Genomic DNA, 1,067,775 nt, shown 5'->3' on the forward strand with positions numbered 1-1,067,775 from the left:
TCTTTTCCAAACCATAAAGCCAAAAAGTGTGTGATAGTGATATAATAATGACTAATAATACGAAAATAGTACTCCAAACAGAAACTGTGAAACCAGACACGTTGAAAAAAGGAAAAGCATAGTACAATGGAGTTAAGGACAAGATGCCCTATGGTGCTGAATTGTTCGTATCCCACAGTAGCGCAGTCTGCCCACACAGGCTCAGGAAGTGTCCAAGGGGCAGTTTCACACACACAAAGTGTCACATTGGACTGGACTGGCTGTTCTGCAACAGAGCAGACAAACCAACAGCTGTCACACCTGTGCAATCCTGTGTCTTTATGAAAGAATGTTCAGCCCGGGGGGGGGAGCAGTACACATGGAGAGATGAATGGTTTTATTACTCCAGCAATTTTGAGCACAATTATCTTTTTAATCGTTAAATATTATCCTGAGAGCAGATAATAAGAAACACAACATCCAATGGTATCAAAAATATTTTACAGAACAAATTCGGCAAGAAACAGCAGAAAACAAGTGGTGAGTGGCAAATTAACAAAACATTAGTCGTACTCTAAAGTATTTTAAAAAAAGCAAGGGCATTAACTACAAGCAATTAATAATATGATATTCATGATAATATTAAAGGGGCACACATATATATATATATCATATATAATATAGCATACATATAATTTGCACTGTTGCATAATATGAATGCAAGATTTATCTTCATGCTTCTAAATTGCAGCTATCCCAGAACCAACCCCCCGTCCATCTGTTCATAGCATAACTGGTACAAAGGCTCTGTACATGCTTACAACTTTCTGGCTCAATACTGTTTAAACGAAATACAGTTACCAGGGCAATGTGTCAGTACTCATACATGTGTACATAGTATTACGTATGCTATTTTGCCCATCCTAAGCGATGCCGAAACATAATAATTCTGCCAGCCATAGGGGATTACTTTGAGGGGGTAACTCTAAACTGGATGCTATACATCTCTCTTCCTCCTTTGTGTATTTACAGAGAGGGAAACTATTTCAATAACATCATTATTAAACCTTTGTCTACAGTGGGAAAACTACAAAATAGAAAAAATGTGAGAAATGTCCAATTTGGCATGTACTAGATCACCACCAGGACAAATCCAAACTCCTTGATACACCACTACCTTCCCTTGCTACCACCACCCGGCCTGCTCTACCACCAGAACTCATCCAAAAGCCACGCCCCATATGACCCATACCCACCCCCTCGCCTTCTCTACCACCAGGACACATCCCAAACCACCCCCCATATGACCTGTACCCACCCCTCAGCCTGCTGTACCACCAAGACTCATCCCCAAACCACCCCCATATGACCTGTACTCATCCCCCAACCTGCTCTACCACCAAGACTCATCCCAGAACCACCCCCCATATGACCTGTACTGTACCCACCCCCGGCCTGCTCTACCACCAGAACTCACCCGAAAGCCATGCCCCATATGACCTGTACCCACCCCCTCGCCTTCTCTACTAACAGGGCACATCCCAAACCACTCCCCATATGATCTGCTTTCACCCCCAGCCTGCTCAACCACCAGAACTCATCCCCAAACCACCCCCTATATGACCTGTTTCCCAACTCCCCCCGCCCCTGTTCTACCACCAGAGCTCGTCCCCGCCGCTGCTGCGCGTGCTAGCCCTCTCTCGCCCCTGCAGCCGGAGCATCTCCATCACGCTGCGGGCGTAGACGTCGCGGAGGTTGACGCTGAGCGACACGTCGGAGGCGGAGCTGCGGGTCAGCCTCTTCAGGGCCTCGCTGTGGCGCAGCGCCGCGTCCCTCATCTTCAGCGTGAAGTAACAGGCCGAGAAGCGGTCGTTGATGATGGCAATGGGCAGCGACAGGATGAGGATGCCCGACAGGATGCAGAGGAAGGCGATGACCTTGCCCACTGTGGTGTCGGGCCGAATGTCGCCATAGCCCACAGTGGTCATGGAGGTGGTGGCCCACCACCAGGCGCTCGGAACGTTGGTGAACGTGGTGCCGGGCAGGTCGTGCTCCACCGCGTATTCCATTGTGGCAAAGATGGAGATGCCCACCGAGAGGAAGAGCATCAGCAGGCCCACTTCCTCATAGCACTGGGCAATCGTCATGCCAAGGGACTTAAGGCCTGGGAGAGGGCAGCAAAGATGGGTACACCATTACCACATGCCCCTCTCTGAGTAATAATAATAATAATAATAATAATAATAATAATATCAAAATCTTCCGCTTCCTGCCTCTCGTGCAATGCACGCTGGGATAGGCTCCAGCCCCCCCCCCCCATGACCATGACCAGGACAAGCGGGTATAGATAATAAATGGATGGATGGAATATCATCAGCACATCATTTTAAAAAGCACTTGTCAATTATGGCAAGGAGCAACAGAAACAATAAAAAATATATACAATTTATAGAAGGAGAAGAATGAAGTAAATATATATTTTGAGGTACCAATACTCAGAAAGAACAGTAATCATAAAAACAAATATTTAATACAGCCAGGTACAGTCGGGTGTGGCATATTCTTAAAAACACTGGCACTGTGGCATTCTGCAAAGGCACGCTTGACCCAATGAATAACACATTAAATGTTAATTGACGGTTGCTGTGATTTCATTGCATTAAATCGTATATAGCAATAAACATGTTCTAAGTGTAATTCTGTATCTAGGTTGACTATAGCCTTTTTGACTGTTGTGCAATGACAGCACAATGCTTTCACACTTCCCTTTGATTTAGAACCTTGAGCGAACACTGACTTAAAATTGTCATGGTAACTCAAATGTGCCTCCTGAATACTTGGAAATTGGCTGAGCTCATTACTTGGCAGTGTGCTTTTTAAGACTACAGTGCCTGAGGTTGTGTATAACCTTATCTGTTGATGCTATAAGTCCAGTTACTTATAAAATGAATAGAATGTTAAATTGAAAATAGATTTGATATTTTAATACTGTGAATTTATTTTCTGGTAATTTGTTACCTGCTGTGAGTGACACCTCTGGTTGTGACAGATAATGTGTGGTGCAGAAAAGCTCACCTGCTCAAAAGTGGCCTTCTACTGGTGTTAGTGTAAATCCACTTCCACCTCTGCCCTCTCAAAACATCCACATTCCTAAATCTGTATGCCACAAATCTGCGCTTGTGAAATTAATTCACAGGTAGTGTTAAGATATGAACTCACAAATATCAGTATAAATATCTTGGCCATAATACCAAAATGAATTGACAGGTAGCATTGGATAGACATAATTATAAATGCAGTAGCCATATCCACTCTTTGAATGGTTCTCAATTAGGTCCTAAATGCTCAGCTGGGGATCAGACTGCTTGTGAGAACGATATCGTTCCTCCTATCACACACAGTGGGGGTAAATAACCACTTTAATCATACAGTATTTTCCAAAAAACAGAATTTAATTCACTGCAGCACAAGTGTAAAACCACTATCATTGCCCCATGTACAATGTAGAAACAACTGGTAAATCTGAGCCACTTGATACTGGGTATTTCTAAAGAGTGGATATATTGTAAGAATGGAACATATTGTACGATACAGAAACCACAAAACTAGAATGTGAAATAACCTCACCTTTGAACAAAACAAGCAGCAGAAGAGTTATTTTTATAACGTAATTATGAAAAGGCCGGGCTATGTCTTACACAGCTATTTAGCAAGCCACTCAAATGCATGTGCATTGTTTGTGAGCGGTGTCACAAATGGAAACAATTACACTCGATCTCCAGATTTTAACTTCAGTGGGAAAGCCATGTCCCTTGGCATCTTCTAGTTGCAATTGCCAATTAGTTGATGGCACAGAAAGCGACATCACATTTCGATCTTCTCCAAATTATGTGTGAAACTCATGAGAGTTGACAAAAAAAACAATTTATCAGACCAAGTGATGAAAAGCTATGAATACAGAGGGCCAGATTTTCACTGTCAAAATTGGACGTGGCAAATGCAGTGTATCCTTGGCTGCCTCTTGTATTTGTGGGATGGAACTTTACAAAAATCCCAATCTGTCAGACATGTTGAACATGCAATATGAGAATAACAGATCTAATGGGTTGCTGGGTGTCACAGGCACTTAACTGGTTTAAGACCTACCTAGGGGTCCGTCCCTTCTTTGTTAACTTGGGTGAGCACACTTCTGTGTTCAAATGTCAGATGTGGTGTCCCTCAAGGATCAATTCTAGGTCCAGTCCTAGAATAAAGTAATCTTCGTATGATGCCTCTGGGAGGTATCAGGAGGCAAAAAGTACTGTGCCTAAGGATTTACTGAATATGGCCCTAAGGGCCATAAATATATTTATGGCTATTTTTATATGCCAATGAGACAAATAGCATTTAAAATATTTACTAAGGTGTCGCACCGGAGGTTTGCATTGGTAAAACAAGAGAAAAGCGCCATCCGTAAAATTAACATGTTTGGGTTAATGCATGTGTATTAGGGCTTTCTGATGTTAGGCCACAAAAATATGGGAGGAGAGAATGGAAATTTATTCATATGACCTGGTACAGCTGATTTATCATGGCTGGCGGCTGTTGCGGCAAAGGTAATTGTGTCTATTTTTAAACGACTGGGAAAAGCAGGTGTTAACTTCCTTCTGGCAGTAGTTGCCATTCTTAGGAGGAGACATCAATAGCATGGTAGAATACATTTGTGAAATTATACTCTTTCTAAATTGAGTATCCCATGTCAGAGGAGAAGGTAAGAATATCTCACAGACTTCCAAGTCATCCCATAATCCAGTTACTGGATGAGCTTGGACATGATCTGGTGTCAACAACAAAACAAAGCCAGCCCATCCCTGCAGTGACAAAGCTCCTTTCCATGCTGCATTTTCTGGCTTCTGGCTCAATCCACAGTCATGACATTAGCAGGCATTTTGCAAGCTCCATTTTTGAATGTTCTGTTGTTGGTATTGAAAGCCATACTGAATTGAAAGTCCCATTACATCATATTTCTGAACAATCGAGAGGCACTTCTGAAAACCAAATTGGAATTTTATACCATCACTAATTTCCCAAAGCTACTAGCTGCAATTGATTGCAAGCTCACATGTTCAACTGATACTCCACTCAGAAAAAGTAAGAGAACAGAAACCGAAAGCACACACATTGTATCAATGCCCAGGCTGTGCATGACAAACGGAAACATCAAAAATGCAGTTGCAAATGCACACGTCTTCTTCATCTTTAGGAACAGTTGCCTGTTTGAGAAGTTTGAGAGACGGTGACTATGGAGTTGGCTATTGAGTACAGAATTAAACAACTTGAAATATTAAAACTGTATTGGAACGAGACATGTTAACATTCTCTCTACACATTTAAAGGTGACAGCACATGTCCATGGCTGATTTATTGATCTCATATTGAACTAATGCATGATTTTTATAGGCTGAGCTCCTTTTCCACCGTAACAAACAGCAACCTCCTCTCTAAGTGGTTCAGACACTTCTGGAACAAAAAAGACTAAATGCAAAGTCAATTAATGAGTGTAGGACCACCATATTAGCTGATGAGGTCAAGCAGTTATCTAACAATCAAAGTGGCCTGTTTGATCCTCCAGGTAAGAAAAAGTGGGGTGAATATAATAGACACTTCAGATGAGATGTGGAACCAAGGTCTTGACTTGTTGTGGTCATTAAAGATCCCATAACACTTATCGCAAAGTATAGATATTGGTGGCAGAAAATTTCCCCTTCATCACTGTAAAGCACTTTGAGTGTGAGACAAAGGACTACATAAAAGCAAGGCATTATTAGTAATGTTTAATTATTAATATTATTATTGTTATTTATTTTATTTTTTTTAAGATGATCGCTCAGTCCCATTAAGCAGAAAATTACATCAAACTTTTATGGATTATGGACACCTAAACCATGCCAGAAAATTATATAATACACCACCATGGGACTAGTAAAATACTTCACTGTTGGAACACTGTTGTGCTTCTTTTTTTAACTCCTAACTGTACTACACGGCAAAAAAGCTTAAAATATCTTCTGAAAATAACAAATTTATCATTTACATATCTGGTGAGCTCCATATTTTTTCTCTATTTGTTTCATACCCCATAATTCATTTGTAATCAAACAAATGTGGTTCAAATGCAGAGTTTTAGCTTTTAATAAAGGGTATTTTTAACCATTTTGGTTTCAGCATATAGAAATCACAGCACTTTCTACGCAGAGGGCATTTCAGACAAATGGCTTCTCAGGTGTTTCTGGTTCGTCACATGTGTTGAACTGCTTCCTGTATGCAGGTATTATTGGCATTTGTCAACACGAAGACCAGAACCAAAATCAAGGAAGCCCTTATGAGGCTGAGAAATAATAAATCAGACATAGGACAAACCTTAGATTTACCAAAATCAACTATTTGGAACATCATTAAGAAGAAATAGCGCACTAGTGAGCTCAGTAATCACAAAGGCTCTAGTAGGCATAGCTGATTATCGTCATAATGCAGAAAAACCCCCAAACACCTGAAAGATCAGAGAACACTCTTCAGGAGGCAGACATGTAGCTATGTGTCAGTGAATACTGTTCGCAGAAGACTTCACGAACACTGCAAGATGGAAAAGCACTAGTTAGCTGCAAATAAACAGGATGGCCAAGTTACAGCATCTGCATTCGTTGTGTTTCTCCACTCATGTATTCAGGTTTTTCATTCAATTAGTCACCCTTATGTATTTATGCATGGATACGTGCAGGCGTGATGACAGCTTACATGCTTACAGCCCACGCTTTTGCGTGTGTGGCTCTGATACACATGCATTGTCGGGATAGGCCTATATTATAATGTAGGTGCTTGAAATACAGGTCAAATGTGCAAATTAAGCTTCAATACTCATATTTAAACAAATTAGATCCTTTCACAGAAGTAATAGCATAGTGGAGGCTCAAGGATGCATCTTGATTCTAAAGACAGCTCAGCTTGATGAAAAAACCCTGGGTTCCAAAGAGACTGATCAAGCAGTCAATAGCATTTCACAATACCGTAAAATTAGTTTCTTTGTCATAGGTCACCTATTAATTCATGGTTATGCCGCAATTAATCAAAAAATAAATTTTCATTTGAAATGTTTAATAACTGACCACTGTGAAATGTGAACCAAACATGGATAACCTTTTGCAATCTTTTGAAAAAAAAAAACATCTTAAGAGGCTGTATCAGAAACATCAGATTATATGACTACATTTTCCAACCAAATTTTTGAATGCTATTTGAATCTTGAAGCTGCAGATAACGTAAAAAAAAAAAAAGTTAGGTCACAAAGCATCTTTATGCACAGGAACATTTCATGTTTTTAATCTCTTCTTGCTTTTTACAGTGTAATGACTTGTCACTCCTAAAGTGGAAGCTCTCTCCAGACCAGTTTACTTGCAGAAGCAATTTAATATGAATCACTCCAACTGGCTGTGTGACATCACTCGCCTTCAATTATTCAAGACTTCTGCATCTGGAAACTGGCTTCTCCTCCCTTTCCAAAATTCAGATCAAAGTCAGCCGTATGAGATTTGGTAGCTTTTTGTCATTGGGTTGGCAAGTTTTAAAAAGTGAATGATGAAAGGTATTCTGCCTATCCTGGCTCAAAACCCTCAGAAGAGCCCTTGGCTTGTAGCAAACCCCCCAACCCGGGACCAACATCTCCATTGCAAAAAAAAATGCCTTTGATTATGAAGTGTTTTTCACTCCTCCCTGTTGTGTCCTTTATGAAGTACAGAAATTCTTATCCTAGTTTGGTCAAACATTGTAATCATATTGTTTAATCCTTGTTTATACTATTAATTCCTCAACTTGTCCAATTTTTTTAATGATGCATTTTTCAAGAACATTGTTATTATACTGCTGTATACACACAGAAAAGTTTATCAGAATAGTTTATAATTCAAATTTGCTCTTCACTCAAAAGAATTTCATATCAAAGTAATGTTTACTTTTCAAATATGAAATAGAGGGAGAGGGCCCTTTTTTTAAAAGTGCCTGTGAGGCCCCTCTATCAGGCCTCAAGCCCCTGTATCATTTTCCATTAGCAAATAAAACCCAAGGGAAAGTGTTTGATTGGATGAAGACAGCTTTTTCAGCTCTGTGAGTGCCACTCTTCAGCCGAGGGTTCAATGCAATAATGGTCTGACAGAACTGATAAAAATGCCTGCAGTTCATTCGCAAATGCATACTTTCTTCCTGGTAAAACAAAATATAGGGAAGTATTCATTTAACATTTTCCCTTGTCCTTAACTAAAAATTAAAAGCGTGACTTTTTTATTTTTTGGCGCGATCAATAATTAGTAAACCTCACTCAAAGGTGTAATGCTTGCATTTTCTTGTTAAGCAAATAATGTTAAGTAAAACTGTTGATGGCAGGTCATAATCTCCAATTAGCTAGATGTGTATGACCGTAATGCAAACCACTGAAATGGCCTTCGGTACCTTTAAGGAGTCAGTCATTGGGGTTAGAAAGAAACAGAGTGAAGATGTTTTGTGTAATATAGCTATGATATCCACAGTGCAACAAGCAGGAAACATATAACAGGGTGGAGGTAGGGGTGGAGATATGGAATACCTGTGGAGTGTCTCCCCAATTTCAGCATTCGAAGCGACCTCATAAGACGGAGCACCTGCACCACGCGCCCCACGTTCTCCAGCTCCGAGGACCCGCCATGGAGGCTCTCTACCACCAGCGTCACATAGAAGGGCAGGATGGCGAGCAGGTCGATGATGTTGACGACGCTCCTGCTGAACTTGCACTTATCCTTGACACAGGCAAACCTGAGGGCCAGCTCTGTCGTGAACCACACAATGCACACATACTCGAGGGCATCCAGGAACGGTGGGCCCAGCGTTCCGAAGTCCAGCGAGATCAGCGCCATGTTGATGATGGAGATCACCACGAAGAACATGGACAGCGTGCCGAAGGTCTTGGCCACCGGCGAGGAGTCTGGCTTCTCCATAACCTCCCACAGCCTCTGCCGGAGGCCCTCACAGACCACGCCCGAGAAGTCCTCCTCTTCCCCGCCTGTCGTCTCAGCCTCCTGGCGGATGTCCAGTGACTCCTTCATCTCCTTCCTCCGGTAGTACCTCTCGCGGCAGCAGGCATCGATGCTCAGCTCGTCAATGCCCCAATACTCAATCTCCTGCAGGAAGGACACAGCGCAGAGCTCCTCCATCACGTGCAGGTGGCCCGTCTTGTAGTAGTTCATGATGTAGCGGAAGGCCTGGGCGTTGCGGTCGAAGAAGAACTCGTTCTCCAGGAGGTTGACGTCGTCGCAGAGGTCCAGGGCAGAGTCACGGGTGGGGGAGAGGGCCAACTTGCCCAGGCGCGTCTCTGGATATGATGACAGCAACTTCTGGGACAACACATAGCGGCTGCCGCCCACATTGATGATAAAGAAGTCGAGCGAGTCCTCACTGGGCAGCAGGGGCTCGCTGTAGAACACGCTGGACTCCAGAGATAGCAGGGAGCCACAGTCCCCAAAGACCTCCATGGGGCTGGAGGAATGACTGGTCATGATGAGGATTCCTACAGGGGACCTGGGTGATGAGTAGGAGCAAAAAAAAAAATAATGCACAATTAGCCATCAACAACAATAGTTGTAAAGAAACAATAAACTTAAACCAAGCACAGGAACATTAATCAGCAAGGAAAACATCATGTCACCCCACCAGTATCCCCCCAGGAAATGATGACAGTTTTTGGAAACAATAAGCACACATATTTTTGCCTGCATCTTTTAAAACCAAAAAGAAAAAGCAGATTGGCTGACAGAACAAAGAGTTTGGCAACAACAGACATTTTATCTGGCAACTACCATTTTTGTCTTGAATGTTATGAAGAACATCGGTGTTCCATATCGTCCCACGTGTTGCCCGTGTCAAATGCTGAACAGATGCAACTCTGCTTTTGAGAAGTCATCCTTAGTTCTTACCCTTTTCTTGAATAAAAACTCCCAAAGCAAAAAGAATCATTCCCTGAATGAATCTGCAGAATCTGCTCAGATTGGCTCATCAAAAATCAGACGCTGGGGGAAATGAGGAGCCCGTGGCAGTGTCCTAGTTCTCCAGACCTCCTCTTTCAGATTTAAATATTTTAGCTGGTCTACCTAATTAATAGAACTAGTGGTGCTATTCTTGTAATCATTAATTCCTCTTTGGTAAGTCACTCTATATAACATTGTCATGGTAGTAATTTTGAGGCCTGCATATTTAATAAAATCAGTGAGTACAAGATAAGATTGATGCCAAGAGCCAAGACTGAAAGTGAAGAAAAGACGAGGAGCCATATTTGGGGACATGGTTTTAATACTCTTTGCCTTTTTTGAGGTATCTGGTAGCTGTAATTTTTTTCTTCTCTGTGTGTAATGCAATATAGACTACACCACCTGTCTTGTCTGTGATCACTGAAAGACTCAGCTACACAACATTTTTCATAAGTGATGTAAGACCTGCATTGACTTAATGTCTGATCCACAAAAGGTGATGAACCATTGGGATACCCAGTAATAATATCAAATATTTAAAAAAAAACATGGTTCAAGCAATTATGTAATTTGTACAGCTGATATTTAACAAATCTACCATTGCACATAATAATAAGTTATAAGTTATATTATTTTTTCCAGTCACTGAAAATATACAAAGACATGCTAATGAATATCTGACATATCACCTCCACTACAAAATAATTTGACTCACATGTATGAAACTATCAATATCACATTGTGACAGAAATTAGCTCAAAGTATTCAGGAAAATGAGAAATTCACCCATAGAAATGCATTTAGTAGCACATACCAGACACACCAATTTGTGAGGCCTTCCAAGACTGATTTTTTCAAAGCTTTGTAGGTCCAACCATATTTTTTCCTCAGTTTCATCACCTAGCAGAGTGTTCTTAAGACAAAGTGACATCATCCCATTCTCACAAATTAAAAGATTGGGAACCACAAGAGGCTGCTACTGCTGATGATGGTAGCATGACATAGCCCCAGGCAAAGGAGTGTACACTGTGGTTCTAGTCCTGAAGCAGTTGACAGAAGTCAATAGTTAGCCTATAATTTTACCTTGAACAAAAAAACTTTAAAAGATTGTGTGATAAAATTTCATGTTCTATGATATCACACATTTCCCATAAATCAACAATTTCACAAATAAACTGCAATTAATGGAATGATTGTTCAAGGAGTACTTGGCAAGATGAGGAAATGTTAGAAACATAGAAAATATAACTATATACCATCAGGATAGGAGATAACTATCCACTTTCTATTTTTAATTCAAATATTCAAATATTTAAACATTACTTCGCACAAAATATTGGGCTATAACTTTCCTAATTAGTGAAATGCATCTATCCCACTTGAAAGGAAAATGACCATTTTAGATCACAGGAAACCGGATTAATGAATTAAATACAAATTGGAAAATGTTCAAACATATTAACATTTCACGGTTCAATAAATATTTTTTCTCCAGAATATTAAAGATATAAAAAGCAATCCAAAATGATTCCCTTTACAACAATGTATTACTGCTTTATGGTATTACTCCCGGACGATGTTGTTGCTTTATGGCAATAAATGTCATCATGTCTTCAAAATGTCTACTTCAAAGCAATCAACAGCCTATCAATAAAAAGTGACCTACGCATTTGCGAAAACATATAGGCAGATAAGTTAGAGTAGGCTACCTTATGAAATAATGACAATCCCGTCATCCCGTTTTTAAAAGAACTGAAATTTCCAGTTAACTTCAGCTTCTATTTCAAACACACCAAGTGTGCCACAATAATTCGCAGTCATCCCATGCAAACAAACAAAACAAAAACCTCGTACCTATATACTGAAAGTTGTTGTCATTTTAAATTTGAAAAGAATTAAGGATGGTCATCTTCCACTTCCAGCAATGCGTTTTCGACTCACATGTAGCCTATATGAAACGGAAAACTGGATATTACCACGGCAATCCGTAAAAAACAAAAAAAAAATTTAATTACAAAAACAAATTAGGTACCGACGATGTTCATAATTAAAATGATTTGGCCCATGTGCTACATAAGCCTTGCTAAGCAAATGCACATCCTGAAACGTTCCAGCTTTACCCGCTGCAAAGCAATGTTCTCTTGGTTCTGCTGGCGCAGGTAGGCTACTTGCAGCACTGTTTTAAAAATGTTCAGTGAGCGGATCCCACGGGCGAATGAGAGGACAACTCCCGCTGCTAGGCAACAAACTCCTCTTTCTGAATACAACCAAGTGAAATTTAGGTGCGTTCTAGTTTTCTGAAAATCAATCCGCTTTGGTTCCGCGGTTTATTGATTTCCCTTTGTGTCAGTAATGTTTTAGTGCGATTATCCTTTTGAATGCTTTTGAAGCGTGGTCTTTACAGAAAAGTTTTATTCCTCCTTTTGGTGACGAGTGAAATATTCGTCACGTGGACGTGGTAAATGAATTCCTCTTCCTGAACGAAGAACAGAATTAGCAGCAATTTTTATTGCTCATTTGATTTATTTGTGCTATTGCAGATGCAATCATTTAAAAATCAAGTCTCTTGGAAGCTTCAGTAAATTACCCACTAACTGAATATGACTTGTCGACCATGCGTAGTCTAAAATCAGTGGTAGCTTATCAATGGAATTAGTTACCCTTGCCTTCCAGTAAAGGTACCGTTATTTGCCCAAAATGGATTATTATGACTGTAACACAACTGCTTAGATGATGTTCAGAGTCATACCATAACGCGTGGGATAAGATTAAATAAATAAGATGCGGGTTTATCCAGTACGCTAGTAACAGCTGAATATGGGGCTGAATGATTTTGTTAGTACTTACACAGTAAAAGCTGTAACAGAGTTTTTATATGAGTCCAACCAACGTCTGCCTGTGTAAGGTTCATGACTTCTTGGTTACTTTTTCATAAATCAAATTGATACTTTTTTCGGGGGTTGTTTGAATAGAGGAATTGTAAATAATGGCAACACCTCCTCCTCGTGGACAGACAGGAGTTTTAACTATAAGCAGTATTTAAGGAGAGGACTCATTTAACTCATGGACTCATTTCAATCACTTTCAGTCATGTTTCAGTAAGACATAATACATCGACTACAATCAGAGATTAGTTTCTTTTTATTTCTGTTTATGAAGGGATAGACCAACTGACACCAAGGTTTCTTTCACAGTGGTGTATGTTGCAACAGTTTTTCTCAATTTGCATGGCCAAAAATAAAAAGTAGCCTAATAATATAAAAAGTAACATTTAACAATATACGGCATTCTGATATACAAATTGAATGTATATAAATGTATGAATGTAAAAAAAAAGCAAAAACAAACAGACAAACTAATTGAACAGAGAAGATCAGTACTGCAAGTAAATATTAATGTGAGGGGTTATACTGAGTAGGTGCATATGCTCTCCCCTGCAATCAGACCAGCCACCAAAGCTTCAAACTGCCTGAGCAGTATCAAGTAGGCTAGTTCAGCCTCAGTGAGCCCTGGAGTTTATATCCATATGTATGGTGTAGTTCTACCCAGGTCTGTAGGCTACTCAGGGTGTGTCTAATCTAATGCATTCCTGGGATTGTGTGCAGCAATTAGATGTTTTATAGGACAGAATTATGGTGAGATAATAAGGACGTTTCACAAGGAGAGCCTTGTAAATAAATAAAATAGCCTACTATGCCGCTTCCTCCATAGTGCCAGCGATGCCCACCCCACAGCATCATAGACAACAGTGATATGTTCAGAACTTGCCATCACCTGTAATGAAACACAGAGCCAAAATGAGCTACATCTAAAGGCCTCAACATTGGCCTATCACGTCTGTCAATGTAAATGAACACTAAGGCTTGGGGAAAATCGATACAACATTGTGATACTTTCTCCTGAGATACAGTATTGATACAATGGCACCAAGTATCAGTATTTTATCTAATTTTTAAAAAATCTAAATATGGAAAGGTTACTTCACGATTTCCAGCAAATAGACAAAACCATAGATAGCCTACTACCAAGCAACCAGATACTCATTCTAGTCTCTCTCATTCTAGCCAAGTATTGAGCCAGCATTACGCTAGCTTCCCCATCAATCGCATAACTTGGTAAAATTCAATTTGATCTTGGGTCAAAATGGTCTTGCAGTATGTTTTCAGCTACACTGCCATAGCAAAACTGCTGTAGCAAAACCATTGCGAATGTCTTCATTGAGTTGAACACTTGTGATGACACTTTATAGATTGAATAAATATGGTGCATATTTACACCAAACTGCTTAGATAGCTCAGTGTTGATGTAACAGATATTTAATGTACAACAGGTGTTGTTACATGTTACACATGCACGATCTGGAACTGCAGATGCTCTACAACTGCTGCTAGCCTAGAACTGCTGACATTATTGTGCTGCAGTTGGATGAGTCTCACCATTTGCGTGGTTTATTTCCGTTTTTCCCACTGCACCATTGTGCCACCCTTGTTTACATTTATGTTTTGTGTAATTAAAAGCTTGATATGCATTTTAAACAACACCATATGCTGAATAGATTGCTTACCAAAAGGCTTATTGGAAAGAAATGGTAAGCCAAATCGTGACAAATTGTGATAACAGAATCTCAATTACAGACCATGCATTTGGCATACCTATAAGGATATAAAGCAATGATACTTCATTTGAAATAATTCAGTGTTGTCTTTACCCTCGAAATACAATTTTGTGTTTGTTAAAGTTGAAATTCAAATTGGGATTTCATCTGAGCAGATTAAAAACGGCTAACCTTATGATGAACTACAGGTAGTTAATTTTAAAAAAGATGATGTGGTTTATTGTAGGTTTTATATGAACTATAACTTAGAAAATATTTGCTGGTTGTGTGTGCAATGGCACTGGAAAGACTCCCAGCAGTGGTGTTTAAAACAGACACACAATGGGCAACTGTGCAAGACAAAATGCTTCATTTAAATCAGCTTTCACTGTAGCTACTGAGAGAGAAATAAGAATAACTCCTCTTGGGAGATTCCCCTCTTCTAAATATAGTTCTCTATATTTAAACATATTCAGGCCACATGTTAAGGGGATCTGAATATGAGTCTGGCAATTCCTTGTTACAGCTAGACATTCCTTTGACCTCAGGGAATATTTTTTTGCTCCTAAAGGTAATTATTCTGGCACATCGGCACTGTGAATGCATCTACTGTACCACTAATCACTTGCCTATTTCACTTCAATAGCTGATTATATTAACTTCAATTATTCATGATTTCACCAGGTTACCAAATTAGGATGGTAAAGATGTGATGGTCAAAGGTAGTGATACATATAGGACAGTAGATGGAATGACCCAAATGAACATATCACAGTTCTGACAGCAGGTAATTGTAATTGTTAACCAGCATTACATTTATTTGGCAGACGCTTTTATCCAAAGCGACGTACAAAAAGTGCATTTCATGGTCATAGACAACTGCTAAACACAGGTTCAGTAGGGTACAATACTTATTTTGTACAGCTATTTCTAGCCAAGAACACAGTTTAGTTCACACAGTGAACACTATTTAGACCTAACCTCTGCAAAGCCAACTAGGCAGAACAGTCTCAACAGTCTCACTTGTTAATTCTGTAGTTTCTATCTCACCTTCCACTTTAGTTTATTTGGGACACACACACCACCTACAGCATTCTCCCCTTTTACTTTTTCACATCTTGTCCTGTTACACCTAAAAATTGTAATGCAATATTTCCCCCCCTGCACCACGCCAATGCAACAAATTCAATACATGATGCAAAAATATGTTTTTTAATTTTTTTTTTTTTACTGAAACCCTTACAATTTTTTTTCATTTCCAACGGTATGTACTGTCAATAACAAGTTAGACAGAGTGTTAGTGGAAAGCGATTTTCAGGTCATACGAGATTTTCAATGTGTATTTAAGTCTGGGCTTTGGTTGGACCATTCCAAAATACTGAATGTCTTGTTTTGTTTTTAATCCATTTCTCTTTTTTTCCCACATGCTTTGGGTTGTTGTCCTGTTGGATCTCACATTCTGAAACAGGTACTTAAGGATTTGCATGAATTTGACTCCATCCATTTGCTCTTGATGGTAAGCTTCCTAGTCCCCCCTGCTGAAAAGCAACCTCATGAGTGCTAAGAGCACTGCATATTGTGTGGTTAATACCTGAATTTTTCATTTTTACTTCAGAGATATTTTTATAAATTTTATAGTCAGCAGTTGGTGTTAGTAATCAAGCAAAACTGAAAATGTTGATCAATGCTTCTGTATAGCAACATAAAAAGAAACAACATGCGGTGCATTTCCAGTGTGCATATTGTGTGTGATAATTATGTACATTTTTTTTTGTTGACACAAGGTGTTTTACCAGCAGTAATAAAATAGTTTTATTATAATGACCTACTCAGACCTTCAATGGACATGTATTTTCTTTATTTGTTGTGTGGCTCCATCTGCTGTTCATATGAATTGATGTTTTGTTGTGTACACATTTCACGGACCCACAATCTCGGTTTCAGCGGGAAACTATATTATCAATAATGATAACGTCCTTTAGAAGAACTTTTTAGGCTGCATGGAGCTATTTTCTTCTTTTTACAGATCGCTTACACATTCTCTGTAACTTTGAAGGTATAATGTCCAAGGTACAATCCAACAAGCTAGACACTGTCTATGACCATTAACTGCTCTTCCAACAGCTAAGGTGTCCCACAAAGCCCCATATGTTACATTGAGTAGGCGAAACATCATTAAATGTAGGCTAGCCTACTTGTATTTATGTTTTTATGCTAAATGAAGAACTTTGGTGGACACTGTTTTCTGCACGAATTGTGGTGTCAGTTGTGATTAGTTTTATTAGGCCTATATATAGGCTTACATATATAAAAATACATATATAATTACGTTTATTTACCATGGAATAGGCGTGTGAACTCTTAAGGTTATTTTATTTTTTTCTGAACTATGGGACCCCATTTACTTTCAAGGTGTCAACCTCTGCAAACCTACCATTGTTCTGGAACCATACTGAATTCTTTACGGCATCCTGTCCCCGTGTAACTTATGTTTAAAGAGATTAAATTTCGAGAATTTAAGTTATAACAAAGTCTTACAGGCTATTACAAACAGAAAATACAATGGCAGGATATACAAATATAGCGTAGCATCGGTAGCTGGTAACTACGCAGACGTTCACAAGTCTATGGTGTAAATTATAGATTTTTTTGTTCTTTGTTTATTATAATCGTATGTGTTTACATTTAAAATAATTAGGGGTCTGAATTTGAAAAAAGAAACTTGTACTAGTCAGAAGCTAATGTCACCAAATTCGTTTTTACTTCATATCCTAGTAGGAATTTGGTAAACCATCAAGCTACACACTGGCGGGCGAGCCCAAGTTAGATTGTTCTTTATGTATCGTATGTCTCGGGCCAATGACAATGCCGAACTCGCTTTACCGAAGACGATTCAAGAATGTGATTGGTCTCTTTCGTGAATGTTTTGACCTGTCATTTTCCGCCCTCGCGAATAGGTCGATAACTTCCCGCCCACTTTCCAAACCGCCATTTTGAAACTGTCTGAAATTATATTGAGTTCCAGTAGCCGTGGATAGTAAGGTGTAGTATGTTGTCGCTGTTAGCATTTTACTGCGACTGATCTCTGAAGTGTATAGCAAACTATTTGCGATGTAGGATGTGACCAGTAACTCGTAATTTTTATTATCGTCACATTTTGTCTACATTTAGACAGCTAAGTTAGATGTAATTCGAGGTAAACATTGTTTGTGGGCGGGACTTGGCTAGCTATTAAGCTATTGCTAGTACACGCAGTTCAAAATACGTAGCAAACTACGGCAAATAATAGGACGGTAACAAAAAGTGTGAATTGTTACTGTTTTCTTTTTTTATATTGTGTGGCTTTTCGTTATAATTTTGGCATACTTATGATTGTTCTTCGATGAATCTCGCGTGCTAGTTCGCTTTATCCGTGGTGCCAAATTTTGAATCTTTATGACGTGTAAAATCGCGCCGATTTTTTAAACGTTAGTTAGCCAGCTAGCTGGCTGGTTGGCTAAAGTTAATGTGATCAACCCAGTTCTTCGATGACTTTGGCTGCGCTGTGCAAATGCAGTGCACAGCCACCTGGCATGATTTGACTGTTCACATTCTTGTCAAACTAGCAGCCATCGGGTGAAGTGACCGTAACAAGCATGAACATGGAGGAGGTGGGGGACCTGAAGCCCACAAAAAAGAGCCAGCCACAGAAACGTGCTTTGACTGAAGAGGTGGGCGATGACGAAGAGGCTGAAAAACTCGAGAAAAAGGAAGAAAGTAGCTCTACACCTCGCAAACGAATAAGTAAGTTAACGTGTTAACTTGACGTGTTATTTCAGCAACTTTTTAAAATCAAGTCCATGATGACCACTCAGTAGGGCTGATGTGCTGTGCAGCTGGCTGTCTTGTAGCACTCAAAACTATCACAGTGTGTGGTTATATTCTTAAAAACGTAAGCTGCATTGACTTTGCTCATTCCTCTCAAGACACAGGTGAAATTATTGAAGGAAAAAGGCTGAAGAAGACTGTGCAGAGACTCGACTCCAGTGTCGCCAAACCAAAAGAGCGCGTTAAGATTGAGCAGGGTAAGTAATGTATTATTATACACTGGACATTGCTGTAGTTGCATTCATTGTGTTTGTTTTGGCATATGGGCCCATCCGAGTTGACTGAAATAGAAATGGTTTTACATGTGAGACAGTGGTTACATTCACCCTAATACTAAAAACTTTTGGAAGTGCTCTTTAGTGCTTAATGCTGTCAAGTTCTCACACATGTATGATTCTGGGAAAGAGCTACAAGTAAACCAGTTAGTCCGGCTAGAAGCAGGTAGCAAAACCACTTGCTTGAGTATGGCCCTGCACCTATGAATGGTAGCTGTAGTTGACTATTGGTAGTAGCTGCACAGTGAACTATAATGGACCGTTCAAAACAGCTACCTACCTCCCAGATGATGCTTTCAACCAAGGACATGGATGAAGGAAAGTTGGCCTGGGAGCATTCTCAGGTTCCAATCCTTGTATCCAAAGTACACACGCAGTGCATACCCTTATTGATTCTCGCACATGTCAAGCATGTAACACCTTGATCATGAAACTATGTTCGGTGTTCAAAAGGTTACTTTAACACTGGCAGGAAATAATTATCCAAATTTTGTATGTTCATTGGAGATGATCAGATTTTGTGACCTTGTGTGGTCCTTGTCTTTCATTTTAATTTCTTCAGGAAGAGGAGACAAACTGGGAGACATCATACGTGTGGCATATTTCATCGGGAAAATGAAAGTGGAGGACTTGAAGCCTCTTCACAAGGTCATATTTGATCGTCCAGGAGCAGTAAGTTGTCAAGCCTTCATTACAACTCTTTCTTTCTATTTTGAAAGTGTGTGTGTGTCTGTGTCCAAATTAACCTGGAAAGAGTTGCTTCTTTGTGAAACACTTGGGTGGTCAGTCTGGCCTTGAAACAAGATTGTATTTTGTTGGGCATTGTTGTTGTAAATTGTTTAATGTATATTTTTGTAGCCATTATACTTGTTTCTGATGTGTCCTTATAGAACTAATGTTAGACATCAATAAAGATGAGGATTGGCCTTAATAACATGCTATGGTGCAGAATAAAATTATAACTCGAAAAGCTAATAACTTGGCTGATTTTATTTGCCTTACTATGAGAAATTTTAAATCTATATCTCCTCGTGTTACATTTCACTCATTCAGATTAGCAGTCTTATATTAGCATCTATAATGGTGTGGAATACAAAGGTGTTTTTCAAACGCTTGACAATATATTTGTTTGTATTGGTTTGTTGGAGTCAAATAATTTAGTGAAATATCATCAAAGTGGCAGCTTTCAAAAGCTGTGTACAGACTGTAAACCCAGTACTGATGCGCCTGTACCTCGTAGTGAGACATTCTGGATCACAGTGTACCAAAGTTTGTTTTTGCCAAAGACCAGAATGCTGGCAGTAACTGCTGGAGGTCCACGGTCCATTCTGCCTCCTTTCTCTCTCCAGGCGTCAACTGTGAAGAAGAACATCCGGCAGTTCAGTGGTTTCCCATTCGAAGCAGACAGCCAGCCCTACTTGAAAAAGAAGGAGAGGATGAAAAAGTATGTATGTTGTGATTCTGAAAGATTCGCCATTTTGGGTTGAAAGCAAGAGAATGGCGAGTTTACAGACTAATCTTTTAATTTTTTAATATTTTTGATAAATTAAAAACATCTAAATTGTGACAAATACAGGACCAATTTACTACAAACACAGAAATGAAGTACACAGACTACTGTGATGCTCCTGTGAAAAATGTTATTTACGCAAATAATGTTTCGATTTATAGGCTTCTTTGTTATGACTAGAACAGAGTATTTGATTGTCAGTGTAGCTGTGTTCATTTGGAGTGGAGAAACCAAAAGTTCTTTGGGCAGCTGTTGACACTGCCTGACTCCACCTGAAAATGCATATGCTGCAAGTAATGATTGATCGATTTCTCATTGGATACGTGCCTACTCAAATCTTTCTCAAATGCATGTTTTGTTTACAATTATGTTGTTTTTGTTGTTAAGCCGTTGTACAAGCAGGCTAATGTCCGATCGTCAATTGAAATGAAAACCTGCTTTTCAAAATATGCGATTCCATTGCAAAGGAAACAACAGCCTACTTAAGTATTCTGGCAAACAAAAGCCTTGGTACTGATGTGGGTTTTTATGGGTTTATGTGGTGCCACCTGGTCAAGGTGCGTTCTAAAAATAGATTCCTCCCCATGCTAGGAATCGATTTGCAATAGAGTACATTATGCGATCTCTCAATCTGAAATAATTGAAATCACCATCCCAAAAATGTACGGCGCATTATGAGACTTATGGTACAAATGAGCATTTTTCCCTCTTCATCTAGGTTTACGAACGCTGTGCTAAAGAATATGTGCTATGTCCTGGACCTTGAGAGGAGTGGAACTCATGATGCCAAAATCGAACGGATTATTACTTTTCTCTTAGACCCAAAGACATCAGGAAAGGTGAGCATTGGACCAACATTTTCACTTTCTGGTCATTAGAACAACATACATTTTCAGCAGGCCCATCAAAGTAGTTATATTTGAACAGCATTTTAAATATTATTGTACAGTTTAGTTTTCCCATGAAAAACGTCAGTTTGTCTGAGCTTGTTTGAATGTTACTATAAATGGATCACTTGAACCATTCAGAATAGGCATAGGCATGAAAACATACCAAAAGCCACACATAAAAATTTGAGCGTATAAAGCAATGGAATTTTCTTACAGAACTGTTACCAGTCTTGAAAATTAATGCTTTTTCATGCTCCCTCTGTGTTTTGTCATGCTCAGACTTTACCAAAGAAGAAACGGAAAACCAAAGACTCAAAAAGAAAAGCACAAAGGTCAAACAGGAAAAACGTGCAGGAAGACAGCAAGTCCCGGGCGATCGTCACGGATTCCAGCACCGATGACGAGGACGACAACGAGCAGGACAGCCAGGGAGACGCGAACGTAACCGAGAAGTCCGCCCCGGAACCCAAGAGCCGAGAGACGATAAGTGACGATGAAGACGACTCGTCTGATGATGTCGTCGACAAGGATACAGATGAGGAAGTTAAACAACCCAAGGTGAGAGACACTTCTTATTTGGGCTGTAGAATATGAGCTGGGAATGAGCAGGGCAGCCTCTGTTTTTGTGATCATGTCTGCATTGGGTTTCATTTTACATATCTGAAATTTCATGTACATGGTGGCAAAAGAAAAGTTTTAGTGAAGATAAATTTTAATGGATATGAGAAAAATCCAATAACTCAAAATGTAAGTGCAATCAGCAGAATGAAAAGTCAGAACACAATGTAAAAGGATTAAGTCACGGTGAGACAAGTCAGCGTGCAAATCTTTAATTGGGTTTCAAGCTAGCAGTGTTCAGGTCACAGAATGTAGTTAATATGTAATTGGCGTTACCCTAGGTTTTTATTATTTGACATTTGAAAATAATTTTTATTTGTTTGTTGAAAACAGTTTCAAGCTCCTGATTTGATGGATATTAAATTATGATCATGAGGTGACCAAGTATGGGAAAAATAAATAAAATGGAAGTAAAAAAAAAAAAAAAATGGAAGTGGAGTTGATGAAAGTGCAAGTGAATTGATACATTTGCTGTTAAGTGTTAAAAATGAGATGATAGACGTGCAAGTGTTCTGATAAAAACAATTGTTTCAATGATTTGCCTACTGAAGCTTAGCAATCTGCAGAAGAAAACTTTGATCAAATTTGGTAGGTGTGGCTCTGATTGACAGGCATAATGCACACTTAATGCAATGATAAATGGTCTGGCAGTGTGCACTTGAAAGGATATGTGCAGAACAGTGGTGGTGAATGATAAAAAGGAGGGTCTGAGTATTAAGCCTATACATTAAGCCTGTTGTATTCAAATCATTCTTGTTTTTATGAAGTCACTTTTCATTATTTGCAAATTTTCAATTCACTTGCACTTTCATCAACTCCATTTTATCACAATTTTTGCTACTTCCACCCCGCATAGCAAAGCCACTTATCTTTCTCGCTTTTCCAGAGAATAGTTCTAGGAACACATTTAAGCGTGTACCAGAGAATGACACACACCCCCCAATTCTGCAGATGCATCAAGTGGCATTTGTTGATTGCATGATACAGCGTTTCATTATTTAATTTTTTTTCTGACTGAATTGCATAGAGGAAAATTCCTGACAGCCTGACTTGTCACGTGTATGCAGGTGGTGAAAAAACCTGCTCCAAAGAAGAAGCCGGCTCGGGCAAAGCCAGCACCGGTGAAGCCGGCTCCCAAAACCAAGAAGGCCGACAGCAGCAGCGGGCGCCGGAAAAAAGCCAACAACACCAGCGCAGGTGGGGCAGCGTTTACATGGGCTCTGCGCCCGTTTACCTGGCCTCTGTGCCCGTTTACCAGGCCATTGTGCCCATTCGCCACACTGGGTGCTTCATGCAAAGGCTCCGTTTTCGACGCGTTTCACATCGCTGTCTTTCACAGGATCGGACCTGGATGACAGCTCGGACGACGAGCCTTTGGCCAAGATGGTGAGGAAGCCACTGACGGACGAGCAGCTGAAGGAGACGGTGAAGAAGTTACTGAAGGGAGCAAATCTGGAGGAGGTCACCATGAAGCAGATCTGCAAGCAAGTACGTATGTTTGAGCAACTGAGGCTTCTCTCATAGGTCCCTTTCCAGCATGCTAAATTGCACGCGCTTCCCTCGATGCTAACACTCAGAGTGAGCATTTGGCAGGAGGTGATTTCTGGTCTTAAGCGGTGAGGAGTGGAGTGGTTTAAAATGAAAGGTCTTTGTGTCCTCATTTGCACTCGGACATCTGTAAGAAAGAAGCACACAGTGTAAAAAACACTCCTTGTGTTGCTTTGCAATAATTATGGAGATTTCTTTAGATTACAAACTGCTGCAGCATCAGGCTTTTTATATCAGATATGACATTCCTGTGTTATGGGTTACTTGCTCTGCTCACTGGGATTTTGTGCTGGGACACCCCCTACGGCCTGGTGTGAACTCCGGACTGTTTCAGGCCTGTGCATAATCAGCCGCAGTATTGACCGGGAACGGGTGGTTTCGGTCTGCAGACTCCAGTTGATGGCGAGTCTGCGGTCTACCTGCACAGGAAGCACAGTTCTCCACTGACTGCGCAGCTCAGTTGCCAGAGAGAAAAATGGCAGCTGGCAACATGCCGTTTAGAATGCACATGTGCCTGTCCTCCCTCCCAAACTGAAAAATGATACTGCAGCAGCGATTAACAGCCTTGCAATTTGAACGTGGCATCTCAAATAGTGTGTACAAAAGGTTGCGCTGAGGCTGTATTAATTTAATAGATTGGAAGGAGGCCTTTGAACAATCCAGGACAGGGGCTTGGTGATTTTCATCCCCAGATTTGTAGCCATCTGACGTATTAATGTGAGGACCTATACATTAGAGGTGCCTTGCAGATGTGATGCCACAGCTGTGTCCTTTGGAGAAAACAAGTTCTGGAATCAGACAGGGATCACAATTCATGTGGGTAAAAGCTATGAGTATCCATTCTCCAAATTAACATATTGATAGTGCAAGGAAATAGACCTTCAAAATGTTTTTGAGTGCCCAAGGAAGACTGGGGAAAAAATTGGTGTCCAGGAAGCAATGTGCCTGTGTTGCAGTCATACTTGAAACTGTGTCAGCTGCAGTCATAATACTGAACCATTTTCAGGTTTTTGACACATACCCAGACCATGACCTGTCCAGCAGGAAGGACTACATCAAGCAAACCGTGAAGCAGGTAAGTGCCTCCACATATATCGCATTCTAGTAGTTGACACCTTTTCATCAAGGTGAAAATGAGAACCGGTCATTTGTTACTGAATTCCAAATTAATAACTGCTACCCCTGTGGGGGTGTACACAATTTAATCCTTGTTCCCTGTTGCTCAGACAAAAACTTGTGTGGGTATTGTTAGAAATGTAGCCCTATTTAAAGTCAACTCGCGGTTTCACTTTGGGAGACCGGGCAGCCTTTTGGTCTAATACTTTTAATTTTGACCAGCAGTTGTTCTAATCCACTTTTTCATGTTGCACAAAATGAGACATTTTCAGGCCAAAAGGGCAAGTAACATCCAGCAGTATGTAGACCATACAGTTGATTCAACAATATTGGGCAAAAACCTTTTTTAAATCGGTCCTTTTGGAGCAGTTGGTTTGATGTGTACATACTGTATGGAACTAAACATTTGGGCTCCTTGTTTGCATACCAGCATTTTCCAGAATTGTAGTTCCCATTTGAGTTTTTGGTCCAAATTGATGTTTTCCTGTGTCACAGTTAATATCCTAAAGAAGATGACGGAAACCCCAGGAAGCAAAAGCCTCTGGATCTTTTTGTGGAGATTAGCTGAAGAGTGTGGGGTCAAAGGAAACGAGAATGTATCTGCATTACCGCTTGTGTATTTTACAGATTTTACAATTCAATCTCCTTTCAGTACTTGTCTTAAAAAGTGTTTGTGTATAGTTTTCTGCGATGGTTTTTATGCGTGTATGTATACGTATGTGTGTTGCGCATATATATACGTACTTGCATGCACACACAAAAATGTATACATTTTCATGCATACAGCAAATTTATTGTTTTTATTTTTACTTTTTTATAAATATATTTCCTTAAATGTATTTTTCCTGAGGGCATGCCTGCTTGTATTTACAGTTTTACACTGAATCCCATAGAGGGTGCATCTTTCATTTCACTGAGGCCAATTAAGCTGTGTTTGAATTGAATTCATTCATGTGTCACGTAAGCATAAAAATTTGTGTTCATTGTTGTAAATACAGAAACAACTGACCTCACGGTGTTAAACATATGGTTTATATGAATCGACCATACATTAATCAGACAAATTAAAAAAAAACATATAGACCATCATTAGACAGCAGCATTCAACTAGGGGGGTCCCCAATATGAAGCAACAAGCTATAACTTGTTGCTAAGTAATATGTAGAAAGATAACTGCTAGTTAAGGCCATTTTATTTTTTTTGTGACAATATAAAATGCAGGTTAAGGAGATACAGTCATCTGTTTTGTTGTGCACGGCATTGTCAAATACGGAACGGGCAATAATGCAGACGGCTATGCCATGTCTGTACCGGGCCTCGTCTTTATTTTAAACAAAAGTAAAATTGTATATACAAGTTGCTTTGGCTGTCAATAAATCACTGTGTTTTATGTTGAAACAAAATGTATCTTCCCAGTTTTGTTTTGATTGCATTTATTACTTTCTTTAAAGGTAAAATTACTAGAAAATGAGTTTGACTCCCATGACTCCATTGTGACTATGGCATAGTATTCTATCTGGCCTATCTCCTATTCTACCCCCCCCCCCCCAAACCTTAAAATGAAGTGAAGGAGAGCATTGAGTTATGCATTGCTGTTTTAATGCACATTTTTTCATTGCAAGCTTGTGAACCTGGGGTAGAGCAGCTGTTTCGCTCAGATTTTATGAAAGACAAGTTGGTGTCCCATCGAATTAAAATTCCTACCTTTAATACACCATGGCTGAAAATAATTAGCTTTGTTTGCTAAATATTGTTGCATGTTTGTTTCTCCCCCAGACCACCTTTGTGTAATGTGTTGCTCCTGGATTATAAGTTATTTGATTTGTATATTTTGTTTAAAAAAGAACAAGTTGCATGTATTTACTCATTTTTGTAGAAGTGAACATGTTCGTATTGATTTTCAGTCCTCTCAGTGGTGAACTTTTAAGGTACTTTTAAACTTTTAAAGCATCACCCATTGACTTGGGCACCAGTATATTGTCTTTTTGGGTGATAACAAGCACTGAGTCCAGTTTGATTGCCAGGAGTTAGATCAGGGATGTCCAGTCTTATCCAAAAAGCCGGTGCGGGAGCAGGTTTTTGGCGGGACCGCAACAGCGGGACCAGCCCTACAAACGCAAACGTCTGTGACTGAGTGATGAAGTTACACCATCGGTCGGCCGAGTTATGAAGTTACACCATTGCTCGCCGGTCCAGCCATATACTAGGTTTTGACCTGGTCTTGTTTGGTTTGATTGAAGACCAAGATTCGTTAATCAGTTGAATTGGGTTCTGTAGTTATGGGCTAAAGCAAAATCCTGCACCCACACCGACCCTTTTCAGATAAGATTGGACCCCCCTGAGTTAGGTGATGGGCAAGTAATGGTGAATATGCCTCTCCCATCATCTCAAGGGGAATGAATGAAGACATGGGATATCATGTCAAGTGCAGCCAATCCAGAAGTCAAAATGTTAATATGAAATTATCTGCTGTTTTCTTTTATATATGTATGATATTTTTGTTTAACAGTTGTACAATCTTTTTATTAAAGTTTTTTAAGGCTTTGCCATCTCTGTTAAAGGCTGTCTGTCTTCTCTGAATTTGAATCTGTTTTTGCTAAAAAAAAAAATTTAATTCAGTAATTCCATAAATCCACAATAAATAACATGAATAGCATGAAAATCACATTTTCTAATTTGATTGCTTTTGTTTCAGACCTAAGACCCTAAGTATATAATAGTTACTCAAAATACAGGATGTCTGTGGGAAACACTAAGCTATTGTAAAGGTTCAGACAAAATTGTATACCTTTAATTCACATACCCGAAATGTGTATGAAGCAGAGAGGGGTATGAAGGGATTCCGACGGAACCCGCCCAATACACAACATACCTTGACCAATCAAAGCCATATCCAGTTCATTCTAGCTGTACCATTGTGCTTTCTAGTTCCTCAGGTCTGATCAAGGATCAATGGACGACGGTGAACAAAAAAATTATGTAACGTTAATTACCGCTTTTATTAGAGAAAACTGTTTTATCGGTTTGAACTGTTAGACGAGCATTTGGTCCAAGTGCTTGGAGTACATTGCTACGTAGCTAACTTACATCGCATAAATGTTAATCGATTTTTGCTGAGGTTAGCTCTGTTATGTGAAACATCACATGCAAAATATATTTTCATTTTCTGACCGTTACCGCTCTGCACTGTAGGTAAAAATACAGAACCAATAATCGGTTATCTGCTACCTAGCTAGTAGGCTAACTGTTACAAGCTAATGATACTGAAACGTTCACCGATTGTACATACAAATTTCTGTAGTTGGTCACGTGAGTCCTGAGGCGACTGCGTTAAAGTCCGGTTTTAACTCGACTTAGCAGAGACAAACCGGTGCAGTGGGGTACACAGGGCCTTTTTGTGGCAGTTTTGCCAAACAAAACATCGCCTCTCTGCTCGTTCTGTTCTCACACGACCTTTCCTTTGCAATGGGCAGTTTCTGTCTCTTACGGAGTTGCTATGTTCTCCGCCAGGCTCCACACGGCCTGCCCACAATGCTGCGCAGGCAATACAGCCTCAACCTTTCCGCGGACCTGCTGCGAACGGAGAGTTTTATCGGCGGTAAATGGGTGTCTACACCTTCAGCCTTCCCTGTACTGGACCCCGCAACGGGCAAGAAAATCGCGGATGTGTCTGATTGTGGTCCACAGGAAGCCCGAGACGCTGTCAGTGCAGCGTACACGGCTTTCTACTCCTGGAAAGAACAGACGGCTAAGGTGAAGTGTACCCGTCTCTTTAATGGGCACATTTTACTGGTTCTCCGTTAAAAACAAGAAAGGGGAGAAACTATATCCACCCAAAAGAATTGAAGATTGCTTGAAAATATGAACTAAATGTTTTAAATTTTACTTGTAACACGTTTGAACAAAATTTTTTGGCTTTGTTTCATTGCTCGTAATGTGACATCTTCTAATTTCATTATTGTCCTATTCTAAATGTTAGGAAAGAAGCGATCTTCTGCGAAAGTGGTTTGATCTTCTAATACAACATAAGGAGGACCTTGCTAAGCTTATCACTGCGGAGTGTGTGAGTGGCGTTTTAATCGTGTTCATACTTTATAGTATTGTAGAATACTGAGGTTTGAATATACATTTCTGCATATTTCAGCTTATATATTTGAAGGGGTAATGTACCATATTGTTATTCCTAAATAGTGAGACCTTGCTTGAAAAATAAAAGTAATATACTGCATTTTTTCTTCAGTATTCAGTTTATCATATTTATCATAGATCACCAGCAGAGTGAGCTATTTCCAAAGCATCCCCAATTGGCCATTGCACCTGGCATAACTTCTGAAAATGTTTTCACTTCATGAATTATGTATTATCTTGAATTAAAAAGTGTAATATAATAAATATTATATAATAAATATTATAAAGGAAGTAATTACTCCCACCCCCCTTTGAGGCTATTTTGAACTTGTTCTATATAATTATCTCTTTATGTTTGTGAGGTTGTGGCACATTTTAGGCCAGACTAAGGCCTGTATTCAGTGAACATTTACCCATAACTTTTACTAGCAAACAGAACACTATTTCTTCATAAACTACGTTTGGTGAATTTTAATTATTGATGAACTACCTAAACTGCGTATATGAAGAAGGAAATAATTCTTGCTTTCAAGTTTTAGTCAAAGTTAAGAACACATGTTGATCGGATCCCGGCCTTAGAGTCTATCATGTTCGCGGTCATGATCCCAGTCTGATGTCGTTGCCCGGTGCGTTCCAGGGAAAGCCCATGAAGGAGTCCCTGGGGGAGATTGCGTACTCCGCCTCCTTCCTGGAGTGGTTTTCTGAGGAGGCTAACCGCGTCGATGGAGATGTAGTGTCCTCAAACGCCAAGAACCGCAAGATCATCCTGCTCAAGCAGCCAGTGGGTGTGGCCTCCATCATCACTCCTGTGAGTAGTTGTTAAAATGTGGAGCAAACGGCCTCATTGTAATAGCCTGCCGGATCACCAGATATCACCGGGCGTCTCTGACCATTACCCCTCTTCCGCAGTGGAATTTCCCCAGCGCCATGATCACCCGGAAAGTGGGCGCAGCTCTGGCAGCAGGCTGTACGGTCGTGGTGAAGCCGGCTGAGGACACGCCCCTCTCTGCCCTGGCACTAGCTGAGGTCAGTGTCTTTATTTCCAGAATGCTGGAACGTGTGTGTGTGTGTGTGTGTGTATATATATATATATATATAGGCTTTCTTTCCTGTATAGCAATTATAATATATATATATATACACACATACAGGCTTTTTTCCTGTATATCAATTCTCAAGAAAAACATATTTTCAATGTACAAAAAAGGTCAGTATTACTCACGCATACAAAGCATGGTCTGTAAGTCTTTAATTAAAATGTACATACTGTACATGTGTATACAGAAACGTGATTAAAAACCTCCACTTTTAATAAGGGTTACAGCATTCCTCCCCAAGCATTAAAGCTGGATAACCTGCTGTATTACCCTCTAAAATTGTCAGTGACCCTCTATCAGTGATAAGTAAATAATGCTCAGCGGAGTGTTGTCAGTTGTAGTGTGGAGGCTGGGAAGGGTCACCTGACCTTACCTGTTCCCTGCAGCTGGCTGGGCAGGCTGGGATCCCCGCAGGTGTGTTCAACGTGGTCCCCTGCTCCAGAGAGCGCACCCCTGCCGTTGGGGAGATCCTCTGCACGGACCCCATGGTGGGAAAGATCTCCTTCACTGGCTCTACAGCCACTGGCAAGGTACATCAAGGGCAAAGGGCGAGGGTGGTAGGGCCATATTACAGCTCTCCAGTTCTTTCAATTGGTGTATATTTGTGTAATTTTAGAACGTCCATTCCACGTTTGGCGCAGCTTGCCTAATGGAATCTTACGTTGTGCACATTAAAAAGAAAGCTGGTTGACTTTATGAAAGTACAAGGCCTCATGCTGTGCTAAGTTCTGAATGTGCATTAATGTAAATTGAAACCATTGCAATTTCGATAAAATTGACCTGACAATTTAGCATTACATTTATAAAATCAACCATTTTCATTTGTGTTGATTTGTTGATCATCCTTGACCGCAAGCCATGGGTCTCGCTGAAATCACATGCCAGTTTCAACAACAAAAATACTGTTGTAGGCAACTGTCTGAGTGAGTCTTCTGCACACAGAAGCAATGTTTTTAGCAATCCAAGTTGAATTGACAGTGACATTCTAATTGCTATGAAGGTAATGGCTTCCCCCAGGTATTATTAGCGGTGGCCTTGTGCCTCCACTGGAATCACAAGCACCTCCACAAATATCAGAGAAAAATCAATAAAACCTCAGACTCGGAACTCCATGGAAGGGAGGAAAAAAGGCATGTTGGCGCTATTTAACAAAATTGGCATCATGTAGTCATGTTATCAGCAGGTCAGGTGTAGACTGTAGCATGTGAATACCATGGCTCCCCGCTTCACACCACCACTGCTTATGCTGTGTGGCATTTCCCCCTCCACTATGTATTTTCCTGGTGGAAACCCTGAAGGTTGTGCATAAACTTTCACCTGTGTTCCACTTTGGACGATTTTCACGTTCCTGCTCCTCTCCCTGTTGTCCTGCTTCCCTCTGTAGATTCTGCTCAAGCATGCTGCTGAAACGGTGAAGCGTGTTTCCATGGAGCTGGGCGGGAACGCCCCCTTCATTGTCTTTGACAGTGCAGACGTGGACAGGGCTGTAGCTGGAGCCATGGGTTCAAAGTTCAGGAACTCTGGTCAGGTAAAAGACCATCAATAAACCAGTAAACAACCATCAGTATATTTTGAATCCACTGGACTTATTTCTGTGTTTGTAGTTAATATATTATATATTATAAATACGTTTCCTAAATTTTCATGAGATACGTGTTACAAACGCACAGAAACCCTGATTTCATAACTTCCTGTTGCGTGTTCCTTGTCTCCGCCCACCCCAGACGTGCGTATGCTCCAACCGCTTCCTGGTGCAGAGCGGGATCCACGACCAGTTTGTGGAGAAGCTGGGGAAGGCGATGGATGCGGAGCTGCGTCTGGGACATGGGTCCGAGCCCACAACCACACAGGGCCCCCTCATAAACGTCCGGGCTGCCGAGAAGGTACCCCAGCGTCAAGGTCAACCCGTCATTAACGCGACCTCCCTCCTGTCCGTAGCGTGGCTTTACAGGTTCCACTGGGGGGGATCGGTTGCCAAGGAGACCTGGGTGTCGTAGCCAGCTAAGGGGGTGGTTCTGGTGCAGTCATGCACTGTGTGATCTAATGCTGCCCAATCCGGCACTGTAGCCGGTGCAAGAAGGTGGTTCTGGATTCAAGTCCTGGCTGGCCCAGATCCTCTCTACGTGGAGTTAGCATGTTCTTCCTCTAGGTGCTCCTGTTTCCTCTCACTGTAGTCCAGGGACTACAGATGAAAATTTGCTTTTCTGGCTTACTCTGGCACATTTACAAAAATGTTATTAATGTGCATTGTCCCTGCCACATAAAATGCTACTAATAATAATTGGACCTGCTGTCACCTGAGGAGAAAGGGCTGGATCTGGGCCAGAGAAAGGGCTGAGCAGGATGTTCCCATTCTCATTGGTCAAGATGGACTCCTCAGGGAGATTCAACGCTTGCACAGACCTCCTAGCCATTTTAGCCTCGTGGAGAAAAACTGACGTGGGTGATGTTTTCGATGGCAGGTGGAGCATCACATTGCGGACGCTGTGTCTCAGGGTGCCGCTTTGCTGAGGGGGGGGAAGCGTCTAGAGGGCTCCTTCATGCAGCCCACCCTGCTGACCAACGTCACCACCGACATGCTCTGCACTCAGGAGGAGACCTTCGGACCCCTGGCCCCCGTCATCAAGTGAGCGCGCCCCCGCCGAGCACTGTGGGATGTGGCCTGCGGTCCCCTGTGTGCACCTGCAGACTTTACTAAATCCCCAGTTAAGCATTACTGTACGTGAAGTGCTTGAAGTATCTGAGAAGTATACCATGGTAGAAAGCACTGTTTCTCTACATGGGGACTGATATAGGTGAATGTTTTCTGTGCCTGAGGTGATGCAATTTCCTGCTTTTGGACAGGTTTAACACAGAGAAGGAAGCACTAACGATCGCTAACTCATCACACGTGGGCTTGGCAGGTAAGCTGAACCTGCATGTTCCTGCATGAGAGTGCCCTGGTTTTAGTGTTGTCATTGATGTTCCATAATTTTCCTTGCGTTTCTGTCTTTTTGGTTTGAATTCATTTCCCAAATTCTTTTTATGCCCGCAAGTACCTGATGATGTGTACGTGCCTGTTCCTGGTGTTGTATGTTATGCACAACTGTATGTCACTCCCTTTGGCTTTTGCTCTGTGAATTTTCTCCATAGGAACAGTAGGCCTAATCTGTCTAATGCGTCACTTTATCCATCCCCCATAACGTTAACCTTATGTTATAATGTCTATATCTTCAACTTAAATGCATATCTTCATTGTTGCACAAAAACCTCACGCCCAAAAAATGTAATTATACCATCATTGTGGGGTATTGAACTTTGTTAGCTAGGTATGAAACATTTACATTATGTAGAGCAGGACGAGGACTTTCAAAGTGCATTTAAAATTTTGTCTCTGTCGACAGGGTACTTTTTCTCCCAGGATGTGAGTCAGATCTGGCGGGTCGCGGAGCAGCTGGAGGTGGGCATGGTGGGAGTGAACGAGGGGCTCTTATCCACCACAGTGGCCCCTTTTGGGGGGGTCAAGCAGTCTGGCCTGGGCAGGGAAGGCTCCAAATATGGCATAGCTGAGTACCTGGAAATCAAGTACATGTGCTTCGGAGGCCTGACACCCTGACCACCTCTCACCACCCCCCCCCACACACACCACACACACACACATACACACACACCACACACACCTTGGACTGAGGTTTGCAGTGAGACGTCAGGCCATTTTAAAAGCACAGCTCCTTTAACCAAGACAATCTACACATTGAAATTCATCGCCCGTTTCCAATCCTAAACACAAGCCTGAAATTAAGTTCTTGCAGTTGTTATCAATGTAATCATCTGTGAAAGCTAAATTGGCATTGGCTACAATCCTTCCATCAAATTTATTAAAATACACGAGAAGACACCAGTCTTATCACTGGTGGTTCTTGCGCCCAGGCAATAAATACTGTATATTACCAGTAGAATTCATACTTTAGCAGTTAGTCTTGTTTTGTCTGTTAGCGATCATGGCCAGGACGACATGAATGGTCTTAACATTTTCAGTCAAGGAAGAATATAGCACATTGTCCTCCTCTTTGCACAAATGTAGACTTTCCTTTGACTGGTCTTCGATCCTTATGTGTCACATTGATATAAAAACACTTCTGTGACTAGCTGTATATCGGGGGAAAACAGTGGTACTGTGGAACAGCAATGGGAGAATTTTGTGACATTAAGATGGAATCTATATGCCCATACTTCACTGAGGGTACTGTCAAGGGCAGCTACTGTGGTGGGGCCCTGTGTCAAGCACATTTTGAGTTTAATGTTTGAGTTTGTGAAACCAGTAAAAGACACTATTTTAACAAGGTTTAAAGATGCATATGAAAATATTCTTCATATGACAATGAAAATGTATTTTGTTTTATTTGAAAAAGTGAAACATTAGGCAATCATGAGCAAGTGTCAGTGCCTGATTTTAGCGAATCAGTGGTTCAGCTGTTAACAGCAGTGTTCTGGCCAGCTAATCACCAGTATTAGCAGTTAGTGAAGCCTCACTTGCCCATGGATGAAAATATAACTAAATGCTCAAATATGTATTCTGCAGTCTTGATAAGTTGTGTAATTGTTATAGTTAAATATTTTCCTTTATATTAATAAACAAACATTGTTTACCAGCCAGGCAGATAGCTTACTGATGTTAAAATGGTTCTTAATTGCAGCTGTTTTTGTCATGTCATGTTGTAATGTCTGATCTAACTTGTTTTAGCCTGATTTGTTTAAATAAACAGAAATTGATTCATAGACGTACCGTACCCTATACCCATTATACCTCATAATGATCATCCAAAACCTTAAGCATTGGAGCATTCCTCATCGGAAACGTGTATGACTAGGTTTTTGTGCTGCCAAATCTTTTCCTGTCCATAAGTGCCATTCAGTTAAAGAATCTCATGTGAATTTTTATTGTACAAAGTAGTCAAGGGTATTTCTAACGACTGTAAATGTTAATGGAATAATGTGAATAAAAAGATTATAATGATTTTCCTACTGTTCATTCTTGGGCTTGGAAGCTGTTGCATGACAGAAACACTGCACTTTAATAAATTAACTTTAGATCTGTACTAGTGCTTGTTGAAGGTTTTTGAGTACTTAAAATGTTAGAAAACTCTCCACATGACGCATTTGCCTGATTGGTCATCGTCAGTTCAAAAGAGTGAAAACAAATGCGTAAGATTTGTGAAAGTGCCATTTTTAAGTTTATAGAACATGAGAACACAATCAGTTCACACTGAATAAAAGAGCAACTGGTACTATGCAAGAATATAGTATAATAGTACAATCAGTTCACCAGTCCAGTGACCGTTTACACAATGGCAAAAGTAATTATCAACGGTGATATTTCACTCAATGTGTTCAGAGAGGGAAGTTTTTTGTTTGATGAAACTACGATGTCTTTAGTGTAAATTTTGGTTGCCTCCATGATCATTCATTTCTCCCATCGACTCCTGTACCTGTACGGTCTCTGTCATTCTCCTGCTTGTACAGCACCTGCTCATGGCTCTCACAGAGGACTGCTTCTGCACATCATTTTGTATGTGTGTGCTAAATGTGTCCCTTAGAAACGTCTTTACACACTTTAGATTAACCTGGTTCTTGATTGTTACCCATTAGCAAGTTCTCACCCTATGACTGGGCTAGTCTGAACACCTCCCCTCCCAACCCCCATGGCTTTTCTGAGCAGTGTTTGTCTCTTCATCAAAGCTATATAACCAGATATTCCTTTGAGAAAAAGGTATGTGTTACCCAACATGTTCCAGACGTATAAAACATTTTAGAGTTAAAACTTAAAGCACAAATTATAAAATGAGTCAATTATTGTCTCGTTATTGTACGCGCATTCTGTGGAATATAATGCACAATTAAATATATGCCCTGTTGCATATATTGAAGTGGAATAGTGGATATTTCTGTATGTGCCATGTCATTTTACAAATATTTTTTGAACATATTGAAATTTGTATATATATTTTGTTTTCATATCAGTTCCTTGTTCTTTATTGGGAGGATTATACTGTAGTGTACACTGAGTAGCATTCTGGAAACAAATCTGGAAATCAGGCTGGTTAACAGATAATATGCATTGATCAGGTGCGTCTGAATCTGGAAAGCATAGTCCTATTCTAGACATTCCGTGTTCAGCCTCAAAATGTAGTTTTTTAGGCAGCTTGAGTTTCATATTTTAGTTCTGTAATATAAATGCCTTGAAGGGACCTGGGATTTCTGTGAGAAAGTCAGATTCAGGGCAACTCTTTGGTTGGTTGTTTTGGTCATTTACTGTATGAATCAGTGATGTAAAAGCTTTTTCACTTGGTGTGTACTTGGTATGCCCATCTGAAAACCACTACTATCTTTTCCACAAAATACCTAATGAAATTCAATTTTCTAGTGGATACAATTTTAAAATGACTACAATGAGGTGAACTGGTGAATTAAACAGCCCTAGACACACCTTTAACCTTTTACATGAAGAATAAAATTTTTTGCATCATTACATCGTTGAAGCATTCCCCATACACCATACAACCCATATCCTCTGAGGAAGAGGATCTGTGTGTCGCGGAAAGCCACCTGAAGAAATAACATTTTTTAAACCGAAAATAAAGTTATTAAAAGCATAAAAACAGTCAAGGAGAAACAGTTTTAAGGGTCGGGGGTGAGAGGGGATTTCAAATAATTACATCTACATTCATCAGTCTGTATTTCCAGGCAGTCTGTAAAGTCTCGCCAGGTTTACAGGGCTCTGTGTACAGTTCTTCCAACCTGTCAGCAGCCCTTTTGGGACCGCTGGGAAGCAGCACTCATACCCCTGAAGGCTCGCTCCGGGAGGCCTACCCGTCCACGGGGCGGTAGCTGAAGGCGTCCCCGTTTTTGGCGGTGCCGTTGGAGTAGCCCTTTCCCTTGTCCTGCCTCTCGCGGGTGAAGATGGTGTCCTGCTCGCTGTCAAACTCTGACTCTGACATCATCAGGCTGGAGTTGTGCTCTGTGCTCCTGTGCTTGAGGTCTGTGATGGAGGAGGCGGGGGTGGGGGGGGGGGGGGCAGACACAGTCTGAGCCTTAATGTGTAAGCCATAACTTTTAACCTGTAATCTTTAAACAATGTTATAAACACTGCACAACTCAGCTCATGCTATGGCAAAAGCACTGTGCACTGTGTGTGTGTGTGTGTGTGTGTGTGTGTGTGTGGAAACAACAAGAAGAAGTGACAGACTGTATTTTGGCCTCAGCTCCATCCTCTCCTGGTCATCCATGTTGTCTAAAATGGTGTACTTTGTTTTCTTCCTCACTTTCGTTCGCCTTCTCCTTGAAATTCTACAAAAGTGCATAAAACAGTGTGAAATGTTAATCATCCAGCTGAAGAACACATAAAAATAACATGCAGAAGGTGAACAGGGAATGCAAAACACTTTAATTGTTTAAAGACAAAGAACTGTGTAAAACAACACCATAATGGCTTTAGTGTGTAGCTTTTTAGTGTGTGGCTTTTGACTGTCAATTAGCAAATCTGGCTTGTGTAACTGAATGGATGTAAAGGGATGTGTTCCATACTCAAATGCATGCATTTGATAGCTATCACAAGACATTTCTTTTTCTCTTTCTCTCCTTAAAGCTCACATTTATCTATCAAATTCACTGCTTAGCCCCATGTTCTAAGCCACTCAATGTGATGTCATTTCCTGTACGATGGAAAGGCGACAGAGGCAATACCTTTTACAGCAGCACACGCAGGCCCAGGTGACTGACATGATGAGGATGACGCCCATGAAACAGGACAGGACAACGTAGAGGAGGCTCCAGTCTGGCAACAGAGGGACAGAAGGACAGGCGGAGCATGAGCATAACATAACACAGACGAGAACAGGTCCATCAGCCCAACGGTGCTCGCCAGTTTCCTGACTAAATTGTACCTAGTGCCCTGATTACCTACAGTCTAGATAGTATCTAACACCATATCAAGAGTTTCTGCCTCTACTACGTTTCCTGGCAGGCAAGACCCCCTAATATCACCACCCTGTGGCAGAGGACTAACTATTTAATTGGTTACCTTTTCACCAGAGGTGTAGCTAGGGGGTGGGGGGGGGGGTGTGTGCAGACCACACCGGGTGACACCATCAGAGGGGTGACACCAAAATGACTGGCAATACATTTTTTGTGCAGTGTTTTGTGTAGCACCGGGTTGAAACAGCTTCTTCAATTTCTCCGATGCGGTTTACTGCCGTTGATTTAATTAGTGGTATTAATGTGATGAGAAGCGCTTTGCTGTTTGAATGCATAACACGCAATTCCTTGTGCCCACACCCGCCAGCACCACCCCTCCTCCCCCACCCCCCCGTCCGGAACATCGGGTGACACCAACGGTCGACCGCACCGGGTGTCACCAACCCTAGTGATGCCACTGCTCTTCACACATTTATCTAATACCCAATACAGGTACAAGCTCATTGCATGTGTCATATAGAAGTATTTAGTATTTCTAAATATAATGTACGTCTGAGACCTGGACCTATGGTGTATAAATATTTAAAAATGACAATGATCACAATATTATCAAAGGTTGTGTGGAGGTTTAACTCATACAGAATGGTCAGGGAAACCTTAAACTGGTTCTAAATGCTGGGAAAACTAAATACACACTCTCATAGGCACTGAACTCATAATGAATAGATACACACTTTTGCATTTTAAACAGTGATCAAATTGAGTGAGTCTTGCACTATATAACTACTTGAGTATTTGGATTGACAAAATGTTCTCCTCAAAAATGCATATTATGAATTTAACAAAAAAAAAACAATACCAAAATTGCATTCCTATACAGAAACAAGTCTTGCCTCACATTTGAGAACCGCAAAAGCATTGGCAAGCCACAATTTTACCAGTTCTTGGCTGAAGGGACTTGGGGATGCATTATAAATGCATGCCACAGCCACATTTATATAAACCCCTGGGATACAGTCAATCACGGTGAATTATGTTTTATTGCATACTGCCTTCTTTACCATGCAGTATCATGGCAATCATTTGTTCTAAGGAGGAAGCAGTACAGTATTTTATTTATATAGAACGCCCTCCTGGCAAAACTCCATTTTATCTCACCACCCTTTTAAAAACTTATAGAAGCTCTAGATTTTCTAGATTTTGCTAGAAACACCATAAAAATGGGGCAGCAGTAGCTGAGGAGGTACAGCGGTTGTCTGGTAAACAGAGAATCGTCAGTTGGATCCCTGGCCTTCTGGATGTGTCAAATTGTCCTTGAGAAAGACAGGAAAGTCCAATTGCTTCCTCCAAGCTGGTTGGCACCTTTCACCGTTGGTGTGCGAGTGTGTAAATGGGTTTATAAGCGGCAGTCATTGTAAAGTGCCTTGTGCAGCAGTTGCCAGAAAATTCTCCATATAAATGCAGTCCATTTGCCATTCACAACAGAATTAGGGAGAACTGCTTTTAAAGTATATGCACTACATGCGGAATAAATTTTAGGAGTCACTAAAACTAGATGCCTTGGTGTGCAATTGCTTGGTACAATCCATCTGTATTACCTTACAAATAGTATTGTGTATAAGTGTGTTCATACGCACAAACTTTTCTATACATTAAATGTTAAACTCTGTATACTTCTCCTATGTATATTTCTCCCACATGTATATTCTGTTGAGACATTTCATATGCATAGGGTCTTTGTACACAGCTTGTCTGAAATTGTCTGCAAAAAAGAACGCTGGTCTGAGTAGGATGCCCGTCTCAAATATAAAATTTGATTTGAAAAGAAAAAATATGACCAAATATAAACATGTGCATAAGCAAAATATACATTTACAAAATCCCTGTGCAAGGCTATACAAGTTCCACAGTAAGAGTGATGAAAACCACGGTCAGGTTGAGGATAATACAGGCATGAATTCAGGTGGAAATACAGTATAGAGAGACTGCCTGGCTGAGAAGCGCTCACCACAGTTGCTCACTCCATCACCAAGGAAACGGCGAATAGGGTTCTCCATCCAGAAGGGCTCACAGGCACAGCGCTTGCTGAAGGGGTCACACTGGCCGTGGCCCGAACAGCGCAGCAGGCACACTGCACCACACACAGAACAGAGGCGGAGGGTGGGGAGAATTCAGCGTGCTGGAAAATGCAGGCTATTCACACAGTGAAGAATGAAGTGAAGTGAGCATAGAGGACAGACATTTGAATTACATTCATCTGTGAATTTCTGGTACTGTATATAAAAACACTGAGACAGTTACTTCTGACAGAAACTTCAGGACAGTGAGCGTCTGTCCTGGAAAAGGGTCAGCGATTTATCATTGGACCCCTCCTGCGGTGCATTGTGGGTCTTACTAGTGGTGTCCACCCTGAGGGTCCTGAAGAGCAGGAAGTCGGCCTTCCCCCTCAGCAGCAGGCTTCGCAGCAAGCGGGTGAGCTGGGGGCCCGGCATCGGCCCGTCCCGTCCTCGTACACAGAACCTCAGCGCAGCGCTGCACACAAACGCAACATCCCAAGACTTTAGGGCCAATGTCAGAACACAAGCTCAGCTTTAAGATAACTCAATCCACCTGTCAGCTATTTCTTATAGCAGCTAGAGGCCTTCAATGGGAGTGTAACGTATGAGAAAAACTGGACAAGTCATTCTGGTTAACAGAGGCTAAAACAGAAAAGGATCCTTAAGTGGTTTCAGAATCCCAGCAGTACCCTGCAGATGGGTTCACTACGTATGTGGCGGTGGCAGCCCGGGCGCAAGCGTTACCTGATGTCAGACTTCGCGTGCAGCCCCCGCACGCTGATGTCAGAGTCCAGCACGTGGAGAAGCGCGGCCAGCTGCCTGACCACTGTGTCCCTCTGCTGCTGGGACACCTGGGACACGGCCACCGCCAGCTCCAGCTCCACCTCGTCCCTCCTGTGGGGGTCTGGAGCAAATGGTCCTCAGGTTATACACATTCTAGCCACTAGGGGGTCTGGAGCAAAGGGTCCTCATGTCATACACATTATAACCACCAGGGAGTCTGGAGCAAAGGGTCCTCATGTCATACACATTATAACCACCAGGGAGTCTGGAGCAAAGGGTCCTCATGTCATACACATTTTAACCACTTGTAGCACTAGAGAGGGTGAGAGAGGAGGTGAGACAGGTGAGGAGGTGAGTATGATAACATGAGGGTGAGTGGAGAGGTTCAGAAGAAGTGGGAAAATGTTTGAAAAGGAGGTGGGACCTTTCACAGGAGGTGAGAATGAGGGAGGAGGTGAGAGATGACAGAGGGAGTGGGGAGAGGAGAGCAGTGGTGGGAAACAGGGAAAGAGGAGGTGAGGCAGGAGGTGAAAGGAGGCAGGGAGAAAGGCCCTACCAGGACGCACTTCCACGGTGGCGGTGGCCATGCTGGTGCGTCTCTGGGAATCGGTCACGCACAGCTGGAACAGGTAGGTCCCCTCCACCAGGTTGGCCAGGCGAAGAAAGGCCTGCCGTTCCGACCCGTACAGGACGTCCTGCGCACAGGGGGGAGAAAACCCATTAGCCGGTCCCCTCTCGCGCACCCGAAACTCAGAGGAGCTTGGCGGGAGCCCCCACTCACCCCAGCGGCAGGGCTCTGGCCATCTCGCACCCACAGGTATGACACGTTGGCTGGGTCAGCCCCGGAAACCGAGCCCCTCAGCACCAGGGAGTTGTTGGGCAGGATCAGGGTGTGGCTGCCCCCGGCATGGACCACAGGGGCAAGATCCTGGGCTGCGGGAACATTGCCATAGCTCACTTAGGGCTTAAGCGTACACTGATATCTTAAACCAGGGATCATAAATCTCATCCAGAAAGGGCCAGTGTGGGTGCAAGCTTTGTTTCAACACAGCGGCAACACATTGTGATTCCACTAATTTAGGTTCTCAGCAAAGACTAGTGGTTGATTCATAGAATCAGACGTATGACAGCTTGGTTGGAAGAAAAAGCCTGCACCCACCTTGGCCCTTTCTGTATAAGATTGAGGGCCCCTGTTTCTTAGCAACCAAAAGGAAAGATAGGACCAATATGATGCCACAACGACGTGTTTATTTTTGAAATCACCCTTGTCTTTTTTCAAGCACTGTGCAGAATCCAAGCTCAAGCTCAAACACACTTTCAAGGACCTATTCAAACCTGACTGCTGTAAGGATTAATGGCAGACCTGAATCTCACCTTCGGTCACAGTAACAGTGAGGGAAGCGCTGTCTGATGCCCCCTGCTGGTCTGTCACTGTCAGCCTGAAGATGTAACTGCCTGCCCCCAAACCTGTTGCCATGGCCACTGCCTTGTCAGCATCCTCTATCTTCATCCCAGGAGGACCACTTCAAGACAATGACAGGGATTACCAGAGGAACAGTGCAATAACAGCAAACAGTGCCAGCTATGTCAACCAAGCTAAATCTCAGCCAACATCACTCCTGAAGCCCTGGAACACTAAATGGTTTCCATGTGAGGCTTGATGTTACATTTCATGAGCCAATGTCTCACTCACAATATAAACAACACAATCTCCACCCTTCAAACTCACAGCAATCTCAATTTGTTTAGCCATAGCAGAGCCCACTGAGGCCCTAAAAACAACCTGTGGAATTAAAGCCTCCCTTCTTTCCTTCCTTTCTTATTTCCTCCCTCCACTCTATCTTCCCTTCTCTCCTTCCTTTCTTTCACGCTTTCCTTCCTTTTGTTCATCTCTCACTTTCTGTCCTTTCTTTTCCTATCTCACTTCCTTCTTCCCTTCTCTCCTTCCTTTCCTTCACCCATTCCTTCCTTACGTCTATTCATCTCTCACTTTCTGTCCTTCTCCTCTCTCACTTCCTTCTTCCCTTCTTTCTTTACTCCCTCCCTTCCCCCTCTCCCACCTTCCCTCTCTTCCCCTGTTTAAGAGAAAATTCTGCAGTGTAGGCTGAGTGGCCAGTCTCAGGTAAGTACCTGATGGCTTCCCAGTGGAAGGTGGCAATGCCCTGGTCGTCAGTGCTGCCACTGCCGTCCAGCCTGGTGCTGTTCACTGGAAGGGTCAGCAGCCTGTCTGGCCCCACCACTGCGGTAGGGCCCGTGTTCTCCTCTGGGGCACACAATGAAAGAACAGAACTACAGCTGAGGGACTATCTTTACACAGCAAAGCACTCATTAGCACTGTTCTTTTCAGAGAAAGTGAAATTCAGGGAAAGTGTGTGGGTGAGTGTATCAAGAATTTATAAATTTGTCTCGTGGGGACTTGGAACTATGTTTCCCTGAGTTCAAAAACATCACATTTTAGACAAAAGAGGTATTTTAAGGTAAGATTAGATATCACGAGAACCTTATTAATTTAACTGGGCTGATGACTGAGCCGCCCAAAAGCAGTTGGCTGATGATCATCACTTAACTTAAAAGCACCTACATCATTTGGCCGAGCATTCCACACACAGATACGAGTACATTTTTCAAGGTTCAGTGGACTAGCATATAAGGGGGACAGAGACAAAGATGGCTCAAAAAGGAGAAAAAGAGGCAAGCTCACCAGGCTGCACAAGGATCGTAACGTTGGAGGAAGCTTGCTGGCCTGCCGAGTCAGTGACGGTCAGCTGGAAGGAGTACACGCCCTCATGCAGGTCTGACAGCTGGAGGAGGGGAGTCCTCACACCCTGGAGAGAGACCCAGAAAGTAGGCTCACACCACCAATACGCAACACTGGACTATTTATTACATTTCCCCCATAACAGAGACAGGGAGAGATACAACGAGAGAGAGAAAGAGAGACCTGTATTGCATCGTAATATCTCTTAATATGTGTTTTTAAATATGCCATGCCAATGACACATTTAACTGTCCTGACAATACAGTTGTGACAAATACACAAACTTTGGCTATTTTGTGAGGAAGGGAGGGGGTTCGGAGAATCGGATCTGAAAACTACCCACTCGGTGTGGAGTAACCACAATGTCTCAAAAGACTAGAGGAAGGGGACAAAGTAACCAAACAGAAAAATAAATACTCCCAAGGGAGAATATCCCTAGGTATACCGTACTAAGTTAGACTACCCGTGAAAGGGTGAAAAGAACTAAGGCCAAGGAGTCTATAAAACTAGAGAAAACTCATAGGGGAGATTATCCAAGTCAAACAGGTATAACAGTAGGTAGGAACTAAGGAAAGGAGTAATAAAACTAGACAGAATAGAGTAATAAACTCCTATGGGCGGTAAGCCAACAAAAATATACCCAGAGAAAAGGGCAAAACCGAACAGAAAAAGGAGTATAATAAAGCTCTCATAAAAAGAACTAAGAGTGTAAGGGTAAAAACTAATGATAACAGCCCTAGTACCGAGGACTGATAATGAACCACCCAAAATGTAAAGCAGAGTAAAAGATTATTGTGCAACCTTAGCAAATAATCCCTTAAGTCTCAGCATTCAGTACAACAGAGATCTCTTCACAAAGGAGCACTGTAAAGTCACAAAACACACTGACAGAATTACTGGCTAATGTGTAACAAGAGTTGACACAAGAGCACAGACAGCAGGCCAGCAAGAGCTTAAATAGGAACTACAGCAGGTGAACCCAATTAGCTCAATCAGGGGAATTACCTGACAAGGATGCCCTCCAGTGACCAAGAATAGCCACTACCACCCAAAACCATGACAGTATTGTTGAATAAGTCATGCCAATGAGGCATTTATATTGAAACTGAACTGAGATAAATAGATGTAGAGGTAGAGACAGAGTACAAGAACAGCACACACCACACAACATACAAATCTGCTCAAAGCCCAGGGGGTCCCTGCCATCTGTTTTGGAGTTATTTTCAGTGTGTCTACAGGTGACCTCACCTCCATGGTGGGGTCTCTGCCGGGGCTGTGGGAAAGGAGGGTCCAGGAGTAGCCAGCGATAGGGTGGTCATCACTGCTCTCACTGCCGCTCAGGGCGACATGGTTGAGGGGCAGGGTGAGGGTTAGGTTGGGGCCAGCAATGGCTACCGGGGGGAGGTCCACTGGCCTGATGGCCCTCACTGTGGCCAGGGTGGAGTCAGTCGCCCCTTCTGAATCAACCACGGTCAGCCTGTGGACAACACAAATGACAAGCGCTACTCCAGGTGCTCCTTTTACAATGATTCTTCATTCAGTAGAATTTCTGGTGCTCATTTGTCATTGAACTTTCCCCACACACAAATAAAAATGACTTATAAGACAACAAGAGTTTGCATTAGCTGGCAATTGCTGGTTTTTGGCTGGTAAAAAAAGTCCAATAAATGTAGTCTTCTTTAAAACAAAAAACAAACAAAAGTAAACAAAATAAATAGATAGAGCATAAGTAATGGTTCTTAAAATTCCAAATATGACTTTCACATTTTACACAATGGCACAGCAACCTATTATTGTCATCACCCCAAGTCAACCTCCAGCATGAAGCAAGGAATTAAATCGTGTCAAAACTGCATGGAGAAGCTGCCTGAAGGAGGAGAATTTCGCACAGCTAAAGTGAATCTCAGGATACACTATAACTAACAAGACATTCAGTTTCAATTCAGCTAGTGGCAGGTGCCCACGCTACAAAATATCACAGAAAATGAAAGGGCATATGCAAAATAAGTTGTTGGTAGGCTATCACAGCACTGTAGTAATTTTTGCCCTGACAATGCAGAACTTGACCTTGAACAAGTTCAAAAATTAACTTGCAGATGTGATTTTTTCATCCTTATTCAGTAATAGATGATTCTAATTATTCAAAAGAAAAATATGCTTCAGTAAACAACTAATGATGGAAGATCATGACAGGTTCTTTTGTTGAGAAAAAGCGTATCCATATAGACTGAATGCTAGTGTAATATCACCTTTATGAATGTATATTTTCAAATAGTTTTTTAAGTCCAAAAATGCAAGATTCTGCTGTTACACATCAATAAACAACCCTGGCTATGGTGCACACATAAAGAGCTGATATGGCCACAATTTTAATAATTTGCCCAACAAACTGGAGTTAAATCTGACTAGGAAGGATATAAAATCCAATAATAACAGTAAAAGATTAACTCCTTTGGATAAGACTTCAAGTTGTCAGCTACCAGGTATAATCATTGAAAGTGTTGAAGGGAAAGACGTAGCTAGTAACTACCGGAAAGTGTAGCCAGGTGTATACACGGTAAAAAGAGGTACAGTATAGTCAGGTGTATATGTGGTAGCGGAGGGTGTGGCCAAGGCAGGGAGATGCACATTACCTGAAGGTGTAGTTCCCAGGTTCCAGGTCTGACAGGCGAAGGATGGCGGTGTCTGCTGAGGTTTTGAGTTTCCGCGGTGGGCTGGACACTTCCTCCCAATGGTAGCTTGCTACCCTGTCATCGTCAGTGCTCCCTGTGAGAAACCAGCCAAGACACAACAGCTGAGGAATTCCCATCCATCTCCCATGCAGCACAGACATGAGGATCTAGTGGACCATTTCCTACACAGAATGGCATTGTGGGTCTTTTCAGCTAAATATGAGAACTCAACAATTGTTCTACTGTCACAAGCAAATCCAAGTATGTTTATTGCAGTGCCCCCTAACAACAACATCTCAGAATTAACTATATTTTTCTGCGCATTTATTTTACTTAAACAATGCAAGAGTTTCTGAGTTTGGAAAAGATTCTTTTGTAAATGTTATCCATTTATAAACTGTGCTGTGTTCTCATGTCATCACGATAAGGGGGAAAGAGGAACGTACGGCTGCCATCGATGAAGACAGAGCCAGCAGGGAGGGTGACCTCCTGGCTCTCAGGCGAGGCGATGGCTCTGGGGGGCTGGTTCTCGTGAGCCGCTGTGGGGAGAGAAACACAGGATCCTCTTTATCAGATGCAGAAGCACAACTGATCCAGGAACAGAACAGAATGGATAATTCCGCACCGTACGTACCGGCCTTAACGGTAACGTTCACAAAGCCCTCTCCGTAGGCGCCGTCCCCGGTCACACACACTTTCACTGCATACAGGCCTGTGGACAGCTGGCAGCAGTAGCGAATCAAATTACTTGTCAAAGGTCAACCGAAGTTATCTAAATTAATATCAACACAACACAGGTGTCATTTAAGACAAGCGTTTCGCAATAAAATGGAAATTGGCTGGCAGGAAAATGAAACAAATAATACTGTTAATTACAAACTGTGATATCATGTGCCATATAGATTAGAGCTACGGGTAAGTTAGGAAGGACTTTACTCCAGACAGCCTGACAGACTCGCTGTGTTTGCCCTCCATCTCTCCCTGGTGGCCAGTTGGGTAGCTGATTAAACTCCACTCGTAAGCATAGGAGGTCTCTGAAAAAAAAAAAAACATGAAAGCAGCAGGTGCTTATTCAAACCTTATTAGCACTAGGAACAATCAATGCAATGCATCAATGCAATGAAAAGCACAGATCTAATCTAGTACAAGCATTCTGATTCCCTTTGTGTATTCAGGGCGGTGGGATTTAGACCTTAGTGACTTGGGAACCAAATCCAAAACAATAGCATGGATGACCATCCTGACCAGACACACACACAACAACAACAACAACAACAATGATAATGTACTCCTTCTCTAAGCAACACAATCCTCCTTTTTGGTCACTGAGGCAGTGTCACAAGGGACAAGTGAAAGAGCGACATACTGGACTGTGGCTCAGATATTACTGATGTGTTCAGCTCCACTGAGTTCCTGGGCAGTGACACTTCCACAGGCTCTCCCACGGACACTAGCAGGGTCCTGCCTGTGACAGCAGAGTGAGAAAGAGAGAGACTGAAGGCTATTATTGGTCCTCAGTGGAAAAGACTTTTGAACACAGCAATACCTGGTTTTGAGATGGCAGTTGAAGCTGGAGTATCGGACACAGGTGGGAGGTTTTCTTTGGGTGGGGAAGTCCCCATTTGGCTCTGGGGGGTGGAGTCTGCACTGCTGTTTTGGAGTTGGGGTGTGGTCTCCAGACTGCTGTAGGATACATTCTGCGAAATATCACTATCCTAAAAAGGATAATATACATAACAGAAAGAAACACATACATTTTATTAGCATTTTCTTTGATGGCCTTTCATGCAAATACTCACTTTAAGTCACGCTCCACATATTCCACATTTTGATGAAACATGGGAAAGAGTGGTGAAAGCGCGGTTGGCAATAGGATATTGTTAAAATGCATGCAAATAACAACTGATAGGCTATGTTAAGGTTGACAGTTACCAACCATCACAAAAAGCTCTAAAATGGAGGAAACACCCAACCTTACTGATCAGTGGGCTATATCCCAATCATTTCATGAAATCCCCATTGTTATTTAGCCTGTTTTGTAATATTGGCAGGGTTGTAACCCCCCTATCCCCCTGTAAATTACACCCTTGACGTATTGATTATTTTTTTTTTGCCTCAAAGGCAACATAAAGATAGGCTGTACAGACTGAGTCAGCACTTACGCAGGCAGCAGGAACAAACAGGATGTGCTTCACATTCAGTGATTAAGACTCAGTCTTCCTCTCAGCATGTTATGACACAGCCGTGCTTGAAATGCCAGACACGAACCGTGCACAACATTTCTTTTTCTCCCTCCATTTTGTATTTTTTTCACCTTAATTATTTGTTTTCAGAGTGTCCACTTCACATTCAAAGCATAAATGAGCCTATTAAAACAATATTGATAAACATGAAAGCAATGTCTGTAATGTCAGCATGAAAAAGAGATGCCCATATCGCCCCTCCCTAGGCTGTGTGGGCATATCGATGTCACTAGATGAACAGATTTGGCAGACACTCACACTGAGGCCTTCTGGTACAGAAACTGGGGACATGAGGGTAGGGCCAGAGTCAGTGGGTGGAGCTGGAACAGAATCTAGGTTACCGGGGGCGGAGCTACGCAGAAAAAGGCTGCTCTTGGTCGGGTTCTGCAGAGAGTCCTGAGGAGAATCCTTCTCCCCTCGGCTGCCCCCGGACTCTGACAGGTTAAGACCCTCCCTTCCTGGTACCGAGGGCCAATCCAGGTACCCCGAGCTCTCCTTCAGTTCTGCCTTGGAGCCCACGAAGCTGCTGCCCCTGATCCCGTCCCCGTCCTCCGAGTTCTGGTAGCCCTCGGGGTAGTCGATATCCGCCAGGGCGGAGTCGCCGAAGCCGTGGGCTCCGTCGAACAGGCCCATGTCCTTGAGGGCTTCGGCCCCCTTGGGCCTGAGGAGCGGGCGCCAGCGGCCTGGGTAGGGCTGCCCCCGCACCAGGGACTGCAGGACCAGCGTCTGGGCGGGGCCGCGCTGCAGGAAGGCCACGTAGGAGTCGGTGCCGGGCCGCTGCTTGGGCTGGCAGTTCTCCTTGCGCTGGCAGCTGAGGACGTAGCAGCGGCGCTCGAAGTACCAGGCCAGGTCGCAGCCCGGGAGGTCGCAGCAGGCCTCGGCGCAGTGCACCAGCGACGACACGTCCGGCACGCGCAGGATGCTGCTGCTCTTCAGGTTGGGCGAGATGATGGTGTTTGAGAACGTCGCCCCCTGCCAGCACTGCTCTGCCACTATACCTGTGGAGCAGGGGGAAACACGAGAGATGGGTGAAACACCTGCATAGCTTAGTCCGGACCACAGGTAAACCCCTAGGACCACTACACAAGCCATCATTATCCAAATATATATATTTTTTGTTCAGTGTTTGAAACCAGCTCACAGTGTTTCCTTCATATGTATCAGACAATTCAGCATTTCTCATCCTAAGTCATGCCCAAAACAGATGGCTGCAATTGTTTACCGGAACCAGAAACAAAAATGCCATCAATTATTCAGGAACTTTTCTGTAGTTGCCCTTCTAGGCTTTTGTTGCTCATCAATGTCTGTTAAAAGGCAACATCTGTAGTGCTTGGACTTTTAACTAGACTGTCTCTCAACTATGATAATGAACAAAGGATGCAATATGAGACAGTGACAGTTATTTTAGGTGACAGTTAAATTCTTTTTGACATACTTCACGCAAAGGAGCAATGTTTTTTGCTATGTTCAAGCACTACTAAATAAACATTGCTACGACAACAAAACATTTTCATTTTTTCCCAAATTACAACAAAATACTTCATACTACTAGAACACTTCTTACTACTAATTCTAGAACTTCAAAGATTCTAACAAGGACCAATTACACAATTGTTGTACTGTGATTTTACGTTTTGTGCGTAAAACCGCCTTACCTTTTGTGCATAGCAGGAAAACACAAAAAAGCAGGACAGGAGCAGTTCTCATGATGTCAGAGCATCAGTTTGGGGTGTGGCTTGATTTAGTCCTTCTGCATTGGCCACCTAAGCCTGAACCAACAGAAAAGGGTGTTATAGCCATGCATATCCAGCACAAAGCAAATTAATTCATGAATACATGGTCTGTGAAGAGATCCAAAATACTGAACGTATGAACAAAGGATAACTTTCAGTTACGATATTAATTGATTTATTAGCATCTATATTAGCTGAATATATATATATATATATATATATTCATCTAATATATAACAAAAGACAGACCTGTAGAGATTGAAGGAATGAATATTGAAATATATGCAACAGACTTGGATCTAAATATACTGAATTGTTCCTCACATATCTGTTGATTCTCTCATGAAGTACTGTACACATGAATGAATAACAAATAGCCATGAGGTCAGACTGGTACTGCACAACCACTGGCTGACATAATTCCATATAGGCAACTGTTTGTCATAGCACTTTATTTCTCTATTCCAACAGCCTGGTAAGAAGCCATCGTTTTGGACAACATTATGACACCTTTTCTTGGCTATAAAACTCATGTCTAAACTATCAGGGCTAACAAAAAAATTAGATATATTTTTATGTGGAAGGGCAGATATCCTGGAGGTATCCTGTATCCTTCCTCTTCCATTCTTGAAAAATATCTAGCACACAGGTGAACAAACAGGACCAGGTGAAGAGGTTGAGAGTAGTGAAGGCGTTTGCAGACTGAGAATGCAACACATTGCCTGGCCAATCAACAAGAGTTTCAAGGGTCAAATGACATGCATCAGGAGTGTACATGCAGGTGATTGGACACCCTACATTGAAGGTGCTCTCTGACAGGCAATTTTCACCTGGGCATGAGTCCAGAATTTGACCTCGATGGCCAACAGTGCCCAACAATGACTCGTTTACATGGCTTGGAGTTTAGTTAGGCCTGTTAAGCTCAAATAGGTAGCACACCCGCACTTCAAAAACAGGATCTTTGAGGAAAGGGGTTACATAAGGAAAGGGCTAGTTAGCCACACAAGCTCACATAATAACCCTTGTGTGTATGAAAAACAAACAGCACACCAAGGCTGCTTCCGTGCCATTTGTTTGGACAGTGCAAAGGATAGTTTGTTTTATTTTCCAGCTAGTGGTCTCTCTTGAAGGAATAAGAGTTTTATTACAGGTGAGGGTGCAACCATGCACTCAGGAGGCAATCCTATTTCAACAGGAACACAGCTGCCTGGTGCGCAGGACAAAAATATCTTATTGGGAGACCGGTACATTTCTGACTCAAAGCCTTGTCACCGGTAAGCATCTAGCATGTCACACTTGTTATAATAAAGATGCAATGAGTTTTTCATTGAATATGTATGCGCTGCCCGAAACGGGCGGCATTTGTCAACAAGATAATTAATTCTTCGTTTTCGCATACATATTCACAGGCCTGTTTTTCCCTTCGACAGAAATAATCAGTGCCACGAAACACAGTAGGAAGCATCGCACATTGAAACGCTATCTGTACTAGACGTTGAAACACACCTACCTTCATCGTACCAGCTCTCCTGTAAAGCTACATCAGCATCTTTTCATCCGCCCGTTATTTATCCTTTACACGAGCTCAGTTTTTCTTCTTTCCGGAACTTGGACCCTAGGTGTATTTTGTATTTGCTGTGACGACGCAGGACGTTGTGTCTGCATGCAAAGCTTGAATACCGAAGGGGATGTGCGCAGTGATGCTTAAAAAGAGGCTGCGAGGTCTTGGTTGCTACGCTAGTGCCTATGCGCGACCGAGGGGTGTGAGTGATGATGAGCTAAGCGTCTGGCGCTCGGGATCGAGCACAGGAGGTGATGGCGTACAACAAGCTAAAACTTGTGCGTGCGTGCGCGCGCACTCGAGTGCGTGCTTCAATTTGGATATCTTAATTTAAAAACAACGCAGTTTATTTTTCGCTCGTAGGATTATCGCGGTAGGCCAGTGGTTCTCAAAATTGGTCTTGGCCCCCCTGTGTAAACTGGTTTTCGTTTTAACCACAATAGCAACCCAAGCATTTTAACAAGCTGTTATTTTTTCCTAAGTGCTTTTCGCGTTCAGAGGGATTCTTTGCCCTCTTGAGGCATATTATGTCAGAAATAGCTGTAATTATTTAATTGATCACATTAAAGAGTGAAGTGAATGGATAGGCTCCTAAGTATTTTGTTGAACACTTGTTTAAGTTCTTTCATCATTTTCCCTTAAACTAAACCTTAATCTTACCTTAACACAAAACAGGGTTGGCTCATTATCATTAGCTTTGTCTCTGAATGCTTCATTAACTCCGAAATGGTTCGTTTTAGTGGCCATATCCACAGTTTCACCAGTTAGGAGCCTATTGATTCAGCTAAATCTTTAATGTGTTCAGTTAAATAATTTTGTCACCATATTTTATGTAATTGTTGGCTATATAGCACAATAAGCACAATGTGAACATGGGACTTTTATTCTTCATGACATTTTACTTACTTACTTACTTACTTGCATAAACATGCAATATCTCCTAAATAACAAAAATGAACAGCTTCAAATTCTGGAATTACAGTTGTGGGTAGAACAAAAGCTAGCAAACCTGAGATGGACACACCACTAAATTGAGTAACATCTTCAGAGGAGTCCACATTTCATGATAGGACCAGCTTATTGTATTGTTGTGACAGGCATCCTGCTTTTCATCTGTGAAGACAACCATTTCAAAACACGCAGGAAATTAGCACCAGTGAAAATGAAGAAGCAAGATCCTTCGAAGTGACCTTTGTGTCAATTACACTAACAGGTATCCAACAGCCTATAAATGTAGAGATTGAATTAATGTAATTGTAGTGTGTATAACTGTAGTGTGTATTCATTTAAAAATTGCATCCCATCTAAGGACACAATGCTGTAAAATTACACAAGCAAGAAAATGTTTTTTTTTTTCTTTTCTTTTTTCTTTTAGTATTCAATGTATCAATGTGCCTTTGTATATGGCCTTGTAAAACAACAATTTAATGATAGGGACATGACCATGCAAATACAGCCATGGATTATGACAATATTTATCATAATGTCTGGTCATCAAATGATGATAATAAACTATAATAATTTCACTTTACAAACAATGCATTCAAAGTACATCACAGTCCAAAAACCAGCAAGAAACAGAAGCCAAATTAGCCCACATAGGCAGACGGACGCGCAAGCTAAAAGGACACGTATGAAAATTGGGTAATAATCAGAGGTGTGAAATGATGATTTTTTTAATCACCATGCCCAGATTTTAAAGTACAGTGGCATTAATGCCATGCTGTGAGCACACCACTTAAGGGTGTCATTGTGGTACTGATTGCATTTGAGCTTTACGTTGAACATGCAGGAAAAACTGAAAATCAAGAAGGTGTTAGCACAGAAAGTAACTGCAAGTATCACCTTAATGATACCATTCTTTTTCTCTTGTATTGTTAATACCTCAGGCCCAGCAGGGGGCGCCAGAAGCATGCTCCAAGCAAGGCGAATGAAGGCGGGGGGAGGCTGAAAATCAACTCCCAGCCCCAAAAGGGGACGGAGATGAAAGAGGAGTAGCAGGACAAGGGGAAGGTGAAGGAGAGTGATATGGAGCACTAGGGACCAAAGAACATAGAGATACCGGGAGAGGGACACAATCAGACTGAAAATTCTGACCTGGAACATTGACAGGTTGGACTTTGAGGGCATCAAAGATCACATTGGCAATCTTTATCTATCACACTGCACAATGTATACAGTGACACTAACTGGCTTTTAAACAGCAAACCTCATTAATGATTCTAATTTAAAATGAACATTGATTGCTGTCTGCCATGAACATGTGTCTCAATTTATTGAAGTCCAAAGAGATTTTCCTTTCAAATGTCAGTTGTCTGTGCAACCTGGATCATGGCTATTCTTAACAAGGCTATATACAGCTTTATAGACAATAACATCTAATGCCAAGCTAACTCTGTTTTTTACTTGGCCAGGCTTACTGAACAGACTTCGTACTTTGTACAAGGTTGTCAAATTAATTTAATCTGTCAGCCTATATATTGTAATTAGTTTCACAGTGAAATCAAGTTGTGACCGAAGCACATGATTATAGTTTCACATAGAGACGTAGAGACTATTTTAAAGAATTCCTAAAGTCTAAAATTCCCAAAGTAACACACACTGCTACTGTAATCCTATTTCTTGTTTTTCTCTGAAGAGGCATGGTGTTGATGCAGGAATTTATCTTGCTGCTGAAATATTATCCAAAGATCTTTCTAGAAGAAACAAGTCATACCTATACATTTTGCAACTGATTTTTGGTTACATTCTAAACATATAGTTTTTGTTAACATACTAATTTTATGTACTTTTTTGTACATAATATGTACATAACTGTATAATTCTCTGAATATTATTTCATTATTTATATATATGCGCACCTTCAACTGAAATTATGTTTGAAATAAATTTACTGAAAGCTATCTTTGTTTTTTTTAAAGACAGTGAGGATTACAAATGTTCAAATCTGAATCTTCTAAACCAGGCATGTCAAACATACGGCCCGCGGGCCGGACCCGGCCCGTTGGATGATTTAATCCGGCCCGGCATAAATTTCTGAGTATGTCAAAAAAAGAAGCGAGTCTCTAGCTTATTTCTATCAAAAGTTATGATTTTTTAAAATAAATACAAACCAAATGCTCCCTCCGGCCGCGGGAGGGCAGTAAATGTGTAAAAGAGCTCACGTCCAGCATGCGGCATTGACACGAGTTAGTACTAAAAATAAACCGGCAATCTTGCTTCACAATTCACCACTACTAAACAAGTTATCGGTCAACACACCCTTCCCAAAATGGCACTGTCAAAAAAAAGAAAAGTGGACACGGAGTGCTTCTTTGAGCTACGAGGGAAATTAGACAGTTCATGGAGAAGAAGGGACGCCCAGTAAAGGAACTTAAATGCAAGGAATGGGTGCAGGATCTTGCGTTTATGGTTGATATTACACAACACTTGAATACACTTAACACTACATTGCAGGGCCGTAACAGAGTTGTCACTCAATATTACGACAGCATAAGTGCGTTCAAGATGAAACTGTCACTGTGGGAGACGCAGCTATCCAACGGTGACACCGCGCATTTCTCTTGTCTCACAGCTGTGCGTCCGGAGGCACCGGACCGTCCCGATAATGATTTGGAAAAATATAAAGACAACATAACAGATTTGCTGCGAGAGTTTGAGCAGAGGTTTCAGGTATTCAGTGAACTTGAGAACAAATTTGGCTTTTTTCGCTCGCCATTTACAGTGAAGCCTTCTGATATGCCAGCTGACATTCAACTCGAGCTTATTGACTTGCAGTGCGATTCCGCTATGAAGGATAAATTTGGGTCCGTGGGATTGGATACGTTTTATCAATATCTCGTGCCAGGTTACCCCAAATTAACAGCCATGGCTGCAAAGGTTCTATCCATGTTTGGGACTACTTATCTTTGTAAACAGGTGTTCTCCGTAATGAACAATAATAAAACAAAGCAGCGCTCAAGGTTAACAAATAAACACTTGAATGACATTGTTAAATGTGCTGCTACTCAGGATTTGACACCTAATATCGATACACTTATGAAGGCAAAAAGATCCCAAGTTTCAGGAGCCAGCAGCAGCAAGTAGACTGCAGGAGTGCAGTGAGAGAGAAAAAAAGTGTGATGACACGAAATTTGTTTGCACTCATGAATACAGATCATTAAAAATAAGATTAATCTGGTTTCATATTAAAGACAATTAATATTGTGCAGTATATTCTCAGCTTCAGTAGGCCCAGCCTAGTAGTTTAATCTGATGTAGTCTAATCTTATTGCCCATGCACTGCTATAACTTTTATTTTGTATTTTTTTTATTTATTTCAAAGCAGTATGACAATTAAGGCGAAAATATTTTTTTCATAGCTCCCACTTGAGTTTGTTTAGTGTGGTGAGTTGGTTCAGGTGTAAAACTGCATTCACTTAACTGTTAAAATAAACCAGTTGTTAACACATTCACCGCCTAACATGAAATCATTTTTTTTTTCCATTGTTTGTGAATAAATGTGTTGTGCTTAGAAAAGATCCCTTGTCATCCGTGATTATAATATGTAGGGTAGGCTACAAATGTAGGCTGAATGATAAAGCATAGTACTGAAAAACAAAGCTAAATATTTGGAGTTGACATTCTTTTACTGATCCGGCCCACCCGAGAACAGAAAGTCTGGATCCGGCCCCAGAGCCAAATTGAGTTTGACACCCCTGTTCTAAACCATACATCCCTGTTGCTTTTGCTTTTCTTCTGATTTCCTGTATTACTTGGTCATTACAGGGCCAGGTCAAGTTTACTTCACTGGTCTGCTTCAGTGATGTTGAGGAAGTCACGGGTACAGTGACTCTTGCAGGGAGACAGTGAACTACTCCACTGCAGCAATGTGGGGGAAATCGGATAGTGACCCAGGTAAACTAGCCCTGCAGTACATGTACAGAAGGAAGTGCCACTAGAGTGCCACTCACGAGACAGCTATACTGTTATCCACATCTCATTTCATCTTCTCTTTCTTCATATTAAGTGTTGCTACCACTTATACTTATATGTATCTTCCAGGACAATGCTATCCTAGCCATCAATTTTTATTTAATGGCAAGAATAACATTGTCCTGGAAGATAATTTGCCATTTATTGCCATTATCCTTAGAGTCAATAAACTTTGTAAATGAGCCTTTTGCAGAGATTACAGATGTGAGCATTCTTGGGATGTCTGAATTAACTTTGCACATTTACATCCAAGCTACTATATCCGCTACGATATACTTTACTCTGGAAAAGCAAAAATGACAATGCCTCAAAACCTTTAACTTCTCACATATAACCACACATAATCCACCTCTGATGAGAAATTACAGACTGAACATCAGGTGCTGGCAAATGGCCAATTTGTGATGTAACTGTTTAAGACTGGTGGTATAAAATTAATTCCATTGCAGTCTTTGGAAATGTGCCTCAAATTTCATGAACATGTTGATACATAAATAATTTTTTTTAATATAAATTGCATGTGCTGTACAGTAATAATAACAATAAAGACATTTTCACTCATCATTGTGATTGCTTTGTCTTTGTGTGCATGTGTGTGTGTGTGTGTGTGTGGTCCGTGTGTGTGCATGTGTGTGTGTGTGATGCTGAAGAGTGGGTGGCACACCAATGATCACTGGGCTATTCTCTGCACCCTCTCCACTGCATCACTGTCAGGTCAAAAGAAGGGCCTTCCTGAACAAGAGAAATTAAATATGGGCAAATAATGTTTTCCCTTCTTATCAAATGGTCTCAGTTGTATGGAGAAAACCTGTAAATTTGTGATCTGTGATTAAATGAATAATTTAACTGTCTTGCAGGTTCCATAGTCCATTTGACCAGAAGAGAAGAGACCACACTGACCCCTGGTGGTCAGGAAAAATCCATAAAACAGCCTAAACATTTTATCAGCAAAGCCAAGAGAACAAATCTGACCTTGAGCCATGAATGCAAGATGTGTGAGAGATTACCCCCATTCTGGTCCCAGCTGTCCAATCATATAACATACATCCATCTGCTACCTCCTGAAAATGATGGGCCAGAGGAAAATGAGAGGTGTCATTCCCCTAATAAACACCTTACTTCATCTTTTTTTTATATAAAACAGCTGCCAGAGGTGCCACATGACTGAAATGCTTGATACACTTTTGGTTAAATGTTACTTTGCCTCACTGCCAGCATGCCATCTGGGATTTGCCCACAGATTACAGTAAAGGCAATTTATATGAAAGGCTATGTGAATCTTCCTGACTGACACTATTGGGAGATGCCTTTTTTCCATTGTGATGCAATCAACAATTTCCGAATGTAATTTTCAGTTTGAGAGGCATCAAACATTCAAAGACACACAACCATATTTGAGCATTATCCTAGTGGTAAAGAGTGCCTTGTAACTCAAAACTGTTTCTTGAAGATGATGGCCTAAAGAATTGGCCTGAAAAGCATAAATATTTGGTGAACTAAATGAATTCAGAGGAAGGAGCCCACCATAAAGATGAAAAATGGCTTAGAATTCAACTTTACAAAACTGACAAGAGCTTCTGTCCTATACAATCCAGCTAGGTCTACACTGAAGTAAAAATATGTCCGCAAAAGCATGAAAGGTGATGAGATCACCGCTGCAATGCGTGTATTTTTTCATGCTTATTATTTCAATGTCTTATCCTGTTTGTTTCCCTTTTCATTCGCTAGAGGGAGCTCTGAACACACCCAGGGTTGGCTCCACCATCATCACTCTGTGCTATATGAGAGCAAAGCAAAAAATAAAAAATAAAAAATGTGCCTTGCTTGATAAAGTCACAACTGTGCATATTTTCTGACAACCAGTGACAGCTTACTTTTCAGTGATTTCCTCACATACCTACTTCCAGAAATACAGCATCTGTGATAACGTAAACGCATGGAACTTTTTACCAGGCCTGTCTTGCGACATCAAATGATGCAGAAATTGTATTTGATTTTTTTGGGTTGGGCCTCAATGCATCAAAGATAACACTAACTGAGAGGCAAACTTAATTCAGGCCTTGATTTTTTTCTCATTTGCTACCTGTCTGTAAAATAGCGTATACCATTAATCTGGATTTCAGATCACATATTTCTCACCAGACTTTATGTGTTCTGTTCATCCCTGGCTTGGGTGGTTCAGTTGTCTAAAAGAACAGGAAGGAACAGTGAGCAATCTTGTATAACTAGATGGATGGGAATATCCTTTCCCTGCGAGAATATCAGCCTGGCCAGACTTTCGTATTTGGAAAATTGATTTTAGGCAGGTCTTCTCAGCTCTTTAATCTAAACAAAATGAAAATGTGCCAGTACAGGCAGCTGGAAATTAGGAGAGATTGTGTGCTGTCGACAAGAATAATTATTTGTCATCGGCATGGCTTCAAATTTGGGTTAGAGCAAGTACATTTAATCCAAACGTGCATCTCATCCATTACGGTCATATATGAGACCTGTCTGTAACACCATAATGACACCCTTGGCGGTGGAACCGATGTAGAAAACTCTCAGAAACCGTGAAAAGTCCCTTACATCACGTGATGATTAAGCAGAAGAGGACTATGCACGTGACAATACTTTCTAAACAAATATCATTAAAGCTAATTAAGGAAAGTTTACAGTTTACTGTGAAATTCATTTTCAAGGTTAAATGTGTGCACCATGCAAATATAACAACACACAATGGGCATTTGGTAATCACTGAATAAAACAGTTATGACACTGCCATATATCATACCTTATGACACGCAATTAAACAATTGGATCAGAGTTCAGTCTCACTTAGATTCAGCTTCTTCAAAATATAACAGTGAATCTAATTAAAACAAAGATCAATTATCATGCACTCTTGTTTTAATTGATTACATTAAAATCTATAAAGTGCAATTAGGCTTCATTATTTAAATATTCACATGATTCGAGGTCATTTTGTAATGGTGTTCAGGAGCGCATTGCAATTTGCAATATTTATAGCAACACAAGTGAATCTTATCATCAAAATACAGGACAAGGAATTGTGATGCAGCCTTGGTCTTCGTTGGTCTCAGAAGTTATCCAGAACAGGTAAACCTTAATTGTGTTAATAGGCTACATTTCTGAATGAAATAAATAAATGTTATATACATTGCTTATTTAGTTACTTTCATAGCATTATGAATTACAAAAATCAGTGAAGGAAGATATATCAGTAAGGGGGGAAAGGCCCAGGAGAAAAAAAAATCTGGCAGTGCTTTCTTGATATAATCAAAGTTTCTTGATAAGAACAAAGCACATTGTGGTAAGACTGGGCGGAGGGGCCAAATCCTTTTTCATTGCCATCCTTCTCATTTAAATGTTGTCTTTCTCTTTGGCTTCAGCTGCATAATCGATCTCTTGGCTTACAGTAAATGCAGTTCCTAAACATTCACATCAAACACTGTTTATTTATAAAGCCCCTGACTCAGCAGTTTCAGCTTAATGGTCACCTCTGTGGTGCAACCTCCAGAAAAGGTGAGGGCAAGCCCGTCAGGGTGGATTATTTCAGAGGGGAGTTTTCTGCAACAACATAAGCACTTTTTTCCCCATCTTGAAATCCCCCTCTCCTGTTCCAGGGTGCTTAGATCTGTGGAAATTAGAAAATTAAGGCGAAGAAGAGGTTACGCTCTCCATCCCTCGGGTGAACTTCTGCAACGGGGTGACTCAGAAGAATAATGCCAAACCAAAAGCTATGTCACCCTGGATCGCTATGCTACAGTAATTGCCATTGTGACTTATGGAATCCAAGGGCTTTTATGGATATATTCATAATGTAATTTGCATAGCACTGGATGCAACCTCATTGTCTTGTGCTTCCAGTCTTGACCCCTGACATCTAGAGCAGGAGATAAGCAACCCTGGCCCTGGAGGGCCAGATATGTCCCAGCTGTTTGTTCCATAAAACTGCATGATTTGAATATTTATCAGGCTTAATGAATGCAGGTGGCCATGTGCTGGGGGTATGCAGAGTTTCGCCATTTTGGCTCTGAATATTCAGCCTCAGCCTCATATTAATCCATAAAATTTTTGCAACCAAACTTGTATGAAGCAAAACCCAGAAACATCAGTGGTACACCAGGAATATGGTTGCATACTCCTGACCTAGAGAAAGACTGTCTCGAGTTGAGGCTGCTCTCTAAATCAAGGCACCTTTCCATACGACAATGGGACACCACTTTTGACCACAGAGCTGGTCACCTCACACTTTTCATTCTGTATTTATTATATGCTTTACTACAATTCCTACCATAACATTTTGTTTTAGCTGAGTTTTCAGTTCGGTACCTATACCGATGTTCATCTAACTATGCTGTAAGACACAGTATTCTCAAGTACAATAGGGATATGAGCCTCATGGACTGACTGCTCAGCAGAAAAGGGAACTAGAAATAGGCAAGCAGACTTTGAAAGCAGGTTATTTCACAATTTAAAAAAAATCCTTTGTCATTACATTAATGAAGAAGTGATACATGTAATGAAACAATAGCAAAAACAACAGTACTTTCTATTGTAGGCTACAAAAATCAAGTGTTTAACACAGCTCTCAACACGCTCTCTCCTTTTAATGTTCACTGATGTCATCTTTTCTGGCATAGAAAATTAAACCATGGTGCGATGGTTGCTATCGGAAATTGTACAAACAATTTGAAAACATCTTGCAACCTTAACAAGGGAACTTTTTTTTTTTGCTGTGAAATGTGATTGAAACACCATCAAGGTCTTCAGGTGCAAACCTGTCTACATTTGGTTCGAAAGTGACAATATTTTAGCTGACAAGGACATATCCATAGCTACATCTGGATAAAACCTGATCTATATTGGAGTTAACCAATTAATTTATGTCAAACATTTTTCAGCCTAGAATTCCACCCCTCTAGATGATTGCATTCTGATAAAGCATTGTGGCATTGTATAGCATTCAAACCCCCATCGGGTTAAATTGCATTACATTTTAACCCTTATAGGAATGATAAATTGGGACTATCAATCAATCAATCAAATTTTATTTGTATAACGTATTTTACAGCAGTTGTCACAATACGCTTTACAGACAACCCTGGCCTAAGGCAAGCCTAAGGCAACAGTGGCAAGGAAAAACTCCCTGTGGCAGATGGGAAGAAACCTTGGAAGGAACCAAGCTCAAGGGGGAAGCCCATCCTCCTCTGGTCGGCTCAGGGTGCCGACTGGTGACCAACATGTCAGTCAGTTTTATAGGGTTTATGATGTGGCTCAGATGATGGGTGGGGCCGGGTGTCAGTGATGGGGAGCAGCAGGTGGCGACAGATGTGGGCAGGGTGAGTGCAATGACGAAAGAGGGGCTGGACCGCAGAGGTGGGGGAGACCAGACGACTCTCGAAGCACTCTCGAGGGCTGGGGCAAGAGCCCCGCCGGCAGAGTGGGGAAGAGGGTAGAAAATTAGGGAATTTACAATATAGCAGACAGTGGGTAAAGTGGCAGTAGTATGTATTGGGGGGACCCCGCCAGGAGTAATATATGGCTGCATAGCTACTAGGACAGGGATGGAGAGCCCATGCAGTCATGAGGGGTGGACAACCATACCTGCCTATCAAGAGCCAGCCCATGTAAAGTCATGCCACAGCTGATTGACAGGTGACGGTAAGGAAAGGATTGCCACCCACGAAGCTCTATGTCTACAGGCTTCTCCTACCCTGTCTCCAGACTATAACTGATTATAAGCCTGAGCATAGAGGTGCGTTTTTAATCTAGATTTAAATATTGAGACCGAGTCTGACTCCAACTTTCTTTTATGGGTTGTTAGCCTATCCCAGAAGACATTGGGTGAAAGGCAGGAATATACTCTGGACAGTACCACATACCATTCACTGACACATTCATACCACAAAGACAATTTAGACTCTCCAATTAATCTTTGGACTATGGGAGAAAACCCACGTTGACATGGGGTGAACAAGCAAACTCCACAAAGAAAGGCCCTCTGCCCAGATTTGTGCTTGGTACCTTCTTGCTGTGAGGCGACCGTGCTTCACACTGCACCACCAAGCCTTGTGTTCACGACCAGTTTTGTCTAACTGAAGACATCATTTTACCTGAGAATTACATTTTTCAGAATCGGGAGCCAAGTTACACCGGGCCGATTTGCATTCGTTCAGTTTTATTATGATGATTTATTTTCAATCATTCTGGTCACACGATAAACCATTTTAAAGTGTTAAAACTCATGGTTCTATAGCTGCAAGCTATTTTATGATGCCAATGTTGTAGCGATGTTGACAACAGTTTCTTATTTTGTAACATGTGGGGTGACAAAACTAGCTTGGGGGTCCTCACATTCTATGCATTTTGGAAATTCACAGATGACATGACTCACTGGAAACCAGGTGTTTTATCACAGAAAAGATCAAGCAAACAAAATCCACAGTAATTTTGAATAGAAAAAATGTACAAACTAGTTAGCTAAATAGTTATTTTCTACAATCTTCCAGACCTCCTGCTGCCAGAGGTGGTAAGGGGAGAGGTGGCAAGGGGGGAGAGGGAGGTGGGGATGGGGGGATAGGGAGAGCAACAGGCAGGGGGAAACAAGCTAATTTCCGCAAACATCTTCAGCTAGTATGTCGTATACAATATAGTATTTTACACCCCTAGACATCTACAAATATCATTTGGCTACTTAGTGTCCTTTTGGAGTCTCCAAATGGCCTTTTTAGAAACCCACCTAAACATACTACGTGGCCAAAAGTATGTTGGCACCTGGCATCCAACATTTCATTCAAAATTATGGGCATTAATATGGAGTTGGTCCACCTTTCACTGCAGTAGCAATCTACGCTCTACTGGGATGGCTTTATATTAGATGTTGGAGCATTGCTGCAGTTATTTCCTTCCGTTCAGGCAGAAGAGCATTAGTGAGGTCTGGCACAGACTCAGCAATTACGCCTGGCTCATAGTCGACTTTTCAGTTGATCCCAAAGGTGTTGGGATTTTTGGTGGTACTGTCATCAAACTTGAGCCAAGATTTGTCCAGTGTTGTGGCTGTGACTCCAACCCACCAGGCACTCCTACAATGATCTATTTCCTTTAAAAAAAATACTATGTTTTACCTGAGAAAAAACTGTGTTTGAGCCTTGAGTTTGAGTTATATTATTTCAGAAATATTTAGAGTAATTCAGGAAAACAAATTCCCACCTGTTACATTTCAGAAGAATCCAGGCCTGTAGTCAAAAGGCTTCAAGGAAAGTAACTATGTTTTTGGGGGGAATGTCATTTTCAGGCTTGTGTTTTAAAAGGGGACAACACAGAAGGGGTTAAACATCAGCATTAATATTGGCCTTGAAAAATCCATATCTGTCAACCTGTACTTCAGCTCCTTCAGCATGATCTTGTCACATTTTCATGAGGTTGTGTTTGTTTAGTATCCCAGCTGTGATGTGATGCAACATTGATGTAACAAGGGTCATCCATATTTGTCTCTTGTGGTAATCCTGGTGGGAATACTGACTAACTCTCTCATTTGCTGAAAGCAAACAGAGATAAAAATCTTCCCCTTGGAAAAAAGAAATGGAGAAACATAGAGACTAGCCCACAGAGATTTCGGTGGTTGACCGCACTCATAGCTGAGATGACTGGACAATGCTCTATGATGGAAAATATACACCCTTGTGTTGAATTTCTCTCAAAACCATGTGCAGGCTCACTGTTTGAGCTGGGTTCCAGAAAATTCTCTCCTTGGAATGACTAAAAAGGTTCTGCCTCTCTTATTACCCATACTAAAACATATTTTTTTCAAATATGTGAACACCCAACAAGAGTAGGCATGTGACCTATAGAAATAATAACACTTATAAGATGAGAGTGGAAAAAGGAAACCTTAATGCATGTGCAATCTTTGCTATTGCCTACTAGAACACTAGTAGGCGCTAGGGTTTCTTATGGTTGTACAGTTGTACATGCTGCAATAAAATCAGTCTAAGCATGGCTTCGAACAAAGCAACACATCTCTGCTGTGTGTCTTTGGCCACCTAAGGCCATAAGGTTGAATGTGATAGTTTGTAGGTCACAACCATAACAGTAACTTATGCTATTTCAAGTCACCTGTTTTGTTTTTATGTGGAAATTGTAGTTCACAATTTTGTGAAAATGTGAAAATGCTAATTTTTCAATCTTTTTCTTTTCTTTTCACATGTAGAAGTTTTCATTCTCACGTGAAAAGGCCAATTACATGTGAAAATGTCAGGTTCATGGGACATTATTTTCACATGTTAATATTTTCATTCATGTGTGCAAATGTTAAATTCACATCTGTGATCTTTTTGTGAGGGTATCCAAGTCTTTTCCTGTCTTTGCTTGGCCAGATATAGACACACACACACACAAATGAGAATGGATTTTCTGGGACATTAAGCCAGTAAGCCACAGTGAATTTAGTGATGTGCTGGAAAACAATGTCATTTTTCAACGCGCTCAGCTTTATTTGATTTCTAGTCTTTTGTCTTAATGCATCTCAGTCTTGCACCCTTAGTTATGGATGTTGTGTGGATGGCAGGCCACATTAAACTCTCAGTGGCTTTCCCCCGAGAGGAATGTTTCTGCAATCATCTCACTGATAAACGCCTTATTGAAGGTCTTCATCTTGAATGTTGTGCTGGATGGGGTCATGCTGCTTTTTCTGAGATTGTGCAGGGATGAGGCTGCACAGGATGGCAGTCAGTACCACCCGCGAGCGCACAGTGCACTCGGTTGTGTGCCTGTCTGCTTTCCTGTTGTCATGGTGATTAACTGATGGCACGGCACAACCCGGCCCACCTGGGCAAAACGCAGATTAACACAGAAGATAATTACCCCTGCTGTTGAAAGCAGGTTATTATCCTCCAGTGGACATATTTGGAATTTGATAAGGTAGGAGCTGCCAATATGTATAAGCCTGAGGTACCAAGATAACATTTGAGAAAGGGGTAAGGTCAGAACAAGAGATGGAGGAAGTTTAGCATTAGAAGGGTCCTTTTTTTACTACCTTAAACTGCCAAGCGCCAACCATCATTCAGCATTGAATTGATTTCAGCACCCACAGTGGCCTAATTTCATAGAGATCATGAAACGTTATGTTACAAAACAAATCACTTGTGTGATTTTGCCATCCTGTAGTCTATTCAGAGCTTAACCAAATGCATTGTAAAGTCCAAATGCCTGATTGCATTGGCTCTAGCCTTTTTATTGTTAAAACGTGAGGAAACATTTAAATGTTTATGTGGTTAAAAATAAAGCAGGGGAAAACACCAGAGTGTTTCAACCCATTTATCGTTCAGTTAAAAAAATGTATTTCCAATTTGAAAGAATTTTCATCATGGAACATTTGGACAGGCGAATGCAAATTTAGGGAATGAATTTGGCAGCATTATTCGATGAGCGAGTTTCAACTTCTTGTGACAGACACAGGAAACAATTATCTGGGATCCTTTTACAGGTGGTGCTGGCCATCTGAGGCTGTTGGATATGATTTATCTGTCAGCAGTTATTTAAATAGTGGCAGTTTGTCAAAGTCTGAATAGGTACACTGCACCAGTGGAAACTAAATGCACTTCCATAATTTATTGTTTTGCATTTGTTGTTTTAGACTTGAGGGAAGGCGGGAACTATACTTTGCAGTCAGAAATGTCCATTACAAGCCTTCTGTATGCAGCAGTTCTGCTGTGGATGTGGCTCAATCCATTCCTGTTCAGGTCTTTCCCTTGGTCTCATTTTTGTTTAACCTCCAGAGTGACTTTTTTTTGTTTACGCAGCAGATTATGGATTTCTATAGTCCAACAAAAAAGCCAACACCAAGTTTATATTTGAAATATTGATTCTGGCTTTTCAGTCACAGATAAATACACAAATGACTCGGATTCCACATATTTCCAAACATAAGCGACCGAAGGAAAATAAAATGGCATCTATCACAGAAGAGCATGTGCTGAAACACCTGTCATTTCAGCTTTCACCTGAATATCAAGAGAGCTTTTTGTTTTCAAGAAGCATCTCCTTTTAAACCATTTTAGGTTCAGCTGTTAGACATTTGACAATATAAAGAGAAAACAAAGGTTGCCACTATAGGTTTTTAATTTAAATTATGGTAATCAGCTTTAATGAAAGCTTACGCAATAAGCTGTGCATCCATTAAACTGAGGTTTCATTAGATGACTACCTGTATGCATTACTTTTGTCATTTGAAAGGAAGTACATATCTGTATATAAGTGGTAATAATGGAAAACAATTTCCTACTCCAACACTCAAGTATGCAATTGATAATTATACAGCTATGAGATAATGTTACATCTCCAATTAATTGTGGATTAATTAAAAACCTGGTGCTTAGTGGCTGAAATATTCATATGTTTCAGAATATTGTCTTAATGAATGAAAGGATATTATGTGTTGATGGCAGTTGATTCTATAAATTGCTGTAACAAGTGTCACCACAGATGTAGAAGCGAATTAGACAGTTACTTCAACCAGAGCTTGTGTTTTCAAGTTGGTAATTACTGTATAAAATGACATATATATTTTAAATTGAAATGGAAAGCGGTGCATAGGTTTAAGAAATTCAGTAGCAAGATTCAGAAAAGATCCACACCCACGTTTTCACTAATAAAGGCAATGTGAAAATTTCAATTTTGAGATATGGAGGATTTAGTTCAGCATAAATACTGTATTTGATGAAGTCTGGTGTTAGGCTGGCTTGCAGCAGTATCCACTATAAAATGTGATCAAGATAGCAGATTTGGGGACTTTTGAGCTTTTGAATGTTATGTAAATGAAAGTAGTCATGTTTAGAACTGAAACTGGTGGCACATAGACAACATCAGGTACTGACCATCTTCTTTGATAATGCTCTGCCAGGCCTCTACTGCAGCCATCTTCAGCTCCTGCTTGCTTCGGGGGCTGGCTGCCTTAGGTTTTCTCTTCAGCATATGAGATGCATGTTCAGATGGATTCAGATCAGGTGAATGACTTGGCAATATGTTTGGGATTATTGTCCTGCTGTTCACTGTCCAATGAGTTTGGAGGCATTGAACTTGAACTTGAGCAGATAAGATGCTTCTGTACATGTCAGCATGTATAAAAATAGTCTTGCAAACATTATGGAGCTCACTGTACATAATTATCATTCATATTTGTATTAGGGAAAGCTTCATTTCTAACTATAAATAAATAGATAAATAAATGAATAAATAAATGTGTTAATCTCTTACCAGACTTTCCCTTTCCATTAACTTACTGCAGTCTGAGTTTTAAATGCGCAGTCTGATTTTCTCCACACACCCGCAGTCATTCAATGGACAGACTGCAGGATTGGGTGGTAAATTGAGGATATATTAAGGCAAAATGTGTTGAAATGTTATCTTGTACTCATTTGAGCTACAGGGACAGGGAGTCTGGCAGTTGTGCTTTCTGGTGATATTAAGTACAATGAAGCAGAACTGAGAGAACAGAGGAGCTGCTTCAGAACCATGGACAGAGGAGACGAGGAACACAGTTTCTCAGAATGACCAACTGTACGAGGAGCTGAGCAGCATCTTGCATGCAATTCATCTTTGGGGGGAGACATGACTCAACCAGTGTCCCTGTTTTAAATAAACAGCCTGCAGTCATCTCGCAGATTTGCATAAACATAGTGCATTTGCCTAAAAGCATCATCACCTGTTGCCTCTTTTATGTAACGTATGCCAGAGAATGAGGTCTGTCCTTGATCTTGACATTTTGATCATCACACTGAGACAGAACTAATCAGACATTTGCCACAAAGATGGAACAAAGGACAAGCCACACATTAGCTACGCAATTACGTTCAGAAATAACCAGTCCAGTCATGTGGAGGTAATGGAAACCCTTTGACTGGTAATGTTTAAAAAGCAATCAGTTGATTCAAAGTACAGGAGGCATTGATAACCACTTCACTCTGTACCTAAAGCCATAATTTGCAGCTATTCAAGGTCAGAATGAATGCAAATGTACCGAAGATTGAATATATGCAAATTGCCAGTGTTGAATACAAGTAGGGGGTTACCCTGTAATGTAATGTCAAAAAGAAAGAAAGAAAAAAAAACACTGAGCTCCCGTGCTAAAATGAAAAAATTATTTTTGTTAAGGAGAGTGGACAGTCTTCCTTCCTTGTGTATTTTCCCACTATCTTCTGAGAGGAGGAATGCAGAAAGAGATGGGATCACAGCATGGATCAAGTGTCGTAGTGAGGATTTGAACTGTAGCCAAAGGGGGAGGTTTGTATTTTTAATCCAACGTTTTTATTTTGAATCTAACTTTTTATTTTAATTTTGTTTAAGGATTTAAATTTGATGTCAGGGAGGAAAACAAGTTCATCTGACTCCATTAACTTCAAAGCCCGTAATGTGGATGTCTGTGTGAATATGGGTTTGCTTTCCCATCCATACATATTTGGGATCATAACCTCCCTATACCTTCGCATAAAAGCTCAGTCCTGCATTTCAGTTGGTATTATTCACAGGCCACCACATTTATTATATCATCCCAAGTTATTTACATGTACTGTACATGCAATGCTCTCTTTCAGTTCATAGCATGGGTATTGGACAACCAGGCCTGAGTCCTGGCCATCTGTTTATCTCATGCCTCCAAGGTGGGGTGAAAGGGTCAAGTGACTGTTCCACAGCCTGAAGATCGCTGTGGCCTTTATATTGTCTTTCCAGCTGCCTTCCACAGCCTGTGATGTTTATGACTGCACCAGTGTGTGGCCATGGAATGATTAGTCCAGAGCAGTCAAATTGCAGTTGCACGTAAGCGCGCACACGCACACATACACTCACACACACAAACACACACATCTAGAATCTCACAGGCCTGGGGCCCTTACGTGAGTGGCTGAGCCCCCAAGATGCTTCTCAACACTGTGTCCACCACAAGCATGCCAGTGGCCAGCGAGGTATGGCTTCAATTTCTCTCTGTAATGCAGAGCTGGGAAATACACAAACACCTGTAGGTTCCTTATTTCTATGCATTTGAATGTTTTTAGTTTTTTTCAACAAATAATGTACTGGTTACTGAAAGGAAATACATTTCATGGATTGGTCTTTATAGGATGGTTTGTCTTGGACCATTACCAGTCACATGACTACTGCCAGCTTTTCATTAAAGGTTGCTTTTGAAGGTTGTTTTTGCAGGAGTGAGAAAGAATGGCTCTGCATTTACTGTTTCAGGACCAGTCATCCAATTAATTTAATCAATTTCATAGTGAAGACTAGAATTTTATGGTGTTTTATAAGTTACACAGTGAGATAAGTGGGCTCCTGATTGAGAAGAGTGGCTCATTGTATAAATATTGCATATTTAATTGCATATTTCCATTATTTATGCCACTCATACTTGTGGGAACATTATTAGAGGTGCAATGGGTCACAGAACTCACAGTTTTGGTTTGGTTCAGTTCCGTATATTTTCTATACCATTTATTTGACAAAAAATGTTAAATGAAAATTGTTTTCAAAATGTAAAAAAATCATTATCAAAGGACTGAGAACAAACAGGTTTTCTTTCAACAGGAAAATTGCCACTTTGTATAAATATATAGTGGAGTATATTTCATTTCTAATAAAACAGAATCCCTGTTTGTGTAGTGATGCCTCATTTGCTGGGTCCAAAATGCAGTACATTCTTCGGCAGCAGCCGTCTCCGTTGGTCTCGGTTGCCATGAGCACCATCTCCATGGTGTCTGACATACCTGGCAACCTTAGCGGGAGTCCTAGGAAGGCTGTTGACTCTTTCACTGGCTGCCAGTTTCACCGGAGCCTTTACCAGATGCCCTCTCCATAGTGCAGGGGGTAGACTGGCAGTGTCAGAGCCTGAAAAGAACATGCAGCTTGCAAAAGCATCAATGGTTGTGGATGCAAAGAATATTTACAAACATAACAATCCTCCCTGATTGATTGTGTAGCTTAAATCACAATAGAAACACGGGTATTAGTTACACATATCAAATTGTAAGCCAATGGCACTGAAATGTAATGCTTTCAGCTGAAAGCTAACCGTCATGTCTGCTTCCCATTATTTATTAATGGGACATTTATAGAATTGTAAACATTAATAATATACTGTTGCTACTATTGGATTTCCAACCCAATGCATATACATATGGGCTACACCCTATTTATCCTCAATCCACGTGTGGGGTTCTTGAATAACTGATATTCCAAGACGAATTGTCATCACTTAACCATAACAGCCTTTTGAAGAGTCACACACAATCCTCCCTTTTTATGCATCTACAGCCTCACTGGTGGATTCAAAATCGTTTTTTCCCAAGGTAATAAAATAGTGTGATTTATGACCCATGCACCAAGAATGAAAGGTAGATTAAAACAGGCATTGCTGCAGTTCTGGAAACCAGCTGTGGAATGCATTCCCTTTTTATTATTATCATCATTATCACAATCTTTTCTCACAGTCTATAATCGTCTACCCCCAGAACTCTGTTAAATTGCATTTAGATGACGTGTGTCAGTGATTACACCCCTGAAGAGACATTACATTGATTTGATTATTGGGCTTTTTGAAGGACCACCTATAGTTTACTACTTCCTGGAAAATAAGTGCAAATGATTTAGCTGTACTTCAGAAATACAATGACTGAACAGGATCTATAATATGAATTATTAGTACTACTAGCCTCGTACTGCCATTCATCCTGCTAATACAGCTAGTTGCTACAGTATGACTCTGAGTAACAACAACTGTCCTGGTATGTATGTACTTCTAGATACATTACTATAACAGTTGCATTATTTTATTAATATTAAGTTTTCACATGAAGAAAATCTAAGTCTACGACTGCATGTTTGCAGTAACTCAAAAGAAGCGACAGAGATGTGTAATTTTCTGAATCGAAAAGGACTACTGTACAATTCCCAACACCTGTTTCATATAGTATAGATTGTGTTGCCTAAACCCCACAGTGGAGGTTTCAGGGATCAGTTAAGCAGGGAGATGTGATAATCCTTCTCACACAACAGGGCCACACAATTACAGATATCGAGCGCAAAGGAACAATGGAGAAGGGGCTCTCTCTCTCTCTCTCTCTCTCTCTCTCTCTCTCCGGATCAATCTCTCCTGAGCGAGGCAGCGATTCCAACGACCCTTTCACTGAGTAAATCGGCACACGCGCGAAGAGCGGTCCATTCGAGTCTCGGGGGAGGGCGATTACACTTTAATCTCACCATTGATCCCCTCCCTCTCACGGTCTCTTCAGCCCCTGTCAATAGTCAGGTGACTCATGACAGAGCCTCAGATAAAGCACGACGCCCGAGGCCCCGTCATGTGTGGGAAAGACTGTCCCCGACTGTCAATAACCCGCTGGGCCCAAGACCCTGTCATGGGCCCTTGGGTGATGTGACAGCCCTGACAATGATATCAACAGCTTCAGTCCTCACATGAACAATACGCAAGATGAAGATGGGGCTATTGAGTCTATTGTTTGAGCTGTGGTGTGCTGCGATTCGGGGAATATTCTTGTCCACCTTGTTGGCTAAAAAATATATTGATAGAAGAAAATGAAGAATCGTTAATTCGTTCAAAAAATCGTTCATTCATTTCTTGAATTTGTCTAATGTTACTTAACACAACCTAGCTTATTTCTACCATCGTAATATCTTTAGTATTGTCAGATAAATAATTGATGTGGTGAGTCCCCTTTGACAACCTGAGATAATAAGTTAGCAGGTTCATTGATGAATGAATGCACATGGACTTCTCCATCATTATTAATCCTTTAAATCCCAATAACATTTAGACTTTCATATACTGTTTAAATTCATTTGTTGACATTTAAGTTCTCAATTTTGTCATTTTCTTCATCAGCATGCCCACCTGTCCATCTGCTTTCCTGATATCATTAAATATGACCTAAATAGCCAAAAAAACGCCTGCAACTTACATAGAAAAGTGGCAATTTTCTGCATGCAGATCAGTCTAACTATGAACCTCTACTCAGCCACCAATATCAGATTTGTGCATATTACTTATCACTTGCAAAGTTGCTTTTGTTTGTGAAATATTGTATAATCAGCTAGAGGAAGCATGCCAGACCCTTCTGAAATAAGGCATATTTAGTTTTTTTCTGTATCATTGCCAGAGAAACCGCACTCTCCCTGCAATTCTCCATTTGCTTATTAAATGACTTAGCATTTTTGGAGCTATTGGAAAAGCTTAAAATGCAGCCGTTGTCTGAACATCACTAGCTCTGTGCCCATAGGCAGTGTGCTGCTGCATGTAATCAGAAACCTCTTCTTCCTCTCAGAGCTATCCTGTACTCTCTCTGCTCCATTGAATTCCCTTACCCATCCACGGCCCTCTCAATTTCTGTTTTACGCTAATGCCAGAACACAAATGTCTTCTGCCCTTTAGCCTTAAATTCTCTCGGTAATTTATATTCAAAATGCAGACCTTGACACAGGAAAGGAGCTGAGAGCACTGTAATAGATTTTCCTGCGGTCGGTCCCAGTGACATTTGAATGCTGCAGGCAGGAGGCTCTCTGGACCTGCCCTAACACAGGGAGAGAATAGAAGTAACGACAGTTCCCAAGGGCTCCGGGAAAAGAACAAAAACATAAGACTCACCGCCACTGAGAATCACACATTGCGAAATGACTCTTTACAGACAATGACAAACGCATTTATATTCATTAAGCATCGACAGCCTGGGTATCTTACAAAATTATGGTTCAAGAAAAGGGTACACGTTCGTTGACAAATGTGCAAAATGACACACTGCTGCCTTTATGCTGTAAGGATGTGAATGCAAGTGTTCAGTAAGAATAACATCAGTGGTTACAGCTAAATACTTGACCCGGCTATTGTTTCAAAACCCTTGCATCATAACTGAATTTTGGGCTTATCAATCATTATTTAGATAAAGTGCATACTCATTTTTCACAATGAAAATATTCTTCTGTGAAGTTGCCAGCTATTTTTATTTATTCCTGGTTTAAACAGAAAGTCTTATTGGGATCAAAATCTTTTTTTCAGGAGGAGCTTGCCCAAGATACATGCATAAAGCTTCAGTTCAAAACACTGTAGCAACACAACAATACATCAAAATATAAGGGAAAAAAAACAATTTCGAAATTCATAAGAACAGGCCATCTAACATTTAACCCTGTTTCCTTCCTGTGACAGTGCTTACAATAACTTTAAAGAACACCCATTCAGATGTGCCTCCACTGGCTATCTACACTATATGACCAAAAGTATCTGGATACCCCTTGGTCTGGGGCTGTTTTTCATGGTTAGGGCTAGGCCCCTTAGTTCAGGGAAGGTAAATCTTAATGCTACAGCATACAATGTCATTCTAGATGATTTTGTACTTCTCCAACAGTTTGGGGAAGGCCCTTTCCTGTTTCAGCATGACAATGCCTCCAAGCATACTGCACAGAGCCCTGACCTCAACCCCATCCAACATCTTTGGGCTCAATTGGAAAAGCCAACTAATCGCCCAATCAGTGCCTGATCTCACTATTGCTCTTCTGGCTGAATGAAAGCAAATCCCTGCAGCAATGCTTTGACATCTAGTATAAAGCATTCCCAGAACAGTGGAAGTTGTTTTAACAGCAAATGGTAGACCATATTAATGCCCATAATTTTGGATAAGATGTTGGATGTCTGGTGTCTTCATACTTTTGGCCATGTAGAGTATATTGGCTTGCAACAAATTAAAAACCTTGCCGCTAGCCTATTAGCAAGCTAAAGGGAAAACGTTTTATCTTCAGAAGATAATCAAATCTTACTCACCAGCCAGACATCTTCATTCTGCTACCTCTGGACAGCTGTTATCCATCCAGCCCAATTTTTGTGGCTCTCTATAAATGAAATGCAAACTGACAAAAACATGTTGTTTAATGATGGATGCTGTTCTATTGATAGCTTTGATAATTATACTGTTGCATGTTAGAGTTGTCCATTGTTGTTGATAGAGATCCTTTGTGCAGAAAATGGAAGTGCATGGTCTGCTCTGTTTATGAATTCAGTGGGACGCACTCCCCGTCTGAGCCACTCAAAAGCCACAGAGGTAAAGAGTTGGGTGTACACTGAGAATCGCAGGTTGTCTCTGATCTAGATTTATGTTTCCTGACGTGGATATTTTTCTGGGTGTTGTAAAATGCGGGGGGAAGGGTGGGGGCTGAAATGAGACAAAAAAAAAAATATCCCACTGATTCATTTATTCAGCAATTTATGGAGGTATAGCAATGCAAAAGATAAAGTCTGTATCCACTGACTGGATTGATTTCTATGTCTATATAATGCATGAATATTGGATACAGAAGATCCAAATCGGCCGGGTTTTTTTCAGTTCTTTGTACAGAACATTCAGTTCAGTTTTGCCATGAGTTTCTGCTTAAAATTCCATTCATTACAGGCGTTAATTGATCCACACACTACCTGCAGCAGGGGAAGTCCTCTGGCATATTAACTCCACAGGCCAGTTAATGGACTGACTGCTAGGCAAAGGGATGTGTGAGATGCATGAGAATGGGTCCACGCATGAGAGCAGGAGGCGAAAGTGCGTGCCCACCCCAAAAATGATGGAGGACACTGGTGCAATGGTACGGGTCTACAGTTACAACCTTGAATTCCAAAATAAACCGCAAGGAGGGGGTTTGTCTTTGGACAAGACGAAACTGGAAAGTACAAAATGTTTGAAAAAAGTATTGAAACAAGCGATGAGCTCTTGCTCTGTGATTTAGTATTCAGTTTAGCCACTGTTGTGGAGCACCTCTTCAATAATCACCATCATCCGAGCCTTGATGATAATCAGATATCACAGTCATTTCCTCAAAATCAGATATGAAATAAGTACTGCCTAATGGAAACGGGCAGACCACTTCAGCAGCCTGAAGGCAGCACCGAATATTTTAGGGGGTGGGCCACTAAAGAAAAACAAAACTAAACAAAAATTACACATCCACCCTAACCCTGCATTTTTCCTGATGAAAATGCCATGTTTGAGCAGGTCCTTGAGTTTGAACTCGCAGACAAGGTGGTAGGGGTGAGGCAGGCATTTCCATGAGACGTGCAAATCCTCCAGTAAAATCCCCAATCACGCCGCTCCCACTCCACACTTTCTGCAGACTGGTGCCAGGGGTGCGGTCATCCAGCCTGCACATAATGTCTCTCATCGGGCCCTGTGGGCTGCCAAAACACAGATATCCCCCAGACCGTACAAAACAGCAATGATAAGAACTGCAATTACGAGTTCATAAATGTTTAACCTTGATTCATAAGTTCCAAAAATACCAACATTTATGGAGTATGGGCTGCATATTGTCCAACTAAGAGGGCTATTCCTGCCAAATTAGTTAATTTCCACCATTATAAATGGTCCCAGTGAATGCCCAATTCTCTGTGAATTCAGTTAGGATTCTGCAATATTCATTAAATTCCACATTGTGTGGCATGTTATACCTTTAACAATGAATGGTTAAAGAAAGTAGAAGTTGAGCTGAAATAATTTGCGTCTCTCCAAAGGGTTCCCGCTGGTTCCGGGGGGAGGGGGGGGGGAGGTAATTACTGACTCATTTTTCTTCCAACCGGCTTCCGCTTCACGTTCGCCATAGTCATTTACTGTTCAATGCTGGAACATTTTCCCCAGGAGGGCACAAAGCACATGATTGCCTCTGAGAACCACCTCCATGGTTTTACAGTGTGCGTATCTGCACACACAATGGCACATATAATGGCGGGGGTGTAACCGACAGCCATGGCTCTTTCATTTGATTCGCTGACACAGAGTTCCCAGCATGTTGACATTCACGGGACGATAATCTGCTCTGACATTGGGAATGAAACTCCCACGGCTTCCACAGTTCCAGCTATAGCTGGATTATGCGGCAGCAGAGGTCACAGAAACAAACCTGTCATCTGCTCCTCGCTGTAAAGGATTTTAGATTTTACCGCAGTGCCAAATACTGAAAGGTCATAACTCACCAAGAGTCAAGGCCACCATATCACATAGAAAGGACTTTCTGGATATTCATACCACATCGCAACTGAGAATGGTAACATTATGGAATTACATCAAATGAAAGCAATCACTCATAGCTGTGTTTACTCTAGAAATTAAGTTTCTTTCATCTCATCAGTTACTGTTGCCGGCAGAAATATCACACTGCTTGCATTATGTTGCAGGCATTTAGCAGAATTATTTTAGCAGGCTCTTATCCAGAGTGATTCGGTTCCTCTTATATCTGTTTTTTCTTAAATACGACTCTTTTGTCATGAATATTCACAAACAGTGACTGCAATATAAAAAATGGATAATAGAACACTAACTGGTAACTAGAATTGAGCAATGCAAACAGCAGAAGTAAAATGTCTGCCAGTATACAATCCTTTCTGTTAGCACTATTACACTTCATTACTCTAATGCATTTCAAATTTAACTGGGTTAAACAGTTTGACTCCACACTTGAGGAAAATAGGTAACTGCAGTGCTCACCCTGGTCACAAAAATCGCAGCAGTGGAGATATTTATATTCATGGCAGTGCATGATTTTTACCGCTACCCACCATGAGAGAATTGGAAATTTCAGCTGATTATCAGTTAGCCTTTAAGCAATGTCATCTTTGAGGTATACGTAACCAGGTACATATCAGCACAAGTTTGGGAAGGGCAAATCTCTATACTAGTCTATATATAATAGTCTATACTGTGGATATATTTACTGTGTTTATTTAATCAGTCAACTACAACTACAAGGGAAGCCATAGCATGACTCAGGAGGTGAGAATATCAGAGGTACATTTTTGTGATAAAACATGAGAGTTGTTGCAGTCAAATGGTTGCTATTATTGAAAAAAATAGGAGGGACTGAGGCAACTGAGCCAACACTAAAAGAATAAGAATGCAAATTATACTTTTTCCACAAGGATAACCAAATGAGATACAAATGCATTAAGAGTTCTTGGTTTTGAGATAATGGTGTTAAGTGCCACCCACTGGGGTATTGATCGAAGAAACTCATTTGCACAGTAGCAGAGCACAAATAAAAACAATCAGCAGAAACACATTGCAATACACATAGGAGTCAAATTAAATGAAAAATGTAATACATGGGAAAAAATATAAATTTAATTAATTGGTAAATAGATAAAATCCATTTATTTCCCCTTTGTTAATTGCTTGATGCATTTATTCAAGATTTATTTATTCTTGCATTTATGCCTCTATTTATCAATTCATCAACTTTCCTGAAATATGTTAATTTGTTCTCATATTTATTCATGTGCTTACAAATGTATCTATCCAATGATGCATTTGTAAATTAGGTCAATTTTGGCCCGCTGCAAGCACAAGACGTGTTGATGTCTAAACTGCAGGTTAAAAAGCAACATTCTATCATGATGAAACATAGCCACAGAAACCTTTCAGTCCCCTGCTGATCTCTTGAACCTATTCAATGAGTTATGGTACAGTCCATATGCCCAAGTACATGTTCACATCATGCTCAAAATTTAACAGAGTAAAGATTTCTGCCAATACTCCCTCTGACATTATGTCCACAATGTGGAAAAATCCACACAGACATTAAGATTATTTAAGCGTATTCAAAAAGTGAACATCTGTGAATGAATGGCATTCAATTTAAAAGGGGAAAAAACTGGTTGACCTGACATGAACAAAACCTTCAGTTTTTAAAATGTCTTGACAATACTGTACTTCTGTCTTGCATTTCTGTGTGTTTTATTTGAACAAGCCCTATTTTGTCATGGTACTGAATTTTGTTCCACCATGACAAATCATCAACGCCTACAGTAATGATTCTCGAGTATAATAAATACCAACCTTTTTGTCACTGGAGATAATTTAAACAGAGCTGATCATATCTATGGCCTACATACAATATTATTTAGATAAAATACTCCCATTAGACTCACAGCAGTGTTTAGCAGCAGTGTTTAACTTAAATGCAATTGGCGCCGCAAAACCAGCTTGTTTGTGTCATGGTTCTGTGTCTATTATTGTTTTTTGGTTATGTCTCGTTTTCCCTTCCCGCTCTGTGGCCTGCTTGTGCATTGTGCCCTCCTGTGTCTCGTTAGTGTCTTGTCTATTTAAGTTCTTTTCTTCCCTGACTTGGGTGCTGGATCCTTGTGTTCCTGCTTGTGGTTCTCACTGAATGTCTGCCTGTGTCCCTGCGTCTGTGTTTTCTGCCTGAGAGTTTGCCTGTGTTTCACCGAGCCTGTTTTTGTCCGCCTGTTTCTGCCCTGCCTCTGTTTGGCTTTTTGGATTTTTGGATTTTCTGTTTTCTGTTTTTTTTTTTTGTTTTTTTTGAAGAACTTTTGAGTTTTTGGGACTTGCCCTGTGAGGCATTTTTCGGTTCCCTGCATTTGTTCCTGGGTTTCTGTTATTAAAATCTTTGTGTGAATTTTCCTTTTGGAGTTCTTGGGTTTTTACTCTGCTTTTGGGTCCATTCCCTCGCCATTCCTGACAGTTTGTACGTGTGGCTGCTTGCTGTCTGTGGAAATCCCATATGAAACAAAGGTCAATGTTGCACGCTTTGCAGCACTGACCAACAGTAGTTATCTTTTGGAACAAATCCAATAGTTTCTTTTATGGTCACTGGTCTTACAGTTCTCTGTTGCTATGGGATACTGTGCAAATACCATGAAGATGGGGCCATTTTATTGCACTGCAATTCTTCATTTTCAGCTGCTGTCTTTCTATTGCACCAAAAGCAAACAGGAAAATGGCATCACTTTCTTTATTGTTTCTCTTGGATGTGCATAAAAAACTAGAATTTCTTCAAAAGTGAGAATGCACATTTTAAAAACCCACAGTTATAATATTGTATTTTTAAAATAAGGAAAACAAGTACATTTTCCAATATGTGCAGTACAGATGACAATATGTTATTGTGCATATATTTCTTTATTACTCCATTTTATATATTTGTATAGTAACAGTAATTAATATGCCTGTACATTGAAAATTATATATTCATATATTTACATAACATATATTTTAAAATGTACAAAAATATTCCTTATGTTTTGTTTTTAGAATTTATATCTTTTAGACAACATAAATTAAACTTTACTTACAGGTCCAACAGAAAACAGGCCAACTCCGTTTCGCTTTTCAAACTTCAGCTGATGTCAGGATTCGGCCCTGTTTCTGTCTTTCCTTTATGCGCTGCCAGATGGCGGCACTTCAGTTATGTTTCTGCTGGTTCTCTCTCATTGTCTCCCCCTGTGTTTTAATGGTATTATTGTTTCAATTATTCTATCATTGTTTCTGTTTGCCTCTCGTTATCCCTTGCCCGTTCTGGTTTGATCGTTCTTTGAGTTCACCTGTGTCTTATTAGTTGCCCTGCTTTTTAAGTTCTCTGTCTCCCTGACTCGGGTGCTGGTTCCTTGTGTTTCTGCCTGTGTTTGTGTGTGCATTCCTGCTCGTGATCAGCCCCGCCCGTGTTCTGTTCTGCGTGTTTCTTGTTTTTTTTTTTTTCCTGGCGATTTGAGGTCTTTGTGTTTTCTGTTCTTAAGAATTGTTGTGATTTTGTGATTTTGCCCCTCGTGGCCTTTTGTTTGTTCCCTGTTTGTTTTTTAAGTAAAGTCTTTCTTTGAATTTTCCTTCTGACGCCTCCTTTTTTCCCCACTCTGCATCTGGGTCCATTCTCCCGAAATCCTGACAGCTGATGCCACCGAAGAAATGCAGTTCCAATTCTAGTTATTGAAGGAGCCCTGTCGACTTGTCCTTTTGCTTTGCTGTATCTAGCCGCCTTAGCATCTGCCATTGCAGCAGCTGACTAGCAACAAACATTTTGCTGGAATCTGATCCCAAACCATGCCCACCTTCGCCACACAAAAGAGCGCCACTCCCTGAAACATCCCGAACACATTTTAGAATAACAAATACAGCTAAAAGGTGCACACATTTGGCTAAAGTGTGTAAAGACTGAGATTGCCAGTGCATCATGCCTTAGTATAGTTATTTTATTATATTTTCAAGTAGAAAATCCAGCATTGTATGCATTGAAGACTTTTTAATCACACAACAACCTCTCCTTAACACATGCTCCTACCTTGGCAACCCCCACTATGCACAGAGATGGATCAGTCAAATGGCATGCAGGATTCATAATTGGCCCTGCATAAAATTATAGGAAGTGGGTTTTAACACCACAGAGAGCTCAATTAAGGCACACTGCTGACAGGATGAAAACTTCTCTTAAACACCCTGCCGGTATACAGCACACATCAGAACATTCACCCCTGCTGTGCGTGCAGGTCAGAAATCAATTTGACGTTGTGTCTTTCATTTAAACTTAATCTGAATATGAGGGCAGGACCTGAAGAGGAAGCGACCGCCATTATAATTCAAGGGTATCCATTTCAGATATCACAATGCTGTTTGCCCCGAATCTTAGGGTTGTCAAAGGATTTTAAAAAAGTAGTAAATTAAGTCCCAATTAAAGAGTTTCCCATTTAAAATCATGAAATGAAATTTTAAGGTAAAGAACAGAAACGTGTATAATTCAGATGAAAGAACACTGTCTAATAACATCCCAGCAAATATCCGGAATGGAGCCTTTCTGTGTGGAGTTTCCCCGTGTCTGCGTGGGTTTCGTTCGGGGGGGGGGTTTCTTCTCACAATCCAAGGACATGCAGGTTAGGCTTCTTTTGGGGGAGGGAGGGGGGTCGTTTCCTGTGGGATGACCTTCACTGGGGTTTCCCTTGATTAAATAAGTAGGCTGCAGTTTCTGATTGGGCGACATTGATTAACATTTTGACCCGAGTGTGGGAGTGAAATTACCAATCTTAAATAGCCGTAGTTCAGGCATGTCAACAGTAGCCTAGTCCGTGCCTGCAGTGCGACCCTTCCTCTTGGTGTAGCCAACAAAATTATTCTCATTAGCATTAACACAAGAGAAACCATGTTTAAAAACATGGTTTCTCTTGTCAGTCAACTAGACAAAAACAAATATACCACATACGGTCTATATAATGTATATGGTAAGATGGGGGAAGATGCCCCTGGAGTAACATGTCCCCCTCTTATGTTTCTTCCAGATCAACAGACTGCACCAAATTTTCTCAACACATTTGTTCAAAGGCTCTGCTCTTTTTAATTCTCAAATTTCACATTTCATCTGGCTCTCCATATTTGTGAAATGCCACTAGAACCTTTTTGAGGAAACTTGATCTATTCCATCTTTTGGCCTCAGTCTAGTTGTAGTAAGCTGTACATGAATAGTTTTTTAATGTGTATGAGAGATTTGTGGTGTAAACAATTAATTTTATTTTTCTGAGAGCAGAATGCCCTGTGCTGATGGAACAATATTGACAGCACTGGCAGTGACTTATAAAACAACATACCTGGACAAGATAAGATAAAGTTTCTCTTGAACCTGTTTGAACCAGAGCTTTTCCTACTGAAGTCACTCGATGAATCACCAGCAGTGGGATTTAAATGAACGCCACAAGAGACAGCACAGAGGTGGGGGAAGTGTCAATCATTCACAGCACGTGGAATGCTCTGTGCATTCCTCAACAACATTTCACTGTAATGTGTCCCTCAAATCTGCACCTTTTTGTAACAGTTTCATTTCTGGGGTTTTGATGAATGGGATCCCCCAACACGGCATCCAAAAACATTTGTGTGGGTTGTGTATTGCTGCCACAAACTATTTCAAGAGCATTCAAAGTCAGGCAAACTGGCAGACCCCATTTTGCTTGCCAAGTCATTGGATTTCATATTGATTGCTTGTCAAAAGCAGTGCTTTGATATTTTTGAAATAGCACCATCTCCCTCCAGATAATGGCTCACATAGGGATTTCTCTAAAGCGATGTCCAGCTTTGTGCTGAAACCAATGGGGTAAAGCACAGAAGAGCAGCGCAAGCCTGTTTGATGTAAGACTCTGGGTGTGTCCGAGATATTGCGCTGGATGGGTGACAAGCTCTGGTGATGGATGAGCCAACAGACACATTTTCAGAAGAGAGACATGGCCATTCTTACTTCAACCAAAATTACTGCTAAACTTGTCAGACATTTTAATATAAAACCTCTGGATATTTCAACAAATGATATGATTCCTATTGCAAATGATCACAGTTACTCTATGACTGCAAATTCGTAAATACTGTACAAATCTTACATTGCGGCATATTTGTTTTACTAAATCTCCCTTTTTCTTTAGATTTTACATCTCTAGATGTAATTAGAGTTTTACATCAGAGTTTTACACCAGAATGCAAAAGAAAAATGATCTGAGGCGGAAGTTAACTTTAGCCCCATGAAGCAAGCACTTTTCCTGGGAGAGTGTCTTAATTTGTTTATCAGGGGATAGCAGCAATGTTGCAAGCTTCCACTTGATCTTCTTTTACTTGGACTTCTGTCTCACTTAATCTGACAATTTGTGGGAGGGCCACTCTGGAAACAGCTCTGAGTGTTTCATATTTGAAGAGCAAAGACTTTAAGTATTCTGAAAGCAATAATACAGATCCACTCCTAAGAAGGCGTAGTCTCAATTGGGCCTTAATGAATTCAAAAATATGCAAAAGCAACATGCAGTTTGAATTCAGATCAGGGGCAACAGAATGAATTACCATTAACATTGCAAAGTGTGTTGAGTGAAGGGGAATGGATTAATTAATTGAAATTGAGGAATTGGCCAGAACTCTATTAATTAACAAGCCTCTCTAAAAGTAGCCTTTTGGCATCTTGATCATCTTTACTCAGGAAAGGGGGTGTGTCAAAAACTTTACTAAGGAAAAAAGATAAAATGCTCTGTTACATTAAATAAAGTGCATCTACTTGTGGCATAAAATAGTCAGCCAAGTGTACAATCTTATCAATAGAGTGTATATAATTGGCAGCTATGCTTATAGCCAAGCAAAGATCTTTTCTTTTCTTTAACAGAGAGTTTAAATCACCCTGAATTATTCAAAAGGAAACATGCATCAGCTGGGTTTCTCAAGGACATTATTTTTCAACCTGGCAGATAAAATCCGTTCACAGCTTTAATAGTGTAGATCTGGTCAAATGTAGTAAATGCAGGAGTCACATTTGAATAATTAAGATTTGTACTTGATGTTCTCATAATATCTTGATGACTGCACTAAGCTTATCCAAGGTCATGATTTGACCTTTCAGTCTATATTTTTTTTAGTCAATTAAAGATGTAACCGCTTTCTAAAGGAGCATTTGCTAATTTACCAATACAATAAAAGCATTAGCCGATCTATTTGATTAAAAGTTCCGGGATGTGAATATGGGACTTTTGTTCATGACATACATACTGTCTAATTAAGAACAATTGACAGCTTGTTAAAATTCAAGGGTTGCAATTGTGAATGGAATGAAAACCAGCACACACAGAGCCCCCACCACCATTTTGAAAACACCATGGTATATAAGACAAACATACAAGTTTAATGTACATTAATTGAACAATATAGTAATTCACATTGGTTTGAAAAAAGGCAACGGAATACGACAGACCTCAGAGGGTTAACAAGACAAATTGACCAATTATGGAATGATTGACACCTGCTTTTTCCAGAAGAGATTTGCCCCTCAGAGGCAGGGATTTGTGGAAGCCCACAGAAAGGTCGCTTTCCCTTCACAGGCCCCTCCCCTTTTTTCTTCCTCTGCCTGGGTTGACTGATTCAGATCTGCGCTCAGATACATCTGCTGTCTGACCTGCCACTCGCCGAGGTAGACGTGACAGTGACACGGGTAGGGAGGTAATCTTCTCACCCATCATTAAATTGTCAGTCCTGCTAAAGATGTCCGTGTCAATCTCACCTTTCTGCAGAAATCTTAGTCATTACACGTCAGTGCTTAACAACTTTACATTCCCCCTGTGGAAGATCAACGTACGAGGTTCGTCTACGTGAAGCAAAAGCCAAAAGTTGTGTTTCAGAGAAATAGGACATCAAGTCAACATGACACAGTTATGAAAAGGGAAAATCCATTCCCACATTGACAAGGTGTAGACAAGTGGGAGGTACTGTGGAAAAGAAAGTGACATATTCAAAAACAAATGCTTTGCCTGTAAAGGGCTTTGACAAATGTTTTGACTACTGCCAAGTTCAGGCTGAATGAGCCAGTCTGTATACAGTAAAATGCAATCCAAAACAGTGTAAAAGGAAGAGAATCAATGTCACGTACATTCTCAGATTAGTAGCATGTGTTGAAATTTGCATCTCTATTATTTGCAAATAGATAAAAGGTTATCCCTTTTGTTAAAAAAAGTAGCATATGAATTATAACTAAGTTAAATTCATCAGTATCCATGGAAGTACAGAATTAGCAATGTTAGTCTGCAACTTATTCCATTTTCACCCCAAAGTATTTCTATCAATTGTAATTTCTCTCTCTTACTCTCTCCTTTTCCTCTCCTTCTCTGTGTGCATCAACAGATATAACATTCAATATAATTGCAACAAGTAAGATCTGGTTAGTGTCTTAATTAGCACCCTCAGAGTGACTGCTTGCCGTACTAAATGCTTGTTGGCTGAAAACAAACATTACTCTACGTTATCTACTGTGTGCACAATGTACAGTGTACAATAAGCAACAGATTTCTGTAATTCTTTAATAAAAAAAAAACTACCCTACATTGAGGGATATTTTTTGCTTTAGCAAATCGATTTCTATGTATTTATTTAGAAAATTAATTCACTGAAATTAAAATCAGCTCAGCCAGAATTTCATTATTTTTGAAATACTTAAGCTGCTGGATTTTCTCCACTTGTAGGTGACATTTTTTTGTACTTTGTCCTGAATGTATATGGAAATCTATTCATCTCTAATCTCTAAATAGAACCATGATTAAAAACGAACCCTATTTTGCATGACTCATTAGTTGTTACCTATTGTCTATTTGGGATTAGTGTCACCAGGGTCGGTGTGCAATAAAACATTTGCATGGCTTCTCTTTCCTCCGGGCACTCCGGTTTCTTCACATAGTCCTGGTTAGAATAAGAGGAGAGTCTAAATTGCACATAGGATTGACTGCTTGAGTGAATGTGCCCTAAGATAGATTGGTGTCCTGTCCAGAGTGTATTCCTGCCTCTCACTCAGTGCGTGCTTGTCTTCTTCAATTGGACAGCCTTAAAGTGTGTTTCCCCTTCACATAAACACGGATATGCGTCACACATGGCCATGTGATTACGCTAACAAAAATCCTGGCAGCTACAATAAACGTGTTGAAGGGAAAGAAAGGCAACTTATTTTTTTGGGCCGCTCAGACAATTTGCTTGCCAGGTATCAGCTACAGTACGTATTGAATTTAGGACCATATATGACTGTGGTCCAAACCAGGATTGAAAGTAACGATTATTGATTATTTGCTGTTTAGATTTCAAGAAAAAGATCAGATGTGTAATGGATGTGTGAAAAAATCTGATTTGTGTTGCTTCAAACTGCAAGTCTAAACAAATCCTGAGACACCCGAATCGACAAATCTATGTCTTGATTGAATACCATTATGAGTTCTTTAGCTGAAGAAGGCGAAAAAGCTTCCCCCACTGGCCTTTCTCAGATAAGTGCTGGTAATTAGAATTCCTTAACTCGATGAATATGTCCTTGGGTTACTTTGGAAAACCACATGCAAAGGGCTAGTTTAAATAAATCTCATCACCTCCGAAACAACACAGTGCATACAGAGTTCAAGGCTTGAAAGAAACAGCAGCCCTATACCAATATGACTATCATCAGATAGTAAACATGCTGGATATGCATATTCTGAAAAATGTAAAAAAATATGTATTTACATTTTTCTGTAATGAATGCATGCACTTGTGCCACTGTACAAAGCCAGATTTAGTTTCCAAATACTATACCAGGATCTCTGGAAAGCCAATAAAAATGTTTGGAGCTGATTAAACAATCATCAAAATTTGACATCTCCTCCTGAAGTGTGCTGCCCTAGTGTACCTCTACAAATGGCCATCCAAACATCACCAAAATGGAACCCTGCTTATATTTTTGCCCAACTACCTTACACTTCCAGAAGTTAATTCTAACAATACTGTTACCTCCTGAAACTCCACACAATGCATGTACCCTGTATCTCAGTCAAAGGGAGGTCAACCATTTCATAATTATAATCATGAGCTCAGAAAAACAACCAATCCCATTTATTTCTTATTGCTGTGTCCTCTGACCTACATCATCTGGAGAAGGGAGGGGCAATCAGCTGCAAGTAGCCCTCTGATTTGCAAATGCAAACAGTGAGCACTAAATTTACTCCTACTTTGAGTACTGTACGCTGAGCCACTCCCAGTGCCACTAATTCTAAAAAAGAGCCAGCCAGCTCCCATCACTTCGTATACAGTACAGTATGAAAGTGCCTCTCATTGTGAGCCATATGCCCTGTTTACATCTGGCATTAACATGTGTCCTGGGGGGTTCCGATTTAATGCAGAGTGGACTTACCTTCTTCATTCGCTTCATCAGAGGCCATCTTCTCCTCCAGTAGGGCAGATCCAATGTGTTCCATAATAGGCCTCAAAGATGACAGTGTGACCCTTCCTTCAGAACCCAGTAGATCTGTGAAGTCGTTTAGAGGCCCCAGAAGTTGGCAGACCATCTGTAAAGAGCCAATGTTATTGTCCTCTGGCAATAGATAGCATGTGCTGTCTGCTGCAAGCACTGTACAGCAATCCTGCATGACTCTCTGACTGATACAGTATGCTCCTGCTTTTAACCTCTGCTCTGCTTTTAATTACTGTTACACTACTGTCTCATTCCTCATTTGATGTTGTAACTTGTTTGTCTCCTGTCTTGTGTATATGGCTCTTTGTTTCCACTACTGCTGGTCTACCGATCAGTAGTTGCAGAAAATCACACCCCATCTGCCACATGTTTCTACACAAACTCTGACCTCTTCTGGATTTAATTATTTGAAAATAAGTTTCTTGACGCCAATTTGTAAGAGGCACTGACATCCTCGTGAGTTTCAAAAACCCATGTCTTTCTTCAGCTTGAAATGGCATCATGTCCTTGGCAATGAAGTACAACACAACATTAAGTCATGTATGCTTTGATATGGGTGCGTAGGCCATTTGTTTCTCAAATGCTTCCTGAATTGTGGGCTGGTGTGCAAATGCTACTGCTACCCTAAAAAAAAGAAAAATAAAGACATGTTAATATGACCTACATCTGTAATGACAGTTAAGTGACGCTCAGATGTCTGTACATTAGTAGCATATAGTACTAGTCTTCTTAAGAATAAAATTTAAAGAATGTACTTATTCCATTGATTTTACGTAAAAATAAAATAAAAGGGTGGACATACAATTGATTCTGTTATTTCAACATTGATGTGTACAAACACACAGCACCCGTAAACACTCAACACACACACACAAGCACACACACTCTCCTCTCACTCTGCAAGTTAGCTCACTACCTAGCTATTGCTAAAGCAAATTTCAAGACGTTACATTAAATTTGGCAAAAAGCATGGGATGGTGCTCCCCTAAATACACATTCAGGTTAGATGTATTAGCTCCTCTTGCCAGCACTTTTTACAAATTAGGCGACCTTCCTCCTCTAAGCTACGGCCAGCTGCTTATGCTAACTAAAATATTCCCATACCGTTGACTTATGAACTTTTCTGTAGTGGCCTGTGTTATTTAACTGCATGGGTTGCTTCTCCTATGTATTGAGTTCTATCCATTATTGTCATTACACTTTCCTTGTCTGCTGCTTTCATAACAATAGGTCTTTTTAGAAGTTCCACTAATGCTTGACTTTTCTCCCACGTACGCTTATTTTTGCACTTCTGGGTTTAGTGCTGATAGGGTGATTTTGTCCTCTCAGATGATTTGCATTATTTCCTCAGAACCTGCAGTATGCCAGGTTCTCAGTGTGAATGTCTTTGTCCTTTGATGATTTTCTTTTGTTTGTGTAAATGCTGGGATGAATGACAGGCCTTTGTCCATTATTTTGTCCTACCTGGGCTTGAGATTATTGATCATTATGTTCTGTATAATTGCTCTGTTTACTATGTATCACTATGCTCTTTTTTTACTATGTTAGGTTAGAGTTTGAGTTTGTTAGGGTAAGGGATCACAGCTGGGTTAGGTTTAAGAGTCAAGCTAACTGTAAAATGGCTAGTCACATTACTCATATCTGATCAACTGCCTGCGATAAACATTGCGTTTCTGCTAGAATGGGGTTTTTTCTGTTTAGTATTGAAATTCCAGAGCCAGCCACTGCATAATCAGTGTTTGAAAACTTTGAAGAGGGCAGTGCAAACAAGAAAAGGAGGGCAACTTGTAACTCTTTCGCAAGGTACATACTGTATGTTGACAAACTTGCAACATTACCTGAGCAGGATATTTCCTGATTATTGGCTATGCTAACCAGACAGATTTAACTGTTAGATCGCCTAACTACAACAGAAATGTGATTAGACAGTGCTATATTAACATTCGCTAACATTCAGCCAGACTGCTCTCGTCAGTGTTCTCAAAAGACGTCACTGCCCAAACTGCATAGTGTTATATTGCGTCATTCTTTCAGCTTACACAGCCTACTTGGAACTGTTAGTAAGACAATGTAATAAAGCTTTAACCAGCCTATGACTATGCTCACACAGCATTCATTCTCTGTAGTGCATGGATGAGCTATGCAGTCTTGGATCGAATCCGGATCGCACCAGCGCCGACAGGCCAGTAGCACTGTAGGGGGCTAAGTACAGTTGGTTATTGCATCACCCAGTGTATGGGTGAGTTCAGTCAGTCCTCATTCACCTGGCGAACCTGCAGGGCGATTGGGCACCCATGGTTTGCATACCAGCTGCATACGATTGGTCTTACTTCGATTCCACTCTTTGCAAGTTTGGCAATGGTACATATAGAAACAGGTGGCTGAGCCACGTGTTCCAGAGGAAAGCAATGGGTCTGCATTCTACTGTGGGTCCCATGCAGTGTGGGTACCAGGCAATCGGGTAGAAAATTGGACATACACAGTCCCTGTTGGTTGCCAAATTATTGTAAAAAAATAAATAAAAACAAAGCGTGTAGTCATTTGACGCCATATCTACAGTGATTGGTGTGATTATGACATAGGTGTGTGTACGTGTGTGGTAACTAGTGCCACATTTAAAGTTGGCAGTGTGTTTCTTATATATGGAACGACTCTCAGTGCAGTTACCTAGCTGAAGAATAGTGATGTTTTGTTACCAGGTACGTAGTTCATTGTGTGTGTAGGAACACTGCAGCAATATTTAGGATAAATAGAATTTTGTAATATGAATGCTTACTTAAACTATTTACTAGAGCTTAATGGCATAGGGGAGATTTGGTGACTGGGGGGGATACTTCAGTGCTAGGGGGGTTCAGGGGCATGCACCAAACACGATTAAAAGTTTTGAAAAACAGCACCTAAATGCTTCTGGTTACTTTTGAGAACAGTATTTATTAATATGCTGTTTCAATTTATATAATTCTGTTTCTTTCACATACATACGCTGTCAACTGAGGAGCAGGAGAGGACCAAGTGAGAGGGCTGTATCTTTACCCACTCGTGACTATGCTGTCCATGCAGAGCGAGCCAAATCAATAAATCTGACTGTGACTGGGCAAGTAGAAATACCAGCACAACATAAAGAACATCATAGTTCACAGATTCATTCCTGCTACAGGCCAAATAAGAATTACCACTATGTGCACCAAAAGAGATCATTTAATCTCTTTTTTAACTCAACTATAATAATTTTTGGGTTTAATTTTGCATTTTGGGCTTAGAATAGCTGCTTAGACAGCTGCTTGCTAACTGCAGTTATGTCTCTGAAGTTATGCATCTTGAAAGTTGTTTAGGTAGCCCATGTGGTCACATCATATGGACAGTTGCTCACAACAAGAATGTTAAGGAAGGTGTTTTTGGAAGGTGGATTATTGGATAAAGTTTCTTTTTCACTGTTACGTCCCCTGCGTCTGCTTGCCTGGGTAGTGCAGGTGGAGGTAGTTGCTTAATTTCCTAATTGCCTGATTGCCTCCACCTGCCTGTGGCCCAATATAAGCCAAGTAGTATGAGGCAGGGGAGATTTTCTTTTGGGCTTTTGTGTAGAGTCTTTCTTTGGGATCTTCTTTTGGGTGTCTTGTGGTTTTGGGTTTGTAGTTTTTGTGAAGATTGTTTTGTTTGAACTTTGTGGGTTTTCCTTTGTTTTAGTTTGTGATTAGTTTGTTATTTATTCTAATAAATGTCTGGGTTTGTGTTTTTAAATCAGTTTTTGGATTGTTTTTGGGTACATTGGACTTGTTGTTGCGGCTTTTCGAGTCGGCCGTAACATTCACAAATGTAAATACATATTTGGTTGAGCATGCAAACAAATTGCTGAGTACCATTTGACAAAAAGAAAATCTTTGGTATTTTTCACCTGATTAAATGAATGCACATACTAAGGAGACTCTGAAGTAGGAAGTAACTTAAGAAACGATACCTTTCAGAAAGAAAAGAAAAATCAAGCATGTAACAAATGTAGAACTATATTCTGAACTGAGGGTAAATCTACTAACAAAACAGACCCTTGATATGTTTGGCTAGGTCAAATGGTGCCAAGCAGATGAGATGAGCTATTCTGGAACCTATTATCTTCTTATTGTATCTTGTAGAGGCAAATCAAGATTGGCTCCTCCTGCCAAGTGCCTTTGGTACATGGTTATTTAATAACATCAGCAAGTGATTTTCTTGTTCTAATGGTCTTATATTCCTGTACCTTATGATTTATGTCTGATGCATTGCCAGCTGAGTTTGGTACTTCTGATGTTGAGACTGACACTTAATCACAGCATTGCAGGAAACACACTTAGAGGGCTGGACATTCAAATCTGACATCCTGGTGATTTTCTGATTGTTGAGGGAAAGGGTGACATTGGTGGAAGTGAATGAATGTCAGGTTCAGTGTAGGTCAAAAAAGCTGTTTGGTGGGCTTTGCTGAGATGACCGGATTGGTGTTACATACAAAGCCACCTCTGCTCATGCTTCAGTTTCACTCCAGTCAGCCCCATTCCACACTGCCTGTTAGCAAAATGCTATATGGGACATGTCACTGTGAACATTACACATTCAAATCACTTGACTGATATTGGTGTACCTATTGAACATTCATGAAGTGTTGTGGTTAGTGACTGAAGACCAGAACCTCTGAGCATTTCTGAGAGGATGACATTTCACCAATGTCACCATTTCCCTCAACAATCAGAAAATCACCAGGACATCAGATTATAATGTCCAGCCCTCTAAGTGTGTTTCCTGCAATGCTGTGATTAAGTGTCAGCCTCAACATCAGAAGTACCAAACTCAGCTGGCAATGCATCAGACATAAATCATAAGGTACAGGAATATAAGACCATTAGAACTAGAAAATCACTTGCTGATGTTATTAAATAACCATGTACCAAAGGCACTTGGCAGGAGGAGCCAATCTTGATTGGCCTCTACAAGATACAATAAGAAGATAATAGGTTCTGGAATAGCTCATCACATCTGCTTGGCACCATCTGACCTGGATGCAAAGTCAAACATATCAGGGGTCTGTTTTGTTAGTAGATTTAGCCACAGTTCAGAGCTCAACTCTATATTTGTTACATGCTGTATTTTTATTTCTTAGAAAGGTATTGGTTCTTGAGTTACATCCTACTATAAAGTCTCTTTACATATATTTAATCATTTGATAAATGCCACAGAATTTTATTTTGTCTAATGGTACAGAGCTGTTATTGTATGCTAAACCAAATATGTACAATTTGGGAAATTTTTTGTGACTAAACAAGCTAATTATATTAGCTGTAAAATTAAATAAATATAAGTCATAGAACATCAATAAATATCATCTGTAAAAGCTGTATTCCTTTTACATTCAACATCTTTACACCACCTCTTAGAAGCAAGCAATCAAAATGTTTTTAATCATTATAACAACACAAAATACAAGTAAGAGTAGCACATCTTGATGTGAATTTTTTTTTAACTGCTTCCCCAAACAGTATGCTATGCATGGATTTCCCTGGAATATTTGTATGGGGTCTATTTTACGTTCTTGATAATTCCACTGGCTTCATTTTTTTAATTAATCATACAGGTTATATATATTCACACCTAAAGCAATTAGGTGTTAAAGGTGCTTGCCATTCATGCTTCCTGGGCCCAAATACTTGCAGGTTCAAGCCTAGGATATGCCATTGGTTGAGTATGGCTGAGCATCTGCCATACTCCATCTGCGTGTGATGAAACTGTTTCTGTAAGGTGGGTTTAAGTCTGCTGGAGCTCCTCTGGTTATTGCTGCTTTAAGCACTCCCAGCATCACAGCAGGGATCCATGGGCCCCCAGCTGCCAACAGTAAACGTTATTCCTCTCCACTGATTGACAGTAGCTTTCCTGCAACACTGTGTCACCTACAGCATAGAAAATACTCACTGACGAGGCCTTATGGAATTGAGTATGCCATCACTGTGCTAACGAGCGACATTCATCAGAAAAGCAAAACAGCAGGCTGTTAAGATTAGCTGGAATAATGGAAATTGTTCCTTACAAGTAAAAACAATTCTTCATATTCACTTTGGATGGGAACCATGTCTAATATCTCTATAGATTAAGACAAATAAGTATAGTATTGACAAGTATAGACAAATGAATCTAATGACATATCCCATTACATATTTTTGATCTGACATTCCTAAATTTGTGAGTATAAAGTTATTTTCTCTGCCAGATGTCTATGGGACCTTGCGAACTTGTTTCTAGAAGGGTGATCACATCACATTCAGTGCTAGTGAGTCTGCTATCTCTAGACCTCTGCCACTTTAAAACTTATGTTATTTTCATAAGAGAACCAAGTGAGCTGGTCCTGTGTTCCAGTCTGTTGTGTTCCCTGAGTCCTCTGTGGACATTCCTGGGATTAAAAGTCTGTCACACACTGACAAAAACAACACATTCCCAGGCAGGTACCCATGTAACACAGACACAGGCCATGTATCTATGGAGCACTGACCACAAGCCTTGAACTTGAAATGGGATGAAAATAGTGTAGGGTATTTAGTATTAGTTTGGGGTATTTCGTATATCATGTTTTGCATTTATTGTTATTATGCCAGGGATAATGACCGAGGGGTGCTACTTCATACCCAGACATTTATGGATGGATAATGCATACCTCCCAGCCAATCAGAAATGGAGCATCGCGTAGTTCTGGCAGGTCACGAGAGTCAAGCGCTCCGGCCGAATCAGCTGATGGCTCAGCTGAGTGATGTTCGCCTATCACAGTACATTCACTAACAGGGCGGTCTACTTAAACAGCCTCCCTCTACTCATTCGGCTGCTCCTCCTGCATGCAAGCGCTGCACGTTGCTTCGTAAATCCCCTCCACCACCTCAGCTCCATCCCCATACGTCAAGAATTTGCATTCTCCAGTCCTATGTGTTAAGAAGTTGTATTGCTCCATCCTTATGTGTTAAGAAATTGCATTTGCTCCATTCATACGTGTTAAAAACTGCTTTGCTGCTGGATCTGTTCTGTGTGTACCCCTCTAGGGGGGTTTGGCTGCTGGCCTCCCGGCCTTATCCACGCGGGCTGCGTGGTTGGCGGGAGAGCTCCAGAACAGAGCCATACCGCCAAACATAACTGTATTGCCTTTATTGTCAATAAAGTTCTACTTGATGACAGTGGTCCTGACAGAACTGAGAATTCAGCAAAGCTGTTGTGCCAGGGATATGATGTGGAATAATTAAATTTCCCTCCACAAAGGGCATTCAAACAGCATAATGCCCAGCCCTGAGGTTTTTATCCTGATGGCTATCCAGCAAAAAGCAAAATTGTAATGAAGATAAATGTTCAAAGTAGTCAATTCTATTGCAGTGGAAATGTTTCTTAAGTACTCCAGCAAATGCCCAAACCCAATACTACTTAACAATGAATGCGTTTTTCTCATCCCTCTCTCAACTTGATTAGATAGCTAGTTTTATGCTAGGTTAATATTTAACACTATGTTTAATATTATGTGTATTTTTATTATGTGTGATATTTCTTTGATATATTTTAGATATTTTCGATATTTTGCTCTTGCTTCTACGTAGTTGCTGCCTGCCATGTCACAAGAATTTCTTTGCTCAGAATGACCTGTGTTATACTGTGCACTTGACAAATAAAAACACTTTGACTTTGTTCTCTGTCACTCGCGTTATCTAATATTAAATTCCAGTTTGGTTTCAGGTCAAAAAGGTCACACAGTATGCTTTTTTAAAATCATGGATAGATGGCTAGCCGGCTGTTATATTCAAAACAGAGGCTAAACTATTTTTTAAAAAAGCTATAACTGGATTAGTTGCTCTCTACAGTCATTCATGGACATCAAGCTGACTATACTTGAGTTGGCAGAGGCTGCACGCATGCCTTATGTGAAATGTGACTTGGAGATCCTTAACACTGTTGCAAGTATGATGATATTGTAACAGTGGGCTTACTAGCAGTTTACAAAATCCTGATTGTTTGTGTTTATTTTATTGAGTCAGGCTGTTGATGTGCATTAATGTAGAGCAGTGATTAAACTTTTGCCAGTGCTACTTAATAGCTGGGCATTTATGGAAAAACAATGCACACCTCCGAGGCAATCAGAATTGAGTGTACAGCCAAGCTGTTGTATAATAGATTTTAATGAAGAAAAGAACATATTATACAAACAGGGACTTGCAGGTGTTTGTATAGCTGCCCTCCTCAGCTTTATATGAAATGCAGACTAGCCTTCAGCAGAAACATACATATCAAACAGTGTCAGTCTGCAGGGTTTCTCTTCACACAAAGTGCCCTTTGCAGCCTTGTGCATTGCATGGGCTGGAGTTTTCAGATTCTCTCTCCTCTCTCTTTCTTTCTCTTGTTTTTGCTCTCTACTCTTCAACATTGTCACAAGCATCAGAATACGTTTGACCTAACAGACAGTCACAGAAGTACTGTACTTGGTTGGTCTCTGGCATCTGTATATAACGGCTTATTAACTGGGTCCTTCCAACTAGTGAAATAGTTAATTACTGAGTCTGTGTTAGCTGAATTTTTGCAATCAATAATATTGGTAAACGTTTGCTTGCTATGATAGCAAGTAAGTCATTGCTAACCCATGGCTATTTTATTACCAACATTGCCGCTGTCACTTAAGGGACAATTAAATATTGAATGTTTTTCATGATGTATATTAGAAATATGTCATGAAATGTAACATATTTAAAATACTAACTTGCTATTGATAAGTTACTTTCAACATGATTTTTTCAGTGGTTGCTTTTGTAAATGATGTTTGTGTTCAACATAGTGATGTCTGGGAACGAAGAGCACATACAAGCATGCATTGATGCATATACAAAACTCATCATGATAGACAACATGGCAATAGTATTTTCTATGCATTCTAAATAGAACAAATGTATAACGGAACACAGCCTTACTCTTGATCAGATGCATCTTTGTGGTTGACTACTTTATTACTACTTTATTAAGTTGCGAATTCTCTGTCATACAAAAAAATTAACTGGTATTTATTCAATAGATACCCATGATCTGATGCACAATGCAGTTTTCTCCTCACTTTAGATAAAAAAAATCACTTATCTAAAATCTTTTTTCTCAATTGTTTCTGAGACCATTTATACAGGGATGCAGACCTTTTCATGCTGAAAAAATAAAGTGATTTAACACAGAGAAAATTGAATTTAAGGGGTCATTAAGCATTCTTTTTTCTTTGAAAAAAATATAATTTTCATTATACGACATTAAACAGGAAGTCCTAGATCGGATAAAATTGATGTCTGCAAAAATTCTTCTATATTCTCTTCAATCTAGCATCATTGATTGAAGAAATATGATACAGTAACAAAATAATTTCAGCCCATTGGGTAACCTTTTGGGCTGTTTTTTCCCAACAGTGTTTTTTTATGTGAGGTTTCTGAGGGTAATATTAACACAGCATGCCGTGTCTAAACCATGGGTTCCCAAGTATTTTATCTCAATAACGTTTAATCACTATTAGGTAATGTCCATCCTCAGGGTGAAGACCTAACATTTGACCCCTTTATCCAACACTCACTCCAATGCAGTGACCATTTAACACACAAGAATATTTAAGTATTCTGAGAACATAATATCATGAATTAGAGATCTATACCACATAGGTATTTGGTTCACAATAGCCAAGTAAGATAAAATACAAATTTCTAAACTATACTTTTTCATTTGTCCTTGGTAAGGACCCCAAGGAACTACTTCCAGGCTCTTGCAGACCCCACCAGGTAATCACCCTCTCATCTCAATAATGGATCTCACATTCATTGTGTTTTCATGCCTGTCCAACACCCTGTATCCATTCCTGCTAGAGACTCATACTTAAGCTGACGACGATTATACACATATCTAGCCACTGGCTTCACTTCCTGCTAGGGAAGCGTTGGAATCACCTTTACGACACTGAAAACTCCAAGGGACCAACTGCTATGTAATGCACTGATCAATTTTCCACATCTTTACTCATATCATTAATTGGATTAAAGGAATACAGAAGCTGGAGAGAAAATTATATTGCACTCAACATGACCATGGGGGCTGGATTCAGTCCACCCACAGTGCTTTTGAGAGTAGGCATAGGACCCATTGAGCATTCACTGTAATTAATTACAAAAATAATACTTTAGTATGTGTTCAACTCTTTGCTACTGTTTCCAGTCGTATTTTTGTGCAAAACTAGTGTACATGCACATTTAATATCTGTATACCAAAAAAACTAAAAATAATGATGATCTTTTTATTTTTCATATACCCACCAAACATGTTGACATTGGATAGACATCTAATCAGTGTTGGTCATGGAGGTAGATATGACCCCAATTAGTGGGGCAGAAATGAAAGTTTTTTTGACATTGGTAATTCGGTGCATACAGAACATTGATCTACTATAGGTTGTAAAGTAGTCATGTCATTACATTGATCAGCCTTGCAGCAGCAATGCAGAATGACAAATTGTTTGGGGGGTTTGATCACAGTTACGGAATGCATGGATGAGTACAGTTCTGATCGTAGGAAAGGGAAGGAGGATGTAGCCATTTTACTTGGGCGCTATTTAATGACCTTAGTGCATGGTCTAAACACATGGCGCAAGTGCATTTTGGGTAGGTCCGCATAGCGAGGTCCATATAGAAATTGTTTTGTCGAGAACAGAGTTGAAGAACTTGACTGGCCTGCACAGAGCCCTGACCTCAACCCCATCCAACACCTTTGGGATCGATTGGAAGGCCAACTGCGATCAGTGCCCAATCAGTGCTCAACCTTACTAATGCTCTTCTGGCTGAATGGAAGCAAATCCCTTCTGTGAATTTCTAACAGTGCTTTGAGGTTGACAAGACAGCTTTTACTGCTGTAATTGTCATGTAACTTCATGTTAAAACATGTTACAAAAACAAATAAAATTGGGCCTTTTGTAAAACCATTCGCAAGGTTCAAAGGTTGAACTTTTAGAACATGAGCTGAAAAGTTTACCTGTTTTCATGTACAGTAAACTAAAGCTTAATGATTTGTTTTTAAAATCACATTTTAATTGTATTGTCATTTCTAATGTTTGCTTGTGCTAATACACAAAGGTGTAAAATAATTTAAGATGTGATGCATTTTATTGTCAGATATTCTGTATTCTCAATGCACAGTTTAATTTATTGCACCTTAATAATAAAATATTCGAGACAAAATAAACTTGACTTGCAGACCTATTGACCTGAGAGCACATGAATATCTATATATTATAAATTAGAAGCAGCCAGTGGCATTTCCGCAACTGTGACTTATTGATTTGCTCAGTGGCAACAGGTAGAGCTCTTCACCATGCATTTTTCATATTGTTGCTTTTTACAGATCATTAACCTTTGCCCTTGTGCAGTTGCATAAGTAAAATCTGTAATTGCCCAGTTTAAGTTACCCTTTGTAGCAAAACTATTTTCTCCAACTAATTAGCTAAATTGAGCCCTTTTTGCACTCTAGGAAATTATCTTCAGGGGGACACCAATTCATTTTATGATGTTATACTCATGTGAAACATAAATCAAGAGGCACTTCCTTGTTTCATGGTTGTCTGTGTTTCTTGTGATAAACAAGTGATTAAAAAGGGCGTGCCTGTAAAAGAAGGCAATAAAACAGAGAGGACAAGATACGATGGGACACGGTACAAACTATGAGCGTTTTTGGGGAAATTCCTTGTTTCTTGTTCAACTAAATGTCAATGAAGTGCTGAACAACCCTGGGTGTCTATAATTATGACATGGCAGCAAGAGATCTTGGACATATTTACTATGTTTATAATGCACAATTACATGAATACTATTAGCAAATATAATATATATATATATATATATTTTTGCAATGAAATCACAATGATGAAGCATATGAAAGTCATTTCCTTTCTTCCCTCTGTGATCCTCAAAAGTGAAAAAAATGCATAAAGAATTGATAGGTTGTTGAAATGAACCAGCAACAATCCCACAGTGAAATGGTAAATGGGAACTCCTGTGGAGTAAATAAACAGGAAGCAGAGAAAACAGAGGCGTAGAAAGGGGAAACAAGCTGAGTGACATTTAATTTCTCCAGAGCATTAGCAGACCCCAGGTCACCGTACGTGGCGAGGTAGCTGGTGAAATTCTAAATTCATGAACCCTGCCTGGCATTTGCACATTGGTGGGTGACGCTTGGCACAAAGGCAGCTTGGGACCCCCTTGCTCTGTCATGTCCCGCTTCGGGGATGCCCATGAGTGTAGGGCTCCAGCATCTCTGATCCTGCATGGTAACGCAATGTGACACATCTTACTCTGCATTAATTTTAGCGGAGGCAAACAAATCCAAACAAGTTAACACCAGAGACACATGCTACCAAGCGTACAGTACATGACAAAAGTATCTGGACACTCCTTGGTCTGGGGCTGTTTTTCAAGGTTTGGGCTAGGACCCTTAAGCCGCTTTTTCACCGCATGGTACCGGCTCAACTCTACTCACTTTTGGTACCAGGTAGGCTACTTTGTTTTCCACTGCAGATAGTACTCCTGTCAATTAGGGATGTATCCAAATTCGAATACTGTATTCGAGAAAGCACGAATAATTCGATGGAAACAGAAATTTCTTCTACCCAAAGTTGCTTGTTATTATTCAGATTCGGGGAAAAAAAGCTAGCTGTATCTGGAACTCCGGCACACACACCAACAAACGTTGAGCCACTGCACTGCAAAACGTTTAATAAATAAGTTCTGTGCGTCAGCCATTATGTTTCTTCAAATCGATTCATATCACTGTGGATGGCCACAAGATAAAAAAGTTAGTGACTTTGATTTCACTAACTAGTCATTTCATTTACTACACATTATTGAAAAGTGATCGCTATATTCTGTAGTCGCCCCCACCGAGGCAGCGCACAGCAGGCAGCGGGCTGAGTGCTGACCATTCCCGGCTATCACTCAGGGAAGCTCTCGCATCGAGTAGGAGGAGACGTCAGGTGCGGGAGCTAGCGAGACAAAAGCCTGGTGTGGCAGCTGGATTTCTTTCAAATGGTGTGGAAGAACTTGACTGGCCTGCAAAAAGCCCTGACCTCAACCCAATCCAACACCTTTGGGATCAATTGGAAAGCCAACTGCAAGCCAGGCCTAATCGCCCAATCAGTGCCCGACCTCACTAATGCACTTCTGGCCGAATGGAAGCACATCCATGCAGCAATGCTCCAACATCTAGAATAACGCCGTCCCAGAAGAGAGGAGGTTGTTATAGCAGCAAAGGGTGGACCAACTTCATATAAATGCCCATAATTCTGGATGAGATGTTGGATGTCAGGTGTCCACATACTTTTGGTCATATAATGTATGAGGTCATGCATTTGGGTGTTTCCCACCACAAGACAGCAAATGTCAAGTGCAGTTTTTTGCATCAATATGATGGGGTGTTTGGGGTTGTATAATAGACAGCCTACTTCCTTAGCCAGTATGAATCAGTGAACTGGAAGCCAGAGATCTCAAGGAACACTCACAATCAGCTCAACTTGGGGAAATACTCTACCTAAAACCAGCATCGCAAGGACAAACTAAATTAAGCTATATCCATGGATCTTTTCACACATTTTTTCCCTTTTGTATATTTTGCATGGTGGCATTTCAATACCACATGCATGAGTACAATGGGTGATGTATTGACACTGTATTCCCATGTGCAGCACAGTATAGAAGCATGACAGAGACCACTTGCTTGCCATCTTATCTCAGAACACATGTCCCAGTCTCTATGTTGTGTAACAATTACATCACCCTTGGACCCTTTCCACGTGATCACTGAAATGAACACACCACTGTCACTGAAAAAACCCACTGAAGTTTGCTTTGTTTTCAGGGAATATGGATCTTCACCTTGTGAAAGCTCTTTTCATTGTTTGGGTGGAATGTATCTGTCTTTGTTGTTTAACTAGCTTCACTGTCTATGTACAATGATAATTTTATTTGATTATCAGCCATGACAGCAGCTGTGGTCCCCTCTCAGGTGTTGAGGAAATGCACCTTATAACTTTAGCCACCAGTTTTTCCCTATTCATAAAGCTGAAGAGTCTTTTCAATGGCTGGCAACTGTATGGACTGCAAAGTGAACACTGTATGATTTCTTTTTGTGATTTCCTTATGTATTATATAATTGTGCAATCACTGTTTGAAACAAAGGGATTATTGCTACTTTTGCAACTACTACTATAACTACTGTACTATTATTCACCATCATTATCACTTCTACCACTAATTATGCTATTACTACTTCTATGGACAATAATAATAAATAATAAATAACAGCTTGCAACAATTTGGGAAACTGAAATTGATATCGAGAGGACAGAAAGGTTAATCCTACAGTTTTTTGACAGGACCGTTGCCCAAAATCATAAAGCAAAAACCTGATGCCTGAAACATCTGCCTTAGCTTGCTTCTTTATTCTATGGCATAGTGTTTAGGTTCCTTGCTGTCACATTCCAAGTAAACATTTGGTGTTGATTTCCTAAGGATTTGTTAATTTATTTTTTTGATGAGAAGATTGTCATTGTCTGCAGTGAAATTAAGCAGCATATGCAAATGTACAAATGTACTAGGCGGCACAGTGGTGCAGTGGGTAGTGCTGTTCGTGTCCGCGTGGGTATCCTCCAGATACTCCGGTTTCCTCCCACAGTCCAAAGACATGCAGGTAGGCTAATCAGAGACTAAATTGCCCATAGGCATGAGTGTGTGAGTGAATGGTGAGTAAATGGTGTGTGTGCTCTGTGATAGATTGGCAGCCTGTCCAGGCTGTATTCTTGCCTCTTAGCCCAATGCACGCTGGGATAGGCTCTAGCACCCCCACGACCCTGCCCAGGATAAGCGAGTATAGATAATGGATAGATGGAAGGATGCGAATGTGTCAAGGGGTTAAGATCTGTACGTCATTTAATCTTTGAAATCGCATATCACCTGGTACATAACCTACTTCTCAAGATTAATGGAAGGCAGACAAAAATCAGTGGCACAGCACTGCAAGTACGTAAACAGTGCAGTGAAAAATTATTTTAAAAAGCAGTGTTCTATTGTGATAAGCAAAACTACATATTTTACAGACACTGAAAAGGAAACAGGCAGCACCTTCTGTTCATTCAATTTCAGTTTCCTGAATAATTCAATTAGTCTAATAATCTCCTACAGTGGTATCTGACGGGGATTAGGCTGTAATTATGCAGAATACATCCACTATTATATTATAATCAATCTATTATGAGGATTGCAAACATATTCAGTTATTATTTTTCTTGTACAGTACACTTTACTATCTCCAGGAAATTAAATTACAATGTATTGCTAAAGGTTTTGCATTACACATGTGGAACAATATTTTCACAAAGACAATTTTCATTTTGTAATCATACAGTATGGTGACACACCTGTTGTGACTAAGTCCCCTCAGATATGTGGTGTCAGGTGTAATCAGGCACTCTATCCACCAGTGGCCCTTTTTAGACTGTTCCTCTGCTTGAAATATGCAGCCCCTGACAGGCGGGACCTGTGGAGCTTCAACATCGATCGGCAGCATCAGATCCTTAAGAACACCTTCATCAGGCTTTCAAAAGTGACAGCAGTGAAACGGAGTATAGCAGAACACCACAAAGGGTTAAAGGAACCCTGGATTGATTGTTTTTCCCTGCTGAGTTTTTCCTGATGAATCCTACCCTCCCCTTTGCAGATTGTACATATTTGCAGCTTTGTACCAGTGCCTTGACATTGTTTGCTTCGGCTAGGTCAATAACCTTTAGCCGTTATCGTACAGTAACTTAAATACAGGGGCAAAATGGCCACATACTACAACGTTCTTCTGGACACGTAACACCAGTCCTTTCATGTGTAGGAGGAACGCTGCGATGCCCATGTGACCATTGTTTTTTTCCATAGAATGTCACACGAATTTTAGTGTTCCACCTCAAACCCAGCCAATGAAAAGTGGCCCAGTGCTTGACGGCGACATGGTTTACGATGACCATGGGCGCTCTTATCTCTTATCTTAGCAAATACGTGTTTATTGCGAAGCTGCTCTCCAACTGCACAGGACCACAGCCTGGATCATGCACACTAGAGGAAATGCATGGTAAACTAAATATATTTTTAAAAAATATACTCTCTTTTAAAGATTTTGCATTCAGCCAAGTTCTCACATTTATTTTAACAGTAAACTAAGGCACCAAGCTTGCACCCGTACAGAGATCACCTGGATGACTGATAGGGGCTGGAAGTAAAGGATAACTGTAACTTTGACAAACTAATGGAAATGGGTATGAGTGGAATATTTTTTAATCACAAACACAGTTTGGCTAGTTTATTCTATAGATCAAGGTATGATTCCACTTGCCCAGAGTACTATCTATCCATCCAGATAGTTTTGCTGAGATTTGACAGGCTTTTCATACTAGTCCGCCTGCACAAGACTTTGCTCGGATATATACAACTGGCATACTTCGGTAGAAGAAATGAAACCGTGGACAAATTAAGCTCCGAGGATGTTTGTGAGTAATCGTGGCATTATATTTGGATAGAGACGTTGCTGTTGAGTCTTTGTAATGCACATCTCTGTTGTATCAGGTCAAGCGGCCTCAGACATCTCTGTGCAAGCGGAAAAATACTTTAATTTAATTTCTGGGTGAACTGCCCTTTTAAATATTAAAGGAAAGAGAGATAAGGCAGACAAGTGTTCCGATGTATACGTACAAAACATAAAGTAAGCCATGGGTCATAATGTTATAAACCTGTATGCTGTATGCCTGTATTAATCGAATGGGCCTGCATTCCAAGAGTCAAATTCATGTGAGAACAACATCAGTGAGCTGTGGGAAGCTGAGGCATATTGATATATTATAAACAAAAGCCTACCAAAATTCAAAACATCAGCAGTATTTGATTTAGATATGAGCCTGTTAGATAATGGAAGTAGACAGAGAAGTGAGTGGAGGTGAAGAGCTATAGCGTAGAAGGTAGCATTGGGGATTGAGTACTTTAGTTCCTTTTAATTCTGTGCGTGTTCGAGTGTGAGTGTGCATTAAAGTCCATGCATGGGAGTGTGTGCACGTGAGTCTTCACATGTACAAGTCCAATGGAAATTCCCCAGACCCCTGTTAAAACAGGAATGAAGTCAACCTGTAATCAGCTAAAATTGGTGAGCAATGGTCATTACAGTATAGACTGCTACAGTGGCCTCCCACACAAAGGCATTTTCAGACCTGTCTCCAGAAAGCATATTGACAATTTTTGGATTCAATTTAACAATGAAACCAGATTTGACTGAGAATGACAGTAATGCAAAACTATTCTCTGTGGCTAACAATAATTGGAGCTGTTTCATTATAAATACAAATCCCTGGGCCTCCGTTTCAAAACTGCTGGAAGAAACACCAATCTCATGCTAAATAAACGTTCCTGTGTTTTCCTATTTATATAGCCATGCTTCACTGGTTTTTCACTGCATTGTCTGTACATTTTCTGTTAGAATAACTAGGAGAGGACAGGCCATAAAACCAAGTAACTCAGCTCTTTCATGAGCACAGTCTCTAACTCTGTTCCTTATTTCTTGGAAATTCTATATCTATATCTGGAACTATATGAGCAGGTTATCTCTTGGCTGCAGTTTATAGATAGCAGATTCAAGATCCCAAAGCAAAAAATGGTTATGATCTTCCAGATTTATCAGACCCTTCTAGACCTAGACCCCTGATATGCTTTTCCTATCTCATGTGAAGCTGCTGTTCGTTTGAAGACTACAAGCTGACTACAGAATGGCTGCTGAGCCAGACAAGACACCGGCCAAAAATTGCTGTGATCTGCGGGTCGGGGCTAGGCCTCCTGGCTGACTGTGTCCTCAACAAGCAGACCTTCCATTACAAAGAGATCCCCAATTTCCCCGTGAGCACAGGTAAGCATTTAATCAAAGGCGTCCACCCCAGTGCATTTGTGCATGTGCAGTATGTGGTGTGCAAGTGTGAACATGCCTGCTTGGATGCGTATAAGCGTGTGCTTGCAAGTACACGCGTGTGTGTATGCTGCTGGTCACATGTTCTCCATCTGTGGCTTAGCATCTGCTACATACTTGCCAGTTTCCTTTTTCTGGTATGTGTGTGCTCCTATACAAGGAAAGGTTTTGTTCTATTTATAGTGTTTATAAAATGGCACAACTATGTAATGTTTTGTGGCGATTGTGAAAACAGTGCAGAAGGTCAATGTTGATTTGTATGTGTGCAGAAATGATGATGTTGTGTTGGGTTGTGTTTCCATTTAAGCCACCATATGAAATTCAACACAAAATTCAAGTTCCTTTGTGAAAATATGAAGAATGTATTTTCTTACTTGTATTTTTGTATAATGCATAAATACATTTCATATCATAAATTGATTATTGAAGATCCACAACATTTAATGCCAGCCCTGCTAAAAAAAAAGCTTCTTCCAACGGTTTCCACATTTTTTGTGTGGACATTAATGAGGTCACGAATCAGAAATGGCATTGACAACAACGGCCATGTATGTGACAGTTTACCAAAATCCTACATTAGTGGTATCACATTAGCAGCATGCAGGAGTTGCGCTGAAGCATGTGTGTTATGGTGATAGAAAAAGTGCTTATCCCCACAACCTGGATATGACAGATGTAAAAGTATAGTTTTGTGTCTAGTGGTGCAATGTGGAACTTATTAAATCCATATTTTAAGTATGTAAACATTTTGGCAATAATGCATGAATAGCAGGTAGAGTGGCCAAATTGTAGAGAAATTATCTTCAGAATCAATGCTTGGAATGAATTGTGTGTTGGAGACTAGGTGCACTCACTGGCATCATTTAGGATGATAAACCGTGCCTTGACCTTTTTAGTTAATTTTCTCTTGTACATAGAATTTAGTGTTAACTGTCAACAGGCGGGTGGGGAGGGTGTTGTCACTAGAAAGCCACCCTAGAAAGGACTGAACACCATGGGCCCTGATTGACAGGGACCCTCAGACTGTAATTTAGCAGTGATGGGGTGACCTGAGGTGGCAGGGCCTACAATCCATAGAGCCACTTCTGATTGGCAATCTTTCAAATCTGTATTTACAAATCTGTATTTATATTTCACAAAAACGTTTTCATGTGTTTCTGTGGTTCCTCCATATGATAAAATAACTCACAATAGCTGTAGCCCAGTTGAGGTTCCTATCTTAATTTCAAAGACAATTATTTATAACATCTTTAAGAACTGTTGTAGTAAAAAAAAATGGATTGGTATGCAATTTACAGATTCCGTTTAGTTTTGGTGTCTTCACCCTTATCCTCTTGTTAATTTATGCTTGTCACTGTTGGTTAGGAGAAGACTATTGATAAACTCTTCAGTAAAGCCTTTTAATTACAAACACTAATTGTTGTCTCAGTTTATCACTGACCCCATCAAGCATTAGTTGGCAACAAAGTGGAACTCTTTGGAAGCAAAATAGATTAACCTTACTAATAATGACCAAGTTACTAAGATGGATTGCTAATCGAACTTGAAATTAATCACTTTTTAGATTTAAAATTTTTGATTATTTAAAATGTTACAAATTCTAGTCACCACAATAAATATGTTAGTTCTGTCCCAGTTGTGTCCCAGATTTAATGAGAGGCAGGTATGAATTATAATGCGTCAAAAATAAAGATTCAGTTCATGTCTAGCACTTTTATTTTCCATTCATGCATTAAATTAAATCATTTCGAAGCTGCATTGATTTGTTATTGTCCTTGTGTTGGAAATGAAGTGCACAAAAGGATGTATTGCCTGGTTGTATTAATTCCAGCTAGATGTATCTCTGCAATCATTTGATGATTACACCGGATTTGACTGGTAGAGCATGCATAATACTACATTTGGGACGATGATTTGAGTTTGACTTCAAATCTGCTCATAAGGTTGACTTTGTAATTGATGTGCGATTTGTTATTTGCATCATAAAGTTGTCTGGAAACAGCAAATCAAGACATGTTCATTAAAATGTCAGTTTACTCATTAATTTCCAGTGTTTACCAAATAAATTCTTTCAGCAGTCTAAGATCCCCCTCAGTGCCTGCAGAAGAAAAAAAAATGGCCACTCTACACACAGCTGTAATTATTCAGGCCATATCTCATTACACAGCATTTTTAGGAGCCAACAAATCTCACCAATCAGAGCCCAAGGTTAAATTAGCATAATTTCCAATGACTAAACATTATTTTCCCTTCTCATTTAAAGTTTCACACCCCTTGTGAAATAGTTTTACAAAAGGGAGCTGTGCTGTTTTGTGAGCATATTATCATTTGACTGTTATAATGGCCACTTAGTAAAGAATAAATCAACATGTTCACTTATTGTCAGCTGGTGGTATGGAACAGCTGTTAAACAGCTTAGGTCAGCTCAGCAACAACAACAACAACAAAAAATCTTTGTTTTTCCATGTGTTTGTGAGTACATACTGAGATTATTACATTTTATTATTTCTTTGCTTAACAGATATCCCGACCCGGACCCCTCTGCATATTAGGGGTCAATTCATACTGCAAGAGAATGAACTCCCACCTTCACAAAGATTTGGGATTTGCAGTATATATTAATTTTCAGACAGATATCAATAGCTAATATTTGTCTGATCATATTGGTTGATGCCAATACCACTCTATTATACATTATATCACAAAACTGTAACCAAGTGGAATAAGTAGAAGAGCAGTAGATTACAAATTTTATGAGTTGAGATATTATGAGAGCATGAGTCTAGAGAGCTACTTGATCTCTGCTATGCTTGTGTTTGGGCTTCTTTCTGAGCATAATATTTTCACTTGATTTGCAGTATTCATGGTACATCAAAAGCATTGCTTCTCTAATGTATGTACACTATATTTCCAAAAGTATATAGTAAAATGTCCTGTGTTAATTCAACACTTAATAGAGAGCATTTGGTCCCACATTCCAGAGTTTCGTCTGTTAAGAGCTGAATTAACACATTTTACACATTTTAACATGGACGTTTTACTATGCGGACACCCCATCTAATTCGTGGTTTTGGTTATGTCAGCCACACCCATTGCTAGCAGGCGCATAAAATCAAGCATACAGCCACAATCTCCATTGACATTGAATGGGTAATACTAAAGACCTCGGTGACATTCAACACGGCACTGTGATAGGATGCCTCCTTTGCAATACGACAGTTTGTTAAATTTCTGCCCTGCTAGAGCTGCCCCAGTCAACTATAAGTGCTGCTGTTGTGAAGTGGAAACGTTTAGGAGCAACAACGGCTGCGGCCGCGATGCGGTCACACCATGCACAATGCCAAGCGTCAGCTGGAGCGGTGTAAAGCACACCGCCATTGGACTCTGAAGCAGTGGCAACGCGTTCTCTGGAGTGATGAATCATGCTTCACTATCTGGCAGCCTGACGGAAAAACCTGGGTTTGGCAGAATGCATAGTGCCTACTGTACTGGCCCGAATAGTGCCAACTGTAAAGTTTGGTGGAGGAGGAGTAATGGTTTGGAGCTGTTTTTCCTGGTTTGGGCTAAGCGCTTTAGTTCCAGTGAAATCTTAATGGTACAACATACAATAACATTCTAGAGAATTGTGCACTTCAGTTTTGGGAAGGTCCTTTCCTGTTTCATCATGACAATGCCCCTGTGCACTAAGCAAGGTCCATTAACTCAATTGACTGGCATGCACAGAGCCCTGAACTCTGCCCCATCAAACACCTTTGGGATGAATTGGAATGCCGACTGCTAGCCAGTCCTTATGCCCAACATCAGTGCCCATCCTCACTAATGTTCTTGTGGCTGAATGGAAGCGAATCTCTGCAGAGATCACATAGCCCATCATATTGGCCATGATCCAAAAAAAACAGCCAATACCAGTAAGACCATAATATTATTGTGCATCCCTTCTAAAAAGCATTTCTGGTTATGCTCTCTGAAAGGAGGTGGATCCAATCGGCATTAAGGAACATGATTTAAAGCTATTAGACATACTTATAAATGTCTGGTTGCTCTATGAAACCTGGTCTGGACAGAGGTGTCCATAATCCATGACATAAAACTTGGAATGTATGAGTGCGTGTGTGTGTGTGTGTGTGCGTGCGTGTGCGTGGGCATGTGTGTATGTGTGTGAAGTGAACATGGTGATATGATGAAAATGGAATACTGAGATGGGAGTTAAAATGCACTGAAGAATATTTGTTAATTGGCTGAAAGATAGCAACTGGATTCAAATGGAAACTTCTGGATGGAAAATGTGTAAACAACATTGTTTCAAAAATCCCACATTCTGAATTTCTGCTGTGTACTGTTTTGGCTTCGGACAGCCTCATTTGACTCCCCACTGTGTTCTTTCTCTGCAGTTCCTGGCCATGAAGGCCGTTTGGTGTTTGGGCACATTAAGGATAAATCCTGCGTCTTCATGCAAGGAAGATTTCACCTTTACGAGGGATATTCATTGTGTAAGGTAAGTTACTGTTGAAAGTAAACAAAGCTATAGTAAGGCATTGCCATATCTTGCTTATTTGCATGCCCTAAAATACATTCTGCATACTTCCATACTTGATGGCACCTTCTTCCCAGCACACTGGGAGTAATAGAAGAAGCTAGAATGTGCTTCTTACTATGTGAGAGCACATGTGCTCTTCCTTACAGACGTGAGGACATCATCACAAGCCTCAGTCTACCTTCAACCTAAAAGGAAAAAAGTAGCGTACTATACCGTACTTCACTGGTTGTTGGAATTAAGTGCTTATTGACCAGATCTTTCCAGCTACAAAGTGAAATAGATAATTAGTTAGAAATAACTATCTATCTAGTTACAGCCAATGAATTTTTCCTGACATTGATATTGGAGGTTACATTAGCTTGCTGTGTTCACTAATGATTTATAGTTAATCTGTGGCTATTTCACTGCAGTAACATTTATCTAATTCACACAAAGGGTATAGGTATTGATGGAGACTTTACCTTATATGGACTTTGTTAGAAGAGGCTCTTGAAAGTGAATCAGTATTCCGATAAAGCTGCAGTCTTTTTCCATTGATGTCTTTGAAGGTGTTCCGCAGTTTCCACAGAATATGCAAACAAATTTTGTGGTTTTCACAGAGTATGTAAATGTCACTCTGAGGTTTTCACAGAGTATGTAAATTGACTAATCTGGTTTTCACTAAGTATGTAAATGGGACTCTGTGGTTTTCACAGAGTATGTAAATAGAATTCTATAAAGCAATACAGAAAAACAACACTGGTGTTTTTCCCCCCTGCGATGCAACTAGCAGTCCCCTTCACTGATCTCCCACATACGTATCTTCAGTCTGAATATATTACTATCCTGTCCCTCTCATTTATAATCTTTTCACGCACAGCATAGGCAAGGCTCAATATTTGCCGTATTTATCACCCAGCTTCTCTTTGCTTAAATTAGCCTTGGGGTCTGCAGAGTTTAAGGGTGCCCTGATTGTAGTGGCCTTGGGCCTCCCAGTAACTTAACAAGGACAAGGGAATTCATGGGAAGCTCTTCCCTTGACATCTACTCCTGTACAGGCTATTAGCTTTATTTGTCACTATCAAAAATTGTGAGGCCTGAAGATGGAGGCTGAAAACAGCGCGAGAAGTGCTGATTCCGTAAAGACGAATCGGAAGCACATTGTACGGTACTGCAGAGGGGACTCTGCGGAGAGAGATTAGTCTCAATATTATACACGTGTATCATTTTCCATGAATAAGACACGAGTCACAAATGCGTGTCACTATCCAATAAAGTATCTCTCAACTTGTGTCTCGTAAATTGTCATTTAAATGAATGTCCACTGATTTGTGCAAGGGCATACATACATATTTGCAGTGTTGGACAAAGTACACAACTCCATTACTTGAGTCAAAGTATAGATACCCCTGGTCAAATATTACTCCACTACAAGTGAAAGTTGTTCAGACAAATTTTTACTTGAGTTAAAGTACTGGAGTAATTGCTTTTAAAAAAACTTAAGTATTCAAAAGTACATTTTATTTTTAATGCCAACACACTGTTGTATTGTTTCTACGATGCATTTACAGAAGCTCATTTACAGATGCATTTTTACTATTATTAGATAGCAACACATGATAGACAAGGATTAAATTGGGATTTGGGAGGTGGGTGAACCCTGAGATCCAGTGGGAGGTGGGTGAAATAAGGTACAAACCAATGAATGTCTCAGCTCAGAATAGTTGTATCTTTAATGTATTGTGCGAATAATTGTAATTCAGGAAAACAATGTTTTCAAAAGAATGTATACTATTGATGCAAGCTTTTACATCATATATTTCAAGTTTATTGAGTGTCATTAATGCTGAGAAGCATTTTTTTACCCACGAAAATAATCGGTCCTCCTCCTCTTGTCCTCACTTGCCGCTTTTCCACTGTAGGGCCGAACCGTTACCAGGGCTACCCCGTGCCGTTCCGCGCTGCTCAGTACTCGTGGGAACGGTTACGGTTTCTGTTTCCACCGTCGGGCTGCTAAAACCAGGACTAGGAAGTATCTAGTGAGGACAGCAAGTGGATCAGCGACGGCGTCCCATTGTGAATGTAATATGCGCCAGTTGTTGTTGTCGCTCCCCATACTGTTTTGTTTTTGTTATGTTATGTTTCGTTGGTTGACGAAACGGACGAGGATTCTGTGTATTTTGGTCTGTTTTTGGTTTTTCTTTTTAGCGTAGGCTATCCTCCACTGACCATCACTGTTGCATGCATTTAAAAATCTGCTAACTAACGCTTACATTACAGTGTGAAATATCCACATTATATAATATCATTAACCTATTTAAAGACTCTCAATCCAAAAATAACGTGTATAACCGAAATATTTCTATCTGTGTTCAGAGACAGTAAATCAACGAGTTCAATCCGCTTCTGTTTTGCTCCAGAAAACGATGTCAGATAGGTCTATCAGCAAATATACGGCTCAGCTATGCCCAGAATTCCTCAATAATAATAGTATTTTCCAAGAAATTACGAAAAATCGTTAACAACGTTTCGTTAGGTGCAGCGTCTTAATGCGTAAGTGAACGCGAAGATAAGCGGTTACGCTGACCTATAAAACGCTATTCCAAAAGCAAAATTAGACATGCTATACATTGTTAGAAAGCTTATACTCTCACCTACTGAATAAATTAATTGTCAATCAAGCCAGACTGTACTAAAAACGGCAACAACGCAGTAAACGATACGTGTGGTATTATGCACAGCTATTTTGAATGTATGCAGGCATCAAAATGCGCGAAATATATTTCACAAATGGATAGTCCAAGACAATATATGACCACTCGGTCTCAAAAGGGACATCTCTACGCGTAAATCCAATGGTAAGGTTATGTAGCCTATTTAGCCTATTCAATATTTAGTCCCAGATAGGCTATTGACTGTAGAATGACATGGTATCATTTTTTAAAACTTTGTCCCGTTTATTTCGTTATTCAGTGAGCAGCGTTTTCACTGCTGTATATCTCATGGCTATTGCCGGGTTTATCTTGTTGCTATGATGGAATACGATTTTTATTTATATTAGCTTCTCCACTGACCTAGCTTACCGAAGACGACGTGAAGAGACCGTATGCGGAGGCACAAAACTGACGTAATGTGAAACCAATCAGTGAATACGTCATTAAGCCTGCCCACACGAACGGTTCTGCTGCACTGAGTACGGTTGTCTAACCGTGCCGAAAATATCGTGCTGGGCACGGTTTGTAATCGTTCCGCGCCAAACCATTTCCAGGTGGAAACACCATTGGAACCGTTCCTCTCCGTGCTCAGAACCGTTCGGCCCTGCAGTGGGAAAGGGGCTACTTTTTCCTCCTTTATCCATCTTTCTTATACTGCAAAACTTTCCTTTAAACTAATCATTGATCTCAAACTGTTTGAATTAATTTTCAGTGATTAACAAGCATGCAAACATCTGACTAATCAAATGGAAAGGGACACAGCCTCTTCGCATTGTGTTAGGGAGATTAAATGACAAATGCGATTTAGAAAAATTAGTTTTAATCGCTAAGCAGTGGCGGAATCTTCCCCTGATTTTCCTTGAGTATCAAAACCATTAATCCACAAAATAGGCTACTCAATACTATCATATGTAGCCAGCTCTCCCCAAATAGGCAGTTTTAGAGAGTAGCCTAGGCCGTATAGCCTACGTTTATTTTCATTTGCAGTACGAAATTGCGCACATTTTTAATCAACATTATTTGCGGATACACTTCTTTCTCCGTACTCGTATTCATGGCAAATATTTGCAATGCGTAAGATAGATTGTAAACACAATTGAAGTGCAGGTTTTGTTTTTGCTGGTTATTCTGAGAGCTAACATAGTAGATAGCAGACTGGTGTATGTTATTTGTTAAATGTAGACTACTTGGTGATTAAAACGGATTTTTAATGGATAAATTGAATTTATGATTTAATCCCCCTAACACGGTATGAAGACGCTGTGTGTTAGGCTACTTGTCATTTGATTAATCCGATTGTTGGCACACTTGATTATAAAGGAAAATAAGGCTAATAATGAAAACAGGTTGAGATCAATGATTAGTTTAAAGTAAAGTTTTGTGCCCCACCAATTTTCAGCTCACCAGTTGCCGCTGAATAAAACGTTATGTAGCCTATGTGGGAAATATTCAATCCTAGCTTAGCTGCTGACCAGCAACCTGCTGATTTTGCTTAAGCAATCAAAGTTGCCGTTAATAATCGCCGGCGTTCGTGGGGGCTGTTTATTCACCTCTCTTTAAAATGTTGCATAGATGAAATTACATGTTAATGAAACTACCTATCACGTCCGCTTCCAATCAATCAAGACAATCAACAATATTTTTCTTTCTGAGTTTTTTTTTTCTTTGGATTTTTAATTGGTTGAGCGAGTAACTGGCTGAAAGAAACGGAATTAGCAATTCAACTGACACCTAGACACTGACTTACACTACTGTTCTCATTGAAACTGAAACCTATTGTTGCTGCCATTTATTCAGAAGGGTAACAATGAGTCTTTGTTCCGGACCATGTGGAAATAAATGACCAAGTGAAAAAACAGGGAGAACATAGTTAAGGATGTGATTAACTTTGGGTCACATGAGATCCCATGATTCTTAGAAGAAAGAGTTGGGGTGTCCCCTGCCCCTGACAAGATGGCTGCCATGCATCATTGAACACAGCACATACTGGAGGTGGATGAGGTCAGTTCCTCCACCCCTCCCCCCCTGCCTCTCTGTAAAGTGGTGTGAGAGGGACCAAAGGCACAAACATAAATCACTTTCATTGGCGTATTTGCCTCAGGTTTTCTGAAGAGTTGGCCAGCATTCCTTATCAAGGCTTTAGCCATCTGAGTGCTTCGTCACATTAAAGTAGACTAAATTCAAGTGTTTGTATGGCATTTGAAGACTTTAAGAGGAGACATAAAACAAGCCACACGCAATTTAAGAGGGATTGGATGGTGCAGACATGTCCTACTCTATCACACCTCTGTCATCGGCTGCTGCTCCAAGTCATGATGCTTTCGAGAAAGGAGGGGGGAAAAAATCAATTCAGGCTAAATTTACCCCCAGCCAATCCAACTCTGGTTACAGAGCCCTGCCTGCCTCCCCTCTCTCGACATTGAGTGCATTTTGGCATCACACCATGATTTCACTTGGTGTGACACACATACATACACACACACACACACGCACACAATTCCATATAATCCACTGGCAGAATCCCAAGCTACAGCTGTTCATGTCACAACGTGGACATGGCATTTGCAGTTGAATGACCGTGCTCTCTCTGAGTACCTGTTGAATAACTGATAACAATAAATCTACTAAAATTATTTCACACTGTCTCTGAGTAATAGTACATCTACATGTGTTATTTCATGTCTATTCAATCTTTCATTTTAATATGAACATTACAGCACAAGAGCCCCTTTTATTCAGAGAATGGCAAACACTTTTCTTATAGAACATTCAGTAGTGTATCACAATGCCTACTTACTGTATGCACTGTATTTAAAATACAACACTGTATCATACCTCGATTTATCCTCACACAATCCTAGCAAATATGAAAAATTGCTTGTGTTCAGATTAAGGGATATGAACTACAGCCACGTTTCTCTGACAACAGCCACTAGCCTTTCACATCTGTAGCCTCAGCTATGTTTTCAATTTGTTGTCCAATCTCTTCACCAGAGCAGAGATGTATCAAGAAGGTTAATTAGACCTTTTGCATTATTAGTCCTCCAGCATACCACGTGACAAAGGGAGCCGCACTCCCTCAAGATGTTCTGAGGAGTCTGGGAGCAGGCTTAATCAGATAGTGACTGTGATGGAGCAGCTCATCACTGGTCTTCTCTGCAGCAGGATTGAAAGACTGCTCTAGGTCACCATGGGCCAGCTCTGTCAGCAGTCCTTTGGGATGCACTGCCCTGTGCTCTGTCTGTAAAGGCCACCTCCGGGCATTTCGTGCTTTAACAAAGGAAACACAGGAGACTTGAGCTCCTTTCTTCTGTATTACAAGGGGAAATATTCATTAGACGGCTCTCCTTATTGGGGGGAAGGGTCAGGGGAGAGGACTGTGAGAGAGGGGATTCATCTGGCATTCAGACTCATTCGCCAATTATTGCTCTGCAGGTCAGTATCTACTTTCTCCCAACATGACTTTGGTTTTGCCGCTAATTAGGATTTCATAACTTACTGTGTGCTGAGGGACACAGAATCGAACCCCATGGCCCACCACCACCAACTACTCATACCTGGGGTCATTTTAATAATGCAGAAGGCTAATGGTGAGATTGTATCAGTAATCAGAAATTAAAATGGCTAATAAATGATTCTGTGCAAGAGGTATGGCAAGATGAAGGGAATTTTTGCACAGCCTTGTCACTGCTTGAGATCCAGTGGGCTCCAAATGCAGAAATTATGGTCAGTCATGTTTAAAAAACAGACAGTGCCTCAAATCCCTTCAAACTGAGAGGAGACAATTGTTTTATTAGAACCTGAGTCTATGTGTTCAGTAAACTAAAATGTCCAGGCCCAACCTGTTTAAAGCTTTTAGTTCCCAGGCTAAAATGACCCAGAGTTAGCATACCTCCCTCTGCATTTGTTTACCCAGGGCTAAGCTTTAGCACTCTGGGTTCAGGACTGATATCTGCACCCCAAAGCCCTAGCTAACATCCATTAGCAAAGCTTATTACTGATTGGATCCATGATTATAAATCAACAAACAATGAAATTGCCTGAGGAATTGTAAGATTACTATCTGATATGTTGATAATGATATACAAATTCATTAACCATGAAAATGAGTAATAACTAAAATTTTAAATAAAGCACTCTGCTGAATAAAAGCTGGTTTAAGGTGGTTTACAGGTCCAGGAAACTGGATTCTAAATGTGGTTATGCTGCCCAGAACTGACAATAGATTGTCTTCTTAATATTACTTTCAACATTTTAATCTAATTATAACTTGTAATACATAATCATTAAAAAAAATTAAGTAATAAATTATAATAAAAACTATTAATTATTGTGACCTGTTTGGCAGACAAGGACAGGGTGGGCGTGTATCCTGCACTCATTAATATTCATATACGTAAAACAGGTCATATGTAAACCGTTCCTCTTCACTAGCAAGGTTGGAGTTAAAGCAAACTGTCCCATGCAGTATCCTTACACGACCAGGCAAAACGAAAGAAAGCAACATAAACTATGCTTTACGACTGTATAGTTAAACCTGAAGATAATTCAATATGTAATAACATGTCTAAGCTTGAAAGCTATTTAATTGTCGCTCGCTAACGGTCGGCCTACTTAATGATCCACCTCGTTCTGCTCCAGGTGAAAAGGAGCACTGTAAATACTAACTGTATGGGTTATGGTAGTATTGCAGAGCCCATGGGCTCCGGAAATAAAACTCATTTCTTTTAGGTCGCTTCATTTTTGGGAAAAGAAAAAAGCGTATTGCTTTCTCCCTATCCAGAATAGGGGTAATGCTTTGGCATTTTCAACTTAGCTTACCTTACCTGTACAAAAGTTTACATATTATTATCATTTTATAGAAATATTATGTAGAAAGGATTTCACTGGACTTAGGTTGTTAACACCCAGTTAACCGCGCACACTGAAAACCTGGCGTTTAGCCAAGGGGGAAAGAAAGAAAGTCCATTTTGGCACAGGCTTTTATAGGTTTTTTTTTGTTTGTTTTTTTTTTTTTTTTTTTTGAAGAATCATTTAAAATTATTTCTAGGCCTTCTTTGAATGTAAAAAAAAAAAGTATCAAAACAACACATCAGCAAAGAATTCACAGATTTCTGTTTCCTGGAACTTAAGACCTAGTTTTTTTGACACTGCTAGTTGGTTGTAGTTGGTCTGCTGCTGGTCAAAGCTTGTCTCTAGCCAGACAAAGCTGGTTAAGCACGTAGAGTAAGCAGGTGGTCAACTGGTTAACTGGTTTACTATACTGGCTGGTCAACTGGTGAATAGTATGTTGACCAGAAATAAGTGTCGAAAACACATCTTAAACCAGCTTAGTCTGTTTTAAGATGATATTTTCAGCAGGGTAATTTTAAGCAATTTTATACTGGAAAGATCAGAGAGGTAATATTAGCTGATACTTGCTAACAAGTCTCCTCTACACAAGTTGACTATAATTCAGTCATAATTACAGAGAAAATCAAGTTGCACGTACACACCAAATACCGTTATGGTCTGCTGCTTGTCGGCTAGCTAGTGGGTTGCTAATATTAAGCAAGCTAGCATTAGCTTTGGCTGGCAGGGTGTTAGAATTACGGGCATATATTGGTTTTGTATTGTAACCTTGTCAATTTCGCTTCATGTAATGATCGATCAAAAAATAATGACATATTCAAAAAGAAAACAGGTACAGATACAGTATCTGTTTATCTAGACTGGAGGCAAGCAGAGAAATGCAGTGCACTTAGCAGAGCAGAGTTGGAGATGGAAAGACAAACACATAATCATGAGTGTGTTCAAATGAGGTCTAATAGTGCCATATGATAAGCCTGACCCCATTTGTCAGTGACTATTTTGGCACCATGTTTTGGGTTACTTCTGGAGATATCCCCAAAATGTCAGAGCTAAAGCAGCTCAGGAGCAGGGTCAGCTAAGCCCTGGTCTAAGGTTGGTGTTATCATGCTTATGAATTATGCCTGTGTGAAACTTCACCTTTCTAAGAGCCTTCTTATTCCAGGGTTAAATTTTTTTTCATGTTCAGCGTGAAAAGCCCTAAGGAGCCCACACTGGGTTATAGGATCACTTTCAGTCAGACAGCCTTCCCTGGGTTAGCAGCGGTACCTCAGTGCTCCCTAGCCGTTCACCAGGCAGCTACAGATTGCCAGTTGTCATCATTAAGTGATGTGCCTCTCTGCAGATCAGGAGCTTGCACTCCTGTAGTAGCATGAGCATAACAGCCCTGAACACTGATATAAAATTATATTATGAGGCTTTAGTGTCTCCATCCCCCTGTCTCCCCAACATTCCGCGGATAAAATATTTAATCCTCACAGTTTATTATGATAAAATTTTAAAAGCTTCAAGGAAGCCCGGCAGTAAAATGTGGGCCACCCTAAACCTAAAATACACCTTTGCTTGTCAGTTTATCAGCTAACCTCCAACACCCCCCTACCCCCCACAGTCACACTCCCTGGCTTTGTGCTGTCAGGCCCATTGTTGGCAGTTTCACACGTCGCCCAGGGCCTGTCAGTCCAAGGGCCGCTGACAAGGTATGACATCCCTATTGAGCTGCTCTATACTGAGGCAGGGGAGTGCATTATTCATACCCCTACGCCGTGACAGATCCTGTAATGGGCTCCTGTACAATCCTATATTTATCTCATTCATAACTGAGAGCCTTTTCAATTACTCCTCGATGGCTGGAGCTGGTTGGCATTGCCAGTCACATTCGGTTACAGGGCACGATTGTAAATCAGAGAGCAAGAAGGCTCTGACTTATTGAAGCTACAACTTTGTGGAACAGTATGGATTTAGCGGATAAAAAATGGGCTTTTCTCTCTCTCTTTTTTTTTTTTTTGCTTTTGTTCAAATCCCATCTTTCAAACTCCAAAAACATAATAGAAACAAACCTACACTGTCATTCTTGTTCCCTGGACACCATCCAAGTAACTAGCTCCCTTAAAGGGGTACATAGTTTACTTTCTGGGTTAAAAGTATATTATTTCTGTTTTAGTATATGCTTTCTATTGGCCCAGACAGATGTTCATGGTGAAGGATGTTTTAGTTACTTAAAGTTTCTCACAACCTATAAGCTAATGGTTGGTAATGGGGCATTTGCATGTTTGTAGTTTAAGGAAAGAAAATACGTTTAAAGTAACTGTAAAGTAGCTTCTGCATTGATGTTATGCCTCCAGAGGTTCTGTGGGTTTATATAGCCTGATTATATATTTTTTTTAAATAAATTTTAATTTGGGACTAGTTCAACCTGAGACCACTGCACTCAAGAGCACAACAAATGATCCAAATTTTTTAGAAAAATATAGATTTATTTAATAATTGTGTATAGATTATAATTGTGAAACCATGCTATAGAATTAAAGTGTCCATATGTATAGCCTCTAGAAACCTAGAATTGCTGTACAAGCTGCTTTGGACTTAAGTGTATTTTCTTCCTTTAAACCATATTTTTGTGGATGCCCTTATCCCAAACCAAATAAAGCCTGCAGGGTGTCAAAACTTTGGTAAGTATCTTGCATATGCTTCATTGCACACAAAACCCATTTTGGTCAATTGCAAAACATACACCAAAACCAAAATTATATCTTAACAATCTCTTTAAGATGAGAACCTTTTAGAATGAACGGAGCGTGTTCCCAACTGTCTGACGTGCCTGGCTCTCCTAGATTACATTCCCCGTGAGGATATTCAAGCTGATGGGAGTGGAGACTATCATTGTGACGAATGCTTCAGGAGGCCTGTGTCAGGACTTCAAAGTGGGAGACATCATGATCATTAAGGACCACATTAACTTGCCGGGCTTCGCAGGACAGCACCCACTGTGCGGACCCAATGATGAGCGGTAGGCTCCGGGCGCCGGGAGCGGGTTTACCACACTGCCTGTGGCACTGAGCCGCATGCAACCACACCAAAAAAATATATATTTTAAAGGTTCTTTACATGCTTTTGTACATGCTTTTCAGCATTTACATTGCATCCATTTATACAGCTGGATATATACTGAACCAATGCAGGCTAAGTGCCTCGCACAAGGGCACAACAGCAACATCCTACCCGAGTATCGAATCTGCAACTCGTAGGTTATAAGGCCAGTTTCATATCCATTATACTACACTGCCAAGTACCTTTGTTTTAACGCTAATGTAACGGATAGGTTATGTATTACTTATCAATTAACTGTGCATAATAAATTATGGGTTAATGGTGTTACTCCCTCAGCCTCATAAAGGACACCATACACAAGCACTAACAAGTTCATACAGTCTTTGTTTTTAATTTGATGTTATGGGTACTGGTCCGGATCTTTGTAGGGTTAATGAAATAATCAGTTACAGCCAGGACTAAAACATTTTGGCAATAAATGTGGTATCCCTCACCAGGAAGCTCACACTTGGTCACAAATGGATCTTTCACTAAGACAATTATCCCAAAATCAACCAAGAAATTGTTAAGTGACTATAGAATTAGTTTTGTAATGGCTAGGATGTGGATAATTGGGACACATCTTTTTAGGAACAATAATCCTTAATAACAAAAACACTGAAAAATGTCTTTAATTTTTTTTTTTGATTTTGAAAAATGTACATTGTTTCTTACAATGTATATGTCTATTCGTATCTGTCCCTTTCAAATAAACAACAAATACATAGAATCTGGTGCTTTTTTTTAAGGTTTGGGATCCGATTCCCATGCATGTCGGACGCCTACAGCAAAGACCTGCGGAAGCTGGCCCTGGACATCAGCGCCGAGCTGGGCTACTCTGACTTCGTTCGGGAGGGCGTGTACTGCATGGTCAGTGGGCCCAACTTTGAGACCATCGCCGAGGCCCGCATGCTGCAGATTCTAGGGAGCGACTCCGTGGGTGAGACCCTGACTGCCTTTTTAGCATGGAGCGCTAGCCTGAAATGAGCGAGAGGTCTTTTAGCGCAGTGAGGGGGAACTCCCACTGCCTGCTCAGAGAGGTTCTTCTCACATGACATTTCTTCTGTCCCTTCTTCCTTTGCCATTGGGTCCATAAGCATTCTAATTGGTCCCTCCTTGTATCTCCTTGGTCTCATTAATAAATGATCTGACACTAGCTGCTAGAGCAGCGCTATCTGCTTCAGAGCAGAGGAGAATGACACTAATTAGCAGAGGAGAAATCAATACTGAAGAATAGACACATTCTATCTTTAGCAAACCGAACTGATGCACTGAGATTCATGGCAAACTGACAAATGGTGACCCTTGAATGTAGACCCTCCCTATTTCACTGAGATTTCTCACTGGTGAACCATTCCAACACATCAACTTTACTGTCACGTGAATCAACACTGCTCCTTGTCACACAACTGTAACCTTTGACCCGATGAGGAATGAGGGTGCATACATTAAGTAGACTATGCTATATGTTGGGGACACTTGACTTATAATGACATGGTTACCTCCCACTGGGAGGGAAGCAATCTCATTAAGTATTGACAGCAAGAACAGGGACTGGCTTGGGAAACATGGACGGCTTATTAATGATGCAATGGGATCCTGGCGGTGTATTTCCCCATACAGGTGACTGGCATTTAATTAAGAGCTCCTTTCCTTCCACCCTTGTCTATCCCCCTGCCCTCTGCCTCCCCTCTCTTATGCCCACCCCCTACCTGCCCCCCCCCCCCCCGCCCCCCCCCCCCCTTACCTCCCCCCTTGAGGCATGAGCACGGTTCCCGAGGTGACAGTGGCCAAGCACTGCGGCCTGCGCGTGTTGGGACTGTCCCTCATCACCAACAAGGTGTCGCTGGACTACAACCACGAGGAGAAAGTAAACCATGAAGAGGTGCTGCACATCAGCAAGATGAGGGCGGAGATGCTGCAGAAGGTCCTCAACACCCTCATTGCCCGTTCCCATCAGGTCGATGGGATTAACAGCAACTAGGACGCCTCTTTCCTGTACCCCCCACCACATTTCAAAACCTGCTCCCCTTGCAGGCCCTCGCAGGGTGTCTACTTGTAATCACCTCATGCCCCAAAACAACCTTTATGCAATGCACATCTCTGACAAACTGCAACTCTAATTTCCCATGCATACTGATATCCATGTATGCCTACGTTGAAGACAGTGCATATATTAAAGTGCAAAAAAATGAAATGAAATAAAACATATTCCAGATATTACATAAAATTATTCTGCACATACTGTATTAGCATTAAGGTACCTGTGTATCAGTTGTGTGTCCACTTTCACATGTAATTTCATGCATGCATGATCACATACATTACAAAATGATTTACTGTACATGTAGAAAATGGATGCATTTATATTGATTATACACAATATGGTTGTCTAGCCAAAGCCACATAATTTATTTAATTAAAATATAGAGAAGTGTAGATGATTCTGCTGTGTTCTGCGTATGTTGATCAGATCAGTTACTTTTCAGATTTTTTTGTGGTGAACTATTTACTCCCAAAAGTCTGCCAGGTTTCACCCTATTTCTACTTCGCCATTTTCTATTTGTAACCCACACAAAAATACTGTTCCTTTATTCTTTCATTTCACCCAGTTAATTGGTTGAGATGAAAGTTACAACAATGACCTGACCTGACTTCAGATGGTGCAAGGCTAGTCATAAGGGAACAAACACTCAATATAACTCCAAGAGGCATCAGTTTTAATTTCTGATAATGATGTATTCCCACATAATGTACAGTTGTGGGGGAGGGGGGGGGGGTTTGAAAGAGTGTGGCAGAATGTGTTTTTTTAAGGGTACTAAATATGGCCTTGCATTAAGTTACAACTACAGCTCAGGTCTTCAGACCTCCCAAGAAAATATTAGGAGAGGAAATGGCAGGAGAAGTTTGTTGAAAAGGACTTGCATTGCCAGGTTTTCATGGCAGTACATGAGGGAGAAAAAATGATCACATAAACAAAATGCCTGAAATAAACCTTGCCATGTCAAAATTCTGCGACTCTACCAATACTCAGCGGGTGACATGTTCAGGAAGAGAGCACCTGCTTGTCTACTCTCTCCTGAATTGAAGACAGAGGTTTGGATGATCATTGCAGTGAGCATGATTGGGCATTCCAAATGGAGGCCTCTGATCAAAGGGGAGAAAACATGGCGAAATTAACCTGTGATGGCAGATGGGTGGAGCTTCCTAATATGACATACTAATATGGAGGCAGGAACAACCACAGTTGAATTTCTTCTGTTCTTGTCAGACTCACCTGGAATCATCAGTTCTTAGCTGTTGCTCAGCGAATCATTATGAATTGTACATGGCTAATAAGTGAAGACTGACTGTGTTTGTGTGGGTATTTATGTGTGTACATGTGTACGTATGATGGTCTGTTTGTGTGTCTATACCTGTGAGCACTTGAGCGGTCATAAGCTGGTCTGCAAAAGGGTCAAGGAACAGGTGAACAATTGAGCCAAATTAAAACCTGTTTGCTTGATGTGAGCAGTAAGCACCATCTCTTTCTCGGAATTCCCTTTTCACTTAATTTGCTGTGACAGCATGAAAACAGCCTCAATGCCTCAAGTACAATGAGAGAGAAGAATTTGTGAAATCTGTTGCGTCTGGAAGAAAGATTTCTTAAACAGTGACTGCAGACAGTTCATGACATTTAGAAAAACTGTTCAATGGATTATCTACAGAAAGCTGGGGATGGTAAGAGGGAATCTGTACTCTGTATGCACTCAGAAAAGGAACAACTTAAAGTTGTTTATGACAACAGGATGGAAAAAGGAAACCACATTTGTACACACGCAGACTTAAACTAAGAGCTTCTGATGGTTTGTCCCTTGTACCATTAAGAAATTGTTCCAAAAGCACACCCAAGGTCTGGTGGCAAATCCAGCTCCAACCATGGCAGAGTGTAACAGGCCATAGCATCACCAGGAGGGTGGGTTTCACTCTGTGTCTCACTGTGCATCAGCACTTTTGCTGCTTTATACAGTAGATACAGGACTGGACATTTCAAACTTTCAAACTCCGTTATGCTAGCAGACAGACTGAGCCCCAGCCCAGATGGGACACTAGGCCTTAGCTGGGCCATGCCCCCAATCCATCTCCATATTGAGTGCCAAGTTGAGTGGCAGAAGGTATCAATTTTAACCTCTTGGCATCGCTCACCAGAGACTGACCCACTCCCTTTCAGGGCTGAGACAGGGCAGTGGGGCCACCAAACCAATTTCACATTAACAACCTCAGCTTATTCATTTCCGTTGTTTTCCCCTGACTGAAAGAGTGCTGCACATCCCATATACTAGCTTTACAAAAGCTTTTCATCTCAAGGCCTTGTAAAAAGAGCACTCTGTGGCTCCAGAGAATGGCTGACATGTGAGACCTTTCTCCATTCACTTACAATAGGCTGCAGTGTAGAGGCTTTTTAACACACTGAAACATGGAAAAACGTCTAAATGGAAGTGCCAGTATCTGGATCTATAAACGAAGCGTAGCTTCAATGGATGATGTTTGTGTCTGTAGCAAAACTCATTGTGAGGCAAGCCATTTTCTGATGTCATTCCCAAAATGGCCCACAAAGGCATCTTATATCGAAGGCCTCAAGCATCTTGATGTGGCCTCAGTAAGTGATCCATGTTTCTGAGCGGGACGGTTGGGAGGCAGACTGCTTTGTATACAGCTGTTTTATTGCTGGTCTTCAGGTTCTTATTTTCGAAAACTCTCAAGGGCAGCTGATCAAAGGCTGTTGAGGTGTGGTTGATACGGGACTGGACTTCATTGTCAATGGAACAGGATGCAGAAAGAACATTGCCAAGGTATGTAAAATAATCCGCCACATTGAGAGATTTATTATTGATTGTGAAGACTGGTAGCTCAGCTGGTGAACAAGCAAACTGTGTGATGATTTTGGTCTGCTGGATTTTTACTTGTAGGCCGATAGTTTCATAAAATGTGCAAACCATGTTTAGGGCATTCAGATAGACCACTGGGGTGTGTGTTAAAACAGCACAGTCTTCTCAATGTTGTAGCTCGAAGATCTGTGTTGTTAGCATTTTAGTGTGTGTTTGAAGACTATGGAGGTTGAAAAGCTGGCTGTCCAGTCGGCATTGGGTCACAGTGGCCACGAACATGCTAAAGGTGACTGGACTGGACTTAACTCAAACCTCAACACTGAAGGGGTCTGACTTGAGACTTCCCACCTGGATGGGACACCCAGTCTTGCTAGCTGTATCCACTGTACATCTCAGTTGATAGTGTCTAAAGTCTTTGCCACGTCAGCGAAAGCCATGTAGAGATATTCATTGTGTTTGCATGGTTTTTCACAAAGACTTAGGAGCTTAGGAGACTTAGGAGCCTGATCCAGGGATGCACTTTCCAGCAACAGAAAGGAGAGCAATTCCTTTATTGTTGCCACAGAAACCTCTATCTCCTTTCTTTTTGTAAACGGCAGTTATGTTTTTGTCTTTTTGCTCTTGCAGGATGTATTCTGAGGTTCAGACAGCATAGATTAAGAGGTGAACTTGACGGATGAGCAGATATCCTCCATGTTTATATATTTCGGGTTGGTGTACCATCAGGGCCTGCACTCTTGTTGTTCTTCAGTCCTCTGATGGCCTGGAGGACCTCAGAGAACCTGGGGAGGGAGTCAAGGTAAAAGACTGGAGGAAGACTGAATAGAGTCTAATAAAGTGGGGCTGATGGGATTAAAATAGCACAGAAAGAAGCTGAAGTGCTCAGCCTACCTCACGAGGATCTATTAACAATGAACAGGGTGTTGCAGTCTGCTGAATTTACAGGGGTCATACTTCATCTTCTTGGGCTACATAGAGATTTACAGCTGTAACAGCTTCATAGCAGGCTTAAAAGTTATTGGAGTCAGCAAGGTTTTGAATTTTATTAGCCTTTTCAAACCATCAGTTATCATTCATGGAGTGCAGGGTACATTGGGTCTCTGCTCTGATGCTGGTGAGATGAGATCTGTGAGAGGCTGGGTTTGCTATGTCGGCTTTGTGGGCATAATGTTTGGTCTTACGAGACTGTGCATACTGGGTGAGTTTTTGTCAAACCAGTCTTCGTGTTTTTTCGGGAATCACCAAGTACTTCTTCAGTTGCCTTGTGAATGGAGTGCACTTATGACCACTGAGCCTCAAAATGAAGTGGCAGGAATGGCAGAGAAATTTTTTGTAAGAATACTTCTAAGGCTATTAATTGGGCCTTGTGAGTTGAGGGCAGAACAGTCGAGTCTCTTGTTGGGGGCTTGTTTTGGGTGGGAAAGCCAGAACTGCTGTCTGAGCTTAGCTCTGATCATGCAGCGATCAGTCCAGCAATCAGTGCCACACATGGACCTTGTGAACAGCACCTCCTTGAGATCCTCCTGAACGACAATTATGTAGTCCAGAATATGCCAATTCTTAGAGCAGGGATGATGCCAAGAAATCATGTGCTTGTCTTTCAGCTAGAATATTGTGCTGATGACTTATATGTGGTGATCAGCACAGAGCGTTAAAAGCCAGAGGACATTGCTGAGTAAACGAACTGTGTAAAACAAACACCTTGTTCCATATGCAGTTTTCTGAGCCTACTCACACATTGAAACCTTCCAGGAGCAGAATTCTGACTTCTTTTGGGATTTTGTTCAGAACAGAGGAAGGCTTCCATGATGCCGCTTTCAGCATCTGTGTTGATCAAAGTGGCATGGCGACATGCAATGACATTAGTCTCTCACTGATGCCAGCAGGAGATTCAGGTATTTGGTAGAGCAGGGAATTGGCTAATTAGCTAATGTCAGCTTGTTAAGAACACCTCTGATAAATAACCCATTGCTGGCCATCTAGCTAGCTAGTGGGGCCAAAGCTGTCAGTCATCCCACTCACAGTTTCTGGCAAGCAGGGTTGATGAACTGTGTCCTTGACCGTTTCCTAGAGCACTGAAAGGAGCTAGGAGATAGTTAGCTTGTTTAGCAACTAGCAAATGAAAGTATGATTATGTTAATCCATTTGCTTAACTTTTCATTCATCTTTTTTTTTGTTTTTATCCACATGTAGACCAAACAGAACATCCCACCAGCTAAAAAAAAAAAAAATTGTTTTATTATCATGTGGCCAAAAAAAGGTCTGCACTGTAGTCGGCATGTGCATTGCCACTCCCTTCCTGATCTGAATCGTGTAGTGACTCGGTAACTCCCTGACAACTATAGCAGACATGACAGAATTATAAAGAAATTAAAGAGAAAGAAAAACGGTGATTGGCTATAATGAAACAAAACCCTCACCATACTGTACCTACAGGTAATTTATTCCACTTTAACCAACCTCAAAAACTGCACTGCAGGTGTGCAACATTATTAAATTTGAGTTGACCGTGCCTTAATTCGACACTGTTGTGAATTGCTGTGAGAGTTTTACTATTGTGTCTTGACTGAGAAAATTGTGCTCAAAGGCTGTGCTGATATTCCTGTGCCATTCCCAAACCCAACTAGACTTTCATCAGAGAGCTTAGTTGTAATCAGAGGTCCTACTCTCAAATAGAAAAATAACAAAAAAATAATCTGTAATTGTAATTAGAAAAAAAAAAATGTAATCAATTTGTAATCAAAAAATATATATACTTTTTTACACTCATATTACAATGTGTCCATATGGAAGGAGGGGAGGGGAGGGGAGGGGAGGGGAGAGGAGAGGAGGGGAGAGGAGAGGAGAGGAGAGGAGAGGAGAGGAGAGGGGGCTGTGACTCTGGTATATGCCGCTGCATGCACCATGATTCCACTGTGCTGCAGCTCTACATAAATCACCGTAGCTGCAGCCGATCTCCAAATGAAAATATGCCCTCAGCAGCCCTCTGACTATGCAGAGCAGTGTGTGACTCTGCACACGCAGAAACTGAAGCATCACGCACGAAAAAAAACAAAAACAGAGCAACCCTTCTCCTTAAGTTATTGACAATGTAGCAATAATACACTGGAAACAGAACAATTCCCTAATTGAATCTTTGAAAAGGTGCCAGTAATATTCCAGAAAAAGCCCAGGCGTCCGCTGGGAATATCTGTACCAGCTGCATATTGCAATAAATTATAATTCTGTAATCAGCAGTAAATTGGGCCTCTAAATCACTGACACTGCAGCATGTATATAGTGGCACAAACAAGAGACCTTATTAAAAAAAAAGACAAATGACTTGCTGCATGTCTGTATATTTAAAAATGGATTCTAAGTGCCAATGTGATTTCTGGAAACAAAATCAATACTCTACTTTCACTGGGGTTCAAATTACACTTCCTCCTCTATTGGGCTAAAGAACTGCATTTTGAGTTCAGGTAGCAAGGTTGGGGGGGAGGCAGGTATGCAGAAGGGTTTGGAAAGATGTTGGGAAGATGGTGGTGTGTATCATGGAGATTGCCCCAAACAAATCAAGTGCTGGGCATAGTCAGAAGGCATAAGTCAACCCGAAACAAGAAGCACCTCCAGAGTACAGAGAACATCTGCTCAAATCATTGGCCACCCGCTACAGTTTCTGACCTCGCTTCATGACCAGCAAAAACTGCAGAAAGCCCAAACCATCCTACAGGACTCCACCCATATCCTTCATAGGGCTTCCTGGCTGGTGTCTGCGCTGCCCTACAGGTAGGACAAAGTGGAGTAAGGCAAACTTCCTTCTCTCTCTCTCCTGGGACTACTGTTAAGTCTCAGTCCACCTATTGGCCCTTCAGCCCCCCTTAACCATCAGCCTGCTAGCCACTCGCACAAAGCACTTTCACAAACTCTTAACTATTTGTTATTGCTGGATTAAGAACAGACCTTTGAGCTGAACTACAGTATACAAATCTCTGCTGCTGGACACTCACTGTCTGTTTGTTGTGTACAGTCTCTAAACGTCCTGTCTTTTTATACTCTGCTTGTGTCAGAAATTGATCCTCAGGGATAAATAAAGTTTTCTGAATTGAATAAGTATGTGGACTGCGAGAGAATGCATCAGACAAGCAGCAGAGTTAATCCAGAATGGGCTAGGTCTGGAGTTCCTAAATCAGGTGAAATACTAATGGGGTCTTCCCCAAACTAAAAAAAATAAATTATTTTGATTATCATAAAAATTATTTACATAATTTTTTAGTTAAATGCAATAAACCTTGTCTGTTTTATACATCCTTGGTAATACTGTGATCTTTTATTTATTAAATACATTTATTTTAGGGAAGGTACATAATAGATGGTGAGGGTACACAGTATATGGATCTTTTTGGTGTTAAACTCTGTTAGCCTGATGTTCAGCAAGCATATCTCTTGACCATCGAATGCAAAAAGTTGTTTTCTGTATAGAGGTGGAGACCCTTAAAGTTTCCAGAACAGTCTTGGCAAATGCTGGATAGTCTCGAGGCAGCAGGCAAAATTACTGCAATGGTCTGTCCTTGCCTTATTTTCTTATGTTGTGTACGATGCAGATTACGTGGGCTTCCCTGCCGAATGAGTGCCTTTCCATGCAGAAATCACATCTTGCACCTTTTTGTCAGATTCTGGTCTCAGATTAATGGCGTGTTATTTCCTGGCAGTTGGCAGACATTTGAATGATGACCGTCAGCTGTGGCCTGTCACTTCATGTACCGGACAGTCCATCTCCGTGGTTCAGCTCTCTCACTCTGCATCTGTGCAGGAGACTGAATTATATGGATGAACACGAGATTGAAAAGGACATCCACTTAACAGCCTTGGCTGAAGGAAAAGATTCCATTTCACACTTTGAAGCATAAAGATTTCCCTCTGTGTTAGCAGCATTTAGTACAGCTTCAGCAGGAAAATACATCTCTCGACCTTTTAGAGACAATTGACTAAAGAAAAGATTTCAACGGCCAGAAAATGACCCCTTGATGAGGATGAATGTACCTACTTAAAGTCTGATTAATCAGAATCATTTGTTCATAAATATCCATATCCATTATGAGTTTCAGAGGTTAAAAATAATTAGAAACTCTTTTTACCCGTTGATATCATCTGCCGTATTGGCATTTTGAAAATGACTGTAGGGAAGGCTGTTAGGGTGGTACGACTTCCTGCACCCCAGCGTGTTGATTTTGTTTTGACTCTTTGTACATTTCTGAGTGTGCTTGACTGGCAGAAAAGCTTAATCACAGCAATTACATAATGAGTCAAGGGGAAATTGTTTTTGTTAAGAAAAACACATTTCAACAAGATAATCTACTTTTACTTGCCAATATTTTATTATTGAGTTTAAGATAGATATTTGACTTAATAACAGGCCTGTGACTCACCATTTGCAGGTTTAGGAGTATTGACAGGATCACAGACAGAAATTAGGACGTGTTGTCTTTACAACAATGCTTAGAATCATTCTCTGCTTATGGGAAAAAAAGACGTGTCAGATTCAAGCCTGAGCTATGAGCTACTAAGGCCATGAGCCCACAGTGGAGGGATGACATCGATTTTGTCGTACCAGGGGTTAGGATGGGTCACACTGGGTTGTTCAGATTACTTTGCGTTAGCTATTTCCAGCGAAGCCCCAGGCGCCCACAAGCAACCATTTGTTTTTAGTAACTCACTGGCAAGTATAGTGGAGGAACGTATGCTTCAGCCTAGTGCAGGGTTGACTCAAAAGCAGTTACAAATATGAGAATTTTATTATGAATACATTTATTGCCTAAAAGAAAAAAGATTCAGCTGACTGATTGTGTCCAACTCATGGTTTTTTTTCCCTGGCATTTCGTAGTCAATGTGTGTGTGTGGAAAATAATATAAAGCACTGCAGGAACCACAATATACCTCTAGGGGACCCCTGGACCCACTAGCCCCTGGGAAAGCGTTCCCTCTAAATGCCCCTTAGTTTCTTCCCTGGGATTGTGCTGCATCTACTGGTCAAGGGGCTCTTGTTAAGGTCCATAGAATCATGAACTTAGAAGACATCATGGAATGGATATTAAATACAATAACACCTAAACATTAAATGCATATTTTATGTTGCATCTGAATGAACAAGAGCTACTTAATAGCAATTAACAGACATAACTATATGACCTTGGCTTTTTGTAAATGTCTTTTATGAATATGATGTTTGTGTTAATTACAGATTGAATTGAAATTAAAAGCCTTCTTGAGGTTAAAAATGTGTGGCATTTTTCCACAGTACACACAAATATAATTGCAGCTTTTACTAAGTAAGATTGAAACCTCACAAATTTTTTTAACTAAATTTGAATTAGCAGGATGAATTTACCGATACAAAATAAATAGCCTGAGGATAATTATACACTTAGGTTTGCTTGTTTGGGTTCTCATTGCCTCTCCATCGGTTCACTGAACCTGGCTAATGAAGTCCATAAGCACTTAAATTAAACTGTGTGATGTAGAACTGCTGGCTGCATGTACCTTACGCCTCTCCTATCTCAGTCTTCTGCCCCTTCCTATTCTCAGTGCCCTCTCATTTTAGTGTGAAAACTCATAATAAAAGTTGTCATTACATACCATACATGATGCTGGAGATTTTGTTTTCTCTCCAATTATTATCAACAGCCATGTTTGTTTACACCATTCGGATTTAGCCTCGTAAAACATCTTTCACAGCCTGTAATCTGTTTTAGCTTGACAAGCTGCTCTCTGTAAACACAGCAATCGACTGTCCTGCTTGTGTTAGTAAACAGAAGAGAGCTAATCATTTGTTGGAAGAAGGACAGGTGCCCACAGAGACAACATGGTTAATTTCTGTTCAGGGGCCTAAAGTACATACAGTATATTGCAAACTTAATCATGCATTAATTATCATTCCATTTCGCACCACAGTCTGTATTCTAGTAAATGGGACCAGGTTGTTCAGTCGGAGGATTAAACTGTGCAGCCGTTATACAAAGAAACTACAGCCTACCATCTTACAAGTTGTGAGTGTCAGCACAAAATTCTTACATTTTTTAATTCTGTCAACCCCTCCAGTAGCCCTAGGCCTCAGTTTAACATTTGAATTGCCCCTCTTTCCCAAAGGCAAGGCATTATCACAAAGGAGGAAACTATCTATCTGTGGTAAGCAAGAAATTACTATAAAATCATACCTGGTTTGATATTTAATATATATATAAGATGAAATATAAATATCAAGTTTGTTTAAAGCTTTTTTATACGAAAAAAAAAAAAAAGCTTTTTATATCTTTATCAGTTGGAGAAATGTTCTATTCTTGCCAGAGATATTCCACAATATTGAACATCCTGGGATAAAACTGGACTGTTGTTTGCCAGCTTAAGTTTTTTTTTTTACTTTACTGTCCAGTCCCTTCTTTTAAAAGAGTTATCAGGTGCATAAAAGAAGATGTAGCTCTCAAAGCAGCTCTGACTTAGACGCAACAACAAGTAGGAATGTCAAAAACAAGCCTGGGTAGGATAAGGTTTTTTTGGGTTGAATAATAATGTGAAAAAATGAGTTACAGATTAGAATGTCAAGAACCCTGCTGATGGTAATAAGCAGGCAGCAATAATTACTGTTATATTATTATTTTCCAAACCAATCAAGAACAGGTGTTTCATCTGAAAAATGAACACTGAATAAAATTATTTGTGAACTGGTCTTTGCACCTATGCAAATCAAAACAATTACAGAATGTGAAACACTCAACATTAAAAACTTACACACAACTTTTGAACTCTTCTGTTATGATTGTATAATTGTGGTAAGTATGGAAATATTCCAGCATAAACTATAAGTTATACATTATGTTTATTAAAATGAATGGGATTCTGTAGAGTGCCATTACCTTGTCTATAAAACCTTGTTCATTTATATGCAGATCATGCCACAACATAGTCACGGTAACGCTGATATGAGTTCTGAAATTAATGGTGCATTGCAAGCGACTGCCTTTTGTGGTTTCACAAGAGCATACAGAAAATGAGCGACTGAGTTTTTCGAAGAGTGCCTGTATTGGCCAATCTGCAAAAGCATGTGAGAGTAAGATAGCCACACACTCATCGCAATATTCCAATGCAAATACGGTCAAATTCCTAAAAGGCTGGGTGGTGCACTTGACCTCTGGTGTCAAAAAAGTCAATCTGATTTAATTAAATATGAGGGCCGTGATGAAAATTGTCTGATTTCTCATTCAGTTCATGTTTTGAAAAGATGTGATTGTCAAAATAAGATCAGACATAATATTGACAGCATCAAAAAAAGAAGAAATTCCACCAGAATGCATATCATCAGTTCTCAGCCAAACTATTAAGAGCAGCACAAAGATTCTAGATAGCATCAATGAATGCTGCTGTCTCTCAAACTCCTGTTGGTCTACGATCCAATTAGATAAAGGTCTGAGGAATAGTTCTCTTTGGGCTTACTGCAGAGACAAGCTTCTGGGGCCAACTCAAATCATTCCACCTTAATTTTACAGGAGAGCATCACAGAAAGGGGGATCACAGGGGTGGTTTGCATGTCATCACAGTTACTGTTTCACTCAATTCTGTCAGAATCAGAGAAGTGGCTGGACAGGACAGGAGTTCTGCACTATTTATAGCGTGTACACATAATGGATGTTGTGCCAAATCAATTAAAAACCAATAAGACAATTTTTCTCAGTCACTCAAGTTATTATAACAGGATAGTCAATTAGTGTACCCTGCCCAATCTGACTGTGCTGTCTGACATAATTTTGCTTTGTGACGCACTTTGTTCGCAAAGCTGAAGGTGTATAAAGCTGTTTTTATTTTCACAGTATAAACCGGTGTTCCCCTGGGAGAATGTGTGTCTCTCAGCCAGCTAAAGAGAGGGTGATTCATAATGTCACCAACACGCTTTCCTGTTAAAAAGTCCCATGCTGACATCGCAATTAATCACCATATGCTGGTCTGCCAGTTTTCATTTCTCTGTTCTGTAACACACAGCTTTTTATCACCATGATTATAATTATATACTGTAGAATAACCATTATTATAACCAGAATGGTCCACAGTCCAGCTTTGAGCACTGAGTCAATGGCTTAATTCGGTTTCAAAATTTACTGAGCCCACAGGCAAATTAATGCGCACAAACAATTTATATGCCCCACCCTCATTTGCCTGCCAAATTTACACAACTAGTATACAGTGCTGGCTCTAACCTTTCAGGGTCCTAAGCAGGATTTAATTTGGTGCCCCCCCCCCCCCCCCTCCCCCCCGACTCTACATTATAAGTAATATATATACAGTGAGCTTCATAATGTTTGGGACAAAGAGATATATATTTTTGATTTGGCTCTGTACTCCACAATTTTAGATTTGTAATCAAACAATTCGCCTAAGGTTAAAGTGCAGATTCTCAGCTTGTATTGAAGTGTATTTTTATGCATTTTGTTTTCACCATGTAGAAATAACAGCACTGTTTTTACATAGTCCCCCCATTTCAGGGTTCCATAGTGTTTGGGACAAATGGCTTCACTGGTGTTTCTGATCAGTCAGCTGTGTTCAATTGCTTCTTTAGAAACTATTTTTGAAATATTTTGAATAATTGGGGGGGGGGGGCATGGCGGCTCTGGGCCACTAAAATGCTACATGTCACTTACTGGGTCTGTCTGGTTCTGCTTGTGTAATCTAACAACTGCAGTGTATGTGACAACCTCAACTGACAGGTGTGAATGTCAATGAAACACATTTTTTCATACAACTTCATATTTGTCAAATGTATCTCAATACTCACCTCAAACCTTCCCAAGCACTGCAGAGGGTTCTGATCCAAAGTTTGGGAAACAGTGCCTTCATTTTGTAATTGAAATTTGTGTGGCTTGTGTTACTTTTTTGTCTTACACATTTGAGTCAATTGTCATTTAGACAACCATCAATTTTTGCAATCATAAAAAGAAAACTTCAACTGTTTGAATAGGTCGGTAATTGTTAAATATACCGCAGTAGATATAATTTGGGACATATTATGTATGTTATGTTTCACTAGATTTGTGTTTAAAGTTAAAAAGTACAAAACTTGCCTTCATAAAACACAATAAAATGTACCAAATTTGAAGAAATATGTTATCATTTATGGTGAACCAATGAAACTATTATGAAAACTATTTGATTTAATGTAATATTAAGGTCATTTTTATAAGCTCCCAATTTGTTTCATGTGGAGACAATTCTTGTCAAGATTACAGTTTTATTTAATGGTCTTAGTCGCTGAAAGTGCCTGGAGGTATTTTTGGAGTGGTTATCTCTAAAAACAGCCTCTCAGCAGGCAACAGGATATTATGCTATCCGGGATAGCATGTGTTAGTATATGATCAATCATAAGGGGGGAAAAGTTGAAAAGTTTTTTATGTTGTAATGACTGCAAGGGCAACTTTTTTATTCAAGTGATATATCAGTTTTTTAAATTGTTTTTCACAATCTCTTACTTTCACTCAAAGACACACAGACTATCATGCTGTATAATGTATAAGTCTATATATTTAAAACATTGATAGAAGATTGCAAACTATTTCGGTAATAAATATATATCTGAACTATACACAAAAGTGACACTCATAGTACTGGGATGCAAGACCTATGGTCTGCAGCCAAGGCCATGAGGAGATGTACCACCAGCCAGTCGATGACATCACCGCCACCAAGCAGATGCTAGCTGCCTGTGGTCTACCTGTGGGGCGAGGCAAAGGAGGAGCCAGAGCTCGATTCTCCAGGAGGGATCATCATGAAAAACAGATGGACTGCAACTACCACCTGGATGGCTGCACATTTACATAAACTAATGGGCTGTTAAAAAACAACAGACAAAAAACAAAAAAAGAAACATCATATCAGCAGTTGAGCAAGCTCTCGCACTTCCACTGACTGCCTGAATCTCTGCCTCAGAGACTATATCCAACAGGCAGACGCCTTAAAATGATGACAATCACTTTTTTTAAAATCCTGAATGTATTCATCAGCTCCATTTGTTTATTCTTTCATGTCCTTTTATGCCTCCTCTAATTATGTCATGCATTTTGAATAAGCCGTTTGAGGTAGGAAATGCAGGTACAGGAACACTCTGCTTGTTTGATAGGAATTTGCTTAATTTTCTGTGGTGGAAAAATTACACGTAGGCCGTCTTCATGTTTCATCTCACTGTCTTCCGTCCTCACCATTGCACAAACCAAAATGGTGGGTTATGGTTTCTATGTTATTGCCTTAGAGATTCAGGTTAAATGTGCTAATCTGCCCCACTGTCCATTGCAGTTCCATCCGGGAGTGTTTGTCCCTGTCACTGTATTGCAGTGCATCCCTAGTTTTGTGACAGACTGCAGGACCATGCCAGTTTTCAATTCTCTCCTTTTTTCTTCTTTCTGAGCTATAGGGAAGGTAATCACACCCAGGAGCTTCTCTGGATGTTTGCCAAAATCAAGCATTTATTCTTCAGAAAAAAAAGAAAAAGAAAAAGCCTGTAATCGACTGTCACTGTGATGAGGTACAGTAAGCTCCATAATGTTTGGGACAAGTCATATATATTTTTCTTTATTTGGTTCTGTACTTTACAAATTTAGATTTGTAATCAAACAATTCTTATGTGGTTAAAGTAGAGATTCTCTGATTTTATTGAAAGGTATTTTTATACACTTTCACCATGTAGAAATTACAACACTTTTTATACATAGCCCTCCCTACCCAGCACTTGTATAAATACTAGCCACAAGTGATACAAAATGTATGTGTGTATGTGTCTGTGTGTTTGTGTGTGCATGCATCTCTGTGTGGTACATACATTACTAAGTTGCCAATGGATTAATATAGTGGAGTTTAACGACACAAACTGAAATGTAATGAATAATTGTACATATAAGCATATAATGATTGCTATTTGTATTGAACATCTGGTTATGCATTTTATTGTGTCTGCTGAAAGAAAACAGAAAATTGTGAATGAATTACATTTTCATAAAGATTAAAGAAACACAAAAATATTTTCTATGTTAATGGAAATAATACAGATACAGACTTAATTCCAAAAAAATGGGTGAAGTGCTCTCTTGAGGTATATTGGTAGTCCCCCAGTCTGGATGTTGGACTGATATTTTGTTGGAAATGATTTGTCTGCTGTTTTTCCACAGATAGCTTTCATAGGGTGATGCTTTGAATGGCATGTACTGTATCACCAACACCAGGCACAATGCCATATTTCAATAGTAAATCAAAACGTGTTTTAATGCATTTCATTAAACAAGAAACCGCAGTGTAAAAGGACCAATGTTGGACAAACGTGCTTGCCATGAGAGAGACCGGGCCTTTCTTTAAAACTGCCTGCTTCTGCTATTACGCTGCATTAACATTTACTGTATATTTTATGCTTGTGTTATAATCTTACAACAACATTGAATTTCATGGTGTATAACTACAGTAATATTGAAACATTCATATTTGTTTTATTCTGTCAGTTTTTCCTATCAGTTGCCTTATTATAGACCACCTAGTAGTGAAAGTAGTTTTTATGCTAAGCAGGTGTAGGCTTGGTTAGTATGTTAGATGGGAAATCTAGGAAAGCCAATTTGTTACTGGAAGAGGTATTGGTGAACCAGTAGGGGGCATTTTGTCTCTGGTCCAATCAGAAATCCAATGCCCCAGCACTGTGGTGGGGGCATTGAGCTCTAGAAATGCCATCCTTATGATAAGACCTTAAACCAGGGTCCTGGCTTATGGTGCTCATTACAGATCCCAAGGGGCTTTTCAAGAGAGTACAGGTATTAACCCTAGTGTCTCTGTCAAATTCCCACAAAACTGTCCCTCTGCATTCTGTCACCATCATACCCTACATCTGACTGGCTATGCATACCCCACCTGTAGGTAAAAATAAGTAAAATGCATTTCCAGTACAGAGATTTCTATTGCTTTGAACTCCGTCAAGACTCTTTCGCACATTATAAGATCTATTGAGGGGAAATTCAATACTATTTAATGGGGTTTTTGTACACCCTTCTGCTATATCACATAATTTCCTCCCAACCCACCGACATCACCTAGCCAGTAATCAATTCTGTAGTCTGTGCCGCCTCCCTAGAAACCTATCTTGTAAAAGACAGGGATTATTGGCTCAACTGCTGGACTCCTTCCCATGACACCCTTTAAAACAGCAGTAAACCAGCACACTTCATTAGTGTGCGGAGAGATGTGAAAATATTGACTTTGGGAGATGGGTGGCGGGGCGGCTCGGTTGTGAAGAAGCGTGATATTTACAGGCTCACTGCATCCTGCAGTGGATGGAATCATACTTTCCCTCTCTGATTCTGACACTGCCTCTTGAACCCATATGCAGTATATGGGATTGGCTTATGAGGAATGGCACCTTCGAGAGTCAGGAAGCCACTGCAGCTACTGAACTCTTCTGAAGATCACTCAAAGGACAACAGTTCAGTAATGAACATTTCACTTTGTTTTTCCAATACATCAGTTAAATTTGCTTTTTCATCCCTGGATGTTTGTAGCCATCTCTCACCATTACACCCCCACCCCCCAGCACTCCCAATTGTTCTGCAGAAATCTCAAGGAAACAGAAAGCTATTATGAAGGAGATCAATGGAGTATGGATGAAATATCTCCCCAACCAGATACTAGACTACACTAGGTCAGAGAGTCTGTGTATGACAAACCCATACAACACAAAAAGACTTTCCTAAATGGTTAAACGAGGAGAATATCTTAGTTGAAGCTGGCTTGGCCTAAATGGCACAACGCTAAATATGAAGAACTTCTGAGTTTCTTTAATACTGGAGATGTCCAGGGTGACATAGCTCAGGAGGTAAGAGCAGTTGTCTGGCAGTTGGAGGGTTGCCGGTTCGATCCCCCGCACTGGGCGTGTCAAAGTATCCCTGAGCAAGACACCTAACCCCTGATTGGTACCTTGCATGGCAGCCTTTCACCGTTGGTGTGTGAATGGGTGAATGAGAGGCATCAATTGTAAAGCGTTTTGGATAAAAGCGCTATATAAATGCAGTCCATTTACCATTTACCATCCATTTGGAGAGTGGTACACAAAGGCAGGAGGAAGAGTGACTGTGAAAAGCTCCCCCGGGTGCAATAGCACATCACTGGGCTGTAGCTGAGAAATATCTACCTGGTGCTCTGTCACAGCTCTATAGTTGCTATGTGTAAATGAGAGCAGACAGTATACTATGGCCACCGCCTATGCAAACAGGGGGTGGGGGGAGAAGATAGGCCTTTAAGTGTTGCCCGATGTCTTGCTTTTTACATATGAAGATGCGTAAAGGCAACCTACCTGCCAGGATAGGAAAGTCTGGCAGTGGCCATGCTGACCAGAGGCGCTCTCTGACTCAAAGAGTAGCAAATTCAGTCTAATGTGGCTCAGCTCATCTAGAACCATTTGGAAGACATGGCAGCCCACAACACCCATAGTCCATGATTAACAGAATGGAGAAGACCAAGGTTCTCCTGTTGCCCTATAAGGTGCCATGCAGGTTGCAGCTCTCAGGTCTCTGTTATCTCCTGGACAGGGGACAAAATGCTCCCTATCATGCAGAACCTTATGTCACAAACAAAGGGCTTGTTATTCCATCCCTTTCTGGGGCTTGGACTGTGGGTCTGGCCACCAAGAAATCCCAGCTCCAACTAGTGGGAACATCCCAAATAGAAGTACGGACCTCACCGAGTTCTAATCATGTTGTGGTCCAAGACAATCATGTTTGTGTATTACCCTAAAGTTTGTCCTGTTCTTATGGCAAGCAACACTAAGGGATTGATGATGGTAATGAACACTGCTCATGTAGCCACCCCAAGGACATTTTCCAGGGGATAAAACAGTCCCCTCAGGGGAGGACCTGCATTGGACTTGGGATGGGTACAAAAAGCTTTCGAGTTCCTTATTTGAGCCCTGGACTCTGTTGTGCTGAAACAGGAATCAATGAAGACAAGGTTTGTGAAATGTAAGCATTTTGTGTTCACAGAGGCAGATAAAGGTTTAACATGATGGTATGGGGGTGACATTTTACCAAAACTTTTTCCAGAGAGTGCCACCCCCATTATACTATTATCAATCTATCAACCAGCATCCCTTCTGTCTTCCATCAGGGGTGACATATAATGACATAAAGTTGCTTCTCCTGCACCCTGTTAGGGCTCTGAGTGTCTGCACAGAAAGACCAGGACATCCAAGGCAGACAGACCAGCTGTTTGTATGCTATAAATCTGAACTAGGGGTCAGCCACTACGAAAGTCTAGACTATCCCACTGGATCATGGACACAGTCAGATAGGTATGTGTCCAATCAAATACACCAGTTCCATCAGATGTATAAGCACATGAGCTGAGCAGCCCTGGACCTGAAGAACCCTAGTCTGTTGGTATTCACCCTAACATTGGCAAGTAATTTAGAGACAAGAAACATGGCTGCTTTAGTGCTTATCATTCTACAAGAGCATGTGCTGGGTTTCAATGAGCAAGTTGCTATTTAATCACTTGCATAGTGCCTTACACCGGATTCCGTCTACCTATTGTCTGGTGAGTTGACTGGTGTGTTGTGTATGGTGTGCTAATATCTGCTCACTCTGGCAGTCTGTATCCAGCTAGGGTAGAAGTTTCCCTTTGCAGTGATAGGTGCCAACAAGATCTTAAGGTCAACAGATTCTGCTGCCCTCTTTGTCTAACGGTTGCTGTAATGTTTCTATAGTTTGTTCATCATGGCAGACAATTCAGCAGCAACTGGCACTGTTCATAGTTTAATAAACTAGAGCCTACACAGCTCAGGAATGTTCAACGCACAACCAAATGCCAGAACTCTTGCTTGTATTCCTTTTTAAATAATATTTATTATTATTATTAAATATGTATTAAATATTATTAAATATATACTTATATACTTAAACATATTCTTCTCCTTGTATTATTATTATTACAAATTGTTCATACATCAACCTGAAAATGCAGTAAAGAAACAGAGTCATATCAATTTATGAAAACATGTCATATATTCACTGTAAGTTCTCAACGAACAAAATTTGCATTATCTAGAACAACTCTGACCCTGAATTTAGTCTTCCGAATGTCTTTCGTATGCTATTCTAAAGTGACTATTCTATTTCCTACATAATAGGTGTCATTGTTGTACACCTGCTCTGGCACTGGAAAGGGAAATTTGCTTAGAGCTACCCTAAAAGTCTCGTAAAATGCAGCTAATGAAATGTTATGCTGCAATTGTTGTACATGGTCTCTGATAAACAAACAAACAAACAAACGAATAAATAAATAAATAAATAAATAAATAAATGTTTTGGGTGGTCTTTCCTAAAGAAAAAATACCACCCAAAAATAACGACTGCTGCGTTGATTTTTCAGCGTAATTCTCACTTTACTTTATCAGGAAAGTTGTTCAAAAATGCCACGAATTGTTTAGGATAGTATCCGTCGCTCTGTTGAACACTTACTTTTTGTCAGGCTGTTTGAATGAAAAAAAACCCGAGGCGCCTAAAAGTGCTCATTTAGAATGCGCTCCACATCTCCGTGCACCCCAGTGCGTATTTGCGTGAGCGCGCGCTACCTGCGGCATTCCGGCGGAGGTGAGCTTCGCTTTTGGCTCCTTTCTCCCCTCGCAGCAAGCGGGGGCGGGGCCATGAGATTGGGGCGCTAGTGCAGTGTTAAATACTGAGGCGCTCTGATCAAAGTAGCTCAGTCAGAGCAGAAGTACCAGTACAATACCATCTTCGCATTCTAAAAAAACCAGCGACATGGCAAACGCTTACCTGCAGGGAGTTGAGATCTCGGCTTCACAGTTCCTGGATATCTTTCATCATTATGACAATGATGGTAACTTACTAAATCGTTTAATTATGGATTAAAGATGGCCCTGAAGCCTAACGATGAGAGCGAAGTGCGATTTTTATCTATTGATCTGGGAATTATATTGTATGCATCTGCTTCTAAGTGTTGCTTCAGAACTTAAACCGTCATGAGTTGAGTTATTTTGACACCGATCACTGTATTTGAATAGTTGGGACTGTTTAGTGTAGAATACTGCTGTGCTCAACGTGTCTGGTGTCTCTAGATGTGACTGTTATATGCATTGGTATAGACTATACGTTTTTAAAAGACTTTATGCGAAAGTTGTGGTGACATTGTGACGGAATAGAAATTAATTTCGGTTAGTTCATTTCAGTTAGGCTAAGAATGTTTCGATAAGGCAACGAGCTATTTTATTTATTTGGAGATGCTGAAATGATTGTGCAAGTGAATTCGTTCCCTCCAGTGATTTTCTCGAGTTGTCATCGAGTTACATGACATTCGAAGAGCTTTTTAAATTACTTTTGCCTTCAACGTTTAGGGCTCACGAGCTAATTTGGAGGCACTTACTCTTTCAGGTAATGGATATATTGAAGGAAAGGAGTTGCAGAACTTTGTTAAAGAACTTCAGCAAGCCCGAAAACAAGCAGGACTAGTAAGTACAGATACTTGTTCTTTAATCTTTATAATTTTGGCAAAAGTTCAAGGTTTTTTGTTTGTTTGTTTTTTTACTGCGATGTGTGATATAGGCCTAATTTACCGATTACAAAATGCGTCATTTCTATAACGCATAGAAACGTGTCCTTCACCACTAAAACAACCCCTCTCTCAAGTTTGCCCTTGATATTAGACCACAGTGATTTTACCGGACGAATCTCTTACCTTCAATTGTTATCTCGTATTTACTCACTGAAGCACCGTGACGGTGGCACATGAACGAAATCTTCATTGTTACGGTAGTCCGATACTGACCTGATTGTTCTGCACGTTTCCTTGATGCGGTGGAGCTCCTTACGCGTGGCCATCCTCCGTAAGTCCCTGCAGTTGTTTCAGTGGTGGTAGGCTACGTTCTTCAATCAACAAGCAGAACTTGTCGGTTGAGGGAATTAACTATTGGACGGGAATATGCTTTATTAGAGCTAATGATTTTAATGTGTTTTCAAAGTTTAGTATTCATCGCCCCTGCTACGTAATTTAATGCTTATTGGATCATATTCCATACAGATAATGGTTTATCAATTGTCATTTAATATTTAACACATATTAATCCATTTAAGAAAAAACTAAAACCTATAGTTGAGTAATTATTGTTATTTATTATGGTTTTTTTATTGTTACAAATATTTAATTTGGTATATTTAGTCTGTATGGATTACAGAATACAGATGAATTATATTTTTACAGCAAGAATGTTTTGCAAAGTGTAAATATTTTTACATCCTAGACAGTGTTCTGAAGGTCATGGAACCCTAAAAGGAATTATTTATTAGAAAGTAGCCCACTGGACTATAAGGAAATAAACTAAAGATAAAACTGCATTTAAAAAATGTAAGTATTTCCTGATCGTGGAATTGTTTTGATTCCAATGTTTCAGAAAATATATATTTTATGTAGTGTTTGCTTCCGAGGACGTTTTTGAGTGACAATGTGTAAACACCAACAATATAATGAGCCAGTCCTTCTTTGAATAAAACAGAAAAAAGCTCAATGGCGTGCGTGTTGGAAGGCTAGGATCTAGGATCTGTGATATGTGACTGTTCTTATACAAATTTGCCTTTTCAGATTCATATTTTTAATTTGCTTTTGTTGCAGATAGTAGCATTAATAGCATACATTGGTATTGTTCGCTATTACTGCCTCTGTCCCTTTATCAGAAAGCATATTTACAGGATTTACTTCGTGAGCATTTCTGTAATTGAATACCAAAACCTTTACATTCCTAAGCTCTTCAGACCTTTTTCAGACCTTTTTTTCAGAATTTTTGGAAAGTTCTGTTGAAGAAAATTATAATTCTGTTTTTTTAAGAATTCTGACGTACAGTGCCCAGTTTGTGCCAAAATTAGTCAGAATTATTCATTCTATTTTATTTTGCAATGGGGAACTGAGATATAGAACACATTTTAGTCTACAGTGTTTGGCCACTACTGTCTATAAACAGTACTAACATGTCCCTATTTGACATGTAAATGTTTTTAAAGAAAAGTGATTTATCTACAACACCTTTTTACCTCATTGCAAGCAAGTCACATTTTGGTGGAAAGAATTAAAGTCTACGGGGAAGAGAGAAGTAAGTGATCTACATGTCTTTAGGCCAACGCTAATCGTTTTTAATTTGATTGCTGGCTGTTCTCATCCTGCCAAAAAACTGTTCAATATGTTTAAGCTATTCAACATGAATTGTGTCAGGAAAATTTAAGAGGCTTGTCCTATTGCATTGACACTGGCCTCATTATATTTATACTCTGTGTTGATCATAAACAGATTAACCACTGGAAGAGACCGGAGTTGCCAGTCACATTAGTATCCGAAGTACATTGCAGGAGGTTTACCATGATTGGAAGAAGACCAAGTTTCAGTCATTGGTTGGCAATTACCCTGCAGAGATAATTGCACAAGAGTGCGCACTTGACCGATTACCGAAAGGGAATTGACATTTTGTGGCTGCAATGTAAAATGAGTTTATGGAGATTTGGATGATGGTGGAATAATCTGGAAGCTCCACAGGGGTGCAAGCTCACAGGAAGTGTGTCATCGTTCACATCTCAGTAGGGCCGGTGAGATTTGAAAGTACTGGCATTTTCTGCAGACTGTTATGGACATGAATGGATGTCAGACCAAGGAGGTGAAAGAATGGCAATGTTTATGGCACCAAGTTGGATTTTTCCAAAAGGACCAGCCTATTCACAGTGGCTCTCCAATTCAAACTTGACCAGGGGATTGGTTAGCAGCAGGGTCTGCCACTTTCCCTTACAACTGCCGATGGACAACAGGACTAGTGATATTAGGGCGATTCTCAATTTACACCAAATGAAACTTGTCTCTCTAGATCAGCGGTTAGCTTACAGTTTAGAATGAATGCATTTGATGTTTGCTCATCCTAGCCTGGTAGGCATGGGTTGTGACATTAGAATACCCTTTTTTTCTCTCAGTAAAATGGCAGTATTCACTCAGAAGGGAGCAGGCATGCAAATTAGTAAAAGCATTTTTTCTAGGGGAAACGAGAGTTAAGAAAAACAAGAGTTATTATTTCATCAATCCAATCACCAAAAGGCCTTTCAAAACTGACACAGCAGAACAAAAAGTTCAGGGTGATAGTTTTAGAAGTTCAAATATTTTTAACTTCAGTAGTTGTTGTGGCTAGCGGCAAGCTCAGAATCACAGGATACTGCCCTCACTTAATTGAAAATGATTATTTCCAGCTAGAGTACAGTGGAGATGCTGTGTTTGGTGTAAATCGTGGGCAAAGGTTCACAAACCCTGCAATGGGTGGGGCAACAGTGCATTCTCAGTCACTGACTCTGAACCAATCAAAAGGCCTCCCTCTGTGAAAAAAAAAAGCCATGCCTGGTTTAAAGTAGTCAGCCACTGATAACAGATGGTTTGTGAAGGTCTCAAACTCCCATCACTATTAAGGCATTGTGTGTCCCTTTCTGTCACGCAGGAAAAAAGAAAAATTCCTGCATTTCACATAGATAATCTGATCCATTTACTGATTGCATCCTGTTTGTCTTGTATGCAGTGAAATGACTTCATATTTTGATTGTCAATTATTCTGGAAGAATGGAATAATGTTAGGCCATCATGTTTTTTGGTAGCTGAGCCCTATGCAAAATTACAGTTAGGTTTGGTTGTTGAGCTGAATTAGGTGACAATATCATAGCAAATGTCAATGTGAATTGAAATCTCCCCCTTCCAAGTTATTGACCACTGGGTTAGAGAAGGCAATCTTATGTAGAATCGTCATACCCATCTATGAGTGTGTTGTGTCACTGTGTGTTCAATCTGGAATGTTTCTGAGGCCATTTTGTTCTCCTGCTGTGGGTCATATTCAATCACTACAAGAAAGATTTCACTATAAACCATGGAAAATGAAATACTTCACTGCAATTATATTTTGTGAAATATGTTTAAATTGGTGTGAAGTTTTTCTGTTGGAATGTATCACCTGAGTAATTTGAACTGACAAGCACTTGGGCCAATCTTATATTCTGTCAAACCAGGTTTTTTCTCATGTACCAATATAGAAATGTATAATAGAAGGACAAAAAGTCTGAAAATTCAAATAAATAATGCACACACAAAAATGCACTTTAATCATTTTATACGTCACATCATATGCATGAGCAAACTAATCATGAACATTTAGATTGAAGGTTTGAGGCTTTGAATATTATTTTGATAATACTTGTATATTGGAATATGTAGATGCTGTGCTGAACATCTTGCTCCATCTTGCTCTTGTAGTTTTCATGGACAGTAATAGCAACACTAACCCTGACCTGTCCAATTACTGACTCGGTTGAGCATTTATTTGCAAATAATACACACTATTTTCCAAGATTATTTCCCTTTGTGTTTGCTTAGTTATTGCACATTTTCCATATACAGACGAGGATGTTTATTGTACAAACAATTATGTGTTGCTGAAAGGTACAACCAAAGTGCCTCACTGGAAATTTGATTACAGCCTTCTGAATATGATACAGGTTGATTTCATTAATCCAGTAGGGCAAAGTTCAAGCTTTGGTTTAGTACTTTAGTCAATAGTTCAGTATACAATATGTCAGAGATCTTATGTTGTTCAGAATGCACAAACTAAATGGTTGATTTCACTCATGCTTGTATGTGAAGTTGGGCCAGCACTGATTCAGGGACATTAATTTGAAATTTACGCATCATTTTACAAGTGATTCATTTTTGATGCACAAATAATGGTGCAGGAATAATAATGACTAAAAAGGCAACCATTGAGCCACAAACAAGATTGCTTGACCAGCAAATGGACCAGTTCAATATTTATTGGAACAACATACTGTCTCAATTCACAGAACTGGACCATTTTGAATGAATGATTAAAAGGTCATTCATACACAAAAATAGCTTACATAAATTATTGTCGAAAACAAATTGCAGGGGGCAGGTCCAATCTCATCTGTGTCAGTAAACAGCTGTAGCGTTCTTGCAAGCCTGTAATGATGAATAATTTCCGTCTGTTGACCCACAGAGGGATGCCCTTGTATGGGATATTCTCAAACCACCAGTTTTCAGGTTGTCTTAAAACATCCGTGCTTACTGCAAGTGGTACCTTGCCATCATATTTGTAAATTAGACATGGACTGTGTTGAGTTATGTTTACATAAAAATGTGTCCGTTTGGCACTGAAATGTACCGTATGTAGAGAACCCCATTTAGACATACACAACCCAGACAGCACACTGTGTTGCTATACTTCCCTTGCAGTGCAGTAGCATGTGCTTTCCATGATCTGTGGTGCTTTTGTATGTAAAGTTTTTCTTGTAAATTTGATGATTTAACAGCCGCAGAAGCATTACAGTCCTTTGTAGATTTCTCTCAATGTGGAGTGTCTAGAAGATTTTCCCTTTATATTTGAAAATTAAGGAATCAAACAGCGCTGTTTTTAAAGCCATTCATTTTTTAGTCGTTTTAATTTGTGCTTTGGGCCAGGGGCCTTTTGGGACGTAAATCTTCATCATAAACACAGATCTCTGATTGAAACAGGTTATTCTCATGGATTTGCATGTATTTCATCCCATCTGTCTTACCCTTGATGGTAATTGGCAAAGTTTTACAGTCCCTCCTGTTGAAAAGTTACCCCATACCATGAAGCTGCCACCACCATGCTTGATGGTAGGAATGGGTGATGGGCTGTATTTGCTTGGTATCAAAATAGCACTTTGCTTTCCGACCAAAGAGCTCAACTTTAGTCACATCAGAGCATAAAATATTCTTAGAGAAGGTCTCAGGGTCATGCTACAGGCATAACTAGTTACTTTGCTAAAGCATACAAACCTGTGACGTGTTGAAGAGATTGTTGATCTCTGGAGAGTTTCTCCAAAATCAGCTGAGATGTGTAACTCTATTAGAATTGTAGCAGGCCTCTTGGTCACTACTCTGTCAATTGCCCTTTTCATCTATTGCTCAGTTTTGTAGGACAGTCTGATCTTGAGAGTGTTGGGGGTTGTGCCATATTTTTTTCATTTTGATGATAAAATATTAATCAGGAAAATAATCATGCTTTTTATAACCTTCCATGGGCAGTTCTTTGGTCTCCATGACAGTGTGACTGATCATTGTAACTGTTTCAGTTGTGAGATCTCACAAAATCAGTGATATTTATTCTACAACACGCAATTGAAGAGTTGCATCTGAAATCAACATATGTGGACCTAGTTAATACATTTAATGTGATCTCTCAACGAGATGGAATATATCTGGCTCGATTTAGGCTGTGAATACTAAGGAGGAGAATACTAATGAATCAAGTAATTTAAATATTTAATTTGATATTATAGAGAGCAACTTATATAAGGGTAGAAAAAAACAATTTAAATATGATTTGATTTTGCAAAGGCACAATGAGAAATAATCAGTGGGGGGTGAAAACTTAAGGCATTGTAATAGGATACTGACCCAGTTTTTCAAACCTGTCCAGGACTTTGACAGAGGCAGGTTGTATGTTGCAATTTTATATGCTGTTTAAACAGAACTGAAAGAAGGTTCACAGACACAAGCAAACCACCCACAACATTCTGTTCTGTGAAGCACTTCACCACTTTTTAAACCCCCTGGAACAGGAGTACTTCACTGGACATTATAGTGTGGGGGTTTCCCAGCTTGTCTTGTATGGACCATGCCTTCCAGCTAATGTGGATCTGATAGACGAACCAGTCAACCAGATGTCCCTGGCACAGAGCTACTGTAAAACAGCATTACATCATCGCATTACATCACTGATGTTCTGATCAGATGGTAGTCAGGTACTCTGGGTAGACACTGAATGCCCTCAGGAGTAAATGTGAGCAATAGTATTGAGTGATCTAGCCCAAAACTATATTGAAACTGTATGCACCCTTTAGAAATAACATTATTTTGGAAGGACATGTTTTCAAAGTTCTCTGGAGAGAAAAAAATGTGTAGATAACTTCATATAATTAATTTCATGTTAATATTGAACTGACACTGAAAATTATTAAGCTGTGAAAACAAATGAAGTAATATTTGAAAATTAACCCCTGCAAAATATGTAAGTTTGGTCAGTACATATGACATGTATTAATAAAGGGCCACCAAATCAACCAAACACTCCCTCAGATAACTGCATGTTGTGCTTTATGAACCCGACGATCTGATGCTGGTATTGGGAGACATGTGCAGTGGTGTTTTTTCATTGCGTGGTGATAACAGTGGGTTCTACCATGTGCTTCATTTTTCAAGCAACTTTCAGTTGACGGCTTGGAACACGGAGGCTCACTTTTGTTGACTCTTTGCAGGAGCTGACAGAGCAAATGAAGGCCTTCGTGCAGGAATACGAGCAAAATGCAGATGGCAAGATCGGAATTGTGGAGGTGAGAGTCATTTATCTATTTTAAATTGAAGAACAATATTATGCAAATATTTTTATTTTTATGAATGTAGAGTCTGTACATGATTAGTCAAATGGAACCAAGGAGTCCAGTCTTATCTGTGAAGGGCCTGTGTGGATGCTGGCTTGTTTTCCATCCCAGTATGAAAACACCTGGTTTAAAATAATGGACTTGATTGAAGACTATGGATAGTTGATTTGTACAATCAGGTGTTTTAGTGTTTTGCTAGAACAAAAGCTTGCACCCATACCAATCCTGCTGAGATAAGTTTGGACAACCGTGCTCTGCAGCAGGAACATTTGTGAAGTATTTTAACCGATTAGCATCTCAATCAGGTGATGCAGAATCTAGTTAATTTATTGCCGATGTCTTCTGGACTATGAAGGAAGGATTATTCTCACCTCAAGTGTCTGCTTTCACTGAGTTAACTGACTGTATCGCTGAAGAGACTGAGGGAATTCTTCCTCACTAAAGGGTCAGAGATGTTAAGCTTTTTACTGTCAATTCTGTGATAAATCTATCCTCCAGCTTGGCTGATAAATAAGGTTAGGGACCCAGAATGCAGGACCGCGTGTGAGAATTGATGGGCTCGGAAGAGATAGCACACAAGGCATAGATAAAGAAAACCAGTTGACCTTCCGGGGTAAATGAAATAAACTTGACTTCTCACCTGTCAGTCACACTTGGACACTGGTGCTGAGGGTGGGGCTATTCCTAGATATCATTGCTATCTATGCATTTTTGACAAATACGCTGAGATGAATAAATTCTGAGTGGTTCTGATTTAATACTACTGCCATTGAGTTAGTTTGGGCATGTTCATTTTAAATTATTTCGCAATTACTTTTTGATTCCTTGGTCAAGAATAATTTCCAATCGATTTTTTTTTGTCTTGTTAGATGATGAATGAAAGCAAACAGACAAACAACCAAACAGGCAGTTATGACAAATATACTAACAGTAAAAAGCTAATAAAAAACAATTTAAAAAAAACAAAAGAAGAGTAAAATGAAACAGGAATAAGAGAAACAGTTAATTCATACATTTTTACTTTCATACATGCATATAATCTTTTTTGCTATTTGTTTTGTCTTTTGTTAAAGTCAAAAGATAGGGAAGTCCTGATTTCATATTCAATATTTATATATGATGGTTTATCCGGTTTAAACTGGTTTTGAGTAATTAGCTTCATAGCTGCCATTGTCAGTATTGTAGTTGAGTATAGAGTTTATTCCTAGAGGTGGAATCCCTTCGATAAACATTCTGGGTTCTAAATCCCCTCTTATATTGAAGATTCAGGATATATTACTGCCAACATCCTCCCAGAAGTCATTTAATCCTGTGCCTAAGCAGAGTATATGGGAGTGGTTTGCATCGCCACCTGACAGATTGTAAGTATTAGCCTGAGTTTGTGGTGTTATTGCACAGGTCTTCCAAGGAAACTCCCTACAGTACTTACAGATGGTACTGTAGTTTAATGGCCACCAGCACCTGCCCCTTACAATTCCTCAGCTTCAATCCTGCTGTGCTATAAAGGGTAGTGTTTTTAAGGCCATTCCTAGCATTTGTCCTTTCAACTGATCACCATTTTGCTCGGGATTTGTCATTGATCCATGACATTAAAGTACTATCTTGTGCAGCATTGATATACTTTAGTAGGTTTTGGAGGGGAGTGTTAATCCACCATTTTCTCTATACAGTATGTAATGGTTTAACGTAGATGAAGCTATAGGGAGGAGCAATGCTTGGAAAAGTAATCAATGTAGACCGCTCATTTTTCTTGTGTCAATCCTATATTGAGGCTGGTATTGTTCTCCATCTGCTCAAATCTTCATAAAGTTTATTTTCTAGTGTTGGATAATTGCACTTGTATAATTGTATAATTCAAATGGTCCCATTCCAGGGTGTATCTGTTTAAAATCTTCTATATGTGGATTTCCAAGTATAATTGTTTTACATTTTCTCTCATTTAGTTTGTACTCTGAAAAGATACTTTACTGTGCTATTGTTTCATATGAAGCTGGTAATGATTCTTCAATAGAAGATACACCATGAAATCATCTGAATAGCTAGTGTGTGTTATTTATTTCTATTTTTGGCCTATAGCCACTCCCTTAAAGTTTTCCTGTTGATTTATGGCTTCTGCCAAGGGTATCCTTGCCTAGTTCCCTGTGCTTCACCTGTGAGTTTGGGGTTTCATACATGAAACTGATGAAAATATGAATTCTCCAAATGCTTCAAAAATGTTTGGCAAGAGTACCATTTTAATGGCTTTTTCTGTGTGCATTGTTAATAAATTTGTATTTCTCATAGTACTTCAGTGGTCTGTAATATGCAAGGTGCATCTAATGTTGTCTGATCATAACTTTAGCTAAAGATCCATGTTGGTCAACATTAATTGTCTGGGGAAATTATGTTTAGTCTAATTGCTATATTGGCAAATAATATTTTCTGATCAGCATTTGAAAGTGAAACGATGTACGATGAACAGACTGTTGCATCTTTGCCCTGTTTAGGAATGACTGTAAATAAGGAAGAATTTCAAGTTGGTGCCCAAGTTCCATGTATGAAATTTTTATTTGCTGTACAGTTTCTTCAGTTATTGGAAGGAAATGATTTTGCTATTGTGGGCAAAAAAGATTTCTGAGATAAACTTTCCATTTTGAAATGCCTGTATATTCTCTGACTGGTTTATACAGTTACATATGTGTTACCAATTAATCAAATTTAGCATTATTTCAGTTCAGTGGTTATTTCTACCTTTTTATGTTCTTACTCATGAACATGATATTATTTACCCTCTCAATTCTACCTGTACTCCTTCCCATAAGATGATTGAGTCAATCTCATGTGTCATTAATTCTTAAATATTCATTGATGCTTTCTCTCATTTTTAATGTGTATGTCTCATTCTTCCAGTTCATCATCAGGTTGGCCTCTGGTTACTCACTTTGAAAAAGGCGGTGTAATTACAAAAACGTGGACCTGAAAAAACTCATCAATCTGTTCCGGTTTCATTTTGATGTATCAAACCCTTATTGGATACAGGGCTATCACATGATTGTACAATCATATACTACGGCACATTGTTCTTTCGTATGTGTATTTAGAAGTTACTGGTTCGTTAGTTAATTTACAAGCCTTGTATGTAGCTTTCCTAGCTGTGAAAGTAGCTAACAAGGCTTTGTAGTTACTAACTTACCAGATGATAGGCACGTTAAATTCTGTTCAATTCATAAAGCAGAAATGTCACAATTTGTAGCTAAATGAAGTTCACACTACCATGTCAGAATTGGCAAAGATCCGGCCTGGAATCACTGTCTATCTGGGTAGCTTGATAGCTAAGTGAGTAGCTATTGAATTGTTTGCTTGCTTCAGCTAACTACTTAGCTTGCAGTGCTTTAACCAGCAGGCTAATAATGGGTAGTACTGTCCAACGCAGATCTTACGTGAATAAGCACATAGTTACACATGCTTAGCCTTGTATCCAGTAAAATGGTCGATATGTCCTAATGACCCCTGAACCCAGAAACAGATTGATGCTGGTTTTGCAGGCTTTTGCAGGTCCACCGTTTTTGTAATTACACTGGTGTTTGCATTCACCAGGGCTCTTCAGACTTGTGCTCTATTTCGTGGATAGCAGTTACTTTGTTTTGACTTTGTGTATTTGACATTATTTTGTTCGATTCTGATTCTTGTCTAGCCGTTCTGGTTCGTTCCTCAATTGGATTTCTTGTTTGACCATTAACTCTTTCTATTTAGTTCTGATTCTCGCCGAGCTGTTATGGTTTGTTTGTTGATTGGATTTTGTATTTGACAATTGGCTCATTGTTTTGACCTTGACTCCCATTCTGCCCCTCTGCTTGCCGTACAGTTAGTTCCCAGCGTTCCTAGCTGAATTACAGATCCTTTCATCAGGACACTATATTGTTATTTTTATTTTTTTCTGAAGGTAACTTTGGGTGGAATTTTAAATCTCCATTGGGTATGCTATTCAGATGCTTGGTCTCAGCCTGCAGATTAATTGTCCCGAAGCACAGCGTTCATAGCCAGCCCATGCCCACCAAGCCTTCAAAGACTAGCCAGGTTTTAGTTAGTTTTGGATAAGCTGATAAGGACCAGAGTTACTCGTCAGTCTGAAGTATCATTTCCCTTACCCATTCCCTACTCATTTCCATTATCCTAACTTCCTGTTACGGTCTAGACTGGTTTATAACCGGATTGGGGGAACATCTTCAAAAATGGCTAAATTTGATTTAGATGGGTTTGCTATCTTTCGTGCTGTGAAACGGTTTGACTGTTGCCAAAAGGATGATCTGTTACTCATAGCAGACTTCTTTAGTGTGCCTAGGAATAAAACTAAACAGGAAATAAAGACTTGAAGTAGGAAGTTGCTCATTCTCCAAAGAGATATAATTTTATCGAAATTGACTTCAACTGCAATAATCCCAATTGTGCATCTTTTTTCTCTAATGTTTCTGAACTTTTAGATGTAATATTTGTGTAAAAACCAATGGCTCAAATTACAGTTGCATTCTGAAAATAAAAAAGTTGCTGTATATATATATATATATATATATATATAATATATATATATATATAATTTGCTCCTTCCTCACAGATGAATTCTTCAACGCTAAGTGTGAATGTATTTTTAATTATTATATTTTGATGTCAAGTAGGTTGTATACTTTCCTGTGTAGTGTTGTCATTGTGATTGTGTGTTGCTGTCAGAATTAGTGGTAATGTTTGATTTTTTTTCCTTAATTTTCATTTCACTTGCTACTTGAATTATTACAAATATATGATAATTAATATATATATTAATCCGTTGTTTGGTGCTAATTGTCACATGAATGACTTTTGTCTCATGAATGACAGTGTTCTGCGATGTCCAGGGTGTATTCCTGCCTCTCGCCCAATGCACACTGGGATAGGCTCCAGAACCCCCTGTGACCCTGACTAGGATACAGCGAGTATAGATAATAGATGGGATGGATGACAGTGTTGACGTTAGATAATGTATTAGCGTCTCTGAAATGGTCATTGACATTATTTGCAATACATTGATGACCACAAGGAATAGAATGCGTCTTGTGGTCCTTCTTCTTCACTTTGGGAGTGCAAATCACAGGTATTATTGATTATATGTTGATATGATATGATTTCTGTCCTCTTTGTTTCTGTCACGTGGCTCATGGGGATTCAAACCTCCAAGCACCCTGATTGGCACTGGAATGGAAATCACACGATTGGGTGGCTAATTGTGAGGCGTATAAAACAATGAGTTAACCTATAATAGTATTATCTATATACACAAATATTTTGTGTAATTACACAAACACATATTTAAGGTGCTAATATATCAAACAATAGGTAAGGTCATATTTGTCTTATCACTTCCATGATTATGTTCCTTCGCATTAAGCCACAGAACCACTGCTGTGTTCCAGCCATTCAACTAACTCCATAGCATAACTGTATCACAAAATTAACATAATTTTAATAGTATAATTCCTCAACTGCTATATCTAGAAATGATTCACATCATCTAACACTAACAGACATTCTGATCTTGTCAATGCAGCCTGATAATTTGAATTGATGAAATTCTTTATTTTCTTTTTTGCCATAGCTTGTACAGATATTACCCACAGAAGAAAACTTCTTGTTATATTTCCGGCAACAGCTGAAGTCCTGTGCTGAGTTCATGCAGGTATTATTATTTATTTTGATTATTATATTTATTTTTATTGAATAAACCATAATTAGTCTGCAGCATTTAAACCAGACTAAACCCCTCACCTTCCTATGTATAGTGCAGATACAGTGATCTATAGAAAAATATTCTATAAAAAATGTTTATAGGTTCCTTTTTAACTTAAAGCTGTTCTTTTTAACTTAGTGTTAATCTACGGCAAGATTTGAAGAGTTCAGGAACTCTAGGTTTAAGCTTGTAATATGTTGTGGTGGGTTGATATTACGCTTAACAAATGTGATTGAACAAATGATTGCTTTGCTGTAGAGCTTAACAATGTTGTGTTTGCAAAGCAATGGATGTAATGAAAGCTGTTTAACAGACTGAGATCTGTGTAGTTGCCCCCCCATAATGAGTCACATGGAATGGCCGTTGTTCTCTCACAGGCCTGGCGCAATTATGACGCAGATCACAGCGGCTACATCGAAGCTGATGAACTCAAGGTGAGAAACCATGGAGACAAACCCCAACTCTGGGACAAGTTGTGTATCTCCCGTCTTTTCATCATCTGTTTCGGTAATAGCAATGGACCCCTGGGCCTTATTCTATCCTGGCCCACAAGTACTATTACTGTAATTCCATTATGAAAGAGGTTGGTGATTAAAATGTATGTAATGGATATTGCAGGCCTTTATGTGGAACTGTAATGGAGCAGCCCGACTGTATTCATATTGTGTTAAAGTGGCACTCATGGGTATATTACCCATTCCAGCAGCGGTTGTAAGGAAGTGAAATAATTAAACTGGAGCCCAGAGTGAGCGGGGCATCAAGATGCAAGATGCGTGCCTGAAGGTCCAAGGTCCATCCAGGCCATTTCATCACAGTGCTTGGGCTTTCATTTGTTCTGGGTGCATTGTGTTTACACTCATTACAACCCAATTTATTTCAAATGAAGTTAGAGAACACAGACAGACATCTGAGATGGCAGTGTGCTCTTACACAGCATATAGCTAGTGTGGGGGATGGGGAGCAGTGCGGCAGACTGGCGCATCCTGGCATGAAAAAAAGACAACAACAGAAATTTAGAAAGACTGGTACTCTTTTTTCTATTTGCAGTCCCTGAACAGCTGTCAGATTTTCAGTGGGTGACTTGATAATGAAGGTAATATGTCAGCGAGACGTTGTGCAGTGTGGTTTAATGGGGACGGGGAGAGTGCCTGAATTTTCTGCAGTCGGCGGAATGTCCTGCAGCCCCGCCCGACCTGCGGAGGGGCCGGAACGTGGGGCTTTCACCTCTAATCACAAGATATGCAGAGCAGTTCAGTACTGCAGGCGTTGGTGATGGTGCTGTTGTTATCTCTGCGGTGATGTTGACAGGACGTTCAATTTGAGCCCAAAGCTTGTGGTCGTCTTCGTATTTTCCCCTCATGTTATATGACAGTGACGGTGCTGTTGCTTGTTAGTCTATCAATATGGTTAGGAGTGGCAGAGAGGGATACCTTATGGAGGCTGGAGGGTCATATATTTAGAATGTTATTTGATGGCTGCAGGGTAAAGAGCTTATGTAAGGGCCATTTCCAAGCACTGTTTTAAGTCTTTTTTGAGTCTCTTTTAAGACTCTTCTGCATACTTACTTACAGAAGTTTCTAATGACCTGCTTGCTTTTGGCGAGTATCGGGTATTTTAGGTTTTCATGGTCTAAAATAACAAAAAAAAACGTGTTTGAAGTAACTCCAAAGCAGGTGGCCTATAGAAGTGGTTGCAATGGATTATTGCCCTAAGTATGCATATTACTGGTTTGAGCCTGTATGTGCGCTTGAAAACAAAGCACTAATCTCTGTCTGTGCCTCTGTGATTTCAGAACTTTTTGAAAGATCTACTCCGGAAGGCTGGGAAACAATACGATGACAAGAAATTAGATGAATATACGTGCACAACAGTAAGAGTCACTCTGCTTTCTCTCGGACTGAGCAGGTCAGGCTGAATGACACAAAGAGGTGGACTTCAAACGCAAATAAATAATCACAGAGTATATTACATCAGTTATATCATGTTTGTGTGGTGTGTTTTATTTACATTTATTTATTCGCATATCGTTGCACAAGACAGACATTTACCATGAGGTGAACCTGCAGGAGGTGCCCAAAAAACATTGAGGCTTTATTGGGTCTATTACATTAAAGTAGTGCATTTATAAATAAGATGATGAGTTAAACATGACGGACGGTAGACGGTCCCTCTGCAATGCATGTTCTGTGTAACACTGAAGTGCCTTCTGCCATCAGGCTATGAACAGGCAGCCAGCCCCAGATTATATACTGCATTAGAACTCATCTATTTTCCTGATGTGCTATTTTGTTGCTGTGTTGTTTGTGGTATAAATCACATGTGATTTTTATTCCAGCTCAAAATGTTTGACTCCAACAACGATGGCAAGCTCTGCTTGGCAGAAATGGCAAGGTTGGCTAATTGTTTGGTGGCATTCTCTGTGCATAAATCATCACCAGATGTTTGTGGTGCCAGACTGTATTGTGGCATAAAAAAACCTTGCTTTCTGTGTATTTTTAACAGGCTGCTACCTGACCAGGAGAACTTTTTGCTCAGGTTCCAGGTACAAAGAGTGTTTTGAATCTGAAAATGGAAAATTCTGCATAAAATGACCTTGGCCCAGCAATTTCACAGAGAGTATGTGTCTTCTTTCTTTTAAGGGGGTGAAAATGACAAAAAAAGAGTTCAACAAGATTTTTGAGCTTTATGACCAGGTATGTTTTTTAAAGATAATAACCATGTCAGCAATAATGGAATCCCAGTTCAAGTTTTAATGTGCTGCAAATGACTGGTTGTCTAACTTGAATGTTGTGTAGATTTTATCAATAATAATTTTCCTATTGATGCCAGTGATCATCTAGACAGCAATTCAAAGGGGGGAGGGGTAGATAAAGCCGATCGGGGCTTTCCCTCTGCTCCAAACTAAAGCAGACAGCTCTATCTGTATGCAGAGACAGAGGCAGAGTCTGGCGGCTAAGCCCGCACCGCAGCAGGCAGTTGGCATAGGCCCTCTGCAGTGCACTGCCGCATCCCTGGATCGGCGGGGATGACACGCCGCCTGACACGTGCTGATTGGCAGGTTCGGATTGCATAAGCAGTCAGACCGCTTGGGGCCGTGTAATAGCTGAACACCCCAGAGAGGTGACTGGTGAAGGAAATGGCGGTACATTCGTTTAAAGGGGGGCTTTAAGCAGCGGGGGGGCTTCCACTGGTCATGTTTAGCAGGCATCAGATTGCAAATTAACGGCAGATGTTGAGCACCCCTGCTGGTGTCGACAGTGTGGGGCTTGGAGGGGGAAAATAATCTGGTCCTGTGGTTTCGATGAGAGCACCTGTGACTTTCGGGGGCAGTGCTAAAGCCTCCATCACCTTGCGCTGTCAAAACAAAAGACTTTGGCATTCTGGAGGGAGTGACCCTGTCGATCTCTCCGTGTTTTCAGGACGGAAATGGGTACATGGATGAGAACGAACTGGATGCCCTACTCAAAGACCTGTGCGAGAAAAACAATAAGGTAACTCGCAAAAATGTATAGTGCACAGCAGCCACAACTCCTAATTTAGCCTTTCAGATAACAAAAAGAGTTTAAGTACCTTGCGGAGGATGAAACCATGCTCAGAAATCTTGAAAAACTGTAAACATTTTCTTGCAAAATATGTAAAAACATATGGTAAATAAAACACAAACATAAAGCTTAATTTAATAAGGCTATGATGTGAATGTACAATTGCTGAATTTTAAAATAAAAAGCAGTATATAAACTATATGTAACTATATAATCATGATGTTTTTCCTCCCTTCCAACCTCACCAGACACAAAATTACTTTGTCTTTAGACTAAAAAAAACTAACTCTGCAATTGGCTGTAAGATCTTAGAATCAAATAGAATTACCCAAAGTGGTTTCAGCTTGTGCTACAGCAATAAGCATATGACAGCAGTTTCTAAAGAAACTTCCTTGTCCCTGACAGGTGTTAGACCCCAGCAAGATCCCAACCTACAAGAACGCCATTATGGCCCTGTCTGACGGCGGGAAGCTGTACAGGACTGAGCTGGCGCTGGTCCTATGTGCCGATGATGATTGAGAAACCCCCCCATACCATCCCCTCTCCCCAAACTCCCACCCTCATCCATACGCCCCTCCCACCCCACTGACTCGTGACGTGTGTAAAGGTAGCTAGAGACTCTAAGGGTAGTAGGACGTATTTTCATTTATTTATTTTTTAAACCTGTAAATTTGATCGGCGGCATGTAGGTATATATATGAGGCTGGTGGCACATACTTTTCAACCTGTTGTTTCTATACTGTTTGTAATGTACAGCTTTTGTAATGACAAGATTGATACAATAAAAAACAGACCCAAGCCTTGACCTCTATATATTCTGTGATGCAGTATCACAACTTCTCTCCGCATTAATTGAAAGCTATACACATTGAGTAACAGATCACCTCGTCATATTTTTGAGTTATATAATATCCACACCAGAATGAAAAATAAAAATCTACCTGATGATATTGTAGCCAAAGCAATAATGTGTTACTAGCAGCTGATGGAATGTAATATGTGAGTAATGAATTGAAGGATTAGTTGAGGGTTTATGTATTTAAATTATATAGCTGTCATTTACTCTTGCAGTGCATGTTTGTTGCTGAAGGCAAGCCTTCTACCAAGGCATTACTGAAGTTGTAAGCACATAGCCTAGTATATCTCCCAGATTTATTATCCCTGATTATATATATGACGATAAATGTCCAGTGTAATAGCAACAATTTTGCACTGTAAGGAATGATGTGCAACTCTATGCTGAATACCAGACTCACTGTGTAACCTGTAATTAAACATTATTCAAATACTACCTAAAAACCTCTGGCTTTGTGTTGTGGTGTGTTGTCCTTCTAATCCACCCCTCCAAACATGTCAGATTAAATTTTCCCTCTAAACAACCATTATCTGTGTGCAATGTTTTAAATATTTGAATGTAAATTCCTCTGTACATGTAAATGGACAAGTTCTCACTGAAACCTCAGCTCTGAATGTGCAGAGGTAACCATGACAATAGTAATACTGTAGAAACACGTACTCAGCGTAATCAACTCAAAATGATATATAATGTATGTATATGCGTACCATTCTAGCATTCAGTCCCCACAAGATTTTATTCATATTTTGTGTAGTTTTAACTTAACACCATTGGATGGCTTCATATTCCTTGCTCGCCATACTGTATGTCCATGCAGAGCAATCATCGGTCCCAGTAACTCCTATAAGATGGCTGCCCATACAGATCCACCACGTGTAAAATTTGGGAACAGACATTGTTCTGTTCATAGCTGAAGACTTCATTTAGGTTTATCTAGATATAAACCCATCCAAATGTTGGAGAAGTAGACTCATCACACAATCTTACTTTTTTCACTCACATCAGGGGTCCAGGTTTGTGCTCTTTACATCAGGTTATGCGGCATTAACTTTGAAAGAATTTTGTTTCCAAACGGCATCCCTGCCATTAACACCAGCTTTGTGAAGCTTAGGACAGTCTTTGACACAGAGATGTTTTGTGGTCCGTTTTGGGACTGTAGTTTTGGGGAGTTTAGCAGCTATGCTGTTGTGTGTTTGTCTGACCCTGTCAGTGAGTTTTGACTTCTGGCACCATCTGTTTGATCACTTTGGATCTGTTAATTGCCTCATGTTGCTCTGAGAACTCGCACATCAGTGCGCTGATTGTCAGAACTCTTTTATAGCTACACATACTGCTAAATGTCATTCAACTTAATTAGACTCACCTGTGCAGCTGCCTTTGTATATTTGATTTAACTACTTCAAAATCAGTCTTTTTTGCTTGTGGTTTCCATTATTTTGCCCAACTCCTGTGTGTGTGTCTGTGTGCATGCGTGCGTGTGTGTGTGTGTGTGAGGGTGTGTGTCTGTGTCTGCATGCGTGCGTGCGTGCGTGCGTGTGTGTGTGTGTCTGTGTCTGTGTCTGTGTGCGTGCGTGCGTGCGTGTGTGTGAGGGTGTGTGTACCCAGACATGTTATGGTGAGAAGTGATAAAGGAGAAGCAGAGACTGAACTGCAAGCACTATCAGTGCAGAGCCAGTTAAAACAGTGGGGTGATCTTATCATATAATTGGACCGCTGGCCCCCCAAACTTGTTCGATGTACGGCAGTCTTATCTGGAAGATTGCTATGGTGCATAGCGGCCATCTGGTATGCATTGTGTTAATTTACTTCTGTGAAGAAACACTCTTGTTTTTCGTGAATCGCCCTGTTCAGTTCTCTTTTTGCTTGTGAGTTTTATGAAGGACTCTACTGAGTAGATCCATGAGGTTTCAAACAGGATACAAGTTAAAGGACGCCAGTGGCTTCTCTAAAGCTTTGACACTTTTAATCGATTTGGCTGAAGTGATTGTTTATACACAAATAAGACTAAAATGCGGTGAAAATAAAACAATTATTTTAAAAGGGTACTGAATTCTATGAAATCTTTGTCAGATCATCATTGAAATTGCATATTGTTTTAGTACCTGATATACATAATAGGTTTTTTTCAGGAAACCACCAAGAACTGGACATAAGCAAGATACTGGTAGAGGTCAAGCACGGGTTAACAAACATGCAACTTATCATGGGTTTGTTTTCTCATGCAACAACACCCAAGAAGGTATATGTCCAGAAGATATTTTCCCAACTGGCAAACTGCAGAAGGTTTAGTCCTTAAACTCTCAATCGAGTTGCCTGCACGAGTATGTGATCGAGTGATGTAAGACAAGAATAAGAGGAATAAAATACAGCAATTACATTAAGTCCACAGAAATATGAGCTGGAAGCACTGGTTTTTTTCTCACAATTAATTATCTGGTCCAGTGGTGTGCACAGGCGAGCAAAGCAAGCATTCACAGCTGTCTAAACATACATCAGCAGCAAAACAACTAGGGTTAAAAACATTCCCTCTGGTCAAATTAGGTGTGAAAGTCACTTTTATGGAAAAATCCAGAAGCAATAACAGCGAAGCTTCATTCACCATGTGCATGTTCACAATCAAACAGCAGCTCAAGACAATTCTTTTTACTAGTCAGTAAAAAAAAAAAAGAAATCTTTAAGATGATTAGGCCAGACAAGGGTAGACTTGAGGCAAAAGATTATTATTCTCTCACAATTTTCCCCTGTGCATCTGTATATAATTGACAAAATATGAATAGCCCAGAGTATATGAAAAATTGCATAAAACCTAAAATCGAATTAACTAAAAATAGCTTACCAGAGCACAGTAGCATAAATCCATGCATTCACAAATGCTGCTCATAGATTTTTCTCAAAGGATATCTCAACAGAAATCTATTCCATATAACTGCAAACATCACAGTCAGCCCAGTGACATTTTGCTTGGAAGACATTCCAGTGTACACACTTTTAAAAACTATTTCCCTGAACCTGTGCAGTCCAGTGCCTTGTTTTCAGCTGAAAAGATTCTCATTGGCAGCGAACACTAGTATACTCACGTGCCTTCCACTAAAAGAGGAGGGAAGTTTCAAACTGCATGAATGGAACGGGACAATATTAGAAGATAGCGCCACTTGGGGGACCTTTGTGACCTGTCCTGGAAGACTGTATCTTCATTTGGAAACAGGGAAGCACAGGTAGTTTAGGCTGACTGCAGAAACAATTCTAATACAAACTGCTGTACGAAAGGTCGGAAAATCAAGCAACTAATTTTGGTAAAAACCATACAGAAAGGATGTGGAAAAACAAAGCGGTGAAACAAGGACTGTGGGCCGTTTGTTACACAGTGCTGGGCAGGAATATGTTAGTCGATGAAGCAGCAATAGCTCAATGTAGTGTACAGTAGTGAATTCTGACTTATCTGGTCACCTTCAAGCAATAATGTTGCACAACATGCTGAGTGCAAGCACCTACATCCAGTGATTGATTGATGTCCGCCTGTTCGGGTCACTACTCACATGTTGTGCCAAGACTAGCACCATTTGACAATGAACAGATGGAGACACACTCGCTTCCGCTTGATATGGTTTGTACCTTTGTTCCATCTGTCATGCAGCCTATGCCGCAACCATTTCTATTACACTTGTCACCAATATAATAGCATCAGAAGTGACCTTGCATGCATGCAGCGATTATCATTAAGAATCTCAATTGACACACCAACAACAGGTTATTTGCTTATCATACAGATCTTTATGGACAATCTGATTCTGCCATTTTCACTCGTACAGTAGAATTAAATCCAGAGAGCCTACATGAATGAAATAAAATAAAGACAAAACACTATTTACTAAAATAATAAGAACCGGTCTATAATGGTTTTAAAGTAATCATCTCAAAGATTTTCATTAGTAAATGTCTGTTAAGTCACTATCTATTGGCGAATTAGGTAACACAATGGTGATTGAGCCTATTATTATATTAATTTATATTATTATTATAATTTATGATTAAAGAACTGGGTGTCTGTGGCAATATTCCCAAAAAATTACAAGCGGCGCACAGTTAGTGACGCGTTTTCCATCACCCATCAGTGGTTGGTCCGCCAGTGGTTGGAGCTAACACAACAGGCTTGCTCTTCCACTCAGTTGTGTGATCGGCCTACAGTTTTTTCCAGTCTCTAGTTGGCTATCTGGTTGTCTAATTTACCACCCTCCCTTTGCCTGGGAATCAGGTGTGCAGACAGTCTGGCCAATCAGTAGCACTAAATACCCGGGAGAAAAGAAAACCAGGGCTGGATTTGGATTCGAGGGCCAGCGCTGATGATCCCTGATGTAGGCTATAGGTATGTCACAAAGGTGACGCTGGTTGGATCCGGTTGGATCTCTGGGAAGTGAGGTCCAAAAACACACCTGCAATTACCGCTTCTCGCCATTGGTACCGCCAAAGAGAACGAAACGGCGATCGTCAAGACTGTAACATTAATTAATTTGCTGTAGTATGCATCTCTGCTGTTGATGTTCATATTTGTATTCAAAGCAACACACAGCATTTATGTAAAACAGTTAACATGGTTGAAGGAAGCACATCAGATTACTGTCAGATATATGGATATTTTAAAAGAAAATCTGTATTCCCACAGGTTAATCCCCACATGACAGCCGACATCCAGCAACTCATCATTGCCATCAGTGTAATCCTGAGTAACATTACAAGAGGGTTTAAGGACTGTTAAGGTCTTTAAAACATTGTAGTGTAATTTTTATGCAGTGAAGACAGCCTGTCATGTGAAACAATGTCTCAGTTTTTTAATCCACTGCTATTTTACATCACTGCATCTGCATGTTCAAACAGGTTCACATTTCATAAGGAGGGGGGGGGGGGCGACTACAGCCTACAGTTTCAGGCTACATAAAAGTTTCAACTTTCATACAGCACAGATCATTCCTTCAGCCAAATGCCTGTGGCAGACGTTAGGATCCCTTAGTCTTCCTGATCATAGATTCCATCACAGTCCACTGCTCGTTTGTGACCTGCATGGAAGGAACACGCACAATTAAGCCATTTAAAAAGCAGAACACATTAAGTGTGGTCGTTTCAAACGGGGCCATTACCTCTCTCAGGACGTTGAACTCGCCAGCTATTGAGACGTACTCCCCACCATCCATTCTAATGGTCTGCAAACAATAGAGGCAAGGGTTTGTCAAACATGCTCAGATCCAACACAGTTTAAAACAGTGAGAGAAGAAATGTATCTTTTTTTTTTTTTAATTACTAAAAACATTCTCAAAAAAATACTTATTAAAAGTATGGGTGTCTTTCAGATGCCACAGAATCACCGTCTCTGAACTGTTTATCTGCCCTGTTTGCACAGGAAGAGGTCATGTTTTGTTGCATTAGGTGTTATTTGTCATAAGGCCCGGTAAGTCACATTGAAAAGAAGCACAACATCAGCTGCCAAATGAGTAAAAGTAGAAGATGCAGAGAGGGGCATCTGACACACGCTCATGCGCCAGGCGGCGTGGCGCGGCGCGGGCACACGGACAGACGCCAGCCGCGCCACGCGCCGCAACCCACGCCCTCCGCCCTCTGCTGTAACCCAGGAGCCCCGGCGGGAGACCGCGCCCGCGCCGAGCTCACGGACCGACGCGCCGGCGATGACTCACCGCTCCCGAGACCCAGGACGCGTAGTCGCTGCAGAGGTAGGCCGCCAGGTTGGCGATTTCCCCGGGGGTGCCCAGGCGCCCCGTCGGTATCCGGCCCATCAGAGACTTCTCAAACGTGCCCATCGGGTCCAGCCGACTGAAGGCGCCCTGTCGCAGTAACAATGAGAGACTGCGACGGTTACTCCAGAGACCAGAGATCACTAAAAAGTGCACAGTGAATCAAATACAGGATTTACACTTCAAACATTCAGTGTACTACCACTTAAACCATATTTAGATTCAGATTTCAAATTTTCAGTATACTACAACTTAAAACATCTCAAAACATCTTCTTTTTTTTACAAATCAGCAGACATTTCTCTTCATACTGTAAAACTGTGTGAGAAGCCAATTGCACCCACAAACTGTGTTCTGTAATTCCACAAGCTTACTGTAAAAAAGCAAGAGTGCACATAAAGCACCTTAGTCTTTATTGGGCCTGGTTGAATGATGTTGAATCGCATGCCGTACCTCCCCCACTCAGCTGCTAGGGACCTGTAATTCAAACACATACGCATACTCCCCTCTCTTAAGGTTCTGGCTGTGAAAAATGCCTTATACAATCCTCCATTAACTGTAGAAATGGTCAAAAGAAACCGCGTACAATTACCCGCTGGAAATGAAACGAGTCCCATTTATTTCTGTCACACCACGCAACGGACCTGAGAGAGATTATAAATGAATGCAAAATGCTGCACAGATTCCTCCCTCTTGCTTGAGGAGGGGGAGAGGGAACAGAGCTGACCTTCATTGATTCTGGAAACCCTGTACACACCCTGTGCTAAAAGCACCCTAGACAACATCTTTAGAGAAGAGTCTACACTGACAGGTTAAATAACTTTTTACCTGACCAAAACAAAAAATAACTAACTGGTAGGTGGTCATAAATGCCAATGGTGCAAGTTTGAACCTGCTCGGAAAACTAAACACTATAAAGACGCCTGCAGTTCTCTAACATGCTATTAGCTACTGTTGTTTAAAACTGAGCTTAGTGCAGTCTTAAACAGTTTCTATCAATGTGAAATCTCCTGGGTTTCTTAATTGTTTCTAGTAGCGAAGTTCCCATCTCTTCTTCAAAGATGACATTTGAATTCATGTTTTTTAATGAAGCTCCTATGCACCTTTGATGAGGGGAAAGTGCTGTCCCTCTCACTGATTTATTCAACCTCTGCTAATCCATCTTCATTATGCCCAAATGTCTCCAGAGATTGTAAAGACATTCATGCTCTAATGATAATTAAAATTTTGAGGAATTCCAATTATGGTTATTAATGCTCATCTTTAATAAACACAGAGAAGCATGTATTGCATTTGCAGACTTCAAAAAATGGGTCTATTTTGTATTTTTAACATTCTATTTAAGATTTTAATATCTTTAATAAACTTTCAATGTTTATTTTTATTGCTTGTATAATTTTATTTTATTGTTTTGCTTAATTTGGAATTGCAACTCACATTTTAGGACTGTTCCATCACTGCAACAGCTTCACGCAATTCAGGAGAGCGCAGACTTGTGTGCGCACCCTGCAAAACAAATGTAACCAACCGCTGCTTCTTCTTGCAGTCTTTTTTCAGTCGAACAGCTCTGCTGCACAGCCATCATGTGAAAGACTGCACTGCTTACACAGTGTGGAAAGACTGTACCTGACTGTTTGACCAGAGGGACCTGCCAAGTGGAAACCTCCCCCCCCCACCCCCTAGCCCCCTCCATTTGCCTCACACTGTGGGACACAGTCTCAGTCAGGACTCCATTCTGTGGGGCATGACGCTGCTGCATTAAGACGGAGTGTAGCACAGTGGGTAAGGAACTGGGCTTGTAACTGAAAGGTCGTAGGTTCGAATCCCGGGTAAGGACACTGCCGTTGTACCCTTGAGCAAGGTACTTAACCTGCATTGCTTCAGTATATATCCAGCTGTATAAATGGATACAATGTAAAAAATGCTGTGTTAAAAGTTGTGTAAGTCGCTCTGGATAAGAGCGTCTGCTAAATGCCTGTAATGTAATGTAATGTAATGTAATGCTTTACCCGCACAAGCCACTCCACAACCCCTGTGCTGCACATTCCAGCAATCCCCCCCCACATTATGCATTCAAATGGAAATGCGTACTTGCAGAGTGCCTCCACTCCTGCTTTAGCCGAGGCGCTGGGCACCAGAAAACCTGTGCCGGTTTCCGCATAGATCGTGGTTATGGCCAAGAATGCTGCTCCTGGGGAAACAAAAAAAAAAAGCCACATCAATATTTGCATCACAGTCCTTGTTCACCTCAATAAATAACAATAAAACAGAAAATACAGCTACAGCTGATACATGCATTACACTGTTGCATTCGCCCAGTGAGCGTCCTTATCAAGGGCAACTTTCTTGGCTTGCATTTCAGTTATAACTATTTATACAGCTGGACTTTTACGGTTCTGGTGGAGTACTCTTCTCAGTGGTAAAATGACTGCACCTCACCTGAGATTCGAACCTGTAATCTTGCTCATACAGTATTTCCAGTTCTCTTCCAAATGCACCGCACCACTTCCCCAGCACATTGGTGAACAGCATTTGGTGCTTATAAATGTAAATCTAAATAAACTGCAGGTATAAATGGGAAACAAGGGGGTGTGAAGACCGAAACATGACCAAGTCACATGTTTTCCATGTAGCGTTCAAACAGATTACATCATTATGGAACTAATGTACTGTAACACTGCAGCATTTCTGAGTCATTCCAAAGCTTTACTATATATGGGTTGTGATGAGTCACCAATATTTTTGGATCAATAGAACAAACAACAAGATGACAATACAAAGCTCAGGTTAAAAAAATGAATCTGCTTTTATAATGAACTTCTTGGCTTGACAAATATTGACCGAAAAATAATGATACAATAAAATGTTTATGCCACAATTCAAAAGGCAACTGTAGTATAGAGATAAGAATACTACAATGTTGAGTTTTAAGTAGACTGAAACAGAGGGGCCTTTGCAGATTGTGTCGAAGTTCTTTAGATTACTATCCTTCATCAATAACAACTATTGATCAGAGGGGACTCTCTACCGCAGACAAAGGCTGTATACAAACACGTTTTGTAAAGACACAACCTCTTTGTCAAGAAAAAGGTAGCCTTCCAACTAAACGGGCAGCAGCGTAGTATAATGGGTAAGGAACTGGTCTTGTCACCTGAAGGTCACAGGTTCGATTCTCGGGCAAGACACTGCCTTTGTACCCTTGAGCAGGTACTTAACCTGCATTGCTTCGGTATATATCTAGCCGAAGAAATGGATGCAATGTAAATGCTATGCTATATGGTAAGAGTGTCTGCTAAAATGCCTGTAATGCAAATGCCGATGCAAAACCTATTTTCGAAGTAGATTGATGAAATGCACAAATTCAGCTTGGATGAAATAATTATACGTACTTAATAAGCAAATGTATAATTTCTTCCAAAACATAGCCAACAGTGACATCTTTCTACCTCAAAATACAGGTAAACGCATTGACATTTGTGAGTCTTTACTTCCATCTGCTGGCTACAGTCCTTAACTGCATCACTTCTAATACACATTACCATTTATTTAAATCCACAAGTTAAAAAATCCTTCTCTTCAGCAGACAAATTTAGCCTTTGTCACAAGAAATGAGAAATATTGTATGCAACTGCACTGATGACAACCTTGCTGCTTATTTGCAATCATGTCTATTTACATTAAATTTGTAGTTTACACAAGCTAAGATTTCAATAAGTTTGGACATTGTTGTTGACATCGATACTAGTCGATGTACATTAATTCATGTAAATAGTGGGGAAAAAAGTGGATGCCTACAATAACTTGCATCACATTAAAATGCATAACATTTGCATAGTAGATATAAATATATTTGTATCAAATTTCGGGTGACCTATAACTTTAAATCGTATAGATTTGTAGGTCATCCAAGGCCTTACAGGAGAATATGTCTCATTTCCCCTCTGACTATCCTTACCTTTCTCTGCTTTGATCAGCCGTTTGCCAACCTCCAGGGTCACGTAGGCAGTGCCGTTGAGAACAATGTCAGTTATGGTTTTCCAGGCATTGGCGGACAGCTTCTCGGTGGGGGAGATGAAGTTTCCAGCGGCGTTGTTGATCACAACCTAAACCAGGTGAAATGATAAACCTCAACTCCAAAAGTCAAAGGATCACATGGGGAGCATAGAAAGAATGTGCGCCAATGAGATCAATGTGAAATGTCAGTACTGACGTACATCGGGCAGGCCCGCAACATTGACGAGCTCATCGACGCATGCCTTCACTGATGACGGGTCCCTCACGTCACACTGCACGGCATAAACCTAGCAACAAAATGTGTCAGAACAAGAAGGTAACTAAACACGAATGGTGCTGAACAAAAACATTTAAATGAACCAGCTTTTTTTTTTTGTATATTAGTTTTAAACAAATGTCAAAGACACATTCAGCTGGTTTATTATACATTAGTAATAATAACAATACACTTTCCTTTAACGTTTTATTAAAGGAAACCAGCATCTCAGTGCTTCACAGTGCATTCAAAAAGACGAGACAAAATACATACAAAATGAAATGAATGGATAAAAATAAACAGAAAAGGCAGGCAAAATCAATAATAATTGTCATAAGCAATCTTAAGTGAGTTTTCAGTTCAGACTTAAAATGGTATATAAAGAATCTGTAGCATACCTCATTTCCTGTTTGGGTTGATATTTCATCTGCAGTCTGTTTTAAAACATCCAATTTTCTGAAACACAAGTAGTGAATTTTTTTTTTTTTTTTTTTTTTAAACCTGCTTACCTTTTTGAAAAATCATTAGAACAGACATGGTTCAGGCTGTGTGTCTACTTATAACTAGAGCCATCAGTTTTCCACTGCTCGTGTTCATACATCGTTTAGCCTACTTCAATCCTCCACCAACAAGGGGTCAAACCACATAACAAACAATTATCCTGATTGCATCACCCCAATCATCTGCCTTAATAGAGCAATTACCACTTACTAAACACAGATTCATGCCAGCAGCCATACCACGATGCACCCTGCTCCAGCAGAATGGCTGAATTTCAGCAAGTGTGGGTTTGGTTAGTACTTGGATGGGAGACCACCAGGGAAAACTAAGTTGTGTTGGTGAGCCAGCAGGGTGGGAGTATGGGGTTCCCCGGTGCCCTGGCTAAATTCCCAAACAGACCCTTCAAACTAGCCACCTAATCATCCCCTGATTTAATTGGCTAAAAAATACTCTCCCTCTCCAGCTTAGCTGGTGCAAATTTGGTACCGTGCATCACCCAATTGGGTGCCAAGTGGTGGGTGAGGTGAGTTCCCACTCATCACTGTAAAGCACTTTGAGCATTTGGAAAAGTATATTGTCATATAGCCTAAATGCAATGATTCATTCATTTGTGATGTTTCATTGTGATGTTAAAAGCGACCCTTGCATGTTAAATTCAGCCCAATTATATTGGACCGCAGACATACAGCACACACTTCTAAGCTGCCTAGCGGTGGGCCCCTCCATCTATTACATGCTTGTGTGAAAATGCATGTAATTTCAGATTTTACACTTGTCCAGAATAACATTTACTTGAGAACACCTCTGATTTTAAAGACGTTGAGTCACCACTCAATGCTGTCGTTTCCCCTACTGACAGATGATTCCCACTCTCTGTTGTTTTGTTTGTTTTTAATATTCAACCTAGTTATCTTCTTTGTGTAATTTATTTTTAAATTGCAAGTTGTGCAAAAAAAGGAAACTAAACAAATCTGTAAATATGTCTGTCCAGTGTACCAAGCAGATACGGTTACGCTCTTTTCCTCAAAAACATTATTTTCATAGCCTGCATCTGATGTTCCCTCCATCTTCTTTCCACCTTCCATCCTTACACTTCCCCCTAATTAAAGGTACAGTATGTAAGTTTGTTTTAGAACATTTTTGTTCATGTTTGGTTAACTTTCCTCACAGATATGAATAAATTAAAAGCTCTAAGAAGACAATTTGGTGTCTCTGACTGCCTCAGAAATCAGCCACTCCAAATTTATCTGCACCTGAATCTTGAAATCAATTAGGGCAGCTCTCTACAAGGAGGCTTCCTTACCTGCCTGTCAATCCAGTGGCATGTTCACAACAGTCAGAGCAGGCAGGGTGGGGCTACACAGATAATAGCAGAGCAGAAATACTGCAGAGATAGTACTATAGCTAGCTAGTACAGAACGAAACAAGAATGGCAGAATCCCAGCTTTGCCAACAACAGCTTAAACTGATAAAAAAAAGGAAGAAAAAGACTGAAGAACATAATTTATTGCCCAAAAAGAAATTGAACTGAGCAAGAGACAAGACAAGAGTGAACATCAGTTTGGCTTTACTGGGCTTATACAGATGCCAGATCAAGATATGACTGAGATAATTAAGAGCAGATGTTTGCACAAAATCATGAAACAAATCGGCCCTTTGTTGTGCACCCACACACTATGACAGACAGGTGGCTAAATTTAGCCAACTTTCAACAGACAACAAAAGGTCTGTCAAGAAGACTATAGGTGAAACACTACAATGTGACCCATTACTTACATGAAAATAATGAACATTTCTGTAGGCCAATATGTAAAATAATGAGAAGAATTCACCTGCTTGCAATGACGCATTTGGCACCCAGAGTAGAAAGAGTGGTGGTCATTCCTTTCCCCAGACCTGTGCCACCCCCGGTTATGAAGGCAACTTTGTTTTTGAACGAACCAGGTAGCAACATCACCCCTTCATTGGGCGGGAAAAATCCAGCTTGAGGAAGGTTGGATTGCAACAAAACCTTTGGTCCACAGCTTATAAACTAGTTAAAAAGATAAAGAAACCCATGCATTATATTAGCTACACCCCTTCTGTGAAGAGTTTTGAGAACACGCTAGCCAACTTTATTTTTAGCGATGTGTACTAATGCACATTCTCATGAGATCATGAGATAGGGCACGCAACATATAAATGAATAGTGCAGGTCGCAGGGCGCACCTGCAGAGGGGGTCAGAAAGACCCTGACATGCGTTTCTTCCGCCTTTGAACCTTTGAACTGCTTGATTTCGCCACTATTTACTCTTTTATACAATATCTGCAATTAGTTCTACTGGCTGAAGAATTGTTCAAATTGGCAAACCCAGGTGATTGGAACAAAATAATGGGGACGACTTACTTTCTGAACATGAATTTTCCACCTTATATCTCACTTGTTCTGGCGCTAACCTCCTTCACGTGTTTAAAAATGTTTATCAAACTAAAGAGTCATATTTACTTAGAAGATTTATGGTAGCTTGTCACGCAAGTGTTTAAAAATGTCTTTTCTTTGTATTTTAATTTTTTAGTACGTTAGCGTCAGAACCAATGAGGCACTGCATAAGCCACGGAGATAATGTAGTCTGCAAACTTTCCCTTACTTGTGACACTTTTGTTGACTCTCAACGCGAAAATCTTGCATTAATCGTTCATCTTACCCTTCGATGCAGACAGCCTAATGGCATGGTCAGATCACCTTTAAATGCTGAAACCCTTCTCATTACAGTCGACGCCATGTTTTGAAAAACTGGGATTGCCCTTTCACCTATTTTTATACGGTGTATGCCTTTCACCGACTTATTTAAACGCTGATGTGTTCTTCTCCTTCTCTAAATTTAATGACAGATCGTAAACAGATGCATAGGTGCATACCGCCACCTACTGTACCGGAGTGTGTAACATTAGAATCACACCTAAAACCTAAACCTAAAAATCCTAACTTAAAATCCCTTCCAAATTCCATCCCCGCCCAAGCTATATATCTTATCACGTAAAGTGTTCCTCTCTGAATTATATTTACTACATCTCATTATGACATGTTCAACATTTTCGGGAACATTACAAATATCACATTTATCTGAAATATACTTCGCCATTAAATAAAGAGTTGAATTTAATTCAGTATGTCCAAATCTTAACCTAGAAAAAACCACTTCCTCCCTTCTGCACTTCCCTTTGAAAGCCTTCACCTTAATGGATTTCTGTATACTGAAATAGTGTCTCCCTTTGATATCTATTTCCCACTTCTTCTACCACAAATCCCTCACTGCCTTTCTTCTGAACGATTTGGCCTCACCTTTTCCAAAGGAACTTTCATTATTTCATCGTCATTTAATTTCAACGCTCTCTTTGCAATCTCATCTGCTTTCTCATTACCCTCTACACCAACATGAGCAGGAACTCAACAATTGTACATCAATTCAAACTCTTTGTATTCTTAGCATTATCGTAAATATTTCCATCAATAAATCATCTCTTATTGTTTCTTTTTAATTCAAACTGCAGTAGAGTCTGAACAAATGACAACTCTCTCAGGCCTTACCTCTTCTATGAATTGTAATCCTAAAATTATAGCAACTATTTCTGCTGTAAATACAGATAATCTATCATTAATTATTTTGCATATGACTACATCAAACTCAGGTATGTACACTCCTGTTCCTACATGTCCACTCCCTGGATCTTTAGATCCATCAGTAAATATTGACATATAGTTATAATAATTCATAATCTTGAACCAAATATCCAATGTTATCCACTTCCCTTTCAATCCATTCTCTCTTCTGCTCCACGAGTTGCAAGTCCACATTGGGCACTGGTAATATCCATGGAGGAACATTACCCCACACAATATTTGGCCCATATTCTAACCTATTTAAACCATATTCTTCTGCTGTTGTGTTAATATTCCAATCAAATCCTTTACCTTTAAGTTGTGAATATTCCCAACAATCACACAGCACTTTTGTTGTAGGTTGTTCCTCTCCAGATCCCTTTAACTTAACCCAATATGCCAATGACAACTTTGAGCCTCTTAAATATAATGGAAATTCATCAGCTTCCACCAGTAGTGCATTAGTAGGAGTTGTTTTAATTGCACCAATACTGAATCAATACTGAGCTCTGAACTGTATTCTGTATAATTTTTCCAAAACACTCTTAGCTGCTGCTCCATATACCATACACCTATAATCAATACATGATCGTCTTAAGGCCCTATAGATATCCAGTAACAATTGTTCATCTGCTCCCCATTCATATCCAGAAACTGATCTCATGAGATTCAGTACTTTTTTACATTTTGTTTCAATTTGTTTAACATGAGTTCTCCATATACATTTCTCATCAAACCATAACCCTAGACATTTGAACTATGTTACCCTTTCCATACATTGCCCATACAAATTTAAGCTGCATATTATCTATCCTTCTCTTTCTGGTAAAGAACATGTATCATGACTTTGCAACTGACATCTTAAATCCCCAATCATATGACCATCTTTCAACATTCAATATAGCACTCTGAATATTAGTCACATGTCTAATATGTTTCCCTCTTTTCCATATAGCCCCACCATCTGCATAAAGCGATGACCCAATATCTCCACCAACATTCATAAAAATATCATTTATCATAATGTTAAACAGAATAGGGCTAATAGCACTACCTTGAGGAATACCATTTACAATATCAAAATCATCTGAAACAGCTTCTTCAACTTCAACATGGAATGTCTGACTAGACAGGAAATCTAAGACCCAGTTGTATAGCCTTCCACCAATACCCATTTTATGCATTTTAATCAATAGTCCTTCTCTCCACATGGAATCATAAGCTTTCTCAATATCAAAATACACTATAGCCATGACCTCATTTATACTAATTGCTTTTTCTGCCTCATTACTAACTTTCACTAAAGCATCTAGCGTAGATCTACCTTTACGGAATCCACTTTGACATGTGCTTAGCGATCCTCTTTGTTCTAAACAGTATGACAATCTACAAACAGTTATCTTTTCCATCCGTTTACAGAAGTGAGATGTCAACGCTACAGGCCTGTAGTTTCCTGCATTAACTGGGTCTTTGCCAGGTTTATCAAAAGGTAGAATCAAAGCACTTTTCCAACTGCAAGGCATTACACCTTCTCTCCATATCTTATTAAACAGGTTCAATATAATTTTCAATACTTCAGCTGGTAATTGTCTAAAAATAGCATAGCATAATTGGTCTTGTCCTGGAGTAGTATATCCACTTCCCTCCAAGGCCATTTTCAACTCATGTAATGTAAAGTCCATGTCAAGTGATGATCCATCACTATCCTTTTTATTTGTTACATCAGCATTTGCTCTTAAAATTTCATCTTTTTGTTGTTTATGTATCTCATCTAAATGACTTTCACTATGTACACTTTCAAACTTCTTATTTGTAATTGCCAGATATTTTCAATCTATCAACACTGGGATTTTAACAGATTTTCTTTTTCCACTTATCTTTTTAATCATTGACCAAATGTCACCCAATTCTATTCTTCTGCCAATGGAGGAGCAGAATTGCCTCCATGCATTCTTCTTGGATGACTTAATAATTTTCCGTGTCACAGCTCTCTTCCTTTGATAATCAATCAGATTATCTTGACTCAAATAATTTCTTAATATTCTGAATGCATGATTTCTTTTTCATATCATTTTTACATTCATCATTCCACCATGGAATCATTTATTTTTCCCATTCACCGTGCTCTTTAGGAATACATATTGATGCAGCACTAATAATCATGGAAGTCACTGCTCCTGTACAGTTATCTACACCAACCTCATAGATATTCTTTCAGTGTACTCAATACAACATTCTATAAATTTATCCCAGTCAGCTTTAGGAAAACACCATCTTTCAATTACGTTACCTTCCTGTACATACATCAAAATTCATAGAGCATAATATCGAAAAGTGATCACTCCCTATGTTAGAATCATTCTTTACATTCCATTCACATGCATTACTCATATTTCCAGAGACTAAGGTAAGATCTAGGCACGAAACTGAATTTCTTGTAACATCCACCCTGGTACCTCTTCCATCAATGAGACAAGTAAGTGATCTCCAACTGAGCCTCTCAGCTTCTCCCGCTTCCGAGGTCGGGCACAGCCCTGGATAGATTCTCGGAGAGATGCGCATCTTGCACAGAGCCGAATAATTATGCAGTTCTGTGAATAGAGCAGCTGTAAGTTATCTTGTTAGTTCGGCCGTCATCTTTGCTTCAACTCTAGTGACGTTACGTAGGAACGGGGAACAAAGCTGGCGGGCTAACTAACAAGATTGAAAGGTTACAATGCAAACAAAAGGAGAACAGTACTGTCAAGTAGTCGTCAGATTGGTGTCCTTCGCGGAACTTACGTGAAACATTAATATTTACATTTTACTTAATGGGCATTTACATGAATATTCAAAAGAAATTCGGGCGCTGAGCGAAACGATGGAAATGATAACTCGAAAGCAAGCTGTTACATTTGCCAACAGATAATATAAGGAAATGCTGTAGCATCGTAACTTCCAGAATACATGTTAAATCTACCTTATACATTTTTGCATGGTACAAAATAAAGCACTGCGAAATAAAAATGTAGACTGGTATCTGTATAAAATTCAGTCATTGTTACGTTCACATTTTTATCATAATTTCTCGAGTGCAAATGTTTTACTGATCTACTATTCGGGTTACAATGTTGTAGTTTGGGCGGACACAAAATCCAGCGAGTTGGCTCTCTCAAAGTTCTTGTCCTCTCTGGTGGCTGGGCCAACGTCACTGAAATGTACGCTCACAGGAGCTTGGGAAAACGGAAGTCTATCGCTAACTGCAAGGAGGGAGTGTATTAAAGTTCACAAGATGACAAATAATCTACATGTCTAAATGCAAAAACCATTTCTTAATATAAACATGTACAGGTTTGCATGCGTACTCACTTAGGTATTTAAAAAATGAAAATTTTATTTGGTGCGAGTTAGCATATCGCAAAAGTGTATGTATTATACCGGATTTAAAACATCACGAAATGTGGAAACTGAATCCCGTGGAAGTCGGAGGTAAGTAAAGTTTGCTTGTCAGTATTATTTATGGCCAAACATTTTGCGTACTTTTAAAAACAGTTCTCTTCATTTTGCTGTCAAATTCACATTTAATCTCGCTAAAAAACAAAACATAAAAAACAGCTATGTAGATTTTGCATTTAGCTCAAGGCCACAATGTGGTGGATCCGGTCTAACTAAGACTATTGCTAGCTAACGAACATTTAAATGACTGATTGCAGCATGAATGAACAAAACAAGGATGTTTGCGTCGAGAGCTGTGTGGTGATTTTAACAAACGTGAAGTGAAGGCTACTGGTATTAGAAACACATGATGGTGAAGTAAAGCATGTATGATAATTTGTGAATCTGTTTGGAACGTTTGTAATCGTAATTATTTTATAGATAAAATACGTGACTGTAGATCATGATCATCACTCGGTGTAATGAACTGAATGCCCAGAATTGAATTTGTGAATTAAACTTGCGACGTAAGCCCACTATGAAGTCAGCACCTCGAATGCAGCAGTTCCATTGATAAATATAGCCTAGGTATTTACCAAATAAATAAATATAGGCATTTATTATGGCACATTGAAAATGTGATTTCAATGTGTCATAAGCTTCATAAAGAGATAATTCTGCATACTTCTGAGGTTCTGAAAACCCGCAAATGGCAAACATATTTTCAAGCTCTAAGTGTACCGCTTGTCATCATAAAGAAGACTTGGGCATCGACTGTATCTATTCTTTCAGAAATGACGGCCCTTGAATTCATCTGAAGTATTGTAGCTCTCAGTTAGGACAAACCCCTGAGGATAAAATTAAAAGATCTGTAGAATAATATTGAAAAACTCAATTTGACAGACAATTTCATCCTGACAACGGGAAAGCAGACAAGCTTAGCTGTAGAAATGGAAGCACGAAAAGCGCATAGGAAGTGCGATGGGGGGGAATGAAACCCCAGCCACAAGGCAGGATTTGTATTATGGGTTGAGAGTCAGCCACCCTACTGACTGAGTTTTCCCATGTCCTAACTCAGCTCCAACATTGGTGTGTTAAGTTGGGGTTGAGAGATGTATGAATGAAGTCAATTTATGTGCATCATTCCAGCCTGGAGAAATGATCAGGTTGTTATTTTGAATGTATTTCAGTGCATTTAGCATGTATCACGTACAGTGTTCTTCTGACATGTTACCGCCATTAACAAAATATCTTCTGCTTTTTCAGGAGAATCTTACTACCTTCTACCAGGCAAAGAGTATGTGGTGGGTCGCAAGAACTGTGAAGTACTTCTGCAGAATGACCAGTCCATCAGCCGTGTTCATGCACATCTTACTGTGAGCCCCCAGAACATTAACCAGGTCAGTTATTCACTGCTACTTATCAAGGAGTTTACATTAGTTTCTCATATAAAATGTAGCTTTCTAGAACATGATGGAATTAATTGTTTTCAAGTGTAAGATCAAATACAGACATTCAGAATTTACCAGTGTAGATTGCACAAAATGCAATTTACAAGTACAACATTTAGTACTTCAGGTAAGAGCCAGTGTTTGCATGCAGGCATTTTATTTAGGATTATGGGTTTTGGCCAGCCAAATTGAGGCATTCCTATATTTCTGTGCTCTAGATGGCGTTGTTGGCATATTAGGACATACATTTGACAAATATCCTGTTCCTGTGGCTGGAAAGGTTTTCTGTTCCTGAATGACCATCATTATTTATGCAAAACTGAGCATTGGCCTTGGTGAGGAAACAACAGATTTTGATCCATTTCTAATTTCATTCCCAGAAACAGCCGGTCGAGCTCACAGTGAAGGACAGCTCGAAATATGGCACTTTTGTGAACGAGGAACGTCTCGCCAATGCCATATCAAAAGTTTTACGTTCTGGAGATAGACTGACATTTGGAGTCTTCCAGAGCAAGTTCAGGTAAGTACAGCAGAGAATGTTGCTTTTGAAATAACAAAGTTACATTTTCTCTTGTAATACCAATTTCCTAAGTATAGCACTAGAGGATAATGAACTGACATCCTAAGCATGATTTATTGTATATTGTGGGGTCTAAATCTAATCTTATCCTTTACAGCCTGCCAGCACATAGTACAAAATTAATAGCAATGCATAAATGAGCAGGGTCACTGCTTGGTAGGGGTCTTCATGAAAAGGGTAAAGCCATAGCATCTTTGTTTTAAAGGTAGTAAGGTACACATTGCTGCATTAGTAGTTCTAGAACATTTTTTTTAGCAGCGCTGTGTGTTTCACTAAAAAGTTTTACCTAGGAAGGACTGTCCAATTGTTTAGAGAGGTTCAAACAAAACAAACAAAAAATGCATGTGTGTGTATGTAGGCATGAATGAATGAATGAATGAATGAATGAATGAATGGAAATTCACTGTGATATGCATTCCATCGTTGATGCACATTTTGGTCCTTGCTTTTGTCCAGGGTGGAATATGAGCCCTTGGTGGTGTGTTCGTCCTGTGTGGACAGCGAGGGGAAGGCAGCCCTGTTGCAAGCCGTTCAGCTGCTGGGGGGTCAGTTGGTGAACAGCTGGACCCAGGACTGCACACACCTGGTCATGTCCTCCGTGAAGGTCACCATCAAGGTCAGAACCAGTTTTACTGTGGCCAGGGCCGTCGGGGAGCATAAGGCTCACGACCCACATCTGGAATGGACCCGATCCTTCAGGTGTTGGTCCGGGTCTGCCGCCTGCACGTCCACCGGCCCGGCCTCACCCCGGCTGCCTTTCGGTGGGTTCAGACGCGCGCTGGTTTGAGAGTTGAATGGTGACGGGCGTCCCTCTTCCGTGTTGCAGACGATCTGCGCCCTCATTTGCTGCCGACCAATAGTGAAGCCGGAGTACTTTTCTGAGCTGGGGAAAGCCCTCCAACAGAAACGTACCCGACCTAAAGTTGAGAGGTGAGACGGCAGATATTTCACTCCTTTCTGTTCGTTGTTCCATCTGTTCAAATTGACTTTTGACACACCACCTTTTTATTTTTGTAGCTTTTACCCTGAAATCGACGAGCCGACTTTAAATAAAAAGGATGTGGACCTCAATGCCAGGCCTGAACGGAAAAGCCTATTTCAAGGGAAGACGTTCATTTTCCTCAGTGCCAAACAGGTAAGACTACAGTCTTGTTTATTTAGGTCTGAGATGATGGCATTCATATTTACGAATTAAAAAACTATTCCCTATTTGACATGATATAAAGGCTTCACAGCTGATTTTGCTTCCAGCTAGCAAAGTAGCAAGACACCAGTCTGATTATAAGTTTAAACGATGGGTATGTCATACAGTGAAAATGTATGGATGTATGTACTTATATAGGTTTTTGGGACTGCATCAGTCAAAGGCTTTGGTGAACAAATTATGTTTAATTTCAGGAGGCAATACTGTGTTGGCATATTGGCTCAGTAGATGGATCCAATCATTTGACTGACCAATTCTCGCTTATACGTGTAGTATTTCATTTTGTGAAGTCTATTTAATGATATACCTGCTACAGGAGTTTACATTATCCTACAGTGTTCACTGGGTGTGTTCATAAGGGTTTCTGTCTTCATTTAAGAAGTGTTCAGTCCTTGATTTACCACTTTAAGCACCTCTAGCTGCTCATTAAGCACCTGCAGGGTACTAGTTGTCAGTAAGAGATGTGCTGCTCAGTGTTCACTCTCCTGTGATATGAGGTGTTGAAGTGTGAAAATGGCCATTGTCTTTTGGGAGACCGTGTCAGGGGTGTACTTATGCTCATCTGCAGTAATCTCTGTGAGAGTCTGGTGACAGAATAGAGCCTTTAGACCCCAGTAGATTTGGCTGTTCCAAACCAGGAAAATGAAATGCCATAAATTCCCCCCTGAAGTGCTGTTGGGTACCAATTTCTAAGTAGACCAATAATGTGTATGTATTTACTATCTGAACTGCACATTTTGACAATTATAAATTTAGCTTTATAGACACATTTTTAATCATTTACATAAGTAACAGCAGTGTGTGAGACCTGTAGTGTTACCTGTCTTTGAGTCATTGAGAGGACCTGTCTCCCGGCTAGCAAAAGCGCCTGAGTTCAGTGGTGGCTTTTGGAGGGGGGCGGAGCCAGCTGCTGGAGGAGGGGTCTTTGCCCCTGTCCATCCTGGAATCATCCGGAAGCTGCGTAGTCGACATGGTGACTGGCAGCTCCCAGGCCCTCTCGTCCGCAACCACAAAGTGGAGCGACTCTGTGGCTGCAGTTCTGCGCAGGTACAGGCATGGGAGTGTTTATCTGTAATCGTTGCTCTGTCCTGTATACAGGCACAGGAGTGTTCATCTGTAATCGTTGGTCTGTCTTGTATACAGGCACAGGAGCGTTCTTCTGCAATCGATGCTCTGTCCTATATACAGGCACAGGAGTGTTTATCTGTAATCGATGGTCTGTCCTGTATACAGGCACAGGAGTGTTTATCTGTAATCGATGATCTGTCCCGTATACAGGCACAGGAGTGTTTATCTGTAATTGATGATCTGTCCTGTATACAGGCACAGGAGTGTTTGTCTTGTATGATGTGGGGATGCTTGCAGCAGTATCTTTGCTAAAAATAAATAAATGCTATCTTCGCAGCTCAAAATGTGAGCTAAGCATTTGAATTGACAAAACAGCCGTGTCCATCTGTTGTGATGTGTACACTGCATGGTTTTACAGAGGAAGTGTTCTAGCGCTAAAAGGGGAGATCTGGGCTGTGATGATGCAAGCTAGTCTGAGTCAGCAGGTTCTATTTTTACCTGATGTCTCCATCTATCGATGTCTCTACCCTACTCTCTCTGTCCACCTCTGAACTCCAATCAGGAAAGGCCTTCGAATTATCGCTGAGTCAGAGATCGGCCTGGCCGCCATCTACATCTCCGCAGACAACTACTGCAATCCGCTGTCAGAGATGGAATCAGGTGAGTGACTCACATGTATAAATTTAGAAGCATCCATTTTGAATTGATAACAAATCTGGAATTTTTTTGGTCTTCACAGAATCGTAGATTTGTGAGGTTCAGTATGGTATTATCTAATTGTCATTTTTGTCATTGGACAAATTGAAATGCTGTCTTTGACATTGCTGTTGATGGATGTTTACTGAAGTTGGGAGTACAATGCGCTTTTGACGTCATTAATTATAATGGCGTCTGTATATGTGTATGGGAGCCATCCCTTGGGCCCATTGCGAGTGATAATTAAGTCCTGAGGGTTGGGGGTGTTGCAGGTGCTTTCACAGCTGGGGTCAGGCTCAGCATATGCTGCACAGAAGATTGTTGTTGTAATTTCCCCTGGTTCTCCTGTTCCTACAGAAACGGTCAGAAGGAAGCCGTCGATTCCCAGTGCGACACTGTCTCAGAGTGTGGCAGTGGATGAAACCGTTCTGCCTGCCATCTCGCAAAACATCACAGCCTTTGCCCCCAACACCGAACCCTCAGAGGGTGCCAGCAGGTACCCCCCAGCTATCTCTGTCTTTCTTTGTCACCCTATGTCCATCTCTCTGCCTCATTATGTCTATCTCTCTCTGTCACTCTATTTCTGTCTCTCTGTTACTCTATCTCTATCTCTCTGCCACTTTATCTCTATCTCTTTGTCTCTGCTGCTCTATCTCTCTTACTCTTTCTGTGGCCATCTCCCTCTTTAGATTAATGGTGAAAGGAAAATTCTAAAATGCAAAAAAAAGTGTAATCTTGAGGGAACAAAAAATTATCTGGTGGATGGTCTTCCTTACTTTTATCATTTAATATGCATATCTATTTAATACATATTCAGTTAATTTGTTTTCTGGAAAAAAGAAAATCGCTATTGAGATGAAAATGAATTTCAGGGAAAGGGCAATTTGATACCGACAGTTGTGTGTACTAAAGCTGATTTATACCGTTTGTGTAGATTTGCGTGTGTCCTTTGTTGGTATGTTCAACCAAAGGCTTTCTTAGGAGGGCTGTGGTCCTCATGGAAGAACCCTGGTGCCTTTTAAACTTCAGTCCAGTGCGGAGAGTAGCGTTCAGGGCTGTTCTTTGTTCAGGTTCTGTCGGCTGAGCACCAGCGGTCTGAGTGCCGTGGCCGAAACTCCAGAGAAGCAGCGGGAGTGGGACAGGCCGCCCGGCAAAGGAGCCTTGGCAAAGGACCCGCCCCTCACCTCCACCGCGGCGGAGACGATGATGTCAGCGCGCGGCGCCAATGCCGTCGCGACCTCCGAGGTCCAGGGAGAGAAGCCTGCGCTGATGTCCAGGCCGAAACATGATGACCCAACAGCTGTGAAACCGCCCCTTACTAACGGGCACAAGAGCAGGCCCTCAGAGAAGCCGTCCATCTCCATCACTGACTACTTCCAGCCCACAAGCAAAAAAAGGTGAGCGTAGCAATGTGGTGAAAAATGCGTTATGTAATTCGCATGCATTGGGTGTCTGTTGGCCATGTGTTTCATCATGTAGGCTATTTGGCCCCATTTGTCATTTGTTCGGTATATAATTGGCTTGTATTCAGAATGTATACTACTTATATTTGACCTGTGTTTGGTTTGAAGTTTGTAATGTACCAATTATTGAATCTATATATGCAAGGTACACATTATTCATGTGTTTGGAGTAAATATTCATCCTGTTTGGTATATAATTGGAATTTATTTTGCATTTATTTGACATGTATTCAGAATATATTGGGTTTTTAGAATATGTTGGGTAATTATGCCATAATGTGATATAAACCAATGTGCAATAAACTGGTCATAAGAGTGTATGAATGTCACATACATCACATTTGATGTTTAAGCATAATGGCGCATTGTGTTGTCATTGGCCAGAACACGGGAGGGGAGTGACCCCGCTGACTATAGTGAAGCCAAGAACCCCAGGAGGGACGCTGAGGAGAACGTTGCGGAGCAGAGAGACTCCGCTCCCCAGCGCAGTAACCCTTGGAGACAGACTCCGCAGGCCGCCCCAGTGCCTGAACCCTGCCTCACGACCCCTGCACCAAGAGGGCCAAGCAACAGAGGGGGTCAAGGTCGCGACTCGAACCCCTCAAAGGAGTCTCAGCAGGGCCGTTCCTCTGGAGAGGCTGTCCAGAGGCCTCCTTCCAACAAGAGGAAGGAAATGGCCTCCCCTGACTCAATGGAGGAGATGGAGATGGAGGATCTGGAGTCTATCATGTCTGAGCCTATGGAGGAGCAGGAAGTTCCTGCCACGCCCAGTAAAAAGCAACGTTTGGAAACCGCTGTCAAAATCAAGCAGGAAGAGGAGTCTTTTACAGAGGTGAGATCAGAACTGACCTGTGCATGACCTTATGGGCTCGTCCTTAGGAGCAGATAGTTTTAGGTTTTTGCTGTGGTGACAGTAGAGCTGTATGAGGCAGATTTGACACAAACCTGGATGTAGTGTATGCAGAAATAGCTGCAGGTATAGGTACAGATCTGTATGGCACCTGATGGCACATGGAAGCCCCAAGCATGAAGGTGTACATGAGGCTTCATGATGGAGGAGTGGAGAAATTACTCCCAAGGTTATTAACATGTATGTCATTTCCTGCTCCAGGCTTCCAAACCAGAGGAAGGAATCACACTAAAGCAGCAAAGAGAAGCTGAACAGGAAAATGTTCCCGGAAAGGAGGAAACTAAGGTGTGTTAGGAATGGAAAGCTGTTTAGATTTGCTTGGTGTGCATGTGCATGCGTGGTGTGAGATGTGCGCATGTGAGATGTGTGTGTGTATAGTATGTACAAAAACAAATTAGCAGAGACAATAGGAGTGTAGGAGTGTAATGTTTCTTGTGCAATAGATGGCACCAAAGACCAGTGATAAGTAATCAAAGTAAGAAGGGAAGAATTGTCTGAAAATAAGTATGAAAATTGACTTTTATTCAGAAAATATGTTTGTCAAGTCAGGTTCAGTTACAAGGAAGTATTAAAGACCAGATTTAAAAAGATTTAGCCCTAATTTTAGCCTGCTCTTATTATCTTGCCAAGCAAGCTAGAAAACTTACACCTCAGCTAGCTAGCTATGGTACATTTGAAGTGAGGTTTGCCTGTAACACAGGGTTTTGTGTTTGCCTTACAGGTGCCCAAAGCATCACTCAAGGTTGAGAATGGGGAGGACCTCCCCAAGAACCTTCTACTGATAGAGTTTAAGTCCCTCATCGTGAGCAACCCTGTGAGGCCCAGAACCGGAGCCCTGCAGCCTCGGGACGCGAACCAGAAGAACTTCAAAAAGTTCCGTAAGGTCAGGCGTTTAACTTCAGACGGCCTTTCTCATGCCTGTAAACTGCCTTGGAGCAGAGAGCCAAAAGGCTAGCATTCGAGGGCACACGCTGCCCCTTTCAGTGCCAAGCAGCCCTTTTTGAGTTGTGTTATCCATGTGTGTTCTCCGCAGGCACCCGTGCCTGGGGCGCAGGGTCTCCCCAATATCATCGGAGGCTCGGACCTGGTGGCACACAACCGGGCAAAGAACTCTGAACTGGAGGAGTGGCTGAGGGAGGCAGCAGAGGTATGGATGCAGAGCGATGGGATGGGGGGCGGGGTTATGAGACAGGGGGGCGGGGAGAACATGGGGACAGAGCCACAGAGCAACAACAGTGGGGTGGTGGGGTTCTATGTGGGATAGAAAGGGATTTGTCAGCAAAACTGATGGGCAAAACATCTTTTGTTTGACAGGAGGACAAACAGAATGAGAGGGAGGAAGCACTTGGGGATGATCTCTTCAGGTATGCTGCTTGCTTTGTGACATTTTTCATGCTCAAAAACTCACAAAATCTGGCCGGCATGTCCGGTATGGCTGTCGATTTAGTATGCATGACACCCAGGTGACTGACACCGCAAAATTGCAGCATTGAGAAAATTTGTTACGGCCATCCAGTTTCAAGTACATGCACCACATTTCTTCCACATGTCTCCTCATTCTGAACAAATAATAGAACCCATGCTGTCTGCCATGTTGGATTTTCCGCCATTTAGAAATTCTCACAAAATGCCCGATTCTCACAAAATTTGGCATGCATGATCTACAGCACGCCACTTAAATTCCGAAGGAAATTTTGATTCATCAAAAACCCCAGAACTGTAATTTACATCTAGCAGAAATGGCTGACCATGCCCGCAATATGCGTATAGCCATAAATTTACGGCAATTGCAGCGATACTTCAAGGAATTATGCGTAGCCATATTGTGGACGACCATGCACAGGCTTGCAGTGTCATAATGCAGTATGGTCTGTAGAGGCGCTTTTTTGCAAAAATACTAATTTTCATGGGCTCTATAAGGCCAAATTGTATGACATTTCAAAGGAACCCTCCAAATGCTTCCCTCCAAGAGTCCTCACAAATGTAGCCCCTCAGTCCAGGATTCTTAAGGATAATTAAATATGAATATGCATAAATTGTGGAAAACGTATTTGAAATGTGCCAAATGAAGTGGGACCCATGTAGGTCATGTGTATCATTCTGTGCCACTACCACACTAGGTGGGCCTACATTAACACTTAAAAATTGCAATCGTGCCACCCGCAAATTTGCAACATTGAAAAAAATATTACAGCCATCCCATTGCATTTACAGTACATGCACCATATTTTTTCCATGTGTACCCCCTCATCCTGAACAGATTTCCTCATAGAACACATACAGTCCACCATATTGCATTTTCCAGCACTTAAAACAAACTTTTCTCCTTTTAAAACAACTTCTACAATGTCTGAATCTCACCAAATTCACCATGTGTGATCTACAGCACGTCCCTGTGTAAAATTGCAAAAGAAATTATGATATGTCTAAAGATCATAGGACAATAATTTACATTTAATCCAAATGGCTGAACTTGCCCAAATTATGTGTATAACCCCAAATTTAGGTTGATTGTTATGATATTTCAGATATTTAAAAAAAAAAAAAAAAACATTTGTGGACGAGCATGTTCTGGCATGCAGCGTTATAGTGGAACATGTCCTATTGGAAGGGCTTTTTGCTAAATACTAATTTGCTAAATTCTATGAAATTTGACAGGAACACTTAGACCACTTCCCTGAAACAGTCCTGAGAAGCACTCTGCAGTCAGTCCTAGATTCATAAAGAAAATGAAACATGAATGTGCATAAATTGTGCAAAAGTTACACATCACACTTTAAAAATCCACTCTCTATTCACACTTTTGAAATGTACTAATTGAAGAGGTCATATGTATCAAATTTCAAGCCACTGCCACCCTAGGTGGTGCTACAGCACCACTTCAAAATCCCACTTCTCAAATTATTATAGATGTACCCTTGCATCCAATACACACCAAAGTTGGTATGGATAGTATTTGGATTAAGTTTGCAGTCCATATCAAAGTATCCTCCAATGCACTATAGCTCATCCTTGGTGCTTGGCCCCCAACATCGCTGCTTGCAGCTATATTTTTGGTGTTGTAATTTCATAGAAAATGGAACAAACCAGTGCTCTTCAAACTGAGTGGGGGACTAGCTGTCTCGTTCATGCTCTTTTTCCACACATTTTGTGAGTGCTGAGAAAAAAAAAAAGTTTTCACTCTTTTCACACTTATTTTAAAATAATTTCAAAAGTCGGCAGCATGTTAAACACACAGCTGCTCACACAGCAGACAGTAATATTGTTACCTTGAAAGGTTTTAGCAAATAATTTTATAATGCATCAAACCGAATATTTGGCCTGTAAATGGTTAAGAAATTTAGGCATCTATGACATCCTTCAAAAAAGCCTGTGATTATTATTATTAGTAGTAGTACTAGGGTAATGGTACTGGACGGGGAAAAAAGATGCTGTGGCCTTGGATCGCATCAGCCATGTTTATTTATAGTTGTAGTAATTAATCAGTGGTGAATGATGGTAATTGGTTAAGAACTTCAAGCCTGACCATGGATCTTCTGCGGGCCTCTGCTTAAACACACAGCACATTCCTGTAGCATACGGGGGTAACACGACAGGGGGCTGGGGGAACAGACCGCTGCTCGCTCTTTGCTCACAGGAATGGCGTTTCGGCGACAGCGCCCAAACGAAAACACCGTCCGTTCGCCCCGCACCCCTTTCGTGCAGTGCGGGTTCCGGGCGGACCGTAAACACGGGTGTGGGTGAAAGTGTGGCCAGACAGTGTCTGGGTCAGCCACGCCACATCTAATCCCGCCAGAGGGCCCGGGCGGGAGCGACCCCGCGCTTCTCTGCACTGATCCCAGCTGTCAGCTCTGAGAAGAAGTGCTGACTCGTAGCAATGTGGCTACGCAGCCCCAACACAAACACTCCGCCACCAGGAGAAGGGGTCTTGTGTTTCTCTTTCTTTTTTGTTTCTGTTCTATTGGTAGTTTTTTTCTGAATTAATTTGAGACCATGTGTTGTAAACGGTATCCAAATTTAAACAAAATGCAGAAAATTTTGCTTGTGTCCTATGGGTTTTATAAATCTATGCTATGTACAAAGTAAACATATGGGTTAACAGTAATAATTAATCAGCCCATTGTCCTTAAATTCCCCAGATACTTTCTTTCTTTTTGTCTGTAAGAAAAATGTGACGTATGGCTACAGCTCTTGCCTGCAGTGCCAAGGCTTAAGCTTATAGGAATAGCTTTACCCGCCCGCCATACTTTTACAAATTAAGGATTGTCATCTAGCAGACATAAAGAACACCATTATTGTGTATGGAACATGGATATATAGTATATCATAAAAACTACAGGTTGTTGGAGTGTTGACTATAGATGTTTCCTTGGGGAAGAGTAAAATAATTTTCCCACAAAAAAGCACCTCCATCCCTACTCCTGAGAAAGTATGGAGCCTTTTTCAGTCACAACCCCAGAACTTGTCACTGTCAAATTGGTTGAGGTTAAGATCAATAAAAAAGGGAATAGAAGTCACTTCATCCCAAATGGAAGAGTTGTCAAAACAACAAGAGCCATAATGGCCCTTGATGTGGTTGAAAGGTACACCTAAGTAATTTGGCCTCATTGTTCATGACTGGGCCGCTATGATTGTGGTGGCAAAGTGGCCATAGCAGCCCTGCGTTTCCTTCCTGTTCCCGGGGAGAATGGGAAAGAGTTGCCTGGAGACGGTGTCAGGCCATGATGTAACCTGGCTCTAAAGCCCTGACATTTCCTCGCCTAAGCAAAAAAAATACAGACGAGGAGAGCAGGGTCCCCTTTTAGCGAGGCAAAAATGTTTGAGCATTGAATCATGATTCTCGACCAATCATGCGTGGGAAAAGAATGCACAAGCTTCAAAGAACACACTTTTTTGTGCTGGTGTGCGTGTGTGTGCATGTTTCAAACTGATTAAAACTGATGGCTGGTATGAGACATTTGCTTCATGCTTTAAAACAAGACCAGGTCAAAACCTATTATATGGCTGGACCGAACCGACTGACCAATGGTGTAACTTCATCAGTCAGTCACTCAGTCACAGACATTCGCGTTTATAGGGCTGGCCCCGCTGTTGCGGTCCAGCCAAAAATATCTGAATTGTACTAGACAAATGTAGCCGTAGTCATAGATAATTGTACATCATAAAATGTAGTCATCAGTGCACTTTAAGAAAGCTTGCCTGTGATTTACTTTTTGTTGCCGGGTGTCTAAATTGTCTCTTGCTTGTTTCCCCCAGATATAATCCCAAACCTTCCAAGAGAAGATGAGAGGATGAAAGCTTCACTTTAAAACTTCCAATGAGCGACACTTTGTAATACAGTCCAAGTTCTGTTTGAAGCATTGTCCTGATGAATTTATGGGGGGCTCGCTCACACCATGGAGCCTGCACCGTTAAATACGTTGTTTTTTGCAGAATGTATGTTGCTGATTTATGCAGTACATGGCCAATTTGTTTTCCCCCTCTTTCTTTATGGCCCCATATAAGTTTGCCTGATATGTCACTGATGGCAAGTAAGGTAGCGCAATGCGTATGTGCGTACAAAAATGAGTAAATCAAGTATTTTTAAAATATTTTATTTGTCCATAATAAAAAAAATTCCTGTTTACAAAACATGTAGTAAAACATTGAGTTTTTTTGTCTCGCCTTCACATGCCAAGCCTCTTTTAAAACAGACAGCAAAATTACCATGACAACGGGTGTACCTAATTGCGAAGATTCTACTGTCTGATGTTAGTTCAAACGGGCATTACTACATAAACCAATATACTTCCTCTTGCCTGTATAGTCTGTCACGGATTATATTTTCACAGTATTCAGTAGGTTTGTTTCTCCATTTTTACCATCCTCCTCTTTACCTGTTCTTTGTTGTCTGCCTAAATGTCACTGTTAAGTCACTGAAAATGCTGCAACGCCATGGAAGGTGCATAAATGTAGTCAAAGGTCCATAATTTAAATAAGCTCCTTTTTCAGTCCTTACAACTACCCCTGACAGTTTAGCACAACAGAAATATGGGAAAACAAAATGGGATAGAATGATTGCTTTTACTATTACATGTACAGTAGCATAAGTGTAGTTTGAAAGGAGAAGGCCATGTTTCCTGATCCATAAACATGTACATTCATTTTTTCAGAATGTGATTTCCTTTTTTTAATAGCAGGCACTCCATCAATCTTCCCCAGTAAGGAAAAAACCTTTATAAGTAACTGAATTAAACTGAAATTAAATAATTGAACGATATATAACAATATATAATTTTTATTTATAATATAATGTGCTTACCTATCCTTAACACTGACTTTTGCACAATAGACAGTGGTTTTAATGTAAATCTTCATTCTGTTGGATATTGGGGTACACAGTTTTTAATATATGAAAATGTCGGCCCTTGAATTTTCATATTGTCAGTTTCACAATGTCAAGTGTTTCTGAGCCACATTTCTAAAATCAGGACATAATTAGATTAGTCTGCAGAAACTGGCAATACGTGTGCTTGCTCAGGAAACACTGAATCTGGAAGTGGAGAATCTACTGCTCTCCAGGGCGAACGGAAGAAAATTTTTATTTTTAGTTTTTATATTAATGTGTCTTTTTCAGAATTACAAGAATGGGATGAGTTTGCAAGATTGTGTCCCCAGCACAACAAATGTACAAACCTGAAAGCTGTGAGCTATGTATATTTACATACTGTCGGAATGACATTGGCACATTGCACTTAGACAGCATTTCATGATTGAAAATAAATGTTCTGACTAAAAATGTTTTCATCAAAATTGCATTTTGTTTTCCCACATGAACTGTGCAGTGAGTGAGAGGCTCCATTAATGTATAACAGCCTTGCATTTTTCCCCGTAATTTTTTTTTTTTAATTGTAAGAAAGCTTTAAAGTAGATATATCCACTGCATCCGTAAACATTTAGGAAAGCGTTAGCTATGGCACTGCCCGCACTCTAACCTCTCGCCAGCCGTAGCTTTTTATTTCATTCTTAGACTAACCCACCCCCACCGCCACCTCCCCCATCAGCTATCAGCTCGCCCTTCTTTTTCAGCCTCTTCATCAGACAGCTGGCAATGCCCAGGGCACCACCTTTCAGGAAGCGCACAAAGTTGTCTCCAACCAGAGGGCCCATGGCGAAAAGGTTGGCCTCCTTGGTGCACTCGAATGTGTAAGGATGGATTTCAATAGGGTTATGTTTGCAGGAGATGGGCTTGCTGGGGTCGAGGGCCAGATACTGGCCATGGTCCTTGAGGAAAAACAGGTTTGGGTGGGTGCCGATGAGCACCAGAGCCATGGAGACCTTGAAGACCGTAGAATTGGTGCCGCTCCTCAGAACGCATTTCATGTCCGGCTGGAAGGATACGACGCAGTGCTCGGGGAAACTGGTGTAGTCCTGGAACCTACCAGAGGCTGGAGCTGTGGTGGCCTCAGTGGCAGCTGCAGAGTGAGTCTGGGAGCACATCAAGTGGTAGACCTTGTGGTATTCTGGGTAGAGCGTCTTCGGCAGCTGCTTGAAGATCAGGCCCGGGTCGTCCACCCGCTTCCGGAAGACGTGCAGGATGGAAATGTTGTTGTTGTAAGCGCACAAGGCGGCGTCGGCCGCACTCAGGCCCGCCCCCACTATCAGTACGGGGTCCGAGTTCTGGTCCAGTGTCCCCTTGCTTACGGCCATGCCGAGGTCAGCGATGCTGTGGAAGACGAACGGGAAGTCCTCTCCTTCCACCAGTAGCCGGGCGGGGGCATCGGAGGCACCTGTAGCCAGGACCACATTCTCAGCGAAGATGCTGAAAGGCACGTGGGCATCCCCTTGGACCTGCTGGTAGCCCCTCACCTCCCAGATGCCCTGGGGCAGCATGGCAGGGCTGCCATCCTTCACCTCTATTTCCTTCTTTCCGTCCACAGCATCCCCCCTGCCCTCACTCTCCACGGCATCCTCGTGGTCGCGGTGCAGCCGCTGAACAGACGTCACGTACGCGTTGTCCAGAAAGTTCTTCTGCAGGCCCATCAGCTTCACATAGTTCTTGTAGTAGGATGAGATCTCTTCTGGCGTGGCCCTGTCATTTGCCACACCCCTGAAAGTAACAAGACCTGTTAGTGCTCTTTCAGAATGGCAGTTACATAAACTGATAACCAGGTTACACTTCTACCTGCAGTTTTACCAAAGGTGTAGATGGCAAAGGTTACAATCTCCATGCTATGTCCATGTTTCAGCAGCTCATAGATATCTTACAGGATATCCACTTTCTGTCTCATGGATTACCTTCGGTTCCCTGCAGTTAGGTCTCTGTAGTTGACCCCAGGGAGCTCCATCCAAATGCCCAGACTAATGGTCAGCATGGATCCCTCCATTGCCTGAGAACAAGTGAGATGAATCTCACACACTGATTAACAGCATGGGATAGAAGTGAATTAGAGTTAAAATTGACAACACCAGGGTGAAGACATTCAGCTGTTTGCAGTTTTAAGGCACATACACGCAGTGCCCTAGGAATTATTTATCTATAACCCTGAGGGTTGATGACTACTGGGCTGTATCTCCATATTTTTGGTGGTCACATCTCAGGCTGTCCACAGTAGCACTTTGTGCAATCTTCACTGCGATTTGAAACGAGACCTCCTAACCAATGCACAAATAAAGATTGTTTTGTCATGTAAGAGTTGCAAAACAGCTGTAGCTAACAATATATTAATATGATTACAATAATGCGTTTTTTCCTCTGTAAGTGTAGGAGAAGTCCAAACCACATGAGAGAATGGCATGGGAAAAAACCACATGCATGGAGTCTAAGGTTTGCATCACATGCTAATTACCCAGCCTGTTTCGAACAGAACCTACAAACATACACAGCAGCCATGACCTGTCAAAAGCCTAGCGTTCATATCTATGCACACATATCTAGCACCAAACATCTATCTCTAGTTTGCCTTTAACCCATTTAAGCCCGCAGGCAACTAAAGTTGCCAAAGTCTCTACCACTCTTTTTCCATCTGTGAATATTTTTTGGATGACTATAGATGCTTATGCTTAAGAAATCTCTGGGACAAATCTGGGCATTAATGGGTTAAGAAAAGTTTTACATGTCATCCTTCTAAAAATTCCAATTTACTTGCTTTTTCCTAAAACCATTGTAGATCAATCGCTACTGTAAAGGGAAGGCCTGTCTCCTTTTAGCACCTTCTTCTGCTGTGGGACATCCCATCATGCCGTGTGTTTTGGTGGGCTGGAGACTCACGTGCCAGGCTCCCCCGGGCGCGGCGCGGCCCAGGACCAGGTGTGGTACGTGGTACTGGTTCTCCTGCCTCCACTGCAGCACGGGAGGGAACTCGTAGCCAAAGTCGGCATTGGGATGCAGCAGGGTGTCGAACAGGACCGCCACTGGGTTGGATGACCTCCCCTCCAGCCCCTCACTCAGATACTGCAAATCCTGGGGAACAGCAAAGAAATACATTTTTGTTTAACTTTTTATGCACAATTTAATTTACATTTAGGATATACACTGACCGACCACTTCATTAGGTACACCTGTTCAACTGCTAACTGCACCCGTTAATGCAAATATCTAATCAGCCAAACATGTGGCAGCAACTCAATGCATTTCAGCATGTAGACATGGTCAAGACGATCTGTTGAAGTTCAAACCAAGCATCAGAATGGGGAAGAAAGGTGGTTTGAGTGACTTTGAACGTGGCATGGTTGTTGGTGCCAGACCGGCTGGTTTGAGTATTTCAGAAACTGCTGATCTACTGGGATTTTCACGCACAACCATCTCTAGGGTTTACAATGAATGGTCCGAAAAAGAGAAAATATCCAGTGAGCGCAGTTCTCTGGGCGAAAATGCCTTGTTGATGGCAGAGGTCAGAGGAGAATGGCCGGACTGGTTCGAGCTGATAGAAAGGCAATAGTAACTCAAATAACCACTCGTTACAACCGAGGTATGCAGAAGAGCATCTCTGAACACACAACACGTCAAACCTTGAAGCAGATGGGCTACAGCAGCAGAAGACCACCCCGGGTGCCACTCCTGTCACCTAATGAAGTGGCCGGTGAGTGTATGTCCATCATTCTGTGTTAAAGAAGATTTGTCAGACCTTATCAGCAGCATTCTCATACAGATCATGGTGCTCTGGTTTTTAGGATTATTGCACACATCTATGCAACTTTACAAGAACTGTGCATTAGGTTTGATGCACATTTTCAAACTTCGGAAACGTACATTTTGTTTAGCCAAGTTGGTACTCCTGTTAAATAACAACCTTATGGAATAACACAATACCTTTCTTTCAGAGAACAGAATTGAATGCTATTTTAAATAATTATTTGCATCCTATTATGTAAGCATTTAGTGCTATTACAGTTTATGGTGTCCACCAGTGTCACCATAACTTGCTCTCCTCGTGTGCTGCTATGAATCTCGGCCGACTCTACCTGGTCAGTAATGGCAAGGTGCTTTGTATCCTGTAGTTTCCTGAAGAGAACTGGGTTTGGATGCACGACTCCAGTGTCCAAGTAAGGCCTATATCCACTCAGTAAGTATGACAGGCATATTCCAGATGGACCATTTCCTATAAAAAGGAATCAAGGAGTGATACTCTTAGGAGTAATGCACAGGTAAGACTAATATTCTAAGAGCAAATTAATTTAAACATATTTTGGATACGCTGTATTGCATGTGAAACATAAGACAGGTTGATGAAACAAAGATATTTGATTTTTTTTATTTCCAGGGTCTACTTTATCACAAAAAGTAATACAAGTGTGAAAATTTTAAATAAAGGGCGACTATAAACATAGCTACAAGCAGTAATTAAAGGGGCCAAGCACTCAAAGTCACAAATACAAATGCAAAAAAAAGCATGCAAAGGCATATTCATAATGAGGTGCTTAGTCAGCCGAGCAAGTTTCAAATGTCTACGCTGAAACTGATTTTTCATGAATTTTTCCATTTTAAAGATTTGTTGAGCTCCATAGCACCATCAGGTTTAATCAGGCTAATTCTTTATGGCTATCCTCAGGATGAAAGTGTGAACAGACTTAACAAGTTTCATCGCTTGGTGCCTAACTGTCTGGGATGTATTAGCCTCTCGGTAAAGAGCCACAGCCACGTGCAAATTCATTGGATTACTGTGAGAACACTTTTACGCAAAGTAACTTTGTTTCAATAACTTTCAAAGATATTTCCAAATACATGCAATAATTCAAGTTTCCTGAAAATCAGTCAGAGATGTCTTTTATGTGTTTTCTTTTCATTTATTCAAAATTTTAGTAAATCCATAATCCTAGGCTAATGGGTCCTTGAGGCATATTTATTCTGTATGTAAAGTCGGATCTTGTGCCATTAATTACGGGTTCCTAAGTCACACAGAGCATAATTTCTCATTTCTTAATTTGTGGAAATTCAATTTACAGACATAGTGCCACCATGTGGCCAATCAGCACCAAATTTGATGAGTAGAGGTGTGGAGCTACCATTAATCAGTGTGCCAATTTGCATGTGAATCAACCAGGTGAAAGTCTGAAAAGTGACATATAAACAAACAAAATCCAAAATGGCCACAAATTCAAGATGACACTGACCAAAACATATATAGACATATTCGGACTGAGGTGATTAGTCAGGGTAGCAGGTTTGAAATGTCAAAATAAAAACAGTGATTTTTATTGATTTTAAAAATTGTTGAGCTCAGTAGCACAACCCTGTTGTTGAATTGGGCCAATTATTTCTGATTGTCCTCAGGATGGTGCTATCAATAGACACAATAAGTTTCATCACTTCACGTCCAACCATTCGGGATATACCAGCTTTTTTGTAAGAAGCGGCACTCATATGCAGGTTCATTGGCTTACTGTTGAGATACAAACAACATATTGAGATACAGACAATATTTGAATAATTTTTGAAGGACAGCATCCATTGAACACATGACTGAAGGTTTTTTGCAAATTAGTCAAACTCCGTAGAAAAAGATGTCTTAGGTGTTTTTAATTCATTCAAAATGGTGGAACATCTACCAGTCGCACCTTTTCACAATGGAACATAAACATGGAAAAATATTAATTATTAATATTAATTATTTTAATATTAGTAATATTCAAGCTGATAAATGATGGTGTAACTATTTTAACATTTTGGAGGTAAGCTTTTGGCAGATAGCAGGAAAAATGTGTTGAGAAGAGACTGACCGATAATGACCACTGGCACGGTAAGAAGGTGGTCCCTGGACAGTGAGCTTTCTTCCAGTAGAGGCATGTTGGCAGCCACAGCTGGCACTGGGAACCAAGAGCACAAGATAACTGCTACATGAAATGGAAAGGTTTCAGAACCAGTCTGACAACCATATACAGTCACGTACCCTGCCTTACTCCTCTAATTTCAAAATGGCTCAAATTAAAGCAAGCCTGTAAATGTGTGAAAATGTAAATGTTTTTATAAAAGTACTTAAATAACAAATGTTGCATGGCTATTTTGGAATGTCAATTGGCCTACATGAGGATGCATCATGTGTCTCCTGTGGTTCACTGTTATATTATTCAGAGCATTCAGAGCATCTAAATTGATTTGTGGATCTAATATAATGATCACACTGACTTTATCACTTTAAATATATAAATAAACCAGTAACAGCTAGCTCTACTAAATAATTTTGAGTCAAAGGCACACACTTGGTTAGCTGTTCAAATGGATCTCCTCATAGTTGAGAATAAAGACAAATGCACAGGTGTCCAAAGACACTTGAGCCTAGTCGTGAAAAACCTCTAACACAGGACTGATTCGCCTGTGTTTTTCAATAATATAAATGTCCTGATTATGATGGTTTAATGCATCCCTACCTTTCAATTATGCTAAAATTCTGCTTAAAGGTGAATTAATCGATCAATCCTGTGGGATTTTGTTAATATGTATACTAATTCTTTGTTCTACTTACTGTACAATATACAATCATTGACCAATAAGTCAGTGCACTGTTTGATGGGATGTGCTGAATGGTCTGGCCTTGGCTTCTGATTGGTTAAACGATAAATGCCCCCTAATTTATAAACTATAAACAGTTTATAGTCTTTAATTAGCTATTAAAGAGGCAAATGTGTGAACATAAGAAAAACAAAGACTTCAAAGAGCAGAACTGAGGTATCTTGCTTATTCACATATACATTATTCCTTGGTAATATAAATATTTTGTGTGAAAAGGGCATAAAACAAATTTATCAAAATTTTGAGGTAATGCAAATATTTTGCGTGAAGAGGGTAGTCATCAGCTGTCCCACTATCCTTTTGTGAATAACTGTTCTCCTGGCCAAAAGCATGCATATCTGGGTCTTGTTAAGGCATTCATTTGATATGAAGTTATCTGGTTTGATGAGAATAACAGAAATACAAGAGAAATGTTTTGGGTTTTGGAAAGTACAACCAGTACTTGCCTGTGGCACTAAACATGCCCTGCCACCTATCAAGAAAATTCTGAATTAATGAACTGTATAATACCCTCTATATAACCACATTGCTGGATGTTGCTTTAATTGATTCTATTCCACTTGTTTGTGTTTTGTTTTAATTGGGTGGGTGTTACATACCCCTCCTCATTCATTTTTTTTACTGTATTCACAGGCAGATTCCTTTTTTAGGGGAGCTGGAATGAAAACTATTCATCCGGTTGTCCGGCTGCTGCCATGACCACAAAAACTTTAAACGGCCCCTATTTCACATGGCTACCTTGCTATGTTAAAGTTCATTAACTCAGTCACTGCTCCTCAACAAAAGCTAATTATAATCAGATTTATCAAGGCCCAGATCTGTTATCTGGATGTGCCTTTGTGCTGTGGCGGGAACAAATCCCTCTGATCACACGTCGATTTGCAGAATAATCCTTCTGAGCGATGTTTATGTCTATTCCTTTTTCAATTTACAACTGGCCCGCCGACCGTCTGCATATCCCCTGTGCGTCATCCTTGTTTTTCTTTGGCCCACTATTTACTCTTTCCATTAAAAGAGAGGGATTCCAGGCATTGCAGAACCCTTTGGATGGGGTATCAGACCGTTGTTGGGAGACGGGATAGATTTAGCTACTCCGGCTGGCAGGCTAAAGCTGCCATTTCCACATGGCTTCACAATTTAACACTCTCTTAACCACATTCACTGGGGTTACTCATATAGTGCTGTTGTTTTAACGTCCGTCATCTTGTTTGCTTCTTTTTTTTTTTGCAGGACGTCAAAGCACACCGGACTACAGTCCCGCTGACACAAGTGTCACCTTATTGCTCTGAGCCAACTGGCGATTTTAGCCGTGCTGCCTGTTGCATTGCCCAAATTGAGCACTCAAATTGGCGTTGAGGCAGATTTACAACCCAATCAATTTTTTTCCTATTTTCAAAGCACTGACAATATTCTTTCTCATGAACCCTGAGCCCTTCCACACTGAACGGGTGAGACCAAATCAATTATCATAAGGACAATTATATAATAATGAATAATATATTCATTGTTCTTATTGAATATATGTTTATAAATAGGACTTGCATTCAGCTAATATAACTTTCATCACTTATTTGAGAAAAAATGAACAAAATGCACATTTTAAAAGTCTTTTAAAAGCTTTTAATGTCAGTGGTTTAAAAGTAATAGGCAGGGAAAATGTGTGATATAGTACTTTCAAATAAAAAAACATTTATTGTGCTACGCTGGGAGATGCCAACACTCATTCTGTTTTGTGTTGCCCTGTTTAACTGGCTGGCAGCTGACCAGACAAGGACATAAAAGCTTGGAGTGTAGCCTACAAGATCAGAATATATGCGAAGCCAACCACGATGCTGTTTTTTTCTTCTTCTTTGTGATTACATGTGATTTTTTAAACATGTAGGCTACAGTACCCTGGGGACTTTTGGAATAATGTTATGTGTTCATTCTCCAAATGAGAATTGAAAAAGGTATTGCATTTATGTGTGTGTGTGTGTGTGTGCACGTACATGCATGCATGTATGTTTGCGTACATGCATAAGCAAGCTTCAAACTAAAAATTGTTCTTACTGTATTGTAAACTTGTTTCACAGACCTGTGTTGACAGCTGATTAGTACTAATGTTCATTAAGAAAATGTATTTTAAGCTGTAATGATCCATTGCAAATTAAACCCCTGCTTTGTAAGGATGTAGTAATAATGCAATTACAACTCAAATACATTTTATTTCATTTTCTTAAATTATAAATTACATGTTTAATACTTAAGTAATATATGAATACACTTTTAACTCCGATTGGAAATACATTAGGCTATCAACATGTGGCCAAACTATATTGCACCGAGGACTTACAGTCAGGAAGCTACTGATCAGAGAAACAAAAGTAAAGAATTACCTAAACAAAGCCTCGCTGTATTAAAGTTTCTGTGTGAGCATTTTTATTTTGTCATTTTAAATTTATCTCCATTGAGCCTATGATGATAATCTACTCTGCGTGTTGCCATGGAGTTCCTCCGTCTCGTTCAATGCTATTCTCACATAAATTGATAGGTATTCATAAAATGTAATAACTATCATGTTTTAATGATAAGCATTAGTCTACGTAAAAGACAGCTGCAGCAATGTATTTACGAATTAAATGATCCGTTCACAGAACAGACTAATTACCTACCCCTGTAGGCTAACTGGTCGTGTACATATAACATGTATAAACGATTAAGCCCATATATAAATGTATGTCACCAATCTTCCAGAATTTAGGTCACGCTCACGGTCATACATTACAGTGCAGACCATGCTGAAAATAATGACTTGAAACCACTTACCTCAGCGGAGTTGTAGCAATTTTTTCTCGCGCAATCCCTGCTGTCTGACTACCCGTCTCCGCAAATTCTAAGCTGTATAAATAGGCAAAGGCATTAGTGGGAGGATCTACTAGAAGTCATGACATGAGATGACACAGACCACGGTTTTTCGGAGATTCTATTGCTGCAGTGTAGCTGTATCGATTTAGCAAATCTTGGCTATTCATCAAAACAAAATGAAGTGTTTTACTGTCTAAATATGTAAAACCAAATTGCAAATAATAGTATGCTTCTTAGGGAAATTCTTAATTCCAACGACTTGCGAAAATAGCCGGTCTGATTTTTTCATCAAATGCGCTTCATCTTTTACCGGCAGGCATGGAGCGCGAGCACAGATTCGTAGAGCATAGCCTTAACTCGGAAGCGTTGCTGAGGTACAGCAATTAATTCGACGGAACGTTTTCCTGTTTAATTAGAGGATTCTTAATCAATTTGAAAATATGCTTCTTTTTCAAGCAGTTTCGTACAGTTATGTGTTTGTCGATTTTCATCTGTTTTTAATTGTATAAATCCCTTTTTATGAATGTTTTCTGTTCACACACGCAGGCGCACACGCACGCACACCACATGCGCACACATACAGACGTATTGCAGTCTTGTCGAGAGGCTTCCCAATTACTTCAGCCTGGAGTCACCCCGTGTCGGCTATTCTTTCTGGGATTTTGAAACCAATTTCTTCTGTTGTTTTATCGTTCATGTAATACGCACGCCTATTTAAGTAATTAGCTACCAATAAAGCGTGTAGGCTACAATTAAATTTGAACTCATATATCCGTCCTTTTCATGTAGACTTAACTACAGGCTACAGTACGCGAAACATTAGCATTGGTGCATCGTTTTCCAAGTGCTTTTTGGCATTCAAGTGTTTGTCCCCTTCGACGCGCTGTACCCATCATGTGCATGTGTTACCATAGCAGCAAGATCAGCGGTATCATACACTGGACTACACATCAGCAATACGTGAAATTGGTTTGTGGCGCTTTTGCATGTAGGCTACTGGGCTCTGTTCACTGGCCTATCATACTGTTTGCAACGTTATATTACGCAGCACGCTTCAATGAAAATACCTATTAGGGATGTATAGCGATCGTAGTCCAACTGTGCACTGAAAGTGCGTTTGAATACCTTGCCTCAAAGAATGGATCTAATTATCATTCATTATGTAAATGCCTGCCTATACAATGATCAACGTTATTTATGCAACTTCCTCCGATTTGTCTAAATAATATTACAATTTCTATTATGAACATAATGAATGATAATTAGATGAATTATGATGGAGTTTACGCAACAGGACTTGTTTGCCTACGTTCAGGGGTGTAGCACAAAATTCTGGGCCCTATACATAAGCAGTCTCCCTTCCCCCTTCCTCTCTTGATCCATGTCTCTCACGCATCATTCCAGGCTTTTTGAGGGCCCTCCCCCATTCGGGTAGTCAGTCCCACTTTCCCCCCCACTACGACGCCCCTTTTAAGTTTAAGAATTGTAGGATTGGGGATGGGAGTCCTAACTTGAAACAATTAAATGGTAATTGGGTCAATATCACCACGGTGTGCCTTTTGTGGCCTGAATACAAACCATGTTGATTTCATGTTAATTGTAGAGCAGGACCATATCAAAATGTTCCTCGGCATCGAGTAAGCTTTTATGGCCATAAAAACCCACAGACATGGGCCTCATGATACATTGGATACATTTTTAGATAGTTTTCTTTCTTTGGATGCAGGCAATTTTACCATGCCCCCTGTGCTGCTCACTTAACTTCAGTGAGAACTATTTCTTACTTTTGCTTTAGGTTATTTCTCACTTGAAGCGTTTTGATGATGTTTGAGTTTTTAAATAATAAAATAAAAGATTGTGCATGTGTCCCTAAAGTCGCTGTCCACCCAGACATATTTTTGTGTCTGCCTACTTTGAAAAGACCCGTAATAACAGTATTTTTGAATGAATTATGTGTGATGGATAGGTGCTCTGTCTGAACCCTGAGCCACAAGTACTCAAATACTCGGTGCAAATGAAATCATTCACATGAAAGCACGTGAAAGAGCAGTTCAGATGAGCTGGAGGCCAAGAATTTTGTTAGTGAAGTCATGGCTATCATGAATGCCAATGATGTTAGGATGTATCTGGAAAAATCTGTTCAGCTTTCTATGATATATATGAAATACCACCACCAAGCGTTTACTCAGGGGAGAGAAGCCAATAAAAATAGTATGCAATTTTCTATTTTTGTTAGAATATCACATTTCAGTTTGGATTTTGCAGTTAATTTCCATTTGCACATTAGCTCAGTTTCTATTCAAGAAGGTGCTGACCTTATACATTTATTGCTATTTTTAATTTTACTCATTGTTCAAGATATTCAAGACAGTTGTGTGTGCCTCTCATAAAGTAAATGGTAAATGGACTGCATTTATATAGCGCTTTTATCCAAAGCGCTTTACAATTGATGCCTCTCATTCGCCAGAGCAGTTAGAGGTTAGGAGTTAGGTGTCTTGCTCAAGGACACTTCGACATGCCCAGGGCGGGGTTTGAACCGGCAACCCTCCGACTGCCAGACAATCGGTCTTACCTCCTGAGCTATGTCGCCCCTATGTACTCATGTTTTAACGCATGTTCAATGTGTTTTGATGCTAATCAACAGTTTATCAAACACATTTCATCACATAAATGTATTCTCATTGTCTGTTTCATTGATGATTTATAATGCCATAGCTGTCCACTCTACCATGCCCTTGTCCAGCCTGTCATCTTGGTATTTTTTGGTACCATCTTGGTATCATTATTTTATCATATTGTCCAATACTGACAACAATTGTCTAGCAAGTTAAAGAGTTAGAGGGGACCATAAATATATACTTAAAAAGTTAAACTAAAAAAAAAAAGAATTATGAATATAAGGTGCAAACTGAGCATGTTTATTCAGAAAAGTACAGATTTTACACAGTCTAATATTTGGTTATAATTTTATAGCATTAAATGAATATGATTGTGAAAGGGACACAATATCTTCATAATATTATACTAATCTGTCCCTGACAGGGTGGACTTATTTCATGGTTTATTCAGTGATAAATGTGTCAAGGTGCTTGGGGGGTTAGGACCCAAACGCAGAGTGAGGGCAAAAACTCAAAACTCCAAACGGTAATTGAAACAAAGACTTTACTTAACAAAACTGGACAGAAGGGAACAAAAGGCCTCGCAGGGCAACTCTTCAAAAAAAACACAAAGTAAATCTACGAAAACACCAGAAACAAGGAAAATCCAAAAATCCAAAAGCGCGTGGAAAACAAAATAGGGGCAGGAACACACGGGGGCAGGAACACGATCAGAGGCACACGCAACCAAACACAACCAAGGATCCAGCACCTGAGTCCGGGAGAAGGGAACTTAAATAGACAAGACACTGACGAGACACAGCAGGGCACAATGCACAATCAGGCCACAGAGAGGGAGGGGAAAACGAGACAACCAAAAAACAATAATTGAACAATTGAAAACAATAATACAATCAAACAGGGGGAGCAGGACACAAAGCAGAAGTACCGCCATCTGGCGGCCCAACAAGGAAAGACAGACTGGAACACAGAACCATTACAAAATGGCCTGAAATGACTTGATGCTAAGTGCCTGAGCTCGACCAACATGTTTTTATTTAAGTCCAATGTCTACTCTCTGTGATAAAACTTAAAAGGATTTTTTTTTTAAATTGTGATAATGACCCAACTAATATTTTTACTGTCTAGCAAAGTTAATTAGGTAGCCAGGCAGATGTTTGTTTCTGTCATGGTCCTGTGTTTCGGTCTGCGTTTTCCCTGTTGGGCCGCCAGATGGCGGCACTTCTGTTTTGTGTCCTGCTCCCCCTGTGTTAATTGTATGATTGTTTCCTATTGTCCAATCATTGTTTTCAATTGTCTCGTTTTCCCTTCCCTCTCTGTGGCCTGATTGTTCATGGTGCCCTCCTGTGTCTCGTCAGTGTGGTCTATTTAAGTTGCCCTCTTCCTTGACTCAGGTGCTGGATTCTTGTGGTTATGTCTGGTTGTTCTGTGCTCCCCTCCTCAAGTTCCTGCTCCATGCGCTCCTGTCTGTGTTCTGGTTTCCTTGTGTTTGTTTCCACTTGTATCCTCTTCTGAATGTATGTATTCTGCCCGCTTCGGTCCTGTTTGTGCCTTGTGTGTTTTCTGTCCTTCCTGTGTTCCGCCCTGCCTGTGTTCTGTTTTGGTTTTTTTTTAGGTTCTTAAGTATCTTTTTGTGTTTATGGTTTTGCCCCTCGTGGCCTGTTTGTTCCCTGTTTATTTAGTAAAGTCTTTGTTTCCCTTCATTTGGAGTTTTGTGTTTTTGACCTCTGCGTTTGGGTCCAACCCCCCCACGCACCCTGACAGTTTCTCGTTAAGCAGACTGAAGTATGACCAGAAACCAATTTAGATGCAAAAATGTGTGGTGAGATGACCGTAGAATCAACTTTAATAGATCAAATATGTGATTAGTAACATTGAAAAACAGCAGACCCCATGGCTCATCTCCAGGACCAGGGATGGGGACCTATGACCTAAAACGGATAACATAAATATGAAAATAGTGCCGCCTAGTGGTGGTGCTGTGTGGAACTGAAATACTTCACCTGGTGCATAAACTGACCAATGTTGACCAATTGCTCTGTACTTGAAAATGACCTATACTTTCATTTTGTTAGAACTATTTAATTCTTATTATAGAATGTGTGCATACAAATCCTATAATATCCTTCTTCCAGTTGTGTAAACTGTTTGTGTATCTTGTTTGTGTTTTGCCTATCTTACTCCTCCCCTTCGTGTAGATCTTAGTCCCTGAGCAGATCTTATTTGCCTAGCCTTGATTTTGGTCTAATGGATGCAATGTTCTTCTGTTCTTGCCCCACTTCCAGGATGATCTGTACCAGATGTTTTTCAGAACATCCAAGCAGCACATATAGAATCAGAGTCTTGATAATTGTGTAAGTCAACTGTTAGTTTAAATGGGAAAGGATAGTTTGTAAGACACTTTCTAACAATGTAATTTAGGTTAAGTACCTTGCTCAAGAGGGATATTTTCCCATGTTTGTCTGATGTTGAAGTCAAAGGCAGTCAATAAGATCTACTTCTAGGCCTAGCTGACATGGAATTATTTACGCCAAATATTTTTCTCTCATAGAGTACGCTATGCCCAACATTATTTTTTATGTCTTTTTCACCTGAAAAGCAGTGTGGCAACTCAGGGCAAAAAACATAGGCCTATTTGCCAATATTTATTTAAACAGAAGATGGCGCTATATTATAATTTACCGCTGTTCATTATAAACTCTGGAAGTCAACCTGGTTCTCTCAACTCCCTCAGTAAAGAGGATGAGGACTGTTGTGAGGAATGTATACATCTGGGCTACTTATCCTCAAAGATAAAGTGATATTTTCATTTGATCATGTGATGGTTAACATCTTGATTCGATTATTTTAACCATACCGCGTTGTCTTTGGACACCTTCCATGCAAGTGTACAAGTTGTTCTAGTACATGGTACATCTAGTACTGTGGGCGACATAGCTCAGGAGGTAAGACCGGTTGTCTGGCAGTCGGAGGGTTGCCGGTTCAAACCCTGCCTTGGGCGTGTCGAAGTGTCCTTGAGCAAGACACCTAACTCCTAACTGGCGAATGAGAGGCATCAATTGTAAAGCGCTTTGGATAAAAGCGCTATATAAATGCAGTCCATTTACCATTTACATGGATGGTGTCAAATCTGGACTGTGTCAGGGCTGACTGTGACCGGTGTCTCAGCAAGGTGAGGCCCAATCAGAATCACCCTGGGATGGAAGGGTTTTAAGCTGTTGAGATGATTCATATGTATATGTAATTCATTGCACACCATCAACGCTCGCTGGTCGATCGGTTGCCCCCAGGTCACCTGGTTAAACTACATCTCCAACACATTCCCTCTGATATGGAAGTCTGCAGTGCTATAAAGAAGCGGCAGCTGACATCTACGGAGTGCCATTTTTTCACTATTGGGGCCTATGACTAGAGCCTGAGGTGTTTTGATGTTTTGACATTTTTTATATAAATCACTTCGAACATATTTCGGTGTTGTGTGCTTATCCGGAGGGTAACCCCCACTGAACCCTCCCTGCATTTTTACACAAAATGGATTGTGCTGTTTCATTATTCATTTAAGTTCTATTGGTATTTTAGTAATGCAACTTGCAATAAAGTGAGATAAATTAATTCATTTAAAAACCTATTGAATTCATCCATCCTGCACACAGTCACATTATTATTTTCCATTTCAAGCATAAATTTAGTCAAGCTGACATTATTGCTAGTATGTCATCATTATTCTATGCATCTCTAAACAGATATCTCTAATATAACGTTTTAGGGTGTGGGATTGTAGTTGTGAAATTGTATTCATAACCAGATAACTAGAGGTTCTATTTCCATGAAGGGCACTGCTATCTGCTATATTGTTAACTTGGATAAGGATGAATAAATGTCAGACAAATATATAATGATGCCAAGGAGCAGTTTGTTTTGGTCCTGCAACTGTCCATGGCATTCTTTTGTATATGATTACCTGTCTACAGTTCAAGCTCCTACCCAAGAAATATATTTTACATTTCATATATGCACTCAGTATGTATGCCATTATTTCTGTGCAGACAAATTTCTTGTCCATGGGACCTTTTATACACACACACACACACACACACACACAAGTGACTTTATAACTCAAGTTCGGTTCAGAAATTCACAGGTTCACATAAAATACTGTAAACAATATCACAAAAGCTTTAAATATTCATCACCTGTTACCATTAAACATAAATTTTATTGTCTTGCATAGAAAATGTCTCTCTTTTTAATCAAAATTGTTATATTTTCAGTGTTTTCTTTTTTGAAAACAAAATAGTAAAATGTCCTTCAAGAAACAAAGTTCTCAAAAACAAAATATACATAGTACTGTACCTTGTAATGGCGTGGACAAAAAAATTGTTCAAATATACTAATTAATTACAGACAAATGTGCAATAAAATACATAGACTGGCGTCCAGTCATATCAATCTTGCTTATAATAACTCTCACATGTCCTGAGAATCCTTGATTGCATTTAAAAAGTCTTGGCTGTAGTAAATAAATATGAGATATTCATGTCTAAAAATAAAATACTGAGATAATGTAATCAAACTTTGCAACGAATGATACAATAATGATATTGTAGGCAAGAATGCAGATCAGATTTAATATGAAATTGCAAATATTATATATTAACGCATATATATTTCGAACTTTTACGCAAAGGAACACATTTTGATTCGTTCAGCCATGATTATTTGCTCAGTATTATTCTGCATACTTCTGAATATATCGAAACCCAAACGCAACGACAGCAAATAATCGAAATGTCCGACAGACGCTTTAACAGACTCTCAGGATGCATTCGCCAGCAGCTAAACGAAATACTTGTTCTCTGTATAGTTCTGTGAGTACTTCATAATGTACCGCTTGGACACAACGTATCTCCTGCCGAGTCCGTGGGATCGCGACAAGACACAGTCCACGTACATTTCCCAGAAAAGTTGAGCCAGGTCGAGAAAGAGATCGTTGTGCTTTTGGTGCAGCGACAGCTTCAGGTAGATCATTAAGTCCCACAGACCGCTAACCGTGCCGGCCACCCGCAGCTTCTTCATCTCGATAAGAGCAAGCGATGAAGAGTCCCAGCACTGCGGGTCGATCTCTCCAAGCCCCACCGGTACTTTGCTCATTGCACCAGAGTCCTTTAAAGCGCTCGGCAAAGCTGTCGCGGCCGAGAGCGTTAGCAAGCAGAGCAGCTGGGAAAACCACCCGCCACTTAAGGTTTTCATAATGACGGTGGCCTGGGACGCCTGTAGCCTATGGGGTCAGTAGGGGAAAGACACGCTTTCAAAAATAAATAAATAAATAAATAAATATTTTAAAAGGGAGCTAACAGTAAAGGCTTCATAAAAGGCCAAGGAGCGTCATTTGAACATTTAAAAAAAAGAAAATGTATTTTACCATGCTCACTTATAAATAAATCTATGCCTTCACATAACCTTGTGTGTAGTTATTTTAACCGAACTGGACACACGTCGTGTAGTAAATTCAATACTAAACCATTCATACAACTAATTTCTCTCTCTCTCACACACACACACACACACCAAAATTATTTGTAGTACTATATTTTAGCTTTGTACTTATGCAATGTCAATAAATGCAGTCATGTATTTAAATAGATTTGTCAAAAATGCACACTTTCACTTACAATATGACGTCCTCTCCAAATTTTGCTGTCACTGAAAGATGATCCAGAAACAATGAAGTATGCAAATTCAGCTACCCTTCACAGCTGGACGAAACACAGTTGGGGAAAGTATGAGTTGCTGTTTCATGCCTGTGTTATTTTATAGTGGTGACCGCCCACAAGCCTAGCGTCATTGTATTAGTACTATGAGCAACAAGCACATTACCGCGAGCAAGTAATGTGACATCGTCCTCAGACCGACAGTGTCTGGGTTAAGCAGAACAAATGCAAAGCTGAGTAGCATAAGACAAACACGAAGCTGTGAAAACCGCCAACGCATACAGAACTGTCCAGAACGATAAACTTCATTGATTTGGAATCACGTGTAGGTGAGAAACGGTTCCACATAGGTCAGTGATATTCAGCTTAAACATAAAGCTAATTGTAGACTCTTCCAATGCAACTTTCAGCTAAATGGACTTCATCCAAGGAATGCTGTGCACATGAAATACCAGTGATGGAATTTTGGAGTTTTACATTTGTTACCTTTACAACACACAATATATCCACAGATAGCCTATTGTAGTCTTTGACACAAAGTTACAATCTCGCCCACACCGCAATATGAATTAGATTAGGTTTGGTGGTTAGCATTCGCGAATCGCTACGGAGCTCATAAATTATTATATGTATCACTGATATAATTGGCCGATACATGATTGCCACATGTTTTATCCAATGAGTGCTCGAATTGAAGAGACTTTTCACATTTCCTGTTTCACTCGGCTGAATGTGAACATGCTGTCGTGATGGGTGAGGGGCGTTTACGTGCGACAGCTGGATATTAGTAGCTATATTTCAGCTCAGAAATTAAACAAAATGTATTGTCAGCAGTAGGGTAATATTTCATTAAGCGTATTATTTTACACTATTTCTTTGGGCAGCAGGTACAACATGGTTTGGACCAGCAGAATCTGTTTCAGGAAGGTTTGTAAAGAGCCGTGTGTTTTGCTTGCTAGCTAAGTTAACCTAGCATTCTAAGGCAAGGCACAATTGCCATGCCATCCGAGTGTCAGTCGCGCTTCACACGTTGTGATTTGGTTGTAACCCTAGACTGTAGAAAAATGTAGCCTAATGTATGGTAACTGTAAAACCTTAGGTCACTTTCTAGAACGCAACTAGCGTTATAAGTATATTTTTCTAGTTAAAGCGTGTTAGCTGTAACGTAGTCTTATCGCTCAGCGAACGTTGGATGACTTGCAAACGATTGATGATTTTGAAACGGGATCTCCGCATAGTCAACAAGTTTGGATAGAGAGACAGACGGGTGCAGTACAGTCCTAGGTAATGCTAGCTGATGATGAACTTGTACCCAATGGATATCTATCTGAGATTAATTGCTAAGATAAGGGAAGAACATAGATATTATTAATGATGGCCAGCTGTTGCCTCGTGTTCGTAGTTAACTTTCGATAATTCACTGCACTCATGATCAGGTGAAACGAAATGGAAGTTTAGTGAACAGATTTAATGACCACCTGTTTTGCGAACACGCTTCACGATCTGATAGAGAACGAGTTATAATTAAGAAGAAAACTGATCAAACAAATACGTTTGCCTAATGAACACGGTACATTTTGCACGGTACAACCAGCTGTGTTACTTATAGATTGATCTCTATGTGAAAGTAGCATTGTGTATTAGGGTATATAGCTTGTTATTTAATAGATAATTATCAAATTATTTACATTTTTATTTTAACCTAATTCCATAAAGTCAGACGTGTATCAAATATGCGTCTGAAATACTTCACCTCCATGCTAGTAAAATTGGAAAACTCCTGCTGGTCCATAAGAATATCCGATGATCATATTACTAACCAAAAACACTCAATACACGCACACGAGAATATTGGACAAAACACGTTTATATAAAAAAATGTTTGTAATTTGCAGGAATGTGCTTCTGTTTAAAGTGTTAAAGAAAAAGGTCTGGTACAAACATGTTAAACATTTCTCTGGCCAGCTAGTAGATTGCATCACCAGCATGTGGATAACAAATAGCCGATAACAATAAACACGGTATCCCCTTTGGTAAATTATGTTGTATCGTTCTTGCCATTTGATCTGACCTAACCTGTAACACGAAATCCTGTTTAGGCATTCAGTTAGTACCTGTTGCAAAATAAAGAACAAATCTTATCAAAGTTTAAGGAAGACATTTGTGGTGGTGCGTTACAAATAGATTACATTGTTGAAATAAGGTATGACTGTTTCAATTACCTTATCTGTTCTTTTGCCATTTGCTGTGAGTCTGGTGGAAAGTTGAATTAATTTAACTAACTACCCACCACATGCTGTTAAGGTCATTATTAGTAGGCTGCACTGCAGTGTTATAACAGGCTTTTGTATATTCCCATTTACTTTCTGTTTAGTTTAATACCTTCCTCCCTCGTAAAGAAGTAAACTCCGCAATAGATTTTTTTCTCTACATATTCAGTATAAAGGAATTCCTCTTGTCATGTTCGGGGTGGGAGGGTTATATGTTCACCCTTAAGGTGATTATCTTTGACCAGCAGCATTTATTTTTCATCAAGGTGAGCTGTTGGTGTGATACCTTGACAGTATTAACACAAAATGTATTAATGTGTTATACTCAATCCTGATGTGCTGTGTGTTTGCTTTGTCAGTATGGCAACTTCGTGGACAACCTCCGTCTTTATGTGAGAGGTGGCAGCGGAGGGATGGGACTGCCTCGCCTGGGTGGCCAGGGGGGGAAGGGAGGGAGCATTTGGGTGACAGCCAAAGATGGTCTCACCCTGAAGAAAATCAAGGACAAGTACCCTCACAGACGTTTTGTTGCTGGAACCGGAGCTAATAGCAGGTATGTCGTGATTTTTATATTTCCTTCGGTTTGACTGCCGTTTCCGTGACCGCGGGTAGCCCAGGTTTGCAGGGTGTTTGGCTGATTAATTTGATTGTCGTAAATTGCAGTTCACGCCAGAAAAGGCTTAGTTAACTCTCGTCTTTGGGCTCCCGGTGACTCACCAGCGTGTGTGCGGGAGTGCATCGTTAATTCACTACGATCGTAAAAGCTTAGAGACACGCTGTGGAAGAGAGGCGTGCTGCATCTCGCATAAAAATGTGGCTCGTGTCATTCCTGTGGCGATTTGATTACACAGTCACAGCCCTTGTACCCCCAGACAGTGACGTTACCCAGAAATGAGCACTGACCGGTCAATGAGGGTTTGTCAGTGATTGGAATAATTTGACCGTTTCCCCAAAGTCATTGACTTCTTTGTGCTGCTCTGACACCTGGATGGCCAAACATGCTGTATTCTGCTGTAAATTCTGAATATAGCTAGTGGCACATCATTTATTCTACTGTCTTTGTATGATACAGTGTGATGTTTTGTATCAATGTATGTGTGATACTTTTAGATTCTGCAAGAAACTCAAAAAGCTTTGACATTCTTCTGATTGATGTGCTTTATATACCCTTTATTTGTTTGTCGACAGGCTTCACGTATCCTTCAACAAACATAATGGGTTTATGACTACTCACTTTAAACTTTATAATAGCCTCTGAGCATGTCTAACTTATCTAGAGAATGTATTGCAAACATTCATCTAATTAGTTGTGGTGCTTTCTTTGAAACCGTAGTATAGTAAGTATTTTATTCTTTTCTGACATTCAAAGATTGCTGGGAAGTGTGCTTGTGTATGTAGTCCAATGTCAAGTGTTTGTCAATTTATCGTTTTTATCGTGACAATGAAGAATGATGTTACAAAGAAATTTATGAAAATGTCTTGTAAGTACGAAAGTGGATCTCAGAAAAGAGAAAACGCACCTCAATCGTGGAAAAACATCTGACCACTAAATTAAGGATATCAATAACCTGCAGATCCACACCATTCTTGATTAAACCATTTTCATATGAACCTCTCTGTGTGCCTGGGGGCATTGTCATGCTGAAACCAACTGTTGGGCAAGAATAGAATCATCTAGAATGTGATTGTATGCTGTATCATTAAGATTTGCCTTCACAGGAACTAAAGGGGCTTAGCCCAAACAATGAAAAACAGCCCCAGATCTAGAAGTGTCCAGATACTTTTGGTCATATAGTGTCGCTCACCAATAAAATGCGAGTGACGCAAGAGGCAGTACTTCTCCTGACTTCAGGCTTCGTGACTGGGACTCTTTTCACCCACATTCAAAACACATTAGAGAAAAATATCTACCGCAGTGTGAAAGCGCATAACAATATTTGTTTAGATTGCTGTTAAATTCAAATGAAAAGGCAACGTAATCAACACGGCTCAGAGAATTTAACATCTCTTCCTGCGACACTTAAATTGGCTATTATAAAATAGTACAGACGTAGCCTAAGGATATGGTCGTTTTGTGTATTAATAATGAGATGTTTTGACGCAGTTAAAAAAACTTCATAACATAAACCCACTAAGTTATGATTTCAACCAACAGGGCATAGGCAAAGAAAATGGAGCAGTGGTAAACATCTTGCCTAGGCACTTGAAATAGATCCAGTCGGAAAAAGAGGGCACGCCCACAAAAATGTCATACACTCTTCAGGTACAAAGCCCAAGGAGAGCATTTGAAGTGGTCAGTTATATGTCTTTCAATTAGGACAAAATCTAGTAATGTATTAAAAACATTCAGTGTTTCATACTGGTCTGACATTTATTTGTGGTGGTAGTCTTTGCACAAACATGGTCCAATACATATTAAAATGAATGAATTAAATTCATTTAAAAAAACAGTCTACAGGCACCTTTAACATTAATTTATTAGTTACCTACCACCTCCCCTCCATCATATCTACTGACTAAAAGCACAAAAAATTAGTGGTTTAACTTAAGTTCAACGTCTGTCTTTCGAACTACAACTGTCTAAAGAGAAAAAAATAAAAATCTTTCTGATGAGTGACAATGACAACTTTGCTGCGTGTTGACATTATTATGTTATGAATGTGGTGCATCGCAAACAACGCACCACAGTTGCTGATTTCTTTAGTAAAAAAAGTAAGAGTAATTTCACAATACGCAGAAAAGCTGAAGGCTTTACCTGGTCCGAAGTTGTCGGCTTTTGCAATTGTGGAGCGAGGAGGGGGGGATGGAACAGCTAAATCATTAACCTCCTCACTAAGCGCATATAATTTTTTTCGCTTAGAATTTGACGTATTTTTTTAAAGTTCATCGAAATCGGCATTTGTTCGGTAGGAGCAGGGATGTGCCGCTCCAGTGCCGCAGTGTGGGCTGTCTCCAGTCAGACGTGAACTTTGAGAGCAGATGAACTTTCTCCATTTGACTGGTGGCTTTTTTTTTTTACTTAATCGGTGCCTCAGCGGTGCTCCCAGGCTCCCATGGTACCCAGAGATACGGCTGTGCCTGAAGAAGCCTCTGGCAGACCCAGGCCGCTCCCATGACTCACTGAACAGGAGGGCTGATAAGCTAAATGACAGACCCCAGAGACAAAGAATATTTAACCTTCGGTGGAAGGGATTTGGTGCTCCGTGTTCGGTGTTTAATTAGAATGGCATTTGGTTGCCTGCTTCGTCTATATACTTATTTATCCTTTATGGTACCAGGGGAGCCCCATTGAGAGCTCCATTTCTTTTTCAAGGGAGCCCTGGCCAAGAGACACTACTAGCAGTCAGTTTACACATAGACCGCCATACAGAAAGGAAACCGTTGATTATACATTATACTATTCAAGTAAAACAATTACAAATGTCGGTTTTTAAGGTCTGTAGTTTATGTGAAGGGAAAATAATACACAAATGCTTTAGGGGGGAGGGTATAGAAAGATGAAAGATGGAAAAAGGTTGTGTTCATTATTTCCCAAGGTCTCCCAATTAGGCTATGTGGAGACTGTTAACATTATTGTTTTGGTGTATTTTTTAGGTGAGTTTCCCTGTCATTACTGCTTACCAGGGTTTATTTCATTTGGTTGGATTTTTAGTTCCAGCAGTTGAAAGAGGCAGGCTTTCAGACGCTTATTTCCCTAAAATCTAAGCGTCTGTTAATCAAAGCCTGCCCCTTTGTTTTTGCAAATAATGGCTTAACAAACTGCCTTATAATTCTGCAGTGGAGTCTGTTATTGTCTCCACCATGGTGAGATGTTATTTTGTTGGAAATAAATGAGCCTGAGGTGGGCGGGGTTTCCTTTTCAGTGTCCATGCCCTGAAGGGGGAGAACGGAGAGGATGTAGAAATCTTGGCTCCCGTCGGGATCGTCGTCACCACAGATGAAGGGGCGGTCATAGGTAAGTTTCTGGCTTGCTACTCACAGCAGAGCTGCTGCCATTTCAGGGACCAAACCTGGGTGTCAGACATAGGCTTGGGACATTTTACGATTTTCTCTACACAATGACACAATGGTTTGTCCTTGCGATTACTCAAGTACCCAGAAGTCTTTAAAGTTTTCACAGGAACATGACCATTGCAGAAATTAAAAATTGGAAGATGGAGAAATGATGTGTACTTTTAGTTGTCACCAAACATTGCTTAGGTTTATGAGGGAACCCTCTTTTGCATTGAAATATGTGTCTCATAGGGGAGTTGAATGCAGAGGGGGAGAAAGTCCTGGTGGCGAAGGGGGGCATTGGCGGCGCCCACTACTCCGGTTTCCTCCCCAGCAAAGGCAAGGCTCGCCAAATCCGCCTGGACCTGAAGCTCATTGCAGACGTGGGCCTTGTGGGGTGAGCAAACCCTCTTCATTCTACTACCAGGGTGGGAAGAGCCATCAAGTTCTCGGTAACCAATAAGATCATCCGCCAGACCACTCAAAGAACTTAAAATGTACATTTAAGGTTGACACAGTGTAGTTTAGATCCTTTTCTATCTCAAGAAAGTTTGACTTCTTCTGTTTAAAGCTCACTTTTTTCATCAGTGATTAAAAAAAAAAAAAAAAAAACTATTGCTTAAGCTACTTCCAGGACCATACCCTGTTCAGCTGACCCATTAGCCTGTAAACTGATGTTCATATCTCTGAGACTGTACTATATATGACAGTTCCCACCCCTTTGCTTGCTATAACAGTGGTTCTGTTTCTTCACAGGTTTCCAAACGCTGGTAAATCCTCATTGCTAAGCACACTTTCCCATGCAAAACCACAGATAGCGAATTACCCATGTAAGTGTCTACAATATACTTTATTATTCACTAGTGCTATGTATTTACTATATAGTGTTCAGAGCAGTGTTGAATATTAAATTATATTTGCTTAGCACAAAGCACTGTTATAAGACTTTATAAGGCTGTTATAAATGTTATTTTCTTCCCAGTTGTCTTATCTGATTATCAGATATAGCCTATAGGCAAAGATGGGTTGGTTTTGAACAGACTTTTGCCTTTAACATATTTTGCTTGGCTACACATGCTAACACTGATGTGAGATCAAACCAGTGAAGTGAAACCTCAAATTTTCATACATTTTTACAGTCACAACCCTGAGACCTGAGATTGGCAAAATCATGTATGATGACTACAGGCAGGTAAGACTGCTTACCTTTGGTTTTTTTCTATTTATCGGTCATCAGGACAACAACCGGACTCTTTTAAACAGGTAGCAAGCTGTGCGTCTATTTCAGGCTTGTAGAATTTTGAGCTTTAAATACATCAGTGATATTATTTTATTTAATATTAATCTTGGGAATTATGATCGTCCTGGTACTGGCCCTGACCCTGTCATTCCTCTGCTAGCCCATCAGACTGGTTGATTAGTCTAGTGGAAGCAGGGTAGAGGGTAGGGGAAAAGTAGTTGATTCTATTTGTTCCTTTCTTAGGTGTCGGTGGCTGACTTACCTGGCCTAATTGAGGGTGCTCACATGAACAAGGGCATGGGACACAAATTCCTCAAACATGTGGAGAGAACCAAGCAGTTGATGTTTGTGGTGAGTTCCCTGGAACATATATATGTGTATATGTATGTATAATTATGACTGTATTTAAATGGTAAGTCCCAGTGTGGACCACTCCTGCTGGTCTCCTCCTTTTCCTCTTGTTTTCTAAGGTCGATATCTGCGGTTTTCAGCTATCAAGCAAAACACCGTTCAGATCAGCTTTTGAGACTGTACAGCTTTTAACCAAGGTAACGTATGCAGAAAATCCACATGATGTCTTTAGTTGCATTCAAAGCTAAAAATCACAAAAAGAAGTCTGTGCATCCCACCTACAAAAATAACTAAAAGTGACATTTCTATCATTTATGTACTGTGTTCTTAAGGAGCTGGAGCTATATAAGGAAGAGCTACTCTCTAAGCCTGCCCTCCTGGTTGTGAATAAAATGGATCTTCCAGAAGCTGAGATGCTTCTTCAGGAGCTTCTTGATCAACTTCAAAACCAAGATGGTAATTCACAAAATGTCCCCTATTCTGTTTCCAGGGATTGGAATAGTGTCTTTTTTTAACCTTACTGTATCTTCTGTAGTTAGTATGTGGACACCTGACGTCCAACATATCATCCAAAATAATGGGAATTAATATTTGTCCACTCTTTTTCTGCTATAACAACCTCCACTCTTCTGGGAAGGCTTTATACTACATGTTGGAGCATTGCTGTAGGCATTTTCTTCCATTCAGTCAGAAGAGCATTAGTGAGGTCGGGTACTGATTGGGCGATTTGGTTTTCCAATTGATCCCAAAGGTGTTGCATGGGGTTGGGCTGAGTGCAGGCCAGTGAAGTTCTTCCACACTGTTCTCAACAAAACCAAGGCCAAGGGGTGTCCACATACTGTTGGTCATATAGTACATGTGCTTGGTGTCTAAATGTAAGCAGGCAAGCATACCACCTAGAGGCAGTTTCCTGTTAGTGCACTAGCCTCCTATTAGTAAAACCTGAACTGGCTGAAACCACTATACATTGAAATACCATACACACGCACCAGGTGCAAGGCTCTGTTGCCTTCACATGGACTCTTGTCTCTCGTTTCAAGATTATAAGAGTTTGCTGCCCGAGGACCTGGTCCCGAAGAGCGGCCTGGGCTTCAGGCACGTGGTCCCGATCTCCGCGGCGACGGGGCTGGGAGTGGAAGAGCTGAAGGCGTGCATCCGCGGGTCGCTGGACGAGCAGGCCGCCGCGCAGACGGAGGAGGAGCGCACGCGGCGGGTCCAGGAGCTGCGAGGGGCGCGTCCTCCCCCGACCGGCCGCCCCCTCCGCCCGAGGCCGCCCGCGTGAACCTGCTCTTCAGCGACGCGAACGCCCGCCATCCAGCCCACAACTGCGGGAGCAATGCTAAACTGGCTCATATGTGACAGGGCCTTTCAGACGAGACCTTACTCTGAGGGTCCTTACTGCCATTGTTAAAGATACCATGTGACTTGTGGAAGAGATCAGGGCGGGTCTCCTGCACATCATGGGGAAATTCCCAACCTGCTGCACCGCTCTCAGTTTGGCCATCTAATTACTCCCCGATTTAACTGACTCGACCTGAGCTGTGTTCTGCTGCAACATGGCTGCCGTGAGTTATCCAGGTGGATGCCACACATTGGGTGTGGTGGAGGTGAGTTTTCTCCCTTCACTGCAATCATGGGACATTAAATAAATGCAGTCCCTTATTATCATTGTCGGTCATAGCAGTGGTCTATTGCCTACAGAAATGAAGCTTCCTAACAGTGCAGTTAAATTGAAGATGAGCTGGTAACTCCTTAGGCTGTGGTGTTTAGGCCTTTACACTCTTGACCCAGGGGAAAACTAGCCCACACACCCCACAACAGACTGCTGCTGGATTGGTCCAGACAGCCATGAAAATGGTTAAATTACATGTGGGGCTTTAAAGATGTGCACTGAATAAAGGAAAATTAATCCTGAGAGAACACCTTTGGGGCAGTTGTTTGCCAATATCAATTAATGATGGGGGTGAGCAGTTGTGAATCGGACTTGAGTGTATGAATTGGCTTGTAAATGCTCCTCCTCCCTTTGCATTGCTTTGTTAACATAAAGAGCGTGTACACTGGCATTTTGATGAAAGTTTTATTTTATATTAAATATATTACAATACTGAATGATATTGTAAGAAAAAAAATATGGGCATTGATTTTTTGCATTGTCAGTCTATGTACAGCATACAGGGAAAAAGAAAAGAATGAAGTATATAGATTTATATATCAGGAGCTGGCGATGCGGGTCAGCAGACATTAACAGGTTAAAAACACAGTGTCCTGATGCCTCTAGTTGAGCAGGCTTGTGGAATTCTGGACTGAATTGCGTGAAATACATTCAAAAGAGATGGGACCAGTCCTCTTGCCTCGGCTGGGATGAAGCGTTTCCTCAGGGCAGTCATTCAACGTCATCGGCCCGGTTTACAGATACAGACAGCAACAGTAACGCGGCAACAGTATCCCTGCAGGGATCATCCGAAGAGAGAACAGAGCGCCGGCAATGAGGCAGTAACAAAGTTTGGAAGATTTCAGAACGCCTCAACAGACAGGACAAGATGGTATTCCACGCTATTCCTATTGGTCCAGAGGGCCCGCGTGACTCTGCTGGACCAATCATAAAAAGACTGTACGTGTGCCTCCGAGTTGGAACGCAAGCTACTCCTCGACACAAAAGAAAATGCTCTCGGCCTGTTCTTGATACCGCCTCAGCATTTGTGCAAATCTTAAGTATGTTAAAGAACGATTGGGCGTAGAAAAACAAGGCAAAACATGCACAGTATAATCTATTGCTTGAAACGACTCGGCCACGACTGCTGCTTCTTTCTCCCTTTTTCTTGCCCATTCAGAAGCCGACACCTGGCATGACTGCACACCAACTTTATCTGTAAATCATAAAGATGTGGCAAATGAGCGGGAAAGTGTTCTGACAAAGGTGATCCAGTAGATGGAATCGCAGAGACCCCACAGTGATTTTGTTATTCCACAAAAGCTGTATGCTAGCATGCTCGCAGAACTTTCTCAGTTCTAGCCCACACGCTTTCCGTATACTTGTCAATTTGCATAAAACGATGAGTGCGTACCTCTGATGGAGATATGGCTGTGTAGTACTATTAAAGAGAGAGAAAAAAACCTGGGAGAGTTGTAATTGGTACGGTAAGTAAAAGAAAGAAAAAAAAAAACACTAATACTCATAGTAATATGAATCCAATATTGTAGTGATCTTAATATTGAGTACAATACTATTGCATACAGTAGTAAGTTCGTTATCAGTGCCCACGTTAAAACAAAAGCATATTCAGTAAATAACAGACAGCAGGCCTAATACATGGATGGAAAGTATCTACACATGACAGTAAGATTAATGTCTCCAGGAACATTTAAATAAAACTCCAGGTGAACGTTAAGTATTCTGATCGCAATTCTGTCCTACATTTATGTTTTTTGTTGTCCACAAGATCCAGTTTCTAAATTGGGCAGAGGACGGACAAGTCTGTTTTGGCCTGGTGTAGTTGGATCTTGGGGAAGGAGCGGTCAACTTTCTCAATGGCTTGGGCATGCAAAATTATATAAATTTGAATGAACAAAAATTGAATCTTTAAGAAATTTGACTTCCAATGCAACTCTGTGAATTCCTGTGCTGGACACATCAACTCAAGTACAGTCCACAACACAAACTTTAAAGAACGACAAAAAAGAAACGGATTGTGACACTTCACGGTGTACTCGTCGGCAATTAAAAAAAACATGTACAGCAATCGTTTTAAAAAACATTTTACAGGACAAATATATATAAATCAAAAATGCTTGTATGAAATGTTGCTTTTATCAAAATATTTCTGTGAAAGCTTCATGCCTCATCAGTTATTTTGAGGAACTGTACAGGTTTTTCACATTTCACCCCCCATCCCACCACCCACCCCCCCCACCCCCACCCCCCATTGTGAACTTTACATTCAGGTGGATCTGTGGCTTCAGATGTTCCAATCATCAGAGTGAATGTCAAAAATTGAAGGTGTCAGCTGGAGCCTACACCCTTGGTCCAGGAGCCTGGTCCACTGGCTAATGGGGGGTAACAGGACTACTTTACATCATTCTTATCAAACATTTCACAAGGGTAAATTATCCCCTTAAAATGGCAATTTTTAAATAAAAATTCAAAAACGTTTGGAAAAAAAAATCTCTATTTCTAGTCAAAAATCAAAATGGTCCATACTGTACAATAGTTCTCAGACTCTGTATTGGGGACCCCTGTGCATGCTGGTTTTCGGTCCTACCACAATTGAAATCCACAATTGCAGGATTTTAACACGTTCAGTTTATTAATTATGCTTTTCATGTTTTTTTTTTTTTGGATTTTGATGGATTATTCACCTTCCTAAGCAAAGTATTCACATTGTGTGGAACTATAAATGCAATTACATGAAAAGGGGTAAAAAAAGAAAAGAAATTAAACTGGTGAATCATTAGGCTCCTCATTGATGGATGTGTGGACACTTGGCCACTAAAACGAACTATCTGATAGATAATTAATTTAAAGACAAAGCAAATAAGCCAAACCTACATTGTGTTAATAAGACTACAGAAAAATTATGAAAGAAACGTGTTCAACAAGCAAGATATTGGCTGTAACAAAAACCAGCACACCGAGTTTGAGAACCATCGGTCTACAATCACAATTCAGTCAGAGGTAACTGTCATAAGGAAGTCTTCTGAAATAATTCACTGAGTTGCCAACTCTGCCTGTGGCTTCTTCTGTGTTTATATCTGCTTGCTCAAGCAAATGAACTTTAGTGTTACTATACTTAATTTCCAATGTGAATTAATAATTTCCTCGCTGTTACATTTCCCTTTCCTGCATATCTGCCTTGCATACTCAAAAGGTTGGCAAACACCAGTAGGTATCAGAATTCAGGGAAGAACTTCCTAGAACTTCCTGTCGAGGCTTCTTTGATGTCGTTCAGAAATGAATTTTAGAAGCACTAGCATGTGGTTCTGGCTGCACGGACAGTTCACAGTTAACATTGTGGAAATAAACTTTTTTTTTTAAGGTAGCAGGTGTATACTACCAAAGAAAAAGACTTTCCTTACTGAACTGTTTCATCTGAGTGAGCTGATCAATAATACTATGACAGGGGGAGGCAGTAAAGACAAACATCGTCAACTTTCTCCATTCTAAGAGGTCTTATAAGAAACACTACATCTTGACTGTGGTTTTGACCTATACATATTTACAAACCCACTCCAAAAAAACCCAGACGAGAACACGACTGGAATGCGAGCATGATTCACAGCAAGCTATGATGTGAATGGTATCGCTGATCCTCAAGAAGCCTAAATAGAAATCAAATTTTAAGGGCCTACATAATCGCCGTCTTCCACATGCTGTCCCCTACTGTGTTCGCTTTAAAACACTACAAGGAATCAATAAACAGAGGGTTTTTTTTCACATGCATACAGTGTTTTATTTCTACAGTGATCGCGTGCTTCAAAATGTTAAATAATCCTGCTTTATAGTGACCTGTTCGAATTGCATCGGATAGAGCACCAATCGAAGAGATCGTTCACACTGGACATGGGTGGGCCTGGAGGGAGGGGGGTGGGGCATCAGAGGGCAAGGGGCGGGAGCTGAGAGGAGAGGAGGAAGTGGCAGGCTTTTGTTCAGGAAGTTCCTATCTTGAGCGCTGTTGCCGCTGTGATTATTTTGCTATTTTCCCCCCTTCTGCACAACGGCCATGTTTCCTAAGCGCAGGACGAGCTCACAGACGGTGTGGTCTGGTGGTGAAATTGTACTCCTTGATGCCCAGGGTGAGTCAGCCAGCACAGCAGCGCCCCCTGGTGAGTGGCTTGGTCGGGGAGGTCCTCACATACACACCCTCTCCTTTACTTTAGTTTTCCTGTTTTGTTTCCTTGTGTTTTTCATTCATATAAAAGCAGACGAAAATGTAGTTCTTAAGTAGTTTTGCTGAGTAAATAGGGGCTTTATATTGATGTTTCCCATAGCTGTGGACCAAGAGAGAATGTTTCACTGTGAGGAGCCGCTATTAAAGTTAAGCAAAAAATAATATGAACAAATGTGTATATCATAAGATCATCATCAGTAAGCACACAATGAAAGTGATCAAGCTTACATTTGTGAAGGGAATATATGTCCTTATTTGGGGTCTCTCCAGTAAGGAGACACGTGGTATACTTACCCTAGCGCTTTGCCGATTGGCTTTCCTCTCCTCGTCAGGAAGTGGGGGCATCGGATAAGGATATCTCCGACTGGAAGCGATGGATCCAGTGGAGGAGGTGGGCGACTTGGCCGGCGACAGCGTCCTGGAGGAAGGGAACAAGGAGAAACGCGTCGTGCAAGGAGTCCAAAACCACATACCGAACCACACAGACGACCGAACCAGACACACCCTCAGCACAGCACTGGTCTGGATCGTCACCTTACCGTACCAGGGTGATGGTCACCATTTCCAGAAGCTTCCATCCACTGCCACTATCACCTGACCCCCCCCCCCCCCACCTCCCCATCCACAAATTCCAACTCCAGACACAAGGCATTCTTGATTTTCAGAACCTCCCGGGGCTGTCAGTACTTTGCAGTGCATGTTGTACTCAACTCAATGTCTCCTCCCCGTTGCCCCATTTCTACAAGTTGCATCAGTCACAGCGGCTGACTGCTGCCGGTGCTGGACACGTGGTGAAAATGAGGTGACGCTGAGCAGACCAGGCTGGTGAGCACAGATACTTGGGGGGGGGGGGGGGTTCAGTGACACAGAGGCAGAACCATGACATCACATGGCAAGCAGTGGACAATGACAGCGTAAGACGGCAAGGTACACCATACTGAAGTAATGCACATGCAGAGAGAAAATGAGGCAGGTTCACAAAGAAATGAGGACGTAATACTAAATAATAATGCCACAAAAGTGATTAGTTACATGTTAAAAGAGAGCATGAGGATGTATTGCGAAGGCCCCTCCAAGGTGTTAGTAACCCATAGAGATGGCTACAAGTCTACATTCTGCTCATTGGAGCCTGTCCAGTCTCCTCACAAGGGTGTAATACTTCTTCCAAATTTCATTTAAACATTCCATGTGCAGCACTTAGACTTTCACCTGTTTAATACTCAATGGGTTATGAACCTACATTTGATTGAAAACACTATAATACACTGTAGTTACACTATAGATGCAAGGTACTCTTATGAGCTCTGTGAGGAAAATGATTTTAGCTTCAGTATCTAATATAATACTCGCCCCAACTTCTGGTTGTCATGTTCTGACAAAAGGCACAGGTCCAATAAAGTGCATCAAATCAGTGTTTTTTGAAACTTTATTTGAATAGATTGCTGACAACTGCAGCATCCACCCTGACTGACAGGGCACTGCTTGTTTCCTTCTTCTGGGGTACTTCCTTTGCTGAAACTGCACACCATGTATGCATTCCAACCGTTTGGATGAACTGTCACATGTAAGAACACATATTCAGAGGGACTAATAAAATTAATATGCGAAATAGAATGCAGGACCTGCGTATCCAGACCCTCAATTTTTAGTGTGTTCTTCTTCATGTGGAACTATGAGTACAAGCAATGATCGGCGTCATGCAGATACTGTTATAAGGGGCGCTGTGATGTAGGGGGTCATGAGAAAGGGGCGTTCCGCAGTTTTGAGACGGATGAAGCCGTTGGATCGCCCCTTGAGACAACGACGGGGCCAGGCCCAGCACTTTATGAACGCACGAAGAGGTCAGGCTCAGAATTACCAGCAGATGACTTAACTTGTCTGGCCAAAAAAAAACGAAAAAGTAAGAGAAAACCAAAAAGAAGGGCACGAGAAGGAGGAGGTGGGGGGTACAAAATAATTTTTTTGGAAATACCTAATAAACGGTCCTTCAGTGTTTTTATTCACATCTTCTACCCACTTAGTTACATAATACTCTGTTTTGAAGCAGGGGCTTAAACACCTGCAGGGAGGGGGTAATGGTGGGTGGAACAGAGAGCGGTGGGCAGGAGGGAGAAGAAGGGAGACGAGATCTCAGAGACACAACAGGGCTCGGCACAGACATTCTGTTCAGTCCACCCAAGATGCAAGCGCGCCTTCACAGTCGCTCCAAACCATATGCCTTCTCATCCCGTCTCGTCTGACTCGAAACGTCCTCAGCGAACGAGTGCACGGCATGCAGTGCTTTGCCAGCTGGGGTTTTAGTACCACAGGCAATCGCCTCCAATTTGTGTGGTCACATTTTAGTGGCTGTTATGCAAAAAAACTGGCAGCAGTAGTGTACTATTTAAATGGCCCCGAAAGTGGTTGTATAATAAGCAATAAGCCCTGGGGAAGTGACCGGACTTACCAAGCATTCATCAAACATGCTCTAAACGGTCACTACACCAGGTGAGCTTAGTACATCCCACCACCTACCCAGGGTCTGATTTTCAAACGCCTACTGCTATTTGGCTAAGTCTAATCGTGTATTCACATGCAAATTGTTAAATATTATCAGCAGATGTCGACAGACCTTTGGTGCCTTTGAAGTATTAACAAAAATACCAGTTCTTCATTACAGAGCTACAGTGTCAAAATACAGCAAAAATGTCACCAAAAATAATTTGGCTTATTCAACAGATCATTTGCATTTTGGTTTGGTAGCAAATTGTTACAAGCACTTCTGTTCCTCTTGATCTGTCACATGCGTCAAATAAGAACAGGCACAACCACGGAGAAACAACCAGAAAGGAAATGACACAGAGGTCAACCGTGACACTCATTTTGCAGTACTCTTCTCCCCATATCGATGCAGTGTCATTTAATCTCACATCAATCCACAAATCACATTGAAGGTTTTTTTTAGCAGGGGGTTCTCTGCCTCATTGCATTATATGGTGCTTAGTACCCGTGATCATTTATTACGGGCTGTTTATCAGTCTATTTATCAGTCTACTCATAATCTCACCCAATAAGTATGAGAAAGATTATATGAGAGTATATAAATATTATATATGAGCGTATATGAATATTTCTTCCATCTCATGTACACTGCATGCAGTACATAGCCAGCTGAGGCTCAAACTCATCTGATGGCCATAGCCAATGGTCAGAGCTACTCAACACTGCTCACACCTCAGTTAAGTTTTTGAAGCAATCTGACATCTTTATTCAAACAGAGGCATGGGCTGAGGCTAAGTCTGAGACTCTTCTGTGGACTCCCCAAAGAGCGGGAAAACCTGCTAGACTGTGGCCGTGCTCTGGGACCAAAGTGGAGCAACTTGGCAACAGGCCAGGAATGAGAAACTTGCCTTTCCGAAAACGCACTTCTAAGGTTACTCACTCTGTAGAGTTGGAGCGTGGGCGGAATTTCTTCCCTTTCAGCTTCTTCCGGTTGCCTCCCAGGTTTCCTGAAGAGTCACGGGATAAATTAGTCACTATGCTTTATACACAGCGCAAACTCATCATAGATTCAGGCAAGGGGAGTCAATTGATACTGAATAGCATGGGTTACCTCCTCAACAGTGATTAGTTACCTTGCCAGGAGTTACTCCTCGGTCGTCCGTTTTCGCAGATGTCAGAGATGTGTTTGGCATCCGGAATCCTCTCACTCCAGGAATGGGACAGGCCATTGGACCTACATATCAAAATACACACCCCATCCTTATTTAAAACCTGGATCGTTTTACATTTTACTCGATGTGGAATCGTGGTTATCGGTTTGTTGTTAGATAACCCCATCATCAAAAATGGATATCCTGAAAATGAGACATTTTTGCTTGGACACCCAGGTAAGCTCCAGGTAAAAACAATTTTTGCACCATCTTCCAGAATTTAAGAACAGGAACTCATTTCTTCATGTGTTTTCTGTGTTGTCATTGGTAGCTAGAGATCACATGCCACTTGAAGCGTCACACTCATTTGAAACATGAATGCAAATGGAGAACATCTTTTCATTGGAAGAACTGTAATTTACTGTTGATTCATTTTTTCACAAGGTAGCCACAGCATCACTCCATTGACTGGAAAGCCTCTGCATACAGGCAATATTTTTTGGCCTCCCTTTAGCCAGCTGGAGGTGGACTTCTGGAGCTGTGAAACCCAGATAATTATGACTGACATTTTATAGACAGTTCTAGGCTAATGGACACGGCATGTGGTATATTCAAAATATACAGTATATTGCATACATACTCAGTTTCTTTTACTGCTTAACAGAAACCCATACTCAGTGGCACCATTTAAAGCCAGACAATGCTCTCAAGAAGAAGATGGAACAGACATAGAATGAAGGCAAGATGAAAAATGGCCACGATAACTAAACAAAGACAAGCAGAATTAATAGAGTTCATAATCACAAAGACAAATCTAGCAAAAGCATAACTGGTACTGCAGCCACAGATAGCCTTGAAGAACGACTGTTCAGGGTATGGTAATTATTTATTATTTATTATTTTTCGTTTATAATTGTTTTTTGATTTACTGTTTTTATGGTAGTAACTATTTGAATGTTGTCCCTAGCCAGATCACTCTTGTAAAAGAGACTGTGATTATAATGATTAATTACCTGAATCAGTTACATTACAAGCTGTTGATTGGTGATATTAAACACATGGAGAGCTGTGGTTCATATTCCCTTGTAGCTCTCCACCCCTGTCATTACCCACTGGCATCTGGATAAGAGCGTCAGCTAAATGCCAAAAATGTAAATGTAAGCAGGCTGACGTCAAAACCTCACCCCTCTCCCCTTTCTCCGAGGGTGTGCACGGGGTCATGGGACATGTGTGAAAGCGCGTTTCTTCCCTGACTCAACTGACAGATGCTACTTCATTCTTCTGATGGTGACTGGTCTTCCCTGTTGTGCATGAGTCACAGGAGTGATGAGACTCTTTACGGCTTCAAGGAGCTTGATGCTCAAAGCGTAGACCGCATGCAGAAGCATACTTCCCATATTTCCTTCTAACTTGGGAGATAGACGGTTTAACTCCATGGGCCAGTGGAGGCACCGCTTAAATGAGGCATGTCAGCTCTGTCAATGTGCTATTAACATGGGTCACACCAGCTTGCAGGAACAGCATGGCATCGCTGAATTAAAACAGTGCCGATCATTTTATTTCTGTAAAACACTGCTGATAACTTTCAAAGCTCAATGGACAGTGCAAGCTTAAGTTTGTTCCTAACAGTTCAGGGACTCTGGTGAAACTTTTCTTGTCTAATTAATGTTTTTTAAAGGAGAAGGCATGATTAGTAAGACAGACATGGACCCCAATGCACAGGATGCAAAGCAATAATAATGCAGCACAGAACCTGTTTCTGCATCCATGATAAAGCACCCCACCCCATTCTCAGCTCTAAATCACCCTCAAAATAGTCGTTCACTACTGAGAACCACCTGGCTCTCTTCCATAAGAGGAAAATAAAAAAATGAATGGCACCTTTCCTTATCTCAACGTGCTTTACAGTGGAGACAGGAAGCTGGCACCAGCAATGTTTAGCACCCACCAGGGGTGGAGTCTGTTCCCGGAAAGGAACTGAACACCTATTTATTAATTGAAAAATCAATTAATGTCCCAATAATGTTGGCACCCACCTGTAGTGCTTAAAGAACGCCTAAACCCCCCCCCCCCCCCCCACCCCCACGCCAAACCCCCCAGATGCAGAAAGCGGTTTTGCGATCACAGCGGCGTCACAATGGGTGAGAGTGAGATGGAGAGAGAGGCACACCTGAAGCCAAACAATGAGATGTTCTGACTTATGGATGGGATGGACGGAGTGAAGGAGCACGTATAGATCTGTAAGTGCGACAGATAGGCAGACCTCTTCTTGGAGCTGCTGGCGGAGTTGCTGCTGACGCCAGGGGGCATGTCGCTGTAGAAGGAGTCGCCGTCCCCCGGCTTCTTCACATAGTCCCCGGGCGGCATTTGCCTGCGGACGCAGCGAGGTGACGTGAGAGGCGGCGGGGTAGGGGCGGGGCCGGGAGGACGCAGTCCTGTCAATCAAAGACGGGGCCCGCCCAGCCCTTTCTGACCTCTGTTCAGCTCCTTTCATATTAGCATTGTTTAACTGACACAATCTACACTTTTCATGTTGAATTTCACAGCAGTATTTTTGGTCAATTAACTATTGCATAAGTTGGCTTTGTGTTGCTTTCTATGTAGTTGTATGCTGCAGATAATATTTTTGTTTGATATTTAGATTCTGCAGTTTAACTTCCAAGTCTGTACCAGAGTATTATAATTCTTACAATTATTATTATTATTATTAGTAGTAGTAGTAGTAGTAGTAGAAGTTGTATTAAAAAAACACCAAAATATATATATATATATATATATTTTAAAATAAAAAATAAATCTCCATACATCCAATAAAAAAGACCCTGAACACGCTTAAATGGCTCTTCCATTCATCACAGCTGAAATGAAAGAAGGTCATTTGGACGCAGGACTGTTGGGTCAGGGTTTGTTCTCCTGGAGGATGTGTCATCATTAAGGTTTGTGCTTCTGTTCAACAGCCTCAAATGGAAAAGAACTGGAAGATGAGTATCAGGAAAAGATGATGTCATATATGTATGACAAATAATTTGAGGTTATTTGATCAAAATTAGTTACATTTATTAAAACTGGGGAAAACCTTGGGAAAGTTTGTTAAAGTATTGTGAGCCTGTGGGAAAAAACAGCATTTAAAATGAAGATGCATGGTGGTGATGGTATAATTCAAAACATGGACCCAAACACACAAAAATGTAGACATGAAACATGGTGATAATGCAGCAAGTTCTTCAGCAGTCAAACATTGCTAAAAAGAAAGAAAGCCACGACGAACAAATCAGCATGCAACAGCAATGACAGAGAGAGAAGGAACCGTTTTCATAACATGCCCCTTTCATATGCCAAACTACACTTTCAGGAATGCCCACTCAACCGAACTATGAACACAACTGAAGATTGAAGTTTCATCTATGGAGCAGTCAGCTACACCGCTGTGCTGAGCAAACTTCAGAGTTATTGTGCACCTTCAGATGAACATGCTTACAACAGGCGGAAACCAAATAACTTGCCAACTATTCAACAGATCATTCTCCCACTTCTATAGTTCAATGCACACGTACACAAATTATTAAAATAATTATTTAAAATAAATACAACAAATAAATAAAAATAATTAAAATAACTTCATCAAAATAACTAAAGATGATTTTACTTCAGTTCTAACTTAAACTGATTATTTACTTCCACTGCACACATTTCCAAGAAATAAAAGGCAGGTGCTCTGAAAAACAGGGAAACAGTAATACAGCATCTACTACAGTGACATAAGTCCCCCCCCACCCCCCACCACACAGAGTAAGTAGGAAAATAAGCAAGAACAAACCGACAGAATCTTCTGTGGACCTCCGATTCTACGTACCTCCTCTGCCTGTAGCTCCTTTTGGGAATTGGAAAAATAGACAGACAGAAGCAGACATGAGTTACCATTGAACACACACCGGTTTACTTTGCCATGTTAATGAAACAATGGCACCATATTGGTGAGACTCCTTTAAAAAACACCGGAATCACTACTGTTCAGTATGCAGTGCCCTGCTGGGCCACCTGCCAATGTCAGCACTGGCATGCATGGGATTAAATACCAGACCATGGGGCACATCTGCACACTGGAGCATATTAACAAGATGAGCCACAAGGCTTTCCCAGTACATAGGATTACTGCTTCAGGGATTTAAACCCATGGAAAGTGTTTGCTTGGACAGTATCATAGCCTTGAGAAACCTGCTTACTTTGTGTTGCTGGTGTTCCTGGCTATACACTCATCCTTTGTTAGGCTTCATTTGCAAAAAGTAGTAGATTCTACTAAATCTTCTATTTGTCTCAAGATCCAAAATATGCATGTCCAATGACAATTATTAAGGGCTAACTGCATAATGACTGAAAATCATTTTGAATCGCATTTTAAACAGCCTTCAAGAAAAAGTATCATATTTATTTGATCTCACAATGATAGTTCACATTTTAAATCTTAGGATAAGTTGCTAAAGAATGTAAAACAAAGTCAACAAAAAATTTCAAAAAAGGAAAACTTAACAAAAAACAATAAAGTTACAAAGCTTCAAGGTTTAAAATACAAGTTTCCCAGTTAACTTACTTGTAGCCCCAGGCAGTGATCCCTAAAATTAGAGCCAGGACAAGAATGGTGCCTGCAATGGCACCTATTATGATATTGGTGCTGATGACACCTACAGAGAGAGAGTGAGGAAAACAGAGACATCTCATTTAACAGGCATCCAAAGGATCATGCTAGTGTAAATGCCACATTTCAACCATCTTTGCACAACTAAACCGTATGTGGATTAGACAGCAGCCAGGGCATGAGAGGTCATTATTTTTGAATATTCACTGGCACATGCCTAAAAGCACTGGTACATATCCAGATGGTAAAGGTAACACTCTAATGTACTTTAAGATGGGGAACAACAAAAAATTTTAAAAGGTAGAGTAGAATAATTGCTTCTTGGCACAATCATGTCTCAGCATTGCAGCCCATAGGATATCCCTGATATTTTTACATACAATGTTCTCAATGTTAACTCAAAAAGTACACATTTCCAGCACTACAGTGTGCGTCTGTATGACTTAAAACCTCTCCCCAAAACCAACTGTTTAAAATCCAGAGTCCTTTGCATTCAGTATTAAACGCACATGCTGTCATATTTGCTGGGATATTTATATTTACAAAAACAATATAAAATGTAATAATAATAATAATAATCTATCAACTATTTGTATTACTTATTTCTTCTGTTTGACGGTATGTGGTATATAATTCATGCAGGTTTTGATTTAGTTTAATGAACATTTTACATTTTTTGCACCTTTGGTTTACTATGAAGGGCATATAACTTTAAATATTTCATCATTTGTTCACCATACAGAATTGGAAATCACATTTGCACTTTCCAAATTTGATATTACTCTTTAGGTTGTTTATACACCTTTAAAGCCAGGTGTTTACCTAGACTATATTATTTTTAGCTCTAATTGTGACTTTCGGCAGAGCAAGCCTTGCGCAAATTTCACTGCTGTAGGAATTAATCAGTCACATTCTCTGTTAAAAAAAATAAATATAGAATGATGGCACAAGATGAAAAGGCAGTTCATATTTGAAGCTGCACACCCTTCAGTCAAGGTAAGGTGGGGAATTAATGAGAGGTTGATTTGCATGTGCTCAGGGTGCATAGTACAAAGAAGGATTTCAAAACGAACTGATTAGATCAACACAGGTTCGCTTCGGGCAGAGCTGCCATGAAAATGGCAGTGGCAGGAAGAGCATGGGGGGGGGGGGGGATAAAATGGTCACAGAGGATGCCGACAGATACAGACAGGGCATCACGACGAGTAGGAACTGAAATCTAACCTCACTGTCATACCACTCAAGCATTCCAACAAAGACATGACCCTCCCAACAAAGAACGAGCGTGAAAAGGCTTTGAACGCAAAAGAAACCGCGAGTGAGGTCACAGATGGCCATTCACAAGGAAGCAGAAAAACAAGAAGGTGAGCACACGTCCATGTGGGAAAAAAGATTTTTTTTAAATGTTACACCTATACAGGTATATTAATATAAAAATATATTTCTCACAGGGCAAACCTGAAACTATGGCATACATTAAGCAGTACACACAACATGCAGAGACACTGGCCACCTTTAAGCATTTGTCATATTTATACCAAAATTTTAAGGCCACAGGAAAAACCTACAACAGTGTCTGATAATTCGGTATGTGGGTAGTATGCATGGAGAAGTTGGCTCAAATCCCCAGCACTGCTGTGCTTTTGGACAATAGACTTCAGCTACAAGATGGAAAACTGACTAACTAATTAAGGTGACCTTATAACATAAAACAGAGCTGTGAAAAATGCAGTTTGACTGCCACAGCACGATCGCATTTAGCTTCAAGCATTAGCATATATACCTCAACACACACAGGTACGACACTCATAAGAACAGACACCACTGAGGAGCTGCCTACCAGAGGCACTGGCTGTTGGCCCGACAACCAGGTAGCTGAGGGGTGAGGTGGCGTTGCAGTCCTCCCCGGCCCAACCCAGGTGACAAACACATTTCAGCTCGTTACTGCAGACCTGCAGAACACACACACATACACACACAAAGGAAGGAGAAGAAGAATACAAGATATCTGATCACCAAATCACTTTTGAAATATGTCTTTATCTGAATAAAACCGAAGCCATGAAGCACTGCACATAACCTCTTTTATGACACCATCTGCTCTCAATATGTAACTGCACACTCATTAAGAAAGTCCGATCCTTACCATCGCTCAATTAGACCATTGTAATGGAAACAATAACTGCGATGAGGATGAGAGCTATGCTGGACTCCATCCCAAGAAAATAAATCAGATTCATGTTTTTCCATTACTTCTGGTCAATAGCACGAACACGAACAACAGGCAAGAGTAAAATTAAATGAAGTTGAGATAAATGGGCTTTTTTGAAAGAGCTCTTCAATGTCCACTGAGACCATGACTGCACCAAGGAGGAGAATGGCTCCATCCGAACACTGGAGAACACAGAGGCTGAAGAGATCAAGGGCCGCCTCTCCGTCCGACAGCCGCATTCTCAACCAGTTCATTTCTTCCTCTAATGTCAGCTCGCAGTAGCCTCTCTTTCATTGAGTGAATGATGAGTGTTTGAATAAGAAGGGCCAGACACGGCCAGATAAGGCAAGGGGGAAAGGGACCTACTCCATGGCCAGAGCAGATCTTCTTATCGGTGGTGCCGGGACAGGTGCTGAAGTTGAACTCCTGCACTGGGAGACACCTGTGGTTGAAGCAGATCCGATCGGTGCCGCACGCGGTCCCGTCTTCCACGTAGCCCAGGTCCGTGTCGCCATCGATGATCACATGACCCCCACTGCCAGGGGAAACGGAAATGAACGTTCAATTACTTCTTTTCATGTCAGAAAAAAAGATAAGAAGCTCTAGTAATATATTTACTAAACTACAATGACTACTGATACAATCCTCTTATTTGACTGTTCTGTGCTATTAAATTACTATAATTAGTTCAAAACCTGAGGGAGATTCACCATTTCTCAACACAGAAACCTGGCACAGAGTGACCTATTCACCATCGCACTTATTGTCCTCAATAAGCACACAAATCATACAATGTAATTTTATGCCTCCTCATTCCATACATATACGTGTAATGAAATCTGCAAATTACCAAAGACCCACACTTCATGTCCCATGATGACTAATCCATTAATAATCTATTGTTCTCTTTCCGTTTGCCCACCCCAGGCTACCACATTTCATACACGGTAATGACATTTATCAAGGAAGGCTTATTGATGTATTGTTTGTGTATCGTATATATATACGAACACGTGTTGGTTTTATTATAAATGCCACAGCCATAGTCAGTCATGAAAAACAGACATGAGACCCATTACAGAAAGGCTTTGAGATACAAAGAGCCTCACAGTTTGACAGTGGGAACATTGCCTGAACTAATGAATGGCAGAACTGCAAACCAAAGTCCTTCAATCAACCTAAATTACTGCACCAATTATTAGATATACAAAGGCCCAGCATGCCTTTCAGGTTCGTCCAGAATGACCTAGTGCATAAAACATGGCTGGAAGCACAAAGGGCGCAGGTTAATGCTCTAAAGGTGTCCACAATAGCTGTATGGTTTGGGCTCCTTATTGTTGGATAATAGTGGTTATTACAGGAGATATCATTTGTAAAGAGTGCTTAATTGGTGACGGATCCTGCCGGAACAGGATCTGGGACCTCTCAGTGTTGGACTTCCTGTGTTCCCAGTCAGCAATGGCTACCTACAACCCTTCCAACCCCCCCACCCCTCTATTCCCCACACTTTGGCAGCATTTTTTGTGTGTTGTTGGACCTCCGAGTTTGATCACCTCCCTCACAAGGCCTCTTTCTGTTTCGGCACCTCCTAATTTACAGCTTAAGCTCTGGTTATAAGCCTGGTTATAAGTTAAATGTGTGATAGTTGAAGAGCAGGGGCCTGATTATCAGTCAGTTAGGTTTTCAAAAACAATAAAGCACAGGGTTACCCTGGGTTAACAGGACTTTCCTATTTCCTGTTTTCCAATTTTCTAGTTAAGCGTGTGCAGTGTTTGATCTGGTTTGATCTGGTGGAGTTGGAATAGTCTCAGCTACCAAATGAGAGAGTACACGCTCCTGGGTTGTGTTAACTAATCAGCCCAGGTGCTTGAAGGTGTGCTCCTCACCACGGTATAGTTCTGAAACCTGGAGCACGCATGCTGAGAGTTTGTTCGTTCGTAAGAGATACAATGAATCTAACGTAGTTGAAAAGATGAGGAGCTGGTCAGAGATTTTCTATGTTTTGACTTTGTTGTTTCAGTTTTTGCCTGGAACTCGTGAGTGGAAGGGTGAAGATTTTTGTTTGTTTGTTTTAATGCCTTTGCAGGTGTTCTCTCCCTCACCCTCTCTCACTCTCACGCTCTATCTCTCTTTTTCTGTGGCAAATCAAATTTGCCGCATCTCCCTTCCAGGTGTGTCACATCGCATGTGACAGTGTGTTTTTAATAGTGTCTGAGCAAAGAAAGCACTAAACAATTATTAAAAATGTTACTGAATTGAATTTGCGTGTGTATGTTGATGATGGGCTGGGGTCGGCAGTGTAGTATAATGGCTAAGGAGTTGGTCTTAGTAACCTAAAGGTCGCAGGTTCGATTCCCCGGTATCCTTGAGCAAGGTACTTAACCTGCATTGCCCCAATATATATCCAGCTGTATAACTGGATACAATGTAAGTTGCTCTGGATAAGAGCACCTGCTAAATGCCTGTAATGTAATGGGTCATCAGTGGAGGGTTACCTGCAGTCCAAAGAGGCACTGTGCTGGGCGACGGAGAAGGACGTGAGCCCCCCCTGCAGCTCTCCCAGCCGGGGGGCCGGTGAGATGTTGGAGCACAGCAGATAGCCGCAGTGCACGTCCCTGAAACACAGAGATGTTATTCCATCTGTCTGACTACTGAATCACAGAGCCAGTGACTAAACGACCAAACAGCCCGGTGGAGAAACAGCACCGGCTCATTAACGCGAGCCTCAACGCAAATGCGCCAGCAGCAGTCCCAAGGCTGGCATTAATATCTCACTGAGGCCTCTAATTTGATTAAAATGAGAAAACAAAGCATCATTTTTCAACAAACTGCCTCAAAATTCCGATTTTTTACGACATTATTTGGTACTCATTATTAATCATCGCTACATGAGAGTCGGTAGTACAGTGGACTCTGCTTGGAAGAATAGCATCCATCAGCCTCATTAAGTAGCAGCAGCCTCATTAAGTAGCAATTTCAGTGAATATGATCAGTGAGGCTATTCCAATAACGGAAGATTGCATTCATCCCACAATGAGTCGGGTGACACCGACTCGTCCATCTCTGATTTGTTCGAACCAATCAAAATGTTTTCTCTCCACAGCAAAACATTATGTTCGTCCATACTGGTGTTTGTTCTGTAAATGTAAGGTAGAAGGAGGGTGAAACATACTGCTTGTTGCACTGAATCCAAGTGTCTTTGTCCTTTCCACAGTTTCCTTTCTCGGTGCCTTCGATGTTCAGCTTTTCATAGCAGAACTTGTCTGCCGAAGTTGCTTCTGCAAAGGAGATCAAACAGGGTTTATGCCAAAGCGTTAAAGCAAAGGACCTATTGGTTGCGCATTTTAAAATGTTTTTACTTACTTTCTCCCCATATGTATTTACACTGTCTGTCTTTAGTTTTGCACTTTCCATTGAAGCAACGACCCTGGATGGAAGATCAGCAAAATGTCAGATTTAATCAAATTTCAAATTTGTGTGTCATTTCTATTCAATAATGACCTTCTTAATATAGACTCATATTAATAAATGCCATTTTTGACAGGATATTCAGGCACGTCATATGCACTTTGACAGTATTCACAATACTCATATTCACAGTTCACTTATACCTGATCTTTTTCACAAGTGTATCCATCCATCTTGTGTACATTTGGTGGGCACTGTGAATAGAAACAAAGGATTGCAGTAAACAGCCTGCAAATTCGTGACTAAAGCAACTGCTGGAATAAGTATGCTATTTCACTAAATATACTGGAATAACATTTTTAACATGAGAATGAAAAGTTGCCTCGTAAGTTTGTCTAGTAAGGAGATGAAACTTATTCACTCAAGATCAAATATGGAACATACAAGCCCCCAAAGAAATGACTGAATTTAACATGTCAAGCTAACAGAGTCAACAACTGACACCCAACCCGTAACAATTAAATGATGCATGTATCTGTGATACCCGAACCACACTTTAAGATTATTTTACCTTCCTGGCTAGCCTCCTTCAAATACTAAATTGTCAAGGATACTTTTTTCCCCTTTTTATTTATTTTTATTTTCGCAATAAATTTTCTTTATTGCCTGTCATCTCAAAACTCTAAATGAGAACTTATTTGCACCTGAGCTGCCTGGCTGAAAGGTCACGGCCATAGCAGCTGTGTGCTGAGCGAGGCTTCAGCTCTCTCACCTGGCTGGAGTTTCCAGTGCAGTTCTCAGGAATATCGCAGTCGTTCACTGCATCTCGGCACACCACGCCCATGAACTCCATCTACACCAGCAGACCCCGAGAGAGGAAAAAAGGCTTTTGTGATGGCATATGGTTCCAGCAGCTCTTCAAAATCTCCATAATACACGATTCTGCAATCTCGAAGAAGTACCTTAACAAATGTGTCACTGAGGACCAGTTTTTAGCCTGTTGAGCCCTTGATTTATGTATTTTACGCTAGCTTTTATTTATTTTATTTGTGGGGGGGGGGGAGATTATTGCCCAGAGCAGAAAACAGATACAATGCCAGGCCTTGGTGCATTCTTTGTTTAATACCTAACCATCCCGCCATCATAGAGAAGAGTGAGCTCCATGGAAACAGAAGGAAGGGGCATCCATAGGTCAGCCAGGAAACACAATGTCATCAATATCACAGCTGCTCATTTGCTTTATGCAGAATGGCATAAAATTACTGTATCTCAGAGAAGAAATATGCTGCACAGTGCACAGTGTGCTCAGAACAAAGGATTCTCTCTTCTTTCAATGGTCTGGCAATACCTTGTAATGCCCTCATAAATGAGTCCAATATGAGCTCACCCATTCCTACTTTTCATCAACTAATTTTACTAAGTCTCAGGTTTTTCAAGAGAGCTCATTTATTTTCAACCCTCTCGGAATAAAATTTTCAACTTGACATATACACCAACCTGCAGTGCTACCACAATCTCAAGACCGGCATTGGGACCAGCAGCCAACCGCGAGGCAACCACAGCCGCTCTCATGAAAAATGACCAGCAATTCACAATTATCATTTTGAATAAATATTGCAATTGAACTGAAACCAATTTTGAGTTCCCTGGAAATGTCAGTATTTCAAAATGAAACTCTAAGAAAAGACTTGTGATAATACACCAAGCCATTTGCCTTCATAAAGCCGACTGATGAATGGCAAATACTTCCGTCCAAAGTACTTTCCCTAAGTTTTCATTTAAAGTCACCCTAGCTATCTCTCAAGTTTGCTGTCTCAGTACAGACACTGGGACCTATCAGTCATTGAGACCTTTTAGTGAGACCATTGAGACCAAAAAACTATGGTTTTGTTTTTTGAGAATGTTATTTCTCATTAGCATTCCAGTCAAGGAGACCCCTGACCTTTGATTGCTCTTTCTTTATCTAAAAACAGCAGGGTGTCCTTGTTTTGGAACTAGGGGTGTTTCTGGAAATACAGGACTTGAGGCCAGCTTGTTTAATTACCATCTTGTTGTTTATACATACTGTACACTGCACATCGCTGCTACCTACATCCAAATAGAAACAGTTTAATCATTGTTTCTAACCTCTATAATGTGTGTGTGCTCGTGTGTGTGTTTCAGGTGTGTACCTGGCAGTTTTTACAGCAGAGTCCATCGCTGCACTTGGAGCCCTGGGTGAACGTGCACTTCTTACAGCAGTTTTCACCCTCTTTTTGACACTCCTGGACACCAAGGGAAGGAAAGGTCAATGCCCAGAGACTAAGAACTCACAAATGTGAAGTACACACAGATGAATTTTAATTGTCTGATTCCTTAATCCAGAATGCTTGGAACTGATTCCAACTCAATTCACGGATCGACCCTTTTTCAAGCCCTGTCCAAAGTCCCATCACCCTTGCTTATTGTTGTTAAATCACTCAAGCTTTCCCTTCCAAGTGCAACTTTCCATTGAAAACAAAGAAAAAGCCATATAGGTTATCTCAAACTGTATTTAAATGTGATTGATTTCTATCTGGCTTGCAAATAGCTTATATTCCAGCAGATGCAATCGTAGCAAAGTATGTTTACTGGAGAACAAGATGTTGAGCTAGTAGTGCGGTCATCTGCAAAGTCTAGTCCAGAGTTTAGGAAGAGCAATAAGACACTCCATTGACTGTTAGTATACCTATGTCACACATGAAGACATTTTACTTATTTAGAAAACATGAAAGCTAAGAAAGCCATATTCATAAATATACTTCCACCAGTTTCCAAAATACTACAATCTCAAAGTTTTAGCAAAATACTAAAAATCACATTTAAACAGTGTCCAGTTTAGACATAGTCCTAGTAAGAATATGTTGCTGATGACGAAGGTAATCACGTTTTAAAGTCATATTAAAAGTCATAAATGCATTGGGCACTGAAATTTCATTGAATTTGTATTTATCACGTCCAGTGAATTTATCAGTAATTCTCAGTTCAATTCCGAATGTAGCCCAGCCCTCGGTGAGATGTGTGGCACAGTCCGTAATGGTTGATACATGAGTCCCCCACACTGGCAGAGGTTTAATCTGCTGCCATGGCACAGAGCGGCAGTCCCATCTCTATCTGTTACCCTCTCTACTTTCTCCCTTTCCAAATAAAGCAAAAAATATGAAAGAAGGGTGGAACTGCCCACTTTCCTTAAAAAAAGAATTGACCCCGTCCCTGCTGATATCAAAATCACTACACAGTAAAATGTGAACATTTGGACCAGAGTGGGACCAACTGTTATCTGTTAGAGATGAATTAACACTGTTAGTGTTGAATTAACGCTGGAAATGTTACTGTTAAAAATGTATGGTCGACAGAATCCGCATTCTAACATTACTCAGTGTAAATACAAACAATTTGATAAATACATTCTTGCTTCATACATTTTTGACATTTTTTTAACTTGCGAAAATGAACAGGAATGAGGTCAGATATCAAGAGCCTGAGCTCTCCTCTACCAGAAGCAGCTCTCCTCTACCAGGCGTGTCCAGGACCAGGGACTCACCGCAGGGCTGCCACAGTCACATTCCTCCCCCGTCTCCACGAATCCATTGCCGCATTCTGGAGGGTCCAACAGCTACGGGGGGGTGGGGGGTGGGGGACACAGGGGATAGACAGGAACAGCAGGGGTCAGATAGGTACAACACAAACAGAATTAATACAAGAGACTGAGGAGAAAGGCCACTGAAGCTTTCTGAGGCATTGCCTTGTCATTAAGGATGGGCTGTGAGTGGTAGGCAATGGCTTTTAAGCCTCATACTTCCCAGTATCCCACAATGCAAAGCTTTATGCATGAGAATTCCTTAGCACAAGACTATCGTCAAAAGAAATCTTTATCGTATTTGTTGACCAAACTGCCCCTACCAATGATCATTCATTTGTGCATACAGCAGGGATTTCAACTGAGGCATCCAACAAATGAAATATTCACCCACTTTTACTAACCTTACTATTTTACTCCCCTTACAATTCAAAAACTCTGCTAATTTATTATTTATCAAATTACACTGAGTTAATAGGGAACAGTAATCAGACTAATCAGACAGTAATTGTGAGATGTTGAGTAACACAGCAGTCTGAGTACCTTTAAGGGCTTATTGAAGAGACATGCTCCACCGCCACTGTTCAGGAAGTTGTGGTATTCTTCCACGTTACAGTCAGAAAACTTCTTGGGCAGGTAGAAGCTGTTTCGGAGTAACAACAGTGTAAATCAGGAAGAACACTAACATTTATCTCACAGCTCAAGAGTGGTTTCATTCCCTGTTTCACCCTTATAAACTGGAATGTGTCATACCACGTCAAATTCAAGCCCTGTAATCGGTTTCTTCCACTTTTAACTCTTATTTCTGTGAACAAATCAGAAATCAAATAATCTGATGGATATTCTCCCTCTGGCAGAAATTTATTTTGAAATGATTATCTTTGTGACTTCATCCTCTCTCCTTCCACTTCCTGGCCTTGGTTCATGTGAATGCTCTATCATTCACACAATAAGGTAAAACTTTATGGAATTTCTGTGAATCTACAATAAAAAAAAGCCATATTGCTTTTCTGTGGACATTGTTCAAAGAATATATAGTATTGACGTGTCCATTTAATTGTTGCTGCTCTGTCAGTGTCACTGAGCAAGTAGCTATGCCATACACCAGAAGTCTTCAGTTGTTTCTTCCTGGGAGCCAGTTTCCATTTATACAAGGGTGGATATGGGCCTAAACTTTTCAAAATACTAGTTCCAAAACAATGTATCAGTGAGATACATTGTGCATATGTGCAAATAAATGGGATGCCTTCTAAAGGCACAGACATTACGATATATTATTATGACACCAGCGGGAGGTATGGTAACACTGGTGAAACAGGCCACGCCCACTCTCTACACCACATGACCTCGGCCAACCACGGCATGACTATTCATCGGGCAGGAGCCAAGTCTCCCTGCGGTATCACAGGCATGGAACCACACAAGCAGGGGCCAAACGGGCCCTGTTGGGGCCCCATGGGAACACTTGTCCACTCTGGGCAGGGGAGAGGGCTCCTTCAACAGGTTCTGGGTCACACAGAGAGAAGCTGGGAGAGTGTGAGCAAACACAGGAAATGATGAGTAATGAATACAGAGATCACTCAGCAGACTATATACAGCAGCCAATCACCAATGTGGTAGCAACCGGACTCATTTGCATAAGTGAAATCTATAATATGGGCCGGAAGAAAGATAATTAATGATGATAATGTATTATGCTCATACAATACACACAACATATAACAAATGAACCTTCAAAGCTAGCTGAGACTAGGTATGTATTGCCTTGAAAGAATGTCTGATGCCGGCCGGTATCTACTGAGATCAGTGTCAAGGAAGGAGGAACACAGGCATCGATTCAGGGAACGGCAGCTAGCACCCGGGTTTTGGAGTCAAAGTGCACTGCTTAAGCATTAGCATGAAAGCCAAAATCTAAATTAAACAATCAAAATCAACCATCTCCAAAACAAGGGTGCTCTTAAATGCCTGATGTTAGATCCTTTGGCAATTTCAACTAAACCCAGACAGCAATTTTGCTGTGTAAATTTAATCAAAGCCATTTTTTTTGGGGGGGAGGGGGCAAAGTACTCAGCCTTGGCATTCAAACCAAAAGCATATAATCTCGCTGCAATCAGCACTCTAATGTTAAAGCCATTGTGCTTGCTCACAGCTCCTGTTGATTACGCGAGATTTGGACCAACATATTAATGTACAAGTGCCTGCTCTTTCCTAATCACCACAACAATCCTAACCAGTGCCAAGCAATATGGAAATGGAGAATAGTATGTCTGCCCTGAATAAATAAGGGGTGAGCATTATTTCAAAGCCTAAGAAACGGAATTTTGAGACACGCAGCAGACACTGGTGTATATATAAACATATTCATCTGAAAAGCCTTGTTGCATACCTCTGACATAAAGCTATGATCTAGAGGAGGTCTTTATAAATGACTCTTACAAGCATAATTTACTTGATGTGTGTTTTTGTATGTCCAACAACAACACAACATTGTGGCTTTACTCAACATATTTCACTTTTTCCACAAAAAATGTTTGAAAGCAGCAACAGTTATACAAGTTAAATTTTAACTGCAATGAAAACTGCAATTATTTAAAAAACAACCCTTTGTCCTTAATGTGCAACAGGTGTCCTTCACATACAAGTGACACCAAATGCAGCACTGGCTACTAGCAGCACAGTTTACATGCCTGTTTACATGTAGCGAGGCCTGAGGTTTAAATTCCCCTCTTTACGGAAAAAAGTAAGCTACAGTATCTGCGAGCAGGACTATGCCCTGCTGTTTTCCACAAGCTGGGCAGGACGATGCCCGCCTTTCTCTGAGGTAGCGGTGGCCCCCGCTCTGCGGGCGTGGCAGGTTCTTCCTTCAGGCACCTGCCAACGCCTGCCAAGTCACTGGCGGACGCATCACCACAGGAACACATCAGTTTTCAATTCATTTCAATTTCTGTCAGCATTGAAATGGCAAAGGGACAGTATGCCGTGGGATTGGGGTTGGGGTGGGGATGTGGGGGGCAAGGTGGGGGGGGGGGTATTAGTATATCTGATTACACATGCAGGTGCCGAGGGGCGTTACGCCAATGGAGTGACAGAGGGGAGGTTAACTGGGTGTTTCCAACATTGAATACAAGCGTCTGAAATACCATTGACATTCAAGACAACTGCTGCAGCCTAAATAAGGATACAGAGGAGGAGGAAGAGGAGGAGGAGAAGGGGCTAGAGCGGTTAGCACTGCAGCATGGTGCATTAGCTGAAGGACCCACAACCTGAGAAGATGTGAGACCAGAAGTGTGCCACCAATTGCTGAGAATGACCAAAACTAATGTTATATTCCACATTGCAGGGTCAAATACTAAAGAAGGTCAAAGGGAGAGGGGTTGTGTGTGTTCTGTTTTAGAAGGGAATGACATTGCAGACTGTATCAATCGGTTAGAGATGGTATATGACGTGGCGGATATCACCCATTATCAAGGTACAATCCATTGTGCCAGTAGCGTTCAGTGTTGACCATTCTCACAAGTGACTTCAGCCAAAATAAAAATGTCCAAAAAAAAGTGTAAAAAAAACACAGACTGAATAAACAGGCTGTGTTTTTTTTCCGCATTAGAAACAAGAGCAGCTAGGCAGAGCATCGAGCTGCGGGCCCGATGCTGACGAATGGGATGGAAGGTTGGTATGACTGACAACCCTTCCGAGCAGCCGATTGGTCAAACCGCATGAGCAGCTTTATAGCCAAGCCTCTGCTCACCTGCTGTCCCATTTGGGATTGAGGGAAAACGCAAAAGGTATTAAAGAAGAAGAGTAAAGACATACACACACTAACGCACGCACGCAGCACGTACGCACAGACACGCTTGTACACACTCACGCTCGTTGGCACGTACGGGCACCACAAAGGGTGTCTGGCATCAGACCACACAGGCTGAAACTGGTGCCCACAGTGGATACTCCAGAGCTTGAAACACCGAAGCCTAGAAGCTCACCTGTAACCTAATACACCTCCTCGGCCAATTTTTCATTGTTTTACTTGAATACGGTTATGTGGTGGTGTAATAGCAAATGCTAAGAGAAATCTCAAACATCTATTGAAGTCAAAATTATGGAATGTAGCCTTGAATGCTGAAGTTCCTTGTTACAGCTACACAATGTTAAGCACCCAAAGGTGATATAGCCATATAGGACTCTATCCATTAAAAAAGAGAGAAAAAATAATCAGCAGACAATGTATAGTCCTTCTTTTGCACTTGTTAGTCATCTAAAACAATGAAATTCACATTCAGGACAGTTAGCAATTTGAAGAGCCCTCACTGCTTCAAGCTTGAGAGAATCTACAAGCATTTCAGCCATGTGACTGACACACTTCCCCAGTCGTGTCAACAGAGTTGTAATTAAGGGGCTTTCTGTAGCCATTTAAAGCTAAAGTCAATTTATTTGACAGGTCTAAATTCAACCTAACTACAGTGTGGTTTGTTGCTAACTTCCATTAATGAATTCAAGCAAGCGCAACCGTATTTTCCATTTCTTACACAAAACATTTAGGCAAGTATCTTCAAATGATATTTGTAACAGAAAGCTAAGGACAAATCACACTGCAGTAACACTGAACAGGAGACATCTTGACTGTGATACAATAATCATTCATCTTCTCGATTTTCATGAATTGGTAGCAATGATATCTCATGTATAGGTTGTGTCATTGCTTCCTATGAATTGGACAAAATTGACCAATTAATAACTTTATTAATTGCTGGATAGATTTGTGTCAAATAATGCTACTTCAGTACAGGTTTTTCATTGTATGCCACATGGTTTTTGGTTCCTATTAAGAAGTTCTTGTTGGGTTTAGTAATCTTTCATACTTTCTTTGACATGGTCCAGCACACTGAAGAAAACTAACAAAACATTAGTGAGTACTGTGCCCATGCATCAATACATTTAGCAATTTGACACATTCAAATGAGTGCTATTTTTTCCATTTATACAGTATGTCGTATTTGGGAACAAGCACCCAATATTTCTCATCGGTTTATTGAGTTGTGCATGTTGCCATTAAATTTCAGCAAAAATTACAGGATCACAGTCTGGAAGTTACACTGTTTCATATTATCCAAAAGACTACACCATACCTTAACATATTAAGCTAATTAAAAAATGTTGGTGTGAACAAATATTTGTGGATAAAACTGAGCTCCAGAATACTGTTATAATCAATTTTGGATATATGCATTTGCACTAATTCAAATTATGTCTAAACTCTATTGTAGTATAGAGTTTAAAGTCTTTTTTCTAATACAGTATTTCATCCATCATCCATACTTGTTCCTACTTCAAACTACAGAACAAACATCATGGCTACTTGAATCATGCATCTAGTTTGAAACGTAGACACATACTGACATCTAGTGGCAACATTTTTTTTAAATTGCAACTGATATTTGATTATACTGCACATATGCCACATAGTTAATAGTATTATAAATATCACAAAAATAAACATCCATTAATTTTTTGTGAAAAGAGTCTTGGTAGGCAAGGTGTAATAGCAAAATCTTCATTTAATCAGATACTTGAAAATATGAATTTCCAAGTTTTAGTGCATGCAGATTTGGTGCATTCAAATTATCTGCAAGATCAATGTCCCATGAACAGACAAAACTATCCAAGATGTGTTCAAATGCGTGCTGCCATTTGAGTCAGTTAAGTGAAATTTGCAGTGGTTGCATTACTTCTTTAGGAGCAACTTACCCAACATCATCCATTATGCACCCCGACCATCTGTCATCACACTTGCATTCCCCTGAGAAAAGCAGACACAGCATTGCATGATAGCAGGCCTGTCACACACCTTCCGGGACTTCTGCTTTTACATGTCTGTGAATAGGTAGGGCCACAGGAGGACTAAAGGGAGGCACGCACCATTGAGGATTCTTTTCTTGTCGGAAAAAATGCCAATGTTTTGTCCCAACGACTGTGCGAGCGTTATAGCCATCTCGTCTGTTTTTCCATACTGAAAGGGAAAGAAAGGTAGAACAACTAAATATATGTCAGTCAAGAGGACATGGCTGACATTACATTTAGTTGTAATCCTGAGTAATTCTCCCAAAAGCTGAAAGCAACAGACTAAAACATCACTAAGCTCAACTTAAAGCTTGGCACATACATATCACCATCAAGGTCAGATGTATTTACTTTGGTATTTGAGACACCTTGCTGCAGTAACTACTGTATGTCAATAGGTAGATCATTTATTTAAACTCAGGCTCCACTAGAACAGTGTTGTATTTCAGACAATTAGTTAAATATGATTTTAACATGTGTGCATGTGGGTATGTGTGTCACATGTGATTGATTATCCATTCATTTTGTTATTGACATTTAGTTTTATTAAAAATAAGAACAACCTCAACAAGGATCTGGTAAAGGTGTTTGTAGGAACCTTATAGAACCTTATAGTTTTTGTACCACTGTATCCTTGCCATTCAGAAGAGTGCCTGACTCCAGTGGGCGACTGATATTGAATAGTGCACTGAATATGCATGTGAATGTGATCTGGACAAGCAGATGTGATAAAAAAATCTATTTTTATATTGTAGTTGCACGATGATGCTTCCCTTTTAAACATCAAGAGGAAAAATGTCAGTAAGCCACAGAGGCCTGGAGGAAAAGAGATAAGACTTGTCTCCCAGTGTGCAGCCATGAAAGAGCAGGCATGTACCTCATTGACTCCTCCACCTTTAGTCAGTGAACAGACTCCTCCAAGATAAGAAGCTCCTCCCCTACTACTGTGGAAACGGCTCCCTCTGGTGGACATAAAAAAGAGGACTTAATGTTATTTCAGTTGTAGTGACTGAGAGTTTTTTTGCAGAATTAAGTTTAAAGTTCATTTTGGATACAGGTTTGGATAGTATAAGGGCATTCAGGGTTTTTCTGGTCAACTACAAAGCAGCTTGTAGAGCAACATTATGTTTCCAGAGGCTGTACTTAATGAACAAAGGAATTGAATCATTTTATTCGCAATTATAAATATAATATACATGTTTATATTGTGCCAGTACTTCTGTCCTTTAGGGCAGCTGAAGATCAATCTGGAAATAAACACATATACAATCTCTGGGGGCATAACATGGTTTTGAGCTGTGTGAAGTACATTTTCTTCCTTTTAGGCCACAAAAACTTGAATCCCTCTATACTAGCAATTGTAAAGCCTTTTAAAGCATTGTAAAGGTCTTCAGAAACATTCGTAAATATCTCAGATATCCTTAGTCACACGCATTAACTAAAACTGAAATAATATTTTTTACAAAACAGAAAATGAACAGCCCCTTTAAACTGAACTTATTTTCAAATGTTCAAAACAGGCCAAATGAAAGTAGGATAAAAGAACTCCCACACATTTTCATCACACTGCCCCAATGACTGTATCGGTCCAAGAACCCCTGCTTTAATGAAATGGCATATGTGTTAAAATCTTTATCCAACAGCCAATCGCCTACATGCTGCAGTAAGGCCACCATTTAGCAGCATGGGCATGTCTAAACACGTCTGAATCAAGTTATTTTATGTCATGGATCTATAAGCATTTATACATTAAATAATGAAATACAAACATTTTATATTTACAATTTTTCATATATTACCCACACCCATGTGTAATGCAGACAAGATAATTGTATTTGAAAGCCTAAAACATATTGGAATTATGCAGCATAAACAATACACTTTTATAAGAGAAAAATATTCCTTCACAGATTCCTGGTGGGCAGGGACCAAGCTTTGAAACCCCTGGTGTTAAGAGCACATGAAGTGGAAGGAGTTCCTTAATTCTTTTCTCAGGCAGTATACCACTATGTGTGCCACTCACGAGAATAGGTGCACTGAGTCGCACTTCTCCTTGATGAAGTCCCGTCTGTACTTCATGAATTCTCGCAAGGTCACCATGGGGTCTTCGTTTATATTGAACCTGTTGTCAGCTGCCCAAGTCTCCATAGCTACCAGGACAATCCTGGTGTTCAGTTGTTCTTTGAAAATCTAACAAGGGTCCAAAAACGTTTCAGTCAACAGCACCGCATTAACCTCTTTATTGCTGACAATAAGAGAACTGGCTCTTTATTGTAAGAAACAAAACAAACACACACACACACACACACACACACACACAAACACACACACACACACACACACACACACACACACACACACAAATATATAAATAGACCTGCGTCTGAGAGGAAAAGGGCAAAAAGAGACGCCAAGCGATTTAGCTGAGAAAACGGAAACTGATTTAAATGGAAACTGTCTTATGTGTCAGAGCGTACTGCATTTCCAACATCACTAGGCCTCCCGACGAGGGGGAAAATGCTGAAGATTACAGTGAAGATCAATGCCTCCTTCTGTTTCCATAAGGCATTGGTTTTCACGTGTTCACATTAATCTCAAGGGCACCCAGTGAGCAGCCATGTTTAGCTTGCCCGGGCTTATCCAATTTCACCAGAGCAGCAGAGCTGGGAATGTGGGTGGTCATCGTCCTGAATGGCCCACAGCTGAACCCACGCATTGAGAAGCCCACTGATCGTCATCCCACCATTTTACACTGATAAAGCCCTCAGCCCCTAACTCTGCCCTTGGAGCTACTGTAATTGGTCTGTAAGGTCTCTAAAAGCAACCCTGAATCCAGTGGAAATGCTGATTAAAAAATTAACACATGCCATTTTTTTTATATCACTTAACTCTAACATCAGTTCAGCAGTCACCAATCATTTTTTTTAAATGTTCACTTAAGTAAAAACTATTTAAGCTTATCATTGAAGTTATAAACAAGCTGATAAGTAGATGGAATGAATATTTACTAAAATCTTTCCCTTCTAAGCTATTATGCAATACATATAGCTTACAACACATACAGATACAAAACACAGATACAAAATAAATACACAATTTAAAGTCAATGCTTGCGATTAAGTACAGTAAATTGCACATGAAGAATACAGCAAATTTTCAGACTTACGATATCGGCCATGTTCACAACAGACTTTGCATAATTATTTGTCTGACCAACAGAGAGACGGTGTTTCTTATACTGTTGGGAAAACAAACAAACAAGCACAGAAAGATCAATCAGAAAACCTTTACCCATTGAAGGAGTCATATATGCACTTATTAACATAAAACTTTGGCCATTAACCAGCTTTGGTTTCAATAACATTTAACACTGTGTGGAAGCATAACTATCTCCACCGGCAATGAATCTTACCATCAGGTGGTCATTGATAACCATAAGTTCAATATATTTGGTTTCATCTTCAACACTGTGTGGAATTCTGGACACCTACAGTAAAAAGACAACAGAAAATGCTGCTGATAAAATCATATTATCTTAAAATGTACACAACCAAACTTAATAGATCATGACATCTAGTATACTATCTTTGATGATAGGAAATAATGCTATAATTTTTTACAATAATTACAGGAGCATTTTAGAATATTTATCAGAGGTTCAAAAGTTCTTATTTTCTGTGAACAGGAAAAAAACTAAATTGACTACTCCTGTTTGTTAACTTACAATTCCGGTGCGGTGGACCAGGGCTCATATAATGAATGCTAATTAGCTCTCTCACCTCAGCTCATAAAAGAAAACGGCATTCATTTTACACGTTCCCTTAGAAACAGGCCCTTGACTACACAGTGGCCTACCTCATGTTCCCAACAAGTATGCTTTCAGAATTGAATTCAGTCACAATGTGAACCAAGCAAACGGCAAATCTGAAAAGCAGTTGCCCCTGAAATATTTCATGGGAAAGCTACATAAAAATATATTTAATGCAACAAGGAAAAAAGACTGAAATGCAAATAATCTCAGATGACCTGAGATTTTTAAAAAACACTTAGATAATGTGGCTTTCTCACCTGCAGACCAGCAAAGTGAGGTTACTTACCTGTCTCTTTCTCCTCCTATGGGCCCCCATGGTGTCAGGGATGGGTGGAGCATCTGTTTCTGGAGCATCAGCTTAAAACACAGCAGCAACACAGAGCACTGATCACAAATGTACCCCATCACTGAATGTTCCTATCATCTATAATTTATCATGGAGCTGCCTTATGAGTAATGTAATTTCTAGAGCAGGAATGGCCAACCCTGGTTCTGGAAAATTAGAGGGTATGCTGGTCCTTCTTCCATTGTGAAATCAGAAACCAATTTAGACCCATGTGGATTCAGTTAAATGTCTAATAAACTGTTTTATTTGATCAATTGAGCACTGAGTAATGACAAAAGTCAGCAGACTCTGTGGCTTGCCAGGACCAGGGTTGAGGACCCCACTTCTGAACGTTCCTTCAGCGTTTCATAATAGTAGCAAAGACAACTGCTATTCTTCCCTTCTGCTCTGCTGTTGCTTACATAACTGAATCCAGACATAATTAATCAATGTCCAACAGGTTAAATGTTAAGGAAAAAGTAAACCAAAATACTACCAAGTTGTCTAAAACACAGAACTGGGGGAAACATTCTCCAAACAATGACTTCAATTGTGAGCAATTCTCACATCAACACAACATCTCTCCAAATCGTTAATTCACAGTGTGAATTCCATTTCAGTCAGCATGACCTTCAACCTGCAAGTCATGAAGAGTGTTGTGCTAACCTGATACACACACTCATTTTGTGACATGCAACATTTGGAGAGAAACTGTCAAGGCAAGACATTATTTACATATTATACCTACTGGACAAATTCTTAATACACTTGATGTTCATCTGCTCAGTCTCCTCCCACCAAAACTACAGAAAATCGCATGTGACAATAACCTGGATTGGTCAATATTTTCCTTAAATTTCTCTCAAGATTAAATGCATAAAAGTGATAAAAGTGACAGATTTTTATTTCCCAGTTTAGCCATTTCATAAGTCGCCACAATTTATTTAAGTCAAACTTAAGGACAGGCGTTTATGTCCAGAATGTTTTGCCACGGTTACCATACCGGGAGGAATGTAGTCAGCGGCAGCCTCCATGCCCCTGGACTTGTATATCATATGGACGGAAACATCTCCCTACAGGAACAGAAATAAACCCAGTGACATTTGGCAGGAAAATGCAAAAAAGGAAATAAGAAGCAATAAATTAGTGAATGGTTCTTATCACTGGCAGCATTCACATGCACACCAATGTCTCTAATCGATTTTTCAGCTTAATGATGGCCTGCTTTACTGGCATTAACAATGATTTGGCCCTCATGCTGATAGACAACAGCAGCAGACTCAAAAGGAAAATGCAAATGAAAATTCCACACCTAGAATGAACTAAAGACATTCTGTTAGCTTTCTTGTGCATGGAATAATAATGCAAAGACACGCAGCGGGCCAAGAAACAGCTGGGCGGCCAATGGATTGTCCAATTACGTTTGCTCATCTAAAACGAGGCTATTTATAAAATGTCTGTAATTCCTACACAGATCACCTGATATGGATGTGAATACCCTCAAATTAAAATGATGAATATGAGGTTCAGACTGTCAGCTTTATTTCAAAATGAGTGTGCTGGAGTGCAGAGCCAAAACAGCAACAAAACAAGTGTCACTGTCCCAATACTTCAGCATTTAACTGCACGTCAATAACATAACATTATTTTCTAACTTTGTGTGTTTCAATGTCTGCAACAATAATGGAAATTATGTTTTCTTTTTCGTATTCGGACCAAGGCCTTTACAACAGTTAGCTCGTTAGAAATCCTCCATAATAATTATCAATAAATTCACAACATTTATAAGCACGTTCAAAATGAAACCTTTTCAAAAGAAATTTTGCTGTTGTTGGCTGTTTTCTGCGGAGACAGCAGCTGTTTTGTCTGACTACGACATAACTACACTATGCGGAAAGAAAATAATTAGCCTATAATTATAATGTCGCACAAAGTCCAATGGGAGCCGTGGCTGTGCTGGTGACGTCAGCTTTGGCTATGCAGCCCAAGCTCACGGAGAACGCGCTTCAGGAAGCTGTTTTCCACAGGAAATAGCAGCCAAGCACACAGAAGGTGCGATCTAAACAAAATTGGAAATGGCTGCTATTTAGCAAACGTACACGCAGCGCATCAAATATACTAATCGAAGGTATGTAATTACATCTAACTGTGTAATGAGTTTTGGTGGATTCTTTTTTTGTCTTGAATCTGAATTTAAAGTGTGAGCAACAGGTTGCAATTCTGATTTTTAGCCAACGAGCTAGCTGGAAAGCTAACTCGATTCCTCCATAATCGTTTAAATGATGGCTTCTGGACATTATTAATGTAATTAAGTTTAGACATACTTAAGATGGGGTTGCTACATATTTATATTTATGTAAGAAATTTAGCATTGTTTTTGAGTGCCAGTGTGTTTGACCCTTCCTAGCTTGTAGTAACGTTATTTTAGGCTGCGAGGGACAATCACAGCGGAACCATAATTACTGGTTTCTGACCGTGTCAAAAATAATAAAAATATTAAAATTAAAGACAGATAATCACTGTTTTAAACGTATTTGTTTGATGATTAAGAACATTCTGACACATTACTTTTCCAATAGTGTGAGATAGCTGCTAATGCTTATTGTCTATTGTTCTATTGTTTGTTGTTTACTGACCTCACTGCCAACTGCTTCAGTTCTGTACTTGGTTGATTAAGCAAACTGAGATTGGCTGCTGCTGTAATTTCGGGCTTCCGAATAATGATGTCACGACTTCAGCGTTATCAGAACATGCGTAAAGTTCTGCCATTTGTGTATTGCAAAATAAAAATTTAAAAAGTCCTTACACAACAGGAATTCCTAGCTACAAATTGTTTATACAGCGTATTTAGCGCACCATTTTTTTTATATCGCATGATTCCAGGGCACTCCTGTTAATATTCCACCCAGCCTCCAAGAAACCCGCAGTTATGCAGTGACGCTCTGATTGCATTCACTACTGAGCTATGAGATTGTGATACCTTGCCTACTGAAATCCTCCCTACCAAGATAGTGCTATAGACTGTATATTGACCTGTAGGACTGCTTGAAACAGATGGCACTGACAGGTTCAGGATGAATTTAGGCCAGAAGGGCACTAGAGTTGTAATAATGTCCATGTAAAATCTTACATGGTATTGGCTAATTGTGACTATCTTTGACTGTGGCCATGTCTGTGTCTTCACTTCTCGATATCCTCTCAATATGCTACGTTTCCTTCGTTAGGACCACGCAGTGTCACAGGCAGCTAAAATGTCCTGCCGCGATGTACACGCCACAGCGGTGTTCGCCTTCATCATCGCACTGGTGTCCACGGCCGGCCTCCTCGTGGCGACCCTGATCCCGCAGTGGCGTGTCACCAGGCTGGTCACCTTCAACCGGAACGCGCGGAACGTCACCGTCTACGACGGGCTCTGGGCCAAGTGCGTCCGCCAGGAGGGCAGCTCCGGCTGCTACTTCTACGACACGGAGTGGTACGCGCGGGTGGACCAGCTGGACCTGCGCGTGCTCCAGTTCGCCCTCCCGTTCTCCGTCTTCTTCTCCACGCTGGCGCTGCTCCTGAGCATGTGCGGCATGTGCAAGACGGCCTGCTGCGCGGCCACCCCCGAGGTGGACAGCAAGAGACGGTGCCTGGTGAACAGCGCGGGCTGCCACCTGGTGGCCGGGATGTTCCTCTTCCTGGCCGGGGCCATCGCCATGGCGCCCTCCGTCTGGTTCCTCTTCTACACCAAGGAGATGAACAGGAAGTACGACAGAATCTTCTCGGACGACTTTGCGGTGTACATAGCCATCGGCTGCTCGGGGGGGCTGGTGCTGGCGGCGCTGCTGCTGTTCATGTGGTACTGCATGTGCAAGCGGCTGCCCTCACCCTTCTGGCTCCCGTTCCCCGCCATGTCCCAGAGCTACTCCACGCAGCCGCTCACCTCCAACGGCTACCCCTCGCCCGTCTACGCCCCCGCGCAGACCTACGTCCCGCAGGCGTACCCGCCCTCGGTGCTGGACGCGCAGGCCTACGCCCAGTCGCAGTATCCTGAGTCGCAGTACCCCCAGTCACAGTACCCCCAGTCGCAGTACGGCCAGTCGCAGTACGCCCAGTCGCAGTACCCCCAGTCACAGTACGGCCAGTCGCAGTACGGCCAGTCGCAGTACGCAGCGAGTGCCGCGCCCCAAGGCTCCGCCCCCGACGGGTACGGTTCGGAGGCGGGCACGTCGCAGGCGTACGGCGCCCACAGCTACGCCCCCTCGCAAGGCTACGGGTCCGGCTACGGCGGGCCCCGCTACTCCACGCGGTCCCGGCTGTCCGCCATCGAGATCGACATTCCCGTCGTCACGCACGAGCTCTGAGAGAGAGATGGTCGCCACCGAGGGGCTCACGCGTTTGCGGGGGGACCGTGGCGTGCCGTCGGAGGGCGACGGGCACGGGACTCGTCAGACGGGAACAAAAGCACTGCATCAGCCGGATCAGTCCTAGCACTACGGAGACACTGAACAAATAAGACATTGTCATTTGCAAATGTCTGTAAGAACACAGATGCACTCATCTGACATCATTTTAAAAGTACATCATACACCAAGCAGAAAAAGAGATGGGCAGAATGAAACTCGTTTTCGAAGAAGAAAACTCATGCCACATTGCAAATTAGCCCGTATTCTTTTTATGAAAACAATGTTTTTGTCATTTCCATTTGCACTTTCTTTCAGCCCCTTAATTACGATGTGATTTCAGCTTTGCGACGTTTATGTGCTGATTAACATAAACTGATTTTTGAAGTAGCGCCTCAGAAAAGCTGCTTGCTTGTGAAACGGTCAAGACATCTTGAAGAATGAGTGGAGGTCAAAGTTCCTTAAAAATAAAAATGGCCACCACTGATTTTTCAAGATTTCTCATTTGTGCCTTGGTATAAACTTTGTCCCGTGGTGCCATCTGAGAGTTGTGAATCAGTTCGCGTCTGCTGTGCCTTTTAACAAGTAATTCACAATCTAATGCTATATTATGTTGCGTTCATATAATGCTTTTACGTTAGACAGCTTTTGACTGTGTCAGTAACACTTAGAATAGACTAATTATTGACATTCTAAAATGTGAATGTGTGAAATTAGTTTTTAACACTACAGAACCAGAAAAGAGCCATATCCTTTTCTCTTTCAGTCTTAATCTAAAACCTTAAAAATGAATGTGCAGCTAATTATTGTCCTACTGTAGAATTTTCATTTCATGTACTGAAGTATTCACATTCATGAGAAGTGGACCTTTTAAAAACTACGTCTCGGTATAACGTTGCTCTTCATAGATGGCCATCTGTGTCATCTTGTCTGTTAAGGAAGTCTTATTGTTTTCACCTGTGGAATAGCGCCCTTTGATATGCAGCTACACACTAGGACTTAAAGCTGCATACTCTGCACCTCAGTCTTACTCTCTCTTTTGTATGTTGTATTTATAGATTTAAATGGTCAAAGCACTATTATCGTAGCTGTGCAGCATCCCAGTGCGTGTTCTGTTACATTTTGGGTAGAATTTCCAGAGAGCCTATGTGATTTTACCAGTCTTAAAACTCTCAGATTCTTTATTTTATCTACAAAATAATTCCAGTATTAGGCTACTTTGTATTTAAAGAAAGTGAATTTTTTTTTTCGGAACGGCAGACCTCCTGGTGATTTCTGAGTTCTTAAGAAGAGAACAGCAATTGGGATGTTTTGCGCAGTAGTCACTCTTGGGGACACAGTCATTTCTATTGAGTCATCACTAACCCCAAAGATGCACAGTAGCCATTTTGCACTGCGCTAGATCAGTAATAAAATAAATTAACACTTGTAAAAAAACGTGATACTTTTAGTCACAAACACAACACCTTGCAATTGTGATTTTTCTTTTTTTTTGTGGATAACCTTTGTATTTGTCAAACTCTGTGCACGGTCTCTTTTGAATTTGCACATGAAGTAGGCAGAGGTTATTACAATGTCCAATTTGTCCATACAGAAAATATCTGTAGAATTGTATTTTCTAATAAATGAGTTGTTTCACTTGATGTTATGAATTGCTGAGTTTTCTTTTCACACAGGTCAAAAGATGACTGCTTTTATTTGTTCAAATATGATTACTTGTATTGGCATGGGACACTTAAAATGATTGTCCATAGTGATTGTCCAACAGCCTATAGTGTAAAGAATGGACAGTCCATGTCATGCTAAAGGTGAAAAATTAATATTAGTACTTCCGAATGCTTAATGCTTAAAACTGTAGTTTAAAAAATTATTATAATAATAATTTCCTGTTTGAGCCTTTTCTGAACCAGAGACCGCCACCCAGGCTCAAAGGCCTCCGAGGGACCCCCATCATAAGTTAAAAAGGGGTTGTATTTAAAAAAAAAAAAACAATATTTTGAAATACTTTCCCGAATCTATATATAGCCATTGTACAGCGTTTCAAGTCTGGCCAGGGACCCCCTACAGTACCTTCACAGACCCCTTGTTGAAAAACTAGGGTTCAGATTTCATCTTTGGAATTGGTTCACATTTCTGATTTTCTAGAACCATGATATATTAGGCATTCACATATTCATATATTTGCATTCACGTCATGTAGTGTCATAACATAGTTAATCAATCCGCTATAATTTAAAATTTTTAATTACATCTTTTGTGTATTACACGTATTTAAATATTCATACCTCATATTAAAAATAGCCTGAATTCACATGGATTTACATCATGAGGACTGGATGCTCATCCGGTTGAAATGTGTCCAATCAATTAACCAATGTGCACTCCGCACTGTGCCCAGGCTTGCCTGATAACACGCACGCATCTCCAGATGCCATTCATTATTCAGTTACTGTGCCAAGAATGGCACTACACCTTGTGTGCCAACGTGCCCTCTGACCCAGAAAGGGCTGCCTTTCACATCACAGTGAGGACGCGGTGTCAAAGAGTGCCAGACCGTCAGGATTAGGCGGGTGGCAGTGTCTAAGCGTAAGTAGAGACCGCCAAATAGCATGCGCCACAAGAGACACCTTTACCTCTACACCATAAAATCATCGGATATTTGGTCTCCACGCAATGATTCACATGGCAACAAAGGACCAATTTTATTTTCTATTGGTGGATGCTGTGAAAATGTGCAGTTCTTTTGGCAGCTGCTTTTAGGGAGTGGATGCTCTAAGGGGGAATTCAGTTCAGCTATCAGATGCTATACACAGCTAGCCAAAACAAAGGAGAGAGCAAGCAGTTTTCAGACGGGCCACAATTGATTTCAGCTAGTGAGATAAATGATTGAATGCAAGTAGAAACTGCAATCAACCATTTCATCTGGTAGTGCATTATATAAATACATCACCTTGGTATCTTACATTATCTGTTATTTGAGCAAACGTGGTTGGAGTAACAACGGAGACGCTTCTCTCCACTGACTCAAGTAGCAGGATATTGGCACAGGCACCCACTTTACAGCATCAGCCAGCCAACAGAACAGCACCTTCATGGGGTATCTACCATGGCAGCTGCACGTCCATACAGCATCCACCAATAGGAAGTCCTGCTGAGCTCTCCCATTGAAGGCACAGAAGTAGCAACAGAGTTTTTGGTTACGGCTTAATTTAGTCTTTGAAGCTACAGCCATGGATGGTGTTCACAGAGCTAAAAAGGCCCATCAAAATTTGTTCCAGCATTCTAGCTCCTCATTACATTTTCTTCACATTAAATAGGGTTTCATAATAAGGAACTGCTTAGTTTATCACAATCCCAACCACCAACACTTGTGGTAGTTTCAAAGTGTATTTTAATTGCAGTAAAATCAACATGTATTTAATAATCCGAATAATCTAACGGTCTTCAGTTTACAGGTTATGCTTGACATGAACCCCCAGTTCTACAGATTCTGAATGAACTTAGGAACTGTCCATTAGCGGTGATGACCATGCAAGAAAACTAGATCTAGATATTTGAAGTACACTAGACTCTTCTTCCTGTGTTAAATTTACTTTACTTTGGTTTTTCATATCCAAATCTCAGTCACAAGTCATCAGTGGTGCAAAAAAATTCACATGACTTTGTAAGTAACAAATATGCAACAAAGTCTTTGGAAGCAGATTTATTCCACTGAAACAGTTTTTGTTTTGAAATGAATGTGGCCTTCAACTCGACCTATTTCCTATGCGTATAAATATATGCCTTATTCATGTGTCTTAAAATGGCTGTTTGGTTTAACAACTGAATCAGCTGTCGTCTCTATCAGAGCCCGCCATTTCAGTTAACTGTGGCTTAGGCCTGGGGGCAGACGTAAATGTTCGGTTATCGTGCGTATGTGGGCCTGACGAGAGCTTACCATTGTGCTGGCCAAGCACCAAGCCGGGATGAGCTGTCAATCGCCCTCCAGTCAAAAAGAAGCTACTAGAAAATGTGGCCCCCGAGGCCCCGGCAGCCAGGAAACATGTTCCCCCTGATCCTCCCCACCCTAAGCAGTACCGGCTGAGGGGCGTGGGATGGGGGGGGGGGGGTGCCAACAAGGGGAGGATTAGGAGAGCCACGCAGATGGCCCAGGGTGACAGGTGCCCGTGTGCCCCAGGAGATGGTATCACAGACGCAGCGTGGGCTCGTGAATGTAAAGCGGGGGGCGGTGCTGCAGCTGACTGACAGAACGAACCGACACCCCACAGCCTCCCCAGCCAGCACAAAACCTACAAATGCACAGTACCACTGTGGTGTGTAACAACATGTTTACACTTTCTATTTCCTTTTTTTACCGTCCCAAACCTCAACTTTTGAGCTAAATAGGTCCTGATCACACAGCTTCTCTCCAACGAAATTGTTTTAAAGATGTTTTTGCAACCCAACAAAATCACGTCTCAAAAACACTGATTCTGGCTGCGTAAAGATTAAGCCAGTTCTGTTTGCCACGGTATTGGTGATGTGCAGTAGCTCTAGTGGGGGGGGAGGAAAGCCAGACAGCAGGACGTGCCTGGACGTCCATGAAGGGGATGGATTCAGACGGCTGGCAGAGTGTGTCATGTGATCAAGCATATGGTGTTCTCTGCACAGGCAAGTCAGCAGCTCCAACTGTGCTGGAAAGCAGCCATCTTTCCTCCAGGCGCCGTGTGTATGTGTGTGTGTGTATAGGTGTGTGTGTGTGTGTGTGTGCATGTGTGTGTGCGTATTAGTGTATGCCTAAATGTGTGTGAATGTCTGAGCATGTTCATTTGTATTTTTTTACACGTAAATGTGAGTGTATGTGTGTCTGAGTGAGTGTGTGTGTAGGTGTGTGTGCATGTGTGAGTGTGTGCCTATGCATGTCTGAGCATGTTCGTTTGTATTTTTACAAGTAAATGTGAGTGTATGTGTGTGTCTGTGTATTTGTGTGTGTGTGTATGCGTGTATTAGTGTGTGCCTATGCGTGTGAGTGCATGTGTGAGCATGTTCATTTGTATTTTCTTACAAGTAAATGTGAGTGTATGTGTGTCTGTGTATTTGTGTGTGTGTGTGTGTGTAAGTGAGTTTGAGGGTGGGGGGACAGCAGGAGTTGTCCACATATCTTTAAGACAGAGTTGGTTGGGGGATGACTATATGGAGCCAGCCTTTCTGAGTATCCTGCCCTGTGGGAACTGGCCTGATTCAACAGACTCAGTGCTTTGGAGTTGTAAAGACTGCGCTTCTCAGATCTCTGTCTATTGGCCTTTGGTCCATTAATAATGCTGTGTGTGCACTGGCCCAGATTCAGACGTGCATCTAAACATGGCCAGGGCATCTTTTATGTTTGCTTCATGTCAATGTATTCATAGTTTTCAGGTGATGTCACTTTACTGTGTTTACCGCCTTGTGATGTCTTAAAGTGAGACGTTGTTACATGCCATCTAGCCCACTGACACGCTGTTGTTTGGGGTCGAGCCTAGCTGCTCTAGGCATAAGGATGCCAGATGTGGAGGTGTGTACTCTAAAAGCGACCTGGGGGAAAACTATGAGTACCCTGGGCCAGGACTCTTTCAGCTTGCTTCGTGACATGAAACACAACAAGGCCAAAAGCAGGCAGACATGGTATAGCCATGCTAACTGTGATGTTGTAGAGGCATCATAAAACTATCTTTTATGAGACCATCAGGATAGTGTCCCACCCTTAACACAATATACAGTAGTTAAGAAAGGCCTTTTCTTTTGCATTATTTTCTTTCTAATATTGCATTATTATGTAAAAAATGATAAATCTGTGTTAAAAGTATTTAACTTCAATAATAATTCATAATGAATAATTATAATTCCAAAATCATGTTGTGATGATAAAAAACAATTTTCTGGAATTATCATTATTAAATTATCATTATTAAATATCTGTTTTTGTGATAGTGTTAGTAGAAGTAGTGAATCTTAGCTTTGCTGTAGGCTAAGCAAAACACAGATATGTTGAACACAGGGCTGAAAGCTGTGTGTATTCTCATACCTTGTAGCTAATGGCCTGACATGATACGCTTGATTTCCTCAAACAAGTAAAAATGAACCCATTATGATTTATCTTCCCTCCAATGCCGAATAGGCCGGAACTACATAGCTGCCAACTTAAATATAATGAACTAGAATTCAGGTATGGCATCATAAATCAATGTGGAAATAAGCTCCCTCAGAGACAAAATGGCATTGACTAGCAGAGATATAATTTTATGCAGTGTCCACGCTTCCTCAGTTTCCAAGCTAGTTTCCACATGGACAACTGGGAATAGTGTGGAACCACAAATCATAAGCAAACTGAAATGTAGAAATATTCTGTGTCCTGCTACATTAACAGCTAGTGGCTCATATGGGCAGAGTGAAGAGCACCTGCTCTCTTGATGCTTCTGGAATAGTCAGAAATCAAAGGTCGTGGGTGCATGCGGACTAGATCTTCATACAATTTTTCACAGAAAGCATGATGGGAGATGAAGTCCATGTAAAAAAAAAGAAAGTTGTGTAAGTTTCTCTGGATAAGAGGGTCTCCTAAATGCCTGTAATGTAATGGAAGTCCAGAGCTTGTCATTCTTAAGTGTGTTTGAGAAGCTCTAGAACTCCACCTCCCAAAAGCCCCTTTGTCCAATGTACTGTGGGGCTTTGTCAATTGAATACATCCCTAACATGCCTGTGGAAATACAATAAGCCAGGATGGGTCAAACAAGAACACAGCACATAGTACAGCACAGAGTTTTGCAGCACCACTCACTGCTTGTTCGTACGTGTGGAGGTGGCAGATGTAGTGGCCATATGGCTGGACCTGGTTTAATGTGCTCACTCAGTTCTCATCACATCCAACTGTATAATTTCACTGGATCTCACAGTCATCCGAAACATTGTTCAGACCATTATGTGCTCCATGACCATGAGTGAGGCTAACAGGTAAAACAGACCACTAATGCTATAGTTGTCATTCACTGAGATTTGTGATGAATATTGTAAATTGCTAATCATCCCTTGGTGGTAACCTAGCACCTACCATTGAACCAGTGGTTTTTTCCACAAACCAATTTGCACTAAGAATTTAACACAACAGATTGAAAATAAATGAGAAAAAAATGCACGGTGTTTATAATGCTGCCAATATACATAAACATCAAAATGTACCTGGCGCCAAAGGGGCAGGGCATTACATCTGTCACTGAGTTTACTTGGCATTCGCAATACGGATAAACTTGATCTTTTAAAAGCAGCTTGGCCACTGTGACACTTGTGCCCGGTGTTATTGCACACAAAGCCGTTTCAGGAGTGTCAACCGCAGAAGCGGTGGGGATGTACCAGCCACACACTGTGAAAGTGCCAGCTGCTATGGGCCGAAAGGACTGAGCCAGTGGACCAATGCAGGGGCCCTTTTAACCGCTTAAAAGACTCGCCTAGGGTGTATCTGCGAGAAAACCCCCAAAAACAGATAAAGCAAGCAATCACAAACCACCTGTGTTAGAACCGTACTCTCGGCAAGTACTCAGCTTTTACATTCCAAGCTACCGACGCTCGTGATTAAATTTGAGGAAAATCGGCTGAGGATCGATCAGAGGATGGCCGTAGGTGCCCTTAGGACTCGCGGAGCACTGGCTATCGTTACGGAAGGCCGGAGGAAACGTGAGCGCGGTGTCTGTCTGTGCCTCGTCTCCGCCCTTCTCTGAAGGGATTAGCTCGGATACGTCCCGTGGAGAAATCTTCCAGCGCGCGCAGCATGGCGGGTAACGGGTAACTCGTTTAAATAATTCAGCCCACAGAGAGCGCGCGAGCAGCCGGCTGACCCTCAGCTCGAAAGGGAGACGAACAATGACCATGTTCACTGTCGCTGTGTCTGTTCCTCCCTGCATTCAGAAACCAGCCTCTCCATAACGGCGCGCTTGCAGGAAGTGAATCAGTATCCATAATGCGGTCTCCATGAGCAATGATGACAAGATAGGCACAAGGGCCCATTATCACCAGTCCGCTAAGCTCTCCTGAATTAGTATATAATCCAGATAGCTTTGATAACGAATCTTCCCTTTTCTGCGTCATTTTAATTAGCAAAAACAAAGTCATCAAGGGAAGCTATCAAAGACTTAATTCTCTCGTAGGCAGAAAAGGCAGTTTTTAAACCAAGGTTCAGATTTATTTTTTCAACTGTGAGAGGCTGTGAATGATTATTTCCCTCTAACATTGACATATGCAATGGACTGGAGAATGCTAGGTTGCTGTGCTCCTCTGTTAAAGCAAACATTTCTGCCTGAAGGCCTTTTGTATAATGTGAAGCAGCAGTATCGGATGTCACTATTGATTGAGAGTTCTGTATGTGATCTGCATTGGCATGACCTGCTCCGAAAATAGCACCGCAAGACCTTTCAAGTCATTACGCAGGCCTTAAAAGTCCTCTACCAGCAATCTGAGAACCCATCACGCAATTAACAGGGCAGAGCCAGGTTCCCAGCATTACCCAGCATGCCTCACTGTTCATCACCTCCCACCTCATGTGCAAATGGGGCTCAGCTGCCTCATAAAGAGAGAGAGAGAGAGAGACAGAGAGAGAGAACAAGTCATGAATATTCCAAAGGGGGGACTTACGCTGACGCTGTCGTTTCCTCCTGGTTCAATCATGTAGGTGTGATTTCCGTCAAAGAACATCCCACTGTCAATGAAAAAAAGAGTAAAGGGGAATCGATATGGCCACACGCCATCCAGGATGTAAACAAGACGAATAGGGCTTCCTCAGAGTGACCCTTGAGAGATTTTGGGCCTCCTCTGAAACCACTGGACCTGAGAAAGGTCTCAGTGCTTATGCCTTCATCATGGTGTACATTAAAGAGCATGTCATCAAAACATACAGGATGTCAATGTGGTCACACATTTGATGTAAATGACAAATTATTGCAACTTCTCTGGGTTCTGCCTTATACATAAGTTGCAAAATGTACAGCAAAATCACACATTGTGTAACATATTCCACAATCCATGTGTCTTTTCAAAAGCCACATGATTTGACAGTATCTACAGTGGGTATAGAAAGTCACCACCCCCTTTCAAAATGTCCACATTTTGCTCCCATACAGCCTGAAATAAACACACATCATTTACACATTGCACCTTACAACATCCATGTGAATTTATTGAAAATAATTGAAAATAAAAAACTAGAATAACTGGGTTGAATAAGAGAGCACTCCCCTGCGTTAATATTTTGTGGAAGCACTCTTGCTTTCATGAGTCAGTTTGGAAACTTTTCTACCATCTTTGCATACCTAGACTGACCAATATTTGCCCAATCCTCCCTTCAGAATTGTCCAAGCTCAATCAACCTGCATGACGACTGCAGATGAACTGCACTCTTGAAGTCATTCCATAGATTTTTGATAATATTTGCGTGGGGGCTCTGGCTAGGTCACTCCAGGACATTCACCTTCTCGTCCTTCAGCCACTCTGGCAGTGTGCTTCAGGTCAGTGTCATGTTCACAGGTGAACCTTTCTCCCATTCTCAACTTCCTAAGCAGAGGGCGGCAGGGTGGCAGGCAGAATTTATCAGTATTTTCAGGCATCCATTTTCCCTTCTATGCAGATATGTGCTCCAGTCCTAGTCTGCCACCGCCGTGCTTTACTGTGATCATGATATCATTTGGCTGGTAAGAAGTATTGGGGTTTCACCAGGACCGTTTTGCATTCAGTTCAAATTTTCTCTCGTCTGACCACAACGCCTTTTTCGCTTGGAAACAGAATCTTCAAGGTGCTCAAATGAGGCTTGATGTGGCCTTTTTGAAGGAGTGGCTTATTTCTTGCCAGCATCCTATACAGGCCAGATTTGTGGAGCGCTTGTGATATTGTTGTCACATGCACATATTGACCAGTCTTTGCCATAAAGGCCTGCAGCTCATACAAAGTTGCCATTGGTCAGCCTCTCTGATCAGTGTCCTTTCTCAGCCACCCAGTTTGGAGGAACAGCCTGATCTAGGCAAGGTCTGGGTGGTGCCACACGCCATACACTTTCCACTTCTTAATGATGGCCTTGACTGTGCTCCAATGGATACTTAACGCCTTTAAAATCCTTTTATATCCATCTCCTGACTTGTGCCTTTCCACAACTTTTTTATTGCACTACCAAGCAGTGGAATCCTCTAGGACCAGCTGCTTATATTCTGAAATAAGCAAAATCGCTACAATTGATCAGGTGAAAGCAAATTTGCTTGGTGTGTGATCTGAAAGGTAATTCATTATACCTGAGAATGTTTACAATTGCAGTTCTAAGGGGGCGTTCTCTTATCCAAATGAAATATTTTACTTTTTTATTTTTTATTTTACAGTAATTAATTTTTAAAAATTAATTTTAGTTTAGATATTGTGGGTTACTGTTTTTAAATAGAGGCAGAACAAGCCTAATTTAATTTGGTTTTGTAACGCAACAAATTTATAAAGGGGGTGGTGACTATCTATAGCCATTGTACATTTTGACATACTGTTACAGTGCTTAAGAATGACAATGCCACTTTTCTTATTTCATGCTTCATCATGTGCTATAGAGGAAGGGATGGCTCTATGGATGTGTTGAGCATACAGCATTTTAACTGCTAATGTGGAGAGATGTGTATGAACACATAGCACCGGAGACACAAACACACGCGTTTCACAGGCAGTGCAGAGCACTCAACATCGTGTCCTGTGCCACGGAGGCCTTTCCGGAATAAATCGATCGAGCGAACCCTGCCGCCAGCTGCCTCGGTCGACTGGCGATGACGGCTCAGGTCGTGAGCAGACTTCTAATTTTCGCAAGGAGACACGGGTGACCTCAGCACAGACACTCCGACAGCCTTTTACATCACAGTGCCGATTATCTTACAAAACCTCAGGAGTCAGATTTGCAGGGACGGATTTAACTCTGTGTCCTGCTGATCGGGGGCCCAAACTGGCGGAGACACTGAAGATAACGTATGGAACGTATTTTTCACCTCCGCCTGATGGCGTTACCTGGACACTGCTCTGGCCTGAGCAGACGCCTTTTATCTACTTTTTATTGGCTTATTTTGGGATTCCTTGTCATAATTTTCCCATCGCTGAAAAATCTTCCTTTGGCATCTACTGTAGAGCATCCTCGTGAACTGCACAAAAAGCAAGTGCCTCAGCTGAATATACATAACCTGGGACTGATGGAACTTTTAACATTTTTTAATGCCTTCTCCCCTTTTTCTCCCAATTTTTGGAATTCTGAATTATATTATTCGCCAGTGCTGCTATTGAATCAGGACAGCGCAGACGAGCACACGCTTTCCTCTGAAGCAGGAGATGTTAGCCGCCGCTTCTCATCACACCGCTGTCTACAGCTTGGACTCACACAGACATGAGTCACAGGAAGACACTTCATGTGTAGCTCAATAGGTGGATCAGGGGTTCCCAACTGAAGCAGGGGTCACTGAGATGCTGTACTCTCAGTTGACTGAATCCCTCCCATCCCTGGGTGATGCTAGCACCAATCAAGCATTGCCCTGCAGGGATGCCGGCCATAGTTGGCATTGGCATGGTTCAACGCCACACTGTGGGGCTCATCCATGCACTAGCATAGTGCTTTAATAGGCCAAGCCACTCAGCAACATCGGATTCAGTGAATTTTAAAGGACGCTTGATTGTGGCATGCTACATTGTCAAGTATTGCATCTCAGATCTTTTTACCTAATATATCGCTTCACAAAACGGTGGTCTGCTTATCTGGGGTGCATAACATTTTCTAAAATGAGGCCAGCCAAGTAACTCTAATTTTGTAGTGATACTATTTTTAAAAAATTGACTACATGTCTGATCATATCAAGTTTGTGTCATTTGGCACTAACATTTTTTGCACCAGTGGTGTCATACATAATTTAACACTTAAATTTGTCTCATTAAGTTAAAAACTCACACTCACACTGAAAAATAACACATTCCTGTGTCAAAAGGTATACCATATGTAGGCAAAAACAGTAAAAATCTGAATGGATTATTTTTTGACATTTCTTTCCGAATGCCATAGAAAAGGATTAAACTACTTTAATAAAAGGACTGAGACTTCATTAGGCACAATGAGATGAGCTTGCATCATTTTCCTTTCCAGTTCACCGGAATGTTCCGCTGACTTATGAAGCCCATGACATCACACACTGATGGTGATGGATGGGAACTGGGAAGGAGGGCTACTCTGGGGCAGGGAGTGGGGGCAGAGCAGCAGTACAGCGCGGCCTCAGTCGTGTGATTCACCGTGCGTCATGTTGCGGTGATTCCCACTTTCGGTAACCCACGGCATGGATCTGCATCATCCAAGCTGCTCAGTGTAAGCAAGGCCCAGTCATGCATCTGAGCGAGCGAGCCAATCAGTCAAACCTCGCCGGCCTTCACCACTGACACCTCAGCTCGTGACAGCATTGATACACACAGGCCTTTTCTGTGGGTGCTCAGCCCCATCGCGAAACTGCATGTGCTAAAAAGATACCTGTATTTTATAAAAATAGAAAAAAAAACAGTATGCTATTTTTTATCTAACAAAGGCTTGAAATCAATTTCAATTGTATGAAAACAGTGAAAAGTTACATTGAAAATTAACTGCAGAATTGCATTTGTTTTGACAAACCAAGGAATTTATATTTAAATGTCAAGAGATCGGGCCCACAAATTCCTGAAAATTCAAAAATGCATATGCACAAACACGTATTCCCTAGGTTTAATTCTTCTCAAAGAGCAATTCGAGGTGGGTTAACATAAAATGACATGGATTACCTTATGAATAATAAATAACAAATTGCCAAATAATTGCCTTTGTGTGTTCCATTCTGGTGTCCTAATTAGTCTGGAATTATTCATGAAAAATTAATGAATTCATGTTTTGTACATGAAACAATGCTTTCGAGCACCAAAATAATATTATGTTGTGAACAGGGCGTGCATTTGGGGAAAACGAAAGAAAATGGCACAAAGTTTTACGAGAAGAGACCAAATGGATTGTACTCTTTGTTTTCTGTAGAAAACTATATTTGACCTGAGTTCCTTTGTGCAATCCAGCTCCAACTAAAAATACTGGCACCAGGGACTGAAAAAGCAGGCTCGGCTGCCATGCAGCGTGTGAAGGAAGGGTGGGGGGAGGGGCGGGGGGAGGTCTTAAACCCATCAGACGCTGAAAGGAGCTCTCTCAATTGAGGCTAATTCAGTTCTCACCATAAAGGGAAACCTTGGCAATAGGTCCAGGTTACAGCGAGAGACAAAAGAATCTGTTTCTGAGAGAAAGCCTTTGTCTGCCCCACACACAGAATAACCCAACTGCCCGAGAATGCTGAGTGTTTAAAAAGTGAGGGGGGGTGGGGTTGTGGGGGGGGGCAAAAAAGCGTTGCCATGCCGCTGGTCAGTCCTGGCTAATACAGAATGAAATCTTGGATCACTAAATTAAATTTCTTAATGAAATCACAAAGCATTTCTGTTAAATTAAGCCTTATTGACCAGTAATGTAATTAAGTTATTATAGATTAGCCCACTAACATGTTTATTCAATATTGGTGGTGGGCTGTCCATGAGATTTGAGTTGTGAAGCATTAAACTATTAATAAAGTGGTAAAATATCAATGGGTAACCAACGCTTTGAAAAACTGTATACTTCTATATTAAAACAATCACTTCAGATGCAGCACATTATTAAAGTGGATTTCATACTTTCTAGTTAGTAGAAAGCATTTGATAACTAGGGAATGGGCTGACTGGATATATTTAAACACACAATAATTCTGTGCCAGCTCATAACATTGCATATAAATAAGCTGCACATATATACTGAGAATGTCTAAGCAATTACATTTCTTGTATTTTTCAGCATCTGCAGAACCATGCCTAGGGTGCCTTTTACAGGAGAGTGGGCCATAAACCTATAAGCTCAGCTTTAAACAAACTGCCAAAGTTTTTGGGGGAATTGGGCAATATGTGATGGACAGGCTACATTTCCGGCAGCTTGTGAAACCAGAAGGGAGAGAGGGAAGCGCAGGTGTAGTCAGCTGTAGCTGGAGAATGCGCGCTGGCAAGGCACGCGAACGCAGAGGAGACAACAGAGCGAGCCGTGGTAAAAACAATGCTGAATATCAGCACAGAAAGCATTGTACAGTAATTACATCGCACTGATTGCTAAATGGGATAATTGCTACTTGAGTCCGTTCCTTGGGCACGGGTGCTGGGTGACTGCCTGCATGTATGCGCAGGGAGGGAGGGGGAGAGGGACGCGGGCTGCTTACTGTAGCCCGTGGCAGGTGGAAAGAGCCACAAAGGACTCGGGGACCCCTCGGACTCTGCCCTGGTAGTAGCAGTGTTCCCCGCCCTGCAAAACACAAGACACGGAAAACATCAACGTCAACCACTGAGAGAGAGAGAGAGAGAGAGAGAGAGAGAGAGAGAGAGAGAGAAAAGAGAGAGAGAGAGAAAGAGAGAGAGAGAGAGAGAGAAAAAGAGAGAGAGAGAGAGAGAGAGAGAGAGAGAGAGAGAGAGAGAGAGAGAGAGAGAGAGAGAGAGAGAGGGAGAGAGCAGCTGGGCTCCTTATGTGTTTGTCCATGAATGTTAGTGTCGTCTCTAATGCTCCTTATAAAGGGTTTTGTGCACTCTCTTTGAGAGGTCCTAGACAAACAAAGGCGTTTATCATCATTTGTAGTGGTGGAAAGCATCGGTGTTCAGGGACTGGGCTCCTAACCAGAAAGACTCCGAATCACTTTGGTTCAAATTCCCAGTGTAGTCCTATTGTTGTACCTTTAAGCAGGATACTTAACCCGATTAGTATTAGCTACTTATTGGGAAGATTCTCTTATCCAGAATAATTTACATGTTAATCACTTCTAGCCATAATGGCAAGTGTATCACAGAAATAACTACAACTGTGGAACAGAAATAGAGGAGCACATTTAACACGATAAATGAGTATCAGGCTGAAAAATGTCATCTTATCCAACTGCATGAACACTGCAAACGCTGAAAGCGCAACCTTAGATAAGGTCATGCAGATAAAACTGGAATTCTGCATTCTATTACATGCTATCAGGTCATCACCACATACTGAAACCTATGGCTTGATCAGTATTAATGTCCTGTTGAGGATGAGTAAAGTGTACCATTCTTTGATTTTGTACCAAAATGACTGGCAATGATATCAGCTTTAGTACCCAGGAAGATGTGTCGACAGGAAGATACTGATGATGTTACATTACAGGCATTTAGCAGATGCTCTTATCCAGAGTGACTTACACAACTTATTTTTTTTACATAGAATTTACATTGCATCCATTTATATACTGAAGCAATGCAGGTTAGGTACCTTGCTCAAGGGTACAATGGTTGTATACTACCCGGGAATCGAACCTATGACCTTTAGGTTACAAGACCAGCTCCTTACCCATTATACTACACCGCCGCCCACATGATGTCAGTAATGGAAGTGTTGTCTGGTGTGAAGGACGACAGAGTGCCGTAAATGAAGGTACCTGTGCAGAACATCAGTGCGTATGGGCCTGTGCGTGAGCTGGGAGCGGCCTTTATCAAGCCTCTAACTGTAACACCTAGCCCAGCCTGGACAAGCACTCTACAGTGTACATCCCCACCGCCACTAGGTGCCTGAGATGACATATGGGAAGTACAGACCTTACCCAACCATCGAGGCAGTTTGAAGTAGTGGTTAGAGGTTGCAGGCTCAGGTCGCAGGTGGGGTATGCTGGGAAAATATCCTGCTTGTGCACAACTGTAGTATAACAGGGGTCCCTAACCCTGGCCCAGGAAAGCAACAGGGTCTGCTAGTTTTTGTTTACGGATTAATATCAACCTCTTGAGAGCCAATAAACTACATAAGGTAAGTCAACTGTGTAATCAACTACTGTATCTGATCAGTTAAGTGCACAGTAACAATGCCTACCAGAACCTCTAGCTGTGCAGGACTAGGGTTGTGGACCACAATAGTTCATGGATGTAATGTAAAACATAAGGTATGTTAGTTTCCCTGGCATGTGGATCTATTGAGGAAGAAAGTAATTTGATACCACACTCAGATATACAATTTCTCCAGTGATGCTACAGACACACACACAGTTTTTCTAACTTGTAAGAAATGAGACAACAACCACAGTTTTGATCAGCACTGGCATCTCCTCTAGATGAGGGCTATTCATCCCCGCAACAGGAACCATTATTATTTGTACATTGCAAATAAAATATTCAATTAATATCAATTTCAACAACTGACATATAAAAAGTTGCATATCCAATGTTCTAATATTTTTGGGGGCCCCTGTCAGTTAGGGCCCTTGGAATCATCCTAACCCCACCAATACGGTAAAGCTGCTTCCAGAACACTCCCAACAAGGCTTTTCATACCAAACAAACATATTTCATTATTTTTCTTATCATTGCAAATGAAGCACAGATCAAAGGCGACCACAGGTTCCTCATATCTCCCTTAGCCAGCTTGTTACCGCTCGATTTTTATCCGCAACCTGGAGGATATCCCCCGGCCCTACGCTTCCTGCTGACAGGAAGTCCCGGCGACAGCCGGTCCCTACCTCCGGTGAACCCCTCTCGCGCCTGACGCTCAGGGAGCTTGCCTACGAAATGCTGAGCGCGTCCTCTCCTCACGTCTGCATAAACACGTATAAATATATATCATTTACAAAGTGCCCATGCCCTCGCTTTACTGCTCCATTAAGGGCCCGGGCAGAGCCCGGCTGCTTTTAAGCTGGAAGCCCCTGTCCCAACGGGTCCTCCGCTGGAGCTGCTTTTAACAGCAGATCAATTACATCACTTCCCCCGCAGCTTTATTACTGTAAGTCAGCGGCGCATCGACGAGCTGTATCTGAGTTTCCTCTCTTCTGCTCTTCCTCCCCCCTTCATCACCTCCTCTCCTCCCCAGCCTCTGCTCTTCTCATCTGCATCTCTCTAGAAAGCCCTCTCACCAACTCTTCGTTCCCCCTTTGTTTCCCCATCTACTGTCCCAACCCCATCTACTCTCATTTATCTCCACCTTTACCCCAGTCCTCTCCCCTACTAGCTCAATCCTTTAAAACCCCTCCCTTCTTATTCCTGTTCTCTTCCCGTCTCATCCCCTCCCCTCTGCTCTGGGCTCTTCTCCTCTGTAGCGCCCCCTGCCTGCATAAGCCTCCTCCTGCATGCCCCTGTCAGACATGGCAGCTTGACGGGGCGACGAAAGAACCGTTTTGACACTGCCTGCTGGCCCTTGAACCCCGCCCCACTGCAGTCAGGGAGCAGACAGTACGAGTCGATCCACTGAGAGAGACGGACGCACCCTGACCCAGGGAGGGGCTCAACACTCCCACTGGGCTGAACACCACACTCCGGCCCACCGGGCCATCCCACACTCCACTCAGTTTCAGGGATATTATTTCAATGCTATATTATACTCCTCGGGAAAAGTTTCCATGAAAACTAAAATTCTATTAACTGGTATCGAGATAATAGAGGTCACAGGGAATGTGCTTTAAATTTGCATGAACTGCAAGGCCATTTCCTGTGTAGCGTCGGCTGTTACCTGCTGCAGTTTGATAACACACAATGCAGAGCAAATATTCATCCATTTCACTTTGCAGAAAAAGGATTATCTTCACAACATTATGACAGTTAACTCTGTTACCAAAGAACACATAAACCTGGAAGGCAAGATATTCCGTAGCTTCCAATTACAGTTCATCTTCAGGGTTTCAAGCACTGAAAATGAGGTTTCGGTATGGTATTCCCAGATCACTGGTAAGTGCCCCTTTTTAAAAAAAGTGTAGAATTGGTGCAGAGACGTTCATATGCACAGAGAATCCTCAGGCGCTCATGATGAGGAAAATGAAGGAGGAAGAGTCAAGACTAGGTGTGAGCTGGTGGTGGTAAATGTCACCTTATGCGCAACACTGGCTTTCTCACGTCGATGATGTTCCTGTAAACCTCCCTTAGCCCTGAGTGTGAATGTGAGCGCCCCCCTCTGGGAGCCAAGCTGTGTGACACAGGGCCCATGAAGCACTTCTGATGTAAAGACTGAGACCTCGGGGGCTGACTGGAAAAAAAAAAAAAAAAGAATTCCAGAAAGAAGGTGTGATGGCGCTGGCACGCATCATTTCCTGTGTTGCCGTTTCCTGTGCGAGAGCGCAGGTGGCAGGATGGGACGGTGGGCTGGGGAAAGCTGAGCAGCCTGTGCCTTCAGGCAGAGAGTAGGCCGAGAAGAGAGGGAGGGAGGGACGAAAGAGAAGTGAAGAAGTGAAGAGAGCGCAGGGAGAAGGTAAGAAAGGAAAAAAAGAGAGGCAGAAATTGGCAACGAGAGGAGAGAAGAAAGGTAGCGCTAGAGGGAGAGGGGTGGAGAGGGAAGGAGAGAGCGGACAGATAATACGAGAGGGGGGAGAGCGGAGAGAGAGGGAGCTGAAGAGAGGGAGAGAGAGAGAGAGAGAGAGAGAGAAGAAGAGTAGCCAAGAGAGGGAGAGAGAGGCAGCTATTTATAAATGTGGCTCAGCTCCACCATACAGTGCAGTTCTCCTCAGCCTCACGCCAGCCTCCCGATCCTTCTGCTCCACTTCTCACAGAGCAGGAGGGATACCCACATCCCAACCGCACACAGATCTAACCGGCCCTCTGCTTCTCCTCAATCAAAAAGTACACCGGGTCTTACTTTATTTTAAGGTAATTTGGTTTGCTTATAGAATAAAAAAAGCAGTAAAACTCATAGTGCTCTAAATTATCCTTCAAAAAAAAAAATCTGCATACAAATTTTACCCTTGGTGCTGGCTAGATAAAAGTAGCCCAAGCATGCGCATGGCGTGCTGCACTGAATTTGTCGCATAGTGACAAAGGTATCAATGTAAACGTCAGTCTGTGGTCTGTGTGTGTGTGTGTGTGTGTGTGTGTGTGAGTGAGTGAGTGAGTGAGTGAAAAGGGTAGGGGCAGGGTGGAGCCAGGGCATGGCAGGCAGTAAAAATAAGTTTAGCAATTACAGTGGTGTTGTACCCAACAGCAAAATAGTTTACTAGCTTATGGCGTGGGAGAGACTGCTCACCCACCAGCAATATTTACCTGCATATGGCAGAGGTGGTGGGTGTTGCCTGTGGCAACAGTGATTAATCATTCTATACCAACATCAAGAGTTCCACCAAAAAGTCTGAAGGTGTCAAGTGCTGCATAAATAAACAACTGGGTCACACTGACCTTTTATATATGGAAGGTTTCAAAAGACACTTTCAATGCAAACTTCTCCCATGAAACTCTCTCTATAAGCCTACACATTGCTTCAACAAATGAAACAACAGACTGCATGATGGAGTCACTACCATGTCCTACATTTTAACAAGTACAGCAAGTACTTTGCTCAAGACTTCTGACTGCAGTAGGCTACATGCGGCAATCCTAACCATTCTCACCCCACCTCCCACATCGTCCCTCAAAAGGGAGAAAACGGCACGACAGTTCTCCCAGTCGAACTCCGTGAGACAAGGCTAAACGATTCACGGAGTTATAATAATCATCATTATTTATAATAATGTATAATAACGGCGTGGATAATGCGGCAGCGATCCACTGAGACAGTTGCGCACAAATCGGTGACAGAAAAAATGAGACCACGAGGAAAAGCAGGGTGACAGAGACTGACAGATAAAAATAGAAACAGAGAGAATCACGATTTTGTCGCCCCACCGCGAGAAAAGAAAACAACCGTCTCGGATGAGTCTTAAAATAATCCCTGACCATGCGTTTCTGAGCCATGTTCACAGGCGCTGTTTGTTTGAACACAGCCGCAACGCAACGGTCTCGGTGGTGTTGCAATACCCGGAGAATGCAGTAGGCCTAGCGCTAACGGTAGTAGGCTGCTCAGAGCAAAAGCACCTTTCACATTCCCGCACCATTTTTATTTAGTTAAATACGTGCAGGATGTAGAAAGTCCAGTATGATAAAAACGAGGTATGAAAAGGGTCCTGTTTTATAATATATAATAATCTCTTATAGGATTATTATGGGATATGAGAGGATCTTTGAACTAAGGGTATGTGAGCTGAGCCTTTATTTCTCAAAGGCCCTGACAACTCTAATACGCGGTAATTCTGAACTCCGGGGTTTAATGTAGCCTAAAACCAAACTAATTGAATATCATTTTTCGGTTATGCTTATAAGATTTCATGAAAATTCATCACAAAGCCTACTGTAAGACAAACAGATGACAGCAAAATGACACTAACACTTTGGCTCCACGGTGATGCCGATGCCTGCTAAAGGTCTTGATTGCAGAATTGATCTATCGTGAACAGCAGAATTGGGCCAATATCACAGATAACAATACTTGTACTTCAACTGTAAATAAAGGGGGTCTTAAAGTACATGAACATGTATGGCTGGTCTGTTTTTCACCAATATCATTTCACTCATTTACTGTAGCAGCCCAAACATCTATCAGTGGGGCCATTTGTTTTTGACAATACAATAAAGCTCAAACTTGCACATGCATAAAAAATCTACTGTGAGATTTTACAGGTAATTCATTACCATGCTGTTAAAAGTCATGTAGATTCTCCTAATTGGACCAATTAAGCAAGGCTAATTGGCTGGAATTAAAGCCTAAATACTGTAAACACCTGTCCTCAAGGTATTCAATCAAAGCAAAGCATCACTTAGATTCTAATCCTTACCTTGGAAATGATGGACTTCCCGTCTTCTGAAATGTGTCTCTCCACATAGTTTGAAGACAGGAGATCACTGAAAAAAAGGAGAAAAAATTATGCAAACTTACTTAATTTCCCGCTGCTGTCATCATCCACCAGCTTGATTTCTCCCGCCCCCCCAACTAAAATTTAAGATTTCCCAGTGCACGTTTTCTATGCTCCAATACATAAACCCTGCCAAATATCACAACCTCCAGCATCCTGTTGTTTCCAGTGTGGAAATAAAATTGCAGGAAGTGATAGCAAAGGGCAAACCAGGCTTAGCGGTGCTACCTCAGCAAGAACATGTTCCAAACTCCAGCACAGAAGCCACCTGTACTCAGGACGAGGTTTCCAGCTTTAGACTACGACTGAAGAGCCAGCAAAGACTTTACAACTAGTTAAGATTCAACAGAGGGAGTTTGTTTGCAAAACACCCCAGCAGAAATGTATTTTTTTTGCTCAGTAGGATTTTGCCAAATGTGTCTGTAGACAATTCCACTGTTTACAGACACATCCATATGGTAATTAGCCAGCAATGCGCCAGTTGTGTCTGTCTCCTATCCGCCTGCCAGTCAGTTGGACAATGTGGTGCCAGTTTCCATGAATGCAAAGGACCATCAACATGACGTTAGCTGCGCTCTGGTATTCAAACTGCGAAAAACACTGACAAATAAGTTCTTACAGAGTCTTTACAGAGTGTAATTTGAGAATGCAAGCATTAATGAAGTTATTCAAGGTTCTATACGTTCAGTATAATGCGTCTCCAATGTGACATGTCAAGCTAAAGCCAGGCTCTTTAGCACAGCGATGTGCATCGTGGTCCGTACAGCCTCCTGACTGTGTCAGCACTGACAGTGCCTGGGGGGCCAGAGCACAGTCGGCCACAGCAGTTATCTTCATTCTCGGTCCCGGCCGGCTGCAGGGTCTGCCGGTTTTAGTCGTTACTCGGAACTTAATTGATGAATTAAAGCAGCCAATTACACAGTCATCTCACCTCACCTGGTCTCCGGAGTCTGAATTGGTTGCCGAAATTAAGGCAAAAACTAAAACCAGCAGACCCTGTGGCCCGCCAGGACAAAGAACCACCCGGGCTACCACCGGGGGGGTGGGAGAGAAGAGAGGATTTAAGTCAGCAGGGTTTCGCCCACCACATCGCCCAAGAATGAAGTGTAGCCGTCCAGCACAGCAGCTGAGCATAGTAGCCATTAGCACAAGACAAGAGCACATGGTTTGGATGACATGTTTTCTGCAAGCTAGTGTGCACTCAGTCAAACTGGTGGAAGCTAGCTGAAATGGATAGGATTACAAATATAATGTGGGAATTACAACTGGGAGAAGGAGAGGAAAAAGAAAGGGGAAATAACAGAATAAAAACTAGTCATAAAAATGTTGAATTCATGTTAATATGATCAATATGATCGATAGAATCATAATTCACAGCCCAGTACTGCTACAGGAATGACATAATCTATAATTTAGCTACCATAGTTTCTTCAATTTCCACTACATACATGTGAAAGCCTCAATTACAGAATTACAGGTATTTCTCCCTTCATTAAACTGGAGTAGAAACCTCAAACCTAACACTGCTGTCCATGGTCCTGAAATGATTCTTGGTTATAGGAACCCTTTACGAATGAATAAATCTGTAAAAATGCAGATTTTACTCCCTACACACTCTCTGTAATTGGAAACCAAACGTAACAGATAAATTATGCCATCCATAATTTCCAGCAATTTTCTTCAAAACAAATATTTTTCCCCAGAAAGCTCATAATGGCTAATTTCACAGTGCTTTGAGACCTAAAAGAATTCAAGTGCCAATTCCTTTTACAGTTTTCTCATATGACTGTTTCTGCAGTTTATGACATTTTGAAACAAAACACAATATTTTAGCCAGATATTTTAACCATTTCAGATAACAATTTCTCCAAACAGTATTTATTTTCAGAGGCTTGCCAATTGGTATTTTTTACAAAAGGAGTGAATTACACTGCCCTTAGAACAGCACAAGGATACAGAATGGACATACGTGATCTTGTGGCCATACCTTAATAACTTGTGAGAACAAGTGAATTACAAATTTGTGATGAATTAGTACAGCAGCTATTCACTGTAGTACTGAGCAACTTCTGAGCAGAAACAAAGCTACATTTTGTGACAGAAAGAACGGTCATTGCATTGGGCAATGTCTTTAAGTCATGCTCAGACGCCGCACCAGGTCTCACTACGGTTGTTCAATCATATATGCCAGTTTAATATTTTATACATTTCTGAATGAAAACGAAAAAATCAAGCAGACAAACCAGCCCACTGCCTTGCTCCTGTGATAATGTCATTTGCACACGGGCATTGGCAGCACTGCGATCCACAGGGATCTTTGTCAGGACCAATTATAATCATTAGTTGATTCATTTGCGGGCACAGGATAACAAGGATCTTTGTTCCCAAGAGTTATTACGCTGTGGCCACAAGATTCTTTTCTCCGTAGAAGGACAAAGTGCACAGCATCTGCTCCGAAGGCTGAAGGTACCCTGTTAAATACAGGCCTCTGTACAGCTGTTACCTTTTTAGGATTTAGTATGTAGTACTTAGTACAGTAGTTTAGTTTAGTACACTTGGAAGGCTATGCTGTTCTCTGAAATATGAGTCGTTTTTCATTGGTTTTCTTTTTCTATAATTAGTTGGTTTTTAAATGCATCTTAATTTTTTTAGGTGTTGGAAATAGGGAGAATTTCTAGGGACAGGTTCTGCTGACATATTTACAATTTGATTTGATTTGAACCATTTGATTTACTCTGATTTGCACAATAGTCCATAAAAAGGTATGGTGTACGACCAGTGTCACCAACCTCAGGAGTATTACCCTCAGTGAGCCAGCCTCTCTGATCAATGCAGGGGTCAATGATAGCTTTATACCAAGGACAACTCTCTGTCTGCAGTCACAACAAGCAAAAGCCTGACTCATATTCCAATGCTACAATTCGCAGCACTTAACAAAACTGTCTGAACCACAGAGAGAAGGTTTCTGTGTTTGAGCATCCTGACTATAAAGAGAATAAAAGGCAACCATGTGGTTGAGAAAAACAGCTAATATGCAGTCTTTGTATCACTGAGTGTGGCAGCTAAGATGTTTTCTGTACAAAAAGGTAGTTTGCAAATACTAGACTGTTCCGTACAGTGGCACCAAGTCACAAAAGTAGCCTCATTTCAGAATATTACTTCCCCAAATAAGAACTTTGTTTAGGTTTACACTGTAATATCTTCTAATAATTTGCTGCATGTAGTGTATTTGTGTGTCATTTTGATTCCGTTCATTTATATTTAGCATCTATATTGATTTAAAATAAACATAACCGATGTCAAATTTCTGTAGTATAGAAAGCAGCAGGGCCAGGTTATCACCATAGAAGTGACTCACAGTGCCGCCATGTTAACCCGGACCATAAATTAAATCTGCAACCACTGACGGCAACCACTGCAGTGAAGAAATACTCAAGGAAACACGCAAGCGAAAGCGTTGGATAGCGCGGTATCCGGTATGTGAGATGCCAGTGCCTTTCCAGAATACAAAAGAGCAGCATCGTTACAGCATGCATGTGTAGAGACTTCTCCAAGCCCAGTCAGTGTCTGTTTGCTTGCTTCTTAATGCCACGCCTAATGAATGAGTCAGCTCCAGTTGTAAAGCTTCCGAAAACATTTTTCGTATCACAGTCACAGTCAATTCAGGTTTAGCTAAGCCAGTCTCAAAATTGTATTACTAAAATCTATTCACCCACACTTTATAATGCATACCTTACATAACAATGCTTTCTAGGATGGTTTATAGGCCAAAATAAAACAAAGAGAAAATGTAATCTATTATGGTGTAGGTTCTGAATGGGGCAATATTATTCACGGGGCTTTATTGCATCATCAATCCCCATTTAGACTCCGGTCTAGTTGGAATATTCCACTGCTTAAAATTCAAACCATTTAAAATCTATTAAGAAACCCCGACAAAATTGGGAATGTATAACTAGAGCTGACTGCAGATAACTGTTTCTGTTTTTAATTGCTTTGGGATTTGAATAATTTACGGAACGGGCAGAGACGTGTGCTCACTCTCCCCACCCCACCCCAGCCCCACCCCATCCCACCCTGCTCGTCCCCCAAGCTTCGCTCCCTTTATCACGATGCACATTTGCATAACATCCATCTCTTTGTAAAGCACTCCATCGACAGAAACCTCCCCTCCCCTTTCAAATCCATTGTGCAAAGAGCTAAATTGAAGTGAGGCCGCGCATTAGCGTTTATTACCGGACGTGAAAGGGTTCCGTTATTGCTAGTCAGAAGGTAGAGCTCATTAGCGAGCGCCCAGTGGGGCGTGGGGGGGGGGGTTGGAGTGGAGACTGAGACTGCGAAGGCTGGGGAGGTCTGTTTCTCAGGGCCAGCGGGACACAGTCCCAGTCACAATCGATGAGGATTACATGTGGCATGTCGAGATAGGGTCAGGCGCCAAAAAGATCCGTTTCTAAAAATTATCCTGGAAAGATATATGCACGCTCCAGATATCGACACACTTCTGAGGGCCTTAACCCTGGCCTTGTATTAAACAAATATGAGAGATTCCACTGTGAGGCATTGATTAAAGGCCTGTGACGGACTGATTTTACTAGGAGCTGCCATTTTAGAATGAAAGACCAAAGCTGCCAGGTCAGCACATGCAATATTAGCAGTCTTGATGATTGAGTACGTTTGTAGGCGTGTAACTGGATGCCGTTTTCGGCTGCGAATGCGCACGTGCACGGATGTGCGCGCGTAGGGGCGTGTCCTTCTGCTGAATGACCCCACTCCTCCCCACTACCGTCCCTACACGCATGCTCAGTGTGTGAGGTGCACTGCCGCACGCGCCAGCGCGTGCACACGGGCGTCAGGGCCCCCAGCGCTGAATAAGCAGCCGCGTGTGGAGACAAAGAGGCGTGCTACAGGCCTGCGCCACGGAACTCAGAGCTTGGCCCTCATTAATCACGTCTGGGTCTGATCCTCCCTCGAAGCCACCACTAACTCCCCTCCCCTCCCCTCCCCGCCTCGTCCTCTGGCATTCTGTCTTGCTCTTTGGGACATTATGGCCTGCTCTCTGCCGCACTCTCTCATAGATACATATCCTCACTCTGTGTCTCCCTTTCAAAAGTCAGTGCAGACTCCATGGTCAGTAGAGATTCAGTAGCCAGTGCAGACTCAATGGCCAGTGCAGATTCAGTAGCCAGTGCAGACTCAGTGGTCAGTGGAGATTCAGTAGCCAGTGCTGACTCAGTGGCCAGTGCAGACTCAATGGCCAGTGCAGATTCAGTAGCCAGTGGAGACTCAGTGGTCAGTGGAGATTCAGTAGCCAGTGCAGACTCAATGGCCAGTGCAGATTCAGTAGCCAGTGCAGACTCAGTGGTCAGTGGAGATTCAGTAGCCAGTGGAGACTCAGTGGTCAGTGGAGGTTAAGTAGCCAGTGCAGACTCAATGACCAGTGCAGATTCAGTAGCCAGTGCAGACTCAGTGGTCAGTGGAGATTCAGTAGCCAGTGGAGACTCAGTGGTCAGTGGAGGTTAGGTAGCCAGTGCAGATTCAGTGGTCAGTGGAGATTCAGTAGCCAGTGCTGACTCAGTGGCCAGTGCAGATTCAGTAGCCAGTGCAGACTCAGTGGTCAGTGGAGATTCAGTAGCCAGTGCTGACTCAGTGGTCAGTGGAGGTTAGGTAGCCAGTGCAGACTCAGTGGTCAGTGGAGATTCAGTAGCCAGTGGAGACTCAGTGGTCAGTGGAGGTTAAGTAGCCAGTGCAGATTCAGTGGTCAGTGGAGATTCAGTAACCAGTGGAGACTCAGTGGCCAGTGGAGATTCAGTAGCCAGTGGAGATTCAGTGGCCAGTGGAGATTCAGTAGCCAGTGGAGACTCAGTGGCCAGTGGAGACTCAGTAGCCAGTGCAGACTCAGTGGCCAGTGGAGATTCAGTAGCCAGTGGAGACTCAGTGGCCAGTGGAGATTCAGTAGCCAGTAGAGACTCAGTGGCCAGTGGAGACTCAGTAGCCAGTGGAGATTCAGTGGCCAGTGGAGATTCAGTAGCCAGTGGAGACTCAGGGGCCAGTGGAGATTCAGTAGCCAGTGGAGATTCAGTAGCCAGTGCGAACTCAGTGGTCAGTGCAGCTCGGTCACAGTTAATTAACCGGACCGGAGACCCCTCTGGGCCACCAAGCAGCTGCAGCAGTTTATCTGCAGACTTCACACAAGCGGTCCGTTAGCGGGACCGTGCTCACCAGCCGCCACCTTCCGTCATCACAATCACAGCAACCAGCACCCGCCTACCCAACACCTCACACTTCCTGTCCTAGAAATGCGCATTTCCTGGATGTTACTACATGGATATGAAACCCTCTTTTGTTCCTTCACAAGACCTGCAAGATGGCAAGCATGCAATATCTACAATGTAATCCATGACACCATGTCTGTCTTTTTAAGGGAGCCTCTCGATAAACCCCTCGGGGTTTCCTTGGCCTTCCTTGTACAGCTCCTTATGACCTCGATGACTCATGATTACTGTTTAAATGCCTAAGTCCACTTACTTATATTTGTTTTTATTTTTTTATTTCTTGTAACAACGAGCTTCTTATGTGCACACGCCCGACTGCATCTTAGCACTGACGCTATCACTGCCAAAAGCATCTTCGGAGCTCTTGGATTAGAATGCACTGTCAGACGCAGCCAACGAGACTCGAGACCGACGGAGCTGTAGCAATGCAGACACCGGGAAAATAAAGCCATAAACAAGCAAGCAAACAATGAATCAGCAATCACCTTGCAAACATTCGGACGCAAACATTCCTCCCCTTCCAAAACCGTTTTCCAGAGCCAAGGATTGAATATTTTGCTCACTGACTTAGAGATGGTGTTAACTGGATCATGGATCATAGCCTGGGGGGATAATCCTGCACCCCCCCCACCCACCAAATCCTGACACCCAGTGTCACTGGTGCTGCTTAGCATTCAATGGGCTGAGGCTCCAATGGGAGGCCTAACCAGATACGTGACTAACACAAAATGTACAAAAAAACAATCCTTTTATTTTATTACACCAAACAGCAACTTTTATTTCTCTAATAACCATCCCAGTCATGTCTCAGGTCCTTGTGCTGGGATCTCTAAACCCTCTGCCCCCATACACTTATCTACACACATACACTCACACACATACACACACGCACATGCGCGCATGCACACTCGCACACATACACACACGCACACAAAAACGCACACACGCACACACATGCGGGCACACAGACACGGACATGCACACATGCGCACACAAACTGCTGAGCAAGTACTGCCTGGAGTCAGGCTTCTGACATTCATGATAACACGTATCGCCTCGTTAACTGTACCATCTGCTGAACGTGACTGATATGACTACAAACAATACCTGCCACATGTACATTTTTAATGCTGATGGTGTTTAAAGTAAACAATAGCTTGTACTTGTTATTAATCCCACAGAGTGAGGATCTATCCTGCTAAAAAAAACCTTTACTTATCAACTGCTACTCAACTAAAGTTACAAAAGAACATCTCAGGCACCATATAGTATCGTGTGCACCACAAACATCTTGGTTCATCTGAAATAACAGCAATACATCCTTCCTCAAATCCTCAGTCAGCGAGGTCTCGAAATCTGCAGCAAAATAAGTCAGACGGCCACTTTCACCATTTTGCAAACATTGCATTATGACACAAACATTGCATTTTTCAATGTCATTTCAGATGCATCAGCTGGAGATGTACAGAGGGAGTGATAACGCACACGCTCAAACGTCTGTGCGATAAGACGAGCGCTGCGCGTTCTGAGCCCAAGTGACAGCTGGTCCTCCGCGCCGAAAGAAAGCAGTATTTTAATTCCCAGAATGCATCAGCTCTCCGGGGGGAACCAGCACGCCCCCCACTCCTGGGATTTCATTATCCCTGTAAGAACACAGCGTGCTTGTATAAACCATACACAAGGGGTCTCGCTGATTAAACTCTCACCTCAGGGACAAAGGCCACCCTTCCAAAAAACAAAGGTTTTAACAATTTTGAAGTCCACAAATGCCCAAATTTCCAAGCCGACACTAAATGTTTGTGGGTTCAAACACACGGTTATGCTTTTTTCAGACTGCCTTCACCCAAGTGGTCGCCTGCGAGTCAGAAATAAGGGAGGCAATGATCTTCCCTCACTGATCATTGTGTCCTGAATCTGCTTTTGTTGTTCACGGCTAACAATTTCACATTTTAATCCTCACCACAATATTCATATGTTAATCATAACCTTCAGGCAATTTACAAACACATTCATATTCACACTCAAACGTGCTCAAACAGGCACACTCAAAACACAAGGATGCACAGAGATGCATCCAAGCACTCCAACAAATGCGCTCACACATGCACACACACACACACACGCACACATGCTCAAATGGGGACACACATACACATTATCAAATACACACACACACACATGCTGAAACGGGGACACATACACACGCTCAAATACACACACACACACACATACACACATGTTGAAATGGGGACATACATACACATTGTAAAATACACACACACACACACACATGCTGAAATGGGGACACATACACCTGCTCAAATACACACACACACATACACGCATGCTGAAATGGGGACATACATACACATTGTAAAATACACACACACACATACACACATGCTGAAATGGGGACATACATACACATTGTAAAATACATACACGCATGCTCTAATGGGTACACACGTAAACAAACAAAAATACAAACTTGCACTCACGCTCTAGTGGGCACACACACACACATGCTCAAATACACATGCACACACACACGCTCTAGTGGGCACACACACATACACACACGCCCCAATGGGCACACACACACACATGCTCAAATACACATGCACACACACGCCCCAGTGGGCACACACACACACATGCTCAAATACACATGCACACACACGGTCTAGTGGGCACACACACACACACACATATGTTCTAATGGGCACACACACACACACACACATGCTCAAATACATACACACACACACACACACTCCAATGGGCACACACATACGCATATTCAAATGCTCAATTGCACACCCACACAAAGGGGTAAAACCTGCGCTGGGGGAGGGTCGCGATATGAGCGATGACTCCACAGAGGGGAAAAACCCACGCGCCCCCTCCCCCCTCCCCTTCCCCATTAGACCCCCCCCGAATAGCAGCAGCAGCTGGCCAGCACAGTCACACCTGCCCCTCCTGCTGGGCTCTCATTATCACAGACGCCGCATCTTGAGCACGCTCGCGCGACCGGAGCCGCGGACGAGGCCCAACACAATGGCGTCCTCTAATCACGGGCTGCTCTGCCCCGCGCGCTCAGCGGGCTCGGCCTCGCGTCCTCCACTGAGCGGCAGAAGGGCTTCCCGAAACACAAAGCAGGCGATCACACCTACCGATCGACCGGCGCCCCCCCGCTTAACACAGTGATCAGGAGAACGGTCACATGGGTCAAACGCTGTTCCTTAATGTGCACCTGGCCTCTCCGCGACGACCTCCGACCCTGGAGACAAGCGTTTGCAATTCTCGGAAGCAATTCTGCGCGCGCTGCTGACAAACTGTACCTCTGGGAAGAAATCTGGAAGTCCTTGCATTCACAGGGCAAATTCAGATTAGAGTCACTAAAATACGGCATATAGCACCTCCTACACTGGGCATTCGAAGGACAAAATGCACCAAAATCATCCCACAAAGCTACAGGAAAATAGTACACTGGCAAAACAGAATTAAAACAGTGTGTGAAGGGGGCGTGTATTTTGAGAACTGATTTACATCCAGAGGTAGAAAGGTCCTCCCCAGTATTTTGTTCCAACCACTCGAATTTGCTTACTAGCACATTTCTTCAGCTCGGAAGTAGAAGTAATTAGTGAAATCAGCGGGCTAGATTCATGGGTGGAAAAAACACTTTTACTTGCTCTCCCCTGGACTTTCCTCCTCGATTAACATCTAATAATATTCTAGAACTTTGAAGACTGATTTCACAGCACTGTTTGGGATAGCACCTGTGTAAGTTTGAACATGTATCAAAAGGTAATTTCATGTGCTTATTATCATAACAAACAGCATTCCCATATCAGATACACATTTTCACACAAAATGTCAGATACACAGTAAAATGCCCAGTGTTAATTCAACTCTAGTAGCAGTACTCATGAGTCTAATAGGGATTATACGTACTCTGTAAGAGTTGATTTAACCCTGAACATTTTACTGTGTAGGACCATCTGACTCAGGTTCTGGGCCTATTTGTGTTGATGAGCTTTTATTGTGGTTTGGTTCCTGAGATCAGTTCCAGGCTCCCGGCAGCAGCTGCAATGCAGCAGAACCCTAGACTCTCAGGCACAGCAGACCCATACTGAAGGCCTTGGGAGAATAACGCGTACGTACTGCCCCATCAAACCCCATAAAGACCTCCTGCATCCATCACCTTTTTCTTTTAGTGAGCCTACAATGATATTTACGGTTTGAATTTAGCCTAACTGACCGCTGTCCTACCACTGAATCTCTTCACTACACCCCTAACTCCGTAATAAATCTTGGAGACCCTGCAGACCACTGCCAGTCACAGTGCGTGGCATCGCACGGCCGATGGGCAGACGGTATTAAAGCAAACAGGAAGCCGCGGGGAGGGGCCGGGTCATTTTAAAGACTCAGAGATTCCACCTGACCCACTGAGCAGAGGGCCACAGAGTGCAGGCAGGGAGGCGGCGACGCGGGCTTTCCGGAAGCTCTCAGGAAACGCTCAGGCGAAACCCCCTCCTTCGGTCCCAGGGCGATTCGAGAGGTGCGGGCAGTCGCGAGAAAGCGCTCAGGCCATTAATCACGGCCGCTACCCCAGATCCTACTGCTTTTTCTGCCATTTTCTGCAGCCCCTCCAGACCCTGCCCGGGCCCTGCGTGCGTACTTCCTCCTCCTCCCCCCCATACTCAAGGGTGCGTGAAGGACGCATGGATCCCTCCCCCTCATTAGCCCCCCATAAATCACACCTTTCCCCCTCTGTCTATTTCGCATCAGGACTGCACATTTACAAAGCAGACCGTTCTTCTACAAAGGAAAAGGGAAGAAAACATCGGCAGTAGCTACTGCTGCAAAATAGTGCACAAGCACCTGCAGTTTCTGAGTCTGCAGCATCTTAGCATCACAGCAATAGCATCACGGCATCAGCATCTTTCAAATTTGTGTCACCCAGACTCAGTGTTGGGCGGCATACATGAAAATTAACGGGAGCACAGTTTCTTCTTTTTTTCATCAAGTGGACTGCAGATAAATCTTTTTATGTTTTAAAATGTTTCGCCTCATGCTCATTTGCCACAGAAGTCGCGCAGGGGAAAAGATGTCAGCGTCCTTTGTTTGTTTTAAAAGGTGTCTTCACTAATCAGCTTTAAAACAAACAGATGTCCCGATTGCCCCCTAAAGCCGTCCAGAAACGCAGTATCACGACAAACGAAACCCTGACTGCTCTCGTCGTCTCCTACAGTCTTTGAGTGCGAGGGGTACAAATGTACAACGAGGCCCGCGTGAGCCCCGGGGACGAAGGGAGACCAGGAGAAAGCGCTGTTTCACCGCGAACTGCCTCCCAGACGCAGACGGCACTGCCGGTGGAGTAATTGGCCTTCAATTACCGTTCCCTCACCCTCAGCTGCTCACCAGCAGGGAAAGCCCTTCTTCCCTCTTTTCCCATTCATGAGTTCTCACATGTCAGTTCTCTTAACAAAAGCCGTGGCAATTCAGACCGCTTGGCCCCCCACTACCAACCAGCTCACGAGAGACAAAAAAAGCATTAAAAAGTAAAAACGTGTGGCCCTGAATAATCCTTCTCAACATGCTTAAGCTAGAATTGATATATTATAATTTAATTTATTCAGACTCCTATATTCTCATTTTTTAATTTGTCTGTGCAATATATCAAAGGCATATGCGCATATGAATGAGGTTTCAGGATTTTTTTTGTCCTTATCGGAGGCCCCCCAGCCCAAACATCCACCCCCACCCCCCGCCTGTTTCCAAATGGGCTGAATATTATTACTTGGATATTATTACTCTAAGCAGTTAGAATAGAGGCATAAACAGTTAAATATGAACACACATTAGCCCTTCCTGTATCATATAAAACACACCTCCCCTACATTATTTGTTCTTTCTTGGGCCTTTAAAGGAGGTTAATTTATAAAGGCCAACTTTTAGAGCAAGAACCCTATAGCATTCTGCTAAAAACCTTTATCTATACAACAAGGACAGCCATTAAGTCACGCACAACAGTGTGTGTTTTTTCACATTTTTGCGTCTTTCTTTTTGGTTGTTTGTTTTGGAGGGAAGTGAAAGAGACCGATGCAGATGGTGCTGAAGGGACCGGGGCTGTTCTGTTGAGGGTAGGTCAGGGACTAAATTTACACTGAAGACAGAATTCTAAATAATATGAGCAGAGTTCAGGAGGGTGCTGAAGTTTGCTGAGTAATGGATCCGGCCCTGCAGATGGTACCTGACACGACATCCTTGATTTGCATTACGAACACGTCCGCATTCTCAATCACTTCCCATCGCTGTGTTCAGAAAAGGTACATTTTTGCTCACGTACAAATGTTGGGTTTGACATCCACCCACTCGGGTGCAACAGAAAACTGCTTATAGCATATATCTATGGAAATGCATTTAGAAACATGCAAATGAAGAAAAGACTAAGCTGCCACTCCCACCACTGCATAATTCTTCTGCTTTTCATTAAGCCACAATAAACATAGAACAAACAAGCAAATCTTTTAAAGGGCAAAGAAAATAACACTTTGTGTTTGGTTCAAATAAGCACAGTTAATAAAGATATAGGTTAATACCAGAGTAGTGTGATTCCAGCCAACACGACTACAATATTTTACCCATCAATACTAAATACATCAGCTGACCAAGTGTGACAAATTAACAGTATCACAAACAATAAAAAATGTAATGTTATAGTGACAATACCAATGCATAACAACACCAAGGCAGACAGCTGTACAGCTGTCCTCTAAATCCCAAATCCTTGGAGTAGCCAACAACGGACAGACTTAATGACCGTCTTTGGGCACAATTATAATGCTTATAAAAATCTGTCCTCAAGTCAGGCCAGGATCCTGCAACAATATGAAACAGGAACTATTCTAAAGACCCCTTTAATCTCAGAGAGATGTTAATTATTCACCAAGAGCAATCAGAAGGGGGGGGGGAGGGAGCATTACTTAGAGGCAGCAATTGGCCCTCTGTGAACAGTGCCTATCTCAGATTTTTTTCAGTTCAATGGCTGGTCTAAACACACACACCAGCAGTATGCACTTCAGTAATACAATCAGGCTGCAGCTAATGAGGTAGTGTTAAAAATAGAGCAAGAGAAATGGACTGATGTCAGGTACAACCTGAAATATGTCACAATATAAAACATGTCACAATATATGACAATACATCATTATCACAATCAACTGTTGATTTTTTGGTAGTTCGTGGAGCTTCATAAAAACCCAGAGCTAGAGATTATCAGCTAGTGACTCAGACAGAAAAAGGCAAGGACCCTTGATCACTCTGAGAAAACTAGGCCTCGCCGTGGGACGCCAAGAATAAGCCAGCTCATTCACTATGGACCTCCGCTAAGAAAACACACACACACACACGCACACACTCACACACACACACTCTCACAAACACACACAACCACACGCACACACACATATACTCATACACTCACACTCACACACACACACTCTCACACTCTCTCACAGCTCGAGAAAGTTTCATGATGGCAAAAAAGTAAGACTGGACAATGCAGGATACTTGGCAGATGGAGGCTGCATTGAAAGCAACTTGAATCAGAGAGGCATACAGAGACCAGTCCAAAATGTAGCCAATAACCACAGGTTGTGCTAAACCCCTGCACCCGGGGAAATAGCTGAACTTGACGGTTTCTCAGTGACCAAAATTCCTCATACAAGCCTTTTCTCATTAGCACAAACTTTTCACCCAAGGCAAAAACATGAGATAAAATGTCATTAATACACAAATACGCATTGTATATGAGATTTTAAAAAAATGTGAGGAAACAACTTGCCCTTCTTTTGGTTCTTTTTTACTTTAATTAGGTAGGGGAAAGCAGAGAGGGTAACAGACAGAAAGAGGACACAGCCCAGAAGGTTCTATGGCAGGGAAATCGAATCCCCAACCGCACAGGGGACTCAAATGCGGCTTCAGATTTAGCCGCCCCACAGGGCCCTGTTTCACGTACGTCGCTTAAACAATCCAGGATAATTTGACACGTATCTTATCAAATTATCTCATTAATTAAATTTGGGCTTACTCCATTTCACAAACGTGAATTACGATTTGATTAATTTAATCACCTCGGACAAATGAGTGCACCTGCTCTGCAATAAAGGGGAGATAAATCGTACACCAAAAACGGGATCATACCCCTTTTATATAGACATAAAGCGAGGTGCCATTAACCTTTGCGAGATCATGTGACATTTAGAAACAAATGAAAGTAACCTATGTTGGCTTTTTAAAATCTTGTTTTGGGATTGTAGATCACAAGATTATGGCAACACTGGAGATGGGCATATTTTTCACCTCTAAGGATTAAGAACTCATTAAGAGAAAGCAATCCTAGTTAGCAAATCAAACATAGCCATAGCAGCAAAATTAGAGAAGAAACCAGGCAGATAATTGCAGATAAATTAAGCAGGTCTATGCCTACGTAACAAGATTTTCATTCACTTGCTTTCTGATAACGTCACCGCACTGAAACATACAATTATTTTTGAGCGCATGTGACAGCAGTTACAAAAGGACCTGGCAGCAGTTAAATATAAAAATGTATTGCAAATCACTTTATTGAAATTCTACATTTTCAACTAGCTAATGCACAGGTTAGTGGTTAACCTCTTAAGACTTTTGAAAATGCCATGTTATATTTATCTATTAGTGATTATTTAGGCTAAATATTGCCAATGTGAAACCCTCTTGCAAATGATATCTGCATAGAAACCTTTCTAGTGTCTTGCATGGCCAGGAAATCTGATGAACACACTGTTTATGCCTTTTGAAAGCAAGGCACACTTTCCTGATTGCTCAGTAGGCTATATTGTGGCTTTAGCCAACTTATATTTTCTTTGACTTTAATGACAGCCTATTTCCCATTTTATTCCTTACATTTTTGTCTCTGCCTTGCTTTAATTTCCTCATTTTACTACTTTATTGTTTAATCTTGTATCCTGTGAGTTGGTTTCATTTAGTTTTTATTTTTGTCCTCAAGTGTGAAGCATTTTACGTTGCATTTTATGTATGAAACAAATGAACAAATAAAGTTTATTATATTTTTGCTGTTGCCAACAGCAGAGTGAGAAAGCAGAGCTCAATAGTGTCTATCACTGTTAGGGCTCGCTTCTCTCAGAGTTGGTGTGTGATTTCACCGTGTGGCTTAGAGGCTATGTTCATGTCATCCAGCTAATTCAAGCATAAACCCGCAGTTTCGCAGGCAAGGGTTTAAGACTGTGTTGCCCCGGTAACAAGTCTGGCTAAATTGTGAAATCGCTTTGTGAAAACAAAAATCCTGAGTTCATCCCAAAACTTCAACAAACTAATCGGGTTAACTGAGTTAGCCATGTATGTGAGACAGGGCCCAGGTTGCTCCACACATCTTGCCAAAAGAAAGGTTTTCTATTTACACGCATTCAAGATCACCAGGAGAACGCAGCATGAAGAACAATATGCGTTCCGGCAATTGGGAAGATTCCAAAGTCCCACCATCCAAACAGACAAAGAGATGAAAACCTAGGCTTCAAACATCAGGACATGATACTCTCATAGCGCCATGATTAAGAGGGATTTGGTAACAGATGGATTATATTAGAGGCTCAGAGATTAGAGGAAATACATGCAGAGATACTCCCAGCCCTTTCATAAGTATAAATCATTAAAGTTTGCTTGTCTGTTTCTGAGGCGTTAAGCCTTTCTTATTAATCAGCTGGCCAGCCTTTCCAACCAGTGGTCACGTCCTCCATTCGCTGAAGCTGTTAGATAGGAAAGTCTATCTGTCTGTATTTACCATGAAAGAGATTGGGGTTTAGTGTTTCTTATTATCACAGGGTTTCACGTCCTGATTGTATTATACACTGTGCCACAGTACACTGAATTCTCCAATTAGACTACTAACCACATTTTGTGATATTTCTTTACATCTGTATTCAGGCATAGGCCTACATCAATTCCATATGTAGTAAATTGCCAGCAATGGACACCCTTCTTCCTCACCCTCATTACCATCACTGTTGTCATTAACACTATTATGATCACCTCCATCATCTTTGTTCTTATTCCAGTATCTCTCAGGGCTCTCAGTGACCCCAGAGCTCAGCACCAGTCTCTAGGAGCCTCCCGGTACAGAATATTACGGGACGTCCTGGCTACAGTACCAGCACTTTAGTCAGCAGTGCAAGTAGCTCATTTTCCATCCAGAGAAGCGTGATCAATATTTCAGTCTGACACGACCACAAGCCTGCCTCCGCTCGGCTTTCACCGTAAATCAGCCCTCGCTATGATGGAACGCTAAATCATCTGTGCAAAAAAAGCGCAGACCCGCTAGGGTTAAAGAAATGCACAGGTGGAAAAAGCTCCGAAAATTACATTCTCATGACTAGACACAAATAAAGAGACAGAACGCTGTGGTTTTGCTTTTAATCTCAGACCATCGATTCACACGAAATGTGTTACCTGGCTGCAGGCATTGTTGGACGGGCTAGTGGGGGGCTGGTGGGGGGGGGGGGGGCATTGCAAACGGATTCTTTTAAGCACACTCAGCAGACAACGTACTGGAGGTGCGTTCCTGACTCATTGAAGTCCACACCATGACGTACACACTATAAATACAGGTAGGGCAAAACTTACAACCTAACTTATCAAAAACCGGTGGTATAACTGAATACCACGGCTATGACAACTAATGCTTCATTACAGTTCTATTTCAATTATCACACCGCGGCTAAGCAGTCATTCAAGTCAAACATTTGAAAACCGTGACATGTAACAATCACAATCACAGTCACAAAATGGAAATATTGTGAAACAATCTGATGCGGGTCCTGAGGCGAGAGAGATTATAGCAGGCACGAGTGTGCGAGCTCTCTCCAGAGCTACTGGTGACCGGAACTGCGGGACCAGAGAAGGGACTCCTCGCCTCGCCGAGCAATGCGCCTCCTCCACCGAACGAACTCAGCAGACCTACGCAACGTGATCCCACTAATGCCGGACAGTTTTTCAGTGCTTGTACAATGAATGGGAATCTACAAAAAAACACCACTTTACTAAAAATAGATCCAAGTTCTCATTTGTTCCACAAGCCATTAAGTTTTTAAACGGGTAATGCACTAGCACTTTCCCCCCATGCACTTTGACCACTCCTTCCTGGTCACAAAGGAGGTCCAGCTGGTCTGGGCAGGAGTTGCCCCCATCCTAACTATTTATTTTCTTTTATTTTTTTTATTTTTAATTTATTGCAATGTGTGAAGTATTTGTATGGGTATGTCTATTCGTGATCTTTGTAATGTTATGATGAAATTCCTTGTGATTATGCTGCAAACCAATTTTTCCACGAGGACAAATAAAAAGCATCTATCATAAGGCATATACTCTTGTTGGCTCACTAACGCTAGCTTGCTAGCTAACTATCGATAGTTTGCCAGAACAAAAGAGAGTTCACTAATGTTGCATAGCAATCGCCTGGCACTATATCTTTGAGCAGCCAGAAACTACTTTCCTGTAAATAATTCTTGTTTCAATTGGATTGAGTCTATAATATTTATATCACCATATTTGTTCACCATTTTATAAAAGCAATAACTCACTCCAGGCTGTGGTATACTGTGATTATATCACGGCTAAGGGGGTTGTGGCCCTCCACTGTGCACTGTGTGCCCAACACCCTCAGCTGTGACATAATCACAATATACCACTGCCTGTCATGAGTTATTGCTTAATTGAACTTTAGGGATGAAACAATAGCCGAGCACTTTCATTCTCCCATATGAGTGCATGCCAGTGCTCACAGCACTGCATCATCCAGTCAAGCAAACAGCCTCTTTCATCTTCGCCATGCTTAAAAGGGTAGTAAATGTAGATTCATGCCAGGATTTAATCAACATTTGTTCTTAAATTTCAGTTGAAATTAAAACACCATTTTGTTTTGTTGGCGTAGAACAGCAATTTTGACTAACAAACACGTGTGCTTACTTGTAAGTGAAACTTAAGGACAAATATTGACCTAGTCTAGTCTTTTATACTCACAGCAACCAGTTTATAAGACCAAGGAACAAGGAACCTGCAGCATCAGGCATACTTACTGATTGAGTTCCACATCGAAGATGAATGTTGCACCAAAAGCGTCCACTTGGAAGCTTGCTTGAGCTACATGCGTACTCTGTAGTAGAATGAAAGAGAAAACAGACAAATAAAGGTACTGCTTTTGAAAAACATGGGAGTCAGCAAGAATAGTTTTTCACCTCAATGGGTCGTACAACAGCATTACAGCAGTTATTAATGGGCACCATGCTATTGGACCATATGTCGTATGCACTCTTTCATGTCCCTGAGGCAGGAACTACCCACTATTGTCCTCATACTAGTCAATGGGAGTCCCCCAAGCCACGCAGATATTTCCCCTGGGTCTGCCTGCCATGATTTCCAAGCAGGAGTACATAAGCAATAACACTAAAGGGTGTGTGGATCATTCAACCCCAAAATAGGGGGAGGCGTGTATAAAAACCACAGATGGTCAACCCCAAGCTATATGTTCCCAAGTGACCTTGCTTATCTAACTGATTTGATAGCCTACGGTGTGAATCGTTCACCTCTCATAACATGCTTCAGAAGAAAATTTTAATTAAATAATTTAATACATTTAAATTGGATCTTTCATTACATTACAGAACACCAACTGCCTAGCACCTCCACTTCCCCGCCCACTCTAAGATTTTATGACCATTACAGTGATCAATGCAATCATTAAAGGAAATGTTTTCTGATGGAATTGGACTGTAGAATCTTTGGTCAATCTGAGGACTGTTGTAAACATGTGAGGCTAAAAAAAATCTACATTTTTGATTCAGGACACCTACCAAAGACGTCAGCCAATCGGTCTCAAACCCACCCAGCTGCCAAATGATTTGCTTTGTTTACATATCATTTCGTGACAAATTCGAAGACAGCCGAGAACTGATCACAGCCATAGTAGTCACCCCCAAGATCCCAAGATGCATCAGCGACTCAGCTGTAGGTAGGCTTGGTGCGAATTAGAAAATTTTAGAGCTCATGCAGTTGTAAGAACAATAAACACTGTTCAAAATTCATAAAGCCTAGCAACAAAAAGCCAGTACAGTGTGGCCAATTTATAAAATGGCCTCCACTCAGCGTGCCAGTGCAAGGAAGCATTCCATGTACACAAAGCATCTGAACACACAAGATATAGCATTTCACATAATAAAAATAAAAAAGCATTCCCTCTTGATCAGCAGTAAAAGAATCAGAAATAGGTACAACATTGCACAGGAAAAAAGTCTTATAATACAACAAAAAATAAATATCTTTTAAAATGTGGGACACCCTCTTTATAGTGCTAGAGCTTCTTCCATTGGGAGGATGATTCCAGGCCCCACAGAGAAAATTTAACAGAAGAATCTTCTGGCCACTGCAATGTCCGTTTCAACAATGAGCAGCCATGGTAGCCATTTACAAGTTATCTCAACTAGCAGGAGGCCAAATACATTCTACACCATATCTCATGTTACACCTACACATGTGTACTTTACAATGCATTCTATTTTAAAGCTAAGAATGCATTTTTTTACCAAGAAAAGTGTTGGCGTTCTGTATGTTCTCCTACTGGTATCACCTTTTTTTTCCCCCACTCTATTTTCTCGAGCATGCCCAGTTGTAGTTGTGGCTGTCCTGTTGCTGCAGTATCCTCCACTAAGGGAAAGACATTCCAGAGCTGAGCAGCAAAGAAACTCAGTCCTGCAGCTGGTACAGGTTCACTGCAGGTGCCCAGCTGGCCATAATGCCGGTAACACACTGCTTATTAAAATCCTCACAGGCAGGCACGGCTCCAAACTTTTATGGTGCCATGGATGAGATTGCGAACCCGGGGTGGGGTGGGGCGTCTGGTTATGGTGCGACCCCAACTCTCATAACGCCCTGATTCCCATTCCCCAGACTATCAGGGACACAACACGTGGATTTTTATTTCCTTTTTCCCCCTTAATTTGGCGCCCCGCAGAGGAAAGGCGCCATTGGTGACCGCCATTTTGGCCTGTGCCTAGAACCAGCCCTGCTCCCAGAGCAAAGTTAAAAACATTTTTTTATAGCTCAAATGTTTCAAATGCCCTCATATCATAATGAATCATGTCAGGGAATGTGAATCATGAATTCTTCACAGTAACAGAAAATTAAGATTGAATTAGTTCATTAATCAACCACCCAAATTACATTGCTCAATCATTCACCAATGTTTCCAAAATATTAATTTGCTGATTAAATAAATCAAATTGCTCAAATAATAACAAGCATTTATTTATAAGTGGAATTAGACTGATAGACCATTGAATTTTGAATTTTTGAAAAAAGAAGCTTGAGATATGATCAAACATAAACCCACCCCCTCATTTTACCATAACAATCTTCAACTGAAGAAGACTGGGTAAATTGAACTCCCCCTACCAGTTAAAATGGTCAGTTATGAATATTTTACTAAACAAGTATTAAGACGAGTGGTGCAGTGACAGAGTGAGACAAAACTATAAATCATTGTGCGATCCTTCAGTCCACTATTATTCATTGTTCAAAGATTAAGACACACCAAACATTTGCCAACACACACTTCGTATTAAGACATTAGCCTACACCAGACTTGCAATTAGTGATAACTGAGTGGTCAATTATTAGACTGATTGAGTTACAGCCACTGCGTGCATTCCAGCATCTTAATTATTAAAATACCTCACGCATGGTGTGCATATACAAAATAACACTTTAAAAGGACAAGGCGCATTTAAATGCACTATTGTTTTCTTCTCGACAACAGAGAGGCAAGGGGTTAACGTTTTATGGGACTGCCATCTGCAGCTCGTTGACATGCTGCAGGCCCTTAGCAAGCCAATATCGCCTGAAGGACTGCAGTGTATTAGCAGACGGCAACCCCTGATGAAAACACAGCGTGTAGGATTCACACAAAAAAGGAAAAATCTAACCCATGCCGCTTTACAGTCTTTGTTATACATACCGTTGGCCCACCGCACGTGTCGAGAGAATTTCCAACGCATTTCAAATATTCAGATATTTCCAATTCCCATTGTTTTGTCGTAACAGAAATTGCATCGTTATAATTATACTAAAGCAATTTAGATAGTATGAAACTTCACGGATATTTTATTTTATAATCGGTCATTTACTTTTGATTTTGTTTGTTTTTTTATATTTATGTCAACAGTGGTCTAACATCATCGTTATAATTAAGATGGTCCACGGTAATGTGATAGTAATATGCTTAAGAATTGCTACTAAGAATTGTTTGTTTTTGTATAGGCTATTAAATTAAAATTATATGCAGGGTCCTGAGACGTCACAAAGTTACAATCCGCTGATGCCGTGATCTCATTAAAAGCCAGATCACAGACTATAGAACATAACTATTTGACAAAAGACTTCAAAATACTTAGATAACCAACAGCATACGCATTTTGTATATCAGACAATGGCAATAGTTAAAACACATAGCTATATTATCTGTTCATAGCCTATTGTAACCTTCACTTCACTCCACTGTTATTAACTAGAATTAATAATATATCAAAAGATATAAATATATTAAAACGACCTTGATACTCAAAAGCACGTGCATTTTCTTTATCAGACAACAGTAACGGTTAAAGCATTGCCATATGTCCCAGTGGGATTTATGAATTCGTTTTTATTTTCAATTGTTATAGTAGCCTACTAGGAGTGGTGGGGAAAGCATAGCCTTAAATTTATTAATTTAAGCTTCCTGTTGTCTGTTGTTCATCATATATTTGCAAGTGACACTTAATTTAAGCTACGTTGCGTTTTTAGCACTTGCTTTGCTCCTTTGTTGATATGTAAGGCCCACTGAACATCTCAGTGTAAGCTAGCGCTTTGTTGATGCTTTCACGGCCACTAACTGCTGCAGTGCTATGTGTAAGACAGTTGTTTTGGTGAAACAGCTCACCAACATGTGTCAAAACACAAATAAACACTGGTTAATGCTATATAGGCTATTCAAATTGTCTTGATTATCCTGATCTACAAATCTTATAACCTATAATAGAGATGTGCCCATCATATTCGTGAAAGTAAATGCATTAAGATTGATGCACATATATTTTTCGTTTCTCAAAGTCAACAAAATAACTATTCAAAAGAAAAACAAACAAGCACATATAAACAAATATTTCAATGGCAGAACGTCTCCAAGGGCAACGCACAGCGGAGACATTAGTCAGCCTACACTGAAACCGTCGATAACAGCCCACCACAATCCATGTACTCTACCTGTTTTGAGTCGGAACTTGCTTTTATCCTGGTGTTGAGTACGTCGTGTGAGATTTGACTGTCGTTGTCCATGCGGTAAATTAACCGAAGAGGTATGGTAATTTCCTTTCCGAAAAATCTGTTTGTGTCCCGATCAGTCTTCCCATTTGACAAGGCGTCTCCTTTACAAAAGAAAACACAGATTTCTATGACTGCAATATTTTCTTCGGGAAGCAAACGAAACACTGGGCCGTTTCATTTACATTCAAAATGCATGGATAGAGCTCTAACCCAAATAACGTCTGAGGACCCATCTCTCTTCTGAGACAGCGACAAATTAATAATACAAGGCTTTCTTTCATATCACCGCATGCATATTTTAAAATAGCCTATGTTTACATCGGAAATTATGTAGGCTACCCATGATAGAAAGGGACATATTGGATACTAAGTGGTCGACTGTAGGCTCTCATCAAACATAAAGATTTCATCTACAATTTCCACAATATTTCATAGTACGGTAATATTATGAGATTACCTATTCGTAGGAGAGGATTGCTGGAATGTACGATGCACATCGCTCCATAGATGCAAAAAAAGGAAATCCAACATTGCGGAGACATTATAATCAGATGGTCTTCATAAAATAATCCAATATTTTCTTTTTGGTAACCTTGCCGCTAAAGGTAATTCTGAGCTAAACACATCCGCGAACGCGCTGTGGTCGTCTGGTTAGCGCATTCTCCCTTACTGGTTGCCATTAGGATGTTCCTGCAGCCTCCGCATTGAGACGCTGGTTAAAACGCCGAGTGCATTTGAGCGCTCTCAACCTCAACGGAACACGGAGCCACCTCCTTAAAACACATCACTATCCAGCGGCTCACTGCAGAAGCGCCTTATACATATACATGAAGAGAGAACAGCGAGGCCGAGACGGAATGTCGGGAGCTGTAGTGTGGGAAGTATTGAAAACTAGCCAACCTGCGGCCACTTCACGTCCTCACGATCATTTCCGGTGGCATATAACGAAATTGTGTAAACACTAATCACATGAAGGCTATTGCATACATCTTAATAATTTAGATTACAAAGAAAACAGCACATGCTATTTGAATTTAACATCGGATCATAATTTAGGCTGCATGGGTATGATGTGGTAAAACTGAGAATTACCATGTGCTATAAATGCTGTAATACATTACATTGGATTTTTTGTTTTACAATAATGTTTTACAAATGTATCTGCCCCTATTAAATAAAACTTAGTTACAATTTTTGTCGAATTAAAATCTTTACCAATTTATATACTGTATACAGTGAGCTCCATTATGTTTGGGACATTGTTTTCTTGATTTTGCTGTACCTCAACAGGGTTCCCACTCATTTTAGGAAATATTTTCCCAGGACTTTTCAAGGACAATTTCCATGACTTAGACTGACAGACATTGGGGGGGGGGGCAATGTGCCATTCAAAACGTTGTGCTGCCGTGTAATCTCAGCAGCTAATAAAAATGAGAAAAACAGAGAGAAATACAGAAAAATATGCAATCTCAGCTCTAAATATACTGTTTAACAACTTTTTTATAGCCTAGCCTACAATTTTCCAGGACCTCACAAATATTTCCATAAACATTTTGTATATTTTCTCATATTCCAGGTGTTTTCCATGACTGGAAAACTAGTCGAAAAAATTACAGGTTTTCAAGGTTTTCCAGGACCAGTGGGAACCCTGCTCAATTTTATATTTGCAGTCAAACAATTCACACGTGGTTAAAGTGCAGATTCTCAGATTCTATTAAGGTGCAATAACTAAAGTGAAAACTCTTTCCCCCCATTAAAATGGTTGTCGACTGGTACAACAAAGGATTTTGAGGCATTATGGAACAGAGGGTAGAGTCATGACCTTTGACTTTTCAGATAAGCCAGGAGAACCCACTACAGCAGTAATCTAAAAACATATCCCCAAAAGTGGAAGCGCACTCAAGACAGGCAGAAACAGAAGCGGTATAAACAGAAAAAGAAGAGATACACCAAGTCTTTGCCCTTCTCAATGGGCCAGATTAGCTAACCAAATACAGTATCTATTGCAAATATGACATTACTCTGCTCACTGTTCAGCTCCACAAGTTTGTATGATAAATGTTGAATGACTGTAGTCAGTGAGCATTAAATGGTTTGACAATCCAGTGTAGTTCATTCATCGATCCTTCATGGATTGTGGTATACATAAAGCCCAGTATAAAACAATCCAAACTGGGGTTCCAGCGTGGCACACGTGGATGTGCCAACCCGTAACCCCAGTTTGGTTTGTTATAAAGGGTTTATATTGGGCTGACAGTGCCAGTGTCAACTGTAGCTGTAGGGGAAGGTGGGTCTAAGGGTTTGATCATGCCTTGTCAATTAAGCACCTGCTGTCAGTATACTACTCGAGCATGAACTCTCAACACAACGACCGCACAGCTCAGCTTGTGGATTGCAGACAGAAAATCTGGAACTTTCCAGCATATGCATTTGAGGACGTGCATGCTAGTGCACATTGCTAAATTTAAAATGTTAACAGAATGTTGGTAATGGGACTGGTCAAGCACATGTATGAATTCAATATTAGGGGAAAAAATAAACTTGCTTAAAAAATTTTATTTGGTAAATTAAGTTACATTCTGTAAATTCTCAAATGTATTTACATTGAAGATCAGTTGGTATACAATATGTAGACATCACAATGCATTAAGATGCAGTGAAAAATTGTATGATTTAAATAGAATTTGGTGTATGACACCACGACTTTAGTTAACCAAAAGCGGTTCAATATTTTCCTTAGAAAAAGTATGCCTGATGTAAGCCTCAGACATGGAGAGCTGTGGTTGGTATTGGAAAAATTAGTTTCCTGCTTCAGAAATTTGTTATTAGGTCTGTCAAGTACATTTTAAGATGAATTAAAACAGGAAAAAAATTACTCAAGCCAACTTCAGTTTGGCTCCAGTGGTATTTTCGTAACTGTATTACAAATTATGAAAAGAATATGCAAAGGAATTCACATAATTGAGTAGCTGCGCTGTTAAAAATAAAAAGGGGAAGGAAAGTGGCATGCGTAATGCATGCCATTTTGAAATTTCAAACGAAAGCCAGTCTTCAGACAGCAAAGCCCTTGAATTCACCATCCATGTCTTCGCTTGACTGGAACAGCTTCCACAGATCCTGCAGGGTACAACTGCAAGGGTCCTCTTCTTTACAGGTGTGCTTAGGGGTTTTTCCAACTTTCCTCCATCTTCTGAAATTCCTGACTTTCCTTTGTAATCTCCGGCCTGGGGGGCTTTCTGTTCTGCTGGGAGGGTGGCCTGCGTCGTCCACGGCCTTTCCTTGGGAAGTCTCTCTCAATGGACATGGATTCTGTTCACATTCAATTAACGGTTCCTGGGTCAGGTTCGCCAAAGTTGTGGAGCCATCAGTTTGGCTTGAGGTAGTTTTGGGGTATTTGGGTGGAAGAGAACACTGAAAATCCTCATCAAGATTTAGCAACAACCGGCTGTCTTCACAAGTTCTTTTGTTCACCAGCACCCCATCGGTCAGCGCCTGGTTCGTTTCTGGGGATTTGGCGTCAGACTGTTTTCCAGGATTAGGCGCAGACCTTATGCCTTGTGTGTCCAGCCCCATCGGATGGCACTCAGGGTCATCCACCCTTTTGGAAGCCACAGACCTGTGCGGTTTCTGGGGTTTGGGTGACATGTCTGGTGCCTCGGATCCTTGGCTGCTCGAGCGGAGGACCATGCTACGCTTTCTCGGTCTGAAAGCCGCAGTACCAGCTGCACTGCAGGGAGTGGTGGACTCTGCTGCAGGGGTGCTAATAGCGGATGCCCCCGTCCGGTCTTCCACGCTGTGGTCCAACTTAACGCACGACTCCCTCCTTTCCACAGACTTTCTCCTGGTCCCAGAGGCATACACGACAGACGATAAAGAGCATTTCGGCCTGTGAGGGTGCAAGAAAACATATTTTAAAAGTAATAACTTAATATTGAGCTTGTTCTTCAGCTTAAAAAAGTGGCGTGTGTGCGCGAGTCACAGCAAACGTTCACCTTTTCAGCCGCTGTCGAATTTCAGAGAAACGGCAGGAGAGTTCCGAGATGGCTCGGTCCACCACATGGTACTCGCCGCTCTTTGAAAAGGCCCTGTGCTGCTCGCCACTCAGATGCTGAAAGCGCAGTGGGAACGCTACAGTCATTTTTGGGAATAAGAACACGAAGTGCGAGTCATGCAGAAACTGAACGCAGCCCACGTACCGCTCTCACGTTGTCATATTTCACAAGGCAGCATTCACAGTATCCTGCCCGCTTTTTGACCCGGGCGTCCTGGGCTTTGCTCTTGGCCCTGATTGGCCGGCAAGCCTCGCTCGCTGCAGCTTTTTGACCTCTGTTCCTGCACAATGGAAATATAAACATGCTAAAGGGGGGAGGGGCTTTCCAAGTGATGCATCAGCGAAAACACAGTGCAGCACATTCCACATTCCACAGCTGGAACTCATCATATCCATACAATTTTTTCTGTTAGCAAAATGCCTTGAGTGTACTGGGGCGACCAAAGGTTCCAATTAAGTTGATACAGTCCAGATTCTCTTGTGTTTGTCCCCCATAACCCATCATTAGTAGGCCATTTGTTCCATCCATCGACAGTTGAGCAACGTTAGCCTAATATTTGAGCATTTTTCATTGACATGAAATTCCATGGAAAACGCACACTTGTGGCTCTCCAGTCACTACAAATAACAAACTGCAACAAAACTCACCCATCAAAAGGGGTACCCCTGCCCCCCAATATCCCACCCAAGAACCACTCCTCTATCGCCTCCATATATTTTCTAGCCGAAATATCAAGCAGCCAGAAGCAGATAGTTCCACAAAATCCCCCTTTCCTCACACCAATGTAAAATGAAGGTGGCATTTGGTAAGAGAGTGCCCTACAGGTCCAGCAGTATTGGTTTTTTTTCAATATCAATCTGAAACCATTCAGTGTAACAAATATGCAGTAATAGAGGAAATCAGGAAGGAGAGACGGGAGAACATTTTTTCACAGCACTGTATACGGTTAGTAAAACACATGGTTTGATGACAATTGACTTTTCTATTACAATTACTACTATTCTGTTACTAGTATGTTCCCCCTCACACATTTCTAGTTACCAGGTACCAGAACTGTTACATAAAGAACTGATTTCTGCACATTTTATGTCCTGATTCAGATTTAGTCTGACACACACCCTCTGAATACTGATTGAACATCTGCATATTGAATATTTATGGGACATATACTCTGAATATCTGCTGAAATTGTGGCTAGTTGTTTAAAGGGAATGTCAGCATGCCAGTTCACCCTCCCTCTTCAACCACTCAGCCCTTATCTATTGAAACTCCTCATCCACACATTCAGGCTCTAACAAATATTTGACAACATAGCTGAAACTCCTGTTTCATATTTCATAGGTTCATAATCACAGCTTTGGTTTATTAGGCTGGCGAAATTTGGGCATGAAAAAACAGGCAGTTGGAAAGCTCTCTCTTGGCAAGGCCAGCTGGACATAAACCACACCTCTCTGGCCTTAAATCTGGGAGTGAAAAGCTTGCACCTCTTATGAACTGAGAAGGAAAGGAGAACTGGGACAACAAACGAGACTATGTTTACAATTGTGAATACACGCTACAAATAAAACAATATTATGACATAACATCTGATAATAGAGGGGGAATCCAGACTTGGAAAATTAAGTGCAGACTTAAGCACATTTTATGCACTTGATTCCAAATCGTATCCCGATTCAGACTTGCAATTCAGAGAGCAACTTTAGTCTGACACACCCTCTGAATATTGACTGAATATCTGCATATTGAATATTGATGGGACATCGAATATCCTCTGAGGTAAACCACGCCCTCCTCTTAGCCTTTAAAATACTTTGGCTCTGTCAATCATAGACTCTGGTTAAGCTGTGCTTTGTCGCATATTACAGTAGATGTGTATTATACCATTATACTGACCATAAGAATAGAAGGATAATAATAAATACCAGCCAATCATCAACACTGAGTGCACGTATGCATGTGGAATGGTGAGTAACATTAAAGTCTTTAAGGTATCAAAAGTCTGATTGTTGGCTAGCAAGCAAATGACGTGCTCCAACAAAACCCAGATGAGGAATGATACACAGCGCTATATTGGCATATCGGCTTCATATTGAAAAATATAAGTACATAAATATCACTGGACCCCAGTACCTACCTGTGCTCTTTGAGTTTCTTTACAGGACTCGCTTTCCCACTCTCTACTGTAAGAAATGGACTGCAGGGAGGTACAGAGGCCAAGCTCAACTGAGGAACGTGTGGTATGTGAAGGTAGATTGGCCTGTAGTGCCTAAAAAACAAAAAGTTTTTTTTACTGGACTATACCAATCCGTTTAAACTCTCATAAGCCGATACCAGCGTGGCACTGATATTACTGTGCATCCTCAGAAGAAACATGCTGCATTTTCTCATTTAATATAAAAAGGTAATGAAATAACAGAAATCAGACAGCTATTCAAGAAAAGTGCATTCCAAACTCAGTTCTTACTTTCAGCTTCACGAAAACAAAGTTAAACTCCCAAAAGTAGCTTGATGGTGACACTAGAATGGATCACAATCCTGCTGCACTGCTAGCTGTGCACTGTTCACAACATACAATTAATTAGAGTACCTCCCAGGGAAGCTAGCTAGCTGGAAAATTACCTTGAAATATTGCAACTCCTCATCGGCACATTCAGGCTCTAACAAACATTTGGCAACATAGCTGAAACTCCTGTTTCATATTTCATAGGTTCATAATCACAGCTTTGGTTTATTAGGCTGGCGAAATTTGGGCATGAAAAAACAGGCAGTTGGAAAGCTCTCTCTTGGCAAGGCCAGCTAAACATAAACCACACCTCTCTGGTCTTAAACCTGGGAGTGAAAGGTTTGCACTTCTTATGAACCGAGAAGAAAAGGAGACACCATAAGAGACTATGTTTACAATTGAATAAATGTTACAAAAACAATGTGTTCATATGGACAGCCTCTGGAAACAGTAATGCTGTACAAGTTGCTTGAACTTACTTAGTGTATTTTATTGCTTAAACCACAAACCCATTGATGCCCGTATACTATACATTATAAATCCAGCAGGTTGTCAGGAACTTCTGTATCCAAAGTATCCTTCATTACACATGAAAACGGTGATCCTATCAAACGTTCACAATTACGGAAACATATTTTTAAAGGGAGCAAAAACATATCAAGTGATGTTATATATTGTGAAAATGAGAGATGCTCTTAATTTAGTATCCTCTATTCAGTTCATGAAATTTTTCATGAAAGTTCCCACAAACTACACTGAGTGTAAAAAATTTGTCAAAAACACAAAGCAGCCACTTACCTGCTACAATCTTCTACCTTTACAAACGGCTTACTGATTCGTCCAGCTATAAAAGACAAAACTGAGGGTAAACACTGCACTGCCAGTCAAGGTTATTATCATTTACAAAAAAGTACAAAAATTAGGTGTGAAAAAGCACTCTCATTAACTGAAATAAAACTAGAGTTCACAAAAACAAAACAAACTATAATGTGTGCTTACAAAATGAAAATAAAATAAAATTATGGTAAAAAATCACTTCAGTTTCTGTCTTTTCAATGCAGATATGAAACAGTTTGTTTAATTTCCCTCCAATGTTAGTAAACCGTAAGTTTAGATGGCTATAGGTTAGTTAAGGCCATACTACTAAAGGAAGCGTTGCTACTGTACATGCCAACTCCACGAGTATGGCGAAACTGATCAGGAGTCTCAAACGTCAGAGCGCCATTTGGAATAACTGAGTTTGAGCCTGTTTCTGAAGTGTACTGTTCTGAGCAGTGGTAATACAATTTGTGGAGCAATTCTCAAGGGGAAGAATCCAACTAATTTACAAGTGCATCAGAAGAGCTCACACAAAGAAGCTATCCAGGCTTTTCAAGTGAAGGTTAGAGAGCGAGGCCGACAGTAGGCTGAGGCAAGTCAACAGCGGCATGGCGCGTGCACACTAAGTGAGATCTAGTTGAGTTGGACAGTGACCGTGTTTTTGCACATTTGGATTGGAACAAAACTTCTGAAATCCAAGTACTGCATTCCTTGAAGTTCATGGTTAACGCTGTGTGCATGAGCCTTTAATTATGCAAATTGATTTTTCCAACAGTGTTTTTGTATAGTTCATATTAGACAACATGCATCGTGAGCTTAAATCCTACTCCTGACAAATCCCTGCCATATTACATAAAACAAAACTGTAATCAGTCATTTTCAAAAAATAAAAACTAAATTAAAATTGTAAAATCCCCCAAAACTAACTGAAACCTAACAGAACATTGAAAGCCAAAATGAAAAACTAAACAGAAATAAAAACCAATGAAAATTTCAAAACCATAATTATGCTGCTGCCAATGCATGAGCTAAGATTAGTTCTGTCAACAAAGTTATACACCTGCTGTGACATGCAAACTAGTTTGATTATAGCCTTTCATGTAGTGCAGTCTGTAAATACATAACAAATATGTATGTACATAAAGGCTTAAGACTTGGATTATACATACCATCATATTTCTGAAAAGCAGGTTTTTCTGTTGTTCTAGTTTTAGCCTGCAAAATGGAAAGAAAATTACTTCAGGCCAAAACATGTAAAGATAAAAACAATCCACATCATATTCTAAAGTCAAATCAGATTTCTTGTTATAACTTACCACTTTGTTGACAACGGGAACTGATGTATTATTCTGTTGCAGTGAGGTGACAACACTTTTCTTCTTTTCAATATAGGATATTACATCTGACGTGGGGGTAGCAGAAAGAACAAGGTAATAAGTACAGGCTGTGAAAATGAGGATCTGTGACTCACAAATTTTAAACCCATTTACACAGTCGCTGCAACGTTTAGGCTTCCAACCTGGCTTCTTAAGAACTAGACCTGAAGTCAGTGTGAAATCAGCAGGCATACCAGGAGCAAACGTGCCTCTAATAGAAGGGTCCCTCACAGCATAGGGCTGCCAATCCCCATTCAGAACTGGTGGGGAGGGGGCAGATTTGAGCTGCATTGCCAAACCCTTGCCGTTGCATTCTCAAATCCACGCTTTCAAATGCCAATGAAATCTTGAGTGACAGACAGTGCATTATTGATAAGTGACTACAAGAATTCTTAAGATATTCAGAGGTCAGCCAGGAGTAGTTTGCTTGTATTGATAAATGCTTTAGCTAACTTAGCATTTATGGGACAACTGTAACTTCAGTAAATCTATTAGTTATAGATATTAAGTCAGACCAGTCATCGGATCGATAGCCAATATTATTCCCAGACCAGCATAATGTAATGTAAAGTCTTGATGCCATTCATCAAGAGGAGAGCCTTGGGAAAACACTGTAACTCAATATTGATAATTTAAACTCAATATATTGAATTAATTATCCAAGTGTTCCAATTTTATTTCTACAAGTTTGTCTAACTGCAGTGTCATATACCCATATCTGAAATCTGCATTTTGGAACATCAAAATGAATATCAGGTCACTGCTGCCATTTCAGCATGAACAATGGACTGTTAAAGGACTGAAAGGTCCTACCGTCAATGTAAAGGATTTTTATTCCCCACTCCAGAGCATTGGACAAGATTCTGTTGATTTGGATCCGTTCCTAAGGGGGCACGAAAAGAAATTCTTTAAAAATGCAAAAACAGTTCATTACTGTAACAGTCAAGATAGAACAATGTAAAACATTCAAGCGGTGACACCTGCACCCCTCCCTGCAAACACACAAACACAACAGGAGAGCATAACTCACACACTTATTTACCTGCTCCTTTATCACTTTTTCTACTAACGATTTGCCTCGACTTGTGATCACCTGTGAAAGAATAAATCACACAATAAGCAAAACAATAGCAGACTGATGCATATGCAGGAAAACTGAGAAGAGTGTTGAGTAACAGAGGACCTGCTAAAACTCAGGCTGGTGAACGATCAGTCACTCACAGCATCCAGGGGGCCCTGCGAGCTGCCTTTCTGGCTTCCTCTCCGGCTGCCGGGGTGAGGGGAACTGTGGCCCGAGTCGGCGGGGCTGGGAATGGGCGAGTTTCGCCCCAGGCTCTGGACATACCTGGCCTCCCTCTGGTTCGACACCAGGTACTTTATGTCCTTGCTGAAGAATTTCTCGACTGTCTGACATGAAACAAAATATACATGAAAGATTTAGGGTGGAACCTGTGTGTAAAGTTTGGATGTTTTGTACAGACCTTTTTCCCCAGTTAAAAAAAACTGCCATAGAAAAAACTGCCTGGATTCAAAATGAAACGCAATAAATAACATACAATGTCAGTTTTTAATTGTACACTGGCCCACATAAATGCATATGCAGCTGAACACTTACAATCTGAATTTAGTAGGAGTAAATATGATGAAGCAGGTGTTATTTGTCACATTAAGATACGAGTACAAGAATTAAGTGTACACAGCCAACTATGTCTATGATGAAATGGGAATAGTATCAGAATACTTACTCCTCCCAGGATCTTGATGTCCTTCTCCAAGGTTTCAGTTTTTTTATTGAAAGGTAAATCCAAATAAAAACATTTCCCAATGAGCGGCTTGTTTTGTAAGGGGTTCGTTTCTGTCACAGGTTTAAGGCGGCTTTCCAAAGTCTCCTTGCACTGACCATCATCTGCATGCGATTCTGTTCAGAAAATAAGAGTTGACGGTTGAAAAAAAACAAGTAGTAGCAGGATATATTTTGCTTTTTACCATCAACTTCCAATAGGAATATATTACATTAAAAATTCGTAACAACGTACCGTTCCAGTACGTTTTCAAATAATCAAATATGAAATCACAAATAAGCAAGAATGTAGCCGTTATACTTAAATGCGATCTAAAGACGGAAGCTAGTAACAATGACATTTCTCACAGTTCTGCGTCTTTACAAATGTAACCGTATTCAGTTTCACTGATTTCAAACATTTAGTACCATTGTTGCAACGAATTCTATAACTAAAAACTATTTAAAGGCCAACAGAAAAATAATAACCCAATAAACAATATCCTATCTGGATTCGGCCAACATTTTCAATATTGTAATTTTTACTTTATAATGTGCAGTGGTGTACTGTTTGAAATGTACCGTATAACAGGCTACTTATTATTATTGACAATGATAATAATAATGTCCATAATAATAAGCAGCCTATAATAGTACTAATGACCTCATCGGAGCAAAGCATACATAAAAATGTGAAACTTCCATATTGTTACCATGAAACTTTGTTTTGCTTTGCCTCGGAATACCTCTTGGTTTCATTTTAAGTGAAGCTCATTGAAAAAATTAATTTCAGGATGTTTTCTGAGGAAAGAGAGAAAATAACCAAGTTAGTCTTTAGCAATGAACTGAATACTTCTCAATCTAGCAAGATCAACAAAGGGACAGTGCTCAGTTGATTGCTGCAGTCCATTACAACATAGTATGAAAAGGTGACAAAAATAGTCTTGTCGACTGCAATAATACAACCCTAAAAGTATTACAACGGTTACCGTAAGATAACGTCACTGGAAGCAAGTTAGCCGTACAGCTTTAGCCGAAACAGCTAAGAAACTGGAAAGAAAACGACTTTACTAGCTAACACAACTGAATGGAAGCAGTTTTAAAAAACTGCCCGTTTAATCAGGAAGTTGATTAACGTTCATGCCTAGCTTGCCATCATTGGCTAGCTATAATAATTTACACGATTCAAAGTGAGGCTTACAATAACAGAAACTACAGAAATAAAAACTGATACTCCATACGATATCGCGCTTTTACACCTAAATATGAACAGAATATAAAGGAAAACTGTTTTCTACCTACAGATCAACACTTTACAAACTTCATTGCAGTTTCTTCTTTCCCGCTTTGACGAAAATACATCCCAGAATCCCCTTTCCTCGTGACGTCTTCATAGCTACCTGCTATCTTGGCTTTCCAATTAGACGTTTCCATACTTACAAACGCTTTTACAAACGTACATATAGTCGTTATATTCACTTAAACAAAATTATTAAATCGCAAAGAATAAAATGTCGTTTAAAATATTGTTACATACAGTCTCCCTTAAGATCCCGTAATCAATGCGTCATTAAATGTCCGGCGTAAGTTAAATGTCCAGTGACACGAATGTGCTTCTTTTAAAGGGACATTGACAGGTTGTTTCCAGTGCGTAAACTGAACTGTTCTGCTGTGCGACCATGTGTGTCCTGTGGTGTGCGTAGAATTGCAGGCGACACGGTACTCATTAGCCTGATGAACAGTAGGTCAACATATGATTGAATGAATAACTACCCTAAGTGGCTAAGACCTTCGCCTTTACTGGAATAGACTAAAGAACGGTTCTCTGGGCTTCAGCTCTGTGTCATCATGCCATTTCAAAAGGGCGAAGAATTTGATGAATATTTAGCTTGCAATAAGATAACGTTATAGCTACAGCTGCCAGGTAAAGGTAAGTTTATATCCTCGTTGTTACTGTTGTCTTTTTCTGCGTCCCGAAGGCCTGGGGTAAGTTCAAGTATACATTTTGCTAGCTCGCTATCTAGCGTTAACCACCTACATAAGCATGCCAGAAAAGTGGCCGGTATAGCTATTGCATAATGTAATATAGCTAATAACAAGAGTTTAATGGTTTGATGCTAAGTTAACTCAAGTAACTCGTCTGGTTTTTCCGAATTCATTAGCTGTAAAGTGCATCAGGCGTTTACAACTGACAAATATCTGACGACCGTGAAAGTATCTTGACAATACTTAGTGCATTATGTGATGTAACAGTTATCTAACCTTGTCGTAAAATTTCTTCTTACCGTAAAGAATCCCTGACTTGTTTAGATTCTGGACAGATGGTAACAAAAACATGGCTGAGGCTCACTTAATTTGTCTCATGTAACTTCTAACTACGGATTCTCCATTAAAATTGTGTGAGTGGTGATAAGGTGGCTTTCATGATATCATATGATAGGCCTACTAGCTGCTTGAATAACCAGTTTTCGGCTGAAGGGAACTTTGACAAAGTGGACCCTACAAAGTTTAATAAGTAAAATACTATAGCATAATTTATTAAAATAAGAAAGTGTACATGGCCCTTGAACTATTATACACTTCAGAAAAGTATACTTAGGCTTATACTTGAACTTCTTTGTAGATTAAGTATACTGAAGTAGACTACAGAAAATGGGAAAATACGTATGCCATCCGCCAAGTTACGCCTTGGTGGTCCATGCCCCATGCTTATACAGTACTGAGAATTTGGCAACTTTTAAGGGTTTCCCATACAGAAATAACCCAAATTACCACAGACTCTCAGCACTTAAGAACATTAACTTCTGTACCTTCTGAACTCACGCAAAGACAAAATTCACAAACAACTTCACTCATCCACACAATAAAGCCCCAAACTTGGGTGATTTTGCATTTTCTCCTTCTTTTTTCTGCTGATTACATCATCATAAGTGCTTCAGTACTTCAATCAATAATTCTCCCCATTAGACATTAGCTACATCAGCCAATAACAACCTTGGATCTTGAAAGTTTCTTGCAGGATACTCTGATCCACACGCAAAATGGATATATGAGGAAGTGTACACTTATATTGTACTAATATTACTAATATACTAATATTGTTTCTTGACTAGGTATGGGTATCATTAGTATTTTGATGATATCCCTGCTAAAACAATATTTTTCAAACTTGAACTGGTGGTCTACCTTCTTTAAAAGAACAAGAAAACGACAACTTTAAAGAATGTCTTTTATTGCAAAGGCACATCCCATTGTTTGAAACCTTCTAGGTAAAATACAGCGACACTTCCAACAGTTTCACTTTCAGCATTTTGACAAACTTTAACATTAAATAGCTTTCTAACGAGTTGACCCAGCAAGTTTAACGTTCGTACAGATAGAACCAAAATTCAGCATCAAAATCAGCTTTGTGCTTCAGTCCAGTGGGTAACTTTTGGTTCCAAACTCTATTCATGACTCACATAGCTACATGAATACAAGGTAGGCCCTAAAACCTCAGTCTACTATTGCAGGCTTTGCCCAGCCCGGGGCTTGTTCTCCATGGCTGCAGCAACAACGTTATACACTATATTTAAGTAGGCTAAGTGTTTATAACTTTACTTCCTTATTCAATATTCATATTGAAATTATATCAGAATTTTCAATACATACTGTATGTTTTGGAAAAGTCAGGAAGAGGGAGCCATAGGCTATGTATTTTATGACGGAAGATTTATTGATTTTCTCAGTGACGATGGTCAAATTGACTGCTGTGGCGTTTCTACTGTTAACTACTTGAACTAGCCTAGTGCTTGTGTCCAAAGTGCTGCTAGGGTAACAGCCATACATTTGCTGGCAGTCACATCTGTCCAGAATGTAAACAAACAAACAAACAAACAAAAAACATAAACAAGTCAGGGACACGATAAGAAGACAATGTCACTTTGCTGCCAAGCTCAAGGTTAGTTCTGTAATGTTGGGCTAACTTAGCCTCCAACTGTTATGTCTTTGTGGGGTAAAACAAATTACAAATCTATAATTTAGACAACTAATGTGTTTTTGAATGGATGTAGAAAAACAGTTTGAATCATAAAGCCTTTATTTTGTATGATATTTTCTGACAGTGAGATGAACGCCCTAAAGACCGAAGTGAACGGCATAACGCCGTTCCAGCAGATGATCTCTTCTTGCTCTGGCGCTATCCTCACATCACTGTTCGGTGAGCACAGCACTCCTATGTGGGGAACATGTTTTGGAGACTCCACGATTCTGTATCTGGAATTCTAGTATTCTTAGCTGTACCTGTGTATTTCCAGTCACACCATTGGATGTTGTGAAGATACGACTTCAAGCTCAGAAAAGTCCGTTTTCCAAAGGTATCCTATTTAATTTGGCATTTTTTATTGAAGGCATATATAATAAATTATTTTCTAAGACAAGCAGATTTTTTTTAAGTATATTATTTTTTTTTTTACCAGGAAAATGCTTTGTGTATTGCAATGGACTCATGGACCACCTCTGTGTCTGTGAAAATGGGAACTCCAAGGCGTGGTATAAAGCCCCTGGACATTTCACTGGAACTCTGGTAAAGATCTCAATTCACTATACTGATTAGGAATGAGCTGAAATATTCAAATATTCTTGCATGTGTACATCATTCGATTTGCTTGTGAGTCATGTAGTACTTTTGTTACATGATTTAGGTACTTTGCTTGCGTTGCTTTTGGTTAATTGCAGTCATTTTGAATAGGTCGTTGGCTGCTCTGTTCTTATCAGCTGCGTAATTACTCTAACCTATGAACCGAATGTGCTTCCTGTCAAATGTTGCTGCAAAGTGACATGCTGCATAATGACCAATTGGCAAACAGCATTCTTTCATATTGGAGGCAACAGGGTTCTACTGATTCATATCTAGCTTGCATGGAAAGCTGTAGTAGGCTAATATACCTGTTATGAAATTGTTCCATCATCATATAATGCCACAATACCAAGACTCTGAATTATGTACTGTCTATTCATGAATTAAAAAGATAAATGTCATTTTTACTGTGCAAAAACAGGGAAATTTTATCAAAACATTATTAGTTTACCTTGCAATTGTCATTTGACATGTATGCTGTGTTGGAGCTTTAAATAAACTTCACAGTTTCTGAAACACAGTTGGCATGTATTTGGAAACAAACTACAGTGAAGTTTCCAGTTGAAAATGCTGAGCACACTGATATATAAACGTTTCCTGGGTTTTTTTATTTTTAGAGAGCCATGCTGTGTTGTTACAACAGTGGCTTGTTTAGTAAAACTGTGGCTCTTCCTGTTCCCTTCGCAGGATGCTTTCATTTCCATTGTTCGCAGAGAGGGAATCAAGTCCTTGTGGAGCGGACTCCCCCCAACACTGTAAGCTTGCAGCACGGCCTCCTTCTTCCTTTTAGACCACAAGATGCACACACCATACAAGTTGGCTAATTTCATCCCTAAAATGCACTTTGTGTGAAATTGCTATGATGCTGTCACCTGTAGAGTCATGGCAGTACCAGCAACTGTCATCTACTTCACCTCCTATGATCAGCTGTGCGCATTACTGAGGACCAGGATGGGCAGACACTCTGGGGCGGCTCCGTTACTGGCAGGCGCTATAGCCAGAGGTGAGCCCAGCTGAACCAATCAGACTTTATTTATTTTCTCATAAATGAATGTTAATAGTGTCAGATGCAGTACATCACAATAATCACACACAAAGATACTGTACGTAATGTTGAACAAAGTATTGTGGCTTTTGCATATGCTTACTCCCACCGTGGCAGCAGTGTATGTTGTGTGTGTTTGAGTTATAGTTATATAACACTATACTACTTTTACAGTTAAATCCATGTATCATCCCAGGGTCTGAAACAGACTTTTTGTCAAACCAGCCACTGCTGGATAAAAACATTTTGCAGACATTTAACAGCATGAGCATGCTTTTTTAAAACATTTTTTAAATCTTTATTTTAAGGAAAAATAGATTTCCAGTGCCAGTAAATGAACAAACAATAGTAGCTCATTTCTATATTTTGTCTTTTTTCTTTGACGAGTCCAGGGCTACTAAAGTTAGAGCTACATCTCTGATAAAACGTTTCACTCAGGAGTGTTGTTTTGACTTTTTTGGGACTGACGGCAGTCAGGGCAGAACATGACTTGCTCTTCACCCTCAAATACCAGCCATGCGCGACACTTGTCGTTATTTCATACTTCCACTTCTCATTAAAACAGTTTCTTTTGTAACCTCACTTTGTTCTTCTTGGACATTTGTCTTCCTCCTTTCAACAGTTTTTCCCCAGTGAACTGTAGCCCCATCTATTTCGACAGCTGACTAATGTTGGATCATTTTGGTAATGATTTTCACAGAAACGTTTCGGATAACAGGTTACAGCTCAATACTGCTCTGGCAGGTGCTACGACTGGTGACTAAAGCAGACCGCAGAAACATTCGATCAGAGCAGCCTAACAAACGTGAGGATTTGTGGAAGCTTGTCTCGTATTCTGTAGCTACGCTTGTGATTTCTGTAGCCGTGAGAACTTCAGTTATATTTCAGAGATTTTCTGGCTGCTTGATTTCTACACAACACTGGTTACACAGTTACTTCTACTACTTTTACCTTGTAATCTCTCGTCAGGGTTATTGTAGTGGCTTTGCCTGCCGTCTACCAATCTGTGCCATCAGGCCACTTCTCCTGGTCCGAAGTGCTGCTTGGCCTTCGACCTGCCTAAATCCACTCAGGCCACGCCATTTTTCGGCCTGCCTAAATCCTCTCATGGTAGGCCTTTTTTCGGCCTGTCTAAATCCACTGATACCACACCATTTTTGAACACTGCCCACACTGGCTTCCGATGGCTGCCTTCCTTCAATTCAAATGACTCACCCTGATACATGAAGCTGCAAATGGTACTGCCTCTTCCTATCTACTGCGAGTGATTATACCATACTCTCCAACCAGACCTGTACTGTCAGCATCCTCTCTCCAGCTGGCTGTCCCTTTTCTTAAAGCTCCTGGCAGCCACTCCAGGAAAGTGGATTTCAGTGTCTGTCTCCTGAAAATGTAAAAAAAAAAAAACAGCACCCTTTCCCGACAACACCTCAAAGTTTCTGTTTCATAACACAAAACCCTGACCCTTCTGTCCCTTTATCTTGTAAGTCTTCAGGCACATGCCCTGACTGTGGCACTTATATGATTATAACTCTACCTATCTCTAGCTCTGGTGTTGCTTACCATGAAATGAACTTTTGTAAGTTGCTTTGGCTGAAAGCATCTGTAAAATGACTCAGTTGTAAATGACTTAATGGCATGAATGCAGTGTTGTTTATAATGCTGCGGCATAGATAAGTTGTGCTGGCACCAGTGTATTGTGAGGAAAATTGCTGCATAATATGCTTCATGTATAATATTCCTTTTCTTTCATTTCTGCTGGAAGCATTTTTCCCAGCATTCAGTCGGCTAGCTCCATAGCCTATAGGCTACTGCAGACTGAAATGATGCATTGTATTTGGGAACCTGTGTCACTTCCCTCCCTTGTGCTATTTGCAGTGGGCTCAGCCACGGTGATCAGCCCCCTGGAGCTGATCCGTACGAAGATGCAGTCCCAGAAGCTGTCCTACAGGGAGCTGAGCGTCTGCATCCACACCTCAGTCCAGAGCGAGGGCTGGCTCTCCCTCTGGAGGGGATGGGGTCCCACGCTGCTCCGGGATGTTCCCTTCTCAGGTACTCCCAGCACCAAGCTCCAGACTCCAGCACTCTCTCTCAAAAGCATTACCTCCCTACCATCATCCCCACAGCTTTTCTCAATACAAAAAGATCTCACACAACTGCCATTTTCTCTCTCAAGACACGTATAGTTCTCATCATCACCATTTCCTCTGTCCATGCACCCATACAGTACATTACAATACGTGACATTGCATTCACTTAGCTCATATCCAGAGCAACTTGCTTCATATCCAGAGCAACTTACAGTGAACGTTGACCTGAGTTATGTGTGCAAGAGTGCTAGACCAGGCCAACAACTTTTCCTGACCCTCAGCTGTAAGTGCATTATCAATAAAGCACTAAATGTAAATTCACTCTTGCCAACCTAGAACCATAATACAAGACAATAATGCAGCATAATAAAGTAAGACATAATGATACATAGTTCACATTGTGCTGCATACATGCATTCAGTTCTCATGAAGCTAACTTTTCCTCTTTCAGTATGCAGTCCATTCTGCCTAGTTGACATTTACTGGTCCTCGTGTGCAGCTGCAATCTGCTGACATATGTTTCCATGCTATTTCCCCACAGCCATGTACTGGTATAACTACGAGCAGGGGAAGCGCTGGCTTTGCCAGCACTACAAGACCACGGAGCCCACCTTCACCATCACCTTCATCGCTGGAGCGGTGTCTGGATCTGTGAGTGGAGGATGCGAATTTGCGTTTCCACAAGCTACTTGCGTGCATGCTGAGAGTATACTTTTAAATAATCCATTTCGTGAGAATTCTATGGTTTACAAACGAAAGTCCTTTTAATCACTGCAATAGTCAGGGATATGTGATGTGTGGGTAGTTTAAAATATGCGTGTCAGCCAGTTGTAAAACTGTATTCCAGCATTAACAAACTTACTGCGAGTAGTAGTGGCTTGTTCCAGTGTTAAAAGACTGCGCATTCGCCTTTAATCTCAGATTGCCGCCATTGCGACCCTGCCCTTCGACGTGGTGAAAACGAGGAGGCAGATTGAGCTCGGAGAGCTTCAGGCTTTGAATCGTGAGTATCGTTGTTCCTTTAAAGAACAGGGAACAGGATTACGTTGTGATCTTCTTGTGTGAAGAGCAGGATCCATGTTGACACACTGCACTGATCTCGTTCTCCAGTTAGCGCGCAGACGTCTCCTTCCACCCTGAGTGTGATGAGGAGAATAGTGGCGGAGAATGGCCCAACAGGACTGTTTGCAGGTACAGTGTCCACAGCGATGGCGAAGCCCGTCATCAGAAGTCACTCTGGAATAGAGCGCTTGCTAAATGTCTAAAATAAAATTAATGATGCTTTAGTGGTTTTGGACCTTTTTACATGATGAAATTAATATTCAAATGGATATTTATTCCTGGGCTTTGTGTATTATTAGGGCTGGTCCAAAATCTGCTTTACAGAGGCAAACGGGTGAAGTGTGGGTGAATATTACCACTAGGTGTCATCATAACACTGTGGGTGAAAACTGAACGGAAAACGCCTTGACAACAGAAATTTCCTCAGCTATGCTGTCAAGAATACTTTATCTCAAACTGGCACTGTTTGCTACAGACAGTTTCCTTCTGGTGAAGTTAAAAGGCGATGAGATGAGAGGAAAAAAATAATACAGTGTTGTGGAACGGGTGTGGTATTAGGCGATGTGGAACGGGTGTGGGATTAGGCGATGTGAAGTCTGCACTCTCAGAGCTGACACTACAGGTAAACACGTGCTCCTGTCTCGTTTCTCCCAGGGTTCCTGCCCAGGTTGATCAAAGTGGCCCCAGCATGCGCCATCATGATCAGCACGTACGAGCTCGGGAAGGCCTTCTTCCGCAAACGCAACCATGACAGAGCCAGGTCGACAGTCCAGACCAGCTCCTGAGCACTGGGGCCCCGGGCCGGCCAATCACAGGACGCAGAGTTCGGGTCCCTGTGGGTGGAGCCGGCACATCAGCAAATGGCTTCAATCGGTGCTAAAACCTAAGGGAATAAGCACAACATGCGTTGCCTCCACTTATCCCAGTGAGGGAAGATCAGAGTAGTCCAGAACCTTTTTTACGAGGGAAAACCTCAGCCTTGAACAGCAGATGAAGTCTAGCCAGTGTGCTCAGACATTTATGTGTGTGTCTGCGTGTGTGTAAGCATGTATCTGGGTGGATTCCTGTATTTAAGTCTGGCAGCCTGTGCTGAAGCCCTGTTTGTAGGGACTGCAGTGAAATGGATTTGAGCTGTTCTGGCTCAGCCAGTTTTAGCGCCAGTTTGTGCCAATCAGGTTCCAGATCTGTGGTGGTAAGGGGGGTATCACTGGCTTCGAACAAAGCGAAGTTTCGTATGTTTGTGGCTGCGTTCTCTTCAGTGTGACCACTTTGTTGATGGCTTTGAACATGAAGTTTAAGCGAGTGTTGAAGTACTGAGGCCTAAGTGTCTAAGCATTGTACATTTTTATGTCAATAAATGTCAGTGTGTTCAGACTTGAATATGGAATACTATTTACTTAATAATAATAGTATTAGAAAAATTTCCAGTTTTTTAAAAGCATGTGACAAAATTCCAGAGTTCCCACAATCAAAATGAAGTTGTGGTAGTGGGCAGCATGTCTCATGAAATAATCATCGGATGTTTCTCCAGATGGTGAAAAATGTGTTGCACATTTTTACTGTGAAAAAAACCGAATTATCCTGTGTTCATTGGTAGTCTGGATAATGTTCCACAGTAGCTGATTTTACATCTTTAGAGTCTCTTAATCAGGGAAGTTTGTGAGGCAACAGTGCACTCTTAGGTTATCTCCAGTTTAATTTTTGATTTGTATTATAATCATAAATTGCAAAACGTTTAATTATAGGTTTCCATTCTTGACGTTTTTAAATGTATTGGTCAAGAATGAAGTCGTCAGAATATCTGGACTCTGTTCAAGTCTGCAATATGCCAAGTGTTTTAGACTGCACTATGAAATTCACTTAAGGTTTATGTGATAAGGATATTCTTAATGTATTGAAAATAAAATAATAGATTTGGTATTCAAATCTTTTTGAACTTGCATTTAAGTGCATTAATAGTTACACGTTGGGCTTAAATCAAAGCAATAAAGTTTCCTTGGGGATTTTATAAAGTGAAAAATAAACATCGCTTTAAATGAACATTTGCATTTCTTGGCTCATACACCAAGCTTCTCTGTCTGCTGTCCGGAGTAAAAAAAAAAAAAGAAAAAAAAGTAGCAACCATAGCATCCAGGCTAACCAGCAGAACAGCAAACAGCAGAACTCGCTCTCGGGTCTGCTACACGGAGTCCGGACTCCCATTGTGTTCAGTGGCCTCTTCATTCAGGGATACAGATCATCTGGTTCCTTTTCTCAGCTGAACAATATCCAGCCCATACAATGGTAAAATTACCTCAAATTATTCATCTTCAAAGGTACCACTGAATATTTTCATCCGGCTTTGATTTTTTGACTTTGTTCAATAATTTATTGAGATATGTGCCAAACCAAAGAAAATTATAAATATTGCAATGTCAGGTCAATCCTTTTCTCTGTACTCAAATCATTAAAATGATTTCAGATATTGTATTTTTATTCTGAAATACATGCACTCTGCCAAACATTTGCTTTTGTGGCTTTCATTTTGTTTTGATAATGTTTTGACAAGTAACTGTGTGAAACTGGAATCCTAAAAATTGATTTTTTGAAATACTGATTTACTCCTTTATGACAGTTCATCCAACTGTTTTTTTTTTTCTTTTGACATGACATTCATGAGTATCAACCGAAGAACAATAAGTCAGTTTAGTTTTTATTTGTTAAATATGCTATATTTGTTTTATTGTTAATTAGGAATTTTATCTTAATATCAGTGCATTTGGATTTTACTTGAAATATATTGTAAACCACTCAGTGAAATTATTTCTATTGTCATAAATTTATAATAAGCTATAAGCAGACAACATTTTGTCCTCATATCAAAAAGGGTAATTGCTCTTTTCAAATGTCCAATTCATCTGAAGACACATTTGCACATTCATATCCATTGGTTCATTAGTGAGTTTAAATTCAGCTTGGGACACTGCTATTTAATATGTATATAAGGTATGAGTATATATATGCTTTGTCATGGATGATTTGGAATGAGGTGAATGGTAGAAGGAAAGATATAGAGCTTTCCCTAAGTTACTAACCACCTTTTATTTAAGGAGGACTTGGATAGTTTAGGGCAAGATAGAGAGATCCTGGTAAGCACACAGAATGACAGGGAATGAAGGGATGGGCCTGTTGGGGATGGAGAGACACGTAGTGATAGGAGTTGGTTTTCCAACTGGGTGTGATAGTGCTCAGGGCTGCAATTCTTAGGTGGACGACACCTAGTTTTAATTAAGTTTACACAAGGGACATTGTATTGATAGGCTTGGCTTCTGAGAAATCAAGAGGAGCTGGCCTAGGCATGCTATGAATATAAAGTCTGTTTGTTAAGGGTATGTATTGGTTTAGGAGAGGATGATGATAGAATTGCTGTCTTGTGCTACTTTTGTTGATCAGGTCCTGAGTCACTTCATCATCGACTCTACAATGAACAGGAAATTCAGAGTCCCTCTTTTGTTTTCGTTTTTGCCCCACAGTGGTTAAGTATACAGAGAAAATATACACATACACATCATCAGGCCTGTTACTGCGTGGACTCTGTGTGCAGACAATAGATGAAAGATATCTGAGACTAGGTGGTAAGGCTGGTGACAGACAATGCCCATGCTGGTTTCGGAGGCTCAGCCCAATGAGCCCTTGCCCCAACTGCAGAATGGACCACGCCCCCGTGGTTCTGGGGAAGGCAGAATAAGAATGGATTAGCCCCACTTTCACCACACACAGACTGTGAATAAACACAGCGTTCAAATGACAGCACATCATTTGACAGGCAGAGGCAGACCCTGCTTATTGCACAATCACAGATTAAATATGCCTCGTCTCCAGGGAAGGGGACTTGGCAGAATGCGCATATTTGCCTTTCTGCATTCAGGAGATGAGCCACTGTTGCCTGAAGAGACAAGTGTGCAGAGAAATCAGAGGGGTCTCTTGTCAAGCAAGAAACCTAGTTTTGAAGACAAATATAACTGGAAACTGAACTGTGAAAGCACATTGTTTAAATGTATTCAAATTAAGGTAGTTTATTGCGTGCCTACCCATATTTCAGGAATTGTGGATCACTTTATGTGTATGGTTAAAAAAAGAATACAAAAGAAATTATTTGGTGTTGAACTGCTCCAGAAAATTTGGTGTGACAATGCAAAGTGGTTGAAACAAATTTATTCTAAATTAATTACAAGCATTAATTGAAAAAATAAATACACAATGTAATAAAATCCCTAAGGAAAACCAACATTTTATACTTTCCAGTTTTCTGTTAAAAAAAGGTTACAGATAAATGGTGAAACATTCTGTTGAATCCATGGCTGGACTCTCAAAAGCTGCACAGTTAGATGTACTGTGGACACAAACATCATATGCTACAAGGATTGAGGCCATTTGTCGACAGCAATGAAGCTTACATGGGTAGGTACTGATTGTTGAACAGGCAAGCTAACCTAATGTTCACACAGTGAGCAACTCGGTTGGTGGGTCGCTCACATCTACTATGCTGTGGGTGGGGCAAGAGCTTCCTGTTGTGTCCTCTTAGTGATCTCGTGCAGCTACAAAAAAAATGAACGTGAGGCTAATGAATTTTCCTACCCATCAGCCATATAAGACAGGGTGCTAAACTACAAATCTAATATAATTTTGTATCTATAGCTTATCAGCCTGTCTTTTATGTTGTTAACTTATGACAGATAGGCTGTCTACACAGACAACAAAACGGCATCCCTGTCCAATAAGGTAGACTCTGAAAGCAGTGACCTCCAAGTAAATTTGCCTGCCTTTGAACAGAAAATCATACTTTCTCGCATTTTGGTCCATACATAATATGCTAGCTAGAAAAACCTAGCATTTATCTAGCCCATGTGATAGCCTGTGTCAATGTTTTATTCAGAAAATAACTAAAGAACTTGCATTGACGCTAAGGACAGTCGCAACTGCCCTCAAAGCTTCACTTTTCAGGCACTTGTCCCTGTATTCTTTTGTAAAGATGTACAGGGCTGGGTGACTTTGAGCTGTACTATTTAATCGACCCTCCATTGCCAATGTGTGCATTCACTGCCTTGATTTGAATTGAGCAATTATTCACAAAATGGTGTCACATCAGAAGGAAAAGAAGAAAGTGCAGAGCCAAACTCTGATTGGCTGTTGGCGGGTGACGCCTGTGAGAAGATCAGCCATGATCAACGTTTCTCTGGCAACAAAGTACTACACCATGGCAAAATCAGCCCAGTTTCTGGGGCCGCTCAGCTTCAAAGAAAACTAATGGACTTTCAGCAACTGATCCACTGAGTTACTCGCTGTGTGAACACTGAGTAAGAATGGCAAAAAGTCACTGCACATTATACAAAAAACAGAGAAAACCAACAGGATGACAACAGAGCATTACAACAAACATACAGGGAAACAGCACGAAACCCTGACCCATTAACAGGCAGCAGTGCAACATTAACAGAGATGAAAGGAACAAAAGTAGACCCTGATCCCCCAGACTTTGACCATCCTGTTTCCTCACACTAGCTACATTCATTGTTCACATTATATTATATATGGTTATCAGGGATACGGGTCAATTATTGGCATTACGGGTACATTATTTTGGCATTATTTTCAAAAATCTACTGATTGTTCAGTTTCCTTTTGCAATTATAAATCAATAGTGATATTGTGGGTCCTACATGGAAAGCTTGTAGGACCCACAGAACTGTACAGAGAATGCTTATTCAAGCATCTCACACAGGGTGAGATTATTCTTTATCCTTGTATTTCTCCCTTTAGTCCACATACCGCATACATGGTTACCATGAATTGTGGCGTGCAGTGGCTCGTCCTTGAGCAAGCAGAAAGGTATATACCATCATATGACCCATAGTAATGACGTATTCTTCATTTATAATCACATGGCAAGGCTTTTAGATGAATATGTTAATGAATGCTATCATTTTCCAGGAATAATAACATTTATATTAATTAATATCAATCGGTATAATATTAGTGTTGATTGGGTAACTAGTCTTCATGAAATAATATAGTTAATATAGCCAATTTAATTGGGAGGAAAAACTTAATGTAAAGAAAATGCTAATTAGAGCTGTGGATAATTGATCTAGTTCCTTAATCCATGAATGGCTAGTGACCAGCTGATAATCAACATCAATTTGTCCGCATTGCTACCTATTGCATCCTCTCAGATTCTGTATGCTTTAGTTTATTTTTCTGATTAATTAATGATCTAGCAAACCGTAGGCCAAAGGCCAAAGTTTCAGCCAGGCTTCATGAACTTAGGCAGTTTGCTCACGTGATGCAAAACCGATCGTATGCCGTAATCTCGAGGCCGCGAAAGACAGAAGTTGACCATCCACGCAGAATGCAAATGTCTTCCATTTTAATTACATCAGCGACTGAAACCACATCACTGATTTCCCACAGTACTGCTGAACATGCAAACTGCATCCTCAAAGGGCTGGCAAGATAGTGGGTTGTGCTGAGCATTTTTTTTGTTGTTGCATTGACTATAAATGAAGCTTGCTAATGAAATAATGGCGTTAATATAGACTAAACAATTTCCTTAGGCAACAAGAAAACAGCAGACTGGGGCCAGAAACTGCTGTCAGTAATTTGACAGTTGGAAAATAGTTATGAATTAAGCACTCCTATTGCTGAAAGGAATGCATCCTGACATACAGAACTTGTTACACCTTCTACATTTTTCAACCACTGTAATGGGGTTTCATGTCACTAAAAGTTAATTTGCGTGCATCCATGACAGGCCTATTAAAATGGCTGTCTGTATAAGTTTAAGGAACCACCAGCCAATCAGTGTTTTAAAACTATCTTTAAAAATTGTGTGTGAGATCTGTATCTATTCACAACAAAGCTGGAAAGTTATGGTTTGAGATGGTGAAAAAGAAAAGGCTAGAAAACCGTTATTCACCCTAATCAAATTACAGACTTGCTGCAGCATAGCAAAAAGTTGCAATACTTGAAGGTGGAAACATGGCATATAAACAAACACATTCAAGCAACTAAGGCAGAGTGGGCTGTCTATAATTGTTGCTGTGCCAGGATGATTGATGGCAGGTTATGGGAGTCAGGAAGATGAAGGCACAAAGCAAATGGCACGACTGTATCAGGGCTGTTCACGCGTGAGGGGTGTTGAGTGAGGTGCGGTAGAGTGAGGCTTCATGAGCCCCATAATAGGTGGAACAAGTTTTCCAATGGCAAAATATGATTGGTTCAAAATATGATTGGTTCAAATACGCTAGTGGTTGAAAGTACATCTTTGCTCCACCCACTTTGGGGTTCATTAACCCCAGTCTCCAATCCCTATGTCAGCATACTACCCGTAACGTTACAGAGGGTTTGAGGTATGGACAGGCAGAGCACAGCTTGGGGGAAAAAGTGAAATGAGATAAGCTCCTCATGTGTAATGAAATTCAGATTTGACTGATTTCCCACTATTTGCCTGCCTGAGAAAATTTTATTCCCCTAAAATTATGTTTGGGTTATCGTTTGTCATCTGCACTTGCAAGCAGTAATACCTGTCATTGAATAAACCCACCAAAATAAAACGTACCGCTTTGACAATAAAATGGATGAAAGCTGGCAAAAAAACAAACCTTTTTTTAGACCAGCTACGCTGAACCTCATTGCTTTATGAAAAACAAATCTTTGTAGATACATTCCAGGAACCGATCCCTGTGTTCTCTAGTGTGCCTCCATTTTCTAAAGCTTGTCAGAAGAGACTGTCCTTTGAGCAGACCACAGACGTGAAGCAACTGACATGGACACTCTGCATAGCCCAGTCAGGCTTAGCAAGTACATAACAATTCAGTTAAAATAACACTGGCCTCAATTTTTTTTAAAAAAGAGAAAAAAACAATGTCAAGTCTATACCTGTGACCCCAGTCTCTCCATGGCTTGACACGGTAGGGATGTTTTTGTTTTTTTATTAACGGATGGAGTTATGGGGTGCCGATATGGCCAGGCCAGTCCTGGGCCAGTCCCAGTGACGGGTTCAGGAGGGTGTGAGCCCAGGGCTGGTCATCTCTGTGGTGGGACTCACTAGACATTCGCTGGACTTGAGACTGGCCAGGGACTTGTAGCTGGCCACCGACGTCAGGGACCCACAGAGGCCGCGCAAGGAAGGGGTGTCTTCTTTTCCTACGAGGAAAAACACAGGATGGCTGAATGCATGACTGGGAAACAACACTGCAGACTCTCATTTATTTGACCTTTATTTGACCAGGTAGAGTAGAGAGTGGATTTAATCAAGAAGTAAATCTTAATCGTTCCAAAGGAGTCACTTGCTTTACAGTGTATCGTACACAAGTGACACACCAAATTACCAAGTAATAAATAATAAAAATCAGATCTACAAATCACTGGGAGCGATTTAGTACAATATCAATACTTAATAAATTCATACGATCACAGCATTCAATAAGAAGATTAAACCAGACAAGGAGTTTATCCAAAAGGCCAAAATACGTAATTTATTAAATAGGAAACTATGAACAATTTTTCCCACTATTTTTATGGGGCTCCTTAGGCCATCAATACCGTATGTAATAGTGTGTGTAATTTGTAAATTCTATGTCGGTCTTGACGTGATCAGTATGTGACACACTGCAAAGCAAATAGAACACTGGTGTTGTCATGGTGCCCTCACAGTCATCTATCTACAGCAAGGGCAATCGGCAAGTTAGCGCGCTGCAGTACCACAGGTCCCTGATGGGGGGCTAACTGAGCTGGGCTGACATCACCAAGGCTGACTCAGTCCTCCCCGGGAGCTCCCTCACATTAGCATTTGCAGTGGATTGTGGGATGGGGTGGGGATGGGGGCAGGTTGTGCCGTACCTTCGCTTCGCCAGCGGGGGCGCTCTGGCTTGCCCTCCGGCTCCTGAGATTGGGCAGGGTCCAGGGACATCTGTGACAGGCTGATGTCAGCCGAGAGCTGATCCAGACTGTTGAAGCTTTTCCTGTCACCATAAAGAGGGGAGAGAGAGAGCGAGAGAGTGTGTGAGAGAGAGAGAGAGAGAGAGAGTTGGTTTTGGTCAGAGGAGGTAGAGGCGGATGCACACAAGACTGTTAGCCTGCTTTCACCAAAGATCTGACGTAGAGATGGCAAGTGGATGACATCACCCATGACCTGGCACTCAGCGGTCGAGGGACAGGCTGCTGGACCCCCCAGGCTGCCTGGCATACCACGACAGAATGTGCAGAGCCAGAGCATTACCCCAAAATACAACCCCCCCCCCCCCGCCCCCGCCCCCACCTGCAGGGCACACTTAGGAAAGCATCTCCCTCTCAGATCATTCCAGTGTTTCCTCTTTAAATACCCAGGGAGGCTGTACACACTTCACAGGATAAATAACGAGGGCCACAAAATAGAAATAAACAAGTGAAACGATACTACTCAAAGGCACTGACAACAGCCAGAGTGAACGATATGACACTGTAAACCGACATGCAACAAACTGAAGCCCTCTACATTTTAATCTGAAGATATATTCCTCTAAATCCCTGACCGAGCACTGTGAAAAGGACACAGAGGAAGATAAATTAGTCCTTAGTGCGCAGTTGTAACCACAAAGAAGGCAGGTTTAATTTGATTGGAAGAAAAAAAAAATGTCAAAGGGACTCAGCGTCAGTGAAAACTCCCATAATCAAAGTCTGCTTTTCAGTAGCACAACTTGGTGTACTTATTTCGGTGTACTGCCAACATAAAGGATAACTTATTCTGCGCAACAGGATTGTGGAAATGAACACTGAGGATGGTGCTGGCACCTGTATGTACCATTATTGGCATAAGTAACCAAACAGTGCACCATGTCCTTGGAACTTGTTTAGCAACAGCAGTAATTAACTGGTACTGCGGCAAATAGGAAAAAAACAGCTATTCTCCCACCAAAACAAAATCCTTAATTTGTGGTGTCTTCTATTAAATAATAATTTTCTACACTGTTTGAATCCTCGGTAAGTGCTGTAGTGTTTTCAGTTGAATACAGCCTGGCTGTACACAAAAATTTATTTTCATTCATCTCAATAACAATAAGAAATACAATAATACAAACAATAAACCATTATGATTATGAATATGATGACAATGATGATCATTATTATAGTGCAAAGAATGCTTCTCATCAGCTCACATTTCCATTCACTATGCTAATCACGTCAAAGACAAAGAAAATATGGAAGATTACACATACTCCTCCCACTGTCCTGTGCGTTTCCTGTACAGCAGGGTATCCAGGGCGACGGCGCTGGTGTCAAGGGCGCCCGGAGAAGGCCACTGATTGGTGAGATGAGTGGTTAACTCCTGCCTGGATCTCAGATCGTGGTTCTTCAGCACTGTTCTGGGGACAGGAGACACAGCCGCAGGCTTTTTGCACGTACAGGAAAAGCAGTCTGTTCACCTCCAGATAGCCAGTCTTATTCCCTCTAGGTGCATCTCATTAAATGATCATAGCATGTTTTGTGTCTGGAGGAATGATTCTAATTTCCACACAGGAAGCTACAATACACACAGAAAAACAGCAATACAAAGTGAAACACAGTGAGATAGACAAATTGAATCGTTTTCTTCTGGGGATGAGAACAGCCTGAAAATTTGGACGATAGATCTAGTGTGTTGTTTGAAAAAACGCTGCAGGGAATTCTCCTTAAGATTAGAGCACAAATTGAGATTTCAATCACGTTTCCCAAGAGAATAACCTGAGAAACACAAGACAATTTTATACGAAATGGTACAGGCAATACAACAATGCATACAATTATGTACACACAACAGAGATCTCATATATAGTTTTCTTATCCTCTGGGCATTATCCTTTGAATAAACACATCGTATGATGTGCCTCAAGTATCCCTTTGAGTCCTATCCTATCCCACTGCTAGGTCTTTAGCCCAGGTAGCAATGCTGTAGAAGTACATACAAATGATTTATCTGCTAAATAAATGTTATGCAATGTTATATCAACATAATTGAAGAGGGAGGGTCAATGCAGAATAGATGAATTATGAACACTTCTTCATCAGAAGTCTTACTTAAAGACTTGCGGGAATACAATGCAGTAGCTGAATGGTAGCCATTCGGCCCAGATCACTGCTTCCCAAGCTCCCATGGACCCTCGGATATGCTGGTATTTCCTTACAGCTGCGATAGCTAATTCAAGTGCCTAATAAGCTGTTAATTGAGCTTTAGTCCATTAAGGACCTGATTGACTGGCAAGCAAAATCACATTTGGGTTCTGAACGCTTAAGTGTGGACACCTGGTAACGGAAAACTAACTGCTAAACTACTAAAACTGAAACGCAAGTACAAGCATGACTGGCTGAGGGAGAAGGATGGGCTAACGAGCACATCGGTACTTTGAAGTGGAGCTGACATTTCAAGCATTAAACTGAACCTAGTGCAGCAGAGGAGGCTGTGATGCACCTCTTCAGCATTTAGTGAGCACTCAGCATAAGGAGGGCAAAATGCAAATGGAATTGGCATTTACATCATTACTATACTGCAGCGAACACAGATTCAGTGCAGCATTCTCTCTTAAAGTGTTCTCATTAGTGAATATAATTGCTGGAGTCTGCCACTCATATTAAGAGACAAAAGCTTAAGTAAGGAGTGTGACAGAAATGAGTTGTATGCCCTTGACAAATGTAAATGTTAGGACCCCTTCAAAAACTAAATGTGACTTTTCAAGGGGCTTATCCTGTTAATAAATACATTTCAGATAATAAAAATGTTGGCGAATCCCTGTGAATTTTCATAACTTGCAACAGCAAAAAAGTAATGCAGGGCACAAATCTGATTTATTAAAAACCAATTATGAGGAAAAGTACACCAAAAATGAACACTTTAAAATCTCTGCTGCCAGACCAAAAAGGGTTTTTAAGTGAAGGGTTATAACAATCAAACAATACGATACATTTGTTTTATATTTCTTGAAACAAATTTTGGTATGATTTATAATTCTTATACAGAACAAGAACCACATTTTATCTCCATAATTCTTTTAAACACCGTCTACTTCGTCAGGAATGGAGCTAGTCTATTTCCAGAGAAAAATAGCAATCCTTCCAGGGAGCACCCGGTTTTATTGATGAAAATTTTGCAAACTTGGATCACAAATTTACACTTAGTCTCACAGCAGATACAAAGCCATTTCAACCAATGTGTGAAAGAAGCATTCTCAGCACTTTCTTCAAACATATGTTTGTTGTATGCTGGTACACAGAAATGCACAATCACCAGTTTCTCCAACAGCTGGTGTTGATACGGGCCCTGTGTACTCAGATGCTGGGACACATACTGTAGGCTTCAATGATTAAACCAGGTCAGTTAGTGTGCAAACACAGTGAGTGTCGCACAGCATGAGCACAGCCAGCTCCTAATCTGTTACAGCGAGGCCAGGAGATCGGAATGACTGCACACCATAATCAACATGCCACTCAACAAAGGAACTTATACAACCTCACCTAATGAAGTAGGTGCATTTATGTCAGAGTGAAATACGGTTGTTACTTAATTGCTTACACAGATACTGCATAATATGTTGATTAAGCGATGGGTTGATAATGACATCACCCGGACAGTTCTGCCTAATGCTACCAGGAGAGCAGCCTCCCACCACCCGAGCTCAGGCACTGTCAAAAAAACATAGAAAGTTTGAGTAATATAGAAGGGTAACTTTGGTAACTAGGCCTGTGTCTCCCATAAATGGGATTGCCTTGAGAGTGTTATGAATGGCTCTAAAAGTACTGTTCCAGGACCAGCTTTACTTATTGTGCCGTGGAAACCTCCAAATGTGTTCTGGTTCCACAAAAGTCTACTGCACTTCTTTATATGCTGGTGTATGAAACAACCCTGTTGTGCAATCTTGAATTTCAAGTAGCATGTGCTTCCACCACATTGGGATTAACATGGTTATTAACAGATCATCCAGTTAGAAAATTGATTTAAATTGAGCATGCTAATCATGTCCTGAATTGTTACACTGTTTCATGCACCTATATGCATTTGGATTGTTTTGCCTGGTGTTTGTTCATTTTCTGAATACCATTTAGAACTTTGATGATATTCCATTGGGATTACACTTATGATATGCTGAGATATGCTGGCTTCACAAACTACACAAGAGCATACTGTGAAAATGGCCGACCGTAGAAGGTACAAAGTCGTTCTCTCAGAGACCATCAGTAGGGCCTGCCTGCATTGCAGGTGAGCTTGAGCAACACAAACATATGGAACAATCATATTCCAAGCGTGCTGATACATTAATTTTATTATTAACTATTCAGATTGATGATTGTTTCTCAGACAATGTCTACACATTGCCATCTTCACATCTTTCTGACCCATCCTATCAATTCACAAGTGGCACAACCTTACCACAGGACTCCCCCAAAGATCCGTCTTTGGGACCCCTCCAGTTTCTTTCCTTACCACCCATGTAAGCCTCACCGCACATATGTGCCAACTTGGCATCAACATTGGAGGGGATGAGGGAGGCAAAAATTGAAGGGTACAACTGCATGCTCCACTCCAAGGGCAGGGATGACAGACAAATGTATTTAAAAATAAAGCAGGTGTGCATTGTGTAACATCTGCATAAGTCAGTAGAACTGCAGCCTACTATAAATAAAGCAGCCTACCCTTGCATACCAAGAAGCCAAAAAATGAACTGAGGAAGCATGTGGGGTGTCCATGGGGTGGCTGACTCAGACCATGTGAAGGTCACACCACACAGTTGGGACTTTGATCCCCCCCCACGGTGGTTTCTGTACTGTGAACTCAAAATCTGTCCTTTCCTTACAGCATATGCTAGCTAGCTAATTGTCCAGACCCTTTGCGCTGACCTGTCTAAATACAAAGAATTACCAACCAGAATTTTGCCATTATGCCTCGGTAGTTATAGACAACTGCAGCTGAAACATTCACCAATTTGTTTCACAAAACTGTCTATTGAACTCTGCAGTCAAAATCCAAAAGTGCATCGAAACGACCTATCTCTCAGGACCATTTATGTGTTTTTGCATTGTCTTTTAAAAAGTCATTTCCAGACAGAGAATGTGCATCTGCATCAGATCTCATCTTCTCTGATTCCTGAAGAACTCCGGTGCTCTTTTAACTCAAGATAACATTTGCATGGGCAGAAAGTCCCCACCACAGAAAAAGGCACAGTGGGGTGGCTGACTCAGACCATGTGAAGGTCACACCACACAGTTGGGACTTTGATCCCCCACCACGGTGGTTTCTGTACTGTGAACTCAAAATCTGTCCTTTCCTTACAGCATATGCTAGCTAGCTAATTGTCCAGACCCTTTGCGCTGACCTGACTGAACAAGTGCAATTCTCTCCTTCTCCCTGCATGTGCTGTCAAGCCTTTCCAGCTCATGCAGAATGCTGCAGCTCTAAGCATTTATAATCAGCGAAAATGCACACGTCACATTTCTCCTCGTCTTCCTCCACTGGCCCAAATAAAACACAAAGTTCTAGCCCTAGTCTACAGTGCAGCAAGAGAAATGGCACCTTTACCTGCAACTCTGTTATTAAATCAAACAGTCCTGTCTGTCCACTCTGCTCCACATCCGCTGATCGCTTTACTGCCCCCCCCCTCCCTTAAAGGTCCCTCCTCCCAGGTACTTTTTCTATTCTGGCGCCCCAGTGGTGGAATAATGTTGCAGGTTTACATATTTACTCTTTCTAAGTAAATAAAGTAAACAGCTACTACCTGTTGGCATCAGCTCTTTGTTAACTGAACATTTTTGGATGCAAGTCGCTGAGGATAAGAGCATCTGCAAATAAATACGTAAATACGTAAATGTAATGTAAATGTGTGACATTGGTCTTCATGTTGGTTTCTTGGCACTTGCCGAAAACAAACTGCTACAGTAATTTCCATTGTGCAGTTTGCACGTTTGGCTCGTACGCACACGGGTCAGAGCGAGGCCCTTCACGTGTACCTTAAAAAGTGGACGTGTGGGTGCTTAAGTGACCATCAGGGGCCACTGATGCACGATGAGATGCTACCACCCCCTCCCAATCACCGAGTGACTCTAGGGCTCTGTACTGTTCCCAGCCACATTTGGCCCCGGCGCGGTCTGGATAAGACACACAAATGAGCGTGTGCGTCCGCTCGGCTTGTAAATGAGGCCTCAGGTGTTCATGCTGTCAGCAGTGAGGCCCTCGCTGATTTCAACTGTCAGTCAACAGATTTAATAAACTCAAAATGCATCCTCTTTCCAAGGGAATCATTTTCTACACAGCACATGAAATGGAAGCATCAGCTGATCTGCTAAATGAAAAGCCCTGGGATGGGAATATGAGGCATTTATTTGTGGAAAGCATAGCTGTTTCAGACATTACGCTGCCTTAATAGGGCAAATCATCACGCAACAGACATTAAACCTGTCTAAATACAAAGAATTACCAACCAGACAACTGCAGCTGAAACATTCACCAATTTGTTTCACAAAACTGTCTATTGAACTCTGCAGTCAAAATCCAAAAGTGCATCGAAACGACCTGTCTCTCAGGACCATTTATGTGTTTTTGCATTGTCTTTTATAAAGTCATTTCCAGACAGAGAAGATCTCATCTTCTCTGATTTCTGAAGAACTCCGGTGCTCTTTTAACTTTTAAGATAACATTTGCATGGGCAGAAAGTCCCCACCACAGAAAAAGGCACAGTGCGTTTAATCACACTACTCATTGAGGGGGAATCCTATATTCAGGGTTCCTTGCTGTGATTCAAATGTCAGGCAGCAGCCGTCCCTGTGGCTGCCTGAAAACGGTTCCGCAGATCCGCATTTTCACAATTGTTCCTCCCGAAATCTGTAATTAGCCCCAGCGGGCATTCTCAGAGGCCACCTATCGTTCCCTGTTGGGTTCTGAGGGGAAATCGAAGCATAATGACCACTATAGCAGACTTCATGCTACGGGGCATGTGTGTAAACAGAGCACATACGTTAAGTACACTACCATAAAACGTAGATTCTATTTCTACATTTTCGGCCACTGACTCTTGTACATAACATGCTGCTTTTAGGGTGCACAGAACCATAAATGTACAAGTTTGCGGAGTGGCAGATGCTGGTTCTATAAAGGAGATACAGCACTAAGTCAGGTGACTGTGAGGGGTGGGCTCAGGTGGTCAGTGGGTGTGGCAGGCCTGACTCACAGCTGGTCCTGTAGCTCCAGGACGATGTACTCTAGCTGCTCTTTCTCAAGTTTGTGGCTGACGTCTGTGTCCGACAGCCGCTGTAGGAGCACCTTGTTCTGGGACACGGACTCGGCCAGCTGAGCTTCCCGTAGACGTACCAGCTCCTCCAGGTAACCCTGAAAACACACACACACACACAGAGCATCAGCCTGGGGTTTATCTGTGGCAGGGTAACCCTTGAGGATACCAATGAAATGTAGCCTTTTGACTAATGTGTGTGCATTGCATGCTTGTCATGAATGTTTTAATTGTACACTGTCCCTGATAAATAAATAAATAAATAAATAAATAAATAAATAATGACACACACACACACACACACACACACAAACACATCTGCAAGGACATTTCATCCACATAGTTTGTGCTGGCAATATTCTGGAGGCAAACAGTGTGAGGAAAAATAATTGGTTTTAATTAAGTTGGTGTAAAAAAAAGACCTATACAACAGCGACAACAGCAAAAATGCCTTGTGTGCCCAGCCCGAAAGAGCACATAGCTCCCAGAGTCCACTACAGTGTCTATGATGGCATATGCATTCACATATGATTTTCAGGGTTAGGCTGAACTTTACTGCAGGATGGATAAACAAGAGAACCAGACACACCAATTACTAGATCATCAATGAGTTATTATGCAATAAGACATCATTATAAGTTGGGTAAACCAGAGCTGGAGATGAAAAATGTGATACACCTGCTAATCTAAAATAGCAAATTTTGCATCATTAGATTTTCTGACAACTGGAAGGGATGCTAGTTTTATCCCTAATTAGCACCACTGTGATAATGTGGTCCAGGTCCAAGGGTTACTATATATAGCCTGAAATGTTTGGTTTGCATGCTTAAAACTTTTTCTTAACTATACAATTAATTTATGGAAATTATTTTTATTTTCTCCTCATTAAAGATTTAAGAATATGCAATAAGATATCTTCTTCCTAGAAAGCATGGCCACCAAGTCAGCATGCAAAGAGCATACGTTTATACAGCAGTCCAAGGAAGGATTTGTGCACAAACGGAACTTGGGATTCGGATGAGCGCAGACATTCATGTTGGGATGTAAAGAAAGTCTGAATCCAGTCACAGCTGGAGGCAGCATTGCAAGATGCACAACACGGAGGAAAGCACACACGCGTGAAACAGACTTTAACAGCAGCCATGAAATATCCTTAGGTCACCTATAGAAGCAAACGGATACGATCCAAACCAACGCATGGCTGACATTTCTAGTGACGAGCTATTAAAGCACTAACTCCTTTAGAGGACAGAGATGTTTATAAAGTGTCGAGGAGGAAGGCTGCCGTGCGGCACATCTAAGTTGGGGCACTTGTGCCCAGTGCTGTAATGTGTCCTGCAGCCTGGACTGTACCCAGCGTGCTGAACGCAGCCGGGAGCCTCACGGGGAGACATAATTGGCCATAGTGTCGGCCTGGGAAGGACGGCCCCTGTCAGCATGCTAACCGCTGCCTCATCAAACCAGACGCACAGCGCTCTGATGTGGCAGCTGCGGTGCCTTGGCCAACAGCGTGTACAGCAAAAGAAGCAGCTGGCTTTCGCCTGTGTCTGAGAATGTCACGGCGAAGGGAATGAGCAGTCGTGTTTGCAGTCGTGTTCATTTATATTCAATGTAATCATTTCTGAAGGATTCATCCACTGTCCTTTTCTTTGAGGCTATTCAGGAACACAATGGACTGTACTGTTCATGTGCTCCGGCAGAGAGCCGGCTGAGAATAAAAGCAAAGCTGACAATTTCACTGCAGACAGAAAACAGAAGAAAAAAAAAACGATTTGACTTCGATATTTGGCAAGCAGTCTCTTTGCTGGATAGTCTGAGAATTTAAACGATTTTCTGCACGCAGGCCAAATGTGTAGGCGGCAATTAAAAACTCACGGAATTCAAAGAGTTAAAAACAACATTTTTTTCATTTGACACTAATGCAGGGAGCAGGCTTCTCTATTTTGATGCCCTGGGGCTGCGAAGTCTGTTAAAGAACACAGAGGGGCCCTCTTGTGTTGTTTACAATTTCACAACAGAGCCCTGGATCAGCTGCCGCTGGAAGCCTGGCCCTGCGCCACTCTTTGTTGTCTGACTGTGAAGCCCACAGAAATTCCAAACGGTCACAGCTCGCCCCCCTCCGCGGGCCAGCGGTGCTCAATCAGGCCCGAGCCTGCAGGCCCGTCTCTCCCCCCTCCTTCCTGCCGCCACGCCGCCCCGCTGCGGTAAAAACGGTTTGGGCTGATGTGAAAAACGAGACCGGCGCGAACGAGAGGGGCCGGGATGCGCGGCGGCCGCCCGTAATCACGTTGGCCGTCGAAACGAGGCCGCTAACCGGTCCCCGGGGAGGCCCAGCAGCTCAAGATGGCGGTTCGCTTTCTCCATCTCCCCATGTCCCTACCGTGCGGCTGCTCAAAATGAGACAGAACAGGCTGTTGGGTCTGCGCGCGGGGAAAATGTCTGCCATTACCATGGTGACTCACTGTGAGCTGAAATCTGACTGGGAAAACCAGCAAACACAAGAAGACTCCTCCTGTTATATCACTGGTCTGCTTATTTATCAATCAGTATTACTATTGTCACTTTATTGCAATTCATTTTTTTAGGCAAATACATTTTCTTTAACAATTCTCAGGAGCAGCTAGTGAACAGCGCTGTATTACTGTGGATATATTTCATGGCTGAGAATTGTATTTGTACCATATCCTCCAGAACTATTGTACCATATTGGAAAGAGCTGAAATGAAATTATACATGTCTTGTCCAAAAAATGAAACCAATTTCCAATTTAGCCTAGGAGTGTGGGGGGGGGGCGGCATCCAAGACCTGACTTTGACACTACCTGCTGTGGATGGATAATTCTGGGTGCCAAAGAGCAGCATGGATTCTATGTCCTGTTTGAGATAACAAAATGAGATCATGATTGTCTCTGTCACACCTTTTGCTCCAGGACCATCCTGTACTTCTGCTCCACTCTCTTGCACTTGTTAAACCAACTGCTCTGGTCCAGGAAGAGGGCGGGGCCTATATTCTCCGGGGTGCTGCTCTCGCTCCCACTGCTGCCCAGGGTCCTCATCTCCTCCTCATCGCTGCTGATGCTGTCTGAGCTGGGGGGGGGATGCGTCAGCAAGTTACAAGTGGTCCTAATCAAGCTGGACTAACGACAAAATAGCATAAATTCTGATGAAGCAATTTGGCAATTTGTCGTTTGTAATCAATTAAAGTGTGAAACTATCAATCATGGCAGTGGTAAAGCAACAGATGCCTGAGTATTCCAGGTTTTCATTACAGTGCAGGTGCTCGCTCACCTCTGTGTGAACTTCAGATAGGGGGTGTAGTCAATGACAGCAGGACAGCTTCCATCAAGCCCCTCCCCCTTCAGGCAGAAACTGAAATTGCAGAGAAATTACAGGATTCTGGAAAATTTGAAAAACGCTGAGAGGGAAACATTCTGCGACTGAAAACTTCAAAGGAATGTGAAATGGACGGTCTGTCTGAGCCATCTGAGGAGCGCTGCAGATGCCGTAGTGGGGGGCAGCCTGGCACAGAAAGAGGACTGGAATGTGTTAGGCAAAATGCCAGCGTCGTGACTAAACCTTGTGATCCAGTTGTGCGCCGTTTTTAGTTCCTCGTACATTTCTCATGCTCTCCTAACTACGCCAAACAGTAAACCCTGCGCAATCAGACGCGCGTCGCTGCTAGAAGTGTTTCTGTTGCTGAGGTTTGTTGCCTTAACATCGTAATGCAAGTAAATGCACTCATCAGCAGGCTACTCCCTGACCTCACCCTGTCGCAGTTCCGGCTTAGTGACTCCCAGTTCTTAAATCACGGAAATCGCTGCACCCCTCCACCCCTCCCACTGCATATTCATAATCATTTCACAGCTCCAGACTCTCCATGGACGCATTAATTTGATAAAGTAAAGGTTAGATCGCAAAGACTAGGACAAGCCAAGGCTTTGTAGTGTAGGCCCGAGCATTATAAGGCTCACTGATAAGACCACATAAAAACACTTTGATATCATGATAAAATGTGCACCACACTTTTTTTTGTTGTTGATGTTACCGATGCGACATCAAAGAGAGGCAGCCAGCAGAGTCGGTTCTTCGTCGGCAGCGGCGGCACCGAAGCTTAGCGGCCACAGACGAGGGGAAGGGGCGCCGTGGGGTTGCCTGAGGTGACAGTACGAATTTGCCCCTCCTGACATCCCCGGGGGGAGCCGGTGACACTAAGGCTAGGGTGCCGCCAATTATCTCAGGAGACGCACAGCTGAGCCTCAGCCAGCCGGCCCTGACGTAGCAAAAGGTCACCGACAGAACAGCGCCGCACGAGCGGGGGCACCGGAGCTGGGAAGGGGGTTAAGGGAGGGGGGCAGCGGTGGGCATCGCAAGCTGCGCTCCAGCGCTATGTGAAAGGGGGTCTTCTGCAGACATCCCTTCTTTTTTTATTCTGTCTGAACCTACAGATTACATCATTCGGTCAAGTACTGATACATAAATGCAGGTGTGTTACTGATTTTGATCATTTAGAGAGCCACACAATGCTGATGTTGACTCAAGTCAAGTCTTTGTGATGTAATCCGTTTGCATAGTGTTTATTGCTGTAGGATGTCCTCTGCAAATGAACAAAATCAGTGCACCATTATTGCAAGCCAGGAACAGGGCTATTATTGTTATTATTACGATTATTAGTAGTATAATTATGTTTCTAATTTTTTACCACTACTGATTTGGCAGAGTGCCCCACAAGGATAATGTTGCATGATTAATTAAATACATTTCAGAGGATCAACAAAGATGACAATACATAAATAACAGCGCATAGCCAGAATTCGCAGGAAGCAAGATGAGAAGCAGAGTTAAGATCTGAAGATAATAGCTGAAAAAGTCCTCCCCAGGGTAAATGTGTTTATGGGGTGAAATTGTGTGGTTTGCTTGCCCATGTGCTGTGGTCAGGTTGCAGAAAGAAAGCCAGAATTACATACTTAAGGATCTAGGGGCAATCCCTGCTCTTACATCTATGGTGATACACATCTGAGCTTGGAGCACCAGATCTCAGCCCATGGGACCTATTGTACAGCTTCTTTAGTGTACTACTCGAGGAAGCTTGCAATGCACAGTATAACCAGTTCCAACCAAAAAAAAAAAAAAGAACTGGCTTATTTGACATACTCAACTCTAGGAAAGTCAAAAGAATAAAAAAGTCTCTGGGCTCTGAACGACCAGACAAGCATGAAGAAGAGATAAATGGGCATCACTCACACATTTCACAAGGAAATTTCTATGTCCCACAGTAGCCTATGTATGGGCGTGCTGGAGCAACCGCTCTCTTGTCAGAGTAACACATGGGAATCACACAGCCACTCACTTCTCAAAGTTCTCAGAAGTGCTAATTGCCCACAGGTTTGGGCTCCATAATGACAGACTTCCAATCAAGTTTCTCATTTTCAACTCACTTCCAGAAACTAATGTAATCTGAGAGATTTACCACATGTGGGCAGTTATTTTATAAATGTAAGCATCCATTCCAAGAAGTAAATAAAGATATCATACAGAAAAGAACAATAAGGAGGCTGGCGTTGGTCTTATGAACGGCCTCCATGAGGACAGGAAGTGCTGAGCCACATTCCCCTCGAGAGGCCAACAGGGCGAGAGCTACCTGAAGTCGATGGCGTTGAGACCGATGAGCATGTCCGCAAGCAGCCCCGCCTCCTCTCCTAGCATGATCGCTCCGTCCTCGTAGAAACGCCTGTCCCACATAGAACAAGGATCCTCAGAACAGGGCATCTTAAAATACTGAACGATTCTTGCATGAGTGAGGTATTCAGAGAGACTAATGATTTTCTCTCCTTTTCTTTCATTCTTAACAAGAAAAATCCATGAGAGCTTGAATCGTGACTACTCATAATGTAAGATTTGAGTCAAACCATTATTTCTGGTTTGTTTTAAAATAGATACACTATTACAATAAAATAACAAGTTAGAAAAAGACAGTGCACCAAGCGGAGATGAAAAATACAGTCATTTTTCATCTCTGCTTGGTGCACTGTGTCTTTTTCTAACTTGTTATTTTGCTATTTGCGCTTTTTATTTGAAATAGCTACAGACTGTTGTAGCTATTTCAAATAAACAGCGCAAATAGCATAAAGCCACCACACAAAAATGAATCACTAAATGTTTGTCTGGTTGCCTTTGCAACAAAGTGAATACAGCAAACTCGAAATTGTCCCTTTGAAAACTAAAGTGGCTCCAGGCAGCACAATCCACCACATATGAAAGTGGAAATGATAACAGTCTTGAGGCATCAACATAATTCCAGCGCACGACGTTCGGTAAGCGAAAATGGCGGAATGATCTCCTCAGAAGAGCCGTACGACATTAGAGAAACGCAGGCACAAGGGAAACGGGGAAGCTAAGTGACCTGGTGGTTTTGAAGTCCCGCTGAGCCGCAGAGATATACTCAGAGAGCCGCTTCTCCATTAGAGCTACCCGGATCCACGCTCGACCCTGCAGAGGAGAGAGAGAGGCGGATGTTCCCAACACAAAGAAAACTACATGCTGCGGGCCAGAGATCCATTACACACTTTTAGGCATGTAAGCTCACTAAGGGCACTAAGTGGCTAATGTTTATTAATCCCTGCTTCCCTCAAATATTAATACCAGCACGCAAACATGAAAAGGGACAAAACATACTTTGCATATTATATACATTTCAGTGGATTGAAAAAAAAAACAACTCATTTTTGTCATTAATATTAATTTTCCCATTCCTTTAAACCTGTCAAAGAACTGTATTCAACAAAATTCACAAGACATTACATTACATTACATTATATTTATTTGGCAGACGCTTTTATCCAAAACTACAAACAATAATGCAAACGGACAGTCATTAGAACAACTACAAAACACAGGTCCGATGAGGTACAATACTCATTATATAACAGTCACTCATAGCCATGAACACATTAAGTCCAGTTCACACAGTAAGCATAGGTTAGTTCAGAGAGTAATGTTAAGACAAACTAGGACATGCAATACTCATCTCTGACATGTTGACTAATGAACACAAATTGTGAAATGAACACTTAATTATCTGAATACCAGGTTTGTATTACAGTGAAATTAATGTGGTGGGAATTATTAGAACTGTCTTGACTATCAGTTATAAGCCACAAAACCTCCCCCAATCCTTCACTCTCTTTTTCTGCTCCTAGGGAGTCCATTAAGACCAATTATAACTCCTATTATTGATCATGCCCTCTCAGCCAGACAGAGAGAATTCAGACTAAATGAAAACCCGCCCACTACATAATGATGTGGGCTGCAGGGTCATGTCATCTTTATTTGAGCTTTGCATGCAGCTAGTGCTACACCAGACACATGGATGAGGGGGTTGAACTTTTTTCATTGCCTCTCTAACAATGACACTGATTTCATTTAAGCCCTTTGTTATAGTTTTATCTGTATCATAAATCACTCAAACTATAAACTGCATATTAGCAATGAAGAAAATACTGAAAATATTGATGACAGTAGTAGTTGTACTACTACTAATAGCACTACCATTGACATAAATAATAATCACTGTCATTACTGTTGTCATTGTCATCATCCCTATATTCACCATCGCTATCTTATGTTTGCTCCTATTATCTTTACCCATCCCCCCAACACAGCCCCTTCCCACCTTGGCCCGAGACATGCGGACGTTCTCCATGTTCTCAATGCTGCTGATGCAGCTGTGTGGCACCTTGCTGCAGGCCATGCGGATGTAGTCCCAGAAGCTGCGTGGGCTCTCATAGCCAAACCAGTTGACCTGTCCTGCTGGACAGAGGGAAGGTGAGCAGTTATTACCTCCGCACCCCGTTCAACTCCAGGCTCCAGTGCTCGTCTTTGATTGGAACCAGGTGCTATGGTGAGATGAGACCAAAATTAACCTTTTGGGTCCCGCAAGCCACTGGTGGGTTTGGCATCAGAAGAAGGCTGCTTATGTTGACCTGCAATGAAATATGGAGGTGGGCCTGATATACTGTATTGGGGTTCTTTAATATCCTGGGGCTCTTGTTAAGGTCAAAGTAATCAAGAATTCCAGCAAATACCAGGTCATTTTGGCCTAAATCCTGTGACACCTCCCCCCCCCCAATCCACAAAGCTAAAAATGAGCTCATGGATGGATCAAAATGGATCAGCCCGCAATACAATGATCCTAATCATAGCTCAAAATGAGTCAAGAAACGGTTAACTGACCACAAAATTACAAAATATAAATCGGTCTTCTACATCAAATGCTGACACCTGAATTACAGACAAATTTAATGCACTGGAACCCGCATTTCAACAAGCCAGACAGAAGAAAATGTAAAACACAACCTGAATAAGTGTGCAATCATACCAGCAGTACGAATAAATAATGGTTATGGGAGATAGTTGGAGCATTGCATCACAGAATGCCTAAAGGTATCTTTCATTTCCCAGCTAAAAAAACCTTATCACAAAGGCAGCTCCTGAGTTACTGTTGTACTTATTGTGAAATGCAATGCCTTTCACATAGGTGTAATATTGTCTTGAGACAAACAGGCAAAATCAAGAACAGAAACATAACCATTTCTCTGCAAAATGCCTTAGTATTTTTTCAGTGTCTGGTCATGAAGCACTGGCAACACTTTCCTTGAACTGGGTCTTCATAGCACATTTATACAGTGCTGCGTGAAAGGAATGGATCCTTACATAGGGTGGTCTGTATTTCATACTTTAGACAAAAGAAAGTCTTTACTTAAAGCTTAATGATTATACTTAACTATAACCTGAATAACCTACACACAATATACTCACGAAATAATTATTTTACAAACGTTTATGGAGCAAACTCCAAATCCTATTTTTTGACTAACATATGCCACTAAGTTGTGGCACCACCCCAAGCAAATGGCAGCAATGTCTCCAAGCAAATGATTTCCTAGAGCTACTAATCAGTCTCGCAGATCTTCTTTGACACAACCCTCCTGCTTATGCTGCTTCAGATTTGAGGGAAAGCTTGCATGAACAGCCATTGGGGTTGCATGAACAGCCATCTGATTGGGGTTAGGTCTGGACTATGACTTAGCAAATCCAAAACACAACATTTCTTCATCTCAATCCATTTTTTGGTAGATTTGCAGGGACTTGGGCCCTCACATTCTCCACCAGATCATTTTGGTCCTCTCAATGATTTTGGGTCATCCAGATCCACAAAAAAAGCAGCCCCAAACCAAGACATGGCCACCACCATGTCTGGCAGATAAGCTTATTTTAGTGGTGGGCAGTGCTTAGGTTTTTAACAAACGAATTGGTCCAGAAAACATTTTCCTGAAGTCTACAGGATCATGCAGATGGTCTTTTACAAACATTAAATGTCCTTTTTTGAGAGCAAAGGTTTATTCCTGGCTATCCTTCCACTAATACCATTGCCATTCAATTTATGTCTTATTGTTGAAACAGTATGAAAGTTTAAATCAACTGCAGTAAGGAAGGACTGCAGATCTTTGGATGTGGTTCTCCAGTGTAATATTTCTTGCTGGTCTGTGGGATAATTTTCCAGGACATCCACATTTACATCTCTAGTTATGATCTAGGTTCACCCAGGTTCAATAAGGAAAGAACGCTGCCTACGCGTACAGTATTAACGATTCTTAATCTGAGCCAACAGGGAGCCGGGGGGAACCTACTGCTCTCGCAGCCCATTTTCAGGCTGCGCAGAGTTCAGCTGTAAAAGAATCCTGTCACTGTAATGGACTGGTAGTGAGTCAGAGAGGCTCACATACATCATTCAGCTGGCTGGAGATCCTCTCAATAATGTGTGGACTGCAGCAGGGCAGGCCGGAGAGATCAGACACCGGGGGAAAACATCACATGCTTGCATCCTGCACTGCTTTCAACAGGATTGGTGTTTTTGTTTACGTAAGATTTACATGAAATTTACATAGGATTTTACATAATAACAAAGGCAAAGGGATAAATAACAAGTTAAAGAATGTAAAAATGTTCACACAATGATAAAAAGTTTAATTTTACTTAAAATTTAAAAAAATCTGTTTTAATTTGTCTTGAGTATATTTCTACTGATAAGAATATAACAAGGATCAGGATTTTTTGCACAATAATTCCAAAAAAACATTAATTCCTGTTAATTCACATAAATCCCTGTTAATTCCAATTCCGAAAATTCTCAGAATTTTGCGGGCAAAAACAGGAGGCTTAGTCACTGACATTCCAGGATTATCTCATCACAACTGAAGTTGGACATCAGAGATAGAGAAATCAAGACTGCTCAGTATTCTGTTTTCCCAAAGAACAGTAGTTACTTGTGGTCTGAGTGTGCTCTTCACGGTATTAAAATGCAAAGTAAAAACTTCAGTAAGACAGCCCAAAAACTTTGGGGTTGCCTTTTGTGTTTGGTGGAAAAAAATTTAGGAAAGGAAGATATAGTGAATGTCATATAGGAATGACATAAGAGGGTTTCAGACGAAAGAAAAGATGTTACAACATTTTCAGACAAAAGAAAAACAAAACAATCCGGATAAGAATAAGGTACAGAATATTATAGAATACATGTCAAGGTTAAACATATAAAATGGTAGCTACAGGACTTTTTGTAATGCAAACTGCAGAAGATACCTAATGGGTCACAAAGTAATTAGCATGCAATGAAAGATCCAGACTGTGCCAGTGCTGACTGTGACCGATGTGGGAGGGTTCAGTCAATTAGGAATACATGTTCAGTGCTATCTAGCAACCCGCACTGGTCAGTCAGCCACCCATGGACTACATAAGGTGGGAATGGGACATTATTATTATTATTATTATTATTATTATTATTATTATTATTATTCATAAGTATAACACTGTTGCCCCTGAACAGCAAACTACAAAGCAGAGTGGATTACACAATAGACATAGTGTGGCATTATTTACAAAAGATATCATTATCACATAAGAAGATGATTGTATGTAAAACAAAATTGCAGCTTAATTATCTAAACTTCATGCATTGGCTGAAACCAGCAAGTTAGGACTTTTTTCTGGCACTATATCGCTTGCCAAAAATGCTCCATGGCACGTGATGGCAAAGAAGCCATCTATCCTGTAACAGGCATTGCAAATACACTGCATACAGGAACAGTCTGAGGGTAATTGGGTTGATAGCAGTAAAATGTCCTTTAAATTGTTTCGTGAAATAGGGTATTATGTATTTTTAAATGGTGAAAGTATTCAAAAGATTTATATTGGAGCATGTTTACTTTACTTTTTAAGTTACAAAATGCACTAAATGACCATAACCTGAAGTCTACAGAATACCTATACAGTACATTGCACTGCATGGATAACATTCTGTATGGAATTTTGTATGCCTAATGGAAATCGTTTCTCATTGATTGACTTTCTCACACCCTCTCTCTTTCTCTCTAGGTTATTCTCTCTTTTTCCCACGATGCCCAGCAACTGGCACCATGGGCTATGCATGGCAAATTTTGGTCACTCACTCACTCACTCAGTCACAGATGACTTTTGAGGGACGTTTTGTTGGACGCATGCGCAGGTGGTGCTTCGTTTCATAGGACGCATAGTCCCAGCTAAAATGTATCTGCAGAAGTGAGTTGCGTCGTGGGTCTGGACGGTTCCGTGCTTGTTCAATGAACAATGAAAGAATGTGCCATTAGTCAACAACTTGGTATTCACTATTTTTACATTTACTCCCAATTTTTTAATGCCCAGGCCCTTTGTCAGGAATGTGCACCTGCAAGCCCAGCTGCCATTTCTTTTCACTCTGCAGTCCTTCCCATTATGGCCATCCCATTTCACCAAAATGCACCAAATTTCTTCCACATGTCTCACTGTTCAGCCTGAACAAATAATTACACAGAATCTATAATATCCGCCATGTTGGATTTTCCCATTTAAAAAAAGAAAAAAAACTTGTTTGTACTTCTACAATATTTGCCTGATTCTCACCAAATTCAGCATCCACGATGTACATTACTGCATGTTGCAGTTGTGAATGAAGTTTTGATATGTCAAAAGATGGCCTAAGATAATCTTCAGGCAATGACAGATAGCAATATTGTGGATGAGCATGCACAGTCTCACAGTGTTATAGCGCAATATGGCCTGTAGGGTACACTTTTTGCAAAATTCTACTTTGCATAGATGCCATAATGCCAAATTGTATGAAATTTGACAGGAGCCCACAGAAAGCTTCCCTCCAAGAGTCCTGAGAAGCATTCCAAGATTCTTTGTAATCAAATATGAATATGAATAAATTATTGAAGATATTTGACTATACCTCCTTTAAATCCAGCAATTCAAATTTTTTGAAATGTTGAAATTGAAGAGAGGCTCATGTATGTCATGTGTATCATATTCCGTGCCACTACCACCCTACAACACCACATCATAATTGCAATTTTCAAATAAATATTACAAATGTACGCTAATAATTATTACAGCCATCCTGTTTCACTTACATGGACCAAACTTCCACATGTACCTCCTCATCCTGAGAAAATTTGCTCGTAGAACCCATGAAGTCTGCCATATTGGATTTTCCACCAATTACCATTTTTTGAAAAACTAACCAAATTTGGCACCTGCACATCCCTGTTTTAAATTGCGGAGGGAATTTTCGTATGTCCAAAGAAGACTGCAGAACAACAATTTAAATTTAACCAAAATGGCAATATGCAATAAATTATATTTAATTTATATAAATAAATATATAAAAGGTAGCGCTTTTTACAAAATACTAATTTGCACTGGCTCCATAAGCCCAAATTTTATGAAATTTGACAGGAACACTTAGACAGCTTCCCTACAACAGTCCTGATTAGCATTTCCCCACATTCCAAGATTCTTAAAAAAAACATTAAATATAAACATGTATGTATTGTGCAAAATATATTTCACCACACCTCTTTTAAATCCAGCCTGTACTCACATTTTTTAAATGTACTAATTGAAGAGGGACCCATGTAGGTCCTGTGTATCTAATTTTGGCCACTGCCATCCTAGATGGTGCTACAGGCCCACTTCAAAATTTCAATTTGCAAATAATTATTACAGATGAACTTTTACACCCAATACACACTTAAGTCAGTGTGGATGGTAGGAGGATTAGGTTTTAGGTGCTTGGCCCCCAACAACGTTGCTTGCAGCGACATACTTTTGTTTCCAGGCTACTCTACTTTCAGGGTGGCTTTTCCCCTTACCTTTGAGTTCAAAGTCAAATCACTCCCCCATATACCAGCTTATCCATTTTCCCTTTCCCTCTATCCTGATCCCTCTCATACCTCCAACTTTTCTTCCCTCCCTCTGCAACAAGCTGTGTCCTCCAGTAAAATAAATTATATCAGCTGTACCAGTCTAAAAGATTGAATCTGTTTTTAATTTTACACCATGCTATCCAGTCTGCACTACTCATTTTGTCAGAATTGTGCTGCTCTTTTACTTATAACTGTCACAAACAAAATTTGGGCTTATGGAGCAGGTATATACCTATAACTGTCACAAACATGAACTTCTAAACATTTAAACTCCATAACACTATCAGGGAATACAAATGATAACTGAACACCCTAGTACAAACCTTACTGACTGAAGTATATTCAGCCAGTCTGCATTAAACTATAAAACCAACACAATTTTAGAGCTAAAATAAAATATTTTTGCTCTTATTTAACTGTCTTTTATATTGCTATTTCATGTTATTATCTTCTTCAAACTCGTAAATAACAGCAAATGTGCTGACATGCTTTGAGCTGTTTTAATTGGTTAAATTGATTTAATTTAAATGCCAAGGTCTGGACTGAGTGTATGCTTTAATTTCTGCAATAAATTGCACCACATGGCTGGGATAATGCAAAAGCTAGCTTAACATGTTTAAAACCCTCTGACAGTGTGCCAGATTCCCTGCCACAACCAGCACTGGCACAGTCAGAGCTCAGTAGATATTTAAACTATGAAAAAAACTATTAAATGTATTACCCACATACCCATTCTGTACCCTAGCACAAATATATCCTGAATATGGTTAGGGTTGCCTCCCCCAGAAGTACCTCTGGGAAATCGGATCTAAAAATGTCCACCACTCCATATATCCTTTTCACCTCCATAGGAAGAATACCTATATATTGATTTTCATTTCCATTTGGAAACATATTCCAGATCTCAATGTAAATGGGCATTTATGGTTCAATTGAGAGTGGAGCCAACATGTCTGAACTCGGGGTTCGTATGATGGATAAAATCCCCAAGCTCAGAGTCACAGTTGCAGGCTTTGGAAAAATGGATGCACACAGTTTCCTCTTGACTTTAATTTTACAGACTACCATTTGTAATTTCCTTGCCTGGGCTCAGTAAGCATGTATACTGCAACTAATTACCTAATCATGGCAATTAAATCAGAACAAAAAGCAGCACACAGGCAGACAATCAGGAAGTGGAGCTGACAGCCCTGTTTGCTATAGAAAACTGCCTTTGCTTTATGCTCCCAAAGAGCTCCTGTTCCATGACCTGGTTTTCCCCAGCCTTGTCATCAGCCATCACTAATGAGCTAGATGGACAAGAGTCTGAACACCCAGCTTTGAAGTATACTTTAAATAATGAAGGGATCGTGCTTTACACTGATTTGATTAACCCCCCCCCCCCCTTTCCAATTGAACCTTGTATGCCTTTAAAAAAAGAAAAACCACTTCATTAAACTATTTTAGATTTACTTTCCCCAGTTACTAGCTGATCAAGAAAGGTTCTAGATTAAGTCTGCTGTCTAATATGTTATGAACACCATCCTTGCTAGACCACTGAGTTAGATAAACAAAATGTTTGCTTTCACATTTGTAAATTCTTGCAAGCTAACATCTACAGTAGCTGGCTATACAAGCCAAGCAATCTCTCTGTATTAAGCAATACTATTCCATATAACCCCCAATGCAGTAGCCAAAAACTGTTTTTAGACCCACTGTCATGCTAACATGATAGCTAGCAAGCATTAGGCATCACCATCATAGGCATTACATGAGCATCATGATGATCTGACTCTTCTGAGCAATCTGTACAAGCACCTTGGTGTCGTAACTGCATTTGAAACATCTGGCTGTTTAATGCAAGCAACTGTCAAAATACATCAATAATAATTTAAATTGTATTTCTGACATTTCAAAAACGAAACTACTTTGTTTGCTACCTTATAATAACAGGCTGGTGGAAACCAAGTCCTCAGAATAGTTTTGGAGCTAACTGGACTGTGTGTCTGTCAATGTTGGGGAGATACATGCGCTCCACGATGCTGTACAATCATGGGGATATAACTACAGTGAGAGGAAGCGAGGGAGCAAGTTAGCATGGAAGGAAGCTGTGTTAACCAATCAGCACAAATATTTCCGCAGACAGTGTTGTTCAATGAAAGAAGAAAAAAAGCCAGCTACTGAATCACATTGTCTGGCACTCTAAACGAGTGATGACACTGTACATCGCACCAAAGGATGGTGAGAGGAAAGGGGCTTCTTGCCTTTGAGTCGATGGCTCAGTATCTGCTCTAGTATTGAGACGAAGTTGATGAACTCAGGAGAGGAGTCGTCTATGGTTTCAAAGCAGGACCGGTCAATGAGCGTCTTCACAGAGAACCTGCAAAAGAGAGACATCGTTCTTGATTCAACACACCTAGCTGGATGTTAGAGCATATGTTTGGATATAGGCGTTTGTCAGGGTCTAGTAATAGCAGGTAATAACCAACTGGGGCACTAGCATTGTACCCCTGAGAAAAGTACTTGAATTGCTTCAGTAAAAAAATAAAACTGCATAAATTCATTGAAAGTAAAACAAACTGTAAGTCATGAATAATAGTACAGAAATGACTCAAAAATAAAAATGGAAGATGTGTGGCATCATCATTACAGGTTCACTTACTAATCATACAGCTAAGACTTAGCACTGTGTGACAAGGGTAACACAACCCTGTTTTCAGAAAAGAATTAATCCAACAAATAAAATCCAACAGGACACTCAGCTTTAGCCCAAGAATGCTGGGTAGCTTCCAAGGGAAAGACACAGGACACTCAGGTGGACACAGGAAATCCATATTATTACACCGATACATTTATTCCTGTCTGAGAGTTATTCTGCTGGTACAATAAAATTAAAAAAGTGAATAAAACAATAATTGAAAAAAGAAATCTGTAGGGTATAGGGAGAGGGAAATCAAATATCAACATTATGTACCAAAACTAAAAATGTAAATAATCTAGATGACATAAAAACTAAACAGGAATAACAGCCTTCATGATTAAGCTCCTTCTCTAAATGGAAGCAGGTGCAAGAATACTAACTGCCTCTTTCCACACTTCGCTGTAATAGAGGAATCAGTGCAGCTATTGCGAAAGCGCTTCCAGCAGCCTCGCTGGCTAAAAACAAGACAACACCAGATTGGGCAGTCGATCACCATTGTCTGGCTTTAATAACCAGAGCTCAGAGGTTCCAAAATAAAGTAAAATACCACCTAGTTTTTTAGAGGGGTCTTGCCAAACCATAAACAATACGGGACTGAAAATGACACCGAAATGACATTGTACCGTTCCCTTTGAGGTAATGAGCCATGCAATACACCTCTATATATTTTCAAAATTCTAAAAACCATTAACGCCCCTTCAAAACAATACCCACCTATATATACTGTACATCGCATAATGTACAAAATTGAGGGAGGTTAAATTATCGCTCCCCTGCCATAAAAAGCGGAACACAGAGTGTGCTAAATGATAGACCCATCACATTTCAATGACGGGCGCCAGGCGCAGCAGCATTTCCCAACAGAGCGGCCCCCCCTGAGTGTAGCGAGCTGGGACTAAGGCTGGCAGTAAAACCCCAAGCAGCCGCCACCGCCTGGCTCGCAGGCTGCTGCGGCATTGTGGGGGGGGGGGAGAGGAGGGGAGGGTAAGGGGGGGGGGGGGGTGTCGCACTTGGGTGTGCATTTAGACGCTGCATTTATTACACCCCCTCTAGTCCCCGTAATGAACACCTGATTGCAATAATATTTTCTAAGTGGTTAGAGCGCATCAACAGCAGTTGAAACTTGGGTGTGGCCCCATCCACCCAATTCTGGAAACCCTCCCCTCATTCTGCTACACCATTACATGGAGATGAGAGGTCAGAACGCAAAGGAGAGGATCGCCGGAAGACTCCATGTATACACCATCTGCGCATTCAGATGCTGCATTCATTACGCCCCCTCCAGTCCCTGTAATGAACACCTGATTGCAATAATATTTTCCAAGTGGTCCGAGCGCATCAACACCAGATGAAACTGGGCCTTGTGCTTCTGCTTCCTCACAGAGCACACGCTGATATTGTTCTGTAAGGCAATACATTTCATTACACCCTTACGCCTCAGTCCTAGCTTATCATTCCTGAGCTGATTTCCTGTCAGTCCTCAGAGGCCATTCTTGCTCTTTTTTTCAGTTCCCAAGTGTCATTCAGATTTCCGTATAAATGTCAGATGAAAATACGGTTTGAGGCGTGACATCTGATGAATAAGAAACTGGAAATGTGGAGAGGCTCCTGAGAGCTGATACATTCATCAGTCATCAGTCCTCACTTGACTTCTTTCCCTGATACAAAGACAATTGTGGACTTATTTTTTTATCTTCAAAATTTTTGAAAACTTTTTCTGCCCTCCCAAGTCCAAACTTCCGATTGTACGGTCTGCGCGGCATGGATTTAAGGTGCTAGAACCATTCCTTAGGGATTTTGGTCCATGCTGATTCGATACTACCACATGGTTCCTGCAAAAATGTTGACCACACGCTGCAAACCTCCAGTTCCATCTCATCCCAAAGGTGCGCTAATAGATTCAGATCTAGGGACTGTGCAGGGCATAGGAGTAAACTGAAGTCACTTTTGTGGAACCAGCTTGAGATGACACATGGCTTGCAACATGTCAAGCCATGCGCCATCAAAGATGCTCAGATGGTATCAAGAGGCCTGGTATGTGCCAGGAAAACATGCCCACCCCAGTACACCACCACCGGCAGCCTGCACCATTGACACAAGGCAGGGTGGATCCATGGATTCATGGTGTTTACACCAAATTCTGGCCTTAACATCTGCGTGTTGCAGCAGAGATTGAGATTCATCAGACCAGGCAACATTTTTCCAATCTTTACTGGTCCAGTTTTGGTGATCACATGCCCATTGTAGCCTCAATGCCTTGTTCTTAGCTGACAGGAGTGGAATCCGGCATGGTCTTCTGCTGCTGCAGCCCATCCGCTTCAAGGTTTGACACGTTGTATGTTCAGAGATGCCCTACTGCACACCACTGTTATAAACAGCTGTTATTTCAGCATTTGTGGCCTCTATGTTTGCTTGAACAAGTCTGTCGACTCTCCTGTGACCTCCTCTCATTAACAAGGTGTTTTTGCCTTCAGAACTGCCGCTCACTGGATGTTTTTTTGTTAATTGCACCATTCTCTGTAAACTGTAGAGATTGTAGTGCATGAAAATCCCAGGAGGGCAGCTGTTTCTGAGATGCTGGAACCGCCACGCCTGGCACCAACAATCCAACTACAGTCAAAGTCACTTAGATCACATGTCTTGCCCATTCTAATGTTTGGCCAAACAACAAATAAGCCCCTTCACCATGTCTGCCAGATTTATATATTGAGTTTCAGCCACACGATTCCCTATTTAGAGGAGCAGACTATTTGTGTTAACAAGCAGGTGTACTTTAAAAATCGGCCACTGAGTGTAGATTAAAAGAAGAGTCCATTCTCTGAAGTTTTGTTTCAGTTTTAGTGCATGATTCAGTGTATGTGCTAGCCTGTAAAGTCATCGCACAGAACTATAAGACAGCTAGAGCTGTGTCCCACCACTATGGCTAAGGACATTCCATCATAACCGGCAAATGACTGCAGAATTCAGCCTGCACTCACTTTGAGAGTAGACCCCAATTAGAGGCCCGTTAGCCTTCATAAATTTTAAGAATGTCTTGCATTTGCAATGCATTTTCTGGCAACACTCATTCACAATGGGCCTCATTCACCAATATCTTCCTAAGTTTTTTCTTTAAATTTGTTCTTGAGAAAGGTCCTAAGAAAAGTCTACGTCAGATTCATGAGGTGTTCTTAAACTGCAGAATTGTTCGCAACCATGTTCTTAGAATGATGAATCCCGTTGTCCTGAATTGAAAGCGCGTGCCAGTTGTTCCTAATTAGCATAGGTAAATGGCCCGCCAATCCCCATAAAAGGGCATGAGACTGCAGGGCCATGTGCACACACAGAAATCACACACAGAAATTGAAAAGAAAAGTTGAGAGAGACGTCAAGAATGCCCAAACGGAAATCTAAAGACAGTGGAGCACCGGACTCCAAACGTAAGAAAAACTTCAGTAGTTCTGAAGTGGAGGTACTGCTGCAGGAAGTGAACAGCAAACGGCCTGTCATATTTAGTAGTGTCAGTAGTGGATATAAAATAACACAAAAAAAAGATGTATGGGATGCTATTACTCGTTCAGCGAACACTGTAAAAAAAAAGTCAAATCTGAGGCAAAAAAAAAAATGCTGGTGGGAGTGGGAACAAGGAATTGCGTGTTATGCATTCAAACGACAAAGTGCTTCTCGTCACATTAATATCGCTAATTAAATCAACCGGCAGTAAACTGCATCAGAGAAACTGGCATCGGTTTCAACCCATCGCTGCACAAAACACTGCACAAAAAATGTATTGCCAGTCATTTTGGTGTCACCGCCCTCTGATGGTGTCATCCGGTGCGCATCCCCCTAGTGACGCCCCTGAATAAGTGTTCTCTTCTTCAAAATGTCCATGTGTTTAAAAAGTGTTACTTAAGTGCTTAGTTTGTATTCAGAATTTAAACATTTGCTTTTGCAGTATAGACCAAACATTGCATAATTGAAACCCCCAAAAATAAAAGGTCACTACAATGGTTTGATTTTTATCATTTATTTACAGATGAACTCCCTCTGAGGCAACCACCCTCTGAGGTGGAACCTGGCACCTTAATGCTTTGTAAAATAATGAAAATAATTATTAAAAAATATAATAAATGATAAAAATATTACTGCAATCTAAATCCTATAATATTACACAACTGTAGAATTGAAGAAAACGCAATAACCAATTATTTTGCACAAACACTCGCACTCAAATTTGCGTAAGTGTGCTCTTGAGTGTGCGTAGATTGTGTTCTTACCTAAGAACAAATCCCAAATAAGAAAACATTGGTGAATGTCAGAATCTTTGTGAAAACTGCGTAAGTGGGTTTTAAGAAGAAAATTCTTCTTAAGAACGGTTGGTGAATGCGGCCTAATGTTTGAACACGTGAACAATGTTGGTAATTAATGATGAATTCATATGGCACAATCCACAATAGAGTGAGCTTCATAATGCTTGGGACAAATAAATGTTTTCTTAATTTGGCTCTGTACTGCCCAATTTTATATTTGTAATCAAACAATTTTGATTGGTGGTTAAAGTGCACACTCTCAGCTTTTATTTCAAAAACTTGGTTTCACCATGTAGAAATTACAGCACCTTTTCACTCAAAAGCTGAGACTTCAACCTGCACTTGATTACATATTGGGAGCACAGAGCCAAACCAAGAATTATACATTCAACAAATTCGCTGTTATCCCTAATGCACAACATTCCAAAGAAGAGTTACTTGATCATAAACAGAGGTGTATTTTTATTGTCACGAGTTAATATTTGCAGCGTATGAATTACTCATGAAGAGCCTACGATGAAGACCTACTGAACTTTCCATTCAACGTACCCAGGCTTTTAGCAATATGGTTAGATGGTGGGTGGTTAACAGCCCTATATACACTTCCCAGACAAATGGTCAAAAACAGGTCAATGCACTTGTGGCAGTACATCTTATTTCTTAAATGTATAACTGAACATTACAACAATTACTTTAATACAGAGTTACAAAGTATTAGAAGTTAATTAAACCTGTCAATGAGTTAGAATCAAACAATGGTGAGCTTTGTCATTGTAACTAAGGCAAAAAATATACTTACTGCTGGGCAGGAAAATGTCTCAGATTATTAAACATATGCTAATTATTCAGTTATTCTAAAAACAGATAAACGGTTGGTTGAAAGTAATGATGTAAACATGAGGGCTAATTAGGCCGCCTTCCATAGCATCATGGCAGGAAATCACGTCACCCAGCTCAGACTACATAAGTTAAGAGGCACAGGAAGTATATTTTGGGTTGGTGGCTCATCTGAGAGACCATGGTGCATAGGTAAGAAAACCTGGCTTTAAGCTATTTTCAATGATTACACTTGACTTCTTTCTGGGCACCTGTATTCTGAGGTTTATGCTGCTTAACGTGCATTCATATTCTTGGCAAGATTTCTCATCCAACAATTTACCTACATGTCAGTATCAATGAGATTTAACATGAAAACATAAACAGGCCCATAAAAGATCATTTGCTATGTATTTTTAAGGTTTGTAGCCGTTCAGACTTGTGCACTTGGGGGTTCCTTGAATGGCTTCTTTAAATGTCGCCTCTGAGGTACTCACACTTAACTAATGCTGGTTTCCCTGACACAGCATTAGTTAAACTACTCACATGCCTCCAGCCATATTAGGCTCATGAAACAGCTTAAATAGAAAACCTGTGACAGCTTCAATTATTCAAGACCTCATCAACATGACAGCCTGAAAATAGTTTGAATGGGCTCTTTGGTTACGTGTAATTTTGATGCGTTTTTTTGGCAAAAAGAGACAGTCCAGCCCATCTAAACTGTTCCTTTAAAAGTCCTGTTACCTTAAGGGACTTATCTGCTGTAAAGAGTCTTTGTATGACATTATACGGTAATACAGGTAAGTATCTGCCCTAAATCTCTACACAGATGTAGATAAGGGCTGGCGGACTTTCCCACATTTTCCAGGTGACACGCTGTGTCCAGGTATGTTACGCAGTGCAGAGATGTTGGCCGCAGTCAACACTAGCATGGTCTGACTCATTTCCAGACCACTGGCCATGTCTTTGTTTGAACCGAAGACTGGTGCTTAATCTGAACATGTTACCTAAGAGGTTCTTTTCAAAAATGAAAAAAATGCTTTCAACACTGAAACTGAAAAATTACTGTGTATAAGCTTCAAGTGTCACGGCAGGCTCTCTAATCATTAGTCCGTGAACCAAAATACTTAATGTAATCTATGAGATTACTGTAAAGAAGTTTAAATCAGCTCATTTCTTGCAGGAATTCTAACAACACAGTAACTAATCAGTCCACGTTGATATTTATTGGGGTCATAAGAGAAAACCAACAGATGCATATTTTTGCATTTTATATGGCACTTCATGAATGTGCAAAATAAAAAAGACCAAAGGGCTTTAACCCATAATGCAGAAAGGACCTTTGTCTCATCCACTGTGTATGCCAAAGCAGAAAGCATGACCTTTATGTGACAGACATGGCTTCCAACACGCAGCGGGGTACAACCGTGGATGACTGTGTGCAACAAAAACAAAAAAATTAATTAATGCCATCCTGTCAGAGGGCGTGGTGCACTCTTCTCAGTGTGGGATCACATTTAGTCATCCTTGTAATCTTGTTAAATCATACCTATAATTTAATCATATCGGGGTGCCTAAGGCTCCATGGGTATTGTGTTATCAGCGCGGACAGACTGGAACACAGTAATTAAAGTTTTTAATTAAATCAGTTCTGCCTGAATACAATTCATACCAAGGAAAAATAAAACAACCTAGCTGCTGTAGTGGACACCTTGGATGGGCAGGAACACAGCACATGGCATTGATAGGCACACTTCCCTCACCCTTGAGGTGTATCCAGCTCAGAATGCTAACGCAGCTAACAGAACCTTAGACTCCAAGACACAGGTCAATAAAACATTTAGGGCGCAACATCCTATTACAGCTTTAGGTTTTAGGACCCAGCTCAGCTGTCTAAATGGCAATGGACACCTGCAGCCACCTTGTTAAAGCCCAGTTTATTATCTGTAACCGCTCCTCAATTCATTTTGGTGGTTGCGATATAGTTTTATCCAAAACAAGCAATTATTCTTTAAAAAAGCAACAGCATCTTTTCAACAGGACAAAAAGGTCCATATTTACCGTAGTAAAGGACCCGAACGCTTACACGCAGTCATATCAGCTACTGTATTTGCAGAAAAATAACAGATCATTTTTAAAAACCCCAGAAAAATGAAAAACAACAGGGATCATTTCTGTTTGGAACTCATTCAATCGCCTCTGCATGGTGGGCAAAAATTATTTTAGGATGCTGAAAGGGCTTCAGTATGTCTGTCTTGCACAACTTCTGACAAGGACAACTGACTTTACAGACCTTGTCCTCAAGACCACATGGAAGAGATACAGCCGACTCGGGAAAACTTGTAAAATCTTGTGTACCGTATCATGCTCTGCTCTATTGCATAGTGTCCCCCCTGATAATTACCTGGAGAACACTAGATAGGATGAAGTTAGTCAAACAGTCAACAATGGTCGTGTGGAAGAACAAACATCAAAAAATACCAGCAGCTGAAGAGTGGTTGTCTTCCTCAGAGCTTGTTGTCTATCAGTTAGGCCTTGTGCTGTTGCCTAACAGTTCACATAAACCTCACGCTTTAAGGATGTAGTGTGTTTCTCATTCAATTCAAAACGAGAAAAAGGAAACCCAGAATGTGATGACAGGAAGGTCTGTTTCAAAAGCCACCTGACTTAACCACTGTGAACTAGGTTAACTTCACTCTCTTACATACACAGTACTGTACACAGTGTTTTTAAACCTTAATTAGCTGATTTTATGTCAGCTTTTCAGTCAGACCTTGCACTTGGCCGTTCTAAATCCTAAGAGACTTTAAAAAATATGCAAATAAATATCCGCGTATTCTTCATTCCCCCACCACACTGGCAGTGAACAGTGAAACTGAGGGTGAACTGTTCCTAATGCTCAGGACTGATTCTGTACAATACTTACACTCCTCACAGCCTGAGGAATAAACACTTCATTCATGGCTGTCAGTGTGGGAGGCTTCTCTGAAAGCGACGTGTTTACCCCTCAGCGGCGACAAAGCCTCTCCTCCCACTCTCGGGGAAGTTAATAGACCAACTCGCAGCATTCAGCAAAAATGACATCCTGCCCTTCTACAGCATTCACTCAAAAAAACCCTTCTTGCTAATGTAAAATTAATGCCGTTTTATTATGGACGTTTCTTCAGAACTTTCTCAAGAACCTTTTGTTCCTTGTGAGCAAGTGAGGAATTGGTGATCAGCTATCATTCACAATGCCCTTTTGCTGTCCCTTTCCTTTTCTGAAGCACAAAGAGCATCATTTCAGGCCTGAATGGGGAATACATAAGGGAATATATAATGGTTTTCAGTGGCTTCATGAGATGCAGTATGCAGGCTGTACATCATGGACCAGACCATATAAGCACAGAACTACATGGGACAAACTTACTTACAAACTAATTCAGATCACGCCTAACCAGTGCGTCAAAAACTACCCCTTAGGACAGTCAGAAAATCCACATGTTTCCAATTCAAATTATGCATAAAGTATTATACTGTTTGGCTTGTGCAAACATTCTGCCCATTGCAGAAAAATCAGGAGAAAAAACCTACATGGTTGGTCATCCATTTCTGAGGATTCTCGTGCCACCAATGCATTATAGCACATTTGAGGTTATAAAATCTGATGTGGCTTTGGCTCAGACTAGCCTGGTTGATTACCAGGGTATGTGCAGGTGTAATCCATTACTTTATCTCATTGGCTGTCCCAATATGATTTATGCTGCTTTCTTCCTGGCACAAGCAGCCATGGTGTTACACCACAATTCTTAGCCTGTTTGGCCTCTACCGTTTTGTCACGCAGTTAAGTGCTTCTGTGCATCTTACTACAAATAAGGGGAGGATTTGATGAGGTGGACAGCAGTCAGATGTGAATGTCCTAAACTGTCAATCCCCATTTACCTAATTACAAGTATTGTAAACATGATGCACAACCATTTTGTCAATGTGGCTACATACCCACATTTGATGACAAAGGTAGCTATCCATGGGGTCAAAATTAACCTAGGTGACAATTAGGTTGAGGCAAAGCCAGGCGACTGTTGGCCATGTGTAGAACAGCGGCAGGCAATCACACGCTTCCTGCGAACCGATTTTGCAATCAGTTCAGTCGGCCATCCATTCAACCACCATCACTCGATGTCTGTTACAGCCAAACCGTTCCTCATTAAAAAATACTCAAGGGGCACCAACAAAATATGATTCTTCCACAATTAAAGGTGCTGCACCTGCAAAATGCCTGCGAGTGAAAATAACCTCCTGTGTTAAACAAGAAATAAAGAGCGCAAGAGGAAGGGTGTAATGAGATGCTGAAGCAGCATCTCCAGTTCGCATAGGCAGTTTCACACCATCCTGAGACCTGAAATCAATGCGCAGCTGGCGCATCGACTGGTGCAATCTGGAGCCAGGGAGGTGCAGGGCCAAGTAATCAGAGAGGCGCTCTGTCAAAGGCACCCACAGCAGGGGGGCTCCATGAAAATATAACAACTAGGGGACAGCATTTGATTGGACGGGCCGAGCATTTCAAAAAACAGCTTGGTAAAGTCAACTGACTTGGTGTGCGCTTGGTATGCGCTCAGCACTCGCTTTGAGAAATATTCCCATTTATTTATTTATTTATTTTTACACAGGTTGATTCTGAATGTGGGAAATCTTATACGTGAGCATGTGAGCCATCACTCAACATGTGATGCCTTTAAGGTTTTTAACAAAACATATTTTACTGACAAAGTAGCTACATCCTGTGGCTCATTTTCAAACAGTTATTGACAGAAAACTCATTTATATATATATATATATATATATATATATATATATATATATATATATATATGTGTGTGTGTGTGTGTGTGTGTGTGTGTGTTTGTTTGACAAGATCAATAGATCAGGTGTGCAAAGCACATTTTTCAGGCTAGGCCACATTTTTCAGGCTATTGCCTTTTCAAGTTACCACCATTCTAAAACAGGTAAACCTTTTAGCTTGGATTTGAGCAAATATGTACATCAACAGGCATTATGAAAGTATTAAGGCTGTGTGATGAACATGTAATTTTATAATTCTAAATACTAAATATTTAAGTTTTTAGGAGAACCCAACTGCAATAATAGGCCCATCCAATCTCTGTAAAATCCATTCATCGATTCAGTAGGGTATTCAGTAGTGTGCGCACCTGATGGTACAGTATGCAACCTTTCTGTGAGCTCTGGGCTAACCCACCACAGCTTCAATGCCAGAGAACTGTAGAACTGGAGTGCCAGCTAAAAGCCCCCAAACTGTACAAGCACTGGCACAAGTACGTGAGCAGGAACAAGCTCACATATCAAGTTCTGATACCATACAGCTGTGTGATGAATATAAGCTGCATTTTCTCACAGAGCAAAGTGCCCCCTCCCCATTTATTTCTGAGGGTCCAACTCAATTTACAGCTACATTGCACTCATGACTCCCTCAATCCCTCACCAAAGCAGCTTTCCACTAGCATGCAAGCCATTCTCCCTCTCTTCAGACCAGGCAACAATGCTCACTTGCCACCACAATCCTAAGCATATATAGGAAAACAGCTCTTCTATTTAAGCCATATCTCAGACAATGAGCCACAGTGACCACTCACATCAACATCTTCAAAGGATAGTTTATGTTCTTGGGTTTTTTCCTATATGTGCATGTTTTCAATTGGTTCAGACAGTTTATTTGCACACTAAAGGATATTTCCGTTTTTACAGACATTTCCATTGACCTGCCAGCTTTACAACTGCAAGAATAGGGGGCAACATAGTTTAAAGCGAAAAAAATACACTACAAGTACCGTTGATACAGGAAGCCGAGCCAACTCTTCTTGAACACATCAGTCTCAGGCTGCAGGAATCAAAAGAAATGGATCCAACCAAAGACTAGATCGTATAATTTTGTAAAAAAAAAAAAAAAAGGTAAAATTCACATTTCTAACATCTAAAGGCATAGCATCACTGTACAAGCTGTGTGACAGTGCACGGGCTAATGTAATCACTCTGCATATACCTTCACGTTGGCCACACCGTGCATGTTATGTTTCTAAATCAGGTATGATTGGAAACCTGCAGTAACATCACCTGTGGGGTGTTGTGCCATTTAGCACCTCTCAGTGAAATCCACTGATGATGCAGTCTCCAGTGAATCACTGTACCTCCATGAAAGGCATAAGCAGCTGCGTGGGCATATGAAAATTGATTAGCACTGTAAAAAATATAGCAGTGCAGAGAGGAACACATCCCTGTTCAGATAGAATAACCAGGTACATTAGTGGGCTAATGCATAGTATAGGGTAAGCAGCGAAATAACGTTCAAAAAGACAATATATGATACTCCATTATCAGACAGAGAGAATTAAAACAGCTGGCAAGCAAGCTATTTAACTTGTTTTTTTTTATTTAACTTGAAAATTTCACTTGGAAATTTGGTAGAAGGCTTGATGACAAACAGCCATATATTCGGCTCCACAGTATATACTGTACATTTTGCCATTTTAACAGTTGCTCCTATCCAGAGCTTACACAACATACAGTTTGCATACAATCCATTTATACAGCTGCATATTTACATAAACAATTTTGGCTAAGTACTGCTGTCAAAAAATTACTAACCTAGCTTGCTACCCAAACATAAAACTTTTCTGTTCTGACAAATGTTTATTCACCCAATGGACAGGTTCAGATCCCACTCCGGAGGCAGTGCCAGTGATCTCCCTATCATTGGGATTGACTGGTATTGGTTTGTACAAGTAACGCTGAATCGGTAGGTTTTGATGTCATTGATGCCTGTGTCGTTTTGCATATAGTCTTCTAGATTCTGCTAGCGAGCTAACTAAACTCTAGCATGACTCAATTTAGAGGACTGTCTATCTGGAGTGAGTATATTCCAGAGATTATTGGTCCAAGTATGTTCCAGAGATTATTGGTCAATTATTTAATTATTTGCATGCAACGGTGCAGTTCCAATTTGGGTTTAGACAGCCCTGCAAAGGATATTAATGTACCTATTACTGATCAAACCAAAAGCTGCTGTTAGAATTTCCCAGTTCAATCTGCTTTCCTTTACCCCATAATGGGAAATTATGTTTTTTGCATTTCATTTTGTGTCAAAAGCGTTATCACTACATGTGTTGCCGCCAGTTTGTGAGGCTCAATGAACTCGAAACGGGTGTCTCCTGTAAGGCTGTAGAAAACAGTTCTTCTGAATCCCAGGGAACCTGAAATTAGCAGGATGAGAGCACCGGGATGTTCAATACTTCAGTTACAGAACAGTGAGAGCCTGCTGGGCTATGAGCTGGCACTGGCTTCAAAGAAAACCCTTTATATATTTCATCTGTGGCGTTAGCCTCAACATGGTTCACGCTTCTTATGATGGAACAAAGTGAACAAAGCAAAGGCAATGAAAAAACACAGATATTACAGATAGATATTCTTCTACCCACAGGAGCTATGCTAAGACAATCACTTAATTTTGAACATCTTACCTGCTGAAATCTAATCTAGTAACTAATGATCATGTTTCAACAGAACAACAGCCATGGTCTTAACTACTCCTTAAATATATAAATAAACAATGTTTCCTGTTCCTAAAATCCTTACAGACACAGGGGGAAATTCAAACAAACAGAAGTGCGTATCAGTGTTTTCAGTTCTGTATGGATGCATTTCACAAAAGACCTCCTTGAATTCTCCTTTAACCTTACAAAAAGTTTTGTAAGAGGTTTTCCCCAATTCTTCTAATTATAACATGTGAGACATGGTCATTTCAGCTGTCATACCATTACTGCACAAGAAATGAAAAATGAAAGCAGAGAAACTGAAAACATTGCCCAAACTCAAAATAGCCATTGAATCAATAAAGAAGGATTGCAGTTCTCCCCCTCAGTATCAAGACTTCTATGCCAGTTTACAAGCATTATTTTACACGAGGCTTTCTCAAATTCTTCATCGACCATTGCAATGCTTCTCAAGCGAGCTGGTGAAACCAAAATGCTGATAGCGCTTTTAGATTGCAACATCACCATTGATTACACTACACAAACATGGTTTCCAGGGAGCAAAGAGAGATCTGATGAGTTAGGGTACAAGGCTGCTCACTGTGTTCCATGTTTGTATGAGGTAAAGATAGACTGAGCATTACAGTGCATCAACATTAATGGCTGCAGAGTTAAATATATTTATTTTGAATAATTATATCTGACTAGCAGGTTATTTGAGTCCTGCTTTACACTGAAATCACTGTGGCCTTTTTTCTCTTTTTAAAAAAAAAAAACTTACTTTAGTTTAGCCTTTGCAATTACAGCAACAAAAAACACCACCAATTAGCCCTACAATTATAAAGAGTTAACAAAAAAATAAGTTACATGGCTTAGAGATATTTAAGACAAATAACCAAAATGGGCATAAAATTGGACTAACACTGAGCATGCCTGAAACATCTGAATGAACAGTGATGTGAAAGTGAATGGCTTCTCTCTCAGCATATTCACTGACTCAGTCACTAGGGAACCACATTACATTACATTACATTTATTTAGCAGACGCTTTTATCCAAAGTGACGTACAAAAAGTGCAAATCATGGTCATTGGAACACCTACAAAACACAGGTTCAATAAGGTACAATACTCATTTCGTACAGCTATTTATAGCCAAGAACACAGTTCAGTTCACGCAGTGAACATTATTCTGACCTACCTTATGCTAACCACCACAAACCCTTGCTTACCAAGTACCATGATAGCTACCAGACATCCCATGAACCCCTAAGTGAAATTAGAAAAACTCATTCCAGAATGAAACTATATCAATTCCACAAATAAACACAAAACGTTTTTAGCATACAACCAGAGCAAAGCCCAATATTCTGTCTACTGTCCTATTCAGCTGTATGCTATGACAAATAAGTTTTGCATTTTTGCCTTGAAAACAGTCATTACAGCAACACACCAGAACAGACATTAAATAGCTTTACACTGACCATACGCTAAAGGTAGACTAATTGGCTAGCTAAAGCACTTGTCTACATTAAAAATGGGCAAATGTCTGTTTCCTCAGTTCAATTGAACAGATGAATTTGTTCTCCTTACAAAATTATGTTTAGCCAACGATTTGATCAAAGTCCTGCTGACAGACATAAGTAGCTATAATTTGTGTTTTCAAAAAATAAATGTTGCTGTATTATTACTGGGTGCCTGTGTTTGTCAGTCCGATGGAGGAAGAAAGAATCTACACCATATGCTCTAACACTGCTCTGAAATGATTTATCACAGTGTAATGTTATATTGACATGAATTATCGTAAAACTTAAATTAAAAGACCGGGCATTTAATTGCATACAAGTAGCGTAAGCCTCACTGTTTGTCACAAACCAGCTGATATTGGAGACTGGCTGACTATGTTTTATGTGGGTATTATACAGCTCATTTTAAAACTAAGCTACAGGTACTGAAACTGCCAGTAGCCTACAGTATATAGCCAAGTTTGCACAGTTATTCAAGACAACCTTTTAAAATGCATGACCAATAGGACAAAATACTATGAGAACCGAAAGTGTATTTATTAAAGTACATTACTAGCCTACCGGCAGCATATAGTCTCTGGAAAATTTATGAGAATTATTACAAATGACTAATTATAAGCTTTCACTGAACATTATACTTAATACTGGGGAGCAATGCCCCATAAATGTAAATATTGATGGGCCATCCATACCTTTGCCACCCCACTCAATGCCAGCACAAATAACTATTTCAATTCATTTACACTGACAAGATCCAGTATATTAGGAATGTCTAGGGCCTTCTCAAACAAATGTGATTCACACGGTATAAATAAAGGTAACATGAAATGGGACTCCTGGTAATAATGAAGGTTTGATAACTGCCAGTCACAAAAGCAGAGTCAATAAGCCATCTTTAATTTGCCACAGAGTCCACAGGACATTACACACTGTCTCTAAATTAAAAATAAAATTAAAAATGATCTTTTAGCTTTTTGGCATTTTGATATACTGTACTTTGTTGCTACATTAAAAGGTGCAAAATGGTATAACTCCCCAACGGGCCAAACGGGTATACTGATCTACAACATAATAATACAGAGGCACTGAAGAGAAGGCAGGCCTCCACTGCCCCAAATAGCCATTAAAATAAATACAACCATTTTACCAGGTTTCAGCTACATCTGTCTACTTATGTCTACTACTACTTATTGTTATGTCGCTCACATACACTCAAACAATGGTGATGATATAACCTCTGTTCCACCCACTGGTGGCTGATGTGACAAACATGGAGTCCCATCACATTTATCTTACCGCTTTATCCCCTCTTCTTTAACTGCCTTCTATCAATTACCCCTGCAACTTGGAGAAAGGTCCCACAAGTAATGATGAGAGTACTAAGTCACTGCCATTATCTCTTTTTTTTCTGCTCTGGCTGTTGCCAAATATCAGGCAAGTTAATTAATTAAAGCTTTAGTGGTGATTACGTTTAAATCACTGTTGTGTTACTTTTCATCTACATCTTTGTTAAGTGAAAATTCTGCCATCAGTACAGACTATGGCAGGTATATGTAATTACAACCACATTTGCATTTATATATGCTTGCCATATTTCAAAATACAATCAGGGATAATGGGGTCTGCGAATTGCCTACTGTAACATATACAACATACAAACAAATTAGTAAAACAGTATTTTAAAATCACATTTGTGAGAACATATAAATATAAAAGTTTTCAATTCTTCAATTCTTCTCGTTAGAACTAGAGAAGCACTTTGGCAAGAGCCCCCTCCCGTTTTTGTGTATTTGTTGTTGTTTTTTTAATTATGAAGAACACACTGAAATTGGCCTAGACTTCATTTTTTTAAATTTAAGTCCTTATCTCTTTTTACTTTGAATGTCTGCATTGCAGCTATGCATGAAGCAAAAGCTATAATATACATGTAATCCAGGTGTAATAAAATGATTAACTTAAAATGTTCTAAATACTGGTATACTTTAGGAAAAAATCTTATCCTATTACAAACAAACAGGGACAAACACATGCACATTTACATTCACGAATATCAGCGTATTTCACGAGGAGTAGGCTAAATAGCCTATGATGTAGACGAGGCTACACAAATGCAATATGTGAAATCAAAACACACCCTTCGTTGCTCTCACCAGTTATCATTGCTCTTTAAAGAACTGTATAGGCTACGCAATTCCCATTCGTTTGCAAGCAGGGCAGTTTGAATATTTGGCTGAGTTATTCAAGATGCGACTACGTTGTGAGAAAATCTGGAGCTAAAATTGTGCTCTCCGTACATTTTTAGAGTTCCCGTTGCTTTTCTGTTATTGTGCTATATAAAACATATTTCAAAATTAAATAACTGAAGTTAAAGCAAGCTGAGTGGTCAAGAGCTCGCTAGCTCGCTATGTGAGTGAGACAAAAGAGCCAGAGGCAACGACGTGCAGCGTTTTGAAATGCAGTATCATCCTATTGCATGAGCATCCCTGTATAAAAACACACATTCTTAGTTAATTGTTAAATTGTATGCTCGCTGTACCTGCAGACTGTAATTAGGTTCTTTCTTTCCACGGCACCGGTCCTTGTTGCTCCCTTCTTTCGGGATAAATTCAGCCCCAGGCTTAGAGATGCCATCTCTGCCTCGCTTTGTCACTTCTGACTGGTGCGCAATTTTCCAGATTGATATATATATTTGGTTTTCAGTCCCCGTTCACCGCAGTTTTGTATCACCTCGGTTCTGGTGCTCTGCCTTGCTTGTTATAACACACACGAAATGTACAGCTCGTGCTTGCGAAAGACCGAGACGCGGTCATGAGATCTGTAAGAAAAGGCAAATAGCCTAAAAGAGGAAGGATTTTCTGAGCCGATATAATCTCTCATTAATTGACAGTCACATGCGTGGTTTGTGAATTGTGAAGGGTCGAAAACGGGAGTTTCCAACGGGAAGCTCTGTAGCTGTTGCAGCTGCTGCCAACGTTTGAGAAAAACGCTTGCTCTAGAACACAATTGTAGTCTATAGCCGTAATTCTGTTGTGGCGTGTGTTCGCGATGGGTTGGGCCGAGATATTTTCTCTTGGAGCCTGACGTGAAAAAACGGAAACAACTGACACTGCCTGAGATGCAGTGACATCGAGTAGGACCAATTTGTTTGATGCAGAGGTTGCATTATGATTTAATTCCGTCACACATTCTGACAAAATTCAAACGAAATGTATTAAGACGGACATTTCGGATGGTAATGACCCACCATGCACGCATGTACACAATGAGTTAATAAGAACTTTTGCTGTGTTACAGAGGTTCTCAGGGATGCCGAAAACTAAACATGAAACAGTCCATATAATAGGCCTAGGCCTACTGCATCTGCAATTCATAGTCCTGAGTTTTTGCCTTTCTGTGAGGTTGTTTTCAGAGCTGTTAATGTATGACCACAAAGAGACATTCAGTGAAAATAACAGATTGTTAAACTCCCGTAGATTTGGTGTTCTTTTTAGTCCATTTGTCATTGACTTCATTTGTAAGGTTCGACAATGCTTGTGGCTTTGTGATTGGGGTGTTGCAGACATGTTGCTGTTTCAAGCCCAGCTGATTATTTGGTCTTTGATTATGTTTATCTATTGCTGCTGAAATGCTTGAAATAGCTCTTTTCTTCTTCTGGACACACTTTTTCTTGACCACAAAGATAATCTGACAGAAACATGCACTTATCTAGAGCAGCTAACCCATCTATTGATGAAAATTTGTCTCTGAGGATATTGAGTCACTTGCCAATGAGAAGAACAGAGCACTGCATAAGGAAGACCTTTGCTGCTGATAAAGAACACTTGTACAAATACATGTAAATTAAATGTATCAAAATAAACGACAAATTACTGGTTTAATAATATGTATTTAAGTAAAAATATATGCAATTTGTATTTCCAGAAAACAAAACTACATTTCAGAAATTGAAATTCTGACATTATTGTAAAAAAAAAAAAAAACTTTACAAATTAAATTTTTTCACACTGATCAAATACAAATAACCCCAAAGTAATTGAAATACGTATTTCAAATACATATAAGTAAAACACTTCCCATCTCTGCTGCTACTTAAAAAGAACAGTGAAATGACAAATTATACAATTGAGTGGCTAATTATAAAAAATTTGACTTAATTTGGGAGAGTTAAAGGAAGAACAGGACATGGATGTCAAAGAGGAAAAGGGTGTCTTTGAGTGAATGATGGTAACAATATCCACTGAGTACATTGCACAGAGACAGGGCTTTTTGCACAACTTGCAATGTAACAGTGAATCAGTAAATCAAACAAATAAATATAACAATAGACCATCAATTAAAAAGAAACAAATGTCAATTAAGGTCTGAGTTTAACACCAGGGGGGAATCATCTGTCAGCTGTGGAAAAGACAGCCTTGAGAAACTGCTAAATGTCATTTGACAGATGTATTCGTAAGTGCAAAAAGCCTGCTGGGAAAAGTGTATTATCCCAAATTACGTGCATTTTTAAAAGACCATGCAGTAAACAGCAGTGCAAGACCATCAGCTTGACAGCTTTGACAAAAATATGTGCAGCAGACCACTGCTCTGATTAAAATCCAAATAGAGAACTGATCAAAAGAACAGATAACATATCTGTGGTCACAGATTAATCAAAAGACAGGACATATTTATGTTTTACATATTTTATTTGTTCCCCTGATCAACTCAAAAGTTAGACAGGTTTCTGTAAACTTGCTCGTAACTGTTTTAAGGCACTCTGATTCCAGGCAAGTGTGCAAGATTCAGTGTGACAGACAACACTCCCACTATACTAGTTTCCATGTTTCATCCAAAAGTATAGATCCAAGGCGAGCAATTACAGACTATTAGCAAGGCAAGAAAACTACACCGCAGTGTCATTGGGTGAATTATCAAGTACAGCTTAATAAATATCGAAATCTTACTGAAAGGGCAAAACAATGTCTTTCTTGCAACCAGCTCGGTCAAAGCAGAAAGATGAATCCCGTCATGGACATGTTAATGGTAGGTGGACTGCCCTGCCATCCTTTTAAAAAAAGGTTTCGTTTTGGAATGTTTAGTTATGTTTCACAGAAACATGAAGTACTGCTTAATTTGTATGTTCTATTGCTGGACAGGCTGACCTTGCTGTTGTGGTCTCCAATATGATGTACTTAAATATTAGATGTGGGTAGGAAATCAGCTGTCTGATATATTGGTTTATGTGCCTTTTTACATTGTTCTGAGGATCAATAATGCTGAAAGATGCTGTTGGCAAAAAAAGGAAATGAAGCACCATCATCCTCATCAAATGGTTGCCATCTACTGGTCGGTATTTGAAGCTGCAGGCAATAGAACATTAATTTCCAGAAGTCAACCAAATATGTTCAGACTTGTCATCTCCCCTTGGATCGCGTGTTGCGTACGTGAGACATAGAAATAGAACTTTCCCATCCATTTCACATTCTCCATTCCAAACAGTTCAAAGCATGCTGGTCTAGTGAGTGGAAGCTTTTATGTCTGTGGAAAGTGAAAGTCAGTCAAGTCAATATGTCTCCAAGATTTGCTCTGGATGAATCAGCAGAATTGTTAATTAGCTTTCAGATATCTTCATTCAGTAACATTTAGATGGCCATCAATGAAACGTTAATACCTCTCCTCATAAGTGTTTTTCCATTCGTAAATATTCCAATACAGAAATTCAAGTCAAGAATGGACCGATGAGAAGTACATTTTAGCATTCATTATGACAAAGGGATGGTACAAAAGAAAAAAGTGAACCAAAGACATACATAAACTGCAGAAAAACTCCACTGCTCAGACCTAGCATGAGCAGTGATGAAAGGATGTTAGGACAATCGCAGTTTGGGTGAATGATGTCGTTTTGTGGGGTGCAGGTGTGCATTTGGGTTGTAGTGTTGAGTGGCTGATAGCTTAGCACCAGAAATTTTGACAGTTACTAGGTATTACAATGTCAAAGATTAAGAACTGGGTGTAGTTCCATTTAAAAAATCAGACAAAAATACCTGTGCAAAATGATAGATTACATAAACAGAGTCAAATATGAGTCAATAAGGCTATGATACTTCCGCATATCTATTTTGAAGATGTGAGACAATTGAATTCATTTCCAAAAGCCAAAGTTAAATTTAACCTCCACTGTACAACAAACATCTATCACTTTTAGGTTCTTCATTGTCTCATGATAAAGATGTATCAATTATATGAATAAAACATAAAATACAATTTATTCTGACTATACTGTATTTTATTGTTGTTGTTGACAACAGTTTAACTCAAAATTAGCTCTGTATCGCCATCTAGTGGAATGCTATCACGTACAGCTGTCACCTCTTTAGGGCACCTCACTATATTTAGTAATTCTTATGCTACATGGTTGTAATTATATTAGTGTCTTTGGACACTGTCTGCCCAGTCTGACCATTTAAAAACAAGTTTATCTGAAACATGTTGTTGTTGTTGTTCTGAAGTGATGCTTGTGAATATGCTGCACAGTAGTTGGTATGAACAGTTGTTAATTCTACCCCAACAAAGATTTGACTGCCTTTGCACTCCACACTTGCTAACGGAATAATAACATGCTTTGACCAGCGGGGGGAGATGAGACTCTAGATTGAATGGCTCCATTATTCCTAACCCAGTTTATAAAGTGTTTTTTTTTTACACTTTTGAGTGTCCTTTGTTAGACATGTAAATTATATGACAGAGATCATAACACAAATCAACACTAACCTCACCTTTAGCAAACACAGGCTTGCATTTTATTGCCCCTTGAGTCAGCTATGACATCACTGGGATATTACCTTTGCCTCCTTTAATGTAACTGATTAGTCAACACGGCTAGAAGGAAAAAGTTAAGGTTAGAGCAAGGTTGAATAAAACCTGATTTTGTAAATAGGGACAAGATACAAGTCGCTAAAAATTGTTAGAAAATGTTCTGGTTAACAAAAAACAAACTAATATATCCTTAGAAGTTAGCAATTTCATTATTTTATCTATGAGGTAGATGCTGGTCGCCTCACTGTGGGTTTTAATTTTGGGTTAATAAAGATGAATTTGGTTCAATAAGCTACTTTCACTAGACTGCCTACAGCCTGTGAGCTGTATATAAGGACCCCCAGAACTGACCAAGTTAACAATCAATCTGAAGTATATGTTTTAATTTTATGGTAATTGTGAGCTTTCAGGGTGTTCAGATGATTGGCAGTGACATCATTCTGTAGTTCAAAGTGACTTGTGATGTATTGGTAATTAAAGCAAATATAACTAGAACTAGCCTCTTCAGTAGCTAACCTGTGTGTACAATTGTTGCATTACTAAAGTATGTCTTGATAACTATGCTGTTCCTGTCCAATTACAAGCATAGGCATGCCTATTTAACTACAAAGAAAATGACGCTTTCAGCTAACCTAAGCTTGTTGAACCCCGGAAATAAGCCTGTACTGCACATGTTGAGGGCAAAACTTTGGAGCTCCCATTAAAGTGAATGGGGAATATCATACTTTTGAAGGCAAAATAAATTTTATCCAATGGTATTTTGAAACTCTATTAATGATTGTTACGTTTCATGTGAAAAGCACATTGTGAAAATATGTAATATGCAATATAATATGTCATTTTGAATAAACATTTTCGGAAAATGTATGGACCAATAACAACTATTGTTTTACAAGCTCCTACAAATAATGAAATTTATGATCAGAAATAAAAATTTATCAATGAGGTTTTCTTTGGTTGTTAAATCACCTTGGTTTTCTACATTGAATTCAAAGGTCATCAAGCGCTTTTGCTCTCAACAGTTGTGAGCATGCGTTATTTCCCAGGCTGCTACTTCCTATGCTTCACTGTCTGGCCCCTCCCACCCTCTCCAGTTCCAATGTACAAGTTAGTCTTCCATTAAAGACTGGTAAAACTTTAATTGTAAGATATTATATGCCTCCCCACTATATCAACTCACTTAAATTAGTCATTTTTACATTACACTTTCACTGACCTCAGCAAGAACAAAACCAGATGTTTCTCATACAGAAGGCTCTGTCTAATGTCTACCCTCCTTTGTTCACTGAATATAACCCTGGGCCAGTCAGAATTTTATCTAGAGTGCCAAGAAAAAGCATTTGCCCACTTCCTGATTTCTTCTATTATTCCATATTTGTCACACTGAATGGTTTTAGATCTTTAGACAAAATGTAATATTAGACAGGGAAAGGGAAACTGAGTAAACACAAAACATATTTTTTTAATTAATTTGTGTATCAAATGAAAAACGTTATCAAACACCCATAAATTGCCCCCTTAGTCACTCAATCAACAAATTAACCAAATTAAATTGATAAAGAGTTTCAGCTGAACACAACCAGGCTTGATTGCAGCCAGCCCTGTTGAATCTAAGACACACACATATTAAACCTTACCATCAAAGTGAAGTAGTCACCAAAGTTTCTACAAGCACGTTATGCCATGATCAAAGGAAATTCCAGAAGAGATTAGAAAAAAGTTGTTGAAATATGTAATTCTGGAAATGGTTCCAACGCCATTTCAAAAGGCTCTGGAACTCCACCAAACCAGTGATAACCATTATCTCCATATGGAGAATGCCTGGAACAGTGGTGAACCAGGAGTGGCTGGCCTGCCAAAATATCTCCAACATGGTGGTGGTAGTGTGATGGTGTGAGGTTGCTCTGCTGTCTCAGGACCTGGATGATTTGCCATTATTGAACCACAAATTCTGTTTTGTGCCAGATAATTCTTAGGGACAATGTCGAGTCATCTGTCCCTGAGCGGAAGCTGGAGTGTAATTGAATCATCCAGCAAGACAATGATCCAACACAAAAGCAAGTCCACATTTTAATGACTGAAAAGAAACAAAATTTAAGTTTTGGAATGGCCTAGTCAAAGTCCTAACTTGAATCCAATAGTGATGCTGTGGCAGGACCTGAAACAAGCAGTTAATGCTTGAAAACAAACAATTTGTCTGAATTAAACCACAGGGATGTGAAAGAATGATATTAAATTATAGGAAAAATTTGGTCACTGTTTTTGCTGCTAAAGGCGGTGCAACTAGTTATTACATAAGTTTAAGGGGGCAATTACTTTTTCATGGCACTGTATTTTATGTTCTGAGTCCGTTGATAACTGTACAAAGAGAACAATGGTGAGGCTGAGGTTTTGCCAGCTAGGTAGTGAAAAGAGATCATCAAAAATATGGTGTATCATAAAATAAATGAGGTCTATGTGAACAAATAACTTGTCAATCTATAGTTTTAGATGACCAACTAGGTAGTATGGTAAAATAAAAATGGAGGGTAAAATACGTAATATGAAACGAAAACATGGTTAAACCATACCAGGTCAGGAACATAAATGTACTATAACTGATCTACAAGGATAACACAGGGATAACACTATGTGCGCTTGATAGATATGCGAATACTAAACTGATGTCCAGATGTGTTCTAATTTAGCAAGAAATCGACATTGTCCTATTGGGGGCGTTGTCCTGTTGGTCAAGACAAGTAGTCTAGGTAGCCTATAGCATATCGTAAAAAATACTTAACGCACTGTAAGTATATATTGTTTACATTTTTTACACCTGGATTGTTAAGACGGTATTTGTACGAAAGGTAAGGACCAAAGGTTGTGTCGTTGATGTAACCGTGAAAGAATAGCGCGTGTGTCATAAATCGCCCGTAATAAAAGGATGCGTCACTTTGGTTTGAGGTCTCTTCTCCCGAGTCACTGGAAGGGAGCTTCACAGCTCCACTAAGACCAACACCGAATCAGTGCTTGGACACGAACCAGGCAAGGCTAAAAGGATTGGACTGTAGCCGAAGCCTTTAACGAAACAGTAAGTCGACACGTTTTACAGCGATGTTTCGGCTCTTGCGATTATTTCTTATTTTTGCTTATTTCAGACAGGATTAATGCTGATAGGTTTTTTTTTTTTTTTTAATTATGCAAAAGCCACAGATGTTTTGAAATCAATTTAAAACGTTGGACCTCATCAAAGTAGTAATGGCCAGGTTTATAACGTATATTCGGACATCCCGATATCAAAGTGATATAGCCTACCTGCGTTGTTGGCTACCATGAAAAACTACCTGCAGTTGGATAAGGAGCAAAAGGCTGCTAAACTATACACATTCCTGAATTTAATATACAGTTAAATGCAAAAATATTGGGAGGGACCGTGACACATTTTTTGTTGCTTAGGTTATGTACTCCAGCACATTTCAAATAAAACAATGAATATGAGGTTAAAGTTCAGACCGTTAGCTTTAAGGGTATTTACATCTATGTAGGGATTACAGTACTTTATACACAGTCCCCCAGTTTAAGGGAGCAAAGTAATGGGACAGTTGCCTGCTTAGCTATTTATTGGCCAGCTGTGTGCCTTGCATCATTAGTTAATGTAAAGAAAGCTAAGCAAAGGTCTGGAGTTGATTCTAGCTGTGGAATTTGAATCTGGGGTCTGTTGTTGACTCTCAATATCATGTGCTATATGATATATGCAAAATAACTGCTATAAATAAAATAAATGTGACATTTTATAGGTGAAAATGAAAAGTAAAAATAGCAAAGAAGACACAGCAATGGAAAAGGGAAAAGTGGAACAAAATGGGGAAATAAGGTAAACGCTGTCATTTGAAAATGTTTATATCCAATCAAAATATCCTTATAACTATTATTAGTGACAGTAAATTGTGGTTTAACATGAGTGATTTCTATATTTACACAGCTAAACAGGTAATATGCAGTGTCAGCAGTTCTCCTTTCATTAATTTTTTTTTTGAGATATTGAAGTCAAAGTCATTTATCCAGATATTGATTTTTTTTTTACAGTGAAGCTAATGAGAAGGAAAAGCCGAAAGAAAAGCTGGAAATGGTCAGCCCATTAGCTATTGTAAGTACTAGATTCTTTCATGTCAATACTATTTATGTCAATATTATTATTATCATTATGTATACCTGTTAGTGTTTTAAAATGTAGCAGTAATCATGATAGTAGTAGTAGTATTAGTAGTAGTAGAAGGGCAGTTGTAGTCTTGGCACAGTTCATTTTTGTCTGAATTATAATAAACAAAAAAATGGATTAATTTGTTTTAAGTGGTGTTGTCAATCTACAGTTTGATACTGCAGTTTACTGAGAATTCTGGCAAGGAAAAATTATGTCAAAATGTAAAGGCTCAAAATTGTGGTAGTAGATATATTTTATGTGACTAGATATACATTTGATCAGCATTAATTTCTTTACTTGCAGTTTGTGTGTTGACAGTTTGTAGTAGAAATGTCAATCTGTCTGTTAAGTGCCTTTACACACAGTTGTGGTGTACAGCATCAGCATTTGGTGTATTTGGTTTCAGCATCAGCAGTTTCACCGGACTGTCTTTCCACTGGTGAAAATCTAAGAATAAATAGCCCGCAAACAGAACTGTGAACTACTTCAGTTCTGCACAGTGCGCAGAGAAGTTTCTTTTTTAAACAGGTGCACTTCTATATATGTCCATTTTGCATGTGTATCCAGTGTTTTTATTGGCTGATGTAGCTAAATGTCCAATGGGAGACATATTCATTGCGGGCCTGGAGCATTTTTGTTGATGTAATCAGCAGGTAAAAGAAGAATTAAAAAATGCAATTTTATTTATTATGTGGATGTGTGAAGTTGTTTGTGAATTCTGTCTGTTGATATGAGGTCAGGAGGTATAGAAATGAATGTTTTTAAGGGCTGAGAGTCTCGTCATTGTGGTTATTTCTGTAGGAAACCCTGAAAAGTGCCAAACTCTTGGTGCTGTATAGGTATGGGGCATGCCCCCTGCCAAGATGGCATGGCTGCCATCCCATTTTAAAGCAGTAATCATATCTTATTCTACTTGACGATGATAAAAGCACTGTCAGCTCCTTATAAAACTGTTTGTATTACACTATGTCTTGGAATTTCTTAAATTGAATGAGTATAACACTGAGGTCTATATCATTGGCTCAACGGCTCAGAGACAGAGAATGTGAAAGAATATAGGAACTCTGGTGTCTAAAACCAAGTCTCTACTGACAACTCTAGGTGTAATTTTGAATGCTGACTGAAGCCTTCAGTCTCATATAAGTAATGTAAGCAAGGTGTCCCTTTTCCAGTTGAGAAACATTGCTAAAGTACCTTACCTTACCTCTCATCTTGTAAGCTAATACTGAGAGGTTAATGAACTTTAAGATTAGATCACTCTACTACTGTAGTATTCGAACAACCACACAAATACACACACACACACACACACACACACAGTATATATATATATATATGCAATTATCTTGACAGAAGTCAAGAAGAGTACACACATCATCTCTCTGTACTTCAATATTTGAACCGACTGCAGCACATTTGAAGAGCAACCTGAAAACACAGCTCTTGAAGATGGCTTTTAGATAATTGTAGTTTTATTTTTGTTGTTACATTTTTACTTTTCTATTTTTCCTCTTTGTCATCACCTTAGTTTCGTTATGCGGATGGACTGGATAAATTTCTAATGATAGTGGGACTACTGATGGCTATGGCCAATGGCGCAGTGCTTCCTGCTATGGCAGTCGTCTTCGGAGACATGACCGACAGCTTTGTGGATGATGCCAAAAGTGAGTTGAGCTGCCCAAAGGGATGAAGGGGTGCTTCTGTGTTCACTGTAATGGGTGTGTAAATGTGTCTTTTAGCCGCATTCTTAATCAATGTACATTTCTGTGCTCCATGTATCTTTGTGGGTTGTATTGTTTGTTTTAATTGCTGTGCTTTTGTCCAGTTGTCTTTGGAGTTTTAACTCACGCAACACTATTTCTTAAACCCAGACATAACCATTCCATCTAATGAAACACTGGGAGACCAATTGACAAGGTACAGCTACTTAATAACGACATTGCTTTGCTCCGTTTGCTAGCTGAACATAGATGCTCATCCTTTGTTTTTGTACTCTCATTAACATTTACATGTAGTGCTATCGAATTGTTACAATTGAATATTCACATAATAACATAGCATAAGTTCAATACCATTTCTCAAGGGTACCACAGCAGTTCCCCACTCAGGAGTAAAACAGCACTCCCCAGTTACTAGTCGAGTTTGTAGTATGTACTGTAGAACACACTGTCATTAACATGGGTGGTGTATAGTAGGGGGGTCAACGGACCATTTTCATTTGTCGAAACACTGTACAGCATTCAGTAAATTTCAATTACAGGCCTTTTTGTTTGCGTCCCCAGGCATGCCATTTACTACTCAATCATGGGAGCCATCGTGCTGGTGGCCGCTTACCTGCAAGTCGCCCTATGGACACTGGCTGCGGGAAGACAGGTCAAAAGGCTGAGGAAGCTGTTCTTCCATGCCATTGTGCAGCAGGAAATTGGGTGGTTTGATGTCAACGAGACAGGCCAACTTAACACACGCTTGACTGAGTGAGTGAATTGTTAGTTTATTTATTGTTTTGTTTGATTCTCAGTTTAGGTAGCCATAGAGGCACACCCTTTGAAGGAGGGAAAACTTCCTTGCAATACACACAGAGCCATTTTAGCTGTTGCATATAGAACAAGATAGTCAAGAGGTTCTTGATGCATTCTTGAGAAGCTGATAGAAGCCAAAAAGGATTTGCAAGCCCTGAACAGTAGCTGTTTTTATACTCTTAGAAATGCATAGAAATACATTACGTTACGTAAGCGTACAAGCTGCTCAATGGGTCGCTGTCAATTTTGTTTCATTAACTGTGCTTTCATTTTTTTCCAGCGATATTTACAAAATCAACGAGGGCATTGGTGACAAGCTGGGGATGCTGCTACAGTCCATAACCTCGTTTCTCACGGGGTTTGTGGTGGGCTTCATAAAGGGCTGGAAACTGACCCTAGTCATCTTGGCCATCAGCCCCGCGCTGGGAATTTCCGGCGCGGTGCTCTCTAAGGTGAGGGCAGGCAGGCCTGCGGTGACGGGCGGGCTCATCGTCCCCAGTGTTTGCGTGCGGCGGTCTCCGGGATACTCACTCGGTCTTTCGGCCCCTCCAGCTCATGACGTCATTCACCTCCAAGGAGCAGACGGCTTACGCCAAGGCCGGGGCCGTGGCTGAGGAGGTTCTCTCAGGAGTGCGCACGGTCATGGCCTTCAGTGGACAAAGAAAGGAGATTCAGAGGTGGGTGCGGAAGTGCTGCATTTAATGTGTTTGTGCTGTGGGTCGGGAAAACATGAAGAGAGGGGGTCAACAATAGCTGTAATAACTTCAGGAAAGCCAGCCCACATGGACAATGCCAGAGCGTTGCGTTGTGTTTGTTTCTTAGGTTATTGAAGAAGATGCTGACTTATTTTATTGTTTCCGTTCTAAGGCCCATGTAACAAGAGTGGACAATAGTAGCCTGAATGTTAAAGGAAAATTCCACCGCAAAACAATGTTTAGCTCATTTAACAGGTCAAGGCGTACCCAATGCATTCTCTCTGTGGGGCTGGCCAAAGCAATCCCTATACAGAGATATGGGCAGTGAAAGGTGCACATTTTGGTAGATGTTACGGCCTAAAAAACCACTGGCTCTACCATGAGGCAAAAACATATTAATAGGATGCCACACTGAGTTAGAAAATACCAGCAAATAAATTTATTTAACAAAACACAAAAATACTCACAAATTATGAAGCAATAAGAGCAGGGAGGTCTGGTCAAAAAGAACAAAAGGAAGGAGAAGCCTGGCCCAACCACGCAGTGGGTTGTCAGACCCAGGACTCCGTAAACTAACAAAACAGAAAAAACTAAACTACAACAATAAAGCCACGATAACTAGACTACCAGACCTCCCTCCCCAAAAGAAAAAGGAAAAATAGGAAACTTAGACAAAAACACAAGGGGAAGAGGGACCAAACACAAGGGAATGCTGCCAGTCAGGACTCTCGCTCTCCACTCTCCACTGAGCCCTTTTGAAGGATGGGGCACTACAGGTGCAATCAGCCCCTAATCATAGGTAATAAGCAATACTTACAAGACATACTTGCTCTTCTGTGCTCTGTGTGGCCCTTTTTTGATGAGGATGTACTGTCCTTGGATGAGGTGGGGAACATGTGCTGGAAACAAGTCCATACATGTTAGAAGGACAGTGTGAATTGAAGTAACTTATCCAAAAATTTTAGACAGTCTAAATACATGTGCAGTGACTAAAAACTCTGCACGCTACACAAAAATTGGCTATGAATGAACAAGAAACCAGCGTGATATTTTTGTCAGATCATTTATTGAAATGCGCAGATGTGGAGAATATTCATATCAGCTCTCGTAAAGGTCAGCGATGTCAACCATACATTTCTGCTTCCCTGGCTTAAAACCTTCGTCTCCTCTCCACCATTCTCTCTCACACCACTATTATATAAAAATGTCTGTTCTTGTCGGATTTATTATGACTTCCAAATATTTTTCAAGTCGTGGGGTTATGCTTTAATGACTTAGGTCCAGGTTTGATCAAACTCACAGTATTTTGTTCTCAACCTTGAATTAGGACATTGTGCATGATTTTTTTGTTTCACATGAGCTGCATGTCATTTTTTTTTTTTTTTGGTGAATGCTAAAATATTAACAGTGGTGATTTGAAATAAAATAAAAGTTTATTTTTTGAATATTAACAAAAATTAGTTGTGCAATTTCATTATATTGCATTTAAATCCATACAGATTGTTGTTGCGATAAATGGAAATGGATGGTACAGATAGGTTTAAGGTATTCTCTTCTCTATCTGTTTGCAAAACAATCCATATCTTCCCCAAGGTATCACAGAAATTTAGAGGATGCCAAGAATGTGGGTGTGAAGAAAGCTATCACTGGCAACATTGCAATGGGCTTCACCTTCCTGATTATATACTTGTCATACGCCCTGGCCTTCTGGTATGGTAGCACTCTCATTCTGTCTGGCGAGTACTCCATTGGGTCACTGCTAGCGGTGAGTGTGTTACTCTTCTGTTTCACTTCAGGGTGTTTTAGCACCCTGGTTACACAGTATTCTTCCTGTAGTTCATATCAAAAATGTATATTAATCAAAACTTAAATTATATTCTTTGGCACTTTGGATCTGTGATCTGATTGTTTTTCTGCTCATTGATGAAAATGTTTGTTGTCATTTTCCAGGTTGTCGATTGTTTAAATTAATGTTTCATGCCTGAGTTTGGTCATTTAAAGAAAATATTTTTTGCCAGCTGTTATTACATTGGTATAGTTTTAAAGCCAATCTTATGGTTTGAGATGAGCTGTTGTACATATACTACAGCTGGGACTGTAGTCATGTAGTCAGTTGTGAGTAGAATGAAGCACTAAAGGAAGGACATGAGCAGTTTGTCATCGTTTCGATGCTTCATTTAGGGATCTTGACACACGCTATTTTTTTTGCCAGGTTTTCTTTGCCGTCATCATTGGCGCATTTGCATTGGGACAAACCACGCCGAATATACAGTCATTTGCCACCGCGCGGGGAGCTGCCCACAAGGTCTTCGCTGTCATCGACCATGTGAGTACTCAAACATGGCCGCAAAGGGATCTCTCAGCAAGACAATAAAGCAAAGGATACAGTACCACAATATCAACCAAAAAATTAAGTGACCACAAAATTATTATGTTGGGAGGGGTGGGGGGGGGGGGGGGGTTGGTGATCTGGGGTGGCCCATCAGATTTCAGGCACGGCCTCCTGACCACGCCCTCTGGATGGAACGCTTAAAACCTGCGGTCATTCAAAAACTAACAGGTTAGCGAATACGATAGCTAATTACATTGTTAAGCTACATGATTTTATAACAGAACACAGACAGGGATAGATGTTTTCCAACAAGTCCTCGAATATTCAGTCAGCGAGGCAACAAGTTGATTTTTTTCAGGCAAGATAGTTAAGGGCGTGGAACAGATCTTTAATTTCTCTCCACTATCATAGGCTTCTGCTATATCAGGGGCTTATGCTTGCATTCATTATCATCAGTGACCTGTACTGCTAAGGTCATAAGCTAAGCCTGAGAGAATGAAATAGCTTACTTCTCATTGGACAGTGGGGCTAAATGGGCAGATTTTTCTCTGTCCTCTTGCCCTTTTCTTGACATTCTCTGGTGATGATGTTCATGGCATGTGCCTACTCTATTCCTGACATTTTTATCAGCAGTTATTCTTATCTACTTTGTATCTACTTTTTAGTTGGTTTACAATCTACATAGGCTACCATAAACATAGTTAAATATTAATGTATTGAAACAATAATGTAATATATTTCAATTTTAAGAGTCAGAATAGGTACCATGTTCTGTTATCTAATATAATATTCTTGTACGTTTCTTGATGTTCTGTATTTTTGCTGTGGCATCGTTTCTGTACTGGAATAGAGATACTTATGCCGGTGTTGTCAAATTCCAAATTTTTGGCATATGGACAAGACAACACTACTATTTACTTTAAAAAAAAATAATTTTGTTAATGTTTGACGTCAGCCCAGGAGCCAAGGTTTACAGTAACTCCACATAAACTTCAGCTGAACTTTGAGGCTGGGAGAGATTTCCTGTCTCTACTGGAGAGAAGGCTGTTTCATGATTTCTTTCCATGGATGTTTTTGTCTCTAAGAGGGCGTAGTCACTCAGAAGGGTCATATACACGCAATCTTTTATTAGACTAAAGCTAACCAAACAAACAGGGAAGAAACCTGCATTTGAGGAACAGAGAGTCATTCAAAAAAAATCCAGCTAAAATAAACCAGAGTCACAGGGGTTTCCTTAAATTGTTCTGAAGCAAGGATCAGAGCAGCAATCCCAGAATGCACCAGGGAAAAGAAATGTTCTTTTCTTTATTGGTCCATGTGTTATTTCCTTTCCTAATCATTGGAATGCAGTGAAGAATGATGCCCAAACTATATGGGTTATGTTGCAATTAATAATTAACTTAATTAAATTACCTTTAGTATGAGGTGTGGTTGCAAAAACTAAAATGACCATACATAGCGTAATTCATTTTTTATCCATATTTTTCTATTGGTCAATAAGGCAGAGAACACCTTGCAAACGGATGTTGTCCCTCCTTCTACAGTGTTCTACAATGAGGTCGGTCGTGCACTTCCCCACAGCATTTCTGGGCCCCAGTCAGCACTGGCATGGTCAGGATTCATTATGTTACAGGCATTTTAGCAGACAGTCTTATTAAGAGCGACTTACAGAACTTTTTTTTTTTTTTTGTACATAGAATTTACATTGCATCCATTTATACAACTGGATTTATACTGAGGCAATGCAGGTTAAGTACTTTGATCAAGGGTACAACGACAGTGTCCTACCTGGGAATGGAACCTGCGACCTTTAGGTTACAAGACCAGTTCCTTACCCGTTCTACTACAATCCAGACGATGGGGCAGATCAACTAAGCTCCACCTAGGGGCACTACCACCCAGCCATTTCCCCTGAATTCTCTCATATCCCGGAAATGCTTCCCACTGGCTTTGAAACATGAATGTTTTTGGTTTGGCTGAGCATAATGTAACAAAGACCGTCTCAATCCTTTTTCCAGAAACCAAAAATCAACAGCTTTTCAAAGGATGGCTACAAACCAGATATAGTTAAAGGGAATATCGAATTTCAGAACATCCATTTCCATTACCCATCACGGCCAGACGTCAAAGTAGGTGACCTACAAATTAAAATCATTGCATTTCTTTTTAAGAATATTACTTGTCAGATAAAATTACAGCAATAACAACAAAGCAAAAATCCAAAGGTTCTCATAAAACTTTCCAAGGTGAAGAAAATGCACAGCTAATTATAGATGGGTAGAAGTCTCTCTAGATCCAAAAACCAAGAATTACACAAAGCATTATTTGCATATTAAAATTTAGTAGTATTCATTATAATTAATCATTAATTCTTAAAATCATCAATAATATCAAGGAGTTGTTGTTGTTGTTGTTGTTGCTCAGTATTATCTTATATGAAGTATTTTTATTAACTGTTAAGGCATTAAACTTTAAATGAGCATTCGTTTTACGAATGCATGGAGAACATCCATGGCATATGACTGGTTTTAACCTGCTGTGTCTGGTCCTCAGGTCCTGAATGGCATTAATCTGAGGGTGAACTGTGGGCAGACCATGGCCCTCGTGGGGAGCAGTGGCTGTGGGAAAAGCACCACCGTTCAGCTGCTGCAGAGGTTCTATGACCCAGACCAAGGAACGGTAAGTGTGTGTGCGTGTGTGTGTGCGTGTGTGTATACATGACTGTAAGAGTGTAAATGTCCAGAGGTAAATGGACTGCATTTATATAGCGCTTTTATCCTAAAGTGCTTTACAATTGATGCCTCTCATTCACCCATTCATACACACACTTACACACCAGCGGTGAAAGGCTGCCATGCAAGGTACCAATCAGTTCATTAGGTGCAATTAGGAGTTAGATATCTTGCTCAGGGACACTTCAACACGCCCAGGGCGGGGGATCACACCGGCAACCGTCCGACTGCCAGACAGACGCTCTTTTCTCCTGAGCTATGTCGCCCGCACAAGAACAGAGAACAGTGTACTTATGTGTCTTGATTTGCAGATCAGCATCGATGGACACGACATCCGCTCCTTGAATGTTCGTTGCCTGAGGGAGATGATTGGTGTGGTGAGCCAGGAGCCAGTGCTCTTCGCCACCACCATTGCAGAGAACATCCGCTATGGTCGTCTAGACGTGAGCCAGGCGGAGATCGAGCAGGCCACCCGCGAGGCCAACGCCTATGACTTCATCATGAAACTCCCTGATGTAAGACCCCCCAGGATGATAGGCTTTTGTAGGGCCTGTGCGGCCGCTGTCCTGGTCACGAGAACAAATTTGGGGAAATAGGCTGTGAAACTATGGTTTGTGAAAAAAACTCCTTTGTGACATGTGACCTATGTCATAACATATAACATAGTACAGTTACGACCAGATGTAGTAGGTCAAAAAACCGCTGAAGTAATTTCCTCATTCAGATACAGCATGACTTGCAATTTTTAATGGATTGTAGATTGTGAAAATATATAATCTTTCTCTATGTGTTCAAGTGTACAGTGTATGCATTAAAGAGCTCATTTTTTATCTATTTTATCTACATTTAAATATATATGAAATATGTGTATTGAGTAGAAAGCCATAGAAGTAAAGTTGCGTAATGAAGACAGTTGAACATGAACTCCTATGGGCAGAAATTCGAAACCCTGGTGGGAGACAGAGGTACCCAGCTGAGCGGTGGTCAGAAACAAAGGATTGCCATCGCCCGCGCTCTCGTCCGCAATCCCAAGATACTCCTCTTGGATGAGGCCACGTCTGCCTTGGATTCAGAGAGTGAGACAGTCGTACAGGCCGCTCTGGACAAGGTATCACCTCATGGTTTATGAGCTGAGTGTTGAAAACTGTAATGTGATTATGAATTCAGTTTTGATGAAAATATTCAGTGCATTTAGTAAAAAAGATTTGTTTTTGCTTATGCCTAACATTAATCTAACCACTGTGTAGCTTGATATGTTTTCGTAAGTTGTTTTATGTATCTTTCTAATGTCCGTTGTGTTTGGCCAACCCATTATTCTTTTAATGGCAGCTGAAAATTAACTGTTGGGACTTTTTGGACATACCAAACACATAACAAGAACATACAAGAACATTCTTTTTTTCTGCAAATGAAACCCAGCCTCTCAGAAGTTGGATTCTTAATACCAGTGTTACTATATTATAATACAATTGTCATATTCAAATTTACAGGTGAGACAAGGTCGGACAACCATCGTGGTGGCCCATCGCCTTTCAACTATTCGCAATGCTGACGTCATCGCTGGCTTTGAGAATGGAAAGATCGTGGAATTGGGTTCTCACAGTGAGCTGATGGCCCAACATGGGGTATACCACACCCTGGTCACCATGCAGGTGAGTGAGAATGGAGTACTTACACAACAGCATGGACTGGATCCTCCTTAAAGTAACATAAAGTGTAAGACTTTCTGTCTGAGGTGTGGCTGCTCACTATTATTGGATGGTTCACTGTGTTTTAACAATTATTATTGGATGATTCACTGTGTATGGACAATTCACTCTATCTTAGGAGATTTGCATTTCATGTTTGGAAGCAATCACTTATTGGCAAAGGTGTTCCCTTAATCATAAAGTCATTCACTCTGATGTAAATTGTTCATTATTTCACAGGATGATTTTTCAATCACGCTGTTTATCTTGGTGGTAAATATGTTTCGTTTTTATTAAGACATTCAAAAGTGCTGAGACCATGGATGAGGAGGAGGAAGAGGTCATTATGGATCAGAAGAGTCCAGCTGTCATGTCCGGGTCTGAAACCACCCTCTTCCGGAGGAAATCAGCCAAAGCATCCCCTGAAAACACGAAGGCAGACCAGGAGAAAGATAAAAGTGACCAAACTGAGGCAGAGGCAAGTCAATATATTTGAATATAGCATGTACAGACAACATTCTTGAACAAACACACAAAAGAATTCCTTGCACTGGTGATGTTTCAGTGTTGTGGGTTACGGGTAACTGTCAAAATAAAGCAAAAACTTCAATAAATGAGGGATAAAAAGTATGATAAATGCAGGTGCTTCCACAGAGATTCCTGAGTTAATTAACATCCCAGAATGCCGACAACTGTGCGTAAAAATGCCGGGCAGGCCCAGTTGCCCAATAATTTGGCTACCACAGCTAGAAGAAGAGATGTCAGTGACTTTGAAGGATGGGCAGTTGTTGGGGCATGTTTAACAGGAGCTGCAGTGACAAAGACAAAGGTTAAACTTGCTGATGTTTCATAAAAAAAAACAAAAAAATGTAATGATATTCAGAACTAATATCAACAAACATTGACATTGCAGGCACATTTTGAATTGTACAATCAAGTCAACTCTCGGTAACACGTAGGATTACTACTTGTCAGAAAATGAGAAAACCACTAACAGTGGTTAAGGTAATGTTGGCATGGAAGTCTGAAGATGAACTCCTCGATGGGGGTGTCCTTGCTTTGTTTGAGAGGCAAGGCAAAATGGGTAATTCTGAATCAAATGACTACAAATAGCAATCTAGGGCATGAGCCAGTGATTTAGTCAAGAACAGCTAATTGAGAACTTTGCAGAGTGGGATGTGGTTGGTGTTTCCTTTATTTTGGCAGTTACCTGTATTCCTCTCAGGTGTTATTTGTTTAGCTCTCAGTGTCTGAACTGGATTCAATGACATCCAATTCTGGTTGAGGAGTGTGGAAAGTGATTCTGTTTGGTTCAGGAAGAGAATGGGAAGTGCTGTCTTGTGATTCTTTATGGTTCAGAACAGGAAATCAGGAAGTGATGTCATGTGATTATTTTGGGTTCACAAGGTAATTAGGATGTATGTTGTGTTTCTGCCTGGTTCAGGAGGAGAAGGTTCCACCAGTTTCGTTCCTGAAGGTGCTGCGTCTGAACTTGCCGGAGTGGCCGTACATTGTGGTGGGCATTTTTTGTGCCATAATCAACGGGGGCATGCAGCCCGCCTTCGCCATCATCTTCTCCAAAATTATTGGGGTATGTTCTTATCTGGGACTCAACACATCCATTCTTCCTGGAAGAAGGCTATTGCTTGAATTCAATCAAGTTTTGCCCTTTTCCTTGAGTTACAACTAACGTGCCAGTGTTCTGCTTTTTCAGTCACATGCAAGTTTTCTTTTATTCCCTTCATAATCATAGTTTGGTGAATTCTGGATCACCAAATATAAATTCTTAAACTAGTTTTGTGAAGTAAATGGCAAGCCTGTAAGTATGAAGGCAAGTGCAATTGAATCAGTGAAATAACAACTCATCTCATGCAGTAATGTGCCCAAAAATCAAATGTCCAAAATAAAGTGCATATATGGAGGTGTTGAGTAACCTTTTTGTGAAAAAGTGTATTTTTATTTCATTTCCACATGCAGATAATCTATATCGGCCTGTGATTTTCTCTCTCATTTTTTCAGGTATTTGCTGAAACGAACATAGATGTCGTCAGAGAACGGGCCACATTCTTCTCCCTGATGTTTGCGGCTCTTGGAGTTGTTTCCTTCGTCACAATGTTTTTTCAGGTACCATTCCTCTATTGGTTATCAATGTAAGTTGCATTCTCACATCAGTAAAAAAAAAAAAACGTTCACCAGAAACAATTGACCTGCAGGAAACCAGCACTCTCGCTTGCTCGAAGGAAATGTACGGTGGTGAATCTAAGGTTGGCGGTGTTCAATAGGCTGTATGCCACATCACATTTTGTATGCCGTGGTGCGATGATGGGAGATGAAGTCCCTTTAAGAGTAACTCCAAAACCTTATACTCCAGACTTCAAATCATGGTTTATGTGCTTGACAAAACTGAGGGCAAATGTTGATTAAATGCAGGCTGATGTTTTTTAGTGCCTTTCCCTCCTTTTCTGCCATATTTAGAATGACCAATCATGTATGTGCAGAATATCAGCATGCATTACTGCAGTTTCTGAGATTTATTTGGGAGAGCCCAGACAAGCACATGCACTCTTCTGAACCAGGTGATACCAAGCATCCCTTCTTATCACACTGCAGTTCACGAGCCAGGCTTGCACACTAATCAGGTGGAAGAAGACGCTTCATGCCCAGAGCAACAAATGACTCGCGAATGCATGTCCGACCAGCAGGGGTCGGTAGTAAGCGATGAGATGCAGTAATACCGACCGACTGAAACCCTCCCATCCCTTGCTAGATGCTAGAACCAAATTGTTGCATTCGTTTGCGGGACTGCCAGGCAACAGACAGCACCGATACAGCCTGAATTTGACCATGGGGCCCATCCACAACAGTGAACTATTTTTGATGAAGTCTGTTTGAAGAGTTGGACGGAAGTCCTCTGTGCAGTAACGGGCACAGGAGCACGCGTAATCTCACGTGCGCTCTTCGTGTGCACTCATGAGACAGGTGATATGCGAGATAGAGATAGATAGCCCTCTTAACTCACAGTCCAAGCCTTCTGCCATGGTGTGCCTGAGCTGCCAAGGCCAAGCCATCAATCATAAACCCAGTAGCAATAACATGTACCAAACTGTGGCCTTAAAACCAGTCCTCTGATTTAACGCCATTTAATATTTGAATCTTCTTCAAAATTCATTGTTCATTATACGTGCATACCATCCTCTAGTCAAGGCTGTTGACTCAGATATGCAGTGTACAGGAATGCTAGGACACACTGTACTGCGATAACACAGGTGTTTCCCGTGTTAAACCTGAAATTCTGAAAAAATAGGCCTCTGTTCAGTTAGCTTGCTAAGATCTAGAAAAAATGTAATCAGGTTTGCTTTATAAATGGTTCTTCGACAATGATTCACAGCCTCTTGCATTACCAAAAAAAAAAATAATAATAATTAAAAATCCAAAAAACAAAAGATCAATCAGTCAATCAATAATTTTGGCAAAGGTCAAAGATTTGTTCAGGATAGTCTCAAAGATTATATCATTTACAGGGGGTTTATACAAAGTTGGTTACTCTGGTTGGTTAGGATGGCATCGGTTGATATTGCAACAGTTGGTTTCACATCAGGTCCTTAGTTACACCTACTCCTTTGTCTACATTTTTATATTTTGAACTTCCCATTAAGTCGGACAATAAATCTTTGTTAAAATAAATCTTTGGATTAATGAAGGCTTTGGATTATTTTGCTGATGTTCTTTTATCAAATTAAAGGACAAGGCAGACAGTGATAAGATTGAATAAATGCCTCTGTTTGGACTACTACAAATAACCAGCCAACTGGAGTTGGCATCTCCAATTATTTTTTATCAAATAAGCAGCCATTCGAATGAGTCCCATTCAATCATTAACAATCTGAAGAAGGGCTGGGTGGCACTGGTTCATATACTTTCACTGCCAGATTTACTGCTGAGAGCGACAGCAATTTGTCATCAGTGACAATATAAAGATATGTATCTTATCTCCACAGGGTTTCTGCTTTGGAAAGGCTGGGGAGATTTTAACCATGAGGCTGAGATTTATGGCTTTCAAGGCAATGCTGAGACAGGTAGTGTACAGGTGCCACAGGTGTTAGCATCTGGATTGTCACAAAACACATTGGTGCTGTAAATGAATATTCCCACACATATATATATATTTTAATATATTGACTGTTATTTGTGGAATAGTTCCTGGTTCATGGCTCGTAAATATCATTAATTGTTGAACTGGAATATTTTTGAATATTGAATTAATAGTTTATTTTTTTCAGTTTGATTACATATGTTTGTATGACTATTTACCATACATGATAAATTAATAAAGGCAATGATTCAATGATTCTTGCTCCCTTAGGGATAGGATGAATAATTGCTTTGCAAATTTTAAGAATTATGTCTACATTATCATCACATGCTGTTAGTACTTATTTATGCATACATAAAAATAGGAAGTGGAAAGTGAGAAATCTTTTCCCCATGAAGAAATAGTTGATCAGCCCTACATTAGATAATCTGCCTCCATGTTGTCTCATATAATCCCTTGGCCCTGTTTGCAGGAGCTGGGCTGGTTTGATGACCCCAAGAACAGTGTGGGAGCCCTTACCACCAGGCTTGCCACAGACGCTGCCCAAGTACAAGGCGTAAGTCAATCTGTGGCGGCTGATAACCACATGCCATTTCCTCAGGTGGCCACATTACTCAATCTGCCCACCGCTGTGTGCCGTCACCATGTCATGGCATCGGCCCAACTGAATTTGATATTGGGGATAAGATGGGGGCTCACTTAGTGGCTCTCCACGCAGTAGAACCACTGCAGTAGACCCAATAGGCCTACAGTAGACCCATTCCAGTACACCCAGTAGACCCACAGTAGACCCACTGCAGTAGACCCAGTAAACCCACAGTAGACCCACTGCAGTAGACCCAGTAGATGTGAACCACAGTCTCAGTCTTCAGTGCCGCAAGGTCAACCTTTAGCCAGAGCGGTTAGCCTACCATGCCAAAAGACCCATGGCTCTAATATCTGGGACGTATGCCCTCCCTCCCTTGATTACTCAAGTCATCCCTGCTAAACTGAGTTATGCTCAGCTGACCTCCCTAGGAAATCAAATTTTTTAAAATGTTCCTATAATCAATAGAGGCTTTCAGGGTTTTGGATTAATTCATACACCTGTGCATGGTCATACATGTACATACTACATACATTTCATGTTCCCTGGCTACAACAGAACATATATAACCTTATTTCATGGCTATAACTGGACATATCTACTCCGTACCCTTGCAGTAACAGAGCATACATACTCTATAGCATCTACCATTTCAGTAACCAAACATATGTATATCCTATCTGGCAGGCAACAGGTATCAGGTTGGCCACGCTGGCCCAGAATGTGGCCAACCTGGGGACGTCTATCATCATAGCGATGGTGTATGGCTGGCAGCTTACCCTGCTCATCCTCGGCATTGGGCCCCTGTTGGCCATTGCTGGAGCGATCCAGATGAAGGCACTGACTGGACACGCTATTAAGGACAAGAAAGAGCTGGAGGTGGCAGGGAAGGTAGGCATCCGCCAGCCACTGTACCAAACACTGTAAAAGCCTTCCACCAAGGCTGGAAAAAATAAGAATCTCATGGAACAAATGAGGATTATGGTCTACAAATGATATGCAGCTCAGGTGTTGGCAACATGTTTGATTTCATGCATTGACAGGCAAGATGCAGAATTTAATTTTTTAATGGCAGTCTGTGATTCTCTATGATATAAAAATATGTAAAAAGGTTATATAGCAGATACATGTTACAGAAATTCAGATTGAAAGACTGCTTTGTTCTTCTCATAGAATATCATATACAATACATAGAAATGTTTTGTGTGAAATGTGCTCTGATTACACAGATTGCAACAGAAGCCATTGAGAACATCCGCACGGTTGTGTCACTGGCCCGTGAAAACAAATTTGAGTCTCTCTACCAGGAGAACCTAGTAGTGCCATACAGGTGTGTACACAGATGCTTTTTTGTAGACTTGGGCTACTCATTTCCAGGTCCTGAGGGCTGAAATGTCTGCAGGCATTTGCTTCAGCCATGTATTACAGCACCTGATTTCTCTCGTGCACTCATTTCCTGGACTGAGGTAAAACAATCAGTGAAATCTGGTGGTGTAGTGCATGGTTGGATAAAATACCTGCAGACACTGTGGCCCTCAGGACCTGGACTTGAGTAGCCCTGTTGTAGACTGAGGGATTTTTAGAATTGAGAATTCTATGCAATATGTGTGGTTATCTATCTTTTTCCTCCATCAGAAATGCAAAGAAAAAGGCTCATGTTTACGGCATGACATTCGCGTTTTCACAAGCCATCATTTACTTTTCCTATGCTGGCTGTTTCCGCTTTGGGGCCTGGCTGATTGAAGAGGGTCACATGAATTTTGAGGACGTTTTTCTGTAAGTACAGGTGTCTGAACCTTTTTTGGCTGGCCCGCAGCAGCGGGGCCAGCCCTACAAACGCGAATGTCTGTGACTGACTGAGTGACTGAATGAGTGATGAAGTTACACCATTGGTCGGCCGGAGAGGTCCAGCCATATACTAGGTTTTGACCTGCTCTTGTTGCTGTATGTTTCAGTTACATTAGTAAAGTGGGCCGGTCAAGATGTTTGTTATGTCTATTATCATACAGTATGATAAGTAACATCGCGGCTGGTATGCAATACATTATCAGATTAGGCTACTGAGGTTTTAATATAGGGATTACGCCCCTTATATAATAAATTTAATCATACAGTAAATTATATTTTGAATATGAATGTTTTAATAATATATGAAAACTGTGTTTGACATACCTTATACGTATAAATTGCTGTGAGATTTATGTATGCAGTTTTGTGTGTACACAGCTTTAAAATTTTTTTTAAATGTATCGGATATTCCAAGTACATGCATAAATGAAGGGGGGGATGGTGGTAGCATCTTATCTTTTCATGTCATGGACAGGATCTTTGCCTGCTGTATGTAACGTTTTCTACTGTAAGCTTTGCCTACAGTAATGAGCGAGCAAAGGTTCTGTGCTTCGCCATGGAAACGGTTAATGATTACTGCCTTGGAAGGCATACGGCTAGCCCCCACACTGAGAGCAAATTAACCTTACGACCATGAAAACTGTTTCCTTTATGGGACAGAGGTGGCTTGGAGGCATAAAAATGACAAGTGACTGTGGTGAAGTAGTTGGAGATAAAAGCACACTGAAACACTGTAACTGTTATCAAGCATTCACACGCACCCAGTCCTGTTCAACCTTTCCCCATGGCTTGAAGAATGGCATCTCGTTTGTAATAATGATGCAAGTGATCATCTTGAAAACATGAAAGTCTTGAAAAGATGATTGTATTGGAAGTACTATTGGGCCTAGCTAACTTTTAAGCTTTATTTGCTGAAGTTGATAAGATAAAGAGGTGAAATGTGCCATTGTCATGATTTATTGTTAGACATCATCATAATGTAGGGAAGGGAAGGGGAAGGCACCTACGGTTGATATATACAATACAATGTGCTTGCAATATATTCTAGTGATATCTCTTTTTATTAAGTGAGAGGTGCCTAAATAAAAAATCAGTATTAAGAATATTATTATGAATAGTATTATTGATATTATTATAAATATTATTCTGAATAGTATTACGATTGTGATTATGATTATTATTAATAATATTATTAATCACCTGTAGGGTTGTTTCTGCTGTGCTGTATGGAGCTCTTGCAATCGGAGAGGCCAACTCTTTTACTCCAAACTATTCCAAAGCCAAAATCTCCGCTGCACACTTGTTCATGCTGATTAATCGAGTTCCTGCCATCGACAACGATTCAGATGAGGGAGAAAAGCCAGTAAGTCTGTGTCTGTGCTCTATAAAGGTTTTCATTCACAGTAGTAATTTTAAAACTATGGTGTTTTTCCACCATCTTGCTTTTGAGATACACCTATGGGGAATGACATGCAATGCTGTCATCGCCGCCAGGGACACCCACCCTCTCTGTGTCATGTGCTTGGGTTTGAAACATGTCTAGGCCATTGACACTCCTGAGAGCTGTAGGCATTGCCCACCACATTCCAGGAAGCAGGACCAATCAGTCCGACCCAGTCATTTTGGGCCTTTAAACTCTGCCTCCCCCCGTAGAGGGACACCACACCCTCTGCCACCCATACGGCCCCCACAGCCCCTAGTTATGGCCCGCCATGCCCAGTCAGGACAGGGCAGAACCAAGCCCCAGGGTTAACCTCAGGCCAGCAGGGCAACCCCCCTCTCAGGCCTTGGGGCAACAAGGGCAAAGAGACCTTCACTTACCCCTTCCAACCCTAAACGGAAGCAGCCTGACTGACAGGGACTGTCACTGGGGGGCTAAGGCCATGTTCTGGGGCAGCCCCCTTGAAAAAGAGGAGACTCCTAGACAGTCCCTCACCCCCAGCAGTCCACGAGATAGATATTTAGTGACACCTAGTATTTAGTGACATCTAGTGACCAGTTACTCTCACTGTTGTCCATAGGACATGAGTGTCTGGCCCTCACTCACTGTCCCACAGTCAAATGGCAGTCTGACGAGCCCAACAGAACCAGTGCTCCGGAACCATTATAAATCTGTCTGAGCAGTCATATCCAGTGTGTCGTTTTCATGGCGTCGGTCATGCTGTTGACTTCTGAACCTATGGCTCCGTTTCTGCTCTTCTAGGACAAGTTCGACGGAAACGTCAAGATCGAGAACGTTCAGTTCCACTACCCGTCCCGGCCAGACGTGTCCGTCCTGCAGGGGCTCAGCATGCGGGTGAAGAAGGGGCAGACCTTGGCGCTGGTCGGCAGCAGCGGCTGCGGGAAGAGCACCATCATCCAGCTGCTGGAGCGCTTCTATGACCCAGTGGACGGGACTGTGGTGAGTGCCAGCCCAAACCGAATAAAAAACCTGATAAACCCCCTGGCCTTTGGGGTGAAAGCGGTGGTTCTCAATGGGTGGCCCAGTTTGCGTAACCGTATAGTCCCATGTCCTGGCACTGCCCCCAGACACCAGCAGGGTGACATTGATGGGGAAAAAGAAAATGAACATGTTTCATTTGCAAATCGTACAACTTTATGCAAACGTGTGCTCTGAGAACCACTGGGTTTCCGTGTTTTCAGTGAGGTTTTGGGGGTTTAGTCCACAGCAGACTCCAGGTTGTTTAAATATAATATCCAGACCTAAAAATATTTATTGACGCCATGACCCTTTGGTGTCCTGCTCTTGGGTTGGAGTTGAGAAGTATTTTTGCTTTAGTATTCAAATGATAATTAACTGGAGTGCTACAGATTTGTAGAACATAATTTCACGGTAAATTATGTGTTTTCCTTGTATTGCATCCATATTGTGTAACATATATGGCCTCTTCCTTTGGGAATACAATGATATGGTACTGTCTAAAGTTATAAAGAGAGAACACTGGCACAGGCACACCATTGTCAAGGATGTTTTATTGCACATAAAGATATCACTGCATTTTTACCGCACTCTATAAGGTCCATAAATGATTCGTATAACAGGCACTTAAACTGGAGAAAGAACAGTTATCATGCCTTTATAGGGTCTGTTTAATAAATTTATATGCCATACAGATCCAGTTGTGAATGTATGAGGAAATTCAATTCACAATTCACAAATACTGTAATACAATGAATCATCTAAACAACAGTTAACCCTTCAGTTCCCAGTTCCCATACACAGACAGTCAGCATAAAGGTGTAATCTTGTCGCCTGGACACCCCCTATGTCGCAGATGCTGGACCAGCAGGACTGCAAACACCTGAACATCCACTGGCTACGAGCACAAATGGGAATCGTATCCCAGGAGCCTGTGCTGTTTGACTGCAGCCTGGCAGAGAATATCGCCTACGGTGACAACAGCAGGGCCGTCAGTCAGGAAGAAATCGTACAGGCAGCCAAAGCTGCTAACATCCATTCCTTCATAGAAGGCCTGCCACAGGTAAGCAGTCCTTACCAGGATGACGAAAGTATTGGCACCACTGCTGTAGCACACGGATGGGCCCCATGTTCTGGTATTGAATCTGGACCATGCCAGTGCCGACTGTGGCTGGCAGGCCCTGCTGGGTGACGGGCAGTTTTAGTCGGCAGGGATTTGTAACACTTGTTGATCGGGCACCAGCAAGGTCTTCAGCTGAGCTGCACAACACAGTGACTTCCTCCAACTCGTGACTGTGTGAGCCCCACTTGCAAACTGCAGTGTGATAGGAGGAGGTGGCTGACATCACCTGCTTCACACATGCCAGTGTGTGCTTCTCGAGTTTGTCAACAGAGGTTGCAATGAGCATTGGAAGTTGTGGAGAAAAAGGGGGAAAAGCATTTTAATCTGTTACTGATAGCAGACACCCTTTGTTATTCTGTAGACCCAATGTTAAGAAAAAATGGTGAACTTTTTAAAATAATTTTTTAAATTAGAGATTATACATTATATTTTAAATATCATAAATACACACTGTAGGGTTTCTAGACAATCAAATACTGGGTGTTATAACTGGTTTGTCTGACACAGCTAGTTCAACTGGAGTGGATATACAGACTGAATTTTGGAAGTCACAGACTACAGAGTGGAACAGCATCAACCCTTTTGTGCTGTGGGGTGCTGGAGGGCAGAGATAATTATGTGTTCCCTCTTTTCTCTCTTTGAAGAAATACAACACGCAGGCTGGAGACAAGGGCACCCAGCTCTCGGGAGGTCAGAAACAGCGGGTAGCCATCGCCCGGGCCTTGCTTCGAAATCCCAAGCTCCTCCTCCTGGACGAGGCCACGTCTGCTCTGGACACAGAAAGTGAAAAGGTGCTAATCAAACTGTCTGCAATGTTCAAACAAAGACCATCTATTAAACCTGAGCAACTTAGAGCAAGTTTCGCACATTCTTTTAAAAGTGTTTTAGTAGTTGCTTTTAACGCTTTCAAGTTTGTCAATGTCGTCTTTGAATCTACTTTGAACTACTTTGTTACACTGTCCAGTGCATTTAATTTATGAATTAACTGGAGGCTTAAAGGACAGAAGGTACTTCTGGGTAACATAGGACAATATTACACTGGAGCAGATCCAGAGGAATCCTGACAGGATAGCAAGTGAAAATTTGTGAATAGCAGTAAATAAAAATATATTACACATATAATAAATTAGATAATGAATTGCACACTGCACATGTTTACTAATGATGTGAATGCCTGGATTCTAGCCTGGAATTTTCCTTGAAATAGTCCATTAAATGAAAAAGCAAGCTTGTGGCTCCTGGGTTACACAGTTGCTCAAATTCCTCTTGAATGGGGCCAGTGTCGATCAACCCTCAACAAACCTCCCACTCTGTCCCTCTGCTCACACAGATTGTGCAGGAAGCCCTGGACAAGGCCAGAGAGGGCAGAACCTGCATCGTGGTGGCCCACCGTCTGTCCACCATCCAGAACGCTGACCGCATCGCCGTGCTTCAGAACGGCGTGGTGGTGGAGCAGGGCACGCACCAACAGCTGCTGGCCAAGCAGGCCGCGTACCACACCCTGGTCACTTCCCAGCTGGGGTACAACGAAACAACACCGAAAGCAGAGGCAGAATGAGAACACTCACGCCAACGAGCGTCGCTCCACGGCCATGGTTCAGAACCGAAAGGCTTAAGGACACGGGGGTGGGCACCAGGCTTATTTATTCTCAAACCACGTTGGAAGCCTCTGCATTGCATTTTCGGCTCCATACGTGCCATGCTGTGAACCACATTCGTCACTGTGTCTGACAATTTTGCTGTATTCTCACCATTTGCTAATCAACCCATGTCAAGCCATATTTCTGTCCAGTAGCCGCTGCTTTGATTGACTTTATTTTGCTTCATGTTTACACACCCACTTTTATATAGAATTTTAATATTGGGAAAACATGAAGAGATTATGGAGTAATGCAGTGACTCTAGAAATTCCCTCCTTAAGTATTACATGCTACATTTTCCTTTTTGTTTTCAATTATATTGCTAACTGGACTAACACTGGCTCTTGTAAAGCCTTTCCGTTTAAATGTATTTTAAGTTTTAATTACACATTTTTTTTAAATCTTTTTTTACTTCCCGTCAGTATACTCAAGGGTTGTCAGGGGGAGATTTTTACCTTGAGGACTTCTCTGAAATGCTTGAATGCCAAGGAAGTGCCTTTTAGAACTAAATATGTTCCCTTCCTGTACGTATGCTGTTTCCTATGACTGCAATAGAAATCTTTACAAATATTTATATCGTTTTGGGCACCCTTACAATAAATTCTCAAATCTGAATGGAAGTAAATGTGTGCTCTTTGTACTTCAGATGGTGTATGGAATTACTGTTCAAGCAGTTAGAGAGATTCCACTGAACATCCTATAACACAACAGGCCTGGTTTTTTCCACACCTTTCACTATTCTTAGTCTTATTTCTTTCATATTAGCTATCATTTCTATCACAAAAGCTTTCCTTTCATGCCTTAAAGTAAATGTGATACCAACCATGTCATTACTACTGTGCTTCCATTTATACTACCAAGATAGCTCAATACAATCATTATAACTATTATAATGTAGCACAATGGGTATCTGGGCTTGTAACCAATTATGTACACTGAGCTCCATAACATGTGGGACATATTGTTTTCTCAATTTGGCTCTGTACTCCACAATTTCAGATTTCTAAACAATTCAGAGGTGGTTAAAGTGCTGATGCTCACCTTTCATTAAAGGGTATTTTATACATTTCCGTTCCACCGTGAAGAAATTACAGCACTTTTTATACACAGCTCCCCATTTCAGGGTTCCATAAATTTTGGGACAAATGGCTTCACAGGTGTTTTTGATTCGTCAGGTGTGTCCAGTTGTTTCCATTGGGAAGATGTAAGAGAGCTTTCAGTATTGAGTTTTGATTCTAGGCTTTTGATTCTATTGCCTTTGGAATCTGTTATTCACATGTGCTAACATGAGGACCAGAGCTGTGCCAGTGAAAGTCAAGGGAGCCATTATGAGGCTGAGAAAAAAAAACAACAGAGACACAGGCCAAACCTTAGGCTGACCAAAATCTTTCTGAAACATCATTAATAAAGAGAGCACTGTGGAGCTCAGCAATTGCAAAGGGCCTGGTGGGCCAAGGAATACATCTACAGATGATGACCATAATTTTCTCACAATAATGAAGGAAAATCCCCAAACCTGTCCGATGGATCAGAAACACTCTATTGGAGGCAGGTGTGGATGCAGCAGGGACCACTGTCTTCAGAGGACTTTACAAACAAAACTGCTAGAGGCTACACTGCTAGATGCATACCACTAGTTAGCCGCAAAACAGGATGGCCAGGTTACAGTTTGTTAAGAAGTGCCTAAAAGAGACTGCAGTCTTCTATATGATGGACATTTTGGGTCCTAGAGGCAGACTTTTTTTGGTATGAGCCAGGGAATCTGAGAAGACAAAATTTTTTGAAGATGGACAAAACGGTAAAAATTCACTTTCTAGCACCACCATCTGGCCAATCAGGGTAGGTTTTCTAAGCGGAGTTGCACATGGGATTGGAAACCAACCCGCCGAATTTGGTTGCTCTATGGTGTAGTTTCCGCTGTGCAAACACTTTTATGGCAGAAAAATAAAATATAAAATCAGAACAATCCCAATAAGGTTCAGCACCTGCAGTAGTTAACCCCCTAAATAACAGACAGGGTACAGAACAGGTTAATAAAAAGAAGTAATGAAATAGACATTTAGGCATAAGAACAATGTTGACTTTTGCTAACTGCAATTGTCACCATCTTGAAATGCTGAGGTTCTGAGATCCCATGAACTGTGCATTGATAAGACTAAATATCCATTAAAAGCATACTATGTTGGATTTTTACCTTGAAAATATTATTTTAAAAACCATGTTACGGCATATCTATGATGCACTGGTAATTTATGTCTTTACTTAGTTTCACTGAATTTGTGCACCTTATACCTGTATTTGTTATTCTAAAATGTGTCAGGACGTTTCTGGGCATGGCGCTCTTTTCTGTGTGGGGTGTGGCTACAGAGCCTGTGGTTTTGGATCAGATTTTAGTGGAAGCAATAATGATACAGCACGGCATGTCCATGAACTAGAGTATACCTTGGAATTTCTTTTTCTCAGTGGCATCGATGCAGAGTTGTGAAAAACGATGCAGAGTTGGCTTGTTTTCTGTTGGACCAGTAAGTAACATTACCTGTAGTGTGAAGCTTGCAACAATAAGGACTTCTGCGAGGGTCTGAACTTTTCTAAATAAAAGTCCCAACGATAAAACCACTAATGCGTTCAACATAATTGAATGAAGTTATATGTTCAATATAATGGAATTAAGCTTACTGCTATTGCTCATTTCATGGAACTAATGTTACCTCTAGTCATCCAGCTAGCTACGTTATGTGGGAATTCGGGGTCCATTAATTCACAGGAGACTGCTGGGAGGCTCATCACATCGATGCACTGTTCCAGTGCTGACTGTGGCCAGCAGCCCCGCCGGTTGGCACACAGCTAGCTCCAGCTTTGCGCGGGGATGGGAGGGTATCGGTCTGCCGAGACGACGGCGTCTCCTTGCGCACCAGTCACCGCCGCAGGGCGACCCGACGCCCGCAGAATCACGTGACGTTTCTTCCTCCGACTCATGCCAGCGAGCCCAAAGTGTGTAACAAGAAGCGGTGGCGGGCGTGCCCTTCAGAGAAGAGGACAACGGGCACGCTCAAACCGACTGCGACGGGCACCGTAGGGCGAGCACCACCATTCCACATTGGGAAGGAAAGGGGGATAAAGCACAAACAAAGAATTCATGCCAACACATTTTATCTTTCCATTTTTATGAGCACATACTGACAATCTCACAATTCCAGCTTTCGCAATTCTTAAAGCAGCAGAACTAGATTAAATATTTCAGTAGTCGGGGGACTCTCCACCAGCATCCGTTTCAGTTACAGATTAATCAGCCATGAGTGAAATATGCGCTGAATATTCATCCTTCAATTACTAATAGAAAATCATTCCCGAGGCAAAGCTGATTATTGTAATTACAGTAACCTTGAAGAGCACGCAACGCTTAAAATAGAAATCAATGGACCTTTCAAATTTATGCTGTACCTTATTTTCAGATAAGAAAACACCTTACCCATTTTGCTTCAGATTAATATACACAATATACTTCGGAGTGTAAGGTATTCTCCCATTTTTTGCAAATTACAGCTAGGTCTGTTCCGTTATTTTAACAATCCAGATGAATTTCAAAGGAAGATGTACAACGTCCCTAACACAGGGCAGACTAATGGTAGCCAATTAGGCACTGCTGATACCACAAAAAATATGCCTCCCTTGGTGACGCTGTCAATTGTACACCACCCCCCAAAAAACTAAATGTTTCAGTCTATTGTGAAGGAAATTCACATTGAGTTTTTAACCCTAGGGTAATGTTTCATTAACACAGTGGTGTATCAACATAATTACAGTATTGTTCATGACACAAATTTATACATACAAAATTTTTGGACACAGACACAATGAACATAAACAACATAAACAGTGCAGCCCGTACAAACTTTCCATTATACATTCCTGGAAGTGCCATTATCACCAGGCTGACAATAAGGTGCTCTTCACTCAAAATGTATCGGAGAAACATTTCTCCATTTACAAAAGCTGTCATTTAATGCCAGCAAATGTAGTAATCTCACAGACAAGCCATATTTTTGCTCTTTCCAGATAACGTAATGCACTGAATCCAGATAAGATGTTGGTCATTGGGCAGTACACCCGCACTGGAAAATACCCCATTCAAATCCGCCATGAAAATCCAAAGAAGGGCAACAACATTTTCAATTAAAGGATTGTTCATAAGCATGAAGACAAACTTGCATTAAATAGGACAGAACAGGTACTGGCCTGTGCATCCAATCAAAACTAAAATCATTAGTCTCATAATTAGGGGGTAGACTTTGGTACTAAGTACTGTCAGTTTTAAGGCAAGAGGACAACCAATCAGCAATTCATAAGTGATGCCTCAGCAGAAAATTATTGCAAGAGATCAACTGTCTTTAAGGAGCTGCTAACTAGCTATGCTTTTAAAGCATTCGGAATTTCCACCGAGAAATACACATTACCTTCACAAGCTTAGCGTGCACCTCCGTTGCTACAATAACACTCCACGGGATATTATCTCAAAAAATACCATATTAAAGGAAAATCATTCAGTCGTAATTACAGACAACAGAGTAACAAAAATAAAAAAGGACGGAGAACCAAGAAGTGCCTGCATTGTTATTGCGTGATAAAAGTTTGCATTGATCTGTGCGTGGTCCAAAAGGTAAAATTACTAGTGTGAAAATGCATTAGACGTTGCAGTATTGAGGATTCTAGTTGGTTTCGTCTTGCCTTGCATCCCGCTATCCCATCATGCCTTGCTCTATAGCTTGGACAGGGTCGTGAGCTGCAGCATGTCGTGGAGGGAAGCGCAGAAGTTCTGGTAGAGCTTCTCGGCATCCGTCTCTGGGCAGGTCTTCCAGGCAGCGCAGGACAACACGATCCTGAATGAGGAGAGGGGCATGCTGGGTAAATGTGGGACAAGCAGGCCACAAGACTCCCTGGGACAGCACTGTCAGCATAAACCATGCCGTGCTACTTCAATGCTCACTCTTACTGTGTGCAACACAATGTTGCAACTGTGGTACTTTTATAGTCGTGTTCACAAAACTGCCACGTATTGCAATAAAGTATCAAACAACACACTCAGTATTTTTATATATCACTGTATACGGCATCAGCCGGACCCTACATCAAACTTTTCTGTTTATGTTCTTTATGTTCCCCCTGCGCAATGAGCCCCGTGTCAGACCCACCTGTCATCTCTGATGCGGTAGAAGAACCCGTAGCCATGACGCACCATCGGAGCGACAGCCCCGTGGACAGTGGTGTAGCCCACCAGGCTGGTCGACAGTACAAAATTACCACCTCCTCCACTGGAAGAATACAAAGACAGGTTATATTTGCATACATACATACTAGCTAATATACAGTCTCACTAAACGTGTGCAATCCTACAGCACATTTTCCTGTGTAGTATACTGTAGGGTTATATATTTGTTACATCGTATTTAATTTCACCTTTTGGCGTAGAGTGGGTCTGTGAAAAGTTCAGGAACAGGAAGTCCCTCTTCCTTCGCAATAAGGTACAAGCCCAAGAGGTGCCGGTCAAAGCCTGTCGAAAACACACAATCAGCAACCGCACTCCTCCCAATGCCACTCACTAAAAAACCTCTATACGCCCAGGTGACAGGCAGCTATGTAGGCCTGAGCCCCCACTTTTAGTAGTACACTGTACTTGACTCATGGAACATCCACTGGTTTTTTTTGGGGGGGAGGGTGGGGATAAGAGGTGCTGGTGCCTACCTTTCCCTTTTTGAGCTTCTCCCATCAGCTGATTGTGCTTGGAGAAAGCTGCCAGCAGCTTCTTGCGCTTGGTTTCCACCTGTGGGGATTGAGCCACACTCAGACGATTGAGCTTTCTTAGGGCGTACGTGCCTGTCAATCATCAACAAACAAGCAGCTGATTGGCAGTGGCAGAGGGGACCTCAGGGCCTGGTCAGGAGCCAAGGCATGCGGGGGGGGGGGTTTGGGAGCGACGGGTCAGACGTACGTTGACAGCTGGGTCCAGCATGGCCTGGCACCACTGCTGGGCCTCCGGGGTGCAGGGCCGCATGGTCTCGGTGCGCCCGTGGTAAAAGCGCCGCGTGGTGGCCGTCTCGTAGCAGCTTCCAGACCTGCAGGGGGAGCCAGCACACCGCGTTAGCTGTGTACCGCGCGGCACAGCACGGTGGGAACAGCACGTGACCCTTTCAAACAGGGTTCACGCAGGCCACAGAGAGGCCTGGGAATGATGTCGCTGCTGTAGAGCTGGTGACAATGGCCTTCTCAAATTAAAATGCATTTGCAAGAAAGGGTCACGTGGACGTGTCGAGCTGAACTTACTTCAAGACAGAAAAGTACAGCTGGAAAAAAGGCCAATCCTCGAAATTAATCCAAAAAGCGCAACAGATGAGATGGTGCAGAACAGCATCATTTTGACAATCCATCAACAAATACACACACCAAAATAACAAAAAAAGGAAGTGACCTAATCAAAGGATGCAAACACTTTGTGGTTCACGACAACCAGGCGAAGAAAAAAATGAAATCACTACCTACACTGACCGGTAAGAGAAAGGAACTCACTTTCCATGAAGCCGGTAGTAGGCCAGCTGGAGTGCCAACTGGACAAATGTGTCTGGGTGGAGCTTCCTTTCCTTGATGGCATCTTTTCCAAAGTCAGTGAATGCGTAGGACACAATCTGCAACTGGCGTCCCTGTGTTCAAAGAACAAGCAAGTCATATGGTCATTATAACATCATTGTACTGACTGGTCTCAACACGTTCTGCGACCAAGATTATATTATTACAGCAGGGGCTCTCAAACTTGTTTCTGAGGGACCCTACATATGCAGGTTTCTATAACAACCATAATTGCAACAAGCTGTTAATTGTTCTTAAATGAGACACTGTTAATGTCTAATGTAGGACGATGTACCCCTTTTAAGCCACAATATCATTTTATAGCTATTATTATTAACAGCTATTCATGCCATGAAGAATAAATGTTCCATATTGAAACTGACTTGACTTGATCAGTCAGGTCAAGTAAAGCATTCATTTCAGTGAAATGTGCCAAATGTAACATATAGGGGTCCCCAAGTCTGAGATTGAGAGCCTCCGTATAGCAGTAACAGAGGGCGGGACTTACAGCTTCCATGTACTGCCGCTTGGCCTGTGTGATGTCACTCCTGACTTTATCGTCCACAGTGAAGACCAGCTCTTCTGGCAGTGGCATGTCCCGGACATTCTCGGATCCCTGGGAGGTTAAGTTCAGAAAACGACCTAAACACTAGAGTGTAACCCCCAACCAGCGAAACCTCACCCCCAACCAGACAAACCTCACCTCCAACCAGACAAACCCACCCCCAACCAGACAAACCTCACTCCCAACCAGACAAACCTCACCCCAACCGAAACCCCCCACCAGAAACCCACCCCCACCAGCAAAACCTCACCCCAACCAGACAACCACCCAACCAGCAACTCACCCCCAACCAGACAAACCTCACCCCCAACCAGACAAACACTCACCCCCAACCAGCAAAACCTCACCCCCAACCAGACAAACCTCACCCCAACCAGACAAACCTCACCCCAACCAGCAAAACCTCACCCCCAACCAGACAAACCTCACCCCCAACCAGACAAACCTCACCCCCAACCAGCAAACCCACCCCCAACCAGCGAAACCTCACCCCCAACCAGCAAACCACACCCCAACCAGACAAACCTCACCCCCAACCAGACAAACCTCACCCCAACCAGCAAACCTCACCCCCAACCAGACAAACCACACCTCCAACCAGCAAAACCACACCCCCAACCAGACAAACCACACCCCCAACCAGACAAACCTCACCTCCAACCAGACAAACCACTCTCCAACCAGCAAAACCTCATCCCCAACCAGACAAACCTCACCCCCAACCAGACAAACCTCACCTCCAACCAGCGAAACCACACCCCCAACCAGCAAAACCTCACCCCCAACCAGACAAACCTCACCCCCAACCAGACAAACACCTCCAACAGCAACCCACACCAACACAAACCTCACCCCCAACCAGCAAACCTCACCCCCAACCAGACAAACCTCACCCCCAACCAGACAAACCACCTCCAACCAGCAAACCACACCCCCAACCAGACAAACCTCACTCACCAGTCAACCACACCCAACCAGCAAGACCTCACCCCCAACCAGACAAACCACATCTCCAACCAGCAAAACCACACCCCCAACCAGACAAACCTCACCCCCAACCAATCAGTGCCATGTTCCCATGGCCCGGGCCTACCTTCCACCTTCCCTCGCTGGCTTTCAGCTTCCGATCAATGTAGTAACAAAAAGACACCATCACCATGGCATCATACGGCGCATGCTGCAACAGACACCATTCACCCTTTTACAACCAAAGCAGCCACATTTTAACTATATGTTACAGCTACCCTTCAGTCTTCCAAGATGTTAACAAATAAATGGAATAAGCTGCAACAGAATAAACTATTTGGAATTCACAAAGTGCTGTACATGAGGGACTTAAGAAAGGAAAAAGGAAAGCTATAATTTTTCTAAATTTTAAATTCTTCAAATTCTTAGAGGAGATACATGTCAAGATGTCATGCATTCACCATTTGTTCCAAAACTGTGCATCCATCTTCCAGAAGCACAAAAAAACTTGAGGTAACTTTTTCTTTTCCTAATTCACTAGTACTGATCAGCCAGCTCCTAGCGCGATTCTGGTGTGCAGCCTCCACTTGTTTTTCAGTTTTTCCAAGATTCTGAGAACAATGATAATATCTGTGACTGTGACCTTTCGCCATCACAAACTTACATCACAATTAGAGCCAAAGGTTCCATCAGCGAAAGCTAGCGAGTTGTAGGATTTGTCACCCCAGCGCACAGTCGGGTCCCCGGTGATAGCTTGCAGTGTTATCTGTGTCATAAACAGTGAAGAAATTTGAATCACCACTGTAATATGTGAATGCAAAACTAGATACTTAACACCAAGCGTTATGAGTGATTAGCAAGATAGCCTTCCCTACGATTAACACCAGGCAAGGCTACGTGTAACAGACCTACAATTATCATGCTGTGATCTCCAGTCAACAGTTAGTGAAACAGCACTTAAGTGTACCTTTCTATATCTGTTACCCTCTCAGCTGTCTGTTTGTCTGAATAAAGCATATGAAAGGAGGGTAGACTGTCCCACTTGCTAGAGGAAAGGAAAAAACTCAAATGCCAAATGATACCAACAGAAAAGCAAATTCAACAGACAGGTTGGGAATGAGCACACATTAGAACCATGTCCTAATCAAAGATTACAGGCATCAGATACAGAAAATAAAGAACGCACATTAAACGCATAGTAGAGTGAAAAACAGCACTTTAAACAGCTCATCTGTGGGACTCCTTTTTTTAGAATCAGTCCATTTAAACCCCGTCCAACTTCACACAATTTAATTGGACGTACCGCTGAATAGTTTTCAGGCGTTGAATAAGGCATGGACTCATCCAGGGAGATCACAAATAAGCTGCTCTGAATGGTTTCCAGTATAGTCTTGTTCATGGGGTCTAAGCCAATAAGATGCTCCCGAGCCTGCATATGAAAATAACAATAAAAAACTGCATTTAAACACAGGCAACAGAGCACACACAGTAAAACAAGGAGTGTGTCATTTACAGGAATACTGCATGCATTACACCCAATGGGCAAATCCTATGGTATGAAGAATTGAACAATTTGGAAGGGGAGTGGGGAATGGATTGGGTCTCACACCTTGGCCCAGCGGGTTCTCTCTTCAGTGGTCAGGGCAGCGACCCCTTCTCCTTCTGGCTCCCTGTCACAACTCTGCCTTATGTACGCAAGCTGCCTGTGAGTGCAAGCGTTCAAGACATAATGAGCAAAAACATCACTCTGCAAGGGCTGCACCTAGAAAGACTAAAAGGGTCAATTTGATCAATACAACATGTATACAAGATACATCTATTATGTGTCTGATGAAAACCGGTCAAAGGCTATCACCAAACGGGTTGGCTTTAGATTGTAAAATAACTTTTTTCTTCCTCTGTACTTCAAGTATAGCTGTCATTCCCCTTGGGAAATGAAAAGGAATATAAAACCAAGGATATAAGAATACAAGATGACAAGAACAGGCCTTCTGGCCAATCCAGGCTTTTCCATTGCCCAGTCCACAGAGCATCTAGTGCTGCATGAAGCCTGGACAACCTATGGGTCCTTTCCCCAGCTGCCTGATCTAGCCAGCTGTTCCGCAGATGACGAACTTCCTGCGAACAGTGAGGTTCTGGAAACGGGGATCGACACTGGGGTTAAGCACGACAGCGACTCCGTACCTGAGGATCTCGGGAGGTGTGAGGATGCAGCCATCATGAAGGGCGTCGAAAGTGAATATCCGCCCTCGACACATGACCACCGCGTGGGAGGGGCAGGGGCCTTCGCTCTCTGAAACCGCAGAAGGAAATGCACCAATCAAATCTCTTTTTTAAACCACCAAATAAAGGCCCCTGGAACACTTGGCTCAGCCTGCTCTTACCAGTCTTAAAGTAACTGAGTATGGTATCCTTGGTGATGCCAGGCACTTTGCAGGTGCAGAACAGCATACGGAATTGATCCATGTCTAGTGGTACGTTCCCTGCCTTGTGGACGGCTAGCTTTTCACTGAAACAAAAGTTACACAGTATTAAATTGCATGCCCGCTGACTTTAAATGGATTAAATCACTTTAAAATGACTTCCTGTTTTTATTAATCGCACAAATACTACCCATTTAAAACACCTGTGTATTGTATGCAGAAAAATAAACTGTTACAGGATACAATGGAAGCACCTCACATGACAAGCCGTTAAACAACCATTAACTACACTTCAGCCTTTTCAGCATGTGGCCTCAGAACTCTCAACAACTGTGCAGGACACCATTTCTCTTATGTGAGGAACAGGTCCTGGGATACCAGAAAGATGATCTCTCCTGTGTCTGAGCTCTTAACACTGAGTGGAACACCCACTCTCTGGTATGGAAGACCTAGCACTTGGTGTGCGTGGAACACAGCCTCTTTTACACCTGGACGAGGTCCCAGTGTGTTGTGTGAGTGTGGAACAGCCCCATCTTCTAATGTGCAAGATGAGCTCTCAGTACTGAGCGTGTGCGGAACTGTGCATAGTGAGGCTGGATTCACACCAGATCAGGCAATGCGGCAAAAACGGCAGTCTTCCCATTCATTTGAATGGGGGTAGTGCGTTTAGGCTGCGGGAGTGGGGACCGCACGGGGTGCCGGAAAAAAACGCAGCGGCCTGAACCAGAATCAACTTTTGGCGTAAACGCAACCCGAGTCACGCTGCGGTGGCCAATCACGTAAGTTGTTTAAATTACCATGTAGCATTCCGCTGTTCACCAAGCAACTGTCAGATGAATTACTGACGCGATTCATTTCCTAAGATTTGATTTTATGATCGTCATCGTGATTTGACAGTGTCGGGTAATGGGACGAGTACCGAAACAATAGTTACTAGCTAGGTATCAATTCCGAACGTCGGAATTAAGCTGTATAAAAAAGATTCGCTATTTAGCAGTTATTGCATACTAGTTTATTGTACTATGGAGTTCATGGACCAAACAATGATACTCTCCCAGTTGTGTCACTTGGTTTATTTCGTGTACCCAGCTTCGACGTCTGCGTCTGGCTTGCAGTCTACGCTGCAAAATAACGATAGCAAGAAGTTTCCTTCGGTTTGTGTTTGTGTCCATTTGTTTGAGTAGGAAATGGGGGGGAGGTTAAAGTCTGGTTAAAGTTCACAACATGACGTCACACAAATGGGCCATGTAGTGACACGCCCACACCTCCGCACAACCCTGCGGCAAGGTGACGCATTGCCTGATCTGGTGTGAATCCAGCCTAAGGGTGTAAGCGACAGCCGCGACCATACGTGGGGATGAAGTACTGAGACTGCAGAGGATGTCGTCTTACGTGCGGAGGAGGTCCCAGTACTGGAAGCCATGCCAGGTGGTGATGCTGGTCCTCTCCAGCTGGGTGCCAGCCTGGGGGGGCCAGTAGTGCTCCAGGTAGGGGGCGGGGCCCCCGAAGTTAATGCTGAGCTGGGACGGCATCCGGATCTCCAGGTACGCGCTGTCCAGCCACCATTCTTCCAGCTGCAGAGCAAACAAACCCGTCAGGCCCGAGAGAACGACTGGAGCGTGCTTTCACGCGTCGGAGGCAGACTACATGTCTCTGAAGCATACCCAGTTCCTTTTGGTCCTCCCTCTCTGCAGCAACTTCTGGTGCAGATCTTTGCCGAGCCCTTCCCCAAATAGCTTCACTATCTGAGAGGTCTTTTGAAATTCCTTTTCTGATGAGAACGGCTTAACTGAAAATAGATGTTACAGAAGGTGAATTACAAAGGAAAACATTTCTTCAGAAAAGGATAGAGAACTTATGTAACTACTGTTAGTATAATACAGAGAGGGCAATAGTGTGAAACAGCTCTGCGCACTTATACACCACATTATCTGGGTCGTTAGTACGTACGTAAGCAAGTTGTGTTAGAACAATTTACTGACATTTCTTTAAAATGTATACCTGCATCCAAGTATTTACTCAAAGTTCCTTCTAAAGAAGGGACTGGAAGAGGAGGCAAGGACGCCTGATACTGGAACGTGCGCTCCACAGTCGATTCAAACACTTGATTATCCATGTTCTGTAGGGGAACAACAAAATAATTAACAGTTAAAATAATCATGGGAGGAGGACAGTTATGCATACAAGGAATAGAACAATGAATAGTTAAAATCAACTCAGAAGAGTGCATGTATATTAACAGTTAGCTAGCTGGTTATCTATAGGCACTCCAAAGGTTTTCAAACTGAATCTTTGAGTCCATGTATTCTGTTGTCATGCAACCTGAATTGTAACAAGCTGTTGATTGTTTTTCACTGGAAAATAATTTTCAATAGAAGGATTATCTATTGACCTAAGCCATATTTTTGGAGAAAAAGTTATTAATTCCATGAAAAATGGCCCACATTCACAGCGCTGGACTTTCAATCACCAGATCAACTAATGTTGTCATTTTCTGTAATTGTTGTCAGGTGGGTCATTTGAGATTGCCAGCTACACTTCGTGTTTAGAAATGGGATTTTTTTGCATTAAACTTGATTACTTCTTATAGAACGCAGTGTACATTCCACATGTTCAACCATTGCTGAGCTTAAATTTGTAAAATTTTAAAGATATTTATGAAAATGTATGTACCAACAGAAAAATGTGTCATGCTTTTGTAATCCATTTTAGTAATAATTTTCATAATGCTTCTGATCAAATTTTTAAGTAATCAAACCTAATAATATTGAAAGCAGAATTATGAAAAAACAGAGCAGACAATGATAATAACAGAGTTGATATAAGCAGCACAGCTGACCTTTGGCCCATTTTAGTTGGCCTCCTCTATCCGAAATGATAAAAGCAAACCTGAAGTAGCCTATTTTAACTCATCTTCCCATGACTCACTGCAAAGTAATGTACCTACACACCAACCAAGGTTGTATCATGCCTTTCAATAAACACTAATTATCTGATATGTAAAGAAGTTAAATGAAAATTCTCTCAGTTGTAATTTTGGGTCCTGTACAAATTTTTGGCCCTGGGCCCATCAAAAATGAGCAGATACTGAGGGCCTCAAAGACTGGAGTTTGACATCCCAGCTTTAGAAATAGGTTTAACTGGTTAGCTCAAGATAGTCAAACTCCAGTCCTGAAGGGCCACAATGCCAGCTGGTTTTTGGTGTGTTTCAGCATGAGTGATAACCTTAAGTGATTAATTGGTCACACAGCCCACATTTACTGATAGTGTAAATGTATTCGTTGTTAGTGGTAAGGTTTAGCTATGATATATTAATCAACAAATTTACACTATTAGCAATTTTGCCCTTGGCTTTGTTGGCGGAAACTGTGTTAGTTCTTGACATGACGATTTTTGTGTGTTCTTCGTAACCATCCATGTCAGTGTTTTTTCCTTATGTGAGAAATACGCCGCTCAAGTACGGTCCATGCCGTACGGGTCTGCCATAGGCTCATTTTTGCAAACGTCGCACAGAGCTTGATCAACAAAGCCCGTGTTGACACCGAAAGCTGATATTGAACCACCTTCGTGATACCGGTTAAGCCCAAATGCGGTTGTTAGGTCTTGTGAAGCCAGCTAACGCCAAGAAACCCTGGGTACGTTAAGCCTTCTTCGTAGTATATCTCCTGACACTGCATAACCAAGATCTTGCCCGAAAACTATGATCAGTTCATTAGTTGAATCGGGAGTCGTACAGTTTGGCTAAAGCAAAAACCTGTACGTTACCCACATCAGCCCTTTCCGAACAATATATTATATAGCCCTAAACGATGGAGCGGTTGACTGTAACAAAAAGCAGCATAAATAGGTCCCCAGGAGCGAGCTGTAAAACCCCTGCTACTAACAACAAAGCTTCCGTTTAATACCTATTCGTTAATACAGTGTTCAAATTCACCACGCAAAAGTTACCATCGAAAGTACGAAGTCATAGTAAAAATGTGGAAGCATTAAATAACTTAAACAGTTGCCGAAATACGTTCTCAGACAAAAGCCAATCTAGCGAAGCGAGCACCATATTCCGGGATATCGATAAAGCTTGTTAGTCCAAACAAATCCCATTCTTTACGTCCACAGCGACAAACGTCAATAAGCAATAGACTAACATTAAGCGCAGCTGTGCCCAGATACAACTAAGTTATCAAGCTGCCTTACTTAAGAGATGTGGTTGTTTTCTTTGCTACGGAACTAGCGGTAGTAGTAGTAGCAAGCCAGCTAAATAGGTAGGTAATGAGATATAGCTATCTAGCCAACAACGCTAGCTTAGTAAACATTCTAGCTAGCGTTAGCTACTCAGTAGTAACATTTGCAAAATTTAAAATTGAAATAAAAACTACATGTTTCTTACTATATATATCAAAACGTTTCATGTCTGTTATATTAACTTGAGCTCTTAGTTTGTGTTGTTTTCCATTTGCACTTACCTTGTGTAATGTACCCACTTGCCCAGTGTTTGCAAGCTCTCTTCACCTTTAGCCCAGTGCCCCAGCTTCACCGGGGAAAAACAGAGAAACGGCGCATGATCACCATTTGCTCCAACAAAGATAGTCTATTAACTTTCAAGAAAGATGCGCCACTCCTTATTTTTGTTGATGGAGTACAAACGGATTCTGATTTGTTTTTGTTGATGTAGAACAAACGGATTTTGATTTCTTTACAGGGTCAAATTTATTAAGTGCATTACTATATGGCAGAAAAGTATTCCTAAAATACATGAAAAAAAAATCATGGGTAATAGCAAAACAAGAAGCAGAACCTAATTTCCACAGGTTGCGTTTTCTGCGACATTTATTTATTTATTTATTTATTTATTTATTTATTTATTTATTACCTGCTTGCCTGGTTTTATTGCTCAGTGTCCTTGCTAACTTTCTCTTTATTTTTTGTGTGACTTGCGGTGTCCTCTCCATTCGGTTGTATTTTAGTCAATACATTTCATTTTTTCATAAATTCTTCATATTATTGTACAAAATAACAAACTAAAACAAATACACGTATTGTTACAGAGCAACTTTTTGATGTATAATGGTCACTCAGAATATAAAGATTTGTGCATACCAGCAGGCTACATGATGCATGGGAAGGGGCTGAATGTTTTTTTTTTTAACAATACATCTACATCTTTTGAAATTTCAGTGTTTGATTAAGGATTAAGTAAATAAAACAGTTACATATTTGCCCTTTTATCCAATGTATTTCTTATGTTTCCAACCCTCCAATGCATTTAATTAACAAAATGATGCAAAGATGAAACTGAAGATTTGAGAGGAGACACTGGCACAGAGTGTCACAGTGAACATACGCACACAGTACAAGGACTCTCACATGAACTCACAATACAGAACAGCCAGCTCATCCCTGTTCAGTAGCTTACATTGGAGCTATTCAGCTGCTTATCTGGGGGACAAATGCAGCTCATCATATATTTACCCTTGGGTCTCTGATTATTGAGAAACAGACAAAAACTACTTTCATATGCATTGAGAATTGTGTCAATGACTGCGTGCGCATCTGCAGTATCCATACACCATCCACCAATGACAGAATAATAAAGAAAAATTGCTGTAGACATTTTTAAAATACTTCAATGCGGTTTATACAGCATTTATTAATACATTGTTTAAAAAACAACTTGTGAAAAATGTTTTGGCCTATATGCACCATTTTGAAAAAAAAATGATCAGGCCCCTATGAAAAAGTAATTTAAACCCGCAATAGCTTTGCCGTTATGTGTAGTTAGGATAGGCTCAGTACAGTGGGGCTACATAATGAATTGCCTCAGTTCATAAAGAAGAAGTATTTGCTCTCAAAAGAAGCAGTTCTAGTTATACAAGTTGCGATAATGTTCTCTGGTTCTGGCCACGATTCAGACTGCTGGTCCTTTGAATGGGTGGACTTGGCAAATTGCAGTGTTCCTCACTTGCATTCTTCCTCCAGTCACATTTTACTCTGAGTCGGTGGCAGCCATGCTTCACTGGGCATTTATGAGCTGGGACAAAGGCTGACTGTGTCTGAGTTCTTTACCTCCACAGGCCCCCGGTTGCAGCTATTGTTTTGCCCCCAGCTCAGCTGGCAAATAGGCCACAGCACAGAAAATGCACAATTAACACTGGCTTCCCCAGCAGATGCTGAAGTTCTGCGTATGGCTTGAAAATGAAGTTCTTTGAAAATATGTTTTCAAGTTATCTTATGAAATCAGTTGGTTTCATGAACTGCTGTGCACACTAACACACTTCTAATACTTTGTGGACAATTTGCTGATCATTTCTTGAATGAGCGACCTGTGATTTCCTGTAAAACTGTTTGTTTGCTGTGAGGAAGCTGACGAGCACTTTCTCACAGATCCTGCATCTCCCACAACAGTGGCACCAATTAAATGAAAATCATGCATTTTGTTTATTTAAAAAATGCTTTGTTACATTTAGGTATAGTTTCAGTTCCCTTTACAAATGTGAAAGTGAATCAGTTTTCATTTAATAATGTTATTTCTGCTTATGTCCTCTTCTGTAGGGTTTGTTTGCATTTTCTTTGAAATTCCTGTGAAGTTTGAGAAAGCTTATTGGGTTCATATTACCATTGTATTTATCTTCTCACAGTTATGTCAAAGGAAGACTAGGGCTATAAAAATAGCTTCCTCTCCATTTCAGAGGGAGGGCTGGCAGTTTGTATGGGCAAGGCTGGGAGTAACACTACTGCTGCAGGTGCTGGGAATCTAGAACTGGCAAGTCTAGCTACAGTAAGTAGGCCAGGTAGGTGTCTTCCCCAGGGAACCCATGGTGTCACCAAAGACTCCTTATGACAGTGGGCCTTGTGGTGCTGGGTAACACTTGCCTTTTTAATCTTCCTTCTCTATTTTGAATCACTTTTTCAAAATAGAGAAGGAACACTTTCGGTTACACTTGTGCATGAAAGGTTCCATATAAATTAAGTCATTACTATACTGAAAGACTGATTTGATTGAATAGCTTCTTAGCAGTTTGAATAGAATATGGAATATGGATCTCAGGGAAATAAGCCAACAGTGTCTAGGTCACCTTGGCTTACTGTACCGGCTAAATAATGTAACAAAACTATAAAATAAGAATATTCCTTAATGTGTTTTTTAAGATAATTTTATCCATTTGTTCTTCAAGGTTGGAATACTCAACTTTATTCCCATCATTGCAGTTCCATCAAGTCAGGAGACAACAGACAGGTATGTGTAACTTCAGATGCACTGACTGCAGCACCAGCTTCCTTTTCTGTTCACTCTGGACCCCACCAACTGATTTTATAGCCTTGTATGAGATACAGTTCTTGTCTAGCTGGTGCTCACAAACTATAGGGACCACCTTGCTGACAGAGACCTTCCTTTCCTGGGTGATGCTATGGCTAATTATCCATAACTCAGCACGTCTGCCAGGGATGACAACACTGAGAGCTAACGCCTTTGTAGCCCAGCCATGCAGTGAAGAGAGATAAACACCCATTTTTGGCACACAACCAATATTTTATAAGCAATCATACCAGCTCAGTGAAGGCATGACTATAGTGAAGGTCACAACTGAAACTGATTTAATGATCAGCTATAAAACACAGGGACATGCTTGAACAGGGAGGAGGTGTGTCAAATTATATGGTACAATTTGTGGCCACAAAGCATTATGTCTAATTATGAATGTATACATGTTAGTTACAGCAATATCAGATGCAATACCATTAGATAATTTCCCCATTCACCATGTCTGCCTATGGTCTTGGTGTCAATTCACAGAGAAACACGAACACAATCTAACTATGGAAAAAATAAAACTCTGAAATAGTTTAATATTTAGAATAAATACATTTATTATTTCCAGGACATATAAAAGGTGTACAAGTCTAGAATGTCCAAAATGCTGTCTTGGAACCAAATACACCAAGTGACATGCAAGCTATTTGTAATTTGCCATTTAGAGTATTACTAAGAAGGCTTTTGGCCATATACAGTACTACTGGAGTGCCTCCTGCTCTTTCAGTTCCTTGGAGACCTTTTTTTGCAGCTTGGTGAAAGTTTGCGTCAACAACCAGCGCCACTAGAGGACACATCATGCTGATCACATGTTATGCTATTAATTTCAGTAGCGAGGGTGAAAACCACTTTTCTCCTGAGAGTATGATTAGAAGTACAGTAATACAGATTATGCTGAGTAAAGGCATGGAAGGTTACAGTGATGTATACATGACATTTTATCCATTCATTAAATTCACCTAAATTCACATGCATTCCAAAAAAAAAAAAAAAGAAAAACTGATACCAGGGGCGGCTCTAGAATGCATCGACACAGTGGGCATTTTGAAATATCAGTTGGGCTTCCTTTTCAAATGTAATGAGCGCACCTCATGCATCAAATATGACTTCAGCATTGAGCATATGAGCAGACAATAAAACTAATTAAAGAACTGACAGACTAGTGGCTTGTTTCTAAGAGGTTGTAACTTTAACAGAGATAAATATAAGCCTAAGTCTTCAACTCTGATACATTTATATAAATGTCTTCAACAATGCTCCTGTATGGCTTTTTGTGTGAGAGGAGTGAGAGAAAATAGTCACATGGTCCTACCTGATGGGTCCAACTTGACATCTCGTCAGGTGTGAAATAATGCAAATTTTCCCCTTATTTTCTGATTGCTTGGGAAATATGGAGGCCAAGATGGGCAACGTCCAACCCTGCACCCCTCTGTCTCAGCCCCTGGCTGATACTGATTTAATTTGAACTCATTTTAATAACATAATTCATAACCAGTCAACAAAACAAAGTCAAAATCAATGCAGCAGTTAGCTGTCAGCACTTTGTGAATTTAAATTTAACAATGGAAAAATGTTTTTTTTTAAAGTTAGAGTAATTTTTTTTAATCTTCTGATTTCCTCAATGTATAATAATATTGATATGTTATTTCGGTAGATAAAAGTGCTCTAAATAATTGTGATATAGGCTACCCTGTTGATGTTTTTCCATTACATTCCATATTTGTCGATGATCTCCTTGGCCAATGCGATGTAGGCTGTCATGGCATCAACTTCTGACATTCCTGTTGAATGAGAGCATGAAATAACAGGAAATAAAACAATAAAGAGTTAGGTAAAAAAAAAAAAAGAAGATAAAATAAGGTTAAAGGCAAACTATGCAAAATTTTTACCTTCAAAATATAATAAAACAATCACGTTAAGACATATCTATGGTGCACTCACAATCTCTGTCTTTATGCACTTTTACCGAATTGCGCACCTTTACTCGTGTTTGTTATTCTAAAATGCATTCAGGAAATTTCTGGGTGTGACGTTGTTTTCTGTGTGAGGAGGGGTACGTGTAGCTGCAGAGCTAGCTACCGAAGAAGCTTTTAATCCGTGATGTCAGCTGAAGTTAGCCAAGGGAATTACAAGCAACACAGAGTTGGCTTGTTTTGTATTGGATCCATCAGTAATGTTACTGGCAGTGTGAAACCCTCCGACAATAGGACTTTTGTGAGGGTCTGAAAGTATCTAATTTAAAGTTCCAATAATAAAACCACTGTTCAACATAATGAAATCAATTAAGCTATATTCATATCTGCCTTCTCACTGTCGCTCATGATCGCTCATTTCAAGGCTATTCAGCTAACTATGTTAGGTGGGGTTAAAGACGAAGGAGGAGACTTCTGCGATTGTAAACACATGCTAAGAAATCCTGCATAGTATGCCTTTAAGTCAATCTGTAGAAATTGGTTGTACATTGTGTGAATTGTGAATTACACAAGCATTAACACATTTGATATTATAAATCATTTAAATCATGAGAAGTGGGCACATAATTCAATACCAAAGAAAGAACAATAACACACCATGGAATCAGTGTGTCAAACTAACAAGGGAAGTATTTGAATTTTAGCCAGTTTGAGGGGAAAAAAAAAAAAAAAAAAAAAACAATATATATATACATATATAGGCATTCTACCTTTCCTGGAATTCCATGCTTCCCATTTAGCTTTTCCTTTCATGTCCAGCATTCCAGGCTTGTCTGACAAAAAGGAAAGAGGCTCATAAAATTGCAAACAATCCAACACAAAGCTGTAGCCAGACAAATGCCGAATTTGCCAACCTGTATTGATGTCACCAACGGTACCCTGTTTGTAGAGGCCATAAAGGTCCAACAGCTCCTGGTCCTCAGGTCGAGTCTTTATTTTCTTCACATCCCCAGCTATCTGCTCAAACTCCGACTGCACAGGACACATGTACAGTATATCAGTGAACTACTAAACACACATTCTTTCCCCCCCAATTTTCTCTTTTGTGATCCGATTTGGAACGCTGAATTGTATCTATAGGCCTGTGTTGTTTTCTGGGGTTTATATAGTGCAAACTGATCAATTTCCTTTAAGTGGAAATAAATAAATAAATAAATAAAAACGAAAATCAATATCAATCAAATGTTTCTCCAACGCCCCGGGCTGATCCGTGCAATATACGCACTAACTATACGCATTGGTGGTCTGCTGGTCAGCACTGAGTTAGCCAACAATCGGATAGGCATATGTGTTTTCCAAGGCAGCAGCAGCTCTTCACAAGATCTATAACTGTATATCGGCCTATGTTGTCCAAATGACAGAACCACAGGAAAAGTTGGAAGGAGCGTCAGTTTGGTCAGACAATTCTGTTCGTCTCTTCTGTCTTTCTGAGAAACCAGCTGCGGTTAATTTGCATCCCGAAAGGAATCGCCGTTATCAATGGCTTATTATTCAATTCACGATTTTAACTGAATTAAGTTCGCTGAAATAAAGAAGGTGTTGATTATGTAACGTGTTATTTTGCAGAAACAAACAAACAAACGAACAGTCAACATAATCCAGTAGCCTATGCCAATCAACGCATTGATGGACTGCTGTAGATAGATTCGTTATTTTATTTGTTGCAGTGCGTGTTATTTATACTCATTACTACAGGGATTGATACCGTTTGTCAATAAAATAAAATAAAATAAATAAATAAATAACTAAATACATAAATAAAAATCATTACAAGCGGACGTTCAGTAGTTTAACGTCCTGCGCCACTGGCTACTGACAACTGAAGGATACTGTAGACGCAGTTTGCCACTATTTAGTCACATTGGTATGGTCACTTAACAATGGACAAAAGGGAACCGCTTACTCAAGATTTCGCGTTTCATAGGGCAGCCTATTAATTGTGGTCTGGGATAAAGCTTAAAGCCCATTTCTCAACTATTTTTTTCTGTCAAAACTGCTAAAGATGCTAATCCGTATTCAGGAATTTACCATCTCCAAATCGGATGTAATGAAATCCGCAGTTTGACAAGTCCAACCATTTTCAGAATGTTATGATTTTATATAATTTATAAAACAGTAGACCAAGGCTAAATGATCGCTGTATCGATATAGTGAAATAGAATAGTTGTGCCCGTAATAGGCCTATATGGAACTATTCACCGACGACAGCTCGTGCATTCAGAATTCTGAAATGACTCATCAGCAATTGATCAAGCGATTATTCGTCGCTGGCTACTCAAGAGTATACAACCTAACATTACGTTTTATTAAAGCGGGAAAGCAGCAATGCGCACCAAATGACACATTTAAACGCAAAAAATTTATATTTTACTTCGAGCAATGTCGTAGAGCCTAATAACTCAAGCAGAGCACAATATAAAATATATAGGGCTAAGACATCTTTTAAGATAAGAGTTTTTGTTGTTTTGCCTACCTGCAGAGTCATCTTGATGCTTTTTCAGTCCACAGGGAAAACTGCTGGATGATGTCTGTTGAGGCGATCCAAGTCAGCTCCACAAATGAAATGGCTTACAATAATACGGTGCGAGGTCTCAGTGTGTCGCAGGAATGGCAGTAAACGCTGATTGGCTGACCGAAGATCTCTCGGAAAGTCGAGGCTTTGCACCATTGCAGTTGCGTTCGTAGGTGTAGTCCAGGGGACCAGGTGAAGCTCCTGTGGTTACTCGAGGTATCACAGTTTAGTAAACCTCTGGTGCCAAAAAGCAAATTTCCCCATTGCAGTGCATTCAAAACTACGAATCAACCCTGGCCAAATTGAATTATTTTGGACACAACTTTTTATTTCTAAAATTTCTTCACAATGAACTAATTACGCTCCAGGCACCATTTTTTGTTCCAACGGTAGATGATATAAGATTTATTTCATTCCAATTATGTCCGCATAGTTTTACGTCACAGTGCTCGTAACTGCGTAGAGGACACCCGCTCGTCTCATACATTAACGAGTATGAGACTGTTATTGACTCATCGAATTAGAAAAGGGTTGAATTCAGAATTGCTTGCACAGAACCAATAGGGTATATCAGAATACGCAGTTTTAAACCATGACCTAGAATAACATGAATCCACCGCCGTTATTGTTTTGATTATATTGTTATCTTGATATATTAATATTACTAATAGTAATGTTACCTGCCATAATTTTCTTGTGTCCATTGTTCATGGTGATGACTCATGACAAATAAATAAATTCTTAGTAGCTAATAAAGCTAGGCATATGTGGCTCTTAAATTAAGATTATATTATGCTGATTCCACAATATTATTTTGACTACATTCTCATTTTGATTTTGCTACTAATAGCCTAATATCATTAAAATGTTATTAGTTGTAGTATTTCTGTATTTGCATGATGATGATGACAACGTATTCACATATGAAATATAAATAGGCCAACATAAATTAAATAATGAGAATAGCTATATTTAATTTGCTCTTAAATTACTGTCAAATGATGCTGATTAAGATGAAGTGGTGATGAAGATGATAAACATGTAATTTACATAGATGACGATTGTATGCATATAATAGGTCTACAGAAGCCTAATCGATCAAGATTTTATGTAAATTATTGCATTTTGCCCATTTATTTATTACACATGTAGTCCCCCCACACAGAGAGGAAGATGATGAGAGAGGCAAAGAAGAGCTTAAGGATCACAGTTTGAGTTTAGTTGCTTTTTTGAGATCATCAAGTCTCATAATCAACCATAAAATAGCACCTTCATACCAACAGGCTCTTCAGAAAGGTTGCACAAACAAAGTCCTTACTGAGAGTAATCACAAAAATATATTGTCTGGGGTTGATCAAAATTGAACCTTTTGGTCATGAACAGAAACTTGGCAAAGTAAGGGTCAACTGCCTCTGAAATCACACTGTAACCACACTCTTTGTGCAACTTTTAAGGTCTCAGAAAACCCCAATGTTCATCATGTAGCTACGTTTAAACGCTAAATTATGTATGGAATATTATTTACGTAAATATTATTAAATATAAAATATTATTCACAATATTCACATGTAGCATTTGGTAACAATTTTTCATTTTGGCAGTAATCTGGTAAACAATGAGCCAGTACTGAACTGAGAGTGTATGGCAATGCATGGCCGGACTACACTAAAACGCCATCAACAATTGCTGGGAACGTGATTTCACAATTATGACTGTACAGTGTTAAAGATATGTGTTTAAATATGAGTATATAATGTGCAATTATATCCAACTGTATTAGTTACAAGAAGAAAAACAACAAATTCGGAATTAAGAAATCATTGTATTTACCAAGATTGTATTTTGAAATACTCTAACCGGAAGTCTCCTATTGTTGCCAGCTTCACGGAGCTAGCAAGAGTGTGGTAACCGCTGGTGTAGTCAGCCCGGTGGATAAGGGATAAAGATGGGAGGGGAGGTTGTCATTTAAAACATCAGTGAGATTGCAATATGCAGATGTTAACTTTAAGTTGTTAGGTTCTAACAATATTTATGTTTTAGTGCATATATTTATGCACTAAAATACCAATGTTTTCCAGGACAATTAGTTAATGTAAAATTTTTTCTCATTTTACATTACTTTTCCATGACTAGAAAACTGCATAAAAAAGTCCAGGTTTTCCAGGATGCATGGGAACCCTGCCAAATAAATCAATATTGAAATTAACAGAAGGGCCAGGTTATATAAATCAGTTCAATACTTATTTATTTGTACTAATATTTGTAACATTGTGATAGATATTGTTGCCTAGCCCATCAAGTGTTGTGTATTACTCACCTGGGTCTGTGATTTTTAAAAATCGTATCCATAATAATGTGAAATGTGGTTTAAATTTCTGAATGATTAAATCTAGCCTAAAACAGGCTAATTATAATCACTTTGTAAAAATGAGAACTAACTGCAGCAGCATTATTGTTTTATTATGGTAGGCCTAGCAAGTTAAGCATTGTTAAAATGTTTTCCAAAACAATACACAAGATTAAGAAAAACATGTTATCAATACTATCTTATGTGTCGGAAATGTTTGGAAGCCAAAAAAAAATCTCCCCTCGTATTAGCTGGTTCATTGGTGCATTCACAGTGCTAAATCGCTTTATCTATTGCTTGAAACAATAAAGTTGTCCCTTCTAAAAAATATGGCTGAGGGGGTCAGAATCGTCAAGTGCATTTGATATGGATAATGGCACTTCCCAGGGAAGTATAGTTAGTCCAGTATTATTCACAATAACTAGATGACATATTCAAGAATGTAGGGTAGGGAATGGGAGTGGCTTTGTATGCAGATGATGGAGCAATATGGAAAAGAGGGGGGAATGTGAAATAAGTAATGAAGAAGATGCAAGAAGCTGTTAATACAGTGGAAGATTGGTCATCGACATGGGAGATTAAAATGTTTATGGCTAAGTCCTGTTTTATTATTTACTCTGGGAGAAGGATTAAGGATGTAAAATTGCAAATATATGGACAGGACATAGGAATAGTAACAGAATTTAACATCTAGGTATGTGGTTAAAGAAGAGGTTTGCATGGAAGCAACATGAAGTTGAGGAGGGATAAACTTGCACTAGCCTACTGGACAAGGTTGAGAGGGAACTCAGAAAGACATCATGTGGTCATAGCAACTAGGGGGCAATGGGAGAAGAGAGTAGGTAAACAAAGGGCATTTGGTTGGACAATTGAACATCAAGTGGCTAAACATGGAATTGGAGAGATAGAGATAGGGTTTGTAAATGCCTTAAGAAATGTCCCTGTTTTACCTTTTCTAAAACCTAGAGTATATTTAGATATTTAGATTGATAACCAGGAGAGAATGGGGTGAGTGGGACAATGTAAATAGGTGTGTGAAAGGTATATTGATGATAAATACTATCAATTGGTTAGGATATTCACTGATGTATTTAAGGACCCGGTCAGTGGCAGGGTGGGAGTGGATATATCCCAAAATTTTATGTCAGACATTATACTAGGCTATCCGATCTTGTACAAAAGTATACAGCTGAGATAATGGCTATGATTATAGGATTATATGTGGGGTATATGTGGGATATTAGGGGGAGGAAAGGGGGAAGAGGTGGGTCAAGGCTCTTTTTACTTTTCTTAGAGGAGGAACAGGTTTTGACAAGAGAGTTTAATGTAGGTAGACTGTGACCGGCATTACACTCCACTACAGTAGATGGCGGTGTATGCATCTTAGACATTTATCACTCCGAAAACCGAATCCAAAGAAGAAGAATAAAAACATGGCTGCACCCAGAAGGATATCAGGTGGTGTTTGTGAATTATCTTATGAAATCGCCTTGCTGCTATCGATTCTGCAGTCAAAAATCTGGTAAGAAATACATGAATGTACCTAGGCATAAGTTGTTGTGAGCGATTTAAAACTATGAAGAGATTAGATGCATCATGTGTAGTTTTCAGGTCGCAAATTATATAGCAAGCTAGCTAATTTAGCTTGCGACCTACCAAACAATCAGCGACATTACCTCATGCCAAGGAGATTAACGGAAAGTTATCTTACAAAATCACTTCTGAATGCTAAGAAAGATATTGGTGTTTAAGTTACTTTTATTTTTTATTACATATGATAAATTCACATACATTAGCTGAAATGTTGTAGCTAAGGGTCGTGGCCATTTAACAGTTATTACTAATTAAGCCTACATATGAGGTACTCGAGTACAATTTCATAGAAGAAATGCGTTTATTTTTAATGTTGATAATGAATTCGCTAATTACACAACTTGACGTGGACAGCGCATAAATGCTATCCAGTAATGTCGCATACAGCGTATCGGATAAACATATTTTTCTTTAGATCGCTCTCTGTGAAGTATGGCCTCCTCAGGCAAAGGAGGAAAGAAAGAGAAAAAACGGCCAATACCGGTGAAAACATCCCTGAACTCTCCTTATAGTCTCCAATGGAGCCCCCTGGAGAGGGAAGACATGCATTTCATCCTCAATCTCCTGAAGGAAAAAATGGCAGAGGTTGGCCTTCAGAAAAGAGAGGGGGTAAAGAAGAATCGAAAGTGGGGCAAAAAGAGAGAGCAGCCAGCACAAGAGAGTCTAGTGGATGAACATCATGAAAAGGAGGACATTCAAGGAGGCCTACCCCAAGAGGGGATACATGATGGGTGGACTGACTTGGCTGCGAGGAAACAGCTAGCAATAGGGATAAACGAAGTCACCAGAGCGCTGGAGAGAAACGAACTCTGCCTTGTACTGGTGTGCAAGTCGGTCAAACCCTGGCATATGACCAATCACCTGATCACTCTTAGCAAGACCCGGGCAGTGCCGGCATGTCAGGTACCTCGACTCAGCGAGAACATGGCACCTGTGCTTGGCCTCAAGTGCGTTTTGGCGCTGGGCTTCAAGCGGAACACGGAGTTATTCTCCCAGACTGTCAGCGCCATTATTCCAAAAGTGCCCCCGTTCCAGGTGCCCTGGATTCCAGTCAAGACAAAAACACAGGAGAGTACAAAGGATCAACCAGTCAGTGGTGGGCAAAAAGATGAATTGGAGAACGGAAATGAAAACAGGGGTCAGAAACGGAAAATTGAAGACACCTCTCCTGAGATGGCTGGGTTTAAAACCCATTCACCAGTCCTCCAGTCCCTCAAAGTTAAGAAGATCATTCCCAACCCTTCAAAGATCCGCAAGCCAAAGAACAAGAAAAAGTAGAGAAATTAAAACTGGTTTTTTAATGTTTTCTTTTCCCAATGACCTGCTTAATGGTAATCTTTCATGTCTTTATAGTCTACTGTATTTTTACATAACAAAGGCCTGAACACTTTTCATGTTCATATATAATATTGTTTTTTTTTTTTTTTGGTCAGGCTACAATTTAATGTATAATTTGTCAATGGCCATATTGGTGGACACGCTAATTGAAGTTCCTCTGACATTCAGATCAGCCAACACTTTCATACAAATGGTATAACTTTGGTGTAACTTCAATTAGCAGTGAAGGATGGTTTAATTGAATTTCACATTCTCTTAAAAGTAGATGCCCAACCCTGTTCTTGGAGATCTACTGTCCTGTAGGTTTTCACTCCTACCCTAACAAAGCACATCTCATTCAACAACGAGAGATCTAATACAAATTAGTAGAATCAGGTGTGTCCAATTATGGTTGAAATTAAAACCTACCGGACTGTAGATTTCCAGGATCAGGGTTGGGCAGCCCTGCTCTAAAAGGATATTCCAACACCAGTACTTCATACCCGAAATGGCTTCACAGTAAAATTTGCATAACATTACACAGTAGCTCAAGATAAACTATGTGGCAGTGGCATGATTGTAAACAGAAAAAAAATCTAGAAGACAACTATATGTTTGGATGAGTTTATTCAAATATCCATGCTGGTATACCTTAACATGTATTTAAAATGATCAGATATTTGGATGATAGTCATGTTAAATGGTGCTGGTTCTTGTTCTTCAGTTCTTTCACAACCTGCCATGGAGTTCAATAAAAATATATTGTTTTCAGTAAGAGAAAGCTGTGCATCTTTTCAAAATCACACATTTGATATTTAAAAACAACTTTTCTTTAAATAAGGCAAGTACTTTGGGTACTTTCACTATCAGATGAGATCAATCCTTGGGGGCATTCATTCCAACTTCAAATGCATACAAGCTGAAAAGCACACTGGTAAATCTCATCCATCATACACCAGGGCTCCATTGTAAAATATTGGACCTTCATCAGTCAGATTTCTGATCAGATTCAGCATTGCCAGACATCGTCGTTAGATGCCCACACTGCTCTCCCCAATCCATGACGCTGACATGGCATTTTACAGTACGCTGGGACTTTGATTTAACCTGGGACACAGCACGATTTTCACAAAGCCACATTCGAAACGTTTAAAGCATTTAATTATGTGTGAAGCATTAAGCATCAAAGAAAAGTACATCTCTGGTTCAATTCAGTACAGTACTAAGCTGTTCATTACCTTAATGTAAATGCATTATATCCAGCTTTCACCAGAGTGACTCGAATATTAAACAACTACAAGTCAGGTCCTGACATTCTTTCCAGAAGAATGTTATTGGAGGTAAAAAAAAAACAAAACAAAAAAAAAACAGGAAAAAGCAGAAATTGTCTGGATACTTCCCTGCCTTAAATGATTGCTCCAAGAGCAGAAATGCCCCTGGATCTGAGTTAAGCATATTAATCACAAGGCGCAGAACAGCCCATACAGTAGTGACCTAATTCTGATTCATGGTGATCCTTGCAAAAAAAAGTTAAACCCCTTTTCAGTAACACGTTTTCAACCAAGACATTCTAAATATCAGAAAGGCTATTACCGTAGAGTGCTTGAGGAATGTTTAATGGTGGCTTGGCAAATGGGGGGGGGGGGGAATTAAAAAAAAAAAAAAACACCACGGGCATTGGTAAAATTTGGAGACGTTTTTCTCCACGTCTACATTTTGCCAAACCACCTGGTCAATGTAAAGACTCGGCTCATTTAAGAACACATTGTGCTTCAAAAAAATCTACATACTTCCTTAAATATACACGCTTCAAATATCTCATACTGAGTTCCTGTTGGAACGCCAAAGTTTGTGACATCAAAGTTAGCGCTAAATAAAATACTTTGGACTTTTTGTTCCCCTCAGGTAAACCACATAAGACATCAATAAATATCTGGCATTAATGTACAGAACTTTTTCCTTCTCAGATGTACATATACCAATGCACCTTTGTAGTACAAAAAGAACTTAGACATTTTGGATTTTTTTCTCTTAAAAACAACCTTCATTCTTCTGACACATAGGAATCCTATGTGTGCATGTGCTGTATGCGTAATGTGTATGTATGTGTGTATACGTATTTAAAACAATGGAAAAAAAAAAAAAAACTCCATTTCTTTCTTGGATGGACAAAAAAGATTTATGAAAGTCAGTCTTGAGCAGACTATGGTTTCACATTCAGGGTAATGGTTGAGAGAGGCATCACTTCTGTGTGATCGGAAATAATGTTCTCATTAAATAAACAAGACCTAGGAGAACAGTTTGAAGTGATGGTTTCCATTCACGTTTTTGATTGTTGGTTTCTCTTTTTCTTTACCCAGCTCCCGGGCTGCCTCTTCAACGCAGTTCCGGTGGGTTCGAGATGTGAAGTCGCAGCCTGTCTCCAATCTTAATATGTGCAGAGTGGCGACTGTAAACAACTGCACTTACTGGAGCACAAGCCCAACCTGAAACAACAGCAGACAGGCGTTTACAATGCAATACAACATCATAAATACGCTCTTACATTTTCTTTGTCGATAAAAGATATGTAGACTGCTACACTACGATGCTACAGCAAGTGACAAAACCATATAAGGGTGGACCAACTCCATATTAATACCCATAATTTTGGATGAGATGTTGGATGTCAGGTGTCCAAAAACTTTTGGCCATGTAGTGTATGTCTGTCATGGATGGACGGACAGACGGACGGTCATTACATAACCTAGGTGGAGGTAAAGACCCTGCCCTACCTTACTTTTCAATGATTCAAACTATTTAAAAATGATTCAGCAATTTATTTTATTTACTTATAGCTTTGTGAAAACATAATTAGAAACAAGAATCGTAAGAGATGGGAAAGTAAGACTTTTACACTTTCAAGGCTTTTAACTTTAACTCGATGCCTGGCCTGGGCTTCTAGAATGAAATGCTATTCTGTCTGTAACTGTCGACACCCTTTTGACAAAGACAACCGCATATCCTGCTGAGCCCCCTCACCTTTTCAGGGTCCATTGGTGGACACTTCCAGTTGTACAGGTAATACTGCAGGTTCCCATCTCCTATACCAAATTTCAGCTTTTCCAGGAATGTCTTGTTCTCCATTAGATCCAGTGCATTGAACACATCAAAGCCTTTCTGTTAAAAGTAGAAATAAAAAAAATGGCATAAATCCGTATTAGAACTGTATTAGAAATCCGGAAAGCTCAGCATGATGGGTGGTGTCCCCCCACAAGAGGGCGCTGACCCAGGGGAAGAGATTTCATACCAGCTTGGCTAGGATTAGGGCGTCGTTCATCAGGTCCATCAAAGGGGTTTCCGTGTGAACGTTGTAAAAAGAGTACGCCGCTTTCAGGCTCTTGTGGATGGGATGGTGCATAACGGTGGAGGGGAGGGTGTAGAAACTGGTGAAGTCCGTCAGCACTCCGCCTGGGCCCTGTACCACACACCAAATACGTGACATCAGACCCGATCAGGTGCTCTTTGAAGGAATGAGAGCACAGAATCGGTGCCAGCAAGTACATTTGAGGCTATGTGGCTCTGCGGTGAAAATATAACGTTCCTGACTGCCGGCCTTCACTCTTAAGTAGTGCCACTGTTTGCCAGATTGTTTTTGAGATTTCAGCAAAGTAACAAATGCACTCTCATGACGCACACAAAGTTTACGGTCCGGATTCAATTAGCATTTGTCTTTAATGTTGACCATGAAATAAAACGAGTGAAATGCAACTTAACTGGTGATCAAGGAACTCAACAATCTATGTTTGTGTAATTGAAAGAGTGAGTTTAAGGCCAAGTATTGATTAAATTCTCTGCCATGAAACGTTAAAAAGACATTGCTTTGTGTTAGTGCTGCATGTGGACAGAATTTTGACGTGTGCATATATGCAACACTTAATCAGTATTATATTCCCTCAGTTCAAACTGACATGCTACTATTTATGAGGACTAATACACATTTCTCACGAATTATGGTCCAGGCAAGTTGTAGTTCTGTTCTAGACTGAAGCCGTTTAGTTTCACACCCCAGGTCTGAGAATATTTTAGCATTTTAACTCTGGATTGCACTCTTCCTGATGAGCAGTGCTTAAGGGTTCCCAGACCATCTCCTCCATGCCCCCTCAAGAGGACCCCTTTGTCAAAAAATTATTAACCGCTGGCCAGTGTATCCAGCACCCATTACTTGCTGCAAAGGACTGGCTATTTAAATCATCATTGCATGAAAGCATGTCTGAAACAGGCCACCATGTAGCATGGCCCCAATATCACACACATACTTAATATAAGATAATATGTCACAAATTGCAAATTATTTGAGGTAGTCTAAAATACCTATTTTATGAAATCTGGGCATACAAACAAAATATTTTTAAAACGGGGGCAGCCCGGAGCAGTTTGGAGGCCCCTGCCCTAAAGCGGTGCATTTCCAGTAGAAAACGAATCAGAAACAATCATGGCAGGAGTATGCATTTACCTCCACAACATAAGTATCTATGATGTTCTCTTGCGGTAAGAACCAGTGCGACACCTCCTCCTCACCCATGACGGGCCGCAGGTGGAACTGCTTCAGGTACTTGTCTAGCAGCTCTGTGACCTGTTTGATGTCCCGCTTCTCCATGACGCGCAAGCCTGCCGTTTTGGTGGTCTGCGGGAGGGGCACGATTTCACTTTGTCATATTTGTGCCCCCGCAAACATGCTGTGGCAGCTGTGACATAACTGTGACATAAGTAGAAGCAAGCCCTTCAGCCCAATACTGAAGACTATATCTGCACAACAGGGCTCTTTTCTGCCCTCTGCTGGAAGTTACCAGAGTGACATTTATCAGGTTCTCCATGCTAAAAATACACATCTCACAAGTGCAGTTTGTCCATTCAAATGATACAATTTCCATCACAATTGAAATGTTAAATTTTGAACTCATCAACACAGTCATACCCATCAGGCAATAAAGGGAACATAAACAACAAAGATCATCAAAATTTTTTAAAGTACCTACATCTGGCAATCTGTAGAGCTTCATTGTTCTTTGTAAAGTCATATTTCTGCTCAAATGGGAAAATTTTACTTCAACCAGTTTCCTTGGATTCAGAGATCGATGCCAGTACCTGAACACACACACACAGAGCACAGTAGAAACGTCAACCTTTTATAAACCAACCCTTAATAAAGATACATACTTTCCAGCCATCCTATTGGAGGGAGGGAGAGAGAGTGCTAACTAGTGCTGGACCAGAGACATGCCACAATACCTGCAAGTGGACACGGGTTTGGGCAGGACAACACCAGCCGTGTACACAGCCTGGAATATCCCCTCCAGGTTGACCCGCCGGGTGATCTCCCTTATCAGCACCGGGGCCACGCGTTTGGACCGCAGCTTCTTGTGAACGCACAGGAAGTTGATTTCCACCATCTTTTTCAACCTGGAAGGAGGCCGGGAGGAAACGGTCAGACAGTTGCTAGGTTACAGTGAAAGAAAAGCTCAGATTTAAAGGTAAGCGCTGGGACAGAGGAGCCGGCTGGCTGTGACTCACGTGTCATAGATGTGGATGTGGGCGGGAATGGCACTGATGAAACCCACCAGCTTCTTATTGGAGGAAACCCTCACTCCACAGTGCCAGTGCGGGAGCCAGCCTGGGGGCCGCAGTGCCCTGAAAGAGAGCGTATGCACACACACACACGCACGCAGGCACACGCACACACACACACACACACACACACACACACAGAATTATCTACAGAGACAGGGCAGAAAAGCCAAACTGTCACATAGTCACATCATCTTCAAACTGCTAGTGATGTCACGGATTCTGCATTGAAATACTATTTTAATCCCTTTTCTGTGAAAAGGTATTCATTTAAATAAAAGCTTGAGCGTTGCTTGCTTTGGAATGCAAATTATTTCCACAATGGATAATACATATGCAAGCAGATGTTAAAAGGATCGTGTTACAGGCATTCCAAAAGCTGTATTTCAGCCTCTCTAGAGTCTCTCTCAGTTTAGTCATCCCATGGTAGTCTTATAGTTTCTGAGATGATATCCGTTGTGTCAGAAATCCTAAGCACGTGCAGGTTAGCCCAGCAGTGCCGACGAGCGGAGCGGTTTCCGATACAGGGAAAGCAGGCACTAAAGCATGCTGGGTGCAAGTCGCTGCGAGTGCCAGTCTGACGGTCTCAGTCAGATATTTATGGAGTACGGAAGAGACATGGCAGCCACGGAGCCGGCGGCTCAGCATTTTACGCCGCCAAAATGTTCTCTCGACGAGTCAGATCGATGGCATAAGCTTTTAATCCGAGTGGACCCGAGCCGCGATTAAATTTTAATTAGTTCAGCGCCCATCTTCCCAAATAACGCCCCAGCAGGAGGCAGACAGAGGCTTCCGTCGATCTCTGGGGTATCTCGAACCCTAGCAGGTTTCAAAACATCACCGCTGCTGAGTTTGTGCTGCAGGTAAATTCATCACCAAGCGACCGCAGATTCATCTTTTGGCACTCCGGTTCAAATATTGACACAGACGACAGCGAGGCTGATTTCATGATGTTATAATCCTGGGCCTGCGTCTTAGGACTGTTGAACTCTAGCAGTTTAGCAACACTGTCCTCGCTGAGTTGCTGCTGCCCAGCAAGTTCATCAAAAAGTGCCCCCAATTTGACCCCGCTCTGTTGACATAAACACTCCTGAGTCCTGACAAACGTGGAGATCTTGTCAGGGCAGCGAGTCAGCGGGAGAGCAATCGAGTCTTCTAGATGAAGCCCACAGGCAGTCCACAGTCCAAAATGCATCCCAGCACTCTTTCACTGACACCCAGAGTTTAGGGGGAGTGGTTCATTCAGCTGAATCACGGTAATTAGCTTAATCAACCGCTTGAATGCTGTGGTGGGAAATAAACCTCAAGCTGTGTAGACTCTTTCTAGACGAATGGACTGAAACTTTAAAGACTCGAAGCCGCTGCTGTTGATGCCGAGGGTTCTTTGAAGACCTACTGCGTGCAGAGAGCGGAGCGGGGTGAGGTTCGCCTCTCACCATTTGAGGAAGTTGGGCGAGTAGTCGAACCGGAACATGTTGTCGTCGTCCTCCACGTAGTTCTCATTAAGCAGCGTGTACAACTCCTTTAGCTGTTAACAGGGGAGATGAACAGAGAGAAAGGAAAAAAAGAGAAAAGGTAAGGGAGTAAGGTAGAGGGTCAGGGAGTGGGAAAGGAGAGGAAGAAAAAGAGAGAGTGAGAGAAAGAGAGAGGGAAGGATGCATGGACAGAACACTCTTACTGAATTAGAAGCCAAGCCTCCGCGGTCAGACAGCTGTTCTCTGCATTTGTCTTTTTAACACACAACAAAAATTTGTCGCATTCATTTCAAATCACAATAACCAGAAACACACCAAAAACAACAGCAAATAGCCAATAATAAGCCGGAAACTAGTCTCAGGCTCTGGTAGCAGAGCCAGTCAAATGGTTTTAGTCATACAAGAATAATTAATTGTTTGAATCACTTCGACCTAGAATTTATATCTCAGAGGCAGAATGTGTTTGACATGCTTCACCAAGCCACGATTTTTGCTCTGTTTGAAAAGATGTTTTCTAGGATGCAAAATGCGATTCTTTCTTTTTGATGTCAGACATAATTGTCTCTGTTTCAGCCCCAGAAAGCCTTTTCTCTCTCTGTCAAACAAAAAATTCCAATGACATTTACAAAATAATAACTGCCAACAAACAGAACTGAAAGAAAGACGGAACAGAAAGGCGCTTCAATTAAACGTGCCTTTGATTAAGCCTCATCCTGCTGACAGGATAAATGCTCTCAGAAAGGTTCCCAGTAGAACTCATGTCTAAGGCAATGCGGCATCACAGCCTTTTTGGGGTTGTAACCAAACAGTCCCACTGCCCCTAATTGGGTGTGTCAACTGTTCAATAGCAGTGCTTCAGACCTGGGTCAAATACTTATTGGTTTTGGATTCAAATACTTTTCTACGCTTTACTGATCTTGTCTGGTGTATTGGAACAAATGAAGTACTCTCAAAAAGTGCAAACCCCGCCTTCTGGTCATATTGGCAGGCTCAAATACATCAGGCAAGTTCAACAGAGCACAGAAAAGTATTTGAATCCAAAACAAATACGTATTTGACCCAGGTCTGCAGTGCTCATACTGAGGCACTAACCACTTCAGCATTGCTGAGGTCCAGCGTGTCCCACATGAAGCCCTGGGGCAGGGAGTAGGGGTCCTGGCGAATGTTCTCCTTGTCCGGCTCAATGGGGCCATGGGTGGTGACGACCTCGTCTGGAAGGCAAAAGCACGTCCAGATCAGCGTTTTCCCTTCCCACAATCCATCATCAATCAGGACAGAAGCACAAAATGGGCCGTTAGGTGGCAGGTCAACCTCAGATTAATTTGTCGGAGGAGAAAAGCACCCCACATCAGCTCATCGTTAGGAGCTAGGTCAAGCTACGCAAAGTCTCCTGCAGAACACCACCAACCCCCCACCCACACACACCCCACATCTCACCAAAGGGCATGACCCAGCCCTCCTAAAAGATTTCTACCAGCTTTCATTCCAACCAGGCACTTCACCATCTGACTGAAGAAGGAAATGTATTCAATGTACCAATTTAGTTTCCAGCTGTAGAGGGTGCTCCTTTTCTGTTTAAAGAGACCTGGAAGATCAGATTGTCCAAATCTGGTCAACCACAATCTGATGAACTACCTTCGCTCCTTGGAAGCCAGCCACCCGCAGTTTAGGCTGGTTTTATTGGTTCATTTACTGTAACAACATAAATCATTTATTTGACCTCCTATCAAAATATTACCCCAAGTCCTCATTAGATGGGAAACAGTAATTAGCCAGCCTGCGCATACTAAGCACATGATCATTAGGACACTGACCAACAGATGTAGAGTATTACACTTCCATTGCTTAAACGATTCATAGCTGTGCAATGGTACATCCCCAGTTTCTCACAGTGGAACTTACTGAGTTTTGGAACGGGTTGGGTGTCCCAGAACTGGTACTTGTGTTTGGTGGCCTCATCGATGTTCTTGGCGGGACCCTGGCATGTGGACAGCAGCTCCATGGCCCTCTGGATATCCTGCAGTTTCTGCATGGGTATGGCTGGGTTCTGACCAGTGGGGGGGAAGTACATGTTTGAGGTAAAGACTTGTCTCCTCCCTCACACCAAAAGTGCTGCTTATGTGATCCTTTTACACACATTTTATGAAAAAATGTATAAACAAATTGTTTCTCAATTATGGCAAAAATCTATCGTGTAGAGTAAAAGAACATTAATTTCTGAACAGATAATGTGCCTTTCTAAAAGAATGACATTTTCTCTACCTCTATTTGTCCTTCCCTAACTCTAAATGAAATGCAAAACAGGAAAATTGACGGCATGAATTTAAAAAGCATGGTAATGAACAAAGTATTGCGGATGGTAGCCTGAGCTAATGGCATAATAATGACTCAGGTAATGTTAGCGGCCGCTCATAGCACCTTGATCTCCTGGGAGTCAGAGGCCGAGTCAGACTTGGTGCCTCCTGAACTGGGCTTCTCCTTCTTCCTCTTCTGTTTCTTCTTTTTTTTCTTGGCCCCCAGGTCTCCTCCCGGGCTCCTGGAATTGGGTATTGTTTGCACTTAAAAGCCTTTTGTCAACTCGCACCACAATTCAATGCAAAAATAGTACAGGAATTTCAATAAATAAAACTAGCTAAAGGTGCACACCAAATGTAAGCACATAGCAAGAACACTACTCTTCCCCTGAAAGCATAACCACAGGTAGGCCACCGTTCCATAATGGGACAGATATTATAACTTAATTTGCCACCGTTTGATGCTCTGCGGCTGATGCACCCAACTCATAATTTCAGTATGCTATTCCAGTTGTGTCTAATCATCTGACATGAATGACGTGATGAAGCTACAATGGACTTCAGACCAGCATTATAACAGATTTCAATGACACATTATCCACAAAATTACACGTTATCACTGGCGAACAATAGACTTATATAACGTTAACCTAGTGCCACGGCGGTCCGCGAGCACACAAATAAAGTAGCGATGATGTTTAGAACATAGGTACCCATTTCATGTAAGGACAGCGACGTTTCTGCCTGACAACAGAATGCAGGTATTTATAACACTGTACTGTCATTTCAGCGTCAGCGTAGAGTGAGGTCAAGATGCTTCCTACTACAGCCGCGGCATCCTATCTATATACGTTTTCATTAACCGAGGCTCGTTGAAATACTTCAACGTTGTGTTTTTGCAAGATCTGTGCGTCGTTAGCAACCAGGCCAACGTTGGCTTACGAAATATCCAGCTAACCTATCCTATCCAGCTAGCGCACGGACAATTTCACATGCGTGCATTTAGTTTGATATCAGCTAGCCAAGTACTAGCCACCATGACAAAACTGACCCAACTTATGAGTCATGTTGCGACTCCCGACATCGGAGCGTTCGTGATCAAGCATCTGCTATACTGGCGTGCCTTCACGAGAACGCATTTGCGAGAAATATTATTCAGCATCAATGGTGGGCCTTCGGCTAGACAGCTAGCCAGCTAACACAAGCGAACTGCATGCAGTGCGTTTCTCTTCTACACCTCGGCTGTCACTCATAGGGTGTGCGCGGCGCCGCATTGTTGTGATGTCTGCTTTTCCGCTGCCTACCCTTGCATGTGCTCATTTTCCTCTTCATTGTCTCCATCTATCCCACAAGTATCCTGATCGTCCAATTCCAGACTCTGCTGGCTGGCTGCAGATTCGCTGTCCTCCGCCATCATGGAAAGAAATGTTGAAAAAATTTGTAATACTGGAGGCAGGGAGGAATTAAAAAGAACACAAAGAGAATAAGGACAGAAACAGCGCCCTCTACCTGCCGTCCTCCTCGAAACCATATTGCGGACAGCGCACGATAGCCGGCACGATAAAGGCGTGCGTTACAGAGTACAGTGATCAGTGATCTCATCTGGCATAAGCGGTATGTAAATGACGTGACACAATGGTGGCGAAATTTCTGGGTAATGAGTACCTTAGATGATATATTTAGAAATTCCAATCAGATTATTGTCGGCATCACCAACAGGTGTTTCATGGCTGCGCAGCTGAAAGTTCCCGGTATCATGAAACAGTGTAAAACAGTAACATAAGCTGATATTAGCCTTGCTCAGATTGAGATACAACCGCTGTTACAGCCCACATTGGATAATTGGGAAATTAAAATCTACACTGTCCAACATAAGAGTATACCGGCCGCTGTCGTCAATCACATAAGACCTACCCATAGGACACATGATTCACACAGTGCCATGGATGTCTTGCCTGTGCTCGCTCTTTTACTCTAACGAACTGTATGTAACATACTGCATGCAATATACTCAGTTCACACGGACGGGAACATTTAATAAAAAACATACTATTTCAACGACAGTACTATAAGCGACCCAAAACGGATCATATTGGATCATTAAGGGTTTCAAAGAATCAGCAATCCTGCCTTTTACACAAAGTGTTCATCCTCTAGATGTGATATGCTAAAATAGCCCCATCTCTAGTTTTATGTCTAGAGTGCTTCAGGAATGATACCTACAGAGACAAGGCTTTTTTGCAGGTAGGGTTTTTCCCACCATTATGAAAACATTTACCTTACAAAATGCAGAATAGGGAGAGAGGCGATGGTGATATCTTTGTTTCTTCAAAAATTGTGTTGTAGGGATTATTTGTGGTAAATGGATGCTGGAGAGAAGACTTTTTAAAATGTAAAGGTAATTACACCATCATAGCAGTAATCACAAAAACAGACTCCTTTCTAGAAAGACACATACAATCTAAGACTTGTAAACATAAACATTTCAGTGCAGTACTTTGTGTAATAATGTTTGTGTTGGTCACAGTGGTGCTGTTTAAGGTCAATTAATGGGATGAAGGCCTTTCTGAGCAAGTGTCAGATTAGTATATTAAGATGCATGTGCATCATACAACCTAATGTATTTATAGAGAGTAGTTGCAAGCTCATCTAATCCTCTAGTAAATATAAGTATTTCATAAATTATTTTCAGCCTGCAAAGCCTTATTGAGTGTCTTATTGAGTTCTGACATGTTTATATGCAACTAGTCAAGCATAATTCAATCTGTAAATCAGTTGTTTCCCTTAGAACACTTAAAATATCAGTCTATTCTCAATGACTAATATAACTTATCCTGTGTTATAACATTGTTTAAAGTGATAGCAAGAGATGGCTTTGCAGTTTATAAACAGCAAAGTTTTGCTGCTGCTGGGAAGGCTCTCTCAATAGAGCAACAATTAATACATTTTTAGCTTTCATCATCTCAGTAATTTTTTAAAATCTGCAGCCAACTTGGTAGGCAATGTGTTTTTTCATTATATAAAATATTTCACCTTTACAGTGTCCTTTATATTTATGTTAACAGAAATACTATGTTGATTGTGAAAATCAGTATTGTGAGTCTTGACTGTGAACACAACATCCTACAGAATATAGAAGACTAATGTGGGATTGATTTTATTGTAAAAAAACAGTAGACATTCTTGCAATTCCACACCTACATTCCCTCATTTTGTGTTGCATATTCTGCCACTTTGGACTTAAAAATGATTGAAGAACTGAAGAGCACCCAGTACAGAATGCAATTCATCCACCTCAGTTTTATTCAGATTAATAAGCCTCAGTTATCATACAAGCTACCAGTTTTAAACATTCAGAGCATAATATACTCATCCCAGCAGTTACCATGTTAAAAGAAAGAAAAGAAACGGTGCCCTTCACAAACACAGCTTTCACACTTAGGAACTGTACATTGTTATGCACACCTTGAGTCATTTTATGAGGTTTTATGTCAAACAAACTGTTTGAACACACACACACACACACACAAACATGGTCTTTTACCTGCCACTCCACTTACTTTCATGTTCTAGTCTAGCTATTGCCACACAGAATCCACATCTAAAACCGAAGAGGAGGAGTGGAGACCACAGAAAACGCTGGGGGAAAGGGAAACAGGTCGGCAGCCATTTTACTGCATGCAGTCCGGTCAGAAAAAAAGGTGAAGGTGAGGTTCTCCATGGAGGAAAAAAAAAAAGAACAACAAAGCAGTGGTTCTGGGTCTGTACATTTCGACGTTCACAAGGCACTTGGAAAACATGGAAGTAGATTCTTGAGGACTGATGACACACAGAACTCGGTTTGGTTTCAGGTAAAGAGGGGCGCATAGGGTCACGGCTGCCATCTCACTGTAAGGCAAGGCAGAGAGAAAAAACGAAACGAAACAAAGGAACGCAAAAAAGAAAATTTGAAAAAATGCATGTAAAATATTTCCAACTAAAAATCAGAATGTACTTCTTAAAATGACAAAAAAAAGGCATCTTAAGCAACAGCGTACTGTAAAAGCAATGCATAGCTGTTTTTAAAGCAACATACCTTTTTAGTTTCAATATCAAAAAACCCTTAACATCAAGCCTTACGTTGACCTTTTTCCTTCCATTTTAATGTCATTAATGTCCAAATGCTGCCGCTTGTGCAAGTAAATGTCAAAAGGAGAGTATGTCACATTATCTGACCCAGCTGCAGCTCAGACAGATATAAAGCTATGTGTCCCGTCCTCTTTACGCCTACAGCTCATTTTTGCTTATCTGTACAGTTCGGTAAAAAAAAGGCATAGCAGTTGTGCATAAAATGTTTATTTCGTTTGCTCAGAGAACGCTTGTTGTCTTCTCACTAACACTCTCTGAATGCCATATTTGGCAGCGCTTCCAAAATTCTGTCCATGTCAAATGGTCAGGGTTCGGGGTTCGGGGTTCGGGGTTGGGTAGCTGCTCATTTGAGGTTGAAGGCCAGCAGTGGTCTCTCCTCCCGTTTCTGCCAGGGGCTCTTTTTGTTTTCGTCTTCCCCGCTGTCATCGTGACCGTGCACGTCGTCCGGGGGGCTGCTGGGAAGGTGCACCTGCGGCAGGGCACGCTCAGTCCTGAACACCACGTCCTTCGCGTCCTCCTCCTCCCCCTCCCCTTCCACCTCCACCTCCACCTCCACATCGCGGAGAGGCGACGGCGACGGAGCCTCCTCTGCCTCCTCGGGGCCCGGGGCCTCCTGGAGCAGGGGCCCCAGGGCATTGTCCTCGGGGCTGCAGTCGGGCGTCCCGTTCTGGCTGCCGTCGGGCCCGGCGTCGTCCACGTAGACCAGCTGGGTGTAGGCCACGGCGGGCGGGGCCTTGCGCTCTCGCTCGCGCTCACGTTCGCGTTCGCGGGGGCGGCGGCCCAGCTTGGGCTCGTTCATGTCCACCCCGGAGTCCAGGCTGGCGTCGTTGCTGCCGCTGTGGCCCGCCCTCTGCAGGTCGATGTAGGAGTGGCGGATGTGGGCGTTGGAGCGCCCGTCCAGGGACACGAACCACGCCCGCGGGTGGGGCAGCGGCCTGCCGCCGCGCAGCTCCATCAGCGTCTTCTCGGCCAGGAGCTGGTCCTCGCCGTTCATCTGCACCAGGCCCGCCTCGCTGAGCGACGTGGGGATGGACAGCGACTCGGGCACCGAGGCCGTCTGCAGCGTCCACTCCCCGTCCTGGGGGTCCTGGAGGGCGTGGCCCGAGGGGTGGCGGGAGCCCAGGCCCGGGCGGAGGGGCTCCTGGCCCTGCGGGCCCTGGGGCCGGTGGGAGGCCGAGAGCTCGGCCTGGATGGTGTCCAGGTCGCTCTGCTGGTCGGTCTGCAGGAGGAGGGCCTGGCCGGCGTACGGGTGCTCCCCGGGCAGCTTCATGTAGTGCGCCGGGATGACCAGCGTGGGGCGCACCTTCCTGTACGCGCCCTCCGTCATCTGGTCCACCGAGCTGCAGCACAGGAGCTGCCCGGGCCTGGGGAAGGAGGTGGGCCGCTCCAGGTGGTCCACCGACCGCGACAGCGAGTAGTCGGCCGGCCTCCGGTCCGCCGGCGGGCCCCGGTCGGGCGTGGCGGCCGCGGGCTGGGGCAGGGCGGCCTCGCGGACGCTGCTCTCGCTGGCGGCGCACAGCTGGAGGGCCGACGCCTGGGCCGGCGGCTGCTGGGACGAGGTGGAGCTGTAGCTGCGGCGGTAGCCGTCGGGGGCGGGCGGCTCGTAGGCCCCCGGGGGCTCCTGGAGGGGGAAGGTCTCCACGGACTTGTGGTAGTCCTTGAGCAGGGAGGCCCGCGACGTCAGGTTGTTGAGCGAGGCCCCGCCCTTGTCCCTGGCCCCCTCGTGGAGGTGGTGGTGGTGGCGGGAGGGCGGGGAGGGCTTTAGCATGGGCGTGTGCAGGTCCGGCTCGCCGGTTGCCGACGCCAGCTCCAGGTGCACCTCGCTGATCAGGTTGAGGTGGGACATGGACGTGGCCTGGTCCCGCTTGGAGCCGTCCAGAGCCGAGGACAGCTGCAGCTTCCGGTGGTGCTGGCGCGGTTTCAGGCACTTCCTCCTGAGACACCAGGACACAGGAAGTCTGTTACCATCAGGTTCACAATCACCATCACTATCACACCCCCTAACACAGGCTAGGTTATCCAGTCCTTACAACTGTAACCACACCTCTAATCTAGGCTGCTTATCATTGGATCATCTAATCTACCACAGGACCTGATTAAACAACACTGGCTGCCATGTTTCTCCCGTTTGAAAACGTTCGGCCAAAACCAATCTAGCCAATCAGGTGCCAGTGGTGTTCCGTTGTATTAAAAAACAAACGGACAAATTTGTGGGTGGCAACAATTTTCTCAGTCAATGTTTTGATTGACATCTGCACGATGTAGCTGCACCTCCAAAGAGGTACTCTGACAGCATGATTAGGGCGGGGCCAGAATGAAATGCATAAAGCATTTTTCAAATATTAGAGGGCAGCACCCATATGTTTTCTACCAGTTTTTTCTACCAAATGATATTATTTCAGAAATGTTGAAACAACAGCATGAATTACAATGATTCATAAAGTAGGCATACAAACATGTTTACAGGTGAATCAGTAGGCTCCTAACTGGTGAAAGTGTGGACACCAGTAATGAAAAGGATATAAATAGGTGTTCAACAACCTAATTAGAAGGCTAATGATTCACCACAGTCTTTAATTTGATCAACTCAAAAAATTGTTTCCTCTTTTCCGCAACTGTTTGCAATATAGACAATAAGTACAATGTGAACATGGGGGTTTTATTCCTCATAATGGAATATGACATAATGTGGCTTCAGAGGGTAAATAATCCCTCTAAACACAAAAAGCATCTAATTAAGAAAAATGAACAGCTTGCTAAAATTCTGGGATTACAACTGTGGAGGGAACAAAAACCAGCATACACAGGGGGGCCCCAGGACGCACACACGTAATATTTCCTAACTTCTCATTGTCCTTGGGAAGTTCAGTGACTGGACCCAGAGGCCCCCATGGAAGGCCTGAGAACTTAGTGCAGTACATCCTTTCAGTCATAATAAAGATATTCTCCACCCTTAAGAGCCATGTGATCAACAGGGCTGTTTGAAGTGTGTGGAGAAAAAGACAAAACAAATGTAAAAGGGTGATACTGATCTTCTCAATGTGTCAAGCCCATAATGATGATAATAAAAAATGCAAACCCATTAAGAAAATGTAACTGGTCGTACAGTGAAGCTAACAATCTCAGACAAAAGACAGAACTCCTTGGGAATGCTGGAACAACTATTTAACCAGAAATAAAACGCATCTGACCAATCAGTGCTGTTTAAAAAAAGATAATTCAGCAGTCATGAAAAGGGACTGAAAGAACTGATTGGTAGGCCAGAGGAGGGGTTCTCTGGTGTGGCTGCTACCAAGCAACAGCATCGTCATGGTTCCCAGTTCCGGTCATGTGACCGGGACACCTGCAGGTTGTGGGAGTAGGGCATGGCTGCAAGCGACACTCTCAGGTCCTTCAGTCTGACGCATGCGCAGACGCAAACACCACTCTGAAGTCCCTCTTCTCAACTGCGCATGTTCTAATTACTTAATGTAGGTAAAGCGATGTGAGGCAGAGGAGCTATCGAATATGCTCAGTGATGTTGTTCTGCAGTTTTATCTGTTTTTGGCATTTTGTGAGGGATGTTGCACAAACTTTGACTTTCAGCTGTAGATCTTTTTAGAGTCATAACTATGCACGTTTTTACAACTATTTAGCCAACCATTTCATTTTCGATATTCATATATGACATTACATTTATTTTACAGTACAAGAAATGCAGAATATGAACATTATTGCTTTTTTCATTACTGTACAGCTATCCAAAAAACAAATTACCTTTAACTGAATATGAACGGTGTTCCTATGTTATTGGAACTTAGATAATAGATAATTAGATAGCATATGCAACTTCTTATTAGAATTTTTCAGGTGAGTGACTTTTACTTTGAGTTTTTAATTTTTGCCTTTGATTTCTACTTTTCTTCATTGTAGTTATTATACAGTTTTTATTACTGTTCTTTTGTTTAATTGTTGTTGTTCCTTAACTCTGTTTTCATTATGTTTGTTATTATAATAGAATACATACTTTTTGTAAATGTGAGCTTTACTACTGGTTTCCCATACTATGGACATTTCAGTTAGTGATGGCCTGGCCTCCTATCATAAAGAAGTAAAGAAAGGAATGCTGCCAGGATGCTACAATGTAGGAATGCAGTATTGAAGGTGCTCTTATAAAACAGTCCATCCATTAGTTGATAATTGAAAAAAATCAAGGCACTCTTCTGTAATATAAATTTTTAAAATGGCTTTATTGATGCATCGTGTCCACAGAGAAGATTATTTTAAAAGTATGTTATATACCTACGCATTTTGGTTTACTGGCCATTGTCAGGGTGACGGCAGCTCAGAGGAAGGTTAGTAAGCTGAATCACGTAGGTATAACATGCTTTTAAAATAATCTTCTCTGAGTATCAATAAAGGCCTTTTAAATCTTTATACTACAGAAGAGATTTCTTTTGTTATCAACAAAGGTGTGGTATGGCTTTGGTGTGGGTTGGAATAATAATAATTATGCATTTTATAGTGCTTTTCACTTGAAAAAGTGAAAAGACTCAAAGCACTTTACACATGACAATGAAATACAAGTCAGTACATAAATAGTGGCACAAGTGGAAAAAAAATACAAAAAAATATAAATAAGTGCATAGCTGGGATTCTAAAAAGATCGACAGCTGTAAATTTTGTGTGAATTTTGTGTAAAAGTTTGTGTGATGTCCCTCACTCAATCCTAAAAACAGACAAATCAGCATAAAACACCGATGAATGGTAAATAGTTCATTTAGAGCATGGTTCATTGTTGATAGTTCATCTACCGCTCATCACTTTACCTACATTAAGTACTTTGAACATGCGCAGTCGAGACGAGGGGCTTCGAAGTGGAGTTAGCATCCGCGCACGCATCAGGCTGTATATTTTTTGGGGTTGTGGGGGGTAGTGTAGGGAAGCAAGGTAGGCGTGGTCACGCACCTGCAGTAATAGAGCAGCAGACAGAGCAGGAAGAGGAGGATGAGGGCCATGCCTCCCAGGATGGCCAATAGGAAGGCGGTGTGGTAGGTGCTGATGTCCTTCGCCACCACTGCGCCTGCAAGGACAGGGTTCGCACGGTCAGACGCCGCACGCACCGGAACGGCACACAAGTCACCGCTGGCAGAGTGACTCACTGGCCTGTGAGTCACCTGTTCTCAGAACTGTCACCTCACAAATCATTCTGATTCATTTCACTGGTAGACCAATGGCCTTTGGTTATTTTGGTGAAGGTCCCTGCTGCCCCGCCCACTCCAACCAAAACAGCACTGCAGCTGAAGCCAATGCTCTTCTTTGGGGGGAGAACAGTAGTTCCTGAGAATGGTCTACTTAAATCAACCCTACCCCTAGCAGGACAGGAATGATGGTGTCCCACTGCTGTGGACAGCCAGTCACAACCAGCAGTAACTGGCTTTTATTTTGGTGGAATTCAGGAAAAGCATTGCCCAGTAAGCCACAGCCCAAATGTCCCTTCCAGGAATTGAACCCACAATCATTTTTCACACTCACTACAATCATGCAAGTCACTAAATCTGAATGCAAGCCATACATGTCCTACCGCTGCTGTCCCAACTTGACAAGTACAAACACATGAGAAAGAGTTTCAGATAGTTTCAGTCTATGACATTACGGTACTACAAAGTGGAACAGCTAAAACTAATAAAATATTTAAATAAATATAGATATGTGAAGTAAAGCTATGGCAGAAAGCCAGCTTTGCTTCAGAAGAAATGGAAAGTTATTAAAGAGGTAGGGAATAGTCAGGATTCATCTTGATGCTTTTGACAAACAACTGCATTCTTATTATCATAAATGAAAAAAATAAAAAATAAACTACGTACGTGTTTATTTCCCCATAGGGTTTTTTTGACCATTTGAGACAAGTTTGCTTTTTCAGTATCCACTCTCGGCAAAAGGGGGTGCTTTTTAATATGTAACAGATTCAACAGACTCACCAGATACTCAGCAACATATTTCTAAAATGGAAAGTTCTGTCTAATCAATCTTTGGCAATTCCAAGTCTGACGCATCCTGGTAATATTCACTGAGAGGCGTGACCACTGCATAACATCTGTCTCAAGTTCAATTGGTGTTGGCGATCAGATTTCAATGCGTTCCTAATGCGTTGAGGGTGCATTTACACCTTCATTTATATATGTATAATCCCTATCCTGGTATAATCCGCATGAAACGACCAGGTGTGAACGGGGTCTATGTCTCTCCCTATTGGCCAGCCTTGGCTGGTCAATGGGGAGAGACATAGGCCGTGTCAGATGTCATCAGCCCCCGGTACCCCTTACCTGTGTTGAGAGGGGACATGGCTACGACCCAGTAGCCCAGCTGGAGGGCAGAGTAGCTGAGAGTGAGCTGGCCCCCCTCCTTCTGCACGTACCCCAAACTACTCTTCAGCCAGACCCCTGGAAAACAAGGCAAACCCCCCCAAGTTTGAGTAACATGGGTCAGTCCACACATCCCACAAACAGATCTGGTTATTGTCTAGATGTGCTGGTTCCATTCCATGCCTGCTATAGGCCCATCCAGGTAAGATGTTGATCAGTGACCAGTGACCCTGTGTATGTCCTGCTAAGAAATGTGTGCAGACTGTTAGCACCGTTGAAAATAAAGATCCATTTACAAGGCCCAGCTTTCAGGTGCACTCAGATGAACAGGCTGCATCATGGGAGCAGATGTGAACGGCACACAGCTGGGCTCACAGCACCAGAGCTCGGACATTCCATTCTGCGCTGAGCCGGGGAGGCAACCATCTGATTTCAATTTGCTGAAAATAGATGCCTTTACAGTGAACTGACCCAAGAACAGCAGATGACCAAACGATGACGAGTGCTGAAAAACGCATCGCTGCAAATTAACACTAATTTTATTTGGGTCATGTGGTAAAAATAAGTTTTTCTACAGATTATTATTACTCACAAACTGACAAGTAATTTAAAAAAATGAATACCTCAGTGAATTTTTGTTCTGGTTTATGATACGGTTGACTTCTTACACGTGCTCGTGTCAGGTTTTGTTATTACCTCTTTTGACCCCTCTCCCAAACCCCATCCCCACACAGTGGTTAAAGCATCTTTTATTTTTCTTCATCAAGATGTATACAGTGAGGCCATTTTGTATTCCACCACTAGGTGGCAGCACATATACAGCGTAATTTTCACTGAGGCCAAACCCTGGCCTTTCCACACAATCTCAGCACTGCAGAGATAATCATCTCTAAACCAATGGTGGCAAAGGCTTTGCTTTCAGATTTACATGAAGGTGCTTATCTTCAGACATAAAAACCCTAACAACACACATTTTAAAAAGTGAATACATCACATTATAACCACTCAGCAGATTCTCTACAGTGACATACATTAGTGGAGAACATTGGGAGTGGTGACTCCCAGAAATACAAATATGCAATATCACCAAGAAGGCAGAGAGGCCCATTTACTATTGTGGAAAAATTCCATGACCAACGATATTCATATTTGAGATATTTCCTCACATACACTGCATGTTTCACATTTAAATTCAAGCATTTTTCAGACACTTTTACCCAGAGCACCATATGCAGCTTTTACATGGTATCCATTTGTACAGCTAGACATAAAACTGAAGTGAGTCAGGTACTCTGCTGAAGGGCACAGCAGTGTGACACCTGGGAATCGAACACAGAACGTTTCCTAACCCTAATACAGCACTACTGCCCCATTCAATACCGTGCCTCCATTCTCTTCACTCATCGCTGTGGAGATGTTGACTGTAGTGCGAGCCAAAGGAGAGATGTAGCAGAGTGTGTGTTTAAATCTGTTCTCTCTCACCCCCTCAGTACGTAGGGAGAGCTGCCATCCTGACAGATTGGTGACTCAGCAGGTTCATTCTCTCTCTTCCCCTGTCTCTCTCCCTCTCAGGATCTCTACAGTTCTCTCTCTCTCTCTCTCTCGCTCTCCCTCCCTCCCCCTCTCTCTCTCTCCCTCTCTGGGTCTCTATAGCTCACACCCTCTCCTCTCTCTCTCTCTCTCTCTCCTCTCTCCCTCTCTGGATCTCTATAGCACTCTCACTCTGAGTCTCTATAGCTCACCCCCTCCCTCTCTCTCTTTCTCTCTCTCTCTGAGTCGATAGCTCTCACACTCCCTCTCTCTCTCTGGGTATCTATAGACCTCTCTCTCCCTCCCTCTCCCTCTCTGGGTCTCTATAACCCTCTCCTCCCCTTTCTCTCTCTCTCTCTCTCTGGGTCTCTATAACACTCTCCCCCCCTTTCTCTCTCTCTGGGTCTCTATAGCCCTCTCCCTCCCTCTCATACTCCCTCTCTCTCTGGGTCTCTATAGCTTTCTCCTCCTCGCTCGCCCTCCCTCCCTGTGCAGTCGAGTGTAACAGGATCCGCGCCGGCCGTGCCATCGATAGTGCAGCTCCCCACACCGGCTGGGCTCCACAGGCCGGGCCTAAGAGGCATTCAGGCCCGTGCCACAGACACAGGCTGTGGAAATCTGTCACCAGGCCGCACTGGGATTGATGGTGCTGCTCTGAGAGGAGGGTGGGGGTTTGGGGGGTGAGGACTGAAAGGCACTGTGTTCAGCAGGACGGGCAGCGATGTGCGAAACGGCTGGTGGTCAGAGCGCTCCCTGGCATACGCACCCAGCGCTGTGCGCCGCCGCGTTCAGGGAGGTGTTCGGATGAAGAGATATCAAACATTCTGCCGGCGGTGTGGTTGCTCCACTGCAGTCTTTTCTAAACAGGCTTAGCTCCTGACATTTAAAGGAATCCCGAGGCTTAGCGCGATAGCTCACAGCCGGCGGCACCGCACAAACGGCCCGGCTTTAAAGCTGGGAACACTTCGCGCTCGCCGTACATGAAGCATTCCTTTTTGTTTTCAAGAAGAAAGAAAAGAATAAATAAATATTTAAAGCAACTTCAATAAAAAAAAACCCGTTCTATACACAAAACCTGACATTTAAACAGTTGAAACAGTCAACTATTTAACACGCAAAAACCTTACTTCCGTGGCAAACACTGTCCAAATACACACCAGGACAATAAACATATCGTGCGATTCATAGCAGAAGAGCAGGTTTCACACTCTCCTCTTTTTAAATCGAGGTTTATTTCCGGCAAAACAAACAATGGGCAGGCTCACAATGCGGGCCCGCTGATCTCTTATCGGCACAAAAAATATCCAACAATCGCTGGAGAAGTTTCAGATTCTTCATTACGCTTATCGAATTACAGCAGCCCCGTGTTTTTCCCGCCGGTTGCCTAGCGACAGGCGGGGTAAACAGGGGCGACCCGACGCGGCCGCTGACTGCCGGCTCTCAGCTGGACTCGTTTGGGTCGTCAGGGACCGCGCGCCTCCTCCACAGCGGCGTTTAGTCCTTAAGGGGGCGATAAAGGGCCTCTTTCCGAGCCTCGCCCTGGGGTTGGGGGTGCGTGCCATCCCCGAGGGGTATCCCGAGGGGTGCTTCTGCCTGGGGGCGTCAGGCTAGACTAGACTACACCGTTTTGGGGGGGGTGTTTGAATGAACTGCCCTACCAAAGTGAATCTGTAGCAATCGTGTTCCACTCCTTAAAGGCAGCCGCTGTCTCTATAAACAGGGCAAAGGGGAGACAAAGAAAAGGCTACATAGCTACAAATAAAGGCTAAACTACATGTGAAGTCAATGGTAAGGTCACTTTATATGGTCTTATGCAACATCACAGCTGACTTCTACAAAACAGAAATATCAATGAAACAGAATAAGCAAACTGCGCCTGGCCCTTGATTTCAAAATTGATTTCTTACTGAATTTTCTGAGAAAATCAATTGGAAGCTCCAATTACACTGTAGAATGATCCCAAACTACCATAATTTCTCACATAACAGTCCAAGGTGACCTTTAAGTGGGGCCTTTCAGTGGGCTGCTCAATATTACGCACCCTGTCTCTGATTGAGAAAGTGATTCTTTCAGCTCAGCAGTTCTGGAGGAGACAGACACCACAAACAGAACAGGCAAGGGAAGCTAGCCCGTTTCAAACCTGAAAACCAGGTGAGAGCTAATGCTGTGGCCTTCTACGACCAGTACCAAGTATCCCTGCTTTATTCTCTGAGGAATTCATCACACAAGGCTTACTACAGTCATAGTCATACCAGGAAGCTGGCTGTCTCAAAGGAAGAAACTTCTAGAGCGTGAAGAAACTAACTGAAAAAATAAAGACGCAGCACACAGCATTTCACAATAGACGGAAAACAGTGGGAGCGATTCTACTCTTGCCCAGTGCATTTTATCAACCTCGTCTGAGTAATACGGCCAGAAAGAACTCAATCATTCTTGCACTGGCTCTTACAGAGAAAAGACCTCAAAAAAACGCCCCACTAGCCACACAAGTGAGCGGGATTAGGTCTGCTTTCCATGACGTATATCCGACAATTATCTATCACTATTCCCAGTGAAGCGTGTCTATGTAAACAGGTGAGGTAAGAGACGAGAGGAACCTGTATGGCTGCTGTTTCTTTAGTGAGGAGGAACAGAGGAGGGAGAGAGAGGAGAGGAGCAGGCTCCTCACAGCTGTGTTTACACTGATGTGAGCTCCGCTCCTGAGCGGTTTCATCATCGTCAGCCGCTGGGTTACCGGGGGAGAGGAGCTGGCCCCGTTGTGAGGCAACGGGGGAGGGGGTGCGGTGGGGGGGTTGGGTTACCGGGTGGCGTGTCGCTGTGCTGGGGCTGCAAGGCTGGCTCTGGAGCTACCCGCCCGCATGTGTGTGTGAGAGACAGAGAGAGAGAGAGCTTGTGTGTGTGTGTCTGAGTGGGAGAATGAGTGAATATGTGTGTGTGTGTGTGTGAGAGAGACAGAGAGAGCTTGTGTGTGTGTGAGGGGTGTGTGTGAGAATGAGAGAGCTTGTGTGTGTGTGTGTGTGTGTGTGTGCGAGGCAGAGAGACAGACCTCGTGTGTGTGAGAATGAGTGTGTATGTGTTGTGAGTGTGTGCGAGCATGTGTGTGTGCGTGCGTGTTTGCGTATGTGTGTGTGAGAGATAGAGGGAGAGGGAGAGAGAGAGAGAGAGAAAGAGAAAGAACCAAGTGGGCATCCATGTGTGTACAGCTTTATGTGGTTTGTGCTGGACAGAGCCAGCTAGTGTACATGAGTGCATGTTTATGAGGGGCAGTGCTGGATGGGATGGGCGGCTCAAATCCATTTCTAAAAGGGCGGCCTCGATGGCAGACCCCCCTGCTGCCAGTAAGCCCCTCTCTGACGGACGGTTTACGAGCGGCGAAGCCGAGGACCGTCCGCGTGGGACCCGGATGCCGAGCCCTGTTAATGTCGGATGACTCATCTCTCCAGCTGCGGCCCGGAGGAAAGCGATCGGCTTTCTCGCTTTCGTAAACAAAGAAAATTCCTCAGTAGAGCCGTCCTGGAGCCGCGAACGCGCTGCAGCCGTCGAGGAGGGCCGCCAGCTGGACGGGAACAGCCCCGAAGCGTCCGTTCCAGGAGCGTTCGAGCTGGCTGCGCGTCCGCGTTTTCCCGCTCGGCCGGGGAAGCCTTCAGCGCGGCTGGTCCGCTCTACCTCTGGCCGAGATGTCTGAAGTCTCCCGCCGTGTGATTGGGTGCTCAGAAAAAACCTGGGAACTCTCGCAGCTGCTTTCTGTCTACACAAGCGACCGCAAGCCGCCTGCCGTCGCTACGCTAAAGCCGTGCGTGTGCTGGGATAAGAGCCCTGTCCTGTAACAGTCTTGCTGCCTGACGGCTAAAGCTAAGCAGGGGGGTGCCTGGGCTGGCACTCGGATGGGAGGCCGCCCTGAAAAGCCGCAGCTGGAAGCGTTATCGGCGGGCCCGGAGACCGCAGCTTTCCCCTCCGCCTCTGGGCCCACCAGAATATCCCGAGTACCTGTTCAGCCGCCACTGCGCTGTTGGACACGCCATCTGTTTAAAGGCCCTGACTCACTGTGCTCATTACTCACTGTGCACATTACAGGTGCTGGTTCCACAGTGTCCTGGCCAAATTTGCAATCTGACTCTCCTACGCCAGTCATAGCATCACCCTCCAGTTTATGTAATTGCTTAAACAAATCTCTCCCTCTCCTCTTCAGGTGATGTTTTGCATTTTCACATAAAATGGCTGCGGTGTACACCCAGGTGCCCCCCCCCTCCAACCCCAACCCCACCCTCTCTCACTCTTTCAGAGCCCTGACTTTCATTTCCACCCGTTTTAGGTGCCAAATTCACACACCGCTTCCCACGGGTAACTACGCACATTGTGCATGCGTTCATTCAAATGTTTTTGATTACAAATGGCTGAACACTCCAAGAGGAACTTTGGAACTCGAAAGCAATGTACATTTAGGCTGCAGTTCGAATGCATTCGGCAATTGCATTCAAAGGTCTTTGTGACTGAGTGAGGGACTTCACATTTACGGCCAAGAATTCAGCTGCTTTTCAACATTCTGAGCGGCCGCTGCTGCAGCAGGACCGTCACAGTGAGTTGCTCTGCACAAACAGGCACGCTAACGTGTGTTCTGTGAAGAAAAACCCACAAAGCTGTCCGTGCGCATGACAAGCCACTGTCGCTTGCCCCAGTCGCTGCACCCCACTTTGCCGAGTTAACCATAAATTACAGCCTTTCGCTTCCTCAGAAGGGACATCCATAATCTTCCTTCCAAATGTCATCCGCCGCCCTCCTCCCCGGACCGTGACAGTCTGAATAAGTCAGACGCACTGTAAGCCCTTCTGAGCAGTTTAAGAATAATGTCAGTGTATTATTGTAACGCTGTCTTCCCCATGACAACAGAGTGTGGTGCACAGACACCCTTAGTGTGGAACTTGAATCGCCTCAGTAAATGCCCAGCTGTATACACGGACAGAATTGAAAAAGCTGCCCAGGTCAAGAGGAAACTACTAAGAAATCAAATCAAAAGCTGCCATGTAATAATAATGCGGGCAGCCCTGTGGAGGAGTGGAGGTCTGCCAGTCTGTGTGACCTCATTAGGTACGTGGCGCAGGATGAAAGCTTGACCCCTGAACTCCTGATTCCCGGTCAGATCCTCCTCTTTAAGGAGAGATAAATGTGGCTCTGGTTTGAAGATGAAAGTATTTCTGACAGAAGGGTCTGAAGAACTAGAAAAATGACTGCATGTTCAATTTAACCGGCTATTCAGACTACAAATGAGACAGCCTTAGAAAACCTTTAAAAGAGTCTGTTTGTTGCCGTTCACGCTGAGATTAACGAGGTGTGGAACTGGGAAATATTTAAAAACTCTGCTCCCCTGCGGGAGGCCGGGAGTTCCCAAAATATCCCAGAATTCAGCTGGACAGACGATGGAGCTTTTCCAAAATTCCCGGAACCACATTCTTGCGTCCCAAAGACACGTGGGCAGCTCATAAAGGCTCGGGAACGGGGGTGGAAATTCGAACCTGGCGACGGGCGAGCGGCTGGAACGCGCTACTAACGAAGCGCTAGCGTGGCCTTCCTCTCCGGCCCTCCGGCCGACAGGCACGGCTCTGGCCACACCCCCAGGGTAAGGTGAGAAGGACCCCGCACTTTTACTGGCCATTCCGCACATCCCATTACCTCCCATTCTGGGGGCATCACATGGACTTAAAGTAATTCTGACAAGCATACCTGCATAATTCCTACAACGCGGTTCAATTTTATTTTTTTGCCACAACAAAAATGAAAAAGAAATTAAAGAAATGCTTTTTATAACCCATTACAGCTCCAAAGTCAGACCTGACTTTTTTTATCATCAGTCATCCAGCAGTTTAAATTCAGTTAAGTTCAACTCGGCTTGCCGACACTGCGCAATAAAAAAAAATCATCATTTTTGAAGTCATTTCATAAAGAAATAAACGGGAAAAAAAATTACAATATCAAACACTTATTCATCAGTGTTTTAGCCTGAAAGCAAAGTTTGTAAAATGCTCATTAGTGGATGATTTGTCATTTGGGATTATGCCAGGATATATGGGATATATTTACATAAAATGTTTTTTTTTCCCCATCAATCAGCGGTGACTGCCTTCTCCACTTACCAGAAGAACGTGTTTTACTTTTCTGTACTTCAGTAAAGGATTTATCTTCATAAAAGCAGAACTCTTCACAAAGGAATCCTAGAAGAGGAAGTTCCATCAATGCAAGACCAAGACCCTGAAAGCTGAGAGTGGTGATCCCAATCACAAAGATGATGTCATACAGGCATCCAATATGACATCCAATACTCCAGCAAAAAGGCCCTTTACCCAGACCAAAGTCACCCTCGAAAGAATAAGCACCCCTTGGTCTGTAAAAGGAATTCATGCTCTGTTGTTTGTACCAGCCAATAAAACTGTTTCACTGCAGCTGATGCAATGCTGTCCAAGCTGCTCATTTTGGAAGAAACTTAAAGGATTTTAAACTGTAATTGCAAAAGAGAGTAAAAGGACAATAAAAATCAACCTCCGAGTAACTGATCGCAAACCCTACTAAAATAAAACAGTGTCATTTTATCTCAAACAACAGTAAAAATGCATTATGATAATACGTTCATGTTTGCCACTATGCTGTTTGGTCTAGCGCATTACACAACATTTCTGAGCCTTCTGAGTGGAAATTCAGGTTTCTCAATTCAATCCATAGATGACACAATATCTGGCCGAGAGGATCGAGCTGAAGGAAGCACTCGCACCCCCCCCCGACCCCCCCGACCCCCCCGTTCCCCCAGTGAATGGTTCATTCCGCCGCCTTCCGTTTTGCTATGCGGGACTTCCTGATAAGCATTCAAACGAGCCGTTTATCCCGCAGATCGGCCGACGCGCTCAGATGAAAGAGAGCCTCCCCGGGCCCTCCGTTTCCCCTGGGAACCGGGCGCCGTCCATTTGACTATGCAAACCGGCAGCGCCAAGGTCAGGCGCACAAGCTGCACTTCGACCGCCCGGGTCTCACGCTGTTTACGCGGGAGGGGCGGGGGCAAATCTCTCGCCTCATTTCGCACCGTATCAATCTCCTTCATATGACTGCGTATAAAGATTAGAGGGTGAATAAACAGAGGGGTTTCTTATGCCCTGTTTGGAGAGAACACAAAAAAATGTGTGTTTCTCAACCGAAAAACACAAAAATGAATTGCTTCAAAAAGAAAGGGATTACTGCGCCTAATTTTCATTGCGCAACGGATGTTTTACAATAAATGATTACACTGTGATCACGAAGTCCTGAAATAAAGCTCGTTGTTAGTTAAACAGTACATGGCCCTCGTTCGCATGAAAAACCACAGGGCAACACAAAAGGTCCGATGTAATAAATCTGTAATCCAATACAAGTTCCCAATGCTAACATAAAAGCATATGGCGAAGCCCAGCTGTTGCACAAAAAAGGAAAATCGCACCATTTTTCCTTGAAACTCCAAACTCTCCAACATGGATGATCTGAAGCATGGTGAGGAAGTAGATGTTAACCCCAGGACGTGCTAAGATTAGCATATTTTGTTACAAAGAGCACAGATCAATGCACCAGTAAGTCTATCGTACAAGATCCTACATTCCCACAGCTGTTTTATGTCTTCATCCTTGGTCTATGCATGCACCAGAGTCAGATTACATTACATCAAAACCACGGGGTTAATGCTCGCTAATTATTTAACAATATAAACAGTAGCACTTTGTGAGATTCTGAAGAGATCGTTTATGCTAAATATCAGTCTGTTAAAAACAGGCAGACAACAGTCACATGGGCCAAATAAAATTACAAAATGTAATTACTGTGTTAAAATCCTAGAAGCCGTTTGTCCACGTTCAGACAAGACGCTGAACTCTGATGGAGGCCAGCTGTAATGAGTACATCAGTGTGGTCTCAGCCGGCAAATGCATATCAAAAACATTTCAGCTAATGTTCAGTCCGCGTCCGTGGACATCCGTCTCCCACAATGCTCTGGGGTGCGATCGCACGTCCACACAGGCAACAAAACAAATGACAAATAAAAATACTCGACTGGTTCTGTCGCAACTTTAGACACGCATTCCAGACCGGGGCCTGGTTGATGCGGGCTTGCAGAGTTTTTTGTAGGGTGAAGACGTCTGTTTCCATTTGAGAGTTTTCCTGTTAGTTTCTGCGCCATCCTTGGCTCCAAGCCCCCGTTCCCTCAACAGGTTATCCCTGAAAAGTGCTAGTTCCTTCCTCAAATTTATGGCCCATTGAAACTGCACTTAATGGAGCTTAATTTGTATTCCCCTGGTAGGTAGAGTAACTGCACAAAGTCACCATCACAGGGTTGCATGTAGATTAACTGGGCACACAAAAAAGTGCACTTAGATTACATATAAGAGATCACAAGATCACAATTTCACTCAGCGTAGGATAATAACAATAGTTTTTTAAAAATTATTATGTGCTGAAAGTGAGCCTTCCTTATCTTAGGGGCATTTGATCTTAACGAATACATTGTATCTTGCAAGGATGGTTCAGTATGAGCAGTATGTGCTGGCAAGAGACAAGAGTGATGACTAACAAAAACATTTCCCCATTTGGGGAAAAAAAAAAACCATGCAAACTCAGAAGACAAGTCGTGCGGCTTACTCTCAAGCTAAAATCATTTTCTGAAACACAGAAAATTTATAAAGGCACTGCAGACCATCTCAAAGAACCAATTCGCCACCCCTTGTTAACAAAAAAAAAAAAAAAACTACGATGACCATAAGCCTCCATTTTGAACTTGCAGCAACCACAACCACAAGGTTTGACTTCTGGGAGAAAGGTAAAAAGGGACTGGGCTGCGGCTGTTCGGCGGCGTTTGTGAAATAAAACTGCAGGTGGTCACTCGAGTGGCTGCGGAATGTGAAAGGCATTGTGGGGGAATTTTTATGAACGGCATGTTTAAAGTGATTGAGTCCCCAGATGATATCCTCGGTGTGGAGGGGGGGGGGGCGGGGGCAGGCAGGCCCGTAAATCACACATCTGTTTTGGTAGTGCGCGGCCTGGGCCTCGAAGGCAGGCTCGGCAAGAATCGTGCCGCTGCAGAGCCCAGGGATTTCGGACGGATCTGACGCTGGGCCTGGCAATAACGGCTCCTCTGACAGGCCGAGGTAAATCACCACGCGAGTAAAGCTGCGCTCGGATTGGGTTCAGCTGGCGTGTAATTAACGGGACGCGCGGAGGTTTGTGATGGAGCGGTTTCTCTCACGGGGAGCGGTTTCTCTCACGGGGGAGTGGCCTCGGGAACGCACACGAAGCGCAGGTGCGCACGCATGGCGACGCACGCTCACGCACATCCACGCGTCACCTCTGTCTCACGCGCGTACGCCTGCACACACACACGTTTCATCACTGCTCAGTCAAACACGCATGTACATACAAGCAAACACAGGTGCATGCATGATATCGCTAAAAAGAATGTGCATGTGCTATCACATAAGAAATTCAAAAACTAAAACTGCACTGAATATTCAACCTCACAGGGCGACACTCTTATGGGAAAGAAACTAACTTGCGACCATAACAGCCTTACTACTTTCAAGTGGCATGACTTAATAATAAGATTACTAAGGTTAAGACTTGAGACCGCTTTGTATATGAAAGCAAAAGATTTTGCATTGCGTCAACCTCGGAACAGGTCAGTCTTTCCACTGTGTCTCTGTTTATCAGATGTGAAGCTTCACTCGAGCCTCTCCCACCTGCCCCCCCGTGCAGCAGCCGGATAACCCAGGCCTCCGCCCACATGCCAGGAGGCTGCTGTGGAGCCCGCTTTTCCTCCTGCCCGGCCCTGTAATCACAATAGACTTTCCTCTCCTTCCCCACAGGAAACCCCTGCAAAAACCCAAATAAGAGACCAGCCGCCTCCCCCCCTCGCCCAGCAAACACTGAAGGACTTATCTCGTCAAGAGGGACACCACAAATTCACACAACTGCCTGGTGTAACAGTGACACTAAACGGCACCCGAGGAGCCCTGTTTGTGTCATTTAAACGAGCAGATAAGATCATTAGCAGCTGACAGATCAGGGTCTGTATTCCAAGGCTGCGTATTCTAGAAAGGTCCGTCAGAAAGAAGCAGAACATAGATGGTTAATTCAGGTTTTCTCCTAATCTCCTAAAAGCTCTGTTCTGCTCTTAAAAGACTTTCTTATCTACAACAAGGTAGCTGACTTTCTTATCTACAGTAACGTAGCGTTAGGTCTTTCCTCAACTTTTGGAATCCCCGATGTCACATGACACCAGAGTCAGCGCGAGGGACGCACTCACCGAGTTTGGGGTCGAACCTCCAGGCGGGGACGTGGTCATTCTCCTTCAGGCCGCTGTCGGGGGGCAGCGGGACGCTGATGCTGACCGGCTGGCTGACCTGCAGCTCCCGCCCGCTGCTGCCCAGCAGGTGGACGCTGACGGCCGTGATGGGGGTCAGCTCGAACCTCCGGTCGTTCCCTGAGGGGAGAGAGCGGGGGCGAGAGAGAGGAGTAGGGAAGGAGAGGGAGGAGTGCAGAGATTAGCTGACTGCGTGACTCAGCTTCACTGAGCACAAGGAAGTTTGTGAGGGGGGAGGTGGGTGGGGGGGGGGGCGTGACGGGGGCGTGTTGCTGTTGGAGCCAGACTGGGATTGAGAATGAGGTCACTGCCTGTTGCAAACTCTTAATTGAGGGGGTTTTTCAGGCCCTCTTCCCTTAACAATAATCTCACTACTGCTGTGTCCGAAAGGCCTTCTTCAGCAAGAGACTACTTTCTCTGGGTTAAACAGATAAACATTTGCAGTACATTGTAACTGGTGAAGTGACTTGATTTGTGGTTTCACAATGCCTTCACTATTGCCGTTATTGCTTGGCAATGTCCCCTTGAGTGTAAACAAAACAAAAAAGCTGCATTCCATTTCAGCTGACGGTGGCTTCCACGAGATCCTCACTGTTGTCATGCAACAGTTTCCCAGCACCACAATAGCCCCGCTCGGCCAGATTAGCCATATCGCTTACCGATTCTCTGCTCTCCCAGGGCACAAACTTTAAGAAATATCAGCCCCGCCCTGCACGTGCATACGCTGCACACAGGAGCCTCATCACCGCGAGGCTCAAGCTCCGCCCACCAGAACAGGCCGCCGCCGAAGCGCTAAGCCACGCGGAGCCGCCCGGTCGGACGCCCTCGTTGTCCCGCGCAGACGCCCTCGAGATACGTCTCGAAACACGCGGACACGGGCTATTGTGTTTTCGGGGACGAGACCGCGGAAGGTTCCGGGTCTTCTGAAGGATCCTCCTGCCGTCCCTTGGCTACCGACGAGCCGCCCTGAACAAAGCCAGGGCTGTGTAATGGCTTCATTATGAGCCGAGCCATTGTGCCAGGCGCTGGCCTGCAGGGCGATTACAGAGGTGTAACGCGGACACTTTCTTCTGCTCTCTCGAGACAGAAAGATACGCAGCGCATTCGCGACGGCGGTGTAATTAAACAGTTCAGAAACAAAAATACTGAATTGAGTCATTAATCATGTGGAAGAAAAAATGTATTTCATTAGAAGGACAAGATCGCATGAATGTGGACTATGGATCCCGTTGAACTGACTCAACACCTTCAGAGTGTAAAAGCAACGGGAGTAAACGCATGAAACACCAAGAACATCTGCAGAACTTCAAACTAAGCATGACCTCAGGCACGCCCAATTCAAAGCCTTAACCTTTGTTGTCTTTTTCCCCTGAGAGACCATATTGGAGTGAATCCTGCTGTGATCCAACTCCGGTCAACTGGAGAACACATCAAAAAACAAAATGAGTTCTACCGGCGGTCCTGACAACCATAATTGAACACACCTGGAGCTCATCCAGCAAGGTCTTGCACAGACAAACCCAAACGGTTCTACGGGCGGTCCTGTAGGCGCGGCTCGGCGCCCCTCTCACCTGTCCCATTGCCTCCCAGGCCCTGCAGGTAGGGGAAGCGCTCCAGCTCCCAGGCAGAGCCGGCCACGGTCAGCAGGGCGGTCAGGTTGCTGTAGCTGGCATTGGCTGGCAGGCTCAAGGCCCTCCTCTGGAACTGCACGCAGGGCTGCACCCTCAGACCTGGAGCACCGGGGGATGGGGGGACAACGGGGGGGAAGGATATGTGTGGGTCACAAACCAAACGCCACTGCGAAGCATCTAGACCGCCTTGTCTAATGAGGAAACAAAAAATCTGAGGGATAATGGGAACTTCACTGGTTGGACAGATTTTTTAATTGGGCTGGTAAACTCCTAATAATTTACAAGAAGGAGAGATGTCCATTAAATTAGATATTAATGCTTAAAAACGAATTTAAGCCTTAATATCTATTAATATCTAAGCGTTGCTTTTGTCATGGAACAGCATAATATAAAGCACTTTGATAAATCATTGATACTTGGCTGATTGAAATAACCTAATAAATAAATAAATAAAGCAGATGAAATCATTGACCGGGTGAAGGAAGCTCTTTGGATGTACTGTAGACATACAGCAGACCTCAGAGATATGAAACTCAGAATTATGGACTGACCAGTAAACCAAACAGGATATGATGTAGTATAAGCAACTGCACATTTTCAAGCTTCTCATTATATATATACATATTCTCTTTGTTATCAATGATGCAAACAAATTTTCAAAAACCCTCCCCCTCTGGGCTGTATGTTGGAAGCATCTAAAATGACCAGGTGGGAGTAAATTCCCAAGGAAGCAGAATAATAAAACAATGGCAGCCTACCTTTTTCTGCACAATAAAAGAGGCTTTTAAATGCATTGCTTGACACAAAGATGGATGCTTTCATTACTTAAAAGTGCCAGAAGCAGTTAAAGCGGAGCTGGGTAGTTAAAAGCAGCCTACTCATTGGCAAATCTCTGGCCCCTCGCGTGACTTTTATAATACACTAGGCCAGGGATAGGCTGCCTTGGTCCTGAAGTGCCAGAGCTGTTCCTGTTTTTCACTCCAAGCCTACATCTACACATTAACTCTATTAATTATTGGGCTGGAGGTTTTCAGCAGGCCACCATTCCGGCTCTGAACACACAGGCTCAGGCTCTTAACGGAAAACAGAAACATTACTGGAACTCCAGGACCAGGACTGCCTACCCCTGTGCTAGACTAATCCCTTACTTACTTTGAACTCTCAGCCTGGCCAGTATCAGCTATGTAATAGTCATCATTTTAAATAGGTTTAAGTTTCTCTGTAATGGACACATGCATTCTTTATGATGTTTCAACTTGCAGTTTGCAATGCGTCTTTATATGTTATCTTTAATAACAATTGTCAAATAAATGTTATTATTATTATGGTTATGCACCTTAATATTCTGCATCTGTCATAAAACTAAAATGGAAAAATAATGTTCAAATGAGAGTCAGCTTACATTCCTCATGATATTTAATATATTAACTATTATGACACATCTTACTATGTGGTATCCAGTGGTAAGCAGGAAAAATAAATGTTCCAGTGAGCCCCAGCATGTGACTTGTTTGATCATTAACTCTGGCCAGAAAAGGCCAGAGTAATGCAAGCAACCGCTCCAATAACATTACTTAAATTAAAATGGGTGCCTTTTAGCTTCACTTTCGAGAAGGTACGACCATTTTTCCGAGCAGAAAACTGCCCCATTCCCCAAGGATTCGTATCTCTGAGGCAGTGCTGCGCTGTGATTCCGAGCACAGCGAGCCTCCCCACGCCCCCCCCCCCCTCCACGTGCGCACGCCGCAGTGGGTATCTGGGGGTATGGAACCCCTCCCTGCCCGGGCAGACTGCGGAGCGGTCCCCAGGCGTGTCCGGCCTCGCTCTGCCTCTCCCTGAGTGATGAGGCCTGCGGCGCTGCTCCCGTGGGGAGGCCGGCGGTCGGCCGACAGACACTCGCTCTGCACGCTCGCTCTCTCTCTCTCTCTCTCGCTCTCTCTCTCTCTCCCGCGGTGAGGTCATGGTGTTCGCGAATGGATTCCTGTGCAATGAGGCAATGCCCCGTCTGTGGATTTCACATTTTTATTATCGTACCTTTTTTTTAAATTTTTTTTTTTTTAAACACTCATAAGATTAGGCAACGACGCAATGCTCCACCTGTGGGTTTCTGATTTAACATTATCATTGCTGTTCTCATTATTTTATTTATTGTTAATATTTTGCCTTGAACTCGAGACTGGTTGCATGAAGGAGCAGACTAGCATAGCTGTGTAGTGCTCTGTAGTGCATTACAAGGGCTGCTAGGTGGCTCAACTGATTGAGGCAATGTTCTCGTTGCAGTCCATGGATGAGACCCGTGGCCCGGGATCGAACTCCAACCGTGCCAGTACTGACTGTGGCCACATTGCGTCCTTAGGCGGTAACGTCGCCCAGGGTCAGTCAGCGGGGACCTCATTGCTCTCCAGCGTCCCCTGCTGGTAAATCTGGGGCTGTGTGCCGGGCCTTATTTGTGAGCTGCAGTGTGATAAGAAGAGGTGCTTCGGAGGAGAGCACGCTCTTGTCTAAGCTCGCCCAAATCGATAGCCAGGGGGGGTCCGGTTACGAGAGCTGATATTTGATTGGATGCTCCAAACGTTTAACATTCCTCTTATAGGATGTTGCTGTAATGGCTGCTGTAAGGGTATAAGTGATTCCCTGGGCACAGAGGTAATTAGCGCTGTGCTTGTTTGTAGGCTCACAGCACGAGTCCCTTTCTGGGGGGGGGGGGGGTTCACTCACATTTCTCCCGTCACCACCTGCTCTGCTGCTCTCCCCCTGACCTCCATACATTCATAACCATCTCCCTTATTGGTGTCATACCAGGGACACAATGAACTTATGAGCCTTATAATTCTACACCCAGCTGGAACCGAAATCGTGGTGCTGAACATGCAGTATGAACATATGGGGGCCCCAAGGTCAACACTGTCTGGTCTATATCCACCAGCAGAGTCACAGTGAAGAGTGAATCCATAGGGGCACAGTGCTGGTGGAGGATGTCCTCTACAAATGTTACCAGACACCCTAATATTACAGGGTGCATTCCCTATGGGGGTATGGGGAGTTTCTGGTTGGCTGGGAAATGGCAGGACCACCACAGAGTTGGCAGCCAGAGGAGATCTCTGAGAGCTACAAGCAGGGTCCCTTCCCAGAATACAAAGCGCTGCTCCACTCGGACGAAGCGGCACCTCGCTCCCAAGAGACGGGCTGAGAGAGGGCACTCAGCGAGACACTCCACATAACTCTGTATAAATAGTGCTGCTCATTCAAATGCACGGTTCCAAATTTAAAAAAGCATTCAAAATTCTAATTAGCATGGCGCAGGAACGGCTAGCAAACCTCAACTTTGATCCGGACAGACAAAACAAGCAATTCTGATGCCAAAACTACCATTAGCAAGAGTAGCTACATTTAACACCTGAAATAAAGGCCACATATTTACGCACACAATGAAGGGGACCTTTTAATGACTGAAAATTAATTCAGATCATAAGCTGAATCGAACAGTACGACTTTCTTTAATCCAGTGAGGTTTTTTTTCAGGTAGAGGAAGCATTATCCAAGGGCATTAAAATGCATATTCCCAAAGCACATGTAAAAGAAATGACTGAATTGTTCTTCTGTCGTAACTACAGCTTTCATACAGTCATACCATCCTTCTCAGAAACCACTGTGATACCATCTTACTCCAAAACAGAAGGGGAGGAGGGTTTACAGCTAAGACGTGACAATGAAAGCACCCAGTACATGTCCCTAATTTAGGTTTCCGACCGATGTAAGCACACTGCAGACAATGACTGTGGATGACCATGTATGGGCGCGGACCCTGTGCGTGGGCCTGGCTGTCATCCTTTTGTAGTGGGCTTTCAGTTAAGTGACGCTGAAATAAAGACACAGTTTTCACTCTCGGTCCCAGGGGAGGGGTCTCATGAATGCCAAGTGATTGGAATTCCTCTCCACTGGCGCATATTCCCTGGGGGGTGCTGATATTGGCTTTAGGGCAATTAAAGGGCCCAGACACCGCACCTGACTCCTCTCTTCAGATGTCAAAACCAGACAAATGACAAGAGGAAAAAAGCACATCCTTAATTCGATTGCCTATATTCACAAAGGGGAGTACATCATGCACGACATAATAAAATGGAAACAGAAGAACGTTACATTTGCACTTACGCTCACCCCGCAGACATTTAAGGAAGGGGGACATCCTTCAATTCATTATTTTTATTTACGTTTGTGTGTGTGTGTATGTACGTGTAGAGGAAGAAGAGGAATAGAAAATAATAATAGCAAATAAAATACTACATTTTGTATGTTTGCAGGCTGATAAGATGACGGTACAGAACGTGTGACTCGTTACCTGGAAAGCCAGAGACGATATGCACCTCGTCCTCGTACACCATCAACGTGGCCGCCCTCTCAGGAAGCAGGTCCAGGCTGAGAGACGAGAACACTGCAACAGACACACATCCCACCGCTGACACCAGTACAAGGCCTCTACCGCGTCCTTTCACTGTGCTTCAGAGCCCTGATGGTCCTCTGCTCTTCCCCAGTTACATATACATTCCTCTCTCATAAGCACAGATAACAGTCTTTACTTTAGCCTTCCTCGGTTCTAGTCCTATTGTTTGAGTATCTGAAGACTCAGTGACAGTTAGTAGAGGGCTTTCCTCCATTTTTTGCCATTACTCATTCCTACAGCATTATCAGTTGTGAACAGACCTCAACATATCAGGGCTATACATATGCTTTTCCCAGCCCGTGTGCATTTTTGATGAGATGGGCTATACAAGTCCTTGTCTCATGCAGATTAAATCACAGTTGTAGCGGTTACATTTTTTCCTGTCAAAGTCACCATCATGTTTTTTTGGGGGGGAAAAACATGACTGTAAGCAATCCCAGGCATTCCATGCTATAACTCAAAGCATAACCTCGAGCCAGACTATCCATCTCCCAACTTCAATGGCGGTCAAATTGAATTAAGGGGGTTCAGATGAGACTAAACACTGGAGATGACTTCCGAGAGAGAGAGGAACCATACTTAGAAGCTAAAGCAATGGAACATGTGACCTGCTTTTAATGGGACTCACTTGCTAATTCTTTAAGAACATGGAGAACATGGTTCTAACTCAATGGTACAAATCTTTCTTGTCCAGATTATTCCCTTGCATGGATAGAAAAACACTGCAAAATGAAGTGCAAGTAATAAGCTAATACACACTACCAGTCAAAAGTTTTAGTCACTACCAGTCACTTGTGTTTTTGTACTCCGTTTTGAGTCAACTTTAAGCAGTTTATCTTCTGCAAATGTCTTCAAATGGCACAAGGAAAGAAGGGAGTAGTTAGAAGTTAAAAATAATTTGGAGTTTGTAAAAAAAAAAAAAAAAAAAAGCCATATTTGGATAAATAAACAGGTGAAGAATTTCTTTCCATTTTCCAACAAATGAAGTAATATCGCCTTAGTTTAGGATGAACTGCACGGAAAGGTCAAGGAGAAGCAACCCACAAGTGGAGCACATCTGTGGGACCGTCTGCAGCACAGCTGGTGTGAACTTTCAGAACCATATGACCGGCTTTGTAGAAAAAAAGGCATGAATACACTCAAAATGCAAATAATTTTTTTGGTAAAATAAAAGCTGCTTATTTCTTTGTTGAAAATTGTGGGTGCACTAAAACTTTTGACCAGTAGTGTATTAGACCCTCAATTATGAACAAAGCAATCTTAAAAAGGGCACCCGGGGTTTTACTACCAGGAAATAAAGAGCAGGAAATCTGCTCAGCTGGATGAACCAAGAATTTAAGCCAGGGATAGAAAGGCATTACTGCACCTCTAATACTTAATGCTTTTTAAAAAATTGCGATTTCAAATTTATTTCAAGCTCTTATTTTGACAAAGAGAAAAAAACGTACACTGCAAGGAATATTACTACAATGACATTTAATGTTTAGTCAGGCCCAAGGTGCCATTTAAGTTTTTAAGCTTGTTCACCATTATTTCCTTTCCCAGTTCCTTATTTACCTTCATGGAAATGACTTCCAGCAGTCTGCTATTGCCTCTTTGTGCTTTCTCTCCCTCCGGCTCTGTTAAACATGCTAATCTCTTCCCTCATAGTATTGCTTGCACTTCAGCCCTCCCCCCTCAGCCCCCCTTTCAAGCTCCATTCAGCTGCCTCCAAGGGGTCCTCGATTAAAAATTTATTTCAGTAAGTGCCAGGGCCCAGCATGGTCACTGAATAATCCTAAAACTGGAGCGGATCTCAGCGCCGCTAAAACATACCAGGTAATCTGGTTGGTCCCCAGGGGGCGGAGTTTGGCACATAGCCCGCCTTGGTTGCCGTGACAATCAACAGGGTGCCGACTTTGTAGTGAAATTTGATGAACGCGCTGCCGTCTGCCCCCGATGTTTCCGTGGCGAAGGAGGTCTGGTTGGTGAAGATCTCGATGGCGGCTCCGGAGATGGGCTGATGCGTGCTCGCGTCGCTCAGGTGGACTTTCAGCGTGACCTCTGTGCAGAAAAACAAAAACCAGAATTCTCACTTAGTGGCTAACGACCGCAATCTCTGCTCCGCTGTCATCCAAGTGGCAGCTACCGTTCCAAGCACAAAGCCAACTGTACCTCTGAAGACACTTCATCTGCAAATGTCTGAGTGAAAAGGTTTTGCTATATATTCTATACGTAAAACTGACCCCAAATGGAGGGATACAATAGGGATACATCATGTCCAGCTATTTATTCAAACTTATAATTTTCTTTTATGGAAAATGAATCATACCTAACAATGTACATACATGTACCTCCAACAATATTTATTGCCTCTTGAACCTATTCCAACCAACATGCTGACTGACAAATCACACCATTAAATGTCCAACTACTGTGTTCATTATGCTACATATTGCATTTGAAAGGGATTTCGCCTTATTTATTTTCCTTTATTTAAACAGGTAGTCTCATTGAGATCGAGATCTCTTTTTCAAGAGAGACCTGCATGTACATGTAAAACACATATAAAACACATTCAACAGACAAGTGCATAAAATAAAAAATAAAAATTTTTTTTTAAAAAAACATTGGACAAGTACAGAGCTGTAAACAAACATACCGATATAACCGCCTTAATGTTGTTTTACTACAAAGTCTAAAGTCCATATGACAAGCACACCACAGCTGTGTGTGAAATTTGAAATGCGTAACACACATGCACAAAGAGTAATGTACCAATGATATATAGCTGTATGAAACCAAGATGTTGACCTATCAGCTGGTCTTCTGATGATGAACACAAATAAACCCTAAATCTGATCTTTATCTGGTTAATCTAAAGTTAGCCAAGTACCATGGAGATACTGTACATGTGCGACAATCCACATATTTTAATTTTACAAGCTACTGACCTTGTTTACAGCACATTTGACCAATGAAATTAAAATAAAAGGATAATGTGATATTCAGCAATGCACGTCATTTACAATCACTTTCCTGTGACGTGTATATTTCACTTTAAATGAATAGGATTTTTCTGGGTGGTGTATCCAGCTAAAGCTCCAGACCTCTGCAGGAATGTGCCCCGCAGTCCGGGACAGGATGTGGACTGTGCCAGTGCTGCCTGTGGCCCCGCAGACTCCCGGGGGCCACTGACTGGCTTCATCATCACTCAGCGAGGGAAGGTTTCATTGGGCAGGGCATCCCCCGCCTCATTCCACACGGCTCGCCCAGCCTCAGCGGCACGAGAGGCGCCATCGTTTGGAGCGGCGTAGGCCCAACTCAGCTGGTGGATTGCAGAGTGAAGAGGAGCAGCATCTGTCTGAAAGTGCTCCATATGACAAATGCACTAGCCTGCGCTCTCTCTTAAACTGCCACGTGATATTGCAGCGATGATACAGACTTACAATTATGACTCAGAAATACAACTTCCCGAGAAACTAAAAAAAAAAAAAAAAAACAATATAGTACTGCTGACTGAATCAAACATAATTCTGATGTTGTTTCAAAATATTTCTGAAATCTCTAGTCCAACCATTTAATGCTCGATATAATTTAAAAAGTATGGTCTGAAAAGCAAAAACATCATTCCTACCTACTCAAAAAAAAGTACCGGGAAACATGTATTACCAGACATTTTACATATCGTTACATACTGTTTAATGGGATCGCAGTGTTAATCAGCAGCACTCTCTGGAAAGAGCAAGAACATTATGGCACCAGTTAATTCACCAGCCCATCTCCTGCAGACTTAATGGCAAAACAAAAACAATTATCCCAAACATCTCTCTATTGAAAATACACTGAAATGTATCGGTAGCAACCACTTCACTGCAGCGCATCAACATAATAGACTATAATTAGTTGGCCTTAGGCTGTACATTTTTAATGAGGGCCCATTTTCTTTAAAAATAATAACTCGATTCTCTATTTAGGCAATTATGTCACTGTCAAAATCGACATAAGCTCAATCATAACAGTTCCATTTATAAAAGCATTAAGTGCATTGCCATGCCCGCTGCACAAAAATAAAAATAAAAACCTCTTATCGAGGTCTACATGTGGCCTGTTCCTCAGGCAAGAACTATCAGGAGGATATTTAATATGAGACAGCAGCCAACACAGAATTTCCCATTTGCTCATTTTCAGCCAATAGGAACCTTCCTTCCAAACAATGGACTGTTTTTCCTCACTTGAAGGCCTTGCCAGTTTAGGAAACCACTGCAAAAACACACTTCCTCCAATCAATCACCTCCAAAGCATTCCTCAAACAGTAGAAACACATTTGCAGAAAGGGCTAGGACATGAAGGTAGCAGTAGCAGACAACTTGTCAAGCAGCTTGCTGGCTAAGAGACTGGCTACTGCCATAAGTATTAAAAAGTCTCTTTTAAGATTTGTGAACTTCTTGTGCGTTATCGTACACTACATGACAGAAAAATTGTGGACACCCCTCCCAATTAGCGGGTTTGGGTTCTTCAGCCACACCCATTGCTAACAGGTGCATGCAACCATGCAAACTCCATAGACAAACATTGGCAGTAGAATGAGTCATACTGAAGAGCTCAGTGACTTTCAACGTGGCACTGTCATAGGATGCCACCTTTTCAACAAGTCAGTTTGTCAAATGTCTGCCCTGCTAGAGCTGCCCCAGTCAACTGTAAGTGCTGTTATTGCAAAGTGGAAACATCTAGGAGCACTAACAGCTCGGCTGTGAAACTGCGGACCACACACGCTCACAGAGCGGGTCTGCCGAGTGCTGAGGCGTGTGTGTGTTTCCATGGCTGAGCAGCTGCACACAAGCCTAAGATCACCATGCGCTATGCCAAGCGTCGGCTGGAGCGGTGTAAAGCACACCGCCATTGGACTCTGGAACAGAGGAAACGCGTTCTCTGGAGTGATGAATCACGCTTCACTATCTGGCAGCCTGACAGATGAATCTGGGTTTGGCGAATGCCAGGAGAACGCTATCTGCCCAAATGCACAGTGCCGACAGTAAAGTTAGGTAGTGGAGGAATAATGGTCTGGGGCTGTTTTTCATGGTTCGGGCTGGGCCGCTTAATTCAGGTGAAATGAAATCTTAATGCTACATCATACAATGACAATCTAGAGATTGTGTGCTTCCAACTTTGTGGCAACAGTTTGGGGAAGGCCACAAAGTTGGAAGCTGTTTTCCTGTTTCCTGTTTCAGCAAGACAATGCCCCCATGTGCAAAGCGAGGTCTGTGAAAGGATGGTTTATGCTGAGTTTAGAGAACATGAGCTTGACTGGCCTGGAACTGGAACGTCGACTGTGAGCTATGCCTTATCGCCCAACATCAGTGCCCATCCTCACTAATGCTCTTTTGGCTGAATGTAAGCTAATCCCTGCAGCCATGTTCCAAAATCTAGTGGAAAGCCTTCCCAGAAAAGTGGAGGCTGTTATAGCAGCAAAGAGGGGGACCAACTCCATATACATCCATGGTTTTGGAATGAGATGTTCAACAAGTACACTTGGATGTGATGTTCGGGTGTCCACATACTTTTGGCCATGTAGTAGCCTATACTTTCTCATGAAAATTCAGCACTATTTTTACACAGTGCTGAACTCATGAAGCTAGCAGAGAGAATGTGGGTGTGGGAATACATCATCTGGTCAACATTTTAAACGAGAAGCACTCACATTCCCAACATTCATGGATTAATTTTAGAAGTTCAACAACTTGACTGAAAGTGAGTGCTGCTCTATTATGATGTCTTAGTGTCAATCTGTAATCGTTTCATATTAAAAAATAACATTTCTCACAATGGCATTTTCGAAGCAATATCGATTCAATGTGATTGCTTTTGTAAATTGCTCCTCTATGCCGTTTTCCCGCTGGTGGTGTCAGGCGTGACATTCCTGCCAAGTATAATTTGATGACGCACAACAGAACGTTACATGACGAATGTGGAAAACCATGCATGTACAATCAGAGACCCTCCCCCAGGATCGCTGCTAACATTCAAAAAGGAAGAAGACTGCGGAAGAGAAGAGCCAGTGGTTGACAGTTTTGATAAACAAGGCTACTAGTGGCTGCACAGGTCTACACATTCAAAATGGCTGAAAGAAATCTATGAAAAGAACACCGTCTTCATATAAAAGCGATCAAAAAAGGAAACCCAGACAATAAGAAGGCACAATTATTCTAAAAGCTTGTCATCATTACCTACATAGCCTCCTTTTTTCACTTTTACAGAGTTGTGTAAAAAATAGTGAAAGTGAGCATATCTGCTTACATCGTACTTACAGTCTGACGTGGTTACCGAACCTTAGCTCCCTTATTTGTGGCAGTTGATGAACAGTAGCCTACGCCTAAAACTTATGAAATGAAACCACGTGTTGACACTTTGACTTTAAAATTAGGTTTGACATGTTGCTCAATATTACCATGTCAGATGAGATTTCTGACAGTCCCCAGGCTTACACCCCCAAGCAAACCATGCCACTTTGTTTGAGGGTGTAGCTTCATTTTGAATGGAACTCTAAAATTTGGAGGTAGGAAAACTAAATGTTGTGACCACACCAGTGACCAAACCCTAACCCTAAATCCACCAAAACTGAAAACAAATAAACACTTTAAATTTAGAGAACCCCTACTTAAAATTTTTTTTTTCTATGACCAAGTTTTTATTAAACAAATAAAAACAGACAAGAAAATATGTCGGGAATAATATTAGAAAGAAATACTATTCATTTCTTGTCCCAAAAAACAGTAGGTTTAAGTGACCTGATGCAGCTGAAATCTGCATTATAAAATTGTAGCTAGCAAAGCACGCTGTACTGGAGACGTAGCAGGCCTCCCTGGGTGGGGGGGTAGTGTGTGGGGGAGGGGCGGTAACCGTTTCATCCTGCTCAACCAGTTGCTTATTTACAGACGGATTATGCGGGACTCTGTAAGGCTTCGCTTCACTTTGGTAAATCAGATCGTCTGCGGAGGCAAACTCAACAGGGCTGCCCAGAGGCCTGACCTTTTCAACCGCGGTGGTCGTTCCAGGACCAATTGGGCAGCCTTCTGCAGAAATTCCACAACATCCATTTGGCCTGCTGCATTGCAGCCACAATTCACTTAAGAGCAGCTTGGCACCAAAAAAAAAAAAAAAAAACCCTACTTGATGTGATGAACTAGTCTTTTACTTTAAACAAGGAAATTCACACCGCACCCAGCCCCCCAAATCACCCTTTCTCTTAACCCAGGGGCAAGCTAAGCCCAACAAAACCCCACCTGTCTCCACCCAATCAAATGATCACTTCTGTAGCCTAGCTACATGGTGCTCCGGTTCAGTCAGACGGATAAACCTGAAAAGTAAGCGGGTGCATACGATGCACAACCGTGTCCCGCCGTGGGCTAATAAAGACTTCTGGGAGTTCTAAGGCCCGCCTTTCATGCGGGTGCCAGGAAGCCTGCTGATCTCCGGCTGGAGGCCCCGGGAAGGCTGGGCGCAGATGCACCGGCGGTCTTCAGAGCACGGCTCTCCAATGAACACCGCATTGTTCTCAGGCCGTTTGGCGCTGGAGCGGATGCTGTCCTTTCCTGGCCCCGACACCCTCTGCATCCTGCCCCAATGACATCACGGGGGGACGAGCCGGTGAAAGTGGAACACACTCACTACTTGGGGGGGGAGCGTTCTGTTTAGACTGGGACTGTTTGAAACCAGGCCACACGTAACTAGCGTACAGTTACAGAGTGGTTTATTTTCCATTATTTTACAACTGCTTTTACATGTCTTTTAAATCTTTTTAGCTCTTTTAATTGATATTATTATTATTATTATTATGATTAATGCAGGCCCTCGCCTATATGTGGCCCCAAACAGGACTTTTAGAGCCCATCCTGGCAGGAGTCGACCTAGGCAGATTTGGCATAGGCAGATTTCAACATGAAACTTTACTTATCTATGGCGTTTACCTTCACATAAAGACCATGACACAGTACTGCAGTTTAAAATTGCTTAGAAATATATGAATATGTTTAATTATGCCTTACAAGTCACTCTTACACAAATTCTGATGATGCATTATGATTTCAGCCATAAAATCTCATCTAACAAACAAAATGTATGAGCACAGCTGTACAATTGCAAAATAAATACATAAATAAATACTCTAGGAATAGAATCGAACATAAAACGGAGCATAAAATTACAAGACACCACTCTTTAGCAAATGTCTCACATGCCTACCAAATGTTCATCTTTCAATGTAGACTCAGTGGTTGAGAGGAGGTGGGGCAGTCAAACTGAGCAGCCAATAGATGCTTTGGTTGCAAGCTCACAGTTACTATTCCGAAAAAGACGTATTCAACATACTCCATTTACGTCATATACCTCCATTTAGGCTTGAGTTTCACCCCAGAGCTTATTCTTTGTTTTTGTGCATCGGGAGCAAGTCGCACCAGCTTTGTGTACAAAAACTACCTAATGGAAGCTAATTGGTAACACAGGCAATGCGGTTAACATTAAATACAAAAATAGCGACTGTACGCAGCGTCAGAATAGCAAACAGATGGGCCCCATGGTCTGGGATGGAATCCTGGCCGCGACAGTGCCGACTATGGCTGGTAGCCATGGCAGCCATGACGGTTCAGGGAGGGCTCAGTCAGCTGACCCCCGATGGCCAATCAGGTGCATGCAGTCTCCTTACGGCAGTTGTACATGAAGGGTCTTCCTCTGACTCATGTTTGCGCAAGGTTGGCTTGTGGACGGTGGTGTGAAAAGCAGCAGCTGTCTGTCCGTTAGTGTCAAAAACACATAACTGGACTGGCCCACTCCACACTTGTATATTCTAGATGCCAATAATGAAGGTGTACGGTCTAGTGTTCTAGTGGAGAGAAAGCTTTATATGAGCCTGTATTTCATCAACACAATGAGATTTTGCAACAAAAAACATATTTTATTAAATGCCGTCATGTGCCCTGAAGTAACCCACAGAAAGGCTCTCATGCGCTTCTCGATTCCCCTCGAGTCAGCATAATTACACTGAAGCAGTAATGATGCTTTAACACATACGAGGAACAAGAGGAATAATGATTCATCTGAACCACCAGTGGAAAATTTTCTGACCCAACGAGAGCTGCAGTGGCTCATATCAAGCCCATAACACAAACTGCAGGGCCACGGATTGGCTGTTCACTGAAGAGAGCAAGAAACCGCCAATCCATGCAGCTTTGCATAACTTCCTTTGTTCTGGGCGTCCTATGGGGCTACCAGCTGTGCTTGCTCCCCACGACCCCCTTGGGGGGCCCGCACACTTATGCAAATGCACCCCCTTTAATACCACACGCTTCCAAAGCAGCAAAATGGGTCCATGGATAATGCAATGCAGCATTTACTTAACCCGGTCAAATAAATCAGTGCCTGACACCATACTTAAACAAGCCGAGCAGGACCACCCCCTCAGAGAGAGAATCCTCATTCTAATCAAATTTTATAATGTGGGGGATTCAGGAAAATCATTTTGAGGTAGGGAAGGGGTGGGGGGGCGTGGTGACTTCATGTTAGTCTGCACCCCCCCGAGATGCTTCGCTGTCGTCATGGTGTCGACCTGTAAACAAGCAGCTGGTGCAAGAGTTCAAGTGCTAAAATATTTCTGTGTCATTCACGGCAGAGATGAGTTTAGCCTTGTGCTGCCAGTCAGAATGATGTAAGAGTCTGCCTCTTACTGATATAAAAGGAGGAGGAGGAGGATCCGACAAACCCTATCGTGGGGTGGGGGGGGTGCCCACCCATCCTTCTAAACAACGATGAGGGAATAATTGAGTAATTATTACAGGTGTGGATGCCATTAGCGATAGTGTTGCTTTACGAGTGCTAGGGGAGGCGGGCGGGGAAGGGGCAGAGAACGAAACAAAGGGAGGTCAGTGATGTCATCTGGAAGGTGAAGGCATCAAAGTGACTTTTCCTGGCCGAACTCCCTTGCCAGCTAGCCCCAATTAGGCCCGCCTGCAGACTCTGCTCCTGTTGCCACGACAGCGGGATTATTGATTGGCGTCTGCTGTGAGCCTCACAGAGGGAAAGCGAGGGTGGGGTGGGGTGGTGTGGGGAGGGACTGCTGAAATCGGCAGGGGGTGTGTGGGGGTGGGGAGGCGTGTCACTATGCCATTGTGGACGGCTTCACGCAATACACTTTACACAGGCTGAGAGATCATTACAGGAGCTGCAGTCCCTTTACAAACTCTTACCCCTGACTGAATAAAATAACACCCCAGAACAACCTACTTCAGGACCCCAAATCATTTTTCAGACAGCCCCACTCAGCGTTCGATAAAAGAGCCCACTCATTCAGCGGCGCAGATGCATTTCGCCTCGAGCGTAACCAGGATAATGTGACTGCGTTAGCATGATCCGCTCACGAATCGAACGATCAGGCGTGAATCATCCACGGTCCCACACGCCCAGAACCACCGTACCGCAGGAGAGACGATAAAGCTGTCTGAAGCCGTCTGTCATTTTGAACTGTGCAGCCAGCTCATGTAGTCTTTTCCATCAGAAAAATGGAAAAGACTAGCCTACATTGACCAGGCAACAGAGTGTTTCAACAATTACAGCAAAACAACAGGGGAAGCCACACCGGGGTATTGTGCTGGTGAGAGATTAGCAGACGTTGACTCTGAAAGTGCATGCCAAAGGCTGTTGGAATTGTTATTGTACTTCTGTTTATTTTAACTGAAGCTTTACTCACTATGTACTGGGCTCAATACAATATAAGCCACTCGAAAGGTGAAAAAGAAGTCCAGACTGAATTGCTGCCATATTTATGACCTCATATTACAGATGTAGGGATGTTAAAAAAAATCACAAAAATCATTCATCAAAATTAGGCTTACATAATGAAAAATTAATGATTTTGTCAAAAAGCAAATTAAAGCGAGACTAACTAAATTCCAATCTGTGCTGCTAACCTATCCCCATTGCTCAGAAGTCAAAAGCACAAGAAATAATAACAATGTAGCCCATCGACTAATTTCCATCCAACAGGCACAAACACCATCAAATTGTAGTGTGCACCATGGAAAACCAGTACAGGAAATAACATGTTTAATGGGATTGAGACAATCTGAGGACAGAAAGCATTAAACTTCTTTTTTAACTAATATTTTCATTTGCACTTAACTACAGGCTTACAATGGATTATTAATTTAACATTATGTTGACTTGCATGATTATACATTGGAGTACAGGGACACAGGGGCACAGCCTAGAATTAAAACAAGGAAGTAGTTAAGGATCAAAAGTAATAAGTAGATAAAAAGAATAAAACATTAAGACTGACACAAAAATTATAATAATTTCTTCAGGAAAGATTTCCAATGTAAGTATAAAGGGGCAGCTATTATCTGCGACTTGTCAGATTTTTGATGAAGACCGTAAGTTCATTTTATAGAGGAAGCAAAATGGCCGCTTTAGCGCATGTGTATTTATAACAAGAGTGAAATCACACCAGACGCTGCAGGCAGACAGTACTGCAGGTGATATAGTACACTGAGGCCCTGCAGGTGATATAGTACACTGAGGCCCTGCAGGTGATATAGTAGCCTACACCGAGGCCCTGCAGGTGATATAGTACACTGAGCCCCTGCAGGTGATATAGCCTAGTACACTGAGGCCCTGCAAGTGATATAGTATACTGAGCCCCTGCAGGTGATATAGCCTAGTACACTGAGGCCCTGCAAGTGATATAGTACACTGAGGCCCTGCAGGTGATACAGTACACTGAGGCCCTGCAGGTGGTATAGAACACCAAGGCCAGGCCATCCAAACACCTTGACCTGCCCAGTTAATGGAGGCAGTATAAAAATAGCATTTTAATTCCTTCCTGTTCATTGGTTTCACCCAGCCACTTGCCACTTTCTTCATTTTACCAAATGTCTAACCTAGACTGCAAACAATAATGAAGAGCACAGAGGGTTGTGACCACAAACTACCCAAAATGTTTGTTTCCTCCACTGATAATGTTAAAAATTTACAGCTGCACAGCACCATACAGATCTAAATGGTGTGGTCCACAAATGAGGACAGCATATGAAGGCATGCTCAGACTATGAGGTTGGATAAAACCAACAAACTGCCTACTGATGAGACTCTGGAGCCAGAAAAACAAAGTCATTTGTTTGTTTTCACACTGGTCTACATGTTACCAACAGGTCTCACACACATAATTTCAAGGATACCACTACGTTTCTTATCCAGATATCTAGAAGACCTGTTCCTAAAACAAGTGCACGTCAAAAGGTCAGATGATTCACAGGAGAGGACATGTTTAGGAGTTAAGAAGACAAAAACAGATGGAATTTACAAAACACATTAGATCACTGTTGCACACTGCTGATAAGAGTCAGGAGAACACGATGATTCTGCAAAAATTAATCTATTTAAAACTGCCATAAATAGCGGAACACCTCAGAAAACGTCAGGAAAATAAACAATGAGGCAAAAAGCGGGCGTGAGTCCAGTTCGAATCGGTTACATGAACACAACCACATTTCGAAAGCCGGGAGGTCAAACCCCTGCAAATCTGCGATAGCACTCCCAGCACAGGTTCGCCCGGCTTTAGTAGGGGCCCCAACATGAAAGCTACTTCAGCGGCTGACAGGAACACACCAAAGCCAGCTGCTTCGGCGGGGGCCATATGGCCAGCGCGTTCTAAATCACCCCTCGGGGGCTGAATCAGTCCGTTGGAATGCGGCCGCACCACGCCCAGCGCGCTACGGCAACGCCGCTCGTCGTCGCCGCCGACCCCGTCGCTCGCCACGCCTTGCGCATCCCGCCGTCGCTGCGGACGCCCCCCGCCTCGGCCCGGGCTCTGGCGCGGAGAGCGTCTGTTATTATTCTTCTGTAGCCCGACTGCGCTTGATGACCTATCGGAGTGCACTTATGTACTTTGTTTTATAGGTTCTTCTGGATAAAAGCATCTGCAAACCGGATGCAATGTAATGTAATGTGATGTGATGTCACTACAGGTATCCCCACCTCTGAGCCTGGCTTACTTCAATGCAGACGACCACTGCACCACTGCAATGACACAGCCGAGCTAATACCACTGCAGGTATTCCTACTGCTGTAATTATATGAGCAAGGTAATATTACAGGCCCAATACCCCCCATCTCTTAGACACTCTCCCAATCACAAAAAGAAGGAGATCGGAGAGGGCAAGATCTTCAATTCCCTCTTTAATATTTCTTTCATTAGATGATCACGGTGCCAATCCCAACTGTAAACATGTGCACTTATCAATTTCATTACAGCTAGTGGGGGTGGGACATTTTATGATTCTCTCTCAACAATTACAATCTGATTTGTCCTAGAGTTTACTGGAGTACTTTTTTATTTCTGTAATGCCTAAAGCCTGTTTTACAGCCACAGACCCATTTTCTCCAGCCTAGGCCAGCCTGCTTTATCACTGATGAGATAAAAGCCTGGTTTGAACCATTACCAGGCATGGCTTGAAGGCCCTAGTCTTTCTGCCGCCCTAGCAAATATCAGACCAGGGGTGTAAACACAGCACACAGGCTATACACACTTTGACCCATTACTACTTTTGAAAGATACAAAAAAAAAAAATAATAATACAATTGTGCCATTAAAATTTTTTCTAAACATTTAAGAATCTGCTGGCAAGTACTTGTCCACTCAAGTAAACAGTCTCACCCCTACTACTACTACATCACTGTATACCACATTAATCTATAAATAAATAAATAAATATTCCCTGCATGGAATCTATAAGACCTTCAATGAGCAATATGAAAATAAAAAAGAAGCTGTTCTTATCTTTTGACTGGAGGCATTAAAACAACATTTGAGGTTTTCAATAATCCCAAATCTTCAAAAACAGCATTAGCAAAGTTTTGATTCTTGAGACTGAGATGGATACAAAGTTGGGACCCCAATATAACTCAATCTGCAGGTTCCCACTGATGTGTAAGCGGGGCGACATACACAAACATTCCTATTGGCAGCTAAGGAGACTGATTTGAATGCGCTTTGAGGCCGGGACTATATCACTACACAGACCGTAAAATGACGTCGATTTTTCCAAAGGATTTTTACAGGGTGCAGTATCCCACTATTGTGTCCACTGGAATAATTGACACCAGATGTCGTAGAGTCTCCAAGGCCAACTGTAAACACAGGGAGCCATGTACTGTAACATACTGCTGTGTGAACATAACCATAGAGGCCCTGTACAACAATGGTTCCAGCGAACCGAGCATTCTTTCCCTCCTGTGATGTCGAGGGTGAAGAGACAAGGCAGAGGATATTATGGGATGATTTCTGGAGACGTGTCAATGCTGTGACCTACTTGGTCACGGTGGCTGTTGAAACAGCCCGAATCAAAGAGCGCGGCTCAAACACGAAATCGGCCTCGTCTGACAGCCGGGAACAAATTCACTGACAATGTGTTACGCGAAGCAAAAGAGTTCAGCCTTTCCTTGGCTTTCTGACCAGTCTGGCTCTTTGCCTTTTAACCTGGCACCACAGCAGGGGAATGGCTTGTTTTGTGGCTCGCAGGGACTTCCTGTTCTGACAGTCACATCCCCTGCACCGTAAACAGTGTTGCATCTTACTAGATTTTGCCATCACATTTACAACAACAAAGTGACATTCATATACAAAAAATATACTATATACTAAAATAAATTGTCAACAGTAAAATATAAATACAATTCTTGCATTTACTGTATGTTTCAGAATGGCCAAAACGCAGGTAAAATGTTGGAAAACGAGAGACTGTTCTGCAGACAGACGTCTAATGGGACACCTGGTGCTCTGAAAGCTTGATAGCCTTGGCAGTGGGAGCTCCAGGGATAAGGGCCACTGGCCTCGTTCTGAGGGCCACGTTCTCAAAAAGGAGCATGTGAGGCGTCCTGCAGCCAGCGCCGAAAAGATGGGTATCGTGTGAAAAAAATAAAACAGCCTGACAAGAGCTTCTTAGTTCTTTGGGCTTCTCAGATGTCCTACACGTAGTCTGCTGCCTTCATTGCCATTCTTAGCCAATTCAGTGGATGCAAAATGTCTGGGCAGTGCACTTTAGTTAATATCAGACAGCAAAACAAACATATGAAGTCTGAAGCCATAAACAAGTTCAACTGGCAAAAGGAAGCCCTATAGGAACAATTGTCTTTAAGTGCTGGCTAACAAATTTCCTGTTTCTGGGGGCTGGGATACTGATGTTATAGAAACAAATGTAATCCTACAGTGTAATTAAAACAGCAGTAATGAGTTCCAGGGTTTTGTTCCGTAGGTTCCCACACTTAGGCCTACTCATGTCAACTCTAATGGAAGGAGCCATAAAGACTCTCCAACAAGGCTGTTCTGAGTGTTGCAGGTATATAAAAAATAACACTTCGTAATGAACTAAAAATGAACACAATATGTTTCCCAGGATCAGTCCAATCCATTCCCCCATACCACAACCTTTTCAGTAGAAGGTTTCTAAGGATGTAATTCACAAAAATAACATTAAAAATATAAACATATGAAACATGGGACATAAAGCTTTTAGAGATGATTGCCAAAATCTCTCAAAAATTTTAAGCACTTTCTAATGTGCTGAAAATAGGTATTGTTTTGAGAAAGACCATTCTTTTTCTGTACTTTTTTGTAATACGCCAGTGATAGCTAATACGTCTGTGGTATGACTTCTGAATATTGTATTGAACTGTGAACTGTTAAGCATCAAGTCACAGCGCCATTTTGATTGAAAATGCATGTTTTGATGATCAGGCAAAGGCAGGACCTGCAGGATGGGGGGAGGACTTCCTAAAGAGTTTGTGAAACAAGTGCGCCTTGGACAGGACCCGCTGGGACATATTAAGAGCCGCCATTAACAGCCTCTCGGAAAATGGGCAGGAGACGCGCCCCCCCCCCCCCAAAAAAATGGGGCGATCAATCACGCGTTCCCATCAGGGCCAGAGCAGCACCGCTTTCCAGCTGCAGAGGACCCACCAGAGGATCCGCACATGGAGGAGTGCTTTACCTGCTGTCTTTGGCCAAGAGGATACGAACCGCTCTATCCCTGTACCTCGGCCTTCCTGCAATCGAGCAAAAATCGAGTAAATCTTTTAGCCCGCCGGGTTTCAAAAGGACAGTTTTGCGGGGTTTTATGTGGTTCGGGGTTTTGATTTTCAGAAAAGGAGCCTGCCCAAGCTCATTAAAACACCAACTCGTTTCCAGACTCACAGACAGTCCACGCAGAATTCGGCTAAGCCATTTCTAAATTCACGTTGGAATAAGGTTTTCAAATGTCTAGGATTTAGCTCTTTGTACAGAGAGAGACATCACAGTTTAAAAGGACTGGATAGAACAACATCGGCTTCTCAATTTTCATTTTCCCCTGGGACTGTAAAATAATGCGCTTCACTCTGCTGAGATAGAACACACCTTTAAGAGCACACTTCTAATATTCATGGACAGCAACCAATCTTTTGAGACTTCTGTTCAATCTTCCAGCATTTGGTTTACGGGCCTGTGCCGAAGCCAAATGCACAGATGCAAGTCTCCCTCACTGCTACACAACTTAGCAAGGAGGTTAGGTTTCACAGATCACGCCTATGAAACACGACAATTCAGTTAAATGATTTCACGTGTTGGAAATGACAGCGTCGGTCCCACCGAATTTCCTCCTCATTAAGAATTTCAGCCGCCTGTTTTCTAACGATATTTTCCAATTTACGGTCTCTGGCCAGGTGGTTTTTGAGTTTTGATTAGACGGCGCGTGCGTGTGCAGTTCGACTCTCCCGACCTCGCGGCGTAGAGGGGTCCCCTTTCCTCTTCTGCGGCGCCGCTGTTCCTGGACCGCGCGGAGGAAAAGTTCTCTCTGAGCGCTCTCTTCCCACAGGAGACGGGCTGCGGTCCGAGGCGTGCACAGAAAAGCATTTCAAGATGGATGTTGCGCCGAGCGTTATGCTAAACGGAGCCAACGATATTCCCGAGACAAAATTTGATTAACCAGAGTGGGGGGGGACAAACAGCACGGTTTCTGCTGGTTAGCCAAACCATTTTCAGTGTTTGCGCAAATAAATAGTGACCGACGCTCATACCGCTCATAGAGGCTAACCCAGGGTACTTTTCTCAATATTGCACAAAAACAACCGCTCCACTTTAATAATACTCCACCAGTCAAACGGAAACAATTCAAAAAGATAAGTGTCAAATCACCAAAAAATATTGAAGACTGAAGCCTTGATAATGTACAACCAATCCGTTATTTAACATCCTCTTTCAGCTTAGGAACAGCTTCACGGCCTTGGTGCGTTTCTGTACTGTTTCTAAACTACATATCCCATAATGTCTCCAGGCGTTCCAGTGGTACCCCTCCCATGTGGTGCTTGCGGCAGTATAAAGCTCTTAACAGGTTCCCACAGCTCTGCTTGAGTTGGCCATCTTAGCTGCAATCTAGTCACAAATATTGTTAGAACGGAATTGAATTAATTTCATACAAACTCTTGACCTCAATAACCTCTGCCTCAAACCTGTCAACTGAGTAAGATTTGGTATCTTCCTGTTTATAATGTGTTCATTTTGTTTGTGCCTGAGGTCATCGGAGGAATGATTCAATGCACTTCGGTCATGCAGTTCAAGTCAAAAACAATTACACAGTGTAAAGGCTATAGATACACTTCTAGTGGAGCCAGTTATTGTAGTCATCATTGTAGCTATATCTAAGTGAACCAGGCTTCTTAGCCAGAGTTCTTACCGCTGCAAAAGAGTATTACGGTATACCTCTCTGAAAGAGCAACAGCAGTACCCCCACACCTGCTCAGAATTCAAACCCAAATCTCTCACAGTGACTCCTGGTCTGACCATTATTTATCTGTAGGACCCCCAGCTGAACACAAGCACTTCTGGGCGAGCTCACAGGTGATAAACATTCAGGCTCAATAAGGGAAACCTGAGGGTCGGAGCCCAGTGACATCTCACTGCTCAAGTTTACGAGATGATGCACTGCTGAATTATACATATTAATTTCAAGGTTTTTATAGGGCTTCTTTCAGTGCACCGACAAGCAGTGAGTGCTTAGTATTCCATATGCACCAGTGCAGGAAATCATGCAGAGTACTGCATTGCAGGCCATTTAGAGAGCGAGGACTTCCTTCTGAAAGCGATCTCCGTCTCCGACGTATTTCCATTCCGTTTACTTAATCGCATTGTGTGACCATGTCTTCAGCGGCTGAGCTTTACGGACCTCGGGTTTTTCAGACAGACCCTCCGGCACACTCCGTACCCTCTAAATCAGAGGAATTATTTCAACATGTCCGATAAGGACATGAGATACAGCTGTGTTGCCATGGTAGCGCCAGCATGTGATGGGGGGGGGGGGTCGGTGAGAAAGCCCCCCCAGGTCTGAGTTAAGAGCCCATCAAGGTGACCGCTGTGCCACGAGTAAATATGATCACAGAGCAGGGAAGGAGCTGCATGGGAGGCTCTGTGTGGTGACACACCAGTTTATCAGTGTGTGGACGTTACTGGTCACTTTATATCTTCAGTAATAGGCCTGCCGATAATGTTCGCAAGCGCTGTGAATCAACTTACCAAAGCAGCACCTGCACTATACCTTTGTGGCTAATATATTAGCCTTGGCCAAGTCATTAAGGACTGTGTTAAAGTAACACAGCAGTCATTTGGCAACGCCATCGATCTTGCATACTTCGTTTTTGTTGTTCAATTTCTCAAGGAAACTGGATATGATAATGAAAACAGATATCCATTTGGTCAGCTAGCTTCATTAAAACTGTTAATGAAAAACCATGAGCGGGTGATATACAGTGCCCTCCATAATGTTTCGGACAAAGCCATATTTTTTCTTGATTTGGCTCTGTGCTCCACAATTTTAGATTAGTAATCAAACTATTTACATGTGCTTAACCACATGTAAATGGTTTGAATACAAATATAAGTGCAGAATTTCAGCTTTTATTAAAGGGTATTTTTATACATTTTGGTTTCACCATGCAGAAATTACAGCACTTTTTATGCATATATATTCTTATATACGTTTCAGGGCACCATAATACCATAACATAAGGACGAGAACAGGCCATTCGACCTAACAATGCTCGCCATTTCCTACCACTAAAGGGAACCTAGAGCTCACCGTTTACCTACAACTGGATAGCATCCAGCAGCGTATCAAGCCTTGTCTTTCTGCCTATTCGACACGACCCGGGAAGCTATTCCACAAAGCAACTACTCTCTGTGTGAAGAAATACTTCCCGACTCATCGACCATGGTGTGAAAAGAACCAGCAGTGACATCTCATGCTTCAGGGGAAACGCTTCTCTGCACTCTCCTGAATCGGCAGCGGAGGATGCCTCAGTGTGAGCATGTGCTGTCTTCTGAAGCATGAGATGGTCGTCGAGTCGGGAAGTATTTCTTCACACAGAGTAGTTTCTTTGTGGAATAGTTTGCCAGGTCATGTACAAGATTTTTTTCTCAAGGCAGATGAATGTTTTTTTTTTTTAAATTAGTTTGTTTAAATTTTATTTAAAACATTCAGCTGTTTTAAGAAAAAAATCTTGCACACCAGCTTGTGAGGTATTATGCAAGACATCCATGACAGATTGGACCCCATGCAAAAGCACATGCTTTTCTGCCAATGTAAAGCCTCCAAAATTCTTATCTAGCAACAAACAGCAACAAACATGGATGACCACACACTAACTATGCATGAACCACTCTAGAGCAAAAACACTTGATTCAAGAGGTAAAAAATAAATAGGGTGTCACAAAAGTCAGAATGTTTGGGGGAAATGTATATCTAAAGTTTGCAGTTGTAAACAGAATAATATGCAATAAGTTAGAATTCCACTTCTGTGAGGAGACAGCAAGGATTCTACATTTGTGATTTCAGCCAAAGACAGGCAGCTGAAGAATTTCACAACTGTCATCCTAATAAATATTTGCCTAAAAATGATCTGCTCTTACACATATATGCTGTTACAACATCACATAAGCAGATTTTAATGGCAAGAGGAACATAAGTTTGAACATGAATAAATATTAGTACTTACTACTACTATTAATATTAGTAATTAACTACTTTTTAAATTGCAGATTAACATAAAACAAATATATGAATGACACTCAGTGGGTACAACACCCTGCAGTTAAATGATATGCAAAACATACAAAAACCCTTCTTATTTATTGCGACAAAAAAAGGTTAATCCCAGTCTGGGAGTGATTTACATTTAAGAAAAACAATCATCACCCAAGTACAATATTCTGTGTATTGTGTTTTAAGGCAGGTCATGACATGACAACCACTTTTTTTTTTAAAAAGACTGTTGCATGGGCTCCTGAGTAGTGTATCTGGGTGACAGACTCATAGGAGCTACGGTGAGGAGTCCTATGGTCTGGGCTGAATGTGGACTGAACCAATGCTGAACGTAGCAGGGAAGTCCTGTGGGGCATTGCTGGATGTCCAGGTGTCCAATACTAACCAAATGATTGAAGTGGAATCTGTAGCCACAAGGTGATCATTTAAGGGGGACCTTGAGGAAGGTCAAGTAGCAGCAAGTAGGCTAATCTTTGAAGAAATAAAACCATTACCATATGCACTTGTATTCTGTCAAACAGTCACTGAACTTATGTTGTACAAATTTTCTCTGTTAATGTTCAAGAATACTGTACAACCCTGTCTCATACTGGAATACTGACATCCTTTCAGTAATCCTAGTCATTTTATATCTGCATTTCTTCTTTTCAGTCAACTGCTTAAAAAAGAAAATCTCTAAATGATTCAATTAATGCATTATTATTTTATTTGAATAAGCAGACTCAGCATCTGACAAAGCAGATCAGATTGTGATGACTGGGGGAAAAAAAGCAACTGTAAACTTGAGAGCTCTTTAATTAAACATTTGCTTGACATCAATCAGGGTAATGTACTCATTTCAAGACTTCATTTAAGAAACATTATTTTTATGAAACTCATATGAATTCCCATATGAATGAACAGAGATTCACAGGGCATTTTGTGACAAAACACATAAGTATGTGAGCTGTGTGTTCACCCCCAAAACACTTCAGAGGTAGTTAATTAAAAAAGTGATAACCAGCTAATAGCAGTATGGACAAGTGTCACAGTGCCATGCATTACCAATCACGAGTCTTTGAAGATCCAGGCCTTCATTACTATTGGTTCCTCTGGAGCCAGAGAATGACATCACCCACAATTAATGGTTTTGGCAGGAGGAGAGGTTCCCGCGATAAAGCTGACATGGAGTTTATGTGGCGTCTTGTTTTCAATGTGAAGTCATTGCAGCAACCCCCATCATTAGTGCATTAACAAACTCTAAATGTCTACCAGACTCAGAAACAAAAGTGCGAAGAGAACTGCTTCCTAAAATAGATTCAGATAAGGTGCGCACATAAATATTCTGCCACTGAGCCAATCGGTGAAATGGGAATTACAAACCGGGATCTCAAATAAACACCCAAACGCTTTGATGTTGCAATGAGCCAGACCAGATGCCATATCTCTGCATGGGAGTTCGCTGAAATGATGTACTCCTTCAGAACAGGACTGCGGGGCACTGAGTTAAGGTCACAAAATGAGGTGCCAGATAACCTGGATCAAAACCATGAGGCAGGCATTCGCTCTAACAGGATACCAATTTAAGCTAGAATGAAACGGATTGAAAAGAAGTGTCAGGGGACTTCGGGGCTCCACACTTGAACCAAAAAATTGAAGGTTTCAATTCACACTCCTGTTGTCAGTGTACAGAACATATGAAGGAAACCACCCCCCCAAAACAGATAGATGAAACAGACTCCCTCTTGCTATAAAATGATGCCCTTTTTCAGACCTTCTGAATGAAAACACCTCCTGAATCATTCCAGTAGCTCGTATTTTGTACCGTTCAAACTCCTACTGTAATTCTTTCAAGTGAAAAGGTGCTCTTGAGTGAATGCGTGACAAACACTACGTGACGTGAAGACGTGAGGATAAAGAAAGTTAATTCCAGAATGTTCCTGTGGGTCCTGAACAAGAGTGGTCAGGATAAGCTTGACTGTGTCATCTGCGAGTGGGGAGAGCGACGGCTTCCCCTTCTCCACAGGTGACGAGGCTTGCTTGGCACGAGGGATCGGTTTGTCTATCCTGAGATGGCTGAGTTTCTGTCCTGTCTATTCCTGGCACCGCAACAGATCATCCCCTGTCACAGTATCCCCGTAGTTGCTCCCAGCCTAGCCACTTCTAAGACTCAGACAAAGGCCCTAGCAGCAGGTGCGTGGACACCCTCGGACCCACTCCTTTCACTACCTGGCCGGGGACAAAGAGAACACAGGACAGGAACGGTGGGACACAATGACAGCCACACAATGGCTTTCCCTTTTGTTAATGCGGCCTGCTTCTCCAGAGCATTAATGCTGTGTCACAGGAAAATTTAAGAGGCGGAGCAGAGACAAGCCTGCCAGATTCAACTAACAAATGCATCGTATGACGGACAGAAGAGCATGTGGGCTACTGCTCCTGGAAGCAATTACCTCATATAATCAGTGCAAACCTCAGCACGTAGGTACCACCCCATTAGGGTTTATGAATGTGCTCCTGTGTGAGGTATTCAGGTATAATGTCATATCATTGCACTGACCCCCGGTGTTTCTGTCTGAAAACCAATCCTGAACATACTAGTGCTGACAGTGACAGACCGTCACAGAATTGGACATAACTGTGTGTAGAGGGATGAATTTCTGTACTGTAAATGGAAAAAATGGGGCAGCGTGTGGGATGTTCCACATAAACTTGCACACAAGATTCCCATGACCTCTCAGACTTCCTTCATGAACTACTACTCCCAAGTCTTTATCAAACTGAACACATTCTAATTTTGTTCCTCCCACAAAATGCTCCAGAGAATTTTTATTTCTCATATGTACAATTTTTAATTAACCTTATCTAATGCCATTTGTGAGTTTTCTGCCTGTCTGATTTCCATTTAAATATTCTTTGATTACTTTAGGGGATTTCAAACTGTTCAGTAAACTTCTGGGTTTTGCATCATTATTTTATCATTAAAAGGCTTGCATTTGTCAACAACTGAGTCTTGAGATATCACAATAACGTGATGCTTTCTCGGATACGAGAAGGATTGTGATGGTCCAACTTGATGGAGAAAGCTCACCTTCACCTGAGATGAGTCTCACTTCAGACTGTGTCTGTTGATTCAGACAGCACCTGGGTACATTAGAAGCTTTGTTACCAAGTATGATGGGAAATGGTGGCTTGATTGTGATGCATCTCAATTAGCAACCATTATCCAGCAAGAGCATTGCAATTCTCATATCAAATTATGACATCTCAAGACCACATTTTGACAACAGCTTGGAAGACTAAAACAGATTTTTAAAGAAGACATGGAGAAAACATCAGCTGCCTTGCTCAATAGTAAAACTTAAAATGGATCCCCAGTTGCCCACCTGACACCATTTGGGAAAACCATGAAGTAGCGCAAAAGAAAATGGGATGAAACTATACAATTTAGGTTGGTATTTTTCAATAAATAAGAATTTTTTTTTTTCTTACTTTAAAAAGACTTTGTTTGCATTATCTCACATATTCCCTCTCATATATTCCCTCTCCGCTCAACATAAAATAGACTATAGTTCAAAAATGACCAGAGATCCCACTATGAATGTTTCTGTATTTATACAATACAGCTTATGGAACATCAAACGCCACAAACTCAAAATTGTGCTTCTGAAATAAATTTACACTTTTCAAAATGAAAAAAATCACAAAAATCTGAATTTTTTTTTGGAGACATTCCAAACTTAGGAATACATTTTTAAAAGGTGAAAACTATAAGGCAAAAAACTAAGAATTTTTACATTTTGCTTTAATTCATATAAAGTATATTGCTTTTGAATGTAAAATGCGTAAAACAAATAAATTCATAAAAATATACATTTTCTTGTGAAAACAACGTTGAGAAATACTCAAGTAAAGCAAAGTTTGAAAAGTGACTGCATTAAAGGTGAAAAGGTTAATGATTAGACTTTCCTCAGAAATGTACCCAGCGAGTAAAGCCTGGGTTCCCAAGGGAAATGTTACCTATTAAAAAGAGAAGAAAATAGTTTTGTTTCTTTAACATCAGGTTGCCTTCTCAGAAGCCTGCCATGTTCCTCAAACAGACACAAGAGCAGTGGATTGCACCATACGTTAAAATGAACCATAAATAAACCATCTGCTTTTGTTTTTCAGACATAAATATGAGTACATGAAAAGAGACTTCTCTATTACAATACGTAGGCTTTTCCTGCATCCAAAGACAATGCAAGAACCAACTGTGCTTTTGCAGAAATTTTTATATTAGACTATATTAACTATGAATGACTATATAGATGCAGCAAGGGTGTGATGGGAAGAAGTTTATGACCATTCTGGAGATTAAATATGTGCATTCATAAACTTGGAATTTCCAAGTAATCTGATTAACTTGTATTTATGAACTTCAATGAATTTTCAATGAATTTTAAATGCATTTTCAATGAATCTTCAATGAACAGGAGCAATAATTTACCTTCATTGTAACCATTAACACAATGCTTAGGAATAAGCAGATGAGCAGTAAGCCAATAAGTATAAGGAGTCACACAAGTTCACTTTTGTATAAATAAACTGGATTTGTTTTCAGGATCAATATTTTTGGTTGCCATATTTACAGGTGAGAAAGTGTCAACTGGTAAAACTGCCAACTGGCTACAATGCTGTTAGAGTGAAAATAAGCTGATGGACACCAAATACCACAAAAATACTTTTCAAAACAATCTTTCATGGACACATAAAGTGTGAGAAAGCAGCAGGAAAATAGGCTAAATAGAAAAAACCTTAAAACAAATTAATAATACATATTATAATAACATGACATCAACACTAATACCCTGAATGTATCCTATTAACAAATCAACAGCGAACATATTACAATACAATAATGTTACTGCCCTCCTTGTGAGAAATACAAAAATACCTGAATGAAAGGCTTGCAGGTTATTGAGACTTTGGCTGCTTCCAGAATTATTTCAGTTTCATAACTGTACAATGACAGAGCGTGTGCAACGTGGCCTTACAGAACATGACTGCTGTATCAGCTGCAAACACACTAAGGTCTTCTGAGTTCCTGAGGACAATAATAACTCACACGCTATTTGAATTCCTGACGTTCACAAAAATCAGTTGGGTGTATAGCATGTTGACAGCAGCTGGGAGGAACAATCCTCGGCCAAAACATTTTCCCTGACGTGTCCTTGAGAAAGCCCTGCACGTTTCCCTGTTCAGCATCTTGTTTCCAGAACCATTGTTCACCACAGAAGCATATGGGATGTAGGACACGTTAGAGAGTCCATTAATCCAGGCTGCTGTCACCCTGGCTCTGTTTCGAGCACACACAAATGTCTGCATTGAAGAGTAAGAACAGACCTCGCTTATGACGGCCGTTCAACTGAAGACTCAACCGTTCAGTTGGTCACCAGTGACCACTGCTATGGATAGGCTGCATGACAGAACAGAACATACGGAAGCTTGCCTGTGTGCAAAACTAAAATTCTACTCTAGTTCTACACATTTCCACAAAATATCTAAGTGCATACAATCCCCTCTTCCCTTTTCTTCAGACGCAAAGCAAAAACATGACACACTGGCACTTGAATGACACTGAAGTGTCCCATAAAAAACTAAAACAGCACATGCAACTGTATGAAATAATAATTTCTAGTCGGAAAATACATGGGTACCTTAAGCAGCAAAGATTTCCCTGCAAATGTGCTGAAAAAAGCAGCAGGTTGCCCACAGAAACAATCCTGAGAAACTCCTCCCCTCATGAATTCTATAGCACATATTAAGGGGAATGCCCGGTCACCTAGGAAACCCTACTGCTTAGCAGCCCATGTGCATAGCACAACTTAAGTTGACCAACTTAGAGAGTTGCCAGGTATAAAACCATAACAGGAACTTTCTTTTAAGAGAAACAAATAAATCATTATCCTGAGCGGATAAGTGCTCTTGTTCAATGCACATTCCATTTCCTATCATTAACAATCATTGATTTTATTTAGGCTATTTTATCCAACAACTAAAAAGTCCACCATGCATATACATTTGGTCAACCAGGAGCACAATGTAGGTTTTGAGTGCAATGACTCAGAAAATATAACTTTTTGAAAGCACAGTAACAGGTTTTATAGCCCTCTCATCAAACACGCACAGATATGCGATGCCACTGCATGCATTCCTTTGACAACAGTTTAAAAACTTCTCCAGAGCACTGCTATTAGACACATGGCAACAACAATGTTTCTGTCACGCCCTGCGACTCACCTTACACCTGAGGGGAGGGGGGGGGCACCTGGAGCTTGCCAGTGCACTATGTCAAACATGCAATGCAGTCCTCTGGACTGGCACTCAGCAGGAGCGACTCTGTCTGCGCCACACACCGTCACACACGTACCCCAACCAACCGGAAGCAGAGCAGTCAAGACTGAACAATGAGAGAACCACCTCCTAGCTGCACTCTCCCTTGTCCCAGTAGAGGGAGGGGCCCCGGATCTGAGAGAGGGAGAGCCATCTGCTTCATTGCCTTTATCTCATCATCAGGGATACCCTTAGAAATCAAAGAGGGGATGGGGGCATAGCTCAAATTACAGCCATGCTAGCCCTAATTCAGGCACAAGAGATTGTGGGTTTTCTACATCCACTAGCCTGGTCTGTTACTGCTACACATCTGATTTTGGATTCCTGTCCTTGCCAACTTCATAAATACAGACCGGTTACAGCATTTATTCTCTTAACACAATAAAAGCACGTGGAACGATCTGTTAAAATCACTCAGGAGACGGCCAATGTGGCGTGAAAACAACTTGACGCGCGCTCCCCTCCCCTTCGTTGCATCAACCTCACTGCGCTTCTTTATTGCAACGTTATCTTCTTAAACGCTGCAAAACATCCAAGTTTACGTCTTCCTATGATCTCACACGGGTGGACAAACCTAACTTTCCGTGAAACAGTGAGCACGCACAACCCACCCCGACCCCCATATTGTTTTGAAATGTCAATCCTAGCTTTGTGTGGAGAGCGGCCCATAGTCGATTCAGACTGTGCTGCAGCGAGGGAAAGTGGCTAGCTAGTGCAATCGCGGATGCAACGTTACTTCTGGTGTTATACTGTTACGTACAAAGTTATTTTCTTTTCCAATCCGAACGAATATGGTCATCAATTTCCCAAAAGAAATAAAATGCGCATTTCCCATTGTGGTATTCACTCGCCTAAATTAAGGGATCATTTATGGCTATGACCTCTACCACTGCAGCACTGTTTTGCCAGTCAGTTAACGTTAGCCAACTAATGATCACCGATTTGAGGCACAACCATAAAGTTTTACGGCACTTTAAACAGCCACGGCTATTTTCATAATACATTATTTCATTAAATGCCGTGTAATGCAATTAACTACAGCTCCTAAATGAATACAAACTGTTTGTTGTTTCTTAATCCTTTTTTTATATAATCCTTTTTATAAATAGCCACTATAATAAAAAAAGGTTTTACTCGCTTAAGATTTGCAGAGAAGCTAACGTTGCCATTCATTAGTCTGTATCTTCCACCACGTTAACGTTAGTGGACACATTTAGCCAGCATGTTCAAACAGCCAGAGCTGTGAGGCTAGCAAAAGCTGGATGTGATGCAAAAAGTCAGTCTGCATTAGCAACCTAATTAATAACTGGATGTAACACAGACATTTAACCTCGAACTGTAACTAAAACAATATATGCTGCTAATTGGGATTGAATTAAACAAGGAACTTGTTTTTAAAACAGCTTTGGGTATAACCAATTATTTCATTTCGACTAGCTCATCTCTAGTCAACACAGACTCGCTGTTAATGACTGCATTTGAATAATGCTAGCTAGTTGGCTAGCTACGCACGTTGGCTATTTAAGATTAAGATTTTCAGTCACTTAGCTAACACTAGCTAGCAAGTTAGCCTATCTAACTGAAAAGGACAAATCACGATGCGATGGCACCGGGTTTAGAACTATAGCACAATTCGAGTAGGCTACATCGCTTTATTATAACTTTATTATAATGCAGAACATTTAAGCAGCATATAACCAATAATTTTTTAATCACACTGTATACCATGGTATTATATTACTTTTAGCCTCCTTCGACACAATGTAGCCATCTGCAGTTTCATCTGGATTAACGTTACTGTAGCAAGCAAGCTCTCCCGTCGCACATATGGAGAGGTATTTATTATCACTTTAGTTTTAAAAGTAGCCTAGCTAATCCATTCCACCTACCTTTGCCGTCATTGTCTTCTTGTAAAGTCTTGGTCACCGCTTTCCAGACATTGCAGCCCAAAAGACACAGCAGAATTGCTGCGGACCTGCTAATTTCCACCCGCCGCATTACTTAACGTTGATAACAAGAGTAATTTCTCAAATAGCTTCTGGCTATACCTTCATCTAATATAAATCTCTCTACGCGTGTACATTGCGTAGACTTTCATATTGTTTTCAACAGCGATCCCAATAGTTTAGGCTACTTGGTAGTCCCTTTTCTGTATTGGATTTCGAGCTAAATCCTCATTCTGCATCCCTCGCCTCTCTTGCAGCTTAGATTTTTTTAATCTAAAAACGAACTGGAGTTCGGAGAAGCAGCTCCACCAATATTAACCATTCAGATGCCAAAGACCTACCGTTAAAAGCTGGTTACAATTACCAAGGCAAGCCCGCCATCTGCAGGATCACTAGAGTCTGTCCTTAAAACGTGAGAATACCGCAAGCAACCAGGTATGGCCCAACTTTAGCCTATATCTCGGGATGCACTAAAAATAGCTCTAACGACCCTGATTTTTTTTTTTTTTTTGCAAATGAATAAATAAATAATGTATTTAACTCATAACATAAATGTGTCATTTTGTGTACCCTAAATATTGAAAGATGACACTTTGAAAAGAAATATGACGCCGAGGTTGAATTGAAATAATTTCCCCTTGTTTTCCGTGAAAATCCACTAGGCCTACAGTCTACTGATTGCACCGCGTAGCGTTTTGCCACAATAGTCGTAGTGTCAAAGGCAGCGTAATGATGATATCCAATCAGGGCAGGAGTCCGAAATTGCCCATCCATGGCACTCTTTTTCATGTCACGCCAGTTGCACAAAAAACACAACCATTGATAGACTATTTCCTCGCAGCAATTCGGCACATTTTATTTTAATCGACGGCGGATATCCTGCTTGACGGCGCAAATGTTTGGTAGGCTATCGCTCAAGGCGTTTCAAGGCTGACTGATAATGAATACAACTTAGAAACCTTCTCTTCCTTTGAAACCGATCCTTTTCAACCAGGCCGACATGCAAGTACAATGCAATGTAGCCTACTGTCTGCATTTAAATTTTCTCGATTGAACTGTAATATCTTGCGTACAAAACTAAGGTTAATTAAAACAGACTATGGCTGTGTAGCTTCGACTAAACATAGATAACGTAAATCCAAGAATGGTCCTGTTGAAAAGGCTGTAGGCTACGAAATAAAGTTTTTATTAAATGTAACTGTTCTGTTTAAACTAAGGCATTCAATTAGAGAATGAAGGTGCTGATCAGACAAAAACAGATCTCTCAGAGTAACTACTCGTACCCTAGCAGCGCTATGTGGCAGAATCTAGGCTATGTGCACCCACAGAGCCAACAACGCTATTGACGTCCTAGGTGGCAACACGCACATCCTTTACAGATCACAGCTCTAAATAAAAAGAACGCACTTAGTAGAATGAGTCGATAGCCTACTTCCGCCAAAGAAAAACAATCTCTCTTTGCATGAATGCGCACAGCAAATTTCTTGGCAATCCCGACATGACTTTTTGAGATATGCTTGGCCTGATAGTGGCGCTAGAGGAAAGGCCATGGAATCACCAATGCTTGTAGGGTTCTTCCTACCTGAGTCCGCACCGCAAGTTTCATGCCAATCCGTGCCATTTCTTGTCCAGATTTATCTGTTGCGGACGGACGGACTCCTTGACCTTGGGAGAGGTAATTATGAAAAAGAAAGAGGTTTGATACTCTTGAACTTTGTTAAAAAGCACATTTATATTTACACATTTTCACTATGTTCTAATACCTTGTATTGTTTTTAATTACTTTCCCTTTCAACAACTACTGTGTCGATAATATGGGACATTATGTCTGGAGAATACTTTCCTGACTTGTCCAAACCAGTTTATTTCTTAGTGTATCTACTATTACTTACATCCTCAGTTTCCTATTATTACCTGCTTTTTTTCCTGATTGAGAAATGTGTTTCCCACCGTGTGTGTGTTAATTTAGCAGCAATGTAGCCAATAACACTTTGGTTCATTTTCAGTTTAGTGACCATGGTACAGTGTGCAGTAATCTGAGCTGTGACATCTGGATGGGGACAACTTCAGCTGATTAAAGGATGGCTTTGTCAGGCTTGCCACTGTGTGATGTAATGTCTCCTTGAACAGTTGTTAATGTGAATCTATTTGTGAGAGGCCTCCACTGCTCCCTGCCAATTTGTCTCAGATTGCAGTACATTTGCATTCAAATTTAGTCATTTAGCAGACATCCTTATCCAGAGCGGCTGTACGCAGCGTTGTTCCTTTTTTCATTTTAGCCTTGGTTTCAGCAAAAGACAGCCCTGCATCGCCCGGAGATTTTGCCAGTGTACTTTTCAAATGCATTTTGTTCATGCTGGTTTTTCCTTAGCCATCAATAACTTAAAGTATGATTGCATTAGCTGCTTTCATTTCATGAAGGAATTTGGAGGATATTGCACAGCATGGAAAAGGACAGGAAAGCAAAGAAACCGCAAGCTTTAACGGCGTTTGACTTGTGTGTCTCATCTCTGACAATAAGAAGTGCTCGGGGAAGGCCGAGCTTGATAGGGTCTTGCTTTAAAAAGGCCTCTTTGCTGATGTCATCCTGCATTAGGATGACAGCTGTGTGTTCATGCTGTTTGGTTCTGTTCATTTCCTCTGACTAGGATTTAATGGGGTGCAACGAATTGAACTGAGGGCCAAATCCAGTACAGATTAGAGCAGGGTCCCCTTTGGACTGGTGGCTAATGATCACCTTGTACTGTGTGTGTATGTGTGTGTGCGTGTGCGTGTGTGTGTGTATGCGTGTACGTGTGTGTGTGTGTGTGTGTGTGTGTGTGTGCGCCCATGTGGGTGTTTGTCTTCAGTCCAGACTGTCCCCTGTCCTTCAGTTCTCCTTGACTGCTGATTTAGGGACAGACAGAGCATGTCTTCTCCACTGGAATAACACTAAGCAATATTCACTCTTCTACATAGCACTGATCAGCCAGGACATTCTGACCTCTAAACCTGACAGGGTACATACATAACATCTAAAACAGCTAACACCACACAACAGGCTCTGCCATCTTATCTCTCAGTGTACTAAGAGAGACTAGATCAATGTCCGTGCGCATTTAGGCCTATCTCTTGTGCCCAGGTTGGAATATATCAACTGATGGAGACAACTGTTTGTAGCCTTAACATTTTATTTTTTGTACTCATCTTTGCATTAATGTGTCTATAAAAAGATAATTCTTTTTGTTAAGCCAAAAGTGAAAGTTAAATTCTGCACTGATATGAGATGATATTTAATTGATGATGAATTGAATAGCTTGCCAGGTCACATAATGGAGGCGAAGAAACAAGGGGTGTTCAAGTTCAGACTTGGATCATGCTTGGATACTTTCTAGCCTGCAGCTAAATGACGACTGGCCAGTTGTCATAATTATGAAAGGAGCCCTTAATTAGAAGTTATACCTTACCTCAGATCCTGACACGCCACAGAAACACACTGCTAGTCAATGTGAGGACTTCATACTTTATAATGGGCTTCAATGGGGAATCTAGTTCCCCATTGAACAGGCTTGCGGCTGTTGCATGTGATGCATATTAGTCATTCAAAATACACAATGTGGTATGCCAATTAAAAGTTCTAAAAAGACATTCATTTTAATGTGATAACCATATATGTAGAGGGTCTAATTTCAGGTTGACTAATGAGCTTCTCATTGGGAAGCACCGCATTGAAATGAAAATCACACTGTGCACAATATGACATTTGTTTATTTTAATATTGTTTTGTTCTTCAGTACAAAAAAAAATATGTAACAACAGTCTGCTTGTCAGCTATATACATAGATACTTTTTTTTAAAGTGACAACGGTCATTACAACTCATTTAAACATTAAACCACACTCTCTGGCATTGGGTGTTAGTGCGTTATATTCACTTGCAGATAGTGATACCAAAAATGACTAAACGTCACTAGCCAGCAGATTAACACGGTAACTGCCCTTGACTAGGGCAGCTGGTCACACTGCAAGCCTGTACGGCTATTGCATGGCTAAAAAAGATTTACCTCATAAACTGAATTACAGATTCTTCAGCGCTTTTTGTTGTTGTTGTAATCTTCTGTGCCAGTTGTGAGGCGTGCGTGAGGCAGTGCAAGTGCAGCGACAGGCAAATGTTGAGCTTTCCTCATCCTGAACAGAATGAATCGAACTGCTGGGTATTATTATAAGAGTAAGGCCTAATTATTTCATCCATTGAAATGATTAGGCTCAGTCGACTCGCAGTCACATACAGATCAGGAATGTCCATGTTCCCCTCACCCCCTGAACAGTCACCTACACCTGTACATATGTGCACATTGTGTTATCTGAAAAAGCAAACAAAAAAATTACATTTCCCTTTTTTCTGGTAGAGGACACGTAAGTTCTAGCCTCACAAATACATCTTGTTATTGAACATTATATACAAAACCTGACTAATTTTCATAAAATAATACCAGTGTAAACACGCTTCAGCATTTTACAAAACACCACAATATTGCACATAAAATTGAATATATTCTCCCTTGTGAGCAATAGCTGCTTGCCTTTTTGCCTATGTACAGTACTTGGAAATATAGAAGGGGAATGTCATCAAATATCAAAATCTGAAAATGGGCGGAGTTCATCAATAAAATGACATACTGAAATGTATGTTGAGTTCATTTTTTGTTTATAGTTAAGGACATACCTGTGGTGTTGGGCCTGAATTAAATAGCACTCCTGTTGTACTGTTGTAGCCAGCTTAAAAAACTTAAGTTTAACCAAACTATAACTAAAAACAGATCATTTAGGCAAGTGGTGTCTGTGGCCAGTAGCTCCATAGGGCGATGAGCAATTGCCGATTGTGGAACTCAGGGTATGTAAGGGTTCAGTCGGTTAGGGGTCTGCGTTTCATCGCTATCTAGCGACCCCTGCTGGTTGACCTAGCGCCCGTGGGCTGCATGTTAAAGCCGCATTTGAAAGGTCCTCCGACTACACACTACGCGAGCTTAGCTTTAGTCTGTAGTGTGAAAACAAGCAGACGAGTGACATGACACGATTCGAGGGCAAAACGCAGTTGCCTACACTGTGGTTCGCGCATTAATGTGGCTGGGGTTTCAGACAGTTGGCCATTCCAAAATTAGGGTGAAATGGAACATGTTCAGCTCTATGTTGGGTGGTAAATTGTTTTTTTTTTTTAATGACAAAAAACATGTTTTGAAATAATGATTTCTAAAAATGTATGGATGATTTCTATGAATAATCACAATATTTTTTTTATCATTATACTGTTTTCCTATGAATTAGAATTGTTACAAGAGTTTCTGTGTGTAAATGGCTTGCATCTGAATTAATATATGCTTTTTTCCAATGGCACAACAGCATTACAACTAATATCAAATCCTCTATAATATTTGATATCAAAAACATGAGGTCATCGCTGCATGGTGCAGAAGGCTCTCTGCCAGTTCAGGTTCTCTGATGCCATGACTTTAAATCATTCCCAGAGAACCAACAAAATGTGTAATACCTACTGTGATGTGGTGCGTCCTTCTTCCTTTACACACAGATCTTCCATTGTATTCCACTGACTAAGGATGCTTTCTTAACTAGTCTGGATATATGGAACCAGCTATCACATCTACATGGCCTCCTGTTGTGAGCGAACGCCATTCCTTTCTATGAAGTATGAAGACCCTCTTGATTTCTAGGTTTTACATTTTTTCCCCTATTGAATAAAAATGGCAGTAAGGCCTTCCTTTAGTAAATAGCATTCTTAAATGTTGTACTATGTCTCATTGCACAAGAGTGGACTTGGCAGCATTCCCGAAGGAATAGGTTCTATGCAAGCTTTTTTCATAGGACAGGCTTTCACTGACAGGCAGGTAACGTCTGTGTAGCGTTTCTCAGAAGTGAGGCTTCAGCCTTCCATGGTTACACCTGAGATTACTTGGGTCCATTTTGAAAAGAAAAGCAATTGAATGACTGTCTAAAAAAGGCAACATCCTTTGGCGGCTGTGGAGGAGCTGAAACGGTGGGAAAAGGCACTGAGGTTGAAACTTTTGGAAAAGTTCAGCTGCTGTGTGTTCTGTTAGGTGCGTGTCCTGAAAAGCACTTAAATAAAGACTGCCAAAAAGTAAGTTCTCTCAGACTGAGCCACACTTCCAAAAAACAAACTGAAGTCACACAAATGGTCCATCTTGCCTCAAAAATAGCGCAGAATAGTCTTCAGGAATTTAAGCAAGGGAATTGAAACAAAGGAATATCCGTCTGTCACCGTTTTGCACTTGAAAGCTGATTCTGCAGATTCTGCAGATGCCCCTTTTGCAGTCACGTTCTGGTTCGAGGGTGGCTGAGCGATCACAGCCCCTCCAACCGCTATTGGTCCCTCAGTGTTTAAGTTGTGTTTCATGCTTGTTGGTCTAATAGAACTCGAAAAGGCAGCGTTCTTACGGTCCTACGGATTTCAGGTCAGTGTGGGAAAGTCATTGAGAGGGTTGGAACGAGCGCCCTTCTTTGGAATTCCCCGAAATGGTCCCGAAACCTGGCTCACTGGCAGCGCAACCTGCTCAAGCCTCGGTGGACTTCTCCGATGTCAGCTGCTCTTGGTCCGACACGTCATCTTTCGGGGGCCGCGCCCGGTCAAAGAACCCACACTGAAACAAAAGAGAGGGACCCCAGATAAACGTGAAGAATGAGCATCTTTATAAGAACATAACATAAAAGTACTTACAGTACACCCTGCGGGTGTTAGCATCACATTGAAAAGATAGAAAACAAGCATGACTTGAGTTACATCTTTGCCTTTTGACTTACAATCCAATGTGTATAAACTGCAATATATGCGGTATTTGCATGCATCGTGTAATGTACATTCCTATATAAGTTTTTGAACTTCTCATAAATCTCTCCCAGGGAACAGCTTTGGTCTTAATGGTTTTCCTGCAAAACAATCAAGTAAGGTAGAAGAGGGAACAGGGAATATGAAAAATGAATTATTTGCTGTGAATTATTTGCTATGTTGTGCAACTGACGATGTACAGGAAAATCAGATGGATTTTTATTTGAGGTGTAAATCATCCAGCCTTTGGTGAATTAATACTGCTTTTTGAGAAATAAATCTATCACAGGAAAAGAATTCAGAAATGTTATTAGTGGCAGCGCTGTATTATGGTCTCTGATGCATTATAGGTAGTAAATCAAACATCTTCCCTGTCTTCCTGCACGTTGTAGGTCCATTTGCTATGATAGCTCCTCTACGGCACAGCTTTCCCTGTCCTTTCACAGTTCACATAGATTACATACTGCAGTACTGTTCTAGTACCAGATGGGGGCACAAGGGTAAAGCATATCTGGATCAGTTTCAAGGACTCCTTTCCCAAACCGTGAGAGTTTGAAAAGGAACACAAAGTTCACTGTTGCTACACATGCATCCACACATGATGAAACAAAAATGAATAATATATTAAATAAAATTCAATATGAATAAAATAGCAAACGCAATCTGCTGCCTACTTCAGATCGTTTTGATCTCTCTAACATATATCCTTGTATAAGAGAACAAGAACAAAAGAAATGGCTCCAATATATACGTCCATGTAATATTGGTAAGCGGGACAACTCTCAGTCATTTAGGCAGGAAAGCCCTACGCATGAGAATATAATAAATGAAGCAGTGATAAGATCAACATGAATCACTAATATGGCACTGGCTTTCTTCCATAATGCCAGATCTTTCCTTTGCTGTTTTTACCAGGCTAACTCACCCAAATCATTTTAATAAGGCAGGACAGTTAACAAATGTTTTGCCCCCATAAACTCTTTATAATACAACATGCTGGGATTTCATTTACTTACATTGATTTAAAGTGAAAACCATGAGGTAGTAACAAATGGACACAAATACCTGCCAATACCATAGTCATCCCATAATAACTTGGAAAGGGATCCATTGTTTTGTGGGTTTTTTTATATAGTGTACCCCCACCATTTCTACCAGTGAAGTGTCATGTTCTAAACTAGTATAGTGATGATTGGCTAAATTTATATCACAAGGCACCCTGAGTTTGATCTATTGGAGAATAAAGCCTGGGGTAATGTCTGGTTGGACAAACCAAGCAGTCACACATCACTCTTTTAAGGGGCAGTAAGTCTGCGTGTGCTCGATACCAGGCACACATGCAATTAAAGTTTCCCTGTGGTTCCTTTTAAACATATACTTACTCATTTTTTTCCCAGCAGTTAACACTTCTTTCAAGCTCTAAATATACCAATCTAGTAAATAATAAAAGGTGAGGCAATACTCATTATTTTGAAAGAAAGGCCCTTTTTGGACAATGCGGGAAGCATTCCATCCACATGATAAGGTGCATTGTAAAATACCTATTTTTAAGCACTTCAAACTTCTCTCAAACTCTGAATAGATGTACCCAGCCCAGTAAAGCATAACACGAAGGTGAGGTAGTGATTGTTATTTTTCAAAAGCAACCATAATTGCTCTTCTGTTTTGTTTCCAAACATGGAGTTGCCCTTACACAGGAAGCTTACCTTCCACATGACGAGAGTGAGGATGGCCAGGACCAGTAGTCCCAGGAGAATGGCTAGGATGATGACCCACAGGGGTATGGCAAAGGAGACGTCCGGAGTGGCCCACACCACAAAGGTGCCTATCTGAAAGGCATGAACAGTCAGACTGCCATTCCAGTCCTACACGCTGCTGCAGCATGTAACGTTCAGTTACTATCAGCAATGCCCGTGCACATACAAACCAATTTTTCCCCCTCTTCAGCAGTGTGTTCAATGCTGCATTGAGTGCACAATGTCTGGAACAAGCTCATTTTCAGTATAGCAGTTTCCCTGAACTCTGCTGTCTGAATGTATAGGGTGCTGAGAACCAGTTACAATGTGCGTGAGCACTGAAGCATCTTCTAATATGCTTGCTCTACACTCTCTTGACTAGATCTCACTTGCTAAAGAGGTTCTAATTGTCAGTGTGACATCCCAGTAAAAGAAATGTTATAAAAACATCAGTAAATAAATAATCACGTGCATCCGGTCAGATATCTGACCCTGGGAAGGACCTAGCAAAGCAGTGCTCCCGGCAAGGGAAGGGGAGACAGGGCAGAGGAGTATTAAAGTATTAAAGCCATTTCCTATTGGACACATTTGCTCATGGTCATGTAATAAAAGAGAAAATTTCCACCAAGAATACCAAGGGGAAGTGGTTTGAGCCAGCTTTGATTTATTTTATTCGAGCCACATCCTCTGCACACACACACACTCGTACATACATACATGCTATGTGCTATGTACTTACTGATTTAGAGTCCCGCGGAAGTGTAACTGGCTTGACCAGATAAGGCATGTCAATCACTTTGAAGGACACGGTGGAATTCAGCACGTAGGGGTCATTCCGCCTCTGCAAGAGAAGCTATGTTTAGCGCTGCAGAAATGCACGTGGAAACATGTGGAAGATGAATGTTTTAATGACATATAATGACTCCACGGCACCTAGATGGTGAGGGGGCCAAGGACATAGAAAAGCAAAAGCTAAAAATGCTTCAATGTCATCTTTTAGGGATACGTTTATAAAAAATGTAGTTTTCACATTACATTTTTTCTTCTTTTGTGACTCATGTGACTATTGTATCAATGAGTAGATGCAACCAAGCTGGATTGGAAAGGGTTGCATTCTGTGTAAAAGAAACAACACACTCATAACATATGTAAAGCTTATATCAAACGCCATACAATACTGTAACTAAGGTGACAGATAATTATAGCCACTTCTCTTAAATTTCGGCAAGGGGTATCTTATGACATTCTAAAATGCTTGGAGTATTAAATAGCAAGGTTTGATACCACACGTTGAGAATTTAGAGTTATTGTATAATGAAAGCACCAGCAAACATGTTGTTTACTTAAAACATCAAACAAAATGCTATCCTGTAACCAACTATTCATGGGCTATTACAGCACTGAAAGCAGACAGATAATTTATGGAAACATTATAATGACTTTTTATTATTTATATTTTTATGGAAATGGAAACTTAAATAAAGGGTTGATTTCCTCTATTGGAGTAAATTTAATAAAACTCTGACTTTTTTTACCTTGCCATTGAAGGATGAAGGAACAGTTCATGATCAATCAAAGCATGAGCCCTGGTTAATTATTAGGTTGTGGGTCAATCTGACCCATTTCGGTCTTTAATGTACCTGACATGCAGTGGGCTCCCGGATTATTGGCACCCTTAATAAATGAAGAAATAAAAAATGCATATAATAAATGACTCCGATAATAATCTATATGTTATGTTCAAACATATGGGAAAACTATATACTTTTATTTCAATACATTTACTGTCATGCTTCAATGTTTTTTTATTAAGTAATTTAATAAAGTTGGTTGAACTATTTCTTTGAAAGAAAATATTTTCAATAAACTTATGACATATAATGCTTGAAATAAAAAAAAAATTGTTCTTTGTGAATGGCTAGATGAGCAAATTCTACATTTTCACTGTTTTAGGATTATTCCATTGTGTTAAATAGATTTGACCAATGACATAATTAATAAATATTGTTTTTCAACATAATGCAAGGGTTAAGATGATTTACAGAACAGAAAATACAGAAATCCTGACATGAACATGTCAGAGAGAGATTTCTCTGCAGTGGATGAAATACTGTTGGTCTGAGCATGTGGGAGATTGAGAATGAGGTTTTTCTAGTGTTCTTTCAGGAAGTGACAGACAGCAATCTGGATATATGGCTGCCGAAAAGGCCCAATCCTCTGAGGCTAAGTCAGGAATTTTAATCAGCTCCCCCAAACAGAGTGCTGTTCTTCATCAGCGCGGCCGTAAAAATTAATACACAGCAGGGCCAAAAAAGCTTCACAATTCAAGGGGCACCATATGCCTGTGTGCCTGTGTGTGTGCGCACGTGCGTGTGTGCGCACACGTTTGTCTGCTGTGTACGTGCATATGTGCATGTTAGAGAGAGAAATTGCATTAAACTATAGTACATGTAGCTTAACCCCTTCAAAAGTAATAAATTACTAGAATAAAAATCAATGTAAAAGGCTCAGTCTTAAAGTATTTTAAAAAATGTCTGAAGCATTGTCATGCCAAGAGCTAATGTGCAGTGAGTGAGATATGGGTCCATTCTATGATGCAGGTTATACAGATCTTTAACTGGAATTCCTGTTAGTTCATGGGCCAACACTGTGGCAGAGAAATGCAAAGAAATGAAAAACAACAGGTGAGAAGTCATCTGGCTGGTCCTGGTGAGCTTGCCAGTACATTCTGGCACGTTCCAGTCGTCATGGCAACAGGACATCAACCTCTGCAGGTGTGCAGTGTGCTCTTCCACTGTGAGTGGTGGAGACCTGTCAGTCAAGCTATCTTACGCTGGCAAAGGCATGAATAAGATCCCTTTGAGCATTGGTTCCTGGTCGGTGATTTCCGAATGAGTTGATTGATGAGTTTGCCCATTGGGCCAAATAGAGGTCCCCAGGCCAGAGGTGAAGTAGGCTATAGTGACCCTTAGGCTTTTTGGGCCTTCAGCCCTCCATGCTGGCCCTGGATGTGACTCACCTTGCCTCTGCTCTAACACACTTGACCCCTTTCAGCCCCCTGCTTAACTCCTCCCCCCACCCCCCACATCTTCATTAGGAGTTTCACTTAACCCAATCACCACGCCTGTCTCACGTCAGCGGCAGACAGCTGAAAAGGTACACCATTGTTACGAACCATCTGAACCCCACAACACTCTCTCGCAGGCCTGCTAAACTAAATACCGCCTCTCACTCTCGTCCTCCTGAGTGATATATGGTGCTGTCAAAGTCCAGAGCGTCCATTAGGTGCTGGCTGTTGTGGTGACGGATTACCGTCTGCTGACGGTGTTGATGAGCCGGCATGACAGAGGCCAGACCGCTACGTAGCAGCCTAGCATTAACCGCGGCTCCTGGCCAGACACCTCTCTCTTTGTTTTCTCGCACTGCGTTTCAATTTACGCCCCAGGAGACAGTGGTTTCTCAAGCAGACAGAGGGAAACGGGGGGGAAATCTGCCATTGCAATCACAACGTACTTGACAGACGTGTTCTCTTCTTATCCTATTACAGCTTGGGGGACACACCTTTCCCCAAACACCTAAAAACTGCTTGGTAAGGCTTAGCAAGGAAGAAAAGCAAAACCAATTCATGTTCTGTTAAGAGCTCAAGCAAAAAATGACTTGAACCATTTGTGATTGTTTGTACGTAGCTGGAGAAGATGGAAGCAATCTAAGCAATGCATCGCGGGGTGGGAGGGGTTAGTCTCACCTGTAGGAAGGTGTGGGCCCACAGCCGTGATCGGATTTTGACCACGGCGCTCTTGTCTCGGTCCAGCAGGCCCACGTGACAGACTATCACCAGGCAGTGGATGTTACTGCAGTTCTGAGACAGGAGAGAGACAGGATGTAAACATCACGTTGCTCACATCACCAACCCAGGGCTACAGACATAGCAAGCCCCTGACCCGGGGCTTCCTTAATCATCCTGGGAATATTTACAATGCGAATTGGCTCCCATCACGGGTCCTGTCTGTGCAAAGTTTTACGCAATATACAAGCGTAATGGGTATCGGTCTCCATATACAGAAAACATATTTTTCTTCCATCTTTTTGGTGCATTGTATAATGCTTTAATAATTCTGCTAATGACTCATTTCTCCTTTGGGATTAATTGTCTGTCCGTCTGTCTGTCTATCTATCATGAACCTCAGTTCTGTGTACCTGCCACTGGCAAATGTCTAGAATATTCAGTTCAGGACAGGAACCATGAGCAAAACCACTTTACTGAAAAATGATACAGGTTCATCATCATCTGTGAGACAATATTATACTGTTCTCCTTTGAATACCAAACAGTGAAATCCGTCAAAATGATACAGCTGCAAAGGAAAGCACATTAGTATGGCTGATATATTATACTGTTTGCAAAGTCCAAATTGGCGGTTAAATTATATGCTGATAGCCTTCACCTGCTGGTAGTTACACCCTCGTTGTTATTCCTAATATTATACCTACACCCATGACCCTCTTTATTTTGTTAACTGTGGGAATAAATTGTACAGGGAGAATGGCAAGTGAATACCATGATTTAACGACAATGCAATTTACTGACCATCCAGAGTTTCCTCTTGGTAATGTGCCTGTGTGTGTGCGTGTGTATGTGTGTGTGTGTGTGTGTCTGTGTGTGTGTGTGTGTGTGTGTGCCTGTGTGCATGCCTGTCTCGGTACATACGTGTGTGGTTCTGCTTGTTCCTGTGTGTAGCCATGTGTGAGTGTGTGAGGGTGAGACCGTGGAAGTGACCTGACCTGGGTCACGTGACACAGAGGTGTGACCGACGGAGCCTGCTCCTTATCAGCGCCAGCTGGCCGCTTCGCAGTGAATAATTCAATACGACTTCCTGTTTAATTCCGCAAAGGGTGTGACCGGGGGAATAAAGCAACTCCACTCTGTGGAATCAGCTGCAACTCTGCGGGGATTCACCTTCCCAGAGGGATTTCATTGTCTGTGTGGCTTTGGGGGCGGGGGAAGGGGTCACTGCAGAGAAGGGTCACCCGTTTTGAAGTCCGCATCCCACAGTCAGACAGTCTGCACTCTGCACAGTGTCTGAGTGTGCAGCGCTCTATGGTTGGCTCCTCTAGACATCTGAAACAAGGCCCTTCCTCAGTCAGTTGTGTGTGGTTGCCTCACTCCTTTTGAGAAGGCCTGTTTGTGATTTGTCAGGAGAGGATGTGGACAGCCTGGTGTAGATTTTCCCCTTTAGGAGAAGTCAGACATTTTAATCATATACTAGGGGTCTGAAGAAAGCTTGGCCACACATACACATGTATGTACACAGACACAGACAAATGCACACACAGGGACATATGCACACACATACGTACATACATATGCATATGTACATGCACACGCATGATCGCATACACCCACACACACACATTGTGGCTCATACTTTTGTTCTGTAGTTTATGTTTTTCCGCTCAGAAATTTGCCTCTTTGAGCTAGCTTGGCGTCATGGAGAGTTTGCGGTGACTGGGACAACTGAGTTGTACATAACCTATGAATCCTACATAAGTGACTTCAGAAGACAGAGCACAGTCGGCACCCTGTGACATAGATCAAGAAGCGTAAGAAACACAGATCGAGACGCGGTCCTGGAGAGCCACAGCGTCTGCAGGCTTCTGCTCCAGACAAGCACTTGTGTGAAAGACTGAACTTAGCACTGTCACCATTGAGATAATTTACTGTCCCTCTCTGACTTAGTGGTTTATAAGTCTCCTGGATCTCAGCCATTGTGGACCACGGCTGGGTATTCCTAAAATTAATAAGATTACTGAGCGACAGCTGTTACTTCATTGTGGAGTTCACAGCTCTCATGACCGTACAGTGACACTATGTTAAGTAGGGATGGGGGCAGAGTCGTGGGAATGGGAGGGAGGGGTGTCTGTACCAGGGTCTTGCCCTTGTAGGCCTCTGCGGTGGTGACGGCACGCCGACGGCGGACATGGGCGGAGCTTGTGTTGCGCAGGAAACCCAGGAGCTCCGGTGTGTCCTGCAGGCCGGATATCTGTGGGGGGAAGGGAGACGGAAGCTGAAGGACACTGTGCTTCCCAGAATTTACGCGCAGACTCACACAGACATAGAAAAGCACCTGTGTGAATACATAGCAACACACACTGTCCACATCAGGAGAGATGTCTAAACGTCCATCCAGCTGGGCAATCTAATGCTCACCCCCACACCTATTAAAATACATTGGCCATTGGCTACTTTATTAGGTACACCTGCTCATTAATGCAAATAGCCTGCTCCTCCAAACAGCAAATCATGTGGCTGCAACTCAATATATAAAGAAGGCAGACATGGTGTGGAGGTTTAGTTGTTGTTTGACCAAACATTAGAATTGACAAGACTCATGATCTAAGCAACTCTGACTGTGATATGATTGTTGGTGCCAGACGTAGTGGTTGCAGCATCTTAGAAATAGCTGCTCTTGCCCTTCTGGGATTTTCACTACAGTCTATAGAGTTTACAGAGAATGGTGCAGTAAACAAAAATCATCCAGCGAGTGGAAGTTCTGTGTCTGAAAACACCTTGTTAATGACAGATGTAAGAGGAGAATGGGCAGACTCATTCAAACTAACAGAAAGGCAAAAATGCTCAGATAACAGCTGTGGTATGTGCAGAGGGGCATCTCTGAATGCACATGTCGAACCTTGAAGATGATGGGCTACTGCAGCTGAAGACCATGCCGGGTTCCACTCAGTTAAGAACAGAAAGATGATCCTACAGTGGCAATGTGATCACCAAAACTGTGTGACTGAAGATTGGAATATTTGAAAAACATCTGGTCTGACAAATCTCAGTTTCTGCTGTGACATGCAGATGGTAGGGCCAGAATTTGGCATAAACAGCATAAATCCATGGATCCATCTTGCCTTGTGTCAACAGCGCAGGCTGGTGGTGATGGTGTAATGGTGTGGGGAATGTTTTCTTGGCATGCACTGTTCATGCCTTTATGGCCACTGTCCACCCTTTGTCAAATGGATACTTCCAGCAGATTAATGCGCTGTGTCAATAAAGCATGCACCATCTCAAGCTGGTTCCACAAACACAACAGGGACTTTATTTCAGTGACCTGTACAGTCCCCAGATTCCAATCCAATAGAGCACCTTTGGCATGAGGGGGAATAGGTTTGCAGAATGAATGTGTCGCAGAAAAATATGCAGGAAATATGAGATGCTATTAAGTCAGCATGGACCCAAATCCTTAAGGAATGTCTCCAGCACCTTGTTGAATCCAATCCTTTTGCATCCAGGCTGTTCTGGATGCAAAAGGGGTTCCTACCTGGTACTAGATACGTGTATCTGTAATAAAGTGGATACTGATTATATATATTTATAGACTCCATTTTGCACATTGAAGCTTATAGTTTGCTGTAGCCATGGCAGCCTGCTCCTTTCAGTCTTCTGTGCTTATAATCTCACATTTTTTAATTCTTGACTCAACAGAAACTGCAATTGCAGTTGTCAACAACAGGTTCCCATAGAAGACCAGTAATTAGGCCAGCTACAGTCGCATTAAACGTTACACAAAGAAAGATAATGGAAAAAAAAGTAGGAACTAAGGGAGACAACCTGGCTCTGAATCACTGGAATGAGGTACAGGCGTTCTGGAGAAGGGTAACTGACCTGAAACACATTAATTAGACCTTATTAACTGGTTTTGTAAGGTGTCTTTGATATTAAAGTTATATAAAATTCGTTTTGCCTGTTCAAATGTTGGGGAAATCTAATGATATACCTTTTTTAGCCTGGCACCCCACTTGAAGATTTTTGTGCAGTGCAACTGACCTACTTTGATTCAAGGATATTGATTCTCTTTGGTTTAGCAAAGCAGTTTGGCCAATAAATGGACTGACCTTGTGATCGCTCCCTACCAATGGCTCCCATCACTTTATCTTTTATCTTTACAGGAGCTCGCCCCCTGCTGTGACCTGCTGGTATGACAGCAAATGAGATTACAGTTGGGAGTTTATTGATTCCAGACTGCTAGCCTGCATAATTGAGCAAAGGCCTGAGAAAAAGCCCTGCTCCTTCTTGCTGCCTGGGGGTTCCGAGCCTTATGACCGGTCGGTTTAGGGAGGGTAAATGCGATCCTGACCCTGAGGTTGGACCATAACTGCTATGAGGTCAGCAGTGGTGGTGTGACAGTGGCTCAGCCCACGCAATTGATAACAGAGTCAGGAGAAAAGGTCATGCTTTAACCTTTGCAGTGATACAGTCTGCAGGGCACCAGCAGTAAACGCACAGGCCTGCCACAAGATCAAAGCTGCTTCTGCTGGGTAATCCCTACCCATATTTCATTTATTTATTAAAGCGACATTCTAGCATTCCGCCACAACACACGGTATATGAATCCTGGGGTCAGAATCGCTTACAATGACTTTGAACTGAATCTAAATCCCTCTGTTTTGGTTTATACAACCCCTGTGCAGGAAACTGCAGTAATGATGACTATTCAAATACAAACAAAGAACAACATCCGTCACTGTAATAACAGGTATGAAGGCCGACTGCATCAATAGCGACGAAAAGTTTCATTTTACATGGGTAAGCAGCAATGGGAGACCTCTCCTTTTCTTCTTCTCTGTTCTTCTCTTTGTGTCTTTCTAAGACATGGCTCTTTCATCTCTGAACAGTATTTTTCCAGAAGTAACAAAGAGTCTTCTCGCTCTCCCTTCTCCATCACCCCCCTCAACCTGCATGGTCACAGTTCAGAAACCCCATCTGTACCCTGCTGGACAGGGGCATGAGAACAGGTAAACCCTGAAACCCTGACACAGAGAGAGGAAAGTCTACACCGACCATTATATTCTCAGCTGTGTTTACCCAGAGTTCATAGTTACAGAGGGAGAATAGCCTACAACTGGCACAATCAGCCATTTGCCCAGAGTTCCTGGAATATAGGGAAGTTATCAAATGACACACACTCTGCTGCTCTACCCAGGGTTCCCTAGTACTGCGGGAAGTCTACAACCAACACGGTTGGTTGTAGTTGGTTGTCTCGACTGCATTTAAGAAGAGCTTGGTTACAGAGACCCCTTATACCACATTGACACCCACATTTACTATTCACATTAGAGACAGGAAAGATTGCTTTCTGCTCATAGCTGCTCATTAGTGCACAAGACATGTGACCTGAGAAAGAATACACACACAATTTTAAAAAATTCAGGAATGAACTGTGGCCAGCTGAGACAAGGCTACATAAATTTGGTCTCCAAAAACAAAAGACATGGCTGTGAGATTTTGCTACCTTGTATTGATAGGTGCTGAAAAGAGATGAAAACTATCTATAAATGAAAACACCCGAACCAGAAATCATTTTAACATCACTGGTCTGATTCAAAACTCTTGGCAAATCCAGTGACTGAAAGTTTTGGATGGTGTTGGGGGAAGTTAGCGGTGTTTATGGCCGCACCGGGTTGGGCCTCACACTTAATCCTGAACTTGAGATTCCACCAGGCCTCTAAAATTTCATTTGACACCAATTATTTTGCTAATGCAGAAACAAAATATGGCCAGTCCGTTTTGGCAGAAGTGCACAGAAACAGAGGAGGTAGAAGAGGGTGAGTTAGAGGGATGATTGGTTGCCTTACAATATCAGAAATGGCCACCATGCTTTCCAAAGCAAAAAGAGACCTGCAATCAACAAGCAAATTTTTTTAAACCTTTGCGTCTTCTGGTGTGATCTAAAATGTTGGGAATTAAAGTCAAAACAACACAAAGCAATGACAGACTCTCTCTTTCAAACTTTTAAATCTATTTCTCCTGTGTATACAGATTCAAGACTAGGGAAGGAACTGATGAATTTGGCTGCAGCTCCAGGTTTATGCAGACCTGCTATTCTGGGAATGACTGAGACAGCGTGTAGTCCTTGTGCATGGTCCTGACTGCGAACACTGATGGGGACTCGGGATGGGGTCCAGTCCTCAACCCCCTGCCCCGCAGCTAGCAGTGATGGATGGGCAAAGGGGCCTACCTACCTCCAGGTCTAGGGGGTTGAGTGTGGAGTTGGCCTTGCACGTCACTGGGCCATCAGTCTCAATCTCCAGAGCGTACAGGAGGTGCTCATCTTTATAGCGGCTGGGCCAGCCCACCTCCAGAATCGTGCTTCTGATTGCGCTCGGACCCTTATTGTGAAGCTGAGGAAAAAGAGGGCGATGGAAAAACAAATAGTCCATGGGCCTCACTCACAAACCTTTTCTTAAATTATTCTTATTTTTGTTCTTAAAAATGTTCCTATGAAAACCCAATATGGGATTCATGACGCATGTGCAGACCTTTGTTTTCGTGCGTATCCCAGGTGTATGAGATGATGAATGCTGACTGTATGTAAATTTTATGCACAATCCTGTTCATGTGATTAACATGAGGAAACAGCCATGCACAAATACAGATAAGAAAAAATGACGAATAATGAAATGTTCTTGGAAAAGTTCTTATACGCATTTTACAATCAAATGTGATCGTACACATGCTTCGTGAATGAGGCCCAATGAGTGGTCAGTGAGGAGCCATTCAGAGAAAGAGAGAGAACGAAAAAGCGAAAGTGTCAATGAGGAGCCACTGAGAGAGGGAGAGAGTGTCAGCGAGGACTCGGTAATGGAGAAAAACTCTTCTCTGCCAATAATTCATGTAACAGTGTTTACTCTGCAGTAATCCTTACCTTTATTAAGTGACTTCATTAGGAGCAATCTCAGCCAACTACAATGAGTGAGAGAACCTCAGGACTTGAATCCAATCCAGCCGTAATAGATTCATTGCTCTAACAACTGCGCAACAGTTGGCTGCTCCCTTGATCTGTTATTAAATGCTATGCATTTGATCTGCTTAGCAAAGACCCTTATCCACACCAATTTACAAGCTCTTGCTGGACATTTTAAGCATTTATGGAAATTTATATTTACTGCCGAAATTCACGCCAATTTAATACCCTGCTCAAAGGTTTGCATAATAGATTGTGCCAGAACATGCAATCTTCTGGAGCCAAGTAATTCCCTAGCCCATGTCTGACTTGTCTGAGAAGTCTAATGCACAGCATTGCTTATAAAAATACAAAGTGTGGTAGGCTATTATTTCTAGTCACAACAAAACTACTGTCCGTACATAGCATATATGTGTGTACATGAGCAATGATCTTTCTGAGTTCCTGACCTTGCTGTTGAGAATCTTGGGGGAAAAACTGGCTGCCGCTAATGTGAAACAGCTGTAAAAAAAAAAGCTGCTAAAATTATAGCGAAGTGAAACAATTATTAGCCACGGGATGCACTCAATTAATCACAGCGCTTCTCTCCACAGATTCGGTTCCAGCGCATATCAAAATGAAATCTCAAACAGCAACTTGGAGAGGAACTTATTATTTACGAGCAGGGAAATAAAAAAACAGCTTTCGCGTGCGATAGCTGTCCTTTAAAGGGGAAGGAGGCGGTGAACGGGAAGGCTTTGACGGCTCGGTCTGGTCCCCAGGGGCAAGGCCGCAGTTCGGGGTAAGTTAATCCAGACGAGAGACGCTACTTGAAAGGCGGGAGGGTGACTCTAATGGGGGAACACTGGCACCATTAGGGCCATTACCGCGTCCGGAGAGGAGCGCTGGCGTATCTCCTCTGACAGGTACGGGCCCCTGCTCTCTCTCACCCCGCCGCAGGTAGGCCTCTCCGGCTCTTGATGTTACCCCGGGATCTAATTTAAAGCGCCCTTCGTGCGCCTCCACCTTTTATTGTCCGTAATTACTGCCAGCGCGCTTGCCTTTGATCAGACGGCGTCCGGCGTGTTTACTGGGGCTTCTGATTTTACTGAGAGAGGAGGGGCGACTGCTGTTTTATTTTATTGTTGTTTTTTTGTACCTTGGCACTGTTGTTTTTTCCCCCCGGACCAATGAATTATTCCCACATGCTAATTATTTTATTCACCACCCCGTGGCCACAGTCACCAGAGGCTACAAGCTACGCAGCATCCCCTGTTTGGCTTCTCCCACTGTTTCTCTTTCCGATGGGTTCGCTTTGGGGGACCCGCTCAGGTATGTGAGGTGACATGCCCAGCTTTGGTGCTGGTCGAAGCGGATAGTCGTTACACACTGCTGAGGTGCGCTAGGCTCACTAGGCTCCGCCCATTCCCTTGCAGGCTATGCCGCCCCATCGCGGCTCTGGAGTTCATTACGCCTCAGCGGTGAGGCTGTGTGCTTCATTAACGGGTTTTACAAGCAGAGGAACCGTATCGTCATTTGTCCAACCGCTCTGGACCTCCCCCTCCTTTGAAGAGTAATGTGAGGTGGGGGATAAGGGCCCATGGGCTAAAGTGGGAGCCTCATTTGGTGACTGGCTTCTTTTATAAGCGCTGACCAATGCCGGCAGGGGGGCCAGCAAAATCTTTTAAAGAAAGAAGCATGCTATCGCACCCAATTATGCGAGGCTGTAAGTACCGTATGACATATGATGTTGTAGGGAGCGACACGTGTCATGCGGAGAGACCACAAGTGAGGTCACTGCCTGCTCTGGTGCATTGCATCCGCATTTCTGCAAGCTGGATTTTAGCTGGCTCCTATTTTAAAAGGCTAAAAACTTCCACATTTTACACACAAAGGCCAAAAGCACCTTTAATATGGGAGATTAAAACTATGGCTATTTAAGACCCTCAGTGCTCCTACACCTACAGCTAGGATAGTTGTTTTGTAGTTTTGCAGTAGTTTTGTAAATTACATTTTTTAAACCTAGATAAAGTAGTCCATTGGAGGGGACGGTGTATCAGGCCACAGTACAGTGCCTGTGACACAGACATAAATCCTGTAGTAGAACAGTGGTTAACAGTGGCCTTGAGAGCTGAGTAAGGTGCTGGTGGCCTGCAGAATAGTAGGAATGGTCAAGCTTGTAGAACAGAGCAGATGAGAGTCAGCAGGAAGTACAGTGCAGCCCTATCCATGCTGAGTAGAGGGAATATCATGCATACATAGGAGCAATGGATCAGCCCTGTAGGACAGTGCGAGGTCTGGGTACCTCATAGATTACTAGGAATGTGAGGGTGGAGTGTGAGCATGGACACTTTGCAGATTTATAGAAACAAATATGACAGCCCTGTGAATGCTGCATGTTGTTTAGGTTCCTCATACATCCACAGAAACATCACAGCAGCCCATATGAACGCATTGTGGGGGTGCTGTATCTCACAGATTTATAGGAAGAGGGCATCATCCCTGTGAAGGCATGCTGGGGTCGTTGTATCTGACAGATTTATAGGAAGAGGCCATCAGCCCCATGAAGGGATTTTGGGGCTCGTTGTATCTCACAGATTTATAGGACAAGTGTAAAGACCGTTTGAAGGGATCGTGGGGGCGTCGGTACCTCGTAGATGTGCCGGACCTGGGGGCCGATGTCCTCCTCCTTCACGGGCTTATCTTTGGGCTCCCAGCGGGGGAAGGGCAGGATGATCTGAGCCGGGTGTGACACCCTAGGAAAAGCCAGTCAGCGTGTAAGAACATCAGGCCACTTCAGCGCCAAGCACAACTCGCACACCCCCCCAAACCCCCCCTCCCGCTCCCCTACCACGCAGACTCCTCGACGCATTTGTCTCCGCGCCGTGCGGCCCCCGGGCCATGGGGTAACACAGAGCATCTGTGTCCGAGACTTTGAAGTGAAAGTGTTTGTTTCCCCGCGATCACATGGTCAGGTTTCAGCAGTCTCCAATGGGGAGGACACTAGCTGGGTCGTGTTGGCTCATGTGTTGACAATTAGCCGTGCTCTATTCTTAGAAGCTCGCGGCCCTCTTTGGCAGTGCTGCTCGCAACGCGCTGGTCTGGTCCCATTGTGTCCTGTGACTTTCCTCATGAAAACACGTTTTCTACAGGCATGGACACTTAACATCTGCAGCACTGTGACACACATTCTGTGTCAGGAATGTCCAGACTTCTAAAAAGAATTTGTTCTTCTATCACAATTAACTGCAAGTGAATTTGCTTCCTTCTCTTAATGAATCCCAAATCCTGAATGAATTGGCAGATTTACAAGGATTGTGTCGGTTTGCCACCTGTGACCCAGCCCAGGGTGTTCGGAGGCCTTCACATAATGAATCAATGAATGACCGATGAGCAGCAAGATTCATGGGGGCAACCAAAGACCTTGTACTCACCCACGTATGTCAACGTGCGCCTTTGCCAAGATATTCAGCACCAGGCTCACTGGGTTGCTCTTTGAGTTGTCTTTGTTGGAGCTATGAAAACAGACACAATAATTAATTACATGCATAACCAAGATATCTTCAGGCAATGCAAAAAATGTATTTGTTTTATTAGTTTTTTGGGCGTATTTGTTTTGGGTTGGAAAGGGGTGGTGTGCAAAACCATAATTTCTTCAAAAAGACATAACTTTTGAAAAATACATTTTTATGAAAGAATGACAAATCAGATGAACTTTGGTTCATTTGCTAATTGAATATACACAGTAAAAACAAAAAGAAAATACCATTTTATCAAAAGTTTATGCTGTATTGTGAATGTACTGTCATCCTGCAAATATTGCTGTAATTATTGGTCAGGAGGTTGGGCTTGCCAGCTCAAAAACTGGCTTCCTGAAATTGAAACAACTTTATGGCATCATGTTGGACTGTGAATTCAAAGAAATCCAGCATTTTAAGTTCCCTCCTGTTGCATTTGAAGAGATGGCACAAGTAGATACAGTTTGGTCTGACATTCACCTCAACAATTTGTCAGGGCTCATCTTAAAAGCTGTGTTTCCACAGCAGTAACATGCGAGCTAAACAACAGGCAGTGTAATCAATGTTCAAAAAACTGCATAGCAACACCACAGTGTACTTGCAACGCATTATAGGAGCTCAGCACCTCAGTATACAAGTTCAGCAGGTCAGAGAACCACGACAATGTGAGCGCCCTCAACTTTTCAGAAGAACTGGTCATCTTTGATTCTTTTTTTTTTACATAATTGCAAGACAAGGGAAAGTCCCTGCCGGTAAACAGGCACCACTGTGAAACAGACATTAAAGCTCCTGCCAGGCGTCTACACTTCAAAGTGGGCATTTCAGACCCCGCGCTCAGAGAGCTCGATGCATTCTAATGCACTGAGCAACACACTCAAACACAAAACATGTGGTACGGATGTCTGCTGGCTGGCCAACAAATTCCTTCTAACGAGGTGGCAAAGGGCAGACTGTGCGGCGCAGTCCGCAGGGCAGCCGGATGCCAACCCGTATACCAGTTCCACCCGTGTGCTGGGGGGGGGGGGGGTTTCCTCACCATGGCACTTTCTGTTCTGGGATCCTCTATCTGTAACGCTCTCTGCTTTCTGCTTTCCCCCTCTCTGAGGATGGACTATCTGCTTGGACTTACGTAAAATTCAGAAATCTGAATGTTTGCAATGAGAATATCCTTCAGACTTCAATTCAGTATGTAGCTGAACCACACTGCTGTTAGAAATGATAATAAACAATGTATATGTAGATAAAAATGGTTTAATTAAAGAATGTTACATTTGCCTTGGAGAAGCGCATTTTTAAAAAAAAGCTTCAGGGTGTTAGAGGAGGAGAGCACAGTGAAATCAAATATGAAGCTTTGAATCATTACCTTTGATTTGATTTGATTTATTTGCACTCATCATATAAAAATTACAAAATAGAACAGATACACTTACTTAAAACAATACAAGGAGGGCTACTGTAAAAAGTGAGATGTTAAAATGAGGAACAAATTGTGAAGTATTGAGTGCAAAGATTACCCATTAAGCCAGCAATAGCTGGCTCATTTTCGATGGGGTCCTAGACTGGACTATTGTCATAATTAAATATACAACAAATATACAAATCTGGATCTCTACATTAAAATAGGTCCACAATACAAAGACACGCACGCGTGCGCGCACACACACGCAGCATCAACAACAACAGTCAACAAGGGTCACTGGGCAAGGAGAAAGCGCTTTAAACGATATTTAAAACCTTGGATTCATTTAGACAACAAGGCATGACACACAAATGGAAGAACCCGGAATGATGCCTGAGGTGTGAGATAAAGAGCGTTCAGGCAGCAGGGCTCCCATGAGTCAAACGGCTCGGACGCCCAGCCCCGCTCTAACCTGAGGGACACGACAGACACAATATCGCCCTCCGCGCTTAATAACACCTCGGCCCCGACACCTGGATTCTATCTGCGCGATTCTCTTTCTTTTTCGGCGCAAAAATCAATATCGTCGGAACATGTGGCCAACATTAGCCACCTGGAAAATTTTACACTGAGACATTCCCCCCCTGATACGCTGCGAATGAGCTCACGGCTCACGGCGCGCGTCGAAGAGGAAGCGCCACTCGCGTTCGCTCTCGCGCCCAAAGCCCGCTGTTCAATCCGCCCTCGGAGCGCGGCGGGGGGGAGGGGTGCCGCGCGGACGCGCGAGGGAGACCGCGTTCCCTGCGAGCCGCGCCGCTGTCCTCCCTACGCGGGCCGAGAGCCTCTGGGAATGTTTCCGCTGGCCCATTAATCACATTAGCTGGACGCGGATCACAAACGCACAGCTAATACTACAAAGGATCAATGTCTTTGTTAAAACAACACATCTCCGCTCTCGTGCGTGACCCCGTGGTCTTGCAGGGGATTTGGACCCGGTGATTAAGCCCTGCAGGACGCTGGCCCTTCTTCCAGCGCTCAGTTCCTCTCTGTGTCTCCTGGCTGGCGGATGCCCTGAGGCCTTAGAGAAAACATCCCTTCCCAGAAACATCCTCCCGCCGCGTGTTTATGCTCGCACACTCCATGACCAGGCCCAATTATTTAAGAAAAGCTATTATCATGCAAATGATGAACTTTAAGAACCTTTGGGAAACTGTATCTGGAAGACTAACAAGCCTGATATAATAGCAACACGGCAACGTGCTAATTTCCTGTGTAATTTTGTATACTGTTTCAAATCCATAGTGATTGATACGCAAACTCGCGCTAAACTTAGCCTTCCCACGCCCACGCACGTGCATATGCCCTTATCTCTGTTTCAGCTCGTCAGAGGAACAGACTGCTTGCTTTATCAGGCACATGTCAGGAGGAAATATAACATATGGTGCTGCTTGGCTGTTTTTAAATTCTTTTACCCTAAATCACTGGCCTTCAGACTGAACCATAAACAGCACCACTGACGTTGATCATGTCAGGATATAGACACACAACATTGCTTTCCCGTTGTTTGTTTTTGTTTTTTTTGCTCCTGTGTAGTTTTTTAAAATCATTATCTAAGCACAGGGCAAAGTGCAAGGAGAAAATGCCACAGTTACAAACGCTGGGCCCATCTCCTGAGCCCAATATGTCTTACCGTGTCTTGGTTTCCTGTTTTAACATACTGTCTCCATTTCTACCATGAGAGCCAGGCACAAATCGCAGAAAAAAAAAATGAATCAAAATGGCGCTGGCCACAGACTGCCAGGAACTGTTATTCAGGCAGCAGCAAACTGCTGGAAACCTCCAATGCTGATGAATTTACCAGGGTACCAGGCCTGAAGCCCCGTCATCATTAAAAGCCAGTGTAGTACTGGCCAGCCTGAAAGTCTATACTTGTAAAAAATAGGCCGTATGCTGCGTTGTAGGAGATGGATGAGAAGAATGTTAAAGACGGGACAAACTATCCAGCAGGATGATAGGGGAGTGCTGAAATAGCCCTGGCTGGGTGCTCACGAGGACATTTAGACACTGTTTAGGGTGGGGGGAGGGGCTTGTCCTCTCACCTCTGGATTTGTAGGTCGAAGCCAATGTGGGGGCCCACCTCCTCCAAGCGCTGAACAGAGAAACGAAGGCCCACTGACAGCTGGGGAGTGGTGGAGAGAGAGAGAGACAGAGGGAGAGACAGAGGGAGAGAGAAAAATAATTAGTTTGTACATGTATGTACTTGTGGACAATGTTCTGGCATCACAATTTTGTTTGTTATGACAGTTAAGCTCCACTCGAATTTGAGAAAGGGGGAGGAGAGAGGGGGAACACATCAAAGAGCCAGCCAGTGACATCTGCAAGTGGTCAGAGCAGGAGAACAACATGCCACCACTCCCACCTTCAGCATCCAGCGCCCAACACTGTCGCACGGTTCCCTCCTCCCTCAGTTAACTCAACTGGACCATCACGTTGGCCCAACCCCTCCCGCCACCCCCTTAAACTTTTTTCACAAAACTGTAGTTCTGATGAGACTGAGGAACATAATTTGACTTCATTTAAGATGAAGGACCCCCCTTTAAATGTGGCCACTCGCAGAGACCCTCAAAGAAACCAAGCAAAGCTTTTTGTCTTGTGTGTCTGTGTAATTTTGGAACACCACAGACCAAAAAACAGGGATTTCAAGGTGCCTCTCTAACACAGACCATGTGGGGGTAGTTTGTTATTTTTCCGTTGATAACGAGATTCAGAGTTATCTAATGAGCAACAGGACAGATATTGAGCGGGAGCCTGCAAATTAGGAACCCGGGGGGAACCTTGCAACAGCTACAAAGTCACTTTATTACAAATTTGTTTGAGTAACAAGTGTTGTAAAACTTTTAAGAGAAAGACCATTATAAGGGTTTTGTATGTATAAGCTCACAAAGACTATTGTGGTTTTAGTCTTTGTGAGTTTATACATCACAAATTCTGAGAACTCAAATTCAGAATATTTGTGGAAAAACGTATAAAATTGCTTAAGGGTGCAGCAGGTATTTCATCCAAGAGTGCTTAAGAAATCACTTGCAAAACATTAACAAATTTTCACTTGAGCCCCCTCAATGAACTCCAAATTTCCAGTCAGCTTCTTCCCCACAGATGGCCAAAAAGGAAAGGGATTGTAATGGCTCAGAGAATACCTTGATGACCTTTTCTGGAACGATTAAAGTAACACACATGTCTGCTCTGCTGCCAGAGTCTTCGTTTGCATGCCTGTGACCGGTGATAACCACGTAGCTTTGCAGCTGCTGAATGAGGGAGCGAGGCACAGGCCAGGAGAGAGCTGCTGACCCCGTGGACTGACCTGGCCTGCCTGAGACACTAACAGGCAATGGCAGCAGGCCTGGTCTGCACTCTCTGACCCACTCTCTAAGCTACTCCCTCATCACTCCCTGGCCCACTCTCTTTTCCCTGTCCCACTCTCTAAAGCCGCGTTTCCACCAAAAGTACCCGGAACTACTTTTCAAGGAACTAAAAGGTTCCTTCAGCCCATGGTTGTCTGCGTTTCCACCGCGGTCTAATGTCCCGCGAAGATTAGGCAAATATGCCCACTGACGTATGAAAAAGCGACGTTGTCGTCGGTCCATCTGTCCTATGATTTCTTCTGCAACCCCATACTACCACCAAAGTAGCCTACATTATTTTCTAATAACCAGGACAGCCCGGAGGGGTTTATTCCACAGGCTACCAACAATGACTGTATATGGTTACTTTTGTATTTATTGATTTTTATCGATTTAATCACCTGGAATTTAAATATTCTTCTGCAGCCGTTTGGGCATATTTTACCGTTGTCAAGCAAAACTGTCGTTGGTAGTTGAACTTGGACCGTTGTTATGCAACAAATAGGATATAACAGGCCAATAGTCAGATTGTAACTGTTTTATATATCCTCTCAAACACATTCATTATGTTTTTATGCGAACATTCACTTTCATGTCTTGACATCCGAGGCGACAGAATGCATTCACATTTCCAATATAACTGGCAACAACAGCAGAAAACATGCACACGTTGTAAACAATTTGCAGTTTGATTACTTTCTCATCGTCAATTCCATATAGGCTAATCGCAAAATGACAAGAATAGAACGAAAACTCGGACTTGCATGAAAATTTAAATTAGCAGTGGTACAGCCACCGTTTGCTTTCCTTCGAAGTTACTGCTAGCCGAGCAGCGAAGTGTGCCCTCCAGATGCGAACCATGCACCATAAATTAGTCCATCACCAATGTGAATTACGCAGAACTACCGCATACCTCACATAACTGTATCAAAAGTTTTGAATCAATTACAACGGGCTAACAAAGAAAATCCGGAAGAAAATATTCAGCAACCGAATTAATCCGTTTGAATGTTTTGGTACATAATATGCTGTCCCAGCACGAATGCTTAGCATTTTATAAAACTAATACTAAAGCAAGAAAAGAACAGAAGAGCACACGTTATAATTCCAAGACGTTGGTAGGCTATAACCAAAACTGGGCTACTGCGCCGCATAACATACAAGTTTGATTTGAAGTTATTATGAAAATTAATTGGTTTGCGGCTGCATATTTTTAAACATGGCGGTTGAAAATAAATACAAAAAAATGCTGCGAGTACTCGACCAATCAGAAATGTTCAGCGCTGCAAGCTCCACCCAAAAGGTTCCTGTACTTTTGGAAAGTACTACCCCCCGAGCAGGGACTTTTTTGGGGGTAAAATAAAGCCCCCGGAACTAAATTTAGACCCTAGTTCCTGCGGTGGAAACGCACTGAGTTCCTCAAAAGGTTCCTAGTTCCGGGGTATAGTTCCTGCGGTGGAAACGCGGCTTAAGCTACTCCCTCATCACTCTCTGACCCACTCTCTTTTCCCTGTCCCATTCTCTAAGCTACTCCCTCATCACTCTCTAACCCACTCTCTTTTCCCTGTCCCATTCTCTAAGCTACTCCCTCATCACTCTCTAACCCACTCCCTTTTCCCTGTCCCACTCTCTAAGCTACTCCCTCATCACTCCCTGACCCACTCTCTGAGCTATTCCCACATCACTTTCTGAGCTGCTCTCTGAACCACTCTGCGAGCTGCTCAATGATTCACTCTGTGAGCTGCTCTATAGTCCACTCTATGAGCTCTTTTCTGGTCCACTCTACAAGCTTCTCTCTGATCCACTCTGTGAACTGCTCTATGATCCAATCTGTGAGCTGCTCTATAATCCACTCTGTGAGCTCATCTCTGGTCCACTCTGTGAGCTGCTGCCTGGTCCGCTCTATGAGCTGCTCTATGATCCACGCTGTAAGCTGCTCTCAGGTCCACTCTGTGAGCTTCTCCTTGAATAACACCATTTGACTCTACGGCCACAGACCAAGGGGCATTTCATCAGCCCGTGTGCTACCCTGGCTGAGTTATGAGCTCAGTCGTTACCGCGTGGAATTGGACACATCTGTGCCGCCGCTGCGGCAGCTGGCTGGCTGGCCGGCTGCTCTGTCCGTACGGTAGACAGGGTTTACACAGCAGGACCGGCTATTTTTAAATTCCATACTTCACATGGACCTTTCTTTAGACGCACAGAAACTCAGGGGGGTGGCTATTTCAGGGCTATAAAACTTAAGGCGGTAGAAAAAGGCCTAATGTCTGCTCAGTCGACACAGCAGAATGATCATAAAACCATGCCTAATATTTAATAACTCCGAAACCATTCGACTTGAGAAACCTAGACTGATGTGTAGGGAGCTGTGCCCCCAGCTGGTTTAAATTTCTGTCTCATACATTGAAATATACGTTTATAAGAAGGTGCCAGCATGCATTTCTGTGCCAGCGATGAAAGATATATTGAATCTATTCTCTATCTACTACCAGAATTTGTCTATTATTAAATTTTTTTTTTGTTCCAGGGTTCTTTGAGGTAGAGGTATTCTCTAGATTATTCTCAGGAAAGAACAGCTACCACACTTGGCAGACTCTACACTGATGAGTAAAACAAGCACATAGGCCCTATTTCTTAGAACAAAGTTTCTTCCCTAGGTGATACGACAGAACCATCAAAGTTGTCTGTCTTTTTTTCCCCAGAGGTCCTGTGGATGTTTCCAGTAAAATTTCATGCAGCGTGCTGATTTTGCGTAGAATTACTGACGCCAGGCTGGACAAGGGAGGGGTGGATGGGGGGTGGATGGGGGGGGGGGCAGTGTCGCCATGTTGTCCTCGCTCTCTGCCCCACATTAATTCACACCATCTTGTATTAACCCCTTCCGCGAGTGACGCGGGTCTGCCGAGACCCCATCTACAATCTGGAAGATGTTAGCGTGTTGATTTTCATCACCGTGTTCACTATACTGCCAAATCCCTACAAAGTCCATCTGTAGCTGTACAGTAACATTCCTTCTAATTACGCCAAAGTGCAATCCAATATGCTCTGCTTAGGATGAAAACAGGCCTCTGACTCACGGTATACTTTGTTGATGCTCCTTTGACTAGTAATGGACCGGGTTTCTCCCCTTCTGTTTACAAGCCACTTTGCGCATTTTAAAGGTGCCCTGTGAAACGCATTCGACTTTGATTTACTACCTCCCTCAAACCTGTTGCACTTTAACCATACGCATCGTACAGCGTGACCCCAACTATCAATCTTTCAGTCAGGCACTTTTTAAAATCCCTGAGGTGTTTCTCTCGTGTTTAGGAATTGTTACACACGTAGAAGCAGGGAAGTTCAATTTTAAGGAGAAAACTTGCCCATACAGTGTCAGTGTCAAAGCTGCTACACAACTTACTCTGTTTCTGAGCCAGCCTCTATCAACACAGCCTTAAAAAAAACTACACAAAGTAAGAGGTAAGGGGGTACATCTAATCCCCTCCGAAACCCCCACCGCAAACACCCCCTAATTACACATACATTACAATTAAATTCTTCTGACTGAACACACACACTGCAGTGAAAAATGAGCAGCCTCCTCAAACACGGCAGGGACGGCAAGAATTTGTTTTTCGATGGTGAAACAACCGATTCCTGGATGGCGGGTGAGGGAAGGCTACAGGGACGGAAGCTATCCGCAGGGCCAGAGACGCAGCGCAGCTGCACCGAGTTCCTGGAACGTCAGAAATGTCACAGGAGCGGAGCCCAGGGCCTTAATGCTGAACAGCCCCCCCGTCGGAAGACGGCGCGGGCACGACTCTCGCGCGTCGCTGCGCACGATCCGGCGCTCCGCGACTTTAGCGGCGAGGCAACCGCGGGAGAGCGACCGCCGAACATACCAGCTGCGTCCGTCGTTAAAACCGTCAGGGTTTTTAAATGATGGAGCCCCCGCTTTGATAAACGCTTTCGGTTCTAATGGACATCACAAAGGGGAGGGAACCGTAGATCTTGGATTATTAATAGAAACGCGTTAAGATGGCTGGACTTCAGTTCCTGGGCATTTTTCCAACAGTAATTCTGGCCCGCAGCTCTGACAAAGAGCAGCAGACACACGCTTATTAATCCACATAGTGTTACACCCCGCACTGTCTCTGAGAGCGCCCATTACAGCCCTAATTAACGCGATACGCTGATACCCACTGGAACAGCTGGACCTCATAAAGGCCCACTGTCACTGCAATAAGATCAGAGACCCCAGCCCTCTGCTTCTTCTCCAGCCCTTTAAAGCAGCTAGGGACAAAAAACAAACCCGGAGGCAAATGAGTTGTTTTATCTTGGCATGCGGGAAGGGGGGGGAGGGGAGACTCTGTTGACCAGGAAATGATCCTCTGTGATCTTGGGCCATTCGTGCCGTAACCCTGCCTGTCCGTGTATTTACGCTTCTCTCAATGTGACTTCAGCTCCATTCCTCTTTTCAGGATTGCAGATATTTTGTTTTCCGAGCTCTGATTAGATGCTGGGTGAATGTGTCTCAGTTGCCTGGAAGCGTGGAATGTGGGGTAAAATTTGTGGGTTTGGGTGTAATGGCTCAGCACAGGAGGGCTAATATGAAAACTCACACTGCACAGGCACTGAAAGGCAAAAGCAGACTCCAAATGAAAGCAGACTCCAAAGTGCGTGTGCAGTTACTCTTGATACACAGTGGACTCGCAGTTTACATGATAGAATTCTATATTCATGACTTTGTGGTGGTGAAATTCGCTGATGATGTTCGGGAAATATCTGGAATGATGGTGAGGCGCCTGTGTGGTGTAGTGAGGCGCCTGTGTGCTCTGTGAGGACAGAGGGCTTCCAGGACCCCAATTCCCCAACCCCCCGAAAATGTGATAGCATAACTTATTCATCATTACAGTGTGCTGTGCGACTTTCACTTGAAACGAATGCCAATACCTTGTCTTCGCTCACGAGCAAAACCTACTGCTTCCACTAGGGGGAGCAGCGGGTCGGGCCCAACCTGCGGCTCGCCCACGCTAATGGCGGGAGTTGGAAGGGCCCTCACTTAGTTACAAAGCCTGCATTTCCTGTACGTGTCACGTGACGGCCGTGGCGGCTTTTCCATAGGCCTGTCTGCGGCGAGCTCTCTGGCTGACCCCCCCTCCCCTCCCGAGGGGACGTTCCTGGCATATAGACGAGACTCTGACAGTATTGATCTGCGAACGCTAAGCGATCCGTCACTGACAGACTCTATTGCCCCTAATGTATCCCGTTACGGGCCGCTTCCTGTTTGGAGAGTAAGGGGGGGGGGCTGTTTTCATGCGACACCTCCCCTGCCAGCCTCTGCCGCTGAAACAGAATTAGTGGTGAGTTAAGGGGAGAGAGGTCGGGCTTCGCCCCTTACGTTGGTCGCGGCCACCATGGGGTTCCCCAGGTCACACACCACCATCCTAGTGTCATTCTCCATCTGGTACTCGCAGTTCAGCCTTTGGGCAGCCTGGAAAGAGAGGGAGGGGCAAACGTGACGCGGTGAAATCGGCCTGCCGGTAATAATGCCATACATCACTGGGGCCCCTCGCAATCCGGCCCCATTCATTACCCGCCACTTCCTCCCGACCAAACAATGCCTCTTTCCCCTTTCCATTACGCCCGCTAACTCCGTCTCCAGCGACTGCTAATGCACCCGTGTAAATCATATTAAGACATGCTCTCAGCAAGGCAGATGCTGTCTGCCAAAAAATAATTATATTTAAAAAAGTTAGCAGAATTATACATGCAAGAGAGAGAGATATACTAATATAGCAAGGTAATAGCCAAAAGGTTGAATTAGTAACAAAGTGCTTCCTTTCGAGATAATATAATGCACCTGTACACCTGGCATTTCTCCTGTGAAAATAAATTAAGAAATAAAAGTCTGCATCGCCAAGACAAAGTTAGTTGAAACAAATGGAGGATTGTTAGCTTGAAATTGCTTAAGCTCAAAATAAAACTTCCTACATTAATCAGGCAAACTAATCAAGAAGTTTAAAGATTTAAAGACTAATTTTTGTCCTCCTCTGTGGCACATTCATGCTTGATCCTGGTAGACAAATGTGTAAAGAATGGTATTCACCACAGAAATATAATGAAACATGTAATGTAATATCAATGTAAGATTCCTTTCTCTTTCTGTTCTTAGTTCATAGTCTGTCTTTATGCATAATAGTCTTGCTAACATGGTAAACATGTTACGCAAAAAGTGGAAACCCCGGTTTAGAAACTCTGGTGCTGTTTTCCTGGCGGGCGCGATAGGAGCGCGACGCTAACATCGCGGAGAATGTCTGGTTTCGGGCCGCGGCTCGGCTGCGGGCTGTTTGGCTTGAAACCGTGCCTCGGCCAGTCAGACAGCCCGACTCTGCGCGGTGATCTAATTCCGCCGCGTTTGAGACTGAGCAGACGGCCCCCGCGGGGTGACACCGCCACAGACAAGGCGAAGAGTGTCCCAACTTGAACAGGGAAAAGAGGCCATTTACCATCCGCTGGATACCCTTCCCCGCTTAGAGGGGAGGCTGAGAACTCGAGGAAACGTTTCCACCCTGGGTCCCGGCATAACTGGACGGGAAGCCCCGGCTCTTTACATTCTGTTCCGCGGCAAAATAAACAGTTTAATTCGAAGCAGGGGGAACTGAAACGAGGGGAGCTCTGAAGACGCTCCGCAATCAAGAGCACATTAACATGCTCCTCTGTGTTTGCTTTAGGAGACACGGGGATCGCTAATAGCCTAGCATTAATTTTTCATGCTAATATTGTTTTATGTCTTTGGGCTGACTGATGAACTAAATGTCTGACAGAGAGGGTGAAGGAATGCTTTAAGAGGTACTGCTGAATATATAATTTGAGGTTGAGGGTAAAGTTTATGGAGGCTGATCTCAATACGGATTGGATGTGTGGGGGTGGTAGGGGAAGGTTGCCCAAGCCACTGTGTGAGGTTTTTTTTTCTTTTTTTGGGGGGGGGAGGGGGTCCTCAGGTCCGTACAACATATATATCATTTTGGGACAATCACCAAAACTACCCTCTGTGCGTGTGTGCTGTGGGGATGACTGACAGGAATTATTACCGGAATTAGCACTAGTACAGTGTATGTACTATGGGAATGATCATTTGAATTATTGATGGAGACTTCATGAACCACAAAATCTTTGCTAACTTGTTGTTATTATTGTTTGCTAACTAATTATTGATTGGATTACAGGAGCCAGTGAATATCGACCAATAGAGGTCTGACCCACCGTGGCGTCATCGCTACACAGGTGACCATTAAAACAGTGTGTGGATTCGGGAGAGTATCATTGGTGGCTATGAAGCGTGGTGGGTAATCACTGATCTCCAAACTGACTGGTTTAAAGTATGTTGTTTTTGTGACTGAAATTCAAACTTTCATTTCGTTTCAATTTCATAAATTCAAAACCTACTGGGCAAAATATGATTCAATATAGAATATCTGTCAGATTAAGGGAAGAGTGAGAAGAATCTTGTGCACACCTTCACCTTTCCTAGTTAGGTTAGGCCAGGCCAGTGGATCAGGGATGATGACCAAGCCAAGGCTGTGAGCAACGCATGGATGACGCCATCAGGAGATCTGCTAACAAAATGCTGTTCTTCATGTTTTAAATTTTTGGGTGTGGGTCATTACCTCTCGCCTGCGCTCCACCCCGATGTAATCGGCCTCCGGGGGGATGAGCACGTGCAGCTCCGCCTCATACGCCCCCTCGCCCAGGTTCGCCGCGTTGATGGTCAGCGTGACAGGGTTGTCGTCGCCGATGACCAGCTCCTCTCGGTCCCTGCGCAGAGCAGCGAAATCACTGATCCCTGCCACCCTCACCACGCTCCATAAGAGAACACACAGGCCTCCACTATGCAGGGCTGCAGCTATGCTTCTCAGGCCCCAGACAAAATATATTTGGAGGGACCCCCCCAATAAATTTTGTAAGAAATTAAAAATAGTTAAACCCACATCCTGGGCCCCCCTCAGGCCTGGGTCCGGGGCAAAGTTTCCCAGTTGCCCCCCCTATCTGTGGCCCTACGTCTGTGTTACTGCGCAAGGGCGGTCTGTAAACACTCAGTCAGGCCCTGCTCACAGACGCATTGCACACCGCGGCATCAACCAGATGTCATGCTATAATACACTTCAAATGCAGGCGCAGTATAAACAATGGGCAAATGTAACTTTTCCCCCAGAATCACGGAGGAGAGGGACAGAAGTTTCCTTTGTTCATTATTCTCCAACTAGTTACACATGTTCATTCGAGGCGACGTATTCTAAACAGAACAGCATTCGATTTATAGGATGTGGAGTTTCACATTCTTTCAGTAAATGTGGGGATCATTTGAAAAATCTGTTCTCGAATTTGACATATTGTACAGTTTTTCTACTGAAATGTTACGTTTTTCATGTTTCGTGTCCCAAAAAAACACTGCGCGGATAAATCTTTTTTGACAAGTAAGCCCCCTTACATTGTGGCGGAAAGCCGGAGGTCGGGGATGCACATGTTGTCCTCTCCGCAGTCCAGCAGAATGAAAGCCTGAGGGTGAGATCACATCCCCAAAGCCCCATGTCAGACCCCACTGAACAAACATGAGGGAGCGGATCACACAAAGACACATCTCGCTGTTACATGTGAGTTAACCAAGTCTAGGTCTGCTGAGGGTTTTGATCCGTGACATTCGCAGGCAAGCCCAGGGGACCTGTTGCTTCTTCAGGGGTGACATAGCATTCTGTTACAGACATTAAATCTATGCTACATAAGGAAGCTTCCCCACTTTGTTCAGGTTACATGCAGGGGAACAGTGCAACAGGTCTGTCAGCACCAGTGCAAACTGCCATTCCAGACTGCCTATTACTCCCAGTTCCACTTTAGAACCTTCCTCAGTCTTGTAGTGACTTACCTGCTCATGGATGAAGGACTTGGCGTAGTGGTCCAGGATTGGTCTAAGCGTCAGACCAGGAAGTGGGGAAGTCTCATCCAGGCTGTAGTTGAAAGCCATGCTGATGGGAGTCAGTTTGTCCCGAAACTCACTCTCCTCCTTTAAAGGGAGAGAGAGTGATGGTTTCTATTCAGAAAAGCCTACAGTATACTTGAAACAGTCTATTACCAGTTTTTAGCCTCACAATGCATTTGTTTACATTCAGTTTTTCCGGCAGTGTTTAATGTATGTTCTATCAATACACGATTTTGACATTACTGTGCAACTCCTGTTCCTAAAAGCCTGTTGCATGATAAATCAGTAACCTAGCCTGACTGTAAGACCTTCCCAGGCCGGCTCACGGCCTTGGACATGGGAAACAACCCGGGTTAACACTGTGTTACTAACACGGGTGGTATGCAGTGTCATTAACAGTTATTCATTTATTTACAGTTTTCCTGCACACTGCCCAGGGAGAGGACCAGTGGGAAACGAGCATTATGTGAAATATGCTGTTACAGTCAGATCGGTTCTCTTGATACGCTAACGAGCGATAATACCATTCCGCCGAGCACTGATTTGTGTAATTAGCAATTCAGCTCTCCCTTGGAAAGTCGAATTAGAACCAACTTGTCAAGAGATTTCCCTTTGGAGAAAGTCTGTTTATTCTCATGAAAAGCTACATTTTAATTAAAAATTGTCATTGTTTCCCGCTGGGGTTATTTCTATCAAGTGGAATTCCCAAATAAACACATCAAGTTCCCTAAAACCTGGGTCATAGTACTTCCCAAAAGAGTAAAATATATTATATTTTATATAATATAATACATTGATGAATTGCCACATTCATATATCAGTGTACAGTAACACATGCTAAATGAAGATGAAATGACCTGCTTTTTCACAAGAGAGAATGCGTTAGACTCACTCTGAGGTACACAGTGAAACTCCGGCAAGTCTGACTCTTCCTCTTGTCAATGACGAGGGCCCAGTGGTGCTGGTGCTGGTGGGTGTCGAGGAACAGAACCCTCTTAATGGCCCCTTTTTGTTTCAGCCAGTCCAGTTGTAGCTCTGAGTTGAGGACTGGGGGGTGGGGGGGGGCACATTAATCACACTGGTCAGAGACATGCCTTCAGTACTTTGGGATCTACTGGGCTCAGTTCAGTCTTGAGACCTAGAGACCCAGACTGTTAAACTCACACAATTTTAGGTTCGCTGTTGTTGGACCTTACAGGGCGTAACGGCTTCTGGAAACAATGCATCTGCACAATCGCTGCATTGATAAATACTACAGAGACAACAGAAGCTCAGTCGCTCAGAGAGATCTAAAATACACAATCATTCCAGCATTTTGGCATGGACCCTCAGCACCCCACCCCCTTTCCCTGCATTTTAAAGAATTAACCCTCTCATTTAATTTGCTCCTGCCGTGTCAGGAATAAGCCCGGCACACATTTTCATTCACTGTATGATTTACCTGCCTTTGGTACCTTCACTTTACTACACCTTTACGCAGACAGAGACGCTGTTTCCATTTCAGGAGAAAGCCCTAGTTTTTCCACAACAACCAAATGAAGAGCAGCTGCTCACCCACTGCATCTGGAACTCCGACGCCCGACGCCTTCGCGCAGACCTCCGCCGTCAGGCTGCAACAGAGGGGAGAGAGGGGCGAGAGGGGAGAGACGGGCCTCTTTAAAAACAGATTCACATGTTCTTCACATGGGAGCCAGGGGCTTCCTGCCTGCACTGTGACAAACGTATCAGCGAGCTCTTAATTAACTCATAACTCCTGCCTCTGAAACTACAGTAGATAACCTCCGTGTGTACAACACTGCAGGGATGCAGGTCCACAAACCCGTATGATGAATACGGTTATGACACAGTGTTCATGTAAACATTGCGTAAATGTACAAATGCACAAAAGTATGGGAACTAATGCTAGTACTAATCCCGATGATTAGAGGCTTTGGGAAAAATTACTCCAAGGTCAAACCCACCATTGAATCACAGATTAATCACTAGTAATAAAATGGTCCTCCCATATAAAAATGTAAGGAATGTTTTCTATAAATGCAAATATAAAATTGATCAATTAGGGAATTCAATATTTACAAAATACTTGATATTTGTCAAATGTCAGAAATGTAGGCAGTGCTACTCATATTAATGGCATTCATACTCATGCATGAAAGTATCAATAATTAATATATTTTCATGGAATTTTTTATACAAAAACTTGTGAGATATTTCAAAAATGCACATTTTATAACATCTTCATTTATTCTCTGTTGCCAAACCAATGTTTCTCTTCCTATCAAGTAAGGTCAGCAGTAACTCTGCCTCTATGTTATGCCTTCTGCTTGACAATGATGCCTTTCAGCAGCACTATTTCAGACAAAATTCTATGGACTGATTAGCTGTCATTCATAAAGGCATTCACTGGCGTTTACCTCTGGAACTAAAGTAAACCACCCCTGGTAAGATGACCCGCCTCTATTAGTGATGGTTTTGAAAGGCGTGACTGGCCTGGGGGATCGGCTTGCGGCCCCCCGCCGGCGGAGATGAGGCCCAGTCGCGGGGGCGGGACTGAGGGAGGCTGATTTACGACGGGCCGAGGGAGGACACGTGCGGCAGGTTACTCCCAGCGAATGTGGGCGGGGCCCGGAGGGCCTCTGGGGCTGGGAACAGGTGGGTCCGGTTAGCTAAGAACAGCGGTGGGAGCCCTTTGAGTGACAGTGCAAAGGAACGGGGGCGGGGCCGAGGGTGAGAAGTCAGCTTGCAGCCTGTCAACCATTCACCGTGACAAAACTTCTGCACTGCTCTCACAGGTTATCACTGTCCTGGAAAGGCCTTCAGTCCACAGAGGGTATCTGAGGTGATGGCATGGAGCTATAACACCCAGGGGAAGATGGTTCCTCTACAAATCAGCCAGCCTGCTGTCTATGTAGGAGGTTGGATAATTTACACTATAATTACATCACATTACATTCATTTAGCAGATGCTCTTATCCTGAGAGTACATAAATACATTCACCTGACTTATATGAGCAACAGTGCCAGACTTCGGTAACAACGAGCTGATTGGTACTTGCATGGCAGCCTTTCACCTTTGGCGTGTGAGTGTGTGCGTGTGTGTGAATGGGTGAATGAGAGGCATCAATTGTAAAGCGCTTTGGATAAAAGCGCTATATAAATGCAGTCCATTTATCATTTTACCATTTACCACAACGTTCCCCTGCCAGTGAGTGTACATGCATCAACATTAAAGCGCTAATGCATGTTAACAATGAGCAAAGTATAATTCCTGAATACACACAGACACTGATAACATACATAACATGCCATAAAAACCATAGAATCATAAAAAGAACTCAAGTTATATGTAAGATAGGCGTGCTGAGGGATAGGGATAGAAGGGGAGCCAAGATGCAGCCTGAAGAGGTAGATCTGCCATTTCCTGTGGTCAGAAGACAGACAATGTTCCCCAGTCCTGACCACTATGGGAAGTAAATCTACCACTGAGACGCCAACACAGACAGGCATCATTACTGGGGAAAGCACACACACCGGTGATGGTCAGTTAAGGGGATAGCCAGTAGCTAGTCCCCCGAAAACAGTTCATTTTCTTTCTTTGTTTCTTTGTCTTTTTCTCTCCAATTGTAAATACCAGGTTGTAACTGCAGGTTCCTTTCATCTCTGCAGTATCCTCTGTCAGTTCAGGGGGGGCATGGTATAATGTACATCCTCTGACATGGGTCGCTGATTCCTACCATTGTGTAGATCACCAGCTGAGCTGCTGCAGTCACTTCACTGTGTGAATGACCCAGCACAGGCAGGCTGTGGACACCTCGACTAACAAGAGCAGTGGCTATTGAGCAATGAGGTGAGAGTCTGGAGAGACTCCACAGGTGAGACTCTGACCAATTACACACCACCCCATGGGACTCCTGGCCACAGTCAGTGCTGGCATCGTTTGGATTCGATTTGAATGGCCTGGCACATTAATGCACTAGAACAAGTACTTCTGGACACATCACTTGTGAGCCTATCTAAGGTTCATTTTCAAACTGAATGACTTGTGTTTCCCTAGAAGAGTTACATTTCATGTGAAGCTCCATGACATATTTTAAACACAACTTAGAAATTACTTTTTAGAAGAACAACAAGTACCCTCTCCCATTTCACCTGTCCCACACAAATGCCAGGGGCACCTAAAGCACATGCCTGGTTACCAAACCAGGTTACCTCTTTAGCTGCTAATCACACTAGAGGGAAACAGTAATTGAAAACACAGCGTTCACAACAAAGCGTATAATATGCTATTCTTAGGGCTAAATGATGTAGAATGCGGCAGGAGAAACCTCAGGCCTGAATATTTAATGAAATAATTTACAAACTTTTCTCTGGTAATTGCTCCTTAATGGATTCCAGGGCAGTTTAACTGCAATTCGAGTCCAGCTCTGCCCAAAATGACTTCCTGCCAAAAAAAGAGCCTCTGGAGACAGTGAGGTGAAGCATTTCCTCCAGCGGGATGGGGGTGCCGGGGAGGAAGGGGGGGGTCTCTGTACACAAACAGACCATGAGACTGGTACCCCTCTCTTATCACCCGCAACATCAGCACGCCACAGGAAATGGACTCCTACGTCGTGGACCAGCGCGATTAATTCCCCGGAATTTAATAACAGCGACTTTTGTGGAAAAGCACATCCCATCCCGCTCCTAGGCACAATCCGTTCTCATTTTTTTTTAAATTGCAGCTAAATATGCTAATCATTTACTCGCAGCTCATTAAATTCATAGAACACTGGCTAAGCTCTGGCTTGGTGGTATAAATCACCTATTGGTATGACAATTTGGAGTTTTAGTTGACTCTGATGACTACATTGCATGCATTTTCTCCTTCTCAAAGAGTTTCATGTCTGTGGCACAAACCTAACATGGCTACATGTATGATTTACATTTTAGCAGACGTTGGTTTTCCTCAGAGTATTCCAAAAGCACAGCGGACCACACTGAATGTGCTCCTTTCAATGACAAGTCACCTTCAGTTGACCCCTCCAGGTGTGATTATACATATTTAATTAACACTAATGTCTTGTTACTATGGAGTCAAATGCCAGAGGAAATGGATTTGCAATAGTGCCCTTTTTACCCAGCCCACCAGCAAGTCCATGCTTCTTACACAATTAACCCTGATCCTAGCCCTGGGGCTGACCCGCAGTCCTCAACGACAGCCCCGTTTGGCATGCACAATTAAAACAGACTTCTGGGATGCGCTTGGGGGGCTGTTAGTGGCGTCTGTTTCAGCCTCTCCTGAGAACTGGCCATGCTGTACCCATGTCAGCGGCTTGAACAAACAGGGTAGGGGCGAAGGTACGGTCAGTAGTACTACAGTTACGAGACTTTCCCTGTAAATAACTGGCTCCATTCATTTGTGGTCTAAATGCATATCTCTGAAAGCCCTGATATGGACACTTGACATGACTGAATCATGTCACTGTGTATCAGGCACAAAGCAGACACTTTCAAATTGATAAAAAGTTCAGGTTGATGCAACTCCTAAGCTCTCCCTCTGTTAATGTGTTTACTATGGTTCTTGATCTGGTTTGTTACCCCCCCCCGACATGGCAAAAGACTTGTGCTTTTTGTCAGTTTGCCCGAAAACCCACTCTTTACCCCCACGCCAGTCCTGTGGGGTTCGCTGAACAAACAATCACAGACCTACAGTGGCCGACCCAGACAACCACACTTCTCCTAACCAAACAATCCAAGTTTAAAGCCCCAAGGTCATAACTGACACTGCTTAGGGGTGAGAAGAGCACCATTCAACCAGTCTGTTATGGAGGCAACAGTAGTACCTAGCCCAGAGAGAATGTGACTGGGAAATATGCAGACCGTTCTGTGATCAGACCGACTGGCCAGCCTAACACCAGAAAGCCAGTCTTTCACCGCTCTCTAGACAAAAAGCACGCAGCAAAGGACTGGAGCGTTTAATACAGCTCAGCCCCCGTCAGCAGAGCGGTTATAAAGCCCACATGGAAAAGTGCAGCCAAACTGGATCTCTGAGTTGATCTGGAGCCTCACTGTCTCCTCCACCATCATGAACACACATACTCAATCACAAACACACATGCATTTTTACATCTTAGCCATTTGCCAGACACTCTTTTCCAGAGAGACAGCTTACATTCTTCACATACAAGCCATTCATGCAGCTGAATATTTTACTGAAGCAATGCAGGTTAAGTTCCTCGCCCAGGGGTACAGTGGCAGTGGCTGGCCTCCTACTGTCTTTCAGTTGCAAACCCAGTTCATGCTACACTATCACGATATGTGCACATATATACACATCCATACACAAACACACATAGACATACCCATTTATCTGAATACTCATGCATGCTCACACAGAATCACACTCACACCTGCAAACAAATACATACACACATTCAAGTGCTTAAACACACATGAACATGCACTCACTGGCACACACTTACACACAAACACACACTTGCACTCATGCATACCCACACATATTTAAACTGGCAAACAAATATGTATAGGCACATGCAAACACCCAAACACACACAAGTAGACACACACATGCACGCAGACAGGCCCAAAGTATTCGTCTGAGCTGATCTGAACTCACTCCTCCACCGTCACACACACCCCAACACACAGACATCAGACATGTACTCACTCACACACACACACACACACACACACATTCCAGCTCTTGAACCCTGAATGAAGAATTTGTGCAGCAGTCCAGCAGATGGTTTAAAGTTGCAGAAATGCAGGGCATCACCATGGTGCCAGCCCCCAACCCCCATCCCCCCCCTCCAATGATTGTGTGCGTGGGGTGAGAAACTCTTAAATGCTGTATTATCAAATGAAACCTTAAGAGATTTCCCACAAAAAAATTCGGCAATATTTACAAAATACCTTCCACTTGCGCATGATTTATAAGCCAGATGTACTCTCCCAAAATGCACAACTGCAGATGTGATCTAACGAAACCTTTCTGTAGCCCTCTCTTCAACAGCCCCCCTTCAACGGCCAAGCAGGGAAGCGAGATACTGTATCTGCACATTCGGCACTTAAACGGGGCAGCCTTGATAACGTCCTTCAACCCTCCGCGTCTCTGCCCCCCCCACAGGGGAGTGCGGGTCCGGGACATGTGCTGGCTGCTCCCTCGCCTCCGCGAATTCGGGGAGAGTGTGAACCAATCGGTCACGCCGGAGAGCTGACAGGCCAGGGACGTGGCTAAGATGCGGAGGCGAAGCCGGCGGGGGTGCGGGAGTGGGGCGGGGGGGGATTGGTGTTGGCGGGGCCTGGCCTCCTTTCCACCATCATTCACTCACCAGGTCACCATGGTGTCCAGCCCGGGCAGCAGGCAGCTCTTGTTTTCGGGGTTGAGGATCCTGGGAGTGAGGCGCAAGTGGGCCTCCACCGTCACCACCGGGCGAGCCCTGTGGGACAGGGGAGATTTATCTCCGACCGGCAAATTTTGTGGACTACAGAAACATGACCTTCATCGCCAGTTCATCTTCCTCCTATCATTTACATGCACAGTACTGTAAGCCACTTGAGTACTCCCTGAAAGAGTTTAAAAACTGCCAGCAAATGTAGTCCCGGGGAAAGTATATGGATGTACAGTACGGTACAAGCGCCTTCTCCACACAGCTTTGTGATTCGTGCATATTTGGTACAACCAGACACTTTCCCAGGGTTTGTTTAATTGTCAGTGATCCCATAATATGCAGTGATAGACAGATGCAACCTTATTTTGAACCTGAGAATGTGTCTATGACGCACATTTTACGGTATTTTCGTCAAAAATAGCTCAGCTTAACGACATTCTGATATTCAGAATAAAATTCACATTTAAAATGATCCAAGGGAAACTTTGTGCAGTCAGACAGGGTGCTTTAAACAGCAGAGGGCATCTGTCTGGGGCAGCTCTCTATGGTATTTCACAGACTTGACCTAAACAGCACTTATCTGGGCCAAAATAAATTCGGATTAGGCCTACTTGGCCTATGAATTACCCCCTTTAGCATTTACCAATTTACATGTCTTCCCATGATCAATGAAAAGGCATAAATATAAAATCCATGATGGACAGCACTGCGATATTATCGACAAGCAATCAACAAAATGGATTCACTGGATTCAATCAAACACACTTAGCCAGTATAAGGACATACGCAATTCAATCAAACTACAGACTTAAAACTTTCCAAGACTGAAAAGCCGGGAAATAGGAAGAGGCATGGTCTGAATATTGTGCTGCCGGAGCTGTGGGTGAAAGCTTTTTTAACAACCAAGTAAACTTAACATTTACAAAGAATCACTGTTTTGATAAAACTGATAAAGTATAATAAAAACATATAGACTAGAGGAACATCATTACACGTGCAAAATTTTAGGAATAAAACTCGAATAATTAGCCCTTTTCCAGTTTGTATGAAACATTTTTTGACAATAATGAAGAGGACTGAGATAGACACTGAGAAGTCAGGCAAGCTGCGCAGAGTAAAATATATTTCAGTTGCTAACAGTTGAATTAACCATTCATAGGTTAGAATGAACCATTGTTGGGTTCCATACAACAAACAAATAACTCAGTAGGTATTTGGTGATATTCTGATAGTGTTCAATGATCCATTAAGGAATTCATACATTTGCTTCATGCTTGTGCTGCAACATACTAATATACCTTCCTTTTTTCCAACAAACACAAGTTGATCACATCATGCTCATAATGCATAAATAAAATTTAAAAAAACAAAAATGAATGACCTAGGACCAGTATTTGATTGAATTGAATATGTCCTTAAACAGTCTAACAGTATTTGATTGAATCTGGCCTTTTGTATTTTATGCTTGAAAATGTCTGCATTTTAAACATTTCCCAGGAACAAAAGCTCAAGGAGTCCGCATCAAGTTCTGAAAGACTGTAGTTATACCCATCTCTGCTGGCCAGAGTGAGCTATTACTACTCCAAAGAGGAAACTGTTCTCCAGATCAGGTCTGTAACCTTGGTCCTGGAGAGACAGGGCCCTGTTTCACGAAGCAGGATTAGTGAGTTAGCTGGATAACTGCACTGAGTAAAACCCAGAACACTCTGAAATCTGGAACATGGACTGAAGTTGAAAGAGCCGTTCCAGGTTTTACTCCAGTGCAGTTACCCAGCTAACAGTAATCCGGCTCTGTGAAATACCCAACCAGGATTTTTGGCAACCCACGATCAAACCAGGAGAAATGTATTGACCCATCCTACCTGTAAACCACCGCTTTCCCCACTCCAAAAGCGCCAACAATCAGATCTGCAGTGGGAGAGAGCGAGAGAGAGGCGGGAGGTGGGGGTGGGGGGAGTAGAGAGAGAGGAGGACGACATCGCGTTAGCTTCAAAGTGCTGCACAGCTGGGAATCATTTCGGGGTCTCCACCAATCTTCATCAAACACAGACCTCTCACAGTTTTGTGATTTTGCATAAACGCAAATGGCACCAGGACCAGTGTTATAAATAACGCTCTGTTTATTCAGAGTGGAGCTTGGAATAGCCTATTCCCAAACAGCCATCTTTCTAGCTTCATAACTGACCCATAGCAGTTCATAGCAGTTCATATTCTGGACCTTTCTGACCCACTGATTTTCATATTTTCCAAAGTGAAACATTTTGGATAGCCATGTTGCAGTTTAGTTACCAATCATTTGTTGCATGATGTGCTAAATTATTAAACAATCAACAGTCACACTATTTAATGAAGCTTTTCAAATGCTGTCTTGTAAACTGAATGAAGTTTAATAAGTGGTGTAAAAGCAAAAATACCACCCATAATTAAACCCAGATTTAATGAAAGCAACCACACAACATTAATATAGTGGAGGGGTGGGGACTAAATTATTACACCAGAACTGGGGCAATTCAACTTGCTTTATAATATACATCTGCGGAATCTGTGAATTGAATCTTATAATAGTTCAATAGATAATAGTTAATATTTTGTTCAAGGAATATTCTGTCACCTATCTGCATTGTTCATGCCATAGTCACACTGACTCATACTCATATCCAAGTGTCTACATTTTAGACAAGAGAGCACTAAGCTTTATGTGAATATGTACTGTTTATTTGTATGACTAAACATCTTTTTCAAATCTGAAATTCCCCAAAACAATTAAACAAATGCTATAAATTGAAATCCTTGGTTGGATGAATCACAAACATGTTGAATTGTGGTTATGGGAAACACAACCATACAGTGCAGGCTTAGTCTGCATTTATATGGAATAAAATTAGAATTAATTACTCAAGTACATGTTAAAAACATGACAGCTAACAAGCCAATGCCAGGCTAGTCCATTACTCTATGGCAAACAAATGCTGAAATCAGAATTCTGCCAATGGTTGTTTAGAGTGGAATTATCTATAAACCAAGTACAGGATCAAAATTATTCTACTGGTCAAGCAAAGCATCAGAACACAAGCATGCTTCTCTGACAGACAGCACTGTGCAGTGCACATCATTACTTTTGCTGTTCACATCTGAAAAAAGCACATTTTCTATAGAACTCATAGTAGATGCCATGGCCTGTTCCACTATTTCACATGACTTCAAAAATAGTGGCTGTAGGGGCTAATTTAATCGAAGAACCAAACATCTGGATACTCCATCTGTGTGAATCAGTGGCATCTGGCATGAAAATGTGTTATAGTGAGACTAAAACATTAAACTTTTCGGCGAAATCCCTATGGGCACATACTATAACAAGGGCCCTGCAGCTAAGTAAGACCTTTGCATTTTTGATGGTTTTGTTTTTTGAGGGGGGGTGAAGGTGCAGCTGAAAAGGGAGAGAGGGACAGGGAGGGAAAGGAGAGAGCAGTGGCTCCACATTTTTTGCCTTTAATAAACAGGCCTGTTAAAGTAATTCAGTAAAGGTGTATTCCACAAGCAAATCCTTTTGCCACGTTCATTCTTGGGGCCCGGGGGAACGCAACTTGACCTCGGACTTAAAACATAACGTTTTTGCTCTCATTCCTCTGGTATTTATCTGTCCAGCTTTTCCCCTTTCCTAAGAAATTAAAACTTATTCCTCCTAACAGATACCGCTGTGGTTTCATGATCCTGATTCCAATTTGCTGCACAGTTGGAAAGCAATGACTGACGCCTAGGTTGATCTGAGGTGAGTGTGCATTTGGGGTAAACAATGGAGCAGCACATTGTTTTGATGGCCAATAAAATCTGCCCTTTGTGCAATACAATGGTTGCTACACAAAATCCTTGGTGCAAGCATTGGCCCTGGCATAATAATATGGGCTGTTATTAAATTATTTCCTATACTTATATGATCGGCCAAACAAGACTAAATGAGATCCTCTGCGCTGTCTGTTTAACATTGGAATGGAATTTGAAGTCACTGACAAATTAATTAGCATTATATTACGTTAGATTCATTTAACAGACATCCAGGGTGACTTACAATGTAGGAGAAACATTAGTGCAGTCAACTGATTTATATGAACAGCAGTACCAGACCTGGCTAACAACATTCCCAGACCAACATCGCTAAAGCACTAGTGCAAGCTATCTATGCTAACCAATAACCAAAACCCAAATTCTGAATACATGTAGACTGCACTTATAAAAAGCCCTAAGAAGAAAAACATAAAAATATGAACTTAAATCCATAACAATACCATAACCTGAATATGTTAAATCAGATGTGGGAATGGTAGTCATGATGTAGTTTGAAGAGGTGGGTGTAAAAGATGTCCTGACCACCATGGGAAGCTCATTCCACCACTGCTGGAAAAGCCCAAATTTCAATTGGCAAGACCCAACTCTTTGGTATCTGATTGCAATTAAAGTGGCCATGACCCTTATGCCCTAACCCCCTGACCTTCACCCACCACATAATCACAGCCCTAAGGCCTGCTACCCCTCACCCTTATACCCACAAATTATGGACAAGGTCATGAGAGTCACATGACGTGTAGTCGCTTAAGATGGTAGCACTCTGTTGTCCAGTCTGTAGGGTTAGTGGTATTGGCCCATGTTCTAGGAATACGATACTACTGGGATTTGCCATGCTGCTAACTGAGAGGGTTCCAAGCTCACCTGAGGAAGGGCAATTTGTGAAGAACAAATTTGCCCAGCACTGTGTGAACTGTGTAAGTGTATTCAGTGCTGCCTTAGGAAGTATGTATGCTTGTATGCATGCATGTGCAATATAGAATCCCCATGTCCAGGTAAAAAACTGATTGGCTCTGCCCCTGCAGGACCAATTGAGAGCATGTGATTGGAAGATACACACAGGTGGGGTGGGGACTATGGAAATGAGATGAGAGGGAGGGTGAAGAGGTTATGCACTGGGGAGCCACCGCAGGCCTCCAGGCACTGTGCACATGTGGCATGTGGCCGATCCTGGGAGAGAGGGGCTATTATCCCAGCCGGGAACAGGTTTTCCAGCTGTCCTGTTCACAGCAGACATAGCCAAGGGCACAGATAGCCGAAACATGCTGTCTTAAAGCACGGGGAAACTGCACATATAAATGGGGAAGAGTGCAAAGGTACCTACTTAGTGACAAAATTTAATGAGTCCGTAAAAGCTGCATTGAACTGCAAGTACGTCCATCTGGTCTTTGAAAATAGGAAAAAAGTTTCAAAACCCTCCCACCACAATGGTATAGTATGGAAATCACTAATAGATGTCTGCCACAGGACGTCAATGGCAAACCATTACATTTTGGAGTGACGGTCACGCTAGCTCGTAAAAAAGATCAAAGTTATTCCTGTCTTTGAAATCCGTTCCTTTACTGGATTGATCGCGGCAAATGAAATTAAAGCAATTTTATATTTTTCTTTTTTCAACATTTCAACCTGCAGCAAGGCTCTTGATTACAGTGCCACCCACAAGTTTCAGTTTAACCCCTTGAGTAATCCCAGAGGGCTTCCCCGTTTATGGCGTCTGATGGATTTTTCATAACCCTGTCACCATGTCGCGGGTCTCTCTCTAATGACACACAAAATGGGGGAGATTTATAAAGTGGCAACTTCTAATCTTCATTGGCGTAATGATCTAAGCCTGGATGGAGTCTGGCACAATGACAGGCATGTGTGTGCGTCATGCAGAGGCGTGTGGTATTTACACAGAACTCCATTTCCTGTTTGCCAAATGAAAGATCTGAGGGGCTCTGTTATTAGTAGAGGATAACAAATGAATGTGCGCTCAGCCCAGACTGTTCCAACACAAAGATTATATGAAAAAATACTTTCAAAGCTCTCCAAGTCCCAGCAAAAATAATTTTGTAAAAATGGGCTGATTTCATGACCACTTTTCTGTTAATTATCTTTAAAATGCACATTTTATAAACTGAACAATCCAATATACAGATTATTTAAATCCTATACAATCATAAGGACTTGTTAAAAGCCTGCTGTCAGAGTTGTGATTGCCTTGTTTTTATTCACATCACGCGTCTCCTGAAGATACACTACAAAATGCACAGAAACGTGAAAAAAATAGTTTCTTTAGATCATTCAAAAAGCAACCGCTCATAGTGGCATGTAAGCATAACAAAATACCACATCATTACACTCCAGACCAGCTGACATTTGAAACTTTCAGCGCACAGTTTAACAGACTGTGATAACCCAGACATTGCTGGCCTTTCCTAAATCGCATTTGCATGCAAATGTTTGTGAATCTGCATGGCACCTTTTACATTTTCACTTTAATAATTGATCATTAAATGAAAAACACAACTCAACATAATCATGATGTGTCATATGATGACAAAAGGGGATTGAAAAGGAACACATGGGGTTCCAGTTTGTTTTTTTCCAAGAACATCCTTAAATTTAATCTTCCAAATTATTAATTCAGTATGTATATGGAAATAATGTCATCATAGCCGTTCTGAAATATGGTTTATTTTTGTTGTTAAATAATGCATGTATAAGAGTTATTCCATATAGATTCTGAGCTACCATGTCAACTGTGAAAAGCACTTTATTTTTTCAGGAATAAAGACATTTTGACCATGCTGGAGATGGACTGCACAATAACCACCATGGAATGTTGCCCTGACACATCAATCTGTCTTTTCAGTATTACATTCCGGAGGAAGAGATGCTCACTCAACATTTACCACCACACCGTTCTGCATTTAATGCTTTCAGTGCACCACTTTAAGAGCACTAAGATTTAGTAATGACACGAACGGCTCTCCTGAACTCCTGTGAGAGGCAACTGCTTCCTCCAAAGGACGGTGCATTGAAGGTGTGTATGGAAAGGCAATTTAGGTTCCCACAGGACCTTCTCCTAGGATGGACCAGTGAAGATGTTCTCTGTATATGTACTAGGCAACAGAAGCCTGCAACGGACTGCAGGACAAGCCAGAAGCCCAATCCATACAATCTTTACACGGATACCTGCAGGGGTGTTTTTGCACCCAAATATAAATCCAGACTTCATACAAGTGGAGGCGGGGGCAGAATTAAAAATATTTTGGGCAAGGGGCTTATGATAGCTTTCTAGAGAATGTTGTGCTTAAAATATCTCCTGTCAGCATAGGGGGCCAAACCCAGTTTGATTTAAAAAGTAACACTTCACACATGACTCTGTTTCCCCCCATGCAGCTAAGCTGCACCGAAAGATGTATCTGGTGCTCTTTTAAAGACACTGCATCGGGAGAGTAAATCAAAACCACACCTTTGTTTCAAACGAAAATACGTAACGGTTGAAAAAAAAAAGGTTCAAACTTTTCAACAGAAGACTGCTTTGGCGGCAGGCCCTGATTTTTTAAAGGGACGGTAATTCACATCATGCTACCGATTTCAGCTCCACCCACACCCATCCCTCGGCCTGCGTCCGCCCGGGTGCGTAATGTCTTTCGCAGACAGGTTGGAGGGGAGGGGACGGAATTTTCCACTCACCTGGATATTCGTTCTTGTCCAAGTCCGAGTCCCCCCTCAGAGTGAAGCCGAAACCCGCTGGCATGGCCTGCGAAGCCCAGACCCCCTCCAGCACCTGGGAGGCCTGGAGCCTCAGCCCGCCGCTCTGCCCGTTGTAGATGAAGACCCGGCCCCGCCGGTCCTCACCTGCGAACGGCGCCCCCACCGCGACATCTGGGGAAACGGGAAAACGAAGAGACGAGGGATCCATCAGCCTCCCAGAAGCGCCAGCCTAAAGAGGCTACCAAAAGCGCAGCGCTGCCAAGCAATTAACCTTGAATCAACAGCAGGATCTACACATGTTCCAGACATCATTTCTTGCAGCATGTTTCTCTGGAGCAATGCTGCTGAGCTGAGGTCTTTTTTAATAGACTGATGTGAGTTCATGAAGGTTAACTATCATTTAAGCAAGCCTGCTGTTATCAATGTCTCACACAAAGAGCGAGTTTGGAGCCCAAAACTACAAACAGAAAGGTCTACAGACTGCATGGACCACCACATCGGAGATGAAAATGACAGCGATATGTTTACTGGAAAAGCAGAATCACAAAAAAGCATCACCATTTTATGCAAGCATCCTCAGGTTTGGATAAAATAGAAGCTGGACTTTCCACTCTTCCTTCACCAATGCAATGGGCCTTCTGTTTGGTCATCTCCAGAGACTGTTTCACAGCACTGACAAACAGATTGTTTCACAGCACTGACAAACCACCCTCCAGGTCGGGTAGTTTGAGTCTGATAGCCAGAGATCACATGTGCACACATTTTTTAAGAACGTGTTCTCAATTAACAAAGCAGAATGCTTGAAAACTTGCCGGCAGTGACTTCTCCATGAACACGGTCTGTGATTAAAATCACTACTATATAAAAGCGACCACTTCTTCTCTCAACCTGCTCTATTAATATTTGCTCTGTCATTACCATTTTCTTATAGGTTGCCCTGACACAAAATGTGCTTGGTGATGAGAAGGCAATTAATGTTTCACTATTCGATGTTGGGTGTTCGGTGAGATTGTTGCCATAGAATGGGAGTTTGAATGCATGACAAGATGAAACAGGGCCAGATACCAGCATTAATAACAGGATGGTGTGTAAGTAGTTTCATACACTCCTGGAATGATGTTAGGTGCACTTAAAGAGTTGGTCTGTTAGTCAAAACATAAAGCTGCACAAAGTAAAGCAGAAACTAGAGCTGGGATAGAGAGGCTTCATTAGACACATTAGGCTTCATTAGGCTATATGTTTCTTCAGTGTCTCATTGATTTCGGCCACCCAAATGCTATTTTATGGAGAGCATAGGCTTCTGATTGGCTCAAAAAAGTAATCAAAGAATGCATTTTAGCTCCATAAATTAGAACTACTCAACTCCAGGTCCTGTGAGCCACAGCGCACATGCACTACACCACCTGATATCATTAATGAACTTTCTGAACCAGGAAGGTAAAATAATTAGTGAAATAAGGTGGTTGGAGCAAATACCTTCAGACTCTGTGGCCCATTGAGCCTGGAGTTGAGTACATTGCATTAGGAGTTGCTCGATTCAAACCAGCCCACCCTGAATCAAATTTTATTCTGAACTTAACCCAATGGAAAATATTTTGTGGTCTTCAAAAAGCAGCCATTCAAATATTAAAATCTAAATATATCCTTGAAAAAACAGGGAATTTAATAATCCTGCAAGCTGATGTACTAGAATCCATTCAGATTGCCAGTGCAACAAGGTACGACGGTTGTCAAGACTTGAATTCACACTAAGACGCGAAAAAGACGTCGTTTTGGAAAACATGCCTTTATCAAGAATTACCAATGGTACACCAAGGACTGTCAGAACAAATGATTATCTTGCCAACAGAGTGTGAAGCTGCTCACAAAATAGACTTCAAAGGGTTGTATGGGACTGTCAAATAAAAGTGCAGAGCCGAGCAGGCTGGAAGTAAGACGAAGAACAGGACAGCATGTTTTCCATCTAAGCCAACATTTTCTTTTCACCGTCATGTCAACGTATATGGCACAGACGTATCAAGCTACTTCATGAAGGAAACGGGAAAAACAGCTGGCTTTTAACAACTGCATGCAGGTAAATAGAAAAGCAAATGTTTACCACCAGAATATAAATCTTACTTGGAAGTTTTTTAATTTATTCTACAAGACATTACATTGCAAGAGAACGATTTCTTATATTGCGGGACAGCACAAACTGGCCAAAGTAAACTGGCCATCTTACCAAAGTGAAATGCAGTGGCAAGCATTGGCAGCACCAACGGAAAGTCATTCATGTAAACAGCCAATCACATGATTCTCCATGCTGAATGTTAACCACACAGCAGGGATATAAATATACACAACAATGTATGCTCTAAAAAACAATTTTTTTATTTTGACATGAACCGTCCGAGCTTTTTTCCTAGACTTCATCACTCATGACAATGTATGTGAATGTTGCTCAAATCCCCGTTCCTTATGAGAGAGGACAAATCATTGAGCTGACCACATCTTCACCATCTACTACACGTACAAGGCATAGATCTTCATCAGGAGAATTCATGAACAAAAGGGTTTCATTAAAGTTTCCTTACATCCTGCCGTTCATCCATTTTTGTCCCAGGGATCACTCACATCAGAAAAGCATATGGCAGTAGGAAACAGAGTAATGATACATTTTCCCCCATAAATGACTGATACTAAAATTGGTTTAAGGCCCAGCAAAGGATCAGCATTAAATGTGTATTCCACTCCTCCTCATCAAAAGTATATAAATCCTTGAGTGGGTTGGTTTGGCTGGGAGACGTCTACACCTGCATCCCCCAAATGATCTTCAGGAAGAGGTGCTGAAAACTACACAAAAGCATCTCCTCGGTGCTCTTGACTCCCCAAATTAGGAAGGAAACACACTGATGTGAGGAACCATTTTTACACCCGTTATCATGTTGCTTTAATTATGGCCATAGGTGTGGCTTCTTAATGACTGAGTCAGGCCTTCCGTTCATGGTTTTTGACAGAGTGTTTCCCAAAGTGTTTTCCTCTCCAACTGTGGTCAGGCTGTCCCATGGGAGCAGCCACTCAATGCTCTGTACATTATCTCATTGTCTTGACTGATACTGATTTATTGATTGCTGATTGCACTAAATTGGCTACCGCTGATGCTAGATAATGGTTTTCCCATATCTGAACATTACAAATTAGCCACACAAACAAGCTTTGGGTTTCAGAAAGCTGAATCAAAAAATGAACAGAAGAAATAACTGAACCAAATACATAAATCCATGAATACACCAATTAAAAGATTGTACAGTACATTCAGAAATGTCTGCATAGCAAAGATAATGGTGCACAAAGCTAGACCAGGATCACCCCTCAGATAATCTGTTATCTCAAAGGAAGTACAGAGTTAGTTCACACAGTCTAATACTGCACATCCTGACTGACGAAATTGCCTTTGACTTGGACCATTTACCCATAAAATAGGACTTCCTCTGTTCCAAAAACAAAACATTTCAAACAGACAATGATCGGAATAAAGTTCAGCCTTTCTGTATCTTTCCTGTTGAAAATGCCTGCCCAAGTGTTTGGTCTGGAGTGGTCTGTGGAGTTGGGAAGAATCAGCGAACAATCAACAACCCTGAAAGGTCAGGGTGGCCTGGTTGACTTCCGGTGTGGCTACTGGTTGTGTCCACTGTGGCTTAACAGAGCCTTAGTCAAGTTACGGTGTGGCACAGCACAAAACAGAAGCGAGTGGAGGAGCCTTACCGTGAAAGCCGTCCTGGTTCAGGTCCCCGAGAGAGGCGACTGCACTCCCGAACCGGCCAAAAACGTCCGTCCCCGAGAGGACGATGGGGTCACTGAAGGTCAGGATGTCCTCCTGCAGGTACACATAGACCCGGCCCACCTCCTTGGGCTTGCTCTCAAACTCCCGGTCCATGTACAGAGGTGCTCCCACAAGCACGTCGTCCTGGCTGGAGAACACAAAAAGGCACACAAGAGGTCAGATTTTAAAACTTTTTTAAAAAATCTTCTGCGCAGCAACGGAGGGGAACATGTCAAGTGCTCTTACATGTCATGACAATGAAATGTAAAAATGAAAACATTCTCAGAGATATGGCGTAATCTTAAACTGGAAAACATAAGCCAATTCTGTCCATTTCATTTTCAGATACGTATACCACAGGTATTTTGACTGCTTTAATGTATCTAAAATGGCAAATCATAAATACATGTCAGCAGACAGAATTAGCCATGACTTTATTGAGAGAATGAAAGTTCATTTCCTTAAAAAGATTTGTTTTAAATAAAGTGTATATATTTTCCCCTGAATTAGAGCGCTGCTGAGGAATTAATAACAATAGCCAGAACATTCTGGAAAATGGACATGTTCTCTCTCTTGATTCTTTATTTGCAACATAATCTTTGTACCAGAGGAGTGCATTACACATTCTTTAACTTTAAAGAAGCATGTTGCCATGAAAGGCATTACAACAATTATTTCTTCAAAACATTCCATATGTAATTTCCCTTATTTACAACAGACACAACCACTACATACTTTCCTAACTCTCTGCACAGTATCACAAAAGCCCAATGAAAGTGAACTTCAAAACTAAGACATACAGCCAGCATCTGGTCCAAGAGCTCAGGGCATTCCTTTGTGAATGAATAGACTCAGTGACAATAATCATATTTTCCCAGTCCTGTATTGTTTCATTCATAAAATTTTCTCTTCATCGACCCAACCATAACATTTTTAAACAAAATTACTGAATTAAAAAATTCACACTAAAACAACAGATTTTATGCGACACACCTTTAACGAGACAAACATGAACAATGAATCCAAAGACTAAAGTGGCTAAAAATCTTTTTAAAAAATAGCATTAAATTGGATGTTATCCATGGTGACAGAACCAGATACCCTTTGGACTCCCTTTCCTGTAAATATGAATTGAGTAAATTGTTCCAAGATAAGGGTCAGGTTCCACAAAACATGAGGACATTATAGAGGCCGGCCACAAAAGCCGAAGTCTCCAAACTAAAATGGGGCTCCCTTTTCTCAATCAGCACATAGGATACATGTGTCTGTCTGAGAGAGTTGGAGCCCTCTTTATGGAAGGATCCCTGATACTTGGCCACTGCTGAACGATCCTTTCATTTGAGTGCGGGCATCAGCATAATTGCTCTAAGGGACAGAGAGAGACGCATTATGCTGGAATCTTAGCAGTCTTTTTCCGTCTCTCCCACCCGGCTTGAGAATACATTGGCAGAGCAGAAGACCCTGTGCTGTTGCAAAATATGTATGAGAATTTCTGTCTTGGTAATATAGGGGCTTAAGCCTTCTAATGCCTTCTAATGCCTTCTTCTTCTAATACTCTCTCTCTCTCTCTGTCTCTCTCTCCTTCCCTCTCTCTGCTCTGTCTCCCTCCTCCTTCTCTTGGTAGCTGCCAAGTGTGTAACAAGGCATTTAAGTTGAACACGATCTACTGTCTGATGTCTGCTGATTCTTGGAAATTCAGTTCAAACGTCTAGTGTCATGGTGACTTTCTGTTTGCTTGTTTAATTATTTGTTTGTTTGTTTGTTAATTAATTTAACCTTTATTCAACCGTTATTTAACCTGTATTTTACCAGGCAGTTCAATTCAGTTTGGTTTATCATCAGGACGATAATCTAAACTGCTAAACTTACCCATCGCCATTCAGATCACTCACAGCTACGGTATAGCCGAAATATGAGGCCATCTGAAAAGAACAGATGCAGACGATAAACTCCCATCTCTGTGATTTAAATGATGACAAATGTAAAGTCACATTCTACTTTTATAGTATAAAAAACAGTCTTCAGCTGAAAAAACACCCTTAATAATCATACCTGCTCTCCAGTGAAATTCTGAATGAATGTTAAATTAGTTGAATTTATTACAGCAACCTGCATGGAGATAAAACACATTGAGCAGAATCATACATTTGAACCAAAAAAACTAAAGCATTTTTGTTTTTTTGAAAGTTTTTAAAGGTCTCTGTCTGGGAAAGTACATACATGAAGTACAAACCTTACAAATCACTGACATAACACTCAAAACACCAGGTATAAACAAAAATCAGTGGCCATTTTTTGGAAAAAGATGTTAATTACTCCCAGCAGACCATTATTGTGCTAAAGTGACACAGCTTGACATGAGTACACAGTTGAAATGATTACACAAAGGCATTTGCTCGGAAACACAGACATGCAAACGCAACCAAAGAGGACAGTTTTGTCAGCTTGCAACCACTGTCTCTCCCGTCCCCCGACCCCATCCGCACACTGCAAACCTCAGCCACGAGGGAGTCAGGGAGGCTGGGAATTCCTTCATAAGGCCTAAAATAACAACCATATGGGGCAACCCAGAGGCTACCATTCCTTCTGAATGGAGATTGAAGAACTGAAGAAATGACCCCCTCCCCCCACCACCCAACGTGAACACGCACGTGCACACACACACACACACACTTACACACACAAAGACATACAAAGCAGAACAAACTCACATTCTCATAAAGACATAGACACACATACTCACTTGTACACTCATGCACAGATGCACAAACACGCACAAAGCCATGACATACACACCATCATATAAACATGCACAGATACACGTATGTATGAACACACAAACACACATACACGCACACATGCACACACACACATATATATAAATACAGACACCAACACACATAGAAACACACACACACACACTTTCAAACAAATATTGCACACACAATGTCATATTGTTACACGTATATGCTCATGTGCGCACATGTGCGCACATATGCACAAGCGCACACACACACACACACACACAGTCACAGTTGGGCTAACTCAGGCTGACAGCTGCTTCAGGCTGAGCTGGCTGCCCCAGGTCTGGGATCAGCTCAACGCAGGCTGGTGCTTGTGTGAAGGCCTTCACCCAGCAGGGGCACAGAGACCTGGGGTCGACGTTCCCCGCATGCTGCCGGAAACTGTGTCATTAAGGAGTACTTTCCACATTACCCGAGGGACTCCCTCTCCACCATAAGATAAGGACGTCTCTTTCCTCAAAACCCACGCATTCACCCATTTCCCTGTCCATACAGAGATCTCAATCTATCAGTGAGATGGAAAGATAAATGCCAACATTGTCTCATTGAATAACAACTATTTGTGCAGTGGTGAGCTGTGTGGATTGGCCAGCTGTCTTAGGGGCTATGAATGAGAAGTGGGGTTTAACTGGATGCTATTCAAACTGGGAATGAAGAAATACAAAAATGTCAGAACTAGGCAGTCCATGTAAAAAACAGGTACTTACATATCCAAAGTTCTGTGCCCCCCTCGGCACCCCGGCGATGAGCTCTGTTTAAAGTGAGAGGAAAAGGAGAAGTGCAGCTGAAATGTTTACACTGCCTTTAACACATTTGCACACTGGAGGGTAAAAGATTTTCACAAAAAGGCCAGTTTATTTGGTTGAAGCTGTGGCCAGGAAAGCTAATGGAGTCTCATGTTCCCCTGTCCCAAGAAGACCCTGGAGGCACTTAAATATGTGTATGTGTTTATACTCTCATGGGAGCTACGCGTGTCATCCAACGCATCTTACAGCACCCACTCAACAGTTCCTTCAGCTCCTATGCTTCTCTGATAAAGCGAGTTGGACATCGCTGGCATTTTTTGCTCTGTAAATAATTAAACATCGCTGTGGACAATGACAATGGTCAAAAGGCATCTAAGGAAGCTCTGTGAGACAGTATAGCCAGCAGAATGCAATAACTTGGAGGCGCCATGACTTCACCCAGACTTTGTGTCTATGTACTATATTGCACAATGGACAATACCGAGGTTCCACATCACTTGTCCCTCCTGAAAACTCACAAGCTCATGAAATATGCAGACTGAATGAAAACTGTAATCTTAATTGCATGCATTTTTTTCAGAGAACAGTCCCAGGGGCTCTGTAAATGTCATACGGTGTCGCCATAATGCCTGATGACGGATGTAAGCCAGAGAGGAACTGTGGGAACAGGAGACAGACCGAGATTGTCAGTTGAAAGACAGCCTCTCTGCGGTCTGCCCTCCTTGATTGTAACGGCTGCTCATCTGAGTGTTGGGTCGGGGCTGATTGATGGACGGCGACTCCGCGCGGACGTTTGAAGTCGGTCCCCCTTGCTGTTCCCACCCGTTGTGATGGCTGTGACTGAACACGCCCCCAGCGGATCTCAGGGGTTCAAACAGAACAATTCCGACAAACGAAATTGTCCGTGTAACCCAGAGGAGCTTTCAAACGACGGGGGGAGAATGCGTTTTACATGCAATGACCTGGCAAGCCCTCGCTGAAGAAAACACAAAAATCCGAGCAGATTCATAAATTTCTGTAGTTTAGCAGCATAATTGCTCAGTGGAGAAAATTGTATTTTTTCCTATCTCTTATTGATTCTCTAGTGCGTGGTTGAACTGTAATTCATCGTTGGGATTCCCAGTGTAGTCCCTGATTTGTGAAGGACCAGAAACAGCTGAAGTAAAGCTGACTTCAAAGTGCGCTGAAGTCAGGAAAAACCTTATTACTGCTGAGGACACCCATTATACCACTTTCTCTAGGCTAATTCCATTATGTGCTTTCATGTGCTCGGCCATATGGATTGCGTGCATATCATTTCCAAGATAATCAATTGCCATCAACTGTTTCCTCCAACCCATCCTTACAATGCCATACAGTTCACTGCAGAGAATACCTTGCTATCTGTCATGATAGGAGCCTCCTCTCATGAACTGATCTGATATACTGACTTGAGATTTTGTCTTTATAGTTTCCTTTTAGTCTCAATTTCACCTGATTTATTTTCCAAGTATAAACTTGATACAAACTGCAATAATCCGGCAATTTTCCAACGACCCTGCATGTATGAATAAAGTTTATATAGTGATGCTCTCCAGAATGGAAGTTCAACAAAACATCTTCATACAGTGCATCACAGTCATAGACACTGCATACATGCACACAGAAATGAATTAGATAGTGTATAACTTTTATATACACATAGGGCTCCAGCAAGATCTTTGATGTCTAAGAGATAAATTGGAACTGTGGACTCCTTTTAAGTTTCTAAAAGGAGGCTGGGTGTACAGTACATATAAGTTAGATTAAGGACAGGTCATCTTTCTTACTCTGGGAATGCTATTGTTATGACATTATGACCATGTGTTATAGACAGCAGCAATTCAGAGTAACAATGGATTCTGGAAAGGAAGTGGTTTGTATCTCTGAACATTCATTCTTTTATTCTATGTTGGCATTCCTAATGATACATGTCCTTAACAGGGACTCAATGTTTAGCTTCTTTTGGCTAAAGTCAGTAACACAGGCTTGCATCACAGCGGTTCAACTGTACTAGTACTACATTACCCACCTTGCTCTGAGTCCCCTGTGAATTCTCCAACTGCCACCGAATAGCCTGCAAAAACACAAGGAAGAGTTGTGAGCAAATATTCTCCTGGGATGGGGGAGACGCACATGGCAGCTTCATCAGGAAGACAGAGCTCTCCTCATCCCACGCATAAAAAGGGGCGCGGTGGGGCTCCACCCACGGCTCAGGCTGAGACCAGCTCCGCCTTCAGCCCAGCCCCTGGAATCACTGGCACAGGGCTGGGTTGTGTTGGCGGCAGCTGGCACATAAGATCAGGCATGATGGGACACCATTTGTGGAGTCCTCGGGGCTTCCTTAAAAATTATCGCTAGTTCAAAAACAGAGTGCCACCAGAGTCCAGTAAACCATCTGCCACAGGCTTCAATGCCATAAAGCACACAGGCTTCACAGATGGGCAGAGCAGCACTGACCTGTGAGAGACCAGCCTCGGTATGCTGGAGGGGACGGGCCTCCCTATGGGGCAGCTTACCGAGGTAGCTGTCGTCATAGCTGTCGGGCGCGGCTCCTGTCTGCTTCTCCCCGCTCACTTTCCTCAGGATGGCCTTCAGAGAGTAGCCGTTGATGATTTCGGCAATTCCCGCTGTTATCACCTGCCCTGCATTCCGATGTGAGGAGCGCCATTGTGAACAAAAAAAAAAAGAAAATCACTGATTCTGGATTCGCAGGATTCACTGCTGTGCAGTCTCAAAATCCAGCACACGTCTCTGCATTTATGTCAGGCGTTTAATAAAGGTGGCTGGGGTTCACAACTCTGAAGAGTCCTGGGGTCATTAGAGGGCTCCAGCAGCTTGGTCTCTTTACTTACACATCATCAGGAAACCAAAAGAACCTTATTATGCTGAGAGCAGCTTTCTCAAACTCACACAGATGTGAAAACTATAAACAATATATAAGTTCAAGGCCTTAAGACACAGTAACACACAGAAAGACACGGAATTCTGAATCTTTGATATTCAGTGCCACTGGTTCAACTCTGTGGGATCAAATTATTTAAGACACCTCAAATTTATTTATTTGGCTATTCTTATCTCACTCAGTCCTGTTAGTCTCCCTCAATATTCAATTACATCAAAAAGGTGAACTACATAAAATGCAGTGTAACTCATGCATCTCAATGGACTCCTAAAAGCAATTGCAGGAAGGGAACTCAAATGGTTATTAAAATGGGAAAGCACTCCCTTGGCCCCTGACATGGTGCCAAGACAGCTTTTCCAAACGTCTTATTTATGTTTAACCTATGCACCAACAAACGCTGAAACATACAATTCAGCTGCTCTCTGGGGACAAAAACTGCAGAATTGAGGCTTTTTGTTTACATCACATTTGCACAAGGAAACCGTACGCCTTTTTCTCCGTCAAACAAAAGGTCACGTAAACCTTGGCTAAATTTACATCTGGGTCTCTATTCTGGACCGGGTTCCTCAAATCAATCTTCCTTCATGCAGCCGATCGCCCAGCTGCGAGACCTGCACCTCTGATTGAGGATTTAGATCTGCTGCTCACATCCTGCTGGTGCACAACAAGGACAGCAGAGGAAATCCTCCTCCGCTCGCCACACTGCAAGACTTCCTCCGCTGCTCCACAAGCGCAAATCTAAGAGCTCTGTGATGGAAATAAGAGACACTGAGGTTTGACCAAAGAGTTGTTGCTGCATGCTGTGTTTCAGCTCTAGGGTCAAAGGTGGCCCTGTAATACACTGTATGTACAGTAAGGAACATGGGTGAGGTTTACTTTCCAAATCCTCAGGAGTGCAGCTCATATGTCCTAGTTGCTGCCAAGCTGTCCATTTTAGGCACGTGTTAAATAAAACAACCTTGTTCGTAACTCTAAGGGCTGCATTAAAATGGCTACTTCAAAAATTGGATGAATAAATCGATAGATAAATATGGCCCTTTTTTTCTTGATGGACTGGCGCACTTCCTGAAACATCAGGTACAGTGATCTATTTTAACCATGTGAGCATCCCATTATTCAATTGTCCCAAATCCAATTAAGACCTGCACGCGCCAGCCTCGCGTTCTTGGGATGACGGATACAATTACCCGTCCTCAACGCAAAAAGGGATCGTCCCATCCACTCGTTTTTAATCAAATTTACTGACATGATGCTGTACAAAGTGGTTCCTATGGGCAGGAACCGTGGGAAAAGAAAAAAATTTGAGGTTGTGTGTCCGACTCATGCCTGTAATAATGCGTTGACAAGCGGGAAAGCACCATTTGTGGAAAGGGTTGGCAGAGTTCACCATGTAAGATGGAGAGTGCAGACAGCGTCCCTCCATCTTACAGTGTAGCACAGGTGCTGCTGCGTGGCTCATTCGGTTAAAGCACCACACGGTGCACGAATGAGCGGTCTCAGGTCGACTCCAGAATCTAGACTGTGCCACTGTCGACTGTGACCGATACCTCCATAGGGCAATATGCAATTGACAATCAAGTTATGCAGAATAAGGAAGGGCTCAGTCAGTTCAGGGCACTCGTTTCATCGCTATCTAGCGACGCCCTGGTGGATGATCTGACGCCCGTGGGCCATAAGTCAAAGCCGTGTATGAAAGGTTTTTCTCCGACTCCACTCTATGCAAGATTAGCTGTAGTCTGCGGAGTGAAAAGAAGCAGCTGGTGACACCATGCATTACCAGAGGAGAACCGCAGGTCACGCTGCCGGTCATAGAGTGAATCCACTTTGTTCAAGAACTCCCGCAGAGCTTGCAGGCTGTGTCAGCCTACAGTACATCCACCATCTACAACATGCACATGCAATTAAGTTCCAGGACCAGGTTTTTCACTACTTCCAAAGGCACTGTTTACAAAAACACACCCATCCTTCCATGGAAAACATTCGACCGCGCTCCATTTCACTTTAATGAGGTCATTAGAGCTGTGACGGAACGGCCCAGCCAAACTTCCTGTCGCAGTTTCTGGGTGAAAGAGGGAGCCGGCTCGGGCAGAGACCTCTCCGAGGACGCACGGTACCACAGCGGACGCGGCTTCTCCCCGCTGCTAATGAGCGCCTGTTCGCTGCTCTTTATGCATCAGTTAACCACAGGACCTTCACGAGAATTACAACCCCAGAGGGACGAAAGGCCATTAATAACGGCCGCACGTCAAAAGAAAAAAGAAAGAGAAGTAACTGTGAAGCAAAACTGACTCGGGAAAACCCATGGAGCCCTGCTCCTTCTGCTCCTGAATGCAGAATGATGCATGATGTGTTCCACTGGGGATTTACAAAGAGACAGGCTACCGAACTGTGACAGTTGCCTTCAATGGCTTTAATCACACCTTTGACATTTTACATAATTTCTCTTTGTGTGGGCTATATCAAATGATTCGCAATATACACTACCAGTGTAAATAATAAAGCTTCTATCCAGTGTTCACATTCGCTGTCACATCTGTGGTACTTTTATCACATCCACATAATCACTCTTCAGGACATTACTATAAGTAAGCTGATTTGTCTAGCCAATGCTTTCAACAGTAAATGCCAAGCTTTGAAGACAAGGCCTTCTTTTGTTGTCTTACGGAGTCAGTCTGTAGCACATAGTGGAAAGCAATAGTCTACACTGCAGATATATCCAGTCACTTTAGGGTAGAGAACAAGTAAAAAAATACTCCTTTTGTCTTTGAAAGAGTCTCTCCCTTAGATTCCACAGAGTTGACCACTAGCACCAGGGCCTTAAGTCTAAGATAGCATTTAAAATTAGCTTTACCTTGCCAGTAGAAACTCCCTGGTCCTCCCACCACTAGGGTTCCCTCCTGTAGGAGAAATGACATAATTTATGTAATGCCAGCATTAAATTAGAGCAGCAGTGGGATTCCTGGAGGACCAGAGCGTGTACGTTTGGTTTCTATGAATTACCAAAGCTCAGTTAGCTAAACAGCTAATATAACCCAACCCCTGTACATCCATGGATGACCATACCTCAGATGTTTTACATAGGAATGCAAGAACATCTTCAGCTGTCATTTATGAGCTTATCAATAAATATCTAAAATGTCAGATAACGTGAATGATGGGGCTCATAAAATAACTACAAGCAGAAGTTAGCATGTCCAAAAACATACCATCTGCTAAGAAGAGCCTGTAAACATTTCAAAAATGCTTCACACTTGGGAGTCACATGGAGAGCTGACAGGCATGACAAGCTGTGGTGCAGTTCTCCCCTTAATGCTAATAAGGCCTTTACTGTACATACACACTTGTACATGGTTAGCGTCAGCCACTCAAGTCATTTATGTGAGATGAAGTATTCACTAGCAAGACAAAGCAGAGATTAAATGTGCTGGGAAGCATTTTGGAGATAATGAATGAATGTTACTAGGTGCTCGTACAGTTAGTGAGGCTTTACTGTACTAAAAGTGACATTATTGGATGGATCGCTGTTCTACGACAGCCTTTGAGCATGTGGTTTCAGTTAGAGAGCGTGGAGTGATGGTGTGCCAGCTGAGGGGTGGCTTGTGTTTATCTAACCCGATGTGACAGTTAAGATGACAAGGGGGAAACAGCTCATCCTGCTCTTTCAGTCAGAGAGAGAGGGAGAGAAAGAAAAAGAGAGAGAGCAAGCAAGAGAGTACTACTACCTGTGAAGGGAATGTCATGTTTGGTGTGAGAAAGAGGTCAGGTCAGAGGAGATGAAATACTGTACATCCTCCACAGTTATCCTCATCCTACTCCCCCCCCCCCTCTTTTTTTTGTTTGGGTTCCTGTCACAACAGGACTGTTGTGCTGCACTGTTAGTCTCTGGCTAAAACGTCATGCTAGCAAACGATAAGGACGGGCATGTGCAGTGTTCTGAGAGTTACAAAAACATGCACAATTCGGCTCTGACTGACTTTGGGGATCACACACAAACTCCTGCATGTTAGCAATCATCACTTTAGTCAGTTTAGAAAAACTATTCATATTTCAAATAAATCAGTAAAAACAAAGAGTGTTGAATTCCCAGCAGCGTCATTCAAAATAATTCAACTTGTGTTGACCAATGGATTAAAATGTCAAAAAATCACTGGAAATGGTACAAAATAAGACTCGGGCCTAAATACATGGGGACATAAACACTGTGCTCTGTTTTTCTGTGAGAGCGTTACGATCAATGACTTGCTTTTCCACATCTGAAGAAATAAAAAATTTGCACGCTGCAATTCAAAAGGTCGTTCCTTTTTGAATATCATAACGTCAAAGGTGTCTACGGTGAATAAAAAAAGTACCTTTGTAAAATCCACACTGAAGCCGGCCTGGCAGAACCCCTGTCCCTCAGGATCCGGGTCGTCTGTCGAGGGAAACGGAGCAGATGTTTAACCGGCAGCCGTGTACACACAGCACAAATCACCAGCTCTGGCACTGCCTGCGGAGCCGGGCGGGCTGGGAGGCTAGGGCGAGGCTAAGAGCGAGGCTAAGGTGAGCAAGGCGAGGCTAAGGGCGGAGGCTAGACGGAGGCTGGGGAGGCTAAGAGCGAGGTAGGCGGGGCTAACGAGGCGGAGGCTAAGAGCGGAGGCTACGGGCGGAGGCTAAGAGCGGAGGCTACGGGCGGAGGCTAAGAGCGGAGGCTCCGGGCGGAGGCTCCGGCGGTAAGACGAGGCGCGGAGGCTAGTACGGGAGGCGGGGAGCTAAGAGCGGATCGCGGAGGTGGGAGGCTAAGGGGAGAGAGCGGAGGCTACGGGGGCCGGCGGGTAGGCGACTAACAGCAGCGGAGGGGCCTACGGTGGGCGCACTGGTGAGCTAAAGCGGAGGCTACGGGTGGAGGCCACAGGCGGAGGCTATGCGCACGGTTCCAGGAGAGGGAGAGCTCTCATACCGTGCTGTGATTTGAGATCAGCTGGAGTGCGAAATTTTTTCGTTTTAACGATGTGTGCGCAGATCTGTAACCCTCTTACTTTCTCCCAGCGGTCAACCACAAGCAAAACACTCCAGGAATGAATAATTCCCAACACCGGTCCAGGCACCTGGAGGCCAGATCTCTCTGTGACTGCGTGAGCCCGATAAAAAAGAAAAAACGAGCGAACGTGATACTCTGCCTTCGCTTTTCTGGCTCAGAGCCCGTGTTCATAAAGCATCGCGGAACAGGGCGCCTAATCTCGGATCAGGTTTCCCTCATCCACATCCTAACCGAATCCATTATGAACCAAGAGACAAAAACGATCACAGAGCAGCTCTCTGAGATGCTTCATGAACAGCGCGAAAATGTGCGCTCTTCTTATGCCCAAGGCTAGCCGCAGCTATAAATTCAACCTGAGTTATTAATTCTGCTTTAGCTGCTTTACAAAGAGCAGAGCTGTGTGCTGCAAGAGCATTGAATCATTCATGAGTGCCACCCGCGAGGGCAAAACGGGCTCCAGTTACGCGCGGTCTTAACATTCGCTGTTATTCCCTGGCACTGTTACAGTCCGCTTTGCACTTCACATCATCTGATACTTAACTGTGTTTGACTTTGAAACCTTTAACAGTAATATATCTTCCTCCTTCTGGTGCTACGTATTTACACAGCCACTGTTTAATGGTATCATTATAATCCCAATCAAAATCATGTGTATGCGTTCTGAATCTCAGCATGAAAACACATTTATACTGTTATGACTTGCTTGCCATCATTTGATTTGGACTGTGGTTGGATGCCCAATGCCTAAAACCATCTTCATTAGGCCTTCATACAGAATATAGTCCCTTTACAAGCATGACGGTACAACATTATAAAACAACATTATAAAACATCCAAAAGCTAAGAAGATCTCTTAAACCTGCTGAGGAATACAATGATGCACTCGCTTTACAACAGCCTTCACAACATTCTGATAGTGGATAGGACCACTTAAACCATGAGTAATGGAAAAGTGCTTGACCCCATCTGTAAAACAAAACTTGAGTGCGGTACCCTCGTGAAAATGTATCAGTATAAAAGAACAAAACAGAACTGCTTCTGTAGACTTTATAAAACCTCAGCGTTCACAGAGGTGTCATTATGTCTTATGAAGGTGCACGCATGTTTAGAAGCTGGTACAGTGACAGGGCTGGAGAGCTAACAGGTGTGAGGGAGGAGGGGGTGGGGGTGGGGCGTGCTCACTGGTGCGACAGGGAGAGTACTCCGCGTAGGCACTGAAGTTCTGGACGGCCACGTAGCAGGTTCCGACCGGGTCCTTCTCGCTGCTCATTTTCACCGTGCGCCAGTGGTACAGCGGGGCGCACGCCTGGTGGGACGCAGGTCAAAGGTCATCGAGGAGACAATTTACATTCTGTCAACATTCCTGCTATGCAATGTCAACATGTGGTACATCTGGCCATTACAAGGTCAATTACTGGTTTTACATCTGAGTTTGACACTGTGTACCCCTTAAAAAAGGCAATTATATTGATATAGTATGCCCATTATTAAATACTAACCAACCTAAACCTAAATATACCTAAACCTTTACCTTACTGTTCATGCTAACCTTAAAAAAGTCTTATAATTTTTTTTCTGCATAGCCAAAAGCAGATTAAAATAGTCTCTGAGACTAAATAATTTCTTATATAACCCTCTTAATGTCACCATAATTCTATCGTTGTAAATGATGAAATTTCATTATTTCACATGATGCTATGTAATGGCATTGGCAGATGCCTGCTAGGGTGGTACTGAGATTAATGAAGAAGAGGGGACCATGACTAATTTTTCAGGTTAAATTCTTCTCCATTAATCTCAGGGCCACCCGGGCAGACACTTTGATTAGATGGCCGTACACACCCCCAAAACTAAGCCAGAAGCCCCCTGGCAGCCCTTCCCTCGTGCGCTGTGCCACAGTGGCACTCTCTCAAGTTACGCGGCGCCGACAGCTCTCGCCAAGGAAAACAGCCACGTGCGGTTTACAGAGTCGGGCCTTCCCGCTTCCCGCTGCACATACCACCACTTTGCCTTTGTGCGTCCTGACCGTGGCTCCAAACCACTGATTGGATTTGAACTCCAGCGGCTCCCGAGTCCCGTTCACTTTGATCATCCTGTTATCTGAAGGTGGGGGAAAGGGTGGGGCGTTCAGGGGGAGAGAGACAAATTGAACAGGAGATAAATTCAGTTGTGAGCTACACCCTCGGTAAAGAGATGGATCTAGAAAATAAGGTGGCGCAGGGGGCTGACCTAAATGTCATCACTGATGTAATGAAAGAAACAGACAAGGGTACATGAGGAACTCAACCAAACAACTCACTGCATAATGTGAATTTTTATAAATTAAAACACTGTGAATTGTACTTGTCACAGAAAACTACATGATGAATTAGTGTGTTGTGTTTGGACATTGCTTGCTCCAGGATAAGGCCTGTCTCAGAGCAGATACACCCTACCCCCAACCCTCACTCCCACCCTGTTTTAGCAAACCACAGCTGTCCCCGTTTAGAACCCAACACAGTCCACACCTCGTAAAAACCATTGACCTTGGGTCTCTCAATGTGAGTTCACTCGTTTCAGACCTGTGTGTGCCCCTTGGCTGAAAAACAAGGGGAGGTAGGTGGGAAAACTTTCTTCACGGCACTTCACGCCAAAAATGATTACACACACAAGGCTATAGGCCTAGCTAGTACTGCTTACATCAAGTTTTTGACAGGTGCAGTGTGATCGCCTTGCAAGTTGTGACCTTGAGGAAAAGCAATCCTGATCTCATTTGCACGTGTGTTATTTCTCCATGTGAGAGATAATGAGTATGAATACATTCACGTGAACCCCATTAATATGCTTGTAGATTATCTCACCAGCAATATCTTTAATAACTGCTATTTATTTATTAGTTTAAATACTGGTCAGCTCAGATAATACTCTTCCCAAAATTGAAGAAAATGACCAACGGACAGGTCTATTGTGAGCACCTAAATGAATTTCACTGTTCCTACAATAAACACTCCTTATTCACTCAACAAAGTTAAAATAACTCTACAAGCAGAGCACTATAAATGTTTATTTTTTTCTGAGTCAGAGGCTCAGGAATGTTACCTGCATAAACAATGAAATATATTTCCGAGTAGTCGCTGAAACATCTATCGCGTCAAGATCGATTGTTTCCAGATGCCCATGACGTTCTGCACGTGTCACCTTCTCTAATCTACATCAGGTTGCCCTTCCTGAAACCTTTCCAAGTCTCATCCTCCCTAAACAGACAAAATCTCTTAGAATGTTGCAGATTCCGCGCATAAATAAAATAAAACAAATATTCTGGGTCAAGAGTCAAGAGCGGAAAACATGTATTAACGATCTCCTGTGAGTCTGGAGTTGACAAAGCGGCAAAGCGGGGGAGTGCTTGGCAGGATTAAGATGCATGCTCGTGCAAATCGGCCACTAAAGTGGCGGGCGCGCACACACACTCAATCGTTCGGGAAAGAGTCGGCGTCTTGGGGGGTGGGGGCTTAACTGAATTTCTCGATCTAATAAAGAGCAGATCCCTTTCATTCACCCCATGTCCCTGACATAAACTTAATTCCCACGTGTTCACAGCTACTCTTTCTCGGCCCTCCCTCCACTCCCACAACGAAGTCCGCCGTCACTTTATCAAAACGAACTAACGCGGAAATTGCCTGTCATTTACAAAAGAGGTCACAGATGCTTAATGTTAAAACCCGAATCGGGTCTCTCGATTATGTATTAAAATAATGTGTTACTTGCACAACTGTACCTGATTCAAACTTAATTGGCAGACCAATTTAAATGAAAATATAATTTCTCTAAAAGGAGCATTAAATTACGATATCCATTGCTTTAGATGAAGAATCTAACCCCATTCTATGTGCAGTCGTTCAGTTTCCAATAGATACAAGACGTGATAAAGCTAAGCGCCATTGAAAACCTTGTTTTGAAGCTTAAACGTAGTATTTAGTGTAAAAGACCCCTGCAATGCAGCTACAATGACGGGGCTGGGAAGACTCGGTCCAAGTAGGCTACAACGGTGCGTTTCAGGCAGGAGCCGAACGCGCCGTGCGCTTTCTGAAATCAACTCCGTCCACACTTCACCGTTTACAGACAAGCAAACCAAAACCGCGTTACAGTCCTGAAAACATTTCTCACTTCGCAATTAACTTTCCTGTTTCAAAATTCCTATACAATAATCTGGATCTCTTTATTAGCAATAGCACATGGTTTACGAAACTAACATCATCATAAGTGTTATTAATTTCAATCTCTTCGTGTATTTTGTACTCTGAAGACGCGCTGCTCTATGTGAATGTAAAATGATTTATTATTCATATAGGCATAGGAATTGAGCCAGATTATCAATCAGGGTAAAATTACTGGACTTCTGTGGCAACACATGGAAATGACTTAGCTCCCGAAATCTAAAATGAACCACATGGATAATGCTTAACTATTTGTTGGGGTGGGATGGATCGGATCCAATAGCATAAAAGCATACAGATAAAATAACAATAAATACACCTTCCTTCTTGTGTATACATAACACTTCATTTTGTAAGCAAATGCTTCAATTTAATTACAACGCCAAAAATCCAGGAATACACAGGGAATAATACTACTACTACTACTACTACTACTACTACTACTACTACTACTACTAATAATAATAATAATAATACATAGTTACAACATTGTGCCTTGCAATACGAAATAAGAATCATCCCGAGACGGAAGTGAAATTAAATAATTACAAGTAGGCTAGAACTTCACTCAGTTCATTTCCAGGGCAAATATAAGGCTATGTACACATTTTCATCTGCTGAACAGCCTATATATATGGGTAAAAGCCTGAAAGGTTTTGACCTCGAAGTAGTGCCCATAAGCCTGCACACGTGCACAAAAAAGACCTGTACAAACAACTGTACTTACTGGCGATATCAAAGGGAATCTGGCGGCAGGGAGTCGAGTCTGTAGATGGCCAAGGGCAGTAATATACTGCTCCCCCTTCCACGATTCCTGGCTGAGACGTGTTCGCTTTTGGAGCCCCAACCAAAACACTCATACTAAGATAAGGGAACAACCAATTCCATCAAATATGATGATAAATAGTAAGGATAGTACAAAATGATATTAATATCGTACTTATTTTGTTGTCGAAAATAGCAGTCCAACGTAGCATAGGCTATATTTAATACACAATTATCTAATAGCTACAGTAAACGTAGCATAGGCTATTTAATATAGTCTTACATCAAACCCAGTGGCGACCTTTCTATACAGATACAAAATCAACAATTTGTGGGTAGTAGTGACTGTTCACGGTTGATGGCATACATGTTTATTTATAAATAAACATAGATTGCAAAGTAGCCTAAGTGCGTCAGCAGGCTACCGGTCCAAGAAAAGTGGTGCCGAAGAGCGCACAACTTTAGTTTTTGCCAAGCAGTGCAATTCAAATAGCTAATTTCGTGGTTTGGAAAGATGTAGGCGTTCATTTCAGTCTGGTCATTTTAAAGTAAAATAATGTTACAAATAAGATATATTATGCTTACACGCTCTTGTCCGGCGATGGTCGATGGAAGTCCACCGAATAGCCAAAATAACTACCTTCAGGACCGCTATATACAGTTGTCTTTTCTAAATCCAAATTGAATGCAGCTACTCCAAAAAACAAGGGACAAAGGTACAATGTCAAACAAAAAAACATCCGAATACAGTCAGACAACATGGTTACAACCCAAAAGCCACCTGCAGTAATCCCAACAAAAAATGAAAAAGACTCCTCCGTAAAGTGAATTTAAGTGAATAATTCCTCTGAACTTCTGTCTGTAGGGTCAGCTCAAGTAGCTGTCAAAAGTAAAGTTTCTGAAAGGAAGACCACTCCATTCATTCACTCCGCGCTTTCGCATCCACTCAGCACCTCCTGCTTTGTGCGCGACTCCACTGCATAATATTGTAGACCCCTACACCAACCAGCTCAAAACTACCGCAAAGTAGGCTACAAGACGTGTCTTCCGGTCAAGTCCTTTTTAGGAAAATGCGCTTTCATTAGTGTTTTGAGGAAATCGGTAGTAATGATTAAATTGTTTGTATTTCCTGTTTAAATTCAAATATCACTCTTGCATATCGCAAGTGGTAGCCTACTTTGTGACTTTGGAATGTTTCGTTCCCTCCACACGTAATTTAAAAGGGTTGTTACGCATGTGATGTAATTAACTGTAATTATGTCCGTAAGATGTCTAAAATTAAACATAGGTATGCAAGTCTACACAATAAATAAAGCGTAGGCTATGTACTAAACATGAAAGGGAGTGAAATATTCGCACGTATAGGAACTCCGAAGTGTGCCCAGTCCACATCCTTCCATAAAAGACTGAAAATAAGTTTTGAAGTTTAATTTTATCAAGAGGGCTCAATCCTCAACACATCGAATCTGTTTCTGCTTTCATCCCGCCCTTAACATGAGCAGGATCTATAGGATTAACGTTCTTCTGCTCGGAAAAGGCACAGTCGTTAGCAATAGTTTTTTGTTTCGTACAACATTCCAATACTGAATTAATGGAAATTGGCAACAATTAAAAACATAGCTGCGAGAAAACTGTGACCAGAATATGTACAATTGAGTGTAAAATGTGTATTGTAACCTATAGGCTTGGCTGCATAGTGTGCAGTATGCATAGCGTCTTTCACGCGATGGTTCCAGACCTGCACTTGGGATGATTTAGTCATGAATTTGTGTCGACGAACCCGTGACCGCATGAGATGATAACCAGGTGTAGTTCAAGGATATTTGGTCCGCAAACAGCAGCGGTGCACAGGCATGCATGCTAACTGGAAAACACGAAGTCAATCGCCATAAATTCGTCTCTGAGTTCTAGGGAAAATGGATTTGCGCTGCATGGGACGCAATCTTGCGCGACAACAGAAAGGGTCGATTTCACTCAAAATGGTCTGCGAGCTAACTGACATCTAAACTGAGGACTTTAATTCGTACGAATTGGCGGACGTCCTTGTAGGCTAACTTAAATCTGAGATGTTAAAGTACCCTGGGTTGATCTCTTGGGACCTAAGTTTGGTAAAGGCTACAGTGTGGCTGTTTTTAAGAAGATCTTAAATATTTTGAACATAGTTTGAATTGTTTGACTTGACCCTTATTGCTATTATTTAGATACCTGTGTATTAACCTTGATTTAAATGAATGTGCTGACATCCATATTAGTTGAAACAGAAAGCACATTAATTTTTATCTAAATGAAATACATTCGTGGAGTAATTGATTTGTTAATCTGAGTTACAAATATGTACTATTTCATGTTGACAGAATGAAGAGGTAAAAAATAATTTTGGCGGTTTTTTAAATCTTGTCCTCATTGTGTATTGATTGCCTTGCCTGATGAAAATGCAATGCGTGTAATTGGACAATGCTATTGAAAAAAAAAATGTTACACAAGACTTCTTTGTGTACAGAACTATCTCACATAAGTTGCTTCTAATTTAGTCATGATGTTGCCTGATTTGGAGAGTCAAAAGGACATGGTATATGTGCATACATGTGATAAATTCCATGTGTTCTCTCTTTGAATGAGGAATGGGGGCTCATTCAAAGTGGATCAGTCAGTAAAATCTCTCACAAAATTGTCAGAATAGAGTAGGCTGAATGATTGATTGGTCATGATCAACCAATTTAGTCTGGGATTCCACAACAGTGGGCCATAATTGGCCTTGTTCCTTCAGTGGTTGTGTGAGTTTGAGTGGGTGAGGAGTTCTATCAGCTGAAAAAGTTGAGGATGTGATGGCCCACTGGAGAACTGGAAAGGCCCACTGGAGAACTGGGAAGTGCACACATTGAAAGGAAATCCTAAACTTCATGGCTTTGACACTGACTCAGTTTTTTAAATGGCCCTCCAGAGTTTACCCCACCCATGGTGAAACTTGATGTCTCTATGTTGAAATTGTACATGAGCTTAACACAATAACTCTCATTGGCAACAATGCTGGTTGTTCTGGCAAATCGATTCTGAGTATCGTGAGGATATCAAATGGTTTTCGAAGACTACACATTCTGCACTCAATGAACTGGTGAGTGTTTTGGCGCAGACTATGCCTTAGTCACAGTGAAAATCAATGTGGCTTCTTCCCCCTTGAATAGAATGCATTAAATCAGAACCCATCTCACTGGAATCAAAGGCCACATGGAATGCAGTAGACATCCAGGACAATTTGACTTCAGGTCAACAATGAATTTCAGAATTTCCCTGACTCCTGCTGTCTCACTTTATTGTCACCCAGCTACAGCGAAACAATATACAGGAACTGAACACAGAAATGAATGAGAACTGGCCACAATGTGCTGACTGGTATTCTTTACTGTCTGCAAATCCAATGTGGTCAAGATCTGTTCAACACCACATTGTTATGAAATGGCTGAAATACCAGTTTCAGCAATTTCATAATAATGTGGCAATACAGCTGGGACTCCGTCATGTGCAGCTGATGAAAACAAATACAATTCCACACATTTTTTATAAAGATAAAATGAGCACACGCTTGCTCCAGAAATATGAACCAAGCTAAACATATAAAATGTTCCCAATTGCTGTTGACAGGAAACAAAATATTACATCACAAGTCAAATAATACTATATTTTCTAGCCTTTGGCCAAGGACTTCACAGCCTACAGTCTTTCACTATACAGTCTGGAAAAGTACAATTTCCATGGGAAGTTTCCCAATGAAAAGTCTTAACAGGAACACTATGCAGAGGGTGAAACTGGTTGATTGTCACAGGGATTACATCCTGGGCCGCATTGGAGAACTATGCTGGGCTGAATATTTCACCATCTGTTACTATTTTTGGTATTCCAATTAAGTTTCAGCCCATAAAAATACCACAAAGCTAAGCCCCCTTTCCTGCTGTCATCCAATTACACTTCCTGAAGACATTGCTTGCCAGCCTTCATGTACCTGCTATGAAAGTATTTTGTCCCAATGGAAGCTTAATCTGATAATGCTCACTAAGGGTGGATTTCGTTTATTCACATTAACATTCAATGGGCAATACATTCTACATTTTGAGTGATGTAAATCAGCAGCCAAAGAAGGCTTCAGTCATTTGAGTGGAACCACAGAGCCGTAACTGACTTGCATTTGACACAGTAGTCACATGATTAAGCGATCTATGGTCTCCCTGCAAAACAGACCAAAGTAAGACAAATATATAATATATTCAGAATGCGCTTCCTGTTATGATTTTAAAAGTGGGTATCTGCCTTCTTGAAAATTACGCAGAGACGAAAAGCCCAAACTGTGTTGTGAACATTTAAGGTCAATTTCCTTAATCTGTGCCATAATTTTTTCTCACCCTGAAAAAGAAAAGCCTCATTTTGTTTCAATGACCAAGAACACAGTTTCATACTGTCTAATCATCATGTAGTGCAAAGCACCCAAAATTCTTACTCTTTATAAAAGTTAAATGACACTCAGCCAGCTACTTCACATTGCATTCTAGGGACTGGGCAGACAGAAGCAAAGTGAAAAGACCTTTATTTTTAAAAAACATGAAAGTACAATAATAGATTTGATAAAAATGTAAATGGCTTAGGCTAATGAAAGCCACCTATGATCTCAAAGGGTCACAAGGAGAACAGGAAATTACAGACTAGTTGAAGAGAGTGGAATTGAATGTTCTCCCCGTGTCCGCGTCGGTTTCCTTCCACAGTTCAAAGACATGCAGGTAGACTAATTGGAGACTCTAAATTGTCCATAAGTATGAGTGTGTGAGTGAATGGTGTGTGTGCCCTGTAACAGATTGGCGACCTATCCAGGGTGTATTCCTGTGTCTCTCCCAATGGATGCTGGGATAGGCTACAGCAACCCCTGTGACCCATACCAGGATAAGCGGGTACAGATAATGGATGGATAGATGATTGAATAGAAATATTTCACATGTATGGCATCCCATGAAGTGCAGTGAAAAAAAAGTAATGCATGGGTTAAAGCACGTTACATAAACGCACATAAAAGTATATCAAACATTTCTTTTCTGTAACCTTTTGATTTACTTTGAATTACTACCATCCAACAAAACTTAATGTCATATACTTCAGTATTATTTATTAAGACCCCTTTTATTGTTTGAATGGATTTATAGTGGCATAAATGTTTATGGATAGCAGTCAATGATAACATATTTCTAACCAGTCAGACTAGTCTGTCTGTGTGGTTAATTTGTAGTCACAGACATATATAAATACTGTTCTCAAATGTGTGCATGGGATTTAAATTAATGTTGGTGTGGCAGTGAATTTCTACTTGATGTTCACCAACCTAAAAAGGAAAAACCATAACACAGTTGAATGTTCCCAAAAATATTTTATTAGTCCCCTCACAAAGAAAACATTGTTGTAGTATTATTCCCTTGTATGATTCACTTAGTACTGACATTTGGATGTGTACCTTAAATTCTTTGATACTTATTAACTTTCCTGTCTACATTTTCAAGTTTTAAAAGGCTTTACAAGGACTGACCATGATCTTTTGAGTTTGAAAAAAAACAGGTCTTTTGCAGAATCTATCTAAGCTCTATCAAGGAGGCATAAAACAACAGAATGATGACCCAAGATGAGTATCAAACTTTATATGTAATGTACCCTGTATTCTCAACTGCAGATGTAAGCAGTGTCCTTATATCTGTAGAAGATGACTTCAAATACATTAGATTCTAAGAAAAGCAACATTGCAGACAGTATTAGAAGATGCCTAGAATATGGTGAAAAGGAGGAAACAAGACCATTGATCCATTGCCAAACCTTTAGTTCAGAGTTTGAAGACTTCAATATTATAAATACTCTTCTGTAAAAGACTATGAATAGTAACAGAAAAAAATGTATTCCATGTAATTTCAATGTCTTGTCAAGTATGCTCTCAATTTCTGTACTTTTAGAGATTAACTGAAATCCAAAGAGGAAAACAAAGTCAATACATTTCTTGTGTAAGGATCCAAAACATATAGAGGTCTACAAATGTGTAGAAATGATGAATGTTCTTAAAATAGAAGAAAAAAAAATACTGAATGTGTTCAATAGTGCCTGGTGAATTCTCCTTTGACACCGATGACAGAAAACATGAAGCCTTTCATAGGAATCAAATGCTTCGCAGGAAGAATTTCTTGAGCACTGGTCTTGGCAGAATTCCTCCAGTTCTTTTACATTTCTTATTTTTTTCTTATGAGCTGAATTCTTGAATTTCAACCACAAATGTTCTCTTGAGGTGTAGAGATGGTAACAGCAAGTCCAAAACTTAGATTTCTGTGTCCACCAAACATATTTTTGTTGACCTGGTTATGCCCCTTGAGTTATGCTGAATGCCAATTTCAACTCATCCAGCTTCTTAATAAAAAGAAGTTCTTTGGCAGCATCTTGCTTCACATGTTATATAGTTCACAATATTATTACTATGGGTATTGTGTTATGCCAGCAAGCACAGCACCAATGAGCATGTCTGTAGAGACCCATTTGTTTAATTTGACCACAGCATCAAGATGCAGCTTTGGTAAGTTATACTGCATACTTTTGTCTTGTGGCTTTATTAAAACTATATTTCTTTTCAGCTCTGCTGTGAACACAAGATCTATGTAGCTGATGTCCATTGGTGGTTTTCTCGTTATACATTTTTTTTTACCTTGATTTTTTCTTTCACCAGGTTTGGAATTCCAGTTTATATATTCTTTATTTTTCGTATTCTTTATAATTTTGGCACCCAGTTTGAGACTGAGCATGTCCAATTCCCACCCTAATTTGAAATGGCCAACTTTCTGCAACAGCAGCCACATTCAACTGCAAACCGCACTCCTGATTCAAAAAAGTATAGACAACCATGGTCCTACAGGGGCCTAGCTGACCAGCAGGGGTCGATGCTCCTTATGTTCTGTGATGGACTGGCAGAGCTCTGCAGGCATTGAATTGCAGCTGGTGCCAAAGGCCTTTGAGTGACCATGAGGGACATTCTTCTGCAGAGACAACAATCCTACAGATGAAATCAATATATGACACACAGCATTCCTGTTTGCTATGATTTTACAAGAAACAAAATAATTATTGAAACAGAGCCAAAGCTCACATTCCTGTTAACTGGAATTCTAAGTGACAAGTCAGTGACACAAAGGCAATCATTCAATACGTCAAGAAAAAATGTGTTTATTTTAGGTACACCAATGGGATAATAAATAAGGTATGACATGTAGTGTGTCGTGACAATGCCTTTTACTTTCTCCATGCAGCAAACAATACAATAAATAGATGTGAGCAGCCTAGAGTCATTTGAAAACCAGTGACAGATTTACATTTACTGGTAACAATACTGAATTTTAATTAATTGAAATCGAACTTGAAGTTTTAATCATCCATATTACGGAGTTCCCTGCTTGCTTGTTTGAATACCATAGCAACAGGCTTGCCAGGATCCTTTTTTTCAGCCTTTTTTCAGAACATTTTCACCAATGTTTATTTTGAGTGATGTCACCCAACCAGGTGCCGATGGCTAACGTACGCTTGACCATGAGCAACAAGGAAAGCTCAGCCTTGCTCCAGACAACCTGAACAATTCTAAATTGAAAAGCTAAAATAAACTATGCCGGATCACCCTGAATAAAAAAAACAACAGACACCCCATAAATCATTTAACATTACAGGAACACAAAACTATTTTATCATTTTAAATATACATTTAATCACACTTTCATTAATAACAGTACCAAGAAGCATGTGGTTAAAGAGGCTGAATGAGCCGGAATCGAGTTGTCGCACGAACCGCTCATCATAGAGGTCCAGGCAACGTTCCAACTGCGCTTTACACCAACTTCCAAACCAGCTTCATGCACCGAGTGATGATGGCATAATGGCACACTGAACAGGGCTCACGGTAACCAGGATACGCTTCCAGGATTCTAAAACGTATCTGCAAAATGCTGACCACCCTCTGACTAAACTTACCTTGAAGCAAACCCGAGACCCGCATGCCTGGTTTAGACTCTGATGCATAGATTGTTACACTTTTTAAGAGAATAAATAAACCACTGAAGGTATTTTTTATTTCCTTCTGTTGTTTTGCTGTACCGCTCTCTTCTGGTAGATACTGTGCATACTGCTGGCTAGCTGAAGAGAGTGACAAAACTGTGGCTTGGCTCCTCTCGTGACCGCACTGTATACTCATAATACAAGTATGAACGGAACACCAGCGAGTTTTAAACATGATCATACAACAGTCGCATTAACTTAGGAGTTTCATTTTAATCAATTAATTCCCTCTCCCAGGTGTTCTTTATGGAGTTTAATGAAATAACAGTCCATCAACTGCTATGAATCCTGGCAAGCCTCTTCATAAATACACACAGTGTCACACATTTTCATTTTTATTAAATATCCTTCAAATCAAACTAAAACACTTGCTGTCTGTGGCCCTGTGAAAACAGTTAAATGCCAAGACCTGTTGCTGATCAGACTTTTCTAAAAAATAACTGGTTTAAACCTGCAAGATGCTTTGGTCATGCAATCCCTTAAACAGGGGTTAAACATTTTTAAACCAATAAACGGTGTTGCACAACTCGATAAATAATCAATTGTTTATCATTTCAGAAGGATTGCTTTTTATATATTGTTCAGTAAACAAAATTATTTCGAAAGACAACAGAAATATCAACACCAGCAAAGAGAATACATTTGGTGAGCATGAAACAAAAAAATTTAATTGTTCAGTATTTAAGGGTTTAAAATACAACAAGCCCTTTTGAAAAAAAAAAAAAATCGTAAATTTACAAGCTATCTTAAGTGAGAAATAGTCAAGAACATCAACGGTAAAAGAACTGAATGTCATATATATAAACATTTTTCTGTACAGTTCAGGCACTGCAACAGGCCTCCTAAGCGTGGTGAAAAAAGGATCCTGTGTGTAGCCAGGGTTATTAAAACAGAGTTAAGACACAGTGTAACGTGTCCGCCCACTGGCGCTAATTCAGAATGAAGCGGCTCCAGGTGTTCACATGGCTACATCACCTCCATTTTGGCTCCAATTAAACAGGCACTTCGCAGCCTGACTTAACTCCCATTTTAATAGCCCTGTGTGTAAGCATACTGTGGAAAGAGCGTAAGCTCCTGCAATAGTTCCCGGTAGCATTGCAGGATAACAGCATTCCTATACATAATACGCGACTCTGCGAGGAGCGCGGGGTTAATTCAATGAGGGGGACCGGTCGGTCGTCCACAGCAGCTCGATGTACGGCCATTTTGTCTGGAGGCACCGCTTGACGGGGGTGTCGTCCGTGCGTACCATCGGGTCCTCGAACCCCAGAACAAAAGACGTCCCTTCCACGTACATCACCTGCCGGTCGAGGGGGGGGGGGGGGGGGAGGGAAAAAGAGCGACCTTGTTTACGGAGAGCGACGCAAAGGGGATACGGACAAACCTAACATCAAGGGGACGCGCAATGTGAATCCAATTAAGCGTGCGGCCTCACGCGATGACATCATCAAATTATTGTTTTTGCGATTGCTTCCATGTGCGAGGAGTAAGGTTGCTGCTACAGGTCTGCATTACCTGCACTATTTATAGGGACTCCTAGAAATTCACCACAAATTCGGTGCCCGGGGTGGGTTTAATAGCAGAGGACTGGGTGTATTACAGAACATGCTGAAGCGTGAAGTAAACAGTGTGCCACGTTAAATGAAGTAAGTCACAGAGCAGTCTCAGCATCCCATTACTGCTGGGCTCATCTGGTTTTTTTGTTGTTAAAATGTGAATCTTGTGTGGGTTTTCAGGTCCCCCCCCCCCCTTAAGCCAGAAGTCTCCTGAACTTTGGATCACATTGTTTTTTTAGAGAGAAAAAAAAAGCTGGCTCACTGCATTATTAGGTCACAAGTCCTCTTCTTTTTTGTTTAATGAATTTGAATTAACTGAAAATTTTATGGACCACCAGGATGGCGGGGGGCGGGAAATGGTCCTGCACGTGCGTGTGCGTAAGCATCGTCTGTTCCGCCTTCGGGCACAACGTTTCCCTCTAGTGGCAAACACGGTCGTTATCGCAGTTTTCATCATCTTACGCATTTTAATGCTTCCTGTCATATTCTCGGAGCTTCTATCTAAGAACTAAGACATATGATTTTTTCAGCCCTTCAACCAACACTGTAGTATCTGGGCATTACGAAGAGATATCAGACTGATAAGCCTTGTTATGGAATGCAAACCTTTTCCTGAGGGCACATACGCAATCTGCGACTGACGGTACTGTTTTTCACATTTTAAGATCACTCGCACTTCATACATATACGCCGAGATATGCGTAGGAGTATTTTCATAGTATTTTTTTAAAGGTTGCCCAATAATCCAACAAAATGTCCCCATTTGCTGTACTATATACATGAGAATCTAGTGATAAACACTGGTGCTGTGATATCGCACTGCCTGCAGGGTTTTTCCGTCATTCTCAGTTATCCCAGGGATTAAAGACTGAAATGAGATTTTGAACGAGGCACAGACTCAAGGGGAGCTGGGGAAACCACTGGACAGTCACATAAAAAGGCCATTAAGACTGATACTGAACGGTGCCAGTGGGGAGCAAGCTTCAGGCGGCAGAAAAGAGAGCCCAATCCATTATTGCCTCAATCGCTCGACACGAAAGCAGACAGGTTTGCGAGGGAAACAGATTGTCTTCATTGTGCACTGGCTTTTGTTAAAACCCCAAAAAACCCCAACAATGTCTGTGTATGTTTACGCAAAATAAGCTAAATATTTTCACTTGAGAACGGGGAGTTTACGTTCACGATTTCACAGCCTCTTCACTGGCTGCAAAAAACTTCATATTTGGTTTAGTGGTTCATAGACGATAAATCTGTGTACCATGCGTTACATATTTGTCTAAGTGCACAGAAGAAGATAGTGTTCGAGGAGGAAGACATAAATAACCTGCTTAACAGGAAGTGCAGTCAGTCATAAACATGGGCCCAAAACGAGTCGAGGAAGAACTGACCCATAGTGGAACTCCACCAATCCCAGAGCTGCTGGCTACAGAATCCCCCCCCCTCCCAAAACAAGCAAAAACCTGAACCCCAAAAAACCCTAAAGTGTGGCATCTTAACCCAAAGGAAAACGTTTCAGATCGGATTTGTGCAAGTGCATTTTCTCAGAACAAAAAGGCACCCATTTTGTATGAAGCTAATGAGTTCTGCAGGCTAATGAATGGCTCTGCCTGTCTCTGCTGATTAGCTGTGTCTGCCTCCGTTCTCCGGCTTCCTTCCAGGGGGTCAGAGTTCAGCCGTACGGGGAAGCTACCCGAGGAAAGCACACTTTGGAGGAGGAAGCCGGCCTCCTTTATTTTGTAGAGGGGGGCCGTTACACGCGTCAGTCAGTCCAGTGGACCGCTGTCAACAGATCGAGATCTCAGATGTTCCACAACTCCCACCGAGCCTGGAATTCCTCACAGTCATCCACATATTTACAGATTAGTGGGAAAAAATGGAGAGTTTTACTCAAAATGGAAATGATCTGCAGGAAATTCAAGACCAAGGTTATCCAACTGGCTTCTAAAAAGCACGATGGTATTCAAACTGGCAGCACTGATGTTCGTGTACATCGACCCTGTGTTCCTACGCGTGTCTTGGCTTCAACCAAAGCGTGCGTTTTTCAACCCAATAAACGTCCCCAGAACCTTTAAACAATACTGACGTGTTCCAGCTTGTTTGCCATAAAGGCAGAGAGAGCAGAGTCCGAGGCCCACTTCACGTTACCTTTTCGTTGTGGTTCGACTGCTTCAGCCCGTTGTAGTGATACACAGGAAATGAGTCTGGGATGCCGGAGTCCTGCAATCGCAAGGAAACGTACGTCAACGTCGCAGCCGTCTCTCCGAGAGACGAGGCCTGTTTTTCTTAAAACGCCGAGCCCTTCTCACAGCACAAGACAAACAGAGAAAACGTCCAAACGGGAGCTCGCCGGGGGGCGTAAGGACGGACCTGAAGGCGCACTCACCTGAAGCGATCGCAGAGGGCCCCCAAGTGATGGCAGACGGCGAGAAAAGCGCAAAAAAAAAAACCTCCAGTCCTCTAGTCTAGCTAATTTCCAGAATCGGCACTCACTTAGACCGCGATACAAAAACACAGCAAGGGCTCTGTCACTGCCAATACGTGAAACGGGAGAGCAGGCAGAGGCGAAATCGGGCTCGGGTTGTTTAATTTCGCGGCGAGTGGAAGACATTCCGAGAGACGTCCCAGGGCCCAAATCGCTTTAGCACATTTCCCTTAATTCGCTGTGAAGTCATGACAACGATCTCCTCGGAAACCATTGTCTCGAGTTGTGTTAGCCCCGCTCCGCGTCTCGGTGCCAAGTGTCACATTTATCTGTTTATCTTCGACTGGCGGTGACTCTGTGAGATCTGGAGAGCCGAGGAGCTCTGAGCATGACGTTACCCAGGCCCACTTCTCTAAAGGAAACGACAGGCCTGATTCATTACTGGGGTTGTTTTTTTCCTCGGGACCGTCGTCCGCTGAACCCTGTTCGCTGCCGCACGGCGCAGATGTTTCTTACTGTGTAACGGGGTGAAAGGGGATCCGGGGGGGGGGTGGGTTTGCCCCCGCGAAGGGAGCGCACGCTCGTCCGGCAGTCGCGCGCCAAACCAGCTGCTGGCGATACCAGCGCCTCGGCCCGCCGCCAGCTCGCGAGCGCCATGCGTTTTTCCGGAATTCTCGCCGTAATTTTTAAGCCGCCGTGGCGAAACGTGGCCGTCCGACTGCAGCGCGTACAGGAACCGGCACGTTGGGGGCGGGTCGGAGACCTCGCATCTGGATTTCGCGGAACTGGCTGGATGTGCTGGCGATATCGCATTTCCCCTCTAGAACCTGTAAAACTGAGCTCAGTCCGCGCAGCCCCTAGGCGTCATGAGAAGGCGAGGAGGCGATGCGGAATTGGCCCTTTCCTGGCAACCAGCGCAGCAGTAAAGATTTTGTGTGGACTACAGTTCAGTGCATGGAGGTGGAGTTCAGGTTCGGATGAAAATGGCATACTGCCACACCTCCCAACCCCCCAACCCCCTCCCACCCCACCCACCCAAAAATAAAATTCCATTACCTGATCAGGGAAAAATTCCAGGAGAAAGGGCCCTAGCAATACGATGCCAAGGCCTTCAGGATCTAATTTGTTCTTCATCAGGTTTACACTGAAACACAGATAGAAACGGCATCTGTAAGAAAGCGCAAAGGTGCTCTCTCACACTTTGTAATGGCAATGTAATGTAATTATGTGTGTTGACACAGGTTGCTGGTTCAGAATAAACAAAATCTATGTGATTTATTAGAACTTGTGAGGAACAGCGAGGAATAGCATGTTCGGATGCTAAATATAACCGTCCACGGAAATTCCTGAAAGTTTGAACATTATTGTTTCACGGCAGTGCCACTGATAAAATGTAGAGAGAGATTTCCTTTTAAAGACAAATCTGCTGGCAAAATCTTAGCGTAGCTATTTGCTTAATCCCAAACACAGCCAGAAACAGATATTGCCAGTAATAAGACGTAATTTACAAAGATAAGTGTATTACTGAGTTATAAAAGAGGAGTTTTTTTTTTTAACCACGTTAATATCTTTAAAAATGGCCAAAATATTACCCGCCACGCCATTTGCCATTGCGTTAGCGTTGATTGCACGGAACACTTCAGCCTAACCCATTCAGTTAACACCGAAATCGCAGCATAAAAGAAAACTAAGACCCGGGGCTCTCAGAAGATCTCAGCATCAAACCCAAGACCAAGCCTAAAAGGGAGGTGTAGGTTTCAAACAGACCAAGAGAACTTTGAGCAATAAGCACCGCTGAATGCAGGTGTCAGAAGCATTTTGGCTGTTTAAAAGGACGTTTAGGGGCCAGAGCGGCGTCTGCTGGATGAATTAAGGCGCTCTCGCCCAACCGGGCCGGCTTTGCCGGGTGACATAAAGCGCGGCTCTGTTTGATGGCGCTCTTAAAGCTCTTACCGCCATCCGTGAACTTCACAGTCCTGCGGTACCTGCAGTAGGTCCCAGCATGACTCTGAACGACTTCTGAGAGCTGAGCTACATCACAGAGCTGCAAGCCTGCACAGCTTCAACAAGCACTTCCCGACACGTGCAGGTGTTCAGCAACCCTTTCTGGGCCCAACACGTAAAAACTGGTCACGTTCTGCATGCACTGCAGCATAATGGTGGTACTGCGGTGTACGGAACAATCGACTTCATTGCCTAATGCACTGGACACTCAACTTCAATGGTCTCGCTGGTTTTAGCCACATGCGTCTGTTTAATGCCTAAATGGGGGATTCTTCTCTGAATCTCACATTTTCCAGCGGTCCAGTGAATGACGTTCAAGGCATCAGTATAGTAATAATTGTCTGACACTGGCTTAAACCGGTTCGGTCAATTCATAATCTTTTCCCTCTGTGAAAATGTTGATGTTGAAGTGCTATGTGACAGCCTGTTTGTAAATGGTGTTATACAAAAACAAAGACCTATTGACTTATTCACTGAACGGTGAATCCTGGAAAAAAGTTGAAAAAATCTTGGGACGTGTTCTAAGTATCTTCACAGCAATCTCAGTGACGATGCGGCTCCAAGGAATATCATATGGTCGTGTGATACGGCCGTGTGATCTATGTTATGTGGCCGTGTGATCGATGAAGCAGGCAGGCAGGCAGGCGGGCCATACTGGAGCCGCTTCGCTGGCGTCCAGCAGCAGGGGGACCAGGCCGTTTGACTGCGCGGGTGATTGGCAGTTTAGCTTACCTCATGTCGTGTGGCAAAAACCCAAACTGTAAACACACATCACAGTCTGCGCGGCCCTTTAACACTGAGGGGGCGGGAGGACGGGGGGGAGACGGACACTTCTGAGGACTTATGTGAAGGGGGGGGGGGGTGTCTATAACACCAGATGCGCTGGAGACACGAACAGTATGCGCTAGGCCTTGGACCGCGCGCGGCGTACCCCTGCCAAAATTACTTACTACTCGGGCTCGGAGACGAGATCCAGGGCCTTCATCACGTCCTCCAGTAGTGTGTCGGGTATGAAGCCATTATCTGCAGGGGGAAGAGGGACAGAGACAGACGGAGAAGTGCTTTAAAAACAGAGGAGATCTGAGACGGGCGAGCCAGCAATCTGAGGCCTGATAAACAGATACCCCCTCAGGATGGCCTGACCTCCGCTTTGAAAAAGCTGAACGACAGGCAGAAGACTTAAAAATCTGAGCATCAAGATTAACAGGAATCTTAACCCAGAATTTTTGCCTTATCCTGAGTAATCTAAGACGAACCTGAAGAATGAGAGGAGCCGATGCAAGAAAAAGAACAGAACTACTCAGGCATTAACAGATTTAACGCACAAACACTCAGGGTTCAATGCCTGTGCAGACTTCCTCAATGTCAGCAAAGCTCAGCATTATCTTCTCTTTACTCCATATCTCCTCATTTTTCAGGTTAAAGTTACTTTGGTAAAAACCTCTTGAGCCAGATCTCCTCATAGTGTCATTCATGAACTACATTCAGAGTCACTCTTTTTCCAACACAAACACATTATCTGAAAACAAAAATCAGGCTTTGTTAATTCGCTAAATGCAGTGTCAATCAAATTCCTGGCCTGCATTTGCTGTAGTCACTGAGTGTTGCATTCTGGGTAAGAACAGTGTACAGTGGATGGTGCCAATGAGCCATGATCTCCCACACTTCCCTCTGTGATTCAGTGTGGAAAGAGATACTCCTCACATGAACAGAATTGTGTAATGCCCCATGCCAGTCTGCATAAAAGGGTCAGGTCAAGCACTCTATAGCAATCAGGGACTGAAGGACTTCAGATTACTTGTGTACGTAACTTGAGCCTAATTCCAATTCCAGTGAAGACCCATCCCACATCCAGACTGCAGTTCAACCACATCTGGGCAAAAACCGGACCTCAGATTTAAGCACACACCATTCAATTGTTTGATTAACTCTCATGTAGGTATACTTTCAAACTGTCCACTACCCAGCATGCTTTGAGGTAACCAACATGCACTAAAATGTCCATATATTGAAATTACAAAATATTAATGCCCAATGGTTTTATTAATGGTTTTTTATGTGCTGATCTTTATTACGAAGAAAATTTGCATTGGGAAATAAGCTAGCATGGCCAGGATGAGTTGTCATGGAACCTGAAATCACCATGGTAACGGCACAGAGTGGATTACTGTGCATGCACAGGGATGAGACTGAGGCAGATATTAATCCCAGAGCTTCTACTTTCAGATGAAGAGAGTTCCATGTGTTCCAAAATGGCGTGCATTGCAACCTCTGCCCATCTCACAGAAACCAAAAAACACCGGATGCAGGACTTGATCACATATGTGGATCCGTACTGAAAGTGTATAGTCTGCAGACTGATTAAAAAATGCATTTTTTTTATTTAAAAGAGTGTGGACAACTTGTCCTCCTTTAATTTTTTGCTTTATTCAGACAGGTGGGAAGCAGAGAGGGCATCAGACGAAGAAACCACAGCTGAGAAGGTGCCATGGCGGGGGCCGAACCGCGTCCCGTGCGGAAGGGTATGGCTTCACTCTCCTACGGACTCTGCCACTCGCCTCACCCTGCTGTTTCTATTAAACAGATGAGAGGTGTGAGCTCTGACCTTCCATCTAACACAGTAAATTACAGATGAACGCGACTCTTACGAACAAAACCCCAGTGACATCAGACACATATAACCACGCCCAGTTTATTCAGGAAGCCAATGACGAGATTTCTCACGAACCCAGGAAGAAGCGGGTTAACGGAGAGCTTAACGCAGCTTAACATAGCACTGCGCCGGGACCAACCGAGGGGACCAACAAAAAAACCAAAAAAAAAAAAAAAAACCGGGGATGTTCCAAGACACTGTCCTTTCCATTAATCCAAAAAAAACAACAGGCGAAGAGGCCGGAAACTGGCTGGAGGGAGCGTGGGGCAGGATTCGAGGAGAGCGGGGGTGAGGTGGGGGTGGGGGGGGGGGGGGGGGGGGGGGGGGGGCGAGCGAAGGTAAAGGAGGCTGCCTGTCCCGGTTTCCATGGCGAGTCCTCACATTTGTTTGGCAGGGGTTCTAATTGAGACTCGCTCCTACAGCGAGGAGCGGCGGTCTGGACTGTTTACATATTTGGTGTTGAGGCAGACGAGATCGCTTTCAGCTGGAGCGCGGAGCGCCCGCAGCAGGGAAATCAATCAGCCCCGGGCCCTTCCCCTCTCTGAAACGCATAAGACATAACAGAGACCATCGCTGATTGGGAGCCAGCTGGACTGGGCTTAACCCCGCAGCTCGCTAACCGCGGCGCAGTTTCTGAGGGCCCTGGAGGCGCGCTGTTTGACCGTGGCGTCCGACTGCGGGCTGCCCTGCGAGCCTGGCGCTGACCTGCCTCCTGACTGGCTGTTTGGCAGACGCTAGCAAGTGTCTGTTTTCCAACCGCACGCACACGCACATTCACACGCACACACACGCAAGCACGCACACACACATATACACACATATGCGCACACACATATGCACACAAACACACACACAGACATGCACACGCAAGCACGCACACACACATATACACACATATGCGCACACACATATGCACACAAACACGCACACACAGACATGCACACGCAAGCACGCACACACACATATACACACACACGCACACACACATATGCACACAAACACACACACAGACATGCACACGCAAGCACGCACACACACATATACACACACACGCACACACACATATGCACACAAACACACACACAGACATGCACACGCAAGCACGCACACACACATATACACACACACGCACACACACATATGCACACAAACACACACACAGACATGCACACGCAAGCACGCACACACACATATACACACACACGCACACACACATATGCACACAAACACACACACAGACATGCACACAGACATGCACACAGACATGCACACAGACACACAGACAGTCAAAACCGTTTAAAGTGAAGAATTGCATGTACGTTCAAACCACTTCCTGCTTCGTCCTCTTTCCTTTCAACCAGCTTTACCCCAATAATTCTTATCTGCTCCCGATATGGAATTCCCATTTGTGGGAAAAGCAGCCCCTCCCACAGAAGCAACCTTTGGGAGATTTAGAGGGCGCGGAAGCACACGTTCTCTTCTAAAGCGCACAGACAGCCGCCACTTCTCTTCACCCCGCCGCACGCCAGAGCCGCACGCCAGAGCCGCACGCCCGCCGCTCTGCAACGGCACACTCCACCCACTGGTGCAGGCAGACCGCAGGAGCCCGAACGAACAGAGGAGGCGCTGTGGTGCGCCGAGACGGTGACAACCCGTCAGACTGAAACTCTCTCTCGCCGGACGATGCTAATCCTGCGCCGCGGGCCCGGACGTGGTGGCGATCCGGAAGCAGGCTAATTCGGGAGGGCGTGTCCCTGCACCAAAACCCAGCGGTTCAGCCGTCCGAGACACCCGCCAGCCCCCCGCACTTTCCTCCGGTCAAACGCGCAGTAATGGGAAACAGTTGTGGCGCGCAGACGTGCATGCAAAGCGCCGCACTGTTCTCATAAACACACAGAGCGCAGGAACGCTGTTTACCGCATTAGAAAAGACTGCGCTTCCAGAACATCCTGTCTAAAGAGACCAGAAAACACAAAGGATAAAATGTGACTCGTCCCCCATTCTCACACATCAAAAAGTTTTTCCTTTTTCAAAATTCAAGGACGTGGAAACCCATGAAGGGGTTGTGGGGGGTGGTTTGGGGGAGGGACTTGGTGTGCCACCCATGGTGGTTCTGGTGACGACTGCGATGTTTACGATTAACACGATGACCACACCGCATGGGGACCGATATTCATAAGCCTGTAGCAGGCGCGGTTTCACCCTCTACAACATGCACCGGTCACGTGCTTCCTGAGTCACGTCACCGTGTCTTTGGCTCACGTTCTGGTGTAAAGAGAAACCAGAGGGAAGCAATTAAAAAACAGCTGTGTCTTTGAGGCTGGGAGCCCAGCACATAAAACTGGAGCTTATGTGCCCGGGCCCAGCCGGTGCAGGAGTCTGCAGAATCCATCTCTTCATTAGTTCGGGTTCTTAAAGCAAGACACAAAGAACGTGACCGCCAAAGGTCTCGGGCCACACTGCGCGTTAATGACCCGCCGTCTCCTCCACAGCCGCGCGTTACGGGATCAGGCAAAACCGCTTTCTTAAGACTGCCTGCGCTGCAGTCAAACTCAGACTCAGTGTTTTAAAAGATTCCTGAAACGTTAGGAAAGCAATCCAAACTCGTTCGTGAAGAGGCAGGAAAAGCAAAGCGACGTGGTCTTCGTTACGAAGTGCTCCTCTGAGCGGGCGCTGGGCGAGGGCGTTAAGAGGCGGAAGAGCGGCCTCCCCTGCCCTGTAATAAGCGCAGCACAAATAAAGCGCTGGAGCTGCGGTTTCCTGCGCGGTCAGGCCCAGGTTAGCCCCATTAGCACCGCGCTCGGTTCCCCCGCACCCCTCCGAAAAACAGCACTGGGCCCTTCGGTTAAAGATTAGATGAATGGGGAGGGCGGGGGGTCGGTGGATGCGCAGAGCCCAGAGCGAACGATGGGATCTGTAATCCTCGCTCTCCGGGCGAGGCGTCCCCCCGGCCCCCCGTCAGAAAAACACAGAGATCACTTCCGCTCTCACTGAGGGGGGCTGAGCGTAGCCACGGGCAGCCGAGCCTCCTCAGACAGGGGCACGCGACCGTGACTACGGCCCGGTCCAAACAGGAAGGAACACGCCCCCGCCACACACGACCGTGACTACGGCCCGGTCCAAACAGGAAGGAACACGCCCCCGCCCCGCCACACGCGACCGTGACTACGGCCCGGTCCAAACAGGAAGGAACACGCCGCCACCCCGCCACACGCGACCGTGTTTACTTGGCGTCTAACTCTGGGTGTCTGCATTCCACGTGGCGACGTCAGCGTCTATCTGCGCTGGATTTGGCGGGCAGCATCCCTGCCCCGTTCTTTCACTGCTGGACGGCAAAGAAAACGTTGGGAGCGAGAGAGTAGAGTCGACCGAGACCGTCAACTTCAACCAACGCTAACCGAAACCAGTAAATTAAGGTGTAAAAGTGGTGCAATGACCCGAGTTCAGGAGTGAGTTCACAAACTGTTCACCGCCCTGTGGGCCAGCTGCCCTGTTGGCTCAGGGAAGGTCAACACTGGTTAGCGGAGTGCAGTGTCTGTAAGTGCTTGTGGAGAACACACACCATATGATAGCAATAGTGGTGTAATGGTAAAAAAAACAGCTGCAGAGAAAGACCTGCAGGAGGACTTACCTTCTGGGTCAAAGGTCTGGAAGACTCTCCGAGCCTGTTCAGATGGAGACTCCGGGGCCACCAGGGCCATTTCCTGCAGCACGGAGACAAATACATTTAAAAAAGACAGATTTCACAACGTACAGTTGATTCTGAGTATCAGCCTATTTTCCTCAAACATTTGTGGCGGTAAAATGCTGTAGAAGTTCTAAGAACGTTGCTGAAGTTATTAGCCTGGGGAGGGATCAAAGACGAAGCACATTCAATGACTTGATAAAGAAAGGCATGCGCTTTAGAGTGATGCATAATGAAGGAAAAGCTCTGTTATAATGAACTCCTCCTCACACCACAACACACTGTGACGCTCCCACAGCAACCTCAGTACAAGCTCCACCAAAGAAAAATGCTAACCTAAACAAACAATTACTTCAAAGTTTTGCAATCAACCTTTGAAAATGACAGTCCTTAGTGCATGCACTTAAAGCCGCGTTTCCACCAAAATTACCCGGAACTTTCAGTCCCAGGAACTAAAAGGTTCCTTCAGCCAATGGTTGTCTGCGTTTCCACCGGGGTCTAAAGTACCGCGAAGATTAGGCAAATTAGCCCACTGACGTTGTCGTCGGTCCATCTGTCATATGATTTCTTCTGTAACCCCATACTACCACCGAAGTAGCCTACATTATTTTCTAATAACCGGGACAGCCCGGAGGGGTTTATTCCACTTATATACAACGGGTTACCAACAATGACTATATATGGTTACTTTTGTATTTATTGATTTTCATATATCCTCTCAAACACATTCATTAACAGCAGAAAACATGCACACGTTGTAAACAATTTGCTGTTTTATTACTTTCTCGTCGTCAATTCCATAGAGGCTAATTGCAAAATGACAAGAATAGAACGAAAACTCGGACTTGCGTGAAAATGTAAATTAGTAGTGGTACAGCCACCGTTTGCTTTCCTTCGAAGTTACTGCTAGCCGAGCAGCGAAGTGTGCCCTCCAGATGCGAACCATGCACCATAAATGAGTCCATAGTCTCCCTGGTCTTTCGTGGAATTGAAAAATGGCAGTAAATTACGGCAGTCTGAAAAAGCTAAGCGAAGATAACTAGAATTAACCTGTTATTTTACCCGGATAAAAAGTGCGGAAGGTGATTTCCAGTTTGCTTGTACTGTATCACCAATGTTAATTATGCAGAACTACGCATACCTCACATAACTGTATCAAACGTTTTGAGTCAATTACAACGGGCTAACAAAGAAAATCCGGAAGAAAATATTCAGCAACCGAATTAATCCGTTTGAATGTTTTGGTAGCCTACGTAATATGCTGTCCCAGCACGAATGCTTAGCATTTTATAAAACGAATACTAAAGCAAGAAAAGAACAGAAGAGCACACGTTATAATTCCAAGACGTTGACAGGTTATAACCAAAAGTAGGCTACTGCGCCGCATAACATACAAGTTTGATTTGAAGTTATTATGAAAATAAATTGGTTTGCCTCTGCATATTTTCAAACATGGCGGGTAATGGCGGAAAATAAATACAACACAAATGCTACGAGTACTCGACCAATCAGAAATGTTCAGCGCTGCAAGCTCCACCCAAAAGGTTCCTGTACTTTCGGAAAGTACTACCCCCCGAGCAGGAACGTTTTGGGGGGTAAAACAAAGCCCCCAGAACTAAATTTAGACCCTAGTTCCTGCGGTGGAAACGCACTGAGTTCCTCAAAAGGTTCCTAGTTCCGGGGTATAGTTCCTGCGGTGGAAACGCGGCTTAATATTAGGGTTGACATGCTATCTTGAAGGAATGTTTCAAAATCATAATAAAGTTTAATATTTTTCATCCACAATTTGTATTTTAGGCTACATGTACTGTAAGGTGATGGCATCTAAAATTAAATGAGCATGTATGATGTAATGTTTCTAAATATACTGCTGGTGGCATTATTCATTTCCCGAAGGGGCAATCAATAGCCATTCTACACTATAGTTATTTTGTTAATCTGTGGGGGGAACCAAGGGGGGGAGAGGCGACAAATGATAATAACTTGGCAGAATGAAAGAATGGCTTTCCAAATCAGAGATAGCATGACTAGTGCACAAGTGCGTGCGACTTAAATGAGCGGCAACACGCAATTATTCTTAGTTTATGCCATAACATAATCGAGGCAGTAGAAAAAAACCACTTAGGAACGTGCGTCTTTGCGAGCAGGCCGGAATCGTAGTACAGTACACCTTTTCTTAGGGGTCCTGCCGCACAGTATAGCATGTCTACAATAACACCAGCACCGGCGCAATCTCCAAAATATTCGCCCGTTATTAGCCAATGAAAAGATAAGGGAGCCGCAAAGCCGGGCGCTTTGTTTCCACTCTAAACCCGCCCCTAATTAGGCGCTGTCGGACGTCCACGCGAATCAAAACACGCCGTGATTTATGGCGAGCAAATAAACCCAGTGTGTACTTGGGCCCGTTTCGAACAACAGCGAAACACCGACCTGCGGGGGGGTTTCGGTGGCCGGGGGAGAGAGCGTGTAGAAAACAACGCGCCTTGACAGATTTCATCGCAGTTTGAGCGTGTGAAGCCGTGCGGCGCGTAGAAACATTCCAAGATGTCCGTTGGAATAAACCCCTCGAACTGATGTGTTGGACACGAAGAAGGCCCCCCCCCCCCCCCACACCCCGAAATGATGGATGGTGGGAACGGGGATCTCTGGCAGTTTCACGAGCGTGTGCGGAACTAATATTCTATTTTCTTTATTTTTATCTGTAACAGAAAAATAATTCAAAGATCAGGATCATTTAAAGACATGTTAATAAGTTTTGAGAAAGTACTACCCAGGGAAGGCACCAGGGACCTGGGTGAATGTACACAACCACTGACAACTCCTTGCCTTGCTCAGGCAGCACAGTGCAAGCACCTGGCGCGTCTGTCTCAAGGTCATCATCAAGCATTTACCAAGCTACTGAAGAAAACATCAACTTAAACTAGTCAGACACATCTTCAATAACTATGTGACATTAAGGATAATCTTTTGGAGAACAATCTTAGGTGGACTTTTAAACTTCAAACACATGCTTCACGAGTCACTGATCTTACTGCTAAAATGATCTACAATTCCACTGAAAATGTACTGCGCCTCTTACAGGCTAGAATACAAATTAATACACCATCTCATAAATAATGCAAACTGTCTCATTAAAAGACCACAGTAATCAATCCAAAAAACTGAAACTTGCTCTTTTTTTCAACAAAATGAACGAATGGACAGAGAAAGTTTTTAATAGCGGGGGGGGGGCAGGGAGGGGGGAGATTAGACGGAAATCAGTCATTGAAATCAGCATCGCAGATGTTGACATAACCCAGTGCACCTCATTGAAGTGCTCACCTTGGCGTAATTTGAACCGCACTCAATGAAAAGTCCTTGTTTTCTCTGAACAATGCAAGCAGAGCCCCGGGCCCACTTCAGTCGCTTGCAGCTCCACTCGGCCGAACTTGAACTGCGGACATCGAAAATAACCGGTCCCTCGAAAGACTGTTTACCAGAGCTGCCTCTTACACAAACAAAACAGCCCTATTGAAAATAAACTGCGAGTGTATCCTCTCAGCATGGATATTATTAAAATGCCAGTCCTCCTTCCTAGAATTTCATAATACAAAGAGATTTGGGAATCCTTTCCAGCTCCAGAGAGAGAGAAGGGTAGAGAACTCCCAGCTGCCGGTGGGTCAATGAGTAAGAGACTGTTCTCCGGGACATCATGAACAAATGCTCAGAGTATTTATAGTTTAGAGCAAAAAATAATATACTTCTTCCCAAATCCAGCTGCAGAGAAGAATCCTCTTGTTCATGGCTCAAATGAGTTGTTAGTTTTTACATTACGTTACGCAAACAGTTTGTAAAATATATGCATTCAGAGGGGGAAACGTTTGCACCGTTTTACGTTTTCATGGATGAAGAAACGTCGATAAGGTTTCACTCGCAGGCATCTATGCACAGGCCCTAATTTAGAGTAAACCTTGGCATGACATATTTCATTTTGGCATTAGGGGCTTTGGTTAGCTTTAGCATCGACTAGCGGCGGAGAGTTCTTACAGGGCCTGAGCGGTAAATCAAACAGAACAGGTAACAAGACCGAAGACAAACAATCTCTGCTAACTTTATAGACGACTCGCGGAAACATTCCTTGAAGTTTACGACACAAAATTACCGGCTTTCTGACTGAGATTTCCTGCCGGGTGCAGAAACGCATTTCGGCTAATTACCTGCACATACCTAATGCCTGCATGCATATACACACGCTGGCTGTGGTAAACGCAAGGGCTGTGCGCGTGCGACAGCCGTGGGATATCCAAGCGGACTGGCAGTGACGTGTTTGAATGGGATTCAGGGCTGACAGGTAGACGAGGAAGTTCAACCGAATGCCATCCCTCAATATTTCTGATTCACTCACTTTACCTACCCTCCTCTTCCTCACCCTCACAGCATCCCAGATTTGAGCACAGGCTCACTGCTGTTACTGACAGTGACATGTTAAAACTTGAGGCTGTGAGGGAGTTTCTGAAGTTAAGGCTTTTAATTTAAGGGCAAATGTCCACGCTCAGGTATTTGTCATCAGGAAGTACCTTCAACACAAAGTTGATGACACAATGAAAGATGAAAAAGTCTTGTTGCTTGTTGGGAAGCCATTGGGGCAGATTATATGCTGCCCAGACATGGGTCAAATATATATTTGATGTCTTATACTTAGTTTTAAATACTTTTGTAAACAAGTATATGTTGTTGAATGTTATTTTTTTAAAACATAGTATTTAAAGGGCACTACATATGGTAATCATTTGATGATGAGTCCATGTACTCGACGCAAATGCAGGGCAATGTATTTGAAGATATTTTAAATGTATATGGGGAAAACACACTTTAAACTTTAAAGAGCATTTTAGGTATTTCATTTGAAAACAATTCAAAGACATTTGGATAGAATACAACATTTTTTCCAAATTGCTCTTGAAAATTTCAAATAGAAGTACTTGTTTTGGGCAAGATCCACACAAGTTCCCAGAATGCCATGTCGAACCCCAAAACGCATTGTTATCTTGACGATCCAACCAGAGCAACATGGAGGGCAGCCGAGGCTCCCTCCTCATTATGAGTTTGGGCTGCGGGGGAAGCGGCCGGCGGGGAGGAGCGGAGGAATGGTAGATAAAGGTCTGGGATGCAGCCCAGCTCTGGGAGTGAGCGAAACAGCCAGGATGTCTGGGCACCGATAGAGAGGGGAGGCGGTATTAGGATTCCTAGCTACGACGCGCAGGACGCTAGGAGCGAGCACAGCTCCACATTGCGGAAGGGTTAGCGGGTTAGCGACAGAAAGAAGCTGGAAATCACCCACGCCGCCATTGCGTGCCGTTCTCAAACGCTCCGATTTTCTGACCGTGTTCGCCACCGGTTTGCTCATTCAAATAAATAATCTGTGATTGCTATGCATTGTATGCTGCTCACCGCAGTCATGTACCTTCAGCAGGATTCAATTTGTACTGGAAGGAAGAAGTATTCCTTCAGGCAATAACAGAGGCAAACAATGTTGTGCAACCAACGGTGAGGACAAACCATAGTGTTCAGCGTGTAATAAGCACAGTAAAGATCGAACAAAGAAGCAACCCAAGCTAAAAAAGGAGAACGATGCGTGCAGATAATTTGAGGTTAAAAATACCTTTGCTCGTCACAAACGCGGCAGACGACAAATTGCACATCTTATCACCGGGAAGTTAATTATAAGCGTGGCTCCCGTTATCGGCCCTTTAACTAAAGGCCTGGCACAGGAATTAAGCTGCGTGTGCGAAAAAGCAGCCATGTCCGAAGGCAAGAGAAGCCTCGCTATGGAAACAAAACAACCCTGGGCGCGGGGGTCAGTTAGTGCATCTCTGTTTGTTACCCTGGTCCCACTTCTGTTTGCTTTTGCAGGATGGTTCCCAAACAAAAGGAGGCCAGACGTTATTTAGTCTCCGGCAACACAAACGCACGCATTGTTGAATTTACCTGCCATTTACGAGTCTTTAAAAGACAAATAACGGTGGCCCAAGTTACCAGGTTTGGGAGCGTTTATCAGGGAAGATTTTCATGCAAAAACAAAAACAAAATAAAAAAAAACTTGTCGATCACCTCATTTGCGCTTACAATTCATTTGGAATTTTAAAAATCCCAGTATATTCTTTTGAGCAATACACTTCTAAAAACAAATAACACAGAACAACAACTGTCTTGTCCCTCCCTTAATAATATAGCATAAGAATAAGCACCGTGTATAAAAAAGGAAAATATGCTCTCATCCAGCCAGTACATAGGAGTCAATAAAAAGACACCAACGAGAAGACGAAATTAAAATACAAAGCAGTTCCAAAATCTACTGTGCTGAGTAAGAACCATTTCCTTGATTTGAACAAACTACATGAAAACGCACACTTCCCCAGGGATCCGTTTCAAAGGCTTTTTATGAGAAAATTTGCAAAGCAATTACAAACTCGTCTGAGATATTACATGTTACACGATAATTGCACGATGCTATGAATCATTTTCCTGGACACAGCCATTGGCGTCCTTTATAAGGTCTTTTTCCCGAAAGACAGGGGGAATTTATACTTCTTCACAGCTTGTTCGCATTTTGAAAACCCAGAATCTGGCTTTCATTACGGACACAGCGAGAGATCTACCAGTCGCCGTACAAGGAAGTTTAAAAACGCCAGCTCTGAAATCTAGAGAGTACCAGGACGGCCAATTTTCGATGACCGCTTGCGTGAAACATTCTACAAATGCAGCGCTCTGTGTTCTGTTAGGCAGGCCACTGGCTCCTCACCCGCCAACCGCTGGAGGAATGGAACAGGCCACACCGCCATTGAAAAACCTTACTTTCAGAGCGGCCGTCAGTCACAGTCCAGTCATTTCAAGGACATGAGAGAGGGCAAACGAAGCAGGAAACATAGCTCCCGATCGCCAGAAAATAGTCAAACAATATGAAACATACGCTGAATACCTTTGTGCTTATTCAGAAAATGTGTCATACTTGGAATGATTTTCCTCTCACCAACAGCGAGAACAAAATAAAGCGAAACGCCAGAAGAATGTTACTGTGTTTTATAGTCTTCAAGGCAGACTTGGACATCAGCCTGCAGCACTGAAATGTTGGTGAAAAACTCAAACGATGCAGAGGGGGATATGGGCCCAAGGGTTACTCAGTGGCTTGTAAAGAGAAGCTTGCAATGGCTAGCCTTAAAAGGTTATATGCTGCGAACAAGAGAGAAACCACCACTGTTACACCTGCAATGTCCCGAGCTCTCCGATTGGCTCTCCCATCTCAACCTCGGGAAACGACCTTGACGTCCATCACACACGATCAGGTGTACATAGCCTTGCTCGTAGCACCGAGAGTGACATCTCCATGAGAGGCTTCTTTCGTTGGCTTAAGCTACAGCAGACACAAGCTTAAATTTCATTTGGCCAACTGTTTAAGCTTTTGTTTACCTACACCTTTACGGCAAAATTGTACTATGAATCCTTAGCATAACATATAACCATGAAAGACAGATAACATAGGTATAGATATTTTATAGGAGAAAGCACTATACAAGTTCTTTATGACTAAAACCATTAGTTAGAGACAAAAAAACACATAATTATTTCCCTTGTGGTTTAAATTAGAGTACTTGTTCTTGCTTCAAACAGTGGTGATTCAGACCATAGGCGGTCAGTTCTGAAAGTCGGGTGTGGTAAATCTGTGTGGGATTTAAGCACCATGCATCCTGAGCCGGTCACTCAGTGCAACGCTCCACAGAGTGTCCAGCGCACACCGGCCTCTCCAAGCTCGAGGAAATCCCAACAATTCGGAGATAGCGATCTCGGGGAATTATACCTAGCCCCCAGATGACTCGCCTTCCTGGAACCGGGTATCGCTATTGTCCGAGGGACACGGAACTCCCGCTTCCACTTGACTGACTCCACGGCGGCCTGTCGGCCTGCTTCAGAAGGGATATCGGCGCTAATCCTCTTTTGTACTGTAACACTATATCTGGTCTTAAGTACCGATGAGTAACCCGATAGAAGGCCACAGTTCATTGGCTGGAGACAGGCACTTCAATGTCAGCCTCGTTTTACGCCGCGCTCCTCAGGCCTCTCCTTTGTTAACAAAGTAGTTCCATAGTGATGCGTGACAACGTACGGACAGGGAACCAAAGAGGCATTGTTTTCTTTTAAGAGAGATGCGTGCTATACAGCCATGAGATACAAGGGGTTGGGAGAGAGTCGTGTAGCGACATTATCACCGAAACAAAGGAGTGTAGCAATCTCCCAGGATGTCCGACAGCTGTGCCACCCCTCCGCCATGAACAGCCCGTCAGGCATCACGGCAAAGGCCCTCTCCAAAAGAAGGCTCCTAGCCGAACCGTCTAAAACCAGCTCACAGCACCGGGCTTCTTCAAACCACTTTTTCAAACCACGGAACAAATTTAAGAAATAAAGGTCTGCCCCCCAGAAACTTCGGACCATCTGGGGAGAGCCAAATTGACACCATCCTCTCCTCCTTCCCTGTGCCTTTAAAAAAAATCGCAAAGGTCAAGTCTGACAATAAGAAAAAAAAAGACCTATTAATGGATATTACTTTACACTCCGGTTCCAGCCCAGTGCAGCCCATTTGCCAGTTTATCTGCACTTCGACTGACATCAGTGTTTTCTATAGAGCTTTCCCCACTGCTTTGTGCCCGTTTCCCCCATTCTTCTATGCACCCTGACATTCAAACCCCAGCACAGATTAAATCTATCCATCTATTATATCAATTCCCAATTTTGGACACATTATAGTATCAGCAAGAGGGAGGCAGTTCAAACCGCTCCCAATGTCGCAGACAGAAGAGCATGAGCGAGCCAAAGGGCCACAGAGAGAAGCCAGACCTCCGCCGGTAGCTTCAGAGACATAGGAAGCTCGGGGTCCCAGCTCCCCTCCAAGCAAATTACCGGACCGTGAACGCCGCCGCGAACATGAAAGGTCCCCGAGAGCGACAGACGTTTTCCCCATCAGCGACTACGCCTCCCAAGCGCTCCCCGACCCCTCCTCCTCCTCCACCTCCACCTCCTCCTCCTCCTCCTCCGACGTTCCAGCCTGAAAAAGAAGCTCACCCCATCCTTAGAGGGGCGAGGGTCCCCGGTGAGACCATGTTAAAAAAGAGATAAAATCCCCACCGCTCCGAGTGGCGGAGGGGCAGGGATGTGAAGCTGATCATGTCCGGCACTTCAAACGCGCCGCCCCGCGCTAGGGACCGCGCTCGGAGCAACGTCGGGCCCGCGCCGGCCAGCCGGGCCGGGCCGGGAGGAAACCCGACTCACAGCCCGGGGTCTCGGCCTCCCCGGCGCGTCCGTCTCCTTCCCCTCTGTCCCACAGCTGTCACGCCGCCTCTTAAGTTTTTGTGCAAACAACGGGCCGCCGGCCGCCCCAACACGACACCCGATCGCCGCCCATTGTCCGGGTCTACGGTTTCCGTTTTGTTAAGGGGATGTAAAGTGACTATCCATTACCTGCCCCCCCCCCCCCCCCCTCCAGGGGTGTCTACCTATGGCGGTATCAATGCACTTCTGAGAGGACGCGTTCTCGCTGGGCTTTGTGAAATCAAATCGGATACACTGGAGGGCAAATCCTATCAGCGCGTCTGCGAAAGCAGAGGAGAATAACCACGCACGGCAGGAGCACGTACGCAGAGGTCCTCTTCGCCCCTTTCACGGCGAGCAAACGCACAATTTGTTCAGGGACCGCGCAGACTGAACGGAGGGCTTGCCGCTCTTTTGTCGGGTTGGTTTACAATTATGAGGAACAAATGAGTACCGGCGAGAACAAGGCTGGGGTTACAGCTCAAATCAAATCAATGCGCTGAACTGAAAATGTATCCATTTATTTTTAGACAAAAGGCCCAACGGACTTAAGTTTACAGAGCAGCAAGATCCTGGCCAAAACTCTAACTATTCTCAAGGCATTGACTTTCACATCCCATACAAGGAGCTAACAAATCAGGTAGAGAGCCTTACACATTTAAACTAAATAAGGCTTGCCTGACACAAGCAAATATATCCAGCTGTTCTACTAATGTATAACCATGTCTCCTGTGCTCCTGTTTCAGCTTAGTGAGCAACAAGCCACTCTTTAATTAGATGTTAGGAGGGTAGGCTAGCTCGCAAGCTGTGTGCCTTGCATCATAAACAAAGAGTTAAAACATAGTTTGTCACTAAATAAAATTCAAACAGAAGACTGTGTGTTTGGTCTCCCTTAAACATCATAAATGAAAACATTGATTTAAACTACACATGGTTTGCATGAAAACCACCAGCAGCCTAAAATCAGGCCGAGTCTTGTTTTTGTTTGTTCATTTAATTAATTTACCGAAAGACTCAACTGGTAATGCAACACAAAAGGAATGGCTCGTGTGCAATGTACTGGATGAGTCATGGTATGAGAGCTGGACATGTACTGCAAGACTCAACTGGTATTGATTTTCATGATTTGGCTCCGTACTTCAATTTTAAATTCAAACAACACATGTCAATAAAGTACACACTCACAGAAGTTATTTAAGTGTATTTCTATACACTCTGGTTTACAGCACTTTTTATACATAGCCACCCCCCCCCCCCCCATTACAGGGCATGTTTGGGATAAATGGTTTGCCAAGAAGTACCGAAAAGAGCCGGATGAGTTCTGGAAAAAGGTCTTATGGATAAACGAGACCAAAATTAACTTTTATCAGAGTGATGGCAAGAGCAAAGTGCAGAGGCCAAAAGGAACTGCCTGAGACCCAAAGGATACCACCTCATCTGTGAAACATGATAGAGGGGCTGTTATAGTTTGGGCATTTAAGGCTGCCACAGATACTCACTTGTCTTGTGATACTCACAGGTCTTACTTGTCTTCATTGATGATGTAACTGCTGATAGCAGCAGCAGAATGAATACTGAAGTGTACAGAAGCATTCAATCTGCCCAAGTTCAACCAAATGCCGCCAAATGCATAGGATGACACTTCATCCTACAGCAAAACAATGATCCCGAACATACTGCCAAAGCAGTGAGTTTTTCAAAGCCAAAAACTGGAAAATTCTTGATAGGCCAAGTCATTCAAATGATCTGAATCCAACTGAACATGTGTTTCACATGCTGAAGAGAAAACTGAAGCCAACTATTCCCTGAAACAAGCAGGAGCTGAACATGGCTGCAGTACAGGCCTAGCAGAGCATCACCACAGAAGATACAGAGCAGCTGGTGATGTCTATGGGTCACAGACTTGAAGCAGTCATTGCATGAAAAGGATATGTGACAAAGTACTAAACAGCATTACTTTTGACAAAACCATTAATAATGTCCCAAACATTATAGTGCCCTGAAATGGGGGGCCATGTATAAAAAGCACTGTAATTTCTACAAAAGTGAAACCATCCACCAACCCATGCATCCATTTTCTATACCCGCTTATTCCCGCAAAGGGTTGTGGGAGGTGCTGGAGCCTATCCCAGCATGCATTAGGCCAGACGCAGGAATACATCCTGGACAGTTTGCCAGTCCATTGCAGGGAATGGTGAAACTAAAGCATATAAAAATACCTTTAAATAAAATCTGAGCATTTGCACTTTAACCACATGTGAACCGTTTGATTACTAATTTAAAATTTTGTAGTACAGAGCCAAATCAAGGACAAAAAAAACGCAAAATGAAAAAGAAATGGCTTGCGTCGGGCACCAACATTCTGCTATCATCTGCCAGGTTTCCTTATTCTGGTATTTCACACGTGAATGCTCATGACATGTATAGCAAAGGCAGAAGTAAAGATTCACACCTGAATGGTGTACGCTCTGTCAGACAGGCAATGGAGCACTGTGACATGAGTGCGGCTCTTGGCTGCGGTTTCTCACTACACAATCTTTGCTCAGTTTGCTCGTGTCATGTCATACCCCAGGGTCTACATTCAACACACAGCCAATTATGTTCTGTTTTTGCACTGAAACCCAGGCCATCCGAAGTGTTTTACAAAAATTGTTACACTCAAGGGAAACTACACAATTAGCGACTTCAGCTCCTAGGCTGACACAAGCTTGTCCTGGATTTCACCAATCACGCAGTATTTACATGGCCCGGGGGCACGATATCTGACACCACAGACGGGAAAATGGCGATTATAGAGGACTGAGAAATGTTACATAAGCACATTACGTCCCTATAGTTCTAAAAGACACAAAAATAATATTTCAATCAGATCCGATTCCATTTTCAGTAAACAAGATTTTTAAAAAAGCCATTATGTCGCACAAAACAGACACAACTTCTTTCCTTCCCAATGAAGAATGGCCACTGGTTGTAGCTTTGGAATGTGGTGTCCTAAAGTGGGTAGAGATCGAGACAGAACCAGCTTTACTTTGCCGGGGCTGGTTTAACAGCTAAAGCAATCTCCAGCAGGGAAAGCTGAACCAGATGGGAGGCCGGGGGGATCAGTTTTCCAAAAGGAAATAATTTTGTTGTTCACCTGAGGGCATGCACAATGAAATTTTCAGGGCTTGCATCAAAAAACCACAGATATTAACCTTAATCAGTCTCATATTTTAAAGCTATGAAGAATGTGTTGGGGTTATTAGGTAGAGGGGTCTGTGTTATTGAAGACGGCATCCCCCGATACGTCTGGAATTGGGGGTCGCCATTAAGACCCCCGCGATTTCTCATTGCTTTGAGAAGCGGCCCGTCTGATGACACACGTGGTGCTTTACAAAGGACAGAGGGGATATGAATAACCGGGCAACACTGCCGTCTGGATGAAGAGGCCGAGTCGAAAGAGGAAAAAAGGCCTTTTGAAGGATTCGTATTCAGATACATGAAAACGGACATAGGTATTTAAAAAGAAGTGAACAGAAATAGGCAAACTTGAACAGAAATAGGTGAGGTATCGCACCTTGAATGTCACATTTACAAATCGCAGCTTACGCGTAAATAAAATGATTACTTCCACGAGGTAACCAAGTTCTGACAAACAAACAAGGCAGTTTTATGTGTTTCTTCATGTGACTTTAGTCATTCTAAAAAGTGTGATCAAAATCTCACTTTGGTCAAACGCAGTTCTTAGAAAAATTCAACTGGAATATCCATCCTCCTCTGATGTAGTTAGGAGTGAATTCAAGAAGACATGGACTTGCATTTTCCCATTAATCTCATTAGTTCTTGTTAACTTCAGCCTCATAAAAGGAGAATCACACACAAACACCATAATGTACACTAACTTGTATATGAAGCAAAGTGGGGAAGGTTAGATTTTCTTCACAGCAAATATGGCATCATTTAGGGGTCAAAGACTGGCGCTTTAATGGCAATGACCGCATAACATTCCCCCCCCCCTTTTTGGGTAGAGTATGAAACTCTACACTGGGGTCTGTACAGCGAAGACCTCACTAAACCTCACACAGAGAAGCCTGACCTTTTACATTCGTTTCGGTGAGAAAAGGTAGTTCATGGCCAGGACTCTTTGAGGTGTGCTGGTCTGTTTCCAGAGAGAGGGATGGTATGCGCAGTTATCAGAACATATAAGGCAAGGAAGGCGCAACATAAGCATAAATTTGCGACAGGCCCTCATGATTCATTCAGCAGTTTTGGCTGCGCACATCCAAAAGTTTGCACCTGTAAAATGTTCTCCCCAATTTGAAATGCATCTGACGCACAGACGGTAATCCAAGCGTCTTAATGCTCTTTCGAACCGCAAAACCCCACTCCTTCAGTGACAGTCAAAGTTGCTTTCTACAGTGATTGAAGCACTATCTAGCCCAGAGCTGAAATGAGGAGACACTGAGTCTGAGAGATGAATCGTCTATTGTTCCATTCCAGTTTCAACCATGCTAGCTTTCCTGCTGTATCTGCTAAACAGAGGAGCCATTTTCTAAATCAGAAAATGTGCAGGAAACTAATCCGCGTTAATGTTCTGCAGATGATTAATGTGAGCCGTCAATATCGCTTTCCTCCAGGTGCTCATTTTTTTTTAAAGAAAATCAACCATTTCTCATTCCCTGGGGAAAGCAAAAATCATTTACATTAAAAAAAAGAAGAAAAAAAAACAGCACTGGAGAAATGACAATAAAACATACGGTACACTTGCTACAGTATCTACTTGTTGAGTGATGCGGCGGAAGGGCGCAACCGATATTTTCGTTTTCACACGTCTTTCAACGGTGGGGCCAATAATGGAACCCTCTCAGCGATGCTGCATTACATAACGTGTCCATTTTTACACGAGAAACGCAAAACAGGGGCTACGCGTCCTGCAGTGCCAAAACGTACCGCTCCCCGCTGCGGACGGGACGCTCCAGGATGCCTTATAAGTCCACGGCGCCTGTTCTCGCAAGTCCGCGTGCTGTTTTTTTTTTTGCTTTAAAATAAAGTCGGGAGTGCTCGATCGGTTTTTAAAAAAACACATTCTTGTTGCAAAAAAAGAGAACGTGACCCAGAGAACAGCGGACTGGTTTACATTACAAAGACGGAGCGTTGCAGAAGACAAACTCACCTTGGCAAAAAACACGGATAGATGCGTCTCGCTGCCAAGTATCCAAATAGGGAACTTTGGAGATTTTAGAAACGCTCCGACCTGGAAAACAGAACACAGGGAATGTAGCTGGTTTCATACCGGTGGACCACAAATGAAATATGGCGTCAAATGAGAAAGTCAAGGAAAATAACAACAACAAAAAAAGAAATAAGTTGCTAATTAAACTCTGGCGACCCTACAAAAACTAATTTGGAACAGTCAGTTAAAAACACAAATGATTCATGAGAAAGAAATTGTGTTTCTTATTTTGAGTTTCAGTATGTGTTGGCTTCTATTTACTTAAGTGAGGGCAAAGAAACTTTGCTTTTCATCTTTGAAGAAAATCATTCTTTAGGTCATTGGTCGTTGGATAACAGATTTTTCAGATAACAGTGTTCCTCATGATATTCACAATTTTATGGGGAACAAGCAGATAAGACCAAAATATTAAGCTTAAGACCTTAGTTCATTATTCCACTGACAACAAAATCAGCCAACATGTTATGTCATCACTTAGCTAATGTCCAAAGAATGATTTAAAAAATAACATAAATGAATACAACTTTTTTTATGCATCGTGTCCTTATTGAAAAATTCTTCTTTATATTTGCAAAATAAATAGAATCTATATAAAATCTATATAAATACGCAATCTGCTGGAGCAATCACAACTCATTTTCTGACTTTTCAGTGTTTAGGAACACAAGTCACAATTTGTTGGCTTGATGTGGTTGCTTGATATTCATTTGTGATGCTTGTCTCCAGTGTACTCAAAAAACACAAGCACCTAAGCACTAGGGCTTTAATCAAATCAAAGTGAGACGTGCTTTCAAAATGAGGACCCTCCATTCCAAAACTAGGCTAAACACTAAAATCTCCCGAAACAAAAATAAACACGTCAAAGTGATTTGGGGGCAAAGAAATATTAGATTCTATGACGTACATTGTACAACTGGAGCATTTTATTTGCTAAAATTAAAGCAACCTTCTATAAGCAGTAGTTTAAGAACACTAATGTGTCATTTTGGTCTCGTCCTTCCAGGCCTGTCGTTCCGGAAGGCAGCAAAAACAACATGCCGTAAGGGGTCGTCCAAGAAATTTGGAGGATGCAGGCCATTAAACTTCAGACGGCTCCTCCTCAGGCTGGAAGCGGTCTCCGCCGGCCAGGCCTTCATCTCTCCTCCTCTTCAAACATTGAGAGAACCTCTCGCAGGGCTGCCACGGCTCGCTTGGCGGCTAGCGCACCGCTCCGCGTTCCGCCAACTAATTTCCACATGTCGCTGTTCGCGGCGCCCGTCACGTGTGGCTGCGATTCTACGGATCTTAAAAATAACTTTTTTTAAAAAATACTATTTTTTGTAAGGGTGTCTGAGCTGTTGACGTTCCACTTCAAATGGTTTAATGGTGTGAAGCCACCATGATGTCCATATGACGGCCATTCGTTGCTTTTCACAATTAATATGTTTGAGGGCCTTTACACTTCCCTCAGTTGTGTTTTAACATTCGCAAGCCGTTACGGACACCGAATTGTTTTTTTGGGTTTGAGTCAAACTCAATGTTGATACACAGAGAGAAACATTAATACAGTGAATATTAAACAATAACTGTTTTGGCCTGCTGTTGAACTATCTTTCACACAGTAAGGGAACGTGGGGAAATGGTATTATTCCCTCGGTACAGCAAAAAAAAGCCTCCGATTGGTGTAAATGCAATGATCTGCAACCGCCGTTTTAAACGTTTAAAGCATGAGTTATGTTTTCTTATAGTTACATAACATCCCTAAAAATGGTTTCACTGTGCCTGTCCTTTACTCTTCATGGCTGTGATGGTATCGCTTTCATAACCCCTTTAATTACAGCATGACGCTTCATTTTAATATAACTCCTTAATTGGACAGTCTAATTCAGAGTGGCTTAAAAGACCATCATGGCCAGTCACGTGACATGCATGTAACAGTTCAACAAGAGCAAAAGCACGCAGCACCTCCAACATAGGGCTGAAGATCAGGCCTAAACATCAGCCTGAAATCCAGTGGTAATGGCGAGTCTACAACTGTAATCATTGAAACATTAAAATAAATTACACACAATAAAACCACGAGACCAATAAAAACGAGCGGAATAAAACCCAGAGAGGCCAACAGGCAGTATGAGACTGTGCTGGGCAGGCCCAGGCTGTCATAGGAGAGCTACTTGCCTTGCAGTAGCGTAGAGACTCCATCAACGTGAGGAAGCCCACAGACGCCTGGTCATGGATACCGTGCAGCTCTGAAAAACAAGGTTTTGCTTCCCATTACCGCAACTTACAAATATTACAATTACTAATCAGTACCCCGTTATTCACTTAATTATAATCTCATTCTGCAGCTAGCTAACCTAAGTTTAAGTCAGAAATCAAACCAGCAGTAGCCTAGACAGGAAGCTCACAAGAACATCAATGATTTTTTCTGCATCACATTTCCAAACAATGTGTCTGCTGGAATATTTCATTATATATTCCTTTTCTTTTTATTTCTTTTACTTTTTTGTTCCCCCATTTCTTCATATCAAACTATCTTCAATTCAGCACATTGTATTATTGGTCAAGTTCCAATGTCAAATTTGTACAGTGCTGTATTTTGAGGTTGTTTTAAATAGGAAGGCATGAAATGTATTTGTTAAATGCATCTTTGCATCAGTAAGAAGGAGCTTGATTAGGTGCAAATGTTGACCGGCCAGCAACTCTGAGGAACTGGAGTCGCATATTATTCAGTGTACTGCAAGATATGTGGTTTCTCATAGCCGTCTTCAAATTCATCTACATACAACTAGCCGGTAGCAGCCAGATGATTTACAAGTGATGATAGGCTGAGCCTAGCTTGCTAAATGAGAGCTCTTAACATTATCTTAGACAAACACACAGTTCCAAACACGTGTGGCTGTTCCATGCCAGCACAAGGACGGTATTGGAAGACCGAGCCTTATTACACCCCTTCATTCTGAGATCAAGTCAACTGTTCCAGCAGACACAGGGCGGTAAGAAGACTGCAGACAATAGTCATGTGTACTGACAAGAAACATCTTAAAAGCTGCCAAACCCTATCAGTAGGTCTGTAAAGAAAGGCAACAATGGAGTTTACGCTACTTGAGATACCGGCAATCAAAGGACTGAGTCAAAACTACACAACACTTTTTTGTATTTCAATTCATCAGTCGGCCTCTGGCAGGCTTGACAAAGCAACATGGTGCCGTGGGTTTCTGGCAAGCTTGTCGACCAACCGTATAATTTCAAACAGCTTGTAAAACTTTACTCATTATAGCTGTCTTTAAATCTCTGAGAACGTCAGTACATTTGGACAGGGGTGACAGAAGTATAGGCTTGTGTGACTAACTTTGTTAAGGCGGGACATCAATGGCACTAACTGGCAATTAGATTTTGGTTTCCAGCGTATTTTTAAACTTCTGCCCTTAGTATCACGTGGTCATTGTGCCGTCACACACACAAATCGTTCATTCAGGGACCAACATGACTGGCAGGGCGACCAAAAGGTGAGTGCACGTCAACATAGTATTCTCAAAGTAGTTCAGTTTGACAGTTTTTGTTTTATGTTATCCTGTCCATGAAAAAAAATGCTAACTAAGTTGGATGAATAACGCTGTGCGGTTGCCAGTCCTGGTTTCCTGTCACAATCAAGTGCTAATTTCTAGACATACACATCTTAACACTGCCACCAAGTGGCAAAATACAGAACAAACAATTCACCGTGAGTCTCAACATTATTCCAACCCCCCCAGCCATATTATTTGGTGAAAACACATCTGCCCAATTTCTAAAAAACCTTTGAAAAGAACATGCATTTTAAACTAGCAAAATAAAAAGGGTAAAGGCAGAGAGATTTCTCCACCTAAATCATACTGGCAGAAAGCTCAAGGACTTACTCATTCCAGAACATTCCCTGTCACCGTCCCACACATTGGACACTGCATGACCAGTTATCAGCAGGTTGATCAGACTCTGACTGTAAACAGAAAATAATACTGTAAACAGCCATAATACATAGAAAACACATCACAGCATACATGCCAGTGTGCCTTGGGTGTATGGGAGTAAATCACACCTTCAATTGGCAGGACAGATTACCTCTTAGGCCCTAAAAAAAATAGGTGATGTAAATCTACATGAAAAGAAACATCTAAACTATTAAGCAATACTGGCATCCATCACTTTTTGATTTGATTGAACATTTGTCTCTGTCACACAAGCAAGTGCACACGTACACACGCACAAAAAGACCTACCTCCCGTGACCGTAGACTGGGTCAATCAGGGGTTCAGCAGTGTCTTCAATTTCATTCTTTATATTTTCTATACCCTGTAGTAAAAATAATAAGGAGAACATGTATCATTGTACCTGGAAGCTATGGGGAGCGTCAATACTGGACAAGCCTAGGATGGTTTTGTGTTAAAGATGATTCACAGCAGGGTAAATGTTATCTTTTCTCCTTTACACTTTTTAAAGCAAAAAAAAAAAAAAAGACGCTGATCACATATGGGTATTATACACTTACAACAGCACAAAAGCATGAAAATCATGTGCATACACACATACATACACTATACGACCAGAAGTATCTGGATACCCATTGGTCTGGGGCTGTTTTTCATGGTTTGGGCTAGGCCCCTTAGTCCCAGTGAAGGTAAATCATAATGCTACAGCATACAATCACATTCTAGACGATTCAATGCTTCCCCAACAGACTGGGGAAGGCCCTTTCCTGTTTCCGCATGACAAAACCCCCGGGCACACAGCAAGGTCCATATAGAAATGGCTTTGTTGAGAACAGAACAGTCTGGAAGAACTTGACTGGCCTGCACAGAGACCTGGCCTCAACCTCATCCAACACCTTTGGTATCAGTTGGAAAGCCAACTGTGAGCCAGACCTAAGTGCCCAATCAGTGCCTGTCCTCACTAATGCTCTTCTGGCTGAATGGAAGCAAATCTCTGTAGCAACGCTACAGTACTAGTACTAAGCCTTCCCAGAACAGTGGATGTTGTTATAGCACCAAAGGCTGGATCAACTCCATAGAAATTCTCATAATTTTGTTTGAGATATTGGATATTAGGTGTCTATATACTTTTGGCCATGTAGTGTACGTGTGCATGCGTCTGCGTGCTTGTGTGAGCACGCGTGCACGCACACACACCCACACACACAAAAACGTGCACATTTTAAAACAGGACTGGTGCGGCTCCTTTTGAAGGGTCCTAACACAGAAACTGGACAGACGCTGCCCTCTACCAACCTGTGTCAATATGACAGAGTAAAGGAAAAGCAGGACTCCAAACTGGTTTCTCCATGTGTCATACAAGGCAAGCACCGCCTCCTTCAGCTCCTCAGAGGTCTTCAGTGTCCTTTTGCTGTAGAATCAAAAGCACGTGTCTTAATTCCCCAAGGCACATCCACTTGCGGGGTAGACAGCACAGCCAGGGTTCAACAATAATGATTGTCCATATACAAGTAAAACAAGTAAAACTGCACGGCCACTTTGTGACAATTCAGAAACGTGCTAACTCAGAGAAACCTCGACGGAATGTCCATTGTTTACACAGAAATTCCCTGGAGGAATTATCTTTGTTGTTCGTTTCACCGTTACACACAAGCCGAAAATATTGTGAACAAAAGAATGTTGTTATTTCTGTTCTGTATAGATTCTCTGGAACAAAACAAGCCCACCTATAAGCTTCTCTGTCCAGAAGCTTATAGGTGGGCAAGCCGTCCCTCAGTATAACCAATGGGACCCGCAATGACTCAACATAGACAGTATAACTAGCCAATAAACTTCCGGCCAGTGGCAGGCAATTATAGTGACGACTGAGCAGCATTTTAGAAGAAGAAATTATTTTTCTAACGGTGTATCTGTTGTTAGGGCTTGAATAAAAGGATACTCATTGTTTCTCCAGAGTAAACAAACCACATATTTTTCAGTGCAAATGCTAAAAACATTAGGTCTCAACATTCTTGATACTTTATGCCTACAAAGGCTGTTTTAAAATAAAAATGTAGTTTGCATGACCTCATGTATTTATTTTGAACAATCTTCTTGCTGCCAGAGGTTGCAAGGTGAGAGAAAAGAAAGAAAGATGGAGAGGGTAGGGACAGAGAGAGAGGGAGAGGTCGGGGGAAATAACGCCACTACTTCTTCCATGACCATATAGTATAATATAAATTGTTGCCAGGTGTCCTTTTGGAGTCTCCAAATTGATTTTTTCAAAACCCACCTAGACATAGCTCAGAAAAAACAATGCAAAATGCTCATTTTTGGTGGAATTGTCATCAAATTTGAACCAGGATTTGTCCAGCATTGTGGCTGTCTACACTGTTTCTAAGTCCACCAGGCATAGTCTTAAACATCTGTATCCACTCAAAAATAAATAAATAAATAAATAAATAAATCTTTTATTTGAGAAAACAAACTTCTATTTCCACTGTGTTTGAGCTTTTGTTATTTTGTTTCAGTAATATTTAAGAGTGATTCTGACATAATCTTGGAAAAAAAAAAACTCCCAAGGGGTACCTTTCAGAAGAGACCAGGATTATGCCTGTAGTGAAAAGGGTTCAAGAATGGTAACCATATTATTTTGGGTATGTCATTGGGGCGATACATAGGGGGTGAATCTAGTCATTTCCAACACTTTAATTTTCTGATGATACCACATTTTTTATGCACTTCACATCATGGGCAAACTTTGGGCTTGTGTTTACATTGAGATTTACTCTGGATAAAAGCACCTGCTGAATGGCAATAAATGTTTCCATTTATAGGCTAGTGTGAATTTAATTTGGGCAAGTATTTTTACCAACTTCCCTGACCAGGTAAGTGTGGCAAAAAAACATTAACACTGAACAACATAAATGTAATCTTCAGATTTACTGTAATGAAATGCATCATATTCTGAAATCCACCTGCCTTTTATTTCCCATTGTATTTACTTAGGGTGTGCAACAGTTAATGCATGCTGGACTAACAAACATGGAAGCCAAGTTTGTAATTAAAGACTATAAAATTTGAAATTTGCACCAGAAATGAAGGTGAACTCCAGACATTTCACCAAAGCTATGTGAATCCACTCACGCCAGAATAATTTTGAAAATGTTATACCCCATTGAATAAGGTTATTGAATTGTTCATTAGCAGTTAAAATGTTAGTACGTCACATTAGATTAGCCTGTATCAAAAGCAATGTACAATAAGTGCATACCAAAGGTCATTAAAATAACTACAAAACACAGGTCAGATAAAGTACAAATAGTACCTGCACAATGTAATACCCTGTAATAAAAATAAATTAAGCAGTTGCTATTCTGTTGACATGGTCAATCAGTTTTCTATTATTCTGAAAACAAAGGAATCCTTATACTGCCCACTACTGGAGGATCTGTCCATAAGGAAATAAACACATGGCATATTTGTTCAAACAGGTCTTTCAAGACTCGCTTTTTAACATCATTAACAATGTAATTAACGTAAACTATTTGTTCCATCAATCAGCTGTTATAAAAAACCAGCTCATTATACAAGTTATGTGCTTGCTTGTCACTTTATCAGTACTGTACAAATGTCATGGCTCATTGTATAAGCAGCTACAATATGTGGGCATGTCAAACATTATGAGTCATAGAAAGGATTAATAAAGAGGTGCAGGGAGGAACACATCATTCCTCAGATGGAATAACTACTATGGCCAAGTTTGGTGCCTAACGCTATGCTTCCATCAACGCAGGGTAAGCAGTAAAATAACATTGGAAAGGCTAAAAAAAGATGTTATGACAGGACTGTTATAAATTTTTTTTTTAATTACCTAGCTACCAATTTTTATAACTTGGTTTATGACACTGGAAATTCAGAAGATGACTTGATAAACCAAGATGAAGTTTCTAGATATCAATAGCTTGCTACCAGTCAGAAAATACTCCAGAGGTGGAAGAGTTGATGTCCCTATCACTGGAATTGACTCGTATTGCCTCGAACATGTACAGCAGAAGCACTCCAATCTTTCTGATGTTAAGGTTTGTTTTAGATGTCACCGGTGTCAAAGTCGGCATCGTTTTCCATGTAGGTCATAATGCAAGGCTAGCTAGCTAACTAAATGCTAGTCTGAATCCATTTAGTGGGCAGTCTATCAAAAGTGAGCTTGTGAATATTAATTACAGAAGAAACAGTCCCTCTCCAGCTATCCTGTTCAGTAATAATTTACATCAAAAGTACATTTTATTACTTTCCTGTTAAAAGGTAGGCAGGCATCTTTATCTTGAGTATAATGACTATTAAAAGTGCACAGTCGTTAACTACTTGCCCCACGGCAGGTAAAAGTCATTGCTGGCCATAAGACAATTTACTGTGCAGAACAAGAACGTATAATTTAGTGCTTACAACACACTATCATCATTTAAGAGGGCTTATCTTTACTCAGGATAAAAACTGTAACATTACATTTGTATTCATACAACTGTACTTTATACATGGGCAGTTGCAGGCTCACAGGTGTAACATTACTGTTCCAGTCAGACTTCAACCAGCTCTTCCTCTAGATTTTTTCCAGCAGAGATGCGTGGGTTTCACAACGGTTCTCAGGTTTGCGGTGCAAACAAAGCCCATGGAGAGAAAATCTCCGGTGCAACTCAATGTTGCATGTGCACAAACACACACAGCTGATTCTTAGAGCTTTACTACAGCTAATATGCGCCTCAGCTGATTCACTGATGTGACATCTGCAGTGTAGTTCATGTGTACCGCAAAGCCAGTCATCCATCACTCACGTGAGCTTGGCAATTGCTACAGCCGATTTGGGGTGGCAAACAACACAGTGAGACTCCCACAATGCTCCCTGAAACAATGACCGAAGACGTTACATATTACAAGTTGGCTCAAAAGCACAAGTAAACAACCGCAAACCCTTTTTGCAAGTTTCATGCTTGAATAGGAACAACATGGCAAGAGATGAATGTTCTGCTGATAGTAATGTTGAGGGAAAACTTTTAGCACGATAATACAGGCCACAGCTTTACTTATTTTCTTCGACCCAGTTATTCTGAACCAATGGGCCCATTTGCCTCTAAGCATAATTCAAGAAAAAAATTGATAAACAAATAAATAAATAAATGCATAAAAATTCTGGCAGTGGCGCTGTGCCACAGCTGCCTCTATGTAGGGGAAACAAACACATGAACTACAAAACACATGAACTTCAGGCCCACTGCCCAGGGCTCTAAGCTCTGACAGCACATGTGAATTTAGAGAACGATACAGCATTAATTCAGCAATTACCTGTTACAGAATAAACGCAATAACAGGGCAATTAAAATCTGAACACACGGTGCATCACTTGAAACTTAAGTTAGCTATGTCAAGAGTTAGCTGTCCACTGATAATATGGTATTAGAAGATTGAGAATGTAACTTACTGCACAACGGAGTGAAATCGCTCAAAGCCGATCTCCTCTGCAGCCAGTGCGGCTAAGCACAAAAACACATTCCTCAGCAACATGCCCGCAAAACAGCACAAGGAGCAACAGCAAGATCACAAGGCATATACAGAAGCAAAATGCTTTTAAAATGAATGTTCTGGCCATGTATTTAGAAAAACACAACCATTTCATGAGTACTCATATGTTTTCTAATTAATTTCTACATAGCTCACGCCAGCACTCAGTTAGTCTAGCTCATGATGACAAACTCAAGCCACTTTGTGCATTATTCAGGAAATCAATTACTTTTCCTGGATATGCAATGCTCCAGAAGGCTGAAGACTTTAAGTATGATCACACAGCAAGTCTGTACCAAACAAAGTAGAATGCAAGAAGAACCACACAGAGAGAGATCTTACGTGGCTGGAGGCCTTCACTTGACCGACTGGGCTCTGGGTGACTGTCAGGGATGTCCGAGTTTTCATCTGAGATTTTAGCCTTAGACCAAGTGGCTAAGCAGTAAGACTCAGATTTGTTGAAACAGGCGGTTTCTAGAATTTCAGTCAGAGTGTAGCAGAGGGCAGTTTTCTGCTCTTCGTCTGTTTTGGAAGACAAAGGGCACACCTCAATCCACAACTGAAATCTCAGCCTTACTCCATATCATTTTCAGATTGTGGTTATAAAACAACCAAACAAAAAAATCAGATAAATATGCAGAGAAATTCATCTTAATTACTGTGTCAAGAATGTTGACACAAACCAGGCCTGGCTCCCCCAGCTTATCTCTGGGGAGGCCAGACAACATTTGAGGGTGGAGGGTGTGATGCTTTTATGGAACCATGGCATAATTCAACATTGGTTCTATAAAGATATAAACCCCTTCAATTGTAAAGGATATGTGATAAAATGATAGCAAATTCCTTTTGGAATTTTTCTCCCTTTTAAAAAACAAACAAACAAACAAACAAAAAAACATATATTCCAGACTGAAAACTGGAGGTTTTTCTAATCACAGAACTGTGTAAAAATGGACTGTGAAATGGTCAAATTCGTTCAGTTACTCTGTGTAAAACTCACCTGAAATATCCCGCCAGTTGGATCTTTCGCAGTTAAACAAGATATTCTTCATTAGGAAGGCCTGGAAAACATAAACTTTGAACGATTTAGCTCAATGGAGACTGTTAATCGCCTTTTATACAGGCACCTTCTTAATGCTGAAAATAGCTGTGAAGATTAACTTTTTCACACTACATTACTTGCTTATTTATGAGGCACTTACGGTGACTTACGGAGGCTTACAAATAAACATTAACGTTACACATTCTGTAATCCATCCTTAACTGCTTATTTTTACGAGGAAAGTACTCTGGTCCACTTCAGGCACATCGGAAACAATGACCCACCACACCACATGCTATCCACAACAAGATGCAAGCCATTGTCGTCATTGATGTATAAAGTCAATTCATCCTGTGTCTTCTGACTTTTATTATTATTATTTTTTTTTTTTGCAATATAAAAGTCACCATTTTAGCCACAGTAATCAAGGCCCACATTCATGCAGCACCTGAGTAGGAGTGCTGATCTAAAGACCAGGGTTCCCCAATTCATATCCTAAACGAATACATTATGAGCTAAAAGGGAATACTGACGCTAGATCGCCACTCCAACCCTGGGACCCTTTGTGAATACAATAATAATACCATATTACATACGTTTTGTAACAAAGCTATTAAAACATGTAGGCATTTTTACTTCAAGTAAGATTTTAGCTAGAAGCAACAGTGCATTAATGAAATCAATCATTGTTAAATCATACAAGGTCGTCCCTGTAGTCTTAAATCGAACATTGCCCCACATAACTTGGCCATAAAAACTTATAACTGCATCGAATGTGACCAACCTGAACAGGTGCTATCACTGCGCAAGGGCCCCCTTCAAACTGCTCCAACGCTGTGCGCTCCGCCTCACTGAATACAAACCCTTGAACGAGATTTCAAGTCAGCTACGAAGCCTATATAGCTATATAACTTAAACCGCATTAAGCCCCGTAGTTTAAGATTTTGTCTCCTTTAAATCGTAAATGGTTAATGCATGCATGTCGTAAATAGTTAATGCGTGAACGCAGCTAAATAAATCGAATTAAAGCACTAACGTTAGCTAAGGTGTACCAGTTAGATAAGTTACTTATTTAGCTAGCAAACTCTTAGCAGTTCAAAGAGATAAAGGTTTGTGACAGAGACTCCGAAACTTTGCTCACTAGCTAGCTAAATTGACTAGCTAATGTAAATACCTTGTGTCCATCTCCTGAACAGCGCGTCTGTCATGCCACTGCTGGTTTGTCTTCCCCACACCAGGTCGACTACTTCTTTGTTGAGATCAGACATTTTCTAATGTCTTCAATACGGATCTTGACACGGAGTAGCTCAAAAGGACTTAAAATGCAGTGCATGCACACCAGGCACCCAGCGAGGGTCCCCTCAAGAAGTAGTTAGCCGACTAGCTAGTGCTAGCACCTTTCTTCAAGACTGGCAATCAGTCTCCTTCCGCGTAATGGCAAGCTCGGTGGCATTTGCCACAGTGGTGTCTCGTGGCAAAACAGTAGCTATCACCTAAAAGACAAATGGAAAGATACTTTTGGAACATCCAGACTGAACATAACCGTGATCTTTGGCTAGGTGGATGGCTAGCTACAAAATAGAATTCTGTTTTAATCGTTTTTCCCTGCGAAGGTTAGCTGAACGCTATCTCGCTAGCTATATACAGGACTCATTGTCTGTGACATGGCAGTTTGACCCTTCTCATTGATGATACACAATGAATAAAACGTTAGCTAAATTATACCTTACTAGTTACCAGCTCGAAAACTAGATGTCTGGGCCATACTGGCCAACTGGAACAGGCCGCCAAACTGACCTGCTCGTTAGCAGGACTGCAACGGATAACCAACGAGCTAAGTTACCTCATACGATGTCCGAGGCCCCGACGTAACTGACTGCAACAAAAATAATCAACAACGAATCACCAGTCGTATGGTCTGTGCTGAATTAATAGCTAGCTTAGCAGATAGTCAAATACCCTATTTTGTTCCTTAGCTGGCTAGCGAGCTTCATCCAATGGAACCGGTTGTATGCAATGTAAATTCAGTTTCGTATCTAGGCTACAATTGGTTGAATTTTCTTTCCAAGACAAAATGTTTTTGCTGTAGCACAATGTTGACTTATTAGCTATTTCAGTATTACTATCTCCACTTCCCACTCATTCTATTTACTACAACTCTTACAAATGTGGGCTAAACGTAAATGTAGATAGGGGATTGGTCCAAATCCAGAATGTTCCCTATGCGTCACGCATTCAGACGCCCCACATGACAGCGCTGTGGCTTACCATAGGCTCATTTTAAACATCAGTCAAACGCGTTGCTATCACAACCGCTCTTCCCGCCTTCATGACCCGCAACACCATTTGTGGATACCGTATCAATGGTAATGGTAATGATAAAGCATTTCAAATGACTTCATAAAAATGACGTCATGTATAGTTTAGGGCTCAACTTCAAAATATTTTATTCTGCCGTTTGGTATTTTATAGAATCATGTTAAGCACTTATTTTAGTTATTCACATGTTTCAGACGTTTTATAAATTGGTTTTGTTCTTTTATAGTGACTTATTACAAATATAGCCTGTGTTGGGTTGATACTCCAGGCTTTATATAATATTAAAACGTCAGAGCATGTGCATAAATACACACTCCCTGCTATTAAACAAGGTTATGCACATCGTGCGACTTATTGCTTTATTTGTCGATTCTGGTCACACTTAGCCTATTTAAGGGCTATTAACCTTTTTAGAACGTTTCCAGTCGCTATGAAGTTCTTGTCGCAAACTAAAATGAGTGAATTTTGTATTAAATACAGACCTTAAAAGTGCTTTCTCGCTTAGAGCGCATATTCTCTACTGCATACAGAAGTCGAACATTTCTTTTACCGGAGTATATTTTCCAGTAAGTCGAGGTGCAGGCAATTTCGTAATTTTAATTTATTTATCATTTATTTTGAGGAAATTGTTACAAAGCCTAGTGGCTTCCTACTACAACTGTCATAGGAAGAGCGTTACCATAATTTCGTACTTTTCGTCCTCGACCATATTCCGTAGTCGTAGCCGAATCACACGCGTGAAAAATAGGTTTCCAGACCAAGTTATCTGAGGAGAACCTGGAAAGTAGATAAAATGGGAGGTCAAGCGAAGAGTAAAAAGAAAAACAAACCAAGAAGGAAAGAACGACATCCAGACAGAGGTTTGTCATACTTAGTTTCAGGTTTGCCGTGTGACAGAATTTGAAGGTAGCCACTCACTTGGCTACCTAGCCAAACACGCATGGCACGTTTGATATACTAGGATAGATTTCAGCCGGCTCGATCCCAAATAAAGATAGCATTAGCTGAGTTCCATGCGTCTCGAAAATCAGCTCAGGATTTGTAAATTTTGAGTATGCTGTATGTAGCTAGTCTGTTAACTGTACTGTATGCTCTAGTTTCATTCTGATGACGTACGTCCACAGTTGTCCAAATACCCGTTGCTAGTGTTGCCGGCTGCTCCTAGAAGAAGCGTCTAACGACCATGGTGTACATCAACATTGCATCTTGTGGCGTAAACCTTACATGACTCTCGGATATCTTGCATGAAACTGGTGACTAGATCAGAAATTTCTTTTTTTTGTGCGTATCCAAAAGACCCTGAGCAGAGAGGCTTATCTGGTCAAGAGAGGATGAAGTTCAAGATGCAGGAAAAAGCCAAGAAGAAAACTGCTGAGAAGTACTCTACTGAACAGTTACTGGAAAAGGTAGAGGGAAAAGGCACTTCAGCAGAGTAACACTTTTGTCCAGTGCAAACGTGCAAACATATAATTATATATTTTTTTCTCTGTTTTAGACTGAAGAATGCATTGATAACTTCAATTTTGAAATGGCCCAGATGTTCTGTCAGCGTGCTCTGGACATCGAACCAACAAATCTTAAAATCCTAGACATGCTGGGAAACATTTGTGCAGAGCTTGGAAATGTGGAAAAGGCCAAGCAAATATCCTTTTACCAAAGTGTACATATTAGTAGATTAAGCAGTATGAATATGCTCTTTAGTGATTTGTGTAACATTATCATTTGCAGATTTTTTTAATCAAACAAGATGCACACTGAAAAATGCGTCCTGTTATTTTACAATGATGGTGGATAATGTCTGTGAATTGGAAAGAATGCTCCGATCTAGTCTTCTAAACCACGGACACTGCTCTTACATTGTGCGGAACCTTTCTGATATAGGGCTTCAGTTATTCAGCAAAGTACCTTTACTGTCCATGTGCTCAAGTGTAAACCTAATCATCTTGTCAAGTGTTGTGTAATAGCAATGTAGGGTTGAGATTTGTGGAGTAAACATGTAAAAACCATGTTTGTCCTCCAAAACGTGCATGCTAGACGTACATTATTTTGATTATATGAAATGTGTGGCTCTTGGGCCAGAGGACAGTACAGGCAGACAGTAGTCTCACAGAAGGTCCCACCCTGGGTGGCAGTGTTGTATAGCAAATTTGACAAATAATCTTGTGAGACTCTTAGCCATAGTTGGCACTGGCTCTGACGGGAATTGATTCCAGTTTGCCGGGCACATGGGTGTGCAGAGTAACAATGCTTTAGGTAGATATGCTACCTGAGATCCTTGGTTTTGTATATATTGTTATATGTATGTTTTATGTTATAGCCTATGTACATTTACACGTAAATGTATTGGGACAGTGGCACAATATCTGTTTTGGTTCTATGCTCCGGCACATTGGATTTGAAATAAAACAATGAATATGAGGTTAAAGTACAGACTGCCAGCTTTAATTTGAGGGTATTCATATGGGTTGAGCTGTGTTGCAATTACAGCCTTTTTTATACATAGTCCCCCAGTTTAGGAGAGCAAACGTGATGGGACAAATTAACATAATCTAAACGAAAGTCGTCATATTTAGTACTTGGTTGCAAATCCTTTACATTCAAATACTGCCTCAAATCTGAGACTCATAGGCATCACCAGACACTGGTTATCTTCCCTGGTGTTGCCCTGCCAGTTTTATACTGAAGCCATCTTAAGTTCCTGTTTGCTTCTAGGATATTTTTCCTTCGGTCTTGTCTTCAGCATGTGAAACACATGTTAAATTGGATTCAGGATGAGTGATTGACTTGCCAGTCTTGAACATTACACTTTTTGTCCCTGAAAATCTAATTGGTTGCTTTAGCAGTATGTTTGGGGTCACTGTCCTCCTGAAAGATTAAGTGCCATTCAATGAGATTTGAGGCATTTGGTTGAATCTGAGCAGATAAGATGTTTCTGTAAACTTCAGAATTCATCGTGCTGCTGCCATCAGCAGTCACATAATCACAGAAGACAGGTGAGCTAGTTCCAGTGGCAACCATACATGCCCAAGCCATAACTACTGTACCTCCACCATGTTTCACAGATGAGGAGGGTGCTTTCGGACCCTTGTAGTCAGCTAATACTTTTTAATGTACTTTTAGCAAACTTTACCTAAAAGTAATGTTTGCTAAAGTTGGCTGTTCTGTTCTTGAGGCATACCAGAGGTTTGCGTCTTTTGGTGAACCTTCTGAGGTTATGCGGGTGTAATTCTTCTTTTTATGGTGTGCCTACATCCTGGTGAGTGACTTATCTCTAAATTGGATTTTGATAAGGTGAATGACTTGGCCTGCCAACAATTTTCCAGTTTTTATCTTTGAAAAAAAAGCTCCTTTGTTTCTTTAACAGTATGTTCGGGATCATTGTCTTGCAGCAGGGTGAAGTGTTGTCCAATACGTTTGAATGCATTTGGTTGAACTTTAGTCGATAAGATGCTTCTCTACGCTTCAGAATTCATTTTGCTGCTGCTATCAGCAGTTACATCATCAGTGAAGACAAGTGAACCAGTAGCTGTAGCAGCCTTGCATGCCCAAACCGTAACATCCCCACCACCATATTTTACAGAAGTGGGGGATCCTTTGGATCTTAGGCCTTTTGGCCTCCACACTTTGCTCTTGCCATCACTGATACTAGTGAATCTTGGTCTCCTCTGCCCACAAATCTTGCTACTTTTTCCCCATTGAGGATTGCTGTGGTTGTGCAGGCAGTGTTTTTTGGGGTCATGGTCTTGCTGCAGGATGCAGCATCGGGTGATGTGGTCTGAGAAATTTCATTGTACATTAGGGCTGTCAAAAAATATTCGGTATAACCGTGAAAATGGCAGCAGCATTGGAGGAGTTGTTCCCACTAGCTGGTAGTAGAAGCCCTGTTTGAGAATTTTCAGCTTCTTGGCCATAAATGGCGAGGTCAAGGACAAGAAAAGAGTTACGTGCAAGCTTTGCAGAGCAAGTGGATCGTCTGGTTTTCCTTGCCAATAACCTCCGGTGATACTTTCAGCTCCATGGACACCTAACGTTACTGAGCAGCTAACAATTTAGGCTAAATAATGTTCCCATGGCAGGCTATGTTTCCTTTCTGTTCTGAAGATTTTGATAAAACTGGATAATGAAAGAAGTTAAACAAACTAAACAGAGTAAGTAATTTATGTTGTTTTAGGCTACAGGCATAGCCATTTGAATAGTTTTTGTATTAAGAAATAAACAGGGATTTCCTATAAACAATGATTTCCCTATTATTGTGATTAATAAATGCCGAGTTGTGGCAAATTACATCCACGAGAAAGTACTTTATTCATTTGCGCATTAGGCTATAGAAATAGCAGGAGGCTCATTTATAAAATGAACTTGCATGCATACGTCAAGTGAAGACCTGACATGGAACCACAACCGTTTCCACGGTCAAATCGAGTCATGTTGAAATTTTATACATCACTACTTTGACGTGATTTTCCACGTATGCGCCACACAGTTGTGTGCAGGCCAGTTTAGAGGGAGCCTCACGTGCATGTTGCGCCCGACAATAGGCAGCTTATTTTTGTGAATTATAGGCAAATGATGTTTGAATATATTCGAACGCTACCTAATTACAAAAGCTAATATTCGAACTCAATTTCATGGCACTTTTGACAGCCTTATTGTACATAGCTAGACACATTTAGTCTATGTTTCAATTTTCATCCTACTGCTGCCATCCTTCATTACATCATCAATGAGAATGAGCAAGCCTTTTCCAGAAGCAGCCCATGCTCAAGCCATGATGCTCCCGCCTCCATTTTTCACAGATGAGGTGGTATGCTTTGGGTCCTTTCTCCAAACTTTCAGCTTTCCACTGCTTTGGTAAAGGGTTATTTTGACCTCATCTGTCCATAAAACTTCCAGAACTCTCCTGGCTTCTTTCTGTATTTTTTGGCGAATTCTCTGGCCTATCGATTCTTGCTGCTGCTGAGAGGTTTGCATCTTGCAGTTTAGCCTCTGTAATTCTGCTCTGGAAGTGTTCTGTGTACAGTGACTTTTGATTTTTTCACCCCTGGCCTCTGAAGACTGCTGGTAATGCCACTGACTGTTGTTTTAGTGGTTTTCTTCATAGCTCATAGGATTGCTCTGTCATCAACTGCAGTTGTCTTCCTTGGCCAACCTGTGTGGTGTTTTCTTCACCAGTCCACCAGTGGTTTCTTTCTTTTTTAGGACATCCCAAACTGCTGTATATGATATATATACACAGTTTCTCTGCTGTCCTTAATGAATTCATCTGTCCTTTCAGCTTTCAGATTATTATTATTATTTTTTTTAAGTCACAGTTAGTCCTTTGGTCTTAATGGTGTGTGCCTTTTGACTCCAAATGAAATCTTCTCAGATAAAAACAAAGCCTAAATCCAAGGCTCGACACTCACTTCTCTTTTATGCGTGAACAATCCATGAAAAAGTTAACACCCGAGCAACAGTTAACACCTGTCAGTCATTCATTAACTTGTTTTCACACAGCTGAGACTCAAAACAGAAATGGCCATTTTTGGAAAATGGTAAAACATGCAGATGTAACTACCATGAAATAAAAGGCGATTGTCTGTACTTTTGTCTCGTATTCATCTTTTGATCTCAAATCCAAATGCATTAAGTGTATAGCAAAAATAACAAATTTCACTCTACTGGTCCCATTTTTTTGGAGGGCACTGTACGTGCACGCTGCCTAGGCTGATGGTGTGGCGTGAGCCATCCTCTGTTATTGCTGTTATTAGCACTGTGGGGAAACGAATGTGGATGCCTCCTTAATCACCTTGTACGTGTTCCTGAAAGCTGTGGAGCTGAGTCCAGAGGAGGGACACAGCAAGTACATGTACCTGGGCCAGATTCACACTGGCATGGAGGCTGTGCAGTACTTCAGCAAAGGCATTGAGGTCATGCTCAACGCGCTGGAGGAGCGGACGCAGTCGGTAAGTTTCCTCAGGCCCGAGCGCTCTTAGGAGGTGGAGGCTGAAAATCTCCATTTCTGTTTTATCCACCAGTTTTATAAAATGTCAGCACAGTCCAGGTTGAGATTAAATCAATTTTTTGGAGCTGGTCCGTTTAAAAATCCAAATCGGCCTCCAGCGCTGTGCATTCACCTTGCAGTTCAGTTAAATTCCAGTTAATGGATGTAAATGGATGAATTGAATTGGAATTGTCTTCAATCTCCAGAACTCAGTTGCTCTTGGGATTCGTTCCAGCTCTGGTACTATCCTATAAAACCACACGTTGTGTAAAAACATGTCCCTCTGGCACACTTCTGACCTTCTCTCCTTTTCATTAATGGATATTTCTTTGTGAGCATGAGGAACCTCAGCTCAAAGCAAGCTTAGTCTCCTGACATCTGAAAGAACCCAGTTTCATTAGTGTAGACAGGAGATGCACTAGGGCAGGGAACAAGGGACGTGCCTGAGAAGCCTGTATTGAAGACAAATGATTGGGTAGTCAGAACATCAGTCTGACTTGCTGTGGCCAATCAGACTGAAATTTCCTGATTCATCGCTTCAGAAATGTATATCTTTAACAGAAGTCACACTAAACAGCCAAGGAGCTTCTAAATGTTATTCAAGGAGAAGAGCCATTCATTCATAATACACATCTCAAACGTATGTATGATTTATGTGAATGGTGTTGAGGCATCATCCTGAAATACCCATCTGCACAGGTTCCTAAATACAGCTAATATTACCGCCTGGTTGCGGTTCGTCCAGATATTGTGGAATCTGGGTTGGTGACCAATTTGTTTTACTTTAACCAAATAAGTGATCTAGCTGTGCAATTAAAGCTTTGAACAGAACAAAAACAACTCTTTGTCACTGCATGACCTGGGTTGCAGAAAATTGGTGGTTGCAGTTGTTTAAAATCATGAATGCCTTCAGTATTATTGACCCTTTGATTGGCGGTAGATTGCTTGAAATATAACTTTCAAATGAATATTATGACAAAAGTGTCTCTTGATGTTTTATATGCGTTACCATATTTGTGAGAAAAATGTGTGAGAAATTCCCAAGTTGCATGTAATTACAAAAGTCAACTTGCTGCTCCTCTTGCATACGTTTTGTTTAAACATGAGAAAATTCCCATGTGGAAACACTCATTTTAGATCTTACAGCAAATAACTTGGGGCATATTGTTTTGAAATTATTATTAAAAAAAGCTTCTGCTTTGAAGTTGCTTCTGTCTGTCTGATAATGCAGTTCAGTAGACTCACACAAGGGGGCAATATAGCCTAAATTAAATTGTTATTTTAGAACGTGAAGAAGTACTCTCGAAGTACATTCAGATAATAAATAGTAAATCCCTGAAACATTATTGGCACCACAAATATTAGTTATTCATCGGTTCCCCAATGCCTCTGAATGACTCACCACGGACTATGTGAATAGCCATTCAGAACAAATATGCCGAAAACCTAGAGAAGTATTTGAAGGCCATTTCTAATGCAAAATTTTAAAGGTTTTTTTTGGCTTTTTTTGTGATTAAATGTTTGCGGAAAGTCTGGATGGGACAGACTTTTTGAAGGGCGTTACGTGACGGTTGTTTTGTTCACCTGAAAGGCCGAAGGGGCGGCAGCTGCTGTCTCGGACCGCGACCCAGAACTGACGGGGAAGGACGTGTCAGTGGCCTTCTGTTCGGTGGCAGAGATATTCTTCACTGACCTCTGGTAACATTCTGTCTCACATTATCCTGTGAATATTTATTCAACTCACCCTGGAAAAAACAAACAAACAAACAAAAAAAACATACAGTGACAGTGTGGTCCCAGCAAGACCGCTCAAAGGTCGACAATGTCGAATGGTTGCATTAAAATTAGAGGTTAAATGTAAAGATTATTTTGTAATTGGATACTCTTTGTAGTCAAATAGTATGTGGATACTCAGTTCAAAGTTAAATTGGGACTGTTACAGCATGAAACTAGCATATTTCTGCCTGTCATATTGCAGACCCTGTCAGTAATTACCTGAGAATGGCCACATCTTTTCACATTTCTTCTAATGAACAAAAATAACTGTTGAGATGGCAATTTGCATATTTTTGTGTTGCTCAGATAATTAGCGTCCATATGAATACGCATGCTAAGTGTTCCACCCATAAGTTTTAGTACTGCGCCACAGAGCGCTTCACATTTGCATTCTCACTTTTGTTTGTTTGCGTGTAATAAATCCACAATGCACTACAGTGATTCTGTTTCATTTTGGCTAGCAGACAAGCTAACTTAATGTTGCTGCCTGTAGCCTAGATGCGCTGTCATGGATTTGTCCACCTGAGATATGTCTAATTTCACCCTCTTCAGGAGGTGTAACATCCACATTTTGTCAATCAACCATTTCTGGACATTTGTTTCACATCCATAATTGAAACCAAATTCTCTGGATTTTAAATATTGCCTTCTGTCTATCCTCAGATGTTTTGAACTGAAATATTTGAAAAATTTAGGCTTTATTTTTGTGAGTTCCTGTTAATTTTTTAGGATGTTTTAGGATCCCTCTTAAACATTTACATCCACAGGTCTTGCAAAGCTTTTTCAAGCTTAATGGTATGCTATGGAGTGAGATAACGAAGCTGATGAATAGCTAGTGAACAAGCTGCTTAATGTCTTTTCAGAACGTTTTTTATGATACAAAAGAGAAACTAAAAATGAGGGCGGTTGGAAGTGGAGTGGCACTTGTTTGAACACATGCCTCAAGTTATGGTAGCAGAGTAAAATTCAGTAATTTCTTTTTCATTTGACCAAAGTTTTGTCCAAGTGCATCTGCAACTTGTCCAGAGCAATGGAGTGAAGAACATGAGAGCAATCAGATGGTGCTTCTCCTTTTAACCTATCTACAGAAAAGCATGACGAATGGTCTAAGAGCCAGTTACAAGTCAGACAAACAAGCTCACATAATGTGGTCAAGCAACAGAACCGTCTACTGCACTTGTGACCTTTAGAAATGTAAAATCCATCAAGTTTGCATTTTATTTTTTTTCACCACACATAATGGCATAATGAACAAAATAACACTTTGAACAGCTGTACGGATACCAGAGAACAGAACCAGATAAAAGTGATGTGTTTATGTATTTATCTTCCCCTGTCAGTATGGAGGAGGGTGCTGCGGATAAGTGCAAAGAGGCCATCGAGAGAGCTTTACAGTATGACCCAGACAACCCAGAAGCCCTGCAGCTGATGGCCAGCTATCTCTTCAGCACGGAGAACGTTCAGGTGACTGGTCGTCTCCGGCCTTACTCTCCTCGCGGGCAACGTGGTGTGAAAAATGGCTTTTTGCTTATTTCTTTCATTTCTTTGTGCACTGTAGAAGTTTCCGCTGGTATTATCTGCTAATGATTAATTGGGATCTAGTGATACCAGGGAAGAGCTCACCAGCACCCGAAAAGGTTCATGTAGTATCGTTGGTTAATGCTGGACTCATTGCATTTTAATGTGGTGAAAATGAACTTGAGTGAGTTTTTCAGTTCTTTTGCTACAAATTCAAAGACTTGTGGGAAATTATAAGCTGTTAAACATTGCCAAGCACCAAGCATAATCGGTGGTGCCCAAGATAAAGATTTTAAGATGCAACAGATGCATTCCTTGAGGAATTCCCGGGAATTCTCTATGATTGAGAGTTTCTTCATCACCGCTGATGAATATCTATATGGGGGTGGTTGCTTCAGATAACAGAAGACAATTAGAGGAGCCATCAGTTGGCTCGACTGCAGTAGCTGTGATGGCCACAAGGTGGCAAAATGGGTTAAGGCAAGTGTGTCATAAGGAGGTTGCCCCTCTTTGCTCTGGTTTCTCGCGCACATTCGCTTTGGCCCCTGGTCTCTCGTTTTCCTTTCAGTCAGGTGCAGCCTGATGTAGCGCCTTTTGTGTACTGCTGCGGATGTGTTTTTTGGCCTTATCGTTTGATGTAATGAGTGATATGTGATTGTTTTGCCATTGCTTTGTTTTTGCCTTCGTTTCCTAGTTAACCCAGCCAGGGAAGCGCATGCACCGATTGATTCAGCATGCCTGACATCTCGTTTGCATTGCATATCATATTGCATATAATGGCCAGATGCGAATGTAATAATACCGAAAGTTTGAAAACCGTTCAAAGCAATATAGTTAAAGGGTGACTAATATATGAACCATTTCATTGACTCATTTTTCCGAACTATTTCCACCACGCTGATCATGTAATGACACTAATTTTGTGAAACTTTCTTTGTGGAGTGTTGGTGACCCCGAGAACCGCTCCAGTCTGGAAATAGCTTCTAAGTGTGGTTTTACCACCAACTGAAAGCTTGATTTAGCATATACAAATGTATTTAATGGATAGCTGTGAGCAGTTATTGCTCTGAACTTTTACATTAATGGTCGGTACTTTTCTGCACTATAGAAACGCGATCCTGCTTGCACTGCGACAGGTTGTATTCATGCGCACAGGAGGGCGTGTTGGTACGGTTGCTCACTGCCGTAACTTCCTTGGCAGCGAGTCGCGCACTTCCCTTCTCGCCGTAGTTCTCACTGAGAGCCGTGTATTGTTCTGCTGAAATAAGTAGCCTGTCAACTGGAACACCAAATGCCTGGGGATGGACTGATGGAAAATTGCGTAAATGACTGTTCCCTTCCGGCTACGAGCGGAGTGGACCAGCTCTCGGGGTGACCAAAGCTGCACAAAGCAATATGTGACAAAATTAGTGTCATTACCGATCAGCATGGTGGAAATCGTTGGGTCCGAGCCAGAAAAAAAACCTCAAGTTATCCTTAAATATGAAGCTATATTTACCCACTCGAAGGTCAATTAAACAGTCATCGGGTAAGTGAATGAATTGCGTAGGTGTTTTCATAGCAAACAGAAGTCGTCGACAACAGATGCCAACCGTTGACTTGGGGGGGGGGGGGGGGGGGGGGGTTTATGGTTCCGGAGCCCGCAATTGCATCATCGCGTGGAGTGGATGATTGGCTTTGAGAGGCAAACCAACAGAAAGAGCGAAGTGCCGGTGCGGTTGCCCGGGCGATGGACGGCGCTTGCGCTGGAGGAGCCCGAGCCGGGCCGTCCGTCGTCAGCGCAGCAGGGAAAGGGGGAACTGAAGCTGCCGGGGCCGTGTGTTGCAGGAGGGGCGGGAGTTCCTGATGCGGAGCGTGGCGCTGTGGCTCCCGAGCCGGACGAGCGAGGCTCAGCCGTGTGGGCGAGAGGAAGACGCGGAGGACGAAGAACACCAGCAGGTGAACGCACGCTCTGACTCAGTATGACATACAGTGCAATGCACAGTGCCCTATACAGCAGGGATCAGCAACTCACGGTCCTCGAGGGCTGAGAACTGCTGGTTTTCCACCCTCCCTTTGCCTGGGAGTCAGGTGTGAAGACAGTCTGGCCAATCAGTAGCACTAATTACCTGGGAGAAAAGAAAACCAGGGCTGGAGTTGGATTCGAGGGCCAGAGTTGATGATCCCTGCTATACAGTACGCTCACTGTTCAGAATATGCTACACAATATGCAATACGTTACTCTACATGCAATTTCCTATCCTGAAAAATGATATACCCTACGCTACACAGTACACTACATTTCTTTCAGTGTGGTATACCTGAACTCCAGGAGCAAACTATAGGGGAACACCCTAATGCAAATGACATGGCACAGTAAACGTGAAAGAATTTTCCTTCAGCATGAAGTGGTGCTCAGGCAAAGTGAATGGGAGCGAGGTTCAGAAACAGACCGCAGCTGAGAGCCTCCGCTTCTCTGGCTCTGAAAACGGTTCCAGTTTGGCAGGGCGAGGCTGCTGAGGGGCCAGGCAGGGCCTCCTCCTGGGCCCGCTGTTCCTGGAGCCCTACAGCAGCACGATAGAGAGACGCGCGTGCGTTGCGAGATCCCCACGCGGCTAACGGGGAGCCGCGGTCGGAATCTGTAGCTGGGCGTGATTTATGACGCGCGCGAATGTTAACAAAATCATTACGCGCGTGCCGCGGTACTGGAGCGCCAGGTCGTAGCTCTGACAGCTGATCACCGGATCATTAGCGGTCTCCGTGCGTCGCTTTCTCTCTGACCTCATGCATTATCCATAAGCGTCATGAAACCGTGTCAGAATGTTGATTTTGGCTGGAATTCCGCTCTAACGGAGAGAGAGAGACATTCTGACGCGCCGCGGAGGAATTCCGGCTCGCGAGCTGCGTAAACCTCATCAAAAATGAAAGCGGTGGCATTTCCGAGAGCCGCCAAACGAAGCAGCGGGCGGCGCGCTATGAAAGGTTAGCGCTTGCCCGTGTTCCTCGTGACACGATATTGTGATCGCCCTGTACTGCGCACAGAGGTCGCGGAGAAAAACAATTAGTGCCCGGAATGGCTTTCACCTGTTCTCAAAGCAAGCGTGCAGTGCGTTGTTTGTCACTGTCATCTGGATTTAGCGATACCAGAGGCGAGCGCTGAAGGTCAGTTTTGAAAGTGGCCGTGTCCAGTGGAGGGGACAGCTATAAAGATGAACGGGGTGAAGGGTAGCGATGTAATACGCTGTCACTGTCATGTAGTTATTACATCGTTATGGAATTTACCTGGCAGGACTTTCCTCCTAAAAGGACAGCACGTGTACCCCGTTCTAGATCTGAAAACGGCTGCATAATGGAAAAATAATGTGGGCCTGCATTGCGCGAGTTTGATTTCCGAGAGAGCAGAGGATCCAATTGAAAATTGAAATTGAAATTAAAGTGGTCTTGAAATTATTTATACTTGAAATTGGATTGTCTCATACGTGCTTGGATGATGTAATATTGAGATTTGCACGTTCATTATTCATGTGCCATTAGGTCTACCATAGAAGCGGAGAGCCTTGGGGCACTGCTGGCCGAGCTCGACACGGTGCAAACTAGACAAGCTGTCCGCAACCCTGGTTCTGTAGCAGTACAAGGTCTGCTCGTTTATGTGCTCACCCTAAAATCAACAACCAATCAAGGCCCAAGAAGCCAGGTGTGGGGGGTTAACTGTGTAGTCGCTGCTTCAGTTGACGAGCTGGTAAAAAAAAAAAAACCTAACAGCAGCAGACGCTGTGTTATGTTATATTTATGTTTGGTCCCATGATACATAGAAGGTTTCTCAAGGTTGGCGGGGTAACCGTGAGCGACCGCCACATGACCCAGCCCCATGGCTCTGTTCTCAGTGGGCCTGGGGCTGCAGAAGATTACAGGCCAGCATCCTCTCCATAAAAGAATGTTGTTGTTCTTGTTACATATTCTCTACATACTTGAGTCATCACTGCAATGTACATCCGGGCTTTTCAGACTTGGTCCCTGGAACCTACTTTGCATTCTAATTTTTTGTTCAGTTAAGGTTTCCATTTCTTCTGTGATTTTTTTCTTAAACTTATTACAACACAGTGCAGGTTTGATTCATTGCCTTTTAATTAGTCTTCAAACTTAATTGTACCAAAAATTGTCTGTGCTTGTGACAAGGTGTCCAGCAATTATGATCCCACTGATTTCATTTCACTGTCTGTCCATATTTTAATCTAATGAAAACTTTAACCTTTTTCTAAAGGAACTGTTTGCCAATATAGTGCATGATGGAAAGTGAAAGCTTAGATCATATGACTGATTAGAATTCGTGGCATGTAAATACGGGGTATTTTTTCTTCAGGGTTTGCACAGCTATTTCTGAGGGCAAATAACCCCCTCAATAGGTATTAATTGTCTAATTAAGAACAATTAAGAGCTCATTACAATTCAGGGGTTGCAATTATGTTTGGAATGAAAGCTGGCATATAGAGTGGGCCCCTGGGGCCAAGTTTGAAACCCCCCCGACGTGGATCACAATATCTGAACGTTCTCTTTGTTCACTGAGCGTGGTGGAAACGGAGTTAACGGATGAGAGCGTCGCTAGCACGGTGACAACAGCGTGTATGCTGGCTGTCTAACACGACACTTGCCCCCCTCGTATAACGTTGATACTGTTGTCACATGTCTGCGTTTGATTCTGTTGCAACGGCAATATGTAGAAAGTGTTTTTTCTGCAGTATTCTGAAGGCTGTGAGGCTCTGAGTCAGAGATCAGCCACAGTGATTGAAATTACCGGTCCCCAAATCAAAAAGGGGGAAATTATGAATCCACAACACAGTATTCCCTTTGATATCCTGGACATTTTAATGAAATCGTTGATGGCCGCACAATTTGCATAGTTTGCTATTCACTTTTTTATGTTAGATCTTGAAGGCTTTCATTTCTGTTCAAGAATGTGTTATTAATTTCACAGCTGCACTCCTGCTTAAATTTCAAATTCAATCCCTACATATATCTGCCATTTGGAAATATGGTGGTGTGTTGTTAGTAACTTCATCTGTCTAGTTTACCAGAATGCTTTGGTTTTTGTTCTTTTCCGCTGTTTTGAGACCTCTGAAAGTTGATCGCTGTTGAAACCATTTTTCTCTCATGTCTGTTATATACTTGATAAATCGTTGTTTAATTAAATTAGAGGTGACAATTCATGAGGAAGCGTAGGAATGTTGTGCTCAAAAATGGCTTTTGTAAAAATGTGTAAAAATAAGATTAGTGTTGTAAAATGTTAATTGACCACCTTAAACAAAAGCTGATATGGGCTCTTATCTGATGGTTTTACTATTGACATCACAGTGAAATGGAAATTTCTTGGTTATGCCTAAGGGTAAGTTTGATTACCCTGACTGGCTTTCCTTGTGTAAACCAATTTCAGTCTCTTGCCTTGCCACCAGTGTCAAGTCATGATCTCTGGAAGTCACATGTGTACAATGTGTATTTACTTAACATCTTTGCATCTTTGTGCAAATTTCAGTCTCACCTTTCTGTTCTTGGTATTCATGAGAGGCTTACATCAGGGTAATTTGCCTGTGTCAGTCTTCTGTGTGGTGATCTGCCATTATTCCACTCCCCAGTGTATGGGGATCATTATCAATGACTTGAGCTGACAATTTAGGATTTCTTTTTTTTGCACAGCTCCTGCCATCACGTTCCGATGTCTTCCATTGAAGTCCCCCAGTAGTTGGCTTGTTCTTTAGGAGAGAACATAGCCTGCTGTTGACCATGGAATATGCAAACTTTCTGCCATAGTTCTAATTGAATTTAACTTTCTTTAGTCCTCACAATAGCATTCATGCTTGTCATACTCAGGTCTCTGGCCTCCATTGGCAGCTTTCTTGTCTTGTATCTTTTAGCTTATAACAGGAGTCCACAATCTTATCCAGAAAGGGCTGGTGTGGGTACAGGCTTTTGTTCTGAACCAAGCAGAATTTCTTGATAGAATTGAATTCTTTGTTCCCTCTATGATTGCAAGCTGTTCAGGCCCTGAGGCAGCAAAGCAGCCCTAAGCCATGATGCTCCCTCCACCATGCTTCACAGTTGGGATACGGTTTTGGTGTTGGTGAGCAGTGCTTTCCCCCTCCAAACGTAGCGTTGTGGATTTCTGCAAAAAAAGTTCACATTTTGTCTCTTCCATCTATAGAACATTGTCCTAGCGGCATTGTGGAACATCCCAGTGGTTTTTTTTTTTTGCAAACATGCAATGTTTTTTTGTTGCAGTGGATTCCTTCATGGTGTCCTCCCATGAATACCATTCTTGTTTAATTTTTTTTCCTTACACTGGAACAGAGACTAAAAGAGCAATTTCAAGAGATTTCTGCCGGTCCTTTGCTCTTACCCTAGGGTACTTTTGACCTCCTTCAGCATTGCATGGTGCACTCTTGGCGTGATCTTTGCAGGATGCCCACTCCCAGGGAGGGTCGCAACAGTACAGAATTTCCTCCATTTGTAGACAACTTGTCTTATTGTGAATTGATGAACACCCAGGCCTTTAGAAATACTTTTGTAGCCTATTCCAGCTTTATGCATCTCTATAGTTCTTATAAGTTTCTCAAGGTGTTTTGATCAGGGCATGGTTCACATGAATGGGTATTTCTTGAGAAGAGCAGACTTTGTAAGTGTGCCTTTTTTATAGGGCAAGACACCTCCAACTCACAACCCCAATCTCATCTCATCGATTGGAACAGCTGACTCCAATTAGCTTTTAGAGAAATCATTAGCCTAGAGGTTCACGTACTTTTTCCATTGTAGACTGTGAATGTTTAAATGATGTGTTCAGTATTGACTAGAAGTACAATTATTTGTTTTTTGTTAGTTTAAGCCGGTTTTGTTTGTCTATTATTCTGGAGATCAGACCACATTTAAATGAGTAATTATTGCAGAAATCTAAACAGTACCAAAGGGTTCACAAACCTTTTCTTGCAACTGTAATTCAATGTCTGTTTAAAAAATGCATAGAATAAATGCAGACATTGCAAATTTTGCCTCATAGTCAGTGATAGATTTGAAATGCAATTGTATTAGTACTGACGTAAAACAACGGTCACAATACTTTTTCTTTAAACTGTATAACTTTAAAAATGCTTGCTAAACTTATTCCATGCTCAGAGGCTCCTTCACAGTCTTTCTAATATTCTGTCATATTCTGTCTTGTCTGATATGGTCCACAATAATGTTTTCTTATTAGTTGCACAAAATAATTTGTTAAATTCAAACATAAACACTGAAGTATGTAGTTGTGTGTCCTTACAGATCTTGACAAAGTTATTAATTCATAGTTTTGTGATATTTAACATTTTAATCACATTTTTTGGTTTCACGGCATGTTTTAATAGTAACACTTTAAACACTATCTTTTCGTGGTTATGCATTTGAAAGAACCAGTATTCACGTGTCTTAAGAAAGGTGGTCATCCGTGCAGAATCTGGCAGAGACAGGGTTTTCCCCCTCCAGTAGCCTGCTCGCATGTGTAAGAGGGACAGCTTAATTGGGAATACGTTGGCAGCTCGGAGACAGCCAATAAATGCAAACTTGTTTTGTCGGGAGAGTACCGAGGTTAGAGTTAGCGTTGCACAGCGCAGAGTGTTTTACAGCAGGTATCCTGTTTTCCCACCCCCCCCCCCTCCTTCCCATCCCCACAAATGCAACAGCAGCCCAAGAAAGGAACACTGCTCTTCTGGTGAAGTCGGTGACGTTAGTAAGATAGATGGGATGTAAACAAGGTCTGATAAGTGCACTCGTCGTCAGCAGAATAATGACTAGCGCGAAGATTGCAGAGATCTTTTTTTAGTTTCCTTTCTCCCGCCATCCCACCAAGATGTCATCATCCTTTCTCATTTTTGACTTGCATACTCAAACCTCTGGTGCCATTTTTAACAGGCGGAAAAGAAATTATTACCTGCAGTTGGTCTGTGAAATAAAAAAAAAATGTATTTAATAATCCATAGAAGGCTGTTTTTCTACAACAGGTTTAATCTCCAAGTTATGCATTCATTTTTCTCCACTTCTCCAAGCTGCAGTATTCTAATTATGAGCATAAAACTGAGCCATTGGTCTTGAAATGAGTTCCAGATGGGAGACGAGAGACATTTTTGCATGTTAATATCCGGGGACTTTTATGGTTCAAACAATCAGGCTTATTAATCTACAGATTATGTAATCTTTAATTGTATAATGGCTCTTTAAATCCTTAATTGGTTCACATTGATGCTTGATGGAGGTCATATTTGATAGTTTAAAGTTTTAACTAATTGATTAAAGACACCCTTGGACAAACTGATTAAAGCGAATCATTTCTGCAGGAATGGGCAGACTGAAAATGTACTGTTGTTTTAATTTGCATTTAATATCTGTTCCAACATTTCTGTAGTCCCAAGCTTACCCATATTTTCTTATAGTGCTGTATTATGCTGTCCAACTGTTTTGCAATTCATGCTTTAACAGGATCAAGTTCAGTTGCTTTTCCTTTCAACCATTCTTACAGATTTTTTCACTGGAACACACTGTGCCAATTCAAAAAATATGAAATTCAACTTAAAATAATACATACAGAAATGTGGTAGTGCAGACTTTACGCAAACTTTTGTGTTGCCATCTCATGTCGGCTAATTACTGTGTGGATAAACATGTAGACCCGCGAGTAGTGATTAAGTGGGCCTGAACCCTAAGCTCCAGAGGAGTTTCAGACGGTGTTGTCACATCTGTCCTCGAGTAAGGCTCGTGTACACTGCTCTGGCGCTGTGTGCTAACGGCTGCGATAGCAGGTAAGTGCTGTGTTTCATTCACAGTGCTCTCACTACCAATGACAAAATGGACAAAAACAAAGAGAATAAAGTGGGGAAAAAAGTCAATGGGACCAGTATATAAACTTACTATGATATAGTCTGGGTGGTAGACCACTACCTCTGCTCCATCTCCCATTTCCACAGTTACCTAAAAAACTGTTTGGGTATTCCCAATGGTTGTTCAGTTTGTTACATGAAAAAATAAAGCCAGTTGAATGCATGTGGAAAGACCTGTGCGGTTTACAAATGGGATATAGATATATGTATATATCTACATATATATATAAATGTGTATATGAAGAGAGTGGGACAAAAACACAGTGTAAAATGAAACATGGATGCATCAAGTTTGAACAACATATTTCGGGTTAAACACATTAGCATTTTTTGTCTCCAACATTCGACAGGAGAGTGCAATAAATATTTTGTACAATATTGGCAAAACTCTGTTTTGGCTATATGCAAGTGATTTTATTTATTTATTTATTTTTACCGGAAGTGTTTTTCTGCTTCTGTCTTGTGTGTATATCGTGAGTTGCATAATGTTTGGGACAAATACATTTTTCTTGATTTGGCTCTGTACTCCATAATTTTATATTTGTAATCAATCAATTCACATGCGGATAAAGTATTTATTAAAGGGCATTGTTATGCATTTTAGTTTCACCAAGTAGAAACACTTTTTATGTCCCAAATTATGGAACTCACGATATACAGTATGTGTGTATATATATATATATATATATGTGTGTGTGTGTGTATATATATATATATATATATATATATGCACACACAAGACCCATACGCACCATTTTAGACACTCGCTGTTTTCACTGTGTAAAAGTGAAAGAAACCCCTTTGATTTTTTACACGCTTTTAGAAGCTGTATTCCTTTGTTACCTGGAGTGAGATTTCTTTTCTATGTGCCTTTTTACACAGAATCCAATATGACTTCCCACTTATAAAATTTGCTGGAGTCGTCCTCATAGGGTGGCTCATTTCTGCCTGCCAATTACACTAGCCTTTGCTGGACCTCATAACGGTATTGTTGCTTCTGACTGGGAGCCCCTGCAGCTGTGCACTTAGTTTTTCCTAAGTGCTTTGGTTGTGTGATATTTAATTTTTAATGTGTGTTATATAGTGTGTACATTATTGCATTTTCTCCCCTGCAGAGTGGCATTCCACCATATGAGTCCAGAATAACGACAGCCAAGCTGCTGGTGGAGGCGGAAGAATACGAGGTAAGGTTTGGGCGAATTACTTCCCCTCTCCCCAATTCTTCCAGGTGTGTGAATTTTTCCACAATGCTTTATGTCACTCTTGCAGCCATATAATATTTAGAGTGGCCTATTCTCCACTGCACTTTGTTGCAGTTGGATGCCATCAACAAGTTTTGGAAGAATGGTGTCATCTCATGGAAGCAAACCTGCAGAGTCAGCCGTGTTTGCGTTAGTTATGAGCGTTGGATGTCATATTACGCTATCACCTCTGCTTGACCTGGAACTGCCGAATCGGCGACTGTGCAGTCACAGTCTCGCATGTTTAAAGTAGCTTGAAGTACATACGCAGTGAGCTCCATGTTGGGGAGAAAGACACTTTTTTCTTGATTTGCTGTGTACACCACAATTTGTAATGGAACAATTCATACGTGGTTAGAGCTCTCATTCTCAGCTTTCATTTAAAGGTATTTTTCCCATGGTGCGCAGGAACTGCCGCCGTGGGCTAAGCATGGCAAATTGTGGTCACTCACTCACTCACGGACCTTTGAGGGACGTTTTGTGGGATGCATGCGCAGGTGGTGCCAGCTAAAATGTGTCTGCGGAAGTGAGTTGCGCCGTGGGTCTGGACAGTTACGTGCTTGTTGTACTATTTGGGTAGCCTCTGTAGTTCTGTTTGTGAAGTCTTCTGTGGACAGTAGTCACTGACACATCCATGCCAGCCTCCTGAAGAGTGTTTCTGTCAGATCTGTCAGACTGATGTTTGGGGATTTTTCTTCATTAGGTTGAGAGTTCTTTGGTCATCAACTTGTAGAGGTCTTCCTTGGCCTACCAGGCCCTTTGCGATTATTGAGCTCACCAGTGCTCAATTTCTTTTTAATGATGCTCCAATCAGTTGATTCTGGAAAGCCTAAGGTTTGTTCTATGTCTCTGACTGTTTTTTCTCATTTCTGAGCCTCGTAATGGCTTCCTTGACTTTCATTGGTGCAACCATGTTGACAAATGGCAATAGCAGACTCCAAAGGCAATCAACCGCCTAGAATCACGGTTAGTTACTGTAAGCTTAGTACTGAAGCAATTGAACACACCTGACTAATTAGAAACACCTGTGAAGCCATTTTGTCCCAAACATTATGGTGCCCTGAAATGGTGGTCTATGTATAAAAAGTGCTATAGGTTTTATATGGTGAAAATGTATAAAAATGCCATGTACTAAAAGATGATCTACACTTTAACCGTATGTGAATTTTTGATTACTAATCAATAAAAAAAAAGATTGTGTAGTACAAAGTCAAATCAAGAAAAAATATGTCTCAAAATGATGGAGCTCACTGTATATGTAAATATATATTTTTTTATTCAGTTCCTCCCCTGATACTGTGCACATGTGCTGTTGAATGTGCCCGGACAGAATTCAGGTTGGTGCAGTGAGTGTCTCAGTGTGGGGAAAATGGCTCCGGGAAAGGTTGATGGCTAATGTTTCAACAGATGTTCAGTCGTGTAATGTACTTTCTCCTGCAGTTACAGCTAACAACTGATTTGGGTTTAAACACTGTGATACAATAAAGTTGCCCAAAACAATAATTCTGTCCGCTGTAGTTTTCTTTTCACTTCGATTAAGGCCTGTAGCGAAAAGCAGCAGTGTTTCTCAAGTGTCCGCGCCAGTTTGAAACAATGGGCATAATAAATTCAGGGGAAGGTGGTTTATTTTGTGCTTTGTCAGTGTGTTCCGAAAATAGCACTGGGAGCTTGTTAGTCCCTACTGTCTGCCTTTAGCTTCACTGTGTGGTATCCTGGTGAGTTTTGTGCGCTGTACAGAACACGCTCTTTAGGACTGTGAGACACACCTGAACTTGTTTCTCACAGAGGGGCTTGTTTACCGGGATTTATGAAGGCAGACGACTTGCCGTCAGTGTGAGAATGCTATGGATTTGAGTTCTGAATTCAAGTACAACACATTTCCGAAAGAAAATTATTACCACAAATTTAGTGGCCGCTAATGTGAAGTAGTATTGAAGTTTGAGGTTAATGTTTAAGTTTAATGTAATGCCTTGAATTTGAATGAAGCACTGTAACTGCTGTGTGAAGTACATGGGCTATTAGCCTCGGAAGTAACGGAAGCCTGTTTCTATGGTGTAATTATGTAAGATGGGAAATAGTATCTCTCTTATAACATGGTTATCCCATGATGCAGTGTGGATAGTGCTCTACTCGGCACCTAATGGTTTTGGGTTCGAGTCCCATTGGGAACTAATCTTTCCGATTGCTTTAGTACTTTGGTTGCCACAGTTTTAAAAAATCCATCTGAATAAATGAAAATGTTATGAGTCAAGGTCTCTGCGAATAAGCATCTGCTAAGCAAATGGTGTCTGTTTCTCCTCTGTAAAAAGCTCCTTTTTCATAAAGCTAAGGTTATTTGTTTAATAATGCAAGAGTGTGTGATTTCCCCAAATGCTCTTGCATGACCTTTCCGTACAGAATGTGCTGTAGGCTAGCCTGTCGGCTCGGCTCTGCTTAGCACTGTGCCTTTGAACTGTGGAGAGCAGCCAAAATGGTGAGCTGGTCGAACAGACAGTGGGAATGAAGCCTTTTCTTTCGTCGCTATTCACATTGAGACCAAAAAGCTGGGATGCTCAGTCATTTGAAGAGTGCCATTTCACGACGGCCATTAAACATTTAACCCCAGCCAGTGTCCGCTGGCTCCTTTGGGTGCCTTCCAGCTTGGCTGGTGTTTAGTGTGCAGGCCAGCACCACACATGGGATATTATTTCATAAACAGCAGCTTTAAGGGAACATTATTCCCTTCTCTAGCTGATGAAGTAGGTTTAAATATTTATGTAACAATAAAGAAAATGTACATTCACAATAAATTAGGTTTTTATAATGGATGGAACATGTAAATCAGAAATTATAATTATGCACTTCAGATTCATACAAATTGAAATTATATGAGGTATTCTACTTTAATATGAATTGTGTTAACAAGCTCTCTAGCATATTCAATAATTTGGTTGGCATGTTCAGTTTAGCAGCTTAGAGACTCAATTTTTCCGGGGTTTAATTTAGAAATCTTGTTTGGAACGTGGGCTTGTATGTTAAGGGGCAGTCATGACCTACAATTTATTATTATTTTTCTTAAGTTTTTATCTCTGATTTTCTCTTTTTGAAATATGTAGTTAGATTAGATATTTGATGTCACCTTTCCTGGCATGGCATTCGACTTCATTGCTAGTTGAGCTGCTTTGTTTAGTCACACTTTAAAGAGCTTGCCTGCTGTCATATTGAGTGGAACTGCACTAGGTAACCATTGGGACATAAGCCTATGAACATGTTGTGATTAGGCTCTTTCACTGAATTAATCACAGCTTTGTCGTAGCCGTTTATCTTGTAATGTACAGAAAAATGAGGATGCACAGAATGGGTTTTGGCTGAATTGCAGGCCACCAAAATGCACTGCAGAAAAAGAAGAGTGCTTCTTATATCGGACTGCCAATGTAAAGGCCAAGAGGCCGCTGGTATGCTGAGTTTAGGAAACTCTGTTGTGCGGCAGTTGAAAATATCCTGTCCGCAATCAAGATTTTTTTCTTCAGTAGCGTTCTGCACCAAGAGCACTTGGTGATCAGTAGCTGCGTCATGGAAAGGGTTTTCTATTCACCCAATGCTGCTGCTACGCACTGTGACTTAACCCCTTTGCACGGATGCTAAACCCAGCCAGTCCTTGCCCATTTAGTAGTATTGGTTTTAAAATGGCTGCTCATAAGCCAGTTGTGCTGACACTCGAAGCGATTAGAAGAGTTAATGGAGGCAAAAGCGCCTGGGAAATTGCGGAGGAAATGGGGAAATTTGTACGCAGGTATGGTGAAACCTGCCTTAGCGGTCACCTTTGTCTGGCAGTCACCTGCACATGACGGCCATTTCTCGTTTCTCCCCTGGGTGGCCACCGCAGACAGGTTTCACTGTGTGATGATGAGAACAGGCCACTCAACTCGTGACATGCTTCCAGTCCTCGGGAGTATCCAGCGCTGTGTCAAGCCTGCCTCTGCTGTACTGCTGTACTTACATAGGACCCCGGTCCTCTTCTTCCATGTATTACTTACTGTTTGCTGGGCCATGTCAGACTTCAGCAAGTGAGAGAACTGTTTGAGCAGAGAATGTACAAGTACTGCCGACATAGCCTTTCATTTAAGGAAAGACTAAAGAAAAGAGAGGATGTCCTTCCCCTCATTAGAGCTGCGGGATTGATGTGGATGCTGGAGCCAGCTGGCAGGGGGAAGTCTTTAATTCCAGCGGAGTCGGCAGCGGTGACGTGACGCGTGTCAGGGAGCCAGCCCTGCATTGGCAGGCCTTTGCTGCAGACCAGCTACGGTGAGGTCAGCAACACGGGCTCTCTCTCTCTCTCTCTCCCCGTCTCGTTCCCTCTCTCCCTCCCTCCTCGCCTCTCTCCCTCCTGGGTACGTTCTCCTGAGTGAGAGCTTGCTAGAGCGGGAGGGACCGGGCCTGCCTTGCGGCATCTGCCGACGCTTTGAAAGAAGATGTTCCCTTTTTAACGACGTGAGGATTTAATTTCCTTAACAACTGGAGATGAAAAAAATTACCCCCATGAACTTGTAAACCTGCTGCTACGCTAACTGCTTTTGGCAGAATTGTAGTATTTGCTCATTCTGATAAACAGGGCAATTATTCTGCCAGGCGAACATCAAGAGAATTCATATGCTGTTTAAGTGTAATGGCTACGGGAACGCCGCATTTTGCTAATTAAAGCCAAGTATTGTTTCAGATTTGCAGTCGAGGCCACTTTGTTAAATGAACATTCTGGACCTTTATTTTAAAAATTTAATGATGTGCAGAAGCTGGGAGAAACGAACTCATAAATCCAGCTGTCGGTGGTCACCAACTTGGAAAATGGAGAGATTTCCCTCCATCTCGAGAGACGAAGCACGTGATGAACTTGAAATCACCTGGCCGTGATAATGCCTCATGGCCAAATGGCGTGGTTGTTTCAGAATGGAGGTTCGCGTGCAAATAGGAGGTGTTGGCCTTGAGTATAGAACGTGCGCCACAGGTTATCGATGCCTTGGTAGGAGTCTATGTTGTCGACCCCTGCGGTTCAGGATGAACGTCTCGGCCACTATCTTAGTTAGACTGCAGTGGTGCAATTAAAATTCATAACAGTCTTTGTCTCCCAGTCAGAGCACACAATGGCAATGGCAACATAAATCTGGACAGAGTAACTGTTGCTACCGGAGCCTTGACATTCAGGTCCGAACAAGGGCTGGATTTCAAAGTGGATTTCCCTGTTAATCATTTGAGTGACATCTGCCTCTATTCCCATTTCAGCCACAGGAACTGTTATTCCTGAGACGGTGAACTAGGAGATGGGTCCCTAACGACTGATTGCAATTCCAGAGACTGAAGCGGGGGCATTGCTACCCCGGCAGCATCTTAACTACACAAACGGCTCCTTAACTTTGAACCTCCGTTTCATTCTTTCTTGTCTCAAAAACTTAGTTTCAGAAACATTTCTCTACAATCAATGAGAATTGCGTCAAAAGTAATGCGTTGTGTACTCCAGAGTCCGTTCTTTGAAAGCTGTTCAGTAGATTGGGCTCCGTTTACTTGGTTGCAGTTTTTATTGAAACCTCCCCCCAGCTCCCCCCCCCTTTTTTTTTTTTTTGCTGTCTCAGTTTTTTGTGTTTTTTCTTTGCCAGTTTCTCTTCAGTTTTATAAGTCCCTGCCTTATCAAGCATCAAAAGAGAGCGGGTCCTTCTGGAAAGTCGTCTTGGGGCCCGAGGTTCTCGGTTCAGAGCCTCGCAGGCGTTTTGCCGAAGCTTTTCCTCGCCTCTCGTCTCCCCGTTTTTATTTCCCTTCCTCCCCAGGAGGGGAGCGTCTCATTTGATGGGAATCTGGGTAGTTGTCAGACGGGTCTTTAAAAATGAAGGCGCCGCAGTGCAGAATTTCTGCTGTGTCATTTGTCTCCTTTTCTCACAAATCTCCCCCCCCCCCCCCCCCCCAAACCAGGCCGTGTGCTGGGGTGGACTTTCAGCGACCATAGCTGCTCAGACGTAGAAAACGTGACTCTCTGCTCAATTTATTCATATGGATCTCTTAGACATACTTATGTTGATATTCTGCTCTTTTGCTCGTACATAATGCAGTGTACCAAGAATAGAATTCTCACATAGTGCATTTTAATCAGAGAAGTGCTCTTTTTTTCCCTGTGATGTACTTACATACATACATCACCTTTTAAACCTGAGCTTGGTTTGAACATTTTGTTCTGTGTTTTCAGTTGACATTTTTGATGGTTCCCTTCCTTCAAATGAAACTAGGAAGCTTAATGGTTTCTTGATTTAAAGTAATTGTTTAGGAAATTACCTGTCAGTTAATTTTATTGATGAAAGCCAGGGTGGAGTGCAGGGTTATTTGAAAATGTTTTACAGAACTAGAAAATTTCTTGGTTCTGTAACGCGTGGGAAGGAGCAATGTTGCAATGTGAGCAGGCATTAAAGTAATTTCTCCACGTCTTTAATTGTCTTTTGCTCACAGCACAAGTTACCATGTTATATTTGGAAAATGGTGGGTTAACTGGCAGCAGCTCTGCATCTTTCACACGCAGATACCATCCCAGTGAAGGTGGTTGAAATTTTTCTTTTTCTATAACACATTTTCTTTGTATTTAAAAGCGCATTTGAACTCACCACAGAAACTGCTGAATGAATAAATTCTCCACTACAGGTGAATTGTTCTGAAATGGTGCGTGCAGAACTGGAAATAAATATATAGGGGTATTGTGTGTTTTAAACTCACATCTTCACTACGGCATGTTGAGAAAATGCTGTTCTTCCATGATGACTTTTGATGACTCTTTTGTTTTGTATAAAGGGGAACACCACTGGAGAAATATCTTGAGTCATACCTGATATTCCATAAAGCAAAGCACATAACATGTGCCTCCTTCCCATTTTTTCCCTCACTTCATTTGGAATGTCCAGTCATAATTGTGGGGCTGTCCCAATATTTGGGCAGTGTCATGTTGGCACACTTCCTCCGAAATGCTTCTTTTGGCTCTTAAATCCACCAGCTGAGCTGTGCAGTTGAACTAATGCATCTGGTGCCAGGTGCCCATTGCATGTTTTCACTTAAGAACTTTAACCTAACCTGAGGGACAGAGTATCAGAGGATGATTAATGTGCTTAATCCTGTTTTCTCACTTTGAAGGGATTTGAATATGTGGGGTGAAATCATTTTCGCCTCTTGAAAATGTTGCAACATTTAAAATTTACTCCTACTTTCTCCCTTTTTGGAGTTTCCACATTGAGCATTGCAACCTCTGCTAATTCAGCACGCTCTCCTCTGAAACTCAGTGTCAATTTTCTGCTGCTCTTTGCTCCACAGTCCACCAGTTAAACTGGCACTTCAACAATTCCTGTGTAGCTTGTGCAGGCAGATCATGGTCTTCTGATTGACCAGAACCGGTGCATGAGTTAAAATAAGTACTCCTAAACTGAGACGTAATCCATTAGTAGAAATAGCGTATAAAATTGTCAACTAGATAACTATATCCGACAATGACGAAGGTTAGCTTGATAATGGTTAGCAATAAGTCTAGTTTTCTAGTTTGCCAGCGAGATAAGTGAGTTAGATTGCTTTTGCAAGCTGACTTACCATAATCTGTTTTCAAGACAAACTGTGAACTTAACTCAGCAAATCTTAACATTTTATGTCCCAGTGGCAATTCTAGCTAATGCTACTGTTGATAAAATGCCTTTGTAGACGGCTCTCTGGCTTGCTAGCCGGCTCTGATATTGCTGTCACTTTCTTGTCTGTGTGCATTTTTCTTTCTTAGACGGGAAGACGGGAGTAGAGGGAGTTCATTTTATGTTCCATGCTTTACAGCAGAGAGGTGTTTTCAGCACTAGATTAGGAATACAAAGTGGGGGGTGGGGGTGGGGGGGGAGGCTAAAAGTGGAGGGGCCATAGGCCCGCTGGCCGCGTTTCTGACGCCAGTGCACGGTGCTCATGTGATCCTACAATCGCACCTGTATTGTACTCGTTCTTTGACTTCGCTTGATTGGCAGTTCAGTTTTCTCTCCAGGTGAACCGTTTCTTTACTTATCTGTTCTTTTAATAAGATCAGCTTTTTTTCCATCTGAGCTTGCACTGAGATGTTATTGTGCGCTGGGTTCTGCTGGTTGATAAACAAGCCCCAGCCGAAGGATTTGAGCGTCCGCTTCGAATTCCCGCACATGCCCCTGGTGCTCAGAAGAGTCCCGGCGTGTAATCTTTCGCTGTAGAGAGGGTTTAGGGTTTATCTCCGAATTAGCTCCTCGTTAAGCGGGCATTCATCTTCCGATTAATTAGCATTTTACCTTCTAATCTGATTGCGCTGGGTTAAGAGTTATATGCATGCAAATCAAACAAAAAGTGGCTGTGTTCCTCTGACGCGTTTCTGGGAAAAAATCTTGCGAACACCCCTGGAGACTGATCCCGGGGGGAGGAAAAATCCTCCCGTTAATGTATCTCCTTATCCCTTAAATATTTTTTCCACTCTTACTTAACCATGGCACTGAACTGAAAATTCAATAGGTGTAAGATATTTTAATTTCAATCAAGGCGACATCATTACTCAAATGTGGCTCGCGAAGAGGCTGTTTTAACGTTGGCATGCAAGGTGAAAAGGAATGGGAGTGAAAAAGAAAAAAAGCCCATACAAAAAAAAATTGGATTAAATATCATTTGGAACAAAATATAATGTACGATTTGCATTATTACTTTTAGTGGTTTCATTTTTTGCCCCAAGAGTGCTGAAGAAGATGGGGGAAAAAAATGATGGGTATTTCTTTTGCAATCTGTGAGCCCTTTTTATTGAATTCAATTATAATATGTGGAATATATCCAGGGTATTTTAATTAAAGATGGAGGGGAGAATGTAAAAATATCACAAATTCCATCTTCTGTTGGTTCGTAAGGTTCAAATTAACGGTGCTATTTCGTGAAGTTGTATTTTGATGATCACTTGCATTAGGCAGGTAAATCTTTGGTTGCGGCTCCTTGAATTATTCTAATTAAAACCCAGGAACATTACAGCAAATGGGGAGTCAATTTTCTGTTTCTCTTTTTTATGCACAGCTCAGATTCTCTCGAGTATCCCACTGTGCCTCCCTTGTATCTCCGTGTATCCATTTCTGTTTTAACTGGATGCAGCAATTTGGGAAAAACTCTGTAGTGAATGTGTCTAACAGAAAAAGTAAATATATGTGTATTAATTCCATTTCAAAACATTAGAGGTGGCTCAATAACAGTTTTTTTTTTCCCAGTGTAGTTGAATCCTTCTAGCGTATCTATGAATTGATCTGAACATTTGCGAATTACAGATGATTTTTGCCAAAAGGGAAGGCCTGACTAGGTTATTTTTTTTTTTCCCGAAGTGTATTTTTAAAGTGATATCAGGGTTCTGAAGCTTCCGTAACGAGCGTGAAGAACTCAATTTCCCCCCGCTGTTTTAACATCAAACATAATTAAGCCTTGTAAAGATTTGATTAGCTCTGAATCTGAGAAGGAGTTGCGGCATTAATCGTAAAGAGGATCTATGTTAGAACATATGGCGCTACATTGGAGCCAAGCGTATATGGACAAACCCATTGCCTTTTTTGACACAGGATAAATGGAAACGGGTATACGTGAATTAAGGTTTTTAAATGTAACGCAGTTACCCATCAGTAATTTCATAACCAACGCTCATTTCTCATTGAATGGGCAACATTTTACTTAATTTGGTCACAAAGGAGCAAACTGGATATCCCTACTTTGAGAAAATGTCATGGAGGAGTGATCTGCTCAGAAAACTCAAAATGGTCCCCCCTCTCGCAAAGGAAGCAGGGCCAGTTCCACTTCCTCCTGCTGTTTCTGTCCCTGTGCAGGTGGGTGACTTTCTGAAAGGCTGCCAGTGCGTGTGTGAGGCAAAGGTGGGTTTGAGCACCATGAGCATCAGAGGGGCTTTCATTTCACTGTACAGCACTGTGGGCAGATGACTGCGAAGTTGCTTTTTTTTTGTACAGTCGCTCACTCTGTCAAGTACGAACAGAAACTCCAGGATTGATTTCTCTACTCTCGGCTTTTTATTCGAGGATCTCGGCCGGAACTGGGAAGGGCGTGGCGCGGTGAGCGCTGGCCTCGCCCCTCCGCTTTTCCTCACGCGGCTTTCGGCAGAGAGCTTTCCGGATTATCCGCGTCCTTCGGTCTGCTTCTCAGAACTCCACGAAGGGCCGAGTCCGCGCGGCCGTGGGGAGACACGGGGCGCGGCAGTTCTCCCCCGCCGCGCGGATATTCACCGTGTCTCCGCGGAGACCTGCTTCCTAAATCGAAACGCCACCCCCACCTCCAGCCCCTGCCGCTCGTCCTCCTTCCCCTGCCCGTCGCCCTGAAAGTTTTCTCGGAAGGGATTATCATTTCATCTTTTAATGGCGCTCTGTTGCCAGCGCAGCGCGCGGCACAGTTACAGGGCTTCTTAATGGCCTCCCAGACGCCGCTCCTCACGCGGAGTTCGGTGCGTCGAACCAAAAAGAAAGAAAAGGAAAAAAACAGGGGGAAGCCATCAGAGAGATGAAATGTTAAGCACTCTAGTGTCTGATGAGAAGAGAGGGTGAGGAATTACAGACTGCAGACAAGTGGAGCTCTCTATATATCCAATTTTAAGCACAGCAGATCACGGTTTTAAATTGGAATCAATGGACAGTATCACTAAAGGACATTTGGAAGGCTGGTCACTTTATAATTGCATTCACACTTTTAAAATAGTGAATTCAATTATGTTTGGGAACCAAGTTGAGTTAAAATATTGATTTATTTTAACGTTTCCTGTATATTTGTAAGACATCACATCTTCTTGGGCAGAAAGCGGCCCAAGAAGACCAGTGCCATTTAGCAATCTTTGCTGTCTGACAGGCAACAGCAGCAGCAAATGAACATTGAAATGCTAAGAAAGTGAAACATTGCTGCCTATGGAGCTTATGCAGGCAGAGGTCCCACCTCTTAGCAAAAAAGAACCCCTCTGATTGGTTTAGAACGTGTTATTTTTCTTGCCACTGGCAAATGGCTTTAGCCAACCACTGTAAACATTGGGGTGATGAAGAACATATTTTGTTAATTCAGAAAATCTGTAGTTTATACAGTTAAATTGACAGGTCACCCAAAAGTAAAATTAAGCTATATTTCCACTTACCCGAAGTGCTGTCTTTCCATCCAGATTGTTTCAACGTTTGAAAACACTGTTGACACTCCGCTTCAGAAATACTGGTGTGCTTTGGTTGAAACCTATATACGCAGTTGGCGTACTTCAGTAGAAAATAGTTTTTGTTAAAAACCGTTTCGCGAAACCATGTCATTATGTGAGTTTTTCGATTGTAAAATTTTTGGCCCTGAGCACCACAAGCGTTGGCTGAGGTCCGTTGTATCGGGGTGAGCTGCGGTGGATATCTAGAAAGCTCGTCAAAGAGGATGGATAGATAGCGCTCCGGGCAAGTGGAGATGTTGCTTTCTATAATTTTTGTGTGAACTGCCCCTTTAAACTGAAAACCTGCGAGTTAAAAATAGGTGGTTTGGCTGATTGTCATTGAATCTACTTTTGAATGAAAGTGTATGAGGGAAATTATTATTCACTGAGAGTAATATCACACAGCGCTGCAATTTGCCTTCCCTCCATTTAGGATGCCGTAACTGGTGCCTGATGCCTGCTGCACCTGCTTTTCAGAAGACTGGAACAGCAAAAAGCATTCCTTACCATAAATCTTTTTTTTTGACCTCGCCCAAAAAGATTTTTTTGTGTTTAGCTGTTTATTTCTGAAAGCAACACCCACTAATTGCCAGGAGGTGTGGTGTCTGCACGGTTCATTTGTGGTTCTTTTTGAGATCTGCTTAATTTGTGCATTTCGAACATAATGTGGCCCCAGTTATTACCTCACGACTTGCCGTACATCGATTCTATGCAGCTGCAGTGGCGTCTGCACGTCACCCGGTAAAAAAGAAAGAGCAGAATCGCTGCTGGTGGTGTTCGGGGGATTGTGTGGCCAGAAGAGATCAGTGCTCTCCTTGCATCAGCCTCCTTAAAACCTAGCAGAACCAAATTATAAACGCATCTGCAGAGGCCATCTTGAAGCAAATTACCCATAATCAGGTCCATAATCAGGCGTTGACATAAGTGGTACACAAGTATGCATTACCAGCAAAAGATAAAAATGCACAGCAATTTTGTGTCCTCACAGTGCAAATTCCTATCTACTTTTAGGTACGTATTGCATTAGGACATGAAATTGCCATGGATTTTAATCTTTTTTCCATTAATGCAAACTTTCATATCCCTTATGCTAACTCCTGCCCATCATCCAATGTTACGGCAATGGGCTCTGATTTCTAAAGCAGCTGTTGAGTGCATAACAAGTTCCTCGATACTTAAGTGGACCAGAAAGAGAGCTGGGTTCCCTTACAATGTGAACTCGAATGACTGGTCATTTGCAGCTGGTTCACTTGAATAGAACTGAGTTCGGTTCATCTTAAAAGAACTATATGTATTCTTTTTCCCTGAAGACCGCTTTACATTCCATGCAGTTTGAAAGCTAGTTCAGACCAAAGATTCACAACATGACGAGATGTAAAGCTCACTCTCCGGAAACGGTTTGCAACATTCTCAAACTCAACTGTTCGCATCGAAGCGACGAGATGAGACGTTGCTTATGGTTACCATAGCAATGATGCTGTCCATGTCCTTGTTTACAGTTACTTACTTGTTCTTTGCAATGCTCATCTGGCAAATATCTAGGTCAATGTAGCGAGAATGAACAGAAGTAGTAGCGATGGTGAGATGCTTGCCGTAGCAGCAGCACTGCTAATGAAAGCAAGGCTTCCTAAGAACCGAACATCCAGTCCTTAGAGGCAATTATGGGTGTTTCAGTGCCCGGTACGTGGAGCGTACGCAGAGTTGTACACAGACTTAGATTTACCATTGCTAATTTCACCCCTCTTTACCCTGGGCAGTATGCTCACTGAAGAGCTGGTGTCACCGACTAGCCCGGATACTGCGTGCTCTTTAATTAATTACCACAGCGAATAAAAAAAAAAAACATATGTTGTCGCCAGGGCGAATGCCACCATCCCCTGCGTGAAACCCCTTACCCCCCCCCCCACCCCACACAGTCTACAGCACTGCCCACTAATAAATATTTTCTAGTGGACTGTTCTGTCCCACTCCTCTGGGCACACGGCATGTACCAGAGTACACCTAGGACACCGCGATCTGCACACCGCTCACTCGGTGCTCTGCTGAAGTGTGGCAGAGTGTCTGGTAGGCTAGGGGAGCACCGGAACGCAATGCAGCGGCACAGTTCAGTCCCCGTTCCCATCCTCTCTCTCTCATTTTGTTTTCGTGTGACTGGGAAATTATCCTTGCTTGGTGTGCCAACCGTGTTTGCTTCCTTCTGGCGTTTTTTGCTTCCTGTGAAAATCAGTGATAAGCAAAATAATGCTTTTTCCACCTCTCTCCTCCTTGTGGCATCAGTGAATGTAATGGGCAGTTTATATGTGAACATGAGAAATGATTTTTCATAGGTCTTACTCTTTATATTGATAGTGGGAAATGCAATTATCATGCCTCCTTCCACCACTTCTTTAATCACTGTCAAATTCACCGAACACCCACTGGCTAAAGTCAAATATTACTTTGAGTCAAACATAAACACTTTTGCCTCTAAATCTGTAAAATATTGAAAGGAGAGCGTAATCAGGTTTGTTTGCCAGAAGCCCCCTGCATCCAATATTCTATATTTACTTCGAGCACTCAAAGCACCCTGTCTGTGGTGTGAATCAAGGCGTACGGAGCTCTATATGTGCAAATCTCGATTCCAAACACGCACGTACGCACTCACACACCACACACACACACACACACGCACTCACGCACCCACACACTCACGCACACACATACACACATGCACGCACAAAAAAAAGAGCTTTTTTATTTTATCACCCATCGTTGAAAATGGCAGTCATTGTGCAGTTAATTTTACTGCACAGAATGGTCTACAAGAGGTTGTCAAGAGTGATGTTTGACAGGCAGGTCCGTAAGAGGAAGTTTCACCATGTAAACGCCAGTGAGAGAAATGCCAGAACGAATGTAATTACAGGGTACTGATTGCTTACAAATTCAAATGTGAAATTATTTCGGAGTAAGATTCATTACGGAGTTGTTAATCACATTATTTGTTGTCCACTTACAAATGATGGCGTGAAATATATTTTAGTGAGCTTACTAGTCTCTAGTACTAGCCCCTGAACAAAGAGATATACGATCAGTACGCAGTAGAAAAATAATGGGGTGTGGGAGTGGTTTGAAAGCCTGAGCTTGGATACTGTGTTTCTTTGTGGAACTTGTTCATCATGCTAATAGTTCAGTTTATGATTAATAGGTTTCAGGCTGCAGCAGTAAGCTAGTATTTTTAAAACGCATAAATCCTGAAATATTAGGAAATAGTTCTTTTTTGAAGGTTATGGAGGGTGGCTGCAAATGGAATTGCACACCATCATATATTACCAGAAATAAAATGGATTCCCGTGGACCTTAGAATTGCAAATTTGTACGAATGCCTTCCACAGAACACCCTTGAATAATCTCAAACTTTTCCAGTGCCATAGATTCTCACAGACAAAAAAAATTTTTTTTTTTACTTTGTTTTAGATTCATCTTTAAAAAAAGTGCTGCAAATACAATCTCCCCCCCCCAATCCTCGCCTCGTTTTATATGCAATTATCAGAAGCACTGAAACAAGGAATGAATCATTGATGAGGTGTTAGCTGAAATTTAACGAAGCGCACAAAGACATGCTTCGTACCTGCAGCTCTGCGGGAGACGGCGATCGCCCGTGTATCTGATTAAACCCTGTTTGGTCTCGCTGCTGAGGCAGTTAGATTTAATTAACGGCTTCTGTTTGCTCTATTGGTAATGACTAGAGCTTGCATTCTTCTGCGGGAACTAATAATCTCTTCAGCGATTTATCGATCGCCGCGTTCTTATCTCCTCAGAGAGCCATTCCCAACACAAAAATTTCCTCCTGATTCCGTGCAATAGCAAAGTCTGCAGACCTCCTTATCTCATATCTGACAGACTGTTAAAGGTTTTCAGTTTTCAGCCCCCAACACTTTTTTCTTCTTTGCTTGGTTTCAGTGTACTACATCCAAAGCTTAAGACTTGATGTCTGTGCTATACTGAAGTACCAACAGCTGTGTTATGCTTCCCGTGTTACCTGCTCTCTATCGTGCATTATGAAAAGTAACCGTTTCCAGAAAGTCCTGGTCATTTTTGTTGTCTGAAATAGCTTTCCTTGTGTTTTCACTTCAATGGCTGTTTTCTGTGTTTTTCCCATTTCTTATAGATTAAGTCAAACCAAAGTAAATCAAACACGATGAGTGACTGCGCCTGGCCCAATTTTTTCTGCTTTGCCGGAATAATAAACTGTCAGACATTAACTTTACATTCTTCAGCATAACAAACAATTGATGCCTTTCATGGTTTTCACTGGCAGTAATGCACTGGAGTTTTAGCAGGCCAGCCAGCAGTATGATGAGGTTGTCTCTATAAATTAGTTATTTAATGATTTGCATGGTACTTCTGTCATTTTCTCTGGTGGAATATCAGACGTTTACAGCCTTTTAGGGCTTGAACCAGAGAAAATATTGATACAAACGCGTAGGTCTATGTGCATTCTATCGCAGACTATTCTCATATATTGTCTCCTTTTTTGGCCTGACATATTAATGACCATTTTCTCTGTAAATATATTTGACTGATGTCCAGATGTTGTCAAGGGTGACTTGAGAGTCATTCTCGACGAATGTTTTATCTGTTTAGGGTGATAAAGGAATCCCTTTAGCGATTCTGCGAGTGTTCATCGCGAAACATGACGCTACACGCGCTAACGATCCGCAAAAATGGTGATGAACGGCCCAGCAGAACGGCGTAATCAGATTTACTTCCACAAAATTGAAAAAGCTGTCCTCTCTCTTCAAATTTATGTCCCGCCAAACCACCTGAAGAAACTTGACCGTTTATTTGCGATGTCCATTACTTTGTTCTGGAGAATTCCTTTTTATTAGTTCATCCCGGCAACGGCGGAAAGATGCGACGCGCTGCCGTAAATCAAGCTAATGGCTCGGAGTGCGGCAGGCGCGCGGTCGTTTAAGACCCTGAAAATCAACCTGCAAATATGTAAATAGCAGGACGTTTGACATTTAATTTTCTTAGGCAGATATCATTAGCGGCAGGCTCACCGCTGTTTTAGTGCCCACCGCTACTCTCGAGTGTTTCTCACAAGCCAAAATAGTTCAGTTTTAGCCGCGAGGACGTCTGCTTTGGAACAGAACCGGTGTGCGCCGAGGAGCACTGCTGTGCTCAACAAAAGAGTTATGTAGGCCAAATAAATACCGAGGGGATCGGGGGAAAGCGTTGTTTCCTGTTTTTGGTGAGGCGCTGCTCGAGGTGGGGCGGGGGACCGGCGAGGGAAGGCGCACGCGGCACATTTGCATACCTCGTTTGTTGACCGAACATCAGTTATAAAGCGACAGTCTCGATGCCAGTTCTTTTTCGTGCTGGAGCCCACTCATTTATCTTTATATCAAAATGCTGTCGAAACCTTGCCCATGTCCTGTTTGCGAGAGGCTTTGTAGAATTATTCGGGTGAAAAGGAAGATGAGAACCACAGGAACCAGAAACAAATGGAAAAACATCAGCATCAAGGTAGTTGAACACTCCTTGTTGTAGGAGCTCATGTGATTGTTTAGTGACACTGATAACAGATGGAATCTAAGGATTCCATGTCTCTTTATTTTGACTAGGGCCAAAGATGGCACCTCTAGTACCCTGACGGAACAGACACTGTTTTCAGCACCCCAGATTGACACTTTCGCATGGGACAGGTCCTCGGTCCTTAGGAGAAGGCTCCCGTCCCCCTGTTTAGAACTGCTTTTAGGAGTATCGTAGCCGGATAAATAACCATGAAGCGACCAGGAGAGGGCTACGCGGTGGGAATGCAATTTCCTTTTTTTTGCCAGGGAAGTGATCCTTTATCCGCTATCTGGAGCTGACAAAAGGGCTAAATGTGTTTGGAGGACACGAGATCGAATGGCACGCGGTGTGCTCCTCTGTAGATCTCTCGGATCGATACCCCTATCAGAACGACTCGGAGTGCACGCCCTGAGACCCAAAGTAGTTAAGGGGCAAGATGGAATTGTTCTTTACAGTGGGAGGGAAGTGATGTGTCTCCCTGAGAAGCACATTGATGATAGTGTAAAAAGAGAAAAAAAAAAAGCTGCAATCTCCCCATCGGTTACATAATTCAAACTGAGATATAATATGGTGCCAGTTGTCATTTGCTCTCCTTTTCTGTGAGAAGACCAAAATGGAATTTTCCGTTGTGTATTTTTTTCTTTTGTCGTTTCAAAGACAGCTGTTTTCCCTCGCCGAGGGAAATGATACTGTGAATTTATCCCCCAAGCAGGGCAAAAAAAGATACCCCCCTCGAATAACTGCAAAACGGTTGGCTGCGACGTCCAGACGAGCGAGTCGTTCGTCTTGCTTTGTTCTCGTCTCCGCGGCGCGAGCCGTGCTGAAATGATGGTCTTTAGCAGTTTCGCTAACAAATTATTCAGAAGGCGGTGAGCGATGACGAGCGCAGCGCAAAAACAGAACGAGTGCGCCGCGACGTTCCCCCCAGAAGAGCTGTTTTTCACTGGAAATAATAAGGGCAGACGCACTACCCGACCAATTTCACTTCACCAAACATCAATTATTCCCCGCTCTAATGGCTTTTCTCAGGCTCCTTTTGTATTAACTTAATTGATATTTGTCCTTTCAGTAGTACAAAATAAATGTCCTGATCTCTGCATTGGAAGAGGATGACTTAGAAGCACAGTCGCTTTTCCATGCATAACAGGTGAGTAAGTAAGCACCCTCATTAATCCACACGAACGTGCCTTAATGTGTTGTTTCTCATACTTACGGAAAGAAAGGTGTTGCTTTTTTTGTTTTTGATTCCTACGGCGGCAGTAATTAATGGCAACGGAAGTTTTCAATTCCTAGGGGGTAAGCCGAATTCAGTCTGTTAGAGTGTTCGTAAAGGGACAGGATAAATCAAAACTGAGTCCCATTAGCAAACAGTTGCATAGCCATCGACTTTCATGAAGCCAGGGAGACATTTTTATTATCATTATTTCAGCTGAGGGCATGAACACAGCTGATTCAGCCTTGGCAGCGAATTGGCTGAATTCACCCGTGCCATCGGGGAAGCAGGAGAGAAGACTGAGGGGATCTCATTTGGCCTGCAACTTGCAAATGCAGTTGTTTGCTATGGAGGTGCCAGCTGAATCACTGTCAACATTAGATTTCAGTGGTTAGAATAAAGTACTGATTTACTGCAACAAATGTGGTAACAGAGCTCTAGATCTGAGTGAACTGAAAATTCCATTTCACTTTCTGGAAAGAAAGCCGCTTTGTGGTGACTCTATTCACCCCTAAATGTTTTTTGTAAATAATATTCTTGAATCTAAGTTAATGTGTTGTGAGTATTTGTGCAGGTATTGGTTGCATAACTTCTGTTATATTAAATCAAGCAGATTGAGTCTGCTTAAAGTCAGAAAATGCAAGAGGGACAGGATTTGTATCAGTTTGTTTTGCCACTATCACTGCAGGCGTGGGCCAGTGTAGTCTCCATTTCCAGACCCTCAGAGTGTTGTGGTATAGGCTTGCCTTAATCTGTTTGGTGGTGGCACATCTCTGTCGCTTGATTTGGTTGGCCAGGGCAGTTTATCACACCAGAGACATTGTGCTCACCCCCTGATTTACAGTTTCTCATCTCTGTAATGATAATGTTGGACTTCAACATGTGTGAAATGGCGTTATTACTTCTGGTCAGCATTTCACATTGGCTAAAACTGTGTTAACATTACAGCAGCAAGTTGAAATTGCTTTTTGGCTGTACTGCAATTATCGGTCAGTCTACAAATTATGTGATTTTTGCTAACTACCTGAGATTATGAAATCCCAGGAGCAAGCTATCTACCGAGCCATACAAACTTAATTTTAGCTTGATAAGCAGTTGTTGTATAATAGTTTCCATGACTACCATAATGCTTTCAGAAAGCTAGCTATCTACCTGGCCAATGTGTTCTTTTATGTAACTGCCGCACCACTGCAAAATAGCCATCGGTTTGCTCCCTTTTTCAGGCAAATTCCCAAAGTGAATGTTGAATTTTATTGTATTTAAATGCTTTTAGAATCGCAGCACTGGTCACGTTGAATTGAGTGGTGTTTCAGACTTTAAGTGGGATTATATAAATAGGATTAGTCTTTAGGGCTTTATTTTGGCACTTAAACTTATCTAACCCCAATGTATAAGCTTATTAGTTGCATCTTGGTATCTAGATTTGCACAAAAAAAGACTCTGGTTGAAACATTGCTGTAAATTATTCCTGTAATAAAGGTGTGTTGCGCTGTGACAATAAACCCTGATTTCCATGTCCAGACCAATGCCTTCCTCAAGGGGATTCACCACTTTTGAGGCTAGTCATCTGGCTAGCTACCTTTCGCCATATAGGTATTTAGATTGCTTCTTCTTGTATTTAAACTTTTATATAAACCAAAACAACAGTAGTCTAGCCACTCCTTTAGCTAGATAACTATAGTTGGCTGTCATTTTTTCGCGCTCTCCTTTTATGAGCAGTGACATGGAAGGCGAAGGGGAGAGATGTCCATGAGAACAACTTGTGCAGCTGCTGTTCTCAGAAGCAAATTCACGAAAGGAGTTACATTTAGTCTTTTTGCACTCTTTTTAGAATCACAGACCTTTTGGTCACATCAAGCTGTGTTTTGCAGAGTTTCAAACTGGGAGTAGCTGTAAAATGATGCAAAGACTAGGGCTTGTTTCAGTGTGTACATTATTTCTGGCAACACCACCAGAGAATGTTCTGGCTGTGAAACACTGCCTCCAATTGAACTCCCGCCGTGTAAAATTGTGATTCTTTGTGATGGGATGCAAATTGTGATGGGATTCAAAACTCACCATTTTTCAGCAGTTCTAAAGGGCCATTAAGATTCAGATCAGGTTTAAACCACTATGAACTTCAACTCATTCCAACACCATTATGAGACATTCTACTTTGTTTTGTTTACTGGAACACAAACTCAAGTATTTTGTAGGCAAAAGGGAAGAAACGAAATGAATCTGGCCCTAGGTCATATCAAATGAAGGAAAAATAAAAATGAGGCAAAAAACAATGAACAAACCGCCCTACAAAGAAAAAGCATTAAATCCGGCTGGAGTGACAGAAATAGGAACCCAATTAACTGTCTTTTTATAAAGCTATAAATCCTGCAACTTACCAAATTATTTGGGGCCCTGATTTTTAAAAGTGATTCTTATAAATGGAATTCTTAAAAAAGTGAATCGTGAAATCTTAATTTGACAAATGTTCCGTCACCGTCCTTAGAATAAGTACAGGCAGCCCTGAAGATTTCAGGTGAATTGATATATTCATTTTCATGCAAGAGTTTCCCAAGATTGCCAAAAATGGGTAGAAGTAAAAAAGGAATGGAATTCAAAAGCAAATGGGCCATGAACTTGCTTCTTGAAGAATACGTCTTCTGTACACCTTTCTTATGTTCCTTTTCCTTGAGTTATATCATCTCTTTTTGCTGACCTGATTATACTTGACCTCATACTTGGCTGTGAAATGTTAGATCACTGCATGTATCATTGTAATATCTCTGTCCTCTATGTGCTGCATCAGGTCTGCCCAAACTCTTTCTTTTCTTGTTTGCGACCTGTCCTTTCAAATTTCTCATGGATAGCTTTGCATCTGATCTTTTTATTCAGGTGCTTCGCAAAGATGTGTTCCTCCAAGTCTATTCAGAATTTATTTTAAGTAGTATGACAGAAGCTGTGCAGAATGAAAGCTTTGAATACAAACTTAATATGCCAATGCAGTCAAAGGCTGCTCCAACGAGTGAAAGCCCACCAAATTTAAAATGTTTTTAATGTTTTTATCATCCATTCAATTGCTTACAGCAAGGACACTTTCAGGGGGCATTTAGAACACGACTTTGGGGTTGTTTTGCATGCGCTAAGCCGCCTGAAATTATTTCTTCTTGCCTGGTGCACTGTGTGTCATTACTTTCCTCCTTAATTAATTCTGTATCCAAATATTATTTTATTCAGTTCTGTAAACATTCTTTTTTTCTGTTGCAAAGGTCTTTATTCGTGTGCCTTCTTTGAGGCGAAACAAAGTTTGTTCTTATCCTGCTATACCTCTTGGTCACTTGCCATAATAATTAGCATTTTAGTCCTGGACTCACGGACGTTGCTTTCCAGAAACAATGAATCCCATTGGCTAGGCTTGTCAGGCACTGCTCAGGTGAGCATTTTGTAAAGAACAAAGAAAAGATGCGCTGGTAAACAAATTGGGTGAATGATTACCGGGCTTATTCAAAACAAAACACTTGACACTCACCAGGTCCTATATCAAAACAAAAGTAATTGCTGTTTTGGATGAGAGCGAGTCATAAGTGAATAGGACGGATCTCCTACTTACAGGCAGTCCCCTTTCAGTCCTCAGAACCAAGTGTTTTATGGATGTCAGGTGCAGTGTATCCTTTACAGTGACAGAGTAATGTAGATTGTGCAAGTGCATGCAATAAATTTACCACCTTGGCTGTTGTAGTCATTTAGCTTATGTGCATTTGGGAAAAGACAGTGCAGGTAAAGAGGTTGGCATGTTTTGAAAAGCCAAAACCAACCACCGTCTATTCAGAAGGGAGAGTGTTTAGTTGCAGACTAAAAAAAACGAAACAAAAGAAGGCATGAATTTTGTCTTTGCATCTCAATGTTATCTCTTCCTTCAAGGAAAAAAAACAATCAAGAACTGCCCTTTTCTGCTTTCAAATGGATGGCCAAATAATAAAACAAATGCACTTGTACATTTAAGGTGCTCACAAGCTCCAGATGACCCAAAATGTGAGCCATTCTCTGTCAATTGGGATGCAACCGTCAAAACACCCAATATGTTAGGAGGTAGACTTCGCTGGCTGGGGCATTGTAACCGTGGTAACCTTTGTAACATTTGCATTCAAAGCTCTGTTTAACCTTCACAGAATCCAATAAATTTCAGCCCAGCCTTTTCTTGCTATGATGCAAGCTGTGGCAGATAGATGAGAGGAGACACAATGAAATTTCAGAAAACTTTGCAGACCAAGGACCTTTTAAAAATTTGCCATTTCAGAGAGGCTAACAGAAGATGTTCTAAAACTTGTTAAGTGTACGTATTAAAGATTATGATCTTGTCTCTTCTCATTGCATACTTTATCTAAACTGGGCTCGCATACTATAAGATGCACAGTCTGTGGTGCACCTAATAAAATGTGTATATGGGGTGAGGGGATGGAGGGATGACAGAGAAACAGAAAAAACATCTATTAGTTGCAGTGCTTCACTAAAAAAAGAATAACAACTGGCACGTGTGTATTATTTAGTGTAATATTTTTATTAAAACAAAACAATATCAGAAATGAGCAATTGTCACCAATATTTTCATTGTGTGAGGAAATATTCTAAACATTCTAGGAGTTGAACCTGGTTTGTGTTGAACGAATGCTGGGTAGTGTAGTGTGGTACATGTTACAACATTCAATTTTAAATTATATTAACTGAATTCCCCAGAATTCCATATAATATGTTCTAGCTTTTCAGACTTGGCTAATGTTACATTAACATAAGCTAACAGAAAAAAGTTTGAATATGGGAGTGAACATTCGCCTTGGTTGATGCACATCTGATTGAGGATGAAATGTCACTTTGTTCTAAAACCTATTTCAGACTCAGAACTGTACAGTTGGTGGTTTTCTTATTTCAGGTTATCTGTGATGTATTGGAACAGGTGGGAGTGAACCAGAGGCAGGCTTCGGTGATGTTGAAACATTTTGTGAAAAACTTTTGCCTTTTGTTTTGTTGTTAAAATGTTGTCCAACTGTATTACCTGGGCAGCCTGTCCAAGTGAAGCCTAGGTGTGGGGAACGCTCATTCCTCCTTGCTGCAAACCTTCAGTTAAGCATAAGCATTTCTGCTTTTGCAGTTAGACTTTTGCTACATTTGCTGTTAGACTTCCATGTTTTCACATTTATGAACTCTGTACAACCCATCACTTTCACTGTGCTGCCGCTAACCTGTCCCTATCGCACATTCAAGTATTTTGAGAATGCCTCACCCTTGCTGTCTCCGCTTTTTAATTAGCGACTTAGTCGATGGTTTTCTACCCCACTGGCCTGTGTCCACGTCTTCCTCCTGCAGTTCTGTGGGCTTGCCTCCCCGCTCTTCTTGGATCTCGTCACCTCAGTCTTACTTTTACTTGTGCCAATTAGACTTCATCATCACTTGCATTAGCCTGCCATGTGTACTATGTCATCATGCTTTTTTTTTTTTTTTTTTGCTGTTTGTGCAGTGCTGCTTCTGTGCTGGGAATTTCAGAATTGTATGCAGATGTATTGCTTCTCAGAGGGAATAATTACAATAACAAAAAAACCTAAGAAGAGGATGCCAGATTCAGTATCTCCTGCAGAGTTAAACCCATATTTAAGAATGTGGATGTAGGAACCTAAAGGGGACTTTTTGTTTTGAAGTGCCACTTGGTGCTTTTTCCTGCAGTAACTTAAAAGGAGCCAATAAGATTTATTAATCCCTTATGTCTTGCATGAAGGTTCAAAACTGACCCTGATTTAAGACCAATCCTGAGATAAAATGTTGTGCCTTTAAGCCAAAATGTTTTATTGATTGCATCATGCATTCCATATTTAAATATGTCTATTCTTTTGAGTCTGTGGAGCAGGATGAAAAATTGAAAGTGATCAGTATTGCTCTTGTGTTCCTACTCACTTCCTTAATATTCCTCTGGTACTTGTTTTCAGAGTGTAGATCTAAGCCAGCAGTAATCTCTCTGACATTTGATAAGACAGAAACATTTGTTCAATCACTACCCCTGTAACATGTATGGGCATCCTAATATCAGACATGGCTAACGGCATGTGTAGCCAAGACACATCCAGCCTATATTCTCGTAGACTCTATTAGATTTATTTTGGCTCATTGAATAGCTGTACTCTGACTGGTACAGCTGTATGACTTTGAAACTGGAATTGACTATATTAATGAAACGGAAAACCTTTGCCAGGGATGGCTCTTGATTGTCAGTGAATCTCATTAAATGTGCCCTGACACAGGTTGGGCAAGGCACAACAGTTTGTGACAAAACCCTGGTGGTTTTGTCGTAGCAAATCTGGGCCTGCATGCGAAACCGGTAATTGAATGTAAGAAAAGTTCTCCCTAAAACTCTTCTCTTGTGCTGTATTTCTTCGCATCTTGCTTTTCTCCTGCAGTCTCACAGTCAATGCCTCTGGGCCTACAGTATACTTAGTAGAAACGTTGCACAGTGCACTTTTTAGTGGGTTTTGTAGTTATGGTTATGCCTCTCTAGTCAAGTGGTTTGAATGACGTTTTGTAAAATTATGTTTTTTTGGTGTTGTCGTTTCATCATTGGTTTTTGATTAAGCTGGATATTAACACCATTCTCATAAGTACCTAAAACCCTGTCAGCCTCCAGGTAACAGGTTTGAATGTCAAAATGATAGCATCTTCTTATAGGCTCTTTTATTTCGACTCTACATTCACATGTATTTGGGTGAAACCTGAAACCTTTCCTTTCGTATTCTTCAAAACTCCTATTCATGTCAAATGCCATTCACGAGAGTTGAAAAGAATGTCCAAGAGCATTTTTCAGCTTCAGGTCTCTAACTTGGCCTCTTTTGCAAGTATTTTAATCAATCTTTGCACAGATTCTTCACAATTTTCCAGAACTATGCTCCTTTGATCTTCGTTTCAGAAGATATAAGCAAACTGCAAATTCTAATAGATCCAACTGTCTGGGAAGTCAGAATCTGGTTAACATGACAATTTCAAAATCCAGCAGTTTTAAAAGCTAACTCCTTTATTTAATGTTCGGCACTCTGAATACAGAACACAAGTGCATCAACAATTAAAACTCCTCACTTATCCAACATGATTTTGATTTTATTAACTTGTTTATTGTTATGTAAGATATCACTTATAAATTAAGTCATCAATTCATTGATAGGCAGAGCAACCTGTTGAATGTGCAACTCACAACCAGATTAAAATGAATAGATTTATGAAGTTACAAGTATTCAGTGTCTTATCTAAAGACGAAGGTTTAGCAAACAATGAATGTTACAGATTAGTTACTGTCCCAAAACAAATGCATTAAAGAAGATACTGTACCACAGTTGTTTCTCTGTAGGAAATCCCAATGTGCCAAGACCAATGTTCAAAAACCAATAGACCGCAGAATACTCCAAAAAGACCAGGGATGAAATGTAAAATGCACCACTCAGATGCTATCCATTGAAGTAAAGACAGACTCACAGTTTATGTAGTTGAAAGAGGGGGAGGGACACCCCCTCTTCTCCTGGCCGTTGCATAATGAATGATGAGAGGATGCTTGGTCAGAATGTGTGAGGTCACACAAGGACTGGCTCATCTAAAAGCTTTGCTTATTAAAGAGGCTTTATGTTGTTGGAAGCAGGATTAAGAGCACGATATTATCAAAATATTCATGGTTTTAGTCTCTTTCTAACTAGACCACTCATGAATATGTGAGGGGGTAGTCCGGCTCAGCTATTTAATGCCTCTATAAAAATGGAAATTTACTTCCACTTTTAACAACAGAGGTGATGGTTTTAGGCAATAATTGTTAAGTGCTGCCAGTAGTGCAATCTCCCATCTTCCGGCAAAATATGAAGATACTGATTTCAATTGAATGTCATAGATTGGCATTCAGTATTAAAATCAAAAAGTAAAACATGATCCTTATGGTGTTCTGTGGCCACGCTGGGCCCTGACCCCATATATAGCTTTGTGTTCTGTGTCTCTTTCCTTTTTATGCCTGTGGAGGGGAGATATCCAACACAACAGATACGGATACTTTCTCCTCGCTATTGATGCAGAAACATTGAAATTTCATGCAACTTCTAAAAATGTATTATCAACTTAAAGGCATACTATACAGGATTTTCCCCCTTGCTTTCCTCCTGTGTTTACAAGCAAAAACATCTGTTCCTCTGTTCTCAAGCCTAGGAAGCTAGCTTTAGCTTAGTTGTGATGGAACAGACCTATGCTAACCACTGCTAGCACAACACCAGTGGGTTTTAGTCTGCTTTAGCCTGCCTGGAACTACTGAAAAATTCAGTTCATTGTCACATTTATTATTGATTGACTTATTTTTGCCTCATGGTCTAGCTTTGTGTATCTATTGCAGCAATGTCATATGCCTCTCGTGCAACATAGCTTGACGGGAGGCCGACTTTCCCCCTTTAGCAGATCAGGGAAGAGGCCTAGACGACCTGCCAACTCCCATGGCAACAAAGGCACACAACCGCACGTTCACCTTAGAAATGAATGACCAACCAGATAATGTTGCCAAACATCATTGAATGTGGTCAGCCAATGACAGCAGCTACCTAATGTTACCAAATGCTGACCAGCCACTCGGTTCGCATTAGGTTGGCCACCAAGGCAACGCTATCCCTCCAGCACTAGCCCAGCTGAAAACACACCACTGTCGCCAATCCATACACATTTCCTCCTCTTCTCCTTCTACTATTGCCCACATGCTTTTGAGATGCAGCCCACATAGAAAAAAGGGTCACGCACAGAAACATCCTAAGCACTTTTAGGAGTAACAAATACAGGCAGACAAGCAAGGACTGGGCAGAAGTGAACACTAACACGGATTGCCAGTGCATCATGGTATTGATTGAGCATGGCTGTTTTATAATATTTTCAAGGTGAAAATCCTGCATTATTCACTTTTAAGAAGTAGGAAGGAATTCAAAACCTGAGTGTCTGATAAGCCCAAATTCTGTGATGAAACTTCATAAAAGGTCTATTTACAGTTACCTTTCAATGAATATCCATGCCTGTCCATTCTGGCATAAACCGGTGTGGCATAAAAGCCTTCACCTGCAGTGATCCGTGTAATGATTAGCCTGTCATTTAGGTTATAATGTTGCATTTTCCATCAACCCATGCCACCCATCTTTGTGTTGAGCAATTGCATTCAAACGGGCTTAGCAGCTTTAGTTTTCTTTGAAATATTTTTGATTAGAACAGAGGCGTTCTCTCATGCTGCAAAAACATTTTGTTTTTGTGTTCTAAATTGTGTTTTTATTCTTAATCCTTCATTAACTATGGAACAGATTTAATGAGTTTAATTTTTTATTAGCGATAAAAGAATTCTTTTGGTTTGAACAGAAAGCGTTTGTTTTTTATTTGTGCGTCGCTTTGAAATTCTTTAACTTTAATCCCTTGCTTCAGGGACATCTAAGGCTTTATTTTTAACGTGGTTAGAAATAAATGTCAAAAAGTGAAAGTAATTGCAATAATTAATCTGTAACCTTGGGCTGTAGTAGAACTGGCCAGAAGCCTTTTCATTTTACAGTCCTATCACTAGGAATCGCTACCATAATTTCTTCTAAAACGAATCTGATCTTGTTATCCACTTCTTGTGCTTTGTAACTTGCATTTTGTTTTGTACGTTATGTAATATAAATAGGGAGAACTTTGATGCTTGTGTTGTTAGACTATACAGCATACTGCCACAAAAAGGCTATGCAGACAAAAGAGGCTTTGTTTCATCATAAACTGCACAGCACTCAGTGTTGTAAATGGCAGGGGGCAAAAGTCACAACAGGAAATATGCAAAGTTTTCTCACAACAACTGTTTCCCACATCCCTTTGGTTAATATGCATTTCTCAGACTTAGTGAATGGCTTGATTTGTTTCCGTCCTGACTCCTGATTAATGAGCTTTAATTGGAGAAGATTCATCTGCCATCAGTGATTGCCACCTCTGAAAGTCCTCCTTTCCATCAGAGGGTTTTTTTTTTTTTGTTCAGTCAAGCTAATTAGGTGCAGTCTTGTATTTTGTTGGGGAAAAAACCTAAGATAACCTAAGATTGAAGGTTTTTCTGTTTTATGAGTGTCTCATGAAGTTTCCATGGTAACAATCCCTCATGCTGAGCACAGTCACTTTTATTTCTAGTTTATTTGTGTGGGGCAGATATGAGTGTGTATAATAGTGCTCGAATGTAGACAACTACAGTATCTTGCCACTTTTTGAAAATAATAACTGGTAATTGGTTTGCCATAATTTGGAAAGTCTCTGTTGAGAACAATGTGTTTATAGTCAAATAAAGCACAAAGCATCACACTACCCCCTCTGCGATATTCCACCAGGTAGAGAGTGGACATGAGCAAACGGTGTCCTGTCAAAGCCTCCTCAAACTACACAGGAGACAAAGAAATCAGTGTTTCTGCAAAAGGTCAAGTGGCAGTAGCTAAGTTAATTCTATGTTTGTCCCAGTAATGTAGCAATACAATTTGATAACATTTCAAGTTTCTCCAAATAATTTTACTGACTAAAAAACAATGGCTTTCTTATTACTGAGGTATTGTGTGCACTTCTGAGAAACTATTGTGAAATTATTACACTACTAATTATGGATTCTGATGGTTACTTCACATATCCAAAGTCACAGAAATGTAGGAAATGGACTTCCATAATGTTCTCTGGGGAAGGGACCCCCAGACCCCTCTTCAACCCCCCACTCCTCAACACGCACACCACGGGTGCCTTCTTCTTCCACATTTCCAGAAAAACCTGGAAATGTGAAACAGCCCAGATAGTTTTGTTTATTTGTATTTCTTACTTGGCATTTCGCCTGCCTCCCTCCCAGGGTTGCAGTTTGGCGGTTTACCTGTCTTTCGGCTTCGTCTTTGGTCAGTAGTGAGAGAAGGACATAAACCCGCAGGGCATTGCCGTAAGGCTAACTGAATGTGACTCTCCTGCTCAGGGCCCTGTTACCCTGCTTTCCACCGCGTCGCCTCTCAGGCGGCACCTGGCGATAAGCTCAGCCCGGTGTCTTCCCTCGGTGTCACCCTGCCTTAAGGGCCGCACGTCTGCCCTCCACGCTCTCTGGGCAAGGGCATGTAACAAAGAGTGAGATTATTCCCCCCCCATTCTGTTCTACAGTATCTGGTCCTCTTGCCTATAGTGGATCAATGCAGCACACATCTACCCATCTGTAATTCACAAATGTAGTAACTGAATTGTGAGTTAGTACGTAATGACTGGAAGGAGCTCCACATGGAGGCAGCTGGTGCATGGTGTTTCCTTCTCGCCCTGTTGCCTTCACTCTCCCACTCCTTCCGCATGCTTGGAAGGGAAATGATGAAGCTGCTCCCGCCCTGCTTGGCATTCTCACTCCCCCCGACAAGGACGCACGTTTCATCCGGCATTTCTAATGCTGTGGTTTCAGTGCCTCACACTCTGCCCATCGGTGCGAGGTGAGACTTCTGAAAAGAGGAACGTACGGCCCACAATATCCTTGCTTGTACGGAGGATACAATGTTCAGTCGGAAACACTGAAGTAGGGTGGTTGGGTTTAGGGTCCCAGGGAATGCAAGGTGAAGTTGTTTGCCAGCTATACATGAATAAAACTATACACGGTGCAAGTTTTTTATACAACAGCAGCCTCTTCGCCAGTCATCTTCTGCAGGGTCCCTCTGCTGGAGAGCTCTCTAAAATAACTCGGTAAGCTTCCGAGATAAGAATAAACACACCATTTTATTCCCTTTTTTTAAACTGAATTCCCTCTCCTACATGGACTAAAAACACAATTTAGACTACACAAATAACACTTGGAAAAAAAAAAAAAAAAAAGGCCTTGTGACAACATTATTTTAGATTTGTGGTTTGTCCTTTAATGGTGCATCTGTGTAGAATCATATTGCTAATCTTTTTCTTTCAAAGTGATTATTTGGATTTCTTCAGTCTGTTATGTTTATGATGAAGTCGTATAGCTAATCTCCACAAATATTGGCTGAATATTAAAAACATAATGCCTTATGCCGGAAAGCTTCCAGAGAGTTTGTAAGTGGGTGGGCGGTTTTCCCCAGGGAATGCATCTCGGGGTAATGCAAATTGCCACGGAGACCGAAATTAACATCTCGGAATGCCAGATGCGACGGCGGCAGCTGTGAGTGTTCCTCCGAGCCGAATCATGAATTCCATTGAACCCTGAACCCCGCTCCCTCAGATTTTTATTTCTTTTTTTTTTTTTCTTTTTTTCCTGGTGACAGCGCTCAGCCGAGGAGCGGTTAGGATCAGTGGCCTCGCAGGGGTTCACCTAACGGCTGTCACGGGTCGTCACTCAAATCTGATCCGCCACCCACATCCCGCAGCACTGTTAACGTGTGTGCATCTGGGGGGGGGGGCTGCCACCTGTCACACGGCTGCTTCTGGGCGGGCCCCGGCCCCAGCCCGGACCTGGACCCAGACCCCTTCTCATCTCCACGGCTTTATTAAATTTCAGAAATTTCTCGAAGGGCACCTTGGCCCAATCTGGGAAAATTAGCCGCAGTTTAGTCTGCTGTGATAGCTCGAATCGAACGTCTGTCTAATTGCTGCTTGAAATGAATCTTTGAGTTTCCCAGGAAAAAAGGTCAGTGAGTAGTTAAGAGGTAAGTCATGTTGTAAGCATACACCGAAGCAGTGGCTTTTATAAAGTCTGATTAATATGTTCGGCACATCCTACAACAAGCTTTCCTGTGATTTACTTTCTCATATGCCAATCTTCGGTTCCTTTTAACAATTTTTTTACCGCATTAGGTTCCTTTTAACAATTCTTTTTCTGCATTTTACTGTAATTTACATTTATTTTCGTAAAGAAAAAGAAAATGATATCTAATAAATTATGAGCTCCATTATGTTTTGGACAAAGTAATTGATTTGATTTGGCCCTGTACTCCACAATTTTAGATTCGTAATCAAGAAATTCACATGCAGTTAAAGTGCACATTCTCAGCTTTTATTTAAGGGTGTTTTATACACTTTGGTTTCACCAAGTCGAAATTGCTGCACTTTTCATACATAGCTCCCCTTGTATTGTGTTGACTATAACGTTTTGGACATATTGTTATGTAAATGAAAGTAGTTATGATTAGTACTTAGTGCTGCTTATTCTTTTCATGCAATGACTGGTTGAAGTCTGTGACCCAGAGACATCACCAGGGGCTGAGTATCTTCTCTGGTGATGCTTTTCCAGCCATCGTCAGCTCCTGCTTGTATTGGGGGCTAGATGCTTACGCATATCTCTTCAGCATATGAAAATGATGTTCAATTGGATTGATATCCAGTGAATGACTTGTCCAGTCAAGAATTTTACAGTTATATTCCAGAATGCATTCAGTTATATCGTCATATATCGTCACTGGAGACACTGTGCAGACATACATGCCCAAACCATAACACCCCCACCACCATGTTTCACAGCATGACCTTTTCCCCTTTTATTTTTCAATCACAAATTGAAAATAGAAAATTCCTTTCGACTTTATTTCATTTTTTTTTTCTAGATTGGAAACTGGCAGTGAAAGGCATGCATGTGCATAGCGTTACCTTTTGTTGAAAGTGGGCATAAAGTGACATAGTACTGTCACTTTAAATGTGAGTTTTTTGGGTTTGTGGTCAGTATCAGTGGCTACATCTCGCATGTTGTTGGTTGTGCTGTAATTGGCCAAATATTGCTTTGCAGCAGCCCGTGTTACTTCAGTAATGCCTCGCGTTTCCACAACAGTGTTTACAGCTGGGGGTTAAGACGCTTTCTGAAAGTCTTTTAAATTTTCTGTAGTAGAGTGGATAGTGCACCGTCCTTTCATATTTTTTGTGTTATTCGGACAGCTAGAAATCGGAGAGAATGACGGATAAGGAAAGGGTCAGGGTCAGAATGTGCCGTGGCACAGGATCCTACTGTAAATGGCTCTAGAGTCAGCTGCCCTACAGACTGCCACGTCCCGCCTTGAAAATAAATTTCCCCCAACGGATGCTTTTGTCTCTGGGAGCTAACTTCTGCAATGTGGTGTAACCCCAGTAACTTAGAAAGTGCGCTTTGATACTAAATTAGTGGTCAGCTACTGTTCATAAACACTCATCATTTTATAGGTGGAATTCCTGATGCAGGCAGGAGTTCAAAGCCAGAACTCTCCGGTGATCCATTGGCAAATGATGTATGCGCTAGCTACCCTGGTCAGGGTCACAATAACTATTCAGCTATCATAACATGCTGTTCACCCAGAAAGCTGATAGGATTACTTGGCAAGCGAAGAATAAAGAATGTCAGCTAACCATTTAATGGAATGAGACTTGCCACTGAAGCAGTGTTTGATCTTCATCCACGGTCATGCCAACCACGGTCATGCTGATGAAACACTGGAGTCAGCATTTTTTACCCATAATCTCTTTTTCTGCACGATCATCTCCAGTGATCTAAAACAATGTGTAACTGCCCATAAGCAATATCTACATCATTGTTTTGACTGGTGCATTGAGCTGATAAACCCCAACATTCAGACATTTAATTTATTACGGTATTAATATAAAGATAAAGATGGAGGGAAAGATAACCGTTATCATAGCATGTAACTCTGGGCATCGCTGGGTATTTATTTGATAAACCTCATACCGCCAGGTTTAATATCAGATTTTTCCCATATCCTGTTGGCCGACACCCAGCATGTTTTGATTCAAGTTGACAGTTTTCTCAAAGCCTGGGGGTAGCATCAGTGCAGGAATGCAGCAACTGTTCAAAACCCGTGCAACAGTATGCTCAAAAACTCCTTCTAATGCTTCCATATTAACAAAGCACAATGTCTTTAAGATCCACTAATTCTGGTTGTGCCAAGTGAGGGGGATCAATGCAGTGCACTTGAAATGGAAAAACAATCCGTACCAATCAAATTCATTGTCAGATTGCTGGCACCAATCAGATTGCAGGTAAGGCCAGACATTTTTTGAGATGCCCTGTGAGAGATTTTGCATCTGGAGTAGAGACTATACTGGGCTTTAAGTAGATCTCTGTTATCATTGGCCGAGGGTCATTCACCCAGACTCTTTTGGACAAATGGGGCACATTTCCTGACATTATGATTTTGGAAAATGCTTCACTGATTATTTCTGAAAAACCACAGAAAGACTGTACTGTGCTCTTTTAAAGCCAGGCAACCAAAGTCTTGCTTGATCTGAAATTACCTCGGTAGTATTTGATTGCTCCCTCCAAACTGTGCATAATGCAAGTGGCTTAATTCCTCCTTGACCACATCAGGAAATGGTTGCGCTCCAGCACTCTGAAAATGGCACTGTGGGGATGCGTTTTTGTCGGGGGAAAAAAGATCCTTTAAAATTCTGCCACAAAAAAGGTTGCCCCGCTCTGCTCACTGTGTCGACACAGTGACCGTGTCTCACCCGCGTGTCTGAGCCCGCCCACTGGGTCATGTCCGCTGTCTGGGAACTCCTCCGCGGTCCGGATGGCCCTCTTGTTGCGCCCGGCGTCTCTCTTTCCTTCTTCCAGCAAATTCATTTTTAATGGCGCGGCGCGGTCGCTACGGCTCAGCGGTCTGTCGCCCTGCCCCCTGCCCTTCTCGCGGAAACAAAAGGCGCGAGGATAATGTCATCGTTTTGCAAATGGGTACTTTAGGGATGAGTGGTTTTTGGGGGGCGAGGGGTTAGGTACAGAACAGTCCCGGCCCGGCAGAGGCCCGACACAAGCTCTCTTTCAGACTGGAGGCAGCCGCGCCTCTTCAGTGTGCCGTTCATAATCTCCTGAAGATCTCCCCCTCTGTCAGATTTCCCTTTTCTGTCTGCTTTTTCAATGTCTAAACTTGGAGGTGTTCTTAAACACGATGGGGAACGCGCTTCTGCCTTTTATTATTGTCCTTTCAGCTGTCACTTTTTTGGTTGTTTGTCATCTTTTTTTTCAGACTTCCTCATAAATGAGAGCGTCTGTCGGCCGACCATTTCAAAATGCAAATTGACTAAGTGACAGCATGGATGATACCTTCCCGTTGAAAGTGGCAGAAACTGAGCAGGCTCGACCAATCACGGTTGCGGTGCGGTGCGGTGCGCAGGTAAACGGAACCCATGGGAAAGGCATGGGTACTGATGGCGTAGTCTCTCTGACAGACTCTCATAAATTTCTCATCCCAGTATCTCGATATAAGGCTTTGCCGTGGTTTTAAATTTTGAATACAGTGTAATCTGTTAATTTGTTAATTAAATAATCCTGTTGAAAAGTTCATCTGTAATCTCCATTGCGTTCTCGTTCAATGAGTTGCCTATCGGACTGTGAACACGACAGGACTTCCACTCCGGGCGGATATGGTATGCCTGCTTCCGCTGTCGTAGTGCCAGTACTTCCATTTCACAGGGCTGTCACATGAGCCCCAGAGGCTAAATCATAATTTCAATTCAGATTTAGCCGATGAGTTCTGAGGCGTCAGTTTGCAAACTTGAGCCTGAACATATACTCTGTTGCCTGTAGGACAATGTAGAAGATGACTGACTTAAAGAAGTTTGGATTACTATACGTATCTCAGCTTCACTGGCAGGGATGTTATTGTTTTTAGTGGTTTCTAAATAATATTTGATATTCATACATTTGTGCCAGCCACCCCACGACAGTAAAGAGGACATTTCCGGGAAGTGATGTTTTATAAATTATCCCAGATTCTTTAAGGAAAGACATCGCTCAGCTGTGTGACATTATTGTGCGTCGCCTCATTCTCTCGGCGTCTCGATTTGACTCTTAATTCTCGTCGGTGATCGTTCTTTGCGGTGACACGCCACGCACGCCGGTGTTCTGCTAATCAGGAAGGCGCACAGACCCCGGCACAGCGTGACGTCGTGTCATGTGAGCGCTTTGATCGTCGCTCGGGCCGCGACGCGGCTGCTGCTGATTTCTAATTTATTTTCCCAGCGGACTGGCTCCTGCCGCAGTGAGCGGAATAGCAGTGGGCGCCAGTGATTTTGATTACGGTTATTAGCGACGTCCTGGAAAGTGTGCAGCCCGAGACACTGGGCCAACTTTTCAGTATTCCTGGCTCCTGCGGCTGCGTTTCGCCGAGCGCATATTTATTACCGGGACAAAGGCAGTACTTTCAGCTAATTGACATCTAGTGCAGTGGCCACAGTCTGCATTTCCATGCTCCACTCTAGATTCTAGAGGGAAGACTCTATAATGTGCAAAAGTATGCTTGCAGGAGGTCTTTTAAGTGCCGTTCTCAATCAGAGAAGTGAATAATAGGCGTTACATTCCGAGGTGTGACATCATGCATTTGTGTGCGCGTGTTAAATAAGACAAATAGAGATTTAGTGCTTTGCTCTTGCATTTAATGCGTTTATTTAACGTCTTCTTAATACCGATATGCTGAGAACATCAGTGCCGCAGAATCAAATGGACAGCCGGTGATATGATCCTTAATCACCTGTGGTCCAGTCTTGCTTGGAATTCCAGACTGCTAGCATGCACTGGTTGTGTGTGTGTGTGTGTGTTCTTAGTAGAGATGAAAAACTTTCAGGAAACTCAATTATGGCTTTTTTATTACTTTTGATGCAATCTCTAAGGCTGGACACTGCAATATCTGAGAACAGACCGTAGACACTGCAATACCTACAGTAGACACTACTACGGTATAACCGAGACTAGACACTGCAGTCTCTGAGGATCAAAAACTAAACACTGCAATCTTTGAGCATAGACCCTAGACACTGCAATCTTTGAGTACAGACCCTAGACACTGCAATCTTTGAGTACAGACCCTAGACACTGCAATCTTTGAGCATAGACCCTAGACACTGCAATCTTTGAGCTATAGACCCTAGACACTGCAATCTTTGAGCATAGACCCTAGACACTGCAATCTTGTAGACTAGACACTGCAATCTTTGAGCATAGACCCTGACACCAACTTTAGCATCTTGCAACGATAGACCCTAGACACTGCAATCTTTGAGTATAGACCCTAGACACTGCAATCTTTGAGCATAGACCCTAGACACTGCAATCTTTGAGTATAGACACTATACACACTGCTATCTTAGAGACTAGACACTTTTTTCAGTGTTTTTTTTTGCGCCAAATGTTTTCATTTTTATTTTCGAAGAAGCATTTGGCTTCTGAACATGCTCATTTTTCACCTCAACGTGTTGTGGCTTGTCTTTATCTGACAAACTAAGTGACTTTCTTCTTGCTTTTGAGAAATCTCTAGATAAGCTCCACATAGTGCTCAGCCAGCATGTCAAGCTGAATAGATATGGAAAGCTGAACGGTGTAGTGGGCACTTCCCCTTGCAAAGCTCTTCAAATTGTGATGAATGACTTGGGGAAGCGCAATATTTTAGGCTACCAGCGTTCATTAGTGAATAAATCTATCGGACGGTAAGAGGAGACTGCAAGGCGGTTCTGAAGTCTAGCCTTTAATGTAGATGGAAGGAAGAGCTAGTGTTTCTTTGCCTGTGTGAACCGTGGAGCAGTAAAGCTGTGTACATGCCAGGGTTACATTAATGGCCACAGAGAGGCAGGCAGTAAAGCTTTATTCTTTCATAGCTTTCATTCCTGTAAGAATAATGAATGTCCTTTCTGACATGGGTTTTTTAGGTTGATCTTATAACAGTACACCAAAGTGTATTTGTAGCATCGTATCCCTCTCCTGGTGAGGCCCTTTTATTTCCCTATAATTCAAAACATTTTTAACAGTAAATGTACTGCAGCTACGCGTACCCGTATGTTTTTAACCCTTTGTCAATATTCTGTTTGATGTAAATCAAATGGTTGGGCTGGATTCAATCAAATGCACTTACATTGTATAATGGCATATGCAATTCAGTCAAACCCTCTATATTAATTCAGTGCCCTATCTCAATAAAGTTCACTTAGCTTTATGTATTAAGATACAGCACCAGAAGTAAATGGTTCTGTCGATGGAAGCAAGCTTTCATGAAATGACTGACATTCCTGGTTGTAATTCATTGGTCGAAGGACTTTTATAATGCCTTTGTTTTCATGCTAAAAGTTTGTCAAGCATCCTAAATGCAGTTCAGTGTTCCCCATAACCACAGGGAAATAGATGTTCTTCCAGGTGACTTTTTATCATCTAATAAAGAAGTGCTTAATACATTTTGTTTTATTGTTTTAATTTGATTACATAAAAATTGTACTTGTGTTCCTTAAAAATATACTATGTTTCATCTACCTTTAACCTACTTAAAAACACAAAAGTTTGTATGGGGATTCTGTCACTCGTGCAGTTTTATAAACGGTTTGATTTACTTTCAGCAAGTTGTGTTGCACATGTCCCGGTACATGTCTGTCTAAGTGAGGTTTTTGATTTGAAGATGTGCAATGTTATACATCCATGAAAAGACCTCAAAACACCACATAGATCATTTGATTATATATTTGTTTTCCTTTTGCAGTAACTGTGATTGTGTTTTGAACAATATTTGTCCTTTTTGTTCATGAATCTAAATTCAGAGGTTTCAGACTTAGTCTTGTGGGCGTCCAGTAGTATAAAGAGCTATCGTTGAATTATAAATCATCATTCTCGTAATTTCTGGTCAAAGGTCGTTGACTTTGGTCTTTCTGCTGTAATGCTATGTAGAAACGAGGTGAACACCTTGTGTTGTGCCACATGGTCTGAAAGGTGCTTGTGGCACCAGAATCCAGAACGAATGCTAGTCAGAATGATGCAGTTAGTTTTTATTAATGCAGCATTTTTGCTCCTCTGGTCGTTCTTCTTTCCCCTGGGCAGGATTATAGAAAGCTGCGTAATGAACGCTAAGTTTTGCCCTTAAAGCAGAGGGCTAAGCCCATGCACACGGACGCAGGCCAGGAGACACTGTGGGTGCGGCGGCTGCTTCCCCGCGCGCTCTGTGTCGGTGACGAATGGCGGAGGGCCGCGCTTCGTTCCGAAACGCGCGCCCGGGGCAGATTCCCGCCAAGCCGTCGCCTGTCCCCAGGTACCCGCGTCGACAGGGGCGCCGCGCCACGCGGCGCGTGTGAGGAAGCCGCAGGGACGCAGAGCGCAGTTCCGCCTGTGCGGTCCGCATCGTAAAAGGCTACAAGCGACACGCAGACATTTCTCGTACCCGAAGTGGCGACAGGCAGCATTTGGCACAGAAATAAATGATGCAGAAATAAATTCCTGCTGGACTGACCAGTATGACACATGACCATCTGCTTGGGCTTCCTTAACAAGTCCAATACAGGTTGTACACGCCAACAGCTCACTTGGGATTATTATGATAATACACCGAATGAGAGGTCCGGTTTGTTTGATTATATCTCCCTTTTATTAGTCGGAGGGAAGCAGCTATTTTTGTTTCTGTGTGCGTGTGCGCTACCATGTTGTTTTCACTATAATATCTTGCAATCTGCCAATGGATAGAAATCTTGCTTGTGACAGGCACGCTATAATATTCCCCAGGGCCTCTGCTGTAGGTCATTATGGAGCATTATTGGTTTCAGATCACTCCACTACATCAGTCAGTGTGCGTGTTTGAGAGCGAGAGAGAGAGAGAGAAGGAGAGGGAGCGGTGGGGAGGGAGAGAGACCTGGAGCTCAGTGGATCAATTTTTAATTTGGCAAAACTATGGGCCCTGCTGTGTTTATGACTGGAACCGGGGCATTCACCTTTGAAATAGGGATTAGGAGACCTATTGAAACAGATGAAAAAATCTGTTTGATATTTTTGATGGAGGCGCTCTTCTTGCTGAAAGCCGGAAGTGGGGTACGCCCTCTGGACTCGAGACCCATCCCCTGGAGCGAGCCCTCTTTCATTTCACCGGGGGGCTGTGTGTGCGCGTGTGCGTGTGTGTGTGCGTGTGTGTGTGTATGTGTGTGTGTGCGTGTGTGTGCGTGTGTGTATGCGCACTTGTGTGTGTGCATGTGTGTGCATGTGTGTGCATGCGTGTGCGTGTATGTGCGTGTGTGTGCACGTGTGTGCACGTGTGTGTGCGTGTGCGTGTGGTATCACACCTGGTTAAATACAGGCCCAAGCCCAATCGTGCCATGCTCGCCTGTGTATGCGTCTGTACATATGCATGCATTTCTATTTCTACTGCTTTTGTATATAGCAGTATATGAAACTAAGTTATATACAGAAGATGTGGCAGAAAAGACCTTTTCATTTCCTGTCGTTCATCCTCCTTTGAAAAGTGGGGTGTGTTTTCTCGATAAATATCTTTGCAGATTATGCAGAGGTCCAGTACAATCCCTTTTTATGCAAAAGCATCTCAAATGGCGCACATACTCACATTTAATATACAGACGAAATCTAAATCTGACAGGCATTCAGCTGGAGTCGAGCGTTGCCAGGCAGCGTACAGGCCTGTGTTAATAGCAGGCTTCAGGAGCAGTACCGGCCGGTATTCACACAGAAATGCCGAGTGCCATTACGGCTCAAATTAAACGTTCAGACGCGCGTCGGTGTCGTCAAAGACCGACTTGCAGCCTTGACCACCTCCTCCCGTTGAGAGGCGTCTGCTGTCTTTCGCTGGAACGTTCATTTAGGCTCCTCCGGCCGGACGTCCCTGTTGTCCCAATCGCAGTCCTCGCCCTTTCGCCTGAATGCAGATCGGAACTCGCACATTTTTTTAAATATTGGAGATGAAACGGAAACCCCCCTTCCGAGGAAGCGTTTATCCTTGTATTAATTTGCTCTTGGTTTAGGCGCGTTGGCGTATCGACGTGTCACGCTAGAGATCGAGTCGTAATTAGCGCTTTGATGCTACATCGGAGGCGGATCGGCTCTCTCTGCTCCCGAAGCCGCGTCCGCCGCAGTCTTTCATCCGCGTCCCCAGCGGCAGCGGCGCGAAAGTCCCCGCGATTTTTAAGCGGAAGACGGCCAGCTTAAGGAAAGTGACTGAAGTTGTTTATGCGGGGTTTTGTCGGGGTAAATGGCTTTTCGAGCCCGGCCGGCGCGAGTGCTGCAGGTGATCCGAGTGGCGTAGCGCCGCTGGCTACGGGCGCCGCGTTCCGGAGAGCGCCCGGCTGACGGATCGGGTTCTCCGGGCGCGGTTCTGCGCCGGCGGAGCGCGAGTCGCGCGGGGCCGTGAGAAGGTGGAGGTGGCGGAGGGATTAATGGAACCTCACTGCCCGCCTCTGCTGTTGATTTCATCATCATTCAAACGTCCGGGCCCGATTATGTGGTTTAGCTTCTCCGGAAAACGGGAACGTTTTTACTGTTTGCTTTGCGCCTGTTAATGTTAGTTCAGATGTGTGTGCGTGGACGTGTGTGTGTGTGTGCGCGCGCGTGTCTGTTGGTGTGTGTGTTACTGTGTGTGTGTACGCCATATGCATGCCTGCACTCCTTATGTTTGCATAAGCATAAGCGAGCGCATGCACGGACATGGCACACACACACACACTCAAGCATGCATTTACACATTTATATATGCGCGTGTGTCAAGTGCATGCAAGTGTGTTTGCGTGCTTGTTTATATGTAAATGCTCATGTGTGCACGTGTATGCGTATGTGAGAGAGTGATCCCGTGTGTGCGTGTGTGTGTGTGTGTGCTGTCCCTGTATCAGTGAAGGCTATGTTATGTTCAGCCGAACCATGGCCAATCTATAGGCAAAGTAAGAAGGTCGAAGCATTCATACATTGTACTGCATATTCCAGTTTTTTGTTATCATTTAGGCTGCAATGGCTGTTTCTCATCTTTCTAGATGATTAGAAAGGTAAAGACTGGTTCCTTGTCTCTGTTCGCTGGCTAATGTTAAGTTTGCTGGAGCTGATGCTGAGTGCTCCGTGGCTTGATTTACCACTACTGCACTCTCCTCAAGCCACAAACATATCGGCAGAATTAAAGCTGCCCAGTTTAAACATGTTGTTTTATCTTAAATATTTGTGCCCAATATTTAAAACTCCTCCTGTTAATCGTGATCCCCGTGATCCCTTCTGGATTGAATTTTCAGAAAACTTTTTTTTTCTTGTGTATTTTTGTGAAAGATTGGTTCTAAAAATAAAGGTGGTATTTGCTGCAGCGGACGGGTGCGATTGTATCCGGCGCGTCGGGTAAGAGAGCGGCGGCGATGACGAGCCGGCCCTGCCGGGCGGGCGCGCGCGTCCTGCTCGTCGCCGGTCGCCGGAGCGGCTGGGCGGGGCGAGGTCCGGCTCTCCGGCGGCCCGGCGGCGGGAAACGGCGGAGGTCGCCGGAACATCTGCTCAGCCCCGCGTGCGGGAGCTCGACGCCGTTTGATGGCTCCTCGCTAGCCGCGGCGCGGCGTTGGGGATCAGGAGGTTCGCAGCCGGCAGGTCCGCGGTGTCTGATGCTGCCCCGCCGAATCGCGCGGTAATCCCGCTATTAAGGAAGATGCGGCAGAAATTAATGACTTTGTCGAGCAAGTAAATCCCCCCTGTCAGTCCTGACCTGACTGACACGCATGCTGGCCAGCCGGGAGCAGCCCATGCCAATCATACTCAGGCTGGCAGGTACCAAACACACACACACACGCACACACACACACACACACACACACACGCACACAAGCATGTGCAAATGCACACACGTAGACACACGCAAACACACATGCAACACATGAAAACACTCGCAACATTTGCACACACTGGCACACACACACGCAATGCACACACGCAACACACACAAGCACATGCACACGCAACACACCACTGAAACAGCACACACACTGCACACAGCACACCAGACACAGATACACGCACACACAGTCACACACCTCGGGACACACACACACTCACCCACACACACAGACACACACATACCCCCACGCACACAGACACTCACACACGCACACAGACACGCGTGCTCAAATGCATAGACTCAAATGAATGTACACATGCAGACAGACATATAGCACAAAGAACTTGGCTAGAAAAGAACCGTGTGACAGCAGTTACGTTGATATAAATGAACACGACCCCATGCTATGCTATTTCACATTCTTGGAATCAGTGAATGCAAAAAAAAAAGATTTAAAATTATAAGAATAATTGGTAACATACCAGGCGCTCGCCTGAAACTTAATTGACAGCCACTGTTTTACTTGGAGCTGTTGCTATGGAAACCTTTTTCATAAGAAATCATAAAAGAAGGGGCAGACATCTGAGGAATAAACTGCTGACCTTTTGCGTCGAAGCAATATTGAATACACAAATTCAGTCGTGCCGAAGATGAGAATCGCTCTCTAAATAATTAGGATTTGGCCTTAACTGCTACTGCGCCACGTTTTTGGTCGAATGTCAAAAACCGGTACGTCCCTGACTGTGATCCGTCGAAGCGCGAACACGGTGCTTTCCATTTTATGCCAAAAAAAAAAACAGAAGCTGTGGTGAAATTACAGGCTGATGAATCCAAAGCTCCCAGCAGCAGGTGGTGTAGGAGGGGGTGGCTTTGTCTCGGGCGGAATGTATCACCGGGACATAATTGAGCTTTATTCTTTTTCAGTTTTCAAAAGTCCTGTGGATTATTTTAACTACGGTCCTTTTGTACTTTTCGTCATGTCTTAGTAACGATGTGTCAAGTGCTTATTTTAATGTTGTTGAGGATCTTGTGGGCTTTCTCCCAAAAAAATTTTTTAAAGTACAGCGCAGTCCGTAAGTGTTTGAACAGGAAAACAATTGTGGTTTCGGCTCTGCTCCAGCACTTTGGATTTGAAATGAGGCAATGAATATGATGTCAATGTTCAGAACATCAGCTTTAATTTATGTGCATTTGCATCCATATCCAGTGATCCATGTCAGATTTTTTTTTGCCCTTTTTATACATATTCGCCCACTTTAGGGGACAAAAACTTATTGGACAAATCAACATAATAAAGTCATAATATTTAGTACTTGGTTGCAAAGCCTGCCTTTGATGACTACCGGAAGTCTGCCACCCATGGTCATCACCAGGTGCTGGGTATCTTCCCTGGTGATGCTCTGCCAGGTCTGTACTGCAGCCATCTTCAGTTCCTGTTTGATTCATGGCCTTCACTCTTGTCTTCAGCAAATGAAAAGCATGTTTGTTTAGATTCAAGGTGGGTGATTGATTCTGGTTGCTTTAGCAGTGTGTTTGCTGTCATTGTCCTGCTACAAGGTGAAGAGCTGACCAGTGTGTTTTCAGGCCTTTGGTAGGACCTGAGCACATAAGATGTTTCTGTACACTTCAGTATTCATCCTGCTGTCGCCATCAGCAGTCAAATTATCAATGTAGAACCAATGTGACAGCCATACATGCTCAAGCCATAACTCAACCTCCACCGTGTTTCACAGAAGAAGGGGGGGAGGTGCTTTGGATCATCAGTTCCTTTCTTTCTCCATACCTTTCTCTTTCTATCACTTTGGTATAGGTTCATATTCGTCTCCTCTGTTCATTGGAGTTTTTTTTTGTTTTTTTCTAGAACTCTACTGTTTTTTTAATGCAACCAGTGGTTGCATCTTGCCTTGAACACCATCTGGGGTTATGCTGATATGAGTTTTCTTTTTATTAAATGAAAAGGAAATCTGTAACTGAGTATTACAATTAAGTTAAGTGCTTTGCCTCAAGATTTAAGAAAAACTAAATATGTTGCTTGGACATCTGGTTACCATCCAGTTGCTAGTGAGCCTTTCACTTTTCCATGTTTTCACATCTGCATGTACTGATTATTATAAATAAGAAATTATATGCACCATTAAGGTTTGTCATTTTAGGAAGAGAGCGCAATAAATGCACAATTCAGATGCGTGTATTTCAGAGGGGAGGTGCATTTCCATTCAGCAATAAGGATCCATCCTTGTCCTCAGCTGGACAGCAGACTTTCACAATGGAACCTTTTTTTAAAATCTCGCCTTTTCTGCCATACTGCTTGAAATAGTGAAATTGACATTTAGCGCCTTTGTGTTTGTGCCTCAGGATACCCTCCCTTCCTCCTTTGAGATTTTAAAAATCCATTTTTAAACAATGTGTGATGTGTGCAGCAGAAATGCTCGAGCACAGTAGGCAAACGGCCATTTGGTGAAATCCTCCGGTAACGTATTGGGTGATGGCGCTTTGAACGAGCAATTACCTCATTTTTGCATTCAGCGATGAATGTCCTTTCGTTTGTTTTAGTAAAACAAAAAGAACAGCCCCTCAACAAAAGGGCCCTGGTTTTCTGCCACCTGGTTCTAAAGTTGGTCTGTAATGCGTATTAAATCCACTCATGTTAAACATAAGCTAATTTGGTGTGATACAATTAGAGACCGATCCTAATGAGCTTGGTAAATAATGATTGTGTTGACTGAATGTGCGATTCTAACAGTGGAATCTCATTGAAATTTTATTTGCACAGGCTGCCAGTTTTCTTAGGCCAACCACCTTATGTGTAAGACAAAGAAAACCAGGTGATGCTCATTTATTAACCAAGTGTACAGCACTGACCTTTTCTCCGCTTTCTACCTGAAGCAATGCTTTCTCCTTGCAAACAGCATTTTGGTATTCATGTTTTCTCCAGCTGTTGTATGACTTTGGCCATTTTAAGGATGCCAGTTGCAGTTTATTTAGAAATGTTAACAGGATTGCATGAACATTGGCATGAGGAGAGTAACAGAATGACTGGTTTTTTATTAATTATTGAATAATTTAGACTGTGATATTATTAATTTATAATACAATTTTTAGTCCTTGTTATTGAGAGAGTTTTATAATGTTTATATATGTGTTTTCTTTTCTGAGTATTTCTTTTTCTGTTTTTTTCTCTAAATGTCTCTAAAAAACTTGCTACTTGCTTGTAAACATGAACTTTATTCTTGAAATGTTGTTTTCAATGCAGCCGAATGAAACAAGTAAAGAAATATGGCTTTGAGCATTGGTCTGCGAATCAACATTCAATTGTGTGTAGTCAGTCATAAAATTTCTAATTGAGATTTAAGTACTGTAATGAGCCGGTCAATAACGATAGCCCAATAGGTGGCTTTGTGTGAAGGTAGTTCCAGCTGCTTCTTAATGCTGGAGACCTGAAGTACTGTGTGTGTAAATTTTCAGTTCTGACGTAGATGTTCCGGCTGTATGTACGTTCTGTACGAACTTTGAAATCTAGTTTGTAGAAAAGCTACTGTCCGTCTCATCATTCATATCAGTGTACAAATTCCAAGCACAGGGCTCAAAAGAACACAGGTTTAGCATTTGGCACGAATACACAAACAAGGCCCGGTCAAAACCTAGTATATGGCTGGACCGGTCCACCAATGGTGTAACTTCGTAACTCGGCCGACCAATGGTGTAACTTCATCACTCAGTCACAGACATTCGCGTTTATAGGGCTGACCCCGCTGTTGCGGTCCAGCCAGAAAGCAAGGAAAACAACATAGCTTTGGAGTTCTGATACGCTCTTTTTCAGACTCAGGTGTACGAGCTTGCTTGCATTAAGTTCCAAGTGACCCAACACCCTCAGTGGTGACCTCCAGTGTGAGACAAGAGCACAAAGACATCTTCCGGAATCATCCATGTGAAAGTTACGAGCCTCCACTCGAACTGCCTGAAGGCTGGGAAAGGATTTTGACCTTTAAATTAATTATTCAGACAGTACTGTGAGAACAATGCAGATTGTATTCAGCAGATCTGCAGCATCCTTCCGGTGATTAAAAAATCTTAAATGAGTGAAGCTCCAACTGAATAGGCTGAATAGATATAATCACAGCCATAGCACGCCAAAGTCGAGTTAATGAATATAAAGCAAAATAAAAAAATGAAAGTAAAAAAAGATGTCTCATCTGCTTATTAACGTTTATACTGTTGCCTGAAGGTAAGGTCAACATGCTGAAAAACACTTCTGAAAAAGGGTTAACGTTTTTTTTATAGACGTCTGAAATCTTTGCTCAATGTTCAGGTTTTTAGTTTACGGTTTCCCAACTGAAGTGTTGTTAATAAAAATGGAAAAAGAGAATGAATGCAGTTCAGTTATCAAGGTTATTCCGCACATAAACATCAGTAGCATTCACGTAGATAGCGTTTTTTTCCAAGAGTCTTTCATTCTAGACACGTTTCCCTAACATTTCAACATCTGTTCAATTGCTTGAGGTGCTGTGGTGCAGTGGTTCCAAAACTGTGGGAGGGGGGCCCTCTGATGCGTCATGAGATGTGTTGAGGTGAAGCACAAAAACATGCATGGAGATAAATGTACTATACATAATACATTTTCCATTGACATTCACAGCAGTCAGATTAAAGTGTGCACTCGTCACATGCGCAGGGCTGAGTAAGTGCGCATGCTGTCGTCCACCCATATGCTGAAAAGATTTGAATTCTGCATTTGAAAATAGAATATGTTAAGCCTCATTTTAATATAAATGGTGGCTTACAGAAAACGTGTTTGTTTGGTCTCTGCTGCTACGTCCGGGACTGGTGCTCTAGCTGGCTGTGCAACCAGGGAAAGCTAGCAAAATCCCAAGCTTTGAGCAAACTTTACTTTCATTAGATGAAAACCCCACGTCTTGCATAATTAGATACTCGTACATATTCGGTCTGGAGGTCTCTGGATGCTGGCTGAGACCAGTGAGGACCAGGAATTCTTTATATACTGTACAAAAAAGTCTTATAGCTGCAGTAGCAATTTAAAGCTATTTAAGCTCACTCTTCCACCCACTGGCAAAGACCACTCTTTTGCAAATATACTTAATCTCTGGTAATACAGGTCAATGTCTGCCCTATGTGCTGGTCTTGTAGCACCAGATCATGCTGATCGGTCAGTCTGCTCTTTTCCATGCTGATTTGGACTAAACACCCACCAACATTGCCTAGAGTCCTGGAAGCATCAGTTATGATGTGCTTTGGTTTTCTCATACTGATGTTCATTTGTAATATGCCAGTTATGTGTGAGGTGCATATTAAATATGCTATCCTCATCCCTGCTGGTCAGTAGGCCCATAAGTGAATTCACGCAATAGTGAGTTACGATATCGAATCTTGACATAAATGTATGCTTTCATTTAGGTAATCTACTTTATCATTATAGCCGGTGAGGACAGAGTCCATGTGTTAAGCGACTAGCTTCTTGTCAGCTTTTTATTTTTGAGGGTGGTTTCCTGTCCATCACTGTGGTGGTGTCTTCACCAGTACATCCCTCCCTGGCTGATCGGTTCCTTCCAAATAGTGGAAGTCCTTGATCCCACTCCTTTCGGGAACAACGCTGTTCCTACGGTTCATTGTCCAACATCACCAGAGAACGGGCCATAAACTGTGCTCAGGACGGAGAGAGGAGCTCAAGCAACGGGTAATGGATAATTTGGCAGGGGCTTCGAGACAGTGACCCAGCACCAGAGTTCCCTCTCTCCTCTCCACTCCTCTCCTCTGGCAGCATCTGCAGAATAGCCCACCCCACCTCCTTAGGCCTGGTATTTTTAGCCTCTGACATCTCTGTACCTCATTAACGCTCCAGCTATCCGCCTGTCTGCTCCAATGCTCATTAAAAACAGCCTCTCTTCCCTTATTATTCTTATTTTAACCTCAGTGAGGCCAGTGGAGAGGTAGAGAGCAGAAAAAACACTTCCTAACATTTCAAAGTGACTTATTAGCCTATTTAATTAGCAGGGAAAAGGGGACAATTCTTGCAAAGGAGTTAGCAGAGGTTACGCTGAATTATTTATAATTACTATTGTTATTATTATTGTTATTATATAGTATACATTTTTTAAATCTCAAAATGAGGAGCATCTGGAGTTCAGCCACCCAGCTAAATGTCCAGGTGTGTGTATGTGCTGTGGGCTAATTACTGTGGTGTTCGGGGGGGGCGAAGGCCCTGTCGTACAGGGTCTGACTGCAGGAGCGTCCAGCCTGATGTTAATGCTCAGGCCCCGGGGTTAATTGTGATCAATAGTGTAAATTCGGTGCAATTTGTCACACTTGTTTGTGCCAGCGCTGACAGAGGAAGGGAGCAGGCCGCGGCCCTGCGGCTCGGGAGGGGCGGAGACAGCCGCCGCTGGCCCTGGGAAAGCACAGCCGTCAGCTGCTCGGCTCCTCTCTGGAAGCTTGTGTGTAGGGAAAACTGCTGCTGTGTTAGTCGCGATGGAGGGTGTGCATATGTGTGTGTGTGTCTGTGTGTGTATACAGTATGTGTGTGTCTGTGTGAGTGTGCATGTGTGTGTCTGTGTGTGTATACAGTATGTGTGTGTCTGTGTGAGTGTGCATGTGTGTGTCTGTGTGCGTGCGTGCATGCGTGTGTGTGTGTGTATGCGCGCATGTGTGTGTGTGCGCGTGTGTGTGCTTGCGGTTGTGTGCATGCATGCATGCTGTTGTTAAAATAGGTTTTGCGTCTCTTACAAGTATGTCATGGGATAAAAAGTTTCTGAAGTGCGCTTTAGATAATCCTCAGAAATGTTGCTCTCCTTAGGGGGACTGAATGGCGCTGTCTTTAGCCTTTTTCTGAAAATATGAAAATCCTGTGTAGCCAGGGGTTCGATTCCCAACCATGAAACTTTCTGACTCTTATAACCCTCTCTGCTTTCACCATTGGATTCACATGGGAACAGTTCATAAGGAGGGCAGACTGTTCCATCGTTCCTCTCCTTGTGCACCGAGCCCTAATGAAAAATGAATGGACACTGAAACAAATATTAAAATAATTGATAGCCTTTTCTTGTCAAGCTCTTGAGGACATAAAATACATCTGACAAACGGAATCAAAATCAGAATCTGAAATCTAAAAATCACAGTATTCTGTGTTTGAGAAGATGTCTTGCTTTCCACTACACAGGCAGGATTTTTACAGTTGTGCAAATTTCCTTTTCTCAGATTTACACTTTTCTCAAATTTATGTTTCATACAGTTTAATACAAGTACAACTGGCAACCGCGCACACTACTGAAAAATCTGCATTAAATGCGGCAATTTACTGGAGTGTCTTTTCCTCTCCCTTCTTTTGTCACATTGAAAGGTCAGGCATTGCACATGATGCTACAATACTTTTATTGTGCCACTTCAGCTACTCAGTAAGCTGTTTGCTGTATAACTTGAGAATAGAATAATACATAGACATCTTAAAACCAATACTATTAAAAGCCGAATTCGTTATAATTAACCTTGGCTCATTGTTTTCTTTTATAAAACAGGAGTCCCCCATCAGTGGTCCTGGAGTGGTATTTGTTGTTGTGCTGCGCTTAAATGGAAGATTCAAGTAGTTGACTTGCCTGTCTTGGTTTCTTGGACTTGAATTAGTCGCTGATTTTAAGGTGAAACAAGAACCAGCAGACCATGTAGCTACCCAGGAGCACTGTTGGGGACCATTGGCCTGAAACTGAAGTCATAAATGAACAATTAAACACTCAAAAAATTTATGAATGTGGACATTGAGTTTTTTATTGCAAGGATCTGGTTACAGTGGTCAGCATTGGTTGCACCATTGAGAAGATGACACCAAATGCCTTAAGTAACTCAATGCATGTTTTTCACTCAACCATTTCACAGGGGAGGCAAGAGATGTTGTAAAATCACTATGTGGTCAAAATAGAACTAAATTCAGTCAACATAACACAAACACAGAGGCTCTGGCTAACTAATACTAAGTTTGACAGCCAACAGTTGCTACCTACATTACATTACATTCATTTACAGATTGTCTGTCCAGAATTCCAAACCAACTTGCATTACAGGAAAAAATAAGTGCATTCAGTTGAGTAATGTGAGAAATTTGTCAGACCTGGCTGACAACCTTCAAAGTCCACTGGTGCAAGTGAACTACAGTATGTCAACCAAGAATCAAAGTACAAATTCTAAATGTTTACTGCCTACATTCATTACATACTGATTGCTTGCTAATTTGCAGTGTGGGCAGGTGTAGATATGGAACCTCGTCTATCATCACTGCATTGGTGCTTTTGTACTGTGGTTTCACATAGTAGTGCTATTTTTTTTTTCCATTTAAAAAAATGCATAATTTCTGGGCAAGTATGTTCATAGGTACATTCCTGTTAGCTAGCTAGCCAGCATCAGCTGTGGAAGATCTATTTGGACCACAATACCCAATAGCAGATGTGGTAAAAGTCAAGGGTCCTGCAGGACCAGGGGTGGGCAGTGTCCTTTCTTGTCTGTGGTAATTCCTTCAAAAACTTGAAAATATTGACATCAAAACCATTAGTACAAAAACCCGAAAAAAGGTCATGTCCATCACAGAGTCCCATGAAGTATTGAAATATCTATCATGATGGATGATAGTGCTGACCATTGTTTAAATATGAATGCTGAGACAAAAGTGTGATAGCAGAGGTGTTTGAACAAATTTGAACCTTCATTTTTGTGTGGTGGGGGTGGCGGAAGAAGGGCTTGCACTCAAGGCCTAATACACTGTGTACCTTGTTCAACGATGATGGGCTGCACTAGCCCTAATTTTAATATATATTTAAGTCTTGTTGGAAATACTGCTTTTTCCTTCGAGCAGCTTCATTTCATTTGCTGTTCTGCTCTTAATAACTTTCTGGAGCATATTTCATTTTCAAATGTGACCGCGATGTTCCAAAGCCACCGTGTGGGGAAAAAAAACAGGACAGTAAGGGTTTCCAGCTCAGACGTTCTTTGTATAGTGGAGCCTCCTTAACACGGGGCCACAGCAGCTCCGGTATAACGAGGGAGCGGCGGGTCGTGAATCTGACTGCACAGTCCGCACGCGCTCAGTAATCGCTCTTTCTGCTGTAGCGCGCGAGAGCAATCACTCACGGGCTGTGGAGCGGCACAGTGCTGAGATTTGGTTATTCACTGCTGTCCTCAGCAGAAAGGACTTGAGGGATGTATGTTTGCAGCGCGCTGCTTTCTCTGTCTGTTTCTTTCCCTCTTTTCCTCCATCTCTCTTTCCTCTACCTGCGTTCCTCCCTCTGCACTGCTGTGCCGTGGCTCTGCCATTTTGATTTTCAGAATCTGTATGAACTCCTCCCAGAACAACAGCTTTTATTTCTCGTGAAAAGAGAACAAGTGTATGATGCAATGTTTCCCTTCTCAGGGCTTATAATGGATAGTCTGTGTATATTTAGAATTTGTACATTGGTTCTTGGTGAGCATAGTTAAGTTTCACTAATGCTTCAGTGATGTTTCATCTTTACTCACTGGTCTGGGCATGTTATTAGGGAGGTATGTCTCTGTTGCTCATATTAAATAGATGAATGCACTTCTATTTCTTCTACGTTGTAATTCACTGCAGATTAGAGTGTCTGCTAAATGGAAATGAAAAAGAAGTTTTGGAAATATGAAACCTTGCTTCTACATGTCTACGTCCATACGTTTACCACATTTCAACGAATATGTCGTTTTCATAGTGCCCCTTGAAGCACTGCTCAGCACTTCTCTTCCAGCCATAGATGCACCTCATAAAAACAGCCAAACTCATCTTTAATTAAGAAATTATGGAATAGCGATTATGCTGTCAGCAAGGTGAGGATTAATTGAACTAGGTTTAATTTTCTGAACCCAGCAGTTTTGATCGTTAATACCCTCATTTGACACCGGGCACTCTGAATACCAAACACAAGTGCATCCACATCTTAAAACACCTCACTTATCTAACATGTAAAATATATTTATTTGATTTAACTTGGTAATTATTATCAAAGATTCATTTATAGGCAGAGCAAACATATCACAGGTTGTTGGATCAACCTTTATCACAATGCACAACTAGCAGACAAAAATTAAGAATTTTTTTAAAGTTACAACAAATATTCATGTCTTATGTAAAACAATTAACAAAGGTCACAGACATGGGCAGTCAGACAAGAAATGAATGACAGAAGATACCAAACCACTGCTAATTTATCCCAAAAGTAATCAAAATTCAAAAAATGCCTAGATATAGGACTCAAATGCCCACTTCCAACTGTTACAGACTTCTACTCAGGTTGCCCAAAAACGAACTGAATTAGGAAGAAAGCTGCATAATTTATCTTGTGAAAAAGACATTGACATTGGCATTGACACCCCCTCTGACATACGGACACACACATTCACACCTCAGATGGCTAACCCCTCTCCAGTACCTGTCTTATCTCCACACTATGCTGGCCAAGTGCTTTGAATTGAAGCTTCCTATGGCTGAGAAAGGCCAAGTAGTGAATTACATGTCTGACAATGCAGAGATTCAGAGAAGCAGTGCTCATGCTCACATTTATCCCCATTTTCATCTTTCACAGGAGTCTTAAATTGTATGAAATCCAGTTTTCGAAATGAAAGTCCTTGTGGGGGGTTCATCTGTCTTGTATATAGTTTTCAGAGATCTGAAATATATTTTGGTACTGACAGGGAGGTGATAACAACAGTATTCTCCAACATTGCACTGTGAAAGTGTGGAAGTCCAGTCTGTGGAGGTCACATGGGAAGTTCACATGATGGGAAGTTCACAGGGTGAATATAGAGCCTGGCTGGGACAAGGCTATTTAGCCAATGAAGAGGCTGGAAACAGCTCTACCTGCTCTGCTTGCTCTGCTTCCTAAGTGGTGCCCTGTGAAACCACAGGTAAAATCAGGCTACTTTGATAGCCTCATGAAACCTCATTGATCTTATTCAAATTCTCAATCTGATGGTAACTTTCCCTAGGTATAACAGTAAAACAAATATATTTTCTTTTTAGTGCATGGATTTTTAGAATTTTTTGGAACATTTTCATAGAGCTCTATTCACTATTCGTTATCTGATCAAGTCAACTAATGGCACCTCTCTTTATGCAGAAGACTCTAATGCCTATAGGATATAGTTGATTGAACTTTTTCATTGAATTCTCTGGATGTTTTGTGAAATAAGCTCACTGACAAGCTTGCTTCCAGTATTGATTACCAAGCTGGATGAACATATTGGTGGATAGACCTTATAAACATGACTTTTTTTCCTATATTTTTGCATGAAATGTAAATAACCAAATTTGAATACAGTGAACTTAAACAAAAGTGACCAATGGGATTAGCCTATGGCCTTTAATTAGTTTAAAAGTTAATGTCAGTTTCTAATCGAAAAGATTGGCATTTTTTTTGCCTTCGAAGAGATTGGTCAATTCAGTTTAAATAAGCCATGCCGTTGCGGAAATTCTAGGCATACACAGCATTGGATGAGTTGTGATTTTATCATGTTTTAAATGCACTAATTGTGTTTATGCTGTCATGTCAATAGGAAAGAGACTTTTTTTGACCAATCTTGATTTACATCAGTTACTATTCATGTGTGAGACTTGCTGTTTTGTTGCTTGGCAATGTCTGCGTAAGTAATACAAGTCAAATCTATACTGACTTGGAACCAGGAGATAAATGATCAAATTGGTGTGTCGCCTATTTTGCTTTAATGAGCACTAACATTAAAGAGCAAACAAAACACTTTCATGCATTTATTTACATGGGTGTAAAGCTGTTTTTTAAGTATTATTTCTTAGCTATAGCATTGTGCCTTTAAGATTTTTGACTACAAGTTTAATGGGAAATTAAAAGTAGGTCAGAATAATTATACATTTAGGCAATGTTTCATTGAAATGCTGATGGTAGAAATTCAAATGCAGTTCTCTTATTTATGCAATTTGTCCAGACTCATTTTATGGAAAACATGGCAGCCTTACTCTACACCTCCTTCACAATAACTCCTGTACACTTCTCTTCCAAAAAGTGCAGGGCTCTTAAAGGGAATGCAAAGAGGTCATTTAATTGGCTATGATCTTCCACCACTAATATGTTCTGCCTATTCCATGTCCATTTTACACCTCCGCCGCGCGCTTTGAACTGTGCTCTCCTTGCCTCTGGTCACTAAAATGCCACCATTCAATAGCTGTGCCCAGTGTGTCCGCATGCCATGTGATGTTAATTCAGGAAAACAGAGCCCGTAATGTAATTTTTTAAGTGGCCACAGAGTTGATCCTTGTCGTTTGTAAAGCCATCTGTGAGTTCTACAGCCTTGCTGTGATTTTCCTTTGTGAGATGCTGTGGCACTTTATCTGAAGCTTCTGAACGGAATCTGCCTTGATGTGCCAAATTATTCACAACAGGATTCTGGCCCAGGTGATTTCACAGCCGCATTGATTTTGCTTGAGCTTGTTTTTTTTTGTTTTGTTTTGAAACTGTGAACTTAATAAATGGGAACATGCAGTTGAGTTTGTCTCTTGGACTCTGCCTTTTGAGTTAATGCAGCGAGAAGATGCGCAAAGTCCACCCTGTTTCTTTCTGAGGTTACACACGTTTTCCTTTATTGCTTGGTCACACTTAGTGGTATTGAATCTGTGTTGTTAGTGTTGTGTTGTTCTTGTTTCTCATGTGGTATTTGCTACATCTGTCCTTCAAAGATGCTAAATGATTCTGAAATCAAAACCCCTCTGTTTTTCAGCACTTTGTGCTCCATAACTTGCCTTAAAATTGAATCTTCCTGAGGGAGATGCAAACATTTCTAATTCAGTTTGCACAAAAATAAGATTTAAATGGTTCTACTGTCTGAGTGACATTGGAGCTAAGGATAAAATGGAAAGAGAAAATTGTATTTCTTTACCTTGATCTCCTGACAAAGCAGAGATGGGGAAGAAATCTCTCCGAGCTTGAAACAGATGCTCTAGCTCGGCTCGGAGACCCTGACGTGCTGGGGCACTGTATTGTAGTCTGTTGCTTAACTGTCCTTGATGGGATGGAAGAGTTCTGTCAATCAGAGGAAAAGAAAGGGCACAAGCAATGGGTAGTGGGATAAATGGCCAACTTTTCCCACCAAAGGAGTCGGTGAGAAGTGGATTTCATGGTGTGACACGGATGCTTTGGAGCAGTCACTATGAGACTTCTATTGTTCAGGGAGAGCTACAGCCTGAATTTGGACTGCATGTGGTATTGACGTTGAAAAGCAAGACCAGGGCTTTACGAGCACATCAGCAGCACCCTCCTGAACATCTTAGGGGTGTTACCTCTCCAAAAACGAATGCATGCGTTTATGTAAGGGCTCTTGATACTCTGACATTAACATTTCTGGAAAAGGAACAAGAATATGAAATGTCATGTGGCTGTTTCTTATTCCCCCCCCCCCCCTTTTTTCCCCCCTGGTAAGTTAGGAAGATAATGAATTTCTGTAATTCCCATAGTGACAAGGCTGAAGCAATGTTTTGGCATCAGGCCAATCCTTTACCTTGTGAGCCACTCAAGATGTGGTTCCTGGAGGGATTGTGGGGGAGTGGGGGGAGGGTGGCATGGCCTTGTGCGGCCGAGAGTTGGAACACTTTCGGTCTGTTTGCATAATCCCCAGGAGCCCCTAACATCAGTCACAATGCTGGTACACCAAATGAGTGCTCTGTAGGGCTGTCTCTCATTTCATTCTGTCCAAATCCTGTTAAAATGACGGTCATCTAACACTTTTAATAACTTTTTAAGCCGTGCTATCTTCAGCTTTGTCTCATACACCCAGCACACACAAAAAAAGGACGCATCAACATTTATCAAAAGCATCTTGGAGTCAGACGTCTCTTAGCCCCTGAGAGACGGCCTTTCATTTGATCCCCTGCTCATTCCCTGGGGGGGCGCTAGAGAGCGATACGCTTTGTGCGGAAGAGAAGAGGGCGGGCTCGTGTTTGCGCTGCTTTTCAAAGGCCACGGGCGTTTTGGACCTGGGGGGGCGAGGGGAGAGAAAAGACATAAAAACTAAAGGGAGAGCGGGGGTACGCATTAACAAACAAACCCGCCAGCAGCAGCAGCGGCAATTCTCACGATGGCCGCCGCGGCTTTTATCAAATGCCGTGGCATTCAGCCGAGCAGTTAGGCCACACGGGTTTGCGACACGCCGTTCTCTGGGCGTGGGGCCTCGGGCTCCGCATAAGAGCGCCTCCACTCTTCATCAGCGGGCGCCGGGCCGCGCGGGGCTGAAAAGTGGCGGTATTTACCTGGAGCGCTTTTATCAAGGGGCCATTTCCTCCGCCACTCCTGTGTTTATTTTGACGGGGACCGCGCTGATGAGAATTTTAAGGTTAGATCAGAATGCGCGTGCTGTAGGCGCAGGCAGAGCAACAGTGCATGCAGGATTTGAGCCTGAGCGGGAACATTGGGAGAGAGCTGCAGGTCCCGAGGGCCTTGACCGGGTCACAGGGGTGTTATGGTCTAGGCTTCATAGTTTTTGTAAATATTTGCAAAACAAATTGACTGCAGTTACATGTTTATACTGTGTTTGCAAAGTCGGCAAGTGGGCAAATTAGACAAATTCAATTGTATGGAAAAAAAAAACAGCCATATATGCAGTGATGCCAAGTTCTTTCACAAGTCTTGTACTTCACAAGGTAGTGGCCTGTATGGTTGACTAAACCCATCTGCTACTGTCTTACTAATTACATTCAACAGTGCTTAAAAAAATAAAATGAAAATGAGCGATGGGGTAAAGCCGATGCCGTGTGTAGATGATGCCGGCCATCGGGGGTTGCCGTCGCTTGCATCCGCAGATATCGCCACTGTCGGAAAGGCCAGGATTTGTCCACTTGGCTGTTAGAAATGTTTTTCACAGCTTTTGACACATTTCACATTAAGCTTCCCGTGAATCAGCCTAATTGTTCTGCACAGGTCGTGATCCTTCCAAACACATTTAATTACATTCAGGGTTTGAAATGCCTGCAATTAATCTGAGGGGGGGAAAAGGGCTGTCGGGCTTGTCAGCTTGTCAGGAGCGCACTGACGTTGCATAATGAAATTATATGAAGATGTCACCGGAAAGAAAAAGAAGCGCGTCTTTGTGCCACAGTGTTCTTCCAGCTTTCGTTTTGCGTGTCTTCTTCAAGTATTGAAACTTCGTGCTTGTCGAGTTACGGAATTGGAGGGTTAATCACATCGCTCACTTGGTGTACCGCAGAGTTAGGAAACGGTTAAGAAACAGTAGCCATCCGCGTGGGCTTCATAAGAAGAGGCATTCTTGTTTCTGCTCTCCCTAAGTGGCAGGCCACGGTAATATCAGGGTCATATCAATATCCTATCAGGTGATAATGGCTTAAAATGAACATATCAGTATCGGCATGATGCTAGGATTATGGCTGATACGATCCAACATACATGCAACCAAGGGGCAAAACATTTGATGTGCCAGTGGTACTGTAAATTCAGTACAGTTACCGAGTCATTTAGGTTATTACAGCTTCTGGGCAGTTCTTAGGATATCATTATGCAAGCTTGTGATTCTGTTTTATGCGTTGTGGAAAAAATGGGGTTTCAACTAAAGAACAATAATAACAGGCTTTGTGTTTGTTTTCAGAAGTTTCAATGCTCTTATCCAATTGCCTTTGGTGTTGATTGACACTGAAATCCCTTTGCCATTTCAGCATTTGAATGCTCAGTAGCCGGAATAGTTGTATACAGTAAGGGGTAATTAGGAAATGAAATGCAGTCCAAAAATGGGAACTGCTGCTCCAAGTGGAAGGCTTGATCAGTTTAATTTTCAAGTACTGTACCAGCGAAATGTTGCCACATGTCAATAGTTGTTTTAATCATTCTAGTGCAATGTGCAGAATGTGATCAATAAGAGGCTTAATCTGGCACTGTGCCTTTTTCATTAAATTACAAATGGTGCATGATGGATTAGGGTATACCCGCATAAGGAAGTAGTACGAACTCTAGGCTGCTGCTTAATGGAAGTCTCCCTTGCTACATTTACCTTTACTTTTCATTTGCTTGAACAGTAATGGGAAAAGATGGATTTTCAATAAAGGAAAATGAGACCCTCTGGAGTATGAGAATGGACTTGCTCATCAATGGCCCCAGCTTTAGGTTGTTTGCTGGACTGGTCCTTATTATATGTGTAAGCTTGAAGATAAATACAGGTTAAAAAAAAAAGTGAAGTCACTTCATAGGGTGGTTTGGCTACCACATGTAGCCAGTACAGAATGTACTGGCATCTGGAATTCTGCAAGAGGAACCAATATTGCTGGTGAAAGTCAGACAAATTTAGTTGAATGAAGTAGAGATCTATATTTCAGGCTGTCAAAGAAGAGTGCCACGGTACAAAGAGTATTAAACTGGGGTTCAAGGCACTCTCATTAGAGGAAGAAAGGTTTAAAAGCCTTTACCCATTTGGCATATTGATGAGAAACTTTAAAACCAGCCTAACACCAACGCATGTCAGCCGCGTCAGCCTTCGTCAGAGTTTTGGCGCCTTTTGTAGCGTTTCTTTATTTTCCCCTCCCCCTCGGGTGTGAGCACCTCTCCGGCCTATTACAAACAGAAACTCATGTGATTACCTCACAGTTTGCTGAACACCATTTGACTCGCAGCTCGAGAGAGAGCAAAGTCAGGTGGTAAATGCAGGCGGTATGAAATCCTCAGCTACCCAGCGCAGCTTCTCTCCCTGTGTCTTATCTCCGCCTCGGAGGAGCCGTTTGAAAGTATTACAGGTGGAAGAAGAGCTTTGTAATAATTGTGAAGGGGCAGGTCAGCCGTGCCTCTGAGAATTCAGGGGAAGGAAAGCGATTTCCCTTCGGTAGTTTTTCAGCGGCAAATATGTGCTGTAGGTTTACAGAGGGAGAGGGGGAGGAGGATGCCGTAAACAAACACACCCATGCGTGACAGAGGAGTATTCCTTTTGTAGCGAATTGCACAGTTAAGGATGCAGCTTCCCATCTCTTTCTGGCTGTGTGTCACTCGCTGACAGACATTTCCCTTTTTCTCCCATTACTTCAGGCGATGTAACTGTCTGTGGGCAAATTTAACGTGAGGAACGCGCACGTTTGGATGCCACTTGCCTTTACTGTCAGTTTAAACTGACAGCACTCTGTTTTCCACCCGACTAACCTTTGAATTCTCTGCTTTTGTGTTCGTTGTTGTGTTCCGTTTTTGTCTTCTCAGGAACAGATTGTTTGTGTGATAACTGTTTGTATATAACTGATGTTCCAGCCGTCTGGTGTTCCTCCGTCTCGAATGATTCACAGAATGATAATATCTCATTAATTGTATTTCTGTATCCTTAAATGGCACCTTCCTTATTAACCATATAGATAATAGGCAGTCATATAGTTAACAGCCAATAAGGAGTAGCCTGTAAATAGGTTTTCTGTTATCTCCTGGGCAAATAAAATGGTTTACTCACCCTGGGTTACCAGTGTGCCCTCTTGTAAAGGGCAAAGCAGCCACATTAACCTCTGTGACCAGATAGGGATTGGCCATTGTTTTTTTTGTTTTGTTTTTTCCTGATGTGAGCTTGGAAATGATTTTGTCCTTGGAATGCTCAGTAATTGTTTTCACAAGTAATTCATTTGCTTGCTTATCTCATCAGTATCTTGACCCCAAGGGCGTTGATCATTGTGTTTTTAGAAATCCTCTGGTACTTTGTCTCCTGCTTGAATGTTGCATTGAGAGAGATTTCTGTTTAAGTGAAAGTGTTAAAATTGATGCCCCAAGCATTTAGCTATTAAAAGGTTTATTTTGCCTGTGGTTGGTTCATGAAAGGTCATTAGACATGTATTTGTATTTATAATTTTTCGAAGTTAAACTTAACAATAATAACAATAACAATAATATTGACTTTTGCAGAAAGCTGAAGTTTAAATAGGTTTCTACCTCTAATCAAAATGATTATCCCCCAATGTTCTACCCAATTTGGAGTGCCCAATCATATATCAGCACTCATGGTCCCTCTGCTACACTTGACCACAAGCGAATGCTCTCTTCCACAGCATGCGATGGCTAGCTTCACTTCCTACCAGAAAAAATTTGCTGCCTCACTGCTTTTTGTCATGTACCTACACGGTCTCTAGCGTGTGTGTGTGTGTGTGTGTATATGTGTGTGTGTGTGTGTGTGTGTGTATGTGTGTGTGTGTGCATGCGTGTGTGTGTAGTGGATGAAATGGTTGAATATATAAAGCAGATGTAAGTGCTGGCAGGTCCAGTGGGTTCTGGGAGCCATGCCAGGTTACTGGAAAGTAGCATCAAATGCGGTTCCTTGACAGCGGAAGGGCCATCAGTCCACCCTCTTTGCCGATTAGCTCCGGCCCGTGTTGTCAGCAGACCTAGAGCTGTAAGATGTGTCATTGGGGAGTTCTCCAAAAATTAATTGACACTGCCGCTTTTCAAAACAGTCAGTAATCATCTGTGACTTTGACACATGGTGCTAGAATGCCGTAGTTGGCAGTGCAGTAATGAGGGACCTCTACTTACCTTTTCCTTACTGAATTGCTATTGGCATTTTCCCCTAAGGCACATAAAGCAAAGGGCTGCAGACTTCCACTCCAAGGTGCGCTTCATTTTACCTGTCACAGTGCATCAGATTTCCACATGGGCAAGCCCATTTCTTAAAGGGGATTGCGTTCAAAACTTGACAATTCTTGTATTGTTGTTTACTTTGCTTTAGAGTCCTTGCTTTGTTCGAGATGTCAACGTTTCTGTCACACATCTCTGAACTTCCATAAGAATGTATCCTTCAGGGATGGGCAATCATGACTTTTGTGAGTGAGTCAGCAAATCTGGGGGTTTTTTTTGGCAAAATTGTCTCAAAGCTTATATGGGCTGCCACCTCCCTAGCCTACTCAAGATGTCTCTTTTTGAAAGTATTTGATTAGCTCAGCTGCGCGAGTGTCAATTAAGATATTCAATGGAGGGCTCTTAATGAGAGCCGAGATCCCCCGTCCTGCCTGGGCAGGTGTGCGCTCGCTCTCGTGCTCATTAAGGTATGTTAATTAGCGTCGGGGCCTCTCCATGGGGGGCTGCGGGCAAGGGGAACGAAAGCGGAGCTGAGCGGGGGGTCCACCCCCGGCCCTGGCATGCTCTGCCACTCATATATCACCGTTTATTCCCCACTGCGGGTACAAGCGGTAAACGGGCCCCAGCGTGGGAGGCAGCGGGGGACTCGAGCTCGCGCGGTAATCGGATCTGTCCAGATGGCGAGGAGTCTCGTACCATCGCAGGAGAATGTGCACCCCCCCCCTCCCCACGCTTGCCGGAGGAGACGCTCCTCAGGTGCGATACTGCAGCAAATTGCACGCGTCGAGGAAACACAGGGCCCTGAAAATTCCACCGGAAGGAGACGTGCTAGGCTACGTGACGCGCAGGAACGTGAAATTCTGAGGCACTTTTGCAGGTTAGACAGAACTTTGGGTGTGTTTGCTGAAAGCGTGTTTCTCCTTAAATAGGATTTCATGTTGTTGTTCCACCTCTTTTGAAGTTCAGAATGAATCCCTTGAGAGATGGTATCACATGTGATGTGGATCGCCTCTGTGGTTAAAAATAGAACGGCGGTGGTCATGTAAAAGCGTGCATCGCACAATTTGTTCCACAGAAGTGTAAATGACCAAGACGTGTATTGATATGACATACTATAATTGCCTAGAGACAATGGGAATATCAGCATGAGAACATTGTTGAGAACTTGAGATAAGCTGAGGAAATCTTGCTTGTTTTTTATTTATTCTCTGCTTTAAGTCCCTGTGTGGAGAGGAGCCATATTTATGCATCCTTGAAAAATTTTAAAGATTTTATCTTTATAGTTTTATTCAGCTGCAGTGACTCAGACCTGTTTTTATTCTGTCGTCTGGTTTGACAGTGCTAAAAACGGTGCCTTAACTTATGCATTTGGAAGCCTCTAATCAGTAATTATGAAGGCATTCTTCCAAGCTGTTGTAGTAATTGCATTGTAGATTACATTGGAAAATTGAGTTGCACTGATCACTGATGGAGCCTTTGTCAGTGTACATCAAGATGCCTTTAGTTTGGGTAATTATGTATGACTTGGGCTCTTCTGATGTATTTAGCGAATATAGAACTGTCATTTAATCTACATTTTTTCAGAGTCTCATCAGTCACTGAGACGCTCCTATTGTAGCCATGACTGAAATGAAAATGTACAGTGTCTGTTTTGATTTGCTTTCCTTTATTTGATTTATTTTCCAAAATATGAAACCTTGTGTATTACACCAGAGTTGACTAACGGCTCATTTTCAAGTCCCAGGGCAGGTATAGAAATTAAATCACCGGAGTGACAAGACAATAAGGAGACTAAATGGAAAAAACTTTCCACATTAAAAAAAAAAAGAGAAAAAGACTCCAGATTCCAAAATATGAAATGTGATGCATTGAACCAAAATTGGCCAAAAGGCACATTGCTAAACCTAAAGTAGCTATTAATTATTTTTATTCAGCTGTGAATTCACTGATGGTCATACTGTCAATCATGTATAATGTATTTGTTAACCAATTCTTATTGAAAATATCCAGGAAAAAATGCATAACAAATGATGTATCTGGTAGGGGCGGCAGAGTAGTATCGTGATTTGGGAGCTGAGTTTGTAACTCCGAGGTTTCAGGTTTAATTCCCTGGTGGGGGCATAGCCATTGTACATTTAAACAAGGCATTTAACCCAAATTGATTCGGAAACTATCCCGCTTTATGAATGAGTTGTATGTAAAAAAGAATGTAAGCAGTGTAAATTTTCCTGGGAAAGAGCATCTGCTAAATACTGAAAATGCGTATCTAAAATGAGCCACCACAAATTAAGTTCTGTAAAGGCTGATATGAAATATACATATGCAACTTTTTCATAAATGCATCAAGGTACAGTAGTCATTTTCACTGCCGCTATTGTCTCCAAGGTGTCGCAATTAATATGGCTGAAAGTTGTCCATCTGAACTGCTGGTTAAAAATGGATCCCTAGCAGATGAAACTGATCCCAGGACTGCTATGCATTAATTAACATAATGTTACAGTCGAAGAGATTGAGTGCCAACATGTGAAAACCAAGTGCTATTTGTATCCTGAAACGTTATTATCCTGAAGTTGTGTTCTCTTGCATCACCTCAGCGCTGAGTAGTTCACACTCTTTGGGCTTTGACAGAAGGTCTAACTCTTGAGTTTTCAATCAATGTCACAAGCATTGAAGTTGTAAAGCTGTAATATTTAATTATTTATTCACCTGTGCAAACATAGCCTTATTTTTATCACCATTAGCCATGTTGTTTATCTGCTTACCTACAGGTGTTTAACTACTTTTATACAATGTATATGCTTAATCTAGGTTTGACTTGAGGCTGCCTGAGTTTGTGGTGAACAAGAGTTCTCACTGGTGATAATACTGTGAATCATGTGTACATGTCCTTTTCTTCTGTTGACAGGCCACCAAGGAAGTAATACTAATAGCTGACTGATTATAGAAGCTGTGTTTCACTTGCTTAAATGTCTTACTTGTCATAATTGTAAGAATTACAATATAGGCCTACATGTCATCTTTGTACGACAAGTCTTGTTCCTGTTGATTGCTGCTCAGTGCCACTTTTCTCCCTTCTCTAAGGGGGAAAGGTTTGTCCTTCTTAGCGCAATTGATACCTTTCTATATGTATATCTCTGGCGTGCAGAGCTGAGATATCTCTCATTCTTAAAGTACCCATAGATTCATCACATCTCATTCGCTCTTTTTTGTATCATATTAGGGGATTAGTGTCACATTAGGAGATGTCTGCTGATGAAGCATGTCACCTCACTTTAGACAGTAATTGTTTATGGGAAATTTTCTCTGTGAAATCCTTGGTGACAGTACCTGTAAGCATGCTGTATGAAATAAAATATGATCAAAATTAATGTTCAGTTCCTGGGAACAGCACATCTATCAAAAAGGCTTGGTGGCTGAGCAATGCAGGTTTGCCTGGTTTGATTTTAAATGGGTTTGTCTGGTTTGATTTTACATCCCTGGATGCCCTTGTACTCTTAATTGAAATTTTTATAGTGCCTTTCATCTATTTTCAAAGATCTCAATGCCTCTTGTAAAGAGGAGAGGGGAAGTGATACTTGAACCACCTCCAGTCTACATACCGCATTGTCCTTCGGTGACGAGAGTGAATATGTGTTGCGTAAACATGGGAAATGTTTTATATTAGTTATAAAAAGTATGAGAAGGGAGATTTGAATGATATGGGGTGGAAAATGGGCTTACATATTTTTTGGTACTACCAAATTAGATTTTTTCTTTCTTAAAAAAAAAGAAAAATAAGCTTATAAGCTGTATTTACTAGTAATTTCTGTAGGGCCTGCTTCCTTGAGTGGAACGGTAGTTGGGTTATTAATCAATAAGTGAGTGGAGATCTTGAATTTTTGTGTCTTGTCTTCTTGACTTGGTCAAGCATTCCAGCTGTCCATGGACCAGAGCATAATCGCCTTTTATTTAGCAGTAGCCTATAAAATAGTCTTTTGTATGAAGATAAAATAAACCACATTTAAAAAATACCTCATCCATATTCAGTTTTGAAAATGTGATATTTTAACAGAACTTGGAGTGCCCTTTTAGAATATTTTATCTCAAGCAAGTATATCAAACGAGACAGATTGCATTTCTTTTGCCATCTAAGTTTAACCAGCAGCCTAGTTTCATTCAGAATGTTAGTGTTGTTAGGGTCCAAATGAAGTATTGGACTTGGCTAGCTAACCAAGTTCATACTTTTCCAGATTAGGTCATCTTGCTAATATACCAAGCTGATAACTAAAAAATTTGCCAAGGTTGACGAGTGGTGTGAGAAACAGTATAGCTGACTTAACACGGTAACTTTGCAAGTTTGCTGCACACTGTTCCAGGACTAACAGATGGCTGGTGGAATGACCTGTGATAGCAAACTTGCTGTAAATTATTTTATTAATATAACGCTCCAAAAATTAATGATAGGTTCTAAAGTTGATAATGCTATTTTTCTTTTTGTCATTTTCACATTCGCACACTCATATACACTCGTGTGTATATATACTGGTACGCAAGCATATACCTGGACTACAGAATAATTGCTTGGGTCATGAGATTGGGTCATGAGATTTTGCTGCTTGGTAGACCAGATGACTAAAACATGAATTTATGAAGTCATTGTCCACCCCATATTATTTCCGTTCTTGTGTTTGTGCTTGTAAATATATCAAGATAAAAGCTCTTCCTGAATTAGTATGATATAGCAATACCGGAGTGAAAAATGTGAGCTAAAACTCAGGTTTATTTCATGACCGCAAAGGCAGTAATGACTCATCGATGCTGCACGCACAGTAGCCCTGGTGCGGCATTGTGCGTACAGTGCTCGTCAGTGGAGTGTATCCAGTAATTCCAGTGGAAGAGAGGTTATCCACACCAGAAGCGAACACCACGTGGACCTACCCAATGCCGCCTGCTGTCAGTTTTATATTTTTGACTCGCTGCGCGGCGCAGAGTAGAGTTTACGCGCATACTTTTGCGCTAGTTATATCACTGCAGTTGCATCCCTTGTTCACCTCTGTATCACTGGAAAACGGCAGTTTTTTTGAATAAGCAGCAGAAATACTGGAGAACAAGCGGTACCTGGGAATTAAAATTTAAATATCGTCCTAGCGGAATTTTTTTTTATATATAAAACTGAATACTGGCGGGGGAAGAGGCAGCAGTGCCTCTCAGATTTTGTGAAGCGGGAGGGGTGATTCAGAAAACGCGCAACAGGAATGCTGATTGAATGATGTAGCCTAAAAGCGAGGGGGAGAAAAGCCAGGGCGGTTTGTGAGCTGGAAATGTAGGACGTTCAGCTGAAACTTAAAACGTTTCCCAGTTTTTTTTTTCCCATTAGATTTCTCAGATGTATTTGTTTTCCGTGTTTGCAACAAGGGCTTATGGACTATAATGTGCGCATCATTAAACGGGATTGTGATTGCTGATGAAAACGCACATCATTTGTGAATTATGATTTAATTTCTCTATTATTGTAATTCAAAGCTTGGGATATTACTGGGGCGCTATTTAGATAAAATGTTTATCTAACATGATGATTCAACTGTTTTTAATAAATCAGACTCTGTATTCTTGTCAACTAATTTGAATGATCAGAAAATGCAACCACGTGTGAGAAAAAGGAAAATTTTCTACTTGAAGGAATATGTTCTTCTGCTGAGGCAGAAATTCACGAGCTCACTCGGGGAGCCCTGTCAGTAGTTCCCCAACCACAAATTATGAATTATTTTAATAGAATAATTTTTAATGGCAGCAAAGAGAATGGGGGCTAACATAAGCCTAGCTGGGAGAGAGCAGAAAGGGATGGCTTTGAAAATCAGCCAAGTGCCACCGTGCAGGAGCGTTAACTGAAAGGAAAGGAAAGAGATGCAAGGAGCTGGAACTTCCATTTTTTTAAATGTTAGTCTTGCATCTTTTGAGTCATTTTGTGTTCAGATATAAATATAAAAAGCAATATCAAATTTAAAAAACGGCTACTTATTTTAAATTGTATATACACAAATTATGTCTTGCTCTAGACTGAGGCAAAAATACCACTGTGTATCAAATGTAGCCTACTGGAATACCTTTGCAAGACGCAAAGCAAATGGAACCAGTGTAAACACTGCAAGGACATGCTGTGCGGCTTCTACGCGCTGCTTGCACACTGCCATTACAAGTATGGTGCAGATGAGCCTTAAGAAAGGAACTGATTGACATCGTCCATCCATCCATTATCTATACCCGCTTATTCCTGCTCAGGGTAGGGGGGTGCAGGCACCTATCCCAGCCTGCATTGGGCGAGAGGCAGGAAATCACCCTGGACAGGAAATCACCCTGGACACCCCGATCTATCGCAGTGATTGACACCAGACCAAGACAAATACCAGCGTATTGATTACAGATGCATCACGAGAAGAGCACAAAGAGATGGACGTGTTTACCTCTGCCAGGGTGGTGGTTGTAGGCATTTCTGCTTATAATGATGGAGATTTAGCTGTTAAATGGTAGGGGTGTGCCTAGGATATCCCCTAATTCCCAAGTAGTAAAGGGGAAAACATTCCTTTGCAAAAAGCAATACTTCCTGTTAGAGTGTGGTTCTGAATCCTTCAATCAGTCAGTCGGATGTGTGTGTGGGGGGCCAGTCACCTGTAGCGGATTGTATTTGAATTAATCAATTGCTCCTTTGAGTGCGTGACAGTACCAGTGAAGCTCAAATACCCCGGAGGGTAACAGATGTTTGAAGATTTTATTTATTCAGCTTTCTTCCTTGGACTTGGTGATTTATGCACTTGAATAGGGTGGCCTTCTGACTCTGGCTGTCAGCCAGAGGCATTGTACTGTATGTTCTCAGAGGGTGCTGTGATTGGCTGCCGGCAATACGTCGTCACTTTTCCTTTTACAGTAACTAGCAAGCAGATAAAATATCAGTGTCACTATAAGCCAAAGGCAATTTTGTAGTAGTTGGCCAATGAGATATGGAACGGCTTTAGTTTCTCAGCCACTAGAAAGTATTGGCATCTGCAGGAACTGGAAGAGAGTGAAATGTGCAATGTGGATGTGCATTTGCATTGTCCAAACATGTTGCCACAAGTTTTTGTTTGATAGTTGGATTTATTCAGAGATCATGAGGTGTGCCTCTGTTTTCAACTTCAATTAGGCCAAAACAGCTGGAGGTGGTATATAATAGTTTCATATTTTATTTCTGTTGAGAATGGATGCTTTGCATGCCATGACCAGGGATGATCTCAAGTGACTGATATTACCAGAGAAAAAAAATTCAGAATACAGAAGTAGATGGGTTTTAAGGTAGGAAGTAGGCAGAGATGAATGAATGTGCATTTTAGTGAGAATACATTGGCTAGGGGTACCATTGATATGATGTCACAGTTGCAAGTTTCATGTTCCAGTGCAATGTTACTGATAGCATGTACTGATTTTCTCTGTGTAGAATCCTAAACAGGGCTTCTTGTGGTCATTCACTGCCAGAAATACTTAAAAGGGAAGGGATTAGACATCCCAAATTGAGAGGAAAAGAAGAAAGGTCATGGTTAAAAATTGGTTATAAAGGCAAGTTGGAGAGGATGTTGTAAAGGGTGAATTCTACCTCTTTAAGGCTTCATGACCCGTAATGAACACTTCTTGGTAAAGAAATATCATCGGCTCAGACAAAAAAAAAAATTAAATAAAATATTTTTGCCAGTGGAAATGTGTGTACTTACACAGGCCTTTTCTGAAGGGATACAACTGGAAAGGAGATGAAAAAAAAACAACTTTCACACATGCATCGTAACTAAGACCTTTTGTTCTTGCACAATTTCTTTAATAAATACTTTACTGAATTTGCCCATTAACAAATTGCCATCATTGCTTGACCAATTGCTTGTGTGCTATGCAATTCTTCTTCCTGTTAAGCATTTATGTCAGGCTCTTCCAGCTTTAAGTTGCTTTTTTACCCAGTGTAGCAAGCTGGCTAGCGCTACATATATGTAGGGCACATACCTTGTATTACAGGAAGATATAGGTAGCTATTTAACTTGTCTAACACAATTATTTTTGTGTCATTTTACTGAAAGCATCTCCACATACGCTGAAAAAAGTTATATATAAAATGTACTCATGAACAAGTTTTGCACTATTTTGCACTATAGTTGCACAAGTTTTTTTTTGAGTAAATTTTACTTCCTAAATATTAATTAAACTTACTTAAATATGCAGTTTTTGATGAATCGTGCATCTGATTTCCTTAACTCATTATTTCCTTTTCAAGCACATGCTGCTTTAAGAGCAAAAAAGATGACTTCACTAAGCGCAATGCGAGGGAGTCGTATCCGCACATAGAAAAGTCGTCCATGGTGCTAATTCAACTATTTACATGAGAACTATTGCACACAATGCACTTCTGTAACACTTAAACTGTTAATAAGTGTAAATCAACATTAATGTTGAGGTCTCCTCCTCATTCTTGCTGCGCCTCGCAGTGAAAATGGGTACTGCTAACTCCGGAATAGCAGCATGTGGTTAGATAGCTTACAAAAATATTGTAAATATTACTGCATTATGGATGAAATTTACTTATTGATTTGAAGACTGATAACCTACAAAAAATAACATGTAACACATTAAATATAGGGTCACATATTTAAGTAAAACCAAGGACATGATGTCTTGTAGAAATGACAAACATGTTCTTGTATAGATTTACATGGCCAAAGAATCATTTTTCAGTGTTTAAGTGTAGATTTTTAGCTGATAAGCCATGCTTCCACTGTTAATCTAACATTAGCAATGTTGGATAACAGAACTGAACTATATTGGCCAAGGATATTACCATAGGTTATCTTAAAGCTGTCGCTCTTCAGCTGTGTTGTGTTGGTTGGATTTACTTCTCTGCCAAAACTGTTATTCAGTGAGATATCTTGCTGTTTTAAAGACAAACTAAAGTAACGTTAGCAGTTGTCCTGCCTTGCTTCAAAAGGTAGACATCTTGCCATGCCTAATCTATCCAGAATGGTCATGTCATGTCTGAACACTCAACAGAATTTTCCCATGTAGGAGACCTATGTGTGAACGTAGAAAACCACTAGTTTGTATAGTTGAACTGTGCAATTTTGTGGGTTCCAAAGGGGCTTCAGTATACTGTATTTTGGCAGATCTACTGCAGTTTAGAAGGAGAAAGATCTTGTGCTGTCACATGGTCTACGTTTTTGTGCCTTTTCCGCCGAGTTTTTTTAAAACTGTGATATGGGTGTGCTGTTATATGGATTTTTATCTTATCGTAACAGTTAGGAAATTGATACATTTCTGTATGTGGTGGAGATAACTACAGAATATCAGTTCACGCTGGCACAATCGGCTCACTGTTCACCATGGTAAAAAAAAACTTTTAATTTAAAGCCTTGCAGCCATTCAAGCACACTTAAACCGCACCAAATGGCAGTGTAACATCAGGAGGTTTTGACAGCAAACGCACTCGTTCAGCAGGAATGCAAAACACTGATTGTGTTACAGGGTCAACCATGCTATTTAGATGTATAGCTGTTCATTTCAGTGAAACTGGGACAGGAAACCTTGGACCCTAATGGTTTATTTTACTCAATATATTGTAGTTTTCCTTTGAGAACTGTCTGTGTTGACTCTTATCACTGTGGCAGATTAGCTTTGAAGCAATGAAGGTCTATACTCTATGGAGCTGAATGGCTGCTTTTGCCCTCCAGTGGGAATACCTTATGCATTAATGTTGTTGGTATTGAACTGATGGCTGAAACATGAGAACATGAATGTGATGGAGCTGGAAATGGGCCTTCTGACCAAAACCTGAAGGTGACAAATTTTCTTTTTTTTCTGGTTGCCATGCTTGTTGAAATTTAGATTTTATTACCAAAAATATATTTAAAAAATATTTTTAATATTGCATTTGTCTGGTGAAATGACACCACGCTTGTGTTTGGTGGGTGTAAATTTGAGGGCCTGGCGGTGCAGTGAGAGGTGATGGTGAATCTGGCTGTGCCGATGAAGTGGGGGTGAAAAGAGAGGCTTGTTAACAAAGCAGGATGGTGGCATGAGGAGGAAGGGGGACCCTAAGAAGAAGGGGGATGTGAGGAAGAGCGGAGGGGGGGGGGAGGAGCAGGGCGTGATGCTGGTGCCTTATAAACCTTGGTCATTTTTACAGTGACAGTCATGTCACTGTTCAAAATTTTGTTGAGGTCAGCAGAACTGTGGCACCTTTGGATACCAACTTGAGTCCATCGAGTTACTGCCTCTGCAGAACTGCTAAAGGAGGGAGTCTGAATTCTCTAACGGTCCCTGTCAGATCTCTACCTCTCTGTAAAAACCAGTAGTACCTGTATACGCCAACCCTAATTAACTCCTAGATTATTCCCAGTAAAAAGCTTCATTTAGGGGCACAAGAACCGTCCTTAGCCGTCATTCACGATTTCATCAACAAGTGTAGCTAAAATGTAAGACTAGGTAATTGCATGGGCTGGTTAAATAATAGACCAAAAGTTAGCATGAAGTAGGACTGGATACTGCCCTCCTTCACCAGCCTTGGCATAGCCATTAGAATGAGGCAGCGGAGAGCTCAGCCTGGCTTTGGGCTGACGTTTTTCGACCGTCCTCTTCTGGACAGCCGCAGGCATTGCCTGGGCCTCCTGCTCTGCTCAGTGTAATCACAGAGTTCCGCTCCACAGCAGACGCCAAGCAGGCCGTTTGAGCGGTTAAACCTACATCTGTTGTAAGGGGAATTTAAAGACACGCTTTCCCCTTTCCACTGCAACTATGATTCCACCGGCATTTTAATTAGCCCCTAAAACTATGAATATAAATAAAGATTAAAGTGATTTGATGGTTGAATCCCACGATGATACTTGAATATAAAGACAAGATTGCAAGGTTATGCACAATTACAGCGATCAAACATTAGAGACTCATTTCCACAAAGAACAAATTATACAGGAAATAAGAAATTGCTCCTTAATTATTAAAGCATGTATCAGACACTTGGTTAATTGAGAGCTGGGAACAAAATGGATTTGTGATCTCATTGTGTGATTACAGCCATGATTGAAGTAGCTAAGTAATTTTTGTTTTTATGTTGTTATAACAAGCCAACATGGCCAATGTGATTTGGCTTTGGTAAACCGCCACCTCTGAAGTGTTTTAAGGGGCTTAGTTGTATGGAAGAGATGTTCCAATGCCTGTTGTAAGAAAGTAGGCTGAAGTATTATTGTGAATCACTGATCCATGTGAAATGATGGAAATTGGGTATAAATGATTCTGGCCCCTTAGTGCTCTTAGATTCTTATTTTTTTTCCGTCTTTTCCGGTTTAGATTGCTGGAGTGAGTCTGAATGAGAAGGAAGTCAAATAACCCTAGTCCCAAGTTATGAATTGGCTTGAAAGGTGAATATTTAAAATGACTGAGAAAACATGGAGTTGACGTTAATTTAACAAAGGTGACTTCATGTAGTGACTTGCAGTGTCTGGTCACGGTAATCAAGTGCAAATTGACTAAACAGTGTTCCGACAGATGACGAGACACAAGCAAACCTTCTGTCTGCCTGCTTTTACAGTAAGCTGAGGTTAATGCAGGAACTGTTTCAGAGCTGGACTTACACAATTGCTTACCGTTTACTTTTTAATCTTACCCTTTTAAAACAATGTAGTATTAATAGAAGTGATGGTGTTTCAAGAATTGACTGAAGCATTAAAATGTTGAAAGCACCAAAAATGTCACCGCCTGACAACGGGCAGAGAACAGGCTATCCATTATGAGTGCAGTGTGCTGTAGATTATGGTTACGCTAAATTGTGTGCCATTAAGCTGCCAAGACGGCGACTCTGTAACCTCTTCTCCGTCAGCACAAGTATTTTCTGAGCAGTGCTTCATGATGTAGAATGGCTATTACTGTTAAATGTTTTGACGACTCCTGTCGAGGTTACAGACTTGCAGAAGCGAATAACTCCACTGCGCACGTACAGAGCTGGGTGTCATTAACCCTACCCTTTCAGTGTGGGTCCTAAACCCTTTTTCATAGTATTCATTTTAACTGCAGTACGTGTGCCTGTTTTTATTTTTGTTCAGTTTGGGGTTTTTTTTTCGGAGATTTGTTCTGATAGTAACTCATAAACGCCGCTGACTTTTAGAAAGAAACTACGCACAGCACTGCAACCTGCAATAGACAAGCTGTGGTTTGGGCTGTCTGTTGAAACTTTAGGATCATGTTCGGTGATCTTTTTGTGGTAATCCTGGCCGCTTGCAGTGGATTCGCTCTCAGATCTACGGTTAGCCTCTTCTTGAAATCGCACCCCTTCCTACCTGCTCTATCTGTGGTCTTTTGAGCTGTGAATTCCAGCCGCTCGGCCCGAAAGCGCCCGTGGGGGATCTGCGGCTGAATATTGGCGGGCCGGGTCTCGGCTCCTCGTCCCCGCTGCCCACGCGACCGCGGAGCCCCCGACCCCGCCCCTCCTCGCCGCGTGTGAAATGGAAATGAGATCCGGCGTCTCTGGCTTTGATTGCTGCGAGTCGACACCCGCTCACCTCCGCGTGTCTCCTGAAGGCGCGGTGGCCGGCTTAATGGAAGATGCCTCCCCCCCGGCGCGGAGATGCGCATTATCTGACATTAAAAAACAGCGGGCAGAGGATCAGAGGCTGTAATAAGATTTAACAAGACGGTTAATAGCTTCGCTCTTATTAAAGCCTGCTCTGTGTGAGAGGTTCTGAGTGCCTTTTCACTCCAGCATCTGCCTGAAGGTGCCTGTTTTTCTGTTATTCTGGATATAGATATAGATTTTGTGGACTAACTAGGAAGTCCACTCCTAATTCCCATCTATCCTCTCAGCTTCTTAAGGGCCGAGGGTGGTACTTGGTAACTGTTGCAATGCAGAATGTTCAGTGCCACGCCCCTTCATAAATATTCATAACATGCTTCAGAATGAAATGCTCTGGCAGCCATGATAAGAAGACAGCGTTAAAATTTAAGAACATGGAGCTACGTATCAGGTGGTGACCCTATAGTTTGTGACAGAGTGCAGTATTTTCAAACATGTCTTCCGTATCTGGTTCCTGTTTTGTAAGCAAATACACTTCTTGACACTTTCCAGGCTAAAACTCACAAAGATGTAGTGCAATAAATTATTGTCTTGTCTCCTGGGATCTGGCCACATGATGCTGTTTCACTGGAAATCAAGACTGAACAAAACTCATAATGTGCGTGTTCTAATTTATATGTGTGGGGGCGGACTAAAATTATTTATTTATTTAATATTTTTCAACTGAGACGCGAGTTCTGTTCTTCAGTGATGACCTGGCCAATCAAAGTGGTGTGGAATGCTAGAGGTGCTGTTGCAAATCAGATATAGAGCCAGTTTTTAGAGCCAGGACTCTGGAGTTAATGCGTGTGCTCTTTTGAAAAATGCCACAGGATCTATAATGACCACAGTGAGTCAAGATCGTGGTTTAACGTCTCAGCTACTGGATAGAACCTTCTACAGCACAGTGTCCCCATCACTGTATTGGGGCACTGGACTCCTGTTTGGTCCCGAGCGAAGAGCACCCGCTTCTGCCACACCAGCAGTAAGCTAGTTATCCCAGGTCTCCCATCTGAGTACTAACCAAGCCCACACCTGTTTAACTTTAGTAGTTAGCCATGAGGAGGTTAGTGTGACATGGCTGCTGACTCAAATATATGATATCAGATCCATTCTTGGAATGGCATTTTTAATTCTGTAGCATTAGAATAGTTTATCAAATAAGATGCAGAAAAATGTTTTGGGCTTAAATTCCTTTGTATTTTCAGCTTTGTTTTGTTGTAGTGATTCCCAGGCAGCTGATTTGAAAAGGTTATGCTGAATTATTGCTATTACCTTCAAGTTAATGGCACCATAGAGATTGTGATTTTTCTTGATAAATTATGTTGTGATTATCGGTGATGAAGGTATACTAATGAAATGTCATTTAAAGGATTTTCTTCCTTCAGAGTCTTTATTAATCACCAAGTTAAGTGGAGTCATTCTCTCTCGCTCTCACTAACACATACTAAATTGAGTGGCAGGCATGTGCAAACCTATTGGGAATAAGGCTTTCTAAGGTACTTAGAGTTCATGAGAAGGGCTACCTAATCTATGGCCTTTAATTGAAATACCCAAGTGCTTTTTTAATTGAAGTGTAAACTTCAACTCTGCAGGACACAAGGTCATCTTTTAGCATTCCAAACAGAAAGCTTATGTATAAAGAAAGTGGAGGGATAAACTACTAAGGTGCATGGAATAGAAATATGCAGCAACAAGGATACAAATTGCAGCTTCTCTTGAATTTGTAGCCCCTTTGTCAGGATTTCATAAAACAATGGAAAAGGGCAGTATTCATATATGATTGAGCCAAGGTACTGCTGGGTGGCTCATCCTGTTAAGGCACTGTTTCAGTGTGTGGATGGGCCACACAGTTTGGTATCAAATCTTCAACCATGTCAGTGTTGACTGTGGTCAGCAGCCCTGCAGGGTGATGCTCAGTTGGGTCCGTTGTCACCCAGGAAAAAAACAGGGGAGTTTCTGTTGGCTAGGGCGACAGCTTCACTTTGTGTCCCAGCGACCTATGCTGGTTGATTGGGTGCCCACACTTCCTTAAACTCACTCTGTGTGAGGGATTGGAAGTGATGCCTCTCGATTCAGAGGACAGCACATGCCTGGGTTCTCCTCAAATCGATGGTCGGAGTAATGTGCTGATAAAAGTATAATTGGGCATGCCACAATTGGAGATAAAAGGGGTAAAAAAAAAAAATGAAATGCTAACACATTCAAATGTGTGTTTAAGAGTGTAGGTGCAGTGAAAAAAAACAATGACATAATGATCACCTGCTTGCCACTGGTTTTAACAACAGAGGACTCCTTCCATTCAACTCCAAGAAGGCTTAGGTAGCGTGTTCATGAATTACAATGAAGTTACTACACATGGTAAATGGTAAAATGTTCTTCACGTCGATGATTTACCATAAATGGCTGAGCGCATAATTATTATATTTTGTGTTGCGTGGGAGTGAGGATTTCATTTGGCAGGGTGCTCCCTGCCCCATTGTTTTACAGTGACACTCTTGATCGATCAGCACCTGTGGTCAGTCATGGTACAGTATGTAATTTTCTAAGGCAGTAGCTGCGCTGTTCAGATGGTGGAGTGCAGAGAAGCATATGGTAGTCCAAACAGGCAAACATAAGGGGATAAAACTGGTTGCAAAATACCCAGGGACAGTTCACTTGAGATTTAGAATTGTAAGGCATGAGGGTAATTGGATGATATGAGCTTCTCTCCTGTTGCCTAATAACGTAAGAGATGATACACTCTCAGAAAAAGGGGTACAGGGTCTGTTTTTGTTCTCTAAGGCTTTCTATAGTTTCCTCGCTGGGTCATATTTGTAACATAGAATACTAATCTAAAAGGGTAAATGAGTATAATGGGCGTACCTTTGAGGGTACTGCACCAGTGACAAGCCATTGTACCCCTATAGGCACATTTATTCTGACAGTGATGGTGTAACCCCCCCCCCCCCCACTTCAGGGCACTTAGCCTTGAACCCTGTTGGCATTAGGATTCACTCGCAGAGCTCTGATGGTTTTAGTAATTGTTTTCCATTTTTTCGCATGCGTCATAAAGCTGATGTAAATTATGATGACGGTGTTTAGAGCTTCATAAAAGACTTTATTGGCCGCTTGCATCCTGTTCTAGTCAGTATCTGGTAGTTTGCGTGCAGGTGGTATTTAAGCTACAGCACTGAAGACATGGAGGGACGCGGGGAGAATCAATGAAATGGGCAGTAATGGCGATTAAAGCAGGTGCTGTTTTCGCTATGTTTGAGAAAGCAGAGCCCTGCATGCAGCACTGTTGATGGTTTCAGGAAGAAAAGTTTTTTTTTCTTCGTCCTTTTGTTTCTCTTCTAGAAGACAGTGATGTGCCGTAGGTCACATAAAGGTCAAGATCCATTTGGCAGCACAGAGTTTTTCTCCCCTCTGATGGCGTCAGAAGCGGCCACACTATAGGAATGAGTAATGACGAGGCGCAAGGTGTTTGACTCTGTTGTAATGCCTTAATTGTGGGCGCTGCAGTGACGCCTAAGCATTGTGATTAATTATGTGATATAAAAAGGACAAAAAGCAATTTAGGCTTTCCGAAGCCATTGACCTCATCTCCTGAAATGAGACCCGGAGTTTGGCTTTGAAGGTTATCTGCATATCGGCTGCCGCAAAAAGCGATTTCCACCGTTAGCCACCCTAACTGCCGTTGACTTGGCACCATGCTCTGGGGCTACCTTCCGCTTTCTGACTTCTCTTCCTTATCTGTTTCAGGAGGCATTTCTATAGCATTCGCATTAGTCTGTGTCATTTTACCCCTCAGATGACTGCAGAAAAGGCGAGCCAGACAGGATGTTTCTGTTATTATTGCCGTCCCTGTGTTTACTTGCATTCTGTCTTGTTCGTTTTTAATTCTCAGGCTAGATGGCCGCACTCTGTTTCAGATAACGCTGCTTGATTCTCATCACTTCAGACAGGAAAAGAAATGGCCTGTTTTCCTGAAAGGATTTGTTCATTCCGTAACGAAAACCAGCGAGCTGTTCATTTTTCTGTGATTTGCCGTGGTTATTTCTCAATAAGCCCTCTTTACAACGTGTCCGTAGTTTGTTTCGTGTGTATATTTGAGTTATAAATTGACGCAGATTGTACTTAATTGGTTAAGTGAACCACGAGCACACTGTACTAGAACAGAAATATTAACACACGGTTAAATCCGGTTACTCTGAGCTACAAGGCAGAATGCATTTGTCGGATTAATTACAGGTCATACTCTTCGAAGGCAAGTGTCTGTTGTCTGCATACAACCATCTCAGCAACAGTTATAGATTATGATGTGCTATTCTTAATTAACTTTAGAAAACCACCTTTTTTGTACAGACTGCTTTTCTCTCCAGGGCCATGGGAATTACTGGGGGAAGATTCCCTCCGCTCTAACGAATTAAATAATAGGTTTCTTTGATAACCTGCTATTTCAGCAGATGTCTGACACCTGTGTTTCCTAATTGACAATGAACACGTAAGAATCGAGATCCTGGGGCTCATCAAAAGTCTCGTGTTCTCTGAACGCGGGAGGCAGAGCAGATGTTAAATTGGCCGGAAATGTGGGCAGACTGAGAGCGAAGATTACATTTGGAGAGAGGCGAACCGCGGGGCTTTGCTAAAAACCATTAGCCTCCGGGAGAAGGTGAACTCCTCAGAAAAATGTGTCGCCGCGTGTCACCACAGATCCGCACACCTTCGTCTGTGGCGGCGGCGGCGGCGTCGCGATTCCCCTGTTGGTGAATTCCGTCACACCGCAGCGCAGAAAGGGAATCCGCGTTAAAGAGAGGACGACACGAGCGGGTTCCAGAATCCCTCCTTTGCTTGAATCTGCGAGCGCTTAATGATAGCCGCGGAGGCGCTGGAGGAGCCCGTCACGGTCGCTCGATTGCGGCGGAAAACCCCGGCGCGACGCAGACGAGCTTGTTGAGCAGCGGCGGGGGGAGGCGCCGCGGCGGTCGACGTGGAGGGTGATGAGAGCGGACCCTCGGCCGAGCGGGAGCCTGCGGGACCCGGCTGAGGGGAATGAAAGGCCGCGTGCGGAGCGGGAACCCGAGGCCTCCGGCGCCCAAGCAGCCGGAGCTTCAGACGAACCGCCTGATTTAGGGGCGACTGACGCCGTGCCCCGGCTCCGCCGCACGCCGCCGCGCGTTTCTTTCTCTCTCATGCCTGCGTTCCCTCCGTCCTCATTTCCACGTGCCCTCCTTTTGGCCTTATTCCTCCCTTCGCCCCCTTTCGGTTTCATCGAATTATGTTCTAAATTGGGAGACTAAAATGCTGTATTGGTATACAGTACGTTGAATGTGACTGGATAAAATAGCGCTGCATTTCTGTTCTGTCAGCCACGCTGAGGCAGGCCACAGTCAGTTATGTTTGCGGGGTCGCACAGTTCTCTCCCTTCCTTCTTCCCTAATTGGAGGTTTCACCTCCTGGGTTTCGAAATGTCTCGTTATTTTTGTAATTCAAAAGAAAGTTGTTTTGTCTCAAATTCTGTTTGTTGTATTGTAGCCTGCATTTTTAACGTTAGCGTTTTAGGGTCCTGCAGTACTTAGGTTGTCTTAGCGTTTTGGTGTTTGTGTTCCAGTGATATAATTAGCCTCGTTCTGATGCAGTGTGGCGTGCCTCAGTGTTGTGTGTTTTGATGGTGCTGTCATTTGGCCAACAGACATGAACGGTCTTTACTCAAGGATCACCCCTGGGCATTTTGCATCACTGTTGTTTAGTATGTAGCTAAACCTGTATTTTATGTACATTAAAGTCATGGTCATTGGTGTGATTCAGCAGCGTATACATTACTGGCCATTTTGCGTTTCATTATGGAGGCCTCTGCCTCCAGGGATAGTTGGGTATTCAGTTAACTTGACTCACGTTTTACTTCAATTACGTGCAAATTGTTTAATAAATTATTGAAAGATCTCTCGCCAAATTCAAATTGAGTTGTGAAATTTTAGTCTGCATGCAAAATCAGTTAATGCTGTTTTGAGTAATACATTAGAACCTCTGAGATCCACATGCTTCGGAAATGGAGATTGATTGGAAATATGAAAGATTCAGAACATTTGGTAATAGAATCAAAACCAATTTAAAAAAAAAAATTGAAACGTGAATCCTTATATGCCTGTATATTATATTGGTTGGTATCATTATTTGCCTGTAGCGTTATTTTGAATTGGTACCATCATGCAGCTATAAACCATAATTTAAAAAATTTAAAAAATCAGGTAGGGCATAATTATAATCTGGAATACAAATTATCTGTAATGAGAGAAAAGTGAAGCTCGGCTCTTAACCCAAGACATTGTGTTCTCTGAGCTTGAAGATGCTTTTGTATAGAATGCTTCAGAGCACCGTCCCATTACTGTTCATACTAAAAGCTTGGTGGTTGTTGTGGACAAATTTGTCTTCACCCTCTCAGGGAACTAGCCCGCACTCAGAATGAAATTGGAGTGTTTTTACAGTGCTTCCCAGAGTTTATGGCTGCTGTATTTTAGCAACTCGTTGGAAATGTGATCACACCCACGTTTTCCTGATTTGAGGGAATGGGAGAGTCCCAAGGATTTTCTGTTCTCTTGTTTTTTATTAGGTCTAGAGAGTACATTAGTGCATTTCGTTTTCGAATGCACCAATTATTTTTCTGAATAAATGTTAATACTTTGGATAGCCAGAGATACCTTTTTATGCTATGAAGATATTTAATGGCATTTAACCAGAATGGTGTCTTATTATTGGTTTGACTGATTCTGTTGTCATTTTCTTTATGGAAATATTGTGTACTGTTTGGGGTGCATCTGTAGAATACACTGTATTTATATTGTACAGATTACTGGGCTCTGTATGTCTGGTGATTCTGAACAGGTCCTCTGTCTCTTTTTTCTTTCTCCCTCCCATTGTCGTCTTGCTTTCTCTCATGCCTCCTTTCTGCCTTATTGCTTTCTCTTTCCCTCTCTCCTCTGCTTTCCCTCTCCCTCCCTCCTCATTCTTTCTGTCTGTCTCTCTCCCTCTCTCTCTCTCACACACACACACACACACATACACAGGTACACAGGCACACACACACGCACCCTCGCTCTCTCTTTCACACACACGAACTCTCTCTCTATCCCTCTCTCTCTCTTTCTCTTCCTGCCAAGGGGCCTCCGTCAGAGGCTTAAGGAGGTGTTTCAGAACCCATTCCAGCAGCTCAGGGTCCTTCAGGTAGCATTAGGAGGGCAGAATTACTGTTTTGGCTGTGCCGACGGGGCTGTCCAGAGCGTGCCCAGTTGAATTTCAAATCCACTCACCAAGGCCAGATGTTTTCTACCTGAGCTGATATAATTTAATGCTGTGACCTTCACCTTCTGGGAGAATTGCAAGAATTCCTTCCAACTTAACAAAAAAAAGGTGGAGGGAAATCGATATGTCATTGCAGCTGGCCTGGACCCCAACATGTGAAGATTGCTTCAAAGATGGAAAACAATTTGGTGCTGTACTGGACCATTGTAACTGATAAATGGATGGTATTAGTTAAAGAAAGCTTCACACACAGCTACAGAGAAGCTATTAGGCAGTTCTTCAAGGAAGGGAATTTGTTTATTGCCATTTTGTAAGCTTTCTGAACAATCAAGAGTGTGCGTTTGACCAGACATCTCATAAATTCAATTAACAATTTGTGCTTCCACTGCCAGTGTTAGTAGTCTGTTTCCTAATTGTGATGAATATTTGTTATGGCACAATTCATCCCTTCCATTTTGTGAAATGATATGATTTATTGATTTGATATGATTGCTAAATTGGTCATCTGTCAATTAACATATGAATGATGCTTTGGTAACTCTGCCACAGCCAGCCAGTAGTCACATGCGAAAAGGCAGATTTTTCTTAATTTGTTTGCCATTAAATTTATTAGCTAGCTGGGAAGATCACAGCCTGCCTTTCCCACTCATGCAAACTGAAGATACTGTTCCAGCACCACTGTTTAAATTGTACAAATGTTAGTTGCATTTAAAATGCATTTTGTTGTTGTCAATATCTGATTATCCAACACTCACACTCACGTACGCACACACAGGCACAGACGCACACACAAACTAAAACATGCATTCAATATCTTTCTTTCCTGAGAAGTTTCAGGATGCTGCTTTATGAACAACATAAGGGTTAGAGGTGCATTTCTTAGTGACTGAGTAGTTGTGTGTCTATTTCTGTCCTTTCCATCCTTTTGCCAGTGAAAGACATACACGTGACATACAATTTTTTTTGATATAGGATTTATTTCTCTGTTTATGTAGAAATTGGTTTCAGATGCTTAACAACATTTTATTCTTTTTACAATATCAGTTTCCAATTTTCAGTTTCTTGTGGTTTGTAAAACTGTCTTCCATTTGAAGTAATTTTTGTGCCTCAAAAAGCATTGTAAAGCCCAAATATATTTTGACAGTAGGTGCATAATCAGGTATTTAAATGATGTATCACACATACTGCTTATGTCAGAAACGTTCAGCTTGCACAAAGGATTTTGTTACAGTAGATGTCTGCGTTTTTGCCTCTCCCTTTCTAGCGTGACTTTCTTAGTTTTTTGTACTTGCAGTTTTAATGTGAAGAGGTGGCAGGCACGCGATTGGATCCCCACAGTGCAGTGGTGGTTAATAGCGTCAAACAAGGTGCTTGCTGTGACGAGAGAAACCGTTAATGTTGCTTTTTGCCTCTCTCTCTCTCTCTCTCTGGAAGGGTAATAATCGTTGAATCTGTTGACGCGGCACAAGAGGAAATGATGCCAAATGTTCCTCCTTGCCTCCCCGTGGTGAGACGTGGAGGGTGGTGGAAACACGATCACTTGTGTCAGATTTTGTCGTTGTGGGATTCTGAAGAGAGCAGGTGGATGGAGAACAAACGGAATCATTCCTTCCTTCCTCTGATTGCACTGAGAATTTTCCCTCAGAGTCCCTGATCTTCCTCTTCCCCTGTCAGCCTAATCCTTATCCCTTTAGATCGGGACCTTCCGGTTTGCGTAAATGTTAATTTTGGAGGGGTTGATAGCAGCGGGCTTGCACAAGCTGTAACAGTGTTGGTCAGGTGAACTGCATTTGGCTGTCGACCTTGGGAACATAAATGTAGTGTTGTGTGGCAATCTTTGGATTTATTTCTTTTTTTATTTCTTTGCCGTTATTGTAGTTAAGTTTGGTTAAATGTGTATCACCAACTGAATCCCCTTATGTAAGGGCAAACCATCGCTTGAGCATAAATATACTGTAACTAAATGGCAGAAAGCTCTGAATTTATTTATTAATTAGGTTGAAGGATAATTCAGCAACAGGCTGATTGAAGTTTAGAATTGCTACCGTTAATGGACGAGGGATCAGTTTGCGTTGCGGGTGATTGACAGCCATCATTATAGTTGTTAGTCTCATCGTTCGAGTCAGTCTCAGAAAAGTATCAGTCTCATAAGAGCGGCAATGCAAACAAACAATATTAGGCAGTTATTTGTGAGCAACAGGCGTACACATGGCAACAATTATCTTACCACACGCCTGTTGCGAGAGGCAAAAGCACCCTCCAGTAAAAGCCGGGCGATATCTAAACGGCAGAGGGGCACGGGAACACGTGTATTATTTCATTATATTCAGTTAGCGGGCGCTTTCATCTGGAGCACATTTACAAGGCTGCCGTGGCACGAGACACGACGTGCGCGTCACATGAGTGAGAACAGCGGCGCAGGTACAGGGTTATTCGTTTAAACTCGCCCGTCTCCCGTCCTGTCATCTCCTTGTTCTTTTTTTACCTCGTACCTTCCTTTTTTTCCTTTCCACTTTCTTTCAGGGAACACGGGAGACGAGGTTGCAAACTTTAAAAAAGAGAGCGTTAGACTTTTGTCAGATAAAGCTAATGAGCCCTCGTGCAGCAAAAAGTGATGTTTGTTCAGAAAAAAAGGTGAGCAGAAAAAATGGAGGCAGAGAGCGAGAGAGAGAGAGAGAATGAATAAAGACAAAAGAATCCCAGAGCTATACAAACTGCACCAGCCTTGCTGAAATTCATTAGGCTGTCACATGAAATGGAGCTGGTGCCCAGCACTCGCGTTTCACAGCGAGAGCTTCTTCCACCACCAAGCCCCCCCCGAACGCGATCGTGTGACAGCATGCCTCTGTTGCAGGAGGAAGAGACACGGGCCTCATTAAAAGGCGCACATAACCTTCCTCTTCCCCGAATAATCAGGACCCCTGCTGTATGTACCCATTGTAACAAACGAAGGTGTTAATTAATTTGCAAGTTATTAATCTTGACCTTAAAGCCATCCCCTTCACTGTGCCCTTACCTGTTCACCTTTACGCTTTACCCAGTTGTCCATTTAAGGAAGTGTTTGAGAAGCCTGGAACGCCGCTTGCTTCAGCATGGCATGGGGTCCAGTCTAGAGTTGGCCTTGCTCACAGTAAGCCCTGTCAGCATCCATATGAGAGCCAGAGGAGGACACCTCAGGCTGCAAGCCCTCGGTTTTCCCTCCAGCTGAAATCTCACTCTCCCTGGGTGACGCTTCAGCCAATTATGTGCCCCCCTGTGAGGCTGCTGTCCAAGGCTGACACTGGCACAGCCTGGGTTCCATGCCGGATGGTGGGGCCCGTCCACACTAGAAGATTGCCTTAACCAGATGAGCCGCCCCGCAGCTTCTACACTTATAGAATATATTTTCTCAGGGGTTATTAAAATGCAGTGTAGAAGTCACCCACGCCATTTTTCTTTAAGCTGATGTTGATGTAACACCATTGGCGAACCTATTGAGGCTATATTCAGAGCTGTCCCATTTTGGCTGCTGGCTATGGAGTGTTTTGCAAGTGATGATGCAACCAAGACAATGTAGTTCTGAGGAGAACGGCAAATATTTATGGACCACTGCATTTTCGTAAGCCAATTAGTCCCATGCTGTGCGTTTAGAGGACATATACTCTTGTAAATTCTTTCCTGGGACGCAATACTGTGGGGCCTTGTAAAACAAATTGTCTCATATCTTTACCCTCAGATGCTGTCGGTCCTTCTTCCTCAAGGGGATTTTATGTTTTAAGATTATACCGGCAATATTGTCATCTAGGACAATATCAGAGGTGATTGTACTGACTAGGATCCTCTCCTTGGGTAGACACCAGCTAATGAACCACAATAGGGTGCTGGAGACTTGCTCTGTTGAGAGGTGTGTTAACATGTTTTAGAATTCTCTGTGACAGTGGCACGGGTGTGTTGTGTCCTTTTAAGTGAAAAGCAGCTGAAAAATAAAAAGGGAGCATCAGTCTAAAAAGTAATTATCTGTGTTCCAGTGGATTGGATGGTAAATTTAAGTTTTCAGCTCTGATAGCTGGCATGTTAAGTCTGATGAATGGTGAGACTATAAAATGAATACTGTCATGTCTCCCCCCCCCCTTCTCACCAGACCAAAGGGTGACTGCAGTAACCGTAGATTGGAATTGTCAAGGGTGTCACATTAAATGTGCTATTATTAAGTCCGGGCTGTATTTTATTGCTGCAAATGCTCATAAATTGAATGGTCAGTCCCTTAAATTACGGAGCTTGGCGTTCGCTCGTCTTGTCTGGACCCGTTTCTCGCCCCTCGACTCCTTAGCTCGCCCGAAACAAATAGCGTTAGCCTGGACCCGGGAGGAGCGGACGCAGTTCGTCACGAGTGACACGGCGTGCCGAGCGGGGGCTGAAGTGGCTAGAGCCATCGTCCTCCTCCTGGGCTCTGTCACCTGGGACAGGTGAAGCCATGTTAGCGACATTTATTTTTTATTTTAAAAAAGGTCAAACAGGGGGCCTCCAGTGGCGTAGCCCATAGAGCGCTTTCCACACGCTCATTGCGAGCTGCGACATCTGCGGTTCGAGTCCGACCGCCGACCTTTGTCGCATGTCATTCCCTCTCTCTCCTCCTAGTTCTTCCTGTCTCTCTACACTGTTCTATCTAATTTTTAAAAAGCTGGAAAAGCCCAAAAAACATATTTAAAAAAAAAAAAAAAAAAAGGTAAAACAGACCAAAATTATTTAGGAAGTGCAATAAATCTAAATGGACTGCATTTATATATGGTAAATGGACTGCATTTATATAGCGCTTTTATCCAAAGCACTTTACAATTGATGCCTCTCATCCACCAGAGCTGTAAGGGGTTATGGTGTCTTGCTCAGCGACACTTCGACACGCCCAGTGCGGGGATCGAACCAGCAACCCTCCGACTGCCAGACAACCGCTCTTACCTCCTGAGCTATGTCGCCCTTAAATGAATAACGTTTCTGATAAAGACAAATTACAACAAATGAGAAATGTTTCCTGAAGAAGTCAAAAGAATCCAAATTACTAGCAATATGTTCCAAAAAAATCTAATGACAAGCTGGTGTTGTAATGGAACAGAACGCGTGATTCAAGTGAGGGTGCGTGTTACTAAGCCCTGAAACAGAGCATTGACTCTGCATTTTAACGCTCTCATTTGCGTTTCGCAACATTTTTTGTTCCTCTGCTTCGTACGACGAAACCCACACCGACGTGGAATTCGCGATAGCGGAAGACATTCGCTTAATCGTCTCTAATTTTGAGTCAGGAATGGGGCTCCCATGTCACATTAAAACCTTGCAGGCGGGTTAAACGCGGGATTGGTTTTAAAAGGAGGGACCGCCTGCGCTTGCAGATTGTGTTTTATAAAGCGTGCGGGATTAGCTGAACAGAGCGTTTTCCACTGCTTGCGAGGAGTTCCCCTTCCCCCGGCTTTCTTGATAGCTTGCAAAGTAACTAGGAACGGGGAAAGATAATGCGCTTGTAGTACAGTATAAGTGGGGACGTTTATATGCATGGAGAGGACGAGGGCGGGTGATTCGGAAGCAAGCATGCGGATTCAAGATTACTCTCAAGCCACATCCGAGTTGCCCACAAGAAACTCTCGACTACGATAAATGATAAAATGTCCTGCCAAACTTTTGAGCATGATTTAAAGCATGTGCTGATTTTGAAGTGTAAAAACTGGGAGAGCTAAATATGATCATTTTCAAAACCATGCCCCATAAAGCTGTAATTTCTGATGCCACAGAAATTTACAGAATTACACAAAGCTGTCCGAGGGGTCCGGTGGAACAGAATAACTGTACCTATGTATATATTAATTTATATGTCTATGTACAATTTATGTGGGTCTTTATTTTCTGCTGCCACCTAAAATTTTAAAATGTTGTAAGCAATGGGCTTATTCATAATTTCATGATATATAAAATAAAATTTAAAAAAGCATGAGTACAATAAAGTAAAAAAAAAAAAACTGACGCAAAGATTCGAGGAGACTGCTTCAGCTCGGGACGTGGTCATCCTTATACTTTTAAACAGAAGGATGGACCAAGATTGACTTCAGCAGGCTGATAAGAAGAGGGTGGCATATTGAGTATTGACATTTTCCCCTGTAGAACACTTGACTCTGCCTCCGAGACACAAATCAAACTCATCGATCGCAGCTCGAGACGGAAGCCAGCTGATAGTGTTTTTGTCACCACTCGACAGCACCAGTCTCGTTGCTCCGCTAAGATCAGTCTGCTGATTTCTTACTATGCTAATTGTGTCAGGGGCCTTCAAGATAACCTTGATTTGTGTGCTTGAACTACATGATTAGAGCACATATTTTACTATGTTGCTTCTGTATCTTGATATATATTAGATGTACCTTGGTACAGCGTTATAAATTGACCTATATATATTATAAATTATTTATGAGTTATTCTGTGCACACATTGCGCACTTGCATTAACTAACGCATCAATAGGAGTGGAAGCGGTCTTTCTAGAGCATTCTTTTGATCCCAGCTCCTTATGATGCAAAGTGAAAAAATCACCTCGCACCAGAAAACACTACAATCTAAGCATTGTGAATTAATGTGGCGTATGTTGCCGTACATTTTAAATGTCTTACCTTTGTACTGCTAGGGTGGGCTTCTTCGGAAAATAACAGCAAAAGATATTTTCCCATACTGATATAATAATATATTAGTCAAACAGGCGCAGCAGTGTGGTCTTTAAGAAAAGGATACAACTTCCTACGACTTTTGGTGTTTTCTGTGTATTGAAACCACTAAATTCCTTCGCACACTAAGTGCTTGCTAAATAAAAACTGCCTTAGCCTCCATGAATACTGATTAAGCCTGGGGAAAAACTGTGCTGCGATGATTTTAATGTTTTTATGTGTATGTGCTTTGTGTCCTGCGCAGACTGCCAGCGAGGTCCTCGAGGGACTTCTGGAGGAAGATGATGAGGTTGTGCAGGTGAGTGCCTCAATTAAATGGGAAGATAATTTACCACTTGCAAAGCAACGGTCAGGTCATAGGTTTTATTCAGAGTTATTCTATTAACTGTTGAGTTCAAAAAGAGGGAAATTACTGTACATTTACGGAAAGATCTAGAGACCAGTCCTTTGAATCTTACTGCAGGTGGGCAAAGAGATCATTTACCACTTAGAAAGAAATGGGCAGGTCATAGGTTTAATGATCCAACTGTATTTTTCATATTAACGACTGGACATGCACCGGATATTGAATTTTTATGTTTAAACACTGCAAGGTTTAATTTATTGTGCAGTAGCAGATGCAGTTCTAGTGTCTATCTGTCCTATGAATCTGTGCATAGATGTGTCTGCATAGAGTGCAGATTTCCCATTTAATCAATCTTGTGAAAAGTAGTCTAGGAATAACTAATGTCTGTGTGCACTGTTTCTTTTTTTGTTCTTGCGGTTTATCACCCGATGGCATCTATTTTACTACTATTTACACCTGATGACGAGGTTTGGTGTTAATTTCAGTGCATCAGACTGAAATGTACACCATTTCTCATGTCCTGAATAAATTGTGTAAAAGTGCACCAGATTCACTCTGTGTCATGGAAAGGACTATGATTAAGATGAGGCTGTTCAAGCATATGACATCTGTGGTGAGGCCTCAAGTATGCCAATGAGGTAGGCTGTGTGGCCTGCCATTGCAAAATTGATGATGCCTTCTAGGTAGTTTGCATAACAGAAACTGGGTGAGTACTGGCAGGGTCAATGTAAAAAGACCTGTGCTAATCTTCGTTATTAGCCAGCATGTCTAAATGAGCGAAGTATTCTCTTTTGCATGTTAGTTTATTGTTGGTTTAAAGAGTTGATGTCATATTTTTGCTGAACCCTGAGGGCCAGCCAAGAACAGTGAATGTCTCTTACTGAGGGGCTGGCTGACTCACTGAGTCGCTGACTCCCCGTTGTTGAACTGTGTGCTAGTGTTGGTGTGCAGTTGGTGGCTGTATTAATTTTAAGAAGCGACACCAGGTGAGTGCAGTGATTTAAGGACAGAAAAACAGCACTACTCTGAACGTGAAGCAGTGTTCATGTTGCAGGTAGTTAGCTAGCTAGCAAGTATTATGTTAATAGCCTATAGCAGGTTGTTCAAAACACCCAAAAACATTTGCAGGCTCGCTTTGCTAGCTAATTAGTTTCGATATTTGAGCTCAATGGCTAGTTACAAGGAGCTAACATATAATGGTGTGCTGAAAGTTTACAGATGGCTAACTCGCTACTTGGCTAACATCCAGTTAAATGAGAAGCTCTCTTATTTGTTTAGGTATGGCAAGGTATGGCTCTCACCATACCTTAGATTCATAGACTTTTTTGTTATTGGTTTAAAAAATACGAATAAAACGTGGTATCATTTTGTCTTCAAATGAAGAGGAAGTATCATCTGGAACCTCTGTGAAAAGCAGGTCCAGTACCATTTATGAACAAAAAGTTATGGATTAAAGGTTCAAGTTTCTGACAGACAATGTTCCCCACTGGCAGTGTCCAGGGTGTGAGCGTGCAGTCGAACTAGGCTTGCCTAGTCTTGTTTCTTTTAAAGGGAAATGGCCTGTCTGCTCTCTTTCTGTTTCTTATTTTGGGCTTTATTCAGGCCGGTGAAAAGCAAATAAGGTAAATTATAGAGGAGAGGCCAGTGTTGAGACGTTGCCATGGTGGCGATCAAACAAATCATTTCCATTCTTCTGTCCATTGTTATGTGTAGACGTCTATGTTTTTAAAATAATTTTTCAGTTGGTATGGCATGTCCCAAGTTATGGCTTGGTACTTATATACAGTAGCCTGGGTTTCCTTTTCTCTCACCAAACACAATTAAAATGAACAAAAACAACTAAAAATAATACCTGTACATGAATGAATGAATGAAACATTGCATTTATATTGCACTTTCCCAGGAACTCCAAGTGCTTAACTGTGAATCCCTCTAAACACATAGTGGCTGCAGAGAACTACTTTTCAGAATGGATGTTTTCAGCAAGCTGTGTCACTCAACATAAGCACAACAAGTCTGCGGTTTGTACCATGGCAGTACATATGCACACATAAACACAAGAGTCCTTTCTTCAAAGAAACTCCAGGGAAAAACACATTTCACCATATGAAAAAGGGAGATGTTGGACAGGCAAGTGAGGGGTTTTATTAGTTATCTTAGAATAGACTGGTGATGAAGGTAGACAGCAAGCTGGCTAAAATCTCTTCTTTCAAAACTGAGATTTTTGCAAAACTGTGAATATAGTTGACCCAATTTGAATATGACACATTCTATAGCTATAAAGCTAAATAAAGCTATAATAGCTGTCTAACACACCAGCTGGCTTTAATATTACAACTGCAAACCTTTTTATCTTGTTTTCTTAGTAGTTGTAGTGGATAATTTGTAGAATGCACATATAAACTTGATTTAATATTTGACGTGCTATCCCTGTCTAAACTGAGGATATATAAAACTGATTATAAATGACATGCAAAGTGACAACTGCATGTACTTGGAATCCATGGTTGGCAAAACCACAGTTGGCACGGGGCTAATGTACACAGCTACTGTCACGCTAGACTCAGCCTGTGGCAAAGGTGTTCACTTCTGCGTGAAGCTGAAGACGTGAACTCCCCTCATTACATTTACATTTATTTTATATAAAAATACCACAACCATATTCTTATGTATTGGTTGGAGAGGATAGCAATGGGAGGCCAAAAATAATTTTTGAAGACAGATTCTGAGAGAATATACAATTCCCGGATAACTCACATGCCTTCATATTCATAGGCCAAAAGCATCTTCCCTGTCACTAGGGGAGAACTGTGGGATAGACAGGAAGAAAGAAAAACAAAAACCTGCTTTAAAATAACCTGCATTTCCATAACAAGTCAGTCTCATCTTGTTCAATTTTTTTTTCTGTATTGAAGCAATGTACAGCCTTATAGCAAGTGTTATTGATTTGATATTTGCTCTGAGGGATATTATTCATTTGTTTATATTTAAAAACCATATCCTACATTCAAAAATAAATTAACAAAACATATTTCATTTTCATTCACAATGTTACATTTTTGACAGCTAGCTGCCACAATTCAGCTCAAGAATGAGAGTAGGATCTTTTCTGTGTATTTGTTTGGTTTTCAATTGACAAGTCTGGTCAGCCTGTTTGCAGGAAATATATTTAAAAAGAAGAGAATGCAGCGGAATAAATAATTAACTTTGAGGTACACAGGTTTGGCTTTGGCACGTCAGCATTTGAAAATGATCATATAGTGTGAATAATATATATTATGTATATTTAAAATAAATTAATAAATATATTTTTAAAAACATGAGTTTAGTGACAAAATCAGTTGAATTCCTGACAAAACACACTGAAAATCTGTATTGGAGCACCTAATGGTGAGGGTGCGGAAGACACGTCCTTTCATAAATTTAAAAAACGGTTGTTGGCCACTTTGACTGCTGTTTGCATGCAACACTGAACTCTGATAAATTCTATGGGCAGGCAAGATTTTCCCATCTCATTCATGTAAACAGTACTATGGTGCGCAATGCTCAGCTGCCATGTCGGGTTGGACTTGCCAAGTTACATGTGACACCTGTAAATCTGATTTCTAGGGTGCCAGCCATCAGAGGTGCAAAGCATCTAGTTGTTTTTGTTGGCGTAATTCAAGGTATGGCACTGCTGTTTTTCAAAAAGATTGTTCAAATTTGAAAAGCAACTGCAAATCTATGCCGAGGGCTAAGAATCCCTTGTTGAGGAGTCACTGTAGGTCACAATGGCTTCATGCTGCAGGTTAGTACATAATTGCCCCGGGCAGGGAAGGCGTCCGTCAGCAGTGTATTGAGCTCATCCTGCTGTAGCACCTCCTCTGCTCAGTCGACAAACTGCAGCAGAGCTCCAGGACAGGATGTCAGCTGTGTCAGTCGCGTAATCCTCCAGAGCAGCGGCCGGCTGCTATTCCAGATGGGAAGTAAATAAAAGATGGGCAGAAAAGGTTATGAGATATTAAGAAATGTAAATTCTGGAAGAAAAAAAGACTGTGTGTGGTGGTTTACTAAATATTTAGTGCATTTTAATTTGTGTCAAATATCTTAATCAAACATCATCTTACATCATAAACATTTGACACAGTACATGTTTTCTCAATTTAGATCTCTCAGCTGTTAAGTATGACATGATTTGTCAATGCATACAGGGATTGCTGTGAACTCCAAAATGTGGTCAGCTGGACCACTCATGCTTAACTTTTAAGAAATGACCTCACCTCCTTAAAGTTTACAACATTTGGGAAAATAAGGCAAAAATGCAATGCCCTTGGAATAGACATGAATGCCGTATAGGAATTGTGTTAAGGACACTTCGTTTCTCAGAAAGTTTCAGTAGGTCAGAATAATAACTCTGTAAATTCTCAGGCCATGTTGAAGCTATCAAAGAGTGGAGCAACTTATTACAAATACTCCTAGTACCACATTACTCCTTCATTATATTGTTGCAAGGGTGGCCATCCCTATTTCTGGAGGGACACAAAGTCTGCTGGTTTTCACTCTCTTCCTGATATCTCTGGCCATTTTAGAGTCACAAAAAGTGAGGTGTGTTTACAGTGTAATTAACTGCTTTAATGGATCAAAATTATGAGTCACATAAAGCAAACATACCGTGTGGCTCTCTGGGTCAAGGTTTAGTGTTACATATACTCACTGGAATACGTCTATATTACAGTGCGTATATGTAGATGTAGATACTATCGACTGTGGCCAGAAATTCTACATGTACATTAATTCCACAAGCAAGTTTGTCATTTCTTTCATACTGTTTTCATACCGCCATCCTATGGAAGGCCAAATGTGACAATTATCAGTATCAATGTACTTCATTGCTTATTTATTTAATTATCCATTTATTTATTTAATTTTGTCAAATTTGATCTTCCATACCATCCTGATATATATTCATTACAAAACTGTTATAGAGTAGATAGCAGTTGGCTAGCCGTAGAGTTTTATGTAACTAGCTCTATATTTGCATCGTGCTGTTTCCATGGTTCTGAAAAAAGAGTTTCTTTCTTTTCTACCTCTGCACTATGTTATGAGGATTATTACTTGAATGTACTTTCTGCAGAAAATAAAATAACCATTCATTCAGTTTATGTATTTAAATCATAGAGCACAACCCTTAATCATTGAAGGACCTTACAAAGTGAATGCTTTCAAATGACCTTAATTATAATCCTCAGTTGTTGAAGAAAGTTCCATATTACAGAATGATGAAAGAGTAAATAAATGATTCCCTCTCTCATTGCTGATTGGCTGCTACATTAGTTAGTTAATTTAATTTATACAGCACACAACTGTTGCACCAAAGTGCTATACAAAGTGCATGCATACAAAGTTACTATACAGGGATACAAACATGCGCACATGCAAGACGAAAAAGAGAAATCGTAACATAAAAAAAAACATTTGAACATTTGGAAATGCTAGGGCAAAGAGTTTCAAAAGTGTTTCAAATCTTGATTTAAATCAGAGATGGAAGGGGTGGGGCTGATGTTGAGTGGCAAGCTGTTCCACAGTCTTGGACTGCAAAAGCACTGTCGCCCTTGAGCTTCAGCCAGGACTGTGGAACAGCCAGAAGCAATTAGTTAGATGACCTTAGGGCCTAGGAGTGGTGTAAGGGCAGAGTAGGTTAGAAATATAAAAGGGAGCCAGCCCATTAAGAGTTTTAAAAACGAAAAGTAAAACCTTCAAATTGATTCTAAGATAGACTGGAAGTGAGTGCAAGGATGTTAAGGTAGGGGTGTTGTGGTCCCTCTTCTCAGTGCCAGCAAGCAATTTGGCACTGGCAATTCGCACTGGCACTGATACGAGCAGGGTTACAATAATCTAACTGAGAAGTGATGAAAGCATGGATGACATTCTCTAAATGATGGCAGGAAAGAAATGATTTGATCTTGGCGATTGCTCTAATCTGGAAGAAGCTCCTTTTGACAACAGAGTTTATCTGCCTATCAGATCAGAATGAAAGATGACCCCCAAATTTCTGGCATGCATTTTAATTAGTGGAGAGAGATTACCTACATTTTTATGGAGGGTGTTAAAGGATTTAGATGGGCCAAATAACATAACTTCAGATTTAGAGTCATTTTTTGGAGGAAGTCATTGACCATCCAGCTTTTAATCTTAATCTTATCAGTCATTTAGGCTCTGCTGTGAGCGCAGATCATTGGGTTTCAAGGGGAGGTAGATTTGGGTATCATCCACATAGCAATGTAAAGAAATATTGTACTTGTGGATGATATGTCCCTAAGAGAGCAAATACATAGAAAAGAGAATTGGCCCTATGATGGACCCTTGAGGGACGATGGAGGCAGTGGAAATGAAATTATTACCAGTGTTAGCAGGTCATTTGTCACCTTCAGGAGGGCAGACTCTGGGCTATGAAGGGCAACTGGAACATTTCGAGAATGTCATTATTGTTAATGAAAAACTAATTGGGAGAGGACTTTTTCAGGATTTTGGATTTTGAGTAACGAAAGTTACTAAGGGTTCTGGATTTAAGGGTGGACTTTTTAAAATGGTGCTAAACAACTGCATATTTGAAGCAGGCAGGGACAGTACCAGTGGCTAAATGGGTGTTAATAATAGAGAGAATACTGATACTAATCACATTAAATGACTGTTTAATGAAACTGGACGGGATAACGTCAAGTGGAGAGGCTATGGACTTCATGTGAGATACAAGATCTGATAAAGGAGAGAGAAACTAGTTAACTTAAAGACTGTGGCACATGCCACATACGAAGAGATATCAGCAGCGGTGGGAGTGATGTTAGATTTAATGTTCTGAACAAAACATTTCTAAAATCTTCATGTGATTCAGTGGAGACAACACCACCTTGGCAGATGTGGGGGGTGGGGTGTGGTTGCAGGGGGGAGGGGAAGAGTTACAGAATTGATGGTGCTAAAGTTAACTTCAGGTCTATGGCAGTTTTTGGAAATGATTTCTGAAAAATATTTTTGCACTTGCTTTTGTGACAGTTTCTTGGGAGGTGGCCAGACTATCTTAAAAAATTTCATAAGAAATTTTTAGTTTCTATTTCCGCTCTGCTTTCCTTCATTCCTGCCTAAGTGCCTCAGTGGTTTCATTAAACCACGGCTGGGTTTTGGGCTTGGGTCGTTTCAGTTTAATAGGGGCAATGGAAGCAGGGATGGCTGAACAGGAGGAAAGGAAATGGGTAACGTCTGCAGTCAGTTCCGGAGAAGGAGCCAGGATAGCGCTAGTGAGGGGGGCCTTTAATTAGGCATTTGAGAATTGGGCAATAGTAAGTTTATATACCGAGAGTAGTGGGCTGGGATACTAGGGGTAGGGTTAGGACAAGGCAGCCTCATTTTGGGCTGTGGTCAGAAAGTCGGGGGTGTCTTCATTTCAGTATTACTAATACTGAAACCAAAGGATGAAATAAGGTCAAGCATATGACCACACGGATGAGTGGGGCCATTATTGGAAAGGGCAAGATTAAAAGAGTTGAGAATGTGAGTGAACCCATAGGTTTAAAGGGACAACAAACATGTAGGTTTAACAAACATTGTGGGTATTGTTAGGTTTAGAATTAGAATTTGTGTGTTCAATTTTAGTCAATTGAACCTCAAAGCTAGAATAACTGTTGGCAGAGAGCAGGCAATATTTGAAATTGTTTTTTAAAGCCATGGCTGTGCCCCCACCTTCTCCCAAGCTCCTGGGGGAGCTAAGATAGCTACAGTCTGAGGGGGAAACTTCAGAAAGTGCAGTCTGAGCGGAAACTTCAGAAAGTGGGTTCAACTCACCAACACCAAGCTTTGTTAAAAGTAAAAGGTATAGACCACAAGATAGAAGGAAGTCATTTAAAATGAAGGTCTTATTGGAGAGCGATCTAACATTGACCGGAGCCATCTCCACCGGAACTGACTTTCTGACCACCAGTCTCCAAGAGCCAGAGATTACAAGCCTGAATCCCTCTGCAACAGGTGTACGATGGTTTATAAAAGTGCGTTTTACTAATTCAGACGGAAAACTGACAAGGCTGTTCTGTCAGAGTGCCATTTAGTTCAAAAGGATTTGGCTGGATAGCGGTGGATTTAGGACAGCCATGTGGGGATGGAGAGTGTGAAAGCAGGTTGTTGCAGAAGGGAACAGATCTGGTTATTGACCAGTCTGTGGTGCAAACATGTCAGCGAAGTAAATGGGCCTATTCAGTTTCAAGGGACAGTGTTGACTGTGCTAAATATATATAAAGTTCAAGTTTGTGCACCTAGCCGACCCCTCATCTTTTTTATGAAAGGATGGGCGATTCCAAAAAAGATGAAAATTATTGATAAAAGACAAGTTATGTAAGGAGCAGACCGACTGTAACCAAGTGTGGAGACTTAAAATCCTACTGGAACTTTCAAATTCCTCTGCCAACAGAGGGCCTGAAATAAAGTATGCTTTGCGCAATCCTTGAGTGCTTTAAACAAATAAAATCACATTTTAGAAATTTGGAGGCGACAGGAGGCCTAGCAGTGGCTCTGACGTGGTGTGGTAGAGTGTGGCTTTCAGCAGCGGGCAGCAGGATGGTGAATTCCTCGGTCGAGGCAAACAACACAGCTGACAGTGGAAGAAACTGGGGATAACTGGGGGAGGGGGGACTCCCGATCATCCAGGATGACAGATCTATTTGCCAGTTGAATGTCTTGGGCTGGAGGGGGTGCAAATGGAGCGCCTCCCATCGCGCTTACGACCTCCAACTACGGTCCAAGGTTCCAGTTGTTGCGGAGTGGAGCTGACTGGGATTTTTGGCTTGGCGCCTAGCTGGATCCGGGGGTCCCCAGCCGGGATCAGGGCAGCGTCTGGCATGGGGCGGTGGAGGCCAGCTCTCCAGCAGTGGTGGCTGGTCCCAGGCCAAAGGAAGCAAAGGAGTCGATGAGCTTCTTTTCTTGCTGTATCTGATGTGACAGAAATTCTGACTTCCAGCTCTGTGATTTTCCGGCTAAGACGGATGCAGCTCTCACAACCAGATGGAGAGGTTAGTAGAGGCATGATTTTCATGTGCAGTTGCTGGGGGAACAGAGAGCGCAACAATGGCCAGAACAGGGGTTTAGCAATGAACAGTAAGGTAGATTATATCCGCTGACTGAGAGGTAAAGGCACAGGCCAGGCACTTAGACACGAGGGCCCTGAGATCAGAGCCCACTGCGATGGAAATTGCTTGAGAAGAAATGGTACACAGCAGCGAAACCTTCAGGGAGAAGGAACTTTCCAACACGGGCCCAAAAGCTGACCCTACTGCATAGATCAGGCTCTCTCGGTTAGCTAGTTATAAAATACCGATTCATAAGCGGAAGCATAGGAGAGTAGTCCGATTCAGGAGGTCAGTTGAGTTGCGTTTGTTTACTTCAGCAGGGTAAACACTAGTGAAATTTAGTTAATAAAAAAAGCCTCAAATTGATGAAGAATAAATAAGTAAATAAATAAATAAATTGTGCAAGTCAGGCCTAAGAGAGACCGGAAGTTTGTCACTGTGGTTCTGTCTCAACAGCACGGCTGTTGGAACTAAGGAATCTGTGTTGATACTCGGTTGCCATTTGCTGTTGTGTACAGCATGTGAGACATTGTATGAGCACCCATGAAATGACTCACACACTTGAGGACGTTGTGATGCGATGTAAACACTTTGCTCACATTGAAAAAGTCATCCCCAGAGGTTTAGCCCAAAGGGAGAAGATGGTCAGGTCGATTATGAAAATCAGACATCAAAGTATTTTGTGATAAACGGCTTCCAGTGCCAACTTATTTTCCTTTCGATACCTTTTTCATGTTCAGAAAAAGAAAGGGGTTCACATCCGTCCCTTAAATCTCAGAAATTATCATAATTACATACATATCAGGCAAGCATTTGCATATTTCTAGCAGAGTAATCAGAACGTTCACGCTACAGATTTAAACTGTGATCACCAAACTTCATATATTTTTTTTAATACTTAAATGAGCGGTGACTGGCTCCAGGGTTGATAACAGTTAGTCATTTTGTCAGGTCCCATTCGACTTCTCGTTCCATCTTCAAGCATTGTACTTTTCATTTCTACCCTAACTGAGTTATGTTGCTAATCTGATTTAGATGAAAAGGTAGATAGCTCACTGGTGTGGAAATGTGAGGGATGATAAGATTAAAACCCGTTTTTCACCTTGTGATTTTAACTCGCCTTTTTCTGCTTTTAAAAAACCGTGACAAAATCATTTATGGATGAGTAAGGAGTTGTTTTATCATCTTATATTTTTTATAGTTTTGTTTCATAACTGCTAGGTAACTGTCAGTGATGTTCTCTGTGTACTGTGATTATTGACTTTCAGTGTGGTCATCCAGCAATAAGTTTGATCAAGAGTTACATGAAAATGAGGGATACGAATTGAAATGGCAAAATAAAAGTGTAAATAATAACAATAAAAATGATCAGAACAATCGTGATGAAAATGATAGTGCTTTTCATAGTAAGAAGAAAGGATTCCGGTAGAAGTGAACAACAGGAGCCTCACTAATAATCTGACAGGTAACAGTGACTGCCTGTGTGTAAGGGTAGGCTTTGTTGGGAGGCCTGCACTGCAGACCTGAGGGGTCTCAGTGACCATTGGGGGCTGGCTAAGTAACTGATAATCATACGGTTCAGAGGTTTGCCCAGCCTTACAGCAGTCTATAAGAAGCAATCACTACCCACACCGCTGCCTTTCTTTCTCCAGTAATCCAATAGGCCCTGTCCATAAATCACGCTCAAGCCCCTCGCTCTCCGAAGCGGACGCCAGGTCCCCGCGCGGCGTTAACGGCAGCTCCGGGGCCGCTGACTCGTCCTCCCGCCTTCGCCGTCCGCTCTGTCAGTGTGGTCGGCGACAGCAGGGGCGGTCTTTTGGGAGAAAGCTCCATTCGCGTTGAAGATCTGTTCGGACAGGGTCGTGTCGTGAAAAATCCATTTGTTCGACGAAGCGAATGCATTCCTAACGCATGTCAGGATGGTGGCGTGCACGGCAGGGGGGTGGGGGTGGGGGGGGGGGGGGCGGGTGGAAGGTGGGTGTTCGTAGGGAAGCTATATTCAAGTGGTCCTTAGGACCAGACTGGCTTGGCAGGTTTCCTTTCAGTCAACGCCCCTCAACATGCTATAGATCTTTCTGTTTCTTTCAGGGCCTTAAGGGGAGCTCATCTTTTCTTCATTTAATGGCTTCATGGTTTATGATTATCAGTAGCAGTTCGGGCACATTGTATAATTTTACAGGGTTATTCCTCCTCGAGTGTAGCTGGTGATGTAAGACGGTGTCTCTTGAAAACATGTCGATTGTTGTTACGGTTAATTGATGCAATGATTTTCTGCAGCCTGGAGCAAATAATATTAATATCATTATAAACAGTAGAATGTGCCTCTCCTGCTCCTTATTCAAAATTCTAAAGGGTTACATATTTTCAGTTCCATGTTTGATTAATATCGATGTAGAGTATTGTAATGAGCTTTTTTTATTTATATATTTAACGAATCATTCATTACACTGGCTGTGGCAGTAAATAATGCAGAGTGTAAAAATCTTGGAGCTGGATTCAGCTACCATACTGAACTAGAGCGTTAAACTCATTCTGGAACATTCTACAAACAGTCTGAACAGTGTTTGATTAAGCAGCTTATCAGAGCTTGGGGTATGGTGTCATTATTTAGCGTGTATTAAATAATATGCTAATTTTTCTCCCTTTTTTCTAAAACTTTTTCCTCAAGTTCCACAGAAAGGTTGTGTCTTATTGGGGCACATACAGGTCATGAACATAATGTGGAAACACGAGCGTATAGATTTCAGTGTTGGGCCACCATGTGTGCACAGACTGGCTTGTATGTGCCATGATATAGTCCAACAGAAGGAAGAGGGTACCATTATTCTACAAGAATGTCAATAAACTGACAACTGATAAAATGACAAGTATGAAATATAGATATGTGAAGTGAGAAGAAGTGAGGAATTCCGTATCAGGCATTGCTCCAGAATATCCCATAAATGCTCAATTGGGATGAGACCTGGAAACTGCAAAATGGATGAAGCCAATATAATGCTCTGATTACTCATGCTCTGTGGGTAAGGGCATTGTTGTTTAGAAAGGCACCCCACTCTGTAGGAGGGGAACCACCAGAAACCTTCACTGTTGGAGTACCGTTATTTTACGATTGTTCTCACTATTTATAAAATGCTCTTTAGAATGGAAATGGCCCTATTCTCACATTCTCAAATATTTTCTGATTAGTACCAACTAGAATACATTCTGCTCTCTTGAGCCTCATCATTCTAACACTGTTCGCAAACACATTTAAAAGCGTGTCAGGAAAGCCTGTTTGTGCAATTAACAGAAAATTGAGCTAATGAACAGAAATGAGCTTTTGGGGTGGGTTCAGGCAGCCGCCGGAGATTAGTCGCTGTGGCAACCATTGCGCCCGACGTCCTCTGGCGGCGACCGGGGCCCAAGCGGCTCCGGCGTCCGACGGCACGCACGGCTGCATCTGCGCGGAGGTATCGCTTTCTTAATTTGGACGCATTGCTGAGCTCGCTTTGACCCTCTGCCAGAGCCGTCCCGGGGGGACCGCGATCGGCATTCTCCTCACGCGCGTGCACGTCGCAGAGCCAGAATGGCTCCCGCGGCTGCAGGATTCAGAACTGCAGTAAGCAACAGGAAAAGTTCACTTCACTGGGACGCGGGTGGAAACCACTATTCACTTCTACGTATTTCGTCCTAATGGCACTTGAGGTATTTCAGAGCACCTGCTCCTGTTGTTACTAACAACGTGCCAGCAGTCTGAAAAATATTTTTATCTTTTAAAGGGTGTTGTGAACTTTCATTTATAACAGTTCAGTGCTTTGCTTCATTGGACTGTGTATTTGGGTGAAACACCAGATTCTTTTCTTTTTTCCCCTGCTGCCAAGTTTCTGGCTGATTTTTGTCCCTGCAAAATTTGAATCCAAAGGACTATAGTAATTTGGTGAAGCGTGATTTACCTTTTACCCATGCAGAACATTTTAATATTTGGCATGATTGAAGCTACACAGGACTCGCAAATAAAAGAGTTCAAATTAGAGTTCTAGCAAGTGGCACAAACTCTAGATGGTCCTAGAAAAAGCCCGGAACACCATTCCAGAAGAGTTTGCAAAAGAATTTGATTATTTGAAGATTATTATGATTTTTAAAAAAAATAAAGACGTGTGCGTCGTGCGTGCGTGCGTGTGTTCCAAACTCTTCTTTGGAACCACAATACACAGCCGTACAAAGGGGCGTCAGAACTGTGGATTTTTCTGGGCTTTCATAACCTCATGCTCACTGTAGTGTGACCGGGTCCTAAATATTCCTGCTTTGTGAGAGAGCGGTGTAGGTGTGCGGGAGGAAAATGGCTGTGCCAGAAGGCCTGAAATGATGAGTGTGGGTATTGCCTACCATACAGCTGCTCAGGTGGGGTAGACGTGGATGGTCTGCAGGGGACATTACCGCACTTTGTGTTTTACAGTCTGTTCCCTGATATGCGCAGCCTGCCTATAAATCATTATTATTACTTTTTTTGATCAAAACTTGCTTCCCCCATGCCTCTGAGGGGGGTACAAACAGGACTGATGAAGAAAAGGATGTACCCAGGTCCCCGTCCAACCCCTTTATGGAGGGAGGAAAAAAAAAACATTATTTAGCATTGCAGATTGGTATGCCGAGCTTTTGATGGGGGGAAAAATTGCATTTCCTTTCAATCCCTGACTGACTTCAAGGTTGGGATTGATCTAGCGGTTTTTTTTTTTTTGTTGAGCTGCATCCTTCCTGCCCTTTGATCAGAAATATTCTATCAGCAATAATTTAGCATTGAAAGGGGGCCACATGCGGACACCCCAGAACCGCTGAGCGGTTGGTTTTGCCTCTGACGCGGGGCACTTCAAAGCCATGACACTTGCGTGGATGAAACACAGTCCCGATTGCTCATCCGCGATCAGAGGGGGGGCCCTGGGAATGGAGCGGCTTGAAGATAAGCAGGCCCTTTTATTTCCGGCAGCTCAGTGGGCCAGGCACCTATGCCTGGGCAGGATGTTTTTAAAGACAAACGACTTTTTATGTGATAAACTTTGAGACACAGTGATTCATAAATGTGGTTGAATACAGGACTGAATTTACCATTAGCAGAACATCGGTTGAAAAATAGTGTTTTTGAGGGAACGGAGGCTTTCATGTACTGAAGTCACGAAAGCCATCCTTCTCCTCAACATCGTGCAGTTGGGCGACTTTGCAAGTACATTTTCCCTTTGGCGTGGTCATTTCTTGAGAATGTTTTGATTTATTAGGCAACTTTTGCTTGAAATATGAAAGGAGGTGATGTCCATTCCAAGCCAGGTGGAATGCCACCATGCTGTGACATCAGGGTTGAAGCTGTGCTTTTACTTTTTGTGCTCAGCCATTTGTCTGGAGTACCTTATTTCTGTGCTGCACTCTCAGAAGGGCTCCAAGGCTCCTCATGGTCTCCATACAGGAACCCTATCTAGTTCAAGGGTTCTTTGTTGTTGCACAAAATGGTTCAATGTGGGAGCCTTCACACTTTTCACACCTACCAGAGCGTACCACAAATGACCTAGTGGGGTACCCCTAGGGAGAGAAGCCAAAGAACCCTTATTCTGAATGTGTAAATGTTGTATGTATTGAAAACATTTTGCCCCCCCCCCCCCTTCAGAAAGAAAAATGTGTTCACAAGTGATGTTTTGCGGTGTGCGGGGTATCGTATAGGTTCTCTCAGCAAGGAGATTGAGGGCTTGCCATAACCACCTCAGTCTCTGCTGTTTCCCTCACGGAGTACACAGGATTTATTACAGTGGGTGTGAGAATTAAAAATGAATTGACGAGTCTTGTTAGAGCAGGATCTTGTCACTGCATGCATATTACACTCACACTCTGATACATATGCACTCTGGTCTGGGAATGTTGTTCGCCAGGTTTGGTACTATTTCCCATATACTGTATATCATGTGAATGCACTTGTTTTATAGTGTTAGCTCTGCATAATATCATCTGCTGCATAAATGTAATGTCACTAAAATGAGCAGTGTGAATCCATTTTTATCTTTCAAAATCACTGCAGTAGAATTGTCTCATTGAAATTGATGCTAATCAATTAATCATTACATCCCTAGTTTTTACATATTGGGGAAGCATGCTTGAATCCATACAACATGTGATAAGGATTTAGTAGTTGCACTACTACTTAGGACACATCATGCGCACACCAAATTTATGTTTGTATGTATATTAATCTGTGATATCACAGAGATAAATATTATGAAAAATGTAATTGTGAGATGAAAGGTTGCTGTAATACTTTACTGTTAGTAGACACTTTTACAATGTAATAAATATAAAGGCGACTTAGTGTAATAGATGTGATATAATTTTATGCAAGGTCACCCTTAGAATATGATAATTATTATATTGTATCAAAGTTGCAATACTGGGGTGAGATGCTAGCCTGTTTAAATAGTCATTTACAATAAAAATGTGACACTGTAAAGTGGAAAATTATACTGTTAGAATGAAGTGATATTTTTCAGTAATAAACGTGTAATACTGTTTGGTTACACTATGAATACAGTTGTTATTTACAGTAAAAATATATGGAATAAATGTGATTGACTTGGCTTTGTATTAATCTGTTGGTAGTTTATTTTTAGCCCATTTTGCAGCTGCAGTTTGTAGACAGTAAGCGCAAGTTTACTTTGCTCCAAAAAAAAAGGAAAGAAATTGAATTTCCATCTGAAAAGAGAGGTCTGAACAGTTAGTTGTAAGCATTTGTCATCTTGGACAGTTTATACTCTCTTGCCAGTCATAAAGTGTGGCTTTCCAATTATTCTGGAGATATAAGGAAAGACGGAGCAGTGGACTGAGCGCAATCCTGGTTATTGATGTGACCGACTGTAACACAGATGGTAAGCTGGTTAGTGTCACTTGAGTTTCTCATGTTGCCATATCTGTGTCGCTAACTAAATGTTCACTCGGAAATGTTGGGTTTATTGGTTTGCCTACTTAGTTGTATTTGTGTATGCAGCATTTCACTCTTAAAGGATGTTTCACCCCAAACAAATAAATGAAATAAGAAATAATAACGATTTTACAATCTGGAGATGATGATACAAACACACAGTGCATGATACATATAATGTCCTGCTCGGTGAGATTGCACTTCTAAGATTTAAACAGATTTCTCCAGATGTTGTTGATGGGAAGTTAACATGTTTACTCAGAAATGTGTGTTTGTGCGTGCGTGCGTGCGCGTGCACACATACATTGGCATTCATCCTATCAGCTGCTTGTCATTATCTTTACTATTTTAAAATCAATCCTATATTTATGTGCAGATATTTTGACATGCCAATGTGATGTTCCTCTCTTATAAACTTAATTCTTGCATAGTTTTTTTGCAGAGTCATTGCCTATGAGGTTTATTAGATGTTGGTGAAGTGGCTGATGGGAATACTATTGAAATGCCATATCAGATGACCAGTTTTGTCTGGTCTCAATTCCAGACACTCAATTTCCGGTAGGGCTTCTGGAAAACATGTTTAACTTTGCTGACATAGACTTCTGTAATCCGATTGGTGGCTGCAGAACCCATATCCCGAAACAACCTTGTGTGTTGCTATGGATATTTCAGATGTCATCATTACATTATTGCTTTTATTGCATTCCTGCTTTGAAGCCAGCAAAACTGTTGTTTTGAATCAAGTTGTACTTGCCTGCATAAGTGTGAAACAAGCCACAATAAGCCACTGAATTCGGATCGATTCAGAGATTAAGGTTTCCAAGGATGCCACTATCTCCTAACAACCGAAAAAAAGTATGTACTATTAGCATTTCCCCAGTCTGTTCTTTAACTGTAGGACAGTAATTAAATGGGCAAATAAGAACCAGTGATTGCATGCCTCCACTGAAAATGAGTGGAACCCATTTTGAAATTTGTAATATGTGGCTATAAAGAGGGGTTTGTTAAAGTATTATAATCATGCTGCGTTACTGTACCATTTAAAATATTTAGCTGTTGACACACTAATTTAAGTTTTCTTTCCTTTTAATTTCGTAGGCAGTTGATATTTAGTATTACATGCTATCTATCGAATGGTGATATTTTGTGTGTAAAAAGACTGCAGTAATATCATCCTCAGGTTAGGATGAAATATCTCACCATGTGTTCCAAAAGATGCAGTACTATCTGGTCTGGAAGTAAATGCCTGCACTTAAAGATATTGATGATATCATTTACAATACTTTCTTCTGATATTTTTCTTCCCCCTTCTCCAGTACTATCTCTAATGACTTACCAATACAGGGATGTGAAACTTCAGGCCTGAAGGGTCAAAGCGTATGCCAGTTTTCATGGTTTCCTTTCAAGCAGCAACCAGTTAAGGGCTTGAGAACAAGCCAATCAGCATCTTAAATGAGTCACTGGTGCTGAAATGCACCAAAAACCAGCATACACCCATAGCCCTCCAGGACTGGCTTTTGACACCTGTGAACTAATGACTAATTGACAAAATAGAATTTAATTTTTTATCTTTTATAAATAAATACAAACAGAGAATACCATTCTAACTGTTTTAGTTGATATTTTCACAAACAAGTCTTTTTTCACTTTGCAAAAGCTGTCCTTTGAACTTTATTCATTTTAAATTGAATTTGATACCTGGTATTGATCCTCCTGCAGGGCACACCATACACAGTAAAGAATTTAATTCATAAATCTGGAGGTTGGCCCTAAGATAAAATAAATAAATAAGAGTTGGTATTAAAGCACCTTACTATGTGTGGAAAAAGTAAGAGAGTAGGTGGTCTAGTGGTTTAAATGTATCGATTGTGAATAGGGTAAAGATAGGCCTTTGTAAGTTCTGAAAAAAATTCAGTAAAGGACAATCTGGTCTTATTGAATTTTGATCCACATATAGTGCTGCTTAGTTTTTCAGTCTGAAAGCACATAACTATATTTGATCCATTGTAAAATGGCAGGGGGTCTGGCTGCTTTCCACTTAAAAAGGATAAGACATCATGCTAAAAGTGGTGTGAACACTATCACATTGGTCTGGCAGGAGGTCATCCTCTGTTCTGAGTAGGGGTCGGCCATTTTGTGATTTGTTCTACACTAATATGATTGCCATCTACTCGAGTACTCAGAAGACCCACTCAAAGGCATTGCAGAGCATTTTCTCCAGCTTTGCTTCACACTGAGCACCAGGACGGGTCAGGCTTTTCTCCTGGATGGGTGGTGGGTCAGAGGAGCAGGTGGTAGTGCCAAAACACTTTGCCACTATGGACAGACGCAGCCACAGCCCAGTACAATACATTTTGGAGAGATGAATTTGGAAACCTGCACCATATGCCATGGCAAGCCGTCTTCAGTCTCTGGTGCCAGGTACTCTAGTGCCAGTCTCTGGTGCCAGGTACTCTATACCGTAGGCCTGTGCAGTTAAGTAAATAAAATGATATCTTGAAGATATAGACTCTGAATTCTATCAGAATTGTTGACTAATTAAAAGTGAATAAGCACCAGACAACTCTCTGTCTCCTTTCCAGTAATTATCAGGCTTTAGTAGACTGACAGGCTGCAGACATTGTGTGATAAGCTCTTTATTTAGCTATTCTGGGAAAAAAGACAAATAGACAAAGGTGTACTGCACCTCAAAATTCACGGCATAAGATTGCGAAGCATTTAACAGTTTTTTTTTTTTCTCTCTTGCACATTCTGCTCAAGGGGGCTGAGGATGACAGTGATGACATATGAGACATTGTGGAAAGCACATACTCCAAAATGATGTTAACCATCTCTTACACTTGACAGTGGTCCCAAGCCAAAACAATCAACACCAAGGGTGGCAGTTGAGAACACAAATGCATGATGCTCAAGTGTACGGCGTCACCTCTCTTTGAAAGGATGCCAAAGAATACAATGACTGGGTTTGGCTCTGTTGTTTTGTTACAGATAACAAAATGAATCAAAGATGGACAGGCGGAAATTTCTCAGGGCTGAACAAAACTAGAACATGCCCTAATGTAGGAGTTATTTTTTTTGTCATTGTTGTTCCCTTGTCTGCCCTCCAACATCATCTTGACATTAATTGTCATTTTGTTTCAAAAGGAAGCAGCCTTTAGTTTAGCTGACTAATTGAATGTAATGGGGAATTTTATTCTTGAGCTAATGTAATGACATTCCGAGCATTTATTTTGTTGTCACTGGAAATGTTTAGCACTTAATCAGAGTGAGTGTATGAGTGTTCGAAGCCTCTGCTCGTAATGCATTATGAGGAGCTTCATTATGCAAACAAAAAAGAAAAGCTGTCTTCACTTTTTCTGTGTCTATTTTGAAGAAGCCGAAAGTCATTAAAGGGAAAACTCAATATTCGGCGCTGTCATTACAGTGCATATCAGTCCAACTCATCATCTTCCCAAATTGGTCTCCTGCTTATCTGCCGTGAGCCACATTCATTCTTAACTTTACATTCACTAAGTTGTTTCGGATTTCTTTTCGGTCGCCCCATAGATGGTATCTCTGACACACTCACTCTCTCACTCACCCTCTCACTCTCTCTCACTCTCACTCACCCCCTCCCTCTCTCTCTCTCTCTCTCTCTGTCTCACTCACCCTCTTACTTTCTCTCTCCCTCTACCTCTCTCTCTCTGTCACCCTCTCACTTTCTCTCCTTCCCTCCTTCCCTCTCTCTCTGACTCTCTCTCTCTCACTCACTCTCTCTCACTTTCTCCCTCACTCACCCTCTCACGTTCTCTCTCTCTTCCTCTCCCTATCTATCTCCCTCCTTCCCTCTCTCACCTTCTCTCCCTCCCTCTCTCACCCTCTCTCTCTCTCTCCAGGTATTCTCCTGAGAATGAACATAGAAAGTCAAAGCTACTGTGCTACTGGCGGCAGTGGTGTGGTTTTGCCAGGCATGGCGATTTGCGTCTATGCGTGATGTCACCTTTGAATCACTCATGTGATTCCTGAGGGTGAAGCTTCAGCCCACTGTCCTGCCCCCCAGCTCTCTGTCCTCCAGTATGTCCCTCAGCCTTATTTCGGATCGAACTCAAGGACTCCTCTGCCTCTCCCTCTTCCTGTTTCGCCGGGGATATTTATTTCCCCCAATTATTCCTTGTGCTGTGTAAGCAGAGGCCTCTCGCAACATGACAAGTTTGCCTTACCCCCAGGGGGCGGGGTTCCTATGGGGAAGACATGCACCCCTTGCGACTGAGCGGACGCCGTGATTGGTGGAGAGGCTGCAGAAGCGGGGGGAGAAAAACAACTCCATGCAAAGAATTGATATTTCCCCCCGGACAGCTGTTTTATGTCTCCGCCAAGTTTGGTTTTTTCAGTGTTGTCTGTGCGCTCGGGTATAAATTTCACTCCCGCACGCTGACATTGCTTGTGACAGTTATTAATGTCTTCTCTGCCTAGCACGCCTCACTTAATTGTACGGCGCACAACCTGAAGGGCTGCTTCCTCTTTGTCTCGTCCTGTAGGTTTGGTATCTGTTGGGATGGGCCTGCTATCTTCAGACAGAGAAGCCGGAGGAGCCCGAGACCTTCAAAGAGTCTGCGCGGACGTACCTAACCAAAGCCAAAAAGGTACGTGGGTGACTGCTCTGTGCTCTCGTTAAGTATGCTTTGTGACCCATTTGGGTGCATTCAGCGGCTAGTCCTTGAACAAAGCATTGGTGAATGTTGGCACGGTGCAGTACGTCGTGATTTTCTGCAGTTTGTCCATTGATAATAGGTGTATCAGTGAAGCATGAGTAAGTCCTGTGCACTTGCGCGGTTTTCTCCTTGCAATGGGACTGGCTGTCTGTGTGCACGTGATTCGCATTGTGTGAGTGCGCGTGTTTGTGTGTGTGTGCATGTGCGCGTGCGCGGTGTATGGGTGCACATGTGCGTGTGAATGATTATTGGTGCGTGTCATAATGTTGGGGAATGGTTCCCCTGTGCTCTGTGGAGGAACCTTACGGCTGTAAGAGAGAGCAGACGCCCCACGGGGCGCTGAACGCGCACTGTCCTCTAACGTGTGCTGGGGGGAGTCTGGTGACCGTCGAGCAGATGCGCCGCTCTTCAGCTTTCATTTGCGGGCGCTCTGACGAGCGCGCCGCGGCTGGACTGATCCCGGAACAGCGAGGAACCCCTGACCTTGAGCTCTGAGTCTCAACACGGGCGAGCGCGCCGCAGCTGGACTGATCCCGGAACAGCGAGGAGCCCCTGACCTTGCAAATGGGAGCGGGGCTCTGAGTCTCAGCGCGGGCGAGCACGCCGGCCAGTTTCCTAAACCACAGCTGGGCCCAATGGAGCAGTGAAGCACGCTTTGACACAACGGCCATTTTCAAGGTCAAATGGAGACTTTGCCAATATGTCACGTCTGGCTGGAACGCGAACGTAACAAAAGGAGAATGAGGATACCTAGCGCACATCGTGGTATTTCTCAGAGAAATGGCCGTCCTCCTCTTTGAGCACGCTCAGTAGAAATGTGTGTGCTGGAAATGAAAGTTGTCTCATCTTTTTGAGCTGGAGCACCAGCACCGTATCTGACTGGGCTCTGCAAATCTTATTACCTTCAGTGAAAGATAGACTCTGTTTTTTTTCTGTCATCTCTATGGTCTAGTCTTATCCTTGGACTGTAATGCCCAGCCTCTGTCAAATTTTTTTTTTTGTGCCCCGTCTTTTTTAGTCTTCAGTGGATTTGACAATATCAGCGGCAGGGAGATACAGATGTATGTGCAGCGGTGCGTCGGGAGGCGAACCCGGTGAAGGCTGAGTGACGCTCCAGGTCCTTCGATGTCGCGTTTGTAATTGAACTCTGACAAGATTTGCCCGGGCACCGTGCGAAAGCACTGCCTTTTTCCTGCGGAAAAAAAGGAACAAACATAAGGCCCCAACACCCCCCCCTCCTCCCCGACCCAACCTGAATGTGAGGTGAAAGAGATTACCGGGGTCCAAACCCGCGCCGCGAATGCAGACCGCGTTCTCGGGCGCGGCCGCTCGCCGCCGGGCGCGGCTCTTCCGGGCGCGACTCGTTAGCGCTTTCGCTCGCTGGCCTTCTTTTACCCGGCTCTCCGCGCTACGCCGCGCTGGCTTCTCGGGCTCGTTACGAAACCGTAACTTCCTCACGGCAGTCTGCGGGAAACGCTCTTTAATTCCCATCCGGCCAATCAGGTCCTTTTATTGCGGGGGGGTTTGTGCCGGCCCGCTTCGGGCTCGGTGTTCCGGGCCCTTCCGCGCGCTCAATAAATATCAGCTCAGCGCAGCTTCCCTGGGATTTATTGAAGTGAATGCTAAACCCCCCCTGTCAGCAGAAAATTGAGCGGCGCTGGCATCAATACAAGGACTGCCTCTTCTGATTATCTCACAGGCCGGCTCTTACACACTGTGCCATTATACCTTAAAACAAATCTTTAACTGTAGTTGCAAACTCCGCTGCCTAGATAATACATGCACTTCAGTTTATCTGCACTGCTGAATGTTGGGGTGGAAGGACAGGTCTTTGTTTTCACAGTGGTATTAATTTTTAACTATGCTGGGGGTGGGGGGGGGGGGGGAGTGCATTCAGCACATCCAACACAAAATATGGAAATAAGCCCTCAAATCCTCTCCTGCGTTGGCAAGAGTTCAGTACGCTGAATATTTAATTATGCTCGTTAGCACTGCATGAAACATTTCAATTATTTATTCCACCTTTAATCGGCGGCTCGCATGCTCCTACTCCACTAAACAAAGTTCTGTTTTTTTTCTGTTTCCTTTGGCAGTTTTCACAGTTACGAAACAAACACCTGAAGGCCAAATCGCTGCTTTAACGCCTGATTAGAGAGGAGCCTAGTCAAAATCTGTCCAGTGGACTTTAATGGGCTAATAGCTCCTTTGCCGCATGAGCTGTTAATCGCTAAGCAAATTGGAACTTGGGAAAAAAAAAAAGTATGGAGAACGGCTTTATGCCAGCTACCAAATATTGTTTACAAGCAGCGCTGAAGTGAAAATAAAGTGAGAGCCTGCTTTTTTCTTAATTTAGCTTTTTTCTTTCTTCGGATAAAAACACAAAGTTACACATCTGCGATTTATATTATCGTACTTGTGCAGGCATAAGTTTTTCTGCTGTTGAAATAGTGGGCATCTGCTGTAAATTATAAAAACAAATTGCAATGATGGCTTAAGGAGAAGTGGGGGACCCCAGAAATCTGTCGGCTGTACAGACCTTGAATTTCCATCTGGCCTAATGGGGATGATTTTCTCTCTCAAATGATTTTCATCAGGCCTGTTACGGAGAACAGTTAACGGCCGTGTTTTAAATGCCGGCAGTGACAGTGCTTTCATTATGTCGCTAAGTGCGCAGGTGCCCCTGCCCGCGCAGAACATCGCGTTCCGTGTGAATGGCGCCGTGTCCAGGCACGGGGAGAGAGGAGCGGAGGTCCAGGTTCTGCGTCGCCTCTCGTAGAATAGCGGGAGGGCGCGGGGAACACGGGTTCCGCAGCGTGGGCGGGTGCAGCACAGCGGCGAGCGAAGGCGTCGCGTCGCGTCGGCGCCCGCTTGTCCTGGCTCGCCTCTCGCGCTCCCTCGACGCCGCGGGCGTTTCGGCCGCCGCGAACGGCTTGTTGTCTGGCGCCAACAGCTCCCCCGCTGTTCGCCGGCGAGGCCAGCGCCGCGCGCACAGCTGGGGACGGGTGTCACCGCGCCGCCAACGCCGCTCGGCACCTCGCGCTCCTCCACACCTTGGCGAAGCGGACCTCCCCCTCCCCCTCGCTCCCCGCTCCCCGCTGGTGTTCCCCGACAGCCAGTCAGGTGCCTGTAACAAATGGGGGCGGACGCTGATGAATATTTAAAAATGACAGAAGAGTACAAATGGCTTCCCATCCAAAGTCGTAACTGCCTTTGATTCTTCCTAATAACCCTGGAGGTAATTCCAGTTCATTCCAAATGCAGCTTTTCTCTCGGATAAAAAAAAAACAGGAAACTGGAGATGGCACACTGTGTCCTTGTCTCTGTGTTCTCTGTTTAAGATGCACTGAAGTCTGAAGATTTTTGTTTACCGGAGACCAGGCTTGAACTTAAGGCCTTCCGATTTCACACACAGGCCATTTGCTATACCTCACGCATCACAGAACCTTTGTACATCCAGCCTTACTCTGTGTCATCGCAACTTTGCGTGTAGGCACTGGTGTTGTCTATTTTTAATAACATTAAACATCTAAGTGATGTCACACGGGGAAGCCAAGGCGAAACTGCAAGTTTCCTGTGCTGAATTGGTTGTAATCCTGCATATCTCCAGATCCTCAGAAATTATTTTTTAGGATGTTGTCTCCCACTCCTTTCCCAGTGATGGCTTTATTGTGCTAGAGTAGTCCATGGAAGAGGAAACAAGGACATCTGTCAGTATTAGACTGGCATGGTGATGACAACCCACGATCCATTGCTCGTTCTTCTTCAGAATTGTTACCAGAACCCCTTGAAATATTAATCAGAGGGCTAAATCTTACAATTTGAATCTGAAAACGACAAGATAGATTTGGGGCCGGTGGGGGGGTGCCAAAAAAGTAGTATTTCACGTTACTCAAAATCAGTTGAAGATATGCCACTTCTGGGCAACCAGCACCTGTAAAATAAAATGGTAAAAAACCTGTATTCATCTTATATTGCATCAGTGTTCAGAACTGTGAGTAGCTTAAGAGGGTCATCCTTTAAATAACTAAAATATAGATAGTTTAAAGAAAGGAGAACCGGTGGAACCGGTGTCAGTCTACTGACAAATAGCTTGACTCCCAGCACCATTGTAGGAGATAAGTTTAGGAACAGAGGGTCATCTCAAAGCAAGAAGATGCCAAGAATGCCTTCATATATTATTAATCACAGGCATAAGGGAGTTTAATGGTGTGGACTAGTTGTTCTGAAGAAGTGAGACATCACTTTTTATTTGAGACGGACAACGGCTTATGCAAATCGATTAAAATCTGATAAAAAAAACTTTTTGGGATTTTTTGAAAACTGACATGTCTTTACTAAGATATCACAAGCAGTTGCATGTACTGTACCTCAGTTAGTCAGTGTGGGAAGGGGCAAGGATTTAGGAATATAAGGATCTACAGAATAAATACACAAAGCTTAACTTTGCCTTTGAGTTTCCTGACACAGAACACAGTACCCAACCGGCTATTCAAAGTAGCACCAGTGGCCCTTTGCAGTCTTACTATAGATTTCTGCAAAGCTAAAACATCAGCCATAAAGATGAAATGGTAAAAAATAAGCTAGTCTGCAGTGTCTGTTACCTGCGATTATTTTTCTTGTTCTGCCATCGGCGTGACACTGACTTCACTCAGGAGAATGCAGGAGCCGTGCCTGGCCACTTTTTACTCCTTACTTCGGTCTTTTAGAAAACTGTACGTTCAGGAGATCCCACCCGAGCACATCACTTTCTCTGCATGCAGCCCGTCGCCACTTACTTCCCCTCTACAGTAGGCCAGCTGTGCTGTACAGACACTGCACTGCCTCTACAGTAGGCCAGCTGTGCTGTACAGACACTGCATTGCCTCTACAGTAGGGCAGCTGAGCTGTACTGACACTACACCTCCTCTACAGTGGGCCAGCTGAGCTGTACAGACACTGCACTGCCTCTGCAGTGAGCCAGCTGAGGTGTACAGATACTGCACTGCCTCTGCAGTGAGCCAGCTGTGCTGTACAGCCACTGCACTGCCTCTACAGTGGGCCAGCTGAGCTGTACAGCCACTGCACCCCCTCTGCAGTAGGCCAGCTGAGGTGTACGAAGACTGCACCTCCTCTGCAGTGAGTCAGCTGGACTGTACAGCCACTGCACAACCTCTGCAGTAGGCCAGCTGGACTGTACAGCCACTACACTGCCTCTGCAGTAGGCCAGCTGGACTGTACAGCCACTGCACCACCTCTATAGTGGGCCAGCTGAGTTGTACAGACACTGCACCACCTCTACAGTAGGCCAGCTGAGCTGTATAGCCACTGCACTGCCTCTGCAGTAGGCCAGCTGAGCTGTATAGCCACTGCACTGCCTCTGCAGTAGGCCAGCTGAGCTGTATAGCCACTGCACTGCCTCTGCAGTAGGCCAGCTGTGCTGTACAGACACTGCATTGCCTCTACAGTAGGGCAGCTGAGCTGTACTGACACTGCACCTCCTCTACAGTATGTCAGCTGAGCTGTACAGACACTGCATTGCCTCTACAGTAGGGCAGCTGAGCTGTACTGACACTGCACCTCCTCTACAGTGGGCCAGCTGAGCTGCACAGACACTGTACCACCGCTACAGTGGGCCAGCTGAGCTGTACAGACACTGCACTGCCTCTGCAGTGAACCAGCTGAGGTGTACAGATACTGCACTGCCTCTGCAGTGAGCCAGCTGTGCTGTACAGACACTGCACTGCCTCTGCAGTAGGCCAGCTGGACTGTACAGACACTGCACCGGAGTGCTGTGCTATGCCATTTCTACTGTTGACACAAGAACAACGCTGGCAACCAGATGATCAGAGGTTTGCTCTTTTTCTTGCACTTTTCTTATTTTTTAATGTTGTGAGCTTGCTAGCTAATATCGTTTGTGAATGGCAACATTGATTAATTTAGCTAGCTAGTTTGCCTGATACTTGCAAGGTAGATAGAAATCAATGATACCTATCTTGTTTCATTCATCCGTCTTGCTGCCTACCTTTGTTTGCACTCGTCAAAGGTGCGCCTAATGAACAATTCCATCAGCATGCAGGACGAACCTGGCACTAGCTATAGTTAGGCAGCCAACTGCACATAAATAAAATTACAATGATATGAATAATGTGACCATGAAGTGCCCAAACCTCTCCTGATAAACAAATGCTTATTGTAAGCTTTAGTTTGAGTGCACTAGAATACAGACTGTGATGAGCTTGATGGCTTTTGCATCATTTCTGATGGAAAATTTCTGTCAGAGGCAAAAACCTGACTGACTGAGCAACAGTAACTTAGGATTGGCAGGGCTTGACAAATGATCAATTGGAAATAAAATTTAAAAACATTATCACAATAAAAACTTATGGAAAAGGCAATAACCATGGGGTATCCCATTTGGGTACCGGTATCAAAATAGTATCTGAAGTACTTGTGCTAGTCGAGGAAACATTGAATGATACCCAGTCCTGCTCCCTACCTGGTTGATACTACAGCCATTTATTGGTCATAATTTGGGGCTGACAGACAAAGATGGAGAATCACTGCACCACAACCCAACTACTGCTTTTAGATGAGTCACCTGTTTGGGGAAGAAAAGTCACATCCTGTTCAAAGCAACAGTGACAGCCTTAGTCTGGCCTCCTGAGGCTGACTTCTGGAAGCTTCCGGTTTCCTCCTCTCCCTCCCTCCCTCCCTCCCTCCCTCCCTTCTAGCAGGCTTTGCTGGACCCAGGCTGTGCCGCCGACTGAATTCTTGCCTCAAGCGCAGCTCTAGATTCCATTTCACGTCGTATTTACTATTGATTTTCTCCCCGCAGCATTGTAGTCACAGGGCCGAATAGAAAATAGCACCAATCAATGTCTGGCGGCACAAGTTTTTCATGCCTTGCAAAGACCCCAGCTGCTGAAAATGTGGTAGGCGAAAAGGAACAAGGACAAACCGCGTTTCCTCTGCAGCAGGATTTGAGTATTCACAAAATGGCTTGTGCCCTGTCTGAAAACAATCGCAGAAAGCCTCATCACCCAGGCACTTGTCCTTGAAGAAAGTCTTTCTCATTTGTATTTTAAAACCCCCCACCCCCTTCCTGTCATTGTTCATTCAGAGGACAATTTGTATATTTCAGAAATGGTCTTCATTGACTGTTTGCACTGCTGCCTTTATCCTGCTTATGACTATGACTTATGTGTCAAGGCAACACTTATAGTTTATGTGCAATTGAATTAGCATGTTGCTAGCTCCAACGCTTGACTGTTCTGCATGTAGAATTTATTTTCCCTGAGTTTGACTATGATACCAACTCTGGATAACTCTTTACAATAAGGTCACATGGACTGGCATTGACTAACGTAGTTGCTAACTACTAACTACTGAAAAGTTAATCTGTAAAGCTTTGTTAATGCATTTGGGACATCATTATTTCATGTTAACAATTACATTTTAATACTTTTTAATGTCAGTTCATTTTGGGATTTAAAAAAAGTTCATGTTGCTAATGGTTAACTACTTATAAGTTTATCTTATGTTTTGATAGTGTATAAATAATCATGTAACTAATACAATAGTTAATGTATTTTTTAACTACTAACTAGATTTCATGTTTAATTAAATGTATTTGTACATCATTAATTCATGTTAACAGCTGTGTAACTTAATGCCAATTCATGTGACCTTATTGTAAGTGTTACCCAACTCCGGGTGGGAGATGTGTAAAAAATGGACACCGTGCAGGTGCAGTAATATACAATATAAAAATGTCATCAGGATGTATACAATGAACTGACATTGAAATCTTTGGATAAGCCAATATGAACTGTAAGAACCCTAAGAAGCAACTGAATAAAACTAGTATGTAAAAAACAAACAGGGCAAAGTCATTTATTCAGCCTCTCCGGGTATAGTGTAGGCAAAACATGACCAACCAACCAAGACAATCTTATGAAAAATAATTTTGTTCTGATTTCTGGTGATACTGTGCCTTCAGAAAGTATTCACCCATATTAAACCCCCTGTTTTCACATTTTCTGCTGTTACTCTTTAACATTTCGATACATCAAAATATTTTAATAACAGCTATGTTATGTAAGCATGCAAAAAATATATATGTATATATGTATATATATATTTTAAGCTGAGCATGGGAGTGTGAGTTCATTTCGATTTTGGGGTTTTTGCCCATTCCCTCAGTGTAGATATTCAGGGGATTTTCAGGTCATACTGTACCGCAGCTTTTCTTAAGCACATTATGTCTGGAACTTGGCTGGGCCATTCCAGAATACTGACGTTCTTGTTTGTAGGCCATTCCTTTGTAGTTTTTTTACCATGTGATTTAGGTCATTGTCCTTTCAGAGCATAAATCTTCACCCTGAATGCAGATCTCTTTCAGACTGAAACTTGTTCTCCTCAAAGAGTCCAATTTTGTGAAGTCCTAAAGAGATTGTTGATCTCTGGACTGTTTTTCCCATGTCAGATTATGAGCTCTGCAACTCTATCAGTGTTGTAACTGGTCTCTTGAACTTCCATCTTTTTGCCTACTTCACCTTTGTCTTCATGACAGCATGACTGATTGGATCTGCCGTTTCGGTTGCTAGACCTCATGAATTTGTGATATTTGTTCTGCAATCGTGCAATTTGAAATCAACATGGGTGGACATTAACTTGTTAACTTATTTAGTGTTATTTATCAAATTAAATTCACCTGTCCCAATTTATTTTGTTAATACAGGGGGGGGTGAATTCTTAAGTCATTTTTATTTTTGATGTAGGCCCAATTCTGTAGACATCTAAATATCTTATTAAATGTTGACGTTATGGAGAGTTACTTATATCGGAGTAGCAAAACCCATTTAAATATATTTTAAATTGACTTTGCAAGACAGCAAGACAAGAAATAATTAATGAGCAGTGAGACATTTCTGAAGGCTCTGTAAAATAAAACTTATCAGCTAGATAAAAATGATTTAGTGGCCACCAAACTAGCTCATGGGCAATGGAAAGTTGTTGCATTGTTTTTCATGGTTCCCAACATGTCGGTGACATCATTATACTGGTGTTTGGGTATCTGGTAGGGCTCCGTGATGTATTGGTTTTTTTTTTTTCAATTGTCATTGCGATCCGAATTTTCACTATAAACACATTGCAAAAGGCTGCAATATTAGAATTACGGCACAAGCAATGTCAAACTCGAACTAAAACTAAAATCTATTTTCGACTGGAAAAAAGTGTCCAACTACACATTTTCTAAATGTCGTGGACACTGTCATACTTGTGTACTACTTGTCATGCAGTGTGATTGGAAAGCTTGAGGGGACACCAAAATTCATTCTCATTGATAAATTCTTTTGGTCCTTATTTTGGTTTTGAATGGTGTTGATAAACATGGAGTGGATTTAGGAAAAAAAATTTAGTACATTGCATGTACAGTGTAGTAAGGGATGTGGTTAATTCAGTTGTTTTATTGACCCAGTTGTCTGACATCCTTGTATATTTTAAATGTGTGTCTTAATTGAACATTTCATGCATCTGTGTAACTAGAACATATTCTCCTGGCTTTTCCACTGTTTGGTAGGTCAAGGGGCAGAAAGACCACCTTCTTTTTTTCTGTTCACGTCATTCATTTTAACAAAAGTGCTTTTGAAATGTCATCTCAGTTAGTTCACCCGGCGCAATCATGTTTTCGCAAATGTAAAGGAGTTCGGCATCTGGTTACCATAGAGACAACAGAACCATCCCCCCAGGCCTTCGACAAAGTATACAGTATATACTAGGCCTACTTGGTTAAGGATATGGTGCATATTTATACTGCTGCCAAATAGGCCTTTGGAGCTGATTAGAGAAGTTGGCTAAACAGTACCAGATCCCCTGAACATGTTTCTCCAAAGTTGCCATCCACAAAATGTATGATGAGCATCAGAGATCGGTAAAATTAGAACTGAAGCAAGCAGTTTTCTTTGCTGCTACAATGGATCTTTGTTGTATTTTGTTTTAGGAGAGAATACACTGATGGTCTTTTTTACTTTTGTGACCAAACGAAGATTGCAACGATACCTATGGTTGATCCTTTAAAATAGCATCATCTGATTTCATTACCCAGCTGACATAGGCTTTTCATTTTCAGGGTCTCCATATACATCAAAATGGCATAATATTTCTCATCGCATTTATATCACCTTCGCAATATCCAACATGTTAATCACACGTTTTGCCCTCATCGTGCAGCCCTAGTATCTGGCCGCTGTCAGTATGTCTCTCTGTTGGGGAGAGAACCCTCCTGCCCTCACTTTGAGGTGTTTCTTCTATGCTCCTTTTCTAGCTTGCATGCTAAATAAAGCTTGTAGCATTATATGGAGAACCTTTTACTCCCAGCCTATCATTAGTAGTCCTTACTTCAGTAGTATAGCAGTTAAAGCTTGTCTTGAAACATACTAACTGAAAACATTTTCTAATATGTGTTACTGGTATTATGCACGTGTGACTGTGAATGGGAACATGGTCCCGAGACCGTTAATGAGCTTGTATGTCCCTTGTATTTAATGGGAAGCAGACGCCGCATATCTACTGCTGACACCTACTTACTGCAAGGTTACTTTGGGCTCGGCCTGCACTTACTGTACTACCGACTGCGCTTGTAAAAATAGCCTCTCAGGAGGAGGATACCGCTCCAGTTAGTTTTTACATTAACCACAGTGTCCATATTGTGAACATAAAGAGGCGCGCTCAGTTGCTGTGGGTGTATATGAAAGTGCCCTGAGGGCCTATTCGGGTCTTGTGCTTCGCAGTTTGGCCATAAATAAGACTGGCTAATGAATCTAAGCAAGTGTTGCTTTCGCACTGCGTCACATTGTGTTAGCTGGCTGCCCGCATCGATGAAAAGTGTTGTGTGTACCCCCCCCCCCCACCTCCCACCCCCAAAAAGAGAAAATAATCCTTTCTTAAATTTGTCTGTGGAGATTAAAGACAAGACACGAATTTTGAGGACAATATGTCCTTCCTGCTGCCTTTAACCTCCTCATCGCTTGCTCCTCGAAGCCACGGGACATGAAAGGGCATTCCGCCTGCGCATTCTGCTGTCATGTAGTTCAGTGTGCGGGGCGTACAGAGCACGCATTGCTTTTCACTCCATTAAAAACGAGGAGTCGGCCTTGTGTGCAGTGCATCGCGGCATGAAGATGTATTGTAATATAGCGGGGCGCAAATTACGTTTCTGAAATTTCCACATTCAATAGCGTGGAATTCCTTCAGTCAAGTGTATGCAAATAATTGGGAAGGCAAATGTGCGGTGGGAGAAGAGATTACCCCAGGTTGCAGCTATCACATTGGATTAGGATGTTGATGGAGGAGCGGAATGAGAGCGCGTGTGTTCATGAGTTGTTGAAATAGACACCTCCGAGCTGCCGTGCTGAAGTCCACCTCGAGGAGAGGTTGGAAGCATCTTTTACCAGTAAACAGAGCCAGGCGTTTTTTTTTTTGTTTGTTTTTTTTCATATTGTTGCTCTAGGCCTGTGATTGAGTATATAGTTGGTTCAGCGCGTCTTGCTTTTTTGGAAAACAAATGAGTTTTCTTACAAGCGCCGGGGTTTTTTCCCCCCTTGAGACTGAGCCTGTGGAGGTTATGGTAATGCAGAGATGCAGACATTATTCAATAGCCTGGTAAACTTTTATTTGCGTCATAATTATGCCAAATCTGAAGTGGCTGCAGAAAATTGGAAGTAAATAAGCATGTCTGCAAAGGTGTAATAAAATGATGGATGTAAGTACTTTATGTGAGCCACTAGGATAACTTGCACGCTCATTCTCTTTTAGGCTGCATGCGGGGTGAGATAAGATAAGGTTAGGTGCGATGAGTCCTAATAACTTCATTTCAGATCATATAATACTTTCTCACCGGTTCACAGGACCTCAGTGGAAGCCAGATTTGGTGTGCGTGTGTTCAGCAGACCTGGTTTAGTTGGCATGCTTTAACCCTTCGCACACCAGTAAAATTTGCTTTTTAAAGAAGCATCTATTTTCACAAATATTCTGAGCCAAATCCTTTCCTTTTCTTTATTGCACATTTTTTAAAGTTATACATTTAAGTGAAATTGCATCCAGAAGGGACTCAATGAAGGACTTATGTAAAAAAGTAAGTCCTTAATATTACATATTTCATTTTGGTGATATTACATTTTGGTTAGTAATAATAATACTAATAAATGTATTTTATATGGTGCTTTTCATGGTCTCAAAGACGCTTTACAATACATGATACATACATACAAACATTACATACAAAAAAAAAACATGTAGGAACATGTTCTGTAAGGGGCTGCTGGGTGGATCATTCATTACAGGCGCCATCCATGCTGTGGTGCGTGAATGAGCCCCATGGTCTTGTATAGAGTCTGGACTGTGCTGGTGCCGGCTGTGGCCAGAGGCTCCCCAGGGCGATGCAAAAGTAACAATCGCGCCGCCCAGGGTTTGGGGAGGTTCAGTCGGTCAGAGGCCCATATTTCATCACTCTCTAGTGACCCCCCGTTGGTCAGTCAGGTGCCCGTGGACTGCATGCGAAGGCCACATATGAAAGGTCTTCCTCCGACTCTCTCTGCGAGCTTGGCTGTGGGATGCGGTGTAAAAGGAAGCAGCTGGCGATGCCTCATGTTTCGAAGGATAACCGCAGATGCGCATGCTCTCCAAATTCATCAATGGAGGTCATGCATGAATGTGGCTGCAGTTGAAAATTGATAATTGGACATTCCAAATAAAGTGCGAATTCAAGGTGCAAATTTGACATGTTCAGCCCAATGTTGGGCACCGAAGTTTATAAAAATACAAGTGTATGGAAAAAAAAAAAAAAAAAAAGAAACACCTTCCATTCTGAGGGACCTGTTGGAGTGTTTTTACATTTTACCCTAAACTCTGTTAAATGTGTACTTCACCCAGGTCGTTTTCAGTGGGTGAAAGAATTGTCCTTGGTCAGAGAGCTTTGACCTTCAAAGAAAAAAAATAAGTAAATAAACGACTGAACTAACCTTCAGCGACGTGTGCCATGACGGGCCCTTCATTGTGCTCAACGTGCTTCGGGTCCCATGATAAATCCCACATGAAGGTCACGCAGTGTGACACGCTTGACCTAGGAGATGTGGCTTTGACAGTGGGGCAGGCCACAGGGTCACAAGAACCACTTGGGAGTTCAGGGAAGAGTGGCGGGGGCGGGGCCTGTGTCATTGGGCCAGAGAGCCACGCAGGCAGGAGGCCTTGGTGTGAATACTGATGCCTTAAGGTCTGGGAAGGGCAAAGGGATCACTGGAATAATCAGTAGTGCTCTAAAGAATTTTTGCCCCCAAACTCTCAAGAGGAGAGTCTGGAAGAGGATCGTATTTACGCTGTATAGAGTAGACCCTGAAGAGTGCTGGGCACATACAGACTGCAGTGATCGTATCTGTGCAAAGACCTGCAGGTTTATTTGGGACAGTGCTGAAATGAACTGCCCTGGAAGGAAGTTGGAAGTACCTGTGCAGACAAGAACTTCTGAGAACCAACGAACATTGACCATTACAGCACATAATGTTTCAGTAACTGCTCCCTGTAAGAAGCTGTGATATTGACATGGCAGAAGAAGGACTCAATGGGCAGAAGATGCAAGCGCAGTGGCCAAATTGTAGGTGTTGCAGAGCTGGGTCGAGAATATTTGGCTACGTTTACACCGCCTGGTAAAAGTGACCCAACTCAGATTTTTATTATGAACGTGTAAACAGGAAAAAAGCACATGGATTTGGATATTTTCAGATCCGTTTTGGGCCAAATTCATATGTGGAAATAAATTTGATAGGAATTAAAAATCTGCCAATGCGACTGTCATCGAAACCCACAGATTGGAATTTCTCTTTTATTGCGATTTGCACGTTATTCAAAATGCGATATTCTCATACTTTTTCCACATTTGAATGATGTGTAACATATTTTACATGCCCAACCACTCACCACTGGTAACGGTAAATGTTAAAAGAAGTTAAATGGAGGACGAAGGCTCAGCCCAGTGGCGAATAGGCCAAAATACAGGGGATGTTCGTTGCGGACCTAAGACCCTTTTAAAAGCAATAGCTTGAATGAGCGCACAAGTCTCGTTTTGTGTCCATTGTAGATGGCGATATGGCCGTGGCGGGGTGGATGTTTACTTTCGTATCGGTAACCAAACCCTTGGGTGCACATGCGAGTTGTTTCAAGTGTAAAACGTGTGAGCACAGGTATAGGATATGGGTCACTTTTCAAAATAGATGTAAACAGGCGGTCAAAAAAATAGGATATAGGCAAAAACGTCAGAACTGGGCATCAAGACCGGCAGTGTAAATGTAGCCTTTATGATCTATCAAAAAAGAAGTGGATTTAAAAAATATCCGACCATATACATGCATACAGACAGATCCACCAAAGCGCATTTTCTGGATTCCTTAATAGAATAGAAATCTTAAGCACAAACCACATAAGTGAGGGCAGGCAGAAGTCAGCATTATTGTGCTGGTTAACATGGCGGTAATTACACATAAGAAATGAAAACCAGTAGGAGAGTATACTCTTAAACTCCTTTCTTCGCTCCTGAAATTTTGACCCCCGTCTCAAGACTGGTGCCTGTGATGTTACCACATTGCTTTGTTTTCCTTGTCTGTCCTTCAGAGAGAAATGTCTCTGAATAGGTGTCAGAAAGTATATGCTGGTGAGAGAAATGTCTCTGAATAGGTGTCAGAAAGTATATGGTGGTTAACTCACCCTGTTAACCCTTCTATTTTTGAGAATCACCATTTAGACCTCAGTCACAGCTAGCACAATACAAGGCCGAATGAGGAATGAATAAAACCAGATTTAACAAGCAAAACTAGAATTGCTTGTAATAAAAACTTTAATGAAGTCTTCTTTTATAATTTTAATTAGAATTGGCATGTTTGGCAGCAATTTTTTCACATCGTAAAGTCCATTTAGCTTTTAACTCGGTGTCAAATACAACACTAATGAACTCACACTAAACCACTTCAGAACACAACACTAAACATTATTACTGTAATAGAGACGCTATAATGACATTTTAATTTGAACCCCGTTGTTAATTTGTTGAAAGTCGATGCATGCTTAATAGTTTCAGCTCAATGACTGCAGGAACAAGTGGTATTCTAAAGGTTAATAGATATTATGCAAAATATATTTTTTGTTGTTGATTTTATTGGGGGAGGGAGTGTGTATGTGGGTGGGGGAGGGTCAGGAGGTGTAGCACTTGGCTGGGATATGGATGGCATCTGTCAGGTAGACAGAGAGGTCACCTGTGGAGGGCCGGGCCCCCAGTCAGAGGTGCAGTATATCAGAGTGAGAGAGAGAGCGAGAGGAGTTTTAAAAGGGAACCACGGGGGAAGAGAGGTCACGGGATGATATAGAGCAGAGGGACCTGGACTGAGTCCTTGATAACAATCTAAATTATAAAGGCGGTGAGCGAGAGGCGCTCCTTTGCCAGGCAGATCCATTCATTTCCCTCAAGGAGAGACGGCCGCGTCCCCAGCTGTAAAGAACAAAAGGCGGAACGTCTCCCAGACATCGACGGGGAAAGGAGGCTTCTTTCTGTATGCAGAGCGGGGTCACGTATCCATTGTTTTTCTCTGCCGTACTTTGGAGTGCCCCTTTGTCAAGCAACGTGTCAATGTCTCACTTTGTGTTCGCAGAAATTGTTAGAGGCTCGGCACTAAGACGGCTTGGAGTGCAATTACAAAATTCTTTGATGGGCAAATCGACTGTAATTGTTCTTCCAATTTTTTCATCATTGTTGTTTCACTTATTGTTTCTTTTTTGCAAGACTCATAAATAATGAAATATTTCCCGTATTCTCTCAAAAGTGCATTTTAATAGATTTATTCAAATTACTTTGAATTGTAACAATAATAATGTCATCATTTATATAAATTGCATTTCACAGAAGTCTCAACACACTGTGTGCAATGAAAGATAAAAAACAAAACAGCAAATGAGCAACAGCATACCAGTGGAAAAAAAAAAGTTGTCCGACTTTTAATGGTTGTATTAGGTAGTTCAGAGAAAATGACATTACAATAATCTAATCTGGAAGATATAAATGCACATATTAAGATTACACAAAGACAAAGATTTTTAACTGGCTCTGTGATATCTTAATGGCATCTATGGCGATAGTCAAATTTTCAAACAGATGCTGTATTGCTTCACAATAGCAGCTCAGTTTATCAATTTATAGCATAAATTAACAAAAGCATGTTCATTTCACTTGCAAAATTAATTTAAAAGTTGGGTGGAGTAATCCTATAGTTGAGTCATCATCATCATTGAAAGTTGATGCCGTACTTCTGGATAATATCCCCAAGGGATGCCATATGAATAGAAAATAATAAGGGACCTAGAACTGATCCTTGTGGTAAAATTTACAAAGATTATGTTAAATTAAAAATCACATGTTTAGTGCTATTAATCTAATTAATAGGAGCTGAACCATACTAATGCTAACCTTTAGTCAACAATAGTTAAGTATTCAATATTCCAAAATAATTTTGTGATCCGCTATGTCAAAGTGCTCAGGTCCAGTAATAGTACTCCTGAGGATGAATCCAAATCGACAGCCATTAAAAAGTCATTGACCATACAGAGTGGTTTCAGTGCTGTTAAAAGACCTAAACCCAGACTGAAATTGATCAAAAAGATTGTTGGTGGATATGTAATTATAAAGCTGATTTGCTGCAGTCTTTTCCAGTATTTTGGACAGAAAAGGAAGGTTTGAAATTGGTCTATACTTGTTAAGAACTTCCCATTTAAACCATTAACAATGGTTTATTTATAGCAATTTTAAAGGCAGGGGGAAGTGCATCGGTGAAAAGAGAGTGGTTAATGATGTTGAGGATTGGTGTAGTTAAGACTGGGAGTCGCTCTTTATATCAGGGAAGTAAGCCTTGATTTTCCCCTTGATTTAATAAATTATTCCAAGAGGTGTGCTGTCCTTAAGCCTCATAAATGCATGCAAATTTTCCTGAAAGAAGTGCCTACACTTCCTCATTCTGGTTCTTTATATATTTATTGTCTTGTCTGTATGTAGTGTACTGACCTGAGCAAAATTAATTTCCCTTGTGGACAATAAAGTACATCTATCTATCTACCTATCTATCTATCTATCTTTCTTTCTGCATCTCTGTTTACGTGCATGCGTGGCATTGTAATACCTTGGTGCCGTGCTCTTGCATGTGATTCCTGACGGATAGGGGCACAGCTGAATTAAGTGCCTTGAGCAGGACAGCATTTAGGTTACCTGTGAATTTACCATAAAATTCATCAAAGGGAGCAAGTATGTTATGCTGTTGTTCACTTAAGACTAGTCAAAACAATAGCATTGATGTGCCTCCTCCTATAAGTACTACAATAATTTAGGGGATGACAAGCTAACTCCACACAAAACTGAATGAGACAATTATCTGAAAGTACAGATAGACATACTGAATCCATCTATGAGGACCGGGTCAAGAGTTTGGATTTTATTGGCAGTGGGCCCTGTAACAGATTTAAAATTAAAAGTATCTAAAATGTTTGAAAATTCAGAGACTAAAACAGAATCAGGGCATCAGACACGGATGCTCAAGTCCCCTAGTAATACTGTTCTGTCATGGCTGGGCACAATTATTGAGAGAAGCTCAGAGAATTCAGTAATAAAACCAGTGGTCTATTTAAGGGGCCTATAAATTAAAATGCAAAGAAGAGTAACATGATCCCTTATAATAAAGCTCATTTCCGCAAATGAGTGAAAATGACCAAGAGAAGTAGAACGGTAATTAAAACTAGCTGTATTAACGACAGCTACACCACCTCCTCAGCCAGTTGGTCTAGGCTTCTAAAAGTAGAAGTTAACAGGGGTTTTAATGGCTATAGCGCATTAGGTCTAACCCGGGTTTCTGTCATAAAATCAAGTTATGAGACTGTATAAAATCACTGCAGATAGAGGACTTGTTATTTAGTGGCCCGATATTGAGAAGCCCAAAATGAGCCCTATCAGCCTGGGCCTGCCTGGGTTTGCAGGAGCAGGGGGGTCTCCCCCAGGGGTGACGTGCAGTGGGCTGCCGGGGGGTGCGCAGTCGCAGCTGAGACCGTATTCCCTGCAGGCAGGACTGACAGCGCAGGCGGAGACTGAGGGATGGCTCATAGTGGAGCCATTTGTCCCATCCAGAACGATAAACTTCCCTTGACTTGGGCCTTGCAGCTTACCGAACCCAGGTCTTTTGGATTGGGAAAGTGTTCAGGCTCCAGTAATAATAATATTGTAATAATAATAATTATAATAATAATAATAATAACAATAATACTTTGAAATATACTTTTCTTTCATGCAAAAAATCTTGTGTTATCTGACCTTTCCTATAAAAGACATCGTAATATGTTGTCATACATTTCCCTGTTGTATGATGTTAAAGGGGTATCCCCCCCCCTGCCCCCCCCCCCCCAAAAAAAACAAAAAACAAATTATGCTGTTTCCGCTTACCCAGAGTGCTGTCTATCCACACAGTATTCTGGAGTGCTTAGGTTGAGACTTTGTGTGGATATATACAGTGGGCGTACTTCGGTATAAAGTAGTTTTTGATGAAACCGTACACAAATTAAGCTCTGTGGATGTTCGTGAGTAACCGTGGCATTGTATTTGGAAACCGATATTGCTGTTGAGTTTATTACATTTTTGATACTTTGAGACCACAAAAATCCTCAAATCACAGTAAAACATATCTGGCAGGATAGAAAGCAGCCTGGGTAAGTGGCAACTTAGCTTAAGTAAATTTTTGGTGAACTGCCCCTTTAAATTTTCTATTTTATGTTCAAAACAAAAAAGATTGTGCAGCGGTAGAAAAGGAGACAAGACAGAAGAAGGGGATGTTGGGTACATGAGCCTTAGATGAGTTCTAAGAAGATTTATTGAAGCAAGAGAACAATCTGCAGACAAGTAAATTGGCATTTGAGAAGTGCCACAAACAATAATGCCCTACATCTCACACAACAATATACAGGTGTCCAAAAGCCATTACAGGGTAGGTACCACACTAAAATTGTATGAAAGTAATAACTGGATTGGCTGTGCGAATGTGTGTGCCGATCGGCAAGAGCCGCTTTCATTCCGGAGCATTCTGTCCCCTCTATCCTTGCTTGCTACCATCGCCTGTGTCACTGAATGAAATTCATAAGCAACGATTGCATATCCATTTTGCCTGAGAGGGCTTAATGACATTGTGTTGGCGCTGATTCCCGTGTGGTTTGCCAGCAAAAAAAAAAAAAAAAAAAAAAGGACAAAGGGAGAGCTGGAGTGTTGATTCCTCTTTATGAAATGACTTTGGTCCCCATTTTAGAACGGGCTGTGCCTGGAAGTGATCAAACACTGAAGTGGTTGATAGCAACGCGGTTGTGGGAGTGTCCCTTCCCTGCCCTCACAAAGGAATCCATTTCGCTTTCCGTTTATGGGCAAAGCGCCTTCTCCGAAGGCACGGCCTCCGTAAAATAACTTTGCCTCAGAAGTGTTAAAGTAGAGGGAATCTCAGCGTGTCGCCTCTGTTCGTTGCATGTTTCCACAACAGTTTCTCGCTCGTACGCAGAACTGTTGTGGAATCGGGACTGTTGGGCGGCAGAGATTGATGAGCTTTCATCTGACTCCTTTCTCCCCTCATACTGGAGGGAAGTCTCAATCACGGCGCAAATTAAATCCTGAAATTCATTGCGGATGTAGAGTAGAAGGGCCTTTCTGCTTCAGTAGGTGTTTGAAGCACTGCGGCAATACAGAGCGTCTTCTTCGGCCTCTTGCGTCCTCTGTAAAGGACACGTATGCAATATTTAATACAGTCCTTCGCTCTCGATTCATTTTTCATAAAATGAAGCACATTAAATGATTTAATAATTGATTTAAGCTGTGATGGGGGCAGTCTTGGAGGTAGACTTACTTTTTTCTCTTTCTCTTGGCTTGTTTTTTTATTTTAATTCCCAAGACGACAGGCCGTGGCTGGACTTCTCTGTGCCGCCATCAGCCAGAGTAGCTTAAAAGCCCAGAGTGGTCAGCCTGCGTCCGGTGTTCTCCCCGACCGGCTCGGAACAGAGCCACGTCAATCCAAACACGAGGCCCGTCTGTGTTCAGGGAGGAGAGGTTATTTTTTCAAAATAATCCCGAACAGAAGAGAAAACTGCAGTTTTCAAATCGTTGTTAAAATCGGTTTGTCGTTTTGCCGTGTGATTTGGCACGGCGGAGCGTGTCTATTTCCATTTAATTTATGCGTTTATTTATCCGTGTTGGGGCAAGGCTTTTGTGCGCGTCGTTTTTTTTTTTTTTCTTCTTCCTTCCACGCTTACCTTAATGCTAATGCATTATGGCATGAGCAGCTCACACAGTCAGTTCTCATTACCGGCAAATGTTGCGAGAATCAGAGGTGTTATTATAGAAGATCCAGATCGGGCTTTTTTTTTCAGACTGACAGGCGGCATTAGCGTCAAGCGGGGGAGCTCACGGGGCACGCAGACACACTGCACACACGTGTCTGCGCGTTAGCATTTATCACGCGCCGCTTGAGTGTGTTGTAGTCACCCGGCACCCTCGTGTAGCGAGCCAGCTGTTTCCAAAATGCATCCGGTGACAGTTGGGTGGGCTGTGATTATAAGCTCTTGTCTCTGTGCAGTCTGATGGTATGAAGGGTCTTGATGTGGGAGGGTTTTTTTTTTTGGACGTGGGGGGGGGGGGGAGATGAGGTGAGAGTCTACAATCAGTCACTTTAATCCAGCGTTAAGATACTGTAACTGAAGAGCTTTTCGTAGCGCACTCACTTTGACGCCAACGGAGCACACAAGTCAAGGGAGTTCAGAGTTTAAGACGACACAGAAGTTGAGTGCTTTTGAGTGAATTACTGCTTTACCGTACTGACCTTTAAAAGTGTAACGCAGCGTTACTTCTTGCCTTAAACGTGTCACGTGGAACTTCCAACCCTGGTGTTGGAAGGGAACAGCTCCTGAATTAGAAATGAAAGTGGAAGGAAAAACAGCTGACATCATTTTAAAAAGGAAAAAAAAAACTTAAACTTTAATGGCCGTTCTAAATTAAAAATATTTTTCCATTGATTCCAGGAGTTTGCTATGCTCAGCACGCCATTGTGGTATAATTTTTATAGATTACATTTTTCTTGCTCCTGCCAGTAGAATGGTCTACTAATTAGAACGGTGAACTTTAAGTTCAGATTTACGCCATGATTTGACGTGGTCGTTCCCTGGAAGTTATCGACTGTAGACACGTATTGAGCTTTAAATAACAAATCATTTAAAAGACATTTGGCCATAGGATTATGGGCTAGACTGTTATGACACAAATTAAGTTGTCTAATACTGCTTTAACACTTTCCACGTGACAATGTAGGTCTGATGGCTTATGTCGCTTATCGCAACCTGCTTATTCATCCAGTAATTCTTCATTTTTAATATTTAATTTTTGCTTTTTAAAAATGTTTGTCCAAATATGTTTGTTGTGTTTAAATTCACAGTTGGTTTTTTTGCGTTGTGTATTTTGTGTACATTTGGACCAGTGGACAGCATAGCATAGTATAGCATGTGGCATCTGTGTGTAAAGCAATTCCAAGCAGCACATTACAGGCCCACTATCGCTAGCAGTAGAAGTAGCTACACTGAAGACATTAGAAGACTGAAAGGAAACGCAGTCTTCTAACCCTGAACCCTAAAATCTGCAGCAGTGTTCAGGGGAGCTGCCACACCATAACGATTTATATCAAAACTTGCTAGATAGTTGTGACCTATATACGCTATTATTCTGTTACGTAGGATGTCCATTTTAGACCACTTAACAGCTTGCAGCTGTGCTTAGAACTAAGGTACCAAGGCCCATATTGAAATTTTGTGTTTAAAATTTTTAGTGAAACTATAAGATCAAAGCTACAAAATGAGGTATCCTTTGGTGGGAGTGACCAGTCTGTTTTGGAGATAAGGCTAGTTAAAGAATGTGTGTCTCAGAGAGGTGTTTTTGAGAAATCAGCCTTCAGTTTGGTGAAAGACAGTGACAGTTTCTCACCTGGAGGACACCTAGATGTGAAAACTGGCCCATCAGCCACCGGTGGGGAGGGGTCTGAGTGATTTGGGCCAGGGCAATAGGGCTGGGCCTGTCAACTAGGTGCAAAGTGCAGGTGTGAGCTTCAGGTGAGCAGCTAAATGCAGCAAGTCAAAGGCCTGTGACAATAGTGACACAGAAAAATAAAACTTTTATTTATAAAATGGTAAAACGGTGCATAAACAATGAAATAGTGAATGCCCTAATCACACCTTCCTCTTTAAATACATTATTAATAGCCTGCAGCAGTTAGTGGTATAAATATAGCAGTTAGTGGTATAGATACAGCAGTTGCGCTGAGTAAAAACATTATGTGGAGTGTTGCACCAAAGAGCGATATTAACTGGAGAGTGCAAGATGAATATGAGAGTATAGTTGTAAACATGAGAATGATTGATCTAGGAGCTCAGCGGAATAACAATGAAGAATAATGCACATGTTCTTCCTCCTCACTGTCCGACCCTGTGGTGGATTTTTCCTTCGTCAGTCTCCAGAGAGTAATTCACTATCACTTCTTCCGCTGTGTTCTGTCCTCCGTCTTGCGGAAATTGATGTCCGAAATTGGTTGGATTCAGAGGCAATTGTCCTTCTACAATTCATGTTGTTAAAGGATAAAGCCGGTATAATATCATACGTTTCTTATGAGCATCATATCCTATAAGACCAGTGCTTGAAGTTGGAAAAGAATAAGTGCTGGTACTCATAGAACCCCATAGTGGTGCAAAAGAACATTATAACAAGGCAAAGAGACACTGTTGCTTTTCTCACCATAATACATCATTACAAGGAGGAACCTGGCTTTTGTACCTTTTACTGAAACAACTTCATGAAGTGACAGGGATTGCTTCCATATGTGGAAAGTAGCCTAGTTCCATTTTGGCACCAAAATACTGAAAACAATCCACATCGAAATGAACAATTTTATCAGTTTTGAAGTACATTTGGTCAGAACTACACGGGCCGTGTTTTCATCATAAAAAGGTTGCGTTTTCTGAAAATGAAAATATGCCTATCTGAGCTGAATGCAATGATTTTGGCACACAATTTGATAAAATTACTTCCCGGTTGAGCAGTATGGGGTAGGAGAATGTCAGATCGTATTGAGTCTGACAGAAACATTGTAGGTTTTGGTCTTTGTGTTGACAATTGTAAAAATAAAAATTATACCTGCCTTTTCCTTTAGAAGTGCATTGATCATTGAAGTTTTTCAAATAGTGAAGCAACATTTTTTGCCTTATTTATCTTTGCATCAGTAGGTGATTGCCATCCAGGTATACCTGTATGTTATTTTCGTCACCATGTCACTTGCAAGCTACTGCTTTTTCCACCTAAGAAGACATGGTTGAATCACAGCAAAACTGACCAGACTTTTTATTTTGACATTTTTTCCATATTTTACCATTGTGACACAAGAAAATGATAGCTGAATCATAGGTGAGTACTTCAAGATTCCAAATCTGCACTTGTCCCATTTTTGACCAAAATCACTTCTGACAAGGTTTTTTTAAGCATTCTGTAAAGTTTAGAGCTGCACAATGCCCCCCTCCCCCGCTCTTTCCTGTGTCTGTTCACATATCTCTTTTTCCTTTGATGAATTGGAACCTGGAATGTACAGGACTGAAATGATTTTCGTAAAAGAATCCATCGCATTTGCAAAAAACGTGACAAAATGGCAAGCAAGTCTGCACATTTTCGCTCCTGGGTTAATGAAACCTGGAGTATTTTTACAGGTGAAGGCCTCTGATGTCAGGCACAAGGCAGCACACATCAGAAATGCATTACACAGAGGGGAAAATGTTACTCAGATTGCCAGCAGCCATGCCACTCTAGACCTTTCTCATGACAAACCGCTGAAGCTAAGCAGGAGTGGGATTGGTTAGTCCTTGCATGGGAGGTCTCCTGGGAAAACTGAATTGCTTATTGAAGACGTTTCGGTGGGCCAATGGGGCCACTCTTCCCTATGGACCAAATATAAAATTCTTTGCCCCAGTAATGGGGGTACTGTACTGTAGGAGGTGCCATCCTTCTGGTGAGAAGTTAAACTGAGGTCCCTACTCACTGTGGTCATTAGAGATTCCAGGCATTTTTCTGTTGTGCAGAGGTGTTAACCCTGACGTTTTGGCCAAATTCCTACAAAAACTGGCAATCTGCATCTGACCCACCTAAAGACCCCCTATGTCTGATAACACATAACTGGTTATCAGTGTTGTCACTGCAAAACAGAATTGAGTTCTTCTTAGCTGACCACCCTGGTCAAATAAATAATAATACATATTGAGGAGAAAATAAAAGTGCTGGAAATAAATAGTTTCACTAAGAGTGTGTATGTGTGTGCGGGCGTGCGTACGTGCGTGTGTGTGGGGAAAAATTTAAATGTTATTACTTACTTTCATGGATGTAAATACAACTTGAATTTAAACTTGCTTGGTTAACCCATTTTAAATTCTTCAGACTTCTGTGCCTTGCACTAATGTGCATATAGTACTGTGTATTTAGCTCTGGTATCTGTGAAGCATGGCTCCTAAAACATGTATAATGGCTGCCTGAGGGACTTGGGCATAGATGGGCATCATGAGAGCAGTCTGGGCCCTATATTTACAAGCTCCAGCTTTGGCTTCATTATGCACCAGCTGTGACCGGGAGTCCAAAAGGGTGGGACAGTTACTCACACAAGGAGTAGTGATAAATCAGGGTGCATTAGTTCCTCCCCCTTACCGTGGGCATATCTATGATCTCACTCATTTAGAGATAGGCCTCCTTTCCATTGTTGCCAGCTTTCCATTAGCATGCTGGAAAAACTTGGCAAGTCATTCACACTAATGTTGTGTGAATATACTTGGCTCAATCTGTGTAAGAATGCATATTTCTACTCCATATTTTACGTAACATAAATTAAGTGTCTGTGTTAATTGTACAGAATGTGCAAACATCCCACATTCAAAGCGAAATGTTTAGTAGTCTGTAAATAACGAATGCTTTTAATACATTTGTAGTTGCCTTTACAATGAAAAGCAGATGTGGATTTGCTGTAACCTCACCGCATTCTGCTAGATGTATGTCAGGTTTGAGAGTTATTTTTTTAGTTCTGCCTACTCCTTTAACAGTGATAAACTATCGGGTGTCAGCGCTGAGACGAATGCATTCTGTTTCTCCAAACAGTTCCTCATAATCTTTAGCTGGAAGAACGCAGCCGTTGTAAATCCGTCCCGGTCTTCTGGCCGGGGTCTGTCGGACCCTGCGAGCGGCTTTTTGACCGGGAGCTCTCTGGGGCTCGCATCAGCGGGCCCGGCCGTTTCTAAATGAGCTCCGAAAGGACGCGCCCTGGGCACCGCGCGCGGTTGCTTAGAGACCGCCCGGCTCTCCCGCGGCGACGCGTTACCTAGGGAATACACACAGCCCGCAGTGTTCCCGCCGCACTTGCCTGAGTAAGCTTACGTGGTGAAGGTGAGCTCAATGTCTTGCGCCAGTGTTTCTCGTGCTAATGTAGCAGCAGATAATTGCATTAGGCCGTGCGCACGTGTATAGACAATACAGGTATGGCAGCATGCAAACAAAAACACACCCTGATCCTCCCCCCGCCCCTTTGTTGCCATTGACAGTATGATTTTGTAATTAATTTCCCATGTGGACGTGCTAGTATGAGTGATGTTTCTGTCCATTTCTCAAACATTAATGAAAAAAAGGTCAGTGTATAGTCTAGTTCAGAGAGGGTGCACTTACAACTGCGGAATTGGTTGTCTGTTCCATCCCAGCATAATGACTCTGATACTTTCTGATGGCCAGCCCATTTTCGGGCTGCTTGACCCTTGAACACTGTACGGGTAACCATGACCCTGGAGCATCCTGCTGAGTCTGTGGTTTTCTCCAAAAGGGCTGAGGATTTGGTGGCTTTTAGTAGCTGTCCACTGGGCAGCTGAGCCAATTACATTGCTAATGGTCTGGATGGAAGAGGCTCATTCTAGGATCTGGGGAGAATACCTCTCACCTTAAGCAAGGAGCACAGCTATTGTAGTGGCCTTATCTACCCAGCACTGTGTGCTGAACACGCATTTTCATTTTTTGGAAGTTTTTGCGAAGTTTTATTTTGGCACTCGGGCCAAAATGAATACGTTCCATCTTGTATAACTTAGCTTGCCTTAATGGTCTTAACAGCCTATATCACTGTATCACTAAAGATTACTGTTGGCAATTTGCTTGCATTCAGGATAGGCTACATCTAGAAAAATCTTTGTATGTGTACCATTTGAAGATGGGATTAATGGATTCATTGCATTGCAGTGAACTCAGGGGCTGGTTTTGGCATAACCCTGGCACTGTATACGGGGGTTATAACAGAGAACATTCATTCTCTGTTATGGATGTGAATCGCAGGAATAATTTCAAAGCCAAATCTGACTGCAGATTTCCCCTCAAACACGGTTAATGTTCGTTCAGGCTAACCCATTAAAATTATTTTACATTGTTGCACCATTATAAATATATAGATAAAAGCACTATATAAATGCAGTCCATTTAAAATTTACCATTAATTACTCTCTCTCCCTCTCTCCTTCTCTCTCTTCTCTCTTTCTCTCTCTCTGAAGAACGCGGTGTCTGTGGAGCCCCCCCCCCGACTTGGGCCTTTTGTGTTATTTCCATGATATGATTTTATTAATGCGCAGGAGCGAAGATTAAGCTGAATAATGCACCTTAACCCAGATTCTCAGGTCCGCGCTAATTACCGCAGCTGTTTACGCATGGTGAGAGGCTGGGCTCGCACAACTGTGTGTGCGCATTTGTCTGTGTGTTTATCTGGGAGAAATCAGGCAGAAAACATGTTTTGAGAAAAGAGATTTCTTGTTCTATATGCGCACTTAAGGAAAAAGCCTTTTCATTTCAGGCGTGTTGGACAGTAAGTCATTTCGTTTTCATTGCATCATCCCTGCATGAGTCACTGTATAAAATGACTGATATCTTAACTCATTCCAAGTTCATTTTGGCGACTCAGTTCATGTCACAGCCAGTTAATGATTCATTCTTAGGATTTGTAGTATGGTGAAAAGAATCATGTCTTCCTGTGTTTTGAGGGGAAAAAGATGAAATTTCAATTTAAGTAGAATGACACTGAAATCCACTGAATCAGCCCCCAGACCGATCCAAATGGTGTCTGAAATTAATGAGTCACGCAGTCTTGTGTGCATTGATTCAGACAGCTTGGCGAAGTGATTTTAAATGGACGAATCGTTCCACTGATTCAGCGCTAATCTGAACAGCAGACGTGACTCTTCCCCACAGATAGCACAGTGCTCTACTTCGGTTGTCTTTTTCAGACTTAACAACAAGGCACAGTAACTTTCCCCGCTGACCCCCGTCTGTCCGCTTGCTTCTTCGTACTTTGACAGATCGGTTAGGTTCTCCTTAACATCTCAATCTACCGCTCTGCCCCCCTGTACTTCCCTTAGCAGGGCAGCCTTCAGTCGGAGGTTAGCACAGTCCCATCTGTGCTCCTGTTCTATCAGCCTGAGTACCAAGGAGAAAGTGCTTATCGGTGGAGGGGAAAAAAACAGCCACCTTCGAGCCATTAATTCAGTTGCTGTCATTGAGTTGTTAATCCTTACATAAGGTGCTAAAAAAATGAATATATATTCTCCGTAAATGCTTTCTGATGATTTTTGTGGCCTTGTGCAAAAACGGTACACAGAGCATGTCGCGACGCGATGAGAATTTTTTCGGAGAATGTTTGATGAGGTATGCCTGTTTAGATGGTCTGGGTCCATTATTGGTCAGTCACCTCGCCATTCCGTCCCTCATCAAGGGCAAGCCCCTTCGATTTATGATGCGGCTGGGCTCTACATCATAAAGCCAGCCTTTCTGAATGGCCACAATAACACCACTGCAGTCCTCCGATGCAGGCAAATAAATAATCTATTAGAGTGCAAAGAGCACCTCTCCTCTTATACACTGTTAGTGTGCTCTAATGCGAGGGTCAATTTGGAGTCATAAAGCAAAAAAACATAAACTGTGAGACCATAAGAAATGCATTTGACGAAGGAATACATTTGAATGAATTAGAACGTATTCATCGATTTAAGCAAATCCTGACCCTTCCTGTATATGGTGGATAAAACCGTTAATAAAAGCAGGAGTTTGCAAGATACTGGGAGTTGCTGCCAAATGGTGATTGGTCACAGGGTGGACCTCAGCCCTGGTCCTGGAGTGGCACACGGTCATCTGGTTTTCAGGACCGGCTACTGGTTCAGACCCAAGAAACCAGGTGAGATGAGTCAGCGGTGTGACCTTGCAATGGAACGATTGTGTCGAGTTACGACTGAACCTAGCAGACCTTGTGGCTCTCCGCGACCAGGATTTGGGATGAGCGGGGCGAAACCTCAGAAATGTTGTGGTCATCTACAGTATTGTTGCTCTAGAACTGGACAGTCTGAAGTGTAATATACTCAACGGTACTCTTTATTTCTGCTGGCGTGACTGTGCATAGCACAAGGCAAATAGAAGCACTGCCGTTGTGCTGTAGCGCAGGGTTTAATTCTTAGAGTTTACTGTGCTCTGGAAATGCACTGAAGTGAAACCATGTGGAACTTAAAGATAATGCATGCTTATTTGGTCTCTGGGATTACAAATAAAACTTGCTTTAGGTCTTGTTGTTTTGAAAAGTAATTTCCAAAGATAAATCCTGTGGCCATTATTGTTACAATTGCCTTTTTTTTTCTCTCCGTGTTGTCGCAGTGTGTTTTTTTTTTTAGAAAATAATTGCTCGCTATCGTTTTGGTCAGCATTAGTACAAACAGTACGGTGTCCCCGCGGTTTCCTCTCTCCGTTCTATGCGCATCTGAAGGTGACTCGTTTGTGCTTGGAAAGGCTCGCTAATTAGTGTAACCTAGCAGCCGTTCACCCTGTGCGGCGCCTGTATCCAGGTGGACGGAGGCCTGAGGTAGAAGCGTGACATCACACGCGCTGCTCCGCGTCGTATTAACGCAGCAGAAATCAAACCTCTCCCCAAGTATGAGGGTTTGTTCTGCTGTTTTCCGGATTGTTCTCGAAGAACGCATGTTATACTGTAGCTTTTCATAAATATCTTACCCGTGCACAGTATACATGATGTTTAAAATATATATATGAAGGAACTGTTAGCAGATGCCTATTGATAACTATTCATTTATGAGTGTGAATAGTGTTGGCTGATTCTGGTTGCATCATACGAAGGTGTCGCACACCCCTTTAGTAGACAGAAGAGTTGGACACAGTGAGATGCGAGTATTCTGGAATATTCCGGTATTTATTTTATAAGAGAGAGAGAGACAGAGAGCGTGGTCATTACAAAAATAAATAAAACAGCTTCGCCTTTTACTCTCACAGGATCCGGATAAAAATAATAAACCAACGCAAAAAAAATAAAATAACGAAGACAAAAATAACCAAAATTACAAAACAGCTTTCAGCTTTTTGCTTGCTGGTAACTTTCTCTCTCTCTCTCTCTCTCTCTCTCTCTCTCTCTCTCTCTCTCCCTCCCTTCCATTGGGTTGTGAATCCCTCGGTCACAGACACCTACGGGGAAGAAAGCACACTTTAAATACCTGGACTATTTATTGATGCGCTCCAGGTGCGTGTGCCTTCTTAGCCAGTAGGCGTGGTCCTTCGATTGCGCTGAACCTCTCCCACAAACCGGGCCCTGCCACAGCGGGGAGAGCAGAATTAGTAACGAGTGCAGATAACGCACATTCAGAGAGTCGTGCTTTTCTTGACCTTGACGCACTTATAAGGGCTTGCAGTTGTGTTAGCCATTTTTGGCCTGATTATAGGGAAAAGTTTTACATTTATCAGACGCTTTAAATTTATGTCGAACATGCCTTTGAATTATAGTCTGAAGGAGAATTTGAAGTGCCTTGAGAAAGTATTAATGCCCCTTGAACCTTTTCACATTTTGTTCTGTTAAACCTTTCAATTTGAGCGCATTGAAATCATTTCCCCCCCCAATCGCCAACACAGTATGTTGATCACACTTAGCAGGAGAGCGAGCTTCAAAAGCACAGAACTTGGCCCTGTCCGTTATAGTCTTGTTTTTCTTTGACTTGCCTCCGTTTCAATTCTTCATATATTTTCTGAAGCACCTCGTGCCGGGACCGATTGAAAAAAGCGCTGTACATGTAACAATATTATAACATCGGCTTATTTTCGGTTATTGTCTGCCATCGGCTGATGCCAGGCTTGATTTAGACCTTGAGTAGCGGAGTCCGGAGGAGTGCAAAGCAGCGTCGGAGTCGGAGCAGGCGGATTATGACTGATGATTCAGACGAAAACATTGGCGGCCTCCAGTCTCGGGTCCTCGACGGAATTCGCCGGAGCTCGTGAAAAATGGGCCGCTATTTCAGCCTTCCGTCCCCGCCATTAACTCGCCAGCCTTTTATATCGGCTCTGATGTGACGTTTCTTTTCTCTTTTCATTTTCCTGTTCGGTTTGCGATTGCGCACAGGTTGCTGGATGTAGAGGGACTGTTGCACTCGCCCCTGTTGCTCTCGCCCCTCAGTAATTTGGCGCTCTCAGAGCGAGCGGGTTCCTTGGTGAGAAGGCGGAATGCCCGTGCAGGGAAGGTCTCTTGCCTGGGGAAGGCACTGTGGCTTAGCGAAGCGGGATCACCCCCACCCCCTACCCCCCCCCCAGACTGGTGAGATCAAAGGCCCCCGTTTAGCCCTCCCCCCCAACCCCCCCACCCGCTTCCGGAAAATTCTCAGGCTTGGAGATTGGAATCTCAGCGGTGCTCCGAAAGTCCAATCAGCCGCACTCCGCTTCGCTCTCCACACCTGCACCGTTATCCTCTCCGGCCGGGTCGCCCGCTGGGGGGTGGGTGGCGGAACGCCTCTCCGCGGGTCGGGGCGCGGGGGCAAAAACGATTCCTTACGTGCTCAAGCGGAAGGACCTGAAAGCAGAGGCGTCCTCAAGGATTGCCTGAGCAGATAGATGTAAAAGAACATTTCTTGAGTGCAGGGCAGACAAGAGGCTGCTGGGATGCGCTTTCCCACTGCACTGCAATAGCAGGGTGGGTGGGTACAATGGGAGTGCCCGCACACAGGCAGTCTGAGATGGTTTGACGATTCTCTGATTGTTTTATGTCCGTGGTGTACCTGACCCAGGTGTTTCTCTTCTCTTCTGTCTTCCCTCCTCTGTGTGCGTGCATGTGTCCATGTGTGTGTGTCTGCGTGCGCGTGTGTGTTTCTGCGTGCGTATGTCTGCGTGTTTGTGTGTGCGCGTCTGCGTGCATGTGTGTCTGCGTGCGTGTTTCTGCGTGCGTGCGTGTCTGTTTGTTTGCCTGCATCCGTGTGTGTGTGTGCGCGTCTGTGTGCACCTGCGTGCGTGCGTGTGTGTTTGTGTCTGCGTGTGTGTGCGTGCCTGCGTGCATGCTTGTGTCTGTGTGTGTCTGCATGCGTTCGTGTGTCTGTTTGTGTGCCTGCCTGCCTGTGTGCATGTGTGTGTGTGTGTGTGTGTGTGTGTATGTGTGTGTGTGTGTGTGTGTGTGTGTGTATGTGTGTGTGTGTCTGTATGTGCCTGCGTGCCTGCGTGTATCTGTTCTCGCTGCAGCTGTACATGAAGCTGGGGTGTGATGATCCCGCCATGCTGGAACACACAGAGCAGCTGCTGGGAGAGCTGGGCCCTGGAGACAATGTGGCGGACTCTGGGGATGAGGATCTCCCGCTGGAGAACATCGGCGACGACTTCGTGGAGAGCAGCGAGGACGAGGACGCCATGGAGCACTAACAAAGAACAAATCTGTCTCCTGCCTGCTCTCCCGCCTTCTCTTTCTCTCGCTCCGTCCCTCCCTCCCTCCTGCAATCTCTCTCTCCCACCCACCTCCTACTTTCTCTATTGTCGTCCCTGTGTCCCTCTTTCTCTCTTTCCCCAGTCCTTTTTTCCCTTTCAGTCTTTCTCTTTCTTTCTTGCCCTCTCTCACATCCTCTGTCTCTGCCACCCCCCCCCCCCCCCCAATTCCCTGTCCTTGCTCAGTTCAGTTCAGTTTAATTGCGCTTTTCTGGTTGAACATTACCAAAGCACAGGGTTGCCAAAGCAGACACATACAGTACAATAGACGTTTTACTGCAATCAAACTAATAATAAAAAAACTGAAAAACTGAAAAATAAATTTCTACCATTACTGTTATGAATTTTGACAGGTGTTTATGCCCCCTCCTTCTAGGCATCTTACTCTCCATTACTCTGTCTTTCTCCAACTCTCTGCGATGTGCCTTTACTTCCATATGTAATGTAAATACCGCAGCAGATATGATTTTCTTAGTCCATGTCTTATCATATGTTTTTGTTATTACGCTGACATTACATTACATTACAGGCATTTGGCAGACGCTCTTATCCAGAGCGACGTACAACAAAGTGTATAACAGACCTCTTGATGAGGGGTGATTTGTCTGACCAGTCTTCTGAAGAATCTGAATTCCCCTTAAACAGAGTATTGTGGGCTGGTACATGAGTAGTCATATGGGACTAAAAATTAATTGATGATACAGTACATTGATGACTGCACATGAAGTCTGTTGTCCATGAAATGTCTTGACATGACAGGACATCTTTATAGGATGATGAAAGGATCGCATAATGTATTAGGAGAAATTTTGTTCTCGGGTGAGACATAATGCACGGTTAATCTTCTCAATAATCGAAACATGCTCATGAATGAATTATAAACTCTTCATTTGTGCCACATGAAGGTTCTATGAACATGTATTTTATAACTATTTCAGATGTTGAATATGGAGAAGGAAAAACTCCATGCCATTTGAGTACTCTTAGTGTTATAATTACTGTGCTTCCACCAAACTTAATAATGGCTCCATTTTAAAAAGTAAGAGCACTTTTTTTAATGATCTATTACAGGCACTCAATCTTTGTATATTACTTTGAATTAGGGGGTCGATCAATTATGACTAGCTTCAGATCTAGTCTCAGTTTCTGTTGAAAAGAGACATATATTTTACAAAATACTGACCCGTTTAAAAAAGGACAGAAAATAATTAAAGCAGACCATTAAAGGAAATTAAACCAGTGACATTGTTTAATAAATTTTCACATTTGAGGAAGAATAACTGGGAATGATTATCTTCCAATTAGAAACCATAGTTAACAGTATGAAAGCAGTCAAATGTAATTTCTCATTCTTCGGGCAATGCATTAATGGTTTGTATAGATATCTCCATTAATTAAATCTCAAAGCGAAGATCTGTAATGCTAAAATGGACACTCTACCTTTTCTCTCTGTGATATTCTAACACTTAAAAGTCAACATTAATCTCCATAGAAAGTGGTTTACCACTGTTAAATGGGCTTATGTTATATTATATGTGCCGAACTTGCTACAGCATCCACTGTATAGGAAAATAAAAAAGAATGGAAAACACTCCCTTTGAATGATTTTTCACTCAGTGTGGTTTCTCTGATGGGTCATTTGCGGTCTCGGAATGTGTTGCAACATACAGCAAAAGAAAAATCAAAGAACCCCAGACCGGGGTATAGGGCAGTCATTGAGTGTTCATGAATAAATTAGGCGCGGTATGCTGTGTTTATTGAGCCGCCCGGATCCATACCGGAAAATGTTAAGCCAGTACATTAACTCGATATCTGACTCGGTTGTATTGCTGATGGAGAGCCTGGGCGAGAGGGAGGAACTGAGAGGAGCGTGACATCGCTTCAGGAGAAAGGCCGTGTCTTGGAGGGGATCCCCGGCACGGTCGGAGGGTTCAGGAGCCCGCTAACTTGGATCACAGAGCTTCTCCACCCTAGCTCCCCAGAGCTTCTCCACCCTAGCTCCCCAGTGGAACAAACCTCTCCGAACCTCCCCCTCACTACCCATCTTCCGCCGTGGCCTGAAAACTCATCTCTTCAGACTATACCTAGACTAACTACCACCAAGCTGTATATTTCATTCTAAATCCACCCCCCCCCCCCTTTTTTATGACACTTGTTACATGTTGCCCCATCCCAGCACTTTTTAGTAATTTGTATTTGTCCTAATACTGTAGCTAATTCTTCTGCCTAGTTGGCTTGGCAGAGGTTATCCCCCCCCCCCCCCGCCCCCAACCTTAGCAATTATCATGATTGACAAAATTCTGCTTTGTGGAAATAGATTGTCCATAAAGATATGATCTCTTTCTTGCAAGCTTCACAAAAAATCTGATTAAGGCAGGCGTAGTAAGTAGATTAGGCTGAATCTGTGTGGTTAAACTTTAAATGCTTAACTGTACTGCACCGTCCAGTCAGGACCAGCTGAGTCCTTGCCTTTTAATATTAGAAGGTTCTAGAAGGAAGTAGGAGTGGGACTGTTTACCTGGGTAAACGGCTGCTTTTTTATCTAAAGAAACCCACCTTAGTGCAACCAATATTCAAAAATAACTGCTTTTTTTAAAATTTATTAACCTTTATTGAACCAGGTATGTCCCATTGAGATTAAAATCCCTTTTCCTGGCCAGGAACGGCAGCACTACAGACTCAAAACTCACATAATGACAACAGTCACTCTAAAAGTGCTCTACCACAAAAGTGCAAGGGAAAAAGACTATAAAATTTGCGATTAAAACAGTTATCAATGGACTCTGATTCCATAGACTTTCCAGTAGCATTATTTTCACTGAAAGTGCCTAGGTCCTGAGGTTAAAGTTCCCTTTTGCAAGCTATTCCAGGCAGAGGGTGTAGAAAACATTTAGGCCTTCTTTCCCAACTCAGTACAAGCTTCAGGATGAGTCACAAGCACGGTGTCCTGAGACCGTAACCCGTAAGTGCCACATTTTTGGGACATAAAGATAAATAACAAGGGAGTCTACCCTAGAATGGCCTTGTAAATAAGACCGTGCCAGTGACTAAGCCGACGAGTGGAAAGAGCAGGCCAATTTACTCTGGAGCGTGATATACAGTGATGAGTCAGGGCTCTACCGTTTGTAGTGAACCTGAAAATGTCACATTATGTCTGTGTTTGTGCGGATGTGGAACGTAGGTTTTTATGCACGTTTGCCCATTCATATTTGTGGAGTATTCACATTTACCCATTCCCCCTGTTTAAACTTAATAGTTTCTATTTTTAATGAAGGAAACCACACACTATGCTGTACAGGTATGTTGTAAGTAAAAAATCAGCTTGTCGTCGTGTAGAGAAAATGATTAAATATCCCACTCCTAGCCCTGAGGTACGTTATTGGAGCCTTGTTTGCGAGCTTCAGAATAAATCATTTTATTTCAATTTTAATTCATAATAACCTTTTGAGAAAGAGGCACTGATGACATGCCATTTATACATTATTAACTTGTGTTGAATCTGAATGCTCGTATTTTTAATCCCCTCCCCTACTTTTGTGTTTAAACCTGAGGCTTTTAAACAGGTTCAGCACAATTGTATGGCTTCAAGATTTGATTTGCTTTCAGACAGCAATTGCAAGCTCCCCATTGGCTCATGGTCATGACCTTACCGGAAAGAAGAAAGTTCTTTTCTGTATATTGCGAGGATTCGTCTGTGTGACGCCCTTCGAAAACAGAGCAGAGTGTCTTCTCTGGCCTTCAAAAAGGAACACTGGGCTGCAGCTGCGTTCAAACAGGGAGAAACGGGCAAAAGATCGTGCCGTTAACCAGGCTTTGGGCATTTCCTGCTCCTCTGGCATCGTCGCTGCACATGGCACAGTGCCGTACCTTCCTCTGTTCCCTCTGCACACACACACCCCCCTCCTGCCCCTCCACCCCCCGCACTTCCCACCCTCCACAATTTGGGTGCCAGTTCAGGGGCTGGACTCTAATTCAGACTCCGAGTCCAGGGAGGGAGGGTGAGCGTTTTGGCAGGCGTGGTGCTTCTCACCTCATCGGGCATTGATGCAGGCTAGTCATTTGGGCCCCCCGCAGTCCGCCCACTCCGGTGGACCGCGGAGCGGAAAGACAAAGCAGCAGCTGGCTACACAACACGCGTCCTCTCAAATTGCCAGAGGATGCTGTGGTGATGGAGTGGGCTCACAGTCGAGTCTGGGCATTTCGAGAAAAATGTAAAATGGAAGATAAAAAGTTCTCAAAATGTTCTCAAAAAAAAAAAAGACCCCACAAAATATGTCAAAGCAGGAGAGATCTAAGATCTAACTCGGCACCTAACTTGGGGATGTTTATATTTAAAGATCTTATGTGACATTTTATTTTATTATTGGACAGGAACTACTGTGAAAGTCTGCTGAGTCATGTGGCAGTGTGATGAAAACGTCTGTCAGTAAGCGCAAAACCAACCAGCGTGACTCAACATGGCTGATCACACCACCCTACCTTCCACAGCAGTGGTCAAACTGTTAGTCTCTTTTTTTTCTTTTTTTGCAGGCCCAGTCATGACTGTGATAAAGACCAATACTGTGCTGCTTCCGCATGAAATCTATTCCAAAACTGTATTGATTGGCCCTCTCTGTCACTTTGCCTGAGGTCACTTGTTTTTGAGTATGTTCCTGCCTTCCCACTGCCCTTGACAGACAGCAACCTTAATTTTTTCCCGTTAAAGAATGACTAATGAGCTTGTGCTGATAATCATGGCCACTTCAGGCAAAATAGGTTTAGCGAAACAATTTCCTTCACTGGTAAATAGGTGAGGGGGCACTCATGGAAAGCAAATAGGATTATTAAAGCGCTTTCATCAAGTGCAATATCGATTTCTTTATTTTTTAGTAACTGCTCCACCCCCCTTCTCTGCCTCCTCCCCTCCCCTGTCAATCTGGCACCAGAGGCTGGTCCTCCCTGCAAATGGAGGCTCTGACATGATTGCTCCCCTAACTAATGCTTGTGTTGTTCCCGCAGAATGGAAGAACTGATGTGCTGCTGACTGCCGTGTGCCTGCTCTCTCACAAACCTTCGATTAATCACCCCTCCATCACTCCAGCCGATATGAAGGAGGGCTATCTCCCCAATATCAAATCAACCGCGTCTGTCAGTGTTGGAGCAGAATTTATGAGGACTTAAAGGGACCTTTCTTTCTTCTTCTCCGGCATGGCTGCTTTTGGAGTTGGTTTTTCATCTTCCTCCCTCTCCAGCCCCAGCCCCTTTCTGGGAGCTGATGACGCTTTAATTGTTCGTCTTATTACCCACAGAGGTCATCCATCACCATACTCTGCTTGTCTAGGCTTTTATAGGCCCAGGTTTGGGCTAGGCTGAGGAGAGGCTTTGCGATTGGTGCTTCCCGGAAATTCATGGCTCTTAATGACGTCTCTGAGGTCATCATTGACAAGATTTACAGACACCTTAAAGGCTGGTAAAGTAAATCCGGCACTCATGATAGCAATGAGATTTGTTTGTTTAAGCTGATATCCAGCCTGTAATCAAAAGATACAATATGCCTTACCCTGTAAGTTTGTATGTTTTTTGCGCATGCGCACATGATTCTGTGCTTGTGTGTGTGCGTGTGTGCGTTTGCGTACATGGTTGTGTTTGTAGTTTAGTGTGTGTGTGCATGTGTGTGCATGTTTGCACATGCGCACATGGTTCTGTGCTTGTGTGTGTGTGTGCGTTTGCGCATGCGCACATGGTTGTGTGTGTTTGTAGTTTTGTGTGTGTGTGTGTGCGTTTGCGCATGCGCACATGGTTGTGTGTGTGTGTGTGTGTGCGTTTGCGCATGTGCACATGGTTGTGTGTGTGTTTGTAGTTTTGTGTGTGTGTGTGCGTTTGCGCATATGCACATGGTTGTGTGTGTGTTTGTAGTTTTGTGTGTGTGTGTGCGTTTGCACATATGCACATGGTTGTGTGTGTGTTTGTAGTTTTGTGTGTGTGTGTGTGTGTGTGTGCGTTTGCGCATATGCACATGGTTGTGTGTGTGTGTGTGTGTGTGTGTGTGTTATTATTTTATCATTATTATCCTTGCATTTATATAGCACCTTTCCGAATGCTCAGAGTGCTTTACAGTCAGGGGGAACTCACCTCACCCACCACCAATGTGTAGCACCCACCCTTGTGATGCACGGCAGCCATTTTGCACCAGAAAGCTCACCACACATTAGCGAAGGTGGAGAGGGAGAGAACATATTTTTAGCCAATTAAATCTGATAATTTTTTGGTGGCAGTTTGCGAGAGCCAGTTCTGGGATTTAGCCAGGACACCGGGGAACCCCCTGTGTGTGTGCGTGTGTGTGTGTGTGTGGATGAGGGGAGGAATTTAGATTCTCAGCAGTAAATGGTACACACTGCCTTACAGAGCTTTTGGTGAAGATGTAAAGACGTGTCCAAACTGCTGTATTACAATGGCTTGCTTTATGGAAATACAGGTACTAGAACCAGTAATTAAGTCCTTTGCATTTCATTTATGTGTGTATAAAATCTATAAAAGGTATTTTAGCAAATAATTAATGTACCATTGTTGTCCTTAATTAGCTTAAGCAGCATGTAGTGACAACCCATGTTTAGTTTGACTGACGCAATAATGGACCATAACATGTTTTCACTACTTTGGACAATTTATTATGTATAATAGCATGTATGGCAATACATTAAACTAGGTAGACTACAGAACCTGAAGAATTAGAATTCATACTTGGCATTTTGAATTATAATTGACTAATTATAATATAGATTAATTAACACCACACTATGCTTTACAATATATCCAAAGTCACTCAAACCTTATGTTTAAAACATTTGCCAGCAAATAGCAGTGTATCAAGGAGATATGCATATTCAACATATACATAAAAGACCATTTAATTAATTGTCTCTGTGTTTATATCACTTAAGGAACATTATTTTGCATCACCTGGGAGATCATTAGTTTTAGTCTTGATGTGCCAGTGCGTTGTATTCATTTATTTCAGTCCTTATGGTATTTTAGAGAGAAAATAATTATAGTTTACCTTCAGGATGAAATCATTTTGATATCAGACTGAAGTCTCACCATTTAACACTTGGCCTAAGTGTTATTCAGAGTCATCATCGCATAGATTCAAACGGCACAGAGAGAATTAAAATAATTACTGGGTTTGGGTAAATAGAGCAGTAATTTGTTTTCCTCAAGAATTGCATATTAAAATGTGCAGATGATTGGCCAAATGATGTCACTCAAGGGAGGAAGTGGAGGTAGGTCCTCAACAAAATAAATAAATACTTTAATCGATTATGAAATACCATCTTTATTTTATGCTTAGAATTGCTTCAGTGTGAAAGCAACATCTAAATGTTGGCAATTCTTAATGTAAGCAAACAAGTTCAGCTGATCTGGAGCCACAGAGGATGGTGTTATTTACAACGGCATTGGCTGCAGTGTATATTTTGTCTTTGGGTCCTCTTACAGTGCTATATACTATTTGATAATACACTTCTACACCTGCAAACATTTGCCATTGAAAATTGGACCCTACCTGTCTTGTTCATTGTAAAATACTGGTGTCAAACAACCTCAGTCAATTACTGTTAAAAAGCATTCTTCTGTTGTAGCGTGCTGGAAGTCCCTCTTTAATTCAAATAGCTAGTTTAGCTAGCAGCTACTTTAACCGTCTGCCTTCTTATTAGCCATCACTAATAGCATGATGTCACATGGGCAGTCACTGTTATCATTTTTTATAAATTGTTATTATTGAATTGGCTACATATAGTAAGCACTTTTTAAACACCTTTAAGCTCTTAATTGTTCTTGTGTCTAGTTTATACCTGTTTTTCTTGGCACAGAGAACTGTCCCTTTCAAACTAATAAATTGCAGCATTTCACTCAGTATTCAGCTTGACATTAAACATGGATGTGAATCCAGTAGGCAGTAAACTGTCAAAACACAGGCCTGGATTCAATGAACATCTTTAAAGTCCACTTGCAAATAGAAACACTTTGACAGGGTCACATTTATGAACCCAGTACTCGCCATAATGAGTTTGAGAAGAAAAACATGGATGTAAGTTTAACTGTCTGAGACCCAGTGTTGCAAAAATGCAACATGTTTTTTTCAGGCAACCTACAGACACCATTTTATTCCCCAAATATCAGTTTAGAACAAGATACCGCCTTTGGTCCTATGTTATAATTTAGCAACATATTTGGAGTGAAACATTTTCAGTTGTTACACAGAATGTCTAGAGCACACACATAGGCTCCCCAAGCAGATCCACTTTGTCTCTCATATTATTTGGATTTTCCACCACTTGAAGTTCAAGTAAATTGCCACCAATATGTTTCATTGCGATGCCAAGTACGTGGATATGCAGTTTGAGTAAAACAAAACAATGGCTGCGTCCCAATGCGAAGTCAGCTGCCTTAGAAGGCAGCATTTGAAGGCAGCATTTTCACTATTTTTGCTATTTTTCAAACCTTCGTAGACGTGCTACACCAAAGTCATCAAAAAGTAGATCTTTCTAAGAGGCCTTATTTTGGGTAAATTTGAAGGCAAGGTTTGAGGCAGCCTTCAGCTGGAAGGATATTACATTGGTCTTTGCGATTTCCTCAGACTTCTCACTAACAAAGTGGTGGAAATGTGAATATATAGTGAACTCAATAATTTGTTGTTATCATATCTTGTACATTTTAATTATTTAATACACTGGAATAATGTGTTTAATGTTTTTAAGCCTCCGTCAGTTTTCCCTGAACTCGCCAACAAACTTTGCTAGTAATCATGTTACGTTCCAATAGAACAACGTTGCTAGCGTTAACTTGGCTTACATACAGTGAACATACTGAAATAATGATAATGTGGTTAAAACCAAAAAAGTGAACTAGTGGCTAGTTATGTAGTTGGCTGAACATAAAACTAATTTTGTTTCCCTTAAATAGAGAATCAGGACATATGCGGCTACAATGACAGAATCCTTATTTATTTGGGTTGGGTTTGTCAGTTGGAAAGCCATCAGCTGTAATAGTACACACTGATCTCATGTGGTTGGTATGTGAATGCTCTGTGATGTCATTCTGCCTTCAAAGTGCATCCCAAATTCTTTGCCTTTTGAGGTTCCTTTACCATTAGGATGCTGCCTTCAGAGGGAGCTGACTTCTGAGGATGCAGACAGCGAGGCAACTGCCTATGTATTGGGAGACAGTCTATGTATGCCTCCCCTGCTGAAAAATCTAGCTACCAGCTTAAAAACTGAGCTGCCCAATCTGGTCATAAACTCGTATAGCTGGTCATAAGCCGATCTAACTGGGCATGAGCTGGCCAACCAACATGGCTAAGCTGGTTATAAGCTGGTCTAGCTGGGCATGAGCTGGTCAATCAACATGACCAAGCTGGTCATAGGCTGGCCTAACTGGACATGAGCTGGTCAACCAGCATAGTCAGATTTGTAAAAGTCTACTGCTAGAAGACTTTTCCCCAAGTAAATCTATGATGCCTTTTTAGTGTTCCTAAATCTTGTGTGTGCATGTGGGTGCTTTGTTTTTTTGTTTTTTTTGTGTATGTGTTTTTTTTTTATCCCTGTCTATGTGGCCAGTCACTAAAAAAGTCTAAATAACTAATAATGGCTAATCAGGTTGTAGCCAAGATTTCACGCAGAATATAAGTTAATAAATAAGTAGCCTAAGTAAATAAAATAAGAACATGGTGATTTGTGACCCCAATGACCGCATTGTAGCCGATTTATAGAACAAGATCACTCTGGTCAAGATGGAGACTGGATTTCACATCTGCTTTTTAAATGAACGATGTTCAATATCACAATAAAACACAATTTGTAAGTGAGAAGACATTTATTATGAATATATTTACATAGGCAAAACTTATAAGTGCTTATGTAGGTGTTTGCTTTACATTCATTTTTCCACACAAAATGGATAGTAAATATAATAAAAATGTATCATCTACTCATATGATCTGTCTGAGAGTGGTTAGTTCATGGATGTGTTCAGGAAGGTCGATCTTACATCATGCCAGGAAATTCAGAAAACAAACAATCCCCTGAGGAGAATGTGAACACTGAGGGGAAAACCAGATTGCACTCTTCATACGTCCCTTTCTACCATATTTCGGAATGTACAAATGCAGCTTTCATTGGCATATTATATGAGTAAGCACTTGCTCTTTATGGCAGTAGGAGGAACTGCTCAAATATATTCAAGGTCTTGAGAGGAAGACAGAAAAATGTGAGCTGGAGAAATATCTGATCTTCTATTTTGTAAGCGTGTCTCACTAAGGTGACTGAATTCTTTCAGTATTAAAAGAATATTTTCCGTGTCAGAAGTTGAAAAAGAAACTGTTTTTGATACTACTCCAACACTTTGGTCAAAGAGAAACTCCACAGTGTTATTTGACCTCTTAGGTCTAGCATATTCTGTTGAATGAATTATCTGACTGTTTAGGACAAATCTATTGTACACACCAAACATTATAATCAGCAGGTCAGAATAACTTGTCTGATAGCAGTTTCTCTGTCACTGAACTCTGTCTTTGAATATTATAGTTTTGCAGTCTTGCTGAGTTTACTGCATAATTGAATAATGGCTGTGGCAATTCTGCTGATAAAGGATGGAATAGTTTTAGATATCAAGAACTTACTGACAATTTGGTGAGGTACACCTTTAGCATTTTTCACAAGCTTAACTGGATTTCTATTACCATTCTCAAAAGACTGAATGTGCCCAAAGTGGCCCCAATTTTTAACACTGATGGTTAGGTGACCTAGCTGGTTAACACTGAATGTCATAGCCTTTTCTCCACATAGTATCTGAACATTGAACACAAATTCAAGAAGCATTACAGGCATTTGGCAGACGCTCTTATCCAGAGTGACGTACAACAAAGTGTATTACCATAACCAGGAACAAGTGTGTCGAAAACCCTAGAGAGAAGTACCGTTCCAAGTGCAGGGAACAACCGCATAGTTCAACTTGGACCCTGAAGGATAAACTGATTGATACCAACGCAAACGAGAACAGCAACAACACAGTCTACGCAAAAATACAAGCAGTAGATAAGATGAATGCATTAACTAAGTCACCTACGAAACAGCTACCTAGTTACAACCCTAAGCTTACAGTTAATTTAGAGATTACAGGGAGGTAGGGAGGGATGGGGAGAGGTGCAGCCTGAAGAGGTGAGTCTTCAGTTGTCGCTTGAAGTGGGTCAGTGTCTCAGCTGTTCTGACCTCTACAGGGAGGTCATTCCACCATCGTGGGGCCAGGACAGACAGGAGATGTGTTCGGGAAGCGCAGGTGCGAAGAGGGGGAGGTGCCAGGCGTCCTGAGGTAGCGGAACAGAGGGGTCTGGCTGGCATGTAGGGTTTGAAGATCTTGTGGAGGTATGCTGAGGCTGATCCCTTGACTGCCTGGTATGCTAGGACCAATGTTTTAGATTTGATGCGAGCCATAACAGGCAGCCAGTGGAGGGTAGTGAGCAGGGGAGTGACAGGGGAGGTTGAAGACCAGACGAGCTGCAGCATTCTGAATGAGTTGCAGGGGTCTGATGGCAGATGCTGGTAGTCCAGCCAGGAGAGAGTTGCAGTAGTCCAGGCGGGATAGTACCATTGCTTGGACCAGGAGCTGGGTAGAGTAGGTGGTGAGAAAGGGGTGGATTCTTTCTAAGAATGCCTTGTGTAAGCAACATAGCCATACACAAGGCATTCTTAGAAATGCAGTCAACAAGAAGAATGTGCATGCCTTTTATAAGCAAACCAAAATGGAAAAGATGTTTTGCAAAAAGATTACCTTTGAGACATGCAATGGCATAGAAAAGCAGCCATGACCTCCATTCCACAGACTTACTGTGTAATGTTGTGTCGTTCGCGAATGATTCGTTCAAAGTGTACTGAATCACTTCATGAAACGATTCGTTTGCGAATGTGAACTGGTCGTTCACTGACTGACTATCATTCACAGACTCAGTGAACGAATTAGTTCAGTGATTTGTTCACTGAACGTACTATGCCCGAATCGTTCGCGAACGACACAACAGTACACTTGCCTGAATCGTTCGTGAATGACACAACAGTACACTTGCCCGAATCGTTTGCGAACAACACAATAGTACACTTGCCCGAATCATTCGCGAACGACACAACACTACTTTGTTTGTTCCTCTTGCTGTAGCGAATGCAAGGGGCGAGGACTCTCTGGGGAGGAGAGTGGGTACGGTATGAAATAATGGATAATAAACTGATAATAATCGAACATCACTGTCAAGTGTGCTGTTTACTTTCAATGAAATCACAAGACATTTTTTTAAACATGTCTCAAAGTAGGCTAGCCAAGGCTATTTTATCAACCACATTTTATGAGAAAATGTGATCTACTTAGCCAACGTATATCAGCACTTTCTATTTCAAGCAGCCGTTAGAACAAGTTATGGTAAAGAAATCCGCATCTAGGGCTAAAACAACCCATTTTGGGAAATGTAGTGAAATGAAATGCCTACATGAAACACATTCTTTCAAACAAAATTATGTGGAATTAAATTGAGACGAAAACATTTTATGAAAAATAGGGAAATAATGTGTTGTGGCTCTTTGGCTATTAAATATTCTGTAGGAAAATGCTCTGTCTATAAATGCTCCCCCCCCGGTTGACAAGATCCAACAGCACCCCCCCCCCCCCCTTAAGGTCGACAAGATCCAACGCCCCCCCCCACTGTTGACCGACACCAACCCTACTGACGCAACTCTTTTTAGTGAACTGATTCTACTGATTCAGTACACTGAAAAGAACTGTTATGCCCATCACTAGTGCTTTCTCTCACGAAAGCATCAGGACTATAGACTGTGGAAAAGTATGGATAGAGTCACTGTGATGTCACCCATTGACTCCTTAAGGCCTTGGTGAAAAGCGTTTTGAAGCCTGGGAAGTGTAGTTTGTGGGCGCTGCCATGTTGTACAAATTCGAGTCAGAGACTGCGCAGTAGGGACATGTACGGTCAACAAGTCCGGTCGTCCATTAAGTGCGTGAGATACAGTGACCTAGTAGTGTTGCAAACCTGATTTGTCCACAAAATATTACCGTTTTGTCCAAATAGCACAATAACTTAATGAATCCGCATGTGGGGAGAAATTAAATGAAGAAAAAAACATCTGTTGCAACTATTTCTAGTCTAGACAGTCTGTTTTATTTTTGAGATGCAGGCATTAATGATCTTTTCATCCAGAGGTGACTCAATTTGAAACTCTTCCTTCAGATCCTTCAGACCACAATTTAGAGAGCTGTTTGGGGACACCGATTAGAACACCGAGTTTGTACTGGAGCATGTAATCCAGTACAAACCCTTGGGCAAAGAAGGGTAAAACGGTGTTACTCCCTTACATCTCTGACACTTCCACTGGGTTCTGCCGTCTCCATCTCTTTGAACTTTTCTACTGCCGCCCTGTCTGCGTATTGCTATGGGCTCACTGGGTATCTCATTGATCCAGCGATGTATGCACCAGGATGGTAGCAAAATCCACTTCCATAGTATCCATTGAGGTGCATAATGTTTTGAATTATTGGCCGAGTCACAGCATCCAAAAAAACAGCACAGTCCAACAAGTTTTGTTTTGATTAGTGCAGGACCTTTTCTCCACAAGACCATATCTGTTATTAGTTTTCTGGTTGACTTAACAAAACACAGCTTGCAAAAAATGTCCATTCTTGGTTCACCTTTGCCACACCAAAACCCTAAAAGCATGTGATTTTTTCCATCATTGGCAGGAATTCCACTAATAGCAAGCTGAATTGGCCATATGGAGGATGAAGATGACTTGAATAACAAACTGCCATCAGAATTAAAGACATATGACAGGTAATATTTAGAGTTTAAAATTCGCCCTGGTCTTGCTCATTGTTTATACATTTCCCCATCATAAATATGATAAATGGCGTCAACTTCTGCCGCCCTTGAACATCTATGATTGAGAGAACCTCTAACTTTTTCATTTTCAAGAAGAGATTGAAGTCGTATCAATTGGTAAAGTTACAAAATAGTTATTAGCTTTTAAATCATTCATATTGACTGCTGTGTTGCAAACTGGGCATGTATGCTGCTGCAAAGGACTCCAATCTGGGCTGGTGAAGTGCTGTACTGTGCCGCTACCAAGTGTTCAAAACCTTGTTGAACATGCTTTGTAGCAGACAACACTGTCCTACAAAATATGTAATTTATCATCTTAAACAAGTCTGTGAAAGCTACAGTAGTTAAGTTGTGTTTCAGTATAAAAGTAATCAGAAGTAAAAGCACCGTCGCCTTGGTCATAGTAAGAAATCCACATTGTAAGGTATGAACATTGTCATCAGGCTTTGAATTTGCACTATTTCTCATCTCTGTGTTTCAATGTCCTAGAGGTCATCAGATATATCTGATATAGTGGAATGATTAGCATCCTCATTGGATGAAGTATTGGAAGCCATGTCTGGAGGCGGAGCTTCACGCAGTTGATTATCCAGCTCTGAGGGTGGTCCTTCTTCCTCGTGGTTATCCACCTCATTGTTTAGACCAGGGTCCTGCGCTACACTGAGTATTGCATTGTTGTAATTCTGTCTGTAATATGTGGTCCTTGCTATAGGGGACATCAAATCAGGCTCTTTGAGGTCATTATGACCATGTTGCAAAAATGCGACATTGTTGTGAACAATAGTGTCACACATGCAGACTCATGCATGCTTACATGCAAGCAAGGCAGCATAGACAATTCAGCATCAGGTCAAACGCTGGCCATGAGACAATTATGAGGACATTGCGAACATTGCAGTATTGGCTATACAAACAAATGTGATAGATACAAATGTGATGTCTGCCTCTGCTATACAGATTTAAAAAACTGCTTCCTTCTGTATCACACAGAAAAGGCAGACATGGAGTCATATGAAGAAAAGCGATATGATTATTTGAGGAGTTAAGGAGTAAAATAAGAATGAAAGTTCAACATGTATTTCTTTCGTTATCCTCACAATTAAACTATAAAGTTTTAGTTTTAAAACTGCCACAACTGTGCCTTTGAATATTCTTACTGGGAAGCATTTCTGCTACCTCTTAACCCCAATGTTGCATTTTTACAACATTTGTTTACAACAAAATTTGGCCCAAAACATTAAAATGCTAATTTTTCAACATATTAATCATCAGAGGCCTCCTATAGCAGTGTTTTAAGAGTAAAACTTTTTTTTTTTCAATTGCATCTATGTCTGGGTCTCACAGTATTAATCACGTGTCAAATTTAGGGAAAAATTTGGACAGGATCCAAGTCATAGACGTGTCTATGTTCCTTCCTCGGGTATACAACTGAACACCGAATGTTTGGGTTCATGAGGTATAAACAAATCCATATCAGATTAAAGTTTTAACTGTGGGTGGTCATGTTTTTCTAAGAAAATACAATCAGCTGTGTGCCCTCCAGTTGTTTCTATCAATGATGGAAATCAGCCTAACTGCAGTGTTCATCTCTCTCTGGGAAATAATACTCTCTCAGCAATGAGTGTATATGTGGCTCAGTATTTTATGATAAAGAATCCCCAGAATTTCTCTATTGAGTTTTAGTCAGATGCGCTTGTTGGCCAGTCAATCTCACACACACACACACACACACACACACACACAGACACACACACATCTTACAGATGGTGATGTCACACACCCCACCCCCACCCTAGTTTCAATAGAAGTGTGATTTCTTTCCTTTGTGATCAGTGAAGTTGTTCTTTAGCTCAGTGTGGTAATTGTACTGCTTGCCTTGCCCGGGCCCGTCTCATAAGGCCCTGTCATTGCATAGTGTCCAAGAGAGGATGGCAACAGTGCCACACCGTTCCACAATTTGTGCTCCTCCCCCCTCCACAATTGCAATCGCAATCTCCCCTCAGGGTCTGCGATCATAATCTCCCACAAATTCTTCCGGAAAAGAATGGCAGACCCCAAATAAAAAAATTTATAGAGCGGCCAGAAGCATGGGGCTAGCATTTCTTAGCAAGATGCTCCGCACGTTGACATCTTTCTGTGTAACAATAATACTTCCCAATGTCAGTGTAGAATTTGCCTTTAAAATAAACCAAGTCCCCCTTGTTTTACGGACAGAACTCAACTTGGAAAATGCACTAACACTGGACATTTAGCATTGTGCTAATTGTCTGGTAGGCTATGGTGCCACAATCCTGGAGCTGCCTTAATACAGTAATGGGATTTGACTTTGACTGTGGCAGTTTGGTATGAAGGAATATGCCTTGTCATAAGATGCCAGTCTTGTTCAGGTGCTGCCATATATAGTGACAGCATAATTTTCCAGCCATACTTGGTCATAAGGCTGTGTGTCAATGTATTGCCAATACAGGCATGATATTGTCATCAGTGCCAGTCTGGCAGTTCTGGACATTGATATTTCTGCCCACAGCAATACTTCCATCAGCTTCTTATTTGCCATCTTGAATATAAATGTGGGAAAGGTTATACTCATACCATAGATACACTATATTATGGGGTACAAAAGCATACAAAATGTGAGCAATTATTAGGAAATTATGAGAATGGAATTATTTTCACTATTTCCTTGTGAATACTGTGAATAAATGTTTTTCATTATTAATGCCTTCAGGATATTACAGTATACTCAAACGTATAATGTAACCGACTGCTGTGCTTCTCTCTCCCAAAGGAACATGTGCACATATACATAGTCCTCGGATTCTGGAGACACCAGCTGCCGCAAATATGGACCTTGGTGCCTTACCATATGTCCAGTATGATGGTTTCCAAATACAGAGCACAACATGCGCTGTGCTCGTATAAAGTAAATGCTGGCCCATGGATGTCCCAGCTATCTCCAACATGCTGTAATGCATAAAGTTAGCCCTTTACAAAATGATTCTTTACAAATCGGTGCACATTATGATTCTCAAAGTTGCCATTTTAAACTGTGATAGAACATTTATTCTCCAGAAATCCTCCAACCTCAGCCAATCTTATATCCAATTGTACACCACACTACTGTGCTGTGCTGTCTTTAGCAGAATTTCAAGGATTTACTGCACATGGGGAGAATAAATTATGTCCATCCCTTATTCAAATGAAAATAATGCAACACACAGATATGGAATATTTTTATATAACATATAGTATACTATATTGCTATAGTAAATACAAATATTTTAAGCATTTATAAATGTGCAGATTTTGACTCGGAAGTATGAAAAATATACACACTCACCGGCCACTTTATTAGGTACACCTTGCTAGTACCGGGTTGGTCTTCTGCTGCTGTAGCCCATCTGCTGGTTATGGTTATACACTTTGTTGTACGTCCCTCTGGATAAGAGCATCTGCCAAATGCCTGTAATGTAATGTAATGTAATGCTTCAAGGTTCGACATGTTTTGCATTCAGAAATGCTCTTCTACATACCTCGGTTGTAACGAGTGGTTATTTGAGTTACTGTTGCCTTTCTGTCAGCTCGAACCAGTCTGGCCATTCTCCTCTGACCTCTGCCATCAACAAGGCATTTTCGCCCAGAGAACTGCCGCTCACTGGATATTTTCTTTTTCTCGGACCATTCTCGGTAAACCCTAGAGATGGTTGTGTGTGAAAATCCCAGTAGATCAGCAGTTTCTGAAATACTAAAACCAGCCCATATGGCACCAACAACCATGCCACATTCAAAGTCACTTAAATCACCTTTCTTCCCCATTCTGATGCTTGGTTTGAACTTCAGCAGATCGTCTTGACCATGTCTACATGCCTAAATGCATTGAGTTGCTGCCACGTGATTGGCTGATTAGATATTTGCATTAATGAGTAGTTGAACAGGTGTACCTTATAGAGTGGCCGGTGAGTGTATATATACACACAGTCCAGGCCAAAAGTATTAAACCGCCTGTGTTTTTTATTTTTTTATTTAAAAAAAGAGAGAACAATTCAGTAAATAAATTAAACAAATAAATTAAAAAAACAATTTCTACCTACCGTCAACCATCCCATCCTCCTGTCCTCCCTGGCAGCTATGGGGATCTGTGGCACAGCACTAGACTGGATTGAGTCCTACCTCTCCGGTCGCTCCTTCCAAGTCGCCTGGGCTGGTGCAGTATCAGCACCTCGCCCCCTTGCCACAGGAGTTCCCCAGGGCTCTGTCCTTGGTCCCCTCCTATTCTCCCTGTACACCCAATCTCTTGGTCCTGTAATCTCTGCCCATGGGTTGTCCTATCATTGTTATGCCGATGACACCCAACTCTTTCTCTCCTGCATTTTCGCACAGGTGGACCATGGTTGGAGCCGCAATGTCAAGGTCAAGAGGCGCCACCTCCCACCCCAGTGACCAAAGACTGTAGCCCCTACTGTAGCTTAAGCCGCGTTTCCACCAAAATTACCCGGAACTTTCAGTCCCAGGAACTACTTTACCAGGAACTAAAAGGTTCCTTCAGCCAATGGTTGTCTGCGTTTCCACCGGGGTCTAAAGTCCCGCGAAGATTAGGCAAATTAGCCCACTGACGTATGAAAAAGCGACGTTGTCGTCGGTCCATCTGTCATATGATTTCTTCTGTAACCCCATACTACCACCGAAGTAGCCTACATTATTTTCTAATAACCGGGACAGCCCGGAGGGGTTTATTCCACTTATATACAACGGGTTACCAACAATGACTATATATGGTTACTTTTGTATTTATTGATTTTTATCGATTTAATCACATGGAATTTAAATATTCTTCTGCAGCCGTTTGGGCATATTTTACCGTTGTCAAGCAAAACTGTCGTTGGTAGTTGAACTTGGACCGTTATGCAACAAATGGGATATAACAGACCAATAGTGAGATTGTAACTGTTTTATATATCCTCTCAAACACATTCATTATGTTTTTATGCGAACATTCGCTTTCATGTCTTGACATCCGAAGCGACAGAATGCATTCACATTTCCAATATAACTGGCAACAACAGCAGAAAACATGCACATGTTGTAAACAATTTGCTGTTTGATTACTTTCTCATCGTTAATTCCGTATAGGCTAATCGCAAAATGACAAGAATAGAACGAAAACTCGGACTTGCGTGAAAATTTAAATTAGCAGTGGTACAGCCACCGTTTGCTTTCCTTCGAAGTTACTGCTAGCCGAGCAGCGAAGTGTGCCCTCCAGATGCGAACCATGCACCATAAATTAGTCCATAGTCTTCCTGGTCTTTTCATGGATTTGAAGAATGGCAGTAAAATTGAGTAAAATTACGGCAGTCTGAAAAAGCTAAAGGGACGATTACTAGAATTAATCTGTTATTTTACCCTGACAAAAAGTGCGGAAGGTGATTTCCAGTTTGCTTTTACTGTATCACCAATGTTAATTACGCAGAACTACCGCATACCTCACATAACTGTATCAAACGTTTTGAGTCAATTACAACGGGCTAACAAAGAAAATCCGGAAGAAAATATTCAGCAACCGAATTAATCCGTTTGAATGTTTTGGTAGCCTACGTAATATGCTGTCCCAGCACGAATGCTTAGCATTTTATAAAACGAATACTAAAGCAAGAAAAGAACAGAAGAGCACACGTTAGCACACATTCCAAGACGTTGGCAGGCTATAACCAAAACTAGGCTACTGCGCCGCATAACATACAAGTTTGATTTGAAGTTATTATGAAAATAAATTGGTTTGTGGCTGCATATTTTCAAACATGGCGGTTAATGGCGGAAAATAAATACAAAAAAATGCTGCGAGTAGGCTACTCGACCAATCAGAAATGTTCAGCGCTGCAAGCTCCACCCAAAAGGTTCCTGTACCTTCGGAAAGTACTACCCCCCGAGCAGGAACTTTTTGGGGGGTAAAATAAAGCCCCAGGAACTAAATTTAGACCCTAGTTCCTGCGGTGGAAACGCACTGAGTTCCTCAAAAGGTTCCTAGTTCCGGGGTAAAGTTCCTGCGGTGGAAACGCGGCTTTAGTCCTCCGCAGTAATCAGGAAGTGACGCAAACTGAACCTCATTGGTCCACAACAAATATTATAACAGTGCTCAAATGACACAATAAATTATGAAATTGACCCATGGACAGTCATAAGACAAATAAAATACACATATTGTGACTATTTGTTCTTGTGGGAAAAAATTACTGACTTTGTATTTTTACCGCATTTGTACCGTAGACTTAAGCCGCGTTTCCACCAAAATTACCCGGAACTTTCAGTCCCAGGAACTACTTTACCAGGAACTAAAAGGTTCCTTCAGCCAATGGTTGTCTGCGTTTCCACCGGGGTCTAAAGTACCGCGAAGATTAGGCAAATTAGCCCACTGACGTTGTCGTCGGTCCATCTGTCATATGATTTCTTCTGTAACCCCATACTACCACCGAAGTAGCCTACATTATTTTCTAATAACCGGGACAGCCCGGAGGGGTTTATTCCACTTATATACAACGGGTTACCAACAATGACTATATATGGTTACTTTTGTATTTATTGATTTTTATCGATTTAATCACATGGAATTTAAATATTCTTCTGCAGCCGTTTGGGCATATTTTACCGTTGTCAAGCAAAACTGTCGTTGGTAGTTGAACTTGGACCGTTATGCAACAAATGGGATATAACAGACCAATAGTGAGATTGTAACTGTTTTATATATCCTCTCAAACACATTCATTATGTTTTTATGCGAACATTCGCTTTCATGTCTTGACATCCGAAGCGACAGAATGCATTCACATTTCCAATATAACTGGCAACAACAGCAGAAAACATGCACATGTTGTAAACAATTTGCTGTTTGATTACTTTCTCATCGTTAATTCCGTATAGGCTAATCGCAAAATGACAAGAATAGAACGAAAACTCGGACTTGCGTGAAAATTTAAATTAGCAGTGGTACAGCCACCGTTTGCTTTCCTTCGAAGTTACTGCTAGCCGAGCAGCGAAGTGTGCCCTCCAGATGCGAACCATGCACCATAAATTAGTCCATAGTCTTCCTGGTCTTTTCATGGATTTGAAGAATGGCAGTAAAATTGAGTAAAATTACGGCAGTCTGAAAAAGCTAAAGGGACGATTACTAGAATTAATCTGTTATTTTACCCTGACAAAAAGTGCGGAAGGTGATTTCCAGTTTGCTTTTACTGTATCACCAATGTTAATTACGCAGAACTACCGCATACCTCACATAACTGTATCAAACGTTTTGAGTCAATTACAACGGGCTAACAAAGAAAATCCGGAAGAAAATATTCAGCAACCGAATTAATCCGTTTGAATGTTTTGGTAGCCTACGTAATATGCTGTCCCAGCACGAATGCTTAGCATTTTATAAAACGAATACTAAAGCAAGAAAAGAACAGAAGAGCACACGTTAGCACACATTCCAAGACGTTGGCAGGCTATAACCAAAACTAGGCTACTGCGCCGCATAACATACAAGTTTGATTTGAAGTTATTATGAAATAAATTGGTTTGTGGCTGCATATTTTCAAACATGGCGGTTAATGGCGGAAAATAAATACAAAAAAATGCTGCGAGTAGGCTACTCGACCAATCAGAAATGTTCAGCGCTGCAAGCTCCACCCAAAAGGTTCCTGTACCTTCGGAAAGTACTACCCCCCGAGCAGGAACTTTTTGGGGGGTAAAATAAAGCCCCAGGAACTAAATTTAGACCCTAGTTCCTGCGGTGGAAACGCACTGAGTTCCTCAAAAGGTTCCTAGTTCCGGGGTAAAGTTCCTGCGGTGGAAACGCGGCTTTAGTCCTCCGCAGTAATCAGGAAGTGACGCAAACTGAACCTCATTGGTCCACAACAAATATTATAACAGTGCTCAAATGACACAATAAATTATGAAATTGACCCATGGACAGTCATAAGACAAATAAAATACACATATTGTGACTATTTGTTCTTGTGGGAAAAAATTACTGACTTTGTATTTTTACCGCATTTGTACCGTAGACTTAAGCCGCGTTTCCACCAAAATTACCCGGAACTTTCAGTCCCAGGAACTACTTTACCAGGAACTAAAAGGTTCCTTCAGCCAATGGTTGTCTGCGTTTCCACCGGGGTCTAAAGTACCGCGAAGATTAGGCAAATTAGCCCACTGACGTTGTCGTCGGTCCATCTGTCATATGATTTCTTCTGTAACCCCATACTACCACCGAAGTAGCCTACATTATTTTCTAATAACCGGGACAGCCCGGAGGGGTTTATTCCACTTATATACAACGGGTTACCAACAATGACTATATATGGTTACTTTTGTATTTATTGATTTTTATCGATTTAATCACATGGAATTTAAATATTCTTCTGCAGCCGTTTGGGCATATTTTACCGTTGTCAAGCAAAACTGTCGTTGGTAGTTGAACTTGGACCGTTATGCAACAAATGGGATATAACAGACCAATAGTGAGATTGTAACTGTTTTATATATCCTCTCAAACACATTCATTATGTTTTTATGCGAACATTCGCTTTCATGTCTTGACATCCGAAGCGACAGAATGCATTCACATTTCCAATATAACTGGCAACAACAGCAGAAAACATGCACATGTTGTAAACAATTTGCTGTTTGATTACTTTCTCATCGTTAATTCCGTATAGGCTAATCGCAAAATGACAAGAATAGAACGAAAACTCGGACTTGCGTGAAAATTTAAATTAGCAGTGGTACAGCCACCGTTTGCTTTCCTTCGAAGTTACTGCTAGCCGAGCAGCGAAGTGTGCCCTCCAGATGCGAACCATGCACCATAAATTAGTCCATAGTCTTCCTGGTCTTTTCATGGATTTGAAGAATGGCAGTAAAATTGAGTAAAATTACGGCAGTCTGAAAAAGCTAAAGGGACGATTACTAGAATTAATCTGTTATTTTACCCTGACAAAAAGTGCGGAAGGTGATTTCCAGTTTGCTTTTACTGTATCACCAATGTTAATTACGCAGAACTACCGCATACCTCACATAACTGTATCAAACGTTTTGAGTCAATTACAACGGGCTAACAAAGAAAATCCGGAAGAAAATATTCAGCAACCGAATTAATCCGTTTGAATGTTTTGGTAGCCTACGTAATATGCTGTCCCAGCACGAATGCTTAGCATTTTATAAAACGAATACTAAAGCAAGAAAAGAACAGAAGAGCACACGTTATAATTCCAAGACGTTGACAGGCTATAACCAAAAGTAGGCTACTGCGCCGCATAACATACAAGTTTGATTTGAAGTTATTATGAAAATAAATTGGTTTGCCGCTGCATATTTTCAAACATGGCGGGTAATGGCGGAAAATAAATACAACACAAATGCTACGAGTACTCGACCAATCAGAAATGTTCAGCGCTGCAAGCTCCACCCAAAAGGTTCCTGTACTTTCGGAAAGTACTACCCCCCGAGCAGGAACGTTTTGGGGGGTAAAACAAAGCCCCCAGAACTTAAATTTAAATTTAGACCCTAGTTCCTGCGGTGGAAACGCACTGAGTTCCTCAAAAGGTTCCTAGTTCCGGGGTATAGTTCCTGCGGTGGAAACGCGGCTTTATATGGAAACCAGATTAGAAAACACCTATACTGGAGCCAACCGCAGTGGTGCTAGTGAGCAACCAGGAACAACAAGACCAGGAAATGAGCTTCAAAAATGAAGTCTGGTTTTGGCCGTTTGGGGGGGACAAGCTGCTGCCTCCTGGGGAATGGGGCTGGGGGTGAGGAGGGGAGGAGACGTGTGAATGGGGGCACTGGTGCTGGGGGAGGGGGGAGGAGAGGTGTTAATGGGGGCACTGGTGCTGGTGAGTGGGGACCGAGGCTGCCCTGCTGAGCTCATGGGGGTTGGGTGGTCAAACCTGTTGAAAAACAGGCTCAGCTCATTTGTACAATCCAGGGTCCCCTCAACAGCAGTGCTTGACTGTTTGTAGCCAGTTATCTTTCTAAATCCCCCCACACAGTTCCTTCTTCACCTCCTTCTGAACAGCCTTGGCCCCCTCAGTGTCCCCTGCCATGAAAGCCCTCTTCTTCCTGTTCAACAGGGCTTTAATGCCCCCATTTATCCAGGGTTTATTGTTGGGAAAGCAGCATACCTTTTTGGTGGGTACAATGGGTATATATATATATATATATATATTTTTTTTTAATTTATTTATTTATTTATTTATTTTTATTATTATTATCAATGCTCAATTTCAAATAATTGTACTTAATGCTGACGATCTTGCATTGAGAGGTATGGTGTTGCATGCTTTGATATTTTGCAGGGGCAGCCTGACCAAATGGAATGGAGATGTTTTTAATATTACATTACATTACATTACAGGCATTTGGTAGACGCTCTTATCCAGAGCGACGTACAACAAAGTGTATAACCATAACCAGGAACAAGTATGACGAAACCCCTAGAGAGAAGTACCGGTCCAAGTACAATATTCATTGTAAATCATGTGCATGTCCTCATAAGTTGTCAAGTGGGACTCAAATGCAAGTATAACTTAGTGAGAGCAAAAAAATACATTTTTAAAATTATATAATAGCAATACATTGAAATTCAATGCATTGAGTAAAAGTTGCACCTGTATTTTCATATTCATAAGTCAAATTTAAGGGCAAATATGAACATAATCCAGTCCATAGTCATGTAGTAGCCATGCAGTAGCTCCCCAGCCTGCCCTTATGCTGAACACCTTTATAAAATAAATGACTTGGAAACCCATTTTTTAAATTTATATATTCTTTGAAGGCCAGACTGAGCTTGAATGTGTTACAGCTGAAGATGCTATTTCAGAGCCAGATGTGCGCTCCGGAGTGTAATTTCAAAAGCAGGGATAGCCAATTGATATGGCTGAGGCTGCAGCTGCTGGAGTATCTTAAAATTGACAACAGATAGTCGTAGCGCAGTGTTCAATAATAAATATAAAGCGTTATAAATGAAAACCTATAAACTTGCAGGGTCAGCTACTGTAGTCACTCACATTGCACCCTGGCTGTTGGGATGACTTATCTTTCATGCATGATTTAAAGATCTCCTCTCTCATCCATTACCTATTCCCTGTGTGCCACTGTCTATATCACAGAACCTGGCCCTCAGCTCCTTCTGATTGAATTAGCGGATGTATAATGGAAATCTTTTTTCAGAACAAAGGTAAATTAATAAATAGCACAAGGGCAAGCTATTGAACATGGTGTACAGCGACACTGTAATTGAGTCAGGACCACTGTTGTCAAAGTTAGAATCTTTATTAGCAATCTTAAATGGCAATACAGTTTTGATTGGTGGTATGGCTCTGTTCTGGAAGCCTTCCCAGCCATCCATGCAAAGATTAGGAAGGAAGGGCAGCAGCAAACACACAAAACAACCATACGCCAACACACGGCTTGAACGGTGGTATCCGGCTGACATGACTGTGTAACAAACTTTTGGCTAACTGGGAGAAGCCATTCGTCCAGTCAGCTTGATTCCATTCTCCTATTACATAGATCAGTGGCTATGTGCACCAACAAGCATGTTGGACTTTCCCCTGGAAGGCTTGAGTTAAGATTATAATAAATCAGGGGAAAATACTATGTGTAATGATGAAGCTAGGCTATGTGTGCGACCTTTGGCTTAGCTGCCTCCAAGGCCGTTTTAACTAGTGAAATTAACATTTAGTATGTGTACGTACAAGCATGCTGGTATTTCCCCCGAGAGCCAAGATTAAACCAATTTGAGGGAAATTTTCTACTCCTGTATCAATTAAATGAATCCTCACTCACTGCCAGCAAAAACCAGCACCGCCATGCTTCCAGACCACTGAGCTTTTTGAATTTAAATAATTTTATCGACACCCAGACAGACATAATGTTTGTGAGATACAGATGACCAACTGCCCATGGCTTTCACTGAGGACTTTGGGGAAACTTTCTGCTGTGGTAGCCATGTCAATGCAGAAGGAATGGCATTGCCAAGCTCAGGAGAAAGACTGTGGTGTTGGCAAACGAGACAGAAGCAGACAGTAACCAGAATATTGTCATGGCATTCCCAGAGATGGAAAGGCTCATCAGGGCTTGCGTGGGGACGCCACCACAGATACCAGGTCATAGAGGAAAACTGTGTTAGATTGTGTAACAAAAATATAAATTCCATTTTGAATGTTTTCTGGCTTCCCCAGAGGATACAAGTGATAATGTAATTCAAGCAATGCTGCAGATTGAATATAGTGAAACAGGATTTGCAGCTCTTTAGGTTAAGCTTCTGAACCACGATTACTATAAAATCCCCCAAGATGAATGCAAGGTGCCGCATATGATATTTCAACATGGTTATAATAAAAGAATGAGATGCCATTCAGTTGGCACATGGCATCAACCAAACCACAAGTTGGTTCTGCAACCTGGGTCAGAAAATACGGTTTTGAAGATTTCTAGCAGTTTGTGGAGAAATTGAGCGAAGCCTAGATTTAAAGGAGCACTCTACAGGAATTACTTGCTTCACAAATTAAAAGACTCAACTTGTAAGGAAGCAAATGCATGCAAAATTCAAATGAAAATGTTGTATGTAAAATGCAATGAAAACCTACATTTGACTTTACAATTCAAGTTACAATTCTCCAATTGAATCCCAGATCTCTTGGCTATACTGTAAATGAAATTTTAAATTCAATATCAGTTGCTTTTGCCATCTCATTTACTAGCATTGACATTTCATTTAAAATGGTGATTACACACTTTATGATTAGCTTTATTCAAATAATACAACTTGGAAAATTACAATTTCCCAAACTACATGGATATGTATCATGTGGTTATGCAATAATGGTTTCAAAAACAGTGATTTAAATGTCATTTACCTAATGTATTGCACTCTAAGGCATTTGCAATGATTTTGAAAACAGTACCCTATGAAGATAGCAAAATTCAAATGTCATCCAAATGTAAGGGGGGGAAGAGTGCTTTGTGTCTTTGCCATTACATACATGCTACTACACAGGTTCCTTGGCAAAAATGGATTGCAAATGTAATCTGAGGCGATTGAATGAACCTTTTATGGCTCCCACCTGTCAGTCATCCCAACGAGGCGGATATGTGCAGCGCAATCAGAAATAACTCCTGCCTCTCCTGCCAACCGGAGATACTTTGATATAAAGTGAGATACGTACCCCGAGTCCCAAAACTACTGGTAATCACTCTCCCTCTGATTTGAGTCGCACTTAATTAAAAGCCACTGACATGAGCACCGCTCACAAGCGAGGGCAGGCATCCAGGTGATAAGGAGCAGAAAAATAACATGTGTGGGATGCACTTTTGGTCTGCTGTGGCATCCCTGATCCCGATTGGAATTTACAAAGAGTAAATTATCAATAATAAATCATCATTTAAAATTACATCTAACATTTGGGCACAGTGGGCTACTTTGAACCACCACATTTCCATTACAAATTATGATTGCCACAATTTTGGTTGGTATTATCCGAAAGTAGGCCTACACTGTCGATGGAATTTGCAATAGTTGAGACAACACTCGTTCGCAAACAATACTGCGACAATACTGCAATGACCATAATAACTGTCTTTAGAAAAGCCATGACATGGCAGTTAACTTATTAATGTGGTTAGTTCTTCCATTCTTTAGTGACTTTGATAATGGTATTAAGCAACGCAATGCCTACTGTGTCCGCAATTGCTTATTTAGCCAGCACTTTAATTTCATTACTGAGGGAGTGTTGGAAGGCCAAACAGCCATTCACTATGGAGAAAGATTAGTTTCACCACCGACAAATTTGTGCACCATGATCCACAAACAGGAGACACACCACACAGCTTATCTTTTTCTGTGTCATAAGCAGGAGCTGACACAAGAATGGTGGTGCTATGCCATACACTTAGAATGTGTGATTTGGAGACAGCCAGGCCAATAGTAACTTTTGGGAGCACATCCGACCCAGGAGGCATAGTTGTTGACTCAACATGCATGCTCAGTAGTCACATGCCTGATGCCTGTAGCCTACAAAGCACACAGCAATTATGTGGAGAAAATCAAAGCCCATCTTCTTTCTACACAGGTGATAAATGCCAAATGGCAATGTGCAGCAAGCATGCATGCAGGAGGAAGCAGGTTTAGACCACTGACTGTAGGTTTAGACTGCCAATGTGCAGTAAGCATGCATGCAGGAGGAAGCAGGTTTAGACCGCTGACTGTAGGTTTAGACTGGCAATGTGCAGTGAGCATGCATGCAGGAGGAAGTAGCAATATGAGTCAGGGGGAGGCCCTTTAAATAGGCCGCTGTTATGTGAATGTACTATGATAGGTGAACCTCACTAATCAGCCAAACCATCAACTGATTCCACCAGAGCTGGGCTTGACATCCTGGCCTGCCTGAACTATGTGATGCTCCATTTATTGGAAGCATTTACCCAGCTGAGTTCTTGTCTGCCAAAGAAGGCAATTATAATTGGCTACTGAACAATTATGTCCTTTAAATATAACGTTTTAAATGGACAAGTCCCTTGTGTTTGGGTTACGCTTGTTGAAGCTCTGTATCTGAACAGTAGGGTTTCAACAAACTGACCCTGCCTAATTTACTGGAGTCAATTTAAGTCTTGACCACGCATGCATTGCAGAGACATCTCTCCTGTGTACTTCGAATAGTAAAAGTGCAAGAGCAGTCTCATTGGCTTTTGAAATATGTTTTGATGAAACAGGCTTGTAGCTCAAACTTTGCAGGTGTGATTCTGCAGTGGGGCACAGCTGTTGTAATGCTTAACGGAATCACTTGAGAAGATATTATTCAGCTGAATAAATGGAAAATAAAAGTACAAGCTGCTATATGTAAGTTTCTGTTGTGTCTAATAAGCAAATAAACAATGTAATTATAAATAATGATGTTGCTGTTTGGTTGTCATCATTAGGAAAAACAAATTTGAATAATTTCAGTTCTGAATAGACAAGGCAGTACCATTTTTGACAAAGGATAAGCATTTTTGAATATTACAAGGAGTACTCTCAGTTTAATAGGGTAAAAAATTAACTTGTAAACAAAAAAATGTAAATATGTAAACATTTAAACTGAAAAATTGAGAGATTTTGCTTATTTGTAAATAATAAAATCAATTCATAAAATAAATTCAATGTATGTTTGCCATTTTCTAATGCATTTATGCATCTCTATAGTTGGGCCCCAGGAAGAACATGCTCACAGTATTTAACACAAAATCAAATCTACAGGTCATCATATCCTTCTGTTTGTTCATACTTCCAAGAAACTAAAAATGCTGCATGATTACAAAAGAAAGCAGAGTTGCGTGGGTTTTTTTTTATTATGTCACAAATTCAAACTAGAGTCACACTTGTGGGCATTAAATATGGCATTAAGCTTTATTTTAAAATGTTTTGGGAGTTAAATGTTCAAATGTGATCGTATCCTGCATCATTTATAAAGTAGGCTGAGATAATAGCTCTCTACAGTATCAATGGGGGAACGTTGTCAGGAATTCATGCATTCACACAGTGAAACAGTGCCTTTTTTGCAGATGAGCTACTCGGCAGCCTTGCAGCTTGGTGACAGTTACAATTTGGAGTTAAGTGAGGTTGCTAACAACCACGGACACCTATTGGTGTCTCTAAAGTACGAAAGCAGCAAGGTGAGAAAAAATGACTGAGAGGTGCAAAAAATACATTTTGCATCTGTAAGGCTTCTTGTAATTCTAGACACGGTGCTTTCACGATAATTAAAATTCTACAGTGCAATAGTTTTTTGAAACCACCCTTGTGGTCAAAAAATAATTTTTAAAAGGCCTATTCAACTTTCATGTCTGCGTGCTGTGATCCTGTCCATTGTCTGCAACATGGATTCCAAATTGATCCTCCTCCAATGAAGCTGGTTTGGCCAGGGTTAGTTCTACATTAATCTGCAGCAGCTGCTCAGTAAGACAGTCATTTCATGTTAAGGAACAACATGATGACATCATTCAATTGTAGTGATTCTGTATCTCTTTGTGGATGATGTTAACCTTCCCTGGCAGATGTAACACCTGTGGGGTGGATTAATGTAGTCTGGATAAACTTTGTACCGTAGCTGGGTGGAGTGAGTAGGCGGGGTTTACTCTGTTGCTCTACGCTGTCACAGCCGCTATCTGGCGTGATATTCCTCAGCCTAAAGGCAGTGTCCCACGCTATCTTTTTGCAGTGTCTTAACGTGTTCTCCTCACTGGGACTTTCACAGATGGCAGGTTGTGAGGATTAATAAAGTCTTTACGCTTGAAATGTTGCAGTTGTAAGATGTTTTTCTTATGTAAGGGAATCTTATATAAGAAAAACATCTTACGGGTGTAATATTAGTCATTTGCACAGCAATAATACAGTTGGTAGGACCTGAGCAATATGAAGCCTTTGGGAATGGGGGTGGTTCACAACCCTGAAAGGTTTTAAAGTGAGGTCACAATGGACAATGCAGCATAATAATAACCTGTCTGTGGCTGACAACCGTTATAAAAAAGGGCTACCTGCTACTTGTGCTCCCAAAAACGAAAACATTGCAAACTGAAAGTTGAAATGTCATAAAGAATGTACGGGTGTCGATTACGAAGTGAAAACTATCGACCAAGAAAAGAGCTAGACAGAAGGAGAGCGAAAACTGAACTCATGCAGACTGGGCTGTGAGTTCAAAGCAAGCAAGAGATGATTGTAGCCCTGTCAGAAAGGACTTGGAACATTGAGGTGATCTGCTGAAGAATAGGCGGCTGTATTTTCTACCCGGCTCAATTTGAAACTGCTTCTACCGCTGTCAGGTTATTAAAGCTTGCATCAGTGTGGTGATAAACATATGTTTTATTATACAAAATAGAAACAATTATTTATATATATGGATTATATATTTTTATTTATCTTTAATTATGCTGCTTCACTGGAAGCTTTCTCCAAACGCTCAGATGGACCCAAAATGCAGTTATAGAGGAAAAGGCCTTTCTTCATTTTTCAATGGAAAAGATAATTTGTTTCCATTTAAAGCTCCCTTTTTGCATCAGTGATAATAATGAAGATAATCAATATATTGTAGACTACGAAGCTTAAAAATGTGTAATTGCTTATGCTACTTCATACTCTGTTCTGTTCACTTTAGGTTTCACTCCATATTCAACCATCCCATAGCACATATTGAGTGACATGCCCATTAATTGAGCTTTGTTTTTTTTGTTGTTTTTTTGCTGTTGCTCTGGTTTGTTTAAGGGGATTGTTTTTTTGGAAGCTGAAAATTAAACTCATGAATAGATTTCTTCTTGCTTTGGGCATCTCATATATTCTCTCACTTTTGTCCCTTGTACATTTGGAGACGTAATGGAATTTAAATGTTAGTGGGGATATTGCAGTGCTGGGCAACACAATGCCCTTCACTCTGTCAGACCAGTAGGCTTTTTTACAAAAATTGATCAAAGCATAGAACATGAAATATCCCTGAATCAGGGATAAATGGGACCTGTCAAAACATGGGTTTTCACCGTATTAAGGTGCAGTATAATTATGTTTATCCCAATATTTGTATTGTGTCCTCTTTGTCAAAGTAAAGATTGACTGCTGTTGTCTCATGCTCCTATTGAAAGCATTTATGCGATGTCTGAATGTAATTCAAATGTGTTTTGGAATACAACATTCCGTCTAGACAGTTGACAGCTGAGGTGCAGCGTTTAAATCTCCCCATATATTAAATTTCACGTTGCATTTTCCCACACCCCTTTCCCAAACACTGGAGAGCGAAAGAAATCGAGATATCTATCTTCAGTCTCTTTGAACAATTCACAGTCTGCTAAATTAGAAAATTATCTGCGATGCTGACACTGATTAAACTGGCCTTGGAAGCTCAAAGGGATACAAAAACCTGCTTGTTCGGAACATTAAAGTTCCTTGAGAGTAAAAAAAAAACCCCAGATGAAGTGCCTCAGAGTAATTGGAGGTGTTCTGTTAAAATCTTCCTGTCCTTTGACTCTTGATTTTGTAATCTCTCTTTGTCCATACATAGCATTGTGTACAGACAACAATGGACCTGATCTTAACACGCTGATCTCCATTTGCATGTCATTATCACATTTGATGGTTACAGAAATTGTGACTCCGGTTTCATGTGTTACATGTGTTAAATAGCCAGGTGCAGGATTGGTTGGCTCTGTTTGTTTTTCACGCCATGGATAGCTGAATGAACAGGTTGCATCACTTTTTCCCTTTTAAGGCTACCATTTTAAACTGTTGTGATTGAATAATTGCTGTTTTTCTTCTGTCTTACTCTATTTATGTTGTGAAGCGATATGGGGCAATTGGTAGAAAGCAGACTGTAACAATGCACAATATATTGCATAGATGAGTATGTACACTATCCACTATCTGACTGGAAAATTAATTCTGGTGAATGTTCAATTTCAAATTTGAAGCTATTATAGATCACAGAAAATATTTTCATGTTTAGCCTACTTGTATTAACCCTTTCTGAAAATGGCCTACTCCCCCTATCATTATTATAGTCTTAAGAAAAAGCTCACAGTTAGAGTTCAAGTATAAGATCAAATTTAGCTCTGGGAATGGTCAGTTTCAGGCTGTAATAAAAGTGTCATGGCGATTCAAAGATTACTCCTCCCCCCACCACACTCACACACACACACACACACACACACACACGCACACAGCCACAGTTGTCAAGGTCGGCACCCAGTATCTGCGCTGATCCTCAGTTTTATGCCCCCTGATACCATCATTTCATTTCAGAATTCTGACACCTCATCCTGACCGTGGTGATTCACGTCAACAAGTGTCGCCCCTTCAAACTTTATCTCTTTCTCCTCGGTGTTTCAGATTCCTTTTCCCCTCTGATTCTACTCGTCTCTGCTGAACAGCTGCAAAGCTCCAGCCCGGTATTCTAATGCATGTAAGTGTGCTTTTATTTTTATTTGTAGTTTTTTTTCTTTGAATTTTTCATATACTGCCACATTCCAATTCTCTGTGGGCTGAATCCAGACCATTTTCCGCATAACTCACCATTGGAAGGGTGAGAGACTTAGGCGGAAAATGCACTGAAGCGCAAGTTTGGATTTGGCCCTGTCATACTAGAAATACATTGTCAGATGCAATAAATATATTTGGAATTGTAATACGAATGTGATTGTCTCTGGTACTGATGCACATACAGTAATTGTATATATCTTACATAGTATCCAAATTACAGGTAGTTTATTTTATAAGTGTGCTTGCTCAAAAAATTAACACAGTCCTTTTGTTGGCTGAACTTTGATATAGGAATTATCAGACCGTGTTTCAGGATCTATACACAACCAATAAGACTAAAGTATGTTTGAATTGATACCATATGTTTTGAGAATGAATTCACTATGAGTAATTAAGATATTGTCTAATTGCCTCTCCATGTTCTGATCCAGCTGTATGTCTAATAAGAGACTCACGTATGTTCCTGCCATCTAATTAGTCTGAAGTATGTTTGAATTGATATTACGTGTTTTGAGAGTGAATTTACTAAGGGTATCTAAGCTATTGTCATCAAATTCTAATTTCCTGTCCATGTTTTTGGTCCATCTGGTTGTCCAATGAGTGACTGACGTACGTTCTCGCCGTTCAAGAAACAAATGTCTATTCATATACTGTAGAGCTATTTGTTAAATTACTTGACAACACATTGACCATTTGTGAACATAATTGATTACATAAAATGTGGTTTTAATTATTGGATTTTTAGAACCTTAATTGGCAAAGATGACGCAATTATCTTCGTCATCATCTTTTTTGTTTCTTTAAAACTGTTGCTGATTCATCAACCTTTAGACACTGAAGACGGCTTAGGCCGAAACATCTCAGTCTATTTTCATGTTCACAAATAAAATCTAAACAAGTATGAAGACGTCTTAAGTTGCCAAGGGATTAATTTTTTGATCACTTTCGTTATATGTGAGTGCGCACTCCCGTTTCTCTTTATTCAAAAACTTCCCATTCCCTCTCCCAGAAATACCGAAATGTGTATGTGTGCTCCAGAACTCCTAAAACTGAACAAAGCTAAACTTTCAACCTGAGGGTTTCGTCTCAAATTAAAGGTGGGGTACCACAGTCTCCCTAAAAGTACTTTTCATCGATCTGATCACACCAGTAGGAACACTACTGCAGATCATTTAAATAAATCAAAAAATATCAAATGCATACTTTAATACCTGAATAGTGAATAAAAGAATAAAAAATATCGATGAAATGTATCCGCAAAAGAAGTGAACACCTTGGATGCCAGAGGAACGTCTGCATCAGGCTTGAGTTCAAGAGGGAGAATGAATGGCTGGTCTGAAGCGGTTCACCTCCAGTCTCAACTTTAACGCACAGGTGATCATCAGATTCCCAATCAAGCCTCCTTATTCATCGGTGTGTTTTCACTCTCTCCTCTTCTTTTAAAGCCGTGTAATTAATAGCTTTCTCCCAACAAAGTATAATTGCACCATGGTGGCTTTCCAAAACTGCCAGGAGGAGGAGGAAACATTCAATAATTTAATCATGTAATGCAGCTTTAAATGGTTGTGAAGTCAATGGTAATAATATGAATAGACCACTTTACAATATTATACCCTTTGATATGTATACCTTTCAGTGCTAGTTCCATCAACCAAAAAGGGGAAAACACGTCCAGGAACTGTAAGCTGAAGTAGTTTTTCCACTCCAGTTGGGGAGGAGGCATTTTTCATAGGTGTTCCGATCAGTGAAACTTTATCATGTGTTCAGTATTTTCTCTTTCACAACAACTCTCTCCTCTGGTTTTGGGATTTAGTTCCAATGCATCCTCTTGGGTGTTGATAGCACAGATTAATCTATATACTATGGACATCATTTCAGTTGAAATCCCATCTGTGTAGACACATTTCAGCGAGAAATAGCACATCTGTTATCAATTTAAAGAATCCTATGTCTTCGATATGGCTGAACCCTTATGTCACAACTGATTAAAAATATAGGCTGTACTTTTGCCCCTGTGCGTTTAAAAAAAGCCACATATGTTCAGTAGACCTAATGACCATAGAGTTTTGAGTGAGTTCATTTTCACAGTCTGACAAATAAATATATTTGTGAGAGATGTTATTCTCTGCAGAATGCAAATGTCACAATGTGCACATGCACATGCAAATACACACAACCCAAAGGCTGGTACAAATTGTGTCACCTGGCGCCTGTAACTCCAGGAGGCCCGTTTCTTCTGGGGGGGATGCATTAGCATGGGACACCGACAGCCAGCTGGCGCAGCGTGTGGGTGGGCAGCCCCCCTTGGGTGAAGCCCTTTCCCTACCACAGGGAAAGCATGGGACTCTGGGCTAAATGCATTACCATCTCTGGATTGGTAATTGTAAGCCTTTAGCACTGCCAGGTGCTTCTGGTCTTGGAGCCTGTGAGAGCTGTGCATTAGACATGTCAGCGCCCCATGCTTGGCCACCCTGTTTAGGATCCCCTCCTGGTGATATTGTGCCCAGTTTCACTGCCAATCGTGGCCTCCATGAAATGTGCTTTGCTAATACACCAGCACCAAAAGTCAGGCAGTCCTTCTGACCAATCGCGGTCTTGTGATCCAACTTCATTTGGGGGCAGTGATTCATGCCAACTCAGTCATTGGCCTTTATCATAATGCTGGCTAAAGCTAGCATGACGTAATCAGGTTCCAAGATGGCAAACTGTAACTTCTCTTTCCAGATACTGTGGAGCCGTGTCTGGGAAGCAAAGCCTCTAAAAATGTTTTTTAATGTTCCATTTTTTTTCTTGTTAATTAAAAAATGCATGAATGCAAACAGAATTTTATGTGGTTACTGCTGCCATTTTGACTTTGAAATATTTGCCAAAATGGCACCATCTATGGAACATTGTAAAATCCCCTTTCTTTAAGGGCGAGTCCAAGTAGACCTGTGTAAGCCAGGCTTCTCATTTAAATGTATTACAAAAATTGATTTTAATAGAAGCTAGTGGGTTGCTTTTTCAGCAGTCAGGCTACACATCTACTTGTACAGAGCTTGGCCTGTAGTTATGATAACTATCTGATGATCAGCAAATTGCTGTCCATGTTCAGACAGCTGATAGTCAACCAAACGTCCCTTTTGATAATAATATTTAAATCGCGTATCCCCCTGTATATGCATAGTTCATGCATAGTGGGTTGAGGCATCCCTAGCGTGCTGTTATTACAGCATTGCTGATTAGGAGTTTGACAAATTGGTGCCAGCTTTGCTTGCTACCTAGGGTAACTAAGTCATACCAACACATTTTATACCGTTGTCGGACAGAACTTTGACTAAACTGCCTAGTTTTCTCATTATTATGCTAGGTCATAAGATTTATTTTCCTTTTCAAAGATTCTGAAAATAAGGGTCATTTGTCCATTCCTTTTCAGTTCTTGCCTGACAACTTTCCTGTCCTGTTTCACCCCAGCCAACCCCCCGCCCCCGCCCCCCGCTCCCCCCACTACCACTACTACTGCCCTTGGCCTCCTCAGTGTCTCAGTTCACAACCCACTAGCCATCACTGCTGTAGAATCTGGTTGTGATCAGCTGCTGAGTTATGCAATGTTTCGAGTACATAGGGCACAAAATCACAAAAAATGACTTCTGTAAATGTGAAGGCTGTCACAAAACATCAACTGTATTGTAACATTTTACTACTGTCACTCCTTATCCATGTTTAAAGTTTCCATCAAGTCAAAAACAAAGGGACTTGTAAATTGGAGGATTTGAGGTAGGTAGCTAAAAATTGGTGTTTCTGTTCTGTGTAGGGGTGTGTGGCTGCTTGTGGTCAGACAGGGATTTTTAGGCGGTGTCCAAAACGTTGCATTCCGACATCAGTTTTGGCACGGTGTATTGAGACAGCTAGAGCATCCACCATCAGTGCTGCCTGTGTTCCATTTTATTTAGGCTGTTTATGCATACTGGGACCTAGGGTTTATTACTTTTGGCAGCACGCATAACCTAAACTAAATGTACCCAATGGGGCAAAAAAAAATTCATCCAGACGCCATCTTCTGTCTCTGCCTGTTCATTCATGTTTGGACTAAGTCTGAACAGTATACAAAATAACAGCATGATACTGTTCATAAATGCTTATTATAGGTTGGTCTCATTGCATACATTTGGATTCTATAATATGACTGGCTTGCTGTCATAATGATTGACGTATCAGATACTGAAATATGACTGGCCAACTGTCATACTGAATGAATTATCTCATATTGAAATATGATTGGCCTACTGTCCTACAGAAGAATTATCAGATACTGAAGTATGACTGGGTGATTTACTGTTATGCTGACTGAGGTACACAGTAAAATGTCCTGTCGGACATTGGACATGTTAATGTGTAAGGGCACATGCAATCTTTTTGTTTTCTCTCACAGTAGAGCATGTGTGTCTCGGTACTGTAGCTCTATGCAGAGAAGCATTTTGTTCTCTCTCACAGTAGAGCATGTGTGTCTAGGTACTGTAGCTCTATGCAGAGGAGCATTTTGTTTTCTCTCACAGTAGAGCATGTGTGTCTAGGTACTGTAGCTCTATGCAGAGGAGCATTTTGTTCTCTCTCACAGTAGAGCATGTGTGTCTCGGTACTGTAGCTCTATGCAGAGAAGCATTTTGTTCTCTCTCACAGTAGAGCATGTGTGTCTAGGTACTGTAGCTCTATGCAGAGGAGCATTTTGTTCTCTCTCACAGTAGAGCATGTGTGTCTCGGTACTGTAGCTCTATGCAGAGGAGCATTTTGTTCTCTCTCACAGTAGAGCATGTGTGTCTTGGTACTGTAGCTCTATGCAGAGGAGCATTTTGTTCTCTCTCACAGTAGAGCATGTGTGTCTCGGTACTGTAGCTCTATGCAGAGGAGCATTTTGTTCTCTCTCACAGTAGAGCATGTGTGTCTCGGTACTGTAGCTCTATGCAGAGGAGCATTTTGTTCTCTCTCACAGTAGAGCATGTGTGTCTAGGTACTGTAGCTCTATGCAGCGAGGGCTGATTAATGAAGCTTGCAGAACCATGGAAGCCTAAAATAGTTTAAAAGCTGTGACCTTGTTCTCCACCAGAAGACAGATAAAACCACAGGCTATTTTTCTGACCATTGGGATATTTTCTTCACATGTATTCCAGTTCATGCTCTTCTTTTCTTACCTTTTTAATTGATCCTTTTTTGCCATTAGAGAAATAAGGCAACTAAATGGCACTTAAAAAGATGGATGGTGGTGTCCGGTTTCGAGCCTGCTTGAAGTCGTCCATCACCTAGCAGAGACAGCGGTGTTGTTTAACAAAGCACCATCCCTCAGAGGGAACCGAGGGGGGAAATAATCACCCGCTACCCAAAAAAAGAAAAAAGAAAAAAAAAAAGAGTAATACGGTATCCCTTTAATTTACACCGCTTATTGCCATCAGCGTCCATATTTTTAGAAGAGAGCAAAAAAAGAGAGCAAAAAACAAGAACTGCCTTATGTTCAATTCCTGATATTCATCTTCATGCAGCACTGGTTTGTGCAGAAAACTTTTTATATTACTGGATCTTTAATGTAGTGCTAGGTTGTTTTGCTCTTAGTGACTGGGAAGCGAAAGTTTTACATCTATGCTCAGTAACTGAATTTTGTTTAACTGAACCATAAATCCATGAGAATGTCAGTGAAGTCTGGAACGAAGCTATGAGCACAGTGTATTCAGTCTGCTGTCGCTGATATGGAGGCCCTACCTGCTTCTGTTATGCACTGCTCCAGTACCTAGAGGTTTGTGGTGCTCCGGCGTGTCCATGTTAAGGTCAAAGGCCAAAGACGGGACTCTGCCAGGCATAATGAAACCCTCTGTGTAATTTAATTAAATCTGCATACGCCATCCAGGGAAGAAGCATGCCGAATATAGACAGACTAAAATACATAAATAAAAAATAAAATGTAATCCCTGCTCCAACTGCTAGGGGGCAGTATGTGTGGCTCAGTTACGTGGTTCCTGATTTTGAGTGAAGCTGCATTTCTTTTACCTGAGTGAGCAGGAACAGAAGAACCATTAACATGTGATAATGGTTGTCAGAACTGCTATAAATGCACATAAATAACTTGTGCCCTTTTCGCCCTGGTACAAGCCAAAACCCTCGGGGTTCATAAACATGTCCTAAAATTTTTGGCAAATAGCTGCATTTTAAGGAATGGCTCCCCTGCATAGTCCCAAATATAATATCACTAGCCAGAATGATTATATATAATTTATAGGTAAACAATTCATGTAAATTATCATTTAAATTTTCAATTATGTACATTGCATGAATCTTTTAAACAAACCCATTCTGAACAAACCAATTCCAATTAAATTAAATTTCAATACTTAAGGGTCACCTTCTCAAACAAACTAAACACTTGACATGGAGACATTGGAAGAGGGATGATTATTTATGTTTACTTAACACTTATTAAATATGTAGAGTATATTATTGGCCTATGGCATCTGGATACTAAGAACAGTGAATAAAATATTATTTTTTGAATCAAAGAACCTCTGGTCACCTTCAGTGGAGTGGTGTTTTACCTTTTAATTTTAGAAGTAACTTTAAATGGCTAGGCTCTCCAGAGGCTGGATACAGTTAGACTAACTTAAGCTGTTTAAGGGCACATGCAGTTCAATCAGACCCTTCAGAATAATCCACAGTCATATCATGATAATGTCTACTATGGAGGAGGTCCGAGGAGACCTATTTCCTGACAATTGAATCGTACCATAAGAATTTCCCTTGACTACACTCTAACCCTGGGACCATAGGATGGTAATGGAACATGCTGTATTTTTTTATCTGCCCAAGATTCAGTGCTTCTGACTCATATAAAGTGCAGGGATTCGCAAGGAGGGCCGTATCTGTTTCATAATGGTCTTTTCTTAATTAATAATTCCTGATCATTTACATTACATCTGACATTTTCATGGATGAGCTCACAAATGAAAACTGTCTATCAGAATTTTTAGCTATGGTATAATTTATGAACAAATCTATGTTGGGGTATGCAGTTATTTATATTTTATATTTTAGAGTACAGTAATAGGTGGGAAAAACTTGCATATACAGGGCCTCATGTCCCTCACCTCTGTATTAGTGTGTAAATTATTTACCAAATCAGCACTATAGAAAGTTCTGGCATTTAATCTCCACCTCCAATTGGAGTCCTGCCTGCATGATATTGTGTCCAGCCAGCAGTGATAACTCCATTATTTAGTTAATGCAAATCCCCAAAGTTAGGTGGAGTTATACAACATTTGAGTGTGCAGTTTGTCAGGCTTATGTTATCATCCTGACATGTGAGACTAACAGCTGACTAAGAAAAAATTTGGATAGAAAACTTCAGGCTAATAAGAGTTAAAAAGAATGCTTTCTCTGTTAAGATCCAGGGGGGTGAAATGTGGAACCAGCATGGAGGAGAAGCCAGCCACATGTCAAACTGCTGTATTTAAAAATGGTAATCCTTTAAGTGCAGGAGACAGCCAGTGAGAGATATTAGGCAACCTGCAGTCAAATCTGTAAAAGCTCGGGTTGGCGGTGCCCTGGGAAAGCTTTGCTCATCTTACCATAGAATGCAAAGAACTGCTCATTCCAGGCTTCTCAGCCCTCACTCAGAAAGCGACTTAAAAGATTCCCGGAGAAATACGGGCTTCACGATTCCCAGTGCATGAGAGCTGGTTTTAAAAATACTCCACTTACTGGGTACATTTCCAGATTCAGACCATGTGAAAGACGACCTGAAAGGAGATTAATTGGCTCCAGTGACACTAAATGGTGCAGAGCAGAGCAGTGTGGTGAGGATCCTCATGCATTAAATCAACCATTTATTGTATGCATTCATCTGTACATTACATATGAAATTATTTCTCATGAACATGCTACAATTTGAAGGGTTGTACATTACCATGTAAGGCTTTTATGAAATGCTCTCGAAAACGAAAGAACATCAGTTAATCGTGTAGATAAAACTGACGTGAAGTAAAGCCCTACCACTCTGTGCCAGGAGTGGTAACACTTGGACTATATACCATAAAGTTGATGTAACAGTGTTATACGCATGATATAACAACTGTCGTAACGAGTGCCGGTGATATTGCAACTTATAACAAATTTTACAGTGCTGTAATAATGTTTACCAGACAGACACACTGCAACAATATTGTGCAATTGACATATGCTATACTGTAATACACTGCCATGACCAGTTATGGCATTATACTATGCTTACAACAGCAATAAGTCACCTTTATGTCATATACTGAGGCTCATTGCTGTACATTGACGAAGCATCCATCTTTTCCCTGTTGTGTTACTTAATTATTTATTGTAGGACCATTTTTCACATCAAATCAGTCCCACACAGTGTTTAATCCCAACTGGAACCAACCCATGATGTTCATGATGAGACTGTAAAATATTAAGTCTTTAGGTTTGTAAGAATACAGTATTTACTGCTATTTTATGTGTAATGGTAAGACCATAAAATACATATAGATCTAGGAAGAGAGAAACTGTTTAAGAATAATTATATATTGTTGTTCAATGTGTCTGTCAAGGTAAGTCCATACAAATGCTTTAAAAAGTGTTTAAGAATACAGTATTTATTGTTGTTTAATGTATCAAGATAAGACTGAATAGAGATAAAGTGTTTAAAAAAAAAACATTTTGCTGTTTAATGTGCAAGACTGTGCTATCAAAACATAATTAAAATAAGAGTTTATGATGAAGTATACAGTAAGAAAACAGAGTTAAACAGCTGGATGTGCATATGTGTTGTGTACACTTGTGTTGGGAAGAGTGTACTGCATCATGAGCTTAGCCTAGGCTAATATTCACTGGAAGGGCATAGAACCATATAATTTCTCCTTTCCACCATTGATTATTATCCGCCCAAAGACGTACTGTAAGACTACGCCAATTTACACAAATTCTTATGGGAGAAAATTCCCCTCTGTACATTTCATGCAACTTCCTTGTTTTTTGAAACATAGCTGTGGCATATATTGAGGAGGAGCCCCTGTAGTTCAAGTGAAGTGCAGTATTTTTTTGATTTCTCAGTATTTTATTAATTTAACAATATTTGTCATATGGAATAATGGCAGCATTTATCCAAGGTGTAATATTTTGTCTCCACATACCTTGTGAGTACAAATCACTAGTTAATATGTCATGTCCAATATGGTATGTGACATTACTTGTGATCAGTAACATTGGTGGGTAGCAATTCGCAATTTGATGAAAACATTAAAAAATGTTGACTGATGCGTCTTGAGGTTAAATTTGGTGAGTGTACACATTCTCATGATTTTTTTCTCCAGCATACTGGAAACAAACTGACAAAGTGAAATTGTTATTGTACCGTACAGTATGTGCAGCCTTCACAAATGTGCATGTGATTGTATTTTGGATGCTCATTTCCTGCAAAATATTATACTTTGTTTGTGTGCATAATTGAAGTAAGTTGCATTGCAGCACAGACCTATCCTCTGACCTCACTTACTGGTACTTGCACACATAACTTTGGAGCAGCAAGTTTTGTATAACTTAGAAATGGATGTTGTTGTATTTTTTATATTTGCCAACCACAGGGAATCTGAGGTCTAATTATTTCTAATTTGGTTGAAAGTAAATTTCACAGACTGTTGAAATAACCTATTCATGTAACTCATGGAATAGCTTGTTTTCATTAATGATATTGAGTCAAATACCCTTAGATCCTTCAGGATCACAAACATAACATACTGATATATTAAATGGCCACCTGCATTAGCTTGATTATTGTGTTTAATTTATCAACATTTTCTCTAAAACGTATGTACTAATACATACCCATATGTGACATAGTGGGACCACAGAATCCAATGTAGAGGCAAAACTTTGTCATTACTGATAAATTTCAATATGGTTTAGGCCTGAAAAACCAGACCATGTCCTTGACTTAAATGCATGCAAGAGGCTCATATCAATGTTTTGTGTGACCTTGTTGCATCAACACAAGAACCACATGTCCATCAATGTGTACAGATCACAGACTCAGCACTTTTACCAGGCTTTTTAACAGACATGAAATTCAATAGGATGTGAATAATGTGCCGTTTTATTAAAACCCAGGTCTTTTAAAACAATAACATTTCCTCAATCATACAATTCTGGGAGATAGCAGGAATGGTCTAGCCACCATAATGAAATTTGTGTCCAATTTTAATGTGCTCTTGTTCTAAGACACAAAGGCTGTAATGCCTACAGTACATGACTTGCAATAACAGCTATAACTCCAATAAGAAAAATGATGCCCATTAGTGCTAGCTGACTCTAAATTTAATAAATGTAATATCAAATACAAAATTCTATCAACATTTCAATTGAATAATTTCTATGTGAAAAATATGACTGCCATAAACTACCCAATAAATATGCAAATGATCCAATCCCTTTCACCAGTTAGCCATTTACTGCAAATTGGTGTACACAGATGGTGACCATGGCCAAAGTATTGTACAATGTTACAATAAAAATAATAGATGGCTGCTGCAACTGGACATGCACACTCTCAGTAATATTTAAAAAGTGCATCGAAACTTTGGAATGTGATTTAATAAAATTGTATTTTAAAAATTGATAGATTCAGCCATATAGCTGCCATGAGGAAATACATTTTATGCATCGATTTTTGTGTGGAGTTATGAGTAAACCATGTTTGCATTTGATGAAACATTACATGTCTGTATGGATTTCTGAGATCTGTCATCATACCAGATTTGGCAGTTGATGATCACATGACACAGATGCAATATTGGCTGTTACAACGTTAGTTTGCAAATGATTCTCTTAGAATGAGTAACATACATTCATTACACTTGCAACAGTTTTTGCACCTTTTGCATGCATTATTCTTGGAGTCTTGGATTTTGCACCTGGTCCTTATATGTTGCTTGCTGCTTACAGTTATTCAATCCAATTTCTACTAAAATGTATAGTTTTGTAATATTACAAGTAATATTTCTATCATTTTTGATAAATGAGAATAACATTTCATTAATAAGAATCATTATTATTAAACATGAGGAAAATGACGAGAAAAATGGCTGAACTGCTATCTAATAATTTAAATGCTATTATGTTCTATGTCAGTTTAAAGTCCCTGGCTTATTTAAAATGAATAAATTCATTCCCCTTAATCTCTTCCTCAGCACTAAGTTTCCACAGGCACAAACAACAGGCTCAAACTCTCACTAACTGAAGAACAGTATAGGAAATTGAAATGCAGGGTACAAACCACAAACTGGACTTTCAGCCTTTGAACACTTGTATTGTCTTCATATAATGTATGCATCCCATGTGCACAGGGTCAAAAATGACCCACTCTAACCCCCCCAATAAATCTGAGAATAACTAATGTCCTACTTTACTGTCAGGAGAGACTATATTTCTTCAGTCTACACCACTTGTATTTAGTACAAAACACAAATTATAATTGATTTTGCTCTTCAGAGGTGTGTAGCACTTAACTTTGATTATGACTTCTGATTTCATAGCTGCAGGGTTAAAAGAAGACTCATAAGACAATCTTTGTCAATCTTACGATAATTTTGGGGAATTCTAAAGTTTAAAGTTGTGACAATTATATTTTACAAGAGCACATTATTACAGGATACAAGACGCAGCTGAAAGCTAATGGGAAAGCGTAACCTCGACTATAGAGAAAAAAAATCACATAACCATTTGAAACAAAATTTAAATGAATAAGTTATACTGTTATGTTCTTCTGTGAGCTTGGTCTGTCCTCTCTGGAAGGAACTTTAAATTAGGTCAGGAGTAAAATGGGAATCACTCATAATCTTTCCACTCCAGTGAAATTATTTCAATTCCTAATGCAATAAAATAACTCAGCTGAGTGAAGCTGCAAAAACATCTACAGCGCTGAAAATGAATGCCCATAATTTTGGTTTAAAAAGTCCACACAATTTGATAATACAATACAGATTGATTATTAAAGTATATTAATTAAGTCAGTGGTTCCTGACCTTGGCGCTGGGGGACCCCCGTGTATGCTGGTATTCATTCCAACCACAGTTATGATCCCAGAATTTAAAGAACCTGTTATTATTATTATTTTTATTAGGTGCTCTTCATGTTTAGAGGGATTATGTGTCATCTTAAACCAGATTATGTCAGAAATAGCTATGTATGCCATGAAGAATCAGTTAAGTAATTAAAAAATACTTTTGATGTAATTGTGTTTTTTTTTGATGCTGTTGCAATTGTAATTGTGGTTGGAATGAAAACTGACATATACAGGCCGCAAGAATGAGGTTGGAAACCCCTGCTTTAAGATTTCATAATGCCATTCAGGAAGTGAGATGTGTACAGGGGCTCCTTCTGTATTCTTTGTTTTATTTAGACAGCTAGAGAGCAGAGAGGGTAACAGACAGAGAAGGGGCCACTGCTGAGACAGTGTCATGGTGGGAATCAAGCCCCCTCCCACACGAGGAATTACAAATGACCGAGAGTTGGCTGTCCAACGGACTGCTTCTCACGTCTCTCCCCGAGTGCTTGTTTAAATACAGCTGTCACTCGCCTGGGTGATGCCACCAAATCCATTTGTTTGTGAGGGCCTCTGCTTGGCATGCCCAGCTGATTGATGTGACTGGGAGTGTGCTTAGGGGCTGAATGGATCTTCTTTAAGTGTGTCTGTGCATGCCCCAGCGTACGCTAACCTATCAAACAGGGATCACGATGCATATGCCCTACTAAATGGGAGAAATGCCAAAACCCCCCCAAGTACCTACAAGCAGATCTAAACAACAGCTGGGGTCATGGAAGGTGAGTGCAATTTTGTGAGCTGCAGGTAGTGTAGCATGCAAAATGCAGCACAGGCAATGAACAGCACCTGAGAGGTCTGAGAGTGATAGGCTGAGTATGAGAACATGTAGTGATGTGTGTGTATGTGATTGGTTGAATATGAGAACACGTATTGATATGGGTATGTGATTGACGGAGTAGGAGAATATGTAGTGATGTGTGTATGTGATTGGCTGAGTATGAGAACATGTGGTTGCTGAGGGTGACCAATGAATGGCTGCAGCAAGAGTTTCCTGACCGAACATGCTCTGCACATTTCATGCACATCGCTCATATCCTTTGGACTGTGGTTATGGTCTGCCCACTTCAATTCAAACCACTAATTTGATTGGGGTCAAGCCTGGAGACTAAAATGGCCATTGCAGAACAAACATCTGGTCAGTAAACCATTGTGGTCTTGTGGAACAATCCAGGTGCAGGTGAAGTTTTAGCTTCCTGTGTGGTGTTTTACTCAAGTTCGCAGATATGTTTTTTTTTTTTTTGGTTTTTGGTTTTATCTTCTACAGTTTTTTTCTGATGGATTTTAATATTGGAACCAAATGTGGGCGTAGCATGTCCAGATCTCACCCAAAGTTGGAATATCTGACTACTTGCAATAGCAAAAAGCCTCACTGCCAATCCGGAACGGCATAGGCATCTGTAGTTCTCCTCCGAAATGTAGAGTACTGCCAGTCTGCTTCTTTTCACAGCAGCCCATGGCCAAGTTCACATAGAACTGAGTCGGAGGAAGACCTTTCATATGCTGCTTCGGCATGCAGACCACAGGCGCCTGATCAACCAGCAGGGGTCACTTAAGAGTGATGAAACGTGGAATTGTAACTGCCACAGCGTGGTGCCTTAACCAAATGAGCTACCCAGCAGCTTATCACAGTGTGGTGCCTTAACCAAATGAGCTACCCAGCAGCTCACCACAGCGTGGTGCCTTAACCAAATGAGCTACCCAGCAGCTCACCACAGCGTGGTGCCTTAACCGAATGAGCTACCCAGCAGCTCATCACAGCGTGGTGCCTTAACCGAATGACCTACCCAGCAGCCCATCACAGCGTGGTGCCTTAACCGAATGAGCTACCCAGCAGCTTATCACAGTGTGGTGCCTTAACCAAATGAGCTACCCAGCAGCTCATCACAGCGTGGTGCCTTAACCAAATGAGCTACCCAGCAGCTCACCACAGCGTGGTGCCTTAACCAAATGAGCTACCCAGCAGCTCACCACAGCGTGGTGCCTTAACCAAATGAGCTACCCAGCAGCTCATCACAGTGTGGTGCCTTAACTGAATGAACTACCCAGCCCATCACAGCGTGGTGCCTTAACCAAATGAGCTACCCAGCAGCTCATCACAGTGTGGTGCCTTAACTGAATGAACTACCCAGCCCATCACAGCGTGGTGCCTTAACCAAATGAGCTACCCAGCAGCTCGTCACAGTGTGGTGCCTTAACTGAATGAACTACCCAGCCCATCACAGCGTGGTGCCTTAACCAAATGAGCTACCCAGCAGCCCATCACAGCGTGGTGCCTTAACAGAATGAGCTACCCAGCATCTCACCACAGTGTGGTGCCTTAACTGAATGAGCGACCCAGTAGCTCATCACAGAGTGGTGCCTTAACTGAATAAACTACCCAGCAGCTCATCACGGTGTGGTGCCTTAACTGAATGAACTACCCAGCAGCTCATCACAGTGTGGTGCCTTAACTGAATGAGCTACCCAGCCCATCACAGCGTGGTGCCTTAACCAAATGAGCTACCCAGCAGCTCATCACAGTGTGGTGCCTTAACTGAATGAACTACCCAGCAGCTCACCACAGCGTGGTGCCTTAACCAAATGAGCTACCCAGCAGCCCATCACAGCGTGGTGCCTTAACTGAATGAACTACCCAGCAGCTCACCACAGCGTGGTGCCTTAACCAAATGAGCTACCCAGCAGCCCATCACAGCGTGGTGCCTTAACTGAATGAACTACCCAGCAGCTCATCACAGCGTGGTGCCTTAACTGAATGAACTACCCAGCAGCTCATCACAGTGTGGTGCCTTAACTGAATGAACTACCCAGCTCATCACAGCGTGGTGCCTTAACTGAATGAACTACCCAGCTCATCACAGCGTGGTGCCTTAACTGAATGAGCGACCCAGCAGCTCATCACAGTGTGGTGCCTTAACTGAATGAGTGACCCAGCAGCTCATCACAGCGTGGTGCCTTAACCAAATGAACTACCCAGCAACCTGTCAGTTCCTCTTGCGTTTGATCATAGCACTCAATTGTTGCACACTGTAATCCGATCCCTTCAAAGGAAAGGAGGAAGAAATAGGTCTCAAAAGAGAAGGCTGAAGGTGGCAGCCAGAGGGATTTGCTCATTAAGCAACTGGATCCCGGCAAATAGTAGCAGGCCACCTTGTCAACCAGGCAGCCTTGGGCCATTTCTTCATAGACCTTTCCGTCATGAATCTGTTTTTAATAAACAATTCCTCTGCATTTTTAAGTGTGTCTTCCAAAAAAGTGACTTTCAGTTGAGTGACTTAATTCAAAAATTCAAAAATGTAAAGCTATTCCCAGAATAAGTGAAATGAAGTACAAGCAGTTTAACGAGTACAAAACCTATTTTTGGTATCAGTGTCTGGTTGTATTCTACCATTGCTGCAGCCTAATGTGCACAAATGCTTTCTTTAAGTATACAAGAACAATACTGTAACAATGACTTGTATTTACTACACGTATTTGTTAGGTATGTAAGTTATGAATGAAACATAAAACAACAATGAAAGTGCCGCTTTTCCCTAATGAGCCCCTGAACACAAAAGGCCTGGAGGTGCTGCTGGGGATGTGTCATCTCCAGTCATTCAATAAATGGACAGTACTGTGAAACCTCATTCTTTCACTTGACTTGTGGTTGCATTGGGTTTCTGGGATAATAGAGTTACCTGCAGCATAACAGTCCTACTGGCCACTCTGTGCCTGACGTATTCTCTGTAATATCACAAAATAATTATCATAGTTCATATTGAACAAAATTAAATGGATACATTTTTGTATGTCCAATATGCTACATTTGTGCTAGTATATTAAACGTTTACGATATACAAAAACATGGTTAAATTGTCCCTGTGGAGGAATCGTTGATCCCTAATCAACCCCTTTAACTTGCTCTTCCTCCCCTGATTATTTGAAAATAACTCACCAACATTCATCAACTCGATCATTTCTTTTCTCTTACAATACAAAAAATGTGCCATTTTCATACTGAGTAACTTCCGTGAATGCACAACCCGGATCAGGACATTTGAAACACGATTGCTGTGTGGAACTGTGGCATAAACGTGTTTCCCTTTTTGTGAACAAGTCTAAAGGAAATTCAAATCAATGAAATGCCAAGGACTTATTTTGAGAGAATCAAATTCACCTGGAATGACTTAAGCAATAATCGCATGGTAACTTTTGAGAAACAAAATATTATATGAGGGAAGCTCATTGTCAAGGTCACTGCACATAATGACCTAAGAACAAATCTCAGGCACACGACTATCTGGACTGTCAATCTGAATTTCAACAGCTATCCTCCAGGAGTGCCTGCAGGCACAGTGGAGTTCAGCACTTGTTTGCCAGTTAACACTGAGCCAATTATTGACTAATTATTGACTAATTATACAATTATGGACCAATCATGAGGTCTTCTATTCAGACCACAGGAAATAAAATTGCCTTAAATTGGGACTTAAAGGCACAAAGAATACTGCAATGATTTGCACAAGAAAGGGTAAGGCTGGCAAAAAGCAAAAGGGGATAGAGAGCTGTGACAGGCAGCACAATTTCAGTTATGGCCTAGCAGAGGAATTGGCCGGTGTAAATGTACAATTGGCTCTTGCTTCACCCAGGAACGGGAGTGTTTCAGTCTGCAGGGAACACAGCAAACACAGGATCTCATTGTGTACCAGCAAACCGCTCTGTCCGATTGAGCGCCCGCAAGTCCACCTGTCAGAGTGCACATGACACCTTGTCCTCCAACACACGTCTGTGCAATCCCAGCTTGCAAATTGTGGTATGAAGCACATGCTCTGCTCTTCAGACTGATAGCATTGATTGTGCCAATTGTAAAGACACGATTGAGCATCTCAAAATTGGAAAAAGGGCAAAAGCATGAAAAAACTCCAAAGAAAGTGAAACAAATGAAGCCGGGTGAGCCATTCACAGTATAGTGTACACAGTCTTGTATACTATGTTAATTGTGAGAAGTCTCACAGAAAGCACATTACTTCTCGAGGGACTAACAGAATTAAAACAAAGGAGAATGTGTGAGAGTCGCATTATGAAACATTGTGTGCATGTCTGACCTCTCTGAAGAATAGCTCCCCATGTTTACCACAGCTCTCGGCAGACAGCATTTGGAAAATTTCATTCATTTCCATAAGGGAGGGGCAAAAAAAAATAGGCTGACTGCTTGCCCTCCCCTGTGTCCTGGAAACCTTGGCTTCAGCCAAATTTATTTCCTCCTCTTCCCCCAGGGAGGGGGGCCTCAAATTAATCCAAATATTAGGACTTAATTAGATCTCTGGAAAGAACGAATAATTTAGGATTAAAGGATTAGCGCGCTCATGTCATCATAACAAAAGGATGACTGGGACTGCGAATTACCAAACCTTGCAAGTTTAAATCACTTTGGCAAACAAAAACATGCAACTGGTGCTCATCAAGGAGTTAATCGCAGATCTAATCGGGTCAGGCCTCTGAAGGTACGCGAGCGTGATTAAAATAAAATCCAGAGTACCCTCCGAACGAAAGATGAATACCTGTGGAGTGATAATGCGCGGGGCACAATCCGTTTTCTCCTGAATTATTTGCTTAATTAAACAAGGCTGGGAAAATAATGAAATTATAGCGCAGTACATTTTGCTGGCAGTTGTTTTCCAGGTGCTGTACTGAATGAACAAAAGGAGCAAGGGTGAAGCACGAGGCATGGATATGACAAGCATTACTGTTATGTGGTTTTAGCTGTCATGTTATTGCCAATGACTTTGGTGAGCATCCATATGCAATGGCCTTTTCAGTCATCGGATCTGAACCCAGTTTAGGTTCCATGAAAGACGGAACGATGTCGGAGTTTTCCACCTCCGGCAACAATGCATGAGATGACTGATTTTCTTGTACAAGAATGGTGCTGCATTCCTCCTACAGATGTCCTGAAAATGCGTAATTCTATTATATGGTACTGTAGATGCAGGCTGTGCTGGTGGCATGTGACAGGACTGCATAATGCTAACAGTTACAATTTTAATTACATTTGTTCTAATTTTCTTTACTTTCTAATTCCTTTTTTTATGTTTTGAATTTTGCTTGTTTTGCTTATTTTTTATATACAGGTATAAAAATATAACGTTAAAACTGTCATAGAATGTCACTTGATTTGTCATTTTTAGAAGAGTGGATGGGTTCCATAAGTAGCATGGGGGAGGCCCCTGACCAGTCTAGACAAAATAAAAAATCCCATTGTTTGACGTTACTTAATATCTAGGGTGTTTTGCACCAAAAAGGCATAGAAAGTGAAAGCTGAAATCAAAGTTGGGATGAACTGAAACCCCAGAAGGAATATATTCTAAGACAAAAGATTGATGCCAGTCATAGGCTTGCTTTTCATCAGTAATTAATTTGTAGGCTGCATTGAATGTACGATAAATGATAAACAATAAAATGTAATGAGCCATGCATCCTGTTTTTCTCCTGATGGTATGCTCTTACGGGAGAAAATAACTTGACAGGACAATTACCGTGCTACAGGCAATGTATACATTTAGCTATTAAGGCTGACTGGGCAACTGGTCGCTAACAGTGATAATTCATCTGTCAACGTCAGCCTGAGCTGTAGACTTCCTCATATGTTTGGCATTAACCACCACCCATTTTAAGCAATTTTTTAAAAGAGCAAAATAAAAATAAATAAATACATTTTAAAAACTGTTGGAGATGAGAAATTTTGGAGATTAGAAAAAAACCAACCCCTTCCCCCATCCCCCCAGGGCATATCACCAATGATACTTTGTACTTTATTTTGCAATGCCAGGCAAGTGGCAAATTTATAGCACCTCATTGCGAAGTTACTGTAAAGCAAGCAGTCTACAGCACCCTGCTGATTTGGCTGGGTCATGCATTTTATTCAGTGTAATGCCGTCTATATTTAAAAACCTTGATAGAATGCATCTCCATTTTATTAACATACTTCACTAGGACGAGATCCAGCAGGATTACTTCCTAGAGTCAGCACAAACCTCACAGTGAAACCTTTAATGAATGTTGTTCCACCCAACTCCCTCTTCGGAGAAATACAGAAACCTTGTTTAAAACAAAATTATTTTTAGCAGTAGAATCCATGGATGCATATGGTAGTAACCTGAGATGACTGTTAAAGGATCATCTGACTTCCTTTTTACATTTTCTTTTTTTTAACATTTTTGCTGGAATTTTGATTTTTTTGGAGAAAACTCCTTCCAAGAATTGCTTGTGTTTTAGAGCAACTAAGTTGTATCCTCTGACACTGAATGGCTGAAAATGAAAGAAATAAGAGAGAAATAAGTGCAATATAATATTTTAGGAAGGTGACATTTGGAAGTACATTGTATGTATATTTCACTGATTATATCTTATATAGGTATTGAATTTTAAATATCAGAAATTTCCCAGCAAGATTTTAAATTTCATACAGAAATGTGACAGACAAGATTTTAACTCAGATTTTAATGCAGAAACCATGAGTAATTGGACATTCAAGGTTCTATACAGTAAACAGTATTTTCCATGAAAAGATATGTTAAGCCATTTCCTCATGCCACCTTTGAGTGGGCTAATTGCTTTGATAATAAAGTTGAAATTTTAGCCCAGCTTGCAAATTGTATCTGTAAACCTGCCACAATTATATGAGTGGAAATCAGCCAGAGCTGGATTCCTTGATCCTGAGTTGGCATCTCTCTCGTGTTGACACACTAGACCTTAAAATAGACTTGGCTAGAAACAAATTTGTTAATAATTCATAAAAAAAAACAATGTTTTTCTTATTTTTACCTTTTTCTGAAGTAAATATTTTTTAGGTGTTACTTTTATTTGGTGACTCTGTAAGTAATGGAAGAATTTTTACAATACGAAGTTGAGAATGAAATTAATTTGGCTTATTGTGAGGGCAAGATGGACATTCTCTCTCTGCCTTCCTCTCTCTCTCTCTCTCTCTCTCTCTCTCTTACACACTCTCTCTTTGGTTTCAGAGGCTGAGAGGAAGAATTACTGCACTGAAAGGGCAGACAAATGTATCTTTCTGACTGATTACAGTCAAATACTTTTTGTTTTGTGTTCTGCTGTATTACATTTGTGCTCCATTCTGAAGGTCTGATGCCCCCAGTAAAAGCTGCTTCGGGTTTGTTTTTTATGTTTTGTCCTTGCATTTCAACATTTAGTGCTGCTGCTTGGTCAACCGTAAACATTCCCGCCACAGTAACTTCCTTCTGCAGCTTCATGTACAACAAAGTTTTCCAAAACATTTTACATACTTTGCAAACACTACCAGCAGCAAAACAGCTCTTTTTAACACACAAATAAATGGGAGTATGTCAAAATGGCATGTATTATGCATTGATATAAAACATAGAGATAATTTGTATGGAATAAACTACATTGGCCATAATACATAATGGCATAAATTATTCTCTACGCAAATTAATTTGTACAGTGTATCTGTGCCATGAGCCAGAAAGACAAAAAAAAAACAGAACCCCTTATCCATACGTAGGTTTACAGAAAGGCACAGGCAGTTCACAGTCCAGGCTACTCCTTATCTTAAACAAAATCCAGTAATAAACCACCCTGCTGGGGCAAAGCAAAAGGAGTGTCTTTTGACAAATACTCTCCCCACTCTGGCCCAGCTATCTAAAAACATGTTAAAACAAGAACGAAAAGAAACTGCCTGACCACCTGTAACCTACAACAAAAATACTCAAACATGAAAGAAACTGAAAACAAAACATACGGAAAAACATGGTAGTTGCAAATTGTAAAAGCACAAGGAAGCAAAAAAGAAGCCTCAAAAAAGGGGAGACTAAAAGAGTAAAAAAATCTCTTGAACTGTGGCCTCTTCAGGCTTTTATTCACTTGGGCCTTCAGGTGGGTGTAATCAGCAATCAAATGATCATGTGCTCAAGCAGCTTCACCTGCAGGACCCAGCTAGGCACAAAAGCATATCTCTCCATATAGCACAGCTCTCCATATAACCTAAATGAGAGCTGCACGGTGAGAATTAGATTGACTACATCATGGCACTCTCCAGTACCAAACTAGTGGTAAATCACACCCAAAGGGTTTTAGGAGGTATTTGGTATCAAGATACATAATTATTGATATTATCACAAAGTGTTGAAAATGATGAGGGATACATTTGAAATTCTCTGTAATTGGAAAATAGGGGAAACCATGGGAAGGTAAAGCAGGAAAGAAATAATGTTAATTACCACCAAAATTTATAAACCAGGTAATAGGAAAATGCAGTCTGCCATCTTGCATGTCTCATCTAGGTGCATACCATGACTAGCTGCCTGTCTCATGCCAATTTTTTTGTCAGCATGAATCTATTTCATGACATATTACATTGAGCGATGGTTTCTTTTCCACTGCTGGGACAATCAAAGTCAAGAGGCAAAAAGATATAAAGACGAATTATAAACAGCACGAAGGCTGTCAAAGGTTTTCCCCTTTCTGGTGATAAATGATAAAATGGCTGCAGCGCCATTAAGATGGGCTCATGACAGAAGGAGACAGTCTGGATCGCAGACTGGCATGCTGGGGCGGGGGGTGGCATGGCTCCAACCCTGAGATTTAGATTTACATGTAGCAAATGTTCTTACCCAGAACAACTTACACAGATTACATTTTCAAGTATCTATCGTAAAGGCATACTAAGCAGGATTTTTACCAGGAAAATAATCATAAAATAACCCTGCTATGGCATATCTACGATGCACTGGCAATCTCTGTCTATATGCACGTTCTCCTAATTTTACCATCTTTACCTGTATTTGTTATTCTTAAATGTGTTTTGGATGCTTTGGGCATGGTACTCTTTTCTGTGTTGGGAGGGGTGGGTGTAGCTACATAGCTTGGAATCAGATTTCAGCAGTGTTTGTTTCTGGCTTGCAAAGAAACCCAGATACAACAAAGCAAAAAGACAAGCCTGTAAAAAAGACAGGGCTTGTTCAAGAATTAGAGTTAACCTTGTAATTGTTTTTCCTCAGTGGCATCACCTGAAGTTTGCCAAGGGGATGAAAAGCGATTTGGCGTAGGACCTGTAAGATTATCATTACATTAGCTTGAGCCATCCAGCTAGCTACGGTAGTTTGGTTTCATGGGTTGAATGGGTGAGGCTGAAGTCGGGGGAGTAAACTACTTTGATAGCAAATACAGGCCGACAGCAAGGCAAAAAAAATCCTGCGTAGTATGCCTTTCAAGGATACAACAGCAGGGCCCCACCTGGGAAGCAAATCCACAGCTTTTGAATTCCAAGCCCAGTTCCCTAGCCATTATATTTCACCACTGCTGATAAGTCCGAGGTGGAGCTGACATCAGCTCAGCTTCAGATAATGTCCAGACATGTACTTTTCTCAACCCTCACTGCACTGTGTGTGCTACTGCAGAGTGCGAACTCGCTGAAGAGCCTCATTACCAACTTCTCTCTCCACTAGACAAAAGCTCTTGACTAACACAAGCAACAGAAGACTAATTACTGGGTCTCAGCATTTAACCAGCTCAGTGAGGTGCTGCAGATATGGTCTGGTTGACACCTAATTATTTGGATGCATTCAGTTGCCTTAATTTTGTCCTGCTAAAAGAAGTGCAGATACATTTTTCCTTTTCTTTTCAGAGTGAGTTTTTAAAAAGATATAGGCCTACTCAAAAACGTACTCCACTACACAAAATGTTTTACATTACATTACATTACATTACATTCATTTAGCAGACGCTTTTATCCAAAGCGACGTACAAAAGTGCATTTTCATGATCGTAGACAACTGCTGAACACGGGTTCAGTAAGGTACAATTACTTATTTTGTAAAGCTATTTCTAGCCGAGAACAAAGAACACTATCCTGGTCTAACATCTGCAAAGCCAAACTAGGCAGAAGAATAAGCTAGAGTATTAGGACAAATACAATTTACCAAGAAGTGCAGGGATGGGGCAACATGTAACAAGTGACAGGAAAAAGGGTTTTTTTTTTTTTTTTTTTTTTTAATATATATATATATATATATATATATATACACGGCGTGGTGGTGGTTATTCTAGGTATAGTCTGAAGAGATGAGTCTTCAGGCCACGGCGGAAGATGGATAGTGAGGGGGAGGTTCGGAGAGGGACGGGGAGTTCGTTCCACCACTGGGGAGCTAGGGTGGAGAAGCTCTGTGATCCCTTTGGGCGGGTGGGAGGGGTTGCAAGACGCCCTGCTGCCGCAGAGCGGAGTGGTCGAGCAGGCACATAGAATTGAGTCATGTCCTGCAAGTAGATAGGGGCTGTCCTGTTGGCGGCAGTGTAGGCAAGGGTCAGGGCTTTGAATCGGATCCTGGCAGCGACCGGTAGCCAGTGAAGTGATCGCAGCAGGGGAGTGACGTGGGAGAATTTGGGGAGGTTGTAGATGAGTCGGGCAGCGGCATTCTGAATCATCTGTAGTGGCTGTATGGCACAAGCTGGCAGGTTTGCAAGGAGAGAGTTGCAATAATCAAGGCGAGAGGTCACCGTAGCCTGGACGAGCAGCTGGGTGGAGTGCGTCGTCAGGTATGGTCGAATCCTCCTGATGTTGTATAGGAGGAATCTGCAGGACCGTGATGTTGCCTTGATGTGCTCCTTGAGGTCCAGCTGGTCATCCAGGACCACCCCAGGCTCTTTGCAGAGTGAGAGGCAGTCACTGTGGTGCCATCAACCGTGATTGAGAGTTCACGAAGCAAGGAGGTCTTGTACGGGAAGAAGAGCAGCTCAGTTTTGTTGAGGTTGAGCTTCAGATGGTGGCTGGCCATCCAAGTGGAGATGTCAGCCAGGCAGGAAGAGATCTTATCATTGATCTGTGTGGCCGAGGGGGGAAAGAAAAGTAGAGTTGTGTGTCATCTGCATAACAATGATAGGAAAAACCATGTGAATTAATGACTGAACCAAGAGATCTGGTGTATAAGGAGAACAGCAGAGGACCCAGTACAGATCCCTGCGGCACTCCCGTGACAAGTGGATGAGAGGCAGAGGCAGACCCCTTCCAGGTGACCTGGTAGGTCCTATCTGCAAGATAGGAAGAGAACCAAGACAGGGCAGTCCCGGTAATTCCCATCCCAGCCAAGGTGGAGAGGAGTATTTTATGGTTGACCGTGTCAAAAGCTGCAGACAGGTCAAGAAGGATCAGGACAGAGGAGAGGCGTGAGGCTCTTGCAGTGGCAAGTGCCTCCGTCACAGCTAGTAGTGCAGTCTCTGTTGAGTGCCCGGATCGGAAGCCAGACTGGTGAGGGTCTAGCAGGTTGTTCTGATGGAGAAAAGAGGTTAATTGTTTAAGAACTGCTCGTTCGAGGGTTTTGGACAGAAAGGGTAGAAGGGATACGGGTCGATAATTTACTTTATTTTACTTTATTCTTTAATGTTTAAAGTGATTTGATTCAGACAACAGCATTTGGACCACAGTGCAATAATGTCCCATACTTTCAGTTAAAAATTTTGCAGCATTTGCAGCATGTGAGACACTGGCAACATGTGACCTAGGCATGTATGCAAAATTAGTCCCTAGTTTGTGTTTTTATTGAAATACTTTAAAACACTTTAATTGTTTTTTGTATAACTTTATTCAATACATTTTTGAAGCAAGCTGTTTAAAAAAAAAAAGTATTATTAATAGTAGCAATAGGAAGATCATATCCTTCCAATTCCTAGTGACAGTGACACTGGCTTTCATTGACACAACTTTGGTCCTCGTGCTGACAGATGCCAAGACTTCAAAGGCAATCAAAAGCCTGGAGTCAAGACTAGATATTAGGGGTGGAGGGAGATGCCACTATTTGTATCTGTATTTGTTCAGCCAACAAAATTATTTGAATTTGTATTTATACTCGAATAAAAACGGAAGTTGGCGATGCGTAAAACCGGAAGTGGGTAGAGTTTAACTTGTAAACTGTAACAAAAGTCAAAAATCCCTAAGGTTTCCCATTATAATCACAGGCACTGCTATTGTTCGGATATTAAAGTATTATGGTTTTACTATGACATCAACAAGAATCCAGTTTTTTTTGCTTTTAAAAACTGTATTTAACAAACAATTACACATGTGCATATACATATATATACACACACATATATATATACACATATATATACACATATATATATATATTCACATATATATATATTTTCACATATATATATATACACATACATATATATATATATATATACACATATATATACACATACATATATATATATATACACATATATATATATACACATATATATGTACATATATATATATACACATATATATACACACATATATATACACACATATATATCTATATACACATATATATACACACCTATATATATATACACACACACATATATATATATATACACATATTTATACACCTATATATATATATATATATACACCTATATATATACACACACACACATATATATATATACACACACACATATATATATATATATATCACACACACATATATATATATATACACACTATATATATACACATATACATACACATATATATATATACACATATACATACACATATATATATATACACATATACATATATATATATACACATATACATATATATATATATATACATATATATATATATATATATACACATATACATATATATATATATATATATATATATATATAGCGCACTACCTGAGGGACACTTAAGTCAATTCAAAACTAAAAACGTGTTTTTCTTCATTATGAACTACTGTATGCTATGAACTTCTAATGAAAAAATAAAACAAAAAACAGTGAATGTAAGGTTAACATTTTTTTTTTGTTTATTAATACTTGTTCTCCCCTCTTTGTTGAAGCCAATGGGTGGAATAAATATTTACCTATTATGCTTGTACTCATACTTCCCCAAGTCATAGCTATTTTGTAAAAACAAGCTCCTGCACATGAGCTGGCAGCAAGGTCAGATGTATCCAGCATTACAGCATCGATGTCTGCACCAGTAACAACCTAATTGTCACGTAACGGGTAGGGGGGACCCAAACGCAGAGGGAAAAAAACACAAACTCAAAAAGGGAAAATTAACAAAGACTTTACTTACATGACAGGGGACAAAAAAAACAGGAAACCAAAAGGCCACGCAGAGCACTACCAAAAAAACACAAAACAGAAAACTCAAAATTCAAAACACACACAGAGCAGAACACAGGTAGGACAGAAACCAGGCAGGAACTAACAGGCGGAAACACAGTCACACACACAAGCAGGTCAAAAACACAGGCAGATACATGTAAGTCAAACAAACACAAGGAACCAGCACCCGAGTCAAGGGAACAAAGAACTTAAATAGACAGGGGGTAACAAGACACAGGTGAACTCAAAAAACAATCAACCCAGAAAAGGAGCGATAACAAGACACAGGTGGGAACAGGGAATAGAATAACGAGACAATTGGAAACAATCATACAATTAACAGGGGGAAGCAGGACACAAAACAGAAGTGCCGCCATCTGGCGGCCCAACAAGGGAAACACAGACAGGAAAACACAGAACCATGACAGTAATATTAAATTATGAAGTGCCTCTGAGTCCAGGACACCACCAACAAGGTGTGAAAGAGGGTATGACCTGGAGAAGAGGATTTCAAGACAGAATATAGGACTGGACACCAGACTTGAAACGACCTGCTTACTGGTAGGCTCCATACCCAGAACAGCTCGGACTGTCGGTAAAACAGTGGAACAGATTCACCTCTAACAAACAGGATAGGGACTGTAGAACTTGGAAGTAAAACTCAAGGAAAACACCAAAATGAATCCTTAAAAGAGACCAGACAAAGGGTACAGAGTAGTGCGAGGGGAAGCACTGGCAGCAAGCCCAACAAGAACACAATAAGGTACAAAACAGAGGAAAAAGGATGAACAATTATACAACACGACAGTCAGACAGACAGAGCAGGATGATACAATTGGAACCAATAGGGACATGATGGGCCATGGGCTGAGGGCGAGCTGTTTTGGCGGCACGAGGAGGACCTACACAATATTAGGTAGGTGGTTTTAATGTTGTGGCTGATCGGTGTATAATGTATCAAGGTGTAAAACCACTGAGAAAAGTGTTAAAATGTGCATGACAAGATGGAAAAAGTACTTAAAGTAATACAAAGAGTAATGTTTTTTAAGAGGTCATTTTTTCAGTCATAATGAATTCAGTACATTTCTCCCTCCCTTCTTCTTGGAGTGTGCTTTTACATAGCCTGCGCGATGTCATTCTCCTCTTGTAATTGTATTCACCAAATATCTATTCAAAGTAATGTAAATAACTATTCTAACACACATTCAAAGTCAGACATAAAATCTGTATTGATAAAAAGCACAGGATTGTGCTGGCTTGGTCGGGACCCCCCCACAGCTCTTCTGAAAACACACCACCCAGAAGTAACCCAACACACGTGGCTAGCGTGGCTACATCTATCTATGGAGAATGGAAGCGGGCTTCATGGCTGCGAGTGCAATCGGGCAAATATGGCCATATGTGCATGAGCCAGAAGAGGAGCCTCAACCCTGTCTTGTTTTGTGAAATCGTCTCTGCACAAATGTGTTTGCACAGATCATGCCAGCGTACCCGTAGCTTTTCAAAAACGCCACCCATTTCTTCTGACTTGCATCATTCTTTGGAAACTGAAAAAAATGACACCATAACATTGCCCTCGACCTCATCCTTGATGTTTGTTCATTCCGGGAGGGCACATACACTGGGTACATTTTGCACGCTTGCAATGCAAACTGTAGCTTGATAATGAAATGAAATAAAGATAAAATGAAACCTATAGCACTATAGCTGTAGGGGTAAATACAAATAAGCATGGCTAGCCATTCATCTTGATAGCACCATCATAAAGGGATGGAGAAAGTAGGAGAAAGAATGGGCCAGAGAAGGAGATTGGGAGAGAGATAAAGTTGGTAGAGGGATTAAGAGTAGGACAATAGCAAAAAAGCTACAACTAACTATTACAAATCTCATTTGTTAACGTGGACAATGATTTTTTTTTTGGCAAAGGAGTGTTTCGCTCAGACTCAGCTGTTTTAGAGGGACAAAAAAAAAGAGCCTCAGACAATGGGAGGAGATATGCAATGAGACTAAAACATTTATTGTGACATCATGAAGGACCTGGACCCAATAGCTCAGAGCCCAGTAATAAATTGAACTCCACCCATTTAATCCCCACATTGGAATAGATGGAAATGTTTAGACTGATATAAATGAATTTTGCAATGCAATTGATTTATTGTACTGGTGCTGATGCTTAATATATGTGATAATAACCCCATACAATGTAGTCTGAAGCTATTCACAAATTTACCTTTACCCTCATTTGATCCTTTACAATATTTTGATTACAAATATAGATTGAAATGTGTTGGTTTTGGTTGACAGAAATATTGATCAGTGAAGACAATTAATAATAGCAGGACTGGGGTGTCCGGAGTATTATTTGCACCCTTGACAAAGATGAGCTGAATAAAATAATAATAAAATAAAAATAATTATACAAACTATAACTATACTGTTTCTGAAGGACATATCATTATTCCTTATTACCTGTGGCAGGTAACAAAGAGGTATGTTTTTAAATGTGGACCCCAGGAAGACTAGCTGTGCTTTAGGGCAAAGCTAATGGGGACCCTAACAAATAAACAAATAAACTTTTTTTTCTGGAAATCCTTCCTAAAAGCCTATTAGCATGAAGGTGACCTCTAATGGTGGCCTCTAGATTTAGTGACTCTATGTGCCCAAGATGCAAGTTGTGTAGAGGATGATGGACTTTACATGTGCGTTACCTCTTTTTTTTTTTACCAGTAAAACTGGACGTCAGGAGGAGGTCACAATACAGTTCCCTTAGATTGAGATGAATTTACAAAGTATTACAAATTGTATTTATTTATTTAGGATTTTACTTAAAAGGCTTGGGAATAATTAACTTAAATGGGATGTGAATAATTCTGACATGCCTATTTTTTGAAACTATACACAACCCAACCCAACCATCTACACCCATACACATACACACACACACACACACACACACAGACTTTAAATGTTATATCCATCCTGTGCTTCACTTGAGCTTCTGAAAAAATAATTTGATCAGTCACTTTCAGGAAATCAAATGAAAATAATTCATTTCTCTTTTGGCCCTTCATGGTCTGGATCTGCAAATTTTAAAATTTGCAACAACTACTTGAAAAGGAACGTATTGAAGAAAAATTGAATTGACTCTAGCCAGCTGATTTATTACCCACAAATTCACATTGCAATGATTAGGCGGTTTCTGAAGTGCATTAGTTCTGTGGTTTAATGATGCATAAAAGGAAGCTGGATAAAAGGCGGTTTGTCAAAAACAGCAAAACCACAAAGACTGACTACATCAACAACATTTCCACCCACATCCCGCCTCTCTCTCTCTCTCTCTCTCTCTCTCTCTCTCTCTCTCTCTCTCTCTCTCTCTCTCTCTCTCTATATATATATATATATACATGCATACATAAACTGATAGCTGCACATTACGTATTCTTTTTACCTTATGTATTATTTAAGTTTATTTTAGGAAAACAATTCTTTTGGCATCCTCCCAACTCTTTATCCCCTTCTTCATTGAATCAGGGAAGCAATTTTGATGGCAATATTGCATTAAACAAAGAGATCCATTTCACAAATTGGAAATATTTGGCAGAGGTATTATTGTACCTACCACTCCATACCGAAGACCCAAACAAGGAAAGTGCTGAGGCTATGGACTGAACTGTATAAAATAAGCTAGTTGCCTTGTCGGCTAAAAAGACCAATTCAGTGCTCTCTGTGAGACTATGACACATCACTGTCTCGTGCTCACTGGACCAGTCAGCCAGTTACCCACCTAGCACAGGCAGGCATCCTTCTGTATCTAAGAACATTGTTTTGTTTTCATGTCAACATAAGGATTGACAATGCAGTGCAGCCAGGCCAAGCACACACACACATCCCCAGAAACTCAGCAACATTGATCTATGGAATTGATACATATAATCATTAACATGAACAAGCCCTGGGGATTAGGTATCTAGGTAAAACACAAACATCTGGTTTAATATACTTCTACCAATCTTTTAAACCAAACATCTCCTGTGGGATTAGTCACCCAAGAGACTAACAGATTTGTGACATCCATAAATACAAAAGAACATTCAAAAGGAATTGTATAGCATGTTTTGCAGACATCCTAGAGATGGAGAGTGAGAATGCATGACCCCAAAATCAGTAGAAGTATCAAACTATCTGTTATGTACTCTGACAAGTACTCAACATAATTGGAGTTGACACCAGGTTTGTTGAAGCAGAATCACTGCTTATTCAAAAAAAAAAACGGTTGTTACATCCAAGCAAAACAAAACGCAGTGTCCTGGAAGTAACTGGAATCATGGTTGAAGCAAATGTGCTCTAGGTGTGTTGAACAGAGACCGAAGAATGCAACAAAAGCTTCTTTAATAGGCTCCATACAGGTGCTCTCTGTTACCAGGAAACAAAAGAATTACTTGGACTAGGGTGACTAACACCCCCAGCTGACAGATGGGTGTTACACCATCTATTAGCAGTGACTCTGCTTGAAATAATTGTGTTTTGTAATGCAACAGTATTCTAAAAAATGGTGCAGCCTGTGAGTGCATCTTTTAACTGAGTTCTGCTGTTGGACTGAAATGGATATCTATGAAATTGGAGGATTCTGATTGGCGGATGATTATGGGCACCTGATCAAACAGAGGAGTCACGCTTGTGACTGGAGTTGGAAAATACAAACCCTGCTGACTTCCTCTTTCTCCCCGGGTGCCTCTCTAACCCAGTTACGCTCTCTTCTGAAGGAGTCCCAGACAGAGTGAGCATCGTCTGTGATCAGGAAGATGAAGCAACGCACCACAAAAAGATACCTTCGCTGGATACGGGAAGCCTTCAGCCACAGCATAAAGAGCAAAAGGCTTCATTCGTGGAGCTTCACAGACCCCTCCGCTCTTCCATCTCTAGCTGACATGCCTCACCCTGCTGCCTACAGGAGGCCGTGCCAGTGATGCTTTCCCACTCCCAAACGGCTGATCAGCACATTCTGCACTCTGATGAGTGTGGTGCTTTCACAGACACATTAGCATATTCAGCGCTGGAAGGTTCGCTGAACAAACGGGCAAATAAAGACACTGATTATGGTTCTATGTACTTGATTAGTTCCCCAGAGGACCCTGTTGCTTTCAGGCAAATCTTCAAATCGTCAGTATGTCCCGACTTCAGCTCAAAGGGCCCCCTGAAAGGGTGGAATATGGTGGCTGCTTAGTTATGGTCCGTGGAAGGCCATGGTGATGCAGTATGAGACAGCATCACGGAAAAGTATGCAAATCCTTTTTTTCTTTAAGCATGCAAATAATCTGGGCTTTGGAATAAGAAAGTATATTTTCAGCAAGGGGGTTTTCACCAGTGTTTGCTTAGAGATGTTTGCTTTCAATAAAAAACTGCAGTAATTTCATAAAATGAGATGAAATAATTGCCCATTATTACTGCAAAATATATTGTATATATATTTTCAAAATATAAATAATAAGAATGTACTTAGCTTTAAGCATAATTTTCAAATGTTCAAATACTAAAAAGTTATGTTTTTTTGTGTGTAAGTTATTTTTACACAGTACAGTCTATATGTTCCACTTCCTGATACAAGAATAGGTTAAAGTTCCATAGATGTATTTATCATACAGCTCTTTCATAAGTGTCTCACTCAAAGCCCACATTGTCCTGATAAGGCAGCATTTGCGATTGACACCTACAACCATCACCACGATACTGCCTCTTTAGAGTTGGGAGATGGCTTATCTGTGCCCACGGAAACCAGGAGCACCATAATGTAAATAAAAAAACAGCGGTGTGTTGGTGTCGGCATAATTTGGACCATAGCCTTTCTATGCATAATGTATGACCTCAAGGGGTGCTGTGGGGGATTTTAATTCTAATTAGTTATTTTTATTAAATTGAAATTTGTGCTATCTGCACATTTTATGCTTTCTGAAAGGGGACGGTAACCCTAAAGGAAAAGTAGCAGTGCACGAGTGACACAATATATTGTAGCGATTTCAGCAAGAGACAAGTCAGGCAGATTGCTCTTTTGAGCCATTGCACTCATTTATTAGCACCAGAAGAAAGCAGCTCGGACATAAGCACAGGAAAAACATAACTGGCGAAGCGCGGGCTGCCTGCTCTTTAAACAACACAGCCTGCCAGCCACATGACAGCTAAAACCTAACTGGCTAGTTGACAGTCCAATCCCAGAATGCTGTGCGCACATAAACCAAACTAGCCGAAATATGGCGGCTCGCTAATTATCCAGCCAGCTACTGCTACAATATCAATTTAAAGCATTGAGGAAGTAGGGGAGGGGAGCAGCACAGTGATGCTGTTGATCGCACTGCCACCTCACAGCAGGAAGGCCTCGGGCTCGAACCCCCACCCCCCACTCTGAAAGCCAGGCCAACCAGGGAGTCAAAATTGTCCGTAAGTGTGAATGTGTGATTGAATGGTGTGTGATGATGGGATTGGCAACCTGTACTCCTGCCTTTTGCCCAATGCATGCTGGGACAGGACCCATCCATCCAGCAACCCAGACCAGGAATACGTGAGCTAAATAATGGATGGATGGATGGAAAAAGTATGGGACTGGCCACCCAGTCATATCACCTCCAATACATGCGAGAGGTTAAATGCAGCAGCATTAAAAAGCTTTTGTTTAAAGTTCATCCTAAAGAGAGAACTAAATCTGGTCAGTGATCATTTTAACTTTTAAACACACACTGTAGAAGAAGCAAGGCTGGCCCCTTCTGTTCCCACTCAGTTTTCCAGTCAATATTTTATCCACAAAGAGAGAAGAGGACACAGCTAAACACAGCTGTTGAAATATTAAGAGCACTGTGAAATCAGTGCTTGCAGTTCACAATTCAGTGGCACTGAGAGCATTAGTGCTTGCCTGTGCCTGCTAGCTACCCAAGGGCCTTAAGAACAAACTCCTGATGACAGTACATAACTGCATTGAATGGTTTGATTGTGCCTGCTGCATAAATTAAGATAAATGAAGTGATTACAGCCTGTAGCATAAATAAATTTATACGGAGGCCTATACCGGTTAAGTACTATCATCAGGCAAGACATGCGTGAACATGGTGTATTGTCAATAAGAAATTCACCTTTGCTGCTGCCCCTCCTCTTTCTTCCTCTTCTTCTTTCTCCCCCTCTTTCTCCTCCTAGTAGTTGAGTCAGATGGGTAGTGGGAAGTTTGCCCAACATCATTTCTGTTTCACTGGCAAATGGTAGTTAAGAAAGGATTCTTTGTTTTCGGGTGATACTGTAAACTAGTCACACTACCCTCATTCAAAAATCCCTGTTTACAATGCACAGTGCATTTCATATATTTATGTTCATGTTTCCTTCAGCACCTAATCCATGTAAATGTTGCAAATGTAATTACCCTGATATTTATGCTTTTGTACAACTTCCTTTTTTTCTGGATAACAGTGACTGCATTATATTTAAACTGTTTATATTTTGCATTAAAAAGACCTCAATTAGCTGGTGTTCAACACAATAGTTAGTTAACTGACTGATTAATATGTTAATTAGTACAGCCCTTATAAATTATGTTTTCTCTCAGGATCTTTCTTATTATTATATATAATGTTTTGTATTATGGCACAAGTTCACTTACTGTTGCACTCTAGAGCCATGCATACTAGTTGAGTGGGGAGACTCTCCTGGGTTGCACAGGAAATTCAGCCCATTGCTTAAACGTGTGCTCACTTTCCATGGTGAGCCCAGGAACCTGCACACTATAAGAGAATGAGTCTGAGGACCAAGTACAAGAGGACCAAACTGCAAAGCAGACAAGCTGCGCTGCTTGTTCAAGCAGTTCTTGCCGTACTTTCAGTGAGTTCACTGATTTATTCAATGAACTCATAAGAACCGGATATCCCTTTTCATTCAATGGCTTCTTGCTACTTTGGGGGAATACACATTCAGTTAGCCCTGTCAATTAACTTTTTAATAACTGCACCGTGCCCTGCACAAAAATGTGCTCATCTTAACTGTTTCTGTTGGCTGTCATTAGAAATATTCAGAAAGAAATCTGCCCACTAAAACTCACAGGTGAATTGTGTGAGAAGAACAAAATGGAGAATTGCTGATGGAGTTCATGTTGTTTGCTTTAATGAGAACCCACCATTACACGCAGACAGGTATATTTCAGTCAGCCAGGCTCCTCAGGGTAACTGCTGCATCCGCTCCTCCCAACAACGCTCCGGGATTCTACGGACCAGTAGTTATTTGTCAGAGGGGGGTCTATCTCTCTTCTGATTGGAAGTAGCTCTCCTGCGGAACTATGTGGTGTTAAATCGTTGCTGGCTTGTGGGCGAGTTAATTAAAGGTGAGCACATGTATCAGCTCCAGTGTTCCATGTACTACCAGCACAACGGTGCTTCGAGGCAAGACTGGCAATTTCAAATTGGGGAGGAAAAAAAACTGTGGGAAGCTGTTAAAAAAAGTTGTGAAATAACCAGGTCTAATTAATTTTTCTGGGGAAAAGTCAGTTCTGAGATGTAGAGGCTGCTGCTACAGCAGCCCTGCATAGCGGCTTCAGTGGCAGCCTTGGTTACATGAATACTTGGTTGAACTAAGACAAGGGAGTTTATGTTCGAGGAATGTTGCATGGTTGCTACAGTACATTACATTTTATTTGGTGATGTACAATAAGTGCATAGCAAACGTAATTAGAATAACTACACACTTGTCAGCTATGGTACAATTTTCACAAAGTGTCATTTATCCATAGACATGAAAATAAAGTCTAGTCCACACAGTAAGCATTGGCTAAGTCAGAGTAAAGTCATGGCAAGTCATAAACGGGTGCTGTTGGATTCTGTAGAGCGGGAGTGGGGGGGGGGGGGGGGGTAGGGGGGTGTTTGCTTGGTTATGAAATGTTCTGTTGCCATTCCATTTAAAATTTATACTGCTAGTTCCGCGATAGGGGATGAATAACGTAATTATGAAAATATCATTATTTACCTTAGATAAACATTGGATCGTGTGGCCCCCCCCCTCGTGGCCGTGTGCCCCCCCTAGCGGTTGTGGCCCTAAACAACCGCATAGAGCCTTTATGCCACGGGCCGGCCCTGCTCCTACTGTCTTCCTTGACATGACTCTTGGATATCTGCAGCGACTCAATTGGTATTTTCTTTTGTTTACAACACAGCATTTAACTAGTATTTGGTTTTGTTTATAATACTATTTGTTTTTTGTTTGCTTTTTTTTGGTGATATTGCAGTTTTGTATTCCTGTAATTAACACTGACGTTGTCCATTTTTGTAAGTGGTCATGGATAAGAGCATTACAATAAGTCACTGTAATGTAATGTTGTAATAAGTTAAAAGTTACTATACAGCGTACAGTATATATGTTAACTACAGAACAATTAAATAGTACACGGCGAATATGTAGTTTGGCTTGACGGCGCTAGTGGCAATTGGTAGCCAAAACAATATGGGAAATCAGTTTTCTGGCAAGTTCACAAGGTATAAACACACATTTTGTTTATCATGTTCTATGATGTCTGAGGGAGTCAACAACCACACCCCCAGGCCTTCAAACCAAAAGAAAAAGTCAAATAATTTACTTACACCTATAAAATACTGCTTTTTCAAATAGACCCTGGAAATGCTGAGAATCTGCTATTTACTTCTACTCAATACAATTATAAATGTTCCTAAATTGTTCCCAGAGAAACATCTGCCTGCGAATGTTTGTATGTATGCCTTTTGTGTGTGAAGGGTGTGTTTATTAGTCTTTTAGAACACAATACTTGCCTCAGGCCTATTAAGGTAAATTCTTTTGTGGTGCTGTGGAAGACCCAGGAGTATTTAAAAAACAGCTAAATTGAGAGCAGCAGAGATTTACATAAATAAAAGCCACAATAAAATGGAAAGCATACCACGAGGAATAGATAAAAAAACAAGATCAAAGCAAGCTGCTACCTTTTCCACATAAATAAAGATTTTTTTTTGGTATTTGTTCACAGAGTTTTGTTTTCATACTTACATTGATTGTACCGGCCAAGTGAAGATGCCAATTATAATTAACAAACATGCAAAAGAGGAAGACAATGTGACAATTTAATTTTAGTCCTTCAGATAAGAGAAAATTCTTCATATTTGAGCAAAGACTATTTCAATTTATAGCCATCAACACCATAGCCCATCAAGCCCTCACTTGAGGGCTTTTGTGTGAGTGCATGTGTGTGTGTGCGTGTGTGTCTACATGTGAGCATGTATAGTGTGTGTGCCATTGCTTGCTGGTGGGTGTGTGTCACAGCTTTTGTTGCAGCAGACAGTAATCAGTCTTGACTGACCTGATGGTCACTTGGGGACCAGTATAATGGGTTAGCTATTTGAAGATTTCAGGGATGGAGCAGCTGCCACTGTAGATGACTCCACATTAATAAAGTATATTCATCTGACCTCAAGCAAATTGATAGGACAGTGCCACCTGTAGCCATAGCTTGAAAGTGTCATTAACTGCACTCCATTTTACATCACATTAGCGGCAGCCGATATATAGGCCCAAACTACTTTACTGTGAATCTGGTGAATTTGTTCAGCTGTCCATGATGTGTGGCTAGCACATTTGGATTTGTGATTGTTGGTGACTGTTGGATGTTTAATTAAAAGAAAGGAAGAAGAAAAAAGACAGCAGATTCCGGGAAGACTCCAGGAAGACCATGCTCATGCTGTTCACGTGTGGCTTTGGAGACATCACCAGGCCTTGATATCCAGCCAGCTCGCACAGTGTGAGGTGACAACGCAGACTAACAAGGATGAAATAGCAGTTGCGAAGGGTATTTAATATAATCCTCCGTACAGAGAGATGAAGAGGCCAAAGGAGGAATCAATCAGACTGCCAAACAGCGCGGTGCACAGCAGGAGGAGGAAGGATCATTTCCACAGGCTCCGGGGTGGGTTATGCCAGGATCAAAGCACTACGGGGTGGCATTTCGTATTTACTGTACTCCCCCCCCACACCCCGCCCCCGGGCCCAAAGGGCAGCTAAGCTCCCCCTCCGGCTACCCTAATGAACCCCAGAGACTGAAGAGGCCCAGCGATTCTCGGCTGCAGATTCTCGGCTCCGGCAAATTCAATACCTGCAGCACAATCGTGTCGCGGCGGGAAAGGCAGCGTGCGGCCTGAGGCCCCACTGATTATTATTCTGGTCAAGTCGCAGAGAGCAACGGATGAGGAGACAGTGACAGACATGGGCCCGTGGTCGCTGCAGGTTAGTGAGGAAGAACTGTTCAGCATGGCTGATTATCTGTCCATGGAAACGTTTCAGGTGAAACTAAAGACACCGGGCGAGGTGAGGATATGGCTGACTGGAAGCAGGTTGTCTTAATAGGTTTTCAGCTGTAGGAGTCAGGGAAATTGCTCTGCGTCTGTCAATGTTAGTCTTATTTCTGAGAGCCTCCAACAGAGAAATATGGTTAATATGGTATCCTAGCAGCACTCAAAATAGTCTGAAATGTTGTCAATTTTTTTTTGGCCCAGTGTTTTTTTATTTATTTATTTTTAATGTTTTTTTCTGGTTTTGTAATGAAACATTCATGATGTTGGTGCTGGGGTTCGGGGGAGAAGAGTACCAGAAAACTTGCCTGTGTTTATTTTGTAACAGCTGCTAATTATTCCCGCTCCAAATTTTACACAGTCTTTTTGAACTTGTGTCCTATGGTGCTGGCATGAAAGTGACTGACTTCTGTGGAGTGCTCTTTAATTAGAGCACAGGAGCAGGCCTCTGGAGGGGCTCTTCCCTGGCTGGGTTCCCCGTTCTCTCACCCGGGCGCCATTTAGGTCAGCAAAATCAATTCATTTTGTCAAAGGGCTTTGCAGGAGTCTGGCCAGCGTCCAAACCCCCCTCGGCTGTCCTCAGCCACACCCCCAAGCATGAACGTTTGAAAAATGAGAGGTATAAATAAAGCTAAAATCTTAAACGCGAGTACACCACCCACCATTCTGCTTGTGGCTCTGTAAATATTTTCGTCGCCTTGCTATCACCTTGACCCTCCTGACAATTCTGAGTGGCAGACCATTGGGTCAATCTGGTCGTGTCCTCTCAGATGATGAGCTTTGCCCTGGCACTTGCATGTGTACTGTGTGTGCCTGTAAAGAAAATGTTATTACAGCAAATGAAGAGACATACAGAACCAGAGTTAGCTATAAAGATAAATTTCATCTGCAGTCCATATATAGCGAAACTGACAGGTCAGTATTTGGCTGAAGATTTTACAGAAGTCATGGTGATAAAATTTATGTAATCTCTATACAATTCCAGAGAAAATTCTTTACCATGTACATTCGTCTTGTGATTTTGGGTTTTCTACCCAACTTAGATATTTTTATTCATGTTGTTGTCTCAAGATAGAAAATTAAGGTGATCAAAAGTTTTTTCATGTGGTGCTTCAAGACATTAATTACTAATCAATGTAGGAATGCAATTTAGTTGAACAACATAAATATTTTAATGAGTAACCCATACCACAGAGAGCTAATTAGTTGAAATGTATATTGTAGGTCAGTACTGGCAGTGATTGGCATCATTCATAAAGAGGCAATGCATTCCCTTCTGATTTGGAGAGAAAATGCCCTTGAATGCTAAGCTTTTCATTAGCTGTTTTTCTCAGTCCAGTGAATTTTTTTTTCTTTCCAACTATGGCTCATTACTGCTTACTCTGTACTTCTACATCTCTGATTTCTTTATTCGTCCCTATTTTCCATATGTTTCAGACAATACTACGACAATTAACATCCAAAATCAGAAAGAGTCATTAGGAATCATGTCATTTTTGTAAAAAAAACAAAATGACAATCACTTTAATATACTTTCCCCATTACAATACATTATTGTACAGACAATTATGTTTTGCACTGGCAAATGTTTGCAAAAAAAAATAACAGTAAACAAAAAGTATCTTTAAAAGGTATGATACAGAGTCATTTACAGTATTGTGCACCTCACCATTTTTATTTATATTACAAAGTACAGTACATAAATACAATTCAAGGTCTTGTACTTTAAATATTGAAAAATATTATTGCATTTTACTACATTCCCCTATGTGGGAGTCCCTAAAAAGCAGCATATCTGTGTTTAAATCAGTATTTAGACTTGCTGACTGCTCAACAGTATTTTACATTACATTACAAAAGGTTGCAATTTTTACATACCGTCTAATAAAATGATACATCTTTCTTCAGCCTATAACTTACAGTACAAACATGTCACATTCAGATAACAGGACAATAGTAAAATTGCATGCTGCATTTATGATCCAACTTGCTCTTGGCTTTTAACTAACTTTTAGGACACCAATTAACTGTGGGAAAGTCATTTCTGCCGTGCCCTGTCAGTATATTTCCTATTTGTTTTGTAATTTGTTTCTTACAAACTTCAGAATTCAGAAATGGTTTCCTGAACCATAGCTATAGCATTAATGCAGTTTTTTCCATACCTTTGAGGTACCAAAATGTTAAAACTGTGTAAACGAAAAAAGTGAACAGTAGTCAAGGTTGTTGTAGTGTTGTCTGACATACAGCGTGGATTAAAAACCTTTTTTTTCTTCACAAACCGATATAAATTGATAAATAAAACATTTATATGCCTTATAATACACTTGGTTTTGTAGAGGCAAAATAAATCTGTAAATTTGTAACCATCATAGCCAGCTGAGGATTTCAAGATCCAACACCTGCAGCTGCACTCAATTTGCAAAGTTTTTACAAATTGGCTCAAACACACACACACACACACACACACACGCATACATACACACACACACACACACACACACACACACAAATAAACAACAAAAAAGCTTTGGCTCAGTAAAACGATTGATACCACATAACTGTCAAAATTTTCTTGAGGGGTAGTCAATTGCCAGACAATGCATTTCTCTAATGAAGTGTTCATCCCAGGGCCTATTTCATGAGGAGAACACAGACCCCCCCCCCCCCTAACTGTTGGGGCCAGAGTGGGGCTGCAAGTCCTGTCCAGGGAAAAGTGGGTGGAGGAGGGGGCGGAGGTGCAGAGTAGAGGTGGTAGTGGCAGGAGCGAGCAAGGTCGGGAGTAGGGAGCCAGGAGGCAGTGGGTGAAGGGCCAGATGGGCAGGGTGAAAGGCGGAGGCAGGGATAAAGTGGAGTGGGTGGCCTGCCAGCAAGGCAGGAGGGTGAGCAGGGAGGACAGCTGTCGATGCCATGTGGGAGATTGAGATGGGTGTGAAGTGGGGCTGGGGGATTGGGTGGAGGTGGTGGGCCAAGCGCTGATGGGCAGAGTGTGGGTGGAGGGAGGAGGCGAAGGCCGCGAGGGCCCTGTGATGCAGGAGTGCGTGCTGGAGGCTTGGGCCTGCTTGCTGGAGGGGGACGGGCTGCAACGTGGGCATAAGGTTGGGGTTTGGATGGGAGGCAGGGCTCAGGCTGGACTCCTCAAGTGGGGTCTCTGGGATCATCTTCACCTGCTTCACGAGCAGCTGCTGCTGCATGTGCTGTCGGGCCTGAAGCTGCAGGTGCCTATATTTGTCAATCTCCTCTGGGGTGAATGTGATTGGCTGCTCTGTCAGAGGTGGGGAGAAGCACTTCTGTGCCCGCTCTGCCAGGCTTTCGGACTCCTCTATGCAATCCATACTGGTGTCAAATGCCGACTTCCAGGACTCTTGCCCCTGGCGATGGTGTGCAGTGTCTGTTTTCTCACTTTCTGCTGAATAAATGGAGAGGATGTTTGCCTCAGATGAAAACACCTCAGGCAACTGACTGAGTTCACCTGTTCCACTGGGTTGTGGCAAATGCCTGTCAGTCCTCATGACTTCAGGTCTTTCTTTTAGTCTCTGTGAGGACAGGGGGAGGAGGACTGAGTTTCCAGGTGCCAGGGGGTGGGGTCCAGGGCAGCATGTGCCCCCTAGACTGTCTGTGCCGCTGGTCACACCTCCTTGCCCATTGCAGAGGTTACTCTGAATCTTGCTACTCTCTCCCTTCTTAGCGGTTTTTCTGACAGCGGGAAACTTCCCTATCAGCGGTAGAGACAAACTGCTGTTGATTTTTCTCCCAGAAAAGTTTTTGTCACCTGGAAACCGCTCCTCGGGTCGATGGGAGGCATTGATGTTTGGAGGAGTGCCTGCTCTCTTTTTGCTGATGCTCTGCAGGACAGTCTGATCTCTGATGCCCTTCACTGTCCTTGCAGCTGTGATGGATGGGGGTCTGTAATAATAGAGCCTGTCTCTGGAGACAGAATGGGACTCGGTCTCGTGAAGCCTATTGTCTGTGGTCACCATGCCGAACCTATGGAGCCTGTACCTGGACCTGGACCGGGACCTGGACCTGGACCGAGACCGACTGAGGCTGTGGGCTCTTTTAGCAGTGCCACTGGTCCCTTCGTAGCTAATGTCAAAGGTGCTGCTGCTGCTCTTGTAGGAGCTGGTGCTGTGCTGCCCAATGAGTCCTTGTTTCCTGCTCAGTTTCCCATCCCGGCTCCACCTGCGCAGGCCCTCTGTCTCAACACTAGACCACTCTGAGGCCCTGGGGGGGTTTTTGGTTCCATCGGCACTGGTGTCCTTTCGTTCACTAGCAGACCCCTCCTCCATTGGCCTCCTACTGGAACATATCCCACCCTGACCGGGCTTATGCCCGTGGGTCTGTGAGCATCCGGAGTCTCTCCTCAGAAATGGCCTATATTTTGACCCAGAGAAGGGTGGGTGCCTCTCACACCTGTAGGAAGCCCCCTCACTGTCTGAATTCAGATCAGAGAAACTACTGCAGGAACCGGACTTCTCACTGATGGAAGTAGCACTGTGTCCTCTTTTGGAATACCTTGCACCCCAGTGATAAGCTAAATAGTCTTCCTTCACTGCCAAGGGGGAGGAACAGGGAGAGAACTCCTCAGTAAGGTTTGGCGCAACCAGAATGAGGGACTTTCGCCTTTTCTTTTTACTCAGCAAAGTGTAAAGTGGGCTAATAACACTCTTCAAACTGCGTTCTGCCACATCACTGTAATTGGAGGCATTATCCTTTAAAGACCTTTTTCTCTTGCCGATTCTGTTCCTCTTCAAGTTTGCACATTTATTATTTTGAAGTGCATTTGGGTGTGTGCATTCAAGTGCTCCCCCAGATTTTGTGTTGTATATACAACTAGTGTCCAGCTCACCAATAGGTTTTGACTGAAGATTTCGAGTTTTCTTAGCTTTGTGACATTTGGTTCTCTTTGGCTTTGGAGCACCTAATTTATTTCGTACTTGACGGACATGGGTTGACCATCTGCCTTCACCCTCCCTCACATCATCATCCGCAGTAGAGTGATCTGGGCCTGCTGCTTGTGTGCTTTTGTTCGATTTGTGTTTGTTCCTGGAGTGTTTGAAATTGAAATAAAGAGGATTACAGCTGTATGAGATGCTGGGCTTGGACTTTGTGTGCACCAGGAGTTCTGTGGGCCACTTCAACATTGTCTCTCCATCTTTGCTGAGGACGTTTAAGAAAGAAACATGATTTCTGACCTGCTTTCCATCTGCCACGTCATAGACTTTCTGTAGAGGGAACCGCCCTTCCTCCATTCTCACATTCTCTGAACTGCTGATTGTTTCTATGCCTCGCTGAAGCCAAATAGATTCCTGTCTTTGGACTTGGCCCAAATCTGCCTCAGCTGATTGACTTGTGGTTGATATGCTGGCTTTTGGAGCAAAAAAGCAGCTCATCTTGCTCTCATTAGATTCTCCCTCTAGCCCAGGCCTGTGGTTGGACTCTCTTGGCATGTCACCGAAGCACTTGTCATCAAGAGAGCTGTGGGAAGCCATGTCTGGACGCCCTGGTTCATCTGCTGCTCCACATACGGTGTTGCCGTTGTGCTGGCAGGATTCAGTGCCTTTCTGCCCATCCTGCTGCTCGGTCTCAACTCCTGCCTCTTTGTGCTCCTCATCTTCACCGCTGTCCGCTGCCAGCTCCCCTGGAGAGGGCGTACGGGACCAGAGGGCCTCCAGCGTCTGTCTGGCCCTCTGTCTCTGGAGCTCCTCCCTGTCACTGGCCTCCTCAATGCCATCACTGAAGACAGAGGCAGAGGACTCCAGCTTCAGCTGGGCTTTCCTCGAGAAGCAGAAGGACACGCCTACGCGTTGGTGGCTGTAGTCACAGGCCGACTGCGAGGGCCTCTTGCGGCTGTGGGGCTGCTCTCGGTGGGTGGGCAGCTCCGGTGGGCACCTGTAGGCCATGTCTTTGGAGACGCCCCCAGGAATGGGCCGATGTTCGACGCCATGGTCCATCTCTGGCACCACCTTATCCTGATGCTGGGCTTTAGCTGAGACTGTTGTGGTTCTGAACTTTGGACCGCTTCCTGGACCACTGTTGAAACAAAATTAAAGAATATCATCAACTGAAATCAGATTACCTGAATGAATCAGCACTGCATGTCTGAATGAAATATTTAGGGAAATATGAACTCAGAGAAGTACAAGGTCTCATCTGACACACCATAACCAATTTTCAAATCCAACAAGTGTTTACATCTGCTTCTAATACCTACATTTGAGTGTTGCCTCAAGCTTAACCCCATGATTAAGTGTTATATAAAAAGAATTAGAGACAGATGCTCTGTGTGTTTTTAAAAAGATTTCAGCTCTCCTGACAAATGCTTTATTTCTGTTTAGCTCCCATTATAATATAAACTATGAATTGTGAAGCTCAAGAAAAGAAAAACAATTAATCTAGATACTGTACAGTACCAACCAATCCATACAAAATAAAAGTAATGCCATTTACGAGGCATTACCCCTAACCATAACCCATAAACATTTCTCAGTAGTACAATTGAAAGGGTACAATTACTATATTTTAGAAAACATATCAACTAGAAAGTAAAGGTAATCAATCTCTGCATATAGAGCAACTATAAAAGATGCCATTGTCAGTGAGTTATCATATTAACATGCATTCTTGGCCATGCCCAGCCAAGTGCAATATGTCATAATACTGAGTATAGCCAGACAATATTATTTGGAATGGTATTTCAATATTAAAACCATAAGACCAAATAAAAGTTGTTTGTGCACAAGTAACAGGATGTGTATAAATCTGTTGCATTTAAAACAAAAATAACTGAAGCATATGACCTTTCCGTCTTTTTCAGCAGTTGTTTTTCAATTATACTCATTTATGGTGACACTATGCAGGGGTTGACATTCAGGTCAATTTTCCACTGGCCATCTGGGCAAGTGGTTTTTAGAAGTTACTGGCCCGCACACTGCAACAACTGGCCCATTTGCAAATCACTAGGTTTTGATGCTGCCAATTTAGTATTTTCATTTAGGCACAGGGGAGACATGTGTACATTTGTAACACTGGTAAACATCAAATGTTTTTACAAATACTTTTTAAGTCTGTCCATCAACCAATTTTCAAAAATGTATGTACAGTAAATCCACAATTATTGTGTAAGGACAAGGAATACATTTATTACAAATATGACATGTTACAGTACTCATGTCAGGGACAGTTGACACATCAGGCAATATGTCATTTTTAGAGGGCAGATTAAGGATCATAATTATCAAAGTTTAATATTATAGTCATGTGAGCATAAGAATCTATCCAAAAACAAACCTAGGTACGAAAGTGAAAATTTAACCTGCAAAACACATTTTCTCTGTGATTTTCAGAATAAACGTTCAAATTTCCCAGATAATATGGTTAATATGGTAGTTCAAGCTTGTGACACAAAAAAGACATTTCTGTACTCTTGCTACAACTGTAAGCAGTCTCCAAACTTGGAAATCTAATTTCCACACACCTAGCCTATTTAAATGCATCTTTGCAATACAATTTATACTTTTTCAATTATAAAGCTTTTAAAAACAGCCCCAACTTCATCTTACAACAGAATAAACTGACACCAGCAGTTGAACAAACAAGCATGCCTTACCATATGGCTTTACCACAGTAACTTCTGGGAGAATTCTATCAGCAAGCTTCCTAGGCAAACTGAATGTAATTCCAGTGAAGTACCATACATTTACAGATGTTAAGTAATATTAATAATTGTAAGATTGAGTTATTTAAGATTGAAGTTACTTAGCTAACTTTAGTGTTTCTCCGAAGCTAGCTAAGTAGCTAGCTAGCTAGCGAAGCTGCATTACTACAAGACATAACATTATGGATTCATAAAATTAGCTAAATAGATAAGGTTGACTATATTGTCTAACTTGTGTCATTTTGAAGCATTACTGCACATTTCCTTTATACATTTCCTTTGAATATTATGTTCCTTGAACGTAATATTATTATGTTCTTGCAGCAGGTTTCTGTTGTGTTTGGTGTTGTTTGGAATTTGCATCATTTCCTAATTTGGAGGCCACCATAGAGTTTCACCACAAACGCCACTGAGTGAGATGATGCAAACAAAATCTGTTGTGTCTACTGCAACCAAATGAGTGGTATTCTGCATGCTTAATCACAAAGAATACATTTTCCTGAAATGTCATACTGTCATATCATTTCACAGTAAAAAAATAACAAATTGGACTTTTATTTTCCCACTGGCAAAGCGGGCCACTAAAAAATGAAAATTACTGGCTGGGAGCTCTGAGAAAACACTGTCAGGCCAGCAAGCAAGTAACAATATCAAGGCCTGCCGTGAACCTGCATACACAGGAGATCACACTGCATCCACAGAAGAGAGGTAGTAGGGGGTTGAGCCTGTGTTCTCATTGCTTATTTACCACCTGCGCCCTTATCTAGGCCAGCTGAAAGTGCTGCGATCTTCTCAGTTTCATCCACCCAGTTTATTGAGCGCTTACCATGACGGACCCATTTTTCACTTATGGAAAGGACCTGGCGCTCGTGTGGGATTTGAACTCACAGCAACATGTTTGAGAGTCTACAGACTTACTGGTATTGACGTTATGCTGTTTGGCAGTGTATCCTTTTGCTTTTGCCTTTAACTGATTCATACAATTGGATATTTAATTGGTCTATTGGCCTCGGTTCCTAAAATGGAAGTCAGGACCTGAGCTAGCCCGACACAATAAGCAACAAAAGCGACTGTTTAGGGCCCTTCAACAAATGTTCGGTGACGTTATTGAATTCACTCAGTGTACAGACCCCCTGTGCTAAGGTACGACGGCAGCAGAACCTTTTACCTCCTGCTGCCCCGGTGAATTTGAGGGGGCAGACGTGCTCTTACCAGTCAGACTGCTGCCTCTGCTCGGCCAGCTGGTGGAGGCGGCGGAGAGCGCGTTCCTGCTTCCTCTCATCTTTCCAGGTCTTGGACGCCACGTTCCGTGCAAACTCCCGCTGCTTCAGCTCCTTCAGTCTCTGCAGAGGCAGGGAAGGACAAAAGGAGGAGCCGTCAGCCTTGATTCACAGTCTACGAAATACCTCATACCTTCCTTAACACTTAACACGAGATCATAAATACAAAGCAATTACTGTCATCAGGAATACATACATCTCTTTTTTCACTGGTTTCATTCATTCATGTATGTATGTATGAACCCTTTGTGTCCTCAAATAAAACTGTATCAAATGTATAAAAAAGGGCAGCACGAATGACCTGATATGGATGTAAATACCCCAAATTTCAAGTCTGCTCTTTACCTTCATATTCATTGTTTGATTTCAACTCCACTGTGCTAAAGTACAGAGCCAAAACAACAAAAATTGTGTCACAGCCCAAATACAGACTGCACTGTATGTAGACGTGTGTATGCACATATCATAAAGTGCATGTTAGGTTATATTTTTATGCCATGACACTCAACATGACACTCAATCTACAAGATTAGACAAACATTTAGAGTGTAAGCACCTTGGCTCTAACAACTGTTAGCAAGGCCCTATGAAAACCTGAAAATGGGTAAACCATGGTCTTCAAAATACATACATTTTTATGATGCACTATAAATTAATATGGTATACTTTCTAATAAGCATGAGGCTGATTAAATTAATGTTATTACTAATACACAACATCTGTTCTAACAGAGATCCCTTAACCTCATTAGCAAATATTTGCATTAATAAATAGTGTCAGTTGTATTTTGTCAAATGCACCACCCCTTTATGCTTTAACATAAAGTGTTAAAAGAAAATCACATTTAACCATTGTACCCTTGTGTTTATTTATTAGGACCTGTGAAACTCACCCTGGGACAGAAACATTAACATTTATACAAAGGCTTAGCTGAATACTCAATTCTGATTGGATGGGTGGTGTGCATTATTTTCCCATATACAGTAGGTCAGGCTATGAAGTAGCTGTAGCAGAAGTTTAATCACCGTTCTACATTAATGTGTATCAACGGTCACACTCAATAAAACAAACATGGGCACTGATGATATTTTGTTGTTGCAAATCTTAACATGTTGTATATTTTGATTAAATATTCCACTGACACAGTGGAAATTTGTAAGTACTAGCAAGCCAACTGTTACAATATCATGCTTGCAACAATGTTAGTGACCATTCAGCTACTGCCATGAATGACTGTAGTTATAGTCACTAGTCTAGTTATAGCTTGAATATGTTCACAGTTTAGCGTCAGATATAAATATAATTTAATAGTTGGCTAGCTAGTTATTCCGTGAGACCATTTTGATCTGAAACCCACTTGGAATTTAACATTGAATGATGGCAAGCTAGCTAGCTAACTAACCCGGTTGACAGAGGGACTAGATAGACACCTTTGTTGCTAAGTGGTATAAGATTTGGGCCATTTGCTGGAATAATTAAGTAGCGTTCCATTGCAAAAGAATTGGATAAAGACATGCTTTCATTACAATTATGCTTTTTGTCGGTAAGCCATTGTATAAGCGGGATAATGAACTCAGGGCTGAGCATTACACATTTTGAATGCCTGACGTGGAGGTAGTAAATTGCCCAAAGCAAACCTGAGGACAGTTTCCCTCCGTGAAGGCCCCTCGGTCGTTATCCCACGTGTGCCCACGGTTACCCGTTATTGGAATTTTAAAGCAATGCAGAAATACAGTTTATGCAGAAATACTCAATATATTATCTTTATCTCATTTCCAAACAATATGAACAATATATGTGGTTAATGGTTGCCCTTTACCTCTGCAAGATCACATTTAACAATGAAAGGGTCATTAATTTGTGATAAAAACGCAATTTGTATAAAAGATCCACAGTAATGAAGACATGGGGGGGATACATCATTTTTATCTATGAAACATTTTAATAAACCAAGGTTTATATGCAGTGGATTATTGATACTGAACTGACATTCTCAATTATTTTTCATCTTTAGCTTATTACAGAATATATAAAAAACATATAGGCAAAAATAAAGCACAAAATAAAGCAAATGCAGATGATGAACAACAAACAAGAACCAAATGTACACTGGTTTAGTCAGTGGTTATGTTTCTTAGAAAGGGTAATTTTTCTTTTACTAAAGGTTTAAAACGGGCCAATTTGACCCAAACCGCGTGCAAAGGTGAAGTCACACTATTTATCTCATACAGTGACTGCTTTTTTTGTATCCACTGATGCTTCATGCAATGTGGTTCCTCCTTGTCAGGGTAACAAAAAAGGTAAAACAACAAAAAAAAAAGAAAGCAATTTAGGTGTGCAGAGAGCAGGCGAAGCGAGGAACATTGCCATTTCCTTCCCCCGACAAGAGCTATGACAGGCGACAAAGCAAACATCCAGGCAGGGGAAGAGGAGCTCCCAGCTGTGCGCCATACCTCTTTAAAGGGAAGACTAACGATGCTGGTGTCGAGAAAGCTGGAGGATTCAACACATGAACGTACATCAACATGCAGTGCCCTCCATTTCAGGTGAACTCTCTTTCCTTTCTTTTTTCCTCGCTGCCGTGCTCCAGAAAAATGATTTCTTTTCTTTTTTTGTTGGTGAGCTGTGAAGTGCTGGCAGTATGAAATGCAGAAATGGGAACCCTGAAAAAGAACTGACTTTACAGCCTCAGTTGTGACTCTGTGTTCCCCAGCCAAATGGTATTTTTGACAAATTACAAAGCAATTATACAAGGACAAGATTTCATTCTGCTTTCTCGGAATCTCAAGCGGAACATATATCCGGAAATGTCTGCACATCAGTCAGTCATAATATGGCTTTTGAGCTTTGACTAAAGCAGAAGTCTGCTGTGCTTTCAGCACTGACAGAAAATGCAAATGATGAAAACATCATCAGAAGTTTTCATTCGTTTTCATTGGCCATGAGGGTGATGTTCATTTTATAGTCAGTTGTCCAGGTAACACAAACAAAGCAAACAATATGAGTGGTTTAATGCTGTTTTTGACCATGGATACAGTTATGTTTTGATTGTGATATAGCAAAAGGCTGAAGAATTTAGCCGTATTCATTGACTTTCATCAATAGTATAGTTGCTATTTTACCTACCATCCTCTGACTCAATGTAGTTGGATAGCTACTGAATCACACAATCAACTCAATCCTGGTTTAGCTGTCAGTCAGTACAACATTAGCTCAAACAAAAACACCCTTTTGTCATTTAAGGGTTTAGTTTGAAAACACTATATGAAAACATTATATGACATATAATATAATATAAAATAAAAACAAAAGGGCTATACCCACAACCCAGAAAAATGCAGAATGGAATAACCGATGGAATAAAATTAGTGTGAACTAGGACTCAGTATTATCTACTTCAGAACAAGACATCTATCCTGTTTCTCACTGCCCCCACCAGTCAGACCATGATTTTAACTTATCTGCTGGACAGGCAGGTTAATAAACACAAGAGACCTTGTTCAATGGTGGGGTGTGAGGGGGATTAGATCTGACATCATCTGATATAGATCTAACACATGTCTCAAATTTATGAAAAATTCAAAGAGCTGAGCACGCAAAGACAACTTCCTAATGCACACTCTATAGTGCACACAAGCTCATAAAAGATCTGGCTGATCAAACCCCAAACAGGAACTGAGAGGACGTGAACATCTTGGGTGTGCACCTTAACAAGGTCCCAGATTCCTCTATGCCTTTGACCAAAAAAAAAGCGCTTCTGTGGAAATGTGTGAGCAACGCGAAACGGTCGCAGGCAATCTGCAATTATCTCAACAGCTATTTGCTGTCTGACACCTACAGGGAAACCATTCCCATATTCTCTTGTCTCCTGTATATTTTGACAGTTTGTGAATGTCACTTTCTTTTCACATTACAGGACTTTCTCCACAGAAAGGGTAATTTACAATGGATGCGCAAGTAAAAACTTTTTTGCAGCTTTCAAGCCACTTCCAAGTCATCACGCAATTTACTCCAGGTGTGAAGCAAAGCACTGGGGCATGATGCTTGAGCTCACACTTGGAGTAAACAAACTCCTCTTGCTGCATGTCTCAGGCGTTTTTTTTACTTAGTAAATATATCTTTAAAATAATTTAAAATTAGAATACAAACAATTAAAACAATTTTGTGCAACCTCTCAAACGAGAAAGTTTGGGGAAAAAAGGCTTTTTTTATAAGGCTTCGTAATCCACAATTTTATATTTGTAATTAAACACAATGGTTTCACAATGAAGAATTTGCAAAGGAACCAACATCCTTAACAGATACTACATTTGAAATTTATTACACAAGGACCTATTTCCCTGCTATTAGAAAATTAAACACCCGATTCTGCTTGCTCTGCTCTGCATGCACCCACAGTTGTCAGTCCACACTGAAATGACGCAATAGTTGCAATTCATGTAATTTACATGGGAAAGGACCGCCTCGGCCCGCCAAGCCTGCAGCGAACCCTTCCGCTCGGTATCTTTAAAAACCAGGGCCTCTCGTGCGACAGGCTGATTTGTTCTCTCGGCGCGCGGGAGTATTTTCGCCGCGCGCTCTCTGCCGAGGCGCGGGCGCGCTCGGCCCGCGGCGGCTTTCGTCTGGCTGCCAGGTGGGCCCCCGCCGCGACGCGCTGCTCCCAGCGCCCCCAGACGGAGGTGACAGTTTTCATCACATCATTTCGGGAAGAGGCCCCACGGGCCACGCACCTGCGGGTGTCAGGTGCGGAACAGGTTTCCGAGGAGCCCCTTCGCCATTACGCAAATACGATCCGCATGTGGGACATGCCTTCAGCCTCCTGGCTTTCTTCTTAATGCGCCTCCGTTCTTGCGTTTTTGCAGACTTGGCAGGTGGTAATGTATGTGGAGGCACAGCTGTAGCAGCTGAGACCCAGGAGAGATCCAGCCATTTGACAAGGGCAATAGGCAATAAATGGTTTCAGGTATTCTCTAATGTGACAAGTGAGGTGGGATGAGAGGGTTAAAAGGGCAGATAACACCACCCACACGCTCCTTCTACATTCAGCCATATTACACAGAGATTAAAGAATGTGTAGTACATTAAGCCTCCCAATAATATCAAACTATGTAAATATCTCTGGTGAGAGCCTGCACCAATCATGTGCTGAGTGACCTCATTTGTGACACGTATCAACCCAGACCTGGAGGAGATGGCCGCCCATGAAGCCCCTGTCTATGATTTAAAAAATGAAAGCTATAGTTCAGCTGACTCTCTCTGAATCATTTCCCACTTCATAAAACCCCGTCTGTGGACTCCTTACATGTGGAAAAAAAAACAATTTTGTTTGGGTTTTGATTAACGATATAGTGAAGTATTCCCAGAAGAAATAAAACACGAAGAAATAAAACACTGCAGAAGTGTTTTTATCTTATGGAGATTCAAACCGATAGCAGCAGATTTAGGGTTCCGAGGCACTCTAGTAAAGCAATGGAAACACTGGAGAAGCTAATCATGCATTGACATGTATTTGAATTAATCTCACAGCATTTATACCGATACCCTGTCTTTTCCAGCATCTGTGATGCAGTATCAGTAAATAAGCAGGAACAGGGATGTATGTTGTTCTATTATTGGAGACAAAAATAGCTCCAATTCAGACACACTTCAGTATTTCTGTTGTGAGGGTGGTCAGGCCAGACAAATGAGGAAAAGATTACACGGACTGATTTTTGCAAATTGCTGAGTGCAGTTCTGACTCATAAGTAAAATAAAACATGGATGTTCTTAAAGAACTAATTCATTAAGGCAGTGAGACTATTTTTTTACTTACAATTCCCACAAGCTAGCAACAAAACTCTGGATGGTCCCTCTCAAAAGCAATCAGGAAAAGATTATCCACATGAAAACCTAAATTCTACAAGTAATCTGTCCAAAACATACTGTATCACAGGCAGAAAAAACCCCCAAAAGCACAGAAAATAAGCTCCAGCCTTCGTACTCATATCAGGGATAACTCACCTATTTCTTAAATCCATCAACAAACGATTCGTATGTGTATGTACAAAATAATCACGATGGTGAGGTCTTTGATGTCAAATGGATGGACAGGAGATTGTATATGGCTAGATTGTAAAGGTACTGTAAGGAGCTTTCTTGTAGATTTGATTGCCCCCAAATGCAGGGCTTTAGGAAATATTAATCACGCTCAGCCATGACATGATGAATAATTTACGAATCTAACTTTAGCCAGCTGTGTCACTCAGCAGTATTTGTCAACTTATTTCCGAACAGAAAGTAGCCAGACTGCAGAAGCTGACTGGTGCACTGGCTTTTCAGAACAAGCAAAGACAAGCTCTCCTTCACTGGAGCACCATGAGCACATGTGATGTGCTAGGGACAGTAAGGTTCGGTAGACATACAGCAGATCCTAGTAAACTTACGGCTGGGTTAATACAGTATGTGTGATAGGTATATGTGTAGGTGGTTACAGTGGTTAGCCCCATACCACTGTCTTCCTCAGGGTAATGAGGAAGTACTTGGCTCTTCATAAATGATGATCAGTAAAAAAATGTAAAGTGTCAAAGTAAATGTTCAGTTAATGAAAGCAATGTCAGGAAAAGTAAACTAGACCATTACATCATTTCTTTTAGTGCAATGTTTTATAAAATCCATTTTGTCCAAACATGCATCTTCATATTTATATCATGATGTTAAATGTAGAATTATGAGGAATTCGCTTTTATTTTGTAGAAATTTGGCTGATCGAATAATGGATGGATGCTGGCAGGGAGATTACAACAAAAATAATCTGTTGGTGAGATGGAACTACACAGCACTGGTGTCTGAGTCTACTGGCTGTTAATCTCTTTGCACATTTAACTTTTTTTCTCAATGTAAATGTAATCTCAAAGTGCCTTCTCACATCTGAGCAAACATTTTCACTCGTGAAATTGCCCTGCAGCAAGAAAGCAACGGTGTGATCTGCAAAATACTTTGGAATGCCAATCTATGATGCAAAGCTACATATATGACCTTGCTGTATTGACAGGAATTTTATAATTACATTTTAAATCACAGAGAGTAAAGAGAATTGGAAATTGCACTACAGCTGGGTTGAATATTCCGAGAACATTAAGTAAATGATCTATGCCAGGCAGAAGCACAAATGACTAGTGCATTTGCCCTGGACACAGACTCTAAAACTGCCTTCATTGTAAATAAGCATCTATAAATTTGCTTTGTGTGGATATACTTCCTAAATTTTAATTATTGATAATAATCATCACTATGCGTAACGCACACACACACACACACCTTCAGTGGCCACTTTATTAAATACACTCTACCCTCTTTTGCCACAAGAACAGTCCAATTCCTGGGGCATAGATTTGACAAAATGCTGGGAACATTCCTTTGGGATTTTGGCCCAGGCGGAATAGAATCGTGCAGTTCCTGCAGATTTTCAGCCACTCATCCATGCTACAAACCTCCCTTTCCACCCTGTCACAAAGGCGCTCTATTGGATTGAGATCTGGGGACTGTGCAGCCCAATGGAGTAAACTAAAGGCACTGTCATGTTTGTGGAACCAGCTTGAGATGTTTTGGTGATCACTCGCCCACTGTAGCCTCGTCTTCCTGTTCTTAGCTGACAGGAGTGGAACCCAGCATGGTCTTTTGCTGCTGTAGTACATCTGCTTAAAGGTTCAATGTGCTGTGTCCAGAGATGCCCTTCTGCACTCCAATATTGTAAACAGCATTTATTTCAGCATTTCTGGGTTATCTGTTGGCTTGAATGAGTCTGCCCATTGTCCTCTGACCTCTCTCATTAACAAAGCATTTTTGCCTACAGAACTGCTGCTCACTGGATGTTTTTTTTGTTTAACACACCATTCTGTGTAAAGTCTAGACTGTGGCCTGTGACAATCCCAGGAGGGCAGCTGGAAGGGCAGTTTCTGAGACGTCTGGTGCCAACAATCATTTCACAGTTAAAGTCGCTTAGATCATGCACCTTGCCCACTCTAATGTTTGGTCACATAACAACTAAACCTCTTCACCATGTCTGCATGCTTTATATGTACTGTTATAGCCACATGATTTGCTGTTTGGTGGAGCAGGCCATATCCATGTACCTAATAAAATGGCCACTGAGTGTAACAATGAATCAGAGATTAAAGTGAAAACTGTCAGCTATAATTTGAGGGTATTTACATCCATATCAGATGAATTATGAATTGTATAGGAATTCTGAATTACAGCCCCCTTGTTCTACATAGTCCCCAGTTGTTGATTGAATCTACAGTAAGTCATTGTTTTATACATTTCTTGAGTCAACAATTGCCCATAATTTACCATTCCATTTTGTTCTCAACTGAAGGGTTTCAAGCATTGCAATTCGTGCTGCATCCATTGAATTGTCATTGAGTGTTGAATTCTTCGTCCCCCCAAAAAAGTTGTCCCCCTTGTTAAGATAGGCAATCTGTAATCTGTACAACTACTGTACATGCATTGATTTTACAAAAGGGAACGTTCTTACCTGAACAAATCAGTTGCTTGAATGTTCGATGTCTATTGGCACTTGGAGTTGGGGGGGGGCTTCATGTTACTGTCTGTCTGGGATTCGCCAATTGCCAGCATACTAAATACAGTAGTTACACTCATTTTTGCTAGCCGTACTTGAGGGTGTGGTGTGACTTGGGAGATATTTGAGCAAGATTATAATTATGCGAGCGCGAATGAGAGAGAGCAGTACATCAAAGAATTATGTTAATAAATGTTGCCAGTATGTTATTATTTCGCTCCAGAACGCATTCTGAGGAGACAGCATTGTTTGAGTTAATTATATATTCATTAGTGACTTCGATGTGAATGTGGTTACAGTGGTTTAAAACATTATCTACGGCGTCACGTTAGCAATTCAATGACAACTCATGCGATATCTCGTCTAACCAGAAAAACTTCTAAAAGCATCAGCTCCCTGGCCTCCAAAGTATCTACACTATGGGGGGATTTTAGGTTTCCAGGAATTCTCTCAAGATTCTGTCATGTTCTTTTTTCGCAATCAACCCACTAGGACAGCAGGATTGATCACATTTGGAAGATTTCATGCTGCTGGAAAAGTGTGTGCTTTATGGGCTAGCTCTTAAAATTTAATTAAATCAAGTCCCTTCATCCATGAACCGTTTCTCGTCTGCCTGACATGTCAGTCCTAATCTCTGAAACATGAATTTTGTAGTTTTTCTAGGAATTTTGATTTGACAACTTGATGTTCCAAAAGAGAAGACTTATGATACTGCCCTGGAACTGGTGCTATAGTAAGTTATGAGTCATGAGAAGGTACATGCGCAATACTTATAAATGCTTAAAAAGCAAGGAGGCCTTGTCTGTCAGCCTGCCTGTTGCTGGAACTTTCTCTGTCAAATACAAGACAGGTGATTGGTGATTATGGTCCACTTAACAAGCTTCTTGTCCCAAGGTGTGTGGTTCTCCCTCCAACAGCACTGTGATTTAACAATCAATTTAATGTTGTGATTCCCGCCCTCATACTTGAATCCACTTATATGCAGTCCTTCTTTACTTATGCTGTCCATAAACACATATTTTCTGAATAGACACAGGCATACCTTTGTCAGATACATATTTTCAAATAGCATTATAACATATTTGTATTCAACCCATACTGGTGCCTGCCGATATAACAGAATTGTGTAACAGCACAGAGTCATACATACCACTGTTATGGTTAAAACAAACCTGGTTAAGACTGTTGTCTGCATACCCTTCCGAATTTCACTCAGTGTTCTTTAATACTGAGTTATGCAATGTTTTCTAAGAAAAGAGCAGAATTTTTTCCAGTGGTACTGGGTGGCAGACCTGTTGTGCATAGCATTTATTAATTGGACATTGGTCTCACACGTTATCTATGGAAGCTAGGTATGATAGTGACTAAATGAGTACAGCCTTGTTGTAATCTTGAAGTTCTTGGTTTTAGCTGTGTTGCACTTTACTGCTGTGTTGCTGGACATTTCTAAAGTTTGAGTTTCCTGAGTGTTTGGGTGATTAAACTTACGAGACTTGTTCAATCACAAAGCTGGCAGTCCTGGCATGTTAGTGGCACATTAACAGCAGGTCAGTTGGCTGTTCCGCCCCGCAGCGGCCTGTCCCCACGCCTCTTCTGACGTGCGTAAATCCTGCGGCTGTGTCAATTACGGGGATGAGCTCCTGCACTTACCTGCTTGTGAGCGTGGTCATAGGAATTTATGTGGTTGTCAAACTCCTGGTGCTTGTGGTACTGTTTGTCACATAATTCACAGTAGAAATTAGCCTTCAGGTCTTCCAGAGCCTTGGCTATAGCTTTCTCTTTCTCTGCATAATCCTACAGGAGGAAAGGGAGGGAGGGAGAGAGAGAGAGAGAGAGAGAGAATTAAATAATAAATATTTCACAAATTAATGGGATTTTGAGAGCCGAAAACTCCAAAAGCCATGTAAACGTTTGACAGAATAATGTTTTCTTTTTTCAGAATGCTACATTACCTTCTTTCTCTGCATTTGGCATTCCAAAAGAAATTGAACAAAGATAGCTGACAGCTTTTGGAGAAATTCACATTGTTCAAATCCTGAATTGCCGTCTCACTCCCCTTATCTAGCAATTACAACCAGAGAAAGCTCCTTTCACAAAAATTCTGCTCCTCAATGGTAAATAAAGCTACATCTGAAGTTTCTGGATTTACTGTGCTGGTCGGGCACTTAGGCTGCAGAGAACCAGCGATCACAGTTACAGCCTGGAACCTAAGACAAAAATGTTAGCATGTCTCAAAACACACAATGGCTGCATGCCTGGCGAACAGAAACAGGCCGATGGAATGATAAGGGTTAGAGATAATAGAATATCTCCACAGGCTTGTTGGCTGATATTGACAGGAGATGAACTGAAAACTTCCCCAGCTGTTCCATATTCATGCCTGGAGCTTGTGTACGCTCAGTTCCGTTAATGTGAAATCAGTAGGATAAAAAAAAGCCTGTCTCCTTTTCTATCTAATAAGGAACTCCTTTGGTATTAGCGATAAGATCGTAGTTGCCAAATTATCTGAATGCATCCAGCTGTGCTGCCTCATGTAGAGTGGAGTTACAGTAGTCAATATCTAAAGAGGGAAATCACAGTGCCGCTCGGCACTTACATGAGAAGGTTGAAGATTCAATGCTGATATGAAGGATTCAAGCATACCCTTGGTGTTTTTTGTTCATTACTAATAGAATTCAATGCCAATCCTTTTGGTAACAAGTAACTTCATAGGGCCTTGGGTCACAGTGTTCAGACAGAACAACTTGAACAATTGTCCATTGAACAATCTGCCATGGCATTGAATCTACCAGTGTACAAGGTGGCAGAAAACTCTTGTTCCTGAGCATCACAAAAATGTTTGATTGGGTTCAGGTCTTGGGACTGAGAATGGTCTGTGCATAGCGGCACTGTCATCCACAGGCCATATTCATGGTAGGAAGGAAATGCTGAAATGTGATGAAGGTGACACAAAATCAAAACTAGCAATTAGCATTGATCTTGCCTTCTAAGTGGATGAATGCATCCATCCCATACCAGACATACCAGGAAAATGCACCACACTCCATTCCAAACCCTGCAGAACCCTTTCCTGTTGGTGCCCTGTGCCTCAGATACACGTAGCCGTTTTGTTGAGAAAATGTAGTTCATTGACCATGCTTGATGTAATTACTTGCTTAGGCCATAGATTTAAATTTTATGAAAGATTTCTGTTTTCCCCTCAGAGTTCCATGTCGGTATCACCTTAGACACAGTTCCTCCTAAAACGTCTGCAAGTTCAGCAGTCATCATCACTGAAACTCCAGCCAAACATGTCCCAAAGTTCTAGCCATGCTAACCATCATTGTGGGTAAACAGGCCAGTGCAGCAATTTTGTCCATGGCCCTGAACATTCTGGGATGTTACTTTGCTGCCTAATTAACGCAGGAACCATACCTGCATGGAAGCACTAATTCAATATACTTTGTGTCCCTTGCTTACTAAAGTGTTTCGACCTTCTTGGCCTCAGCTTGGTGTGTCTGGGATTGTGTCTGTGCGCATGTGTGTGTGCGAGTGTGTGTGTGTGTGTGTGTGTTTGTTGCACAATCACAAAATCACTATCACACAACCATTTTCTCTTGGTTATAGTCTAAATATTGTTTTTCCAAACTTAAAAATGTTGAGCCAGTTAAAATTAACAGAACATCTGCTGGTGAATAACCTTTGTTTAAATTCAAATTCCACATTAAGTTCAGTGTTAACTATCATAATTTGAAGTGAGAAAGCATACACTTATTACATGAACAATGTTCCTCAATAATCTTTTAAAGTCTTTATCTTACCTTTGCTTAATTCTCAAATGCAGGTCATCCACCTGACAAAAAATTAAATTAAGTCCTTTTGTATTAAAATATACTAACTGCGGCAAAATGTGTTCTAATCAACATTTTTTCCTGGCAGTGTACTGCAAAATCACTGCATTACAATTTGCATACAAATCTATTCTGAATTAATTAACATGTTTTAATACATTTTTAAAAATCAATTCATAAAATAATTAAGAGTCAGGACAATGAACCATATATGACTGTGCACATTCAGGGAAGTTGCTTAAAAATCACATTCTGTAACTATAATATAAAAAATGGTCAACTATAACCTCATGAATTTCTGAATTTCAGAGAGCAGAAAAGATTTTTGACCCCAAGCAAGCATACAGTATATTTAATATTGGTTTAAACTTGGGGTATTGTCTGTTACTATTGAGAAGAACAGACAGGGAAAGTATTGGCACATTTGAATGTACATGCTTAGAACCTTCACTTGTGGCAATTAGTTTATATTATTTGTCTCAGTTAATGTACCAATGTTATTTCAATGTTTACAGTAGATCATTTCACAAGAGGTTTGAAGAAACTACAGTGACCAAACTGCTGAAAGGAAGAACTATTGGTTACAAACTAATTCAATAATTTTTACAGACCAAATACTTAAGCCATGGTGGCATTCAGGATCCTTTAATTAAATTCATTTTACTACTTAATGCCACTGATATTTATTCTGAACCATTAATAACTTTTTATTACTGCTGAAAAAAGGTTTATGATATGTTTTGTGCTGAACTGAATCTTCTTTCATGTTTGTGATAATCAGTGGCTATGAATTCCAGTTAATGGGTATGATTAAACTCAGTGTGCACCAAAGTTAACAATGTAAAGCTGAAGCAATCATTTAAAGTGACGCCTTTACAAATAAACGATTTCACATTAAAGAAAAACCATTTGTTTGTGCAACAGAAGTCCACCTCTAATCAAATACCCTATTCAAGATGTTGCATCCTACTTTATCAACCTATTTCAAGGCAAACAATATAAGGAATTTATGCTTTAATTATGAATATTACACATTACATGTGGAGATGTACCTTTTTGAATAAGGCATTCATCTTTGAATGCACACCTCAGTCCTAAAATGTATCTACAAAGTGGATAAATGACTATCTCTTTAACTTTGCTTGTTAAAGTACCACTCCTTCATTCTCACACCTGTATGTTTTAATGAAAAATGTTCCCATTAGTCCTACAAAATGTCTTTGTGCACTGGAAAATTCCCCACTTCGTGTGTTCATTAATGGGGCTGTGAGCTTTTCACAGCTTTATCCAGGTGCTAGCTGTTTATGTGCAGAAACATTATGAACCAGTCAAGTGTCTAGTGAGCCTCTGTCATGGGTGAGGATCCAGAAGTGTGTGGGGGTGATATATTTGCTTCTCTTGTCCAGAACAAAAGCAAAGCAATAACTTGCCATGCTTGCAATGTCAGATACTGCTTGCATAGAGTAAGCCTTTAGAGTCTGAAGACCTAACTACAAATTTGAATGTTTTTCATATGTCACTTCAGCTTTAACATGGCACCCTCCCTTAGTTTGTTGAAAGCCTGCATGCTCGCTTCAGGCTAAAAAAAAAACAATTTTCATTTTGGAAATGGCATCTTCTCCGTGGTATTGCATCCTATTTACATTCTCACAGATGTGACACCGTGCGATAAATCTTAACAAGCAAACATGTGTAAGTCAGTGCATCTGCCATCAACCCAGCAACGTGTTTTTGACACAAAATAACAGATGTCAACTTTTAATTAGTTTTGGATAAGTTCTGAGGAAGCAATGTAAAGAGATTTGTTCTAGGTTTGGCTTGTGTTACACTTTGCCTGCAAGTAGAGACCTTTAAGTGTTCAAGAGCGGGCTTCACAGACTGCAGGCAATGAGCCAAGAGTCAGGGAAATTGCAGATGTGGGCATTGTGGCTAAATCTAGGGGATTCTACAGATTACAGGTTTGCACCTTTAAGCAGGGGTGTCCACTGGGGTAGACACAGGCTTTTCACCCATCCGTGTGCTGAAACATCTGATTAAACAAATCAAGGATTTTATTGAAGTCCATGATTAGTTGTTAGTTGAATCAGGGGTTTGGTCCTGTCCTATAACAAAAGCTTTGACCCAAACCAGCTCTGTATGGACAAGACTGAATATGGTTTCTCTGAAGAGAGCCTTTACTACATGCCCCCTGTACTCAGACCACTGCGTTCAAATGGAAGAAAAATGGAGAAACCTACAAATCTATGTCATGCATCATGCAACTTATTTTGCTCTGGAACTAGCTGCTATCTGTCATAAGTACTCTGTCATTTAGACATGTGAAATCCACCCCATTTCTTGAGTTTACGGTCCTGAGAGTTTCATACACTACTGGGAATTTAAGGGTCATTTTCACAGACTTATAACAGAGTAGCCACTCCATGCCACCTATATCCAAGTGGAAAAAGTGAAAAAAACAGAGCTGGGATCAAGGCATTACTTCCCGAATAGGTAGGCAGCAAGTCTGAAATAATCAATAGCAAAGCACCGGTAAAGCTCCTTTTATTTAAAAAAATGGTCACTGCAATTAGTTTGGATTACTGTCATCCAAACAATAAATATTTGTGGTTAGTTTAAGCTCCAGGATAAAGCTCTATAGTTTTTTTACCACCAGTTCTAGGTTGAAGGGGAGAAAACACCATTTGAGTAAACATGAAGTCCTGAGATTTTTAAAAGCATCTATCCATACATTAAGTTTTAACCTCTTTGCTTAGCTTTTTTGATAGTTACTTTGCAGAAAGAATTATAGTGGTTATTGAATATAATGCCAAACAGCTTGATAGCTAGCTGGACAGCAACGTTGTTTAGCAAGCTAACCTATAATCCAACCAATCTCTGCTGGTTCACAAGGCCCTGTTTTCATGGTCAGTGCTCAACTGTTAAACTCTCTCTGTAGCACACTGGTAGCAGTTTGGTATCACTATGGCTATCAAATCAGTAATTTTAGCTTAATACCAGTGTGTGGAGGCCATAGCAGCTGGCAGTTTCATCATGTCGAATATACTTTTCTGTGCGATGCACTGGGCGTCATTATGTATAAGTATAAGGCGTGTGTAATTTGGAAAAATAAAGTGTGAAGCAGAAGTCAGGGGAAGATGTGGGCACAAAGTTTTTGGGGTGATTATAATAAATGATAAACTAACCATATCAAATGGCAGAACTCTGCCACCAACTATCAGATTACAGGAAGACTATGCCACTAAGTTTTCCAGAAGCTCTTTCAGAGATTGAGCATCTGCCATTGAGACTGACACTAACTGCAATGTGATTTCTCGCATGATGTGGCACAAGTGCCATGGTTTTTTAGTTCTCACATATTTTTTATGCCAGTGACTGTTGAAGAAGCAAGCCTACTTTACACACTTCACTCCAAGTTAATGACAAGAAATATTGGAGCTAGATTAAATCCTGGTCATTTAATTTGTCTAGTTCAGTTTAGGTAGGTAGGAAAATGAGGAAATACCCAACAGGATTCCATACGACTGCAGGACTACCCACAAAATATTTGTTGATTTACTGTACTGTGTTCCAGTGGGTACATAGTTTTACACTCTAGTGAGTTTCCATATTTTTAACTGGCATGATGGTGTTACATGTTACATTTTTACTATAGAAGTCAGAAATGATGATGCTAATTTGATTATTTACGAGCATTTGTGCCTGTATGCTTCACCAAAATCAATGGGGTCATTATAAAAAAAAATCTAAGCACATTGAAGGCATTATTACACATTTTATCACAAGAAAAACTCACTGTGAAATGTCATAGATGGTTATTATTTTATTCATATGTTCATATATTTAAGTGTCCTAAATACGTTACTGCTGCCAGCATCCTGAGGGACTTCTACAGCCATTTCAGAAGCGATATGGCATCAAAAAAAAGGCACTCACTACCTTATTTAAAATAACCCCAGAAGGGATTTTATATTTGTGAAATGAAATATTTTTCAAATTTTGTACAACCCCTGTCTTGATGTCATCCCGATTGTTCAATTCTGATTTGTCCAAGTTATGCTGAGAAAGATGTTTTCTGACATAGCTAGACAACTAAACCTACTGTAGTTTGAACAACATTTTTACATGTATATCTTCGCTAAGATCTTGTCTACAGTGTGGTATAAAGCATTTTAGTTTTAAGAATGGGTGTTTTTTTTAATTACGGTGAAAAATGGGACATGAGCCTGGTCAAGTCCTCAACTGCAACAGAATTTTGAAGCCATGGGGCTGCTAGGTTTGAAACTGAGACGCTTTGGCACATATAGTGTTTTAAGAGTACATATTTAATTAAATGTCACATCCCATAATAGATATGAGTAAATATGTACAGTATATTAGTTTTACTGTATGAATACCACTAAATATTGGCTCATGTAGTTGAAGAAAAAAAGATAACCCTACCCTAAAAGTCACACAGATGATGATGCAAGATGTCAAGTTTCACTGTATATATGCAGTCCCCTCCAAAAGTATTGGAACAGCAAGGTCAATTCCTTTGTTTTTGCTATACACTGAAGACAATTGAGTTTGAGGTCAAAAGATGTACATGAGATGACAGATCCGAATTTCATCTTTTATTTCCTGGTATTTTTATCTAGATTTGTTAAACGACTTAGAACATATCACCTTTTGTATCAGACAACCCAATTTTTAGGTGAGCAAAAGTATTGGAACATGTGACTGACGGGTGTTTCTTGTTGCCCAGATGTGTCCTGTTAGATTGATTGGTTAAACAATAAATAGTTCTGAATGTCTACTCTTGGTTTTAGCCTTGGGTTTTGCCTGTGAAAACTGCATTTGTGTTATAAAAGATAAACTAACATGAAGACCAGAGAGCTGTCTTTGGGAGAAAAGCAAGCTTAGAAAAGAGGGAAAATCCATCAGAGCCATTTCACAAGCATTGGGGATAGCGTGCACGACAACCTGGAATGTCCTGAAAAAGAAAGAAACCGCTGGCGTACTGAGCAACAGATATCGAACAGGTCGACCAAGGAAAACAACAGCAGTTGATGACAGAAGATGTGAAACTTGAAGAAACTCAAAACATCAGTCGTGACTCAACATTCCACAGGACAGGGTGAAGGTATCTCAATCACTGTCAAGAACTTAGAGCAGCATAAGAGGCTATACCACAAGATGCAAACCACTCATCAGTAGTAAGAATCAATTTGCAAAGAAGTACAGAGATGAGCCACAAAAGTTCTGAAACAAAGTTTTATGGACTGATGAGACCAAGATTAACCTCTACCAAAGTGATGGAAAGGCCAAAGTGTAGAGAAAGAAGGGATCTGCTCATGATCCAAAACATATAAGCTCATCTGTGAAGCACGGTGGAGGAAGTGTCATGGCTTGGGCTTGCATGGCTGCTTCTGGAGTGGGCTCACTAATCTTTATTGATGATGTAACTCATGATGGTAGCAGCAGGATGAATTCAGAAGTCTACTAAAACATTCTGTCTGCCAACTTACGGAGAAATGCATCCAAACTAATTGGGAGGAACTTCATCATGCAGCAAGACAATGACCCAAAACACACTGCCAACACAACAAAGGATTTCATTAGGGAGAAAAAGTGGAAGGTTTTAGACTGGCCAAGTCAATCACCAGACCTTAACCCAATTGAGCATGCATTTCACCTCCTGAAGAGGAGATTGAAGGGAAAACCCCCCCGAAACAAAGAACAACTGAAAGAGGCTGCAGTAAAAAGAAAAAGCATCACGAAAGAAGAATGCAACAGTTCGGTGATGTCAATGGGTCGCAGTCTTGATGCAGTTGTTGCAAGCAAGAGATATGCTACCAAATATTAAGTGTTATTTGCTTTCATTTACTTAAATACTCTTTGTTCCAATACTTTTGCTCAACTAAAAATTGGGTGGTCTGATACCAAAGGTGCTATGTTCTAAGTAGTTTAACACATCTAGGTGTAAATACCAGGAAATAAAAGCTGAAATTCTGAACTCTTGTCTCATGTTCATCTTTTTATCTCAACCCCAAATGTATTCAGTGTATTGGAAAAACAAAGGAATTGGCCTTGCTGTTTCAATACTTTTGGAGGGGACTGTATCTCAGAAACAATGTATATATATAAATACATAATCACATAATCACGATTCAATGTATATATATATATATATATATATATATATATATATATATATCAAAAAGGATGTGTATATACAGTGTACCAGACTTCATTATATATTTCCTGTTTGGCTTGTCATAATATATGTAATACATTTGGGAGCTACAAATGCAGATATTTAATATAACAGACTAATAAAAAGTAAAAAACCACAACCAAGTTGCAAGCAGCCATTAAGGGACAACTAATTGCCAGTAAGGACACTAAGGACAACATTGACATTTTAACATATGTACTGCAAATATTTTGAAAGTTTAATGGTTTCATTCCGCAGTTTAAAAAAAGTTTAACTGTGCAAAGGCACTAGTCATGAAATGCAATGCACTAGAGGGAAAAAAATCTTCTATGGTGTTCTAGAGAGTAGGTACATTTGAAATTCACTCCAATACAAAAAACAATGTGCTGCAATACATTGTATTACATTTTTGTGTACTGTCTCTTATGTACTAAATATGATATGGTACATTTTCACAGAGATGTGTAGACCTATAGTCACTTTTGTGAAAAAAATAAAACAATGAAGTAGGATGCTATGTACCCATGGTGCTTGGCTCCTAAAGAAATAATTTTAGCCAGCCAATGTTTATTCACCATTCAGAAAAGGGAAGGTCAATCCAATGGACTCATTTCTCAAAGCTACCATTAAGATACTATGAAAATGTATGTGGGTCATATAATGGAAAAGGTTTGCCTGTCTTCTCTAAAACAAATAGGCATGGGAGAAGAGCCTCTAATACCACCACTTTGTAACTGGGAATACATTACGGTGATGTTAATGAGCATTACCAGCCATGCTACTGAGACCCCAGGCTTCCCAGAGACAACCATTCATGCAGCTCATTACAGTTCCGTGCCGCTTCATGCTGCCTCAGGGAGAAGCAATTAATCCTATGAGCTCATTTGGTCTGTATTTACGTACAGAAACACCCTGGCTTACCACAGAACACGACAGGTCCTGCTGTCCCAGACGGAAAGGCCTGGTCTTCAGCTGAATGGCCTTCCATGAGTGGGGGTCGAGGTGGGGGTGGGGGGTGATGTGGAGCGCACGATCTGGCTATCAACTGCGGTCAATGAAGTCTGCCCATAAACTGCCCGTATAGCTTACCCAATGGTGATGCTTTTAAATGACAGTTTACTGCCTCGGATGGGGTGTAAAGTGTATCCTAACAAGCTTTTCAGAGTTTTCACGCCATTCTCTCCCGTAAACGTCGAAACCCATATATTCTCATTGTTTGTTGCAGAGTTAATGAGGTAACATATTCAAATTTGAGAGAAAGGCATAATTGTGTGTCAGCCCCCCATTTTCCCTTAATGGTTCATTTTCAGCGGATCATATTATTGTTTCATTTAATTGTGGTGTAGCTAAGAGATTCCCAGAAGCAAATATGATAATGAATAAAACAACAGCAAAAGAACATCACTGCCCTGAAATGCTGCTGTTAGGTAATGAGCCATTTGAACGTTACCTTTATTTTCAGAATTGAAAGTGGTAAGATTCATGTTCAGTATCTCCAACGGTCGGAACAGCCCTGCGTTTTTCATGGAGCGGGAATGTTAACCCATGTTAACATGAATGTATACTGTAACAACAAAAATAGTTTTGTTCTCTTTCTTTCCTTCGGATTTGGGAAAAAATTCTATTCACTTTTAAGTTAAGCCTGTTTCTGTTCAAGACTTAAACAGAACGCCTCCCCTGATTTTCAATATGTTCCATGTAAAATATGTGAAATGGACATTAAAGGAACGATTATCAAATGATGGTGTGGTGGAGTCAGTCATGCTGACATTAAATACTCCCAATTTGGGCCAGTAACACATTCATCATGAATTTGTTTGGATTTCACAGGAAATTAATTTCACACTGATTGGATTGAAATTAAATTGACTCCAAACCTGATACACATTTTAACAATAGCATGTCATACCTAACTAAGGCACTAAACGATTCCAATAGAGGCTGTCCAATACAGAATATGCAGTGTTGCTCAGGGTGTTCTGTGCAGTGTCACCACTTCCCATTTTAGGGCCCGGGTAGTGTGCCTCACAATGCTTGCTGTTTAGGAGCACAAGAGTGTGTGTGGTGTGTACCAATGTAACCTGCAGTCGCTGCTGCTGCATTGTGTGGGGCATGGCCTGGTCACAGCACCATCCAGGTGTCTCTACGGCAGGCATTTTAGGAATTCCAGAGATGCCAAAGTTGATACGGTGTATGGACAGTAAATATTACAGATCGGTAAGGGTCAAATCTTTTTCACCATCACCACCGATATGCTGTTGCCAGCCAGTGTCTGCAGATCCCACATAATCACATTCTTGCCCTCAGGACCCCAGTGGCCATTTTAAAAAAGGTAACATGCCGTTTCTTTTTAGTCAAACTCATCACGTTATGCCAAGGTATCCACAGTTACAGGTGCAGAGGTACAGTACAGAGATACCTTTGCAGTTCATATGCAGATACATACTGTCATCTGCTAGCCTTACTGTCATATATTATGTTACAAATATGTACACAAGGCGCTGTTTTTCATGTGCAATAAATTGTTGGGATGTGATGATAATTAAGTATTTGTACTATTTTTATCCCTCTCTGACAGCAACGGATAATCTGTGGCTGTGAGGATTGTTAACCCTAGGCATTCTGGCTGATTTACACCCACTGTTCTGCATTCCCATACTACTGCACGAATGCAGTAGTGCCCTGTCACTTAAGACTTGAAATCTTTGTTGGATTCAGTGGTCAGACATGAATTAACCATGCCTTAACCCAGCTCTTGTGGCTGATGCCTTTGCTCCCTGAGCTGCCTAGAGAGCCAGGAAGCACACGTGTGTGTGAGTGTGTGTGTGTGTGTGTGTGCATTTGTACGCGGTGAATGCACCATAGACATATTCATACAAAGTGAGCAATATAGTCATTGTAATTATTGTAATATCCCTGCCTGTCATGCAAGTGCTAGTAACACTTCTGTGCTAGTGATGAATCATTTAAGAGCTCTGTGCAGAGAAATATAAATACAGTCTCATCTCAATTTGATGCCAGTTGTTATAAAAACCAATGATATAAATACATTGTGGGCTAAGCCCTGCATATGACAGTAGGCTTCATAACTATTACTACTGCATATATTCAAACATATTCACACAAACACACTCTCACACACACACACACACGCATATTTGAAGGGCTGAGATATACAGCCATTTCAAGTTAGCTGGAGGCTGGCAACCTCTGTGATTCAGTCTGACTCTCCCTTCATTCATAAATGTTACATGCTGATGGCTGCCAAGACGATGAAATCCCTTCCGACGGTGACTCTGCAGGTGCTATGGGAAGACTGTGGGCTGAAGCCGACTTGTGGCCGTTGCGAGCACCAGGGACTGCCAGCCATCCCTCCGACCGGCTCTGCGATCACAACTAATTATCAATCAGCCCTGTGTGCATTTCTGACCAGTCTTTCATTTTTACAGATAAGCAGTGGCTTACAAAGCTTTAGTACTTAAAGAAGAAGAGAAAACAAAACATTTTCAAATCCGTTCAATTCGGACACCTACGTTATTTTGGCAGGCCAAAGCTGTACTACAAAAACAGTTACATGGCAGCGGGGAGAGAGCTTGGTTTTGGGGATTTAATGGATGTTTTTGAGATGTTGAAGAGAGTCTTCTGAGGGATGCGTACGAGGGAAATTTGGGAGGGGGGGGGTGGGTGGTTATGAATGCAGTCAGCATGTGCCATTTATTTATTTATTTTTTCCCCCAAAAGGGCAAATTACTTGCCCTTATGCAGGGGTTCTCCTTAGGAGATGTTAGCAAGAGTGTTTGTGTGCTATTATCAAGCTCCTGTTAACATCTGCCCTCTTCTCACATTTTGGCGAGCCGTCTCCCCTGTGGGGGAAATGCATCTGCCAGAATTTCTCATCAGGGCGACATGGCACCATGTATGACATTTCGCTTTTAAAAGTGTTAGAGGGCGATGCAGCAATTCCCTCTTCTGAAAACGAGCACTTATACAATGTTTCCATAGCCATTCAATTTATCACCGCTTGTATAATTTAACGATTACTTTCCTATCCTTCATTTTTTCCCCCTTCTGAGATTCATGATACCTCCTATAAGAAAATCTATAATTTTTGCCATTAGTTCTTGGAGAAATTATGGTAAGAGTTGAATGTGCTGTATGATATTTATTCAGAGTAATGGCATTTCTTTATAATCCATAATGTGCTGCGCAGACCGACACTGTGATATTCACAAAGAAACAAAAAAGTGTCAGCTAAGCTTCAAATCCGTTTTAAAGCCGAGAACACACGCATAAGAATATTTTTCCCTCATTGCAAATTTGGTTTTATTCTTGTACTCAACCTTATCCGCTTGGCCAAGGAGGAGAAAAATTGCAAGTGGTGACACAACAGTTCACCCAGTAACAGGAAGCCTCAGTGCAATTGCTGAGGCTTTACCCAGGAAGTGAGTGTCTTGGTCAGCCGAGCATCCACACAGCAACACCTGCCTGCACCAGCAGCGTAACAAGCACAGTCCATTGGACGATGACTGCACAGCTCAGCAGGTGGTTCAAGCGTGAGCAGCAGTTCAGAGAGTGTGCACCCTGGTCTCTGTTCCCCCAAACTGATGGAGGAATAACAAAGTGATTTCAGGACACGAGACATGGGCATGACATATGCTAGACCATAATGCAGGTCCGTGTACAGCATACTGCGTGGGGCTATAGGTTTCATTATGCACTGTAGGATAAAAATACCATGTTTTTCCTTTAAGAGAAATGACCTCACTTCAAGATTATTGAGAAATACAATATGAGATGAAAAATATGAATATTACTGTACTAACAAATATATAAATATAAATGTTAAATGAAAAAATTACAGTGTTGGAAAAAAGATTAAGTTGTTCCCCTAAAAAGAGCAAGTGCTCTTGTTGTTGTTTTGTTGTGTGTCATTAAATAATACCCGAATCAAAATAAACAAAAAACAAATATGTTTTCTGTGATCATTAATCAGGGCACTACCAGTCTGGTGTATGTCAGTGGGTATGTAATTAATTTGAAAGTATTTGACTAATTACACTTCAGTAATAACACAGCACAATTTCCCAACCGACAGAGAGAAGGCACTACATTAATCAAAAATAAATCTCTCCCAGAGAAAATATAATAACACTCAAATATTGTCCACAGGACTGAAAGCAGACAGTCAACAGATAAAAACTTGCCAAAGGCAACAGTTTCAGGAAACTCGTGTCGTTATGCAGACGTCAAAGCAGGGAAGCATCTGTGTTATCGCCTAGTTTTTTTTTTTTGTTTGTTTGTTTTGACTTAACAAGGTCACATATTTTACTTAGTGAACATCATGCCAGGACAGTTGCATGCTTTCAACTAAAGCACACATTCACTGTACAGTGGAATCTAATCTCGACCATTTGGGTGCCCACTGTCAGAAACCCCAGAGGGTGGCAGATATTTGGCCATAGCATTGCCCTGGGTGGGAGGATTCTAGTTGGCAGGGATTCGCACTCATCCTGCAAAAGCAACCCCTGTGGTTGATTGTGTGACTGCAGTCTGTACAACGTCTCAGAAGCTGGGCTGCTGCAATAAGAAAAGTATCAGAGGCAGGCTACATGCTTTTTTTGAAACTTTTTTTTTTTTTACATGTAACTAAATTGAGTTAAAAGTCTAAGGTAAAATATGTAACTTTTTTTGGGAAATCTTAAGCAGCACCATTCATCAGCATTCAGTCCACTTTGTAGCCTTGTGGCCTTTCTCTATGGATACTGTTACAACAAGGCTGACCTGAGGTGTTAATTACCTGTTAATTAACGAAGATTAAAGAGGCAAGACAAAGTAAGGAGTTCTCAAGGCTTGTGCTAAACCTTGAGCTTGATAATGGCTGCCACGTCATGCCATTTTGTCACTGCAGTGATACTGTCCCTTTATTTTTATTTTTTGCATGGCTTTCACTTATTAAATCATTTCACTCACCCAGAGCTCGCAAATCTGGAATGGGTCAACGTCCCGCTTCATATCAAAACCTAGGGGCCTTCAGAAATTGATGTATATTATGAAACAGGCAGCTGAACTTAATTTCCCTCAGGCTACCGGTTGCCAATAAATGCTATTGAATCCTGCTCCATCTGACATGATACAAATTTAATTTGTGACCCACTGGGTAAAATATTGTTTTTTCTCCCCTTTCTTCGGGTAGTGGGTCATTTGCTGAAAACACTCCCCCACCTCCCATTTCTGCGGTAATGCTCTGTGTGGGAAATGACGGCGTGTGCAGCTGATTATCTCCCTTGATGGCGGCCATTGTGGCTCTTGGCCATTTACAGCATCCACCGCAGAACTGCAAAGCGCTGCTGAGACTGACGGAACTGTCCACGGGTGCTTTTTTTTACTCCGCGCATTAGATTTCTTAGTGCATTACTTGACGTGCAGTGTCAAAAATGGTCTCAGAGCGATCCCTGCTATAGTTCATTTTTAATATGGTTTTTTGCTGAGGAAATTTTCATCAAATGTAAGTGAAGAAAGGTTGTTGCTGGAGATGAGCACACATGACCCTTTCTTGAGGTGATTTTATTGCTGTCAAAGTACAGGCCTGGTTAGGAATCAGCTTCCTCCATTTTAATTTAGAGTTAACACATTTAATATTGCTCTGTGGCCAACAATTGCCTGATGCTAATCATGAAAACCCTGACAAGGGGAATTTTAACAATTTGAGTGATGGGACAGTTAATTGATCTGGACCTGTTTTTATTATACAGTACAATACATTCACTTTTGATCAGATCCTTGACAGGCTCTTACGATGGCAATAAAAAATGCAACCATATCTGACAAGCATTTGGGAATACAGATTCTGAAAATAATTATACATTGACTTTTTCCTTATCCGTGAATATTTAAATGATTATTATCCTGCCACATCTGACCAATTAAATACAGTGTAAATGGATGTGAACAGAGACAATGAAAAAATGCATGTTCAACCTTCTCTCGATTTGTACTGTATACCCTGTTCCTCTAACATTACAAATGAAAGAAAATCATGACAAATACCAACCAAGCGCAGCTGCCAGTGTCATTGACTAATGTCAAATATCCAATACATTCTGGGTCCGATTTCTGCAGTCCACACACAACTCTCAAGTGGTATAGTGGCAATGCATGACACTGGCGACTACAGCTGTTTCCAGCTCAGTTTAGGTAATTCTGTGCCTAGCATACCTGCAGCGCAGTTCTAAAAGAGGCTGGTTATGAGGAATACATTACCAGCAGGTGTACTGCAGGTTTGGTTTGATTGTGGCCAATCCGATCGGCTGTTTTTTTCCCCTTATGTACCGATGCATCAAGTAAACTAGCAGTTTTGTCATGTCTGAAATACTTGTCTGAAAGAGTTGTCACGTGTAATTTTGGCACTTTAAAAAGCCTCCTAGGTCAAATTATGTTGTCAAGATAGGTTGCACACTGGGAGGTTTTTCCTTTTAGTTGGCTATAGATTTAAAGTATTTAATTGTCATTTCCACCTTCAATTATAATTTATTTTAGTTTGTAGACTCTACTACTTTTACTATAATGTTTTAGAGACACAACATACATTCTTCAGTGACAGTTCTCAGCAGCTAACGGGTTTGTCGCAGTCACCCAAACCTATAATAAATCCAAGGTGGCATACGCAATTATGCTTTAGCATTATGAAGCTCATGCAAAAAGTGCAGCATTAAACTGATATAAATCATCTTCTACTTATATTGTAAGAAACTGAATACTATCAAAATTAGACAAAGGAGTATGAGAACTGGGTTTTAGTGAAATAAAAGATGCACTCAAAAAGCCACTGCTAAATTCAAGGAATTAAAACTACATAGTCTATATTACTGCAAAAACAGTGCAGAGATTAATAACAACATCGACCTAGCACAGTTGCTCACTCAAATGTGTGCAACTTGCAAGTACCCTAACTGCACTTGAAGTGAAATATGTGACAAACTTTATGGAAAATTGAGGGGGCAGGAGGGGGCAGTGAAGTACAATATCATAGAGTTGTCTTCCTGAAGCAGGCCCATATGCCATTTCTTTTGATGTATCTTATATACTCTAGCCATCTGGAAGTAAATGGTTCAGAATGATTCCTACTTGTGCCTCATAGTCCCAGCTGTGACATTGACTGGATGAACAGAGCACCTGTGTATAACTATGCACCTTCCCTCAGAATGCAGAATCATCTCTGGAACATTCTTCTGAGAAGAAATCAATTCCCAGGGGAAAGAGTTTTTGACGTGCAGAGACACGCCCACTTAAAGAAGCTCATTGTTGTTTGCTTTGTCTGTTCACTGACTTGTAAGGGGAAAAAGTTCTGAAACAGTGGTAGCCATGCTTCAGTTCTACCGCAACGCCGAAATTTCCCCCAGGGTCCCCCGGTAGTCTTTTAACGGTCAAGAGAAAATGCAATGTGAGAATGTGAACGTTTGCAGGAGTGTCGATGACTGTGTCCATTCAATCATACCCTCTGTCTGGAGCCCATTTCACACTTCTTCAGGTCCATCCTGACTGAGAGTGGCTGACTGAAGAAAAATCATTCTTGGTTTATTGAAAAAAAATCATGACAGGGAAATTCAGATACAGGGAAATTCTAGATTAAAAATCTAATTCAGTCCTTGATTAAAATATGATCTGCAGAATATAGTTTAATTCAATGAAAAAAATATGTTTAAGTTACTGCTATTTATAAAAAGTATATATATATTATATCCACAAACCTTCCAGATGAAATACACATAATAGATTAGTTTATCCAATTGCTCCCCAGCTGTGCCAAAATGAGACATTAATATATGAAAGTCAAAATATTGAAAAATAATACCATATAACCAGACACAGGTTGAGAACACGTCCATTCGTAATTTAGCTAATGCATTGCATCTGAAAACACACCATTGCAGTGGCACTGTTTGTAAAACAGCACAAATCATGTTTATTCCAATGTTTAGGAGATAGTATAGTATAGCGGCAATTAGCATATTATCTCAAAAAGCTTGTCTCAAAAGCTGCAGAATGTCAGTACCGACTGTATTCAATGAAAAGAGCCTTTGGCACCATCATTACATTAAAGGAAATAGTGCAGTTAAACTCAGTTTGAGGGTCCGCTAGACATTTCATGAAATATCGCAGTTAAATCCGGTTTGAGGGCAGCTCTCCAGCTCATTGTACTGCCACACAGTTATCTGTACGCTGAGCTAGTGTTTAACTCAGCCCAGCAACCATGCAGTGCAAATGAATGAAATGTAAAAATATTACTCTGAAAACCCAGGGGCCACACAAAATCACTTTGTATGAATGCGGGGGACATATGCATACTAAGCTGTTGCAAATTATTCACATGAAACGCAATGCTGTAGTTTGGTGACAGGCGCGGCTAGGTTAATGCCCCTCAGCTTTGCCTTAGGCCATGTTTTGAACAGTATAATATTCCAAAATGACTTGGCTCAACACGGCTTCTGCCTCTTACATACATACAGTAGGCCAGTTAATATGTGTAGCAGAAAGAGTGGAACATCTCTAATTTCCACCCATTTACATTCACTAGCAGAAGATGCGCTGCATATAATTTCCTTAACTACATAAACACTATATGAACAAAGGTATCCGATCACTTCTTGGTCTGGGGTTGTTTTTCATGATTTGAGCTTAACCCCTTAGTTTCGGTGAAGGAAAATCTTGATTCTACAGCATACAATCACATTCTAGACAATTCTGTGCTTTCCCACTAGTTTGGGGAAGGCCTGTTCCTGTTTCAGCATGACAATGTCCCCAGGCAACACAGCGATGTCCATATAGAAATGGTTTTGTCAAGAACAGTGTGGAAGAACTTGACTGGCCTGCACAGGGCCCTAACCTCAACCCCATCCAACACCTTCGGTTTCAATTGGAAAGCCAACTACAAGCCAGGCCTAATCACCCAATCAGTACCTGACCTCACTAATGCTGTTCTGGATGAATGGAAACAAATCCCTGCAGCAATGCTCCAACATCTAGTATAAAGCCCTCCCAGAAGGGTGGAGGTTGTTATAGCAGCAAAGGGTGAACCAACTCCATAATAATGCCCATAATTTTGGATGTGATGTTGGATGTCAAGTGTCCACCTATTTTGGCCATATAGTGTAACTTCCTAACTGAACAACTCAGGTGGGTGCTACACTTTGGATGCTACAATAAGACTTGTGGGCTCAGCACACTGGTGTAAGGTGCTGTGCATTGGTACTGGTAGCAATGACCCCCTCCCCCCCCTCCCCACACACCCACACTTAAATGATTACATTCCAGCTATATGTAGAAGTGACACTTTGGATATTCAGAAATTTGGTACTTCACAGAAAATACTATAAATCGTATAAAGTATCTGTATCTGAATGAGGGTCTTGACATTTGTACGGCCAGTGTCAGAAGGAACCCTGTTTGTGAGACTCCTTCAATCCATACACTGCGGACAACTGTGAGTACAAATATCACTCTGATCAAAGATCTCCCGTCACAGAGAGAGGGGGGTCATATTATCACCCCTCTCTGTCGAACAGCGGATCAGACCACTCGTTCTATCAAGGTGTCTGGCGCCATCGATCCCCAGACTCAACCAGGAAACAAGCCAATTACCCCAGGTTTAACAATTTTCTTCCCATAGACACAGCAAGGTGCCTGCCTGAAGAGCAGCCAGGGGGGAGGGGGGAGGGGTGCCCTTGACCTCCACAGACAGACAAAACCGTGGTCACAGCGACAGCCCTACCCATGATCCTCACCACAAATAACAGACTGTGCACCTGACAAGCTTCTCAGCTTCACAGAAGACACACCTTTTTGCATCAATGTCAGCAATCAGCTGCATGTCACATCTATTGACACTGGGCTCTGCTATGGAACCCTGATCTTGCATTTCATTTGTTCTGAATGTGACTCAGTCTTTACACAGGCCAATAATGACCTTTTCAGAATATTATGCACATCACACATCTGCTGCTTTTCTAGAAATGGAAGACAGCAATGCATTTCCTACCACCCCTTTTTGCAAGGTACATGCATACATACCTGCTAATGAGATCTAACTGCAGGGACCTTGTCTCATTCTCTCAACACTTCCACGGCTCTATTTCCACAGAGGTTATGGTATTTTAATATCATTTTAATGTCTCCGTAAACCACTGCTCTGTCAAGCGAAGACTATTAAAAGTGAAGACGGCAGAAAAATGTGATTTATTTCTCATGCGCGCATTATTTGTGGAAAGTATTTCAATGTAGCTGAGGCTCATGCTTTCAAAAAATGTTTGATGGCCACTCATGGTCTTGTGGGCTATTTATCTCTTACAGTACAAGGACAGAAAAGTCACTGTATTGCAAAGTTACAATTCCACTATTAAATGTGCAATATGTTGTGAGGAGCCATTCTCCGCCAGGTAAAAGTGATTTAGTTAGCTGGCTAATACATCATGGTATGTAAAGTGGTGTTCATGATATGTGAGGCATTTCAACACTGCTCTCCCTTCAAGATTACATAATCACAATGCGGTGCAAGCAGGAACTGGAACTTCTCTGAAGTCTTGAAGTCCTTTGCAAATAGCTACAGGGCACCTCTCCAAATAAGAGGTGCAATTGACCCTCTGTCAAACACCACCAAAGTCCTGCCATCCTTAATTATCATTACCAGGTTTGTCAACCTTTCACCCCAAGACCTAATTTAAAAAAAATCTAATTACATACCTACAAACCCTCTGAGAGAGCTGGTTGTAAAGTTTCAAACCCATATGAATACATAAAAAAACTAGAAGGACTTCACCTAGCATGCTAACTTTAATTATAAAATTGTAGCGACATCATAAAAAGCTGAGTAGATAGCTTTTTCATTGCTAGCTAGCAAACAGATATCATTTTAGATTTCCCATATTCTGTTTTTTTCGAAAATGTAATATGGAAAAATTCCCCAGAAAATAACATTTGTCATAGGCAAACTATATGGGTAGACAGGTAAGTAATTAGACTCAGGTTTAATGTACCAAAAACAGGGAGGTCAAACCTTTCGGCGATCTTTCAAAAAACAGATTCTGACAGTTTATTCTTCGTGCATAATGTCATACATGCCACAGTATAATCAAATAACAACATATAAATCGGCAATTTGCCAGAATATAACTTGTTTCCTATAATATGATTTTAAAAAATTAGTTAAATGACCTGTCAAAGTGAGCCCAGATGCCAATTCTGCTTTAAGTTTGTGCATGGAACTCCCATTGTGATTACAGTGCAGGCAGAATGTTCGACCTTCCTACCACACACAAAGTTCACACTCTACATGCTTTGAAGCAAAAGCTTGGTGGAAGAAATGGTGGATAGCAACAGTTGCACATGAGCATTATTATTGGTCAGCTAGTCAAACAAAAAGCCAACAAAGGGTCAGTTCACAATTCTGTAGTCTACTATATGCCATTCTTCCATAAAAAACACATCAACCTCTAAAAGTATAGATCAGTATCTGAATGACTACAATATACAAACATATATTTAAACATAAATTTGGCCATGATATGCTGTACACATTTTTGAACTATATTTAGAGCTATGTGCAACACATCTTATACGTTGAAAGAAAAATCCACACATTACAATGTAATTAGATCTACTGACATAACCAGCATTTGCAGAGTAAATAAAATAATTGATGGATTCATCATTCTAAGCATAATATCAAGTGAAAAAATATCTGAAATTGAGGTTGGGGCCTTTGTGCCGAGTTAACAGGATAAACTAATGCATTACAACAGCAAAGGATTGGTTTTCATGTGGATTCCTATTTGCTGTTATGATGTTATCTCCAGACAAAGAAAAACAAGAATTTAATATAAAAGCTAGAGATCTGGCCAAAGCTAGCAGAAAAAAAAAGATTTCTTCTGAAATAAAAACTATGGAAATGATGAATGCAAGTGAAGGACACCACTGTCACTACCTTGTCAACAATGAGTCTATACAGAAATCTGTCATTTAGACCACATGCTTAATCTCTGCAAATTATATTTCTTCAGTATTGACAGAAAGCGGCCACATAACTGAATCTTTCCCTTGAATTACAGCACACCAAAGCAAAAAATCGTATGTAAATCAATTTTCCCCACTGAAGCAAACATCGTATAACAAACATAAACAAGTTGAGTGACGCCTGTGCTGGGTGCATATGCAGTAATCTGTCATTCGACTTGACGAGTCCCTTCTCCTTCGCAGATTATATTTCCTCACCAACTGACAGCGACTCAGCCTGTCCCCTGAATGACAAAAAGCTGTGGTATTCTTGCTGTTTTTTTTTGTTCCCTCCAGACAGATGGTTCAATTGAGCTAATGCAGCAAACACTTTGCTAGAGAACCCAAAAAATCATGCTACTGTTTCCTGTGTGTTAATATGACACACAACTCCAGCCACCACATATGTTGAGTTAGGGCTGAGGGTGGAGGAGCCAGGCACTAAATATGTCACCTTTGCTATCTTCCTTTTTTTTGCAGAGTTAATGAGAGACAGGCTTACGGGCGGGCTTGGCACGATATTCGCTTGCCTCTCAAGTGTTGCTGAGTGCGTGAATAGCTCTATTCGATTGCCAGAGCCTGTCGCCTCAGTGAGGAGATGTTAACTTGATCATAAGGCTGACATGAGGGCCATCTTGGATGGCATGATAAAGCTTTTCTAATGAAATGATTAAAAGGAATTACAAGTGGCAATTGGAATCCATGAAAGAACAGCCTTCAGCTACTGCAATCAAAGGGTTATTACTTTACCTAGAATGTTAACCGTAGTCTGCGTCATTCCGTCCTCCATTTTCTCATCAAGGAACATTAATGTGTGGACAAGGCAGGGAGTCACACTACTCTAAGAAGGGTCCTGGGGAACTAATTATTTTAGCATAGTCAAATACTCTTTCTTTTGAGTGAAGGCTTTAAGAACTATCACCCTGGCATTTTTATTAGTGCCATAATAGGGTCCTAATTAACTGTATCCGTAATGAAATTATTCCTGCAACTGAATACATTTAAAGAGGTGGATAATTACTTCAATTTAAATTACGGATTTAATAAATTGACTTTTAAATATAGAAATGGCAATAAACCTAACTAAGTAGCATATCTCAGCATCTTCACAAAATTATACAGTGTATAGACTGATTTTTTTCTTGGTGTTCTCCATCATAATCAATTTACCTTAGGGCAGAGATCAAGCTTTACCAAGCATTTGATAATTACCTTCTGCTTTGGAATGTAATACAATGGTGTCATTCTGTCAATTATAATATGGGATTTGAAGCTATATTCAGTGCTAGTACACACATTGAAATTAGGCTGGAATATATGTATGTATATATATAAATAAAAAACAATTAGAAAATTGAAATTTTTGCAAATTTATTAAACATAAAAAACTGAAATATCACATTTACATAAGTGTGCAGACCCTTTGCTATGACACTCAAAATTGAGCTCAGGTGCAACCTGTTTTCATTGATTATACTTGAGATGTTTCTTGAACTTGATTGGAGTCCACCTGTGGTAAATTCAATTGATTGGACATGATTTGGAAAGACCACCAATAGTGGTAAGTTGTCCAGGTCCTAAGGTATCAAAGCATCCTCAGACCATCATGCTACCACCACCATGTTTCACTGTTGGTATGATGCTCTTACTGTGAAATGCTGTATTTGCTTTTTACCAGTTCCGGGTGAATCTAATTAAATTTGGATAATTGGTTGATAGAGCAACTGAGGGGGAAATTACTTTTTCATGTGGGTGATATGAGTGTTTGATAACTTTTTTCATTAAATAAATGAAATAATAATATTAAAAATGTGTTCACTCAGCAGCCCTTTGTCTAATATTACATTTTGTCTAAAGATCTGCTCAGTGTGACAAATGTGCAATAATAGAGGAAGGGGGCAAATACTTTTTCATGGTACTGTATATGTACAATGAGCACCATAATGTTTGGGACAAAGTGATTTTAGTGATTTGGCTCTGTACTCCACAATTTTTGACTTGTAACCAAACAATCACATGTGATTGAAGTGTTTATTTAAGGGTATTTTTGTACATTTAGGCTTCACCATGTAGAGATGAAAGCATTTCTTATAAACAGTCTCTCTGTTTCAGGCTTTCCTAATGTTTGGGACAAATGGCTTCACAGATGTTTTTGATTGTCAGATGTCAGGTGTCTTCGATTGCTTCCTTAGTGAAAGGTATAAGAGAGATTTCAGTATATAGTTTTGATTCTAGCCTTTTGATTGCCTTTGGAGTTTGTTATTGGCATTTGTCAGCATGAGGACTAGAGTTGCACCAATGAAAGTCAAGAAAGCCATTATGAGGCTGACAAATTAGGAAGAAAACAGAGACATAGACCAAGCCTTAGGCTAACCAAAACCAACTGTTTGGAACATCATTAAGAAGAAAGAGAGCCCTGGTGAGCTCAGAAATCACAAAGAGCTCCAGGATCGGTTTCTAAGAGCAACATTTCAATAAAATATGAGGTTTTTTGAATGATTGGCAAAATAAGCATAATTCAAGCACTCTAAAGTACTTAATAAAATAAAGTTAACTAAATAAAGTTATTTATTTTTAAAAATAAAAACAATAATTACGCAAACTATGAATTTTTTTTTCTCCTGTCAAGTCAATGATAATAGAAACCAATTATCAGGCCAAGGGATTTTTATTTTTTAGTTTAATTATCATTTTAGACACTGATTTTATGATTTTTTTTTTTACTGCCTTTGAGTTACTCAAAATACAAACAGCAACCCTTCCACTGCTCTGCTTTATAACATACAGCATACCGCTGTTTTCTCTCTCATGAGAACAGCATTGCACATTAGACTGTGCATTTTCTCTGGTATCATACCATCCTAAAATACACCAAGGGACTGTTTATATTAAATCACAGCTGGGAAATGTTACTCGCTGACAACCCTCTAGCTGCTGTCTGCTCTGCTTCAATAAGGCTGGACAGTATGTACTGTATGATAACTTATAGTGCTTGGTCACTGTGCTTTTTCTGTACATTAAATTAACAGATTTACAGGTCTTTCTCAGGTATTTTATGTATGCATTAATCTATTCATTCATTTGTTTATTTAAATATTCAGAGGCATGATGCCAGCCCTTTAAATTTTATATTCCTGTATTGCAGATATTGAAATATTGAAAGTTTTTACAGAAAAACACCTTTCTCTAGAAGCATGGCCACACTGTATTGTGTGCTTCACATATCAGCATGGCCACACTGTATTGTGTGCTTCACATATCAGCATGGCCACACTGTATTGTGTGCTTCACATATCAGCATGGCCACAGTGTATTGTGTGCTTCACATATCATTTGACTGTTTTTTTCTTTTTCACTACAATTTTTATTGTTCAGTATGTGGTTTGCAATGCTACGGTGAAGTTGCCTCAGCCTTGATAACACTTTACTGGAAGGCACTGGAAGAGTCCTTTGCAAACCTTTTATTTATAAAAGTTTTATCACAATGGCATGGCCATGAGCGATTACTGTAGAAATTCAGAAAATCTACAAGAACAGTTTCTTCAATCTCCAAAAATTCATATAAGCAAATCACAATAACAGAAAAAGACCAAAATAATTTTAAACAATATAATATCTAATACAAAACAATTCCTTTCTGCTAATAAGGGGATTTTGAGATGCTTTATGAGATGAAAATTGGATATTAAAGACATTTTATTAACTCGTCTCCTCACGTTGCATACACGCTGGGATCCATATTCCTTTCTAGCCTTTTTCGGTTTCTTACGATGCTAGAAATTCACTTCCAGGTTTGGCAAATCCAGCCCCTCTCGTGATCCTTGCATCTCTGATCATCACCCCAGATCAGTGCCTTTACTAAAACATAGCAAAGCCAACCAAAGCAGCGAATCCACACCCAATTTTGCTTCAGCCTCAACATTTACCTAAGTCCATATGAACCTCAAGTAAACCACAAACAAGTTAGACAGCCTCAAAGTTCTTTGCCTTTGAACTTTTATTCATAAGAGTTTGGCCATGTCACAACCTGGTTTTGGTTTCTCTCTCATCTCCACTAAGTTCTGTCCATATCCAACATCTCTCCAAACTTATTTTCTGGTTACTCTTTCTCATTGGAGCTGCAACTACCGCTTTCTGTCCAGGTAACTCAGATCACATGATCAAACGAATGGGTCGCCGGTCATCTTGAGCTCATCATCTCTACATCAGTTCAGTTCACCAAGATCGTTGAGTAGCACAGTCAGCGCTCTTTCCTTGGGAAAAGTGGGGATTCACCAAGCCCGGGAGCTATGGGAGTCCTTTGCTGAAGTCTTTCCCACAACACAGACTAATCATCCATATTTATTGCTTTCAATCATGAATACATGCTCAATAATCATCCTTGCTTGCATTCAATTGATTGTGTGGTCTTTAGCTTGTGAATTGGAGCTTTAATAGCAGAGGTCTTGGGGCAGGACGACACCTCAAACACTCCCCTTCCACTTATTTCTGATAAGAAACTGTCCTGCCACTGTACCTGTTTTTGCTCTTTAGTTCTTGTTTTAAATGCTCCACCCTCCCACCCCCCCCCCCCTACAAAAGTAGTCAGGACGAATAAAACACAAAAAGCTCTCCAATTTTAATAGCCTGCTATGCAATCATATTGACAAATTAAAGGATAAATTGTTGTTTTCTGACCAAAAAGCCACTGCCTTACATGCAAACGGCCAAAGTAAAATGCTGATGTTAGCTTCATGATTAATTGTGCCACAAGATTATCAACTGCCCTACTTTAAATCTCACCTTCACGCAAATACAACCACACAATATAATGTTCCTATATGATTGGAATTTTGCATTAAAAATTCAATACTTACCCATAATTAGGGGCAGTGCATTTTAGCATGCATGCTTATTGGACATTTAGGGTTCAATTCTCATATTCTCTAATTGTATAACACATTTTTCTTAGTGTACTTTGGTGCTTATAGGATCTCCAGACAAGGTCCTGTGTGTATGATTTTAAATAAAATTATACAGCCCTCCACACATGATGCATTTCTTTTTGCACAGTTGCATAAGTTTGATTCCACGTGCCTTTAACATGTTCTACACTCAAATGGCTATGGGAACACAGCACAGCTTTTCCTGGTTTAGCTCACTCAGCCTTACTCAGTCAGAGTTGTGCAGTAAGCATCACCCATAGAGAGCTGTCAGAAAACACTTGGCTCATTCAGATTCACTAAAATATGGTCGCCTAGTCTTGGCTCATGCCAGGTTTAAGCCCTTTTTTCAGGAATAGTTTTTATTTCAACTTGTCAAAGTAGCTTTCACAATACCCGCACATCCAGTCACCCTAAAATAATGCAAATAGAACAAAAATTTCAAACTGTCATATTTGGAAAATGAAGGACTTCACTTTTTTTTTTTCAATGGCAAAGTATAATAATATGCAAGTAATTTCTCATGCTATCAGCATAAAGTTTAAAAAGTATTTCTATTATACTGCCTGTCACTGGCAGAAGGCAAATTATAGGGGCAGCATCTGTTCTGCATACATTACCTATGCAATCATGTTCTTTTTTGTCTTTTGACATGGGTAGACATTTTTCAACCTAAACATCCAAGACAAGCAACTATAAATGGTAGAAAATAGTGATTTGGATTATAGTATAATAGTGGCTGCTTACAAACACTATTAAAGTTCTGTAATGCATTTAAAAATGTTTCCCATTTAAAACATGATTAATTCATTTACAAAAGCAACTTTACTGCCAGGATTATAAAGGAACCCACACAGCACAAGAATTATATTCTTTATTTTGGCTGAACAAAGAGCCAGTGTTTTTGCAGAATAGGCGCACAATCTCGAATAATATGCTAAATCATCCCCAGATTTTGACCTATGCGTAGCTCATAATTCAAGATGACATTTAGACAATTTCATACTGTAAGCTATGATAAATCTCAAGAAACAGATGAGTCATGGTATTGATGCTGATTGTACATTAAGTTGACGTTTTCAAGAGCTTCCTGTACTCATGGAACACCTCTGCAGGAAACCGAACATTTTAAAGGTGATCTACAGTATTTTTGGTTTTATTTGTCCATGAGGGCATTCTGATTTGCAATACCATTGTTTGTCAGATCTCTAGTGTTCATATGGTACAGTACACATACTGTACCGTATACTGTACAATCCAAAAGTATTTGCACTCGTGAAAAAAAGCAACACAGATTATAATCTATACTCAAGAAATTGTAAAATTAAATGCAAGGACGGAAAGTTAAAATCCTCTATACCCTTCCTTTGCAAACACAACAGTACTCAGCCTTTTTCTACAGAGATTATGGGGGCTTCTTTGACGATTCCTTCATACGAATCTTGCATTTAAAAATACTGATGAATGTACAGTAACTACGCTCAAGGCCCAGATCAAGCCCATCGTAAGAGAGGCACCTTTAGTCCAGAGCTTCTCACGTTAATGATCACTTGGCTAGTGTGGACTGCCTTCTGCACATCTGACTGATTTTCATTAGTATTCAGGCCCCGCCATTCTCTTAATGACTCCGGCTCCTTATTGATTAGTACGCAGACCATCATCATGATTGCCTCAAAGGGAGTTTGCAATTGAAACAGGTCTAAATGATCTCTTCTCCGTGCGTGTGTGTACACGTGCGAGTGTATGTTTGTTACACTTCATTGATATCTTCCACTGCAGTAATCAAAGACCATCATTGTGTAGTGTGAAATAAAGACAATAATGGGATTGGGGTAGGGGTGGAGGGTCCAAACTACAGCCGTGCATGTCTTGGATAACGATAATCGTTCAGGTGTTCACCAATAGACTATGCTACCATAGACTGTTCATTAGTGCTACCACAGGCTGTCTATTAGTGCTACTATAGGCTGTGTATTAGTGATACCATAGGCTGTGTATTAGTGATACCACAGACTGTTGTACACAATGCTGTTAAATGTTCTATTTGTTGGCCACACCACTTCATGTATACCATATTCACAATGAGCAAGTGAATCCACCCAAACACTTTGAGCTTCAGTAATGCCAAGACAGAACTTTCCAATGCTAAGAAGGCAGATATGACGCTGATCAGTGTAACAGAACACTCATTGTAATACACTACAGAAAACAGTGATTGGCCCCTCCATATAAATGTGGCAACAAAAATAAATCTTAGAGACACCATTTCCTAACGTCATGTTTTTGAAGTGTGCCACACCACCCCTGCAATAAGCAGTTCAATAAAACCAATCTTAATTTAATATGCATAGCTCAAGAGTATGAACATAATGGTAACACAGATTGACACAGTCCCTGATGACATGAAATAATTAAAATAACTCCAGAAACTTAAAAAGAAGTTGTTCCCACTACATTCAAAATAATGCCTTCATTCAGGCCTTTTCCCCTTTGGGTGAAATATTTTTATCTTCTTGTACAACCATACCTGTTTCAAGTGAGTGACCACTGAACTAAGAAGTATTCATACTTAGGTACAGAGTAACAATACTCAAAACATTGCACCCCAAATTGTTCTTTGCTCATTTTTTATGCACCAAAATAAGAGCACACTTTCTCCCTTTTGGGTTCCCCCATTTAAACTCTATTCAAGTTGAATTAACACAATTTATTGTGCGTCAAATGGGTTAGCAAAGGACAATTGTCCAGAATGATGCAGAAAGGCCTCTGTCTGACAAGACAAAGCAAGCCACTGGGCTCTGAACAGCTTAAACACAGGCCTCGTCCAGACTTTAGTTATTCTCGTTCATGTGGGATGCTGGTCTGCATTTAAAGCCTAATTGGGTGTTAAATGGTTCAAGTCGGCTGCGGCTTTGATAGAGCCACGGTCTTGATCCCAATCTAAATAACACAGATCAAGACGTAGGGCACGCCTTTTCACTTTTAAATCTTGATTCTGCTCTAACCTCCTTAAACGGAATTCTGTTAACTCAGACAGAAGTGCGGACGAGATGTGACGGATCTCGTGAGAATCTAATTACTCAGCAACCCATTCTGTCCCGCTCCGTAATGGCCTGTGAAACCTTGAATAGGACACAATACGAAGGGAAACAGATGAACGGAGGCGTGATTATCGCTCGTCACCACAGTGTCAGAACCAATCACAGTACGCCACCATCCTGGCCTAGGTGAAATATGAAATTTTTAAAAAGCCAAGCAAAAACTGAGTAATAACTTCAGCACTGTTTTATATTTCAGGTTCAGTATCTCACCTCATTGGAGCTGGTAAAGCTGAGCTATCAATATTTTTCGGCCATTGTTTGCCCTTGTAAAATTAAGATCCATTGGTCCTATTGGCAAAAACACGTTTTCTCAAGTGTATATGAAAGTTATATCACTTTTACACTGAAGGCCACACAATACTACAGGGGAGTTATCACTCATCTGATGACTGGCCTGTTTCTCATGTATGAGTGTAGTCGGTAAACTGTAGGTACCTTGTGCATTTTTTTTTCAGTGGTGGCAGAATGCTTCCCCTTAAACTGATTTTTGATCTTGACCTGCTTTCAATCACTTTCCTTGATTAACAAGTTTGGCAATGATTGGACCAATCCATTGGCAGGTGTTATCACAACTTATTTCTTCATGTCATGTTGGGAAGATTAAATAATAAATTCAATTTAGAAAAATCTGTTTTATTCACAAGAACACTTATCGAGGAAAGATACACCACTCTGTTAATCACTGTGTTTGCTTTCAGCACAACCTGCAATAAAGGCCAACAAAACCTGCACTTAAGTGACAAAATCTGCATGTTGCAAATCTTTGCCACAAGTATTCTCCGAGCGTGAATGTGGAAAACGAAGAGTACACGTATCCACAATTTCGAATAACGTTGATTGAAATTCGGCGATGCAAATAAAAATTTTTTTATTTCTTTACTAACCCAATTGCCTAACTGGTTGTATATGATCATATTGAGACTTTTGTGACTTGCTGCATTGTTACTCAAGAAAAATGACTGGAAACAAAATTTTTTATGATTTTTCAAGAGTTTATGGGGAAGTTTTCTGCCTCCTCAATTCTCAGCTCAGCAGCCATCTCTTTTGTTTTGAGGAACAAATCATATTTTATTAATTAATCATATTTATTTGCAAGACATGCTTCAAATTCCGCCCTTTTTCTGTCTTTGTCGACCACCCTTAACGCACCTAGGTAACATGCACAGCAAATAACACTAGAATGCAAACAACATGAGTTCCATGATGGAAATGAAATTTTCGTCCTAAAAAGTCAAGGTTGTTTGTACCACACATAGGACTGCATTATAAATTGCAGCAAAATGCTATAGCCATCACTGTAAAAGCCTCTACAACATACTGTACATACATTGAAATTCTGAGCAAGAATACTGTCATGAACCCTCTCCCCCCCACCAGTAGGCCACTGCAATCATTCCATTGGCCCTAAAACGTCAAGTCTCACAGAACTCCCCTTCCCAGGAAAAAGAAATTTGCCAAAAGACAAGCTGCGGCTTTTCAGTGGCTATGTTTTCAGAAATACTGAACCCAGAAGCACAGCGGTTAAAGTAGTTTCTATTTGATAGCAGGCTCTGTCATGTATGAAAAGCAAAGCTTCTTCCCTTTTTGAATGACAATTGTGTTTTTCCTTTTTTTTTGCAGCCAGGCCGGGGAGGAGTGGTAATGTTATGCAGCCGAGTCTTTTTATGTGCGGCAGCCTCCGAGACTCACACCGCTTCACTCGGTCCCTCAGGGTCGCTCCACCACGCTGACGTCTCCCCTCATTTGATTTGATCTTTTTCATTCTTCAGTCGGAAATGAGCTTGGGTTTTAGATGGCAAATTCAAGTGGGGGAAGAAACGAGACGCAACAACAACAACAGCAACAGCAACGGCATAAAAAGAAGAAAGAAAAGAAAAAAAAAACAATATGAGATTAGGTATGAGATGTCAGCCGACCGCAAAACCACAAAATCATTTGAGCGCCTTGGAGGAGTGCAGCAGTGGCACAAGAAAGAAACGGACTCATTACAATCTGGTCGAACGTTTGACACCTGGGCTGCAGCTCTGATGTTTTATCTTTTAGTAAAGTACTGGTACTTGTAAGTACTTGTAAGCTGCTTCATCAGCAACGTGTAAAAATTTAAGGCGCCCTGTATGTAGGTGATGGTCTAAGGAAATGTGCAGGCTAATGCCTATGCATACATTTATTCAGGAGTCAAGACTATTAATGCGATACTCAAATACTGATACTCTCAGCATAAACATGATGTCAGTAATGATGAGTGGGGCATGAAAAAAGACAAATTGCTGCACTCGTCCTCCTACAATGGAATAGAAGACACAGTCCACACAAACCGAAGGCACTTGGATCTTCAGACTGTTTTGTAAACACTAATTTTATTGCGTCGTTGTGATGCTTGTCGGTTATCAAAACGGTGGAAAAAAATCTACAGGACCATCATGAAAACAATTACAGACAAGTGATCTGTGTGCAGTGACACAATGTCGCAGTACATCTTAGCAGAAAAAGAATCTGATCAAAGCAAACAGAGAGTGAGGCAGTTCTTACAGTGCATAAATAATCTGTTTTAGCAATCCTCTGGCAACCTAACTGTTCACAGATCTGAATTTCACTACTGTTTGCAGTACTGGCAGAAGTTCCTGAGTACCCAGTATGCTTTTTGTTTTCTTCGATTCGACACATTGTGGATTGTAAGATGTAAATATAGCTGCAAATACACCGAAGGATACATTTTGGCATGAGCTTGTCCTCGGCATCTCACATTTGCAAGTTTGTTTTTGAAGCAGGGGATTGCTTGTGCCAGAATTTATTTGTCTTAGCATCACATTTAAGGCTTCTTAAAATAATGAACTAAAAATTGTTGTGTTTCTCTCCTTTTATTAGACACTGCAACCTGCCCCCACCGGAGGGAATAGCCGAAAAATTCTGGAAAAGAAAAAAGTAACACAAATATTCCCAGAATGCATGGAAAGTTTAATAATGTGAAAATATGCAGAAATGTGAAATACCTGCAACACAGAAAACTAGACATGCATGCATAAGAAATGTTTGCAAGCATAAGAAAATTGGAAAAAGAAAATCTGAAAAATATTTTCTGTCATTCTATGTAGCAGCATACAGAGTGGAGGGCCAAACATCCAATGCGCTTTAGTTAGGTCTGGAAAAGTTAAACAAATACAACACAACAGCTTCTATTTTGTATGTCTATTTTGTAATTCTTTAAAATGAATATCCCGACATTATGTGGTTTATTTTTGAATAATGAAACCCTGCATTGACTCCACCCCTACACAAAATAAGAACCTTCCGCTCTTTCCAAGGACCCAACACTTGGATTTGTTTGTAAATGTGCTGAGGAAAAAAATGATTTAATTCAGCCCATAGACAAAGAAATGTAGCATAGCAAACCTACCCTTGAATTAGCCATTATGATAGCAACATAATTCAGAAAGCTGTGCAACACAGCTAGCTCCACCACTGCGGTCTGAATTTCACAGTGCAACGTGCCTCCCTTCAGCTCGGCCTGTGTATCAGCCACTGTGCAACATTTAATCTATGCCTGTCCGGCAGCTTCCTAATTGTTTCATTAAACTGCAGTGGAATGGCGTGGGCTGGTGACTGGCAAATCAATAACTCAAATTGGCTTCCTAAAACAGCTGACCAGACTGAAGGCCCTAGCAACCAGGGAACATTACCCAGAACTGAGAAGTCAGCTGAGGCGGCTTCCATCTGCCTTTTCTTCTCAGACAGGCGACCATATCCCACCAGGGAATGGTGTTCGGTACTGCAGCGTATTTGTGAATTTTATAACACGCTTTACTTTTTTTTTCTTATTTTATAGTGTGTCTGTCAAACACGTACTGCAACATAACGCGAGGGCTCAAATCTAATCAGTCCTTAACCTTGAGTATTATTTAAAAATTTCAAGTATTACTGCATTTTTTACTTTATAAATTTTCATTGATTTTTTTTTTTTGCTTTTAGTTTCAGAAAATGATTGAAAGAAAAAGAAATAAAGTAGGGGAGATTTCAACATTGCTTGCGATGCGAGGGTGCTACAAGGTCAGGCAAAAGTTGATGATGATTTCAAACTGCGGTGGTCCCATTAAAATCATTCCCTGCTTCCCACTTATCTCTGCAGCCCTAATGTTTGCATTGAAAAGAGCCAAGGCTGAGACCTTTTAAATGACAGGCCATCTGTTCTGCATTATGATTCACGCTGGAAAGTGCAGAATCAGCTCCAGCAGACCCCGTACTTTACCGGACGATACCTGCCTCTGTGGGTTTCGTAGTGTCGGTGCTACAGAAAGCAGCATCAAGGCCCATGTAATTCTGTGTGCTTTGTAGATCCCCTGCGCAATGACCGCTGTCTTGATAGGCGCATTTCATTGTTTTTGGCTAAGCAGAGGCATCAATAACACTGTAGTCCCTGCTGAGGTAGAAATCCTTACAGGGCTCTGAGCTGCCCTCGGCAACTACCATCTGTCTTCTGTAAACTTTTTGTCAGAGAACAATGGAGAGGTAGGACTCTGGGGTGATCGCTTTTACATCGCGCCCCCCTGTGTGGCTTTTTGCTCTATACAGGTCAGCATCCCAAATCTACACCTGGGTCCACGCCCACTTTTGATCAAGGACAGTGATTCTGTGTGTAGCCGTGCCGGAAGAGTGTACACCCACTGTTACCAGAAGAGGGATTCAGGCCACAACTCGAGATGCTGCAAATGTGAAAATAACAGAATAACCTCCAGTTCAGCCCAACCCCACCTCACTAATACAGTATGTGTAGATTACATTGGAGCTTCAGCTGAAACCATCTAACTACAAGCTTCACCGGTGTTTTTTCTGCCTTGGTACTACAATGGAGACTGAGAAAAAATGTAACAAATCTGATTACTGAGAAGAAAATTATAAATCTGATTAAATCTTCTGAAATTCCTTTGCTGTGCACAACTGAATCATGGATGATCGGAGAAAGAGTAGGAGCGTTGTTATGTAGCACGATACATGATAATATAATTCCCACCATGTTTCATGGATTGTGATTTTAGTTAGTGAGGTTTTTGTAAACAAAACCTGTAGCACCATAACAGCGTCTTTCAATGATCTCACATTAAGCTTATACATTTTCATTTATGAGAGAAAATAAAAGAACTGCCTAATGTCAAAACAGGTTCATTTTCATTTCACTGAACAAAGCAGCTTATGTTTTCCCCCGCCATAAAGTTTATGCTCTCGCATATTCTGTCACGAAAACAGAATATTTGTTTATGTTTGTTTATCTTTTTAATGAGGGCATAATCCACCAAGCTCTGCGGATTCCTTAATAAAAACAGCAACAAATAAGACGCTGCTGCATTGCTTCTCCTGTCACAGCTCGGCGCACGGACGCACCAAGCATCCGAATCCTCCCATCATGCAGTGCTGCGGATGTGAGATGCGCGCAGAGCCGCCTCCCATCAGCTGAATGTAATTATTTTGTGGTGGCTCATAAATTGGATTAGGCAGAATGTCTGTAGGACAACATTAAACGGCGCGCAATCAAGCCCGCTGGTGCGCGACTGGCTTCCGCGGCCTGATTCCTGCTGCCTTCATTTGTCCGCATCATCAGAATCCGTGTGGACTTACCTCGGCGCAGCGCCTCCGCGACCGGGCCGTATAAATCAACAAGTGATCTGTCTTCCATTCCGAGCCAGGAATCATTAGAATAATGAGAGGGGGGAGGTGGCCCAAGGTCATCTGTCATTATTGGTTTGAATGTGAAACCCTTGTAATTAAGCCATCAGTAGCGAGAGTTATTTTGACAGAGCATGGGTAATTGGTGCCAAAAAGGCCTCTCCTTTCATCAGGATTGGTTCATTGACCCTTGAAGGCAGTTCTGTAACGAAAAAGTACAGCTCAGCACGTTTGCCAGCTGAGCGATATGTGCGCAGAGCCTACAGTTCCCAGTTGCTGCAGACGGAATTTTTTTTGTCCGCAAACAATACAGCATGCCCCAACTGCTGTATCTATATCAATACTCCTCAGAAATTTTTCTTAGCTGGCAACCTAAATATATGCAATCATATTCTCCTCCGCTGGTATTGGTCAGCCTCAGCAACTACAGTTTTCATACTCAACCAATCACATACACTCAACAATCACATACATATTACTACTCTGCAGGGCATTCCCAATCTAGAATCACTCTTATCATTTGAATCCTTGCAATTTGTTCCTGTAGCACTTTCATGTTACACTTGTATCTCGAACCAACACTTATATTGCACTTGTATTGTTATCTTGATGTTGTAGCTCGTTGTCATGCCTCCTAGTTCAACCTACCATAACTTTCTGACCTAGCCTATGCTTGACTATGAGTATTGTACCTTATCAGACCTGCGATTTGTAGTTGTTCCAATGACCTTTTGTATGCACTTATTGTACGTTGCTTCGGATAAAAGCGTCTGGCAAATAAATATAATGTCATGCAGAGTGAGATCATTCTATATTAAACCTTTCTCTGTCAACTCATTTGTCTGCTAAATGCATGAGGTCAGGGTGAAATCAACATTAAAGCCCCTTGACTCAGAATGGGGCTTATTTCATATTTCTCTGCTGCCTTTCTGTTTCACCTCTCCTGGTTAACATTTTCATTGTATGCACTTTCAGATATAGTTAACTGCTTTCAGTCTCGTAAAATTCCGTTCTCTTTTTCAAAGGCATTATTGCAGGTATTCAATTTCATCTTCGCTATGCAGTTCCTCATGAGCCTGTGTTCATGACTGATGCCAGCAATGCATGTTGAGCCCCTGGTTATATGCTAAAGTCTTCACTGTCTTCATTCCCAATGCTTAGAGCTGCCTCATAACCACTACAACTGCACACTCCTTCAGGGTCGGTGCAGCTACCATGGCAGTTCCCATAGCCATTTAGCAAAAAATAAATAAATAAATAAATAAATAAATAATAACTGCCCACAGTATGCAATTGGCAACTGTCCAGGGTGTATTCCTGCCTCTCTCCTAATGCACGCTGGGATAGACTCCAGCACCCCCCGTGACCCTGACCAGGATAAGCAGGTATAGATAATGGATCATTAATAATAACAATTTAAAAATGCACAAATAACTTTAAGGTCGTTTTTGGGCACTGACTCCTTTTAAAAGTAGCATGTCCTTTTCTAATCCTGGTGCCACCAGGTTACTTCTACAGTAGTTAATTGAGCTATTGATTTGGACTTCCTGATCAGGTAACAGCAGGTGCTTTGCTGTGCACAGTTTTCTATCACTATCACATAATGTTAGTATGGCCAATGTCTGATCTAGCATCACAGCTTGTGTTTCATCTCTTTGCTGGAGGGATATTTGTATGATCCCCTGATCTTTCAGGAAACAGCAGGTGCTCTGCTATACACATAGTTTTACAGTTTGGTCTTGGATGATCTGCTGTTTGAGGGTTTTTGTATTTCTCCCATTTAGTAGAAGAGATGTATCATGTTCCCCTGTTTGATAGGTTAGTGCATGCACAGACGTACCTAAAGCAGTCCCAACCATTCAGCCCCAACCCAAAACCCTGCAAAAAATTAAAAAGATTACCTGGCATATTCATATTCAATCAGTGTCATGCATTAAATGTGCCTAGCAAGTTCAGGAAAGGAAACCTGCTGCAGTTGATCATTGGTTGGCCTCCGCAGCTACATGTTCTCATACTCAACCAATCACATACACACATCACTACATATTCTCATACTCAACCAATCACATACACATCACTACATATTTTTATACTCAACCAATCACATACACACATCATTGCATATTCTCATGCTCAACCAATCAGATACACACATCACTACATATTCTCATACTCAACCAATCACATGCATACACCACTACATATTCTCATACTCAACCAATCACGTACACACATCACTACATATTCTCATACTCAACCAAATCACATGCATACACCACTACATATTCTCATACTCAACCAATCACGTACACACATCACTACATATTCTCATACTCAACCAAATCACATGCACACACCACTAATGGAGCACCTTTTTAAAACTGACAGTCTGACCTCTCCAGTGCTGCTCATTGCTTGTGCTGCTCACAGAATTGTGTTCACCCTTCAGCACCACAGCCTCCACCTGTTATTTGGTTCTTCTAAGTACTGGCAGGTTTTTTTTTTATATTTCCCTGTTTATTAGGGGAGATGTGTCATGCTCCATGTTCAATAGGTTTGTACACACTGGTCTGTGCACAAATGTACCAAAAGCAGATCCATTCGGCACCGAACCAAAATAATTACATTGCACATTCATTAATATATTTAATCTGAATACGTGAGTCGTCCTGACTGAAATACGTTCTTGAGAATGTTCTTTGTAACCTTGTTTTGGTTCAACAGTAACTGGAGAAGGTGCAGTTGATGTTTGCATCACACCGCATTTTCCGCTAAGACCTGCCGTTTGGTCTTTGATGTGAACTGTGCCTAGAGGAGGCCCCTGGAGAAAAGAGACGCATTGCTCTTCCTCTGTTTCCTGTTTCCAGGGGAATATTTTAAGGTACAGGTCAAATTGCATTTACCACGGAGCCCACGAGAAAGAAAAAATCTGCCAGACAGTTTCATTTGAGGCATAAAGCTTTTTTATCAAACGCTTGGTGCTGATGCTTTTACAGCGGCTGTGAGCTTGACACTTTTTAAAACATTTCAAACACAGCAGCTCGTAACTGTAGCTTCAATATCAAGGTTGTTCTAAAATTCATAAAATTGTATTTGCCATCTCCTGTCATGCAAAATGCATGGTCTACCTTTGACTAATAATAATAATAATAATAATAATAATAATAATAATAATAATAATAATAATTTGGACAGATCATTTAGAAAAACAGAAAAATATTGATTCAGGGAAGAGGGGAAAATGTGCCGTGGAGAGACAGACGTTCTCTCCTATAGCCATTCAGGGAAAGTTCATCTGATGCTATGCAAATGATCTGGCTTAATTTGTCTTCCAGACTGTGATTTCTGCATAGCGAGCAACACATTTACATCTGATTATTCTCCATTTGATGTCGTAAAAAAAACTGTGAGATTGCCTTTCTCAAAAGGCGTCCGCGTCGTTCTAAAAATCAATACCTGAAAGGCAGATGAGACACTGCTGTGGCCAAGCCGTAGCACATAATCAATCGCTATGGTATTCTTTGTTTTCCTACTTTGAACCAGAGGATTCTCAGACTTTTTGGTCTCAACACAGACAAATTTACAGAGAGAGTGAAGTAAAAACTTCTGTCCATGCCATGTGTGATTTGATATGCAGCCTTGTCTACTACAGAATTAATGCCTACTGGAATCTTAAAATATTTATTATTGCTTTTTTATTTATTTTATTTATTAAGTCTTTATCTGTGAGGAAATATCCCTAGCTGTGGATGTGAACTCACAAAATATAGTAAATTTATGCATATGTACATACCATGTATCCTGGTGTGTAGGCTAACAATGCTGCAATTTTAGAAACATGGAATGTTGCAGGGACAGAGAAACGTACTATATAAATACATAAAAACAGATACACAAAAGGAATTGAATGGCAAATAATTGTGTAGAACACATCTTCTGTACTCTGTACTCCCCAATTTTAGATTTGTAATCAAACAATTCCCAAGTGGTTATATGCACATTTTCATCTTTTATTAAAGAGCTTTTTCATACACTTTATTTCACCATGTAGAAATTACAGCATTTTTACACATCCCCCCATTTCAGGCACCATATGTTATTGTCTGGCAGGGCATCACCGACGTTCTGTCATTTTTACACTGTGAAATCAAAGTGTATAAAATACCCTTAAATAGAAACTGAGAATTTGTATTTTAACCACATGTTAATTGTTTGATTACAAATCTAAAATTGTGGAGCACGGAGGTAAATCAAGAAAAATAAAGTCTTTATCCCAAACATTATGGGGCTCGCTGTATTTACCTTGCAGTGGCAATCGAACCTCAATCTCAAAATGCAGTCAACACTGTCTTTGCCACAGGATTGTCAAGCTCTGCAAGCAATGTGAAGCCAACCAGCCAATGTTTTGAGGATGATATGTACACAATGTGGACATATATCCCAGACACAGAAACAAAGTTCATAGTTTCTTGTTCGTGTTTCCTTTGTCACTGTATACAGCTACAGACTCTCTTAACTTACTGGGTAGTCTCTATATTCTTGATATTAATGTTCTGCCTCTGCTGCTGCTGAATCTCAAGGATGGCTGATATTCTGACTCATTATAAATATTCCTGAAGAAATTATGACAAAGACAGAACACTATAACTAGCAGACTGCTCTGGGACCTAGTTATAACTAGCATACTGCAAGGAATAGAGTGTAAGAATTGGTTATCTGATTTATATTTGAACAACTGTGCTAGAACTCTGATCAGCATCTTGTAATCATCTGATAATTGTATGATTGAGTCCACATTCGTGTGTGAGGTGCCAAAATCATGAAGAGGTGCGACGGCAAAGCTGAGCTGAAAAGTACAGGAGGGCAAGCTGAGGAGGCTGATACCGGGGCTAGATATAAACAGGACAAAAAAGGACTCAGCATGCCATGGTCCTCCAGGGATGTCATCCAAAAAGTATAAAAGAAATCCCCTGAGTAAAACCCATCTTCTGTTTTTACATGCCCTCGATTATCTGAGCAGCGGCATCTAAAACTGCTGGAAACACCAATTAAAAACATCTCATTCATCTATTAGGGAATTTCGTGGAGTGCGGAGCCTGTTCACCTGAAGAGTGTCAGAGGACAGAAGGCATTATGCATGCGAGGCGAGGCTGAAATCACAGAAAATGGGCTCCGTGCAGCCGGCAGCCTGGTAGGAGCAGTTGGCCCTAAAGCGTGGGTCGGGTTGACTCATGTTTATGTATGGAGCCGTCTGTGCAGGGTAAAGGCTGGGAGGGGGAGCAGGACCCCAGTCAGTGGGCAGATAATCGGATGCCTGGCAGGCCGCTGAGCCAGAGTGGGTCAGCACACATTCGCATGCAGCTCTGACATTTGTATTAAGGCCGAGATCTAAATTCCACTTAAGGCCCAAATGGCTTGCCGTGTTTGTGAATGCAATAAGTGAGTGGTATGGTGAAGGGGGTGATGGGGGTGTTGGCCTGGCAACACATTTCACATTTGTTTTCCCTGTTGCCCCATTCTGTCTGCACTTCTGCACTGATCACAAAAGCACATTTTGGTACCGGACAGCAGCACTTTAAACCTCACTGCTTAAATGAGCTCATGTAACTCCACGCAACTCCAGAACCGAGATAAGTATTCATAAAACACATAACGTTCAAGATATTTCACAGTTTTTTTCTCCACAATGTATGCATAATTGCTGAGAGGGATATGTGTGGTTTTCCCCAGTGTACTGATTATTCTGTGCCCTGTGGCACAATTCCATCAGCCCAGGCAAAGTCAAAGTTTCAGGAACATTACTCATATTTATTTGGAGGTCTTGGTGCAGGCGGCACGCTGGCTTAAAAAGGGGAGTGAAAAAAGAGTGAAAGGAAACAACAGAATCCATCACTCTGGGACTTCCACAATCTAAACAGCTTTAAGAATGGCTTTGGAGCAGTACAAATATACCTCCGTCAAGTGTGGGTGTTCTGACTCTGGAAAAAAGAAACTTAACTGTTTTTTTTTTAAATGGAAGGCTTTTCAACTAATGAATCATCATCAGTGTCCCAAATATAGACACCTTGAGTGTAAAAGTTTTGATATGCCATTACGCTGTACAGTTCATGGTTTTAAATGTCAAATGCAAGCTATTGTAGCCAATTCTCTTGACATCTCCTGTCATTCTCTCAGTTGTTTTCAATGTGATGGTCTGAAAGGCATACTGCTTTTCCCTTGAATAGCTTGAATAGATTACAAACCCAGAATCTAAGCTTACCAGAGTATAAAGCTGGCTCTCATTGAAAACAATATTTTTTAACTTTGATTAACTAAATATATAGTATGTACCCTGGCTACAATTATTGCAGTTTTATAACAAACAAACAAACTGTATATAAAAAGATCAATTTCATCAGGTAACTGAGAGAAGGAACTATTCTGAGAATGATACACATTTCTAAAACACATTTCATTCTATTTAAATGCAATTGGCTAGCATATTGTTTTGAATGTAAATTAAATTAAAAATTCTGCCTACATATTAGTATTTTTGTTGTGGTGGAGGCTGTCCCTGCAAACAGGTTCCCTTGTGAAAGAGCATTTAATCATGCCATTTAACATGCGTTTGTATTGCTCAGAGTGAGGGCGCCAGACATTGCACTGCTGAAAATAGTCTCAGATCAATCCCTCCAGCTGAAAGGTGGCAGCACAGAATATTGCTTCCTGTTTGGTTTACAAGTGGTTTCCTTTCACAGACCTACTGCTGATTCTTGCTGCACCAGATATAAAGCATACACGCTCACATAAGCCTTCCTTGAATTAAAATCTTCTTCTGCAGAGACAGAGATAGCAGTTGTACCGCCATTTTAATTATACCTTTGACTGTGTAGCCACAAACACTAGAGACAGAGCTAATCACTATAGCGCAAGATGAGTATTCTTTAGGTCCCCATTTCCTTCTCAGTGCATTTGAATAATACAAACAATTTAATGTCATCAATAGCACAGACATTTCTATGGAGCATTATGTGGTACAAACCTATATTGATGCACATCATCTAAAAAAAACTGTTTTCACAATGGCTTTATTTTCCTTAATAGAGAAAACAGGAAGTTGGAAGAGATCCTCCATGCATTCTGCTCATAGACATCAGGGTAACCTGTCTTCACCCAATATCGAATTTGTGTCACGAGCAGCTGCTTCAGCCTAAAGAGACATCACATTAATAGTCAGGAGCACTGCAGCTTGTTGAGGTGGAGGGGGCAAGGCAGTAATACGGACAAAGTCATTTCCTAAATCACATAATGAGGCAGGGAAACAGAGATCTAGCCTGCCTATCAAAGATGCATATGTCGGCTATTATCTTAAAAGAGAGGCTTCTTTAAGGGGTTGGCCTCTCCTTGAATTTAGCATCCCACCATCTTCAGCAGAGGAGTCTCTGTTTGCCAAGAGCACTGGGCAATTACAAATGCCCCCCTCCCCACCCCCGACTTAAACATGTAGCGCCCAGCTCTAGCCTGACAGGTGCATCAAGACAGGAGGGGCAGGCCATTACAGCGGTTCAGCGTAAACAGTTCTGAAAAGTCTCGACACGCCGTTCCATGTTCTCAGGGGGCCTCCTGAGTCAAGCCTGCCTGGAGGTAAGCTAATATAATATTGCTGCCTTTGTCATGCGCCTGCAGCACTTTATGCAGTTACTGTCACCCCATGTCAAAAGACTTGTCAGTTCCAGACGGTCGCGAGGACCGAATAGCTACTGAGCCCCACTGATCTCATCCACTCGCCCACCCCCCACTCCCCCCTCCCAGCCCCATCCACCCCACCCCTGTCCTCTCCTCCTGAAATGGGAGGAGGGGGGGATTGCATGAACTTTTCTCAACTGCCAATCTCCCCATGGATTATTTATCATATACTGTAAGGGAATGATCTGAGGCCTCTGAAAGGCAATGCTATTATCTGTACTGCAGCCTGTGTAGACTCCCTCACACACTCTAGGCCCATAATGACTGTAACATGCAAGGTAGATTACATTTGGAAGAACAAATAATATGCCCCATGCATTACAGTGGACCCTAAAGTACATTTAAAGATTCTTTATTAGTTATTTATTTGATGCTAGAAGCTGCAGCAACAGTTCAACAAAAATATGTGTTCAAAAAGTGAAAATCACAAAGTATATGCTATCTGTGAAATAATTCACACCTAAAATGTTTTTTCTGAACAAATTAGGGATATAAAAAATTATGCCAAGTAACAACTGTACAATGGTTTCATGGAATCTAAGCAATTCATAGTCCCAAAGAAACACTGCCTGACCTTTCTCACCTATATTCAAGCAACTTAACCCCGTGTTCCATTTTCATCAGAATGTGGTCTTTATGTGCATGATCATTATCTTCAATCTTCACTATTGTCAGCAGAAATTTTATATTATTGAAGGCTGATGGGGTGATTGCGATAAAGTATGGAAATTATTCAAAGGATACTCTGTTTCAACCATTTTCTCCTCATACGGCCCATACATTTTCCATACCACAAATGTACTGCATATTCAGGAAGGACCAGGACTGTTTCTGAAATGCAATGCTATTACAGATAGCAAAAGCAGATGAAAGAACACCATATAGAATTCTTGAAAAATAATATTAATACAACAGCTAAAGGAAATATTTTGTATAGCATATGTTGTTATAAATGGTTTTTGGTTTACACAGAGTACAGTTTTAAACAAGGAAGTGTGTGTAATTCTTAAAACATATATATCATATGTAGTATACACTCATACATGTCGCATGTAACAGTTATGTAGCCATGCACAGACGGATGTCACATGTGACCAGCTAGGAGACTGTCTAGTCAGCTATTAAATGAAACTCTGTGTAGCTATGAGCCAGATTTCAGCTGATTACACCACATGTTTTTCTGTGTAGAATTTTAGTCTTGGGTTTTACAGCCTACCTTGTGGTCTCACTAGCTTTCTGAGCCAGAAATTAATATGATGCAGGGTTTATCTGTTAAATGAAAATAATTAAATTTTAGGGATGTCTTTTTCTTGCCTGTAAAAATAATACATGTGCATAAGCAATAGTAATAATCTCTTGATTATTTAGCAAGCAAGCAATAGATCACAACAGAATAAGAAAGGGGTAGTGATTACAAGAATGTTTTTATTGGAAATGTTCTTTTGACTGAAATAGCATCATGAGTGGACATCAAAAATATTTTTTAACTGGGTGTCCTGGAATTGCCTGCTACAAACAATGAACATATCTTGTCCTTGGCTGTAATTTGTCTGGAGGCAGGACATATAAGAAGGTGAAGAATAATACAAGGAAGAAACACAAAATAACCCTGATTTTTCTTCATTGTGTTGTTGTGCGAAGTTGTATCTGAATCCGAGGTCAGAAGGTACAGCAGGTAGATAATGTTTGAGAGTTTTTGGTCATTGTAGTTATTCCAAGCACTGTATAGATGCTGTATAGATATGGGACACGCCCAGCCAAGGCCCAGAGCAGATGGCACACCTCCCAATAAAGGTATTACCTCAGCAAATAGAAAATATCAAGCATGTTCAATATCTTTCATGTGTCACATTTAATACCACAGCGTGATGCAAAATGTAACTAGTACAGCAGGACATATGGTTTAAAAGTTTATATGCTTGAAGGGCAATATTTCAAGCGCTCTATTTCAGTGTCAGCAGGGGTTGACATTAGCTTTCTGCTCCCCAGCCAGCGCTGCGGCTAGTAGTTTTCCTAAGTCACTGGCCATTCAGGATTTCTACGTAACAAAGTCAGCAGTGACACTGACTTCCACTCTATTCTGGTATGACCTGTACACAATGTCCAACATAGTGCCTGTAGGTATATTAACCAATTTTTATTGTACAGAATCTGATGAGTATGAGGAATTGCAGCATGGACCACCCCTTCTTACTGACCAACAATCCCACACAGACACACATTCACACCTCAAATGGCCAACCTCCCCCGGCCCCCAGTTCCTGCTCCGAGTTTTATGTCCAGGCTATGCTGGCCAAGTGCTTTGAAGCTTCCTATGGCTGAGAACGGCCAAATGGTGAATTACATGTCCAACAGTATGGAGAATTGTGTGAATATAATATTCTTATATTGATTTAATAATGTCAATGTTGAAGCTCCTCAGATGTGCTTTTATTTATTTTTATACCTTTACTTTAGTTTTACCATTACTATTGGTGAGAAAACAACTACCCATTTGTAGGCTCATGCATTGTATGCTACAGGGTTAAACCAAACAATCTGACCAGCATACTTTCTTTTTTTTCTTTTTTTGCAGAGATAAATTAACTAAAAAGAAAATCTGAATTCTGAAATCATGGATGTCCATCTGTCAAAGTTTAAGATCCTTTACTGAGCTATTGTTGTTTTCTGTGTTTAGTGTGGCAATCGTTGTTAATTTTGTGTTTTCCGATCACAGCCGCAGAATCAGAATCTGCGTTTTCTACTAGAGCGTAGTATCACTAAACAAACAGGCTAAAGCCGCAGTGAGTCTACATGGTTCGTTTGCAGCGCCATGTACGGCAGTTGTTTGATTTTGGCCAAGTTCTCCTTCTTATCAATTATACTCCCAGCTCACCTGAGGAGGCAAGACGTGAGAATGCAAACTGGATTGGCCGATGGGATGAGCACACAGTGTGCAGCCAGTACTCAATGGAGTTGTAGTATCATGTAGTATCACCTCAAATTGAGATAATTATTTCAGATGCCTTCTATAAACTACAATGAATTTTTTTCATAGAAAATGCTACAAAAAGGCCACCCACAAAAGTGGCCGGTAAGATTGACGGAGTTACACGCCACTGCTGAATTCTACCCGCTTTTGGCGGGCGGTGGGTGTTAATGTCAAGCCCTGAGTGTCAGACATAATAAGGTGAAAATGTGTTTCTGGGTGTGAAATGTTCTGAAATAAAATTTGCATTTGCGCAAATGCTGTAAATTGTTCCCTAAAAATAAAAAAAGTATCCTGAGTGATTCACACACCATTAGCACAGACTGGCCTTACATACTGATTTAATGCTTGTTTCCTCAAATGACATGTCAGGCTGCACCCACAGGCTACCAGTTTTTGTCTCATCTGTAGTACAGTGCAGATTAAAATAAAATAGGGAATTTTCTTTTTGAGCACAAAAAGAAACACCTAATGGCACTACCAAACTACACAGGGTTTCGTCTGTGGTAAAACTGTACTGGAAGTTCTACTCATCATGTTTTAGTAGCTGGTGGGTAGTGGGACACAGCTGTGGTGGAACGTCTCATTAGTCCATGAGGAGCGGGTGCAAATCCACAGCACCGTTATCCGCAGTGCCGACAGATGAGCTGTGGAGAGCAAGCCTGAGCTGTTGGACTGAAATGGGACAGGGCGAGGGGGTGCGCTTTAAGGCCCCGAGGCTCTTCTCCGTGTCGAAACGCGGGCGGAGCCATTACAGGGGTTAGCTGCGGAACCGCTGGGAACGCGCCTGGCATTACCTCCCGTGACCTGATTATCCCTGATTTATGGAAAATTGTTTTGTGCTTTGTCGAGTTTACCCTAAAGCTGCTCTGTGGCTGTCTCTGCTGGAGGTATGGAGTTTTACTCATCCCGTCCTCCCCCCGTCCTCCCCCTCTTTGACCTCCCTCATCCCTCCTTCTTTATAAGTGCATTACTTTCTTTGCCTGTTCTTTATTCTGAACTGGGTAGCACAGGATAGAGTCCTTTATTGCAAATTGTGAGCTGTGATCCCCCACATATACTGTACTCATGGATACGTGTCTCGTCAGTTGCGCAGTCGATTAGCGCTGTGGATTGGGACCTGCCGGTGGGCTGTGAGCCTGAGCTGGGCTGCTAGACATGTTAGCGACACTATGTACTGTACATACGAAAACACATGTCAATCCCCTTCCATACACCTCCACACTCATCAAACGAAACACTGCAAGGCTGAGTCAATATGCAGCTGTTTCTCATGCATAAAATGAGCTAAACATGACCGTGTGTTTGTGGTGTATTAAGTCTTGTTTTTTATGTCATGTCAAGGGACCATGTGTAAGATTTATTTTCTCACATGAACGCAATAGGCAATAAAGCTTTCTCAATCTTAAACGAAAATTTTCTGACTTCCTTCAGTAAATAGTGAAATAGACAATTTGCTTCAATTTATCCAATTTCTGCTTTTACGGCTTCTAAATATTAACTTCTGGTTTATAAATAGAACATTGAAGATAGGATTTCCTCCAGTTATATTTTTCTATATTTTTCATTTCCTCCTTTATGAGTTTCCTAATAATGAGACCACACGTTTGTCCAATTTTCATATTCAATCCATTCTTTTGATTTGCTGTGAGGCAGGATATGGGGGGCTCCTGGTGATGGAATGAAAAGTTTAGGATTTTAATCCAAGTAACTTGTAACAGTCTATGGTGTTAACACATTGATGTTGTGCAGGGAAGTGGTGGAGAGTTGCTAAGCTAGGATTGGCCAAAAATGCATTTGGTGTGAAATGTGAGTGAAGGGTCGAAGCATTGTTATAGTTTCACTCAATCTTTTTCGACAGTGAATTATTTTTCAACATTTGCAGATGCAACAATACATTATTAGGTGTACCGTTTTCCTCCCTGCTCAGAGAAATTTCATAAAATCAGAAATTGGCAAATTGAAACCAATTTTTTTATTTCACTAAATACTGAAGGAAGCCAGAAAATTGAACTTATAGGTGTTACATGGACCAAACTAACCTAATTTTGATATATCAACATGTCTTAGGCTACAGCATGTTTTAATATGGACTGGATTGCAACCTATTTCCTCCTGAAGTGGGGTGCTTTTGCAAATGCCAGCATTATGAGGGCCATGATCATTTATTTTTTGAATCCACAACCAGGCTGTGAACCTGATGTGCTTGTGAGGGCCTTAAAACAAGATCAAACTCTGTGTTTTCAGTGAATTGGACTGGCCTGGTTTTTCCTTAAAAACTGCGTAAATTAAAGTTGGATTCATTTACTCAACTCCCATACCCAGGATTGGGAAGAAGCATCATGTTGGTGGGTGTATGCTGTAAAAGCTTAAATCTAACTGACAGTCCCAGTTTTGTCCACATCACTTTCTTTAACTCATACTCCCATTCAGATTGCTAGTGTGAGCATGAGAGGGATCAGATTTTCTATGCCTTTGTACTCACTGTCAAAGTCAGTAATTTACAGATTGATTTATTATATTTATAACAAATTGACCATATTATATATTATATTCTTACTTGTCTATGGAGTTTTTGCTGATAAAACCTAGAATTTTCCTATCGCATATTTGCTCCATTTTTTTTTAGGTTAGACTGTCAGTGCCAACTCATGGCTTCTGCTGCCTAGACCAAAGACCCTATCAGAATACCACTAAAATAATTATCTGTATGCCAATGGTATTGTCTTGTTCATTTTTGTGTGCATGTGTGTGGCTGCATGTGCATGTGAGTGCATGTGTGTGTAAGGAATACATTATATTTTTCAAAAAAGTTTTTTTTTTTTCATTTCAAGGGCACCATATAAAATGGGCTTTTCAGGTCAAATTTCCCTCAGGTTTGCTGGAGTGAGAGGACATGAATTATGAGTCGTGATGTTTCGATAAAATATGAAATCATTACTGATGACCTTTTTGTAAAATGACCTCGCTCCTAATGGGTGTCATGCCCCTTCACCAGCCACAGTCATACCCTCCTGGCCCCCTTTGCATTTCTCCCCCAGTCATTACACTCTCACATTTAAGGTCACATCCTCCAGAGTTATATCTCTCTAAATCCTCAGACTCTGTCACATTCTTCTGCTGGACACATTCCATCTCCCAATCACATTCTTCTGCCATCTCCCAGTCACATTCTTCTGCTGGACACATTCCATCTCCCTGTCACATTCTTCTGCTGGTCACATTCCATCTCCCTGTCACATGCCTCTGCTGGTAACATTTCTTTCCCCAATTTTATCCCTCTGCCATCTCTCTCCCAATTCGTATCATTTGCCGGCATCACGTCCCTCTCCCAGGTGTGTCTCCCTGTTGCAATCCTGGTTCTGTGCCCCCCTCTCCATTCTCTTCAGTGCAGCTCACTCTCTACTCAGCTTCCTCTATCCATCTGTCTGCCTCATGCAAAGTATCTGGCATGTTTCCATGGATATCTCTCTCTCTGTCTCCCTCTCCCTCTGTGCTGCTTCTGTGAAAGTGTGTAATAGCTACTCTCTTTCCCTTCGCGCGGGGCTGTCTGCGGTGTAAGTCATTCAAAGTTTTTTTTTTGAAAAACACGCTTTCTGTGGTGTAAGTCTTTAGAGCCCCCTGTGAACAGTGTGAAATGCACACTGTTTCGAGTGGCGGAAGTCATTCAGAGCTCTTTGAAATACACGTTTTTGTGACAAAAGTCATTCAGAGCTGTCTTTGAAATGCACACTGTTTCAGTGGATTAGTCATTCTGAGCTCTCTTTGAAATACACAGTTTCTGTGAAAAAAGTCACTCAGAGCTGTCTTTGAAATACACAATGTCGCTGTAGTGGAAGTCACCCAGAGCGCTCTTTGAAATTCACTGTCTCCATGGCATGAACCATGGCAGAGACCAGTACAGTTGAAGTAATGTGTGCACACTCAGTTTTGGATGTGAGATGTTTCAGAGATGTTTAAATCTTCCCTTTCAAAATGAGTCATAAAAATAAAATTGATGCCAGACCATTCATAATAAGCCTCTGCTATACTATTAATAAAGCATTTAAGATGTGCTGTCTGTTAGACTGATATAATTATGTGCTCTTTACCACAGCCGGATGACTAAAGGGGAAATGCTTCTGCTTCTGTGTCCTCATGCACAAGTGCTATTCTGGGAAAACAAAATTCTCTTTTTGAATTGGATAACCTACAACACACCTTTTAACCTCTGACTAATTGCCTGTTATTTAAGACTGAGAACTACAGGTGTGTACCCTATAGAACTGCTTTCGTGTTATCGCAGACGCTGGCTCAATAACAAAAGATAAGAAACTGGGGAAATTGGAATTTCTGACAACCATCTCGCTTTACCATTTCCAAAAAAAAAGGAAAGAAAAACAATGAAAGTTTTGCCGTTCTCCCACCACCGTTAACCACTAGCTTTATTATTTCCCCCACTGCGGCCTCTGCTTGCACCAATTTCCTTTTGGTGTATGGATCGAAACGCTTTAGCCAAGCTGGATGTGCCGTGGGGAGAGTGACGGATACGGCTCCCATCTCGGGCCCGGGGGCACCGTGGGGCGGGATGGGGTGGCACCTCCCCCGCGCCCAAAAGGCAGACGCAAACAAAGCTGATTCACAGATGAGAGCGCAGGTGCTTTCCGCACCCGACCAGGATACGTGAGCAGCGTCGAAAGCGTCCGTGTCACGAGCCGTCATAAATACCGAGAGAGATGGCGGCACTCAGCCTGACCGAGGGAGGAGAATTTAAAGGAACAGCGGCTGCCGCCGGTGACCCGGCGGAAACGGCCGGCAATAAAGCCGCTGCCTCTGTGAAGTCTGGCGTTCGTACGGAGAGCCGCGGGCCCTGTCAGCGTTCCGTCAGCTTCCCGCGGACTCGCTGTGTCCTCCATCTTCTTCTCCCTTCAGGGAAGATCAACATTTATTTTTGCCGTGGCACAAAAGGAGTAATTTTATGTCGAGGTAAATATTTGCTGGTGGTTATGAGAGAGAACCCCCCTCCAGGGCCTTGATTTAATTTCCCAACTTTTCCTCTCATGTCACTGGGCTGATCTGCGATGCCGTACACAAAAATCTAGGCTCTGGATATTCATAACCTCTTTACGAGATTATCACTTTTACTGTTTCCATTTCATACGTCAGGAATACAAAATCATGACATTTCCTGTTTGTGTGTTTGTACATGAGTGCACAAGCAATAAACAGGGAAAAAAGAACCAATATTCTCTAACCTGTCTCAGCATCTCATTTCAGTCATTCAATATACAGCATACATATACATATGCAATATACAGCAAGGTTCATATGCTAATATCACTGGCACTTTGGCCATTATGGACATTTGATGGGAAACATTCAGACATGCAAGCAGAGACAGATATTAGGCCTGGATTGCACATACACTTGTTCCTAACAGTGGTTGACAAGAAAACACAAGTGTTTAGAGGTTTACATGTGTTGTTAGCCAAACGAGTGTGTTTAAATTGTTCAAGAAAAACACTTGGATTTAATCAAAGCCCAGTCAAATTCATGTTAACAAAAGTCAAAGGTAAGGACAAAGGCTGATTGAATCCAGGCCATTAACTACTCAGCTGCTGACGAATGTATCACAGTAAGTATGTTTTCTCAAGGACACAATATTTGTGATGCTGTGATTCAGTGTAAATCTCTTTAATCAGTGAACCGTGTTTTAGTAGGATTGCTAAAAGTTAATGATAGTGGGTTGCAAAACCTTTTAAAAGTGCCACAATACAACAGACAACAGAGCTCTCCACAATAAATTACTCCTGCAATGCCACAGTTTAGTCATCTGAGAACCTAATTAAGATAAAAACTGGAAAGTAAGAGGGGAACGTTCAATTTACGACTTCCCACAAAGTGGTGCCATCGACATGTCCCTGCTTCCATGCAACTGAGTTATCATGCATAATTCCTACTTAATATTGATTTGGTCTCAATGGCCTTGCTATAATGTTGCAATACAATAGACAGCAGTTGATGTAGCTCTACTTGTATGCAGCCTACTGCACAAGAGGAAGTGCCTGTGTAAGTGCGCTGATTTCACACAATGGAGGGCCACGATGTTCCGTTTGCTAAAGGAGCTCCTGTGGCGTTGTACCTACATATGCCATGCAGCACATGTAATTATGCGCTGCACAATTAAACGCATGTAACTACATAAACTACAGCCCGACTGTAACATTGTAATTACAGTGCACAAGGCACAAACTGGTTCAGTAACCACGGCAAGGTCCATGTAACAATGTGTACACAGTGCTCAGCAATCGCTCTGTATTACAGGGATCACAGGCACACTATATAAATGATTTGCTGTCGCTGCAGTTTTCCTCAAACCTAAAATCACCTCTCTGAGCATGTCGGCTCTACACAATCGCAGGTTCTGTCGCATGCGCCCGCACCGGAATTACGCCTCTCTTGCCGAGTTGAGATGTAACAGCTCATAAACCGCGACATGGCTGCGTTCAAAATCTCCTGGTCTTACGCGCTTCGGGGCTGGAGATAAATCGGCATGGCAGAAATAGCATTTGCAAACACAATGTCATGCTTCAGCTCACATTCAAGCCCGAGCTTGATCAACATCCAGATCTCTTACGCATCCGCTTCTGCAGATCAAGATGGGCACAAATGACTCTGAAGATGAGCAAATGCCCTGTTTTTAACACACTCCATGACTCAAGCTTCCTCTTGGTTTAACACAATATATTCAATAAAGGCACTGATTCTATAAAGTCCACTCAACTTTGGATGCAAGAGTTTACATTGACCATGTAATACTGCACTATGTATGCACACAGTACTTCATGTTTAATTTTATATAGTCCTTTGGAACTGAGAGGAACTGTCTTTTTTGCAGCTGATAACAGTTGATAAACAACATAGTAAGTGGCATTGTAGTGTTCGAAAAAGCTTCCAGATCTGTTGTGTGTCAGAACTGCAAATAAAGGTCCATACACACAATGGGTCTCATTCACAAAACAGCATTTAGCAATAGTGCATTTGTTGCTTTTGGCTTATTTGGCTAATTGTGCCTTGGGAAGAGAGCAAATCTTTAGGAATCGTGGAATGGCTGTGCTGTCACATGACCCTGACGTTGGCATGCCTTTCATGGGATTGCTAGGTTTTTTCTTTATGCTAATCAATGTGAAACGTTTTTGAACATTTTCCAGTCATTCTTTTTATACACCTGGCATGCGGAGAAAATCAAGGCCTTTGCATGGGCCATGAATCCCATGTTGTTTTTTAATTGGAAATTTTCTTCAGAACAAAAATAAAAATAATTTTTAATTTTTTCAGTGAATTGGGCCCATTGTCCTCTTTTCAAGGTTACAAGTTCTTTAAAATAGGCATACCGCTGATGAGTACAATGCAATTTTCCATTCAACATGTAATGCTGCACAAAGCTTTCAATTTGATTTTGCACACAGGTCAAGCTCTGAAGACTGAAGACCTCAGTTTTTCATTTATAGCCATTATGTCACATAATAAAAAAGTGTCAATGGTATGGTGTGGACGTGCATGATTCTGAAATGAAAGAAAACACGTACAGATCATTGGATCGCAGTCTGACTCAATCAAGGTTTGACCACTAAACAATACGGTCTACTTGAAAATCGAAAAACATACTTTTACTATTTTTAATTTCCAAATGATTTAGCTCTTCTTTCCTCCAAAACATTTTCATTAGTCAGAAATAAACATAAATAGCAAAAATCCTGGCCGTAGTCTACTCTGATCTTTTTACCAAAACAACCGCTTATTGTTCTGCATTGTATGAAGTCAGCTCCTTTCTGAGGTGCTGACAGCCATCACTGGAGTCATCACTGGAGTATGTCTGAGAGAGACCAGCAGTGGCGAGCCTCCACACATTGAATCTGGCCACACACATTATGCCGCTCTGTAGGGCTGTAGTTAGCCTATAGAAGATTCTGCTCCTTCGCTGAACACTCACTGTAACAGACTGACTAGTTATCATCTTCTATTATATCATAGCTTTCAATAATGTTGGTGATTGAGAAAATAGCAGTCACCAACATTATTGAAAGTTATGATGTAATAATGCATAATCATCATCTTCTTCTTCTTATTGTATTGCTGTTATTATTATTAAGAATAAGGAAAGAAACATAATATTCATCTTTCAAAATAAGGGAAAATGGTCATCTGAGACAAAAGGAGGTAACACAGTACATACTCCCACACACAAACTCTCCCTCTCTCTCTAATTGGTTTCGGAAGCCTAGGCAGAATATCTATATCCAATATATCACGGTTATTATGTACAACAAAGTACTGAGTTCTTTTAGGGGGGGAGGATATCATATGGAATAATGGCTTGGAATTCAGTACGTGACATAGGTGTTTGTGTGATGGCCCAGAGCACAGATCTGGTAACGAAAGGTATGACATCAGCTGTTCTATCCATTCTGTTCTCTACATTAATCCTAGCACCTGGTAATCAGTAAATAGGCCTTCTTATCATAAGTAAATAGGCCTTCTTATCACTGTAAAATGGCTTTTGGTACTTTATATAATTAATTTCTTCATTGAATTTGTCACTGCAAATTCTGTACAACATGGTGTTATATACACATATAAATGGACAGTACAAAATGAATAAATATTACATGTATTATTATGAAGGCGACCAAGGGCCTAAGTTATTTTATAAGTCATAGGTGTGAACACACAGATTTGATTGGAAATCGTATGTATGGGAAAATCCATGCATATGTTGTGATTTATAAACTGAAATTTGGTGTGAAAATACACATGCTTCAATGCAAGCTCCATAACACACGTACAAATTATTCCTTGTGGTTGTGCAGCTATACTGCGAGTATGTAATAAATGTTTTCCTGATCTCTCAAAAAGTGTAATTTCGGACGACCTGAAGTGTGTATAAATGATGCAATGTGTGGATGAGTATGGTTTAAAAGCAGCAGTGATATAGGGGGGGGAGGGGAGGAAGACATTGATATCTATGTGACATTAATGCAGGTTATGTTAACATTGATAAATAAAAACCGTTTTAAAAAGCCAGCTCCTGAAATACAGACTGCCGTTCATATAGGTAACGAATGCAAAGCATGGCAAAAAGGAAGATCAATGGCACATAATAACTTCACCAACTTGAAGAAATAATGCTAATTACTTTTCAGGCTTAAAACATTAATCATTTTAGGCATGACTACAAAAGCATGTTTTTCAGATGTAAGACTCCACGGCTGCATTGGCACCGTTGGACTACCTCGTGAACGGAGTCTGCCGTGGGCAGCTTTTTAGACACCGAACAGACCAAGATAATCAAAGAATTACAGATTAGAATTAAATAGCAAGATAAAGTTTAATACATAAGCCACCATACAAGGTGATTTGAGGGGGTTCAGAGGAAGGAGCTGTAAGCTTGCTCAATTGTGCTCAATATTGAAGGTATTTGTCATTTACAAATGGAATGCATTTGTGTGATTTCGGCACCATAAGCAATCCATACACGCATTTCTATAACTCATGCATAGGCATATTTTGCAAGCTGGTGGTATGCATGCATTTCATATAAATCTTGAAAATGACTTTTGAAAATAAATGTGGGCTCATGTTTGCCAGATATTCCACACAACATAGCAATATGTATTTGAAATGGGTATTTATTTGGCATAACCACAGTGCTTATTGCAATCTTGGGTGAACTTTCTCACTTTCAACCCAGGACGGCTTCTTAGTAGCATATTTACTCATTTTGACTGAAGCAAATATATTGCTGTTTGTGTTTAGGAAGCATTTCTAACTACACCACACTGTAAAGTGTTACCATAACGGCAAAATATTAGTCATCAAGTTGAAACACAAGTTCTTTAGAAGGATTAGTTGGTACATACTGTACTTTTTAACAGAAAATACATGCAATATACACATTCAAAAGGTGGCCTATGTTGTATTAATTTGGGATCTATTAAAACATCTCCCCATCTTGCATAATATTCCATTGTGATATCAAGAAATCCCAGAGAGTCAACACAGACTGGGCGAACTATTACTTTAATCAGCCCAGCATGTGAACAATATGAGTATAATACTGTAATACAATGTAAAAAATCCCCTCCCCTCTAAAAGACTCAATCCTGGAGTCGTGTTCCATTCTTGCCATAATTTTCACAAAGGAAATGAAAGCCAGAGCCAGCCCTAGAGAGCAGAGTGCTGTATCAGGTAGGTGGCATAATGGTATGTAGGAAGCAGCAGCAGCAGCAGCAGCAGCAGCACAGGTGCTGGATGTAAAAATAGAGGGCCATGGGATACAGCCTCATTGCACAAGGAAGATGCGACAGTCTTCTCACGTCTTGATTGCGTGAAACAAGTCTTGTGAGTCCGAAAAAGAGTACAAGGATGCAATGAATGTGCATCGTGGAATATGTTACTTCTTGGATCTTCCTGCCCAACGTTAACTTTAGTACTTTTGCTCCCTCCCTCCCTCACAAAAAAATTACTTTAGTAATACCCTGTATGAAGTTGAGCAGTACCAGCATAACAGCAATGTAATACCCTACACATTTGCTATATCACAAACATATAGGGCCCTGTTTTTGTGAGAACGTGAGCACAAACGCGTCTGGTGCAAGAGGAATTGTGAGTTTCATCCCCCTCAAACGAAATATTTGTCACCTGCACCATTGGTATTTTCCTGGTCTGCAGCAAACCCATCACAATCAGCCTGGGCTGGACACTGCACTGAGGAGCACGTCAATAGAAACATTCGGCACTGTGCGAGTTTGGTGGAACAATAATGCGTTCGGGTTTTTAAAAGCGACCCAGACCAGGTGTAAATTCAATGCATCGCACATATAAATGCATGCTCACATAACACAGATGCGAGAAATATTTTGCTTAATTCTATTTGACTATTTGATATGCACACTGTGTTCAGTTATAGAGTCCAATGTCTGCTATTTATGTATTGCACATGTATGGTGGCACTATAATCTATGTAAGCTACTTGAATGAGAAACACATGGAATGCGGGAAATTGGATTTACACCCATCAGATACTGTAAATTTGTTAAATGTGTGTAGGTGCACTGGTTCATTTTTTCACTGTCCCAGCAGTCAAGTGGAGTACATAATGGGATGCCATATGAGGCACACGCTACAGGGAATGCATTTACAGGCAGCAAATTTACAGTGGCTGGTAGAGGTCAGTGACTTTACATTAAAATCATGGCTACTTACTCCATGCATTGAGCCCAGAACACACTGACAACTTTATTTTATTTGTGCTTTTGGTAGGGCAAGGTCAGTGATTGAGCAAACCTTTGTAATGCTAGAAAATGCATTTCAGATATTTGCACAAGTTGAGTGGTGCCTTACAATGTAGCTCTCAGAAAGTCAGTACATTCTTTGTGGCATGATGTATTCTACACAACATAGTGGCAGCAGTGTCGTATGATGGATAGGAAACTGGGCTTGTAACCTAGGTTCAGCTACTGGGTAGGATGCTGCCGTACCACCCTTGAGCGAGGTACTTAACCAGCATTGCTTCAGTATATATCTAGCTGTATAAACGGAGGTAAAAAAAATGCACAAGAGAGCAGGGACTGATTGGATGCAGAGTTGCTTCTATAGTGAGAACATTCATCTTATCCAGTGCCTGTCTGAAATTAATGAAACTTGGTTGAAGTGGTGATTTTTTAAAATGTGGTATTAAAAATTGGCAGCAAAGAAATAAACAAGCACTATCATATAAATAATAATATATTTAATTTGAGGGGGAAATAAATATGAAAATTAAAACTACTCAGTTCAACCTTTGTTTTGTTATCACAAGTAATGGTTCATAACAGAGCCTCTCATAACACACTTGCTCTTCGGCCGTGACAAAAATAGCAGTTGGCTGTAGCGTTAACGCACTGTTTTTAAAGGGAAAGAAATGGAGCGATCTAATTGGCAATAATGAAACCCAACTTCCATCACTCTCACTGTTAATTTATTCCTATTGAACCAGTGTCTTTCACAACTGAGTCTTAGTTGCACTAAAACCAAGTGTCACAAAATAAATAAAATTCACCAGAGCCTTGTGTTAAGGCTTGCATTTGACAATTGCACCCTGGCTGTTAAATGTTAAAATCAGGCCCGTTGTAGCCAAATGGAGACAGCTGGGCAGTGTGAGGTTTGTGTGCACAACCAATGCAAACAATACTTTAATGCTTTACACATTTTTTATTGTATATACCAATCACATAGTAACATAAGGGAAAGAGTTGTTTTATAGCCTTAAAAAGTAATTTTTATGTAGTTACTCAACATACCAGGGTTACAATGCTCCATGTTGGAAGGGTGAAATCATTTATTGTAATTACACCATAAATCTTACTTTCAAACTGAAAGAAATCACATGATTTTTAACCATAGTGCTTTTACTGTAGATATAGAAATTTTATTTACTCACAATTATTATATTTAGTAGGCATTAGCACATGTCAGTCATTTTAACTTTATTATTCAAAATATTGTTCTACTTACATGGCATTAATTACTGATGAAAGCAATACTACTACTACTATAATCATAATATTTACATCTGTAATTTTCAAAAGATCCATGGATACATCTCACTTCTATGGTTTTCATAGCAACGTGGCGGTATCGTGTTGGGCTTCTAGATCTTAATAACTTCTCCCCAGTTTTAGTAACACTGCTGCATCCATTTCCCAGCAAACAATGGTTGAACATTAAGGTCTCCACATCAGCTACTCCACTGTTTCCTTCATGATCGGATGATTGGTTGTGGCTAGCTTTTCCATTAGCATTTAATGACACGCATTAACCATTAGCTTTATCTGTGTGACAACTAGGTCCGGCAATCCATTTAAAAAGAACATGTCCAAGTTACACGGTCGTAGAATTCATGAAGGGCATAGAAGATTCATGCGCAAGTTAGCCCCTCCATCAGTCTTTGTCTGAGGAGCCATCTGAAAGATTAAGGTGACATTTAACTAGTACAATCTGATGACATCTCTGGACCTGAGGCATGTCCTCTGCCCACAGGTTTAGGCATTTATAAATGATACTACACAAGTCCAGGAACATCCATCTTAGCACTGAACAAGCATCCTGACCAGATGCTTGCAGGGTAAACCAAAGATAAAAACGGCCTCTCTCTCAGCAACTCTTAAATATATTCCTATGTGACTCACACCACAGCCTTAAACTGTCTTTCAACATTCAATTCATGTTTTAAATTATATAAATGGCCTAAGTGTAGGTGAAACAAGAGCTTTCATTATTGATTTTTGTTGTTGGGAGTAACCAAGTATGGCTGTGGTATGAAAATTATAGCTGTTTATTACAAAGGAATCTTTAAGTATGATCATATGTATCTAATTGAAATTACGGAGTGGTTCTAGCTTAAATGAATCTTTGAAAGTCAATATACTTCCTCCAGTGCTTCAAACATTTTTTTTTTCTTTCTTCAGGTTAAATCCAAGCAGTACATATTGTAAATATGAATCGCAACAAAAGATTTTCAACATAGAGTACATAAAGTAGTCACTCAACACATCAGAAAAATCTGTCTTCTTTGCAAAGTATTGATGTCAAAATGATGCCAGTCAACAAGTTAAACCTTCATATGTTTCACAGAAACTAAAGCCATAGACCAAAGCAGTTCATGTTTTGCCTTCCTATGTTCATTTAAATGACTTTGGTCTAGTGTTCCAGCTGGCTACCCTATTGTCCTTCTGGCTCCAGAGAACAATTTAGTCTAGGGTTTCATGGCCTACATTGTGGTAATACTAGCATTCTGAATCAGGAAACAACATGGGTGATGTTAAATGATAAGAAATATATTTACTGAATTCTGTATGTCAACATATTTGCCAAGAACAACATGTTAAAATGTTTATATATATTTCACTGCAGGTGCTATGGGTCAACAAGAAAATGGCCGTGGATTTACTAACTAGCTGTACTTGGAAAATTACAAAAAAACAAAATGTTTCTATGGAAGACCACTGTCTGCCCATGGCCTTAATTCATAAATAATCTTGCTCTTTAATGTTTTAATGATTATGTTTTTATGTTTTCTCATAAAATTAGTCATTATTTAAAGTGTTTTATTTTGCTCAAATTTGTATAGTAAAAATATTTCACCAAAGGTTCACCCACTATTGGTCACAACAAATGTCAAGTTACAATGGATTTTATTATCGACAAACTATGCCATACATATCACAGGTGGCTAGCCTGGCATTTCCATGTTGTTTTCTGCTTACATAAACAAACCCTGTGGCTGTCGTGAGCTTTAAAGCAGGGATCAGCAACTCACGGTCCTCGAGGGCCGAGAACTGCTGGTTTTCCACCCTCCCTTTGCCTGGGAGTCAGGTGTGAAGACAGTCTGGCCAATCAGTACCACTAAATACCCGGGAGAAAAGAAAACCAGGGCTGGATTTGGATTTGAGGGCCAGAGCTGATGATCCCTGCTTTAAGGTAAAGAGATTTAGGAGAACATTGGGTGAACTGCCAAAGATCCAAAGTATACCACCTCATCATTGAAATATGGTGGTGGGGGTGTTATGGCTTGGGCATGTATCGCTGCCACAGATATGGTGTCACTGGTCTTGACAGATGATGAAACTGCTGATAGCAGCAGAATGAATTCTGAAGTATACAGAAGCATCTTATCTGATCAAGTTCAAGCAAATGTCTCCAGAATAATTGGTCAGCATTTCATCCTCCAGCAACTCATTCATGCTAAACCCAAACATACTGCTAAAGCAACACAGGTTGAAAATAATGGACTAGCCAAGTCAGTCACCCGATCTGAATCCAACTGAACATGCGATCTGAATCCAATTGATCTGAATCCAATTGAACACATATTGAAGACAAAACTTGAGGCAACTAGCCCCCAAAACAAACAGAAACTGAAGATGGCTGCAGTACAGGCCTGGCAGAGCATCACCAGGGAAAATACTCAACGCCTGGTGATATCTATGGGTCACAGACTTCAAGCAGTCACTGCTAGTAAAGGATATGTGACAAAGTACTAAACACGACTACATTCATTTACATAACATTAATAAGTCCCAAACATGATGTTATGCCTTGAAATGGGGCGTATATATAAAAAGTGCATGGTGAAACCAAAATGTACAAAAATATAATTTAATAAAAGCTGAAAATCTGTACTTTAACCATGTGTGAATTGTTTTATTACAAATCTAAAACTGTGGAGCACAGAGTCAAATCAAGAAAAGATATGTCTTTGTCCAAAACATTATGGACTGTCACACTGTCCTTGCTAGCCTATTCAAGATGTGCCAGTGGAGTGCATTCAAATCACTTTCTGTGTTTTCCTGCATACACCAGGGGTAAGGTGCCCCTGGGCCTGGAGTGGCAGAGTTGTTCCTGGGCTTTTTCTAGTTGAGTCCCAATGGTGAAGGCTAAGTGCCTCCAGTACATCGTCAACAAATGAAGTAAAAACCAGAAACATCTTTGACACTCCAGGGTTGTCTACACTGGGCATACACCATATTAAAAACATTTTTTAAATCAGTGCACTGGCATCATGATTTCCTCAGGTGTTTCTTTAGCAATACTGACCAGTATTGTCCCTGCAGTTTATGTCTCAGGGGTTTACATGACATTTGGGTGGGGCCATTCTGATCCTTCTGATTGAATCAAATCAGCTGTGTGGCAAAATATTTAAAAAGTCTCAGGTTTCCCATACAGGAAAGGCAGCAGTGGGAGGAAAAAAAACACGCACAGAGAATTCAGTAGCAAAACCAAAACCTGCATTTTGATTTAGATTTTTTTTTCTTTTGGTTGTTGTTTGTCTTTTGTGGTTTAGTTGCAGTTTCTTTTGGGATTTGTTTTTTTACTTTTATTTGGGGCAGAGTGAACATCAGCATAGCTTAAAGGCACACTATGCAGGATTTCTTATTCTGCGTTTACAATCAAAGAAGTCTCCTCCTCTGTCTTTCGCCCCACCCACTCATGCTGAATAAGTTTCCTAATGTAGTTATGCAGGTATGAGACCCTGGCTGTGGCCACCGACGCAGACACCAGGCAGGAAGTCGAGCAGCAGAAGAAGAGCTCAGGGAAGAGACTAATGTTAAGCGTGATGTCATTACCAGCTGGATAGCTAGAGGGTGAAATGAGTGACCGTGAGCGTTAGTACCCTGAAATGATTGACAATGGGCAACAGTAAGAAGGCCGATTCGATTATAGCTTAACTCCATTATGTTGAACGTAATATTGGCTTTACTTTCAGAACTTTAAATTTCAGACCCTAGTCGTCAGCTTTGTACTTCCGGTAACATTACTTACACGCCCAACAGAAAACAAACCAACTCGCATTGCTTTTAATCCAGGGTGTTGTTTTAACTCAGGGTGTTATTGGTCATAACAATCTAAAAAAGGATACACAATTTTGTGTATTTACATTTATATTGCAATTACTTTCACTTGGAAAACTTATTTGCAAGTGTACTTATTGTTGGAAGTTTGATATTTATTCTGTGCTGCATGTGTGTGGTGTTAACTCCACACACATGCAGCACAACAACTGGGTGTTCCTTTATAGCGGTCGTGTAATTACCTGCTTTATACAACTTGAGACCACATTGAACAAAGTCTTTTTTGTCTTTTTGTCTTTTTATCTTTTTGTTTTGTAAATTCATCCTGTACATTATCTCATTAACCTCATTAACATTAAAGAATGTTCCTTTTCCTTATAGCAATGGCAGCTGGAATCTCTGGTATTCATTGGGCTGTGACACCTGGTGTACATGTAGTGGATCAACCATTGTATGTAGTTAGGTTTGAAAGTAATGAGATCTTGAAAATAATGTAATTGAGTAATACTTATGAGTAACATGGATGTTTCAATAAGTTAACCAGCGTATACAATTAAGTCATTTGGATTCAGCTGCTCAGAAAATTATCTTTAGTTTTACCAAAAGAATTCATATAATAATTTGTTTTACTGACCACAGTAGCTAGCTAGCTAGATAACGAGATCGTTGAAAATATTCTTTTTTTGTTAGCTGCGTGGGCCATAAGTCCTCAGTTGTCTTTTTTTGGTAGTACTGATCATGTGTGCAAATGCTCCCTGACATAATTGTACCCTGAAGGTGCATCCCAAATGTGTTTCCTTTTGAGTTGCTTTTTCAATTTTAAAGGTTCTTTCTGTGATGGCTACATGTCAAGGATGTAGGAAGCACACAGCCGACTTGTGTTTGAGACACAAGCTCTGTAAAAACAAAAACACTCTTTAATTAAACATGCTGTTACTGTCATTGAAAACTTCCCATTCTTTGTTCCAGTGCACTGGGAAGCACTCAGAGGCTAAGCCACATTTAACACTTTTGAATGGCATAATCTGTTAGCCGGTTTATGCAGCAGTTGCGTTGACCATTTTTATACTCATCAATGGTCTTTCTGCATTCATCAGGCAACACAAAAGGGTGCAACTGGTGCCAAACGAATCCTGCTTATTAAATAAGTTCCACTGCCAAAATGCAATAGCCTATTCATGATGATTTCATTCATTATATTTATTTTTTGGTTATCCTATTTCTTTCTTTGCTTTGACTTGTTCTTCATACCCATTGCATTTTTAACACTGTCCATTTACACCTGCCCTATGTGGCAGAAATCACTGATACTTCAGTTCTGTTTCCTGTCTCTCCTGTAATCCTCTGACAGTTTCGAGGCTTTACTCCAAACAACATTGGCTGGATCAAAAGAAGCCCATATAATCAAGCTGGCAGGGATTTTTGGAACATCGCTTAATTTTTAAAATGTATTTATTTTCCAAAGCTTCCCTTTGCATAATTCCACTAACCTATCAATCATTTTCTGGAGCCTACTGATGCCGCCAGAGGATGCATTATCACTTTAGATGGAGGAAACATGGGACTATGTAAAAAGAAATAAAAATAAAAGAAAAGATATTATACAAAATGTGGTGTGGGTACCTGAATAAGGAACATTGATTATTCTGGCATTCATATACAGTTTCAGTGTGCAGTGAACCTGTACCAACTTTTTAAATTATTTATTATGATTATGGTGATGATTATTATGATGATGATGATGATGATGATGATGATAATAATAATAATAATAATAATAATAATAATAACAACAACAACAACAACAATAATCATCATCATAATAATAATAATAATAATAATATGGGCTATTGAGAGTTTCCAAAGATGTGCATGTAAATGTAACAGTGTTTGTTTTCACAAATATGAGAAGACAAAGCCTTATATCAAATAAATGTATGTTCTTTCACTCTCAATAGCACATATATTTCATGAAAGTGCACCTTTTTCAGACAAAAACACAGTTTTCCTTTATATTTAACAATAGCTGAATTTGAATTCCTCATATGCAATGGGCCACCGTACTGTACCTTCTAACTTCAATAACCTATAATGATACTCAAAGCAACTGGCTATAAAGCTCAGATTTACTGTGTGATATGAACCTAGGAGTCAATATTAGATTATGTCTACATAACATGAAAATGTTCCAGTATTTTTTTATTTTCAACATTCGCCATTCAGTGAGATTGATGAAAAAAGTTGTGAAAGAAACAAGAAACTTGTTGCTCACGGACATTTGGCTCAATTCTATCAGGCATAACTTCCAAATAAAAATAGGATGCAATAATCAATTATTCAATGGCTCAGAAGCATAAATGCAGAATAAATATTTTATGCTGAAATTTCTCATTGTAGTTTGGTTGCATTGCCCTCTACCATAATTATTGTGCTTGCCTGGTCATTTCATGCTTCTCGTGGACAAGTAGTCCTGTAACAAATGCAAAAGTATCACAAAAATAATCATGATTTTAGATTATGTTCCTCCATAAAATGAAAGTTTGAACTGCCACATTAATGCAAATGATCAAATCTGTAACACCATTGGTTAAGAGCAATAATATATGGACAGCATGCCAGAGAAGTAAGCTGGAATCTAATTTCACTTTGGACTTTCAATAGTATTTTTTCCATGTTTATTTAAAAAAATAAATATGTTCCCGCATACATTTCTTTATTGGTATCAAGAATAATCAGAGGTGGATTACATTTTACTGGGTTTAAGTTACCTTGCATTATAGTTGCAATGGCCTTATGTGAACGGAATCGTTATCTATAGCATGGCTGCCCAACCCTGTTCTTGGAGATCTACTGTCCTGTATGTTTTCTTTTCAACCCTAATTTGGCACACCTGATTCTACTAATTAGCAGCTTAATGATATCTCTAGCTGCTGAATAAGATGTACTTCGTTAAGGTTAGAGTGAAAATGGTAGATCCCCAGGAACAGGGATGGACTGCCTTGATCTAAAGCAATGTGCTCCACGGATCAAATGTCTTTTTCTGCATTCTTCAACTCTTTTCTCCTTATTATTGGAGAAAATTTTGATTTCTGTCCACTGCCAGTGCCACACGTTTTATGTTTATATTCTACAATAAGCAGCAAGTTACATTTTGGTACTGTTGGAATAGCCAATGTGTCACAGATGCACACAACAAGGTCAACATCACTCAAGGAGTCACAAGGTTAAAGACAGCCTTTAAATTTATAATGACATTCCTTTATTCCCCTGTGGACCAACCTTTGGTTGCATGTTATGCAATAAAAAATTTTGAGAGCTTTCAAAACTCTTTTGGGGTTCGTAGTCATATGCCTGCTAATGCAAAGGTGTAGTTAGATTCTTTTTCTTAATTTAAGTGAAACATCATAAATGCATTATTTAAAAAAGCTTGGCAAGCTGGCTGGTTTATTTTTTAAATCTTCCTCCCACTCAGTGTCTCTGGAGGTCCTGGTCCAAATCTACTCCTGACTATGGTTGACAAATGGGAAGGGAAGCCAATGCATTGTGAATCTGCCCCTCCCCCCATATATAACTTCACCACATCAATAATGAATTGAAAAATGTGTATAATTACTATCTACACTATCTCTCTCTCTCTCAAATGTTTTTCCTGGTTACTGGAATCCCTAGAACATATTCCCTTGAATTGTGGGTGTCTGCTGTGGATCACTGGTAATATTAAACCTACGTAAAGTTACCATAGCTTTGAGGAAGTCTTCATATTTTACTAGTTATTTCAAGGCATTATTTAAGTAGATTTTCAGTATGCATACTGATTTTCAGTATGCTTATGAAATTGTTCTTTATATGTTCAGTTAAGTCATTAACTCCACCAAAATCCTTGCAAATTTTTTTTTTTTTTGCAGTGGGCACAGCACTGCAAGAATAATCTATATTTCATTTACCCTAGTTTGTCACTCAATGCTATTACAGACACATTTTTGAAACCTGATTAGAGATCTGTCATCTCCAGGCACTCTAATTAGATTATATTTCATTTAATTTACATGAGATTTCTAAATTGATTGAGTTTGGGACAAGTACCACACAGTGTGCCACTTTGTTAAACCTGGCTGTGAATATCAATCTTTGTTATTACTTCCATGGGTTTCTTTTCTAAGTTGATTATTTCCACTTAAACCTACACATACCAACCTCTACTCTCACTGCGCTGCTTCAACAGAACTGGCTTAGAAGCATTATTAAAGAAACAGAAACACAGCTCCAGTAATGCCTTGGATATGAGATGTGCAATCCATCCAGAAAAAAATTACACTTCGGCCAATTTAAGGTCATTGACTTTACGTCTTCGGTGCGTACAATTTTAAGGATCATCAAAGAGTAATTTTCACTTAAGTTTTTGCCTCAGCAGCACTTTAACTAAACTTTTCAATGTAATTTGTGTAAAAAAATGCCATGCAATATATGATAATGTGTGCCACTGGCCGAATAAGATTGAGAAATCTTGGCCCGGGCTCTCTGCTTAATGATTTATCACTCTAGATGCAGAGGCATAAATATTTGATGCGTGTGGCAGCCTTGCAGTAGGTCAGAAGGGATAAAGCAGGGGAGGATTAAAAGTGTAATGCCATAGAATGAAAGCATTTACACAAATCATACTATTATCACTTCAAAACCACATGCATACAAATCTACACTTTCCTAAAAAAGAAAAGGCTATGCCTGTGTGTGTTTGTGTGTGTGTGTGTGTGTGTGTGTGAAAGAAGGTTTGAGAGAGAGAGAGCGAGAGAGAATCTGTTCAGTCGAGGAATTTTACATAATGCTTCTCATGCTCTATGGTATTTTGCATGAAAAAGTGGAAGACCGCCAGGCAGCAACACGCGCCATTGAAAACCGACTCACAAAGCTTTTGTTACGCAGAAACCCTTTATGGTGTATGTTCACAGCACCAGTGCGTGCCTGCGCATTTCAATGCAGACAGCAGTGAGACACAACTTCTGCCGCACTTTGACACATTTCATGTTGTTAACAGTGACATCCCCACTATGCTTAATTACATATATACGTTAATCAGTTTTATCATCAAACCATTTATTTATGCATTTGAAATAATCAAATCTATTTAATCAAATTATCTAAATTGCCTGACTACTGTAATTTCAAAATAATACAAACTTCTGTGATTTGCTAGTCAGTTCCATAAGAGCAATTGAAGGATTTTTGACTACCGTGAATGTCTACTTAAGACCATTTCAGTATTTTTAAAAATCTTATTCTCTTAGAGAAGCCCTCCGAAGTTCACACTCTAGTTTGCAGATCCAACAACCCAACCCGACATCCTTCCATTTTGCAAAATGATCAAACCAGCTTCATGAAACTCCAAAGACATACATGCCCTACTTGAAAGTTACCATTCACAGGCAACTGACCGCAGATGCAGTATGATCTCACCGATGCTTAAACTGTACCAAGTTGCTCATCTGTGTTACTTCAGTGCTCTCTCTTTCTGGCAGCAGTAACTGCTTCTTCAGTAGCACTTTCTAACAGGAACAGTAAACCAAGAACAATAAACTGAGAGGTTTTTCTAAAGCTATAGTGTTATTTACCCGGCAGTCAGTGATTTTTAAGGAAGTTTTGTATGATAATATGCATATTTATGTCATAAAAGGAGCAGCCAAAAATGAGTATCATCAGTATCATTCCTTTTTCAGCAAACCGCAGATTGGTGCCACAGCTTTTGATCAATTCCACTTGACATATCTTAAAATAAGCTCACTACTGTAGCTGTAGAATATGGATTTAGCTTGTTTCCCATCCATCCTAGTTATTTGTCTAGTTTTTTGCAACTTTGACAAACAGCTTGCAGCTTAAAGATGGAAAGAAATCTTCTCTATGCATTTAGAATGGAAAAGTCATAACTACCTATAATCATAAATCTAATGCCTGAGCACCCTTCCTTTTGTTGTTTAAAACACACTTAGGCTCAGAATGGGAAGGTAAGCTCAGATTGTTTTTAGGCATTGAGCTCCTGGGAAAATAACAACCTCTACAAGCTTGATTACTGAGAAGGTCTCTTACAAGCCTGCCTCCCACCTAGAGAAGGATATTCAAAATGAATACATTGAACACAATTTAGCAAAATCATTATTCTAAATGTATTATTTACGGAACATTTTATCATTTTCTGTTAACTGCATTAAAAGTAGATAATTTGGGTTGCCAATATTAGAGTGTGTGTGAGGGTCTGTGACTTCATGTGCTTGCAGTGTTGTGTCTGCACGAGTGTGTGTGTGTGTGTGAGAGAGAGAGAGAGAGAGAGAGAGAGAGAGAGAGAGAGAGAGAGTGCGTGTGTGTGTGAGTGTGTGGTGCTTGTAGTTGTTGATGTGTTTCAGTTTTTTACTCTTTTCCCCCCCGTATTGTCGTCTTTTGTGTTTTATAGATTTGAATTTCTTTGGTGGCAATTGAATATCCCCTTGAGGGATAAATCACCTTCCATTCTTGTCAATTCTGTTCCATAAAAATAACAAAAAAATAAGACCTTTCTTTCACTGTGCAAAGAACCCACAGTAATACGTCCATGGCACTCTTATCACAGTGAGGTAAAAGCATTTACCACCGCTAAGCAGGAATATCAATTTAAATGCCTGGAAACATGCTTTGTTTAGTCCCAAATTATTATTACCATTTAAAATGCGTAAATAGATAAATTTCTTAAAGATAACATTTGACAGGTTAAATTACTGATAAAAGTGGAATACTTTACATTTTCCAAGTTGGCTCATGATGGAAAAATTAGGGAAATGTTTCATATATGAAGGCATTTACTTATGCTTTTGAAAGACCTCATTGGTAAATCAGCTCTCCTGGTCAAATCTCTTAAAATCTGACACATGATCCAGGCTCTCAGAAATAACCTGTTTCAGTGGCCAGAAATTATGGCCTAGAGGTACTGCTTCTCCTGGGTTCATATTGAAGATATAAAAAATAACTAAAATATTAATGGAAGCCTGCCAGACTTAAATTTTGTCAAGCAACACTGGGAGAGGACCTGGATACCCATATCTCCACACACTTCAGGAAGAAGACTTTAATGTTTATTCAATCAATGTAGGTCTTGCTCAAAATAAAGGTAGGCTGCATTAATGTGTCACATACTGTGTTTTTCTTTATTAAGAAATCAGTCAAAACAAATCCGCCAGTCTTAATGGATGTAGTGGATGGAGGAGATTCCAGAACAAGCATTGCTTTTGGTCTTTCCTATAGCAAAATATCTTTTTTAAATGGATGTAGGGAGCAACATGGTCATCTGTTTCTTCATCAACGACCAAATCTTTAAATTCAGTTAACAAACAATACATGTCTGCATGCCAGGTAATCAATTGCTCCCAGCTCTTCACTGATCTATGACCAGTCTTGGGTAAGTGGCCATTTTTACCTTAAAAGCTACCATCCCATTCTGAATTATATCAATGGCATGCAAATCAGGAAAAGGGACATTTTGATCACCGCTGCCACAGACATAAAACACCGTAGCTGCCAGAAAACCATCCAGTACGTTTCCATTCATCTGCATTTCAGACAGATTTACATTACATTATAATCACCAAGCAGATGCTTTTATCCAGAGCGACTTACATTTTAGTTTTATCACCAATCAACTCATACACCTCGTATGTTTTTTTATTGCAAAATCAGTCACACTTTATATAACTCCAGAAAACCGAAAAAGTGGAGTTAAAAAAAGGACATTTATAAATATGATGCTTCCTTCAAAGAAGCTCAAACAGGAAGCTCAATCTTGGCTGCAATGGATCTTTCCACAAAGTTCTAAAAACAGGTTTGCCAATTAATTTTCAGTATATAAAATATAGAATATAAATGGGTTATAAAATATATTAAAATAAAAGTGGGTAGCACCATCGCCTCACAGAAGGAAGGTCCTGGGTTTGAATCCCGACCTGGTTTCCCTGTATCCGTGTGGGTTTCCTCCGTGTACTCCAGTTTCCTCCCACAGTGCAAAGACATGCAGGTAGGCTAATTAGAGACTCTAAATTGCTCATTGGTATGAGTGAGTGAATAGTGAGTGAATGGTGTGTGTGCCCTGAGATAGATTGGCGACCTGTCCAGAGTGTATTCCTGCCTCTCACTCAATGCACCCTGGAATAGGCTCCAGCACCCTCTGTGACCCTGATCAGGAATAAGTCAATATAGATAATGAATGGATGGATATAAAATAAACAAATACCTACCTGGCTCCTAAATGAGCCAATATACTGGTTAGTGCTTCGAAACATTTGGTCTCATTATCTCACTAATGCTTAAGTGCACCTGATGGCCTCAGAACATCATTACTGCAGAACACTCAGGTTGCTGTACGTAGTACCTCACATAATTTTCTGGAAGTAAACAAGTGCATTTGCTCCCCATATGGCTTGCTAGTATGGAGACAGCCTGACTCTTCAGGTTTTGCATAAAAGCAAAAGCAAGAAAGGTCAAGGAGAACATAACAGGTTTTAAGTGGAATCCAGCATTTAGCACAAGAGGCAAATGTCCTACTTTCTTCTGTGAAATACTGATGATATGTGAAGACTGCAACATGCACAAATTGACTACGTTTTTTGGTGCCTTATGTGTATCAAAGTATCATCATAAATCTAGCTATCAATAGACTTTTCTGAAGTGTAAATGCGTTGTAATGTTTGCTGAAAATATTGGTGCCGGGTGGGGCGTCCCAGCTAGTGGTTGATTTGGCGGTTTTATTTTTATTTAGGTGATGTTTTTGAAAATATTCTGAACGGAAGCATTTGAACGACAGATTTGTTTAGCCTTGCTAACATTCTAGACAAGCACATATTTCAAATACTTTCAAAGAATTTGACTGCTAGGCTGCAATTTCGTTATGGCTTAAAGACAATGTTCAAGATCAGTATCAATTACAGTACATGGCACCGTCTCAGAGCCTCAGCCCAAACAGGCGAGGCAGCTCTGAGCTGGAGAAAGCCATCCCTTAACAACCCCCACTTGAACCTGGTGAGTGATTGTGACTGGTCGATTATTTCACTTGCAAGGGGTCAGGGATGAATGTGGGCAGGTCGTTGCTGATGGCTGGTGGAAAGGAAAGGGACAGAGGGACAGTGGTACAGACAGGGCACAGGTGTAGAAAGAGATGAAAGCCTGGATTCAAAGATAATTTCTCTTTAACTCATAAATTTACATGAACACTTTAGGCATTTAGCACATAGTCTCATCCAGAGTGATCTACAAAAGTGTAGACATACAGTTGCAGGCAAAGAACAGTGCTGATGCTAAGTGATCAGGGTCACAAGTGATAGTAGGAGTCAATACATAATTTTATAAAAAATAAAGGTAAATGCCACAGCAGGTACAAGAGGGAAATAGAGAATGTAGGATTATTAGGAAGCAAATGGGTTATGCGATATCGGTTTAGATTTAGGATAGGTAGTGCTAGTAAATCAATGCAAATTGTTCAGCTTTGGCTAAGCCAAGGTGCAATTTTCAAAATGCAAGTGTTCTCTCAGAAACAGTTTTTCATATAAATTTGCTGATCTGAAAGAAAAATTATCTGTGAGGCAAAATTGAGGACAAGTTTTGACAGAATCCTGGCCAAGGATATGTAGGTATGTAAAGGGAACATTAGTGTATTAGAAGGCTTCATTTCCCCAGTACTGGAGTTTTGAAAGAGGCAACAGTGGATACAGTAAGGTATGCAGAGGAAAAAATCCAGGTTCAAAAAGTCTTTACATTTATGGACACAGGAGGCTGAGTGCAAGGGGTCACTCTTCTGAGAGATTTTTGAATTGATTGAAATTTCTCTCGATGGTGTGAGCCAGCTCTTTGGCACTGATTGATCTAGACTGACTCTTTTTTCTGACAGCTGAAATCTCACTCAATTCATGCAATGCCTGTCAAGCTTGCCCTGGCTTAACAATCCTACTTGAATATGGCATACAGTGCCTGTGTTACTTTGGCTAATTTGCTTCAACAAATGCGTTCCAATTATTTAGTATAACCTGCTACCACTGATCCTTGTTGCACAGACATACAGTACATCCAACTTGCCAAGTGAGGCGGAAGAGCAAGCAGGAGAAAGTGGAATTTTTATACAGTTTAACATTTCCTATGCCGTCGTATTGTCCTATAAAGTATGCTTCCGATCGTAATGTCCCTATCACAATGAATCTCTTGTCCTGGAACACCCCTATAACACATCTATTACACTTGCGCAAAACATAACTCAATTTAAACTCAATGGATTGTGACACATGACCCCTCATTCAATAAGTCATTTTGAAACAAGCATGTTTTTTATATTTTCATGGCTGAAGACTTTATTAAATTTGAATGAGACCTCAAAATTCTAAATTTGCACCCTGAACTGTCCATAGACTTAAAATGCTAACTTACAAATTCAGGCTAGCTTCTCTAGATTTGAATAATTCCATTGTTCTAAAGTTCTAAACGATTGCTAGATTGCTACAGGAGACCATGTCCAGCATGCCACAGGCAGGCAGCAGATAGGCGCATCGACTCTGTCCAAAGTGACAAGCACTCAGTTTGTGATAACATGTCGAATCCAGTAAGGCAAGAACGGCCAAAAGAGACTAACTGTCAGCAGCTATACCACCATGCACCCTGCCCCTGCAGCGTGGCTGAAGCTATGCAAGTGTGGGCTCGGTTAATACTTAGATGGGAGACCACCTGGGAACATTAAGTTGCTGCTGGAAGTGTTATTGGTGGGCCAGCAGGGGGAAACTTCCCTCTGGTTGAATATGCCCCGATGCTGGAGATGCTGTCTTTCAAATAAGATGTTAAACTGTGGACCTGAATAACTGTGTGATCATTAATAAATTCATTTTCACAAATTTTCTTTTTGTGTATCCAAATTGTGTTTGCTAAACTGGCCTGACTTTGCTCAGCAGCTATGTTATTTGAAGTGCAGTAGCCATATACAGTGCTGTAGCAGTTGTCAACTGATACATCTTAATAATAGTGTTAGTGTTAATTTTCTGTCTTTTGAGGTTTTCAGCAAACGCAAACATTCCACATAAAATGTAGTTTTTTTTAGATTAATAATATATAGCACAGACATCAAATCATAGATTGGTATTCCATCTGTGCTAGTAGTTGCATAACCACAGCATGTGTAAAATGTATTTTCACTGCAAAAATGCTTCTCAGAAAATAAATACAGTTTAGAAACACTTCACCTGAAAGTGAAGTTTGCAATAATGAAACATACCGCAGCATATTGTATCCTAGTCTCTTGTGATGTCTGGTTACCTGTCAATGTACATTTTTGTCCTTTCTTTCATGGATTGGCTTGATTGAGCTGTTAACTGAGCACTATTCTTCATTTGACATCTCTTGAGAGCTCTCTGCTTTAATTCCATGAACACAGAAACATTTTCTTATTTTTCTTGAACTTCCTGCTAAACAAAATTTCCAAAAGTATGTGGACACCTGAACATCACACCCATATGTGCCTGTTGAACATCTCATTCCAAAACCATGGGCATTAATATGCAGTTGGACCCCCCTTTGCTGTAGTAACAGCCTCCACTCTTCTGGGAAGGTTTTCCAGTCAATTTTGAAAAATGGCTGCAGGGATTCTCTTCCATTCAGAAACAAGAGCATTAGTAAGGTTGGGCACTGATGTTGGGCATAAGGCCTGGCTCGCAGTCTGCATTCCAATTCATCCCTAAGGTGTTTGATGGGTTAGAGGTCAGGGCTCTGTAGACGTCAGTCAAGTTCTTCCCAACCAAACTCAGCAAACCATTTCTTTATGGACCTTGCTTTGTGCACAGGGGCATTGTCATGCTCAAACAGAAAAGGGCCTTCCTCAAATTGTTGCCACTAAGTAGGAAGTGCACAATTCTCTAGAATGTTATATCATGCTGTATCATTAATATTTACCTTCATTGGAGCTAAGGGGACTAGTCTAAACCAGAACATTATTCCTCCTCCATCAAACTTTACAGCGGGCACTATTCGGGCCAGTTCAATTCGCACTATGCATTCCACCAAACCCAGATTCTGCCAGATAGTGAAGCGGCAAAGTCCGATTGCGGTGTGCTTTACACCGCTCCGACCAACGCTTGGCATTATGCATGGTGATCTTAGGCTTGTGTTCAGCTGCTCGGCCATGGAAACTCACTTCATGAAGCTCTTGAGTTATAGTTTTTGTGCTGACATTGTTTACAGAGGTAGTTTGGAACTTTGAAGTGAGTGTTGCAACCGAGGACAGATGATTTTTACAAGCAACACGCTCCAGCACTCTGGTCCTGAGCTTGTGTGGCCATACTGCTTCGCGGATGAGCTGTTGCTGCTCCTTTTTCGTTTCCACTTCACAATAACATCACTTACTGTTGACTGGGGCAGCTGTAGCAGGGCAGAAATTTGACAAACTGACTTGTTGGAAAGGTGGAATCCTATGACAGTGCCAAGTCACTGAGCTCTTCAGTATGACTGATTCTAGTGCCAATGTTCGTCAATGGAGATTGCATGGCGGTATGCTTGATTTTATGCACCTGTTAGCAATGGGTGTGGCTGAAATAGCCAAAACCACTATTAGATGGGGTGTCCACATACTTTTGGAAAAATAGTTTACTTAGTTTTTCAATTAATTAATCACTGACAGCCCAATACCATTTAATTTAATTCATTAACTGTGAGGCAAAATTCACTGTATCCCTAATTTGATTATAACCTTTTAAAAAATGTATTAACAAAAGAGGTTTAAAAGTCCCTTTACCCCTGTTAGGAAAAAAACATAAATGCAAGCAAATAATTCCCAAGAGCTGTTGAATGCATGCCAGAATTCAAACAGATTCATTGATAAAGAGTTCAGTAGGTACAAACACTAGAAAATGTTACTCAGAGGTACGGAGGTACTCTGAAAACAAATTTAGGAACACCAGGTAAAATGCAAAGGCACCCATATATACTGTATGTTTAAGTGTATGTGTGTGCATGTTTTGTGTACATATTTCTGTATGTTTTATGGTGTGTGTATGTGTATATGTGCATGTACGCATGTGTGTCTGTGTACCGTGCCTGTGCATGTGACATTTACATTACGTGTCTCTCATTAGTCAGTGCTTGTTGAAAGGCCTCTTTGTTCTACCTTGAGAAAAGAACATGAATAGCTGAAGGTTCCAAGCTTCTTCTGTTTTTGACATATCAAATAATTATGCCAAGGGCTGTTTGCATGGTGGCAAAGGGACTCATTCAAAGCCAGTGCCTAACAAACTGAAGCAAAAAGATGAGCCAGCTGGCCCATAGTTACTGGGAGGTAATCATGAGTTTTCACTAGAACATTGACAGAGGAAAAAAATGTAGAGATATCAAGCAGTTTTACCGCTAAGTACACATTATCCCTATCACAAAAAATGAACAAATTATATAGCTGGCGTGTGAAGGATGAAATTGAGGTAGAAATGGGGGTTAGTTGGGTTTGTGGTTTTTGAAAGACAGCTGTTTCGAGTCACGCACAATGGATAATCAGGGAGCTATCAAATGGCCAATATGCCTTTGCATGCCTCTCTTTGTGTACGGGATCATTCTTTTTTGTTGCTCTTGAAACCAGAACCCGTCATAAAATGTGAGATGGCATGAGTAGTGGTGGCAAGAGCCTAAATTTAGCGAAGCATCGTCTCTTACCCGGTAATACATTAATTTGCCCATTTGCGTTCAAAGAACTATTCACTTTGATTTGATGACAGGCTTTGTGATGAACAGAATACGAAATCTGAAATGCATTTAAGACTCATGATGCTGGCGAAGCAGGGAGAAGAGATGTAATCAGCATGATTGCGGGAGTGTATTCGACGGCCTCAGGTCCATCAGTATCTCGAAAAGAGGAGAAGCGGGTGCATAACATTGAGTAACTCCTGGCATAAAGTCTTCTCAGTATTATGAGTAACTTCAACCTGTAGTGTTTTTTTTTATTTTGAATTTATCTATTTTTCCATGTGTTGACTCTTAGGACCTAACCTTTGTCCTGTGTGCATCTCCTCTAGATGTATCCAGTCTGGAGTATTTTAGAGGACGGTGAAGTGAGCTGAATGCTGGGATGTTATCCTTTGCCCATTTGGAGTTGCTGAGAGTGCAGGTATGCGACAAGCAGGCACAGGACACTTTCACCCTACTGAACACTAGTTCAGTAGTTGACACTACTCAGCACTTGTACAGTACTGAACAAAAACAATCATTTCACTATTGTAACAGAAATTTTGAAAAAGTATGAATTGGCAATAAATAGTCAGATGTTGATTCATAAGCTGTCAATGTTAGCTGCCTAAATTAATATACAAGTGTACTTATTCACATGCAGGTTCAGCAATAACCAGAATTTAAAACATAATAATTCTTATGTTAAATATTCAAACATTGAATAAATCTTGTGCTAGTACTTGAATGGCATTTACTGTAGTATTGTCAGGTGAAATCAACCTTTAGAGACATGTATGGATTCACCCACTGAGCACTTTTATTAATAACCGCTGTCAGGGCAAATCTACTGTTTGCTCAGCGGGCCTATTTCCTGCTACTCTTTGTGAGTATTATTTTAAACACTTATGTACTTCTGGGAAGCATCATCATTTATCTTAGGCAAGGATTTTGTGTCCATAGTAACTTACAACTGTAAAGTTAGGTGTACAGATTCTTTTGAAAGGCACTTTTAAAGAGAACACAAGGGCTAAGTAATATACACAGGTGAGCAATGGAGTAGCTTCTGGTGCAGTGCTGGCAGTACTTAAAACCCTTTAGTTAAAGGCAATGATTGGTAGAGTGGATTGCTCCCTGCCAGACCTGGGTCAAATACGTATTTGTTTTGGATTCAAATACTTTTCTACACTTTTCTGATCTTGTCTGGTGTATTGGAACCAATGAAATACTCTCAAAAAGTGCAAACCCCGCCTTCTGGTCATATTGGCAGGCTCAATTACACCAGACAAGATCAATAGACCACAGAAGAGTATTTGAATCCAAAACAAATATGTATTTGACCCAAGTCTGCTCACTGCTGAAGTTTACTTGCCTTGACAAGCCCAAGCCACCTCATGGGTTGGACCTGTAATTTGTAATGCATATCCGCTGGGAGCAAGAAATTGCACAAAAACCTAGTGAAAACCTGTTTTGCTAAAGAGAAAAATGCCCCAAATAATGAATGATGCTTCTCTTACCCAGAGTTCAGTCTTTTCTCCCTTTTACTTGCACAAGTTCAGATTAGTATGGCCGAATCTTTAAATCTAAATCCTTCTTGGAGACAGCACAGATTATTAACACAACCACAAAGGAGTATAAAATATTAACTGTTCCTCAGGAATAAATACAGGAAGGTCATCCTTCTTTTAAAGCTAGATTAACCTATGCTTCCTTACAAAATAATTAAAGCTCATGACATTGATAGAAATGAGTGTGTAACTTAATTCAGGTTTATAATATCCATTTCATAAAGTGTCAATAAATGCCCTACATCTTGACAAACTTTTTTGTTGAAATGGTCAGTTATTCTTGGTTTAGAAGTGATTATCTTAATGCATCTACAGACAAAAACATGTACTGTATTAAAGATACAGAGCGTGTGACAGCAGCAACTGGTCAAAGAGACAGGCCCTTGCAGCTGTGATCCATATTTGCACTATAGATCTAAGGTACATTCGGTACTCTACACCTGCAAGGACAGAAACCCCAACGGTGGACACAGAGAGACACATATAAGCAATTCATACGTCATCCGCACGCATTAGAAGACCTCTTATCTTTCTTGTAGAAAGAAAAAGCCAAGAAAAAAGCCAGCCATGTTCCTGAGCTCATTCTTAGCACACTGTAAAGCACGAGTCAGCTAGGTGAGGCCACCTGGGCACCGGAGGATGAAAGTAAATTAGTCTTTTCCGGTCCTCATTTCGGTGCACTGTGCACAAAAAGCCTGGGGTCGAGGCACGGGGGGGGGGGGGGGGGCACAGCAGGTTGTACCGAAACCCCTCAAACCCCCTTCTGTTGCTACTGGGGTCATGCATTTGCCAGAGCAGCACCAGCGTTTCTTGACATTGCTGTTAAAGATCGGGACGCAGCACAAGATCTCCATGCACCGGCATTAAAATGAGCTTTCAGCCGTCTGCCAGCTGTAAACAACAAAAAATCAATTTGGCCTAACCTCTTTCAAAATAAAAACTGTCCAGCTGCCAGGCAATGCGGTACGCATTATGAATTGTGCAGGCAGTGACGATGATTACTTTAGAGGTGTTGTTAGATTGGGGAATACAATTTTTATTATGAAGCACCGTGTTCGTTTAAATAAGAATCTGCCAGACGACCAGTACAAATTAAATTAGAATGTGCATCAGCAACAAGTTCTTCCCTGTTAAGGTTTATGAATGATAAAATGAAATGTTTCACATGCTGGGTCTTTCACACGCAAGTCCTTCAAGCAACAGGCAGTTTTGACGTGACTGGTTAGGCGCTGTTTGTTTTGGTGACGTGTTCACTTTGGGTTGGGATTGATAAAGAAAAACCAAACCTCCACATGCGCACATCTGTGAGCAAACGTCAGTTTTGCTGCACTGCAATTGGCACCGCCCCCAAGGGTTCAGCTGGAGAGAAACCGTCCAACAGAGTTTTTATGAAGAGCCCAGGAACTCGCCTATGCGTGAGCTCACTTCTGTTTTCAGCTTTTGGAGGGCCTGCATGCTGATATCTCCCTTTCAATTACATCAGCGAAAAGTCATGACTAATCCTCTAACCACAGGCCAGGAATCTAGGGTCTGTCTGCCCAGAGTGACAGACTGCTCTGCCAGCTTTTACAGAATACACAGGCTCGCTCTCGCTCTCTCTCTCTCTCTTTCACCATCTCTCTCTCTCTCTCTCTGTCTTTCTCTCTCTCTGGCTCTCTCTCCCACTCCCTCTCCACTCTTAATGCAGAAACATGAGTGTCTGAGATAAATCTCCAAACAGCAGTATCGGGTACACAGGCGATTCTTCTTCTCTACACAGACATGAAATCTGGCTGGGCTTTGCACTTGGCCCATTATTTTCGGGGGGGGAGAGAAAAAAAATTTGCAATCAGGATTGCAATCATAGCAATTATATAATTTGCAATTATCATGGGGAGTCAGAGTGGGGTTTGATGTCACAGTTCGCACTTCGCTGCTGCTTCTGGCGAAGAGAAGATTGGATAACCCTCCCGTTTCTGGGTGCAAAGCCCACTTCTCCTGGGAATAGGAAGTTTGAAGATGTAAAAGCATTAAAGAAGACTGAAGAAAGCTGGCCAGAGAGCCACTCAGAACATCTCAGAACATCCTGCATCATTAAATTAGTTTTCTTTAACAAGCACGGCAAAGCCACATCAATTCACTTCCAGTAAACTAATTTAAATGTACATTCTCAATGTTTTTGTGCATAGCGTGTGATAAATCTAAGGCTCCTTTCATTTGAACAGCATGTCTCAGTAATCCAGCTTCAGTGTGGAAAATCAATTCTCGGAGCAACGTTTTTGAGAAGTTGTGCAGGGAGAAGCAGTGGTTTCTATATTTCTTGACTAAAGAGAACTAGGTTTAATGGTGGCAGAAACCTCTTGTCTTAAAATCAATACAGAGTTAAATGCAAAAGTACTGGGACAGTTACACAATTTTTGTTTTGGCTCTGTACTCCAGCATATTGATTTGAAGTAAAACAGAATAAAACACATTTAATTTTGGCTACATCTCTGATTGATTTATTCATATTTTTCATTTAGATTTTTCAGCCTCATGGTGGCCTGTTTTACTGGCATTGACACTTATTTTTCAATTACGATGTGCTGTAGAGCCAAACAAAAAAATTGTGCCGCTGTCCAAATACTTTTGCATTTCACTGTCTCATACTTCATGATGATGATAACATGTACTGTACCTTGCGCATGTGTTTTTGAAATGAATATCCATTTAATTTAGAGACTCAGCATAAAAATACTTTCTTTTCTCCTCCTTCCTCAAACTGGATAATCGCTCGATAGCAGAGTCACGGGCCTTATCGCTGCTGATTCGGCATCATGGCCTATCTGTGGGATCAGAATTGTTACGAGCCCTGCGCTAGCTTTGTGCTGTAAGACGGCCTACAAACCCTAACCAGATCCTCTCTCAAAGCATATTGGCAAAAAGCACCATAAAAAAGAGAAGAGGAGCAGCAGCGTATGGCTTGGAAAGTAGTCAGAATCACATGACATAATCCCTGCAGCATTGCTGTTCTTGCTTACCAGACACCGGGCCAAAAGTATTCAAAACACCAGGATGCGATATGAGACGATTGGCAGGCATGACTAGTGAAATACAGTGAAATGTTCAGTGTTAAATAGACTCTTATGGTGTACATATGGTCCCTATTGGACTCATATGTTACTCTGTTAGAGCTGAAACAACACTGCACATTTATAATCAATAGGACCACAAGGATTGATACAGTAATGCTCATTTGAGGGTGTGTTTAAAGTGTTACTAAATTAATATATATATGTATTTTGTCTACTTATTAGACTTAAGATTTAAAAAACCTGCTTTGATGTAAAACCTGAATTTCTTAATATAGCAGACTCAAGACTGGCTGTCAAGTCAGTTCTGTCCTAATTATTTATGCATTCACTTTTGATTGACAGCCTGGGCCGCTCACTCCCACTGACCTGGATCAGCGCTCACTCTACGTAAGGTCAGTTGTTAGCTAACGTTAGCTAGTTATCATACGACCGTAATAATGGATAACGAGTACAGCAATAACAGCATTAGAAATGTTGAGCCATATATGTATGAGCCCATCGCTTACAGCCTACACTATAGGACCCTAACGTTATAGGATAACCTAAGTTAGCACATAACATTATCGATTGTTTTTTTTTGCGGCAGTAACGTTATAACAGTCTGGAGAATAAAGTAATGTTACACTCGCCAGCTAACGTTAGCTATATTTACACAAAATAAGTACAGCTCATTTCTACATTAGCAAAAATATCGATGGCCAGACAGCAAGTAAATCGGGGAGATGAGGTTAACGGTAACGTTATAGTTTGTAGGCTTGATTCGATTAATAGCAGAAAGTCATCTAGCCCAAATGGATGCTTACCGGAACCGGTCCGTTCAACCGGCTTTGAACTTGGGAGCGCACACTACATAAATATTCATACTGGGTGAGTGTTTTGGCCACCGCACATTGGTCAATGCAAATTAGAAACATTCGCAACGTCACGAATTTGGGCACAAAACCACCAATACCAAATACTCAGGCGTACTGCCAGGCGGAAATGTCGAGCATTTATACAAAGTTTTTAGGAAAAAAAATCTAATTCATTACATACATGTATGAAATACTCTTAAAATCAATGTGTAATTAACCTTATAGTCTTTGGTCATAATATAAGCATTTTAAAATCATGATTTTGACTGCACAGGGTATTTAATTTTTATACCTGATGCAGTAGTAAACATCTAAAAAAAAAAAAAAGAGAAACCACTGCTATCTATTGGGTATTGATAAGACAGCCAATCAGCAGTCGTACAGCTTCTGTGTGATCCTCTGATGGATTTTTACTTGAGGCCTTGCTGCTGATTTGCAGCCTTATCAAGACAATTAAAGAATTTAAAAAAAAAAAATTTATAAGACAAAAAGAAAGGCAATACACCTTGACCTTTATTGCATTTGATGATACCATTGCATTATATCACCCAGCCCTAAAAGATAACAATAGAAATGTAATTCCCGAGGTTTGCAACCCTGAGAGTATTGAAGATACTGGTTCCAAATTCTCCTCCTCTTAATTGGTCCTATTTGGTCATTCGGTCATTGCTGATCTAGCAGCTAGAAGTGCACCCTGTTTGCAGAAAGGCACATTTCAGGACATGGTTCCCACAGCAACATAAAACCCTGTTTTATTTTCCTTCTTTATTAGTGTATTGGTTTTGTCACAAGACGAATATTTTCACTACATCAAATGAGTTTTCACAGGAATAACCTTTGCTATTGGAAAACTGTCAACAGAAAAATTCATTTTGGGTCAAAACCAGGTTGACTGAGTGTGTGCATCTATATGCTACACACACACACACACACACACACACACACAGCTAGCTTGGGTTTAAAACAATGAACAGGCAGATAAAACACCCAGCAGGTACCGGACTATCAAAGGAAGCACTGAAAAGGTTGGATTCCTTTACACTAATAGCCATATCACAGTGGGGCTCCCACGTGGAAAATGTGGCCGAGACACCTGTGCAGAATGCATGGTGTATTCTATTTTAGTTGGTGGAGGAAGCCCTGCCCCATTGCTGACTAGTGACTCCAATGTACAATAGGCCACAGTGTGTTTCAGTGGACATCTGCACTATGGTGTGGCCCTATCAATTTGGCAGAAGTAGTTGTGATGACCTACTGTGTCTAGAGTTGCAATGTTTCATTTCAAATTGAGAGGAAATGGGGTTAATAAACAAACAAACAAACAAGCGAATGAATAAATGGGTCTCGTGGCACATGGCTGCACGTACACTCAGAGCCAGAAGCAAGCCGGCATCCTCTGTGAGAGTCACATTTTAAAATGAACCCTGGGTAAGCTATACTGTACATCAAAAGGACAGCCGACATGCAGATCGGGCTTACTTAAGAGTCCTCATATTTTAACATTGAGAGTGCATCGGTAAATACTACGAATAAATGGAGAATGCCCTTAATGGCCCATTAAACAAGACATGACTTAGTGATCCGCAAGTTTGCCAAGCTGAACCAAGAACAATAGGCTAAACTAAACTGAGCTGAAAATGTGCTGAGATGTATAGAATGGCCAGCGGACTGAGGTGTACTGGAATGCATGAGTCCATAATGGAACAGCACTGCATTACCCAAGCAGCTCCTGTACTCTCTCATTTATTCTAAATGACCCTTAATGAAAACCTACTCACCGTAGTTTGACCTTTAACCCCCAGTTTTTTTCTCCCTCTTGCACTCTCCTTCACTCTCAGCCTGACTGCGTGCCCCTCCCCCATCCACACAAACTACTCTTGAGGTTTCATCTCTCACCCATTCTCTCATTTTTATGTTTTGTTAAATGTAACATGACATGTCACATGTTTTTCTATGTGTTCTAGAATTTGCAATATTATAATATTACACCAGATCTCTTGTCCAGTCAGTGGGCAATATCAAAATCAGATCTCACTGTATAAATAAAAGTCTAAATAATGTAATCAAAGTGTGACCTGGCCTGTGAAGTCTTCTCCCTCTCCCCTTGCTGTGACCTCCAGCGAAAGAATAGCATCCAGCAAGAGCCCAGGGGACCCCACAGACATTAGACGTGTGACACAATAATGTACTATTATTTATGCTTTTATCACCGTCAACCAATCTATATCTGCCCAAGTCAAGGTTGAGTTCAAGGCTGGGGGGTCCTGGATGAGTCATGCCTCCGGACCTAATGCATAAATAAGAACGTAATGTGTAAATAATGAAAACTATCAAGTGAGCATGCATGCAAGTGGGTCCAGAACACTGCCTTTGTACAGAAAGAGTGGACGCAAAGTCCCGCAACAAACAGTCACAGTTACTGTGTCTTCCTTCATCAAGAAAATGACAATAAAATCATTCCCGCTTGGTCATGAGAATACGAAAAGAGGGAGAGAGTACCTTGGCCAGAGGATGAATGATTTCACCTGTGTCAGCAACATATATAATTAACTCCCACTGTTATGACTAATGAGAGCACAATACCGTCAGAAGGGAAATATGTGCCTTTCCCTTTTCAACTTCAAAATAGCCTTTTAAAAACACCTCACAATGACTTCAGTGAAGGTCAGTAGTTCTAACAATAATAACAAGTGAAAAAAGTTGAAGACATTCTTCTTCTTCATCTTCTTATTATTATTACTGCTTCTGAAACTGTACGTTTGTTCTGAAGAGATTATAAGGAATAATTTAAAGGGGAAAGCACAGTTTTCATTGTTACATTTTTCCTGCATGTTAGAACCGTACTGAAATATAAAGCCATGGTCTCTCAACGGGTGGCGGTGGAAAAGACAGACATGTTCAGCCCCTGGTTATCCTTTGGGCTGTTTGTCCATGGAAGGATAGGCTGGATTCCTATTAACAAAGGCAAAGTTCACTACCTCCTGCCACTAAGGGTGTTGAAGCCTTCATCTAACAACCTCCTCCCCTCACCCCCACCCTGAACTCTTTTCAACACCACCAAGAGGAGAGGGAAATACATCAGTTACACTTACTAGCAAAATTACACTTTCTTTCATCATGCTGAAGAATTACTATGGTTTGGCTAAAATTGTCAATTAGGCTCTTGAAGAGCTTTGTGATCTGCCATTATTGCACATATGCATTTCGATCGCCATTGGCTGCCGCGCTGAATCTATTTATTTACCTTGGAGCAGCTCGAAGGAGACACCTGCTCAGTTTCCACGGCCGATGCGAGATTTCTTTATTCAGCGTGATGGGACTGCTGTGATTTATCTCATTATTCTTCTGGGGAGTCCAGTTTAACAGTGAAATCATATTGCTCATACTGGGCCCGAGACATATTTTAACAGTTTCATCAAGAAGGAAGAAATTCAATATAATTTATGCATCAAACTGCTTTTTAAACTGGCTGATATTAAGAATTGGGAAGAGGCTTTTATTTTATCCTAAAATACTTTTTTCTTTCTTCGCTGCTCTCCTTTGCTGTGAGAGAACCTGGGAATTAAACCCCCGAGTCATTAAATTACACCGCAATGCTCTCCCAAACTGCCACATGCTCTCCCGCTAAGACGTGCGCATAGAAACCTAAACTTAAATCTCCCAAGAGATATGAGATATAAAAACATATTGCAGTTGAACCGGGTTAACACCGGCTCGGTTTCTGTCCCAGCCTGCCCTGCGTGTGTATTAATCCGATTATGAATAAATAATCAGGGAGTGATATTGTATTCACGCGCTGCCTGTCTATGACGGGCAAATACGTTTGATCCCCGGAGAAGGCTGGAAGCAATTATCGACCTAAGATTCACTTGAAAAGGTAAACCATTATTCTCTCTATTAGCATGCATATTTTGACTTCCTATCTCTAATTCCCATTACCTGCAACATTTTCAGATTAGACCGCAGCAGCAGCGGTCCCCTGAATGAGACGGAACGGGAAGTTATCAGATCTGCGTCTTCACAGCTGTGCGGTCTGTCACACCGCTGAGGGAGCTGGGAAGTGGCGGCTCCCTGCTGTACCCATCAGATCTGTTTGAGTTCACAAAAATGGATTGGAGAATTGACTGAACTGCTCCGGTGGGCCCTCCACTCCACGCGGCTGACACAAATATAATGAATCTAATAGCCACTGGTTGCATAATTTTTTCCATCTTATTTTTCAACCTCTGAATACGAAGTGAAAAAAACATAACATTACGATAATGTGCGTAAACACACTACAGGTGATAAAACGTGTGTATTCAGTATACGCTATTCATGAACCTGAACCACTAAAAATGTAGTGAACCAAAGCAGTTAAGTAAGCCTCTGTATCATGTCAGGGACGTGATGTAATGTCATGCTTTACGTGAAAATTTAGTTCTCTATTCAATCTAAATCGCCCTCCCGCACAAAAAATTTAGACTTTGCTCAATTTTGTTATTTATAGCAGTTAGATTGAATAGAGGACTTTTGCCATGGGATTAAAGCAGGGCTGCCCAACCCTGTTCCTAGAGATCTATCATCCTTTGAGTGTTCATTTCAACCGTAATTTGGCACACCTGATTCTACTAAATAGATGCTCAGAGAGATCTCTGGATGTTGAATGAGGTGTGCTTTGTGAAGGTTGCAGTGAAAACTTACAGGACTCCAGATCTCCAGGAGCAGGTTTGGGCAGCCCTGTATTAAAGTTCTGTTCAAGGGATGCAACTCACAAACTACCTCTATCCATCCATCAAGCTTCATAATGCAAAAGACTGCCTTCCTCAATTCCAAAAATATGCATTATTGTTCTGCCTAGCCTTTACTCCCTTGCAGGTTCTTAGTCTATACAAGCATGTTTTTGGCCACAGAATTCCTGACCTCCTAAAACACAAAACAGAACCTGAAGAGATAGGAAAGCCCACATAGGGGAGAGTTGTACAGGTCTATGACCTGGTAGTGCTCATAATCATTACAATTCATGCAACACACAATGTACTCATGATAGCCAGGATATGGAGAGTCAACCATGTATCTTTTTCAGAGATTCCCTACCAGTAACAAGTCACATTTTCTGCCCATTCTCTACCATCCTGAGTAGCTGGGCTCAGTCAATGTGCAATATTAAAACAGTAGAATGCAAATTCTCTAACATAAACATTTTCAAACATTTTCAAAAAAAAGTTTTTGCCTTCATCAGTGAATCAGTATTATGTGCTAATGTCTTCTTTTTTTTTTTTTTTTACCTAACTCTGAAATGCCCCCAAAGGCATATACAGTAATTAGACAGGAACAAAATCTTACTATGATTCAGCAGAGACACTGTGCTGGTGGAGGGGATGTGCCTGCCCTTTGGCCCCATAGGGTGGGGGCCCGGGGAGGACTGGGCTGCACAAACGAGCATGCTACCCCAAGCTGAAAAAATGAGAGGACACTCATTAAATATTCCTTTTCTATACTGTACTTGCTATATAGCCCTAGAATATTCTAGGTGATGGCAATACATTGCTGGCTGTACCCAGGCCCAGCAGGTTTTGGTCCTGCTGCTCTATCAGCTCATAATAGCACTGATGACGGCACAATACCAAAATGTCTTCTGTCTCTTAGTTACAAAGACATGTCATTAACTTATGGAAATTAGTGAAAAGTAAAAAGGCCGAATAGAGTAGAAAATAATGAAGTTACCTCAGAGGCTATGGTCAAGTTCAGAGCGAAGCAGAGATTTATTCCTTTGCGGCTAATGATCTTCCACGTCAGCCTGGACCCTGTTGTTTTGACTGCATACAGTCCTTAATAGTATGTGTAATTAAAAAGTACAGCAGACAGAGCATAGGGCTTTTGTAAGAGCTTATGTACTCAAGAAAAGTATGGAATTAAGCCAGCTGTATATTGTAGTACTTTTGAACATATTTCAGTACACAGAGAAGCGGACTTACTCAGTAGCACCGAGACACACATGACAGGAGTGCTCAATGAGAGCAGCTCAATGACTGACAGCAACAAACCCATGCTTTTTGTCTGGTGTTTTGAAGCCTCTTTAATGGCATATTGTGCAGGATTTTACCTAGAAAATATTATAAAATAACCGTGCTGTCATCTCTATGATGTGCTGCCAATCTCTTGTCTTTGTGCACATTTGCAGAATCCATGCTCCACTGCCTGAATTTGTTCTTCTGAAAAGTGTTTGGGATTTCAGGGTGTGAAGCTCATGTCCGTGTGGGGCGGGGTGGGTGAGGCTCGTTCAAAAACCAGAGTCAACCTTGGCTTTTCCTCGATAGTGAAAGCTATGGAAAAATGGAGATATAAAAATAAAAACAGCATAAAGATGGATATAGAATATAAAAATGAAGGCGGGTGGACAGGGCTGAGGAGGAAAGATGAGACTTCTTTGATTGTAAACACAGGACCACAACAAGGCTAAAAATCTTGCATATGCCTTTAAACAATGCACTTGTATTTTCCTGCAGCCTCAGAAACATAGCTCCATTATCTTGCCTTCAAATTATTTACTGTAATGCTCATCTATCTGATAACAAGAATCGATGCTCAATGTGCACTGTAAGCTCCACATGACAAAAAGGGTGAATTCTATATTGCCAAAAGAACACATGCTCTCCTCCACAAACCTGAGAATGCTGGTCAAAGAAAGTAGATTAAGAAAAGGCAAATGTTGAGTACAGCCTCCAAAGGGTTACTTTGTATTTCTGTTCATTGGAAAAGGAACATGCAAACATAAGGTCTAAATCTATATGATCGTTGTCAAGCAGACCTGACAAATGCCAAATAGACCCTAACTTCAGATACTCCAGAGAGGGAGTTTCTGGCATTGTGACAGGAAATAGGTCCCTCGGGCACTCAGTACAATTCGATCAGGGACCCTTGTCCCGGGTAATGAAGAGCTGCAGTCCGCTGGTTGTCATTGTCATTCAGCACTTAACTGACTAATTAAAGGAGTTGATTGGATATTCAGATGTGACTCCCCTCCAATCAACACCACCTCTTGTAGAAGGTGGTGTAACTTGCAAGGCACAGAATGGTCAATAACACTTGGACAAGTGTGTTATAGGAATGTATGCTCTTAATAAGCCTAAACTTCTGAAATTCCTTAAATTAAATTTCTTAAAAAACTTTTGTTCATAATAAAAATTTATCTGAAAAACCAATGCGGGATTCGTGAAACATGCACAGACATTCAATTTTGTGTGTATCCCAGGTGTATAAGATGATGAGTTCCAATTATTCATAAACTGGGTGTGCATTCTTGTTCATGTTGATTCGTATCAGGAAACACCCCAGCAATCCCATAGCAACTTCAGGATTGTATTCAAACATCAAGAAATTCATTGCTGCAAACGTATCTGCCTGGTCCCTAAAGACATTCTCTATACCCAAGGCATGTCAAATAATCCAAAAGCAGCAAATAAACTAATTGCTGGGTTGCTGGGTTTGGGTGCAAGCTTGTGGGTCTTTATACATCATTATCAATCAGCATTGTCATCAATCACTTTTATCGATAAACAAAATGAATTACATGCATTCCCAACAAGGTTATTTTTGTAAACTAAAACTAAGACTAGGCGTGGAAAAATAAAAACAAAAGTTTTTGTAAAAACTAAAATGAAACTAAGACTAGCAAGCCTGACCTAAAAACAAACTAAAAATAAACTGAAATTGAAATCAGATTTGAAAATTCAATAAAAATAAACACTAGTTAGAAGTTTGAGGTTACTGTAGTTGAAATCAATAGCCTATTTATATTATTAATATTATAATTGTACTGATAAACATTTTGTTGCGAATTGTATTTGTACCAACAAACATTTTGTTGTAAATGTGAGGTCTGAAACTAAATTCTGAAAAGGTGCACTTGAACTTGTACTTGGGTATGCAGGTGTGCGTTGTAACCCAACACTATGTTCGCCCCCAGGAGTGAGTAAACCGTACAATAACTTGACACAACTTCACAACCAGTATGTTCCAGATGGTGAGACACAGGGACTTTTATTTTGAAAAACTAAACTCAGGGTTCTGTACTCAGGGGGATGAACACCTTGGCAGTCACATGGCAGATTTAGTTTTCTCCTTCATTGTAAAGCTTCTACATAGCATTCCGCTGGCCTCGCTTTTATGTGCTGCTGACCAGCTGTGATTGTGTTCAGGTGGTCATAAAGAGGCAGCAGGGCTGTCCATGAGGGGGACTGGAGCCAGCTTGCAGGGAAGTGTCAGGGCTCAATGATTGCTCCCCTTGCTGTCTCACAACATCATTATATAAGTTTACACTGGCAAAAAGTACAATGTATTTACTTAACTTATTATGTATATAAAGGACTATGTACACAAATTAATTAAGGTACAAAGGGGCATACTGTCATAAGAAGATAAATTACCTGACACAACTGCATTACTAGCAAAAACAAAGTTACATATTTCATTACATTTTTGTTTTCACAGCATTGTTGCTGTCTGTGAATGCAATAATAATACATTTTATTTTTAAAGTGCATTTCATTTAGACAATCTCAAAGTGCCATACAATGAAACAGATGGTGATGTGACATAATTAAGCACTCACAACCAACCACATTGGCCTCACAGAAATTCTGCCAAAGACTATTTTGAGGAGCAATGCCTTTTTTCCAGTCTTAGATGATGTGAGTATCTGAGAGATCAAGTGATCCTGAAGTGCATTCCACAGGCTGGGGCAATAACAGACAGTGCACAATGTCCTGGGATGTGGAATGGCTCAAGACCTTTGGGTGGGAGTGGGGATTCTCTAATGTACAGGGAGCCAGTGAAGAGTTTTTTAAGAATGGCAGAGAACTGTTCACTTTCTGAAGTCACAGAAGGTCAAAATTTAATTCTGGGGTTAGCAGAAGAGGCAGACAGAGGAATGATTTCACCAGCATTATTTGCTTGAGGCATGTCGGAGTGCAGAGTTTTTGCCAGAGTGCCAAGTAATATCGCTTTGTTTTTTCACTATTATATTGTAGACAATTAAGCTTTATCCACAGCCTAATCTCAGCAAAAAAAGTTCAAGTGTGTAGCCGTGACAGGGACATTAGGCCAATGTGTAAACAGGTATACATCAAGTATATTGTTTTCTGCATTCAGATGAGGGTGATTCGCAAAAGGCATAATTATCACTTACAGAATGTGTATGTACATTATGGAAACAGAGTTCATTTGAAAAAAGAGCATTTTTTTGCTATAGACTATGAAGCTGCATAATGCCCAACAGCTTAGTCACTGCTAAGGCTGAAAGTTGTCAGAAATTTCTGTAAATGCATAAAATACCCTTCATTGCACATATAAACTATCTGCATCAACAAAAAAACATTCAATGAATACTGAAATACACTAATACTGAAATAACATCAAAGCAACCCAGAGAGTGAACTATGTTACACACTCAGTAAAATGTTCAGTGTTAATTCAAATCTTCCCTGCATGGTCCCAATTTGACCGTATATACTCTATAAGATTTGAATTAACGCTGAACGTTTCACTCTGCAGCAAGACACCTGTTCAAGAAAAAATAGTAAATGAATCAAAAGCAACGTTGGGGCAAAAGGAGCTCACCCATCAACCGCATTGATGCTGTGGCAACAAAGCCAAATGTATGCATCCACAGCATATCCCCCATATTGGCTTTAATGCATTTCTAAAGATCAAGTGCATGCATAATAACTGCCCTGGCTCTATTCCCCAATGGAAGTAGCATAGATATAAATGCCTGCTCTTCCCTGTTTTTTTTCTTGTTCTCCTTCCCAATTACCAGCTCATGCTACATCTTTACCCACCATGCATTAGATCACAGAGTCCTGCATAATAAGGCATTCATTTCAGACAAAAGACATATCTTCTCCAGATGACTGGGTTCACACAGCAGCTCAGCTATATGGAAAATAACAGCCACAAAAATGCAACTGAAAGTAGTATTCATGTACGTTCTATCTATGGGGTATGTGACAATGCAGACATACATTTTGTTGGTTTACTCAGCTTGGCGTAGTTGTTTTAATTTAGTTTTGCAACCAGTGACAAAGTAGAACCGTAGTCTTACTCACTGCAAGCACAATGCTAGAATCATGTGAAGAAATACTTTACTTAATAGCTATTCTGTCAGTGGTAACATGAACAGACAGAGTTGGCCAACCTTTCTGAAGGTTGTGGTCTGAGAGATAAATAAAATAAGTTGCACATCTCCATTCTTTCTCTCAGGGGTGACTGTTCAGGCAGATATTCTGAGGAGCTTGTCTGAGACCATATGATAAAGTAGCTTTGACATGCTACTGTATGTATAGTAGTGACCCCACAGGAATGCTTTATTGCAAGCGAGTCACGGCTCAGACCACCCCATGAGGAGTATTAGAAAACCCTTTTTCACACAAAGTAGGCAGAAGGCTTGCTATAAATAAGCTACATGAATACAACACCTATTAAAGTGCAAAGGTATTGCACAAAGTCATAACATTTTTACATAACAGAAGGGAACACCTTTTACATTATCCATTTATATAGCTGTGTTTATTGCTTTGCTTTATCCATTAGGAAATGCAGATACATTTTTTCAACATGTTCTTCCAAATTTGGAATCTCTGTTTTTGCTTTTGAATCCCAATGTACTCTTCTGAAGCACTTATACATGAGCCAGTGACTTTTTTCTACTCCACCAGCCACACAGTACTACAGACATGTTAGCGAAACTCAGGTTTATCTCTCATTGACTGGTAGCAGGGTGCCAGGGTTTAAAGTTAGGAGGAGTGATAAACATCTGGCTCTTGCTGACTTCAGCCCACCTTGCCCCTGGTGATGCAAAGCACATTGTGTCTCAGCTCTGTAAAACCATGGTCACAGGTGGTTACTGTAGACTCTGGTACTGTAGAGCTAATGCAGACCCCTGGCCATTGCTAATTAATGCAGACTCCCGGTCATAGCTAATTAATGCAGACTCCCGGTCATAGCTAATTAATGCAAGCTTCCGGTCATAATCAGCTAATACAGACACCCAGGCAGTCAGCTAATGACATAGAAAAGGCACAAGCTTGTGGTTCACAAACCTGCACTCGTGGTAAGCATCTTATGGATGAGCCTCTCATGAGCTCTGGATTTCTCAGTGTTAAAATGTTTCCTACCCAGAATATGGAACCTGCACCGTGGTTAAAATCGAAATCTCGCTCAACCAAAATCTTACTCAATCCGTCAAAATACACCGTAATGGTGCAATGCAGTCAGCCACGGCATATGTAAACACTGAGAGACAGTTTTGCAAATTCAAGTGTTGCCTTAGCCTTCTACCCTGTAAATTTATTTTGTGTTTAACAGAATTCCTTCTAATCTGAATCCATGAAGCCGGACGGATTGTATGAGTGATATATATGACCTGTCAATATACCTATTATTTTTTTGTAAAAGTAAGCCTGTTATTGCATTGTTTTTCCTAAGCTAATGCAAGGCAGGCAAGATTCTGACAGGCTCATATTGTGCTTTGCGGTTTTTTGGCCTTGTTTATATATCAACATAACTTAAGATCACTGAAACGTACACACATTTTCATTACTTAGTCAGCATTTGCCTGTTCCCCGAAGCTATTTGAATTTAAACGAAAGCATTTAAGCATGCCTTCATTTTTTTCTCCCCCAAGTGATTTCAGCAGAAAAGTATTATAGCCTCCTATTTTAAAATGCTTGATTTTAAGCCGATACCAATTTGTCCTCTTTACATTACATAAGCAATACATACATGCCAGTTGTAAAAACAGGAGTTCTTTCTTTTTTTTTTACAAAACCTGAAACATTCATAAAAGCTGCAGTTCACTGAGTAGGCATGATATGCAAATCAGCTTGGTATTTGCATGGCCTCAAGTGTATGGATCTCAACAATGTGAAAAGGACATGCAATTTAATTTGTTTTCACAGAGGAATAATTGAAACAAATGGCATCGCCTGCCCTGAATCTTCCAAATGCCCACGCTTTCAAGCACCACAGTTTGATCCAAATACTAGAATGGTTCACTAAAATTCACTAAATACGAAAATTCAAGCAAGCTCACTGGCTGATCAGCTCTTAAATTCTTGGTTGTTAAAATAATGATCTGTGATCATCGCCCGCCAGTGGATGGTGATGAAGCAGTTTGGAAATGAGTGTCTGAGTCTGTATTAAAAGGATCATTGGCTCTGTCCTTCCACATTTAATTTATTTTGTCTTCTCTTGTCGGGATTTCAGTGGGATAATTCTTGACAGGGATGAAAAACCTAACACCGAAGAAGGAGAGAGTTGCAGGAATTGCATTCGGATAGAAGCATCCATTGGACTACATCAGGTTGCACATACACACATCAGGTTGCACATACACACACACAAACATACACACATGCTCTCAAACACAAAGACAAAGGCACACATATAAAACACATGTCTGTCTCATTGATAATGTGTCTATTTGCTTAAGGTCATTTTAATGAAAAGGCAATGCTGCCGTAAACATTTTATTTATATATTTCCATTCACTGTTTCTTCAGGCTGTGCAGTGGGTTGAATCACCCTCTGACTCAGAATAAGTTTCATCTGAAGCCTTAATTTTAACTTCTTTTGTGATTTAAAATTGCAAAATGGTTCAAGTTAACAGAATCATTTTAATGAGAGGCACAAATAATTAGACAGAAAGCTCCAGCTGACCTTTTATGCTAAGGAAAGCAGTATTTGGCTGGAAGTTTGTCTCTTTGTGACTCACTGCGCAGACTCAACTCACATTATATAGCAATTTAGCACTTGGCAAAAAAAACTTTACATCGCACTCTTCCGTCTCCCTCTTTCTGGGTGCTGACCTATATCAGAAGAACCCTTTCCCCACCTGCACTCCTGGCTATCAAAAGAAACAAGCCCATTTCCGAATATAAGCAGGAAAACACCTTCCTCATCCATTACACCTATTACTTTATAAGATTTTGGACTACCGTAATTTCAACCATAGGACACTTCCATCCTTCTCACCCTGCCCCCTGCTCTCCATGCCCACCCACAACCAAACAGGACCCGGTAAGACCTCAAAGACAACGGCTCCTTGAACCAGTGGTTTAGAATTCAGCCAGAAGAACGCTGATTAACCCTGTCACCCCCTCGCAGGCATGATTTCTCTTTTTATTTAATACAGCTCATTGGTAATTAATCTCCCCATCACAAATGAGAAAGACTCTGTTAAATGATGGGAATTATCCAGCAGATGGTGGGTGTGATGCCTTAATGAATTCAGTCTGGATGGATAGTCTACCGGCGCTCTCATAATTACACTATGAAGAGGGAAATGAGGAGACAGAGATCCATCACAGCAACATTTGGGGACATCTCTCCCATTTTCTCTGCCCAGCCCAACTGCTAAGTCCAGAAGTTGGTGTCCTCTTTCATTTCGCTTCTGTCCACACCACGCCTTGGAGTAAACAGCTCAGACTGGCTCAGCGGTAATTTAAGCACAATCACAACCCCATTTAACAGACGAGCAATTAGCTGAAATAACTCAATCTCAGATGGCTTCGCATCATTCGAAAAGGTTAATAACTGAGTGATTTTGATGGCACGCCTGCCACTCTCATTTGAATGGGCTGAGAGATCCCCTCCCATCAGTGACCCTCCCAAGGCCATAAATGGGATTTTGGTCATAGCTCCAGTCAGGGCTGTGACCAGGACGAGAACGGCCATTACTGCTCTGTTAAATATGCATGACACAGCTCTACATCATTCTGTGAGGCTGGAGTGGAGGCAGAGGGGGAGTTCCAGTCCACGGATCACATTGTCAGCACATGACCATTACATCCTGGTGATTTACCGAGGTGTGCATTTGCATAGGGATAACCGTGATACATGAATTTGCGTCTCTCACTCAGTGAGAGCTTTTAGGATTTTTAGCACATTCACTGTACCCATTTCATTAACTTATTAACTGCATGTGTAATTAAAATGTGGGGTATACACCCACATTTTGTCCCATCTTTCGTTATTTCACCAGGTGGGTTGACTGAAAACTCAGTTCTCATTTGCTGTGATGATATGGAAGGACTCATCCTGGGCAAGCAAAGCTACGGGATGGTTTTAAATCTGATCAAGGTAGGATGATTAGGTGTCCAAAGCCAGTGTCTTGAATGACACCAAAGATTTCATCTTTGGATGATAATCATTAAGAAATGTTACCTGTGCTTCTATCTGCAAAATGTCTGGAATTTTTTTTCTGTAATAGAACTTTCATGTAACAATAAATATGTTATAAGACCTTTTGGGGAACATTCTCATCATAACCTTGTCTCATAAGCAGATGAAAATCTTAACGGAATGTTCCTAAACATTCATGAAATGCTCTGTGTTAGCTGGGTGTATTCACATAGGTTGAGGTTAAGTGTATCTCCAGCCCCGGTATGTGTGCACATGAGGGCAGACTGCATCGTGAGAAGCTGAATGGTCTCTTTCAAAAGTAATCACGCAGATAGTCTCGCTAATATGAAAAGCAAATGTCAAACAGCTCTTAAAATTAGTGATATATTTTTATATAATTTGGATACGGTCATGTTTTTTTTAATGGACTCTTTTTCCTGGGCAAACCTCCTACCTTCATATTTTGGCTCCTACTGTAAATCAACTGAAATCGATCTTTAAGAGCAAGAGCAGAGAAATTTGACCCGCTGCAAACCGTGCAGCTGCCTATGAGTAGACTGTTTTAGTGTTGAAGGGAGGAAGGTGGCCACATATAGGTTACAACTATATAAACTGCCCCTTATTTATAGCTTTCCATCTACAGTTTTTCATCTTTCATAAGAAAGAGAAGGAGAATCGATGCAGTCAATGTAAGACTCTTTCGGACATAACTTTGAGAAATAAGCCTAATGGGTTTGAGAGTCTAAGGGCAAGATTTTGATGGATAAATCTCATCTCAGTTTTCGGTCTCTGTAATCCCTCCCCCCCCCTCCAAACCCACCTCTGCTCCATCCCACCTGCCACCCCATGTGATTCACCACACCAGCACGTCATTGTACAGTGGAGTGGGTTTCAGCTTGACAATGACTGATTTGCTTCACAGACCCTTTCGTCCATGTTGACTCATTCAGTTTACAGTACATTTAATTGATTTCTACTGCTGGGTATTTACTAAATTAATATCTACTGCTGGGTATTTCTAAATGAACTCTGGCCTCATACCTTGCCCCAGGGCAAAACGGCTCACCCGCACCTAGGATCTGAAACCGCAACTTTCCAGTAACAATCCATACTCCTGAACAACTACAGTTTTAATAATACCGCCTCTTCCACCTGAAGAACCTGGTTTAATAGGCAGTCATTGTTTTGTAGAGGGTTATTTTAGAAAAATATTGGTGACATTCAATAGAAAGAATTTCTGTACATTCCTTTATATTTCTGTCTAGTATTTTTAGCTAAATTCAGTAACTGCAAGACATTTACCTTTCAATTGACAACATGGGGGACTTATTAAAGATACAGTCCCCCCCCCCCCCCCCAGAGTCAATATTGCTGGATATCTTCATGTCTGAAAGAGTTCCAATTATTACTGGGAATTCCATTTTTCTTTCTTTTCACAATCTCATCTTTGTAGGCCAATATTTATTTGAAATGCATAAGACATAAGGGACCATTGCCTCTCTGTCATGCAAAGATATTTACTACTCAGCTTTAATGTATATTTCAGAAAGCAGTTGAAAAAACTACATGCAATAGTCTTTAAACTTGTACTTTATTTTATTACTTTACTATGATGTAAAGTAACTATTGGGACAAACACTTTTGGTGCATAACCTCTAAGCTTATGTATTATTAAGTATTATGCAATTGATGCAACAAACGATTATATTCACAGGCTAGTAATAAATTCATTAAAGGCATACATTTTAAAGTGGATCTCAGGAAGACAAATTGTCCACATACTTCACTGACAGATTCAGAGTTTCAGCTCTTAGCATGTCCAGTGCATTAGCTACATTAGGGATACCTTTACATTTGGCTATATTCATTGAGAGCAAATAGTTTGCCCCAAACATGCAAAACCAGTGATGTTAAAATGATGTTTTAAATAAAACAATGAATATGAAAAGTGCAGACTGACAGCTTTAATTTTAAGGTATTTACATCAATATCTGGTGATCCGTGTTGGAATTATGACAGTTTTCATACACATTCCACCATTTTAAAGAAGCAAAAGGAATTGGAAAATTGGCTGCTCAGCTGTTTTTTGGCCAGCTGTGTATCTTTGTATCATTAGTTCATGCACAAGAAAGATATTAAAAGTCTGCTGTTGTCTCTCAACAAGACGACCAAATAAGTGTCAATGGCAGTAAAGCTGAAAAATCAGAACAAATCAATCACAGACATAGTCCAAACATTGGGTGTCTCAAAATCCTGTTTAATACACTGCTAGGAAACAAGAATGCACAGGCGAGCTAAGCCATTTCAGACGACCTGGTAGGACATGAAAGGCCTCTGTAGTGCATGATCGAAGAATAATTGTGAAGAAAAACCCCTTTTCAACTGTCAAACAGACCAAAAACCTGCATCAAAATCAAAGTACTGTAGAGAAGACACCAGCACAACATCAGAGGGTTCACCACAAGTAAGCCTCAAGCCTCAAACCACTGGTAAGCCACCAGAACAGAATGGCCAGGTTAGAGTTTGCTAAAAACTAATTGAAAAACTGCAGTTTTTGTCTCGTCTTTTCCTAAGTCAAAGTCACACAAACATATGAGAAGAGTATTAACCTGTATCAAAATGATGGAATGAGGAAAGTGTGCAGAAAGAAAGGAACTGCTCATGATCCAAAGAACCTCCCTCATCTGTGAAACATGGTGGGGGTAGTGTAATGGCTTGGGCATGTATTACTGCCACTGGAACTGGTTCACTTGCATTCATTGATAATGTGACTGCAGATGGCAGCAGGGGGAATTCTGAAATGGAAAGAAATATCTGCTCAGATCTAGCTGAATTCCTCAAATTCAGACAGTGCACCTTACAGCAAGCCAATGATCCCATACCAGAGACATTCGATAGCCCATGGGTCTCCACTTCAAAATTCGATAAGTGAATGCTGAACCTTACTCACATAAAAACTAAAATCTTTCTGTTTGCTTTTTCATGCATTCACAACTGTAATTTTGTCAATTTAAAAAAAGAAAAGAAAAACAAAAGCTATATTGAAAAAAATAAAATAATGGCATGTAGGCTATGCATTTCCATAGCTTTTGGGAAAGGCAAAAGGCAAAACTCTGAGGAACATGCAAAAAAGGAAATTCTGAATTTAAAAACAAGCTTTAAGAAATTTAACATGTTTCTAGAAAGAAAAACCAGTACAAATGTGATTTAGGAATTATAATTATAACATTTTAACATAGGCTATCACTAGAGCCACCAGTTTGTCTCTGTCATGTGACTTGATGAGATTTAAACTTGTATTTCAATGGATATCCTCCAGAGACCTCCATAGGCACTCCAACGGCACAGTCAAGTGGCTAATCATACAACTGAGTTTCTAATTGAGACATTTATAAAAACAATTAGTTTATCTAATGTGGTGAGAATCAGGAAGGAAAGTGGACATCGATGGAGCAGTTGGTTACACAGTTAACTCTGGTCACTTGGGTTTGAATCAGTCACTGGACTTAAGGAAAAAAACAAAAACCAGCAGACTCTGGGGCTCTCCAGGACCAGGACTGAGTATCTCTGCAGTAAAAAGATGAATGCATCCATCTAAAGCAGGGGTGCCAGATGTTATCTCAAAAGAGCCAGTGTTGCTGCAGGTTTTTGTTTGAACCCAGCACTAAAACATTTAATTCTACTTAAAGTCTTGATTGCAGACCATGATCAGTTAATTAGTTGAATCATGAATATTTTTTTCATTTAACTTTCTTTTGTGCAAGTTAAATGTAATGTAACTACTGTCATTTTTAATCACAAAACCTAATGTGCCCCTGTACAGCATTTAAAAAATATTGCAGCAAGTCCACAGAGGTAAGTATTCTTACTGAATTTAATTTAATTTAATAAGCAAATGTCACTTATAAATATCGCTGTCAATCATTGTTTGTGCTTAAGAAAGCGGCTGTTACTTTATCAACTTTGATTTCTAAGGTGGTGCAAATGGGATAATTGTTTGAGAAGGGGCTTGACAAAGAGGCTACCGTGGTCTCTATCTGGTGGAGGACTAAAGTACCATATGAGAAAACATGGGGAGACAAACTGGTGGCTCTAGCTGTAACACATCCAAAATGTCCATGGTAAAAAGGTAGCCTCTTTTACAGGTATAGAATATCCAGAATATACTATAGGTTATTGGCAGATTAACTATGATCTTGTAGACAAATTGATTCGTAAAACATACCTAATCAGTCAATCAAATGCTATATTGAAATGTCCTCAGAGCTTACTTCAGTTTCAATTTTAACTGGGATGCACATTTTGCTGGTAACCCATTGTTTCACCAGGGAAACTTGTTTTGATTATGTAAATAGAAATATTTTGACCCCACAAACCTGTACATGATAATGGCAGAGACAGACCATATGACTGTGTTCTGACAATACAGAAAATTATTAGTTTTCTGTTGTACACACCTGCAAACACAGCATGTTACCACACCAGAAGTACAAAAGCAGGAAAAATGACTAGCTATTTAGTTATTAACATGAGGCTACATGGCTCACCATAACTTTTACCTTTTTTCCTTTCTATTTCTTATACAGTTCTGTGACTAGTCCCCGCACTCTGAGAGCTAGGAAATATTTGAAATGGTTGAAACTGCCACAGCACACCTCTGCCTCAAAAATACTGCTAAAGCAACCAAGGCCAAAAATTTGAACGTTCCTGACTGGTCAAGTGTATCATTCGTCCTGAATACAACTGAACATGTGTTTCATTTGCTGAAGACTGAAGCTAATACACCCAAGAAATAAACAGCAACTGGAAACAGCTTCAGTATAGGCCTGGCAGAGCACCACAGGGAGGATACTCAGTGTCTGATGATGTCTATGAGTCGCAGACCTCAAGCAGTCACTGAATGCAAAGGGAGTAAATATATGACTTTATTTCAGAGTATCTTTTCCAATTACCTTCGGACCTTTAAAATAAAAATAACATATTTAAAAAAGGCTGTAATTCCTGCAGGGATCACTTGATATTGATGTAAATACCCTCACATTAAAGCTGACATTCTGCACTTAATAACCATATTGTGCAATCGCCCAAGTGGTCGGCACGCCAGCGTGCCTAGATTGCTCAACTTAGACATTCATTGCTCCTGCCACTAAACTATGAGTTGAAAACAGAAACTCTGTGTTCTAGTTTCATTAGTAGATGATACACGCTTAGGCGTAGATTTCGGCAGGGACGCAGGGGATACGTCCCCCTCAATATTTAGAACACGTGCATTTGTCCCCCCCCCCCCAATAAAAACATGAAAGAAGCGTTACCACCATAAATGGATGCAGAAAAGGCACAAATTGGTGCATAGAAATTCACCAGAATGCAGGAAATTAAGTGTTTGATGCTCAAAATTTCCTGGGGGAGGACCCCCAGACCCCCGCTTAATGCGTCTCCCCCAATGTTCAAACGAAACTTACGCCACTGGATACATGAAAAGTATACCGAATACAGAGATTCCAGCCCCACCACTGTTGCATCGATCATTCATTTAACAAGCACCCCCTCCCAGCAGTCTCACCTATGACATAATGGACAATATTGTCTATCAGGGCATTCATAAACATTCTTTCATCACTCAAAAATCGTATTCCATACATTGTTTTTGACAATCCATTTGTGAAATATACGCTCATTTGTGCTGCCTGGGTACCTTCCAAAATATCTGCGCGTAATACCACACATGCTGTTTAAGGTGTTGTCACCCTTTGTAGTACAATCTGGCTTGATTGACAATTAATATATCCAATTGGTGACAGTATAAGCTTTCTAACAATGTATAACATGTCTAATTTTACTTTTGGAACAGTGTTTTATAAACTTGTGTAACCAAAAGTTGTGAAACATCATCGCCACCTTACACATTCCTTCTGTGGTAGCAGTAAAAGACACAGCACCCGGCAAAAAGTTATCAATCAGTTTCATCTTATTTTGTAAAATATTATTATTATTGAGGACTTCTGAGCATAGCTATCCCATATGTTTGCTGATAGACCTAGCTGACATAGTTTTCTGGAGTAAGAGAATGACAGCATTGATTCTCTGTCTCTCTATTGAACACTACTTTTGCCTCATATATCTTTAGTAGTACTGTATATCCACCCTTAGATTTTATGCACTTGAGGTCAAAGAGTTGATCCAAGACATACAGTTTAACCTGTTTATATATGGGATATCTCAGTATTTCATTGCAAACTAAAAAAGATCAAATTCATTTTTTATATTTTTTCCTAGATAATTGCATTTGTGGCACTTTATTTCTTCCTAAATTATGAATATAAACAAATCTAAGTATTAGTTAGTATTGTAAATGGTACAAATGTCCTGCTTCATTTAAGCCATTGTCAAAGTTTCTGTGATGCTCATAAAGCTTTAAATTGGGTACCCCCTAAATGGGCATGGATTGGCCAGATTTGGTTTGTGCGTAAAGGGGTTAACCTCATATTAATTGCTTCATTTCAGGAGTATATATTTAAGGATTGTAAAAATCTGTTGGCTTCTTTTTCAAGCCCAATCAATACCCTGGGAAACACAATTTATGAAGTTAAGTGCTCATATAGATTAATAAAAAGAAAACATGTATTGGCAAAATGACAACTTCATTTATTTCTAAAGCAAAGCTAAGGGAAAATAAAGATTTAATGAAGACCTAAATTCTTCACCATAATTGCCATGGCAACTGCAAGACTTTTATCTTATATCGAAAGGCATACATAGAAAAATCTACACTTATAGGTCCAAGTTCAACTGCACAGCAAAAAAGGCTCCAGTTCTGTTTTAGTAAAATCAGTTTACCACTTAACCAAGCTTTTTCGTAGGTTTATATTTTATGGGATGGTTATTGATCCTTTTTTTTCAAGACAGTTACAAATTAAATTTATAAAGGTTTTCACATTTAGCAATTAATATATACACATTTATATAATAGTGTTAGTTTAATCCATGTTGGATACCCACACTACATTACTTGTGTCTATATTTTAAGCCCATAATTATAAGAAAACACAAACATTACAGAGCAGGTACACTACATACCACAAACAGACAGGGTCAGGCAGAATAGGGAAATAACATTATTTTGACAGATAGAATATGCATGCAGACAAACTTTTAAAAAAAACTAAGCAACACATGCAAATGCAATATAGCTTAAATATTTCCCCCTAGACACCATCACGTTTTCCTTTGTTACGGACATTGTTTTCCTAATATTTCAGTAATACCTCATTAGTGATCTGTGCTTTATAAGTTGAGATTTTCACTTTTATATGTTGCTGAGGCTTTCCATTTGATGAAAAAAGGATCATCCCTCGAATAGGATATTTTACATTTTAAGGTATTAGTAGGCTAAGAGGCCACATTGGGAGTGTCGGGGCCCAGTGTTCTCCCCTCTTCTCAATCCATCACTTTTGTTTTTAACATCATCAAGTTTTTCTGGTCTTTAATAGTTTAATGTTATAGGCAAAATAGATTATTTCTGAATGAAGTGTGCCATCTGTTTTTCCTTGGGACTCCTATATATAGACAGCAAAATCGGTAGTGTGAATTGGTGTTCATTTTCCAGTGAAAATTATTTTGAGTTAATGGGTGTTGATTTGGGTGTTTTTTGAGCACTTGCAGTGCTGAAATAGATCTGGGGGCGGTGCTCTTTAAGCGAGTTGAGTGCATACACTCCTGAGTTAATTACACATCCGCTTTTAATGCGCTCTTTTTCTTGAACTCACGGTGACAGTGGAGAAAACCTAGTGTCTGAAATATAATATTAAAAAAGGTAAGAACCAAATACATTTACTTATACAGGCAGTTAATCATTAAGTGAAATTATGTGATAACGTCAAGTAGGGCGTGGCGCGATTGATGTGTCATTGAAACTGGTAGATACTAGCTAATGCTAATTTAGCTTAACATGCTAGCTAGCTAACAAGCAGTTAACGGTAATCAATTAAGGGGCACATTTCTCTCCGGTAGAACATAAAATGTAGGCTACGGCTAAACTAAGTATTAGTGTGTTTCAATGTAATTTAGATGCCCAAAGTTAAATGGTTTTGCTACCCGGAGATGCAACGTTAGTTAGGGAAGCACTGGGGTACGTACTTGTATAGGCAATATTAAATGTAAAAATAATGTAGTGCAACATCAAGTGAGCTACCTATTCCTGTATTTTGAGGTTCTTCTGTCTTAGCTTTGACAACCTGTAGGTGCTTTGCCTTCTCTATTTTAAATAAACAGGGTACTAGATAGGGTGACTGTGTCAATTCAATTTCTCTCTGGGATGTTTTGTAGAGTTCGGGAATTACTTTGCTGCTGAAATGTGTGCGGGAGGGGACATTGTAACAGGGTTCAATTTTTTTAATCACATGACGGAATCCCGAGTCAGTAACCACCGAATAGTCACACCCTCAATAAATGGCAAAACTCCCAGTAGAAGATTGAATTAAATCTTTTAACGTTATATATTTTCTGAAACGTTATCGATTCCGCTTGGCCACAGTGAGTGAAACCAGGCGATCCGAGCGTATTGTTTCTATGTAAATTACGTCAGAAGGATTCAGCCTTGTTGTTTGCTACCTAAAATCCACAGCACAGTCATTGCCGTTATCATGATTGTAGCATGAAGTGTCTATTTTCAACCAACTGCCATATATGAGCGCGTAAAATCAACCAAAAATATAGTTTGCCAAGTTTCGCCGTGGGCCTGGACGGTTTCGTGCACTGATAGGCGCCAGGGAAATTCTGATAGGCTCCAGAGATGTGCTGTGGATCTGAATGTACAACGTGTGTGTAGTCTGCAGCGCAATAAGCAAGTTTTTGATATTATAGGAAAATGACAGGCATTTCGTAATACCGCGGTTCACGTGTGTGCATCGAACCGTAGGGGACGTACCAAACGGTTCGACAACATACCTTGTACCATATATATATATATATATATAAAATGTTAAAAGTTTTAGATGAGAGTTTACAAATAAAATATACTGAATATTTAAAACACAAGAATTGATCTAAGTTCTCTACTTAAACTATACAAATCCTTCATCTCTAGGTAGGGAATCGGTTAAAACTGACTTTGATTTTGATATCTGATGAATTACATTATTTTCCTTGTGCCGATGCTAACAGAGTACATTAGGTGGTTATTGTAGGATTATTTCAAATGTGTGTATAGATATGCTAAAATATGGCTAAAATATTATTTTTTTATGTTATATTTTTGTTCTAAGATTGCAGCAAAATAAACAGTCCTTTTATTGTCCCTTTAGAAAATAAAACAAAATGAATATGGCTTAATATTTTTAAAAAATTTCAGGGTATGACTTAATATGACAGTCATAGTGTTGTCCTGTAAGAACAGAAAACAAAATGAATTGTGGCAGTATAATTGATGGATCTCTATTTTTATCTGTCACATTTTTTGTGGGAACAGTTCTGTCTGTTTATCCCTGGAAACTCTTCTCAGGACCATGAGCTCAACAGACATTATTTTCACTTTGAAATGGCTGCCTTTTTATTGAACCAACATAAACAGAATAAAAGGTTGTTTCTTCTGCGTGTCTGTGAGGCCTAAATTATGGATCAACCCCCAAGCATCCTCATGTGTTATTGTTTTTTTCATGGGATAATAAAGAAGTTTTAAAAGTTTTTAGTGAATTTTTTTTCCACTTTCTCACTGTTTTCTATATTTACACATTTTTGGATCATCAGGATATAATGGAGAATATGGTAAATGGAACTTGTTTAAACGATTAATATTGCCAATACATATTAAGCTATATTTTGTTTTTTTAAAGTAACAGTATAATAATCCTTATATACCTAACAAATGCACTCCTCTTCAGATGAAAATGACATTATTGAATGAAATCTAATGGCATTATTGTTGTTCAATAAAGTAAGCAGCAGTCTAACTACTATAAAAACCAAAGCAGTACTCGAGCCACTTCAGTGACCCAAAAATTCCAGACTACTATGTTCAAGATGGAGGCACATATTAACCCATATTTTTCCTCAGCAGAAAAGAACCATGAATTCACAGTGAAGTGAACCAAAAAAAAACAAACAAAAAAACCGAACTCTCAGGAACCAGATGAAAACACACAAACAAATGGTCCTTGAGACATTCTTTAAGTCTTCTGAGAGAAGACACAAAGACCTTCCACTCAAAATTAGAAAACCATGAAAGAATTATGAAGGCCCACACATGTAGTCAGATCCCACGTGGAAAAGAAATGGATTGCAATGTATTTCAATTTAAATAGAATGTTTGCCAAGTGCATTGCAATACTTTTGCATTCTTGCACAAACACAAATATACAGCAATGAGTATTCTGCAAAATGTTACAATACAATGTCACCAGCTCTGCTTTTATCTCCTTGAAGACCATCGAGCAGAAAACAGGCCTTATCACACACCTTTGCTGCTACTCACCTTTCAAGCTTGGCTTATGCTATAGGCCTACCTGCCATTTAAATTTATATTTACGCTGATAAGCCACTATGATAAGTTCACGGACAAATACAATTTGGAGTACCCATTAATTTTCAATAAAATTCTTCTGCTGTAAATTTCTATGCCTCAGTCAAGTAAAGGCACATGAAAAGGCAAGATCATAAGCATTTTAACAACAGTAAAAAGGCTAAAGTAATGGAACCTACAAAATACTTGCTTCAGGAATCCATTTTAATTTTAAGCCCTATGTCTTTAATATAATAAGTAATCAATACATTGTATGTATGTACAACATACATTTCATTTTGGGGAATTTGGTAGGGAGTGGATGATTATAGGGTTTAACACTTAGTCCTGCCTTCAGCCGAGAAAAACACAAGGGCAAAACCGTATGTTTTGAGGTTACAAAATAATGAGGACAGGCGGGATTGACAGGGGACACCGAGAAGCAATATAGTGCATCGCAGAAGATGCCGAGAAACATTAAAGAAAACTGGAGTTGGCCCCCAGTAACTCAGTGAATGCAAATGTGTTTATGCACTGAAAGACCGTTTGGAAATGAAATATTCATTAAGGTTTCATTAAACCAAGCTATTTATTAAAAACCGGAGCACCTGCCCATCTACAAGCAGTCTAATTCGATGATGCACTGAAATGGAAGCTGAGCAAACTAAAAATGGAGCCTCACTAATTTGAAACATATTTTGGACGATGTTGATTTTTACTTTATTTTTCCTTTTAAACTATTATTTGGTGTTCATTTAATGAAATTCAGTTCACATTACCATTTTACTAAAGTAGAACGGTATGACCGGACGAATGAGTTTAGAAGCATCCAAAGGTTGCTCATTTTGTGAAGTGTGCAGGGTTTTCCCTGCATTGAAATGTCTTTGGCGGGCTTCCGCCTGGAGAAAAAAAAAATAAAACAATTACAAATGGTCCATGCATTTATCAATAATATGCCCTGAATTCAATATGTCTCTACTTGAATTACAAGTAAGTTTAGCTGTTATGTTTTTTCCTTGTCTGATCAGTTAAGCCATTACCAAAATGAAAGCAAATGGTGTTTTTATTGAATAAAAACTCTGTGACAGGTGCTGATTGAATATCTGCTTTATCAGTTCCAATCTTGGCCATCAGACAGGGCCATGTGATTTCACACTGACATTTATAAACAAACATAAATATTTACTCACACCCATGTAGGGTGTACCATAAATTTAGTCTGTCTCCTACAGATACTGCTACTGGGTGAAAATTTCTTCAGCTGTCTTCAGAGTATTGTGGGGTTTTTTTAAATTATTTTATTTGTATGTTTTGTGCATGTGGCCAATCTTGCCCATCCAAATAAACATTTAATAGCACTTAAGTGAAAGTGTTTAATGGTGTTTCTATGAAAGGATTTAATGCTGATTTGTATATGACTTCACCAGGTGAAAAGCTTTTTCCATGAGTGGAACCAGAAGGCAGCTGCAACCTTGCTGGCCCGACACTGCTATGCACCATGAAAGCCTCAAATAAACTCTTAACAAAAACTCACCTATCACTTGAAAAGTGACATGAATGACACTAATGACAAGTACAGTAATAAAGCAACCACCAAGTACATATTCAAAATACAAAACAAAGCTAGTGCTTCTTCAAGATTTAAAAACATTTTGTGTATGTAATAAAGTGCACACAGACACTATATATACACTCACCGGCCACTTCATTAGGTACACCTATTCAACTGTAAACTGCACCTGTTAACGCAAATATCTAATCAGTCAATCACGTAGCAGCAACTCAATGCATTTAGGCATGTAGACATGGTCAAGACGATCTGCTGAAGTTCAAACCAAACATCAGAATGGGGAAGAAAGGTGATTTAAGTGACTTTGAATGTGGCATGGTTGTTGGTGCCAGATGGGCTGGTTTGAGTATTTCAGAAACTGCTGATCTACTGGGATTTTCACGCACAACCATCTCTAGGGTTTACAGAGAATGGTCGAAAAAGAGAAAATATCCAGTAAGCAGCAGTTCTCTGGGCGAAAATGCCTTGTTGATGGCAGAGGTCAGAGGAGAATGGCCAGACTGGTTTGAGCTGATAGAAAGGCAACAGTAACTCAAATAACCACTCGTTACAACCGAGGTATGCAGAAGAGCATCTCTGAACGCACACCACGTCAAACCTTGAAGCAGATGGGCTACAGCAGCAGAAGACCACATCGGGTGCTACTCCTGTCACCTAATGAAGTGGCCGGTGAGTGTATATATATATATATATATATATATATATATATATATACTGTGTGTGTGTGTGTGTGTATATATATATATATATATATATCAGCTGGTATCATCTGGGCTAACTGCAATATTGCAATGAATTGCTATATATAGCAATATTGCGGTTAGCCCAGCTGATACCCATCTTTGGGCTTTACAAGCCTCTTATGGCAGCTCATTTCCTGCTGTGGCCTTTGCAAGGTTTTGTTATATACGGTATGCAGGGCCGTCTGGGAGGTATGCAAGACCCCAAGCAAAGTCAGCAGCACAAGGCATTTATCATGAAGCAATGCATAGATGCGGGCATACACATTACTTCTGCTCAGGTGCGATGAATTGTAACAAATACGCTTGGTGCCGTTGACTGTTGTTGCAACATACAGTAGCTCTAGGCGTAGTTTCACTTTGTGGTTTGGCAATGGGGGAACGAGGGTCAAACTGGGGGAAAAGATGATTTCCTATATTGCCAAAACAACAACAACAACCACAAACAAAATGTCACAAAGTAACATTGCGCAGGGTAATACGAATGTCATAATCTACAAAGACACTGCAAAGAATGACATTGCTTGTCACAATGCATACCACAGAACATGAAGAAGAGATGCTACCACCACCATCTCTACCGCCCATACACCTACTGTACAAGACAGTGTTCCCCCGAATACATGGCTACTGCTGTCACAACAGTGGCTTCTCTCAGTAATATTTCCGATGCATGAAAGAGTTTTCAGGTAATATTTAGCTCTGTATAAAGTACCACATCAAAACAGCAGTGCAATACCATGCATGCATAAGCCAAATGTAACATGGGTACTGTGTAGTAATAGGATTGGATTAAAAGTATGAATATGTTTTTACAGGGAAGGGAGACTCTGGAACTAAGCAAGCACAGACAAAGGTGAGACTAGCCAAAATTAATAGGAAGAATGTTCAGCCTACAAAACAAAATAAAGTGTGCTCAGAATACTATGCCATACAGAGTAAGATTGTAAACCCTGTTAGACAAGAAAATGTCTGAACCAGGACAGATTAACTAGCCTAGGCTATCCAGGCATCTCTCATTGCTACTTAAGGGGAGGTACCAAAGGTATATAAGGAAAAAAATAATTTCCTCCATTCAAAATAAATGTTATATTTTAATGTGGACACTAATGCAAACATGTCTTGGATTTTGACTTCATTTTCTTGGGAACATATACAAATTAGCTAATGAATAATTAAAAAGCACATTTGATTTTTTTCATAGTGTTCATTTTTCTGTTTCAGAGTGATGAATAACTCCATAGCTGGTAATGTACAGAGTGGTTTTCAAAATGTTGTTTTATCAAAATAATCTTAGAATCGAATGCTTTCCTTGATGGTGGATGATATATTGCATTTCTATTCGAAACATAGATCTGTAACTACGCATTAGCTAAGTGTTGTGTGCCTGCTGGTGATTGCCTTACGATACAAACACCCATCTGTTTGTTTTTTGTTTTTTTGAAGCAGTGATCATGCTTTTACAGATTACCATTTTGAAACGCTCATCTCATTTGCTTCCTCCACAGTCTTCCCTGCTATCAATCAACAACCATGATGTGGTGAAGTGGATTATCGCACCTTGTGTCCAGTAGTCACCGTTAGTTCCAATCAACACATCCCTATGTCAAGGCAAAGGGCAGGGGATTTGCTGATTGGTGGACTATGCATAAGAGGCTTATTGAAATACACCCGTCTGTTTAACTTTTTTCTTGCTGTCTCCTTGCTCTGGGAGGAAACATCCTCCAGTAATGTTCTTCAGATAGATTTGACACATTAAAGTGGTCGATATAGCATGGTCTTGTGCACTTCAAGCAGTTTGTCATCCATTTTAATTATTCTAAAGTGCAAGCTAGCAATTTTATCCCTTTACTGCCAAAGGGCAGTGGCGGCTGGTGAGTTGAAAAAAAAAAAGATGGAGCAGAAAACTTCCCTTTAAACTGATGATTGGTCTCAACCTGTTTTCATTCATTTTCCTTGAGTAACAAGTGTGCCAGAGATCGTAATAATCCAATGACAGGCAAACAAAATTTATTTCTTTATATCATGCTAGGGAGATTAAATGTAAATTTGGTTAAGAAAAATCTGTTTTAATCAGTAAGTACACTTAAGGTAACAAATAAGCCATGCTATTAACTACCGCGTTAGCTTTCAGCACTACTTGCAATAAAGGACATCAAACAGAACCTGCAGTTCAAGATTGTTTAAATCTGCACATTGCAGATCTTTGCTGTGAATATTCTCCAATGGTGGGTGTAGAGAACGAAGACTACATGTGTCCACAATTTTAAATAATGCTGATAAAATGTGCACAATTTTGCGATGCAAATAAAAATCATTTTATTCTATGCCTAATAGACCAATTAAGGAGAACTTGCTATACCTGATGGTATTTTGTGAATTTATCACTATATCGCAGATCAATGAAAATGATTGAAAACAGGTTGAGACCAATAATTAAAGGGGAAGTTTCCTATTTTCCACATACTTGCACCTTCTTGTTGACCAAGCCAAATTTATCTGGAACCCACCGGAACTAGCCTGTGGCATACAAATTCTTTGAACACCCTTAGGACCTTAATGGACAAGAGCCTGTCAGCCCCCAACCCCCCAAAATAGATCTTGACCTAAGGATGTGGATATATCAAGGGGTTTGGTGAAACCCAGTGAGTTTTGGCAGGTGAACTTACAGTAAAGCCATCAATTCTGGTTTCCTGTAGGGTGAGTAGATGGACTGTTGAATAAGAGGGTATGTTCAGGGGTCACAAATAGAAAAACGTCATTCTGACATTTCTCATGAGTAGGGAGCATGTGAAGACTTATGGGTAATATTCAGTCTCTTTGGTTGCTTGTTTGGAGTGCTCTTCCCTATGTAGCAGGGATAGCCAAAACAACAATTAAGGCAGATTGGAAGATTAGTCATGTTACATTAAGGGGTGTGGGTGCCAGACACAGTTCACAGGGGAACAAATAAATAATATTTGTGGAAACAGTTCAGGCTGAGTTTATCCCCAGGAATTTCTCACAGGACCAGGAGTTGAAATGGCTGCCTTTATTTGAACCGACATGAACAGGAAAAAAATGTTTGTTTCTTCTGCGTGTACGTATCAGGCCTAAATTATGGATCAACCCCCGAGCATCCTCATACGTGTTGTTGGTTTTTACGAGACAATATTTGTTTTGAAAGTTTTCTCTTGCTCTTTTTCCACTTTCCCCCTGTCTTTCACATTTCCACATTTTTGGATCATCATGATATAATGGAGAACATGGTCAAATGGGCAATGCTTATTTTAGAAGTGGGCTTTTACAGTTTTGCTGTTGTTCAGTAATGACGCTCCGTGGGCGTCTCGCATTGATTTTCACCCATTTATCACCTGCCTGCCCCAGTAATAATCCAAGCCAATTTATTATTTACTGCTTGCTTTTTATCAATGTGTAGTTATTAGAAAATGATTACTCATTCACTCAGGCATAAGTACTTTGGTCTGTGGTTACAGTGGGGCCAATAAATATGGCTGATGGTATACATAGTGCAACAATATATCACTCTCAACTACCCTTTCACAGTAAAGGAATCCAATTGTTAGCAGGCATTTTGGAATAATTAAGAAGGATGACAAACGGTGTAAAATATACACGGCTGTGCTATAGATTGCCTTTTAATCTTTCCTCATGTTGATATCGCAGAGCCTTTATCTTATCTCAGACGCCCTCTGAGAAAGTAGACGTCGGTATCATTTAAATACTGTTCGCCAAATGTTTTTGTTTTTGCTGTAGGGGCGATTGTGTCATCTGCTGAGCCTTGCATTGAATTAAACCCTAAAGTCTTGAATCATGAAGACTTCGAATTCACTGAATAATAGCGGTCTGCTTCTGAAATGGTATCGCATCCAGGCGCACTGCGTATATTCTTGTAAATAAGAATATAAATATTCCTGTGAATGGGGAAAGCGAAATTGATATAAAATGCCTGAGTACCTTTGAGTCATGCTTTCAAATACCACCTACAGAGTACTGTGAAATAGGGATGCACTTGTAAGAGCATTCTGACCACATAAGTCACCATGAATTTGCATCGCCGTTAACAAACAGTATAATCTATCATTTTTGAGACATGTGTTTGGCGTAATCACATTTATGAGTCGCAAACTGAGTTACTTGACCACCATGCCACACTGTCACCTCATAATGTGCATTTTGATCATTTAAAATTACAATTAATTGGTGAAAATTTTCCAAATATCAGACCTTAAATACTGTGTGAAGGTGTTACTGTCCTTTGAGAATTGGGACATTGACAATTATTTCATAAGCTTTTGCCATAATGTGACAGAAAACAAAATAATTTTTTTTTTTTAATTGAACACGTCAATGATTTATTTAACTGATGTAAAAATTCTCTGTGATGTCCCAGCAGCACTGCTAACATTCGGGTAAATGCAGAGTTTCAGACAGGCAACCTCTGAGGACAGCCAGCAGTCAGGGCCTCTGTATTGAATATTATATCCTAGCGGTTTCTATCTATTAATGTTGTACTGGCAAGTTCCCCAGTCATTCTGGCTGACTTCAGCAAAGTGCTACTATTGATAACCATTAATGTCCACATCCCAAATGAGTAAGTTTCACCTGACGGGTCGGGCCCTTGTGAGCAGCCTGAGTAGGGCCAGCCAGAGGAACACACACATACTGAGCCAACAGAGCAAGGAAGGGGAGAACAGGGAGTGCATCACAACAGCCTTAAGGAATATGGCAGCTGTTCTTCTTTGAAGATGACTGAACTCGCTCTCAAATGCATTTGTTTTCTTCTTTCTTTCCCTCCTTTTCCCGCTTCATTTATTCCCCAAATATGGTAGACACACCTTAAGAACAAAAGGTGCTTTGAAATGTAAATGAATGGCATAGTGTTACTCATTAATAATGAATGAGTGAATTAAAGTTGGCAAAGCAATACCAAGTGAGTTTACCCTGGTCATGGAAGCACCCAAAAATAATAAACATATAAAGAATTGAGATTATGGAAGCATTTATAAAAATAAATATCACCCTGTTTTCTTACAGGCACTTCACAGTTTTAAATTTAGAGCCACATCACCAAGCTTTATCTATTGAAATGAACTGCATTTGTCACAAGATTATTGATTTATTGCTTAGTCGTGGCAAAACACTGAACAAGTTAATGTGAGTGTGAATGTGCCATACTGGGTATAAAAAATAAAATAAAAAAACACAAAAAAACGCTCCCAGGACACCACCTGGAAGCTTGCAAGGCCCGGCAATTCCATTTGAGCAATGCGATTTTCTTTCCCAGAGCTGTTTTCCATAAAGTAAACAGCTCTGTCTACATTTGAGTCTTGATCTCATTTAAGCGAAACCAACAAAAAAAATGGCTTTTAGAGCAATTGATATTTGGTTTCAGTGTTATTTCAAATTAAAAGTTAAATAGCCCGGATATGACATGATTGCCCGAACAAAGACTACTCTGTGGGGGGCATTTTAATACAGGTTTAGAGTGAGATAAACTCAATAATGTTTCTTTAAGTGTACACTGGGGTTGCTCCCAGGCTTTGTTGCTGGAAATGTTAACTCATGTCATACCAAGAGCAATTTGCCTCTTTCAATTACCTCTTTTTTTACCTGACTGTAATATACTGAGTTTCCCCTACTAATGATATTCAATAAACTGGTGTCAAGGGACCCGCCAGCGACCTTCAGCTAAATGCAACTCAAAATCAAATCCGCTGAACAGCTGGATGAAGACTTTGCCATATATCTACATGACTAACGATTGTGTGCAGGCTTCTAGGAAACAGTAACCATAGCAATGAAATAAGGATCACTAACAAGTACAGAACTAATGAAAATGCAAATAAAGCTCAGGTTCTTTATACAGTATCATCACAGATGTTCTATATACAAACCAGATGGTCAGTTCCTTTTCTCCTTCCTTCTTATCATGCTTCTTTCTTATGGTGCTATGCTAGCGAGGGATATGCTTTCTTTAACCATGACCCACATGAATAGTCATAATGAACAAGCTAACCAGAACATTTTGAGACTCAACAATAGCAGGGACAAAGTGTTCAGTCTTAAGAATACAGAGCTGCCATCTGGTTAGACTGTAAGGTATTTGTGATATTATTGAAGTTTGAGCATGCAGGATTTAACATGAAAAAATAACAATAGAAAAGAAAAAGTTGCAAAACAAAGTTCAATACAAACATGCACATAAGCATGACATTACAACAAGAGCTGCACATGTTAAAAATTTCATGCACTTAACAGTAAATTTGTAACACTTGTAATGTCTGAATATTCAAGAGCACCCATGCTACAGAAAAGTCAGAGAATACATGCAGTGTGCTCCACGTGATTTTTCTTCACTCAAAACACATATTTGAAATTATTGTTTGCCAGTGCAATTTCTAGAAGACTACCACTATAAAGAACAGCACAGCAACCAACAGCAACTCTAATGACAATGCTCCACTGCTTTGATTTATTTTTATAATCTAAAAATTACCCAGCAAATTGCAATATTCCATAATAACAAGGAAATCTACCTGTCTAAATATGGATGATTAATGGACAGAGTGGTGTATAATGCAATATTTATGTGCCATGACATTAATAACTTCCAGCCAAATCCATTGCCACAGTTTATGTCGCCACATGCTGCTTCGAGGTGAAGTCATATTTTCATCTCCCACAGGACAGGAATTTCAAAAGTGGGCTGTGACACAACAAAGCGTTTTTCTCCTTTTTGTGTGAAGAAATCCACCCTGACAACTAATTTACATGTGAAAAAACCTCTGAGTGTGTTTTAAGACAACTTCACTGAAAGGAGCTCAACTTCCCATTTTCAACACGTGTATTCAGAATTGCAGGGAGCATATCGTAATTGTTTCCTTTGAATGTTAGAAATGCTTTGAATATTACAAGTGCTTTTGGTAGGTGAGGTTTTAAAAAAAAATCTGGTTGTACACACAAATGTACACAAGAAAAACGAATTTCTCATTTATTTTCTTAATGTCTTATAAGTGGAGTAGATTATTCACATTACAGTAAGAACCATGGAAATGCAGAAAATGCAAAAATGTACATGGTGATCCTTAACCAGTTCGTAGCAATCTTTCTAGAATGTTAAGAAACATGGTAAGATTCCCATGGTGTCAAATAAAAAATGAAATGTAAGTTTTGCAGAGACAGGTAAAATGACTTGTCATCTTCAAAGCAAACAATGTAATCATTTCTGCTACACATGTAACTGCACTTCAAACAGTAAGTCTCTCAGTATTAAGCCAAAAGCAATATCACAAATATCAGTCTGGAATGAATGCACAAATAAACAAATGCCTACAAACAAACTTTAATAAATGACAGTGAAAAGATCAACACTACCGACTATGTATAAGTAACACTCACACCACTCCGTTTCTCAGCAGCTGGAAGTTCCCTGTGCATAGTGCACAGTGACATGGGCCCTCTGGTGGCAGTCTCAGGAATTGCAGTAGTGTCACAAGCAGCAAGTATCGAGCATCAAGCAGCATCCCGTGTGTGATCTTTCTGACGAAACTGCCAGCACCGAGCTGAGGATTGGATTATACTTGCTAACTATCTGTAATTAATATGTACTACCACTGTACAAAAAAAAAAAAAAACTTCCAAAAATGTTTATATGGTTCCTTCACCTCGGTGACTTTTTTGTTGTTTTGACTCTACTCCAGCTCGCTGGATTTGAAATAACAAGAATGAATACAAGGTCAATGTACAGACTGTCAGCCTTAATTTGAGGGTGTTTACATCTGTATCAGGTGAACCATGCAGGAATTGCAGCCCTTTTTACACGTAATTCCGCCCAATTTAGGGGAACAAAACTAATTGGACAACTGGCTGATCAGTTGTTTCTTGGCCAGCTGTGTGTTGCTGCTTCATTAGTTCATGCACAAGAAAGCTAACAAAAGGTCTAGGCCTGATTCTAGATGTGACATTTGCATTTGAAGTCTGTTGTTGTTGTCTCTCAACATGAAGACCGAAGAAATGTCAATGCCAGTAAAGTAAGCCATCAGGGGGTGGAAAGATCAAAATAAATCTATCAGAGACAAAGCCAAAATGTTGTGTGTGTCATTAACTGTTTGGTACATTGTTAAGAAACAAGAATGCACTGGTGAGCTCAGAAATAGCACACAACTAGGAAAACCACTGTAGTGAATGACTAAAAAATTCTTTCAATTGTGAAGAAAAACCCCTCTTCAACTGTCCAATCGATCAAAAACACTCTCCATGACGCAGGTAGAGACGTGTCAAAGACTACACCAGCATAACCCCAGAGGGTTCACTACGAGATGTAAACCACTAATAAACCTCAAGAACAGAATGGCCCAGGGTTTGTTAAAAAAAAAAAAAAAAAGTACATTTAAAAAACTGTAGAATTCTAGAACAAACTCTTACGGACAGATGAGTCGTAGTCGACCAATATGGGTTTTTCGATGGCCAATGGTGATACCGATATTTAGAGAGCTGATGGCCGATATAATGACTGTTTTTTTTTTTTTTTTGCATCTGATAAAATACAACAATTTAATGATAACAACTGATACACAAAATTGCTGAACTAAATTAACATTTGTTTACCACTCAAAAACAAAAATGGAAAAATATTATAAAATAAAAAACATTTAACTGCGTTTAACAGCAATTATTCGCAGATAGCAGCATTTCCTTGTTTCAGTTCAATAGTCCCTGTTCAATAAATTGTCCTCTCCAGTCTCCACACAAATCACATTACAATGAAATATAAATGGTTATCTTATCCAGTAACATGTTGTATTAGATGACATTTTCATTAATTAATGCGATCGAAAAATACAAATCACAGTTAGTATTTGGGTTAAAAAATAAGAAATACTCCTGGTCATATAGTGTATCTGGACACGCCTTGGTCTGGGGCTGTTTTTCGTGGTTTGGGCTAGCTCCCTTAGTTCCAGTGAAGTTAAATCTTAATGCTACAGCAAACAATCACATTCTAGATGATTCTGTGCTTCCCCAACAGTTTGGGGAAGGCCCTTTCCTGTTTCAGCATGACAATGCCCCCGGGAACACAGCGATGTCCATATAGAAATGGTTTGGTCAAGATTTGTGTGGAAGAACTTGACTGGCATGCACAGATCCCTGATCTCAATCCCATCCAACACCTTTGGGATCAATTGGAAATCCAACCGCGAGCCAGTCTTAATCGCCAAATCAGTGCCTGTCCACACTAATGCTCTTCTGGCTGAATGGAAGCAAATCCATGCAGCAATGCTTCACTTCTAGTATAAAGCCTTCCCAGAAGAGTTGAGGTTGTTATGGCAGCAAAGGGTGGATCAACTCCATATTAATGCCCAAAATTTTGGATGAGATGTTGGATATCAGGTGTTCACATACTTTTGGGCATTATTCCATTCACATAACAATCTAATATACATAGTTATCTCTTAGCTAGTAAAAATACATATACAAAATGCTGTAGATTTCAAAACATGACTGGCATTTAAAGAAGAGCTTCGGTCAATATTTGAGTTAAAATGCATTGTACAATTGCTTTATTCTATCAACAACACTACAGTATAATATACATTTAGCCAGTAACTGTTTTAGATTAGATTTACTTTCATTTAAGTTGAGGAAAATGCATTAACATTTAGAAAGGTCAATGGTGACTGAGGAAGTTTAGGCAAATGTTTATAGATAAAGGGTGCATCTATAGGTACTGTCACAGAGTGAGACTGGGAGGCAATGGTATCTATTGTCTATCGTTAGCAGAGTTTATGACCTGTCACTTTTCAAATGCACGTTGGCACCTTGGTGTATCGGAGGTAGCATTAGCTAACCAGGTTATCTGCTTGTGGTTAGCCAAGTTACATAATCAGCTAACGTACCCTCAGAGTAACCATTGATAGTACCTAACGTTAGCTGAGAAGGAGAATCTCGTTCAGTAGTTACAATAACAGCTAACAATACTCAGCAAACTAAGACTTGCACAAAGCGTTAAAGTGTAGGTTAACCACCGACATTGTTTGAATAATCAACGCAATAATTACATTGAGCAAAAACTTAAGTTTAGCTAATCAGCAAGTCTGCTAATGATAGCCAAATTAGCTTGCTAGCTTAGCTGGTTGAAGACAGCTAGTTTTCCACTGGCTAACGTTTTAAATGCCAACTGGGAATTGCATTTTCTTACAAAATGACTGGAGCTAGTTGAATGAAACATACAATAAACATTGTATATGATATTAAGAATAGCCAAATAAATCCAATACGCAAAGTGGGAGCACTAACACTTTTGCTAATTGGCCACAGGGGAGCAATCATCCACCGACACTGATGATCTCATAATTCCACATATCAGCCTGTTTAATCGGTGGACTAACATATTGGTTGACAGATATTGGAAATTACAGATGAGTATTAACCTACAAGCCACCAAAGTGATGGAAAGACGAAAGTGTGGAGAAAGAAAGGAACTGCTCATGATCTAAAGCACCCCCCTTTAAGATGGGGGTTGTGTTTTGGCTTGGGCATTTATGGTCGCCACTAGAACTGGTTCATATGGGCTTCATTGATGATGCAGCAGGATGAATTCTGAAGTGTACAGAAACATCTTATCTGCTCCAACCAAAAGCCTCAAAACTCATTGGATGGTGCTAAACCTTGCAGGACAATGACCCCAAACATATGGCTAAAGCAACCAATGAGTTTTTCAGGACCAAGAAGTGCAATATTCTTGACTGGCCAATCACCCAACCTGAATCCATTTCAACACACCATGAACTAACTGAAGATAAGACTGAAGGCAAAAATTCCCCGAAACAATCAGGAACTCAAGATGACTGCAGTACCTGCCTAGCAGAGCATGACCAGGGAAGATATCCAGTGTCTGGCGATGTCTATGGGTGGCAGACTTCAGGCAGTCATTGAATACAATGGATTTGCAACCAATTACTAAATATTATGACTTTATTTCAGATTAAGTTCATTTGTCCAATTATTTTTGCTTCTGAAAAATTGGGGGACTATGTCTAAAAATGGTTGTAATTTCTACACAGATCACCCTATATGGTGACACACACACACGTGCACACACACACACACAAACACATAATGTGCACATGATACTGATAGATGAATGGGAAAACAAATGTTTTCCTGTTTCACATTGTTTTCCATCAGTCCCCACAAGCTGCACGAACTGTCTGATGTCACATTTTCATGAGCTTCTTCATTTGTTAGTCTTGACTGTTTTCTTGTTCAGCACTCATTCCTAGCATGTGCGAATGCCACAACGTGACAGGAGGAGGCCCTGATTTTGTTACAGCTTTTCCCCTCGTCTTCTTATCCAACTTGTCATCAGTTCTTGCAAGTGCATTTTCAATGGACAGAGATCATAAATAATGTGTAATGAGAAGGCGCCTGTGAAAAGTGCAAATTTCACACACACTGGTGGAGATGAGGTCATTGTTGCTCTCTGAGCCACGAACTGCGCTTTTCAGTCATCAGCTTCCGTTTAATGTTTATAATCGACTTTAGAGTGCCGCAGCAGAGATGCTTTTGATTGGCTGAATATGAATTTCTCTGGCACGGTCTACAAAAGATTCCAGGGACAAGTTGGAGAAAATGCAACGAGCAATAGGAGATGTGCCACACTCTGCTGTTCAATCCTCCACAGTTGCCTGAGTGCAAAGGAACTGATTTATTTCAGACTGATGAGTGGCACACTTTCAACCAAAACAGCAGCCGAATTCCATTCAGGCCAATTAAGGGGAATAAACTCCTTAAAGGAACACAAGTGTGCGCAAAGTACGCTCAACCAGCCGAGGAATTTGATTAAGGTGTTTAAAATGTCAAGCAGCACTGGCAGTTGTGAAATCATACACAAAATTCATATTGCATTTCATGCTCAGTGAGCACAGAACCTTTCAAATATTGAATTATGCAGCCATTGGTATTACATGAATAAGGCTGGCCTTGCAGTCTGAGGAAGGATGTGCGTGTGTGTGTGTGCGTGTGTGTACGTGTGTGTGTTCGCGGGTTCTGCGTGTGTGTGTGTGCTCGTATGTGTGTGAGTGTGTGTGTGTGTGTGTGTGGTGTTCAAACTCTGGTTGTGCACAGTGCATATTGTGAGGAGCTTGCCACCTTGCATGGTTGCTCACAAGTTGCCAACCTCACAGTCTAAAGGAGCAACCACCTCCTGAACCTAGCATCTCCTCCACTGAATGTCCCTCATTCACCAAAACACTGGATAATACCACCACTTTGGCCTTCCAGGGGAAAATAAACAACTTTAACAGGCCATGCCCTGCCAGCTTGCAACCACATTGCTAAACACCCAAAGTAATATGTTACTGCCAATACTTTTTAACAAGGTATGTCTCATTCGTGAAGACCATAACTCATCTCTGGATGTTTGCGGGAGGAGCAAGAAGGAAACTAAGAAATCTGACCAGAAGCTTGCGACAGTAACAATGTTGTGGGCTACCCAAACCTGGTCCTGGAGAGCCACAGTGTGGGTTTTCATTGTGAAAGACGAGACTTAACTGGTCGATTAAAGTAGCTCTTTAAATAGTTAATTCGCGTAACCAGTTTTCTTGGATCTCAACCGGTTGTTGATTTTAAGGGAAAACAAAAACCGGCAGATCCCGCGGCCCTCAAGGACTAGACCCAGGCTCTGCTTACATAATTCACATACATCAGCCTGAAGATCCTTCAGTCTACATTTTCACACATTTGTTGAATATTCACGTTCCAGATAATTTTTTTAGTAATACCAGCCTGAAAAACGTATAAAAGCCATGCGTTATTTGTTACCACAGCTGTCGATAACGTGCAGTTATTTGACCAAGGCTGCTGAAAAGTTTGGAGCTGAATCTATGGCAGGTTCGGGGCAACTTTATTCTCATGTTATTATTTCGTATGTTATAATTATATTTTGCAGCATTCGCAGTCATGCAAAGCATGAACTGATTAATCAAAACGTCATTATGTCATAGATGTATGAAATGTATTTTGCTCTCAATCTAGGGTAAAAAAAAACTATTTCGGTTAAAAATAGATATATATTTCGATAACAATTTCTCGTTTTGAGACTAAAATAAGATTATTTTAAGGTTCAGTTACCGTGAAAAGGCACGGTAACTGAACCCTAAAATAATCTGTTTTAATTAACGTTTTCAATAAAGATTAAAAGGTGCAACAACTTAACACGGAGGTAGCCTAATACAATGTTACAAAAATCATTTATTGGCCTCTCGCAATATGACTTGCAGCGGAGTTGGAGACGGCTGTGGTGATTACTGGAAAAATATATATTTTTTAAACTGTGCAACATTTACTTCATTTATTCCTTAGATTTGACAATGCTACAGCAGAACATATTACCTAAAAACCTCTGAACGCGCAACGAGACAAGTAATCGGGTCTCCGGCTGCGTGAGGGAATCGAAAGGGGGTTGAAGCAAAGGTACATTACCGGCGATTCATTCCCGGTGGTCTTGCAGAGAGGACCCCTGAAAACTCCCTTAATGTTTCGGAAATGGCCATTGCTGAGGTGCGTAGAGCTGATGACAAGATAGTAGCACGCCATACGGTCCAGCGAGTCCCATATGTAGAGATTCGACTCGAGCTTGGGTTATTGGCAGCCAAGAACAGATCCCTGGCAGAAACCTCTGTGTATAACTGTGTAGCGCGATGCCTTTTCACCTGGTTTGCGACTCTCCGTTTTCACAACAGACACCCACTGTCGCTGACAGCACAGGACGTAGTGAACCCTCTAAAACGAGTCAACGACACAGTCAGTGTGCGCATCAGCACGTGTAATAGTTGCGATAGTTGATTTTTGTGCCGTTGCATTAAAATACAAATCCGTTCGCGCGCCAGGAACCAGGGAAAACCACTGTTTTATGCGCTCAAGCAATTAATCCCTTCTGACTGCTGTGGCAATGTTCAGTACTTCGTCACAATTTCACATAGATAGCGCACCGTCAGTATAGATTTGCGTGGTATGCTTTAAAATAATGAGTATGACAATCATTCTGAGAGTCAATTCCTCTGCATTTAAATCCAACAGGATAATATATTTTTTTGCCTTGACTAAAAGCAGATGCCTCGGCCGAGAGAAAAAAAAATCATCAAACGTCCATTTTGGTGTGCGGTAATTCCCTTACAAATGATTATCCAGAAGTTCGCACTTTTCAGTTTATTTAGAACGGGCGGTTTCGGAGGGAACCGCGGAGGTATCCACTTTTGAAATGGATATGTTTCAGTTTACGTGTCTCGTCGTATAAGCAGCTTCGTTTCCACGCGCGTATAGGCTACTTACTGACCGACTTTAGAGCGTCTATACTGTCCACTTGTGTGTTTGCCTCGTGCAGTTTCCTCGGAGCCTGGTCTGTGTCACTACCCGCCTTCTCGCAGCACAACCTCATGCCCACTGCTTCAGCCTCAGTCCCAGCGTACAAAACGAGATCAATCCAACCTCCAACGAAGTGTCTGAATGATTAGGAAGCATAACTAACAATCTGCCCATCCATTCTCCTGGAGTTACATAGGACAGGATTTTATATGTAAAGAGAACAGTCAAGAATGACAGAAATCTGCATTTGGATTGAATCCGTTCAGGCTTTCAAAATAGGACTGTCGTGTGGAGCTTTCTGCAGGCAGCAGCCGTATTGACAAAGGAAGTGTAACCTCGCTAGTGATGAAGACAAACTTGCTTTATATTGACAGCTAATGTTCGAAACACAACGCCCATTTCATTGGAAATTATGTCGTATTTTATAAACTTTCACCTCCCTCCTGTCAACTCATGTCTTAACTGTAGTGTTTCTAAATATAAGGCACTATAGATGTTGCTTAATTTTACATTTACCATACTCGTTTTCAGTAATTTCAGTGCTCTCTGTGTTACAGGGATATTGCTTTGTCAGATCTGGGAGAAACATGTATTTATGAGCTGTTGTATATGGTCAGCAGTTTTTAGGCACTTGAAATCTTTTCATTAGCTGGTATATTTATGTTTATAAGTGTGACAACCAACCGCTGGAATGTATGTCCAGAAATATATGGTGTTTAAATAAGATATAAAGTTTTACACCAGGGGTGGGCATTTCCAGTCCTGGAGGGTCAGTATGTACGCAGGTTTTTGTTTCAACCAAGTACCCTGGTTCCCAAACCAACACTGGTTCCCAGCTTGGCATTAAAACCATACATGTTCTACACTATGGTGGTAAGTAACCAAATGTTTAACGCTGGGTCCTTAAAAACGAGTAGTCTACAGCGGGAATGCAAAGTACTGTGTTATCACCACGTTATAACATAAAATTGCCATGCTGAACAGAGGCACAGTTTTGTAACAAGCACTGTAGCCTACCTATTTTCTCTTGTTTTGTATTCGGCCGAATTCACTACAGCGCTGTCCGCACACAGGTTCTGAAACGACCCTCCGCTGCTTCAACTGAAAGCACTCATAAGAATTGCGCTAACGCTGCTTCGGGATGGCAGGCCGACTTTTTCAGTTTGCCTCAAATGCTGTATGTCATACTCCGATGCTTTTTAGCTGCGACCGCAGCTCTATAGCTCGGTCAGTCGGTCGGTCGGTTGGTTGGTCGGTTAGTCCGCAAAAGTGTCCCACCCCGTAGCGGCCACAGTTTTCGCCCCAGGAGGCTGAAATTTGGCATGGAAGTTGGTCATGACCGAAGGTTGAGCTGAGTAACTTTCAGGCCGATTGACCAAGAGGGGGCGTGACGATGGGCGTGGGGTATCACAAAAAGGCGCATAACTCCTGAATGGATTCACAGATTTGCACGAGATTTTATGGAAAGGTTGGTCACGAGCCGAAGAAGAGGTCGCGTGCTTGTGTGAGGCTGTGTTCGTGGATGCATGCACACATGGATGCATGCGCGTGTGCGGTCGCAGCTATTGCGGTTTCGCGCTTGTTACATTTTATTAAACAAATCTCGTATGGACGTAAACGATTGTTTTCAGTGTGAAAACAAGCGAGCAAATACAACCATCAATGTCTGAATTTAATCAACAATTGCCCTTTCATTCAAAATGCATGTAAATGTTCCTTTTTCAGCATACACCAAGCCTTTATTTCTTGGCTGGAATAATGAATGAATAAATATTTGTATTAAAAATGTACCATTTGGTGATTTCTTGCTTGGGAAGTTGAAATAATGTGATTCTTGTTGCGAAGGTTCTCTCAGTGCATCTCGGAGGACTGTACCTGTGTCTCCGTCTTGCTTGCACCTTGATTTACGCCCGCTCTTTAGAGGCGAGAATTTTCACACAAAAATTGACTCTTGTTAATTATGCAAACTTTAGTAAATTTGATGGAATGCATAATCAGCCACACTTGCAGCCCTGTGCGTCACTTTGATACAGAAGACACATGTTTCTGGGGCAGAATGCGTCATATCTGCCGCTGAAAATAGTTACAAAAGGCTTAGTAAATCTGCCCCTGTTTGCTCTTTCAGGCCGAACGTTGGAATGAGTGATTTCAGTTTTCATCCGGTGTCACACAATTCTCGGATACTGCTGCTATCAGTAGTGTAAATCCCAAAGCTCACAATGAAAATATATCGTCCTTGGCACAAGTTGTTCTTTGTCAAGGGTCCTGGCCTGTTTCTAAATGAAACCACATTTTTGTCAAGTAGTGTTTACATGACTACGGAATTGGACTTTAAACATAACTTGCACATATACTGGACACCAGTACTTACCATAGATTCCTTCAGTAAATATGTACCTTTATAATTAGGTAATGTGTAAGATGTATTTAAAGTCATTCCAGATATGTGTATCCACCATTTAATTACTTAGGCTGCTGTATAAACAGGGAAGCCCAAAGAATGTCTAGTGTCACATAGGATATTATGCCAAAATGTCACCTGCATATTCCAAAGAATTTTGAATATTTTTGAAGGTCATGAGAGTGAGTGAGGGGGGGGGGGGCAATAGGAGGGAATGAGAAGAATGATAGAAGAAAGAGAGTGGGGTTGACAGAAAGAGATGTATCACTGCACCCATTTCAGAAGTATAGTTAGGTAAATGCAAAACATTGTTATCCCATGCCCAATGTCTCATGTATTCAGTTTTCTTACACTTTATTGAGTTTCTTACACAATGTGCACTGTTTTGTATTGACAACATGATAAACTCTTAAACAAATTATGTTGTGCATACTTTCATTTTTCTTTATTGACTTTATTGTTCTGTTAAGTATCTATTGACAGAACACTCAGAAAAGAAACTGTGTCAGGCTTCAATTCGACATACTCTTGTGGATGCCAGTAACCAGGATTCCGGTGTCCTGAGATTGGTCACCTCAGACATTCAGTGCTCCTGATCCAAACCATTGACGTAGGACCCATTATGACTGAGCAAGCTGTATTTCAAAGCAGTACTACCCAATGTTTCCCAAATTATTTCAAGTAACTTGGCCCTGTGTTGTTTCGTCTTACCATCTGAAGAGAATGTGGCCATTCAAATTTTATGTGTGACATCAAAGTGTAAAATGGCAATCATTTATAGTGGTGATCATTTATTTATGTGACCCTAAGTTTGAATGACCACATTCTCGTCAGATGGTCATAAGAGACGACTGTTAGCCTTTACTAATAATGCTCAGCACATTTGTAATGGGGGCTAACCAACAGCCATCGGAAATGGCAGGGAAAATACTAATTCAAATGAACTGTGTGCTTATATGTGGTAGATTAATGTAAAATTATTCTTGGAGTGATCATAAATAGTTACATTTGTAAAAATGGTGTCCCATCACCATGCAACAAAAGATTACATACTGTATAGTACAGAAAAAGTTACAAGAGTGAATGATTACATATTTCATCGTGTGTGCCACAGTGTGTCACAATCAATGTGATACCAATGTGTCATCTTAAACCATCATGAAGAGGCAAATTTATATGCTTTATAATGGACAAAAAGCATTTTATTCATTTTTGGAGCGGTTTTGGATAGGTTTTTGGATCTTAGACCCCTATCTTAGACCCCTATACTGATGAAAAGAAAATGATCAGAAGTGAGTTTCATTAATCAAAACAGTCGATTTTGAAGTGGAATACTGTTTATGATTATGTTATAATGAACAGAAATGCACAATATTTTGTATGGATATGTAGACACTAAGGGACACCAGGGTAAACTGCTTACTTTTTGTTTCATAGATCTTTAGCAATTCTGCGTATCATCCTCTGATTTTGTGGTCAATGAGTTTATCCAGGACATGTATAGTTTTACCTGCTATATATATGTGATCTCTCAGTATTTCATTTCAAACTGAAAGCGAACAGTTTGCATTTTTACCACGATAATTGAATTTATGGCATTTCATTTCTTTCTAAATTATGAATTAAGTTGATCCAAAAAAGTCTCCCTGATAGTTTTCTCCAGGTTTAGCAGAGGATCATTTATTGAGCAGAGACTACATATTTCCATTTTGCCTCGTTTAAAGGTAATGTGTCTTCTAAAAGTTATTTGTTAAAAATGGAACATTAATGGAATTATTTCCATTTGTTAGTTTCTTCCCAGGAGCATGACAGACTTCTTTAAATGCTGCTAACAGAAATGCAGGCTTTGAAATTCACAATCAGAAATAGGTTTTATTTTAACAGACGTTTAACATATGTGACTCTTCTATTGCTTTGGCTCTTCTGTTCATGCTCTTCCTGACTCTCATCTGCCCCCAGAGTACACTTGCTGTTGTGTCTGGGGGGTAGGGGTGGGGGGGGATATAGAGCAGCTATTTTCACAAGTATAATTAGGCAACTGCCGACAAATTATAAGCACATCCCAGTTAATTAATTTAATTTGTTTTTGTATGCTGTTTACACAACTGCGCTTTGTCTACACACAACGACTCAGGTTACTGAAATTAATGAAATTTAAACAAACAAGTTTGAACAAAAAAACTGTTCCAACTTGCTCATATTAGTTTCTCAAATTTGCAGACTAAGCACATGTAGACTGAATACAGGCGTGCCAGACTTACCAAATTCAGTTATTTTACTATCCATCCTTTAATCCATGTAATGACCCCTATCTGAAGAGTGCCTTGTGTATATTCCAAAACAGCTGGGACAACTGCTTCCACTTTCTCTGCTTGTGATTCCACCATTCTACAGACAAAATGTAAGGTATAAAATGTAAGTGCCTTGGCAATTTTGGAATTTGGTCTATTCTTTGCAGTTTTCCCTCTGGGTACACCCCTCTACAAGAGGCTTAAATGCAGTAAAATATTAAATGTAGGTTTTGAGCATATATTTTCTCTTTTATGTGGAATGGCTTTACTTTCAAATTTACATTATTATTGCACAGAGTCATAGTATCCACTCTGTTTTAATAAGGCCCTACCTTCAAGACATTTGAAATTAATGCCATAAAAAGATTAAAAGGATCTCCCTCAGAGAATATTTCAATAAACAAGCATTTGGGGGTAATGTAAGCCATACTGGTAACACTTAATTGCACTTATGTGATGTAGATTACATGGTTTTAGATGGTGCCAGGGATCACATACGTATTTATCCACATATGTATTTATCCATTTACATTTGCGGTCTTTAATGAATTATCATTGGTGAAAATGAGCACACAAGGGAAAAACCTAGGAAATAAAGACTCTAGACTTCTCTAAATAGGGGCCGTGAAGTTAAGCAGGACAGTTAGGATTTATTCCCATACGGCCTTTACTGTGAGAGTATATACAGCTCTAATGAATTTGCGTGCCAGTTGTACATACTGATAAAACAAAGCTCTCCAAGATTTCCCCCCCTTTCCCAGATTGAAATATTTAGCAATCTAAATGTAAATGTAAGTGAAATTTATGTTGGGTTTGTACATAATTACGCAGTGCTGTGCATGTGTGTGAGAGGAAGAGAGAGAGAGAGAGAGAGAGAGATGTGAGGATGTGTTTATTTCTTTACATATTTATTTATTTAGGTGTACTTATTTAGAGGTAAAGAGGAATAGACTATGTCAGGCAAAATGCACGCAGTCCTTTTAATTAAATGTCTCCATGAGACTAGCAGCAGAGCTGTCAGTCAGAAAATACTTACAAAAAAAGGAAAACTTAAAATACGACCATAAAAGTAATGAGATCAATAAATGTCAAGTAAGTAAAGTAATCACTACTCCAGAGACTTACTGACCTTTGTAAAGACTGTAAAACTAATAGTCTGTCTGGAACAAGGGAGATCCCACAGAAGGTTTTTTTGCCCAGGCAGTGTGCCTCATGCCACTCACAGACTGGAATAATACTGTAGCAGCAGTTGGAATAATGTCTGTGCATAACCCACTATTGATACTGTGAGGACACCACTGAGAAATTGCTCCCCCAGCCTTCACAGTGTTCTGGGCCCCTGTGAGTACCATACATAAGTAAGACAGACTTCACAAAATTTCGGTTGTTCTCCAGCACAAAAGATGCCCACGGGCTACCAGTTGTTGTCGGAGAGAGATATGCCTCTCTTTCAGGCGGCACAGGCTCACTTCTGTGTAACTCTGAGCTATAAAGTGTAAAACAGTCCCTGTTTGTAGGTAAGTATGTCTGACAAGTGCATTTGTTTCAGGTGCAGAACTGACATACTGCCGTACCAAAACAAACAGAACATAGAAATAATCCCCACATTTTAACAGACTACATCCTGCTCAGATTATTGCTCACATATGTAATTATACCATTGAGTGACTCATAATATTATACTGTACTTGTGAAACATTTAAAACAATATCCATTACCAGCATCTTACTGCAATATTTTTTTTCACCATTGACAAATGAGGTTTGTTTCATCTAATGTTTCATTCATCAATCACAATTAAAATTTACCACCCCTAAATATACATTGATGATGAAGTTCACTGTCTAGACAGCCTCATAGACATTAGATGCAATTTTAGGCATTAAGTATTATTTAGTCAATATTATGTCACACATTCAACAACCTCTGATATTCTTCCACTGAGGATTATGGATCAGTAAATGTGCTCACATGATACATGGGTCTTCCCTTATAGCCTTCTCTGCTGTATCCTCATTCAAAGCGATTGTGACAAGTAACCTACCAATAGAGGTGGGTGGGGGGTGGATGTGGCGATGCAAGGAGAATTTATAATATAGCCCCTGACCTTCACATTTTTGTGGTAGATGTCTAACAAGACCCACTAGGAACCTGGCATCAGAGTTTCCTATCGCAAATCACAACACTCATCTTTAAAAATTCCTCTTCTGTTGATGCAATGTCTCCTGTTAACTTCTACTGCATTAGTGTGTCAGGAAGTCTAATCCCTTGGTAGACAGAACAGGTAATATATCCAGCTTTCTTCTACCTCATATGCCAGGCTCATGGCAGCAGGATGTCCCAAGCAATGTCTTCCACTCTTGTTATCTGTTGTATCAAAGGATGGAAAAACACATACTCCAGCACTCAGTGGCTGCCCACAATGTACTGACTGGTGAAAAATCAGATGTGGGTGAAAGCTGTATGAAAACTAAAATTAGAATTTTCGTTCACAGAATGTAGAAACTTAACTACAGTATGAAGAATCCAGGATTGCTAATTGCAGAGGGTTATTGTTTTTAATCTGAATTTAAACTCTGGTTCGGATCCAAACACTTGTGCCCCACTACCTTTCCATATGAAACTACATTTACATGCTTCACATACTTATTATAGGCTTCTATGCTCAATGTATTGTCTTAAAGATGAACTAGCAAGTAATCCCTAGCAAGTAATCAAGGCACAGAAAAGTGGTTGCGAACTAGTCATCAGTGTAACAAATTGTTGTTAAATAACTACCCAGCATAACTACTGAAACATAAACTAAGCTAAACTACATTTCCAAAAGTATGTGAACATCACACCCATTTGAACTTGTTGAACATCTCGTTCCAAAACCATGGGCATTAATATAGAGTTGAACCCCCCTTTGCTGCTGTTAAAGCATCCACTCTTCTAGGAAGACTTTCCGGTAGATTTCGGAGCATGGCTGCAGGGATTCGCTTCCATCCAGCGACAAAAGTATTAGTGAGGTTGGGCACTGATGTTGGGTGTAAGGCCTGGCTCGTAGTCGGCATTCCAATTCATGCCAAAGGTGTTTGATGGGGCTTTATGCAGGCCAGTCAAGTTCTTCCCCACCAAACTCAGCAAAATATTTCATTATGGACTTAGCTGTGTGCATGGGGGAATTGCAATGCTCAAACAGGAAAGGGCCTTCCCCAAACTGTTACCACAAAGTTGGCAGTGCACAATTCTCTAGAATGTAATTGTATGCTGTAGCATTAAAATGTCCCTTCTCTGTAACTAAGGAACCTAGCCCAAACTATGAAAAACTGCCCCAGGCCATTATTTCTCCTCCACCAAACTTTACACTTGGCACTATTTGGGCCAGCACAGTTGGCACTATACATTCAGACAAACCCAGACTCGCCCGTCAGACTGCCAGATAGTGAAGCGTGATTCATCACTACAGAGAACGCATTTCCACTACTCCAGAGTCCAACTGCAATGTGGTTTAGTGGTTTACACCACTCCAGCCAACGCTTGGCATTACGCATGGTGAGCTTAGGCTTGTGTACGGCTGCAAACCCATTTCACGAAGCTCTTAACGAACAGCTCTTCCGCTGACATTGTTTTCAGAGGTAGTTTGGAACTCAGTAGTGAGTGTTGCGACCGAGGACAGCTTATTTTTACGTGCTACATGAATCAGCACTTGGCAGTCCTGTTCCGTGACCTTATGTGGCCTACTGCTTCGCGGGTGCACTGTTGTTGCTTCTATATGTTTCCACTTCCCAATAATAGCACACTTATAGTTGACTGGGGCAGCTCAAGAAGGGCAGAAATTTGACAAACTGACTTCTTGGAAAGGTGTCATCCTATGACAGTGCCATGTTGAAATTCACTGAGCTCTTCGGTACAACCCATTCTACTGCCAGTGTTTGTCAATGGAGATTGCATGGCTGTATGCTTGATTTTATGCACCTGTTAGCAATGGGTGTGGCTGAAATAGCCAAAGCTACTAATTAGAAGGGGTGTCCACATACTTTTGGAGATGTAGTATATGTTAGCATTATTATTGGCGATGAGGTCATGAAAGAAGTGTGCTGAAATTAGGTCCCTTTCCCCCTGCCAGTCACCCTCTCCCTCTCCCATGGTTTTCACCTTCCTCTCCTTGCTCTCCCCTTGCCACCTCTGGCAGTAGCTGGTCTGGAAGATTGTAGAAAAGAAATACATTAACTATCCAGTTTATTAATCCATCGATCGGGGTCCCTTGACTGAAGTTTTAGTCAAATACCCCCACATCTCACAATTTCACATGCCACATTTATTATTCAAAATCAGGCCTAATCCTTATCTTTAAGTGTACTGAATAGAAATGAAAATATCTTGAAAATGCATTTAGATGCTCACCAAAATACAATGGGATCAGGTCCTTCTCCTGAAATATTCACTCAGATGAATGATCTCCAAATGACGAGTCTTCTGTTTAGACTGTGTTTAGGCATTGTGAAATAAATTTGTTGCAAAACAACAACAACCTTTTTAGGTGTAAATTCTCAGGAAATTTTTGCCGTTCTCAGCGTGAATACTGAAAAGGTTATGGTTTGCTCACGCAGGAGAAGCAATACATGCGCTTTTATGGAATCTTAACAACCTGTACACTGCTAAAAAACGATTTAATTGGCTAAAATACTTCTTAGTCATCACTATAATAGCTTATCATTGGCTGGCTGTGTACTGGGGAGAAGTTATGATGCCCGTGTTGAGTCATTACTTGCATGCAGCAGGTTCTATTTGCTATACCGAGGAACCGCTTGGCTATTTCTGGTAATAGAACATTGTAGGTGGGTTTGTCTTGTCCCAGAGAGTCTGTATAAACCAGTGATAGTAACCATTCCTATTTACACTGTACACTCGGTGTGTATAGAATGGCTAAACAGTCAAAAATTATAATTCCTCCAGAGAATTTCAAAGTAAATATTTCACATTCTATCTACATTATGTTTTTCCAAGTTAGCACATTTTGGGACTAAAAACTACAATGCATTTGGTTCGCTGGAATCTTGCCATCATAAGGATATGGGATTTACTGAGATTCACGACATCTGTGAATTTCCAAAACACATAGAAGGTTTTTTAGAAAATAGAATATTTTTTATCCCCCCCCCCCCCCAAAAGGGGTCAAAGTTTGTTTTTCTTTTTAACCGTAGCATGTAAAATTATTATTGTACCTCAGTATTATCAGCTATGTAGTTGATGTCAATTACAGTTTTGATTGCTTGTATGGGTATCTTTTTTTAAATAAACATAACTTTAGGCAATGAGTCATGTAAATATAGAAAATATGAGAAATGACACTGAAATATTTACACTGATGTAATCATAAAGGGTATTGTAACAGCTATTGAATGTCAGTATAAGAGAATCCATTTTTGGGGATGGGGAGGGGGAATGGGGTTTTAATGTCTGCTTACTTGAGATGCACCACTGAACAAGTAAAAGGCTATTTACCTTGCCTATATAGTGAGCATTATAAATAGAGTCCTCATCTGAGATTCCATTTGTTTCTGGAATGGGTTTTAGACAAAATTCAGGTGGAAGAAAATGTAGTGATTGACCAAATGAGAGCACAGAAATAAAAACATTTGGATACTGCTATGTAATGTACAATGCTTGTGACTGATTTGACTTAAGTTGCTTAGCAGCTAAATTGCTGTAGATTATACTATAAGACAGTACATTTGCAATTAGCTACACCAATTAATTTGAATTTGCAGTGATTCCAATTTCAAATATACTTAGTATAGTTAATTTCTGAGGTGTCACACATGTGTTTATTTCATTTCTCCAGTCTAAAAATCATTGCTCAATTGCACCATAATGTATGCTAATATATTATGATACATGCTAAGTTACAACGTGTGCTTACACATTGCCCATTTGAGTAATAACACAGCAGTTACACATGCATTCGGGTCATGTAATATGAAGAGGGACATATTTATCCACATCTGTTCAGTTAACTCAAAGGGACACTGTAATGTCATATAGAGCTCAGCCCTGTTATTACCCTCGTAGCTCTGCTGTGTGTGAATTGCAATTTTAGCTCTTCTGGGTATTATTCAGGATTCACTCTGTCATGCGTGTTGTGAGACTGCAGACATCGTGTCACATGCTGCAGGTCACAGTGACTGAGTTATTTCACTGGTCAGTCGATTTTGGAGGTGAGTGCATTAGCTGAAATTTCTATGCAGAGAGCACTTTTAAAAAAGTCAAAAGGAGACAGTAAGGCCAGTAAATGGTGTGTGTGTGTGTGTGTGTGTGTGTGTGTGTGTGTGTGTGTGTGTGTGTGTACATCTATGTGCACATGTATGCACCTGTGTCTGCGCCAAGATTGAAAGCATGAAATATTGAAATATCCTAACACCTAACACAAGGCACTATAATCGTATATTTATGATTGCACACATATAAGCATACATTCACAGGTACAGTATATGTGAGGCTTGAGTGTGTATTATCTGCCTACACAGTAATCATTTGTGATGGTTATCATGTCAACATGTATGCCACTACTGCTAGAACTACCTTATCTTGAACAGTGCCTTTTTAGTTCACAGAAAATGAATTTTTCAAAAAACCAAAAGATATTTTGTTTTCCTTCACTGCGTGTCTACTAATTTAATCAAAAGAGAGAAGTCAGTAAGTGATCCTACTTGAGCAAGTTTCTATAGGAATGATCTCCTGTGGAGATCTTTCCTACAGAAACACTTGGTGAGACTGGGTTTTAATGAGTCTCTTTATAAAATGTTAAATTATGCAGAGTGGGACGATGATCTCTTGGCCTCACATTAATCATAGCCTGCCTGCAATTTACCTGAGCACCACCTGCTGTTTTCCAGGGGAGAAGCCATGGCCCAGTTCTGATGAGTGTGAACCTGTCGCTGAAGAGCAGTTATATAACCTACAGAGTTCACCCGGCTACTTGGCGGACACTAGCTTTCACATAAAACCAGTCTGAATATTTACTGGTGAGCCAAAAGGCTCTTGCCCAAGGTGAAATGTTAATAATAATATTTTTTTAAACACACAGATAAAGTCAAGAGAAATCATGGGCAAAAAATATGCAGTACGTTGCTTAAAACGGACTAAGGTGGGATTCCAGCATTTTAAGTTTGATGCTGTTTCCGTTCTCTGTCTCAGTTCTCAATTTGATTCAGCTCAAGTCTTATACACTCCCAGAACAAATGATTGTCTCCATAGAGGAATCCTTTATAGTTCTCTATGGAACCCTCTATGGTAGGTGTGAAAAGTGTGAAAACTCCCAGATTGAACCATGTTACCCAACATAGAACCCATGACCTGGATAAGGAGACACAGAGGTGCCTTTTGGAGCTCTTTCTTCTGAGAGTGTACACTAGGTATGTGTACACAAAGCATAAATAATAAAACAACAACAACAACGCGAAAGTGCAAAATGAGTCACTTGGAGTATGTTCAATACTACAATAGTAGTACAATACGATCTCTCTCTCTCAATCTCTCCACCTCTCTCTCTCTCTCTCTCTCCCTTTGCAGGACTACGAGAGTTCCAGGAAGCACTGCACTCAGTACATACAGTAGAAAGTGCACTGCTAGAGGGCAGTCTTCCCCACAGACCTGTGCCCTGAAATCAATTCAAGTGTCAGAGTATATTATGAATCTCACCATCTCCTCCTGATCATTAAGGGGGACACGAAAGAAGTGGGATGAGAAAGATAGCATGAGCAAAGACCCAGGGGAAGTGGGGGGGTGGGGGGGCACTGTGAGACAGGATAGCAGGGTTTGGGGGGGGGGTGTGAGACAGGATAGCAGAAGATGGGCAATGTGAATAGGACGTGTGGTGTGAGGTTAGGTTTAAATTGAAGCTCGCTTTCCTCATTGTACAGTCAGGACATTAGTAATCCCATGTAAAATCCTCTTTATAGAAATCCATTGTCTTCTGTTACCAGAGGTGAATGAATCAGGTCTTAACTTATTCTCTATTTTCAAAAGCCACCTCTTTCAGGGATAACTTTTTTTGTAAGCAACACACTTGGTTGTTTACTTTAGGGTAAAACACCCCAAACAGAGTATCATTTGCCCTTGTGCCTTTCAGGAATGTAATTTTATTTTGGGATTCAGGGCCAGATTTACTAAAGGATTGTTACTGTTTTTCTCATGCAGTTTCTGCAATATCTACATGGGATTTACTACACATGCAATGGATCAAAATCACATTTAGGATGTACGTAATTTGTGGGGATTACATCACTCTGCAACTTTCCTTTTGATGTATAGTTAAATGTGTTCATGCATATATATATATATATATATATATATATATATACCTGGAGTGAATCTGGTAAAACAGGGTGGATGTTATGTAAAATAGGCCAATTAAGTATTCCGTCTAATTTACTAAAGCGTATGTTAATTGCGACTCTGCTCTTTGCGTGAGAATTTTTAGAACTCCTGAAAGCAGGCAGTAATTTGTCAGCACTGATATAGCCTATAGACTATAGCTCACACACAGGAGGCCAGAGAAGGGTATCGGGCTGTACGCGCATTCTGAAATCACTTTCCATTGCGGGCTGCATGGGGTGGTGATGAACAAATGTATTCGATGATGCATAACACTCTGGAAAGGAGACAGGATTTAAAATCTGCTTCACACATTTCTGCTTATCACTTCTCATTTTCAGACGCAATATGAAATTATCTTCGTAAGGTCGCAAGGCTTATAATGAAGTCATCAGCTAGGAGCTAGTATAAAAACACAGTTCTGAATTTAAACTATTTAAACAGTTGTTCTGCATATGCTTTCAGTAGGGTATACCATTTTACCAACAGATGCTCCACGACCTTCTCCCATCACAAATTAATCAGTGTTTATTTCTTCAACCATGCAAAATGCATGGTTTTTTCCACCTGTTGTTCTATCAGTGTTTTTTTTTTTGTTGGACCACCACCTGTGTCTTTTGTCCTCTTTTGTATGCCGTCTAACATCATGCCATCTTTTCTTTCCATCCTCTACTGTTCATTTTATTATACCTAAAGATTTCATTTTGTATGCAGTATCACTCCACATTTTTGTCCTTCTCGTCCTCTCCGGTGTTGTACCTGGTCGACCGTTTCCTGATCTGTAAATGTAAGTTTCTTTTTCATGTGGTTCCCATGGTACCTGTGTCTGGTTGCTCCGCATCCATTTCTTAGTGTCTTGTAATCAGGATGTGTCAGCATGCCATATCTGACCTTTTTTATGGGCGTCTCCTCCCACAAAATTGCAATGAGGGTGTTTAATTTATTTGACTGCGTAAATAGAAACAGCCTTTGTAACCGCAACAGAGCTGCAATACAGCAAATATTTTTGCACTGCGATTATATCCTTTGTAAATCTGCCCCTCAGAGTTCTACTAATTTTCTTCCTGTTTTATTTGCACTCAACCTTCCACCCACACACACACACACACACACACACAGGCACATGCACACACACATTTACTTTTTGTTCTTGTTTTTATAAATGAGCTTCGCTGTATTTTCCCATAATGGATTGTGCAGTTTCTGCGAGGCATCTCATTGGAAAATTCAATTCCAGGTATCCTGAATAAATATTGAGTGATTGATTGGGCATGGCTTCAGTGAGCAAGAGGGAACATGCAAATGGGATGCCGATGGAATCGCAGTCACCTGTGCCGAAACGTGCCGCGCTGTGACACGACGGGGAAAAGGGACTTAGCGGTAGGGGGACGTGTCATGTCGCACAACATGCGCGGCGCTAATAGGGAGACAGTTCACGCTCTTCCGAGAGAGGAGCGAGGATCTGAACAAAAACGTATTAAAGGAAGCGCAGAGAGCGCAGCTGCCGCCGTCAGCCTTTTAAGTACAACGGGAGCAAGGACAAAAGGCGGTCTGCGCTACAGAGGTAACAGATAGTTACCAAGGAAATTCTAATTAGGCTCCTTTCGGCTCCGCCACATGAGGAGGAATTCATTACGCATGACGAACCGCCTGCGACAAAAGCCTTTATTTTTTCAGTCAAACGTTCCTTCCGAATCCCCCTCCAGCTGACCCCGCACAGGAGACCACGATGCCCGCCAAGCTCTCCTGTCACCCGATTTGGATATGTGGATCAATTCTGCTTCAGAGACTCAGTTTGCCTCCCCAGGAACTGGATATCCCGGTGCTAGAGGTCCTAGGGTACTTTTCCAGGGATTTACTGAATCCCGACCAGATAAGGGACCAGATTTCACTCAAAGAATTGAATTTGGCGGCGGAGCTGGAAAGCTTTATGTGCACACTGCCTTTGGAATTTCATTACAGCCCTCATATAGATGAGGGCGGTGAGAGGAAAATCCCCTGGTTATAACTTCAATAAGGTTTGAAGTGCGGTCCTTTTATTGCTACATCAGTTTCACTTACTAAAATACATAAAGTATAGGTCAAGGAAGTGAAGGGTTTGCACCTGACCAGCTTCTGATTAGGCCTGGATGGCTCTTCCTTTCTTGACAGGTTTTGACAACGACTGCACCGTTGATCTGCCATGGGTGTGCAGTAAACAAACGTATGAAATTACATACTAAAGAAATTAAACGCGACGCAACATGCGCCTTGTCATGAGTCGTCATCGTCGAGCTGGATGCCGCCAGAAAATCCAGATGAATAATCCAGCATAGTCTATGTGCCTTGAAAACAGGCTGTATGCTTTCAGTTTGAGCTGTGCTATTTCATATGACATTATTCTTACTCTTACCACCAAAATTAATGTATTTCTGGGGAGGTAATCCTCTTGTGAATAAATGAAGACTCTGAAAAATTCCTCCCAGAAATCCCACACCTCCTGAATAATGCAACCATGACACAGAGCACTGCGAATCTAGGACAGACATGAGGCATTGTGGCTTGATGGGAATCAGCTCTCTTAAAAAAAGTCTTGCCCCTTAATTGGCAGCATGTGCCACACTAATGTGGTCTCATGAGCTGTGTTCTTTTCCTCCCTCAGCAAAGGAACTGCTTTGGTATGTGGATTCCTATCTACTTAATTCAAAGAGCAGAGTCTCCCAAGGTGCATGGATGTAAAATGCAGCTCTGGGTTTTATATGCCCCTGGATCAATGGCCCTGCTGGCTGTTTATCACTCTGTTTATCATGTCACGTGACACAGAAAAAGAGTGGTGAAAAACAGAAAGGGAATCCATTTTTTTTTTCTTTTTCAAAAAGTTTAGCAAAAATGGTTCCTCCACACACACACACACACACACACACGCACATCTGCAGTGAGCTCCATACTGTTTTGAATAAAGACATATTTTTCTTGATCTGGCTCTGTACTCCATAATAGTAGATTTCTAATCAAGCAATTCACATGTGGTTAAAGAGCAGATTGTCAGCTTTAAAGGGTATTATTACTTATTAATGGGTATTTTTGTATACTTTGCTTTCCCCCTCGCCCCCCGCCCCGATTAGTCAGGTGTACAATTGCTTTTTTAGTGCTGACACTGCTTGTAACAGCTTAATTCTTTTCAGGTTGTGAATTTATTGTCTATAAAGAGGCGATGAAGAGTGGTGATTCCTTTTTGTTTCCAAAAGTGTCAAAAGAGTGCTGGGTTTTGTTAAGCTGGAAGTCAAGGGTTGTGCCAGATTGGCATGTATTTACAGAGCGTCAATTTGGAATCTGTGATTTTGTTGGCTTTCCACCAGGCTGTCAGAGTTGCTGAAATTACAGTGTTCTGTAATTCTAATATCAAATTTACTTTCAGCCTAAACTTTGTAACACAGCTAACCAAGGCAAGTCTAGAATGAAAAAAAACAACTCAGTCTAGTTTGTATCTGGAAAGTGAATGACACACATCATGACGTGCTGGATCCAATTTTCAAAAAAATGATGATAACAATACATCACACACACACACACAGTGTATCCTGCTTGAAAGCGAATTGGACATAGAAATATTCCAGTTTTTCATTCATTCACAACATTTATGTATTTATGTATTTATGTATTTCTCCATGTTTTAGCATTCACATTTTATCTACAGTTATGTTCTAAGTGAAAGGATTTTAAATGATGAATTTCAGTGTGTTTCAGTTTTGTAATAAAATCTAATAAAGTCTGAGGGAGTTCATGAAGGTGCCAGTCACACATCAAGGTTTAGATGGCACAAATCCGCTTTACACTAGCACTGCAGTTTATTAGAAGTAATACATACACTGAAACAGAAGGACACTGACAGAGTGACCTTCTATTGAGTTAAGGGGTGGAGGTTAACTCATAATCACAAGGAGTCATCATAACAGAGAAGCCTTTGCTCCCTCCCTAATTAGATTACATTCCCTCACAAATTCAGTTAGAAAATATATTCAATAACATTTAGAAAATCCATCAGAATTGGTTAACTTGCAAATGTTAGCTAACATTAATGACACAGTCCCTGGTAACATTTGGGGTGATTTAATCTTGTTTGGCCTTTTATATAAGGCTAAGCTTACACAAATAGGTTCTTTTGCCTCCACAAACACATTTCAAAGTGGAAAATAAGGAGTTTCCCTCACACATTGCTTCCACAACACTCCCCCGCCCTCTCCCTTCACCCACATCTACTCTAAAGTTCCCAGACCGAAATATTGGGTGAAATATAAAACATTTAGCAAAAATGAATTCTAGCTTGGCAGTTATCGACTATGGAATCACCGTACAGTATGTCAGAAAGGATTGGGCACAAACTTTAACGTATGGACCTGTCATTTCCCGAGCTTTATTATCATCATTCCTTTGTTGTGCAAAAGAAGGATAAACAGATGGGAAAAGTGCACAGATACTCCATCCTCTCGGGAGATGTGTGATGATAAATAAGATTTGTTCACGTGTGACCTTCAGCGGGGGGAGATTGCCGACTATTGCATTTTTCAAACTGTTTTAACCGCTGCCTTGATTCATATGATGGCATTTTCTAGGCAGAAACCTGGCAAATGAAATTAAATATAGCCAAATGTAAAGTGGGAAAACATTTGCCAGGATTATTTTATGGGAGGAGCAAAATTGGAATGCACTCAATTTGACATAGATTTGGGAGTAATGGTTGATCAAAGCCTTTCAGGTTCTAGGCACTGTGCTGTAGCAGTGAAAAAGGCGAACAGGATTGGATGCTGGGATATGTTGTCAAATTGAGTATAAATACAATTAAGTTATACTTAACTTATACAATACATTGTTTGACCACACTTGGAGTATTGTGTGCAGTTCTGGTGACTGTACTACAAGAGGCTCTGAAAAAGGTTCAAAGAAAAGAAACCAAATTGATTCTTGGTAAGAAAGATATAAGCTATGAGGAAAGACTTAGGATGCTTACTCTCTTCTGGTTTAGTAAAAGGAGACTTAGGGGTGATTTTATTGAGGTTTTTAAATTCATAAAGGAGATCAACAAAGTGAACTACAAGAGATTCTTCAGGTTGATTTCTGTTAATAGAATGAAGGGAGATAAATGTAAATTAGGTAAATTCTGTACAGACATTAGGGAGATTTTTTTTCACAATGAGAGTAGTCAATGTTTGGAATAGCCCGCCAGGTCACGTTGTAGAGGCCTGTTCTCGTCATTATGTTATGTTATGTTATGTTATGTTATGTTATGTTATGTTATGTTATGTTATGTTATGTTATGTCATGTTATTTTGTCAGGGTCCAAGGTTTCCAAAGAGTCAGCCTGTTTAGCTGAGGACTGCTCAAGAAGCCCACCCAAATGAAGATAAGTTTGGCGCACAATGCCAAAAGCTCCACACCCTCCCATTGTGCTACACAAAAGTTTGCTGATGCAGCTGTCAGCTGTCTGCTGTCAGGGTCTGTAGCTCGCTCGTTGGATATGATACATGTTTTCATCCTATTTCATCCATCAGAACCCCCTCTGATGTCCCCGATTATTTATTCAAAAATGTAACACAGATCATTTTATGAGCAGAATTTGTTACTCATAATTAATTCCAATTACTGTATATGCAGTGAATAGTTAATGTCTGAAGTGTAAGGCAGAGTCATCCTTTATTATCCAGCCAATTAAATTGTGCTACATCTGGCCTCTTGATGGATGTGATTTCCGTTATAATTCAGGCAAAACACGTTTGTTCTCATACTGGAATATGCTTTGCCTTTAGCAACAGTCAGGCCATGTTATATTGACTGCCTTGTTACACTTTGACATGTAGACCTATTGCTTCCCTGCTCACAGACCTATAGTGAACTTCATCTTCAAAGACTAGGAAATGACAAAACACACTACTTTTGGCTTTACCATAATCCTTGACCCTGAGAAATAAAATATTTTGCATTCAGTTACCTGCATGGAACGAAGGGTGAGAGTTACAAGCCAAGTGCCCAAACTTTCATGATGCAACTCCAAACTCCATGAAGGAAATTTAAAAAGACTTGTTGCCCTTTCTTTGTGGTGAAGAATGCTTTGCAACTTAGTGGATGAGCAAAAAAGAGAAGAGAAGTACAAGGCAGGACTGCATTGAGAGGAAGCACAGCATCCAAATTCTGTGGCTGTTCCACCTTGTTTTTTCAACCAAAGGGCGTGTCTGTGACATTCAATGATTGCAAGAAAAGTTTAAGTCTTTTGTGATGCCTGCATATTTCATCATATGTTTATTGTATTTACTGAAATGGTTTTGTCAACTTTTACATAGGAAATGTTTTAGTGTTCAGTGTTACACAATGATGACGCATCTGGCCTTAAGGTGGATGCATAAACAATTATTCTGAAGCTAAATTGAAAAGACATGTATATACCAATGTTTTGTGATTCATAAACATTTAATGCTGCTAAAGGTGGTAAAGTAATATTGATTTTAAAAAATGCCCATGTCCAACTTGTATTTAACATGGAAAACAATGGTCAGCGGAGAGTGACCAACATTTCTGCTGGAGATTGCAGAATTTCAAGAGAATGGTTTAATTAGCTAAAATATGTCTGTGCTTTCTCAGTTTAACAACTTTCATTGCCACTGTGGTCAAACTCAGCTTCACTCACCAAAATGTGGCTTCAGGTTCACCAGCAGGGTACACATCTCCTCCAATAAAGAAGCAGTATATTTTACTTTTTTTTTACTACTGTATTGCCTCCCACTCTCTACCGAACTATTCAGGCTTCGCCACTTTTTCTTTCCTCGGTGGTGGTTACTGGGTAAATATTTTGTTCATCTCTCATTTGCATTGCAAAATGCATTGGGTATTAATTAATATTAATAAATCAATTATTACCCCAACTGAATTATTTTTTTAGTAAAATCCACATACAGAAGGACATACCTCAGTTTATATAGTGACCATTTTCATCTGCAGCCCATTATCCCATGCATCCACTGATTGACCCTACCTCCTTCACCAATGCTTTTGGTGACCCTGATAGTTTTCTGCCAGCCTCCATATAGAAAATCACTTGAAATAAAAGTATGCTGCTGCACAATTGTTCACATAAAGTGCGGCTGTTCTGACCTTTTAAACAACTGTTCAATATCAGTTGATTATGCTGCACTGGTGCAGGGCAGTTAATTCCATTTTTTTAATGACCTTTGCCTGTGGTCTTAGTTTCACAAATGTCTTGCAGATCCTGCTTTGTGAAGGTATCAGCCCCATGTACACTTTTGGAACAAACCACAAATGACTACTTGCTTTGCAAAACAGAGACTGTTTTGGGAACATCTTATACCCAACAGTTCCTGGAACACAAACCATCTAAGCATGACACTGCTTTCATCTAGTAAAAGAATTTGGGATTAGTGAGGTGGTGCAAAAAAACTGAAATGGAGTTTAATAAATTGCTGTCATGGTGCATTAAAAGAAAATTTCATTTCTCAAAATCTTAACCCATGAACATTACTGAAGAGAACTCAGTGTTCTGCATGGTTTTAAATGACTGATATTAATAAAGATATTTTCTGAAAAGAAATCTCTGCTCATATTGTAATGACATTCATAATTGAATATCTATTAAATGCAATGACTCACATATGGAGAAAACCATGCAAATATGAATGTTATATGTGCGCAAAAGAGCACCTGTAACCTAAAAAACATATATATTTTTGGCACGGTGCTTCTCTTTATCTAAGATTGACCGTATTCTGTGCATTGTTACACTTAGATCAGACAAGGAATCTCATCAAGCAGCTTGGGAAAGCCCCGAGTAAATCCAAACAAACCTCCCTCCACGGACACTCTCAGACTGCTTGGTTTGAACACATTTTCACAAAAGATCACTTCAAATAGGTGTCAATAAGCACTTCAGTGATTTATAGCTTGCCAGTAGGCAAACCCCCAAAAGATTCATTCATTCTTACAGAACTGGGCCGAAGTGGAATCATCTGTTATGGTATTCCGCTCCTGGTTAAAAGGGTTAATAGTGTGCAGCGCAATCAAGTGATAAGCAGCCGTATGGGTCAGGGCAACCTGAAGCTCCCTGTTTTTAAAATTAATTTGTTTTCTGCAGGAGTGCTAATCACATGTTGAGATGGGGAAAAGCTGTTATTACAGTTAAATTGTGTGTCTTTATATGACTTTTTTAAACCCCTGAGCCCAGTAAAAGGAACCATGTTGTTAAAAATGCATACCCTTGTCATACATATTTAATGCAGTTCCTGAGATTAATTGCATTGAACAAGCATTTGAAAGAATATTTCCAAAGGGATGTAGTTAATCAACCAATATTAAGAAACTGGAAATGCAACAACTAAAGCAATTTGCCTAAATATTTAAATAAACCCAGCAACATAAATCATATGTAGGAGTTTGCTTACGGCCTGGGGGCATGTCTTATCATTGCTGTTTACAACAATTTGGATTTCCCTTTCCCTTCTTATTACATTTTTTGTTTTTCACTGATTAATAGTTCATTAAATGACAGCACCCTTCTCTGTATTTCAGTACTTCAGTTTGTATTTTATTTTCAATTTGTAAGTGTGGTCAAAAAAGATTAAACAAGACAGTCTAATATTCACATATATGCATCACCTAAATATTCACATAACTTCATAAATTAATTATCGTCACCGCTGAAATCGCCAAACTGATGGAAATATTTTTTAGTGTACACTACCTAAGAAACATATGTCGCTGGGACTACGGTTGGCTTCTTGATTAAGCCGTCACAGTTCATCTGTGGATCCAAGTCCCTCTTTAATATATGCTTGTGTCAAACCAAACACAAGACATGCGTCCATTTAAGGACACATGATGGAATAAGGGCGATGGTCCCGGCAGTGTCAGCTCTGTGTGTGTGACACTCTGAGAGGCCCGGTGCTGGTCCTCGTGCCAGAGCCGCCCTTATCTAGGTCATCGAAAAGTTTGTTTTTTGAAGCAGGCTTCGCCACAGCCGTTTGACTGCGGGAGCGCCTGCTGTGAACGGCTGAAACTGCTGATGTGCTGCGGGAGAGGAAGGACGCGCCGCTTTCCCATCCCTCCCAGCAAAGCAGTCAGAGGCACTGTCAAACGCAATCCAGGCCAGGAGTGCGCTGAGAAAAGGAGGGTAACACTCTGGAATTAGGCATTCATAAAGCATTAATAACCGCTGTATAAATTATGAATCAATAACCAAACAAGCTGTTCTTATTTTGTCCATCGTAAATAAATAATTTTGTATTATAGATAATATGTTGGGGGGTGGGGGTGGGGTGAGGTACATACTGTATTCCTCTGGGATATGTATTAGTCTGGCCAGCCTTGGTACACATTTACCAGCATTTAATTCTCTTGGACTGAAAGTCAACAATGCGGTTTTTAATGATCTGTAATGCAGTTATCAGTGCTTCATTATGCATTAATAAGGAGACTATATTCTAAAGTGCTACCGAAATAGCTGAAGGGTAAGTCTGTGGATTGTCTAAATGTGAGTATGGAATTTATGTCCACACTTCCGTCATTCCCAAGCCCAGGGGAACCATGCCCCAAAGGCATCCATTAAATGCTAGAAAATTTGTCTGAGTCCCTGCTGGAAACAAACCTTTTAGCCACCAAATGTTCTCTGTAGTAGAACATGATTGAAATTACAGTGTAAAAAGCCCAAGCCTTAGATGTGTGATCTGAGTTTTGAACATGTGCCATTTGAAGCACCGGGAGGAGTACTAAGGAGACGCCTATGCTATACAAATATATATATATATATATGTGTGTGTGTGTGTGTACAGTACAAAAAGAAAATATTTGATTTGGCTCTGTAGATTTTAGGTTTGCACATGTGCTGATAAAAGATGATAATTAAGTATTTTTATACTTTTTAGTTTCACCATATAGCAATTATAGCACTTTTTATACACAGTCCCACTATTTCAGGCCACCATAATGTTTGGGACAAATTACTTCACAGGTGTTTCTGATTAGTTGGGTGTGTTTACTTGCTTCCCTCGTGTAGGTGCAAGAGCTTTCCGTATCTAGCCTTGATTCTCGGCTTTTGATTGCCTTCAGAGTACGTTATTGGTGTTTGTCAACATGAGGACTGAGTTGTACCAATAAAAGTCAAGGAAGCTATTACGAGGTCAGAGACATAAGCCAAACCATAGGCTTATAAAAATCAGACAATTTTGAACATCATTAAGAAGAAAGAGAACGCTGGTGTGCTCAGTAATTGCAAAGGGTTTGGTAGGCCAAGGAAGACCTCTATATTTGATGACTGAGGAATTCTCACCATAATAAAGAAAAAACCCCAAACACCTGTCCGACAGATCATGAGCGCTCGTCAGGAGGCAGACGTGGATGTAACTGCTATCCGCAGGAGACTTCACATTCAACTACAGAGGCTACTCTGCAAGATGCAAACCACCGTTAAGTCTCAAGAAGAGAATGGCCAGGTTAGAGTTTGCTAAAACATACATTAAATACTGTAGAGTGTTTAATGTCTGGAACAATGTCATATGAACAGATGAAATGAGTATTGTGCCAAAATGACCTGTAATAAAGTGAAAGAAAGAGGAAAGTGTGGAGAAACAAAGGAACTGCTAATGATCCAAAGCACCCTGTCATCAGTGAAACATGATGGTAGTGTTATGGCTTAGGCATGTGTGGCTCATGTGTCTTCACCAATGATGTGATTGCTGATGGCAGCAGGATGAATTGTATGCAGAAACATCTTATCTGCTCAGATCCAACCAAATGCCTCAAAATCTATTGAATAGCGTTTCAACTTTCAGTAGGATAATGACCCTAAACATACTGCTAAAGCAAGTTTTTTCAGGGACAAAAACTGGAAGTCAATCACCCATCCTGAATCCAATTTAACATGCATTTCACTTTCAGAAGACAAGACCGAAGGCAAAATAACTCAGAAACAAGCGAGAACTGCAGATGGCTGCAGTACTGGCCTGGCAAAGCGTCCCCAGCCCAGCATCTGGCAATATCTATGGGTCACAAATTTGAGGAAGTCATTGAATGCAAAGGATTTACTTGATGACTTTATATCAGATTATGTTTATTTGTCCCATTGCTTTTGCTCTCCTAAAATGGGAATGACTATGTATCAAAAGGACTGTAATTCCAACCAATATGGCTGTAAACATCCTCAAATTAAAGCATACGGTTCATTCTTTTATTTCATATCCAATGTGCTGGAGTACAGAGCCAAAAACAACAAAAGATTTGTTTCACTGCCCAAATACTTTAGTATTTAACTGCATAAATAGTAAAGTGGCAGCGAATCTGGCAGTTTCCTTTTTCTCCAAGGAGTCCCTTTGCATGAACAAAAGGGTGGATTCCACTGTATTCTGTACCTCCATATGGAAGTTTAATTGGATTTCCCAGACCTTTGTTCTTTAAACGGGATCACAATCATCTCATTGGATAGCATCACTTGGGGGTCTCATCAGGTGAACTTGTTGTAGCGCTTATCTTAAAACTGGTTAATTGCGTGTGCAAGGTTTATTATTCAGGCACTTGGGCGAGCTCTTGATTTGGAGCAGCAGAATTGTTATGGATGAAATATTAATTTGCCACTGTCGGTCTATACTCACATTGTAATTAACAATGGCTTAGAAATGTTTTGCCTTCTGCATTGTTTGAATATTGCCTGAAGCTTTATATGTGTTGTGACATCTCATTATTCAGTACATTAACTGGTACTTATTGCCAAGGGTGACATAAAAATGCCTCTGAGCCCTCCGGAAAATGATGAATTAATACTGTGATGGCCACATTTGGTCACATGTGAAATATTTAAACCATGGGGGCTGTGTTATCTTTTGTTTCTTTCTCCTTGTTTTAAAACCCCTTAAAACCCAGGGCTTTTTGCAAGAATCCTCTCCTGTCCTAAATAAATCCCATTATCTCCAAAATTACATACAGTACAGACATGGTTCAAAGCTTGAAATAAAGAGCGCATTTGTACCAAAATGACCATTGGAGTCTCACTCCGTAAATATGTGTATTTTTTAAATAAATACAAATATTTGTATAAAAACTCATTAGTATTTTCTTAATTTTGTAACTGTTATATATTACATGTTTTCTAATCGTACCCCAGGATGTATACAACACCAGGATAAAAGTTTGGAGGAAAACAAAACAGTAGAATTTGACATGCGTTTTCCCAAAGGTGGGCCCAGGGTAAACAGGGTGATCGCCCATGAGGAGGAAAATTACAAAAATATAAAATCAAATCATAAACAATTTTGCAGTAACATAGTTCCCTTAATTATTACAGTAGTGTATGTTATGCTCGGATATACAATTGATAAAGCAATGCACCAGAATAGCAAAACCATAATTTCAGCTAGAAGAAAGATGTAAACTATGTTGAAAAACTATGTAAATGAGCTTGAAAACACCGTAAGGTTATTGTAACGTACATGGGATTTCCAAGTGGGGAAAAAGTCATGATGGATACTGTAGATCATAGAGAGAGTCGATTTTTTAATTTATTTGCTTGCTTTTAGGTAATTTACTCAGTAATGGAATGTCTAATTGAAATTATTTTTTCACTGTTTGTAAGGTAAGAAGTTGCTTCTTTTTTTTCGTTGAAAAATGGCACTTTTCACATTTGAAATTCTGTACATAGAAGTGCTCGTTTTCAAATGCTCCTGAAAATGCTTTCAGCTCAATGAAAATAAGGCATAATGAATAATTATTTTAGTTTGTCCATTTACAAATGACAGATTGATTGCTTAGGACTCAGAGAGGGATTTTAGCTATGTCAATACCATCAGAGTAGTATTAGCAGTTGTTTCACTTGTTGTGGACAGTTAGTGTATTATAAAATACCATAATCATCAACTTGGGGTGCCAATTTCAGCCCTCCCTTGGGCTGAAATAGTTCACTATGATGTCATAATAGCTTCTTAACTAGGGAAGATGCTGTGCAACTGACAATGATGAAAAAATAAAACCTTTTTTTTCAGAACATTAAATTCACCACTACCCACTGTCCCAGTGACGAAAAGGGAACCCTTTCTTGAAATGGTTACTGAAAGCTACATTGTGTTATAGTTGGCAGTATAGTTGGTATAGTTAAGTAGTGCGTCACACTTAAGAGATCAGTGACTGCAGCATGGATTCAATTAATGTTTGTCCTTGACATCTGCTTACAAAGAAAAAAAATTTGTTCATGCAGAATGTGCAATATGCACAAAAATGTGATGATCATTGTCCACTTGGTTTAATTACTAGTATACTGCATTCCAAGGATTTGTAAATGATTATTGGCTTGTATTCTTTCTTTATATGTAGAGCTGCATGTGTACAATAATAATCTATAATCAGGTGCCTCTGCTTCGGTTGTGTCGATTAAATGTATGATTTGTTATCGAGCCATTGTTCATGATTGTCTCCAGCAGTAAAATAATTCATATGTGAATCTGTTATAACTTGGAAATGGCCACCTACATGCTGATGTGAATTTGGCCCTGTGTTGCATCCGTCAAGGGGACAGGGTGTAATAGATAAAAGGTAGCTGACATTGATACAAAGACTAATGTTATATTTGAGGGTACTTCCCAACATGCTCAGGGAAAATGTGTTTCATTTTTTAAACAATAATATTGAGTCCCCTTTTATCTCCCAAATTTGGCATTGCCAATTATGCCTTCTGAGTCACAGCTATGCAAACGCCCCCGTACGCGGAGCACTGCAGCTGAAGCACGTGTTCCTCTGAAGCACTGATCTCCTGTAAACTAGAGAGGTTCTACCACGCAAAGGCAATAACAGCACAGATGCATCAGAGACAACCAGTTGTGCCTAGTCTTGTTTTTAATATACAGTGAGTCTATAATGTTCGGGACATTTTTCTCGACTTGGCTCTGAACTCCACAATATGAGATGTGTAATGTAACAATTCACATGTGGTTAGAGTGCACATTCTCATTTCATTTATTTAAAGGTATTTTAGGCATTCACGATATATGCCTGTAATGATATAGAAATTACAGAACTTTTTAAAATGCAGAATCCCTCCATTTCACGGCATCATAACATTTGGGACAAATGGCTTCACGGATCTTTCTGATTAGTCAGGTGTGTATAATCACTGCCTTAGTTAAGGTATAAGAGAGTGTCTAGTTCTGATTCTTGCCTTTTTATTGTGTTTGGAGTCTGTGTTTGGCATTTTTCAATGTGAGGACCAGAGTTGTGCCAGTAAAAGTAAAGGAACCCACTATGAGCCTGAGAAATAAGAAACAACAGTCAGAAACATAGTCCAAACCTCAGGCCAAGTCATTCACCCAATCTGAATCCAAATTAACATGAGTTTCATACGTTTAAGAGACTATTTATTGTGACAAGCCCCCAAAACAAGCAGAAGCTAATGATGGCTGCAGTACAGACCTGGCAGAGCATCACCAGAGAAGATATTCCGCACCTGCTGATGTCTATGGGTCACAGACGTCAAGCAGTCATTTCATGCAAAGGACATGCGACAAAGTACTAAGAATGACTACTTTCAGTTAATGTTGAAAATAGTCATGGTTAGTACTAATAATATTGTCCCAGACATTATGATTCTCTGAAATGGGGGACTATGTATAAAACGGGCTAAAATTTCTTCATGGTGAACCCAAAATGTACAAAAATACCCTTTAAAAAGCTGAGAATGTTCAATTTAACCACATTTTTTGCACAGAGCCAAAGAACAAAGTACAGAACTAAATAAATAAGAATGTTTTTGTCTCAAATGTTATGGAGCGCACTGTATTTCCTAATAAACATTCTGAACACCTTTCAGGAAACCAATCATTTATCCCTCCTGTATATTGCAAACTTTAGCCCTGACCAGACAGCCTATGACCCAAGGCTTCAGGGTGACTAGGGTCTTTTTGTAATCTGATGTTGATGGAGTGTTCTTTTGAAGCTTTGTCTTTATTGTGTATTCAGCCAATCCAAATGGGAATATTTGAAAATGTCTCTTTCTTGTTCACTTCATGCTGTTAAATTAAGCATGTAAACAGTACCCTTTTCGTCTTTTTAAAGTAGATTTTTATGCAAAAGGGAATAAACCCTTACAACAGTACTGAACAAGCACAAAGTATACTACTGTTCTATTTCAGAACCCTGCATAATTCAAAGGTGGGCAGAGAACTGACAAGAGACATTGACCACAAGGATTTAAAGGCCACAACTAGTAGACTGAAATGCAAAAAAGAAAAAGAAAAGAAAAGACATGTTAGTAGTCTGTGATGCTGACATTTCACAGAAGGAAACTAACTTACCTTTAAGCAAAAACCCAGTAAATGGCAATCATTTTATTTGATAGCAGAATGTCAATTAACGTTTCGAAAAAGAAAAGTCTAAAAAAGTCAGATTTCTGGTGGATTTCCTCTTCCAACATATTTCAACAAAAATAAAAGTCCACACAAACGGTTCACCAATTTAGCGGCATTTAACCTTTCAGCCTTTGTTTTGGTTTCGGCTCTTCAGAATTGTAACAATGGTACAGCGGGGAGCTCATTTGCAGACAAGCAGGCCTCTAATTGTGCATAAATCAGATTGCTAAAGAAATTAATAAGCAGTAAATGCTAACATTTATGCATATAATTCCGGCTAATACATTGCTGCTAAACGTACTCAGGCAGATAATGTGCTGCTTTGAATCTGATACAACATAATGGAAAAATATACAGATATATTTATGCAATTTTTATGGTCATTTTTAGAGGCATAATGAAAATATAATTCATATATTCCATGAATTGGTTTGCATCAAATATTATGGTCTTCGTAAGCCATAAGTGATATATTTAGCCACTCTTTTTGATGTGAGGGATTAGTGTATGAAGGTACTTAATGATATACTCATTAAACAGAAAAGACAGACCGCGGTTTGGGGTTCCCAAAAGGAGGCTGTTCATGTGTGTGTATGTTTCAGATCTGTGTTAGATTTATTAATCAATGGCCATGTTCACAGGCGCTGTGTTTCGCTGCTAGCGTCGCAGCACTCGAGGTTGTTTGCTTTGTACACAGCATGGGTGCATCACGCACACGCTCGGCTGAATTAAACCACTGCTCTTCTCGGGGACCGCATCTCATCTCCTGCATGTGATTGCATCGGGCAGCTCTTAATATCTCGCGTTTTATCACGGGCGACATCATCCGACGCTGTCAAATTAAAAGCGGCCTGCGCAGCAGCCGACCTAGGAGGTGAGTGAGGGTGGAAACTGAAGTTTCGGCTGCACTGAGGGCACTTACAGCCCTCAAGCACTTCTAAAGCTGCTGTTAACCAGCTGGTATGAGAGAAGCTAAAATGGAGAACCGCTTAAGTTTTTTTTTTTCTTTATGTAATGGTTGTAATTTGTCTGTACAGAATACATATCACTGTAGATTTCTTTCAATTAACAGTTTTTTTTCTGCAATATCTACAGGTTTGTTGTGTGACACATGAAAGGAAGGGAATTGCTGGGCATCTGATGCAATTACGTGGTCATGAGTATAGTGTAGCCACACGTCTTCTGTTGGCAGGCCTTCTGTCTGGACTGAAAGTGTGATAATTTAAGCGTTTGATTGTGACCTTGCATTTGACTGCTGAAAGAAAATATTGAGATTACTTGGATGTTTCTCTGCTGCTTTTGTGAAAGTTGGAGCTTATGTAGTTGCAGTTGTGGCCTATAGCCTAGACAGCCTGTTTTGTCAGTATCAGTGACATCTCCTACAATCTAGGAGATAACACCAAAATACATATGGTATTTTATAAGCAAACAATATGTCCGTGTTATTTTGAAATGGGGTTTTGATCCCTAGGGCCAGTGACTGAAAACCTATGGGCTTAAGTTGAGCATACTGTGGAGCAAAATGCAGAGGAATATCTAGTGGAAATGACACATTAGAAATTGAATTATGAAAAAAAAAAACACATAAAATAATAAAGACGTGACCCGGATTTAAAAATAAATGAAATGTAAATTGTTTGTTTAAACAAACAAAATAAAATCTGACTTGCGAAACCCCACAGGGCCTCTGCATACTGAAGAATTGAACATAAAGAGTGAATCTTATTTAATCTGAAAAAAGTAGCAGGCAGTTAATAAAAAAATGTTCAAGGAACATTAGAGAACATCCTGACAAGCTTTCTATTTGGTTGAGATAATAACAGCATTCTCCAAATACTGTAAGTAAACAGAACTGCAATCTGCCTTCGAGCTACAAACCCACTGCTTCCTTGATTTTTTTCTTTTTTTGCACAAACATCACTGTGTTGTGCATTTTTGCATATAATGTCTTGTTTTACTTATTTGTGCACTAGTTTAGCCTGATCAGCTTTGCACTAAACATAGTGATACTGTTTACTCTGTTCTGTTGATTACAGCTAATGTACAGTATACTTTTCATTTGCATCCTGTGCTCTTTGCCAGTGGTGTCAGATGTTGCTTAGGACATAGGCATCTGCCAAATGAGCTAATGTATGTGTATGCATATGTTAGTGGGTCTAAACAGGCTATTTATTCTGAGTAGGATAACAGAGTCATTCGGCACAATGTACCATTTCACTGCCTGCGTTGAGACTGGGTAAGATATGCCCTCATTTTGAAGTTGCATGTTGCAGTAAGAACAAGCTTACCTCAGCGGTTTTTCAGCTATATCAACATAGGTACTAAAAGGATTTATAAACATAAAACAGTATACCGAGTAAATATAGTTCAGTGTTTTCCTGTACTCAGGCTCAGGTGGCAATAGTTCTGAGGTGGGTTGTTGGTGCTTGTGAAAAGTAAAAACTACGCTCGTTTTTCTTCCTAAATGTGTCTGGATGACAGATGGCATTGGGTTGTGTTGCCTGGCTGTTGGTTGTTTCAGAATAGGGTAAAGTATGGGTATATTTCACAGCTAGAAATAAGCTTCTCTTAGTGGTGGAATTTACATTATGGATATTGTAATCGATTTAAAAATCTGTTTTGATGCAATAAGAATTTAATGAGGCGGGTATATAAGTTAAATGTAGAAATGCATGTGTTTCCATGGCTTGTTACTAATTGGCTTCAAACTGCCATCAATAGTCATTAAATATTTCATTGTGCCCAGGGCATCAACAACAAATAACAAAGTGTTCAACAAAACAAACCTGAATTGGTAGTTTTAAATGCAGTTTACAATACTGTTTACTGATATGCATTGATTTTTCCTTTTAATGTTTAAGTGGTTTGACACTAAGCTCCTTACAAAAGTGCTTGTGCTAATTCAAAGCTCTTTAATGCTTGAACATTTCACACTCCAGTGTGAGGCACTAGAGAGACAAAAGTTTACCTGTTATTTAACAGATCATAAGAAGAAGCAAACCAAAGACTCAGTCAATGACAAGAGGCTGTGTACAGGGAATGTGTTATGTGTAGGCCACAGCAGGAAGTAATTATCTTTTCCATGAATAAATATACTCTTTTTTTGTTCCATTTAATTTAAAAAATGGTTTTGATGTAATGAATAATTAATTAGGTGTATGTCTTTCCATGCAATTTCCCATACAAAGCCTGTACAGTGCACTCCAACATGCGTATATATACCATTTTACAGAAACTGCTGTTTTCATGTTGAGTCTCCCCTCTTTCAGTCTTCATGATGGTGTAGGCTTGCTGACTCCAAATGCAATCTCCACAGATGAAAACAGATACCAAGGCTAGACACACATAGCTCTTCTATGTGTGAACAATAAAAGTAAACACCTGAGCAACAGGTAACACCTGTCAGTTATCCGTAAACTTAACAAACTACTGGCATAAAATCCGTATTGAAAAAATTATGAACATTATGTAGTGTCATTGATGCTAAGTTTATTAAAAGATGCATTGTGATGAGATTGTTAAATAGTTTCGTTTTTAAGATAAGACGATTGATGTTAATGTCTCATCTTTTCTTTCTTCATCAAAATTTAAGATAATTATCTGTTGTTTAATGTGTATTTATGTAGATAAAATGAAGATGTATCATTACAATCTTGCGACCACTGCTTGTCTTTATGAACGCTAGTAATAATGTGCTAATTCCGATATATTGCTGCAAGCGTAGATATATATACAAAAAATAAAAAATAAATAAGCAATGCAAGTTTGTAACAAACTTTATTTCTGTTATTTCTGTGCAATTTTACAAGAAATTACCTTGCCAGTAAAGTACCTGAACTTCATTTCATTCATCAGTCTGTAACTTTCTTAGAGCTGTTCACTATCTGTTAACCCATTCAAATGAACATGTGAGAAGAGCAGAATAGACAGAACAGAACATATCTATATATAGAATATATCTGCATTGATAACACAGACAACGATTCTCTGTGGCAAAGAAGTGTTTCGCTCAGAATCAAAGAGGCTGGTTTAGCACGAGAGAATACATTTATTTGCCTCAGACAATGAGAGGAGACATGCAATGAAACTAAAACATTCATTGACCATTACATCAGGTCCTTCATGGCTTCAAGAAAGACCTGGACTCAACAGCTCAGTGCCTGGTAATAAATTGAACCCATTCAATCTGCACATAGGAACTGATGGAACTGTTTTGACCGAGGAAGTCAATATTTCAATGCAATTTATTTCTTGTACTGTTGCTGATCTTTAATACCATAACCCATTAAGACCTGATGCAACATTTGCGCGTACATCCCTTTGCCGGGTGCAACGTTTGCCTGCTTCTCCCTTTAGAGCCGGATGCGACGTGAGCATGTTTTAGATGCTGTCATCGTTTTCAAGACACGTGACCGATGAAATGCATCGTGATTCGCTGAAATACACGTTGGGAAGGCAAAATGCATTATTCATTATTCGCCTTAGGTCTAAATGGGTTAATACCCCATACAATGTAGTCTGAGGCCATTCAGGGATTTACCTTCACAGTCACTTTAATTGTGAATAGCTGTTTCCATAAAATGTAAATACCATGAAGTAAAAGCTGATTGTCTGTACTTTTGTCTCATATTCACCTTTTGATTTCAAATCCAAATGCATACATACTGTAGCAAAAATAACAAATTTCACTCTGCCATTAATATACTTTTGGAGGGCACAGTATATGCACATGCCTTATTGCTAAAAGCCCACAACCTACCTGCACTCAGTGGCAAAACTGAAATATCTGCTTTGATTCAGTGAAATGTAAGAATGTCAAAACTAGTTCAAGATTCAGTGCCTTAAAAGTGCAGAGAGGCCAGGTATTGGGAATGTGAATTTACACCTGAGTGGCTGTTTTCAGTAAAGCAATCCCCACACTCAAAAAGAGAAAAGGCCTCACCAGTATGAAAGAAATTGCTTTTACTGTCAAAGGCAGTGACAGATAATGCAGAGGTGATGGAAATCCTCTTGATTTGTGACTCAGTAACGTTTCTCAAAGCCTCACATAAAAAGAAAATGTATTTATTATGCAGAAGAGACATCAGAAGCTCCTTTGGTTTCCCCCGATGTCTTGAAGTCCACGGGGGGAGGCCGATCGTATCTTTATTGGCCAGATTTCAAACACGCCTTTCCCGAGAAGATCACGGAAATCCTCATTATCTGTGATTCGCAATGCACTTTCAACACTTTCACAGCAGATAGCGGCGATAACTACAGCCAGGTAGCTTCTCTTTGAGGCTGATCCATGTGCCTGCGCTGGGGATTGCTTGCTGTGTGAAAACCACGTTGAGGAAAAACCCATTACATTCCCCAAAATAGAAAGATGCCCACAAGTACTGCATGCGCAATTCCCTCTGGGATAGTACAACAAGCGGAGCTCGTAGGCACATGCAGTCTGTTGTCAAGAGGAGGCTAGCCCATTTCCAGAGAGCAGCATGCAAATCCAAAAAGAATAAATCAGAATGCATCACTTCGAATTGAAATACATGGGACGCATTTATATTCCCATATATCTTGGCACAATTTACATGACAGTGGCCCACATTTGTGTGCTTGAATGTGACAGACAGGACAAGGACCCGCAGCCCTGCCCGCGAATAATAACCCCAGAATCTGCCGCGATGCCGGCCATGCGCTGAGCACACAGAGGACACGCGGGTGTGAGTGATGGCGGCCTATGGCCGGTGTAATTGCATTGTGGCTGGAGCCAGGCTTCACCGCAGACACCTCGGAGCACAGAAATGGCCAATTTCAAACCTCGATCTTTTTCTCACTGTTAAGAAACGGCGTGCTGCAGCTGAGATTGCAGACTCCGCTGGTCACACTTGAGGAGTAGGACAAACCCTGCAGCAAATATCGTTTCTTTAATGCATTCATTGCGCCTTGGTATTCTGAAGAGCTATGTCAGTCCTCTGACAGTCACTTGACCCTCTGATCACTTTCAACCAGCCTTTTTCCAGATACCATTTATTATTTTGGGAGAATGCATATCCCCTCCTTGTCTGTGTCCTCTCCTCTGGCTTGTTCTTGCTGCTGTTACAATTGGTTGGTGTGAGGATTGTGAGTCCGCAATCTTGGTCTCTGCTTACAAAGAATTTTTGTGATACACACCACGAATCATCATTTTTTTCTCAAAAGTGAATCTCTAATAAAAAAATGACTTGTGACACCCCCCCTTCCCCCGCCCCCCTTAAAATTGTGTGTTTCAATAATGCCCTGACTCAGAGCTATAATCACCACACCTGTTCCCAAGTTGACTACCAGATGGTGAGTCACACGCATAATCGAAAAAGACTAACGATGTCGAACCTTTCCCGCTGCACAAAATGGTGTGCCATTACTGTAAGCGGCACCCAAACACGGTTTTGCTTTTTTTGAAAGAAAGCACAGCTCACCTACTCTGTCTATGAAGTGTGGAGACAAAACTTTTCCACCCAGGTCTTTCAAAGATTTAACCGTGGAAAAAAAAGAAAGAAAACCTGCTGTCATAATTATGTTTTTGCAGCACTTTGGGAACTCTCACGTTTGTAAAACGCGAGCGGTGGCTGGCACCGCAGAGTCGTCCCTTTTGTGAAAAAGGCAGGCAGCTCCAGCACCTTTTGCAATCAGCGAAGTTTGCAAAAGGCGCAAGAAAAAGTGCAGATCCCAGGAGAACAGAGGCCTGTGGAAAAGGGTCACCTATTACCCCACACTCAGCAGCCTCACCGATGCTGCCAGTCACTGAGTGCATCTAAGTGTATGTGCTCATCTCCCACCCGCCGTGGCCAACAAAAGCCCCGTTGTCTCCTCGGCTGGTTATTTCATCAGAGTTTTTATTACAAAGAAATTCAACTGATTTTAATATATGCATGTCTGTTTAGAACACAACATAGTATGGAGTCATGCATGTGAGAAATAGCTCAGCTTGTGTTGAAGTACCATCCACATTCCTGGATTTAAACTTTTCCGTGATCGGGTTCAACATTTCAGTAGTCTTTTAAAAATATGTCTCATCTGAGAACAGTGCCTTAGAACTCCCCTTTGTTTTATGTTTGTTTATCAACTGGCATGCATCAGATAATGCCAAAACATGCTTGTGTCCCTCTACTTAAGTGCAAAGGATTTAGTTACTCACAGAAAACAAAGACAATTGAATGCCAACTTAAAAAAGCAATTAAGATAAACAACCAAAAAGCAAAAGGAGAGCAACCTGTAAGCTGCAACATTTCTGAGTTGTGTTTATATGGCTACACCACAGTTTACACCACAGATCCAGATGGCCAGTTCCAATTTTTTGCCTATATCCTGTTTTTTGACTGTGTGTTTACATCTACTTTTAAAAGTGGCCCGTATCCAGTATCTGTGTTAACATGGTTTACTCTTGAAATAACCCACACGCATACACAAGGGTTGGTTACTGATACAAAAGCAAATTGCCATGTTACCACAGCCATATCGCCATCTGCAATGGACAAAAAATGAGACAGAAATAATAATGAGAGCTATTGCTTTTCAAAACATCTGAGGTCTGCAACAAACACTCCCTGTATTTTGGCTTATACCAACTCTTCGCCTCACAGGCTTAAAAGGCACATAACCTCAGTATTCGTCCACTGGCCTGAGCCACATATGAATGTGGCCCAAAAGTGATCTGGAAATATCTGATTCCAGGAGCTTTTTTTCTGTTTACATATCTGATCTGTGCCTCTTGTGAACAAAAAATCGTAATTGGGTAACTTTTATCAGGTAGTGTAAACATAGCCAAAATGAAAGCAACCACATAAAAACTGGACAAAGCAAACAAACACATTTGTCGATTTATATTAGTCTATCTCACCATTGTAAATGGAATGTGGAGACACTCACAGAGTTCAGTCCTGATGTTATGAAAAAGGGGCCCATAGAAAAGCTGAACAGAAACCTTGTGATGAGCACATTGATGCGCATGGTGACATTTCAATTACAGTATTTCAAAAGGTGACTGTATTCAGTGGAGAATGGCTTGGTGAAAACTAAGTGATTCCCTTTTTGAACATTTTACTGTCACTATTTCCAAACTAACATTGTTCAAAGATCATGGTGTCCTTGTGGGAATAATGGACTCTTTGCAGAAGGGGCTATGGCATCTGCAGAGATCTGGAGATTTGGTGCTGCTGCTGAGCTGTGGAATTTGGGCTGGGCTTAGTGAGAGGGGCGCTCAGCGCTGTCTCCCCACACTCCCTACTAGACACCACAACTAGGTCAGGAATCCGGTCTGCTCTTTTTTCCCCCAACTTCCACCCAGGAAACCAGGTGATGAAAATTAATTGTAACCAACAGCTATAAGTCATTACTAAACAATGAAACAATCAGCAAAACCTGTGGCTCTTCAGGAACAGGCTTGGCCACCCCTGATGTATGGCAATGCCCCATACCTACGCAGCACCGAGACTCTCATCCCTTCAGAACCTTCTGACCTCATCTGAACAGACAGAATTCCAAACAACTTCACACATCCACACAATAAAGGCCTAAAATTGTTTTTTTTTCTTGCCATCTGCCAATGGCAACACCTAATCAACACCTATTTCAGGACTGTCAATAACAGGCAAAATGATGTTGCAGAAACTTGTGGTCACTATCTTGGTTTCATGTGAAAGCTAGCTAGCTTGCTAACTAATAATTGCCAAATATATATATTTTTTTTTTTTTTTTTTTTTTTTTTTTTTGACTGAAGATTCCGGTCAAAAATCAGCCATCTGACAACCCATTTGCTAACTTCTCTACAAGCACTCAAAATAAAAATGCTCACTTCAGGGTGTAATAATGGGGACAAAATGTTGTCATTTTTTTATGACAATGTTGTCATTTTTTGTTGTCACTGATCATGAAATTCACCCACCTAGGTTATTGTTGTAAATTACCCAAAGCTCAACCAACAGTTACGGTATAGTCAATAGTTTAACTACATAAACTACATAAACTACAAAAAAAATGTAATGTAATGTAATAAACTGGGCCACTGTTACGGTAGCCTCGTGAGCCAGTCTCTTTTTTCACTTCGTTCAACACAGCCTGGCCGATGCCTTCACGTTTTAGGCATACACGAAGGAGGCAACCTTCCCAGGATAGTTGTAGTTTCCCAACCAATCAGAGTGTTTTGACCAGGTGTGATCTGAAACGTGCAAACTTTTCCATTGACCCGCATCAGGTCGCCACTATTTGGGGAAAATGATTGTATTGATTATAACGGGCAAACAATCAAAACCATTGCTTCTTCTGGCCATTTTTCGGGGTATTTATTTGATAGCAGACTGTATACCGTGGGCCACGGTTGAAAAATTAAACTTTTGCCAAATCCTGTAGGCAAGCAAGCGAGTACATCTCTGTTCGATAACAGCGAATCCAAACATACGCACTGAAGGTCCTTCAATGACGTCACGCCATGTATTTGGCAAGTATGTGATATAACAGAATTAAAATCTTATTCGAATTTGTCCATAATTCTGTTTTTAGCAGATAATTTGCATTAGCTCGATAGCTTTGTCCGTTTCGCTGGTGTGTTTTCAGTCGGGACTTAGATTGCAGCACACACGGAACAGAGGGAGTGTCGGGGGGGGGGGGCATGGCAGGGAGGGAGAACCGGCACACTGAGACAGACAGTTTGATTAACCAATAGGGAAGCTGTCGCTGAGGCTCCTCCCTTTTGCCCCAGAGGCTCCTCCCTTTTGCCCCAAAAAGTACATGCGTTCGTCCAGACTACTGTTACGGTAGCTGCCTTGCAAACAGCACAATTTATGTTGGTATGATTATCATATCTCATATTTCACTTTCATGGGACATATAAAGTTTGAATGACCACATTCTCTTCAGATGGTAAGATGAAAAAATAGGGCCAAGTTACATTAAATCATTTAGGAAACATTGGTTAGCATTGCCTTGGAATAGAGCTCATTGCATCTGTGTGAGCTAAGATAGCCAATATTGTTTGTTGTAACGGCAGGCCTAGATTTTAAAGGTTTTAATTACTTACAGTATAGACAGTGCTTTGTATGCATGAGTAACTTTTTGTACACTAAAAATGTTTTTTTTTAGATATATGCTATACACGTCAGTATGTACTTTACACTAATTTCTAAATATACATTTTTCCTTAAAAACAAGTACCTCAAGAAAGATTTGAAAATGGATTCATTTGAATTTTAAGTGATTTACCATTTTTACCACTATTTACACTCTATGTAAAAGTTACAGTCCCTCATGGTAAGTATAGCCAAGTGACGACACACAGTTTCATCTCATTATTTTCGATAATCCCATAACGCCAGCAGAATGCATCTCATAATTTGAGGGGATTACCAAGCCAAATTTTGGGATGAACAGATTATCATCTGACAAAGACATTCAAAGCAACACTGAGCTTTTATGAAAAAAAGGGAAATATGAACTCATTGAGGTTTCAAGGGTGCCTTTCAATCAGAGCTGCCCAGGTTGAGCGTGACAGGAGACATTAATATTCGGCACACACCTGACATTCACAGATGGCCTCTTGGCTCTTCCTGGATCCAATTTACATTTGTAATTACGAGGAGCAGAAGTGTATTTAGGAAAGGTGATGCAGACGAGGGATGACCGTTGGTGAGAAGCCCATTTCAATGTAGAAAAGGGGGCATGATACCTGCGGTGAAATCCGCAATGTGACTGTACCCTAGACGTAAACAGAGTGTGGTGTAGCGGTGATAAAGCTGGTCTACTCACCAGCAGGGAGTAATCCAGGGTGGAGCCCCACTGTTAGACCCTTGGCTGAGGGGCTGCTTTGATAATAACCCCGCTGAATGAGAGGATAATATGTAACTGCACTGTGTAAATTACCCTGCATTAGAGTGTCTGCTGAGCAAGTCATTAATTATAATAATCACAGTGTTCTTTCATTGTTATGGCTTGACCCCCCCCCCTCCCCAACCCACACAAAGGCACACACATGAAAACACACACACAAACACACACACACACACACACATAAAGAGCTTCTAAATGGGATGTACATTTTGTTGATGTGTTAATCAACAAAATATTTTTCTGCACAGCTTTCCCATGAATCTGTGGTGTGCCTGTTTCTCTGTTCGGCAGGCCATTCTGCGCCTCTTGTGTTTGCACTGTTTGGGGCACATGCTGATGCCAGAAGTGTTTCCAGGTTCTCCAGATTAGGAAGTGCTTAATCAAGCCTTCCCTCCACCAGTGTTGCTGGAGCCGCACCATAGCACCAGCTCTACCAACTGGATACCGTGACTCATATTCCTGGCCCTACAAAATGACCCAAAATCCATCATGTGAATTGTAATCAAAATTAGGCTCAAAAATAGTGTGTGTGTGTGTGTGTGTGTGTGTGTGTTAGGGATGTGACGGTATGAAATATGATAATCGTACTACTCAATATCACGATTTTCGGTATATCACGGTATCAGGTTTTAAGCAACAAAAAAAAAATCATACAATTCGATCTGTTTATTTATGGCTCTGCAGATTTTTTAAAACATTTTAATGGTTTAAAAAAAATAAAACAAAAAATGCAACTGAATAGTTCATATAGTAATTGTATAATAAAAATCCTTTTTCCTGAATCCAAAGTGAGCTCACACGGATGAACGAGTTCGCTTTTTGGGGGGATATAATTCTTCATTACGGTATCAGAATCAGCATCAGACATCGCAAGTGTTGTAAGGGACTGCATCCGGAGATGCCGTGTAGCTGTATAACAGCTAGCTAGCCAGCCAGCGTTGCCAGATGGGAAATATTAAACTATCATACCTGAGGCTTAAAATTATCAGATTTTAAAGAAAATTATCGTACACAGCCAAAAAAGAGAATTCACAGGTGTAAATATGTGATTTCACAAAAATAGCGTATTTATTGTAAGCAACAGCCTTGTTGGACACGCCTACTCACGTACTTCAGCCAATGAGTGCAATAGCAACAGCCACAAAGGGGAGAGAAACATTTGCGAACCACATACGCTGCGTGGAAGCAGGCAACTTCCTGGACCCTACTCAAATGAATGAGACTCACTAAGAAGCCTGGTCTACAGATAATGGCAAATAGCCCACAATTACATCACAATAGCTCAAACATGTAATCATTATAATTGAGAGCTGTAACGTTACAATTCATCAGCATGGAAACAACAGTTGTATAAGTCATCAGTGTAGAACTATAACACTATGCTGTGTCAATGTATTTAATATGCTGTATCAATATTTGTTTTTCTTGTGAAAGCATGTCTCTTTTCAAAACGTCCAAAAAGTCTCTCAGTGCAGAACTGGCCCTACCTAGTCTGTGAGTTCAACTTCAACCTCAGTTCTTCCGACGACTTTCTCTTTGTCTCTCCCCTGCCTTTGCATGAATCCTCGGCACTCATTTTGCTAGTTTTTTTAACTCGTTTTTCACATGAATGAAAAAAATAACATCGCTGGTAATTTGTAGGTAGCAAGCTAGCTTACATTTTACATCAGAAAGAACGAGCGGGAGAACGGCAGCTGTGCAGCTGCTCGCTCCCGTTGGGGCACACACGTTACGCATCAAGCATAATGATTGGCTGGAAAGACGCAACTTGTGTTTTTACATGACTTTGCCTCTAAATACAGATCTAGGATCAGATTTGTGAAAAGGCAAACCGGATCCTGAATCAGCAGCCAGTGGATTTAGTCATTTCCTTCCACTCTTTTTTGAAATTGCAAAATTATTCTACATTTGGGCACTGGTTGAAAAAAAAATTCCCCGCATGAAAATAGCTTTTGTCACATGATTTACTATCACGGTATTACATTACGTTTATGATGTACTATTTCATATTTGAATTTTTTACGGTATACCGTCATACCGGTATACCGTCACATCCCTAGTGTGTGTGCGCTTGCACATGCATTTGTCTGTGTGCATTTGTGAGTGTGTCAGCAAATCTGTGCAGTCACTTGTGCTTGTGCTTGTGGGTAGCCTCTCTGGAGAAGAATCGGAAGATGCTGCTTTAAATATCCCCTAATAACAGCTTCAGGGTACTTGTGTAAGCTTACTGTTTAATCAGTTTTACAATCTGTGTGAGAACTATTATGTATGGACATTGATGCAGGGTAAATACAAGGTCTAAGACAACTGTGAATTTGGGACTATATAACAGGTATCAAATAAAGAATTAAAATGTGTGTGTGTGCCTATTCAATTCTATTTTCTTTGCGTGGTTGGTATTCATATGCATTGCTGATCAGTAATCAGTAACTAATGCTGTAATGCTAAGCCCTATATAGTCACCTTTGTAGTGCAGGATGCAGTCATAACCAGTGAAGTGTTAGTTGTAATTATGGCCAATTGTTTAGCTGTTCCAATGTACATGTCATAATTATGGTTCTTAACCTGCATCATCAAAAATCAAATTCACACATAATTATGAAGTTCTGGGTCAAAAGGTCTGACAGGAAGCCTATGCTGCTTGTTGATTTTGCCTTTTAAAAGCTAGAATATTTGTATTCTGAGTCACCCCGACTCATGGGTTCCTCACACAACCTGCCCTGTGGGAATAGAAAGGTCATTCTAGGAGCTACATCTTATACACACCTCATTGCATTCATGCACAACATAAATGCAGTTGTGCCAAAAAGTTGCGAGTTTCCACCTCCACACATCTAAGGCCAAGTATTGTGTTCTTCTGAAACATATAGATTTTTGCAAAAAGAATGTTAATATGATCAACTCATACATTTATTAGTGCACACAATGTTTAAAAAAAATCATTTTGGTGATCACTGAACTGTGCCAACGATTAAGAAGCCATTTGTCAATAGTGTCAAATTCCAGCAAAAATTGGTGATTGAATCTTAGGCCTACATCTTGCACTCTTATTCACATGTTCATTTAAATCCAACATATATTTGTGGGTTTTTTGGTCAAGAGACCATTTCTGAAATATCCGACTCATGTGGGAACCCCTTCAGAAAAGATACACAAACCTTTCCGTAACCTGCAGCTCATGACCTTCTGTAAGCTCTTTAAGTGAGACCCGCTCCAAAAAGCTGACTGCCCTGAAATGACATGACTGCAAAAACAGTCCAGGATGTGGGTCTATGGAAGACATTTTAACAACGATGATACAAATCCACATGCAATGGTAATCCCACAGAAGAAATGGCTTACAGGTCACTTAACAAGCTAGTATTTTGGGATATATACTGATATGAGGGCCAACTGCCTATTCTGTACACTGCACTGTGCTCGAAATATATCCTATATTGCATTACATATTTTTTTTCCACTTCTTAATGTATGTGTATTACATGACATTCTATGCTAACTGTACAGGTATTATGTGATATGCCCATTGTACATGTATTTTATATTTGGCTCATTTCTTAAGTGTATGTGTATTATATGTCATGGCTGTGACCCTAAATAAATTGCTTGGAACGATTAAACAGTAAGACAGCAGTACTAAAATAAATTAAAATGTTCGCTATCCTGTATTTTTCAATATTGTTAATGTATACCGTATTTAAGCAGTAGTTCTGGTTGAGTGTACAATTAAGCCTACTACAACAGAACAAATAACATGGGGAATATGGAGAGATGCTGTTCCACTGAACACAGTACTTCTGACAATGCCCACTCAAGCAGTAACCCCCTGACACACACACACATAGAAAAGCTACACGTACACCCAAAAGTTAAATAATTCACATTTTTCTTATCACCCAGGGCTCCATCATATATATATATATATATATATATATATATGCAGACATATGCAAAAAAGATAAATATATTTAAAAGTTTTGGTACAGTGAAACATTTTTTTGTTTGTTTTGGCTCTACTCCAACACATTGCATTTGAAATAAAATAATGAATAGGATAAAGTGCATACTGTCAGCTTTAATTCCAGGGTATTTACATTCATATTGGGTGATCCTAGTAGGAATTACAGCCCTTTTTATACATAGTCACCCCATTTCAGGTGAGAAAAACAACAAAATGTGTGCCACTGTCCCAATACTTCTGCATTTAATTATACCAACACACACACACAACAGATGGCTGGTATTGTGCTTTCAAAATGTAATTATTCTATGTGACTTGTTCATTTAGCAGACACTCTTATCCAGAGTGATTTACTGGGCCGTCATGAGATGATACAGAAAGCACGAGGTGCATTTGAGTAAGAGATGTGAGGACAAGGGCATGTGTACAGAATAGGCAGCAACAGCATTATAGGGATACCATCGTGCAATGTTGTTCAATACAAGAAATTCTTATCATTTATAAATTATAATTTACATAAAAAACTATAAGGCCATAACAATATTTGATGATGAGCACAGGTATTTCAGCCCATCTGTCCTAGTCGTTTTGCCCACTGTGTAAAGAGTAGCACTGTGTCAAGCAAACCCCAAAGGTCTCTATGAAACTTGAAAAAACTGTTAAATAGGATAAGGCATTGTGTCCAAAATGTGTCCTCCAGTAAGGACTCAACACAAAAACAGTGTTTCTGTAAAATGATTAAACATATATGCATGGAAACACTATCACATAAAAGCTGATTGTCTGTATTTTTTGCTAATATTCGTCTTTTGATTTAGAATGCAAATGTCTTTGGAGGGCACTGTACAGAATACCCACTTGTCCTTAACATTCCCATAGAAGTAAACGTGTGGTAGTCTTTTGTTCATTTTTTTCCCCACAAATACATTTTGGGGGATTGAACTTTATGATTACTGGATCTAAACTCCTTGTGAAGATTAAACCTGACATTTGGATTTACTTTTGAGTTAAGGGCAAATGTTGATTGACTCAAGGCCTTTGTCCCCAGATGGGATTGATTTTTGACACTCAGAACTCAAACCTTATTCCAGTTTATGAGAAAACTGAGAGAGCCAATCACAGAGCCACAGAAATGATCCTAGATATTCAAATAGAAGGCCCTTAAAATAGTATTCTCACATCAGCTAAAAAATTCCTTCTCACCTTGTCTCTATGCCCTGGGACATAACTAATCATAGACCTTTTCCAAGGAATGGCTCATTATATTCCAGCAATCTGTTTGAATTAGCACATGATATTAAACACAAAAGCCTTGAGGTGTGCAGTCAATCAAAGCCCTTGGAAGAGGTGTTTACCAGGAAATGGTGAAATCAGATCCTCTGTCCTGGGTTTGACTCTCATTTCTGCTGTATTTTCATGGATAACAGGACAGAGGTCTTTACTTATGTCTTGTTCTCGTGTTAGCTTCTCTGCATTTTCAAATTATGTCAGATTCTCCCTAAAGCCATACGTGCAAAAACATCTCTTTAATGCCAAAAAAGGGTTTTAAAATGCATAATGGATTCATTCATGCTCTGATTTAAAAGGAATCTTTAATACTGTGAAAATCCAATGAAATATATTCATAATTAACTAACCCTGGTGGCGTTTCTGTGTGCATTTTTTGCCATGATGACTAGCATTGCTGGATTAAGGGACCCAATGCTGAAACAATATAGAAAGAATTGATATTTAATTTAATTCAATTCAAGTTTATTTGCATAGCACTTTTCACAGAGAACTGTCACAAAGTCTCTTTACAGAGTGGTAAGGCAAGGGCAAAAAGAGCAAACAGAGCAAACACCAGGCCTGAACCCCCAAATAGCAAGTACATGAGGTCAAAACCCTCAAATGGTGGCAAGAAAAAACTCTCCAATGGGAAGAAATCTCGAGAGGAACCCGGTTATAGAGGGGGAGCCCATCCTCCACTGGCCTGCCTGATGTAACCTAGAAGTAGAATGGAATGTAGCAGAAATGCTACAAGGGATCTTTCACAGCAAATAAAATGGGTTAAGCTGGTTACAGTTGAGTAACAGGAATAATAGAAGACCAAATGGTGTATTGCAGTTTAGAGGAGCCGGGTGATGGATCTGGAGCTCCAGGCTGCACCAAGGCATGGGCAGAGGAGGAACAGGGCTGAAGCAGTCCATGACAATGGAGCGAGGGACAGGGCTGGAGCAATCCCGTGGACTCAGGGCAAGGAAATGGGCTGGAGCAGTCTTTGAACTCAGGGCGAGGTAAGGGGCGGGAGCCCCATGTAAAGAGAAACAGAGAAGATTAGGCACTATAAAGACTGTCAACACTCAGAGTAAATGTATGTGTATGTAATGCCACTATTAAGCTAAGCTAAGCTACCTAGTGTGTCAGCTCCATAGAGGCCTGATACTTGACACTTAAGGCTAAGCTTCCTAGCGTGTCAGCTCTGTAAAAGCAAGCTTGACACTTAAGGCTAAGCTACCTAGCGTGTCAGCTCTATAAAAGCAAGCTTAACACTTAAGGCTAAGCTACTTAGCGTGTCAGCTCCGTAAAAGAAAGCTTGACACTGAAGGCTAAGCTACCTAGCGTGTCAGCTCCATAAAAGCAAGCTTGACACTGAAGGCTAAGCTACCTAGCGTGTCAGCTCCGTAAAAGCAAGCTTGACACTGAAGGCTAAGCTACCTAGCGTGTCAGCTCCATAAAAGCAAGCTTGACACTGAAGGCTAAGCTACCTAGCGTGTCAGCTCTGTAGCAGCCAGCTTGACACTTGACGCTAAGCTCCCAACCTAGCTCCAACAGCCTCATTTAATTTCATCATCTCCGTGATTATACTTGACCATTTAACAGGATATAGGACTATATCAATGGCTAACTATAGGATTGACGAAAGAGGTAAGTTGTAAGCTGACGCTTAAAGGCAGAGAGTGTGTCTGAAGCCCGCACATAAATTGGAAGATTGGTCCATAAAACACCAGCTCTATAAGAGAAGGCTCTACCAGCCATTGTAATTTTAGATATACATGGAATTTTCATATAACCAGAATCCTGTGAATGAACTTATCTTGGAGGAGATTAAGGAAGAAGTAACTGACTAAGATAGTCAGAGGCTAAACTGTTTAAAGCTTTATACAATAACAATAAGATCTTATAGTCAGCTTTAAATAAAGCTATACTTTAAAATGGCACCTGATTTTATGATGGAATTATATACAGTATATAAAAAAATGAGTGTTTTATTCTTAAAATACCTGCACTAACGGGTTCTGTAAAACACCCACGCAGTGCTCCAGTAATGGACATGAATCTAGAAAAATGCATTACACAATAAATTTTACTTCATATATTCCATATTCTGCATACTTAAGGAATTGCCACAATAGCAAGTGGATTGACAAGTGTCTCTTAATGCATTCTGTGTAGCCTTAATATTTTTTAATGAGTCAACCAGCCATCCATTATTTATACCGTCTTATCCTGACCAGGGCCGGAGCGGTGCTGAAGCCTGCATGCATTTGGCGAGAGACAGGCATACATCCTGGACAGGCCGCCAATCTATCACAGGGCACACGTACCTTCGATTCACATACTCATCATACCTATGGGCAATTTAGAGTCTCCAATTAGCCTACCTGCATAGCTTTGGACTGTGGGAGGAAACCGGAGTACATGGAGGAAACCCATGTGGACACAGGGAGAACATGCAAACTCATGCAAACAAGTGCAGCAACATTATGCCAGCAGCCATACTACCCTGCACCATTTTCATTACAAACAGCTGATCCAAAGCAGTTCTTGGATTGATTGATACATGGACGGGAGACATCCTGGGAAAAATAAGATTCTGTTGGAAGAGTTGGTGGAGCACTCTTCCTTCTGGACCAAATAGAAAGCCTATTCCTCTGCACAGTGGAAGAGGCACAGGAGTAGTTGTGCCAGAATTCCAATCTCATCAAGAAACCTCAAAATATTAGCCTAGTTTCAAACCAATAGACATTTGTTGTAAATAAATGTTTCACAGGCTTATTTTGTCAGTGAATTTGCCAGGAATTTCCACAAGTTTACCTAAATTTAACGTCATGGGCTAACCACAATCCTACCACTTTAGCTTAATGTTCCTTATTCAAACTGTGGAATCAGAATAGCATATTTACAGTGTTGGAGAACCTACTATGGCAATGTAGCTAACTAAGCTATGGATTACTTGTCACCAGAAGTAGTGAAGCAACAGCATAACTGCCAATACGATAAAAGTAGTTAACAAAACTAAACTAGGCCTACATTGTACTCAATGAAAAACATAAAATATGTCACCAATGGGCCGTGCCAGTCATTGGCTAATGCTATTGTTTTTATGCTCAGAGTCTTTTTAAATAACATTAAAATAGCAGTTTATTTTGAGCTGTTTTTTCCATTTGATTCAGAGACAGATTTTCAAGGTGAATTTTCATAAATTGTTTAGTTTTACTGTAACAGAGAATGAAAATTAGCCAGCCAGATACATTTCTGACACTTGCTCATTCATGAATTCAAAGCCAGGAACTCATAAATCAATCCAAAATAGTCCTATCTTTAGATCTTTCATTAAACACTTACAAAAGGTTACTTTAGCAGCCATTTAATGGATGCACCAAAAGAATGATGAGAGGCAGACCTAGTGCTCTGACTCTGACTCAGACATGCCGTGATTTTGTTTAAGGACTACTACTGCTGTGCCGATCACTGATTTTTCAATATAGAGCCTAACCAGAGTTAATTTTTCTTATAAACCTATTCATAATTTTTTGGGCAAAAGGTAAACCAAATATTATCTTATTTAAAAATGTAATGGAGAAATAAATAAAACATGTTGCAAAATGTAAGAACCAAGAAAGCAAAAGATATATCTTTGATTTATATAAACATCAGAATGTGTTTTTCAAATGTACATATATTAACATATATTTTCTTGACAATGTAAAAAATTCCTATATGTAGGCTATGATTTTTGTAGTTTAACTGCAGTCAATATTCTCATACATTCTAGATGATTCTGTGCTTCCGAATTTGTAGTAATAGTTTGGGGAAGGTCCTTTCCTGTTTCTGCATGACTATGTTCTGGGCATTCAGTGAGGTCCACATAGAAATGGTTTTGGCTTTCGGGATTGGTTTGGAAGAAACTGACTAGTCTGCACAGAGTCCTGATCTCAACCCCACCCAACACCTTTGGGATCAATTGGAAAGCCAACTGCAAGCCAGGCCAACTGCGAGCCAAGCCTAATCGCCAAATCAGTGCCTGACCTCACTAATGCTCTTCTGGCTGAATGGAAGAAAATCCCCGCAGCAATGCTCCAGCATCTAGTATAAAGCCTTCCCAGAAGATTGGAGGTTGTCATAGGAGCAAAGGGTGGACCAATATATATTAATATATTAATCTATATTAATGCCCATAATTCTGGATGTTGGATGTCAGATGTTCACAAACGTTTTCATTGCAAATATATGTACAGTACTGTATCTGCATATTAAAATGAAAAAAAAAAAACAACTGCCGTGCTGAGGGAAAAGAATCTGGGCAGAAAGCCCTCACTGCACGCATTGATTTTACCAGACCTCACGTTCATGCCAAATAGTCAGAGAGTGCAGGCGATGCTCCAAATGCGAACTCAAAGCAGGACCTATATATGCCCCCATTTTTTCATGCTATTTAGCAGCTTGGTTAAAAATGACTACTTGAAAGTTCATTGTTTTTCAAAGTGGGGGTGAGGTAGAACCTTCCATTTTTGGGGGTATCGATAAAAACCCATGTGTCTAGGACACCCAGGATGCAGTGCGTCAGTGAGGCATAGTGGAGTAGTAGTGCAGTAGTAGTAACATAAAGCCCACAGTTTGATTCCCAGGTACGACACTGCCGTTGTACCCTTGAGCAAGGTACTTAACTTGCATGTCTGCAGTATATATCCTGTTGTGTAAATGGATGCAATGTAAAATAAATATATAAATCAAAATGTTGTGTAAGTTGCTCTGGATTAGAGCATGTGCTAAATGCCTGTAATGTAATGTAATAAGATGCAGAGTAGGGGTTTTAACCGTAGTTTCCTGGCACAATCCCCACAAGAAGTGGTTTGGTACATCTGGCCACCTAATCAGCGCCTTCGCCGTCTTCTCTGTGCGTCCTCAGTTGACCTAACTGAGTAAATACAAAATTACATCATGTGGGAGAAAACTTTTTTTCTTCTGTATTTCTAAATTCAGGCATATTTAACAATTATATTTGTGTTTTACAAGAGCTATAAGATTTTTGTAATTAATCATTTTTTTATTAAAAGGATTCAAATAAATTGTTATGATTATCATTCAACTTTATAAAAACTGAGTTCAACTGAGTTCAGTGTGTTCCTGGCGTTGCATCCTGCTCTGCTGAATGTGACAATGGCCAGATGCCAAGAAAAATCAGGATATTGGACCGCCTGTCAGAAATACTGGAATAGCTGGAATTTCCTGAATGTTGCGCATCCAGCAGTAACTTTTGCTTCTGGGACAGTTTGACACTGCTGTTGGGGAAAGTACATGGCCTCACTTGAATGTTGTAAGACATTGCAGCTAGTACTCTGTTTATTTTAACTCCCTGGCTTAATACAGAGATGATAACCTCCACAATAAAATACCCAAGGATATTAACTATCCAGTCGTGTCTCCACCACAGTAACCTATTCAGATGGATTACTTCGTGATGAAGGCAGTTAAGCAAATACTGCAAAAAGTCCATAAATGTGGCCACAAATTTCTTTTCTTTTTTTGGCCGCTAATTTCTATTTTGGAGCATTCAATCAAAATATCAAGGGGGGATTGAAATCATAAATATAGCAGTGGCAGCTTTCTTAATTAAAGTGACAGAAATTAAAGTGGTAGATTTAGTTTGGCTTGAAATAAAAGAAAAATGTTGCGTACAAAAAGGAATACAGCCTTAAATAGGTTGCTGACACCCTTTAGCACTTTGACTTAACTTTCGGAGTGGCTTGCATAGCTTCATAAGTGATGCTTGATTTTCCATTATCAAACATGCTGCATAGCAGTACATCCACAAATATGTACGTCCACCACATTGGCAAGCAGAGGAAAAATATACTGCATCACATTTCTGCAAACCAACATGGGTGTGTATAGTAATTACATGTAGCTTAATGTATGGGTTGTAATTGTACATTGTGTTATACACTGAAATTCTTCAGTGGCACAAAAGGGGAAAGTTGCATAATATTATTGTTCTGCTTTCACATTTGCCTCAATGGTTTCATAACTGATTATGTAAAAGAAGGCTATGCCAGTAAAAGGAGGACTTCTCATACTGTACCAATGCAGTTGTCTAAATTAAAACTACATTTAGTGAATAGGTTACTTCACAAACAAGGCTTAGCCCCTGTCCAAGGACCATCTAATGTAAACTAAAAGAGGTTCAGTCTTGTTTTTCAGTAACAGCTTTGATACTGTCATTACTTTTTGTCAAAATTTACTCATTGAATTCAGACCTTGTCTTGGTAATGAAAAAGTGGTCCTTACTACAAAGATTTACTGAAAGCCAAAGACAAGAGGCCTGCTTTTTCTACTGAATTTCTTTTACGCCTAAAAATCCCACTTACATCAGAGATAGGCTCTCTCTACAGGATTTGCCTTCACCTTATGTGAATGCAAGATTTAAGTACAGGAATCAGATATGTCACAGTTTATCAGCTTTAACAAACAACAACAACAGCAACAAGCTCTACAGCTGAGCTACTCAGCACGTAGTGTCTTTCATGACAGACTGCTTGTTCACAAACATTTCAAACTTCATTTCTTCTGGATGGGCTGATAGTTGAGACTGATGACTCAAGGAAAGCATCTGTGTAATACAAACAAATTAATGTACCAACCTGTGCCTCTTGTTCTCATTTATTTTTACATCATTGAAAACTCCTCTAAAACTCAAAGTTGGGGCGAGGTTCTGATTCAAGTACAAATCTGAGGAAAACAGAAACAATGTAATGTTAAAACTAGGTAATTCATACCATATAGGCTATGTTTGTGTGTGTGTGTGTGTGTGTGTGTGTTTGTGTGCGTGTGCGTGTGTGTGTGTTTGTGTGTGTGAATGTGTGTTTGGTTGGTGGGGGGTTGTAGAGAAGGTTACAGCACCAGCTGGAAACCATTATCTCTCCTGGAAAAACCAGCCAGTGGTCTTAACCAGATGCAGCTGCAGTGCATTGTTGGCAACTTTTTAAATAGAGAACATTTTTCTGAGGCTAACTCAAGCCACCTGAAAAAAATGATTGCAGGTAAGAGGAGCATTTGTGCATCCTGAACATAATGAAGTATCGCTAATTATAGCATTACATGCAAAAGGAACCAGACTCATAAGCAGTGGGTTAATGACGTAATGTATGCGCTCATTGAGTAATTATATGACACTTAGCTTTGTTTGAGTCTGGACAGCAGAATAGGGTAAATCGCAATGAAGTCACAAGGCATGGTCTCTGATCCTTGGTGTGTGTGACACACACTGCCTTAGCTCAGACAGCGGCATTCAGCATATACTTAGGCATGATTCATTTATGTATTTTTTAAATAACAATGTCTGTTTCACATTACTTTGCACTTTAGCACAGTCTTGATATTCTTTCCTTTAGACACATGCAGTGTCAAAACAATCAGGCAGACTTCTTAGGTTATGAAGGCCTGTGCTGCATGGAGACTTTCAAGTGGAATAATGTTAGAAACTCCAATTTAAATGTACGTCCAATGTTTCCTCGGTGATTTGTGCATGTGATTTGTACCAAAAGCACAAAACAAGCAAATGGGGAAATCTGGCAAGACACACTGTGCTGGAGTCCCCAGTCTTAGGCAACTACCTAGTAGTATGTTGCTAGTGGTTTCCTGAAAATAACATGGCAAAATGCCTGAAAGAATGTGTGTTTGTCCTGCCCTATCCCTGCTCTCCCCATGCGTGCATCACCCCCCTCCTGGAACGGAAATTCCCAGTTCTGTCCCACAGGCTTATTGGCTTCCTCATTGCCAGGGCAGGCAGTTCAGCACCCCACTACAAATTGGCAGGCGGGAGTAGCGCTCTGTCAGTAAGTCCAAGGACACTACACGTGGCTACAGTGGACTTAAAAGCTTGGGCTCGAAGGCAAGAGGAATATATGACTATCTAACCGTAGAACTTTACTTTGGAGTCACACGCCACAGTTTAGGTATGTGCAGTTTGTATTTTTTTTTAGATTGATCTGGTAAAAGATAGATGTGCAGTCACTATCTGTAAAATCTGTTTTCTTGTTCTTTCTCTGTGGATGTAACAGAATACAGAACATTTAGGCTTATAGAGTGCAATCTGTGAATATTTGGACAGTGACAATTCCTTGTTGTTTTGGCTCTGTAAGGCAGCACATTGGACTTAAAATAAAACAATGAAAATTAGGTTAAAAACCGCAGACTGTCAGCTTTAATTTGAGGGTACAGAATTTACATCCGTATCACTGATACGGATATAAATACTGTACCCTCAAATTAAAGTGTTTGGGGAGTAGTGAACTACATGTAATTGAACTAGTAGTTTAATTACATTTTGCAGTAGCTTGCTGGTAGTTCAACTACATTCATATTTGCATAGTGATTCAAGTAGTTAAATTACTTTTTTGCCATTTTTTGTGTGGTTAACTACTGAAACTACAAACAGTTTTGGGCCGTAAAAGGAAAGGAATTATTTTTTTATTGTTATTTTACCATTGCTTCTCTACTGTATTGAGCCTCTTTTGACCAGCCTCGCCCCCTTTTTCTTTCATCCTGACTGCTGTGAAGGCATGCCCAGGCAATGCATTCGTCAGGCAGCCACCACCACCCACTTGGTCTTTGTGTAGTGCATGTGCAAAAGGGCAGGCGTTGCTCAGTGCTCACACAGCGACAGCGTCATCATGGATAAACCTCCCGAATCTCAGCCTGAGGAATAATCACCATGGCCATACTTACTTAGTCGGTCAAACGGTCTAAGAAGGTGCAAGTAAAAAAAAATTTTCTTTACTGTTTTAGTTGTAGTCAGATAATACAAAATCCAGATTTGTTTACAACAAAAATATAACATTCCTTGCAATTTTGTCCTTGTGAAAAGCCGAGATGGGATTGTTTTGTTTAGGACAGTTTTAGGTCTCAGGGGTATTCCAGGAAGCTGGATTGTCAGCTCACCTGTGAAAAATATTTGGCTATAGTTTCTAATGTTTTAATCCGAATTTGTAAAATTACACTTGAATATATTAGGTGTCAATTAGTTATAAGCATTGCTTATTGCTATTTATTAACAAATGTTCAGGGAAGTTGTTGCATGCTATTTTAGAAGTTACCTGGCTAACTGAGTAATCCTGCTTGGTGCAATACCCCCACCTGGTCTCTAGTTTTAGGTGTTTCACTGATGGACATAGTATACAAAACCAAAGCTGACATTCTTTGCACTTTCCATGAATAGTGGGGTATTTTATTATTTTGGTTTATGTATGACCTGTTAACAAGTGGGCACTTTCTGCAATAAACTCAATTGAGTGGCATTTTTTTGCTGGCATGTGATTTTTTGTATTATATTTTGGTATAATTTTGTATCACATGTACTGTACATTGTCAATTTGATCTTTTTTTTTTTTAACTACTTTTTCTACGTAGCTTTAGTTAACCAAACTAGATTTCTCCCTAGGGTAGCTTTGCTGTAGTTCAACTTCTTCCAGTGTGAAGTAATTGGTAGCTTGCAAAGCTATACTTTCAAAGTAGCTTCCTCAACACTGCGTATCGCGTGATACTTGTAGGATTAACAGTAATTATTATACAGTACATGGTCCCCAATTTTAGGGTAGCAAAAGTAATTGGACAATTGACTGTTTGGCTGTTTCTTGGCCAGCTGTGTTGTGTGTCTTTGTGTCAGTAGTTTATGTACAGAGATGGCGACAAAAGGAATTTGATTCTATTAAATTCATTTGCATCTGGAGGCTGTTGCTGTTGTCTCTCAGAGAGGACCAAATAAGTGTCAATGGCAATAAAACTGTACCTACAGTATTACTTCCCGACAGAAAATGGATTACTTGTCCTGAATTAGTTCAATGAGTGTGACTGTGTTGTCTTTTTCAGATATGACAAATATCTCCTTTTCCATGCCAATGAGCGAACCAGGCTTTCAGCGCAAGCTTGGGACCGTTTGCATCTTTGGGACGGGTGACTTTGGGCGGTCTCTGGGGCTGCGGCTGCTGCAGGCTGGGTACGGGGTGGTTTTCGGGAGCCGGAACCCCAAGAACTCCAGCCTTCTGCCCAAAGGCGCCCAGGTGATGAGCCACGAGGAGGCGGCCCAGACCTCCAGGATCATCTTCGTGGCTGTGCACCGGGAGAACTATGACTTCCTCCAACAGGCAGGGGGAGAGTTGCTGGCGGGGAAGGTCCTGGTGGACGTTAGCAACAACCTGAGGCGGAACCAGTACCCCGAGTCCAACGCAGAGCACCTGAGCAAGCTGGTTCCCGCCGCTTCCGTGGTCAAAGCGTTCAACACAGTCTCCGCGTGGGCGCTGCAGTCTGGCGGGCTGGATGCAAACCGGCAGGTAAGAGATGAACCGGTTAAAAAAGGATTACCAGAATGCCTGGAATGCTTCAAGTGGGAATCAGTGGGAATGCCTTTTCCATAAAGAATATTGTTTTTTGGGTAAAACTAAATCTCAGGGTGCGTGTATTACAGTGATATTACCTTTTAAATACGGCTTGAAGAGGGAACAAAACCATGAGAAGTCCTCAAAGCATGGCACCCGGAGTTCAGACATAAACACACGTATGCACCCACATGTTTGCACACATGCAGACAAAACAAGATCTCAGATGATACAGAAAAGCTTATGGCGAGATTTACTAAAGGATTGCGACTTATTTTACGATGCAAAAGCAATTTCTGCAAGGTTGCAATGTCTGCATCGGCATTTACGGAATGGTCGCAATGAGTCAAAATCGCAATTAGGATGAAATTTGATTACATCACTCTGCAACTTTCCTTTTAATACATACAGCAATTAAATGTGTTCATGCATATGTATACCTGGAGTGGATGAGCTAAAACAAGGTTGAGAGCCAAGCAAGTTTTCCGTCTAATTTACTAAAGCACGCCAGTGTTTCCCACAGGTCTGAAATCTAGTCTGTTGGTGGTTGCGATCTGTGATCCATCGGCACCAGAATGGTCTATTGCATATATATGCTATAAATAAATTAAAATCAATATATTGAATATTTAACATGTATTAAACAGATATGACCTATAACATGCGTGTCCATAGGCGCAGTTGTTTATGATCATTGTTATAGTTATTGTGATGCTTATTTCTGTGCAAACTGTGTTGAGCAGCTGCCTTTTCAAAACTGCAACTTAGAAACTAGCACACTGAGCTTGGACAAAAACAACAGAATTAAGAAATAATCAAACCGACATTGATCGATTAATTATTTAAACACAGAAAAACACAAATGTTGGTTATTCGCTCAGCACTAGTCTCCAAATATACTTGGGTGGCCAGTAAGCAAATCCTATGTGTGACAAACACTGGATACGTTAATTGTGACTCCCCTCTTTGAGAATTTTTAGAACTCCTGAATGCAGGTGGTAATTTCTCTGCGCTAATATCGCCTATTGCTCACACACGGGTTGTTAGGAAAGGGCATTGGGCTGTACACACGTCCTTGGTAGTTAAATCAGTTTGTCTTGTGAGCTGCATGGGTTGGAGATGAACAAATGCATCCCCAGATTCATAGAACTCTGGAAAGGAGACAGGATTTAAAATGTGTCTACTGATGACTTCTCACTTATTTTCAGAAAAAAGATTATGTTTGCTTTATTGAAAGTAAGCAAGAGCTAGCAGTTCATCACAGTTTAACAATTTAAACAACTTTCAGACGCTCTGTGGCCTCCTCCCATTGCAAGTTGATACGTGTCTATTCCTTCCACCCCCACTGCTTACTCATTTTGAAAGGATTTTTCCACCTGTTATTCTATCAGTGTTAACATACTTTCCTTAGTTGGACCACCACCTTTGTCTTTTGCCCTCGTAGGCTTTTTCTTTCATAAACCGCCTAACAACATGCCATTTTATTTACGTCCTCCACTGTTAATTTTATTAGACATAAAGAATACATTTTGTATGTGATGTCACTCCACATTTTTGTCCTCCTTATTCTCTCCAGTGTTGTACTCCTCTGCTGAAATACTGCATGAAGCTGTGGCTACCTCGTTGACCAAGGTTTTTTGTGGTTCCCTCGCTATTTGTGATCAGTACCTATTTCGTAGCACCTTGTAATCTATGCATGAAAGCATGCCATTATTTTTTCTGACCCTTTTTCTTCTAGCACAAAACAGCAAATAAGGGTGTTTATTTTATTTGATCGCATAAATAAAACCAGTATTCTTAAATCGGTTGTTAATGTATCGGTATCTTCGACCTCAACAGAGCCGCAATATGACGCAGAGCCGCAATGTTTTTGGCTGCCACTGTCTCCTTAGTAAATCTGGCCCTTAGGTTCATATCGATACAGAGTCATGTTTTTGCTTTATCATTTAAAAAAATGGGTTTTCTGTTTCCCTTTGTCTAATATTACATTTTGTCTAAAGGTCAGAAACCATTCAGTGTGAGAAATATGCAATAATAGAGGAAATCAGGAAGGGGGCAAATACCTTTTCATGGCACCGTGTGCTATTTACTCTGCATTTCCCATCGTATCTTCTACAATAAGGGTTGATCCCATTCTGTTTCAGGGATATGTAATGCACTGTAGCCTCCTATCTAGTGCAACTGTAAGAAATCCATTGGCTGCAGATGGCACCGTGTAATAACTAGGATTCAAGATTGCCTGCTTTCCTGCTCCGAATTATCTTCCTCGCTGTACAAGAGAAAACAAATGTGTGATGGTGAAAGGGGACAGTGTTTTTTGCCAGGTACATACCAGCCCAACATGTTCTCATTCCCAACTCGTCAAATATTGCACCTTGGGCAAGGACCCTTCTCTTCACTATTCAATGCGTTGGATAGACTTGGGCGTCTTCGGTTGACGAGTTAGGTAGCCCATTGAATTGAATTGCCACTCCGGTGGATTTTGACGCTATGGACAGACAGTAGCCTGAACCTCAGCGCAAATTCGGAGCTTGTATTTGGAGACAATCGATACTATTATGACCTATTTGAATTTAATTACTTAAAATCACATACACATATACCGAAATATACCAGAAATTATTTCATTTTAATACTATAGGCTACACGGAAAATTATTTTTAAAACATCAACATAAACCTAGGCTAATGCATGCTGGGTGATGTCGTTTATTCAGTAGCCTAGAAGTCAATGGGCTACCTCACTCGTCAACCCAAAACACCCATGTCTATCCAATGCGTTGAATAGTGACGATAAGGGTCCTTGCCCAAGCTGCAATATTTGACAAGTTGGGAATGAGAACGTGTTCACTAGCCCCAGCACCGGGTTAATTTCATCATGTGCGCTCCATAGCATGAGGTTCTAATTCATATAATAATTTAATTTAAATGGACATTTTCACCACCATGTTGAATATTGCTGCTCCAATTTCAAGCTGTACAAACAGTTTTACACACCAACATTAGGTTAGGTTATTATATCCCATTTCCCTATTCCCCATGCTGTGGCATTTGCATATAGAGATCTCTTATACAACTCAATGCAAGTGTTCTTGGAATCTAAATTATTTATCTGTAATAAAGACATTTATACAGCTCTGTTGTAAAATAATTGACCACCCACAGGATGCTGAGGGCTGGTCTTTAAAAACAATTAGTGTGCTGCTATTAAATTTTCATTATCATATCCAAGGGAAAACATATGTTCTCTAGGGGGTGGGGGGGACTCAGCAAGAACCTGAAAAAAAAGTTTCTTTAAAAAAAAAAATTTTAAGAGTCTTTTTTTCAAGAATCAGAAAATAAACCTGAGAGAACATTTTTTTGGACATACGCATACGCATACCCTTAATTCAATGGCTGTGACAATTTGTGCGGGTATATCCGACTAAACACTTCTCCGCAGTCTGAGTTCTTCACAAGCTTGACTGCATTTATAAGCAGCTGTTTCCAGGGCAGCTGGGTTTATTCTCAGTCTCAGTCTGGTTTGCTGATATGTTCATTCCCTCTGATTGGCCAGGTGTTAATCTGTGGAGATAACAGCGAGGCCAAGCAGATGGTGGTGGACATCGCGCGCAGCCTTGGCCTCACCGCGCTGGACAAGGGATCACTCAGGGCGGCCGGGGAGATTGAAGACTACCCCCTGCAGCTCTTCCCTCTGTGGAGGCTCCCCATCGCCCTGGCCACCGGCCTCACAGCCTTCATATTCTTCTACGTGCTCACCCTTGATGTCATCTACGCCGCCGTCATCGATGGGGAGGACATCTCCTTCCGGATCATGGTTTCCCTGGCCAACAAGGTGTTCCCGATTGTCTCGCTGATCATGCTGGCGCTGTGCTACCTTCCTGGGGCGATGGCGGGATTTCTGCAGCTCTACAACGGCACCAAGTACCGCCGTTTCCCCGACTGGTTGGACAGGTGGATGCTGTGTCGTAAGCAGCTGGGCCTGATTGCCCTGGCTCTCGCCTCCCTCCACGTCCTCTACACTTTAATCATTCCCTTCAGGTACTATGTCAGGTACCGGGTCAACATCTGGACCGCTGCTCAGGTGAGCAAGCCAGCCATGCAAACAAGCTGTTTACCATGCAGATAAAGGCCCAGATTCAGTTAAATGAAGATTTGTCATTAAATTAAACCCACAATTCAATTGACATTCTTCAAAACCGAGTTTGTGAGTTAACTGTGGTTACCTCTAATCTCACCAAATCGTATTCCTTCGCAAAAAAAGGATATATATAACATGTATTCGTAAGTCAAACAAGCCTGAATTCGATCAACATTTTGTTCAACAAAATGTTTCACTAACAAATAAATGCTACGTGTGCCCATATTTCTGCAGATTTAGGTTGGAACATTAATTTTGGTGATTGATTAACTAACCAAATAATATTTGTGAAAACAGAAAGTAACAATTGCATTTGTTAGCCAACTTTATGGATAAACACTGAGGCTACATTTTGACTGAATTTCTTTTTTTTTGTTTAAAATTTATTCAAGCTGTGTTGGTAGTTGAACCCCTTGTACAGATGCATACTGACTGTAGCATTAGAAAGCAACAGCATACACCAATGCGTGTGGAACACGAAAACTACCACTGTGCTAACAAACGTTTTCCTGCTGTCTAGATCAAACAAAACAAAACAGGCACATTCGACACCACCATGGCCTGGCGCACTGACTCGTATTACTCAGTGGGGATCCTGGGATTTGGCCTCTACGTCCTGTTGGGAATAACCTCTTTGCCCTCCGTCAGCAACACCATTAACTGGCGGGAATTCCGATTCATACAGGTACGGTATTACTGATACCTCTGTGAGCACTGTTTACAGCATGGAGATTGCAATCCAATCAATGGCTAGATGATTAGATCTTGGCATTGTAATATGCCTCTATTTATGTATTTCAGAGTTTATCAGGTGACAGCCCAATTATGTTGCCTTTTCCTTAAAAAATACAGAAAACTTAAGTCAATATTTCTGAAGTCTTCCAAGAACTTAGAGGGCCATATTAATGATAAACTGTTATTCATATGCTGATGTAAATGTCAAATATCACTGAGCTATCTTGTTCAAAGAATTTCACCAGTTCCACCAAGATACATGTTATATATTAGTTTTAAAGATGGAACTGCATTTAGAGAAATGTCAGCCAGAAATTTAACTCTAAAAAGTTAAACAGGAAAAGTGTAGTTTTATTGTTCTGGTTGCTAGAGGCAACGGCACTGGATTGAAAACTTCTTTAAACTGAAGTTCTTCAGTTCACTTTATATGGCTGAAAGCTTCATACCAATCGTGCGCTAGTGCGCAATGTTCGGTAGAATGTAAACATGTGAGTAGTTTGCACAGATGGGGTCTGCACTGAAGCAGATTACCTATTTTGCATTATTATGACATTCCTGTCACCATTCAACCCAGGGGAGAGATTTTGTTGATGAGGTGGGTTGATAGTGAAGGCACAGTCTCACAGACAAATGAGCCATTTTCCATTTTCTCTCCCCTAATCTCTGAAATGAATATATGATAAAACATGTAATTTCTATTTGCATTTGGTCTTCTTCATACATCAGCAGGGTGGATTTAGAATTCATCTCACACATGAAGGGTTCTTTGTGACTGGCTTTATCTCAGTTTTTTAGCATCATTATCGCTATATTTATTGCCATATTTACGCAATTACAGTTCAGTGCACAACACCCTATTCAGTTTAATAAGTGTGATGCCACCTAAGAAAGAACAGAAGGCTGGAGCATGGTAGGTTTTTCCCCTTTTATTTTTGCACGAGAACACCCACCTTACCCAATGTACTCTCATTTAAATCAGCGATTATCCCAGTGCACAGCCTCACTGCATGGTAATATTTCATAAATACTGGTAATACAATATTTATTTTCCCTTATGCACATGTACAATATGCCAGAAGAACTGTAAGAAATAAAAATAACCGTAGCTAACTCAGGTCAATGAGTGAGATATCACTGGCACAAAGCCAGATGCTTGTGCATCGTGTCGCATGTGTGCGGTATCACGCTCGCTTCAATGAGTGAGGATTCCACCTATGCACAGCCAGATGCTTGGCACCAGGTGTTCATTCCTTATTTTTATTCCTGTTTCTCTGGAGCTGACAGTATAATGTAGAGCTCATTTTATGAATTCTCCCTTATGCGTATGGGCAGACGCATGATACACTGCAACCATCTCAAGCGAAGACCTAACCAATGGTCTAGGTCCTCCGGAGCTAATTAAGCCTGTGTGAATGAATAGGATTGGGTAGGCAGATGCTAGCACTTACCGTAACTAATGAATGGAGGAACTGAGAGAATGTACCCAGCTATCACAGCTTTCCCACGGATTCTCCACTCTTATCAAGCGAGGCAAGGCTACTCCCGTTTGAAAAACTGCACACACTCATGAAGCAGATAAGCACACTTATGTTGGAGAAATACACAGTGTACTGTTCCAGTTGATTGAAGAAAGTTAAAGCTAACAAAGCAAAGCTAATAACAGAGCGGAGTTTGCAGTTGTACCAGTCGTGTATACACAGAAATGAGTCTAAGTAGCAGGTTCTCCCCTCAGTCCTCTGAATATACCCCTTCTGGTAGCCTGGCCCAACAACAGATTTCATTGGCAGCTGTCTTGTTAACCCAGTCATCTGACTGGGGAGATTCCACCCTATGGCAGTCCGTTCAAAAACTAAAGGGAACCAGCGTTTGATACAGTGTTTCAAATGTAAGTGCTTTGGGAGGGTGACTTATGGAAAGGTTCTCATGAACCCCAAAATGGATGGGGGCTATCATACGCTATAACTGACTTGCATATTTCGGACAAACATCGCAATATGCTGTTTAATATTTTGCAAGACCTTGATTTACTGTTAATTTTCCAAACAAGCAACAACATGGCTACCACCCTCCTTCAGCTTTCATTCATATATTCTTCTCTCTTCCCCACCACAGTCCAAACTGGGCCACCTAACTCTGTTCCTGTGCACGTTGCACACCTTCCTCTACGGCTGGGACAAGTTCCTGAGACCCTCCGCGTACAAGTGGTACCTTCCTCCCGGATACATGCTGTCGCTGGTCGTCCCCTGCGTCGTCCTGGTCCTCAAGTTTGTGCTCATCACTCCCTGTGTGGACAGAGCCGTTACCAGGATTCGGCAGGGCTGGGAGCGGAAGCCTGCAGGGTCGATGGCTAACGGTGATCCCAAAGGCAGGCGACTGCTCGTACTTTAGACCCTAAAAAATACTGCTCCTGTCTGGACATTCCAATGTACTGTGCACCCCTGCAAACACCCGCTTTTATGAACTAAAACAGTGGTATCCACTTACCTTATATAGGGTCAAGATGTAGGGCAACATTCTGTATTTAGCGCAGGCAAATAAATCTGTCTCTTAAGCAGGTCTGAGATATGACTAACGCAATATGAAAAAAACTACTTTTGCATTAAAAATATGAATAAAGAAATAAAATCAGCCTATTCCGCCTATTCACAATAACCTGCAAGTGAGAGGACCTCCAATTGACAACCAACGTTCTGCAAGTATTTTGCTTCCAAACAGATTATAGCGAGAGCTGTTATTTTTTCCATTTCAGTTTTATATTTGACGAAGCCTGTAAAATACAAAAATATTCCATTTTATATCCTATAAATATATCTCTGTCCACTTCTATAGAGCGATATATATTTTAACATTATAAATGTTATATATTTTGTATATACTGGCAAATTACATTTCTAAAAAATCTAAAAAGGGTCCAAGGACATGCAATGTTGCATGTCCAAACCTTACCTTTTTGTCTTTGTAAATGTATTAAAGAGTAAGCAATTAAAAAAATTTAAAGAAAAAAAGAGTAAGAAAGTATTAATATGCCAATACAAACATTTTTCATCCAGTCTTTCTGCTTAGCAGAAAATGAACATATTACATAGTGGGATGACAGCCGAAATGGCAGCACATCCCATCTGCCAAGTTACAAGTTGGCAAAGCATACCCCATTTATCATATTCACTCAATGTGGTTTTATATGGGCTAGATTTCATAAGGCATTGCATGTGCAAAACAGAGGGTTAGGCCTCACAAGGGAAAGGTACTAACAAGTACTCTAGCTGGTCAAGTTCTCTATCAAAAATATTTCTCTGGCATAATGTTTGAGTGTATCTTGTCTCATGGTAGTGACATAATGAACTCAACCAAACCAATTAGCTTTAAATCATTTCACATTATACATTATATGTATGTATATTTGATAATAGATCGTATGATGTTTCAGATTGTAATAAAGTTCTTACAAACCATGGAATTTGTATTCTTTATGCATGGCACAAAGCACCTATGAATCTCAAGTCCAAAAAGTTAAATAGTGATGTGCCTTTAATCTAATCATTTTATGTCACATGGGTGTTGTGATTGTAGAATAAATTGAAGTCTATGCTGCATTTTGTGTACTCTCTTAATGGGTTTGTCCTGACGGACCTGATAACAGCAAACAATTTAAAGGTCTATGAGCATTATTATCGATTTATATGATGTCTGTTGGTAGATACATTGGCGTACAAATATCTTTGACATTTTAGGTTTCGCTCTTGTAAATGCCCTCTGGAAAATGCATCCTTGTGAGGTAAATACCACTCTGCCCACTGTGTTCTCAAATGTGTACTGCTAACAGACATTATGAACTTTTTAGGAATTAGTGTGGTTTGGAAGCCCAAAATATTGATAACTTTGAATATATGGAATGGCTTGATTTTTTAACATGCACTAATTTTGTGATGCTTTTTCACCTGTCAAACCACCACAAGCACCAGAAAAAATATGTATGATTCAGTGCCAAAATTACTCATTTTTATGGAAATGGGACTCAATACCAAGCTTGTTTTATCCACAAAGATGACTGCAAATTACCACTCACCATAAGAATAGATTGTTAATGGTCCAGGAAACAAAATCTGTGAATTCTTTGCTTATGTGTTGTTTTAATACTTTTGTTTTTGCATTAACAAATGGCAATAAATATTTTTTAATGATTCTTGCAAAAATATTGTATTGCTCATTTTCATGAGGAAGACTTCACCAACTATCTACAAAAACAATGTGGCCTTGCTAAAAAGATAGCGCCGGTGCATGGTGCAGTGCCTTCCCTCACTTTCCCTCCCTCCCTGTTCCTGCTAGCGACACACCCAGTTACACCAGGACAGACATGTGATCGATCAGTAAGTAGGCCTACCTTAAGCTAGCGATAATTAAATAACTTGCAAGCTTAGATATGTGGAATCTATGTCCGGAGTTTGAAACTGCTGTTGAGTCTAATGCTAGTCTACAGTAACTCAGTGTTACAATGTCATTACACATTGAATAATCTGCAGGTTTAACTATACTATGGTAAAGTCTAGCTTATGTTGCTTTCTTTTGTTCTGCCTGGTAGTCTAATGTTACTGTACAGGACAGCCTGCTCTAACCTAGTGATGAGGAGTGGTTTATATATGACATGTCTTATGGATATGAATATTAATGAGTGCAGAATGCACACCCACTCTGTTTTTATCTGCTGAACAGCTCACAATAATCCAACAGTATTTATTACAATTTAATGGTTATAATTGGGTTAAAAACTTTAAAAGAAATATTAAGAAAATTGGGGAATATAGCCACAATTTGAATACAGTTCCTGAACCTTGGAAACAACCTGAATTGTGGTGGGAATGTGGAAGTCTTGCGATGTATAAACTTTATACAGTTAAAACTATAATTTCAAGATGTACAAGAGAGCAGATCTCCCATACAAGCATATCCCTATTAAGGGTTAATGGAGACAGAAATCATTCATCATTACTTATTTAGTCATTTAATACTAGAATTGCTTGATAACACTGACGACATTGAACTTGTAGCTGTAAAACAACTTGCCACCTGTAATCGTTCATTCTGTTATCTTTTAAGCAGGCTATTTCATTGCACAGACAGGTTCTAAAAAAAGTTGTTCCAAGCCATCTTGGAGAGGTCAATTTGCTGTTCGTTCATCTGATCTTTTGTGCTTCAATGATTCCTTTTTTAGTCATTATTATTCCTACTCCATTATTTGTGTGCCAAATAAAAATTAATTGCTTATAAAATGACAGGCAAGTTTCCAATTCATGTTATTAAATCAGTGCTTGCTCAAGCTCAGAAATAGGTGTGAGCAAAACCAGCCTTTTACTTTAATTGACCATTCAGGGATAACTTGACACCAAAGACTATTTTTTGAGTAAAGAAAAAAATTGTGCTCAAATGATAACTGAATCAAGACGTAGCCTCAATGGTGAACTAATGGAGCAGAGAGGAAGAAACTTGGCACAACCCTCGCTCAGAAATTATCTTATGACAGCTGACCTAATGGTCAAAACATCATGTTTCACAACTAAAAATGTAACATTGCTGTGCTTGTCAGCTAGTCTCGTGCCCTTTCCTCCTCTAAGACCAATGTATTGTAAATGATCAGATAAAACTGAGCTGTAGCAGTAGAATATGGATCAGCATCAGAATCAGAACAGATATCTATTTCAGGAACATGGATGGAAAATTGTCTTTTTTATAGGCTCACATAATTCTAAAAAGCAATAACATTATTAATTCCTCTTAATAACATTTATTTATGAGGAGATGAGTAATTTTTTGTAAGTATTTTTTGCCAAGTGGTACAGCATAGCACCGTCCAGATGGGTGGAGTTGGAAGTGATTGTGAAGTCTGTGTGTGGGGGTGTGTGGGGTTGTGTGCTGTGAGATGGGCTTTTCTTTAAACTGGCCAGGTGTAGAGTTCTTGCAGTGGTGTCTGAAAGTTAAATGCTTACATTTTTATTGAAATTTAGATGGCTTGACCATCACAGTTACTGTAATACACACACATTTCTTCTTTCAGGCTCACATTAATGATATCACAAGAGAGGCCATTTCACCTTGGGATTGTCTAAATTGAGGAAGATATTGACCCTCCATGGTGCCAAAAATGGTTGATGCTTTAATAACCTCTTGGCTGCACTACTGTAATGCTTTACTATCTGGATGCACTCAACTGACCTTGAAAAGTCAGCTGCTAAGGTATATACAAGAGCCAAGAAAGGTGAATATATCAGTCTGGTGCTTTTGTCTGTTCGTTAAGTTGCTCTTTTACTTCAGAACTGACTTCAAGTTTTTTCTCCTTACTTATCAGACTTTCAATGGTCTCGCTGACATTGTAATTAAAATTAAAATTACAATGTGAGGCAGAGCCTTCTACAGAGCTCCTGTCTTATGGACTAATCTCCCTTTTGCATGTTCAGGCTTCAAACACATTCTCTGTTTTTAAGCACAAGCAAAGAACTCACTTCTTAGTCAGTCTTAGAGTTACAGTAAGGATGTGTGGGAAGGGTGGATCAGAACCATTGAGCTGCCAGGTCAGCTGACCTGAGTAACACAGTAACCTGGGGCTTTTCCATTTTACACTCAGGCCCCTACATGTGCAATACAATGTATATCTAGTTCCTAACATAATTGCATTTCTGTTTTCTGACCTTGGACTTTCCCCCACGCTAGGTTCACAGACCATTCCAACCCTGGCATTCTCCTGGTTCAAGCCCCATGCCATGATGCAACCTGCAGACTGAGGTGCATCACCTAACCCCTCCTGACTGGCATATGAATATAATCTTTTTGCATGGACTATTTTACCAGCTATTTAATACCTCAGGTTGTAGTCTGCCTAGTCACTTTGTATATTTATGCTGAAAGATTCCCCATTACCTCAGTATTTGCATTTAACTACACACAGTGGGCTAGCCAGCGGAGGATGGGCTCCCCCTCAATATTTGGTTTCCCCCTTAGTTTCCCCTCAGCCTTGGCCTTGCCTAATTTATCCTATTTCTCATCATTTTGTAAAGTGTTTTAGAACAGTGTTGCTTTAAAAAAAAACACTTTATAAATAAAACAGAATTGTAGGTACTGATATTACGTGCAATGCAGGATCATATCTGAGACATTTCTGTTGTTGTTAAATTTCTCAAATTTAATTTTAGCAAGTTAACATTGACCCACATTGCAAAGAGGTCTGGTTCCTGTTAAGAAAACATTATGATATTTTTCCCTGATATTGTGTTCACTCATTTTTGTATTGGTCTTGTGTTCACTAACCATTTGGATGTGGTTGCATGGTTACTTGTTTTGCACCTACTCTTTAGTGAATCAGTTGTTAATATGGCATAGATAGCATTAGCAGCTGTTAATAAGCAGCACAAATCACAGCTATTTTTGAAATAAGCAGCATAAACTGCACTTGATATTTTTAGTGGATCTATTCCTCATTTTGTTCCCATTCCAAAAGAAGCAATGCAATAAAACATAGCATAATAGACATTTATCTATAGCTGAAAGCAATGCTGTAGCTGAAGGTGTTTGCCTTTATTGCATTTTCTAAAACAAAAACCTCACACAAGATGGCACTCAGAGTACATACCTTCGCCAACACTATGCAACTGTCAAGATACAACAGTTCTACATGTTGGATAACCACCAAAGGTTTCTTCTACACCCTTCACATCAGGAGATGCATGTATTTTCATAACATCTCAAATTGGGCATGAGATATGCCTGTTTAAATTGCAGCCAATTTTAAGCAAGTTAGTTGGCAATTTTAAGCATATTGCAACACCACATGGCCATCAGCTCTATGTTTGTTCAGCAGCCGAAAACTAGCTCTCCAGCAGCCTGCTGCTAATAGGCACACACAGTTTGGTGTAACATGAATCCGTTCAGAAATCGCATGCCTTTTTGTGAGAAATCCTGCTCACTGCCACACTCCCCTTTAGCTAATCTATGTGATATGCTAATCGGTTCCTCCTTGTTCCATGACCAAAAGTTTCATGCAAATCAGTTCATATTTGCAGATATCCTGCTAAAATACAGACAAACAGATGGAATGGAATGGGATGAAAACACCAACTGTTTTGGTGGAGATAATAAATTGAAATATTATATATTAAATATTTTTTCTGTTGGGTTTCTAAAAAACATTGCAGAAGCTATAGCAGAATTGTAGCTTTATAATGTACAATTGTTATTCAAAAAAGCTACCTGTCTTGTGTTCTCAAAAATGAAAACATTGTAAACTATGAGCTGAAGTGTAAAAAAAAAAATGTATGTGCCTCAATTACAGCAAAACTTTTTAACCAAGAAAAGAGTTAGATTGGAGAGTATACTAGAGCTAAATAAGAGATAAATGTGAGTTGGTAGCCATATTGTAAAAGACTGCATCAGGGAGAGAACACTGAGGGAGGATCAGTGATTTGCTGATAGGTGAGTTTTAACTATCCGACACAATTTACAGTGCTTCTACCACTGTTAATAAAAGCATCCATCAATGTGTCATGCAACACATTAAATCTACATTATATTAAACACAAGAAGGTACCATTATTTTTGGTTCATTATGTCACTCCAGTGGAGTAATAGCAATCTATGTATTATGTAAATATAAGAAGCTTACACTTTCCGCTGATAGTAAAAACGGGAAATACACCTTCTGCTCTCTATAACTGTCAGTTTAAAATCACTCTGCAAAAAATATACCGTAATAAAACAAAAGCAATGTTGTCAGTGAAAACCCATTTAACGAAGGGGAAAACTGTATACAGTAAATCCTATTATTGCTGTTTGACAGTGTTTTGAAAAAACATTTTACCATAAACTTTTTTTTTTTACATATCTTGCATTCATCCCATTTCCAAAGTATTTGTATCAGTTTTAATATAGGTTCTACTGTGAATATATAGTGATTTGTAAAATGTGTAACATGTTTTTAAAAAACATATATATCCTCATATCATGAGGTGGAACAATATTATCAGCTTCAGTTAGTATGAGAAAGTAGCTTGAAGAAACAAACTAGCGGCTGGCTCTGTTTATTGCAGAGGTTTTAAAACTAAAATGGCCACCCAGCTGTGGGCCCCCAACATAATAAAATGGTGTCCCACCTGACTGCAATCTCCTATTCAAGCTGTGCAAATGCGATTGAAGTTAACACACTGCCCTGCGTTCATGCTACTGACCTAGATCCCAAAGCCTGATTTTCCCCTAACAAAGCGCACTATAATGGCTATCCTGTGGCTGAGGACCACTGTCTCAGCAAAATGGAGTACCACACTTTTATCAAGCACTCACAAAGGCAGCAATGTAGTGGTTATTTCCCACACTCCTGTAAGGAAACATGTTCAAATTGCAATGTCATTTTATCATGGATCTATATAAGACCAAAGAAATGTAGGTTCCAGGGGCCTCATTAATAAAAATGTTCTTAGATTTATACTTGAACTCAGTCTTAAGATCATTTAGGTTTGAAATTGCACACACCAATGTTCTTGTCAAACAAACTTGCACTACTAATGGGCACTACAGTTACTGAGATGTCCCCTTAAAATCTGTTCGCATTTTGTTGCAATGCTATTGGAAACGATAGGAATCAGCTGATGACATTCATTTACACTAGCATTGCTACAAAATGAACAAGCTTCAAGGGGACATCTCAGTAACCGTAGTGCCAAATTAAAAAGTGTTTTCAGCTATTTGGCCAGAACCTTTGGGTGTGCAATTTGAAACCTAAATATAAAATGTTGGTATATGTTGCTTTAAGTTGACCCATTTTAAAACTAAATTTAAGTTTAGTATTTTTTTAAATGAAGTTACCTTCTCTGGCTTGCAGAGGAGTTTTCCATCTGATGCATCAAGGCAACGCCACCTGTCCTTCAGCAGTCCGATGGCGCGCTCCACAACCGACCTTGTTCTGCCGTGCGTCGAATTGTAGCGCATTTCCTCTGCGGTTCGGGGATCGGCAAAGGGAGTGAGAAGCCACACTTTTGTGGAACAAAAGCTTGCGCCCACACCGACCCTTTCTGGATAAGATGAGGACCCCTTTTCTAGACGCAGGCCTACTCTGCGGTGGCGCAGAATGAATGAGTCGTGTGTAGACACTGACCACTTGGAGCATACATTGCGTAGTTGCAAACAGGCATCGCAGGTCTGATCTGAATATTCAATGAATGGAAATTCTTCCTGTTAACATATGCATGTGCATTTACAGATGGTGCACATAAGGCAATATGTGTGCAGTCAACTGCACCTATGACCCCTGGGAAATTAAATGAGCGGACAAGCTCGGCTTTGACGCGCGCCTGTTCGTCAGCTATAAATGGGAAGCTGATGTCTCTCGTGGACAATGCGTGTAGAATCGCCTCGATCACTTGCAGCAGGATGCGGCTGAATGATGGCTGTGATACACCCGACCTGTCACTCAATTCCCTCTGGAACGTCCCAGTAGTGAGGAATACCAGAGCGGGCAGTACTTGGACAGATATCCCTCACCACAAACCAAAACAATTTTTTAAATTTAAAATCATTAGTGTATTGTCAAAGGCTTAATGTTTTTTATTTATATATTATTTTCTGTGGGCCCTTTTTGTCGTGGGGACCTGGGCATTTGAAAAGAAAAAGAAAAAATTTGAGCTGTGAGGCACAGATGAAGTTGTAAACCCTAAACGTAATCTTAACAGTCTTAATCATAGTTTCATTGCCAACCACCCACATTATTGTAAGCAATAAAGTGTAATCTTTCATTTAAGGCCATATATAAAATCTAAAAAGTATATTGTTATACTTTTATTTGGAAGCTGGCATGGTACAATCTGAAGACAGAAGCAAAGTGTAATCCAAAGAGAGTCACGGGTCAGTGGGGGGTTGAGCTGTCAGGCGCTTCACCCTCATCCTGCCGCTGCACTGTCAGGGCTCAAATAAAGTGAGTGGGGCCAAATTGTTCAGCCTCTATTCACAGTCATAAGTTGGAGGCTTGTGAAGAGGATGTCGGTTTACGAGAGAGAATATTGGATTTAACTCATTAACTTTACCGACCTTTCCAGCACAGAGGCAGTTACCCAGAATGCATTTCACTGTAAATCACAACAATGTATCTCCTGTGATAAAACAGTATATGTGACTGTTTAATCGGCCAAATTGAATTATCTGGAAATGGATAACTGGGGCTGCATTTTTCCCATAATTGTTTTCTGAGGTCAAAGGTCAAAGAACAACAGCATAATACCCTCTGATCTTCATTTCCTTTTTCCCTTTCAAAACATTTTTCCCAAAAGGAAAAAAAAAATATGGACACACATTCATTACTGCTATTGTACAAAGAAAATGTACAGAACAAGAGAATGCAACAGTGCTCTTGTGTCTTTGCTCCTTTTTGCTTCATTGTCAATAGCTCCTTTGATATATTCCTTGCTGACATTTCTCAACCAGATAGTGACACTACAGGCAAATATGATTCATTTTCAGAATTCTAGGGATAATTGCAGTTTGTACCCATCCGTTCATGCTGCATGAAACATTCTGTAAAGCAGAACATTACCGAAAACAACTCCTCCACCACCCCCCCCCACCCCCCCCCCCCCAACCCCCCCCCCGTGTCCAAGTATCAGTGTTGCTACAGTTTTCCTTCATTACCACAGCCATTATTTTCATGCAGTTACATTACCCAATGTATTAGTCATTACTGTTCAAAGGTTTGAACTGTGGAACAGAGGTGACCAACCCTGGCCCTAGAGGGCTACAGTACAGGGTTTACTAGTTTTTTTTCCCCTTAAAATTGGCAACCAGTTTTGACTCCCAGGTGAAGTGATTTGACTGCACAATCGCCTGCTTTCATTGATCAATTACATTCTGAACAACAATCTCTAACAGACCCTGTGACCAAGGTTGATCACCTCTAGTGTAACACCTCTAGTCCAGGTCCTGTCATGACACTAAACATGTGTAATGCGGTTCAGTCATACAGCAGCTGTTTCCATTTCCTAAAGAGACTTTTCCCATGCACCCGTTGACTTGGTTCAACGGGAGCAGTGCTGTTTTCAGATTCTGCTATCCTCAAGGTCTAAACAAAGCTTAGCGAGACAAAGCAGAGACTAGAGTCAGAATGGTTTGTTGACACTAAAGGGCAGTGAGCTGCTGGCCATTCATTAAAACACATCCAGGTCAAATTCACTGGAAGGGTTTACTTCAGGACAAACTCTGGAGTAAACACAAAAATAGGGAGAGAGAAAAGATCTACAGGGCCTTTCAATGAGGAAAAACATGCCTTTTGGTCAGCATAGGCCAGACAGATATTGTATATCAGCGGAGGGTTACAGGAGGACAGCGTAGGCTGAAAATAAAGTTTTACCTTACAAGTCATAACACTCAATTTTTACATGAACTGCACCATATTGTAATGGACAAGTGTGAGCTTTCAATCCTGATTTCTGTATGTGCAACCTCAAGTGCAATCTTATACTGCTTTAAAGGCATTTCAGTGATTGATGGCTCACGTACCTGTCAGTTTAAAAAATGCATTGCAATTACTTTGTCATTGCAGTGCAGTTTATCTAGTTACTTAATTACCCATCAGTAGTAGCCAAGGACCAAATGAAGCCTGGTCACCATTGATGGCATTGGCAGTCTGCTTCCATGTTTTTTTCAGCCCGATTAGACAGGGTTGTACATTTTTTAATGCTTTCTCCCTTTTTTCTCCTGGTTTGGAATGCCCATTTGTATTTATCAGAGCTCATTGCAACTGCCTCTGCTATCTGTTTGGGAGGGTGCAGGCCAGCATTTCCTCTCATCCAAAGCATGTGATGTAAGCTACTGTTTCTTATCACACCACAGTTTGCAAGTGTGGCTCCCACAGGCATGAGTCCGGGGAAGACAATTAGTGCAGCGCGGAGGTCACTCTCCAGTGATAAATCGCTGACATCCCGGCCAAGTGAAGCCCTCCCATCCCTATGAAGACCCATGTGTGCCCTAGTACAGTTCTGATTCAGTACCAGACTGTGTGTCTCATCCATGCAATACAACAACCAGACGGTCCAGCCTTTACAGGATGGACCACCCAGCAGCCCCCAGGCCTGACCTGATTAATGCCACCATTATGCATTTAATCTTATACAAACACTGTATAATACATTTACTATGAATGTAGCGCAGTATTGTTATGGAAAGGGCTGGTATGGTTTCCATCAAGTCAATCAGGAGGATGTTGTGCAGCAAAGCAACATACAGTATTTACCCCTGGTTCTGGGAGTGTATTTTTGTATTGAGTTCTACACCGTTTTAAATAACTCCACAGTTTAAAAAATAAACAGAGGATTCACACTGGTTTTTAGTATAAATTAAATTAACTTAAACAATCTGTTTTGCCTCATAGTACATTTCTAAGTTCCTGGGATCATTATACTGTACCAAATCAATGGATCACCCACAAAATATATATAAAGTATACACCTGATCTATTTAAAATTATATTAGGTTTTAAAACATGTTTTGAATCATACTTGATTTGATGGCCAAAAAAAATCCTTATAAAATATTTTTAAATCATATTACGGATGTGTGTTCCAGATAATAAAGGATTTAATGAAACCTCAGGTCTTTTGAAACACTTATTTGGAAATAATGCTCCAGAGCCAGCATGATGCTAGTAATGGGCCAGATTCAATTTAACCATAACTCTCCGTAACTTTTAATAACACAATTTAAGTTTCTTTTTTTTTTTAGATTAGTTTTATAATCCTATAAAAACCTCTGTGACTACCACTGCATAATTACTTTAAAAGAAAAACAGAAAAAAGAGCAAAAATCTGGATTTAATTGGGTCTACTCTTCATTGCCTGCCATTTATAGACAAAAGACATTTTTACAAATTCTGACCTGATTGGCTTTTATTGTAAGCAGCAAAAAAAGTCTTTGGGCCCAATTCTTTCATTGCCAATGAGAAATGTGTCAAGAGTGTTCATGAGAGCATTTTGAAAAGCATTGTCCAGAAGGAACAGCCTGCATATTTTGTTAACAAAATTATTAATCTGGTTGACAACTGCCCTATGCCAAGTGGAAAAAATTCTCTTTTCTCTGTCAGGTGGCATCCATTTAAATTACGATGTGACTAAGCTTTACCATAGTCGACAATGTGTAAAAAAGTAGTGTCGTTTCCCTACTGTGAGAGTGGCATACCCCATCCCCCCCCCCCCCCAAAAAAAACATGAAGCTTTTAGGAATCACACCTTTAGATTTTATGCTTAAAACCATAAAATCCTGTTCTTTTGTGCCTCCTTGATGTGAGGGAACTCTTACCACAGACTTCAGTGTGCTTAAAATCATTTAATGAGATCACAAATAAGGCCTACCTAGAGGAAGGCCTTTGATGTAATATGTTCAGAGAAGTGGAAGAATTAAGACCTCAAGGAGTCACTCCCTCCTGGATTTGGAGTGGCCGCACCAAGGTGGAGGACATTAAAGTTTAAACACCCGGCAAAGAAAGGGAAAATACAGTTAGCATCAAAAATTGCTGGAGCAAAAACATATTGCCAGTTTACTTGCAGTTGCAAATGGATTTGTGTCAGTCTTGTTCTTGTTGAGGCAGATGTGCTCTGTTTTATTGAGCTGGGGAATTACCACATGACAAGGCAGATACAATTAAAAATGTTGATGTAATGAGTGCATTTTGGAGGCTTACATTACATTATTTTCACCCTCAAGGGCCAATCTAGGTAAGTAGTAATTTGCTGTGATCTCTAAATGCATTTTAGGGAAGCTAAATGCACTAAACAGAAGAAAAATAGACTATTTGTACTGTCTCGAACAAATGTTTATCCTTGTCCTATGTATGAAATAAGACAAGTTAAAATGAATGCTTTAAAAGTTTTTCCTTTTAAGTTCTGTTTTATAATAGATATAGTAGATATTTTGCCATTGCTGTCAGGAGGCAATGGGTAAAATATTTATTATGAGTGTGCTGAAAAAGAATTCAAAATCCCTGCGAGAACAATGATAAATCATGATTCAGTGACATTGTTGATGAAGTTATTCAGAAGTATTAATAAATGCTTTAATCTGGGGGTACAGAAACATCACTATCTGTATCTGCAGCTGTTTAGCCAACAGATTTATCTGTATCTGTGACTGGGTAGAACTGCAATTGGATGTGGTTAAAGCTCATGATTTAACACTGACATACAGTATCATTAATCCTAACATGTAATAACAGATCATTGCCAGACCCTGAGGGCCAATGTAACTACACAGCCTGCTGCCCCTGAACAACCTGCTCTGGTCAATATCCGGTTCCATCACATTGTTATATCCTGACCTCTTATTGGATACCACTTTTACAATTGTGGACATTCAGCATGTGCTTATTCATGTAATCTTGCCCATTATTAGCCTGCTGGCTGCTGGCTAAAAAAGTTATTAGCTGTAGCTACATACATTGCTAGGCACAACCTAACCGACTTTGCGTAGCTCGAAGCGTCTGCGTTCGCGTACTTACAGTACATAGGGTATGTTTTGGGGCTTACGCAAATGCAAATGACAATGCCAGGCCAACGAACTGCAAAGGCATGGCTCAGTTGCACATACTCAACGCGCTTTCTCATGTCCAAATATACAACATGCTGTAGGCTATTCATATAATACTTGCCAGCTAGCTACCTGCAACTTGGACGCTATTTTACGTCCAAAGTAGCATTGTTTTATATTTGTTGGACAAGTTCAAAGCCCTCAAAAATGTTCGCTAGCTTGCTTGCTAGTTTAGTTAGTTACTAATTTCGATATTTTAGCACACGGCTAGTTAAAAGTAGCTAGCATTTAATGGTGTGCTGAAAGCTTACCGATGGCTAACTAGCTACTGAGCCCTTTAACCCTTTGGCGCATACGACCACGCCAGTGGATTATGGATGAGAAGAGGGGCCAAATGTCTTCAAAACATGCAGATATGCTTACTAATGCATATTTGCAACTCCTCTTAAATATGCTTGATGTCAAACCTTGTAGCCATGTAGTCCTCAGCAGTTCCAGGCTGTTTGCTGTTTCACTGATGAGAGAAACTTAACTCATAGTCTGTTTGAGGTGGTATCAATAACAAATACAATAACACCAAAACAAAATCCCACAAAACCTCAACTGTTTATAAGAAAGGCGCAGTAAATAAAGTAAGTAAAGGTACCAATTATTGTGTTTGCCTGGAGATATAGGTGACTAGTTGGCCAGTGCTTTAACATCACAGATGAAGAAGTCAGACACTAAGCTAAATATTGCATTCAATTAATTAATATTTCATAATATTATAATTTCAGCTATTATTGTATGCTCTTTTTTATTACTGCCATTTCATTACTGCCAATCCAACCAGCTTATTTACTGCTTATAAAACAGAAACAAACCATATATTTTTTTAGTTTCAATCCCTCATACAATGTTGCTATCATTAGCAAGAATGACGTCAAAATGAAGTAACTACATCAGCCCAAGCAGAATGGAAATATTTATATTTTGCCATAAAAATGACCAAGCTATAATGAAATCCCAATGGGGAAATCATACAGAGCTGGGTCTAATCATTAGCAGCAGGATTAGGCAAGTTACTGCTGTTCTGAAACTTAATCTTGGCAGCTTGCAGCCTCCCCATCAACTGCATACACAGGCCACATGTTTTCATAAGTTTACTTGTCTCAACTAATCAAATGAGAAGCTAAGCAGCAAAGCAATATAATTGAAAATGTCCTTTTCATAGAAAACATCCGGCCATCACATCAACAAGCCCACTCATCCCACCTAGGGTAACCAACAAAAAACCCAGCATGGCCCACAAGTGAATTTAAAAGACTCCAAATGTTTGCCTGGTGAATTAACCCAAGGAAAGGTAATGCAGTGAATTTTAGAGTTTGGGCAGCTTAGTCAGTTTAGGCAAACCTTACATAATAAAAGGAAAATGAAAAAAACTTTTTAAGTAATGGTAGCTCAAATTTAAACTTTCCCACCTCTAAAGGCACAGAGCACTGGACTACAATAGGTGAGACTGAGATTTAAAAAGTGAGTAACCTGAATTTAGGCAAGTCATTTGTTTCTTGACATTGCACCTATGACTCTTCTCTGAAATCTTGTACATATACTGTAAGGGATATTGGCACACAATTAGCATATATATTATCATTGATAAATACAGCTAACCTGGGCTACAAGCCTCCAAAATATTTACAACAATTTCAATCCAGGATATGATTTTACAATAATACAAAGCTTATCTTGATGTTTAACACCTCCAACAAATCCCCCGTACTCATAATTTAATCCTCTGGAGTTACCTGCCTGCCTTTTATGTAATTTCTACAATAGCTGAACAAAACCCACTTTCAACAAAGGGAAAATACATTTTAATAAGATATAAAATTCATCTGAGGCCATTTTGTTATCATACAAAGGCTCCTGCCTTGAAATATTGGTATCTATAGTAGTATCATAATATCTCTATAATATCAACCATTTTGCCATTTTATTATCAGCAACAGTAGCAGACATCTAGAGCATTGCTAAGCATAACATGTCTGGTACACTGGCCTGAATGGAGATATAATATATAATAATAATAATAATCACCATCATCATCATTTTATTTATTAATACATTTAATTATTATTAGTATTATTATTATAACATATTACTATACTAAATACTAAGCCATTATATACTAATATAATGTGTTCCATAAATAATTAAACAAATGAATAATACACTGTACATTACAAACCCTGCACTAGTTACAGTGTACATGTATTTCCCTTCATATGTAAAAAATTATACTTTTGATCCATATATGAATATATGACAGATTACATTTTTATAAGGTGTGCGTTGTAGAGAATGCATTATTATATAAGTGGTCATGAACTCCCAAAATTTGGGGACACCCTGAGCATAAATATTAGCCCATGCACGAACCATAATGTGTCGGTTCCAGCTTTGGCCAGAGTACGATTTCCCCACCTCATTGTGCAGCTGACTCTTCCAGCCAATTGGGCGCCTGTCGTTTGTTTGAATTGCAGAGGGAAAAGAAGTGCCGGCTGGTAGCACACCCATCAGAGGACGCCAGAGTTATTCTGCATTCTCAGGAACTGATGGGAAAGCATTATGGCGCCCATTACTGGCTGTGAAAAAAAATGAAAATAGGAGACTGAAATTGTAAATATCAGAAACTGGTACTGAGTGAAGTTTGGGCCAAAAAGTAAAGACAGTGTTATACCAACCAAAAGAGGAAACTAAAAGGAAGCTTATTCATGATATGAAAAAAAAATTCTATTTTGTTATTGATTCCGCCCCGCCAACCCTTACTTCCAATAGGTTCTCATTTGAATTTATGGATTTTATAGGTAGAGTTCCGCAGTGCACTGAGATATGAAAGCAATTAATTTTTCAGGCAGAGAATGGTAGAGAAAGGCTCACTGGATGAACATGCTTCTCTTCATATCATTTCATCCAAAGGTACTGAAAGGTTCAATCCTTATTCTGCTAACTGTCTTTTAATGGACAGCATGCATATGCAATATACAAAAATTCCAAGGATTGTATGTCTTTCATGGTTATGTCAAACTATCTTAGAATGTAATAATTAAATTATCGAACATACAACTGTAGGAAAATATAATGTGCTTTTTATGACATATTATAAAACAGAAAACAACATCACAATAGGAAATGTGCCCCACGATAGATTACATTTGTACATTTACTGCATTTTAGGAGACATTCTTCCCGAGATTGACTTATGCAGCTTAAATTCTTTTTACATGCAATCCATTTATACAGCTAGACATTTACTGAAGCAGTTCAGGTTAAGTACATTGCTTAAGGGTAGAGTGCCTCGCTTGGGAATTGTATCTACAGCCCTAGAGTCGTTAGACTCAGTCCCTAAACATTGTGCTACACTGCCACCCATATACTGTATAAATGGAACTGCAACCAAGAAAGTAGGAACCGTGGGATGGTTGTGCTGATGGCAGGGATGTGCTACTGGATGAACTGCAATCAGTTAATATCCTTTTTGTGTTACTAATTTTGTGTTACTTTCTACATGTTTTGTGTCAAAGTAACTTGACTTTTGTGTTACAAACATACAATTTATGTGTTATGAAGGGAGACTTTTTATCACAGACTGTTAAAAACAACACAAAATGTCTTGTCCATAACTAGACATGGAGGTCTGTTAAAAATTAGTGTTTTTTATTGTGAGTGGAGGATTCTGGGTAAAAATGTACATTAAGCCAGTCGTACAGAGCAGAAGCAAGGATGGATTCTCAGCCAAGAAAGAAAGAAAGAAAGAAAAACAATGAAATCCTCTCTGCAAGATAACTCCCAGCCCTTGGACTACCCCCACTCAGATAGGTAGGAAAATGGATGGAACACATGTATATCAATGGCAAATATGCACATGTTTCCATGTTGATACATAACACACAGCAAATGCTTGTATGTATGCCCATATATCAACCCAATACAAAAAAAACATGGGGCCATATTTATTGCCATTGCATTCTCGATGTCCTCTGCAGTGCCTGCTTCATTCTCAAAGTGCCTGCTTCACATTCTAAAGACCCGACTGCAAAAACTGGGAGTGAGTGGCCTTGTGCCCTCCAATAAGTAAGTTTGTTCAAAAGAAGCATGAAGGTAATATTGTAGAAAACATAAACATAAAACAATGGGTACCACATGATTAACATTGGAGATCTACCATCCTGTAGGTTTTCATTCCAGCCCTAACAAAGCACAAGTGCGCCAAATTATGGCCGCAAACAGAGCCCCTGTGTGTAGTGTTTAATTTTTTTTTTGTTTTGTTTCACTGGTTTAGCAACACACTCCAACTGTTGTCAGATGTTTGAAATAGCAGGCATGTATAAAAATAGTTGGAGTGCCTTGCTAAACCAGTGAAACAAAACTAAAAGAAAATGAAACACTACACACAGGGGCTCTGTTTGCGGTGGGCTACACCATTTCCTCCTCACCTGAGAAAACCCGGACGAGTGAAAAGCAGGAACGTTTCTTTCCCCCTCATGTGGTTCATTTAAAAATGCTTACCCTCATATTTAAGACTTGTTAAATCATACTTTTCATCAATTTATCAGAATATTCAATCATTAAAGAAGTGGAAGAATTTCATGTAATTTGAACATCCTGGCAATTTTAATTGCATGTTGTACTTGCAAAATGGGCAGTTTACTGTAACCTTTCTGTCAGCTGTTAGCTAAAATCATTACAAGCCAGCAGTCATTTTCCAGCAGAACCATTTTTAACATGTTGATATAACCTTTATTAAATTTAGTTTTTTTTTAATTTATTCCTAAAAAGCATATCTGGTGAGTATCTCTCTCACTCTCTCACTCTCTCGCTCACGCACTCTCTCGCTTTCTCTCCCCCCTCTCTCTCTTTCTCTCTCTCTCTTTCTCTCAGAAAGCTTTGTGTAAGGGTGCAATATGACATTTTCCCAGATGTAGTTCTCTGTAGTTCTTCTCTGTCGTGCTGTGCAGTTCTGCACAATGTCTTCTTGTGCAGTCAACATATTTTCAGCCAGTAGTAAATGTGCTGGCAGTTGTATGTTTTGTTAATTAAGACAAACCATCGCTTCAAATTAAATTTTAAATAATTGCATTATAATGCACTCCAATAGCTGCCTCAGAACAGGATCTGCTGAATCAGAGCTTTGTACATTACATGCATCATAAGCTGTCATAATCTATGGAGTGAGCTTCTGAATTGAAATGGACAAGTTAGCACTGCTACAACAGCTTCCAGAAGGTGTATGGACTACCTCCAACACTGTTAGCAAATCCCATGAGCTTCGACAATAATCATTTAAAATGACTAAAAGGTAACCCTTATTAAAATTTACCAGCAACTGACCTTCTATTGAAACCCAGAAAAGACATGAAGACAGCCACATTCAGGATCTACACAGGTACGATACCTGAATTAGACTGCAGTCAATTTGATTAATGGTTTAAATACTTACTATGTACTTTGTAATTACTTAATTTCTGTAGTTTGAAAGATATAATACTGGGTGTACAAATCGAGGCTTAGAGGACAATGTATCATTTACAATACTATTCTATACATTACAGACTACAACAAAAAAAACGTTCAAAATGTGAAAAGGCCTGAGCTAGCCAGCCAGTTCTGGCTGAATGGCTTTTTGTCTGGTAAAAATTAATTTTGGTCTGCAGCAGCAGACCCCTGTTCCCAAACTGACAGGGGCAGTTCAGTAAAAGCAATTGGTTTGGAGAAGTTAATACAGCCCCCCTGGCTGACTTTAATCCATCCAGCCACTCTCACTCAAGTGTGGCCCACCACTATGGAATCGCAGGTATAGTCAGATAATGGCATAGCCCACATTCCAAAGCTTGGGCCTTGGGGCTCAGTCCAGTGCTCAGCTGGTGTTTTATACATATTATTCCTCTTGACCTTTGACCCTTAGGCACTAATTGAGATGTTTTACAACATTTTAAATTGTACACACAGGCATTTTGTACCTTGTGTCATAACAAAGAAGTACAGAATTATATGGGTCACACAACATGTCTCCAAATCATTTTGCATAAATGGTACAAACAACTATCCTCTCAGCAGTTGACCGCTAACAGTCTGTGTTTGCCTCTCAGCTTTGGTTTTGGGGTGGTTGGGAGGTAGGGCTGTACACAAACCCAAATACCCTATTTGGAAAGGCACAGATAATGCATTGTATACAGATGTTTATTCTTCCTGCAGCTGCCAAACAATATTTGGAAGATTTTCTCTGCATTTTTTGGCAAGTCATGGAAATGCCATATTACTACAGAAAGTAACTTTTGATTTGCGCAAAAAAAGGTGATATTATTTTGAAAAACTGGAAATACATGTCTCTTGAGGACTGCGTGTTGTGAGGTGTGTCCATCTGAAATAAGCTTGTTCTGTAGGAGCAGCATAATTAAAAGAAAACAATCACAGTTTCTGGCATGGAGTAAAACGCACATTCTAATGCATTGTTTGACACAGTGACATGCTTTTATTAACTGTGCTTCTGGCAGTTTAAGTTGAGTTGGGTTGTCAGAAGCCGCCTTTGTGTTAGCAAACTGCTGCTCACCCTTCAATGTCCCCTTACTGACATTATGTCTTTTCATAAGAACCATCCCTAATTTTCTTTGAACTCGTAGTTCAAGCCATGCATCCTTCTAGCCTTTCTTGTAATAGCTTTTAGTTTCTTTGTAATCGGCACATCTATGCTACATTCTTGGGGAAATGAATGTAGCCAACAGTTTGTCAAGTTTTTGGTTTTGAGATTTCAAGAAGGGTAGCATTTTTTTGCTTTTAGTTTCTATAGACAGATTATAACGCTGCGTCTTATGCTGAAAAAGATGCTATATGGTGTTAACCTATAAAACAGTTGTAAATAATGTGTAACTATGTAGGAAATTTTAGGTTAATGTTTGTAAAACACAGCCATACGAAGAAATAATATTTTATACTCTATGATTAATGATATGTCAAAGCACAACAACTCCAATACCAAAGTACATTAGGCTACAAAATTGACTACATTTTCTCTTGTGTGCACAGCTTCCAGTCTAAGCCATGGTCACTTCTTTTTTTTCTCTCTCTCTCTGAATACAGACACGCGCACAGTGTCATCTCTAAATAGCCCGAGTCGGGAGCCTCCCAGTTTGAGCGCACGGTGTTGGCTCGGGGTGAGCGGGCTGATTGGGATTCCTGCGGTGCTGCCGGCTCTTTTTTCTCCCGTAGCCTTTGCAGAAACAGAGCTCTCTGTTTGTCAGCGCTTGTCATCTCTTCGGGGTTACGAGCATCGCGTCGGCTCCCTCAAATGGATTCCCCTCTGCGGCTGAGAGCCGTTTTCAGGGCCGGGCTGGCGGTATCCGTCTCGGGGATCTCATTTTCTCTCGCGAAAAGCAAACCGACGCCGTGCGTTGGCTTCTTTTTTCCTCAGACGCAGCCAACTTTCACCGCTTTCCAAATGAAATTGTGTGCAGGAAGGTTTTTTTTTTAAGTTTCTCTTACAAACTGAGGAGGAGAGATGTAAGTGTTGTTCACTGAATTTCAGCTGCCTTCCTGTAATGTTTAAAACAAATATCTGAATATTGAATGGATGTTATTGAATTTTGCTGTTGCTGTGGTTGACACCAATAAATGAAATCACCCATGTTGAAACTGTAAATTATTTTGGTAAATATAATTCCTTATAGTGAAACTACATCCAAGACGGCCCTACATTAAAGATTATTTTATACCAATTTAATTATTTTATACCAAATGTGCATGCATCATTTAAAGGTCAAAAGCTCAAAATAAATGTCTTCCAGCAAAGTAAAAATGATGCACCATGGTGGTATTTAGTTATAATCATTATTTGCTGCGCTGTTCATTAATTTTGCATATAACTGCATATAAGTGGCACAATAAAAAAAAAGGCATGTTAAATGTGACTTACAGTACGATCCAGCATGTTATGGGTGACAACGAAAGCAATGATGGGAAAAATTGGAAAGCAAAAGATATAAGAATATAACACTTTATTATCTGCAGTCTATTGTTTAAAATATATGTGAGTGATTTATTATTAGTGTCCATCCAGCCATTATCAGTAACCTCTGTACTCACCTATACTTAAGAGTTGGGGCAGTGTTCTATGCAGTAAGTACTTGGCAATGGCCTAAATAGGATGAGAGGTGATCAGAAGGCAATTTAGTGTAGAGGCACCTTGCAACTAAAATTGGATTTAAGGAGGAACAGCATTTTGACAGCGCGACTGTCATCTTTATTTTTGTACAAAACACAGAACCATTTAAAAACAAATCATCATGCAGCACTTCACAATAGCTCCACGGTCCTGAGGGAGAGGGAAAAAAAACAGCAGAATTTATGAAAGTGTGAAAAACTGGTAAAAAGAAATTTCCCCAAGCCTTTTAAAGGTGATCAAGTTGAAATGGAGGGATAGAGAAAATAATAGCTCAATAAACTACATTTTCTGTATTTTTAGAGAAAATATTTGCACACTCTAAAAGGTGGGAATGCATCTCAGGGTCCGCGATGACCAGCTTTATACATCCTTTACTGACAGAACTGAACTTGAACCTTAAGAGCTCTATATTATTTAATATAATTTGCTCTTAATCACCACAAATTGCCACGTGTAAGCTCTGCAGCTGAAGGGTGTGCTTTAATACACTTTCCTGCGAACTGCTGGTAGCCTGTGGTCATTATTAGGAGGAACTAATACAGAGATAACTCCAGCAACCTTGAGTACTTGATGACAAAAAACATAACAATAGGCTTCGATGGCATATAAGGCTCAGGTTTGAAAATGTGCTGCACCGGAAGCTGCTTTGTGGGAACCCTGCCACTACTGCTGCAGGGTGGACAGACTCAGTCTCGCCCTCGACAATTCATCACCTGTGACAGCGCCATTGTTTGCCCAGCGGACAGGCTGTCCTGTGTATTGTTGGGGCATTCAGACGAGGGGATTCAGGCAGGATAGGTAAAGCATTTCTGGGTGTATTTACACGCACTGGGCCTTTTAGTCAATCAGGAGTCGGCGTCAGTGACCACAATGGCGGAAAAAAAAACTGCACTTGGCGGGATTTCTCCAGCGCTGATAAAGATCAGTCTCCGTGCGTTAGGGGGAGGGAGGGGGGCAGGAGCGCCCAGTCTGACAGATCAGTTAAGAGCAGCACGTATGGCTGGGATTATTTTTTCGGATGAGGTGGCACACCCAGTTGGCCTGTCAGGAAATTATAACTCTGTCTGTCACCCGGGCACGGTTTCATTTTCATTTTTTCCCTGCCAGGGCGCGTTAAAAATGAGCGGCCAGGTCCTCACACTGCGAGAGCAGACTGACAGCCCCATTTCAAGAAGAACGGAGAGCGGTCCTGGAGAGCATTTGAGAAGTTTGCGAAAAGCGCGGCTGTTTATAACCTCCACCGTGCAGCGCGACAAATGCATTTATTTGACTTGCAGCACGTTACGGCAAACATAGTTCATTTCCGTGGCCCTGTCTGAGGATCAATGTGCCAATCTACGTGCCTCTTTCGGGGACAATGGTTTGTCAAACTGCTGCACTGTGCGCAAAAGAGGAGGGTAATTTTCTGCAAGATGGCATTTGATTCAGCCTTTAATTAACTTCACTTTAAGGACACAGAGGAACAATGTCAGAGCCAGAGGCTTCCTTCACCGAAAAACTACTTTTTTTCTGTGTTTAGGCCAGGATTCTCACGTCCTGAGAGGACAGAGTTGTTTTTACCAAACCCTGCACACTGCCAAAGAGAGGGGGCTGTGACCGTAAGCTCGTTGATTTTATGGGGTTAATCTTATTCAAAATAAACTAGTAGTGACCCTCATTATCCCCCTATACCATAAACAAGCAACCCTAAAATATACAATAACTACTGCATAAATGTTAAACATGCATATTGTGCTAAATAGCTCACAGTAGAAGCCATATACATATGTCATGCTTATGTGTACACACAAAGGCAGATTGGCATAACCAGGGTTGAAGAAACCAAGGGCAGAATAGCAATGGGAGAGGAGAAGGGGACCAAGCAATAACCTCTGGGGCACTCTTCCACTCTGACCTCGGTTATATCTGTTCAGATCCTGAGAAGCCGTGCTGGGGCTTCTCTAGGGGTTGCAGAGGGCAAAGGGTCTCAGCGGTACTGTTCGACAAAAACCAGCCTCGGACAGTGCCGAAAACCTCCACTGGAGCAGATATGAGAATCTCGTGGTTTACTGCAGTCAAATGTTCCATCTTAAAATCATCCACCAGTGGCCTGCACAGGCTGTCTAGGGCAGGGGCTAAAATGTGAAAAACGGCACTGCAGACAGAAAACATTAATGGCATTCATTTACTGTTGTAATGATTCTCACCATTCAATAATACATCTCATAATTCTAAATACAGTGGGATCCTTACATAATGTGTTATTGATCACGACAGAGCAATATTAATGCTTTTCATATATTGTTTATTATTAATGAATTTCACTTAATAACAATGAAACAGTTTACATTTGCTTCGGAAAAAAAGAGCATTAGACATGGGTAACACATGGTTACTATTCATTGAAGAACTATGTTAAGGATCCTTTTTTATACACACAAAATAAGACTCATTCACATTTATACATATGAGTAAAGGGTTCACTTTTGCGTTCAAGTTAAGATTATTATCTAGTTAAAACTATTCCTATTACTATCTAGTCCTATTACATTCATATTTTGAGATGCCATATTCTGACAATAACACTAGGCCTAGCTAGGTATTAAATAGTGACTAACCATCCTTTTAATTCTTAAAATGGACCTATGGCACAGGTGACCTGAGAAGAAAAGGACTATTGACACAATATTAAAATTGTTCGGGTTTATTTGTGAAAAAACATTGTACAATTAATTTTTAAAATATGTACAACCTCTAGAAACATTGCAGTGCAAACTGCTTTTTGGAATTACTTGAAATTTCATCCATCTGCTTTACATCACAAACCTGCTGGCTGCCAGCCAGGTCCTCAGAACCTTCTGTGAAAATTTAAAATATCCATCATTGCACATAAAAACTGTCTGGGCCGACTGAAAACGTACAGTAAAACTGAAATAATATCATAAAACACCAGAAACCGAGCAGCGACTAAGATGTTGGGACAAAAAGAGATGGGGCTCTTTTAGCCCTAGACCCCGCCCCACCCCCACTCCCACGCTGTGTGTAGCAGTGTCACCAGCCAATTCAGACCTGACAAATTAAGTGAGATAAGTTAGGTCGACGTGACGTGTGTCAGTTCGGAGGTTACCGCAAAATTGCCCAAAGGAAAGGGAGATATAATAGAGGGAAGAGGCACGCGCGTAAGGAAAGCCGGGAAGGACAGATTGTTTGTAAGATGCAGAAGGGGGTGTGATCCTGAGGGCAGGTCGTCCACCTGAATCAGCAGAAGTCGAGAGATAACGGAACGTGTGAGCGAGGAGAAAATGGAGGGCAGATGCAGATGATAGAGGAGGTGGTGCATCAGACCGGAAGGCTTTAACACTCGGCCTTAAAGGGCCCACGGCTGCGATATTCAATATCAATTAAAAAAAAATACTAATTATAACAACTGTCTTCACATTATGCAAGGATTTTTTTTTCATAGACATATTTTTTTTCATGTGTTTGAAACATGAGCCTAACGATTTTACATTTTCCTACTGACCAAAGAGACTTACTTTCACAAAGCGAACGCAATCGTTTTTGCCAAACCGTGCATAAATTGTCGTGTTCGAGAATGCTTCGCTTCGAGG

At 41.3% G+C, this 1,067,775-nt stretch overlaps 26 protein-coding genes and 2 long non-coding RNA genes across 61 annotated transcripts; 14 read left to right on the plus strand and 14 right to left on the minus strand.

The window, feature by feature from the left end:
• Window positions 1–1,630: 1,630 nt before the first annotated feature.
• kcnv1 (potassium voltage-gated channel modifier subfamily V member 1) lies at window positions 1,631–12,393 on the minus strand. The gene is made up of 3 exons (XM_064338938.1): window positions 11,859–12,393; window positions 8,591–9,558; window positions 1,631–2,143 (listed from the first exon to the last, which is right to left on the minus strand). Exons 2-3 carry the CDS (start codon window positions 9,534–9,536, stop codon window positions 1,632–1,634), a joined length of 1,458 nt encoding a protein of 485 aa, XP_064195008.1. The 5' UTR covers window positions 9,537–9,558; window positions 11,859–12,393; the 3' UTR covers window position 1,631.
• A 5,129-nt stretch (window positions 12,394–17,522) lies between these two features.
• Window positions 17,523–26,982, plus strand: dek (DEK proto-oncogene). Of its 4 annotated transcripts, none has more exons than XM_064339020.1 (11): window positions 17,523–17,640; window positions 18,204–18,381; window positions 18,564–18,662; window positions 19,303–19,412; window positions 20,090–20,184; window positions 20,969–21,089; window positions 21,420–21,698; window positions 22,826–22,955; window positions 23,098–23,246; window positions 24,313–24,381; window positions 24,918–26,982. In XM_064339020.1, the coding sequence occupies exons 2-11, from the start codon at window positions 18,234–18,236 to the stop codon at window positions 24,927–24,929; spliced, it is 1,212 nt and encodes a 403-aa protein (XP_064195090.1). In that variant the 5' UTR covers window positions 17,523–17,640; window positions 18,204–18,233; the 3' UTR covers window positions 24,930–26,982. The 4 variants fall into 4 exon arrangements, with proteins under 4 accessions (XP_064195090.1, XP_064195109.1, XP_064195099.1 ...); XM_064339039.1 differs by having other exon boundaries at window positions 17,535–17,640; window positions 18,207–18,381; XM_064339029.1 differs by lacking the exon at window positions 17,523–17,640 and adding an exon at window positions 17,647–17,794.
• Window positions 26,983–27,271: 289 nt separating this feature from the next.
• aldh5a1 (aldehyde dehydrogenase 5 family, member A1 (succinate-semialdehyde dehydrogenase)) lies at window positions 27,272–34,644 on the plus strand. Of its 4 annotated transcripts, none has more exons than XM_064338981.1 (11): window positions 27,272–27,401; window positions 27,933–28,175; window positions 28,402–28,485; window positions 29,188–29,358; window positions 29,460–29,576; window positions 30,034–30,177; window positions 31,032–31,175; window positions 31,372–31,530; window positions 32,110–32,273; window positions 32,492–32,550; window positions 33,031–34,644. In XM_064338981.1, the coding sequence occupies exons 1-11, from the start codon at window positions 27,375–27,377 to the stop codon at window positions 33,240–33,242; spliced, it is 1,524 nt and encodes a 507-aa protein (XP_064195051.1). In that variant the 5' UTR covers window positions 27,272–27,374; the 3' UTR covers window positions 33,243–34,644. The 4 variants fall into 4 exon arrangements, with proteins under 4 accessions (XP_064195051.1, XP_064195061.1, XP_064195071.1 ...); XM_064338991.1 differs by having other exon boundaries at window positions 27,366–27,384; XM_064339001.1 differs by lacking the exon at window positions 27,272–27,401 and adding an exon at window positions 27,433–27,540.
• A 192-nt stretch (window positions 34,645–34,836) lies between these two features.
• kiaa0319 (KIAA0319 ortholog) lies at window positions 34,837–51,639 on the minus strand. 2 transcript variants are annotated; one of them, XM_064338949.1, is made up of 21 exons: window positions 51,357–51,634; window positions 49,769–49,882; window positions 48,372–49,111; window positions 47,417–47,585; window positions 47,237–47,335; window positions 46,807–46,904; window positions 46,505–46,592; window positions 46,317–46,409; window positions 45,832–45,964; window positions 44,447–44,675; window positions 43,142–43,265; window positions 42,571–42,703; window positions 41,815–41,963; window positions 41,222–41,373; window positions 40,997–41,135; window positions 40,402–40,561; window positions 39,996–40,132; window positions 39,609–39,731; window positions 37,370–37,460; window positions 36,873–36,973; window positions 34,837–36,665 (listed from the first exon to the last, which is right to left on the minus strand). In XM_064338949.1, the coding sequence occupies exons 2-21, from the start codon at window positions 49,818–49,820 to the stop codon at window positions 36,493–36,495; spliced, it is 3,183 nt and encodes a 1,060-aa protein (XP_064195019.1). In that variant the 5' UTR covers window positions 49,821–49,882; window positions 51,357–51,634; the 3' UTR covers window positions 34,837–36,492. The 2 variants fall into 2 exon arrangements, with proteins under 2 accessions (XP_064195019.1, XP_064195029.1); XM_064338959.1 differs by lacking the exons at window positions 34,837–36,665; window positions 36,873–36,973; window positions 37,370–37,460; window positions 39,609–39,731 and having other exon boundaries at window positions 41,007–41,135; window positions 51,357–51,639.
• Window positions 51,640–102,781: 51,142 nt separating this feature from the next.
• pnp4b (purine nucleoside phosphorylase 4b) lies at window positions 102,782–122,548 on the plus strand. The gene is made up of 6 exons (XM_064339050.1): window positions 102,782–103,067; window positions 104,710–104,882; window positions 109,331–109,434; window positions 119,849–120,024; window positions 120,854–121,044; window positions 121,865–122,548. Exons 1-6 carry the CDS (start codon window positions 103,045–103,047, stop codon window positions 122,086–122,088), a joined length of 891 nt encoding a protein of 296 aa, XP_064195120.1. The 5' UTR covers window positions 102,782–103,044; the 3' UTR covers window positions 122,089–122,548.
• Window positions 122,549–141,700: 19,152 nt separating this feature from the next.
• calb1 (calbindin 1) lies at window positions 141,701–160,115 on the plus strand. Its single transcript, XM_064339061.1, has 11 exons — window positions 141,701–141,850; window positions 142,402–142,478; window positions 149,335–149,409; window positions 155,063–155,143; window positions 155,572–155,628; window positions 156,987–157,064; window positions 157,530–157,585; window positions 157,697–157,736; window positions 157,834–157,887; window positions 158,614–158,685; window positions 159,142–160,115. The coding sequence occupies exons 1-11, from the start codon at window positions 141,772–141,774 to the stop codon at window positions 159,253–159,255; spliced, it is 783 nt and encodes a 260-aa protein (XP_064195131.1). The 5' UTR covers window positions 141,701–141,771; the 3' UTR covers window positions 159,256–160,115.
• A 4,101-nt stretch (window positions 160,116–164,216) lies between these two features.
• Window positions 164,217–172,948, minus strand: decr1 (2,4-dienoyl CoA reductase 1, mitochondrial). Of its 3 annotated transcripts, none has more exons than XM_064339067.1 (10): window positions 172,789–172,948; window positions 171,937–172,136; window positions 170,002–170,059; window positions 169,548–169,634; window positions 169,289–169,436; window positions 167,425–167,524; window positions 165,738–165,810; window positions 165,277–165,423; window positions 164,725–164,787; window positions 164,217–164,643 (listed from the first exon to the last, which is right to left on the minus strand). In XM_064339067.1, the coding sequence occupies exons 1-10, from the start codon at window positions 172,864–172,866 to the stop codon at window positions 164,584–164,586; spliced, it is 1,014 nt and encodes a 337-aa protein (XP_064195137.1). In that variant the 5' UTR covers window positions 172,867–172,948; the 3' UTR covers window positions 164,217–164,583. The 3 variants fall into 3 exon arrangements, with proteins under 3 accessions (XP_064195137.1, XP_064195144.1, XP_064195136.1); XM_064339074.1 differs by lacking the exon at window positions 172,789–172,948 and adding an exon at window positions 172,732–172,753; XM_064339066.1 differs by having other exon boundaries at window positions 164,217–164,787.
• Window positions 172,949–176,949: 4,001 nt separating this feature from the next.
• Window positions 176,950–190,161, plus strand: nbn (nibrin). The gene is made up of 16 exons (XM_064339090.1): window positions 176,950–177,212; window positions 178,425–178,558; window positions 178,990–179,129; window positions 179,646–179,805; window positions 180,016–180,119; window positions 180,207–180,324; window positions 181,253–181,440; window positions 182,024–182,121; window positions 182,515–182,653; window positions 183,228–183,554; window positions 184,005–184,452; window positions 184,732–184,815; window positions 185,252–185,413; window positions 185,564–185,677; window positions 185,845–185,894; window positions 189,787–190,161. The coding sequence occupies exons 1-16, from the start codon at window positions 177,182–177,184 to the stop codon at window positions 189,815–189,817; spliced, it is 2,328 nt and encodes a 775-aa protein (XP_064195160.1). The 5' UTR covers window positions 176,950–177,181; the 3' UTR covers window positions 189,818–190,161.
• On the minus strand, window positions 190,109–201,203 carry osgin2 (oxidative stress induced growth inhibitor family member 2). The gene is made up of 6 exons (XM_064339102.1): window positions 200,324–201,203; window positions 196,729–196,815; window positions 194,974–195,110; window positions 193,781–193,972; window positions 192,808–192,899; window positions 190,109–192,619 (listed from the first exon to the last, which is right to left on the minus strand). Exons 2-6 carry the CDS (start codon window positions 196,793–196,795, stop codon window positions 191,536–191,538), a joined length of 1,572 nt encoding a protein of 523 aa, XP_064195172.1. The 5' UTR covers window positions 196,796–196,815; window positions 200,324–201,203; the 3' UTR covers window positions 190,109–191,535.
• Window positions 201,204–208,882: 7,679 nt separating this feature from the next.
• Window positions 208,883–218,608, plus strand: gtpbp10 (GTP-binding protein 10 (putative)). Of its 4 annotated transcripts, none has more exons than XM_064339195.1 (10): window positions 208,883–209,020; window positions 211,321–211,514; window positions 214,825–214,916; window positions 215,207–215,351; window positions 215,711–215,784; window positions 216,094–216,146; window positions 216,438–216,545; window positions 216,665–216,742; window positions 216,878–217,001; window positions 217,586–218,608. In XM_064339195.1, exons 2-10 carry the CDS (start codon window positions 211,375–211,377, stop codon window positions 217,825–217,827), a joined length of 1,056 nt encoding a protein of 351 aa, XP_064195265.1. In that variant the 5' UTR covers window positions 208,883–209,020; window positions 211,321–211,374; the 3' UTR covers window positions 217,828–218,608. The 4 variants fall into 4 exon arrangements, with proteins under 4 accessions (XP_064195265.1, XP_064195257.1, XP_064195272.1 ...); XM_064339187.1 differs by lacking the exon at window positions 208,883–209,020 and adding an exon at window positions 209,410–209,618; XM_064339202.1 differs by lacking the exon at window positions 208,883–209,020 and adding an exon at window positions 209,717–209,975.
• Window positions 218,609–298,633, minus strand: adam22 (ADAM metallopeptidase domain 22). Of its 7 annotated transcripts, XM_064339165.1 has the most exons (32): window positions 298,183–298,633; window positions 297,666–297,826; window positions 293,447–293,523; window positions 274,963–275,029; window positions 268,558–268,640; window positions 262,901–262,964; window positions 250,888–250,957; window positions 249,846–249,916; window positions 249,161–249,235; window positions 248,915–248,986; window positions 247,772–247,938; window positions 246,626–246,710; window positions 245,827–245,917; window positions 245,656–245,707; window positions 240,457–240,556; window positions 239,878–239,949; window positions 238,487–238,579; window positions 237,088–237,168; window positions 236,519–236,569; window positions 236,271–236,334; window positions 236,080–236,185; window positions 235,403–235,522; window positions 233,274–233,442; window positions 232,536–232,647; window positions 230,651–230,741; window positions 229,916–229,933; window positions 228,233–228,433; window positions 226,045–226,145; window positions 225,852–225,918; window positions 224,403–224,489; window positions 222,725–222,848; window positions 218,609–222,530 (listed from the first exon to the last, which is right to left on the minus strand). In XM_064339165.1, exons 1-32 carry the CDS (start codon window positions 298,265–298,267, stop codon window positions 222,510–222,512), a joined length of 2,898 nt encoding a protein of 965 aa, XP_064195235.1. In that variant the 5' UTR covers window positions 298,268–298,633; the 3' UTR covers window positions 218,609–222,509. The 7 variants fall into 7 exon arrangements, with proteins under 7 accessions (XP_064195235.1, XP_064195208.1, XP_064195192.1 ...); XM_064339138.1 differs by lacking the exon at window positions 224,403–224,489 and having other exon boundaries at window positions 228,326–228,433; window positions 298,183–298,631; XM_064339122.1 differs by lacking the exon at window positions 224,403–224,489 and having other exon boundaries at window positions 298,183–298,631.
• Window positions 251,844–255,909, plus strand: cldn12 (claudin 12). Its single transcript, XM_064339216.1, has 2 exons — window positions 251,844–252,012; window positions 253,109–255,909. The coding sequence occupies exon 2, from the start codon at window positions 253,136–253,138 to the stop codon at window positions 254,225–254,227; it is 1,092 nt and encodes a 363-aa protein (XP_064195286.1). The 5' UTR covers window positions 251,844–252,012; window positions 253,109–253,135; the 3' UTR covers window positions 254,228–255,909.
• A 1,628-nt stretch (window positions 298,634–300,261) lies between the features above and the next one.
• On the minus strand, window positions 300,262–309,694 carry dbf4 (DBF4-CDC7 kinase regulatory subunit). Of its 3 annotated transcripts, none has more exons than XM_064339293.1 (13): window positions 309,558–309,694; window positions 308,969–309,056; window positions 308,221–308,393; window positions 307,697–307,882; window positions 307,518–307,568; window positions 307,289–307,358; window positions 306,416–306,501; window positions 306,269–306,314; window positions 305,079–305,124; window positions 303,912–304,043; window positions 301,922–302,057; window positions 301,718–301,833; window positions 300,262–301,611 (listed from the first exon to the last, which is right to left on the minus strand). In XM_064339293.1, the coding sequence occupies exons 2-13, from the start codon at window positions 309,012–309,014 to the stop codon at window positions 300,777–300,779; spliced, it is 1,923 nt and encodes a 640-aa protein (XP_064195363.1). In that variant the 5' UTR covers window positions 309,015–309,056; window positions 309,558–309,694; the 3' UTR covers window positions 300,262–300,776. The 3 variants fall into 3 exon arrangements, with proteins under 3 accessions (XP_064195363.1, XP_064195368.1, XP_064195365.1); XM_064339298.1 differs by having other exon boundaries at window positions 309,554–309,677; XM_064339295.1 differs by lacking the exon at window positions 309,558–309,694 and adding an exon at window positions 309,245–309,483.
• Window positions 309,695–309,894: 200 nt separating this feature from the next.
• Window positions 309,895–319,571, plus strand: slc25a40 (solute carrier family 25 member 40). 3 transcript variants are annotated; one of them, XM_064339421.1, is made up of 11 exons: window positions 309,903–310,185; window positions 312,359–312,453; window positions 312,551–312,610; window positions 312,713–312,819; window positions 313,561–313,628; window positions 313,752–313,876; window positions 315,797–315,970; window positions 316,550–316,659; window positions 316,930–317,011; window positions 317,119–317,199; window positions 317,725–319,571. In XM_064339421.1, exons 2-11 carry the CDS (start codon window positions 312,363–312,365, stop codon window positions 317,853–317,855), a joined length of 1,029 nt encoding a protein of 342 aa, XP_064195491.1. In that variant the 5' UTR covers window positions 309,903–310,185; window positions 312,359–312,362; the 3' UTR covers window positions 317,856–319,571. The 3 variants fall into 3 exon arrangements, with proteins under 3 accessions (XP_064195481.1, XP_064195473.1, XP_064195491.1); XM_064339411.1 differs by having other exon boundaries at window positions 309,895–310,179; window positions 312,551–312,819; XM_064339403.1 differs by having other exon boundaries at window positions 309,896–310,185; window positions 312,551–312,819.
• Window positions 319,572–321,248: 1,677 nt separating this feature from the next.
• On the minus strand, window positions 321,249–366,479 carry rundc3b (RUN domain containing 3b). The gene is made up of 11 exons (XM_064339230.1): window positions 365,983–366,479; window positions 348,858–348,973; window positions 341,007–341,140; window positions 339,738–339,823; window positions 338,976–339,065; window positions 336,626–336,706; window positions 336,256–336,424; window positions 333,279–333,436; window positions 327,306–327,452; window positions 325,951–326,072; window positions 321,249–325,254 (listed from the first exon to the last, which is right to left on the minus strand). Exons 1-11 carry the CDS (start codon window positions 366,075–366,077, stop codon window positions 325,109–325,111), a joined length of 1,344 nt encoding a protein of 447 aa, XP_064195300.1. The 5' UTR covers window positions 366,078–366,479; the 3' UTR covers window positions 321,249–325,108.
• Window positions 366,480–373,068: 6,589 nt separating this feature from the next.
• On the plus strand, window positions 373,069–396,711 carry abcb4 (ATP-binding cassette, sub-family B (MDR/TAP), member 4). Of its 2 annotated transcripts, XM_064339243.1 has the most exons (29): window positions 373,069–373,087; window positions 373,185–373,311; window positions 374,018–374,094; window positions 374,307–374,367; window positions 375,950–376,085; window positions 376,293–376,338; window positions 376,704–376,895; window positions 377,221–377,392; window positions 377,493–377,617; window positions 379,229–379,400; window positions 379,848–379,961; window positions 381,986–382,096; window positions 382,521–382,646; window positions 383,011–383,214; window positions 383,637–383,807; window positions 384,190–384,351; window positions 384,686–384,865; window positions 385,832–385,978; window positions 386,407–386,511; window positions 388,386–388,463; window positions 388,953–389,036; window positions 389,754–389,957; window positions 390,296–390,396; window positions 390,702–390,842; window positions 392,121–392,277; window positions 393,118–393,315; window positions 394,190–394,396; window positions 395,101–395,247; window positions 395,787–396,711. In XM_064339243.1, exons 3-29 carry the CDS (start codon window positions 374,024–374,026, stop codon window positions 396,012–396,014), a joined length of 3,840 nt encoding a protein of 1,279 aa, XP_064195313.1. In that variant the 5' UTR covers window positions 373,069–373,087; window positions 373,185–373,311; window positions 374,018–374,023; the 3' UTR covers window positions 396,015–396,711. The 2 variants fall into 2 exon arrangements, with proteins under 2 accessions (XP_064195313.1, XP_064195322.1); XM_064339252.1 differs by lacking the exon at window positions 373,069–373,087 and having other exon boundaries at window positions 373,165–373,311.
• A 2,518-nt stretch (window positions 396,712–399,229) lies between these two features.
• Window positions 399,230–411,267, minus strand: crot (carnitine O-octanoyltransferase). 2 transcript variants are annotated; one of them, XM_064339305.1, is made up of 17 exons: window positions 411,129–411,267; window positions 408,670–408,787; window positions 408,333–408,457; window positions 408,061–408,242; window positions 406,630–406,754; window positions 406,430–406,538; window positions 405,855–405,948; window positions 405,549–405,674; window positions 404,910–405,011; window positions 404,373–404,456; window positions 403,223–403,330; window positions 402,658–402,788; window positions 402,083–402,206; window positions 401,836–401,914; window positions 401,551–401,644; window positions 401,286–401,405; window positions 399,230–400,973 (listed from the first exon to the last, which is right to left on the minus strand). In XM_064339305.1, the coding sequence occupies exons 2-17, from the start codon at window positions 408,782–408,784 to the stop codon at window positions 400,853–400,855; spliced, it is 1,839 nt and encodes a 612-aa protein (XP_064195375.1). In that variant the 5' UTR covers window positions 408,785–408,787; window positions 411,129–411,267; the 3' UTR covers window positions 399,230–400,852. The 2 variants fall into 2 exon arrangements, with proteins under 2 accessions (XP_064195375.1, XP_064195385.1); XM_064339315.1 differs by lacking the exon at window positions 411,129–411,267 and adding an exon at window positions 411,053–411,075.
• Window positions 411,268–413,350: 2,083 nt separating this feature from the next.
• LOC135257064 (uncharacterized) lies at window positions 413,351–426,860 on the plus strand. Its single transcript, XR_010330585.1, has 3 exons — window positions 413,351–413,453; window positions 413,838–413,899; window positions 426,077–426,860. It is a non-coding gene; the product is annotated as an uncharacterized LOC135257064 (long non-coding RNA).
• Window positions 414,507–418,575, minus strand: acbd7 (acyl-CoA binding domain containing 7). 2 transcript variants are annotated; one of them, XM_064339455.1, is made up of 4 exons: window positions 418,421–418,575; window positions 416,802–416,919; window positions 416,658–416,720; window positions 414,507–415,755 (listed from the first exon to the last, which is right to left on the minus strand). In XM_064339455.1, exons 1-4 carry the CDS (start codon window positions 418,430–418,432, stop codon window positions 415,682–415,684), a joined length of 267 nt encoding a protein of 88 aa, XP_064195525.1. In that variant the 5' UTR covers window positions 418,433–418,575; the 3' UTR covers window positions 414,507–415,681. The 2 variants fall into 2 exon arrangements, with proteins under 2 accessions (XP_064195525.1, XP_064195517.1); XM_064339447.1 differs by lacking the exon at window positions 418,421–418,575 and having other exon boundaries at window positions 416,802–416,949.
• Window positions 422,170–424,497, plus strand: rpp38 (ribonuclease P/MRP 38 subunit). The gene is made up of 2 exons (XM_064339433.1): window positions 422,170–422,328; window positions 422,815–424,497. Exon 2 carries the CDS (start codon window positions 422,832–422,834, stop codon window positions 423,675–423,677), a length of 846 nt encoding a protein of 281 aa, XP_064195503.1. The 5' UTR covers window positions 422,170–422,328; window positions 422,815–422,831; the 3' UTR covers window positions 423,678–424,497.
• nmt2 (N-myristoyltransferase 2) lies at window positions 424,860–434,555 on the minus strand. Of its 2 annotated transcripts, none has more exons than XM_064339326.1 (12): window positions 434,397–434,555; window positions 433,217–433,334; window positions 432,701–432,845; window positions 431,891–432,009; window positions 430,760–430,851; window positions 429,270–429,386; window positions 428,988–429,158; window positions 428,735–428,843; window positions 428,212–428,382; window positions 427,006–427,173; window positions 426,738–426,875; window positions 424,860–426,202 (listed from the first exon to the last, which is right to left on the minus strand). In XM_064339326.1, the coding sequence occupies exons 1-12, from the start codon at window positions 434,507–434,509 to the stop codon at window positions 426,182–426,184; spliced, it is 1,482 nt and encodes a 493-aa protein (XP_064195396.1). In that variant the 5' UTR covers window positions 434,510–434,555; the 3' UTR covers window positions 424,860–426,181. The 2 variants fall into 2 exon arrangements, with proteins under 2 accessions (XP_064195396.1, XP_064195404.1); XM_064339334.1 differs by lacking the exon at window positions 434,397–434,555 and adding an exon at window positions 434,144–434,318.
• A 1,817-nt stretch (window positions 434,556–436,372) lies between these two features.
• Window positions 436,373–490,654, minus strand: fam171a1 (family with sequence similarity 171 member A1). Of its 2 annotated transcripts, none has more exons than XM_064339283.1 (8): window positions 490,264–490,654; window positions 463,342–463,569; window positions 461,425–461,517; window positions 457,026–457,184; window positions 455,398–455,574; window positions 443,526–443,642; window positions 442,168–442,282; window positions 436,373–439,154 (listed from the first exon to the last, which is right to left on the minus strand). In XM_064339283.1, the coding sequence occupies exons 3-8, from the start codon at window positions 461,465–461,467 to the stop codon at window positions 437,564–437,566; spliced, it is 2,202 nt and encodes a 733-aa protein (XP_064195353.1). In that variant the 5' UTR covers window positions 461,468–461,517; window positions 463,342–463,569; window positions 490,264–490,654; the 3' UTR covers window positions 436,373–437,563. The 2 variants fall into 2 exon arrangements, with proteins under 2 accessions (XP_064195353.1, XP_064195347.1); XM_064339277.1 differs by lacking the exon at window positions 490,264–490,654 and adding an exon at window positions 489,866–490,256.
• Window positions 490,655–490,664: 10 nt separating this feature from the next.
• On the plus strand, window positions 490,665–492,021 carry LOC135257060 (uncharacterized). The gene is made up of 3 exons (XR_010330583.1): window positions 490,665–490,824; window positions 491,555–491,597; window positions 491,929–492,021. It is a non-coding gene; the product is annotated as an uncharacterized LOC135257060 (long non-coding RNA).
• A 3,505-nt stretch (window positions 492,022–495,526) lies between these two features.
• Window positions 495,527–562,674, minus strand: itga8 (integrin, alpha 8). Its single transcript, XM_064339264.1, has 30 exons — window positions 562,264–562,674; window positions 561,641–561,774; window positions 558,720–558,820; window positions 557,903–558,026; window positions 556,053–556,114; window positions 554,555–554,600; window positions 551,318–551,443; window positions 550,831–550,875; window positions 548,742–548,785; window positions 547,283–547,339; window positions 547,100–547,152; window positions 545,173–545,378; window positions 541,408–541,599; window positions 535,746–535,791; window positions 533,824–533,931; window positions 528,047–528,102; window positions 527,385–527,539; window positions 526,439–526,576; window positions 526,007–526,074; window positions 525,186–525,333; window positions 522,917–523,009; window positions 516,235–516,314; window positions 512,653–512,733; window positions 511,869–511,974; window positions 508,518–508,676; window positions 504,419–504,535; window positions 502,241–502,354; window positions 499,235–499,336; window positions 498,466–498,588; window positions 495,527–496,574 (listed from the first exon to the last, which is right to left on the minus strand). Exons 1-30 carry the CDS (start codon window positions 562,437–562,439, stop codon window positions 496,488–496,490), a joined length of 3,147 nt encoding a protein of 1,048 aa, XP_064195334.1. The 5' UTR covers window positions 562,440–562,674; the 3' UTR covers window positions 495,527–496,487.
• A 6,215-nt stretch (window positions 562,675–568,889) lies between these two features.
• mindy3 (MINDY lysine 48 deubiquitinase 3) lies at window positions 568,890–609,371 on the minus strand. 6 transcript variants are annotated; one of them, XM_064339363.1, is made up of 17 exons: window positions 609,139–609,371; window positions 609,023–609,055; window positions 608,354–608,672; window positions 607,964–608,043; window positions 607,138–607,198; window positions 606,480–606,659; window positions 606,058–606,109; window positions 601,899–602,013; window positions 600,893–600,966; window positions 600,534–600,613; window positions 598,813–598,883; window positions 596,596–596,676; window positions 582,051–582,123; window positions 576,717–576,789; window positions 574,819–574,906; window positions 573,486–573,557; window positions 568,890–571,084 (listed from the first exon to the last, which is right to left on the minus strand). In XM_064339363.1, the coding sequence occupies exons 3-17, from the start codon at window positions 608,445–608,447 to the stop codon at window positions 570,935–570,937; spliced, it is 1,344 nt and encodes a 447-aa protein (XP_064195433.1). In that variant the 5' UTR covers window positions 608,448–608,672; window positions 609,023–609,055; window positions 609,139–609,371; the 3' UTR covers window positions 568,890–570,934. The 6 variants fall into 6 exon arrangements, with proteins under 6 accessions (XP_064195433.1, XP_064195440.1, XP_064195450.1 ...); XM_064339370.1 differs by having other exon boundaries at window positions 608,977–609,055; XM_064339380.1 differs by lacking the exon at window positions 609,023–609,055.
• Window positions 609,372–610,166: 795 nt separating this feature from the next.
• Window positions 610,167–770,010, plus strand: si:dkey-12j5.1 (uncharacterized). Its single transcript, XM_064339485.1, has 12 exons — window positions 610,167–610,358; window positions 610,795–610,904; window positions 610,994–611,140; window positions 615,294–615,443; window positions 617,073–617,179; window positions 618,598–618,721; window positions 620,603–620,713; window positions 628,761–628,829; window positions 715,707–715,760; window positions 736,346–736,450; window positions 768,183–768,917; window positions 768,991–770,010. The coding sequence occupies exons 1-11, from the start codon at window positions 610,292–610,294 to the stop codon at window positions 768,357–768,359; spliced, it is 1,221 nt and encodes a 406-aa protein (XP_064195555.1). The 5' UTR covers window positions 610,167–610,291; the 3' UTR covers window positions 768,360–768,917; window positions 768,991–770,010.
• A 70,565-nt stretch (window positions 770,011–840,575) lies between these two features.
• On the minus strand, window positions 840,576–982,149 carry LOC135257072 (zinc finger protein 804B). The gene is made up of 4 exons (XM_064339498.1): window positions 979,841–982,149; window positions 858,066–858,209; window positions 847,788–847,918; window positions 840,576–844,951 (listed from the first exon to the last, which is right to left on the minus strand). Exons 1-4 carry the CDS (start codon window positions 979,952–979,954, stop codon window positions 841,588–841,590), a joined length of 3,753 nt encoding a protein of 1,250 aa, XP_064195568.1. The 5' UTR covers window positions 979,955–982,149; the 3' UTR covers window positions 840,576–841,587.
• Window positions 982,150–1,032,967: 50,818 nt separating this feature from the next.
• On the plus strand, window positions 1,032,968–1,043,900 carry steap4 (STEAP family member 4). Of its 2 annotated transcripts, XM_064339515.1 has the most exons (6): window positions 1,032,968–1,033,155; window positions 1,033,760–1,033,952; window positions 1,035,068–1,035,528; window positions 1,039,129–1,039,656; window positions 1,040,234–1,040,398; window positions 1,042,561–1,043,900. In XM_064339515.1, the coding sequence occupies exons 3-6, from the start codon at window positions 1,035,070–1,035,072 to the stop codon at window positions 1,042,834–1,042,836; spliced, it is 1,428 nt and encodes a 475-aa protein (XP_064195585.1). In that variant the 5' UTR covers window positions 1,032,968–1,033,155; window positions 1,033,760–1,033,952; window positions 1,035,068–1,035,069; the 3' UTR covers window positions 1,042,837–1,043,900. The 2 variants fall into 2 exon arrangements, with proteins under 2 accessions (XP_064195585.1, XP_064195578.1); XM_064339508.1 differs by lacking the exon at window positions 1,033,760–1,033,952 and having other exon boundaries at window positions 1,032,970–1,033,155.
• The last annotated feature ends 23,875 nt before the right edge of the window (window positions 1,043,901–1,067,775 follow it).

The sequence above is a fragment of the Anguilla rostrata genome, chromosome 1 (genome assembly GCF_018555375.3).
Source record: "Anguilla rostrata isolate EN2019 chromosome 1, ASM1855537v3, whole genome shotgun sequence".
NCBI lineage: Eukaryota > Metazoa > Chordata > Actinopteri > Anguilliformes > Anguillidae > Anguilla > Anguilla rostrata.

Coding starts and splice junctions, on each gene's coding strand:
- fam171a1 (XM_064339277.1), bottom strand. CDS start 489,974: ATGCGGCGGGTGGAAATTAGCAGGTCCGCAGCAATTCTGCTGTGTCTT. Junction 443,643..455,397: donor GAGGTTCGACCCCAAACTCG/GTGAGTGCGTCC, acceptor CTTGTTTTCCAG/GGGTCTGGCTGAAGAGTAGT. Junction 442,283..443,525: donor CATGTCCCCTCTCAACACAG/GTAAGGGGTACC, acceptor CTGTCCTTGCAG/GCGCAGTGGTGGCGAAGGAC.
- acbd7 (XM_064339447.1), bottom strand. CDS start 416,934: ATGTGTCCTGTGCAGTCGGAGTTTGAGCAGATAGCTGGGGATGTGAAG. Junction 416,721..416,801: donor CGTTGGTGACATCAATACAG/GTTGGCAAATTC, acceptor CCTTTTTGTCAG/ACAAGCCTGGAATGCTGGAC. Junction 415,756..416,657: donor AGCATGGAATTCCAGGAAAG/GTAGAATGCCTA, acceptor CTCATTCAACAG/GAATGTCAGAAGTTGATGCC.
- steap4 (XM_064339515.1), top strand. CDS start 1,035,070: ATGACAAATATCTCCTTTTCCATGCCAATGAGCGAACCAGGCTTTCAG. Junction 1,039,657..1,040,233: donor ACATCTGGACCGCTGCTCAG/GTGAGCAAGCCA, acceptor CCTGCTGTCTAG/ATCAAACAAAACAAAACAGG. Junction 1,040,399..1,042,560: donor GGGAATTCCGATTCATACAG/GTACGGTATTAC, acceptor TCCCCACCACAG/TCCAAACTGGGCCACCTAAC.
- crot (XM_064339305.1), bottom strand. CDS start 408,784: ATGGATAATCAAGTGTTTGAATCGACTGTGGAGCGCACGTTCCAGTAT. Junction 406,755..408,060: donor TACTGGGACCTCCTCCGCAC/GTAAGACGACAT, acceptor CTTTTGTTTCAG/TGAAAAGCTAGCCGTCCACA. Junction 403,331..404,372: donor CCAGCGAGGGAAGGTGGAAG/GTAGGCCCGGGC, acceptor TTAACCTCCCAG/GGATCCGAGAATGTCCGGGA.
- slc25a40 (XM_064339411.1), top strand. CDS start 312,363: ATGAACGCCCTAAAGACCGAAGTGAACGGCATAACGCCGTTCCAGCAG. Junction 316,660..316,929: donor CTGGAGCGGTGTCTGGATCT/GTGAGTGGAGGA, acceptor CTTTAATCTCAG/ATTGCCGCCATTGCGACCCT. Junction 317,200..317,724: donor CCCAACAGGACTGTTTGCAG/GTACAGTGTCCA, acceptor CGTTTCTCCCAG/GGTTCCTGCCCAGGTTGATC.
- cldn12 (XM_064339216.1), top strand. CDS start 253,136: ATGTCCTGCCGCGATGTACACGCCACAGCGGTGTTCGCCTTCATCATC.
- nbn (XM_064339090.1), top strand. CDS start 177,182: ATGTGGAAACTGAATCCCGTGGAAGTCGGAG. Junction 180,325..181,252: donor TTTTCCTCAGTGCCAAACAG/GTAAGACTACAG, acceptor TCTCCCGGCTAG/CAAAAGCGCCTGAGTTCAGT. Junction 184,816..185,251: donor CCGGAAAGGAGGAAACTAAG/GTGTGTTAGGAA, acceptor TTTGCCTTACAG/GTGCCCAAAGCATCACTCAA.
- pnp4b (XM_064339050.1), top strand. CDS start 103,045: ATGCACACTAGAGGAAATGCATG. Junction 109,435..119,848: donor AGGGATATTCATTGTGTAAG/GTAAGTTACTGT, acceptor TGGCTCTCCTAG/ATTACATTCCCCGTGAGGAT. Junction 120,025..120,853: donor TGCGGACCCAATGATGAGCG/GTAGGCTCCGGG, acceptor CTTTTTTTTAAG/GTTTGGGATCCGATTCCCAT.
- LOC135257072 (XM_064339498.1), bottom strand. CDS start 979,954: ATGGCGTGCTACTATCTTGTCATCAGCTCTACGCACCTCAGCAATGGC. Junction 858,210..979,840: donor CCACCGGGAATGAATCGCCG/GTAATGTACCTT, acceptor TTCCTCCTGTAG/GATTATGCAGAGAAAGAGAA. Junction 844,952..847,787: donor CAGAGGCAGCAGTCTGACTG/GTAAGAGCACGT, acceptor TTGTTTCAACAG/TGGTCCAGGAAGCGGTCCAA.
- dbf4 (XM_064339293.1), bottom strand. CDS start 309,014: ATGAAACCAAGAGGTATTCCGAGGCAAAGCAAAACAAAGTTTCATG. Junction 307,883..308,220: donor ACATCAAGATCCTGGGAGGA/GTAAGTATTCTG, acceptor GTTTCATGTCAG/ACAGTCGAGAAATTCTTCAG. Junction 301,834..301,921: donor AATATGACAACGTGAGAGCG/GTACGTGGGCTG, acceptor CTGCGCTTTCAG/CATCTGAGTGGCGAGCAGCA.
- si:dkey-12j5.1 (XM_064339485.1), top strand. CDS start 610,292: ATGGGAGGTCAAGCGAAGAGTAAAAAGAAAAACAAACCAAGAAGGAAA. Junction 615,444..617,072: donor TGGAGGAGCGGACGCAGTCG/GTAAGTTTCCTC, acceptor TTCACCTGAAAG/GCCGAAGGGGCGGCAGCTGC. Junction 617,180..618,597: donor ATATTCTTCACTGACCTCTG/GTAACATTCTGT, acceptor TTCCCCTGTCAG/TATGGAGGAGGGTGCTGCGG.
- gtpbp10 (XM_064339177.1), top strand. CDS start 211,174: ATGTTCACCCTTAAGGTGATTATCTTTGACCAGCAGCATTTATTTTTC. Junction 211,515..214,824: donor GGAACCGGAGCTAATAGCAG/GTATGTCGTGAT, acceptor TTTCCTTTTCAG/TGTCCATGCCCTGAAGGGGG. Junction 216,743..216,877: donor CTGTACAGCTTTTAACCAAG/GTAACGTATGCA, acceptor TGTGTTCTTAAG/GAGCTGGAGCTATATAAGGA.
- aldh5a1 (XM_064338972.1), top strand. CDS start 27,888: ATGGGCAGTTTCTGTCTCTTACGGAGTTGCTATGTTCTCCGCCAGGCT. Junction 29,359..29,459: donor TGGCCTCCATCATCACTCCT/GTGAGTAGTTGT, acceptor CCTCTTCCGCAG/TGGAATTTCCCCAGCGCCAT. Junction 32,551..33,030: donor ATCACACGTGGGCTTGGCAG/GTAAGCTGAACC, acceptor CTCTGTCGACAG/GGTACTTTTTCTCCCAGGAT.
- dek (XM_064339020.1), top strand. CDS start 18,234: ATGAACATGGAGGAGGTGGGGGACCTGAAGCCCACAAAAAAGAGCCAG. Junction 18,663..19,302: donor GCGCGTTAAGATTGAGCAGG/GTAAGTAATGTA, acceptor TAATTTCTTCAG/GAAGAGGAGACAAACTGGGA. Junction 21,699..22,825: donor AGGAAGTTAAACAACCCAAG/GTGAGAGACACT, acceptor ACGTGTATGCAG/GTGGTGAAAAAACCTGCTCC.
- calb1 (XM_064339061.1), top strand. CDS start 141,772: ATGGCAAACGCTTACCTGCAGGGAGTTGAGATCTCGGCTTCACAGTTC. Junction 141,851..142,401: donor TCATCATTATGACAATGATG/GTAACTTACTAA, acceptor TTACTCTTTCAG/GTAATGGATATATTGAAGGA. Junction 157,888..158,613: donor TTTTTGAGCTTTATGACCAG/GTATGTTTTTTA, acceptor CCGTGTTTTCAG/GACGGAAATGGGTACATGGA.
- osgin2 (XM_064339102.1), bottom strand. CDS start 196,795: ATGCCTCTACTGGAAGAAAGCTCACTGTCCAGGGACCACCTTCTTACC. Junction 195,111..196,728: donor CGTGCCAGTGGTCATTATCG/GTCAGTCTCTTC, acceptor TCCTTTTTATAG/GAAATGGTCCATCTGGAATA. Junction 193,973..194,973: donor ACCTTGCCATTACTGACCAG/GTAGAGTCGGCC, acceptor GCTGTTCCCCAG/GATTTGCAGTATCTGAGTGA.
- mindy3 (XM_064339380.1), bottom strand. CDS start 608,447: ATGTCTGATCTCAACAAAGAAGTAGTCGACCTGGTGTGGGGAAGACAA. Junction 606,660..607,137: donor CAACTGGCGGGATATTTCAG/GTGAGTTTTACA, acceptor CTTCCAAAACAG/ACGAAGAGCAGAAAACTGCC. Junction 600,967..601,898: donor ACTCTGTCATATTGACACAG/GTTGGTAGAGGG, acceptor TTTTTACTACAG/GGTATAGAAAATATAAAGAA.
- abcb4 (XM_064339243.1), top strand. CDS start 374,024: ATGAAAAGTAAAAATAGCAAAGAAGACACAGCAATGGAAAAGGGAAAA. Junction 382,097..382,520: donor CATCACGGCCAGACGTCAAA/GTAGGTGACCTA, acceptor TCTGGTCCTCAG/GTCCTGAATGGCATTAATCT. Junction 395,248..395,786: donor TGGACACAGAAAGTGAAAAG/GTGCTAATCAAA, acceptor CTGCTCACACAG/ATTGTGCAGGAAGCCCTGGA.
- rundc3b (XM_064339230.1), bottom strand. CDS start 366,077: ATGGCATCTCTAAGCCTGGGGCTGAATTTATCCCGAAAGAAGGGAGCA. Junction 341,141..348,857: donor ACTGAGCCATCGACTCAAAG/GCAAGAAGCCCC, acceptor TCTGTCCAGCAG/GACAGGTCAACTGGTTTGGC. Junction 333,437..336,255: donor GGATGGTCCTGGAGCAAAAG/GTGTGACAGAGA, acceptor GTGTGTTTTCAG/GGTTACCTGGAGGAGCTGGT.
- nmt2 (XM_064339326.1), bottom strand. CDS start 434,509: ATGATGGCGGAGGACAGCGAATCTGCAGCCAGCCAGCAGAGTCTGGAA. Junction 433,335..434,396: donor GAAAATGAGCACATGCAAGG/GTAGGCAGCGGA, acceptor ACCCAATTCCAG/GAGCCCGGGAGGAGACCTGG. Junction 428,844..428,987: donor AAACCCGTGTCCACTTGCAG/GTATTGTGGCAT, acceptor GTGTGTGTTCAG/GTACTGGCATCGATCTCTGA.
- rpp38 (XM_064339433.1), top strand. CDS start 422,832: ATGGCCTCCTCAGGCAAAGGAGGAAAGAAAGAGAAAAAACGGCCAATA.
- kiaa0319 (XM_064338949.1), bottom strand. CDS start 49,820: ATGAGAACTGCTCCTGTCCTGCTTTTTTGTGTTTTCCTGCTATGCACA. Junction 49,112..49,768: donor TTTCCTGCTATGCACAAAAG/GTAAGGCGGTTT, acceptor CCTGCTCCACAG/GTATAGTGGCAGAGCAGTGC. Junction 41,964..42,570: donor TTCCACTGGGAAGCCATCAG/GTACTTACCTGA, acceptor ATTGTCTTGAAG/TGGTCCTCCTGGGATGAAGA.
- adam22 (XM_064339165.1), bottom strand. CDS start 298,267: ATGTCTCCGCAATGTTGGATTTCCTTTTTTTGCATCTATGGAGCGATG. Junction 247,939..248,914: donor TTGTGAACATGGCCGATATC/GTAAGTCTGAAA, acceptor GACCCTTGTTAG/ATTTTCAAAGAACAACTGAA. Junction 236,335..236,518: donor ACACTTGTGAAAAAGATCAG/GTATAAGTGAAC, acceptor TCTTCCATCCAG/GGTCGTTGCTTCAATGGAAA.
- itga8 (XM_064339264.1), bottom strand. CDS start 562,439: ATGTTGTCTGACTGTATTCGGATGTTTTTTTGTTTGACATTGTACCTT. Junction 558,821..561,640: donor GATTCCCTTTGATATCGCCA/GTAAGTACAGTT, acceptor CCCCACCTTCAG/ATAACAGGATGATCAAAGTG. Junction 526,075..526,438: donor AGTCCTTCATCCATGAGCAG/GTAAGTCACTAC, acceptor TCTCACCCTCAG/GCTTTCATTCTGCTGGACTG.
- decr1 (XM_064339066.1), bottom strand. CDS start 172,866: ATGGCGTCGACTGTAATGAGAAGGGTTTCAGCATTTAAAGGTGATCTG. Junction 172,137..172,788: donor TAGGCTGTCTGCATCGAAGG/GTAAGATGAACG, acceptor CTTTTTAACTAG/TTTATAAGCTGTGGACCAAA. Junction 167,525..169,288: donor GCTGATCAAAGCAGAGAAAG/GTAAGGATAGTC, acceptor TTGTTTCCCCAG/GAGCAGCATTCTTGGCCATA.
- kcnv1 (XM_064338938.1), bottom strand. CDS start 9,536: ATGACCAGTCATTCCTCCAGCCCCATGGAGGTCTTTGGGGACTGTGGC. Junction 2,144..8,590: donor ATTGGGGAGACACTCCACAG/GTATTCCATATC, acceptor GCCCTCTCCCAG/GCCTTAAGTCCCTTGGCATG.